The sequence below is a fragment of the Hypanus sabinus genome, chromosome 12 (assembly GCF_030144855.1).
Source record: "Hypanus sabinus isolate sHypSab1 chromosome 12, sHypSab1.hap1, whole genome shotgun sequence".
NCBI classification, from domain to species: domain Eukaryota; kingdom Metazoa; phylum Chordata; class Chondrichthyes; order Myliobatiformes; family Dasyatidae; genus Hypanus; species Hypanus sabinus.
Window position 1 is genome coordinate 86,125,372 of NC_082717.1, and position 1,076,645 is coordinate 87,202,016.

At 43.5% G+C, this 1,076,645-nt stretch overlaps 12 protein-coding genes and 1 long non-coding RNA gene across 18 annotated transcripts; 8 read left to right on the plus strand and 5 right to left on the minus strand.

The window, feature by feature from the left end:
• Positions 1-53,785: 53,785 nt before the first annotated feature.
• Positions 53,786-280,139, minus strand: adgb (androglobin). Of its 2 annotated transcripts, none has more exons than XM_059986363.1 (36): positions 280,045-280,139; positions 275,803-275,971; positions 260,899-260,991; positions 257,669-257,740; positions 252,119-252,319; positions 239,768-239,907; positions 236,849-236,935; positions 232,894-233,090; positions 219,773-219,870; positions 218,247-218,421; positions 214,372-214,462; positions 203,958-204,090; positions 198,256-198,393; positions 192,305-192,388; positions 186,881-186,926; positions 176,770-176,929; positions 174,459-174,522; positions 171,846-171,984; positions 160,803-160,944; positions 152,994-153,108; positions 145,061-145,228; positions 138,770-138,908; positions 136,620-136,736; positions 133,985-134,078; positions 122,413-122,547; positions 119,672-119,825; positions 119,341-119,528; positions 118,202-118,386; positions 116,336-116,523; positions 112,626-112,737; positions 88,974-89,122; positions 82,585-82,746; positions 72,022-72,169; positions 66,937-67,039; positions 63,375-63,558; positions 53,786-54,676 (listed from the first exon to the last, which is right to left on the minus strand). In XM_059986363.1, exons 1-36 carry the CDS (start codon positions 280,110-280,112, stop codon positions 54,494-54,496), a joined length of 4,821 nt encoding a protein of 1,606 aa, XP_059842346.1. In that variant the 5' UTR covers positions 280,113-280,139; the 3' UTR covers positions 53,786-54,493. The 2 variants fall into 2 exon arrangements, with proteins under 2 accessions (XP_059842346.1, XP_059842345.1); XM_059986362.1 differs by having other exon boundaries at positions 260,890-260,991.
• A 7,212-nt stretch (positions 280,140-287,351) lies between these two features.
• On the minus strand, positions 287,352-319,748 carry LOC132403089 (ras-related protein Rab-32-like). The gene is made up of 3 exons (XM_059986368.1): positions 319,449-319,748; positions 312,199-312,482; positions 287,352-292,496 (listed from the first exon to the last, which is right to left on the minus strand). The coding sequence occupies exons 1-3, from the start codon at positions 319,666-319,668 to the stop codon at positions 292,341-292,343; spliced, it is 660 nt and encodes a 219-aa protein (XP_059842351.1). The 5' UTR covers positions 319,669-319,748; the 3' UTR covers positions 287,352-292,340.
• A 9,773-nt stretch (positions 319,749-329,521) lies between these two features.
• On the minus strand, positions 329,522-575,906 carry LOC132402400 (metabotropic glutamate receptor 1-like). Its single transcript, XM_059985257.1, has 9 exons — positions 575,180-575,906; positions 547,390-547,639; positions 383,291-383,526; positions 374,505-374,751; positions 354,154-354,322; positions 353,796-353,922; positions 351,645-352,575; positions 335,025-335,033; positions 329,522-330,475 (listed from the first exon to the last, which is right to left on the minus strand). The coding sequence occupies exons 1-9, from the start codon at positions 575,904-575,906 to the stop codon at positions 329,677-329,679; spliced, it is 3,495 nt and encodes a 1,164-aa protein (XP_059841240.1). The 3' UTR covers positions 329,522-329,676.
• On the plus strand, positions 335,922-349,250 carry LOC132403091 (uncharacterized). The gene is made up of 3 exons (XR_009515180.1): positions 335,922-336,120; positions 337,300-337,394; positions 348,086-349,250. It is a non-coding gene; the product is annotated as an uncharacterized LOC132403091 (long non-coding RNA).
• Positions 575,907-614,330: 38,424 nt separating the features above from the next.
• On the plus strand, positions 614,331-656,085 carry pcmt (protein-L-isoaspartate (D-aspartate) O-methyltransferase). Of its 4 annotated transcripts, XR_009515181.1 has the most exons (9): positions 614,331-614,526; positions 626,783-626,887; positions 630,866-630,897; positions 641,794-641,898; positions 642,816-642,936; positions 646,922-647,007; positions 648,236-648,449; positions 651,648-651,708; positions 655,727-656,085. XR_009515181.1 is itself a non-coding variant. In XM_059986374.1 (8 exons), exons 1-7 carry the CDS (start codon positions 614,346-614,348, stop codon positions 648,413-648,415), a joined length of 810 nt encoding a protein of 269 aa, XP_059842357.1. In that variant the 5' UTR covers positions 614,331-614,345; the 3' UTR covers positions 648,416-648,449; positions 655,727-656,085. The 4 variants fall into 4 exon arrangements, 3 of the variants coding, with proteins under 3 accessions (XP_059842357.1, XP_059842356.1, XP_059842358.1); XM_059986374.1 differs by lacking the exon at positions 651,648-651,708; XM_059986373.1 differs by lacking the exon at positions 651,648-651,708 and having other exon boundaries at positions 648,236-648,446.
• Positions 656,086-660,784: 4,699 nt separating this feature from the next.
• Positions 660,785-690,339, minus strand: lrp11 (low density lipoprotein receptor-related protein 11). 2 transcript variants are annotated; one of them, XM_059986370.1, is made up of 8 exons: positions 689,548-690,332; positions 683,547-683,704; positions 677,667-677,808; positions 672,465-672,590; positions 672,151-672,348; positions 666,719-666,889; positions 662,774-662,866; positions 660,785-661,205 (listed from the first exon to the last, which is right to left on the minus strand). In XM_059986370.1, exons 1-8 carry the CDS (start codon positions 690,077-690,079, stop codon positions 661,051-661,053), a joined length of 1,575 nt encoding a protein of 524 aa, XP_059842353.1. In that variant the 5' UTR covers positions 690,080-690,332; the 3' UTR covers positions 660,785-661,050. The 2 variants fall into 2 exon arrangements, with proteins under 2 accessions (XP_059842353.1, XP_059842354.1); XM_059986371.1 differs by lacking the exon at positions 666,719-666,889 and having other exon boundaries at positions 689,548-690,339.
• Positions 690,340-703,436: 13,097 nt separating this feature from the next.
• Positions 703,437-723,393, plus strand: iyd (iodotyrosine deiodinase). The gene is given in 5 exon segments (XM_059986372.1): positions 703,437-703,638; positions 716,692-716,874; positions 720,514-720,673; positions 722,549-722,702; positions 723,211-723,393. Coding segments are annotated over 5 exon segments (882 nt in total).
• Positions 723,394-803,052: 79,659 nt separating this feature from the next.
• Positions 803,053-807,375, minus strand: LOC132402402 (probable G-protein coupled receptor 139). Its single transcript, XM_059985258.1, has 3 exons — positions 807,294-807,375; positions 804,775-805,574; positions 803,053-803,085 (listed from the first exon to the last, which is right to left on the minus strand). The coding sequence occupies exons 1-3, from the start codon at positions 807,373-807,375 to the stop codon at positions 803,053-803,055; spliced, it is 915 nt and encodes a 304-aa protein (XP_059841241.1).
• A 19,556-nt stretch (positions 807,376-826,931) lies between these two features.
• Positions 826,932-834,074, plus strand: LOC132402403 (probable G-protein coupled receptor 139). The gene is made up of 2 exons (XM_059985259.1): positions 826,932-827,169; positions 833,221-834,074. Exons 1-2 carry the CDS (start codon positions 826,932-826,934, stop codon positions 834,072-834,074), a joined length of 1,092 nt encoding a protein of 363 aa, XP_059841242.1.
• A 23,709-nt stretch (positions 834,075-857,783) lies between these two features.
• LOC132402404 (probable G-protein coupled receptor 139) lies at positions 857,784-858,560 on the plus strand. Its single transcript, XM_059985260.1, has one exon. The coding sequence runs from the start codon at positions 857,784-857,786 to the stop codon at positions 858,558-858,560; it is 777 nt and encodes a 258-aa protein (XP_059841243.1).
• Positions 858,561-882,802: 24,242 nt separating this feature from the next.
• Positions 882,803-884,234, plus strand: LOC132402521 (probable G-protein coupled receptor 139). Its single transcript, XM_059985376.1, has 2 exons — positions 882,803-882,888; positions 883,156-884,234. The coding sequence occupies exons 1-2, from the start codon at positions 882,807-882,809 to the stop codon at positions 884,007-884,009; spliced, it is 936 nt and encodes a 311-aa protein (XP_059841359.1). The 5' UTR covers positions 882,803-882,806; the 3' UTR covers positions 884,010-884,234.
• A 22,757-nt stretch (positions 884,235-906,991) lies between these two features.
• LOC132402405 (probable G-protein coupled receptor 139) lies at positions 906,992-907,768 on the plus strand. Its single transcript, XM_059985262.1, has one exon. It carries the CDS (start codon positions 906,992-906,994, stop codon positions 907,766-907,768), a length of 777 nt encoding a protein of 258 aa, XP_059841245.1.
• Positions 907,769-932,317: 24,549 nt separating this feature from the next.
• LOC132402406 (probable G-protein coupled receptor 139) lies at positions 932,318-933,094 on the plus strand. The gene has a single exon (XM_059985263.1). It carries the CDS (start codon positions 932,318-932,320, stop codon positions 933,092-933,094), a length of 777 nt encoding a protein of 258 aa, XP_059841246.1.
• The last annotated feature ends 143,551 nt before the right edge of the window (positions 933,095-1,076,645 follow it).

Below are 1,076,645 nucleotides of genomic sequence, written 5' to 3' on the forward strand. Positions count from 1 at the left end.
CAATAGTGCAGTTGTAGCAATAGAAAAGCAGCCTTAGTCATGGATTTTGTTATTATTGACAGTGTTAATAGTGAAATGGAAGCACAAGAATAGCAGCAACAATACTATACTGTCAGGACTGGAATTTCAGCTTTAATAGTGCAACATTAAATAGCAATATAAATTTTTCAAAGTGTCATTAAAGAAGTGATATGGGAATAGTAAATAGCATTAATTGTGCACATATCATTTAAAGAAGTAATATTGATGGGAATTGTAGTAGATAGTATTAATTGTGTAGTAGTAAAATTATAACATCAAACATGGGAATAATATTTTTTTTAATTTTGTAGGATCTGAACATGACCAGCCAGATCCACATTCATCATTCATCCCCAATCAATCCTGACAAGCTGGTGCAGACCTCCTTCATGAATTACTGTCCTTGTAGGAAAAGCAATTGGGCAAGGAGTTCCAGCAATTGGACCCAGTGGTGATGAAAGGACTGTGATTTATTCCCAAGTCAAGATGATGTGTGATTTGGAGGAGAATCTGCAGGTGGCCCCAAGTTTCTGCTCCATAGCAATGTTAGTAGTAAAATAATAATACCATGGTACTAGCATTTATAGTAGCAAATAGAAACATTAATAGCACAATAATAACACTGGAATAGCATTATTAATGACTGTAGCAGCATGAATAGTAGCTGCTAGACCATGACCAGTAGTAACAGTAACTGTAGAGTTGGTAATACAATATAACCATTACTGGGAGCAACTGGAGTAACATTAATGATGTTGTTTGTAGGAGCATTGAAGCAATCTATAAAGCAATACTGTGGTTAATATAGGATAAGTAAATAACAGTAGAATTAATAGGAGTATTTTTTGATGTTTGGTGTACAGGTTCAGATGACTGAACCCCCAGGAACATCCTTGAATGCAAAGGTTATCACCAAGCTGTATTAAAAAAAATATTAATTAGAGTAGTAAGACGAAAACAGAGCATAATTAATGACAAAAATGCCGAGTTCACTACCATAAAGTAGTATGAACAGACTGTTAACGTTAATAGAAGTAGCAGAGTTAATCATATCAGACTTACAGGACTAACTTTAGTTGCAATGCTTATAGGAGCAAATGTATAAGTAAACCCGGCAATTCTTCTGTAGATGAACGAATCAAAGTAAAACCTTGACCAGTTTGGCTACTACCGAGGCTACCTTTGTTTCTCTGAAATTACTGTTCCTCCATGATCCTACCTTTTTCCATTGGTGCTGAAGTCAGTACTAACGAAGCTGCTGGACTAAACATGACTAATCACTTAGTCATAATCATTAGCGTTCATTTCAAGAGGACTAGAATATAAAAGCAAGAATATAATGCTTTATGAGACATTGGTCAGAGTACACTTGGAATATACTGAGCAGTTTTGGCCCGTTACCTAAGAAAAGGTGTGCTGCCATTGAAGAGGGTTGAAAGGAAGTTCATGAGAATTACTCCAGGAATGAAAGGATTTCTGTAAGAGGAGTGTTTGATGGCTCTGTGTCTGACCTCATTGAAACCTATTAAATATTGAAAGGTGTAGATGGAGTGGATTTAGAGAGGATTTTTCCTATAGCGGGGAGTCTAGGACCAGAGGGGAGAGCCTCAGAATAGAGGGACATTACTTTAGAATAGAAGTGAGGTGGAATTTCTTTAGCCAGAGGCTGGTGAATCTGTGGAATTGATAGTCACAGGTGGCTGTGGAGGCTAAGTCATTGGGTATTTTTAAAGCAGAAGTTGATGGGTTAATTAGTAAGTGTGCCAAAGGATTCTGGGAGAAGACAAGAGAATGCAGTTGAGAGGAATAATAAATCAGTCATGATAGAGTGGAGGAGCAGGCTCGATGGGCTGAATGGACTAATCCTGTTTTTATGTCTTATGATCTTATAACAGTATCGGCAATAATTAATTAAACTGCTGATACTAATGTCATCATTAATGAGGTTAACTGGATTTAGAGTTAAATAGCATTAATACAAATAAGAGGATTATAAGTAAAATTAAATAAAATTCTGCAGAGACTGGGAATCTGGAGGGAGAAAAACAGAACAAGCCAGGAATACTTGGCTAGTTAAGCAAAGTCTGTGGAAAAGAGAAAGACATTTCAGGTGGATGATTTGTAATTGGAACTGGGAAAAGATAGAAGAAGACATTTGAGAGTAGGAGTCCTGGAATTGGAAGACTAGTGGCTATGTTCATTCACCACTCTTGCTCACCTTATGATGGTACCTTATATAAATGTGTTGGTCAGCAAGATTAATTGTAAAAAATTGTTAATACAAAGAGGAATAAAGAATAATAATAGTATTAATAGGATTATTAACACTAAGAACAGGAAAAAATTACTAATGATAAAACCGACATGAACAAATTCAGCATATCTAATAGTTGTAGCATAATTAGCTGCAGGAAAAAATGCTATCAGTTTCAGTTAGATCAAGTATTATCAGCTTTAACAGGATCAACACGTTTATTTGTAACAGAAGCATTAAGAAGGACAGCACAATTGATAACAATGGCAGGGTTAACAACAAAACCAATAAGAATATCAGCAGAAATAAAATGTTATTAACAAATAGAGTCAGCTGGGTAGAATAGTGGCAATAAAGGAGTTATAGTCTAATAGTAACATGAGAATTAATAGAAGTGGCAGAACTCAGTAATATCAGTATTGTATGAATTATAAAACAAATATCAATAACAAAATAACGTGCAAAAGAACTATTATAAATTGCCTTTGGAAGAACAGAGGGCTAGAAGCAATATCAACATGATTAGAAACAGAATCAACAGCAATTGTAATACTAAAAGCACTGTGGGCTAATAGTAATCAAGCAGAATGTAAAGACAGCTTTCACAAAATTGGCTGGGCTAATAGTAACACTAGTAATATTAATGATACCATCAGTTCTAATGTCAGCAATAATGGAATTAATACAAATAATAATAATTTACAATATTAATGGAAACAGCCCTTTTGGTGGTAGTGGGGAAGTTAAAGGAACAGGATGATTAGCAACACACATGCACACAAAATGCTGGAGGAACACAGCAGGCCAGGCAGCATCGAAGGAAAAGAGTACTATCGATGTTTTGGGCCAAGACTCTTCAGCAGGACTGGAGGAAAATAGAGCTGAGGAGTTGATGAAAAAGTGAGGGAGAAGGGAAGAGAGAAACACAAGGTGATAGGTGAAACCTGAAGGGGGAGGGATTGAGTAAAGAGCTGGGCAGTTGATTGGTGAAAGAGATACAGGGCTGGAGAAGGGAGAGTCTGTTAGAGGAGAACAGAAGGACAGGGAAGAAAGAAAAGTGGGGAAGAGCACAGAGGGAGGCAATGGGTAGGCAAGAGTTAAGGTGAGAGAGGGAAAAGGGGAGTGGTGGGGAGGGCGGTATTACCGGAAATCAATGTTCATGCCATCAGGTTGGAGGCTACCCAGATGGAATATAAGGTGCTGTTCCAACCTAAGTGTGGCCTCATCTTGACAGTGGACGAGGCCATGGATAGACATATTGGATTGGGAATGGGAAGTGGAATTAAAATGGGTGGCCACTGGGAGATACTGCTTTTTCTGGTGACAGAGCGAAGGTGCTCGGAGAAGTGGTCTCCCAATCAATGATTAGTGATAACGTCATTAACAAAAAAACCATTACTCATGGTAGTTTCAACATTAATAGGACCAATATTGTAGTATCATTCAAAGGAACAGAACTAACAGTTGTAGAACATTACTAGGAAATGTAGTTTTAGCAGTAGTAGGTACTGCAGGAGAGTCATGGCAGTTTTGAACGGAACACAACAATTGGTACTTCCAGCATACTGCTATAAATTTAAATATTATCTACAATAACTCTACAAATTGTTATGGGAGGATTAATATCGTATTTTAGAACATAGAACAGTACCACATAGGAACAGGCCTTTTGTCTCACAACATTGTGCCCACCAATTAAATTAATAATCAGATGGCTAACTAAACTGATGTCTTTTGTGTCCATATCCTTCCATTTTCATCCCGTTCATGTGCTATCTAGTCGTCCCTTAAAACGTTTCTGCCCCAGGCAGTAAATTCCAGGCACTCAGCATTCTCTGTAAAAAAAAATGTGCTCCTTGCATCACCTTTGAAACTGTGTACTCTCAACTTAAATGCATGCCCTCTGGTATTAGATATTTGAACTCTGGGGAAAAGTTACTGTCTGTCTACTCTATCTATACCCCTCATTATCTTGTAAACTTCTCTAAGAGCTTCCCTCAGCCTCTACCACTCTAGCGAAAACAACACTAGTTTGCCCAACCTCTCACACACTCTCTCACTCAGGCAAACCTGGTAAACCTCTTCTGCAGTCTCTCCAAAGCCTCGACATCCTTCCTATAATGGGGCAACCAGAACTGTATACAATATTCCAGATGCAGCTTAAAACTAGAGTTTCATAAAGCTGCAACATAACTTCCTGATTTTTGAACTCAGTTCCCTGATGCGGTTAGAATGCTCTCCAAGGCGTATATCTAGAGGTTTGCATGTGTCTTTGGTGGCATACCAAATCTTCTCAAATTCCTAATGAAACTTAGCCACTGCTGTGTCTTCTTTGTAACATCTTCAATATATTGAGATAACCAATATGAAGGGAATAAGCATCCCTCGCAATCCCCATTAACAGGAATGGAAAAGGTTCTTTGAACAGCATTAGATGGATTAGTTGGACTAAAATTGGTGTTTATGGCATTGAAATGAGTCATAGTCATGGCAGCATTAACAGCAACATTAGATTTTAAAGGTACTGTTGTGTTTGTGCTATCAACACAAATAGAACCAATTGGATTAATACTATTACTGAAATTGATTGGTATTGATTGTCTCATAGTAACAGCAACTGGTGGAATAATAGCAGCAGCAATGATGTGAAGCAGTGCACGTGTCTCAACATCAACATTTTTAGGAAAAATTACTATATCACTTATCATTCTATAATTATCAATTATAATTCGGTGATACAGTTGAATCAGCACTAGAGGCCTCGCACATTAGCAAAGGCAAATAAAAATAAGGCATGGACAAGGGGAGCGGCCATTGTGTGAATGGGCTAATAATAGAGTGGGGAGGTTTTGCCTCATCAGGCTTAGGCAAGTGAAGACTTGGGCAAGGTGCGTGTCTGATAAGTTTCATCTTCTGCACTCTTCACTGGAGCAGCAAGAATGGCTCCAGGGGCTGTGCTCTGTTCCTTGTGTGAGATACTGGAATCCTGGGAGACCGCTAACCTCTCTGATAACCACATCTGGGTTCACTGAGCCTGCTGCTCCTCACAGAATGTGTTAAGGAACTGGAGTTGCAGCTCGATGACCTTCGGCTTATTCAGAAAACTGAGGATATGATAGATAAGAGCTACAGGGAGTTAGTCACCCCTAAGTTGCAGGAGGCAGGTAAACAGGAGAGGGAAGGGAAATGGGTGGCCAGCGCAGAGGACCCTTGTGGACATTTCCCTCCATGATACATATACCACTTTGGACACTTTGTCACAGCCGGTGCTACGTAGATCGCAGCGACAGATTCGACCACCTGATAGACTTGACTTGTAAGAAACTTCGCCACATGAGGACTTTTTCAAACGAAGGGGGGGTGAATGTGGTGAACTATGTGCCTGTCAGGACACGCCCCTGCTGACTGCTCCTGTGGCTCCTCCCACAGGCCCCTGTATAAAGGAGATCTGCGGCCTGACGCTCGGCCTCAGTCTCCAAGACATTGTATGATAGACACTCACTCCTGGTTCCTTCTTCCAGTCAATAAAAGCCGATATCTCGCCTTATGTCTCAGTGTGAGTTATTGATGGTGCAGTAGGTACCCCAGTAACTGCATCTCTGGCACTGAGTCTGGCACTGCAGCTTGGTGGGGGGGGGGGTGGGGGGAGGAGAGGAATGTAATAATGATAGGAGATTCTATAGTTCGAAGAATAGACATGAGATTCTGTGGACGCAATAGAATCACCCAGATGGTGTGTTGCCTCCTCCCAGGTGCCAGGGTCAGGGGCATCTCGGATCAGGTCTGTGACTTTCTAAATTGGAGGGTGAGCAGCCAGAAGTCTTGGTACATATTGGCACCAATGACATAGGTAGGAAAACTGAGGAGGTCCTGAAGAGAGATTTTACTGAGCTTGGAAGAAAGCTGAAAACCAGGACCTCCAGGGTAGCACTCTATGCCACGCACCAGAGCGGGTAAGAACAGGATGGTTTGGCAGGCTGAGAAACTGGTGCAGGGGGTGGAGTTTTAAACTGCTGGATCATTCAGTCCTCTTCTGAGGAAAGTGTGACCTGTACGAAAGGGATGGATTACACCTGAACCTGAGGGGGAATGGAATCCTTGAGGGCAGGTTCGCTAGAGCTGTTGGGGAGTATTTAAACTAGTTTGGCAGAGGGATGGGAACCGGAGTGATATGGCTGAAGTAAGGGCTGTTGATTTACAAGCAGAGGCAGTGTGTAGTGAAACTTTCAGGAAGGATAGGCAGATGATAGGGCAAAATTGCACTCAGTGAGATGGACTGCAGTGTATGGGGGGGGGGACTCGAAAAGGCTGTAGGATACAAGATTAAAGGTTTTATATTTGAATGTATGCAGTATACAATCTACAGTAGATGATTTTGTAGTGAAGTTAGAGACTGGCCGGTGTGGCATTGTGGGCATCACTGAGTCACAGATGAAATAAGATTGTAGTCCGGAGCTTAACATCCAAGGATACATATGGTATTGAAAGGACAGGCAGGTAGGCAGAGGTGGTGGGGGAAAAAATGAAATCAAATCCTTAGAAAGAGATGACGTAGTTTTAAGAAACTGCAAATGTAAAAAGATCCTGATGGGCCTCCGAACAGTAGCCAGGATGTAGGCTACAAACTATAACGGGAGATAGAAAAGGCTCATCAACTGAGCAATGTTATGATAGTCACGGTGGATTTGAATATGTAGGTAGATTGGGATAATCAGGTTGGTGCTGGATCCCAAGAGAGAGGATTTGTAGAATGCCTACAGGATTGCTTTTTGTGGTTGAGCCCACTAGGGGATCAGCTATTCTGGATTGGGTGTTATGTAATGAACTGATTTGATTAGAGAGCTAAAGTGACAGAACCACTTGGAGGCAGTGATCAGAATATGATAGAATTCACCCAGCAATTTGAGAAGAAGAAGTCAGATGTATCAGTCCCCAAGTGGAGTCAAGGGAATTATAGATGCAGGAGAGAGGAGCTGGTCAAAGTTGACTGGAAGGGGAGACCATGGTTGACAGCAGAGCAGCAATGGCTGGAGTTTCTGGGAGCAATTCGGAAGGTGCAGGAGAGATACATCCCAAAGAAGTAATATTCAAAAGGCAGGATGATGCAACCATGCCTGACAAACGAAATGAAAGCTGATATAATAGCAAAAGAGATAGCATATAACAGATCAAAAATTAATGGGAAGTGAGAGGATCGGGAAACTTTTAAAAACCCACAGAAGGCAGCTAAAAAGCCATAATGGGAGGAAAGATAAAATATGAAGGAAAACTAGCCAACAATATCAAAGTTTTTTTCAGATAAATAAAGAGTAAAAGTGAGGCAAGAGTAAATATTGGACCATTGGAAAATGATGCTGGAGAGATAGTAATGGGGGACAAGGAAATGGTGGATGAGCTGAGTATATACATTGCATCATTCTTCACTGTGGAAGACACTAGCAGTATGCCAGAAGTTTGAGAGGGTCAGTGGGTAGGAATGACTGCAGTTGCTATTAGAATGAAGGTGCTTGGGAAGCTGAAAGGTCTGAAGGTAGATAAGTCACCTGGATGATATGGACTAGGGTTCACCCTAGGGTTCTGAAAGAGGTAACTGAAGAGACTGTGAAGGCTTTAATAATAGTCTCTCAAGAATCACTTGATTCGGGAATGGTTCCGGAAGACTGGAAAATTGCAAATGTCACTCTACTGTTCAGGAAGGGAGAAAGGCAGAAGAAAGGAAACTATAGGCCAGTTAGCCTGAATTCAGTGGTTGGGAAGATGTTGGAGTCAATTTTTAAGGATGTCGTCAGGGTACTTGGAGGCTCATGGTAAAATAAGCCAAAATTAGCATCGTTTCCTTAAGGGAAAATCTTGACTGACAAATATTTTGTAATTCTTTGAGGAAATAACAAGCAGGATAGGCAAAGGACAATCGATTGATGTTGTGTACTTGGATTCTCAGAAGGCCTTTGACAAGGTGCCGCACATGAAGCTGCTTTACAAGATAATTGTGGAAAGATACTAGTGTGGACAGAGCATTGGCTGAGGGAAGGAAGCAAAGAGCGAGAGAAGAAAGGGAGCCTTTTCTGATTGGCTGCCTGTGACTAATGGTGTTGGGATTACTTCTTTTTATGATTTGGATGATGGTATAATGGATTTGTGGCCAAGTTTGTGGGTGATATGAAGATAGGGAGAGGCACAGGTAGTGATGAGGAAGCTGGAAAGCTGTAGAAGGATTTGGACAGATTGGGAGAATATGCAAAGAAGTGGCAAATGGAATGCTGTGTTGGGAAGTGTATGGGTCATGCACTTTGGTAGAAAGAATAAAACCATAGACTATTTTCTAAATGGGGAGAAAATTCAAAAATTCGAGATGGAAAGGGACTTGGGAATCCTCCTGCAGGATTTCCAAAAGGTAAACTTGCAGGTTGAGTTGGTGAGAAAGGCAAATGCAATACTAGCATTCATTTGGAGAGGATTAGAATATAAAAGCAAGGATGTAATGCTGAGGTTTTAGAAGGCATTGGAGAGGCCTGTCTTGGAGTATTGTGAGTAGTTCTCAGCTCCTTATTTAAGAAAGGATGTGCTGACATTGGAAAGGATTCAGAGGAAGTTCATGAGAATGATTCCAGGTGTGAGGAGCGATTGATTGCCCTGGGCCTTTACTTGCTGGAATTCAGAAGAACTATGGGTACCTCATCGGATTCTATAAATGGTTGAAAGGCCTCGATAGAGTGGATGTGGAGAGGATGTTTCCTATGTTGAGGGAGTCTAGGACCCAGAGGATACAGCCTCGGAATACAGAGGCATCACTTTAGAATGCAGATGAGGAGGAATTTCTTCTAGCCAGAGGGTGGTGCAGGCGTGTGTGGAGCCAGGTCGTTGGGTGTATTTAAGGCGGAGGTTGATAGATTCTTGATTAGTCAGGGCTTGAAGGGTTATAGGGAGAAGGCAAAGGAATGGGGTTAAGAGGGAAGTGGATCAGGCATGATGAAACGGTGGGGCAGACTTGATGGGCCAAGTGGCCTAATTCTGTCCCTATGTTGTATGGTCTAATTAGAACAACAATACTAACAGTGTTACCAGCATATTTTTTGAGATCAGCCGGATGGATAGGGACGCCAATAAAAATGGGAACGATGGAACAAATGCTGTGGGTGGTATATTAGGGGGAAGTGAATTGATACCTCTCCTTTTTAATGCCCACACAAAAGACCAACCAGTCCACCTGAATACATGCAGCTTTATTTGTGCCTATGCCCTGACAATATAATACTAGCCCAGCTCAAGCACACACTGGCATCTGTACCCACCAGGCCATCTGTCAGCTCTGGCAAAATCCAATCCAAATTCAAGTCATTTTCTGGCATTTGTGCAACTGAAAAGCAAGCATTAAGCTAAAAATGGACTAGAATGGCATCTACTGTGAAAATCCAGTGTGACCAGAGGGCGATCCAACGCATGAAACAACATCATTTTACTAGTTCAAAATGGAGGATGCAATCACTGAACTTCAGGACCTCAGAAATGCTCCTTTGCCTCTCCAGAACTGAATGTGATTTCACAACAATATAAGAACTATGAGCAGGAGCAGGCCAAACATGTTTTTCCTTAGAATAACATGGCAAATCTTAACCTGGCCCCAGCTCCATTTGGCTGCTACTTCACTTGATTCGCCTGCACATCAGAACTCTTTGATACTTGGCCTTGCATATAGAATCATAGAAAACCTACAGCACAATACAGGCCCATTGGCCCACAAGTTGTGCCAAACATGTCCCTACCTTAGAAATTACTAGGCTTACCCATGAGAGAAAGCTGGCAGGGGACATAAAAACTGACTGTAAAAGCTTTTATAGATGCGTGAAAAGAAAAAGATTGGTCAAGACAAATGTAGGTCCTTTACAGTCAGAAACAGGTGAATTGATCATAGGGAACAAAGACATGGCAGACCAATTGAATAACTACTTTGGTTCTGTCTTCACTAAGGAGAACATAAATAATCTTACGGAAATAGTAAGGGACCGAGGGTCTAGTGAGATGGAGGAACTGAGGGAAATACATGTTAGTAGGGAAGTGGTGTTAGGTAAATTGAAGGGATTAAAGGCAGATAAATCCCCAGGGCCAGATGGTCTGCATCCCAGAGTGCTTAAGGAAGTAGCCCAAGAAATAGTGGATGCATTAGTGATAATTTTTCAAAACTCCTTAGATTCTGGATTAGTTCCTGAGGATTGGAGGGTGGTTAATGTAACCCCACTTTTTAAAAAAGGAAGGAGAGAGAAATCGGGGAATTATAGACCGGTTAGTCTGACATCGCTGGTGGGGAAAATGCTAGAGTTGGTTATCAAAGATATGATAATAGCACATTTGGAAAGAGGTGAAATCATCAGACAAAGTCAGCATGGATTTGTGAAAGGAAAATCACGTCTGACAAATCTTATAGAATTTTTTGAAGATGTAACTAGTAGAGTGGATGGGGGAGAGCCAGTGGATGTGGTATATTTAGATCTTCAAAAGGCTTTTGACAAGGTCCCACACAGGAGATTAGTGTGCAAACTTAAAGCACATGGTATGGGGGTTTGTTATTGATGTGGATAGAGAATTGGTTGGCAGACAGGAAGCAAAGAGTGGGAGTAAACGGGACCTTTTCAGAATGGCAGGCAATGACTAGTGGGGTACCGTAAGGCTCAGTGCTGGGACCCCAGTTGTTTACAAGATATATTAATGATTTAGACGAGGGAATTAAATGCAGCATCTCCAAGTTTGCGGATGACACAAAGCTGGGCAGTGGTGTTAGCTGTGAGGAGGATGCTAAGAGGATGCAGGGTGACTTGGATAGGTTAGGTGAGTGGGCAAATTCATGGCAGATGCAATTTAATGTGGATAAATGTGAGGTTATCCACTTTGGTTGCAAGAACAGGAAAACAGATTATTATCTGAACGGTGGTCGATTAAGAAAAGGGGAGGTGCAATGAGACCTGGGTGTCATTGTACACCAGTCATTGAAGGTGGGCATGCAGGTACAGTAGGCGGTGAAAAAGGCAAATGGTATGTTGGCATTCATAGCAAAAGGATTTGAGTACAGGAGCAGGGAGGTTCTACTGCAGTTGTACAAGGCCTTGGTGAGACCGCACCTAGAATATTGTGTGCAGTTTTGGTCCCCTAATCTGAGGAAAGACATTCTTGCCATGGAGCGAGTACAGAGAAGGTTCACCAGATTGATTCCTGGGATGGCAGGACTTTCAAATGAAGAAAGACTGGATTGACTAGGCTTATACTCACTGGAGTTTAGAAGATTGAGGGGGGATCTTATTGAAACATATAAAATTCTAAAGGGATTGGACAGGCTAGATGCAGGAAGATTGTTTCCGATGTTGGAGAAGTCCAGAACGAGGGGTCACAGTTTAAGGATAAAGGGGAAGCCTTTTAGGACCGAGATGAGGAAAAACTTCTTCACACAGAGAGTGGTGAATCAGTGGAATTCTCTGCCACAGGAACCAGTTGAGGCCGGTTCATTGGCTATATTTAAGAGGAAGTTAGATATGGCCCTTATGGCTAAAGGGATTGAGGGTATGGAGAGAAAGCTGGTACAGGGTTCTGAGTTGGATGATCAGCCATGATCATACTGAATGGCGGTGCAGGCTCGAAGGGCCGAATGGCCTACTCCTGCACCTATTTTCTATGTGTCTATGTTTACCCATAGCTCTCTATTTTTCTAAGCTCCATGTACCTATCCAAAAGTCTCTTAAAAAACTCTGTCGTATCTGCCTCCTCCACCATTGCCGGCAGCCCATTCTTCGCACTCAAACACTCTCTGAGTAAAGAACTTACCCCTGACATCTCCTCTGTACCTACTCCCCAGCACCTTAAACCTGTGTCCACTTGTGGCAATCACTTCAGCCCTGGGAAAAAGCTTCTGACTATCTGCACGGTCAACGCCTCTCATCTTCTTATTAACCTCTATCAGGTCACCTCTCTCAGGTCACCTTTCATCCTCCGTTGCTCCAAGGAGAAAAGGCCTAGTTCATTCAATCTATTCTCATAGGGCATGCTCTCCAATCCAGGCAACAATCTTGTAAATCTCCTCTGCACCCTTTCTATGGCTTCCACATCCTTCCTGTAGTGAGGCAACCAGAACTGAGCACAGTACTCCAAGTGGGGTCTGACCAGGGTCTTATATCGCTGCAATGTTACCTCTCGGCTCTTAAATTCAGTTCCACAATTGATGAAGGCCAATACACCGTATGATGCCTTAACCACAGAGTCAACTTGCACAGCTGCTTTGAGTGTCTTATGGACTCGGACCCCAAGATCCCTCTGATCCTCCACACTGTCAAGAGTCTTACCATTAATATTATATTCTGCCATCATATTTGACCTACCAAAATGAACCATTTCACACTTATCTGGGTTGAACTCCATCTGCCACTTCTCAGCCCAGTTTTGCATCCTATCAATGTCCCGCTGTAACCTCTGACAGCCCTGCACACTATCCACAACACTCCCAACCTTTCTGTCATCAGCAAACTTACTAAGCCATCCCTCCACTTCCTCATCCAGGTCATTTATAAAAATCATGAAGAGTAAGGGTCCCAGAACAGATGACTGGTGACCAACTTCCATGCAGAATATGACCCGTCTACAACCACTCTTTGCCTTCTGTGAGCAAGCCAGTTCTGGATCCACAAAGCATTGTTCCCTTGGATCCCATGTCTCCTTACTTTCTCAGTAAGCCTTGCATGGGCTACCTTATCAAATGCCTTGCTGAAGTCCATATACACTACATCTACTGCTCTTCATTCATCAATGTGTAGAGTCACATCCTCAAAAAATTCAGTCAGGCTCATAGGGCATGACCTGCCCTTGGCAAAGCCTTGCTGACTATTCCTAATCATATTATACCTCTCAAAATGTTCATAAATCCTGCCTCTCAGGATCTTCTCCATCAACTTAACAACCACTGAGGTAAGACTCATTGGTCTATAATTTCCTGGGCTATCTCTACTCCCTTTCTTGAATAAAGGAACAACATCTACAACCCTTCAATCCTCCAGAACCTCTCCCATCCCCATTGATGATTCAAAGATCATTGTCAGAGGCTCAGCAATCCCCTCCCTCTCCTTTCACAGTAGCCTGAGGTACATCTCATCCGGTCCCGGCAACTTATCGAACTTGATGCTTTCCAAAAGCTCCAGCACATCCTCTTACTTAATATCTACATGCTCAAGTTTTTCAGTCTGCTGCAAGTCATCACTACAATCACCAAGATCCTTTTCATAGTGAATACTGAAGTAAAGTATTCATTAAGTACCTTTGCTATTTCCTCTGGTTCCATACATACTTTCCCACTGATGCATTTGATTGGTCCTATTCTTTTATGTCTTATCCTCTTGCTCTTCATATACTTGTAGAATGCCTTGGGGTTTTCCTTAATCCTGTCCACCAAGGCTTTGTCCTGGCCCCTTCTGGCTCTCCTAATTTCCTTCTTAAGCTCCTTCCTATTAGCCTTATAATCTTCTAGATCTCTAACATTACCTAGCTCTCTGAACCTTTTGTAAGTTTATCTTTTCTTCTTGACCAGATTTATTACAGCCTTTGTAAACCACAGTTCCTGTACCCTACCATAGCTTCCCTGTCTCATTGGAACGTACCTATGCAGAAATCCACATAAATACCCCCTGAACATTTGATACATTTCTTCTGTACTTTTCCCTGAGAACATCTGTTTCCAATTTATGCTTCCAGTTTGCTGCCTGATGGCCTCATAATTCCCCTTACTCCAATTAAACGCTTTTCTAACTGTTCCTATCTCTCTCCAATGCTATTGTAAAGGAGATAGAATTGTGATCACTATCTCCAAAATGCTCTCCCACTGAGAGATCTGACACCTGACCAGGTTCATTTCCCAATACCAAATCAAGTACAGCTGAAGGGTCTCGGCCCGAAATGTAGACAGTGCTTCTTCCTGTAGACGCTGCCTGGCCTGCTGTGTTCCACCAGCAGTTTTTGTGTGTTGCCTCTTGTCTTGTAGGATTATCTACATATTATGTCAAGAAACCTTCCTGAACACACCTAACAAACTCCACCCCATCTAAATCCCTTGCTCTAGGGAGATGCCAATTTATACTTGGGAAATTAAAATCTCCCATCATGGCAACTCTGGTATTATTACACCTTTCCAGGATCTGTTTCCCTCTCTGCTGCTCGATATCCCTGTTACTATTTGGTGGCCTATAAAAAACACCCAGTAGAGTTATTGACCTCTTCCTGTTCCTAACCTCCACCCACAAAGACTCTGTAGACAATCCCTTCATGACATCCACTTTTTCTGCAGTCACGACACTACCTCTGATCAACCTCTTTTGCCTCCCTCCCTGTCCTTTCTGAAACATCTAATACCCAGTACTTGAAGTAACCAGTCCTGTCCCTGAGCCATCCAAGTCTCTGTAATGGCCACCACATCATATCTCCAAGTACTGATCCACGCTCTAAGCTCATCTATTTGTTCACATCACTCCTTGCGTTAGAATAGACGCATCTCAAACATTCGGTCTGAGCACATCCCTTCTCTATCACCTGCCTATCCTCCCTCTTGCACTGTCTGCAAGCTTTCTCTATTTGTGAGCTAACCTCCTCTTCCCCAGTCTCTTCAGTTTGGTTCCCACCCCCCAACAACTTTAGTTTAAACTCTCCCCAGTACCCTTAACAAACCTCCCTGCCAGGATATTGGTCCCCCTGGGATTCAAGTGCAACCCGTCCTTTTTGTACAGGTCACACCTGCCCTAAAAGAGGTCTCAATGATCCAGAAATCTGAATCCCTGACTTATTCAGTAAGTCAGAGTCCTCTGCTCTTTGGGGTAGGGAATTCAAGCTATTCACCACCTTATGAAAGAAGAAATTCCTCCTCACTTCCATCTTAAATGGGTGATAATTTTCTCTGAAACTGTGCCCTCAATTCTTGATCCCCACAAGAGGAAATAACATATAGCATATACTTTGTCAAACTCTCTACATAATCTTATAGGTTGGCGTAGAAATGGCCCAGTCATGTTGAAGATGATACTTAGTACTAAACAGCATGTACTGAGGTATTATAGGCTGTCTCAAACCAAATAACATTGACACCTTGACACTCCCTCCTGGAACAGTGCCACTAGACAAACGAAGAACCGTGCCAGCTGTTCTGTGAAGATGAGACATGCAGAGGAAAGCAGGCACTAGCTTTATCACATCACAGCAGCTGAACAGGAGCTTCTCGTAATACCAGAGAGTGTGAGCGTTTGTGACCACCTGCCACAACCTGAATCCAGTTTGAATGGGGACAGCAAGGTGACAATGCACCTTTCTGTAGGGTGGGGTAAATGGACAACCTAAAATGCCCCAAATCACTTCCATAACCAGGTTTGTTACTCCTGATAAAATAAATCTAATAGAAGAGGTGGTGGTGTTCACACTAACAGACAGAACAAGGTTAATAGCAAGAGCAGCATTATCCAAGAAAGCAAAATTAATCAGAGTAGGAGCATTAATGAGTGATATCAATGATAGTATTGCGTTAATCATCAAGACTTGTAAGCTTCTTAATTTTTATTCAGTTTAATTTTATTTATATTTGGCTTACCTTAGATTAAAAAAAACTTGTACTCATTGTAATAGCAATACAAGGCAGCTATGGTAATACATAGTCATTCTAGGGTTAATAGTAACACCAGTATTGATAGAGGAGAACTTTCATAATAGTGGTAGCACTAGCATTAGAGTAGTTTGACTAATAATGGTAACTAGTGGGAGAAACAGGAATAATAGCAAAAGAGTTATAAGAGTTGAGAGCATCATTATTAGTACAATTAATTAAAATAATGCCAGCATCAATAAAAACAACAGGATCAAAAACACAAGCAGCAGGAAAGGGCAAGTAAGATTAATAATAAGCCAGCAAATGTATGTACCAATAACATCAATAGGCACAGTTGGGCTAATTATGATACTTGTATTAAGAAGATAAAGAAGATTAATAATGATCCCAGCATAAATAGTAACTGAAGCACTTGACAGCAAGCATAAATAGAAATGTTAATGCACAATGCTGGAATAAATAAGAACAATAGAATTATATATATATATATATACAAAGTAATTGGACTAATGCTAATATTTACATTAATATCAACAGTAGAAATAACACTAAGAGTATCAATAGGGGCAGAACACAATAATACTGCCATTATTAGGTACAGTAGGGGAACAATAGCAGAATGTGGAGAGGTAACAGAAATAGGAATACCATTTTCAGTTTCCTAGCTGACGGGATGCGTATCTTCCATTCCTGGTTGCTCTTGAGGTGATGATTAACCATGAGATTTGAATTCTACTCATCTCTCAAAGTTTGTCAAAGCTCTATATGTCATGCGGAATCTTTGCAAACTCCCAAGGAAGTAGGAGCATTGCCGTGCTTTCTTCATAATTGCACTTCAATGCTGGGTCAAGGAATTTAAAGTTGCTGACCCTCTCCGCCTTTGATCCTCTCTATGGAATACTAATCCCAGTATTAATGCATGTTTTAGCCATCTTTTCCCAAAATGAAACTGAGTTTCAAAAGTGGAGGATAATGGATAGTTGAGACAACAGGTACTGTATGTTATATGCAAGTGGTTGAAGGTATGTTTCTAAGTCAACATTCCTTGCATGAGAGGTGATTTGGGGTCACCCACACACTGAATCTAAGAAAGACAAGCTGGAATATTTTGATGAGGAGAGGAACTGAGGACTGCAAAAGGGAAAAAGGATTTGGTTGTGTATTTACACATACCACTGAAATCCCGTGTACAGTTAAAAAAAAGTAATTAAAAATCTGAGTGGAATGTAATCCAACAGCACAGGGATTTTGGAATTCAAAACTGAGACAGTTATGCATTAGCTGTACAGAGGCTAATTTGGATTCTGAGCTATTGTACTTCCAGGTTTGGACAATATTACCTTGAATTTTCTCCACAAGCTCATTTTTCATTTTAAAGCAGCATTGTGAGTTGCGACGATATTAGTGGAAACTCATGAAGATGGAAGACTTCATCTGCAAGGTTCGCAGAAGAACATAGTGAATGCTGCATCAAAATCTTTTGGTTCTCAGCATGGAGCATGTCAATCACTGAACCATTAACCCTTTGTTTATTAATAATCTGTGTATACCTACCTTAAGATATTCAAAGACTCTATTTCAGCTGCCCTTTGAGGAAGAGTTCTAAAAACATATAACCCATTGTGGTATAATATTGTACTGAGCAAAAGTCTTAGGTGCGCACACACATACTCACACGCACACACACTATATACATATATAAGGCTAGGGTGCTGAGACTTTTGCACAGTACTGTAGTAATTTTATGTATTGCTCTGTAATGCTGCAGCAAAAAAATCAAATTTCATGACATAGGTGTGTAATGATAAACCTGATTCTGATCCGGTGGACTGAGAGCAGGGAGAGGGGAATCATAGTTAGGAAAAGGGCAATTAAGAGGGAGAGGGAGCAGGAAGCACCAGAGAGACATTCTGAAATGATCAATAAACCAATTGTTTGGAATCAGATGACCTTCACTGGTGTCTGCAGTGCCACCCTCACGCCTGGCACTCCTTCACTGCCACTTCTCGGGCATCCCTCCCACCCTCACCATTCCCAACAATCTTTGCTCGCCAGATTTACAAACTTGCTCTCCCCTCCATGTTGACAAATGCAGTACTGTACAAAAGTGTCAGGCACCCTAGCTATATACGTATTTGTGCCTAAGACTTCTGCACAATGCTGTAAATAATAAAATCAAAAGTTGACTACCTCAGTCAATGTTGGTACTACTTTTTATGTTGAGCATTTAAGGTTTCCTTGCCTGTATTTAAACCAAAGATAGGAGGTCAAATGGGGTCCAGAGTCAATGTTCCGTAGACCCAGAACTACTTCCACTCGCCTTCTTATCTTACTGGGTGGTTGTTTGTCATGTCAGTGGGATAGGATGTTTGCAGGAATTGTGATGAGCGAATTTGCTGGAGGAAATACGTTGCGAGTGTAACTACATCGGTGTTGCTTCATGTGACCAATCACAGGTGTCAGTGGGGTTGACTGGGGCTGGCATATCTTAGCCACTGGTGAAATGTTGGACCATGCATCTCATTCTCTGTATCATAAGGAGGAGCCCCAAGGTCTTTAAAGTTGTCGTGCAAGACAAGGAAACCTGCAAATAAAGCACCATATTAAGGGTGATCTTTGTGATTCATTTTCCAGTACTCATCAGCCATTAGAAGGAGTAACAGGATGCCTTCAGTCTGCTCCAACAATCTGTTCCTTGGTCTCAGCTCTCCTTTTTTTCCTGTTCTTCATAACGTTTAAATCCCTGAAGCAGCTGTTTATTTCAGCCTTGCATCTACCAATGATTCAGCATAAGAAATAGAAACACAGTAGGCCATTCAGCCCCTCACACCTGCTATACCTTTCAGTAATAGCATGGCTGTTCTTTTACTGTACCTCCGTGCTATTCTTCCTGTATTAACCCCATTTAGTAACTCATTTCCCTTACTATCCAAGAGCCTCCAAAACCCTCTGGATCCATGATCCTTTGAGACAAGAAGCACTTCCTCATCTCCAATGTTAAATGGATAATCTCTTACTTTGAAACCACACTCCCTACTTCAATGGGAATATTTCCTCTGAGCCTCACCTATCATGCCTCTCAAAATGTTAAATATTTCAATAAGATTGGCTCAAATTCTTTGAAACACCATACTGCACAGGCACAAGGTACCCAGATTTTCGTCATGACTGCCACTTAATCCCAAGAATCAACTTAGTGAACCTTCTCAAAATGTATCTCAACATAAAAGGTGACTAAAACTGCAAGGTTCTCACTATTGCATCATAGACTAATGAAGTCATAGAGTCTGTAGCACTACAGGGCAGAAGCAGGCTCTTTGGCCCATCTAGACCATGCTGAATTACTATTTGCTTAATCCCATCAACCTGCACCTGGACCATGGCCCCATACTCTTCTCATCCATGTACTTATCCCAACCTCTCTGAGGAAAACATTTTCCTGTTTCTTTGCTCTATTGCCTTTTCCAATGAAGATCAACATTCCATTTGTCGTCATGATTATTTGCTGAACCCGTGAGACAATTTTCTCTGCCTCATGTACAATAATATCCAGATTCATCTCACCAAAGAGGACAATCTAACCGTTTCCCACATCATGTTCCACTTTTGCCCACTCCTCATAGTTCCTCAGTTTCCTTCACAGAGTACTGTCAACAAATTTGACTGGATAAACCTGGTCCCTTCATTCAGGTCATGGGAAGACGAGCGGGGTGGTAGTTTCACAGTGAATGGCAGGGCCCTGGTGAGTGCTGTAGAATGGAGGGACCTTGGCATACTGTGTCACAGGTAGACAGGTTGGTGAAAAAAAACTTCTGGCACACTGGTCTTAACCATGGTGTTGAGCATATAAGATGGGATATTGTAGTTGTACAAGACATTGGTGAGGCTGCATTTGGAGCATAGTGTCCAGTTTTGCTCACTCTGCTGAAGGAAAGGTGCCATTAAACTGGAAGGAGGGCAGAAAAAATGGGCATGCCAGGACTTAAGGAACTGAGCTACGGAGAGAGGTTGATTATATGAGGAGCACAGGAGAATGAAGGGTGAGCTTACAATAGTGTATAAATTCATGAGGGATATGAATAACATAAAGGCACGCAGTCTTTTCTCCAGGATTGGGGAATCAAAAATTAGAGGATGTAGGTATCAGGTTCAGGGGATAGGTTTTATAGGAAAATGAGGGGCAACTTTTTCACCCAAATGGTGGTGTGTATACAGAAGTGAGTTGCCAGAGGAAGTGGTTGTACTGCACACTAACAACACTTAAAATACTCTCGGACAGGTTCATAGATTGGAAATGTTGAGGAATATGGGCTAAATGCAGACAGATGGGCATCTTGGTTGACATGGACTGGTTGGGCCGAAGGAGGTGTTTCAGAACTCTGTGACTCTATAAATCTCTCTGATTCTAAGTTATTAATATTTTAAATAGTTGAGACCCTGGCACTTGACCCTGTGACAACCCATCTATTATAGCTTGCCAATATGAAAGTGATCCACTTATCCCAACTCTCAGTTTGGCTATGGTGAATAAATCATCGGTACATTGCTAGCGTTTTACCCAGAACATCATCTGCCTTGTGCAGTAACCTTTAACAAGGTACCTCACTGAGTGTTTCTGGAAACCTAAATATGCTGTGACTTATGACTCCCCTTTATCCACCTTGCATATTACTGCTATTTCATTAGTTCAAAAGTTCAAAGTAAATTTAGTATCACAGTACATTGTATGTCACCATATACAGTACAACCCTGAGATTAATTTACCCTGATATTGTTATGGATTCCAGCATTTTCCCAGTGAAAGCTACCACTAATCAGCCCATAGTTTCTTGTGTATCCTCTCCCTCTTTGAATGTTTGGTGGTGGTTGAGGTTTCTGATCTCCAATCATGAAGGACCTTTCCAGAATCTAAGGAATCTTGCGATAGCAGAACCTGTCACTTCACCGACAAGTCCCTTTGACAGCTTCAAGAGGTGGAGCACCAAGAAGGCAGCAGCCATCATTAAGGACTCTCACCATTCAGGACATGACCACTTCTCGTTACTGCCATTGGGGAGGAGGTATATCAGCCTGAAGACCCACATGCAAAGATTCAGAAGTAACCTCTTCCCTCCCACCATCGGATTTTGGAACTGTCCCTGAAACCCATGATCATGGTGTCATTATTCCTCATTTGCATCATTTATTTGTTTTGCAATTTATGCCTTTGCATTGTACTGATGCTATGTAATAACATATTTCACTTCATAGAAGATGATGATAATAAACCTGACTCTGATTCCGACAGCTGTGAGAGTCTCATTGGTAGGAACAGAGGATGAACAAGATCACAGCTCCAGCCTTATTTAAATAGTAGAACCAGCCCTGTTCAGCAAACAGTGAAGAGGATCTATTAGCTCCATTATGCAGATATTAACCCCGTTCTGCAGATGATAGCTGTGCATTCCAAATGATGACCTTGTGCTAGCCCGGTGCTGCTGCTACTGGCCATGTATTGGTTCTAATCGAGTATCATTCACATCTGCTGCGGCTGCAGCCCCTGAAACACAGCTGTGAGCTCTGTGTCACAGCCTTGTTGATCTACAGCGCAGACTATCACCATGTTGCAATCTTCTCTCCTGGTGCAGAATTAAGAGGACTGTTATGAGTATGAAAAAACTGAGTAGTGATGCCTCTGTACTTAAAGGACCTTTTTGGATGTGACATTGAATTTTCTTCCTTCAACCCCCTTGATAGATGAGATTTTTATTTGCAACTGGCAGTTACTGCCACTAGGTGTCAGACTGGAGCCAACTCTCGTTACCTTTCCATTCCTTACTATAAAGTGTGCTACTGTTTTTAATCAATATCTATATGTAATATAAATAATAATAACGTTGGCCCTAATTATTTTTGTAATTCTTGAAATCTGGGCTGATCAAGTTTTTGCCTAACGTCATTTGCTTTGCCACAGTGGTAATACGTCTGAGAGGCTGGCTGGACCAGTCCAGCTCTGTTGATGGCCAACTACTTGGTGCTGAACTGCCGTCACATTCAGGTGGAACAAGGTAAGGATGGCACTGTTTTCTTCCCTAATGGATATTATTGAGGTGGTTAAAGTTATTTTCCACCCTGCCCTAAATTTCACTGGGTCCATTTCTGACACGCCCCCCCTCCTTTCTCAATCTCGCTCTCCATCTCTGGAGACAAACTGTGGATCAACATCTTTCATAAACCTACAAATTCCCATGGCTATCTTGTCTATGCCTCTTCCTTCCCTGTCTCCTGTAAAAATGTTATTCCCTTTTCTCAGTTCCTTTGCCTCCACGTCATCTGTTCCCAGGATGAGGCTTTGCTTTCCAGGACATTAACGACATCCTCCTTCCTCCACCATTCATGCTGTTCCCACCCGCATCCCCTCCATTGTCCAAACATCTGCGTTCACCCCATTCCCCCCCCACCTTAACAGTGATAGAGTGCCTCTTTTCCTAACCTACCATCCCATGAGCCTCTGCATCCAACACATTCTCCGCAAATTCTGACATCTGTGAGGGATCCTGTCACTGAACAATTCTTTACCTCCCCCCACCCATGATATCATGAATATCGATTCCTCCTTCCAATTAAAAAATATTCTGTTCCCCCTCCACTTTTTTTTAATCCCCAATCTGGCCTCTTATCACTTCTCACCTGTTTATCACTTCCTCTGGAGTCCCTCCTCCTTCTCTTTCTCCTATAGTCCACTCTCCCCTCCCATCAGAGTCCTTCCTCTCCAGCCTTTTACCTTTCCCACCCACCTGGCTTTACCCATCACCTTCACCTTCCAGTTAACTTTCTCCTCCTCCTCCCACCTTTTTATTCTGGAATCTTCCCCTTTTCAGTTTCGGAGGAAGGGTCTTGGCCTGAAACGTCGACTGTTTACTCTTTTCCACAGATGCTGCCTGACCTGCTGAGTTCCTCCAGCATTTTATGTGTGTTGATTTTTCTACTAATTACACAATAATTTGGATATTTTGTGGTTTATTATTGTGGGACTTACACACTTGATTACAAGCTCATTTCTCTGGATTGCTTGCCCAGTAACGTAACCATTGTTATATTATACAAGGTTTTTTTTTGCCTTATTCCTCATTGAAATAATGACAAAAGCAATAACCCTGGAGACACAAATGTTATTTTGCTGTTTCTTGTGAAGAATCTGCCCTTCTCCTGCTGTAGGTTTCCTGCAATTATTACAGGTTAAAGTCTTTTATTGAATCTGATTTTTTGGTGGGTACCCTGTCATTAGTCAATCAACTAAAGAGCTGTTAAGCAGTAAGAATGTCACAAAGCTTGCTTGACTTGCTGTAGAATGTGTAGGTACTGAGAGATTAATTAACTTCATATCAATTTGCTCTCAGAGCACAGGTTAACACTGCAGTGCAATTTTAGGAGAAGGGAGATGGACTTCAACAGCAGTGAACTAATGAAGGGAAGTGACAGGTAGGAGACAACAGTGTCTGCACTGGTATAATTAAAATAGGTTTTAGGGGGTTGGCGAAGGAACAGAGTTGGTGGTTGCTGTTTTACATGCTTCAGTAGCAGGTCTGTATAAAGTGACATGATTCAGAAAGTGTATACGGATGGAAATATTTCACATGAGTGGCCATTGTGTGGGGCAACTGAGCTTGACGAAGGAGTGCTTCTCTCAGGTCAGAGTGGGTGATTTAAAACGAGCCATTGTTGGGAGTGGGCCAGTGGCGAGAGTAGAAGTGACAGGCTTCGGCAAAAGTGGGCTTTGGCGAGGTAAGTGGGAAAGTGGACTTGGTTTTTGGTTTTTCTTTGCATTTTTTTTAAGGAATAGAGAGCATGTCGGTAGGGTTAGTATTTTGCTCTGGGTGTTGGATGTGGAAATCCTGGGAATCTTCCAGTCTCCCAGATGGCCACATCTGCGCCAGATGCAGCTCCTGAGAGACCGTGTTAGGGATCTGGAGCTGCGGCTCGATGACCTACAGCTTATTAGGCAGAGTGAACAGGAGATAGAGAGCAGCTACAGGGAGTTAGTCACCCCGAGGCTGCAGGGGTTAGGTAAGTCAGGGAAGGGAAGGGAAGGGAAGGGAAGAGCTCAGATAGTAGAGAGCACCCTGTGGCCATCCCCTTCAGTAATCGTTATCTTGTTTTGCATGGGGTTGAGGGGGATGACCTGACAGAGAACAACCACGGGGATCAGGTCTCTGGCACTGAGCCTGGTTCCGTGGTGCAGAAGGGAAAGAGGAAGATGAGGAATGCATTAGTCATAGGGGATTCCATAGTGAGGGGAACAGACAGGAGGTTCTGTCAGCCTCATAGAGATACCCACATGGTGCGTTGCTTCCCAGGTGCCAGGGTACGGGATGTCTTGGATTGGGAGCAGAGTATTCTGAAGGGAGAGGGTGAACAGTCAGAAGTCTTGGTACACATTGGTACCAATGATATAGGTAGGAGGAGATCCTGAAGAGAGAATTCAGGGAGTTGGGTAGGAAGCTGAAAGGCAGGACCTCTAGGGTAGTAATCTCAGGATTACTGCCTGTGCAACGTGCCAGCGAGTGCAAGAATAGCATGATCAGCCGTATTAATGTGTGGCTGAGACTGGTGTAGGGGGCAGGGATTCAAATTCCTGGATCATTGGGGCCTCTTCTGGCGGAGGTATGACCTGTACAAAAAGGACAGGTTACACCTGAACCCAAGGGGGTCCAATATCCTAGCAGGCAGGTTTAATAAAGCTGTTAGGGAGGGTTTAAACTACTTTGGCAGGGGAATGGGAGCCGGAGTGATAGGGCTGGGGGGTGGGGGAACAGAAATAAATTAAAGATAGCGTGCAACAGAGATTATAGAAAGAACAGGCATGAGATGAGGCTTAATCAAAGCCAATGGCATGAGTTACAGGGCAATAGAGGCATGGTGCAGTTAAAACAGAAAGCAACAAATACTGCACTGAAAGTATTATGTTTGAATGTATGCAGCATAAGGAATAAAATGGACAATCTTGAAATTCAGCTACAGTTTGGCAAGAATGATGTTATGGCCGTCTCTGAAACTTGGCTAAAGGATGGCTGTCATTGGGAACTGAATGTCCAAGGATATACTGTGTATCAGAAAGATAGGTTAGTAGACAGAGGGTGAGGTGTGGCCCTGTGTATAAGAAATGATATTAAATCATTGGAAAGAGATGACATAGGATTGAAAGGTATAGAGTCTGTATGGGTTGAGTTATGAAATGGCAAGGGTAAAAGGACCCTAATGGCAGTTGTATACAGACCTCCAAACAGCAGCTGGGATGTGGATTACAAATTATAGCAGGAGGTAGAAAAGGTATGTCAGAAAGGCAATGTCATGATGATCATTAGGAATTTTATCACGAAAATGGATTGGGAAAACCAGGTCAATACTGGACCTCAAAGGAAAGAATTTGTAGAATGTCTAAGGGATGGCTTTTCAGAACAGCTTATTGTTGAGCCCACTAGGGGATTGGCTGTGCTGGATTGGGTGTTGTGCAATGATCCAGAGGTGATAAGAGAGCTTAAGGTTAAGGAACCCTTAGGGAACAGTGATCACAATATGACCGAGTTCACATTGAAATTTGAGAGGGAAAAAAATAAAATCCAATGTGTTGTTATTTCTGTGGAATAAAGTAAATTACAATGGCATGAGAGGGGAACTGGCTGTGGTTCACTGGAAAGTGACATTTGCAGGAAAGACAGCAGAGCAGCAATGGCTGGAGTTTCTGCGAAAAATGAGAGAAGTGCAAGACAGATATATTCCAAATAAGAAAAAAATTTCGAATGGAAGAAGGACACTACTGTGGCTGACAAGTGAAGTCAGAGCCAAAGTAAAAGCAAAAGAGAGGGCATACAAGGAAGCCAGAGCTAGTGGGAAGATAGAGGACTGGGAAGCTTTTAAAAGCTTGCAGAAGGAAACTAAGAAGGTCATTCAGAAGGAAAAGATGAATTATGTGAGGAAGCTGGCGACTAATATCAAAGAAGATACTAAAAGCTTTTTTAAGTATATAAAGGGTAAAAGAGAGTTGAGGGTAGATATAGGACCAATAGAACATGACGCTGGGGATATTGTAATGAGAGACGCAGAGGTGGCAGAGGAACTGGATGTGTATTTTGCATCAGTCTTCACATGGAAGACGTTTCCAGTATACCAGATATTCAAGAGTGTCAGGGAAATGAAGTTAGTGCAGTGAAAATTACAACTGAGAAGGTGCTCAGGAAGCTTAATTATCTGAGGGTGGATAAATCTCCTGGACCTGATGGAATGTACCCTGAGGTTCTGAAGGAAGTAGCTGAAGAGATTGCGGAGGCATTAATGATGATCTTTAAAGAATCGATAGATTCTGGCATTGTACCGGATGACTGGAAAATTGCAAATGTTACTCTGCTATTTAAGAAGGGTGGGAGGCAGCAGAAAGGAAACGAGAGACCTGTTAGCCTGACACCACTGGTTGGGAAGTTATTGGAATCGATTGTTAGGGATGAAATTACAGAATACTTGGAGGCACATGACAAGATAGGCCAAAGCCAGCATGGTTTCCTGAAAGGAAAATCCTGCCTGACAAATCCTGACAAACCTACTGCAATTCTTTGAGGAAGTTACAAGCAGGGTAGACAAAGGAGATGTAGTAGATGTGGTGTACTCAGATTTTCAAAAGGCCTTTGACAAGGTGCCACACAAGAGGCTGCTTAGCAAGATACAGAGCCCATGGAATTACAGGGTAGTTACTAGCGTGGGTGGAGCATTGGCTGGTCGGCAGAAAACAGGGTAGAAATAAAGGGATCCTATTATCTGGTGGGCTACCGGTTACCAGTGGAGTTCCACAGGGGTCAGTGTTGGGACTGCTGCTTTTTATGATGTATGTCAATGATTTGGTCTACAGTATTAATGGATTTGTGGCTAAATTTGCCAATGATACAAAGATAGGTGGAGGAGCGGGTAGTGTCGAGGAAACAGAGAGCCTGCAGAGAGACTTAGATAGTTTAGGGGAATGGGCAAAGAAGTGGAAAATGAAACAATGTTGGAAAGTGTATGGTCATGCACTTTGGTAGAAAAAATAAACAGGCAGACTATTATTTAGATGGGGAGAGAATTCAAAATGCAGCGATGTAAAAGGACTTGGGACTCCTTCTGCAAAATGCCCTGAAAGTTAACCTCCAGGTTGAGTCGGTGGTGAAGAAGGCGAATGCAATGTTGGCATTCATTTCTAGAGGTATAGAATGTAAGAGCAGAAATGTGATGTTGAGTCTCTATAAGGCACTCGTGAGACCACAAGTGGAGTATTGTGTGCAGTTTGGGGCTCCTTATTTTAGAAAGGTTATACTGATATTGGAGAGGGTTCAGAGAAGATTCACGAGAATGATTCCAGGAATGAAAGGGTTACTGAATGAGGAATGTTTGACAGCTGTTGGGTTGTATTCCCTGGGGTTCAGGAGAATGAGGGGGGATCTCATTGAAACATTCTGAATGTTAAAGGGCCTGAACAGATTAGATATGGCAAAGTTATTTCCGAAAGTAGAGAGTCTAGGACAAGAGGGCATGACTTCAGGATTGAAGGATGTCCTTTTAGAACTGAGGTGGGGAGAAACTACTTTAGTCAGAGGGTGGTAAATCTGTGGAATTTGTTGCCATGAGTGGCTGTGGAGGCCAAGTCATTGGGTGTATTTAAGGCAGAGATAGATAGGTTCTTGATTAGCCAGGGCATCAAAGGGTATGGGGTGAAAGCAGGGGAGTGGAGATGACTGGAAGAATTGGATCAGCCTATGTTTGAATGGTGGAGCAAACTCGATGGGCTGAATGGCCTACTTCAGCTCCTATGTCTTATGAAAGGAAATGAATGTACTCACTTGTCAATCTCATCCAATGTGAAGATGTCTAACCTCCAGGATGCAGAGTCTGAGACAGATTGGGGAGGGGATAGTAGTAATTGGATCAACATACAGATTTTCCATTAATGAATCCTTTTGCCTTTCTGTTGATAAGCTGATTACACATCCCTTCACCCAGCTGCTGTAATTCAAGATTAAATAAATAAAGTGCCTCAAATTTCAGTAATATAATAACACCCTTGCATTATAAAATTGACATTTGACTTTTATCTTCCATAGTGAAACGCAGTATTGTCTATTTCAAGGAGTGCTTCAGAGTACTCTAGGAATTTAAACCTTGGGGCACATACAGTGATGCTACTTTTTAAGTGTCGTGAGGGAACTTGGACCATGTTGTCCTGAGATCAGTCAACGTTGGGCAATTTTAGGACAAGATGGACTTGATCTTGGACGGTGGATAGATTAATGACCTTTCACTCCTTTATCCTTACCTTTCCACCAGTCCTTATGACCTTCATTGCTGCCTCCTCGACTCTGCAATCCACTTAGTTCCAGAGTCCACACGTCACCCCATCATCTGCCCATCCCTCAACCTCATGGATCCCCACCCTCTGAGTCATGACCTTGTCTCCTTGGCCCTTTCTGTTCCACCCATTTATGCCTGGTCACATCCAGATTCCCTGTGATCATCCATTAGTGTGTCAGCCTGCCGGTACTCAGCCTGTGATGATCCACTGGGTGTCCTGGTGCCATGGTTCCACGTCACTCAGAACAACTGCCAGTGTCCCCCCCCCCCCCCATGCTATTCATCCCACCCATTCACACCTCACCCTGTCTCCAGCACCCGTGACCACTAACTGATCCAAACTCATCCTGATTGTTCCTTGGATACACTTGAGGCTTATGGTGGAGCAACAATGATCAAAAAGCATTGTATCACCCATCTAGCAAGCCCTTCCAGATCTATAGAACTTCTCCTTAACAAAATACACATGGCGTTTATAAGAGCTAACTGTAGAAAAATGGATTAGGGACTAAAGCTGTGTATTGTCCTCTTCTGGGGATATTACTGAGGGTAACTAGAAGTGTTCAGCAACTCACGATCCTGTTTGGGAAATATATGTAGCATTATGAGGCTGATTCTGTTCATTCTGGCCTGCTTTGAGAGAGTGCGTGGGCAGGTTCATTCAACAAATAAATCCAGTAATTAGTTTGGTTTAACCTTGCGAGCCGAAGGACAGGTTCCTGTGCTGTACTCTTTCATGTTCTGTGTTGAAACTGTAAGTCCGAAATTAAACAGAAAATGCTGTAAATATGCTTTAGGATAGGCAGCAACAGAAACAGAGTTAATGCTTTGGGTTAATAACCTTTCATCAGAATAGTTAGTGGTGATGCTGTAGCTCGCAGTCCGTAACCTGGAGTCCGGGGCCCCTGAGGGGTCAGTGAATAGATCCCAGGGTGTCTGTGAACTTGGACAGGAAAAAAATATACATCTTTATTTTCACCATCCTTGAACTGAAATTGAGTACTGCCTTCAATTATGAATGTAGGTACCACACCACAGTAGTAGTATTAGCAGTTCCTGTGACTTCCTTGCCAATAAAAATCACAGATATTTTCAAATCACATTACAGTTGTTACAATAGGTCACTCTGAGAAAGGGTCCATAGGCTTCACCTGACTGCTAAATGGGTCCATTACAAACACCTCTGCTGTAGGTCGTGTAAAAATCTCACAGCTCCAGTGCTGGAGCCTCGTCCTGATCTCTGTGTTCTCCCTGTGACTGTCTCCATTATCCCTGGATGTTCTGGTTTTTTCCTCACATCCCAATAGCATGGTTTATTGGCTGCTGTAAATTACCCAGTTATCCTGTGTGTTGGTGAGCGATAGAGGAATCAGCGGGGAGTTAATAGGCAAGTGAAAGAGAACCCTTTACAGGGAAATCAGTAGAGGAAGGAGACTGATGGGAATGATCAGAGAGTCAATGTACATACAAAGTGCTGAATTTTCATTAAGAAATATACAAAGTATGGATTGGAAACATTTCCTTATGGATGCAGAATGATCTGCTGAATATTTCCAACCTTATTTGATATTAGTTTTGACTCATGATTTCTTGGGTCTTCCTGCATGTTGCTTTGTCACTCTAGTCCTGGGCTCACTTTGTTAGCTTCCCCTGTTTGAAACAAGACAGTGCAAGTTAGACTAGGTGCTGAGCTGTGTGCAGAATGCAGGACAGCCTTTGTAGTTTAATGTAGCTGCAAATAAAGAAAATGAAGGAAGCAAGCAAAATAAACTTCCGAAGGGGCATTCCATTTGATTTATTTTCCCATAACTCCCCCCCAACCAACGTTTGTGCTTTTGAGAAGCAGTGTGGCAGGCAGCTTGCTAAGTGGAACCTCCTTTACCATTGTGAACCGAACAGCATGATTCACACTGAAACATCATGATCCTCAACACTCATGATGTCCTGATCCCTTAAGTATGAAAATTTCTGCGCGAGGTTATTGACCAAAAGATGCAATACAACTCTAAATAATTATATGTGTTGTCACTGTTTTCATGGAGTTATTGTAAAACGGTGATGAGGCAGGCATGCTCACATGACTCATAAAACTGGCTAGAACTAGAAAGCAAAGTGAATGTACTACACGTACACTGCAATATCCAGACTTGTTGTGATGCAATTACTTTCACTGAACAGCGGTGGCTCTTTCTGGCGGCAAATGAACTATAAGACCACAGGGATGCCTATTATGAACCAGCAGTAAATGTAAGGCAAGTTCCTCAATAGAAATTGCATCTTCAAGTTACCTAGTCCAGAAATTTTGCAGTGTTATAAACTTATTGTGACAATGGAGGGAGCGATTTAGAGAGGAGTTCCGTCTCCCTTCCAACTAACCCGGGTGCAAGGTTGGATGGCTCCAAGTGCTGAGCCGATTTGGTGAGATTGAGAATGGCTTTGGGCTGTGCAGCCCAGATGTGTCACCGTGTCTGGATCCGGGTCCAAGAGTGAGGCATTTGGACAACTTAAACGGTGGTCCAGATAGATTGAAAAGCCCAAGTGGCAATACTGGAGGAAAGGGTTGGGCTAATTTTGTTTGCTCTCCCACAGGGTTCATCCCTCTCTCTGGCAGCTATTGTCTCTGCAAGTTTCACAGCATTTTTGCTCCATTAAAATGATTAACTGAGATCGAGGCTTGGGCCTACTCCGGCTGCTCCGTGAAGTGCTTCTAAGTACTCAATCTGGTTTGAAATGCTGTTGTTTGCTGTTACTATTTGGGGGGGGGGGGGAGGTGGTGTGTGTGTGTGTGTGTGTGTGTGTGTGTGTGTGTGTGTGTGTGTGTGTGTGTGTGTGTGTGTGAGTGTGTGTGTGTGTGTGTGTGTGTGTGTGTGAGTGTGTGTGTGTGTGTGTGTGTGAGTGTGTGTGTGTGTGTGAGTGTGTGTGTGAGTGTGTGTGTGAGTGTGTGTGTGTGTGTGTGTGAGTGTGTGTGTGAGTGTGTGTGTGTGTGTGAGTGTGTGTGTGTGTGTGTGTGTGTGTGTGTGTGTGTGTGTGTGTGAGTGTGTGTGTGTGTGTGTGTGTGTGTGTGTGTGTGTGAGTGTGTGTGTGTGTGTGTGTGTGTGTGAGTGTGTGTGTGTGTGTGTGAGTGTGTGTGTGTGTGTGTGTGTGTGTGTGTGTGTGAGTGTGTGTGTGTGTGTGTGTGTGTGAGTGTGTGTGTGTGTGTGTGAGTGTGTGTGTGTGTGTGTGTGTGTGTGAGTGTGTGTGTGTGTGTGTGTGTGAGTGTGTGTGTGTGTGTGTGTGTGTGTGAGTGTGTGTGTGTGTGTGTGTGTGTGTGTGTGTGTGTGAGTGTGTGTGTGTGTGTGTGTGTGTGTGTGTGTGTGAGTGTGTGTGTGTGTGTGTGTGTGTGTGTGTGTGTGTGAGTGTGTGTGAGTGTGTGTGTGTGTGTGAGTGTGTGAGTGTGTGTGAGTGTGTGTGTGTGTGTGTGTGAGTGTGTGTGTGAGTGTGTGTGAGTGTGTGTTCGTGTTCTGTTCCTCTTTCTCAGCATGGTGGTTATGATCTTTTAGATGGGTTCTTCTGGTTTCTCGCGTTGTGGCTGCCTGTAAACAAACAAATCTCAAGGTGTATAATTGATACACTCTTTGATAATAAATGTACTTTGATTCCTTGATATTTGGCATATGCATTTTTTCTGTACCTTTACTGTCACCTAATATATTGCCTGTTCTTTATTGAGTTTGGATGACAGCAGGCAGCTGAAGTTTGTACCAGGCAGGGTTTAAAGGATTTTATTGAAATATATAACTGTATCCTTACAGCTTGATCCCTTTTAATTAACTGACTTATTAAGGATCTGTGCATCACTGGCAAGGCCAGCATGTTTTACTCATCTCTAACCATATTTGAACTAAGAGGTTTGCTCCGTTGTTTCAACTATATTGGTGAGCAAGAGTCACACAAAAGCTAGACAAGGGAAGGATGGCAGATTTCTTCTCTTGAACTGCATCAATGAGCCACTTATTAAGATTTTACAACAAAATGGTACAGTAGTTTTTTTAACTTCCTCACAAATGAATGACCTGGTATTTTGAATTTCCAGGTTATTCACTGAAATTAAATTGAAACTGAAAGTAAATGATTTGGTGAAACTCCCTTTCCCCAGAGTCTGGTATTTGACAGAGATGAATTTCCCATTCTCCCATTCCAGAATATTGAGTCATACTGCAGGGAAACAGGCCGTCCAGTCCAATGTGTCTCCTGACCAAGATGTCTAGTCCCATTTTCACATGCTTGGCCCACAACCATCTAAACCTTTCCTATCTTTGTACTTGTTTAAATGTCTTTTAATCATTGTAATTGTACTTAACCTCTACAACTTGCTCTGGCAGCTCGTTCCATATACTCTCCACCCTCTGTGTGCATAAGTTTCCCTGCAAGCCCCTTTTAAATCTTTACCTTCTTGCTAAATCTATGTCCTTTTAGTTTAAGACTCCCCTACACTAATTAAAAGCCTGTGATCATCCACCTTATCTATGTCCCTGGTACTTTATGAACTTTGAGAAGATCACCCCTCAGCCTCCTGCACTCCAGTGAAAGATACCCAGCCTATTTGGCTACTTTTGGAGTGGCACATTAAACACGCTTATAATACACATATCCCTGAACTGCATAATAATGATTGGATGGAGCCAACAGTACTGTTGGCTAGTCTTCTTGGGCATACTTCTGCTCTTCTGTGGCTCAATTTAGATAGACAGTAGCAGGTAACGTAGTTTCCCAGTGCAAGATTACTGTGTCCGCTCTCGGCCTCCAGGGAGAACTGGACCAATGACAGCTGACACGTGGAGACTGCAGGTTGGCCTCCTCTTCCAGGCTGTAACACATAACTGAGCTCTAACTCTCAAACCTGCTCTTGATGCAGGTCAGTCTAAGCTTTCTTCCCTCACAATTTTATATGGTTCATGGCCTTGAATGGTAGAAGGGCTTAGCTCACTCCTGCACTTCTCAATTGAACAAAGTAAGATGATGCCGTGTAACAGAAAGTGGACCATTTGAAAGAGAAATGAAAGATAGAAGGAAGATGGATTTTTTAATGTGATCATAGAATCTGTAATAGAGCCAGCAAGGTCAAACACAAAACCCCATTCACCACCAGTCCCACACCTCCCCATTCACCATCAGTCCCACACCTCCCCATTCACCATCAGTCCCACACCTACCCATTCACCACGTCCCACACCTCCCCATTCACCACCATTCACCACGTCCCACACCTCCCCATTCACCACCAGTCCACTTCCTCATTCACTACCAGTCCCACACCTCCTCATTCACCACCAGTCCACTTCCTCATTCACTACCAGTCCCACACCTCTCCATTCACCATCAGTCCCACACCTACCCATTCACCACATCCCACACCTCCCCATTCACCACCATTCACCACGTCCCACACCTCCCCATTCACCATCAGTCCCACACCTACCCATTCACCACGTCCCACACCTCCCCATTCACCACCAGTCCACTTCCTCATTCACTACCAGTCCCACACCTCCCCATTCACCATCAGTCCCACACCTCCCCATTCACCATCAGTCCCACACCTCCCCATTCACCATCAGTCCCACACCTACCCATTCACCACGTCCCACACCTCCCCATTCACCATCAGTCCCACACCTCCCCATTCACCATCAGTCCCACACCTACCCATTCACCACATCCCACATCTCCCCATTCACCATGTCCCACACCTCCCCATTCACCACCAGTCCCACACCTCCCCATTCACCCTCAGTCCCACACCTCCCCATTCACCACCAGTCCCACACCTCCCCATTCACCATCAATCCATTTCCTCATTCAGTACCAGTCATTTAACTCTCCATTTATTTCCAATCCCATAACTCCAATTTACCCCTGGTCTCACTGCACTCCATTCACCCTAATCCTATTTTTCCCCATTCATCCTAGTCCCACACCTTCTTATTCACTGTCAATCTCACATCTCCTCATTCATTGCCAGTTTTCCAGCACTGCATTTATAGTTCTAGATCATCATTTCAGCATTAACCCATGCAATACTCTATATTCCTACAATGTCAGGAACATCTCCTGCAGTACTGGCCCACTCCCGTGGATGACGAACATCTCTCCTCTGGCTCGTCCACAAATACCATCAGTACAAAGTCTCCCAAGGTTTACAGGCTCCGGAGTCCTCACTGCCCAGGATGTTTTTTTAAGACAACTTCCACCAAATTTTGTACTTAGTAGGTGTTAATTGTGTTGCTGTAGCCCCACAAAGCATATTTGCTGATGCATGTTGCCAAGGAACAGTGAAGCCAATAAGTGGAACAATGTTATAATTTGGCAGTACGAGGACAGGTTAATGATTGCCTACACCTATATTTGGGCATTGGTCAAACTCTTCTCTGTATTTCCACAAATAGAATAAAATGTAGGGTTTAAATTGGACAAACTGGAAAGAAGGCGAGAGAATGGAAAGCATGGATGACACACCTAGTGACTCACACTTTGCCGGCTCATTAAAATAATTGTAGCATTCAGCCAACTTTAACCATGCTGTTATCTTTTTTAAAGTCCCAGCTGAGGCCCAATTAGAGGAGGGGCTGTTGCTGGTTGAATTTAACCTAGATTGCGTAAAATGACTGTCTTGAATAGCAGCATTTTATTTTCAGGAACAAATGGGGGTGAGTGTAAAAGGCAATGGAATAACACAGGGGAGAGAGGGGGAGAGAGAGGGGGAGGGAGGGAGAGGGAGAGGGGGGGAGAGAGAGGGAGAGGGAGAGGGAGAGGGAGAGGGAGAGGGAGAGGGAGAGGGAGAGGGAGGGAGAGGGAGGGAGAGAGAGAGAGAGAGAGAGAGAGAGAGAGAGAGAGAGAGAGAGAGAGAGAGAGAGAGAGAGAGAGAGAGAGAGAGAGAGAGAGAGAGAGAACTTTACAATTTGGACGCTGTGTTAAAAGCCTTATTGGAGGCGGTGGAGGAGGAGAAGAGATGTGATCTATTCCAGGGTGGAGTGGGAAGTGGCCTTGGTCACTCCGGAGGTCAATGGTGAGGGTGTGAGCGTGGTGCTGAAAAGGGTTCGCAACTACACCACAGGCCTCATATACTGCTGTGCTTGATACTCTTCCCCCTGTTGCTCACCAGCCAATGGTTGTCACTGATCAACACTTGCACCCTCAGGCACTGCTCCAAGCATCAGAGCCGCAGCTCAGGACACTCTGCACTGCTGCCTAATCAACAGTGACAGCCACATCACCCACAGATAATGAGTGACTGTCAGTGACACACTTCCCTCTCACAGGAGAGAAAACATCACACCACATCACCAGCAGATCTTGCTGTGCGTTAAAGACTGGACATGACCCAGCTGGTGACAAGTAATGGGATAGTGTTGTGTATTTAATATTTCAGTAATATTGTAAATATATTGTGGCGAGCATTTAGTCCATGAAAAGTTCATTTAACTCAACTGCTATTTTTATTGTGATAGGCACAAAAGCAGATCGGGCGTGATAAACCGGGGAGAGGACTGCTCAGCCTCATACAGTTGGGGGAGGTGATTATCACACATCTGGTTAATCTCAATCTCAATCTCTCTCTCTCTCTCTCTCACACACACACACACACACACACACACGTACATATCTGTATAACCCAGACTAAAATGTAACAATAAATGAACTTGAATATCCCATCATAACCTGTCCACCCCCCCCCACCCCTGGAGTTCCATTGCCCCCACCTGAAGAGTAGCTGCCCTCCTGCAACCCCAGAGTCCACAACAAAGTCCAAGAGTCCCGACGGTGGTTGACACTGCCGCCTGGGGTGCTGTGGAGTGTCTGCTGGAGCTCCCCCCCCCCGCCCCACCGGGTGAGGGGAGAGTCAGGGTACTGAGACTGTCTATTCCTTCCTTCAGCACGGTGCAGCACGACTGCCTTCCGCTGCTCGGGCAACCACACACGATATACCACACAGGAGATGCGGTCAAGCACTTCCCCCCGGTGGCTTCCCAGTTTGGGGGTTAGTCCCTTCTTCCAGGAGGGGCAATAGACCCATACTTGGTCCTTTGCAGTAACATCCTGTCCCCAGCAGTGGGCATCATAAACCCAATTTTGGCGGATGCTAGCTGAACTTCGGTTCCCCAGAGGCTCTGCAGGTACTCCAGCACAGCCTCTCCAAGAATCTCTGGCTCGGGGGGCAAACACCAGATCCACTGGCATGCGCAGCTCCTGCCCGGACATGAGCACAGCTGGCATGCCCCTGGTGCCCTCCCGAACTGCTGTCTGGTATGCCCTCCATACTAGGGGTAGCTGGCCATCTGAATTGTGTTGGTGCTGGCTAACAAGGATTGCAAGCTGTGTGGCCAGGGTGCAGTTAAAGTGCTTCACCCCTCCTCACTTTGTGGGTGAGGGGGGGGGGGGGTTTGCCTGTAGACCTCGCCAAACGTGTGCCTCGAAGTTGTGCCCCTGGTCATTGTGAAGTTTCTCGTTTCTCAGAGGTGCCAAAACAGAAGAAGAACTCTACAAGTCTCTCAGCGGTGGTGGTGGTGTACTGGTCTGGGACTTTGTACACCTCTGGCCACTTTATGAAGTAATGCATGGCCAAGAATATGTAGTAGCTCCCTGAGTCAATGTGGGGAATGGGGCCTAGGGTGCCCATCCCATGCACTCCATTGGGACCCCCACCAGGTACTGCTGCATTAGTGCCCCGGATTGGCAGTCTGGCCTCTTCTGGGACGTGCAAGCATTGCAGCAGTGCACGAACAGCTTCACGTCCTACCTACACCCAAGCCAATAGAGGCATATGCGCAGCTCGCCTAGTGTCTTTGAAACCCGGAAATGGCCAGCCCGCAACAGCCTGTGCACTGAGCACAGCACTGTGGGGGCCAACAGCAGCAGGAGATGCCTGTCACTGTTGGAACCCGGCACCGCTGGAGCAGCAACCCATCCCTCACCTCCAGCCTGCTCCTCTGAGAGTATAGGGCTTTGACCTCTGGATCCAGGGTGGAGAACTCCCCTGTCCCAAACTCATCCATTCCCTGCATAGCTGCTGGTGTCCATGAAGGGCTGAGGTCACCGCCAGCTGCCACCTGAAGCACCACCACAGCTGATTGCCCTTGGCTCCGCTCCATGAGTTGGTGACAGAGGCGACTTTCAGTGGCCTCATAGGGATGTCAAGAGATGGTGTCACCATCACCCTAGTGCCTTCTGGGATGATGCTGTACCTCAAAATCGTAGTCCTGTAGAGCCTCCCACCACCATGCCAGCGGCCCTTCAGAACATGGGACCTCAACAGCCAAGTCAGCGACGCATGGTCCACGCAAAGCAGGAACCATTGGCCGAAGAGGTAGGGAGGAGGGCTTGGGCCATGGCCAGCAGCTCCTGGCAGGCGATGCAATATTTCTATCCAGTGTGGCTCAGGGTACGGCTGAAGTACACCACAATGTGTTCTCCATGGCCCTCCCTCCTGTGACAGCACTGTGCTGAGCCCCCCATTGCTGGCGTCTGTGTCAATGCCGCAGACGTTGGGGTGAAGGGATGTGCTGTATTGGGGCCTGGGTGAGTGCAGCTCAGAGCTGGTTGAAGGCAGCAGCAAAGGGCCTCCCCTTCTCGGTGAGCTAGTGCTGGGAACTGGGAATGGTGGCGAGACTGGAAGGAGTATGATGCCAGCCCCAGGAAGCTTCGAAGCTCAGAGGTGTTGTGGGAGCGGGATTGGCCTTTCCCTGACTGTTGCCGCCTCCTCAGGGTACATGGCCACTCTCTTCCCCACTCACCACGTGCCCCAGGAGCTACATCTGGCAGTGCAACTAACAGGCAGCATTTTGCGGGGCTGAGGTGCAGGTTCGCCTGGCGGACGGCAGTGAAGATCTAAGTTCCAGAGCATCATCAAAAATGGCGGTGTGCACCAGGAGATCGTCCAAATAGATGACACAGCAACTCCGCGAAATGTGAGCCAGTACCCTCTCCGTCAGTCTCTCGAGTGTGGCCAGGGTGTTACCCAGGCCAGATAGCATTACCCAGAAGCACCACAGCCCTTGACCTTGAAGATCTTGAAAGCAGTCTTGGGCAGGGCCTCCAAGGCCAGTTGACCTGCCAGTAGCCATCATGGAGGTTGAGAGAGGTGAACCAGGTCAAATCTGTGATACAGTCCAGGGCATCATCAATTCAGGTCCTTTTGGGTCATGGCATTGAGATGAAGGTACTCTATGCTGAACTGCCACATCCTGTCTTTCCTCCTGACCAACCGCAGCAGTGCTTCGTTGACTAGTGTTTGGCGAGTACCAGGCAATGGGGCTGCAAGTAGATGGGCTGGGCGTTCCTGGACCAGCTCAGGTGCCTGCAGTCCTCATCCCTGGCTGTGAAGATGTTGAGGTGCTGGTCCAGGAAGTTCTTCAGACACCGCCACTGGTTCTGATTCAAGCCCTCACTCCGTTGCCACAACCCTCGCACAGCGTGGATCACATTGCTGCCAATGTCATCATGCTGCACCGATGCAGTTGCTGATGACGGGCACGGTGAGCTGCGCTGGGGTGGTCACGGTTGTTGCTGCTATGTTTCCTGTTCCACCACCTGGCACTGCCCTGCCGGAGAGCCGCGGCTTCAGTGCCGAGGGAGGGTGTTGCTCCTGGCACATCCACACGGGCCCCCCCACTGAGACATCAGGTCCAGGCCAATGCTGCAGGAGTCCCAGATTTCGGTTAGTCACACCTCATGCTTCACTGTGTTTTCTCCCCACTGTGATGCGTAGCCAACTCTAACCTTTCATTACTGCACAGTCACCGGTAACTGTAGCCAACTGAGCCGCCGTCATTCTCCACCGGGTGGGGATGGTTGGCCTGATGTTCACCAATGCACAGCATCTGATGTCCTCCGGCACACAGTCCACGTAAAAGCCTAAACTTCCCACCCAGGAAGGTGACAAAAGAGGGAGTGCTGGGGCAAGCTGTCAACCACCCCCCCCCTCCACCAGAGTGCCATAAGTTTGTTTGATTAAGCATTCTTTATTGTTGACATAATTCATTACAGGTTTCTGTAAAAATACATGAATGGCATATGTTGTTATGGACACCTCACTAAAGTAAAACTAAATGTTCATGAGTTATCCCCAACTCCCATGTTTTTCTTTCAATTAGTTTTTATGTTTTGAAATCATAAAGCATAACAGTGGTGATGAGTACATTTTGAAATGAAGCCGAGACGACTACCTACCTGTACTGCAGTGAGACATTTGAGTTAAAAAAACACAGCACGTTTTTTTCTCTTTGAAAAGGGGAGAGAAAGATGGTTGAGTTAAAAAGACAAGACCATAAGACAAAGGAGCAGAAGTTGGCCATTCGGCCCATCAAGTCTGCTCCGCTATTTCATCATGAGCTGATACTATCTCCCCTTTAGTCCCACTCCCCCACCTTCTCACCATAACCTTTGATGCCCTGACTCTTCAGATACCTATCAATCTGCCTTAAATACACCCAATGACTTGGCCTCCCCTCCAGCCCGTGGCAACAAATTCCATAGATTCACCACCCTCTGGCTAAAAAAAAACTTTTTCACATCTCTGTTCTGAATGGGCACCCTGCAATCCTCAAGTCATGTCCTCTTGTACTAGACTTCCCCCACCATGGGAAACAACTTTGCCACATCCACTCTGTCCATGCCTTACAACATTCGAAATGTTTCTATGAGGTCCACGCTCATTCTTCTAGACTCCAAGGAGTACAGTCCAAGAGCGGTCAAACGTTCCTCATATGTTAACCCTCTCATTCCTGAATCATTCTAGTGAATCTTCTCTGAACCCTCTCCAATGTCAGCACATCCTTTCTTAAATAAGGAGCCCAAAACTGCACTCAGTATTCCAAGTGAGGTCTTACCAGTGCCTTATAGAGCCTCAACATCACATCCCTGCTCCTATACTCTATTCCTCTAGAAATGAATGCCAACATTGCATTCACCTTCTTCACCACCAACTCAACCTGGAGGTTAACCTTAAGGGTATCCTGCACGAGAACTCCCAAGTCCCGTTGCATCTCAGAACTTTGAATTCTCTCCCCATTTAAATGATAGTCTGCCCGTTTATTTCTTCCATCAAAGTGCATGACCGTACATTTTCTGACATTGTAATTCATTTGCCACTCCTTTGCCCATCCCCCCAATCAATCCAAGTCTCTCTGCAGACTCTGTTTCTTCAGCATTACTGGCCCCTCCACCTATCTTTGTATCATCAGCAAATTTAGCCACAAAGCCATCTATTCCATAATCCAAATCATTGATATACAACGTAAAAAGAAGCGGCCCCAACACAGACTCTGGTGGAACACCGCTGGTAACCAGCAGCCAACCAGAATGGGATCCCTTTATTCCCACTCTCTGTTTCCTGCCAATCAACCAATGCTCTATCCACATATGTAACTTTCCCGTAATTCCATGGGCTCTTATCTTGTTTAGCAGCCTCATGTGTGGCACCTTGTCAAAGGCCTTCTGAAAATCCAAATACACAACATCCACTGCATCTCCCTTGTCTAGCCTACTTGTAATTTCCTTAAGAAATTTGCACTAGGTTTGTCAGGCAGGATTTTCCTTTAAGGAAACCATGCTGAGTTCTGCTTATCTTGTCATATGCCTCCAGGTAACCTCATCCTTGACAATCGACTCCAACAACTTCCCAACCACCAATGTCAAGCTAACAGGTCTATAATTTCCTTTTTGCTTCCTCACCCCCTTCTTAAATAGCGGAGTGACATTTGCAATCTTCCAGTCCTCCAGAACCAGGCCAGAATCTTATCGACTTTTGAAAGATCATTGCTAATGCCTCTGCAATCTCCACTGCTACTTCCTTCAGAACACGAGGGTGCATTCCATCTGGTCCAGGAGATTTATCTACCCTTAGACTATTCAACTTCCTGAGTACTTTCTCTGTCGTAATTGTGACTGTGCATATTTCTCTTCCCTGACACCCTCGAATGTCCGGTATATTGCTGATGTCTTCCTTAGTGGAGACTGATGCAAAATACTTGTTCAGTTACTCCGCCAACTCCTTATCTCCCATTACAATTTCTCCAGCATCATTTTCTATTGGTCCTATATCTACTCTCACCTGTCTTTTACTCTTTATATACTTGAAAAAGCTTTTAGTATCCTCTCTGATATTATTTGCTAGCTTCCTTTCATAGTTCATCTTTTCCCTCTTAATGACCTTGTTAGTTTGCTTTTGTAAGCTTTTAAAAACTTCCCAATCCTGTCTTCCCACTAATTTTTGCTTCCTTATATGCCCTCTGCTTTGCTTTTACTTTGGCTTTGACTTCTCTTGTCAACCACGGTTGCATCCTTTTTCCATTTGAAAATTTCTTCTTTTTTGGAATATATCTGGCTTGTACCTTCCTCACTTCTCACATAAGCTCCAGCCACTGCTGCTCTGCCATCCTCCCTGCCAGTGTCCCTTTCCAGTCAACTTTGGCCAGTTCCTCTCTCATGCCATTGTAATTTCATTTACTCCACTGAAATACCAACACATTGGATTTTGGCTTCTCTTTCTCAAATTTCATAGTGAACTCAATCATGTTGTGATCACTGCCTCCTAAGGGTTCCTTCACTTCCATCACTCTAATCACCTCTGGTTCATTACACAATACCCAATCGAGTACAGCCGATCCCCTAGTGGGCTCAACAACAAGCTGTTCTAAAAAGCCATCTCGTAGACATTCTACAAATTCTCTCTCTTGAGATCCAGTGCCGACCTGATTTTCCCAATCCACTCGCATGTTAAAATCCCCCACAATTATCATAACACTGCTCTTCTGGCAAGCCTTTTCTATTTCCTGTTGTAATTTGTAGTCCACATCACTGCAGCTGTTTGGAAGCCTGCAGATAACTGCCACCAGAGTCCTTTTACCCCTGCGATTTCTTAGCTCAACCCATAAAGATTCTGTACTTCCCGATCCTATGTCAACTCTTTCTAATGATTTAATATCATTTCTTACCATTAAGGCCACGCCACCCCCTCTACCTACCTTTACACCTTCTGATACACCGTGTATCCTTGGACGTTCAGCTCCCAAGAACATGCATCCTTTGGCCACATCTCAGTGATAGCCACAATATCATACCTGCCAATCCGTAACTGTACAACAAGATCATCCACCTTATTTCTTATGCTGCGTGCATTTAAGTATAACACCTTAAGTCCGGTATTTGGTACTTTCTGCATTGATTGCTCTGCAACTCATCCCAATGGCTGCAAATTTGCACAATCATCTGCCTGTCCTTCCTGACATCCTTACTGCTCACCACCTTAGATCTATTTCTGTTTTCCTTCTCCTCCGCTCCATCATTCCAGTTCCCATCCCCCTGCCAAATTAGTTTAAACCCTCCCTAACAGCTCTATTAAACCTTCCCGCCAGGATATTGGTCCCCCTAGGATTCAAGTGTAACCCATCCTTTTTGTACAGGTCACACCTGCCCCAAAAGAGGTCCCAATGATCCAGAAACTTGAATCCCTGCCCCCTGCTCCAATCCCTCAGCCACACATTTATCCTCCACCTCATTCCATTCCTACTCTCACTGTCGTGTGGCACAGGCAGTAATCCCGAGATTACTACCTTTGCGGTCCTTCTTCTCAACTGCCTTCCTAACTCCCTATATTCTCCTTTCAGGACCTCTTCCCTTTTCCTACCTATGTCATTGGTACCTATATGTACCACAACCTCTGGCTCCTCACCCTCCCACTTCAGGATATCTTGGACGTGATCAGAAACATCCCAGACCCTGGCACCAGGAAGGCAAACTACCATCTGGGTCTCCATATTGCGTCCACAGAATCGCCTATCTGACCCCCTAACTATCGAGTCCCCTATTACTACTGCCTTCCTCTTCTTTTCCCTACCCTTCTGAGCTACAGGGCCGGACTCTGTGCCAGAGGCACGGCTGCTGTTGCTTCCCCCAGGTAGGCTGTCCCCCCCACAGTACTCAAACAGGAGTACTTATTGTCAAGGGGTACAGCCACTGGGGTACTTGCTAGTACATGACTCTTCCCCTTCCCCCTCCTAACCGTGACTCACTTGTCTGTCTCCTGTGGCCCTGGTGTGACCACCTACCTATAAATTCCTCTCTATCAACTGCTCACTCTCCCTGACCAGACGAAGGTCATCGAGCTGCAGCTCCAATTCCCTAACACGGTCCCTTAGGAGCTGCAGTTTGGTGCACTTGGCGCAGATGTGGTCGTCCGGGAGGCTAGGAGACTCCAGGACCTCCCACATCTGACACCAAGAACAACAAGCTGCCCTCACACTCATACTTCCCCCTTTCCTCAAATAACAGGAAAAACTGAAACAATAAACCTGCCTTGCCTCGCCCGCTTTTGCCTAAGCCTGTTGAGCCAAAGCCCTTAATCCTACACTCTGCTCCCAGCTCACTCCACTGCCCGCCAATGATGCTGTCTACTGTATAAGACTGTGTCTTTTTAATAAATTCCCTGCTTCACTGCCCGACATCACATGCCTGCATAGTCCCGACTCTCTGAACTCTGATGAAAAGAAGAAGAAAAAAAATCAAAATAGCTCCCACCACACTCCCATTCTGATCCTCTGACTTCCTTTTCCAAAAAAAGGGCAGAAAACTGACAGAATTCATGGGTTCATAAGCAGTGAGTGCTGAGTGATGATAATACATTTTTAAAAAGAACTGAAAGGCTGGCTACATCAGAAATATAGACACATTTGATTGCACAGCAGATAATTGGATTATGTACATTGAATGAATTGAGCAGTATTTTGAAGGCAATGAAAACTGAGTGCCAGTGTTACTGAGTGTAAGAGGTGGAAAAGCATACAGTTAGCTTTTAAGTTTAACTGCTCCAACTAAACCAGCTGAAATGAACTTTGCTGATATTGTGAAATTAATGCAGGAACATTTAGAACCAAAACTATTGTTGACTGCAATACACTTTAGGTTTCATAAGGAGAATAAAAAAAAAGAGGAGACCATCTCAGTGTATGTAACTGAATTTAAAAAATCGTCTGAGCATTGTCAGTTCAGTGATAATAATAACAACTTCATTTATATAGCACCTTGCATACATTCCTATAGACTCAAAGTGCTTTACATAGATCTTAAAGCTAAATCAATATAGTCATAAAAATACAAGAGAAAATTAAAAATCATAAGACAAACATATAGAATAAAACGTAATTGAATATTCCAAATTATAGAAATGTAATCAACATTAACAGGCATTAACCAATCCTATAGTTGGTCAAATTTTAAAAAAGTAGGTTTTTCGAAGTGTTTTCAAAACACTATTTAGAAGTACTGCTTCACAGTACTAACTTGGTATATCTCTGCTGGTGGAGTATTCCAGATTTCTGGTGTGTAACAAGTAGCATCATCAGTTCTTATATGCTTGGCTCTAGGAACACTAAGCAAACCAGTATTCATGGATCTAAAATTACAACTTGGGATGTAAGGGGGTAGCCACTCCAAAATATACAATTAAGAGAATTTAAAAATTGGTCCTAAAGGACACATGCAGCCAATGTAACAATGCCAAAACTGGTGGAATATGCTCAGATTTCCTTTTTGTTTTGTTAACATTTTTGCTCCTGCATCTTGAACAAGCTGCAGCCAATTTATAACTTTCTTAGGCAGTACTGAAAAGAGTAATCTGCTACAAACAAAAGTATGTATAATTTTTTTCTGAGATTTTGATGCACTGAGAGGTTGTTTAATTTATGGAATGCTACTGAATTCTCTGTAAAGATTTTTTTGTAGTAATCTGTTTTCATTTATTTTTGATGTCTGTTAAGTGGATGTTTACCTTGCTTCATGGTGTTTGGCAAATAATGACTTTCAGCTTTCTTGACACTCATCTCTGACATTCAGTTTTCTCTTCGCTCCTGGTAATTTCAAATTTCAGTTGTCTCTCCTACAGCCATGCTTCAGAAACATCAATTATTCACCAACTTTTGTCACCTTTTCTGCCAACACATTTCATTCTTGCTCTCTACCCTGTCACAAACCTTTGTTTCCTTTAACTTTCCACACGATTGCTTCACTTGTTATACTGCTACACCAAAACTTTCTGCAGGTGGGAGATGGCATTGCTGCACACCTGTCTTTGCTGTTTCCACAACCCAAAAATCTGTTTTGTTTCCGACTCTTCAGGTCTACCTTGTCTTTGCTGATCATGATGCCAATCCAAGCTAACCCCATCTTCCTGTATTGACTTGTGTCCCTCCATTCTCTGCCTGTTTGTGTGCCTGACTAAATGCCTCTTTAACATTGATAGCATATATATCCTCCACTACCCTGGCACCTACATCTCTATGTGAAAAAAATGTGCCTTGTAAATTATGCTCTCCCTCACCCTAAATACCTCTAGTATTAGACATTTCCAGAATGGGAAAAAGACACAGACTATTTACCTCATCTGTGCCTTGCATAATTTTATAATTATCTTTTATTCTCATGTTTGAACTTCATCTGATTGTAAACCACAATGAACTACATCATTTGTATGAAAAGTGCTCGATAAATAAGTTATTATTTATAAACTTCTGTCATGTTTCCCCTCAGCCCCTGGCACTTCATAGTAAGCAATCCAAATTTGTCAAACCTTTGCTTACAGCTAATATTTTCTGATCCAGCAACATTCTGAGAATCGCTTCTCCAAAGCCCCCACATATTTTTTGTAATGCCGCAACCAGAACTGCACACAGCACTCTTAACAATGGCCCAACCGAACTTTTAAATACTTCCTGTATTTTATACTCAACATTCTGACCAATGAAGGCACATATGCAGCATGCCATCTTTACCACCTTGTCATACGGTGGATATTCATTTTTTGGTTTTGCTAAGCTAGCTTTCCAAACAGCATCTGCTAGTTGTCAGATCAAAAACAGTTGTAAGTAAACTAACAGTTGGTTTAGTTTCTGGTTGTAAATGGAAGTCAGTCTTCAGTTCTTAAAATGTAAGTGGAGAGCAGTAATCAGCTTTAAGTTGAAAACACAGCTTTCCAACCAAGCTCTATTTTGCAGATGCTCTGTCTGTGTAGAAGCAGGTGCTAGCACATAACATCATGTCTTATTGCTCAAGAGTAGAGAATAAGACGATGTTTTTTAAAAATTTGGTGTGTTTGAAACAGGAAGCTGATTCTTAAGTTGCTTGTTTCAAGGAAGCTTGCAGAACAGATGGATAATGTAATTTAGTATATCAATAATTAATGTGTTTATAGTTGGAATGTTTATGGGCTCAGAGAAGTTAGCTATACAGCATTTAGAGCCTTAGTTGAAGTCTAGGTCTCCAAATAAAGCTTTTAGACCATCTGTGTTAAAAGGATATCTGAGGAACATGCTTGTGAAGTTACCAAAGGGAGAAAAAGGATACAAATGTAGAAAGCTGTTCAGAGTTATTAGGAATTGGATAAAGAATATCAAGAAGAAACGTGAAACAAAGACAGAGTGAATGAAAATCCATTCCTCTAGCTTCTGTTTTTGTGATGGATGACTTGTTTGGATTGTACGTGTATTTTGGAAATCCTTTGTCCTTTATGCTTTGTGATTTATCCTCTGTGTTTATGAAATGCTTTGTGCTTGTGTTTTGAAATTTCTTTGTGTTTCCGAAATGGTTTGAAAATTTGGAAATGCTTATGTTAATTTTGTAACGTTCTCCTTCGCGTGTAACGAAACGCCGAATTAAACGTCGAGATAAACCACAGTTAATAAGAACCAGATCGCAGTAAGATTAACCATTTACTGTTCACTCTTCACATTAACATATGGTGAAAACTGTTGATAAAACAATACAAGATTGATACAGTATTTGTTCCTTCCTTAATATCACATTTCAATTGTAAATACTTGCAAAGGTGACTATAACTACATTACACTAAGGTGCAGTATACAGGGAGAGTTTACCTGCTCCATTGACTACTTTAAATACACTTCCATGCAAACTATCCGCAACTCTTTAACTAACGAAAGCATAAACATTATCGACCGTCGTTACTTCTAACAGGATCGGCATTAACATCTTAGTTCAATATATCGATTATCTATTAACTTACAGCGTTGCTCTCACTGTGATTTCTCATGCCTGCAAAACAACTTCTGCTCGGGTGTGCCTCGTGGTAAGCCCCCACCCTCGCGCTAATTTCAAACCAGTACTTTCCCACAAGACGCGGCTAAACCGGATGTGACGTCATCGCATGCCGATATATTTTACATGCAATGAATATACTTTAAACACTTCTAATTCTAACTAGAAAACACTATCGAATGAATTACTAAGCGAAAATATTATAAACTAAATAACTGTCGTAAAGACAGCACAAGTTTTAAATGTGTTTTAAGAGTGTTTGGAGTTAAATGTGTATCACTGTAAATGAATGCGTATCACTGTTCTAAAATATTTTGTTAGCTGTTTTGATCACTCAAAAAGTGGGTATTAGCAGCTAAGCTCACCATGGAGAATAAATGGGGAAATAAATCTATTCTTTGAAGATTGGGTTGTTACAGTATAATCCCCCTTTAGTGAGGGTACTCGTGGTTATTTACATCTGATAGAGCTTGAAGTCTTTGAGTTTAAAACTTCACCGTCAGCAAACCCAATATCATCACAGTCTGCCTTGTGTTGCCATTTTCAGGAACCTATGAACTTCCACCCCAAGATCCCTCTGTACACTAGTGCTCCTATGCTGCACAAGGTCCTGCCATTTACTGTGTATTTTTTCTTACATTCAACCTCCCAAAATTAACACCTCATACTTGTCCAGATTAATCTCTGTCTGCCATTCCTGCCTACATTTCCAGCTGGTCTATAGTTGCTGAACCTTTTGACAACTTTCCTCTGTATCCACAACTCCACCACTTCTGTTGTCTGCAAACTTACACATGAGCCCGCTTAAATTTTTTGTGAGATTAATATATAAAACACAAACTATGTGTATTTGCCTTTTCGGACTTTTTTTTTTACCTATTGTATTTCAGGGCTTTGTTATTGACCAGATCATCTGTGTTGTTCATCTAGGAGAACTAGAACGCAAGATTAATATGAATCCAAATTGGTTAAGAAAGAGAAAAATAGCAGCTGTTATAGAACAAGTTGACTGGAGCATCCACAATACTGAGGTGCATGTGGGTAATATGTTCAGTGAGAAGGTCATATTAATAGTAAAGAATGCACAGTCAGCGAGGTTTTTGGGTGACCACCAGGAAGAGTGGATTATATGTTGGAACATAACATTCAGAAATATTTGACACGCAGGAAAAAGGGTCTGCGAATAAGAGATGAAGTTCATATTGTGACAGATTATCTAGACCAAGAAGATGATGAGTCCATTTGGGTTGAAGTAAAATACAAAAGGGAAAAAAAGAGTGGCAGAGCGACAGTGATAGAGGTCACTGCTGTAATGTTATCAGATAGGTGCTTCTGGGGCCACAGCCGTGATTCCAGGCTGGCTCCCTGATGCTAGAGCCAAGGATGCCACAGACACACCCTGTGATGGTGGTACATGTTGTGCTAACAATAAAATTTGGCACCAGAAATGTGGCGACATTTGTGGGCTGCCCAGCTTATTTCACTCGATTGTATGTTTCGATGTAAATGTTATAAATTAAGGCAATCTATAAATTTTTAAATAAAAATAAGGTTCTTCAAGGAGCAGTTAAGGAGCTGGGTAGATAAGTTAGAAAACAGAATCAGAATCAGGTTTAATATCACTGGCATATGTCGTGAAATATGTTGTTCTGTTGTACATTGCAAAACATAATAACAACTATAAATGACAATAAAAAATGTATATAAAATTTAAATAAGTAGTGCAAAACGAGCAAAAATAGAAGAAAAAGTGAAGCAGTGTACATGGGGTTATTGTCCATTCAGAAATCTGATGGCAGTGGGGAAGAAGCTGTTCCCAAAACATTGTGTGCGTGTCTTCAGGCTCCTGTACCTCTTCCTTGATGGTATCAATGAGAAGATGTTATGTCCTGGGTGATGGAGGTCCTTAACTACAGACATCATCCTTTTGAGGTATCACCTTTTGAAGATGTTTTGATGTTGGGAAGAATAGTGTCCATGATGGATCTGACTGAGTTTGCAAATATTTTCAGAATTTTTCTGTTCTGTGCCGTGGCTTCTTCATATCAGATGGTGATGCAACCAGTTAGAATACTCTCCGCAGTACAACTGTAGACATTTGCAAGAGTCTTTGCTGACATACCAAGTCTCCTCAAACTCCTAATAATATATGGTTGCTGTTGTGCCTTCTTTGTAATTGTATCAATATGTTGTGCTCAGACTAGGTCTTTAGGAGATGTTGACTCTCAAGAATGTGAAACTGCTCACCATTTCCATTGCTGATTCCTTAATGAGGACTGGCGTGTGTTCCTTCGACTTCAACTTAATGATGTTCACAATCAATTCCTTGGTCTTTCTGATGTTGAGTGCAAGGTTGTTGTTGAAACACCATTCAATCAGCTGATCTATCTCACTCGAGTACACCTCCTTGTCACCATCTGAAATTCTGTCAACAATAGTCATGGCATCAGCAAGTTTATAGGGGGCATTTGAGCTTTAACTAGCCACACGTCCGTGGGTGTAGAGAGCATACAGTACTGGGTGAAGCACGCATCCTTGAGGTGTACTAGTATTGATCATCATCAAGGAGGATATGTATTTCCAATCTGCACTGACTGTGGTCTCCTGTTGAGGAAGTCGAGGATCCAGTTGCAGGGTAAGGTACCAAAGCCCAGGTTTCAGAGCTTGTTGATTAGTACTGAGGGTATAATGGTATTGAATTCTGAGCTGTAATCAATAAACTGTATCCTGATGTAGGTATTGCTGGTGTCCAAATGATCCAAGGCTGAATGGGGAGCCAGTTAGATAGCTGTAGACCAATTGTAATGATAGGCAAATTGCAGTGGGTCCGGGTCCTTGATTAGGCAGGAGATGATTCTGGTCATGACCAACTTCTCAAAGCACTTCACCACAGTAGATATGGGCATAATTGGGTGATAGTTGTTGAGATAAGAATTTAAAAATAATAATCTCAGAAACATTTTTAGTTCCACGTGCCTGTGAGTATTCATATATACAAAAATTCAAGAAAATAGTAGGAGCAGGCCACCTGGCCCTCAAATTAGTCATGCTATTCAAAAATATTGTGGCTGATTTATACTGGCTTGCAGTTCACTTGGTGACAGGCCACAACCCTGAATTGCTTGATCTTTCAAACATTTCTAAATCTCTGTCTGGCCTCCATCACTCTTGGGGGCAGTGAATTCCAGGGATTCACTGTCCAGGGATACACATTGACTACAGTTCTTTGAGGGAATGATACCCTCACAGGAGGGAGGGGAGGTGGGGGGGACTTTGGGGTTCTAGCGGTTAGCTGTCATTTATTGTTTGGGTGCACTCCACTATTTTTGTGGATGGTTGCGAAGAGAAAGCATTTCAGGATGTATATTGTATACATTTCTCTGACATTAAATATATCTTTGAAACCTCTGAGAGAAGTAATTTATATATAGTTTCAAATGACGTACCTCTCATCTTGTAATTATGTCCCCTTGTTTCAGTCTCTGCCAATAGTAGATACATCTTCACATCTACCCTGTCAAGCCACCTTTGGATGTCATATGTTTGAATAAGGCCACTCCTTGGTTTTCTGAGCTCGAAGGAATACAAACCCAAACTGTCTAGCCTCTCTTGATGGCATAAACTTCTCATCCCAGGATTTAGCCTGGTGAATCTCTGTTGACTGCCTTCAATTAAATGTTCTTGCAGTGGATTCTGGTTAATTGGGATACATTGGGACCAGTAAACTTTGGCCCAATTAAGTGGCAGCCCCAATTAACTGAAGTTTCATGGAAATAGTAAAAAGTACAAAAAAACCTACTATTTAAATGAGTAACTAATTATGTATTTAAATTAAATACAGAACAAATCAGAACACTATCAACACTACTACAGTACTATTGATATTGGTTTCTAATAGCTATCAGTGGAGGAATTCATTTAGTGTACACTGATGTGTTCTTTTGATTGACTGCAAATGAACAAAGTCAGCGCAGATAATGGACTACCTTTGTACAATGCTTTTGACAACTGCCTCTTACAGATCTTAATTTTTATTGTAGCATTTAAGATTGTTGTCGATACCTTCAAATTATTCATAGTTCGTAACCTGTTGAAGTAGTGAAATAGTTTCATTTTCACTCCTGACTGTTTCTGGTATCTCCAAGCCTGAAGGCTTGAAATCACAATCAGCAAAATAATTCTGAATTGTCTTACTGCTTATTTCTTGCCAATTATCAGTGACAAAAATAACTGCTTTTTGAACACAAACACATACAATTTCCACTAATTAAACACTGTTCGCTCAAAGCACTGTGTAGTGTCTAAGGGCCATGCAAACATACGTCACTGACATTAGTCAGAAACAGTTCAACAATATCTTCTGTCACAATTAAGTGGCAATAGTGTCCCAAATAAACAAAGGGAAACCCAGCTATTTTCTCGATTAGTTTTTGTTCTTTAAGAGTTGTCTCAAATAAGTGGGTTCCCCAAGTTACCAATGGTCCAATTAACTGGGATCTTCTGTATATTGTTTTTCAAATAAGGGGGCCAAAACTGTTTACAACATTCCAAGTGAAGCCTCAGTAACAACATGTACAACAGTAACAAAACTTCCCTATTCTTAAACCTCAACACCCTTTGCAATAAAGACCAATGTGCTTTTTGCCTTCTTAACTACTTATTTGACCTGCCTGCTAATTTGTTGTGATTCACAAAACAGAACACTTATATCCCTCCCAACTTCATTTATTTTCAATCTCCCTCTCCGTGAGATAATAATCTATCTTTTGAATCATCTTAATAAATTGCATGACCTCACACTCACACATGGCAATACTAGCATCTACAGACAACCCTCCAAGTTACACAACATCCTGACTTGGAAATATATTGCCGGGTCTAAATCCTGCTTCTCCCTACCCAGAAGCTCCTTTGGAGTACCTTCTCGAAATCTGCAGCAGTTCGAGAAGGTGGCTTACCATCATCTTCCAAGGAAAATTAGTGAAGAGCAATGTGTGAGTGGGCAGGTGGAAAAGGGGCTGATTTGGTTCTTCTTTTGTTCCTGTTGTTCTGCTGTTGTTGTTTTGTGAGGTTCTGCTAAACATTGTGTGCATGTTATGTTGCCACCAATAAGTGCGGTGACTCTTAACAACCAACAAAACCTAAGGCTGTGCTTGGGGCAACTCTTGCGGGCTGCCCCAAGCACATCCTTAGGTTTTGTTTGTTGTTAATGCAAAATGATGTATTTCCCTGTATGTTTCAATAAATGTGATAAATAAATGAATTTGAATCTGAATCCTGTCCACGTCTACAATACCCACATCTGACAAAATAACGACATTTTTAAAGTACAAATATACCCAAGGTTAAACCAGGCAGAGGATCTTTGCTAGTCAACCACACCAAGATTTGAAGGAGCTCAAAGTGGGAAACAGAATCTATCTCTGGAGCTTGCCTTACGCATGCCATAAACCCAGAGGTGAATTCTATTTGGAAAAGGGTGAATGTAATTCTGTAGTCTGTGAGGAATTTTTGTTCCTCCAGTGTTCCAGCACTAGATCAAAATAGGAAGGCACGAGAGGGAGGAAAGGAAGGGCTGAGCATGAAACTCACTTGCTGACTCTGAAAGCCTCTTTAACATCTGTAAGTCTCAAGTCAGAAAGCAGGTGGAACTCCACCTGCCCCTCCCCTCACCTATCACCACTTATCTTGGCAAGCACAGTCACATTTAAAAAACTTGAATATTATAGCAGTTCATGTGGGTGATCACTGGTTTCAGTTCCACTTCCTGATGCCCTATGGTGCAGTAGTTATGGTCTGTGGGATACACCACAGCAGATCATCAAAGTTATTTTATCAACACTTCCTCAATCCTGACACCAAAAGAGGAACAACAATATCATAGGTGTGTTATAATTACAGAAGCATCCACCATCCTCTCTTGGATAGATAGTATCATTCTTTAACATTAACTAGTAAATGTCAGGGATTCTTTCTTTAATGACATTGTGGGAATCCTCATGCAGGGCCAAAACTGTTCAATAACAGCTCCACGGTCTCAAGTGGGCAGAAGGTACTGTCTTCCAAGTACCCAGCACTGACAATGAAGTGATAAAAGAGATGAAGCAGCAATAACATGTAATTTTGATATTGCTTGCTTGTTACTCCAAAGATAGACATCCAACTTCATTACAGTGGGTGGTGAGAAACACCAAACAGAAGCATAGCTGTTAGTTCAAGCTGCTGGTTTACTGCTGGAGAGGTTTGCAGAAGGATCAGCAACTGTTGGCATAAAGATGCATCAGTACCACCTCTTCAACTAATTCCACCATCAAAAACTGTGGCACCATACTGGCTCTGCAACTGTTTTAGAGTATGAATGTGCTTACAAATCTGTCCCCTGAAAGTGAACATTAAGCTTACAGCACAGAAACTGGTCATTCCCCTCAGTACAAGTATTGCACGTGAATCATCTCCCACTTATGCTATTCACCCTATCACCATGTGATTGTCCAGATTCTCCATGAATACATCTATTTCAGTAGACTTAAACAAAAAAAAACTTGGATATATTTACCAGAAAATAAACTTTAATTATACAGTGATTCAAACTTGAAAAAGAGGAATTTCCTGTTAAACAGAAACATATTCATTAAGGGAAAAAACTGCAAACGAAAAGGAAAATTGCAACAAATATCGATTTAGCCATCAATTTGCAAAGGCAAAAGGATATTCTTAAGCACATACTCCTTGGAATAAAAGGTACTTAAGTGTACAGGAAGGCAAATGGACCCAGCCCTAAAAGTTGTATCATTGATTACAAAGGGTAATACAAGAAATGGTAGTTGATGTTCATGTTATTGATCATCCTAGAGGACGAGAGTTGTTCCACTTTTATAGTCAATTTAGTAACTGTGAAGTGTGGCCATGCCATAGTGCAGTAATAGGAATGAAAGACTTGGAATCCCTCTGTGGTAGTCACAGCCAAATTATCATTGGCCTTTCTGGATACTGACAGACCTAGACACTTCTGGTATTTTCCAGTTGTCATTTCAAGGAAGTATGAATTGTGACCACTGACAAATAAATTAATTGAGAGCTTGGCTGAAAAAAGGTATGAAGTGTTGCACTGAAGGACATATAATGAAATATGTTTAAAGACACAATTTGAAATTTGGCATTTTTGCCATTTACTTTTTCCTTCCTGGACTCTTTGACTTTTTCGAGGTAGCACTTTTGTTCTTTCTTTCTTGCTCTGCTTGGAGAGCTTCCATTTCTGCAATTTCTCTTTGCTTCATTTCCTCCTCAATAAGTTTATTTCTGTATGTTTCTCTCTGTTGAAAGATGTCTTGCCGAGCTTCATCTAAAGCTGCCTGCAGTGTAAGTACAACACAATATTGAAAATTGCCATTAGTACAGAGCAATACAGGGACAAAATACTAAAAGACACCATGTAACTAGAAATCTAGATTAGTGTGATCTGCTTCATTTCATTAGAAAGAATAGAACAGTCATGTATTCCTTGAAAAATAAGAGATTGAAAGGTGCAGAGGTATATGGAAAGGCACATAGACATACACTAGAAGTTACAACACAGATCAAAAAGGGTAATATCTATAAGAAATGGTAGTTGATGGTCATGTTACTGAACATCCTAGAGGAAGGTTTTTGTTTCACAACTAGCTTTGACTTTGATCAAGCTGTTCCAATACAAATTTGGCATCTACCAGCCAAAGTAGAAAAATACCCAGAAAAAGCAGAATCCAGCCAATTACCCCATTTATTCTACTCTAAATAATAGGGGAAGTGATGGAAGTTATTGTGGGCTGAGTTAACAAGAAGCACATACTCAACATTAACCAGATAACAGAGTTCAAATTCAACTGGGGTCTCTCAGCTCAATACGCACTATGGCGTTAGGACAAAGCTGAACAAAAGTGGTTCTTCCTAATGCTAAAGCAGCATTTAATTGTGTCTGCTGAAAGAAGCCTGAGTAAAAGTGAAATCAATGAAGATCAGAAGATTGTAAACACAAGAGATTCTGCAGATGCTGGAAATTCAGAGTAACACACACAGTGTTGGAGGAATTCAGCAGGTTAGGCAGTATCTATGAAAAGGAATAATCAGTTATTTTTTTGGGCCAAGACCTTTCATCCTAATGAAGGATCTTGGTCTGAAATGTCAACTGTTTATTCCTTTCCATAGATGCTGCCTGATCTGCTAAGATCAAACGATAGGCAGGATTATAACCACAAAGAGGATCTGGGTGACTCTTGCATTACTGAGAAGGGTCATGTTGATAGAAAATGGACCAAAGTACAATTTTCCATAACAGAAATCCATGCCAATTGTTCATGTGCCAATGAAATATGAGTTGAAAAAAATTGTATGTATTTTTTCAACATGATTTCTGTGTGAGTCAGTTTTATCTGTATCTCTAATTTCTATGTAGTAATTTGTGAATTCTTTTAGGGCAGATTTCTATTATCTGACTGACACTAATGGGAGGGGTGGTCACCTGTAATGTGACTGTTCAAGATCAATCATCAGGGCATCACTGCACTCTTCAGGACAGTGTTCAAGACACAACTCTTCTCAGCTGCTTCATAATGATCTACCCCTGCAAATGGTTAGAAATGGGGATTTTTACAAAAGTTTATATTTCCAAGTCATCAGATAATGAGGCAATTCTTGTTGTCATGTAAAGAAGTTTTTATAACCTGTATATTTAATATTTCAGTAATAATTGAGTAATATTGTAAATATATTGTTTGATTAAGCATCTTTTGTTGTTTACATAATTAATTACAGGTTATATGTAAAAGTATGTGAATGGCACACATTATTACACCACCACTTCAGACATGCGCATCTCACCAAAGTCAAAACGAAACTCAGAGTAGACACATTATTCCTGGCTCAGAGTTTTTCTTTCAATTAGTTTTATGCTTTGAGTTACAAAACATAACAATAAGATTTAGACATGGACTGATAATTGTCAAATGATATTCATACCACCTTTGGGATAGAAATAACAATCTCTCATGAGATCTAGATATTCAGTGGAGTTACCATCATCATCAATATCCATTAATCAGATGATCCACTGCATTTTTCTTTTCACCATCTGCAAGGCAAGTTAAGTAAATTGCCACTTGGCTAGATGACTACAGCTTCCACATTACAAGGATGTAACAAATTCCAGAATAAAGCAGTCCATTTGATCAACACTGCACTTGTTAAATTAAATATACACTCACTACATCAATGGCAAAACATGCTCACTTTATTTGCTTTCCACAAGAGAATATCTTTTAATATCCTTTGAGATTTTAAAAAAGGGCCATAACAATACGAACAAATTACATATATACACTCTTGTACCTCTTGTTCCTAATAAAGTGGCCATTGAGTGTATGCTCTTGGTCTTCTGTGGCTGTAGCCCATCTGCTTCAAGGTTCGAAATGTTGTGTGTTCAGAGTGTTGCACACTTCTGTTACAATGCATGGTTATTTGAGTTACAGTCACCCTCCTGTCAGCTTGAACCAGCCTGGCCATTCTCCTCTGACCTCTCTCATTAATAAGGCAGTTTTGCCCACAGAACTGCTGCTCACTGGATGGTTTTTTGATTTTATGCACTATTCTTTGTAAACTCTAAAAACTTCTGTGTGTGAAAACGCCAGAAGATCAGCAGTTTCTGAGATAATCAAACCACCTCATCTGGCACAAACAATCATTCCACAGTCAAAGACACTTAGATCATATTTCTTCCCCATTCTGATGTTTGGCTTGAAGAACAACTAAAGTTCTTGATCATGTCTGCTATGTTTGTGCATTAAGTTGCTGCCACATGATTGGCTGATTAGTTATTTGCATTAATGAGCAGGTGTACCTAATAAAGTGTCACTGAGTGCATAGCAGTTTTAAAGCGCCCTGTCTCCTTATCCCCATGAGCTTTATGGATGTATTATCAAACAAAGTCTGAAACCCCAGTCATGTGAAAAGTTATTAGGAGAGATCATCAAAAGCTTGGACTCAAATATAGGATTAAATGAGAATCTAAAAAGTGAAAAGAGTGATAAGTGTTGGAGGGGTTTAGGTAAGAGAGTCTTAAGAGCCCAGCAACTGAAAGCACAGCCACCTGTGGTAGATCAATTAATACTGAAGGTGTACAAAAATCTGGAATTGGAGATGTGCAGATATTGTAGAGGTTTGTGGATGCAGAAAAAGTTGAAGGGAGATAACAGTGAAGGCACTGAAGAGTGAGGATTTTAAAACTGAGAAGATGTTTAACCAGGAAATAATAAAGGTAGGCAAACATACTGGAGGGTTGAGGCATGAAAGTGATGGTGCAAGTTAGGAAACAGGCAGTGGAGTTATGAAGGGCAAGTTTAAAAGTGTGGAAGCTAGAAGACTGGTCCAAAGTCCACTGAAGTAGTCGAGAATGATATTAACAAGTATGGTCAAAAATCTCTATTGAATAAATCCAGTAGGTAATTCAAAAAATGAAATTGCCCAGAGGATAAGAATTTGGAACTGACTACTACAACAAGTTGAGGCAAATGGCATTGATGCTTTGAAGGGCAAATTAGATAAATATATAAGAAGGAATAGATGAATAGCGGGATAATCAATAACATGTTGGGTAGATAGCCATGTTTTGTCATCTAAAGTTATGGTATACAAATCAAATATAGAATATTCATTCTTAGTACATTACACTTAAGACTTTAAGACCATAAGACATAGAAGAAGAATTAGACCATTCAGCCCACTAAGTCTTCTCTGTCTTTCCATCATGGCTGATTTATTATCTCTCTCAGCTTCATTGTCCTGCCTTCTCCCTATAGCCTTTGATGCCCTTGTGTTATATTAAATATGTTCAATATAACACAAAATCCATCCCTTCTGATCTCCCAAGTGCTGGTCCACATTTAACTTTGACCATACTGTATGCGTGGGGTGTTCATAAACCAGGTGCTCACAACTGAGAGGTCTTGTACATTATTGTCATAGGTTTATTATTGTCTCATGTACCAAGATACAGCAAAGAGCTTGTCCTACATACTGCTCATACGTAACAAGCTGTTGAACAGTTAATTTGTTGAGTGATGGGATTTTATCAGCTATTTCAAAAGGTAGCGGAAAAAGTGCAAAAGTTATTTTGATGTATGAGTCTAGAACTGTGAGATTATAAACATACAGTTGGAACTTTATTTTTGAAGATATAAAGGTTGATAGGTGACCTAAAAGAGCTTTAAAATTATGGAACTTTTTATATGGAGAAGATTGCTCCACTCATTGCAAAATCAAAAATGAGAGGAAATAACAGTTTAAGGTAAATCTGTTCTGGTAGTACTTGAAGGAGAAGTTGGGAAGATTTAAGGTAAAACTGGGTGAAATCTTGAGGAGGACAGAACAGAATGATTTGCTGATGGAGCTGGGAATAAGATGATACTGCATATGTGCAATAGAACTGCCCTAATTGCATCTCACTCACCCAGAGAAGAGGAATGGATATGTTAGAGTTAGAGTTAGAGTTGGACTACAGTTCAGCATTTAACATCATAATTCCCACAAACCTGACAGGAAGCTCAGAGACCTTGGGCTGGACCCCACCTTGCGCAACTGGATTATATAGGCAAGACAGCGACTATACTTCTTTAGGAATTAGAAGAGATTTGGTCTGTCAACAAATATGTCAAAAATTTGTACAGATGTACTGTGGAGAGCATTCTGACAGGCTGCATCACTGTCTGGTATGGTGGGGGGGGGGTGGTGGTGGCAGTGTTACTGCACTGGACTGAAAGAAGCTGCAGAGGGTTGTAAATTTAGTCATCTCCATCTTGGGTACTAGCCTACAAAGTACCCAGAACATCTTCAAGGAATGGTGTCTCAACAAGGCAACGTCCATTATTAAGGACCTCCAGCACCCCAGGCATGCCCTTTTCTCATTGTTACCATCAGGTAGGAGGTACAGAAGCCTGAAGGCACACACTCAGTGAATCAGGAACAGCTTCTTCCCCTCTGCTATCCAATTCCTAAATGGACATTACCACACTTTTTAAAAAAATATACAATATTTCTGTTTTTTGCATGATTTTAATCTATTCAATACACGTATACCATAATTGAACAATTTATTTATTTATTACCCATATTATCAACAGCAAAGAAATGCACAAGAAAATTAAAGAAATTACTGGAATTAAGAAAACCTCCTCTGCAGGATGCATAAGATCAGCAGATGGATCCATCCTAAAGTATGTGAGAGGTGGGTTCAGTATATGGAGCAGCTTTTTGAAGATAATAGAGGGGAACCCCCAGATATTAAACACCCTAATTCTGGCCCACCTATTACCAAAGAAGAAATAACTACAGCAATGAAAAGCAGGAAACATGGTAAAACCACTGGACCTGATGATATTTCAGTGGAAATGATACAAGTCCTAGAAGATCTGGGCTTAGATATTCTTTTTGACCTGTTTAATGACATATATGAGTCTGGTGTATTGCCTGACGATCTCTTGAAATCAGTGTTTATAATTCTGCCAAAAATTCCTGGAACAATTGATTGCAAAAATTATAGAACAATCAGTCTTATGAGTCACATAATAAAGATTTTGTTGAGAATTGTTCTGAGTCAAATTAAAAACAAATTAAGTCCAGAAACATCTAAACTGCAATATGAGTTTATTGAAGATAGAAGAACTAGGAACACAATTTTCATATGACGAATGCTTCAAGAAAGGGCAATTGAATATCAAAATGATGTCTTTTTATGTTTTATTGATTTCAGTAAAGCATTGGACAAAGTGCAACATGAAAAATTATTTCAAATTCTTGCTGAACTAAACATTGATGGAAGGAACCGACAACTGCTTCAAAATTTATATTGGAATCAAACGGCGGCAGTAAAAATTGATGATAATATAAGCGGTTGGACTAAAATTCAGAAAGGAGTTATACAAAGATGCGTTGCCTCACTGGAATTATTTAATATCCATAGTGAAATGATTCTCAGAGAAATAGAAGACCTAGATGGGATAAATATTGGATGTGTTAACATCAACAATATAAGATATGCAGATGATACCACCCTAATAGCACGTGCTACAGAAGACCTACAAATCCTCCTAGACAAAGTAGTACAAACAAGTGCAGATTTTGGTCTAACCATCAACTGTAAAAAAAACAAATGTATGGTAATATCAGAACAGCAGGATACTCCCAACTGCCAATTGTACATTGGTAACCAAGAGATTGAACAAAAGACCAGCTTTAATTACCTTGGTAGATTTATATCACAAGATGATAGAAGTAAAGTAGAAATAAAAAGAAGAATTGCCAGTGCCAGAACCAACTTCCAAAAAATGAAACCCATGTTTACCAACAGGCACATTTCTATGACAACAAGGCTTAGGCTACTAAAATGTTACATCTGGTCAATCTTGCTGTATGCTTCTGAAATATGGACTATAACACCAGAACTCCAAAGAAACTTAGAAGCAACAGAAATGTGGTTTCTTAGGAGAATGCTGAAAATATCATATAGAGATAGGGTAACTGATGAGACAGTACTCCAATGTGCCCATACACAAAGATCTTTACTGAGAACCTTAAATGAGAGGAAACTTGATTTTCTGGACCATGTCATCAGAAAGGGAGAAATAGAATGTCTTACATTACAAGGCTGTATGCCTGGGAAACATGGAAGAGGAAGGCAAAGAAGAAAATATATGGACATTGTGAAAGAACTAACAAATCTAAATGTGCGAAATATCATTGACGCTGTAAGGGATCGTTTGATATGGAGAGCCATGTTCGTGCAAGGCACATTAAGAAGAAGAAGAAGAAGAAGAAGAAGAAGAAGAAGAAGAAGAAGAAGAAGAAGAAGAAGAAGAAGATTTATTTATTATTAATATTTTATTCTGTGCTTTTTCTTCTATATTATGCATTGCATTGAATTGCTGCTGCTAAGTTAACAAATTTCATGACACATGCCAGTGATAATAAACCTGATTCTGATTCTGGATCCTGGACTTCCTATCTGTTCACTGACAGGTGGTAATGATGGACTCCCTTATCTCTGCCTCTCTGATCTCAATACAGTGCTCCCCGAGGGTTGTGTCCTGAGTCCCCTCCTCTACTCCCTTTACACCCATGACTGTGCTGCCACACACAACTCCAACTGCTGATCAAATTTGCAGATGACACAACATTGATGGGCCTTATTTCTAGCGGTGATGAGACAGCCTTCAGAGCAGAGGTTAACACCCTGATGCAGTGGTGTCAAGATAACAAACTCACCCTCAATGTCCAAAAAAACAGGAGGAACAGAGATAGGCTCAGCCCAATCAACTTCAATGGGATTGCAATTGAGAGGATGAGTAATTTCAAGTTCCTCGGTCTACACATCACCAAAGATCTCACTGGGACTGTACACACTGGCACTAGGGCAAAACAAAAAGCACAACAGCATCTCTTCCACCTCAGGCGACTGAAGAAGTTCGGCATGAACCCACAAATCCTTCTATAGGCACACCATTGAGAGCATCCTGGCTGGCTATATCACCCTCTGGTACAGGAACTGCACCAATCTTGATTGTTGTGCACTCCAGAGTGGTACAGACAGCCCAGTGCATTTGTGAACATGAACCTCCCTCCAATGAGGACACATACATCAGCAGGTGCGTAAAGAAGTCCTGGAAGATCATCAGGGACACCAGTCACTCCAACCATTAACAGTTTCAGCTGCTTTCATCTGGCAAACAGTACTGCAGCATTAAAGCCGGGACCAACAGGTTACAGGACAGCTTCTTTCTACAGGCCATTAGATTTATAGTTGCACATGCGTTATTGGTGGAAAATATTGGCCATTAGACTGTGAGGAACTCACTGCTTCTTTAAAAGAGGTGAAAAAAGAGGGGAAATTGAAGCAGGAGTAGGCCTCAGGTCTGCCCTGCCAGTCAAAAGGATCATGGATGATCATGTGTTTTGTCATCTTTGCACCACAATTACCATATTCCCAGGTCCACTTAGGATCTAAACTGCAATCAGTTTCAAGTTTGAATAGCATTATATCTATTGAATGGAAAGGTCCTAAATCCAGTTTAAACTTACATCATGAAGGACATATCTCTGACTGTTTGTATCACACCTTGTATTGCAAAGGAATATCAAAGTAGATTTTATGTTTAACTACGAGGGGTGATTGGTAAGTTCGTGGCCTAAGGTAGAAGGAGTCAATTTTAGAAAACCTAGCACATTTACTTTTCACCATAGTCCCCTCCTACATTTACACACTTAGTCTAGTGGTCGTGGAGCATACGGATCTTGGACCTCCAGAAAGTGTCCACAGCAGGGGTGATTGATAAGTTCGTGGCCCGGGTTAGAAGGAGATGAGTTATACTGCTCTCGTTACAGGCACATGTAGGTCAACTCTTTGAGTGATTATGCAGAAAGTTTAAATTTAATAACTCATTTCCTTTACTGTAGGCCACAAACTTATCAATCACCCCGCTGTGGACACTTTCTGGAGGTCCAAGATCCGTATGCTCCACGACCGTTGGACTAAGTGTGTAAATGTAGGAGGGGACTATGTTGAAAAATAAATGTGCTAGGTTTTCTAAAATTGACTCCTTCTACCTTAGGCCACAAACTTCCTCTGACACATACCCACACTCACAAACTGCAGGGGTTCAAGAAGACAGCTCTTCTCAAGGGCATTTAGGGATGGGCAATTAAATGCTTGATGTACTATCAACAACTCCAAAAGACTGGAAGTAGAGTAAATACTGAAAGGCTTTTATTAGCAGTAAAACGGAGCACGTCCATGCCGGATGACTGCCCTGGACTGTGGGAGGAGCAGTGACACCATCACCTTTATCCAGGGGTCTGTGGGAGGAGCCACAGGAGCAGTCTGCAGAGGGGTGTGTCCAGACAGATATACATGGTTTACCACAATGCTGGCTCATTCTGCAGAACTCATAATCATTGAATAAATAAAATTGCTGTAACATGGTAGGAATTTTCTAGTTTGCGAAGTATTTTTGGAATAAATTACATCACCTGCAGATCCTCATACATCTGCAGCTGCTTTGCCTTCAGTTGACGCCGTGTCTGTCTTTCTCTCTCCCGCTGCTCAAAGACTATCTTTCGCTTCTGACGGAAATTGTGAATTTCTTCTGTCTTAATCTTCTCTTGTTCTTCAATAATTTTTTCATTTTGCAGAATTGGTTCAGGTAGAGTTGACCTGTTGAAATTTGAACAATTCATACATGCCTCAAGTATTACCTACTTGGATTACTACCTGTGAATTGAAAGGGATTCTGGGTGGATGCATTGATTTGATTTTATAAGCACCTTTGTCACAATTAGAGCCACAGATAAATTAATCCATCTTGTGCTGGCTTTTTGAAAGAGCTATCCAATTAATTACTTTTGACAACTGACCCCCACCCACACAATTTTGTGCTATTGTAAATGGTGGCACAGTGAGCAGCCATTAGTGCTACTGCACTAATCTCCAGCAGCCCGTGTTCACTCCAGGCCTTTGTGCTATCTGTGTGAAGTTTGCACGTTATCCCTGTGACTTCATTCCCTTGGATGCTCCTTCTTCCTCCCATATCCAAAAGATATAAAGGTGGGGAAGTTAATTGGCAGTTGTAAATTACACCTTGTGTGTGGGTGAGAGCTAGAGTCAGGGGTGTGAAGAGAGTTCATGGGAATGAGGAGAGAATAAAAATGGAAGTAGAGTAAATGGGTGCTTGGCCCATGAAGGGCAGAAGGGTCTGTTCTAGGCTATATGGACTGTATCCAGGTGAACTGCAATAAAAGCCAACTCTGGGTTGTTTTGGGTTACTTCAGAAGTTTGACTCTACACTTCTTGGAGAGTTCTACCTTTAGCATTTGATCCCACTCCTGCATGAGCTCCATACCCAATGCATGGCGATGCTCCTTTTAGAGAAAATTTAGATCAAGTTGTCCAGGGAGCATCAATTATTGGACACTCCTAGGTTATCTGAGTTTTACTGACACAGCATTGGATTGGATATCCTATAAGATAAAAATGATACCTTTGATCCTAAAGGATCACTTATTACCCTGTACATCTCACCCATTAGTGTTCTTCACATTGCATAAGGCCCAGGATCTGACCAACTGGCTCTCCAATGGTTTGGAACCCCTGACCCTCAGTCCTAGGCCTACAGTCTTATCCATGAACTGATCAACAATTGGTTCAGTCTTCCAAACTATTTATTCCGTTAAGCTGTCCCCAACCTTCCTCTTTCATCATCTCACCACTTAATTCATCACTATCACCCACCCTTCTTGCAGACCCCATCCAAGCCTGAATCTTTCCTGCAGGACACACCCACCCCACCACATTATTCCTCCTGACCATTTAACCTTCTCACTGCCCTATTCCAGAACTTGATTGAGCCAACACAGCAGATTGCCTGGGGACATTTGACCATGCACTATGTTGTGGAACCATTTCTTGGTTTAATAACATCATCACTCTCTACCAACCACCCAACTCCAATTCCCAGATCTTGGCTTGTTACCAGTACCATTTTAACTAGAAACATGAGTACTTCTCTTTCATTTGTATTGAAGTCCTGCAACAAATCCTTGCTTGAACATCTATTTGAAGGCTCTAGAACTTCCAAAAAGGGATATTTGCACTGCACATTTCACTCCTAGAAGGTGATGGGTTTCCTAAGAATGCCTGCAAAGCTCTGGCATTGTAATATTGTTTTTTTCAGGCATGAAAAGATAAAGGGGCCTTTTGTCAATCAGCTAGAAATGGCTCAGGTACAGATCATGGATTTTTGTGTCAGAAAGCCCACAGAAAGTGGTTGATACAGACCGGTCCATCTCAGGCAAAGCCCTCACCACAATTAAGCACACTTACAAGGACCATTGCCATAAGAAAGCAGATCTATCATCAGTGACTCCTAGCATCCAGACCACGTTCTCTTACTGCAGGAAGAACAGGAGCCTTAGGTCCCACACTACCAGGTTCAGGAAAACTTTACTCTACAACCATCAGGCTTCTGAACCAATGTGGATAATTTTACTCACCTCAATTCCGAATAGATTTTACAACCTACAGACTTGCTTTCAAGGACTCTACAACTTAGGTTCTCAGTATTATGTTTATATATGGACAGTTTGTCTTCTTTTGCACAGTGTTTTGTCAGTCTTTGTTTATGTTAAGTTTTCATAAATTCTATTTTCCTTAAATGCCTCTATGAAAAGGAATCTTAATGCATTGACTATTGCCATCTCAGTAATCTGATGGCCATGTGCCCAGGAGTTATGATGGACTAAGAGGAGAACTGTTCCCTTCTGTCTCACTTGAACTGGTGAAGACTGTCAAAATTTTTAGACCCCGATATTTAACAGTAATTGGGAAGGTAAGTGGACTTCTCTTATTTGGATGATGCTTGAATAAATGGGTTGCACTTTCATCAGTCATATCAACTTCACTCGAGGGTGATGTGTGGCTAGGTATAGCTCAAATACCATCTATAAATTTGCTGATGATACAACCATTGTTGGTAGAATCTCAGGTGGTGACGAGCGGGCATACAGGAGTGAGATATGGCAATTAATGGAATGGTGCTGCAGCAACAACCTGGCACTCAACATCAGTAAGACGAAAGAGCTGATTGTGGACTTCAGGAAGTGTAGGATGAAGGGACATGTACCAATCCTCATAGAGGGATCAGAAGTGGAGAGAGTGAGCAGCTTCAAGTTCTTGAGTGTCAAGATCTCTGAGGATTTAGCCTGATCCCAACATAATGATGTAGTTATAAAGAAGGCAAGACAGTGGCTATACTTAGTTAGGAGTTTGAAGAGATTTGGCATGTGAACAAATACACTCAAAAACTTCTATTGTTGTACCATGGAGAGCATTCTGACAGGCTGCATTGCTGTCTGGTATGGAGTGGCTATAGAACAGGACTGAAAGAAGCTGCAGAAGGTTGTAAATCTAGTCAGTTCCATCTTGGGCACTAGCCTACAAAGTACCCAGGACATCTTCGGGGAGCGGTGTCTCAGAAAGGCAGTGTCCATTAAGGACCCCCAGCACCCAGGAAGTGCCCGTTTCTCACTGTTACCATTACAGAAGCCTGAAGGCACACACTCATCGATTCAGGAACAGCTTCTTCCCCTCTGCCATCCGATTCCTAAATGGACATTGAAGGTTTGGACATGACCTCATTTTTTTTTAATATACAATATTTCTGTTTTTGCACATTTTTAAATCTATTCAATATATGTAATTGATTTACTTGCTTATTTATTATTATGTTTTATTTATTATTTTTTTCTAGATTAGATTATGTACTGCATTGACCTGCTGATTCTAAGTTAACAAATTTCATGTCACATGCCGGTGATAATAAACCTGATTCTGATTCTGAATAACAGGTGCCACTATCAGCATAAAGAATCACTGGCCAAACAACTCTAATTATGTACTTAAGTTCTTGATGTTTACAACTTACAGTTACTATTCTATAGATTTGCTAAGTGTGCCCACAGAAAAGAATCAGAATCTCAGGGTTGGATGTGGTGACATGTATGTACCCATAATAAATTTTACTTTGAATTTAAGTACCTGATATACTGGGTCCACTTCATTGGTTTAATAATATCATCAGCAACTTGTGAATTTCTGTCAGCAGCTGAGGACTGAGTTTCTTGAACATCCTGCGGAATGACTACAAAGTACAAATGCCATGTCAGGTTGACAAATGACTAACTTTAAAGATATAGGCCCTTCTGACCCACCGATATGCATACTGCTCCTATACTGCGTCTCAGTTCTCCTCTGTTATATTTTGATTTAAATATACTGCAGCTGTGGTCAGAATATACAACTTTTGAGTCTGCTATCTTTCATCAAAAGATTTAAATTTAGTAAGTTAATGAATTCTTCTTATAATTGCTCAATATTGATAAATTAACATCCCAGACAAATTTTGTGATTTGCAATGAGAATAATTTTGAATCATATAAGATTTATGGACATTATTAAAGTTCTGAAAGTACATTTAACCATGTAACATGCACACTTCACAAAATGCCATGGGACTGATCATGTAGACAGGAAGGATAACAGTTTGTGCAAGTTACACGTACGAATGACGTACCTGCAGAAATCAAACAATTCCAAATGAAACTTCCAGTGTTTACCTTTGTAATAGTGCAGAGGTTTAGGAAGTCTAGTGAATATAAAAGTTTTGAACTTCTAACCAGCTGATAGATAGATTCTCACTGACTTTGCTCTGGTGCTGGACTCCTGAGTTAGTATAACAGTGTTAATTTCCTGCATCTTCACAATAGTTTCACTAGGAAACCTGCCCTCTGAAATCACAATAATGTTCAGTCACTCTATCCATTTCAATGGAAAGGAACAGTTGTAAGGGAGAAAGGTATATTTTGGATTTTATTTTAATTAAATTAATTTAAATGCATTTTAAGTGCTTTAATTGTTTTTTTAATTTTTGAACAATTAAATGAAATAGTGTAATCAACTCTATTTTTTGGATGACATTTTATTTGTTAATTTATTTGTGGTAATATTACTTCATGTATTATAAGTGTGAGTTATAGGCACTGTGTTTGGAACCTCATTTTGTTTGGTGGTATACAGATGAATGACAATAAACTGAACCTGATCTGTTTTAGCAAGGCAGCAAAATGTGTTAACAGAGTCCATGGTTGAGAGTCCGGTTTTCATTATGGACTGAGCTCTCTGCAATTTCTTGCAGTCTCGGGTAAAGCAGATGCTGTATTCGCTGTGAGCATCTGGATAGGATGTGTTCTGCGGGGCATCTATAAAAACTGGTGAGGGGGGACATGATGAATTTCCTTATACTTCTGAGAAATTAGAGGTGCTGGTGTGCTTTCTTGGCTATGCGTCCATGCAGTTGCCCAGAACAAGCTATTGGTGATTCCTACACCTAGGTACTTCAAACTCATGCTGCTGTGTTACCTGTTGCAGCCACGCAGGAGAGGAGATGCCAGAAGTAGTGTGGGAAAGAGCAGAGACCTCTTGTGGGTGTGCTGGAGTGTGCTTGATGAGGAACTGCTCTGTGCTTGTTCTTGCAGAACTGTGGCTCCAGAACAACATCCCATGCACCATCAACCTACCAGCCATGCCATTCAGGGACATGGCTGTTTTTTTTTACTGTGACTGTATGTTTTTCTGCTGTCAACTCTATGTGCTGTGTGCAGTTGGTATTGTGTTTTGCATTTTGGCTCTGGAGGAACACTATTTTGTTTGGCTGTATTCATGGGTATTTTTGACTGACAATTAAACTTGAACTTAATTTTAATCTTAATTTTACTGGTTTTGTCAACTGGTTTAGGCTGGGGGCTTGTCTAATGTAGTTGACAAAACATTCCCTTGTGTTTTATAGTCAGAAGGCCTTAAGCTGTTCAGAGCTGAATGGACCAAAAATTTCCCTACAGGAGATACGTTAAAGATAAGAGCAATTTAGCAGTTAGGTGGATAATAAGCATGGAAATACTCCAAATACTCCAAGGAAATCCCAGACCCTTATTAAGAACTTTCCCCAGAACCCCAAGGATACACTTCTGATTTAGGTATGTAGCTTCCATGATGTAGATCATCATCAATTCATTACTAAAATGGCAGATTCTTCAAGTGGGAGTGTTGATTTTACTGTGACATTACAGGAATAAAAAAAGTCTTGTAATTACAATAGTCTTTCAAAGCTGCAGATGGGTAGTTCATGAAGTGGTTACTTTTTCTGCCAGTTCTGCTGGGGTTTCTATTGGTGCCTGATAGGGTGGTTAGAATATCTCAGAAACTGCTGATCGTCTGGAATTTTCATGCACAACAGTCTCTAGAGTTTACAGAGAATAGTATGAGAATCAAAAAACAGGTAACACAACAGTTCTCTCAGTGAAAATGCCTTGTTAATGAGAGAGTTGGGGAGAATGGCCAGACTGGTTCAAGCCGACAGAAAGGTGACAGTAACTCAAATAATCACGTGTTACAACAGTGGTGTGCAGAAGACCATCACCATACAGAAATACACACGGTGACCTATTAGGTATCTGTTGTATCTTATGAAGTGGCTACTTGGTGTATTTCCATTGTCTTAACATCCTTGCTGTAGGTCTCAGAGCACATGGGAGGGCAAGGAACTTTGTTGACCAACAAACACAGAGGAAGGATTGGCACAATTATTTCTTATCTTGTGTTTCTAACAGAATGTAGTTATACCTAAAAAGAAAAGGAAAATACTGTAGAATTCTGATCCAAAACTTCTCCACCTATCATCTTTCTGGCACTTTCTAAATCCAAATTCCAGAATACTCAGTCTTCAACAGACGTATTGTTGAAAGTATCCTGATTGGTTGCATCATGGTCTGGTTTGGCAATTCAAACGCACAGAATGTAAGAAACTATAGAGAGTAGCGGACTCTGCTACACATCCCTTCCCACCATTGGTACTATCTACAGGAAGTACTGCCTTAAGAAGGTGATATCTATCATAAAAGATCTCCACTATTCAGGTCATGCCCTCTTCATGCAATTACCATCAGCAGGAGGTACCAAAGACTGAAATCCCACACCACCAGATTCAACAACAGCTACTTCCCTTCAACCATTCAACTCTTGAACCAACACCCAACACTACCACTGTAATTTAACAACACCATGATCACTTTTATCTCTTTGCACTGTAAGTATTTTTTGTTCTTATTGGGTTCCTTATTGTAAAAATTGTGAATAAGTTGTCTAATTTAAGCTTTTCTTGTGAATGCTGTTTATATGATACTATCTGCCTGTGATGTTACTGGCAAGTTTTTCATTGCTCCTGTGCATTCATGTACTTCGGTATATGGCAATAAACAACTTTCACTTTGCTGTGTCAAACACAAATCTCACTTTAGGACTACAACTGGTCCATGAGAAATCTTGGTCAAGGGTGCATTTCTGGTTTCCATCAATACTAATATAATGCTCCAGTGTCTGAGTTTTGCTTTATGTTATCAAATGATATTTTGGAGTGGATATTTTTCTAAACTGCTCTTTTTAAAATAGAACTATAGAACATTACAGCACAGAAACAGACCTTTTGGCCCTTCTTGGCTGTGCTGTGCCCTTCTGTCTAGTCCCACTGACCTGCACCTGGAGCATATCCCTCCATACACCTCTCATCCGTGTACCTGCCCAAGTTTTTCTTAAATGTTAAAAGTGAGCCCGCATTTACTACTTTCTCTGGCAGCTCATTCCACACTCCCACCACTCTCTGTGTGAAGAAGCCCCCCACTAATGTTTCCTTTAAACTTTTCTCCCTTCACCCTTAACCCATTTCCTCTGGTTTTTTTCTCCCCTAGCCTCAGTGGAAAAAGCCTGCTTGCATTCACTCTATCTATACCTTTCATAATTTTATATATCACTATCAAATCTCCCCTCATTCTTCTACGCTCCAGGGAATAAAGTCCTATCCTATTCAACCTTTCTCTGTAACTCTGTTTCTCAAATCCCAGCAACATCCTTGTAAACCTTCTCTGCACTCTTTCAACCTTATTAATATCCTTCCTGTAATTTGGTACCAAAACTGCACACAGTACTCCAAATTTAACCTCACCAATGCCTTATACAACCTCACCATAACATGCCAACTCCTATACTCAATACTTTGATTTATTAAGGCCAGTGTACCAAAAGGTCCCTTGACTACCTTATCTATCTGTGATGCCACTTTTAGGGAATTATGTATCTGTTTTCCCAGGTCCCTCTGTTCTACTGCACTCCTCAGTGCCCTACCATTTACCTTGTATGTTCTACTTTGGTTTTTCCTTACAAAGTGCAATACCTCACACTTTTCTGTATTAAATTCCATCTGCCATTTTTCAGCCCATTTTTCCAGCTGATCCAAATCCCTCTGCAAGCTTTGAAAACCTTCCTCACTGTCCACTACACTTCCAATCTTTGTATCATCAGCAAATTTGCTGATCCAATTTACCACATTATCATCCAGGTCATTGATATAGATGACAAATAACAAATCTATTAAGATGGAATCTCTTGTGCATTTACAACAGTTATTAGTATTTCAGGTCATTTGAAATTTAACTTAAAGTGCTAATCTGTTGAACTGCATTATCAGGGTAGATGGAATATCACATAGAAACAATGTTTAGATCCCATTTTGAATTCTGAGCTTGTCTCTGGGCACCACACCCCCCTCGCCCCACTTGGGCAGGATCCACTGGACTGAAAGTGTTAAATTGCAAGTTTAACTTGTATAATCTAGGACTGTATGCCCTTCAGTAAAGATGATTAGCAGTAATAACATAGAATTATTGAAGATTTTTAAAGAAGGTATATAAAGGTATTTGATAAGATCTATAAAGAAATACATATTTCTTTAGTTGCAGAACAAATGGGCAAAGCTCTAAAATGTAGCTGGACCCAGACCATTAAGGGGAGCTGTCACATGAAAGGGAGTGGGAACCTGGAACATGTTCTCCTAGGACAATGGTATGGCTAAGTTACTTGAAAATTTCTTAACTGAGACTGATAGAATTGTGTCATATGAAGATATCAAAGGACAACTGGGGGATGAGTTAAGAATCAAGTCAACAAAGGACTGACTGAATCGCAAAAGGTGGCTTGAAATACAGAATGAGTTACTACTAATCTCAAATGATATACCTGTGGATGGTATTCCCTTCAATTCTGCAGCTTGGCTGTTCATTTCAGAACCATCCTCATTAATAATTTCTTCTTGCTTCTCACCGATGCTCTGGAGAGTTACATTTGTTGCATTGTTATTCAGTACATGCAGACGGAGTTGTAAGGCCTGGGAGACAATGGACACAAAATTATTTCTAAATGAGTTGTTCAAAATTGTATTTTTGTAATTTCATTTCTGAAAAATATTAACAAAATGCAAATATATTTGAAAGGGTTTTCAACGTGCAATGCACATGATTTAAATGAAGGATACTGTGAGTAAATTAAAAGCTCTTTCTAGTGGGACATCAGTCAGTATCCAGAGAACAGAGAGTTAAGATAATTACAAGGAGCTGAGGGAAGATGTGAACATCTTTTGCCCACTTGTTATAATTTGCAAAGGGCTGTAGAAGCAGATTCAGTAGTAGTTTTTGGGAGGTAGATGGTGAAATGGTAGAGGCTTCAGGAAAGAGAACGATAATGAGACTAGTTTTATAACTAGTTTCAAAGTGAATAGTTTTCCTTTTTTCATAGGATTTCAAACAGGTAATATGTCAGTAAGTCACTTGGTCGATCTTAACATCAGCCTGCATCCTCACTGCACCAATTTGCTCTTGACTGGGCAGTTAGGGTAAAAATTAATGTCAGTATCTCTAGCAATACTGAATTTCATTATTACAGCATTGAATTCTATAATATTACCAAACTGATACTCAGGGAGGATAACTCCACACCTATTTACTATGCTGTAAGCTTCAGAAGTACAACAATTTCATCAAAGTGGTCTATCATGATTCTGGCAAATAAACGTAGGAAGACAGAAGCCTTCCTGTGCATTAAACGGCAACTCCTTTGCTTGCATCTTTGGAAACAGCTCTATTTCCATCTTTGATATCTCTGTTTTTCCCTGTCACGATTCTTTTGAAGTCTGTGACCTGGAGTTACACGCAGACTTTGGTTCTTTGCAAAAATAGGACCCGTTCTCGGGGTTTCAGGACCGGCTGCTGTTGTTCGGCATGCCAAGGGCTCGGCCTGAGAGTTCAGCTCGAATTTGAAAGCCTGAGATCTTGGAGCTCTGGAGACAGGCAGAGTCATGGCAGGAGACTCGTGTGTCATTGGGGAGGCCAGAAAATCTTTCGCTGTGGGCCTGAAGACTCTAGATCTTTGCAATCTTTGGTCACAGAGCTTGTAAAAAGTGACAAAATGGACTTCTTAACATTGTAAGCCAGTGGGTTGTTGTTATGTCTCCCGCTCGCTGTGAAAAGTGGGACACCTCCCTCTCCCTTATTAGGGAGAGGGAGAACCTGTGGTTTGTCCAATGCCTGATGAAATGTGATAGTCTTTGGGGTAACTGTAAGGTCTGTGTCTTTTCTATCACCTAGCTCACACTTGTGCTTGGTAGCAGGTGTGCTTTTTTTGCTGGGGGGAGGGGGATTGTTGCTTGCTGCTGCTTATGCGCAGGAGGGGGAGCTGGGGGGACTTCGGGGTTCTCACGTTTAACTGGTGTTCATTCTTTGGAGTACTTCTCTGTTTTTGTGGATGTTTGTGAAGAAAAAGCATTTCAGGATGTATATTGTATACATTTCTCTGACATTAAATTGGACCTTTGAACCTTCTATAATCATGGTGTCAATTCTTAAATAATATATCCACATTCATACAATTAGAGCTAAATCCACACTGTCACATCAATATTGTGTCCTAGGCTTTATTCCAACAACTTCTTTACATGCTCAGCACTAGGTAATTTTGCATAAACACCTTTTTGACTTATATCTTTAGGTTAAGTTCGATTCTCATAAGATATAAACCTACATGGCAGAAAAACACAAGAATTATCGTAGCTTGAAATTTAAATTAATTTCTGAACCCAAGTTAAAGAAACAATTTGATTCCTTTGTATCTTTTGAAAGAGTTTCTTTGATTTCACTCATTATTAACATTATGAGCTGAGTCCCATGACCATGTTATTCTTGACAAACTTTTCTACAGGAGTGGTTTGCCAGTGCCTTCTTCTGGGCAGTGTCTTTACAAGATGAGTGACATCAACCATTATCAATACTCTTGAGATTGTATGCCTGGTGTTATCAGTCGCATAACCAGGACTCGTGATATGGACTAGCTGCTCATTCTGCCATCCACCACCTGCTCCCATGGCTTTACGTGACCCTGATCGGGGGCTAAGCAGGTGCTACACCTTGCCCAAGGGTGACCTGCAGGCTAGCAGAGGGAAGGAGCACCTTACACCTTCATTGGTAGAGACGTATCTCCATCCCACCATCCCACTTCACCAGATGATGCACAACATTACTTACAGGCAATTCTATCTCCTTTTTATAACAAGTATAATGAAATGATAATACAGCACTTTTGAACTGTATACTGGAAATGATGTAGCCAACTGATACATGCTAAGAATCTACAAATATCTTTAGCAGAGTGAAATGTTCCATAAATACTTCAGAGAAACATTTGCAAAATTGTTTGGAGATATTGTGATTGGTGATCAAAAATCCAGTTTAAAAACTGTGTTATAAAGATTGTCTTAAAGGATGAGTGATAAAAGCAAACAGGTAGATCTACAAACAGAATTCCAGGCTTAGAGGAATGACTGGAGTATTGAAAATCATCGGTGGACTTGGCAGACCTTGTTGAACAGTTCAGGGACAGGGCTGAAAAAGGATCTAGTGCTTTTCTGGTGTATATGATGAATAAGCTCTTCTTGAGCTACTGATGTTTCAATGACAAACTCTGTTCTCCTCATTAGGGATGATGACTAGGCATGTCTAGTCGGTATCCAGCATAGGTGGTGTTGTGGTGACCCACTTTCCAGCCCACTCGAACCGGCTCACAAAATGGCTCGCGCCGGCAGAAAGGCCGGCCCCAAAAAGGGCGCCAGGCCTTCTTCACCAGCAACGGGAAAAGCCCACGTGCAGGAAAGGACTGTGAATATGCAACCCCTACAGCATTCCCGCCTGGGGAGGGTGGAAACGGGAGGGCTTAAAAGCGAGCCCACGAAGTTTGTTTAAATCTTTTACGCAACTGCAACTCACCGTCTGTGTGTCGTTATTCCAGCGCTATGTGTAGCACAACTGCTACAGTGTATCCATTTGGGTTACCCAGAGAAATTGGCAGTAGCAGAATATTGCATTCGCAATGGCCATAGGACTGACTTCGTGTTGTGCCAGTGGTTTTTGAGACTGCCCAATGAAGGAAGCCATTGAAATAAAACTAGTGAAAAAGAATTTTAACAAAGACAAAGGTCTTGCTCTAAGTAAGAATTGGAATTCGATTGTAAGCAAGGTGTGGCAGCAGAAACCTGATTGGTTGAGGGCTAACCAATCAGGAGGGATGGATAACAGGGTATATATACCACCGGACTAGACATGCCGAGGCATCATCCCTGATGAAGGTGGTAGAGCTTGTCATTGAAACGTTGGCTAAACTTGATATATGTACCCAGCTGGAAGCCTGAGAAGAGTTTATTCATCATGAACAGCTATTTTTTAGACTGCCTCAGTAGCAGAATTTTAAGATTAACCCCAGGAGCATGTTTGGATGGAGGCCATAAGGGTGTTTTCTGTCAGGTTCTCTCTACACAGCTGCTATCTGTGCCCTCAATGTGGTTGTGATGGAGATGAGACCATCATCCACCTCCTTCTGGATTGTGCATTTGCCCGCAAGGCAACTTCTGTTGAGCTTCATCTTAAATGATACTTAAAATTTATTGTCAGTATAGAGTCAGCTGCAAATTGTTGAGCAATGAGCTCAAATGATTTCTCTGTTCTATGATTTCTAATCTATTACAGCATTCTCTCAGTCATGTTCACTATTTCTCACTTGTTTCCTACATTTATGCCAGACATTTGGTTAGCTTAAGTAAATGCATTAGTTCTGTCATTTGTTGAAGTATACTGATCTGCAAAGCAATCTGAAAGCATTATTTATCGCATGCCGTGCTGTGATCCAAACCTATTATATGCAAAATCACCCAGTATTACAGATGTGTTCTCACTTGTGCCTCTGAGTTTAGAATTCTCACTTTGACTCATTTTCACAGTTCTATGGCCTTTAAGGAAGCCCCAGAAGGTGGGCACTTTTCTTCTAAATCTCTCCTTACTTAGAGATGGAATGTGTGAGTGTTTACTGCAGCAGCAATCTGCTAGAGGAACTCAGCGGGTTGAGTAGAATCTGTGGGAGGAAAGGAATTGTGGACATTTCAGGTCAAAATGCTGCCTATTGCGTCTCCTATGTTATATTTAATATCAGGTTTCAGTGTTTTGAATCTCATGTTTTGCACTGGAAAAACATAATGAACAATAATTATAACATCTCAGTCCCAAACACCACATATCTCTGCTGCCCAAATCAGAACATCAAATCTCTTGATACATAGCCAGAACTGCTGGGAACTGGATTTGCCAAAAAAAAAAAATGGCTCAGTGGCAGTAAACTCATCTTAGTGGCAAGTTTGGGAGTTCAAGCCCCATTTTAAAGGTTTGACACTCAAATATTTTTGCAGGAGTACCAAGGGACTACTTATATCTACGTCTGCCTTCCAGAGAGAGGCAAAAGGTCCCCGGTTACAATTTGAAAATGAATGGGGAAGTTAATGGTAGTTCTCTACCCAATATTTATCCCTGAACCAAAATCACTAACAAAATCTTAGACCAGTACTGCTTGTGGGACCTTGCTGTAAATGAATTGGTACTGCCTCTGTCTAAAATATAATACAGTGGAGTCTTAAAATTGAGATTCATCGAGACCAGTACATTTTGGCTCAGTTAAGTGGCTGCTCCAATTTGTCAAAGTTTAATGGAAATAGTTAAAAGGTATAAAAAGACAAACTGAGAAACAAATTTAAATTTGTATTTAAATGAAATACAGAAACAAATTAGAATTCTATCAATAGTAGTACAGAACTATAAAACTGTGTATTAGTTCCTAATAGTTATCAACTAAGGAATTCATCCAGTGTATGTAATGAACAAAATCAGTGCAGACTGCTAGTACAGCTAATGAACTGCCTTTATACAATGTTTTGATGATTGCGTCCTCCAAATCTCCATTTGTATTGTAACTTTTAAGATGATTGTTGATACGTTCAAATTCTTTGTAATTCCTAATGCGTTGCATTAATGAAATCTTTTCAGTTTCACCCCCAGCCGTTTCTGACATCTCCAAGCCTGAATTCTTGTACTGTCTTACTGCTTATTTCTCGCCAACTCTCAGTGACAAAAATCATTGCTTTTGAACACAAAAACACACAACTGATGCTATTTAAAAACTTTGCTCTAAGCATGGTGCAGCATCTAATGGCCACAACACGTGCATGTGAAAGTTGTGTTCCAATAATTTGTTCCAATAAAATTCTTAAATTTGTCCAAAAAGGTTGAATCTTAAAACAAGACCAAGTAGAGTGTAAAAAAGTACCAATTTCTTGATTACATCGGAAACATTGATCAGATAAATTTGGGTTTAATTTATTTATTTTTTGTGGTGTAATTTATAATTGATGTAAAAAATTATATTGCACTAATCTTAACTGGACATTTGTTGTATTTGTCATACTGTTAAGACATAGTCTTGACCAACTTGTTTCTTAAATTTTAATATTCAAGTCAGTTTCCCATTTTTGTCTTGACTTATGAATTCCTTGTTTAATTGCCTGTTTTTGAATCAAACTATACATACAAGAAATAATTTTAAAAATTTTTCCTTTTTGAATTAAAGTTTCTATTTCATTAGGTTTCGGCAATAACATTGTTTGACCCAATTTATCTCTTAAATAAGCCCTTAATTAGAAATAACAAAAAAGTGTTGTTTGATATTTTGTATTTATTCTTTAATTGATCACATGACATTAATATGCCTCCTTCAAAACAATCTCCTATATAACTAATCCCTTTTTGAAACCAATTGTATAAAAGTTGGTTATCCATTGTAAAAGGAGTAAGTTTATTTTGAATTAAAGGTCTCTTTGCTAATAAAGATTTCTTCATCCCATCATCAACATTTATCTTATCCCATAAATCAATCAAATATTTTAATATAGGAGATTCTTTCTTTTCCCGTATCCATTTAGATTCCCACTTATATATAAAATCTTCTGGTATATTTTCTCCTATTTTATCTAATTCTATTCTAATCCATGCCGGTTTATCTTCATCAAAAAAAGATGCAATAAATCTAAGTTGATTTGTTTTATAATAATTCTTAAAGTTTGGAAGTTGTAACCCTCCTAGGTCAAATTTCCATGTCAATTTTTCCAACGATATTCTTGACATCTTACCTTTCCAAAGGAACTTCCTCACAAATTTATTTAACTCTTGCAAAAACTTCTGCGGTAATTGTATTGGTAGTGTTTGGAATAAATATTGTAACCTAGGGAATATATTCATTTTACAGCATTTACTCTGCCTGCTAATGTTATTGGTAATGTCATCCATTTATCAAGATCTTCTTGAATTTTTTTCAATAATGGTAAATAATTTAATTTATATAAATTCTTTATATCATTATCAACTCTTATACCTAAATATTTTATTCCATTTATCGGCCATCTAAATTGAGTTATTAGTCGACATTGACTATAATCTCCTTTAGTAAGGGGTAGAATTTCACTTTTATCCCAATTTATTTTGTAGCCTGATATTTTCCCATATTCTTCCAATCTAGAAGATAATTTACGTAGCGAATACAATGGGTTTGTTAAATAAAGCAAAACATTGTCAGCAAATAAATTAATCTTATATTCTTCCTGGTTAACTCTGAAACACATAATATCTGGGTCCGTTCTAATTAATTCAGCTAATGGTTCTATTGCCAACACAAATAAAGCAGGTGATAATGGACAACCTTGTCTAGTTGACCTTGTTAACTGAAATGATATTGAAATTTGAACATTTGTCACTACTTTAGCTTTGGGATTAGTATTTAAGGTTTTAATCCATTTTATAAAAGATACTCCTAATACATATTTTTCCAATACCTTAAATAAAAAATCCCATTCCAATCTATCAAATGCTTTATCTGCATCTAAGGCAACTGCCACACTCATTTCCTCCCTCTTTTGTGCCAAATGAATTATGCTAAGTAACCGAGTTACATTATCTGCCGATTGTCTATTTTTGATAAATCCTGTTTGATCCATATGTATTAATTTTGGTAAGCATTTAGATAATCTATTAGATAAAATTTTTGCTATTATTTTATAGTCAGTATTCAACAAAGAAATAGGTCTATATGATGTTGGTTTTAAAAGGTCTCTATCTTTTTTTGGCAATACTATTAAAATAGCTGTCGAAAAAGACTCTGGAAGTTTATGCGTTCTTTCTGCTTGGTATATTAACTCCATAAAAGGAGGAATTAGTAAATCTTTAAACTTTTTATAAAATTCGGGCAGAGAACCATCTTCTCCTGGGGATTTATTACTTTGAAGTGATCCTATAGCTTCTTCGACCTCTTTTAATGTAAAAGGCATATCTAATCCCTTCTGTTCTTCTGAATTCAATTTTGGAAGAGTTATTTGTGATAAAAACTTTTCTATCTCGACATTATCATTTTGTGATTCTGATTGATACAGTTCAGAATAAAAATTCTTAAAAGTTTCATTAATTTCTAAAGGTTTATAAGTAATTTTATTTACACTTGTTCTAATTGCATTTATCGTTTTGGAAATCTGGTCTGTTTTTAACTGCCAAGCAAGAATCTTGTGTGATCTTTCACCTAGTTCGTAATATCTCTTTTTAGTTCTCATAATTGCTTTTTCTGTTCGATATGTCTGAAGTGTATTATATTGTAACTTCTTGTTAACAAGTTGTCTTCGTTTTTCTTCTGTCATATATCTTTGAGATTCTTTTTCTAATTTTGTAATCTCTTTTTCCAATTGATCTATTTCTACCATATATTCCTTCTTAATTTTAGAAGTATAACTTATTATCTGGCCTATCAAATATGCCTTCATTGCTTCCCATACTATAAGTTTATCATCAACTGAATGTAAATTTGTATCTAAAAAAAACTGAATCTGCTTTTTCATGAAATCACAAAAATCTTGATGTTTTAATAATATTGAATTAAATCTCCATCTGTAAATCGATTCCTCTTTATCCATCATTATCATTGTCATTGTCAAGGGGGAATGATCTGACAATATTCTTGCTTTATATTCCATTTTTTTCACTCTGTCTTGAATATTCGTTGATAATAGGAAAAAATCTATCCTTGAATAAGTTTTATGTCTATTTGAATAAAATGAGTAATCTCTTTCTTTTGGATTAATTCTTCTCCATATACCAATCAAATTTAAATCTTTCATCAATGATAAAGTTAATTTTGCTACTTTTGATTTTGTAACAACCTTTGTTGATCTATCTAAAACTGAGTAGATAAAAATTAAAATCTCCACCTATTAATATTTTGTCATGTGTGTCAGCCAAATTCAAAAAGGCCTCTTGTATAAATTTTACATCATTTTCATTTGGTGGGTGTATAAATATTTAGTCCATAGTCCATAGTTCTGAAAAAAATTGACCATGTATAATTACATATCTCCCTGCAGAATCAATTAATACATTTTGTATTTTAATTGGTAAAGTTTTATTAACCAAAATTGCAACTCCCCTCGCCTTTGAATTAAGTGAAGCTACAATAACATTTCTGACCCAATCTCTCTTTAAGTTCTGCTGTTCTATCTCCATTAAGTGTGTTTCTTGTAAAAAAGGTATATCTATTTTCATTTTCTTAACGTATGTTAAAATTCTTTTTCTTTTCACCGGTCCATTAAGCCCATTAACATTAAAACTTAAAAAATTCACTAAATTAGTCATTATTTTTAACAGGGTTACTCCAATCTATAGTAATACCTAACCTTTCAACTTTCATAGTACCTTGGGAACCTTTTTAAAATTCTCCATGTGTCTCCCCCCTGATTGTCCAGGCAAAGAAAGAAAGATAAAAGAAAAACAGATTATAAAGAAAAAAATAACAAAATACCCCCCTACTAATGTTGTGAATAAAAAAAAACACAACATTACCCCCCTCCATTGTACGGGTCATGGCAATCGCAATCAATCCAAAGTTCCCCCAGCTCCCCCGTAATATAAAAAAGTATATATAAGAAAGGAAAAAGTAATATCACTACTCTCAATTAATATTTCACAAATTTTTACCTTTCTCCCCCTGTATCATATAATCCAACATTATTTTTACTAGGCGATATTGAAGGGATAAAACCCGAAATCCAAACTGAATAAATATCAGAAAGGATTCATAAAAATTGGCAGTAGCCAAAAAGGCTATTGCAGTTACTTGGAAATCGGATTCATACTTAAGTATAGATCGTTGGAAGAATGAAATTTTTAGCTGCATTCCACTTGAAAAAATTAATTATAATTTAAGAGATAAGTATGAAATATTTATGAAAATTTGGTGCCCTTATCTATGAAAGTTAGGATTAAATATATAGGTGCTCTGAAGATAAAATTATTGGTTATCTGGGGAAATAAATAAATATACATATTAAAGCTATTATAAACTCCATGGAGCATGTGGGGCTCTTCCGATATCCAGGCATTCATTCTTTCTTTCTTTTTTCTTCTCTCTTTTTTTTCTCTTTCTATAGGGATATGTTAGGGGGGAGGAGTTGGGGGGGGGAAGGGTTGATAATTTTTTTTCGTAATTTTTTTTCCTTCTGTAATCTATTTGAAAATTCAATAAAAAAATTTTATAAAACAAAATGTGCATGTGACTGACGAGTCTCCTGCCCCAATTAAGTAGTATATGTCCCAAATACATGAAGGAAACCTGGGCAACTTTCTCGATTAGTTTTTGTCCTTAAGAGTTGTCCCAAATAAGTAGCTGCCCTGATTAACTGATGCATCAAGTAACTGGAATCCACTGTACTTTCTAAAAAAATATTGTTTTTGTTGTAAGTTTGGTTGCCTTTGTGGATGACCCTACCAGGAGCTAAGTGCCAGATGGCTAAAGTCATGATCACATTACTTTCAGGATCTCAGGAACTCACAATCCTCTCCACCATGATAATCCTCAGCACTTAGCTTCTGGTAGGGTCACCCACGGCCGTAAAGTCAAGGGGAAGGTTCCAGACAAAAAGCAATCCAACCAAGACCTCAATAGTGGAGCAGGTGGAAGATGTTGACATTTCACAATGACAGCGAAAGTGGAGGAAGACCGCAGCAATGAAGAGTCCTCAGTCACCATGCAAGCCAGGCCACTGGACCTGGACCCTGAACTGATAAGGACTGTGTGGTGGTTACCCATGCTGGCGCATTACGTCCCAGTTATGTGGATTCTGGATCGGCCTCTGCAGCCACCAGAGGACCTGCCAATAGACAACCCCTTTGGAGAACATCGTACTTGATTGCACTACTAATTTTGGATAAGCTATGGTTATAATTGATATATAAGTGCAAGTTTATTCTTTGTATAAAAACTAATATTTTTACAAATTGAATGAGGTGCACACACTACTAACTCCATTACCAAGATAAACACATTACCTTATTGATACTGAATTACCTTGAAAGCTCTTCCGGGTTCTGCAGCCTCCCAGGCCCGTTTCATCGCATGGATTTCATCTTGTCGATTGGTATCTTTCTTGATGTCAACACTGTCACTTTCACCATAGTCAACAATGTAGTGGAATGTGAAATGAGGTTTTGTCAAATTAAGTTGTCGTACCTGAAAAACATAAAAATTAAACAACATATTCTTCTTATTATGTCCCATAGCAAATGAAGGACCTTGTATGACATATGCAACTAACGTAATTTGCCTATTTTCAACATAGGTAGATAGTAGGTGAGAATGATGTGGACAGAGGACAACAACAGGTTGAGCAGCATGGATGAGTCAATATTGGAAATCAGGTGTCAAGATATTTACTAAGTAGGGAGAAGGAATCTTAAGGTGTCATATATCATAATGATGGTATGAAGTTACACTTACACTGGGGAGTGAGTACTGAGCCCTGTGGGAACCTTACTGGTAACACCCTACCAGTTCCAAGGCCATTCTCAACCAGCCTTCTTTGTCTCATCAAAGACCTTGCTACATTTGCAAAAGTTAATCCATGTTAATCAGAAATCAGCTTTTCTTAACAAATCGGGGTGACTAGCCTAAGTAAGCTGCATTTTTCTGTCTCTTAAAATAGATTCCAATAATCTGGCCACCACTGAAGTTACACTAAATTGCCTACCTGTTATTATCTATATTTTTCCTTTCTCCCCGTTCAAACAGTGGTATATCATGAGCAGTTCTTTAAACCTTGGTCAGTATTCACTGTAACCAGGGAGACTGAAAAATTGTAACTAGACTCCATAATTTCTTCCTTTGTTTCTTTTAACAGCATGATATATATTTCATCTGGACCTGGAGATTTTTTCTATTTTTTTCAACAATATGCCTCTTATCCTTCCACTTTCACTGTATTTATGTCATGTAATATCTCACACATTAAAAACATCAGCATAACCTCCCTCTTTCATTAACATGCTGTAGTAACAAAATATTCACATGAACCTACCAGATCTACAGCCTCCACACTCTTGACTTTTTTGACACCTACTAGAATCTATTCTTTCCTAAAGTACTGTATACACTTGCTCTTCATGTTCTATAAAGCAGCTTTAGATTTTCTTTGATCTCACTTGCAATACTTTTTCTATACCCGCTTTACATTTTCCTCATTTATTTTCACTTTTACTCCCATACCTTCCATATTCTTCTAGAATTCATTATGCTTTCAGTGTCTGACTACCTCTGTGTTTTTCTTTATCCTACTCTCTAAACACTTTGCCATTGGGCACATCTAAATTTAGCATGTCCCACACTTTTATTTGTGAGAACATATTTTACCTGATCCCTTGAATTTACTAAAATGTCCCTTAGCCTTGATATTGAATTACCTTCAATAGGTTCTTCCTAGTCCACTTTAGCCAAATCACTTCTCAGTGTAGCAAATTTGGCCTTATCCAAATTTAGAACCTTAACCTCTTTTCCTTTTTGCTTAACAATATTCAAACTGACTTAAAAGATTACTTCCACAATAATGATCATAGCTTGCCGACCTTCATTTCTTATAAATACAAATAGAGAGTTATTAACTCTATACTTGATACCTCCTCCAATTCATGTTGGATTTGCTGTAAACTGGCTAAACCTTCTTCTGTCTCCAAGTTGGAAATTCTGTGCTCTCTATATATTAACACTGACTATTTCCTGGTTAATATGGGAACTGAACACCTCTTTTCCCAATCAGTTCTACTGTTCAAGTGACTGTGCATAGATTTGAAATTTGCAATCAATGGTGCTCTGTAATCTCTCTAACACTCTGTCCACACCCAACAGTGTAGCCTTCCCTTTATGTTCCTTAAGGTGATCCATTTTGCCTTTTTTAATAATCTTTCTATTATATCACTGTGGGACAAAGAAATGGCAGACAAATTTAAATGTATTGTGTCAATTTTCACTGTGGAAGACACCAGCAATATGTCAGAAATTCCAAGAGTCTCAAGGCAGAAGTGATTGTTGTTGCTATTTCGAAGATCTGAAGGAAGGTGATCACCTAGACCAGGTGCACTTACACCCTAGGGCTCTGAAAGAGGTAGCTGAGAGATCGTGGAGGTATTAATAGTAATCTTTTAAGAATCACTAGATTCTTGAATGGTTCTGGAGGAATGGTAAATCAGAAATGTTACTCCACTCTTTAAGAAGGGAGGGAGGCAAAAGACAATAAATTATAGGCTGGACTTCAGTGATGTTGGAATAAGATGTTGGAGTCTATTATTAAGGATGTTTCAAATAGGCTAGAATCAACATGGTTTCCTTAAGGGGAAATCTTATCTGAGAAATCTATTGAAATTTGAGGAAATAACAGGCAGGATAGACAAAAGAGAGAGTGGATGTTATTTACTTGGATTTTCAGAAGGCCTTTGACAAGGTGCTACACATGAGGCTGTGAAACAAGGGCCCAAGGTACTACAAGAAAGATACTAGCATAGGTAGAAAATTAGCTGACTGGCAGGAGGCAAAGAGTGGGAAAAAAGGGGGCCTTTTCTGGTTGGCTGCTAGTGATTAGTGGTGTTCTGCAGGGGTCATTGTTGGGACTGCTTCTTTTCATGTTACAAGTCAATGATTTGGGTGACAGAATTTGTGACGAAGTTCGTGGATGATACAGAGGTAGGTGGTAGGGCAGGTAGTGTTGAGGAAGCAGGGAATCTGTAGAAAGACTTAGATAGATTAGGAGAATGGGCAAATAAATGGCAGATGGAATCTAGTCTAGGGAACTGTGTGGTAATGCACTTTGGTAGAAGGAATAAAGGGATAGACTATTTCTATGCAGGGAGAAAATTCAGGAATCAGAGGTGCAAAGTGTCTTGAGAGTCCTTGTGTAGGATTTCATGAAGATTAATTTTCAGGTTGAGTTGATGGTAAGGAAGACAAATACAATACTAGCATTTAGTTCGAGAGGTCTGGAATATGATGTGATGCTGAAGCTTTATAAGTCATTGGTCTGACTGCACTTGGAGCATTGTGAGCAGTTTTGGACCCCTTATCTAAGAAAAGATGTGCTTGCTTTGGAGAGAGTTTATAGGGGGGTTCATAAGAATGAAAGGGCTAATATATGAGGATTGTTTGATGACTATGGGCCCATAATTGCTGGAGTTGAGAAGAATGAGGGGGTGGAGCTCATTGATATTGAAAGTGGATGTAGAGAGGATGTCCTGTAGTGGGGGAGTGTGAGACCAAAGGGCACAGCCTCAGAATAAAATGATGTTCCCTCAGAATAGAGGTGAGGAGGAATTTCTTTCGCCAGAGGGTGGTGAATCTGCGAAATTCATTACCACAGATTGCTGTGGAGGCCAAGTCATTGTGTATATTTAGAGTTTGATAGGTTCTTGATTGGTAAAGTGTAACAGGGATGGTGGCCAGGCTAGGCTCGATCTAGGGTTGTTATGTTGAACTTCCATCTCTTCACCAGTGGACTGCTAGGAAAGGCTTAGACCAGCTGAACCCAAGTGCAGAGAAGACCAGAATCTTTATTTGTGGTTTGGTTTGCAGAGAACATAGGCTAGGACTTGAGAATCACTACACACAGGGAAGGTAAACTCAGGATTGAAAACATGAAGGCAAAGTGAGTTAGCATCTCTTGGAGAACATCACTCGGCATACCAGGAAAGAATTCGGGAGAGGCAGAAAGAAGTTTGCGAGAGGTGGGTGGGCAGGTGTCCTGGTAGCAAGAAGATCATACATGGAGTCCACCAGTAGTCCTGTCAATTTGTGGGTTGTGGAGTTCCTGAGGGCACCAGAAACTCAGGAGAATGAATAAGGTGAAACTGGATAGTGTTGGTATGCTGTTCAATATGTAAACAGATGGAAGCAATGAAGTGGCTGATCCTCTCTGGGCCCAGAGGTGTTCTGTCCAGAGCCATGGTCATAACTGGTTGGTCAAGATGGACCAGGGGAACTCGGAGATGTCTTGCTAACTCGAGGTCCACAAAATTGCCTGCTGTGCCAGAATCTACAAAGGTTCTGAGGGCATGTTATTGTTTGCCCTAAGAGATGGAGGCAGACAGCATGACCCCAGATGTAGTAGACCTGGGAAGAATAGTGGAAGCTGTCACAGACCACCCTTCCTTGGACGGGTCTGAACATTTTGCCAACAACTCAGGACAGGCAGAATGGAAATGGCCCGGCTCATCACAGTAGAGACAGCACTTTTCCTTCATTGTCCAGTCCTGCTCAGCTGGAGGAAGTTGTGTTCTGTCAAGTTGTGTCGACTGCTCTGGAGGAAGTTGAGGGGAGCTGGGGGCAAGCATAACTGCAGTGAGGATGATGAGGCAAAGGGGCACTGAGACTGGCAGCCCTAGCGGACTCACTGTGGTGTTCTTTTCTTTCCTAGAGACAATTGACAGCTCGAATGGAGGTATTGACAACATTCTCGAGATCTTCCACGGGGTCTGTGGCTGCCAATGCATCTTTAATTTCATCTGATAGCCCACTGAGGAACATGGCCATTAGGTTTTCAGTGATCCAACTACACTCTACTACCAAGGTGCAGAACTCTATTGTATATTCAGCCATGGTATGGGTACCCTGACAAAGTTGGAGGAGTTGGTTTGCTACCTTTTGTACACTGACTGGGTAGTTAAACACCCTTTTCATCTCCCTGGCAAAGAAGCATATGTCTGCACTACTTGGTGAATTCTTCTCTCAGAGTGCTGTCACCCAGACAAGAGCTTTGCCAGAGAGGAGAGAGATGAGATGATATATGTCACTTTGTGGTGGTCAGAGAGGCATTTGTTGAGTTGCAGCTCAAAAGCCAGAGAACACTGAGGAAGAAACCCTCTGCATGTCCCTACATTGCCATCAAATTGCTTGGGTGCTGGCAGATTTGGAGACTTGGAAGCTGGAAAGACAGCAGGGATTTGCTGGCTCATCCTGCTGATCTCAGTGAGCCTCTGGAGGGCAGTCAGGATCTGCCGAAGCACACACTCATGTCCACTCACTGTGACCTCCTGGCTGGCCAGTACTGATTGGAGATGCTCATACTTCATTGGCTCCATGCTAGGGCTCAGTCTTGCTGTAAAAGCAGAGGTACCAGGCTGGGTTTGATTCTTCAACCACTGAATTACCAGGAGAGGTTTAGACCACGTGTATCCAAGTGAAGATGAGACCAGATACAAAGATGGAGTTGAACAAAGAATCTTTACTACAGTATTGGTTTGTGGAGAACTCAGGCTCACTACACACAGGGTAGGTAAACTTAGGACTGAGCAAAGACAAATGATACAGACAGAACATAATCAGAGCAACAAAACAATGCACCTATGCACTGATAAATAAGACAAAGGTGAAAACAATCATCAATCAATCAGGGGAGGAGCGCCAGAGACTTGAAGGTTCCGGCAACCCTGTATTCCGGCAACCCTGTAACCCTACTATTCATGATAGTAAGGGCGACAAGGTTTATGAGGAGAAGGTTGGAGAATGGGGTTGAGAGGAATAATAAATTAGTCAAGGTTGAATGGTGCAGCAGACTCGATGGGCCAAAAAGACTCGTTCTGCTCATGTCTTATTATCTTATAATTGATCATGTTCACCCCTTTGATTATTTCTTAGACCATCTTCTCTTTTGTATCTTCCTCTTTAGCTCATCTGAAGCTTTCAGTTCTCTGTGAGTCCAGCTCCATGTCATCTTGCAATTGCTTCTCTGCATTAGGGTTTTGCAGGGTCACATTATTCCCCATGCAGTGTTTCCAAGAGCTTATTGCAGGGGAGCTTGGATGTGTTGATTGCTGGTGGCATTTGTTGCTGAGCACCCTGGAATAACTAAGTTTTATTATTGCAGTGCAGGCCTGATAGGCCAGTAGGTATATAAAGTACCCAACTAAATCCTGCCTCTCCCTGCATTATATGTAAACCTCCCAACAACCAAAACAATCCTGAACAAACCCTCAACCCTCTGATCCATGTGCTCCTGCCCCTTTGATTGCATCATTTGCTCTCTAAAATCCTTTAATGCCTGTGCCAGTGAAGTTCAAATCCCTCCCCACTTCCTCACCTAAATACACCAGTATTAGCTTTATCCCTTGCTGGCCTCTTCAACCAAACCACACAAATGGTGGTCAAGTCTTGATCCTTTCCTTGACCCCTTCCTGAAATACCCTCATGAGAATTCCAGAGGGCAAGGATCTCTGATTGACCAAAGCCTCACAAAAGAGCAGATGACACCTTCTGGAATGTGAAAACATGCACCCGTTAGTTTATTATGAACTAGAATTACCAGATATTTTTACTTGTACTTTTTCACAAATCTTTTGCTATCTAACATTGCTGAGAGGCAATGATTCCTTAGTGCCCTTTCCAAAAGACAACAAGATGAAAAATAGAGAAAACTAAAATACCGGAATATCTGTTTTGAGCGGCGTGCCTTTATCTTTTCCTTTGTCTTTGTCACTCTTATCACCCTTTTCTTTTCCTTTCTTGGTATGTCTCGATGTTGGTGTGTGTTTCGGCTCATCAGTCTCAGAAGAACCAGGGCTAATATTCTTCTCTGGGAATTCAAAGCATTTTATAACAGCAAGAACAAAATGGTACTATCAAAGGTTTATACTGTATTATCACCTTAATTACAAGAACATTTTCTTTGTGTCTACTATTTTTGACCCATGAAATTATGGGGTTGCAGAGAGAGTGCATCTTAGGTATGATCTTAGTGAAGCAGCACTGTGTCACTGTGCAATGAAATTTTTTTACATCTTATTGTTGAACTGTAATGCCATCTAGTGTACAAATCTTGTATTTATGCCAGCCCTTTCTCAGAGTTCAAATTAATTATTTTTATATTAGATTTTACAGGAATTATTAAACATATTGAGACAATATACCGTAGTAATTCCTAACCACGAGCAAACACTTTCCAAGTAAATCAATAGGGATTCAGATTTGTCAGGTAAGCTGGATTGTATTTTTAGCCAAATTTCCTTACATATCCAGACGAAGTTCATGGATTCAATGCAGTAAGGCATCTGTTGATGGGAGTACCTTGGGTGCAATTAATTGGAATAGGGGTAGAAAGGGCAAAGAGGGTAAATGTGACCTTCCGTATGATGAATAATCTGCCCCTAAGAAAATAAGTTAACTCTAAAATAAAATGAGTTATCAACTTCACCTTCAAGAATCCAAACCCTGAACGTTCTCTATATTGTACATTTTCAGCGTGAACTACCTCAGACTGCAGCAGAATCTAATTTAAGTGTGCAAAAGTGTTAGAAATCACAGTAGATGGTGCATACATGTTTAAGATATGAAACCCATTGTGCCTCTGCCAGCAGCCATGGTTATCATTACCAATAACTGCCATGGAGATCTTTATTCCAGAATCCCAAGCCTTGATTCACTTCAGTGCATCACTAAGACAGATATCATAGATGACAGTTATCGAATGCAATGTTAAAACAAAGCCCCGTCTGTCCTCTTAGTTGGAGAGAAAATCCTCTCTAATATTGTCAACAGCTTGCTTGTGCAGGTAAACAAGTTATTCCATGATAACCTCAGAAATCTGAAATCCTGGCAAAATATTTAACAGTCCAATATAAAAATTCTTAATTCAAACTTTGAGCTAGGGCTGGATTAATTACTTGACATACATTCAGTGGCCATTTTATTAGGTACACCCATACACTTGCTTGTTAATCCAAATATCTAATCAGCCAGTCACCTGGTAGCAACTCAATGCAAAAAAAAAAACCAGACAGACATGGTCAAGAGGTTCAGTTGTTGTTCAGACCAAACATCAGAATAGGGAAGAAATGTGATCTGAGTGACTTTGATTGTGGAATGATTGTTAGTACCAGATGGGGTGGTTTGAGTATCCCAGAAACTGCTGATCTCCTGGGAATTTTACACACAACAGTCTCTAGAGTTTACAGAGAACAGTGTGAAAAAATACATCCAGTGAGTGGTAGTTCTGTGGCTGAAAACTCCTTGTTAATGAGAGAGGTCAGAGGAGAATGGCCGGACTGGTTCAAGCTGACGGGAAGGCACCAGAAACTCAAATAACTACGCATTATAACATTGGTGTGCAGAAAAATATCTCTAATGCACAACACATCGAACCTTTAAGTGGATTAATAAAGTGGTCGCTGAGGGTTAATGCAAAATGTAGACATTAGATAGGATTGCAGTTTAACAATAAGGCATAAAGATTGACTTCATTGTACAGGGGACACCTGGAACCTCTTCAATGAAACTACACTCTCTTTCTGTAATCTCATAATCTCATGGTTCAAAAAGAGTTGACTCAAAGAAAATTTACAACAAAGAAGGAAGCCATTCAGCAAGTATGAATGACAACTGAGGAAGATCTACCCCATCTAGCCCGACCCTTTAGCACTAGGTTCATGATCCTACAAGTCACAATTCTTGATGTATACATCCAAGGAATAATTAAATGTGATGTGAGTTTCAAGGAGTGAGATGTAGATATCAGCCATCTTCAGAGAAAACCAAATTTACCCATCTCCCCTCTAAAATGTTGAAGGTGAATATACCATTTCTCTTCTTAAAGCTTTTTCAATTATTTTGGTTACAATTCTTAATTTCGCACTTTCTAATTTATATGCTGTCGGCCACCTTCTCACCTGGTCACATTTCCGTATCTTTCTACAGTCTCCTGATCCTGCTGACAGTTTACTTTCCCACCTAGCCAATTTGGAAATATTTATCTTAATCCCTTCACTTAGAAAGGCACACATATTAATTCTTGTAGGACTTCATCAGTTAAACTCGTCATCCTGAAAATAATCTGCTTGTTTCCAAATTTAAAACGATGTTACAAGATTAATTCCACTCTGACAAGTACTACTTTTGTGCAACAATTTCACGTTGCTTCATATCTAAATATCTCCATACACCAATCTCCTTACCCTAACTCAAAAATCTCTGTTTGTTACAATGATTAATTTATCAAGACTCCTTGTTGACACTGCCTAACTCAGTAGTTCTCAAAGTGCTCTGTTATCATGTTCTACCATGCACTACCATTTTCTTTCAAAACTTCCAATGTGCTGTGACTGTTTTAGAATATGAGTAATTTTAGAAAAGCAAATCATCTGCATTGTTCATGGTATATTGAGTTCATTATTTAAATAGTTATGGTACTTTTTCCTTTAATACTATTAATTGCTTCATTTCCAACTTTCATTAGTTCTTTGATTCCCGGCTATATGCCCTTTGTATTCTCCACATTGAGCACTGATTCAAAATGTCTGTTTAATTTATCTTCAAAGTCCTTATTCTTCAATGAATCCATATTTATTTTCACGAATCACTCTTTTATGAACTTGTGAAAATGTTTAATTCTGTATTTTGCATATTTCCAGTTATTTTATTCTATTTCATTCTAAGTTTCAATTTCTTGGTCATTCTTTCTTGATTTCTTAAAATGTTAGGAGCTTTACTCAGCTTTACCTCTCAATTGGCACCATTATAAGCTGCTCCCTTTAACCTGATAATACTGACCTCTGTCTTTAGCTTATGCCCAGATCCCAAATACTAAACAAACACATTTTAAATTCTATATATGTTCTTTGTTTCCAAGAGGATAATTTGAAATTACTAACTAACCCTGGTCTATTACGCAAAATAGGAAATAAGATTTCTCCATTATTGGTTCCACAATATACAGTACTGGAGCACCATCTCAAATGTACTTGAGACAAATGCATTTCTACGTCATACTTTCAGGTTTCTGTTTAAGCATCTAAAATGTATTAACCCCTTAAATCAGGAGATCTGAAACTTTTTGTATGCCATGGACCAATACCATTAAGCAAGGGGGTCTGTGGACCCCAGGTTGGAGACCCATGCCTTAAATGTGAAAAAACCCCAAAATAAGTTTAGTTGGAAAAAATAACATCCCTATGTACAGAATTGTTCAGATTAGAAAGAACCAAATCTTTAAACAAAATATTTAGAATCAGAGTTTTTCATTTCATGAAAACAGGCCTTTTGTTCCAACTCATCCATGCTGATCAAGTTGTTTACCTGAGCTAGTACCACTTGCTTACATTTTTCTATACCCTTCACAACCCTTCTTATCTAGAAACTGGTTTAAATGTATTTTAAATATTGCAGTTATACCCTCCTTTACCACTGTCGTTCTTTCCATTTACCACCACCCTCCATGTGAAAATGTTGCCCTTTAGATTCTCTCTAAATCTTTTCGCTCTAACCTTAAACCCATGGCCTTTAGTTTTAGATTTTTCTACTGTGGGAAAAAGATTGTGCAAAATCCACCTTACCTATGCTCATTATGACTTTATATACTTATATTATGTCAACCCTTAGCTTGCAATATTCCAGGGAGAAACACCCCAGCCTAACCAGTCTGTCCTTATAACTCAACTCCTCCAGTACTGCTAATATGCTTGTGAAACTTTCCTACACCTTATTAATGACATCCTTCCTATAGCTGGGTGACCTGAACTGCATACAGTACTTCATGTGTGGTCTTATCAATGTCTTGAACAGTTGTATCATGCTATCCTAACTCTTGCACTTGATGCCCTGACTGATGAAAGCAAGTGTACCAAACCCTGAAATGACGTTCTTGTACCCTTACGTTTCTAATTATAAATTAACTGTGCTACCTTTGAGGATGAAAGTTATGTGTCCATATTACAAGATTTTAATCATAGCCTTGAATCTTTCAAATAGCAATGTAGGAGAATTTCATTAGTTTTGGAAAGGCTGTGACTGATACAGCTCCTTCAGAGCTGTTCCCATGCTATTCTCTATGAGTGAGCTAGGAACTTTTTGGAAGGATTAAAATTTCTGAAAGGAATTTCTGAAATTCTTGAAAAATTTCTGAAGGAAGAAGGAAGGAAGAAGGGGACATAGTGGTGATGGGAAGAGCGGGGAGGGTTGGATTGCTGGGGCAACGGGCAAGTCAAGATCCATGGTATGGAACTTGCAAGGGTTGTGAGCTCTTGAAGAAAAAGGACGATAGCAAAGGTTTTAGATGCAGTACTCGGGGCTGACAAAAATGCCATTAGTGGCTTATGAAAACTCCCCTTGCTCTCTTTTGGCTATGTTAAAATTCTAGTTTATTAAAGAAGACTAGTCAATCGCTTGCTTCCTTCTCCAATGAATTGCTTTAATACTCCAAGGCTTTCCAGTTAAGTTATTGCATTTGAAAATCACTGTATAAAAGAATGAATCACCATATAAATGTTCCAATTACGTTTTTTTAATCACGGTTTGTATATGTAGTCAGCCAGCAGGAATGCAAAGCATGGGTTTTCACACCAAATCTCCCTTAACATCTAAAATAAAAAATCAAGATATTCTGAAAAATTCCTTTGCAAAGGCGGAGAGAGAAGGTGGCCACTTGGGGATTTATAATGAAACTATCAGTTGATAATTTGGCTCAGGTAAATTGGTTAAGAAGAGGATTTTAAGGACCATTTTAAAGGAGGGAAGTAGAGAGATTGAGAAAGAGTTTCCACAGCTTAAGCTGTAGAAGGGTAAATGCACAGCTATCAGTGTTGGGAATGTTGTACAAAAGGTTTCAGTTAGAGGTTTGCGTACACCACGGGGCATTACTGAGCTAGAAAGGGAGGAGACTTGGTGCTTTCAATTCTGATATTTCTTTACAGCATAGGATGAGGTCATTTATCAGCTGTCTCTCTGAGCAATCCCATCAATACCATTTCCTTACTTATTTTTCTGTATCTGATCCTCTCTCAATTCTGCAATAATGCACCAAAACCAAGGCCGATTTGTAGAGGCAAATTAACTGAACTGCTTGAACCTTTTTGAGATGTGGGTGGAAACTGGAGCACTTGGGGGATATTCACCTGTTCAATACAAACAGCACAGAGTTCGGCACTGAACTGGAGTAACTGGAGCTGTGAACCAGTTACACTGCCTGACACATCAATGCAGTGCCCACCTTAGGCACAAGGATGGAAATGTTTAAATTCAGACACTGCTGAACAGAGCAGAGCAAATGCAGACACAAGCAGAGAGTTTTGGATGAACTTATGTTTAGAGAAGGTAGGCTTTGGGAGACAGCTGGAACAGCATACTCTCATTCATAACATATTTTCATTTGCTGTTAAATAATATTTTGTAAGTTGATCTATTGTTATCACATGTACTGAGGTATAGTGAAAAACTGTTCTGCATGCCATCCATGCTTCATATTAGTGCACTGAGGTAGTACAAAGTCAAAAATATATTTATTAACAAATTACATCTATGTAACTGCATACTTAATACCTTGAGATTCATTTCCTTGCAGACGTGCATGGCTAAATAAAGAAATAGAATAGAACTTATGAAAAATTATACATGAACAAAGACTGATAAACAATCAATGTGCAAAAGACAAGTTGTGCAAGTAATAAAAAACAAATAAATAAGGCTGAAAACATGAATTGTAGAGTTCTTGAAAGTGAGTCTATAGTTTGTGGAATCATTTTAGCATTGAGGTGAGTGAAGTTATCTATGCTGCTTCAGGATCCTGATGGCTGGTGGTGTGAGATCTAAGGCTTTTGTACCTCCTGCCAGATATTAATAGGGAGCAGAGAACATAGCCTGAGAGATGGGGGTCCTTGATGATGGATGCTGCTTTCCTGTGAATGTGCTCAGTGACAAGGGAAAACAGTAGCAGGATGCAGAATAAGGTATTACAGTTAAAGAGAAGGTGCAGTGCAGGTAGTAAGATGCAAGACTGCGATGAGGTAGATTGTCAAGACAAGAGTGTATCTTATATTAGTTGATAGAGTATAGCACAGAAACAGTCTCTTCAGGCCATCTAGTCCATGTCGAGCCATTTAAACTGCCTTCTCCCATTGACCTGCACCGTAACCATTGCCCTCCATATCTATGCCATCCATGTACCTATCCAAATCTCTCTTAAATATTGAAATCATGCAAAACTTGCACTGGCAGCTCAATCCATCCTCTCATGATGCTCTGAGTGAGGAAGTTTCTCTTCATTTACCCCGTAAACTTTTCACCTTTCTCCTTTAACCCATGAACTCTAGTTGTTGTCCCACCTAAACTCCATGGAAAAAGCCTGCATTTACACTATCTATACCCCTCATAATTTTGTATACCTCTATCAAATCTCCTCTCAGTCTTCTACATTCCAAGGAATAAAGTCCTAACCTATTCAATCTTTTCACATAACTCAGGTCCTCCAGACCTGGAAACTTACTTGTAAATTTTCTCTTTACCTTCTCAAAAAAAAGATAGTATACTTAATCAACAATTCAAAACAGCTGTAGAAGAACACCTCAACAAAAATGAAGCAACACCTATTTGGGACAGACTTAAATATGTAATAGAATGATCAGCAGAGGAGAAAATCCCAGTACAAGAAATCTAACACAACAAGAAGAGGTGGCTAACCCAAGAAATTCTAGATCTGATGGAACAAAGAAGGTTAGTGAAGAATAGCGGAGTGCAATACAGAGAGCTAGACAGACAGACCAGACAATTGTGCAATATTGCAAAGGAAGAATGGCTGAATCAAAAATGCAATGAAGTAGAAGGCCATATTAACAACAGCAAAGAAATGCACAAAAAAATTAAGGAAATTACTGGAATTAAGAAAACCTCCTCTACAGGATACATAAGATCAGCAGATGGATCCATCCTAACAGATCCAGGTAAAGTATGTGAGAGGTGGGTTCAGTATATGGAGCAGCTTTTTGAAGATAATAGAGGGGAACCCCCAGATATTAAACACCCTAATTCTGGCCCACCTATTACCAAAGAAGAAATAACTACAGCAATGAAAAGCAGGAAACATGGTAAAACCACCGGACCTGTTGAAATTTCAGTGGAAATGATACAAGTCCTAGAAGATCTGGGCATAGGTATTCTTTTTGAACTGTTTAATGGCATATATGAGTCTGGTGTATTGCCTGACGATCTCTTGAAATCAGTGTTTATAACTCTGCCAAAAATTCCTGGAACTATTGACTGTGAAAATTATAGAACAATCAGTCTTATGAGTCACATAATAAAGATTTTGTTGAGAATTGTTCTGAGTCAAATTAAAAACAAATTAAGGCCAGAAACTTCTAGACTGCAATATGGGTTTATTGAGGATAGAGGAACTAGGAATGTAATTTTCATACTAGGAATGCTTTCAGAAAGGGCAATTGATGACTTTTTATGTTTTATTGATTTCACTAAAGCATTTGACAAAGTGCATCGTGAAATATTATTTCAAATTCTCACTAAATTAAACATTGATGGAAGGGACCAACAACTGCTTCAAAATTTATATTGGAATCAAATGGCGGCAGTGAAAATTGACAATAATGTAAGTAGTTGGACTAAAATTCAAAGAGGAGTTAAACAGGGATGCATTGCCTCACCAGAATTATTTAATATCCATAGTGAAATGATTCTCAGAGAAATAGAAGACCTAGATGGGATAAATATTGGATGTGTTAACATCAACAATATAAGATATGCAGATGATACCACCCTAATAGCACGTGCTACAGAAGACCTACAAATCCTCCTAGACAAAGTAGTACAAACAAGTGCAGATTTTGGTCTAACCATCAACTGTAAAAAAAACAAATGTATGGTAATATCAGAACAGCAGGATACTCCCAACTGCCAATTGTACATCAGTAACCAAGAGATTGAACAAAAGACCAGCTTTAATTACCTTGGTAGCTTTATATCACAAGATGATAGAAGTAAAGTAGAAATAAAAAGAAGAATTGCCATTGCCAGAACCAACTTCCAAAAAATGAAACCCACGTTTACCAACAGGCACATTTCTATGACAACAAGGCTTAGGCTACTAAAATGTTACATCTGGTCAATCTTGCTGTATGCTTCTGAAATATGGACTACAACACCAGAACTCCAAAGAAACTTAGAAGCAACAGAAATGTGGTTTCTTAGAAGAATGCTGAAAATATCATATAGAGATAGGGTAACTAATGAGACAATACTCTAACATGCCCATACAAAAAGTCCTTTAATAAGAACACTAAATGAGAGGAAACTTAATTTCCTGGGCCATGTCATCAGAAAGGGAGAAATAGAATGCCTTACATTACAAAGCCGTACGCCTGGGAAGTGCGGAAGAGGAAGGCAAAGAAGAAAATACATGGACGCTGTGAAAGAACTAACAAATCTAAATGTGTGAGATACCACTGATGCTGAGAGGGATCATTTGATGTGGAGAGCCATGATCGCCCAAGCGTGTAACGTGCAAGGCACATGGAGAAAAAGACTCTTTCAACCTTATTTACAGCATTCCTGGTGACCAAAACCACATAGAATACTTCAAGTTAGGCTTCACCAATGTGCTATACAACTTCAAAATAACATCCCATCTCCTGTACTCATTACATTGATTTATGAAGGCCAATGTGCCGAAAGCGTTCTTTACAACCCAATCAACTTATGACATCACTTTCAATGAATTATGGACCTGTATTCTCAGATCCTTTAGATCTACCACACTCTTCAGTGCCCTACCATTCACTCTATGACCTACCCTGACTGATCCTACCAAAGTGCAATACCTCACACTTGTCTGCATTAAATTCCATCTGCCATTTCTCAGCCCATATTTCCAGCTGGTCCAGATCCTGCTGCAAACCATGATGGTCTTCCTTGCTGAACACTACATCCCCAATCTTGGTGTCATCAGGAAATTTACTGATCCAGTTAACCACATTATCATCTAGATCATTGATATAGATGATAAACAACTATGGACCCAGCACCGATCCCCATGCACTCTACTAGTCACAGGCCTCCAGTCTGTGAAGCAAGCATCTACTACCACTTCCTGGCTTTCTTTACAAAGCCAATGTCTAATCCAATTTATTACCTCATCTTGAATGCCAAGCTACTGAACCTTTTTGACCAAGGTCCCATGTGGGACCTTGTGAAATGTCTTGCTAACATCCATTAATTTTCCCAGTAACTTCCTCAAAGACTATAAGATTGGTTAGACATGATCTACCATGCACAAAGCCACGCTGACTATTGTTTATCTCTCCATATTATGTGGATAGTCAGGGGCTTTTTCCCAGGGCTGAAATGGCTAGCATGAGAGGGCACAGTTTTAAGTGCTTGGAAGTAGGTACAGAGGGGATATCAGGGGTAAGTTTTTTTTACGCAGAGTGGTGGATGTGTGGAATGAGCTGCCGGCGATGGTGGTGGAGGCAGATATAATAGGGTCTTTTAAGATTCTCCTGGATAGGTATGTGGACCTTAGAAAAATAGATGGCTATGGGTAACCCAAGGTAATCTCTAAGGTAGGGACATGTTCGGCACAGCTTTGTGGGCTGAAGGGCCTTTATTGTGCTGTAGGTTTTCTATGTTTCTATGTCAATCCAGTACTCATATATCTGGTCCCTTAGAATATCTCCCAATAACTCTCCCACTACCGATTCAGGCTCATTGGCCTGTAACTTCCTGGTTTATTTTTAGAGGCTTTCTTAAGCAACAAAACAATACTGGCTATCCTCCAATCTGCCAGCACCTCACCTGTCACTAAGGATGATTTAAATATCTCTGATAGGGTTCTGGCAATTTCTGTACTTGCCTGGTGCAGGGTCCAAGGGTACACCTTGTCAGGCTCTGGGAATTTATCCATCCTAATTTGCCTCAAGACAGCAAACACCCCCTCCTCTATAATCTGCATAGAGTTGAATTTTTTTGCCTTAATACTATAGACTCTGTGTCCATCTCCTGAGTAAACACAGATGCACTGAATGTATTTTAGATCCCCCCATCTCTTTTCCTCCACACATGGATCACCATTCTGATCTTCCAGAGGATCAATTTTATCCCTTGTAATCCTTTTGCTTTTAACAAGTCTGTAGGATTCTCCTTTACCTTGCAAAGGCCTTCTTTTAGGCCTACTGATTATTTTCCTGTGTTCTCTTGTATTTCTTATTCTCCATAAGCACCTCATTTGTTCCTACTTGCCTATACCTGCAATGCAACTCTTTTTTTTCTTAACCAGGCCTGAATATCTCTTGCAAACCAAGGTTCCCTACACCTGGTGTCTTTACCTTTAATTCTGACAGGTATATACAAGCTTTGTACTCTCAAAATTTCAGCTCTGAAGGCGCTCACTTACCAAATGCACCTTTGCCAGAAAGCAACCTGTCCCAGTCTACAACTTGTCAGATCCTTTCTGATACCATCAAAATTGGCCTTTCTCCAATTTAGAATCTTTTTCTTTATTACTTTATTGTCGTCAAACAATTGATACTGGAGTGTACAATCATCACAGTTACATATGATTCTGCGCTTCGTGCTCCCTGGAGTTCAAATCGATAGTAAATATAATAAAAATTTAAATTATAAATCATAAATAGAAAATAGAAAAAGGAAAGTAAGGTACTGCAAAAGAAACTGAGAAACAGGTCTGGATATTTGGAAGGTACGGCCCAGATCCAGGTCAGGATTCGTTCAGCAGTCTTATCATGTTGGCAAGAAGCTGTTCCCAAATCTGGCTGTCTGAGCCTTCAAGCTCCTGAACCTTCTCCCAGAGGGAAGAGGGACAAAAAGTGTGTTGGCTGGGTGGGTCGTGCCCTTGATTATCCTGGCAGTGTTGCTCTGATAGCGTGCGGTGTAAAGTGAGTCCAAGGACAGAAGATTGGTTTATGTGATATGCTGAGCTGTGTTCACAATCTTCTGCAGCTTCTTCCAGTCTTGGATAGGACAACTTTCATACCAGTTTGCGATGCACCCTAGAAGAATGCTTTCTATGGTGCATCTACAAAAATTAGTGAGGGTTTTAGGGGACAGGCCAAATTTCTTCAGCTTTCTCAGGAATTAAAGGCACTGGTGGGCCTTCTTGGCAGTAGACTCTGTTTGGTTAAACCAAGTCAGGTCATTTGTAATATTGACCCTGAGGAACTTAAAGCTTTTTGCATATTTACTTTGAAACTAATGACATTGTGATCACTGGGTGCAAAGTGCTCACTTACACAAACTTCTGTCTCCTGCCCTGATTTATTTCCTAACAGCAAATCAATCACACACTCTCTCATTGGGACTTCTATATACTGATTAATAACACTTTCCTGAACAAATTTGACAAACTCTATCTCATGTAGTCCTTCTACAGTTTGGGAGTCTCAATCAATATGTGAAAAGTTAAAATTACCTACTATAGCAACATTATATTTCTTGAAACAGTCTGTGATCTCTACAAATTTGTTTTTCTAAATCCTTTGGACTGTTGCATGGTCTGTAATATACCCCATTAACGTGGTCATACCTTTTTTATTACTCAGTTCCCCCCATAATGCCTCACTAGATGAGTTCTCTAGTCTGTCTTGACTGAGCACTGCTGTGACATTCTCCTTGATTATTAATAACACACCTCTTTCTTTAATCTTTCTTGGTCTGTGCTGTCTGAAACAATGGAACCCTGGAATATTGAGCTGCCAGTCCAGCCCTTTCTGCAATGGACTCAATAATGGCTATAATATTGTAATCTTATAATAACAGGATAGAAACTGTCTTTGAGTCTGGTGGTATGTGCTTTCAGAGATTTGTATTTTCTACCAGTGGGAGGGGGGAGAAGAGAGAATGTCAATGGGGGTGGGGTATCTGATAATGTTGGCTGCTTTACCAAGCAGCGAGACACCAAGCTTCATAATGAAACTTGTAGATGAGTGTGTCCCCACAAAATCATTCAGTCTTCCCCAACTAGAAGCCATGAATGAACCAAGAAATTTGAGATCTGCTGAGGGCTAGATGGATGGCATTTAGAACTGATGATCTGGAAAGTACAAGAGGCCCAGTTATGACCTCCGGAAGGCCAGCTCACATGAAAAGCAGTAACTCCAGACTAAATGTGAATCACAGAGGGATGCTTGACAAATGTGAAAGGGCTTTAATGCTATCATTTCCTACAAAGCAAACAGGCAACATAAATGATGACAAAGTTTACTCCCAAATGAGCTCAATGCTTATTGCTTTGACCAACAGAATATGGATGTCCAAGCCCCCAGCAACCCTATGATCTCAGTCTCTGATGCTGATGTGGATGGTGAATCCACAGAAGGCAACTCGCCCAGATGCCTGACCTGGCTGAGTACTGAAGACATGTGAAAATCAACTGGCTGGAACATTTACGAAAATCTATAACCTCTTGCTTTGGCAGATGGAGGTACCCGCCTGCTTCAAGCAGGCTTCAATCATACTGGTGCCCAAGAAGAACATGGTACCCTACCTCAATAACTATTGTCCTGTAGCTCTTCTTTGACTGCAGCTCAGCATTCAGAACTATCATCTCCTCAAAACTCCAGTAAGCTCCAGTACCTGGACTTTGTGCAACTGGATCTTCAATGTCTGCAAATGACAACACCACCACATCCACCATCAGCTTAGGGCACCACAAGGTTGTGTGCTTAGACCCCTGCTCTACTCACTTTGTATCTATGACTGTGTGGCTAAGTACAGCTCCAATGCCATATTTAAGTTCGCTGACAATACCACTGTTGTTGGCCGAATTAAAGGTGGTGACGACTCGGCATAGAGTGGAGAGATTGAAAATCTGGTTAAGTGGTGCCACAGCAACAACCTCTTCCTCAGCACCAGCAAAACCACATCGCTGATTATCAACTACAGGAGGAGGAAGCCAGAAGTCAGTGAGCCAGTCTTCATTAGAGGATCAGAGGTGAAGAGAGTCAGTAGTTTTAAATTCCTTGACATTATCATTTCAAAGGATTTGTTCTGGTATCAGCATGTAAGTGTCAACATAAAGAAGGCACAACAATGCTTCTACTTTCTTATAAGTTTGCATTGATTTGGCATGTCACCAAAAACTTTCATAAACTTCTATTAGTACACAGTAGAGTGTATGCTAACAGGTTGCATCACAGCCTAGTATGGAAATAGCAATGTTCAGGAATGAAAAACCTACAGAAAGTGGTGGATACAGCACACACCCTTACAGGCAAAGGCCTTCCCATCATTGAGTATATTGACATGGAGCATTGCCATAAGAAGCAGCATCCATCATGAAAGCCCCCCCACCCCCCACTATCCAGGTCATGCTCTTTTCTTGCTACCACCATATCACCATATAACAATTACAGCTCAGAAACAGGCCATCTTGGCCCTTCTAGTCTGTGCCGAACGCTTACTCTCACCTAGTCCCACCGACCTGCACTCAGCCCATAACCCTCCATTCCTTTCCTGTCCATATACCTATCCAATTTTACTTTAAATGACAACACCGAACCTGCCTCTACCACTTCTACTGGAAGCTCATTCCACACAGCTACCACTCTCTGAGTAAAGAAATTCCCCCTCGTGTTACCCCTAAATTTTGGCCCCCTAACTCTCAACTCATGTCCTCTTGTTTGAATCTCCCCTACTCTCAATGGAAAAAGCCTATCTAGGTCAACTCTATCTATCCCCCTCATAATTTTAAATACCTCTATCAAGTCCCCCCTCAACCTTCTACGCTCCAAAGAATAAAGACCTAACTTGTTCAACCTTTCTCTGTAACTTAGGTGCTGAAACCCAGGTAACATTCTAATAAATCTTCTCTGTACTCGGTTTTGTTGACATCTTTCCTATAATTCGGTGACCAGAACTGTACGCAATACTCCAAATTTGGTCTTACCAATGCTTTGTACAATTTTAACATTACATTCCAACTCCTATACTCAATACTCTGATTTATAAAGGCCAGCATACCAAAAGCTTTCTTCACTACCCTATCCACATGAGATTCCACCTTCAGGGAAATATGCACCATTATTCCTAGATCACTCTGTTCTACTGCATTATTCAATGCCCTACCATTTACCATGCATGTCCTATTTTGATTATTTCTACCAAAATGTAGCACCTCACACTTACCAGCATTAAACTCCATCTGTCATCTTTCAGCCCACTCTTCTGACTGGCCTAAATCTACTAAATAAACCTACTTTATCAACCACAACGCCACCTATCTTAGTATCATCTGCATACTTACTAATCCAATTTAGCACCCCATCATCCAGATCATTAATATATATGACAAACAACATTGGACCCAGTACAGATCCCTGAGGCACACCACTAGTCACCGGCCTCCAACCTGACAAACAGTTTTCCCCACTACTCACTGACATCTCCCATCCAGCCACTGTTGAATCCATTTTACTACTTCATTATTAACACCTAAAGATTGAACCTTCTTAACTATCAGGCAGCAAGTACAGAAGTCCCATACCACCAGGTTCAGGAACAAGCGACACGCACAACATGCTGGAGGAACTCAGCAGGTCGGGCAGCATCCATGGAAACGAACAGTCAATGTTTCGGGCTGAGACCCTTCATCAGGACTGAAGAGAGAGGGGTCAGGGGCCCTATAAAGAAGGTGGGGGAGGGTGGGAAGGAGAAGGCTGGTAGGTGCCAAGTGAAAAACCAGCAAGGGGAAAGATCAAGGGGTGGGGGAGGGGAAGCAGGAGGGGACAGGCAGGAAAGGTGAAGAAGGAATGTAAGGGGAAACCACAGGAATAAGTGTATTTCAGAACTGGTTTGTCTACGGAAGACAGAGAGTGTGATCGAAGGGACTTATTCCTTGGATGCTGCTTTCCTGCAATGCCACTCTGTATAGATGTGCTCAGTGATAGGAAAGGCTTTACCCATGATGGACTGGGTCATATCCACTACTTTTTGTAGGCTTTTCCATTCCAGGGCATTAATGTTTCCAAACTGTGACGCAAACAGCTGATTGTGATGTATATAAATGACCTAGATTAAAATGTAGATGTGTAGGATTGTAAATTTGCAGGTGATTCGAAGGTTGGTGGTGTTGTGGATAGTGTAGAAGACTAGCAAAGAACACAACAGGATATAGATCAGTTGCAGATATGGGCAGAGAAATGGCAGATGGAATTTAACTCAGCTAAATGTGAAATGTTGCACCTTGGTAAGTCAAATGCAAAGGGACATAGAAAAATAGAAAATAGGTGCAGGAGTAGGCCATTCGGCCCTTCAAGCCTGCACCACCATTCATTATGATCATGGCTGATCATCCAACTCAGAACCCCGGACCTACTTTCTCTCCATACCCCCTGATCCCTTTAGCCACAAGGGCCATGTCTAACTTCCTCTTAAATATAGCTAATGAACTGGCCTCAACTGTTTCCTGTGGCAGAGAATTCTACAGTTTCACCACTCTCGTTGTGAAGAAGTTTTTCCTCATCTTGGTCCTAAAAGGCTTCCCCTTTATCCTTAAACTGTGACCCCTCGTTCTGGACTTCCCCAGCATCGGAAACAATCTTTCTGAATCTAGCCTGTCCAATCCCTTTAGAATTTTATATGTTTCAATAAGATCCCCCCTCAATCTTCTAAATTCCAGTGAGTATAAGCCTAGACGATCCAGTCTTTCTTCATATGAGAGTCCTGCCATCCCAGGAATCAATCTGGTGAACCTTCTCTGTACTCCCTCTATGTCTTTCCTCAGATTAGGGGACCAAAACTGCACACAATATTCTAGGTGCGGTCTCACCAAGGCCTTGTACAACTGCAATAGAACCTCCCTGCTCCTGTACTCAAATCCTTTTGCTATGAATGCCAACATACCATTTGCCTTTTTCACCACCTGCTGTACCTGCATGCCCACCTTCAATGACTGGTGTACAATGACACCCAGGTCTCTTTGCAACTCCCCTTTTCCTAATTGGCCATCATTCAGATAATAATCTGTTTTCCTGTTCTTGCAACCGAAGTGGATAACCTCACATTAATCCACATTAAAGTGCATCTGCCATGAATTTGCCCACTCACCTAACCTATCCAAGTCACCCTGCATCCTCTTAGCATCCTCCTCACAGCTAACACCGCCGCCCAGCTTCGTGTCATCCGCAAACTTGGAGATGCTGCATTTAATTCCCTCATCTAAATCATTAATATATATTGTAAACAACTGGGGTCCCAGCACTGAGCCTTGCGGTACCCACTAGTCACTGCCTGCCATTCTGAAAAGGTCCCGTTTACCCCCACTCTTTGCTTTCTGTCTGCCAACCAATTCTCTATCAACATCAATAACATACCCCCAATACCATGTGCTTTAAGTTTGCACACTAATCTCCTGTGTGGGACCTTGTCAAAAGCCTTTTGAAAATCTAAATATACCACATCCACTGGCTCTCCCCTATCCACTCTACTAGTTACATCTTCAAAAAATTCTATAAGATTCGTCAGACATGATTTTCCTTTCACAAATCCATGCTGACTTTGTCTGATGATTTCACCTCTTTCCAAATGTGCTGTTATCACATCTTTGATAACTGACTCTAGCGTTTTCCCCACCACCGATGTCAGACTAACCAGTCTATAATTCTCCGGTTTCTCTCTCCTTCCTTTTTTAAAAAGTGGGGTTACATTAGCCACCCTCCAATCCTCAGGAACTAGTCCAGAATCTAAGGAGTTTCGAAAAATTATCATTAATGCATCCACTATTTCTTGGGCTACTTCCTTAAGCACTCTGGAATGCAGACCATCTGGCCCTGGGGATTTATCTGCCTTTAATCTCTTCAATTTACCTAACACTACTTCCCTACTAACATGTATTTCTCTCAGTTCCTCCATCTCACTAGACCCTCGGTCCCTTACTATTTCCAGAAGATTATTTATGTCCTCCTTAGTGAAGACAGAACCAAAGTAGTTATTCAATTGGTCTGCCATGTCTTTGTTCCCTATGATCAATTCACCTGTTTCTGACTGTAAAGGACCTACATTTGTCTTGACCAGTCTTTTTCTTTTTACGTATTTATAAAAGCTTTTACAGTCAGTTTTTATGTTCCCTGCCAGCTTTCTCTGATAATCTTTTTTCCTTTTCCTAATTAAGCCCTTTGTCTTCCTCTGCTGGTCTCTGAATTTCTCCCAGTCCTCAGGTGTGCTGCTTTTTTTTTGCTAATTTATATGTTTCTTCTTTGGACTTGATACTATCCCTAATTTCCCTTGTCAGCCACTACCTTCTCTGGTTTATTCTTTTACCAAACTGGGATGAACAATTGTTGTAGTTCATCCATGCGATCTGTAAATGCTTGCCATTGCATATCCACCGTCAACCCCTTATGTATCATTTGCCAGTCTATCTTAGCTAATTCACGTCTCATACCTTCAAAGTTACCCTTCTTTAAGTTCAGAACCTTTGTTTCTGAATTAACTATGTCACTCTCCATCTTAATGAAGAATTCCACCATATTATGGTCACTCTTTCCCAAGGGGACTCGCACGACAAGATTGCTAACCAACCCTTCCTCATTGCTCAATACCTAATCTAGAATGGCTGCTCTCTAGTTGGTTCCTTGACATGTTGGTTCAGAAAACCATCCCGCATACATTCCAAGAAATCCTCTTCCTCAGCACCCTTACCAATTTGGTTCACCCAATCTATATGTAGATTGAAGTCACCCATTATAACTACTGTTCCTTTTTTGCACACATTTCTAATTTCCTGTTTAATGCCATCCCCAACCTCACTGCTACTGTTAGGTGGCCTGTACACAACTCCCACCAGCGTTTTCTGCCCCTTAGTGATATGCAGTTCTACCCATATCGATTCCACATCCTCCAGGCTAATGTCTTTCCTTTCTATTGCATCAATCTCCTCTCTAACCGGCAATGCTACCCCACCTCCTTTTCTTTCCTGTCTATCCCTCCTGAATATTGAATATCCCTGGATGTTGAGCTCCCATCCTTGGTCACCCTGGAGCCATGTCTCTGTGATCCAAACTATATCATATTCATTAATAACTATCTGCACATTCAATTCATACTGTTACACTGTAAAAGGCAATATCCTTAACAGTGTTGATGAGCAGAGAGATTTTGTGGTCCAAGTTCATAACTCTCTGAAAGTGGCTACACAGGTTGATAGGATGGTTGCCTTAATTAGTCAAGACATTGAGCTCAAAAGTCAGCAAGTTACATTGCAGCTTCATAAAACTCTTGTTTGGCTGCAGCTCGGGTATTGCATAGAGTTCTGGTTGCCCCGCTACAGGAAGGATGTTGAGGCTTTGACGAGGGTGTGGAAGAGGTTTACCAGGATGTTAGCTAGATTAGAGGACGTAATATAATGAGATTTGGACATACTTGGGTTGTTTTCACTGAAATGGTGGAGGCTGAGGGGAGATCTGATAGAGGTTTATAAAATTATGACAGGCATGCTGAGAATAGATAGAGTAGAAAAACAATATTTTTAACAAGGATTAAAATATCTAATACCAAAGGGCATGCATTTAAGGTGAGAGGGGGCAATTTCAAAGGAGATGTGAGGAGCAAGATTTTTTACAGAGTGATGGGTGCTTGGAACGCACTGCCTGGGGTTGTGGTAGAGGCAGATACATTAGGGATATTTAAGAGACTTTTATACAGGCACATGAATGCGAGGTAAATGGAAGGATATGGGCATTCTGTAGGCAGAAGAGATTAGTTAACTCTTTGATTACTAATTTAATTTGTTCAGCACAACATTATGAGCTGAAGAGCCTGTTTCTCTCTTGCACTGTGTGGATAACTTCATTCACCACAACTCTGAACTGATTCTCCAACCTACAGACCCACTTTATAACTCCTGTTCTCTGTATTATTATTATTTTATGCACACAGTTTGTCTTCTTTTGCAATGTTTGTTTATCAGTCTTCGTTTTATATGGTTTTACTTAGATTGTTGTATTTCTTTATCTTTCCTGTAAATGCCTGAAATAAAATGAATCTCAAGATAGAGAGTAGTAACTACAATATATGTACTTTGATAATAAATTTATTTTGAACTTTGAGAGCTTTAGACAGAATCCATGGAGGGAGGTTGATTTCTGTGATAGGTTGATCTGTGTCCACAACATTCTACAATTTGTGTGGTCTTGTGCAGAGCAGTTGCCCTACTAAGCCATGACACATCTAGATAGGGTGTTTTCTGTGGTGAGTCTATAAAAGTTGGTGAAGATCAAAAGGGACATGTGAAATTTCTTTAGTCTCTGAGGAAGCAGAGGTGCCAGTGAACTCTCTTGATCATGATATCTATGTGATTGGGCCAGGACTCATATTTGTAATGTTTGCTCCTAGGAACTTGAAGCTTTTTCAATCCTCTTGACCTGAACAACTTTGATGTAAACAAGAGCATGTGCACCACCTTCCTAAAGACAATGACCAGCTCTTTTGTTTTGCTGTCATTGAGACACGTATGATGTCATATCACCATGTCACTAGGCCCCGTCAAAGTCACCACAATTACCCCATCAACTATCTTCCCCTAATAATATGTTGTGTTTGTTCTCTACATTTCCCATTGAAATGTAGTCTGTCTTTTGAACAACGCAGACAAAGTCATCTATTTATTGAATAATGCATACTTAGCTGATAATTTTTAAGCTATCTGAGACAGTGAAAAATCAAGTACGATCTCTGAAAGGTTGCAGTACCCAGGGCTGAGGATCATGCACAGTCAAAGGTAGATGTGATGGTGCAAATACCAAGAAAGTTGCCCAAAACTAATGCATGGGGGTGACCAGGTGAGGAATAAAGAGGCCACAGAGTTGTTACAAGCAAAGATAAGGAAATGGGTATATCAAAGCATCAATAGACAACAGACAATAGGTGCAGAAGTAGACCATTCTACTGCATCGCCATTCTGAGATCATGGCTGATCATTCACTATCAATACCCAGTCCCTGATTCCCCTATCCATCAGATATCTATCTAGCTCCTTCTTGAAAGCATCTAGAGAATTGGCCTCCACCGTCTTCCGAGGCAGTGCATTCCACACCTCCACAACTCTCTGGGAGAAGAAGCTCTTCCTCAACTCTGTTTTAAATAACTGACCTCTTATTCTCAATCCATGCCCTCTAGTACTGGACTCTCCCAACATCTGGAACATATTTCCTGCCTCAATCCTATCAAATCCTTTAATTATCTTAAACGTTTCAATCAGATCCCCTCTCAATCTCCTCAATTCCAGTGTGTACAAGCCCAATCTCTCTGCGTAAGACAGCCCTGCCATCCCAGGAATCAACCTAGTGCATCTACGCTCAATTGCCTCAATTGCCAGAATGTCCTTCCTTAAACCTGGAGACCAAAACTGTAGACAATATTCCAGGTGTGGTCTTACCAGGGCCGTGTACAAATGCAAAAGGACATCCTTGCTCTTGTACTCAATTCCCCTTGTAATAAAGGCCAACATTCCATTTGCCCTCTTCACTGCCTGTTGCACTTGCTCATTCACCTTCATTGACTGATGAACTAAGACTCCTAGGTCTCTTTGCATTTCTCCCTTACCTAACTCTACACCATTCAGACAATACTCTGCCCTCTTGTTCCTGCTTCCAAAGTGGATAACTTCACATTTATTCACATCGAATGACATCTGCCAAGTATCTGCCCACTCACCCAGCCTATCCAAGTCTCCCTGTATTCTCCTAACGTCCTCTTCGCATGTCACACTGCCACCCAGTTTAGTATTGTCAACAAACTTGCTGATATAGTTTTCAATGCCCTCATCTAAATCATTGACATAAATCGTAAAGAGCTGTGGTCCCAATACAGAGCCCTGTGGTACCCCACTAGTCACCTCCAGCCAGTCCGAGAAACACCCATTCACTGCTACCCTTTGCTTTCTATCTGCCAACCAGTTTTCTATCCATGTTGAAACCCTGCCCCCAATGCCATGAGCTCTGATTTTACTCACCAATCTCCTATGTGGCACCTTATCGAATGCCTTCTGAAAATCTAGGTACACAACATCCACTGGCTTACCCTCGTCTAACATCCTTGCTACACCCTCAAAAAACTCCACAAGATTAGTCAAGCATGATTTGCCCTTGGTAAATCCATGCTGGCTCGGCCTAATCCTATTTCTGCCATCAAGATGAGCCACTATTTCGTCCGTAATAATGGACTCAAGCATTTTCCCCACGACTGACGTTAGGCTAACAGGGCGATAGTTCTTCGTTTTCTCCTTCCCTCCCTTCTTGAAAAGTGGGATAACATTAGCCACTCTCCAATCTTCAGGAACTGATCCTGAATCTAAGGAACATTGGAAAATGATCACCAATGCATCCGCAATTTCCTGAGCCACCTCCTTTAGAACCCTCGGATGCAGACCATCTGGACCCGGGGATTTATTAGCCTTCAGTCCTACCAGTCTACTCATCACAGTTTCTTTCCTAATGTCAATCTGTCTCAATTCCTCTGATATCTTATAACCCTGGCCCATCCATACATCTGGGAGATTGCTTGTGTCCTCCCTGGTGAAGACAGATCTAAAGTACGCATTAAATTCTGTTGCCATTTCTCTGTTTCCCATAACAATTTCTCCCAATTCATTCTTCAAGGGGCCAACATTGTTCTTAACTATCTTCTTTCTCTTCACATAGCTAAAAAATCTTTTGCTATCCCCTTTTATATTCCTGGCTAGACTGAGCTCATACCTGATTTTTTCTCTCCGTATTGCTTTTTTAGTTAAGATCTGCTGTTCCTTAAAACTTTCCCAATCATCTGTATTCCCACTCATCTTAGCCCTGTCATACTTCTTTTTCTTTAATGCTATACAATCTCTGATTTCCTTTGTCAACCACTGTGGCCCCTTCCCCCTCTTTGAATCCTTCCTTCTCATTGGAATGAACTGCTTTTGCATCTTTTGTATTATCCCCAAGAATATCTGCCACTGCTGATCCACTGTCTTTCCTGCCAGGGCATCCGCCCATTTAACTTTGGCCAGCTCTTCCCTCATGGCTCCGTAGTCTCCTTTATTTAATTGCAACACTGACACCTCTGATCTGCCCTTATCCCTCTCAAATTGTAGATAAAAACTTATCATGTTATGATCACTACTTCCTAATGGCTCCTTTACTTCAAGATCACTTATCAATTCCTGTTCATTACACATCACCAAGTCCAAAATAGCCTCGTTCCTGGTTGACTCAAGCACAAGCTGTTCCAAAAATACATCCCTTAGACACTCCACAAACTCCCTATCCTGGGGTCCAGAAATGAGAAGTGAGGGGAATGAAGTATGGGATTCCTGAGTAGAAAAAAAGTGCATTGGGTGCACTCAGGTAGCCAAGAAGAGTATTTGGAAGCCTGTGAGATGATGTATTGAGGCATGGTCCTTTGAATGGAAGTGTTGTCATGGTGGTGCGCTGCCATAGCACCACCTAGTGACAAGAGGCCTGTAGCTGCAACAAGACTGGAAATAACTGCCATTGTGGAACCTGACATAAAAAGGCACACTCCGTAAATGAAGTACAGAGCGCTTAAGGTATATCATTGATGCTGTGCCTTCAAAATTCTCCAATATACCAGCAGACTAGGCAACCAACGTAAGGTTCCTCTCCCTGTTCGACAAAACTGAACTCAATCCTGATGGGTAGGTTACATCAACGGACTTCAGACTCTAGAAACAGGCACTCAGCTTCTTTCACAGCAAAGATTTATCATCTGGTCAGGAGAAGTGCTGTGAGGATGTTCACCAAGCCTCCCTGGAAAAGGATAATATTTCCCACAAACCTCTGGGAATCCCTGGCATTTGGCCACTTAAAATAGAAAAGAAGCGTTCAAGATGGTGTTGAGAACGTTAGGTTCACTTGTTGGGAGCACACGGAAATCCAGTGTAAACTGCAGGAGATGTACTCCAGCCAGCTCAAAGCCTAACCATCCACCCACCCACTCCATTAAGGCAGGTTATGGATCAGTCTCTGGAAGATGGGATTGGTGTTAATGAGTACTTGATGATCAGCATGGACAAGAGCTTGACCACCTGTCTGCAAGGCCCACATTGGCTTCATCAGCTATCTTGGAATGCACAGAATATCCTCAATCTACAGTGTGAAAAAACAGAAGAAGTTAAGGTAGAAAATTAATTTTCATCTTTAGCTTCTGACAGATGGCACCTAGATTTTCTGTTCAATAAGCTTATATCTATTATTATGAGGATTGTACATGGTAATCAGTAATTTAAAATAAATTGGGATGACTTTTATATGATACTTTGTTGTAAATGTCCATTCCTTTTAATGAATGAACCTTACCTGTAATCTCGCTGCAGTTCACATCCTTTTGTGATTCAGCAAAAATTAAATCACTTTCGTTTAGCGGCCAGCTTTCATGAAGAACTAGTGCTTGAATTATGTATTTATGATTCTGTGGAATATCAAATTGTTAATTTAACATTGCAATCAGGTAAGTAACTAGGTTGTGATTTCATGCTTTCTTGAACATGTCCTGCCATTTTTACAAATGTAACCAAAAAAAGAAAAAAAATTGATATGTCAAATATTTAACTCATTAAAAGGAATTAAACTGCTTGATGTGCCAAAGCTTGATGTTTTATTAATACTTCCAATAACAAACACAAAATGTTAAAATTATTGTAAAGAATGGTGGGATGAATTTCCACATTAATTTTCACACTTCCCTTCCAAAACTTCAGCTTTTCCAAGTTTTCGGCAATTATTTTGGCAAAGCTGCAGAATACCTTGGAAAGAGGCCCTGTAGTAATTCATGTTTTAAGTTTAATTGATGGTGTATTGGTAGGATTGGGATGATCGTGCTGCATCTGGTTTCACAAGGAGCACAGAGGCTGAACCATTCACCTCTTCGAGCCTTTTTTGCTTTTCAGTGAGTCCATGGCTTTTGGAAACTCTTAATATCCTTGCCTTAAACAAGCACAGCAGTCCTATTTTTACAACTTTGAATACACCTCAGTTCAAAACTGTGGCAGGGTAGATTGGTGTTGGGGGGAGGGGAAGAGGAGTTACAAGAGAAAAGGAAATGTTTCAAACCTCTTTCTTGTGGACAAGTATTTTTTAACATGACGCTAAGCTCTGAATGAGTAAGTTCCAAAGTTTAATTTAATGTCAATGTATTCTAAATGAAAAGCACTTAATTGCAACAATTTCAAAGATTCACCATACAGTACGTTTATTATTACAGTATGTATGCAGAATACACACCTAAGATTTGTCTTCTCATAGCCATGAAACAAAGAAACTCCATGAAACCCGCTAAAAACAAAATCAAACACCCAACACTCAAAAAAATTGTGCAAATGCACAAAACAAGTGAATAACACAGAACATAAAACATCAAACCACAAAGTCATTGAAGCAATCTATGAACGTTCAGTTCAGTTCAGTTCCATTTAGTGTTGTGTCAATGGTTGACTGCAGGCCGCAGAGCCAGTCAGCTCCAGATCAAAATTGCACAAAAAAAACATTAATCATAAAAAGGACCCCTCTTTAACTATCTATGCAGGAATTCTCTAGTTGAGACAGGGTTCTGTTCCTGAGAACTGTTTCTTAGCCCAGTGTTCATAAATTGGAAATGAGCAGAAACAACATGTAGGAGAGTCACAAACACTGGGAGAGCAAGCAGGCATGGGAAGAATATCCTCCATTGGGTCTCATTGACTCAGTGAGTGAGCATGTCTGCTCAGCAATCCCAGCTCAGCTTGAGCCAGCTGCCAATCGTCGTGGCTCAGGAAGGTATGATGGAGAGAGAAGGCAGACAGAATTTTCCCATTCCCACCCAGCAGAAGGTGCCTGCAAACTCACAGCAGCCAGCTCATCCATCCCACTGATATCCTAAACACTCATTCATATGACAGGACATCCATAAGTAGGATGTTTGTAACCTGGGGAGGCCCTATTCTCAAGGAAAACAAGCCTTGTGTACATAACCTATCCTCATGAATGAAATATTTCATCCCTAGTTTCATTTCCTGGTGCACCAGTGTCAGGATCTAATTAATCCCCAAATGGTGTGGAAGATGCATTCTCCTGCATTTATGAAACACTTTAAAAATGTGACAGTTAATTCCAATGACTCCTGCCCTCACTTGCCCCATGCATCCAATTACTTCTTTCATTGACAGCACTGACTCTGGTGGGTTTTATTATTAAGAGGCAGCGGTGAAAGCAATGATTGTTTGTAGTAATTAAACACAAAGTCTGTCTGATTGAAGTAAAAACAGACCCAAGTCAAAACCTCCCTGTACATGGATGACGTCACTGTCTTCTGCTCTGATCCAAGGTCAGTTTGCAGGCTGATCAGCATCTGCCAACAGTTCGAACAGGCGTGCTCTTTGGCAACTGATCACATGAAGGTGTTGGGAATCTGGTTCGGAGGGGCTGAGGCGTACAACAAGAACTGGCAGGAGCAGACTGCCAAGGTCAAAAAGAAACTGGGACTGTGGGGAGGGCACTCCCTGTTGATAGCGGGCAAGAACCTGGTTATCAGGTGTGAGGTGCTCTCAGAGCTGCTGTACTTGGCGCAGGTGTGGCCCGTCCCCCGCTCCTTCAGATCAGAAGTCACTCAAGCCATCTTCAGATTTGTCTGGAGATCCAAGATGGAGTGGGTCAGACGGACTGCCATGCACAAGTCCCTGGACAACAGGGGCAAAAACGTTCCCAATGTCGCCCTCACCCTGATGGCCAGCTTTGTGTGTGGCTGCATCAGGTTGTGTGTGGATCCCAGGTATGTGGGCACCAAGTACCACTATGTGCCCAGGTTCTACCTGTTGCCCTGGCTACGAAGGATGGATCTGGCCCCTTTCCCGCGCAACACCCCTGTCAGCTGGTCGTTGCCGCCATACCTGTCCTTCTTAGAGAAGTTCTTTCAGGTCAATGCCTTTGACCACAGGGCCATCAGGCAGTGGTCAGCATGTAAGGTCCTGCAGGCACTGCAGGAGAAGGACGAGATGGACACAGTGGGGTGGTTCCCTGAGCAGACCATCCAGTTCATCTGGCAAAATGCCTCATCGTTAGACCTCACCAACAGGCACCAAGACCTCGCCTGGCTGGTGGTGAGAGGGGCCCTCCCAGTCCAATCCCTCCTGTACATCCAGGATGTTGCCTCCACACCCAGCTGCCTATGGGAGGCCTGCAGTGAGGAGGAATTGGTGACCCACCTCTTTGCACACTGTGGGTGCGCACAGAAGGTGTGGAGGAGGATGGAAGGGACAGTGTCGAGGTTCATCCCCAGCAGCTGCGTGACAGAGGACTGTCTGATCTATGGGGATGCACACAGAGACCAACATCCGGTGCTGCTGGCAGATCATCAACTCAGTTAAAGACGCTCTTTGGTCGGCCCGAAACTTGATGGTCTACTAGCACATGGAGATGTCTGTGGGGGAATGCTGCCAACTGGCACATTCTCGGCTGCAGGAGTAGGTGTTGAGGGACGCACTCAAACTCGGTACAGCCACCGCAAGGGCCCAGTTGAGAAGGACCGCAGTCTAGGGTTCTTCTCCCACTGGAGCTGAGGGTAGGGGGGGTGGGGTTTATACCCCTCAACAAGGGAATGTAAATATGGAATAACAGAGTGCCACGTGGGTGGCAAAAAGTGTGAAAATGTAAAGACCGCAATGGAAACATTTGTAAAGGATTGAGAGTCATTGAACAGTTTATTGTATATAATCTTATTTTTGAATAAAGTATATTTTGTTTAATAAAAAAAACCAGAAAATGTGGAAAGAGAAACAAAATTAATTTGAAAGGTTAACTATTTCTCTTCCCACAGATGCTGCCTGACCTGCAGAGCATTTCTGGCATCTTTTATTATTAAATCAGATCTGCAGTTTTGTTTGGATTTTAATTTATTGAAATTTATTGTTCTGGCTTTCCTTTTGCCTCCGGAAACAATGTTGAGTTCAATCCTACTGTGGTGTACTGCATCCTTTAACCCTAGCATGCAGAGGGAAAGCAAGTTACAACTAATGTTAATCCAATCCAGTGCTTACCACTTCTGGAATGGCTGGCATTTCCTCAATCAATGCAGTTGGACTGAAGCTTCTTTCATCTTTTAACGAAGATGACTTTTGGTCACTTCCTGACTTCAAAGAACCTTTTCCTATTTTGCTTGAAGTACTTGCTGACTTCTTTGGCCCTCCGTGAACAGCAAGAGTATCGGGCAGTTTACCTGAAGACTCTGAAACCAAATGTGAAGTAATTATTATCAACACTGATAACAGTTTTATAACAGCGATGATTACAGATTCAGCAGTAATTTAGAAAAAAGAAATAGTACATGAGAAAGAGAAAATTTGAAGGCCATGAAGAAAGAGCAAAAGGCTATGATCAGTTAGATGGTTTTCAAGAAGGCAGCAAAGGTATTAGAAGATACAAAATTCTAGGACTCTGCAAGAACATGCAAACCTAAAATTCTGTGGTAGTAGTGTTGCTACAGAAGGTATATTCTATGGAAATACTGAGAATAGAGATTTTAACATCTTGGTTAATGGAGCAGGTCTGGAAGTCCAAGCATTCAACCGCACTCCCATTCATCAGTTCAATTACCTGACAAATTACTGATGTGGGTCCAATGGGTCTGCTTCTCTCACATATACATTGATAGCTGTTATAGGTCAAACAAAGATAGGAAATGACTGATCTTAGAAATTACTTGGGAAACTTCAGTATGAAATAACAAATCTTTATGGATTGACTAAGGCCAGTGAATTACAAAAAATCTTAATGTGATGAATATGTCAAGGCTGCAAGGATAAAACAAGAGCATAGTTCTAGCTGGATAATTCAGTAATTCTGTTACAAGAGCCAACATATGCATAATAAGCCAACTTGCTTCCTCCTGCATAACAGGATTCAAAGATGCTCACTGGACATGGATTTTATCAGGTATGGTCTAGGCTTGGGTTATTGCTTTTCCTCTGCATAACCTTGTCCCCAGTCATAGAGTCAGAGAACATTACAGCACAATACAAGCCCTTCGGCCCACAATGCTGTGCCAAACTTACTTTAGAAATTACCTAGGGTTTACCCATAGCCCTCTATTCTTCTAAGCTCCATGTACCTATCCAGGAGTCTCTTAAAAGACCCTGTTGTATCCGCCTTTACCACAGTTGCCAGCAGCCCATTCCACACTCTCACCAGTCTGAGTAAAAAGACTTACCCTTGATAACTCCTCTGTACCTACTTCCAAGCACCTTAAAACTGTGCCCTCTCATTTAGCCCCTTCAGCCCTAGGAAAAAGCCTCTGACTATCCACACGATCAATGCCTCTCATCATCTTGTACACCTCTATCAGGTCACCTCTCATCCTCTGTTGCTCCAAGGAGAAAAGGCCGAGTTCACTCAACCTATTCTCATAAGGCATGCTCCCTAATCCAGGCAACATCCTTGTAAATCTCCTTTGTGCCCTTTCTATGGTTTCCATATCCTTCCTGTAGTGGGGTGATGAGAACTGAGCACTTCCAATCTCTTATTCTGCCTAGTCCCAATGACCTGCACCCAGAACATAGTCCTGGCATATGCCTCCCAAGCATGTGACTATCCAAATTTCTCTTAAATGTATCCACTACTTCTGCTGGCAGCTTGTTCCACACATCCAGCACCCTCTGAGTGAAGAAGTTTCCTCTTAAACATTTTACATTTCACCCTTAACTGTAACCTCTCGTTCTTCTCTCATCCAGCCTCAGTGGAAAAGTCTGATGTATTTATCTATATCTGTCATACCCATACCTCCTTTTGTTCATGTCAATTGTCTATAGGTCATAAATAAAAATAATAATAAGGAAGTGTAAAGGCAGGTGATAGGAATGGAACAGATAGAGAAAAGGCAATGAAAAGATGAGTCTGGGCACACTTACTCTGCACGGCTGAATGTCTCACACTTTGGTAAAACATAAATGCAGGAATGACAGCCTGGCCTTTTCCGGTTGCTTTGGCTACTTCTTTCTCTTGATCTAGGATTTGTAACTTGATGTATACGTCTGGCTTGGAGGTTTGTACATGAACGGTTGTTATGTGGGTCGCATTCACATTAATCTGGAACCTGTAATGCGCATCAGTGAAAAATAGAAACCTTAGCTTAAAAATAGATCTTGGTTTCAGAATTTATGTATGTGGAGCTATAATCCTAGCTCCTGAATGACAAATGTCCCAGATAATCAAATATTGACTCTCAGTTTCTAACAATCTGTCATTTATTTATTTTATTTAGAGATACTGTTATTCAGTAACAGGCCCTTCCTACCCAATAAACCCACGCCACCTAATTACACCCATATTGACTAATTAATCTACTACCCCAAACAAAAGAAAATCTGCAGATGCTAGAAATCCGAGCAACACACAAAATGCTGGAGGAACTCAGCAGGCCAGGCAGCATCTATGGAAAAAAAGTACTGTTGACGTTTCAGTCTGAAACCCTTTGGCAGGACTGGAGAATAAAAGCTGAGGAGTAGAATCTAATATCCTATACATCTTTGGAATGTGGCTGCAAATGAGTGTACCTGGAGGGAGAAGATAAAAACTTCTTACAGATAACAGTGGAATTGAACCCAGGTTGTTGATCCTGAATTATGTTAACCACTGAGCTATCATGCCACCCATGTTCTAGTATATCAGAAGTGGTGTCAGGAGGGAAGTTTTCATATTATTAATTTTTTAAATGATTTTTGCTTAAAATAAAACATAAGTAATTCCAAACAACATAACTTATATTTCATTCAATTTGCACTACAAGTTAAACTGGAAAGTATTGTTCCTTAAGTTGTATTCATGAGTACAATTAAAATACCCAAGTCCAGGTTTATTCTCAGCTTGTTACATGGGACCTGATGACTGTCAATCCAGCTTAATCATCAGTGGTCCCATTTCACTGGACTTCCATCTTACAGAACACTATCAGTGGCCAGGTTAAGAATACTTGTCTCATATTTATTTTCAAGAAGTGCAGGCATTTTTGCAAGGTCAAAATGTAAAACAAGTCTTTCTTAATGACTACCTGAAGATAAGGTCTTTGTCATTGGGGATGTAGTAAGACTTAATTTCTTTCATGGTAAAGTTGCTGTTCACAGCTTCATTTAACAGGGTGGGAAGAGGTTGGTTGGAGGCAATCAAACGCATTTTCCATTTACCAGCGGGAAGCGGGAAACCTCCTGAGTGAGCTTCAGCCACAAATGTATAGCCACTCTATTTATAAAATAAAAAATGTATACAGTGTTAGGCAATCATATTTTGTGAAGACAAATATCTTCATAGCCTAAAAAGAAAGTTTAGAAAAGCAAATTTCCTCAAAAATTGATGATCAATTCTCTCAGAATTCCTTGTTCTACCTTGTTTTTAGTATAGACGTAGGGTGCCGCCTTCTGAAAAACTCTGGGAATTTCCTCTCCTGTGTCGTTATTGATCACGTGGAGAACAGAGGCTGGTAATGTAGTGTAAACCTTGGGTACCAACAACATTTCCTCTGGCATATGAAACACCTCTCTGAAGATAGACAAGATTCAGTTACACAGCCAATGCACGTTATTTATAGGCATTAACATTGGCTGCAGGTCCAAAATGAGAGGTAATGATCAAGAAGGATTATATGGGACATGTAAACAAGAAGAACTGAACAAATTACTTCATGGGACAATTAAGTGGTTCAGATTTAGTGCTCAACAAATAAGTAAAATACATCAGTTATGATACAGCCAAGAGATGCTGACTGCAATCCTGAATCAAAAGTAAATATTTTATCAACTAACAAATCAGAACCATTAGCAACTTATTACAATAGTACAAGTATGTTACCTCCATGGAGTGAGCTTCAACATCAATAAGTGAACTAGCCCAGTTAGAACTAGCTCATGAATTCTCCCCACACGCCCCCCCCTGCAGAATTAACAAATGTTATATGAAACTGTGTATCAACTTAACACTGAACCATCAGACTATGAACTTTATTGCATATGCCTCAACCTTGGAAACTTCAGAAGCGATCCAGGAGGATTTCTACTCTGACTTGTTAAAATGATGGTGTATATCCCAAAGGATAACAAACTGAGCCTCACGGTGGCTCACATTCAGATGCAGATGAATTTATTGTCGTGTACACCAAGGTACAATGAAACTCTTTGCATGAAGTTCACAGAGTAAGCCGTGGAATCCACACAAATATGTCTCCATCTTACTTTTAATTCACGCCAGCATGCAAGTCATGATAAGACCCAATGGGCCTGTTAAGTAACCAGTTTCAATTAAGACATTGTCAACCAGGGAATATCAATACCCTAATGTGGCACCATTCTTCAACAATCTTCCTGAAGGAGCAGAGCTAAGAACTAACAGAAAGCTATTCATGCTACTGTGACTGCACTCCTGGACCAGAAAGAATTGACTCTCAGTAGTTAAGTTGCAGCATGCAGATGATGTTTGCAGTTATACATAGTGTTACATACCTGTGGGTATCTTGTACCTGTCATGTGACCATGATGTAATTGAGGCTATGCTGGAGATGAGGTAATGGTCTTGTGATGGAGGAGTGATGTCATTTTCCTGCCAGTGAGAGGTCATGTGATAGTTTTTGTTTATAGGGTATAAAAGGAGAACCCCACATTGTGAAGTGGGCAGTTCGTGGCTGAATTCGCCACTGACTCCATATTGCTACGTATTCCGATATTATGATGCAGTTTAGTTTAAAAGTAGAGTTTTACTTTCTGTTTTAAGTCTCGAAGGTTATTGCCGGTAGTTTCGCTATAATACTGCCAGTTTGGTCAGTGGAGAGTGAAGATTTTAAAGGAGTTCGGAAATCCCGAAGGATTGGGAAAGTTAATGTTGATGGTGAAACAGATTCGACCTTTGTTTAATCTTCACACGAGGAATTAGTAACGAGTATCCATGATAACCCCAGTTCTGCCAGAAGAGTTTTTCATTCTCGCTTTAAGAACTGTTTGAGCTGCAGTATCGCAGCTGACTTCCGGTTAAGTTAATCATTTGTTTACTTTTGTGTTTTTTTTACAGTGTTTAATAAATGTTTTATTTGTTATTAAAAAAAAACCTGTCTCAAATCATATATTTGTTGTTGCTGATTTGCAACAATAGGGACTGATTTCAAAGACATCATCAATCTATTTACCGAAGTGTACGAGAGGATGGGCTATACACTTAACAGCTGCAAGACCAAGGTCCTTGTGGCACCATACAGCCCTCCAACAATAATGGTTCATGGTAAGATTTTTGAAAAAGTGGATCGCTTAACAGATCTTGGGAGCTAACTCTCAGTGAAGGCAGATATTACTGATGAAATTCACCACCACCTTCAATGCATCAATGTTTGATTCTTTTAAAAGGAATTTGATGATCACGACTTTAGACCTGGTAGAATATTCACGGTCTACTGCCCTTTTATGTGCTTCAGAGACCTGTTCTATCTGCAGCAGGCACCTCAAGGCACTGGGAAATTATCACTAACACTGTGTTTGCAGGATGACTCCAAATTCAAGGATAAGATAACCAAACCCACATTGGCAAAGTTTTGTAGACCAACACCCCCAGCACTTCAGGCCCTAGTTACACTCACTCAACTATGTAGTGTCTGGCCCAACACAAGATTCCTGAAAAAAAAACTCTATTTTAAGCCCTGCTGTGGGAAGAGATTAAGAGATGAATAAAGAAACAGATTTAAGGAGAAATGGAGAGAGCACTTGGCCCATGATTCCAGGATTGGTACTGCTGATGTTCACTCCATGCGTCAGGAGAACACAGGAGGCCTACATGACTGGCTGATTGTTAATTTAATTTAACTTATGTTTGACATATCTGTAATATACTGTGCTGCTGTTGCAAAAAAACCTGATATTCATGGCATGTATACCCCTATAGGTATGCTTATGAACACAATCAGGTTGACCCTGAGCACACCATATCACTAACAATACATTTTCTGACCACACTAACCACCTCCTTCCCAATCTGTGGAAATGTCTGCAGTTCCCATATTAGCCCCATTAGCCACCACAGAACCCAGAAAACTGGAGTAAACCTAAGAAGAGAGACACTAGTGAAAACCTCAGTGAGGTTATTGACAAACCTGAATAACACAAACCAGAAGTTGGGAGGATGCTCACTGTACGAGGTTGTGTAGTCAGCATATACAGTCCTGCTCGATTCATCTTCATAAAAGGGATAAAATTTTGCCAGATCTGGATTATTGTCAACCAGGTACCTTGAAGAATAAAACAAAAAAAAAATGAATGCATGTGAAAACAGCTTTACTTTTACACCTAATTTATGATAATGAAGATCTTGATGTTTCTCAGGAATCTGACAACTCTTTGAGGTAATGTCTTCTCTAATGCTTCTGGCAATGTTTTCTCTCTCTCTATGAGAAGAGCAGTGATCCAAAATTTCAGAATCTTTCACTCCTACAACAACATACCTGAGCTTGGGAATTAATAGACTGAGACCAAATCTTTGTTCACATTAGCTATCAGAGCAAAATATACATCCAGGAAGAGCAAGATGACAGCAGGGGCAAGTTAGGGTGGATCGATAATTTCACATCATTGTTGTGCCATTCTGACTTGCCTCAAGACATTTAATTCAGATTCTATCACTGACAAGCTAGACAAGTTTAACTTGTGGCGACCCACCTTCTGCGCAGGTGAACCGGCTCACAAATAGCCAGTGCACGGGGAGAGATGCCCGGAGAGGGCGGGCGGTAGGGATTAAATGCCAGTGCCGCGAAGTTTGAATAAACTAGTCTCAAAATGACTTACCAACTGTGTGTCGTTATTTCAGCGCTGTGTGTCCAAACGGGATTTGGACCAAAGATGACCGACTCTTCATTTGTCCACTCAGTTTCGCTAAAACTGCCGACTTTCTGGACGCTGCGACCACACGTGTGGTTTAGCCAAACAGAAGCCCAGTTCCAGATTCGGCAGATATTTTCTGATTCCACGTGTTACTATCACGTGGTGAGCGCCCTTGACCAGGAGACTGCTGCCCAGGTTGCAGATTTCATACAGTCACCCCCAGAAGAAGGCAAATATGAAGCATTCAAAGCGCTGCTCATTGAGACCTTTGGCCTCTCTCAGCATGAGCGGGGTGCCCACCTGCTTCACCTGGACGGTTTGGGAGATAGGCTGCCGTCAGCATTGATGAACAGGATGCTGGCCCTGGCTGATGGACACAAGCTCTGCCTCATGTTCGAGCAAGCGTTCCTAGAGCAACTGCCCAAGGACATACATCTGCTGTTGGCCGACGCAGATTTCAGCGACCCCTGGAAGGTGGCGGCCTGGGCAGATGTGCTGTGGAAAGCCAAGAGGGAGAGCGTGGCGTCCATCAGTCAGATTATCAGGCCATGCACCCAACAGCAGACCAGACCAGGCCCGGCAGTGGGGTGCACATAATACAGAGGCAGGATTGAGGAGGACAGCAAACATTGGTGTTTCTACCACCAGTGGTGGGGCACAGAAGCCCGCCGTTGTCGCCCGCCCAGCAAGGGCCAAGGCCAGGGCCAGCTGCTGCTAATGACTATGGCGGCTGGCCACCTGGACAGCCTCTTGTATGTCTGAGACAAACAGTCGGGATGCCGCTTCTTGGTCGACACAGGAGCAGAAATCAGTGTCTTGCCCCTGGCGGGGTACGACACCCGCACCAGGAAGCAGGGATCCACCCTGAGGGCCGCAAACGGCAGCACGATACGGACCTATGGCACCTGCACAGTGCAGCTGCAGTTCGGCGGCAGCTGGTTCACACTGGCTGCCGTGGCCCAACCACTCCTGGGGGCGGACTTCTTGTGAGCTCACAGCCTGCTGATCGACTTGCAAGGGAAAAGATCAGTACACACCGAGACTTTCCAGACGTTCTCCCTGGGTGAAGCCAAGTTGCTGGCCCCACACCTGGACTCCATCACGCTGTTGGACAACGAATTCACCAGAATCCTGGCAGACTTTCCATCGATTCTGGCACCGCAGTTCACGGCAGCCATGCTCAGACGCGGGGTTCAGCACCACATCCTGACCCAGGGACCACCCCTCCACACCCTCGCACAAAGGCTCCCCCTGGAAAAGCTCTGCCTGGCGAAGGAGGAGTTCAAGAGGATGGAGGAATTGGAGATCGTACGGAGGTCTGACAGCCCATGGGCCTCCCCCCCTGCACATGGTGCCCAAAGCAGCCGGGGGTTGGAGACCATGTAGCGACTACCACAGACTGAACGAGGCTACAACTCCAGACCGCTACCCTGTCCCGCACATACAGGACTTTGCAGCAAACCTGCATGGGGCAAGAATCTTTTCCAAAGTAGACCTCGTCTGGGGATATCATCAGATCCCGGTGCACCCTGAAGACATCCCCAAAACAGCACTTATCACCCCATTTGGCCTGTTCGAGTTCCTCTGAATGCTGTTTGGCCTGAAGAATGCTGCACTGGCGTTGCAGCGGCTCATGGACATGGTGGGACACGACCTGGACTTTGTGTTCATCTATTTGGACAACATCCTTATAGCCAGCAGTAGACGTCAGGAACATCTGTCCCACCTCCGCCAGCTCTACTCCCGCCTGAGTGATTTTGGCCTCACGATCAACCTGGCCAAATGCCAGTTCGGTCTCGATACCATTGACTTCCTGGGCCACAGGATTACCAAAGACAGGGCAACACCTCTGCCCGCCAAGGTAGATGCGATCCGCCACTTTGCCTGGCCCAACACGGTCAAAGGCCTGCAGGAGTTCATTGGTATGGTGAACTTCTACCACCGTTTCCTCCCCTCAGCAGCCCAGATCATGTGCCCTTTGTACACCCTGATGTCGGGTAAAGGCAAGGACATTACTTGGGACGAGGAGGCTGTGACCGCTTTCGTTAAAGCCAAGGAAGCCTTGGCATATGCTGCGATGCTGGTGCACCCCAGAATGGACGTTCTGACCGCCCTCACGGTGGACACATTCAACACAGCAGTCGGTGGGGTGCTGGAACAGCTCATCGAGGGGCGCTGGCAACCGCTGGCGTTCTTCAGCAAGTACCTACGACCACCCAAACTCAAGTACAGTGCTTTCAACCGGGAGCTGTTGGCACTGTATCTGGCAATCCAGCATTTCAGGTACTTCTTAGAAGGCTGTTCACCGCGTTCACGAACCACAAACCATTGACCTTCACATTCACGAAGGTGTCTGATCCCTGGTCGGCTCGCCAGCAGCGACATCTGTCCTACATCTCCGAGTACACGACAGACATCCAGTATGTCTCAGGAAAGAACAACTTTGTGGCAGACGCACTCTCCAGACCAGCTGTCCAGGCCCTGTCCCTGGGGGTGGGCTATGCAGCACTGGTGGAGGCGCAGCAGGGAAACAAAGAGATGCCCAGCTACAGGACCGCAGTCTCGGGTTTGCAGCTGCAGGACTTTCTCGTAGGTCCAGATGAGAGGAACATCCTGTGCGATGTGGCTACTGGCCAACCTCACCCTATCGTCCCGGCAGCCTGGAGGTGGCGAGTTTTCGACTCCATACATGGTTTGGCGCACCCATCTATCAGGACAACCATCCGGCTGGTCTCCAGCAAGTTTGCGTGGCACGGATTTCGCAAGCAGGTCAGTGAATGGGCCAGAATGTGCGTGCAATGCCAAACAGCCAAGGTGCAGCGGCACACTAAAGCCCCGCCACAGCAGTTCGAACCCACCCACGGGAGGTTCGACCACATTCATGTGGATATCGTGGGCCCCCTACCAGTGTCCCGAGGAGCGTGGTACCTCCTAACTATGGTAGACCGGTTCATGAGGTGGCCAGAGGCGGTCTCACTCACCGACACATCTGCCGATTCCTGCGCCCGAGCACTGATTGCAACCTGGGTAGCACGCTTCGGGGTACCAGCCAACATTGCCTCCAACAGAGGCGCCCAGTTCACCTCCAGCCTGTGGCCGGCTGTGGCCAGCCTGTTGGGAATGCAGCTACACCACACAACTGCCTACCACCCACAGTCGAACGCTTCCACCGTCACTTGAAGTCGGCTCTCATGGCCCGCCTGAGAGGACCTAACTGGGTGGATGAGCTTCCCTGGGTCCTGCTTGGAATTCGTACAGTGCCCAGAGAGGATCTGCACGCCTCGCCAGCCGAGTTGGTGTACGGTGCGCCGCTGGCCATCCCAGGAGAGTTCATACCAGCCCCAAAGGGGCAAGAGGAAGAACCCGCAGCAGTCCTGGACAGGCTACACAAAAGGCTCGGCAACCTGGCCCCCATACCAACTTCACAGCACAGACGGACCCCGACCCATGTACCCAAAGACCTGCAGAACTGTAAGTTTGTGTTTGTACAAAGGGGCGGACACCGGGCACCGCTACATCAGCCGTATGAGGGGCCGTTCCGGGTGATCAACAACATACGGGTCCACATACGTTCTGGACATTGGGGGGAGAGAGGAGGTTTTCACGGTGGACCGACTCAAACCAGCCCATGTGGACTTGGCGCAGCCGGTCGAGATTCAGGCACTGTGGTGCAGAGGCAGACCTCCCAAACAGAGGCTGATCCAGACTGCGGACATTGGGGGGTGTATCGCCGGTTCTGGGGGCGGGGGTTATGTGGCGACCCACCTTCTGCGCAGGTGAACTGGCTCACAAATAGCCAGCGCGCGGGGAGAGACTTTGGTAATGCACCTCTGATGTCATTTCCGCCTGGAGAGGGTGGGCGCTAGGGATTAAATGCCAGTGCCACGAAGTTTGAATAAACTAGTCTTGAAATGGCTTACCGACTGCGTGTCATTATTTCAGCGCTGTGTGTAGCACATTGCTACAACCTCATTATTAATCTTACTCAAAATTAGTTAGGCCTCCTCTTTGATCTATTCAATTAGAGGCTGACTTTCTAGGTTATTTTGGAACAAAGTAAACATAAATAATGGGTGTGATATATTTTGCCACTTCTTTTGAGGTACACTGCAGGCTGTGACATGAAATTCAGGAAACGCAAGCCTTGAGTATTTGAATAGCAAAGCTTCAAAAGTCAAAGTCCAGCAGTCTATCAGCGAAAGCAGAGAAGTGCAAAGCTTTCTGAGCAAACAGCTGCAGCGGCACTTTGTAGAATCACAGAAATATACAAGTCCTTTCAGCCCCTCTCTCCCATGATGCTAATTCTATTTGCCCACTTTAGTTCTGCATCCTTTTACATTGTTCCAATGCAAATATCGGTCCAAATGCCTTTTAAACATTGCAGTTGCACTTGCTTCCACCACCTCCTCCAGAAGCCCATTCCAGATGTTCACTACCTTCTCAGTGAGAAATATACCTCTCAGATCTCTTTAAACCTATGCCCTCTAGATCTGAATGCCACTACCTTGGGAAAACCATTCTGACTAAACGTTCTAAACTCCTTGAACTATAGATCTTTATACAGTTACCCCTTGGCCTCTTATGTCCCAGTAAAAACAAGCCCAAACTATCCAACAATCTTCTTAAAGCTGAAGTTCTCTATTCCAGGCAACATCTTGGCAAATCTCTGTACTCTCTCTGTTGCTACCACTTCCTTCCTGTATTGTGGTGACCAGAACTGTACACTGTACCTAGTCCACTTAGAGTTGGTCTATTCCTAAAACTCCTAAAGAACAAGGAAAGAAAGGATCTTCAAACTCTGGTTGGGGCTGGAATAAAGTGCTGTAAAAATGATTTACCTAAAGATAAGATTGCATGAAGTTGGAAGTAATGTATTAGTATAGATAGAAAACTAGTTAACCAATAGAAGGCAGAGAGGTGGATTAATGAGTGTTTCTCTGGTTGACAGTCAGTGGTAAACAGAGTGCCTGAGTGCCCAATATATAACTGTTCATGACAGACGTTAACTGCTTAGAAAAGGAGACCAAGTGTAGCATATCTAACTTTGCTGATGACACTAAATTGAGTGGAAAAGTAAATTGTGCAGGGGATGTAGAGAGTCCACAGAGAGATATAGATGGATTAAGTGAGTGGGCAAGGGTCTGGCAGATAGAGCACAATATTAGTAAATGTGAGGTCATCCACTTTGGAAGGAGATTAAGATTAGCTTTATTTGTCACATGTATATCAAAACATACAGTGAATTAAGCTGTTTGTGTATTCATTTTTGCAATATGCTGGGGAAGCTTGTGAGTGTCACTGCACTTCCATTGCCAACACAGCATGCCTACAAGTCACTAATCCTAACGTAGGGTTTTTGGAACATGGGAGAAACCGGAGGACCTGGAGGAAATCCACATAGTCAGATGGCGAACATACAAACTCCTTACAGACAGTGGTGGGAATTAAAATCCAGTTGATTAAGACCCAAAACAAGATAAAATTTGCAGATGCTGGAAATCCAAGCACCACACACAAAACTCAGCAGGCCAGGCAGCATCTATGGAAAAAAGTACAGTCGGATTTTCATGCCAAGACCCTTCAGCAGGATTAAGACCCAGTCAGCAGGCATGGTAAAATGATTGTGCTAACTGCTAAGCTACCATACTGCCACATACAATAGAAAATCAAGTTATTATACAAATAGTGAAAGATTACTGCATGTGTTAGAGGGACTTGGGAGTGCTTGTGCATTAATCGTAAGAAGTTGGTTTGCAGGTGTAATAGGCTATAAAGAAGACAATTGGAATGTTGGCCTTCATTGTTGGAGGGACTGAACCTAAGAGCAGGGATTTAATTCTGCAACTGTACAGAGTACTGGTGAGGATGTATCTGGAGTACTGTGTGTAGTTCTGGTCTGCTTACTTGAATAAAGACACTCTGGCTTTAGAGGCAGTACAGACAAAGTTCACGAGGTTGATCCCAGAGATGACTGGGTTAACCTATGAGGAAAGATTGAGTCACCTGGGACTATATTTGCCAGAATTCAAAAGAATGAGAGGTGATCTTATAGAAACATATAACATTATGAAATGATAGATAAGATAGAGGCATGAAAGGCTATTTCCACTGGTAAGTGAGAAGAGAACTAGGGAACATACCCTCAAGATTCAGAGAAATAGATTTAGGATGGAGATGAGGTGAAACTGGTTTTCCCAGACAGTGGTGAATCTATGGTATTCAGCCCAGGGAAGCAGTAGAGGCTATCTCATTAAATATATTTAAGACATAGTTAGATAGATTTTTGAATTGCAGGAGTATTAAGGATTATGGGGGAAAAGTAGGTAGGTGGAATTGAGTCCAGATCAATAGACCAAATGACCTGTTTTTGCTCCATGTTCTTATGTTCTTAATAGTGAGAGAGAAAGTGGTAAAGGTTTTCTAATATTATCTCATGGAATAGATAGTTTGTTTGAAATTCTTTATCTCTTAGGAAGAATAAGGAGCAGACATCAGTCCTGTAATTCAGGCATCTGAATTCTGAGATTCCATTCAAAGGCGAGAAGCAAATGAGATCTGATTGTACTGATACTTACAATGAGTCTGTGTAGAACAAATACTATTGACAAAAGATGTGAGAAAAAACATGACAAACCAGTTCAGCAGGCATCATTTCATGCAGACAGCATGAAAATCATTTCCTTTGTTTCCTTGAGAAGAAAGGCAGAAGAACGATGAAAGATCTAATCATAGCCTGGTGAAATGCAGCTACAGGAAATTCATAGATCAGTGTTCTAGACCTAAGAACCCACAGTTACTTCCTTTCAGTAGAGCATGTTTGCTGATGATTCAGTTCCATTTGTAGCTCCAAAGTAAGTCTATGCCTGCATATAGCATGACCATGTCAACTTTCAGGCTTGGACAGATAGTGGATTTAACATTTGTGAAATACTATAATCACTTCTAACTAGAGATGCTACCTAACTACCAATTCTTTTCATTCATCGGAATTATCATCATAAAATTTCAATCAACATCCTGGAAGTAAACACAAAATACTCTGCAGATGCTTGGGTCAAAGCAACAAGCACAACATGCTGGAGGAATTCAGCAGGTCGGCCAAAATCCTTGGAAATGAACAGTCAACATTTCAGGCCGAGACCCTTCGTCAGGACTGAAGAGAGAGGGGGCAGGGGCCCTATAAAGAAGGTAGGGGGAGGGTGGGAAGGAGAAGGCTGATAGGTGCCAGGTTAAAAACCAGTAAGGGGAAAGATCAAGGGATGGGGGAGGGGATAGGCAGGAAATGTGACGAAGGAATGTAAGGGGAAAGCACTATGGGTAGTAGAAGGAGGCAGAACCATGAAGGAGGTGATAGGCAGCTGAAGAGGGGCAGAGGGAAACTGGGATGGGGGAAAGAAGGGTGAGGGAACTACTGGAAATTGGAGAATTCAGTGTTCATGCCATGGGGCTGGAGACTACCCAGATGGTATATGAGGTGTTGCTCCTCCAACCTAAGTTTGGCCTCATCATGGCTGTAGAGGAGGCCATGTATGGACATATCCGAATGGGAATGTGAAGCAGAGTTGAAGTGGGTGGCAACCAGGAGATCCTGTCTGTTGTGGCCAACAGAGTGGAGGTGCTCGACGAAGCTGTCCCCCATTCTGTAGAGGAGGCCACACTGGGAGCACCAGTATAACCCCAATAGATGACCCCAACAGACTCACAAGTGAAGTGTTGCCTCACCTGGAAGGTCTGTTTGGTGCCCTGAATGGTGGTAAGAGAGGAGGTGTAGGGACAGGTGTAGCACTTACGCTTGCAGGGGTAAGTGCCAGGTGGGAGATCCGTGGGGAGAGACTTATGGATTAGGGAGTTGTGGAGGGAACGATCCCTGCAAAAAGCAGAGGGGGTAGAGAGAGAAAGATGTGCTTAGTGGTGGGGCCCTGTTGAATGTGGCAGAAGTTGTGGAGGATAATATGCTGGATCCAGAGGCTGGTCGGGTGGTAGGTGAGGACAAGGGGAACTCGGTCCCTGTTGTAGTGATGGGAGGATGGGGTGAGGGCTGAAATGCGGGAAATGAAGGGGATGCGGGTGAGGGCATTGTTGATGACGGCATAAAGGAAACCATGATCCTTAAAGAAAGAGGACATTTCAGACGTCCTGGAACGGGAAGCCTCATCCTGGGAGCAGATGTGGCGGAGATGGAGGAACTGGGAATAGGGAATAGCATTTTTGCATTTGGCAGGGTGGGAAGAAGTATAGTCGAGGTAGTTATGAGAGTCAGTGGGTTTATAGAAGATGTCAGTGGACAGTCTGTCTCCAGAGATGGAGACTGAGAGATCGAGAAAGGGGAGAGAAATGTCTGAGATGGACCAAGTGAATTTGAGGGCTGGGTGGAAGTTAGAGGTAAAGTCGATGAAATTGACAAGCTCAGCATGGGTTCAGGAAGCAGCACCAGTGTAGTAGTCAATGTAGTGAAGGAAAAGTTGGGGAGTAGTACCAGTATAGGTTTGGAGCGTGGACTGTTCCACATAACCAACGAAGAGGCAGGCATAGCTGGGGCCCATGCGAGTGCCCAAAGCTACACCCTTGGTCTGAAGAAAGTGGGAAGAGCCGAAAGAGAAGTTATTAAGTGTGAGTAACAGTTCCGCCAACCGGAGGAGGGTGGTGGTGGTGGGGAACTAGTGAGGTCTATTGTCCAGAACGTAGCAGAGGGCTTTGAGGCCTTCTTGATGGGGAATGGAAGTGTATAAGGATTGGGCATCCATCGTGAAAATGAAGCGGTTGGGACCAGGGAAGTTATTGAAGAGGTGGAGGGCATGGGATGTATCCTGGATGTAGGTGGGGAGGGACTGAACATTGATGGGTGACAAAATGGAGTCCAGGTAGGCAGATACAAATTGGGTGGGGCAGGAGCAGGCCGAAACTATGGGTTTACCGGGACAGTCAGACTTGTGGATCTTGGGGAGGAGGTAAAACTGAGCAGTGTGGGTTGTGGGAATTATTTGGCTGAGGATAGAAAGTCTCTGGAGTTGATAAGGGTGGTTATGGTACAGGAGACAATGGTTTGATGTCTTTTGGTGGTACCCTGGAAGGTTGTGGTGGTAGTGTTGTAGTCACCATTGACTCGTACTGTAACTGGATCAGCCTTGTAAATACTATATCCAAAAGAGGCACTCAGAGACTGGTGGGGGGAGTGCTATTGTTGGACTGTTGTGTAGAATTGTTATTTTTCTTGTAGTTTAACTTCTTATGCTTGTTTGTATTTTATACAACCATCTATACGCACGTAATTGTTCAGTGAGTTTTTTGGTGGTTAGAGTTGCCTCCGTATATTTTTGCAGACTTCTTGGTTTCAGTGGTGGATGTCACATTACTTGAATCTGGCTACTTAGTTGGTTAACGTTATCAATGGAATTTCTGTTATCAGTAGTCTAGTCTGAGGAGAAGATACTACCTTCCAGACGGGTCTTCAGCTCCCGCCTCTTTCTTTCTCTTTGTCTCTCAGGATGCTTCTTCCTTTCTACTTCTGCTGTTGTAACACTTAATGAAACAATTGCAAGCAACAAGTATTATGCCTTATTCTTAACTTCTGAAGAACCTGAAGCATCAGGATCTGACAGTATCCTGCAGTGTTTGAGTCACTCATGACTCCCCTAAACTTTTCTACTAATGAATATAAGGTGATTGATAGATTATGTAGATTATGTCAGCCTCAATAATCCTCAACAAGTTAAACATTATACTGAGCAACACAGTTTGCTCCATCAGAATTCCCTCTGTAAACCTGAAAATCTGTCTTGTCTAATACTAGTGAACAAAATTAACTGCTACAAACTGTCAAGGCAACTCTTAGTTAACAGCAGCTCTTAAGCCAGAAAATGCGAGTACTTGGAAGTTCAAAAGCATGGGGAGCACTATAACCTCATGACCAAATCACTGGGGTCCTGGGGAGTATTGTTCAACAGAGAGACCTTGAAGGACAAGTATATTATTTCTTAAAAGTGGCAACACAGTTAGGCAGATGGTGAAGAAAGTACTCTGTATTCTTGCCTTCATTAGTTAAGGTATTAAATGTGAGAACTGGGATGCTATGTTATAGTTACACAAAATGATAGATTACAATTGTAGAAAATCACACAATTCTGCAATAGGAAAGATGTTATTATGCTAGAAAGACTGTAGAAATGATTCACAAGGGTGTTGCCTGGATTGGAGGCTAAAGTTATTGGGAGGGATTTGATAAGCAGTGTCTGTTTCTCGTGATGAGAGGCATAGAGAGGATAGATAGCCAGAGTCCGTTTCCTATGTTAGTTGTGTCTAAAACTAAAGGCCATAGGTTTAAGGTGAGAAAGAGAATTTTTCACACAAAGAATACCTGGCATCTAGAACAGGCTGCCAGAGGAGGTGGTGAGGGTTAGGAACAATAACAAGATTTAAGCGGTATCTGGCAGGTACTTGAATAAGCATGGCATATAGGGATTAAGGATTAACGCAGGTAAGTGCGATTACTATGGATATAAATAATTGACAGCTTAGATGCTGTGAGTTGAAGGGGCTGTTTCTTTTCTCTGAAGCAGTTAGCCAGCCTGAATGCTTGCAGCCAGGAACCTATGTGGATGAGACACTGTCTTTAAATTAACTGGAGAAGTAATGCAAGGACCTTATTTTCTGGGCTTGTATTTTAATTTTCTTATTTTTTATTTTGTGAAACAAAGTAGCTTTTAATTAGTACAAGTAATATTTCAAATAACTTTACTTCAGGGATATGATGTGGTAGAAAATATTGATGAGCAATTTAAAAAAATATTTTAAGAAACATTCCCTTTGAAAACCTATGCATGGGATTCACTGATATTCAGTGCATTATACCTGAGCAAATATAAGCCGTTTTCCTCTGTGTTTGACTCTAGAAGAAAGCGAAACTGATCCAGGATATCTTGGATATATTCATTTTCTTCTGTCCCTGTATTAGTACAAAAGAATATGTGTCTTAGGAGTTACTAATAGACTTTATGAATGATCAACTAATTCTAAATTAGTTCCAATATTGAGAAGTATTATCTTGTATTTTAGTCTTCAGAATAAAAAGGCACACACTGCTTGAGCATAGAATGTCTAAATAGGGTAAGGAAATGAAGGGAATTAGTGGTATTAGGGGAAGGGATTAATACTCGCATGAATCATTTGTGATGAGTGGACTGAATAATGTGGAATACTTGGTATGGAGTACTGTTAAAAACAAACTAAACAGGGAGGTTCATTTCTAAAGAGGCAGAAATGAAACCCAAACAAGTAATACTAAACATAATTTTAATCTTAGGCCATATTTGAAGTATTGTCCACTGTTCTGATCTCTGATTTATGAAGAGGACAATCACAGAACTAAAAGCATATAATTATCAGGACTCATAGGACTTTCTATTGTATAATGCTAGGTTCAGCTGGTAGTACTTTACCCTCTCAGTAAGAAGATGTGGGTTCAGTCACAAACAAGAGAAAATCTGCAGATGCTGTAAATCCAAGCAACACACACAAAATGCGAGAGGAACTCAGCAGGCCAGGCAGCAACTGTGGAAAAGACTACAATCGACGTTTAGGGCCAAGACCCTAGTCCTGATGAAGGTCTCGGCCCGAAACATCAACTGTACTCTTTTCTGTAGATGCTGCCTGGCCTACTGAGTTCCTCCAGCATTTTAGATATGGGTTCAGATTCAGCTCAAGATCTATGAATACTAGAATCTATGCTGATACCTCAGTGCCATACTGAAGTATTGCTGCACTAACATACTAAACAAAGACAAGTTTCAGTCTGCTCAGTCATTCAATAAATAGGGGCATGGGTACAAAAGCAAGGAAGCTATGAAGAATCTTTACAAAACCGGGGCCCTATTTTCATCAAGAATTTATCAACCTTCCTATTACTTATCATATACTGTTCTTTTGTCCCAGTACTCCTTTAGAATTCAGCATTCTAGTTTTATGTTGTCTCACCTCATTCTTCTGGTCAATATGTAAAACTTAGCATTTTTCACTGTTGCCTTTCATCAAATGTTGGCGTAATGGTTATGCATGGATACAGGCTCCCCACTAGCTCAATGTAACAACAATCCATTTATTCCAATTCTCTGAGCTCACCCATAAATTCTATAAGTTCTTTCCTTTTAGACAATTATCCTGCTCCTTTACAAACATTACAATTGAATCTGGTCCACTACTACTCCCAAAAGTAATTTGCTCTTTCCATTAGTTTGCTTGGATCCTCCTGGAAGTCAATTAATATCCTCCTCACAGTTACGGATATTTCCAACATTTGTGTCATCTGTAGATTTGGAAGAAGTGACTTTTTGGAAGGCGAAGAATAAAAAAAAATCACAGGTAAGTGAACTACATAAGGATTTAAGTGTTCTTGTACAAGAATCAGAAAAAGTTAGCAGATAGGTGCAGTAATTTGTACGAAAGGCAAGTAGCTTATTGACCTTTATTGTAAGAGGGCTGGAACTTGGAAAAAGGAAAATACTATTACCATTGAAAAGGGTACTGCTGAAGCCACACCTGGAGTTCAACACAAGAAAGGACATACTTTGGAGGCAGAACAAAAGTAATATCTGGGAACAGTCGGTTATCCTATCAAGAGCAGCTGAAGGAATTAGCTTTATGTTCTTCAGAGTTCAGAAAAATAAGGGGTAATCTTATTAAAACTTATAAAATCCTTGGGATCACAACAGGAGAAATATCAAATGTTTCTAATGGTGGGAGAATCTTACTTGATGGGACATAGTTATATAATCAGGGTGGTCATTTGAAACTCTAACTTCTCGCAGAGAATGGTGAATCTCTGCAATTTCTTAACTCAGAGGGTTATGGAGGCTGGATAAACTTTTGAAAAGTCTGGAAATTGAGAATGATGGGGAACTGGCACAGATGAGGAAATGAGGCCTGAGGTACAATCATACTGAATGATAAAGTAGTGTCGAATGACTTAGTCCTGCTATTTTCTAATGTCAGGTTTAATGTTGATGGTTGATGCATAACACACACTGCAAATAAAGATGGACAATAGATACTGCACACATTCTCAGAAGGAAGTTTCTTTGAAGTTTAGATGCTTGTTTTAAGATTCTAACTGAGTTAAGGTGCTGCAGACTGAGAGAAGTCAAAATGCACTTTACTTTTTTTAAAGTAAAAATGGAAGAATCTATAGCTGCTGGAAACCAAAAACAAAAACAGAAAATGCCAAATGGACTCAGTAGGTCAGAATGCATGCTTTTTACCATTGAGTAGAAGCACCTTGTGTCCAACAGAGCTACAGACGCAGCCTGATCTGCCTGGTCTATACGCGGGCAAAAGATAGGGGTAGAGGACATCACACCATATTAACTGGATGAATCCCATATTATGTGATGGAATTAAGATCAACTTAATGTTTCCCACAAAATTAGATATCACACAACGATATTTGATCTCTGAAGCAAAACTTAAATTCATCCATCACTTAATTTCTTACCTATTGATCTTGCCTTGAAAATAAATTGAACACTTTTACTTCTCCACCAAGCTTGCAGTTTAATAACTGCTTTTTCTTCTTCATTAGTTGGGGTCCTGTTCTGCCACTTTTCAGGCACTTTGAAAATAGCATTATTAAAACATGAAATTAATGATACATTACAGTTCTATTCTATAAACAGAACATAGCAAAATGCCTAATTTTTTAAAACATCATCACAGTTGTCATCAAATTTTACTCTCTCTTGCAACAGTATCATTAGCTTCAGTACATAGCTTTCACAGATGAAGTCATTTTGAAAACCTTTAGGCACCAAGATTTATAATGCTCACATCAGGAGGTTGCAGTCAAGTAAGTGTAGGATTTCTATATAGGTTGAAAGAGGACGTGTGGAAATGTGCACAAGAATTGCAGATCCTACCTATCAGCAGACCATTAGTGCAAACAAAAAATGACAACACAGCTGAGTTACTTGTTTGATGTTTGATTTTGGCCGATGAAGTAATAAAATCAGTTAAGCTCAATAATAAATGGCTGCAATCTGTTATAAGGCCAGTTTGAGTAATAGCATTGGCATTGAAAGCTAGAAAACACTCAAAAGTAAAATAGAAGCTGTACCTGGATGAATCCTGGCAGAAGAGTTAGATGCATCTATGACCTTGCCAGTCACTGAAATTGAACATAATCTTCTACCAACAGCTCCATTATCTAAATGTATGGGATCAAACAGCTTCATCGAGCACCTTTGCACTGTCTACTACAATAATCAAGATCTGCTGGTGGCCACTCATTTAAATTATACTTTCCATTCCCACTTGACATATCAATCCATGGCCTCCTCTATTGCTACAATGAGTCCACTGTTGGGTTGGAGGAGCAACACCTCATCATCTGTCTGAGTGACATCCAACCTGAAGGCATGAATATTGATTTTTCTAGCTTTTAGTAATTTCTTTTCCCTCTCTCTTCTCTTTTTTTCAATTCCCCATTCTGGTTCCCCTCTTACCCCTTCCCTTCTCCACACCAGCACATCACCTCCCTCTGGTGCCCCTCCTCCTTCCCTTTCTCCCATGTTCGACTCTCCTCCCCTATTAAGATTCCTTCGTCTTCAGCCCTTTACCTTTTCCACCTATCACCTCCTGGTTTCTCACTTTATCCCTCCTCCTCCACCCATCCACCATCCTTCTCATCTTGCTTAATTTATCATGTGCTAGCTTATACTCCTTCCCCTCCCCTTATTTTCTTACTCTGTCTTCCCCCTCCCTTCCCAGTCCTTACTAAGTGTCTCAGCCTGAGACAATGACTGTTGCTTGATCTGCTGAGTTTCTCCAGCATTTTGTGTGTGTTGCTCTGTATTTCCAGCATCTGCAGAATCTCATTGTCATTCTCAATTTTCCTGATGTTGCTGGAGAATCACCTCCAAAAACTCCTTTTTCTATACTCACAAATTCTTATCTCTAGCATTGCAGAGCGATCTATCTCTAGCACTTTTGTGTTCCTTGGCAGTATAGTGGATTAAACTCAGCTTCAGTCTCTACGTGGACACTGATGACATCCTAGTCTGTGTCATCAATACTTTTGGGACCACTCCACTCTTTCTAAATTATCAGACTGCCCTTTATTAAAGAGAAATACATTTTTACATTATCAGTATATTGGCTTTTGGGAAGCCAAAATCCACAGAAGTATCTGAAAGTGTACTGAGGTCAAAAGACCCTGCATAGTTGCAAATCTTTTCAATCCACTCTCTTTCTGGCACACTCAGCACCAGGGCTAATGGTAATCTGAGCCGCCGAACATTTTTAAAACTAATGTCTGCCTATATTTCAATCTGAAATTTTGATGAGAAGTCTATCATACATTGGAACATTGCTTATATCATGTAGAGCACTTTAGTGTTAGTACAATGGCTGCATTATTGAAATTAGAAATTCAGCATCTTCTGCTGTGCAAAATTTCAAAATAGTCTCAAGATTTGAATTGGATGGAGGTACCTCAAAATGTTGGACACTGTCAGCTTTTCATTGTACTCTGTGTATTTAAACAGAGTACCAAAAGAAGACTTTCTTCAATTTGCATCAATGCAGATTGAAAAGCCATAATCTTTACAGCTGCTGAGGCCACATGTCAACCTTGACTTATTCACTTACCTGCATTAGATTTCCTTTTTCTCAGCATTTCTTTTGATGAAAAATCAAGCAAGAGGGCTCTAAAAGCAATTTCCTCCACAAGACTGAGAGAAGCACTCATAGAGTGCTGCAGGGTGACGTAAAATGCATCATTGAAGGCCTACCAGAAAAAAGAGCAAATTTGTAATGAGAACAGGCACCAAAATAGATACCCTTATTCAAATTGAATCATGTAATGTCAATTCATTGATATCTTGCTTCATGTCTAAATATTGACAGGGTTATTAGACTCAAGGCTGTAGTTGCTGCTGAAGTTGCATCTACTTCTGCACGACTTCAGATTGTACCACTACCTTTGCACCATACTACTCTTTTGCACTCTTCACTATATTTATTGTTGTATTTATTATTAACCTGTATACTGCTTATTTGTGTTAAATTCACACGACCAAAGAAATTCATTGCAAGCTGGTATACATGATATTAAGTTAACCTGTAGCTGGACAGCTATATTTACAAAGTGGGATCATGCATCTTCTAAATATTGACTTGAAGTGGGTGAATACTTTTGCAATCAACTACTTTGTGTTTTATACTTGTAATCAGTTTAGATCACTTTGTAGAGATCTGTTTTCAGACTGACACGAAAGAGTCTTTTTCTGTTGATCAGTGTCAAAAAAAGACAAATTCACAATGTGGTAAAGCAACATTGAAAACTTTCAAGGGGGTGAATACTTTTTATAAGCACTGAAGCACTTACATTACTCCCACATCAATTTACCTTATTCCCATGTCAGTTATTGTGGGAATGGAATACAGTATGACTGTAATCATTTTTGAGTTGCATGACCCCACTTTGTAAATCTGGCTGTCAAGAGACAATGAATTTCCTTGGCCCTGTGAATTTAACACAAATAAGAAGTACACATGCTAACAATAAATATAGTGAAGACTGCAAAAGAGTAGTATGGTGCAAAGGTAGTGGCGCAATCTGAACTCGTGCAAAAAGTAGTGAAAAGTGGCAATAATGGAATAACTGAGAAATGTAGAACTAATAGTTCAATAATGTGGCAGCACCTCCAGAAAGGGAATATCAGAGAGATGACTGGTTTAAAAGTTTGATAACACTGGTGAAGAAGCTGTTCTAGAGTCTAGCCATCCAGGTGCTCAAACTCTTGTAGCTCTCCGCAGAAGATACAAGAAAGGAAATGAAATGGCAAGGATGGCAGGCAGCCACAACAGGAATATTAGCTTTTCTAAAGGAATGCACCAGGAAGCTGGACTAGATGAAAGGAAGTGGCAAGGCTGTGATGATCTGAGAATTATAGGTCACAAATATTGCATGTACCAATGATGTGGTTTCTACATCAGAGATGTGTAGTATAAATTTGTCCCAGTGAAACACACTACTTGGGAAATTAGAATATTCTTCCAATATCTGTCATTACGAACTTCTGGAACAACCAGGCTTTATTAAAGCTAATGTCTCTCAGGCAATGTAGTTTAAAGGAATGGGTGTCCTAAGTAGGTTCTGCCCCAGCTCTGGTACAGAATTCAAGTCCCCTTTAGTTTATTTGATACTCACTTATTCAGAAAGTCAGAAGGCATGGGATCCAGGGAAATTTGCCCAGGTGGATTCAGATTTGGCTTGCTTGCAGAAGGCAGAGGGTTGTGGTGGAGGGAGTACATTCAGATTGGAGGGCTGTGATTAGTGGTGTCCCACAAGGATCTGTTCTGGGACCTCTACTTTTCGTGATTTTTATTAACGACCTGGATGTGGGGGTAGAAGGGTGGGTTGGCAAGTTTGCAGACGGCACAAAGGTTGGTGGTGTTGTAGATAGTGTAGAGGATTGTCGAAGATAGCAGAGAGACATTGATAGGATGCAGAAGTGGGCTGAGAAGTGGCAGATGGAGTTCAACCTGGAGAAGTGTGAGGTGGTACACTTTGGAAGGACAAACTCCAAGGCAGAGTACAAAGTAAATGGCAGGATACTTAGTCGTGTGGAGGAGCAGAGGGATCTGGGGGTACATGTCCACATAACCCTGAAAGTTGCCTCACAGGTAGATAGGGTAGTTAAGAAAGCTTATGGGGTGTTAGCTTTCATAAGTTGAGGGATAGAGTTTAAGAGTCGCGATGTAATGATGCAGCTCTATAAAACTCTAGTTAGGCCACACTCGGAGTACTGTGTCCAGTTCTGGTTGCCTCACTATAGGAAGGATGAGGAAGCATTGGAAAGGGTACAGAGGAGATTTACCAGGATGTTGCCTGGTTTAGAGAGTATGGATTATGATCAGAGATGAAGGGAGCTAGAGCTTTACTCTTTGGAGAGAAGGAGGATGAGAGGAGACATGATAGAAGTGTACAAGATATTAAGAGGAATAGATAGAGTGGATAGCCAGCGCCTCTTCCCCAGTACAAGAGGACATGGCTTTAAGGTAAGGGGAGGGAAGTTCAAGGGGGATATTAGAGGAAGGTTTTTTTACTCAGAGAGTGGTTGGTGCGTGGAATGCACTGCCTGAGTCAGTGGTGGAGGCAGATATACTAGTGAAGTTTAAGAGGCTATTGGACAGATATATGGAGGAATTTAAGGTGGGGGGGGTTATATGGGAGGCAAGTTTTGAGGGTTGGCATGACATTGTGGGCTGAAGGGCCTGTAATGTGCTGTACTATTCTAAGTTCTATGTTTACTATCTGATCACCTAATGATCACTTCCCACTGTCAACTAACCTGACAGGTCCTGGTACATCAACTCCTGCCCTGATCAAGCACTCTAAAACACTCAGTCTCTGATCAGGCTTCCAAGACCCTGTCCATCTCTGTATACCCATGACTGTGTTGCCACCCACAGCTCCAATCTGCTAATTAAATTTGCTGACGACACTATACTGATTGCCCTGATCTCAAATAATAATGAGGCAGCCTACAGAGAAGTCATCACCCTGACACAGTGGTGTCAAGACAACAACCTCTCCCTCAATGTCGCAAAAACAAAGGAGCTGGTTGTGGACTACAGGAGGAATGGAGAGAGGCTAGCTCTTATTGACATCAATGCATCTGAGGTTGAGAGGATGAACAGCTTTAAGTTCCTCAGCATAAACATGACTCAGGATCTCAAGTAGTCTGTATGTACCGGCTGTGTGGTGAAAAAAGCACAACAGCGCCTCTTTCACTTCAGACGGTGTAAGAAATTTGGTGTGGTCCCCCAAATCTGAAGAACTTTCTCCAGGGGCACGATTGAGAGCATCTTGACTGGCTGCATCACTGCATGTTATGGGAACTGTACGTCCCTCAATCACAGGACTCTGCAGAGAGTGGTGCGGACAGCCCAGCACATCTGTAGATGTAAACTTCCCTCTATTCAGGAAATTTACAAAGACAGATGTGTAAAAAGGCCCGAAGGATCATTGGGGACCCGAGTCACCCCAATCACAAACTCTTCCAGCTGCTACCATTCAGGAAATGGCACTGCAGCATAAAAGCCAGGACCAACAGGCTCTGGGACAGCTTCTTCCACCAGGCCATCAGACTGATTAACTCATGCTGACACAACTGTATTTGACTATCCTGTTGTACATACTATTATTATAAATTACTATAAATTGCACATTGCACTTTTAGATGGAGATGTTACGTAAAGATCTTTACTCCTCATGTATATGAAGGATGTAAATAATAAAGTCAATTCAATTCAATTCAATGTTGATTTCAGTCCCCTGGATCTTTGCATCTCAGACTTTATTCACTTTCATTCTAGTAGCAAATGACTAAACCAGCCTTTTGTGCACCATAATGCATGATTATAAATTCTGATATTTACAGAGAAGTCCTTCAGGCGTTTGCCACAGGGAAGTTATCATCAGGATCCTCCTTTTCTATCTCCTCCCATGGCTAAAGTGCTGCTTACCAAATTGCAGTCTCCTTCCCATCTGTTTGGAGAACAATGGACATGACCTTCACAGGGGCCACCAACTCCAGGAGGAATGCAGCAAGTAGCAGCAACAAATGCAGGATCATTTGGGAGTTTGAGGGGCTGATTGAAAGGTGATACAGGGAGGTAGTTACATCTAAGGTATAGGATACATGTAACTGGATGACCAATAGGAGGGGGAAGGGGATAGGCAGCCAGTTCAGGGTACTCCCCTCAAAGTATATAGATGGGGGGGATATGTAGGGTATGGTCCAGAAGCTGGTAGATGGGACTAGACAGTGTACGGTAATAGTCTGGCATTGACTAAATGGGCTGAAGGGCCTGTTTCTGTGCAGTTGTGCTTTATGACTATGATTCTAAACATATATGGCTTTTCTCAACCTCAGTAAAGATTATGACTCACCCACTTAAGTGGGTTACAGATCATGCTTTCCAAATCTCAAGAAATTTGTCTTCATCTTACATCAGATTTAACAAGTGATCTTAAGCAACAGTTCAAAAACTGAATCAATCACTATGCCCACTAATGTCAAGTAAGGCCATGTCATCTCACCAACATGTTTTGAAATCTTTCTTACCTCAACTCCAACAAGCTTCCTGCTGGCTCGGAGTTAATCTACCTAACAAATGAGAAAGTATTCAACTTATCTCATCACAACTCCAGAATTGCAGTCATCCCAACTTCAGTCATAGATACTGCTTGTGCTCATTTGAAGCCTGAACACCATATCACTGCCTACTTGTTTTCTGAAACATATGAGAAAATGAGCCCTATCTCTAATGACTGCAAAACGAAGTTCATCTCCCAGCGTCAGCCCCTATCTATCTATTAATGCTCTCCAATCAGACACAAAATGTATGGATGGCTTCCCAAGTCTGAGGAGCCAGCTCTCAATGAAGGAATAAAATTCGCCATCATCTTCTGGGTACAACATAGCCTTTGACATTCTGACAAAAAGAATGGGTGAAGATCAAAACCTCAGAGCTAGCACAACACTCAATGGTTACCAGGCTGGTGTGATCCTTGACTGTAGCATGCTTCTGAGAAATGTACCATTTATAGTTAGCACCACAAAGCATTGGAAAGTTATTATGAACACTGTAACCACAATAACATTCAAGTTGATTTGCAGAATAAGTAAATGTATCACATTTCTCTTTCATGCCAACAATAACACAAACAAAACCTAATTATAGCCAGTCTGCTCCCATGGGTAGAACATTTAGCTCATGTATTTGTTAACAGATGCCCAAAATAGTTACTTTATATCAAGGCCTATCATGGTAAGAGGTTACAAGCCACCTTGAACAAAACTAACATCACCCCACTCCAATTCATCAGAATGTCTCAGTCATGACTAGCCAAATGGAGAAGGACCATTCAGTACGGTATTGAGAACTTTATTTGTTCAGAGCAGACAGAAGCCCAGTGTAAATGGTAGAAGGACTTCATTCCATGAACTTGCTCCATCCATAATAGAATGTTCAGATCCATATTGGCCTTATCAGCTATATTGGAGCAACTACAGTAGCATCAAGAAATTCCCAATCAAAGGGTCCATATAGATAACACCTTCCTTCAACATGTCAGTTCTTCTGGAGGGCTGTTGTGAAGAAATCATAATATAAAATAAACATTATTCAATTTTATACAAAAATTACCTATTATCTGAAATCTGTTATCCCCAGTGAGCTATGATGGCTAAGTCAATTGGTAACAAAAAAAACAATTCTTAATGGTGTTCAGAGATAGGGAACAATGGCAAACAAATGGAGCTGATGTACATCTTGATGATGATTCAACTGAATGACAGATTTGAGGAGCCATGTGGTTGACTTCTGATTTTATGCTCCAATATTGATATATTTTTAAATGTTCAAGGATCAAATAAAATGGGGTTAGTCCAGGAAAATGGCAGAAAGTTATAAGAAAAATCTTGGTCTTGCTGAATGGCGGAATGGGAACAAGTGAATGAATGTCTTACTCATGATGCCATTTATCATGTCTTAATGTCCTTATGTACAAGGCTTAGAACAATGATAAAAAAAAATAGAATGGTCGGCGAAGATCTCAGAGACTTAGCCAGAATTGTTGATTGTTAAACTAGATTTTAGTGCAAGTGGGAACATCTTATTTGTATAAAAGAGCAAAGAGAGGTAAAGGCATGTGCATTAATTTCCACTGACATTAACCTGTGAAACGCTATGGTAACCCAACTAAATATGCTGTTAAACTAAGCCCAGAAGGTGACTAAGAAAGGAAGAAAAATTATGAAGCAGGCAAAAGAAATCAACTAATGTGCATAACAGAGACATAGAGTGCTCTGTTTTCCCTTACAATCAACTTTTTGGGAGACACTTATTAATAGTCAATCAATTCACCTCTATTTGCTTCGCAGCCATTTTTCTATTGTGAAATTGGACAGGAAAATGTGCAAACTCCAGTTCCATTGAAGCTTTATGAAATTTGTGCTCATCACTAAAACTACTGAGTAATTTTTCTATGGCTTTCATGATGATGACGGCCTGTTGTGTAAATCGCCGACTCTCCTGTTGATTAAAACAAATCAACAGAGTTAAATTTCTGCTGTATTATTTCATATCTCATTGGCCTAGAATAGATTCTGTGACCAAAATACACATTTATGCACTCCCAAAATACGTTCACAGAAACCAATGATAATGAATCCAAATACAATCAGTGGTCATTTTATTAGGTGTACCTCATGAACCTGGTGTGGTCTTCTGCTGCTATAACCCATCCACTTCAATGTCTTTAACGTGTTATGCATTCAGAGATGCTCTTCTACACACCACTGTTTTTATGCGTGGTTGAGTTACTGACACCTTCTTGACAACTTGAACCAGTCTGCCCATTCTCCTCTGACCTCTCTCATTCACATGGCATTTTCACCCACAGAACTGCAGGGTTCGCTGGATATTTTTTGTTTTTGCATCCTTTTTCTGTAACCTCTATAGTCTGTTGTGTATGAAAATCCCAGGAGATCAGCATTTTCTGAGATACTCAAAACATGCTATCCTGGCACCCACAATTATTCCACAGTCAAACTCACTTACACATCTTTTCTTCCCTATTCTGATGTTTGGCCTGAACAACAACCAAACCTCTTGACCATGTCTTTTATGTATTGAATGACTGTCACATAATTGGCTGGCTTGATATTAGCATTAACGAGCAGGTGCATAAGTGTACCTAATAAAGTGGCCACTGAGTGTATTTTTACACTGTTAGATTTAATTTCAGAACACATATAGTATATATAAAAGTACAGTTTGATGCACCAACTTAACTTGTGGATATAAACTTAACCCACAAAGTTCACTTTGAATGGATAGAAGATCATATGTGATGTGTTGATTTCCACAAACAAGTTATACTCTGTTAGTATTAAATAATCCACATTGTGGGCTGAAGGGTCTGTAATGTGCTGTATCTATGTTAATCCATTGATAGAAATCTTACAACATTACAGTAACAAATCCAAATTCCTGTGGTATGAATATGAAGAATTAGAAGCAGATCAGTGATATCAGACAAAAGTGGCAGGAAACGAACCAGCTAAAATACTGTACAATGGCTCAACATGACATGAATAAATGAGTCATAATAAAACAGAATGAAATTTTAAGTTAATCCCCAGAGATTTAAGGAAAAGGATTGAAGATTCTAGGAATTTTTGCACATGATAGGATGTAGAATACCTGATGAAGAAATGTCAGTACCCACTTGTGCTTGGATGGGAGACCATCTCTATATACAAGCCTAAAGACACAATTGATCCAATTAGATTCATGCCTCAAGCACTTCATTCAGAATTGCATGTGTTAACTAATTCATCTCCAGAAACATGATTGCATTGTTTCTGCCCTGACCTTCCATTTCACTATTCAGCAGATCCTCCCTTACCATTTCCACCACTTCCATCAGAAATCTACCAGGAAACATATATAATCCTTCCTTCCCAATTACCTTCCTAAAGTCACTGTAGCAACTTACTCCCATCTCCTTAGTTCTCACAACATCAACAGAACCTTTCTGTGTGAGCAAAAAAGCTACAATGGCTGTCCTTTTTCCAGTATCATCTGATATTGTGAGGAGTGTTCCATTTCCTATTTAAATTTGAGGACCCAGTCACATTTAGAATTGTTGGCTACCCTTCTTCCCATTTTCCTTGTTCTTCCCACTCCCTCAGTTCCTTCTGTCTCTTGTCTACTACATCTTCCTCACCCTCATTTCCATCCATCCCTATGGATATTCTGAAGTGGGAGGGTGAGGAGCCAGAGGTTGTGGTACATATAGGTACCAATGACAAAGGTAGGAAAAGGAAAGAGGTCCTGAAAGGAAAATATAGGGAGTTAGGAAGGGAGTTGAGAAGAAGGACTGCAAAGGTAGTAATCTTGGGATTACTGCCTGTGCCACACAACAGTGAGAGCAGGAATGGAATGAGGTGGAGGATAAATGCGTGGCTGAGGGATTGGAGCAGGGGGCAGGGATTCAGATTTCTGTATCATTGGGGCCTCTTTTGGGGCAGGCATGACCTGTACAAAAAGGACGGGTTACACTTGAATCCTAGGGGGATCAATATCCTGGCGGGGAGATTTGCTAAGACTACTGGGGAGACTTTAAACTAGAATGGTAGGGGGGTGGGTGGGAATCAAATTGAAGAGACTAGGAGAGAGGAGGTTAGTTCCCAAATAGAGAAAGCTAGTAGACAGTGTGTGAGGGAGGATAGGCAGGTGACAGAGAAGGGGAGCACTCAGACTGAAGATGTAGGGGAGAAGGAAAAGATAATAAAGTTGTTTGCACCATTAGGGATAAACAGAGAGAGTAAGAGGTGGAGAGTTTCTTAAATGCATCTATTTTAATGCTAGGAGCATGTAAGAAAGGTGGATGAGCTTAGAGCATGGATTGATACCTGGAAATATGATGTAGCTATTAGTGAAACATGGTTGCAGGAAGGGTGTGATTGGCAACTAAATATTCCTGGATTTCGTTGCTTCAGGTGTGATAGAATCGGAGAGGCAAGAGGGAGAGGTGTTGCAATGCTTGTCAGAGAAAATATTATAGTGGTACTTCAGCAGGATTGATTAGAGGGTTCGTCTTGGGAGGCTATTTGGGTAGAATTGAGGAATGGGAAAGGTGTAGCAACACTTATAGGGGTGTATTATAGACCTAATGGGGAGTGAGAATGGGAGGAGCAAATTTATAGGGAGATGGCAGATATTTGTAGTAAGCACAAGGTTGTGATTGTGGGAGATTTTAATTTTCTACACATAGACTGGGAAGCCCATTCTGTAAAAGGGCTGGATGGCTTGGAGTTTGTAAAATGTGTGCAGAATAGTTTTTTGCAGCAATACATAGAGGTACCAACTAGAGAAGAGGCAGTGTTAGATCTCCTGTTAGGAAATGAGATAGGTCAGGTGACGGAGGTATGTGTTGGGGAGCACTTCGGGTCCAGTGATCACAATGCCATTAGTTTCAATATAATTATGGAGAAAGATAGGTCTGGACCCAGGGTTGAGATTTTTGATTGGAGAAAGGCTAACTTTGAGGAGATGTGAAAGGATTTAGAAGGGAGTGGATTGGGACAATTTGTTTTATGGGAAGGATGAAATAGAGAAATGGAGGTCATTTAAAGGTGAAATTTTGAGGGTACAGAATCTTTATGTTCCTGTTAGGTTGAAAGGTAAAGTTAAAAGTTTGAGAGAGCCATGGTTTTCAAGGGATATTAGAAACTTGGTTTGGAAAAAGAAGGAGGTCTACAATAAATATAGGCAGAATGGAGTAAATGAGGTGCTCGAGGAATATAAAGAATGTAAAAAGAATCTTAAGAAAGAAATTAGAAAAGCTAAAAGAAGATATGAGGTTGCTTTGGCAAGTAAGGTGAAAATAAATCCAAAGGGTTTCTACAGTTATATTAATAGCAAAAGGATAGTGGTCCCCTAGAGAATCAGAGTGGACAGCTATGTGAGGTGCCAAAAGAGATGGGGATGATTTTAAACAATTTCTTTTCTCTGGTATTCACTAAGGAGAAGGATATTGAATTGTGTAAGGTAAGGGAAACGAGTAGGGTAGTTATGGAAACTATGATGATTAAAGAGGAAGTACTGGCGCTTTTAAAGAATATAAAAGTGGATAAATCTCTGGACCCTGACAGGATATTCCCTAGGACCTTGAGAGAAGTTAGCGTAGAAAGAGCAGGGACTTTGACAGAAATATTACAAATGTCATTAGAGACGGGGATGGTGCCAGAGGATTGGCGTATTGCTCATGTAGTTCCATTGTTTAAAAAGGGTTCTAAGAGTAAACCTAGCAATTATTGGCTTGTGATGTCAGTGGTGGGTAAATTAATGGAAAGTATTCTTAGAGATGGTATATGTAATTATCTGGATAGACAGGGTCTGATTAGGAACAGTCAACATGAATTTGTGCGTGGAAGGTCATGTTTGACAAATCTTATTGAATTTTTTGAAGCGGTTACTAGGAAAGTTGACAAGGGTAAAGCAATGGATGTTGTCTACATGGAATTCAGTAAGGCCTTTGACAAGGTTCCACACGGAAGGTTAGTTAGGAAGGTTCAATCGTTAGGTATTAATATTGAAGTAATAAAATGGATTCAACAGTGGCTTGATGGGAGATGCCAGAGAGTAGTGGTGGATAACTGTTTGTCAGGTTGGAGGTCGGTGACTAGTGCTGTGCCTCAGGGATCTGTACTGGATTAAATGTTGTTTGTCATATACATTAATGATCTGGATGATGGGGTGGTAAATTGGATTAGTAAGTATGCAGATGATACTAAGACAGGTGGCGTTGTGGATGATGAAGTAGGCTTTCAAAGCTTTTAGAGAGATTTAGGCCAGTGAGAAGAGTGGGCTGAAAGATGGCAGATGGAGTTTTATGCTGATAAGTGTGAGGTGCTACATTTTGGTAGGACTAATCAAAATAGGGCATACATGATAAATGGTACGGAATTGAGGAATGCAGTAGAACAGAGTGATCTAGGAATAATGGTGCATAGTTCCCTGAAGGTGGAATCTCATGTGGATAGGGTGGTGAAGAGAGCTTTTGGTATGCTGGCCTTTATAAATCAGAGCATTGAGTATAGGAGTTGGGATGTAATGTTAAAATTGTACAAGGCATTGGTAAGACCAAATTTGGAGTATTGTGTACAGTTCTGGTCACAGAATTATAGGAAAGATGTCAAAAAAGTAGAGAGAGTACAAAGGAGATTTACTAGAATGTTACCTGGGTTTCAGCACCTAAGTTACAGAGAAAGGTTGAACAAATTAGGTCTTTATTCTTTGGAGCATAGAAAGTTGAGGGGGGACTTGATAGAGGTATTTAAAATAATGAGGGGGATAGATAGAGTTGACATGTATAGGGTTTTTCCATTGAGAGTAGGGGAGATTCAAACAAGGGGAGATGAGTTGAGAGTTGAGGGGCAAAAGTTTAGGGGTAACACGAAGGGGAACTTCTTTACTCAGGGAGTGGTAGCTGTGTGGAACGAGCTTCCAGTAGAAGTGGTAGAGGCTGGTTTGATTTTGTCATTTAAAAAAAAATTGGATAGGTATACGGACAGGAAAGGAATGGAGGGTTATGGGCTGAGTGCAGGTTGGTGGGACTAGGTGAGAGTAAGCGTTCAGTACGGACTAGAAGGGCAGAGACGGCCTGTTTCCGAGCTGTAATTGTTATATGGTTATACAATGAACCCCTTCTGCATACTACAAACCTTTCAATCCTCTCATCTTCCTGTTCATCTCTCCTCATTCCCTTTGCCTCAATGTTCATCATGGCTTGTAGTTCCTGCCCACTCCCCCTCCCCCCACCTCTTAAAGGTGTCATGCCTGCCTGGACCGCTGAGTCCTTCAGTTGATCATGAAGTATGAAGATCATAGAGTTGATTTAAAAGTCCATTGCATAGAGGGAAGTTACATGCTGTAGATTGCAGTAAGCATAATTCCAAAGGGGTATATTAAAAAAAAATATTTGGAACAATTGCCTGCAGCTCACAGAAGATTGCAGATGATCAGCAGCACCATTTTGATTAGGAGAAGGAAACTGGAGGTCGATGAGCCAAATCTCATCGTTGTATCAGAGGTGGAGAGGGTTATCAACTTTAAATTCCTAGGTGTTACTATTTCGGAGGACCTTTCCTGGGCCCAGCACTTAATGGCAATTATGAAGAAGGCACGGCAGTGCTTAATGTCCTTAGCAGTTTGCAGAGATTCAGCATAACATTTAAAACCTTGACAGACTTCTATAGATGTGTAATGGAGAGTAACTTGACAGGCTGCATCATAACCTGGTATGGAAATGCGAAGTCTCCTGAATGGAAAATCTTACAAAATGCCCAGTCCATTATGGGTAAAGCCCTCCCTACCACTGAGCTCATCTGCACAAAGCACTGTTACAGGAAAGCAGCATCCATTATTAGGGACTCCCACCACCCAGGACATGCTCTCTTCTCGCCGTTACCATCAGGAAGAAGGTACAAGAGCCTCAGGACTCACATCACCAGGTTCAGGAACAATTACTAGCCCTCAGCAAATCAAGCTCTTGAACCAAAGAGGATAACTTCTCTCGTCTTCACTTACCACATCAATGAAATGAAATGTTCCCACAGACAATATATTCACTTTCAAGAACTCTTCATCTCATGTTCTTGATATTTATTTATTTATCTGTTTGTTTGTTTATTTATTGTTTCTTCTTTTTGCATTTGCACAGCTTGTTGACTTCTCTGTTCTGGTTGAATGCCTTTGTTGGGTAGTCTTTCATTGATCCTGTTATAGTTATTATACTATAGATTTGTTGAGTATGCCCACAAGAAAATGAATCTCGGGGTTGTATATGATGACATACTGTATATATACTTTGATAATCAAATGTACTTTGAACTTATCTACCAACGACCTCTTCTTTTTTTGCTCCTTTTCTCTCCTCCATCCCCTCATTTTCCTTCCCTGTGACCCTTTACCTCCCTCATCTTCCTTCCTTTCCACCTTCAACCTTCCTCTTGCACCTCCTCACTTTAATTATCCTTATCACTTAATCTCTCTCCTCTTTCCATTCTGAATTTTCTTTCTCCTCTCATAGACTCATTGACCCTTTTTATACCTTCCTTCCTTCCTTTTAACCCCCCTCCTTCTTTTTACCCCCATCCTTTCTACCATTCAAGCTGCATGTTACTTGGCCTTTCTTCCTCTCTTAATCTTCCCACTCACTCCAACTGTTTCACTTCTACTCTCCATCTCTGAACCTCTTTCCTCTCTCTCTCTCGCTTAACTTCCCCTTCTCTCTACCCCTTCAACTTTCCATCTTCCTAACTTCTTCCTCCCCTCTATCTTCTTTACTTTATCTATCTACCTCTCTTTCACCACTCACCCTAACCCTCTCTATCTGTCCAGCCCTTCTCTCTCTCTTAGCCCCCTTATGTTTTCAAATGATCCACCATCCTGAAATACAATGCTATTTCATCACTCCTTTCCTCTAAATATTGAAAGCCTTGGCCAACAAAACTGCAGGAGCACCTTCACCAAAGATACATCAAATTGGTTCATTTCCCTTTCTCAAGCAATGGGAAATAAATGCCTGTCACATTCATGTTTCAAATATGGACAAACTTAAAATAGGAAGTATTATTCCATGACTTTTTATGAGATTCTCTTGTGCTGTACTGAGATGCTAATTGCCGAAAAGTTGGTGCTTAAGTTACATTCCTTCATGAAAACTCCTCTGCTGTTTTATAAAATAGTTAATTATAGTCACTGTCACTTAAATTGATTCTGAAAATAAGACTATGAATTAAAGAAAAAGTATTTTTTTCTATAGAGGCTCATTGAACACCCTTCAAGATTTTCAATATTTTGCATGATTTTCTCAATACTCTGTGATAGAAAATTGATTTAACAGAGTCAGACTATGATGAGACAATGATCCAAATGAGCACTGTTTCAGATGCACTGGAAATTCCAAACAATAACTTCTATTCACATTCACTCCAGCATAAATGGCTGCTATTCATAACAGAGTGTGTCATCTAATTCTAATGTAAATAGATGGAAAATATTTAATTAGGTTTTCATATCGATATGTGTTTCTGTAGAACTTCATGCTGATTCACCTGGTGGTTTGGAAGATTCTGTAAAACATTGACAAGATGAGAGTAGGTTTCCTACAAATGAGGGGGGGTGGGTGCTGTTCAGTTTACCAGTTCATTAATGCTCATGAATTGATAAGTCATGCATTTCATTCTGATTGGTCCTGCAGTTGTTTTTATTTCTTACTACATACCTTACCAAGATGTGAGAGAACTAAATCTTCATCACCAAAGGTAAAGGGCACAGTACTACTGAAGTTGATGTTGTACCCAAGAGGAGCAGTGGCAGTAAACCGTAACACATGGCGCCTGGAAGAGAAACACCATACAGCTAATGGAGAAGCATTAAGGCGCTTATATGTCAAACATGGTAAACTCCACAGAGTATATAAAGTGTATCATTTCAGCAGAAGTGTTAAGGCAATTTTAGCAGATGTCTCCACCTTTGCCCTCCCCAGTACCAATCCCATCACCTCAGCGGCTCCATCTTCCTCCAGTTTTTTGTCTGCAGCTTCTATCATGTCATCTCTTGATGTGCCAGTCATCTTTCACTAGTGTCCCCACCTCCCCCTGTCCACCAATCATCTTAACCTCTGTTTTACCACTTCTTTCTTTTCTCTTTATGATGGCCATATACCCCCTCCGTTCTCAACACTGATAAAGGGTTTCAACTTGAAGGGTCAACAATTTGTTTCCTCCCACAGATGCTGTTTGATCTTCTGACTTCCCACAGCAGAATGATTGTTGCTCCAGATCCCAGCATCTATACTCTACAGTTTAATTACTATAAGCAGATATTTCAATATAATTAGTTGCTTGCAGAACACTTGGAATTTGGAAATTTTCACAATATTGAGACAGAGACAAGATTTCATAAAATTGTTCAAAGTGTTGACTGGACAGTGCAATTGGGTTAACTGGGATACAGCGGGACCAGCACATTTTGTCCAAGCTATATGTTTGCTGCAATTAGCTGAAATTTCATGGAAATAGATATAAAGGTATAAAAAGACAAACTACCGTTTAACCAAGTAACAATTATGTATTTAAATGAAGTACAGAACAAATTAGAACACTATCATTACAGTACTATAAAACTGTGTATTACTTCCCAATACATATCAATAAAGGAATTAACCCAATGTATGATACCATGTTCTTTTGATTGACTGTCAATGACAAATTCAGCACAGACACCTAGTACAGATAATGGACTGCCTTCATGTGCTTTTGACAATTGTATCCTCCAAATCTTTATTTTCATTGTAATATTTAAGATGATTATCAGTACTTTAAGTTCTTCATAGTTCCTAACTTATTGAAGTAGTAAAATCATTTTGTTTTCACTCCCAACCGTTCCTGACATCTCCAAGCCTGAATGTTTGATACTGCAGTAAGTAAAACAGTTCTGAATTATCTTATTGCTTATTTCTTGCCAACTATCAGTGACAAAAAAACACTGCTTTTTGAATACAAGCACATGTCTGTTTATTGTCTACTGGCTGCACAAGTGCACGCATCTGATGCTAGTTAGAAACTGTTAGGCAACAGTTTGGTAAACTATGTATACTTGTCTGGACACACCCCTCTGCTGACAGCTCCACTGGCTCCTCCCACAGACTCCTGTATAAAGGCAATTGGAGGCACTGCTCCTCCCTCAGTCTCCAGGATGTAGTGGTCTCGTTTGCTACTAATAAAAGCCTATCATTCGCCTCCCGTCGCCAAGAGTTATTGATGGTGCATCAATTTTATTAGCAGCAAACGAGACCACTACATCCTGGAGACTGAGGGAAATGGACCGGATGGTGGACCAGTGCCAACTGAAGGCCACATTCCCATAGCTGGATAACATCACCATCTGCGGTCACGACTGGCAGCAACACGACACCAACCTCCAATGATTTTTCCAAGTGGCCAAAGCTCTTAACCTCACCTATAACAGGGACAAGTGTGTGTTTGGAATCACTCCACTTGCTATCCTTGGGTATGTCGTGGAGAATGGGGTCATTGGCCCTGACCCCGACCGTATGCGCCCCCTGTTGGAACTCCCTCTTCCCACCACCCTCAGAGCCCTCAAACGGTTCCTGGGCTTCTTTTCCTATTACGCCCAATGGGTCCCTCACTATGCAGACAAGGCCCGACCCTGGTCAAGTCCACTGCATTTCCCCTCTCTGCCGAGGCCTGCGCAGCCTTCAGCCGCATTAAAGGGGACATTGCCAAAGCAGCAATGCATGCGGTGGACGAGACCATTCCCTTCCAAGTAGAGAGTGACGCCTCCAATTTTGTGCTGGCTGCTACCCTCAATCAGGCAGGAGGGCCGGTAGCATTCTTCTCTCGTACCCTTCAGGGCCCTGAAATTCAGCACTCTGTGGTGGAGAAAGAAGCCCAGGCTATAGTGGAAGCTATTAGGCACTGGAAGCATTATCTCACTGGCAAAAGGTTTGCCTTGCTGACCGACCAGCACTCAGTTGCGTTCATGTTCAGCAACCAACAGCGGGGCAAAATCAAAAATGATGAAATTTTGAGGTGGGAAGTAGAACTATGACTATGACATCCTGTACCGGCCTGGAAGGCTCAATGAGCCCCCTGATGCCCTATCATGGGGAGCATGTGCCAGCGCACAGCTCGACCGGCTATACGCCCTCCATGCAGATCTTTGCCACCCGGGGGTCACCCGACTTTACCATTTCGTGAAAGCCCGGAACCTGCCTTACTCCCTTGAGGACATCAGGACGATGACCAGAGGCTGTCAAGTCTGCGCTGAGTGCAAACCGCACTTCTACCGTCCTGAACAGGCACAACTTATCAAGACCACCTGCCCCTTTGAGCGACTGAGTGTTGACTTTAAGGGCCCTCTTCCCTCCACCGACTGCAATGTCTACATTCTCAACATAATTGACGAGTACTCACGGTTCCCCTTTGCCATCCCCTGCCCTGACACCATTGCCACGTCCGTCATAAAAGCCTGCACCAGCTCTTCACTCTGTTTGGATATCCCTGCTATATCCACAGTGATAGAGGGTCCTCGTTCATGAGTGACGAGCTGCGCCAGTACCTGCTGGCTAGGGTATTGCTACCAGTAGGACCACGAGCTATAATCCCCGGGGGAATGGACAGGTGGAGAGGGAGAATGCCACTGTGTGGAAGGCCACACTCTTAGCCCTTGGGTCAAAGGAATTGCCGGTCTCTCACTGGCAGGAGGTCCTCCCCGAGGCACTCCACTCCATCCGCTCCCTGTTATGCATGTCCACCAATGCCACCCCTCATGAGTGACTCTTTTCTTTTCCCAGGAAGTCTGCCACTGGGACCACCCTACCGGCTTGGCTGATGTCCCCAGGACCAGTGCTGCTCCAGAAACATGCGAGGAGCAATAAATACTCCCCGATGGTCGAGAGGGTTCACCTACTTCATGCGAACCCCCAGTATGCCTATGTGGTCTTACCTGATGGGCGGGAGGACACCCGCAGGAGCACCAGACCCCTACCCCGAACACTCCACGGTGACTATGAACCCCGTACCCACCGATGTATATACCCACAAGACACCGCGCACACCAAGCCCTACACAGACTCCCCACAACACTCACATACCAGGCACCACGCACACACATGAGGGATTACTGACGCCTAACGGGCTGGCACCTCAAGTCAGGCTGGAGCCAGCACAACCACCAGCACAGGTGCAATCACCACCGGTGCTACGTAGATCGCAGCGACAGACTCAACCGCCTGATAGACTTAACCTGTAAATATACTTGTAAGAAACTTCGCCCCATGGGGACTCTCTTTTAAAACAAAGGGGGGGGGGGGGTGAATGTGGTAAACTATGCATACCTGTCTGGACTTCCCCCTCTGCTGACAGCTCCTGTGGCTCCTCCCACAGACCCCTGTATAAAGGCGATTGGAGGCACTGCTCCTCCCTCAGTCTCCAGGATGTAGTGGTTTCGTTTGCTGCTAATAAAAGCCTATCGTTCACCTCCCATCTCCAAGAGTTATTGATGGTGCATCAAACAGTCTCCTGTCACAATTAAGTGACATAATGTCCCAAATAAATTAAGGGAATCCTGATAATTTTATTGAGTAGTTTTTGTTTTTTTAAGAGTTATTCCAAATAGTGTCTGTCCCAATTAACCCAATTAACTGGAATCCCCTGTATTTGGTGAAATAGTTCCATTAAAAGGATCTGTAACCAGAAGATATATATTTAAAAGCATAAGATGTCGAGAAATGTTTTTAATGACCATGGCCTTTAACTAGGGTGGAAGCAAATATTATATTAAATTTGAAATGGGAATTGTATAAATACTTGAATGAAAAAAGTTGAGGAAAAGTGAAAAAACTCACAAGTTTGGGACAAATTGCTGAAGCTCTTTCTAAGATAGGAGAAGCATCAGATAGGAGAACATCCTAGTACAGGTCAACTATTCGATCCTGGCAATCAGTAATCCAGTTCCACTGCTGCTTCAGACATAATTTTCATCAGCCTAATTTCAAATTTCTCACATTGCCACACCAGCTTGTCTGTCGCTACAGTTTTGTTGACACCATTCACAGCTGTTGGCATGGTCTTTAAAAAAGGCAAATTGTTTCTCTGTGTTATTCAGCATTTACTTTTAAAACCTGTGCGTATCTAGCCCCAGTCATGTCTTCATTAAATAAAAACTGCTTCTCGAGGTATAAAGTGCAAACACTATATGCTATCTATACAAGATAAGGTGGAAGTTCTAAAAAAACTCAACAGGAGTGTGTCTGTGAAAAACATATGCTTATTTGGAACAACTTTTAACAAACAAAAGCTACTTAATAAAATAGTCAGTATTCCCTTCACTTATTTAGGACATTATGTCACCTAATTGGATCTTCCACAGTTTATGATTTAAAGAAACAAAAAGTAAAATTGGTCCAGTTCTTTGCTGACAGTGAATAAGGAAAACAATGAAAGATGGAAGATGTTCACAACGAGATAAAGTAGTAATAAAGTGGTTTAAACTGCACATCAGAGAAGGTGTAGAACTGTCAGGAGAGATGGTGAAGGAACAAGTGAAATTAGTTCATGAAGAATTAGGACTGGATTATGAGTGTGATTAGTCAACATTTCAAGCAGCTACAGGGCATAACAATTCCTGCAGTGTGTGGTAAAAAATCGTCCACCGACAAGAAAGCAGCTGCTAAGTTTGTTGATGAGTTTATTAAATTAGTTTCGATTGAAAATTTAAGTCCTGAGCATGTCTACAATGCAGATGAAACCACCTTACAGTATATTGGCGTTATGCTCCAAGATGAACACTGGCTACAGAGGATGCAGTGTCACCACAGGTTATAAAGCATCAAAAGATCACATCACTGTGTGGGGTTGCTCTAATACTGCAGGAACCCACAGTCACTCCCCATGGGCGTCCGTGTCAGGCCAGAGGTTGGGAGGCTGCTTCTCAGTTGGTGAAAGCTGTGTGCTAGGACTGAATTCAAGCTGTTGCTTTCCTCTATGATGATGGAAGATGTTTTCAAAATTCCAAGACATATAGACTATTGGTGCAGACTATAGTTTATATTGGTCCCCTTCAGTTTTTCTGTATTTTCTTTCTTGTTGTCGATTGGCAGGTGGAAATATTTTACTTTTTGGTGAGGAAGGGGGTTAGGTGTTTGATGTTATTGTTACTGTTTTTTTGTGTGGTAGGAAATTGGTGGTTAGGGGTTTGATGTTTTAGCTGTCATGTCTGACTGTTAGTTTTTGTGCAAGGGAGAGGTTAGGGGGTTTGGGTTTGCAAACTTTGTTTCTTTTTCTTTTGTGTTGGGGGTACTTAATGCCCCATGGATTTTCTGTACTTCATGGCTATCTGGAGAAGACAAACCTCAGAGTTGTATTCTGTGTACATAGTTTGATAATAAAATAAACCTTTGAACCTTTGAAGGTGTAAGTTGTTAGTCATTGGCAGAAGTTTGTGTCCCAGAACTTTCAAAGGTATGAAGCAGTTTCCAGTAATTTACTGTGCTAACACTTGCTTTTTATTTATTATTTCTTTCTTCTTTATTATCCAAGGGTGAGATAATCATCAAGTGGGTTAGAGGTGTTTATTTATTTAATCCTAACCTAACCTCCTGTGATTTGGCACCACATAAGTACCATCATTCAAGATTTGTGGTCGACAACCTGTACACAGTTCTAGGATTCAAACTAAATGATTCTTTATAAACTTAAAGGAAAAGTCAAGGGGAATGTCTTCACACTACATAAAAACATACATAAATAACACATCTGAGAAATTTTAAGAGATTTGTCTCCGAGGTGATATGATTTCTCCAATACAACTGTATGATGGACCTTCTTTTGGAACTTGACATTTATTTTACAAATTATCTCATGTTGTTCTCTATCTGTTTAAACTCTATGCACAAAAAAAATTAAAATATCATGCTCAGGAGAGTGTAACATCGCATATGAAAGATGGCACCTTTGAATATGTAACATTTTCTTAATAGCCATAATTATATTTTGATAGTTTGAGTGGACATAAACTCAAAAAATTATGTTGCAGAGTTATGGGTGCAAAAATAAAGAAACAAACACGCATACTCAGTAGGCCAGATTGCACCTTTAGAGAAGGAAACAGAGTTAATTTTTCAGATCAATGATCTTTGATTAGTACTGGAAAATGCTGGTGGTAATACAGGTTTTTAATAAGTCCAGGGAAGAGGAGGAAAGATAACAGAATGGTGAAGGGTAGGAGAGAATAAGTAACAGAAGAACAGGAGGCTATTAACCTTCAAGAGCTTGTTCCTCATGCTGCAAAATCACAGCTTCCTCTTAAGCCTGCCTTTTCCAACCACTCTTTAAATCCATTGATTTGCAAACTCCCTTTAACCCTGGATTTAAAGTTAAATACTGACCTGGAGTCAATTTACATATGTAGAAATAGGTTCTCAGCCTCTTGTATGTAGAAGTGCTAGCTTCACTTGCGTGATAGCAAACTCTAATGTTTAGGATCAAGGATCAACTTTATTTGCCAAATACATTTACATATATTAAGAATTTTCTGTGATGTGTTGGTGTGACATGCAACAAAAATGCAATATTCAATAATTATAAAGAATAAATAATTACTGCATACAAAAATAAGTCAGAGGATAAATTATGGATATGGAATAAAAGATCCATAAATAAATAAATACCAGCATGTATTTACAATGTAAACAGCATGATAAAAAGTGTTTACAAGCAATGCAGTAACTGAGGTAATAGATAAAGGGGGTGGGGGAGACTAGCTAGAATGGTTGATTAGATTAACTGCTTGGGGAAGAAACTTTTAAGGTGGCATGAATTTGTTTTAATAGTCCTATAGTGCCTCCAGAAGGGAGCTTTTGGAAAAGACCGTTTGCAGAGAGAGTGGTATTCGCTTTGATTATTCCTGCTCACTCTGGTTACATGCAAATTATTTTTTTTGGTGTTTCTACCAGTACAGATAGCTCCACTTCCTGGTACCAATACTACATGGAAGCCTAGGTAACATGTCGAAAGAAGCTTTGTCTTAACCTCTGCATGGCCATCTTATTTTCCATTGTCTTCCCTGGCTCTCAAACATTTACAAGATGAGTCAATGACTAATTCTTTCCCCCAGAATCACTACAGACTTGCTGATCCAATTTAATTCATTAATAAGTTAATTTATTGAGATACAGTGCAGAATAGGTCCTTCCAGCCTTTTGAGCCATGCTACCCAGCAACTGCCGATTTTAACCTCAGCCTAATCATGGGACAATTTATAATGACCAATTAACCTATCAACCAGTTTGTCTTTGGACTGGGGGAGAACTTACAAACTTCTTATAAGCAGCGGTGGGAATTGAACCCAGGTCACTGATACTGTAAAGCATTGTGCTTTAATTGTATGTTGTGATACTTCATTCAGTCCATCCCTTTATGTTTCACTTAGAAATAATCACTTACTTTTGTACTTGGGCTTGCGACTTGTAATTTTGAATGGAATTTAGATCCAAGGCTTTACATACCCACTGGGTAGTTCCAAGATAGTTGATTTTGTAGCCAAAGTTTTCATGTAGAGAACTGGTGGACTTGAAACAAAGCTCTTCCAGCAGTATGGTTCAGCCAGGAGCACACCCGGCTGAAGGCCTGAAATCTCCTTCTGATTTTCTAGTAAAAATTAAAAAGGCAAAAATAGATCAATGCCTATTAATATAAACGTCCATATACAGTAGAATGTGCTTCTATACTCTTCAATACTCTTGTTTACAAGGGAGCCACAATGCAGTTTTCTGAGTCAATCAATTAATAACTCCACACATGAAAGGCAGTGTCAGAGCTTTATTTCTAATGAGCATGAGTTCCAAGTGCACAGAATCCTCCAATGTAAGCTTTCAATGACATATGTTTCCAATTTTATTTTATGATAATAAGGTACAAAGAAGATGGCAAAATGGAGTTTGCACTTGATAGAATATTGATGAAGATGCCAATTGGCCACTGCCAGTCAGACTGACCATTAAGTTGCAGTTTTGCAAGACTTTGGTGAGTCTGCACTTGGATAATTATGTACCATTTTCATCACCCTTTTGTGGGAAAAATGTTATTAAACTAGAAAGAGCGCAGAAAAGATTTACCATGATGTTGCTTTGGGTTTGGGAGGTTGTGCAGACAAGAACTTTATTCCATAGAATGTAGGAGGTTGAGGAGGTTACCTGATAGGGTGAAAACACATAGCGTGTCTTTCACAGTGGCAGTGCTGAAAACATGTGGGCATAGGATTAAGATCAAAGGCAAGAGATTTAAAAAGGGCATCAGAGCAGTTTCTTCACAGTGTATATTTGAATGAACCAGCAGAAATAGTGGTTGATGTTGGCATATCAGCAACGTTTAAAAGTCATTTAGATAAGTGCATGGATAGGAGAAGTTTAGATGGCAATACACCAAATGTGTGCAGAAGTGACCATCTCATTTGGCATCGATGAATTGGGCCAGATGGTCCGTTTCCATGCTGCAAGTCTTTGACTCTAATACTACAATCATAAAATAGAGATGGAGGTCATTGAATACAACACCAATTAAAGCAGAACCTCCAAGTAATATCTACTGCAATTACTCTCCATAATTTAATAGCTCTTCTCAAACCCAGAATGATATAAGGTACATAGGAATGACCATACCTGCTAATACTTCTCCAAGCTGTACACCATCAAAGTTCCCTCTAAGCTGTACGTGTGCACAAAGAAATTTAAACTGCACACAAAAGGTTGTCACCCTCTACCTCATTGGCATGTTAAGTATATTTCACAATTGTACACGCATTTCATGTACCGATTTCTGATGTGGACAGTATTGACAAGGTGGAGTTTGTGATGATTTGACTGCAGATTTTAGAACTAGCTAATTTATACTGTTTTTATTGAAGAAACTCTTGATTCACTATGTCCAATTCCAAAGAAACAAAAGGCGTGAAGCACAAAGAACTGCTAGTTTATTTAAAGCAGAATGGCTTAACGAAACAGTAGAAACTGCTACACTGAAAGCTCATGAGTTAAGGAACATGTGGCTATGAGAAATATTTATGTATAATATAGAAATGGTGTTACCTATATGTACTTTCATGATGCAAAAGTTCCTGGAGAATTTTCAAGTGGGAAGAAGTGGAATGATATTTGGAAACTTGACTTTTAAAAGCATTATTTCGCAAATAAATCACATATGGATGGTGTGCAAAAGCTCTGATGAGAAAATCCTTCATTACTTGCTACAGGCCTGCTGCATTTGTTTTGTGAGAGTGCAGATGAACGAGAGCAAAACCGCTAAAACCCAGAGGAGATCAAAGTTCTTACTGACAGTGTTTTGCTAGCTGTTAAAATGAATAGCCCTATATATAAAATTCAGTATGCACGTGTTGTTATCACTGGGCAAAAAGTTGTCCAGCACAAGATTTTTGCACATACTGGTTATTACAAATTAGAGAGAATATTGCTTGAAATATATGAGTAAAAGAGAGGGCCATCTAAACTCATTGGTCCAAGAAGCATTCAATATCAGTTGTGAAGCAATAGCAGAGATCAAAAAATGGGGACGAATATTTGGACACATCCTTGTTAAAAAATTTAATGAAATCACATGTATGGTTGCCAGTGAATACATTTGCATATTTTGTTTACCATTCACCCATTGCTTCATTCAATTCATTCCCATCACTGATTGAAAGTTCAAAATTCAAAGTAAATTTATTATCAAAGCACAATTATTTCACTATATACAACCCTGAGATTCATTTTCTTGTGGGCATTCACAGTAAATACAAGAAACACAATAGAATAAATGAAAGCCTGCACCCAACAGGACAAACAACCATTGTGGAACAAACTGATTAAATACAAAAAAAGGAAGAAAATAATAATTAATAATAATAAATAAACAAATAGAGAACATGAGATGAAGAGTTCTTGAAAGTGAGTCCATAGGTTATGGGAAGACAAGGACCATCAGGTTCAGGAACAGACTGATAATGACTTTATCAGTCATTACTTAATTCTAATACCTTTCCACATACTTATCACAACATCACCATATAAAGAGGCTTGCAGCTACTGAACACTCATCAATGCTCTTTCCTCTGGCTTGGAGGAGAGGGTGTCACACAGCTGCTACTGGCAACAGTGGGCTAGGGCGCCACCATTTGCTTCAGTACAATGGGTACTAAGGAAGACAGGATAAGTGCCCTGCCTGTAGATGATGCGTACAACGGACGCCAAAAAATTATAGATGTGCTTGAGCGCAGCACACCAAAGCACCCTTGGTCAAATTTCATGATTGACAGGAAGTGGGCACAAACATAATAACAATAATAATAACAAAATGGAGTTAGTAGATTTAATTTGTGTGTAAGAATTGGGTTCTGTGTGATGTGATTACTGGACTAATGTGTCTTCCTCTTGATAGCAGAAAGTAATCCATAAGATTCTGTTACCTGAGGGATCCGTGAGCTGAGTGAATTGTGCTGATCTAATATCTTTTTAAGTGAATGTTGCCATTTGGATAACTATACAAAGTCTAATCTACCAAAGCACTGGGCCAAGATCCTCTGCAAACTGCAATGTAAATAACTGGATCCCAGGTGCTCATCTATTTCTGAAGTATTCATCTTTCCTTGAAGACATCAGCAACTGAGTTTTGTCTTCATTCTGATTTGAGAAATGCTTAAAGACAAGAGTGACTAAAAGAAATGCCTATTCATTTCCACGTTACTTGAGGTATCCTCAATAGTTATTTTACAAATTGTGCAAATTAAGTCTCAGTATGCAGAGAATCCCAATAATAAAGGATCACAATGCAATACTGTTTGGAGTAATAGATACATAATTACCAATCAAATATATTCATGTCTTTATCTTTCTTTTTAGATAACAATTACTCAAGTGGTTGGAATGGGGGGTGTAATATGTTGTCCTGTAAATGGCTGTCATTGGGCACTTCTGAAATTGGGCCCCTTCCTTCACCATTTTATTTTGGTGTCTTCCCCCTTCCTTTCCAGTCCTGAAGAAAGACTGAAACGTCAATTGTTTATTCCTTTCCATAGATGCTGCCTGACCTGTTGAGATTCTCCAGCATTTTGTGTGCATTACATCTGGAATAGCTTAGCTTTGTCAGTGCCAGTTTGGAGTGGGACCTCTTGACAGAAGAAGTACGTTCTAACCTTACAACCCTCACAACTATCCCCAACAGTCAGTGCCTCCAACTATCAATCTTACACCACAAGTGTCATATCCCACTCCCCTCAAACTTCCTGGACCCTAATGGAGAATCCAATTTCCATGCCCCTAGTGTAACTCCAGACATTCTGACCTCGATCAGGTCTTCACTGTCCATTCTACATTACTGCATCACACAGGACCTGGAACACAAACCACCCATAACTACACTGCAGTATACACACACACTTCTCTGCAATGGAGCCCCAGTACTGATTTATCTTGAAATAAAAATTTCCAGTCCAGTTTTGTGGAATCTACCTCAAGTAGCTATTCCCTAATTGAGAACTTTTACTTGTAGATTTTCTCAGTTCCTTTTCTACTAATATAACTGAATTGTGATCAATGTCATTAAAATGCTTTCTCACTAACCCACGTTCATTCCCAAGAACCAAGCTGAGAGCAGACTCCATCCTGTTGAGCTTGGCTAATAATGGAAATAAAAGATACTATTGCCTACATCTTAAGAATTTTTCTGTTTCTATTTCTTTTGTACTAATCTGATTAAATTAATAATGGGTTAGATAGTGCTTCTGGCTACCTGGTAGTACCACTGAGAAACTTGGTAAGTGTACAGGTCAGATGATTCCTGATGTCCACACTTCTGCATCTTAACATGGAACTCAGTATTGAACCATGGCCAGACTCAGATGTACTTGACCTTTTGTTTCACTTCTGATCTCACACCAAGCTACACATCACCTCAGGCTCTTCAACCTTATGTTAGCCTGGACCAAAAAGGTAAGTGATTTAAAAAAAAATTTACCTGGCACTTTCAATCAATTTCTATATACTTAAGTTCATAATACATATTACTTTTCAGTTTTGAAATAATACTTAATCATTCAGATCTATTTCAATTGTTTTTAAATCACTGGCTATTAGAGACAGTTGCAACAGTTAAAAATTTAGAAATTTGTAAAGTTCATTTTATGTTTCCAGAAGCAAACGTAGCCCTGGCTTAACGTCTCATCTGAAAGATATGAAGTTCCACTAATGGAGATTGCTACACCTTCCGGGTGTACCAATGGATTGGGATAAGACACATTCAGACCCAAGAGTTTTGGATGATAATGTGGACAAATATGAGTTGATCAGAGGGAGTCAATAGCTGATAAAAGTGCACCTCTTGCAAAATGAAGCAAACTGACTTTTATGGAACAATAATACATGCTGCATGCTATGTTGTAGAGTAGCGGTGGTGAACTCATAGCACATATGCTGAATAAAGCACGTGCAAAAACTTTTACACTGATACCCCTCAATTCTCTAAACCCTACCTATAATAAAAAGATACATAATGATTATATTTACAGCCAAATGAAGTAGTGAACATTTTTTTTTTAACAACCTGAGAGCAGTGAGATGGTTTCACAAGGACAATCTCATGCTGGCTTGATGCCAGCCAGACAGTTTTGAAATCATTGCTTATCTGTTGTACACATCACTATTTGGGTAGAAAACAGTTACAATAACAATACTGTTCAGAAATGATTATATTTTAATCTGGCTGTTGAAAAGATTAATATTTTGAATAGGTTTTCTAAAATATGTCATTTTATTTCCATCTGTTTCTGTTATACTTTTATTAAAAGGAGAACAATGAATACATGTAAATAAGCAACACGTCTCATCCTTTTTCCTTCAAAAAGTCCATAATTACTATTACTAATGCATTATCAATGATAACGTCTGTTCAAAATTATCATGACATATGAGAAAATTTTTTAGAAGATTATCATCAATTTGGGCACATGTTCTCAAAAAATGCTTGCCATCCATGTAATGTAGACTGAATAATGTGCTGGATTAAATGAGTGGAAAAGCTGTGCTAGAAGGAATTCTGTGGAAGTTATGAGGCCCTTGGCTTTTGTCCTAAGAAAGACAGATCACAGTATTTCTTAATAGACAGAAGCTGTGAAAAAGCAGTAAGATTTAGTGTTCCAGATACTGATATCACTAAAAGCTAGTAGACAGGTACAAAAGATAACTGGAATTTTGGCCTTTATCCCAAGAAGACAAAACAGCATGAATCAGATTATGTTACTGCAGTTGTGTACTGTGCTCTGCACATCGCTGTATTGTTACATCCCAATTGTGAATCACAGGTGGGATCTGCACAAGCATATTAGAAACATAGAAAACTACAGCACAATGCTGTGCCGAACATGTACTTACTTAGAAATTACCTAAGGTTACCCATAGCCCTCTATTTTTCTGAGCTCCATGTACCTATCCAGGAGTCTTTTAAAAGACCCTATTGCATCCGCCTCCACCGCCTTTGCTGGCAGCCCACTCGATGTACTCACCACTCTCTGCAGAAAAAACTTACCCCTGACATCTCTTCTGTACCTACTTCCAAGCACCTTAAAACTGTGCCCTCTCATGTTAGCCATTTCAGCCCTGAGAAAAAGCCTCTGACTATCCATACAATCGATGCCTCTCATCATCTTGTACATCTCTATCAAGTCACCTCTCATCCTCCACCGCTCCAAGGAGAAAAGGCATAGTTCACTCAACCTATTCTCATGTCATGCTCCCTAATCCAGGCAACATCCTTGTAAATCTCCTCTGTACTCTTTCTATAGTTTCCACATCCTTCCTGTAGTGAGGTGACCAGAACTGAGCTCAGTACTCCAAGTGAGGTCTGACCAGGGTCCTATATAGAGTGGCATGCAAAAGTTTGGGCACCCCTGGTCAAAATTTCTGTTACTGTGAATAGCTAAGTGAGCAAAAGATTAGCTGATTTCCAAAAGGCATAAAGTTAAAGATGACACATTTAAAAAAATATCTTAAGCAAGATTACTTTTTTACTTCCATCTTTTACAGTTTCAAAACACCAAAAAAGGAAAAGGGCCCAAAGAAAAAGTTTGGGCACCCTGCATGGTCAGTACTTAGTAACACCCCCTTTGGCAGATATCACAGCTTATAAACACTTTCTGTAGCCAGCTAAGAGTCTTTCAATTCTTGTTTCAGGGATTTTCACCCATTTTTCCTTGCAAAAGGCTTCTAGTTCTGTGAGATTCTTCGGCCGTCTTGCATGCATTCTTCGGTCTATCCACAGATTTTCGATGATGTTTAGGTTGGAGGACTGTGAGGGCCATGGCAAAACCTTCAGCTTGAGCCTCTTGAGGTAGTCCATTATGGATTTTGAGGTGTGGTTAGGATCATTATCCTGCTGTAGAAGCCATCGTCTTTTCATCTTCAGCTTTTTTACAGACGGTGTGATGTTTGCTTCCAGAACTTGCTGGTATTTAATTGAATTCATTTTTCCCTCTACCAGTGAAATGTTCCCCATGCCACTGGCTGCAATACAACCCCAAAGTATGATCAATCCACCCCTGTGCTTAACAGTTGGAGAGGTGTTCTTTTCATGAAAGTCTGTACCCTTTTTCCTCCAAACATACCTTTTCTCATTGCTGCCAAAAAGTTCTATTTTAACTTCTTCAGTCTACAGGGCTTTTTCCAAAATGCATCAGGCTTGTTTAGATGTTCCTTTGCAAACATCTGACACTGAATTTTGTAGTGAGGACACAGGGAAGGTTTTCTTCTGATGACTCTTCCATGAAGGTCATATTTGTGCAGGTGTTGCTGCACAGTAGAACAGTGCACCACCACTGCAGAGTCTGCTAAATCTTCCTGAAGGTCTTTTGCAGTTTAACAGGGGTTTTGATTTGCCTTTCTAGTAATCCTACTAGCAGTTCTCTCGGAAAGTTTTTTTGGTCTTCTAGACCTCAACTTGGCCTCCACCATTCCTGTTAACTGCCATTTCTTAATTACATTACAAACTGAGGAAACGGTTGCCTGAAAACATGTTGCTATCTTATAGCCTTCTCCTGCTTTGTGGGCATCATTTATTTTAATTTTCAGAATGCTAGGCAGCTGCTTAGAGGCCCATGGCTACTGATTGTTGGGACAAGGTTTGAGGAGTCAGGGTATTGATAAAGCTTTGGAATTTGCATCACCTGGCCTCTCCTAATGATGACTGTGAATAAGCCATAGCCCTAACAAGCTGATTAAGGTCTGAGACTTCGGTAAAAGTTATCTGAGAGCTCAAATCTCTTGGGGTGCCCAAACTTTTGCATGGTGCTCCTTTCCTTTTTTGCACTCTAAAATCTACAAAACAAAAATAATACACTAATCTTGCTTAAAATGTTGAAAAGAATGTTTCATCTTTAACTTTATGATGAAGAGAAGGGGTCCCAGAACAGATCCCTGAGGCACAACAATGGTCACCGACCTCCATGCAGAACATGACCCGTCTACAACCACTCTTTGCCTTCTGTGAGCAAGCCAATTCTGGTTCTACAAAGCAATTTCCCCAAGGATCACATGCCTCCTTACTTTATCAATAAGCCTTGTATGGGGTACCTATCATGCTGAAATCCATATACTCTACATTTACTGCTCTACCTACATCAACGTGTTTAGTCACATCCTCAAAGAATTCAATCAGGCTCATAAGGCACGACCTGCCTTTGACAAAGCCATGCTGACTATTCCTAATCATATTATGCCTCACCAAGTGTTCATAAATCCTGCCTCTCAGGATCTTTTCCATCAACTTACCAACCACTGAAGTAAGACTCATTGGTCTATAATTTCCTGGGCTATCTCTACTCCCTTTCTTGAATAAGGGAACAACCCTCCAATCCTCCGGAACCTCTCCTGTCCTCATTGATGATGCAAAGATCATTGCCAGAGGCTTGGCAATCTCTTCCCTCGCCTCTCACAGTAGCCTGGGGTATATTCCATCCAGTCCTGGTGACTTATCCAACTGATGCTTTCCAAAAACTCCAGAACATCCTCTTTCTGAATATCTACATGCTCAAGCTTTTCAATCCACTGTAAGTCATCCCTATGATCACCAAGATCCTTTTCAATAGTGAATACTGAAGCAAAGTGTTCGTTAAGTATCTCTGCTATCTCCTCCGGTTTCATATACACTTTTCCACTATCACACTTGATTGGTCCTATTCTCTCACATCTTATCCTCTTGCTCTTCACATATTTGTAGATTGCCTTGGGGTTTTCCTTAATCCTGTTCACCAAGGCCTTCTCATGGCCCCTTCTGGCTCTCCTAATTTCATTCTTAAGCTCATTCCTGTTAGCCTTATAATCTTCTAGATCTCAATCATTATCTAGTTTTTTGAACCTTTCTTAAGCTTTTCTTTTCTTCTTGACTAGATTTTCAACAGCCATTGTACACCACAGTTCCTGTACCCTACCATCTTTTCCCTGTCTCAATGGAACGTACCTATGCAGAATGCCACGCAAACATCCCATGAACATTTGCCACGTTTCTGGTGTACATTTCCTTGAGAACATCTCTTCCCAATTTATGCTTCCAAGTTCCTGCCTGACTGCTTCATATTTCCCCTTACTCCAATTAAACGCTTTCCTAACTTGTCTGCTCCTATCCCTCTCCTATGCCATGGTAAAGGAGATAGAATTGTGGGCATTATCTCCAAAATGCTCTCTCACTGAGAGACCTGACACCTGACCAGATTAATTTCCCAATACCAGATCAAGTACAGCTTCTCCTCTTGTAGGCTTATCTATATATTGTGTCAGGAAACATTCTTGAACACACCTAACAAACTCTACCCCTTCTAAACTCCTTGCTCTAGGGAGATGCCAATCAATATTTGGGAAATTAAAATCTCCCACCACAATAACCTTGTTATTATTACACCTTTCCAAAATCTGTCTCCCTATCTGCTCCACTATGTCCCTGTTACTAATCGGTGGTCTATAAAAAACACCCAGTAGAGTTATTGACCCCTTCCTGTTTCTAACTTTCACTCACAGAGACTCAGTAGACAATCCCTCATGACTTCCTCCTTTTCTGCAGCTGTGACACTATCTCTGATCAGCAGTGCCATGTCTCCACCTCTTTTGCCTCCCTCCCTGTCCTTTCTGAAACATCCAGTAACTATTCCTGCCCCTGAATCATCCAAGTCTCTGTAATGGCCACAACATCATAGCTCCAAGTACTGATCCACACTCTAAGCTCATCTATGTTGTTTATTATGCTTCTGACATTAGAATAGACACATCTCAAACCATCGGTCTGAGCACGTCCCTTCTCTATCACCTGCCTATTCTCCCTCTCACACTGTCTCCAAGCTTTCTCTATTTGTGAACCAACTGCCCCTTCCTCTATCTCTTTAGTTTGGTTCCCAGTACCCAGCAATTCTAGTTTAAACTCTCCCCAATAGCCTTTGCAAACCTCCCTGCCAGGATATTGATCCCCCTTGGATTCAAGTGCAATCTGTTCTTTTTGTACAGGTCATGCCTGCCCCAAAAGAGGCCCCAATTGTCCAGGAATCTGAATCCCTGCCCCTTTCTCCAATCCCTCAGCCACACTCCAATCCTCCACCTCACTCTATTCCTATACTCAGTATCGTGTGGCAGAGGCAGTAATCCTGAGATGACTACCTTTGAGGTCTTGCTTCCCAACTTCCTTCCTAACTCCCTGTAGTCTGTATTCAGGACCTCCTCCCTTTTCCTACCTATGTCGTTGGTACCAATATGTACCACGATCTCTGGCTGTTCACCTTCCCACTTCAAGATATCGTGGATGCGATCAGAAACATCTGGGACCCTGGCACCTGGGAGGCAAGCTACCGTCCATGTTTCCTTCTTGTGTCCACAGAACCACCTGTCTGACCCCCTACCTAAAGAGTCCTCAATCACTGCTGCCTTCTTCCTTTCCCTACCCTCCTGAGCCACAGGGCCAGACTCCGTTCCAGAGGCATGGCCACTGTTGCTTCCCCCAGCTAGTTCCCCCCCCCTACAGTACTCAAACAGGAGTACTTATTGTTAAGGGGGACTGTATGGCATAGATTCAGTAGAATCATACTCGTGTAAAAAGAATTAAATTTATGGCAGCTTGAATTGCATTAAGAGACAATCTCGTTAAGGTACTTAAAATGATGAAAATATATGAATGGTCAGGCAAAGAGAAACCTTTTCATCTATTTGTGAATCTAACAGCAAGGAGGTATAATCTTAAATTTATAATATGCAATGTCAGAAACAGTAACTATAGTGGAAATTCGATCATTCTCCTAAAAAGTTGTTCAGTTTAGGTTAATAGGGAGATCCAAAAACTGTGATTTAATTTTTGTTAAGTGAAGGTAAGATATTAAGGATTAAAGAACCAAGTTGAGTCGATCAAGCTAAGAAGCAGAATATAATTTGATTAAATCATGGAACAAGTTCAACTAATTGAATGGTCTCCTCATGTTCCCAAAGTTTTACGAATGAATTCAACATTGAACAGAAATGGTTCCAGATACTAACCTTTCTCATTGCTTTCCTTGCTAAGGCTTTTCTCACAACTGAGATCACCCCAGCGCACCAAGGCCGAGAAGGTAACCAGAATTTCTATGGGTTTGACTGCATCAACAAGTAGATAGAAAGGTCCACGATCATCTGTGAGCTAAACCATCATTAATAAGTCAATTTTAGCAAGATACATAGGCTGCAGAATCAACAGAATGTGTTTAAGATATATTAATTCAACCCACGCACATATTAAACTAAGCTTATATCTGATATTATAGATACTGTGGTCATTAGAGTCTTCCACAGTGCATGAAGCAGGTCAACAGCAACAAAAAATAACTTGGATTTATTTAGCATATTTAACACAGTGAAGACTCCCAAGTTCTTCACAGCAATGATTTAACAATCAGCCACATAAGAAGATATTAGCAGAAGCAACCAAGCACTTGGTCAAAGAAATAGATATTAATAAGATCTAAAAATAGGGGAATGGGATGTATGTAGGACATTCCAAGGATTTGAAGCTTTGATATATAATGCAAGAGATTGAATTAAGATGTGAAGGAATTGAAATGCATGTAGAAGAAGTGGGGTACAAGTTCATAATTAAATCAGGGATTTAGAACAGAAAGCAGACAAATCTTTCCAGCCAAAAAGAAGTTGTAGGGTTAGGGAATGAAAACAAGAAACCGGCGGAGCAACAATCAAGAACCAAGATACTGAAGGAACTCAGTGGGTCAGGCAGCACCTGTGAAGGGAAATAAACAGTCAATGGTTTGGGTTGAGACCCTTTACCTGGGTTGTGTAATACATAATTTGTGTGCCATGATGCTCTCCTGCGACTGCTTAAAGTAGATGATTACAAAGAAGGGATATGGGACAATTGACATGGTGAAGATGCACGGGAGGAGGGCAACACAAAAGTTAACCAGTTTAGAATTTATGCTTCACCATGAGTGCTTTATATACCAGGATATAAAGTTAACCCACTACTTGCCAAATCAGGTCATATAGTTCTGCTCGAGCATTTATGCACATAGAATAAAATAAAACATGAGAAAAATTGTATTTTCTAGAGCATACTGTTATCAGTGTTTGTCTAGAGTTTGTGGTATGTAATAAGAAATCCTTTATATTTGATTTCAAACTTATATCTGAATACTGTGATGCTCTAACAGCAAAGATTTTACTGTGTGGTAAATCCATGAAAAAAAAGGAATATTTCAGCCACTGTATTTGGTTCTAGGCTATCAACTGAGAGGTATTGTAGATAAGACTTCTCAAATCTGGCTCTGCTGAGAATTCATTATCATTCTACATCTTCCACAGACAAGTCATGAACCTCACCAATGGCATCACCACCGGCCCAACCCCAGTACCAACGTTTTCCATGTCAATACTGTACTCTCCTTTCCACAGCTCCTCACTGAAGTGGAGTGAAACTAAAGGACAAATTGGAAACTTGTCCCCTTTGCTGTCACCACACCAAAACTAAGATCTCCCCAACTTCAATTATCAGTTTACAATGTAAAGTGCTTGTGCACATAGGGAGATTGAGTTCCAAGTCATTGTTGACTCCTTCAATGAAATGTAGAAGAGATGAGCTTTATATTAAAACATCATGGAGACTATGGTTCTCTATCAACTTTGCCTTTCTGCACATTACCCTTCAACAAATGGGATCCCCAACAAGATCATAGAGCACGAGGTAATCTCCATAACTTGGGGTCACCTCTCAAGGAAGAGCAATGTCATTAATGAAATTCCCCATCACCTCCAGTGGACAGCACAAGCCTTCAGCTGAAAGAGGAAGATAGTGTAACGAGATCTCAAACCCAGTATGAGCCCATAGTCTAATACATGCAGCAGTAAATTCTGCTCTTTTGTTTACTTTAGAGTCTTGACAACCTCTATAATCTACAATACTGTCTCCACAAAATTCAACAGCAAGTTGAGCAAACCAATGCCGTTATACTCTCTGAGCCTGATATGCCCAGCAATGAAGCACTGATCTCTCTCAAACAGCTTCAGTGACAGGTGACATTGTTCACACGCCTGATCCCAGACTCCTGAAGCAAACACCTTACTCTGTGTTCTGTTAATTGCAACAGATTTCAAGGATAGAGAAAGCCTTTTGAAGTTGTTCTCAAGGTCTCCTTGAGGAAGTGTAATGCCTTCAAGGAAGCAGGGTAATGCCATAGGTGATCAGTACCAGAAAGATACTGAACACTGCATGACTCTATCTCTACCAACCCACTCATTCCAATAAGCATCACTTTATCCATGTGACAGTGGCTGAGACCTTGCTTACAACACTTCCACCCCTTCAGAACCCATAGGTATGTAGTGGAAGCAAGTTAACCTTGATCCTAGCAGACAGTCTGAAAAAGACAACAATATGAAAATATGTCTTAACATAATTTAACACCAGCTAAATACTAGTCTGAATAAATAATGTAATCTGACTAAAGAGATATCATTACAACCCAAAATCTATAACATTACAAAAGAAGACACTTTAAATTCAAATAGTTATGGAGGGTGAGGGAATATACATTACAAGAAATTTCCAAACAAAATTATAAATGCAAATACAAGCATTAAATACAGCCAATGCAATAGTGTTACCTTGAAATTTGACTTGTCAAGTGTGTAAGTGTATTTGCTTGTGTTATGAAAAATGATCAAAGTTCTGAAATTAAATAAAAATGCAAAAAGATCAGTTTTTGAAGCTACATTCAAAACTACATAATAGCTTAAGTATAAAATATAGGCTTTGATATTACTATTTGGGAGACTATTATTTTGTTCCCATCATTGTGTTTAGTAAGTGTTTTTCTTGTGATTTTGTTTACACATCCCTCACCCCTCACATCAGGTTTTATAGAATTTTCATTTTAGCTCTTTCTCATAAGTAAATCATAAATCTCTATAACTGGCCAAATATTATATGTAAGCATTTGTAATATCCCTGCTAATTCATTGCTGTAATTACTTTTACCCACGACAATGGTCATATTTTTCCAAATAAATGATAGGGACTGCTGTTCTGACAAGTCCACTCTAGTGTAAATTCAAGGAATCAATCGCAAAGTGAACCTAAACCCCTTTTGTGGCATGTCAGCATTTCACTAATGTGCTCACTGCTGAGCCCAGCAGCTGAGCCAGATTTCTTATAGATTGGCTATCTATCAGCTCAATTTGGTGCATTGAGTTTAAACTATCAGGCAGACTTATTTGACATGTATGCAACTAACATATAGGTATATTAAATAATTAAAAAGACTCAGAATGTTATCATTTATTGCTGGGGGATTGAGTTCTTCTTCAGATACATAGGGAACTGGTGAGTCTAATCTGGATTATATACTGTATTGATCTCCTTATTCAAGCAGTAAGTTGGAAACAGTTTGAAGAAAGTTTAGAAAACTAATGCACAGGTTACTGTATATAATGAGGAAAGATGATCTTCTGGACTTAGTCAGAATTTGACTGAAACATGCAGGATACTATGAAGTCATAACAGGTAAATGTGGAGAGGGTGCTTTCTCTTGTGAAAGAATCTAGAAGTAGGAATCACCTAGTTCTAGTTCAAAAAATAAAACAAATCAATTAAGTGAAGTTTTTTTCTCTTAGAAGGTTAAAAATCTTTGGAAATTCTGTCCAAAGTGTAATGGAAATGGAATCTTTAAAAGTTTTTAGGCAGAGACAGATACATAGATAGACAATAGATGAAGGTGACCCGTTGTTGGGGCTTGCAGGCAATGTAGAGTTAGAATGCAGTCAGATCTTACTCAATGACAGGCCTCTGTTGCTCCTTATAAATTTCATTGTATGTTTGGGTATCATTTGGGGTCACCAGGTTAACAGAAGAATGGACAATGGATACAACTTTAGCAGACATTTGGAGATGGCCATGTAAGGTCCTGTAATGTAATGCATAATTCACCAACCCCAACTTGAATTAGGGTTTTCTTTAAGAGGCTATGTCTGACATGATGACATAATGATGCAAATGTCTACCAAGTTTTATGTTTTGTGTTTGGTTGACAACAAAGTTTGATGCTATAGTTTCCCTTAAACTTAAAACACCTCAGCTGGTTTATTTATGAAAGCCTACATTGGTGACCCTAATGCTCTAGGACGATTCCAGAATTACTTAATATGTTGGCCAATGCAGTTGCTTTCAAACCGTCGGCATTTTGGGAATTGGCCGAGGTCCACTTCACACTAAGAAATCTTTGCAGACGACCCCAGGTATTACCAAGCTCTTTGTTCTGCATTTGGCTGACAATAAAGTTTGTTGCTACTATTTCCCTTAAACTTAAAACACCTCTGCCACATACAAGAATGATGCTAACGGAATGCAAAGCCAAGAAGCTGATAATGGATTCAACTGGAGAAGAGGTGAGTTGTCCAGGATTGACTGATGATAGAAGTTTTAATCAGAAATTGTCTGTAAAAAGCAATAAAAAACTGTAGAACAAATATACTGAGGCTGGAGCAGGAACAAGGTGAAATGTGGAGATATAATCAACATTGTGCTCATCTTGCAATTTTGTTACCATGTGAATGACATGCCTTCCCAATAATCCAGGATTCCTGCTGGTGGACACATTATTGATAATGGTATCATAACAGCCAGGATGGGAAGCCTGAATGTTCATTATTTACATTTAAACCCCGTTGAAAGAATGCTTGGGCAAACAGGTGTGTGCAGTATGTTAAATGTATCTACTTTAATAGGTGTCCCTCCAAAAGCTGAAACATTTAATGAATGTACATTGTAATATATAGGCAAACAACGTGCTTAATAATGATTTGGGTGTGGATGTTGTGTTTCATTGGGATCCACATTACCTACATGAACTTGAGTAGGAAAATCAGATTTTATGTTGCAATTTCTATAAGAGGTTTAATGGATGAATGGTTGTCTTACTGGAAACACTTGCAAAAATCTTCAGAATTAATCCACTTTTCTTTGCAGAACTTCTTCTGATTGAAAGTGTCTGCCACATCAGAGACAGAGTCCAAGTTCAACATCTGATTAGTTGGCTGTGACACCATCTGGTCAGGAAAATGTATTTTGAAAGTTTTATCTGAAAATACAGAAAGTGTTGTCATTAAGTTGACAAGGACTTACAGGAGTGCATACTCTGTTAACTCAGAGTGTGAATGTTGAAATGCATTCCAAGGGAAGTCCATTTACTCTCAAGAGGAGCAAGAAATTAACATTAATTAATACATGTTCTCCCTAAGACTGCATGGATTTTCCTCCTGTATTACCACATCCTAAAAACATACTGCTGGTAGGTTAACTAGTAACTATAAGTTACACTATCTGGACGTGTGATAAGAAAATCAGAGTGAAATTAATGGGCATGTGAGAGAAAAGATGTACTCTTGATCTCCAAATTAACCTTGTGCGTGTGGTCCTTGTACTTCAGTTGTCTACCTGCACTGCACTTTCTGTTTAATTGTAAGATTATATTCTGAGTTTTATTTTCATTTTGCCTACATTGATGTCCTTATGTATGGAATGTATTCTTCATATCACTTCAGAATGAATGGCTACTGAGTATTCTCACCATCGTGATAGAAGTGAATGCAGCAGCCAAGTACTCACAGTTATGTATGTGGGGTTTAGCTTATTTGTCATTCTAAAGTCACTTCCATCAAGTTTGGCGTATTTGAAATAGGCAGCAGCTCTTTCCCATGGATTGCCTCGTTTGCCGCTGCACTGGCGTTTGGTTTCAGGCACCTCAAGGGTATAAGAGTAGCATGTGTGGGAGGCTCGGTCTCTCTCCTTTAGTTCCCAGGACATGCTTCACACTGAGGTGCTGAAGAACTATTGGGAAAGCATGCTCTGGACTTAGGGGAGCCCATGTGCACACATAGCTAAGTATCAGTTTGTTGTATATTTAGTTTTGTGGTCTATGTAACTTGGGGATTTAGCTGTTCGGTTGAATCTTTTACTGTTTGTAAATAAATGATTAATATGCTGATTAGTAATCAGTGTCTTCTGTCTCACTCACCAGACCCGTGAACCTGCTTCCACGTTCCATTTTGGCATTGCAAGCAGGGTTTGGTTGAATGAGCAGAAGATGAATATCTTTAAGGGAGAGGAGCTCCCATCCCACTGTATGAGCAATGCTGAGTCCCAGGGTGAACCGACAACAGTGTGGGATTTGAGAGCCTCACCAACCTACTGATGGATTGTGCGACACCTGTAGATTGGTCAGACTAGTTAGGTCTCCCCAGGAGAAAGGACAGTCATCGTAAGGCGCAAGCACAAGATGATCATGGGCCTTAAGAATGAGTTGCGGGAACTAAATCAGTACTGTTCCACTATGGGGAAGATCTGCAGTTGGCCCAGATCTGGGCCACAGAGCTAGCGACAAGAATACGGAGATAGCCTGTTGACTAACAAAGCTGCCCAGAGGGCTAATTGCCAGCCGGATTCCGTTAAGGTCCAAGCCTTGATGCAGTGGTGTGATGACCCCACTGCATGGATGGGGGTTGGTGAAGATGAGGAAGAGAGGGAAGAGTGGGCTTCTATGATTCTCCCTCAAAATAATTGCTCTTTCCCCTATGTACCTGAAACATTACAGGCCATGCTGGTGATCACTTGGTCCCATACCTCCTTTGGCGGACATCAACCCACGGTTTCCTCCTCCCCTCCTGGGAGGAGGATCAGGAATGGGTCAGGGTTTGGTATAATAGGCCCCCTTCGAGAAAACAAAGTTCACAGGGTAGTGCAGCTGCTGATATCTTGGATATGTGGTGTCTTACCTATACTACCCCAGTGCCCAGGATGAGCACCTGGTCTGCAGAGTAAGAGGGCTATTATAGAGGAAGGAAGGTTTTGGATGATAGCCTTTCCCAGCAGGGTACGGTCAGATTGTCCTGGGAACAGGTATCAATGGCCTTAGATTACTTGTTAGCTAACAAAGGCAGCACTTGTACTATACACCTACATTCCTGACGAGTTGGGGAACATCACTCACCTGGGTGATCACATCTGAGAGTTGGTGGATAAGGTTAAGTGGGTGAAGGTTGATGGCCTTTTGGGGCTGCAAGGAGGCTGCAGGACTACTGTAATACACTGGGGAGTTTATAGGTCTGGGTATTGTACTTTGGTGTTTTATATGTAGTTTAGAGGGGTGTTTGAGAGGGTCATACTAGCCTGAGGGACGAATTATCATCGTGTCACATCTTTCAAGGGGTAGCTGTTATGTGGGGGTTAGTTTACTTGTTGGTTAAAAGCCGCTTTCATTGTGTGAGCTGTTTGAAGTATTCAGCACTTTTCCCTGCTGGTTGCCTTGTGTGCCCAGGTGCAGGTGCAGCTTGTCTTGTGTGCCCAGGTGCAGGCACCTCTGGGAGATAAGAATAGCACGCACAGGACACACAGTCTCCTTCCTTCTGTTCCCAGGACGCGCTTCACACTGAGATCACGACCAGCGCTGAAGAACCATTGAGAAAGCATGCTTCATGAAAACTAGAAGTGAATTTTATATACTCAGTGTTAAATTGGGCAGACTGTTAGCTAACCAACTGAAGACTGCTTCGGTTGAACGTCAAATTACTAAGATTCGTAAACAGAATGGTGATTTCACAGTTAATCATGATGAGATAACAAATCTTTTCAAGATTTTTATACCTCTCTCTATCACTCTGAATTTCCTCTTGATCTCAATACCATGCATGATTTTTTTAAGGAAATTGAATTTTTCGAAACTATCACCTGAAGAACGTTTAACATTAGAAACTCCTTTTACAGATGCAGAAATAAAAGGTGTTATTTCCTCAATGAATTCCGAAAAAACACCAGGTCCATATGGGTATACAGTTGAACTTGTCGTTCAAGTTGAACTTGTCTTGTCGTGCGAGGCCCCTTGGGTAAGAGTGACCATAATATGGTGGAATTCTTCATTAAGATGGAGAGTGACATAGTTAATTCAGAAACAAAGGTTCTGAACTTAAAGAAGGGTAACTTTGAAGGTATGAGACGTGAATTAGCTAAGATAGATTGGCAAATGATACTTAAAGGGTAGACGGTGGATATGCAATGGCAAGCATTTAAAGATCGCATGGCTGAACTACAACAATTGTTCATCCCAGTTTGGCAAAAGAATAATCCAGGGAAGGTAGTGCACCCGTGGCTGACAAGGGAAATTAGGGATAGTATCAAGTCCAGAGAAGAAACATATAAATTAGCAAAAAAAAAAGTGGCACACCTGAGGACTGGGAGAAATTCAGAGACCAGCAGAGGAGGACAAAGGGCTTAATTAGGAAAGGGAAAAAAGATTATGAGAGAAAGCTGGCAGGGAACATAAAAACTGACTGTAAAAGCTTTTATAGATATGTGAAAAGAAAAAGACTGGTCAAGACAAATGTAGGTCATTTACAGACAGAAACAGGTGAATTGATCATAGGGAACAAAGACATGGCAGACCAATTGAATAACTACTTTGGTTCTGTCTTCACTAATGAGGACATAAATAATCTTCCGGAAATAGTAAGGGACCGAGGGTCTAGTGACAAGGAGGAACTGAGGGAAATACATGTTAGTAGGAAAGTGGTGTTAGGTAAATTGAAGGGATTAAAGGCAGATAAATCCCCAGGGCCAGATGGTCTGCATCCCAGAGTGCTTAAGGAAGTAGCCCAAGAAATAGTGGATGCATTAGTGATAATTTTTCAAATCTCCTTAGATTCTGGATTAGTTCCTGAGGATTGGAGGGTGGCTAATGTAACTCCACTTTTTAAAAAAAGAGGGAGAGAGAAACCGGGGAATTATAGACCGGTTAGTCTGACATCGGTGGTGGGGAAAATGCTAGAGTCCGATATCAAAGATGTGATAACAGCACATTTGGAAAGAAGTGAAATCATCGGACAAAGTCAGCATGGATTTGTGAAAGGAAAATCATGTCTGACGAATCTTATAGAATTTTTTGAAGATGTAACTAGTAGAGTGGATAGGGGAGAGCCAGTGGATGTGGTATATTTAGATTTTCAAAAGGCTTTTGACAAGGTCCTACACTGGAGATTAGTGTGCAAACTCATAGCACATGGTTTTGGGGGTATGGCATTGATGTGGATAAAGAATTGGTTGGCAGACAGGAAGCAAAGAGTGGGAGTAAACGGGACCTTTTCAGAATGGCAGGCTGTGACTAGTGGGGTACCGCAAGGCTCAGTGCTGGGACCCCAGTTGTTTACAATATATATTAATGATTTAGACGAGGGAATTAAATGCAGCATCTCCAAGTTTGCAGATGACACGAAGCTGGGCGATGGTGTTAGCTGTGAGGAGGATGCTAAGAGGATGCAGGGTGACTTGGATAGGTTAGTTGAGTGGGCAAATTCATGGCAGATGCAGTTTAATGTGGATAAATGTGAGGTTATCCATTTTGGTTGCAAGAACAGGAAAACATATTATTATCTGAGCGGTGGCCGATTAGGAAAAGGGGAGGTGCAACGAGACCTGGGTGTCATTGTACACCAGTCATTGAAGGTGGGCATGCAGGTACAGCAGGCGGTGAAAACGGCAAATGGTATGTTGGCATTCATAGCAAAAGGATTTGAGTACAGGAGCAGGGAGGTTCTACTGCAGTTGTACAAGACCTTGGTCAGACTGCACCTAGAGTATTGTGTGCAGTTTTGGCCCCCTAATCTGAGGAAAGACATTCTTGCCATAGAGGGAGTACAAAGAAGGTTCACCAGATTGATTCCTGGGATGGCAGGACTTTCATATGAAGAAAGACTGAATCGACTCGGCTTATACTCACTGGAATTTAGAAGATTGTGGGGGGATCTTATTTAAACTAGTAAAAATATAAAGGAATTGGACAGGCTAGATACAGGAAGATTGTTTCCGATGTTGGGGAAGTCCAGATTGAGGGGTCACAGTTTAAGCATAAAGGGGAAGCCTTTTAGGACCGAGATGAGGAAAAACTTCTTCACACAGAGAGTGGTGAATCAGTGGAATTTTCTGCCACAGGAAACAGTTGAGGCCAGTTCATTGGCTATATTTAAGAGGAAGTTAGATATGGCCCTTGTGGCTAAAGGGATCAGAGGTATGGAGAGAAAGCAGGTACAGGGTTTTGAGTTGGATGATAAGCCATGATCATACTGAATGGCGGTGCAGGCTTGAAGGGCTGAATGGCCTACTCCTGCACCTATTTTCTATGTTTTCTATGTTTTAACTTTTCAAGTTTTTTTCTTCTACTCTTTCTCCTTGGTTATGTTGGGTTTTTGAAGAAGCAATTAGATTAGGTAAATTACCACAATCATTTTATAGAGCTTCTATTTCTTTAATTTTAAAAAAGGATAGAGATCCTACTGATTGTGCATGCTATAGACCGATATCCCTGTTGAATGTAGATTCTAAGATCTTTTCCACGATACTGGTGACCAGGTTGGAGAAGGTATTACCTCAAATTATCTCTGATGACCAAACTGAATTTATTAAAAACCGTTATTCAATTTTTAATATTAGGAGATTAATGAATAATGTTTATACTCCTTCATGTAGCACCCCAGAATATGCCATTTCATAAGATGCTGAGAAAGCATTTGATAGACTTGAATGGCCATATTTATTTACTATGCGTGAGAAATTTAACTTTAGTCCGATATTTATATCTTGGATTAAATTGATATATCACACTCCAGTAGCCTTGGTTCTTACTAAAAACCAAAGATCTCCCTTTTTTCGCTTATTTTGGGGTACCAGGCAAAGTTGTCCTCTTAGTCTATTACTATTCGATATTGCCCTGGAACCATTAGCAATTGCTATTCGAAAATCACCTAACATTTTTGGCATTACTTGTGGGATGGATATACATTAGTTATCATTATATGCAGATGACTTGTTATTATACATTTCTAATCCCAAGAAACCCATTCCTGCAGTAATATCACTGTTGGCTCAGTTTAGTAATTTTTCTGATTACAAATTGAACCTTAATAAGAGTGAACTGTTTCCCCTAAATGTGCAGGTTCCAATTTATGGAAATTTACCTTTTCGATTAGTTACTGATCACTTTATATACTTAGGGGTTAAAATTACAAAAAAAATAAGGATTTATTTAAGGCTAATTTCTTACCTTTAATTGATCAGATTAAACATTTGTTTACTAAATGGTCACCACTGTCTCTGTCACTGATAGGTCGGATCAATGCTATTAGGTGATTATTTTACCCAAATTTTTATATATATATTTCAAGCGGTACCAATCTTTATTCCGAAATCCTTTTTTAATAATGTTGATTCAAAAATCTCTTCATATATATATAGCAGAATAAAAATCCTAAGTTAGGTAAAAGATACTTACAGAAGTCTAAGAAGGAAGGTGGACTGGCATTGCCAAATTTTTGATTTTATTATTGGGCAATTAATACCCGATATTTGAAATGCTGGTTATGGGATTTGGATTTATCTTTTAGTCCTCATTGGGTAAATTTGGAAAACAAATCAGTACAAGAGTTTTCACTGGGTTCTATTTTAGGGACTTCTCTTCCCTTTGCTTTTTCTAAATTGCATAAACAAATTGACAATCCGATAGTTAAATACACTCTATGCATATGGTTTCAATTTTGGAAATTCTTTGGATTGAATCAATTTGTTTTAGCAATTCCTATTATATCTAATTTCTTTTTTCATCTCTCTATTATGGACCAAGCCTACTTAGCTTGGAAGACTAAAGGTATACTATGATTTTCTGATTTATTTTTGGATAATTGTTTCATGTCTTTTGAACAATTATCTAATAAATATAATTTGCCTACATCCCAATTTTTTAGATATTTACAGATTAGGAACTTTTTAAACACTGTACTTCCTACCTTTCCAAATCTGGATTCTATGGGTAGTTTGGAGATCCTTTTCAGAAAGGTGTAATAGCAAATGTTTACAATATAATTATGAAAATACATTCAGAGGTTTCTTATAAAATTAAGACTGATTGGGAAAGGGAACTTAAGTTTACTATTCCTATTGAGAAATGGGAAAAAAATTCTTCAATTAGTTAATTCATCCTCTATATGTTCCAAACATTTGTTGATACAGTTTAAAGTTGTGCACAGGGCTCATATGTCCAAGGATAAATTAGCTTGTTATTATTCCCATATAAATCCTATATGTGACAGAGTTCATTCTGAGACAGCCTCACTAACTCATATGTTTTGGTCATGTCCGTCTTTGAAAAAATATTGGAAAGGTGTCTTCGATATTATTTCTACAGTATTGATTTATAACCTCACCCATCACTGCAATTTTTGGTTTACCAATGATAGAGCCAATTAATTTATCTCCTTCAGCTTGTCAGATGATTGCATTTCTTACATTAATGGCTAAAAGATCTATTTTGTTGAATTGGAATGAGATTAATCCCCCTGCCACATTTCATTGGTTTTCTCAAACTATGTTATGTTTAAATTTGGAAAAAATTAGAAGCGTCATTTATGATCCTTCTATTAAATTTGAAAAGACTTGGAGGCCATTCATTCAATATTTTCATATGATGTAGTTTGACCTTTTTCCAAACCTATTTCTTTCTGTTTCTGATTATATACATGTAGAGAGGATCGGAGTTGATGACATTTATGATACTTTTTCTTTTCTCAGATATTATAAACAGCCCGTATTTCTTTTCTTTCTCTTTTTAGTTAATGGTTAGCTTGACAGAGTAGTTTTTTTTGTTTGGGGTATATAATTTTTTTCTTCTTTTTCTGTTTTTTTTTATATTGTTATACCTAGTTTTTTTGTCTTGTACACATTATGTTTATTATAATGTATTTATATATTACACATTATAATTATGTATCAATATTTGTTATCTTAATATGTTGATATTAATAAAAAGATGGAAAAAGAAAGGAAAGCATGCCTCGGACTTAGAGGAGCCCATGCGCACTCTGAGTTAAGTATTTGTTTGTTGAATATTTAGTTTTGTAGTCTGTGTAACTCGGTGGGGGGGGGGGGTGGATGCTTAGTTGAATCTTTCACTGTTTGGAAATAAATGTTTAATGTGCTCATTCATAATGAGTCTTCTGACTCATTCATAAAATCCGTGTACCTACTTTCACATTACAGTCTTACAGTTACCAAAATAGAAAAGAGCTGTATGAGTAATTAATGTTTATTTTCATTAGTACAAAATATGGCTTCAGTCAGCTTCACACAAATATTGTATGTTTCTTAGAACTCTTGGAATTGCCCAACAGTAATATTCATCAATGATTAAAATAAACAACACAAAATTACATGATCACAGTCACAGAAGATATAATTTATGAATTTAATAAGGAAAAAATTAGTGCTATGGTAAGCACAGAATCTTAACTGAGGTGGATCAAATATAAAGGTAGGGGAAAGATGGCATAGATTTTTCTCAAGGACTAATAGAGGCTTTTATACACAGGAAACAAAAGCCCAGTCAGAATTTGTATTCAGCTAAGGCTATTGAACACAATGTTCTCACCTATATACAGCCAAGACTTTTTCTAGTCCTAGACAACAGTGAATGAGCCTGGGATTAGGTCATGACATATTTATGAATGATTAATGAGAAAGCCTAGTTGACAATGAGTGAATATTAATCTAAAAGGTGATCATAATTTGTCAAGTTAGATTTCAAAAGGAGAAAGGTAAGATGGTGACTGCTTCTTGATTTAGATAGAACTGACACATTTTGAATAGAGAGACACTATTTATGGTACTGTAAATTGGGAAATTCTTTCAATGGTTAAAATAGCAGAAGATCAATGGCTGGGGTATGGAAAAGAATTTAATGCAATGTATAGTTTATATCTTTAACGGGCAGAATTCTACTTGCCAAAAGGGAAAAAATCTTTCTGGGGAACACTATGATTTATGGGTTCCTGTAAACTAAAAGAAAAGGCATCAGGAGCAGAAACTTTCAGAGGTTCACGTGCCTGGGAAATGGACAGAACACAAAATGATGCAGAAAGAAAGAAACTGGGAAGGGAAATCATAATAAACCAAAAACTTTACAATTATGTGAGAAAGAAGGTGATTAGGATTATTATGAGAATTATTTGAAAATCAAGTAATGATGATTTCAAAATGAAAACATAACAACATTAAAGGAAATTATGACAGAAGTCTCAAAAGCAGTATTATTATAATTAAATACAGAGCACATCTAAATTATTGTTCAAGCTAACAAAAAGATAAGTTAAAGTTGTTTCACTCCGACATACCTCCAGGATCAGATAGATGGATAGCTAGATAGATACTTTATTGATCCCAAAGGAAATTACCATATCACATTAGCATTACGAGTGCACAGATATACAAATAAACAAATATTAGAAGAGAAGAAAGAAAAAATTTTAAAATGGTTTCTCTAACAGGAATTTTAAATGAAGAAGATTGCCAAGGCTCTTAACCATGTACAACCTTTAAAAGTTCACCTAATTCAGAAATTGCTAATTGAGAATGGTAAGAATGGTAAGAATGGTAAGAAATGAAATCAGTAAATTATAGATTAGTTCTGGAATTTAAGAGATTACCGATATTCATAATTAAAGTTAGAGTTAAAATCAGATTGCCAGAGCATTACTATTTGAAGTAATTGGAGAAAATAGGAAAATGATTAATTGCAAAGGAAGACAAAAGATAATAAGGGTGAACAGTCATAGCAAAGAGCTAGAATAAAGTCCCTCTGTGTTAGAGATTTACTACTTAATGAGTATGTGTGAGTGAGGAAGATATGTCATGTACTTTCCCTGCTGGTCTGATAGTTTACTGAATAATTTTTATTCTTTCCAGAAATATCATGGTAGAAATGGAACCTAAAAGTTAAAGGTATCGATGATAGGTCTGGGAGGAGAGTTATCGAAAATGCAGAGAAATCCATTGTTTTTGTTCTGTGCCTAAGGATATCAAGCACCTCCTCCTTGAGAATATCACATCTTGTAAGTAGCTGGTTTGGTGGGTTACTTTACAATTGCATAATTATTCATGCATAATTCTAAATTCAATATTTACATTCAGTGTTGCGAAGGAAGCAAATTTTATAACTCACCTTCAGTTAAACTCTGCAGTTGCTGCCGAGCATTCCAATTTTCCTCCTGGTAAACAAAAATAGAATCATGCTCATGATACCGTATGACAAATCTAAAAGTCTGTGCAGTTTACTGATGCACCAATTTTCCACCTAGTGTTGGTAGTTTGTGAGTCCCGTCTTTTCTTTCATTGTGGAACTTCAACTTTTCACATCAGGAAGTTCCAGCCTTTGGCCTTATCAGAAACAGGATCAGGTTCATTATCACCAGCATGTGACGTAAAATTTGTTTACTTAGCAGCAGCAGTTCAATGCTATACATGATTTAGCAGAGAGAAAAAAAATAAAATGTAATAATAATAAATAAACAAGTAAATCAATTGCATATGTTGAATAGATTTTTAAAAATGTGCGAAAACAGAAATACTGTATATTAAAAAAAAGTGAGGAGGTACCCAAAGATTCCATGTTCATTTAGGAATCGGATGTCAGTTGGGAGGAAGCTGTTCCTGAATTGCTGAATGTGTGCCTTCAGGCTTCTGTACCTCCTACCTGATGGTAACAGTGAGAAAAGGACATGCCCTAGATGCTGGAGATCGTTAATAATAAACACTGCCTTTCTGAGACACCGCTCCCTAACGACGTTCTAGGTACTTTGTAGGCTGATACCCAAGATGGAGCTAACTAGATTTACAACCTTCTGCAGCTTCTTACAGTCCTGTGAAGTAGTCCCTCCATATCAGACAGTGATGCAGCCTGTCAGAATGCTCTCCACAGCACAACTATAGGTTTTTGAGTGTATTTGTTGACATGCCAAATCTCTTCAAATTCCTAATAACGTATAGCCGCTGTCTTGACTTCTTTATATCTACATTGAAATGTTGGGACCAGGTTAAATCCTCAGAGATCTTGACACCCAGGAACTTGGAGCTGCTCTCCACTTCTGATCCCTCTGTGAGGATTGGTATGTGTTCTTTTGTCTTACCCTTCCTGAAGTCTACAATCAGCTCTTTCGTCTTACTGGTGTTGAGTGCCAGGTTGTTGCTGCAGCACCACTCCACTCCACACCACTATCTCACCCTTGTACGCCTCTTGACACCACTTGAGATTCTAACAACAATGGTTGTATCATCAGCAAATTTATATATGGTATTTGAGCTATGCCTAGCCACACAGTCATGTGTACATAGAGGGCAGAGCAGTGGGCTAAGCACACACCCTTGAGGTGCACCAGTGTTGATTGTCAGCAAGGAGGTTATGTTATCACCAATCCGCACAGACTGTGGTCTTCCAGTTAGGAAGGCGAGGATCCATTTTCAGAGGGAGGTACAGAGGCCCAGGTTCTACAACTTCTCAATCAGGATTGTGGAAATAAATGATTGTATTAAATGCTGAGCTATAGTCGATGAACAGCATCCTGACGTAGGTGTTTCTGTTGTCTAGGTGGCCTAAAGCCATGTGGAGAGCCATTGAGATTGTGTCTGCCGTTGACCTATTGTGGCGATAGTCAAATTGCAATGGGTCCAGATCCTTGCTGATGCAGGAGTCTAGTCTAGTCATAACCAACCTCTCAAAGCATAGGTGGTTGATATCACAATATTACTGAAGGAGGTAAATATTTTATTTCCTATATTGCTGTAGATGCTAAATGAAGTGGGATTGGGAGCACTGAGAAGGATGTGAAGTTGCTTCATGAGGGATAAAGACCAGTGAGTGGCAGATAGAATATAATGTGAGGACATCAATATTATGTGGATATCCTTATTAGTAACCAATCCTTATTGAACTTAGCACCCAATTGTGTTAAACTTAAATAAAGGGTATTTACAAAAAACAAAGAGGGAGATGACTAAAGTGACTAGACAAATAGATTAGTCAACTATGTAATAGAGAAGTAGTGGCATAAACTTAAAGAGATAGATTAATGGCTCTCAACAATAAGAAAATAAGCTGAAAAATTCTGATTTTAAAGCTGGGAGGAGGCTGGATTAAAACAACCATAGTTAACCAATGGGGTTAAAGAGGATATTAAGACAAAAGGTATAGGGAGCAAAATTTATTTGTTGGCTTGAAGATTGGGATGAATTCAGAATTCAGCAAATGAGGAATAAATAAAATAATCAATGAGGAAAAATAATTTTTAAGGTTTAAAAAACTAAAACAAGCAAGAAATGGGAAAAATGGCAATGAGTGCTTGTTTAAGAACAGAAAAAGAGAGGGGTGAAAATGAGCATCGGACCCTGTAATAGTGAGGCTGAGGAAATGGCAGAAGAATTTAACAAATATTTAATTTCAGTTTTTATGGTAATCAATATTGCAAAAAATTCAATAATACATCATAAGCATAATTAGGGCTAAGGTCTGTTTCCAACAATAAGTGGTTACAGAAATAATGAATGAATTGGTGTAATCAAACAAAAATCCTTAGATTCAAAACAGGCATTGAAAGATTGGAAATATGCTAATATGATGTCTTATTCACAAATATCTGGAGGAGATAGGTAGGTAATTACAGACCGTGTAGTGATTGGAAGAACATTCAGACCAATTATAGAGGTAATAGCAGAATATTTTAAATGCATAATTTGGTCAGTCAGGGTCAGTATGGCTTCATGAAGAGGAGATTGTGTCTTACAAATTCATTAGAGTCATTTGAGGAGATGTCAGCCAGAGTACATGGGGAAGCTGATAGATGTAATGTATCTGGATTATCACAAGGTTCTTGTCAAGTTGCCACAAAAAAAGGTTACATTACAAAATAGCATGGGCAAAGGATCAGCTAACTATGAGGAAGTATTGATATGAGATAAGGAAGTCAGTTTCAGGTGTGTGACTTGTAACCAGTAGAATGCTGCAGCGATCAGTGTTAAGAGTGCAGATGTTGGCAATTTATATTAATGACTTAGATGAGTAAAGAATGTACCACATCTATACCTGTTCATAGATAATATCTGGAATTGGGAAGAGGCTAATTTTGATATCATTGGTCAGGAACTTGCAAAGCTTGAGTGAGAAAGGTTGTTAGTTGGTTAGAGGACATCTGGGGAATAGAAGGCTTTCAAAAGTGAGATAGAAAGAGTTAGGAACTAGCATGTTTCTATTAGAGTGAAGGGTAAAGGTTGGCAGGATTAGAGACTCTGGTTGACAAGGGATATTCAGGTTCTGATCAGGAAATTGAAGGAAACATATTCAAGTTTTGGCATAAATACAAGAGAATTCACAGATTCTGGGAAATCAGAACAAAATGTTAGAGGAACTCAGCGTCAGGCAGCATTTACAGGAGGTGGGGGGGGGGGAGGAAGGAATAAACAGTCTATGCTTTGGGCTGAAACTCTGCATCAGGACTGGAAAAGAAGGGATAAGAAGCCAAAATAAGAAGGTTGGGAGGGCAACCTTGTAGATCATAGGTGAAACTGGGTGAGGGGAAAGTGGATGGTGGGTATGTGTGTAGGGGAAGGGGGCTGTAGGTGGTAGTTGGGAAAGGTAAAGGGCTGAAGAAGAAGGAATCTGATAGGAGAACAGGCAAGTTTAGGCAGCTGGGATCAAGCAATTGCCTTGTGGAATATAAGGGATGTATGAGTACTGTACATTTATGAAGGAAATCAGAGAACAGAAGAAATGCAATATAGCTGGCAGATAAGATGAAGGAAAATCTCAGAAGATTCTCTAAGTATTGCATATTAAAAGTAAAAAGGTAGTTAGGGAATACAGGTGCCTTTAGCAATTAGTGTGGTTAATTAATTAAGGCTACAGTCTTAAGTGAATATTTCTCATCTATATTTCTCATGGAGTGAAACATGGACACAGGTGTTATCTGGAAAGGGACCAGAGATATTCTGAAACATATTGACATTATGGAAGCGGCATTGGCAGCCTTGAAACACATAAGGGTAGAAAATCTCAGGCATATCCTTAGATGTTGAAGGAAGTAATAGATGGAATTGCTGGGGATCAGGCAGAGATTTTTGTATTTTTATTGACCATTGTTAATGTTATGCTCTTATTTAAGAAGACTATTAGGGATAAGCCAGGGAATTACAGTCCAGTTATTGGAAGGGATTCTGAGAGATGGGATGTATTTGCATTAGGAATACAAGGGCTAATTAAGGATAGTCAACATGACTTGAATATGGCTTTGTGCATGGGAAATCATGTTGCACAAATGTATTGGAGATATTGACTACCACATCTTCCTAGTAATTAACTATCTGTGCTTCCAAAAAATTGCAACTTGTCCCCATTCTTTTCCTTTCTTTCTCTTTCTCATTTCAAATTACTGACCTTTCCTCCATGAATCTTCTTATTACAGTATCTCACCCCCCTCACCTTCCAGGGAGCAATTGTCTCCAACAGAAGATGCAGTCAAAGGTTGTAACTTGGCTTGGGTCCAATGGGGTACCTCACTCAGAAAAGGCCTTACTTGTGACATGAAAGATTTCAGTACCATCCATAAAGATCACAGTACTTGCTGCACTGCTGGACACCCATGTTGAGTAAGGATAAGCAACTAGATATGCCATATCAAGTCTTCACATTACAATGAGGACATATTTCTGTATTCAACAAAAAGTAGTTGAATGGAAAAGCCCACAAGAAGTAGTGGATAAGGCCTAATACATCACTGGTAGAGCCCTCTCCACCACTGAGCACATCTACAAGGAGCGCTGTTGCAGGAAATCAGCATCCATCATCAACGACCCCCACCATCCAGGCCATGATCTCTTCTCACTGCTGGCATCAGGGAAAAGGTACAGGAGCATTAGGACCCACACCAGCAGATTCAGGAACAGTTATTACCCCTTAACCATCCGGCTCCGGACCAGAGGTGATAACTTCACTCAGCTTCACTGTACTGTTCCCACAACCTCTGGACTCACTTTCAAGGACTACTTATCTCATATTCTTGATATTAATTGCTAATTAATTTATTATTACTATTATTATTATTATTTCCTTCTTTTTGTATTTGCACAGGTCGTTGTCTATTGCACACTGGTTGAACGCCCAACTTGGTGAGGTCTTTCATTGATTCTATTGTGTTCTTGTATTTACTGTGAATGCCTGCAAGAAAATGAATCTCAGGGTTGTATTTAGTGACATATATGTACTTTGATAATAAATCTACTTTGTATGTTTTTCTTCATATGTTTTTTAAAAGTGTCTTTGGCTAAAAACATGTTTTTCTGGAGATTAACATTGAGGCTGCCCAATGAGGGAGCTCTGTGGAGAAAGACCTTAAATTATATGACCAAAGATCCAAAATATTAGCTACCATGATATGCCAAGCAAGACAGTGTCAATTGCACATGCAGTTGTTTTGTAACAGGTGATGTTTAGTGACAGCTACAAACAAGGCCTGCATGAATCCAAGGAAAAATGTGAAATACGTAGAGTTGCAAATACCATATTAGATAAATTCCAGAACACCTAATACCAGGAACTCACTTTGTTAGGATCCACTGAAACACTCTGCCGACTTCTAGCAGATGAAAACTGACCACCTGACTTTATGGATTCTCGGCGCGACTCCTGCAGAGGTATAAAATGACAGTGTTTAATTAATGTTATATATGACAGAGATACTATTTTCCAAATACCCTTTCAGGAAACAGTGTTTCTTTCTCGCCCATCTCTGAATGCTCTTGAGCAGGCAGTGATGAACAGCCACCTAGAACCTTTGCAATCTTCTGGTGAAAGTACTCCCCAGTACTTTTGGAAAGGGAGTTCCATGGCTTAGACCTTTCTATGATGAAAGACCCATGATAATAATTCCTAGGATGGTGTTTAACCTGCAGAGAAACCGGCAGATTGTGATGTTCCTATGTGCCCACCTTCTTGGTGAAAGAAGTCACAAGTTTGGGTTGTGCTGTTGGAGTAGTCTGGATGGCTAACTGTAGTGTAATCTGTGGATAGTATGCATTCAGGGTGCTTATCATGGGATACCCAGCTTGCTCTTGCAGCCACAGCTGGTCAATTTCTGCTCAATGAGATCCTCAGGATATCGATGATGGGAACGTCAGCAATGATATTGACATTTCAATGTTATGACTATTGGATATGGTCAATACATAATACCTTTGTGCTGGAAATGTTCATTGCCACTTATCAGCCAGTGCCTGAATGTGGTCTAGATTTTGCTGAATGGTGAGGAGTTGCAAATGGAATTGAACATTATGTACTCATCAGTGAACCTACTGAATTCATGGTGGAAGGCAAGTCATTGAAGAAGGTATGGAAAATGGTTGGTCCAGTGTACCGCCCTAAAGAACTTCTGAAGTGATATCCTGGGGCTAGAATGATCAACCTCCAGCATCCATAACTATCTTCCTCTATACAAGACTACGAGTCCATCTGGTCTCTACAGTTGCTCTGACAATAAAGTGGCTGATCCAATTTTTCTTCAGTTGACATTCCCTCTCTCTCTCTTTACCATTGACTCCCCTACTTATTAAGAAATCTATCCATACCAGCTATGAATATATTCAAGGATTCAGCTTCCTCAGCTTTCTGTGGCAAGGAATTCCAAGGATTCACAGCTCTTTGGGAGAGGATGTTCTTCCTCATTTCAGTCTTAAATGGCCACCTCTTAGACTGAGACTTTAGGCACACTGATCCTTGCCTCTCCCAAGTGAGAAAATATCCTGTCAGCATTTAACCTGTCAATGTCCCGAAGAATGTTTTATACTAAGGTTGTCTCTCATTCTTGTACAAATACACTCTCTTCCAAACGAACATTTGGTTGATGATATCTCTAAGAAACACAGGGAGCAGTTTGAAATGCAGTAGGAGCAAAATTGTGGGTGTAATCTTTTGGTTGCCATGGGGACAAATGCTATCACCACTTGACAGAATAACCCTGTGATTCTCCTCTCTGGTCTTGCTTTCAAAAGGAGATTCAGTAGGTGGAAGGGGGATAATCAACTGCTTCAAAAATGTCTGCAGCAGGTGGTCATTAAAGAGAATCTAAGAGCAAAGAGTCTTTCATTAATCAATGCTTAATTCATGTTCTCCTCAACAATATACTAAACTGAAAAATAAAGTGCTTTCCTGGCTTTAAGGGGCTGGAGCTGGTTGTAGACAAATTCAAAAGAATTCACGGATTTTACAAATGGATGACATCACCCCAACAACGGTAACCCATATCCAAGCAAGACTGGTATTGGAAACCCTGGACAACGTAGCTAGCTGGGCTAGGATGACCTTCGAGGCTTGGTGATCAAAAAGGGCAAAGTTACTAGCAAGTTCAGTCTTCAAGTATAGAGAGAAATCATTCCTTTCACAGAGGGCAACCCAGTAAAGTGTCCTGTAAATTGGTTTAATATAGCAATGACAGGCAGCACCACCATCATCAACACTGTAAAGTAGTCTGAAGAGTGGCTGAAAAAGATCGACAAAACCAAATTCCCTGGTAAATTTAAGACATAGCGGTACCAACATGGTCTTCTAAAAAGTTAACGAGCACTTGCGGAGGTGGCTGGGGACTCCCTCCAAGTTTTTCTACAATGGGGCTCTACATAAGACCAGGCAAGCTACAGCTCCCATTGTCATCAGTAGTGGAGGAATTCAAGGTGGCAAAGTATTAACACGAAGGGGAATCCAATGACAAGCTAATAAATCATATAGGAGTCACAACAGGACTGGGCTGTAAGTGGGCTGTCAACTTGGCCATTGACCAGACAGTGAGCTCCCTGCAATTAAGAGACATCATTGGCAACCCATGCCTGGGACAGCAAGGCCTCAGCTCTGCACACTTCCAATAATGGGGGAGTGGAAGTGCAAGGGATAGGCATGACATGGTCCAAGCAGAGGTCTGGAACAATGAAGATGAAAGGCGGTTATCGAAAGCAGTTGAGTTAGGGGTCACAGTTGAATTCGACAAAGATCACTTGGGCAAAGCTTTGGAGACTGGAGCTCTTCCACATTTCTTTCCTCTTGCGGTCTGTGTATGACACTCTTCCTACACCACCACATCTGCACACGTGGGGGCTGAGAGAGGACCCTAACTGAAATCTTTGTGGTCAGGAGGCTTCACTGGCACACGTACTGTCAGGATGCAAAACAGCTTTTACACAAGGATGGGTATAGGTGGTGTCACAACAAGGTCCTGCTGTCCCTTGCTGACATACTAGAGCAGGAGAGGTGTAAAAAGAGATCAACTGGCAGAGAGGCAAACAGGGCAGTCATTTTCATCAAGGAGAGGGCCACGCCAGTCATATCAAAGAGGCCAAAATCCAATCTGCTGCAAACTGCCAAATCATGGAAATTAAGGTCGATGTGAGTGCAGGGACAAAGGATAGCAGACGTGGCTATTCCTCGTGGATATTGGCTGTAGGGGTTCCCAGCAAGGTCGGCATGGATGTTGCTGTCTACGCTGAGCCTTGATGAAAAGAGCAAGAACCAAGCAACTCACAGGATGGGGGAGGAAGCAGAAAGAGCCTCTTGTTGGATAAGGAACAGGTGAGAGGAGTTGAGCTGGAAGTCAGGAGCAGATGGGCAGTGAATTGGCGGTCAAAAGGTTGAACCACTGTGAAGCACTGCCTGACAACATCTGCTCCTGGCCAAAGGCTACAGTTACCTCATCAGGTAATTGAAGAGAGTATGATGCAAGCTGGAATTCACAAATTCATTAAGCTTGTTTTACTTTGGGTCAATGGCACAATAAGCTGTTCCAAATAAAAGCTTAATGGAATGCAGAGACACTGATTGAACAAAAAGGTCTTAGTCACCAAGTTGTCAATAGGCTGCCCAGTAAATTAGCAAAGGTAATAGGACTTGATGTTTCAATCCCTATGATAAGTCGGCACTCTTGATGTTGGCAGTGGGCTTGGAGTGGTGACAAGGAGGGTAGGTACCTCACTGGGGTCATCAGGTGGGCACCCTCCTTCTTTGACGTTTTGTTGATAAGCCCACAACATCTCCAGAGGGCTCAATGGTGCTACCTGGTGTCCCAGATACACCCCCCTCAGGATCTTCATCTTGCAGCTTAGTTGTTGTTTTTCTTTTTAATCCAACTCCAATTACTGCTTTCTTCTGCTGCATTTAAAAAGGACTTGATTGCTTTTTGGAATGAATAACCCCTCACCCCCATCTTCTTCAACAAACTGGTCATAGATGTAGCCATGAATCCCCTACATCCCACTTCTACAGGGAAAATCTTGGTCTTCCAGCCATTCTAGGCAGCTTCAGTTGCCAGTTCAGAGTACTTGGTCTTTTTCCTCTCATAAGCTTCTTCAATGCCATGTTCCCATGGTACTGTCAATTCCACAATATATGCCAGCTTGGCTGTTGTGGACCACAGGACCATGTCTGGCTGGAGTGTTGTAGCCATAAAGTCTGGGGGAAACATAAGCTTTTTTTCCAAGTCCACATCCATTTTCCAATCCCTAGCAACCTGCAGAATGATTACCTCTTTTGATGTTATATGGTGCTCTGGAGGTTGGCCTGCTGGTACAAATTGTATGATGTGAACATTTCTTGCCGATGTTTGTGGGAGAACATTTGTGGTGATTCACCTCTGATTGATGCCAGCTGTCTCAGAACTTGGTTATGCTGCCTAGTGTACCGCCCCTGGCTGAGGCTCGTGGTGCATCCTGTTAAAGTGTGCCTTAGTAATCCAGGTGCTTGACAAAGAGAGCAAGCAGGGTCTTCTCCCCACCACTGGCTCAGGTTCTGGGGTGAGGGTAGGAGGTCATAAGTGGCTCTGATGACAGAACTTAACCGAGATCCCTCCATCTCCCAGATGTCACACCAACTGAGTTTCCTCTTTTCTAGGTTCTCCCAATTAGTCCATTGGCCCTGGCCTGTCGCTCTGCCTCCTCCTGTCTTCTCACCTCCTCCACCATGAGCCATCTCTTCTGCACTGATGTTGTCTTGTGCCATTGAGGAGTCTTTGGGATGAGCCTGAGCCCAGCTCTCCCAAGTTGGACTTGGCTAACCACATCCCTGAAGCGAAGAGCAGACTTAGCACTCTGAACGGCTTCAGATGGGGTCCACTTCCTCCCTGTTGCCACACGGGGAGGACGCTGTTCGAATAACAGTATCTTCAGATTCAGTGAGGGTAATGACCAACCTTGCTTTGGTGCATTTGAAAGCTTTCACAAGACTTGGAATTGGTAATTCCAATTTGCCATTCCCATACAGTCCAACAGGACTTACGCATCGTGGAAGTCCAAGCCACTGTTTCACACGTGTGCTAATCACTCTTTCGAGCTTGTCCACCTTGTTGATGGGGATTTCATACACTATTAAAGGCCACATGGGACTTGGAAGTATGCCGTACTATTTGAGTATGGAAAGGAGTGAATTAATAGTAGTTTTGCACTAACTATTGGATTACAGAGAATCTATGATAAATTTGACAGGTACCAATCATTTAACTGACAACATAGAATGGAAAAGGGTCATTTAAGTAGTGAAACTTAACATGCAAATACTTTAAATGAAAAGTTCTGAAGAAAGTAATTTGTAAAGAATTTAATTGAAATCTGTTGAGTTCAGGTAGAAAAATTCAGAAAAAAATACCTTTCCTTTCGAGTTAGAATAATTTTGCTGGGAATTAAATTGTTTGGTGTTAACAAACTTATTCTATATAGTAATTTGGTGGAATTAATGAGATACTGTGGGGTGGTGGGGAGAGGCCTGTGTCAATGTCTTGTTCATAAACATCATAAAAAGCTATTGTTCTCATTGTTCCAATGAGGAAACAAATAAAAACTCAATTAAACCAATCAATTGATTCTCAAACTTTATAAAAATAAATTGTCAGATCAAAATATTAATAAAAATTAACCTTACACATCTAAATTCTCATTTTTACATACTTTGGAACATATGATATAAGAACATGGTAAATATGACACATTTTTCCCAATTTGGATTTACTTGATGCACAGGATTCAGTGAAATGACCATAGGGAACTGCCAGATGCTTTGTTGTGTTCACAGCAATATGTTCTGTATTTCTGCACTTGATAACTTTTGACACTGACCTGCATTCACTTGCCATCAAGTTCAGGGATGTTCTTGAGGCTGCTGAAGGGAGAGGTCAGGTACACTTCATATCTGACCCCTAATTTTTGCTGACATATGAAACAAAACTCCTACACTAGTCAGCTGACTATTTGTTAGGCAGTATCTTTAGTTATTTTATTAGTATTCTCCATATATTTGCATTTTAATGAATTATCAATAGATTAATATCATTATTTTAAAGAACATAGAATAACTTTAAAAAAAATTAGTTCCACGTTTCTCATTATAATTGTCTTCTGATAGCATAAGCTCAGTGAGGCTATAGGGTCAGTGGACGCTGTGTGACTACAAAAGGTTACCGTGGACATTAGAAAAGGGCTGGCTCTAGTAAAACCCTCTGCTTTAGTTCTAATGACTTTACTCACTTTTTTAGGTTCTGCTGAGTTACCAAGCTGATTTTTCCCACTTCCAGCCCGACTTGCTGCACTACCAAGCTGGCTTTTAATGGCACAGGGTTTGGTTGACAGCTGACTGACTGACTTCGGGCTTTCAGAATGTGATTCCTGCAAAGGTACAAAATATATTTGTTAAAAAAGAGTTATTCTTGATGAAGAAACATACCATTTCATTCAATTGGATAGCACTATCAATCTTACATTGTGCAAACATAAATTAAATATCTTTCAAAGCATTAAGGGCAAGAGTCCCACAGTTGGACTTTGTTCCTTTTTTGAGACTCTGGACTAACTGATCATTGTTTACTGAGTAATTAATTGTGCTATCTACATATAACATTCACTTCCTCTAATGTTTGGTCTGGATGTTGCTGAATGGGTTTTGTTACCCACACTTCCTATTTATATTCTACTTTGTCTCAGATTTACAAAGCATAAACCAATTTGGCTGACTGAGCGTGGAGCACAGAAGAGTACAGACAGAAACAGACCCTTCAGCCCATGATATTCATGCTAACCACGATGCTAATTTAAGCTAGTTCCATCTGCCAGCAAATGGACTATATCCCTCCACTCTCATATCTCTTAAACAAGTGACAGTCTTCTGATACAATGCAACAAAGCCTTGATGCATTACAAGGCACTACATAGGCCTTGATCCACTTAATTGGACAAAAAATTCCCATGAAATTCCGTGGTGAAGCTGCACTCCCAACTACTGCAGAGGCCGGAAGTTTGAAATAAAATATAAAATGCTGTATACAGTGGGTCAGGCAGCTTATGTGGAAAAAGAGACAGGGTTAACGTTCCAAGTCGAAGAGTCTTCATCAGATTCTGTTTCACTATCCACAGATACTATTTGACTTGCTTGGTTTTTCCAACATTACCTGGTTCAGTAACTTTTTGTTTTGTGGACAGAGAATGAAGTACAATTATGATACAAGTTATGAAAATGGGCCAGGAATACTTACACTCCAGCAGCCAATTATTGTGTTTGTTAGTGTTAAGGCACTTAGATGTGGAGGAGTGTTAAGTGGAAGGTTAATTATCTAAAATTTAAGTAAAATCACAACTGAAAACATTTCCCAATCAGTGGTAGATGTTGATAAGAAGAGAAGATCTAACAGTTCAGTTACATCGAATGGCTAGTGGTCAGGCCACAGTTTTCACTTTTTGAAATAGAGAATCAATTTAAAAAAATCTGGGAAACAAAATGTGCTGTAGTAGACATATATACATTCAAAGATCAGTGATTATTACTGTACTACATATGGAATTGATTTAAGTTACATCCAACTGATTAAAACTGGCTATCCACAAAGTGCTTGGAGTAACCAGCAGATGCAGCATATCCCTTATTCTAGCACTGCCATAGTTCAATGAACTCTGTTGAAGATTGTGTCAGGATTGTGTTAGCATCGTCTACCAGACCTGAGGTGCCAAGGTGGTAAACCTACAGCATCGATTGCTCAATACTACAGGTTGCTTGTGTGAGGCAGGATTAATTAATTCAACAACCAAAGGTTAATCTCAAAACTCTGCAAATTAGAACTAGAATGGCAACAGTCTCTACACCTGCTTTTCGCTGCTTGTGACGTGCTTCTCTATAGAGTCAGATTGTTCCAGTGCAGCTACAAACAGGCATCTATTAAATGATATGGAAAATTTCCCAGAGAGAGCCTCCACAAAAACAAGAAACAATCCAGTTTAACTAATGCTCAGCAGCAACATAATAGAAGTTATTTTTAACAATACTACTAAGAGATGTTTACTGTTTATTGATGCTCAGTTTCAGTTTTCCATGATGACTTAGCTCAATGGTACTTTACAGCATTGGACAAAGTCTGAGCAAATTCCAAAAGTGGTGTGAGGTGAAAGAGACTGCTCTTGGTATCAAGGTAATATCCAGCTAAATATCATGAGGATCCCAAATAAGACTGAAGACAATGCAAATGAATGGAAAAATTCTTTGCAAATAATGTTATATCTTGGCAAGGCAAAACTGTTGTGGATATTAACAATTTAGTCCAGGATGTCACTTTAGCTGTTCTTTAGGTCAGTGCTTAATGATGACCCATCTTCAGGGTTTCAGCATTCACACCATTATAAAGTCAGATCAAAGGACTGCGTGCAGTGTGTTCTGTTCTGTTTAAACTCTTTTGGATATTAAAACAAACAGGGCTATACATACTCAGGTCTGGACAATTTTCAAGCTTGGGCCAGGAAGATCTCTGATGAACAAGTACCCATTTCAGTAAGAAAGAATGTGAATACCTCCCTTTGATATTAAGTGATCACTTTATTAGGTACCTCCTGTACTTAATAAAGTGGCCAGTGAGTGTATATTCATGGTCTGCTGCTGCTGAAGCCCATCCACTTCAAGGTTCAATGTGTTGTCTTTTCAGAGATATTCTTTTGCACACCACTGTTTTATCTGAGTTACTGTCACCTTCCTGTCAGCTTGAAGCAGTCTGGAAAATCTCCTCTGACCTCTCTCATTTTCAAGGCAGTTTCTCTCTCAGAACTGCACTCGTTGGATGTTTCTTGTTTCTCACACCATTCTCTGTAAACACTAGAGACTGTTTTGCGTAAAAATTCCAGGAGATCAGTAGTTTCTGAGATACTCAAACCACCCCATCTGGCACTAACAATTAGTCCATGGTCAAAGTCACTTCGATCACATTTCTTCCCCATTCTGATCTTTGGTCTGAACAACAACTGAACCTCTTGACCACGTTTGCATGCTTTTCTGAATTGAGTCACTGCCACATGATTGGCTGATTAGATATATACATTAATGTACAGGTGCACAGGTGTGCCTAATAAAGCAAATACTGAGTTTATATTACCACTATCAAATCTTCACCATATACTTTCTGAGCTAACAACATTGAAGAGAAACTTAGCTAGATTAGTCATTTAAATGACAAGGAGCTGGAAGAATTCAGCATCTATGGAGGGAAATGGACAGTCAACATTTTGAGTTGAGACCCTTCAACAGTCCTGATGAAGGGCCTCAAACGAAGACATCAGCTGTCTGTTTTCCTCCATTGGCGGGGCCTGACCCATTGCGTTCCTCCAGCTCCTTAGTGTGTTGCTCCAGATTTCCAGTCTCTTGTGTGGTCATATAAATAGTTTGCATCAGAAACACCTTAAGAAGTTGGGTATTCTACTGCAACTTTTTTGGACTTCCTAAACCCATTCTACCATCCACAACATAAAATTTAACAACATGCTGAAGTTCCTGTGACTTGCCTGTCTGCATGCAATACTGATATCAATCAAAAAATCTAAGCACCATCCAGGAGAAATCAATGAATATTGGAAAATATTTAAAGAAGGATACCAGTGTCGAGCCAATGTAGCTCTTTACAATCTTATAAAATGAAACTTTTAATTGTTTAAGGGTATGTGTCAGTGGCCTCTCCTTGAGTGATATCTGTTACTCTGCTTACTTGAAAAAGATTGACAATGAAGTATTGATTCCATTTTCACCAACAGGCTTGTTGACTTGTGGTATTACCATTTCTGAGTCTAGACAACTGCTTTGCACTTGAGCAAAATGGACTGAGATACTAGAAATGATCTAATAAATGAGGTGCAAGAATGCTACTGAGAATTTCTGGTGACTTCAAACCAAATGAACTATAGAAATGGCAAAGTCAACTGTAAGCCTTAGAATTAGAATTCGAATTAATCATTGGCCAGAAGTTCGTTTTTGGAAAATGGGGTTAATACCAAATTATACAATATTATATTCAGGCATAACTTCATGAAACCTTGTAAAGATACTTCCTTTACTCCAGTATGTCTCCACTGTAAATTTGAATACAGTGAAAATGGAGGACAACAGAAATTGGCTTAATATAATTTTTTTTGTTTGGAAGGATGTTAGGCACCTAATTGGGCTTTTAAATGATATTGCAAGTCACCTTGGCTTGTTGAAATTAGCTTGATTGGTTGATACTTAGTCTTGAAAATTATTTGTAGATCTTGAGTACTTAAATGACAAATTCAATAAATTTCTCAGGAAACTAAAAGAGAAATGCAGGAAATGAAATACTTATAACTGGCAAATGAGTAAGTTCTGACTGGTCCCTGATGAAAATCACAATATGTATCAACACTGGTAAGGTTCTGCATTGCTCTACTTTTATTAGGGTACAAACATAACACTAACAATTAATAAACCAGTTCCAAACTTAACTTAACTCTATGTGCATACTTTTATGTTATCTGTACGTTTCTTGAATTGCAAGTTATTAAGAAAGGATGTTGTTGAAACATGTTCATCCAAGTTGTTAAATTTCACCTGGGAAATATAGACTAGTCCAAAATTAATATTTATTAATAAAGATTTTTTATTCCAAATCTTTATTAACCAACTCTCGACCAACACAACCACATTACCCCAAATTTTTGTGCTCTAACTAAATATCTACTTTCCCCATAACAAACTCTTAAAAACCTGGTAATTCTTAAAAATTTCAGCGCTAGTTTCTTTTTCTTCCCCATTTGCAAAGGACCCTTGACTGTATCTCCATGAGATTTTTTTTTGTGTCTTCTTCTATTAAGACAGGCTGAAAATATTTGTTAAGCCATTTACTTCTTCCCCATTATAAATTCTCACAGTGTGTTTGTAAGGATTCCATGTTCACTCCTCTTTTGCTTTTGGCATTGTTATTCTGTATAAGTTTATACGGTACGTTTTTAAATTTCTTATACTTTACTCTTTTACTCTATTTTCCCTTTCTTTATTAGTGTCTTGTCCATGCTTTGCTTAATTCTCAAATGCTCCCAATCTTCACTCTGGCATAAACCAGACGCCTGCTCAGAAGTTTTTGCTGATTAGCTTATATACAATTCTGTTGAGCTGAAAATTTTTTTTTCAGCTGCTTGGTTTTGTGACAATTTTATCACTGGATATCAATGTAATTATTTTGATAAGATTGTATATAAATGGGGCATTTTGTTTAGCCATGAGGGACCCTCCTCACAACTCAAAGCCGTTGCACTATTATCAAGGCATAAGATAGTAGTACACTCATCCAGGCAAGTGGAGAGTATTGGAATGCTTTCCATTTGCCTGGATTAGTATAACTCAAACAACTCACCTTCCACTTCCCACTCTTCCCTCTCTCCTACCAACCACCAACTTTCTCATTGTCCTTTTCAACGACAACACACCACTCAATTATCACCCTGCTAACCTCCTCCTTGATTATAGATGGTCTCCCTGCAAACCCTATTTCTAGTAGCCAAGCCCCACATTCATCCAGCTTCCTGTCTTGGTTTCTTAGCCAGAACCCCTTTCGCTCTGCTACCCAACAACTCTACCAAACTGTTTCCGCTGGCAGGGGTATCAAAATCAGTTGCTATAGATACCAATTGATTGTAATTGGTATCTTTCACAAACTGACAGCATTACATACTCAAAAGGCAAGTTTACAGGATTGTATGAACAGAGCAGAGTATTTAATTTGAGACTGCTTTCAAAAGCCAGTACAGCAAGATGAGCCAAATGGCCTCCTCTGCTGTATATTTCCAGAAGTTCATATTCAATGCCATTCAAATTAACATTGTAGAAGCAGATGTAATTATCAACCTGTTGATTCAGAACTATGCACATAACTTTTATGAGATATTTAAAATCTTGAAATAGATTGTTGCACCTCTATGTTGGGAGATGGTTCTGTCAACCTGATGTCTTCCTGAGCATTGTTAATCTGATCCAGCACTTCATCATTTTCATTAACAGCTGCCAGGCTTGGAGGAACACCTTTCTTAATCTTCTTTTGTTCATTTCTACAGGAAGGGAAAAAAGAGCTTCGAAAATTGATAGATTTTGGTTTAAAAGAAGAGAACTGAACCCAAATATTCTGAGAAATTATGTTTAGTAATTTCAGCACAACAGATCCCACTTGAGTGTAAAAACTCAATTAACACTCTTAACTTGGTGAGCTCTCATTTCTCTCCCTTGCCACGAGTTGCTGGGTACTTCATAATGGTGCATTCTAATTGTCATTAATTTCCATAAAAGTGATGGGCATGTTTGAAGTAACCCAGCAACTTGTGACAAGAGAGCTATGTGGATTAGTTGCAAATGAAACCAAACCGGAGTAGTAAACTCAGCTCAATACATCATGGGCATATCCTTTCCCATCATTAGTAGGATCTACATGAGGCATTGACTAAAGAAGGCAATAATCATCATCAAAGATCTCTAAAATCCAGAACATATTATCTCCTTGCTACTAATATTGGGCAGAAGGTACAGAAGCTTTAAGTTCCCTACCATCCTTCAACTATTCAGTTCCTGAACCAAATGGCACAACCCTAGTCACTAAAGTTAAGCAGCACTATGACCGCTTCAATAATTTTGAACTAAAATGGATGCTTTTTCTCTAGTTATGTTCTTTCTTGTAAAAATTCTGTCTTAATTTATGATTTTCTTGTGAACATTACTTACATGATTTTCTGAAACTGTTGCAAGTAAGTTTTTCATTGTCCCTGTGCATACATACATTTGTGCATATGACAATGAACTTGACTTTTACTGAAATATCTGCAAATTTTTTGGCAATTTGCCTCTCCAATGGAAGCCTCACAAAAATGGCAACTTACCCGTGCATTTCAAGTTGCATTTTTAAATGCAAATTATTGTTCTTATTTTTTTGTATGTGGACCCTTTAAATAACAAATGTATTACTGGAAATGCCACTCATCTTCTCCAGTCTAAAAGGAACAATTAAAGCTGTAGAGTCTCACTCCAATGATGAAACTATTCCAGTCTATATGTTATAATCAGAAATCAGCATTTTGAAATTCCATTGTCATTCAATAATGATCAATGTGCTACACTGTGACACCAATGAGTGTAACAAAAATTAATGGATTAAGTATTGGAAGAATTCAGCTGTCTCTCCCTGCCCCCACCCAACAATCCACGAGCTTTTAGCCCTCACACTTCCACACTTTCCTAATGACACCATTACCACCCAAATATTTTTTTTTATTATTAGTTTTTCAAAACATTTTACAAATTAAAAACCCAAATCCCAATGAGGAACATTAAAACAGTGCAAAATTAAGCATACAATAACAATATGCTACAAAGGAAGAGAATTTAGCAAAAAAAAAGCACCTGAATTAAAGTCAAGTAAGCTTAGTGTCCTCCCCAAGCCCCACAACACAAGAAAAAAACAACAGCAACTCCAGACCAACCACAACGCAATATAGAGAGTATAAGTCAGGACAGCCAAACTCCCAGACTGTGAATACATTCAGCAACAGAGGGTAAAAATGCCTTCTACCAGAAAAAAAAAGGAGCTGAAAGCAAGGGACCGAAAAGAAAAAAAAACCCTAGTCAAGAGGAAGGTTATGAAAGTACTCGATAAAAGGTCCCCAGACCTTATGGAACTTTAGATCCGATTTGAGAACTGAATAATGAATTTTTTCGAGGTCCAAATAGGCCATGATGTCGTTAAGCCATTGAGCATGAGTGGGCGGGGCAACATCTCTCCATCTGAGGAGGATCAAGGGTCTAGCCAGGAGAGAGGCAAAGGATAATATTCGGCATTGGGTCGGACCCAGACATAAATCTGTCTCGCCCCAAAAACCGAACAGAGCAATTAAGGGGTTTGGTTCTAGGTGCTGATTCAGAATACACGATAACGTAGTGAAGAGATCTTTCCAGAATTTCTCCAAGCTAGGACAGAACCAGTACATATGGATGAGAGAGGCCACGCCCTCTCTTGCATTTATCACAGAGCGGACTAACGCTAGGGTAGAATCGAGATAGTTTAGATTTAGACAAATGGGCTCTATGAACAATCTTAAACTGTAAAAGGCAGTGGCAAGCACAAAGAGAGGTTGAGTTAACTGATTTGAGAACTGAATCCCAGCTCTCCTCAGATAAGGAGATATTTAAATCCTGCTCCCAGGCCATTTTGATTTTATCCATGGGGGCCCGTCGTAAGGCTGCTAATTTATCTCGGATGATTGATATTAAGCCTTTACCTAGTGGATTCATGGAAAGAAATAGGTCCATAGCATTTTTCGCAGGCATTTCAGGAAAGTTAGGAATTAAAGGAGCAATAGAGTGTCAGATTTGGAGATATCTGAAAAAATGAGCATTGGGCAGATTGAACTTAACAGAGAGCTGCTGAAAAGAAGCGAAGCGATTATCAATGAAAAGATCTTCAAAATGTCTAATGCCCTTCCTATACCAAACCTGGAATGCTGAATTGTATGTAGTAGGTAAAAAAAGGTGATTATGAGCAATAGGACGGGAAACGGAAAACCCCTGGAAACCATAGCATTTCCTGATCTGAGCCCATATATGCAAAGTGTGTCTAACAAGAGGATTAGCTATTGATCTGGGCAGACTACTAGGGACTGCAGAGCCAAGAAGTGCTGAGATAGATAATTCTTTAGTGGAGCTCAGCTCCATCGCCACCCAGTTAGGGCACTCGGGTTGGCCATGGAAGGAAGACCAGAAGGTAGCACAACGTATATTAGCTGCCCAATAATATAAATGAAAGTTAGGTAAAGCCATGCCACCCTCTTTTTTAGATTTTTGGAGATGGATTTTATTAATTCTAGAGCGCTTATTCTGCCACAGATATGACAAAATAATAGAGTATAAGGAATCAAAAAAAGATTTAGGAATAAAAATTGGGATAGATTGAAATAGGTATAAAAATTTGTGGAGAACATACATTTTAACAACATTAATACGACCTACCAGAGACATAGATAGAGGTGACCATTGTACCAAACTCTGTTTTATAGCATCTGAAAGATTGGCAAAGTTTTCACGAAAGAGGTCTTTAAACTTCCTTGTGACTGTAATTCCAAGATAAGTAAATTGATTATGGACTACTTTAAAAGGGAGATCATGAAATGTTAGTTCTTGTGCTTCTTTATTAATTGGGAGAAGTTCACTCTTATGTAAATTAAGTTTATAGCCAGAGATCTGGCTAAACTGGTCAAGAAGTGAAAACATTAGAGGTAAGGATGTAGATGGATTTGAGAGAAAGAGTAATAAGTCATCAGCATAGAGAGAAACTTTATGCTCAACACCCCCTCTCCAAATCCCGGTCAATTCAGGGCAGTTTCGAAATGCTATCGCCAGAGGTTCCATAGCCAAATCAAAGAGAAAGGGACTTAAGGGGCATCCCTGGCGGGTGCCACGTTTGAGATTAAATACTTGGGATTTCTGAAAATTGGTTAAAACAGAGGCAGTAGGACACAGGTACAGCAATCGGATCCAAGAGATGAAACTTTGGCCAAGGTCAAATTTTTCTAAAACTGCAAAAAGGTAGTTCCACTCTATACGATCAAATGCTTTCTCTGCATCGAGGGAAATAACACATTCAGGAATCCCAGTTGGAGGTGAGTATAAGATATTAAATAAACGCCGAATGTTAAAAAAAGGGAAACGGTTTTTAATAAAGCCTGTTTGGTCATCAGAGATAATGGAGGGAATGACGGTTTCTAATCTATGAGACAAAACTTTAGCTAAGATCTTTACATCAACATTGAGCAGAGAGATCGGCCTATACGAGGAACACTCTGTTGGATCTTTGCTCTTTTTTAAAAGAAGAATAATAGATGCCTCACTGAAAGAGGGTGGCAATTTGCCATAATTAAACGAGTCAGATAATACTGAAAGTAACTGAGGAGAAAGAAGAGGTGAATGATTTATAAAATTCTACAGGGAACCCATCAGGTCCAGGAGATTTCCCTGAGGACAGTGCAGAAATTGCAGTAGATATTTCTTCTAATGACATAGGCACGTTGAGTTTGGCTTTGAAATCAGATGAAAGTGAGGGGATATTCAGATTCTGTAAAAATTGATCAACAGAGATATTGTCATTCAGAGATTCAGAGGAATAAAGCCGAGAATAAAAATTTTTAAATGCGTCATTAATTTCTAAATGATCCGATGTAAAGTCTCCATTCTCCTTCCGGATCTTTGTAATATGTTGTTTGGCTTTGGAACGCCTCAGCTGATTGGCTAGGAATTTACCAGACTTATCCCCATGAATCCCCACAAATTGCTTTTGAGAAGTTGGCGTTCGACAGGTTGAGTGGACAGAAGGTTAAGTTTAGTTTGGAGTTCAACACGCTTCTTGTATAATTCAGGGTTCTTAGTTTGGGCATATATTTGATCCAATTCTTTAATCTGGTTAATGAGGTCTAATCGATCTGCATGGGATCTTCTGTTGAGATTTGCTGTATAAGAGATTATTTGCCCCCTCAGATATGCTTTCATGGCATCCCAGACAATCTGGGATGGCACTTCAGGTGATGTATTAGGGTTAAAATAAAAGGGTATCTGATCCTTAATAAATTTAAAAAAATCAACATCCAATAGTAAAGTTGAATCAAACCGCCAGTGTTTATTCCTCTGAGGGAGACCAGGCAAATTCATAGAGAGAGTAATTGGGGCATGGTCAGAGATCAGTATACTCTGATAGTCACAAGAGTGGGCAAATGAAATAAGTTGGTTATCGAGTAAGAAATAATCAATTCTAGTGAAGGTATGGTGAACATGTGAGAAAAAAGAATAATCTCTCTCCGTAGGATGGAGGAAACAGTATATATCAGAGATACCATAATTAGAGAGAAACGATTGAATAGCTAAGGCAGATTTAGTAGGTGGTCTAGGAACAGAGGACGATCGATCCAAATTGGGATCTAACCAACAATTAAAGTCACCACCCAGTATAAGAGAGTACGAGTTTAAGTCCGGTAGTGAGGGAAAAAACCATTCAAAAAAATTAACATCATCAAAGTTGGGGGCATACAGGTTTGCTAGTGCAACTTTAGTGTTATATAGTTTGCCAGAAACAATAATATATCAGATATTTTAATATGGAGTTCCAAAGGAATATTTGAGTTAATAAGAATGGAGACTCCCCTAGCTTTAGCGGTAAAGGATGAATGAAAATGCTGACCCGCCCACTTTGACAAAAGCCGGGAGTTATCAGAACAACGAATATGAGTTTCTTGGAGGAAAGCAATGTCAGCTTTGAGTTGTTTGATATGTGAGAATACCTTCCTCCTTTTAACAGGGTGATTCAATCCCTTTACATTCCAGCTCACGAATTTAAGTGCACTAGCCATTATCGATTACTAATGCATAAAAGGCAGAAGGCATATAAAAAGTCAAGCAGTACAATAGCAGTCTGGGAGCAGAGATGTAAACATAGATTCGTAAAATCAACACATATACATGTCCTGAGCAATAAAGAGATATAATATATACAGTGAGTGATGTTGGAACTAGAAAATCCACCCCACCCACACAACCCAAAACTAGACGGCTACCAAAACAAGTAGCTAGCTCTACCAAAAAAATTAACCCAAATACAACTTCCAGATCTGTGTCATTAACAGCAGTTCCGTATAAATACTATAATAAATAGTAAGTAGTTTATGCACTAAAAAACATAACTACAGATCAGAACACCTTCTGCAGGAATATAAAACTTAATACAGAGAAAATCGGAAGAGGACCAAAACTAACCTGCCAGCGAAAAAATTATAGAAGAATAAAGTAAGAGAAAGGAAAAAAAAGGGATAAAAAAAAGAGAGGAAGGGGAAAATTATAAATTCAAGACGAGTATTTATCAACCATTTACAGAGAAGAGAGAAAAAAAATTCAGAAATTAGAAAAAGGGGGTGAAGAAAAGAAAAAAGTATAATAAAATAAATAAATATAAAAAGAAGGAAAAATAGATCGGCAATTAAACTGTGAACCAACAAACAGGAAGGCCTTCACTGAAGACCTCAAACCTCCAAAACAAGTTAAAGTCAGTTGTAGAACTCTGTAGATAAAGTTGTACAACAATAAAAGATAGATTTCACACACACCAAATCCAGGGAGAGATTGTCAACAGCCCTTAGAGTTTCGATGAATAATGTCTGAATGATTCAAGTAAAGTCTGAGTCCAGAGAAAGTAATTTTACTACGAGAAGTACTTATCCACCATTTTAGGAGGTCTGATCGGGTTCCGAAGATGACTGGATAGCCGGAAGACTTGCCACAAATGCTTCAGCTTCCTTGGTTGACTTAAACCATTTGTATTTCCCAGTGTTAAGTTTGATTTGTAGATCAGCAGGGGAACAAAGCGAACGTTTAAAACCACGATCAAAAAGCACTTTCATTGTGCCTTTAAACTCAGCGCGCATCTTTAAGGTCTGGGGTGCAAGATCTTCCACAAAGCGAATGGTTGTATCCTGGAAAATAAAAGAACCTCTGCGACGTGCCTCTACGATCAGACGGTGTTTTACCTGGTATTGATGGAAGCACAAGATTACTGGTCGCGGGCGGTTCCCCAGAATTCCGGCGGGAACATGGACCCGGTGTGCCCGTTCGAGCTCAGGTGGGTTCGGAAGCAAATCTTTCCCGAATATCTCACAGAGAAACTCGGCAAAAAACTTCACTGTTGATCCCTGTTCGGTGGCCTCTGGCAACCTAAGAATTCTAAGATTGCAGTGTCTGCTGTGATTTTCGAGATCCACCGTTTTGAAAAGGAGTTTGTTACACTTTTCCTCCAAGCTGGAACAGAGGGTCTCCAAGTATCGAACATGACTTTCTAAATCTTCAAAAGTCGAATCGATGCGAGATAAGTGTTGGGCATGTTTGCCCACCTTGTCGTTGATTTGATCAAGCTTGTCCTCCAACTGTTTGAAAGCGGTTTTGAATTCCTTTAAAATTTCGTCTCGGAGCTGACCGAGCGCAGCCAGGGTCTCGTCTGAGAGAGCCAGAGCTTCCTTTCTCCCGGATTTAGAGCTCTTGCTAGACATTGTAAGTTAGAGGTGTTCACAGGCAAGTAAGAGGTACCGAAAAAGTTCCCGACTAAGGTTTAAAAAATGGAGACATTTAGTGCAAAGATAGCGACAGTAACGGAACAAAAGTTTGGAGCAGCTAAGCAATCGCCATCTTACCGGAAGTCCCCACCCAATTATTTTTCTAGTCATTGGACAAGACACTATGTTGAATCTATTAAGGTCCTCAAAACCCTGTTGTCCTGTCAGCCTTTAAACAATTTGAAGTATTAAATAACATTAACTTGAAGGGCAAAGGAAAATAAAAACAGTTAACAGATTTGGGTAGGTCATAAGGTGCCCTGTTTGGGGGGGGGGAATGGACCCTCAAGCCAAGCTGAAACAGGAATGAGACCCCTCTACCAAGCATTTTGTTAGCAAATGTGGAGTCTCTGGAGAACAAAATTATGGACCTGAGGGCAAGGTTTCTGTATCAGTGAGAATGAAAGGTTGTTGAGTCCTAAGCTTGATTGAGACATGGCTTACTGCCAAATACAGTGATCAGACTGGAAGGCTTCTTGATTCACAGGATGGTCTGAACTGTTGAATTGGAAAAGACAAAAAGTGGAGGCATGTGTTTCATGATAAACTCTTGTTGGTGCTCTGATGTAGCGATTTTGTTGAACTCATGTTCCCCTGACCTTGAACACCTAATGGTCAAATGCCGTGTATTCTATTTCTCCTCCATATTCTTGATCTGCAGTTTATATACCATCAACGGCCGACTATAATCAAACGCTTGATATACTGCGTGATGCCCAGTTACCATCAGCATATAATCTGTAGCACACAGATCCCAGCACACTAGATTACTGTCATACTACGACAAGGAAGTGCCTACTATTCCATGCCCAGAACACATTTTGGTAAATTTGATCACTTGGCTGTCCTTCTCCTACCTGCACATGGCCAGAGACTAAAGAGCAGACCTCCAGAGATGAGGACAACAAAGAAGTGGTTGTGGGAGACAGAGGAGCAGCTACAGGATTGCTTCGAGTCAGTGGACTGTGCCGTGTTCAAGGATTCATCAGAGGATCTGAATGAATACACCAGAATTGCCATAGACTTCATTAAAAGAGCTGTAGACTGTTGACCCCACAAAATAATTCAGAGTTTTCCTCAAACAGAAGACTTGGATGAACCATGAGAGATTCACAATATGCTGGAGGCCAAATCAGAGGTATCCAAATATGGTGACCAAGAACGTTACAAGAGGTTTTGGTATGATCTCCAGAAAGTCATCTCATGGCCAAAGTGACAAGTTGAATCAACAAAGGATGCTCGACAGGGTAGCAGGGCTTGAATGCTGTCACCTCTTATAAAGTTAAATCAAGTGACAACAGGGCTTCACTTCCAGATGAGCTGCACTGCCTTCTATGTAGGAAAAGTCACAGCCTCCCAAAGCCCTCAATGATCCTATGACTTCAGCATTTAAGACCAACATACAAGCAGCCTTCAGGAGGGTGAATCCATGAAAAGTATCCAGACCAGATGGGGTACCTGGCCAAATACTAAAGACCTGAGCTGATCAACTGGCTGGAGTAGCAGAGTCATGAGAAAATCTGCAGATACTGGAAATCCAAGCAACACACACACAAAGGAACTCAGCAGACCATGCAACATCTATGGGAAGGAGTAAACAACTGACATTTTGGGCCGAGATGCTTCATTAGGACTAGCTGAAGTGTTCATTGAGATCCTCTTACTTCAGTAGTCTGAGGTACTCACCTGCTTCTATCAGACTTCACTTATACTGCTGCCTAAGAAGGACGTAGTAACCTGCCTCAATGACTATCATCCAGTAGCACTTACACCCACAGTGATGAAGTGTTTTGAGAGGTTGGTGATGAAACCTATTAACTCCTGCCTGAGATGTGGCTTGGATCCGTTCCAATTTGCCTACCAAAGCAACAGGTCCTGAGTAGATGCCATCTCCTTGGCTTTTCATTCAACCCTGGAACATTTGGACAGCAAAGATGCATTCAGCAGGATGCTCTTTATTGACTACAGCTCAGCATTTAGTCCCATCATCTTCTCAAAACTAAATCAAACTTCAAGAACTTGGTCTCAATACATCCTTGTACAATTGGATTCTTGATTTTTCACTTGCAAACCCCAGCCAGCTTGGATTGGCAACATCTCCTACACAGTCTCCGTTGGCACAGATGCACCACAAGGCAACGTGCTTAGTCCCCTGCTCTACCTGCTTTATACTTATTACTGTGTGGCTAAACACAAATGCAATGCCACATTCAAGTTTGCTGGTGTCACCACTGTTGTAGGCTGAATCAAATGTGGTAATGAATCAGTGTACAGCAAGGACATTGAAAATCTGGTTGAATGGTGCCATAACAACAACTCTTACTCAATGTCAACAAGACCAAGGAGCTGATTATTGACTTCAGGAGGAGGAATCCAGAGGTCAGTCCTTATTAGAGGATCGGAGATGGAGAGGGTCAGCAACTTTATATTCATTGGTGTTACCGCTTCAGAGGACCTGTCCAGGCCCAGCACATAAGGGCAATTATCAAGAAAGCATGGCTGTGTTTTCCATAGGAACTTGTGAAGACTCATCATGACATCTAAAACTTCAGCAAAATTTCTATTGATATGTAGTGGAGAGTAGATTAATTGACTGCATCACAGTCTGGTATGGAAACACATATGCCCTTGAAAGAAAAATCCCACTAAAAGAAGTAGATATGGCCCAGTCCATCACAGGTAAAGCTCTCCTCACCACCGTGCACCGTGCGATGTGCCGATGCAGGAAGCAGCATCTATCATCAGGGACACCTGTCACCCAGGTCATACTCTCTTTTCACTGCTGCCATTGGTAAGAAGGTACAGGAGCCTCAGGATTCACACTATCAGGTTCAGGAACAGTTATTACTCCTCAAGTGGCAGGCTCTTGAACCAAAGATGATAACTTCACTCAACTTTACATGCCCCATTATTGAAATGTTTCTACAACCTATGGACTCACTTTCAAGGACTCTTCATCTCATGTTCTTGATACTTATTGCTTATTTATTTATTTATTATTATTTCTTCCTTTTCATATTTGCACAGTGTTGTGTTTTGCATAATAGTTGAATGTCCAAGTTGGTGCGGTCTTTCATTGATTGTTATTATTCTATTAGCGATTTATTGAGTAAACTCACAAGAAAACGAATCTCAGGGTTATACATGGTGACATATATGTTACTTTGAACTTCGAACTCTTGTAATGCAATGAGCTATACTTACTTCTCTGGTGGCATGATTGTGGTATCTATCTTGTAGTCAAGCAACGGGCTTGCAATTTCGAAATATTGCTCTGGCTTTTTAGGTCTGGGCTCTGTCAAATTAGAAGAATTACTTCAGTCTGCTTCTTTTAAAAATCTCTATAGAAGAGTCTTGGACTGATATAATAAAATAAAGTTTGAGAATCCACTTGTCACACAGTTACAGCAAAAAATAATTTAGTTTAAATGTTAAAATAAAAGAGTCACATTGAAGGTGTTGTAATATCATGGATAACGCTAAATTGCTTTCAAAGAATGCAGGTATAGGTTTGGCTGCAGTAGTGAAATGATTCTTTTACTGGATTTGTATTGTGGGTTAACCATTTAAAACAGAGATGAGAGGGAATTTCTTGCAGTTCTCTAGCCCAGAGAACTATGGAGACAATCACAGAATGCATTCAACATCATGGTTGGTCTAAATGAATGAAAGGTTATGGGGAGTGAATGGAGTAAAGATTATGGGGAGTTGCCAGGACCTAAGCTTAAGGTGACCTCAGGCATGATCCTGTGGAATGATGCAGGGGTAATTAAGAGTTACTCCAGTGTCTACATCGCTATGTTCTTTATGTTCTAAGAGCATTACATGTATCAGACTAATGATTATTCAGCAAAACTGCAAATGTGGTGGCTATGCTGAACACATACATGATCCGTACATTGATATAATGCTACAAAATAGTTACCTCAAAGGATGAGTATGCAAGAGATATGAATATAAGATTGAAAATAAGAAATGGGAACAATGAACAATGATAAAGGACAAATTACTTAGTGTACAGTATGTAGGATCAGGATTATAGTTCATGATTAAGGGACACTAGATAGGACAGAGGTAAAGAGGAATCAGATAAGTCTGGTCCTATCGATGCACAATGGATCCATGAGTGTGAGATGTGCAGTATTCTAGTGGAGCATGCATTACATCATACTCTACAACTTCCCTGTCATAGAGAAGAAGTCAGAGCTATTAGTGGGCTGTTGGGCTGAAGAAATAAATTTTTAACTCTTCATATTTAAGTCTGTTGATAGCCTGAGATTAGTTCCTCCTTTTCTCATCTAAGGCCATCAGCACACCTTGCTATTGCCTCTTCTGGTCATGTACTTTCTTTACAAAACCTCTTCAACTTTTTCACCTCAAAAACTTCCAGTGGTAGCATGTTCCACATGTCAACAACTCTCTGTGAAAAGAATGCTGTCCCTATTTTCCTTTTGGATCTATTATTAATGTTCTGGTGTTCATAGCTCCTAGCTTACTACTTAATCTCTAATGAAAATATACATTTCAGATCTGACCAACCCTTTCCTAACTTAAAAGACCTCATCAAGCCAAATAGTCTTTCATTAAGGAAATTGGCAACATTAATTCAATTTGTTATCAAAACTATAATATCACACACCATACTTCTGAACCCTTTTGGATGTTCTTGATGGCTTTTATGATCTGATATTAACTGGTGGTCAGGTTGGGAGCTGGGATGGAAGAGTCCAGTATCATACAGGCTGCATTGAACTTAGTTGAGCATTCCATTCCATTTTATTGCATCCACTATTTATTATATCTGGATTACAGAGACATTGATAGTAGTAGGCATAATGTGGACTGGGTACAAAGTGACCTAATCTTCATTGTTTAAATGTATGTATCATGGTTGGAGGCTGGCAATGGGAGAAAAGTTTCTTCATGTGGTCAGAGGGAGAATGTGTAGAGTTCACACAGTACTTGAGATCAGGACTGAATACGTGTCTGGAGCTGTGCATCTGCAACACCAACTAGTATGTTATTGTGTCCAACTTAAAGTCAAAGGCTGTTTCAGGTATATTGTGTACTCTACGGGAACTTCAGAAATTTTACTTTGGAAACTACTTAAAAAGGAACTGCCACAACTATTCTAGATTTATAATTGAATTTGTTAATTATTGTTACATATAACATTGAAAAACTTGTCTGATTACCATCCAGGCATAAAATGCCAAATGTAGTACATTGAGGTAGTAAAAAGAAAACAGAATGCAGAATATAATGTTTTAGCTACAGAGAAAATGCAGTGGTGGGAAACAAAAAAAGTGCAAGGAGCATGGTGAGGTGTAGCTGGAAAATCAAGAACTTTTGGCTGAGTTTCCTGCAAACATACATTTCAGAAGATACTGAGAGGGTGAAAAAGTTGTAAACTGCATACAAGAAAGTAGACCTACTTTGTTTCCAGCCCACAATGAAGGAAGCAATGTTGTGTCTTTCTCTGGGAAATGAAGTCGAATAAATGGAAAGTACTTCAGCTGCAGAATGTCTATGTAATGGACATAATTACATTTATAAAAGTTATGAAAACAGCCAAAGAAAAATCTGAGATGAAATTAGCCAACTGAAAGTGATAACATTTTAAAGATTTCAAAGGGAATGAGTAGACGTGTTGGTGTTGGGTGGGAGGGTAGTGGGTTGGGGTGGGGAAGACTGACCAGGATAATCCTTTCCAAGTAATTCTGATTCTTTAAAGCAAAGAAGCTGAGCATATTCCTTCATCTAATGTGCAAAACATTTGCTCCTTCAATAGTTGAACCGAAAAAGGACATTTGCGACAAATATCAGATAAGGATACAGGCAGATTATAGAGAGTGTTTTGGCAAGGTGAAAAAGCATAAAGGGAAGAGAGACAATAAGAATAAAGAGAAAGGCATAGCAATAAAAAAACCTAAATCTATCTATAACAATAAAGAATAATCTCTTCAAATAAGAACAATTAGGAGAAGTTATGGCAGCAGAGGACATGGCTGAGGTATGACTAGAGGTGATGGTTAACACAGATGTACAAGAATATGGAGTAAGAGAAGAATACATATATGGGTAAGGTAGAAGCAGATGGATAGAAAATGCAGAAGTAACTGACAAAATTCAAAGTTAATCAGCCATTTGTTCAGATGGGAAATGGGATGCATCTTTTTCTTCTGAGCAGGACAGTGAATATAACAGAAGCATTGACCAGTTGCTAAACTATATTGAATCTTGCTTCAGCAAATGTAAATCTTTTGCTTTGATTTTCTCAATTTTTGCAAACTTTTTCAGCCCAAGCACCTTCTGACATCCTGGCTTTCAATTCTGGCCACTCACTCATCCATCAATTGAGTTGTTCCACGTTTGACAACCTTGTCTTCAATTACTAAGGCCTTAATCTCTGGATTTTCTGCTACTTATCTATTTAATACTGTTTTTCTATTACTGTTTTGTTTTTATCTACCACTTTGTTTGATTGCCTGAGAGGAAGCCAAACAGAGTTTCATTGTACCTATGTATAATGACAATAAAGATCATTCAATTCAATTCAACTTTACCACATTTCTTCTCTTCCCTATTTCTTTGAATTGAGATTGTTGCTCAACTGTGTTAATAACTCCTAGTTAAATTTTGTCTGACAACCCTCCCTTCAAACATCTTTAGGCAGCTTAACGAATTCTCTATAAATTCAAGTTGTTTCTGCTGGTAAGGTTATGGAAGGAACATTTAGAAAGGCAACAGATGGAATTGCAAGAGGACCTGATTTGGATCTTCCAGCCCAGCAATCACAGAGATCAATATCTACAATCAGCTTGGTCCCAAAGCATTATTTGGCATTCTTGTTGCACTCATTTACAAGTCTGAAAAACACTTGGATATCAATATCAGCCCTTCAGTTTTTCTACTTTCCCTATTTATTTGCAAGTATGTATACCAAGAATACAGTCAAATCATTTAAAACTCTTGGATCATGATTATTCAAGTTCTTGAAACAAAACTATTTTGCAATGTAATTAAACTACATGTTCATAGCAGATGTAAATTTCATTGTTAAGGGGTAAGAAAATTACCTTTTGGGTCAGCTATTGGAAAAGGGCGATTTCGTGGTCGTATAAGTTTCCATCGAGGAACCTGTGGAACCTCTGCTGAATTTGCAAGGGAACAAGATCTTGTTCTTCTCACCAGTACTGGGTGACTGTGTGCATGGGAAAGTCCATAGTGCCGCAGCTTCTCTGAGGATTCAGCCTACAAGGTAAAAAAGGTACTTTAAATAAAACACAGAACTTAGCATAATAGAGTTGTGTTCAAACTTCTCTGTATTTGAATGTCGCTGATTCAATATAATTGATTTGCTGCATGAAGTTAATTTTTGTAAAGGAACCACTCTTCCATCCTCTCTGCTCTCATTCTAAAATAACAAAAAATGCCATTTTGCAATGTGTAAACTACATGTTCAAAGCAGATGTAAATTTCATTGTTAAAGTGTAAGAAAATGCTCTGTATCATTAGTTTTTCACCTCTCCTGTCCATAATACTGCCACAGGCTCATTGTCCCCACCCTGCTCCTCACCAACACTACCCTCTGTGGGCTGACCTCCACCTACCTCCACTGCTCCTCCCACTCTTGTGTTTTCAACCCCCTTGCAACCTCCATTCTCCCTTTCTCACCTTCAGTGGCATTCTCACCCAGCCCTCTTTCCACCTTCTCTCCAATTTTAAGGGTCAACAAAGTAGTTTTCCACCATGCTTCAATGACACTCCAAAACTGGTGGTACAGTGTGCAGTTACTGATGCTGCTGCTTTACAGCTCCAGTGGCCCAGGTAGAATCCTGACCTTTGTTACTGTCTATGTTGAATCTGTACCTTCTCCCTGTGAACATGTGGATTTCCTTCATGAGCTTCAGCTTCCTCCCACATCTAAAGGATACACAACTTGGTTGCTATGAATTGCCCCAGTTGTAGATGAGTGGTAGAATTTGGGGAGAATTGATGATAATATAGGAAAATTAAAACAGGGTAGAGTAAAACAGGTAGAATAGGTGTAAAAAGGATGCTGGATGATTGGCAATGACTGGGTGGACTAGAGGTCCTGTGTCTGCATGTTTCTCTCTTTGACCCAGTGGCTTTATAACTGCTCAGCCATCAATTCTTTTCCATTACTGGGATAACTTAAATATTAACCATTTTGTATGAATACATATGAGTAGCTCAGAGAACAGCACACTTAACTTCAAGTTGGGGGTTGCACATTTAAGTTCCACTCTTGAGACCTAAGTGATACCCCAAATGCAATATAGGCAAAGTGGTTCACATTCAATAGATGCCAGATTTCAGAACGGAAACTGAAGGCCCTGCTTTTTCTACTCAAGTGAACATGAAAGATTTGATGGCAACATTTTAAAGTAGGAGATGTGAAATTCCTCAAAGTGCTGGATGTTTTCACCCCTCAGTTAACATTTTAAAAAAAATAGATTGTCCAATCATCATCTTTATTTTAAATGTAACTTGCAGCTGTTCAGTTGATTAATATTATCATCAGAACAGAAAATCAGTGATAAAATGGCACACAATATAAGATTGAGCACATGGCCATTACCATTTGTCCAAGTAAAGAAATTGTTCCTTCTGACAGCTGAAGTGGGAGGTAGGTCGCATAAATCACCATCTGTGGCATCATTAGTGTATGGAATCCTGCTACATAAAGAGCATAAATATTGCTGTCTTAAACAACAGTGCACTTACACTTGATCTCTACATAACAGCACTGACTTTATTTCAAAAGAACTTGGAATCGTACTCACAACACAGATGTTGAGCATTTGCTCCATTCTGCTATTGCCAATCATATTAGTTCTCTGCCCCAGCCCTTTCAAAGACCCTTGCATATTTTGTTCACATTTTTTAGAGATATTAACAACCCTTCAGAAAATTATTACAGACTATGTTTCCACAACACATTTAGGCAGTGCAGTAGAAATCATAGCAACTTGGTGCACTGCTCGCATTTACCCTGAGGTTAAATGATCAATTATTTCAAATTTGCATTCTTGACATTCTTGCCTGTGGAAACTTTGGCTGGGTATGGGGGTTCAGGGGTTGGGGCAGCTGAGTAATATCTCGTAGTAGTGACAGTCATGAGATAAATGAAAGTACCATCTTCTTTCTTTCAAGAAGTAGACATTGAACAACCTTTGAATTGTAGCAATGCAACTTTTGATGTGCACAAGCTGAAAAGATGCTTATGGTTGTCTAGGCTGTGTCTATCTGGACAAAACAGTCCATGTCAGAAATTATACAAAACTATAATGACGTAACTGACTTTGAACAGGTGCAGGAGAAGCCATTTACCTCTTGAGCTTGTTTTCTCATGCAATCATTCTCCACAGAACAAAAGTGCTATCTCAAGTGGTTCTCACTGGTATTAAATTAATACTACAGCCAAGAAGAATGAAAGCATCCCTGCAGCGGACAGTGAGGTCAGCTGAGAAGATCATCGGGGTCTCTCCTCCCGCCATCACAGACATTTACACTACACGCTGCATCTGCAAAGCAAACAGCATTATGAAGGACCCCATGCACCCCTCATACAATCTCTTCTCCCTCCTGCCATGTGGGAAAAGGCACCGAAGCAGTCAGGCTCTCACGACCAGACTAAGTAACAGTTTCTTCCCCCCAAGCTATCAGACTCCTCAATACCTGGAGCCTGGACTGACACCTTACTGCCCTATTGTCCTGTTTACTATTTATTGTAATGCCTGCACTGTTTTGTGTACTTTATGCAGTCCTGGGTAGGTCTGTAATCTATTGTTGTTGTTGTGTGTTTATTTTTCACACAGTTCAGTCTAGTTTTTGTACTGTGTCATGTAACACCATGGTCCTGAAAAACGTTGTCTCATTTTTACTATGTACTGTACCAGCAGTTATGGTCGAAATGACAATAAAAGTGATTTGACTTGACTTGACTTGAAAGGACTGAAGCTTGGGAGAGTTTACGGAACTAGCAACAGATGATCAAATCATTGAGAAGTGGGAGAAAATAGAGAGAAATCTTTTAAAAATAGAAGAGCTTCTTAAACTTTGTGAATAGGAACTGAGAAGCAAAAATAAAGATATACTCTTTAAAGGCTGACAGAGAATAAAATACAATAGGAACAGGAAATAATAGAATGAACTGTTAAATAAACATTTTGTAGATCTCCATATGGTGGTATATGCCAGAAATTTGTGGAAATCACAATGTAAATTGGAATGAGGAACTTATTTAATAATAGGAAAAGAAAAACTGGAAAAATTAAGAGGAGGAATACTATCAGATCATCTGGATTGAGATAGTCTGGATCTTAAGTTTTAAAACAGGCAATGTAGGCATCAGCGATGATATTCCAACAATATACGATTCAGAAATACTGATAGCAGATTGGAACGTTACACCATCACTTAACAAAGGCAGATAAGAGAAAATTGGGAAATACAGACAAATTAATTGGACAACAGCTGTTGGAAAGATGCTGAAATTTATTAGTAAGGAAATTTATTAGTAATACAGACAATTGTATTAAATTAGTCAGAGTCAATATGATTTTGTGGAAAGAAAATCATACTTGGTAAGTCATCTTTTTTGAGGATGTAAGAAGTACCTTCAATAATGGAAATGACTGCAGCTGTTCAAGAATATGACTCACTGCCATACAGGGTTTGGACATTAAATGCTGGCTTTGCCATGGATGTCTACATTTAACAAACAAAAATAACACAATGGACAGGGTGTCCCTGTACATCTGTGTTTCCAAATAAGGAATAGATAGTCCAATAAGGAAAGTACTATTACATAAAATGAGAGCTTTGGGGGTTGGAGAGGAAAGTCAGAAAATTCATTTATGAAGGTACTGGAAACACTAGAAAAAAAGGATACAAAAAAGATATTAAATACCAGAAAGAAGATACAGGGAAATTAAGTTTTACACAAGAAAATGGTAGAATATTAAGTGTTAAATGGAATGCTATGCACTTGCTAACAAGAAAGCAGCCATTTTGACAAATGGTGAATAAATAACAAATACTGCTGTGCAGGATAATCTAAAAGACTGGTCTATTTCATGCTCATGGTTAACAGTCAGGTCCAATTAGGAAGACAGCAGGCAATTAGGAAGACAAATCACATATTGAAACTTATTTTAAGGAAGTTGTGGAGAAGAAAAAGGAAGCCATGCTGCAGGATTTGATGAGAATGCACTTAGTGAATTCTGTGCAGTTTTTGGTCTCTTTGCCAAAGGAGACTTACTTGGTCTCACTAAATATTAGAAGAATAAGCGATGATCTCATTAAAAAAGATAAGATTTGAGAGGTTTAACAAAGTAGGCCCTGGGAGATTATTTCCGTACTGCATGAATTCCATCTACCTGGAGGCATTGTAGATATGGCCTTCATTTTATGACACTAAGAGAAATATAGGAAGCACCACCAAAAACCATACACGGCCTTTATTGGTCATACTAAAGCTTATAGCTCCATCAGTCAGGTGAGATTGCTGTGCACTCTCCTCAAATATAATTGCCTACATGAATTCAAATCCAATTAACTATGCACGTAGTTGGAGGTTGAGGTCCACTTGTTTGTTTCCTTTAAAGGAGACATTGAATATCAGTATGGTTGAAGCAATGCAATTTCTTGATTGTGCAGGAGTCGAAAAGATACTTAGTATAACTTAATTTTGCTGTTGTTTGTTTGAACAAAACATATTGTGCCAAAGATTATCCAAAAATATAAGACTGAAGCTGAATTTCATATAGGGACAGAAGGCATTTCATCTATTCAAGCCTGTTCTGTTATTCCATCACCCTAAACAGTTAAAATGATAAATCTTCTGCTACCTAAAGGGTTATCAATAACATTACATGAAAAGAAGAGGACTATCAAAGGTGACATGATAATATAGTGGTTAGCGCAATGCTTTACAGTGTTGGTTGTAAGATTGGGATTCAATGCCTGCTGCTGTCCATAAGGTTTTTGTACGTTCTCCCCATGACCACTTCTCTGGGCGCTTTAGTTTCCTCCCACATTCCAAAGATATATGGATTAGGGTTAGCATTAGTAAGTTGTGGGCATGCTATGTTGGCACTAGAAGCATGGCAACACTTCAAAGTTCAAGAGTTCAAAGTACATATATGGCACTATATACTACCCTGAGGTTTATTTTCTTGTGGGCATTCATAGTAAATACAAATAAATTCAATAGAATCAATGAAGAACTGCACACAACAAAGATGGACAAACAAGCAATGTGCAAAAGACAACAACTTGTGCAAATACAAAAAGAAAAAAAAAGTAATAAATATTGAGAACATGAGTTGTAGAGTCCTTGAAAGTGAGTCCATAAGTTCTGGAATCAATTCAGTGGTGGGGTGAGTGAAATTATCCACACTGGTTCAAGAGACTGATGGTTGAGGGGTAATAACTGTTCCTGAACCTGGTGGTGTGGGACCTGAGGCTCCTGTACTTCCTTCCTGATGGCAACAGTGAGAAGAGACCATGGCCTGGATGGTGGGGTTCTTGATGATGGAAGTTACTTTCCTGCTACAGCATTTCTTGTTGATGTGCTTAGTGGTGGGGAAGGTTTTACCCGTGATGGACTTGATGTGGGCTGCCCCAGCACATTGTTGAAACAAACAACTCATTTCACTGTACTGTATGTTATGATGTTTCAATGTACGTGATAAATAAAGCTTATCTTTATCTTTGTAAGAGAAATGGTAAATCTGAGAATTTAGAGAGTTTCAAAAAATTTATGAAGAGGAGAACATAGAGCGTACCTAAAAGTGAAAAACATTTGAGAGGATAGGCCTTACATCAACATCCACAAAATAAATGCTTTTAAAGTTCAAGTTCAAAAAGCTCCAAATAAATTCATTATTAAAATACACATGTATACAGTATTTCACTGTATACTACCTTTAGATTTATTTTCTTGCAGGTGTTTATAGTAAAAATAAAGAAATACAATTGAACTTACAAAAAAATCTGTACCTAAACAAAGATTGATAAATGACCAATGTGCAAAAGAAGACAAAATATGCAAGTAAGAAGAAGGTGAGTTGTAAAGGGACCTTGAAAGTGAATCTGTAGGTTGTAGAATCAGTTCAGAGTTGTGGTGAGTGTTATCCACGCCAGTTCAGGAGCTTGATGGTTGCAGAATAATAGCTGTTCCTGAACCTGCTGGCGTGAGTCCTAAGGCTTCTGTATCTCCTGCCCAATGGTACTTGAGAGAAGAGACCATGGTTTGGATGGCGGGAGTCTTTGATATTGGATGCTGCTTTCTTGTATAAATGTACTCATTGGCTTTGCCTATGATGGAATGGGCTGTATCCACCACTTTTTGTAGCCTTTTGGATTCTTAGGCAAATGTCATGTTAGCATCCATTTCAAGAGGTCTAGAATACAAGAGCAAGGAAGTGATGCTGAGGCTAAGGCACCGGTGAGGCCTCACCTTTAGTACTGTGAACAGTTTTGGGCCCCTCATCTTAGAAAAGATGAGCTGGTATTGGAAAGGGTTCAGCAAAGTTTCACAAGAGGATAATTCCAGCTATTGTGGTGAACTACATATACCTATCTGGACACGCACCCCCCCCCCCACCCCGCTGACTGCTCCTGTGGCTCCTCCCACAGACCCCGGTATAAAGGCGATTGGAGGCACTGCTCCTTCCTCAGTCTCCAGGATGTTGTGTGGTGGTCGTTTGCTGCTTGTGCTTTCTTCCAGCCAATAAAAGCCTACCTTAACTCACGTTTCCGAGGGTTATTGATGGTGCAACAGCTATGAAAGGGTTATCATACAAAGAACGTTTGATGGCTCTGGGTCTGTACTCGCTAGAATTCAGAATGATGATGGGGGGGACCTTATTGAAATGTTTTGAATGTTGAAAGGCCTAGATAGAGTAGATTTGGAAAGGATGTTTCTCATGGTGGGAGAGTCTAGGACAAGATGGCACAGCCTCAGGATAGAGGGGAGTCCTTTGGTTTCTTTGGTTAAAGAAATTTCTTTAGCCAAAGGGTGGTGAATTTGTGGAATTTGTTGCTACGTGCAGATGTGGAGGCCAGGTTGTTGGGTGTACTTAAGGCAGAGAATGATTGGTTCTTGATTGGACATGGCATCAAAGGTTATGGGGAGAAGGCTGGGAACTGGGGCTGAGGAGGAAATTAAAAAAAGAATCAGCCATGGTTGACTGGTGGAGCAAACTTGATGGGCCAGGTGGCCTAATTCTGCTCCTATGTCTTATGGTCTTCAAACACACAAGAGTCCCATTTCCTGTGCTTCCTATAAATTCACCAGGGTCCTTTCTTTTGTGTTCCGTTAAAACTGAATAATCTGTTATCCCACTTGAAAACGGCCAAGTTGGGAGCAGATGAGCAGAGATAGATCTCACAACTGTCAGTGTTTGATTTGATGTTCAGTATTGTCCAGGTTGCAGCAATACAGTGGCTGATGCTCTCTCTCGGCAACCATTTGCAGGGGTTCACCAGGGACCGCATTCCTGCATTGCCTTTCAACTCAGCAGAGAACCACTTCTGTGCTTCATTTAAACTCACTGAGGCCCCATATTCTGTACTCCTTTCAAATTTATGGAGCTCACTAGAAGCTTTATTATGATATCGTGTAATATTTTTGATATACAGGGATTAACCAATCATCTGAAAAACCTACTAGTCCAACACTAAAGTTCTGAACATAAATTATTTTATTGTATATTTGTCATCCTTTCAGTCTTTTTCTTTTCAAGAAGAAAGAGCCCCAGAATCTCTGTATTTTGGTATCATCCTTGTGAAAAATCTTGCATTTTCACCAAAGCCTTAATATCCTTCATATGATATAGTTCCTGTATTGTATAATGCAGAATAGAGCTTCATAATGGATGGGTCCCTAAGAGACCTAGTTTAATAGTAAGGCTTTAGCTTTGTCTTTGGTTTTGGCTAAACATTAATCTCATGCATGACTGACAATTTTCTTTTACAAATTTGTTACAATTTGCAAGTCATTATTTGGGTTGAAAATGAAGGAAGTTGAGTTGTACCTGGATCACCATTAGATGGCAGTACAACTACATTTGAGTTGCTGATGTAATCAAAGACACACCAGTTATTTCTCTTTGCCCATTCCGCATTTCTGAGTATTCTTCCTACATCAAGTTTCTTGCATGAAATGATGATTAAAGCTATTGACCAAAGGAAACACATTTTTTACTAAGTAGAAATGTATGAAATGTAAAAGGCAGCATCTGTGCAATGTGTTTTTCAGCTTGAAGATCCTTTATCAGAATTTAGTCAGAATTTCCACATATCATTAAGTAAGATATTATGTATTCCAAAATCACGAGATCAAGCCTCCAGAAAGTCACACTAAAATTCCCAACTCCATACCTGTCCTCACATACTATAAAATTGTTATTATGACAGTCACGTGTATGTTGCTATTACCCATTCTGTTCTAGTCTCTTTTATAAATAGATTGGAATTACTTCAGTAATTCACAGACCAAAGCAGTGCAGAGGGAAAAGAGAGAGAAGGAAGAGAGAGGAGAGCGAGGGGGGAGAGGGGAGAGAGAGGGGGAGAGAGAAGGGAGAAGGGGGAATAAGGGGTGAGGGGAGAGGGGGGGAAGCGAGAGAAAGGGGAGGGAGTGGTGAGAGGAGAGAGTGGACAGAGAGGAGATGGAGAAGGAGAGGAGGGAGGATGGAAGGTTGGGAGGAGGGGTAGAGGTGAGAGTCAGGGGGAAGAAGGGTATTAGAGAGGAGGTAGATAAAATACCAATCACTGACATTCCGTACGTCCATTTCTAATTATATTATTATCTATAATACATTTTTAAAATGTAAATTGATAATTGCAGTAATGCAAATATATTAACTAGTATTGTGCTTTCACTGAACCTTGTTACCATCTTTGCTTTTGAAAAGCATTACAAAGGCTACATCCACACTAGACCGGACAATTTTGAAAACGCTGGTTTCGCGTAAAAACGATAGGCATCCACACTAAGCGTTTTTGAAAATATCTCTATCCACACTGAAGTGGAGATTTCGGCAAATCTCCTCCTGCTGCGCATGCACGGGACACATCTACCAAAAACAAGCGACATGTTTGGTGTCGAATCTCGCTGTAGAAGTGTGTGTTTGTGTAGTTACACACTAGAAAAATTTAAAACGACAGACAGCTGTTGGGTCTCGCGCAGGAGAACTTAAACTAAAAAAAAACAAATACTCAAGCGTACGGCGGCAACCGACAGGGAGTTCACGGACAGACTGACCCAGTTGACGATGAACATTGAAAAACTGACTAACTCTGTTGCATTAATAAAGTACCTTGTTAAATGTATAAAACATGTCTTCATCACTGTTATCTTGTATTTCCATACAGTGTTACACATCTATTGTCAGAGAAGTACTTGCATAAATAAGTAAACCACCTTCATACGAGCAAGGACAGAAAACAGCAAAGTGAGTACATTATACTTATTTATTCAGAAAGTTATGGGACAAAGTATTTGGTGAGTATATTTCTAACTCTTCTGGCTTCAGTCTCGTTGCCGTCTGTTCTGAAATTGTTAGGTTGCGTTCAAGAAAAAAATTAAATAGCGTGCTGCGGTGTGATAGCGTTTTCAAAAGTCTCTGGTTACTCCGTCCACACTGATCTGCCCAAGCAGCGTTTTCAAAAATATCAACCTTGGAAAGTGTTTTTGAAAAGCTCCGGTTTCAGGTGACAAAAACGCTGTTTTAGTGTAGACGGAGTGTAAAAACGAAGAGAAAAAGCTTTGGTTACGGATTTATCCAGCGTAGTGTGGATGTAGCCTAAGTTAAAACTACCAAAGAAACGTACTGAGCTTTCAGTAATATTGCTTCTATCATCTTCTAAAAACTATCAACTAGGCTTCCAACTTACATTCTAGTACTAATTGTGATATATTCTGAGAAACAGATCCAGGCCGTTGATTTAATAATTTGCTTTTATCTCTATTGTATTCTCCTTCCTTATTCTTTTTCTTTCCAGACTCCTTTGTTTCTGGTTTATCTGAGAAAATAGGTTTAAAAAAATTACAGAACCCTTTTTAATGCTCAACTGGCTATCTAATCTGTAGTATATCAATATCCAGGGATATTAAGAGACAAAAATAATTGATGGCTTGTGACCATAATTGGAGAGCTAAGCTATGTTGGGTTAGTCTCAGTGCATATAGAAATTAACATTTTTGCTTTACAATTCTAGTTGCATTGTCACATTGCTGAAAGTGAGTTGAGTTCCATCTGCAGTAAATTATAGTCTAATCTATAGGGGGACTTCCAGAATTTGCAAATCCAGCACACAGGACCTTAGAAATGCTATGGTAGTTGGCTAAGAGGTAGAACCCACGGATGGAGGAAGGTATGTGCCTTGAATTGAAAAGCAGAAAGGGAAGGAGACAAAGAATGATTTTAGAAGAGATGTGATCTTGGTCCAACAATTTGAAATAAAACCTGCAACTGCTTGAAAGTGCAAGGGCAACATAGGAAAATGTAGATGTATGTAAAAAGAACATGAAAGAATCTTCTTGGAGCCTCCTCATCCATTTGGCAAACAACCAATAAATAAACTTCAAAGCCCACATCAATGAGCAAGACTTCCCAGCTCTCACTATCTGCCTTTTCTGTGTTTTCTGATGCATGTATTTACTCCATTGCCATCTTTCGAATGTACATTGTAGCCACCAGGGATATCAGATGGTGGGATGTGATCTGAAGCATAAAACCTAATGCAGAAAGAGCTGTGTATTTAGGTATTCCTGAAATGGGGATATTGAAGATGTTGCTATCTACAGCTTCGTGATAAGCATGATTTCAATGTCATTATGATAGTATCACACCATTGCTTCCCTTCTTTATTCTCTGTCATGCACCTTGCAGCCTCAGTGGCTTATCACAGCGCATTCAGCTACTAGTGTTCTTGAGCACCTGCATTTACTAATCATTATCTTAACCAGAGCCATTAAGCCCTTGTGCTTTTGGTTTAATCTTGTCAAGTTAATTGTGACTGGTATGTGTTCCCTGCTTTCTATGATTATTTAAAGAGGAATCTCATTTAGTTCCTGAGTGGAATCATTGTGTTGGGGAGAATGAATTTTCCTACGGAGTCACTCAATCTCTCCTCTGAGGATCTGTTGGCTCTTCTTTCCATCTCTTCATGGGGATCTGCTGTTCCAATACTCCTGGATCGAGTTGTGAGCCTGCTCTTAGGTTGAAGTGGTGCTGGCGACCCCCATGACAGAGTAAGCCTGCCATTCCAGTCCACGAAGAGCACACTGTGCTATTCTCTGGACACACATGAACATTAAGCCACTAAGGAGTGAAATGAGGAAATAGCAAGCAACATTCCATCTCAACTTTGCCACCTGCATTCTCAGCCACATGCTCTTCTTCTGTTACTCATCTATCCAGTTATATTCAATCAACATATTGTTACAAATCAAGGATTTCATTGGCAAGATGATAGTTGTGACAATAGGAAGAAGAGCATGCAATGTCTAATCTCTGGCATGCCATGAACCAATGCCATTAAGCAAGGGGTCCATGGACCCCAGATCGCAAATGTCTAATTTGAGGGAAAAATGATGAATAAGCATCACATTCATAAAAGTGCATTAAAAGCCATATCTAGTCTAGGAGAAGAGTAAACCATCTTTACTGCTAAAAGCTAAAGAGGACATAACATTGCTTTGCAACACACACAAAATGCTGGAGGAAGTCAGCAGGACGTGCAGCATCTATGAAAAAGAGTATAGTTGACATTTCTGGCTGAAACCCTTCAGCAGGACTGGAGAAGAAAAGATGAGGAGACAGAGTTAGAAGTTGGGGGGGGGGGGTAAGGAAAAATAAGTGAAACCAGAAGGGGGAGGGGTGAAGTAAAGAGTGAGAAAGTTGATTTGTGAAAGAGATACAGGACCGGAGAAGGGGGAGTCTGATAGGAGAGGACGGAAGGCCATGGAAGAAAGAAAATAGGGAGGAGCACCAGAGAGGTGATGGGTAGATAAGGAGGTAAGGTGAGAGAAGGAAAAAGGGATGGGGAATGGTGAAGGTGGAGGGGCATGAGCAGAAGTTTGAGAAATCGATGTTCATACCATCAAGTTGGAGGCTACCCAGATGGAATATAAGGTGTTGTTCCTCCAACCTGAGTGTGGCCTCATTGTGAGGAGGCCACGGAGTGACATGATGGAATGGGAAGTGGAATTAAAATGGGTGGCCACTGGGGATTCTGCTTTTCCTGGTGGATGGCGTGTAGGTGCTCAGCGAAGCGGTCTCCCAATCTACGTTGGGTCTCACTGATATACAGGAGGCCACACCGAGAGCACTGGATACAGTAGATGACCCCAACAGACCCACAGGTGAAGTGTCGCCTCACCCTAGAAGGACTGTTTGGGGCCCTGAATGGTTGTGACGGAGGAGGTGTAGGGGCAGATGTAGCACTTGTTCATAAGTGCCAGGAGAAGATCAGTGGGAAGGTACGAATAAAAAATGGAGTCGCATAGGGAGCAATTCCTGCAGAAAGAGGGGCAGAGGGAAAGATGTGCTTCATGGTGGAATCCCGTTGGAGATGGCAGAAGTTAGGGAGAATTATGCGCTGGATGCAGAGGCTGGTGGGCTGTTGGGTGAGGAACCCTATCCCTGGTAGGGTGGTGGGAGGATGGGGTAAGGGCAGACATGCGGAAATGGAAGTGATACGGTTGAGGGCAGTGTTGATGGTGGAGGAAGGGAAGCCCCTATCTCTGAAGGAAGAGTAAAAAACCTTATCCTGAGGTAGAGACGGAGGAATTGAGAGAAGGGGATGACGTTTTTACAAGTACCAGGGTGAGAAGAGGTATAGTCCAGGTTACTGTAAGAATCAGTGGGTTTATAATAGACATCAATAGATAAAGCTGTCTCCAGAAATAAAGACAGAGAGATCGAGAAAGGGGAGGGAGGTGTTAGAAATGGACCAGGTAAATTTGAGTGCAGGGTGGAAGTTGGAGGCAAAGTTAATGATGTTGACAAGCTCTGCATGGGTGCAGAAAGCAGTACCAATGCAATTGTTGATGTAGCAAAGGAAAAGTTGGGGAGTGACACCAGTGAAGGCTTGGAACATACTGTTTCACATAGCCAGCAAAGCATTGCTTTACCTGGATTGAATTAGGTCAACTGAAACAAATATCTGGGCTATTTGTAGCAGTGAGTGATCTAGATGCCTGACCGAGCTTCAGTCTTTGGGACACTGCTTTGAGTGGTTAATAGCAAACACTCGCCATCAATCAACATACGACTGTAACCAGAAGCAAGAATGAAGTTAGCTGCAGTTCCTCGTCATCACTCCACTCTTTCCCTAATAACAGCTTCTAGTGACTTTATCCAAAGAGTATGATAACACCCTTATTAAGCCAGTCCTGAAACATCAGCTTGATATTTGAAGCAGAATAAACACAATGGCATTCAGTACACACTGAAAATGTATATGTTGTGTTATAGGTCCAGAGCTTTGAAGAGATGGAAAGCAGGAAATATTTTAACATTGGATAACTGTACTGTATTATTAAACTGAATACATTGAGTGAACAGTTTCCAGTTTTTATGTTGGGTCCTCCATGTGTGATATTCATTCAGATAAGCAATGAGATCAAACAAATGCAATGCCCCTTGTAACATCATGCCCAAAACTCATTTGTTTATAATTGATCGTGTTTTTTTTTTAGTTTATTTCATTCTTAGCAGCTTCTCAATATTTCAGAATGTCAAACATTGAAAAACATTAACAGTGTTAACAGATATTAAAGCTGAGTGAAGTTTTGCTATCTGTCAAATTTTTGTCAAAAATTTCTAGAAGAATACTGTGGGTGTGGTGTGTCTCAACCTACCCAATAACATTGTTTGAGGTCCAGCAATAGCTTCAAGACCATCTGCACCAGTAATATTAGGCTTCCAGATCTAGAATCATGCAGAGGAAGGGGTAATGTGGAAACCAATTTCAGGCAGTAAATCTTACTCAGGAAAATCCATGCCAGTATGCCTCACCTTCATTAAAAGTACTGCCGGAGAAATATTATTATAAAAATGCATTCTTCAGTGGAGCATTGGAAATGTAAATACTAATGCTGTAAGAGCATTGTTAACATTATGAAATCAAAATATAAAACCCCCAAAAATGTTACATGCATTCAACAACAAAGTGCATTTAATTGCATTGTTAACATTACAAGTAGTTGAAGGTCCTGCGCAGTGTTGTGATAAAGTATGACACTAAGCAACAATTAGAACAGGGAACTAAAAGTTTGGTGAAACAGGTTAGATTTACATTGCAACTTAAAGAAGGAGGTGCCAAGGACAAAAAACCCATTCCTTAAGTAGAACCTCCAATGGCGGATTAATGCACTTGTGAAGCAAGAAGCATGAAGGAAGCATGGGGGAAACAGAACATTAGAATAAAACAATTTTTGTGTTAGAATACAGACAACATAATTATAGATGAATTAAAGATTTCAGAGGACAGAAATTGACAGATCAGCCAGAAGGCTACTACAACATCCTGAAAGCAACAAAGCATTGATAAAGGTTCAATCAACAAGGGAACAAGGGCAATGACGAAATTGGAAATAAAAAAAGATGGAATACATGGTCTTTGTGATGGGATCAGAAAATCATTCAGCTGGGAACTTTTTTTTAAAAAGAATGACTGTACCTTTAACAACTTTTTCTGCTGGTTTGATGACGACACTATCTATCTTTGCCTCATGGTCTTTTTTATCATTTTCTTTTGCATCTGCTAAATTGGCCCCATCTGCAATCTTTTCCTGACTTACGTATTCCTGATTTGTCAAACTAAAATCTGGCAGAATTGTCTTCAGAAAGGACCAGGTTTTTTCAGACTCTTCAGATCTGGAAGGTACAGCAAAAGACCAAATTGTATTGTTTACAAATATCTTCTCTTATTCATAATGACATTCATGTATTAAAGTATAAAATGCAAAAATGTATTGCTGGCTATTGTAAAGGTGGTACAAAAACTAATTAAAAATATAAAATATTAATTCAAATAATATTTCAGTTATCCTACCAGACATATAACTACATAAAATCAGTCACTGTACTATAACAACAGCCAAAGAATGTCTACAAAAAGCCCCTTAAGCTTAACAAGAATGATTCACTATTCACACAAAATGCTGGTGGAACACAGCAGCCCAGGCAGCATCTATAAGGAGAAGCACTGTCCTGACGAAGGGTCTCGGCCCGAAACATCGACAATGCTTCTCCTTATAGATGCTGCCTAGCCTGTTGTGTTCCACCAGCATTTTGTGTGTGTTGTTTGAATTTCCAGCATCTACAGATTTACTCTTGTATGATTCACTATTGTTTTTTTAAATTAATTTATGGACCAAGGGCAACATTGGCAAGCATTGATTTACTGCCCATTCCCAGCTTCCTTGAGCAGTGATGGTCATCTTTTTGAACTGCTGTAGTCCTTCTGGTGAAGACATGTCCAAGGTTTTGTTGTGCAGGAAGTTCCAGGATTTAAACCCAGCTATGGTGATGTAATTCCAAGTCTGGAAAGCAAACATCCTGGAAGGGAATCAGTATGTCATGGTTTTTCATGCTCATATCATGCTAGCCCTTCTTGATGGCAAAGGTTGTGAGTTTGAGACTTGCCATCAAACTAACCGCAGCAAGCATCTGCAGTGCACAGAGCTATGGTGCTTCAGTTAAGAAAGAAGTGAAAATATAGGATGGGGGATAGGTACTAATTTGTTTTTTTAAAGTTGCTTCAGGCAAATAGAGAATTTTCCATCACACTCTGGCCTTCTGGAATCATTATGACACAGAAGGACATCAATTACCTGATCAAATCCATGTTGGTTCTTTTTAGTTAATTTTCCTGCTTTTTCCCTTGTTTTACATACTTTTTTCCATTAACTACTAATGCACTTCCCTTTGAAAGCTGAGATTGATTGTTTCTATCACACCAATTGGCAATGATTTCAGATCATAACATCTGTAACAAAGATATTCTTTGCAGATGTAGAAAGGGTTTGGAGAATCAAATACAGAATCACTTGTGGGATATTTTGGTTCAGACCTGTTCCTATGACACAGTGTTTGCTTAGCTCATCCAGTAAGTTTTTATTTGTCAATGACAAATTGACAAACCAGGAAATTGACAACCATGTACTCAAGGATGGTAATGCCATTTAATATCAAAGGTTGGTCACAATGTTTGCTGAAAGTAGTCATTGCCTGATATGTGGAATTGAAGAAGGAATCTCTGGGAGTCATAAGATGTTTGTATAGTTGTAATCTAGAGGGTGACTGGGCCCTACATGAAAGACAGATTCAGAGTGCAGTCCAAACACACAAACTCCTCTAACATGCACCACTTACTACTTCTCAGATCATGCCTGAATGAATTGCTGCTTGCAAAGATACTTCATTTCTAGTGGAGCTATGAGTAGAACTGAATATTGTGCATGAGCAAGCAGTTCCGGTTTTGACCTCAAGATGGAAGCTGTTTGGGCTGAGACATTGTCCAAAGGAAAATCTTACAAAGGTGTCCTAGACTTTCAACAACTACAACTATGTTTCTTTGTGAAAGATATATCTAAATCCAACGAAGGGTTTTCCCTTTAAGTAATAATAATAAATATCCTAGTGACCCTGAGTGGGAAATTCTTTCATTCCAGCAGCAACATTTAAAAACACACTTAGCAGTGTGCAGACTTAACTAATAGTTAAGTACAGAATAATAATATACACAATAATAAGTTGCCAATCTGCAATAAAAATGTACAAAATAATAAAGCAGAGACTATTGTACTATAATGTGTGTTCTCCTGTCGCGTAGAGATGAACAATTGTATATGCTTATTGCATTTGGTAGGAAAGGTTTTCTGTAACAATCCTTGTTAAAGTGGAGCAGAATGAGTCTGTTCGAAAGGGTGCTCCACTGCTTATTCAGTAGGTCATGGAAAGGATGTGCCAGATGGTCCATAATGGATAACATTTTGTTTAGTGACCTCCTCTTCACCGCTAACTGAAAGTGTCCAGGTTGTAGCCAAGGACTGATCCAGCCTTTCTGATGAGTTTATTTAGTCTTTTTGCATTACCAGTGCCGAGGATGCTCCTCCAACATAAAGCCGCGAAGGAGACTGCACTCACTACAACAGACTGGTAAAAGATCTCCAGCATCCTGCTGTACATATTGAAGGATCTCAGCTTCCTTAGAAAGTAGAGTCTGCTCAGCCCCTTCTTGCAAACAGCCTTGGTATTGGTTTTCCAGTCAATTCTGTTGTCAAGATGAACACCCAAGTATTTGTTCTCCTCCACCACCGCAACATCTTCTCCCAGAATGTATATAGGACTTGACACAGTCTTCTTCCTCCTAAAATCAATCAAATCACCATCTACCTGGTTTTGTCCACATTCAGCAGCAGGTGATTCCTCCCCCACCATTCCACAAACTTGTCTACCATAATCCTCTGTACTCCAACTCCTGCCCATCTCTGATACACCCAACCACCGCAGAGTCACCAGATAACTTCTGCAAGACTTAGGTTTGTACTGAAAGTCTGAGGTATACAGTGTGAACAGAAATGGAGACAGGAAAGTCCCTTGTGGTGCTTCAGTGCCACTCACCACGATCTCAGACAGAGAACTACCCAGCCATACAAACTGGGGTCTATCTGTCAGGTGGTCAGTTTTCCAGGAGACAGCGGATTTGACTACACCCACCTTTTGCAGTTTCTTGTTCAGAAGAAGTGGCTGAATTGTATTGAAGGCACTAGAGAAATCAAAAAAGTGATTCTCATAATGCCACTAGCATCATCCAGGTGGGAGTGAGTTCTCTGCAACAAGTAGATGGCATCATCCATTCCCACATGAGGTTGGTAGGCAAACTGTAGAGGGGCCAATGAAGATCTCACCTGTGGTCAGGACCAGTCTCTCCAGCACCTTCATCACATTAGATGTGAGGGCAATTGGTCTGTAGTCATTAAGTTTAGATGGAGTGGCTTTCTTGGGTACAGGAACCAAACAGGAAGTCTTCTATAGCACCGGTATCTTTTCCTGACTCAGACTCAGATTGTAAAGATGCTACAAGTACCAGATAGCTGGCTTGCACAGGCCTTCAGTACTCTGTGGCTGATACTGTCTGGTCCAGCAGCATTACCTTGATGTAGTCTCTCCAGCTGTCTCTTAACCTGACCTGCAGTCACAGTCAGGTGGGGGAGGGTGGTCATCCCATGGAGGTAGGCTACTCCAAAGTTGAGGGTTTGGAGAGGGAGGGGTGGAGGGATACCATTAATCAGTTTTACCAAGTTTCTTTGATGCCATACCTGATCAAATGTTGGCTTGATTTTAAGGAAAATCAGTCTCACCTCACCATTGAAATTATACTCCATTTTCCAGCTTTTAACACTGAGCCAAAGAACGTGGTACTAGATGGCTGAATGCATAACATGATGGGTGGAATAAGGAAAGAGATGATCTGTACCCAGCTTTGAAGGGCAAGATAATTTTAAATTGTGTGCCCTGAAATTGTTGTCATAAGTTATTTCAATTTAATGACATGCCCACTTCAAATGTTAAATATTCATTGAGGTTAAGTTGGACACCTCCAAGTCAATCTTTTCAGTGGTACATACCGGAGTGGGATGATTTCAGGACGCCAACCAGTAAGAGCATGCAAAACTGTGAAGTCCCCCAGTTCCTTTCTTCCTGTAGTAATCATGCTATTAACATAAAATAGTGGGATTACAAAAGTGCACTGCTTAAGTGTCTTATAGAAGGGATCATGCTGAGCAAACTTGACCATAGCATTTCCCATGTTACAACAGTCACTATAATTGAAATTAATGTTCTGAGGTTCTGCAAGAGGCTACTAAAAAGAATAGCTCTTTCAGCTTTCTTTTGAAACATTGTTTTTGATATCTGTTCTACTTTATTTTTTTTGCTTGGGATATATTTTTGGTTTGTACATCTTAGGTTTTGCAGGCTGTCAAAGGAATCCCACTTGGCCCATTTCCCACCTATTTCCCTGTAATTCTCCCACTAGCTACCTACACTAGCTTGCATTTACAGTGACTGATTAACCTACAGTATATCTTTGGGATGTGGAAGGACACCAGTGCATTCAGGGAAAGCACTATGTTTGCACACAGGACTCAAGACCAGGATGGAACCCAGGTCACTGGAACAATACAGCAGTAATTCTAACAACTGCAATACTGTGCCACCTCAAGACTATCCAGACAGCATTGAAGATGGGGTCAAATCCATTTCACTGGGTTGTACAACAGCTGGAGTGTCACAGTGCCACTCCCCATTCAGGTATACTTTAGTGTAATGTAATTTAGCTACTCTTTAAGGTATATACTTTTTCCCCAAACATTTCTTAGTTTCCAAACAAACTATTGTATGTTATAGTGTTGAAATTGTCACAACCAAGTTGAACTATTGTAAGATTAGACATGTAGCAGTATACTCCAGAACCCAAGGAAGAACTAACAACTTAAAAGTAAACCGAAAAGTCTTGATGTAGCATGTCTAAACAAGCCAGCTCTTCTTGCTAAACAGGATTCTCACAGAATTGTTTCAATCTTTAACCACAAAATAATCCATCATGTAGCAGTATGATTATTATCAGATCAACGACATTCTTAAACAAAAGCAAAATTATGCAGATACTGCAAATGTTCAGCAGGATTGGCAGTTTGTTTGGAGAGAGTCAGCATTTCATCAGGAGGAGGATGAAGTAAGTTTTAAGCTACAAAAGATTTGGGGTGGAAAGGAGAACAAAAAAATCTGCTATAAGAGCTGAAGGCAGATGAGACCTAAATGTCAGAAAGATTGACTGTAAAAGCTGGAAGAAAATGATAATGCAAGTCTGCAAGATGTATAGATGTATAATGTATTACTGTGTCACATTACTAGAAAAAAGTAGAGTAGGGGCAGAAATGTACACCTTGGAAATGCTGACCACCTGAAATGTAATTGTTCAATGTAACCCTGAGTGCCAAAAGCAATGTTGTGCCCAGAGAATGAGGTGCTACTTAGTGCTCACACTCAGCCACAACACATTCACTCAATTTTCTTTTGGTCTCAGACGTTGGAAAAATCCTATGTAAAACATTTGACTTCCTCCATCTTAAGCAATCTGCCTTGTGACAACTCTAAAATACATATTGGGGCTGAATGAATGAATAATGGTTGAACCGAATTATATTGGCACTATCTGAGCTTGGGTATTTTAAGATGCTTTGTCATGATGTATGAATTTCTGGAAAGATTGATGCAAGTAAGTACCTTATCAGGTCATTTTGCAGAGCAAGTAAAAGTTGACCACTATTATGTGGTGTTGGACTATTATCAATACATGTCAGATATTGTCAACTACCTCATTAGTGTATTCTATCCCTATTCCTTTCTCCTTCATGAGTTAATGTGGCTTCCCCCTTAGAAGTGCTCCATCCATTCCAGGTGGTAGTGGGATCCACATGTTCAATATGGTCAATCATTGAGCTATGCAACGTGGAAAATAGGCACTTCGTCCTAACTCATCTATACCAACCAAGTTGCTTATCTGAGCAAGGCATATTTAACTGCATTATCCCTCTTAATCTTTCCTATCCTTGTGCCAGTCTAAATAACTCTTAAATGTCATTATAGTAGCCATTTCTCTAGCCATCCACTTCCTTTCGCAGATTGTTCCATATATATTCTGTACCACTCTCAGTATTAAAAAAAGGCCTCTTTTAAATATTTCTCCTCTTGCTTTAAACTATGCCCTTTTAGTTTTGGGCTTCACTGCCATTGGAAAAAGATGGTGGCTATTCATCTAATCTATGCCCTTCATGATATTATTATAACTTGCATATGGTCACCTCCCAGTTTCCTACACTCTAAGGAAAAAAGTCCTTGCTTATCCAGTTTCTCCTTAAAACTCATACCCTCCAGTCTCAGTAACATCCTGCTGAATCTTTGTGCACCCTTTCCAGTTTAATGACTTAGTAAAAAATGTTCCCCCTTATTTCTTTGCAGTTTATTAGTGTAGGGGAGAGTTACTAGAATGATACAAGGGACTTCAGTTTTATGGAGACATCAGAACAGCTAAGATTGTGCTCCTTACCACAGAGGTGATTAAGTAAAGTAAGTAGTTGAGAAAATGGTAGAAAGTCCATTAAACAGGGTACAAAATTTCTCTTAAAGAAATTAGTGTTTTTAATATATACAGCAAGCTGTTACAATGTGGAATGAAGAATTGAAAGCAGGTTCATCTATAACATTCAATAGGGCATTGGAAAAAAAGTTAACCAGAAAAAATCTGTAGATATGCAAGAAAGAGCAGGGACTAATTAAATTCTCTGAGAAATAGTACAGATGTGTTAAGTCAAATGGCCTGCCTCTTGGGTTTTATGATTCTAATTGGACCATACAGGTCAGAAAAATGACCAAAGATTTCACATTAGCACGATAAGCGGGAGTGGGAAGGATTTTTTTCCAGGATTAAGCATCTGAACTCATTCATGGAGGATAATAACCATAAAGAAATGATTTTAACATACTCAATATTTGCAAGCTTAATGAGTGCTTTCGACAGTAGCATTGGCCAGAGCTCCTCCTGACAGGTTGTTGCTGGAAGCAGCAGGTTATCATTTTTGTCGAAGGGCATGGTGTCATCTAGTGTAATCTTGCGCCAGCACCCCTGGGAGGAGATAGGAAAACCAACAGTCAGCAGGAAATTTAGTAAACAGACAAAATCCAATCAGCCCATGCCATTCAGCACAACATATTGCAGCACATCCCTGCTGTGTTGAGATATGCAGCTGATTGACACCAGTAATTAATTTAATAAATAGGACTTGGCACCTAGACTACAAATTTAACTCTGATATTCATCCCAAAACACATTAAATTATTATTAACAATTTGTATCTTATGGAGAATTCACCCTCTGATCACAATGTTTTTATAATTTTTGTCCATTTCTCAGGACCATCACATGTATCCTCAGCAATGGGCAGTCCATTCTATGCCAGCAATTGTAGTTTAAGAGGATAATTACTGTTAACTATTTACCATTTTCCTATAAAAATCAGTGATGTTCATTGGTGAGGCTGGCATTTACTGCTCATTCTGTCCCGAGGGGGCAATTCAACTAATATTCGCTCAAACAACTGAAGGATCTGGTAAGTTTCCTCAGGGGGGTAGTTAGGACATAACCACATTAGTTTGTGAATCAAATGAAGGCCATTGTGCAGACATACTTTCTTAAAAGATATGCATGAATCATATAGAGGTTAACAGCTTTACAGATGACCTATTTCTTCAACAATATTTCAGCTCAAATTCTAGAGCTAGTTTTATGAAACAGAACAATTCTAACACACGTCTTTTATGTTTTCTACATGATAATTCCTCTTCTGAGCACTGGAATTTATCAAATGTTTGGTGACTGGCACCTTTCCTTCTGGGTGCTCTGTGGACATAGCATGCTAATAAACAGAGGCAGCCAGTCATGTTCAGTAACACTTGATGGTATCCAATGCACAAATGCATATCACTTTGGGTATCTTCAGCCTTGCTAACTTGAATTGTCGGTGCATGGATCACTTATGCATTAGCAAGCCCTCACAGTGAATGCAAAGACTGCTTCAGTGGAACATAATTATGGCCAGGCTGGGCTGCTCATAGATGATTGATTATTAAGTCTGTAACCACTTACAGGTTTGACCCCTCTAAATTATGTTATGGTTTCCCAATGCTTTCATTTACCACATGACTGACTCCAATAGCCCCATGCCAGTCATGTCCATCCAGGATCCATAACCTGCAACTTCAATGCAAGCAGAGGGGAGGCAAAATGTGTTATGGGTGTTCTAAAGCTATGAGATTCAGAGGTCAAAAATACTATTATGTAGTCCAAAGTTAATAGAAATTTATTGGAAAACTGGTAATTGCTAATCTCTTGATAAACTACTCTACATGTGTCTGTTCCTGGCCAATCACACAGAGGTGTGTGGTGCTGTCTAACGGCATGCAACAGAAGCTTGGTTGCAGCTTCCACTAAATGCAGTTGTACAGGTGGGCAACTCCTGCAGAAACAGGCAGCTGCAAAGGTGCTCTTTGTCATTCACTTGCTCATTGGTCAAGACCTTCCACGGGATTGTAAGGTCAACTCAAATCCTGCCACCATATGATTGTGGCCCCACTTTTCCCTGAAGATTATTGTAGCCCCTCCTCCTCACTCACCAATGACTACACATTAACTTTTCCATGAAGCCACTAGAGCAGGGGTGGGCAAACTTTTTGACTTGTGGGCCACAAAGGGTTCTAAAATTTGACATGGGGGCCGGACCAGGAGCAGATGGACGGAGTGTTTTGGTAATACACCTCATAAGAGAAAATAAAATATCATGGGATATGTAGAAAACATGTGCTTTAATTTCAATTGAAAATGAACAAATGCAATACAACAAAATATCTGTCTTTGAAGTCCCATGGTATTTAGCTATTTATTGAAATGACTTTTAAAACACTGAAAATTAAATGAATAAAATACAGCTTTTTTAAATAGTAACAGTTATTATTTTAAAGCACTGAAAATTCTGTTATCCTTCAAGATATTATCATCATCACTCTCCTCCTGACTGTCTTTATTTCAAAAACGGTAGGAGATGCAGGTCTACTTGTCCTGCTCCTTCTTATTCAATTGTCCCCTGTGCCAAAACTCAACAACGACCAGCCAGTATGCGGAGCGCGTTATTTGATCTGGAGCGCATTTTTTATTTTGAGAACGTACGTGCACCTGCGCACTAATGTCCATCACTTAACAGAAATGACATGTAACATGTAAGGCTTATTGAAAAAAATATTTTCAAATGCATTTTTTACATAACACAACGAAGAAACTTATTTTTAATTTCAGTGGGAACAGTGTTGGTCTCTCTTTTTAGCCAGCGCATCAAAGTCTGGATTTAGTTTTGTTGTGGCGATTCTCAGGATGGATCTGAGGTGTTGGTCAGTTAACTTGGATCTGTGGCTGGCTTTGTTGATGTTCATGACGCTGAACGCCTGTTCACATAAATAGGTCGAGCCGAACAAAGAGTAAAGCGCAAATGTGGAGTAATACGCTGCACCTCAACAAAGGTCAATGTGTAGCGGTGTGCTACATGCAGCGCTAAAATTATAACACGGAGTCGGTAACTGCAGTCGAAGAAAAAAAACTTTATTCGAAATCCTCAGCCTCACTTTTAAGCCTCCCTCAACCTCCCCCCCCCCCCCCCCCCCCGCGCAGAGGCTCCAAAGCTCTGTGCTCGCAAACCCCCGCAGGCCACCTCCCTTAGCCGGAACGCTAGCTAATTGTGAGCCGGTTCGGATGTGCCAGGAAACGGGTCGCCACAAATGTATATAGAGTGCATCATCTATTGGGAAAACGCCAGAATTGCGGGGAAAAAACGTTAACAAGGTTTATTAATATAATTTCATCAAGTTCTGCGGGCCGGATTAAAAAGCTTAACGGGCCGCATGTGGCCCGCGGGCCGTAGTTTGCCCATGCCTGCACTAGAGACTGCAGATGCTGGAATCTGGAACAAAACAAAACAACAAGCTGCTAAAGAAACTCAGTGAGTCAAGCAGCATTTGCGGGGGAGAAAGGAAATGTAGATGTTTCAGGTTGAGATCCTCCATCAGTCTAGGAGTAGTTGGGGGGGGGGAGAGACAGATTTAAGAGATGATAGATGTATGGAGAAGGGAGGGGAACATTGGGCAGAAGGAGCCAGGTGGGAGAAGGATGGAGATGGGAGATGGAGGCAGATGGGTGATAGGTGGAAGCAGACAAGGGGGAAAAATTGACAATAGTTAAGCTTAAGCTTCATCTTGGCATTTCTATAATTTGAATTGTTCAAAGAAATGCTGAAATTGAAGAAATAATTCACCTTAAAGCTCTGAAACCTAATTAATTCACTAATATCTTTGAAGAAAGGTAATCTGCTATCTGGCCACCACCCAGCCCTGCTTGTAAACCAACATACTTGTTTTGTAACTGTCCCTATAAGTACCAAGTCATTGAGAGCAGTTAGGAATGAGCATTAACCTTCCCCATGACAGGCAACTCTTCTTCTCCCAATGACTCTACTTTGCACACTAGAATTGGTAAAGATAAGACCCCTGAACATGTAAATATACATGGAATTTTTCGAAAACTACTACTGATAAATTCTAAATGTGAAGCATAGAAATCCTATCAAACAGTGCAACAGTTAAATGTGTTACCCATCTTTCCCAGAACTGAAGAACATTGTGACTTGTTATCATGTTTATTAGTATAGTATGAATAATCCTGTGGAGTAGGGCAGCCTTTGAATTAGTCAGAAGATAATTGTTCAGGTAGTACAGACCCTCCCTGAATAAAGTAAGGATTCCGTTCTTGAGAACTCTCTGTAGGCTGATTTCTCCCTGAGGCAGAAATATCCATTTTCTACAGTTGCTCATTTGATATTGATGTACATGCACTTATTAAAATTACTTCATTTCTTCAAATATCTACTCTGGCTTTACTCAAAATTAAACCAGTGGAATATATACTGTATCAGTCATTAATGGATATTATGAAGCATATTATTATTACTAACTTGACAAAAGCTTAAAAATGCAGTGTGAAATTATACTTTCACAAGTTAGATCATTTGCAACCTGGGGAGCCCTTGTATTTTCCAACTCTTTGACCAATCAGCTTTCCAACCTGTACACATAATCTGCAATATACAACATTATTCTGGTACTGGATGCAGAGATGCTGAAGATCTCCTCCTGCACTACCAAGGACTTGTTTCTAATTGTGCTTTTGCACTATCATCTTGCTTTTCAGTCTATTTCTTCACCATCTTTATAATTAAAGTGCAATTTATATGCGAGTTATACAAAGTATTTTGTGTATTGTCTGAATCTATATGTCTGTGATGCTGCTGCACAGAAGGATTTTATTGTACCTGTACCATGCCGTAATTGTGCATAAGAGAATAAACTCAGCTTGGAACTTTGATATATTCAAGCTAAACATTGGAAAAATTAGTAATTCCAATCAGTAATTGCAGTAATCTGGCTTTTTGTTGCAATCAGTTCTATATAAATTTTACTAACAAGAGAGAAATAAAAAGCTTATTTGGTCCTTCAAGGCCTCTTTGTTATTCAGGTACAAATTCCTCCATATACCTGTCTAGCAGACTCTTAAACTTCACTAATGTATCTGCCTCCACCACTGACTCAGGCAGTGCATTCCACACACCAACCACTCTCTGAGTGAAAAACCTTCCTCTAATATCCCCCTTGAACTTCCCTCCCCTTACCTTAAAGCCATGTCCTCTTGTACTGAGCAGTGATGCTCTGGGGAAGAGGCGCTGGCTGTCCACTCTGTCTATTCCTCTTAATATCTTGTACACCTCTATCATGTCTCCTCTCATCCTCCATCTCTCCAAAGAGTAAAGCCCTAGCTCCCTTAAATTCTGATCATAATCCATACTCTCTAAACCAGGCAGCATCCTGGTAAATCTCCTCTGTACCCTCTCCAATGCTTCCACATCCTTCCTATAGTGAGGTGACCAGAACTGGACACAGTACTCCAAGTGTGGCCTAACCAGAGTTTTATAGAGCTGCATCATTACATCGCGCCTCTTAAACTCTATCCCTCAACTTATGAACGCTAACACCCCATAAGCTTTCTTAACTACCCTATCTACCTGTGAGGCAACTTTCAGGGATATGTGGACATGTAACCCCAGATCCCTCTGCTCCTCCACACTACTAAGTATCCTGCCATTTACTTTGTACTCTGCCTTGGAGTTTGTCCTTCCGAAGTGTACCACCTCACACTTCTCCAGGTTGAACTCCATCTGCCACTTCTCAGCCCACTTCTGCATCCTATCAATGTCTCTCTGCAATCTTCGACTATCCTCTACACTATCTACAACACCACCAACCTTTGTGCCGTCTGCAAACTTGCCAACCAACCCTTCTACCCCCACATCCAGGTCGTTAATAAAAATCACAAAAAGTAGAGGTCCCAGAATACCATAACTAATCTGTACCTTAGCTCCATTTACCTACTTTGCTCCAGATTTTTTTATTCAACCTTTAAATTTACAGCAAATTTATTATGTGTTGTGAGATGCCATGGTAGAGGTTCCACATCACTGCAAGTCAAGGTGGTATATTTTACTTTTATCTTCAAAGATTCAATCTGTGTTGGTTCCTTCAGGTTTTTAAGAAGAGAATTTCTGATATATTTTTACTGACTTTCATGAGGTAAAACATTCCCCATTTTCCTCATATGATTACTTCCCTAGTGGAAGGGAATAATTCCACCCCATTTATTCTATATAATCCATTTTTGATAGTAATAATTTATATCAGTTTGTTCTTCAATCTCCAAAAGCAACTTGAAGTCAAAAAACCCTTAGATAATCCTGTGTGTAACGTAAGAGAGACATAGGAGTAGAGTCAGGCCATTTGGCCCATCGAGTCTGCTCTGCCATTTCATCATGACTGATGCATTTTCCCTCTCAATCCCATTCTTCTGCCTTCTGCCTGTAACCTTTCATGCCCCGACTATTCAAGAACCTATCAACTTCTGCCTTAAGTACACCTAATGACCTGGTGTCCACAGCTGCCTGTGGCAACAAATTCTACAGATTCACAACCCTCTAGCTAAAGATATTCCTCCTCATCTCTATTCTAAATGGTCTTCTCTCTATTCTGAGGCTGTGCCCTCTGGTCCTAGACTCCCCAACTACAGGACACATCCTCTCCACATCCAGTTAAGGCCTTTCTCCATTCGATAGATTTCAATGAATGCACCCCTCATTCTTTTAAATTTAAATTTCACCATGTACAAGCCCAGAGTCATCGAACGCTCCTCATATGATAACCCTTCCATTCCCGGAATCATTCTTGTGAACCTCTTCTGAACCCTCTCCAATGCTAATACATCCTTTCTTTGACACGGGGCCCAAAGCAGCTCACAATACTCCAAGTGAAGACTCACCAAAGCCTTATAAAGCCCCAGCACTACACCCTTGCTTTTATATTCTAGTCCTCACGAATGAATGCTAACATTGCATTTGCCTTCCTCACCATTGACTTAACTTGCAAGTTAACCTTTAGGGAATCCTGCACGAAAAACTCCAAGTCCCTTTGTCCCAACACTGATTCCTGCAGAACACCACTGGTTACAGGCAGCCTATTCAGAAATGGTTTCCTTCATTCCCATTCTTTGCTTCTTGCCGATCAGCCAATCCTCTATCCATGCTAGTATCATAACAGATTTGTCAGGCGTGATCTTCCCTTAAGGAAACCATGCTGACTTTGACCTATTGCATCATATGTCTCCAAGTACTCTGAGACCTCAACCTTAACAATCAACTCCAACATCTTCCCAACCACTGAGGTCAGGTTAACTGGTCTATAATTTTCTTTCTTCTGCCTCCCTTCCTTCTTGAAGAGTGGAGTGACATTTGCAATTTTCCAGTCCCCTGAGGCACGCCAGAATCTAGTGATTCTTGTAAGATCATTACTAATGCCTCCAAAATCTCTTCAGCTACCTCTTTCAGAATCCTGGGGTGTAGTCCGTCTGGTCCAGGTGACATATCTACCTTCATACCCTTTCAGTTTCTCAAGCACATTTCTCTATAGGAATATCATTTGCACTCATTTCTGTGCCCTGAGACTCTTGAACTCTTGAACTTCCAGTATAGTGCTAGTATCTTCCACAGTGAAGACTGATGCAAAGTACCTATTCAGTTCATCTGGCATTTCTTTGTCTCCCAATACTACCTCTCATTTTACAGTGTCTGATATTTACTCTCTAACTCTTTATATATCTGAAAAATTATTTGGTATCTTTATTGATATTATTGCCTGGCTTACCTTCATATTTCATTTTTCCTTCCTAATGGCTTTTTAGTTGCCTTCTGTTAGTTTTTAAAAGCTTCCCTATCCTCTAACTTCTCACTAATCTTTGCTCTATTTTGCTTTATATTATCTTGGTTTCCCTTGTTCAGCCACTGTTGTGTGATCTTGCCTTTAGAGTAATTTATTTTCATTGAGATTTATTTATCCTGTGCCTTTCAAATTGCTCCCAGAAACTCTAGCTATTGCTGTTCTGATGTCAACCTTGCCAGCAGCTCCCTTCAATCAACTTTGGCTAGCTCCTCTCTCATGACACTGTAATTCCCTTTACTCCACTGTAATACCAATGCATCTACCTTTAGCTTCTCCCTTTCAAATGGCAGCATGAATTCTATCATATTATGATTATTTCATCCTAATGATTCCTTTACCTTAAACTCCCTAATCAAATCTGGGTCATTTCACAACATCAATCCAGAATAGCCTTTCCTCTAGTGGGCTCAACCACAAGCTGCTCTGAAAAGCCATCTTGTAGGCATTCTACAAATTCGCTCTCTTGGGATCCAGCATGAACCTAATTTTCCCAATCTACCCGTGTATTGAAATCCCCTCATGACAATTGTAACATTGCTCTTCTGATGTGACTTTTCTACCAACAGAGCCATGCCTCTGCCTACCAGCCTGACTTGTCAACACAATGTGTATCCCTGTTGAGGGAGACCAGCTATAGAGCTCCCAACTCTAATCTTCTTTCAGCCATGAATCAATGATACCCATGACATCATACCTGCCAATCTCTAATTGGGCAATAGGATCAACCTTATTTTGTACAATGAACACAACACAACACAACAACAGTCCTGTATTCATCATCCTTTTTAATTTTGACTCCATGTTCCACTGCAACTCACTCCACTAAATGCTTGTCCTTCCTGACAGTCTCACTACATACTGCTTCACACAGTGGTGCCATGAAAACAACCTCTCCCTCAACATTGAAAAATCAAAGGAATTGATTGTGGATTACGGGAGGAACAGAGAGAGGCGAGCTCCTATTGACATCAATGTAGTTGAGAGGGTGAGTAGTTTCGAGTTCCTCAGTATACACATCAGCGAGGAACTCACCTGGATTGTACATACCAGCTGTGTGGTGAATAAAGCACAACAGGGCCTCTTTCACCACAGATGGCTGAAGAAGTTTGGCATGAGTCCCCAATTCCTCAGGATTTTCTACAGAGGCACCATCAAAAGCATCCTGAGTGGCTGTGTCACTGTCTGGTACAGAAACTGTACTACCCTCAATCACAAGGCACTGCAGAGAGTGGTGAGGACAGCACAGCAAATCTGTGGGTGTGAACTTTCCTCTATTCAGGACACTTCAGCAGCAGGTGCATTAAAAAGGGCCCAGAGGATCATCAAAGACTTCAGCCACCCCAACCACAAACTATCTCAGCTGCCTCCATCTGGCAAATGGTACCGCAGCATTAAGACCAGGACCAACAGGTTCCAGGACAGCTTCTTTCACCAGGCCATCAGACTTATCAATACACACTGATCTGATTGCTTATCTGACTGTACATACATGTACACAATCTTAGTGGTTGGGTAATATCCTCCTACATTTCCCTTCCTTATTGCTTGTACATTGCGACACAGATGCAACATGAAGATTTTTACTCCCTCATGTTGTGAGATGAACGTAAGAAATAAAATTCTAATTATAATCTGCTGATAGACCAGCTTCCCCATCCTCAGCTCGATCACTCCAGTTCCCATCCCCCTGTTAAATTAGTTTAAACCATCTCTAGCTGCTCTAGCAAGCCTGCCTGCACAGATATTAGACCACACCCCCCAAGTTCAGGTGTAACTCATCCCTTTTGTATAGGTCATACCTTCCCCAGAAGAGAGCTCAATGATCCAGAAATCTGAAACCTTGCCTCCTGCATCAGTTCCTTAGCTACACAATCATCCTATTCTTACTGCCAATGGCACGCAGCACAGGCAGCAATCCATAGATTACTACCATGGAGGTCCTGCTTTTCAGCTTTCTACCGAACTTCCTGAATTCTCTCTTCAGGACCTCCTCCCTTTTCCTATCTATGTCATTGGTGCCAATATGTACCAAGACTTTCCGCTGATCACCCTCCCCCTTTAAAATGCCGTGGGTCTGATCTGAGATGTCCCTGACCATGGCACCTTGGAGGCAACGTACCATGTTGATGTCCTTTTCATGTCCTCAGAATCTCATGTCTGCTCCTCTAACTACGAAATCCCCTATCACTACTGCTGTCCTCTTCTTTCCCCCTTCCCTTCTGAGCCAGACTCAGTGCCAGAGACCCAGTCACTGCAGTTCACCTCTCCCAGGTAGCTTGTCTCCCTCAACAATATCAAAAGTGGTGGTATACTTATTATTGAGGGGAATAGCCGCAGGGGTATTCTACACTGGCTGCTCATTTCCTTTCCGTCTCTTGACAGTCGCCCAGGTACCTGCTTCCTGTAACATGAAATGGTTGTGCTGAATGCTTAAAACAAGTGATCTGTTTATTCATTTTTTCTTATTCCTCTATTTGCTTTTAGATTTCATGCTCACTTTTTGTTACCACTGTTACTCAGAGACACTGGTATGAAGTGCACCATTAAAGACTTTCAATAATATAATAGCCACTTAATGAAGGTTTGTCTTCACATTTTATTTAATCCCTGTGCGGTAGCTAAAACAGCATTGTTAAGTCAAGCAAGAAACAGGATAACCAAAGTAAGCAGGATCATGCAGTTCCTTAATCATGACTCACGCTGCTCTGTTTATTTGATTCTTAGTGAAGCTGATGGATGAGAAATGACACAGCCAAACTCCCAGTTGATTGGCAGTGTTTACTCTAAGTGCCGAAGGAGCTTGAGTTTACATCAAACACCCTGAAGCTGTGCATCATATCTGCTTTCAAGCAGTAATTTGACTTGGATTACAAAATACAACAAACACTTTGGACTTAGTTGCTAGTTCAGTAATTTGTTCAATTTTAGATTTAATAATATTTAAGATTCCATTGTATGATTGAACTAACCTGTTACATATGAACACCCGCATAGATTTATTTAAATTAACTGAATTTCCACCCTGGATATCTTTGGAGTTGCCTACTATGCCAGCAGGTGGCAATATAGTGGGGGTTTCCAAGCTTTCGCAAAAAAACTCATTCTGAGGACTTTGGTCATCCTTAAGTGGCAGAAGTGTGGGGTTTCTTCTTGAAACTCCTTGCAGCTGACTGTCTTTCTAGATATGTCAAAAGGATATTAAAGAAGTCAACCACACTGATGTGGGACTGCTCATGAATAGGATGAACAGAGTAGGAAGTACAGCTTTTCCCCTAAGGTACATAAGCAAACCAGCTGTGTGTTTAAATCAGCTTTGTAGCATTTTTTTTGTATTACACCAACATTTTATTTCCAGATTTTCAAAAACTGAATTCAAGTGCTCAAACTGATAAGAAGGATTTTAATTTATAACCTCAGGAACAACATAGCCACCACGTTACTACAGACTGTATAATGCACTCTTACTATGTTTTGCCTGTGGCTGTAACTGTCCTATTAAAAATAATTGTTTCAGTATTCATGTAGTTCCACCCCTATGTCACCAGGTGTCAATGTGGAGCAAGGTTTGCAACAGTGTTTTTCTCTCTACTCAAGTGAAATAATTTCTACCTCCAAATGTTCCAACCAATTCTACTACTTTCCACATTACACCATCATTTTCCAATTTAATGTTGTTGTTGGCTATATTCACCTGGTCCAATAATCTCATTTCAGATGACTATTATACTCAATCTTCACTGCTACTCACAGAGCCACAGAGTCATACAGAACAGAACCAGGGTCTTTGGCCCACTATGGCTGTGCTAATCATCAAGTACCCACTGTTCTATCTAGCAAGTATCTTGTTTACCAGCACCTGGGATGATATTCTATTGAGTATATGTTAGAGCCACAAACTACTGTCTGTCCAGTAAGCTTGTCTGGAAGGTAAGGACCACTTGATATCCAGGATGAGTTAGCAAACTGAATACAAAATTGACTTGGTAATAGGAAGCAGAGGGTGGCAGTGGAGGGTTGATTTTTCCAGATTGGAGGTTGTGACCAATGGTGCATCACAAAGTTTGGTGTTGTCACCTTTATTGTTTGTTGTTTATACTAATAATTTGGACGAAAATGTAGATGGCACTATTAGCCAGTACGTAGATGACACCAAAACTGGATAGTGACAAAGGTTCTCTAGGGTTACCAAGGAATATACTGTAAAACTACTGGAAAAGTGGGCAAGGGCATGGCAGGTGCAGTTTAACTCAGACAAGTGCAAGGTGATGCATTTGGGAAGTTAAACCAGGGCAGGACATATACAGTGAATTAGCAGATCCCAGGAGGGGGTTGCTAAACAGAGACCTTGGGGATGCAAGTACATAGTTCCCTGAAAATGATAGCACAAGTAGACAGGTGGTGAGGAAAGCAAATGGCATGCTTGCCTTCACCAGCCAGGGCATTGAGTATAAGAGTTGGGACATTATATTACAATTGTACAAAAAGTTGGTTAGGACATATTTATACTACTCTGTGTGTTTCTGTTCAGAACACTATATGGAAAGTATGATTAAACTAGAGAGGTGTAGAGAATATTCACAAAGATGTTACCTGGATTTGAGGACTGGATAGGCTGGATCAGCGAAGTAGGCTGAAAGGTGACATGACAGAGGTACAAAAAATTATGATAGATGTAGGATGAGCAGAGACGCAGTATCTGTTTCCGAAGGTAGTGGTGTCCAAATAACGGAGGCCGCCTGCATCCAAACCTGAAAGCTACAGATGTGGGATAGCCACACGTGGCAGATTAGGCTGAGGCATCAGGCCAGTAGGTCTTGCCTGATTAGTAAGCTTGCTTTCTAACTGCAAGATCAAAATCTTAATACTTAAAATGAAGCACTCAGTTGTAAGTCTAAAGAAAATTCAAAACAAACTCTTACCATCCAGTACAGCCTCACAATGTATTTTCCATGGCTATTGTAGAGAGGCAGGTGCCCCTTCACAGCTTTACAAAGAGCATAAATGTGTTCCCAGGGCTTCCAGGAGGATCCTGTTTCTTCCAGCAAGTTTTTGTTGTCTAATGTAAGACTTAGATAGGTGTTCCACAGCATTGTGATTTCACTGATAATCCATCGCATCAACTGATAAACAATAAAGCAGAACAAATCATTTCGAGTGTTTTAAAATGACAATGCATTTCTGGAGAGAACTGGCGATGCCTTCACTTATAAAACCCACTCCTTTACTTCCTAGTTTTATTTTATTTTCTCACTTCCAGACCCCAGTCAGTTTGGTTTGGCAACAACATCTCCTCCACAATCTCCATTAGCACAGGTACACCACCAGGCTGTGTGCTTAGCCCCCTGCTCTACTCACTTTATATTAACGACTGTGAGGCTAAGCACAGCTCTAATGCCATATTTAAGTTTGCTGATGACACTAGGGTTGTTGACTGAATCAAAGGTAATGATGAATCAGCATATAGGAGGGAGTCTGGAAAGATGGCTGTGTCATAACAGCAACTTCTTACTCTTATATCACCTAGACCAAAGAGCTGTCTATTGATTTTGAGGAGGAAACCAGAGGTCCATGAGCCAGTCCTCAATGGGGGAATCAGAGGTGAAGAGGGTCAGCAACTTTAAATTCCTCAGTGTTATCAGTTCTCAGGACCTGTCCTGGGCCCAGCACTTGAGTGCAATTATGAAGAAAAGCACGGCAGCACTTCTGCTTCTTCGGAGCTGGTGGAGATTTGGCATAACATCTAAAACTCTGGAAAACATCTATAGATGTGTAGTGAAGAGCATATTGGCTAGCTGCACCACAGTCCAGTGTGGAAGCACCAAAATCCTTCAATGGAAAAATCCTACAAAAAGTAGTGAATGTGGCCCAGTCCTTCACAAGTAAAGCCTTCCCCACCCTTGAACACATCTACATAGAAAAGCAACATCCAAGATCAGGGACACACACAACCCAGGTCATGCTCTTTTCTCGCTGCTGTCATCAGGAAGGTGGTACAAGGTCCCCAGGATTCACTTCACCAGGTTCAGGTACAGTTATTAACCCTCAACCATTATGCTTTAGATCCAGAGAGATCTTCACTCACCCCAACATAGAACAATTCCCATTACCTACGGTCTCAATTTCAAGGACACTTCATTTCACATTCTCAATATTTATTATTATTATTATTATTATTAATTATTTCTTTTTTACTTTTGTATTTGCAAAGTTTGTTGCTTTTTGCACATTGATTGTTTGTCCGCCCTGTTGGGTGTAGTATTTCACTGATTTTATTATGGGTCTTGAATTTACTGAGTATACCCATAAGGAAATGAATCTCAGGGTTGTATATGGTAACATATATGTATGTACTTTGAAAATAAATTTACTTTGATTTACTTTGAACTTTGAAGTAAATGCCTTTCTCATAAAATTATAGTTTTCTAAGCCTGTAAGAGGAGTTACTGAAAATCTTGTGCTGTAAATGGCATGGGTAAAATGCTATACAACATCATACAGATTTTAATGTTAATATCAACTTTTGTCAAGCTATCATGAACTGTTTCTGAAAGCATAAAGGTGAAACAAATATTAAAATATCTCACTTGTTTAAAAACATTCTTGCGTTTTAAGATATAATTGGAAAAACTGCTGTAGAGCTCCTCCCCATACTTCCTGAAGTTGAACTTATTGTAAAAGATATTTTTGTCATGTGTCTTGCAGCAGCAGAAGGAACAGACAAGATGCCAGAGTTAAATGAGGAAGAGAGAAGACTTGAAGTAAATGGAACTTTGGAAAGAGTCTTACATAAATATTGAGCCCAGGTATAGATAGCTAGGGCGGCAATGACTTTTGCACAATACTGTCATAATTATACGTACTGCACTGTACTGTTGCCGCAAAAACCCCCCCACAAATTTCATGACTTATGTGAGTAATGATAAACCTGATTCTGATATGAGTCTCTATTGTGGACTAAGAGTGCAAGGGGACAGGAAGAAGGGAATCATGGTTGGGGAAGGTGGAAGGAAGTAATGTTTGCACTAGTACACTGTACCAGAGATTCATTTTCTTGTGGGCATTCACAGTAGATGCGAAGAAACCCAATAGAATTAGTGAAAAGCTACACACAAAGATTGACAAACACCCAATATGTAAAAGATAGCAAATTGTGCAAATACAAAAATAAAAATAAACTAATCAATACATTAAAAGCAAACAAATGAAAAAATAAATAAAATAAAATAAAATTTCCCAATATTATTTATTTGTCTGTTTCTTATGTATTGAATCCTTGAAAGTCAGTCCATAGGTTGTGGAATAAGTTCTGTGTTTGGGTGAGTGAAGTCAACCACACTGATTCAGGAAGCCAATGCTTGAGGGTAATAACTGTTCCTATTCCTGGTGGTATGGGACTTGAGGCTCCTGTACCCCCTTCCTGATGGCAGCAATGAGAAGAGAGCAAGGCCTGGATGGTGGGGGGCCTTGATAATGGATGCTGTTTTCCTGCTACAGTGCTCCTTGTAGATGTACTCAATGGTCAGGAGGGCTTTACCTGTGATGGACTGGGTTGTACCCACTACTTTTTGCAAGCTATTCTGTTCAAGGGCTTTGATGTTGTCATACCAGGTTAGGTGCAACTAGTCTGTACACTCTCCACCATGTATCTATAGACTTTTGTCAAAGATTTAGGTGACATGTTAAATATTCACAAACTTCTCAGAAAGCAGAGGTCCATCTGGGGGTGCAGGTGTGTCTTCTTTGTAATGGCACTTACACACTGAACCCAGGGAAGATCCTCTGAAATGATAACGTCAAGGAATTTAAAGATGCTGACCATCTCCACCTCTGATCCGAGGACGAGCACTGGCTGATGGACCTCCAGCTTCCTCCTCATGTAGTCAATAATCAGCTCTTTGGTTTTGCTGATGTTGTTGTGGCCAGAGGTTCAGTCTCCCTCCTCTGTGCTGATTCATCACCACCTTTGAGTTGGCCAACAGTAGTGGTGATTGTGCGGGAAATGTTATTGCCAATCTGAACTGACTGGGGTCTGTAAGTGAAGAATTTGAGGATCCAGTTGCACAAGGGGGTATTGAGGACTATGCCTTGGAGTTTAATGATTAGCTTTGAGGGGATGATAGTGTTGAATGTGAAGCTGTAGTCAATGAAGAGCATCCTGATGTATGCATCCTCACAGTCCAGGCATTCCAAGGCTGAGAGGCAATGAAATGGCATCTCATGGTGACCTGTTGTGACAGTAGGCAAATTGAGGTGCATCCAAGTCACTCCTCAGGTAGGATTTGATATGTTTCATCACCAACCCCTCAGAGCACTTCATCACAGTGGATGTAAGTCTGACAGTATAATTCATTTCCTGCAAGACGCCTCACTTGTTGATCATATCCAATTTATCTGGAATGAGAATATGTCAGATGTTGTCTTGTGATTGATGGCTTTATTGGAACATTAAACAAATGATGTTCTAGCTTTTGGGCTTGCAAAATTTATAAACACAGATGGCAGGGGAACTCAGGTCAGGGAGCACGGAGAGGAATAAACAGTTGGTGTTTTGAGCTGAGAGCTTTCATCAGGACTGGAAGGGAAGGGGAAGGAGCCAGAAAAAGAAAGTGGGCGAAGGGGTAGGAGTACAAACTGGGAAGTGACAAGTAAGACCAGCTGAGCAAGAAGGTAGGTGGGTGGGAGAGGGAGGTGAAGTGAGAAGCTGGGAGATGATAGGTGGAAGAAGTAAGGTGCTGAAGAAGAAGGAATCTAATAGAAGAGGAGAGTGAACTATGGAGGAAGGAAAGGAAGAGCGGCACAAGAGGGAGGTGATTGTATTTGATAGTCTACTTTATGTACTATAGTAAGAATTAGGTAAATAAGGTTAAATAAAAAATGAGAGTGGATTGGTACGATCCAATTTCAAAATGTAGATTTATAACTTGTGTTTCATCAGCATAGATAACATACCCACTGAGTACTAACACTGGTACAGATCAAGTGGGCACCATGTCCGATTTCTGTGCTGGAAATTCTATGTAATCTATTGAACAACCATGTTACCATGAGGGCTATCTACACCAGTGTAGCCTGTCATGTAACAACAAGTAAGCAATCAGCCACATGAACACTGATTGCAATTGTAAATCAGTTCAGCAGTCTTGCAACTGAAGTCAGAAGGTTGTGGATTTAAGTCCCACCATATTTTTGACAGAATCTAAGGTGCAGGTTTTCTGAGGGACTACTGCACCATTGAGACAAGATGTTGAACTTCTCCTTGACTTTGTTTGCCATCCCCTTGACTTCAAAGACTATTCAAATAAAAACAATGGAGGTCTTGCTCCGTTTCAGCGCTAATCTTAAATTTACCTCTTCTGGTTACTGACCAAGTGGCTAGTTTCTTATTCCTATTTAACATCACACCTTTCTTAACTTTAAACAGTTCAATCAGATGTCCTCTTCATCTTCTCTTCCCACCCTTCCTCTGCAGGCAGAGAGTTGTATTCCAACATTTTCTCATCCTCCTTCTTATTACGTTACATAACACCAAAACCTCCATTTTCTGGTTCCACCAGGTTTAGGCTGAGATTGAAATGTGTGTTCAACAAAACAAAACAAAGCACATCATCACACTAACTATCCTTCTACTCAACCACAAAACAAATCTGCACATAACTGATGATTCCTTTATACAGTATTTTTTATGGAGGCTCTTCTTGCTCCTAAAAATTGTATTTTATATAGGGTAATTTAAGCCATTACCATAGTTGTAACAGTAATTTGAGAGATTTAGCACTACAACATGCTGATTTTCAATATGCATGAGTGACATACCCTTTACCACTTCCCTAAACCTGGAAATCAGGACACTGCATATAAATTGGTAAACTGATTTATTATAGCCACATCTACGGAGGTACAGTGAAAAACTTGTCTTGCACACTATCCATACAGGTCAATTTATTACAAGAGTGCACTGAGGTAGTACAAAATAGAACAGTAACAGAGCACAGAATAAAGTGCTTCAGTACTGCGAAAGTGTAATACAGGTGGTCAGTAAGATCCAAGGTCACAACAAGGTAGATGCTGAGGTGAGGAGTCCATCGTATCATAACAAGGACCCATTCAGTGGTCTTATAACAGTGAGATAGAAATTGTCATTCAGCCAGCTGGTATGTGCTTTTAAGCTTTTTTTATCTTCTGCCTGATAGGAGGGGGAAGAAGAGAGAACGTTCAGGATGGGTGGGATCTTTGATAATGCTGGCTGCTTTACTGAGGCAGCAAGAAGTGTAGATGGAATTTAATTTCAATAAAATAAACATAATCCCAATAAAGTAGACATAAACATAGACATACACCTCCAATAAAATCAGCACCCAAAACATGCAGGCAAAATATCCCTATGGTGTCCATGTTTAACAAACATTAAGTATTTTGTGAAAATGAGAAATAAATATATGCAATGTTTTGTGAGACATTATTGCACTCACCTCACTCTCTAGAATATGCTCATTAGCAGTTAATAAGTCAAACCATTTTTCTCTCTTGACAACAACAGGATTCTGTAATTAATGTACAATATGTTATTAAAAGATCTCTACAGGTCATTGGAATAATACAGAATGGGGCAGAACTTGGGATTGATTGACAACCCCACCCCAAACAATCACCATCTTATGTTTCACTTGAAGCTGCCATTATGTTGTGATTGGTTTTAAATAACTAAACTGTTATAATCCATGAGAAACAATTTTATTTAGCACCAGAGTGTCAGTATTTTGATGGAAGGCTATTAGGCTATTTAATCTTGCTTTGCAAACTTCCAGAACGGTTTCTTACATTAATTCAAGAATTAACAGCCATTTTGAAACTTTGCTCTATCTTTTAGTTCCATTGGCCAAACTGGAAATCACTTTCACAAAATCAACCATTTCCTCATTAAATTCCTAAGTTCCTTACATTTCTTTGCCAGTGTCAACTTCAAGTTCATAAACTCAGCATCTAATTGACACAGGTCTTAAGTTGTCATTATATTCAAACCTAGCAAACAAACAGTGCCTACTATTTTTTTTAGCCCACTTTCAGACAGCCATACCTACTGGTCTTTATCTGGCAAACAGATTGCATTTTTTAGCCCTTTAACTGAATATCTGGCAAATGTAGCACGTGTACTAAAAATTAATATCCAAAAGACACACTGCATGCTCTCATATTTTAATGCATTAGCTAGCAAGTAAATTCTGCTCCTTGGTGCTTCAAAATAATAATTTGTATGTGTGGAAGAGAAAAAATGGATGCTGAATCTAGAATCCAATAATCACGAACTTCCCAGCTATCAATAAACCTTGTCCTTTAGTCACCAATTCTCAATGGTAGATAAACTTTGAAACCTATGATCTTATTTCTAAATCATGTCCCTCATCCTTGAATCCAGGATTCATTGCAATAATATGACTCTTAAATTTCAACACCTAATGGGCCTAAAACCCAACCTCTTTGATCCAGAATTCTTAAGACCAGCAGAGGCCTTCAGCATCTACTTCTTGAAACAAAATCTGAACAGTATTACTGAAAGTATAGCTTCCTCTATGTTGGAGAAACCAAATACAGATGGAGTCATCACTTTGTGGAGCACCTGTGCTCAGCCTGTAAGGATCCAAGCTTCCTATTGCCATGTTAATTCTCATGTCATTCTTATTGTGACCTGTCTGTCTGTGGCCTTCTCCATTGCTATTGTAATGCCAACATGAACTTAACAAACAAAAGCTCATCTTCCGTCTTGGCACTTTGCCACCTTTTGGAACAAAAATTGAATTTCCCACCTTCGGGTAAACTGTTCTCAATGATTCCCATTACTGTGCTTATGTCCCTTCTTTTGCCTCCTTTCAGTACAAAGCCTGTTATATTTAGCAGACATTTGCTCAAGACCACATCTGTCTTAATCAATCTCCATATTGTCTTTTGTCCCACATCTCACTCCTTCCACATGCTCTGTTTTAAGAACTGAAAACCCTTCTTTCTTCTCCCAATTCTAAGGAAGGGTCCTTTAACTGGTTTTCTTTTCCATGGATACTACTTGATCAGCCGAGTTCTTCCAGCATCTCTTTAGCTTCATACCTCAGCATTTGCAGTTTTATTTGTTCCCTAGTGAGTATGAGATCTACCATAGGTCACTCAGACAAACAGTACATGTACATACACACTTGTACGTACCTTTAAAACACTGCACTCTTAATATGGCAAGATCCCCATTAGAGTCCAATGACAAAACTTGCATTAAGTGACACCAGAAGCTTGTCCAAATACCAAAGAAAGAAAATGCTAATAATACTCAGCGTCAGGCCATATATGAGAGAAGAGGAAGAGAGCTAAAATTTCAAGTTAAAATGTTTCATGCTGAAGATTCTGTCAGAGAAATTAACTTACCTGAAGTAGTAGAATTCAATATTAAATGCAAAAGCCCAGGTGAAAGATGAGGTGCTGTTCCTAAAAGCTTGCCTTGGGCCTCATTATACTATTGCAGTGGGGAAAAGAGACTGACAGAAAGAGGGAGAGGATGGAAAATTAAGTCTTCTGGACTTCATTTTAAAGACAACGGACAATCTAACAAAAATTTACTCAGTGTTACCTCTTGAGCCCCCCTGGCCTCTGCTACTGCTATATTCAGTGCATAAAACTGCTTGATGTTAATGGCTCACTTCTGTTTGTAACAATGATATATAATTTTCCTCTATAATCCTCTTCTTCTTTTCTTAGCCCATCACCCCTACTGGGATATAGACCCCAGCTCAGCAGAATTCTCTATCTTGGGCAGTCTTTCAAATTGTCCCCAGGTGTACCCATCTTCGGAGAACCTTCCTCTTTCAGGGATGAGCTTCTGTTGATGTTTCTCTAGCAATGGATTTTTATAGCATTGGGGGGCAGGGGGTGGGGCTCCATGCCCAACCTTCCACCTTTCACAACCAGGCTGAGGGCCATCTATGGTGGAGATCAATAATTCTGTCTGCTTTTTGTATTTTCTACATGTGCCTCAACAATTCCAAAGAAACATGTGGCTGTTTCATGTAAAGAAACTGTTTACAGTTTCCAATGACCCTTCTTTTAATTTCCTCATCAAATTGTATGGCAACACAATAAAATGATACAGCTCTTGTAGGGGTAGAAAAATACACTGCAATTTGAAACATTGTTATGCTGCAACTTAAACCAAGTGTGTTTACTCAGTTTCTCAGCCTGCCCAAGGATGCTCAGCGTGAAATGTTAATTTGGTTGTTCTTTCCCCAGCTGCTGTTTGCAGCATTTTCATTTATTACCCCACTTATCTGTTTGTGGGAAATGAGTACATCTAAAAAAATGCACGTTACTGTGAGCAAATGAATGAAAGCTAAATACACCAAAGTCGATGACTAAAGGTTTCTAAACTGAGTTTTTGAAAACTAGCTATATAATGAAGAAAATGTTTCAAACAGAACACGACTTCATGTAATGACAATCACTCTCAAGGTTCCTTCAAAGGCACAGTTGTTGGTAGAAGATAAAAGTTGGAAGAAAAATCATCCTGAAAACAACAAATCAGGAAAATTTAGGAACAGCACCACAAGGAACACAAGACTGGCACACTACAAGTTTGGGTTCCAAATCTACATAAGAATTCAAAAATCATCACAATAACTTTACAGCTGCTTCTGGAGACTAAAGATAGAGTACACACCAGACTGACCTTCTGCATTAAAAACTCATGAGGACGCTTCCAAGAGTGAACTTTCAGAGAAGGTGGTAGTTCAATTTTCCCTTCTGGGTCGTCAAATGACTGCTGTATAAAAGCAAGGTAATAATTCAATTAAAAACAATCTGAAGCACAAACAGGATTCATTTTACTCCAGCCAGTTACAGGAAATTTACAAGAAAGTGCCAAAATTGCTGCTTTTTCGGCATTACTCAGTCTCCATTTTAACTACTCTTTACCAGCCACCTGTGCTGAAAATTGAAAAATTGCTACTGCTTTGTTACATCATTTACTTTGCTATTTATTTATGGCTGAAGATTATTTCAGAAGAAATTCCTTTTAAGCATACGGCATTAATGTGGCATTAAGTATTTCAAGTACAAGTACACATGTGGGCATTTGAGAATTTAATTATGATCCTTTTGCATCATACTTTGTGAGCTAGGACTGAGAACTTGGTAGAGCAATGGAAAGGGAATGACAATGAATGGTTCGGAGCACAGCCTATGATTGTACACACCTTCTCTTTGGTAAGTTATTGACTTGAATCTAGATCTTGGCAGTAGGCAATACAAAAAATATATACTTTCCAGTAACTGTTAGTTTTCTCCTATCTTCAGCTTGAATATTCTTTTGTAGATATCTGCTTTTGAATTGAATACTAGAGGCCATTTATGGACAGCAGATTCAGAAAATAAATTAATTAATTTAGTTGTGTCAAAAACATGATATCCAATGATAATTTAATTTGTATCTTCATATAAAACTGAGAGCACATAATAATTTCTCTTGACCTAGTTAAGTATTTTGCTGGGATTTAACTTCTGCAAGCCTCAGAATGGTATCAACAAGATTGATTAAGTTAGGTACAGATTAGGCTTTAGGGAATACTTAATCAGATTTTGAAATACTTTGAGGCAAATGGTAAAGAGTGGAGGAAGGAAAATGATTCAGAAAATAGAACTGGTTTCAAAACATAGTTTATCAGTGCAGATTAATAATTTACCCAACTTGCCAGTAAATGTACCATTTAAAAAAATTATAACTGAGTGTACCCCCTGACTTATTTTTTATTCATTTACGGGATGTGTGCATTGTCAGCTAAACCAGCATTTATTGCCCATCCGTAGTTGCCCTTGAGAAGGTGGTGATGAGCTGCCTTCTTGAATTGTTGCAGTCCCTGAGGTGTAGGTATACCCACAGTGCTGTTAGGGAGGGAATCCAAGACTTTGAGCCAGCGACAGTGAAGGAACGGCGATATGTTTCCAAGTCAGGATGTTGAGTGACTTGGAGAGGGATTTCCAAGCGGTGGTGCTCCCAGGTATCTCCTGTTCTTGTCCTTATAGATGGTAGTGGTTGAGAGTATGGAAGGTGCTGCCTTAGGAACTTTAGTGCATTGTTGCAGTGCATCTAGTAAATAGTACACACTGCTGCAGCTGTTTGTTGATGGTAAAGGGACTGGATGGTTTTGGAAGGGGTACTAATCAAGTGGGCTGCTTTGTATTGGATGGTGTCAAGTTTCTTGAGTGTTGATGGGGCTGCACTCATCCAGGTGAGTGACAAGTATTCCATTACACTGATCTGAGCCTTGTAGATGGTGTTCAGGCTTTGGGGAGTCAGGGAGAGAGTTACACACCACAGGATTCCTAGCCTTTGACCTGCTCTGGTAGCCATGGTGTTTATATGGCTAGACCTGTTCAGTTTCCTGTCAATGGTAACCCCCAGAATGTTGATAGTAGGGGATTCAGTGATGGAGATGCCACTGAATGTGATGGATGAGCCTCTCTTGTTGGAGATGGTCATTGCCTGGCACTTGCATGGCTCAAATGATACTTTGCAACTTGTCAGTCCTAATAGAAATTAAACATGCACTTTCTTTCTTTTACAGGACATGAACAAGCTCATTATTTATTGCCCATCATTAATTTTCCTTGAGAAAGTTGATGTGAGATTCCTTCTTGAAACTGTTACAAGAGCATGGTGGTGGACAAACCCAAGTGCAGAACACAGGCATGGAGACAGAGTCAGGAGGCATTATTAACATAGTAAGTGTGGAGTCAGTATCCAGGAGCAATACTTGTCCTAAGAAACTTGAAATGAAGTTGCTCACACCAGAGTTGACCAACAAATGGGCAGTTCCTTCTTGTGGTCACAGGATTTTTATACTGCATTTGCTGATGGAAAACAGGTATTTGTAGTTAGTGGAACCTGGGAATGATTGGGAACTAAATGAGCTGATTGAGGCCCAATTCCTGAGGAAAATAGCCAGGTGGGCGACTGCAATTAACAATGTGAAGGTGTCTCCACAGAACTGTTTAATAGGGAGTTCCAAGATCATCATTCAATGCTGATGGATTTCTAAGTCAGGACAGAATACAAGTTGTAGGGGAGTTTGCAAGTAGTATCATTTCCATGTGCCTGTTACTCCTGTCCTTCAACAGTGGATTACTCTGTTAAAGAATACTGCACTTATTAGAGCAGTTTTCTTTTACTTAACAGTACCTCAAAGTAACATAAAAATTGTGAATTCATGAAATTAACTACTGTGTTTTCCTTTGAAACATTGCCACATAATTTTGCAGTAATGTTGCATGCAAAATCATCCAAGTATAATTGCAAAATCATCCAAGCCATGGTTGGTGCAGACTCGAGGGGCCGAATGGTCTACTTCTGCACCTATTGTCTATTGTCTATTATCACTTAGCTGGTGTTGGGGTGAGTCATCTGTGGACTGGGGGGAGGGGTGTCTGGACTATAAACATGCATATTATGCATCATTATATTTTACCGATATTCTATATGGGTTTGTTGACTCGAGGATTGGATATCAAACCATAGTGTTGTGGGCAGGGTGGTGTTGGGGGGAGGTGCATTGGGACTCTCTTGCTCTGTGAATGTGTTCTTGTGTGTGGCTGTTAGTAATGTGTTTTTAGCACTTTGACCCCATAGTAATGCTAAGGTTGTATCGTGTTTGGCTATATTCATGTATGGTTGAATGACAATTAAATTTGAATTGAACTGAATTATACTTTAAAATGTAATTTTGATTGCTGTTGTGCCAAAACAGTGATCAACTTATTCCACGTTATTATTCAATAGTATCCTATCTTCAATATTTAAAAAAAATTAGTTATAACTATTTAAATGTTGGAATTATAATAATAGCATTATATTACATTTTGTTTATATATTTGCTTCAGTTAAATTCCATGTTTTTTTGCCTTCTATATAAACAGGCAATGGTAGAAATCATATACATATTAACAAGAAGGTAGTATACTATGATCAGAATTAACTATTGGACCATCATCTACTGAGGCATTTGCCTGGGATTAAAGATGACTTGCTTCCATTCTGGTTTTGTGGATTCTGAGGTGGCTCCTCAATGTCGAAACTGCAGATTCTTGTACAGATGAGCCAGAAGGTATCTGGCAAGGCAAGTAGATGAACAGTTTTTGAGCTGGTTCACTTCTGCTGCTGCCTATACAGGATTTGTGAACACCCAATGGCATGGCACTGGGGTTCACAGTAGCATCCTGAATGCCCCCTCTTCATTTTTGAGTATTCATAAGCCAGAGCTCTCCAAGAGTTGAAGAGGATGTTACACTTTTTCAGTGGATGCTTTGAACATATTCTGGAATGTTTTCATCACTCTGCTTGGTTATCTCCTCCTATGACGGAGCCCTGGAATAGTGTGTCTGTTTCTGGAGTCTAGTGTTGGATATACCCAAAATAGCTCAGTGGTAATGACTGGGGTCTCACTGCTGGGAATGTTGACCTTGAAGGGGACTGTGATATTGGTCGTCTTATCCTTCTGGGTGAATTCAGAGCATTATGTAGAATCAGCATTAATGGTCACTTTCCAGTGCCTTGAGGTGCCTACTATAGGTGGTCTTGATCTCAAAGCACATGGGAGGATGGGGATCATATTGGGACAGAGAAGGTGATGTCTGTCTTTGTTGAGATGTGTATCCTGAGATGGGAAATATTCCAGGGTCTTGTGAATTCTTATTGTAAGGTGGCCAGTGTGATGCAGCAAGGCAAGTTGCATCAGACATTTAAAATGCAGATATTAAATGTAAGGCCCAATCTCTTGTATGCATTGGAGAAGGAATCTACAATGACTTTTTTAAAAAGATCGTTTTTGTCATCCTACAGTGCACAAGTGTAAAGGAGAATTAAATCATTGTTACCCCAGATCTAATGCAGCATTAAAAAAACATAATAAGCAAAAAAAAAAAACACATAGACAATAAATATAAATATAAAAGCAATCCTATAAAACACAATGCACAAGTAACTGTTGGAGTGTGACCATTTACGTAGGCTGATTATATGTACATAAAGTTAACATTAGGTACAGGAGTATCTAAAAATAAAGTGACTGACAGGAAATGATAAAGAGACTCTTGGGAAGAGGAGCTCTTCTAGGTAGCAGCAGTGCATATGAAAACAAAGTTGGACAGTGACTGTATGAGTGTAGGTGTGAGGGATGGAGTGTAAGAGTAATATTTGTAATTTTTATTTTATTGAGATACAGTGCAGAACAGGCCCTTCCAGTCCTTCGAGCCACACTGCCCAACAACCCTGGATTTAATCCTAGCCTAATCATGGGACAACTTGCAATGACCAATTAACCTACCACCAGTACACCTTTGGACTCTGGGAGGAAACTAGAGTACCTGGACGAAACCCATGCGGCCACAGGGAGAATGTACAAACTCCTTACTGTGACCCCTTTGTAGCTACCGTTGTTCAAGGCATTGAAGGTTCCCTGATACATTCACCTGTTCTCTGATGCGAACAATGAGATTGTGAATTTGTGATCAAAACTCCTCACTGCCAAACTTTATGATAACAACAGGGGTACTGATTTTTCCTAAGACCTTTTTATTATCTTCCTTGACTTCTAGATAGTGAGGAGTTTCAGGACATTTAGTTCTAATTGGTTACTGTGGGTCAGGATGCTTACATTGAGGACAGATTTGTGACGGAGGAAGTCTTGACTGCATCTCTGTTTATCAAAGTCAATGTCAAAATAAATTTATTATCAAAGTGTGCATGTTACCATATACTACCTTGAGATTCACTTTCTTGCAAGTATTTACAGGAAAATAATGAAATGCAATCAAATTTATGAAAAACTATATGTAGCCAATGTGCAAAAGATAAATTATAAAGATAAAGCATAAATACTACTGAGAACATGAGCTGTCGAGTCCCTGGAAATGAATCTGTAGGTTGTGGAATCAAATCAAAGTTGTGGTGAATGAAGTTATCCACACCAATTCAGTAGCTCGTTGGTTGTAGGGTAATAACTGTTCCTGAGTCTGGTCATATGGGACCTAAGCTCTTGTGACTCCTGCCTGTAGTAGTGAGAAAAGGGCATGGCCTGGATGATGTCAGGGTCCATGATGATGTTGCAGCTTTCTTGTAGCGCATTCCATGTAAATGTGATCAATGGTGGTGAGGGCTTTGCGTGTAATGGACTGGGCTGTATCCATCACCTTCTGTAGACTTTTGCACACTTGGGCATTGTTATTTCCACACCAGATCATGATTCAACCAGTTAGGCTACTCTCCTCTGTATATCTATAGGTGTCTGTCAAAGTTTAAGGTGAGATGCTGAACCTGGACAAACTTCTAATAAAATTTAAATTTACTGACCCTCTCCAGCTTTGATCCCCTGTGGAGAACTGGCTTATGAACCTCCAATTTCCTTCTCCTGTAGTCAATAATCAGCTCTTTGGTTTTGCTGCTTTGAGTGAGAGGTTGTTGTTATGGCACCATTCAGTCAGATTTTCAATCTTTCCAAGATAATTTCACCCCCATTTTTGGCTCATATTGCAAGAGGGTTAACAAACTGCAGAATCTTCTGCATTCTCTCCATCCACTATGTTATTTAAGTTATGGTTGTACCTCTGCCTTCAGACACCTGTAGAGGCGTTTCTTTTCATTGAAAAAAGGTGGAACTTCCAATTCAGGAACTTAATGACTGCAGTTGATTTGCTCCTCGATCTCCACATCATTCTCATCTGTGCTGTTTCTTTGCTTGGTAAAAGGTCCAAATATGGAAGAATTCAGGATAATTCAATCACAATGGATATTCTGAGGCCCTATTATCTGGAACCAGATAGATTATTAGTGAGGTGCTATCTGAGGAGAGCTGTATTTGTGGGATCCTTAAGAGATCTGACATTGATTTTCTTGTCATGAGGATTGTCCATTGAGGTCCTAACATTCCTAGTCCTGAAATTCATATTACAGAGTAGTTCCTTTGGACATAAGATAGCTGTTAAATAATTAGTCATGTTCACAACACCAGCTACATCTGCTTGCCCAGTCCAAGTTCTCAACCCCTAACTCCAGTGGCTCACCTTTGACAGCTTTAGCCCTTCACCACCCCACTGCTCAAGCCACTTGCTTCAGCCAAACTTCAGCCCTCTTGGCATTGGTCACATACCTGACCAGTGCACTTCCTGTATTACTGCAGTGGTCACTTTATTGGCTCCAGGAGGTTTTATGAAGTACTGACAACCTCACATTTTCTATGATGACACTGCTGAGAAAGACACTGCACAGGTTGTACAGTTATGGACGTGAGACAGAAATTCCACAGGCGCAGTGCCCCAAGGTCTTGCTAGTCCTTTGTTTTCGCCTGCCAATAAACCTCTTAGTCCCACTCTTTCTTTGCCACATTAGCAAACAACCTCTTCATTAGCAGAGTATGCTTAAATTTAGTCTCTTTATATCCATTTTTATTGTTCAGAGTTTGATATGATTCACAGGCCACTGATTGGCAGTGTTGTTGGACTCCTATGAAAACTCCTAAAATTGTTTTCTTGATTAAAGTCAACCTAAATAACCTTGATTGTCTGCAGTGCCCTGGATAAGCTGGATTTTTACCACTCCCATCCAAAGCAATTCAGAAAATTAAAGGGGTTCTGGTTTACCTTAATCCAAACAAAAAATAAGTAATAATTTTATTTATTTAATCTTTGGATGTGGATACCATTGACAAAACCAGCATTTCATGCACATTCCCAGATGTCTTTAAGTGGTGAAGAGCCATCCTTTCAACTACTGCAATTGATCTGGTGAAAATTGATCTGCTAGAAGTGGGTGTTCAGGGATTGTAACCAGGCATAAGAAGTAACACTAGCAACTATCTAGGACAGGGAGGTAGGAGAAAGCTTGAAGATAATGATGTTGCTGTCCTTGGTTTGGGAGGTTAAAGGTTTGCGTGGTACAAGGTGGAATAAGACTAAGCCTAAAATGGCCAATCAAGTATGATGTTTGTCCTAGATGCTGTTGAGCTTCTTGAATGCTATTGTATCTCCAAAAGTCTACTAAATACAGACTATTCAACCACGTTATAATGTGCTTTGTAGTAATAAAAATAATACTTTGGAGGTCCAAGGATGAACTAGCCACCTTGCCCCTGATATGCCTTGCGTTTATCTGGAAAGCTTAGTGAAGATTCTGGTCCATGGTAATGATGGCATTTAACAATGGTAATGTCATAAAATGTCAAGAAGAGATGATTGAATTCTTCATTGTTATAAATATTTTTGCTGTCATTTGTGTGGCAAGCATGGAACTTGTCACTGTCTCATCACATGAAAAACTGCATGGGGAATGTAATCATTCTTACTTCAGGCATTGTTATAAATGGCAACCGAAGGTTATTGAGCTAAGGACACAACCTTGGAAAGCACTTGCAATGATGTTCTGAAACTGAATGACTTACATGAACAGCCAGAATCACCTTGTTTTTTTTTTGTTAGGTAGGATGCTCATCAGTGTAGATTTTTTTCTTGATTACTGATAACTTCAAATTTGTCACCAGTCCTTAGTTAAGTGTGCAATCTAATGCTGTTTTGAGATTAATGGTAAGCTTTCTCATCTCATGGCTGAATTTAGCTCCTTTGCCAATGTTTGGCCCAAAGCTATAATGAGGTCTGGAGCTGAACAGCACTTGCAAAGCCAAAAATGAACACTGTTGAGCAGACTATTAATGACTGAGCTGTCTAATGGCACTGTTTATAACACTTTCTATTGTCTCATCAATGATTGATTCCATCCTAATGTTCTGTAGTGCCAGTTAAATGAAATTGTCTATCCTTTGATTGGACATAATCTTATCAATTTCCCACTTTTGTGGATAGTGTTGTAGTTTGACTGGAACAGCTTAATCAGTGATATAGCTATTTCATTAGACCATAAGATATAAGAGCAGAAACAGGCCATTCAACCTATTAAGTCTCATTCCATCATGGCTAATTTATCATCCCTCTCAATCCCATTCTCCAGCTTTCTCCCCGTAGCCTTTGACATCCTGATTAATCAAGGTCCTATCAGCCTTTGCATTAAATAAACCCAATGAACTGGCCTGCACAACTGTCTGTGACAATGAATTCCATGGATTCACCATCCCCTGGCTAATAAAAAAAATCTTTATCTCTGTTCTAAATAAATGTCCCTCAGCTCTAAGTCTGTAATCTCTGGTCTTAGACTCCCCCATTATATGAAATATCCTCTCCACATCCACTCTGTCTAGGCCTTACAATATTCGATGGGTTTCAATGAGATCTCCCCTCATTCTTTTAAACTCCAGCAGGAACAGGCCCTGAGCCTTCAAACACCCTTCGCATGTTAACTCTTTCTGTCCTAGGATAATTTTTGTGAACATCCTACGGATCCTCTACAATGTCAAAATATCATTTCTTAGATAACGGTTCACAGTACAGATTTTTATGGTCTGATAAATGCCTTATAAAGCCTCAGCATTATATCTTTTCTTTTGTATTCTATTCCACTTGAAATGAATCCTACCATTACATTTGCCTTCCTTACCACTGGCTCAACCTGAAAGTTAACCTTTTGGACTGCCAAGTCCCTTTGCATCTTAGATTTTTGAATTTTCTCCCCACTTAGAAGATAGTCCATGCCTTCATTCCTTCTGCCAAAGTGCATGACCGTGCACTTCCCTAGACTGTATTCCATCTGCCATTTCTTTGCCCATTCCCACAATCTGTCCAGGTCCTTTGGCAAACATCCTGCTTCCTCAACACTACCTGCCCTCCACCTATTTTTGTGTTGTCTGCCAACTTAACCACAAAGCCATCAATTCCATCATCCAAATCATTGACATATAACTTGAAAAATTGTCCCAACACTGACCCCTGTGACACACCACTAGACACTGTCATCCAACCAGTAAAAGCCCCTTTTATTTGCACTCTTTGCCTCCTGCCAATCAGCTCATCTTCTATCCATGCTAGTATCTTTCCTGTAATACCATTGGTGTTTATCTTGTTCAACAGCTTTGTGCATAACACCTTGTCAAAAGTGTTCTGAAAATCCAAATAAACAACATCCATAGACTTTCCTTTGTCTATCCTGCCCTGTTATTTCCGCAAAGAACTCCAACAGATTTGGCAGGCAATATTTCCCCTTGAGAAACCATGCTGACTTTGGCCTATGCCTAAATTACCCCAAAACCTCATCCTTAATAATAGATTCCGACATCTTTCCAACCATTGAAGTCAAGCTAACTGGTCTATAATTTCCTTTCTTCTGCCTTCCTCCCTTCTTAAAGAGTGGAGTAACATTTGCAATTTTCCACTCCTCTGGAACCATTCCAGAATCTTTCAGCTTCCCAAGCACCTTCTCACTCACTCCTGCCCCGACACTTTCGAATTTCTGGCATTCTGCTAATGTCTTCCACTGTGAATATGAACACAAAATACTTACTGTTTTGTCTGCCACCTTTTTTGTTGCCATCCCTACCTCTCCAGCATTATTTTCCAGTGGTCCAATATCTACTGTCTCTCTTTTACTCTTTATTACTGTATATCTGAAAAAATTTTGATTCTTCTTTTATATTATTGGCTAGCTTTCCATCGTTTCTCTCTTTATAGCTTTTTGAGTTATTTTCTGTTGGTTTTAAAAGCTTCCCAATCTCTACTTTCTCACTAATTGTTGCAATATTATATACTCTCTCCTGCCAAAGGCTTTCGGCCGGAAACATCTCCTGTACATTTTTCCATGGCCTGTTGAGTTCCTCCAACATTTTGTGTGATATACTCTCTCTTCTGCTTTTATGTTGACCTTGACTTCCCTAGTCAGCCATGGTTGCTTCATCTTCCCTTTAGAATACTTTTTCATCTTTCAGAAGTTTCTTTCCTGCACAATCCAAACTTCCTGCGAAAAACCAGCCATTGCTGTTCTGCTGTCATCCCGGTTAGCACTCCCTTCCAACCAACTTTGGCCAGCTCCTCTCTCATGCTTCTGTAATTCAGAACTCCACTGTAATACAGATACATTGACTTTAGCTTCTCCTTTTCAAACTGTTCGGTGAATTCTATCCTATTATGATCACGGCCTCCTAAGGGTTCCTTTACCTTGCAATCCCTAATCAAATCTGGTTCATTACACAACACCCAATCCAGAATTGCCTTTCCCGTAGTGGGCTCAACCACAGGTTGCTCTAGAAAACCATCTTATAGGCATTCCTCAAATTCCTTTTCTTGGGTTCTAGCAGCAACCAGCTTTTCACAAGCTACATGGTAATCTCCCATTGTAATTTATATCCCACATACTAACTGCTGTTCAGGGGCTTGTATATAACTCACATCAGGGTTTTTTTTATCCTTGCAGTTTCTTAACTCTGCCAACAAGGATTCTACATTTTCTGATCCTATGTCATCTTTTTCTAAGGATTTGATTTCATGAATAAACTCGTCTCGGGTTTCCAGCTGGGTACAGGTATCGATTTTAACTGATATTTCAAAGACAAACTCTCCCAGCTTCATCAGACTTGATGTCTGGGCACATCTAATCCAGTGGTACTTAGAACCCTATTGTCCATTCCTCCTGATTGGTTGGTTCTCATTCAATCGGGTTTCTGCTGTCCCACCTTGTTTATAATTGAATTCTAGTTCTTACTTAGAGCAGGACCTTTGTCTTTGTCAAAATTCTTTCCCCTAGTTTTATTTCAATGGCTTCCTTCACCAGGCGGTCCCAATTTTCATTGGCAAGGCACAGTGGTTTTATGCTGTCGAAGTCAATCCTCTGGCCATTGCGAATGCAATGTTCTGTTACCGCTGATTTCTCTGGGTAACCCGAATGGATGAACCTCCTGTGGGCCTTGATGTGGAAGATGTATCTGTTTTGGTTACCTGGAGAAATTGGCAGCAGCAGAACGCTGCATTTGCAATGGCCAGAGGACTCACTTCGATGGCACAGAACCACTGTGCTGCACCAGTGGCTTTTGGGACCGCCTGGTGAAGGAAGCCATTGAAATAAAACTAGAGGAAATGAATTTTAACAAAGATCTCGCTCTAGATAAGAACTGGGATTCAATTGTAAACAAGGTGGGACAGTAGAAAACCAATTGAATGAGAACTAACCAATCTGGAGGGATGGACTACGGGCGTGGGATGGTATCAATACCACCAGACTAGACATACCCAGGCATCATTCCTGATGAAGATGGCAGAGTTTGTCGTCAAAACATTGTTTAAAATTGACACCTGTACCAGGCTGGAACCCTGAGAAGAGTTTATTCGTCATATATGCTGGGAAAGCATAAGATCCTTTTTCATTTGATTTCATTTTTTACCAATTGAGTTACCACACCCCTTCTGCCTATCTGCCCGTCCTTTCAATCTATGTATATCCTTGGATGATAAGCTTCCAACTATCATTTTCTTTCAGTCACGACTCGGAGAAGCCCACAACATCATATCTGCCTGTATCTAACTGAGCTACAAGATTATCTTATTCTGTATACTGCATGTATTCAAATATAGCACCTTCAGTCCTATATTCATCACCCTTTTTGATTTTGGCCCCTTGTTACACTTTAACTCATCCCACTGACTGCAATTTTGCTCATCATCTGCTTGTCCTTCCTCACAGTCTTACTACACACTGCATCTAGTTGTATACCAAATGCCCCATCCTCAGCCCTACCCCCTGCCAGATTATTTCCTAAGCAATGTAGTGAGGATATTATTAGATTTTACTACATCCAGTGTGTCTGATCATTTGTCAATATCACATGCAGTGAACCAGATTGGCTGAAGACTGGTTCTAAGATTGTGGGCAACTTAGAAGGAAACTGAGGTGCATCAACTTCTTAGCATTTCTGGCTGAAGGAGGTGATTTAAATTAGGTAATGTCTGAATCTTATAATTGTTACTATTGTGATTCTTTATACAAATGCAACATGCCAGAGTGATTTATTCATCATTTCAGAGGGCACTTCAGAGCAAATGGATTGCTGAGGGTCTAGGGTTATTTGGAAAACAGGATATCAGCACAGCAGCTGAGATTTTACGAAAATTCAGTACTTTCATCAGCTCTACTGGTATTAGCTTCCTACTTCAATGGTGGGATAAACATTCACAAATCTAGATTACAAATCCAAATGTAAACTTCTATAGTAACATAACAATTGTATCTTATTCTACTGCTAGGGCTGTCCTTTGGAACTGAGTGCAACTTGCTTTCAGACCAGTTTTGTGATTCCTGAGTAGCTGCTGAGGATTCTGCTACAGGGGATATTGGGGAGAAAGAGGAAGTGGGGGCAGGTGAAGATGTAGTTTGGGAAGCATTGTATTTCATTCACTCATTTGGTCTGAACCTCTGTTGTGCTTTGAGGAATGGAATCCCAGTTCAATGCCATGCACAAACCATCAATAACAACCATCAATCAACCATCACACCATCAATAACTCTTGGAGACGTGAGTTAAGGTAGGCTTTTATTGGCTGGAAGAAAGCACAAGCAGCAAGCAACCACCACACAACATCCTGGAGACTGAGGAAGGAGCTGTGCCTCCAATCGCTTTTATACCGGGGTCTGTGGGAGGAGCCAAAGGAGCGTCAGCAGGGTGGGGGTGGGGGGTTCAGACAGGTATATGTAGTTCACCACACAAACCATCGTCTGTTTTCAATAATCACATGCCAGGAATTCCCAGGAATTGGTGGGAATGTTACACTTGCTTGTGAAGTTTTTAAGAACTTTCCTGAATCTTTCCTTCTGTCTACCTGCTAACCTTGGTTGTGACAGAGATTGAGATCAGAGTACTTGTTCTCTTAGTCTCTGGTGTCAAGCATTGTGAAAAATGTGACCTGCTTATTAGGGGTCAGGTGAGCATAATTAAGGTGCTGCAGAAAGCTAATATTGGTTCACCTATGTTGCCAGTGCATTTAGAGGATTTTGTGGAGACTATGTTGGTGGTACTTTTCCAGTAATTTCTAGTGCCTACTGAAGGACGTCCACATCTCTAAAGTATTCAGGAGTGGAGGGATCACTGTCAAAATCTCAGAGCATCTGTTCTTCCCTCTGATTCAATCGTGAAGAAGGTACACCAAAGGTTCTGAGTTTGAGATCTGTTTTGCACCAAAGATTTTTATAAATTCCCACATTTGTGCGGTGAAGAGCATTCTGATTGGTTGCACCACCACCTGGTATGAAGGCTCCAATACACAGGATTGAAAGGCTGCAAAAGATTATTGACAGCAAGCTCCATCATGGGCACAAGCCTCCCCACTATCGAGTGGTGCTTCAAGAAGGTAGTAACCATCATTAAAGATCCTCACCATCTGGGAAACGCTCTCTTTAAATTACTACCACCAGAGAAGAGGTACAGGAGCCTGAAGACACACACTCATTGATTTAGAAACAACTTCTTCCCCTCTGCATTGGGATTCTGAATGGTCCAAGATGCCATGAGCACTACCACACTATCCTACTCTTGTAGTATTTATTTTTTTATTGTAACCTACAGTAATTTTTATGTCTTTAACTGTAATACTGCTGCAAAACAACAAATTTCATGACATACATCAGTGATATTCTAATTCTGACTGAGTTTTGACACATTATATCAACAATATGGAAAATAAATGCATAAAAGGAGAACTGAAACAAACAAACAGAGCTTTGGTTTGAGGCTACTGTTCCTTTGTTTTCCTCTGAGATTGATCTTGAATATCATATAAGCCAATATGGTCCATCTCTTTCTCTAAATGTAATCATACATGTATGAATCTAGCTGGCACAAACAGAAGTACCTCTTTTGCATCAGTTTCCAAGACTTGCCTCCTTAAGTTAGCCAGAGAGTTTATTTTCTCTTCTCAGCAAAAAAGTATTTGATAAATCATGATTCACATAAAAACTATCAATACATTGGGTTTTTGACTCTGAGGAAAAGGTATTATAAGGTATTATGCTGTTGCTGTTCCACAGAAATTGAAAAATGCTAGTATTTTCTATGTACATAGAAACAAAACTCAGCTTCTGAACATTTAAGGGAGTGTCTCAAACAATTCTAATCAGAGTTCAACCCAATGAGTGTGCTGGAGAGTAAATCTTATTGTAAATGTTGAAATAAAATTTGTCAAAAATAAACCATCCAAACCTTTTTTTAATATAGACAAACATGAAACTCGGGTGTGGGTTCCATCCATATAGAATTTTAGTTACCAGTCTACTCCTGAAGATCATGGTGGATCTCAACAATTAAATCTGATCAAATGATTGTGCCCTCTGTCAATGCTTTTTAATCAAAGGAATTTGTAAGGGGAAAGAAAGCACTGCTTTAGGTAAAATGGTGATCAATAGTCCACATGCAGTGCACAGGAAAAAACAATCCTCATTTTAAATGACCAGGTAGTGGGGATTAGTGATACTTACATGGATCATTAAGATATCTGGCAGAATAGGTAATTTCTTCATTGATTTTTCAAAGGATCATGCATGTCTGTTCATAAGCTAGCATTGCCACTATTTAACACACAACATTGTTTGTTCAAACCCTGGTGTTAACCATCAGCGTTTCAAAAAATAAAGAGCTAGAAGTGATAAAGCATTCAAACAACTTACCAGACTAGGGCTTTTGATACTTTTTTCCTTCTCTTTAGCTGGCTTAGCAACTTCCCATTTCTCAGCATTTACATCGGCTTCATTCCATTCAGGCCAGAGTGGATATCGACCTTTCTTGGCTTCAGTAATGTCCCCTGCTATTCCACAGCTCAGAATAAATGAAGTAGCACTGCAGAGGAATTTGAAGTCACAAAGACAAATACTTATGGATCATGTTAAACTCAGAGCATCCAGAATATTTCAAAGCTGCCGACTTAAACATTCCTAATTGAAGAATAGTTCAAATTCTTTTTAAAAAGGTGAATTAAGATAATATCTTAAGAAGAAAGACTCATGAGTTGTAGTGAAATGTAAGTGTAATGTGGATTATTTACGCATAGCCTTTGAGCTGGAAGAAATTATTGAATAAAATATTTGGCTGTTTTCTCTAATATCTCTCCAACTTTTTCTTTGTGCATCCATCAATGCCCTTTCAAGGACAGTCTACTCGATATCCTAATTATCTCTGTAAAACCTCTCTAAATTTGGCAAGAGAACTAGAGTCAATCACATGAAAAGTACCACCTCTTTTTATTGATCTTTTAGCCACTGGACAGTTTCCCTTTATTTATTCTGTCGATGCCCTCATCTCTGACAAATTTTCAATTAGTCTTCTCTACTTTGAAAAAGTACCCAACCAGGCCCTCAGTCCATTCCTACGACTGATATCTCTCATGCTAGGAATGATTCCACTGAATCGCTTAAATCCACTTAAAAATTCTTCACATTTTCATCTGTGCAGTACATCAGCTTTGCATGTATTAGTATAAAGGAGGCCAAACTTTGTAATTACAGGACATTCAAATAAATAACAGTAATTGAAAAGCTTATTTCTTTAGCCTGGACCAACCTCTTAATAAGCTGAGGTCCAAAAAAGAAAATATTGGAAATATGCAGAAGATCTCTTGGCAGCATTTGTGGGAATAAATTCATGTTACAGGACAATAAACTTTCATCAAACTCTTCATCAGTTCTGAGAGATCAAAAAATTCTAACATTAATCCTTTGTCCACAGAAGCTAATTGATCTGCTGAGTATTTTCTGTTTTTTTGCAGAGTTGCAAACAGATGCATTATTTTGCTTCTTATCCAACATAATTTGTCATCCCTTTAATTCTAGTCTTGTATCCATTCCCTCCTTTGTCCTTTGTGCTGTTAGTGACAGCTCTGGTCAACTATCTGAGTTCTCACCTTTGTATTCCCTCCCTAAACTTCTGATACACTCTCTCTTTCTTTAAAGCACTAAAAACTGCCATCATTGACTGAGGTTTTTGTCAACTTGTCATGTCCATACTTTTTGTCTGATTACACTTGTGCAAAGCGTAAGGGAATTTTATAAATGCAAGTAGCAGATGAGCACCAGGATTAAATAGAAATCTGGCAGTTAAAATCTGACAGAGCTTCTCATTCTCACAGAGAGGAATGCTGTTCACACCTCTGCTTTCCCAGAACGAGTAAATTCAGCCGCTGGTTATCTTGTCCCTCGATTGTATTATTTCTTCAAGCATATCAATATTATCCATCAACAATAATTCAAATTAAATCAACCTGGGTACATCTTAGAAGTGCAAGAGCAGTTTTTTTCACAGTAATTGAACAGTTGTTCTAAATAAAGCACAGAGATTGCTGGTTGAATCAGGCATAGGTCATCATCTGAGCTGATGACAACTTGGGCAGTTTCACAAACTGTCATTTAAAGGGAACCGAAGAGACACAACTTACTCTTATTTCCTATAAATATGTGAGCTAACTCATAATTATTTACTCATGCACACACCAATTATCTTTAACACTTCTTCCCACATACATCCTCCCAGCCATCTGCATTTACTCAGTCAGATGCAATAGCTGTTAGGGAAATTTATGGCCATCTCTCATGCTGTGTCTACAAATGCTGTACAACTTGTGGATCAAGATGCTGAACTGGATCAACTCGTTTTGCTGAAATTGATTTATTGTTGAGAATGGAATAAATGTAAAAATACTCTATATTTAAACAAAATGTCTGGCATATCCATCTATTTATACTGTGGCAAAATACCAGAAGGAAATCTCCAGCAGCTGACGCTGATACGATCTGAAAATGGTGTGAAATGATGAGTGTATGTCAGCGGCACAAGCCTATAATGGGGTTCCTTATCTTATCTCACTTACATCTGGAAGTATCAGTCTCTTATCTCAAGGATCTTTCTCAAAATGACCTCCCTAGGAATTTCTTGGTCAATTATCACTTTCTCCCTTTGATGAATGTAATCCTAACCAATTCAATGAACTGAATAGTCTTTCTCATTGCAGTCTGACTTTCCCAAATGTCATTGTACTTCGACACCCTGACAGAATAATTTTAACAACCCACTTGCCCTGATGTTTAACTTAAGTGTTTCGGGAGATCACTGAGTGGGTTAGATCTAAAAACTAAACCACAACTCATTGATAAATCCAATAAATCCAAGTGAAAGTCATTTAGCTAAAGCAGTAAGAATTTGAAACTTGTTACAAAATGCTGCTGTTGAAGTAAATAGCTTAAAAAAATTTAAAGGGAAGCTAGGCGCTGACAAGAGTGAATGAACAGGTGAGGTGAAATTTGATGACAGAGGCACAAGTGTGGCAGTAACACTGCCTAATACTACATCTTGGGCTAAGTGGTCTGTACCCACGCAATAAATTCTGTGAAGTGTACTTTAGCATGCTGCCCAAGTTCTAAATAATATCTGTGGGTTTGCTCTTAACTTTGGTTACTGGCCTCCACAAAACTTACATCTAAAAGTATCACTACCTTATTTTTATGTGCAGAGGAAAATAACCTGGTGGTAATTGGCTGGGAAGTAGAAAATAGAACTGGGATAAAGAGAAATGTATATCAATTGATGGAATGTGGCTAGTAGTGTCACCTGATATATGTTCACTGTGGATATCAGTGACCTGAACGAAGGAATTAAAAACAGCAGCATCCAAGGCTGGCGGGAGATTGTGGGAGTTACTAAGGGTTATGAATAAATGAAATGAATGAATGAAATTGAGGCAGATGGAGTTCAACGTGGGGAGCTAAAAGTCCAAAACAAAATTAGCACTGAAGAATGTTCCAAAATTTTCTTAATGTAGAGATTGTAGATTAAAGAGGTAATTAATGCCAGGTACTGCACATAAAAGGTGAACATTTTTCGTTGGAGTACATCTATGAAATATTACCTCTAGTGGGGGAATAAATAAACGGAGTATAGCAGGAAAACTATCACACAAGCGTTCACGATACAAATCTAAAACTTATTCTCGTGTGAATTTCCAGCATCTGCAGATTTCCTCGTGTTTGCGTTCTCTAAAAAGCTGTCGAATCAATTTAAAATTTGAAGATCTATCTCATTTAATGGGAAGTTAAGTAAATTCTTCAAGGAACTCCGGATAGGTTAGGTAAATTTGATTATCTAATTGAACTGAAAAATGTACTCAAGGAACAGGATATCACTGTTTCATGTGTCCTGGGAACAGCAGCTTCAAAAACACGGTGCGCATGTCTGTCTGGCGGCATTCGGGATATACAGCATTTGCTCCGTTCACAGCATAAAGAAGCTGGAGGCCACAGCAGATTACTATTGAAATGTAAACATTGGGTTATGCAGTACAGAGCGCTGACTTCAAAAATCCCCCCAGAGAAAGAGAGGGAAATGCGGATGAGGGTGATCTTACACCTTCCATAATTAGTTTGCTTTTAGACCAAGCAACAATTATTGGCCGAACGAATCAGTTATGTGTGAGCTTACTACGCTAAATCCAAATACTGAATACCAACACAAAATACTAAAGGAATTCACCAGGTCAGGCAGCATCTACGGAAATGATTTACAGTCGACATTTAGGGACGAGATCCTTCATCAGGACTGTCAGTCATCAGGAAGGGTGAGATGGAGTGGTGGGGGGATGGGGGAGTTGGAGGAGATGGATGAGGGGAATTAGGGGGATGTGGACGGAGTAAACTAGGAAGAATAGAACAAAAGAGGGAAAAAGACGGTTAAGGGATGTGAATCAGACGAGGGAGTTGGGGAGGGGGTAGGAAGAGTGAGAGAAGAGGGAAGTTGGGGGGAGGGGAGTGAAGAGGTGCTCACGCCGAGGCCTCTGCCCACCTTCCCTGCCATCCCCACCCCCCGGGCGGGATTCAGTTTCCGTTTCCAGACTCCCCCGTGGCAACTGGAACTTATCCGGCACATACCCGCTGTGAACAGGGGACGGACTCAGCTTGAGGACCGAGTCGGTCCGCTTCTTGCTACCTTTCGACATCTTGGCTGCAGCTGCACTCCGCCGGCCGCCGCCGTTACCAGGCAACGGGACGCGACCGCACTGGTGGCCCGCAGGGTCCTACTGCCCGCTTGTACACCGCGAAGGCATTCCTTACCCCCAAACTTTGCAACTGTGTCGGTCTCCATACTGCACAGATTCCCTTCTTCCAACGCGATAACTTTACCAGTTTAGCGTGTAAATAAAAGTTTCTTCTTTTATCCGGCCCTAGCAGGTCTGAGACGAATTGACAGTCCTCACTAATACAAACTGTTCATAAAGAGTACAGTAGCTCATTGATCTCAGATAAGAGAGTTGGTGAAGGGGTTTGACTGTAAGCAGTGGGGCTGGGGCACTATCTTGGATGTGTTTGCACCTGCGTCTCGTTGCTATCGACGTTGCTTCTTGAAGGCCCAGTTACTCACTCGTTCTTTCTATCGTTGGTAGCACCTGTACTAGATGAGAATAGTTTTAAACCGAGGTGGGCTGGTTGTAAATCTGCGGAAATAGGTGAGCTGGGAGATGAGCGGCATCTGATAGGTGAGGTACAAAGGAAAAAAGTTAGGTTAAATAGCGGAGGGAGAGTCTGGTGAGGTGAGCTAGGGAAGGAGGAAAGGCATTTAAGAACTATTTTAAAATGAAATATATATTTGGTCATTTTTTCAAAATTATGACAGGAAAGCTGCTATTACAAGCAACTTGATGTATGTGCTTTCAGTTTTTGCAATATAGGTCAGAAACAAGTATATTTATTACACCAGTAAATCTTCCATGGAGTTGCTCCTGTGATATCTGGAGTTTTTATTATATAATTCGATGAACCAATTATAACCAGGCCAGTGATTTAGAAGTATAGAATAGATCTGGAGGAACTGGGAGTCTTGGACTTTGCAAATTAGGATAAAATTTTGGGACTAATCAATACTTTGCAGGAAGGACAGGGATATTACACTGTAGCTCTGAAACTTGGGGAGGACCACAGTCATTAGGTGTGGTGGTGGTGGGAGGAAACTACAGAGTTTGGGATGAGTGTGAAGCAAGAATACAGAATCATGTTTTGGGAGTATGGGAAACTCAACAGTCCTGCAAACTGCACAGCTATGTGTGTCAGAATCACTGGGTAGTGCAACATTAAAAGCAGGCCCTTCCATCTACAATCTCCACACTGGCTCTTTCTTTTACCCACATATCCCATTTTCCCACATTTAGACCAAATATTTCTATGCCTTGCCTATTTAAGTGCCTCTTAAATGTAGCACATCTGATTCCACTACCTCCCCTGGTAACTTATTCAAGAAATGAACCACTCTGTGTAAAGAAACTTAACCCTCAGATCTCCTTTAAAACTTATTCCTCTCATCCTAGAGCTATACCCTCTTGCTTTTGATACACCTTCCAAAAGATAAAGATTCTGCCTGTTCATCCTGTCTATGCTTCTTATATACATTTCTCAAGTCACCACTTAATCTCCTTTACTCCAGGAAAACAAGCCCAGCCTATCCAATCTCACCCCATAACTAAACTCTTCCAATCCAGATAACATCTTGGTGAATCTCCTCTATACTCTCTCCAGTGCCATCACATCTATCCTAGATTGTGGTCATCAGAACTGCAAACTATACTCCAAGTGTGACTGAACCAGTGTTTTTATAAAGTTGCAATGTATCCCAACAAACAAACTAAGGAACCCTGCTAAATAGATATTCAAATTTTGAGCTTTGGGGAGCAGCAAATATCATGATTTCAGAGCATTTCTAAACATTCTTATAAGCATGTAATCAATCAGGTTTTTGCTGTAAACGCAAAGTACACTGCAGATGCTGTGGTCAAATCAACACATACAAAAGCTGGATGAACTCAGCAGGTCGGGCAGCATCCGTTGAAATGAGCAGTCAGTGGATGCTGCCCGACCTGCTGAGTTCATCCAGATTTTGTACATGTTGGTTTCTGCTGTTAACCCCTGGGCTCTTCCATGTCCATAGTTTTCTTGGGTGTTGCTTGAAGACGGTATTACCAATTATATAATCTTTTTCTGTGACTCATGTAGCTAGTTGTTCACCTCTCTCATTTCTCTCACCCATGCCATAATGCCAATATTGTCCTTGTCCCTGGTCTTGCCTACTTTTGCATTGAAGTCACCTTGAATAATGGTATTTTCTGAGCTTTTACATTATCTTAGTGCTGTTTCTAGTTCGTCATAAAATTGTTCAATGTTTTCTTCACTGCTGTCTGCTGTTGGGCATAAACTTGAATGATGTTAATGTCAAAAGGTTTTGCATGTAGTTTCACAAGTGGCATTCGATCTGATATTGTCCAACAGCCTTTTATTGATTTTGCATGTTCTTCATCTAACATAATTCCAACACCCTTTTCATGTATTTCTCCTCCTGAGTAAATGATGGTATATCCCTCTGAGCTTGTTTTACCAGCTCCTTTCCATCTCATCTCACACATTCCCAAGATGCTGATTTTTAATCTTTCCATTTCCTCTTTGACATTGTTTACCAGGTTGGTTAAGAGTTCTTACATTCCAGATTGCTAGTCTGATCTTCTTTGCTTTTAATCTGCCGACAGTCGCTGGATAACAGTCGTGGTTCACCTGTGGTGCATGAGATCCTCTACAGGATGAGGCTCCTTCGGTGAAGGCTCCATTCACATCTTTGAGCTGAGACCGTAGCTGACTTGAGTTCATGATTATATGTGGGAGGAATACCGAAGTGGTTTCGCGTTGCCTTCTTCAGTTGCAGTGTCCATACCCTGGCCATTGATCGGCAGATGAATCTGCCCAGCGTTTTTGCAAAGGGGGAGATCATTAGGACCGGATCACATTCCAGTTGAACTATATGAAGTGCTAGAAGATTTTGGTGTAGAGAAATTAACAATCTTATTGAATAGAATATAGCACCAGAAGATCTTTTAAAGGCAGTGTTCATTAAACTGCCAAAGAAACCAGGTGCAACAGAATGTGGACAACACAGAACAATTAGTTTAATAAGCCACCTCACAAAAATTCTACTTAGAATCATCATGCTCAGAATAAGAAACAAAATTAAACCAGAGGTCAGTGAAGAACAGTGTGGCTTTGTTGAAGGCAAGGGAACATCAAATGCAACTTATATTCTCAGGAATATTATCAATAGGTCAATAGAAGTACAACAAAACCTATACTTCTGTTTCATTGACTATGCAAAAGCCTTTGACACAGTGGAACACCAAGTCATCAAGAAAATGCTTAAGGATATTAATATCGACGGAAAAGATCTAAGAATAATCAGGAATCTCTACTGGCAACAAAGTGCAGCCATATGGATAGACAACGAGATTGGTGAATATCAGCCAATAAAGCGAGGAGTCAGACAGGGTTGTGTTCTATCACCAGACCTGTTCTCCCTGTACAGTGAAAACATTATGAGAACCATACAAGACCTACCCGGAATAAGTATAGGAAGATACAATATCAACAACCTCTGCTATGCGGATGATACAGTACTGATAGCAAATAGTGAAGTAAATTTACAGAAACTAGTATCTACCATCAACACGGAGAGTGAAAGACTTGGCCTAACCTTAAACAAAAAGGTTTAACATCAAAGAAACCTGATATCCCAAATTGTAGGATCGTGTTGGGAAATGAAATCCTGAAACAAGTTCACAACTTCAAGTACCTTAGATCATGGGTAACATCTGATGGCAAATGTGAAACAAACATAAAAGCAAGAATAGCAATGACAGGAACAGCATTTACAGAAATAAGAAACATCCTAATGAACAGGAAAATAGCAATTGACATCCGCCTTAAAACTCTCAGCTGCTACATTCTTCCTATATTGATGTATGGCTGCGAGTCATGGACCATCACAAATGCAATGGAAAAAAGAATCAATGCAGCAGAGATGTGGTTCCTCAGAAGAATGCTCTGCATATCATATACGGATAGAATAACCAACGAAGAAGTTCTGCAGAGAACGAAAACAAAACGTACATTACGTAAAAAAATCAGAAAACAGCAATCAAAATTCTTTGGACACGTCATGCAAAGAGAGACATTGGAACATTTAGTTGCAACTGGAAAGCTGGAAGGAAGAAGAAGCAGAGGCAGACAGAGAATGAAAATGATCGATGGATTAACATCATGGTTAGAAACAGGGGAGGCAACAACTACAATTCGGAGGGTACCGTGATGGATGGAAGGACATGATCGCCTACGCCGAACAGCAAGGTACCTGAAAAAAAAGTATCAAAAATTGGGAAAGATTGTGAAATCTTTAGTATTTTAGCATCCCTGTGAAAGAGTGAAAGCCAACAGAGTGGCATCTGAACACCTTAGGGCTCTGTCTCCACTTCCTTTTCTCTACACTCAAATGTGTTTGCTGTTGCCTTTTTCTGTTGTAGATGTTTTGTTTCTTGACACAATGTCCCATTTTCTGAATTGAAAGGCCGAGTCAAAAATATCTGAGTCATTTTTGCATTTTTAGCTGTTATTAAATTTAGCAATTTTATGACCATGACTTGAAACCTGTTTTTTTTTTCTATGCACAAACGCTGCTTTATCTGCTTAGTATTTCCAGCATTTGCTGTTTTTATTCCTGGCTGCAGTGCTTACGGTTTGAGCTTCAGAACTAGCAACACTTTCAGCTAAGCACAATTAAAATACTGACATCTACAAGACAAAAGCTGTAAATTGTCCAGGGATGTCCTGTTCTCCAAAAACAAATCCTGAGCAGCTAATTTCTACAGATCTACTCAGTCGTCAGCAAAGTGATGTATGATTGTCAAATGACTCATCTTCGAACAACCAAAATGCCTTTTCACCTATAACAATGCAGAAAATGGGATAGTCTCCACTTGCCTGATTGAGTCCAGGTCTCTCAGCACTGAAGAAGCTCCATATAAAACAGAAGTAAACAGCTGGCTTGATTGACATCCCATCCACCACCCTACCTACACGTTCATGTCCTCCATCTTGGCATAGAGAGGCTGCACTGTGTACTGCCAACAAAACATACTGCAGTTCCTCATCTAGACTACTCCTGCTTCACCTCCCAAACCCATGACCTTTTTTCCACTGAGGCAGCAGATATATGGGAAGACTAGGACCTGAGGTCCCCTTTGAAATTGTACACCCAACAAAGTATATCTGTTCCTTCATCACTGCTGGGTCTAAACCCTGAAACTCATGTTACAATAGTACAGTAAGAGTGCCTTCACCATAAATACTGCAGTAGTCCAAGGCAAATGGTCATCAAACCCTTGCAATTAATGTCGACTTTGTCCACATTCCTAATTAGCAAACACTTTGATTTTAAGATTCTAATCTCTCCATGGTCATGCCCCTTCCTAAATCTTTGCCCAAAAATTATATTGAAGTTAATAAAAATGTTAGTAAGTTCCCCAATTTTGACCAATGAACGGAAGTTAACATATTGCCATCACAATAATGAGTAACAAGGGGAGGAAGCAGCAAGATGGCACCAGTGACCAATGGCAATGTCCTGCAGACAGTTCACAAAACTAAATATACTTCTGCTACTAATCTGTTTGCAATTGGAGCCTGTAATGGACATTTTGATAATGTGTTTTTGGGCCAACTGAGTGACCTGACGTTTTTGCTGTCTCCAGTGGAATTCGGTGTAGTTGAGTGAGGTTGAGAACAGAGTGTGTGGCCTAATGGCGAAGTACAAACCGTTGATCGGCTCCATTTCTCGCCAATCTTGCCAATTAAATCGCCAGACAGGATTAAAATCAACGAGGACGAGAGTAGAAGGCAAGTGGGTGTTCAGCACTGTCTGCCTTTGTTTGTTCGGTCTCCCTCTCCCGCTGCTGCCAGGGGAAGGTTCAGGGGTCTTGGGCAAGGCTTGCGGATTGGACTCATTTTTAGAGGACTCTGTAGTTCATGTTTTTTTATTTCTGCTTACTCTTTTTTTAAATTGTTACTTTCTGTGATGTTGATTGGGGTGGAATAGTTCTGTCGCTTGCAGTCAATACAGCACAATGTAGCTTGCAACAAACAATACAGCACTGCAGCAGGCAGTGAAGAAGGCTAATGGAATGTTGGCCTTTATTACAAAGGGAATTGAGTACAAGAGCAAGGAAATCCTCTTGCATTTGTACAGGGCCCTGGTGAGACCACACCTGGAGTATTGTGTACAGTTTTGGTCTCCAGGGTTAAGGAAGGACATCCTGGCTGTAGAGGAAGTGCAGCGTAGATTCACAAGGTTAATTCCTGGGATGTCTGGACTGTCTTACGCAGAGAGGTTAGAGAGACTGGGCTTGTACACGCTGGAATGAAGGAGATTGAGAGGGGATCTGATTGCAACATATAAGATTATTAAGGGATTGGACAAGATAGAGGCAGGAAATATGTTCCAGATGCTGGGAGAGTCCAGTACCAGAGGGCATGGTTTGAGAATAAGGGGTAGGTCATTTAGGACAGAGTTAAGGAAAAACTTCTCCCAGAGAATTGTGGGGGTGTGGAATGCACTGCCTCGGAAGGTAGTGGAGGCCAATTCTCTGGATGCTTTCAAGAAGGAGCTAGATAGGTATCTTATGGATAGGGGAATCAAGAGATATGGGGACAAGGCAGGAACCGGGCATTGATAGTAGATGATCAGCCATGATCTCAAAATGGTGGTGCAGGCTCGAAGGGCCGAATGGTCTACTTCTGCACCTATTGTCTATTGTCTATAATTGGATGGAAATGAACACTCCCATACTGTTTCAAGGGCCCTGCAGTTTGATGTTTAATATTCTGGGTGTTATTTTCTTATTTTTTGCCATTTGACCAACTTGTTCTGTTTTCCTTCTGTGCATTGCGTGTTTGATGTTTACTTTGAACGGGTTCCATGGCGTGTCTTTGTTTCCTGGCTGTCTGTGGGAAGACGAATCTCAAGGTTGTTTACTGCACACATACTCTGATAATAAATTGAATTTGAATCTTTGAAGTTGTAGGTAGTGATTTCCCCAAGTGCATTAATCAGAAATATTTCAGAATGAACTTAGCTGCCAATATTCAAAATAAAATATATCAGAGGTTTTAATCTCAAATTCGTCAGTTACTGCTTGAAACAATAACATTAAGTTTCATTGTGAATGAGCAAATTTAACTTACTGCCTCAGGATAACAGATAATTAAAATATGTTACAAAATTCAGCACTAGAAATTGTACATTCTCAACATTCCAATTCTAGTTACTATAAGATTAACACCCGCAAAGTTAAAAAATGCCAGACACGTCAAAGTGGTTGATTTAAAAAAACTTTATTGTTACTAAACAAGATAACAGGGGTGTATTACAACAATTTCCATTATATTCTGTTTAAGGCAGCAAAATATCCCAAGACTCCTCACAGGAGTGTGACTAAACAAATAAAATTAAGATGTCCAAAAGTTTCATCAAAGAGTTTGGTGTATGGGAGTCTGCTGAAGGGGAAGAGACAAGAGGAACAGACGTTCAAGGGTGAAACTTCTAGACACTAGCGCTCTGGTTTCTGAAGGCATGGCCACCAGTGGTAGATCAATCAAATTTGTGGACAAGCAGAGCCTGAAATTAGAGAATTAAGAGTTAAAGGGTTAGGGAGAAGACTGCAGATTTAGGAAAGGGCATGGCCATGGGGAGATTAGCATCCTAAAATCAAAGTGTTTGCTTTTAAGTCAGCAAAACCAGGATCGATGAATGAACATTCCTGTTAGCTCATGAGCAGCAGAGAGAACTGGAATGGATGTATAAAAAAGCATGATTAAGGATCTCAGCAGTAGTTTAGTGGGGTGGGGTTCAGCAGTGTTACAAAGATGGTATTAGATTGATAGCATAGAATTGTACTCTGAGGCTCATCTTAAGGTCAATTGTTACACACAAAAACTGTGAGTTGTCTCAATAACTTTCGTAAGGGGGGAGAGTAGAAGTGAAAACTACAGACTACAACCACAGATAGTTACTCCAATCTTCAGAATATTTAGCAATCTGCAGAGATGGTGCAGATACTCTTTACTGTTTTTATAGTTAATTGTAAGTATAATAGCTGTAAAGAACCAGGATAGGTGGTGGTCAGGTGGAGTTGGGCGTCATCTATTTAAGTGTGGAAAGTGAGGTCACTTTTTCCAGATGACATTGCCAGAGATGCATCAGATCATGAGATTTTTTAAATATTGAATCAAGAATTTCAAAGAGAAAAATAGAAAATGGAGTGCTGCTATTTCAGTTAACAAACCATGGCAGGCAAAACAGAACTGTTGACAGAATTTTGCCTCCCTAAACCTTAGGATATGTACTTTCATCATAATTGTGGATAACAACAGTTTCCCTATTAAAATAGTAACATTAATAGAAAATGTTAATATTTGTAACAGAACTTTTATGGATAGGAAGTGCAAGACTTTGAGATATAATCATCAATCTCCCACTGTACGAAAGTGAAACTAGATCACATGTAGTTTTTAAGTGGAAACAGAGAGAAGAGACACTAAAGTTGGTCTCTTTCCAGGAGTCAAGCACATAATCCTAGCTCACTTCTCAGTAGAGTTGTGAGGAAAGTGAAAACAACACTTGCATTTACATAGCATCTTTCCATTCACTCGAATTTGCTCTGTAGTTGATTAATTATTTTGTAATGTATTCGATGCTTTAATGTAGGTAGAGCAGCAGGAAATTTGTGCATAATAAATAATTACCAAACAGAGAATGTTGCTTGGTTAGCCAGAAGTTATTGACATTTGCCCCACAATGTTACCAGATGCCAATTTCCAACATTCTCACTGTGTGATATAGTTACAAGTCAGAGTCACTGGAGATAGTGCAGTATTACATTTCCCATTTCCTGGTGCTTATATCCTTCTAGATGACAAGGTTCACTAGCAAAAAACTGTATTATTGAAATAACCTGAGGCTTCTTTTAAGGGAAATGGAAATAAAAGTAATTAAATACTTCTTAGCATAGACATTTATTATGGGGAAAGTAACCAGAATCTGTTCAGGATAGAATAACCTGTTATTTTCCACTAATTATTAACAACCAGAATGGATTTACAATTACAACTCATACAAAATGACTTGAGTTTAATTTCTTAGAAACAGTAGGGGAGGAAAAACTTATGTGATTTACACAGACCTCTAAAAGACAGTTAATAAGATTCTACATGAATGATTGTTTAGAAAAAATGAATGCACAATAAAAGAATCAGTATTTCCCTGATACAAAAAATTGATTAATAAGTAGGAGACAGATAGTAAACATACTGGGAGTACACCCAATTTGAAATGACTGGCTGCATTGTCAGTATATAGCATATACCCAGATAAAGCAACCAAAAGCATTACATTTAATTTTGCTGATGATATTAAAGTAGGTGATACAGTAAATTGTGCACTGGGCATAAGACGTTGCATATGAACATTGATAGATTGGGCAGTGCTAAATGGAATTCAAAGTGGGAGCTCATTTGTTTTGAACCTAAGATAAATCAGAATAGTTTCCAAAAAGCCAGAAATGTTTTTAAAACTAGCTAGCATCAAAAAATATATATATATATATTTAAAAATGGATTATAGAATGCTGGCCTTAATTTCAAATGTTCTGGAACAGAAAAGACTGGACATTGTATTGTAGCAGTATAAAGCTCTACTTAGTCCTCATCTTGAATAATGAATTGTTTTCAGTGCTGCAGATTGAGGAATATATTTTGGTGTCATTGGGGCTACAGCATAAATTCACCACAATTATCCCTGGACTAAAAGGTTTAAATTCTGAGTATATTCTTGAATATACAAGAATAGTAGGAGATCTAACTGAAGTATTTAATAATGGCCAAGGGTCTTGATAGTTTGAATTGATGGAACTAATTTGCTGTGATAGACAGATCTATGGAAGTGAAAGAAGCTGGTGTTCGTGATGGAGAGGATTAGTGCTCAGAAGCTCAATGTGGAGTCATATGGCACAGTGAGGGTGGTTTAGCAAGTGCTGATGGTAGGACACCAGCAGTTGCTCAGATATGGAGACAGTAGCATAGGCCGAGGAAACTGTGTAGCTCATTCACAGTGGATATGCAAGTTGGGCAGCAAGACAAAACAAGCAGTGAAGGTGCTAGGTGGAGTGGCAGAGAGAATGAGATTCCTCATCATGGGTGTGGAACCTGTCCCTGGCATTATCACCACAATGACGTCAACAAGTATCAGCCCGGAGCTGAGGATGACTGAACCCTGGAAAAGATCCATGCTTGTGAGAACTGGTAGGTATTTCAGATTCACAAACTCATGTTTTTTTTTAAAAACAGAAATTGTACTTGTAGCAAATATGATGCAAACATTCACACCATCCAATCTGTTCCAAGTGGCTCTTATGTCATTTCCCTGTTTTTACCAATACACTATCCAGAATGTCCAAGACACTGTGCTGAAATTCAATACGTGATCTTATCTAGACCACTGTGTAGTTTATTTTAAATTTCTGACCCATGTAAGTGTCTGGTAGAGAAATTCTATGAAGGGACTTATCAAATGCTGGCAAGAGGGCACACGGCTAGCAGAAGGTTTACCCTTATTACATGAGGTTCAATGCTCTCTCAAAGACTATAGTTCAGGAAAGGCATGGAAATCTGCCATGAGATTCTGTGTTTGCCCCTTTTTTTCCAGCATTGGACTGCCTACAAACAGGGCTGCTACCTTACAGTGAACTGGGATCAATCCTGATTTTCAACGCTGTTAATGCGGAGTTTGCACATTCCTCCTGTGACCACATGGGTTTCCCCTTGGTGCTTCAGTTTCTGCCCACATCCCAAAGACGTGAGTCGGTAGGTGAATTAGCCTGGTCTGTGGCTGAGGGATAGAAACTGTGGGTAGTGTTAACGGGTGTATCATGGTCCCAGTGGATAGTGGGCTGACTGGACTGTTTTCATGCTGTAGGACTTTATGCATTCTCCTCCAATTTCCCAAGGTCAGACTGTCACCTTCCTCCCTCTGACTCTGTGCAGAATAAACACTCACTCAGAGTTTCAAAAAGACACATGGAGGAAAAAGACACAAAGTACACTGGAATACTCTTGAGGCAGTTTATTTTTTTAAGGCGAGACTTCCAGTGCTCAGAGCCCAAGCATTTGGAAGTACAAATGCTTTAATTTTCACTCAAAAGTGGATAAAGGTGGCAGATGCTACTAAGAGACTAGAATTGGGAGAATGCAGGATTTGGGGATGAAGAAATAGAGAGATATAGAAGCTATCAGAAAGCTTAATTGCAAGGATGAAAATTTTCAATTCAAATACACTGGAAGCCTGTACAAGACGTGGAACGAGGAAATGGTGCGTGTTAGGTTAGCTCAAGTCAAGGTCACTTCAGTTGAAGTGTATCAGATTTATAACCACAGAAACAATCAGCCACATTCCCCTCCCAACAAGACTGGAAGTAACAATCAGAGAGGTGAGGGCTTCAGAAGAAGGCGGGTTAAACACAGCACAATGACAGACACTAATGAAACATGGAAGGAGTTGGTCTTGGTGCTTGGGAGGGTGAGTAAGTGGGACTATACCTGAGAGTTTGAATACCAGTAAATTCCTACCTACTTCTGTTGACCATCAATTTGGAATTAACAGGTATGAGCTGCTGCAGCCAAGAATTTGAGAAATTCACAAACCCTTAAAGCCAGGATACTTAAGGAAGAATTTGCTGTAGTGGCAAGTATTGCATAAAACCCTTATTTGAAGCATCTCACCCGGTTTACAACACATTTCACAGGATGTCATAACAACTGTGTCACTTCTTAAACAGTTTAATGAACTTAAGTAAAATATTGCTACTGACCAAAAGATAGAGGACTACAATTAGGCCATCAAGTCTGCTCCTCCATTAGATCATGGCTGATTTATTTTCCCTCTCAACCCTATTCTCCTGTCTTTCAATTGGTCAGAAGCAAGCACCTGAGACCGGAAATACTGAGATAACACAAGATAGACTACACAAAATAGATCCTGCTTGAAAAACTGACAAAGTAACTACATTTTAAAGTTATTTCAAAAGCATAATACACAAATGGAGAATATATTGCTCTTACCATTCTACCATTCCACTTTTAATTAAAACTATGATAACATTTTCATTTTAAACAGATGTTAGCCTAAATCATGCTACTGCTCGTTAGTTTTGTTTAACAATCACCCAAGTTCACTGTTGTGTAGAAAAGGTCAACTGGATATTGTGCCTTCCAAAATGGATAGTTAGACATTTGAGGAAGACAGACATGGTGCGTTAGCAGCATTGTGACTTGTTCTCACGCTCTTCAGTATACTCCGTTAATTTAATTGTATCATCTGCACTGGAGTCCTCTGATATTTGGTGGATGCATTCGATGGACAGAATATTCCCCACCAAGAATTTCACGGCTTCATCAACATTTATGTTGTCCTGCAAACATCAGAAAAATATTTTATTATAAGTTAATGCATTGGAAAAAGCATCCATGTGCAAGGGAATGCCAGTATATAATCAAAGGAAAGCCTTGATGGTATAAATACTTCATCAGCTTACGATATTCCAATGTGTCTAAATTCCTTTCCAATCAGTTAGATATAGGAAATGCTGAAGCCAATATGCCTGCAGCAAACTTCCACAAAAAATATTATAAAAGTAACCAATTTAATTTTTTGGCATGAAGTTAATTGTGGAATAAACACTGGCCTAAAGAACTGACTCGCTGACTCAGGAGCAAGAGTCCAATCCACTGATCCTTACAGAACGTTAAGATTCATACGCGTGCTGCTTTTTTGATACATCCCTCGACAAGTGCAATTTATTGTCATATTTACATATTTAAAAATACTTAGTTGCAGCAGCATCACAGGCTTATAACATCATATAAGCAGGATTCCTTGGCATGAAAGCAGGACCTCTGGTTGGCCTAGCTGGCCTATGCCGTCTCAGCTCATCACAATTGCCCACATTTGGGCCACATCTCTGCAAACTTTTCCTATTCACGTACCTGTCCAAATAACTTAAATGTTTTTAATGTATCTGCCTCAACCAATTCCTCTGGCAGCTCCCTTCACATACTGACCACCCTCTGATGGAAAATGTTACCCCTAAGGTCCTTAGCAAATCAGAATCAGAATCCTTTATTATCGCCAAGTATGAGGACACATACAGAGAATTTGATGCCGGTTTCCCTGAGCTCTCTGTGTACAGAATTAAAAACAAACAAAAACAACAGTGCAAATAATCGTAAACTATATACAATTAGGTCCACCTCATTGAATGTACAGGTGGACTTGATGTACAATAGACTAAAATTCAGGTGTTCATAAGACTGACGGCATACGGAAAGAAACTGTTCTTGTATCTATTTGTCCTGGCATACAGTGATCTAAATGTATAAAAAAGCTGGATGAACTCAGCAGGTCGGGCAGCATCTGTTGACAGCAGCAGTCAACGTCTTGACCCGAAACGTTAACTGCTTCTTTCAATGGATGCTGCCGGACCTGCTGAGTTCATCCAGCTTTTTTGTACATCTTGATTTGACCACAGCATCTGCCGTGTACTTTGTGTATACAGTGATCCTTCCAGAAGGAAGGAGTTGGAACAGGTGATGTCCAGGGTGTGATGGGTCTACAATAATGCTGCTTGCTCGCTTCCTGACTCTAGATGCATATAAGTCCTGGATCGAGGGCAGCACTCTGGCTCTAATGTTATAGTTCTGTACGGTTTTAAGACAGTGATTGAAAAAGAAAGGACAGGTCCGCAGGTCAAGGGAATATTTTTTTCGTAATTCAAATTATTATTATTATTATTTTTATTCTTATTTTACAAAGCAGCACAGCATATCATAGAGCAGATACAGTACAGCATATTTACACAGCCATCCCATGACAGGAAAACATAAAACTAAGAAATAGAAAAAAACTTCTAAGTTTAAATTAACAAACAACCTAAATTGATCCAATGTGTCTTTCACTCTTCCCTCACTGTTAATTCTTCCCAACATGTGTTCATATGATGAAATCTTAATCATTTCCTCAGTCCATTCCCTCACAGTGGGACATCTGGGTTTTTTCCCAGTTTTGCAATATAAAAGGGAACATTTCAGGGGAATTAAGCAGGAATGAGCAGAGGTCGACTGGATGAACCTGTTTTAAGGGAAACATACGGATCATAATTGGGAGGCTTTTAAGAGAATGATAAGGAGTCCAGGAGAAGCATATTCCTGTTAGGGTGAAGGACAAGCCAGTTAAGTTTATGAAAACTTAGCTGAAAGACAGAGGCTCTGATAGAGAATGTAGAAGCTTACATTGAATTTCAGAGGTTGGGAATAAGAAAATTCCTTGATAACTATAGAAAATTAAGAATACATTTGGGAAGGAAATTCAGAGGGCAGAAAGGTTAAGGAAAATCCCAAGAGGTTCTATAGCTGTATTAAGAGTAAATGGTGGTGGGGGAAAATGTAGGTTCCCTTAGGATTCAGTAAGGCTACCTATGTCTTGACCTGCAAGCGATGGTTAGGATTTTTTACGAATATTTCTCCAATGTTTACTGAGAAAATCATGGTTGCTCAAGAGTTAAGAGGTGAGGTTTTGAAGGACATTCATATTACTAGGAGGGGGTATTTGCAGCCTTACATTACATTAAGGTGGATTATCCTCAGGGACCAACCAAGAGCATCCTCAGACTTCATGGGATGTTACAGAAGAAATTGTGGGGCTCATGTGGAGATATTTGATCCAATGTTAGCTGTTGGTGAAGATCCCAGAGAGTAGCAGGTGGCCACTGTTGTTCCATTGTTTAAGAAGGATAGCAAGGACAATCCAGGGAACTACATGTCAGTCAGACTGACATCAGTAGACGGGAAGTTACTGGAGGGAATTCTGAGCGATAGGATCAACCTACATTTGACTAGACAGAACCTGATGAGGAATTAACATCGACAATGCTGCTTGACAAACTTTTGAGTATTTTGAAGAGCTAACTGAAAAAGTAGATGAGGGCAGCGCAGTGGATATTGTCTATTTGAACTTTTGCAAGGCCTTCAACAAGGTACTGCATGGAAGGCTGTCAAGAAGGTTAGATCCCATAGAATCCAGGGAGAGCTAGTCAGACAGACAGACAGACATACTTCATTGATCCCGAGGGAAACTGGGTTTTGTTACAGCTGCACCAACCAAGAATAGTGAAGACATATAGCAATATAAAACCATAAATAATTAAATAATAATAAGTTAATCATGCCGTGGAAATAAGTCCAGGACCAGCCTATTGGCTCAGGGTGTCTGACACTCCGAGGGAGCAGCTGTAAAATTTGATGGCCTCAGGTAGGAATGACTTCCTATGACGCTCAGTGTTACATCTCGGTGGAATGAGTCTCTGGCTGAATGTACTCCTGTGCCTAACCAGTACATTATAGAGTGGATGGGAGACATTGTCCAAGATGGCATGCAACTTGGACAGCATCCTCTTTTCAGACACCACCGTCAGAGAGTCCAGTTCCACCCCCACAACATCACTGGCCTTACGAATGAGTTTGTTGATTCTGTTGGTGTCTGCTACCCTCAGCCTACTGCCCCAGCACACAACAGCAAACATGATAGCACTGACCACCACAGCCTCGTAGAACATCCTCAGCATCGTCCGGCAGATGTTAAAGCTAGTAAGGTGGATTCAAAATTGGCTCAGAGGTTAGAAGCAGAGGGCGGTGGTTGAAGGTTGATTCTTGGAATGGAGGCCAGTGACTAGTGGTGTGCTGCTGGGGTCAGCATTGCGATTCATTATTTATGTAAATCATTTGGACCAGAATACACAAGGTTTAATCAGTAAATTTGCAGGTGACACAAAATTTGAGGTGTTGTTGATAATGAAGAAGGTTATTGTAAATTACAAGGGAATCTTGATTTCAAAGGTAATTCAATACAGATAAGTGAGAGGTGATGCATTTTGGAAAGTTAAACCAGTGTAGGACTTATGCTAGAACGTTAGGACACTAGGGAGTGTAACGGAACAGAGGGAGCTGGAAGAACAAGTGTATAATTCATTGAAACCAACATCAGAGGTAGACAGGATGGTGAACAGCACATTTAGCATGCTGGCCTTCATCAGTCAGGGCACCAAGTATAGCAACTGGGACATTATGTTGCAGTTGTGTCACTCATTGGTGATGCCACATTCAGGAGTAGCGTGTACAGCTTTGGTCACCCTGTTATAGGAAAGATGAGGTTACTCTGGAAAGAGCAGAGAAAAGATTTCCAAGTATGTTCCCAAGACTAGAAAGCCATAATTTAGGGATAGATTGGCTAGGTTCAGTCTTTATTCTTTGGAATGTAGGAGAATGAGGGTGACCTTATAGAAATCCTAGAGTGAGGGGTATAAATGGGGTGGAGTCTGTTAGATGTGTTCAGGAAGGTTTCTTGACACAATATGCAGATAAGCCAACAAAAAGAGAGGCTGTATTTGATCTGGTATTGGGAAATAAACCTGATCAGATGTCAGGTCTCTCAGTGGGAGAGCAGTTTGGAGATAGTGATTACAATTCTATCTCCTTTACAATAACTTTGGAGAGGGATAGCAACAGGCAAGTTAGGGAAATGTTTAATTGGAGTAAGGGGAAATATGAGGCTATCAGGCAGGAACTTGAAAGCATAAATTGGAAAAAGATGTCCTCAGGGAAACATATGGAAGAAATGTGGCAAATGTTCAGGGGATATTTGCGTGGGGTTCTGCATAGGTATGTTCCAATGAGACAGGGAAAGGATGGTAGGGTACAGGAACTGTGGTGTACAAAGGCTGTTGTAAACCTAGTCAAGAAGAAGAGCTTATGAGAGGTTCAAAAAACTAGGTAATGATAGAGATTTAAAAGATTATAAGGCTAGCAGGAAGGAGCTTAAGAATGAAATTAGGAGAGCCAGAAGGGGCTATGAGAAGGCCTTGGTGAGCAGGATTAAGGAAAACGCCAAGGCATTCTACAAGTATGCGAAGACCAAGAGGATAAGGCGTGAAAGAATAGGACCAATCAAGCATGACAGTGGAAAAGTGTGTATGGAACGAGAGAAGATAGCAGAGGTACTTTGCTTCAGTATTCACCACAGAAAAGGATCTTGGCGATTGTAGGAATGACTTGCAGTGGACTGAAAAGCTTGAGCATGTAGACATTAAGGTAGAGTGTATGCTGGAGCTTATGGAAAGCATCAAGTTGGATAAGTCACCGGGACCAGACGGGATGTACCCCAGGCTACTGTGGGTAGCGAGGAAGGAGATTGCTGAGCATCTGGCGATGATCTTTGCATCATTAACGAAGACGGGAGAGATTCCAGAGGATTGGAAGGTTGCGGAAGTTGTCCCCTTATTCAAGAAAAGGAGTTGAGATAGCCTAGTAAATTGTAGACCAATGAGTCTTACTTCAGTGGTTGGTAAGCTGATGGAGGAGATCCTGAGAGGCAGGATTTATGAACATTTGGAGAGGCATAATATGATTAGGAATAGTCAGCATGACTTTGTCAAGGGCAGGTCCTGCCTTACGAGCCTGATTGAATTTTTTGAGGATGTGACTAAACACATTGATGAATGTAGAGCCGTAGATGTAGTGTATATGGATTTCAGCAAGGCATTTGATAAGGTACCCCATGAAAGGCTTATTGAGAGGGTAAGGAGGCATGGGATCCATGGGGACATTGCTTTGTGGATCCAGAAATGGCTTGCCCACACAAGGCAAAGAGTGGTTGGTAACCAGTGGTGTGCCTCAGGGATCTGTTCTGGGACCCTTACTCTTCATGATTTTTATAAATGGATGAGGAAGTGGAGGAATGGATTAGTACGTCTGCTGATGACACAACGGTTGGGGGTGTTGCGGATAGTGTGGAGGGCTGTCAGAGGTTACAGTGGGACATTGATAAGATGCAAAACTGGGCTGAGAAGTGGCAGGTGGAGTTCAGCCCAGAAAAGAGTGAGGTGGTTCATTTTGGTAGGTCAAATATGATGGCAGAATATAGTATTAATGGTAAGACTCTTGGCAGTGTGGAGGATCATAGGAATCTTGGGGTCCGAATCCACAGGACACTCAAAGCTGCTACACAGGTTGACTCGGTGGTTATGAAGACATATGTTGCATTGGCCTTCATCAACTGTGGGATTGAGAGCTGAGAGGTAATGTTGCAGCTACATAGGACCCTGGTCAGACGCCACTTGGAGTACTGAACTCAATTCTGGTCGTTTCACATGGACATGGAAACTATAGAAAGGGTGCAGAGGAGATTTACAAGGATGTTGCCTGGATTGGGGAGCATGCCTTATGAGAAGAGGTTGAATGAACTCGGCCTTTTCTCCTTGGAGCGACGGAGGATGAGGGGGACCTGATAGAGGTGTATAAGATGATGAGAGGCATTGATCATGTGCATAGTCAGAGGCTTTTTCCCAGGGCTGAAATGGCTAACATGAGTGGGCATGGGTTTAAGGTGCTGGGGAGTCGGTAAAGAGGAGATGTCAGGGGTAAGTTCTTTTTTTTATATATATATACATACACGCGGAGAGTGGTGAGTTCATAGAATGGGCTGCCGGCAGTGGTGGTGGAAGCGAAAATGATAGGGTCTTTTAAGAGACTCCTAGATAGGTACACGTAGCTTAGGAAAATAGAGGGCTATGTGTAAGTCTAGGTCGGGGGTCTGCAACCTGCGGCTCCCGAGCCATTTGTGGCTCTTTCACCTCTGTGCTGCGGCTCCCTGTGGCTTTGGGAAATAATTGGTCAGTATTTAATTAAAATGTATTTTATGTTAGTTTGTTAGCTTTTGAAATGTAATTATGGTGATCTTGTACAACCTAAGTGTAGCGACACATTTCCTGCCACATCATAAAACGGCTCACAATTAGCCAGCATTCCGGCTAAGGGAGATAGCCTACGGGGGTTTGTGAGTACGCGTCTTTTGCAGCATCTGCGTCCATGGGGGCTGGGTTGAGGGAAGCTGAAAAGCAAGGCTGTTTAGTTCGAATAAAGCTATCTTTGACTGCAGTTTACTGACACCGCTACAACGTGTTTTTATCGCTGGCTGTCCAGACGGAAGGTGCTGAAACGCTTTGTCGCGTGTCTGGAAGAAGTGAAAACTTTCCTGGGCAGCAAAGGGCTCACCTTTCCTGAGCTGGAACAGCCAGAGTGGCTGGAAAAGCTACACTTCATGGTAGACATGACAGCGCACCTGAACACGCTGAACACAGCTCTTCAGGGGAAAGGACGTACAGCCCTGCACATGTTGGAGGATGTTTTGGCATTCGAGCGCAAGTTGACAGTGCTTGCCAGAGATTTACAGAAAGGCACTTTGTCTCACTTCCCCAATTTGAGAGAGTTCAAACAAGGTCACGACATGATAATTTCGGAGTATTTACATTCTGCAATCATCGCAATGCAAACATCGTTTGGGAAACGCTTCTGTGAGTTCAGAGAGGAAAAAAACACATTATCCTTCCCGGTCACTCCCTTAAGCATCGATCCTTCCCTACTGAATACGACTGCATTGGCAGGTGTGAGTCAACCTGATCTTGAGATGGAACTGGCCGACATAGCCGACAAAGACATATGGGTGTCCAAGTTTAGACGCTTGACAGCAGACCTTGAAGATGTTGCCCGTCAGAAGGCCGTTCTTGCTCAGAAACACAAATGGAGTGATATTGAAAACCTCACAGATGACAGCTTGCGATCCTGTGTAAAGATGAAGGTGACATCATACAGCCCTGATGTGCAGACGCTGTGCGCTGAGGTCCAGGAGCAGAAATCCCATTAACCAAGTATGATAAATATTTTAATTGCCTATTATTTTACTCATATTCATATTTTTTCATTGTTCAGTGAAATAGTCCTTTCATTTTTCAGGATGACAGCTGGCTGACGTTATTTTTGGTTTGCTGCTGGCGGAAAATTTAAGTTCGGCGTTTTTCATAAATACAAGAAGGACTCAAATAGACATTGAGTATTTTACTTAAAAGTAACTTTCAACCCAACGTCTTTTTTTCGGAGTTCAAAATGTTTTTGTTGCATGCAGAAATGTAATTTCGTTTTCTCTGCAGGAGTTCATCAATTTCATAAATGCAACACATTATAGTTTGTTTATACATAGCATAAAGGCAAAAAAAACGTTGTATGCAGTGTTATTTCATTTTAAATGTCAAACGGGTTTTGCGGCTCCCAGTGTTTTCTTTTCTGTGGGAAACGGGTCCAAGTGGCTCTTTCAGTGGTAAAGGTTGCTGACCCCTGGTCTAGGTAGTTATAAGGTAAGGACATGTTCGACTCAGCTTTGTGGGCCAAAGGGCCTGTATTGTGCTGTGGGTTTTCTATGTTTCTAAATGTTTAAGATTACGAGAGGTGGATCATAACAGTCCTTTGCCCAGGGTTAGAGAGTCAAGACTAGAGGGCATAGATTTAGGGTGTGCAGGGAAAGATTTAGAAGGGACCAAGGAGCAACTTCCTCAGGCAGTGGATGGTGAGTGTAGAGAACAAGCTGCCAGAAGTGGTTGCGACACGTTCAGTAGTATAATTGAAGAAGCACAAGGAAAGGTATCTGGAGATGTGGGGCTTCGAGAGCAATGGACTGAATGTAGGAAGTTGCAACTAGCTGGGTGAGCACTGTGGTCGATATGGATCCATTGGCCTGAAAGGCCTGTAGCCGTGCTGTGTTGCTTTATGACTTTTTGACTTTGGGAAGATGCCCTAGCTTTGTGATAAGCGTGATATTGGAACTTAAGATGATTATATTGCTGGGAATTAACCTAGCTGGACTTTCCCTTTGAGTTTGGAGATATGAGATAAGGAATCAATCTAATCAAGGTGCATAAGAGGATATGAGAAGCTAAATATGGGAAAACGAAATCTCCAATGAGAAAATCCACAAGGCAGAGCAAACTTTATATTAGCAGTTGGGTCATTCAGACTGAAATCAGGAAGAAAGCTTTGTAAATCAAAGTCAGTGGGAATTTGGAACCAACTCTCATGAAGTTGATCTATAGAAAGTTCCCATAAATATCAATGTGATAACGACCATGTTACATTTTCAATATGTTGATTGAGAGAGGAATACTGGCTTCCTCCCCTTCTAAAGAGTGGTGTGGGATTCACTCAAGAAGGTGGACAGAATTAGTTTAATATCTTCTCTAAAAGGTGGTAACCTCCAGCCCTAGTGGAACTACCAGCCTGAATTTTTGTGCTGAAGATTCAGGAGCGTCTTGAGCCAACGAATTTCTGCCTCAAAGTTAGCAGAGATTGTGGCAAATCAAATGAAATATAGACTGTGGCCACTGGAGTCCTGTTGTATAATGTTAGTAACAGAAGTATAGCAAAGCCCAGTAAATGGAGATAATTTACTGAAAGTTCGTAATCTGAGTGAACTGTGGAGTAGGCATGCAGTGTGAGGGACATCAGTCATCAATCATTCCCCGCAAACCCACTACATCTCTAGACCTTGGAGTTTTACTGAAAATCTAACCACAGGTTGAAAAGGTCAGCTGGAGTTAAATTTCCACTTCTCTTCTTGTAACTATAATTTTCAGATGAAGTTGTGAAACACCCCTTAAAAGGCAATGGCCTCTTCCTCTTACTTTGTGCATCCTTTTTAAAATTTAACCTCTTCCCTGCCAATTTCTCCCCACCTCTCGCTCCATTCCCATTCACCCTTCCAAATATCTTCCCCACACAAATGCGCAGGGTGCAGTCACTCCTATAGTGACTGGAAAAGTCGCAGATACAGCCCAGTCCGTCACGGGTAAAGCCTTCCTCTACACTGAGCACATTTGCAAGGAGCTCAGTCTCAGGAAATCAGCATCGATCATCAAGGACCCCTTTTAAGTTTTGTAACTCATTAAACTAATTGAAGGGAAAAGACGGGAGTCTAAAATGTTAGGCTACCTCCACGTGTACTTTAAGCAAGGCTCACATGTAACATGTGGTGGATCAACGACAGAGGTCATATACGTACTGTTAATTATAATCCACAATGCATTACATCAAAGAATGCTTAGTCAAACAAAATATTTACAATATTACTCAACTATTACTGAAATGTTAAATACACAACATTCCTCCCTGCTTAGCTACAAACTCTAACTCAATATAGAATGCATCTCAACACACTATACTCTCTAATGCAACTACTGTACAGACATTCACAGCATAGTAAATTTTATACTGTCCCGTTCCAGCCTAAATCACTGTGGAGGCTTTCTTACTCTTGTGGGATATGTCTTTCCTGACAAAGGGGATTACTCTGCTCGGCAGGTGAGACTTGTGGCTGTGAAACAACCTCAGGCTCTGAGGCCTTCTCCGTGGTGGTTGTAAGAGTTGACTCTGGGACTGCAGGAGGTGGTCGTGACAGCTCTGGACACCTCTCCTTTCCTTTTCTCGGCTTTTCTCTCTCTGGATCTACTTTCCTAGTCCCGGATTCTTTCTGTCTATCCTGTTCATGATCCCTTCCTCAGTCATGCTCCCTTTCATTATCCTTCGTTCTCTCATGACCCCATCACAACCTTGCTCAGTCCCGATTCCATCCACACTCTAGTTAACCTTTTTCTTTCTCACATTCCTTCTCTTTTTCATGCCTTTCTCTTTCTTGCTCACAGACGCTCTATATCTTCTCTCCTTTTCAACTTCTTGTCTTCCTTTTTATTCTAGTTTCTTGTGAGTATCTCTGAAGTCTCTAATTTCTTGAGAAATTGGGTCTCATTTATTCTCTTCCGTTTCCCCAGCACTTACGTCATCCTCCTTTCTTTTCCATCTTTCGAGAATGTGTATCTTGATCTTGGGAAGGTGCATTTAGTTCACTGAAGTAATCTCTTATTAATCCTTCTATTGCTCCTTTTATGATCTGCTCTCTCCTCTTGGTTTCTTCATCCACACCGTCATCCGACAAATCCTGTTTTCATCTCTCCATCCACTCCTTTCCTTTTGGCCTTCCATTCATCCAGCTGGGTTTTGGTCTTTGCATCTACTTTTATAAGCAGCTTTTTGTCTCCCACTTGACGTCCCTGCAATAACCTTAATGCATGCAGAGTACATTCTGGATCTTAATACTTACAAAAGCTGAATGTTTGCAACTTTCCTGAAGCTCCTTGAACTCTCTTCCATCTTAAAGCCAAGCCACATTTCACAAGTAACTGTCTGATTAACGTAATAGAAGCTTCCTCAGATATGTTGTCTCCAAAATCTATTGTAGTCAGACCAGTGCTTTTGTCACTTTCATGCTTCTTCTGAGCACCATGGTCTTTCTACTTTCCAACCAGGGGCACAGAAGTTGGCTTCAACACCTACTTTCCTTCTGTTGGGCAACAGTTCATGGTGTATAGCATGGAGGCAGTTGTGGCATCATCCAGTGCCTTTCTTAATTCACTTTCAGTTGGCTTCAGGGGATGTGGCATGCAAACTGTGGATAGATCCCCAAATCAAGTTGTAGTTGTCTCAGCCAGTCACGTTCCCACATTGCTTGTCCTTTTGTTTTTACCACATACAAGCCCAATGTGGCTTACTAGTTGTTGTATTTCACTGTTACAAAATGTAATTCCTACAGGAATGATCTTTCCCCAGTATAAATTCTTAGGTGGATGTCTGCAGGTTTCAGTTTAGAGCATTTTTGAAATGCTGTTCTAATCCACTTTGTGCAATGAATGTACAACAAAACCAGTGTCCAATTCCATTTTAATTAACTTGCCATTCACTTCTGGTGTAAGCCATATAGCTTATCTATTGTTATTTTTCACATTATAAGTCATAAGGCCACCCAGTCCTGTATCATTTTCACCATTATCAGATTTTTCATTAACAGCATGCAGATTAGTTCTCTTTTTGAAACTGCGACTTTGTTTTAAAATCTTTTTCTCTTCCCTGTGCAGTCCATTTCTTTTTTTACTCTGCACAACATGCTCTTTGTATGTGTCCCATTTTGTTGCATTTTCTGCAAATTTCCCCTTTAAATCTGCATTGGTTTGGTGTATGAGAATCTCTGCCACAACAGTATCATAATTTGTTTGGACAGGCAGGTTTCAGTTTAGATGGTGCAATTTTCTTGAAGCTCACCATCATTTCTGACTGCAACTCAACTTTGTCTGCTGTTTCCTTTGATATAGCTATTTCAACTGTTCTTATACGTTCTGCTTCATTTAGGAGCCATTTTTGAATGCTTTCTTGTTAGATTCCACAAACTAAATGATCTCTCAGTGCATCATTAAACCCATTACTGAACTGACAATGCTCAAACGACTTCTTCAAATCAGCCACATAAGCTGAAATTAACTCCCCTTCCTTTTGATTCCACTTCTGAAAGCTAATGTGTTCCACAATCAACAACGGTTTTGTTTCTAAATGTTCTTGTGTTACTTTTTGATATCAGCAAAGCTCATTTCAGCTGGTTTGGTTGGAGCAGCCAAACTCCTATGCTTTCCCACCTATTACACTCAGCAATACTGGTACTTATTTCTCACTGGCTATTCCATTTGCTTTAAGATATTACTCAATTAGCTCAATATACATATTCCAGTTATCTGTTGTGTAATCAAAAGTATCAATTTTTTTCAATGTAGCCAGCCATTTCTGCTTTTTTAAAAAAGATTATTATCACTCAGTTCTCGCTGTTTATGAACCCATGAATTCATCCATCTTCTACCTTTCTTTTTAAACTGTCTTTTTTTGTGAATAAAATCTGCTGCTTTGAAGAAAAAGTGCTGTGCTTTTTCTTAAACTCAAATGCTTCTCACTGCGCTTTTTAAAAACCCGAACGTCTTGTTGTATTTCATCAGGTAGATAATCATCTTGAGTTCATTTAAAACATCTCATCACCACTATTAAGTTTTGTAACTCCAAGATATTGAATTAATTGAAAGGAAAAGACAGCAGTCTGAAATGCGAGTCTAACTTCGTATTTACTATCACTTGGTAGTGTGATGGTGTATGCCATTTACAGACTTCTATATATAATCCACAATGCATTTTGCAAACAACAAAGAATGCTTAATAAAGCAATATACTTGCAATATTACTCAAATGTTACTGAAATATCAAAGACACTACAACTCCCATCATCCAGGCCATGCTCTCTTCCCACTGCTCTCATTAAGGAGGAGGTACAGGAGCCTCAAGTCCCACATCACCAGGTTCAGGAACAGTTATTACCCCTCAGCCATCAGGCTCTTGAACCAGAAGGGATTACTTCACTCATCCCAACATTGAACTGATTCCATAATCAATAACTCACTTTTAAGGACTCTACAACTTGTGCTGTAGATATTTATTGCTTATTTATTTTCCCCCTTTTTTTTTTTGAGTTTGCACAGTTTATTGTCTTTTGCACATCCGTGGTGAGCAGTTTTTCATTGATTCTATTATGTGCCTTTGTATATCTCTGAATGTTCGTAATAAAATGAATCTCAGGGTTGTATATGGTGACATGTATGTACTTTGATAATAAATTTACCTTGAACTTTCTTATAAATTTTTTCTTACCCCAATTGCTTAACCCCTAGTACACAAAGTCCTTGTCATCCAGGAGGGCCAGAAATACAGACTTCCCGTGGATAGCAATATATGTGGATACTACTAATGGCAAAGCATTTCAATTTAAGGAACATACTACTATATTTAAAAATCAAAAAGGAAATAAGCTACCAAAACTGGTTCTGTTGAATTTAATGATAAAGGCATTGACTAATCTTGATATCACAAGTTATAGCTGTGTAAATTAAGACTGTGGAAATCAGGAAGCATCTTGACACAAGGGGGTTGGAGGAGGCTGCTTTGTGTGTGCATACATATAGGTGGCACTTGTTATAAAGGAAATCAGCAGACAGCAAGGACTGAGGGCAAACACTCCAAATCACACCTTCTGTAACAATAGCCGAGTGCCTAGCCCTCGGTCTTGTGCATTGTGAGTGAGCTGGTTTTGTTTTGTTGCAGCTCTGAAAGTGTGATGTAATTGTGGCTTGTATGTAGTTGCAGAAATATTGTAAAACTCCTTTGTAAACACAAGAGCTTCTGCAGATGCTGGAATCCAGAGCAACACAGACGAAATAGTTAGAGGAATTCAAAGTTAGGCAACATCTATGGACAGGAATCAGTGTTTCAGGCTGAGATCCTCTGAAGGGTCCTGACGAAGGTTCTCAGCCTAAAATGTTGACTGTTTATAGTAAGGCATTGGAGGAATTCAGTGGGTTAGACAGCACCAGACATAGGAACAGAATTAGGCCATTTGCCCACTGAGTCTGCTCCACCACTCAGTCATGGCTAATCCTGTTTTCCCCTCCTCAGCCCCACTCCCCGGCCTTCTCCCTGTAACCTTTGAAGCCATGTCCAATCAAGAGCCTATCAATCTCTGCCTTAAATACACCCAACAACCTGGCCTCCACAGCTGCCTGTGGTAACAAATTCAAAACCCTCTACCTAAAGATATTTCTCCACACCCCTCTTTCCTGAAGCAATGTCCTCTTTTCCTAGACTCCTCCATCATGGGAAACATCCTTTCCATGTGTACTCTGTCTAGGCCTTTCAACATTTGAAAGGTTTCAATGAGATACCCCCTCCAAATTCCATTGAGTACTGACCCAGAGCCATCAAATGTTCCTCGTATGATAACTCTTTCATTCCTGGAATCATCCCTGTGAACCTCTTCTGAACCCTCTCCAAAGCCAGCACATCTTTTCTTAGATACTCAAGGTGAGGCCTCACCGGTGCCTTATAAAGCCCCAGCATCACATCCCTGCTCTCGTATTCTAGACTTCTTGAAATGAATGCCAACAGTGCATTTGCCTTCCTCACCACTGACTCAACCTGCAAGTTAACCTTTAGGGTAGTGGTCACCAACCTTTTTAAGCCCAAGATCCCCCACCTCAGCCTTACTGAAAGGCAAGATTGACCCCAGATTGATTAGTTACATGCATGTGCACCGGGGCAGAAAAGACCAGAAGTAAAACCCCAAAGTACACTGCAGATGCTGTGGTCAAATCAAGACGTACATACAAGCTGGATGAATTCAGCAGGTCGGGCAGCATCCTTCGAAATGAACAGTCAACGTTTGACTAGTCGTTTCAACGGATGCTGCTTGACCTACTTGAGTTCATCCAGCTTGTTTGTACGAAGTAAAACCCTGCAACCCGGAAGTAGAAATAATGTATAAACACTGGGGGTACCCACCCTTTTTTGCACTGTGGACCGGTTTAATATTTACAATATTCTTGTGGACCGACCGAGGGGGGATGGCGGGGGGGGGGGGGGGTGTTAAACACTACGGGAACACAGCAATACTCGAAACAGGTTCCTTACGTCCAGTCTATTCCGCAATTTAGTTTTCGCAGCTCTCGGCTGCTGTCCCGCTTGCTCACGTTTTTTCCGTTCACAAAACTCAATGGGTTTGTGTTTAAGTACAGGGTGCTTGGACTCAAGGTGCCAAAGCAGTTTTGAGTGCTTCATTGCCTCATTAGACAGCCTCCGGGCCCAAAACTGCAGCCTCCCACCCGTCCGCCGCCAGCCGCCTTGGCCAGGTGCGGCTGGTCGTGGGTGGGCTGAGAGGACAAGGTCATGGCCGGAGGTCCCCGTGTCAGGGCCACGGTGGTCGCAGTCCGGAGAGAGCGACCAACTGAGCAGGGAGTGCGACAGGACACGCCCACGCCCCCAGGATCTATCGGTCGATAAAAGTTTGCTTCAGTGGATCGCAGTGGAGTAGCTGCTCTGCTACTTATGAAACCCTGAGCCCGAATTAAATCGTCTGTGAATATTTTAGCACCGGGTTCGCCACCAACATTCGGTGTGCTAAACAGGTTTAGAGGCGGCGCCCATCTGTCCGCGCTCCAGGCCGCTAGCAATGGCACTTCCAGCCGGCCGTGAGAGGCCAACCAGTGATCCCTGGCGCGAGGGTGTCACTGCGTTTAGGCGACTGATGCGTGGGTTCAAGTTCAACAGTCAGCGTGTCAGGGAATGAGGAAAGGTGCAGCTGGCTCATATCGTTTCCTCGTGGCCCGGTGGTTAGGGACCACCGAAGTACACTGTGTAGTGCAGGGGAGCTACACGCATGCACACTGGGCAGAAAGAACAGAACTAAAACCCCGCAACCCGGAAACAATCTCTCAACAGTATTTGTGTATTTTTTTTCCCCGGGATCTACTGGGAAAGTCTCAAAGACCAACCAATCGATCGCGATTGACGGGTTGGCGACCACTACTTTAGGGTGTTCTGCACAAGGTCTCCCAAGTCTCTATGCATCTCAATTTTTTGGATTTTCTTCCATTTAGAAAATAGTCTGCACATTTATTTCTACTACCAAAGTGCATGATCATGCATTTTCCAACATTGTATTTCATTTCCCACTTTCTTGACTAGTCTCCTAATCTGTCTTTCTGCAGCCTACCTCTTTCCTCAACATTACCTGCCCTTCCACCAATCTTTGTATCTATAAACTTCGCAACAAAGCCATCTATTCCATCATCTAAATCATTGATATATAGCATATAAAGAAGCGATCCCAACACAGACCCCTGCAAAACACCACTAGTCACTAACAGCCAACCAGAAAAAGATCCTTTTATTCCCACTCACTGCCTCCTACCAATCATTCAATGTTCTAACCAAGCCATTAACTTTTCTGTAAAACCATGGGCTCCTAACTTGGTAAGCAGCCTCATGTGTGACAAATTGTCAAAGGCCTTCTGAAAGTCCAAATATACAACATCCACTGCATCTCCTTTATCTATCCCTACTTGTAATTACCTCAGAGAATTACAACAAGTTTGTCAGGCAAGATTTTCCCTTAAAAAACCATGCTGACTTTGTCCCATCTTCTCCTGTGTCACCAAGTACTCCATAACATCACCCTTAACAATTGATTCCAACATCTTCTCAACCACCAAGGTCAGGCTAATAGGTGTACAATTTCCTTTCTGCTTCCTTAAAGAGTGGAGCGACATTTGCAATTTTCCAGTCCTCTGGCACCAAGCCAGAGTCCAATGATTTTTGAAAGATTGTTTCTAATGCCACCATAATCTCTATCGCTACCTCTTTCAGAACCCTAGGGTGCAGTTCATCAGGTCTAGGTGACCCTGAGGTCTTACAGCTTTTTGAGTACCTTCTCCTTGTAATAGTAACGACACTCACTTCTCTTCCCTCACACCCTTCAACATCTGGCACACTGCTAGTGGCTTACACAGTGAAGATTGATGCAAAATACTCATTCAGTTCACCTGCCATCTCCTTTTCCCTGTTATTATTTCTCTGACCTCATTTTCTTGTGGTCTTGTATCCACTCTCATCTCTCTTTAATTTTTTTTTTAAACATACTTAAGAATGTTTTCACTATCCACTTTGATATTATTTGCTAGCTTGCTTTCATATTTCATCTGTTCTCTCTTGATTCTTTATTTGCTCTCTGTAGGTTTTTAAAAGCTTCCCGATCCTCTATCTTTTCACTTCTTTGCTGTATGCCCTCTCTTTGGCTTTCACATTAACTTTGATGTCCCTTGTCAGCCACTGTTATACTATTCTGCCATTTGACTATTTCTTTGTTTTTGGAATACATCTATCCTGCACCTTCCTCATTTTTCCCAGAAACTCACGTCATTGCTGCTCTGCTGTCATCCCTGCCAACATCTCCCTCCAATTTACTTTGGCCAACTCCTCTCTCATACCACGATTTCTTTTATTCCACTGAAACATTGCTACATCAGACTTTACTTTCACAAGAAATTATACAGGAGGGAATACAATTAGACCATAAAAGGTCAACTGAGTGCAAAATGGTCATGTTGTTGACACAGAGTTTGTGTAGGGTGGTTCAAGAGCTGATTGGTTGAAGGGAAGTAGCTGTTCTTGAAGCCGTTGGTGTGGGACTTCAGGCTTCTCAACCATCTTTCTGATAGTAGCGGCAAAAAGGCAGCATGGCCTGAATGGTGGGGATCTTTGATGATAGTTTGCCTTTTTGAAGGAGTGCATTGTGTAGATACTCTCAATGGTGGGGAGGGTTGTGCTATTGATGTACTGGGATGTGTCCAATACTCTCTGCAGCTCCTTTCGTATTTGCACATGGTAAATTATTCAACCAGTCAGGTTATTTTCAACACTATATTTGTAGAAGTTTGTTAGAGTGTTCATTAACATGTTGAACTACCTTGAACTTCCAAAAGAGTAACAACACCAGCATGCCTTTCTTGTGATTGCATCTTTGTATTAGACCCAGGGCAGGTCATCCAACATCTTAATGCTCAGCAAGTGAACATTTGGCTCACTCATCAAACCAGAGTGTGAGATCATAATGCATCTGGGACCAAGGTCTGGTCTGTGGGCTGTGGCTGGTGCCCTCAAGACCAAGAGTCAAGAATATGGGTCGGCTTGTGGCTGGAGCCAGGGTCCAATGTGCTTGTAAATGGGACATGGACTGGAAGACTAGAAGAGAATGGGTCAAGAGAAAAGGTAGTCATGGGGTGAGGGAGGGGGGAGCGGTTGCAGTCAGTGGGACCATGCAAAGACACGTGCAGGAAAAATACAGGGACAGAGTTTATGAAAAAAAGTGTAGGTACATGAGGCAACAGAAGAAAGGTCTGATTGCTTAACCATACTTCTAAGTATTAATGGAGGTGGATGAGAACTTTATTTTTCTTGGTGTAAATATCACCAAGAGCTTCTCCTGCTTAACCTTATAGAAGCAATGGCTAGGATAGTATACCAGCACCTTTACTTCCTTAGAGTGCACGTTTGGCACATTCCCATTGATCCTTACCAATTATTATAACCGCACCATAGAAAGCATCCTGTGCAGAAGCATCACGGCTTGGTATGGCAAATGCTTTGCCCAAGACTGCAGACATGTGGACTTAGCTCAATCCATCGTGAAAACAAGCCCCGTCCATGGGCTCTGTCCACACTTCCCACTGTCTCAGGACAGATGCTTAAAGAGACTTCTTGTACGATAAAGATGAGCTCGATGAGCTCCTGATCTCACAATCTACCGTCGTCCTTGTGCTTACTGTCTACCTGCACTACACTTATACTGTAACACTACACTCAGTGGCCACTGCATTAGCTACACCTGCTCATTAATGTAAATATCTAATCAGCCAATCACATGGCAACAACTCAATGTGTAAAAGCATGCAGACATGGACAAAAGGCTCAGTTGTTGTTCAGAATGGGGAGGAAATGTGATCTAAGTGACTTTGACCGTGGAGTGATCATTGGTGTCAGAGAGATGGTTTGAGTATCTCAGGAAATGGATGATCTCCTGGGATTTTGATGCACAACAGACTCTAGAGTTTATAGAAAATGCCGCAAAACAAAAAAAATCAAAAAACATCCGGTAAGGGGCAGTTCTGTGGAAAAAATACCTTGTTAATGAGAGAGGTTAGAAGAGAATGACGAGGCTCAAGCTGACAGGAAGGTGACAGTAACATGTTGTAAGAGTAGTGTGCAGAATAGCATCTCTGAACACACAACACGTTGAATCTTGAAGTGAATGGGCTACAGCAGCAGAAGACCATGAACATGCACACAGAGTCCACATTATTAAGTACAGGAAGTACCTAACAAAGTGGCTACTGCGAGTATTTTCTGCATTCTACTTTTGCCTTTCTTTTTGTACTACCTCGATATACTTAATTTTTGAAATGAGCTGTATGGATGCATGCAAAACAAAGATTTTCACTGTATCACAGTTCAGGTAACAAAAATAAACCAATTACCAATTAGAAAAGAACTTTCTCCTGTGGTAACTTCAGTGGTGATAACACCAACAATAAGCGATTTGCATGTACAGTGCAGTTCAAGATCTCAGGATATTCTGAGGCACTGTTTCTAATAAAACAGCTATGATGTGGAGACAGCATTATAATATGGCTGGCAGTTTGCACATAGCCGGGTCCAAGGAAGTATATTATCAAAATTTTTGCTTAACTGAGGGAGAAATGTTGCCAAGATACCAGGGAAATGCCCCTATCCCATGCTGATCAAGTACCACACAGAACTTTGATTCAATATCCAATCCAACAGACAGCCCTTTCAATAGTTCTGCATTTCCAGAGAACAAGAAACAAACCTCTGATTCCATTCAGCCAAAGCTGACACTGAATCAGTAATCAAAAGCCAGGCATAAACAAGATTATCTTGTGCTCCAGACAGGCACTTATTGTCACTAACCTTTGCCGAAGTTTGAAACCAAGTTACAAAACCATTTTCCTTGCAGTAGCGGTCCATTGAGGTTTGATTATTCTCCAAACCATCCCACTGCTGATGATCACACTTGTTTGCTAAAAGCACGGCAGGGATTGGCTTCCCATTGGGGAGCTTCACGTTTTTGTCCAAGTCATCCTTCCATTTCACAACAGCTTCAAATGTTGATCGCCGAGATACATCAAAGACTACAATAGCTCCAACTGCTTCTTTGTAATAAACCCTTGTCATGTTCCCGAATCGTTCCTGACCTATTGCAGCCAAAAAAGAAACAAACATTAATGCAATACAAAAATAACAATTTGATTAATCTTTTTATTGGTATAGAATCTATACACAAACTATAAAACAAAACACTCAGAGGTTCAAAGTAAATTTATTATCAAAGTACATATACAACACATATACCAACCTGAGAGTCATTTTCTTGTGGGCATGCTCACTAAATCCAATCACCATAATAGAATCAATGAAAGATCACACCCAATAGGGTGGACAACTAATATGCAAAAGAAAACAAACTGTGCAAATAGAAAATAAAAACGGAAGTAATACTAATAATAAATAAAAAACAGTAAATATCGAGAACATGAGATGAAGAGTCCTTGAAAGTGAGCCAAAGATTGTGAGAACAGTTCAATGATGGGGCAAGTGAAGTAGAGCAGTTAGACTCTCTGGTTCACAAATAGTAACTATTCCTAAACCTGGTGGTGCGAGTCCTGCTGCTCCTGTACCTACTTCCTGTTGGCAGCAGCTAAAAGAAAGCATGACCTGGGTGGTGGGGTTCCTGATGATGGATGCTGCTTTCCTGCAACAACACATTCTGTACATGTGCTCCATGATGGATGGGGGCGGTTTTATTGATGATGGGCTTGGCCGTATTTTTTTGTAGTGCATTTCCTAAAAGCTGTGAATACCAGCACAGACCTGCTGGTGCCTGTGGGATGGATGTAATCAGGTGTGAAGTCTGTATGTAGCTTCAAAAGAAAGCATTGTCTATACTTTGTAAATATGAATTGTTCTTTGTGTTTAGCAAATAAATATCGAGCCCCACATTGGGCCAGCAGACCTTTCTACCGAAAGAGTCTCTGTATGCCTGCTGTACCTTGTTTTGTCGAATAAAGAAGCTGCTTTGTATCTACCAGTAACCTCTCTCTGGTGATTTAATTCACATAACATGGCCCTCCACCAATCTTTGTATTATCTGTAAACTTGGTAACAAAGCCAACTATTCCACCATCTAAATCATTGATGTACAGCATAAAAAGCTGTCCCAGCACTGACCCCTGTGGAACACCACTAGTTACTGGCAGCCAACCAGAAAAGGATACTTCTATTCCCACGCACTGCCTCCTACCAATCAGCCAATGCTCTAACCATGCCAGCAACCTTCCTGTACTATCATGGGCTCTTAACTTGGTAAGCAGCCTCATGTATGGCACCTCATCAAAGGCCTTCTGAAAGTCCAAATATACAACACCCACTGCAACCCCTTTATCTATCCAACATGTAATCCTCAAAGAATTCCAACGGGTTCACCAGGCAAGATTTTACCTTAAGGAAACCATGCTGACTTTGTCCTATCTTGTTCTGTGTCATCAAGTACTCCATCACCTCATCCTTAACAATTGACTCCAACATCTTCCCAACCACTGAGGTCAGTCTAACTGCTCTACAATTTCCTTTCTGCTGCCTTCCTCCTTTCTTAAAGAGTGGAGTGACATTTGCAATTTTCCAGTCCTTTGGCACCATACCAGAGTCCAATGATTTTTGAAAGATCATTACAAATGCCCCCACAATCTCTACCTCTTTCAGAACCCTAGGGTGCAGTTCATCTGGTCCAGGTGACTTAGGTACCCTTAGGTCTTTCAGCTTTTTTGAGCATCTTCTCCCTTGTAACTGCAGTCGCTTCTCTTCCCTCACACCCTTCAACATTTGGCACACTACTAGTGTCTTCCACAGTGAAGACATATAGAATACTCATTTAGTTTATCTGCCATCTCCTTGTCCCCCATTATTATTTCTCTGGCCTCATTTTTTAGCTGTTCTATATCTGTTCACATTTCTCTTTTTTTTTTACACGCTTGAAAAAATGTTTACTATCCACTTTGATATTATTTGCTAGCTTATTTCATATTTCATCTTTTCCTTCCTAATGATTCTTTCACTTGCTCTCTGTAGGTTTTTAAAAGCTTCTCAATCTTCTATTTTCCCACTACTTTCTGCTATGTTGTGTGCTCTCTCTTTTGCTTTTACATGGGCGTTGACTTCCCTTGTCAGCCATGCTTGTACTATTTTGCTATTTGAGTATTTCCTTTTTTTTTGGGAATACTTCTATCCTGCACCTTCCTCACTTTTCCCAGAAACTCACACCATTGCTGCTCTGCTGTCATCCTTGCCAGCATCTTCTTCCAATTTACTTTGGCCAACTTTTCTCTCATACCCTTGTAATTTCCTTTACTCCACTGAAATATTGTTACATCGGACTCTACTTATTCCCTATCAAATTTCAAATTGAACTCAATCATATTATGATCACTATCTCCTGAGGGTTCTTCTTACCTTAAACTCCCTAATCACCTCCAGTTCATTACTTAACACCTAATTTAACACCTGATCCCCTAGAAGACTCAGTGACAAATTGCTCTAAAATCTTGTCGGCATTCAGCAAACTCACTCTCCTGAGATCCACTTCCAATCTGATTTTCCCCAATTAACCTGCATGTTGAAATCACCCATGACTATCATAGCATTATCCTTTCGCCAAGAACTTACGTTCCTGAACTTGTTACAGTTGATCACATTCACATTTTGGGCCTTAATTAAGTGCCATGATTAACTTTTCCCGATTGCATTCCTGCTGAACTGGAATTTCCACGATTGACCCTTCCCAAAATGCCTTGTTGATCTACGGGAACTTCTCCTTTCAGAGTCTCACCTTGCTCCACTCCTCACCCCTCATGTTTACTCTCAAACAAATTCCTCAATGTCTTTTCCTCTGCTGACTTTCTATACCCCTAAGTGACTACTAATCCTTTGTGACTTCAACATTCATTTCAATTCTTGCTGTTACAGCTGACATCAGACTTAATTTCCTCCCTGACACTCCCTCCCAACATACAAACAGATACAGCTATTTCCTCACACTCAGTTTTGCAATTCACAAGACATTTTTACCTGTCGCACGATCACCGAAAAGGTAATTTATTCATTTCCTGTTTTTTGGCCTCTACTCTGATTTCCTCTTTCAGAGTTATTTTTTGAGAAAAATCTCAACTCTCTAATTAGTATCATAGAATTACGTTGAGATAGAACATGGAAACAGGGCCTTTTGCCAAACATCAACCACCCTGCTGCATTAATCCTACGTTATTCACCTCAAATTCTCATCGACTCCCCAGCCCGTCCTCCCACCCCCAGTTTCCACCACTCACCTACACATTCGGAGCAATTTACAGTGGTCAATTAATTTGCTAATGCAAACATTTTTGGGATGTAGGAAGATCCCAGAGCACTTTGAGGAAACCCATTTGATTACAGGGCTGAACCTGTGTCTCTAGTGCTGACACAGCAGCTCTGTTAGCCATTCAAGTGTGTGTCACCCTTTACCTTTCAATTATCTACCCATGATAACATTTCTGTAATTTTCCTTCAGTTCACACTCTCACCGGTGACTTAATGCCAATTATCCTCCTTTGCACTCATTATTCCCTTTGCCACATGCATTACTTCATTTCCCCAAGTTCATAGTATATGTAGCTGAAGAATTTTGACAGATTTGGCTGGAGCACATTATGCATTTCTGGTATTGATGCTTGATGTACTGAAGGATCAACCATGGACAAAATGACCAGCACAACCCCAATCAGCCGCTTCAGATCTCCTCTTACGCTATCGTGCATACATCTGTGTGTCTTTTTTTTTTGCATAACTTTTCAGAATTTTTACCATATTGCGTAAGTTGTACAACTTATATATCCAAGTGCCTGTGACATTACTGCAAGTGTACTTTCCATTGTCGCTCCTCTCCGTGCCTTTGTGGTGCATCAGGTGGCAACTTTGCCATTTCTTTAACATTTGTCTGTTCTTTTACAAGGCCAAGTTGCTAACTCAACCTTAACCCAGCACAGACAGAAAGTGTGCAAGGAGCTGGCTGGATTTGAACTTGGGACCATTTTGCTTCAAAGTCTTGAGCTGATGCCACTACACCATCAACCAGCTGTTTGTCATTGTTCCACTATATGATTATATTAGTGCCCAAGACAAACTCATTTTGAAATTCAGATTGGGTAGTCCTATACAATATCAATGCAAACATTACTCAATGATGAAAGAGGCTCGACTCTTTCAATGTTCCCACATTAACAGCTTTATGCAGGTATATTCACAACTGAACCAAAGATCGAAGTTAAGTTCCTAAATAAATTTATTACCAAAGCAGAGCTTTGAAGAGACAAATCTTAGTTGACTGTTGAACATCCTCAGAGCTGTAGTTCAATATAGTAGCATTGGCAGTCTGGTACACTATACCTCGGTCCAATTACTGCAGTTAGTCCTGCACCATAAAGTTTTACATGCATAACCCCATGTACAAAACAGACCAGGACCCAGCATTATGATAGAAATCAAGACAGATCTTCAATAATCAAATACCACCATTTGTAATACCGATGGAATTTTTAAAAAATGCTTGAAATACTTAGGTTTGAGAACATCTACAGAGATAGATAAAAAGAAAGCAAGGACATTTCATCAAGGCCAGAAAAAATTAGAGATTAGGAGTTTTATGATGTAAAGAAAATGGGGGTGAGAAGGAGAGAATTAAATGAATTTTTTTCCCAGTTCCAATTCATCAATCCAAATCTCAAAGGGAAAGATAAAGCTATAGATCTGTCCGACCTACTGAGTGATTCCAACATTCTCTGTTATGCCAAAGAAAGCTATTATTTGGCAAGAGGGAACAGAATTGTATGACGAATGGAAGCTGGAAGATACGAGGAAGAAAGGGGGCCTGTCAGGGCTAGGAGCCAGTGTAGATCAGTGAGGAAAGAGGTGTTGACTAAATAGTTGTTTAGATTAACTTGATTTTATGAAAAGGTGCCCTGGAAAAGGGAATCGATACAGCTGACCCTATACATGATAGGGAAGTAAAAGAACCAAAGCAGAAGTGGAGACAGGCTTTAGTTAGCAAAAGGAAATGAATTTTCGGTATGGACAGAAAATGTGGCCGAGACTGAAAGGAACACCAGTTCAAGGAACTGGGAGAGGGATGGAGCCAGTAGCTGCAGAAAATGGGAGAGTGGAATTTGTAGTGCAAATGAAAGGGAGTGGGAGATTAGTATATTTCAGTTCTCACCTGTACAATACATGGGTTATACAGTAGCAAGCCAATTCCCACCAGTTTTGTGAGTGCTACACAGTAATTGAAAACCGGCTTTTTTGGATGGGTACTACAAGGAACAGTTAAAAGCCAGCTACAATGCCTCCGATCAAAAGTCACATACATAAGACAGACTGGACTAAAATGACATTTTGCTTTAACTAAACAATAATTTACAGAAATCTAGAAATAGGAAGTTAATATTGGTAAGTGATCCCACAGGCTTTGAATAGCTGTAAAAACTCAACTGATTTACCACCGTTCTAGAAGGGAGGGAAATTTGCCATTCCAATCCCTCATTCCAAAGAGTGAATTCTTAAATGTGACTTGGATTGACAAATCTTTCAGCTGAACTAAATGTCACAGGGAAAGAACAAAAATTCATCTCCCAGACTCTTCACCAAACTGGTTATTCCCACAACTGACGATGGGGTTTTACTTTGCCTGAACTCACTAGGGGTGTTTGCTGTTGGCTGTAGGAACATGCACCATCACAACATCCAGATGTTAAGGAATGTCAACAGCTGCTGGGACATCACTGGGAAAGCAGAGCTCAGCTTGGCGGGCCAGGGACAGAGGCTTTCAGCTGGCTGCAGTGGCAAAACAGGAGCTATGGAAGCTACAATCCACATGTTTGACCTGGAGTTCCTAACCCTGGGCCCACAGACACCTCGGTTAGTGGGAAGGATCCATGGCATAAAAAAAGGTTGGGAACCTGTGTTCCTGTCTCAGTGGGAGAGGGGGAAGGTACAGCTCACGGACTCTGCACCATATCACCTTCTTAAGGATGAACTATTTCCCCACACGTTTCCAGAATTTCTTCACAGACGCAAACACTGGATATTTAGTTGGCACACGAATATGCTCCCCTCCCTGCCTTCTCGTTGTGCTCTTCCAACCATTCCCAGCCTCCCCTCTCCTCCCACCCCTTTTGCGTTCTCATTCCCAGCCCTCCCCTTTCCTCCATCTCTATCCCCTCCTCCGTCAATTTCCTCTCCTCCCTCCTGCCCTTCTCTCTCTCCAATCCTCCCTGCCCATGGCCATCCCTCTCCCTTCTCTCCACCTCACCTCTCCAGTTTTCCCCTTGTGTCCTTTACCTGCAACAATCCTTCCATTGCTCCACCCCCTCACCATCCCTCTCCTCCATATCCCTCCTCTTGCTTTGCCTAACCAAGCCCATTTCTGCACTTTTACCCTCAACCCCTCTTCCCCCACCTCTGCATTCCCCTTGACATGGCCTCTGAGATCATTCCTCTCTCTTGCCCTGTGTCTCCTTCTATTCTTTCTCAATGCCCGCTGACCACCTGTTCCTTCTCTCTTTCTCCTCAACCCATACACACTCCAATTTGTTACCTTCCCTATACTCCTACTGTATCACACTCCACTGCCCATTGATGGTACCCCCTCTCTTCCTCAATCTCTGTACCCTGCCCCTTCCTCCACACTCTCTACTGCCCACCTCCCACACTCTTTGCTGCCCTCCTCACGGTCTCTCCCTCCATTGACCACTCTTCTATTGTCTCTCCATGCCTCCCACTACCCCCCTCCTCCACTCCCATTCACCACCACACCCCAACTGCCCTCCCACTGCCCTTTGCCTACTACCCCCTCCCTCACTGCACTCCACAACTCAACTTTCTGCCCCTCCTTTATGCCTCTATTTTAGGTTTCCATTATCTACAATTGTTTATTTAAAGTTTCATATACTGTAATATTCCCCCCCCCCCACTCTCTGCCTCCTACTTCACCTCGCCATCCCTCGCCTCCGATCTCTGCCCCCACCTGCACTCCACACCCGAACGTTCTGACGGCCTCCCCCGAAGTCTGCACTCCCTACCTGCAATGTCCCAGAGCTGGAGGCGGATCAGAGTGTTGGAATCCCAATGCAGGACCTTCAGGGCGAAGTCGACGCCGATGGTGGCGCGGTAGTTCTGGGAGAAGAGCTGGTGGATGTAGCGCTTGATGAGGCTGGTCTTGCCGACACCCAGTTCCCCGATCACTAGCACCTTAAATAGGTGCTCAGTGCCGACCATGCCGCTGCCTCCGGAGCCTGCCATCAGTCCGCGCCCCGCCGCTTCCGCCTTGCCTCAAGCTCCGCCCGAGACAGGAACGCTCCGGGAGCCGAAGCTGGGCAGGGCGACGGGGCGAGGCCTGGAGGGTGACAGTCAGGTCAAGGCGGTGTGGGTCGCAGCAAGCGGGAGGGGGAAGCGTTGGGGTAATTTCTGAGCGGTGGAAATGAGGGGTAGTATTAAGAGCAATGGGGAAAGGAAGGGGTGGGTGCGAACTGGGAATGGGGGAAGGGTTGGGAAATGGGTGAGGGGTGGGAACATGTGGAGGGGTTGGGGTAGGGGTGGAGAACTGGGGAGGGGTTGGGGTAGGGGTGGAGAACTGGGGAGGGGTTGGGTTAGGGGAAATGGGGAGGGGTAGAGGTTAGGGTGGGGAAATGGGGAGGGGTGTGAAAATGGGGGCAGGTTGGGGTAGGGGTGGGGAAATGGGGGAGTGGTTGGGGCAGGGGTGGGGAAATGGGGAGGGGTTGGGTAGGGGTGGGGAAATGGGGGAGGGTTTGGGTCGAAGTTGGGAAATGGGAAGGGGTTGGGCTGAGGGTGTGGAAATGGGGGAGCATTGGGGTAGGGGTGGGGAAATGGGGAGGAATGGGGTAGGGGTGAGGACATGTGGAGGGGTTGGGGTTGGGGTGGAGAAATGGGGAGGGGTTGGATAGGGGTTGTGACATGGGGAGGGTTTGGGTCGAAGTTGGGAAATGGGAAGGGGTTGGGCTGAGGGTGTGGAAATGGGGGAGCATTAGGGTAGGGGTTGGGAAATGGGGAGGGGTTGGGGTAGGGTGGGGAAGCAGGGAGGGGTTGGGGTAGAGGTTGGAAATGGAGAGGGTTAGGTAGAGGTGGGGAAATGGAGTGGTTGGGCAGGGGTGGGGAAATGGGGGAGGGTTTGGGTTGAAGTTGGGAAATGGGAAGGGGTTGGGCTGAGGGTGTGGAAATGGGGGAGCATTGGGGTAGGGGTGGAGAAATGGGTAGGGTGGGGAAACGGGGAGGGGTTGGGGTAGAGGTGGGGAAATGGGGGAGTGGTTGTGGAAGGATTGGGGAAGGGGAGGGATAGTGGTGGGGAAGGTGAGGGATGGGGTAGGGGAAAGGAGAGGGACAGGTTGGGGAAGGGGTGAGAAAGGGGAAGTGTGGAGGAAGCGGTAAGGGTTGGGGTAGGGAGGGGGAACCTGAGAGGGAAGTGGAGGGGTGGATGGGGAAAAGGGAAAGAATTGGGAGGAGGAAGTGGAAGGGGAAAGGGAGTGGAGGGGTGGGGAGGGGGAAAGGGATGGATGGGGGAAGGGGAATGGATGGATGGAGAGGGGAATGGGGAAGGGTAGGTTGTTAGTGATGGGGGAATGGGAGTGGTGGTGGGGAATAGGGAAATGGGAAAGGTGATGGAGAGAGGGTGTAATGGGGAGGTGTGGCGAGGGGCTGGGGAAGAGGGTTGGGGAAGGTGGTGGGTTAGGAGGAAGGGAAAGAGATTGGGGGAAGGCATTGGAGAAATGGGGTGGGGAGTGGGAAAAGTGACATGGATTGTGGTAAGGGGAGAGGAGGAGGGGGTTGGTGAAGGGGCTGGAAGGGAGGTAGGATAGGAGGAGGTGGGTGGTTGGGAAGTGGGGGATGAGGGATGAGGTTGGGGAAAGGGGGAAATGGGGTGGGGAAAGAGGAAGGGTGATGGGGATGGATCGCACGTGGGGAAGAGGGAAAGGAAAATGGGATGGGGAAGGGGGAGCAAGGGGTTTGGCAGAAGGTTGTGGAAGACGTGTCGTGGAAAGGGAGAAGGGTTGAGGGTGGGGAAAGTAAGTGATGTAGGGGAAAGGGAGATGGTGTGGGTTTTGGGGGAAAGGGGTGTGGCATTGAGGGAAAGATTGGGGAAAGCAGAAGGGTGAAGAGGATGGAGGGAGGGAGTGGGGGTAGGGGCAGGAGGGAGGTGGTGTGGGAAGGGATTGGTGTGTGGAGGGGGGAGCAGGTGGAGTGGGAAAGGGGAGAGCCCAAGTAGAGGGAGTTGGGGTGAAGGAAGAAGCTGGGGGAAAGGGAAACAGGGAGAGGGGAAGGGTGGTAACTGGGGAAGGGGTAGTGGGAGGAAAGGTGAGTAGAGGAGGGAGCAGAATGTGGTAGTGAGAAGAAAGGACTGTAGAGGGGGAGGGAAGGGTGAGCTGGTAATGGGAATGTGGAGAGGAAGGAGATTCTGATGTGGGATTGGGAAATGGTTGAGGGACAAGGAGAGAATGGGGAGATAGGGTGGAGGAGGACCTAGGGGAGAAATGTGAGGTGGGGAGGGTCAAATTGGGGAGGTGGAAGGAGAAGCAGAGAGGGAAATGGGAGAGGGTGGCGGAGGAAGCAGGTGAAATAGTGAAGGAGGGAATATTAGTCAAGTGGAGTGGGGAGGGTGTTGTGGAGGGGCCAACGGGAGAATTTCTCTGACATTAAATGTACCTATTGGATAGAGGGTTGAGGGGGAATGGTGGTAGGTGGGTGAGGGAGAAAGTGGAAGTGCAGTGAGGAGGAAAGAAATTGGAGAAATTGGGGAGGGGAAGCTGGGGGCAATGGTGAGGGAAGGGGAAATGGGAGGAAGGGGAGGGAAGAAATGTGGAAAGCTGAGGTGGGGGTAATGAGAGGGAGGGAGGTGCAGAAATGGGGTTGGGTAAAAGGGGAATTGAGGTAGGAGATGGTGAATTGGGTTGTGTGGGTGATTTGGGAATGGGGAAAACGGGAGAGGAAATGGGGGTAGTGAGAATGGGGGAGGGTTAGATGGGGAATGGAGGAACTGATTGAGGAAAGGATGATGGGTTGGATCGCCCATGTTTTTTTCTAAATACTTTATGTGGGATCTTCGCATCAACCCAAGAGCAGAGTCACACTGACTTGTCCACCCCTTGAGAGTGTAGCACTCCTTCAGTACTGTGGGGGCACCTCAGCCTAGTTGCTGTTTTCAAGTCTGTGAACAGAATCCACAAGCCATAGTAGTACTGGTAGGTCACAGCCGATACCTGACAAGGCGAGGGGAAGGATTACATCTTAACATGGAAAAGGAAAAGACAAGAGGTGATTAGTGACAGACAACTTCGGTGGTGTGACAGGTGAGGTGTGTCCATTATATTGATGGATGGCCTTAAGCGAGGCATTGCACAGAGCTTAACCTGCTGCTGCAAAACCACAGATTTCACTACAGATGTCACTGATTCTGATCCAGGCGAGCCATGGAAGTGAGTAACTGCTGAACACGTCTCTGCATCGGCTCTGTAACTGGTGGTAGTGTGGTGGAACAGCAGTTAACACTGAATTCTAGAGACAGGATCAGTTCTGGAACTAGAGTGCTCTCTGCCTGGACTTTGCACTTTTTCCTTGTAACATTGTGTTCTTTTTAAATCGGGTGTTCTGGATTCCTTCTGCATGTCAATGACATACTGGTAGGTTATTATTCCTGCTATAAGGAAGTGACCAAAGAAGCAAAGGGGCTGTGCAAGAAAGGGTAAATCATCAGGATTCAAGGAAATAAGCAGAGGAGACAGGACTGAGGGGATTATCTGCTGAGATCTGGTATCTTCCTGTGTTACAGTTTGAGTACCAAAGGGAACTCAATATGCTACCCATATTTTCCTCTTCTTTGTGGTTTCCAAAGAATATTCAAACAATATTCTCAGCTGAACAATAATGTATTGAATGATATGAGACCAATATTTCATACTGCTTTATTTAATTACAGTCAGTAGACAGAGATTGTCCCTGAAGGTATTTGTTACAGATTAACCTGCAACTAATCTAACCTTCTGCAACCAACTAGAATCAAAACCAGTAGTTTTGCCAGAAACGTAATAGGTCACAGATTTACATTGACACAGATTTACAATTTACAATAATGAGGTAAAATGCCCCACAATATTTCTCAGGAGTGTTATTAAGTAACATCTGATGAGACCAAGGGTTTTAACTAAAAACTTGGTATTTAAGGAGCACCTTAAAATTAGAGGAGAGACATCTGTTTCAGGGGTGGGTTCCAAAGATAAGGTGGAGCAAGAAAAGAAAATTTTCTTTGCAGGAGACCAGAAATGCAGCAGCACAGATCTCGTGAGCTTTAGGCAGAGCTCAAAGTGGGAGTGATTTGAATGGAAGGCTGAGAGTATTTCAAGTCAAATCATTGTTGGAGCTAATGTCATGTTCAACAACACAAGATACAGTGCAACAGTTTAATTCAAAGAAGTTTGATTTAAAATTAAATATCAAAAAATTTATTATACATTGCTGCACCAGTCATAATTCAAACAGAAAAATGTCAAAAAGAGGATTTACTGCAATAGAAAATATCTTACTAGAGTAAATGGAACATCTTTTATTATCATTTGCTTTTGAATTGTTACCTTGACTAAACATTTTTTCTTACATTTGCAGTTAACAAGTTGAATAGCAAACTCGCAATTAGAATTTTAAATTCATATATGGTTAACAGTGCACAACCAATAATTACTATCAATTATTCTCCTAATTTAGCTAAATTACATAATCATTATTCTAAGAATTTGGGTACTACTCAACATTGAAAGCAACACCAGCTCTGATATTTTGGAGGAATTCTATGTTCAGTTTAGGATTTGAGGCTGTTATCACTGCATTGTTACAAAAGTTCAAGGTTTCTCTTTTGCATGTTGAGATCATGCTGAAGAAGAAAGTGATCTAGACCCATGGGACTGGGAATGCTATAGTGTTCTAGTTTTCCAGTTACACAGCAATACCTGCAATCAACTCATCTATTAGGAGATGACAGCAGTGGAAATCCACTGGAGTTAGTTGCCCTAGATTTCTAGTGTGTCCTTGCATTGTGTCAAGGGCCCCATGTGGAAAACTCGGATAAAGGAGTGCTTCATTAATTTATAGTGGGTTACTTATAAAAAATTTTCATTCTTTGCATTGGCATTATAGCAAATGGTACAGGCAAAATAGAACTGAACCAGTTGTACATTGCTCACTTGCTGACCGATTTCTTCATCATCAGGAACATTCACGTTCCCTTGCTCCTGTATTTGTCCATGAATTTCAGACATTTGACTTTAATTTCAGTAACACTGTTAACAAGATCTGACTGGAAGCTGGCACAAATTATGTTTCTATAAATTAGGGTTGACAAAAAGTTTGATGCAAAAAGTTCTCCGTGGATCAAGCATCTTACCTGTTTCCTTACTCTCACTAATCAAGATCTGATTTTGTGCTGCTTTCGGGGATATTTTTTGTTTGTTGCTCATTGTTGAGATTTGGGGACCACTGGCACAAATTACCCTTAGGAGAGTGGTGAAATGGGCCTATATGAATAATTGTAGTCCCTGTGGTGGAGAAGTTGCTGCAAAGCCATTAAGTGAGGTACGCTGGCATTTTGATTCAGGGTTGACTAAAGATAAGCGAAACGTGTCCAAGTCAAGTTGATTAGTGTTTTGGAGAGGAATCCAAAGGTGTTCATGTGCTTGCAGATGGCAATGGGTTTATCAGTGTCAAAATCACTGATCAGCACAATGCAGCATCCAGCTAACTCTTATCAGAAGAGAATCATTGTACAAGTTGAAGAACTCATTAAGTATTTGAAAGAGTAATTTTGCAAGGCTTGGCTCCTATAACAATTACCCAGTGGGCCTCAATGTAGCTCATAAGGAACCTTGTAGGTGCTAATGAGTTCATCTAAGAAATGTAGTGAAGTGTGACGGGTGATTAGCTTCAAAAGGATAGAATCCATGTCACGTGGCAGATGAGGTGTAGCACAGTCCGAGCTTGTTGTTATATTAGGAAGAAAAGAGAGAGGCTATATATTTGCAAAAGTGGTAGGATTGAATAAGTAGTTTAAATATTCATGGGATCCTAGCATAAGTACAAGAGTACATTTTGAGTACATTTTGCAATGTACTTTGAGTACAGATGAGTACATTTTGTACTCAGAGTACAAAAGCAGGGAAATCATGATGTGCATTTGCAAGATACTGATTTGGCCACCTTTGCAATATTTCATCCAATTTTAGGCTCTTAACTTTAGAAAAGGTAAATGTGTGGATGGACTGGAAAAGATGCAGTTGTTCTCCCTGGAGCAGAGGAGGTTGAGGGGGGGGGGGTTTCTGATGGAGGTATCTAATATGAAGGGGTAGAACAGGGCAGATAAAAATTGTTCCCATTCAGTAAAAGGATCTAATGATAATTGGCAGTGCAATGAATATGACACAAGAAATAAATTTTTTTGTGCAACCAATGGTTAGGCTACAGAATGTACTGCTAAGGTATTGTTTTGGAGGCATATTCAATCACAGCATTCAAAAGGGGAGTTGATAGCTAATAGAAAGGAAACATAACAGTAGGGCTGTTGAGAAGAGATGGGGCAGTGGAATTAATTGGATTACTCTTAAACTGAGTTGTTACAGACTTGATGGACCACCTAATGTGCTGTCATCTTTCTGTTTGAGAGAGAAACTTAAGAATACTATTGCAGGAAAGGAAGAATAACACAGCAACTGTCTTGACATCCTAATGAATTTTTCTAACTCTAAAGTATTCACTGTTGTAACATAGGAAATGTTGTAGTCCTTTGTGTGCAATAAGCTTCAATGAGCATCAATGTAAGGTCCAACTAATCTCCATAAAGTTAGTAGTGAGACACATATCGGTTAGAACACCAGGAAAACCCCAATGTTACTCTTTGAATAGTGCCCTGGAATCTTTAGGTGCACCTATGGAACTTTATTTATCTGTCAAGTTTATATTGCACTAGAATCCCAGCCTTGAATCCATGACTTTCTGTTCAAGGGAAGATTGCTCCCAACTCAATCTATCCCAAAATCAGTTAAAGGAAAAAACATCCTGTGTGAGGAATGTAGCAATACATTATACTAATACTGACAAATTGCAAGATCGCCCAGTACTGCAGAATGATGCTGAGGATGAGATATCAGGAGTGAGATTTTTAATGTAAGGAACATCACCTAAAATGTGGGAGTAACGTAATCAGTATTTCTAAATTCACACAACAGAATTTCAAGAACATCTATTTCTGGGCAAAGTTCCTCAAACTTGTACTTTATAACTTTGAAAGATTCTTACAGTTTTTTAAAATAAAAAAAAAAGTCCTTGTAGAACAGTTTACAAAGAATACAAATCAAATTGGCATAAGTCTTAAGAGCAGCAAGAAATAATATGTTGAACTGTACTTTTCACAAAAAATGCATCAAAATTTGATATAACAAAAGTTCTTTGTACCATTGAGAAGCAAGTTGCATTAAATACGTGGTACCTTTGATCACTATAATAACCACTATGGAAGCTTGTTGCTCTTTAACAACTTGTTCAAGACTCAGGAAATCTCTGAAAGCTCTCAGCTGGGATTGTGATTGTGATTCAAGTTCATTTACTTGATACTTTTTTATGAATCTGTACAGCAAAAACAATAATTTAACACTTGTATGTTGAAACCAGATAACTGCATCTAGGTTGAAGGACTGTACTGCCATGATCACTCCTTTGTGTGTGTGTGTGTGGATTGAATTGTTTGGAAGTCTGTTCTTGATTGCTGCAGACACATATTGCAGAAGCTCTTAATTTCCATTTGTTATCATTTGTCCACATCAGTTCTGACTTGTGTGAGTGCCACTGTAGCCTAGGTAGGAGATCAGAGATGAGGTTCTCTGAGTCAGTTTCTACCTCTTAGTGAATTAGTGCTAAGTTGTTCATTTTTTTCTGTAAATAAATGCAACTGTTGTACATTGTGTACATCTTACACATGTCTACTATACATCACCACAAAACATTATTAACAATGATAACAACCACTTCTATTTACATAGCGGAGAAGTATTTCACATAGCAAAATGTTCTCTGGTGCTTTAAAGGAACACTATCAAACAAATTTGATGCAGAGCCACATGTGATTTTGGTTAGAGGTAGGACTGTGTGAGATGGGAAATAAAGAGGGGGTTGGGGTTGCTCAAGGAAGAAATTGCAGAGCGAAGTGTCCTGATATTTGAAGAAATAAGTACCAATGCCCATAGTGAAGCAATTTAAAATCAGTCAGAGTTGGAAAATATAGTGATAGGGATGAAACCAGAGATGAGACTTTTAGAATCAGGTTGATAGACTGAAAGACAATGTATCTCAGCAAGCATTATGTTAATTGATGAATGAAGATGCAAGTTAGGACTTGGGCAGTTTTAGATGACCTTTAAGTTTACAAAAGGAGGAACTGAGGAGGTAAGAAGCAATGTGCTGGCATCATAACAACCAGTGAGCAAAGGCGGGGGGGGGGGGGGGAAGTGGGTTATGGGATGGAGGTAAGTCATTCTCTGAAGTGAATATTTGGTTTAAAACTCAACTTGAAATTAAATATAATGTCAAGTCAAATGCATTTTCTCTCAGGTGGTTGCCAAGGAGATGGATAGGGTTGTTTTCTAGTCAATGACTAGGATATACAGTTTACAGTAGGTACCATTGAAAAGGGCTATTGACTTCCTAATGTTTAAATGAAATAAATTTCTTCTGATCTTGTTCTTGATATCTGAGAAATGGTCTTAGACTTTGGAGAGGCGGAGGTGTCAGGTGAGGTGGTGATAAGATGAGTCATGATTGTCAGTGCAGAAATTGATGTGTTTTCAGGAATTGTTGCTCAGAAGCAGAAGTGGATGGGAATTAGGAAGGAATAAAGGAGAGATGTCAGTAGGGACCAGACGTGGTGGAAGTGAAGACCTGTAAAAAAGGTCCAGGTTGGGCATAAGAGGAGGGCAGTGTGACCAGCAATGCCAAAGGCTACAGAGAAACCAACAATGGGCAAGTGTAGTCCACATTTTGCTCTGGTCTCGTAGGACCTTCCAGAGACAATTAATTTTCCAAAGAATAAGGATTGTAGGCAAAGCTGCAGATGGGTCTGTTTTCTGATTATTTCTGATGATCCACAACAAGTTGACAGAAGATGAGTAGATTCTCCCACTGTTTTCTAACTGAATTCAAATTAGTTTTATTCTTTTTCCATTAGATATGGCACCATTAGCTGGGCTTGCATTACCCATGAATTGTTCTTGATCTGAGAGTTTTCTGATCTTAGAGACTGTCTTAGTGTCATCCACATTGATCTGGGTCCGAAGTCACAGGACAGGGCTGGTGGCCTTCCTCTTGTTCTGAGCATTTACACCCATGTCAAATTCTTCTGGCAATTTTCCTGACTTGAAGGAATAACTTGCTGTTTGTCTTGTGACAGGTGAAAAGCTTAAAGCTCCAGTCTTTGGCAATTTCTTAAAATAAAGGTGAGATAATTTCCACCATAAAAAAAACACAATACAGTGAAAGATAGTAGCTACATGTAAATTGTGTGCATAGACTCAATCTCAGCAACTTGCAAATTGAGTTCACAAAGCTTGAGTAACAGACAAAATATCCAATTCTCTTCACTGAATTGCCATTGGATTCGGCCTGCTTCCAAATAAAACCAGTAACACCACCATCCTCTGGAATAATGAAGTATAGTGGACTTTCCTATTGCATTGTGACCTGCAGATCTCATTTGGTTAGAAACCAAAGCAAAACCTTAAGGATTTAAGTAGGATTATTATTGAAGAGCTAGTGTTCAACTTTGTTTTATAAATAACTTACAGTCTTTGATACCCAATAAACAAACAAGATAGAAGAACAGAGCGGTAGTTACCTGATTTAACAGGTTGCAGTTGTAACTGCAAAAAACATCTCTGTCCAGTAATTATAATCTAATAACTATTTCACATGAGAAAAAGATATGCATTAAAATAGGAGTTTTTTTATCTATACAGTAATACTTTGGAAACTATTGTTCGAACCTAGACACATCCTGAACCCTGCAGGGGAAACCCTATACATAATTTCAGGTGACTATTGGAATGACACACGCTTGTTTTCCTCTTAATTTTCAAACTCTACGACTTGCACTCTGGCACAAGGTAACCCACCCCTCCTTACCACCCAACGCTCCTCCCTCCCCCACCCTCTGTCTATGTTACATTGATATTCCCAGCAACTTTGACTTTGGATGCAGGAGCTGAGCCTTCACAGAGTGGAGGAAGTTTGTTTGTAGTCTCTCAGAATGACAGAAGCGTAGGTTACATTTGGTGGGGTGCACAGCACCGATTCGGAGATCGGCGAGCTGGGAACTGAGCTGCCAGATGCCACCGAATCCCTGAAGGGAGAGGGTGGAGTGAGTGCTGGAGAGTCCTCCAAGGTAAGTTTGTTGGGGGTGAGGAGCTCGTCTGGGTTCTCAGTGCTGTCATACATGTAGTCGTCTATGAGATCAAACCTTTCACATTCCTCTTCAACGGGCGAGATGGGTTGAGGACTAAAGGTTGTCATTTGCAGTGGGAGCACATCCTGATTAAGTTGGTACAGTGGATTCATTCCATTACCAGACACTGGCACAGCAAGCATTGAATTAAGATCAGTCATATTGGGTTTGAATGTATTGCCCACTCCATGCAAGTGATCCATGACTGAAACACCTTTTTGCATCTGATCAGAAATGAAAAAGTCAGGATCTTCTATTTCCTTAAGTTGTGTGATAGACATCGATCGTCCCTCTAACATCATCTCTGGACTATTGGGAACATCAGGTCTCAAAGGATCATTTTCATCCTCTTCCTCTACATTGTAAAGGGCTTTTGTGCTGACATCAGAGAAGTTGAGGGTTTTGACCTGGTTCTGATATGGTTTGGTTAGGGGTTTGATAACAGCTGTCTGATTAGAGGCACCATCTTTGCTCTTCACGTGGACGGAGAGTCTGTGCCACATGTGCTGTCCCTTTGCTGGCCGTCCTGTTCCTGGTTCAGACCACGACACAGACTTCCCATTGGAACTAAGAAAAATGTAAATTTCCAGTTAAAAACTTATTGAAGTGCAACTGTAAAGGAATAGTTCATTGATCTTTTAATTACCACCCTTATAAATATATTTTCAAACTGGGTGGCAATTGCTTTTAGAGAAAAGAAACACATTTGGAAGAGCAGTAAAGCACATGATGTCTCACACCATATCCATGATGATTTTGTATTGTATGCTAGATTGTGCTGAGTACAAAATACACTGTCCAGATGATATAATATCATTGTGTGCTGTCATTAGGCAAGAAGCCCAATAACTTGTCCGGCACAGTGCTGCCCAGATGCCACATTAATAGCATCAAAACCAACACTGTTTAGCTCCAAATCTCTGTGAGTAGGTTTATTAAGGCTGGAATGAAATACTGTAAATTAATTTTATTAGTTGGAATAAACAATTTGTTCAGTGGAAGCTAATTCAAGATGTTCCTTAATTAACTTCCAATAATCTTATTGGCCTGGAATTTACAAATTTAATGACAGCAAAATCATTAGCTGTCAGTACTTTGTAAAATTGTCAGCATTGTTTAGTGCTTCAGCATACACAATTAAATGTGGAAATCCAGACAATATTGCTGGTGATACTCTGCTTCTCACTGGCTGCCTTGCTTCAGCTTCTGCAGATGTTATCACTGCAGAACCAGCAAATTTCACTGATGCAAAGTCGGTCTGTGTGCTCTGCCTTGGCTCTTTACACAACATATTTACTGCTGAGCAATCTAGCAGTGAGAAAGTGATTTTATGTATGGGTTGTCATATGAGCATATGAATAAGGAGTGAGATTAGGCCACTTGGCTCCTGAGTTGGTTGCATCATTCAATAAGATCACAGCTAATGGATTGTACCGTCAATTCCATGGTGCTCTCTACTCGTGACAACCTTTCACCCTTATTTAACAAGTATAGATCTACCTCTGTCTTAATGATATTGAATAACTGCTTCTAATGCCCTTGAGAAAGAGGTTTCCTAAGCCCCTGAACCTCTTGGAGACAATAATTCATCCCACCTCCAATTAAATGTGGGCTCCTTATCTATGAATAGTGAAATCTTAGTACTAGATTCTCCTATTGGGGACTTGTGATTTTTCTTATATAACATTTGATTTTTATTTATTTAAGATGTAGCACAATATTATAATAAATTTAAAGGGACTGTTAAAGTGGGGTCTTGGTCATTTAAAGTGAGCACAGGGAACAGGGCTGTGACAGTCTGAGTGGAGTCCCCTGTTAGTCAATCGAAAGAAGAACACATGCCATACATCACCCAGTGAGCCAGATGCCAGATCGTTGGTATTTCCCTGTGATTGGATGGCAGATAGCTGGAGTTTAATAATAACTGGAAATTTTGTTATTGTGAACAAGAGTTTCTCAATGATTTACATCCACATTGGCCATTTGAATAAATGTTAACATTGCTTGTGAATCTTTTGAAGTGAAAATTTGCTCTTTCATTCAATTCTTTTCTCTTGTACATGCAATCTGATTTCTACTGAGGACAGGATGACTATATCAAGGAAAATCCATTCTTTCAAGTTCATCTGTCACCTTTTCTTTGGCCCACTTAGCCACCAATTCTGTCCATTTTCCTGTGTAAAGAAGTTGCTTTTCTTTGTCTCTTCATTCAACCATCGTGCAAGACCTTCAACTTCCATCTGTCTGCCAAGCCTATTGGTGTTTGTTGTTATCTCCCTCCCAGCCAACTACTGGATCTTCTAGCCATCTAGCTGTCAGTATTGTTTTCTTCAGCGTACCCTTATGTTTGTTCTTCCATTAGTTGTTTAGTCAGCCAGCAAATAGGTAATCCAAACATCCAGAAACAATGCCAACTTATCTGTAAATATACACCAAGCTAACTATCCACTCAGTCAACCATCCATCATTTTTATGACATTAGTTCAAATTATCTTCCTATTCAACCAATAATCCAAATGTCCAATGATCCAAACTAATATCCAGATAGATAGCCAACTACAAGACCATAATGAATAGGAGCAGAATTAGGCCATTAAGCCCAATAAATTTGCTCTACCATTCCATCAAGGCTGATTTATTTTGGAATAATAACCTTACTCTTCTACCTTCTCCCTGTAACTTTTGACACCCTGATTAATCAAGAACCTATCAACCTCCACCTTAAATATACACAGTGAACTTTCCTGTGCAAGAAATTCTACAGATTCACCACCCTCTGGCTAAAGAAACTTTTCCTCATCTCTGTTCTAAATGGACATCCCAAAATTCTGAGGCTGTGCCCTCTGGTCCTACACTTCCATATTATAGGAACCATCCTTTCTATCTAGATGTCTGCTAGGAAATACAATGTTATTTAACAAAACAGAGAACTGGCCATATTTCTATTCTATTTGTAAACTGATCAATCTAGTGAACAATACCACAACTGAGCTGGCAATTCATTCATCTGACCATTAATCATTTAACCAATCAGTCATTGAACAATCTATTCATCTCATTGCTTGTCATGAATCAATTCATTTGCAGCAGTTAAGCTCCATCTCTTTCATTATATACACTAATTAATTAGCTGAACCACTGTTAAATGGGCTAGCTTATCACCTAACTAGCATCCACTGAGCCGCCAAATAGCCAAAGCACCAGCTTATTCACCAACCATATGCTTGCACACCGAGCAATAACCATCGTATCAGGCAGCAAATCAATGCAGAGACCATAAGGCAAGGAGCAGAATTAAGCCATTTGGCCCATCGAGTCTGCTCCATCTGATTTATCATCCCCCTCAACCCCATTCTCCTTCTCCCCATAACCTTTGATGCCTTTACTAATCAACAATCTATCAACCTCCGTTTTGATTTCGCCCCTACAGCCAACTGTGGCAATGAATTCCACAGATTCATCACTATCCACCTAAAGAAATTTCTCCTCATCTCCATTCTGAAGGGGCATCCTTCTGTTCTGAGGCTGTGCCCGCTGGTCCTAAAACTTAAATGTCAGCTATTTGTTCATCTAGCTTCCTATCCATTGCTACATCATTTAATTTATTTATTTTTAATCCTCACAATTTCTGATCCACATAAGGATTTGGTCAATAGCCCAGTGTTGGGCTTAACTAGCTGTTCATCTTTTTGACCACTTCCCTGTGCAGTCTTTCATCGTTGTATTTCAATACATCCATTCATCTGTCCATCAGCCATCTTGCCATTTATAAATTAGTCTTGTTATGTGAGAAATGCATCCATTCTTAAAACAAGCCCGTCAATCATGGATACAACCATGTATTCTTAATTCTCTTGATTAATTCCATTTACTCATTTCTCTAGCAGGCAATGACAATTCTTTTGCCCCATTATCCCCCCCATCTGTTCCCTGAACAAATCACAAAGGCATTCATTCAGATAATAAGTCAGACAACCATCGAATATTCCTTCTTTTGTCAATGCAGGGAAGCAGCCAGCAACATGACTCTGATGCAACAAAACCTTGAGCTAAAGGCTGCGCTAAACTGTTAGGCTTATTATTCGCATTGTTGAGGACATTGCAAGGGAGTTAGGTCTTGGATGCAGCAGCAGTGGGAATGCCACCAGTGAGGTGCGGATACCCCGAGTACACAGATTTAAAATGGGTATCAAGTCAACAACTTCCCAGCAATGGAAGCGGCTGGTTGCTCAGTAGGCCAGCTGACTACTCAGGACTAACAGAAGAATGGCGAGCTACAGGGCAAGCTCTTCCATCTGGTCGTGCAGTTAACCCCTGGACTCTACTTTTTGTGCTTGCATGGCCAGTCCCAGCTGTGTCACACAGGGGAGGTGGCAGATACATTCTGTGCCATTTACCGTGTTGACAGAATCACAGAAGTCGGCAACACAGAAAGGGGTCATTTAACTCTCTGTGCCACTCACTGCCTGCAGGTAGGAAGGTAACTAGCCCAGTGCTTAGCCTGCAGCCTTGTATATCATGCTGATAAGGTTTTATTGTGATAAGAGCTTCTACTTCATCACACATTCAGTCTATGAGTTCCAAACCCACAGTGAAATTCCTCAGTACTCCATTCCCAAAGAAAATAAGCAGACCCACCTTCCATCAGAACTAAAACCCTTTGATCCTGGCAACCGTCTTTAAATCTACCTTTGATTCCCACTTTGCAGTGAGAAGGAACTTGGAATTGTGTGTCTGAGATGCAGATTTCTTGCGGGTGTGGTGGTTGCATGGTGGATTTAGAGGGAGGAGGTGTGGCAGCGATGAAAAGATGGGAGTTGTTGGGATGGTGTCTGTTTGAAGCAGGGCTGCGGTGGAGATGCACGGTGGTAGCGCTGCGGTGACCATGTGGGGGAGGAGGGAGGTGTAGCAGTGTGATTGAATGTTCTGGAAACGTTTAGTGGAGGGGTGATGGGATGGGTTACCTTGTGTCTGGGAGGTGGACAGGACGGTGAGGTAAGTTATTGCTTGCCTGTGGTCACTTGGACAGAGTGCAGTGCCATGGATGAAATGCAAATGGAAGGCGGTGCTGTGCAGCTGATTCAGAGCAGATGACTAACCAGCACCTAGTTTGCACTCAGTGTTGCTGAAGTGGAGAGCAAAATACATAGAATGACTCAAGGGGTAAGGCTCTTGCCTGAGTCAGAAAGTTGCACACTGAACTCTGCTCCACTTGCCTGGTTAAGTGCTGCACCAATGAGGAGCTCGACACTGCACAGATCAAAGCAGCATGTTCAATTAATACCCAACTGACAATCCAAAGCCTTCATTCCCTCCACGACTGGTGCACAAAGGTTGTGATGTCTGTCCTCCACAGCCATTACGCACCCAAACTAGTCAAGTGGCTCTTGAATCATGAAGGATTGGAGCCGCAAATGCACTGGAACACCACCATCTGCTGATTCCTTTCCAAGTCACACACCACCCTAAGCTGCAAGTTCCATCCTTCCTCACCATTTGAAATCCCGGAGCATCCTCCCCAGCTGCACTGTGGGAGGACTTAAACCATGCATCACCTTCTCTGGGACAACTGGGCATTACTTGTGGGTAATACTTAGATTTCAATAAATATAAACAGAAAAATCTAGTCTGCTACTGAGGGAGTGCTGGACTGCCAGAGATATCTTTCAGAACAGACAGTAAACCAAGACCTGCTGTATTCTTAGGTGGATGTGAAAAACCCAATTATAGTACTTCAGAGATCAGGGGAAATCTCCTGTCTTCTGCCTGAATATGCACTCCAACAAATTGCTTTAGAAATTGCAGGTTGCAGAATGGTGCAGCTTCTATTTGAACATTTGAAATGCACTTCTCCAAACCACTTAATTGTCTGTGATGTGTTTTGGTAATTTTCTTTTGCAGTCAACTATTTAGTTAAGGGCTACTACTGAAATGTTAATGCTGCACTGCTGATGCACTTTTGAGATTAGTACAGTTCTTCTTACAAGTTCTTGGGTCCCACCAGCACCTAGAGGGAGGCCCGCCTATCGAACAAGAAGTGCGGAAGGCTTGAACAACAGTGAGAACAGGGCATGGTATAATGCAACAGGGTATGACAACAACTGCCGGTCCCAAAAACAGAGAGTTTATTACTTTATTGCCAAGACTCCAACTCACACTCATTGAGGAAGACTACCCACTGGGACAATAAAATCATTGAATAGATACATATGGTAAGACACTGATAATCCAGCCCACTTGGGGCTTTGGTAGTACTGGACCAGCAGATTTTGGAACTTTCTTAAGTTACTTTTATTAATACTCAAACATACAAACGTATTTTTATGTTGTTTTCTTTTATACATTGCCTCGTAGTATAACAAATTTTCAAGTGAACCCAGGTGTGAATATAGGAACTCCCTAGAGCAAGACCCATAAAGTGATGGAGGAACTTGACAGGTCAGGCAGCACCTATGGAAGGAAATAAACAGTCAACATTTTGGCCCAAGATCCTTCATCAGGTCAAGACTTTATTGCTCTTTTTAGATGCTGCCTGATGCGCTGAGTTCCTCCAGTGTTTTCTGTGTGTTGCTCAAGATCTCCAGCAGCTGCATAACCTCTTGTGTCTAAGTGCGTTCTAGATTCTGCCTTCAGCTCAGACCCTACTGGTCCTAGCCCTGCATGCTTTTAGATCCTAACCCCAGCTCCTGTCAAAATCTGGCTCGCAATCCAGATTCCCTTCTAGCATTTTGGAAGCCTGGCTCTGATTCCCAACCACTGAGTGAGACGGACCCTGGAGCTCGGGGATTTCCAGTGCCAGGTTAGCGAAGTATTGTTGTATACACAATGGTTGCCCAAGCAGAGGTGCAATTGGTCACATTAGGCACTGATGCAGTTGGCACCTGTGCTGGCTTTTCCTTCCTGAAGCTTGATTGGAACACAAAGAGAATAATTCACCAAAACTGTGCCCCTGGTGCCAGTCATGACTCAATGACAGCAAGTCTTGATGACATCAAAGGATCAAGGGCTCACGTGCTAGTGCAGGGGCTGGTACTCATACTGACACTTTAGTGCAGTCCCATGGGAATACTGCTTTGCCATGAGAGCTACTTACAGGGAAGATGTTAAATCAATGCTCCAGGGTGAATGTTGTTAAAAAGCACTCTTTTCAAAGTTGAGTGACAGTTATACCAAATGATCTCGCAAATGTTCTACCCTCAAGAGAACTCTCTGGACTGGCGCTAATCAAATGCAGTTGACTTAGCTATTTCGCAATTTCAACCTTTTGTTGGGCTCTGCCTTTATCTTAACCAATTAACCAATCAGATTACACTGAGTCCTATTAGTTCTGCCACATTATGGTCGATATTCTCGGCACAAGGTCCTCTAGTGCTACTTTTTCTTTGCTGTAGGAGGACTGGCTGGGCTCCTCACCCCTGAGGCTTCGACGACCAGGTGGCATAGTCGGGCAGTCTCCCCGGGACCGTAGGAAGTGAAGGAACCACAGGTGAGTCCGGTGTGGATGGGGCTGCTTGTCCTGTTGAGTTGTTTCTGTGGAGGGGAGCACCGGGGTTGGTACGCTGGCACAGCTCGTGAAGCTGCTGCCTGTGATCTGAGTTCAAACCTGACTTCCATTGACGTGCGTGTGGAATTTTTACACCCACCACATGACTGGCTGTGCTTCCTCGTCAATGCTCCAGTTTTCACCCACATCCCAAGGACTTGTGAGTTGATAGAATCCTAGTGGGTGGGTGGTAGAATCTTTGGGGAGGGTGGGTGATATGTTACAGGGAGAATTTATGGAGGAATGGGATTGTTCTGTAAGCCAGCACTGACATGAAGATGGTAGAATAGTCAGAGTCATACAGCATGAAACCAGGTCCTTCTGCCCAGCTCGTGTATGCTGAGCAAGAATCCTGTCTGAGCTCATCCCATTTGCCTGCTCTTGGACTTTTCTATCCATGTACCTGTCCCAATACCTTTAAAACAATGGCCTCCCTCTACATTGCAAGGAAAATTTGTAGAAAGTGAGATTCTATTGGAACAGGCATGACAACAATTTGACAACCAACAACCTCCCCCAACACCCCCCCCCAAACTGTCAACACCCACACCATACTTGTCACAACCTGACTGAACTTGGGGCAGCTGTGAGCTATGTGAGAACAATGCAGACAAAATGCTGGAGGAACTCAGCAGGTCAATCAGCATCTATGGAGAGGAATAAAGAGTTGACATTTTGGGCCAAGGCCCTTCCTTGGGATGGATCACGTCCAGGTGAAGGGCCTCGGTTGGAAATGTCTACTGCTGATTCCTCTCCATCGATGCTGCCTGATCTGCTGAGGTCCTCCAGCACTCTGTGTGTGTTGCTCTGGATTTCCAACATCTGCAGAATCTCCCCTGTTTATGTGAGCTATTTGTATTCCACATGTAACTGATGTTCTAGCAGTCCAGGTGGCCTAGGGAAATCAGTTACATACAAGATTCAAACAGATCACAGCTTCAGGAACCTTTGGGTTTAATCTCAAGGCCCTTTGCCGGCATTATTGATTCTGGGCTAATATTTGCCCGTGTATGTCTACAACCATGCCACTGGAGACTGCACATTCACAAAGAGTACTGTTGAGTACTGTGGCTGCAGAGAGCCATGTCCATCTCTGACCATGCAGATCCAACACGCAGCTCCTCATCAGGGGCATTCTGCATTGACACAGTGACTCAGCTACACAATCCCGTACACCTCTGGTTGAGGACGGGGTGTGTGAGATCAGAATTCCTTGCTACTGAAGAAATGGAAGGAGTCAGGCAGCCAATAGCGCTTGTGCTTTGCACCTTGTCATCCATGCTCCATGACTCACCCTGCACTCCTTCCTTAACCTCTCTATTTACATCTTTCGGGCCGTGTGTAGCTGTGCTCGGAAGAGGTGGGGATAGTGATGCAGGTGCTTGTTCGGGGACACTGCACGATAGGAGACTGTTCTTCCATTCCTGAGTGAGCAGACAAAAAAAAGTGTCAAATAACTCCTCCCTGCCATGCCACCTCCCCACTCCCACTCACCACCCTCCCACCTCCAGTTTTGCTCTGAAGCTCTCAGGTGTATGCTCTGGCGTGCAGGACCCACACTAAGCCCATTGCTCCCATAGGGAGGGAATGCTGCATTACTGGAGGTGCCATCACCTTACACTAGGCTTTGTCTGCCCTCTCAGATAATCTTCAGTTCTTTAACGGCACAACCTGTGAAACCATCAAAGGAGCTTCCTTGATGTCCTCACCACTGTTTATCCCTGAACCAGCCAAAAATAGGTTCCTTTATTCCCGAGCTGATTGGGGGAGCTTTCTGTGCAAAATGGCTACCTCACTTCCCCACTTGCAAAGCGACTACAGCAGAAAAGTCAGACAGAGTGGAAACGGGCCCTCTGGCCTAATTTGTATATGCTGATCCAGATGCCTTTTGCCTGGGTTTGGCCCAAATCCCTCCAAACCTTTCATGTCGAGGTACTGTCCAAGTGTCTTTTATATGTTGGAGCTCGCAGCTTTTGCATGCCCCATAGTGATGAGTAGTGGTATGTTTGTCACGAATACTACCTTCTTGATGCTGTTTTAAAAATTGTTACAGTGCAGAAAGGTGGAAATTCTGAACAGATGAAACATTCAAGGTTTTCCCATTCATACAGTGATCCCATGGGCTGTTTCTATTATGGCAGATTAAATGTGAGTCACCTTTTGTTCTGAAAATGAAACTGCTTTTTTCTCTTTCCTAGCTAATGCCTTTGTGTTCTACACATTCAATATATGAAAAGATGCAGCATGGATGTCCAGTCCCTATGCACTTCTATCCCTCATCAAGAAGGCCTTAAAGTGTTCCACTTCTTTCTCAATTGCAGGATTAATCAATTCCTCTCTGTTACCACTCTCTTTCATCTGGCAGAAGAGGTCCTCATCCTCAACCATTTCTCCTTCAGCTCCTCCCACTTTTTCCAGACTTGGAGTACCCATGGACACTCGCACGAGCCCCAGCTATGCCCGTGTTCTTATTGGCTACGTGGAACAGTCTATGTTCCAAGCCTTCCCTGGCAATGCTCCCAACTCCTCCTCCACCACATTGACAACTGTATTGTTGCTGCTTCATGCACCCATGCTGAGCTCATTAATTTCATCACCTTTGCCTCCAACTTCTAGCCTGCCTTTAAATTCATTTGGTCCATTTCTGATACCTCCATCCACTTTCTTGATTTCTCTAATTCCATCACTGGAGACAAACTGTCAACTGACATCTTTTATAAACCAACCAATTCTTGACCAACCCCTTCACACTGCCTCCTGGAGAAATGCTATTCCTTTTTCTTTGATCCTTTGTCTCGGCCACATTTGTCCCCAGGATGAGGCTTTCTGTTCTAGGACATCAGGGATGTCCTCTCCTTTAAAGGACAGAGTTTCCCTTCTCCACCATTGATGCTGCCCTAACTTGCATCTCCATTTCCCGGATATCTGCACTCATCGCATCTTCCTGCTTCCTTAACAGTGACAGAGCTCCTCTTGTCCTTCCCTACCACCCCATCAGTTTCCACATCCAGAGCTCCTCTTGTCCTTCCCTACCACCCCATCAGTTTCCACATCCAGAGCTCCTCTTGTCCTTCCCTACCACCCCATCAGTTTCCACATCCAACACACATTCTCTGCAAGCTCTGCCATCTGCAGAGGGATCTTACCGCTAAACACACCTTTATTTATCCACCCACCCACTCTCTGCTTTCCACAAGGATTCCCTGGTTCATTCATCCCTTCCCACTAATCTCCCTCCCTGTCCTCATCCCTGCAACCTGCCATTTCACCTCTGTTCAGGGCAGCAAACAGTCCTGCCAGGTGAGACATCACTTCATCTGCTGGGGTCGTCTAATGTGCCGGTGCTCCTGACGTGGTGAGACCCATCGTAAACTGGGGGACTGTTTTGTTGAGCAACTGCGCTCCATCTGCCAAAGCAGAACTCCCCAGTGTCACAACAATTTAATTCAGATTCCCATTCCTGTTCTGACATGTTGGTCCATGGCTGCCTCTTGTGCCACAATGAGGGACCCTCAGGGTGGAGGAGCAACACTTTATATTCTATCTGAGTAGCTTCCAACCTGATGGCATGAATGTTGATTTTCCTTCCAGTAGAAAATTAATTTCAGTTCCCCACCCCTCTTCTTTTATTCCCCACTCTGGCCTCTTATCTCTTTTCACCTGCTATCATCTCCCTTCTTTCTCCCTTCCTCCTTCCCTTTCTCCTATGATCCACTTTCCTCTCTAGCCCTTCACCTTTCCTAACACTTGGCTTCACCTATCACTTTCAAGCTACCCTTCTTCCCTCCTCCCATCTTTTCATCCTGGCAACTTCCCCCTGCCCTTCCAGTCCTGAAGAAGGGTGTTCGCCTGAAGCAGCGACTGTTTATTCATTTCCATTGATGCAGCCTGACCTGCTGAGTTTCTCCAGCATTTTGTGTGTGTTGCTTTGACCGGTACTTCTTGTTTTCAGCCATTTATTAGACTTACCTTAACTGATCTCTTAGTATCAGATTTCATCATTCCGATCACATTGTGTTTCTCCCCAACACCTTTAGCCTTGACCATAATGTTCCACTCCCACCCCTTGCATACTTGGTGCATTTCTCCAAGCATGTCTCTTATTTTAATATTCCAGTCACAACTTGACCACTTTTTTCATATTTGCTTTTAGACTTGCTTATGTGGGGTTGTCAATGTTGAAATTGAGAGAGATAAACAAATAAAAAATCATCAGAAAGGTGACCAGATTTCAGTTTCTTCCCAGGGAAGCAATGAAGGTCTTGACCACAGCTTTTCAATGGTACAGCAGCCATTAATACCCTGAACAGGACCATTACAGGAAGCAGAGAAGGTCATTCGATTCCTCAAGCCTCCTTCACTACTGAATTAACCTCTCTCTCAACTCCTTCCTTTCCCACCTTGTGTACTACCTTTTGATATTATTCATGTCCAAAATTCAGTGATCTGAGCTACCACTGGTCTACAGCCTTCAGTGGCGTTTTTGAGTGATTTTCTAAGGTTGAGGCCTGTTATGAGAAGATTTCCAGATTTCAACCAGCCATTATGTCAACTGATGCTTGCTTTCTAGTTTTCTGACATATCGACCAAACTGTAACATTATTCTTCCTTGTTCTAGACTAGGGGAATGAGTGCACGTGCTCAGCTTGTATCAACTGGATTTTAGAAAAGAGTTAAAGGAGACTTGTTTGAGCCAAAAAAGATCTGAATGGGTTGAGTGTTGAGAAGTTATTTCCTCTTGTGGGAGAATCTAGAATTTGGGGTCATGTTTAAACATAAGGGTTGTCCATTTAAAATGGAGATGAGGGGACTTTATCTCAAAGATCATGAATTTTTTGAACTCTCTTCCTCAACGGAAGGTAGAAGCAGACTTTGAATACTTTGGATATAAAGGAAGATACGTACTTGATAAGCATGAGGGTGAGAGATTACCCAAGTGGGATTTTTGAGTTTCAGTTACAATGAGTTCAGCAGTGATCTTGTTGAACGGTGGAGCAGGCTGAAGGAGTTGGATAGCCAATTGGCTCATTCCTGCTTCCAGTCCATATGTCCCACGGAAGAAATCACTTAATTCTTCCTGTATATGCATTAGTATTATAACTTCTGCATTAAGCCTTGTTTTATTCTTCATAATTGCAAGGAAGCATAATTAATATATCCTTTTAATTGAATCCTCTAACCTAGGCATTGGGATGCTGCTTTTCAGCCACCTTCACTTGCATGCAATCCCAGTCACTCAGTGTCAGGGAGACAAACCACTAGTAAGATTATATTTATTTTCTCATATATTTCCAATATTTTCCTACTACATAGGAGACCGCTCAGTCCTTCAAGTTGATACTGCAATCCTATGAATCCCATTTTTCCGTCTCACACTTTCCCATAACCTATCAGTAGCCCCTGATACTTCAAGATGAGTGTAACTTCCAGTGGCCAGTTTACCTACGTTTTCAGGATGTGGGAGGGAAACCCAGTGTCACCAGGAGAATGTGCAAGATCCACACAGATAGCACTGGAGGTTAGGAGCAATGCTGGGTGGCTGGAGCTAAGGAGAAGCAGTACAACCTGCTGCAAGACAGTGTACTAGCCGTTGTAAGATGGCAGCACCAGCTGCTGTGTCACCACGCGCATCTATGGAATCACTTGGAATTAGAAATTGAACTCCCGTATGTTTTCAAGAACAACCACAGACACATCACAAGAGAATTACAACACTTTGCAGGTCTTGTGGATTTTTGAATATTTTTGTTTATCATGTAATAGAGAACACTAGAGAAAAAGCAGAAGTATTCTTCCATTGATCAGGGTTTTTATAGGCCAAGAGATTACACAATTAAAACCTTCAGCAATATCACCAGTCACAGTCAGCAGCCCATTCAGGGTTTAGTGGAAGTAGGAAAGAGAAATCGTTCCCGCTGATTATGAGCCATAATCAGAGGGACATTGTTGGCAGAATTAAAAAAGGAGAAGGGTCCTGCTGAAGGGTCTCAGCCTAAAACATCGACAATTCTCTTTTCCATAGATGCTGCCTGGTCTGCTGAGTTCCTCCAGAATTTTGTGTGTTGTTTCAGAGAATAATTCTAGTAGTTTAGAATAGACTGCCTTAAATGAATTATCAACACTTAAACAAGAAACAAAAAGGCTTGAATTATGGGGATCGACTTGGAAGAGTGCAGCCTTACAGACAAAATGTTCTGTAAGTGTGTACTAGGTGCTGCCTTCGGTAATTCACTGACTATCTTTCCTCTCCAGCAGGGTGTTCATCTGTGGTGGTGTAAGTTGATATTTCTGAGTCATGTGCTGTGAGGATTTTTATATCGGGATCGCTGGCAAAGCTGGAAGGCTTTTCCAGTCCTACAGGGCTGGGAAATCTTAAGGCCACACCTGTAGAGACTGTCAGCTGATACTGTGAGTGATGATCATGTATTGGTTGAGTGAGAAGCAGAGTGTGATGTGAGAGAATGGTGGTGTGGCCCCTGAGTTTGGAGACGTTCCACACTATCGCCTTTCCCTTAACTCTGCCCCATTGATACTCTGCATAAAGAGTGGCCATTCTGCTCTACTGCAGTCCCTCCCTGGGTTTATGTGCAATGAAGGAAGTTGGGTCTGAATATGTTTTAGCCTCAAGGAGGGAGCACAGCCTGATGTTAGAGTAATTTGTATGTGAGACCCACACTTGGTGCCAATAACTTGCCCTGCACTTAAGTTATTACATTGATCTGACATTTAAATGCCTTTAAGATTTCAGTGGTAAGTTGAGTTTAGTATGCAAGTGCTCTGGTGCTTCACTTTAAAGGAGGGTTAAGTGAGGTCCACGGACCCTTTGGTTCATGTTGGGGTCTGTGGCACAAGAAGGTTGGGAACTCCTGCTCTGAAGACTCTCCCTGACATATGTTCTTGGTTATGGTGGTTTAATTGTTCTGTAAAAAGCCCTGAACTTTTTTGGCTGATGGGCTTGCCCAAACTGAACCTATCTAGTTCATACTATCATCTAACTTGTATTAGGAGCCAAACACTTATGCTGTGCCATCCAAAGATAAATTGAGAAAATAACTGGTAAGATGAGGTTCAATAAGAAACAGACAGCTACTTTATTCCACAAAATATGAACATACAAAGAAGCAATAACATTATGCAAATAATATGATAATTATCTCATTGCTTGGCTGAATCAGGATTTCTACTCCGTGCAGCCGGTCTGATTTTGACAGTCTTTGATTACTGGTGCCCATGAGTCTTTCCTCTCTCACTGAGTGAATGAAGTGTGGCTCTGGATAAATTACACCAGAGACATCCCAACACAATGGGTGTGAAGAGAATTATCGATTGATGCAACAGGGCTAAATTTTTGCTTGTTGTGAATACAACATCCAATTTTAATGCATTAGCAATTTTAACCACCTTACTGCAATTTAAAAAAAAGATTATATTTTAAATAAAAATCTTAAACTTTACTTCTTTTATCAAGGACATCCCACAGAACAATTAGCAATGGGCCTGTATGAGATTGTGGAGGTCAATCCTTAGCTAGGCCAAGTGTTGCTAGGGGTGCAGGGGTTCATTGAGTTTGCTATGATGGTTCCCTGCCTTAATATTCCCCTGAATATTATGCTGAATCACTGTATTGAGTTCATATTGAGGATTTGGGTGCCTTTTCTGAAAGTAGCCCTTCATAATGGGGTGATGGGGAAAAATTGAAAGCAGAGTTAGTGTAAAGGTGGAGAAAGATTTAAAAGAGATCCAACATGTGGCGACAGAAGCCCCTAAGTCAGCAGGGGAAAATAGGTCAGTGGTGTCAAATGACAGTGGTGGCAGCTCTAGTGAAAATGGAGAGATAGGACAGATTTGAGTGTGATTAGGATGTAGGCACAATAGATAGCCAGAACCGTCACCTGATGTCAAGGATATGGCAATGTCCTGGCATATTGCTGGACCAGCACTTGGAAGATTGGAAGTTTTAAGCATTGAACATCCACTTTATTAGGTACCCCCGATCGTTAATGCAAACATCTCATCAGCCAATCACGTGGCAGCAACTCAATGCATAAAAGCATGCACAGATGGTCAAGACAAACATCAGAATGGGGAAGAAATGTGATCTAAGTGACTTTGACTGAGGAATGATTGCTGGTCTCATACGAGGTGGTTTCAGACCCCAGGAACTGATGACCTGCTGGCACTTTTGCAAACAACAGACTCTGGATTTTACAGAGAATGGTGCTAGAAACAAAAGAAAAATCCAGTGAGTGGCAGTTCTGAGAGCAAAAGTGCCTTGGTAGTGAGAGGTGAGAGAAGAATGGTCAGACTGGTTCAAGCTGACAGGAAGGCAATGGTAACTCTAGTAAACACACCTTACAACAGTGGTGTGCAGCACGGAACACAAAACACGTCAAACCCTGAAGTGGATAAATTACAGCAGCAGGAGTCCGTGAACATACACTCAGTGGCTACTTGGTACAGGAGGAACCTAATAAAGTGGCCACTGATTGTAGAACATGGCAGAACAGTACAATACAGCCCTCGTTAATGAGAAGTCAAGCTGACAGGAGGATAACAGTAACTCAAATAATCATGCATCATAACAGTTGTGTGCAGAGGAGCATCTCCGAACACACTAAACATCAAACCTTGAGGTGGATGGGCTACAGCAACAGCAGACCATGAACTTCCTGTACCTAATAAAATGGCCACTGAGTGTTGAACATCGTAGAGTCATAGAGCACAGACAGGACTTTTGGCCCACGACTTTAAGCTGACCTTTTAACCTATTCTAAGATCAATGGAACCCTTCCCTCCTGTGTCCCTCCACGTTTCTTTCATCCATGTCCCTATCTAAGAGTCTCTTAAATGTCCCTCGCGTATCTGCCTCTACCACCTCCTTGGCAGCAGGTTATAGCCACCAGCTGTGTAAAGAGCCTACCCCACATGCTCTCCTCCAAACACTTTAAAATTATGACCTTCATGTTACTTATTTCCACCCTGGGAGATAGTGTCTGACTATTCACTTTGTCTATTGTCTTATACACCACCATCAAGTTACTCTCATTCTCTTTAGTTCCAAAAATAATAGCCCAAGTTCATTCAAGCTATAAAAATAATATGTTTACTATCCAAGATGGTGCCAGTGAAACACAGCAAGCTATGTACAATATTGAATTGAATTGACTTTATTTCTTACATCCTTCACATACACGAGTAAAAATGCCTGTTATGTCTCCGTCTGAATGTGCAAATTATAGTAATTTTATAATAAATAGTATGTACAGTAAGATACACAACAGACCAATCCATATAGCTTAAAACTACAATTGTGTCAGCATGAATTAATCAGTCTGATGGCCTGGTGGAAGAAGCTGTCCTGGAGCCTGTTGGTCCTGGCTTTAATGCTGTTGTACCATTTCCCGGATGGTAGCATCTGAAACAGTTCGTGGTTGAGGTGACTCGGGTTCCTAATGATCCTTCAGGCCACCTTTATGCCCAATACTTCTAAATATACCTCTTTATTACCTTGATTACAATCTGCAGCATGTAATTTCCCTTTAAACATTGTGCTTTTAAATTGACAATGAACTACAGATTTCATGATCTTCTGAAAGACTTGGTGTCATGCCCTCTTCTCATTGCTGCCATTGGGAAGAAGGTACCAGAGCCTCAGGGCTCACCACCAGGTTCAGGAACAGTTATTATCCCTCAGCCATCAGGTTCCTGAACCGCAGGGGATAACTTTGCTTTCTGTCAGGTAACATAGAGTAGGCTTGAGCCAAACGCAGAGTAGCAAAGATATTTTAGTGGGGAACAATAACTTTAATAACAAACTGTAAAATAATAAGCCACAAAACAAGAGCGAACAGGTACACAGGACAACAAGGTAACAGAAAACCAAGAGCAACTGGTTGAGGCTGGCAGGTTTGACTGAAGGAACAAGGACAGTGGATGAGAGCTGGGTTTAAATAGGCTGCAGGTGATGAGTTGGAAACAAGTGGCTGCTGACTCCTGTTAACAGGGTGGAGACTACGAGGTGTCTGCCTGTTCAAGCCTGACAGGAACCCCTCTATGGCCAGTGCCCGGCAGCCCAGGGCGATGTGGATGGGTCCGGTGGAACTCCTCAATGAACGATGGATCGAAGATGAAACTGAACGGCAGCCAAGCCCTCTCCTCTGGGCCGTACCCTTCCCAGTTGACCAGGTACTGCACACACTATCCACAACAATGTGAATCCATCAGCTGGCAAACCATGTGCACTGGGATATCTTCCCCCTTCCTCATTTCCATAGGTGTGTACTCAGGGGGGAGGGGTTGAGTGGTCTGTGGACAACGGGCTTGAGGCAGGACACAGGGATGGTAGGTGTGATCCCAAGGGACAGTGGCAGCTGGGGACGGCAAGTTACTGGGTTGATGCAATGGGCAGACTGAGGGGCTGTGATGGTAATGGGCCAGCAGTGCGCCCATGTTCTGGCTGTACTCTGCCGTGAGGGTCCTGAATTCCACTGATATCCAGCACTGAGTGTGAGTCTTGGTGCGGGCAAAGTATCCGATCCACTGCCCACCCTTCCACTTACCAGATGTTTGATAACCTGGCACATCTCAGTGCAAAGTTCCTCATTTGTTGCAAATTTCTTTATTGTCTCATTTAGCAGCTGCCTGGGTCAGAGCTTGGCCAGTCAAGACAGAGGTCATGAAGGCAATTTTGGCTTGGTCCCCAACACACAGAGATGGCTGGAGCTTTAAACGTTGGATGCAATGGGACAGGAAGGCGCTGCATCAGGTTGGGGATCCATCGAAGTGCCCGGGCACTGGAATCTGGGACTCAGAGAGAGGTGGTTGACTATCATGGGGTTGCTGTATCGAGACGGACAGTTGGAAGAGAACAGTGAGCAGATGGTCAGTGCTTTCCTGCTGCTTCTAGATCATAAGCTCATGTCAATGGATGGCTTCCTTTAGAGGAGCATACTCTGCTGGGTCAATTGAAGCTAAACTCATCCTGTTGGCAACTGCAGTGCAGCATAGATGAATTGGCGGGGAGCAATAACTTTAATAATAAATTGCAAAACAACAAGCCATGAGGGAACACAAAGCCAGAGAGATCTGATACTCACCATGACAAGGCTAGGAGTGTCTGGATGAGTGAACAAGGATTGTGGATTGGAGCTGGTTTTAAATAGGCTGCAGGTGATGAGTTGGGAATGAGTGGTAGCTGATTCCTGTTAACTGGGTGGTGACCTATCTATGCAAGCCTGACTGCTTTCTGTCATGAGGTGACCCAGAAATGAACACAATATTCCAAGTGTGGTCTAACCAGGGTTTTATAGAGCTGCAGTTTACCAATTGGTGATATAGGATTGAACATAATCCCATGAGTTATGAAGGTCAACATACCATACACCTTCGTAACCACCCAATCACCTTGCATGGCAACTTAGAGGGATCTATGGACGTAGAGCCCAATATCCCTCTGTTCCTGCAGACTGTTAAGAATCCTGCTATTAACCCTGTAATATGCCTTCAAGTTCAACTTTCCAAACTATCACTTCATACTTGGCAGTTATTACCATTCGACCATCAGGCTCTTGAATTAGAGGTAATAACTTCACTCATCCCATCACTGAACTGTTGTGACAACCTATAGATTAATTTTCAAGGACTCTTCATCTCATGTTCTCAGTATTTGTTGCTTGTTTGCTTATTTATTTATTTACTGAATTGTTTGTTTGTATTTGCACAGTTTGTTGTCTTTTGCACATTGGTTGTTGGGCATGGTTTTTTTTTAATGATTCTATTGTTTCTTGGGTTTACTGTATATTCCTGCCAGAAAATAAATCTCAGGGTTATATATGATGGCATATATGTACTTGGTTAATAAATTTACTTTGAACTTTGAACAATGCTTTTCCACACTGAATTCCATCTGACACTTGTTAGCCCAGTTCAGCATCCTATCAAAGTCCTGTTGTAAACTACGACAATCTTCTACTCTACCCACAACATCACTAACCTTTGTGTCATCTTCAAACTTACCAGCCCTCCCTTTCCCTTCCTCATCCAAGTCAGCTTATAACATTCAGAAATATCAGGGTCCCAGAACAGTTCCTTGTGGAATACTGTTGGTTACCAGCCTCCGGCAGAACCTGTTCCATATTCTACCATCCTTTGCCTTATGTGGACAAGCCAATTTTGCAAATGTGCAGCCAATTTTCCCTCCTGACTTTCTGAATGAGCCTACACAGGAAACTCTGTTGAACACCTTACTAAAATCCATATACATCACATTCACTACTATACATTAATCGACCTGTTTTGTCATTTCCTCAAAGAATTCAATCAAGTTCTTAAAGCTTGAGTTGACTCATGCAAAGGCCATGCAGACTATCCCTACCCAGTCTATTCTTCTCCAAATGTTTATAAATCCTCTCTCCAAGGATGTTCTCAAGTTGTTTTCCCACCACTGACGTAAGACTCACTGGTCTATAATTCCTAACTTTATCTCTAGTACCTTTCTTGAAAAAATGAGTAACATTTACCACCCTCCAAGCTTCTCATACCATTCCTGTGACCAATGAGGATGCAAAGATCATTGCGAAAGGCACAATGATCTTGTCCCTCACTTCCCATAGTTACCTGGTGTGTATCCCATCTGGTCCCAGAAATCATTTATCTTAATGTTTTTCAGGAGTTCCAGCACATCCACTTTCTTAAAATTGACATGTTCCAGCATATCAGCCTTTTCTATGCTGTCCTCACATTTGTCAAGGTCCCTCTCTCAGGTGAACACTGAAGCAAAGTATTTATTACAGATTTCCACTACCACCTCTGGGCCAAGCCCATGTTTCCTCTTTCATACCTGATTGGTCCTGTCCTCACCCTGGACATTCTCCTGCTCTTCAATGTACATGTAGCACGTCTTGGGCTTTTCCTTAATCCCTACTCGACAAGGCCTTCTCATGACCCTTTCTGCTGCTCTTAAGTCCATTCTTAAACTCCTTCCTGGTTACCCTGTAACACTCAAAAAGCCTTGTCTGACCATTACTTCCTAAACCCTAAATATGCTTTCTTCTTCCTCTTGACTAGATTTTAAATTCAAGTAATTCTAAAATGGTAGAATTTTAGCCACTATCAGCCACCCAGTAGCAGTAAACCAAAAGAGTGTGGGTTTGTCGTAAAAGAAAACCACATCTAATTCACCAGTTTCCTCCAGGGAAGAACACCTTTCAGCTGAAGACACTACACTCAGGAATGTAATTAACTGCCTCAGTTCAGGAGCAATTAGTGATGGTAAATAATTACAGGCTCTGCCAGTGACATCAACATTTCGTGAACTAATAAATACAAGCAAAATGATGATATATTTTGGTACAGAATCGCAATATGGTATAGCTGAATACTTCTGTTGCTTGTTCCTGGTACATGGTCTGACCCACTGCAAATGTTTACAAAGTACCATGCACAGCACTTCACATGGAAAATTCTGGGAAAATACGCATGTGGTTTCCTGGTAACACTTCTGATGGAGACGGTAATTTAAAGTGCTGGGATTATTTCCACACCAGTACAGCAGGCTTAAAGGAGAGGTTCTCTTTCTAGATTATGGCCACCTACCAGGAAGAGCTTCCTGCCCATTGAGGAGGGGTGATGAATTTAATACCATCATCAAGATAAAGAATGGAGTACATTGGTTTGTGCTTTGCCCCAGGAAAACGTCAACACAGCGATCTTTAACCAGACAAGTTACAGGTTGTCACTGTATCCTAGAGCCATGGCCGTGGGCATCTGAGCAATGCCTACCTCAGGGGTGGTGGGACCAGTATTTCGTAAACTGCCAGACAGCTCCATGAACAGTATGTTGCTCTCCTGTTAACACTATACCAAGTGGACTCCACAGCTACAAGAAGGTATAATTTTTTTTATTTTGAAGGGTTTTTTTTTGTGTGTGGTCAAAGCTTGCCGTGTTTTGTGGGCCAGCTAAGTTCCTTTTACTGAAGATCACTGAATTGACTTGAGTGCCTGTTGCTCACATTACAATGATAGATCTACAATTCTCTGTATCTTGTCTTTTGCATCACTGCACTATCTCACAAGACTCCATTGCAGAAGTGTGCAGGTGAAGGTTAGACCATTAACTGAGCACCAGGGATGGTTACGTGTTGGGAAAGTGGGGTCCACAACTCCACAGAGCGGTCCACAACTGGAACTCCTTACCTTGTGTTGCTGTTGCTGGTTTTCTTCCTCTTAAACATGTCGAGCAGGCTGTTGGACCTGCAGGCTGCCTTCCCGTCACCCACGTGCATGCGCACCACGTCTGAGGTGGTGAACGCGCTGCGGACGTTGCGCTCGGGCTTGGCGATGATGATGTAGATCTTGGGGGTGAACATGCAGCCGAGGGCCACGGTCACGCTCAGACTGACCGAGAAGCTGGTGGTGATGATCTTGTAGTTACTGCCAAAGTAGATCGGGACGAAAGCCAACCATATGATGCAGGTCGTGTACATGGTGAAGGCTATGTACTTGGCCTCGTTGAAGTTGGCGGGGACGTTCCTCGTCTTGAAGGCATAGTAGGTGCAGCTCATAATGAGGAGCCCATTGTAACCTAGGGGAGCCACCACACCTAGGTTACTGGTGTTGCATATTAGGAAGACTTCATTGATACTTGGGTAGGAAAGTACAGGGGTAGGAGGCTCCAGAATCAGCAGAGTGATCACAATGGTCAGCTGAACACTGATCAATATGGACGCAATCACCAACTGAGCCCAGGCGCTCATGAACCTGGGCTTCCGGGTGCAGATCTTCTTCTTGCTCCCGGCCAGGATCCTGGCGATACGGTTGGTTTTGGTCACCAAGGCGGAGTAGCACATGGCAGCCGAGAGCCCCACCAGGACTCTCTGGAAGTAGCAGGAGGTCAGCGTCGGCTTGGCCAACAAGGTGAACGGGCAGATGTAGCCCAGGAAGATGCCGGCCAGGATGATGTAGCAGAGCTCCCGGCTGGAGGACTTCACCACGGGTGTGTCCCTGTACAGCACGAAAATGAGGGTGACGAACATGGTGGCGAGGATCCCAAGACAAGAGAAGACCACGGCAATAGCAGACTCCACGTCGCTCCATCTCAGGTGCTTCACAATAATCCTCTGGCAACCTGTTGGACAGGAATAAATTAGAGCTTAAAATAACATTAAACATTTGATAATCTCTTTAAATCGCTTACTTCCACATTTAGATGCAATAATCCTGTGAGGAATTTTTGTGCTTTATTAATGCAATGTTTTCTGCACACTTTCAGTCGCGGATGATATCCAAGGCTCAACTCCTTTCATTGTTGGATCACTGAGAAAATGTTTAAAGGATGGAAAAGCCAACGAAACTTAGAAGGTAAGAATATGCAGTCCCTGAGGGTGACTGGGGTATGACACCAACAACCACTCTCTAACCATGCACTTGCAATCAATAACAGGATACTTGGTGCATAAGTGTCAGATACCAAGACCCTGGCTATGGATGACTAGGTGGTGGGTGAGGTATAGGAATGATGCCATTCAACTAGAAAGGGTGCAGAGAAAGTACGTTACTGTGACAGGGATAGACTGGATAGGCTAGGGCAACAAACATTCTGCTGGAGGAACTCAAGTGTCATGTGTGGGGTCGGTAAGGAATTGTATAAGACTTGAGTTTTGACCCAAAACTTTGAAGATCTTTTCCCTGCCAGATGCTGCTCAACTCGCTGAGCTCCTCCAGCAGAGTTTGCTCATATGCAGCCTGTTGTGTCTGGATAGGCTAGGGTGGTGCTCAGGAAGCAGAGGGGTGACCTTATAGAGGTCATAAGCGGTGTAGACAAGGTGAATAGCTACAGTTTATTCCTAGGGTGTGGGGGAGAGTCCAAAAATGAAGGGCATAGGCTTAAGTAAGAAGGGAAAAATTTAAAAATAGAAATGAGGGGCAGTTTTTACTCATCAAGTATAGTGTGCATATGGAACATTCTGCCACAGGGAGTGGTAGAGGCAGGTACGATTTTGAACTGGTATAAGATTAGGAAAAGTTTAGAGGGATGTAGGCCAAATGGGCCTGGCTCAGTTAGGCAACTAGGTTAGCACAGAAAGTTGGGCCAAAGGGTCTGCTTCTGTGCTGTGATGCTTTGTAATTCTATGAAAGGTAAGAAAATCTTAATTCGCCAACCCTATTCAAATATATACTACTTCTATTGGCGTTGGAAACTGGGTTAGAATTTTCTGTTTCTTTTGAAGCTTCTGTTGGCTTGTGGAGTAAACAATGACCCCGGCTCCTTTCTACATTAAAATAGTGATGTGATACCTTCCCCAGCTCCTTGGGATGTCTATTACAAGGATATTTCAGGCTAGTTACCTGTGAGTTCAGCGTTTGGCCACCAGCCCAGTTCACAGGCTTTGCATGTGAACTCATCCAGCATATACTCGTTCTCCTTACACGTGGTGCATATCCAGCAGCAGCTCACCTCTCCCTTCCGAATAACCTGCCCAAATGGGGGAAGCAAAAAGAGTGAGGCTTGAGAAGGATGTGGTAAACACTGGGAATCACCTGGCAGGACGTATAGAGAGAGAGAAAGAAAGAGTTGCACATTTTGGGTGCACATCATCAGCCTAAGAGGACTTGTTTACTCAGGGTTCCCATTAAGCGGAAGTGAAGCCAAACACAGCAGCTTATCCCAGCTAGCTGGCTGACCTTCATAAGGCCCAGCACTCACCTTAATCTGTCCTTTGGTGCATGGTTCACTGCAGACAGAACGCACCATCTTTGACATGTTCATCTGCAGCTTGTTGTCATCTATGTCCAGCAACCCTTCATGCCAAGTCCCTATGTTCACGTAGTCGTAAGCACCATGCTCTGTCATTTGGAGGTTCATAATATCATACCTGGCATTACAAAGAGAAAGTTTAACTGGGACCGGCACTCTGTAGTTGGAATTTCAGTCGTGATCCCATAGTGGGGAAGAACTTCACCCAACCGGAGTGCAGATCCCGAAGTTTTATCACCAAGTCTCTGGCTCACACTCTCCTTGAGGAAGACGTCCCATTGGGTTTGCAAAATGTGCCCTAAGATTCCAATACCTTTGGATGGTATTGGATTAGCTGTTTTTCCAGATGATTGGATGGTTCTCCCATAAATATCCAAACATACAATACCTTAATTTCACTTTTTCAGTGTAACAAATTTTCCTGTGAATCCAATGGGTTTTAAAGGGAACAGGGAATATACAAACACTCCAGATTCCAGTTTCAGCTACAGGCCTACCTATCTTCCTGGCCCGAAGCCCAGCTCTTTACATCTGGCCCACAGTCTAGACCAAGGGTTCCCAACCTTTCTATGCCATGGAGCCTTACCATTAATCGAGGGGTCCGTGGATTGACTTAGACCTTCTGGATCCAGCCACAAACTCCATTTACACTCAGTTCACAAATCCCATCTAATGAGTGACTATATACCCGGAATATCAGTATTTCCAAACAATTAGATACCAGATTAATTGAGTTTTACTGCACTCGTTCTTCAGTTAGATAATTTAATATTCTTTTCTCAGCTCAGGAGACCAATTATCCTGTCTTACCTTGTAACTGCTATCCGACTACTTCTACATGTATTTTTCCCAAGCCCAGCATCTTTCTTTTCAAGCGTCCTTAAAGCTCCCCTTTCATGTCGAATTGTTGGAATGAACAATTAGATTTTGATGTACAGACTTTGCTGTTGCTTGCATGGTGGCTGGCGGGAGCGCTGTGGAAGAGGGTTGATCCTGCTTGTGCCTGGGAAGGGGGCAGGGGACTTTTGGGTTCTTATGTTTGTTTCTGTCATTCATTCTTTGGGGTTCTCCTGTCTCGAGGATATCTGTGGAGACTGAGAGTGTCAGATTGTATATTGTATACATTCTCTGGTATTAAGTGGAACCATCGATGTACTGTGGTACAGTGAAAAGCTTGCCTTGTATATTGTTCATACAAATCAAATCGTTGAGATAGTACAAGATTAAAGAAATGCAGAATAAAGTGTGCCAGCTACAGAGAAAGTACAGTGGAGGTGAACACTGAAGTTCAAGGTCATAGTGAGGTAGATTTTGAGCTCAGGAGTCCATTTTAACATAATAGGGAACTATTCAATAGTCTTATAACAGTGGGGTAGAAACCGTCCTTGAACCTGGTGGTATATGCTTTCAGGCTTTGGTCTCTTCTGCTTGATGGGAAAGGGGAGAAGAGAGAATGTTGAGGTGGCTGGTGTCTTTGGTTATAGTGCCTTCTTTCCCGAAGCAGCAAGGAGTATACACGAAGAGGAGGGGAGGCTAGTTTTTATGACGTGCTGTGCTGTGTCCATATCTCTCTGCATTTCTTCTGGTCATGTGCAGAGCAGTAGCCATATCAATCCATTATGCATCTAGATAAGCTACTTCCAGTGGTGCTGTTATGGTCCGCGGACTCTAGACTTGTAGCCGTCTCTCCTTTCACCCTTAAGCCCAACTAGGATCATCCTGGCTTAAGGAGGTGCACTTGATGCCTATAAGGGGCTCTGGGACGGATTCTGGTTGGGGGGTTGTCCTGTTTGTCTTGTATGTGCTGGTCCTGCTGTTCCGTCCGGTTCACCTTGTTCGCCTGTCTATCCCATTTCAACCTGGTTGTCCTGCTTGTGCTGGTCGCCCGATTTATCCTGTTCCGACCTGTTCATCATGTTTGCCCGGTTTCGTTCTGTTCGTCCTGTTCACCCTGGCTTGGAGTATCCACCGTTAATCAACTAGTTCTGTGAGTCAGTCTCGGAGTCACCCTGGGCCGAGCTCCCTTCCTATCCCTTGCCTCAGTCGGGTAAGCCCGGCCGGACTGCCATTGCCCGGCGGGGGACTCTTCTTAAAAATCTCAACCCTCTGAACCTCAGTACTGTTGATGTAAACAAGGGCATGTGCATTGCTCCCTTCCTCAAGTTAACAACCAGCTCTTTTGTTCTGCTGACGCTGAGGATAAGATTGTCATGACACCACTGAAGATGATCTGGAAAACTGGTGCTATGGGAACACAATGGATTTCTTGAGCCCTTGCTGGACTTGGTAGGTGCATGAAACTCTCTAACACTAGCTGGGAATGCAATAGGAGTAAGTGGTTTTGCAGATCAATGTAAGGAGACAAGCCTTGAAAATGTGGGGACAAAGGAGATGGATTCAATCTTACTGGCAGTTCAACAATCTATCACAAGTGATTAGCAGTCAGCCCATGTTCCATCAACTGGATCACTGGCCTCAGATGCTGCTTCAGCAAACATGTCCCGTCATTCACCCTTCCACATCGCACGGCACTCTCTCGCACAGCTCACAACCAAAGCCACAGTGGAGTACCAGTGCCCAGTTGTGTGTTATGTTATAGTCCCCACATAATCATATAGTCTTACTTGCCTTGGGGATTGTGACCCTGGAAGCACCAGTGTCCCAGTCAGTGAGTATACTGTCAATTCTTGGTGCTCCATGATGCATTTTCAACACCCTGGCAGTGGAGGACCCATCTGTAGCCGCTTCCTCTGGTGATCGTTCTAACTGTTACAGCCTTTCAGGACATTGTGACCCAAGGATTTTGCACTAAGGAAACTGCCTTCATTACCAGACTCTTTCGTTTGTTCAATGCCCACACTTCTGGAAGGCACCCTGAGTGAAACCACCACACATCCTTAAACCATTTCCGTACCGGTGACCATCCTACTGCTCCCCTCTAAAGGGAGGTTAGTCATGTTAAATAGCGTCACCCAAATTCTCTCAACAGTGAGTACAACCAACAGGCTTTCTCATGTTGCCTGATCCAAAACGTCTGGAAATTGCATATTTTTATTTTACAACCCAACCATGTATCACCACCCATTTCCTTTGATCCTTGCATGTGCCTAAATTGTAGCTCTTGAAAAATCTCTGATAGTATTGGATTCAAAAGTTCCTTCAAGTTGTCATGATATCTAGTTCATAGCCTGTGCTGCTGCCAACTTACTGGAAGATGAAACTATCACTGATCCTATAACCAGCAACGCTGTCACCTTCCTCTTCTCATGTGTCACCATGTTCCATTGTTCTGTGTCATCCCTAGATATTATTTCAACTTATGAACATTGTCCCACCTTCTATGTATAGGGCACATACCTCCTTGTATTTCTCAGGCTCCACAATATAGCCAAGACCTCTACTGCCTGCAGTTAGTCACCACTCTACTTATGGAAATCCATTCTCGATTTTTCCTACTTGCTCAAGAGGCAAAATCCCAAAATTGATGCTGGTATGATCTGAGTTTGTGTTATACACTAAGGTGATCAGAGGTTGAATTATAAACAGAACAGCCTTCACAGAAGGATGTAACTTTCAACTAAATTGCAGTGTCTGATGTATCAATGTAGGACTATGAGGTTCATTCAATACCTAAAAGTAATCTTGCACTTAACTCGCATTGCACACACTTGTATTGGAGAGAATCTCAATTCAACTTAGATTGCATTTTAGTCGATGAATAGGTGTAGATGGGATATAAGTGATTTCATAGCACAATTTTGTATTACTTAAGATATACTGAGCCTTGAACAAGCTACACTAAGGGAAAAGAAACAAAACAGAAAAAGATTTAGTCAGCAGCTCAGCTACAGGGAGCAGTTCCTTTGCACCGGATCAAATTTGTCTGCAGTTGCCGACTACCTGCCCCTTCCTTGCTCACACTGGCTGTAAACCCAGTCCAATGACTGTTTTATTTATGCCTTTGTGAGACCCTGACTCAATTACTTCATTGTCCTTCTGGGTAGTCTTTGTCCATATCCCTTAACTTCTACATCCTGAATCTCACTTATACATCATACCTCTGTCCGAAGGCCTACCTTGGCCTGTAGTTAGGTACTGCTTCATTTTCAAATGTGCTCAACTCCCTCCATTGCCATTTTCTCTGTTCTCTCTGCCCTCCTCCAGCTCTGCAACCTTTCAAGAATTTTGTGTTCCATGACTTCTGGGCATCCTCATTTACCATTGCTGCATTACAGAGGATGGTGCCTTCACCAGCTTCAATCTACTATTCCATCAGACCGGAAGACAAAAGCAAAATTAGGCCATTCAGCTCATCGCATCTGCTCTATCATTTCATCATGGCTGATCCATTTCCCTCTCGACCCCATTCCCCTGCCTTCTTCCCATAACCTTTCATGCCCTGACTAATCAAGAACCTATCAAGCTCCACCTTGAAAACACCCAATGACCTGGCTTCCACAGCTGCTGGTGGCAACGAATTCCACAGATTCACCACCGTCTGGTGAAAGAAACTCCTCCTTATATTTGTTATAAATGGTCATCCCTCCATTTTGAGGCAGTGCCCTCTGTCTCTCCTAGACTCCCCTACTATAGGAAACATCATTCTCTTTAGGCCTTTCAACATTTGATATGTTTCAATGAGATCCCCTCATGAAAACTGCAAGACCTCCCAGACACTTACTTTTTAAATGCCATACGAGCTCTTAAAACGATCATACAGGAGTTAGGAGAAGTGGTAATGGTGAAACATGGCAACATTTTTACTCCTCATGTATGTAAAGGATGTAAGAAATAAAGTCAATTCAATTCACTGATATTGTAGGATCAATGAAATAATACACAAGCATCAGTGAATTACTTGGGTTTTTGGGATGGGACTTGAGCCCTTAAGCTTCTGACAAAGTAAGTAATATGCCAACTTGGCACCTAAATAGAATTCATAGAATCAATAATCGTAATAATAACCATTCATAGTTAAGAAGCAGGATAGTGAGGCTTCTGTGGGCAAGCAGCATGCATTGCAGATCTTAAAGACGTGCAAATTTGTTTCTGGAACAAGATATGGTAATGCTTGAAGTATGCTCCAGCACATTATCAGGCTCCACTCTGTGACTGAGTTAGCAGGTACGTTGTTTATTTGAAAACTCACGGCTTTGCTACTGATAAAATCAATAAAGTTAGAACATTTTAGGGAAAAGTTCCTTTAGCATCCCTAGTCATGGCCAGTTATGTCCTTTCATGTTGTATGCGATGAATTTTCTAATTTTTAAAATTATAAATTGTACTTTAACTCCTTTGTTCAACTTTAGTTATCTCTAATCTTTCTATTTAACTCTCCACCTTACTCCAACAGACTCCTTAAGGCCTCTTCCACCAAGTGTTTGGCTTTTGATCATCAATGCTGTTCCTTTCTTATGTGGCTCAGTGCAGATGTGTGTCAGTTACCATTCCTGGGTGCTATATAAATGCAGATTGTCATCATGAGTTCCCAGCAATATCTGCTTCTACTTGCTGTTTCATGGAGACGCAGCGTATGTGTGAGAGAAGCTCTTTCCTGGGTGATAATTGGATCAGAGAAGTGAGAGGAGAGGAGATGAAATGTGTTGCTACATCTGGAATGAAACCCAACTGATAATTGGTACGGATGCTCAATTCTCATGAAGAGCAATTGACATAAAGCACCCAGCAAACTCAAGGTTTTATTTTTCTCGTCTGAATTAATGCAGCCAAGTCTCACAAATTTACCATGGAACAATAGTGAGTCATCTACAAGAACAGGTGGCCAACTCGTGGAACATCAGAAACACACAAAACACCGGAGGAACTCAGCAGATCAGGTGGCATCTATGGAGGAAAATGGACAGTTGACATTTTGAGTTGAGACCCTTCAGTTAGAGTCCTTGAAGGCATGTATGACTGTTCAATTTTCCCCAGTGTCCAAGGAAACCGTGTGTTGATGAGTTTAGTTACAACTGCATCTTCTCACTATGAGTGGCAGCAGTTTTGGTTGGGTTTGTGGCTGCCAAGTAAAAGCAAATGGAGGGAGTGGGATGCTGAAAGATGCTCCACATACCACTTGCACTCTCCCAGGGCGGCATCTCAGCAATATTAGTAACTTCCAAGTGCCTTTGATCAATAGTATTCACTGTGCTGACTACATAGCAGGTCTGAGCTCTTCCTGCTGTATTCACATCTTTGGTTATTCTGGTAAGCTGCAATGAAACGCCTGGCTTCTGGTTTAAGATGGTGCTACTGAGGGTGAGCGACAACTTACTCATGGTTCCCAAAGCAAGAAATTTAAATAAATACTTAATCTATAATACTTATTCTGTAAAAAAAAATTAAGCTAAACAATCACCACAAACAATGAAGGGGCGAGTAAAGGCAAGGCTAAGTTGAGGGTCGAAGTTGGAGCAAGGTTGAGGCATGTTCAAGGAGAAATAGTTGGAGCGAGGTCGAGTAACATTTGAGGTGGAGTCAGAGTATGTGGAGCTGAGCAAAGTTGGAGTGGAGAAGATTCAGTTCTCGTCCACTTAAACAGAGAGCGAGGTTTGATCAATCGAAGTTCCAGGCTGGTTTGGAAAGGATGGGTACAGGCTGAAATGTGGTGATGGGGGCCAGGCCCAGTGCGTATCGATGCTTCAGGGCCCGCATCCCAGAGTGAGGAATGACAATGTTTGGATGATTTAAACGCTGGGCCGGATGGATTGAAAAGGCAGGGTGACAGGACCAGAGGCGAGAGTCAGGCCAGTTCTGCTTGCTGCTCCATTACTCAGCTATGTGGTGAACTGAGGCTGAGGCTCTGGCTCCTCCAGGCTTCATGTCTGAGGACTCACTATCGGTCTAGGTGCTGTTTGCTTATTTTTTATTGTTTGCATGATTTACTCTTTTTTCGCTCTCTCTGCACATTGGGTGTTTGGTTTTTTTATGGGTTCTTTTGGGTTCCTTGTATGGAGAGAAATCTCAAGGTTGTATAATGTATACATATTTCGAACTTTGAAATGTTAGCTTTGAGACACTCTGTTTTTCTGTCTGCAAACTTGGTATTGGACTGAGCCACCACTTGGATGGTGTTAGGTTCTGTCCTTGTCCCTACCTCAGCTTCGTGAGCAAGGCATCACACCACATCAGATGCAGATTCCCCCTCTGCACTGAGCCCTGAGCATTTCAGAGCTGGTGTTTGGGAACGCTAACTTGTTCAATTTCTGTCTGCCCTTTCACCTCGGCCTGGCCAAGTTGCTGTCCTGGGCCATCTGGAGGAAGAAAGATGCAAGGTGAGGAACAGGCTTGGGCATGGTGATGGGTGAGGGATGCCGGATGCGAGACGCTGCCAGGAAATGGGGGGGTGGGGTGACAACTTGTAAGTCAGCAGTGATGTGAGGTACAAGAAGAGAGTAAGATGGAGGATACCAGATTGTCTTACAAGCCTTGCAATGTTTCTGCCCATCGATACTGTAATGGTAGTAGTATTGGTTTATTATTGTCACATGGACCAAGACTCCGAGGAAAGTTTGACTTGCATGCTGTTTATACAGAGCAAATCATTACACAGTGCACTGAGGCAGAATAGGGTAGAACAATAATAATGCAGAATAAAGTGTAAAGGCTGCCGAAGGATTGCAGAACAGGTAAATGATAAAGTGTCAGATCATAATGAAGGAGGTAGCGGTACTGGTGAGCTTCCTTAGCCGTGAAATCAAAGTGGTGTCTCCAGTGTTGGGAGCACCATGCCTCATACCAGTGTAAGGTGATCCAGACGATCTGGTGCGCTGCTGCCTCCAAGTAAGAGAGTAGAATGCGCCAGCAAGTATCGCAGTTGAATAGCTGGCATTGTGTGCAAGTTGTGAGATGTCGGTGCCAAGCTTTGAGTCGCAGTAAATGTGTGACGGTGTGGCGGGGCACATGAGTATGGGGAATGTGTCAGGGAGGCGAGCGGTGCACTGGGTGGATTCATTCACCTGATACTGCATCCAGGAGCCAGGGCTTCAGACTCCAGAGCAGCGCCTTGTGTTGTAGTTTGTGCCTGTCCCATGGACACGGTTCTCCTCCTCTTCACAGCTCAGTGTCGAACTAGGGGTACAACACTTTACCATCCTGTGGTAACAGGCTCTCAAACGTTCCACATTTCATGTTTAAGAAACAAACATGAGTGTTGTTGACTTATTCTCAGAGTGTAAATTGAATGAATGTAGAGGAAGCCGTGTAACAATTGTTTACACTGTCAATATTTTATGAGTAAAGTACCGAAATGGAGTTGCTGAAATCAAGTGCACGAGAAAAACAAACTGCTGGAGGAATTCAGAGGGTCAGGCAGCATCTGTGGGGGGAAGTGGGCACTCCACAATTCGGGTCGAGATTGATAAGACACTGAACAGTTGTTTTGCCCCTGGGTGCTTGCTGAAATCATTACAATGAACAGCCACCAAATACCTTGAGTACTGCCCAAAGTCATCAGACAGACATAGTTCAATTATGCATCACATGTTCCTTTCTTGAGTTAATCTCCCGTAGATCCAAAGTGCCTTCCAACTCATGCCGGCAATTATTTGTGCAGTGGATCCCAAAGGATGCCGCTGTTCAGTTCAGACACAAGTGGCAGAGTTTCGCAGGAGAGAGTATTTTAGGCGGAAGCTGGCAGGATGACGATTGGGATAGTCTAATCTTGTGTATGAGATGGGCTGAAAGAGTGACACAAATAGGTAGTGCTATGCAGATGAAGGAGAACAGATAAATGATAAACAGAATGGGAGATCATGAGCTCAACTTTTTCAGATAAGAGAGGTTGCAGTTGTTCAGCCTCAGACAGCAGCAATGGAGAGAAATGAAGATGGGGGTGAGGTAATGGATTCTAACTTCTATAGAATCATACAGCATGAAAACAGGCCATTCAGCCTGTTTCAATCATGCAAGCCACTAGGTACCCTTCTATATTAATTCCTTTACCAGAGTCCCCTATGCCTAACCAATTTTAACATTTATTGTAATGGTTGTGCCGAAAGGGACCCAGCTTCAACTACTCAAACACTTACCACGCTCCAGGTAAAGAAGGAATCACTCCCTCATATCCCCCCGCAATCTGTTTGCCCTTATTCCAAACCCACGTCTCTTTGTTTTCTACACCTTTCAACTTCTGACATGCAGATGGTCCTATCTATACCACTCAGTTTTATGCACCTCGGCGTCCTTATCTCCAAGATCAGACCTAGCTTCTCCAGTTTTTCCTCATAACCCGATTGCTCCTTTCCAAGGATCATCCTGGTGATACGACACTGCACCCTCTCCAGCACTATTACCATCCTTCCAATTACAAACAAGAGAGAATCTGCAGATGCTGGAAATCCAAGCAACACACACAAAATGCTGGAGGAACTCAGCAGGCCAGGCAGCAGCTATGAAAAAGAGTAAACAGGCGATATTCCAGGCTGAGACCCTTCGGCAGGACTGGAGAAGAAAGGTGAGAAGACAGAATAAACAGGCGGGTGGAGGGGAGGAAGAAGGGCAAGTTAGTTGGTTATAGGTGAAACTGGGAGTGAGGCAGGGGTGAAGTAAAGAGCTGGTGAAAGAGATACAGGGCTGGAGAGGGGGAATCTGATAGGAGAGAACAGAAGGCCATGAAAGAAAGGGAAGGGGGAGGAGCACCAGAGGGAGGAGATGGGAAAGTAAGGAGATAAGGTGAGAGGGGGAAATGGGAATGGGGAATGGTGAAGTGGGAGGCATTACTGGAAGTTTGAGAAATCGATGCTCATGCCATCAAGTTGGAGGCTACCCAGATGGGATATAAGGTGTTGCTCCCCCAACCTGAGAGTGGCCTCACCGCGGCGATAGAAGAGGCCATGGACTGACATATTGGAATGGAAAGTGAAATTAAAATGGGTGGCCACTGGGAGATCCTGCTTTTTCCGGCAGGTGGTTTCCCGATCTACCATACTTCCTTGATTTTATACCTCCTATATTAAGTGTTTTTGGGACCTGTTTATCTCAGGATCTCTTGCTTCATTTGACCAATTGTCAACTAAATTTGCACTGCCAAAAACACATTTTTACAGATACCTTCAAATTAGAGATTTCTTACGTTCCCAATTAACTACTTTTCCTATAGGTCCTGATAAAAGTTTACTGGATGATCTTTTAAATTTAAAAGCTTTTGTTAATGGTTCTATTACTGGTATCTATAACTTGTTGATTGATTCTAGACAAGACTTTTTAGATAAAATAAAAAAAAGCTCGGGAGGATGACCTAAACTGTCAGATTTCTGATGAAAAATGGAATAAAATTCTTAAACGGGTTAATAAATCATCTTTCTGTGCTCGTCATTCTCTTCTACAATTTAAAGTGGTTCATAGAGCTTACATTTCTAAACAGAAGCTGTCCAGTTTTTATCCAAACGTTTCTCCACTTTGTAATAAATGCAACTCTGCTGATACCTCTTTAATTCATCTGTTTTGGTTTTGCCCTAAAACTGAAAAGTTTTGGCGAGAAGTATTCCATACCTTCTCACAACTTTTTAGGGTCCAATTTGACCCAATTCCCCTTACTGCCTTGTTTAGTATTATTGCAAATGAATATATAACTTCAAATACTCCTAACCTACAGGTTTTAGTTTTTACCTCTCTTTTAGTAAGGAGAGCAATCTTGCTTAAATAGAAGGAGTCTACCCCTCCTACACATCTTCAATGGCTACGTGATATTATGTCTTATTTAAATTTAGAAAAGATCCACTGCTCAGTCTTAAATTTGAAACAATCTTTTTAAATACCTGGGGACCTTTCCTAAATTACTTTTCCAATTTATAAAGTTTAACAGTGCACAGACTTTTATGTATATTTCTATCTTCTCTTCTTAAGCGAATATGTTTATTTTTCTAATTATCCATTATCGTCCATCAGCTTTTTTCTTTGGTAGTTGGTAGGGGGTTGAATTTTTTTATACAAAAAAATTTCTTTTATGATGTATGACCTAACTTTAAATTTTTGATTACAAAGTGGTATACCTTTATGTGATATGCTATAACATTTTGATCAATTTTATTACAATATATGAATGTACACAATTTATGTTGAGATGTACCTATGTGTTGCACTCTGTAAGTCTTGTTTTTTCTTCTGAATAAAAATATTGTAAAAAAACAATATTGGGAAATCCTGCTTTTTCCGTTGGGTGGTTTCCCAATCTACCATACTTCCTATATCTTGGTGCATGTAGTACTCCAGTTGAGATCTGAGCAAGGTTTGATAACATTGAAGCATCCTTATTCATTTCATGAACAATTTTTATTCGGTATAGAGTTATAGATATCTTGGTCATCCTATGCAGCTGTAATCTTTACCTTGGGAACTATCACACTGAGTCCAAGGTGAGTATGTATGCGGTGTGATTGGGGATGATAGTCTGCTCCCAGGTCAGAGTGAAAGAAAAACTTAGGATAAGTTAATGGTGGATGAGAGGAAGCATTTATTAGTCATGTGGCCAATAGTGAGTCCAGATTTGGCTAATAAACACTTCTCATTAGTAAATTAAGATGAGTAACAGTCACTATGTGGATGTCTGTCATTTCAATATTCATATTTGTGTGATTGTGATCATTTATTACATTTTATTGGTTACATAATGAGAAAAGCCAACTATGCAAAAATGTTGGAGGTTCTTTACTTGAGTTCATGTCTGTACATCTATACAAATGAATCTGTTTACCTACTTGTGTAAAATCTGGGACTGGCTGGTAATTTCAATCAGCTGATGATGATATAATTGTTTCAGAGTAAGATGCAACAGCCACTGATGGGGGCATGACGTCACCGCAGGTCTGCCATCTCATGGTTCCAGTGACCCCGATTCAACCCTGAGCTCTGGTGCTGCATGACTGGGGTTTGTGTATTCCCTGTGCTAACACAGTGAGTTTCCTTTGGGGGCTCCAAATGCATGCTGGTTAATTGGCCGCAGTGAGTCGCTTTTGTGTATGGGAGTGGCAGGAGAATCAGGGAATGGGCTGTGGGGGGGGGGAGGGGGGGATGGTGTTGAAAGAGAGTAGGTTACAGGGAAATAAAGGGAGAATGGATTGATGGGATTGTTCCAAAAGCTGGCATGAGCTCGATGGGCTAAATGCTCTTCTATGTTAGAAGGAAACATTGAAAATCTTGAAACATTGAAAATCTTAAAACATTGATGAACGATTAAAAACAGTAGACAGTGGGTTGGGGATCTATAGAAGAAGGTGGTATTCCTGCACGTCCAAGAGGGGTAAAAAATACAACCTTAAAATTTATTGCAAGACAACCATTCCATGTCAGTGCAGAATAACAGAGTGTATGTTCGTGGTTATCTGTTGTTGTAGCCCATCCACTTCAAGGTTTGATGTGTTGCGCATTCAGAGATGCTCTTCTGCATACTACTGTTGAAACGCCTGGTTATTTGAGTTACTGTCACCTTCCTGTCAGCTGGAACCAGTCTGGCCTTTCTCCCTTGACCGCTCTCATTAACAAGGCGGTTTCTCCCATGGAACTGTGGTCCACTGGATGTTTTTTGTGTTTCGCACCTTTGTTTGTAAACTCTAGACTGTTGAGCATGAAAATCCATGGAGATCAACAGTTTCTGAGATACTCTAACCACCCCATCTGGCACCAACAATCATTTCACTGTCAATGTCACTTACATCACATTTGTTCCCCATTCTGATGTTTGGTCTAAGCAATAGTTGAACCTCTTGACCACGTCTGCATGCTTTCATGGACTGAGTTGCTGCCATGTGATTGGCTGATTGGATATTTGCATCAACGAGCAGGTGTACAGGTGTACCTAATAAAGTGGCCGCTGAGTTTATATCTGCAAGTCTCAGTTATTTATGTTAAATGCAAGAATCCAAAATGATACATGCCAAATAAACACCCCCTACATCACCTCCCAAATCAATATCTTCAAGTAATAATTCAAGATAAATCCCTTCAAATAAATGATCCAAATTAAACACCACAGATGATACAACAGAAAAAACCAGCCCTGCCACCACCCACAAAACTACATTCCCACATAAGCAACCACAGGTAATATGTTTAAAATAAACTATCCTCCAAAAAGACTTTCCAAAAAAAATAAAAGATTCCAAACCCACAGACTAATGTAATATCTTGAAAATGCAAAACATACATATATCTCCAATGATCATCCATTAAAGTTAAATGTACTCTAACAGTATATTCTAAAAATCCCACTAAATTTTTTCTAAAGAAATTTCCCAAAGGAGGAGGGGAGGTGAATATACTCTTGGTTGGAGTATAGCTTTTGAGGTGTCGGGATTTACCTACCCTCCTTCACAGTCTTGTGCGGTGCATTTGGTATTCCGAACACAGTCTCCCCTTGATTGGAGAAGATGAATGCAAATTGGGAGATGACTTTGTAGAGCTGCTGCATTCTGACCACAAGACTGACTCTGAGCACTCTAACTTTACTTTCCTATCACAGCCCCACTCCGACCACGAGTCACACACACAAAATGCTGGAGGAACTCAGCATCTGTAGGGAAAAATAAGCAGTTGACACTTTAGACCCTGTCTAGGTCTGTTTATTCCCCTCCACAGATGCTGCCTGATTCCTCCAGCATTTTATGTTTCTTGCTCAAGGTTTCCAGCATCTGCCGAGTCTCTTCCTTCCACCCTGGCCTTTCAGTCTGCGACTTCCTGCATTGTTACAACGAGGCCTAATGCACACACAAGGGACAAAACCTCATCTCTCTTCTGAGCATAATGGAGTTTTTCAGACACTATTCTCTATATTTAGTTATTAAGAATAGGTGATACACCGTAACTGTCTTTATCAGAGCTGGCTGTTTCTCCCAACCATCCCTCTTTGATATTTGGTTCAGTTTTTCTCATTTCATTTGTACTGGCAGGACTGCACTGCTGGGTGTGGTAGCAACCATTAACACAGAAAAAATAAACGAATTACACTCTGTCCGCCACATTACAATGTTGTGGCCATTGTGACTTGGCTGTTACAAGGGCAGGAATAGCTGCTGGATGTTCCAAGGTTTAGATGTTTCAAAATGCACAGAGAGGGAAGTAAAAGAGGTGTGAGAGCGGCATTGCTAATCAGGAGTAAAATCATAGGAACAGAAAGAGTGGCCAGTGTGGAGGAATTGTTTACTGAGCCAGTGTGGTTGGAAGTCAGAAACAGGAAGGGAACAATTACCTGTTGGGATTCTAGTATTCTATGGATGTCCCAGTAGCAAGAGAGACACAGATATCAGGAGGGTGATTTTGAGAAGGTGCAAAAATAACACGGTTGTTGTCAAGGGTGCCTTCAACTTCCTTAATACTGATTGGCACCTCCTTCGTGCAAAAGGTTTATATGGGGGAGAAAATCATACACATAGAAGATTCTGCAGCTGTTGGAAATCTTGAGCAACATATACAAAGTGCTGAAGGAATTCAGTGGGTTAGGCAGCATCTATGAAGGGAAATTAAACAGTTGATAATTTGGGCCCTTCGTCAGGTAGATGGGACCGAATCTGTTATGTGTGCCCGACATAATATGTAGAGAGGTCAACTGGAGGGGGGACCATACTGGATCTAATACTGGACAATGAACCTGAGAAGATGACAGATCTCTCAGTGGATGAGCAGTTGAGAGACAGTGGCCACAACTCCCTGAATTTTAACATAGCATTGGACAGAGATAGAAGCAGACAGTACAGAAAATTATTTAATTGGGAGAGGGGTAGTTATGATGCTATTAGGCAGGAACTTAGAAGTGTAAACTGGGATCAGAAGAACTCAGGGAAATGCACTACAGAAATATGGAAGTTGTTCAGGGAGCGCTTGCATGGGGCTCTGGATAGATTTGCCCCATTGAGGCAGGGAGGGGATGGTAGGATGAGCAACCATGGTTGACAAGAGATGTGGAACATCTACTCAAGAGGGAGAAAGAAGCATATTTAAAGCTTAGGGAGCCAGGATCAGACAGGGATTTGGAGAGTTATATTGTAGTCAGGAAGGAGCTTAAGAAAGGACTTAGGAGACATAATGGGACATGAGAAACTTTGGTGAGTAGACAGACATACTTTATTGATCCCGAGGGGAAATTGGGTTTCGTTACAGCGGCACCAACCAAGAATAGTGAAGAAATATAGCAACATAAAACCATAAATAATTAAATAATAATAACTTGCTCATGCCAAGTGGAAATAAGTCCAGGACCAGCCTATTGGCTCAGGGTGTCTGACACTCCGAGGGAAGAGTTGTAAAGTTTGATGGCCACAGGCAGGAATGACTTCCTATGACGCTCAGTGTTGCATCTCGGTGGAATGAGTCTCTGGCTGAATGTACTCCTGTGCCTAACCAGTACATTATGGAGTGGATGGGAGTCATTGTCCAAGATGGCATGCAACTTGGACAGCATCCTCTTTTCAGACACCACCGTCAGAGAGTCCAGTTCTACCCCCACAACATCACTGGCCTTATGAATGAGTTTGTTGATTCTGTTGGTGTCTGCTACCCTCAGCCTGCTGCCCCAGCACACAACAGCAAACATGATAGCACTGACCACCACAGCCTCGTAGAACATCCTCAGCATCTTGCGGCAGATGTTAAAGGACCTCAGTCTCCTCAGGAAATAGAGACAGCTCTGACCCTTCTTGTAGACAGCCTCAGTGTTCCTTGACCAGTCCAGTTTATTGTCCATTTGTATCCCCAGGTATTTGTAAACCTCCACCATGACCACACTGACCCCTTGGATGGAAACAGGGGTCACCGGTGCCTTAGCTCTCCTCAGGTCCACCACCAGCTCCTTAGTCTTTTTCACATGAAGCTGCAGATGATTCTGCTTGCACCATATGACAAAGTTTCCCACCGTAGACCTGTACTCAGCCCCATCTCCTTTGCTGATGCAACCAACTATGGAATTAAGGAAAACCCAAAGGCATTCTACTAGTATGTAAAAAAAATAGAAAGATGACTAGAATCAGGGTAGGAGCAAGCAGAGTAAAAAAGGAAAAGTGTTTGGAGTCAGAGAAGTAAGGTCCTTAATGAATACTTCAATAGTCACCAGTGAGGAGTCTTTATGAATGTGAAGATAGCATTGAACATGTTGATGTTAAGGAAGAGAGTATGCTGGAACTTTTGCAAAAATATTAGATAGGTAAGACTCTGGGACCAGATGAGATATTCTATGGGAAGCAAAGAAAAAGATTGCTGAAGCTCTGGCGATGATCTTTGCATTCTCAGTGGCAGAAGTGGATTCAGAAGTGGCTGGCTCATAGAAGGCAGAGGGTAGTTGGAGAGAGAACGTATTGTACCTGGAGGTCGGTGACCAGTAGTGTGGGGAAGGGATCTGTTCTCTTGGTGATTTTAATCAGTGACTTGGATGAGAAAGTAGAATGGTGGTTTAGTAAATTTGCAAGTGACATGAAGGTTGATTGCGTTGTGCTTAGTGTGGAAGGTTGCAGTAGGTTAAACCAGTCATTAATAGGATGCAGATCTAGGCTGAGAAGTGGAAAATGGGGTTCAGTCCTTAAACTGTGCAACTGGGAACTCAATTTCCTCATTTTAAGACCACGGTCAGTAAGGATAGGCAACATCTCCTCCACAATCAACATTAGCACAGGCGTACCACAAGGTTGTGTGCTTAGCCTTCTGCTCTACTTGTTCTATACCTAAGATTGTGTGGCTAAGTACAGCTCCAATGCCAGATTTAAGTTTGCCGACAACACCACTGTTGTGACCGAATCAAACGTGACGACGAATTGGCGAAGAGGAAGGAGATTGAAAATCTGTTTAAATGATACCATAACAATGTCAGCGAAACCAAAGAGCTGATTAGGTAATGACTACAGGAGAAAGAAACTGGAGGTCCATGAGCCAGTCCTCATTAGGCAATTGGAGGTGGAGGGGGTCAGTAACTTTAAATCCCTTGGCATTTATCATATCAGAGGATCTGTCCTGGGTCTAGAATGTAACATCACAAAGAAGATACAACAGCACCCCTACTCTCTCAGATTCAATATGTCCTGTAGAACCTTGATGAATTTCTATAGATCCACAGTGGAGAGTATCCTGACTAGTTGCAACACCAATGTCCAAGAATAGAAAAGCCTACAGAAAGTCCATCACAGGAAAAGCCCTCCCCACCATTGAGCACATCAACAAGAAGCACTGCCTCAAGAAAGCTGCAGCCATCCTCAAGGACCTCCCATCATCCAGCCCTTGCTCTCTTCTTGCTGCTGCTATTGGCAAGGAGCTACGTGAGCCTTAGGTGCCCCACCACCAGGTTATCACCCTTCAACCATCAGGCTCCTGAACTGGCATGGAAAACTTCACTTACCTCAACTCTAAACTGATTCCACTACCTAAGGACTCACTTTCAAGGAATTTATAACTCATGTTATCAGTATTATTTATTTATTTGCCCTGTTTGTTTTCTTTTGTGCATTTGTTATTTGGGAGTCTTTGTGTGTAATTTTCCATTAATTCTATTATAGTTCTTTATTCTATGGTGAATGCCTGAAAAAATGTATCTCAAGTTAGCATATGGTGACATATATGTACTTTGATCATGAATTTACTTTTCACTTTGTATGTTGAACATGTGAAGTGATACATCTTGATAGGTTGAACTTCAAGACAAAGTACAAGATTAATGGCAGGACTCAACAGTATGAAGGAATAGAGGGTTCTTGGCATCCACGTCCATAGACCCCTCAAAGATGTTGTGCGAGTAGATAGGACTGTTAAGAAAGCATATGTTCTGTTGGCCTTCATTAGTTGGGGGACTGAGTTCAAGAACCAGAAGGTAATGTTGCAGCTCTACAAAACTCTGGTTAGACCACACTTGGAATATTGTGTTCAGTTCTGGTTGTCTCAATATAACAAGGATCTGGAAGCTTTAGAGAGGGTGTAGATGAGATTTACCAGGATGCTGCCTGGATTAGAGAGCATATCTCATGAAGGAAGGTTGAGCGAGCTAGGGCTTTTCTCATTGGAGCAAAGAAGGATCAGAGGTGACTTGATAGAGCTTTACACGATGATAAGGGGCATTGAAGAAATGGACAACTAGCAGCCTTTTCCCGGGGTGGCAATGGCTAATATGGGCTAATATGAGAGTGCATCATTTTAAGGTGACTGGAGGGAAGTTTGGGGGGGGGGCGGTGTGCATGTTTTTTTTCACAGCGAGTGGTGGGTGTGTGGAACGCCCTGCCAGGGTTGGTGATTGAGGCAGTTACATTAGGGACATTTAAGGGGCTCTTATTTAGGCATATGGATGATAGAAAAATAGATGGCAATGTGTGAGCTAAGTGTTAGATTTATCTTGGAATAGGTTATAAAGGTTGGCACAGCATCATGAGCTGAAGGGTCTGTACTGTGCTGTTCTGGTTTATTAAATCATTGGTTTGCATCCAAGCTGAGATATTCCTTTTGTTTTACCCATCTCTGACTGAATATTCATTTTCTTTGATGCCTTTCTCAGTGTTGATGAAGGATCCAGATCTGAAACATTAACTGTTTCTCTCTCCATGGATACTGTCTGATCTGCTAAGTATTTTCAACATTTTCTCTTCTTATTTCAGATTTCCAGCAACTGATGTTTTTCTTTCAGTTTTGATGAGGAAGGGCAAAGTTGATGAGTAATCACAAAAGAGATTGGCACAGGTTTTAAATGAACACTTTTTGACTGCCTTTATCAAGGTGGAGGTGCTGCCAAAGACAATTGTCTCTAGCTGAGTTTTTAGATAGGCTGCAAATGATAGAAAGGGTAGAATGATTGGCAATACTTATTAAAGATAAATCACTAATTCCAGCTTCTCAGAATTTCACAGCATTTCCAACACCAACAAAATGAGTTCCATCATGACCTCAGGTTTTAGCTCTGTGGAATTTTTGTTTGCTTCCACTGACCATGTCAGTTTCACCCGGGGTGATCTGGTTTCCTCCCGTATCCAAAAAGCTTATCAGTTGGTAAGTAAACTGTAAATTGCCTCCTAGTGTGGGTAGGTAGCAGGAAAATTGTGGGCAGGGAGAGTTGATAGGCATCAAAAATAATTAGGCTACAGAAAAAAGTAAGCGGGGGAATGGAACGGTGGGACCGATGCCATTGCTCTGAGAGCTAGCCTGGATGCAGCTGGCCAAATGGCTTCCATTTATGTTGTAATGAATTATTAAATCATAGGAAATATGACGTTACTGAGGGAAGTAAGGATCAAACAGGTGCAGGCAATGCAGATAAAATGTAATGTAGAGAACTCCTAAATGATAAATTTGGTGGGATGAACGTGAAGAAGCAGAGTGTAGAAGGCACAAGGCAAGACAGCTGGAGCAGAGGCCTGGAAATTTTTGTGCTGAAATAATCAAAAGTTCTCTTCGAGCAGAGAAGGCTGAGCAGGTGATTTGACAGTGGTGATCAAAATCATGCATGTTTGACAGAGTATTAAGAAAAAGGAAGAGTTCCCACCGGCACAGAAGTCAACAATCAAGGACATGGATTTGGAGTGACTGCCCAAAGAGCAGGCAGGGATTATAAAAATCTTTTTTCAATCAGCAAGTAGTCAAGGTCTGGGATTCAGTGTCTGAAAGGCTGGTGGAACATTTTCAATCATCTCATTCAACAAAGGACTTGGATTGGTGGTTGAGAAGGAATAAACAAAGGGCTGAACAGAAAGATCTGGAATTGGGACCAACCGGACCGGTATGGCAAAATAAGCAAAATGGCTTCTGTGCATGCTTAACTTGTCTTCAAACAAGCTTCTTTATGGTCATCATCATCATCATTGTGTGCCATGCTGTATGGTGCTGGCGATCATTGTCACTAGCCCTGATTGTTCTTGGCAAATCTTTCTGCAGGAGTTGTTTGACATTGCTTTCTTCTGGGTGACCCCAGCCACTATTAATACTCATCAGAGATTGTCCGCCTGGTGTCAGTGGTCACATAGCCAGGACTTGCAGCATTTTGCTCATATGACCTGTTCCCATGGCTTCACATGATTCGGATTAGGGGAGCTAAGCAGATGCTACACCTTGCCCAAGGATGACTGCGGGCTAGCGGAGGAAAGGAGCGCCTTACCCCTCCTTTGGTAGAGACGTATCGCTACCCTGCCACCTGGATAATATGTACCAAATAAACACCTAAATAGTACTTTTTAAGTAAATGCCCACAAATAACACATCTCAAGAGAAGCACCTGAGGGACCCATGACTTTGAAACAACTCATTAAAACAAAACCAAATGACCAACTCGACAAACGCATACCTAATAAACACCGAAAATAATATATCCCAAGTAAACAACATCAACTAACTTGCTGAAAACAGATTTTTACCTTGCTGGAGAATCTCCATTTTCATCAAACCACACTTCCTCACCAGAAACTCCAATGAAGGACGTCTTTATTAGAAATTGTAGTAACTTGCTGCCGTCGACAGGTTGCATTGCTTCGCACAGTCCCGTGTGGCCTGGGCAGAGGGCTTTGTGCATGTCATGTAATCCATGAGCCATGGCATAAATGGCGTTAATGATGAAACCCATCTTGGTGTCTTGCACATAATTTTCTGCTAGACTTTCATTCCCTGGGGAAGAGAAACAGGTTTTCAGCTGTGACACGTATCAAAATGGTATACCATGATTGCTGTTATTATTACTAACACATCTCGCAGAATAAAAGTGAAGACAAGGTAAATTAGAGGTGAATGATTTGGGGATGCCAAACCTGTGGTAATTTTTTTGATGGATTCCATCAGGCTTTTCTTTTGTGATGGACGAGACAATGATTGATAGTTATCTCTGCACAATGTATTCTTCCATGTTTCGTCATGAATAAATCTGTTCCATTAGTGTAAGAGTTCTCCTTTCTTTTGAGGGAAGAGATTGACACTGGATGGAGCTGAGTTAATAGATAAGCAAGAAAGATGCTGGGTGGAATAGCATGCACAATATATCTGATCAGTGACATAATGACTTTGTTTCTTGTAGAGCAGAGGCTCCCAACCTTTCTTTATGCCATGGACTAATACCATTAAGCAAGAGGTCTGTGGAACCAGGTTGGGAACCTTGCCTTAGAGAAATTCACTTGGATGGGAGAGGCAGAGAAATCATTTCTATTTACTTGTGGCCTTCTGGCTGTGTGAAGAGCCAATGAGATAGCATCTGCTGTAGACCTGTTGCTTCAGTGGATGAATTGGAGCTGATCCAAGTCTCCACTTAGGCAGGAACTGATAAGCTTCAACATCAGCCTCTCAAAACAAACACTTCGTCACAGTGGACGTAAGTGCCACTGGGCAGTAGTCATTTAGACGGGTTACCAGGCTCCTCCTGAGCATCAGTGCAATTGAAGCCTGCTTGAAGCAGGTGGGTACCACACACTGCTGGAGCGAGAGGTTGAAGATCTCTGTGAACACACCAGCCAGTTGGTCAGCACTGATCTTCAGTTCTCGGCCTGGTACTCCATCCAGGCCAGATGCTTTCCTTGGATTCACTCTCTTGAAGGCAGCCTGCATGTCACCTTTAGATACTGAGACCAAAGGATTGTCAGGAGCCGTGGGGGGGTGTGATGGTTCCTCCCTGCTCTGGTAGTCAAAGCGAGCATAGAAGGCATTGAGCTCATCTGGAAGTGAAGCTCTACTGTCCCCTTCAGCACAAGATTTAACTTTTTGCTCCATATACTGACAGGATTTTCCTTACTTAGGAGGTTAGGGAAGTTTGAACACTGGAGGAAGTGTGTATCCTAGGACACCTTTGCTGTGAGGGAGTGCTTCCTGTTTTCCCTTTGGAATGCCTCGTCTCAAATTTTAAAAGTGTTTTCTCTTGCTCTGCACTGTTCCAATTTTGGAAAACTTTACATACACCTGAAAAAATCCCTTTGGCATTTAACTAACTTCCAAAGGCAAAGGAAAAGAGATATCAATACAACAGATATTCATAGCTTATCCCTTTAAACTCAGCTCTTTTGTTCCTCACTCTAGCAAACCATTTCAGTGTAAGTTGTCATACTTGGTCCACTTTCTGCCCCAATGTCTGTGCGTCCTTTACTGGGTCAAAATTGGAATATTTGTTCAAAAATTGCAGAATATTCCCTTGAGCACATCTTAAAAAATGAAATTGGATAAAAATAATTATAAACCAGTTAGATGAGTATTTTCCAATACAATGCCCAATAAAACAATAAAACTAACAGAACGGTGAGGACACTGCACTATCATAGGTCCTCACTTTCCCAATAAGCCACTAAGCCAAGGCCCTGACCAGCCTCTATGAAAGGAGAGGAAACCACCTCAGTTCTTGGCCAGCACCAGAAACTGACTAACCAGCCGTCGTTTTCCCTTTACTGTTAATGAATTTGCCAACTCTGGTTGCACAATGTTCAGCAGGTTTCATTGCATGTTTTGTTGCTTCTAAATATCAGGGTCTACACTATGCATCCATTCCAATCCTTACAGAACTTAGTCAGTAATGCAACTAGTAACCCACAATCCACTTGGAAGACTCGAAGTGCTGTATCTACCACAGAGGATTTCCTCATTCAGGATCCACAATAAGAGGCCTCCTGTAATCTACTATGTGTTTGTTTTGAGGTAAAGAAAATGTCACTTATTGTTTTCTCCCTCCCTCAGGCATTGGTATTTAATATTGAATTTTGACAGATCTCAGAATTATCCAGGAACGGTCTGTAGGCAAGATGTCACCTTGTTTGTCTATGTAACTGTACTTCAAGAAGCATTATCACCTTGTATTAATATAGCATTTCCAGCAAGAGGAAGCAGCCTGCAGATGCTTCACAAAGGCATAAATTATCTGGTTGTGAAACACTTGGGGACATGTTGCAGGGCTAAATAAATAAATGTTTGCTCTTTCAGTTCACATCTGTGTTGTCCTTCCAACCGGCACTTCACTCTCAATACAATTTCCTTTCAATGATTTATACGAATCAGTCTTCTGAAATTAACGTCTCGCATCTCAGGATAATCCTTGTCATTTCTCCCTGATTTTTCTTGCCCATCAACAACTGGCCTGCTGCCCAGGGTGCCCAAGCCTACATCCAACATTGCGAGCACAGCTAATGGCTATGAGTTCTATTAGGTGATTGTGTCTGCTTGTTAACAGCTGTGAGCTCATGTTCCAGTTATGGCTGAGGCTGTTAATCATCCCCGGCACCTTTTCCTTTTCAGTTCATGATTCAGGGGAATAGATTTAGGACGGAGATGAGGGGAAACTGCTTTTCCAAGTGAGTTGTGAATCTGTGGAATTCTCTGCTCAGAGGAGCAGTAGAGGCTACTTCATTAATTACATTCAAGATACAGTTCGATAGACTTTTGCATAGCAGGAGAACTAAAGGTTATGAGGGAAGAGTAGGTAGGTGGAGTTGAGTCCCTAGCCAGATCAGCCAAGATCTTATTGACTGACGGATCAGGCTCGATGGGCCAGATGGCCACTCCTGCTCCTGTTTCTTATGTTTTTATGTCTTCACAAATATATTCATGTTGCTTTGATTTTAATTTTGTTCAGTTAGGTTTCATCTCACTCAGAACTCTTTGCTGCATCCCGAGAGGGATAAATCCTTTCTGAATCTGGGGCTGCTCTTAACGGAAGTCATTATTGATGGAAGCAAGTGCCACAAGCCCATTACTGACGCAACGTGCTTCACTAAAAAGGGCAGGGAAGGTTAAATTATGGAGAATGATTGTATCACAGCAATCCACAATGCACCCTGGTTTGACACCTTCAATCCTTTCAATGTGCTGGAAGACTTTCCTACTGAGGGAAGTGAAGAGACCAGGCCATCATCAACCCAGTGATTTGAAACCTGGATCCTCAGATTAGAAGTATGATGTTCCATTGGATATCCATGTACAGTGGATATTGACAACATTCACTCAGTGGCCACTTTATTAGGTACCTCCTGTCCCTAGTAAAGTGGTCACTGAGTGTGTGTTCATGGTCTTCTGCTGTTGTAGTCCATCCATGTCGAGATTCAACATGTTGTGCATTCAGAAATGCTCTGCACACCACTGTTGTAACTGAGTTCCTGTTGTCTTCCTGTCAGCTCAAACCATTTTGGCCATTCTCCTCTGCTGTCTCCCATTAGCAAGGCATTTTCACCAACAGAACTGTCGATCTCTGGATGATCATTGTTTTGCACACCATTCTCTATAAACTCTAGAGTTTGTTGTGAATGAAAATCCCAGGAGATCAGCAGTTTCTGAGATACTTAGACCATGTTGTCTGGCGCCAACAATCATTTCATGGTCCAAGTCACTTAGATCATATTTCTTCCCCATTCTGATGTTTGATCTGAACAACAAATGAACCTCTTGACCATGTCTGCATGCTTTTATGCATTGAGTTGCTGTCACATAATTGGCTGATTGGATATTTGCATTAATGAGCAGGTATACAGGCATACCTAATAAAGTGGCCACTGATTGTAGATTTGAAGTGAATTACACAACACTGGGTATCTCCGTCTAGTTACCCGGCCAGAGAAGGGAAGAAGGCTCTTCAGAGGAAGTCACGGAGAGACTGCGGTGTTCTTGGGTATGGTGTGTTGTCATTTGTAGATCCTGCATGTAAACTAAACACTTCCCACTGACGCTGCATATTTCCTGCATTTTCTTTTGTTTTTATTTTAAATCTTCACACCAGCTGCCTCTTAACTAATGCAGCTGTAGCTTATCATTACAGCCCGGCATACATCATCAGGCGGTTGACACAGTTTACATGAGAGCCGGGATAACCGGACGTGACCAAAGCCAAAGGGAGTGCTGTGGTTGTTCAAGCTTTCATCAACCAATTGTCTCACAGCATCAAGAACTGTACTTCCTAAGGTCAAGTGTAAGGAATTCCTCTTGCTCCCAGGGCAATATAGATTCTCCTGCAATGTCCCAGTTTTTTCCCAGGGGAAGGTAATCAAAAATTAGCAAGCACAGGTGTGAGTTGAGAGGGAAAAGATTTAAAAAGGGATCAGAAGAGCAACTTTTTTTTTGCACAGAGCGTGTTGAACAAGGAAGTGGCTGAGGCAGGTACAATAACAACATTTAAAAGATATTTGGACAAGTACATGAAGGAAAAGGAACTACTGAGTGCATCTGCATGAAACGCTGCCGTGGAAATGCATCATCCATCATCAAAGGCCCTCGCCACCCAGGCCATGCTCTTTTCTCACTGTAGAAGGTACGGGGGCTCCTCCAGATTCAAGAACAGTCACTACCCCTCAACCATCAGGCTCTTGAATGAAAGGGGATAACTGCACTCATTCAAGGACTCTTTTATCTTGTTACTTATTGCTGTTTATTTATTGTCTGCCTTTGCACAGTTTGTTTAGAGTTTTCAATGTTTACAGTTACTATTCTACAGATTTGCTAAGTTGTATGTGGTGACATGTACGTACTCTGATAATAAATTTTACTTTGATCTTTGAACTTTTGAACTTTGAGGTTCAAATATGGGCCAAGTACAGGTAAATGGGACTAGCTTAGAATGGCATCTTGTTGAGCAAGGAGCAGATGGGCAGAAGGGTCTGTCTCTATTCTGTATTACTCTAAAACTCTATTCACTCTTGGGATCTCATCCATTTCTAATAACTGGTGCTGCATTTCTTGCTCCTTAGTGATGAACACAGGCTTTCTGGTAGGCACCAAGCATCTCATGCGCATGGCCATCGGCCATTTGCATGCTTCCTCCTCAAAACTCTCTTCAAAATAGTCTTCTGCAGCAGTACTGGCTTCCCGTAAACTGGCACCTGGGTCACGCTACTTGCCCAGCCATAGGCCATACCAACCAGACCCTGCCTCGGAACCAAACTTTGAATGACACACCACAACGGTGTCTGGGCTGATGGCTGCGGTTCTGGAAATGGGTGGGGATGTGTTTTCTCCATCCCTCCCCTCTGGGTTGACTGGCTGAAAAGAGAAGAGCACAGGGGTAGGGTTGTGGCGAGGAGAGACGACGAAAGCACGAGATGAATCAGAAGAGGAGTGGTTGCGAGCAGGAAGATTGGAGTGCGGGGGCACTCTTGCTTCCTATCACTTCAGCCCATGGTCTCAAGGCTGCCTCTCTGAAGGGTGGACAGTGCCCCCTCACGCTGGGAAATAAGACATGCTACTCTTCAGCTGCTTCTGCCTCACTTACACTTTTCCTTGATCTACAAGGGAGAGGAACTACATCAGGAAGTGGTGTGCGTTATGTCTGAGTGATCTGTCCCTCGTGGTGGTACGGTTCATGCAAGCTGTCAATGGGACCCTTGTGAACTAAAGACTGTTCCATATGAGACCATCAGTACTCTAGGGCTGAAAAGTGGTCACTGAGCACATGCCTTCCCCAAAGACTGAACACATGTTGACCTTTCACTAGAAAAGGAACTCAGGCTCTTTCCATTTCCAAAAGATAAAGGACGAGGAGCAATTTTCTACAGCAAGCCCCTTTAACGCAGGGGTTCCCAACCTATTTTATGCTATGGATCCCACCATTAACCAAGAAGCCTGTGGACCCCTGCCTTACCACCTCCTCAGAAGCTAGGCAGTGACAGAGACAAGGGCACTAAAGTAGTTCAACAGGGCACACGGAATTATCACACTAACTCCCAAGATGATATGGTGTTGTGAAGGACCTGCCACACAGTTATTGATCCTGTAAATTCAGATCCCAAATCCTAAACGCAAATATATCCAAGGGTCAATTGTTTACGGTTTCAACACCCAGTGCCTGTGTGTTTCAACCAAATATTATTAACCCATTAATCTGGACTGCACAGGTTAGTTGAGCTGCAGCATAACAGTAGCAGTGATCACATTCAGTGCTGACTTCTATAGATGTGTACTGGCTGCATCACAGCCTGGTATGGAAGCACCAATACCCTTGAATTGAAACTCCTACAAGAAGTAGTGGATATGACCCAGTCCATCACAGGTAAAGCCTTCCCCATCAATATGCACATCTACACAAGACGCTGTTGCAGGAAAGAAGCATCCATCATCAGGGACCCCCACCATACAGGACATGCTCTCTTCTCACTGCTGCCATCAGGAAGGAGCCTCAGGACTCACACCAACAGGTTCAGGAACAATTATTACCCCTCAACCATCAAGCTCTTGAACCAGAGAGGATTCACCTCATAATCAAAATGTTCCCACAACCTATGGACTCACTTTCAAGCCCTTTGCATCTCATGCTCTTGATATTCATTGCTTAATTATGTATTATTATTTTTTTTCTTTCTTTTTGTATTTTGTGTTTGCTGTCTTTTGCGCGCTGCTTGAACACCCAGGTTGGTGTGATTCTAATATGGTTATTATTCAATTACACAATTATTAAATATGCCCACAAGAAACAAATCTCAGGGTAGTATACGGTGACATATATGTACTTTGATAATTAATTCACTCTGAACTTTGACTTCCATGCTGTCTGTGTAGAGTCTGCATGTCCTCCCTGGGAATGCACGGGTTTCTCCTAGACGCCCTGGTTTCCTCCCACATCCCAAAGGTGTGTGGGTTGTTAGGTGAATTGGCTGTTGTAAATTGCACCTAGGTGAGTGGGAGTTTATGGGAATTTTGGGAGAATAAGATGTGATTAGTTAAAATGGATATTTGTCTCATTGACCAAAGGGACCGTTTCTGTGTTGAGTAACTCCAGTACCTCCGTAATCCAAACATTTTCAGGGATCTGAGCAAGGTTCAAGCTGTAGGAAATAAAATTCTATGATACTTCTTTTGAAATTGAAGGACAAATGAAAAGGGGTTATAACAACAACCTCAGCTCACATTTGTATAGAATTAAAATACCGCAGAAACTGTTATTCTGAGTTCAAAATACTAAAACAAGCAATCTACAAACAGCAGATCTCGTCGCAACTGTCTGTCTATATTAACTTCTATTTAATATTTTATAATTAGTGAGCTATCTCTAGCTGTGTGTGATTGGCCATAGACCCAAAACATACCTTGTTCTCCAAATTCTGAGTGTTTGCAGCATTTTCTATTTTATTTCATATTTACACAGCAGCTTAACCATGGTGAGTCATCCTTTACCAGAGCCTCATGACATTAAATTTGACCAGAAGCCTCAGAAGCTGGTGTGAAGTCAAGTGAATAACAGCATGGCAAATAGGCTTGTGCTTTAGGGACTGTAAAGAAAAAAATTAAATGTGTGCATTGGGCAATTCATTAGAATTCCCATCCTTAGAGCGTGGAGGGCTGAAGGTAAAGTCATCAGTCATAGTGGGAAGGGAATAAACAGGCAGAAACACATGGAGAGGGCTATGGGCAAAATGTGGCCAATGGGATGAGTTTTGATTGGCAAATTTGACCTCTTCTAGTCTGAGAAAATTCAATAGACCTTCCACAATGTATTGGGTGTTGGATTCAGTAAATAACACGACCGAGGCAACACCCATTCATCTAATGAAGTGACACAAGGAGTTTACTAAAGAACTCATGATGGCAATGCCTATTTTTAGCCTGCATTTTGTCACGGAGTCACACTACTTTGGGCCGCTGCTTCCAAGCTGACCATTGGTAAACAATGGAGTGAGAGGCTACTCGGGGTAAATGGGATGCACAGTTAATTGGGGTTCTCAAGTGGAAGATTGGACAGCAAAGCCCTTACCTTGGCGATAAGATCCCACTGTGCTTACCCATCAGTACCTCTTGATATAGGGTGCACCTTCTAAAGGCAAGGTGGAAAAGAGCGGTTCTGCTTCCCACCTTACTCTGCTGGTGATTGAAGGTTCTACATTTGTGGTCATGCAAGTAACTTTTAGGACTCCAACCAAAGGAATCTCAAGAACTGTTTTTGGGGGTGGAGGGGAGCCAAAATCCAATGCATGTAGAAATTCGTGATGGCAGTGTTTAAGCTCCTTGGTCTTCTTTTTTCAGATCAAAGTTCGCAACTGAATGGTGGAAGATGGTGTCGGGACATCAAAGTGGTGAGTGTAGTTTGCTTTTGTTTTATTGTTTGATGACGGAGCTTCACTTTCTGCGGTATTTTGACCCACATTGAGTTGGTGGTGGTGCTGTAACCAGTTATTGCTGCAGTGTTTCCTCGAGCAGGTTGAGTCCTGGGCAATGGAATATGCAGCGTGTGGTGGGGTGAGGCAGGAGGCGGTGAGTGGCATACCTGTGCAGAGATTCTTGAAGGCTTTGTTCTCCTGCGGGTGCCCCTCCAAGCGGCACTGGAAGCGGTGCTGCCAGAACTCGGGGAACCATGGGTTGCGGGTGTTGGTTTCCAGCTTCAGATTCAGGTAGTAGTCATCGAACCAGGTGACCTCGGCAGACCGCAGTTTGATGGTGATTCCTCCCACTGCCTCCGGCTCGTAGGCATCAATCACCTCCTCGCGGTCCGCCCATCCGTCACTGAAAAGGAGAGAGAGAGAGAGCGAGGAATAACTTGTGAGAACAAAACTGGGGTGAGGGGTGGGGAGCTGGCTGTAAAGAGTAAGCCAGGCCCAGATACATCCAATAGCAATTCAAACCAGGAGGTGAGTTTTCAGTTAGCAGTGCAGACAACAACGGCGTGGCCATCAGCCAAAGGAAGGAGAGAGCAGCCCAGACTATGGCTCATTTGGTACAGTTTGGCCTTGGTAGCTCTGTTGGTAGAGTTTAAGGAAGGTGGGGATCTCAAAGCCCAAGGGTTAAATTTCTGCCCAGGTGTTAACTGTTTATTCAGCTCTCTGAGTCTGAAATGTGAAACCCTCTGCTGGAAGTCAGGATACCGATGCAATTGAACCATTCAAGACAGAAGCGTGTTTGTTTGGTCAGGCTCTCAAGGCTCGTGGGAAAAGGCAGATAAACAGACAACATACAGCACGGTGGTGGGGGGGGGGGGGTATGAAGGACTGGATTCCCATTCCCTCTTCCCACATGCCAATGGAGGAATTGGTCTTCATGTCTCTGATCTGCAAGCCCAATGCCAGAACTATTATCATATGTGCATCAACCAGCTTAAATCAATGACCGTCTGCAGCACCTTTATCCAGATGTTGATTTGTATCTCACAGTCAGACTCTTACATCCTTTGTGCAAATTCCAGTGAATTTCCCTCTCACCTGATCTCGCCTATCACCTGTGAGATTGCACTCTTCTCCTTTCCCCCCTCACCTTCTTATTCCCGCTTCTGTCCCCTTCCTTTCCTGTCCTGATGAAGGGTCTCGGCTCGAAACATTAACTGTTTACTTCCCCCCATAGATGCTGCCAGACCTGCTGAGTTCCTCTGGCGTGTTGTGTGTTTCGCAAGAGATGCCTGCAAGGATTAATTTCAATCCATTTGAACACACTGCTTAACTGTCATATGGATGTTGATATTAGATCCTGGGCTCCATAAGATTTGACAAAGACCTCAAAATCCCCCTTGAAACTTCTCAAAAGCTTCATTGGTATCCCAATGTTCCAGTCCTGCTCACACCACACCTTAAGGAAGCCCTCAAGAGGATGTAGGACAAATTGACTGGAATGGTCACAGAGATGAAGAATTGTGGTTACAGATTACAAACGGGGGACGCTGAGGCAGTTTTCTTCAGAGAAATGAGGAGGTGAGACAGAGGGGGACAAGAATGTAACTGGTTTATAGAGAATGAGAGCAGAAGGAGTTTCAACAGCACATCTCATTGATTGGTTTATTGGCTAATTGGACGGCTGCTGCCTACAGCAGGAAGATGAGCTTCAGTGGAACAGTAATTCTGGTGTGGGAGAGTCTAAAACTAGGACTTTAAGGCTTTGGCTCAAGAGGATCAGGTCAGACTCTTTAAATTACTCAGATGGACTAATTGTTCATTAGTCTTGAAGTTGAGTTATTGATAACATAGTAATTAACTGAAAAGAAGCCATTTTGCAATTAATACAGTAGTCAGGTGATGTGTTGTAGCTGCATGATGTAGGAACTAGGTGATGACATCTACAGCGAGTACTGCTAGCTTCTGAAACTCAGGCTCAAAGCTGAACCTGAACTTCAAACACTGACACAGCTGGGAGGGGGAGAGATACTACACAATGTGTGTCAGGAAGCAGTAACATCCTTAGCAACACACACAAAATGCTGGAGGAACTCAGCAGGCCCAGCAGCATCCATGAAAAGAACAGTTGACATTTTGGGGTGAATCCCTTTGGAAGATGACTGTACCATCTTCCTAGATGCTGCCTGGCCTGCTGTATTCCTCCAGCATTTTGTGTATGTTGCTTGGGTTTCCAGCATCTGCAGATTTTCTCTTGTTCATAGCATCCTTAGGTTAACTACTTCATATTCAGTCTGTGGTCGGGGATCAAAGGGTGTGACTGCGAGTAATCCAGTTAGGGGGATCTGAGAGATGGTACTGGAGGAGCCTGAGCCCTTGATCTTGCCCAACATGTCTGAGGTTTCTGCTCCCTGTGTGAATGAGAGTGGGGGCTGTGGGAAGGATGAGCAACCTAACTGTGGTTCAGGGAGCCATTCCATAAGGAGGGAGAGAAGAGAAATGTGGTTGTAATTGGGGGTATAGTCATAGTTCTCAATTGCAAGGAGTGAGAGTACCTAGGTTTGGGACATTTCATCTGACCTGCAGAGGAGTTTGGAATGGGAGAGGAGCCAGTTGTCATGGTCCAGGTAGGTACTGTGATGGAGGTAAAAAGAGGTTCTACTGTGGGAATATGGACAATTAGGGACTAAATTTACAAAGCAGTTTTATTACCAGAAGGTAGTAATTTCTGAATTGCCTTCTGTGCCATGTGCAATTTGGCACAGAGTCAGTAAGATTAGAGAGTTAGCTCTGTGGCTCAAAGGTAGGTGTGGGAGAAGTGAGTTTGAATTTGTTGGATATTGGCATCAGTACCAAGGAGAAAGGGAACTGTTCTGATAGGACTAGCTGAACCATACTGGGACCAGGATCCTGGCGAATCACATTGCTAGGGCTTTATACTACATAGTTGGGGAGAACCTGGAAAAGTATAGATAAAGTAAAAGGGAAGGGGAATGGTGGAGAGATTACTGAAGTCTCCAGAATATAAACAAGATAATGTTTAGAAAGGGGTAAGAATTTAATTCAGACAACAGGAAAACAAATTTGAGAAGGATGGTGAATATGGGACTGAAGGTGTTATATTTGGATGCATGCAGTATACAAAATGAGATGGATATGTGTGTAGCACCATTAGAAACTGGCAGGTACTGACACTGTGCACCTTACAGAGCCATTGCTGAAAGATCACAGCTGGGACTAAATATTCAAGGATGTACATCCTCTTGAAAAGATTGGCATGTGGACAGAGGGGCTGGGGTAGCTCTGTTGGTAAAAAATAAAGTGAAATGGAATCCTTAGCAAGAACTGACATAAGAACAGAAGCTGTAGAATCCTTGTAGATAAGATTAAGAAACCACAAAGGTAAAAAGATCCTGATGGGAGTTATATTTAGGCCCCAGAAGATTAGCTGGGATCTGGGGTACAAATTACAAGAGACAGAAAGAGAATGTAAGAAAGGCAGTGTTGCAATGGTCATAAGGGACTTCAGTATTCAGGGAGACTGGGAAACTTGGGTTGGCACTAGATCCAAAGAAGTGTTTATAGAATGCCTAGGAAATAGATTTTTAGAGAATCTTGTGGTTAAGCCCATTAGGGAAAAGGCAACTCTGGTTTGGGTATTGTGCAATGAGTCAGATTTTATTAGGGAGCTTATGGTAAAGGAATCTTTAAGAGGCGATGATTTTAAATGATAGAATTCACCCTGCAGTTTGAGAGGTAGCAGCTGAAATCAGAGTAGAAGCAACTACTGAGGCATGAGATGAGAGCTGGCCAGAGTCGACTGGAAGAGGACTCTAGCAGAGATGACAGTAGAGCAGCCAATGGCAGGAGTTTCTGGGAATAATCCAGAAGGCATATCTTAAAGGGAGGAAGAGGCAACTGGTGCTGAGGAGGGAGGTACAAACACAGGTAGATGGAACTAACTTAGATAAGCATCTTGGTTGGCATGGATCAGTTGGGCTAAAGGGCCTGTTTCTCTATTAATCTATGACTCCAGCAGTTAGTTATGGTCTGGAATGTATTGTCTGGAAGAGTGGTGAAGGCAGCTTCAGCAGATTCTTCCACAAAGATAGTGGTTTTCAATATAGGTAAGCGTGAGGTGCTACATTTTTTTCTAAGTCAAATCAGAGTAGGACTTGTACTCTAGTAGGGCCCTAGGAAGCGTAATGAAATAGAGGGATTCAGGTGCACAAGTGCATAGTTTGAAAGTGGTGACACAAGTAGACAGCACATTGTCTTTCATCAGTCAGAACACTGAGTAAAGCAGTTGGGGCATTATCTTATAGTCGTATAAGTCATTAGTTAGACTGCACTTGGAGTACTGTGTACAGTTTTGATACAGTTCTGTTACAGAAAGAAAATGTGGTTAAAACTGGAAAGAGTGCAGAACAGATTAGATAGATAGATAGATACTTTATTCATCCCCAAGGGGAAATGTGGATATTGGCAGGAAAAGAGGGCCTGAGCTATGGGAAGAGGTTGCCAGGCCATGTGGTCAGCAAGGACAAGCTGGCCCAAGGGATCTGTGTTGCTCTATGACCTAATGGCCATCTATCTCCCAGCCCCTAAACTGATCCAATCACATCAAGTTGGGCCAGCACATTGGTGTAGTCCAGGTTCAATCTCGACTTCTGGTGCAGCATGTGTTCATTGCATGTTCTCCCTGTGACTACAAGGAATTCCTCCGGATGCTCCAGATTCATTCCAAGTCCAAATGACGTGGATTGGCACGTTAATAGGTTGCTGTAAATTGCCCCTAGTGTATAGAATGAGGAGGGGGTAGAATCTGGGGAGAGTCAATGGAAAGTGGGGAAAACAAAGTGGGATAGGTGTAAATGGGTGGATGATGGTCAGCACAAATTTGATAGGCTGAAGGGCCTGTTTTCATGCTGCTTGGCTACACGACTCACTAAGTAGTGACTATTAGTTTCCATGGGTGCCACCTGAGCTGTGTGCAAGTTCTACTGTGTAGAGAAAGACCTTATTATTGCTGTGCTGATCTACTTGCGAACAGCGGAGGATTTCGGCTTGGCGTCTAGCTGCGCCTTCTGGATGTTGATTAACACTGTACCCCTAGACATTTTTAAGAGAGAAAAGCCTTATGAAAAGATGGGGAAAGATAGAGTGAATTAGTATAAAATTTGGAGTTATGGAATGTGTTATCTCAATGCATTAAACAATTGGTGAGATATGGTGAATTCCGGTTAATTGGGTCATCGGTCAATCAGGCAACTCTTAAAGAACATAAACTAATTGAGAAAATAACTGGGATTCTGTTTATTTGGACTCTATGCTGCTTAATTGGGACAGGAGACTGTAACCGAATAGGTTCTAAATAATGTCAATCAGTGCGCATGTGTAGCCGTTAGACACTACACAATGCTTCGAGTAAACAGTTTTTAAATAGCATCAGTTGCGGGTGTTTGTATTCAAAAAGCAGTGTTCTTTGTCACGGATAGTTGGTGACAAATAAGCAGTAAGACAATTCAGAACAGTTTTGTTCACTGTGGTGCCGAGCATTCCGACTTGGAAATGTCAGAAACAGCCAGGAGTGAAAATGAAACAATTTCACAACTTCAACAACTTGGGAACTACAATGAACTTGAAGGTATCGACAATCGTCTTGAATGTTACCTTTGGTCCACACTGGACACTCAGCTCTCCCCTGTGGCTCCAAGTAGCTGTTTGCATGTAACAGTGGTCACAACCTGGTACACCACTTCGACAGGTGGGCTAAACCAGGTGAGAGTTGCTGGTGGCCCTCATACCCCAGTGAGATAGGGACGTGCCGTTGTAGCATGCAAAGTCAGCTGCAGTGGTCTGGCTGGGTGAGATCTACAGTGAGATCCAAAGGCCAGGAAGGCGGTTCGGCAATGCGATATGGAGAGCAAAGGGCATAACAAGGCATGAAAGAAGTCACGGTCATCCACTGGAACCAGGGAAGACCCCAGTTGTGACAAATACTCATCCCATTGGACTCAGACTTCGAAGGTTCTGCCCATTGTGATGGCTTTTCCACTTTAAAAACTCCCCCCCACGGGCTTCCTGTCATTGGATATGCCAGGCAACCACTGGTAGTATTGGTGGTCTTCTAATTAGTTCTGTACTTAATTTAAATACATAATCTGTTACTCAACTAAACAGTGTTTTTTTAACTATTTCCATGAAACTTCAGCTAATTGGGCCAAAATGTACTGGTCCTGATGTGTCCCAATTAACTGGAATGCATTGTACATTTAAAGTATTGTTTTGATATTCAAAGCAAATTACAGATTAGACTCCCACCATAAGCAACAGGGTAGAGTCCGGAAGATGTTTTTTTAATATAATGAAATCAGAAAATGTTGGAAACATTCATCGGGCGAAGCAGCATCTGTGGGAAAAGAAACCTCAGTTAGCAGTTCAGGGCAAATACCTGAACACTCCCAGCCCGTCGTAGACTAACCCGTATTTGCCCAACGTCCAATCTCCTAAATCAGAACTATTCTTCTTTCAAGTGTTCTTTGACTTTAAATTGTCTTTGTGTTGTTTCTGAATGGGTGACCAAAGTAGGCTCACTCAGTCAGCAAACTCTTCACTGTTTAGTTTTGTGACTGACAATTGATACCAGTCACCACAAACGCTCTTGGGTAAAGCACAATGCTTTACTTGAAATAGCACAGGATATGCAAATCTATTTATGTTATAACCAGTATACCATATTTAAACAGGGATGAAATTCACACCTAATCCGCTATAATCAATATAGAGTCTGATGCAATGCTCGAACCCCAGCTACCATATTGGGATTGCTTCACACAAGATCATTAGTGTTTATATTCACAAGCCACCAAAAAGCAACCACAAAGATTCACAGCTAAATTCGACACATTAAGCATTAGCAGAACTGTTTCACACGTTAAGCTTGTTTTACTTAAACTCAATCTGCTGTGTTTTCCACAATGGCTATGACCTCTGCTTTGGTAACACCAGACTCTTTTTGGTTTCTTTATGACATTACATCCAACTCTTCACCATTTAAATTTCTGCCTTTGCACTCCTAAACTGGCAGAGATGGCTTAGCTGGAAACTCATTTGCCTTGGAGTTAGTTGGGTTCAAGCCCTTACTCCGACCTAGGTTGACAATCTCTTGCATAGTTCAAGGAATGCTGAATTATTCCAGGGATAGTGTTAAACCAGAGTGCTGCCAATCCTTCCATTTGGAAGTACACGAAAATAAAACCCATGGCCTGTTTTGGAGGTGGGCTGCTCCCTTGCCTAATATTGTTTCTGTAAATGCCTGTGTGAGTGTTGCCTCTTTGGTGCTGGGGCAAATGGCATCATTGAGAGAGTGGACAATACTTTGAGGAAGGCCGAAGCTGTGATCCATGGAAGAAACCAGTAACGTAGGAAGGAAAGGTGATGTCCAGCAGCCAATAATTTGGGAAGTTGGGGGAGTAGGAAATAAAAAGGAAGGATGCTAATTGTATTGAGCTCAATTTTATATCCAATGCCACGCCATAGTAAAATAAGTTATCACTAGAAATGTTTCAGAGAGGATTTCAGACTCCAAGGGAATGAGAAACAGTTCTGGAGTAGGAAAGTCCCTGTTGTAGTGAATGGGTCAAACCTCCATATTAATTAGTGCAGCTAGGAGGGTATTGATTCATTAGAATGAGGAGCACCAAGAGAATCAATGTACAATGAAGACAAACAACACTTGAGGAAATAAAAGCAGCACATGCTGGAATCGGTAGGTCAGCCAGCAAGGAGATGGAGGTGGGAGGGGGAAGGAGAAGTCAGGTTATTTCTGCACGTATCATGACGTACATGTACAAAAGGAAAGAAAACTTGCCGCTGCATCAGTAGCACACAGGTTCAGATTATACATAATGATATAAAATTGCAAAGAGGGAGAAAAGGTTTTTTCTTGAACTTTTGTCTTGTTTTTGAACAAAGACACAGTCAGTGCCGGAGTAGTGCTCTGCTGATGAGGTGGGGTTAACATTGTACCAGTTGATTGTACCTTGTGGCTGTGGGGAAATAACTGTCCCTGAACCTGGTGGTGTGGCTACTTCTTGCTTGATGGGAGCAACTAGAAGGGGGTACAATCTGGATGGTGTGGATTCTTACTGCCTTTGTGAAGCAATGCCTTATCGATGGTGTCAATGGTGCTCACAATTCTCGCCGGCTCTTGCATTGGGGTACTTTCAGTCAGGAAAGATGGGGAGGAGAGTGTGAAAGAAAGAGTTTGGGTGGAAGAGAGGATAGAGAGACCAGAAAAGAGTTGAGAGCAGAGATCGGGAGAAGATGGAGAAAATTAGATGAAGAGAAACATTTTGGGGAGAGGGACTGTTGTGTGATGTATTGGCTGAAACTAGTGACTGCTGTGGGAGAGAAAGACAGAGTGGGGGGGGGGGGGGGTGAGGGAGATGTGAACTTACCAAAGCTGGAAGTGTGATTGAGCCAAACCTACCTTTCAGCCTGGTGAATCAGTGCATTAGGGGGACTGACCTTTCTTCCCCCACCCTTTTCTTGTATCACCCTTCCCTCACTCCCCCACCCTTTTCTTGTATCACCCTTCCCTCACTCCCCCACCCTTTTCTTGTATCACCCTTCCCTCACTCCCCCACCCTTTTCTTGTATCACCCTTCCCTCACTCCCCCACCCTTTTCTTGTATCACCCTTCCCTCACTCCCCCACCCTTTTCTTGTATCACCCTTGCCCTTCCCCCACTCCCCCACCCTTTTCTTGTATCACCCTTCCCTCACTCCCCCACCCTTTTCTTGTATCACCCTTGCCCTTCCCCCACTCCCCCACCCTTTTCTTGTATCACCCTTCCCTCACTCCCCCACCCTTTTCTTGTATCACCCTTCCCTCACTCCCCCACCCTTTTCTTGTATCACCCTTCCCTCACTCCCCCACCCTTTTCTTGTATCACCCTTCCCTCACTCCCCCACCCTTTTCTTGTATCACCCTTCCCTCACTCCCCCACCCTTTTCTTGTATCACCCTTCCCTCACTCCCCCACCCTTTTCTTGTATCACCCTTCCCTCACTCCCCCACCCTTTTCTTGTATCACCCTTCCCTCACTCCCCCACCCTTTTCTTGTATCACCCTTCCCTCACTCCCCCACCCTTTTCTTGTATCACCCTTCCCTCACTCCCCCACCCTTTTCTTGTATCACCCTTGCCTCACTCCCCCACCCTTTTCTTGTATCACCCTTCCCTCACTCCCCCACCCTTTTCTTGTATCACCCTTCCCTCACTCCCCCACCCTTTTCTTGTATCACCCTTGCCCTTCCCCCACTCCCCCACCCTTTTCTTGTATCACCCTTCCCTCACTCCCCCACCCTTTTCTTGTATCACCCTTCCCTCACTCCCCCACCCTTTTCTTGTATCACCCTTGCCCTTCCCCCACTCCCCCACCCTTTTCTTGTATCACCCTTCCCTCACTCCCCCACCCTTTTCTTGTATCACCCTTGCCCTTCCCCCACTCCCCCACTCTCCATCCTTCACCATATTCAAGTTTATTCTCATCTGACTGTACATGTATATCCAACCAAACGGGCCACAATGTGCCCACAATACATATATCACACACAACACATACACCAAAATATCACATAAAATAAGTTAGTAAGATATAGTTCACTGTGCATGTATTACACAGCACAAGTAAATGCTGCAGTAAACAGCTTGCTGTCCTCGGGACGAGATCTTGGAGGCAGCAGGGTATTCATTAATCTCTCAGCCCGAGGGAAGAAGCTGTTACCCAGTCTGGTAGGCCGAGTGCTAATGTTCCTCTACCTCCTTCCTGATGGTGGTGGGTCAAAGAGATTGTGGGGTGGGTGGTAGATATCCTGGGCAATGCTTCATATCCTTCGTATCCAATGCTCCTGGTAAATGTCACAAATGGGAGGGAGGGAGATCCTGGTGATACTCCCAGTGGTTCTTACTGTCCTCTGTAGGGTCCGGTGTCCATATTGCACAGTGATGCAGCCAGGCAGGACACTCTCAATGATGCTCCCACAGAAAGCTGTTAGAATGGGAGTGGAGAGCCTAGCTTGCCTCTTTCTCCTCAAAGTGTACATGCTGCTCTGTCTTTTTTGACTAATGAGGAGGTGTTGAGTCTAGGTTAGATCATCCATTAAATGCACACCAAGAAACCCTCCTCCACCCGCCCCCCAACCCTTCCCCTTCACTCTCTCACTCTATTTCCTCTAATCCTCTGAGACCACACAGGTAACACGACAAGACAGTGCCAAAACAGGTTAATAAAAATATAACTGAGTAAATTCAGGCTTGTCTCCAGAAGGACAGAATTGAAAAGTAGTGACTTTATATAGAAATTGGAGTAAAGACTACTTGTGTCCAGAATTGTGTAACAGAATAGGCATTTGGAACTTGTTGGTAATTTCTCCAGCATCAGCCTGAAGCACTGCTACTGTGATGTTAATCGCCTCAGGAAAATGGTCCTTCTACCATACTGTGGATATAGTTGATGTATCTCAGTGAGTACGTCTTCAGTGAATTGCAGACGGAGGTTGACAGAGGAGTCATGTTCTCTGAAGACACAGCACATGTAGAGCCTCCTGCTGAGGGTACGTCTTTCCCAGCTTCTTCCCCCTCTACTGGCAGCTTATCCAACTCTGTGCACCCTTTGCCCTTTGTCTGTTTGTACTGTCCCACGCTCTTGTCCATTCCCACTGTCTCAGTGAGGGGGGAAGCAAGAATTAACCTCATCAACTCGTCTTCTGTCATAATCCTCACTGCGCACTTTTTCAAACTCATAAGAATCTTGGAATCAACATGCTTGTGCTGAATTAGAGCAATAATCAATAGGAATTAATCAGCAGTCAGTGTTGGAGGGGGGTCAGCATTCCTGCTATTCAGCTGCATGAGGTGAACACACGACATTAGTTGGAACACTGTGTTGGAAAGTAGCACCAATCAATGTTGTCTATAGACTGACTGTGGTGTTTAACTATACTGCCCACTGCTGGCAACTGTTGGTTTTGCATATGTCACAAATGCTGCTCGGGGTCCTGTAACATAGCTTTCAAACTTTTTTCCCCAAAGACTGGAAAGACTGCTGAACAATCTATTGCAAGTAGCCACTGTGGCAAAAGGAATCAGTGGACTCAAGAGGAAGTTAAGTGACCATGCTTTGATGTCCCAGCCATTCCAATCCTACTTGTCTGTTCATAGCCTGTGTACATTGACTTTGTATCTTGTCTGTTCCTGTCTTCTGCCCATTCTCTTCAATGTACAACCATATCTGAAGCATTTCCTGTACGTTCCCCACATCATTTCACTTCCATACTGCTGCCATCTTGCAAGGGGAACTCTTTCCCTCTTGGAGTCCTTTCTTAATTTCTTTTTTGTATCCTACCAAAACCAAACCAACATTTCTACTTCCACCTGTCTCTTGGAGTCCCATCTCATTCCACTTCTATGCTCATTCTACAAATAATTTTTTAAAATAAGAATCCCAGCCAACTTGATCCATTTTCCTGTTCTGCTCTGACTGTCTGCAAAGGTTCACTATACTGACTCTTGGGATGGCAGGACTGATGCATGAAGAGAGATTGGGCCAATTAGTTTATGTTGAATTTAACAATGAAACATTGAAACCTACAAAACTCATCCAGGACTGGGTAGATTAGTTGCATGTATGGTGTTACAAAAGCACAGGTTCATAATCTGAGAATACTAAAGGGATACTAGTATGTGATGGGGAGAAAGTTGTTCTCCCTGGGAGTAGTGAACTTGTGGGATTCTTTACCTCAAGAAACATGTAAATGAAAAACACTAACTACATTCAAGAAGGAGTTGGATATTGTTCTTGGCGCTGGAGGGGCCAATAGATATGGGGAGAAAGCTGAAAAAGGTATTGAATTTAGATGATCAGCCATGGTCCTAACGAAAAGCATGAGCAGCTTGAAAGGCTACGTGTCCTGCTCCTGGTTTGTTCTTTGTGTTCATGCTCATTCCCAGCATCATTTGATAATTTCCCCCCATACAATTAAGTCATTCCCCTTTAAACTAGCTTTAACACAATTGGCTTGTGGTCATGAATTTCACACTCATCCAGGCAGCAAGCAAAGGGGATGAGCTGATGCTATCTTTATTCCCTCTAAGGTCTGAAATAATTAACATAAGTGTTAAAATGGATAAGGTCTGCTCGCTGTGCTTTTGGTTCAGAATTCAAATTATAATTGACCATGGTGTTCTTTAATGTCTAGATAGATGTTCTTTATCCAATGATGAAAAGAGAATCCTTGAGCCACCAATCAGTAAGAGTTGATGAACAACTGCAATTGGAACAGATTTGCAATTCATCCTTGCCTTAATTGGCATCTCAGTAAGGGGGCTAACTGTGTATGTTAATCAGCATTTAATGAAGTAAAAGAATTTTGGGAAGAGTTTTTTTTTGTAAATGCAAAAAATTATATTTCTACAGAGGCAAAAAAATGTCTTCATCGAGCAAGAGGTCAATTCAAACTGCTGAACCTCATTTCAGAAGATAAATTATGGTTTGAGATTTTACATTATACATTATTTTCTTTTGGAAAATTGTTAAGTATATATTTGTAAAAGGTTATATTTTTGTCCTCCTTTGTCTTTCTGTGTCTATTTTCTCTCTCAGTCTAAATCTTTCCTTCTACTTTTCTTCATAGCCATTGGGACATGAGGAATAGCGTGCTGGATACAGCCTGTATGGAGTGTCACTGTCTAGGTCTGTATCTGTGCTGACCATCAACCATTCATTTACTCTAATCCTATATTAATCATTCTATTTCTTATTTTCCCCATATTCGATCATGGCTAATTTATTTTCTCTCTCAAACCCCATACTTCTGCCCTCTCTCCATAACCTTTGACGTAACTGATAGGACAGGCAAGATTTTGCCGTAAGGAAACCATACAGACTTCAGCCTATTTTATTGTGTGCTTCCAAGTACCCCAAAGCATCGTGCTTAATAATGGACATTTAACATCTGCTAGCTGCTGAAATTGGGCTGACTGGCCTTTAAGTTCCTGTCTTTTACCTCTCCCTCTCCTTAGAGTGGAGTGACATTTGTAATTTTCCTGTCCTCCAAAAGCATTCCAGAATCTAATGATTCTTGAAAGATCACCGCTAATACCTCCACAATCTTATCAGCTACCTGTTTTTCTAAGACCTTTGTAGTCCATCTGGTTCAGGTGACTTACCTGCCTTCAGATCTTCCAGCTTCCTAAGCACCTTCTCCTTAGTAATGGCAACTACACTCCCTTTTGCCCCCAGACACTCTTGAATATCTGGTATTTTCTGGTATTCCACAGTGAAAAGTGATACAAGTTACTTATAGAATTTGTTTGCCATTTCTTTTTGTTCCCCATTGCCACCTTTCCAGTGTCATTTTCCAGCAGTCCAATGTGAACTCTTGCCTCTCTTTTACTCTTTATATATCTAGAAACTTTTGGTATCCTCTTTTATATAAAAGGTTAGCAAGTCTTTTTTACCCTGTCGTTTTAGTTGCCTTTTGTTGGTTTATAAATGCTTCCCAGTCCTCTAGACTCCCACTAATTTTTGCTATATCGTATGTCCTCTCTTTTGTTTTTACAGTCTTTGACGCCCCTTATCAGTCAGTTTCTTCACCCTCCTTTATAAAGTGATTTTTCTTTGGGATGAATTGATCCTATATCTTCCAAAAAAAATCTCAGCTGCTCCGCTGTCATCCCTGTTAGTGTCCCTTACCATTCAACTTTGACCAGCTCCTCTCTCACGCCTCTAGTTCGCTTTGCTACTCTGTTATACCGATACATCTGATTTTAGTGTCTCCTCAAATTCACGTCACACCTGACTTTTGAAACTTCATATATCGTGGCTTGAGGGGATTGACTCTTGTTCTTGTCACAGACACATTGACGTTCCCAAAGCCCTTGCTGCATAGTTACAGCTCGTTCTTCTATTAACCCCCACATGGGATTAAAATATATCAGCTCTTTGGAGGCGAGAGAAATATCTAACCAAGGTGAAACAGTACTATGTAGCCCCACCTCCAGCCCATTTATGTCCGCCTTAAAATGAAACGTTCACTTGTAGAGAGCCCTGCTTCTTGGAACTCACTTCCTTCAAAGGGTGGTGAAAGCAGTCTCTGAAGGGAGAAGTTGATATCTTTTTGATAAAAAAGGATGAAACGTTACTGGTTAGGCAGGAATGCGAAGGTTGGAAACTTACTGAGCGGTGGAACAGCCTTGATCACCGGAGTGTTTTACTTCCAGCTCATAACTCCCGTGCGGAACTCGGGGGAGTGATCCTGCTGCTGTGTTAGTTATTGTGGATTATCATGTCCTGCAATTTTAGCTGTACCATCATTGCCCTACTTAAAACTTGCACTAAGCCTCGAGTACAAAATGGGTCAGGTTTGCGAGGAAACACTTGTGTAACTGAAATTCGATGGCATATTAATGACCTAAATAGCCGCAGCTCCCTGCAAGATAGTTCAGAGTCGATAGTACGGCGGATGAAAGTAGAACGAAGCTAACCAGAACAGTGCCCTGTGCAGACTGAGCTCTTGTGAAGGTTTGTCATACTCACTGGCGAGTTTTCACAGCTTCTCCAGAGCAAGACAGGCACTGAAGTCATGATATACTGGTTGGCATTACTTTCAGTTTGGCTTCTGCAGTAAAATGCCCAATAAAGTGTGTGATTCACCAACTCTTACACACCAGGAGTACCTCCTTAACTGAAAAACAACCTGAGATTTCTAATTAGGACCTGCACTGCTGAACACTATCTGTAATTGAATAGTTCAACTTTAAATCCAAGCAAATTACTTTCCAAAGGATTCATAAATTGGCTAATCCCCAAAAACTGGCACTGGGAGTGTGTGGTGTCTGGGAATAATTGTCTCCCATGGCTTCTGTTGGCTTATCACTGCAATTCATTGGCTGTGGGCATTCCTCATCAGGAGTGGACAGTATTAGTGGATAGCAAGGGGTGTTCATAGCCATTTTGTAGTTTACAATAATGGTGGTAGGAGGGGTGGTTTGCAACTTGCATGTTATTTGCTGCACAAGAGTCAAAGGCTGAGTGGGCAGGCACAAGATATTCTGACACTGACCTGGCGAAGGGATTTCCAGTCGGTACTGCAGAGGTTGTGTGGGGTTAGTGGAGAGGAAGGTGAATGGGATTGGAACTGCGGAAAGTTTCCAAGCAGGCAGTGGGGCCGGACAGCCGTACTGGTCAATGGCAGAAGCAGAGATCTGAGGAGCTGCATGTACTGCTGCAGAGTGGCTGAAGGACGTCTACGGGTGTGATCAAAGTCCCTGCATGTGTTGTTGAAGGCCACAATCCACCAACTGTCACATAGAGGTCCCCGGGCCATGTCTTACTGACTAGAAACTGAAAACAACACATGGTTTATGTTTGTTAGTTGGCCTCACGCTCTCACACGACATTTCCACTCAGAGAGAAATATGGAGACACTGTGCATGCAGGACAAGGTGGTGACTGTCCAGAAACAACAAGAACTCACTCATGAGGGACAGGCTTGGCTAACTGTCCTCACTAAGTTGATTTATGTCAATTTAATTTTGTTAATCTATTTGTTATGTCTGTAATGTACTGTACCACTGCAAAAAGCTATTTTTCATGGCATTTAAACTGTGAATATGTATGCCCAAGACAATTAATTTGAACTTGAATTGACTTGAACTCATCCTCATGATAGACATCATACTGTCTATAAATGGACCTTTGCAGGAATGGTGGCCAAGGGCAGGATTAAAACAATAGATTTTAAGTTCCAAATCCATTCTGGCAGCTAGAGAAATTAAAATGGGTCTGGAATAAATTTGGGGTCAGTAAGGATGTCTATGAACAAACTAGATGGTGCCTTGTCCTTCAGAGAAATCAAATGGCCACCCTAATCCAGATGAACTGTTCTGTGATTCTAAAACCGACACCAATATGGTTAACCATTTCCGAAGGGCAATCCACCTTGTTTTATCAGACAGGTGCTGAATACAACAGTGAAAGTGAAAGTGGACAATTGAACACCACCTCATTAGTCGAGACACAGGAGCATGTACACTTTCTGAGGAGCAAGGTTCCCCCGCCCTCGTTCGAACAACACTCTACAAGACCAGGATTGAGTGTCCTGTCTGGCTGTATGGAAGCTGCAAGATGTTCGACTGTAAGATCCTACAGAGGACAGTAAAAACCACCCAGAGGTTCAGCGAGGTCTCCCTCTTCCCATTTATCGGGAACATTGTATATATCGTTGAAGATCCTACCACCCATCCCATAATCTCTTTAACCCACTACCACCAAGCAAGTGTAGGACCAGGACTGTCAGACTTGGTAACAACTTCCTCCCTCGGGCCACCATAGAGACATAGAAAATCTATGGACATTACAGGCCCTTTGGCCCACAATGTTGTGCTGACCATGTAACCTACTCTCGAAGCTGCCTAGAATTTCCCCACCGCATAGCCCTCTATTTTTCTAAGCTCCATGTACCTCTCCCCCCTCTCTCTTTCCCTCTCTCTCTCCCTCTCTCTCCCTCTCTCCCTCTCTCTCTCTCTCTCTCGCTCTCTCTCCCTCTCCCTCTCTCTCTCTCTCCCTCTCTCTAAGAGTCTCTTAAAAGACTCTATTGTAACCTCCTCCACCAGCGTCACTGGCAGTGCATTCTACGCAGCCGCCACTGAGGTCTCATCGCTAGGACAGTGAGCTGTCTATGGCTACTGTATATTTACCTGTGCTGCGCACTTCACTTGCACGTTGAATTATGTTATAACTTATTTGTGGTAATATTTCAGTTTATGTGCTGTGTGTGATGTATGTATTGTGGCTACACCATGGTCTGGAAGAACTTCATTTCATTTGGTTGTGTTTATGTACAGTCAGATAACAATAAGCTTCAGCTTGAAAGTGGGCATATTAACTGGCAGTAGATCATGCATGCCAAAGGTCCAGAAACAACTGCTGAAGGCACTCAGCATCCACAGGGACGGGAGGGTGCATCAGAACTATTTTCTACTTGATTTTTGCTCCATCTTCCAGCATCTGCAGTCTCTCTTGTGATGACAAAGGCATCGACATCCCAAAGAACTCCAGAAAACCCTCCTTACTAACATCTGGGAGTGTGCTTGAATTGTGAGAGCTTTCAGACAGTCAAATCAGACTTGATCTAACAGTACTCAGACAAATGTACATAGACACACCCACTCATCCCCATTACAACACTTGTAAATCAAACCACCAGGGGCGACAGCCCAGTGTTACGTTGTCAGCTCCAGATTCCATTCAGTTCCAAGGAGTCGGGCCACCTGTGGGCAAGGAAGCCGTCTTATCATCCTTCCTCAGCTGATGTGAATCCTCCTCTTCGAAGGTTAGACCAATCAGTATAAGTAGCAAGGACACATTGCCCTTGGGCTGGGAGACAATGCTGTCCATCATCCCCAATAATTAGGCTGACCAAGGCTTGAAGAACATTGTGAATGAATCACCATTTGCCTAACCATGCTGTCAGTCTGGCATTGCATCTGTCCATGTCAGTGTTGGTAGACTGACCAGTGCAGAATTCTCAACAAAACAGGACACCACCTTCGTACAGTTAAACCCACTAACTTCAGATTAGATGGAACAGCTCAAAACTGAAGGATTCTGCCACCTTCATCATCAGCAGAAGTGTGTCGCACAGCAATGGGTATCTTCACCTGCCTGGCAGAGCCATCACTCCTAAAACCAAGGCGATGTCCTTGGTTTAATGAGAACTAGAGTAGAACATTCCAGGAGTAGAAATAATGTGCCAGAGAACAAGGTACCAGTTTGATGAAACTATGACACAGCACTGACAATCTGACTGCTAAACAGTGGCTGTAGCATACAGAAGAGTGCTCACCCATCCCACACCAATGGATTAGATCAAAGACCTGCAGTCGACGGATGGCTAAACTTGAGAAGTAGAGTTTTGGCAAATATCTTCATCAGTAATGATGTAATGTAGTGTCACACAACACTGCTTCAGCCAATTTCACTCCAAACTGGATACAGATCCTCGAAGGACTGGGTGTTCTGGGTTCCGTGTTGAAGGTAGATTCCCAAGCTTACTAATTACCGAGTGAAGCTGCTCCAGTACAAACAGAATGCTGGTGTCTACCTGAAGATGTGGAAAGTTGTCTGGTATACCCTGTCAAGGGTGGCAGGGTGGAGATACATCTCTACTAATGGAGGTGTAAGGCACTTCTTCCCCCCTCTAGCCTGCGGGACACCCTTGTGCATGATGTAGCAACTGTTTGGCCCCCTGATCCGGGTCACGTGAAGCTATGGAAGCAGGTGGTGCATATCACAAGCCCTGGTTATGTGACCACTGATGCCAGGCAGACAGTCTCCGAGGAGTATTGATAATGGCTGGGATCACCTGCTTTGTAAAGGTACCTCCCAGAAGAAGACAATGACAAGCCACTTCTGCAGAAAAAGTTCCCAAAAGCAATCATAGACTTGGAAAGACCATGATCGTCCTCGTCATATGACATAGCACATAATTCATTTCATTCATTTTCATTTCAACCTGTTAGGTTGAAAGGAAAGGTTAAAGGTTTGAAAGCACCATGGTTTTCAAGGGATATTAGAAATTTGATTCAGAAAAAGAGAGATGTCTACAATAGATATAGGCAGCATGGAGTAAAGGAATTGCTCGAGGAATATAAAGAATGTAAAAGGAATCTTAAGAAAGAGATTAGAAAAGCTAAAAGAAGATACAAGGTTGGTTTGGCAAATAAGGTGAAAGTAAATCCGAAAGGTTTCTACAGTTATATTAAAAGCAAGAGGATAGTGAGGAATAAAATTGGCCCCTTAGAGAATCAGAGTGGTCAGCTATGTGTGGAGCCGAGGGAGATGGGAGAGATTTTGAACGATTTCTTCTCTTCGGTATTCACTAAGGAGAAGGATATGGAATTGTGTAAGGTGTGGGAAACAAGTAAGGAAGTTATGGAACCTATGACAATTAAAGAGGTGGAAGTACTGGCGCTTTTAAGAAATTTAAAAGTAGATAAATCTCCGGGTCCTGACAAGATATTCCCCAGGACCTTGAGGGAAGTTTGTGTAGAGGTAGCAGGAGCTCTGACGGAGATCTTTAAGATGTCATTAGAAACGGGGATTGTGCCGGAGGATTGGCGTATTGCTCATGTGATTCCATTGTTTAAAAAGGGTTCTAGAAGTAAGCCTAGCAATTATAGACCTGTCAGTTTGACATCAGTGGTGGGTAAATTAATGGAAAGTATTCTTAGAGATAGTATTAATAATTATCTGGATAGACAGGATCTGATTAAGAGTAGCCAGCATGGATTTGTGCGTGGAAGGTCATGTTTGACAAACCTTATTGAATTTTTTGAAGAAGTTATGAGGAATGTTGACGAGGGTAAGGCAGTGGATGTAGTCTATATGGACTTCAGCAAAGCCTTTGGCAAAGTTCCATATGGAAGGTTAGTTAAGAAGGTTCAGTCGTTAGGTATTAATGCTGGAGTAATAAAATGGATTCAACAGTGGCTAGATGGAAGATGCCAGAGAGTAGTGGTGGATAATTGTTTATCGGGATGGAGGCCGGTGACTAGCGGGGTGCCTCAGGGATCTGTTTTGGGCCCAATGTTCTTTGTAATATACATAAATGATCTGGATGATGGGGTGGTAAATTGGATTAGTAAGTATGCTGATGATACTAAGGTAGGAGGTGTTGTGGATAATGAGGTGGGTTTTCAAAGCTTGCAGGGAGATTTATGCCGGTTAGAAGAATGGGCTGAATGTTGGCAGATGGAGTTTAATGCTGAGAAGTGTGAGGTTCTACATTTTGGCAGGAATAATCCAAATAAAACATACAGGGTAAATGGTAGGGCATTGAGGAATGCAGAGGAACAGAGAGATCTAGGAATAACAGTGCATAGTTCCCTGAAGGTGGAGTCTCATGTAGATAGGGTGGTGAAGAAAGCTTTTGGAATGCTGGCCTTTATAAATCAAAGCATTGAGTACAGAAGTTGGGATGTAATGTTAAAATTGTACAAGGCATTGGTAAGGCCAAATTTAGAATATTGTGTGCAGTTCTGGTCACCGAATTATAGGAAAGATATCAATAAATTAGAGAGAGTGCAGAGACGATTTACTAGGATGTTACCTGGGTTTCAGCACTTAAGTTACAGAGAAAGGTTGAACAAGTTAGGTCTCTATTCATTGGAGCTTAGAAGGTTGAGGGGGGATTTGATCGAGGTATTTAAAATTTTGAGAGGGATAGATAGAGGTGACGTGAATAGGCTGTTTCCTTGAGAGTAGGGGAGATTCAAACGAGAGGACATGATTTGAGAGTTAGGGGGCAGAGGTTTAAGGGAAACACGAGGGGGTATTTCTTTACTCAGAGAGTGATAGCTGTGTGGAATGAGCTTCCTGTAGAAGTAGTAGAGGCCAGTTCAGTTGTGTTATTTAAGGTAAAATTGGATAGGTATATGGACAGGAAAGGAGTGGAGGGTTATAGGCTGGGTGCGGGTAGGTGGGACTAGGTGAGATTAAGAGTTCGGCACGGACTAGGAGGGCCGAGATGGCCTGTTTCTGTGCTGTTATTGTTATATGGTTATATGGTTATAATGAACACACAATACCCTGCCTACAATAAGTAGAATAAACTTAATCTAGCTATTGATTCATAGCCAATTCCTCTTAGTCATGAACAAAACTTCTCATCAATAGGGGGTCAGATGGGTTTATCTGGCTCCAGGCTCCATTGTAGTGTTGTTTCAAACATCAGAAGGAAGAGAATCTGGAGTCATTCCCTGATAGCGGTCATGGTTGTTGCAGACAAGATAGCTCAGATCCAGGACATTGTTTCAGGACTTAAGGCTGTGACCATATCAAATTCCTTCAGTTTCTATAGCAATCAGTACTCCATAAAAGGAGGCCATCTCTGTTCATCGACTCCCTACTGGTTCATCAAAGTAAGCTCATCCCCTGCAAAGCTTCTGTGTAATCCTTCCTGCCCACCTTCTGATTGCATCGTAAGGTCCAAGGTCAGAACACTTGCACCTCATTCAGTTCCATTGGTGGCTCCTTGGATAATGAGTCAGCCCATGGAAGTAACTACAGGGAGCAGGGCAACCTTCAGGCTAATTCCATTTGCACAACTAGCAGACAGGAGTGGCAGAGTGGCACATCTCGCAGAGCCACTGCCTGCCCCCGACCTCGGGTGTATCTGCATAGTGTCTGGATCCTCTCCTTGTGACATACGGGAGAGCAGATTAAGTGGCCACTGTAAATTGATTCTAGTGTATAGGTGAGGGAGTAGAATCAGCAGAAGAACTTAAGGTGAGGATAAAAAAATGTGATTAATGTAGAATTAGTACAAGTAGAAATTGAGGGGCCAATGGGCCTGTTTCCTGGATATATCTCTCTTTGGCTCTAAGAATGAGCTTCAGCAAGCTGGAGTGTAATTGCTTCTTCATGCCATTCAGCAGCTTTCCAATTAAGGCTCCCAGCCTTCCCACAATGCACAAGGCAGCTGTCAGTGCCACAAGATAATTCCTGCCAGTCTAAAAAAGGCCATGGAGGGGGTGTGTAGGTTAGAGGCACGGGAGAGTGTTAGTAAGAGTCTACATGGCAGGTACCTTCAACGTTTCTCCTGAAGCCCTGAGCTGTGTGGTGAGCTGCTGAAGCTGAAGACTCGCCCACTGGTCCTCGGGACCCACCTGATGTTGGACCAGGCCTCTGGGATGCATCTGAGGCTGGGCCACGATCTTTGTAGCCTGTCCCATGTCAGGCAGATCTTCCACTGGCTTAGGCTGTAGTGTAAGTGAATGCTTAGTGCTTCGTTTGGACCTTGTGGGGTGAAAGACCTGTTTCTGCGCCTTAGGACTCGATGAAAGCAAGCAGCCTTCTACCAAAGGTGTTGCACTGTACTACGTGCAAAGGTCAGGGCAGGCAATGGGACATGGACAACTGCCAGGAAGACAAGGCAGCAGACAATTAATTCACATTTCCATCCAATATTTCATGTTTTTATTTACTCATTTGCTTCAGAGTTTTTGTTTTGTGTGGGCTTTGTGATCATGGGGGTGCCGTGATGGCAGGGGAGGGAAGGAAAGGTGTGAGACCATTGGCGAGTGGGGGAGTTCGTCAGGAAGTGATTGCGTTTGATCAGCTGGTGCCCCCATGCATGATTTTCTGTTCCCCATCTCCTGTCTGATTCTGTTGAGAGCACAGCCCTACACATCCATGGTGCAAAATGGCAAACGGGGTAAGCAGTGATCTCCTAGAATGATGGGCAGACCTTCAGAACCAAATGACCTTGAGCTGCTCCTCACCAAGCTTCACAAGCCGTTGTCAGCAGTGATATGCTCACTGGAAAGGTTCACTCTGGTTGGCTTACATTCAAGTGTGTTTCAGGGCAGGCTGAAAATGGGAACAGTGAGACGTCCTGGATAAATCACCTGGACAAGATGGGATGTCTCCCAACTGCAGATTATGTATTTATCACCCGGACCAAATGAGATATATCCCTATTGTACATAAAGTGGATAAATCACTTGGAGCAGATGAGATGTAACCCAACTGCACACATTAATCATCTGGATCATTTGTAATGTACCAAGGAGTTGAAATGCTGTGTTGAAGCTGTATAAGATGTTGGCGAGGCTAAATTTGGAGTACTGCCTGAACTACCAGTCACCTGCCTACAGGAAAGATGACAACAAGATTGAAAGAGTACAGAGAAAATTTACAAGGATGTTGCCAGGGTTTGAGGGGTTGAGTTGCAGGGAAAGGTTAAGTAACTATGACTTTATTCCCTGAGGCACAGGAGAATGAGGAGAAATTTGAAAGAAGTATACAAAATTATGAGGTGTATAGATTGGGTTTAATCAAGCAGGCTTTTCCACTGAAGAGATGGGGGGGGGGGTGACACTAGAGGTCATAGGTTAAAGATGAAAGGTGAAATATTTCAGAGGAACCCAAAAGGGAACTACTTCGTTCAGTGAATAGTGCAAGCGTAGAATGAGCTGACAATGAAAGTGGTGGATGTGGATTTCAGTCAATATTTAAGAGAAATTTGACAAAGTTCATGCATATCAGAAGTATTTTGGTTTCAGCTGTGGGCCAATGGAACTAGGCAGAATAACAGTGGATGAGCTGAATGGCTTGTTTCTGTGCTGTGGCACTTTCTGGCTGTACATATAAATCACCTGGAATGTATCCAAGTTTGCTGAGGGAATTAAGGGAAATGATCCCAGGATCATTTTGGTAAATCTCCTCCAATGATTGGGTTTAGTTATATAGAATGGATTGGATAAGTTGTGTTGGACAGGAGATTGGGAGGAAGATCTGACAGGAATATTTAGAATTATGAAAGCTGTAGGCAGTAGGTAGAGACAGGCTGTTTGAATTGGTGGAAGGGTCAGAAATCAAGGGTTGTGGAACTACAGGGACAAAGAATGGTGGCAGTAGGATTAAAGGTATCATCAGGAAATCCTTGCACATTGAGTGACAGGCTCTGGAATTCAGTGCTGGGAGTAGGAATTGAATGATGGAGTTCAACAGACAGCTGGATCAATATAGGAGTAGGAAGAACTTTGAGAGCTGTGGGCTGGGAGTGAGTTTGGTCAGATTGTGTTTACTTTGGGCTTTGAGAGGTTTCATGGGTCATGAACCTCTGACTCATACTCAGCACTTCCCCCAACCTGTCCTTTTGTCTATTGGTTACAGAGCTACTGGCTCCATAACAAGTGTCCCAGAACTTTCACAGAATAAGCATGTGGGAAGAATTGAAAATGAAGCTAGTGTACAATTAAGGGCTTGTTCCGTGTTCTGGCTCTCTGACTCTAGCACCTTTTGAACGCTTGTGTGTGTAGAAAGCTCAAACTTATTTGGAAAAGTGTTAAGTTAGAGAGTTTGCTGCCAGCTGAAAAATTCAATCCATTGTCCAATCATCTCCTTGGTGCTGTTTTGGGAACTTGTTTGTTTTCTTGTAAAATGGCAGTACACTCGTGTACAACGGATTCCATGGGGTTAACCAGGGGTGTTAATGTCTTTTGTAAATATATTTTTTATGATCGCAAGACCCTGCCAGACATTGAGAACTTGGAGCGCTGTGGTTCTAACCAATCCGTGGGTTGCCTGTTGGCGAAGAAGCTGAAGGAGCTGGGCTTAGTGCGGATCATGGGTGCTGCCTGTGACAGACAGTCGGCGGAGGAGTTGGTGCACGGGGCTGGTACGTAATCTAACAGTGGATGATTGTCTTAGTCACTTCTGATCGCGAGGCTCCATTAGACGTTGATGTGGAATGTTGCAGGTGCGATTCACTGATTTATCGGTGGACGGTGCGGGAGCTGCATGGCCTCGGTTGTGGTCAGGCCTGGGCCTCAGGCCACCGTATCACCTGTTTCCATTCACTCAGGAGCGAGGTATTGGAGTTGCTGCACTCTACCAGAGGGCTGGGAGTGGCATGGTGCAGCATCCAAGCTGGAGTCAGTGCTGCCCTCTAGTGTTCACCCAGCAGAAGACAATCTGTATTGTGTTCGACTGCAGACTGTTGTAACATTCATGGACTCAGGGACTTGGACTATATTTTTGGTGTGTACTTTGCTGTGATATTACATGAGCTTGCTATCTTGTGTGCTGTAGGTGCCTTGTGCTGTGCATGACTCTTGGTACTGTCCTTGGCCCTGGAGGAATGCTGTCTCGTTTGGCTGTATTCATGGGTATTTATGTATGGTTGAATGATAGTTAAACTTGAATTGAATTGAGACTGGCTGCTAGGTTTCCTACTTGAAGGACTTTGGTTTGATGCCCAGTGTCTTTAAATTTACCAGGGCTCCTTTGTGCCCACATCTGGTCAGATGCCTTAATATCAAAAACAATCACTCACTTAGCCAATCAGTAGTGCATTCTTCTACGAACTTGCTTTCTCAGCACCTCTCCATTATCAGGAAATTTCTCCATAACATATTCAGCAGTTAATCATTACCATAAGACAAAGGAGCAGAATTAGACCATTCGGCCCATCAGGTCTGCTCCGCCGTTCAACCATGGCTGATCCATTTCTCCCCTCCTCAGCCCTACTCCCTGGATCGTGGCATGATGAACGGCAAGTAACTCCAGTGCCACAAGGGGGGCGGGCAATGACCATCTCCGAGATGATCAACGTCCTGGGAGTCACACCATACAGAACTTCAACCATACCAGTGCAGAAGCAAGGTAGCCTGCAGCATGCAACTCCCCAGCAAATACGCCTAAACCTTTCCACATGGACAAGGCATAAAGTTATCCACTTGCTTAATTAAATGAAGTTCATTAGTGAAGCCACAAGAATCCTGAGTTTGATCTATTTATTTTGATGAATTTCTGTTACATTAAGAAATGTGTAAACTCCAGCTAGAGTCTCAGATTGGTGGTGTCAATAAGAATGAGAAGTAAGAGCAGGAACAGGCTGTTCAGCTGCACATCCTAGCTCTAGCCTGCAGTAAGAACATGGCTGAAATGTTAATTCATCTCCACTTTCCAACACTATCACCAAATCCCATGACACCTAAGATCTAAAAATACATCATTCTACCTTGAATATACTTGCAAGCACTGCTCTTGGGTACAGAATTTCAAAGCTTAACGTAAGAGGAGTGTCTGATGTTTCTGAGCCTGATCTCCATGGAGCTCAGAAGGATAGTGGAGGGGGTCTGTGGGATCTGCCAAAAACTGTGATAGGCTTGGAAAGAGTGAACATGGAGAGGATGTTTCCATTTGTAGGAGAGTCTGGAATCCGAAGACCTGGCTTCAGAATAAAAAGGATGCTCCCTTAGGAGGAATTCTTGAGCCAGAAGGTGATGAACCTGTGGAATTTGCTGTCACAGAGGCCAGTGGAGGCCAAGTCTTTGGGTGTATTTAAGGTAGAGATTGATAGGTTCTTGATTAGTAAGGGTTATGGGGAGAATGGGGTTGAGGAAGAAAGAATTGCCCATGTTTGAACATTGGAGCGGAAATGATGGGCTGAATGTAACAATCCTGTTCTATGTGCTGTGGTCTTATTTACTACCCTTGGGATGAAGGTAGTTCTTATCTCTGTTCTGAATGGACTCTTGGTTTGAGATTCTCCCGCCTGGATGAATCTTATGGTTACACTCTCCCAGAATAGTGAAGTCAGCTCTCATCTTCTAAGCTCATCTCCTCATCGGACAAATCCAACAGCCCAGGAATAAATCTGGTGAGCAGCTGACTTACACAAACCGGCTTCCTACGTTCCTTACGCGGAGAACATTCACATCGCGCCTTGTTGTTTGTCATGTATGTCCACGGGGTAAGAATGACATGATACAAATCAAAGCCTTTCAGTTTTGACATGCTGATTGTTTCCAGCATCTTCTGTTTTACCCTTGGCTGTTTGCTGTCACAACACAGAAATCACAGCGTGACTGTACTGCCATCTCGCAGAAAAGGAAGCTTTGCTCCTCTCCTGAAAGTTACTGACGTGTTGGGCTCTCGGGTTCATCTCCAGTGCAAGGGCCGGTTAGAGGCCCAGGGGTCCCGTGACAAGCTACCTTGACTCTCCAAAGCCCTTCTACATGCACGCAGCACAAATCAATGGAATGAAACACGAAGTAGGAGGTTGGAGGAGCTCAGTTGGTTGAGCAACGTCTTGGGGGTGGGGGTGGGGGGGGGAAGGTAAAGAGAACTGTGGATGTTTCTGGGTCGAGACTATGCAACAGGAGACATGCTGATGAATGGTGAATGGTGTAGGCATGCGACGTTGATGAATGGTGTAGGCATGCAACCTTGATGAATGGTGAATGGTGTAGGCATGCGACATTGATGAATGGTGAATGGTGTAGGCATGCGACGTTGATGAATGGTGTAGGCATGTGACGTTGATGAATGGTGTAGGCATGCAACGTTGATAAATGGTGTAGGCATGCGACGTTGATGAATGGTGAATGGTGTAGGCATGCGAAGTTGATGAATGGTGAATGGTGTAGGCATGCGACGTTGATGAATGGTGTAGGCATGTGACGTTGATGAATGGTGTAGGCATGCAACGTTGATGAATGGTGTAGGCATGCGACGTTGATGAATGGTGAATGGTGTAGGCATGCGACGCTGATGAATGGTGTAGGGATGCGACGCTGATGAATGGTGAATGGTGTAGGCATGCGACGTTGATGAATGGTGTAGGCATGCAACCTTGATGAATGGTGAATGGTGTAGGCATGCGACATTGATGAATGGTGAATGGTGTAGGCATGCGACGTTGATGAATGGTGTAGGCATGTGACGTTGATGAATGGTGTAGGCATGCAACGTTGATAAATGGTGTAGGCATGCGACGTTGATGAATGGTGAATGGTGTAGGCATGCGAAGTTGATGAATGGTGAATGGTGTAGGCATGCGACGTTGATGAATGGTGTAGGCATGTGACGTTGATGAATGGTGTAGGCATGCAACGTTGATGAATGGTGTAGGCATGCGACGTTGATGAATGGTGAATGGTGTAGGCATGCGAAGTTGATGAATGGTGAATGGTGTAGGCATGCGACGTTGATGAATGGTGAATGGTGTAGGCATGCGACGTTGATGAATGGTGTAAGCATGCGACGTTGATAAATGGTGTAGGCATGCAACGTTGATGAATGGTGTAGGCATGCGACGTTGTTGCGGACTGTGTTGGTCATTGACGTTGATGACACATTTCACTGTGTGTTTCAATGTGCTTCGAGTCAGGAGCGTGACAGAGTACGTTCTGCTTTCCTGTATGAGCGGATCTCCAACAACCCTGAAGATACAGGAGTCCTGAGCCCTGTAGGCCGGGCATATCACTTTTTATTAGTGTTCGTGGTATATTTGAATGAAGCTGCCTGCCCTGCCCTATTGCTACTGACAAGGACTTAATGAAGAGCTGTCAACAGATATTGGCTCCTTCTTAACCAGATGATGTACAATAACAGACTATAAATATAAATAATTGCCTATCCGTTCAAGTTAATGAGTCTGATTTCAGTTGTGCCTTCAGGGAGAGTGGTGAGTCAAGGCCAGGTGCATCCTGGGGTGGGAGGGAGGAGAGCCAGTCAGGGGACAAGTGCTCCCAGACCATTCCCACGCACATTCTCACAGCTCGCACAGACCAGCGCTGTCAGTCATGTCACCTAGCAACCCTCCCAGCCCAGGTGGGAGTACCGAGTGATTTGCTGTGAACTTTAAAACGAAAACATGCTTCCATGATGGAAATAAAGAAACGGCAGATGCTGGAAATCTAAAACAAAAACAGAACATACTGGAAATACTCAGCAGGTCAGGCAGCATCTGAGGCAAGAGAAACTCAGTCAATGTTTTGGGCTGAAAGCCCTTTGTCAGAAAAGAGCAGTTTGTTACCAGTACTGAACTTCCTTATTATATTCTGTCTTCTGTTTTCTTTTTACGACCTCAATGTAATTTTGTATGACATGATCTGTAAGGCAGTGAACAAACAAAACTCTTCCACAGGACCAAGAGACATTGGAGCAGAATTAGGTCTTTCGGTCCTTCATGTTTGTCTCGCAAGTCCACTATGACTGATTTATTATCCCTCTCCCCGTAACCTTCACCGCCTTTAGGGCTCTACACTCTCAGAATGTGACGAGGAGGCATACAGGAGTGAGATAGATCAGCTTGTCAAGTGGAGTCGCAACACCAACCTTGCGCTCAGCATCAGGAAGGTAAAGGAATTAATTGTGGACTTCAGAAAGGAGAGAACGAGAGAACACAGGTCAGTCCTCATTGAGGAATCAGTATTGCAAGGTCCTGGGTGTCAACATCTCTGAAGACCTATTCTGGTCCCAACGTTTTGATGCAATTATAAAGAAGGCACGACAGTGCCTATATTTCATTAGGAGTTTGAGGAGACTTAATATGTCACCAAAGACACTCGCAGATATCTATAGATGTACTATGGAAAGCATTCTAACTGGTTGCATCACTGTCTGGAGGGGCCACGGCACAGGATTGGAAAAAGCTGCAGAAGGCTATAAACTCAGCTGGCTCCATCTTAGGCACCAGGTTCCCTACCATCGAGGACATCTTCCAAAGCTAAATGGAGGAGTCTATCATTAATGACCCCATCACCCGGGACATGCCCTCTTCTCATTGCTACCATCAAGGAGGTGGTAGTGAACCTGAAGGCACACACACAGCATTTCAGGAACAGCTTCTTTCACTCTGCCATCGGATTTCTCAAAGTACAATGAACCCATGAACTCAGTATTTCCCCCTTTTTTTTGCACCACCTCTTTAATTTGAAAAATATACACTGTACTTATTGTAATTTAATAGCTTTTTTATAATTATGTATTGCATTGTACTACTGCTGCAAAACAATAAATTCCCTGACATATGCCAGTGATATAAAACATGATACCGATTCTGCTTTAAATATACCCAATCAGAAACAAGAGAAAATCTGGAGATGCTGGAAATCCAAGCCACACACACAAAATGCTGGAGGAACTCAGCAGGCCAGGCAGCATCTGTGGAAACCGGTCAACAGTGGATGGTTCGGGCCAACACTTGTCACCAGGACTGGAGAAAAAAACGTGAGGAGTAGCTTGTATTCTCCAGCTTCTCTTCGTCAGTCCTGCCGAAAGGTCTCGGCCTGAAATGGCGACTCTATACTAGCCTTCTGCTCCTGTCCTTAGTGATTTCAATCCTGCTCGATGCTTTAATTGGCGAGATTGGTGAGAAATGGAGTCGATCACGGCCTCATGCCCTGTTGCCAGGCTTCTTGGCCTCCAGGCCGCACACGCCGCTCGAAACCTCACCGACCTCCCTCAGAGACTGCATCTCGGTTCATCGATAATTGAATGTAATACTGTCAGGATAGCAATAATCAACCAATAGTGACCAATTCCAGAAAGTTGCACAAAGGACAGGAGAGTCACTGATTGCATAAGATTAGGGCGACCACGGGGATAAGCTCTAAACAAGGTATTCCAGCTAGCGAATGAGGGAGAGCAGTTAGAGAGTGAGAACATAGACAAAAGAAAATAGTTAGCGTCTACACGATCTCACTCTCTGTCTCTTTTTCCATCTCTCTCGCTCACACACACAATGGGTACCATCTAGCCTCGTGGAGCACCAGTCAAAACCTGACATGCCGTGTTGCCAGAGGAAGTTGTAGAGACAGGTACACTCACAACACTTAAAAGACATTTGGACCGGTATATGGATAGGAAAGATTGAGATGGAACTAGTCCAAATGGGACGAGCTCAAGAGGGCATACTGGCTGCCACAGGCAAGTTGGGCTGAATGGCTTCCTTCTATGCTGCATAACTCGATTGTTGTCATTTGAATTTCTTTCATTCAGAAATTTGCAAATTAAAGTATCCCCACTGCAAGTTCTACTCGTACTAAAATGTTTTACCACCAATGTTACGTTACTGTACGATATTAAATCCAACAACTTACTTTGATCATATCCTGATCGTCAAGCATAATCACTAAGGTGCGAGTACTACTGCGTTCAACAAAGGTTTTCAGTAGTGGTTTCTGATTTATTGGCATGTCAGACTGTGAGATATTTCATGGGAGTTGTCAGTCCTATTTTCTGTCCTGAATGTGCTAAATATATCCCTGTGTATACTGCTATTAAGTCTGCAGATTTAAAATCCCTAAAAGCTCTATCAATGCACAATGAATCCTATAAACAAAAAGCAAGGCCAGTCAGCAGTAATGTTAATGAGAGAGAAACATCCTTTCGACTGATAGTGTAGTGATTAATGAAACATTACTACAGCATCAATGATCACTGATTGGGGTTCTATTCCAGCTGCTGCCAGTCAGGAATTTGTACATTCTTCCCCTGACTGTGTGGATTTTCTCTGGGTGCTCCTGTTTTCTCCCACGTCCCAGAGAGGTACCGTTAAGGTTAGTGAGTTGTCAGCTGCTACATTGGCGCCAGTAGCATAGTAGTATTTGTGGGCCGCCCAGCCCAAACCTCACCGGTTTAATCTGACACAATCAACACACTTTACTGTATGTTTCGATGTACATGTGACAAATAATCTTTATAAAAACCAATTAAAAAAGGATGTCGTTCCACCTACTCATGCTCAATGGTTACGTGATGTTATGTCATGCTTAAATTTAGAGAAGATCCGTTGTTCAATTTCTGAGTCTAGTCAAGACTTTCACCCTGTTTCTCCATGGTGTGAGGAGTGTTGGCCGGGTTGTTGAAAAGCCAAGGCAAGAATTCATACCCACCCTGTTAGCGCATCATTCACCCATTGATTTGACAGGTGTATATAAACCAGATAGAAATCCCTGTGGCCCTAGACTTCTTCAGACCCCTTGGGGTGGCTCAGTAGCATGGTGGTTAGCACAGAACTTTACAGTACGGGTTCAATTCCCACCACTGTGAAGGACTTTGTACATTCTCTCTGTGACCACGTAGGCTTTGTCCGGATATCCCAGTTTCCTCCCAAGACATAGTGGTTGGTGTGTTAATCAGTCATTGTAACTCATCCCATGATTATGCTGGGATTAAACTGTGGGTGTGGTTCGAAGGGCCTCTTCCCCGTTGTAGACCAATAAATAAATAGTGCAGTGCCCCCTCACGAGGTATGTGGTCACTGGGAAAACAGTTATGTGTGTCAAATCTGCAACATGTATCAGTTGCATCTCCTTAATTACTTAATCATCCCCTCCAATTTCATCTCCACTAAACAGACAGAAACGTAAGTGAACTATCTTAAAGGTACACTGTCAATTTTGCTTCATTTGCTGCCTGTGGTGAAAATGCAGTTCAGCCTGTCACTGAAGCTGCTCTTGAAATAGCCCATCAAATCATACTATGGTTACAGTCCAGGAGGAGTCCAGTTATCCAATCGTTCTCACGTTGGCTCTCTACGTATTCTGGTTCTAGCTGGCTGACCTTTCCCTATAGACTTCACTCTAATCCAATCCCCTCCAGAGGGCCAAACACCAATGCCTCTGCTATAGCTGTAGTCAATGTTTTCCAGATTATAATTACACACTGCATAATGATCCATTTAGTTGACCAGCCAAATCATTCCCTGCATGGCTGTCTATGGTCTTTGGAGAGGTACCGTGTACACCTTGGTCTTTCGTGCGACACATTATCCAACTTGTATTCCTGTTCTGACGTATCGGTCCATGGCCACCTCTTGTGACATGATGAGGCCAGCCTCAGGATGAAGGGAACACCTTAGATTCCATCTGAGTAGCCTCCAAACCAATGGCATGAACATTGATTTCCCCTTCCAGTAAAAAAAAATCCCTCTCTCACCCCTTTTCTTTCATTCCCCACTCTGGCCTCTTACTTCTTCCCACCTCCCCCAGTGCCCCTCCTCCTTCCCTTTCTCCTATGGCCCACCCTTCTCTCCTATCAGATTCCTTCCTCTCCAGCCCTTTACCTTTCCTATTCACCTGGTTTCACCTATCACATTCCTGCTATCCTCCTTCCCCTCCCCTTCCCACACCTTTTTTATTCTGGCATTATCCCGCTTCCTTTCAAGTCCTGGAGAAAGGTCTCAGCCTGAAACTTTGACTACTTATTCATTTCCATAGATGCTGCCTGACCTGCTGAGTTCTTTCAGCATTTTGTGTGTGTTATATCATCTTCAAAGATGTTCTGTAGACGATAAGGTTTTCCCTTGTATATTGTAGTTACAGCCTCAGAAATAAAACCTAAAATCTATCTGTCAAATATGAGCTTCCTTTCATAAATTCAGGTTGACTCAGCTGAATCCAATTATTATTTTCTGAGCAGTTTGCTGCCAGTAACTTAATAACAGATTTCAGCGCTTTTCTGATCTTTGACCTGTTCTCTGTAATTCTCCATTTCCTCTCTTCCCCTATTCTTCAATATTGAGATTAGATTCACAATATTCGAATCTGAGGGAATCAACCCACAATGCTGATGAAGGATCTTAGGCAGAAAACTCTGATTGTTTATTCCTTTCCAGAGATGCTGCTTGACCTGCTGAACTCCTCCAGCATTTTTTATTTGTTGCTCTGGATTTCCAGCATCTGCAAAATACCTTGTGTTTATGATCTGTGGGAATCATTCTAGAATCTTTTTGTTTTGGATTATGTTAAATAGTTCATTCAATTTCTTTGTAGCTAGTTTTTTTCCAACCTTTGGATGCTGGTCATTGAGTCCCATTTATCAACTTCCAGTCTCATAAATTTCTGAATATTCTTCTTTCCTCATGGTAAATCTCTGCATCCTCTCTAAGGTTTCCACATCCTTTCCATAATGAGGTGAGCAAAACTGAACACAATATTCCAAATGTGATGAAACCAGTTTTATAGAGCTGCATCATTACCTCACAGCTCTTGGGCTCAGTCTCCCGACTAATGAAGGCCAAACCGCTGTACGCCTCTCAGAAGATCACTGCGGAATACTGCTGGTCTCTGACCTCCAGGCAGAATAGACGTCATTTACAATCACCCTCTCTCTGCCTTCTATGGGCAAGTCAACTCTAAATCCACATAAACACTCACAAAATGCTGGAGGAACAGCAGGCCAGGCAGTATCTATGGAAAAAAGTTGATGTTTTGGGCTGAGACCCTTCGGCAGATGGGTCCTGTTGAAGGATCTCAGTCTGAAACGTTGACTATACTCTTTTCCAAAGATGCTGCCTGGTCTGCTGAATTCCTCCAGCATTTTGTATGTGTTGCTTTGGATTTCCAGCGTCTGCAGATTTCCACTTGTTTGTGATCTAAATCCACATAGCCAATTTTCCCTGGATCCCTTGCCTCCTGACTTTCTGAACGAGCCTTCCATGGGGAAGTAGGATTATCCCAGGGTTATCCCTACTCCCTATCTTGAACAAAGGAATAGCATTTGGCACCCTCCAATCATCTGTTAGCACTTCTGTGACCAGTGTGTAAGGGGGTTTCTTCTTGGTGTGAGGGGGTTCTTTTGTAACTACCTGTGTTCATCAAAATGGCTTCTTTGTTTTGTTAAAAGTAGGAATGCTTCTTTGTTATGATAAGTGCTTTCTCTCGAAGTTTGCTTGGGTTTAGAATTACTGATAATGAGAATTGTATTCATTTGTTAACCGATTGGAATTAATGTTATTCTCTCTCTTCTGAGTCTGTAAACTATTGTTGGCAGGCTTTTGGGGAGTCGGCGCGAGGGGGTGAGAGAGAGAGGATGCGATGCTGTAAGCTGGGCGATGGAACAGACCCCGAGTGGGAGTCTGAGGCCAGGAGGTTCTGCAAGGAGAGAAGACGAGGGGTGCTTGGTTGATCACTTCGGGTGGTCCTGAGCTGCGAGTCGAGGAGGTCTGAGGGGATCGAGTGGTGGCCAGAAGACTTCGTTAATTGAACTCCAACGGTTGTGCACAAAGTGGTTTGGACTTTGATAAGTTTGGCGCCTTTTCTTTATTTTCTTTTCCTTCATATATACTGTATCGTTATTAATCATTTAGTTTTAGTAATATCTATAAAGTGTAATCATTTAATCATATATGGTGTTCTGTCTGTTATTTGGCATGGTGAGGATATCACACAGCATCCACACCAGCTGATTACCCAGTTTGGCGGGGCCGAAGGCTGCTCCCCCCAGACGGAAACGAGCTGAGCGAGCCTGAGGGGGCCACAAGTGAGTATATGCTGCATCTTTGGAAAATTGTTGGGATTGATAAGTCCCTGGACCAGACTGGATATATCTCAGGCTACTACAGGAAGTGAGGGAAGAGACAGATAATCTTTGCATACTCACTTGTACACTTTATAGATATTACTAAAACTAAGTGATTAATAACGGTACGATTGAGAATAGTCTGTTCCCTAATCTGTTCCTTCATGCAACTTTTGCACTATATTCTGAAACTGGGCAAAAGCAATGTGTTTATCAACAGCAATCTGTGGGTCGAGCAAATCTGTGGCTGAAAAGGAACGGACCAAACGGAAACGACACGGCTCGTACAGTGGACTTTGACCGGAACAACCTTGACACAGCCAAGATGCCACTGTGGCAAACACTGTAAGAATCTCAGGGGACCAAGCAAAATCCAATTGTAGGACTGGTGAGAGGCAGGAGGAACACACAGCAGCGGCTGCTGAGACGGTGGAGGACCACAGTCAGGAACAACCCCACAGTCCATACTCCACTCTCCCCTCCTACCCCTCTTCACAGCCCTCACCTGCCCTCGTGACTACACCCCTCCCACACCTGAAGTCACCACGGTGGGCTTCACAGCTGAACAGGTGAGAAGACAGCTGAAACGTCTCCACCCAAGCAAGGCTGCAGGCCCGGATGGTGTCAGCCCCAGGGTGCTCAAAGCCTGTGCCCCCCAGCTATATGGGGTACTTCACCATATCTTCAACCTGAGCCTGAGTCTCCAGAGGGTTCCTGTGCTGTGGAAGACGTCCTGCCTCGTTCCAGTACCGAAGACGCCGCGCCCCAGTGGCTCCAATGACTACAGACCGGTGGCATTGACCTCCCACATCATGGAGAGACTTGTTCTAGAGCAACTCCAGCCTATGGTTAGGCCACACTTAGACCCCCTCCAGTTCGCCTACCAGCCTCGATTAGGAGTTGAGGATGCCATCATCTACCTGCTGAACCGTGTCTACGCCCACCTGGACAAGCCGGCGAGCACTGTGAGGGTCATGTTTTGACTTCTCCAGTGTGTTCAACACCATCCGCCCTGCTCTGCTGGGTGAGAAGCTGACAGTGATGCAGGTGGGTGCTTCCCTGGTGTCATGGATTATCGATTACCTGACTGGCAGACCACAGTACGTGCACTTGCAACACTGTGTCAGACAGAGTGGTCAGCAGCACTGGGGCTCCACAGGGGACTGTCCTGTCTCCCTTTCTCTTCACCTTCTACACCTCGGACTTCAACTACAACACAGAGTCTTGCCATCTTCAGAAGTTTTCTGATGACTCTGCCATAGTTGGATGCATCAGCAAGGGAGATGAGGCTGAGTACAGGGCTACGGTGAGAAACTTTATCACATGGTGTGAGCAGAATCATCTGCAGCTTAATGTGAAAAAGACTAAGGAGCCGAGGACCTGAGGGGGGGGGGGGGGCTAAGGCACCGGTGATCCCTGTTTCTATCCAAGGGGTCAGTGTGGACATGGTGGAGGATTACAAATACCTGGGGATACGAAGGGACAATAAACTGGACTGGTCAAAGAACACTGAGGTTGTCTACAAGAAGGGTCAGAGCCGTCTCTATTTCCTGAGGAGACTGAGGTCCTTTAACAACTGCCAGACGATGCTGAGGATGTTCTACGAGTCTGTGGTGGCCAGTGCTATCATGTTTGTTGTGTGCTGGGGCAGCAGGCTGAGGGTAGCAGACACCAACAGAATCAACAAACTCATTTGTAAGGCCAGTGATGTTGTGGGGGTGGAACTGGACTCTCTGACGGTGGTGTCTGAAAAGAGGATGCTGTCCAAGTTGCATGCCATCTTGGACAATGACTCCCATCCACTCCATAATGTACTGGTTAGGCACAGGAGTACATTCAGCCAGAGACTCATTCCACCGAGATGCAACACTGAGCATCATAGGAAGTCATTCCTACCTGTGGCCATCAAACTTTACAACTCCTCCCTCGGAGTGTCAGACACCCTGAGCCAATAGGCTGGTCCTGGACTTATTTCCACTTGGCATGATTAGCTTATTATTATTTAATTATTTATGGTTTTATATTGCTATATTTCTTCACTATTCTTGGTGCAGCTGTAATGAAACCCAATTTCTCTCGGGATCAATAAAGTACGTCTGTCTGTCTGTCTGTCTGTCATAGTACTGAGGACCTTCAACCTGCTGCTTCAACCCAGGAACACAGGAGGGGATCAACTGATGGGTCGAGGGAAACCCATGTGAGACTTCTAGAGGAGAGGAAGGAGAGAACAAACTGGCCCCATGAACAGTGGTGAGTGGGAGAAATTCTACAAGGACATGGGCAGGCTTCTTGAGATGATATAGGACCTGTGGAGAAGAAGCTTGAGAATATGTGCAGATTGGTGTACTCCATTGGAGAAGACTGATTTGGTGTAGTGGAGAAGATAAAGGAGAAGAGAGTTTATCAGCCTAGCAGACGAGAGAGGGAGATAATCAGCATAAGATGGGAAATTAGAACACTCTCTAACAGGTACAGAAGAAGCAGAGTAGAAGAGAGAGAAGGACTGAGGCAGTTGAGACAAGACCCGAGAAGGAGGCTTAAAGAACTCTGGAATGCGGAAAGGATAAGGAAGAACAAATGTGAGAAGAACAGGAAAAGGGCTGAAACCCTTATCATTTTTCTGCAAGTGTGTTAGAAGGGGAAAGATCAGGCAAACTGTGGAAACCAAGAGAGGAAGTGGAGGCATACTTGCAGGAAACACACTCAGATGAACGATGAGACCTGCCACTGGGGGAAAACAGCAGGACTGAGCCAGTGCAACAGCCGCAGAAACTTCTAGATGAGAAAGAGCCAACACTGAAAGAAGTAAGAGAAGCCGTCAAGAAGGTGAGGACAGATTCAGCACCCAGGCCCAATGAGATCACATATAAAGTCTACAGGAAGTGCCCAAAGTTTCTCAAGAGGATGTGGAGGCTGATGAGAGCCATCTGGAGGAAGGGCCAGATACCACCTTGCTGGCAAGTGGCTGAAGGATGCTTTGTGCCAAAAGAGGAAAACTCAACTGAGATCAAACAGTTCAGAGCCATTTCCCTCCTCAACATCGAAGGAAAAATCTTCTTCGCTGTTCTAGCAAGAAGAATGACATCATACGTGGTAGAAAACCAATACATAGATATGGCAGTGCAAAAGGGAGGGATTCCTGGATTTTCTGGAACACACAAGTGTTATATCCCAGCTGTTAGGAGGCCAAGGAAACCAAAGGGAACCTGACAGTTGTGTGGTTGGATTTAGCCAATGCCTATGGTACAGTGCTGCACAAGCTCTTCAAGACAGCACTGAAACACTACCATATCCCGGAGAAGGTCCCCAAGATCCTGGCAAGCTAATTCGAGGAGATTCACCTAAGGTTCAGTGTGCAGGACTACGTAACATCATGGCAGTGAGTAGAGAAGGGCATTGTGATTGGCTGCACTATATCCGTAGTCCTCTTCATCATGGCCATGAATCTACGTACAGAGACTGGGAAAAGAGAGGCCAGAAGGCCAAAGACAAGCACCAATATCAGACAGCTACCAAACAGAGGACTTATGGATGACCCTACAATTACAACCACAACATATATCCAGGCCAGGTGGGTACTCTAGGGCTCGAATGAGATTTAAACCTGCCAAATCAAGGTGCTTGGTGATGAAGAAACGCCAACTTACCCAGAAGTTCACCTTGAAGATCCAGGATGAAGAAATCCCGTCTATCATAGGAAACCCCATCAAGTGCCTAGGGAAATGGTATGATGACAGCCTGAAGGATATCAACAGCAGCAGATGCCTGGAGCAACAAACAACAGAAAGGCTGGTAAAAATCGGTAAATCGGGTTTACCAGGAAAGTTCAAGGCATGGATTTTCCAACATGGGCTCCTACCCAGACTAATGTGGCCCAATGATGCTGTGTGACATTGTCCTGTCAACGATCGAGGGCATGGAGAGAAAGATTAACCGGTATCTGGGAAGATGGTTAGGCATACCACAATGCTTCTCTTCAACAGGGCTCTATAGCAAGTCAGCCAGGCTCCGGTTGCCCCTCTCCTCATTTGTAGAGGTATTTAAGGCAGGGAAAGCACGCTTCATCATGACCCTCAAAGACTCCAAGGATGACAAGGTCAGTGAAGCAGGAGTCCAGATACAGACAGGGAGCAAATGGAAGGAGGCAGAGGTGGTAGAAGAAGCAGAGGCCCGACTTCGCCAAAGAGACGTTGTCAGAAGAGTGTGTAAGGGCAGACAAGGCCTGGGGTGTGAGTCAACAACCAGGTGGAGGGAGGCCAACCCTAAGGACAGAGACCTGACTTCGCCACAGAGACATTGTCGAAGAGTGTGTAAGGGCAGACAAGGCCTGGGGTGTGAGTCAACAACCAGGTGGAGGGAGGCCAACCCTAAGGACAGAGACCTGACTTCGCCACAGAGACGTTGTCGAAGAGTGTGTGAGGGCAGACAAGGCCTGGGGTGTGAGTCAACAACCAGGTGGAGGGAGGCCAACCCTAAGGACAGATGGCACTTGGTCCAGCAGGAGATAAGGAAGAAAGAGGAGGCGGCTAGATACGTGCGAGCAGTGGAGATGGGGAGTCAAGAGACCTGAACAAAGTGGGAAACAGAACAAAGAGTGTTGACATGGGATGACATATGGAAATATACATCTTTCCAACTCCAGTTCTTACTGAGGGCTGTGTATGACGTACTACCAACTCCAGCAAACCTGCGGAACTGGGGAATAACAGAAGACCCAACGTGCCATCTGTGCCAGAAACCAGCCAACCTAGAGCATATTCTTTCATCATGCCAGGTTGCCCTTTGCCAAGGATGGTACAGATGGAGATACGACCAGGTTTTGAGAGCTCTCGCCCACACTTTGGAGACAGAGAGGAAGAAGGATCACAAAAATTACAACCTTCATCAGGACCGGGGAACATGCTGCAGCAACAAACAAGCGCAGAGACAGTATCCTGAGCATGGCAAAGGACTGGGAGATGAAGGTCGATCTTGAAAAGAAGCCGGTGTTCTCACCAATAGTAGAGAACACACTTCGACCAGATGTTCTACTATTGTCAGAGAGTGCAAAGGAGCTTGTGGTGATAAAGCTAACGGTACCATGGGAGACCTGATGCCAAGAGGCCCACGAGAGGAAGCTTGTGAGGTAAGAAGACCCGGTGGCAGACTGCAGACATGGAACTTCCCTGTCGAAGTGGGGGCAAGAGGATTTCCCGCCATGCCATGCTGGAAGATGATGGCAGCTTTAGGGATATGAGGGGGAACCAGGAAGAGAGCCGTTAGTACCATGGCCCAAGCAGCAGAGAGAGCGTCCAGTTGGCTTTGGCTGCGAAGGGACGATAGTAGCTGGACGTCTGACCATTGAGGGTAGAAGATTGATCACCTTCTGCTGTCCCACCATCCCGAGGATGTTCCGGGTTAGGGGATGAAATGGGTGGAAATGGATGGACCCAGCTGATGACTCGATGGTCCAGCAGCAGAAACATCACAGCTGTTTAAGGTAATGCTAGACTTTTTCCGATCCTTATTCACTCTAGTGTTTCTCACTAGTGTTTTTTTTGCTTGTTTTCTATGTTTTTGTTCATAAAGACAGAAGCAATTTATTTTCCAATTCCTGATATGATTTCTCCTTTCTCAGTTTGCACTCACTTTGTTTGTGTTCCTCTCTCTATTTTCACATCCTTAATGTTATTAATCTATATTTTTTGTGTTTTTTTTTCAAAGGTCACTGAAGTATCCTGCTTTTCCTTTTCCATATTAATTTTTGGGCCTTGTTGGCTGAATTCCAATAACTTCCCTACCCTCAAAGTTACTGTTCTTTTGGTAAATTCTAAGCTATAACATTGTTCTAATGCCTATAAAGAAAAGCTCTTCCTCTTTTGGGTTTCTATGTCGCTAAGGGGATATACAGAATATTTCCTGTCAATTATATACTCTTTCAACATTAGTCCGTGCTCTTTAAATATCAAACTGTTCAATCAAGTTCCCAATCCACCATTGTAAATTCACACTTCATTCTTTCAGAGTTTCTTTGACTTAGATTTTCAGACCAAACTAAATTACCTCTAAGCTGTGTATAAAATAATGTCAATTTATGATCATTCTTCAATGCACACCTATTAACTATTGGCTTACTAATGAACCTTTTCTTAATATTACTAGATATAAAATTGTCACTACCCATTTTGATTCTTCAACAAACTGAAGGAAACCAATCTCTAACCAACTCCATGAAGTTGTCCTCTGCGCTATTATTGTTTCCCTTCCATTATCTGGTTTCCTGTCCCACATGATTATATTGTCAATCTTCTCGATTTCCTGATTTAGACTGTCCAATATTACTGTTACAGTTCTCTGCACCGCATCTTCTGATCTCCCCACAATCTCCCCTTCATTCCTCTGCACTTCCCCACCATCCCTCTTCCTCCCACACCTCCCCACCATCTCTCCTCTTTATCTCCACACCATCCCACAAACTTTCTTCCTCATCTCCACACCTCCCCACTATCTCTCCTCTTCATCTCCACACCATCCCACTGTCTTTCTTCCTCATCTCCACACCTTCCCACCATCTCTCCACACCCCGCTATCTCACCTCATCTCCACACCTCCACACCAACTCCCTCCCTCATCTCCACAGCCCCACTATCTCTCCTCCTCATCTCAACACCCCACTATCCCCACCATCTCCTCCTCCTCCTCATTTGCAGTATGGATTTTTAACTGATTTTCAAAGAAGCATAGGAAACATGACCCACTGGAGCCATTACCTAAACCTTCATGAATTCTGAACAATCGGATAATGTATATGAGGAGTTTTACTATATTGTCAAGAGGAAGTTGGGCAGAGGATACGTCTGTAGAAGGTGAGTGGCCACTTGTAGAGTCACCCTCTCCACCGCTGAGGACATCTCCAGCAGACAGTGCTTCAAGAAGGTGGCTTCTATCAGTAAGGACCCTCACCATGTGGGACATGCCATGAAGCAAATTCCACAATGTACGAGTCAGTGACAATAACCCTGTATCTGATTCTGATTCATACTGAAGATTAGTCTAAATGATATACTTTATGTCATAAGTAGTATCTGTTCTTCACTTCTTGCCTGCCTTGGGAGCCTGGAGAATGGGGGGTCAGGGTTTGGGGTGGAGCTTGTAGGAATATTTAGTTGCTCTGCTCATCAGCTCTAATATACCAGTCGGTCTTCTGTCTGTCCTGTTTTCCTTGTGGTGGGAACATACACAGGGATTCAGTGAATTCTGTCCCAGTTTACTCTCATAACATCGGGACAGGAATGATGAGTGCTTATTTAATATTCCTTAAAACTCCTGCTGACAATGGATAGCTGTGAGCTGGCTATGCACATTCTTCATAACCAGCACTGCTCATGGTCTGTGGGCTTCACTCATTTTCAGGGTCAAACTTAAACCTTGAAGCTAGCTTTTTATCATTTTAATTACTTGCTTAGACAGATACCAGGACTGAGGACCTGGGGAGGTCAGCTCTAATTCTCTGTCATGTAGAATTGAGAGTCAGTTAACCACATTGCGCTCTTCAGAGGAAAATTTGTTCGCAGATCAGAACTTTGGACAAATTCTACCCGTACCTCTGAACTGGTGTGAAATGGGCAATGAGATAACGAATTATAGGAGGGAGTCGCCATCAAATACTGCTCCCCTCTCCCTCCCATTTCAGCATTCCAAAGGAAGAGCTCACTCTATCAGTCCCTGGCTGATTTACACCCACTCTCCTCATGGCACTTGCCTGTGCCAATCCAGCAGATGCAACGCCTGTCCTTTCCTTCCTTCCATTCACATCATCCAGGGACCCAATCATACCCACCAGGGCACCACTTGCACTTTTCCCAACCTAGTGGACTTCCAAAGGGGCATTTGCTGCAGTGGAGAAACTGAATGCAAATTGGGTGACCCCTTTGGGAAGCAGCCCCATGCTTCCTGTGACTTTAATTGATCACCCCACCCCCACTCCAATCTCTTTGTCTTGGCCCATGAACTCCGAAAACACTCAGCACTCCATCTTCTGACTTGATGCAGTATAACCTTCCGGACTCAACACTGAATCAGCAGCTTGACGTCGTAGCCTTATGTTTTCAGTATTCAGTAATTTTCCTCTCTCCTCAGTTGGGATTTTGGATTCTATTGGTCTCCAATCTGAACCTGCTACAGAGGCCCATCAGCAACATCACTGAGCCAGTACCACCATCACCGTGACGTTCACTAGCTTGTGGTCTTTGCCTTATCACAGACCTTCATTCTTGTTCTCTCTGCTCCTCCTCCAACTCAGTTCTCTACAATTTAAGAGGTGCATATGAATTAGGAGCAGGAGTAGGGCATTTAGTCCTTAAAGACAGATCCTCCATTCATCATCCTCGATCCTTTATCAGCCTCGTTTTTAGCATTACCCTCACCCTTACTATCTGGAAATCTTTCAGTCTTTGTTCTCGGTGAACTTGGGAATGATTAAGCAATTTTGGGCATGTATTCCAAAGTTTAGGAAAACAAGAAGTGATCTCAGGTAAAGAAACAAAACTCTAGACAGGGTAGATGTGGAGATTGGAAAAATCTCTGAAGACACTGAAATAAAAGCAGAAAATGTTGGGTGTACACAGCACCAGAGGATGGACGGCTGGAGCGGATGTTTCTGATTAATAAACCTTTATCGGGACTAGGAGAGTGAATAAACAAGAACAACACACACAGACATGGAAGAACTCATTGGGTCAGGCAGCATCTGTGCTGAGAAATGGACAGTAGATTTTTGGTGTTGAGATCCTTCATCTGGACTTTATCTGCCTACCTTCATCTTCCTAGAGCCTTAACCAGAAGCATTGACTGTCCATTTCCCTCCAAACATGCAGCCTGACCCACTGAGTTCCTTTAGTACTCTCTGTGGTCCTCCGGATTTCCGGCATCTGCAGTCTTTTGTGTCTTTAGGTGGCTAAACAAGTGAGATTTAAATTGTTGTGTGTGTGTGTTGGGGGGGGGGGGGCAGAGATGGTAGTTGAGAGAACAGAGGAATGATCTATAAAAGGATTCACACCAAGGCTGTTCAGATGGCAGTTGCTTGTAGTCTTATTGAAGACAGGGAAATCAGACAGGGCTGGGGTGGGGGGGTATATTTAGAGGAAGGTGAATGGGCACGGGACAGCAGAGAGAGATGGTGGACACAGTAGTTGCTGTAAGTGGAAAAGAACATCGGAAACTCTGACCAGATAAGGAGATGACCTTTGCCCAGCCGGGAACATGGAAGCAGTGGTGACCGTCTCAAAGTGATTGGTTGAAAGGGAATTGGAATTAATCTTTGGAATTTCTGACCTAACTGGGCTGTGGCTGAGTAAATTCAACACCAACATCCATTGATTGATAATACAGGGATCAAGCGATAGAATGTAGCACATTAGAGCACAGTACAGGCCCTTCTGTCACGATGCCCAGAATCGGTGAAGTGATGGTGGTAAGGTATGATGCAGAGATGGTGGGGAGGTCATGAGTTGTGGAGAAGCCATCATGTTAATGTCGGGTGGTCAAAAGAGGTGATGGAGATGTAGAGAAGATCAGCTGATGTCATGAAGAGGTCTGGAGGAGCAATGGAGGGGTGATGTGGAGGTCTGGTTTTGTGGGGAGTTGACAGGACAGTCAGGAGATGTGATGGAGAGGTCTCCCTGAGAACATGGGCAGGACTGGAGAAGTGGCCAGAGATCAGGAGGCCCAGATTGTGATGTCAGGAGGGATGATAGGGAGGTTGGAAAAGGAAGTGGAGCATGGAGGGATTTCAAAAGAGATGCTGTGACAGAGGGGTAGGGACTTCAAGAGATCTGGGACATGCTGATACCAGCAGGTGAAGAGGCAGAGAGACGATGGGCATAGGATAATTCTGAGGAGCAGTGCCTCAGCTTTCAGTTAGCCACAGCACAGCCTTCAGGGCCTGACAATCTTTGCGCAGCAGCATTGCTGCATCATAGCTCCAGCGACCTGGGTTGATCTCAGCCTCCGGTGTTGAACGTGTGGAGCTTGTACATACTCTCTAATACTATTTAGGTTTCCTACAGTTCCCTCACACATCCCAGAGCCATGTACGTTTGTAGATTGACTGGCCACTGTAAGCTTATCCTCGTGTATAGGTGAGTGATTGTCACCTATATAGGGGAAAGTCAAATAGAACTGGTGTGAATGGGTGGTTAGCATGGACTTGATGGACCAAGTAGCCTTCCGCATTCAATGATTCTAGAGTGGATTAACATGCAGAATCCACCAAGCCTGTTTTTGTTCACACATCACCAGTAGGCATAAGAAAATGGGAAGGTTTCTGCACCTAATGGGAATACATGTGAACAAGATGACGCTCATGCTCAATCCACAGAACGATGAAAGGAACAATTTAGCCATCGTGCAGTCGTCCAACATGACGACGTCACCAGGCTCCGGCAGTGACAGACCTGCAGGAAGTAGGACTCCAGTCACTTCCACCCTCGGGGACACAGAACTCGCCTTCTGCTGGCAGAAGCGGCTCTGAAAATAGCACTGACACCATTTCAAATCACAGCGAGAGCTGTACAACAGCTGGAAAGTAGGGCAAGAACCAAGAGGATGCAACACCTACTGGAAAGAGCTAATCAGTGAGCTCCATCTGCAAAGCAGTGCCCGAGGAGATGCAGGGCAGGTGGATTAGTTCCAACTGACCTCTGTCAGGCAATGCAGAGCAATTTAAGCACCTAATTTAGAAATTAAGCTGGCATTATCATCATTCTGAAGGTCACCCCATTCTGTACTTTCTTTTTGTTTTTATTATTAATTCCCTCTCTAAGGATTATTGGTGGCTGGAATGAAAGTGGTCCAGATCCCCTGATTTTCTTGGAGCAGTTTTTAATCATAACTCCCAGTGCTGATCTGCAGGTGGGGAGAGAAAAGTCAAATTTAACCCTAATTTTAACTGAATTGGGGTAAGGTTTAGTTTGGGTGCTCCCTGAGTTTCATTCACTTCATAGTGGGTTTTTAAAAAAAGATATGTGTTGTGTGGAACCCTTGGTCATCTCAGTTGAACTTAAAGCCCGGGCAGAGGAAGTGGAGATGGCACAATAAAAGTCAATTAAAAAAAGCTGCAACTGCAGAATTAATGTTGGGGTGAATGAAGGTGTCTTCAACTTGAAATATTAATTCTATCCCTTTCCACAGATTCTGTCTGACCAGCTGAGGGTTTCCAGCTCTTATTCGAATCTCATTTTATTTCAGATTTCCCATTTCAGCGTGTCCTGGAGTTTCAGTAATTCACCTACTTTGCAGAAAACCCCTTTATCTCTCTCTGTCCCTTGACGTGGCCCAGTTTACTGTGTATATCCAGGATTCTTCTTGCTTCTGGTTTTAAGTTTCAGCTCTGACCTGCACTCCACTGCTTTAGCACATCCAACTCTCCAACTGAGGTTGCTAATCAAAAATTACTTTAATTCGATGTCATGTTCAGCACAGACAAGGAGGGTCCCTGTGCTGCACAGATCTACATAAACAAGTAACTCCATAGTTCTATCAACATCAGAATCACCAGGCCACCCTTCATCCTCCCCCTCCCTCTATGAAATTTAAAGCTCACCAAAATCTCTCTCTCAAAGCGTCATCAACTTGAACCGTTAACTCTTTCCCTAGACGTCACCCTGATCTACTGAATCTTTCCAGTATTTCCCATTTTTGTTTTGCTAAGAGATGATTTATAATAAGAATGTTACAGTATGGGAGCAAGAATTTCTAAAAGAGCAGAGTTCCAGAAGGCAAGGTGACTCGGGAAAGGTGGATGAGTTTGGAACGAAGACCACAGAGCCATTCAGCACAGGAACAGGCTCTTTGGCCCACAGTATTAACCTCAACATGATGACAAATTAAACTAAATACCTTCTGCCCTTTCTGCCCCCTGTTCCCTGCATATTCATACATCTATCTAACAGCCTCATATGTCATATCGTACTTGCTGCCTGCTACATAGCTGGTGTTCGGGGCAGCAAGGAAGGCCTCCATCTTTGGTGGTGTTCAGGGCTCCCGTCACCACGTCAGTAGCTTCCTCTCGGTTTTCACTGCCGACAATCATGCAAGTTCCGGGAACGCCAACACACTCAAATGTAGAAGAATTCTTCATTGCTGTTTCTGTAACAATTTTGTTTTACCAGTCAGGGTTGTTAGCCACCGAACCTGGAGGACTGGTGGACCACTCTTAGTCTGGACTCTATCGTTTGACCTGTTTGGCATGGGTGACCTGACCAAAAGCCAAGCATAAAGCCCTGATTCCAGAGCCAGTGTTGTTCTGTTGAAATTCCTATGTAAAAAAAAAACTCTTGCTTCTGTCTCTACATGGGGAGTCCATCATCCCTCTGCACCTGTGTTCAGTCGCTGGCAGCTCTCACTGTAGGCGAGGACCACACGGTAAGTGGACTAAGTGGAGCCTCAGCAGTCAGCAGGAGGCAAAGGTGCCTTCGATACTCAGTTCATGCCCCGAGTCTACAATCCAAACTTCTCCAGTCTGTGGTCAAGACTTTTTTCAAGGCTCTCTCAGGTTGACAAAGTTTGTTAGATATCCCATAGTATTCAATGTTTCTGAGTTATATATGCAATGTTCCAGAGTTATAAATGCTATATTTCTGGATTTACCAGCCCTGTCTCAAGTGCATTAGGTCTGTCTCTGGTTTCCCAGCCCTGTCTCGAGAGCATCAGTCTGACTCTGGTTTACCAGCCCTGTCTTGAGAGCATCAGTCTGTCTCTGGTTTCCCAGCCCTGTCTCGAGAGCATCAGTCTGTCTCTGGTTTCCCAGCCCTGTCTCGAGAGCATCAGTCTGTCTCTGGTTTCCCAGCCCTGTCTCGAGAGCATCAGTCTGCCTCTGGTTTCCCAGCCCTGTCTCGAGAGCATCAGTCTGCCTCTGGTTTCCCAGCCCTGTCTCGAGAGCATCAGTCTGCCTCTGGTTTCCCAGCCCTGTCTCGAGAGCATCAGTCTGTCTCTGGTTTCCCAGCCCTGTCTCGAGAGCATCAGTCTGCCTCTGGTTTCCCAGCCCTGTCTCGAGAGCATCAGTCTGTCTCTGGTTTCCCAGCCCTGTCTCGAGAGCATCAGTCTGTCTCTGGTTTCCCAGCCCTGTCTCGAGAGCATCAGTCTGTCTCTGGTTTCGCAGCCCTGTCTCGAGAGCATCAGTCTGTCTCTGGTTTCCCAGCCCTGTCTGGAGAGCATCAGTCTGTCTCTGGTTTCCCAGTCCTGTCTCGAGAGCATCAGTCTGTCTCTGGTTTCCCAGCCCTGTCTCGAGAGCATCAGTCTGTCTCTGGTTTCCCAGCCCTGTCTCGAGAGCATCAGTCTGTCTCTGGTTTCGCAGCCCTGTCTCGAGAGCATCAGTCTGTCTCTGGTTTCCCAGCCCTGTCTCGAGAGCATCAGTCTGTCTCTGGTTTCCCAGCCCTGTCTCGAGAGCATCAGTCTGTCTCTGGTTTACCAGCCCTGTCTCGAGAGCATCAGTCTGTCTCTGGTTTACCAGCCCTGTCTCGAGCTCCCCAGGGCTCCCTGGGCCATCAGGTGCTGGCCTTAGGCAGGGAGGTACTGTCATGAGCCCTGTGGGCTTCTGCAGTGAGCTGTGGAGCATTGGGCGTCTGGGTTTCTCGAGCATCTGTATTGTTGTCTTAACTAGAGTTGGTAAGCCCTTGTACTTTCTATTTAAGTTTATTGTGACTGGCCTGGTGTTTCTGCATTCTGTGATTATGCATAGCGGACTCCTAACTAGTACTTATTACAGGGTCCTTGTGTTGAGAATGATTCATCTCGTGGTGTTGCTTGGGTGTGCCACCACTGCTCTGTTGGAATTCCTATGTATTAACTCTTGTTTCTGTCCCTACTTGGGAATCTGTCATTCCTCTGCACGTGGGTTAACTCATTGCCAGTGCTCACTGTGACGCCTCGACTCCCCCACGACAGGAAACATCATCTGCATATCCATTGCATTTGCCTTCCTTACCACTGACTCAACCTGAAAGTTAACCTTTAGGCAATCCAGCACAAAGACTCCCAAGTCCCTTTGCCCCTCTGATATGCCAAAGCTAATCTTTAGTCTTTAAGTGGACCACTAGCCACTGTGCAATTCTATACCAGTACAGTCCAGCAACCCACATGTCCCTCACTCTATCTAAAGATCATCAAACCAAAGGCTCAACACCCAGGTTCAATGTAGAGTACAGAGGGCTTACTGGAAGCATCACCAGAGGCTCCTAAAGATGGGGAATCTGTCCAGCAAATCTGCAACATATAAGTGCTAAACAGCAAGAGAGAGCTGAGCAACTCCAATGCCTCTGCTCAAGGCTCCACAGTCCCACCATGTGTGGTCTTGAATGGTGGACAATTAAGTATCCACCAGTCATATGTCCCAACAATCAAGTGGGAAGAGGAAGGGAGGATCCAGGAATACCCCTGTCCTCGACTTGGACTCTCAGTGTTAAAGACAAGGCTAAAAGTCATGATTCATCTCTGCTTCCTCCTGAGGTCTCACCATCAGAGTGTTTAACCAATGTTATTAACTCCAACTGATATCAAGAAACAGTGAGGGCACTGGACTGAGCAAAGCCAATGAGAGCAGATAACATCCCACCTGCACCCCAGAACTAACTGCCCTTCTAGTCAAACCATCCCTATCCAATTACAGTACTGGCATCTGCCTGACAATGTGGAAAATTGCCCAAGCTATATCTGTTCCTATAAAGCAGGACAGATCCAATCTGGCTAACTACAAATGAATTAGTCTACTCTCAAGGTAATGGTCATTGATAGTGCTATCAAATAATAACAAATTAATAAATAATGAATATTGAGAATATGAGTTGTAGAGTCCTTGAAAGTGAGTCCATAGTTCGTGGAATCAGTTGAGTGTTGGTGTATTAGCCTATTTACCGATGCCCAATTTGGGCTTTGTCGGACTATCTCACTCTCCAGATTTACTTCAGCACAGCTTTGATCCAATCATCAGGATGGAATTTTCATACAGTCTGATTTTGATCGAATCATCAGGATAAACATGAGTATGGCATCAAAAGGCTTAGGTTAAAGTTTGTGAGCATCAAAGCTAAAGGTGTATCATGCATCACACAAAGAAAGGTGACCCTGATTATTGGAGGTGAATGATCTCAGCCCCAGGATTTCACTGAAGGGATTCCTTGGGCTGGTGTGTCTTGTATTCAACCATCTGCATAGACATAGAAACATAGAAAATAGGTGCAGGAGTAGGCCATTCGGCCCTTTGAGCCTGCACTGCCATTCAGTATGATCATGGCTGATCATCCAACTCAGATCCCTGTACCTGCTTTCTCTCCATACCCCTGATCCCTTTAGCCACAAGGGCCATATCTAACTTCCTCTTAAATATAGCCAATGAACCGGCCTCAACTGTTTCCTGTGGCAGAGAATTCCACAGATTCACCACTCTCTGTGTGAAGAAGTTTTTCCTCATCTCGGTCCTAAAAGGCTTCCCCTTTATCCTTAAACTGTGACCCCTCATTCTGGACTTCCCCAACATCGGAAACAATCTTCCTGCATCTAGCCTGTCCAATCCCTTTAAAATTTTATACGTTTCAATAAGATCCCCCCTCAATCTTCTAAATTCCAGTGGGTATAAGCCTAGTCGATCCAGTCTTTCTTCATATGAAAGTCCTGCCATCCCAGGAATGCTGCATCTGCTTCATCAATGACATTCCCTCCATCCTAAGTTTGGAAATGGGGACACTTATTTGTTCACCAAAACCTAATTCCATTTGCAACCCTCAGCAATCGAAGCAACCCATCGGGATAGGAGGTGCAAGCACCATAGGTCCCACAACAACAGGTCCAGGAACAGCTATTAACCAGGACACCAGGCTCCTGAATCAGAGTGAAAATCTTCACGCACCTCAACATTGAACAGATTCCACAACCTATGGACTCACTTTCAAGGACTCTACAACACATGTTCTCAATATTCATTATTTATAAATTTATTATTATTATTTTGTTTTTTTCTTTTTTAATTTGCACAATTTGTTGTCATTTGCACATTACTTGTTTGTCCATCTTTATTTGATTTTTTAATTTTTAATTTTATCAGTTTTTAATTGATTCTATACTGTTTCTTTGCATTCTCTGTGAACGCCACAAGAAAACGTATCTCAGGGTTGTACATATATGGTGACATATATGTACTTTGAACTTTGAGAGTCTAACCACATCTGACTGCATTACCATCACCGAGTCCTCCATCATCCACATCCTGATGGTCACCCCTTAGTGGAAACTCAACTGGAACAGCCGCAGAAACAACAGCAGATTGGAGGCCCTGTATGCAGTAGTACGTATTTAACTTACCTCTTGAAACCCCATAGGTTTTCAATAAGTCACAGATCAACCTTTTCACCTGCTGTATAAGGCAGCACCAACAACACTGAAGAAGTTTTTTATTAGCCCACTTGATTGGTACCCCAACACCTGCTACACCATTCAACTGTGAAATAGTTCCTTACACTGGCACCTCCCGCAACCTCCACGACCAAGGGCAGGAGATGCATGGCCACACTGTTATTGGCTCGTTCACCTCCAGGTCTCACATCATCAGCTTGGGGACATATCACTGGCCCTTCATCAGCACTCTGTTAATACTTCACCTTGTGCCACTTCCATGCCCCGGGTAATAATTTGATCTGTACGAACAGTAAGCAAGACAAGCTTTTCACTGCCTCTTGACAATAGTAAACCAATTCCATTCCCGATCCATCTGTGCAGTGATCATTCTGCTCATTCCACAGACAGATGCAACAGTTAGATTTTTAACCTGTAGTCAACTAGATCCATTGTATTTTTGGCTGGCTACCAGTTGCTGGGCTGAATTTACTCCCTCGTTTCTGTCGGTGCTGGTACCTGAGGTCCTCTACCCAGGGCACAGTCTGTGCCGCTCTATTTGATTCTTCCAGGTGATGGTCAATCTGGATATGCTCTGACTCAACAGCTGAGGGTGGGTAAAGGTAGTGATCATCAAGAGGTTTCCTTGTTTGTTGGAGGGACGTAGCCTGCTTCTTTCCCCTTACATACAGTTTACCACCGGCTCTGGTGAATCCGTCCCATGAGTGGGGCAGGATACACCCTAGGTTCACAAAGGAGGAGTCCACACCATCGGCTGAAAGGTGAGGATAACCATAAGACCATAAGATGAAGGAGGAGAATTAGGCTATTTGGCCCATTGAGCCTGCTCTGCCATTTCATCTTCACTAATCCGATTTTCCTCTCAGCCCCAATCTCCTGCCTTCTCCCCTTATCCCTTCACACCCTGGCCAGTCAAGAATCTATCAACCTCTGCCTTCAATATACATAAAGATTTGGCCTCCACAGCTGCCTGTGGCAAGATTTCCACAGATTCACCACTCTCTGGCTAAAGAAATTCCTTCTTATCTCCATTTTAAAGGGACACCCCTCTATTCTGAGGTTGTGTCCTCTGGTCGTAGACTCTCCCACCATAGGAAACATCATCTCCGCATCCGCTCTATCAATGCCTTTTACATTTGATAGGTTTCAAATAGGTCACCTCTCATTCTTCTGAATTCCAGTGAATACAGGCCCAGAGTCATCAACCACTCTTCATATGACAAGTCATTCAAACCTGCAATCGTTTTCATTAACCTCCTTTAAACTCGCTCTAATTTCAGCACATGCTTCCTAAGATAAGGGGTCCACATATTCCATGTGAGGCCTCACCAGTACTTTACAAAGTCCCAACATTACATCCGTGCTTTTATATTCTAGTCCCCTTGAAGTGAATGCTGACATCACATTTGCCTTCCTCACCACTGACTCTACCTGCAAATTAACCTTTAGGGAATCCTGCACAAGGACTCCCAAGTCCCTTTGCACCTCAGTTTTTTGCTTTTTCTCTGCATTTAGAAAATAGTCAACCCTTTCTGCCAAAGTGCATGACCATACACTTCCTGTCATTGTATTCCATCTGCCATTTCTTTGCCCATTCTCCTCATCTGTCTAAGTCCCCCTGTAGTCTCTCTACTTCATCAACACTACCTGCCCCTCCACCTATCTTCATATCACCCGAAAACTTTCCAACAAAGCCATCAATTTTGTCATCCAAATCGTTAACATATAATGTAAAAAGAACTGGTCCCCACACAGATCCCTGTGGAATACCACTGGTCACCGGCAGCCAGTCAGAAAAGGCTCCCATTATTCCCATTATTCCCATTATTCCCATTATTCCCACTCTCCTGCCACTGCTTTATCCATGCTAGAATCTTTCCTGTAATACCATGGACTTGTAGCTTGTTAAGCAGTCTCAGGTGTGGCACCTTATCAAAGGTCATCAGAAAATCCAAGTACACAACATCAACCAATTCTCCTTTGTCTATCCTGTTTGCTATTTCTTCAAAGAATTCCAAAAGATTTGCCAGGCAGGGTTTTCATTGAGGAAACCATGCTGACTATGGCCTATTCTATCATGTGCCTCCAAGCACCCTGAGACATCATCCTTAATAATCGACTCCAACATCTTTCCAACCACTGAGATCAGACTAACTGGCCTATAGTTTCTTTTCTTCTGTCTCTCCCCTTTCTTGAAGTGTGGAGCGACATTTGCAATTTTCCAGTCTTGTGGAACCATTCCAGAATCTAGTGATTCTTGAAAGATCAATACTAATGCTTCCACAATTTCTTCAGTCTTCTCTTTCAGAAAGCTGGGGTGTAGACCATCTGGTTCAGGTGACTTACCTACTTTGCAGTTTCCCAAGAACCTTCTTTGTAGTAATGGTAACTTCACACACCTTATGACTCTGGACACCTGGAACTCCCACCACAATGCTGCTGTCTTCCACAGTGAAGACTGATGCAAAATACTTATTCAGTTCATCCGCCATTTTCTTGTCCCCATTACTCTCCAGCATCGTTTTTCAGCAGTCCGATATCTGAAGAAACTTTTGCTATCCTCTTTAATATTATTGGCTAGCTTACCTTTGTATTCAGTCTTTACCTTCTTAATGACTTTTTTGGTTGCCTTCTGTTAGTTTTTAAAAGGATCTCAATCCTCTAACTTCCCATTGATTTTTGCTCCATTATATTCCCTCTCTTTGGCTTTTATATTAGCTTTGTCTTCTCTTGTTAGACATGGTTGTGTCATCGTAAGTATCTTTTGCTACACCAGTGTGTGAGATAATTCTCCCAGTATAGATACAAACTGACTGCACCCTACCATCTCTGAATCCAGTCTACAGATAACTGGGCAGAAGGTAAATGGTGCATCTGAAGGACTCGCTGGGCCACTTTGGGAAAGTATTGAGTGAGCCACATTGATGGGGATGGAGGTAACTGTCAGGGCAAAGCAGGTAAGGAGAACAAGTTTCCTTCCTGTTTGTGAACCCGGCTGCTCTGTCGTTTGCATGGTCTCTGGTTTTTAATTCCAGATTACTTCCCACCTGGCATTGTGAGACTCAAACTCATTTCTCCTAATTTCTTGTTCAAGTGTTAATGACTTATCCAGTAACAAATCCACAGTGCTGTTTCCCCCCCGTTGGTTCTCACTTTCATACTTCCTGACTGTGGTCCACTCCAATGAATGACAATCGGGAGATATTCATTGCCATAAGTGAAGAAAATTTCTCTTTTAATTTGCAAAATATAGAAAACATGAAAAAAAACAACTTAGTTACTTTTCCCCAAATGAGGATTGCTCCAAAGTTAATTGATTGTAATGAAAAGGCACAGCTTAATACATGCTTCACTTCACACGATCCTGTTGGGATATTCTACCCAGCGGCTGCCCTGATTAAGCTGTAGTATTCCCTGCTGGTTGGAGAGTTAGCTGAGTTTGATAGAAGTGGTGCAAGGAGATGGTCCAACCCTTCACTTTAGCTTCACCTTGCCCAGTGCAATGGACAGGACAATGGAAGCTAATCAGTGCTAACCTTTCAGCGAAGAACAAAAGTGAGTATCAAACAGAACATTACGACTCAGTACCTGCCCTTCGGCCCACAATCTCATGCTGACCTTCTCACCTACTCGAAGATCAATCTAAACCTTCCCTCCTAAGTAGCCTTCCATTTTTCCACCATCCTTGTGCCTATCTAAGAGTTTTGTGCATGTCCCTGATGATTTTGCTTCAACCACCATACCTGGCAGCATGTTCCGTGAACCCACCACTCTCTGTGCAAAAAAACTTACCTCTGACATCTCCTCTGTACTTCCCTCCAAGTGCCTTAAAATTATGTCCCCCTCATATTAGCCATTTCCACTCAGGGGAAAAAATATCCTCTCAATCTATGCCTCTTAAGACATGCTCTCTAATCCAGGCAGCATCTTGTTAAATCTCCTCTGCACCCTCCCCAAAGCTTTCACATCCTTTCCATAATGAGGTGACCAGAACTGAACACAATATTCTAAATGTGGTCTAAACAGGGTCTGCAATGTTACATTGCAGCTCTTGAACTCAATCCCCTGACTGATGGAAGTGGAGTCAAGGGATAAGCGTGCATGGGGTAAGAGATTTGGAGGGGTTTCATTGTTGCCCAGACTGTGGTGAGTAGCTGGATCACACTACCTGAGAGGGAGTCACTGACAGCTTTAATCTGTATTACATGAGCACTTGAGTCACTGAGGCCAGAAGACTACAGGCCAAGTGCTGGGCAATGGGATTAACATAGAGTGCTGCCCACTGCTCAGTATAGACGTGGAGTTTCCACACTGTGTGACTGCATAATTCAAAATGCAAATTTCATCATTTTCCTTCTAAAATTAACATCTTGGGATGCAGTAATTTCAGAGAGACTATGTGGAAATTGCTCTATTCTTGTAGGTTATAGGTGACTTTGGGAAGTGAACCTTTGGCCTCCACCAGTGTCTCTATTTGGTAGAGACTGAACTCTGTGGAAGATCAACATTCTCACTGTCACAATCGCGTATGACAGCAGAAAGACACAGGTTGGCACGGCAACTGCTCTGCCAAAGATTGCAAGAAAATTCGGAGAGCTGTGAATGCGGCCTAGTCCATCGTACAAACCAGCCTCCCTTCTGTGGACTCTGTCTACACTTCCTGCTGTCACAGGAATCAAGGACCTGTCCAACCTGGTTATTCTCTCTTCTACCCTCTGCCACCTGGGAGAAGACACAAACGTTTGAGAGCATGTACCACCAAGCTCAAGGATTGTTATAAGACTCTCAAATGCAAAAAGATAAACTGTTGATTTCTGCGTCTACCTTGTACTTTATCTGTTGACCTGTTCGGCAATATCTCTGTAACTGTAGCACTATATTCCACATTCTGTTTTCTCTCTTTACGACCTCAATGTACATATACGCTCAGTGGCCACTTTATTAGGTACATCTGTACACCTACTCGTTACCGCAAATATCTAATCACCCAATCACTTGGCAGAGGCTCAATGCAAAATCATTCAGGCATAGCCAAGAGATCTATTGTTGTTTAGATCAAATATTAGAACAGGGAGCAGCACATACAAAATGCTGGAGCAACTCAGCAGGCCAGGCAGCATCCATGGAAAAGAAGAAACATTCAATGTTTCGGGCCGAGACCCTTCATCAGGACTGGAGAAGAGTCTCGGCCCATAACGTGGACTGTCTACTCTTTTCCATAGATACGGCTTGGCCTGCTGAGTTTGTCTAGCATTTTGTGTGTGCTGCTTGAGTTTCCAGCATCTGCAGATCGTTTCGTATTAAGACAGGAAGGAAATGTGATCTAAGTGACTTTGACAATGGAATGGTGCTGGTCTGAGTATCTCAGAGGTTGCCAATCTCCTGGGATTTTCACACAAAACAGTTTCTAGAATTAACAGAGAATGGTGTGAAAAACAAAAAAGAAACTTCCAGTGAGTGAATAGCAGCTCTGTGAGCGAAAGTGCCTTGTTAATGAGAGATTTCAGAGCAGAATGGCCAGACTTCAAGCTGATGGAAGGTGACAGTAAGTCAGATAACAACAGCGTTGTGCAGAAGAGCGATTCTGTATGTACTACACGTCATACCTTGAAGTGGATGGACTACAGCAGCAGAAGACCACAAACAGGTGGTACATAATAAAGTAGGCAGTGAGTGTGACTCCACAATCCTGCACTGACAAAGAAAGGCTGTCTTTCAGTAAGTTCAGGGTTAAAATTTTGCCCTCATTTTCTCCCTCCTGGAGGTGCAGGAATACCCTTTACTCTGGCACTTCCAAAATCTGCATCCCCCCAAACCAATGTTTATTGTTTTCATCATCAATCAATGTTTTAAGATTTTAAATATTTCATTGTAATATAGAAGAGCATAAGTGATTTCGCTGTGGAATGATTACTGGTGCCAGATGGGGTGGTTTGAGTGTCTTGGAATCTGCTAATCTCCTGGGATGTTCACACACAACAGTCTCCAGAGTATAATGCAAGTAACAAAAAACTAACCAGACAGCAACGTGTCTGTGGGATTGGAGAAGTCAGAGGAGAGTGGGTGGATTGATTCAAGTTTATGAATGGGCGGCAGGCCCTCAATTGAGCAACGTCTCTGTGGGATTGGAGAAGTTATAGGAGAGTGGCCGGACTGATTCAAGCTGATGGAATGGCGGTAGTACCTCAATTCAGCAACGTCTCTGTGGGATTGGAGAAATCAGAGGAGAGTGGCCGGACTGATTCAAGCTGTTGGAAGGTGAACAGTATCTCAATTGAGCAATGTATCAGTGGGATTGGAGAAGTCAGAGGAGAGAGGCTGGATTGATTCAAGCTGATGGAAGGGCAACAGAATCTCAATTGAGCAATGTCTCTGTGGGATTGGAGAAGTCAAAGGAGAGTGGCCGGACTGATGACATCTGATAGATTGGCAATAGTACCTCAATTGAGAACATCTCTGTGGGATTGGAGAGGTCAGAGGAGAGTGGCCAGACTGATTCAAGCAGATGGAAGAGCAGCAGTACCTCAATTGAGCAACGTCTCTGTGGGATTGGATTAGTCAGACGAGAGTGGCCAGACTGATTCCAGCTGATGGAAGTGCAGCAGTACCTCAATTGAGCAATGTCTCTGTGGGATTGGAGAAGTTATAGGACATTGGCCAGACTGTTTCAAGCTGATAGAAGCAGGCAGTACCTGAATTGAGCAACGTCTCTGTGGGATTGGAGATGTCAGAGGAGAGTGTTCGGACTGATTGAAGCTGATGGAAGGGCAACAGCAGCTCAATTGTGCAATGGCCCAGTGGGATTGGCGAGGTCAGAGGAGAGTGGCCAGACTGATTCAAGCTGATGGAATGGCGGCAGTACCTCAATTGAACAACGTTTCTGTGGGATTGGAGAAGTCAAAGGAGAGTGGCAGACTGATTCAAGCTTTTGGAAGGTGAACAGTATTTCAATTGAGCAATGTATCGGTGGGATTGGAGAAGTCAGAGGAGAGAGGCTGGATTGATTCAAACTGATGGAATTGTTGCAGTACCTCAATTCAGCAACATCTCTGTGGGTTTGGAGAAGTCAAAGGGGAGTGGCCGGTCTGATTCGATCTGATAGAATGGCGGCAGAACCTCAATTCAGCAAAGTCTCTGTGGGATTGGAGAAGTCAGAGGGGAGTGGCCAGACTGATTCAAGCTGATGGAAGGCAGGCAGTACCTGAATTGAGCAACATCTCTGTGGGATTGGAGAAGTCAGAGGAGAGTGGCTGGATTGATTGAAGCTGATGGAAGGGCAATAAGACCTCAATTGAAAAATGTCTCTGTGGAATTGGAGAAGTCAGTGGAGAGTGTCCGGACCGATTCAAGCTGATGGAAGGCAGGCAGTACCTGAATTGAGCAATGGCACAGTGGGATTGGAGAAGTCAGATTAAAGTGGCCGGACAGTTTCAAGCTGATGGAAGGGCAATAAAACACGAATTGAGCACCGTCCCTGTGGGATTGGAGAAGTCAGAGGAGAGTGGCCTGACTGATTCAATCTGATGGAACGGTGGCAGTACCTCAATTGAGCAACGTCTCTGTTAGATTGGAGAAGTCAGAGGAGAGTGGCCAGACTGATTCAAGCTGTTGGAAGGTGAACAGTATCTCAATTGAGCAATGTATCGGTGGGATTGGAGAAGTCAGAGGAGGGAGGCTGGATTGATTCAAGCTGATGGAAGGGCAACAGAATCTCAATTGAGCAATGTCTCTGTGGGATTGGAGAAGTCAAAGGAGAGGGGCCGGACTGATGACATCTGATAGATTGGCAATAGTACCTCAATTGAGAACATCTCTGTGGGATTGGAGAGGTCAGAGGAGAGTGGCCAGACAGATTCAAGCTGATGGAAGGGCAGCACTACCTCCATTGAGCAATGTCACTGTAGAATTGGAGAAGTTATGAAACATTGGCCGGACTGTTTCAAGCTGATAGAAGCAGGCAGTACCTGAATTGAGCAACGTCTCTGTGGGATTGGTGAAGTCAGAGTAGAGTGACCAGACTGATTCACATTGATGTAAGGGCAATAGTATCTCAATTGAGCAATGTCTCTGTGGGATTGGAGATGTCAGAGGAGAGTGTTCGGACTGATTGAAGCTGATGGAAGGCAGGCAGTACCTGAATTGAGCAACGTCTCTGTGGGATTGGAGAAGTCAGAGGAGAGTGGCTGGATTGATTGAAGCTGATGGAAGGGCAACAGCAGCTCAATTGTGCAATGGCACAGTGGGATTGGAGAAGTCAGCGGAGAGTGTCCGGACCGATTCAAGCTGATGGAAGGCAGGCAGTACCTGAATTGAGCAACATCTCTGTGGGATTGGAGAAGTCAGACGAGAGTGGCCAGACTGATTCTAGCTGATGGAAGTGCAGCAGTACCTCAATTGAGCAACGTCTCTGTGGTATTGGAGAAGTCAGAGGAGAGTGGCCAGACAGATTCAAGGGGATGGAAGGGCAACAGTATCTCAATTGAGCAATGTCTCTGTGGGATTGGAGAAGTTATAGGACATTGGCCAGACTGTTTCAAGCTGATAGAAGCAGGCAGTACCTGAATTGAGCAACGTCTCTGTGGGATTGGTGAAGTCAGAGTAGAGTGACCAGACTGATTCACATTGATGTAAGGGCAGAAGTATCTCAATTGAGCAATGTCTCTGTGGGATTGGAGATGTCAGAGGAGAGTGTTCGGACTGATTGAAGCTGATGGAAGGGCAACAGCAGCTCAATTGTGCAATGGCCCAGTGGGATTGGTGAGGTCAGAGGAGAGTGGCCAGACTGATTCAAGCTGATGGAATGGCGGCAGTACCTCAATTGAACAACGTTTCTGTGGGATTGGAGAAGTCAAAGGAGAGTGGCCAGACAGATTCAAGCTGATGTAAGGGTGGCTGTACCTCAATTGAGCAACGTTTCTGTGGGATTGGAGAAGTCAGAGGAGAGTGGCAGACTGATTCAAGCTTTTGGAAGGTGAACAGTATTTCAATTGAGCAATGTATCGGTGGGATTGGAGAAGTCAGAGGAGAGAGGCTGGATTGATTCAAGCTGATGGAATTGTTGCAGTACCTCAATTCAGCAACATCTCTGTGGGTTTGGAGAAGTCAAAGGGGAGTGGCCGGTCTGATTCGATCTGATAGAATGGCGGCAGAACCTCAATTCAGCAAAGTCTCTGTGGGATTGGAGAAGTCAGAGGGGAGTGTTCGGACTGATTCAAGCTGATGGAAGGCAGGCAGTACCTGAATTGAGCAATGTCTCTGTGGGATTGGAGAAGTCAGAGGAGAGTGGCTGGATTGATTGAAGCTGATGGAAGGGCAATAAGACCTCAATTGAAAAATGTCTCTGTGGAATTGGAGAAGTCAGTGGAGAGTGGCCAGACTGAATCAATCTGATGGAAGGGCAACAGTACCTCAATTGAGCAACGTCTCTGTGGGATTGGAGAAGTCAGATTAAAGTGGCCGGACAGTTTCAAGCTGATGGAAGGGCAATAAAACACGAATTGAGCACCGTCCCTGTGGGATTGGAGAAGTCAGAGGAGAGTGGCCTGACTGATTCAATCTGATGGAACGGTGGCAGTACCTCAATTGAGCAACGTCTCTGTTAGATTGGAGAAGTCAGAGGAGAGTGGCTGGACTGTTTCAAGCTGATGGAAGGGCAACAGTACCTCAATTGAGCAACGTCTCTGTGGGATTGGAGAAGTCAGAGGAGAGTGGCTGGACTGTTTCAAGCTGATGGAAGGGCAACAGTACCTCAATTGAGCAACGTCTCTGTTAGATTGGAGAAGTCAGAGGAGAGTGGCTGGACTGTTTCAAGCTGATGGAAGGGCAACAGTACCTCAATTGAGCAACGTCTCTGTGGGATTGGAGAAGTCAGAGGAGAGTGGCTGGACTGTTTCAAGCTGATGGAAGGGCAACAGTACCTCAATTGAGCAACGTCTCTGTGGGATTGGAGAAGTCAGAGGAGAGTGGCTGGACTGTTTCAAGCTGATGGAAGGGCAACAGTACCTCAATTGAGCAACGTCTCTGTGGGATTGGAGAAGTCAGAGGAGAGTGGTCGGACTGATTGAAGCTGATGGAAGGGCAACAGTACCTCAATTGAGCAACGTCTCTGTGGGATTGGAGAAGTCAGATTAAAGTGGCCGGACAGTTTCAAGCTGATGGAAGGGCAATAAAACACGAATTGAGCACCGTCCCTGTGGGATTGGAGAAGTCAGAGGAGAGTGGCCTGACTGATTCAATCTGATGGAACGGTGGCAGTACCTCAATTGAGCAACGTCTCTGTTAGATTGGAGAAGTCAGAGGAGAGTGGCTGGACTGTTTCAAGCTGATGGAAGGGCAACAGTACCTCAATTGAGCAACGTCTCTGTGGGATTGGAGAAGTCAGAGGAGAGTGGCTGGACTGTTTCAAGCTGATGGAAGGGCAACAGTACCTCAATTGAGCAACGTCTCTGTTAGATTGGAGAAGTCAGAGGAGAGTGGCTGGACTGTTTCAAGCTGATGGAAGGGCAACAGTACCTCAATTGAGCAACGTCTCTGTGGGATTGGAGAAGTCAGAGGAGAGTGGCTGGACTGTTTCAAGCTGATGGAAGGGCAACAGTACCTCAATTGAGCAACGTCTCTGTGGGATTGGAGAAGTCAGAGGAGAGTGGCTGGACTGTTTCAAGCTGATGGAAGGGCAACAGTACCTCAATTGAGCAACGTCTCTGTGGGATTGGAGAAGTCAGAGGAGAGTGGTCGGACTGATTGAAGCTGATCGAAGGGCAGCAGTACCTCAGTTAAGCAACATCTCTGTCGGATTGGAGAACTCAGACAAGAGAGTCCAGACACATTCAAGCTGTTGCAAGGGAGAATTACCTCAATTGAGGAACGTCTTTGTTGGATTGGAGAAGTCAGAGGAGAGTGACAGGATTGATTCAAGCTAATGGAAGGGCGTCTCTACCTCAATTCCGTAATGTTTCTGTGGAATTGGAGAAGTCAGAGGAGAGTGGCAGGACTGATTTAAGGTGATGGAAGTGCGGCAGTATCTCAATTGAGAAACGTCTCTGTGGGATAGGAGAAGTCAGAGGAGAGAGGCCAGACTGATTCAAGCTGATGGAAGGGCAACAGTACCTCAATTGAGCAACGTCTCTGTAGGATTGGAGAAGTCAGAGGAGAGTGGCGGGACTGATTCAAACTGATGGATGGGCGGCAGTACCTCAATTGTGGAACGTCTCTGTGGGATAGGAGAAGTCAGAGGAGAGAGGCCAGACTGATTGAAGATGATGGAAGGGCAATTGTACCTCAATTGAGAAATGTCTCTGAGAGATTGGAGAAGTCAGAGGAGAGTGGCCAGACTGACTGAAGCTGATGGAAGGGCAACAGTACCTCAATTTAGCAACGTTTCTCTGGGATTGGAGAAGTCAGATTAGAGTGGCTGGACTGTTTCAAGCTGATGTAAGGGCAATAAGACCTCAATTGAGCAACGTCTCTGTGGGATTGGAGAAGTCAGAGGAGAGTGATCGGACTGATTGAAGCTGATCGAAGGGCAGCAGTACGTCAATTAAGCAACATCTCTGTCGGATTGGAGAACTCATAAAAGGGAGTCCGGACAGATTCAAGCTGTTGCAAGGGAGCATTACCTCAATTGAGGAACGTCTTTGTGGGATTGGAGATGTCAGAGGAGAGTTGAAAGACTGATTAAAGCTGAAGGATGGGCGTCAGTCCCTCAATTGTGCAATGTCCCTGTGGGATTGGAGAAGTCAGAGGAGAGTGGCCGGACAGATTCAAGCTGATGGAAGGGCAACATTACCTCAATTGAGCAACGTCTCTGTGAGATTGGAGATGTCAGAGGAGAGTGGCCAGACTGATTCAGGTTGACAGAAGGACAGCAGTAGCTCAATGGAGGAACATCTCTGTGGGATTGGAGAAGTCAGAGTAGAATTTTCAGACTGATTCAAGCTGATGGAAGGGCCGCAGTACCTCAATTGTGCAATTTCTCTGTGGGATTGCAGAAGTCAGAGGAGAGTTGCCAGACTGATTAAAGCTGATGGATGGACGTCAGTCCCTCAATTGTGCAACGTCTCTGTGGGATTGGAGAAGTCAGAGGAGAGTGGCTGGATTGATTTAAGCTGATGGTAGGGCGGCAGTACCTCAATTGTGCAACGTCTCTGTGGGATTGGAGAACTCAGAGGAGAGTGGACAGACTTATTCAAGCTGATGGAAGGGCAGTAGGTACCTAAATTCAGCAAAGTCTCAGAGGGATTTGAGAAGTTATAGGAGAGTGGCCAAACTGATTCAAGCTGATGAAAGGGCAAAGGTAACTCAATACAGCAATGTACCTGTGGGATTGGAGAAGTCAGAGGAGTGTGGCGGGACTGATTCCAGCTGATGGATGGGCGGCAGTACCTCAATTGAGGAACGTCTCTGTGGGATAGGAGAAGTCGGAGGAGAGAGGCCAGACTGATTGAAGCTGATGGAACGGCAATTGTACCTCAAATGAGCAATTTCTCTGAGTGATTGGAGAAGTCAGAGGAGAGTGGTCGGATTGATTCAAGCTGATGGATAGGCGGCCATCTGTCAATTGAGTAACCCCTCTGTGGGTTTGGAGAAGTCAGAGGAGAGTGATCGGACTGATTCAAGCTGATGGAAGGGAGCAGTACCTCAATGGAGGAACATCTCTGTGGGATTGGAGATGTCAGAGTAGAATTTTCAGACTGATTCAAGCTGATGGAAGGGCCGCAGTACCTCAATTGTGCAATTTCTCTGTGGGATTGCAGAAGTCAGGGGAGAGTTGCCAGACTGATTAAAGCTGATGGATGGACGTCAGTCCCTCAATTGTGCAACGTCTCTGTGGGATTGGAGAAATCAGAGGAGAGTGGCCAGACTGACTGAAGCTGATGGAAGGGCAATAGTACCTCAATTGAGCAACGTCTCTGTGGGATTGGAGAAGTCAGAGGAGAGAGGCCGGACTGATTCAAGCTGATGGAATTGCGGCAATACCTCAATTCAGCAACGTTTCTGTGGGTTTGGAGAAGTCAAAGGAGAGTGGCCGGTCTGATTCAATCTGATGGAACGGTGGCAGTACCTCAATTGAGCAATGTCTCTGTGGGATTGGAGAAGTCAGAGGAGAGTGGCCGGTCTGATTCAATCTGATGGAACGGTGGCAGTACCTCAATTGAGCAACGTCTCTGTGAGATTGGAGATGTCAGAGGAGAGTGGCCAGACTGATTCAGGTTGACAGAAGGGCAGCAGTAGCTCAATGGAGGAACATCTCTGTGGGATTGGAGAAGTCAGAGTAGAATTTTCAGACTGATTCAAGCTGATGGAAGGGCCGCAGTACCTCAATTGTGCAATTTCTCTGTGGGATTGCAGAAGTCAGAGGAGAGTTGCCAGACTGATTAAAGCTGATGGATGGACGTCAGTCCCTCAATTGAGCAACGTTTCTGTGGGATTGGAGAAGTCAGAGGAGAGTGGCTGGATTGATTTAAGCTGATGGTAGGGCGGCAGTACCTCAATTGTGCAACGTGTCTGTGGGATTGGAGAACTCAGAGGAGAGTGGACAGACTTATTCAATCTGATGGAAGGGCAGTAGGTACCTAAATTCAGCAAAGTCTCAGAGGGATTTGAGAAGTTATAGGAGAGTGGCCAAACTGATTCAAGCTGATGAAAGGGCAAAGGTAACTCAATACAGCAATGTATCTGTGGGATTGGAGAAGTCAGAGGAGTGTGGCGGGACTGATTCCAGCTGATGGATGGGCGGCAGTACCTCAATTGAGGAACGTCTCTGTGGGATAGGAGAAGTCGGAGGAGAGAGGCCAGACTGATTGAAGCTGATGGAACGGCAATTGTACCTCAAATGAGCAATTTCTCTGAGTGATTGGAGAAGTCAGAGGAGAGTGGTTGGATTGATTCAAGCTGATGGAAGGGCGGCAGAACCTCAATTGAGCAACGTCCCTGTGGGATTGGAGAAATCAGAGGAGACTAGCCAGACTCATTCAAGCTGTTGGAAGAGCAACAGTACCTGAATTGAGCAACGGCTCTGTGTGATTGGAGAAGTCAGAAGAGAGTGACTGGATTGATTCAAGCTGATGGAAGGGCAACAGAACCTCAATTGAGCAACGTCCCTGTGGGATTGGAGAAGTCAGAGGAGACTAGCCAGACTCATTCAAGCTGTTGGAAGAGCAACAGTACCTGAATTGAGCAACGGCTCTGTGTGATTGGAGAAGTCAGAGGAGAGTGGCCAGACTGATTCAAGCTGATGGAAGGGTCGCAGTACCTCAATTCAGCAACGTCTCTGTGAGATTGGAGATGTCAGAGGAGAGTGGCCAGACTGATTCAGGTTGACGGAAGGGCGGCAGTAGCTCAATGGAGGAACATCTCTGTGGGATTGGAGAAGTCAGAGTAGAATTTTCAGACTGATTCAAGCTGATGGAACGGCCGCAGTACCTCAATTGTGCAATTTCTCTGTGGGATTGCAGAAGTCAGAGGAGAGTTGCCAGACTGATTAAAGCTGATGGATGGACGTCAGTCCCTCAATTGTGCAACGTCTCTGTGGGATTGGAGAAATCAGAGGAGAGTGGCCAGACTGACTGAAGCTGATGGAAGGGCAATAGTACCTCAATTGAGCAACGTCTCTGTGGGATTGGAGAAGTCAGAGGAGAGTGGCCAGACTGATTCCAGCTGATGTAAGTGCAGCAGTACCTCAATTCAGCAATGTCTCTGTGGGATTGGGGAAGAGAGTGGAGAGAGGCCGGACTGATTCAAGCTGATGGAATTGCGGCAGTACCTCAATTCAGCAACGTTTCTGTGGGTTTGGAGAAGTCAAAGGAGAGTGGCCGGTCTGATTCAATCTGATGGAATGACAATAGTACCTCAATTGAGCAACGTCTCTGTGGGATTGGAGAAGTCAGAGGGGAGTGTTCGGACTGATTGAAGCTGATGGAAGGGTAGCAGTACTTCAATTGAGCAATGTATCGGTGTGATTGGGGAAGACAGTGGAGAGAAGTTGGATTGATTCAAGCTGATGGAATTGCTGCAGTAACTCAATTCAGCAACGGCTCTGTGGGTTTGGAGAAGTCAAAGGGCAGTGGCCAAACTGATTCAAGCTGACTGAATGGCAACAGCAGCTCAATTGAGCAATGTCATTGTGGGAATGGAGAAGGCAGAGGAGAGTGGCCAGACTGATTGAAGCTGATGGAAGGGCAACAGCACCTCAATTGAGCAACGGCTCTGTGGGATTGGATTAGTCAGACCACAGAGACTGGATTGATTCAAGCTGATGGAATTGCGGCAGTACCTGAATTCAGCAACGTCTGCGTGGATTTGGAGAAGTCAGAAGAGAGTGGCCAGACTGACTGAAGCTGATGGAAGGGCAACAGTACCTCAATTGAGCAACATCTCTGTGGGATTGGAGAAGTCAGAGGAGAGTGGTCGGACTGATTGAAGCTGATCGAAGGGCAGCAGTACCTCAGTTAAGCAACATCTCTGTCGGATTGGAGAACTCAGACAAAAGAGTCCAGACACATTCAAGCTGTTGCAAGGGAGAATTACCTCAATTGAGGAACGTCTTTGTTGGATTGGAGAAGTCAGAGGAGAGCGACAGGATTGATTCAAGCTAATGGAAGGGCATCTCTACCTCAATTCCGTAATGTTTCTGTGGGATTGGAGAAGTCAGAGAGTGACAGGATTGATTCAAGCTAATGGAAGGGCGTCTCTACCTCAATTCCGTAATGTTTCTGTGGGATTGGAGAAGTCAGAGGAGAGTGGCCAGATTGATTTAAGGTGATGGAAGTGCGGCAGTTTCTCAATTGAGAAACGTCTCTGTGGGATTGGAGGAGTCAGAGGAGAGTGGCCAAACTGATTCAAGCTGATGAAAGGGCAAAGGTAACTCAATACAGCAATGTATCTGTAGGATTGGAGAAGTCAGAGGAGGGAGGCCAGTCTGATTGAAGATGATGGAAGGGCAATTGTACCTCAATTGAGAAATGTCTCTGAGAGATTGGAGAAGTCAGAGGAGAGTGGCCAGACTGACTGAAGCTGATGGAAGGGCAACAGTACCTCAATTTAGCAACGTCTCTCTGGGATTGGAGAAGTCAGATTAGAGTGGCTGGACTGTTTCAAGCTGATGTAAGGGCAATAAGACCTCAATTGTGCAATGTCTCTGTGGGATTGGAGAAGTCAGAGGAGAGTGGTCGGACTGATTGAAGCTGATCGAAGGGCAGCAGTACCTCAATTAAGCAACATCTCTGTCGGATTGGAGAACTCATAAAAGGGAGTCCAGACAGATTCAAGCTGTTGCAAGGGAGCATTACCTCAATTGAGGAACGTCTTTGTGGGATTGGAGAAGTCAGAGGAGTGTGGCCGGATTGATTTAAGCTGATGGAAGGGCAACATTACCGCAATTGAGCAACGTCTCTGTGGGATTGGAGATGTCAGAGGAGAGTGGCCGGACTGATTCAGGTTGACGGAAGGGCAGCAGTAGCTCAATGGAGGAACATCTCTGTGGGATTGGAGAAGTCAGAGTAGAATTTTCAGACTGATTCAAGCTGATGGAAGGGCCGCAGTACCTCAATTGTGCAATTTCTCTGTGGGATTGCAGAAGTCAGAGGAGAGTTGCCAGACTGATTAAAGCTGATGGATGGACGTCAGTCCCTCAATTGTGCAACGTCTCTGTGGGATTGGAGAAATCAGAGGAGAGTGGCCAGACTGACTGAAGCTGATGGAAGGGCAATAGTACCTCAATTGAGCAACGTCTTTGTGGGATTGGAGATGTCAGAGGAGAGTTGCCAGACTGATTAAACCTGATGGATGGGCGTCAGTCCCTCAATTGAGCAACGTTTCTGTGGGATTGGAGAAGTCAGAGGAGAGTGGCTGGATTGATCTAAGCTGATGGTAGTGCGGCAGTACCTCAATTGTGCAACGTGTCTGTGGGATTGGAGAACACAGAGGAGAGTGGACAGACTTATTCAAGCTGATGGAAGGGCAGTAGGTACCTAAATTCAGCAAAGTCTCAGAGGGATTTGAGAAGTTATAGGAGAGTGGCCAAACTGATTCAAGCTGATGAAAGGGCAAAGGTAACTCAATACAGCAATGTATCTGTGGGATTGGAGAAGTCAGAGGAGTGTGGCGGGACTGATTCCAGCTGATGGATGGGCGGCAGTACCTCAATTGAGGAACGTCTCTGTGGGATAGGAGAAGTCGGAGGAGAGAGGCCAGACTGATTGAAGCTGATGGAACGGCAATTGTACCTCAAATGAGCAATTTCTCTGAGTGATTGGAGAAGTCAGAGGAGAGTGGTTGGATTGATTCAAGCTGATGGAAGGGCAGCAGAACCTCAATTCAGCAAAGTCTCTGAGGGATTGGAGAAGTCAGAGGAGACTAGCCAGACTCATTCAAGCTGTTGGAAGAGCAACAGTACCTGAATTGAGCAACGGCTCTGTGTGATTGGAGAAGTCAGAGGAGAGTGGTCGGATTGATTCAAGCTGATGGATAGGCGGCCATCTGTCAATTGAGTAACCCCTCTGTGGGTTTGGAGAAGTCAGAGGAGAGTGATCGGACTGATTCAAGCTGATGGAAGGGCAACAGTACCTCAATTGAACAACGTCTCTGTTGTTTTGGAGTAGTCAGAGGAGAGTGGCCAGATTGACTGTAGCTGATCGAAGGGCAACAGTACCTGAATTGAGCAATGTCTCTGTGGGATTGGAGAAGTCTCTGTGTGATTGGGGAAGTCAGAGGAGAGTGGCCGGACTGGTTCAAGCAGATGGATGGCCGGCAGTCCCTCATTTGAGGAACATCTCTCTGGGATTGGAGAAGTCAGAGTAGTCGTGGTCAGTATTATTGAAGCTGATGGAAGGGCAACAGAACCTAAATTGAGCAACGTGACTGTGGGATTGGAGAAGTCAGAGGAGAGTGGACATACTGATTGAAGCTGATGGAAGGGCTGCAGTACCTCAACTGAGGAACATCTCAGTGGAATTTTTGAAGTCAGAGTAGAGTGGTCAGAATTATTGAAGCTGATGGAAGGGCAATAGAGTGGCAATTGAGCAACGTCCCTGTGGGATTGGAGAGGTCAGAGGAGAGTGGCCAGACTGATTCAAGCTGATGGAAAGGCAGCAGTACCTCAATTGAGCAACGTCCCTGTGGGATTGGAGAGGTCAGAGGAGAGTGGCCAGACTGATTCAGGTTGACGGAAGGGCGGCAGTAGCTCAATGGAGGAACATCTCTGTGGGATTGGAGAAGTCAGAGTAGAATTTTCAGACTGATTCAAGCTGATGGAAGGGCCGCAGTACCTCAATTGTGCAATTTCTCTGTGGGATTGCAGAAGTCAGAGGAGAGTTGCCAGACTGATTAAAGCTGATGGAAGGGCAATAGTACCTCAATTGAGCAACGTCTCTGTGGGATTGGAGAACTCAGAGGAGAGTGGACAGACTTATTCAAGCTGATGGAAGGGCAGTAGGTACCTAAATTCAGCAAAGTCTCAGAGGGATTTGAGAAGTTATAGGAGAGTGGCCAAACTGATTCAAGCTGATGAAAGGGCAAAGGTAACTCAATACAGCAATGTATCTGTGGGATTGGAGAAGTCAGAGGAGTGTGGCGGGACTGATTCCAGCTGATGGATGGGCGGCAGTACCTCAATTGAGGAACGTCTCTGTGGGATAGGAGAAGTCGGAGGAGAGAGGCCAGACTGATTGAAGCTGATGGAACGGCAATTGTACCTCAAATGAGCAATTTCTCTGAGTGATTGGAGAAGTCAGAGGAGAGTGGTTGGATTGATACAAGCTGATGGAAGGGCGGCAGAACCTCAATTCAGCAAAGTCTCTGAGGGATTGGAGAAGTGAGTGGAGAGTGGTCAGAATTATACAAGCTGATGGAAGGGCAACAGAACATCAATTGAGCAATGTCTCTGTAGGATTGGAGAAGTCAGAAGAGAGTGACTTGATTGATTCAAGCTGATGGAAGGGCAACAGAACCTCAATTGAGCAACGTCCCTGTGGGATTGGAGAAGTCAGAGGAGACTAGCCAGACCCATTCAAGCTGTTGGAAGAGCAACAGTACCTGAATTGAGCAACGGCTCTGTGTGATTGGAGAAGTCAGAGGAGAGTGGTCGGATTGATTCCAGCTGATGGATGGGCGGCAGTACCTCAATTGAGGAACGTCTCTGTGGGATAGGAGAAGTCGGAGGAGAGAGGCCAGACTGATTGAAGCTGATGGAACTGCAATTGTACCTCAAATGAGCAATTTCTCTGAGTGATTGGAGAAGTCAGAGGAGAGTGGTTGGATTGATTCAAGCTGATGGAAGGGCGGCAGAACCTCAATTGAGCAACGTCCCTGTGGGATTGGAGAAGTCAGAGGAGACTAGCCAGACTCATTCAAGCTGTTGGAAGAGCAACAGTACCTGAATTGAGCAACGGCTCTGTGTGATTGGAGAAGTCAGAGGAGAGAAGCCAGACTGATTGAAGCTGATGGAACGGCAATTGTACCTCAAATGAGCAATTTCTCTGAGTGATTGGAGAAGTGAGTGGAGAGTGGTCAGAATTATACAAGCTGATGGAAGGGCAACAGAACCTCAACTGAGCAACGTCCCTGTGGGATTGGAGAAGTCAGAGGAGACTAGCCAGACTCATTCAAGCTGTTGGAAGAGCAACAGTACCTCAATTGAGCAATGTCTCTGTGGGATAGGATAAGTCAGAGGAGAGTGGCGGGGACTGATTGAAGCTGATGGAAGGGCAACGGTGTCTCAATTGAGCAATGTCTCTGTGGGATTGGGGAAGTCAGAGGAGAGTGGCCGGACTGATTTAAGCTGATGGACGGGCAACAGTACCTGAATTGAGCAACGGCTCTGTGTGATTGGTGAAGTCAGAGGAGAGAGGGCGGATTGATTGAAGCTGATGGAATGGCAACAGTCCCTGAATTAAGCAACTGCTCTGTGTGATTGGAGAAGTCAGAGGAGAGTGGTCGGATTGATTCAAGCTGATGGGTAGGCGGCCATCTGTCAATTGAGTAATGTCTCTGTGGGATTGGAGAAGTCAGAGGAGAGTGGCCAGACTGATTCAAGCTGTTGGAATGGCAACAGTACCTCAATTGAGCAACGTTTCTGTGGGATTGGAGAAGTCAGAGGAGAGTGGCCAGACTGATTCAAGCTGTTGGAATGGCAACAGTACCTCAATTGAGCAACGTCTCTGTGGGATTGGAGAAGTCAGAGGAGAGTGTTCGGACTGATTGAAGCTGATGGAAGGGTAGCCGTACTTCAATTGAGCAATGTATCGGTGTGATTGGGGAAGACAGTGGAGAGAGGCTGGGTTGATTCAAGCTGATGGAATTGCTGCAGTACCTCAATTCAGCAACTGCTCTGTGGGTTTGGAGAAGTCAAAGGGCAGTGGCCAAACTGATTCAAGCTGACTGCATGGCAACAGTATCTCAATCGAGCAATGTCTCTGTGGGAATGGAGAAGGCAGAGGACAGTGGCAGGGACTGATTGAAGCTGATGGAAGGGCAACAGTACCTCAATTTAGCAACATCTCTCTGTGATTGGAGAAGTCAGATTAGCGTGGCTGGACTGTTTCAAGCTGATGTGAGGGCAATAAGACCTCAATTGAGCAACGTCTCTGTGGGATTGGAGAAGTCGGAGGAGAGTGGTCGGACTGATTGAAGCTGATCGAAGGGCAGCAGTACCTCAATTAAGCAACATCTCTGTCAGATTGGAGAACTCATAAAAGGGAGTCCGGACAGATTCAAGCTGTTGCAAGGGAGCATTACCTCAATTGAGGAACGTCTTTGTGGGATTGGAGATGTCAGAGGAGAGTTGAAAGACTGTTTCAAGCTGATGGATGGTCAATAAGACCTCAATTGAGCAACGTCTCTGTGGGATTGGAGAAGTCAGAGGAGAGTGTTTGGACTGATTCAAGCTGATGTAAGGGCAGCAGTACCTCAATTGAGCAACATCACTGTGGGATTGGATTAGTCAGACGAGAGTGACTGGATTGATTCAAGCTGATGGAAGCGCGGCAGTACCTGAATTCCGCAACGTTTCTGTGGGATTGGAGAAGTCAGAGGACAGTAGCCAGACTGATTCAAGCTGTTGGAATGGCAACAGCACCTCAATTGAGCAACGTCTCTGTGGGTTTGGAGAAGTCAAAGGAGAGTGGCCGGTCTGATTCAATCTGATGGAACGGTGGCAGTACCACAATTGAGCAACGTCTCTGTGGGATTGTAGAGGACAGAGGAGAGTGGCCGGACTGATTCAAGCTGATGGATGCAGGCAGTACCTGAATTGAGCAACGTCTCTGTGGGACTGGTGAAGTTAGAGTAGAGTGACCCGACTGATTCAAGTTGATGGAAGGGCAACAGTACCTCAATTGAGCAACGTCACTGTGGGATTGGAGAAGTCAGAGGGGAGTGTTCCGACTGATTCAAGTTGATGGAAGGGCAAAAGTATCTCAATTGAGCAACGTCTCTGTGGGATTGGAGAAGTCAGAGGGGAGTGTTCCGACTGATTCAAGTTGATGGAAGGGCAAAAGTATCTCAATTGAGCAACGTCTCTGTGGGATTGGAGAAGTCAGAGGGGAGTGTTCCGACTGATTGAGGCTGATGGAAGGGCAACAGTACCTCAGTTAAGCAACATCTCTGTCGGATTGGAGAACTCAGACAAGAGAGTCCAGACACATTCAAGCTGTTGCAAGGGAGAATTACCTCAATTGAGGAACGTCTTTGTTGGATTGGAGAAGTCAGAGGAGAGTGACAGGATTGATCCAAGCTAATGGAAGGGCGTCTCTACCTCAATTCCGTAATGTTTCTGTGGGATTGGAGAAGTCAGAGGAGAGTGACAGGATTGATTCAAGCTAATGGAAGGGCGTCTCTACCTCAATTCCGTAATGTTTCTGTGGGATTGGAGAAGTCAGAGGAGAGTGGCCAGACTGATTAAAGCTGAAGGATGGCCGACAGTCTGTCAATTGTGCAACGTCTCTGTGGGATTGGAGAAGTCAGAGGAGAGTGGCTGGATTGATGTAAGCTGATGGTAGGGCGGCAGTATCTCAATTGAGCAATGTGTCTGTGGGATTGGAGGAGTCAGAGGAGAGTGGACAGACTGATTCAAGCTGATGAAAGGGCAAAGGTAACTCAATACAGCAATGTATCTGTAGGATTGGAGAAGTCAGAGGAGAGTGGCGGGACTGATTCAAGCTGATGGATGGGCAGCAGTACCTCAATTGAGGAACGTCTCTGTGGGATTGGAGAAGTCAGAGGAGAGAGGCCAGTCTGATTGAAGTTGTTGGAAGGGCAATTGTACCTCAATTGAGCAATGTCTCTGAGAGATTGGAGGAGAGTGGCCAGACTGACTGAAGCTGATCGAAGGGCAGCAGTACCTCAATTAAGCAACATCTCTGTCGGATTGGAGAACTCATAAAAGGGAGTCCGGACAGATTCAAGCTGTTGCAAGGGAGCATTACCTCAATTGAGGAACGTCTTTGTGGGATTGGAGATGTCAGAGGAGAGTTGAAAGACTGATTAATGCTGAAGGATGGGCGTCAGACCCTCAATTGTGCAACACCTCTGTGGGATTGGAGAAGTCAGAGGAGAGTGGCCAGACTAATTCAAGCTGATGGAATGGCAATAGTAGCTCAATTGGTCAATGTCTCTGTGGGATTGGAGAACTCAGAGTAGAGTGGGCAGACTGATTCTAGCTGATGGAAGGGAGCGGTACCTCAATTGGTGAACGTCTCTGTGGGATTGGAGAAGTGAAGAGAGTGGGTGGACTGATTTAAGCTGTTGGAAGGGAGCAGTACCTCAATTGAGGAACATCTCAGTGGGATTTTCGAAGTCAGAGTAGAGTGGTCAGAATTATTGAAGCTGATGGAAGGGCAATAGAGTGGAAATTGAGCAACGTCTCTGTGAGATTGGAGATGTCAGAGGAGAGTGGCCGGACTGATTCAGGTTGACGGAAGGGCGGCAGTAGCTCAATGGAGGAACATCTCTGTGGGATTGGAGAAGTCAGAGTAGAATTTTCAGACTGATTCAAGCTGATGGAAGGGCCGCAGTACCTCAATTGTGCAATTTCTCTGTGGGATTGGAGAAGTGACTGGAGAGTGGTCAGAATTATACAAGCTGATGGAAGGGCAACAGAACCTCAATTGAGCAACGTCTCTGTGGGATTCGAGAAGTCAGATTAGAGTGGCTGGACAGTTTCAAGCTGATGGAAGGGCAATAAAACCTGAATTGAGCAACGTCCCTGTGGGATTGGAGAAGTCAGAGGAGGCTACCCAGACTCATTCAAGGTGTTGGAAGAGCAACAGTACCTCAATTGAGCAATGTCTCTGTGGGATAGGAGAAGTCAGAGGAGAGTGGCCAGACTGTTTCAATCTGATGGAAGGGCAACAGTACCTCAATTGAGCAATGTCTCTGTGGGATTTGAAAAGTCAGAGGAGATTGATCGGACTGATTGAAGCTGATGGAAAGGTAATCGTTCCAAAATTGAGCAACGTCTTATGGGATTGGAGATTTCAGAGGAGAATGGCCAGAGTGATTGAAGCTGATGCAAGGGCAAAGATACCTCAATTGAGCAACGTCTCCGTGGGATTGGAGAAGTCAGAGGACAGTGGCCAGAATGATTTAAGCTGTTCGAAGCGAGGCCGACCCTCAATTGAGCAACGTCTCTGTTGGTTTGGAGAAGTCAGAGGAGAGTGGCCAGACTGATTCAAGCTGATGGAAGGGCAACAGTACGTCAATCGAGCAACATCTCTGTGGGATTGGAGAAGTCAAAGGAGAGTGGCCGGACTGATGCCATCTGATAGATTGGCAATAGTACCTCAATTGAGAACATCTCTGTGGGATTGGAGAGGTCAGAGGACAGTGGCCAGACTGATTCAAGCTGATGTTAGGCTGGCTGTACCTCAATTGTTCAACATCTCTGCAGGATTTGAGAAGTCAGAGGAGAGTGGCTAGACTGATTGAAGCTGATGGAAGGGAACAATACCTCAATTGAACAACATCTCTGTTGCACTGGAGAAGTCAGAGGAGAGTGGCCAGACTGATTCAAGCTGATGGAAGGGCAACAGTACCTCAATTGAGCAACATCTCTGTTGTTTTGGAGTAGTCAGAGGAGAGTGGCCAGATTGACTGTAGCTGATCGAAGGGCAACAGTACCTGAATTGAGGAAAGGTTCTGTGGGATTAGAGAAATCTGAAGACAGTGGCCAGACTGATTCAAGCTCATGGAAGTGCAACAGTACCTCAATTGAGGAAAGGTTCTGTGGGATTAGAGAAATCTGAAGACAGTGGCCAGACTGATTCAAGCTCATGGAAGTGCAACAGTACCTCAATTGAGCAACATCTCTGTTGTTTTGGAGTAGTCAGAGGAGAGTGGCCAGATTGACTGTAGCTGATCGAAGGGCAACAGTACCTGAATTGAGTAATGTCTCTGTGGGATTGGAGAAGTCTCTGTGTGATTGGAGAAGTCAGAGGAGAGTGGCTGGACTGGTTCAAGTTGACAGAAGGGTTGCAGTACCGCAATTGAGGAACATCTCTGTCGGATTGGTGAAGTCAGAGGAGTTTGGCCGGATTGATTCTATCTGACTGATTGGCAATTGTACCTTAATTGAGCAACGTCTCTGTGGGATTGGAGAAGTCAGAGGAGAGTGGTCAGACTGATTCAAGCTGATGGAAGGGCAACAGTTCCTCAATTGAGCAACGTCTCTGTGGGATTCGAGAAGTCAGATTAGAGTGGCTGGACAGTTTCAAGCTGATGGAAGGGCAATAAAACCTGAATTGAGCAACAACTCTATGGGATTGGAGAAGTCAGAGGAGAGTGGCTGGTTTGAATCAAGCTGATGGAATGACAATAGTACCTTAATTGAGCAACGTCTCTGTGGGATTGGAGAACTCAGAGTAGAGTGGTCAGACTGATTCTAGCTGATGGAAGGGAGCAGTACCTCAATTGAGCAACATCTCTGTGGGATTGGAGAATTCAGAGGAGAGTGCCCAGACTGATTGAAGCTGATGGAATGGAGCAGTCCCTCAATTGAGCAATGTCTCTGTGGGACCGGAGAAGTCAGAGGAGAGTGACCGGACTGATTCAATCTGATGGAAGGGCAGCAGTACCTCAATTGAGGAACATCTCTGTGGGATTTTAGAAGTCAGAGTAGAGTGGTCAGAATTATTGAAGCTGATGGAAGGGCAAAAGAGTGTCAATTGAGCAACGTCTCTGTGAGATTGGAGAAAGTCAGAGGAGAGTGGACAGACTTATTTATCCTGATGTAAGGGCATCAGTACCTCAATTGAGCAATGTCTCTGCAGGATTGGAGAAGTCAGAAGAGAGTGACTGGATTGATTAAAGCTGATGGAAGGGCAACAGAACCTCAATTGAGCAACGTCTCTGTGGGATTGGAGAAGTCAGAGGAGACTAGCCAGACTCATTCAAGCTGTTGGAAGAGCAACAGTACCTCAATTGAGCAATGTCCCTGTGGGATTGGAGAGGGCAGAGGAGAGTGGCCAGACTGATTGAAGTTGATGGAAGGGCTGCAGTACCTCAATTGGTCAATGTCTCTGTGGGATTTGAAAAGTCAGAGGAGATTGATCGGACTGATTGAAGCTGATGGAAAGGTAATCGTTCCAAAATTGAGCAACGTCTTATGGGATTGGAGATTTCAGAGGAGAATGGCCAGAGTGATTGAAGCTGATGCAAGGGCAAAGATACCTCAATTGAGCAACGTCTCCGTGGGATTGGAGAAGTCAGAGGACAGTGGCCAGAATGATTTAAGCTGTTCGAAGCGAGGCCGACCCTCAATTGAGCAACGTCTCTGTTGGTTTGGAGAAGTCAGAGGAGAGTGGCCAGACTGATTCAAGCTGATGGAAGGGCAACAGTACGTCAATCGAGCAACATCTCTGTGGGATTGGAGAAGTCAAAGGAGAGTGGCCGGACTGATGCCATCTGATAGATTGGCAATAGTACCTCAATTGAGAACATCTCTGTGGGATTGGAGAGGTCAGAGGACAGTGGCCAGACTGATTCAAGCTGATGTTAGGCTGGCTGTACCTCAATTGTTCAACATCTCTGCAGGATTTGAGAAGTCAGAGGAGAGTGGCTAGACTGATTGAAGCTGATGGAAGGGAACAATACCTCAATTGAACAACATCTCTGTTGCACTGGAGAAGTCAGAGGAGAGTGGCCAGACTGATTCAAGCTGATGGAAGGGCAACAGTACCTCAATTGAGCAACATCTCTGTTGTTTTGGAGTAGTCAGAGGAGAGTGGCCAGATTGACTGTAGCTGATCGAAGGGCAACAGTACCTGAATTGAGGAAAGGTTCTGTGGGATTAGAGAAATCTGAAGACAGTGGCCAGACTGATTCAAGCTCATGGAAGTGCAACAGTACCTCAATTGAGGAAAGGTTCTGTGGGATTAGAGAAATCTGAAGACAGTGGCCAGACTGATTCAAGCTCATGGAAGTGCAACAGTACCTCAATTGAGCAACATCTCTGTTGTTTTGGAGTAGTCAGAGGAGAGTGGCCAGATTGACTGTAGCTGATCGAAGGGCAACAGTACCTGAATTGAGTAATGTCTCTGTGGGATTGGAGAAGTCTCTGTGTGATTGGAGAAGTCAGAGGAGAGTGGCTGGACTGGTTCAAGTTGACAGAAGGGTTGCAGTACCGCAATTGAGGAACATCTCTGTCGGATTGGTGAAGTCAGAGGAGTTTGGCCGGATTGATTCTATCTGACTGATTGGCAATTGTACCTTAATTGAGCAACGTCTCTGTGGGATTGGAGAAGTCAGAGGAGAGTGGTCAGACTGATTCAAGCTGATGGAAGGGCAACAGTTCCTCAATTGAGCAACGTCTCTGTGGGATTCGAGAAGTCAGATTAGAGTGGCTGGACAGTTTCAAGCTGATGGAAGGGCAATAAAACCTGAATTGAGCAACAACTCTATGGGATTGGAGAAGTCAGAGGAGAGTGGCTGGTTTGAATCAAGCTGATGGAATGACAATAGTACCTTAATTGAGCAACGTCTCTGTGGGATTGGAGAACTCAGAGTAGAGTGGTCAGACTGATTCTAGCTGATGGAAGGGAGCAGTACCTCAATTGAGCAACATCTCTGTGGGATTGGAGAATTCAGAGGAGAGTGCCCAGACTGATTGAAGCTGATGGAATGGAGCAGTCCCTCAATTGAGCAATGTCTCTGTGGGACCGGAGAAGTCAGAGGAGAGTGACCGGACTGATTCAATCTGATGGAAGGGCAGCAGTACCTCAATTGAGGAACATCTCTGTGGGATTTTAGAAGTCAGAGTAGAGTGGTCAGAATTATTGAAGCTGATGGAAGGGCAATAGAGTGTCAATTGAGCAACGTCTCTGTGAGATTGGAGAAAGTCAGAGGAGAGTGGACAGACTTATTTATCCTGATGTAAGGGCATCAGTACCTCAATTGAGCAATGTCTCTGCAGGATTGGAGAAGTCAGAAGAGAGTGACTGGATTGATTAAAGCTGATGGAAGGGCAACAGAACCTCAATTGAGCAACGTCTCTGTGGGATTGGAGAAGTCAGAAGAGAGTGACTGGATTGATTCAAGCTGATGGAAGGGCAACAGAACCTCAATTGAGCAACGTCTCTGTGGGATTCGAGAAGTCAGAGGAGACTAGCCAGACTCATTCAAGCTGTTGGAAGAACAACAGTACCTCAATTGAGCAATGTCTCTGTGGGATAGGAGAAGTCAGAGGAGTGTGGCAGGGACTGATTGAAGCTGATGGACGGGCAACAGTACCTGAATTGAGCAACGGCTCTGTGTGATTGGAGAAGTCAGAGGAGATAGGCCGGATTGATTCAAGCTGATGAAATGGCAACAGTCCCTGAATTAAGCAACTGCTCTGTGTGATTGGAGAAGTCAGAGGAGAGTGGTCGGATTGATTCAAGCTGATGGATAGGCGGCCATCTGTCAATTGAGTAACGTTTCTGTGGGATTGGAGAAGTTAGAGGAGAGTGGCCAGACTGATTCAAGCTGATGGAAGGGCAACAGTATGTCAATCGAGCAACATCTCTGTGGGATTGGAGAAGTCAAAGGAGAGTGGCCGGACTGATGACATCTGATAGATTGGCAATAGTACCTCAATTGAGAACATCTCTGTGGGTTTGGAGAGGTCAGAGGACAGTGGCCAGACTGATTCAAGCTGATGTTAGGCTGGCTGTACCTCAATTGTTCAACATCTCTGCAGGTTTGGAGAAGTCAGAGGAGAGTGGTCAGACTGATTCAATCTGATGGAAGGGCAGCAGTACCTCAATTGAGGAACATCTCTGTGGGATTTTAGAAGTCAGAGTAGAGTGGTCAGAATTATTGAAGCTGATGGAAGGGCAATAGAGTGTCAATTGAGCAACGTCCCTGTCGGATTGGTGAGGTTAGAGGAGAGTGGCCAGACTGATTCAAGCTGATGGAAGGGCAACATTACCTCAATTGAGCAACGTCTCTGTGAGATTGGAGATGTCAGAGGAGAGTGGCCAGACTGTTTCGAGCTGATGGATGGGTGGCTGTACCTCAATTGAGCAACGTCCCTGTGGGATTGGAGAAGTCAGAGGAGAGTGGCCAGACTAATTCAAGCTGATGGAATGGCAATAGTACCTCAATTGGTCAATGTCTCTGTGGGATTGGAGAACTCAGATTAGAGTGGGTAGACTGATTCTAGCTGATGGAAGGGAGCAGTACCTCAATTGATGAACGTCTCTGTGGGATTGGAGAAGTGAAGAGAGTGGCCAGAATGATTTAAGCTGTTCGAAGCGAGGCCGACCCTCAATTGAGCCAAGTCTCTGTTGGTTTGGAGAAGTCAGAGGAGAGTGGTCAGACTGATTCAAGCTGATGGAAGGGCAACAGTACGTCAATTGAGCAAACGGTCTGTGGGATTGGAGAAGTCAGAGGACAGTGGCCAAACTGATTTAAGCTGATGGTAGGGAACAATACCTCAATTGAGCAACATCTCTCTGGGATTTGAGAAGTCAGAGGAGAGTGGCTAGACTGATTGAAGCTGATGGAAGGTAACAATACCTCAATTGAGCAACATCTCTGTTGCACTGGAGAAGTCAGAGGAGGGTGGCCAGACTGATTAAAGCTGATGGAAGGGCAAAAGTACCTCAATTGAGAACGTCTCTGTGGGATTGGAGAAGTCAGAGGAGAGTGGCCGGACTGATTCCAGCTGATGGAAGAGGAACAGAACCACAATTGAACAATGTCTCTGTGGGATGGGAGAAGTCAGAGGAGAGTGGCGGGGTCTGAGTGAAGCTGATGGAAGGGCAACGGTGTCTCAATTGAGCAATGTCTCTGTGGGATTGGGGAAGTCAGAGGAGAGTGGCCAGACAGATTCAAGCTGATGGAAGGGCAACAGTACCTGAATTGAGCAACGGCTCTGTGTGATTGGAGAAGTCAGAGGAGAGAGGTCGGATTGATTGAATCTGTTGGATAGGCGGCCATCTGTCAATTGAGTAACGTCTCTGTGGGATTGGAGAAGTCAGAGGAGAGTGGCCGGACTGATTCAAGCTGATGGAAGGGCAACAGTACCTCAATTGAGCGACGTCTCTGTGGGATTGGAGAAGTCAGAGGACAGTGGCCAGAATGATTTAAGCTGTTCAAAGCGAGGCCGACCCTCAATTGAGCCAAGTCTCTGTTGGTTTGGAGAAGTCTGAGGAGAGTGGCCAGACTGATTCAAGCTGATGGTAGGGAACAATACCTCAATTGAGCAACATCTCTGTGGGATTTGAGAAGTCAGAGGAGAGTGGCTAGACTGATTGAAGCTGATGGAAGAGCAAAAGTACCTCAATTGAGAACGTCTCTGTGGGATTGGAGAAGTCAGAGGAGAGTGGCCAGACTGATTAAAGCTGATGGAAGGGCAAAAGTACCTCAATTGAGAACGTCTCTGTGGGATTGGAGAAGTCAGAGGAGAGTGGCTGGACTGATTCACGCTGATGGAAGGGCAAAAGTACCTCAATTGAGCAACGTCTCTGTGGGATAGGAGAAGTCAGAGGAGAGTGGCCGGACTCATTCAAGCTGATGGAAGGGCAACAGTACCTCAATTGGTCAATGTCTCTGTGGGATTGTAGAACTCAGATTAGAGTGGGTAGACTGATTCTAGCTGATGGAAGGGAGCAGTACCTCAATTGATGAACGTCTCTGTGGGATTGGAGAAGTCAGAGGAGAGTGGCCAGACTTATTCAAGCTGTTGGAAGAGCAAAAGTACCTCAATTGAGCAATGTCTCTGTGGGATAGGAGAAGTCAGAGGAGAGTGGCGGGGACTGATTGAAGCTGATGGAAGGGCAACGGTGTCTCAATTGAGCAACGTCTCTGTGGGATTGGGGAAGTCAGAGGAGAGTGGCCAGACTGTTTCAAGGTGATGGAAGCGCAGCAGTACCTCAGTTGAACAATGTCGCTGTGGGATTTGAAAAGTCAGAGGAGAGTGATCGGACTGATTGAAGCTGATGGAAAGGCAATCGTTCCAAAATTGAGCAACGTCTTATGGGATTGGAGATTTCAGAGGAGAATGGCCAGACTGATTGAAGCTGATGCAAGGGCAAAGATACCTCAATTGAGCAACGTCTCTGTGGGATTGGAGAAGTCAGAGGACAGTGGCCAGAATGATTTAAGCTGTTCGAAGCGAGGCCGACCCTCAATTGAGCAACATCACTGTGGGATTGGAGAAGTCAGAGGAGAGTGGCCAGACTGATTCAAGCTGATGGAAGGGCAACAGTACGTCAATCGAGCAACATCTCTGTGGGATTGGAGAAGTCAAAGGAGAGTGGCCGGACTGATGACATCTGATAGATTGGCAATAGTACCTCAATTGAGAACATCTCTGTGGTATTGGAGAGGTCAGAGGACAGTGGCCAGACTGATTCAAGCTGATGTTAGGCTGGCTGTACCTCAATTGTTCAACATCTCTGCAGGATTGGAATAGTCAGAGGAGAGTGGCTAGACTGATTGAAGCTGATGGAAGGGAACAAAACCTCAATTGAGCAACATCTCTATTCGACTGGAGAAGTCAGAGGAGAGTGGCCGGACTGATTCAAGGTGATGGAAGCGCAGCAGTACCTCAATTGAGCAATGTCTCTGTTGTTTTGGAGTAGTCAGACGAGAGTGGCCAGATTGACTGTAGCTGATCGAAGGGCAACAGTACCTGAATTGAGCAATGTCTCTGTGGGATTGGAGAAGTCAGAGGAGAGTGGACATACTGATTCCAGTTGATGGAATGGCAACAGTCCCTGAATTAAGCAACTGCTCTGTGTGATTGGAGAAGTCAGAGGAGAGTGGTCTGATTGATTCAAGCTGATGGATAGGCGGCCATCTGTCAATTGAGTAACGTCTTATGGGATTGGAGATTTCAGAGGAGAATGGCCAGACTGATTGAAGCTGATGCAAGGGCAATGATACCTCAATTGGGCAACGTCTCTGTGGGAGAGGAGAAGTCAGAGGACAGTGGCCAGAATGATTTAAGCTGTTCAAAGCGAGGCCGACCCTCAATTGAGCCAAGTCTCTGTTGGTTTGGAGAAGTCAGAGGAGAGTGGCCAGACTGATTCAAGCTGATGGAAGGGCAACAGTACGTCAATTGAGCAAACGGTCTGTGGGATTGGAGAAGTCAGAGGACAGTGGCCAAACTGATTTAAGCTGATGGTAGGGAACAATACCTCAATTGAGCAACATCTCTGTGGGATTTGAGAAGTCAGAGGAGAGTGGCTAGGCTGATTGAAGCTGATGGAAGGGAACAATCCCTCAATTGAGCAACATCTCTGTGGGATTGGAGAAGTCAGAGGACATGGCCAGAATGATTTAAGCTGTTCGAAGCGCGGCCGAACCTCAATTGAGCCAAGTCTCTGTTGGTTTGGAGAAGTCAGAGGAGAGTGGCCAGACTGATTGAAGCTGATGGAAGGGTAACAGTACGTCAATCGAGCAACATCTCTGTGGGATTGGAGATGTCAGAGGAGAGTGGCCAGACTGATTCAGGTTGACGGAAGGGCGGCAGTAGCTCAATAGAGGAACATCTCTGTGGGATTGGAGAAGTCAGAGTAGAGTTTTCAGACTGATTCAAGCTGATGGAAGGGCCGCAGTACCTCAATTGTGCAATTTCTCTGTGTGATTGGGGAAGTCAGAGGAGAGTGATCGGACTGATTGAAGCTGATGGAGAGGCCATCGTTCCAAAATTGAGCAACGTCTTATGGGATTGGAGATTTCAGAGGAGAATGGCCAGACTGATTGAAGCTGATGCAAGGGCAAAGATACCTCAATTGAGCAACGTCTCTGTGGGTTTGGAGAAGTCAGAGGAGAGTGGCCAGACTGATTCAAGCTGATGGAAGGGTAACAGTACGTCAATCGAGCAACATCTCTGTGGGATTGGAGAAGTCAAAGGAGAGTGGCCAGACTGATTGAAGCTGATGCAAGGGCAATGATACCTCAATTGGGCAACGTCTCTGTGGGAGAGGAGAAGTCAGAGGACAGTGGCCAGAATGATTTAAGCTGTTCGAAGCGAGGCCGACCCTCAATTGAGCCAAGTCTCTGTGGGATTGGAGAAGTCAGAGGAGAGTGGCCAAACTGATTCAAGCTGATGGAAGGGCAACAGTACGTCAATCGAGCAACATCTCTGTGGGATTGGAGAAGTCAGAGGAGAGTGGCCGGACTGATGACATCTGATAGATTGGCAATAGTACCTCAATTGAGAACATCTCTGTGGGATTGGAGAGGTCAGAGGACAGTGGCCAGACTGATTCAAGCTGATGTTAGGCTGGCTGTACCTCAATTGTTCAACATCTCTGCAGGATTGGAATAGTCAGAGGAGAGTGGCTAGACTGATTGAAGCTGATGGAAGGGAACAAAACCTCAATTGAGCAACATCTCTGTTCGACTGGAGAAGTCAGAGGAGAGTGGCCGGACTGATTCAAGGTGATGGAAGGGCAGCAGTACCTCAATTGTGCAACGTCTCTGTTGTTTTGGAGTAGTCAGACGAGAGTGGCCAGATTGACTGTAGCTGATCGAAGGGCAACAGTACCTCAATTGAGGAATTTCTCTGCAGGATGTTAGAAGTCAGATGACAGTGGCGGAGACTGATTGAAGCTGATGGAATGGCAACGGTACCTCAATTGAGGAACATCTCAGTGGGATTGGAGAAGTCAGAGGACAGTGGTCAGAATTATTGAAGCTGATGGAAGGGCAATAGAGTGGCAATTGAGCAACGTCTCCGTGGGATTGAAGAAGTCAGAGGAGAGTGGCTGGACTGATTCACGCTGATGGAAGGGCAGCAGTACCTCAATTGAGCAATGTCTCTGTGGGATTGGAGAAGTCAGAGGAGAGTGGCCGGACTGATTCAAGCTGATGGAAGGGCAACAGTACCTCAATTGGTCAATGTCTCTGTGGGATTGTAGAACTCAGATTAGAGTGGGTAGACTGATTCTAGCTGATGGAAGGGAGCAGTACCTCAATTGATGAACGTCTCTGTGGGATTGGAGAAGTGAAGAGAGTGGCCAGAATGATTTAAGCTGTTCGAAGCGAGGCCGACCCTCAATTGAGCCAAGTCTCTGTTGGTTTGGAGAAGTCAGAGGAGAGTGGTCAGACTGATTCAAGCTGATGGAAGGGCAACAGTACGTCAATTGAGCAAACGGTCTGTGGGATTGGAGAAGTCAGAGGACAGTGGCCAAACTGATGGTAGGGAACAATACCTCAATTGAGCAACATCTCTGTTGCACTGGAGAAGTCAGAGGAGAGTGGCCAGACTGATTGAAGCTGATGGAAGGTAACAATACCTCAATTGAGCAACATCTCTGTTGCACTGGAGAAGTCAGAGGAAAGTGGCCAGACTGATTGAAGCTGATGGAAGGTAACAATACCTCAATTGAGCAACATCTCTGTTGCACTGGAGAAGTCAGAGGAGAGTGGCCAGACTGATTGAAGCTGATGGAAGGTAACAATACCTCAATTGAGCAACATCTCTGTTGCACTGGAGAAGTCAGAGGAGAGTGGCCAGACTGATTCAAGCTGATGGAAGGGCAACAGTACCTCAATTGAGGAAAGGTTCTGTGGGATTAGAGAAATCTGAAGACAGTGGCCAGACTGATTCAAGCTCATGGAAGTGCAACAGTACCTCAATTGAGCAACATCTCTGTTGTTTTGGAGTAGTCAGAGGAGAGTGGCCAGATTGACTGTAGCTGATCGAAGGGCAACAGTACCTGAATTGAGCAATGTCTCTGTGGGATTGGAGAAGTCTCTGTGTGATTGGGGAAGTCAGAGGAGAGTGGCCGGACTGATTCAAGGTGATGGAAGCGCAGCAGTACCTCAATTGAGCAATGTCTCTGTTGTTTTGGAGTAGTCAGACGAGAGTGGCCAGATTGACTGTAGCTGATCGAAGGGCAACAGTACCTGAATTGAGCAATGTCTCTGTGGGATTGGAGAAGTCAGAGGAGTTTGGCCGGATTGATTCTATCTGACTGATTGGCAATTGTACCTTAATTGAGCAACGTCTCTGTGGGATTGGAGAAGTCAGAGGAGAGTGGACATACTGATTCCAGTTGATGGAATGGCAACAGTCCCTGAATTAAGCAACTGCTCTGTGTGATTGGAGAAGTCAGAGGAGAGTGGTCAGATTGATTCAAGCTGATGGATAGGCGGCCATCTGTCAATTGAGTAACGTCTTATGGGATTGGAGATTTCAGAGGAGAATGGCCAGACTGATTGAAGCTGATGCAAGGGCAATGATACCTCAATTGAGCAACGTCTCTGTGGGAGAGGAGAAGTCAGAGGACAGTGGCCAGAATGATTTAAGCTGTTCGAAGCGAGGCCAACCCTCAATTGAGCAACGTCTCTGTTGGTTTGGAGAAGTCAGAGGAGAGTGGCCAGACAGTTTCAAGCTGATGTAAGGGTGGCTGTACCTCAATTGACCAACATCTCTGTGGGATTGGAGAAGTCAGAGGAGACGAACCAGACTGATTCAAGCTGATGGAAGGGTAACAGTACGTCAATCGAGCAACATCTCTGTGGGATTGGAGAAGTCAAAGGAGAGTGGCCAGACTGATTGAAGCTGATGCAAGGGCAAAGATACCTCAATTGAGCAACGTCTCTGTGGGATTGGAGAAGTCAGAGGACAGTGGCCAGAATGATTTAAGCTGTTCGAAGCGCGGCCGACCCTCAATTGAGCCAAGTCTCTGTTGGTTTGGAGAAGTCAGAGGAGAGTGGCCAGACTGATTCAAGCTGATGGAAGGGCAACAGTACGTCAATCGAGCAACATCTCTGTGGGATTGGAGAAGTCAAAGGAGAGTGGCCGGACTAATGACATCTGATAGATTGGCAATAGTACCTCAATTGAGAACGTATCTGTGGGATTGGAGAGGTCAGAGGACAGTGGCCAGACTGAATCAAGCTGATGTTAGGCTGGCTGTACCTCAATTGTTCAAGATCTCTGCAGGATTGGAGAAGTCAGAGGAGAGTGGCTAGACTGATTCAAGCTGATGGAAGGGCAACAGTACCTCAATTGAGCAACGTGTCTGTGGGATTGGAGAAGTCAGAGTAGTCGTGGTCAGTATTATTGAAGCTGATGGAAGGGCAACAGAACCTAAATTGAGCAACGTGACTGTGGGATTGCAGAAGTCAGAGGAGAGTGGACATACTGATTCCAGTTGATGGAATGGCAGCAGAACCTCAATTGAGCAACATCTCTGTTGCACTGGAGAAGTCAGAGGAGAGTGGTCAGACTGATTCAAGCTGATGGAAGGGCAACAGTACCTGAATTGAGGAAAGGTTCTGTGGGATTGGAGAAGTCAGAGGAGAGTGGCTAGACTGATTCAAGCTGATGGAAGGGCAACAGTACCTCAATTGAGCAACGTGTCTGTGGGATTGGAGAAGTCAGAGTAGTCGTGGTCAGTATTATTGAAGCTGATGGAAGGGCAACAGAACCTAAATTGAGCAACGTGACTGTGGGATTGCAGAAGTCAGAGGAGAGTGGACATACTGATTCCAGTTGATGGAATGGCAGCAGAACCTCAATTGAGCAACATCTCTGTTGCACTGGAGAAGTCAGAGGAGAGTGGTCAGACTGATTCAAGCTGATGGAAGGGCAACAGTACCTGAATTGAGGAAAGGTTCTGTGGGATTGGAGAAGTCAGAGGACAGTGGCCAGAATGATTTAAGCTGTTCGAAGCGCGGCCAACACTCAATTGAGCTAAGTCTCTGTTGGTTTGGAGAAGTCAGAGGACAGTGGCCAAACTGATTTAAGCTGATGGTAGGGAACAATACCTCAATTGAGCAACATCTCTGTTGCACTGGAGAAGTCAGAGGAGAGTGGCCAGACTGATTCAAGCTGATGGAAGGGCAACAGAACCTCAATTGAGCAACGTCCCTTTGGGATTGGAGAAGTCAGAGGAGACTAGCCAGACTCATTCAAGCTGTTGGAAGAGCAACAGTACCTCAATTGAGCAATGTCTCTGTGGGATAGGAGAAGTCAGAGGAGAGTGGCGGGGACAGATTGAAGCTGATGCAAGGGCAAAGATACCTCAATTGAGCAACGTCTCTGTGGGATTGGAGAAGTTAGAGGACAATGGCCAGAATGATTTAAGCTGTTCGAAGCGAGGCCGACCCTCAATTGAGCCAAGTCTCTGTTGGTTTGGAGAAGTCAGAGGGGAGTGGCCAGACTGATTCAAGCTGATGGAAGGGCAACAGTACGTCAATTGAGAATGTCTCTGTGGGATTGGAGATGTCAGAGGAGAATGGACAGACTGATTCAAGTTAATGGAAAGGCGACAGTACCTCATTTCAGCAACATCACTGTGGGATTGGAGAAGTCAGAGGAGAGTGGGCAGACTGATTCTAGCTGATGGAAGGGAGCAGTACCCCAATTGAGCAATGTATCTGTGGGACTGGAGAAATCAGAAGAGAGTGGCCAGACTGATTCAAGCTGATGGAAGTGCGGCAGTAGCTCAATGGAGGAACATCTCTGTGGGATTGGAGAAGTCAGAGTAGAATTTTCAGACTGATTGAAGCTGATGGAAGGGAGCAGTCCCTCAATTGAGCAATGCCCCTGTGGGATTGGAGAAGTCAGAGGACAGTGGACAGACTTATTTATTCTGATGTAAGGGTATCAGTACCTCAATTGAGCAATGTCTCTGCAGGATGTTAGAAGTCAGATGAGAGTGGCGGAGACTGATTGAAGCTGATGGAAGGGCAACGGCACCTCAATTGAGCAACTACTCTGTGGGATTGGAGAGGTCAGAGGAGAGTGGCCAGACTGATTCAATCTGATGGAAGTGTCGCAGTACCTCAATTGAGGAACATCTCAGTGGGATTTTCGAAATCAGAGTAAAGTGGTCAGAATTATTGAAGCTGATGGAAGGGCAATAGAGTGGCAATTGAGCAACATCCCTGTGGGATTGGCGAGGTCAGAGGAGAGTGGCCAAACTGATTCAAGCTGATGGAAGGGCGGCAGTACCTCAAATGAGCAACGTCCCTGTGGGATTGGAGAAGTCAGAGGAGAGTGGCCAGACTGATTCAAGCTGATGGAAGGGCAACATTACCGCAATTGAGCAAAGTCTCTGTGAGATTGGAGATGTCAGAGGAGAGAGGACAGACTGTTTCAAGCTGATGGAAGGGCAACAGAACCTCAATTGAGCAACGTCCCTGTGGGATTGGAGAAGTCAGAGGAGACTAGCCAGACTCATTCAAGCTGTTGGAAGAGCAACAGTACCTCAATTGAGCAATGTCTCTGTGGGATTGGAGAAGTCAGAGGAGAGTGGTGGGGACTGATTGAAGCTGATGGAAGGGCAACGGTGTCTCAATTGAGCAATGTCTCTGTGGGATTGGGGAAGTCAGAGGAGAGTGGCCAGACTGATTGAAGCTGATGGAATGGCAACAGTCCCTGAATTAAGCAACTGCTCTGTGTGATTGGAGAAGTCAGAGGAGAGTGGTCGGATTGATTCAAGCTGATGGATAGGCGGCCATCTGTCAATTGAGCAATGTCTCTGTGGGATTGGAGAAGTCAGAGGAGAGTGATCGGACTGATTGAAGCTGATGGAGAGGCCATCGTTCCAAAATTGAGCAACGTCTTATGGGATTGGAGATTTCAGAGGAGAGTGGCCAGACTGATTGAAGCTGATGGAAGGGCAGCAGTACGTCAATTGAGGAACATCTCAGTGGGATTTTCGAAGTCAGAGTAGAGTGGTCAGAATTATTGAAGCTGATGGAAGGGCAATAGAGTGGCAATTGAGCAACGTCCATTTGGGATTGGCGAGCTCAGAGGAGAGTGGCCGGACTGATTCAAGCTGATGGAAGGGCAACATTACCTCAATTGAGCAATGTCTCTGTGAGATTGGAGATGTCAGAGGAGAGTGGCCAGACTGATTCAGGTTGACGGAAGGGCGGCAGTAGCTCAATGGAGGAACATCTCTGTGGGATGGAGAGTGGAGAGTGGTCAGAATTATACAAGCTGATGGAAGGGCAACAGAACCTCAATTGAGCAATGTCCCTGTGGGATTGGAGAAGTCAGAAGAGAGTGACTGGATTGATTGAAGCTGATGGAAGGGCAACAGAACCTCAATTGAGCAACGTCCCTGTGGGATTGGAGAAGTCAGAGGAGACTAGCCAGACTCATTCAAGCTGTTGGAAGAGCAACAGTACCTCAATTGAGCAATGTCTCTGTGGGATTGGAGAAGTCAGAGGAGACTAGCCAGACTCATTCAAGCTGTTGGAAGAGCAACAGTACCTCAATTGAGCAATGTCCCTGTGGGATTGGAGAGGGCAGAGGAGAGTGGCCAGACTGATTGAAGTTGATGGAAGGGCTGCAGTACCTCAATTGGTCAATGTCTCTGTGGGATTGGAGAACTCAGAATAGAGTGGGCAGACTGATTCTAGCTGATGGAAGGGAGCAGTACCTCAATTGAGCAACATCTCTGTGGGATTGGAGTATTCAGAGGAGAGTGCCCAGACTGATTGAAGCTGATGGAAGGGAGCAGTCCCTCAATTGAGCAATGTCTCTGTGGGATTGGAGAAGTCAGAGGAGAGTGGCCAGACTGATTCAAGCTGTTGGAAGAGCAACAGTACCTCAATTGAGCAATGTCTCTGTGGGATAGGAGAAGTCAGAGGAGAGTGGCGGGGACTGATTGAAGCTGATGGAAGGGCAACGGTGTCTCAATTGAGCAATGTCTCTGTGGGATTGGGGAAGTCAGAGGAGAGTGGCCAGACTGATTGAAGCTGATGGAAAGGCAATCGTTCCAAAATTGAGCAACATCTTATGGGATTGGAGATTTCAGAGGAGAGTGGCCAGACTGATTGAAGCTGATGCAAGGGCAAAGATACCTCAATTGGGCAACGTCTCTGTGGGATTGGAGAAGTCAGAGGAGTTTGGCCGGATTTATTCTATCTGACTGGCAATTGTACCTTAATTGAGCAACATCTCTGTGGGATTGGAGAGGTCAGAGGAGAGTGGCCTGACTAATTCAAGCTGATGGAAGGGCGGCAGTACCTCAATTGAGCAACGTCTCTTTAGGATTGGAGAAGTGAGAGGAGAGTGACCAGACTGATTCAAGCTGATGGAAGGGCAACAGTACCTTATTTGTGCAACGTGAATGTGCGATTGGAGAAGTCAGAGGAGAGTGGCCAGACTCATTCAAGCTGATGGACGGGCAACAGTACCTCAGTTGAGCAATGTCTCTGTGGGATTGGAGAAGTCAAAGGAGAGTGGACAGACTGATTCAAGCTGATGGAAGGGCAACAGTACCTCAATTGAGGAAAGGTTATGTGGGATTAGAGGAATCAGAAGACAGTGGCCAGACTGATTCAAGCTCATGGAAGTCCAACAGTACCTCAATTGTGCAACGTCTCTGTGGGATTGGAGAAGTCAGAGGAGAGTGGCCAGACTGATTCAAGCTGATGGAATGACAATAGTACCTTAATTGAGCAACGTCTCTGTGGGATTGGAGAAGTCAGAGGAGAGTGGCCAGACTGATTCAAGCTGATGGAAGTGCAACAGTACCTCAATTGAGGAAAGGTTATGTGGGATTAGAGGAATCAGAAGACAGTGGCCAGACTGATTCAAGCTCATGGAAGTCCAACAGTACCTCAATTGAGCAACGTCTCTGTGGGATTGGAGAAGTCAGAGGAGAGTGGCCAGACTGATTCAAGCTGATGGAATGACAATAGTACCTTAATTGAGCAACGTCTCTGTGGGATTGGAGAAGTCAGAGGAGAGTGGCCAGACTGATTCAAGCTGATGGAAGGGCAACAGTACCTCAATTGAGGAAAGGTTCTGTGGGATTAGAGAAATCTGAAGACAGTGGCCAGACTGATTCAAGCTCATGGAAGTGCAACAGTACCTCAATTGAGCAACGTCTCTGTGGGATTGGTGAAGTCAGAGGAGTTTGGCCGGATTGATTCTATCTGACTGATTGGCAATTTTACCTTAATTGAGCAACGTCTCTGTGGGATTGGAGAAGTCAGAGGAGAGTGGACATACTGATTCCAGTTGATGGAATGGCAACAGTCCCTGAATTAAGCAACTGCTCTGTGTGATTGGAGAAGTCAGAGGAGAGTGGTCGGATTGATTCAAGCTGATGGATAGGCGGCCATCTGTCAATTGAGCAATGTCTCTGTGGGATTGGAGAAGTCAGAGGAGAGTGATCGGACTGATTGAAGCTGATGGATAGGCGGCCATCTGTCAATTGAGTAACGTCTTATGGGATTGGAGATTTCAGAGGAGAATGGCCAGACTGATTGAAGCTGATGCAAGGGCAATGATACCTCAATTGAGCAACGTCTCTGTGGGAGAGGAGAAGTCAGAGGAGAGTGGCCAGACTGATTCAAGCTGATGGAAGGGTAACAGTACGTCAATCGAGCAACATCTCTGTGGGATTGGAGAAGTCAAAGGAGAGTGGCCAGACTGATTGAAGCTGATGCAAGGGCAAAGATACCTCAATTGAGCAACGTCTCTGTGGGATTGGAGAAGTCAGAGGACAGTGGCCAGAATGATTTAAGCTGTTCGAAGCGCGGCCGACCCTCAATTGAGCCAAGTCTCTGTTGGTTTGGAGAAGTCAGAGGAGAGTGGCCAGACTGATTCAAGCTGATGGAAGGGCAACAGTACGTCAATTGAGCAAACGGTCTGTGGGTTTGGAGAAGTCAGAGGACAGTGGCCAAACTGATTTAAGCTGATGGTAGGGAACAATACCTCAATTGAGCAACATCTCTGTTGCACTGGAGAAGTCAGAGGAGAGTGGCCAGACTGATTCAAGCTGATGGAAGTGCGGCAGTAGCTCAATGGAGGAACATCTCTGTGGGATTGGAGAAGTCAGAGTAGAATTTTCAGACTGATTCAAGCTGATGGAAGAGCAACAGTACCTCAATTGAGCAATGTCTCTGTGGGATAGGAGAAGTCAGAGGAGAGTGGCGGGGACAGATTGAAGCTGATGCAAGGGCAAAGATACCTCAATTGAGCAACGTCTCTGTGGGATTGGAGAAGTTAGAGGACAATGGCCAGAATGATTTAAGCTGTTCGAAGCGAGGCCGACCCTCAATTGAGCCAAGTCTCTGTTGGTTTGGAGAAGTCAGAGGAGAGTGGCCAGACTGATTCAAGCTGATGGAAGGGCAACAGTACGTCAATTGAGAATGTCTCTGTGGGATTGGAGATGTCAGAGGAGAATGGACAGACTGATTCAAGTTAATGGAAAGGCGATAGTACCTCATTTCAGCAACATCACTGTGGGATTCGAGAAGTCAGAGGAGAGTGGCCAGACTGATTGAAGTTGATGGAAGGGCTGCAGTACCTCAATTGGTCAATGTCTCTGTGGGATTGGAGAACTCAGAATAGAGTGGGCAGACTGATTCTAGCTGATGGAAGGGAGCAGTACCCCAATTGAGCAATGTATCTGTGGGACTGGAGAAATCAGAAGAGAGTGGCCGGACCTATTCAAGATGTTGGAAGGGAGCAGTACCTCAATTGAGCAACATCTCTGTGGGATTGGAGTATTCAGAGGAGAGTGCCCAGACTGATTGAAGCTGATGGAAGGGAGCAGTCCCTCAATTGAGCAATGCCCCTGTGGGATTGGAGAAGTCAGAGGACAGTGGACAGACTTATTTATTCTGATGTAAGGGCATCAGTACCTCAATTGAGCAATTTCTCTGCAGGATGTTAGAAGTCAGATGAGAGTGGCGGAGACTGATTGAAGCTGATGGAAGGGCAACGGCACCTCAATTGAGCAACTACTCTGTGGGATTGGAGAGGTCAGAGGAGAGTGGCCAGACTGATTCAGGTTGACGGAAGGGCGGCAGTAGCTCAATGGAGGAACATCTCTGTGGGATGGAGAGTGGAGAGTGATCAGAATTATACAAGCTGATGGAAGGGCAACAGAACCTCAATTGAGCAACGTCCCTGTGGGATTGGAGAAGTCAGAAGAGAGTGACTGGATTGATTGAAGCTGATGGAAGGGCAACAGAACCTCAATTGAGCAACGTCCCTGTGGGATTGGAGAAGTCAGAGGAGACTAGCCAGACTCATTCAAGCTGTTGGAAGAGCAACAGTACCTCAATTGAGCAATGTCTCTGTGGGATTGGAGAAGTCAGAGGAGACTAGCCAGACTCATTCAAGCTGTTGGAAGAGCAACAGTACCTCAATTGAGCAATGTCCCTGTGGGATTGGAGAGGGCAGAGGAGAGTGGCCAGACTGATTGAAGTTGATGGAAGGGCTGCAGTACCTCAATTGGTCAATGTCTCTGTGGGATTGGAGAACTCAGAATAGAGTGGGCAGACTGATTCTAGCTGATGGAAGGGAGCAGTACCTCAATTGAGCAATGTCTCTGTGAGATTGGAGAAATCAGAAGAGAGTGGCCGGAACTATTCAAGATGTTGGAATGGAGCAGTACCTCAATTGAGGAATGTCTCTGTGGGTTTGGAGAAGTCAGAGGAGAGTGGACAGACTGATTCAAGCTGATGGAAGCGCAGCAGTACCTCAATTGAGCAATGTCTCTGTTGGTTTGGAGAAGTCAGAGGAGAGTTGCCAGACAGATTCAAGCTGATGTAAGGGTGGCTGTAACTCAATTGACCAACATCTCTGTGGGATTTGAGAAGTCGGAGGAAACGAGCCAGACTAATTCAAGCTGTTGGAAGGGCAACTGTATCTCAATTGAGCAACGTCTCTGTGGGTTTGGAGAAGTCAGAGGAGATTTCTCAGATGATTCAAGTTGAAGAAGGGCGGTAGAACCTCAATTGAGCAACGTCTCTGTGGGATTGGAGAAATCAGAAGAGAGTGGCCGGACCTATTCAAGATGTTGGAATGGAGCAGTACCTCAATTGAGGAATGTCTCTGTGGGTTTGGAGAAGTCAGAGGAGAGTGGCCAGACTGACAGAAGCTGATGGAAGGGAGGCAGTACCTGAATTGAGAAACGTCTCTGTGGGATTGGAGAAGTCCGAGGAGAGTGACCAGACTGATTCGATCTGATGGAAGGGCAGCAGTACCTCAATTGAGGAACATCTCTGTGGGATTTTAGAAGTCAGAGTAGAGTGGTCAGAATTATTGAAGCTGATGGAAGGGCAATAGAGTGTCAATTGAGCAACGTCCCTGTGGGATTGGAGAAAGTCAGAGGAGAGTGGGCAGACTTATTTATCCTGATGTAAGGGCATCAGTACCTCAATTGAGCAATGTCTCTGCAGGATTGGAGAAGTCAGATGAGAGTGGTGAAGACTGATTGTAGCTCATGGAAAGGCAATGGTGTCTCAATTGAGCAATGTCTCTGTGGGATTGGGGAAGTCACAGGAGAGTGAGCGGACTGAGTCAAGCTGATGGAAGGGCAGCAGTACTTCAATTGAGCAACGTCTCTGTTGGTTTGGAGAAGTCAGAGGAGAGTGGCCAGACAGTTTCAAGCTGATGTAAGGGTGGCTGTACCTCAATTGACCAACATCTCTGTGGGATTGGAGAAGTCAGAGGAGACGAACCAGACTAATTCAAGCTGATGGAAGGGCAACAGTATCTCAATTGAGCAACGTCTCTGTGGGATTGGAGAAGACAGAGGAGAGTGGCCAGACTGATTCAAGTTAATGGACGGGAGGCAGTACCTCAATTGAGCAACATCACTCTGGGACTGGAGAAGTCAGAGGAGAGTGATCAGACTGATTCAAGCTGATGGAAGGGAACAGTAGCTCAATTGAGCAACGTCTCTGTGGGATTGGAGAGGTCAGAGGAGAGTGGCCTGACTAATTCAAGCTGATGGAAGGGCGGCAGTACCTCAATTGAGCAAAGTCTCTTTAGGATTGGAGAAGTGAGAGGAGAGTGACCAGACTGATTCAAGCTGATGGAACGGCAACAGTACCTTAATTGTGCAACGTGAATGTGCGATTGGAGAAGTCAGAGGAGAGTGGCCAGACTCATTCAAGCTGATGGACGGACAACAGTACCTGAGTTGGGCAATGTCTCTGTGGGATTTGAAAAGTCAGAGGAGAGTGGCTGGACTGGTTCAAGTTGACGGAAGGGCTGCAGTACCGCAATTGAGGAACATCTCTGTGGGATTGGAGAACTCAGTGTAGAGTGGGCAGACTGATTATAGCTGATGGAAGGGTGCAGAACCTCAACTGAGGAACGTCTCTGTGGGATTGGAGAAATCAGAGCAGAGTGGCCGGACTGATGACATCTGATACATTGGCAATAGTACCTCAATTGAGCAATGTCTCTGTGGGATTGGAGAGGTCAGAGGAGAGTGGCCAGACTGATTGAAGTTGATGGAAGGGCTGCAGTACCTCAATTGGTCAATGTCTCTGTGGGATTGGAGAACTCAGAATAGAGTGGGCAGACTGATTCTAGCTGATGGAAGGGAGCAGTACCTCAATTGAGCAATGTATCTGTGGGACTGGAGAAATCAGAAGAGAGTGGCCGGACCTATTCAAGATGTTGGAAGGGAGCAGTACCTCAATTGAGCAACATCTCTGTGGGATTGGAGTATTCAGAGGAGAGTGCCCAGACTGATTGAAGCTGATGGAAGGGAGCAGTCCCTCAATTGAGCAATGTCTCTGTGGGATTGGAGAAGTCAGAGGAGAGTGGCCAGACTGATTCAAGCTGATGGAAGGGCAACATTACCGCAATTGAGCAAAGTCTCTGTGAGATTGGAGATGTCAGAGGAGAGAGGACAGACTGTTTCAAGCTGATGGAAGGGCAACAGAACCTCAATTGAGCAACGTCCCTGTGGGATTGGAGAAGTCAGAGGAGACTAGCCAGACTCATTCAATCTGTTGGAAGAGCAACTGTACCTCAATTGAGCAATGTCTCTGTGGGATAGGAGAAGTCAGAGGAGAGTGGCGGGGAGTGATTGAAGCTGATGGAAGGGCAACGGTGTCTCAATTGAGCAATGTCTCTGTGGGATTGGGGAAGTCAGAGGAGAGTGGCCAGACTGATTGAAGCTGATGGAATGGCAACAGTCCCTGAATTAAGCAACTGCTCTGTGTGATTGGAGAATTCAGAGGAGAGTGGTCGGATTGATTCAAGCTGATGGATAGGCGGCCATCTGTCAATTGAGCAATGTCTCTGTGGGATTGGAGAAGTCAGAGGAGAGTGATCGGACTGATTGAAGCTGATGGAAAGGCAATCGTTCCAAAATTGAGCAACATCTTATGGGATTGGAGATTTCAGAGGAGAGTGGCCAGACTGATTGAAGCTGATGCAAGGGCAAAGATACCTCAATTGGGCAACGTCTCTGTGGGATTGGAGAAGTCAGAGGAGTTTGGCCGGATTTATTCTATCTGACTGGCAATTGTACCTTAATTGAGCAACATCTCTGTGGGATTGGAGAGGTCAGAGGAGAGTGGCCTGACTAATTCAAGCTGATGGAAGGGCGGCAGTACCTCAATTGAGGAAAGGTTATGTGGGATTAGAGGAATCAGAAGACAGTGGCCAGACTGATTCAAGCTCATGGAAGTCCAACAGTACCTCAATTGAGCAACGTCTCTGTGGGATTGGAGAAGTCAGAGGAGAGTGGCCAGACTGATTCAAGCTGATGGAATGACAATAGTACCTTAATTGAGCAACGTCTCTGTGGGATTGGAGAAGTCAGAGGAGAGTGGCCAGACTGATTCAAGCTGATGGAATGACAATAGTACCTTAATTGAGCAACGTCTCTGTGGGATTGGAGAACTCAGAGTAGAGTGGGCAGACTGATTCTAGCTGATGGAAGGGCTGCAGTACCTCAATTGAGCAACGTCCCTGTGGGATTGGAGAAGTCAGAGGAGACTAGCCAGACTCATTCAAGCTGTTGGAAGAGCAACAGTACCTCAATTGAGCAATGTCTCTGTGGGATAGGAGAAGTCAGAGGAGAGTGGCGGGGACTGATTGAAGCTGATGGAAGGGCAACGGTGTCTCAATTGAGCAATGTCTCTGTGTGATTGGAGAAGTCAGAGGAGAGTGGCCAGACTGTTTCAATCTGATGGAAGGGCAACAGTACCTCAGTTGAGCAATGTCTCTGTGGGATTTGAAAAGTCAGAGGAGAGTGATCGGACTGATTGAAGCTGATGGAAAGCAATCGTTCCAAAATTGAGCAACGTCTTATGGGATTGGAGAATTCAGAGGACAGTGGCCAGAATGATTTAAGCTGTTCGAAGTGAGGCCGACCCTCAATTGAGCAACGTCTCTGTTGGTTTGAGGAAGTCAGAGGAGAGTGGCCAGACTGATTCAAGCTGATGGAAGGGCAACAGTACGTCAATCGAGCAACATCTCTGTGGGATTGGAGAAGTCAAAGGAGAGTGGCCGGACTGATGACATCTGAGATTGGCAATAGTACCTCAATTGAGAACGTATCTGTGGGATTGGAGAGGTCAGAGGACAGTGGCCAGACTGATTCAAGCTGATGTTAGGCTGGCTGTACCTCAATTGTTCAACATCTCTGCAGGATTGGAGAAGTCAGAGGAGAGTGGCTAGACTGATTGAAGCTGATGGAAGGGAACAAAACCTCAATTGAGCAACATCTCTGTTGCACTGGAGAAGTCAGAGGAGAGTGGCCAGTTTGACTGTAGCTGATCGAAGGGCAACAGTACCTGAATTGAGCAATGTCTCTGTGGGATTGGAGAAGTCAGAGGACAGGGGCCAGACTGATTCAAGCTGATGGAAAGGCAACAGTATCTCAATTGAGAAACATCTCTCTGGGATTGGAGAAGTCAGAGTAGTCATGGTCAGTATTATTGAAGCTGATGGAAGTGCAACAGAACCTAAATTGAGCAATGTCTCTGTGGGATTGGAGAAGTCAGAGGAGAGTGGCCAGACTAATTCAAGCTGATGGAATGACAATAGTACCTTAATTGAGCAACGTCTCTGTGGGATTGGAGAACTCAGAGTAGAGTGGGCAGACTGATTCTAGCTGATGGAAGGGAGCAGTACCTCAATTGAGCAATGTCTCTGTGGGACTGGAGAAATCAGAAGAGAGTGGCCGGACCTGTTCAAGATGTTGGAAGGAAGCAGTACCTCAATTGAGAAACATCTCTGTGGGATAGGAGAAGTCAGAGGAGAGTGGACAGACTGATTCAATCTGATGGAAGTGCAGCAGTACCTCAATTGAGGAACATCTCAGTGGGATTTTTGAAGTCAGAGTAGAGTGGTCAGTATTATTGAAGCTGATGGAAGGTCAATAGAGAGTCAATTGAGCAACGTTCCTGTGGGATTGGAGAAAGTCAGAGGAGAGTGGACAGACTTATTTATCCTGATGTAAGGGCATCAGTACCTCAATTGAGCAACGTCTCTGTGGGATTGGAGAAGTCAGATGAGAGTGGCGGAGACTGATTGAAGCTCATGGAAAGGCAACGGTGTCTCAATTGAGCAACAACTCTGTTAGATTGGGGAAGTCAGAGGAGAGTGGCCGGACTGATTCAAGCTGATGGAAGGGAGGCTGTACCTCAATTGAGCAATGTCTCTGTGGGATTTGAGAAGTCGGAGGAAACGAGCCAGACTAATTCAAGCTGTTGGAAGGGCAACAGTATCTCAATTGAGCAACGTCTCTGTGGGTTTGGAGACGTCAGAGGAGATTTCGCAGATGATTCAAGTTGAAGGAAGGGCGGTAGAACCTCAATTGAGCAACGTCTCTGTGGGATTGGAGAAATCAGAAGAGAGTGGCCGGACCTATTCAAGATGTTGGAATGGAGCAGTACCTCAATTGAGGAATGTCTCTGTGGGTTTGGAGAAGTCAGAGGTGAGTGGACAGACTGATTCAAGCTGATGGAAGCGCAGCAGTACCTCAATTGAGCAATGTCTCTGTTGGTTTGGAGAAGTCAGAGGAGAGTGGCCAGACAGATTCAAGCTGATGTAAGGGTGGCTGTACCTCAATTGACCAACATCTCTGTGGGATTTGAGAAGTCGGAGGAAACGAGCCAGACTAATTCAAGCTGTTGGAAGGGCAACTGTATCTCAATTGAGCAACGTCTCTGTGGGTTTGGAGAAGTCAGAGGAGATTTCGCAGATGATTCAAGTTGAAGAAGGGCGGTAGAACCTCAATTGAGCAACGTCTCTGTGGGATTGGAGAAATCAGAAGAGAGTGGCCGGACCTATTCAAGATGTTGGAATGGAGCAGTACCTCAATTGAGGAATGTCTCTGTGGGTTTGGAGAAGTCAGAGGAGAGTGGCCAGACTGACAGAAGCTGATGGAAGGGAGGCAGTACCTGAATTGAGAAACGTCTCTGTGGGATTGGAGAAGTCCGAGGAGAGTGACCAGACTGATTCAATCTGATGGAAGGGCAGCAGTACCTCAATTGAGGAACATCTCTGTGGGATTTTAGAAGTCAGAGTAGAGTGGTCAGAATTATTGAAGCTGATGGAAGGGCAATAGAGTGTCAATTGAGCAACGTCCCTGTGGGATTGGAGAAAGTCAGAGGAGAGTGGGCAGACTTATTTATCCTGATGTAAGGGCATCAGTACCTCAATTGAGCAATGTCTCTGCAGGATTGGAGAAGTCAGATGAGAGTGGCGGAGACAGATTGAAGCTCATGGAAAGACAGACTGATTCAAGCTGATGGAAGAGCAGCAGTATCTCAATTAAGCAATGTCTCTATTGGTTTGGAGAAGTCAGAGGAGAGTGTCCAGACTGACAGAAGCTGACTGCCAGACTGATTCAACTTAATGGATGGGAGGCAGTACCTCAATTGAGCAACATCACTGTGGGACTGGAGAAGTCAGAGGAGAGTGGTCAGACTGATTCAAGCTGATGGAAGGGAACAGTAGCTCAATTGAGCAACGTCTCTGTGGGATTGGAGAGGTCAGAGGAGAGTGGCCTGACTAATTCAAGCTGATGGAAGGGCAATAGAGTGGCAATTGAGCAACGTCCCTGTGGGATTGGAGAAAGTCAGAGGAGAGTGGACAGACTTATTTATCCTGATGTAAGGGCATCAGTACCTCAATTGAGCAATGTCTCTGCAGGATTGGAGAAGTCAGATGAGAGTGGTGAAGACTGATTGTAGCTCATGGAAAGGCAATGGTGTCTCAATTGAGCAACGACTCTGTGGGACTGGAGAAGTTAGAGGAGAGTGATCAGACTGATTCAAGCTGATAGAAGGGAGGCTGTACCTCAATTGAGCAACGTCTCTGTGGGATTCGAGATGTCAGAAGAGAGTGGGCAGACTGAATCAAGCTGATGGATGGGTGGCAGTCCCTCAATTGAGAACGTCTCTGTGGGATTGGAGAAGTCAGATGAGAGTGGCCAGACTGATGACATCTGATACATTGGCAATAGTACCTCAATTGAGCAACGTTTCTGTGGGTTTGTAGAGGACAGAAGAGAGTGGCCTGACTAATTCAAGCTGATGGAAGGGCGGCAGTACCTCAGTTGATCAACATCATTGTGGGATTGGAGAAGTCAGAGGAGAGTGGCCAGACTGATTCAAGCTGATGGAACGGCAACAGTACCTTAATTGTGCAACATGAATGTGGGATTGGAGAAGTCAGAGGAGAGTGGCCGGACTGATGACATCTGTTAGATTGGGAATAGTACCTCAGTTGAGCAACATCACTGTGCGATTGGAGAAGTCAGAGGAGAGTGGCCAGAGTGATTCAAGTTGATGGAAGGGCAGCAGTACCTCAATTGAGGAACATCTCTGTGGGATTTTAGAAGTCAGAGTAGAGTGGTCAGAATTATTGAAGCTGATGGAAGGGCAATAGAGTGGCAATTGAGCAACGTCCCTGTGGGATTGGAGAAATTCAGAGGAGAGTGGACAGACTTATTTATCCTGATGTAAGGGCATCAGTACCTCAATTGAGCAATTTCTCTGCAGGATTGGAGAAGTCAGATGAGAGTGGTGAAGACTGATTGTAGCTCATGGAAAGGCAATGGTGTCTCAATTGAGCAACGTCTCTATGGGATTGGGGAAGTCACAGGAGAGTGAGCGGACTGAGTCAAGCTGATGGAAGGGCAGCAGTACTTCAATTGAGCAACGTCTCTGTTGGTTTGGAGAAGTCAGAGGAGAGTGGCCAGACAGTTTCAAGCTGATGTAAGGGTGGCTGTACCTCAATTGACCAACATCTCTGTGGGATTGGAGAAGTCAGAGGAGACGAACCAGACTAATTCAAGCTGTTGGAAGGGCAACAGTATCTCAATTGAGCAACGTCTCTGTGGGATTGGAGAAGACAGAGGAGAGTGGCCAGACTGATTCAAGTTAATGGACGGGAGGCAGTACCTCAATTGAGCAACATCACTCTGGGACTGGAGAAGTCAGAGGAGAGTGGTCAGACTGATTCAAGCTGATGGAAGGGAACAGTAGCTCAATTGAGCAACGTCTCTGTGGGATTGGAGAGGTCAGAGGAGAGTGGCCTGACTAATTCAAGCTGATGGAAGGGCGGCAGTACCTCAATTGAGCAAAGTCTCTTTAGGATTGGAGAAGTGAGAGGAGAGTGACCAGACTGATTCAAGCTGATGGAACGGCAACAGTACCTTAATTGTGCAACGTGAATGTGCGATTGGAGAAGTCAGAGGAGAGTGGCCAGACTCATTCAAGCTGATGGACGGGCAACAGTACCTCAGTTGGGCAATGTCTCTGTGGGATTTGAAAAGTCAGAGGAGAGTGATCGGACTGATTGAAGCTGATGGAAGGGCAAAGATACCTCAATTGGGCAACGTCTCTGTTGTTTTGGAGTAGTCAGAGGAGAGTGGCCAGATTGACTGTAGCTGATCGAAGGGCAACAGTACCTGAATTGAGCAATGTCTCTGTGGGATTGGAGAAGTCTCTGTGTGATTGGGGAAGTCAGAGGAGAGTGGCCGGACTGGTTCAAGTTGATGGATGGGCGGCAGTACCGCAATTGAGGAACATCTCTGTGGGATTGGAGAAGTCAGTGTAGAGTGGGCAGACTGATTCTAGCTGATGGAAGGGTGCAGAACCTAAACTGAGGAACGTCTCTGTGGGATTGGAGAAGTCAGAGCAGAGTGGCCGGACTGATGACATCTGATTCATTGGCAATAGTACCTCAATTGAGCAATGTCTCTGTGGGATTGGAGAAGTCAGAGGAGAGTGGTCAGACTGATTCAAGCTGATGGAAGGGAGGCCGTACCTCAATTGAGGAACGTCTCTGTGGGAGTGGAGAAGTCAGAGGAAATTGGACAGACTGATTCAAGCTGATGGAAGCGCAGCAGTACCTCAATTGAGCAACGTCTCTGTTGGTTTGGAGAAGTCAGAGGAGAGTGGCCAGACAGATCCAGGCTGATGTAAGGGTGGCTGTACCTCAATTCAGCAACGTCTCTGTGGGATCGTAGAAGTCAGAGGAGAGTGGCCAGACTAATTGAAACTGATGGAATGGCAATAGTACCTCAATTGGTCAATGTCTCTGTGGGATTGGAGAACTCAGAGAAGAGTGGGCAGACTGATTCTAGCTGATGGAAGGGAGCAGTACCTCAATTGAGGAACGTCTCTGTGGGATTGGAGAAGTCAGATGAGAGTGGTCAGACTGATTCAAGCTGTTGGAAGGGAGCAGTACCTCAATTGAGCAACATCACTGTGGGATTGGAGAAGTCAGAGGAGAGTGGTCAGACTGATTCAAGCTGATGGAAGGGAGGCCGTACCTCAATTGAGCAACGTCACTGTGGGATTGGAGAAGTCAAAGGAGATTTCGCAGATGATTCAAGTTGATGTAAGGGTGGCTGTACCTCAATTCAGCAACGTCTCTGTGGGATTGTAGAAGTCAGAGGAGAGTGGCCAGACTAATTGAAACTGATGGAATGGCAATAGTACCTCAATTGGTCAATGTCTCTGTGGGATTGGAGAACTCAGAGTAGAGTGGGCAGACTGATTCTAGCTGACGGAAGGGAGGCCGTACCTCAATTGAGCAACGTCCCTGTGGGATTCGAGATGTCAGAAGAGAGTGGGCAGACTGATTCAAGCTGTTGGAAGGGAGCAGTACCTCAATTGAGCAACATCACTGTGGGATTGGAGAAGTCAGAGGAGAGTGGTCAGACTGATTCAAGCTGATGGAAGGGAGGCCGTACCTCAATTGAGCAACGTCACTGTGGGATTGGAGAAGTCAAAGGAGATTTCGCAGATGATTCAAGTTGATGTAAGGGTGGCTGTACCTCAATTCAGCAACGTCTCTGTGGGATTGTAGAAGTCAGAGGAGAGTGGCCAGACTAATTGAAACTGATGGAATGGCAATAGTACCTCAATTGGTCAATGTCTCTGTGGGATTGGAGAACTCAGAGTAGAGTGGGCAGACTGATTCTAGCTGATGGAAGGGAGGCCGTACCTCAATTGAGCAACGTCTCTGTGGGATTCGAGATGTCAGAAGAGAGTGGGCGGACTGAATCAAGCTGATGGATGGGCGGCAGTCCCTCAATTGAGAACGTCTCTGTGGGATTCGAGATGTCAGAAGAGAGTGGGCGGACTGATTCAAGCTGTTGGAAGGGAGCAGTACCTCAATTGAGCAACATCACTGTGGGATTGGAGAAGTCAGAGGAGAGTGGTCAGACTGATTCAAGCTGATGGAAGGGAGGCCGTACCTCAATTGAGCAACATCACTGTGGGATTCGAGATGTCAGAAGAGAGTGGGCGGAATGAATCAAGCTGATGGATGGGCGGCAGTCCCTCAATTGAGAACGTCTCTGTGGGATTCGAGATGTCAGAGGAGAGTGACCGGAATGAATCAAGCTGACGGAAGGGCAACAGAACCTCAATTGAGGAACGTCTCTGTGGGATTGGAGAAGTCAGAGGAGAGTGACCGGAATGAATCAAGCTGACGGAAGGGCAACAGAACCTCAATTGAGGAACGTCTCTGTGGGATTGGAAAAGTCAGAGGACAGTGGCAAGACCGATTTAAGCTGTTCGAAGGGAGGCCGTACCTCAATAGAGCAACTTCTCTGTGGGATTGGAGAAGTCAGAGGAGAGTGGCCAGACTGATTCAATCTGACGGAAGGGCAACAGTACCAGTTGAGCAATGTCTCTGTGGGATTTGAAAAGTCAGAGGAGAGTGATCGGACTGATTGAAGCTGATGGAAGGGTAATCGTTCCAAAATTCAGCAACGTTTTAGGGGATTGGAAATTTCAGAGGAGAATGGCCAGACTGATTGAAGCTGATGCAAGGGCAAAGATACCTCAATTGGGCAACGTCTCTGTGGGATTGGAGAAGTCAGAGGACAGTGGCCAGAATGATTTAAGCTGTTCGAAGCGAGGGCGTCCCTCAATTGAGCAATGTCTCTGCGGGATTGGAGAAGTCAGGGGAGAGTGGCCAAACTGATTCAAACTCATGGAAGTGCAACAGTACCTCAATTGAGCAACGCCTCTGTTGTTTTGGAGTAGTCAGAGGAGAGTGGCCAGATTGACTGTAGCTGATCGAAGGGCAACAGTACCTGAATTGAGCAATGTCTCTGTGGGATTGGAGAAGTCTCTGTGTGATTGGAGAAGTCAGAGGAGAGTGGCTGGACTGGTTCAAGTTGACGGAAGGGCTGCAGTACCGCAATTGAGGAACATCTCTGTGGGATTGGAGAACTCAGTGTAGAGTGGGCAGACTGATTCTAGCTGATGGAAGGGTGCAGAACCTAAACTGAGGAACATCTCTGTGGGATTGTAGAAGTCAGAGCAGAGTGGCCGGACTGATTCCATCTGATAGATTGGCAATAATACATCAATTGAGCAATGTTTATGTGGGATTGGAGATGTCAGAGGAGAGTGGCCAGACTGATTCAAGCTGATGGAAGGGCAACAGTATCTCAATTGACAAACGTCTCTGTGGAATTGGAGATGTCAGAGGAGAGTGGCCAGACTGATTCAAGCTGATGGAAGGGCAACAGTATCTCAATTGACAAACGTCTCTGTGGAATTGGAGAAGTCAGAGGAGAGTGGCAGTACTGGTTCCAGCAGATGGATGGCCGGCAGTCCCTCATTTGAGGAACATCTCTCTGGGATTGGAGAAGTCAGAGTAGTTGTGGTCAGTATTATTGAAGCTGATGGAAGGGCAACAGAACCTAAATTGAGCAACTTGACTGTGGGATTGGAGAACTCAGAGTAGAGTGGGCAGACTGATTCTAGCTGATGGAAGGGAGCAGTACCTCAATTGAGCAATGTCTCTGTGGGACTGGAGAAATCAGAAGAGAGTGGCCGGACCTGTTCAAGATGTTGGAAGGAAGCAGTACCTCAATTGAGAAACATCTCTGTGGGATAGGAGAAGTCAGAGGAGAGTGGACAGACTGATTCAATCTGATGGAAGTGCAGCAGTACCTCAATTGAGGAACATCTCAGTGGGATTTTTGAAGTCAGAGTAGAGTGGTCAGTATTATTGAAGCTGATGGAAGGTCAATAGAGAGTCAATTGAGCAACGTTCCTGTGGGATTGGAGAAAGTCAGAGGAGAGTGGACAGACTTATTTATCCTGATGTAAGGGCATCAGTACCTCAATTGAGCAACGTCTCTGTGGGATTGGAGAAGTCAGATGAGAGTGGCGGAGACTGATTGAAGCTCATGGAAAGGCAACGGTGTCTCAATTGAGCAACAACTCTGTTAGATTGGGGAAGTCAGAGGAGAGTGGCCGGACTGATTCAAGCTGATGGAAGGGAGGCTGTACCTCAATTGAGCAATGTCTCTGTGGGATTTGAGAAGTCGGAGGAAACGAGCCAGACTAATTCAAGCTGTTGGAAGGGCAACAGTATCTCAATTGAGCAACGTCTCTGTGGGTTTGGAGACGTCAGAGGAGATTTCGCAGATGATTCAAGTTGAAGGAAGGGCGGTAGAACCTCAATTGAGCAACGTCTCTGTGGGATTGGAGAAATCAGAAGAGAGTGGCCGGACCTATTCAAGATGTTGGAATGGAGCAGTACCTCAATTGAGGAATGTCTCTGTGGGTTTGGAGAAGTCAGAGGTGAGTGGACAGACTGATTCAAGCTGATGGAAGCGCAGCAGTACCTCAATTGAGCAATGTCTCTGTTGGTTTGGAGAAGTCAGAGGAGAGTGGCCAGACAGATTCAAGCTGATGTAAGGGTGGCTGTACCTCAATTGACCAACATCTCTGTGGGATTTGAGAAGTCGGAGGAAACGAGCCAGACTAATTCAAGCTGTTGGAAGGGCAACTGTATCTCAATTGAGCAACGTCTCTGTGGGTTTGGAGAAGTCAGAGGAGATTTCGCAGATGATTCAAGTTGAAGAAGGGCGGTAGAACCTCAATTGAGCAACGTCTCTGTGGGATTGGAGAAATCAGAAGAGAGTGGCCGGACCTATTCAAGATGTTGGAATGGAGCAGTACCTCAATTGAGGAATGTCTCTGTGGGTTTGGAGAAGTCAGAGGAGAGTGGCCAGACTGACAGAAGCTGATGGAAGGGAGGCAGTACCTGAATTGAGAAACGTCTCTGTGGGATTGGAGAAGTCCGAGGAGAGTGACCAGACTGATTCAATCTGATGGAAGGGCAGCAGTACCTCAATTGAGGAACATCTCTGTGGGATTTTAGAAGTCAGAGTAGAGTGGTCAGAATTATTGAAGCTGATGGAAGGGCAATAGAGTGTCAATTGAGCAACGTCCCTGTGGGATTGGAGAAAGTCAGAGGAGAGTGGGCAGACTTATTTATCCTGATGTAAGGGCATCAGTACCTCAATTGAGCAATGTCTCTGCAGGATTGGAGAAGTCAGATGAGAGTGGCGGAGACAGATTGAAGCTCATGGAAAGACAGACTGATTCAAGCTGATGGAAGAGCAGCAGTATCTCAATTAAGCAATGTCTCTATTGGTTTGGAGAAGTCAGAGGAGAGTGTCCAGACTGACAGAAGCTGACTGCCAGACTGATTCAACTTAATGGATGGGAGGCAGTACCTCAATTGAGCAACATCACTGTGGGACTGGAGAAGTCAGAGGAGAGTGGTCAGACTGATTCAAGCTGATGGAAGGGAACAGTAGCTCAATTGAGCAACGTCTCTGTGGGATTGGAGAGGTCAGAGGAGAGTGGCCTGACTAATTCAAGCTGATGGAAGGGCAATAGAGTGGCAATTGAGCAACGTCCCTGTGGGATTGGAGAAAGTCAGAGGAGAGTGGACAGACTTATTTATCCTGATGTAAGGGCATCAGTACCTCAATTGAGCAATGTCTCTGCAGGATTGGAGAAGTCAGATGAGAGTGGTGAAGACTGATTGTAGCTCATGGAAAGGCAATGGTGTCTCAATTGAGCAACGACTCTGTGGGACTGGAGAAGTTAGAGGAGAGTGATCAGACTGATTCAAGCTGATAGAAGGGAGGCTGTACCTCAATTGAGCAACGTCTCTGTGGGATTCGAGATGTCAGAAGAGAGTGGGCAGACTGAATCAAGCTGATGGATGGGTGGCAGTCCCTCAATTGAGAACGTCTCTGTGGGATTGGAGAAGTCAGATGAGAGTGGCCAGACTGATGACATCTGATACATTGGCAATAGTACCTCAATTGAGCAACGTTTCTGTGGGTTTGTAGAGGACAGAAGAGAGTGGCCTGACTAATTCAAGCTGATGGAAGGGCGGCAGTACCTCAGTTGATCAACATCATTGTGGGATTGGAGAAGTCAGAGGAGAGTGGCCAGACTGATTCAAGCTGATGGAACGGCAACAGTACCTTAATTGTGCAACATGAATGTGGGATTGGAGAAGTCAGAGGAGAGTGGCCGGACTGATGACATCTGTTAGATTGGGAATAGTACCTCAGTTGAGCAACATCACTGTGCGATTGGAGAAGTCAGAGGAGAGTGGCCAGAGTGATTCAAGTTGATGGAAGGGCAGCAGTACCTCAATTGAGGAACATCTCTGTGGGATTTTAGAAGTCAGAGTAGAGTGGTCAGAATTATTGAAGCTGATGGAAGGGCAATAGAGTGGCAATTGAGCAACGTCCCTGTGGGATTGGAGAAATTCAGAGGAGAGTGGACAGACTTATTTATCCTGATGTAAGGGCATCAGTACCTCAATTGAGCAATTTCTCTGCAGGATTGGAGAAGTCAGATGAGAGTGGTGAAGACTGATTGTAGCTCATGGAAAGGCAATGGTGTCTCAATTGAGCAACGTCTCTATGGGATTGGGGAAGTCACAGGAGAGTGAGCGGACTGAGTCAAGCTGATGGAAGGGCAGCAGTACTTCAATTGAGCAACGTCTCTGTTGGTTTGGAGAAGTCAGAGGAGAGTGGCCAGACAGTTTCAAGCTGATGTAAGGGTGGCTGTACCTCAATTGACCAACATCTCTGTGGGATTGGAGAAGTCAGAGGAGACGAACCAGACTAATTCAAGCTGTTGGAAGGGCAACAGTATCTCAATTGAGCAACGTCTCTGTGGGATTGGAGAAGACAGAGGAGAGTGGCCAGACTGATTCAAGTTAATGGACGGGAGGCAGTACCTCAATTGAGCAACATCACTCTGGGACTGGAGAAGTCAGAGGAGAGTGGTCAGACTGATTCAAGCTGATGGAAGGGAACAGTAGCTCAATTGAGCAACGTCTCTGTGGGATTGGAGAGGTCAGAGGAGAGTGGCCTGACTAATTCAAGCTGATGGAAGGGCGGCAGTACCTCAATTGAGCAAAGTCTCTTTAGGATTGGAGAAGTGAGAGGAGAGTGACCAGACTGATTCAAGCTGATGGAACGGCAACAGTACCTTAATTGTGCAACGTGAATGTGCGATTGGAGAAGTCAGAGGAGAGTGGCCAGACTCATTCAAGCTGATGGACGGGCAACAGTACCTCAGTTGGGCAATGTCTCTGTGGGATTTGAAAAGTCAGAGGAGAGTGATCGGACTGATTGAAGCTGATGGAAGGGCAAAGATACCTCAATTGGGCAACGTCTCTGTTGTTTTGGAGTAGTCAGAGGAGAGTGGCCAGATTGACTGTAGCTGATCGAAGGGCAACAGTACCTGAATTGAGCAATGTCTCTGTGGGATTGGAGAAGTCTCTGTGTGATTGGGGAAGTCAGAGGAGAGTGGCCGGACTGGTTCAAGTTGATGGATGGGCGGCAGTACCGCAATTGAGGAACATCTCTGTGGGATTGGAGAAGTCAGTGTAGAGTGGGCAGACTGATTCTAGCTGATGGAAGGGTGCAGAACCTAAACTGAGGAACGTCTCTGTGGGATTGGAGAAGTCAGAGCAGAGTGGCCGGACTGATGACATCTGATTCATTGGCAATAGTACCTCAATTGAGCAATGTCTCTGTGGGATTGGAGAAGTCAGAGGAGAGTGGTCAGACTGATTCAAGCTGATGGAAGGGAGGCCGTACCTCAATTGAGGAACGTCTCTGTGGGAGTGGAGAAGTCAGAGGAAATTGGACAGACTGATTCAAGCTGATGGAAGCGCAGCAGTACCTCAATTGAGCAACGTCTCTGTTGGTTTGGAGAAGTCAGAGGAGAGTGGCCAGACAGATCCAGGCTGATGTAAGGGTGGCTGTACCTCAATTCAGCAACGTCTCTGTGGGATCGTAGAAGTCAGAGGAGAGTGGCCAGACTAATTGAAACTGATGGAATGGCAATAGTACCTCAATTGGTCAATGTCTCTGTGGGATTGGAGAACTCAGAGAAGAGTGGGCAGACTGATTCTAGCTGATGGAAGGGAGCAGTACCTCAATTGAGGAACGTCTCTGTGGGATTGGAGAAGTCAGATGAGAGTGGTCAGACTGATTCAAGCTGTTGGAAGGGAGCAGTACCTCAATTGAGCAACATCACTGTGGGATTGGAGAAGTCAGAGGAGAGTGGTCAGACTGATTCAAGCTGATGGAAGGGAGGCCGTACCTCAATTGAGCAACGTCACTGTGGGATTGGAGAAGTCAGAGGAGAGTGGCCAGACTAATTGAAACTGATGGAATGGCAATAGTACCTCAATTGGTCAATGTCTCTGTGGGATTGGAGAACTCAGAGTAGAGTGGGCAGACTGATTCTAGCTGACGGAAGGGAGGCCGTACCTCAATTGAGCAACGTCCCTGTGGGATTCGAGATGTCAGAAGAGAGTGGGCAGACTGATTCAAGCTGTTGGAAGGGAGCAGTACCTCAATTGAGCAACATCACTGTGGGATTGGAGAAGTCAGAGGAGAGTGGTCAGACTGATTCAAGCTGATGGAAGGGAGGCCGTACCTCAATTGAGCAACGTCACTGTGGGATTGGAGAAGTCAAAGGAGATTTCGCAGATGATTCAAGTTGATGTAAGGGTGGCTGTACCTCAATTCAGCAACGTCTCTGTGGGATTGTAGAAGTCAGAGGAGAGTGGCCAGACTAATTGAAACTGATGGAATGGCAATAGTACCTCAATTGGTCAATGTCTCTGTGGGATTGGAGAACTCAGAGTAGAGTGGGCAGACTGATTCTAGCTGACGGAAGGGAGGCCGTACCTCAATTGAGCAACGTCCCTGTGGGATTCGAGATGTCAGAAGAGAGTGGGCAGACTGATTCAAGCTGTTGGAAGGGAGCAGTACCTCAATTGAGCAACATCACTGTGGGATTGGAGAAGTCAGAGGAGAGTGGTCAGACTGATTCAAGCTGATGGAAGGGAGGCCGTACCTCAATTGAGCAACGTCACTGTGGGATTGGAGAAGTCAAAGGAGATTTCGCAGATGATTCAAGTTGATGTAAGGGTGGCTGTACCTCAATTCAGCAACGTCTCTGTGGGATTGTAGAAGTCAGAGGAGAGTGGCCAGACTAATTGAAACTGATGGAATGGCAATAGTACCTCAATTGGTCAATGTCTCTGTGGGATTGGAGAACTCAGAGTAGAGTGGGCAGACTGATTCTAGCTGATGGAAGGGAGGCCGTACCTCAATTGAGCAACGTCTCTGTGGGATTCGAGATGTCAGAAGAGAGTGGGCGGACTGAATCAAGCTGATGGATGGGCGGCAGTCCCTCAATTGAGAACGTCTCTGTGGGATTCGAGATGTCAGAAGAGAGTGGGCGGACTGATTCAAGCTGTTGGAAGGGAGCAGTACCTCAATTGAGCAACATCACTGTGGGATTGGAGAAGTCAGAGGAGAGTGGTCAGACTGATTCAAGCTGATGGAAGGGAGGCCGTACCTCAATTGAGCAACATCACTGTGGGATTCGAGATGTCAGAAGAGAGTGGGCGGAATGAATCAAGCTGATGGATGGGCGGCAGTCCCTCAATTGAGAACGTCTCTGTGGGATTCGAGATGTCAGAGGAGAGTGACCGGAATGAATCAAGCTGACGGAAGGGCAACAGAACCTCAATTGAGGAACGTCTCTGTGGGATTGGAGAAGTCAGAGGAGAGTGACCGGAATGAATCAAGCTGACGGAAGGGCAACAGAACCTCAATTGAGGAACGTCTCTGTGGGATTGGAAAAGTCAGAGGACAGTGGCAAGACCGATTTAAGCTGTTCGAAGGGAGGCCGTACCTCAATAGAGCAACTTCTCTGTGGGATTGGAGAAGTCAGAGGAGAGTGGCCAGACTGATTCAATCTGACGGAAGGGCAACAGTACCAGTTGAGCAATGTCTCTGTGGGATTTGAAAAGTCAGAGGAGAGTGATCGGACTGATTGAAGCTGATGGAAGGGTAATCGTTCCAAAATTCAGCAACGTTTTAGGGGATTGGAAATTTCAGAGGAGAATGGCCAGACTGATTGAAGCTGATGCAAGGGCAAAGATACCTCAATTGGGCAACGTCTCTGTGGGATTGGAGAAGTCAGAGGACAGTGGCCAGAATGATTTAAGCTGTTCGAAGCGAGGGCGTCCCTCAATTGAGCAATGTCTCTGCGGGATTGGAGAAGTCAGGGGAGAGTGGCCAAACTGATTCAAACTCATGGAAGTGCAACAGTACCTCAATTGAGCAACGCCTCTGTTGTTTTGGAGTAGTCAGAGGAGAGTGGCCAGATTGACTGTAGCTGATCGAAGGGCAACAGTACCTGAATTGAGCAATGTCTCTGTGGGATTGGAGAAGTCTCTGTGTGATTGGAGAAGTCAGAGGAGAGTGGCTGGACTGGTTCAAGTTGACGGAAGGGCTGCAGTACCGCAATTGAGGAACATCTCTGTGGGATTGGAGAACTCAGTGTAGAGTGGGCAGACTGATTCTAGCTGATGGAAGGGTGCAGAACCTAAACTGAGGAACATCTCTGTGGGATTGTAGAAGTCAGAGCAGAGTGGCCGGACTGATTCCATCTGATAGATTGGCAATAATACATCAATTGAGCAATGTTTATGTGGGATTGGAGATGTCAGAGGAGAGTGGCCAGACTGATTCAAGCTGATGGAAGGGCAACAGTATCTCAATTGACAAACGTCTCTGTGGAATTGGAGATGTCAGAGGAGAGTGGCCAGACTGATTCAAGCTGATGGAAGGGCAACAGTATCTCAATTGACAAACGTCTCTGTGGAATTGGAGAAGTCAGAGGAGAGTGGCAGTACTGGTTCCAGCAGATGGATGGCCGGCAGTCCCTCATTTGAGGAACATCTCTCTGGGATTGGAGAAGTCAGAGTAGTTGTGGTCAGTATTATTGAAGCTGATGGAAGGGCAACAGAACCTAAATTGAGCAACTTGACTGTGGGATTGGAGAAGTCAGAGGAGAGTGGACATACTGATTCCAGTTGATGGAATGGCAGCAGAACCTCAATTGAGCAATGTCTCTGTGGGATTGGAGAAGTCAGAGGAGAGTGGCCAGACTAATTAAAGCTGATGGAATGGCAAGAGTACCTCCATTGGTCAATGTCTCCGTGGGATTGGAGAACTCAGAGTAGAGTGGGCAGACTGATTCTAGCTGATAGAAGGGAGCCGTAACTCAATTGACGAACATCTCTGTGGGATTAGAGAAGTCAGAAGAGAGGGCCGGACTGATTCAAGCTGTTGGAAGGGAGCAGTACCTCAATTGAGGAACGTCTTTGTGAGATTGGAGAAGTCAGAGGAGAGTGGCCAGACTGATTCAAGTTAATGAACGGGCGGCAGTACCTCAATTGAGCAACATCACTGTGGGACTGGAGAAGTCAGAGGAGAGTGGCCACACTAATTGAAGCTGATGGAATGTCAATAGTTCCTCAATTGGTCAATGTCTCTGTGGGATTGGAGAAGTCAGAGGACAGTGGCCAGACTAATTGAAGCTGATGGAATCGCAATAGTATCTCAATTGGTCAATGTCTCTGTGGGATTGGAGAACTCAGAGTAGAGTGGGCAGACTGATTCTAGCTGATGGAAGGGAGCAGTACCTCAATTGACGAACGTCTCTGTGGGATTGGAGAAGTCAGAAGAGAGTGGCCGGACTGATTCAAGCTGTTGGAAGGGAGCAGTACCTCAATTGAGGAACGTCCCTGTGGGATTGGAGAAGTCAGAAGAGAGTGGCTGGACTGATTCAAGCTGATGGAAGGGTCGCAGTACCTCAATTGAGCAACGTCTCTGTGGGGCTGGAGAAGTCAGATGAGAGTGGCCAGACTGATGACATCTGATACATTGGCAATAGTACCTCAATTGAGCAACGTCTCTGTGGGTTTGTAGAGGACAGAAGAGAGTGGCGAGACTGATTCAAGCTGATGGAAGGGCGGCAGTACCTCAGTTGAGCAACATCATTGTGGGATTGGAGAAGTCAGAGGAGAGAGGCCAGACTGATTGAAGCTGATGGAACGGCAATTGTACCTCAAATGAGCAATTTCTCTGAGTGATTGGAGAAGTCAGAGGAGTGTGGGCGGATTGATTCAAGTTGATGGATGGGCGGCCGGCCCTCAATTGAGCAATGTCTCTGTGGGATTGTAGAAATCAGAAGAGAGTGGCTGGACTGTTCCAAGCTGATGGAAGGGCAACAGTACCTCAACTGTGCAACATCTCTGTGGGATTGGAGAAGTCAGAGGAGAGTGGTCAGACTGATTCAAGCTGATGGAAGGGCAACAGTACCTCAACTGAGCAAAGGGTCTTTGAGATTGGAGACGTCAGAGGACAGTGGCCAGACTGATTCAAGCTGATGGAAGGGAGGCCGTACCTCAATTGAGGAACGTCTCTGTGGGATTGGAGAAGTCAGAGGAAATTGGACAGACTGATTCAAGCTGATGGAAGCGCAGCAGTACCTCAATTGAGCAATGTCTCTGTGGGATTGGAGAACTCAGAGTAGAGTGGGCAGACTGATTCTAGCTGATGGAAGGGAGCAATACCTCAATTGAGGAACGTCTCTGTGAGATTGGAGAAGTCAGAGGAGAGTGGCCAGACTGATTGAAGCTGATGCAAGGGCAAAGATACCTCAATTGGGCAACATCTCTGTGGGATTGGAGAAGTCAGAGGACAGTGGCCAGAATGATTTAAGCTGTTCGAAGCGAGGGCGTCCCTCAATTGAGCAATGTCTCTGCGGGATTGTAGAAATCAGAAGAGAGTGGCTGGACTGTTTCAAGCTGATGGAAGGGCAACAGTACCTCAACTGTGCAACATCTCTGTGGGATTGGAGAAGTCAGAGGAGAGTGGTCAGACTGATTCAAGCTGATGGAAGGGCAACAGTACCTCAATTGAGCAAAGGGTCTTTGAGATTGGAGACGTCAGAGGACAGTGGCCAGACTGATTCAAGCTGATGGAAGGGAGGCCGTACCTCAATTGAGGAACGTCTCTGTGGGATTGGAGGAGTCAGAGGAAATTGGACAGACTGATTCAAGCTGATGGAAGGGAGGCCGTACCTCAATTGAGGAACGTCTCTGTGGGATTGGAGAAGTCAGAGGAAATTGGACAGACTGATTCAAGCTGATGGAAGCGCAGCAGTACCTCAATTGAGCAATGTCTCTGTGGGATTGGAGAAGTCAGAGGACAGTGGCCAGAATGATTTAAGCTGATGCAAGGGCAAAGATACCTCAATTGGACAACATCTCTGTGGGATTGGAGAAGTCAGAGGACAGTGGCCAGAATGATTTAAGCTGTTCGAAGCGAGGGCGTCCCTCAATTGAGCAATGTCTCTGCGGGATTGGAGAAGTCAGAGGAGAGTGGCCAAACTGATTCAAGCTCATGGAAGTGCAACAGTACCTCAATTGAGCAACGTCTCTGTTGTTTTGGAGTAGTCAGAGGAGAGTGGCCAGATTGACTGTAGCTGATCGAAGGGCAACAGTACCTGAATTGAGCAATGTCTCTGTGGGTTTGGAGAAGTCTCTGTGGGGCTGGATAAGTCAGAGCAGAGTGGCCGGACTGATGACATCTGATACATTGGCAATAGTACCTCAATTGAGCAATGTCTCTGTGGGATTGGAGAGGGCAGAGGAGAGTGGCCAGAGTGATTCAAGTTGATGGAAAGGCGGCAGTACCTCAATTGAGCAATGTCTCTGTGGGATTGTAGAAATCAGAGGAGATTGGTCAGAATGATTTAAGCTGATGCAAGGGCAAAGATACCTCAATTGGACAACATCTCTGTGGGATTGGAGAAGTCAGAGGACAGTGGCCAGAATGATTTAAGCTGTTCGAAGCGAGGGCGTCCCTCAATTGAGCAATGTCTCTGCGGGATTGGAGAAGTCAGAGGAGAGTGGCCAAACTGATTCAAGCTCATGGAAGTGCAACAGTACCTCAATTGAGCAACGTCTCTGTTGTTTTGGAGTAGTCAGAGGAGAGTGGCCAGATTGACTGTAGCTGATCGAAGGGCAACAGTACCTGAATTGAGCAATGTCTCTGTGGGTTTGGAGAAGTCTCTGTGGGGCTGGATAAGTCAGAGCAGAGTGGCCGGACTGATGACATCTGATACATTGGCAATAGTACCTCAATTGAGCAATGTCTCTGTGGGATTGGAGAGGGCAGAGGAGAGTGGCCAGAGTGATTCAAGTTGATGGAAAGGCGGCAGTACCTCAATTGAGCAATGTCTCTGTGGGATTGTAGAAATCAGAGGAGATTGGTCAGACTGATTCAAGCTGATGGAAGGGCAACAGTACCTGAATTGAGCAAAGGGTCTTTGAGATTGGAGACGTCAGAGGACAGTGGCCAGACTGATTCAAGCTGATGGAAGGGCAATGGTGTCTCAATTGAGCAATGTCTCTGTGGGATTGGAGATGTCAGAGGACAGTGGCCAGACTAATTGAAGCTGATGGAATCGCAATAGTATCTCAATTGGTCAATGTCTCTGTGGGATTGGAGAACTCAGAGTAGAGTGGGCAGACTGATTCTAGCTGATGGAAGGGAGCAGTACCTAAATTGAGGAACATCTCTGTGGGATTGGAGAAGTCAGAAGAGAGTGACTGGACTGATTCAAGCTGATGGAAGGGAGCAGTACCTCAATTGACGAATGTCTCTGTGGGATTGGAGAAGTCAGAAGAGAGTGGCCGGACTGATTCAAGCTGTTGGAAGGGAGCAGTACCTCAATTGAGGAACGTCCCTGTGGGATTGGAGAAGTCAGAAGAGAGTGACTGGACTGATTCAAGCTGATGGAAGGGTCGCAGTACCTCAATTGAGCAACGTCTCTGTGGGGCTGGAGAAGTCAGAGGAGAGTGGCCAGACTGATTGAAGTTGATGGAAGGGTCGCAGTACCTCAATTGAGCAACGTCTCTGTGGGGCTGGAGAAGTCAGATGAGAGTGGCCAGACTGATGACATCTGATACATTGGCAATAGTACCTCAATTGAGCAACGTCTCTGTGGGTTTGTAGAGGACAGAAGAGAGTGGCGAGACTGATTCAAGCTGATGGAAGGGCGGCAGTACCTCAGTTGAGCAACATCATTGTGGGATTGGAGAAGTCAGAGGAGAGTGGCCAGACTGATTGAAGCTGATGGAACGGCAATTGTACCTCAAATGAGCAATTTCTCTGTGGGATTGGAGAAGTCATAGGAGTGTAGGCGGATTGATTCAAGTTGATGGATGGGCGGCCGGCCCTCAATTGAGCAATGACTCTGTGGGATTGGAGAAGTCAGAGGAGAGTGAGCGGACTGAGTCAAGCTGATGGAAGGGCAGCAGTACTTCAATTGAGCAACGTCTCTGTTGGTTTGGAGAAGTCAGAGGAGAGTGGCCAGACAGTTTCAAGCTGATGTAAGGGTGGCTGTACCTCAATTGAGCAACGTCTCTGTGGGATTGTAGAAGTCAGAGGAGAGTGGCTGGACTGATTTAAGCTGATGGAAGGGCAACAGTACCTCAATTGAGCAAAGGGTCTTTGAGATTGGAGACGTCAGAGGACAGTGGCCAGACTGATTCAAGCTGATGGAAGGGCAATGGTGTCTCAATTGAGCAATGTCTCTGTGGGATTGGAGAAGTCAGAGGAGAGTGAGCGGACTGAGTCAAGCTGATGGAAGGGCAGCAGTACTTCAATTGAGCAACGTCTCTGTTGGTTTGGAGAAGTCAGAGGAGAGTGGCCAGACTGTTTCAAGCTGATGTAAGGGTGGCTGTACCTCAATTGAGCAACGTCTCTGTGGGATTGTAGAAGTCAGAGGAGAGTGGCCAGACTAATTGAAACTGATGGAATGGCAATAGTACCTCAATTGGTCAATGTCTCTGTGGGATTGGAGAACTCAGAGTAGAGTGGGCAGACTGATTCTAGCTGATGGAAGGGCAACAGTACCTGAATTGAGCAAAGGGTCTTTGAGATTGGAGACGTCAGAGGACAGTGGCCAGACTGATTCAAGCTGATGGAAGGGCAATGGTGTCTCAATTGAGCAATGTCTCTGTGGGATTGGAGATGTCAGAGGACAGTGGCCAGACTAATTGAAGCTGATGGAATCGCAATAGTATCTCAATTGGTCAATGTCTCTGTGGGATTGGAGAACTCAGAGTAGAGTGGGCAGACTGATTCTAGCTGATGGAAGGGAGCAGTACCTAAATTGAGGAACGTCCCTGTGGGATTGGAGAAGTCAGAAGAGAGTGACTGGACTGATTCAAGCTGATGGAAGGGTCGCAGTACCTCAATTGAGCAACGTCTCTGTGGGGCTGGAGAAGTCAGAGGAGAGTGGCCAGACTGATTGAAGTTGATGGAAGGGTCGCAGTACCTCAATTGAGCAACGTCTCTGTGGGGCTGGAGAAGTCAGATGAGAGTGGCCAGACTGATGACATCTGATACATTGGCAATAGTACCTCAATTGAGCAACGTCTCTGTGGGTTTGTAGAGGACAGAAGAGAGTGGCGAGACTGATTCAAGCTGATGGAAGTGCGGCAGTACCTCAGTTGAGCAACATCATTGTGGGATTGGAGAAGTCAGAGGAGAGTGGCCAGACTGATTGAAGCTGATGGAACGGCAATTGTACCTCAAATGAGCAATTTCTCTGTGGGATTGGAGAAGTCATAGGAGTGTAGGCGGATTGATTCAAGTTGATGGATGGGCGGCCGGCCCTCAATTGAGCAATGACTCTGTGGGATTGGAGAAGTCAGAGGAGAGTGAGCGGACTGAGTCAAGCTGATGGAAGGGCAGCAGTACTTCAATTGAGCAACGTCTCTGTTGGTTTGGAGAAGTCAGAGGAGAGTGGCCAGACAGTTTCAAGCTGATGTAAGGGTGGCTGTACCTCAATTGAGCAACGTCTCTGTGGGATTGTAGAAGTCAGAGGAGAGTGGCTGGACTAATTTAAGCTGATGGAAGGGCAACAGTACCTCAATTGAGCAAAGGGTCTTTGAGATTGGAGACGTCAGAGGACAGTGGCCAGACTGATTCAAGCTGATGGAAGGGCAATGGTGTCTCAATTGAGCAATGTCTCTGTGGGATTGGAGAAGTCAGAGGAGAGTGAGCGGACTGAGTCAAGCTGATGGAAGGGCAGCAGTACTTCAATTGAGCAACGTCTCTGTTGGTTTGGAGAAGTCAGAGGAGAGTGGCCAGACTGTTTCAAGCTGATGTAAGGGTGGCTGTACCTCAATTGAGCAACGTCTCTGTGGGATTGTAGAAGTCAGAGGAGAGTGGCCAGACTAATTGAAACTGATGGAATGGCAATAGTACCTCAATTGGTCAATGTCTCTGTGGGATTGGAGAACTCAGAGTAGAGTGGGCAGACTGATTCAAGCTCATGGAAGTGCAACAGTACCTCAATTGAGCAACGTCTCTGTTGTTTTGGAGTAGTCAGAGGAGAGTGGCCAGATTGACTGTAGCTGATCGAAGGGCAACAGTACCTGAATAGAGCAATGTCTCTGTGGGATTGGAGAAGTCAGAGGACAGTGGCAAGACCGATTTAAGCTATTCGAAGGGAGGCCGTACCTCAATAGAGCAACTTCTCTGTGGGATTGGAGAAGTCAGAGGAGTGTGGCGAGACTGATTCAAGTTAATGGACAGGAGGCAGTACCTCAATAGAGCAACTTCACTGTGGGATTGGAGAAGTCAGAGGAGAGTGGCCAGACTGATTCAATCTGACGGAAGGGCAACAGTACCTCAGTTGAGCAATGTCTCTGTGGGATTTGAAAAGTCAGAGGAGAGTGATCGGACTGATTGAAGCTGATGCAAGGGTAATCGTTCCAAAATTCAGCAACGTTTTAGGGGATTGGAGATTTCAGAGGAGAATGGCCAGACTGATTGAAGCTGATGCAAGGGCAAAGATACCTCAATTGGGAAACATCTCTGTGGGATTGGAGAAGTCAGAGGACAGTGGCCAGAATGATTTAAGCTGTTCGAAGCGAGGGCGTCCCTCAATTGAGCAATGTCTCTGCGGGATTGGAGAAGTCAGAGGAGAGTGGCCAAACTGATTCAAGCTCATGGAAGTGCAACAGTACCTCAATTGAGCAACGTCTCTGTTGTTTTGGAGTAGTCAGAGGAGAGTGGCCAGATTGACTGTAGCTGATCGAAGGGCAACAGTACCTGAATAGAGCAATGTCTCTGTGGGATTGGAGAAGTCTCTGTGTGATTGGGGAAGTCAGAGGAGAGTGGCTGGACTGATTCAAGTTGATGGAAGGGCAACAGTACCGCAATTGAGGAACATCTCTGTGGGATTGGATAAGTCAGTGTAGAGTGGGCAGACTGATTCTAGCTGATGGAAGGGTGCAGAACCTCAACTGAGGAACGTCTTTGTGAGATTGGAGAAGTCAGAGGAGAGTGGCCAGACTGATTCAAGTTAATGAACGGGCGGCAGTACCTCAATTGAGCAACATCACTGTGGGATTGGAGAAGTCAGAGGAGAGTGGCCACACTAATTGAAGCTGATGGAATGTCAATAGTTCCTCAATTGGTCAATGTCTCTGTGGGATTGGAGAAGTCAGAGGACAGTGGCCAGACTAATTAAAGCTGATGGAATCGCAATAGTATCTCAATTGGTCAATGTCTCTGTGGGACTGGAGAACTCAGAGTAGAGTGGGCAGACTGATTCTAGCTGATGGAAGGGAGCAGTACCTCAATTGACGAACGTCTCTGTGGGATTGGAGAAGTCAGAAGAGAGTGGCCGGACTGATTCAAGCTGTTGGAAGGGAGCAGTACCTCAATTGAGGAACGTCCCTGTGGGATTGGAGAAGTCAGATGAGAGTGGCCAGACTGATGACATCTGATACATTGGCAATAGTACCTCAATTGAGCAATGTCTCTGTGGGATTGGAGAGGGCAGAGGAGAGTGGCCAGACTAATTGAAGCTGATGGAATGGCAATAGTACCTCAATTGGTCAATGTCTCTGCGGGATTGGAGAAGTCATAGGAGTGTGGGCGGATTGATTCAAGTTGATGGATGGGCGGCCGGCCCTCAATTGAGCAATGTCTCTGTGGGATTGGAGAAGTCAGAGGACAGGGGCCAGACTGATTCAATCTGACGGAAGCGCAACAGAACCTCAATTGAGCAATGTCTCTGTGGGATTGGAGAAGTCAGAGGAGAGTGAGCGGACTGAGTCAAGCTGATGGAAGGGCAGCAGTACTTCAATTGAGCAACGTTTCTGTTGGTTTGGAGAAGTCAGAGGAGAGTGGCCAGACAGTTTCAAGCTGATGTAAGGGTGGCTGTACCTTAATTGAGCAACGTCTCTGTGGGATTGTAGAAGTCAGATGAGAGTGGCCAGACTAATTGAAACTGATGGAATGGCAATAGTACCTCAATTGGTCAATGTCTCTGGGGATTGGAGAACTCAGAGTAGAGTGGGCAGACTGATTCTAGCTGATGGAAGGGAGCAGTACCTCAATTGAGGAACGTCTCTGTGAGATTGGAGATGTCAGAGGAGAGTGGCCAGACTGATTGAAGCTGATGCAAGGGCAAAGATACCTCAATTGGGCAACGTCTCTGTGGGATTGTAGAAGTCAGAGCAGAGTGGCCGGACTGATTCCATCTGATAGATTGGCAATAGTACATCAATTGAGCAACGTTTCTGTGGGATTGGAGATGTCAGAGGAGAGTGGTCAGACTGATTCAAGCTGATGGAAGGGCAACAGTATCTCAATTGACAAACGTCTCTGTGGAATTGGAGATGTCAGAGCAGAGTGGCCGGACTGATTCCATCTGATAGATTGGCAATAGTACATCAATTGAGCAACGTTTCTGTGGGATTGGAGATGTCAGAGGAGAGTGGTCAGACTGATTCAAGCTGATGGAAGGGCAACAGTATCTCAATTGACAAACGTCTCTGTGGAATTGGAGAAGTCAGAGGAGAGTGGCAGTACTGGTTCAAGCAGATGGATGGGCGGCAGTCCCTCATTTGAGGAACATCTCTCTGGGATTGGAGAAGTCAGAGTAGTCATGGTCAGTATTATTGAAGCTGATGGAAGGGCAAGAGTACCTCCATTGGTCAATGTCTCCGTGGGATTGGAGAACTCAGAGTAGAGTGGGCAGACTGATTCTAGCTGATAGAAGGGAGCCGTAACTCAATTGACGAACAACTCTGTGGGATTAGAGAAGTCAGAAGAGAGGGCCGGACTGATTCAAGCTGTTGGAAGGGAGCAGTACCTCAATTGAGGAACGTCTTTGTGAGATTGGAGAAGTCAGAGGAGAGTGGCCAGACTGATTCAAGCTGATGGATGGGAGGCCATACCTCAATTGAGCAACTTCTCTGTGGGATTGGAGAGGTCAGAGGAGAGTGGCCAGACTGATTCAAGCTGATGGATGGGAGGCCATACCTCAATTGAGGAACGGCTCTGTGGGATTGGAGAAGTCAGAGGAAATTGGACAGACTAATTGAAACTGATGGAATGGCAATAGTACCTCAATTGGTCAATGTCTCTGGGGATTGGAGAACTCAGAGTAGAGTGGGCAGACTGATTCTAGCTGATGGAAGGGAGCAGTACCTCAATTGAGGAACGTCTCTGTGAGATTGGAGATGTCAGAGGAGAGTGGTCAGACTGATTGAAGCTGATGCAAGGGCAAAGATACCTCAATTGGGCAACGTCTCTGTGGGATTGTAGAAGTCAGAGCAGAGTGGCCGGACTGATTCCATCTGATAGATTGGCAATAGTACATCAATTGAGCAATGTTTCTGTGGGATTGGAGATGTCAGAGGAGAGTGGCCAGACTGATTCAAGCTGATGGAAGGGCAACAGTATCTCAATTGACAAACGTCTCTGTGGAATTGGAGATGTCAGAGCAGAGTGGCCGGACTGATTCCATCTGATAGATTGGCAATAGTACATCAATTGAGCAACGTTTCTGTGGGATTGGAGATGTCAGAGGAGAGTGGCCAGACTGATTCAAGCTGATGGAAGGGCAACAGTATCTCAATTGACAAACGTCTCTGTGGAATTGGAGAAGTCAGAGGAGAGTGGCAGTACTGGTTCAAGCAGATGGATGGGCGGCAGTCCCTCATTTGAGGAACCTCTCTCTGGGATTTGAGAAGTCAGATTAGTCATGGTCAGTATTATTGAAGCTGATGGAAGGGCAACAGAACCTCAATTGAGTAACGTGACTGTGGGATTGGAGAAGTCAGAGGAGAGTGGCCAGACTAATTAAAGCTGATGGAATGGCAAGAGTACCTCCATTGGTCAATGTCTCCGTGGGATTGGAGAACTCAGAGTAGAGTGGGCAGACTGATTCTAGCTGATAGAAGGGAGCCGTAACTCAATTGACGAACAACTCTGTGGGATTAGAGAAGTCAGAAGAGAGGGCCGGACTGATTCAAGCTGTTGGAAGGGAGCAGTACCTCAATTGAGGAACGTCTTTGTGAGATTGGAGAAGTCAGAGGAGAGTGGCCAGACTGATTTAAGCTGTTCGAAGGGAGGCCATACCTCAATTGAGCAACTTCTCTGTGGGATTGGAGAGGTCAGAGGAGAGTGGTCAGACTGATTCAAGCTGAAGGAAGGGCAACAGTATCTCAATTGACAAACGTCTCTGTGGAATTGGAGATGTCAGAGGAGAGAGGCCGGACTGGTTCAAGCAGATGGATGGGCGGCAGTCCCTCAATTGAGGAACATCTCTCTGGGATTGGAGAAGTCAGAGTAGTCGTGGTCAGTATTATTGAAGCTGATGGAAGGGCAACAGAACCTAAATTGAGCAACGTGACTGTGGGATTGGAGAAGTCAGAGGAGAGTGGACATACTGATTCCAGTTGACGGAATGGCAGCAGAACCTCAATTGAGCAACGTCTCTGTGGGATTGGAGAGGTCAGAGGAGAGTGGCCAGACTAATTGAAGCTGATGGAATGGCAATAGTTCCTCAATTGGTCAATGTCTCTGTGGGATTGGAAAAGTCAGAGGACAGTGGCCAGACTAATTGAAACTGATGGAATGGCAATAGTACCTCAATTGGTCAATGTCTCTGTGGGATTGGAGAACTCAGAGTAGAGTGGGCAGAATTATTGAAGCTGATGGAAGGGCAACAGAACCTCAATTGAGTAACGTGACTGTGGGATTGGAGAAGTCAGAGGAGAGTGGCCAGACTAATTAAAGCTGATGGAATGGCAAGAGTACCTCCATTGGTCAATGTCTCCGTGGGATTGGAGAACTCAGAGTAGAGTGGGCAGACTGATTCTAGCTGATAGAAGGGAGCCGTAACTCAATTGACGAACAACTCTGTGGGATTAGAGAAGTCAGAAGAGAGGGCCGGACTGATTCAAGCTGATGGATGGGCGGCAGTCCCTCAATTGAGGAACGTCTTTGTGAGATTGGAGAAGTCAGAGGAGAGTGGCCAGACTGATTTAAGCTGTTCGAAGGGAGGCCGTACCTCAATTGAGCAACTTCTCTGTGGGATTGGAGAGGTCAGAGGAGAGTGGCCAGACTGATTCAAGCTGATGGATGGGCAACAGTACCTCAATTGAGCAATGTCTCTGTGGGATTGGAGAAGTCAGAGGAGAGTGGCCAGACTGATTTAAGCTGTTCGAAGGGAGGCGGTACCTGAATTGAGCAACGTCTCTGTGGGATTGGAGAAGTCAGAGGAGAGTGGCCAGACTGATTCAAGCTGATGAAGGGCAGCAGTACCTCAATTGAGGAACATCTATGTGGGATTGGAGAAATCACAGTAGAGTCGTCAGAATTATTGAAGCTGATGGAAGGGCAACAGAACCTCAATTGAGCAATGACCCTGTGGGATTGGAGAAGTCATAGGAGACAAGTCAGACTAATTCAGGCTGATGGAAGGGCAACAGTACCTCAATTGAGCAACGTCTCTGTGGGATTGGAGAAGTCAGAGGAGAGTGGGTGGATTGATTCAAGTTTATGAATGGGCGGCAGGCCCTCAATTGAGCAACACGTCTGTGGGATAGGTGAAGTCAGAAGAGAGTGGCTGGACTGATTCAAGCTGTTGGGAGGGCAGCAGTACCTCAATTGAGCAACGTCCCTATGGGATTGGGGATGTCAGAGGAGAGTGTCCAGACTGATTCAAGCTGATGGAAGGGCAACAGTACCTCAATTGATGAACGTCTATGAGTGATTGGAGATGTCAGAGGAGAGTGGCCGGGCACACTCAAGCTGATTGAAGGGTGGCAGTATCTCAATTGAGCAACGTCTCTGTGGGATTGGAGAAGTCAGTGGAGAGTTTCAGGACTGATTGAAGCTGATGGAATGGCAACAGTACCTCAAATGACCACGCTTTACAACAGCGGTGTGCAGAAAAGCATCTATGAGTGCACTACATGTCAAATTTCGAAGTGGATGGGCTACAGCTGAATGTAAACTCAGTGGCCTCTTTATGAGGTATATGAGGTATCTGAGTGTCTATGGATTATCTGTCTGGATAGAATGCAAACTAAAGATTTCCAAGGTAGAATGCTACATATGATAACAATAATAAAGCAACAAAAATGTTGAACCACATCAGATAGGCTTTTATCTCGGAATTCTCACTGAGGTTTCTGATTATGCTGGATCTGCTGCTGCTGACGTTCTAAGCCTGTTGCATTTGACAAGATAGTCCCCTCACAATCTGAGGGAGGGTAAAGAGGACACTTTGCCTCTCTAAGGATCTTGCGGTGGTTACTCCTAACTGTGCTGTCTGAAGTGAGAGGGATCATAAAGCAAAAAAAAACTAAACTGCAGATGCTAGAAGGCTGAAATAAAAAGAGAAAATGCTGGAAACACTCAGCATATCAGATAGCATCCATGAAGAGAGAATCAGAGTTAATGTACCAGGTCAATTCTTTTTCTGTTTCTGCAGATGCTGCCTGGCCTGCTGAGCATTTCTGAATTATGAAGCAACAGGTAGATGTTGAGAATGAGGTTAGGTAGGTTTATCCTTCGTGATAGTCAATCTGCTAACTTCCACAGATGTACTTGGCTGTTACATCCTTCAGGATTTAGCCAGCTCAGTCAACAGACATGTGTTTGGTGTTGGACATTGAAGACTACATCGCTCCCAGAGTACATTATGTGTCCATGTTATTTCCAGTGCACCTTTCAGATACTGATCAATGTAGAGGACTACTGATTCAACAAAGAGAGAGAATGGGAGGTGGTAATCAGGAGCAGATACCCTTGTTCCTGTTTGATTTGACGGTCACAACACCTTCAGGACTCCCAATGCATGCTCTCCTACACCCAGTGGTGGGACAGGAATCAACTAAGGACTGTGAAGGAGGAGTCTGGCAGAAAGGAGAAACAGCTTTCCAAATTTTGATGAATCTCTGAATGCTTGAGAGAGTTTGTCTTTGTCTAAATCAGACATATTTAGATATGGTGCTGAGGTCAATAACAAGTAGTCCAGCCGATTTTATTCTCATAGTGTTTTTGATGTAACCATCTGGTTTGTTTTACCATGTTAAAGAGCAGTCAAGAGTCCACACTATGTGCCATGCTCCAAGTCCACAAACACCCTCTTCCTTACCAGATTTCAATGGTCACATCACACATTAAAACCAGTCCTGCCCGTCCTGCCACTTTGCTGTAACATTTGGATTTCCTCTGGCCCATCCTTTGTTTGTACACTCATTTCATTTCATTCCTTTTCACTGTTTCTCTTTTACCAGTTCATCTCTCCTGCCATTTATCCGAAATCTTCAGTTGCCATGGGCTTCTAAAAGTTTCCTATCTCAAATGCTTTCCAGTTTGGATCATTTGGAAATGATCTGAAATCACTGTAGATTGTATCATCTTGAGATAAAGGAAAAAAATCAACCTCAGCATTCACTGTCCTGGGCAGGTCTAGCAAGAAATGTCCTTAGGGTGGGACACTATTCCATTGGTACAGAAAATAATAACATGTACATATATTTAAATGAAATGGTAAAAGACCACTTAAAAAATAACAATAGGATTGGACATTATCAATATGGATTCATGAAGGAAATTATATTTGATAAATCTATTTAAGGTATTTCTTTGTAACGAGGCAAAAGGTGCATTTAGACTTTCTGGAGACCTTTGACAAGGTGCCACACAGAAAGGTTATCATACAGAATTTGAGCACAACAAACTGGGAGTAATTTCTGGCATGGACTGAGGATTCATCAGCAATCAGAAAACGGAGTTATAGAATAAATGGATCACTTTAGGTTGGAAGGTTGTTACGGATGCAGCGTCACAAGGAATGATGCGGGGGCGCAAACTGTTCACAACCTCGAGCAGTGATTGGATGAGGTAATCAATTTTTTTTGTATTTTGGAGAATGATGCTTGGTGGGCGCATAGGTTGTGGGGAGGAAGCTGAGATACTTCAAGAGGATATAGATAGACTTTGTAAGTGGAGGAAAATGTGGAATATAATGTAGAAAATGTGAGGTTGTTTACTTTGGTAGAAAAGATTTTTTTTAAATGGTGAGAGATTGAATTCTTTCCAGAGAGAGGCACCTAACTTGTATCACTAAAAGCTAACATGCAGACAGAACAAACTGTTAGGAATGCAAACTGTGTGATGGCCTTTATTGCAGGAGGATTTGATACTTACTCGAGGAAAGATGTATTACAGCAATTACACAGGGCCCTGGAGATCAGAATCAGATTTAATATCACTGGCATATGTTGTGAAATTGGTTTGCCATGTTCAGGTCTTGACTCCCTGCCTGAGGAAAGATATTCTTCTGATGAATGGAATGCAATGAAGAGCCACTGGATTGATCCCTGGGATGGGAGGAGGATTATCTGTTGAGGAGGAGTTCAGCTGACACAGCCAATATCCTAGAGTTCAGAGGAATGAAAGATGACCTGATTGATAGGGTAAGGACAGGAATAACATTGCCCTTGACTGGAGGATTTAGGACTGGAGCTCACAGTCTCAGAAGAAGGCATTAGTCACCGAGGGCAGCAAACCTCTGGAACTCTCCACTGGAGAAGGCTGTGGAGTCTCTGTCAGTGAACATGCTCATGGCAGAGGCAAGTCGAATTTTGCATCTTGCAGGCAGCAATGAAAGAAGGCAACACTGAGATGAAGATCAGTCATAATCTTACTGAATGGCAGTGTAAATGTAAGAGGTCTACTCCTGCTTCCATGGCCTTCAATTCTCAATTACCTCAATAGTTATTCTCTGATTGTGTCAGGTCGTTCAACTTTTCTTCAAACACTAACTAGAAAAATGACTTTGGACAAAACTTATCATTAAGAAATGTTCGTCAAATAAAGCAAAACAGAATGTGATGTAACTGATAATAGTTAAGTTAACAGATGAACTTCTGGAGCTCTGATGATCTCAACTGGCAACTTCGACTGGCAATTTCTCTGCACACCTGATGCACCATCAATAACTCTCGGAGACGTGAGGCTTTTATTAGCTGGAAGAGAGCACTATCAGCAGCAAGAGAACATCACACAACATCCTGGAGACTGAGGGAGGAGCAGTGCCTCCAATCGCCTTTATACAGGGGTCTGTGGGAGGAGCCACAGGAGCAGTCAGCGGGGGGGAGTGTCCAGACAGGTATATGTAGTTCACCACAACACCCCAAGTCAACACTCCAGTGTTGAACATTGGATGATGTTAATCCCCGGGAAATGGAAGTAATTTCTCCTTCAGTGATACTGAAGAAGGTGCTTGCAGGACTGAAGTAATTTGGTGAAACAGCATTTTATCTCACTGTTTTTTGCCTTTAGAGTTCTGAAGCCTCTGCGTTTTAAGAGTTGGTTTTCTGACTGGTTGGAGAGTTAATGACTCACCGGTACTGTTGTAGGAAAGAAGATAAGTCAGCTTCAGCTTGACCCAGACAGGCAACCTCCCACACTGTCTGCTGCTTTCCAAGGATACTTGTTAGAATCTTAATTAATAGACAGGTTGTATGAGCCAGAACTTTAAATTTGTGCAAGAAAGCAAAGGGCTGGAGGAGACATAAAAAACTGCAAATGCTGGAATCTGGAGAATTACACAAAGTGCTGGAGGAACTCCACCGGTCAGGCAGCATCTATGGAGAGAAATAGATAGCCAATTTTTCAGGCCGAGATTCCTCGACTGGACTAGTCTAGAGATGGTGACAAGAGTGATTATGAGTTTGATTTGCTTGTTCTCTGGATGGAGCACGGATGAAAGAGGGAAGGAAGGTTCAAGACGGTAGTTGCAACTCAGGAAACATTCTGGGGTTTAGCATTCCTGGATCAGGAGAGCAGAGCATGTTACCTGGACCTGCCAGATCTCGTCTTGACTTGCTAGGCAGCCATCTGCTGCCTTTTTACAACTATAACTCTTGGACTCAAAACTCTCTCTCAAAACATGTTCTCTCTTCATCTTCATCTGTCAGTTCACCCAAATCGTGAACTGTCCATTTCCCTCCATAGATGCTGCCTGACCTGCTGAGTTCATCCAGCACTGGCGATTTAGGTCAGGGGCCTACATAACACAAAGAGGGTAGAGGGGGAGATATCCAGGATCAGGAAGTCAGAGGGAAGGTCGGTGGCATGTAGAGCCCAGTGAGGAGAGGGATGGTGGGCAGATGGAGCACAGTGGAGGAAGGCAAGAGTGGAGATAGTGATAGAGGTTGGAAGGTGATAAGTACACAAAACACAGGGCTGCAGATTCAGGAATCTGATATGGGAGGGAAGTTATAAGTGGAGCAGATACAAGAGGAACAATGGACAGATGTGAACAGAGGGTGTGGAGAAGGGGGGAGAAATGAGGGGAAGGGAACCAAGTGAGCTAAGTACACCCAGGTCTCATCTGACTGACTGAGGCAGGACACTACCTCTTGCACGCAAGCCTCCCTCTCAAAATATGTCCTCTCTAGATCTGACCGCCCTCCCGAAGCATCCCATCCCAAACTCAGACCTGCTCCTCAAGACCTCTCCTCTCTAAACTTTGGGAGGGGTTCCTGACTTTGCCGGCTGAAGGCAGCACTGCCAGTGGCGGAAGTCTGAATGAGCGGAGATGATCAGGGCAGTGGGAATGGAGGAGCATGACTGTGGCTACCACATGGCATCACAAGCAATGAGTATGCTGGAGGGAGGAATGAAGTCAGTGTTGTAAGTTACGGAACACTTAGCAAGCTTATCAATAATAAGGACTTGACTTAATTGGGGCCTTTCATAATATAACATGGTCACAAGGTGCTTTACTGTCAGTGGAGGACGTTCTGAAGTCTCATTACTGCTGGAATGTAAGGCATGATCGAGCTGGTCTGTGAATTGCAGTCTTAGATTAACGTCAATGAGTCAGAGATGTGTTTTGGTGACGTTATGTAGGGGTAATTAACGGAGTCCTGTATGCTAGCAGAAACTACAGAGGTAGACAGGTGTCAGGCTGGGACTCACAAACGAATAGACTGCATCTCCTCAACCTCCTCCTCGCAGTGTGCACTGACCACTGAATGCCCCATTCACAACAGGGTTGGGTTTCTCAGCAGTGCCATTTAACACCTGCCACAGCCTCAGATCAGCAGCCTTGCTGCCTGCACGCATAGCAAACAGCAGGACAGCCTCTGAATCACTGTGTACACACTAGGACTTTCTAACCTTACAAGCACAGTGATGTGTCACTCTCTGCCGTGGATTAAAGTTACGTGGATAAGGTCACGTACATTTGCTCACAATGCCAAGTAATCCGGAGGTGTTAACTGTAAATATTATTTTAAAGTTGTTAATTACGATCAATATGCCTTAAGAACAAGAGGACACCTGAGGCATTTATGTGAGCCCAGAAGGTAGGACAGAACATATTGAATAGTGGCAGTAATGTTGTAAAGCCTCCTGTGCCGAATAAAGTGGCCACTGACTGTATGTTTGTGGTCTTCTGCTGCTTGGCCCACTCGCACGTTGTGAATTCAGAGATGCTCTTCTGCACACCACATGGTTAGTTGAGTTACTGTTGACTTCCTGTCAGCTTGAACCAGTCTGGCCAATCTCCTCTGACCTCTCTCATTAAGAAGGCATTTTTTACCCTCAGAACTGCCAATCACTGGATGTTTTCTTTTTTGTTTTTCACACCATTCTCTGGAAACTCTAGAGACTGTTGTACCTGAGAAGTCCCATGAGGTCAGCTGTTTATGAGATACTCAAACCACCCCATCTGGCACCATCAATCATTCCACAGTCAAAATCACTTCAATCACATTTCCTCCCCTTTCTGATGTCAGGTCTGAACAATTGAACTCTTGACTGGGTCTGCATTCTTTTATGGGCTGGGTTGCCGCCATGTGATTGGCTGATAGGATATTTGCATTAATGAGTACCTAATAAAGTGGCCACTGAGTGTATTTGACAGAATAAGTTACTTTGTGGCAGTTTTGTTTCGAGCTGCTTTCGCAGGAATGTTGTCAAAAACGAATCAGAGGGAAACACTTGGAAGATAGAAAAACAGAGGATTAGGTGGGAGGGAAGGGTTAGATTGATCTCAGAGTAGGTTAAGTCAGCACCATATTGTGGGCCGAATGGCCTGTACTGCACTGTATCGTTCTTAGTTCTAACACTCACTTGAGGACTGAGTGGCTCAGAATGTGGCTGATTAGCTGAGGACGGGTGATGTCATCACTAGATGGCTACCACCTGACATCAGAGACATCACTGTCTGATGGGGCAGGGAAGAAGAGAAAGAAAATATTGTGGAGGAAGGAAAGCAGTCAATGTTTCATTTAAGCAACTTTATGCAAATTAAAATAATGTAGTTTATGCAACTACTGAACTGAAACATTTAGAGAAGTTATTAATAAAAAGGGTTTGACTTAATTGGGGCCCTCTATAACATCACGATGTTACAAAATGAAGGACTTTCCGAAATCTCGTTGTTGCTGTGACTTGGGACGAGAGAGCCAGGCTGTGAACTGTGGCCTTAGACTAACATCAACGAGCCATTGATGTGTTAGGGTGACGTTATGTGTGATATAAACTTTGATCAGGTTTCTGGGAATATCATACTTGGCAGCTTTAGCACTGTAGGGTTCACAGAGGGTCAGCTGGGGCAGACCTGTGTCCTAGCACTGCCCTGCAGCTTGCTCAGTCGTCCCCAGAGGCCCATCAGTTTCATGATTTACCAGAGACTTTAGGTCAAGTATGAAGAGTCCTTGGATACTAGCAGTCGTTCTTGGAAGCTGTAGCACAGCATCCTTTATGCCCATGCCAGCAAGCTGATGAGGGCCTGGTTTGGCTGCTGAACAGAAACTGGAACCTCTGACTGTGCCTATACTTCTTCTGCTCTAGTGAGGTTAAAGTCGGCTTTCTATGTTTCACACCCGGAAACTCTTCTTCAACCCCGTCACGTTCCAGTTTCCGAGCCTCAAGGGCTACCTGCAAACTTTCTTTTATCCTGCTGGCATACAGTAGATGTATGAAAGAAAAAAATTACAGATCTTTGCCCAGGTTATTTGATGAAATTTGCTAAAAATAAGTTTTACATATTCCAAGGTTCATTATTAATGGTGTCACACACACAAGAAAAACAAAATCTTTAACAGAGTGTTACAATTAGGAGGTGGTGAATGACTTTAAAAAGTCTTGCCATTTTTCTTTAAATTATGAGCTAATTGGGCATTTAATTGTATTGCTAGGCAATAATGGAAGACTAACATTTCAAATAATGTAAAAAGAATCTGCTTCGCCCTTGACTTGGAGAGGAGAGAGTGGAGGGTGTAGAGAATGTGTATGCCTTGCATCTGCGTACAACTCTGTGCTTGTGTGTTTATGTGTCACCGCCATATACACGGTGTAGCAGCGGACATCAGATTAGATGTCAACCTCTTTAACATCAGGAGACTCCACACACCACCAAACTCCATAGAGAGGGGGTCCTGGAGCTGCAGTATGCAGACGACTGTGCTCTTGTGGCCCATACTCCGGAGGATCTTCAGACTGTCCTTGCTGTGGCAGTGAGAGCGTACAGCAGGATGGGGCTGACCGTCAATACCACCAAGACGGAAGTGTTTTGCCAATGTCCCACCCACCCTACTGGCCTTCACTGTTGGTGATGAAAAGCTGTCAGTAGTGCCATCTTTCAAGTATCAGGGGAGTATTCTCTCTAAGGACAGCGGCATTGACAACGACATCCAGAGCCGCATTGAACAGGCATCAGTTGCCTTTGGGAGACTTCAGTGTAGAGTCTTTCAGAACAGGAGCCTTCGTCCCTCCACAAAGGTCGCCATATACCAAGCGGTCTGTGTCACCACCCTCCTTTATAGCTGTGAAGCTTGGGTAACCTACAGCCGTCACATCAAGTCCTTGGAGTGCTTCCACATGAGCTGCCTTCAGCGCATCCTGGGAATTATTTGGCATGAGTGGGTGCCTTACACTGAAATACTTGTAAAGACCAACTGCAGAAGTATTGAGGCCACGATCACCCAGCGTCGCCTGCCCTGACGAAGGGTCTCGGCCCGAAACATCGACAGTGCTTCTTCCTATCGATGCTGCCTGGCCTGCTGCGTCCCACCAGCATTTTGGGTGTGCTGTTGCTTGAATTTCCAGCATCTGCAGATTTCCTCGTGTCAGCTGCAGTGGCTGGGGCACGTGATAAGGATGCCCCCATGTCAGCTACCCCGCAGAGTGTTATACGGCCATGGTCGTCGCCCAGCTGGGGGGCCAAAGAAGCACTATAAGGATCAGATGAGGAATGCTTTAAGGAAGTGCAAGATCAGACCTGAGGACCTGGAGGATGTTGCTGCTGACCGTAACACTTGGCGACAGCTGTGTAGGGATGGGGTTCATATTCTGGAGATGGAGAGAACAACCAGAAGACAGCAGAAGAGAGCCAGGAGAAATGCAGCCACGGTTGCCACCCCATTACCACACATACATGTCCCACCTGCAATAGAGCTTGTGGGTCCAGGATAGGACTGTATAGTCATCAAAGATCTCACCATTAAAGGAGTGGACGTCGTCATCGGATTCTGATGGACAACCGAAGAAGAAGAAGAAGAAGAGTCTATCTGCCAGTGTTCATGTTTGTTTGTGTATATGTGTGTGTATGTCTGTGACAGTGTTCATGTTTGTGTTTGTGTACACATGTGTCTGTGTGTGCAAATGTCCGTTTATTTTTGTGTGTATGTGCATACCTCTGTGTCTGTACTTAGGTACTTTTGCGTGTGAGTATGCGTGTCTGTACACGTGTGTTCATGTGTGTTTATGTGTTGAAGGGGAGGAGGGTTAGGGAGAGACACAAAATGGGAAGATTTGAATGGGGAGGGCAAGAGGTGGAAGGAGAAGAAGAGGAGGGAAGAGGAGGGAGAGTGGAATGGCGTCGGGTAGTGAAGGTTGAAAAGGATAAGAGAGAGATGCAGGTGAGCTGGGAGTGGTACCCAGAGAGGGCAGTAAAATCATACCAGCATCACCCTTCTGTGAGAGGCTGGGAGTCCGGATTCATGTCTGGGCGCATCGGGACTTCGCTGCTTCTCGCCCTCGTTCGGTGTCTATATCTCACTCCCCACTTCTCGTCTCCCTCTAACACCCTCTGCCCTGCCCTCAGCAACCTGACTGAAGCCAAAGCTGTCTTCCCTCCAGCCCTGCATGCTTGCAGTTCAGGCCCACGTGCGTACTGTCTTCACTCTCACCCTCCACCTCCTCGGCTGTGGAAGCAATGTGAGCTGGCATGGTTGTACTGCTGGCTGCAAGTGGCGGGGAGGGCAAGTGAGGTCCTGGCGCTCAGAGTGATCCTTGGGGTGTCCCAGCAATGCGGGTGTGGGACGAGGCAGCAAGACTCAAAGTGACAACAATTACTCGTAAAGGGCGTCCTGGTGACAAGGGTGGCACGAGTTAGAGAGTGCCAGCTGTATGATCAGGGTTTAATCCCTGCTGCTGTTTGTACTTCCTTCCTCTGGTTGTCTCTCACACTCCAAAGACCTATGCTTCGGGTTAGTGAGTTGTGGGCGCGCCATTTTGGTGTCAGAAGCGTGGCTACAAACTTGGGCTGCCCAGCACAATCCTCATTGATTGCATTTGAAGCAAATGATAGATTTCACTGTGTGCTTTGATGTTTTGATGTACATGTGACAAGTAAAGCTAATCTTTACCTTTCAAAGCTCCAAAAAGCAGGCCATGGTGAGTCTCTGGAGTGAACCCCTAAATGTTTCGATCACCTTTTGAGCAAATGCACCACTTTTTCCAAGCCCCTTTACAACAATCGGTTCCTCCAGCTAGAGATAACAGGCCAGTTAATGGAACATGGAAACAAGCAGCTATCGAGAAACTTCAGTATCCCCATTCTCCGAGCATTTGAATCTCGCAGGCGTGGATGATCTCCGATAGTCTTCATAGTCAAGTGACTGATGAAAGAGGCCTCCAGGACAACCTGCGGTTAATAGGATTGTCATGTTGCACAAGGGATCATCTGGCCCATTGTGGCTTTTCCAATACTTTGAAGGATTTATCAAATTGTTCCTACACTCCCGTTCTAACCTTCCCTTTTCAGTTCTATATTCGATTCCCTTTCAATAGCTACTATTGAATCTGCTTCAGACAGTGTACTGCTGATCATAACACAGTCTGTAAACCAACTTGTCTTAGCACTGATTTTTTTTGACAAATATCCTAAAACCATGTTTGCTTTCACAGATACTCTGTCAAAACTAATCTTCATTTTGAACATTTCTATTAAGCCCCCACTACTCTCTTTGCTCTCAGGAGAAAAATTTTCTATTATCTCCTCATCCTTGGTTCCAATTTTTGGTCAAATCTTTCCACACTTACCACATCTTTGACATCCTTTTAAAAATGTGGAATTCAGAATTGGACACACAACTCTTGTTATTTGATGTTGGATACTGTGGGGACACTGCCCCCAATACTAACTGCAGATGAAGTTGATATCAGAATTGGTTAAAGTCCAATGTTATTCACAGAGTCACAGAGGAATACAGCATGGATACAGAGCCTTCAGCCCAATGGGACCATGCCAATCACTGTCCCCACTCAGCCAGTCCCTCTTTCCTGCATTTGGCCCAGACCTCTCTGAGTACCGTCTCTCCATATGCCCAGCCAAGCGTTTCTTAAATAATACTGTTGTATCTGCCTCGACCCCCTCCTCTGGTAGCTTGCCTCAGACACTCAGCACTGTCTGTGAAAAGAAAAATTCCCCCTCAGTTCCCTTTTAAATCTTTTCCCTCTCACTCTAAATCCATAGTTTTGTGTCCCCTACCATGGGGGAAAAGACTTTTGCTATCCATCTTATCTATGCCTCTCATATTTAAACTTTGCCCCTCATTCTCCTATGATCCTCAAAGCCTGGCCAACCTCCTCTATAACTCAGGCCCCTCTGGTCTTGGCAACATCCTTGTAAATCTTTTCTTCACTCTTTCCAGTTTAACCACATCTTTCCTATAACAGGATTACCAAGATAATACACACTACTCCAAGTATGATCTCATCAACGCCTGAAACAACCGCAACGTAACGTACCAGTTCTACTCAACACCCTGAGTGATGAAGCCCAGCGTGCTAAAAGCCTTTTTTACAAACCTGGCTACCTGCCTTTAATGCACTTGTACTCCTAAATGAATTCTGGTCCTTCTCCATTACACTCCCTAGTGCCCTACCATCACAGTACAAGTCCTGCATTGTATAAGTCACTACAGATTTTATTAAAATAGCTGTGGTTAAGTGTGTCCCCACAAAATCGTTTGGGGTTTTCCCCAATCAGAAGCCCTGGCTGAACAATGAAATATGGAACCTGCTGAGAGCCAGATCAGAGGCACTCAGGTCTGAAGATCAAGAATGCTGCAAGGGGTGCAGGTATGATCTCTGGACAAGACTAGAATCAACAAAGGGGGTTCAAAGGCTATGGTAGGGTTTGAATGCCATAACCTTCTACAAAGTGACACGTGGGATAGTAGAGCTTCATTTCCAGCTGAGCCCAATGCCTTCTATGCTCACTTCAACCACCATGGCACAGAGGGTCCATTGCACACCCCCATTCCTCTCGATGATCCTTTGGTCTCGGTATCTGAAGATGATGTGCAGGCTGCCTTCATCAGAGTGAATCCAAGAAAAGCACCTGGTCCAGATGGAGTACCTGGCTGGGCACTGAAGACCTGTGTTGGTGTATGTTCGACCTCTCGCTCCAGCAGTGTGTGGTACCCACCCGCTTCAAGCAGGCTTCAATCACCCAAGAAAAACATGGTAGCCTGTCTCAATGCCCATCACCCAGTGGCACTTACATCCACAGTGATGAAGAGTTTGTTTTGAGAGGCTGGTGTTGAGGCTTATCAGCTCCTTACTGAATGGTGACTTGGATCAGCTCCAATTCGCCTCCTGAAGCAACAGGTCTACAGCAGGTGCCATCTCATTGGCTCTTCATATCTGGGCAGCAAAGATGGATACATCAGGATGCTCTTTATCGATTACAGCTCGGCATTTAACACCATCATCCCCTCTAAACTAAATAGTAAACTCCAAGACCAGGGCCTCAATACCCCCTTGTGCAATTGGATCCTGGATTTCCTCATTTGTAGGCCCCAGTCAGTTCAGATTGGCAAAAACATCTCCTCCACAATCTCAATCAGCGCAGGAGCACTCCAGGGATGTGTGCTTAGCCCCTCCCCCCGCTCTAATTGCCTTACACCTGTGGCTGTGTGACTAAATACAGCTCTAACACCGTTTACAAGTTTGCTGATGACTCCGCCGTTTTGGGCTGTATCAAAGGTGGAGATGAAGCAGCAAACAGGAGGGAGACTGAAAACTTGGCTGAGTGGTGTAATAACAACAACCTCTCACTCAATGTCAATAAGAGCAAGGAACTGATTGTAGACTTCAGGAAAGGGAAACCAGAGGTCCACAAGCCAGTAATCATAGAAACGTAGAAAACCTAAGCACAATACAGGCCCTTCGGCCTACAAAGCTGTGCCTAACATGTCCTTACCTGAGAAATTACCTAGGGTTATCCATAACCTTTATTTTTCTGAGTTCCATATACCTGTCCAGGAGTCTTTTAAAAGACCCTATTGTATCCGCCTCCACCACCATCGCTGGCAGCTCATTCCATGCACTCACCATTCTTTGTGTAAAAAACTCACCCCTGATATCTCCTCTGTACCTACTTCCAAGCACCTTAAAGCCTCAGAGGTTCAGTAACTTTAAATTCCTGGGTGTCACTATCTCAGAGGACCTGACCTGGACCCATCATATAAATATAATTGCAAAGAAAGCACGACAGTGCCTCTGCTTCTTCAGGGGTGTGCGGATGTCATCGAATACCTTGGCAAACTTCTACAGAAGTGTGGTGGGAAGTGTCCTGACTGGCTGCTTTACCGCCTGGTATGGGAGCACTAATGCCTTTGAGTGGAAAGTCCTACAAAAGGTAATGGATTCGGCCCAGTACATCATGGGTAAAATCCTCCCAACCATTGAGCACATCTGCATGAAATGTAGCTGTGGAAAATCAGCATCCATCATCAAAGATCCTCACCACCCAGGCCGTGCTCTTTTCTCGTTGCTGCCATCAGGTAGAAAGTACTCGCACCACCAGGTTCAAGAACAATTACTACCTCTCAGCCATCAGGCTCTTGAAGAAAAGGGGATTACTGCATTCACTTAAGGACTTTTTTATCTTGTTATTTCATGCTCGTCATTTATTGCTATTTATTTGTTATCTGCATTTACACAGGAGAGGCAGAGCTAAGTAGTTATGGTGCCCAACGGCGACTCCTTTGCTTGTATCTTCGAAAACATTCCTATTTCCATCTTTAATATCTCTATTTTTCCCATTCAGGGTTCTTTTGAAGACCCTGGCCTGGAGTTACACACTGACTACGGTTCTTTACGGGAATGGGACCAGCTCTCGGGGTTCCACAATCGGCTGCTATTCAGCATGCAAAAGTCTCGGCCTAAGATTATTGGCACAGCTTCAGAAGCCTAGGATCTCGAGTAACTGGAGATGGGCGAATCAAGAGTCGGCGTCACCATGGGAGATCCGTGTGTCACTGGGGGAGTCTCCAGGCACAGAGCTCGAAAAGAGCGACGTAACGGACTTTTAACATCATAAACCAGCGAGTTGTTTGTTTTGTCTCCCCTCTCGCTGGAAAATGGAATGGAGTCACCTCTTTCTCCCTTATTAGCAGAGAGAGAGCCTGCAGCATGTCGAATTATCGGGTGAACAATGTAAGTACAAGTCTGTGTCTTTGCTATTGCTGTGTTGGTAGCGGGTGCACTTTATTTTTGCCGGTGGGGGGAGGGGGGTTGTTGCTCGCTGCCACTTCCGCGCAGGAGGGAGGGGAGCTGGGGGGGGGGGGGGGGTTCTTTGGGGTTCTAACAGTTAGCTGTCGTTCATTCTTTGGGACACTCCTCTGTTTTCGTAGATGGTTGCGAAGAGAAACCATTCCAGGATGGATGTTGTATACATTTCTCCGACATTAAGATGAAGCTTTGACCCTTTGAACAGTTTATTGTTCTGTTCATTGATCCTGTTTACAGTTACTATTCTATAGATTTGCTAAGTATGCCTGCAGGAAAAAAATCTCAGGGTTGTATGTGTTAACATGAATGTACTCTGATAATAAACTTTACTTTGAACTTTACTTTGGCTATTAGGGTTTCTATAATACAGCCCATGAGAACGACTTGTTTCGAGGTTCTACCCCTATGGCCTTCCTTATCACCCTCCTCACGTACTTGTACCTCTTTCATCCATGTAGCCTCCTGGGATGAGTCTTTTTCCTCTTTTTTTTAGGGGAGGACTGGCAAAGGGAGTTCTTGTACTCCAATATACAAGAGTTTCTTTCTGTGCGTATGTGGTTCAGGATAGTTATTGAAACTTCCCCGGCTCTTTCATTGAGTTCTATTCCACTTTTAATTCTGTGAAAGCCAGAATGCTTTTTGCCTTAAAATATAATTTAGAAATATTGTGATGCACTCAAGCAACAATTTTTCATTGTCAAAGACAAGCATTGTAAAGAGAGGAAGTCTGAAATGGAAACAGTTGATACTGGAAATTGTCCACGACAGACAAATGACAGCTAACATGTCTGATAAATTGTGAGCAGGTCTTGCTGTCTGAGAGGTGAAGGCTGTGGGGTGCTAATTTCACAATATGACTTAGTCAGGGGCTGAGACTTTTCCACCATTTGATGAAACCCCTGGTTGATCTGTCGCCTAAATCAATGAGCACTTTTTCCCTCAAATCTCACAATATCCCGGTTCATGACAATGCATCACTCCCAGAGTTATAAGTAACTACTGATTTAACACAACAGGTGAGTATAGAAGAGGAAGTTATGAATGACTACTGGGATTAGAGGGCTAGGAAATGATCGTGTCTTCATTGGAGTTTGGGGGCCATGTTGAGATGTAGAAGGCTGGGCAACAGATGGGTCAGATGAATAGTGATGTTTCAGCAAATGGCTGAGTTTTAGGGTTAGAGTTTCATGTTAGTGGATCACTGATGTAGCATGTGATAGATTTTTAAATTCCTAAAGTCTATCACGTTTAATAAGGAAAGCTGAGGGGGAAGTTTTTCACTCATAGAGCAGGGAAAGTGTGCAGTGAGCTGCCAGCAGAAGTTGTGGGTGCAGAATTGATTTCTACGTTTAAGAGAAATTTAGAGAAGTACGTGGATGGGAGGGGTATGGAGGGTTATGATCCAGGTGCGGGACGATGGGACAAGACAGAATAACAGCTTGGCATGGTCAGGACGGGTTGAGGGGCTTGTTTCGGAGCTGTACTGCTTCATGACTCTGTTCTAAGGGGATTAGGGGATTTGGAAGAGCACGTAAGGAAGGTAGGACCCTGAGGCTCAGTGACACAACAGGCTTGTAGGGATGGGCTTAAACCTGTTTCTATTTCTTATGTCCTAAGGGAGATGGCAAACTCTGGAATTGTTTCCCAAAGACACTCCCGGAGGCCTGTCTACAGATTTTAGACCACGACCAAGCAAAAATAGTCTCTAACCGTCCAACTTCCCAGTTTCCCTTAATGCCTTGAGAAGCACCCAGGAGAAAACCAAGTGGTCAGGACTGCCAACTCCACAGAGAGGCCAGCGTTGAGCCTGTGTCACTGGCAGTTAGTGCCAGCTTCACAGAGAGGTCAGCATTGAGCCCATACCACTGGCAGTTAGTGCCAACTCCACAGAGAGGTCAGCATTGAGCCCATACCACTGGCAGTTAGTGCCAGCTTCACAGAGAGGTCAGCATTGAGCCCATACCACTGGCAGTTAGTGCCAGCTTCACAGAGAGGTCAGCATTGAGCCCATACCACTGGCAGTTAGTGCCAGCTTCACAGAGAGGTCAGCGTTGAGCCTGTGTCACTGGCAGTTAGTGCCAACTCCACAGAGAGGTCAGCATTGAGCCCATACCACTGGCAGTTAGTGCCAGCTTCACAGAGAGGTCAGCATTGAGCCTGTGTCACTGGCAGTTAGTGCCAACTCCACAGAGAGGTCAGCATTGAGCCCATACCACCGGCAGCTAGTGCCAGCTTCACAGAGAGGTCAGCATTGAGCCCATACCACTGGCAGTTAGTGCCAGCTTCACAGAGAGGTCAGCGTTGAGCCTGTGTCACTGGCAGTTAGTGCCAACTCCACAGAGAGGTCAGCATTGAGCCCATACCACTGGCAGTTAGTGCCAGCTTCACAGAGAGGTCAGCATTGAGCCCATACCACTGGCAGTTAGTGCCAGCTTCACAGAGAGGTCAGCAGAGCCTATGCCACTGGCAGCTAGTGCCAACTCCACAGAGAGGTCAGCATTGAGCCCATACCACTGGCAGTTAGTGCCAGCTTCACAGAGAGGTCAGCGTTGAGCCTGTGCCACTGGCAGCTAGTCCCAGCTTCACAGAGAGGTCAGCATTGAAACTGTGCCACTGGCAGCTAGTGCCAGCTTCACAGAGAGGTCAGCATTGAAACTGTGCCACTGGCAGCTAGTGCCAGCTTCACAGAGAGGTCAGCATTGAAACTGTGCCACTGGCAGCTAGTGCCAACTCCACAGAGAGGCCAGCATTGAGCCTGTGCCACTGGCAGTTAGTGCCAACTCCACAGAGAGGTCAGCGTTGAGCCTGTGCCACTGGCAGTTAGTGCCAGCTTCACAGAGAGGTCAGCGTTGAGTCTGTGCCACTGGCAGCTAGTGCCAACTCCACAGAGGGGTCAGCGTTGAGCCTGTGCCTCTGGCAGTTAGTGCCAACTCCACAGAGAGGTCAGCGTTGAGCCTGTGCCTCTGGCAGCTAGTGCCAACTCCACAGAGAGGTCAGCGTTGAGCCTGTGCCACTGGCAGCTAGTGCCAACTCCACAGAGGGGTCAGCGTTGGGTCTGTGCCACTGGCAGTTAGTGCCAACTCCACAGAGAGGCCAGCATTGAGCCTGTGCCACTGGCAGTTAGTGCCAGCTTCACAGAAAGGCCAGCGTTGAGCCTGTGCCACTGGCGGTTAGTGCCAGCTTCACAGAGAGGCCAGCATTGAGCCTCTGCCACTGGCGGTTAGTGCCAGCTTCACAGAGAGGCCAGCGTTGAGCCTGTGCCACTGGCAGTTAGTGCCAACTCCACAGAGAGGCCAGCATTGAGCCTCTGCCACTGGCGGTTAGTGCCAACTCCACAGAGAGGCCAGCATTGAGCCTCTGCCACTGGCGGTTAGTGCCAACTCCACAGAGGGGTCAGCGTTGAGCCTGTGCCACTGGCAGTTAGTGCCAACTCCACAGAGAGGCCAGTGTTGAGCCTGTGCCACTGGCGGTTAGTGCCAACTCCACAGAGAGGCCAGTGTTGAGCCTGTGCCACTGGCGGTTAGTGCCAACTCCACAGAGAGGCCAGCATTGAGCCTCTGCCACTGGCGGTTAGTGCCAACTCCACAGAGGGGTCCGCGTTGAGCCTGTGCCACTGGCAGCTAGTGCCAGCTTCACAGAGAGGTCAGCGTTGAGCCTGTGCCACTGGCAGTTAGTGCCAACTCCACAGAGAGGCCAGCGTTGAGCCTGTGCCACTGGCAGTTAGTGCCAACTCCACAGAGAGGTCAGCGTTGAGCCCATACCACTGGCAGTTAGTGCCAGCTTCACAGAGAGGTCAGCGTTGAGCCTGTGCCACTGGCAGTTAGTGCCAACTCCACAGAGGGGTCAGCGTTGAGCCTGTGCCACTGGTAGTTAGTGCCAACTCCACAGAGGGGTCAGCGTTGAGCCTGTGCCACTGGCAGTTAGTGCCAACTCCACAGAGGGGTCAGCGTTGAGCCTGTGTCACTGGCAGTTAGTGCCAACTCCACAGAGGGGTCAGCGTTGAGCCTGTGCCACTGGCAGTTAGTGCCAACTCCACAGAGGGGTCAGCGTTGAGCCTGTGCCACTGGCAGTTAGTGCCAACTCCACAGAGGGGTCAGCGTTGAGCCTGTGCCACTGGCAGTTAGTGCCAACTCCACAGAGGGGTCAGCGTTGAGCCTGTGTCACTGGCAGTTAGTGCCAACTCCACAGAGGGGTCAGCGTTGAGCCTGTGTCACTGGCAGTTAGTGCCAACTCCACAGAGGGGTCAGCGTTGAGCCTGTGCCACTGGCAGTTAGTGCCAACTCCACAGAGGGGTCAGCGTTGAGCCTGTGCCACTGCTACACCACTGCACCATTGTGCTGGTGGAGTGGATGATAGGAAACTCCACACACAGGCAGCACCAGAGGTCAGGATTCAACCTGGGCCTCTGGAGTTGTATCACCATTACAGCTAAATTCAAAGCCCCCCTAAACATTGTAACAACTAATGTCATCTTAAAGCCCACTGAGCTAACTAACTGTTTACGTTGAAGATTTGACTATGAAGCTCACGGCTTGGTTTTTCCAGAACAAGGAGGCAGACCCTTCCAGCACTTGTTTTCCTGCTCGCGGCGCTGTGAAGTTTTACTTTTAATTTTTCTTTTGGCTGCAAAATAAAGATTCTTCCTTCTTGGCTCCAAGCTGAGCCCTTTCCAAATCCACCAGTCACATAGGCTGTGCCAGCCTTTCATTCTGGGTCTACTCAGGGTTCTTCCCCACACCCTCTCTTGCCAATTTTGATACAGATTCATTCATCCTGCTCTTCCACCTCACGCCCGTTCCTTAATCAGCAACGTTTCATTCAGTCGCACACCTCAGCCTATATCTGTGTTGTATCCAGTCTTGTAAAGTTAAAATATAAAAACGAGCTTTACAGGTGTTAGAAATCTGAAATGAAGGAAAGAGAAAATTCTGGAGAAACTACACAGATTAGGCGGCATCTGTGAAAGGAAACATTAACTATATTTCCCTTGTATAAAGTACAGTTCATTTGAATGATTTTTTTCAGTGATACAGCTAGCGGAGCTGCTTCCTCACAGTGCCAGTGAACAGGGGTTCAATTTGTGGTCGATAGGTGCTCGATAGTTGCTCTGGATTCAATGGGAGGGTCTGTTTCTGTGTTGAACCCTGGCTGACATCCTCAGAGGCCCTGGGACCAAGGCAGTGCATGGGGTGAAACGAGAAATCACCTGTAATCTCACTAAAGGTCAGTCCGACTGCCTGCTGTCCCCATTGCACAATGACAGTTCTCGACCAGCTCACTTGTCTGTATCAAGCAGTCTAAAGCCTCAGCTGTACTTCTGAGTATGGGCTCTGTGGTTGATAGGGTCAAAGCAGAGAGACGTCTCGTTCAGAGGCACATAAAGAGGCATCTCCTGCCTGCATTTTCTCCATAATTCTCTCTGGTGTTAATAGTACTGCAACCAATAATCTGGGTACTAATGCATGAATGATGGTATCCTCTTCTTGGTATTTAGGATCTGAACTCATACATTCCATTCACCTTTGCCTCAGTGCACACTGTCCTCCATTAACTCCCGGTAACAGAAAGCCTCCATTTGAAAATTCCCTTCCTTCTCTTCACATCCCATTGGGACTTTCTCCCCCAGACCTATGAGGTCTCTAATCTGAAGAGAGCTGGAATCACTCAGCAGGTCAAGACCATCTGCATAGAAAGAATCAAAGATGTGAGTTCATCAGAACTCTGTTTCCAGTTCTAATAAAGAACCTCTGACCGAAAATGTCAACTGTGCTTCCTGCTCCACAGATGCTGCCTGATTTCCTTGAGTATTCCTGGTGTTTTCTATATTTACCTGAGATTTACAGCATCTATGGAGTTTGCCTCCACACTGTCTTTCATCTTCTACTTCTGGACTCTAGCATGACCCTGATTAATAGCCAAACCTTCACCAATATGTCCCCTATATCTTTAATTCCCTCTAGTCCTTCCTGGCTTTCTCCTTTATAAAACTCCACAAACCCCATATGTTTAAGACAGCCCTTGATCAGTTATCCTCATGGCCCAGACTCGACAGTGGCAATGCCAACATTCCCCAGGTAACCATGGACAACTTTGGGATCTCGACGCTAATGCATAAGTACAACAATTTCTGCCAAGGATTCGCTGTAATAATCCACAGATTATTCAGTGTTTTCAGTCAACGGTGCTGGAGAAGAATAGATGACGTTGTCATAGATTATTTTAAGTACTTGTGGGACTCATTGGTTAATATTGCAAATGAATCAGAATCAGGTTTATTATCATTGAAATATGTTATGAAATAGATTGTTTTATGGCAGCTACACAAAACAAGACACAAAATTGCTAAAAGTTACAATAAATAAATAAATAAAACAGAGAGGCAGTGTTCATAGGTTCACGGTCAGTTCAGAAGCTGCTCCCCTAGAATTTTGAGTGTGGGTCTTCAGGCATCTTCGCTGATGACAGTAATGAGGAGAAGGCATGTGCGGATGATGAAGGTCTTTAACGATGGATGCCACCTTTCTGAGGCACTGCCCCTTGAAGATGTCCTCAGTGGTCAGGAGGTTTGTGCCCATGATGGAGCTAATGAGTCTACAACACTTTCAGCCACTTGCTATCCTGTTCATTGGAGCCACCATGCCAGGTTGTGATGTAACCAGTCAGAATGCTCTCCGGTGGGCATCTGTAGGAACTGCAAGAGTGTTTGGTGACACACAAAATCTCCTCAAACTCCTAATGAAGCAGTGACGCTTGTGTGCCTTCTTCATCGCTTACTCAATGTGTTGGGCCCAGGATAGATCATCTGACATGTTGATGACTAGGAACTTGAAGCTGCTCACCTTCTACTGCTGACCTCTCAATGAGGACTGATGTGTGTTCTCTTGCCTTCCCCTTCCTGAAGTCTGTGATCAGCTCCATAAGATCATAAGGCATGGCAGCAACAATAGGCCATTCGGTCCATTGAGCCTGCTCCGTCATACAGTCATGGGTGATTCATTCTTGCTCTGAACCCCATTCTCCTGTCTTCTCCCTATAACCTTTGATGTTCTTACTAATCAAGAACATACCAAATTCCATTTTAAATATACCCAGTGACCTGGTTATATTTGTCTGCGGCAATGAATTCCACAGATTCATCACCTGGCTGAAGAAATTCCTCCTCAGCTCTGTTCTAAAGCAACATCCTTCTATTCTGAGCCTGTGACCTCTGGTTCTAGACTCACCCATTATTAAAAACATCCTCTCCACCTCCACTCTAACTAGGGCTTTCAAAATTTAGGCACTTTTAATTAATATCACTCCCCCTCCCCTTATTCTTCTAAACTCCAGTGAATACAGGCCCAGGGCCATCAAATGCTCCTCATAAGTTAACCCTTTCTTTCCTGGGATCATTCTTGTAAAGCTTTTCTGGACCCTCTCCAATGCCAGCACATCCTTTATATATAGAGCCCAAAACTGCTCACAATACTCCAAATTTGATCTGACCAATGCCTTATAAATCCTTAGCATCCTATTCTTTCTTTCATATTGTAGTCTTCTCAAAATGAATGCTGACATTTCATTCGCCTTCCTTGCTACCGACTCAGCCTGCAAGTTAACCTTTAGGGAATCCTGCACTAGAACTCCCAAGTCCCTTTGCAAAAATGAATTCTGAATTCACGCCCTTTTTAGAAATAGCCTACAGCATTATTCCTTCTACCAAAGTAAACAACCATACACTTCCCTATGCTGTATTCCATCTGCCACTTCTTTGCCCATTCTCCTAATCTGTCCGAGTCCTTCTGCAGACCACCTTCTTCCTCAACACTACCTGCTCCTCCTCTTCTTCCTGCACCCTTCAAATTACTTCAGTCACTGCTGCTCTACCATCTTCCATTCTAGTGTCTCTTTCCAATAACTTTTGGCCATTTCCTGTCTCATGCCTCTGTAATTAACTTAACTGTTAATACTGATGCACCTGGTTTTAGTTTCTTTCTTTCAAACTGCAGAGTGAATTTTCTCATATTATGATTTCTGCCTCCCAAGGGTTCCTTTATCTTGGTCTTGCTGACATTGAGTGTGAGGTTGTTGTAGTGTCATCACTCAACCAGCCCATCTCTTTCCTGTACCCCTTCTTATTATCATCTGAGATTCTGCCAACAGCAATGGTGTCAAGCAAATTTCTAGATGGTACTTAAGCTGTGCCTAGCCACAGACTCACGAATGTTGAGAGAGAAGAGCAGTGGACTAAGCATAAGTCATTGGGCTGCACTGCCAGCAGGGAGGATAAGTTGTTACTGATCCATATTTACTGTGGCCACCTAATAAGGAATTTGAGGATCCATTTACAGAATGAAGTACAGAGACCCATGTCATGGTCCCTTCTGGCAATCCCCCACCTGGCTATTTACCCCAGGAATTGGGCCTCAATCCCCTTGTTTAGTTTCGAATCATTCCCAGGTTCCACTAACTACACACACCTGCTTTCCATCAGCAAATGCTGGATAAAGACCCTGTGATCACAACAAGGAGCTGCCAGTTCGTTGTTTGACTCTGGTGTGAATAACCTTGTTTCATGGTTCTTAGGGCTGCCAGTTCTAAGTCTAGCATTGCTCCTGGATACCGATTCCACACTTGCTACATCAAGAATGCCTCCAGACTCTGCCTCCGCGCCTGTGTTTGGCACTTGGGTTTGTCCACTGCCTCGCTCATGTAACAGCCCAAGCTTTGAAGCATGCTAGTGCAACAAGGTTGTCTAGACCTCAGTATCTGTCTCATTATGATCTTGTAGCTTAGCGTTTACCTGCTACACTATCTTTGTAGCTGTTGCACTGCACTCTGCACTCTGTCAACACTGAAGTGATCTGCTGAACAATATGCAAAACACAACCTTTCATTGGATCTCAGTACCTTTAACAACAATAACCGATTCCAGTTCCAGTGTTGATTAGTCCTGAGGGGACGATGGTGTTGAATGCCCAGCTGTAATTGATAAGCCGTAGCCTAAGGTATGGATTACGGTTTTCCAAGTGATCTATAGCCAAGCAGAGAGCCAGTGAGATCATGCCTGCAGAAAACCTCTTGTTGTCCATCAGCAAATTGCAGTGGGTCCACGTTTTTTCCTCAGGAGTTATTTCGAACTTTAGCCAACCTTTCAGAGTAATTCATCACAGTCGGCGTGAGTGCTACAGGGCGTTTGTGGTTGAGGCAGCTCGGCCTGTTCTTCACGGCCATCAGTATGCTGGCTGCCCTCCTGAAGCAGGTGGGAAGCTCGGATCGCAGCGGTGAGTGCTTGAACACTCTAGCCAGCTGGTCGGCACAGATTTTCAGTGCCTTGTCAGGTATGCCGTTGGGGCCTGACACCTGCAGAAGTTCACCTTCTCGAAGGAAGTTCTGGTGTTGGCCTCTGAGACAGAGATCACGGGGTCAACAGATTTGCACAGGGTAGGGTTAGTCTCCCTTTCGATGCCTGTATAAAAGGCGCCGATCTCATTGGAGAGTGAAGCATCACTGTCACTTATGCTGTTAGGTTTTGCTTCATAGGAAGTAATGGCCTATAAATCCTGTCACAGCAGTCATGCATCCGATTGTGTCTCTAACTTCAGACAAAATTGCCTTTTCATTTTGAAAGCTTATATGCTGAATAGTTTTTTTTTGGCTAATGCGGACATGTAGCTTTTGGTTCCCCGAGCCAGATCATTGTTACTGTCATGAGTAGGTGGAGGCCAAGCACCAGTCCTAGCCGTGCCTCACTGGTCACAGCAGTCAACCCATTCTCCGCACCCTCAGGCACAATTAGTGAAAGGCAATAACTGGCAAGCTTGTCACATAGCATGCTTTTCAAGAATAAATAAGAACAAGCATACTTAACACAATAAGTCTTTGCAGGTGGATAGTTAAGTAATTAGAATTTGTGTACAATATCATCCAACAATGGAAAATTATAATTCAATATTGAAGACCATCGGAACTGGAAGCAGGCACGGCTCATCCAGTTGTCAGGTCTTGTTCCATCATTACCCAGGATCACGGCTGAACTCTACCTCAGTTTCACTTCTCTGCCCTTTCGCAAATCCCTAACTTCACCACATACTCAAAAATCTACTGACCCCTGTTTCAAATGAACTCAATGAGTCAGAGTCCGCAGGTCTCCGGAGTAGTGGGTTCCACAGATTAATCACTTTCTGAGTAGAGCTCACTCTTCCCTTCTGACCCTTCATTCCTCTGATGAAGAATACACCCTTCCTGTGTCCGTCCTGCTGAGCCAGCAAGTCCGTTGTAAGACACCCAAATGAGGATTCATAGAAGCCCAAGTTGGTTTCTTTCTCAAACAAGAGAGAATCTGCAGATGCTGGAAATCCAAGCAACACACATAAAATGCTGGAGGAACTCAGAAGGCCAGGCAGCATCGATGGAAAAGAGTAAACAGTTTTTGGGCCAAGACCCATCATCAGGACTGGAGAAAAAGATGAGAAGCCACAGTAAGAAAGTGAGAGGAGGCGAGAAAGAAGTGCAAGGTAGTAATTGATAAGTGAAACGGGAGGTGCAGGGTAAGGGAACTATGAGGTTAGTGGCAGTGGATGGGAGATCCCCAGAGTTGATAAAGTCAGTGCTGTTGTGGGAGACTATGACCTGGTGCTCCTTAGTGAGGTCCTGTTTGAGGGGTAAGTAAGAGGAAGTGTCTGAGAGTTGTCACCTGGCCTCAGCAAGGTCAAGGCACACCTCCTCCCTCACTATCATTCAGGGCCCCAAACAGTCCTTCCAGGTGAGGTGACACTTCCCCCTGTGAGTCTGTTGGGTGTCGTGTACTGGGTCCGGTGCTGCTGAAGCTCATGAGGGGACTGGACAGATTAAATATAGAGGGGCTGCTCCCATTGGACAAGGACCAGAGTGAAGGTGATCTACAAAGGTGACACGAAAGGAAACTTCTGGAAGCAGGGAGCAATTCAGATCAGGAATGCATTACTGGGAGCAATCTCAGTGTGACATTCAAAAGGGAACTGGATAAGTACTTGAATGTAAAAGAAATAATCAGGGTTCTGTAGTGGGCTGGGATGACATGCATTGCACTTTGCACAGGGCCAGCATTGAGTTGATAGGATGAAGGGCCTCATTTCTATGATTCTGCACTGCTGCTTGAGACAGTAGCTGAGAAGTACTTGGAATCATTGGCAAAGGGTAAAGGCAATGACCCATGGCACTCGTGTGCAGTTTACTCCTACACACAATCTGCCTAATTCACTTTTGTCATTATTTCTTATATCTTGTGCCATTATATCTCTTCTCATCAAACTTATGACGACTGAAATCAACCAGGAATTATGTGATGTTCACTTTAGTTTTTAAAGTGCTTCACTCAGACTACTGATGGAGAAATATTTGCAGCTTATCCCTGCAATTGGGGCAAAAGGGCAGCACCAAGTAGCAGCTAAGAGTCACTGTCTCACAACTTCAGTGACCAGGTTCAATCCAGGCCTTTGGTGCTGACTGTATGGAGTCTGCACCTCCCCTTCTGTGTGGGTTTCCCCGGGTGCTCCATTTCCCACATCCTAAAGATCTGCGGACAAGTCACTTGATTGACCCTGGTGTGCAGGTAGGAGGTAAGAAATTTGGTACGGGAGTGGTGGGGTTGTGGATTATACAGAGAACTTACAATGGGAGATAGAATAGCATTTCTCTGAAAACTAGCATAGGCTTGATGGGCCAAGTGGCCTCCTTTCATTAGCATGAAAACATGACTTGTAATGAGCATCTGCTCAAGAGGCTAGTGCCAGGTTAGTTTTGGTGCAGTGGTTTCTCCTTATTGATTTGAGAAACATAGAAAACCTACAGCACAATACAGGCCCTTCAGTCCACAAAGCTGTGCTGAACATGTCCCTACCTTAGAAATTGCTAGGGTTACCCATAGCCCGCTATTTTTCTATGCTCCGTGTACCTATCCAGCACTACAGACCCTATCATATCCACCTCCACCACTGTCACCGGCAGCCCATTCTATGCACTCCCCACTCTCTGCATAAAAAAAACTTACCCCTGACATCTCCTCTGTACCTGCTTCCAAGCACCTTAAAACTGTGACCTCTCATGTTAGCCATTTCAGCCCTGGGAAAAAGTCTCTGACTATCCACACGATTAATGCCTTTCATCACCTTATACACCATATCAGGTCACCTCTCATCCTCCATCGCTCCAAGTTCACTCAACCTATTCTAATAAGGCAATCCAGGCAACAACCTTGAAAATCTCCTCTGCACCCTTTCTATGGTTGCCACATCCTTCCTGTAGTGAGGCGACCAGAACTGAGCACAGTACTCCAAGTGGGGTCTGACCAGGGTCCTATATAGCTGCAACATTACCTCTTGGCTCTTAATCCCACAGTTGATGAAGGCCAATACACTGTATTCCTTCTTAACCACAGAGTCAACCTGCTCAGCAGCTTTGAGTGTCCTATGGACTTGGACCCCAAGAACCCTCTGATCCTCCACACTGCCAAGAGTCTTACTATTAATATTATATTCTGCCATCATATTTGACCTACCAAAATGAACCACCTCACACTTATTTGGGTTGAACTCATCTGCCACTGCTCAGCCCAGTTTTGCATCCTATCAATGTCCTGCTGTAACCTCTGACAGCCCTCCACATTATCCACAACATCCCCAACCTTTGTGTCATCAGCAAATTTACTAACCCATCCCTCCACTTCCTCATCCAGGTTACCTATAAAAATCATGAAGAGTAGGGGTCCCAGAACAGATCCCTGAAGCACTCCACCGGTATCCTATGTGGGAGAATACTGTGAAATTTATTTTAAATTTTTTATTGTATTGATGTTTCATAAAATAAAATTTAACTTCTTCTAATAATTTTACTTTTTATTAGGTTTTGGATGTTTAGAGATATTGATAGTTTTGACATCCGGTTAAGCTAGCCGACGTGATTTAACAACTTATTTTGTGGTTGGAGCTTGCTGTAAACCTTTGGCTGGTGCTTCTTATATTGAGGAAGGCCGTGTCGCTGGTTGGACCCTATTCATGAACATTGAACTGGCTTTTTTCAATGAATTTACACTGGGATCACTGCACAGGTTCAGTCCAGCTTTATTGTGGGACTGTGGGGGAGCGAGGTCAGCTCGTGCCCAGCTCAAAGTCCACAGTCATTGTGTGGCAAACTCTAAAACTGCTCCTGGATTGGGAATGTAAGGGTTTCTGTCAGGAAATTCATGGATGGTGGGAAAGAGGATAGTTGCAATTTACTGGATTTTACGCCTTTCCCACCCAAAAACATACGTTTAAAAGATTTTAAACTAAATGCGAAATCTAAGTGTGGAAGGATTGTTTCCACTAGTTGGTGAATTAGAACTGAAACAATGAGTGTGGATCATTGGTGAAACTCAGTGAGAAAATTATTCAGCTGTAAAACTCTGTGGTGTATGACCCTTTGCTGATGCTCACACAGAGGCCACTTTATTAGGTACCTCCCATACTGTAAAGTTGCCACTGAGTGAATGTCTTGGTCTTCTGCTGCTGGAGCCCATCACTTCAAGGTTCATTGTGTTGTACGTGGTTACTTGAGATGCTGTCACCTTCCTGTCAGCTTGAACTTGTCTCTCCATTCTCCTCTGACATTAACAAGCTGTTTTTGCCCGTAGAACTGCCACTCACTGGATGATACTTATTTTTGCGTCATTCTCTGTAAACTCTAGAGATGATTGTAGGTGTAAATTCCAGGAGATCAGCAGTTTCTGAGATACTCAAACCACCCTGTCTGGCACCAACAATGTAAGGATTGTCAAAGTCACTTAGATCACATTTTTCCCCATTCTAATATTTAGTCTGAACAACAATTAAATCTCTTGACCATGTCTGCATGCTTTTATGCATTGAGTTATTACCAATCGATTGGCTGATTAGATATATGAACTAAGGAGTAGGTGTACTTAATAAAGTGGCCACTGAGTGTATGTTAAGAAAAGGGTTAATATCTGTTCACCTTGCTCTGATATCTGCACATTTGATTCAATTAACATCCTTATTTGATGCTACAGAAGCACGAACAGCCAAATAAATTATGTTCTGCAATTGTACTCCCACATCACTTAGTAACACATATAAATACCATATAATAGATATTAGCACAACTCCTCAGATGAAGATCTAAATTTACAGGCAATTTAATTCTACTCAAAGTGATGTGCAACAAGAATCAAGATACTGTCACAATTTTCGCAAGATTGAACGACCATTCTGGGCTCAAACTCAGAAGGGAAGTCACATTTCTCCGGATAGAAACACTTGGCAGAATGGCTTCTTTAAACTGCAATGCCTTTCCCAAATCGAAGCTATGGCTCAGTTGTCATGTCGTTGCCTTGGATGCAGAAGGTGGTGGATTTAATTTGTATTCCAGAGAGCTCGGCACATTACCAGGTTCTGGTCCATGATGGTTTGGTTCCAACATTAAATCTGTTGAGCACTATTGGAATGTATTTGATGTGCTCTGACATATCATGAACCATGAAAGGTGCAATAGTTCTGCATTCCACGGAATCCACCTCTTACACGAAGCAACTGTAACGGTTTTACAAAACACATTATATTCTGAATGCGTTACTGCACACGCTATGTAAGGACCCCGTGAGCAGCTGTATGCTTGTTAGACTGTACAATGGGACTTGGTCCAGATCTAAAGAGAATATGGATCGACCATAGTCAGTGACACCCTGTAAAAGTATAAAATAACCATTCAACCTACAGGACATACAGCAACCAGTTCTGATGTGAGCAATTTAAACTTCACCATGATTTGCAAATTTTCTGATTTTTTTTTCTAACAGACCCATTAACTTGGGACAGGAAAAAAGTCACAAAACAGTCAGATTGACAGAAGTATAACCCGTCCAATATACGAGGCCTCAGAGCCCTGGACATTGTCAAGGACCTCTCCCATCCATCCCACAATCCCTTTAACCTCCTACCGTCAGGCAGAAGTTACCACAGTACAGGCAGGGTAACAGCCTCTTCCTGCAGGCTGTGGGACTTTGAGACAACCTTCTACAACATTACACATTCTACACATTATTTATGACAGCGCCAGTAGCATTATATTGTTGTATATTTAACTATATGATGTATGTGCCCTAGATGTCAACTCGTACAAATACAAAATATTTTTATTAGCTGTTGATATTTTTGTGTTAATATTATTTTACATGCTGTAGGTCATATATGCACTGTTCGTTGCACCTTGGTCCCAGTTTCATTTAGCTATATGGTTGAATGGCAATGATCTTGAACTTGATACAGCAGTGCTTTTAGACAGCACCGTCCACCCTTTTTCAGTCTGATCTTCATGTGGGTTCAATCCCAAACCTCTGCCATTGAAGTCATTTCTGTTTCAGTGTTAATCAAGAATCCAAGAGCTAATGGGCCTGATTATGTGTCATGGTCTCTTCTGGCAATCCCCCACCTTGCTATTTACCTCAGGAATTGGGCCTCAATCCCCTTGTTTAGTTTCCAATCATTCCCAGGTTCCACTAACTACAAACACCTGCTTTCCATGAGCAAATGCAGATAAAAACTTGTGACCACAACAAGGAGTTGCCAGCTCGTTGGGTGACTTCGGCGTGAGTAACCTTGTTTTGTGGTTCTTAGGACTGCCAGTTCTAAGTCTAGCATTGCTCCTGGATATCGACTCCACACTCGCTACGTTAATAAGGCCTTCTGACTCTGCCTTCATGCCTGTGTTCTGTACTTGGGTTCGTCCACCACCACGCCTGTGTAACATTATGACTGAACTGGCCAGTGATTTGACTTCACCACAGCCCCCCTGTGATTCCCAGCACTCTGCCAGTCTTTCACCACCTCTCATGTCCAATTGAGCTTGTCTCTGAGGTGCAGTGTTCCACCTCCAGCCGTCAGGTGGCAGATCTCAAGAACCTCATTTCCACTCCCCCAACCGCTGTTTGTCATTTTGTCCTGTCAAAGGCCTTTCTAATGATTTTAAAACATCTCTGATGATCAGAGATACTTCTAACCTGCTGAAGAAGATGTAAAATTCTGAAATCACTTTAAAAATTAATAACACATTCTCCTGAGGTAATTTAATTAATAATGTTGATAATAATGACACTAAAGGGAAAAATATATTTGCTAAGGGGTGGTGAGGGTGTGGAACGAGCTGCCAGCAGAAGTGGTGAATGTTAATGTTCAACAGTTAAGAGGAATTTGGATAAGTACAGAGATCAGAGGGGTGTGGAGGGCTATGTTCTAGGTGTAGGTCAAAGGACTAAGCAGAATAACAGGTTGGCATGCACTGGATGGGCTGAATGGTCTGTTTCTGTGCTGCAGTGCTTTATGATTCTATGACTCTAAGCCTTTTATTTTCATGTTAGTGATCCACCACACAGTTCATCACAACTGGTGTAAACCCAAGGATTCCAGATGAAACATTTGCCTAGCCTCTCAGCTCCACAATGCTGGATTCAGCAGCAGAGCACTGCCTGGTTCAGAAACTGCACCATCTCGGATTGCAAGACCCTGCAGCGGATAGTGAGGTCAGCTGAGAAGATCATTGGGGTCTCTCTTCCCGCCATCATGGACATTTACACTACACGCTGCATCCGCAAAGGAAACAGCACCCCTCATACAATCTCTTCTCCCTCCTGCCGTCTGGGAAAAGGCTCCGAAGTGCTCGGGCTCTCACAACCAGACTACATAACAGTTTCTTCCCCCAAGCTATCAGACTCCTCAATACCCGAAGCCTGGACTGACACCTTGCCCTACTGTCCTGATATTGTTTATTGTAATGCCTGCACTGTTTTTGTGCACTTTATGCAGTCCAGTATAGGTCTGTAGTCTAGTGTAGCTTTCTCTGTGTTTTTTTTTATTACGTAGTTCAGTCTAGTTTTTGTACTGTGTCATGTAACACCATGGTCCTGAAAAACGTTGTCTCATTTTTACTGTGTACTGTACCAGCAGTTATGGTCAAAATGACAATAAAAGTTGACTTGACTTGAGCAGAAGCTGGGCTCCAATCCAATCAGTTGTTACCACAGCTGGAAAGGAGATGGCGCAGTGTTACAGGAAGGAATCGAGCTGGTGTGAACAGGTGAAGCAGTAGGCAGGAAGGCCGGCTGGATATCTGAAGCCAGTGCAAGGGGGAAAGGCACTGAGTGGCTGAGGATGACTCTGACAAAATCAGTAGTAAACCTCCACTGGAATCCTCCTAACCCAGCTGAGATAGAAGGTCCATTCCCAACAACAATCCCACGGGCACTGAAACTTCTGTGTCCCTTGCTACTGCATCGGATTGCCTATCTTGATCCTGAGCCTGAGAATCTGATTGGAGCAAATCCCGAGCAAGGCTTGCAAGTAAGTTGCATCTCCCACCACCCCCAGACGTCCCAAAGGGCTTCAAATCCAACCAAATGCTTTCAAACACCAATCACTGCTGCGGCCAGCATTGGGCACAGCAAGATCCCATGGCTGAAGAAAACAAAATGGGCAGTGTGGCTGGTGGAGTACTTTCAGGCCAGGACCCTGCTTTGAAATGGTGCCATGGGATCCTCCATATCCAACTGAATGGGATCTCAGTTCAACGTCTCATTCAAGGGAGCGCCATTCTGCAATTGTCTCTGGAGTGGGATTGGAACCCATACCATCTGGTGAAGATGATGCTGCCAGCTGCTGCTTATACACCTGACGGGCACACTGCGCCAATTTTTATTCCAACACAAACTGGGTTGGCAAGTTAATTGGCCATTGCAAATTGTCTCTAGTGTGTAAGTCAGTGATAGAATCTGGGGCGACAGATGGGACATGTGCGTGGGATAAAGTGACTGCCAACGAAGGGTCTCAGCTCATAACGTTCATTCCTCTCCAGAGATGCTGCCTGACCTACTGAGTTCCTCCAGTTTTTTTGTGAGTATTGTTCTGGATAAAGTGAGATTTGTGTAGGGTTAATGTAAATGGGTACTTGATGACAGCACAATGGAACAAAGAGACTGCATATCAATGTTCTTTAGAATTTAGGAAAATATGGGGTGATATCATTGAAAAATATGAGATCCTCATTGAGACCATGTGTAGATGTTGAGGTGTGTCCACTAATGGGGGAACCTTGAAGGAGGGAACACAGTATAAGACTGGGGAACACACACAAATGGCTGGAGAAACTCTAAGCAGCACACACAAGGTGCTGGAGGAACTCAGCAGGCCAGGCAGCATCTATGGAAAAGAGTACAGTCGACGTTTCAGGCGAGATCCTTTGGCAGGACTTCCAGCATCTACAGATGCTTGGATTTCCAGTATCTGAAGAGCTTCTCTTGTTTGTGGTTAGAGAAAGTCTGCAGGTCAAGCAACATCAATGGAGAGGAATAAAGAGTTGTTGTTTTGGTCCGAGTCCCCTTCTTCAGGATCGGAAATGAAAGGGGAAGAGTAAGAATGGTGGGGGGTGGGGGAGGAGTATAAGCTAGAAGGTGCTAAGTGAAAACATTTGAGGGGAAGGTAGGTTGGTTGGGGAGGTGGGAAAGATAAAGGGCTGAAGAGGAAGGAATGTGATAGGAGACATGCCATTTAAAAATGGTGATGTGTTGGGATCCCTTCTCAATGTGGGTGATGAATGGCAGGAATTCTTTATCACAGAGGGTGTTAAGGCTGGATTATTGGCATTTAATAATGAATAAATTGTTAATTTTGGTTTCTGGGGTACTGGCACCCCAGCCATGATCAGATTGAATGGTGGGTTAGGCTTGAGGGGGTAGGTAACTCACTCCAGTTCCCATTTTCATATGTTCGTTCGTCTTCCAGCTCTGTAAATCAATGACAACCGACCTTTTGCAGAATTTTCACTTCAGGAAAAGGAAAGATATGTGAATAACTAAACCAGAATTTAATTCTGTTCAAAAGGCCTGCAGAGGAAAGGTTCACCGCCAGGCCTGACCTATATTATACACAAAAATAGGCCATCATTTCATAGCATGCTGGTTTAACATTCTGAATGAATCTGCTTGGGAATAAGCAGGAGCATGGTACAGCTCAATGAATCTGCGGCTATCTCCCACAACAAAGCAAATCAAACACACCCGCTGAGCAGCTCACATCACTGGAAAGACTTCGAACTGCTTAAAACGACGAAGAGCCAATTAAATAGATCAGGCACAATTGTCAGAACTCGCCCACATTAGAAACAGAGGCACAGGCAGAGCATACATGAAAAACAAGCTGACTGCACAGAGGAAGGATGAGTGTACTGGCAGCTGATGAGAGCTTTTGTGCTGTGTGGCATATCTGTGGAAGGCTAAGGACACCTTCTTGCAGAGCAAAAAAGTGGAGCAAATCTAACGACACTCACAATTCGAGGTCAAGGGTTACAGCTGACTCACTGCACCTGTAACACTGAAATCACAAGTAGCTTCCCCCATCACCATTGCTCCTCGCCAGCGCTGTGCACTGGCTACCGATGCAGACGGGCAGGGCATGGAAACAGGCGGCCCCAGTGCAGAAAGACGAGGATGGGCTAAGGGGCCTGTTGCTGCATTGTACGACTCAGTGATGCACTCTGAAAACTGTGACCTTTGCCGCCTGGAAAGACGAGGGTCTCAGGTGAAAACATCCATCATCAGCCTCAAGTGGCTTTCTGGCACATGTAGCCCTTCAGACTTAGATAGAATCACCACCTCTTCATCTCTGCTGGGTCAATATCCTCAAGCCTTCTTCACCACACAGATCGCAGAGGTAACACATTGTCACCTTCTCGATGCCAACTGGGGATGGGCAGTGAATGCCAACCTTATGTCTGTTTCCCAGTTACTCATTTTTAAGATGGGAAACTTGTGAAAGTAGGACACCCCTGGACAGGTGTGAGTTGCTGTCCAAAGGTAAGGCTGAAAATGGGTAGGTTTCCCTATCTCTCATCTCCACTTCAGCAGGCAGTGAGGATCCTAGGGAGGGTTGTGGTAGATGCTTGCCCACTCTCTTCAGGTTTGAGGGGGAAGGAGATATTCCCTTAAGTCATGTTGCACCCATTGTTTATCATTTGCTCAAGAGACTGCCTGCTTAAAGAGCTCCTTGTGCAAGGATTTGCGCTCCTAATTGTGAAACAATGTACACAAAATGCTAGAGGTCAGGCAACATTGATGCAGGGGAAATAATCAGTCGACGTTTCAAGCCGAGGCCCTTCGTCGGGACTGGAGAGGATGGGGGCAGAAGTCAGAACAAAAATGTGGGGGAGGGAGAGGAGCACAAGCTAGCAGGTGATAGGTGAGTCCAGGTGAAGGGGGAAGTACCGTAGGTAGGTGGAGACAAGCGTTGGTAGAAGGGACTGATGTGAGAAGCTGGAAGGTAATGGGTGGAAAAAAACAAAGGGCTGAAGAGAAAAGAACCTGATAGGAGAGCACAGTAGACCATCAACCTATCATACACCAATCCTGGTCTTTATCTGAGGGGGTTTCATCCTTAACAATGAATGTGGGGAGTGCCTATGCACATTGATACACAAGCAGGGACTGTTCACAAACAGGACAGAGTGGACAATTACCTCATGTGATAATGGGATTGTGCAAACTGGAAGAGCTACTTCTTCGACTATAGACTGGCTTTAAGTTGGTCGGAGTTGCAGGGAAGAGCAGGGGCAACTGGTAAATCTAGCCTTCATTTTCCTTGTGCTGGCATCCCACTGCCCATTCAGGTACTTGGGCACAGGCCGAGGAGGTTCTTGAGTGGCATGAGCAGGTCAACATCTGGTGGAAGGAGTTTCCCTTCACTTCCCCTCCCCACCACCGCCTGGTGTTAGCAAATCTCTGAGCAGCAGTGCCCCAGCAAGACCACTCATTTCACAAATTTATCCTGGGTGACTCATTCTAGCCAGTAGCATCTGCACAGAATCTCAGCAGATTTGCATCTACAACAAGTCTTTAAAGGTTTCACTCTGCACATAAAATGATTCTCAGCCACTGAGAAGCAGATACGTTGAAGGAGCTTTCTAGTTAGTTGTATTCCTCTGCTCCTTTCCCACATCTTCCCACTTCCTTCAGTTTGCTTTTGCTTTGTCAGCTTAGAGTTGAACCAGGTGCCACCAATTGTTCAGGCAAATAATTTCAGGCCATGGTAAGTATTTTATCTGAGCCCCTCTCGACCCTTTTGCTTTCTGCCAGTGAGGAGGATATGTGGATTTGTGGCACCTTGAATGACATTGAGAAGTTGACTGAAGGCTGACCTCGTAGAAACACAGAACCATAGAAAACCTACACCACAATACAGGCCCATCGGCCCACAAAGCTGTGCCAAATATGTCCGAACCTGAGAAGTTACCTAGGGTTACCCATAGCCTTCTATTTTTCTAAGCTCCATGTACCTATCCAGGGTTTTCTTAAAATACCCTATTGTTTCCGCCTCCACCACCATCGCCAGTAGCCCATACCACGCACTCACCACTCTCTGCATAAAAAACTTACCCCTGACATCACCTCTGTACCTACTTCCAAGCACCTTAAAACTGTGACCTCTCATGCTAGCCATTTCAGCCCTGGGGAAAAAGCCTCTGACTATCGACATGATCAATACCTCTCATCATCTTATACACCTCTATCAGGTCACCTCTCATCCTCCGTCGCTCCAAGGAGAAAAGGCCGAGTTTACTCAACCTGTTCTCATAAGACATGCTCCCCAATCCAGGCAACATCCTTGTAAATCTCCTCTGTGCTCTTTCTATGGTTTCCACATCCTTCCTGCAGTGAGACAACCAGAACTGAGCACAGTACTCCAAGTGGAGTCTGACCAGGGTCCTATATAGCTGCAACATTACCTCTCGGCTCTTAATCCCACAGTTGATGAAGGCCAATACAACGTATGCCTTCTTAACCACAGAGTCAACCTGCGTAGCAGCTTTGAGTGTCCTATGGACATGAACCCCAAGGTCCCTCTGACCCTCCACACTGCCAAGAGTCTTACTCTTAATACTATATTCTGCCATCTTATTGCACCTACCAAAATGAACCACCTCACATTTACCTGGGTTGAACTCCATCTGCCACTTCTCAGTCCAGTTTTGCATCTTATCAATGTCCCACTGTAACCTCTGACAGCTCTCCACACTATCCACAACACCGCCAACCATTGTGTCATCAGCAAATTTACTAACCTATCCCTGCAGTTCCTCACCCAGGTCATTTATAAAAATCACGAAGAGCTGGGGTCCCAGAACAGATCACTGAGGCACTCCACTGGTCACTGACCTCCATGCAGAATATGACCCATCTATAACCATTCTTTGATTTCTGTGGGCAAGCCAGTTCTGGATCCACAAAGCAATGTCCCCTTGGATCCCATGCCTCCTTACCCTCTCAATAAGCCTTGCATGGCGTACCTTATCAAATGTCTTTTTGAAATCCATACACACTACATCTACTGCTCTTCCTTCATCAATGTGCTTAGCCACATCCTCAAAAAATTCAATCTGGCTCGTAAGGCATGACCTGCCTTTGACAAAGCCATGCTGACTATTCCTAATCATATTATGCCTCTCCAAATGTTCATAAATCCTGCCTCTCAGGATCTTCTCCATCAAGTTACCAACCACTGAAATAAGAGCCTTGTCACTTCGGCTTGTGATGCAGATTATTAAGGATCTATTTACTACTCAGTGTAATATCCAGGGTTATCATGGTAACAAATCAGATGACTGCTTGGGATTTCTGTAGTTGACTAGTCGGTGTTGGGACTTTTCAAGACATAATGTAATGTGTATTTAGTTTGCAGCCCATTTGGTAGCTGGGTGTAAGGGCTTGTCAAAGAGACTGTATTCCAGAATGATACTTCCTGTGCAGCAGAGTTCACTGTCAGAGGTACTCAAGCCTTATGATTGAGGTATTAAGCAGAAGGTCCTCATGCACAGGAAACCCATCTCCCCACCCTTAGTGTAAGACTATGGCTTTACTTTGAAAAGTGACTCTTAAGTTCTCCCTAGTGACCGTGTTGACTGACCAGTGTCTGCAAATATTATAGTGTCGATTAGGATCAGATACCTGATTGCTGCCTGTTCAAATTTACACTGTGCTTCTTACTTTAGGACAGAACCTACATTTTAAGTATTGTTCCATAAACTGCCAGCACTTTCCAACGCTCTGTGGTGTGTGGTAATGAAGCATCATCTTTCTGAGCCTTTTCAGGGCTGCAAGATAGTTGGAATATTTTAGTAGAAATAAGGTAATTAATAGAATTTAATTTTTTTTTTAGAGCAGTGGCTCTATAAGGAAAAAGGTTGGGTTTACAATGGATGCTACAGCCACTTATGTAGAAAGTGGGCTGCTGTCTCCTCGAAGGGCTAAGTTGATGTAAGCCCTGATTTCGGCCTGCCTTACAGAAAATTCAGAACCTGAGAAGGATGATCATTCTCTCAGAGGGGAAGGGACAACCCACAAGGTAATTACTGTCCAAAGATGCTGCATGATGCAAGGGAGATCTGTTGAGATCATCTTTGATGAGACAGGTGTAATGGGTACCCAGCACAAACAGGCCACGACTAGTAGAGCCACTGCTATTCTCAGATGATCCACAATTGTCACTTCAGCATTTCTTTTTGCACTGCTTCAGAATGCACTACAATCTCTGGACCGTTCTGATATTGTGAGCTCTTTCTGCACCCATTGTTGTATTTATTGTTACCATGTATACTGCTTACACTGTCAGCTTCACATGCACAGGGAATGCCAATACGTCCTGGTGTACATAATAATAAACTAATCTAATCTAGTATAATGTAAATGAGGAGCAGGAGTAGGCCACTGAGCCCCTTGAGCCTGTCCTACCAACCAAAAAGAGGAAATGGGTAGAGTTTGTATGGTTTGTGATCAGCCTACATCTGAATGTGTCCTGTTAATTCCTCTTGCTGAATTATTGAGAATGGAATTGAACACTGAAGAATGAACATCCCCACTCTGACACTGTGATGGAAGGAAGGTCATTGATGAAGTAGCTGAAGATGGCTGGATAATCTGAGGAACACTTGCAGTGATTTCTTGGGGCTGATATGGTTGGCTCCCGAGAACTAAGATGATCTTTCTTTGTGTTCGGTATGACTTCAGCCATTGGACTGTTTTCTCCTTGATCGCCAGTGGCTCCAATGTATCTTGATGTCACACTCCATTGAGTGCTGTCTCAATCTAAAAGACAATCATCCTCAGTTCTGGAAATCAGCTCATCGACCAAGGCAGAAATAAGATCTGGAGCCAACTTGTGTGGTCAAAACTCAAACTCAAACGCCAGTAACGTTTGAAAGTATGTGAGACTGCAGGTGTTGGAATCTAATGCAACACACAAAGCGCTGGAGACACTCGGCAGGTCTATTGGAGGGAAATGGACAGTCAGTACTTCAGGCCAAAACCCTTCATCTGGTTGAGCCCAGATAAAGGGTCTTGACGCAAAACATCAACTGTCCATTGCTGCCTGACTCACTGAGCTCCACAAGCACTTTGTGTATTGCCAATAATATTTAACAACATTAATCTTCAGGATCTGAGCTTGTTGTCAATGAATGACAATTACACAGTAGATGACTTTGCTTTCCAGCCACTAATCAGCTCCTTTGTCGTCCATTTTAGGTTTTATGAATCAGGAGTCCCAAGTGTCACCTTTTCAACCCTGTTTGGAAGAGGTAGGGACTGTGTACAGAAAGCTCTCAGTAGAAGCTTATTAGCAAATGCTGGAACAAGTCTTCTCACTATAGGAGTGAAGTCAGACCATTTACATTTTGCAACCCAACAAAAAAAGAGTTTGCCTTTATTTCATGTCCTTTGTTAACTAGGGTTTGAACTCAATCACAAGATTCTTGCATGATGCTGTCACTGGAAAATGGATGGGAAATATCAGAAGAGGACTGGCGTTGCCCCTGAATTTCGGAGCCCTGTGCACTGACAAAAGTGATTTGCAGAATGTTCTATATTTTCAGGAGCAGAAGATCTTGTAGCAGCAGTGTACATAATACCATGAAAACTTTGCCAAGGTGATACACTACGTAATACTTTGCTACAATCAAGAACTCTTTTGTGCTTCCATCACACAACATCAGGATGACATACAGTGTATTATTCTTGCAGCAGAGTAATATCAGGCAGGTAGGTAGTAGTACCGTGGCACTATGAAAATGAGAGGATATATGATAGCTCTATCACAGACCACAGAGGGGGTTTATAATGCTAAGGCACAGTGAAAGCAGAAGCACATGAAGTAACCTGCTTACCTGCCAATCAGCAGAAACTCTCCCAGCACCCCAAGTCTTCTCATTGCTATCAGCAGGCCTCTCACCGTCATGCCCTCGCAGAAGCAGACGACAACTCTCGCCTTCGGCAGCCGCTCCCTTAATTTTCTCAGCAGTCGGTCAAAGGTTTTCTCCCCAGCATTGCTGTAGATTTTACCCGAGTGAGCGATACAGAGTCCCTCCTGCGTTGCTAATTCCTTGAAAGCCTCCATCCCGCTCTCTCCGTAGTTCCCTAAAACAAAGATGGGACAACTTTGATGTAGAGACAACATGGTTGATGATGGTGGTGTAATATCATTACATAACCACTAGAGGCAGTGTCTTTCATGAGTACTCCCACCTCTGCTTCACAAGGTTAAAGGTGCAAATCCCACTTGTACACATAGTTGAGGCTGTTACTCCTGTGCAGTGGAGCCAGAGGTTTACACTGCTGGAGCAACAGTCCTTGGATAAAATGATACAATGAAGTTAATCTGATTTCTACGGAAGACACAAAAGATCCTTTGTCACTACATTCACAGGGAGCAAGCGCTGTCGTCCTGCTGACTTGGTTAACATGCATCCTCCAATAAACCTTGCAAACATTAATCTAGTCATTATCTCTGGTTTGGGGCTTTTGCTGTTAACAAATTTGATGCCATATTTACAATTGTGACAATATGTCAAACATATCCACAAAACATCGAGCAGCACCTTGAAGTTGTGAACAACATGGTAAAAATTCAACTCCAAGTGTTTAATATCTCATGAACAAATGCTTTGTTGTTCCTGAGAAACATTTTAAGTTGTTGTAAACACTTCAGTTATTTAGTGCAATGCTGCTTTGTGCACTAATTGTATGGGATTGTGAGAGAAATTTATTTCCATTCTTTGTTTTTGGTTTTATGATTTTTATAATGCAGACAGCCTAACTATGGTTCAGATTCTGGTACCAAGCTTAAACCAATACAGTTCTGCACACCTTACTCACTATAGGCAGAAGACAGAAAGCTGGCTGCTTGAGTAGTGGCATCCACACTGGACTTTGAGTCAAGTTGTCCCAGGTTCGAATCCAGCCAGCCCCTTGCATGTTATCCATCGTGCTGGGTTGAGCATCGAGCTAGCAACTCGGCCTCATGGAAAAAACAGACAAATGCTGCAAAAAAACTGCCAGGTTGCTGCCCAATGTGCCACAAGGGTCTGAGAGGAATAACAAAGAAGAGGAGAGAAGGCTTTCGATCTTCAGCAGCGGTGTGTGATTAGTTGTGTTGGCATGTGATTGACAGCTGAGATGTTACTGACAGTTTCTTTTAAATAAGAGAGCAGAGTTGTGCAATATTCAGAACGTGGTAGTAAGCCCCTACAGGGATCCGTTCTCCTTGATGAGAGGAAGGAGAATTGGAAGTGTCATGAGGAGGTGATTAAAAAATCCAGTGGAGGAAGGCAGCCAGTAATCTCACAGAAGCATCATTAGTTATGTAGTACATTTAAAGGAGGGCACCTCTCAGGGGCATGATCAGTCAAAAATAGATGCTGAACAAAATCTGGAGATAATGGGAGAGGTGAAGCACAATTGGCTGAAGGAATCGATGTGGTGGTGAAGCAAGAAGGTTGAAAGAGGGAATTACAGAGTGCTGTGAAATTCCTTAAAGAAATAATGTAAGTTACAACTCTTTACAAAGAGCTGTTTAATATAAACAGTGGTACTCGTTCACATGTCTCCTTAAACCTGCCTCACATTAATTACAATGCACATTCCTGTTGACCAGTAGTAAATTTTCTCCCCTTGCTTTGTTAAAAAACCTATGTAATATTTCCCTAAAAATATTCAAAGACTATTTCCAATAACCTTGAAGGAAGAGAGATCCAAAGAATCTCAACCGTCAGAGAAAAATTCCTTTCTCTGCCTTCAATAGAGCTCTGGTTAGTTTTAAACAAAACGCACTAGTCCCAGATTCCCCTACTTAAGGGAACATCCTTTTCACATCTACCCGGTCAAGTCCTCTCTTGTTCATATAAACTCCAGAGGATGTGGAACACAATAAGCTACATGCAACTTGCTTTCTCCATTGTTATCATAACTGGCCTTTTTGACGGGTTGTGTGATATCTTGTATAATGGGATCCCTAAGCTACATCAAGATGCAATCAGTCCTTAGATAGGAGGAATTTGGAGATATGGACCAATCATGGGCAGAGGGGTCTACACTGGCAGGAATGGATGAGTTGGGTCTGTTTTCAAGCTGTTTTACTCTGTGATTCTAGTTACTGCTCCAATAAATTCAAAGGTTTATTAGATCCAAATTCCCCATTGCCATCAGTCTGAGCTAGCATTGCAAATCAATGATTCTGCTTTTGCTGTTTTGGTTGTTATTGTTTGGTCAGTTATGGTGTTGTCCAGTGTTTAATGCTTGGCGCTAAACCATAATCAATTCTGGTATGTTTCACATACTGGTAGCAAAGTGATCCTGATTCTAATTCTAATTCTGTTGTGTAGCCCAGCCTGTCTGACAGTTTTGAACAACCTCTTGGCAACCATTTTTACAACTTGTAACACATACAAAATGCTGGAGGAAATCAGCTGATCAGGCAGCATCTATAGAAAGGAAAAAGAATCGATGTTTTGGACTGAGACCCTTCATTGGGACTCAATCAACTGTCATTTGTAACGCTTTTGATAATTAGTACATATATCATTGATGTAGTTGTAACCTTTAAGTGCACTAAACTCTTGGAAGACCAATGTGGACTAAAAGTAGATTGGAAATTTTGTTTTATCATTAGGAACCAAATGGAGGGATGTGGGGGTTATGCTGAAATATCCAAACATGTTGTGAACTGAAAGGAAATTCTGAATGACCTGTTTATATAAACACAAGAAAACTTCTCTGCTGTGAGTCACCCATCTGTGACACTGGCTCAGTTTTGCTTTGTCTATCAGCGGCTAACCTGTCGGATTCGTCCACCACCCTGCATTTTGCAACAGTTTACAATTTTCATCATCACTCTCTAACTTCTCCCATTCGCTCACTGAGTCGTTGGTCTCTAAACATATTCCCTCATCCATTCGCAAGTAATCTCTTTGTTTTATCTGTTAATTTCCTCCATCTTCTCTGCAACTTAAAAGCATATACTCCCAATTCCAGCGAAAGGTTTTTAAGCTGAGCCGTGAACTGCTTCTTTTTCAAGAAACAGCCTGATCTGCTGAGTGCTTCCGGCACCGTGGTTCATATTTTTGGCACCTGCCGTTTCCTTGAATTGTATGAACTTTCTCTGGGCTTCAACAATATGCCAAAGATTTACAAGTTCAGCATATAAAGTCCAAGGATGGTATTGGGATGTCTGATGCACCGATCTTGTGAATGGAGTCTATTCATTTAACAGCTGATAATCTTTGAAAGAGTATTGGGCACCAAAATGTGAATAAGAATTAAGACAGATATATAAATATTTGAACAGAGTCTGAGACCAGGATTAATTCAAACCCAGCAGGATTCTGAAAGTGGTAAATGCTAGAGCCATCACTACAGAAACCCATTCTTCATCTTTTCTGAATGCAGATAAGCTAAAATATTTTCCCCATCAATCCATTTTTTCTTTTGCTAATAGCTGAGCAATATGCATTACCTTTATAGATTGTTTATGGTTCCTGTAGCAGGCAAATAGGATGAAGGTGCTACAATCAAAGCAGAGTCTTTGTCATATTATTATGAGTATTATTAAATGAGGAAGGAAACCTCAATATTGTGGATAGAACTGTACCACATTCTAGGCGATTGTCAAGATAATTTCAGTACAAAATCTACAGAATTAAACTGCAGGTAATGACTGAAGTCAGGGAATAGTTTGCAAGAGTTAATCACCTGAACAGAGAGCAGTGAATATGAATGGATGAGATAGTTGAATATGAATGGATGCGATAAAGCAATGCAAGCACAGAAAATGCTGGGAGCACTAAGTGGGAAAGGTTGCATCTGTGGGAAAAGAAATCAAGTTGAAGACCCTTTGTCAGGACTGGGAAGGGGACAATAGAAACTTTTAAAGCTGTAGAGGGGCTTGGGGAAGGGGGATGGATCTGAATGGTGAGCCCAGGGTGATCATGGGTGCTTTGGTTTCCTCCAACATTGCAAAGGCATACGGGTGAGGAGCTTAATTGGTTACATGGGTGTAGTTGGGCAACATGGGCTCGTTGGGCTGGGAGGATCTTTTACTATATCTCTAAAATAAAATTAATATTCTCATCTTCATCTTTACAGTGCTGAACCTATCCATGCCTTGCCATACAGTTAACCAGTAACACCCTGCTCTTCAACATTACACCCTCCAGCCCTGATCACTGCCATCAACATCCTAAGAAGGCTGGGAACAACAGAGGTGTAACTAGAGCAAAATTGACAACAAGGCCCTCCCCTCCAGACCCTGTGAGAACTCCACACCAAATACAAGGACTAAACCAGAAATATCAAGGAATAGTACTTGCACACAGACGGACAGAGCCATTAAGCAGCATGACATTGTCAAGTTCAGAATAGTTAATGTTCAGAGTCTATGTCACTGAAAGAGACACGTACTCTCTCCTTCACTGGCACCATATATCTGGAATAAATACGAACGACAGACCACATCATGGTAATTCACGAAGATTTTATTGTAATTTATAGTAATTTTAATGCATTGCACTGTACTGCTGCTGTAAAATAATAAATTTCATGACATACGTCAGTGATAATAAACCTGATTCTGATTCTGCGCCTAGAGGTTCATCCCGGCAAGTAGCGATGAATTGTCTACATCACAGTGCCAAACTCTGAAATTGTCTATTATAACAACTGTAATTACATCTTCCTGCCAGAGGAGGCGCCACAGTGCCTCTTGATCTTGATTATAATCTTGATTTGATAGGAAAGGGGACATGCAAATTTATAATGGAAAATTGTGACAAGAAGGATAGGTTATCTTAAAATTTTTATTATGTTAGATAGACCGATAAAACACCAGGGATGTAATCAGAGGACGACTCACACACCAGAAATGGTTCAACCTCAGTTTTCAATTAAATAGAATTTAATTGATGGTGTAAAAATAAAATTGAGACAGCCACATGAGAAATGGCTGTTCATTAGCTGGTAGCTGTCAAAAGTGAGTTTTAAATGAATTTAAATTGTATTCAGTCAGGGTGCACTGCTTATTCCTCAGTTCACAGGCAGAAGAGTATATGTCCCAGCCTTCCAATTATCCAACACTTGAACTTGTAGGGTCCTGCTGGATGACTTGTCAAGATCTAGTCAGGCCTTGGCTGGAGAGCTGAAGTGTGGACAAATTATACAAGATCTCCATCACCCCATTCCCGCATCCCATAGGAAAGACTACATTCAGAATTAGATTCATTTTATTTATCACATGTACATAGAAACATACAGTAAAAAGTCTCATTTGTGTTCACAATCAATGCAAGCTAAAGATATGCAGGGACATTATACAGTGCAGAAGTATGTAATTCATCACATTTATGCCTCTGATTGGGTCAACCCATTTAGCTGCACACTGCTGCTCATTCCTAATAGTAATTTGATTTTGCCTTTTGAGTGCTTATCCATTTCATTTTGGGAAGTTATTATTGAGACTGCTTCCAATGTCTTTACTGGCTTAAGATGATGAAAACATGAAAACTTCCAGTTTTGAAAATAATCTCCTCATCTCCTTGTAGGACATTTACCAATTGCTTTAAATCATTGTCTTGTGGAAAGGAAATCCCAGACTGCAAGCAACACACATAAAATGCTGGAGGAACTCAGCAGGCCAGGCAGCATCTATGGAAAAAAGTACAGTCAATGTTGGGTTAAAACTCAGCCCTGCCGAACAGTTTCAGCCTGAAATGTTGACTGTACTTTTTTCCTTAGATGCCTCCTGGCCTGCTGAGATCCTCCAGCATTTTGTGTGCGTTGCTCAGATTCCCAGCATCTTCAGATTTTCTTTTGTCTCAGAATCAGGTTTAATATCACTGGCATATGTCGTGAAATTCGTCAGGAAAAGCTTGCCAATTAAAGAAACCTTGCTTCAGTTTATTCACTTTTCAGGACCTAGGCTCACTGGACAGTGTTTATTGCTCATCTCAGGTTATCCTCAAGGATTTATGCAGGTTGGGAGAATGGGCAAAGAAGTGTCAGTTGGGATGTAGAGTAGGAGAGTGTATGGTCCTGCACTTTGACAGAAGGAATAAAGGCATAGTCTTTTTAAATGGGGAGAAAATGCAGAAATCAAAGGTACAAAGGACTTTGGAGTCCTTGAGCAGAATTTCCTAAAGGTTAACTTGCAGGCTGTGAAGGTTGTAAGGAAAGATGGTGCAATGTTAGTATTTATTTCTGGAGCACTAGAATATAAAAGCTAGGATGTAATGCTAAGGCTTTATAAGGCATTGGTCAGACTGCAATTGGAGTAATGTGAGCAGTTTTGAATCAGAATCAAAATCAGGCTTATATGTGTATATTGGACAGATTGCAAATAGAGTAAATATTGAGAACAGAGAAACTGCATGCTCCTGCTAGAATAAAAGACATGCTAACAGATTTAGGGAGCCTTTGTTAATGAAGGATATTGAGGTGCTGGTTAAGAAGGAGGCGCATAGAAAATTCATGCAATTATAGACATATGAGGCACTTGTATGGTAGGGGGTAAGGAGCCTTCCCTGAATCACTGAGTGTGTGCCTTCAGGCTTCTGTACCTCCTTCCTGATGGTAACCCTATGAAGGCTCGTACCCAAGATGGAGCTGACAAATTTTATAACTTTCTGTAGCTTCTGAGCAGTAGCCCCCCCACACCCCCCATCCCACCTGCCATACCAGATAGTGGTGCTCTCCACAGTACATCTATAAAAGCTTCTGAGTGTTTTATTTTGATCTTTATCTACGGAAAATTGTGCTAGCATTGGAGAGGCTCCAGAGAAGCTTCACAAGAATTATTCCAGGAATGAAAGGGTTAATGTATGAGAAGTGTTTGATGGCTCTGCGCCTGTACCCACTGGAGTTTGGAAGAATGGGTGGGGACGGTAGAATCCCATTGAAGTTTGTCAAATATTGAAAGGCCTAGATAGAGCAGATGTGGGGAGGATGTTCTGAATGGGGGAGTTTTGGACCAGAGGGCACTACCTCAGTATAAAAAGGTCATCCCTTTAGAACAGAGATGAGAGGAATTTATTTAACCAGAAGGAGGTGAATGTGTGAAATTCACTGCCACAGACAGCTATGGAGGCCAAGTCATTAGATATATTTAAAGCGGAGGTTAATAGGTCCTTGATTATTAAGGGCATCAAAGGTTAAAGGGAGAAGGCATGGGAATGGGGTTGAGAAGGATAATAAATCAGCCATGATGGAATGGCAGAGCAAACGATGGGCAGATTGGCCTAATTCTGCTCCTATGTCTTGTGGTCTTACAGGAAACAGTGAAAAGCCATCCTGCTGTATCAAGTAAGCTTCAATTATACCGATGCCCAAAAAGAACGAAGTAACCTGCCTCAATGACTATTGTACAGTGATGAACTGTGATGAAGTATTTTGAGAGGTTGTTGATGAAACATGCCAATTCCTGCCTGACTTGGATCCACTCCAATTTGCCTACCATCACTCCAGGTCTACAGCAGATGCCATTTCATTGGCTCTTCACTCAACCCTGGAACATCTAGACAGTAATATTGCATACCTCAAAATGCTCTCTATTGATCACAGCTCTGCATTCAATACTATTATCCCCTCAAAGCTAATCAATAAGCTCCAAAAACTAGACTCAATACTTCCTTGTGCAATTGGATCCTTGATTTCCTCACTTGCAGACCCCCGTCAGTTCAGATTGTCAACAACATCTCCTCCACAATCTCCATCAGCACAGATGCACCACCAGGCTGTGTGCTTAGCCCTCTGCTCTACTTGCTTTATAGTTATGACTGTGTGGCGAAGCAAAGTTCCAATGCCATATTTAAGCTTGCTGATGACACCAGTGTCACTGGCCAAATCAAAGGTGGTGATGAAATGAACATAGGATGGAGATTGAAAACCTCTCACTCAATGTCAGCAAGATCAAAGAGCTGATTATAGACTGCAGGAGGAGGAAACTGGAGATCCATGAGCCAGTCCTCATCGGGGGATCAGAGGTGGAGAGGGTCAGCAACTTTAAGTTCCTTGGTGTTATCATCTCAGAGGAACTGTCCTGGGTCCAGCATGTAAGTGCCATCACAACGAAGGCACGGCAGTGCCTCTACTTTCTGAGGAGTTGGTGAAGATTCAGCATGACATCTAAAACCTTGACAAATTTCTATAGATAAGCAGTGAAGAGTATACCGACTGGTTGGATCACGGCTTTGTACGGAAACACCAATGCCCTTGAATGGAAAAGCCCACAAAAAGTAGTGGATACAGCCCAGTCCATCACTGGTGAATCCATCTCCACCATTGAGCACATCTACAAGGAGTGCTGTTGCAGGAAAGCGTCATCTATCATCAAGGTTCCCATCATTCAGGCCATGCTCTCTTCTCACTGTTGCCATCAGGAAGGAGGTACAGGAGCCTCAGGACACAAACCACCAGGTTCAGGAACAGTTATTACCCCTCACCCATCAGGGTCTTGAACCAGAGGGGATAACTTCACTCATCCCAACACTGACCTGTTCCGATGGGATGCACTTTCAGAGACTCCTCATCTCATGTTCTCAGTATTTATTGCTTATTTATTTATTTATCTATCTATCTGTCTATCTATTTATCTATTTCTCTGTTTGTCAGTTATTATTATTATTTTGTATTTTTTTATTTTTGTATTCGCACAGTTTACTGCCTTTTGCACTCTGGTTATTTGTCCGTTTTGTGTTTCTTTGTGTTTACCATGAATGACTGCAAGAAAATGAACCTCAATGTGACATACGTGTACCTTGATAATAAATTTATTTTGAACTTTGAACATTGGTTTGATGGTCTTTTGGAAGTGGTGATAAAGCTGCTCATATCAGCGCAGTCCTGATTTAAATACTCCCACCAAGTTGTTGGGCAGAGAGTTCCAGGATTGGGAACCAGTGACGATGAAGGACTGGAACTGTACTTCCAAGACAAGATGATGTTTGACTTGGAGGAGATGGCACTGACTCTCTCACTGTGGCACTGAATGGATAATGTGTTCAGGTGCAACTTGAACATATGTATATGTTTGTGACTCAGAGAGAAAAATGCCACTGATTGAACCACAGTTAACACAATAACAACAAATGCACAAGATATGTTTACTTTGTGCTACCTCATTGGCAAATTTAATTGTAACTAAGGCTCATTAGAGTTCAGCCCAATCCTATTTGAAATGAAGTCTTAGTTCTAGTCAAATGGCAGGAGCTCATCTTTGAGGTTCATCAACTCCTGAATATTTTCAGCTTTCCCACCAATAAATCAGCTGTGAGACAGCTTTGTTCCAGCATTTGTTAGGACAAATGAGAGCAAATTTGGTTGATTTAATACATTGGGATTAGCCCTATTTCAGGTGGTTTTCCTGTAATTTCACTCAATCAGACAAAGAAATGAGATGAATTAGAGGAACTTTGGCATTGAATTGAAATGTACTTGCAGAAAGTGTAACCTGCCTCCTCCTGGTCTGTCTTGGCCCTATTGCAACCTTGCATTAGTGTGCACTATGTGTCAGCTTCCACATTGTCTGCTCCCTTACAGAAAGCGCTGTGGAGTAAACTTCATGTATGCTTCCATTCACAGAGCCAAACCAAACACTGATGACACCTGCTCCTTTTGTTCCACCTCCATTTCTCCACCTTCTTACTGTAGGATTCTTCTCCAATATTGCATCTCCAGTGGGATAGTTCCTAGTCAGATCTTAGAAAGATCACAGACCTGCTATAGTCCCAGACTAACCTCTCTGATTCCATCTCCTGTCCTCAGCAAACAAGTAGACGCAGCTTGGATCAAAGTCTCTGATCCTGGTTCCTTCACTAAATTGACCCAGTCCATTTGTCCACCAAGCACCATTCCGATTCTAATCCCATTTTAATTTTTTAATCTTCCCATTTACTGCCCTCGATTCTACCACTTTACCCACAAATGAGAGGCAATTTACAACAGCCAGTTATTATTTTGTACATTATCATTGCACACTGGTACACTATCTTTATACTATTACTAATTTTACACTATTATTATTCTGTATTTATTATTAGTTAAGCTCACTGCTAAGTGTGTTTTTAAATGTTGCCATGACTAAAAGATGTCTCACTCAAGATCAATAAAGTATTATTTCTATGATTATTATTAATCTAGCGATCTCAAAGAGCTGCTACATTTCTACCTCTATCCTTTCCTCCACTTTCTGAGCTGCCACTTCCTTTTTTCCTGTGTGTTCTTGTCTTTTCCCATTGCCTGTCAAATTAAGGAAAACAAGTTCATCATGAACAAGAGAAAATCTCCAAATGTTGGATATCTGAAATTCTGCTGAAGGGTCTGGGCCTGAAATGTTGACTGTACTCTTTTCCATAGTTGCTGCCTGGCCTGCTAAGTTCCTTCGGCATTTTGTGTGTGTTGCTCCTCATCTTATGTGATGAACTCGGAAGGTTATGTAATGAATAATTTACTGGGCCAGAGTCAGAGTTATATAGCATGGACCCTTCAGCCTAACTGGTCTTTGCCCATCTAAGCTAATCCTATTTGCTTCTGTTTGGCTCATATTACTCTAAATCTTTCCTATCAATCTACCTATCCATGTGGTGGTTCAGTCCGAAGTCTGTGGTCTGGTCCACAAACTCCGGGTTTTCCGGCGGTCCCTAACTAGAAACACCTGAGGCTCATATTGGAACTGGGAGTATAAGTGGCCCTGGTATTGGAGGGGTTGTCTTGTCAAGATACTCATGGCACAGATGGCTGGTGGAAGGCTAGAATGGGCTCTTGTCATCCTTGGGGCTGTGTTGGAGAACCATGGCTTCTGGGAGCCCTGCTGGTAGTAGTCGGAGTGGTCATTGTGGTATGGATTCAGCTGTTTCCTGGGCCAGCTGTCAGTCACTCTGAGCTAGGCGGGGATCTGGTTGCTCCTGTAGCCAGACAAGGCTGCTGACCATAATGGCTACTCGGAGCTACCCCGATGCAAAGGTGAAACTGTCTGTCGTTCCTTGGTGTTTGTCTCCTCCTGTCCCCACCCCTGTGGGGTAAGTCAGGCCATTCTGCCGTTGCCCTGTGGGGCGAATCTGTCTTGTCTTGTCTTGTCTTTGTCTCTGTCGGGTAGGTCAGGCTGTTCTGCCATTACCTGACGGATGTTCCTGCCCCACCTTGGTGTGGAGTTACAGATGAGTCCCGGCTTGTCGGTGGATAAGTCCTGGCTCCATTCCTGCGTACTGTCCCGTCTCATGTCAGTGTCCTGTTAAAGATGAGTCCCGGCTCCATGTTGATGTACAGTTCCTAGTCCACCCCTAGCTCCAGCCTCCGAGTTCCCCAAGCTCCCAGACCGCAGCCTCTAGCCTCAAGCCTCGACCCAAGCCTTAAGACCCCAAGTCCCTAGCCAAGCATCGTCATGTCCTCGCCTGGGTTTGTGGGTCCGAGCCCGAGGCAAGACCCAGGTTCTGGGTCCTTGTCCAGTCTCGGGCTCGGAGCCCACCCCAGGCTGCTTCTTCCCAGTCCCTCGTCCTGGTCCTGCTTCCCTTGCCTGGACTGCATCCTGTCCCGTCCTTGGGTTCTGTCTTGTCCTGTTTCTGGGACTCCAGTGTCTGTGTCCTGCAGTTGGGTCCTGATTCAACACCTGACTTATGACAGTAAAGTATCTATAAAATGCTGTTAATGTACTTGCCTCAATTACTTTTTCTAGCAGCTCTTTCCATGTATGTAGCATCTTCTGGTGAAAAAGTTGTCATTAAGAATCAGAATCAGGTTTATTATCACTGACATGTGTCATGAAATTTGTTAACTTAGCAGCAGCAGTTCAATGCAATATGTAATATAGAAGAAGAAAAAGAAAAAAAATCAGTTACAGTATATGTATATTGAATAGATTAAAAATCGTGCAAAAACAGAAATTATATATGTTTAAAAAAAAGAGGTACTGTTCACAGGTTCAATGTCCACTTGGGAATTGGATGGCAGAGGGGAAGAAGCTGTTCCTGAATTGCTGAGTTTGTGCCTTCAGGCTTCTGTATCTCCTACCTAATGGTAACAATGAGAAAAGGGCATGTCCTGGGTGATGGAGGTCCTAAATAATGGACGCTGCCTTTCTGAGACACCGCTCCTTGAAGATGTCCTGGGTACTTTGGAGGCTGGTACCCAAGATGGAGCTGACTAGATTTACAACCTTCTGCAGCTTCTTTCGATCCTGTGCAGTAGCCCCTCCGTACCAGACAGTGATGCAGCCTGTCAGAATGCTCTCCATGGTACATCTATAGAAGCTTTTGAGTGATTTTCAAGCTTTCAAGCTCAAATCTCTTCAAGCTTCTAATGAAGTATAGTCGCTATCTGCCTTCTTTATAACTGCATCGATATGTTGAGACAAGGTTAGATCCTCAGAGATCTTGACACCCAGGAACTTGAAGCTGCTCACTCTCTCCACTTCTGATCCCTTATGAGGATTAGTGTGTGTTTCTTCATCTTACCCTTCCTGAAGTCCTCAATCAGTTCTTTTGTTTTACTGATGTTGAGTGCAAGGTTGCTGCTGTGACACCACTCCACTAGTTGGTATGTCTCACTCCAGTGCACCCTCTCGTCTCCATCTGAGATTCTACCAGCAACTCTCCACTATCAGCTGAATTCCATGTTCTCATGTTCTCGATGTTCCAATTCTGGGAAAAGACTATGTATTGACTGTCTATGCCCCTCAGGATTCTACAATCCTCTATAAGATTGTCCTTTATTTTCTTACACTGCAGTGAAAAAAGCCCCAAACTGCTTAACCCCTGTCGGGAAAAGTAGAGGAGAGGAGGCTTGCCCTAACACAGAGCTGCGGAGACAATTTTGCAGTGAGCGATCGCTTTAATAATAAACTGCTAAATAACAAGCTACGAGAATCAGCACAGAATCTTCCTCCATGTGGAAGGATTCTAGGCAGTAAAACATCGCAGAAATGTCTCCACAGAGGACAAACTCACCGAGGTGTGGAAGAGGGGGCAAAAGGCTCACCAGAAGTGGGAGGTGAATTGTGGGCCCAGTGCTACACGATATCCTGAGGGAATCCGTATAGGTGAACCACATGTTAGACAACCAGATCCCCCATCTCAATGCACAATGAAGTTTGGGGAGGACAATGAAGGGTCGCCTTGCAGAATCTGTTCACTACTGTCATGATCACTGTGGCCCCATTGAAAGGTGGCAAACCCATGATGAAATCCACAATGGTAATGTGTGACCACAGGCGTTGAGGGGCTGGTAGGAGCCTAGAGAGTCACTGTTTGGAGGAAATGGACTGGGTGCATTGGGAGTAGGAACTGATGAACCTGACAGACATCTGCGATCATGGTGGGCCACTGGAACCAGAGTTGTAGAAAATCTAGGGTCCATCGAGCACCTGGATGGCTGGAGAGGGGCGAGGAGTGGGCCCACTGGAGTTGCTCAGAGCGCATGGCCACTGGCACATACATGTGATTGTTGGGTTTGTTGGCCGGAGCAGATTGATGCTGTAGGGCCTGGCAGATCTGATTCTCAAGATCCCAGATGATAGGGGTGAGGATCTGTGAGGATGGGCTGAGGGTCGACCTCTGTTTCTGCTCCGTTGAGAAAGGGCATCCACCTTGGTGTTCTTGGAGCTAGGTCAGTAGGAGATGGCGAAGTTGAATAGCTCAAAGAAGAGAGACCAGCAAGCCTGACATGGGTTGATTTGGCTGGTCTGCTGAATGAATATGAGGGTCTAGTGGTCAGCCTAGGTCAATCTCAGTGTTCCCCCATCTGCGAATGTCTCCATTCCTCCAAGGCCCATGCAATGGTGAGTAGGTCCCTGTCACCTGCTCCATAACAACACCATGTAGGGTCGAACGTGTAAGAAGAGTGCACAAGGGTATGCCTTTCCATCCAGCCCTCACTGGGAGAGGGTGGCCCCAGCATCCACATCAAATGTGTCCACTTCTACGACAAAAGATCCGGAGGGGTTCAGCTGGCTAAGAGGTCAGTGGGTGTTCTGAACATTGTCTTCTATTCATCCCCCAGCAGAATTGGATCGGGTTGTACGCACTCTGTAGACCAAGTTTGGTGAAGGACTGGTCCCTGGGGAGTGTTTCAAATGTGCTATTAATCAAGCCGAGAGGGTAGCAGTTCTTAACGGTGATTTTTTGTAGTCCACGATAGTTGATGCAGCACTTCCATCTTCCTCCATGATGAAGGAGAATCCTGTAAAGGTTGGGAACTGAGGGAATGAATCTGTGTGGTAGTACTTCGGTGATATAGTCATTCATGGCTTGGGTCTCAGGAGGGGAGAGGAAGAGCAGATGCCCTCGAGGACAGGTGGTGCCTGGAAGGAGGTTGATGATACAGTCATGTAACCTGTAAGGCAGTAGAGTGCAGGCTTCCCTCTGCTGATGGTGATGGCTAAGTTGTGGTATTCCTGTCGGAGTTTGGTGAAGTTGAAGACTTCCTCCATCTCCATGGATTTACGACGTGGATTCAACTGGGGTTGCAGGTAGGTGGGTCCCCGACTCAGCAGTGAACTGGATGACCAAGCCAAGTGAGGGTCGTGAGTGGAGAGCCAGGGGTAACCTAAGATGAGCGCAGTGTCGGGTAAGTCAATAAAAAGGAATTGGAGGGACTCGAGATGTCTCAATGTTCATGTGCACAGGTTATGTCTGCGCCCTGCCCATTCCAGACCCCAAGAGATGTCCGCCAATGGCCACGGTGCAAAACAGGTGAGAAATAGTGTAGAGAATCCAAGCTGCACATACAGAGTTTGGTTCAGAAAGTTGCCTGCTGTGCTGGAAATCACCATAGCCTCCAGTGTGCCTAGAGCTGTTGGGGTGTGGAGATGGGCAGAAAGTGTGAGTCAGGCCAAGGTGCTGGACTGAGGATCCTGGGGGAGCTTACCAGATGGAAGGCCCCTCATCTCTTCTTGGTGGTGCTGCTTTCCTTGATGCAGTGGACATTTGATGTGTGGGTGGTCAACTGCTCCACCACAAGGCACAAGTTGTTCCCCCCCACATGCTCCCGCTCCCTAACTGCATGCATTCTAGAGGCATGGCTTATGAGAGCCCCGCAGCCTGAAATGGTTCTGGCAACAGAACTAGGGTTCTGGATAGTGACCTGGAGGGTTTTGCCTTGTCAACACGGAGAGCCAGAATATTGAGGCTTTTGAGGTTGGTGGGCACCTCCCAGGTGGGCAGCTCATCTTCCAGGCACTCCAAGAGGCCGTGATGGTAACGGGCCAGCAGGAATTCTGTATTCCAGTCACACTCCGGCACGAGTGCCCCGAATTCCATCGCGTAATCCAGCACCAAGTGTGCGCCTTGATGCAGGTGAAGTATCCAATCCACTTCCAGGATGGTCAAAAAGCTGGTGCCTCTCCGTGGCGAATTTACTGCAGATAGTGGTTCAATTGCCCCATTTAGCAGCAGCCCGGGTGACAGGTTATCCTGTCAAGAGAGGGCTGATGAAGGCAATCTTGGTTTAATCTGTAGAATACAGAGATGGCTGAAGATTGAAGTGTGAGACACTCGAGGATATGAGTTGCGGTATTGGGTTGTGGATCCATCAAAGTATTCAGGCACTGGAACGTGAGCCTCCGAGAGAGGAGGTTGCTGTAATGAGACAGAGAGTTGGTTGAGGGTGGCAAGCAGATGGTCAATGGCTTCCTACTGCTTCTGGATTGTGTACTTGTGTCAGCAGACAATTTCCTTTTGGCAAACAAATTGTGCTGTGTCGTTCGCCGGTCACCCATCCTGAGCCAGAGAGGAGACTTGATCCAAATGCAGAGTAGTGGGGACAGTTTAGCAGTGAGCAATCACTTTAATAATAAACTGTAAAATAACCAGCCACGAGGGGCCACAAAACAAGAGAGGACAGATACTTAACACGGCAAGGCAGCAAGGTAATTGAAGGTTAAGAGCAACTAGTTGAGGCTGCTGGTTCATATGAGTGAACCAGGACTATGGATGAGAGCTGGGTTTAAATAGGCTGCAGGTGATGAGTTGGAAATGAGTGGCAGGTGACTCCTGTAAGGTGGGAGGAGTCTGCATGTGCAGGTCTGGCACTCTCTCCACAACTCAGTCCTTCAAGTCCCAGCAACATCTTTGGAAGTCTCTTTTGTACTGGTTTCAGCTTAAAGGCTCATTTGGAAACTAGAACACTTCTTACTATCAACTTTTACTCACTGTTGGAGATTTTCTAACAAGGCAATAATGAACTGTAAAATCTGCGAGTGCAGAGTGTATCTCACATTTATATTTGGAATGTGGAAACTCACCATTGAAATTAATCTTGATGTGTTAGAAATTAAAATACCTGTTAATCAGCTCTAACTCTATTGAGCAATAAAATTATTAAAGTAGACAATCTCCCAAAATGCTTTATAGATGAAGATGAGTACAAATTAACCATATGGATGTGTCTTGCAGTAATTGTATCTGTACATGTGCCCTGTTAGTTCCTTGATCCAATGGCCTGAAGCATCAGCTCTTTATTCCTTTATACTTCATACTTTTTTTCCAAAAATACTGCCTGGCCTGCTGTGTTCCTCTAGCATTTCATGTGTGTTGCTCAGATTTCCAGCATCTGTCAGTGTCTTGGATTGAACCCACACTTCAGAGTACATTGCATTTCTCCTTTTTTACGTGCTTCCGGATATTGGGCTTAAAGCCGATTTTGCAACAGTGCATTGTTGTAAAGTCATACAGTGCTGACACAGCAACTGTATGTAGCCCACCATGCTGACTATCAAGTACCCAGCTATACTACCCAGGTGTACTCCATTTACCAATCATTGGAGTATACCCTTCTACACGTAGAGGCCACTTTATTAGTTACCTCCTGTACATTGTAAAATGTCCAGTGAGTGTAAGTTCATGGACTCCTACTGCTGTAGCCCAGCCACTTTGAGATTTGATGTGTTGTTCGTTCAGAGACACTCTTTTGAACATCACATTTGTAATGCATGGCTATTTGAGTTCCTGTCAGCCTGAACCAGTCTGGCCATTCCCCTCTGGCCTCCGACAATAACAAGGCGTTTTTGCCCACAGAGCTGCCACTCGCTGGATGTTTTGTTTTTCACACCATTCTCTGTAAACTCTAGAGACTGTTGTGCATGAAAATCCCAGGAGATTAGCAGTCAAAAGACCTCGATAGAGCGGATGTGTAGTGGATGTTTCCTGTAGTGGGTAAGTCTATGACCAGAAAGCACAGCCTCAGCATGAAGGGACAAAAAATTTCGAAAAGAGATTAGGATGATTTTGTTTAACCAGAGGGTGGTGAACAGATGGAATTCATTGCCACAGACGGTTGTGGAAGCCAAGTCATTGAGTATATTTATAGTGGAGATTGATAGGTTCTTGACTAGTCAGGACATCAAAGATTACAGGGGGAAGGCAGGAGCATGGAGTGAGAAAAATTATGAATCAACCATGATAGAATGACGGAGAAGACTCAATGTGCCGGACGACCTAATTCTGCTCCTGTGTCTTATATCTTGTGTTTCTGGGATACTCGAGCCTGTCACCAACATTTATTCCATGGCCAAAGTCATCTGGATCATATTTCTTCGATGGTTGGTCTGAATATCAACTGAACTTCTTGAGCATGTATACATGCTTTTATGTATTGAGTTGTTGCAACATGATTGGCTAAGTGGATATTTGCATTAATAAGCAGGTGTACTTAATTAAGTGGCCACTGAGTATATGTCTTAGGGATTCAGGTGCTTGTCAAGACCCTCAAATGCTAAGGCAGTAGCTAACTCCACCGCCCGCTCAGTGCAGCCCATTTCAGTGTCAGAAGTACACTTGAGCCCAAAATCTATAATGAGCCCTTTACTACTTTTAAAAGTGTCAACTTTCAGAAAAGAGGTTGTGTGTGTCCTCACAGGAATCATTTTGAAGGTGGGCTTGGGTGCCCTCCTCCATTACCTGCTCAACGTTTACCTTCCAACTTGCATCACGAAGAAACAGTTGTCCTGTGGTTTGCCTCATTCCAGCCGGTGGGAGCTGCTTTCTGCCAGGTTTGATATTAAAATGATTGCATTGGCTGTTGACGACATTGGGATCCTGTTGTGGAGAAGGACAGCCTCTGAATGTAAATCTTCTTCCCCACTGGTGAATCACCAAAGAGACTTAAGCTTGCTGCACCAGATAAGCAGGTAATAAAAAGATGGACCCCAACTCTGCCTGAATGCAGCTGTTGAATCTGGAGATCAGCAATATCTTCCCCTGGCTGGTGCCGAATTTTCTGATCCTATTATCTCTCCAGAGAGAGGATGTGACTTCCTGGATGAGTGGGTAGAGTATTTAGGTCAGGCAGTGTGTCGTCTTCTTCAACGTAATCTTCAGATGGGGGAACAAGCTTTCAAAGGATACACAATGCGGCAGGCAATGGATAACGTGACGTTGACTGGCAGAATTATTTCCAAGTGGGCACAGACTGTGAAGCAGGAAACAGCATGCCTTCCTTTCATTGATGATTGACAACACGGATTGCTGTGGAACTGTTCGAAAGAGGAAGCCGATATTTGTAAAACCAGACATTACATTAAATCCTGCTCCCTCTGCAGAGTGTCCCTTTAAAAATCACAGCACTGCATCCAGAGCATTAGCACCATATTTAAATAAGGTGATATTAATTCATAACCAGTTGCCTCTTTATTAGGAACCGCCTGTATTTGATAAAGTGGCCACTGAGTGTATGTTCTCCATTCTAACGTTCGGTCCAAACAACAATTAAACCTCTTGATCGTGTCTACCTGAATGCTGTGAATGGCTGCACATCAGTGAGGTGACCTTAAGGGAAAGGAGAAGGCTCGTAGCTGTACTAGCGTACCTAATAAAGTGGCCAGTGAGTGTATTGGTTAGTTGGAAACACAGTGGAACACTGGGCAGCTCAGTGGTACAGTTGGTAGAGCCACTGCTTCACAGTGCCAGAGATGCAGGTTCTGGTCCTGCAACTGCACAGGTTTCCTCCCACGGGCTGCTCAGCTCATTGGCCATGGTACCTTGCCCCTAGCATGCAGGTGATTGGTGGAATCTGGGGAGAGTCGATAAGAAGGAAGGGAGAATAAAATTGGATTAGCACCGTTTTAGTGGTAGTTTTTCATGGTTGTCACAGAGCTGATTGGCTGAAGAGCCTATTTCGATGCACTTTCTCTCTATGACTCTACACACAGGCTGACCGTCCCCAGCTTCCAGCAGAAAGGTGAGGGCAAAGAGCCTGGTACTATTCTTATCTTGGGTGGCGGGGTGGAGATGCTTCTCTACCAAAGCAGGGTAAGGTGCTCCTTCCCTCCGCTGGCCTGCAGGTCACCCTTGGGCAAGGTGTAGCACCTGCTTAGCCCCCCACTCCCCACCCTCAGATCAAGGTCACTTGAAGCAGTGGTGGTGGATGACCATATGAGCAGCTGGTGCATATCACAAGTCCTGGTATGCGACCACTGACCACGTCAGTGAGGGAAAAGAGAAGGTTTGCAACAAGTGTCCCAGGGCCTTTAGATCCACAGCTATTTCCTATTTGACAGTGCCAAGAAAAGCAATAAGGGAGTACAAACCTAGTGACACAGAACCTGGCTGCCCTGCAAAAACAACACATCTGGAAGGAAGAAAGGCTGTTGCTATTAGAGGATGGGGTAGAAGTTAATGAAAGTCTTGTGGAGGTAGGCTACATCTGAATTTTCCCATCGTCCCCTGCTGATAGCCTGGCTGAACTCAGCCCAGACCATGAGAAGATTCAGTCTCATTCCCTTGATTTTCCCACTGAAATACAACCTCAAAAGGAATCCCGCTGAGGTCAGATGGTTCAAATATTTGCCGAAGGCAATCATTGGCAGTCCAGTTGCAATGGTTCTCTGTCATCTGGGTGCCCTTTCCTTCTGCTTTGACATCGCTCAATTGAAGCTATTTTCTGGATCCATGTTTGACACTAGAGTGCTTTGCACACCCACATCCCTCAGTGCAGAGATTCTGGGGATCCCATCACTGGCTCACTCAGAGATTGCAACCAAGAGTTTGGCAGGTTTTGCACAAATCCAGTTCATTTCAACTGAACAAGTCATTTGAAATAGTCTGCAAAGCTTTGATATAACTGTACCTAATGCAGTAATGAGATTACAAGTAATGAGATGTCTATTAGAGTCAAGCACAATGGAACTATTACGAATTCTAAGTAATCTACCCACAGACAGGAGGTACTCCAGATTACGTGCTAAACATTTAAACTCATTCTTAATTAAAATTAGCTTTTAATGCAAATGTCCTTTCTAAATTGAATGGGTGCCGGTACATACTACCCAACTTTGTTAAGGTACATTAATAGATTTGTAAACGTAATTCGTCTTTGGAGGGCCAATGACAATCTTTGAATATTTAATAACTTTTGGAATATATACGTATCTAATAGGATTCTATCATCCCTTATCTGGTATGTCAAGAGCTATTATCCACCTAAATGTTACTATATTATTTTAGAAAACACTCCTAATACCCATTGTGGTGGATAATTTCCTTTCAACTGACCAGCGTTGCATTTGGTTCTCAAAAACTTTGTTTGCAAAGGGATAAAGTAATTCAAGCAGACCAATAGCATATGTCACTCCAGCCCTGAATAAGAAGTGTGTTACATTTGGAAATGGCTTCCCAAAAGGCTGCTTCCTACTGTTCAAGTTTCAGTCATCTGAGATGTGTTGTCATAACTTTTGCCTAAAATGCCCTGTCTGCTTTTGGTGTGAAACTTAATTGAAAGATAACTAATTTGAAAATTACATCAGATAATCTCACAGATGATTGTCATTTGTAAGTTAGACTCACAGACCAATGAGTCACTATCCAATATAGGAACAGAAGAAAGCCTTGGCTGTCCACTCTATTAATGCATCTTGTACCTCTATCATTACCTCTCATCCTTCTTCACTCTAAAGAGAAAAGTCCTAACTCTCTCAACCTATCCTCATAAGATATGCTCTCTAGTCCAGGCAGCATCCTGGTAGATCTCCTTTGCACCCTCTCTAAAGCTTCCACATCCTTCCTATAATGAAGCGACCGGATTTCCCATTGCTTCTGCCTCGGTTTTGATCTCACAGGATATGGAACGTGGGGTCTGCAGACCCCATGCCTAATGGTATTGGTCCATGGCATAAAAAAGGTTGGGAACTCCTGCACTTGAAGAATACAATGAGTGTTCAAAGTTAGAGCTCTTGAAGAGATGCAAACTGTATGTCAATGGGCAGCTTGAGAATGGCTCAATTGCCCTGGTCTGGGGGATGCTTTCTCTGAGGAGTACCTTCTCTCTATCTGATCTAACCAGTTCCTCTTGCACCTCACTCTAATCCCCAGCCCCTCAGCCCCTTTTCACCATGGCTTCCATCCCACTCCATCTGCCCATCACCCACACACTGCTCCCTCTGGAACCCCTTCCACCAATGTTCCCATACACCGATCTCTCCTCCATCAAAAACTTCCATGCTCCACCTTCCCTTCCTCTCTGATTCCACCATCGTCACCCTCTTGTCGCCTCCACCTAGCTCCCCCAGCCTCTATTGCAATTTCTGCTCTTCCCTGCCTAGCACCCTCCTCACTTGGATCTACTATTTCTCTCCAGCTACTGCTCAACCCCATCTCCCTCACCTCATTATACTGGAGATCTCCCCTCTGTCTTTAAATCCAGATGAAGAGTGTCAGCCCAGAACATCAACTACCTATTTCCATCCACAATGCTGCCAGATCCATTGAGTTCCTCCTCTTATTTTTACTTTGTCAATACAACCTCAGCCTACACAACCTAAGCCTTTGGATCAGAAAACATCCTGTGCATCTATGCCACAAACCCTTGAACAGCAGTGGAACCATTCTGAGATAGCTTGGACATAGCTGAACAGTTGTTCTGTTATTTATGATGTGATCTAGGGATTCTAACTGTAGAATGCCTTTTTCTGAATATGATGGCACTATGAGCTAGTACATGTCATCTCTGAGAACAGAATGAGAGAAATGCTGGAAAATATCAGCAGGTTGGGCAGCTTCTGTGAAGAGAAGCAACAGGGTTATCGTTTATGTTTGGTGGCCTTTGATCGGTACCCATCATCAATCAAAATGTTGGACTTGTGTTTCTCTCTCTGCAGATGCTACCTGACCAGTATTTTGCTTTTGGGTGTGTATTCTATGGTCCTTTGGGAAGAAGGCTGAACGATTCTCCAAAGAGAAGCTAACATACACCTCACTTGCATGACTGAACTGACTGTACTTTCATTGAAATGCAAGCAATTTCCTACAAGTTCTCGTCAGCTAGAAAATTAAAATGCACAACCATGTAGTATTAATGTGGTCTTATTAGAACTCAGTAACATCAAGCCTAATTTGAAAGTATCACTCCCAGATTATTCAGGTGTGGCTAATCAAGACTTTTACTCATGGGAGAGAGGAAAGAGATTAAAGATAACCTGATTCTTTTCTTTGCCAAATTGCTAAATCACGTATGCATTACCTTTGATACCATTTGACATTTTATATTTGTTCAGCTTTCAGAATGTCATTGTTGCTGGCAGGTCAAGAACCTATTGTTGACCTCCAGTTGTTCTTGAAACTGGTAGCTGGCATGACCATTTAGTAATCATCCACATTGGGTTTGGAGTCACAAATAGGCTAAGCCAGCTGGGTAAGAAAGGCATCAATGAACCAGGCAGGTTTTTTAAACAATGGTCATTGCTATTAATGAATCATATCTTTTCTCCCCCAAGTTCCAGAATAGCAGGTGATTTTAATTCTGAGCTTGTTAAAGTGGGATTTGAACGCTGGCCTCTGAACTGTTAGCTTAGACCTCTGGATTACCTTGCCTGGAAAATTAATTAGTGAGCTATCACCATACCCATGGAAGCAATGTTATTTTAGTAAATCCCCCATTCCATGAAATTTATGAAAAGTAGTCTTGTGTTACAAATTCAACCTTCTCAGTGCTTTACCAGCACTTTGATCCTTTTCCAAATGACATGGACTGGGCTGGTTAACCTCATTTGTCCTCAAGAGGATGCATCAGAACTCCAATCCATCTTTGGCTATTGGTGAAATTAAATATGTTGGGAATCTTAATCTCTTTAGCTCATATTTCTATGAGAAATGTAATAGAATTAAATCACATTTTGACTGTTTTGAATGTGAATATTTACTCGCTATTATGTAATGACAAATGACCTTCAAAAATAAAATTGATGGTAATTGGAATACTGATTTGGTACACTGTTAGTCCAGTAGGCTACATGCCAAGTTACAATATTGAGCAAAGTACTGTACACCCTTCTTATTAAAGGAAATAGATTGCATAACATGCTCACCTAATGTTGGCTCATTTCCCCCCAATTTCATAAGTTCCTTTTGCAGACTGCTCTCTGACTTGGATACCAGGAGCATTTCAACGCTTCGGGTACTTGGTACCTAACTCAGAGACCAGTCTGCAAAACAAAATTACATGTACAGTATGTAATTGGGGTAACAATGAATGAGAATTTCAATATTTCAGTGGTGGTGTATTCAGATATTGCTGCTAAGAATATTAAATAATTTGTGATTATTCTCAGTGCATTAGAACTTATTCTAGCACCAAGCATTTCATACTCTCTGAAAAGCTAATCAAATAATCAGTATGCACACTCTCAGTGTTGAGCTTATCAGTTGGAGATCAGGGTATATTGCTGTGATTTTCCATTCATTAATATTTTTAAGATGAAAAGGCGAGTCTCTTAGTTCACGGGTACAAATTCAAAGTGGCTGACTTTGTTGGGTTTGGATATTTGGAGAAGAGCTCTTGAGAACCAGCATCATTAGAATTTAGACACAAGAGATTCTGTAAATTCCGTAAGTTCAGAGTAACACACACAAAATGGAATAAACAGTTGATGTTTTGGGTTGCGACCATTCAAAAGTTTCTTGACCCAAAATAGCAACTGCTTGTTAATTTTCATAGATGCTGCCTGACCTGCTGAGTTCCTCCAGCATTTTGCATCTGTCTTTATAATTTAGACCTATACTTCAATCCTATTACATTCCTTTGTGGTTTTAAACTTTTTAAATGGTGGGCACTCTCGTTTCAGTGGAGATGGAGAACCCTCTCTGGAATTGTCACCATGTTGTGAGTCCCTGAGATCCTGAGAGTGATGCTGACTGGAGTTTAGCCATCCGGCACTTAGCTCCTGGTAGTGTTGTGGTGGTAAATTTCCAGATAAAGGGCGATCCAACCAAGACTTCAGTGGTGGAGCTGATGGGAGATGATAACATAACACAACAGTGAAAGTGGAGGAAGACTGCAGCTCTGGGCCCTGAGCTGGATCTGTCAAGGGTTTTGTGGTGGCTGCCTATGCATCAGGTTTCCCGTGTTACACAAAGCCATACGCAGTCATTCTCCATTATGGGAATCCACCCTACAACCACTAAGGAGAACATCATACTCAACTCAAGTGACCACCCTGCTCTTCTCAAGATGGAAAACATGGTGACCATCTCTCTATCAATTCCACATAAGCCCATATGTCAAAGTTTCCACAACCAATGGAAAATTCACTTGGTTATGACTGAAAGCTCCAGGAGGACGCTGCTGAAAAGTTTCTAATATTCTGCAATCATTTTTTTCACTAGACTGCAGCATAATAAAATTATGTTTCTTGATTAGGTTTGCCAACAGTGCCCACAACAACAGCAGGGTTACTGTTTTTGATTCGATAAGGCTGTAGAGAGTTGCAAACTCAGCCAATTCCATCATGGGGACTAGGCTCCCCTAGATGAGGACACCTTCAAAAGGTGATGCCTTAGAAAGGCAACATTCATCATTAAGGACCCCCACCATCCAGGACATGCCCTCTCTTCATTGCTACCATCAAGGAGGAAGTACAAGAGCCTGAAGATACAAACAAAGTCTCAGAAACAGTTTGTTTTCCTCTGCCATCAGATGTATGAATGGACCATGAACCCATGAACACCACCTCACTATTTTTTCTTTTTTTTGCTTGCTTTTTGCAATACTTATTCATTTTAATATATATTTCTTACAGTAGTTGCAAAGCACAGCTCCACAAATTTAACAAATTTCATGACATTTGCTAGTGATATTAAATCTGATTCTGATAGTGAAGTTTTGCAAGGGAACACACACCAGTCCTCATCAAGGAGTCAGCAGGGGAAAGGGTGAACAGTTTCAATTTTCTCGGTCAATATCTCTGAAGATCTATCCTGGGCCCAACATATTGATGCAATTGCAAAGAAGACACATCACCAGCGATACTTCATTAGGAGTCTGAGGACATTTAGTATGCCACCAGAGACTCTGGCCCATTTCTACAGATGTACTGTGGAGAGCATTCTAACTGGTTGCACCATCATCTGGTATGGAGGGGACGCAGCACAGGATTGGAGAAAGCTGCAAGGGTAGTGGATTCAGCCAGCTCCATCATGGACACCAACCTTCCCACCATTGAGGACATCTTCAAAAGGTGATGCACCAAAAGGCAATGTCCATCTTTAAAGAACCCCATCACCCTGGATGTGATGGGGTTATTACTACCACGAGGGAGGGAGGAGGTACAGGAGCCTGAAGATACACACTCATATATTAGGAACAGCTTCTGCCCTTCCACCATCAGGCTTCTGAACATGAATACTACCTCACTAGTTTGCTCTCTTTTTTTGCACTACATTTTAAAGTTTATTTATATGGATATATATTTTTTCTTACTATAATGTGTAGTGCATTTATCTATTACACTGTAAAGCTGTCGCAAACAACAAATTTTGTGATGCATGACAGTGATATTAAACCTGATTCTGATTCTAATTGTGAGGTCCAGGTCTGCTAGTAAACTGAAGAAGTGGAAATCCTGAAGGCAACAGATAAACTCCAGGATCATAAGCTTTGTAAGGTAGGGACACAGGCTGGTGCTCAGTTTAATGCAAAACATGCTGACAGCTGACAAGTCTATTACTTTAAACTGTGAGACATGGGGAGATGAGCATGGGGTGAGTGAGGTAATTGAGAAACTGGGTGGAGCACAATATGTTCATGTGAAGAAGGTGCATGAGCTGATGCGAGGTAGGGACAGTGAGTTGAAACAGAACCTTCTCGGTCATTCTTATGAAGGATGAGCCAGTGTCTATTAAGATTTCCTGATCCAATGATTGGGATTTCCTGTTCTAGCAAAATCCTGGAAATATAACCAGACGGGCCGGGCTCTGACCCCACCCGTGGGGATTTCGTATCGTGAGAGAGGGCGGGGTACACTCCCTGGGTGGAGTCATCTTTCATTCAACAGGGAGCGCTTTGCAGGAACTGGGTGCATGGCAGAACCTGCAGCTCCAGATTCCCTTCAGGTCATGCACGACTCCGGCACCACGGAGTCCGCCTTCGATAGTTTGCTGCTTTACCGCACCTCGGAGCACTTCCCCACATGAACACAAGGTAAAGGTTCAGACCCAGCTTCTCAAGTGCAATGGGGAATAGATAAGAATACCTAACCTTGCCAGAAATATCCTCGGCTCAGTAATAGTGTTTTTTTGATGTGATGAAGTAGGATTCTTGTGATGGCAATTGAGGTCAGCTCAAGAAGTTGTAAGGTATATTTTTTTTAAACTGTCAAATTTTTATGTAGCTCAAGGGCTTAAAATTAATGAGATCAACATGCCTCCACAGCTGAGGTTTTGTAGAAAGCTCGGAAGGTGACCTCTGCTTGAGGAAAGGTTGGAATCCAGTCAGGAGCCCACCTGGCCCTCCAACAGAAACTCACCTGGGGCAATAAGAGGCCTGTAATAATGCAGCCTGCAGAATACCCGCTGTACTCGGGGTGTGGCAACCGTCTGTCCCTGTCAGAAATCCCTGCCATTTTAACCAAGTGCCAGCACAGTTACAAGACAACCCAGTTTAACATAACGGCGCCGGTTATACTGGCGACTCAGACTAGTTGAATTTGTTGAAAGTTCTGACTTAGGGCCCCTGACATAAAACTTTAACTACTTCCCCATCCACAGAAACTAGCCGGCCTGCTGAGTATTTCCCAGGAATGTCTGGTCACATCCTAAGGCTGGTAATTGGGATGAGTGTAGATGGGAAGAAAGGTTAACATGAACGCGTCGGGCCGAAGGGCTCGTTTCTGTGTCCTTATGACTATTGTAAGGGTCTTTGTAACTGTATTGCAATGTAATTGTAATGGAGTCTAATTGTATGGCTGTAATTCTGCGTGGTGTATATACTTTAGAATACGTTTCGACGACCAGGCTCAAGGTTTACTTACCGAACTTACGCGTGACCTAATTAAGAAGTTGCGGGCCCACTAGCGCGCAGTTATACAACTAGCTGTGTTCTACAGAACAGTCAGATAGATAACGGGGACTGAGAGCTTTGTGCACAATGCACGGAGCAATAAGCTTCCAACAATACCAGTGACAACCGGGAGGGCAGCACATCTGCACCGTGCAGCTACTTTGGAGCCGAGTTGCAATTCGCTCGTTTTTTAAACCACTATTCTAAAATCTTCATGCTTCTGTTTATCCCGTACAGCCCCACAATTGAGAAACCATCTCCAAACCCTGCCAAAACTCCATGCGCCAGTTACCAAGTTATACTGTAGTTCTACCGGCGATACAAGTTCGCCCCGCAGCTGTGTGAAACCAGAGCGTGCACAAGCAACGCACTCCGCTTTACCTTCAGTGTGAACGGCAGACACATAGGTCCAGTTGTACCGCTGCACGATGTCCAGCATTGCTCGGGCCTGAAGGGTATCTGAGGGTACAACTCTTAGGAAATACTGGAACAGTGTCTTGTCGCTCAAGTCAATGCTGGTGGCCGAGTAGGCGATCTGGGGAATATTGAAGAGCTGTAACAGGTTCTGCACCTGAATGGCCACAGAACTGGAACCCGGCCCAATCACCCCAGCGATGGGGGTCTTGGTTTTCGCACCCGCGACTGGTCCTTCCAGGCACTGGGTTAGCCCATCCCTCTCGTTCCTCATGGAGATGAGGGAGTCACGGATGAACTCGATGCTCTGCTCCAGGGCAACTGACGAGTGCCAGCACGAGTCCCTGATCTCACAACCCAGAGTGATGTTGGGCAGGAGATTGTGGTTGGCATTGATCATGTCCAGAGTGTGAAACATGGCTTCTACCCTTTGGATCCCATACTGCTCCCGAACCTCTCCACACTTCCTCTCGGGCACTTTCTCGGCCGGGGGCTGGTGGTGTACAGAGAAGAGGGCGCCAATAATCACATCGCCGTCCTTGCGAGCGACCGAGCGCTGAGCCGTGTTCATGGACAGCAGAACTCTCTTGCCCACTTCATGTTCCTTGGCGCAGGGGGTCAGCGGGATGATGAGCAGCCAAAGGGCCACGACTTCAAAGCAAGGGTTCCTGCTGTTGCCCAGGCCGCTCTTCATGGTTATCATCTCACCAGACACATTGAGACGCAAGGTTTAGTATTTGTAAAGGGCTTTCAGTCTGTGGAAACGCGCCATTGAGGCTGAAAAAGAAGTCACCAAAAGTGATATTAGGACATGCGAAGAACATAGACAAGTACAGCATAGGCCTTTCGGCTACTACGATTACGTTTAACACCATGTCAAATTTAATAATTCTCTTCTCTCTGCACATGATCAATATCTGTCCATTCATGCGTCTATCCAAAAACCTCTTAAACGTATCTGCTGCCACTACTACAGCTGGCACCGACCACTCCCTATGTGAAACAAAAGTTGTGCCAGAATCGCCTTTAAATTTTCCCCCTTTTCTTTAGTATTTGTGTTCTTTATGTTCTTTAGTATTTATTAGACACAGCACTGGGAAGAACGAGGCTAACCGCGGCTCTTTGTACATGAGGGAGTTTTCCATCAGTCTTGATGAAGGGTCCCAGATCTGAAACATTAAACTGTTTATCTGCTCAGACAGATTCTGAGTTTTTCACCAGGTTTCTTTTTTAAAAAAAAAAAATTATTGAAGGTCTTGGTTACAGCCTTTGTCAGGGAATCGCTGATTAACCAAATCTGACTTCTCCCACCCGGGCGCAAGGCGAGTTACGAGTACAAAAATGCCTCTAAAATGTCGAATCAAGTTTTTAAATAAACTGGTCAGGTCAAATATAGGGAATGAAGATTTTAGAATAATAGCCTTTAAAAAGACGAGCGAATAGCAACTCGACTCCAGACACCAAAGTATCTTCATGGTGAAGATGTCAGATCAAGCCGCGGACTGAGTACAGCCAGGCCGGAGACCACAAGCATCGCCGATTTATGTTTAAACCTGGGCCAGCGCAGATTAGAAGAAACAACTGTATAATCGTCAGTGCAATCAATTGGAGTCCAACAAATGTATTGTACAAATGTATTTGGAATTAGTAGGACTTTCTAAAATCGCGAAATTACAAACAAAAGTCATCCAAGATTCATTTAAGTGATTACAAGAGGTATTTTGTAACCATTCCAAGTGCAAGACGGAATGGAGCGAGGAGATTCTGGGCAAAATCGCTCACTGTAGCTTAGATACACCAAGATAATGCCACTAATTTCTTGGCTCTCCTTACAAATCCTTCCAGCCACGTTTACCGAATTTTTTAAAAAACGCAGATTTTGATCCCAGTTTTCCCCATGAACGCGTTAACTCTACTTTTGAACGTGGTGGTATGATGAATGCAGGTTCCCATGCACTGTAATAATGTATTGGTTCTTACTGGTCATCGTTTGGATAAATCAGCACCAAGGCTAGCGCAACTCTGTTACCAGAACCAACCGTTTGCTGGCTCTCCACCATCAAACAGCCCGGAATTAGAGAATGAGGTTAGAGACCTACCTGCGATCTTGCAACATCCACACGCCTTGCGAACCAGGAGTACCCTGCCTTCTGCCAGCTCTCAGTCGTATTAGGGCAGGTCTATCGCGCGAAGCTGCTTTGCTTCAACACTTCTGCCCCCTGTCTTACACTCCACTTCATTACAAAACTGAAATCAGGTCATCTCCACCGACATCGTTCGAGTGTTTCGAATCACACACGGCTAAAAGCAGAGGGACACCGCTCACAGCGGAAGCTCGTGTGCCCGAAAGGGCCTGAACATCGCCCCTCCTGTGTCCTGACACCGGGTGGATAGCAATTACGATTTTTGTTGATAGAAAAAGAAACACGTTTGCTATCTGCGCACGGAAAACTTCAGCACTAATTTATTCCTTTGGCAAACTTGCACCGGAAAAATCATGCTTTACAGCAAGTAACTCGAATGGGCTACAAAAGGCTCTCGTTAAAGTAAAACCCTGAGCGGACTAACCTGGTCTCCAAGAGCAACTAGTCCCGATGGTTAGAAATGTCCCAATTTCTCAGTGTGCTAGTAACGCGATAGAACAGAACTCAATGTCCAAAGGTCGAATGATGTTTCAATGCCCATTCAATCAGTTACAACGATGCCTTGTCATCAACGGAACTGAATACACTGTCTGAGGAGTGTCCGTGGGCAAATCTAATAAAATACAGTAATTTGAAATATTAAACAATAAACTGAAGTCTGCTATTGTGCCGAATTCTATTTATAAAGCATTAGTGAGTTCTGAACTGGAGTATTGTTTCCAGATCTGGGCACTTTCCTCCCGGAAAGATTGCAAAGTCCTAGGGTGGGAACGCACGAGATTTAACACAATGGTGCTGAAACGAGAGACTTAGTCATAGTTACAGTACGGAAATTGGCCCTTGTATACCTAAGCCAGTCCCATTTGCCTGCTGTTGGCTCATGTCCCTCTAAACCTCATTTTAATCCATTGTAATTTTGGAAGAGCTGGGACACTTATGCTAGTACATAGAAGATTAAGGGAAATTTAATTGTTATCCTCAAAATTGTGGCAGATGGTGAGAGACTGTTGCTAGTCATTAACAAGATTATACCACTTATTTTTAATATCATGGCTGAAACAATTGGAGGAAAGATAAAAGAAAAAAAATGTTAAGCAGTTAAGGCCTTTGACAAAGTCCTATATGGGAGGCTGGTTAAGAAGGTTCAGCTGCTCAGCATTAAGGATGAGGTAGAAAATTGGTAGATAAGCCAAAGAGTGGTAGTAGAGGGTTGCCTTTCTAACTGGAAGCCTGTGGCCAATAGTGTGCTGCAGGGACTGGTGCTGGTTCTGTTGCAGTTTGTTATCTACTAAATTTGCTGATGACAACAAGACTGGGGCATAGTGTACAGCAAAGGAGTCTATCAGAAGGATCTGGATCAACTGGAAAAATGGGCTAAAATAGCAGAAAGAAATTAATGTAGCTAAGTGTGAGGTTCAAAGTTCAAAGTACATTTATTATCATAGTAGATATAGGTCAGCATATACAACCCTAAGATTCTTCTTCTTGTGGGCATTCTCAATAAATACTGAAACACAACACCAACCTGGGTGTCTAACTAGTGGGCAAAAGACAACAAATTGTGCAAATAGAAAAAGAAATAATGTAAATAAGAAATAAATATCAAGAACATGAGATGAAGAGTTGCAGGTCATTATCTTGGAAGTTTGATCAAAGACAAATGGATTTTCAGTTTCTGGGTTAATTGAGGTAAGAAGAGCAGAGACTCCAGCCCCAGTCTTTCATTGAATTGTGGGAATAGCAACAGACGTCTTGAAGATTGCAAGTACTGTGCTTCCTTTTTGAAATATATTACAAACCAATTAGACAAATATTGGTCCTAGGAACAGCTTTAGTGACAATAGTCGGTGACTAAATTAATTGACATTTGGAATCATTAATAAATGAAAACCAGCAGGGACTGGTTGATGGCAAATCATGGATGACTGACTTCTTGATGAAGTATTTTAAAAGGATGATGAGGATATTACAGATGATGCCATGTATATTGACTTACAAAGGACTTTCATAAATTATCACCAGATGTGTTTGTTGGCATGGATGGAAAATTGACTAAGATGCAGAAAGCAGAGAGTAATTGTGGATGGTTGATTTTAGACTGAACTTTACTGTGGTGTCTTCCAGGGGAAGAATGAGGCTCGTTGCTCTTTCTTGATACATGCTAATGATCTACACTTCATGTGCCTACACTGCTGTCAAAGTCAAAGGCAGGGTTACTTTCACTCTCAGAAACCATGCATTAGGATTCCCACAGACTGTCTCTGCTGGTATAGGTGACCCTTCGCTACTCATCCATTGAACTAGGACCAAAAGACCATAAGATGTAGGAGCAGAATCAGGCCATTTGGACTGTTGAGCCTGCTCCACCATTCCATCATAGCTGATTTATCATCCTTCTGAACAGCAATGTACTGCCTTCTCCCTGTAACATTTCACACCCTTGCTAATCAAAAATCAATCAACCTCCACTTTAAGTATATCAAATGATTTTGCCTCCACAGCCATCTGGCAATGAATCCCACAGATTAACCATCCTCTGGCTAAAGAACTTCCTTTCATCTCCGTACTAAAGGGACATCTTTGTATTCTGAGATTGCACCTTCTGGTTCTGGACTGTCCCCGAATAGTAAACATCCTCTCTACGTCCACTCAGTCTGGGCCTTTCAATATTTGTGGAATGCAGCAGGCCAGGCAGCATCTATAGGAAGAAGCACTGTCGACATTTCAGGCTGAGACCCTTCGTCAAGACTATCTGAAAGAAAAGGTAGTAAGAGATTTGAAAGTAGGAGGGAAAATGCGAAATGATAGGAGAAGACCGGAGGGGGTGGGGTGAAGCTAAGAGCCAGAAAGGTGATTGGCAAAAGGGATACAGAGCTGGAGAAGGAAAAGGATCATGGGACGGGAGGCCCATCCTCCCCTTCTTACCCCATCCCTGATATATTTAGTTTTTCCCCCTCCCTTTTATTTCTCTCTCTCTGCCCATCACTTTGCCTGTTTTCCATCTCCCTCTGGTGCTCCCCTCCCCCTTTCTTTCTCCCAAGGCCTCCCGTCTCATGATCCTTTCCCTTCTCCAGCTCTGTATCCCTTTCGCCAATCACCTTTCCAGCTCTTAGCTTCAGACTTCTCCTATCATTTCACATTTCCCCCTCCCCCTCCTACTTTCAAATCTCTTACTATCTTTCCTTTCAGTTAGTCCTGACAAAGGGTCTTGGCCCAAAATGTCAACAGTGCTTCTTCCTATCGATGCTGCCTGGCCTGCTGTGTCCCACCAGCACTTTGTGTTGTTGCTTGAATTTCCAGCATCTGCAGATTTCCTCGTGTTTGCCTTTCAATATTTAATAGGTTTCAATGAGATCCCTTCTCATGGCCCAGAGTCATCAAATTCTCCTTAGACGTGAACCATTTCATTTGCAGGATTCTAGTGAACCTCCTCTGGATCCTCTCCAACACCGGCACATCCTTCCTTAGATAAAGGGCCCAGAATTGCTCACAGTGCAGTCTCACTAATGCTTCATAAAGCCTTAGCATTTCATCCTTGCTTTTATATTCTAGTCCTCTTGAAGTGAATACTAACATTATATTTGTCTTTCTTACCACCTACTCAACTTGCAAGTAAACCCTTAGGAAATCCTGCAAAAGGACTCCCAAGTCCCTTTGCATCACTAATCTCTGAATTTACTCACTATTAAGGAAATAGTCTAGGCCTTTATTCCATCTTACCAAAGTGCATGACCATACGCTTCCCTGCTCTGTATTCTATCTGCCACTTCTTTGCCCATTCTCCTAATCTGTCCTTCTGCATCCTCATCATTAGATTCTGCTCCATCTATCTTTGTATCTTCTGCAAACTTGGCCACAAAGCCATCAGTTCCTTCATGCTAATCATTTGCATATAATGTGAAAAGAAGCAATCCCAACACTGTCCCCTGTGCAACACCACTAGTCACCTTCTGCCCTTTATTCCCACTCTTAACCTCCCGCTAGTCAACCAACATGATGAAACCTGATGCTGAGGTGGAAGATCAGCCATGATCTTGTTGAGTGGCACTGCAGGCTCAAATGGCTGGATTGGGTTCTCTTGCTCCTATTTCTTTTTTTTTTTGCAATTTATTTTTATTGAAGTTCATCATCGAACAAACATTTCCATAAGATGTATTTCAGATATTGTACACATATATTGTATAGTCATATTTGCCACAAATCGCCACAAAGTATTTATCTGAGGTATACACTTATAGAAAAGAGAGGAAAGAAAAAACAAGCAAAAGGAAAAAAGTAGGGAGTGATCTTTTTTTTACAATATATTAATTGATTTGTGAGAATAAAATCAGGTCTATGAGGCATTATGTAGTTAAACCATTTTTCCCAGTATGAATCAAATTGTTCCAGCTTATGGTTAACAGATGATGCTATCTTCTCCATTTTGTAAATGTCCATTGTAATTTCCATCCATGCATTTAAAGTTGAACTCTTCTATGATAACCATCTCCTGGTAACAGTCTTTTTACCAGCCACCAGCAGTATATTCATTAACTATTTATCTCTTTTCAACCATTCTTGAGGTGTATACACAAAATATATGGTCTTACTTTCTAAGGATATTTCACATTTAAAGATGCATTGTGGGGCATTGTATATCCCACTCCAATAGTCTTCAATAACGGGGCATTCCCAGAAAATATGATAATGGTTTGCATTTTGATTTCCACAATTTCACCAGCAAACAGGGAGGTTACTATCATAATGGGATTTCTGAGAGGGTGTAATAAAATAACAAGTTTTTTCATCCGAACTCCCTCCATTTCTGTGAACTGATACACTTCCATTGACACCTCCATATTATTGTCTTGCTCCTACTTCTATGGATGTTATTCTTTTCCATAAATCAGAGGAGGTGCAGATCTAGGTGTTGCTCCAATCACAAACAAGAGAAAATCTGCAGATGCTGCAAATGCATGCAACACAGGCAAAATGCTGGAGGAACTCAGCAGGCCAGACAGCATCTATGGAAAAGAGCCCAGTCAACATTCTGGGCTGAGATCCTTATCATGTGTTGGTATTGGATTATTATTCTCCCAAGTACCAAGGTACAGTGAAAAGCTTGTTTTGCAAACTGTTCATACAGATCAATCAAATCATTACACAGTGTATAGAGGTAGAACAAGGACTTCTGGGGTCCACAGGCCCCTTGCTTAATGGTATTGGTCTGTCGCACAAAAAAGATTGTGAACCCCTGAGGTAGAACAAGGTAAAACAGTAAGAATGCAGAATAAAGTGTAAAAGCTACCAAAACAGTGCAGTGCAGTTAAACAATATAGTGAAAGATCATAACAAGGTAGAGTATGAGGCTGAGTTCATTTTATCCTACAAGAGGCCTATTTAGTAATGACACAAGAGATTGCAGAGGCTGATATCTGGAGCAAAGGCAAACTTTAAGAGGGGCTCAGTGGCAGCATCTGCGGAGGGAAATGAGCAGTCAATATTCTGGGTTGAGATCCTCCAACAGGATTGAGAGAGTAGAGGGAAAATAGCCAGTAGAAAAACGTGAGGGTAAAAGGGTGGGACAGGATCTGGGTAGATGCCAGTGAGGAAGGGTGATAGGCAGAGGGAGGAGGGAAGAGTGGAAATAGTGACAGAGCCTGAGAGGTGATAAGTAGAGGCAACAAAGTGCTGATAGGAAAGAAAGCTGAAATGCGGAACCATTTAAGGGAGATGGGATGGGCAAATGGGAACAAATAGAGAAATGAAAATGCTGGTAGGAATGTTTCAATCATGAGCAAATGGGATGTTTGGGAGAGGAGAAAACAAAACTAGAAGGACTTGAGATGTTCCAGAGTCATGAAGGGCTTTGATGTAGAAGCTACAGAGAAATTGTTTCAATTGATAGACAATGCAGATTTAAGGGTAGTCAACAAAGGTGACATGAAGGTTTAAGTTCATTGAAACTAATTTGCAAATTGGACTTCACAATGCCTGCACAGAAACTTTAGTACCTTGAATGTCCATTCAAGGAAGGGAGGAAAATCAGGAGAATCTCTTGACAACCTATTGACAATTTGGTCAACCAAACTCCAGGGCAATTGAGTTAATACAGACAGAAATTCATTGCCTGATAGAATGGCGGGCAACAGTAACTTTCAAAAGGGAAAGATCAGCGAGGCTGAAAGGTCGGCTGCAGGAGTGACTGAAAAGAAGCAGAGGCATGCACTAATCTAATAGCTTTTTGAAGCAAGCAGGTTGATGTATGATAGTAGATGGTTTATTTTTGTATGTGTTGATTACTTAAACCTATGTGGAATAATTGGATAGGACCTAGATAAAATGCAGAATGGTCTGCTACAGTGGTGAATGATTCAATGACTAGATAACATAATGAGGAGAAAATGGTCCCAGAGTAAGAGCCTCCTTACTATTGATTCAACATTTTAGTTCATGAATTTGAAATTTGTAATTCTTCAATAGCTTACATCTTGTTCTAATTATTAATAATTGGACTGTGTGATTCAGCCATGGATGTCGCTACGACAATTGAGTATTTAAATATAGTATTGTTTGTTTAAAATTCTCAATATGTGGCAAAAAGAAGCCACGTTCAAAGCAGTTGTCATTTACCTGCTGTGCTGTGCTTCTGGGGTACATTGCCCCTCTGTGAACCTTCACATGAGCATTCTTGTCAATGCAGCCGAATTCTCATTCACTTTTTCAATCAAAAATAAAAGCAATAACTTATGACACTGAAAATGAGGTAAAAGATACCAACATTCTGCTCTTGAAGCCTTTTTTTAATGGTTTATATATTTTTACGTGTTGCAAAATATTGTGAATTTTCAAGGCCTAAATTAAAGTTTATGAAATATATTTATTTAATTATTCATTTTTAGTTGGTGACACAATGCGGAATGGGATCATCCAGCCCAAAGAGCCACACTAACCAGCAACCCATCTATTTAACCCTAGCCTAATCACGGGACAATTTAACTACTAATTAACCAACTAACCTACTAACTAGTATCCCTTTGGATTTTGGGAGGGAAGCAGAGCACCCGGAGGATACCCACACTTTCATGGGAAGGAATATACAAACTCCTTACAGACGACATCAGAACTGAACCCTGAACCCTGATACCCCAAGCTATAATAGCATTGTGCTAACTGCTACACTACCGTGGCACACAATATTTGTAATTTCCTTTAGTAAACTGGAACATCAAATGTATATGGGACAGGACATCAATGGGATACAGCTGACTAATAGCACAACACAGCTTGGACAGACACTGGAGGTTGGGACATGGTATTGCAGTTGTACAAGACCTGGAGTAATGTGTAGAGTTTTGGTTACCAGCCTCTGTAGAAAAGGTGTCATTAACCTGGAAACAGTGCAAAGAAAATTTATGAGAATGTTGCCAGGATTTGAGGACCTGAACTCCAGGGAGAGGTTGGACAGGCTAGGGCTTTGTTTCCTGGGGCACTGGAGACTGAAGGGTGACCTTATAGAGGTGTATAAAATTATGAGAGGGGCACAGATGAAGTGAATGGACATAGTCTGTTCCCCAGGCAAAGGGAATTAAAACCTAAAGTGTGGTAGTTTAAGTTGAGTGGAGAAAGATTTAATCAGGATCTGAGGCACAGCTTCTTTATGCAGAGCGTGGTGCATGTTTGAAACAAGCTGCCAGAAGAAGTGGCTGAATTACTCAAATAACAATATTTGAAAGACACGGACAGGTACATGGTGAGGAAAGGTTATAGGCCAGATGAAAATTATAGGCATTTGGGACTAGTTTAGCTGTGTGTCTTGGTCAGCATGGATGAATTGGGCCAAAGGGCCTGTTTGGGTGCTGTATAGTTCCATGACCCTAGTGGTATCGGTACCAACGGTCCTTGATTTCACTGCCCCTCCTGCTAGAGATGTTGGATTTCTTGTCACACTGTACCCGTGACCTTGGAGCTGCTCATTCTGTCTGCCTCCACCCGCAAGGACATCCATCCAGTGTCTCTATCCTTCTTTGTCCTGCTGGAGTCCTCTCCACCACATCCAGCAGCGTCCCCCGCTGTACGGCAAGCAACACCTTCTTCCCCCGTGCCATCACTGTTCAGTGCCAACTTCCTGTAAAGTTCTGCCAATGGACCCAGGCTGGCCCAGAAATACGCTCTTGCTCAAGGTCAGCCCTAAGTCGGACTGCCATGCTTGCACGCGAGTACACTCATTTTAGCATGCTCGCATGAGTGTGTTTACATGTAATGTACAGATGTGTGTATACAAATAGATGTGGCCCTTTGCCATATTACTGTGGTGCTCTTGGGCCATTTATTACAATAACATTGCACGGTTATAGATGAGAACACTAATTGCAATCTGTTAAGCACTGACCGTCAGCAGGTATCTGACATATTAAACCAGTCCATCTGCTGAGCACTCAGCTGAAGCACCCCAGGAGAGGTATCTGTCCATACCAGACGTCTTTGAAGAACATACATAAGAACTATTGATTTCCATGCACTAAAACACAGTTCCAGAAAGATGCATTTATTTACAAAACAAACTTAGCAGTAAATATCCCAAACGCAACGTGCAACTGTTAGTTCAATTGCAAAGCCACTGGGAGTCTCAAAGTAGCATTTAATTCTGCTGGATGTTAGTGAAGTATTCCCACTACAAGGAGCAGCTCAAAACTTAGCTCAGCCTGTTTGGAAGCATAGCTGTAGACACAATGATTTTTAAGCTGAAGGAAAGACATGGCAATGAAACTAGACAGAAGCTCTTAGATGCAGCTACAGCAGCAGTTGTAATGCCTTAAGTAAAAAACACCCCAGAGCCCCTCACCGGAGAGCTGCTTACACTCGGCTAAGGATGATACTTTTAGGAGAGATAGCTAAATAGTTAGATACACACTGAAGTTTCAGGGACGATCGTAAGAGGAGAGCAGGAGTTTGTAGAGGATAGGTGAAGGTAGAGTTTAGCGACTAACAAGCTGATCGTAAGACTTAGGAGCAGAATTAGGCCAATCGGCCCATCAAGCCTTCTCCACCATTCAATTATGGCTGATTTATTATCCCTCTCAAACACATTCTCCTGCCTTCTCCCCATTACCTTTGACACCCTTCCTAATCAAGAACCTATCAGCCTCTGCTTTCAAAGTACCCTCTGTGGCAATGAATTCCACAGATTTGCCCCCTCCTGGCTAAAGAAATTCCTCCTCATCTCTGTTCTTTTCTGAGGTTCTGCCCTCTGGTCCTGGACTCCCCCACTATAGGAAACATCCTCTCCATGTCTACTATATCTAGGCCTTTCAATATTGGATAGATTTCAAAGAAATCCCCTCCTCATTCTTCTAAACTCCAGTGAGCCATCAGATCATGGTGGTGATGGGGAGAAGGAAATGAGGAAAGGTCAGATTTGCTGAAATACTTTTATGGTTGAACAAGGTTGTGGTGGTATAGGAATAAATATGATCAAACATAAGGATGAGGATTTATAAATCAAGGCTTTGACAGATAGGCTGCCCACATCAGGTTAGAAAGAACAAGGATGAAGGCTGATCGTGTAGCTGGGATAGTGGCAGCAAGGTTTTATAATTAAACATAGAAAATAGAACAGTATAGCACAGGAACAGGCCCATCAACCCACAATGTTGTGCCAAACCAGTTAAATCAGTAGTCAAATGACCAAATGAACTAATCCGTGTACCCACAAAATGTCCGTACCCTTCCATTTCCTCACATTCATGTGCCTATCTAAACACCTCGTAGAAGTCCCTAATGTACCTGTCTCTATCACCACCCCAGGCAGCACATTCCAGGCCACAAATTCGTGGAAGGTTGCAGTTGAGATAGTCAGAGTTTAGAGGTAACCAAAGCCAGTAGGTAGAACTCCATGGCCACCTGGCAGGATTGCACTTGTCTTTAGGATGTTTTAGGGGGCTTGGAATGATGGGGGAGGGGGGAGGGAATGCAGACTGCTTGTCCATAGAAAAGAATAGAAGGCTAGGTAAGCAAGATTGAAAAGTCACTGCAATCTGCAGTCCCAATGCACCAGTCCCTATCTGTGAGTTTGACCTGGTTCCTTTGCACCCAATAATGCTGCCCAGCCTGTCGAGTTCCTCTACCAACCTGGATTTTGGTTCACAGGAGAACTGGAAAAGCTGTGAGCAGGAGCAGAAAGAATGCAGTAATTCAATAGAAAAAGTAGTAATTTAGCAAGTTTTCTGCCTGAAGAAAAGGGAGACACTTGACTGAAGCCAGGGATGCCACATGCACTCACACTGTTGGGAGACTGAAAGAATAAATTCGATATACAGTGCATACAGCTGCTTATTACAGTATATCCTCTTGTGTATAGCTATTACTTTCCATGTTGAATACTTTAGTTAATTAAAATCTCATTTGTTTTCTGTCTGATTTTCCTTAAACCATCAAAATACTCTTTAGCCATTATCACTGATGCATCAAATTGCTTCTCCCAGTTTTAGGATATTTAGTCTTCCCAGAAACAGGGTTGGGGCTGGGCTTACAAATAACTTGATGCATTACCTGAATAGGCAGTCCTCCTGTCAATCACTAAAAGAAGCCCTTGGTCTTTTCCCCATGCTAAAAAGTGCAGCATTAAGACTGAGGTCTGCCTCCACCTAAATGAATATCTGGTTGAACATCACATCCAAAAGACAGCACAATGCCCTTCAGTAAATCACACAAATCTCAACAAATTACACTCAGTTGTTCATTCTGAATCTTAAACCCAAAATAGTTGAGTCAAAATGGTTGTTGTCATGCATCTAGTGTGGTAGTGTAGTGGGTAGCGCTTGTCGCTCTCACTTTCAGCTTCCAACAGTGGCTAGCAGTCTCATGAAAAGGAGAGCTGAATGTGTAAGTCTCTCCCTGCCAGTCCATAGCCTCTCCCACAGTAAGCCTCATGTAGTGCCTCCACATAGGTGACACACTGAAACTGAACTCCTTTCATACTCTGGGGACATAGCACAGGGAGGAGGTCTGGACCCTGTACACTTAGCATGCAGGCCCACCGGTGTGTGGATACCTCCTGGTGATTGTGAACCTGATCCCCAGCTATGGGTAAATAGCCCCACTGCCTTGTGTGCAGCCTTGGCAGAGACGAAGGCTACGGAAGCAAACCCAGACAGCAAATCTGGAGTGGAGACCCTAAGGCGGCTGGAAATTATTGAACATCCTTCTGGAAGCTCCTTCAGTCAAGCTGGTACCAAACGTATTGCTTCATAAGCTTTCCTTTGAACTACACTGGTGAGGCCGAGAGGGGGAGATCTCAGGATCTCCATACCTTCTGCCCAGGCTTGTGATGATGGTCATCATCACCCACTGTCCTAAGAGACAGACAGATGCCAACCAACCAAACTCTAAATGTTCTAACTCCAGAGCAAAGGTACACTGAGCCATAGCTGACAATCGTTAAAACATCAGATTATTTTCAATCTGTTAGACACAACATATGAATAACAAGCAAGAGGAAGTCTGCAGATGATGGAAATCCAAGCCACATGCAAAACGCTTGCCGAATTCAGCAGGACAGGCAGGATCTATGGAAGAGAGTTCAGTCGTTGTTTTGGGCTGACACCCTGGTTGGCAGGGTCAAATTAGGCCCATAAATTTGCATGGGCAATTTTTTATTTTAACTTTGAATGAAATTAAAGCAAAAAAACCCCCACAAATTACATTAAATAAACATCAGAAAAGTCAATTGGCGCAGACAGGAAATGACAAAGATGTAGGTGTCACTCCTGTAGTTTTGGATATGGATACTGACAGCCAGTGGTTAGGGTGAAATGGAGATAATCAGATGGCTAGATGTAGATTCAGTCAGTCCCCAATTTAAGATTACTCAATCATTTTATTTTCATTATAAATTTCAATTCCCATTTCTAAAATAAACCGCACTTGCAAGTTATAAAGATGCAATAAAACTGTCTCAATAGTTGAAGTTGTTCCGCAATGGCGCTGTTAAAAATGGCAATTCTGAATGAAATAGAGACCAAAGTAATTTATCAAGGAAAGAGTTCAGAGAAGATGTGAGTGAGCATTACTACTACTTACTTAGTATTTGCAATCACTCAAGTGAAGTATGATGTTGTCCTGGGGGGATATTCCCTTAATGGAGAATGCCTGTGCATGACATGAGGAGGTTGATACACAGGCAGCTATCATACAGTCCTTGACAGATCGGGGTCAGGGTCCATAGCATGGAATGCAACACGACTAGGGACGCTTCACTGCTTCAGCCTTCCTCTGCCTTCACTGATGTTGTGATGCGTCATCACCTTCCACCAGCTCCATCGTTGAGCTCTTGTTTGGAACCTCCCCCCTGACCTTACTGCCACGGTTGATCCTACCAGGAGCTAAGCTCCAGACTGCATTGCTCTCAAGATCTCAGGAACTCATGAGCTCTCCACTGTGACAAGGTGATGATCCCCAGAGAAGATGACATCTCGCAATGAGCATTACTAGACCATCACTGTGAGGCTGTTGTCAAGACCACATTGAACTTTCGGCTCAAACAAGAGTCATGGTAATGGAATCAAAATGGATATGGTGAAGGGGATGGAATGAAGGAGAAGTAAAGATCTTGACCAGGAATGAGAAAGTTAGGATAAGGAGGGGGAAGACAGGAGGTGGTATAGAAAGAAGGTCAAGGTCATGAATGGAAAGAGGGTGGAGAATCTACGTGAGAGGAGGAAGAAGTCATGAGAGAAAAAGGTCGCACATGTCATGTTTTTTACAAACTAGATCCATTGCAAGGGGTTTTAAAACCAATATCTTGACAATTATAGTCACTGTAGTAGTGTAGGAAGTATGTCAGCTCGTTTTGTGTAGCAAAGTGGAAGAAAGCTTAAGGGTAACGGGTGAGCAGATAACCAACTGTAGCGACGTCGTTTACAAGATGCATTCAACAGGAGACCTGGAGACTGGGCAGAGTTTCCCTACTCTGCTTTGTGATAGTGTCAAGGATTGATTCATGCTAATATGCCAGGTCTTATAGGGCCCTGCATCAAAAATGGCATGTATTAACCATGCAGTATTCTCCTGGTACTGCAGCAGTCAAAATCCAGATAGCATTCTCAGCTCACTGTGGTAGAATATCTTTGACCCATACACAGGAGTGATGCCAATCAACTACCAGATGACACAGTAAGAGCCCAGTAAAAGCTATGGAAGGAAGAGATGAAAGGAAAAAGAAAAAGATAGAAGGGAAGGGAAAAAGCTAGATGTGTTGAAGATCTAGTGATGAGGCTGTAGATCAGAAAATCATCGGGGTGGGAGGTGTGGGAGGAATTGCTTATTATTACAAGGGCAAAGTGGAACACAGGTAAGCTTCTGAAAGACACCCACAGTTGTTGTGTGGCTGAGAGGAGGAGCTTGTCAGATGGTGGGTACATTAGCAGTGAAGAAGCCAGTTGTGATGAGGAGTAGATTACAATCAGAAATGCTGCAAGGTCCAGAATTTACGATTGTGCTTATCTAATGAGGTGGGGAATTAAGACATGCTTTTTTTACATCTGTGCTATCAGTTCAGCTTGTGAAGTGGAGGACGTGCCCAGCCTCCACCTGCCTGGCATGCCTTCCTGAATTGCATTTCAAAGCTCTTCCTATTCTTTAGTCTATAATAAAAATGAAAAGTGCCTGAAATACTCGGCAGGTGAGGCCACATCTCTGGGAACAGGAACAGATTGAAGATCCTTTTTCTATCTCTGTTCTAACTGCTCCCATTTTCTCACTGGCCAGAAATCCATGTTTACAGCTCATCCCCATTGTCACCTTGGTTTTACCCAATCGGAGACCTCCCAATCCTCAGTGAAGCTTAACAAGCTTCCTCTGTTTCATTCCCAGTTACAACAAGGGATCAATCTGAAGCTGTAACTGGTTCTTTTCCCACAGATTTGACCTGCCTTCTTGAGTATTTCCAGCATTTTCTGCTTTTATTTTACATGATATTCATCGTGCAGGCTACAAGGGAAGAAGCTTGTTGAGTAAATGCATGTGGGACGTTAACTCAGAGAGGCAGGGTAGACCAAGGTCAGAAACTTTGCTTGAGAGGAGGACTCTGCTTACATCAATTGGATTTAAGGACCTAAACCCCCATTGCCTGGGTGTGGACTCGATTTTTAATTATTAGAAGGCTTTCAGTAGAGAGTGATTTTCCTTAGTGTGTCTTCCAATTTGTATCTTCGCTTTTCAACCTTCACATTACATTGCATCTTATCTCTTTATAAACAGTCAGCTATCTGTGTAAAATGTCATATGCTGATACAGCATCACTGAGTTCGAGGCCATTTTCATTGTATTGCGTGTGTGATAGCTATTTTCACAGATTTATCTGATGTGGGAAGTGTAAGTACCAAATGGTGGTCGATGTGCAATTTTCTTGTTATTTTGATCTCTAACTGTCAACAGTGTAAAATAGTCATATTGCACAGAAAGAGAGCATACAATCCAGCTTATCCGTGCCAACAAGGGTGTCTAACCAAGCTTGTACAATTTGCCACATTCCTCTAACCCTTTCCTATCTACATACCTGTCCAAATGTATTTTGACATTGTAAATGTACACACTTCTACAGCTTCATCTGGCAGCTTGTTCCATTAGCCACCACTCTGTGTAAAAATGTTTCTCCTCTGGTCCCTTTTAAATCTTTCAACACTAACCTTAAATCTGTTCCCTCTGTTCCAGACTCCCTCATCCTGGGAAAGAGATTGTAACCATTATCAACACCCCTCATGACTTAATATATCTTTGTAACATCATTCCTCACCATCCTTTGCTCTTGTGAAAAAAAAGTCCTAACTTAACCCACCTCTTTTTATAGCTCAACCCTCCAGTCCCAGTAATATCCTCATGAATCTCTCTTGCACCCTTTCAAGAATAGTGGCATTATTTCTCATGACCAGAACTGCACACAATTCTCCAACTATAGTCTCACCAATGACTTCTACAACTATAACAAAACTAAAGTCGAAGTTGAGTTTATTGTTATATACACAAGTACACGTATGCACGGGTGGTGGGGGATCGTTGATTACGCTGGCTGCTTTACTGAGGCAGCAAGAAGTATAGTAAGAGTCCATGGAGGGAAGGCTTTTTTTATGCTGAGCTGAGGTTTCCTTGTTATGCCAAGCTGCGCCTACAATTCCCGGAATTTTTTTGTGGTCACGTGCAGAGCAGTTGCCATACCAAGCCATTATGCATTCAGATATCTATGGTGAAGATTGTTAAGAGTTAATGGAGACAAGCCATTATTCTTTATCCTCCTGAGCAAGCAGAGGCATTGGTGAGCTTTCATGGCTGTGCGATCAAAATTCAGGTTGTTGGTGATGTTCACACCTGGAAACATGAAGCTCTCAACCCTCTGAACCTGGGAGCTGTTGATGTAGATAGGAGCTTATGCATTTCTGCATTTTCTGAGGGCAATGACCAGCTGTCTTGTTTTGTTGACATTGAGGGTAAGGTTATTGTCATTTCATCATGTCCTTGAACCTACTATTTCCTTGTTACCCGACTCATCGTTATTTGAGATTCAGCCCACAATAGTGGTATGTGTTTCAAACTCAGTGATGGAATCAGAGAAGAATAAGGTCACACAATCATGAGTCTACAAGGAGTAGAGTAGGGAACTGAGGACGCCCCAGAGTTTAGAATAATCGTGGCAGAGGGGTTGCTGCCTATCGTTACTAATTCCAGTCTGTTTGTCAGGAAGTCAAAGATCTGGATGCAGAAGGTGGCATTGACTCCAAGGGTCTGGAGTTTGGCGTTGAATTTGTTTGGAATCATAACATTGAAGGCAGAGCTGTTGTCAATAAGCAATAGGTTAATGTAGGTGTCTTTACTGTCTAAAGATGAGTGTAGTTCTGATTAACTGAAAGATATGTTTTGTCAGCTGCAGCTCAGCCTGTCGCTCTCCTGACTCAGAAGGTTGTTCTCTGGAGATTTGGCCATAACTAAATTGAACGCTCTGGACTGCTACACTGTCATTGGTCTTTTCAATGAGATCTTAAACTGAACCTGCTTTTGTTCCTTCATTTCAACATGAATGATCATGTGCTGCTAATAGCAGAGAGAGCTATAATATCTTCCTTGAATCCTTTCAACCAACTTCAGGCCATTAACATTGACTACACTTTGAAATAACAACAGAAAACGCTACACAAACAGAAGTTAGGTGGCATCTGTGGAAAGAGAAAAATAATTAATGTTTCAGGTCTGGACAGATCTGGAAAAGAGACAAAAATGGGCAGTCCACCTTACATCAAGTATTACCTCTGTTGCTCTCTCCACAGCTGTTACCTGACCTGCTGAGTGTTTCCACTATGTTTGTTTTTATCTCCAATTTTCAACATCTGCAGTATTTGTTACTGTTTTTTTTCTTTCTACACTTTGCTTACTACAGTGAATGTTGAGGTAAACTGAAATCAAAAACATTACTTCATGCATCTTAATTATTTTTCTGCATAGTATGGATACAGTTCAATAATTTATAAACAACAGAATTCAATAGTGTTCCAGTCATAAATTGCTATTGTTTACCAGTGCAAAAACAATGGGCATATTTGTCCAGTTCTGGTCTCCATGCACTCCGATTCTATGGGAACTGGCAGTCAATGAGAAATTGTTTCTTTGTAGCTTTCAGTTAGGTCCCTTTGCTGCATTCTGTGAAAAGAATTTACTCTATTTCAGCAGAAACAGCACAATAGCTCATTAAAGGGATGGGGTTTGAAGCGTTCCCTCAGATCTTTCATTCTGTGACTTTATATGCCGGCCAGGCCGGTGCGGAAATGCCAAGCTTTCCTAAGGTCCGAACATACGATGCAGGATTGTTAGAACCTTTCTCCTTAATTTCCTCTATACCATAAAACCATAAGACATAGGATTAGAATTAGGCCACTCACCTCATCAAGTTTCTCCATCATTCCATCATGGCTGATTTATTATCACTTTCAATTCCATTCTCCTGCCTTCTCCCTGTAACCTTTGACTCCCTTATGAATCAAGAACCGAAAAAGAGCTTTGACCAGCAACCAATCCGGACGTTGGAAATTTTGAGAGGAGGGGATTTCACTGCCTGAGTAGAAAAGCCAGTAGCAGGTTGCGACAGCAAAAAAGAGCTTTGACCAGCGACCAATGTATCGGCCTGATATTCTACATTCTAAACAAGCTGGCTGCAGTGAAAGTGGACAGAATGGTTTTGATCTTTCAGAATCTCCTTCATTGTAGATTGTGGACTGGAAGGTAGTAACAAGTACCTTGATGTTTAAGTAAGTAGGGAGAGACAAATCAGGAAACTTTTGGCCAGTTATAAGTAATGGATGAAACAATAGAATTTGATATAAGGAACACTAACATGTAGTTAATGTTGATAATTTTAAGCTAAAGTTACAGGGGGATGGGAACCAGGGTGCCAGAAGTTAGTGGGGAGGTTGTGGAGGCAGATGTTGGTAAGACCTCAGACAAAGTTAGGAATCAAAAGGTTGAGTATGTTGCCATGAGTGTCCTGAGCTACATGCTATATATTTCAATACAAGAAATATCGTAGGAAAGGCGGATGATTGTGCTGTAGATGAGGTAGCCGGTTTACAAACAGCCAGTGTGTAGCGAGGAGAGACCACTAATAGGGAAAAATTATAGTCAACAGGATGATTTGCAATGTAAAAGGCAGACAAAATCAAAAAGGGAGAATACAGGACTGAAGGTACTATATTTGAATATGCACAGTATACAGAATAAAGTAGATTAACTTGCAGCACAGTTGCAGATTGGTACGAGTGTTGTAGGCATCACTGAATTGTGACTGAGAGACTATAGCTGGGAGCTTAGTGTCCAAGGATGCACATTGTATCGAAAGGTCAGGCAGGGAGGCAGAGACGGTGGCTTTGCTCTGTTCGTAACATTTGAAATCAAATCATTAGAGAGAGGCAACATAGGGTTGGAAGGTGTTGATTCATTGTGGATAGAGCTAAGGAACTGCAAGGGTAAAAAGACCCTGATGGGAGATGTACACAGACCCCCAAAGAGTAGTTAGGATGTGCTCTACAAGCTACAATGGGAGATAGAAAATGCATGTCAAAAGGGCAATATTACAATAGTCATGGGGGATTTGAATATGCAGGTAGATGGGAAAATCAGGTTGGTGCTGGATTCCAAGAGGAGGGTTTTCTAGACTGCCTATGATTGGTTTTTTTAGAGCAGATCATGGTTGAGCCCACAATGGGATCAGCTATTCTGGATTGGGTGTTGTGCAATGAACCAGAATTGATTAGAGAAATTCCTTCGGGGAAAAGTGATCATAATATGATTAAATTCACCCTGAAACTTTAGAGGGAGAAGCTAACATCAAAGTATTACAGAGGAGTAAAGGGCATTACATAGGCATAAGAGAGAAGTTGGCCAGAATTGATTGGAAAAGAACACTGGCAGGGATGACGGCAGAGAAGCAATGGCTGTTATTTTTGGAAGCAAATCAAAAGGCAACCCAAAGAGGAAGAGTATTTTAAAGGAAAGATGACAAAACCATGGCTAACAAGAGAAGTCAAAGCCAACATAAAAGCCAAAGAAGGGGCATATAATAGAGCAAAAATTTGTGGGAAGTTGGAGGATTGGGAAGCTTTTAAAACACAACAAAAAGCAACTATGAAAGTCATTGAGAAGGCAATGGTGGAATACAAAGTTAAGCTTGCCAGTAATTTTTAAAGAGGATACCACATTTCTTCAGATACATAAGTATAAAAGAGAGGAGAAAGTGGATATCAGACCGCTGGGAAATGATGCTGGAGAGATAGTACTGGGGTACTAAGCATGTTGCATCAGTCTTTACTGTGGAAGATACCAGCTGTATGGCAGAAGTTCCAGGTGTCAGGCGTCATGAAGTGTGTGAAGTTACCACTACTAGAGAGAAGGTTCTTAGGAAACTGAAAGGCCTGAAGATAGATAAGTTACCTGGACAGGATGGTGTACATCCCAGTGTTCTGAAAGAGGTGGCTGAAGAGATTATGGAGACATTAGTAATGACCTTTCAAGAATCACTAGATTCTGGAATGGTTCCAGAAGACTGGAAAATTGTAAATGTCACTCCACTCTTCAAGAATAGAGAGAGGCAGAAGAAAGGAAACTATCGGCCAGTTAGTATGCTCTCAGTGGTTGAAAAGGTGTTAGAGTCGATTATTAAGTTTGAGGTCTCAGAGTACTTGGAGGCATATGATAAAAGATTTGCCCTCAAAGGAAAATCTTGCCTAACAAAATCTGTTGGAATAATTTGAAGAAATAACAAGCAGGATAGACAAAGGAGAATCAGTTAATGTTGTGTTCTTGGATTTTCAGAATGCCTTTGACAAGGTGCCACACATGAGGCTGCTCAACAAGCTATGAGCCCATGGTATTACAGGAAACATTATGGCATGGATAAAGCAGTACATACAAAATGCTGGAGGAACTCAGCAGGCGAGACAGCATATATGGACAAGAGTGACCATATCATAGCAGTAGAGGAAGCCAAGGACTGACATGTCAGAATGGGAATTGGAATTAAAATGGGTGGCCACTGCGAGATCCTGCTTTTCCTAATGGACGAAGCGTAGGTGCTTGGTGAAGCGGTCTCCCAATCTGCATTGAGTCTCACCGATATACAGGAGGCCACACCAGGAGCATTGGATACAGTAGACGACTCCAACAGACTCACAGGTGAAGTGTCATCTAAACTGCAAGGATAATTTGGGGCCCTGAATGGTAGTGAAAGCAGAGATGTAGGGGCAGAAGTAAAACCTGTTCCACTTGCAAAAACAAATGCCAGGAGGGAGATCAGTGGGTAGAAACAAATGGACAAGGGAGTAAATCCCATCCTCCAGCCAGCCCACCAGGGATAGGGTTCCTCTTGCCCTCACATACTACTCCACCAACCTCTGCATCCAACACATAATTCTCCATAATCTCTGCCACATCCAGCAGGATCCCACCACTAAGCACATCTTTCCCTCCGTGCCCCCCTCCCACACAATTTCTGTTTTCCGCAGGGATCACTCCCTATGTGACTTCCTTGTCCATTTGTCCCTACCCACCCATCTCCCTCCGGGCACTTATCCTTGCAAGCAGAACAAGTGCTACACCTGCCCCCACACCTCCTCCCTCACTACCATTCAGGGCCCAATACAGTCCTTCCAGGGGAGGCAACACTTCGCCTGTGAGTCTGTTGGGTCATCTACTGTGTCCAGTGCTCCCAACGCGGCCTTCTGTATATTGGTGAGACCCGACATAGATTGGGAGACCGTTTCGCTGAGCACCTACACTCCATCCGCCAGGAAAAGCAGAATCCCCAGTGGCCACCCATTTTAATTCCACTTCCCATTCCCATTCCAATATGTCGGTCTATGGCCTTTTCTACTGTTGCGATAAGTCCGCGCTCAGATTGGAGGAGCAACTCCTTATATTCCATCCAGGTAGCTTTCAACATGATGGCATGGATATCAACTTCCAGTAATGCCGCCCCCTCCCCTCTTCACCATTCCCCATTCCTATTTCCCTCTCTTACCTGCCTGTCACCTCTCCCTGGTGCTCCTCTCCTTTTTCTTTCTTCCATAGCCTATCTGATTCCCCCTTCTCTATCCCTGTATCTCTTTCATCAATCGACTTCCCAGTAGTTTGTTTCACAACCTTCAGATTCGCCCATCCCCTTGTGGTTCTTCCTCCTTTCTCCCAACTTTCTTACTCTGACTCCTCATCTTTTTCTTTCCAGTCCTGAGGAAGGGTCTCTGCCCAAATGTCGACTGTACTCTTTTCCATAGATGCTGCCTGGCCTGCTGAGTTCCTCCAGCACTTTGTGTGTGCTGCTCGGATTTCCAGCATCTGAACATTTTCTCTAGTTTGTGAATGGATAGAGCATTGGCTGATTGGCAGGAGGTAAAGAGTGGGAATAAAGGGAGCCTTTTCATGTGGTGTTCCAGAGGGGTCTGTGTTGGGACAGATTCCTTTTATACTATATGTCAATGATTTGGATGATGAAATTGATGGCTTTGTTGCAAAGTTTACAGATGTTATGAAGACAGTTGGAGGTGTAGGTAATTTTGAGAAAGTAGAGAGGCTACATAAGGACTAAGACAGATCAGGAGAATGGGCAAAGAAATGGCAGATGGAATACAATGTCAGAAAGTGTATGGTCATGCACTTTGGTCAAGGAAATGAAAGGGTTGATAATTTTCTAAATGAAGAGAAAATACAAAAAACTAAGGCACATGGAAGTCCTTGTGCAGAATTTCCTAAATGTTAATTTGCACGTTGAGTCTGTGATGAGGAAGGTTATGCAATGTTAGTATTCTTTTCAAGAGGACTAGAATGTAAAAACAAGGATGTAATGTTGAGATTTTATAAAACATTGGTGAGGCCTCACTTGCAGTATTGTGAGCAGTTTTGGGCCCCTTATCTTAGAAAGGATGTGCTGAAACTGGAGAAAGTTCAGAAGAGGTTTACAAAAATGACTCCAGGACTGAATGGTTTGTCATTTGAAGAATGCTTGATGGCTCTGGGCCTGTATTCACTGGAATTCAGAAGAATGAGAGGTGACCTTTTTGAAACATTTAAATTTTAAAAGACCTTGATAGAGTGGATGTGGAGAGGATGTTTCCTATGGTGGGAGAGTCTGAGACCAGAGGGCACAGCCTCAGAATAGAGGGGCATCCTTTTAGAATGGAGATGAGGAGGAATTCCTTTAGCCAGAGAATGGCGAATCTGTGGAATTCTTTGCCACAGAGGCCAAGTCTTCATGTGTATTTAAGGCAGAAGTTGATAGATTCTTTGTTGGTCAGGGCATAAAGAGATATGGCAAGAGATTGGCTGAGAGGAAAATTGGATCAGCCATGAAAAAATGGCAGAGTGGACTTGAAGGGCCAAATGGTTTAATTCTGCTCCTATATCTTATGGTCTTATGATCAATCAACATCTGCTTTAAATATACCCAATGGCTTGATCTCCACAGCTGACTGAGGCGATGAATTTCATAGATTCACCATCCCTGGGTAAAGAAATTTCTGGAAAGCACTTTGAAACTCATGAGTTAATTCACTCATCATGAAAGCTCAGCTCCTTTGAAGAGGTAGTTGGACAAGTACATGGATTAGAAGGTTAAGTGCCAAATACCGGTGGATGGGATGAGCTTGAATGGGGATCTAGGTCAGCATGGACTTGTTGGGCCAAAGGGTCTGCTTTGTGCTCCAAGACTCTGTTACTCCTACACCAATTTAAAAGAGTCCTGTAGTAAGTTTTCTATGCTTCATTAGAGGCCATTACTTCATGATTAAAATATCCAGAATATTGGATTTTAGATGAGAGAAAGGAAGGTAACTTTGTGCCTGTTTCTTCCTCTTTATTTTCATTCTTTTTGCTCTGCAGTATTGTTTCCCCTGCCTTTAAGGGCAATGAGTTCTTCCGACAGTTTCTGAAAGCTGAAGTAGTCAAAGTTAATTTCATGAACTAGAGTTTATACCACAGCACCATCTATTGGATTCCTTCAATTATTTTCCTGAGCTGCAGCCCAAACCATTTAAAATAACCTTTTTGTGTAACTCTCTTCCTTTTCATTTACTAATTCAAATGTTTGATGTTTCCTAATTTCAGAGCTGACAAATTCAATAATAGTAGTCTGTGGAGTTCATTTGCTATCACTGAAATAGGTTCTTGAAGCTACACAAGCCCTGACTCATGGGCTGAACAGAACCAACCACCCTTTTGGCAATTATGACCTTGGAGACCTTGAAAGCAAATCCACCAAGTATTTTAGTTCATTGTTCCTGATGGTAATGGTCTGATGGTATTTTCAACATTGAGTTTGGAGTCTGACTACTGAAGGGGCTACTGCTGGATAGTCTTCAAAATTTAACTGATTTTGGCGAAAGGTTTCCTTTCTAATAAGGAACTCAGGTCCTGCAAATAAATAATACCTCAGTAAGCAGTGAGGAGTAAATAAAGAGAAAGGCTTTAGCAATCCTGCAGATGAGTGGAGTCATTGTGGTGAACTACATATACCTGTCTGAACACCCCCCCCCCCCCCCGCCACCCTGCTGACAGCTCCTGTGGCTCCTCCCACAGACCCCGGTATAAAGGCGATTGGAGGCACAGCCCCTTCCTCAGTCTCCAGGATGTTGTGTGGTGGTCGCTTGCTGCTTGTGCTTTCTTCCAGCCAATACCTTAACTCACGTCTCCGAGAGTTATTGATGGTGCATCAGTCATAGAAAGTGAATAAGGATACATGGGGTCATAGATAGTTGGAAAGTTGGCTGGAGTGGTGGCAGATGGAAGTAAATCCATATACAGGAAGTGTGAGGTAATGTACATTGGGAAGTCAGATGCTGGTAGGACATTCTGATAAAATGCCATGTGTCAGATCTCTCAGTGGGAGAGCATTTTGGAGATAGTGATCATAATTCTATCTCCTTTACAATAGCATTGGAGAGAGATAGGAACAGACAAGTTAGAAAAGCATCTAATTGGAGTAAGGGGAATTATGAGGCTATCAAGCAGGAAATTGGAAATGTTCAGGGGATATTGGTGTGGAGTTCTGCATAGGTATGTTCCAATGAGACAGGAAAGTTATGGTAGAGTACAGGAACCGTGGCGTACAAAGGCTGTAATAAATCTAGTCAAGAATGAAAAGGTTACAAAAGGTTCAGAGAGCTGGGTAATGTTAGAAATCTAGAAGATTATAAGGCTAACAGAAAGGAGCTTAAGAAGGAAACTAGAAGAGCCAGAAGGGGCCATGAGAAGGCCTTGGCAGGCAGGATTAAGGAAAACCCCAAGGCATTCTACAAGTATGTGGAGAGCAAGAGGATAAGACGTGAAAGAATAGGACCTATCAAGTGTGACAGTGGGAAAGTGTGTATGGAACTGGAGGAAATAGCAGAGGTACTTAATGAATACTTTAGTTCAGTGATACTTCAGTATTCACTATGGAAAAGGATCTTGGTGATTGTAGTGCAGACTTGCAGCAGACTGAAAAGCTTGAGCATGTAGATATTAAGAAATGGGATGTGCTGGAGCCTTTGCAAATCATCAAGTTGGATAAATTGCCCTGACCGAATGAAATGTACCCCAGGCTACTGTGGGAGGTGAGGAAGGAGATTTCTGAGCCTCTGGTGAGGATTGGAGGGTTGCGAATGTTGTTCCTTTATTGAAGAAAAGGAGTAGAAATAGCTCAGGAAATTATAGACCAGTGACTCTTACCTCAGTGGTTGGTAAGTTGATGGAGAAGATCCTGAGAGGCAGAATTTATGAACATTTGGAGAGGTATAATATGATTAGGAATAGTCAGAATGGCTTTGTCAAGGGCAGGTCCTGCCTTACGAGCCTGATTGAATTTTTTGAGGATGTGACTAAACACATTGATGAAGGTAGTGCAGTAGATGTAGTGTATATGGATTTCTGCAAGGCATTTGAGAAGGTACCCCATGCCAGGCTTATTGACAAAGTAAGGAGGCATGGGATCCAAGGGGACATTGCTTTGTGTATCCAAAACCGGCTTACCCACAGAGGGCAAAGTGTGGTTGTAGATGGGTCATATCCTGCATAGAGGTCGGTGACCAGTGGTGTGCCTCAGGGATCTGTTCTGGGACCCTTACTCTTCGTGATTTTTATAAATAACCTGGATGAGGAAGTGGAGGGATGGGTTAGCAAGTTTGCTAATGACACAAAGGTTGGGTGTGTTGTGGATAGTGTGGAGGGCTGTCAGAGGTTACAATGGGACATTGATAGGATGCAAAACTGGGCTGAGAAGTGACAGATGGAGTTCAACCCAGATAAGTGCCAAGTGGATCATTTTGGTAGTTCAAATATGATGGCAGAATATAGTATTAATGATAAAATGTGGAGGATCAGAGAGATCTTGGGGTCTGAGTCCATAGGACGCTCAAAGCAGCTGCGCATGTTGACTCTGTGTTTAAAAAGGCGTACGGTGTATTGGCCTTCATCAATCATGGAATTGAATTTAGGAGCCAAGAGGTAATGTTGCAGCTAATGAGGACCCTGGTCAGACCCCACTTGGATTACTGTGCTCAGTTCTGGTCGCCTCACTACAGGAAGGATGTGGAAACCATAGAAAGGGTGCAGAGGAGATTTACAAGGATGTTGCCTAGATTGGGAAGCATGCCTTATGAGAATAGGTTGAGTGAACTCGGCCTTTTCTCCTTGGAGCGACGGAGGATGAGAGGTGACCTGACAGAGGTGTATAAGATGATGAGAGGCATTGATCGTGTGGATAGTCAGAGGCATTTTTCCCAGGGCTGAAATGGCTAAAACAAGAGGACATAGTGTTAAGGTTCTGGGGAGTAGGTACAGAGGAGATGTCAGGGGCAAGTTTTTTATTCAGAGAGCAGTGAGTGCGTGGAATGTGCTGCTGGCAACGGTGGTGGAGGCAGATACAATAGGGTCTTTTAAGAGACATTTGAACAGGTACATGGAGCTTAGCAAAATAGAGGACTATGGGTAAATCTGGTAATTTCTAAAGTTGGGACATGTTCAGCACAACTTTGTGGGCAGAAGGGCCTGTATTGTGTTGTAGGTTTTCTATGTTTCTAAAATGGCAGGGATCTTCAGAGCATTGACATGACGAAACACCTTTGAGTGCAAACCCATAGAAAATACCCACATGGGTACAAAGTACAAAGTAAGTATTATTATCAAAGTATATATATCACCACATACAACAATAAGATTCATTTTCTTGTGGGTATACTCAACAAATCTTTAGAATAATATCTATATCACTATCAATGAAAGTCCACCCAACCAGAGTTCAGAAGACAACTGTGCAAATGCACAAAGAAGAAACAATAATGTAAATAAATATGGCATAAATATTGAAAACTTGAGATGAAGAGTCCTTGAAAGTGAGTCCATTAGTTGTGGGAACATTTCTATGATGGCCAAGTGAAGTTGAGTGAAGTTACCCCACTTGGTTCAAGAGCCTAATGGTTGAGGGGTAGTAACTGTTCCTGAACCTGGTGGTATGTCCCAAGGCTCTTCTACCTTCTTCCTGATGGCAGCAGCAAGAAGTGAGCATGTCCTGGGTGGTGTCCAAGATGGATAGGGTAGTGAATAAGGTACACTCAATACTTGTCTGCATGGATTAAGCTACTGGAAATATTTTATTAGCGTAGATAGGAATCACACTCTGCCCAGACAAGGTGAGCCCAAAGGGTTGGGTTCTTTGCTGAATGATTCTTTGATTTCAGTAGAGAGAGGAGTAGAGTGGACAAAGGAGACATCAACTGTTTATTCCCTTCCAAAAATGCTGCCTGACTTTTTGAGTTCCTACAGCATTTTGAGTGTATTGCAAAGGAATGTCTTTTATAGGATGGAGACCAAAAGAACGAAATGACACAAAAGGTAATGGTACCAGTTGAGGGAGGATGGATCATCTCTAAGGAAGAGAGTGGTGAAGGCTTGTTAAACAGAGGATCCCCTCTCTGTCAGCCAGGACCTCCTTATGTTGTGTAATTCAATCCCCCTTGTTATACCTTTGGAAGCAGGAGTCCCTTGGAATTCTGGCCAATATCCTTTCTGTCAATTGTAATTGTGACCAAGAGATGTAACCAGCAGGTGGTTCTTCACCTCTCTGTGTGACCTCACTGTGTGAAAATTGATTAATCTTATTTTTTTCTAAAGTACCCCTTAGGTTGGAAAATACTTAAATTATAAGAATGAATTACACACATGCAAAAGCTTTTTTAATTCAATTACCTCAGATAAATGTAGATGTGGGTTTTAATTCTAAAGATGGGTTCCTGTCATTTAGCATAAAAAGTTCAGTTGAAGATCTGCTAATACTATGATCATAATAGCCCAACAAATGAAATAAAATTAGTATTTCTCATGCGTGTATTGCCACAAAAAGTCTTTAGGCATTTCTTTTATGTGTCACATACTATATTGCCTGTCATTAGTAGTACTCATAGCCTGAATGTAAAGGGCACATTAACACTGGGTGGAATTTACTGTAAAGTTAATAATGGAACTAACGCATAAATTCAAATGGAAGTATTCACAGACAATTAAATTCAACAATCTGTAGTTAATATCAGAGATTCAATGATCTATTTAGCTGAAAAATTAGATCACCATTTAGAAATATTGAAAAGTATTTTGCATGAAAATTATAGATTAAATTAAGAACTGGAAGATGGGCTTGTTCATGTTCGTTGAGCTGGTTCCAACACTGAACTCACATCGTCCATGTGGAGCTTGCACATTCTCCTTGTCACCATATGGCTTTCTTCTGTGTGCTCGGGTTTCCTCCCATATCCCAAAGCCATTGTAAATTGGTGTGTGTGTGAGAGAGGGGGGGGGGGTAGAGTTTGGGGTTGAAGAAGGGGAGAGAAGTTGATTGCAATGTGGAGAGAATAAAATGGGATTAGTGTAACAAATTACATGATAGTTGACATGGAATTGTTGTGCTAAAGGACCTGGTTCTGTGCTGTGTTACTCCATGACTCCTGAACATCGTGGAGTGCCACTCCTTCAGATTTTAATTAATTTTGCTGATTAATATTTCCTCTTTCTTTCTCATCGAATGTTGATTTTCTTTATTTCTGTGCTGGCTATTGGCCAGGAATCCAGAAGCAGTAGATTGATGATCCATTTGTACAAAGTCAGACCCCCAGAGCAGCAGCTGGAACACTTGAGTTCTGGAGTCCAGCACTGCATTGCTGCAGATACCTGGATCTCCACTTTACCATGACCTTCAAAGCAAAATGTTTCAGAAATTAATAATTCTCAAGCAAGTCGAGCTAACAGCTTGCAGTGGCTGTATGTTTCATTTCATTTTATTTTATTTAGAGATATAGCATTGTAAAAAGCCCTTCTGGCCCAATAAGCCCCTGCCACCTATTTACACCGAAGCGATTGATTAACTTACCTCTTTGGAATGAGGGCAAAAACTAGAGCACCCGAAGAAAATCCATGCAATCACAGTGAGTGGCAGGAATTGAACCTGGTTGTTGCTGCTGTATTCATGCTAAATAGAAAATCTGGAAATAGTCTTTGGGCCAGAGGGCAGGTATGGAAAGGCACTCAGCTGACAAGTCAGGTTGAAAATCCTTTAAGAGGAATTCATTATTTTAGAAATTTATCTCTTGGTTCAACACTCATAATCAGTTATTGGGCATGAATATAACTTGCCTGGTGCAATACTCCAAGAAGTCAGCTGACATTAACCGGCTGGAACAATGCCACAGAAGTTCAGGGGGCATTAGTATCATGCCCTGTGACCAGAGATTGGTTGGCTCATTATTGTGACATGTATTGAGGTACAGTAAAAAAAGACTTTGCATGCCATCGATACAGATCAGTACATCGAGGCACTGCAAGACAAAAGCAGTTGCAGAATGTAGTATAGATAATTAATTACAGAGAAGGTGCAGCACAGACAGCCAATAAGGTACAAGGCCACACTGAGGTAGATTGTATGGTCAAGAGTCCATTTTATCATACAAGACGCCTTTTCAAGAGTCTTATAGCAGTCCTTGAGCCTGAGTTTTGCAACTTTTGTCTGATGTGGGGGAGGGGTATTTCATTATGTTGCTGCTTTACCGAATCAGTGACAGTGTCCATTGAGGGGACATCGTTTTCTGTGCTATGCTTAATTGTCTTCACAACCCTCCAACGTTTCATGTGGTGTCAGTCAGCGCAACCGCCTTGCCAAGCTGTGATGTAGCTGGATAGGATGCTTCCAATGCTGCTGGACTTTAGCCAGTATTAAAATTATCCTCCATATGGAACATTAAAGCTGGCATTAACGGGGTAGATCACAGATTCTCAAATACTTCATTAACAGGATGTTTATGGAGGCAATACTAGCACTGATGCTGAATTGCATTGAATTGCTTGTCCTAATTTTTGTTCATATTCTATGTTCTGAATAAAGTATATTTTAGGGAAAAACAGCAAAACTGCTATGTTCTGTATTATAACTTAATGGAGTATAGGTATCTTTTAACAGTGGTCAATGATTATCTAAAGTCCTTCCCACATTTCCCTGCACAAGTCTGTGTGATTAGTACTGATACATTCTGTCCTGTTGGTGCCAGCTGTAATGAACCCTGTGCTGTACTGGTGAGTTCCTGATAGAATCCAGTAGGTCAGTGTGAGGTTCAGGAGAATTCCCAGTTCCCAGCCCTGCACAAAGGGAAGATATTTGATACTGGGAGTAAGGTAAGTATTTTGTTATTATTTATATTTTCAGTGTTAATAATCTTTTTTATAGATGGTACTTTTTTCTGAGCGTGCTAAAAGTTAATATGTAGATTAAAAAAGAGTATTTTTACAGATGTTCACAAACAAAAAAGACCCCAACAACAGTTCAGGTTGAGTACCCCTTACCTGAAATCCATGGGGCCAGAAATATTTTACATTCTGGATTTGAATACATAATGAGATAGCTTAGGATTGCTATCATTTCCGACTCTGAATTTATGTGCTATCGGTACAGCAATAGCACATTCTTTGTCGTACAGCGATGTTCCATGTTAAAACTTTATTGGGTCTTTATTGCTTATATGAAGTCCTTCCCACATTTCCCTGCACAAGCATGTTTGATTAGCACTAATGCAGTGTTTTCCAATTATTGCTCCACTAACTTCTGTCCTGTCATTGCCAACTGTGGTTAACCCTGTGCTGTACTGGTGAGTTCCTCGTAGAATCCAGCAGGTCAGCGTGAGGTTGCATCCACTCTTCTGCATCAATACTGCCTGGCCTGCTGAGTTCCTCCATCATTTTGTGTGTGTTGCTTGGATTTCCAGCATCTACAGATTTTCTCATGCTTGCCTTACGTTTGCTGATCACAGTAAAAATGATTACATATCACTAATAAATATAACATGTGCAGGGTAACAAAAGCAGCTCAGCAGCATCGGGAGAATACCTGAATCAGCTGTTCAACAGCAGCAGGCTTTCAGTCTCCACCTGCCATGCTGTATTTTGATTAAAAGGTTACAGTATGATGTATTTATACTTTACTTTTTGGGTTTTATATTGTTATGTACTGGGTAACTGGGTGTCTTACCAGCAAAGATATAAGTGTCCGTTGGAGTCTGGTACTATTTTCAAAACAGTGTTTATTAGTAAAATATACAAATCAATATTAACAATGCAAATATACAGATAATACACATTAGCAATACTAAACCTAAAAGTGTCGGTATAATAATAATTAATAATAAACAAGCTCTATCATTGTCTAGGGGATAAGGGATTATCATGGAAAAGTATAAAGTTCAGTTCAGTTCATGTAGGCTGAGGTAGTGGTTGGTTCTTTTGTTGTAACTGTTGGAGGGAGAGAGAGAGAGAGGGAGAGAGAGAGAGAGAGGGTGAGCAAACAGTGACAGCTACAGTCACTCAAACCTTCCTTTATTTTCTTGATCCATCAATATGTTGTCGTGGCCATACTTGTCACCCAGGCAAGGGTGGACACACACACAAGCCCCCACCAGCCTCACTATAAACACTGTGAGTTAAAATTGACTGATGCTTCGTTCGGTCTCCGATGCCCCCACACCTTCTCATGGGTTCCAACACTTAAGCAGTGCTCACTAGTGTGTCTCCTGGTGTGTCTGAGGGGTGTCTCCCCAGACCTCACTTTTATCCCTACTCACGGGGTCTCAGGTGTCAATCAGTTTTGAATGGCTTAGCCCATCAAACCAGCCCACTCCGGCTGTCCACTGAGGAATTTTAATGAACAGAATATTAGCAAGTAAACAGCCCTCTCCAAAAAACATAACGGTAAATCAATGGCTCCTCTCCTCTCCCTTATCAGCAGCAGATGTTCCAACTTGTTTTCCTCTTATCTGTGTCTCTCTCATGAACAGTAACAGTTTGTGATTCTCCCAGGGGAGGGGGGACATGGGCAACCTTGCACCCTTCTGCCCATCAGAGCTGTTCATCCTTCGTAACAACCCCATCCTTCTAGGAATTTTCACCAAAGGGAAAAATTAACTAGTACAGCGTTTTACAGGATAACAGAGTTTAGCAAAAATACAGAAGTGTTTTTAACTACAAAGCAATACAGATATACCTTCAACTTAGCATCTAGATAACCAGTTAGCGATTACATTGTCACTTCCTTTAATATGGGGTATCTTAATATCTTGTATCTTAATAAATTCCTGTAGCATCAGACTCCAATTTAATAACCACCTGTTTTTATTCCTTTTTGTCAGCAAAAGAAAATTAAAGGGTTGTGATCTTAGCTTAAAGGTATATTACAAAATGTGAACTAATACATGTGTGATTATACTGTAGTACATTACAAAAGTTTGTGCAAATACTCATCTCTATTTACTTTTAAATTTAACAGTCAATCTTCCATGATGTTTTTATCTTTATTATTTACAAGCTTTGTCAAATTCCCTCAAAACCAGATCTTATTATTCAGTGGCATTTTTTTTAACCTTTGCCCCTTTTCTATTTAACTCTCACGTGGTTAGCTTGCTCACCAGTGTGGAATAGGCCTTCGCATACTCCTTTCACAAGAGTATTCTTATCACCAATGTTTTCCAAACTCACCCTATTTTCTGAACTTCCACACAATTCTTTATTTTTAAGCAAGTCATTAATTTTATCTTCAGGACCCTTCATTCTATTAGTTTTCAGTTTAACATCTGCAAGTGATCCCTCTTTGTCTAAACAACATTTCTGGTTTTGTTTCTCCAAATCACCTCCTTTAATAACATCAGCGAGTTGTTTACCTTTAAATTCCAAAACTAACTGTAATTGATTCACAGGCAGCTTGTTAACAAGCCATTGTTCCTTTAGCCTGGTTACTGCTTCTAAAACCAATCCAGACTTTAAATTTTCTTTTTTCAATTTAGGAACAACACTTTTCCCCTCTCCTTCAATAATATTCACATCACCAGCTTTCATCTCCTCACTAACTTTTAACACAACTTCTAACACAATCAACTGAGAATTCTCACTCTCCACTAGTACCAAGGTTAACCCTTTCTTTACTGAACCAAGTCCATATGACCCAAAAGGACTGCATTCCTTTTCAACGAAATCAGATACCTCAGACTTTTCCTGAGTTTCAATACTAGGTTCAGTACCCTGTGCATCCACACCCTTCACACCCTGAACACACTCAAACGGGACTTCTACCTCTTCCAGGCTTTCAATTACCTTTTCAAATTCTAAGTTCCCCTGATCCTCCCAGTTACTCTCTGGGCAACTCAAGGGGACTGAGTAAACTCAACCCTGCGGGTTAAAACAACTTCATCTGCTAACCCAGCAGACTCCTTCAAGGTAATGGCATCCTTTTCATCTAGGACTGCCCTTATATCATTATCGGGAACACATTTAAATTTTTCAACTTCAAACTGCTCTGTCAAGCCAGACAAATCATCCATGTCCAACCCTGGACCTTCTAACTGTCTTATCTGTTTCTCATCTTTACTCTGTGCCTCTATAAAGTCCCTCCTGGCTAAGAGTAGGTCTACCTCCTCTCCTTTACTCTTTCACATCCCTATTCTCCGCTTTCCCATCCCCTAATCCCTCCTGGTACAGGGTCGGTAAAAACGTCTCAGCCAAATCAACACTGGACTCATTTAAACTGTCCTCTTTCTCAGCCGCCTTTCTCGACATGCTGCAAATGATTGCGCATGCGGGATAGATCTTAGAATCCAGGGGCGTGTCCTCAGCCCTCACAGGCTTGCTCATTAATTTCACTGCTGCACGCACGTCACCTCCTGCTAAATCATTACCAAGAAGGACGTCCACGCCGTCTCTCGGTAATTCTGACCGCACCCCTACTTCGACTGGTCCAGATACCAGGTCACATTTTTAAATGATCCCATGCAAAGGCACAGCTTCTGTCCCTTTTCCTATACCTCTTAAAACTACCTCTCCAGTCTCAGGACCAAAATCTAGCACCTTAATTAGGATCAATGACTGATCAGCCCCAATACCTCTCCAGATTCTCACTGGAACTGGGGTCTCTCCTTTCACAGACACTGTCCCTCTCGCCCCTTTCTCACGCCCCTCTCGTACTCTCTACCTTTGCCTTCCTCGTTGACTTGCTTATCGACTCAATACACCCTGTAGGGACTGCTGTTTCCCCTTTTCCTGTCTCCTTCACACTTAAATGCAATATGACCAACCTTTCCACAATGATAACAGGTCAAACTAGGAATCTTCCTGCCAGCCTGCTTTTCCTCCTCCTCACCTTTTCCACTAGCTCCCGGCTTATTCTCAACCTTAGCTGGTGGACTTTCTCTACCGTCCCTACTGCCTTTCTGATAACTCTTATTCGAGGAAAACTTTGTCTTGTGGGTTAGGGCATATTCATCTGCGAACCTGGCAAATTCCGATATAGACTTATTCGTCTTCTCGTTCAGATACATCCGGATATTATCCGAAACACAACCTTTAAATTCCCCAATCAGAATGAGCTCTCTGAAATGATGGAAATCCTCCTCCAGCTTTTCTGCAGCACACCAACGATCCAAGAGCATACCCTTTTCATAGGCAATCTCTGCATACGTCTGATTCCATGGTTTCTTTAAATCTCTGAACTTTTGTCTATATGCCTCAGGTACCAACTCGTAGGCCCAAAGGAGAGCCTGCTTTACTTCTTCATATTTCTCAGACTCCCCCTCCATGGACAATGCCACATATGCCCGTTGTGCCTTCCCTTTTAATGCACTTTGTAACAATGCCACCCACTGATCTCTGGGCCACTTCTGATTCACTGCCACCTTTTCAAAATGCAAGAAGTAACTATCAACATCTGTCTCCTTGAATGGAGGTACTAACCTAAACTCTCTACTAACATTAAACTTCTCCTCTCATTAGCCTTCCCCTTGGTCTCTTCCCTGTTGCTTTAACCTCTCCATGTCCAGCGCATGCTGCCTCTGTTTCTCCTTTTCCCTTTCCTCCATCTCCCTTTCAGCTCTTTCCTTCTCCCTTCTCGCCTCCAATTCCCTTAGCATACTCCCTTTTCTCCTATTCCGTGTCCAACCTTAATCTTTCCATCTCTAACTGAACCTCCCCAACAACTGGTTTCCTCTCAGGGATAAGAGAGAGGGGGGAGAGAGGGGGGAGAGAGGGGGGAGAGAGGGGGGAGAGAGGGGGGAGAGAGGGGGGAGAGAGGGGGGAGAGAGGGGGGAGAGAGGGGGGAGAGAGGGGGGAGAGAGGGGGGAGAGAGGGGGGAGAGAGGGGGGAGAGAGGGGGGAGAGAGGGGGGAGAGAGGGGGGAGAGAGGGGGGAGAGAGGGGGAACAGTGACAGCTACAGTCATTCAAACCTTCCTTTATTTTCTTGATCCATCAATATGTTGTTGTGGCCATTCAGGTATGCCCCCTCTGTCCTTTAGCTAGACCATTCTTCTATGGTGGACTCATCACACAGGCAAGGGTGGACACACACACGAGCCCCCACCGGCCTCGCTATAAACACTGTGAGTTAAAATTGACCAATCCTTCATTCAGTCTCCGATGCTCCCACACCTTCTCATGGGTTCCAACACTTAAGCAGTGCTCACTAGTGTGTCTCTTGGTGCATCTGAGGGGTGTCTCCCCAGACTTCACTTTTATCCCTACTCATGGGGTCTCAGGTGTCAATCAGTTTTGAATGGCTTAGCCTATCAAACCAGCCCACTCTGGCTGTCCACTGAGGAATTTTAATGAACAGAATAGTACCAAGTAAACAGCCCTCTCCAAAAGACATAACAGTAAATCAATGGCTCCTCTCCTCTCTCTTATCAGCAGCAGATGTTCCAACTTGTTTTCCTCTTATCTGTTTCTCTCTCTCATGAGCAGTGTGGTAACAGTAACAGTTTGTGATTCTCCCAGGGGATGGGGGACATGGGCAACCTTGCACCCTTCTGCCCATCAGAGCTGTTCATCCTTCGTAACAATATAAAAACTCTAAGTATTGTAGACTGTTCTGGGATTTGATTTTCATCAGCAACATGTTAAAAATTTAATGTTGTTATGTCATCAGCTTGTTCTGATGCTAGATTTTCTTGATCAGCAGACACTTGAAAAATTTAATGCCATGTCTTTTCTTAAATTTCTGCAACCAGCTTGTTGAATATTCACAACTACCTTCAATTTTTAGTTTATTGTGGTAGACCTTTGCTTGTTTTACGATCAGCAAAGCTGTAAGCCGTATGCAGGTAAGTTCACTGACAATACACGATCAAGACCTTCATTTTTCACTTTATGCAGTGTTTTCCAATTATTGCTCCACTAACTTCTGTTCATTACATGTGAGATCAGTTCACAAAGCTGCCTGTTGTGCACAGTGCCTGCACATTACCTGGGAGCCTTCCCAGTGTCTTCTGGAATTGTTCATTGTCAGTACTAAAAAATCAGATTTCAAAAGTTTTCAGATTTTGGAATTTCGGATAAGGGCTACTCAATCTGGTAGTATCTTTGAGAGCTGGTCAGCCTGAGAAGTAAGGAAGGCCCCACAGGCTAGTAAAGGCATCTGATGTAGGCAGCTGTTTGCCATGTACCCCCTACACCATTCTCGCTAACATGTTAGAAGCAGGTGAACTACTTAGCATCAAACGGCATATCCTAGGGGTAATGATAGGAGGTTAATAAAGGATTTTCTTCAATATCGCTCTCCATGTTCAATTACGCAGCAGGTTCTACGTATTAATGGGGTGTGGCTGCAATCCGAACTTTCTGCAGCTCTTCCTCCTTTATATTTCATTTTCCAGCATTTGAATCAGAATCAGGTTTAATATCTCTGGCATATGTTGTGAAATCTGCTAACTTAGCGGCAGCAGTACAATGCAATACATAATAAAGGGGGAAATAAATATGTAAATCGATATATATATGTATTAAATAACAATTAAAATAGTGCAGAAATAGAAGTGAGGTAGTGTTCATGGGTTCAATGTTCATTTAGGAATAGATGGGAGCGGGAAGAATCTGTTCCTGAATCACTGAGTGTGTGCCTTCAGGCTTCTGTACCTCTTTCCTGATGGTAACAATGAGACGAGGGCATCTCCGGGGTGATGGGGGTCCTTAATTATAAGACGCCCCCTTTCTGAGACACCGCTCCTCGAAGATGTCTTGGATACTACCGGGGCTGGTATTCAAGATGAAGCTGACTGATTTTACAACTTTCTGTATCTTCTTTCCATGCTGTGCGCCCACCCCCCCCCCATACCCGAAAGTGATGCAACCTGTCAGAATACTCTCCACGTACATCTGTAGAAGTAAACACAAAATACACTGCAATACAAACGTTGACAGCGCTTCTCCCTATAGATGCTGCCTGGCCTGCTGCGTTCCACCAGCATTTCGTGTGTGTTGTTGTACATTGCAGATGCTGGGTCAAAGCAACACGTACAACAAGCTGGAGGAATTCAGCAGGTCGGGCAGCATCATGGATGGAGTTCCTCCAGCTTGTTGTACGTGTTACATCTGTAGAAGTTGTTGATCGCCTGAGCTGAGAAATATTGCTTTTCATGTATCAACATTGCCTTTGAGCAATGCAGTGGTCTATTACTTGTTTGCAGATCGGTGACCTTTGGGGCATTTCAGATGGAGTTCGGCACCCAATATTACCGGAATGCATTAATAGCGATGCAGAGGGACGTGAGCCCCCGTCATACTGACTGTCCACCGACTGCGGGAATATGGAGCATTGCGGAGGGAGATGGACTTGCTGCAACATCATGAATAGTGCACGAGCTCCCGACCCGGGCCAATGAACTGGCCACACGTCACGGCAGCCGGGGAGGCACTGCCCCCTCCCCGAGTTCCCAACCCACGGCACCACGTGGTCCCCGAGAAGCCGCCGCCCGCGCGCTGCCCGGTAACCGGCCGATCGTTGCCCCTCAGCTCCGCGCTGTGTGAGGAGGAGTGGCGGGGCTGGGGGAGGGCTTGACAACGTAAGCAAGTTAGCGAGGAACGAGAACCTATCGGCCGTGATTTACCGCTCGCCGCACAGCCTGACGACCAGTGGGCGGGGTCCTGTGGTACTCCGTGACGTCATGGAGGTGGGCGGGGACACTGAAGGGGCGTCAGCGGCTGAAGCGATAAGCATTGTGGGTAGAGCCGTGTGCGCAGGCGTGCTGCTGACGGTGGCCTTGTACCTGCTGCGCGCTCTGTGTCACAGCATGGCCTGGAAATGCGGCGGGGACAGTCAAGCGGAGCTCGTCAACAACCTGCGCAGTGAGTGCGGGCGGGGCAACGATGGGGAGGTGGGATGTGCAGCCCAGCCGCCGCGTAATGCCTCTTCCTTACCCCACCCTGGGTACGTCAGGCTGCGACGGCGGCGGTTGCAGCTCGAGGGCTGTGTGTGTTCTTTCACCTCCCCCGCCCGTGGAAGAGGGGTGTGGCAGTGTTGAGGCATCCTTGCTCTTTATAGGGGCTGCAGACGTAGGGCCGACTGTACAGCCGAGCACACCCCCACTTCCCCGGCTCTGATGAGCCTGCACACTGGCGTCAGCTGCGAGCACCCTTCTGTATGTAGGACAGGTCAAAACCCAGCCGGTCAGAGCAGCCCTGGCATCACTTCCGGCTGCAAGTGCAGGCGATGACAGAAACGATAGATGCAGGAGATCCGTGGCAAATTTCGGAGACCTTTAGCAGGTTGTGAAACCTCTGTGTGTGTGTGGGGGGGGGGGGGGGGATGTGAAGCGTTAACTTTATATTTGGAAGATCCCATTGTCTCAGTCGGCCCGATGCTCGGTGTCGCCGTGGTGGACTGCGTTGCAATTTTGCAGTGATGTCCTGCGATTTCCTGGCGCACTGAGACGAGTCGAGAATCTCAGTTGGTTTCTGTTGTGTTGGCCCAACACTCGCCCATAATGCGTTTTGTTGACTGACAGGTGATAAAGATCATTCTATGGTGTGTCATCTATTCATATCTACGTAGTCGAGGCACAGATATGAACCGTTACTGGTATCTGCCTTGTTACTAATACTGCATTTCAATTTCAAGCCAATTTTTAAATGAATTCCTCAGCTGTCATATTCATCTTTGAACTTTGGTGCCCAGATCTTTAGCCAGGGCTTTATGTGGCTAATTCAGGATTTTCTGGCTCAATGCTGGATGTTTCAGAATATACCAATAGCTTGTCTAGCTTGATTTGGGCATATAAAGGAAATGAATGGGTATGGGATTAATTTAGAAAAGTGGTGCAGAAATAAAACCAGCCATTCTTATTGAATCTTGAAGGTACGAGGAACTGAGGAGCCTGTTTTTGTACTTTCATTCTGGTGTCCGTTGATGAGACTTCTCAAACTTAACCTTCTCTGACAAATTGTAATTCCTTGTTGTACGCTAATAGACAGCTGATGTGGACTAGTGACGTATCTGAAGGATGAATATCAACAGAGGGAAGGTGTTTGGCAATGAGGGTTGTGGGAAAATGACAGAATCCTCACAGAGTTTACTGTTATTTTTAGGAATTTCCTAAAGCTGAGGAATGCAAGTGAAGTAATGGATTATGGAGAACAGGGAGCCGTAATAAGGGCATTGTGTTCTGTGGCGACCTTTCAATGAAAGCTGAGTGTTTAGACATTTTTCTTGAATTTTGACAATTTTGAGGGGCTTTAATTGGTGCAGAACTATTGTAATGGAGGAAACATGGGGGCCTTGTGTACAATGAATTGTCTCAAGTAGCACTGCATTAGCATTATCAGGTCTGATTATCTGTTTGAGGAATATTTATGGGCCAGGTTACAGGAATGAGTTTCCCTGCTTTTCTTTTCCAAAATAGTGGTCAGAGATTTCTTTGAAATGACAGGAGGCAATCTTGGTTTAATATCTTGATAAGGCAGTATGTAGCTCTCGTTCAGTATGGAATTGGGTTGTTGGTCTCAACAAGGTGTTCTCTTAACCAAGAGTGCTACGTGGCTCACATCTTAAGATAGCAAAGTAGGATTAAACAGTGAAAGATAAAGGTGGTTTGGAGTTTTCCATCAAGAGGAATGTTGAGATGGTGGTTGTATGTTGTTAATCCTAAAGAAGGCTTGAATAATTGCACACCCATTGTGGTTGTGCAACTAGAGAGCAGTGCACAGTAAAAGAACAGATCTGTTATCTTGTGCCTTTGGGACTTGACCAATGAAGTGAGACTTGTCTCTCAGCTTGAAGAGTTGTTGAATGAACTGAGTTACCACAGGCTGTGAAGTGAAATATGGGCAGAGTCTGCTAGAGTTGGTTCATTGAGAATGCAAAGGGATGGAGTGTGTTCCTGAAATTATTGATATGGTCTGAGGACCACTTGATGCCAGTTAATACTAACAAGTTGGGGAGAGTACTTCTGATCTAAGTGAATGACGATAGACTGAGATTTGGGAATTTGAGTCAAGCTTCTTTCATTCTCGTTTAATGGTTGAGAGGGACAATAAATCAGCCATGATCAAACAGCAGAGTAGACCCAATGGACCTAAAGGCCTCATTCTGCTCCTTTGTTTTATGGTCATGTCAGATTCAGTGCTCTACATCGTTTGTCCTGGCACACATTTTTCCCCATGGAAATTGGGTAAAACAGCATTTCTTGATGGAAATGTATTTTCTCTCACACATCTGTTTTTAAAGTTTTTGTGTTAAATGCAAGTTGCACATTGCAATCCAATCTAAAAACTGAAATCTGTGTTTGTCACTTCTCTGGATAAAATTTGCTTTTGTGTTTGCTGCCCTTTGGTTAGTACATCATTTAAGTTATGAGTTATGTATGTTTGCACTGAATAGTAGAATATGACGTGGATCTGATTTATTTCCTATTGAAAGTAAAAGATAAGGCTCAGTTTCTAATCTTGCATCTGCATTACTGCTTTAAATAAAATCTAATTTGATGTGGAAGCTCGATGCTATGTTTATCTAGGTCCCTTTTAGGGAAATTGTAAGGAAAGCGTTTTGGCATAATGGACCTAAATATTTGAAGACCTTTTTGCTGACAGTAATGTTCATTTTTTAGATGTGCGCATTTCCCACAAGCAGACAAATAGAGTCATTATTCAAAATGCTGGAAACAGTCAGCAGCTGGATAAAGAACAAAATTTAACATTTCATGGTCAGAATGAGAAAGAGTAAACACACTTGCTTGAAGTTTCAGAGTAACAATGTTTCAAGCTGCATTATATATATATATATATATATCTCCCCCTCCCCCCAGTAAGTACTGTATCATTTTATTGTGTTGCCATACAATCTGATGAGTAAATTAAAGAAGTCGTTAACCATTTCTTTACATGGAACAGCAATGTGCTTCTCGAGAATGTTTGAGGCACATGTAGAAAATGCGTGAAGCAGGCAGGAATTTGGATGCCTCTGCTGAGCTTCTGAGCAGCCCAGTTGTTCACGTTGCCATCCATCAGCCTAAGGTTAACAATACCTGACTCTATGTAAAAAGCTTTAAAACTCTTTGTAATGTATTGCTGTAAGCAAGAATGCTTTCCTTTATTAGCTGAGGTATTGTGTTTGAGAAAGAGAGAATGTTGGAACTGTGTACAGTGCCAGCTCTGTACATTTGGTGTTTGGTATTGAGGATGACTTGTTTCCACTCCAGGTCCGAGACTCAACCGGTAGAGTACCTCTGGGATGCTTTTAGAGCAGCTTGAGGTTGATCCCACTAGGGAAAAGGCAGTTCTGGATTGGGTGTTGTGTAATGAACCATATTTGACCAGAGAGCTTAAGGTAAAGGAACCCTTGGTGATCATAATATGATAGAATTCACCCTGCAGTTTGAGAGGGAGAAGCTATCATCGGATGTTTTGGTAATGTACAGTTTGACTAAACGGAACTACATAGCATGAGAGAGGAGCTGTCCGGAATTGATTGGAAGGGGACACTGGCAGGGATGACAGTACACCAATGGCTGAAATTTCTGGGGTTAATTTGGAAGACTGCATTGATTCACCTGAACGAAAAAGAAGCATTCCAAGGTGTATATGAGGCAACCGTGGCTGACAAGGAAAGTAAAATCAAAGACAGCACAGAAACAAAATTTAGTGGGAGGTTTTAAAAACTCAACAGGAGGCAGCAAAAAAAACCCATAAGGGGAGGAAAGATGAATATGAAGGTAAGCTAGTCAGTAATATTAAAGAGGATACCAGAAGATTTTTCAGATATATAGAGTAAGAGAGATGGACATTGGACTGCTGGAAAGGTAGTACTGGGGAAGAAAGAAATGGTGTTTGAACCCAATTATTTTGTGTCAGTCTTCACTGGAAGACACCAGCATAGAAATTCAACTATGTCAGGGGCAGAAAAGGTTGCAATTCCTAAGGAGGAAGCTGCTTTGGAAGCTGAAAGGTCTGAAGGTAGTTAAGTCAATCAGACCAAATCTGGACCCACACCCCCAGGTTCTGAAAGAGGTTGCTGAGATTGTGGAGGCAATAATAGTGATCTTTCAAGATTCACTGGATTCTGGATTGGTTCTGGAGGAGTGGAAAATCATAAATGTCACTCCACTGTTTGAGAAAAGAGGAAGGCAAAATATAGGAAATTATAGATCAGTTAGCCTGACTTCATTGATTTTTAAGATGTTGGAGTCCATTATTAAGGATGAGGTTTCAGAGTATTTGGAGGTACTCGATAAAATGACTGAAGTTAGTATTGTTTCCTTGAGGGAAAATCTTTCCTGGCAATTCTGTTGGAATTCTTTGAGGAAATAACAGGCAGGATAACAGTCAGTGGATGCCGTTTACTTGGATTTTCAGAAGGCCTTTTACAAAGTCCCATATATGAGGCTATTAAACAAGATATGAGCCTTTGTTCTTTGAGACTTTGGAAAGCTATAGTAGTGGCACTAATCACTATGCTACTATGACACCATGGTAATGCAATATTATTTAAGATTTTAGCCAGCATTTCTTTTTTATTGTCATGCAAAATTTGTATCAGTATTGATATTTCACTACTTCTGTTCATTTATAGATGAGATTTACAAACCCCATTTCCAGAAAAGTTGGGATATTTTCTAATGCAATAAAAACAAAAATCTGTGATATGTTAATTCACGTGAACCTTTAACTGACAGAAGTTCAAAGAAATGATTTTCAATAGTTTTACTGACCAACTTAATTGTATTTTGTAAATATACGCAAATTTAGAATTTGATGGCTGCAACACACTCAACAAAAGTTGGGACAGAGGCATGTTTACCATTGTGTTACATCACCTTTCCTTTTAATAACACTTTTTAATCATTTTGGAACTGAGGATAGTAATTGTAGTAGATTTGCAATTGGAAATTTTGTCCATTCTTGCTTGATATAAGACCTCAGCTGCTCAACAGTCCATGGTCTCTGTTGTCTGATTCTCCTCTTCATGATGCACCATACATTTTCAATAGGAGACAGATCTGGACTGGCAGCAGGCCAGTCAAGCACACACACTCTGTGTCTACAAAGCCATGCTGCTGTAGCCTGTGCAGAATGTGGTCTGGCATTGTCCTGCTGAAATAAGCATGGACGTCCCGGGAAGAGACGTCGCCTTGATAGTAACACATGTCTCTCTAAAATCCTAATATACGCCTCAGAGTCAATGGTACCTTCACATACATGCAACTCACCCATGCCGTGGGCACTGATGCTCCCCCATACCATCACAGCTGCTGGCTTTTGCACCTTTCGCTGATAACAATCAGGATGATCATTTTCATCTTTGGCACGGAGAACTCGACGCCTGTTTTTTCCGAAAACTAGCTGAAATGTGGACTCATCTGACCACAGCACATGGTTCCACAGTCTTTCGGTCCATCTGAGATGAGCTCGGGCCCAGAGAACTCGCCGTTGTTTCTGCACAGAGTTGATGTATGGCTTCCTCTTTGCGTAATACAGTTTCAAGTTGCATTTCTGGATGCATCGATGGACTGTGTTGACAATGGTTTTCCGAAGTACTCCTGAGCCCAGATGGCTATAATTGTCACAGTAACGTGACAGTTTCTTAGGCAGTGCCTCCTGAGGGCTCGAACATCACGCGCATTCAACAGTGGTTTCCGACCTTGCCCTTTATGCACTGAGATGTCTATGAATTCTCTGAATCTTTCCACAATATTATGTACTGTAGATGTTGAAAGACCTACGTTCTCTGCAATCTTGCGTTGAGAAATATTCCTTTTGAACTGACTAACAATTCCCTCACGAATTTTGGCACAAAGGGGTGAGCCACGACCCATCCTTGCTTGCAAAGACTGAACCTTTGATGGATGCTACTTTTATACCCAGTCATGATACCTCACCTGCTACCAATTAGCCTGCTTAATGTGGAGCCTTCCAAACCGGTGTTACTTGAATATTCTGTGCACTTTTCAATCTTATTTTAACTCTGTCCCAACTTTTGTTGAGTGTGTTGCAGCCATCAAATTCTAAATATGTGTAGATTTACAAAATACAATTAAGTTGGTCAGTAGAACAATTGAAAATCTTTTCTTTGTACTTTTGCCAGTTAAATAAAGGTTCATGTGAATTAACATATCACAGATTTTTGTTTTTATTGCATTTAGGAAAATATCCCAATTATTTCTGGAAATGGGGTTTGTAGTTATCTTTTAGAAATGTTTAATGTATGTCTGTTCTTTAACTCGGCATGTTTCTACACGACTGAGGAGGCAAGTGGTGTTCCCTATTTAGGCCATAGTATTTAAGTATCGTATTGCATTGGAGGTCCTCAGTTACAACTACTCTATTTTTGGAGCTTCTAAAATTATTAACCAGAGCATCACTTGTTGCTTTGAATATTCAGAGTAATCATTCTAGTAAAGCAAGTTATGGTATCTTTTATCTTGTGATAAGTATTTTTTAACTGGGCTCCCTTATTCTGCAGAGCTTGATATAAAACTGGAATATCTCTGTACTTACATATTGGGGATTAAAGCTCGTTGACTTTGTGGAAAAAGTAATTCTTCCTGCAGGAATGCTTTAAACATGTGGCTGTTAGAATACCTAAGGAGGAACTAGTCGTATGTATAATTCTATCAGGTTATTCTGGTGGTTTGGCATATGGTCCAACTGGTTCAATTTCATGTGCTGCCTTAAAAGTCATGGGAGATGGCTTCCTGAGCTTTTTAAAACTTGCTGGATGCATGGTATAGTTGATTATTTAACTGTGTAAGATCTCATTTTTAATGAAAGTGGTGCTGCATTGACAGGAATAACATTCAATATTATGAAAATTCTCATTCCAGTTGTATCCATGTCCGAGGCCACTGCGTTATCATTGCTTTACTGCATTTCGATCTTCAGGAAGCTGTTGATTAGATCCTTATAAAAGGTGGCCAAAAACCTTTGAGTACAGAATTGAGGTGATACATTGATTTGAATTTAGAATTGTATAGCAGATGGAAAACAAAGCAGAAAAAGGGCTCTTTCTTGAATGGGCTGGGTAGTGGTTTACAGCAGTGATTGCTGTTCGAGCCCCATATGTTCATCAATATTAATTTGGCTGAGAAATCAATTTAGAATCAATTTCTAAAATCTAATGTCAAGACGTGGAGAGGATCTTTCCTATAGCGGTGGTAGGATCAGAAGGCACAGCCCCAGAATAGAGGAATGTCTCTTTAGAAATGTTCTGTAGAACAGCTTTAGAGATGAGGAAGATCTGTATTCAGAGGTCATCAAGTCATTGGGTATATTTAAAACAGAGGTTGATAGGTTCTTCATTAGTAAGGGTGTTAAAAGATTATGGGGCGAAGGCAGGAGAATAGGGTCGAGTGGGATAATAAATCATCCATGATGGAATGGTAGAGCAGACTCAATGAGCCTAAATCTGTTCCTGAGTCTTATGGTCTCAAAGTCTTAAAATAGCAGATGTTGCCGAACTGGGTAAGATTGTGATGTAATGAGGCTTTCAAAGGGAATAATAACAAGCTGAATGACTCCAACCTCATTGTAGATGAAGTAGAATGTGGGGGGAAAGTTTTCTTTTCCTGATTGGTGCACAAATCCAAAAAGTAAGGTTATGATTTTAAATCTGGAAATTTGAGTAACTTTAAAGTGATCTTGTATAGTTGCAAACAAGTCACTGAAAGCCAGCAGGCAGGTTCAGCAAAGTTAGAAATGTGAATGGTTGGTTGTTACAAATAGCTTTGTGGAATATTATATAATAACGTGGTTCTTGTTTTGGGTAAATATTCTCGTTATTTGAGAGAGTACAGAAAAGATTCACTAGACTGATACCAGGAATGGCTTATCAAAAGAGATTGAGTGGACTGGTGTTAGAAATAGGAGGTCTCATTGAAACTTAATTTCTTTTGGGTCATAGTGGGGAGGCTGAATCCTCTGGCTAGAATCTAAAAGCAGGGGTCATATTCTCTGAACATGGAGACCATTTATGAAACTAGGAGAAATTTCTTCATGCCAAGGATGATGGATCTTTAAAATTCTCTACTCCAAAGGATTTCTGGATTTTAAGTGTATTGAGGAATCATGATATCAGTGCAGGGAGATGTTGAAGGAAAGCAGAGCAGGCTCAAAGGGTCAGGTGATCGATCTGCTCTTGATCTGATTTCTTGTGTAGAACCCTGCATTTGTTCGTTTGTTCAATAGCACAGCACAGCCCTTCAACCCACTTGGTCCAGGCAGGTCATTGAATGCCCATTTATATTAATTTTACACTAAAGATGTCCTTTGGTATCAGTACCGACGGCTGATTCACTTGTGAATTCATCTGTTAAATTCACATTCACAACACATTTGTTTCTCATCGGCTCCCACTTTTCCAACAGGAATCAGTGTAAATCCCACCCTACCATCTATATCGGATGGACGCACTTGCTAATAACATTCATCATATTCATTTCCTTTACCCAACCTGATTCACCATGTTTCCTCCTTGCAGATGTCCCCAACTCAGCACCCTTCCAGCCACCCGATAAAGCTATTCCCAGCTTTTAAGATTTTTTTATGATTTCAAGAGCTAGCTGGATATTAAGAACTTAAAAGTACTGCAGGTCTACCGTATCAGCGAGTTGGTCTTTGTTGGAGAAACTGAAGGAGCTGGACTTGGTGTGGACTGTAATGCCACACCTGTGACAGGTGTGTGAACAAGGTGTGCAGCCTAACAGCAAGTGATAGTCTTAGTTGCTTTTCTTGTGATCGCAAGACCCTGTTGGACATTTCTGACGTGGAACGTTGTAAGTCCAGTTCTTTGGTTTATTGGCAAACGGTGGGGAACCTGCATAGCCTCAGTTGTAGCGAGGACCAGGTCTCCAGCCAGAGTGTCGTTTGTTTGCAGTGGCTGGAGACCCATCAGTCACAGCCTGAGGCAGTGTGGCATGGCTTCAGTACTGGAGTTGGTGCTGTATTGTGTTCAACTGCAGACTGCTGTAACATTCAGGGACTTGCAATTTTTTGTGTGTGACTGCTTTGCTGTTTTTCTGTATTTGTCTTGTGCTGCATATAATGGTTGGTATTGTTTTAGCACATTGGCCCTGGAGTAACGTTGTTTCCTTTGGCTGTATTCATGCATGGTTGAATGACAATTGAATTTGAAACTGATTCACCACTCCTACTGTCCCTCCCTGACCTCATCAGTTCCATTTAATCCTTTTCCTCATCTGGTGGTTTTGTGGAGTGCTCCCTCTCAGGACTGCAGACACCAACCGCTCCAGAATGTCTTTTTGCTTGCACTGACTGACTCGATCTCTCATTGCATTTACCCTACCACAGTTCCCTATTTCTGCCCAATCACACACCTAGTTTTGATCCATTCTGATATGTCTATCCATGGCCTCCTCTACTATCAAGATGAAGCCACACTCAGATTGGAGGAACAACACCTTATATACCGGCTGGGTAGCCTCCAACCTGATGGTATGAACATTGACTTCTCTAACTTCTGTTAATGCCCCTCCTCCCCTTCTTACCCCATCCCTGACATATTTAGTTGTTTGTTTTTTTTCTCTCTCTCTGCCCATCACTCTGCCTGTTCTCCAACTCCCTCTGGTGCTCCCCTCCCCCTTTCTTTCTCCTGAGGCCTCCCGTCCCATGATCCTTTCCCTTCTCCAGCTCTGTATCAGTTTTGCCAATCACCTTTCCAGCTCTTAGCTTCATCCCACCCCCTCTGGTCTTCTCCTATCATTTTGCATTCCCCCCTCCCCCTCCTACTTTCAAATCTCTTAGTACCTTTCCTTTCAGTTGGTCCTGACGAAGGGTCTCGGCCTGAAATGTCGACAGCGCTTCTCCCTATAGATGCTGCCTGGCCTGCTGAGTTCCATCAGCATTTTGTGTGTGTTTGAATTTCCAGCATCTGCAGATTTCTTCGTGTGTGCCCTAGTTTTGTTCCACTGCTTTGGCTAAATGATTAACTCTCATTTCCCTCAGACAGCAAGCACCTCCCCTTCTGTTTTAAAAAAAAACACAATTAATAAAAGCTGTCTTGAGGCAAATTAGTGTACAGTCGGCCCTCCTTATCTGCGGATTCCGCATGCGCGAATTCAATCAACCGTGGATTGCGAAAACCTGGAAGTGCTCTTCCAACACTTGTTGTTGGTGCATGTACAGACTCTTTTTTTTCTTGTCATTATTCCCTGAACAATGCAGTATAACAACCATTTTACATAGCATTTATATTGTATTAGGTATTACAAATAATCTAGAGATGATTTAAAGTATATGGGAGGATGTGCGTGGATTATCGTGCATCAGGATCGAAAAAATCGGAAGTTCTCTTGTTAAGTAAGTTGGAACAGGTACATCTGGTATTATATAGTGTCAGTTAGTCAAACGTTAATATATAGTATATATTTTACCTTTCTATGCATATAAAACACTTAAGAACGTATGTTTCAGCGCTGGGCTTGGGACAGATCGCTCCCGATTGCGCTTTCTACCATGCCGGTTGATGTGAGGATCAAAAACCCAAAACTCAATAATTAAACCACTGCGTTGCTTAGTAATAATTGTAACTTTCATTGGGGCAGTGCCTTTCTTACTTTATCCTTTAAAATTGTTTCAATCGTTGACCGACGTAGCCTAACACTTTTCCAATGACCGATGGCGTTTCACCTCTTTCCATTTGCTTTATTATTTCCACTTTATTTTCAATCGTGATCGTGATTATTTTTGTGAACAGAAACACTGCGCATTCAGATCTCTACCGCTGGGTCTTAATGTCCACCACACTGTGACAGGTTCAATAAGGTCTGGAGTTCCACTGGGTCCTAAGGTCCACCTTTTTGAGACAGTTTGCATAAGGGACTTGAGCATCTGCGAATTTTGGTATCCACGAAGGGTCCCGAAACCAATCCCTCGCGGATAAGGAGGGATGACTGTCGTTAAGTCCCCAGGGGCTTTTGGTTCTACATTGTGAAGTTGTAAATAAGGTGCTTGGCAAATTAAGCTGCTCTCAAATGTCAAATTCCTTGAGTTCATTTTGACTAGGTGATTGACGGCAGACCATGCAAATCAAATTGACACAACTAGCAAAGCAATACTATGGTATGAAGGTGGCAAGAGCCAACTTGGTAGTACTGGTTGGCCACTGATTTCCTGGCGCCCTCTTTGCTGGATTAACATTTTTTCTGGATTAAAAGAGGTCATCCAATAATAATTGCAAAAATGGACTGTGCAAGGTTAAAATGGATTATTAATTAAACAAAAAATAAATTTATTAGTGTGTTTGCAAAGAATGTTGTTTCTTGGTTATCTTTTTAAACATTTCATCTAGGCCCAGTTGCTTCAAGTGTTTTGATCAATCCTTGTGTAAATTTTCTTGCACCAAGTAAAAATTCATTAGCACTTGTTCTGTCATGAAGGTACATTTCTCTAACCCTCTTATTAAATCATCCAACAACTCAGTTAACTTGTCAACAGTGAATCTTCAAGTTTTATCCATTTCATCATCACTGCCATCTTCATCACTTGCAGTGTTATCATCATTCAAAACACTGTCTATAATTTCTGAGTCTATAAGGTGATGCACAGCATGTGTTTCATTGTCAACAATCATCCACTCACATAGACTTTCTTCCTTAAGACTACTTGCTACATCTTTGATAGCAAGTCCTGTAATACTTCTTGCATACCATACTCTAGCACATCATGAAAACTTCTTTCTCCTTTGGTACACAAAATCCTGCAAAATCATTAAGCTTTTCTTCAGGCTCAGTATCAAACTTCAAAGCAGGCCACAACTTATGCCAGCCATTCTTTAGTGTTTCCCACCCTCGAGCAAAGAACGTCCTTCATGTTATTTTCTTTAATAAATGTCTGCACAGAATTGCTAGCATTCACATCATCTAACATGTTTCATGAAAAGTGAGTGATACTTGACCTCATAATTTCATCCAAATTAAAAGTGATGCTGAACCATTAATGTCCAGAAAATCGGTGGTCAATATGTATATTATTTAAATCAAACAATAATTCCAGGCCCTTTGTATTCTTGAAATTGAACCTGATACTGACTGTGCTGTTACTCTATTTTGGGGGGTGAAACAATTGATCATATTAATCTTCTCTTTTTTTTTTACAGAAAATGGAATTATCAAGACAGAACGGGTTTATCAAGTAATGTTAGCCACAGACCGTTGTCACTATGTAAAGAGTAACCCCTACACAGATTCCCCCCAGTCTATAGGTAAGGATTTAAAAAGGACTTTTTCTCTTCCATGAATAATAAACAACCCCCATGTGCACAGTTTTGATTTGGCTCTAATGCTTCCCATATATCACTGTTCACTTGTATTCCTGAAATTGTGGAAGGTTTCATTTTGAAAACCTAGAAAATGAGTTAAAAATAAAACCCTATTATTTTACGTTATATGAGAATATTTAATCACAAAAGCTGTTTTTCTTTCTGTCCCAACACACTTGTTAAAAATGACACTGCAATGATCATTTGCAGAATTTCTTGTTTATAAACACCCATTATTGTTTCAGCTCTCAATTCAGTCATTGCAGTCCTTTCTGAAGTATGCCTCGTAAAACTATGAACACTAAGCAGTCTCTCCAAAGAATAACTCAGCATATAATTGGCAAAATTTGATTAGGACTTTTACGAAGTGGTGTGTTTGCATCCTATTTGACTGTTTTTGAATTTCACAGGTGGTGTTAGACCGAGTGAGGGAAGGACTGATAAAATAAATGTAGTGTTTTTTCTAACGCAAGAGGCTGATTGGTAAGGCAGATGACTGGGATATTGTAACTCTAGCAAACATGGTTGAGCAAGGGGCAGGACTGACAGCTCTGTGTTCTGGGTTTACAAATGTTACAGGCATGACAGATGTGGACAGATGCTTTTGATTTGGGACAACATCATTGCATTGCTTGGAAAGGATATTGGGGGAATCACCTCGTGAGGTTGAATGAGTGAACTCCGAAATAAGAGAATGATCATTTTGCTGAGATTGTATTTTAGGCTTCCCAGTAGCTCATGGGCAATCGAAGAGCAAATATGTAGGAGATCGTAGTTACGTGATTTCAACTTTCCCCCGCCCATTGAGTTGGATTTAATTGATATTGACAAATAAGACATTAAAAAGGTATTTAGACAAGTATATGGATAGGGAAAGTCCAGAGGGATATGGGCTACCTGCAGGCAAATGGATTGGTATGGTCAATTTGGGCTGAAGGCCTTTTTCCATGCTGTATAACTCTTATGATACATATTATTCCATGGAACGCTTGCTACTTGTACTTCAGAAATGGTAAGCTTGATTTTTAACAATCTGGTCCTGTTGTATGCAAAATTAAGACCATATTAAACTGTTAGTGAAGCATAATACTTGATGGGATGAGATGTTTCTGCCCAAAGTATTAACCTCTAATTGTATAGAAATTTTCATGGCAGCTAATATTCTGTTTTCCTAAAGTATTAGACCAGGGGTGGGCAAACTTTTTGACTTGAGGGCCACAAAGGGTTCTAAAATTTGACAGGGGGGCCAGACCAGGACCAGATGGACGGAGTGTTTTGGTAATACACCTCATAAGAGAAAATAAAATATCATGGGATATGTAGAAAACATGTGCTTTAATTTCAATTGAAAATGAACAAATGCATTACAACAAAATATCTGTCTTTGAAGTCCCATGGTATTTAGCTATTTATTGAAATGACTTTTAAAACACTAAAAATTAAATGAATAAAATACAGCTTTTTTTAATAGTAACAGTTATTATTTTAAAGCACTGAAAATTCTGTTATCCTTCAAGATATTATCATCATCACTCTCCTCCTGACTGTCTTTATTTCAAAAACTGTAGGAGATGCAGGTCTACTTGTCCTGCTCCTTATTCAATTGTCCCCTGTGCCAAAACTCAACAACGACCCGCACAATGACAAAGCAGGGAGAGCGCGCTGGTATGCGGAGCTCTGTGCTCGCAAATCCCCGCAGGCGATGTCTCTTAGCCGGAACGCTGGCTAATTGTGAGCCGGTTCGGATGTGCCAGGAAATGGGTCGCCACAAGGTCACAAAATAAAGCGCAAATGTGGAGTAATACGCTGCACCTCAACAAAGGTCAATGTATATAGAGTGTGTCATCTATTGGGAAAATGCCAGAATTGCGGGGAAAAAACGTTAACAAGGTTTATTAATATAATTTCATCAAGTTCTGCGGGCCGGATTAAAAAGCTTAACGGGCCGCAGTTTGCCCATGCCTGTATTAGACAGGTGTGTCCGTTGAATTACTTCCAAATATTGGTTTGTGTGTGTGAAATATTTATAACACGCAACACTTACCTTCAGAGTTGATTGAGTGTGGGTGATGCAGGAGATACTTTTCTCGAAGTTTGTTTATTAAAGCTTGGTTTATGAAAATGAAGAGCAGTTAATGAACCATCTTCCTTTTCACAGTTGTATCCTGTGCTGATAAGGAATTATATTAATTTCTAATTCATCTTAGCCAATTACAGTGATATTAGTAAATAAATTGCCCATTATCTTGTTAACAGTGAGAAGTTGGCTTTTTAGAAACTATACTCATTCCTTCAGAGTTCCTCCCAGTGTGTATATTCCACAGCTTCTACTTATTGCTGTGAAATTGTTTAGGTTTAAGAACGAGTATAGGTGGGATATTTGAGATTAGACCAACCCACAAAATCAGAAAAGAGCAATAAGATCAGACTTTCACTGAAGTAATTTATATCTAAATGTTTTAGAAACTAAATAGAAGCCTCCAAAAATTAAACTTCCTAGTTTATTAGCTGTTTAAAAAGTTCTTTTTCAAAGTCTTGGAACAAGTTACTTCCAATCTGGTACCTGGATCATTAGCACCCATTATTTTCAGTAAGGTTTTCTCCAGCTTTGAGGCAAGTACTTCTGGTGCAGCAGCTTTGCATGACTTGCCTACGCAAATGCTGGGCAATTAACTCTTGTCCTTGAATCGGGTCTGGTAAGTATAAATGATCCATATTAGAATGTGTTTAGGGATCTTAATGCCATTAGTTTAACAGTAATAATCTAGAATGACCATTTTATTCACCACCTTGTTACTACAAAATCCAGGCCACCTTTTCTGACGGGATTACTGAAATAAAGCTCTTGTCCTTGGCATGTTTGCATGTAATGCTTATAATGCACATGCAGTGATTCATGTGTATGTGCACCTGGCTAAGATTTGTGTCTCATATTTGCAGTTTTAGGTTCAAATCCTTTTGCAATATTTTAGAACTATATTTTGTCCTTTTTTGCTGATTGCCCTTTACTGAATAGTCTTTCCATTCCTCTTTGTCTTATTTTTGACCAGGCTTACTTACTCACTCCTTCAAGGGCATAGGCTGACAGCTATAGCTTGCCAGATTCCTCTGTCCTGGGCCGATGTTTCTTGTTATTCCAATCTCTGCCCATCTTGGTGTATTCTTCCTCTCTCATGGATAAGGTCTTTGGAGTTTCTGTTGGTGCTTCTGTAGCACTGGGTTTTTTTTGACCAGGTAATCAAAATACAACTTCTCGCTCTACTGCCAACTAAATCTGAAGTATATCTATGGACCACTTTCCAACATCTTCCTGATTCAGTGCTATGCCTGCCCTATCAGAATTCTAACTCACTTGCTCATAGTCTTTCAAGCCTGCACTTACATTGGTCACTTGATTTTTAATCCTTGCCCTCCCGAGTCTTTAGGGAAAGAAACTAATGCAGGAACTTTGTACAAGAAGAGAAATCTAATCAGTTTGTTGAACAACACAAATGAAGGACTAGACATGTGATTTGACAAAGGAGTATGTCCCCTTGTTCCAATCTTCCACCACTAACACCCTCAAAGAGTTAAAATTAATACTGTAGGTATACGATTTCTTCATTTGTCATTTGGTTGAAAAATAAACTTAGAACAAATTATAAATGCTTTTTCTATTGATATGGAGAGATTTCTCAAGAGATGTTAACTATATTCTTAAAGAAATGGTGGATAGGTTTGTTAATCATCCAACAGAACGGCAAAACTATCTTAGGGGGAACAGTGGACAATTTCTGTTTCTTCTGCTATGCATGTCGAGTCTCATACAGATTTTATGCACTTAAAAACCTTGGACTTCGTAAATTGCAGCAGTTTGTCTGCAGGTTCATATTTGAGCAGCACTTGTGGGTGAAAGTCATTTATTTATTTTTTGTATTGCAGGTTTCCAAGCTACGATCAGTGCCCCTCATATGGTAGGTGTAAATTATTTCCTGGCTTAGTTTTACCTTTGTACTTGTGGTTTTGTGTACCAATAAGATGAGTAATAGTTATTTCAACTGTGGCTCTCAGCCGCTTTGCTTCCTTTATCTGAATGTGGCAAGAAAGCCAGAAAAGAGCCAAGCTTTGTCCTTGTTTCAATCAAGTGTGGCAGCAGAAAACTCTGCTAAAACCAGTATGATTAAGAATTAAAAACAAAAAGCAAAAGAATTATGAAGTAATTTGAGTTGGAAGCTTCATTTCAATCCTAAAACATCACTTCAGATGATGAGCTACAGCAAACACTGGATGTTGAGGGATATCAAGGGTTGGATAAAGAGGGGAAAAAATGCAGATGGCGGATATAGAGAACTAAACGTGGGCAAGTCTATCAGGAGTATTAAGTGTAGGGAAATTAGAAAGTTATAGGCCAGAGAGGTGTGCTTTAACAAAATATCAGTTGCAGCCCAACTTAAAATGTATTCAGAAGTATTATAACATAGAATGTAGAAAAGCACAGCTCTTTGGCTTAGTGTTGTACCAACCTATATAAACCTATTCCAGAATCGGAACCCTTCCCTTCACACAGCTCATAACCCTCTGTTTTTCTTATCCATGTGTCTATCTAAGAGTCTCTTAAATGTCCCATTGTCCCTTTACCACCACTCCCGGCAGTGTGTTCCAGGCACCCAGCAGTTTCTGTGTTTTTGAAAAAACCTACCTCTGATGTCTGCCCTAAATTTTACTCTACTCACATGAAACAGATGTTGTCTTGTTTTGGCCATTGCTGCCCTGGGGTAAAAGGCTCTGACTACCCACTCAATCTATGCCTCTCATAATGTAATGCACTTCAATCAAGTTGCCTCCTATCCTCCTTCACTACAAAGAGAAAATCTTTGGCTCACTTGACCTTTCCTCATGTTCTCTAATCCAGGATCCATCCTGGTAAATCTCCTGTGTACTCTTAAAGCTTTCTCATCCTTCCTGTAACGAGGCAACCAGAATTGTACACAACATTCCAAGAGTGGTCTGACCAGGGATTTATAGAGCTGGAACATAACCTCACAGCTGTGCACTCAGTTCCTCAATGAATGAAAGCCAACACACCGTATGCCACCTTAAGCACACTATCAAGTTGTGTGGCAATATTGAGGGATCTTTGGATGTGGACTCCATTTTGTGAAAATAAAGGACAAGAGAATAATGAGAGAGATAGAGAGGGAGAGGGAGAGAAAACATGGGCAGTCTGTGCATAGGTTCACAAAGGAGACTGACTCTGTAGTTGGATACCTCAGCGAGGGGATAAGGTGAAATTCTTGCACTAGTGTCCATAAATAGAGGTACTAAAGAGGATTAAAGATGATAAATCTCTAGGGCTGGATGAGATTTATCTCATGCTACAGGAGGGAAAGAATTGCTGAGGTTTTTAAATCCTTGGCCACAAGTGAAGTTTCAAGTGACTGGAGGATGGTAAATGTGGTGCCAGTTTGCAAGAAAGGCAGCAGGAAAAACCTTTAAGGTTAACATCAGTAATAATGATATTGTAACAATTACTGATGACCAAGATTAATGATCATTTGCAATGGGTGGGGCTATTGTTTTATGCCTAGACAATTCATGCACCTGGTTTTGTCAAGTCAAATCTTGTCTGACCAATCTGAATTATTTGAGGAAGTAACTAAGTGTATTGATGTTCAATGTATGTGATCTACGTTGACCTCAGTAGTGCCTTCAACATCACACAGGGGAGTCTAATCCTAAAGGTTAGGGCCTATAGGTTGCAGGCTATGTTGGCAAATTGGATCCAGATTTGGCTATGCAGTAGGAGATGGATGATAGCAGGTTATTTTGGTGAATGGGTGCTTATGATTGGAATTGGTGCTTGGACATCTGCTCTTAGTAATATTTGCATTTGATTTGGGTATGGATATAGGAGGGTGATGGATAAACTTGCACAACACAAAATCTGAAGGTGGTTAGCCTTGGGTTGCAAAGTCATATTGATGTGTTGGTGGGATTGCCTGAAGAATGGCAGTCTAATCCTGATCAATGTAAGGTGGTGCATTTTGGGAGTATTAATGAGGCTAGGACATGTACCATGAATGGTAGGATCCTTGGCAGAACAGCGTCACCTTGGTGAGGAAGGTTGCAGCACAGCTACATAAGGGATAAGGAGGATATGGGATGCTGGCCTTCAGTTAAGGTGCTGAATACAAGAACAGGAAGTTTCTATTCCAACTTTATAAAATATTGGTCAGACCACTGCTGAAATACTTTGCAGTTCTGGTCAACATACTACAAGATAACTTGTGTTGGTGAAGGCTCAAAGGAGATTCACTAGGATGTTGCCTGGTTTTGGTCATGAATAGAGACTAGCGAAGGCAAGTCTATTTTCCATGAGAGGTGGTTAAGTGGGGATATGATTGAGTTACATAAACTGAGGTGTATGGATGAGGGTGACTGCAGTAAACCTTTGCTCTTATCAGAGGTGAATAACACTGGAGTACATATTAGAGGAAGGGGTAAGAGATTGAAGGGATCTAGGGGCATGCTTTTTAATTGAAATGCACGATCCAAGAGTGCAGGAGGCATTTAATCAGTGTCAAAACGAACACTGGAAGGGTATAGGCAGGGTTGGGTGCCAATGGTTGCTGTGGTGGCATGGGTCTCTTTCCATGTTGATTTGAGGAAGCCAGGGCTTTCACTCCATGGTTGTATTGTGGATGAGTTTGTTTGCTCTTAATTCCTTTAATATGTGTATTTAAAAAAAAAAATTCATGACTACTTGCTCAACAACCATTCTCCACCTCACACCTACCTAAAGCTAACCCACTATATACAAGACAGATTTCTAAAGCATGGGAGAGCACTTGCCACTTTGCACGGGTTTGAAGCTAAAACAGTACGAATCCACTATCTGCAATAAAATAGTTATCCTGACAACTGTTACTGGATTTTGCATCCATCTTCTATATCAGTGTATTAGCTGAAAGGTGATCTACAACTTCAGCACCTTGTAAGGGTTACCCTCTAATCCTCTGCTGCATTCTCTTTCGTCAGCTGCTCCTCAGCATCTGATAAGCATAATCAGAAGAAATGGTCCAAGCTAAAGTTGAGTGATTCGGATTGTATATTCTAAGACTTTTTCCAAAGAGGGAATAATTGCTGAAAGAGTGAATTAGTAAAAGTGGGCCCTTGTGATCTGTATTGTATTTATTTTCCATTTGTCTGTGGGAACGGTAGCAAGCTGTTACTTTGAACTACTGAATGTTGAGGTACTGAGTACTTTTTGGGAGTCCCATGATTTGGCAAGGCAGTATTGAAGGAATGGTTATGTATTGCCAACTCAGAATAGTGTATGATTTGGGAGTTTTAGGTTATATTATCTGTGTTGCTATAGGGACAATTATAGTGAATTGTTCCGGCTTGTATTGCAGATTGTACATTATGCAGGCATAATGTACCATTGTGTCAGTTAAGTGAGCTGATTTGATCCTGGATGATGAACATTTCAACCAGAGTTGGACTGGACTTTATCTAGGCAAGTGAAGGGTGCTGGTTAGTGTCTTATCATAGGGGGTTGTGAAGTTTATCAATTGGAGTACCCAGTCTCTGACCTGCTCTTGTATTTGGAGTACTTGGTATTAAGATGCTATTGTCAAGGGATGGTGATTTAATACTCTTGCTTGAGATGATTATTACTAGCAAGTGGTGTGAATATTACTGCCAGTTACCAGCCCTTGCTGGATCTTAATGCAGGTTGAGCTGCATCTGGGCTTCTAAGTACACCTGGAACAAATATTGCACTAACTGCTTGCTTTGCTGATGGGGGGTGCTTAAAGGAGATTGATGCAAGTCTGGATTATGGGTATATATACCTGGCTCTGTAAGGGCGAGGGAATTTTCTTCTCGTAGGATGTTAGTGAACCATTGCCACACTTATGACTAGGAAGAAAGAAGGAAAATGATGTTATGGGAGAACAATCCTGATCTCTTGGCAGTGGATGAATATGGAGGTCTGTCTCAAAGGTTGCAGTGTTCAGGTAGGCCTACACATGCTGCATCCAAGAACAACTTGTATGAAAATTATGTTTCTAGTATTAATCTGCAATTCCGATTTGTAGTAGCTCAACTAATTGAGCTTCTGTCAGGTTTAATCCTAGCTACCAGTGCAATCCGGAGTTTTGAGTCTTCCTTGTGACTCATGATGGAATGACAGAGCAGACTCAATGGCCTAATTTTGCTCCTGAGTTTTATGGTTTTATGGTGACTGATTGGTTCCCTCCCTGTGTCAAAGATTAATATACACTCAGTGGCCACTTTATTGGGTGCACCTGTACAGCTACTCATTAATACAAATCTAATCAGCCAATCATAGCAGCAATTCAATGCATAAAAGCATGCTGACATAAGTGACAAAAGCTGTCTAGACCAAACATCAGAATATGGAAGAAATGTAATCTAAGTGACTTTGACTGCAGAATGATTATTGGTGTCGGACAGGGTGGTTTGAACATATAAGTAATTTCTGATCTCCTGGGATATTCACACAGTCTCTAGCACCACCGGCGTGGTGCAAGTAAGACATAAAAATTTTCAAGTGAACGGCAGCTCTGTGGTTGAAAATATCTTTTTGAGAGTGATCAGAAGAATGGCCAGACAGGTTCAAGCTGACAAGAAGTTGACAATAGCTTAAACATTAGTGTGCAGAAAGAACATTTCTGAATGCACAACATGTTGAACCTTGAAGTGGATGGGCTACAGCATCAGAAGACCAAAGATATACAAATACACCCAGTGGCCACTTTATTAGGTACCCCCTAAACCTAATAAAGAGCCCTCGAGTGTAATGTCACAGTAAATTAACCCTAGTGATGATGGTAGTAAAATTGTGGGGAGAATATGTTGCAGCAAAAAAATCATGGGGGAAATGATTGCAAAGTGTACTAGGAAAATGTCCATAATGGCATCGAGAAATATGGAAAATGGAACTTTAGTTTTTACATGTGTGTTTATTAACATATTCTAAAGTGTTTCACAACCAATTGAATACTTTTTGCAGTGAGTTCATTGTTGTAGAAGATGCATGCAGATCAACCTTTGGAAAAACTTATAGGTGAACATATTTATAACTTTTTGGCTTCCTTTAGCAGTTATAGATTTTGTCATTGTCTAAGTGAGCTCCAAGTAACATTTAAAGCCAATCAGTTGATGCAGGATTTCAAACTGAAACATTATAATTCCTCTGATGCCTCACCTCCCCTCACGTATGCTGAGTTCCTGTACCACCTTTATTGCTCCAGATTCTAGCTTCTGCAATCTCTTATGTCTCCAAAATAAGTGTTTATTTTTGAGTTCACTTGATCAGCTGTTTCAGTGGTATTTAATGAAGTAACACCTTTAGAAGTGCTGCCATTATGTATTTCTGCACCAGTTTACCCCTAGTCATAGGGGTAATATTGTTGAATATCTGTATCAGCATAGTAAGGGTCTTGAAAAATGGACATCACTTTTCATACATCTATATATTAAAATCTCTATCCTGTCACTGTTGGGATACCTCTTTCTTACAAGTTGTATTGAATTATCAGTACAGTGGGTTTTTGTATCGCTGCAGAGTTGGTGCATATTAGGGATTTTGTCTTGTATTTTGTCTTGTTCTGAACTGCAGAAGGTAATGTGATCCCGCCCTCTAGTGAGCAAATGTGGTATTACTGCCCAAGCTGTTTTTTTTGTACATCCATTGAGTGTTAAATCAATGTTACAGGTTTTGTCTTGTAAAAATGATTGTTAATTTTTCTTTTTCATCATACTACTGCAAATAAATCAAAGAAACTTTTATTCGGTTTGGTATTTATCTGTGAATGTTTATGTGCTTGTACCAGTGGATTTGTGTATCATTTAGGAGAGGCTTTCGTATAAATTGTATGTGCCTGAGATTCTGAATAAATGGATATTGGCTTCTGTCACCTCAACAGGTGCCCTTCAGCCAGCGTGTGTTCCATCTGATGGATAATGCCGGTGCTATTTGAAAGCTATCCTGGAGCTTGGAAGAAACAGCCATCTGTCCCACTCTAAGAACTTCTCCAGTTTCGTGATGAAAGAGATACTTACCACTTTTTAAACACTGATAACAAGCTATTATTTTGCCTGCTTTCTGGTCCAGGTGCCATGCCTAATGCCTGTGAAGCTTTAATGTATTTGATAATAAAGAGGAACTACAAAGCCAAGGCTGGCAAAGGCTCAGGAAGTCGGGAGTTAAATTGTTTACCAAGATAATCCCCTCTGGTGTGTGACAGATTTAGTGGTTCCCAGTTCTTCTCACTGTATTGGATCTTATCAAACTTATAAAATTACAATGAGACTGCAGAATCTATTGAAAACAAAATGCTGGTGATACAATCAGTGGGTCAGGAGGAGAATGGGCAGTGGAAATTTTGGGTTGTGGCCCTCATCTGGACTGAAAGATTGAGGGGTCATGGCCAATATAAGAGGTGAGCAGAAGGAGTGGGGTAAGAAGGTGAATGGATCCTGCTGCAGAGGGGCAATAGGCAGAGAGAAAGCTGGGACGTGATAGGTGGAGGGATAAAGGTGGCATTTGAGGGAGTCAGATAGGAAGGGAAGGTGGAGATGGGGAAGGCAGATGGTAACAGTATGGAAGGGGTCCCCAGTGGGAGGTGTGATGGTGATGGGCAAATGGATTGGGTGAAGGAGTGGAAAGAAACAGTGATTGTGCTGGGGTGTGAATAAGAGTAGATGGGGGGGGGGGAAGAGATGCTGAGGATAGAAAATTTGCATGCAAACCATTTGATTAAAACCAAATATATATAATTTATCTCATCCTTTCAGCTATGCATTACATGTAAGGGTATTATTTAAGTTCCTAGGAGCAAAGGGAGCTCCTGGAGGAACTCAGCGGGCCAGGCAGCTGCTCTGGAGCCAGGGGGAGAGTTGCTATTTCAAGTAGACTTTGCATCTACTGATGCTGCCTGACACGTTGAGTTCTTCCAGCAGTTGTGCTCCAGATTCTAGTATCTGCAGTCCTGTGCCTCATTTCCTAGGATCTGACAGAAACTGGAAAGAATGGAAGATGCTAGAAATAGAAAATAACAGCACACAATCCTAGCAATTCTCATGATAGGCAGCATTGGCGACTTGAAAAGCAGCTAATGCTTTTGGTTAATGGTTGTCCATTGGACTTGGCATTCATTGCCCTAAAGCATTAACTCTGTTTATCTCTCTGCAGGTGTTCCCTGACTATTTCCAGCATCATTTGGTGGTGATTCTTGATTTGATATGAGTGCTTTTGTTGTTGCAAGATTTGGGTTCAGAGTAAACTGTGCAGTTTTAATGACAGTTCACTAGCTTTATGGTTAAATTTATTGAAATTGACTTTTTTATGTATGTGCCAATTTTGTATTTATATCTTTGTACCAATGGAGGTGCTGTGTACCACAATTGCAGGAGTGTGACCTGTTTGTCCGGACAGGGGTCACTATAATGCAGGGAAGAAGTTAAATGGTCACTGATTCCTATCTGCTTTTGTCCAGTCATCTTGGACTTGCCATGAGGAGTACAGCATGGAAATCAATTACTCAAAAAAAAAAAAAATTTGTGTGCATGTTTGTCAAGAGTGACCTTTAGGAGTTAGAAGTGCCTTTTGTAAATTAATATTACGGTATGTAAGAAGGAGAAATATTTCTTGGTCTTTCCATTTTTAATAGTTTACCCTACAGCAGATACCCTACTGGAGATCCAGTATGCAACTTTATTGATTAATTTCCTTGGTCTAGACGTGTAGTGATAAATTTAAAGATGGAAAATCTGGAAATACTCAAAACATTCCACAAACAGCTTGATCTGCTGATCAGCAGTTTCTGGTGCAGTGTTGATTGAATTTATAAAAAAGCAGTCAAAAAAAAGTGGGATAGTGGCATATTTGAGACTGGCAAAAGTGGCTTATTTGCAGAGTAAAAAAAAGCCAACTTTGTTACTCTGCAAATTTTGATATTTTGCTTGGATCCACATTTTTTTGTTCAGTTTGAGCACTTGCAGGTCTTGCAGTGAGCCGGTGAATGACTCAGTTGTGTTGCAGGTATACAGTGGTTAGAGCTCATCTGTAACACTGGGAAGGTGTGATGTTAGTCTTCTCAAGCTAGAATTAGCTCTTTTGTATTATCCATTGACAACCTCCAGGTGAAGGCTTATTTACAAAACCCCATTTCCAGAAAAGTTGGGATATCTTTCCAAAAAGATTTTCAATAGTTTTACCTGACCAACTTAATTGTATTTTGTAAATATGAACAAATTTAGAATTTGATGGCTGCAACACACTCAATAAAAGTTGGGACAGAGGCATGTTTACCATTGTGTTACATCACCTTTCCTTTTAATAACACTTTTTAATTGTTTTGGAACTCGGGATACTAATTATAGTAGATTTGCAATTGGAAATTTTGTCCATTCTTGCTTGATATAAGACTTCAGCTGCTCAACAGTCCGTGGTCTCCGTTGTCTGATTCTCCTCTTCATGATGCGCCATACATTTTCAATAGGAGATAGATCTGGACTGGCAGCAGGCCAGTCAAGCACACTCACTTGGTGTCTACAAAGCCATGCTGTTGTCGCCCATGCAGAATGTGGTCTGACATTGTCCTGCTGAAATAAGCATGGACGTCCTGGGAAGAGACGTCGCCTTGATGGCAACATATGTCTCTCTAAAATCCTAATATATGCCTCAGAGTCAATGGTACCTTCACATACATGCAACTCACCCATGCCATGGGCAGTGATGCACCCCCATAACATCACAGATACTGGCTTTTGCACCTTTCGCTGATAACAATCAGGATGGTCGTTTTCACCTTTGGCACGGAGAACTCGACGCCCGTTTTTTCCGAAAACTAGCTGAAATGTGGACTCATCTGACCACAGTACACGGTTCCACAGTCTTGGTCCATCTGAGATGAGCTCGAGCCCAGAGAACTGGCCAGCGTTTCTACATAGAGTTGATATATGGCTTCCTCCTTGCGTAATACAGTCTCAAGTTGCATTTCTGGATGCAGCGACAGACTGTGTTAAGTGACAATGGTTTTCCGAAGTACTCCCGAGCCCAGGTGTCTATAATTGTCACAGTAGCATGACAGTTTCTTAGGCAGTGCCGCCTGAGGACTCAAAGATCACGTGCATTCAACAGTGGTTTCTGACCTTGCCCTTTATGCACTGAGATGTCTCTGAATTCTCCAAATCTTTTCACAATATTATGTACTGTAGATGTTGAAAGACCTAAATTCTCTGCAATCTTGCTTTGGGAAATGTTCCTTTTGAACTGACTAACAATTCTCTCACGAATTTTGGCACAAAGGGGTGAGCCACGACCCAAGCTTGCTTGCAAAGACTGAGCCTTTGATGGACGCTACTTTTATACCCAGTCATGATACCTCACCTGCTACCAATTAGCCTGCTTAATGTGGAGCCTTCCAAACCGGTGTTACTTCAATATTCTGTGCACTTTTCAATCTTATTTTAACTCTGTCCCAACTTTTGTTGAGTGTGTTGCAGCCATCAAATTCTAAATATGTGTACATTTACAAAATACAATTAAGTTGGTCAGTAAAACTATTGAAAATCTTTTCTTTGTACTTTTGTCAGTTAAATAAAGGTTCATGCGAATTAACATATTACAGATTTTTGTTTTTATTGCATTTTGGAGAATATCCCAACTTTTCTAGAAATGGGGTTTGTAGATTAAGGTATTTAAAATGTAGGTGGAATAAATAGAAACTATTTTCTCTGCCAACTTCAGAACCATGAGTTATAATTGCCAGCTCCATAACCCATGAACAATATCTTGTTTGCCTTTTGCACTATTTATTTTGTAACTTAGTATTTTTTTGCCTTGCACTACCGCTGCAAAACAAGAAATTTCATGACATGCATCAGTTTTAATAAACCTGATTCTGATATTACGCTCATCAAAGGTAACAAGGGTGTATATATTGTGCTCATTAGAACAATAATCATTAATACTTTCTGGCAGTGTTACCAAACACAGTTGCAAAGTTTCTTTAATAGTGTTTACCTGAGCAGTATGGCCTCCAGTGTCAGGATTGGCTACTATGGTGGCTAACCATCAAGAACTGGGAACAATAAATGTAGCCACTAAGTCTGATGGGAAAACTTTTTTAACTTTATGGTGAGAACTTAAAGTGAATAATAATTTCTGGGAAAATAAACAAGGAAGAAAACTGTTGATTATATTGGGAAGTTTGGGGTGGATGTAAATACTTGTTTTTGCTCTAAAATTATTAAATGGTGCGTAGAGTATAACTTACTATAAGAACTAATGATTGTGTGTATATATAGTGCTTTTATTCTCTAGATCTCATCTTTGTTGCAGGATATTCTTTTGTATATGTCCTTTGCAGATGTGCTGGTGGGTTCACTGGTGCCTGTCTTCCAGTAAAATAAGATGGATGCAGCTGACTCTTGGAACTTAACAAATATTCCTTCAATCTGCTGACCTCATTGTGAGACCACAATTTCTGTCAGCTGAATTTTGGACTTGAATCAATGAGGAGTTTAAAAACATGGTTGGACTAAATGTCATTATTAGCACAAATTATTCAGAAGATTCCATCCAGAGAGGGATGGGTGTGTGTACACGGGCAGTTAACAGGATGCATTATTTGCCGGAGTTGGATTAAATTCTATGCAAAATGAAACTGACGCCTTCTGAAAAGATGACTCCTTTACCACCACCCTCACCAAATAATTTTGTGGAAGGGAATAGCTTAACTTGTTTTGATTTAAGCCATCACTTTTATTTTCCAGTTCATTAGTTATTTATGCTTGACCTTAATGTATACAATCTCATTTGTTGTCTCCTCCAGCATGCATATGCCCTGGAACTGCTGCATGATCAATTGTCTGAAGGAGCTAAAGCACTTGATGTAGGTTCTGGCAGTGGAATCCTCACATCTTGTTTTGCACGGATGGTAAGTAGTTCAGTGTGTGGGGACTGTATGCAGTGCTCTTGCAGAGTTCCCGAGTGCTGTTCAGTTTGTGGTATCAATGAAAGCAGGGAAGGTGGCAAGGCAAGGCCCTGAATATCACCTCTGGATAAAGAACTTAACTGCCTTCACCTTCTGCCCTATTGGTAAGTTATTGCCTCCTCTCTGCCCAGTATCTCTCTCATAAATTCAACTTTGTTGAATAGTATTTTATTCATAAAAAGATGTGCACAGAAGAACACAGTGTAAATCTCTTTACATTCTTAGTTCATTGTTGCTGGTTCTCTATACAGAGGATTGTTAGCACATCTTTAATCTTGTACATTGCACCATTACAACTCATTGCAATTCTTTTTAAGACATTTCCCCATTGGACTTAGCCTTTCAGCCTTCTATAGCAGAAGCGTTCATTGCATTCCTCATGTACTCCTGCAGTCTAAGGAATGCCATAAGCGGCTGATATTCACATGACTCTACACTGGTGGATGTTGTAATTCCCTGAGGTATGGTTGGTCATGGTCCTGTTTAAGCAGAGGAACACAGATCACAGGAACAACTCAGCAAATCAGGTAGCATCTGCAGAGAGAAATGGGTAGTTGATGTTTCGTGCTGAAACCCTTCACCTGGATTAAGTGGAATCCTTTCAAGTGTGTATGCACTCTTTATTATCTTTGCTAGAGTGAAGAGGTTTGTTTCTGTTGTGAGAATGAGGGCTGGGTAAGCAACATCCTTCTACTGGATCTTTCCCCATTTTAGTAGAGTGTTTGGCCAGAAGATGTGAACTGGTTGATAAGATAGATCTCAGTAATTTTTCCATAAATAGCTTTCATATTTCTTACAATTGTTTTAACACTAAGCATGGGAAAGTGTCCTGAAGTTATGCAAAATCATCTTTTATCCAGGTTGGCCCAAGTGGAAGAGTGGTAGGGATTGAACATATCAGAGAACTGGTAAACGACTCCACGACTAATGTAAAGAAAGATGATGCATCTTTGCTTTCCTCAGGAAGAGTAAAATTTGTAGGTGAGTGAGTTTTGTGTCAAGACATCTATCGATGAATGCATTCTTTGCATTTGTTTCAGGTGGTCTGCACCTACATGCATTTCATGATTTCTGTCTAATCCAAAATTATGAAAAAGTTATCCTTCTATAAAAGGTGGCATTTTAGTAATAATTGATTATCTGAATACAGAGAATAGTTTGAAATGAAATAGATGACCATGCAATACAAATAAAAATGAGCTTGATAACCATTACAAAGAGCTTCCTACGTAACAGATTGGGACCTGCATTGTTGAAGGGGAATCATGCTACTTAGATGGACAGAAAATTGTGACTTTGTTAATTAAGATGGTCAGTGCTATGGAGGAGGAATCTAGAAAACCAGGATGTGGAAGCAGTTTGGTGACGAACAAAATGCAGTAATTTATTTCTGGTAATGGTGTTTGGAACCCTAAGAGTAAACATGTAAGAAAGGCATGGTGTTAATTACAGGGTATTTCAATGTAGGGTAGTAAAGTTATGTGGGCAAAGGTACTTGAGATGAGTTACGTGCTTTCAGGGTACTTAGCAAAGCAGATCTGGAAAGCAGACAATATTAGAACTCGAATTGTGCAATGATAGAATTATTGACCTCACGATAAAGATGCTGCTCAATAGCAGTGATCTCAATAATGAATTTTGCATGCGTGAGGGAGAGCGGAATGGGTTCAGGTGACTATTTTAAACTTGAGGGTGGCTATGAGGACATGGAACCAGAGCTATTTACAGTGAACTAGCAAATTAAGTGGTCAGCATTAGAGTTGCAGTGGTTGAATGATTTCTTGATTAAGTAGATACATTCCAGTGAGAGAAACTTGCAAGGGAGGACTCACAATCAGAGATGAACTTAAAATAGTGAAAATATCAAAGTTAAATAAAAGCACATCCACGCAGTAGCCATTTGATTAGGTATACCTGTAGACATGCTCATTAATACAAATATTTAATTAGCCAATCATGTGGCAGAAACTTCATGCATAGAATCTTGCAGACATGGTCAAGACATTCATTTGTTGTTCAGGCCAAACATCAGAATAGGGAGAAATGTGATCTAAGTAACTTTGTCTGTGGATTGACTGTTGGTGGCAGATGGGGTGGTTTGAGTATCTCAAACTGCTGATCTGTGATTTTTTTTTTCCCCACATATACAGCTGTCTCTGGATTTTAACAGAAAATGTTATGAAAAACCTATAACATCCAGTGAGCAGCAGTTCTGTGGGTCAAAAAGCCTTGTTAATGAGAGAGGCCGGAGGAGAATGGCCAAACTGGTTCAAGCTGACGGGAAGTCTGTGGTAACTCAGATAAACATGCATTACAACAGTGGTATGCAGAAGAGTATCTCTGAATATACAACATGTCGAACCTTGAAGTGGATGGGCTACTGCAGAAGACCATGAACGTACTCAGTAGCCAGTTTATTAGGTACCTTCTGTAGCTAATAAAGTGGCCACTGAGTGTATTTGCACAAAGATGGGTGTTAGGTCTGAAGATTGAATAGAATATTAAAAAAGGCAAAGAATAAATAAAAGCTTATAGGTAAAATTATTATTATCTGAAACAAATAGCCAGGTATGCAAATCAGCCTTTTAAATATTTGAAGAAGAATCACGACTGTTGGTCTGGGAGAAACCGACTCAAGAAAGTTAATAGTGGAAACCAATGAAATGGCAGAAGAATTATACAGGTACTTTGTATTGGTCTTCACTCTATAGGGTATGAGTCAAATTCCTGAATTAGTTTTAAATTGGAACAAAAGGTAGAATTTAGGAAAATTAGTGAATAGGGCAGTGCTACTGAGCAAATGGTTTGCAGCTGCAGGCTGACAGTACCCAGGATTGGACAGCATCCTTGAAAGAAGTGTAGGGCCTTGATAAGAAGAGAGTAGCAAGATAACAAATAATTTTCAATAATTTGATGCTTTTGGGGAAGTTTCCATTAAATCAGAAAATAATAAATGGAAACTCCTTTATTCAAAATATGTCGAAAGGAAGAAACCACAGGTTAGTTAACATCCATTATGGGGGAAATATTACAGCCCTTAAAAACTCAGCAAACCCTTCAAAGTTAATGAGAAATGTTTAACTAATTGTTTAAAAGATGTAGCATGTTCTGGATAATGGGAAGCCAGTTTGTGGAGTGTACTTAATTATAGAAAGCTTTTGTGTTGTCAGAAGTTATTTTTGAAATATTTCAACATTCTGGCATAGTTAGAAGATTGGCTGGTTGAACAAGGAAAAATGCAACTAGTATTGTTGGCATGGGGGTTCGAGCTGTTAAACTTTGTACAATTTAAGTAATTCAGATACTAGGCATAGGTGCTAAGTTTAACACAAATGGACTGGAAGGCATGTTAAGGAGGCTATGAAAGAGTATAGATGGTTAACTTGAGTGTGTTGGAAAGGGAAATATAAAATTGCCCATTTTGATGGTAAATTAGTGTATACAGTTGGCCTTATCTGCAAATTCCACTTGTGTGAATTCAACCAACTGCGAATCGCAAAAACCTGGAAGTGCTCTTCCAGCACTTGTTTGAGCATGTGCAGACTTTTTTTCTTGTCACTAATCCCTTAACAATGCAATATAACAACTACTTAACATAGCATTTACATTGTATTAGGTATAATAAATAATCTAGAGATGATTTAAAGTATACTGAGTATGTGTGTGGGTTATCGTGGATCGGGACCGAAAAAAAAATTGGAAGTTCTCTTGCTAAGTAAGTCAGAACAGGTACATCCGGTATTATTTAGTGTCAGTTAGTCAAATGTTTGTCTTAGTATATAGTATATATTTTACCTTTCTATGCATATAAAACACTTAAGAACGTATGTTTCAGCACCGGGCTCAGGAACGGAAGTTCTCAGGACTTGGGACAGATCGTTCCCGAGTGTGCTCCCCACCGTGCTGGGTTGATGTGGAGGATCAAAAACTCAATAAATAAACCACTGCGTTGCTTAGTAATAATTGTAGCTGTCATCGGAGCAGAGCCTTTCTCATTTTATCCTTTAAAATTGTTCCGATCTTTGATCGACGTAGCCTAACGCTTTTCCAATGACCGATGGCGTTTCACCTCTTTCCGATCGCTTTATTATTTCCACTTTATTTTCAATCGTGTTGTGTGATTATTTTTGCGAACAGAAACACTGCGGATTCAGATCTCTACCGCTGGGTCCTAATGTCCACTGCACTAAGACAGGTTAAATAAGGTCTGGGGTTCCGTTGGGTCCTAAGATCCACAGCATTGAGACAGGTTGAATACGGGACTGGAGCATTTGCGAATTTTGGTATCCGCGAGGGGTCCCGGAACCAATCCCCTGCGGATAAGGAGGGCCGACTGTACTCTAAATAGTGGGAGAGGAATGATTATGCCCTCGTGCATGATTTTCAAAAGACAGTCTGCAGTAAGGAAGATTAACAATGTTATTTTGAGGGGAATTGAATACAAAAGTAGGAAGTGTGCATTTGTTGGAGGCCTTGGCAACTATGTGTCTTGAGATGTGTGTAGTCTTATTTTTAAAAAGTATTGGAAACATTTGAGGTTTACACGATTGACACCTGGATAGGCTAAGTATATCTCCTGGAAGTTAGAGAAGTAACTTCATTGAAATATGAGATCCTACAGAGAGATCTTGACAGGATAGATATAGAGAGGATGTTTCTTGGGGTACCTAGAGCCAGGGGTTGCTTCATAAGAGATGAGACTTGCTTTCAGAGGGTCATGAGTCTGGAACGCATTTTCCAAAGTGAAATATTATAGGGAAGATGTGTGGAAAGTGGAGTTGAGATTAAAATTACATTAGCCCTTGTATTAACTGCAAGTTAGTTTTAAGGGACTGAGTGGCTTACTTTAATTCTTATGCTTAAAGTCTTAAAATAACACAAATTACTTAAGCATCACCTTGTATAAAAATACAAACAAAAATGCCATCTTTATTCTTAAATGGACTTTTTAATCCCCCTCCCACAGTGGGTGATGGAAGACAAGGGTACCCAGAGGAAGCTCCTTATGATGCCATTCACGTGGGAGCTGCTGCAAATACAGTACCACAGGCAGTAAGTACTTTACAAACCATTCCATTAGAGCTGGAACATGTATGTTTGTCCTGCACTCAGCTTCAGTCAAGTCCTTAGAGTTATGCCCGTAAAATGCAGTGAGTACAGTGACATCAGTTTCAGAAATCTGCAAGAGCATAATCTCCACAAACCATTCAAGGTGAGAAAGAATTTTTGGATTTGAATCCTTGGGGCCTTGCAACTATGCAACACATGTCTTCTGTTTTGACAAGAACTGCTTAATTGACCCATGAATTCCCAAGATGCTTTTCTAATTTTTGATTGATCATGGGATCTTGTTCATCCTCATAGCCAAAGGCTGGACAGAACTGTTAATGTGGTTGCCAGTAGACCAGAGTAACTGCAGCAAACTTCAGTGTCCAAATTTTTCCTCGTTCAGATATATGAGGGAACTCTTTGTGAGAATCAATACTTCTGTGTTGTGTTTTTAAACTTAGATTTCCTCACATGGTGCAGAGTAAATTATTTCATTAATTGTTCAATACTGTGGATCTTTAAAGCAAAGAGTTATGCAGATTTTGTTGTATCTTTTCACAAAAATGAATCTGATCTTGCACTTAGTGTTCACCATGAAATCTTCAAATCAAGAGAAAATCTGCAGATGCTGGAAATCCAAGAAACACACACAAAATGCTAGAGGAACTCAGCAGGCCAGGAAGTATCTATGTAAAAGAGTACAGTTGACATTTCAGGCTGAGACCCTTCATCTGTCTTGTACTCTTTTCCACAGATGCTATCTGGCCTGTTTAGTTTCAGCATTCTGTGTGTGTGTATCATGATATCTTTGCTCTATCAGAATAAATTCTATGTAAGGTGTGTGACTGACTTGCTGCAGCCAGGTTTTCTTTGAGGTGCAAATATCTTTAATAGACATTGCTTTAAATTTGACCTTAATTTTTTACTCCGTTTTGCTGGATGATGTGGATGCATCAAACTCGTTGAAATGCATGTAACCCAACCAGCACTTGTAGTTTGTCATATGCACATATTAAATGTACTTGCTGTATTAAACTAATAGCTGGCATTCAGCTTTGTAGGTTGATCTTTTGTAGATTCATTGTTCTCTTGAATGTCTGTTTTTAATCTGTCGAGACAAGGTGCTTTTGTGATACTAAATTATTTCATATATTTTCTTTCCTTCAATTTCAATCTCTCTCATTCTTTCACCTGACCCCAATCATGCTTTCCTGTGCCTCCCTTGATCTAGCTACTTGACCAGTTAAAGCCAGGTGGGAGGATGATTTTACCAGTCGGCCCTCCAGGCGGAAACCAGATGTTGGAGCAGTACGATAAGCTAGAAAATGGCAGCATCAGTAAGAAGCCTCTGATGGGAGTGATCTACGTGCCTTTAACCGATCAAGAAAAGCAGGTGCCAAGGTGGAAGTGATTCTGCATAACCCATCTTTCTCAGAAACAAGGTGGTGTGTAGACCGAAGCAAGCTGCTTTGATTTCCTTTCTTTTTGCAATGCCATTCTATCCATGTAATAAATGTACTTATTTATGTTTCTATTATCTAGTGAACAATAGGTTGAGAAAAAACTTAATATTGCATATTATGGAAATGATAAAATCTATATGCAGACAAGTTGGGGCATGACTAGTAGGGAATGCATGGCCTTTGTGTTGAGTTGTTATTCTGGGCATTGAGGCTTTATTAGATGGTTTGGAAGTAGGTTCGAGGACTTTCTCCCTAATGTAGATAAAACAGTTTAAGTACTCATTGTTTTGGCTTTGGATCCCTGTGAATAAAGCAATTGTTCACTGCTAGTGTTTAGTAGCTGGGGGATGGACATAGTTCTCACTGTACAAGGTAAGGCCCACAAATTCAGTTAATATGGTAGTAAGTTGCAGATGGTTTATGCTGGGATCTGGAGAAAAAACACTGCAGGGAATCAGCCACATTTGAGGAGGCGGGGGGGGGGGGGGGGGTTAGTCACGATCTCAAATGCCCACCAGCCCTTTGTCTCCACAGATGCTGCCAACCTGCTAAGCCCCTTCAGAAATTTGTTGTTTTTTAAATTAATACACAACTTAATCCTTTATCAGATAGCTCCCACACCTTGTGCATTTAACTCATTCCTCTGGTTACCATGATTTTCACTTCCAGCCAGTGCCAAGTGAGAGTAAATGAGCAGCTTAAACTATGCAGAAGTACTAGAACCACTTTTCTAATGTCATGTTGAGAGATCTTCAGACAATTTTTTTTTACCTTCCACTTGATTGTAAATTATTAATGGCACATGCTACTGGTTTAATTGAATTAATCCCACTTTGATGTTAGTCTCCTCCAACGCATCTCTGTGTATCTGTAGGTTGCCGGTTGTTTATAACCTGAAACTGAAATCTCTTTCTTCCTTCCACCCCATGAGTTTTCCACGGCAAAATACACATCTCTTAAACAATGTCTTTCCATTCTGAGTGTGATATCCCTACTGTTTTTCAGTGCGCTGTTTGTTTTTGCTTATTTGGTTCAATCCATATTATCCTTTGGCCTTAACAGTTACATACTTACAGATACCGATTGCAGTGTTTCAACAGTTAACATAACTGACTTCCTCAGGCACAAGCTAGTTGACTGATGTCCCCCTAAAAATCAACCAGTCAGGACAATGTCAATTCAAATGAACCAATCAGGAATAGGCAATTCAGATTGAGCATTAAGCCCCATCTGTGCCCTGTTCACTCAAAGATATAAGGTGATGTCTCTAGGAGGACTTGTCATTTGACTAACTTGTGCCCGAGGAAGACAGTTGGGTTTACCATTGAAACACTCAATCAGTATTTTTAAATATGTGACTTAAGGGCAAAGGATAGTATGAATAGATTTGATAACTAGTCACAAAGCTTCCATGTTCAGTTTGCTCATTTGGGTCATTAACATTTTTGAACAGTTTCACCACTCTGCTTTATTTTACCATTAGTGTATTTTAAGATACATTTAGACATGCACTTAAATAGGTAGGGCATAAAAGGATACAGACCCAGCAAAACTGCACATGGGATTAGAATAGATGGGCAGAAAGGATGGTATGGATGTGATGGGCCAAAGGGACTGTTTCTGTGCTGTAGGACTGACTATTGCGATATTAGGCACTTTCATCCATAAGACCACCGTGAACAGCAACTAAAGAGCAGCACCTCCTGTTTTGTTTCTCCTCCCAGGAGTCCCACATAAATTGCTTATATTCTAAGGCTCCACTTGCAAACCCATTGTGCTGAGGTTATTCATTAAGTTTGGGGATGGCTTTAAGCTCCTGGCAATTAAGCAATTGATTCTAGAATATGCTGCCCATTGCAAGCAAGTTTCTTATATTGTTATTTATGGCTCAATTGATAAAATATTGCCCATGTGATAGCTCTGGGTTTGTCCCACTCTGGAGATTGTGGTTTTGAAGATTTTGTCCTTGCTGCTCTCCGTAACCCATAGCTTCCCTAGAAATAAAAAAAAAGGTACCTTTGGGCCTTGAATATAAATTGCTGTCCATAAGCGTTCATGGCCCTCAGAGGAAAAACATCATCCACTTCCACCTTAAAAGGGACCCCCTATTCTGAAATAATTCCTCCCATCCCAGATATATAATCCCTCGAGATGAAGCATCTTGTTAATATCGAACTTGTTATGCTCCCTCAGAATCTGGTGTGCCTTAATCTTCTAAATATAAATGAATGTAGGCTCGAACTTTCTCATTTATCAGTTCAGATATCCTACGACTGTCCTTATGTAAATTGGCTGTCTTTCCTACATAGCAGCAACAAAAGCGACCAATACTACACTGTTTTGATGTGTCTGGAAATAAATTGGCTATTAATTAAATGCAAGTTATTATAGGTCTCGCCATAGAGCCAGAATGAAAATTATGTTGAAATGTAAACTCTGAGCAAGAGCCTTCAACTTGTCTGAAGATTAGACCATAAGACAAAGGAACAGAAGTTGGCCATTTGGCCCATCGAATCTTCTGCATTTCTTCCTGAGCTGATCCAATCTCCCCTTTAGTCCCATTCCCCCACCTTCTTGCCATAACCTTTGATGTCCTGACTACTCAGATACCTATCAATCTCTGCCTTAAATATGCCCAATGACTCGGCCTCCACTGCCGCCCATGGCAACAAATTCCACAGATTCACCACCCTCTGGCTAAAAAAATTTCTTTGCATCTCTGTTCTGAATGGGTGCCCTTCAATCCTTAAACCGTGCCCTCTCGTACTAGACTCCCCGACCATGGGAAACAACTTTGCCACATCCACTCTGTCCATGCCTTTCAACATTCAAAATGTTTCTATGAGGTCCCCCCTCGTTCTTCTAAACTCCAAGGAGTACTGGTAACCGGCAGCCAACCAGAATGGGATCCCTTTATTCCCACTCTCTGTTTCCTGCCAATCAACCAATGCTCTACCCACGTATGTAACTTTCCCGTAATTCCATGGGCTCTTATCTTGTTTAGCAGCCTCATGTGCGGCACCTTGCAATGGCCTGAAAATCCAAATACACAACATCCACTGCATCTACATTGTCTAGCCTACTTGTAATTTCCTCAAAAAATTGCACTAGGTTTGTCAGGCAGGATTTTCCTTTAAGGAAACCATGCTGAGTTCTGCTTATCTTGTCATATGCCTCCAGGTAACCTCATCCTTGACAATCGACTCCAACAACTTCCCAACCACCGATGTCAAGCTAACAGGTCTATAATTTCCTTTTTGCTTCATTGCCCCCTTCTTAAATAGAAGAGTGACATTTGCAGTCTTCCAGTCCTCTGGAACCAGGCCAGAATCTATCGACTTTTGAAAGATTTGCTAATGCCTCCACAATCTCCACTGCTACTTCCTTCAGGATATGAGGGTGCATTCCATGGTACAGGAGATTTATCTACCCTTAGACGATTCAGCTTCCTGAGTACTTTCTCTGTCGTAATTGTGACTGCGCATATTTCTCTTCCCTGACACCCTTGAATGACCGGTATATTGCTGAAGTCTTCCTCAGTGAAGACTGATGCAAAATACTCATTCAGTTCCTCTGCCATCTCCTTATTTCCTATTACAATTTCTCCAGTATCATTTTCTATCGGTCCTATATCTACTGTCACCTGTCTTTTACTCTTTATATACTTGAAAAAGCTTTTAGTATCCTCTTTGATATTATTTGCTAGCTTCCTTTCATCTTTTCCATCTTAATGAACTTCTTAGTTTCCTTTTGTAAGCTTTTAAAAACTTCCGAACAGTACTCAAACAGGAGTTCTTATTGTCAAAGGGTACAGCCATGGGTACTCTCTAGTACCTGACTCTTCCCCTTCCCCTTCCCCCTCCTAACTGTCTGCCTCCCGTGGCCCTGGTGTGACCACCTGCCTGTAACTCCTCTTGATCAACTCCTCACTCTCCCTGACCAAGGAATTAGTTCTCAAGGCTAATGGTACCAAGCATTAAAACAAATTTAGAAATGTGTGGTTGTGCTGATGTTTGATGGTCCAATGGTGTGAAACATTTTGTTATCATTGAGAAGTAAATATCCTGAAAGAATGACTTGACACAGAAGACCAGTGCGTATTTTCTGGTAGAGCTAAACAAATTTGTCCCAATCTTCTGCATTTTCACCTGAGCCTTCTGATTTCCTTTCAAATTTCTCTAGTTCTCTTTTTGATCTTATTACTAGAAACAGTAATAACATTTATTATGGTGATTCCAGATTACCAATGCAATTGCTTTTAATAAGTCTTATAAGGCTATAAGATAAAGGAGTAGAATTGGGCCATTTAGCCCATTGAGTTTGCTCTGCCATTTCATCATGGCTGATCCATTTCCCTCTCAGCTGCAATCTCCTGCTTTCTCCTCATATCCCTTCATGCCCTGACTATCAAGAATCTATCAATCTCTGCCTTTATTATGCTTAATGATCTGATTTCCACAGCCGCCTGCGGCAATGAATTCCACAGATTCGCCACTCTCAGGCTAAAGAAATTCCTCCATCTAAGTTGTAATTGGGCATCCCTCTATTTTGAGGCTGTGTCCTCAGGACTTAGACTCTTCCCCCCCCCCCACCCCCAACCATAGGAAACATCCTCTCCACATCCACTCTATCAAGGCCTTTCAGCATTTGATAAAAGGTTTCAGAGATCTCACCACTCCCTCCATTCTTCAGAATTCCAGTGAGTACAGGCCCAGAACTATCAAATGCCCTCATATATAAGCCTTTCAATTTGGACTCATTTTTGTGAACCTCATTTGATCCTTCCCCAATGTCAGTGCATCTTTTCTTAGATAAGGGGTCCAGAACTACTCTCAATACTCCAAGTGCCTCATAAAGCCTTTTCTAGTCCTCACAAAATGAATGCTAATATCCCATTTGCCTTCCTCACCACCAACTCAACCTGCAAATTAACTTTTTGGGAATCCTGCATGAGATTCCGTTAGGACTTCAGATTTTTTTTTGAACTTTCTCTCCAGTTAGAAAATAGTCTATACTTTTATTTCTTCTACCAAACTGCATTACCGTACACTTCCAGACACTGTATGCCATCTGCCACTTCTAATCTAAACTCTTCTGTATTCTCTCTGGTTCCTCAAAACTACCTACCCATCTTTGTGTCAGCTGCAAACTTGGCCACAAAGCCATCACTTTTGTCATCCAAATCATTGAAGTATCGCATGAAAAGAAGCAGCCCAACAGACCCCTGTGGAACACTACTAGTCACTGGCAGCCAACCAGAAAAAGTTCCCTTTGTTCCCACACTTTGACTCCTGCTAATTAGCCAATGCTCTATCCATGTTTGGAACTTTCCTGTAGTGCCATGGACTCTTCACTTATTAAGCAGCTTGTCAAAGGCCTTCTGAAAATCCAAATACACAACATCAACCAATTCTGTTTTGTCTATTCTGCTTGTTCTTCGAAAGAAATCTGAGATTTGTCAGGCAAGATTTTCCCTTAAGGAAACCATGCTGACTACAGCCTATTCTGTCAAGTGCCTCCAAGTACCTTCAGACCTCATCTTTAATAACCAATTCCAACATCTTCCCAACCACTGAGATCAGACTAACTGGCCTATAATTTCCTTTCTTTTGTTTGTCTCCCTTCCTGAAAAAGAGTAGTACTTGCAATTTTCCAGTCCTTTGGAACCATGCTAGAATCCATTCATTCTTAAAAGTATCTCTTTAGCTACCTCTTTCTGAACCCTGGTGTGATGCACCTTTCAATTTCCTAAGCATCTTTTTCCTAGTAATGCCAACTTCACACACTCCTGCCCTCTGACACTTTCGAATTTCTAGAATAGTGCTAGTATCTTACACAGTGAAGACTGATGCAAATACTTATTCAGTTCATCCTTGTCCTCCATGATACTTTTCCTATGGTTCTGGTAGTTATTTGCCAATTGCCAGAAATGTGTGATCTTTGCTTAATGAGCCTTCCGCCACTGGAAATGATTTCAAAAAGCAACCAAGGAAAAAAACATTATTATTATTAACTTTATAAAACCATTTCCTAATCTTCTCTACTGAAAGGTGTCCTGCAAATTCTCCCTCTAATGTTCAATAAAATTCCTGTTTGCATGTCTGGATTCTTTAATATAGGTGTCCAGAATTCAACACATTGAGATTTAGCCATGGAAATTTCTTTTAACTCTTCCTGCACTCATTTGTTCATCTGACCAGAAGTCGCATTAAACTTCAAAAATGTTTGATACAATTATCTCTATCACCGTTTCAATCCCTTTGTATCGCCATCCCTTTAGTTTTCTTGCCTCAGTCTTCCTACCAAAATGCTGTATATCATTCCATTTGTCTTGCATTACTTCTCATCTGCCTTTTGTTGTTAATTTCACAAATTCCTAATCTTCCTGCTGTTGATCTATGTGCATGAATTGTTTACTGTGAGTATTATCATTTGAAAATGCCTTGTTTTGCCAATGTCCCAGGTATTAATGTACACCAAAAATAGTGGGCCTTCTATAGACTATAAGATATGCAACTTCTAGTCTATGAAAACTGCTGTTCAGCAACTCTAAAGGAAATAAATTAGACAGTTTTGTATCCATGCTGCCCTTCAATCCCTTTTAATCTGTTGACAAATTTGCATATTCCATCAATTCGGCAGTTAGATATGGATAGACTTGGTGTTGAATGCCCAGCTGACCACTAGGCACATACAAATTGCTGCAATCTTTGTGGAGGGCCAAAAATAAATGAAGCTAAATGGTCAGGATGGTATTTCACTAACCCTTTCTGCTTGAAGATATTGTGCCCTCATCTGTTACCTATGGACAAGTGGAGTTGAGGGGAAATTGCTGTAATGAGATCTGTATAGCTTATTAATGTTTGGATTCTTTCTTTACTACCATTAGTACACTTAAGTTGCAAGATCCCATGTTTACAAACATTTTTCATCCAGCTGGGCAACTATTGCACACTATGATCAAGTTAAGTGCATTCCCTTGAGTAGGTCTCTGACCAAAACCACAATAATATATTAATCTGAAACCACTGGGAAAGAAGATCATTTTGGCCCATTGAATCAGAGTTTTAGTTGTTAAGCTAAGAAAGTTTCTCTACCCACAATGCCCCATTTTCTGAGCACCACCATCACTTGTCTTCAGCTTTGCTCAAACAAAAGTGTATTCTGCTAAATTAAATGTAATCCATTTTATTTTAAAATGTAAGCACTCTTAGATGAGTTGATTATGCTCCAACTTAACTCTTGTTTTAAATTCACAGGGATGAAATGTGAAGCTTCATCTGTGTGCTCAGAACCTGACATTAATGTGGAGTGGATATCTCCTGTTCTAAATGCTTTGAAAAATGACAGCATTGCAGCTTGTTTTGGACTTATACACACACAATCACACACTCATACTTAATGATTTGTGTGGAGCAGTGTTCTTTTAATAGTTCAACAAACTAGCCTGGGAAAAGAACTGCTGTGAAGAGTAAAAATAATACATCCAGCGCTGGGAGAAGTTTTCTGAGGCTTGGTTTAGTTTTCAAACTGGCAAGAGTGAAGCTACAGCAAGGAAGGCCAGTAGAAGTGTGGTGTGGCTAGTTAACCCCCCACCCCCACCACCCCAAATGATAAATGTTCATATCTAGCACCAATACAACATACTGTTTGCATTCATGCTGCATATGCAAGAGCTTTCTATATGCAGTCATAACCAAGCACTAAACTCTTCAGATTGTGATGCACCATGAGTTGCTGTCAAGATAACCCATGTTTCATGTTGCTGAAATCGAGCCTCCCAAGCACTACATGCTAATGGCAGCTATTACACTGACTGTAAAATTGGATTTGGACATATTGATGCTTTCAAACAGTTAAGTTCTGTACTGCTATTCCACTGCTTTATTGCTTCAGTTGAATGTTGTGAAATGAATGTTGCTGTAGGAGCTCTTCATATTTTGAATTGCAATTAAATTTCCTCAGTGTATGCATTTCTTGCTTTGCCAAATAAATTTTAGTGGATGAATTGATTTGAATTTTTAAAATATTTTATTCTGGGGGTAAAACAGTAACATTATGGAACCGCTACTTTTTTGTATGCCTTTTTACGATAAATACTCCTATGAGTGTATTCCCTGTTGTTTCAAACTTCCACATTCCTCATTCCTTAACTGTTCCTTCTAAGCAACTGGATGTCCCTGCTGAGCTCATTTTCTTCTGTCTAGTCCTTTCAACCAGTTTTCCATTTATCTTCTCATTTGGCAAGCCCATCTTCTTTGTCATTCTACAGGTAATTACATTTTGAGGCTCACTGATCTTTAATTTTTCTTTTGAAGAGGATAATGGTTTGGTTCAAAAGTCCTCGAAGCCAAGAGTTTGAAGGAGCATGACTGTAGTTGGAGCAGGACAATTCCTTAACTGTACAAGTCCTCCTTGAGTCCTTGTTTAAATCATGGTATTCAGTAGCTTGCCTTCCTATCAGTGCTCAAAGTTTACTTTCTATGGATTTGCAATCCAGATGTTCACTGTTTGGAATGTGTGCTTATTGCACTGTGCTACTGTTGTTTTTTGGAAGAGATGTAACTGATGCCTTTTCTGCCCTCTGCTGGTTATGAAAGAGCCAGCCATCTTTTAAAATAGAAGGGTTCTTCTTGCAATACCTGGGCTTTGGTTATTGCACCCCCTGCAGATTTCCCTGAATATCAGGCTTATCATTAAAGCTTGCTTCTGAAGTTTTGTACTGTAGCCTTGAAGCAGATTAATGGGTAGGAGTGGTTTGTTTGGGAAAGGAGGAGGGTATTGGTGGAAATCCTGACAGCTATTTCAACTGCTAAAGCATAATTGGTTTTCTAATTGCAAGACTGGTCAAGCAGATTAAAATTTAGCATTTAGTTCAATCTTCTAGCAGGCAGCAGGTTCAAGGTAGTTTTCAGCCACTAGCTAAATGGGAGATAGGTATCGAGGCTTTTAACCAATATCATTTTTATTCTCATTAGGCAGAAATTCTAAAGCAACAGTAGTTCATTTTTATGGGTCTAAAAGTGCAATTTGTTCCAGCCTCCATTAGTAATGCAGGAGGTACTTTGAATGAGTGGTTGAGGAACTGATCAGTGTACACTAGGAAAATTGTCACCAATGTTCAAGTAACTATGGATTTGAATCCTTCATAGAACAGTACAGCACAGGGACAAACCCTTTGGCCCCACTATGTGTGTGCTGTGATGGCAATCTAATTAATCGTAATCCCATCTGCTGGTTTTGAATGTATCAGATGTTGCTATCATATCTGCTTCTACCTCTTCCCATGGCAGCATGTTCCAGACAGCTACCATTCTGAATCAACCCATACTCATCTTAAAATTATACCCTTAGTATTTGATGTTTCCACATTGCTGGGGTGGGGTGGGGAGATCTACCATTTTTGCTAGCTGCTGGTGCCAACTCTAGTGATTTGCATGATTGGGTTGTGTAATTGGTATTCAGGTGGAACTGAGCCGAGTCATTTTCTCCAACACAGTCTACATCCACCTCTGCCATCCATCTGCATTGGTTCACCTGGATGATTTCTCACAATCCAGCTGTTCCAAGCCAGCACTGGCCAACATCCCAGCCTTTGCAAACCCATTCTTCCAGTGGAAAGGCAGCTTTTAAACATTGAGACACATAATGAGCTGCATGACTCACTAAACCTATTCCCGGAAAGGTAAGTGTCTCCTATGTGTCCCAAACTACATGTTATCAGCAGATATAGGGTGATCTTTATTTCTGCAGCTTTGCCTATGGCACTGGTATTTATGATGGAGCTGTGAAAGAGCCACTGATAGAAAGTGCATTGTTTGCCACAGCCATTTTCAAATTTCAAAGTAGATTTATTATCAAGTATACTACCTTGAGATTAATTTTCTTGGAGACATTTACAGTAAAAAAAAAAGAAAAAACTAAACAGACTAACAACCAGTGTACAAAAGACTGCAAAAATAAATATAAATAAATAAAAACTAACAATATTAAGAACATGAGTTGTAGAGTCCTTGAAAGAAGTCCATATGTTGTGATATCAGTGCAGAATTGAGGTGAGTGAAATTACCAATGCCAGTTCAGGAGCCTGATGGTTGATGGATAATGGTTTCTGAATCTTGTGGTGTGGGACCTAGGGTTATTGCTTTCTTGTGGCAGTGCTCTGAGTAGGTGTGCTTGGGATTAATTTTGTTGCATTGTTATCATTGAATCAAATTCCTGAGATGCTTCCTGGAGATGTAGGCGGATACTCATGATTTTTAAGAAGTATATTGACAAAGTGAATTTAAGGATTTACCCCTTTGCTGCATGGACAACACAGTAGTGTAGTCTTTAGCGCTTCACTTTACAGTGCCAGCGATCACTGAGTGGGGCTTGAGTCTTGCCGCTGCTGTATAGAGATCTTCCATTCTCCCTGCAACCATGTGGATTTCCTCCCACATTCCAGAGACGTATGCTTAATAATTTGTGGGCTGTCAAGTACAATCCTTATTGATTTAATATAGTACAACACATTTCATTCTATGTTTTGCTTTACAAATTACAAAACTTATCTTTATGAACTACATTTGATAAGGTCCCTCATAGGAGATTGGTGGGTAAAATCAAAGCTCGTGGCATTGGTGGGAAGACATTGACATGGATAGAAAACTGGTTGGCAGATAGAAAGCAAAGGGTAGCAGTGAATGGGTGTTTCTCGGAATGGCAGGTGGTGACCAGTGGGGTGCCATAGGGCTCGGTATTGGGACCACAGCTGTTTATGATTTACATCAATGATTTAGATGAAGGCATTGAGAATAACATCAGCAAGTTTGCTGAAGATACTAAGCTGGGTGGCAGTGTGACGTGATGAGGATGTTAGGAGAATTCAGGGCGACTTGGATAGGCTGAGTGAGTGGGCAGATACTCGGCAGATACTCGGCAGATGACGTTTAATGTGAATAAGTGTGAGGTTATCCACTTTGGGAGTAAGAACAGGAAGGTAGATTATTATCTGAACGGTGTAGAGTTAGGTAAGGGAGAAATACAAAGAGATCTAGGAGTCCTTGTTCGTCAGTCACTGAAGATGAATGGGCAAGTGCAGCAGGCAGTGAAGAAGGCTAATGGAATGTTGGCCTTTATTACAAAGGGAATTGAGTACAAGAGCAAGGAAATCCTCTTGCATTTGTACAGAGCCCTGATGAGACCACACCTGGAGTATTGTGTACAGTTTTGGTCTCCAGGGTTAAGGAAGGACATCCTGGCTGTAGAGGAAGTACAGCGTGGATTCACGAGGTTAATTCCTGGGATGTCAGGACTGTCTTACGCAGAGAGGTTAGAGAGACTGGGCTTGTACACGCTGGAATTAAGGAGATTAAGAGGGGATCTGATTGAAACATATAAGATTATTAAGAGATTGGACAAGATAGAGGCAGGAAATATGTTCCAGATGCTGGGAGAGTCCAGTACCAGAGGGCATGGTTTGAGAATAAGGGGTAGGTCATTTAGGACAGAGTTAAGGAAAAACTTCTCCCAGAGAGTTGTGGGGGTGTGGAATGCACTGCCTCGGAAGGTAGTGGAGGCCAATTCTCTGGATGCTTTCAAGAAGGAGCTAGATAGGTATCTTACTGATAGGGGAATCAAGGGATATGGGGACAAGGCAGGAACCGTGTATTGATAGTAGATGATCAGCCATGATCTCAAAATGGCGGTGCAGGCTCGAAGGGCTGAATGGTCTACTTCTGCACCTATTGTCTATAAAGTAGTATGGCATCTAACCATCTCTTCCCCAGACAACACAATATTCAAGTAGAGATTTCAGCTGTGATGTGAAGCAAATAACATTGGACAATTTGAACTAGTTAAACTCGGCAAATACTATTTATTTACTGTTGATCAGTGGAATCTTCTGATTATCAAGTTCAACAGCTTGTGCACAGCATAAACTGTACCTGCCAGGCAAATGACAACCACCTAGATTAGGATCCTCTAAAATCCTGCGCAATTTGCTGCAATAATATTTTAACGGTAACTTCTCTCCCAATTTTCCACATTCCTACTGTGGATTACCCAAATGATCACAAAGATGATGATAGAAGCAGAGCACCAGGTGATTAAAAATCTTTCTTAAAACAACATGGGAAGGAATGGAACTGACCATATTGCAGCAGAGATGTGTCCCTCCCGTGCAGAAGATGCAGAGTGCATGGAGGAACCCAGTGACACTTATGGGTGGCATGGAACCTTTTGGTCAATGGGATGAAATGCTTGGAGCTCCTGATTAAAAGCAACCCTCTTCTGAACGACAGGAGCAAGAGAAATGAGTTTCAGACAAGGCAACAAGTATAAAACATTTTACTGGCAAGGCTGTTAGAAGCATGTCACTGTAGCAATAGAGCTGGTTCGGTCTCAAAACTGGTTTTGAGATACAGCCCAACAAGCCAGACTTGCCAGTGTGATTAGGAAGGAATGAAATTCAGACTTCTATACTGATCCACGTAGTCATTTAAATAATCACATGCACACAGATTGATTTGTTTCACATTGCCACAATGATTATGATGAGGAAGAGTTACTCCTGTACCATGCGGGGGGGTGGGGGGGATCACAGGTACATGCCATTGATCAGATAGTCTGATTCCTCAGAGGTGATGGGCCGGACTTTCTTCAGCTTACGTTTCACCAGCTGGAGCCGGCAGATGATCATTAGCAAGAGCAGGGCGGTGATGGCAAGTCCCAGGGCCAAAGGCAGCACTGCTCCTGCAAGGCAAGTTTAGTTGCTCAGTCAGCTTCCTTATGCATGTTCAGATTAACAAAGGTTGGGCATGGAGGGGAGAGGGGAAAGGGGAATCTCACCAGGGAAGGGATTATGATGGGAAATGGAAAGGGTTGGAAGGAAATGCAGTGGGAGGGGGGTAAATCTAACCTGGTTCCACAAAACCACTACAGTAGTCATGAAGGCACAGCAATGTCTACATTTTCTGAGGAGACTGAGGTGTGCAAGACTCCCCTGACCATTCTTACATCTAGACCTGGGGTTCTGTGGACACCAGGTTGGGAATCCCTGATCTCGAGTGTTCTTTCTGGCTGCATCACTGGGGCACAGAAGATGCAAGGCATCAGGCCACAAGACTCGACAGAGGGCAGTAAAAAATGCTGAGAGGATCATCTGGGTCTTTCTCCATCCATTTGTGATACTTAGTTGAAGTGCTGCAGATGAAGGGCCCAAAGCATTGTTGAGGATTCCTACCATCCATCTGACTGCCTCTGATTCACTGCTGTCAGGAAGGCTGTACAGAAACATCAGACTAGGTCTGTCTGACTGGGTAACAGCTTCTTCCCTCAGGCTGAGACGTGAATACCCTGCTATCACTGGGGTTTCACTACTAGGATAGCGAGTTGTTTACTGTTTGTTTGTGCCACATACTACATGCATTTTGGATTATATTTTATTGGCTTATTTATGGTCCTATCTTGGTGTGTGTGCTGTGCGTTTTGTGGATGTATCTGAGATGTTATTTTGTTTGTGTATATGTAGCCAGATTACAATAAACTTGAACTTGTAGTGATTTCAGCAAAGCTAGAAATTTGTGGGAATGTCATGTTCTTGGCCTTCTGGAAACAATAGACAGATGTGTTCTACATGGACTTCACAGTAGACCTCCGCTCTTCTCACATTCTCCAACAAACACAACCTCTCCTCCATCTCACATCTGGCAGATTCAGCACTTCCACATCACAACCCGATCCTTCCCCATCACATGGGCATCTCTTCCCCCATGTGTCTACACTAATTAACCCTACTCTACTTCAGGCAGCAAATGCCCTAAAAAAAAAACACTGATTACGTTGACTGTTTTCAGCCAGCGGTGGAAGCCAAATTAATAACTTAGAATGACTAAGGAATTTTAATTTTAAAAATTGCAGTTACTTGGAAAGAGGAAAGAAGTGTCAACAAATGAACAGCTTCCTCACTTAATGAATTATCCTGCTCTGATTCCTAACTACAATCTCTACATTCAATAACTAACCAATAGTAATTGCCCTTTAAGCAAAACTGCAGAAAGTAGCCATGCCCGCAAGTCCAAACCAATGGTTATTCATAAGCTGGGTTTTCTCTCTCACAGATAGATGTTGGAAATCTAAAATAAAAACAGAAAATGCTGTAAACACAACCTATCAGGCAACATTTGTGGAAAGAGAAACAACTAAAATTTCAGGTTGAAGACCCTTCAACAGTTCTGTGTTTCTCTTCCTACAGACATAGCCTGATCTGTGAGTATTTTCAGCATTCTGGTTTATTTTAGATACATGTACATGTGACTGACCTGTCTCTGGGAGTGGATGGCCTCCTTTCCTGTGGTGTATCATGACATCATCTTTATTTGTCTCAGCTGAGCTTGTCTCTGGAGTACCATTTTCTGAACAGACATTGAAAAACAAATGCAGTAGGAGGATACACAATAAAACAGTGATAAAACTATGTGCAGTAACATCAAGTTGGCAGTCTTGACCCTCTGACTATATTCCCGTATTGGTTGAAATTGGTTTACTATTACTGTTGTGAGTTAGATAGCAGGGACGGCTCAGACATAAAAGGGAGACACTGCATAGCAAAGTGGTCATCAAAGGAGTGATCTGAGGCAGAGTGGTAGGGCTTTGGCTCATTCAAGCTTCGGCAATAACGGGTCAAGGTGGGGTAAGTTACCTGTGAGGAATAGAAACAGGAAGCATCATCCCTCCCTCTCCTCTCTTCTATCATTTCGGATCTCCCCCCCCCCCCACTTTCAAATCTTTTACTATCTCATCTTTCAGTTAGTTCTGATGAAGGGTTTCTACCCGAAACGTCGACTGTATTTCTTCCTATAGATGCTGCCTGGCCTGTAGGAGAGTGTTTAACTGGAGTAAGGGGAACTATGAAGCTATCAGGCAGGAACTTGGAAGCATAAATTGGGAACAGTTGTTCTCAGGGAAATATATAGCAGAAATGTAGCAAATCTTCAGGGGATATTTGCATGGCATTCTGCACAGGTACGTTCCAATGAAACGGAAAGGATGGTAGGGTTCAGGAACCGTGGTGTACAAACTGTGTTGAAAATCTAAGTCAAGAAGAAAAGAAAAGCTTATGAAAGGTTCAAAAAACTAGGTACTGATAGAAATCTAGAAGATTATAAGGCGAGCAGGAAGGAGCTTAAGAATGAAATTAGGAGAGCCAGAAGGGGCCATGAGAAGGCCTTAGTGAGCAGGATTGAAGAAAACCCCAAGACATTCTACAAGTATGTGAAGGGCAAGAGGATAAGACATGAGAGAATAGGACCAATCAAGAGTGACAGTGTATATGGAACCAGAGGAAGTAGCAGGGGTACTTCATTAATACTTTGCTTCACTATTCACTACGGAAAAGGATCTTGGCGATTGTAGGGATGATTTACAGTGGATTAAAAAGCTTGAACATACAGTCATTAAGAAAGAGGATGTGTTGGAGCTTTTCAAAAGCATCAAGTTGGATAAGTCTCCAGGACAGATGAGCTGTAACCCAGGCTACTGTGGGAGGTGAGGGAGATTACCGAGCTTCTGGCAATGACTGTTGCATCATCAATGGGGATGGGGGAGGTTCCAGAGGATAGGAGGGTTGCAGATATTGTTCCCTTATTCAAGAAAGGGAGTTGATATAGCCCAGAGCATTATAGACCAGTGAATCTTACTTCAATGGTTGGTAAGTTGATGGAGAAGATCCTGAGAAGCAGGATTTAAGAACATTTGGAGAGGCATAATATGATTAGGAATATTCAGCATAGCTTTGTCAAAGGCAGGTTGTGCCTTACAAGCCTGATTGAATTTTTTGAGGATGTGACTAAACACACTGATGAAGGAAGAGCAGTAGATGTTGTGTATATGGATTCCAGCAAGGCATTTGATAAGCTACCCCATGCAAGGCTTATTGAGAAAGTAAGGAGGCATGGGATCTAAGGGGACCTTGCTTTGTGGATCCAGAATTGGCATACCCACAGAAGGCAAAGAGTGGTTATAGATGGGCATATTCTGCATGAAGATCGATGACCAGTGGTGTGCCTTGGGGATCTGTTCTGGGACCCCTTCTCTTTGTGATTTTTATAAAAGATTTGGATGAGGAAGTGGAGGGATGGATTAGTAAATTTGCTGATGACACAAATGTTGGGGGTGTTGCGGATAGTCTGGAGGGCTGTCAGAGGTTACAGCGGGACATTGATAGGATGCAAAACTGGGTTGAGAAGTGGCAGATGGAGTTCAACCCAGATAAGTGTGAGGTGCTTCATTTTGGTCGGTCAAACATAAATGGCAGAATATACTATTAATGGTAAGCCTCTCGGCAGTGTGTAGGATAAAGGGGATCTTGGGGTCAGAGTCCTTAGGACATTCAAAGCTGCTGCGCAAATTGACTGTGTGGTTAAGAAGGTATACAATGCAATGACCTCCATCAACCATGGGATTGAGTTTAAGAGCCAAGAGGTAATGTTACAGCTATATAGGACTCTGGTCAGATGCCACTTGGAATATCAGTTCTGGTCACCTCACTACAGGAAGGATGGGGAAACTATAGAAATAGTGCAGAGGAGATTTAGAAGGATGTTGCCTGGATTGGGGAGCATGCCGTATGAGAAAAGGTTGAGTGAACTTGGCCTTTTCTCTGCAGTGTGACAGAGGATGAGAGGCAATGATCGTGGGGATAGTCAGAGGCTTTTTCCCAGGGCTGAAACTGTTTACATGAGAGGGCACAGTTCATAGAAAATGGCAAACAGAGTTGGGGCAATATTGCACCCGTTTGACCCCAGTCTCAACCTTAAAAGGTGCTGTTTCAGAGTTGCCGTTGCTGATGACTAGTGTACTCGTGTCATTGTGTAAGAGCTGCAGGATCATGAGGTATTTCTCCAGGCACCTTATTTTAGACTACCTGTTAAAGGGCAGGGTGATTTCAAGTCAAGTGCTTTTGTAAGGTCTATGAAGGCCACATAAAGTGGGAGATTTTGTTACTGGGATTTCTCCTGCAATTGACATGCTGTAAACACCATGTCAGATATTCCTCTGGCTGGACAGAAGCCAAACTAGGACTCTGGCTTGTCGTGTCGATTCTAGGATAGCTGACACACCTTTGGATTCCACTAGACACTCAGTTCACACCTGTGGCTCCAGCTAGCTGTTTGTATGTGACAACAAGCTAGGTCAGAATAGCCAGCGGGCCTCATAACCTGGTGAGATACGAATGTGTGAAATCAGCTCTGGCAGACTGGGCAGATGAGATCAACAGTGAGATCGAATGGCCAGGAATGTGGTTCTGCGAATCTTTATGGCAAACAAAGGACATGTCAAGGCACACAAGTCATGGTCATCCACTGCTACCAAGGAAGATCCCAGTTCCTGACGACTAGTCTGATCACTGGACTCGGATTTCCAAGGTTCCAAATAGAGTGGAACTGCCCAGTGCAACAGCTTTTCAACTTCTTAAAAACTCTCTTGCACAGATCTCCTGTCATTGTTGGATATGACGGACAACAATCCAGACTGAAATCAAAAATTCATTTTGGTGCACTAGGGAGACATTTAAAAGTCTTATTACAGCAGGATAGAAGCTGTATTGAACCTGGTGTGTGGTGGGGTTTGGCCTTCTGCCCAATAGTGAGAGGATGTCTGGGGTGGGTGAGGCCTTCGATTATGCTAGCTGCTTTACAGAGTTGGTGAGAAGTATAGACAGAATCCATAGAGGGGAAGCTAGTTTCCATGATGTGCTGCGGTCTTGCAGTCACATTGAAAGTAATTGCCATTACAAACCATCATGCATTCAGATAGAATGCTTTCTATGGCACATCAATAAAGATTGGAAGCCTTCAAAGGCAGCTGAAGGGTGACCTTATACAGGGGTATATGATCATGAAGGGCATATATAAAGTGAATACTCATAGCCTTTTTCCTAGGACAGCTGAATTCGAAACTACAGGGCAGGATTGAAGGTGAGAGGGGAAAAATTCAAATGAGACCTGAAGGGCAATTTTTCATACAGTGTGATAGGTATATGAAGCATACACTCAAAGGAAGTGGTAGAGATAGGTACAATTATGGTACTTAAAAGACATTTGAACAGACACATGGATAGGAAAGGGTTCGAGAGATACAGAACAAATCAGAAAAATGAAACCAGCTCAGTTAGGCAATTTGGTCAGCATGGACTAGTGCCAAAGGGGCTATATTCCTGTGCTGTACAACTGATATCTCTAATACAAATTGAGGGGAATGTTTACCTTGTGTTCCTACACATTGTGTCTTACAGTCCAGCTCCTGCAGAAAGTTATTCCGATTGCCCTTGCACCCACTGTAGGTGAAATGTTTGCAGGTTCCTGAGGTGCTATCAAAATACCAGCGTGGAAAATTGCCTTCACAGGTTCCCATAGTAGGAGGAGCCAAGCAGTAGTCTGCCAACAGAAATAAACAGCTAGCTTTTTACGCAGCACATTTCATTGTGTGCCGTGTCGTTTGACATGAAGGACTATGGTCCCATGAAAAATTTGCCAAGAATGATCATGGCAGCATGCCCCTGATTGTTCTTGGCAAATTTTTCTACACAAGTGGTTTGCCATTGCCTTCTTCTGGGCAGTGTCTTTACAAGACAGGTTGCCCCAGCCATGATCAATACTATTCAGAGATTGTCTGCCTGGCGTCAGTGGTTGCATAACCAGGATTTGTGTTACGCACCAGCTGCTCCCAAGGCTAAATGTGACCCTGATTGGTGTGGGGGGGAGGCGAGAGAGGAAGCAGGGAGGGGCTAAACAGGTACTACACCTTGTACAAGGGTGACCTGCGGGAACGAAGTACCCTACACCTCCCTTACTAGAGGTGTATCTCCACTCTGTCACCCATGCAGCATTTGGACAAAGAAAAGAATTTATGAAGCATTTTAAAGGGGGCGAGGGGTTGACCTCTGAATACTCTTAGTCTGTTAACACCACACAGTTAAAATCATGGTCTCTCTCTGCCCCTGATCTGGTAAGCAGCAAGACCCTCATTTTTCACACTTAAACATGTCCTTTTCGGCCAGTTTTGCACATTACGTAATTTGAACTCAACCCAAACTCTGCCACTAATATTTCCCTTTCACTTAAAGTTCATACACTAACCCCCTCCAATGCTATGGTAAAAGAGATAGAATTGTGATCACTATCTCCAAAATGCTCTCCCACTGAGACCTGACACCTGACCAGGTTCATTTCCCAATACCAGATCAAGTACAGCCTCTCCTCTTGCAGGCTTATCTACATATTGTGTTAAGAAACCTTGTTGAACACACCTAACAAACTCCACCCCATCCAAACCCCTCACTCTAGGGAGTGTCAATCAGTATTTGGGAAACTAAAATCTCCCACCACAACAACCCTGTGGTGGTGAAAACTCCTTTCCAGAATGTCTCCCCATCTGCACCTCAATTTCCCTGTTACTGTTGGGTAGTCTATAAAAAAAACAAGCAGTAGAGTTATTGACCCCGTCCTTTTCCTAACTTCCACCCACAGAGACTCCATAGACAACTCCTCCATGACTTCTTCCTTTTCTGCAGCCGTGACACTATCTCTGATCAGCAGTGCTACACCCCCACCTCTTTTGCCTCCCTCCCTGTCCCTTCTGAAACATCAAAAGCCTGACACTTGAAGTAGCCATTCCTGCCCGTGCATCATCCAAGTCTCTGTAATGGCCACAACATCGTAGCTCCAAATACTGATCCACGCTCTAAGCTCATCCACTTTATTCATAACAGTCCTTGCATTAAAATAGACACATCTCAATCCATCAGTCCAAATGCATCCCTTCTCTATCACCTGCCCTATCCCTTTCGTGCTGTCTCCAAGCTTTCCTGTTTGTGAGCTAACCTTCCCAGTCACTTCAGTTTGGTTCCCACTCCCCAGCAATTCGAGTTTAAAGTCTCCCCAGTAGCCTTTGCAAACCTCCCTGACAGGATATTGGTCCCCCTCAGATTCAAGTGCAATCTGTCCTTTTTGTACAGGCCACCAGAAGAGGTCCCAATAATCCAGAAATCTGAATCCATGACCCCTGCTCCAATCCCTTAGCCACGTATTTATCCTCCACCTCATTCTATTCCTACACTGTCACGTGGCAAGGGCAGTAATCCTGAAATAACTACCTTTGAGGTCCTGCTTCTCAACTTCCTTCATAACTCCCTGTAGTCTTCTTTCAAGGCCTCCTCCCTTTTCCTACCTATGTCATTGGTACTAATATGTACCACGACCTCTGGCTGTTCTCCTTCCCACTTCAAGGTATCATGGACGTGATCAGAAAGATCCCTGACCCTAGCATCTGGGAGGCAAACTACCATCCACGTTTCTTTCCTGCGTCCAAAGAATCTCCCATCTGACCCCCTAACTATAGAGTCCCCTATTACTGCTGCCATCTTCTTCCATTTCCCTACCCTTCTGAGCCACAGGGCCGGATTCTGTGCCAGAGGCGCGGCCACAGTTACTTCCCCCAGGTAGGCCATCTTCCCCAACAGTACTCAAACAGGAGTACTTATTGTTAAGGGGGACAGCCACTGGGGTACTCTCTAGCACCTGCTTCTTGCCCTTCCCTCTCCTGACTGTTACCCACTTGTCTGTCTCCCCAGGCCCCGGAGTGACTACCTGCCTATAGCTCCTCTCTATCACCTCCTCACTCTCCCTAACCAGATGAAGGTCATCAAGCTGCATCTCCAGTTCCCTAACGCAGTCCCTAAGGAGCTATAGCTCGATGCACCTAGCACAGATATGGCTGTCAGGAAGCTGGGAGTCTCCAGGACTTCCCATGTCTAACACAGAGCACAGAAAACTGGCCTCACACACATTCTTTCTGTCTGTATTCTAATCGCCTAAGCCTTCCTACTCTGTCTCCCACTACTTCGTCACCCGCTCCATAAATCTTTTTTTTTAAACTGTTCCCGCTGTTCTCACTGGCCGATCTCCACACGCTTGCGCAGTCATGCCCCGTTCAAACTGCTGAAAAAATAACCCTTCATGCCCAGACCAATCAAGAATCTATCAACCTCTGCCTTAAACCTACATAAAGACTGAGCCTCCGTAGCTGCCTGTGACAAAGAATTCCACAGATTCATTACTCACTGGCTAAAGAAATTCCTCATCACATTTTAAAAGATCCCTTTACTCTGAGGCTGTGTCCTCTAGTCTTAGACTCTTCCATCATAGGAAAAATCATCTCCACATTCATTCTATCAAGGCTTTCATTTATCAATAGGTTTCAATGAGATCATCCCTCATTTTTTTGAATTCTAGTGAATACAGGCCCAGAGCCATCAAACACCCTTCATATTCTGGAATCATTTTCGTGAACCTCCTCTGAATCCCCTCCACTTTCAAAGATAAGGGGCCTCTTTCATCTGTCCATTTCCCTTCTTGAAAAGTAGAGGAACATTTCAAATTCTCCAGTCTTCCAGAACCATTCCAGGATCTAGTTATTCTTGAAAGATCATTACTAATGCCTCCACAATCACTTAAGACACCTCTTTCAGAACCCTGGGTGTACACCATTTGATCCAGGTGACTTATCTACCTTCAGACCTTTCAGTTTCCCAAGAACCTTCTCTCTAGTAGTGGTAACTTCACACACTGCATGACGCCTGACACCTGGAACTTCCACTATACCGCTGAAGTCTTCCACAGTGAAGATTGATGCAAAATACTTATTCAGTTTGTCCACCATTTCCTTGTTCCCCATTACTACCTCTCATTACTATCACTTTCAGCGGTCCAATATCCACTCTTATCTCTTTTACACTTTGTATCTGAAGAAACTTTTGATATCCTCTAATATTACTGGCTAGCTTACTTTTGTATTCAGTCTTTACCTTCTTAATGACTTCTTTTAGTTGCCTTCTGTTGGTTTTTAAAAGCTTCCCCATCCTCTAACTTACCACTAATTTATGCTGTACTTTATGTCCTCTCTTTGGCTTTTATGTTGGCTTTGACTTCTGTTAGCAACAGTTGTGTCATCTTGCCTTTAGAATACTTCTTCCTCTTTGGGATATATCTATCCTAAGTCTTCTGAATTGCTTCTAGAAATCATAGCCTATGTTGCTCTGCTGTCATCCTGCCAGTGTTCTTTTCCCAATCAATTCTCGCCAGCTCCTCTCTCATGGCTCTGTAATTCCCTTTACTCCACTGTAATACTGATACATCTGACTTTAGCTTCTCCTTCTCAAATTTCAGGGTGAATTCAGTCATATTATGGTTATTATCATCTATAGTTTACAGATACGAAACAAGAAAAAAATCTAGTTATGTGGGCAAAATCACCTTTATAATGAGAGGACAGACTTTATAGTCAGAGGACAGACTAGTTCAAGCTGACAGGAAGGCAACAGTAACTCAACCACGTGTTACTACAGTGGTGTGCAAAAGAAGCATCTCTGAATGCACAACACATCAAACGTTGAAGTGGGTGGGCTACAGCAGCAGAAGATCACGGACAAACACTCAGTGTAGATGTTAGCATCTGAGGCTCTAGCACCAGTTGCTGGGATGTCCCTCTGGTGATGGTCACTGCCTTCAAACCCAAAACTCACTGATTTATACTCAACTGTCAAGTAACTTCAAACCTTTCATCAGTGGATAAAATTACTGGAGAAAACTTTAAGGAATAAATTGATCAGAGAGCGCCTACATGCAATTGTGCATGGGAAATCCTATCAATAATTTGTGTTTTCTGAGGAGGTGATTGGGAAACCTTTACAGTAGACATTGTCTGTGGGAACATTACTACAGTACTTGACAAGATCCTACATAGTAGGTTGGCCGTGGGCACGTAGCATTTAAGCCATAAACTGGCTTGGTTATAGGAGGCAGAGATTAATGAATGTAGAACATAGATCAGAAAACAATACATTTACTTCTGACGTTCTTTATTTTGCACAGAAATTAAGTAGCTTCCCATAAGGTGCAAATACAAATAAAAGAATGAAGGGAATTTGAAGAGATAGAATATAAAACAGTATCGCACAGGAACAGGTCCTTCAGCCCACAATCATGCTCCAAAGCAATAACATTAGTAATCAAATGACCAACTAAACTAATCCATTCTGCCTACGCAATGTCTATTTTCCTCACAGTCAGGTCCAAATGTCTCTTAAAAATTCCTAATGTATCTGCCCTGATCACCACCCCAGGCAGTGCATTTCAGGTACCCACCACTCTTTTTTTAAACCTGCCTTTCATATCTGATGTAAGTAACATTTTCTGAGAAGCTGAATGGTCTCCCTCTGTGTCCAATGATGTTACACACATTGTTGCTCTAAGTGTTCTCCCCAAATTAAAATTAGAGAACTTAAATTGAGGATAATTGGGATTATCCTGGGGTGGTGGTCAAGGCAGATACATTAGGGATTTTTAACAGACGTTTATCAGATAGGCTCATGAAGAGATAATGGGGAAATGGATATATGGGTGAGACCTTCGCACAGAGAGTTGTAAATGGAATGCATTGCCTGAGACAGTGGTTGAAGCTGGGTCACTTGACAGTGTTTATTAAGTGCAAAATGAGCACTTGACTAGCTTACGCACGGAATGCTCTGGACCTAGGCTGGGGCGATGGAATTAATACAAGGAGTTGTCCAATGGTTGGGTCGAATGGCCTATTCTCATGCTGTATGATTCTAAGATTCTGATTGCTTTTATAATCCTACCTGGAAGTCGGCCAGTGCTGGGTTTGCCTCTCCCTTCTGCTTGGGATGACTGTGTCATTTCAGACTCGAGATGCTCCATTGGTTTTTGGCTTTTGATGGAATCCTTCTGTAAGCTGTCCCCAAAGGGCCATGCAGTACCATCTTGCTCTGAGGCAGCAGCAAGGGTTGTATGGGTCACTGTCTTACGACCTATATTAACTTTGGAATCAAAAATAAAACAGCTGTTAAATTAATAATTGTCTGCTCTTTTTCTGCTCCAGTTTATGAACACAAGGTAAAAGAACCTTGATTTATGTGCCAGGGGTTGTACTTACAGTCATGGCAGAAGGTTTCATCAGATTTATCAGGGCACTGGGCAATCCCATCACAAGCCAAAGTGATATCGATGCAACAGCCATCATCACAGATGAACTGGTATCGTGAGCAAACTCCTGTACAGTCTGTAAAGAGAATGATATATCTAGCAGCAGAACCAACAGCATCTTAATATGTAATATATATAAAACACAGAACAGTACAATGTAGGTACAGGCCCTTCGGCCAACAATATCCATACCAATCATGATGCCAATCCAACCTAATCCTATCTGTCTGCCTGTGGTTCATACCCCTCCATTCACTGCATGCGTGTGCCTAAATGCCATTTAATTATCACTATTTGCTTTCACCACTTCAGCTGGCAGTGTGTTCAAGGCACCTAATTCTCTGTGGAAAAACCTTGCTTAGTAAATCTCTTTAAAATTTTCCTCCTTTAGCCTTACACGGTATGGGTTCTAGTATTTGACCTTTCCACATATCCACTTAAATACCAAAGAGACTCTTTACCCCATTTCTGCCTCTCAAACTTCTCTGATGTCTCCACTCAGTCTCCAATGCTCTGGAGAAACTAATCCAAGTTTATCCAAATTCTTCTGATAGCTAAGACATTCTAATCCAAGCAGCATTCTGTCAAAACTCTTCTGTAACTTTTCAAAGTCTCAAAGTCATTCTTGTCATGCAAACAGAATTGCACAGTACTCAAAATGTGACCTAACCAAAGTTTCAGACAACTGTAATATGCCTTTCTGAATTTACCACTCAATATTGTGAACAATGAAGGAAAGCATGCCATTTGCCTTTTTAACCAACTTATCTACTTGTGTCGCCACTTTCAGGGATATGGACTTAACCCCAGGTAATTCAGGGCACCTTTTTGACTTCTCCAGTGTGTTCAACACCATCCGCCCTGCTCTGCTGGGAGAGAGGCTGACAGCGATGCAGGTGGATGCTTCCCTGGTGTTATGGATTATTGATTACCTGACTGGCGGACCACAGTTCGTGTGCTTGCAACACTGTGTGTCAGACAGAGTGGTCAGCAGCACTGGGGCTCCACAGGGGACTGTCCTGTCTCCCTTTCTCTTCACCATCTACACCTCGGACTTCAACTACAACACAGAGTCTTGCCATCTTCAGAAGTTTTCTGATGACTCTGCCATAGTTGGATGCATCAGCAAGGGAGATGAGGCTGAGTACCGGGGCTATGGTGGGAAACTTTGTCACATGGTGCGAGCAGAATCATCTGCAGCTTAATGTGAAAAAGACTAAGGAGCTGGTGGTGGACCTGAGGAGGGCTAAGGCACCGGTGACCCCTGTCTCTATCCAAGGGGTCAGTGTGGACAGGATGGAGGATTACAAAATACCTGGGGATACGAATTGACAATAAACTGGAGTGGTCAAAGAACACTGAAGCTGTCTACAAGAAGGGTCAGAGCTGTCTCTATTTCCTGAGGAGACTGAGGTCCTTTAACATCTGCCGGACGATGCTGAGGATGTTCTATGAGGATGTGGTGGCCAGTGCTATCATGTTTGCTGTTGTGTGCTGGGGCAGCAGGCTGAGGGTAGCAGATACCAACAGAATCAACAAACTCATTCGTAAGGCCAGTGATGTTGTGGGGATGGAACTGGACTCTCTGACGGTGGTGTCTGAAAAGAGGATGCTGTCCAAGTTGCATGCCATCTTGGACAATGACTCCCATCCACTCCATAATGTACTGGTTAGGCACAGGAGTACATTCAGCTAGAGACTCATTCCACCGAGATGTAACACTGAGCATCACAGGAAGTCATTCCTACCTGTGGCCATCAAACTTTACAACTCCTCCCTCGGAGTGTCAGACACCTGAGCCAATAGGCTGATCCTGGACTTATTTCCACTTGGCATGATTAACATTATTATTTAATTATTTATGGTTTTATATTGCTATATTTCTACACTATTCTTGATTGGTGAGGCTGTAACAAAACCCAATTTCCCTCGGGATCAATAAAGTATGTCTGTCTGTCTGTCTCTGCCCTGCATCCGTCAAAAGCAAAACTCCCCCATAGCCAAACATTTTAAATTCTCATCCCCATTCCCGTTCCAACATGTCAGTCCATGGCCTCCTCTTGTGCCAAGATGAGGCCACCCTCAGGGTGGAGGAGCCAAGAATATTGATTTCTCATTCAGGTAAAAATAAATTTCCCTCCCTCCATGGTGGGGGGGGGGTCCACCACCCTGGCCTCCTACCTCTTCTCACCTACCTATCACTTTCTCCTGGTTCCCTACCTCCCTCCCTTTATCCTATGGTCTACTCTCCTCTCCTATCAGATTCCTTTCGTTCCACCCTTTACTTTTCCTACCCACCTGGCTTCACCTATCATTTTCTAGCTATCCACCTTCTACTCCTCCCACATTTTTATTCTGGCGTTTTCCCCCTTCTTTTCCAGTCCTGATGAAGGGTCTCAGCCTGAAACATAAACTGTTTATTTCTTTCCATTGATGTTGCCTGACCTGCTGTATTCCTTCAAGATTTTGTGTGTGTTGCTTTAAATCTACAGCATCTGCAGAATTCTTTGCATAATATTCCATTTGTGATGTCATGTCAGCAGTCAAAAAGAAATTTTGGATTTTCAGGTAAGGGGTATACACTCTACTGCTGTGATGATGTATAAAAACTGGGCTCATTTTAAGATGTGGCACATAAATAGCTCCTATGTGAAAGCCTGCTAAACATTGAGTGGCTGTGTAATTATTATCTATGGCACTGCAATTCGATCATTACCAAGGTGTACAAGATGATGACAGGCATTGATCGTGTGGATAGTCAGAGGTTTTTCCCCAGGGCTGGGATGGCTAGCACAAGAGGGCACAGTTTTAAGGTGCTTGGAAGTAGGTACCGAGGGGATGTCAGAGGTAAGTTTATTTTACCCAGAGAATGGTGAGTGCGTGGAATGGGCTGCCGGTGATGGTGGTGGAGGCAGATACCAGGGCAATAGGGTCTTTTCATCAATCTTCAATCTACATATAGATTGGGTGAACCAAATTGGTAAGGGTGCTGAGGAAGAGGATTTCTTGGAATGTATGCAGGATGGTTTTCTGAACCAACATGTCGAGGAACCAACTAGAGAGCAGGCCATTTTAGACTGGGTATTGAGCAATGAGGAAGGGTTAGTTAGGAATCCTGTCGTGCCCCTTGGGTAAGAGTGACCATAAGATGGTGGAATTCTTCATTAAGATGGAGAGTGACATAGTTAATTCAGAAACAAAGGTTCTGAACTTAAAGAAGGGTAACTTTGAAGGTATGAGATGTGAATTAGCTAAGATAGACTGGCAAATGATACTTAAAGGGTTGACGGCGGATATGCAATTGCAAGCATTTAAAGATCACATGGATGAACTACACCAACTGTTCATCCCAATTTGGCAAAAGAATAAACCAGCGAAGGTAATGCGCTCGTGGCTGTCAAGGGAAATTAGGGATAGTATGAAGTCCAAAGAAGAAACATACAAATTAGCCAGAAAAAGCGGCACACCTGAGGACTGGGAGAAATTCAGAGTCCAGCAGAGGAGGACAAAGGGCTTAATTAGGAAAGGGAAAAAAGATTGAGAGAAAGCTGGCAGGGAACATAAAAACTGAGTGTAAAAGCTTTTATAGATATGTGAAAATAAAAAGATTGGTTAAGACAAATGTAGGTCCCTTACAGTCAGAAACAGGTGAATTGATCATGGGGAACAAGGACATGGCAGACCAATTGAACAACTACTTTGGTTCTGTTTTCACTAAGGAGGACATAAATAATCTTCCAGAAATAGTAGGGGACCAAGGGTCCAGTGAGATGGAGGAACTGAGGGAAATACATGTTAGTAGGGAAGCAGTGTTAGGTAAATTGAAGGGATTAAAGGCAGATAAATCCCCAGGGCCAGATGGTCTGCATCCCAGAGTGCTTTTTGTGTGAAGAGGGGGGTGCTTCAGTGTGAAAGAGTGTGATAGAGTGAGCCTGATGTGTATAATGATGTAGCTGTTTCTGAGGATGTGTGAGAGTATGACATAAACATGTCAGAGCTGCAGGAGAGTCAGTCTGAGACACTGGTACAGCAATGCAGCCCACAAAATGTGCACCGACTATCATTTTTTACACTAATCTTACCCTAACCTACCTTCTTCTCCCCATATTACCATCAAATGCCCCCCAAATTCTTCAAGGTGGTGGTATAGAGCCTTAGTTAAATCCTTGGGGTGGGGCAGGGGTGTTTAACAGGAGGGGAACAAATCTGGGAACTTACAAGACCTAACACCACACATTTTGCTTTTGGACATGTGACTCTTTGCCTTCTCTGACTTATTATAAAGTTGCCAGAGAAGTTATCTGATTGACTGGATTTTTTTTGGTCATCACCTTGATATATTTATCCCCCAAATGGTAACCACTTAATCTTTCTCCCCAGGTTACTCTTTTTAATTCCAGATAATCTCCTGATGCAGACATTGGTGAGACAAGTTGTAAACCGGGCACTGCTTTGTTGAGCACTTCTGCTCCATTCACCAAAAGCAGAACTTCTCAGTGGTCAAACAATTCAATTCCCATTCCCAATCTGACATGTTAGTCCATGGCCTCCTCTTGTGCCAAGAAAAGGCTACCATCAGGGTAGAGGAGCAACATCCGGGAAGCTTCCAACTTGATAGCCTAAATATTTATTTCTCATTCAGGTTAAAAAAAAATCTCTCCCCCTCCCTTCTTCTATTCCCCACTCTGGCCTCTTACCTCTTCTCTTCTGCCTTTCACCTCCTCTGGATCCACACCTCCTTCCCTTTCTCCTATGGACCACTGTCCTCTTCTCTCAGATTCCTTCCTCTCCAGCCCTTTACCTTTCCCACCCACCTGGCTTCATCTATCGCCTTCTAGCTGTTCTCCTTTCCCTCCCCCCACCTTTTTATTCTGATGCCTTCCCCCTTCCTTTCCAGTCCTGAAGAAGGGTCTCGGCCTGAAACACCAAGTTATGGAAACTATTCCTTACCATAGATACTGCACAACCTGTGAAGTTTCTCCAGCATTTTGTATGTGTTGTTTTGGGTGTCCAACATCTGCAGATTTTCTCATGTTTATATTCCAGTGCTGATTTGTGATTCTAACTAGGGAAAGGTGATAATGTCTTCAGTGGAAGGGGATGATGCGTCACCCAAGAAACAATGCCTGCATTTACCTATGGGTTAACTGACCTGTTGTTTGCTGCTTTGGTGGCATCACAGTCACAGTGACGTTGTCGTTACTCTTTTGTCCAATGGAGTCAGTGACCGATAATTGAATCACATACTCTCCCTCTTGTAAGCCACTCATCTTCAATGTTCCAGGTTGTGGTGACTGAAAGCCAAAAAGAACATACAGTCACAAGATTAAAAGGCTGCTATCAAACCGGGATACAGTTCACCAATTAATCCGCTGGGGTTGGGGTTGTCTATTGTATCCGGAGCTCCTGATGTGGCCTCCTCTTTGCAGCCGCATCTGCAATGTAAGACACATTACAGATTGGGAGAACTGCTTTGTTGAGCACCTTTGCTTCATCTGCAAAAAAACCCAGGATTTTCTGGTGGCCAACCATTTTAATTTCAATCCCCATTCCAACACATCAGTCCATGGGCTCCTCTACTGCCATGATGAGGCCACTCTCAGGTTGGAGGAGCAATCCTTCATATTCCATCTCCAAATTTATGGCATGAACATTGATTTCTCCAACTTCTGGTACTTTTTCCCACTGCCCCTTCCCTCTTCTTCATTTCCCCACTCTGGCCCCACTTCTACCTCTTCTCTTCTCCTCACCTGCCTATCGCTCCCCTGGTACCCTTCCTCCTTCCTTTGCTGCATGATTCAGTCTCCTTTATTAGAGTCCTTCTTCTCCAGCCCTTTACCTTTCCTGCTTATCACCTCCCAGCTTCTTACTTCATCCTCCTTCCTCTACTCACCTGGCTTCACCTATCATCTTCTAGCTTGTACTCCTTCCCTCCTTCTTATTCTGGCTTCTTCCCCTTTCCTTTCCAATCCTGATGAAGGGCCTCAGCCTGAAACATCAGCTGTCTATTCATTTCCATTGATACTGCCTGACCTGTTAAGTTCCTCCAGAATTTTGTGTGTGTGTTGCTCTAGATTTCCAGCATTTGCAGTATCCCTTATGTTTGTGCTTTTAAATCTCCAAGATTATCCAGCAGTTTGATACTGTTCTGGTATTGGGGCAGGATACAGGGTATAAAAATGTACCATCTCTCCACTTGTCCCAACATCTAGTCCAGATAGTCTTGACCCGATACGTAAATGTCCAGTTCCCTGATCAGATGCTACCTGACCTGCTGAACCTGCTCAGCATTTTGTTTATAGCTCCAGATTCCAGCAAAGCAGCCTTCTGTGTCTCAACAGTCACAGCAGTGGTCAACACTTCTCTCAGCGTTATGTTCCAGTTTTCCCACACAGCTTCAATTTACCAACATATCCATCATTCTTTTTATAGAAGAGCTCCGATGCTCTTTAGGAATATTCATTTCCATTGATGCTGCCTATCCTGCTGAGTTCCTCCAGCATTTTGTGTATGTTGCCCTGTGCTAAAATTATTCTATGTCTCTCCTCATGGGTATTGAAGATAGCTCAAGTAATTTTCAAAGAATTCCACCTAACCTTCATCTATCACCTCCAAGAAGAATTAACAATTAGCTTGTTCATTTACATTATTTCCCTGTGTGCAGATTAGCTGGTTCATTCCAGGATCTTCAGGCTGACAATCTAATGCAATAATGGTGCAGGTTTTGTCAATAAAGTTCTTGACATGAATAATTTCTGTTAATTTTATTCTGGAAATCAACAGTGAGCTCCATAGAGGATGAAATTAATTTGTGTCTGAAGTTCATTACAGGAAATCCTGCAGATTGTTGGATGGTGTATGAATAGTCTTTTACAGCAATAATTTCTGTTTGTAATGGTGCCTTTTCTGTATCAAAAGCACTGCAACTCAAAGGAGATTTTAAATATTGACAATAAACCTCCTAACAAGCATGAGGGAAATATTTAGTTAGGGGTTGATTTAAAGTTAGGTTGTTTTTTTTTGTATTCCCACTACAACTAAGAGGCAAATCCCAGGCCTAGTGACCATTAGATACCTTCTGTACATAATAAAGTGGCCATCGAGTATATGCTCATGGTCTGCTGCTGCTGTAACCCATCCACTTCAAGGTTTGACCTGTTGGTGCTCAGACATGTTCTTGTGCACATCACAGGTTTGGGAGGTCATGTGAGAGACAACCTGGCTTTTGTTTCACAGTTAACGTGCCTATGAATGTTTGGAGAGAATGGTCCGTCAATAAAGTAAACTGCTCCTGTCCTAGATGTATATAGTTTCCTGAATGTGTTGGAGCTACAGTTGGCCAAGAACAAGCAACTTTTGCTCTGTAAATGGTGAAAAGGTTCCAGAGTGTCAACAGGTAAATTATTCATCATAAAACATTTAAGTCCCTGAGAGGCTTATAAAGCCACAATTTTTAAAATTATGATCCATTTAAGTTTCTGGTTAATGTTTATCCTAAGACTGTTGATGGTGATAGATCTGAAGGTAGTAACACCATTTAATTTCAAGGGAAAGTATCTGTTACTTGCTGCTTGCTAGTCCCTGCCTGATTGCTTTCCAGGGTTGTTAACATACCAGCAAGACTGTTTCACTAGCAGGATGCCTGAAAAGTAGAAGTGAACACTTTACCACCAATGTCTAAGACAGAGGAGATGGTTGAGCCTCAGTTGCAGCCTTCAGGAACCCCTGCTACAAGAATGATTGAAGCCCAGCACCCACAGTCACCTTTCTTAGCACAAGGTAGGCTGTGTGTTTGGCTAGGTTGAACTGGTGTGTGAGTGTATGAAGTTCCCACACACCTGCAGCCATGGTCCAGTAGTTGGGGAGAGGATAGAAGGGTGCTTGCGGCATTTAAGCTAATGGATGGGTTGTCAACCATGCAGATGTATTTATTGTAGATGGAGTTTGAAGGTGGTGCTTAATGTTTGCAAAAGGAAAAGGAACAAAGTGGAAGCATGGAAGTTTAACCACAATTGAAGCAACACCACTGTTACTAAGGATGCAAATCGGTTAAGAGACTAAGTATTCAGAGTAGCTTTTGCAATCTCATGGCTCCTAATCCTTCTACAGGGGCACCACTGAGAGCATCCTGACTGGCTTTATCACCGCCTGGTATGGGAACTGCACCAACTTTGATCGCAGGGCACTGCAGAGAGTGGTACGGACAGCCCAGCGGACCTGTGAATGTGAATTTCCCTCCATTGAGGACATTTACTGCAGCAGGTGCAGAAAGAAGGCCTGAAAGATCATTGGGGACATGAGTCACACCAACCATAATCTATGTCAACTGCTTCCATCTGACAAATGATACCACAGCATTAAAACCAGGACCAGGCAGCCATTAGGCTTATAAATTCACAAGTCTGTACATTGTGACAGAGTCAAAAAGCAAATATTTTTACTCCCTCACGTTGTGGTAAGGATTTAAGATTTAATAAATTCAAATTCTAAAGCAATAAAAATTAGTTAGAAGACAAAGGGCAATTCACCAGCCTACTTTTGAATAGTGTCATGGGATCTTTAATGTTCATCTGGAATAGAAGGCTTCTTGGTTTCATGCCAAAATCCAAATGACAGTAGCTCTGACCTTGCAGCACTCCTTGAGTACTTGAATGTCACCCTAGAATTTCTTTTCTGGTGAATGATGTGGAACTTGAACCCAGGACATTCTTACTCAGTTGAGTGCGCCACAAAATTGCCAGAAAAGACAACAGGTAAAACAGACAAATTCTACTTCATTTTACATATTATGGTGAATAGGTTTCCCCTTTAATATTATTTTGTTATTTATTATTACTTTTGTGAGACTGCAACACGTGCTCACCAAGTTTGTATTTCAGATTTTATTCTGATAATCTCACCTTTCAGTGCACATTTTATTTAATGATTAAACAATTCTGCTGAAGTTGGCAAAGTTTCTTTCTCAACAGGTTTGTAATCACCAACAGTCATGAAGAACCGTTCAAGGATTTTCTGAAAATAGTATACGGCCAGGGTATGGACTCGGTCGTCACTTTATTATGTACACCTGCTCGTTAATGCAAATATCTGATCAGCCAGTCATGTGGCAGCAATTTAATGGATAAAAGCATAAAGAGGTTCAGTTGTTCAGACCACACATCAGAATGGGGTAGTGTGTGATCTAAGTAACTTTGACCATAGAATGATTATTGGTGCCAGACATGGTAGTTCAAGTATCCCAGTGACTGCCGATCTCCTTGGATTTTCATGCCTAACAGTCTCCGGAGTTTACAGAGAGTGGTGCGACAAATGAAAAACATCTGGTGAGTGCAGTTCTGTGAGCGAAAATGCCTCGATAATGAGAGAGGTCAGACTGATTCAAGCTGATGGAAGGCCACAGTAACTCATATCACCACACATCCCAACAGAAGATCATCTCTGAACACACAACGCGACAAACCTTGAAGTAGATAGGCAGCAGAAGATCACAAGTATACACTCAGTGGCCACTTTATAAGGTGCAGGAAGTTCTCAATAAAGTGACCACTGAGTGTATACTCCACATTAAGTAAGAACTAATAGCAGTTTTTATATTCACATTGTATCACAAACATGGCCCAGCTAAGTACAAGTCAATGTGATCAGCATAGGGGCATTGGAGCTCTTCCATTAAAAGAATGATGGTAATGTTGATAAATTGGAGCTCAGTTGAAAGCTGGAACATAATGCTGAGAGAAGCACTAACCGCAACTGTGATGAATAGACTATTGAGGCAGAGGAGGCTGCTTGCGCTGGAATCTGGAACTAAAGGCAAAATACTGACCTGGCACAGCAGGGCAGGCAGCATCTGATTAGGGAAATGAACAGTTAGATGTCAAGTCAAGACTCTTTATCTAGACTTAGATGTTGGGACAGATACAGAGATGGTACATTCTTTATCCTGTCCTAATATCAGAGCAGTATCAAACTGCTGAATAACCTTTATTGAGATTTAAAAGCACAAGAGATTCAGCAGATGCAGGAAATCCAGAGCAACACACAAAATGCTGGAGGAACTCAGCAGGTCAGGGAGCATCTATGAAGGGAAATAAGTAGTAGACATTTGAGGCTGAGACCCTTCATCAGGACTAGAAAGGAACGGGGTGGGGAAGGGGGGAAACCAGAATAAGGTGGTGAGGGAAGGAGGAGTACAAGCTAGAAGATGATAGGTGAAGTCAGGAGTGTGGGGATGGGTGTGAAGTAAAAAGCAGGAAGGTGATAGGTGGAAAAGATAAAAGGCTGGCAAAGAAGGAATCTGATAAGAAGAGGAGAGTGGACCATGGAAAAAGGGAATGAGGAAGAGACCAGGGGAAGGGGATATGCAGGTAAGAAGAGAAGGAGGAAGTGTGAGGGTTGTTGAAAAGTCAACAAAGCAACTAAATGTGTTTGTCTGACAAAGTGGTACAGGAGTGTTGGCTATGATTAGGTGAGATGGATTGATGAAGCCATTATAAGAAAGGTACCCGAGAGGTACACCGATCTAGAAACTATCATTGCCTCACGTCGAGTTTCAGCTGTAAATGTGTTCTATCTCAGTTTGGCCTTTAAATTGGGCAGTTTTAGTTTCAAGTATTTTATTTATTTAGGAAAAAGAAAAATCTTTATTCGTCAACAATTGCAAGGGAGCATACTAGAGTTTAAATGCACATTGCGGGATACCAGCAGGTTATTAATTGAACCTACTGTTTCACATTGGCTTTATTTGACTTTCATATTCATTTCTGAAGTGTTACAGTGATAAAACAACTGGGAGCAAGTAGAGTACATACAATTGCAAAGTCACGTTCATGTCCATTTCAGGTTTGTCTCTCTGAAGCAAAGGACACTGTTAGCATAGAGGCATTCAGCAATGTTCACAACCAATAAAAGTCTCAGTTAGGATTTACAGATTTTAATCATTTGAATCTCTCCTCAAAGATTTGTGTGGGATTTGGAAATAAAGGAGATATGGATGGGGAAAACAAGATGAATTCCTTCTTAAAAAGTAAAATACCTTCATATTGACCAATGGATCGCCTTGCAATAAGGTCCATTCATAACGGACAATCCCCCAATCATCAGAACTGCCTCTGCCATCCAGCAGGACCCAGTCAGTGGGAAGAAGCAAGTTCACATCTTGTCCCGCATCACAGTGAGGGGCTTCATCATGCCCTAGAGAAAAAGAGAAAGATAAAGAAATCACCTCTCCCAGAAAATAAATCAGCTGGTAATTTGGATGAGAACTGCACTGAAAGGGGTGAATTGTGAAGGTCTCTGAAAACAAGGGGGATCAGTCGTGATTCAGTTTGAAGCATTCTCAATCTGAGGTCACAGTTTAAGTCACACTTGGAGATCAAAGCATGCTCTGAATCAACACTGAGGGAGTGCTGTACCTCTGGGAGCTGATACTTTTCTAACGAATTGTTAAAACAAAGTTCTTTAAAGTTTACCTAGCACCATTTCAAAAAATATCAGGGGGCATTGAGTCCTTAGTGTCCAGGGCAATATTTATTCCTCAACCAATATGACTAAAAACATTATCTCATTGCTATTATTGGAATATACTCTTGTCAAATTAGCTGTTGTTTCCGTTAATTGTGACTGTACATGTTTTTGATTGTGAAGTGCATTGATCATGGCAGGTAGAGAGGGGTAGGCCAGATAGTCCCAAAGCCTTTTACTTCAGTAGAAGCAAGGCTGATCCTCTGCCTTGAGATCTTTTGCTGCTGATGGTTAGGACTGTGAGTAGGAAGGAGGATGCAAAAGAGTTTCAAGGGGATATAAACAAATTACAGGAGTGGATGAGAGCATGACAATTGGCATACATTGTGGAAACGTGAGGTAATTCACTTCAGTGCACAAAGCAGTAGAGTTTGTCTTAAAAAGGTGACATATTACTAAATGTTCATATTTGAAGCAAACAAGGGGTCCTTTCATACAAGTCACTGAAAGCTAACATGCACATACAATAGCCAATTAGGAAGACAAATGGTAAGTTGGCTTTCATTACAATAGAATTTGAGTGGCGTAGTTACCATACTGCAATCATGTAAGGCCTTGGTGAACCTGCACCTGGGGTGTTACACAGGATCCTTACCCAAATAGGAAGTATTTCCACAGAACAAATGCAACAATCATTTACCAGAGTGACATCGGGGTTGACAGATACGTGATTGTGTGAGCCAGGGGTGTATCTTCCAGAGTGAAGAAGGAACTGTGATCTCACTGAAACTTACAAAAATAATACAAGGCAACAGGATGCAGAACGCTTCCCTGGCTGAGGAGTCTAGAACCAGGATTCACAGTCTCACAATAAATGCTGGGCCATTTTAGACTGAAATGTGTTGATCATCACCAGAAGGGGGTGAATCTTTAGAATTCTTAGCCATAGGTTTCATTCAAAATAGAGATGAATAGCTTCCTGGAGTATTACGGGAAAGTGCAAGAAAATGGCACTGAACAAGATCAGCCACGACCTTGATGGTCCTAATTATTGGGTTTTTATAAATTTTCCTACTCAATTTCCAGCTCTTCCATTTTTTAATAATGTACAGCTAAATATACTTAGCAATTAAGAACCCAAAGCCCTGAATGGTAAAGATTTTATTGTTGATCCTATTGGACTAAACTTTGAATGGCCATGCCCCACTTCCAGAGAAAACACACACCATGTAAACCTCTCTTCAGAAAGAGATAACCTCTCATTCTTCTAAACGAGCGATTTATCTAAAATAACCTCAGTGCAAATCAATCTCCAATCAGCACCATATTGCCTCCAGTACAAAACACAAAAGCAATACATAAGCTGTGGGAAAACCCCTGTACAAATTGTACGAAGTGCTCCTTATTACTCTTATACTAAAATTCCCTTCTGATGAAAGCCAACGTACTATTTGCATTTCTTAATCCTTGCTGCACCGGTGTGTTAACTTTGTCCCAGATCTTCTGTATACCAACGTTTTTATTGTTTTGTTATGCTTCCTACCAAAATACATGACATCATTTTCCCACACCATTCTCCATCTTGCATCTTCTTGTCCACTCATTTGACTTGTTTACATCCTTTCATAGCCTGGGTCTTCCTCACAATTTGCTTTCCCACCAGGCTTTGTACCTTTGGTAAACATGGATGATGCCTTAGATTCATTCATTTATCCTAATCATCAATACAGATTGTTAATAAGAATATAAACAGACATGTTGTTCCTCATGGCTTTTTCAACATTACATACGATCATAGGTGACCTGCCTCATTCCACTGTCTCATTAGCCTAACAGCCCTGCTCCCATAAACCTGCTAACCTCAGCCTTAAATACATTCACTGATGCACTGTCTAAAACTCTCCGGATTAGACAAACTTCTGAGATTCAGAACTCTCAGCAAAGTAATTCCTCTTCAACACCACCTTAAACAAACACCCATTATTCAGAAACTCCATCTATATTTTTACCATAAATCTCTTCTCATTTGTTTTGTAAATATGCCTCTCATTTTTATAAATGCAACTTTTCCTCATAATTTCACCCCTCGATTCCAGGAAACACACTAAGAAATGTACCAACATATCTCTCCTTAAACAAGGACTCTAAGAGTACATAGAGATTCTAATAAATCACTATCCAAACATTCACACACTTTATGGCGATTCACTGGGGTCCATTCTTGTGCTTCCGTAAAACTCATGAAGTTCATTAGAGAATTTATTATATGTGTGACATCCATTAAAAACTTGAAACTGTGCAGAGAAATGCATATAAATAACATCTAATGGCCCAGAAAACCTGCCAGATGGCATCAGCAAGTCCCAAGCATGCCTGAATATTTAAGTTTTACAGTACTCCAGGTTTCAACACCCTCTAATTGTAGCAAAATATCCCTACTTTTATACTCTAAGCTCCTTTACAATAGAAGTCATATTTAATGCACCTTCCTAAATACCTGCTGCATCTGCCTGCTACCTTTCAGCATGTCATGCCTCTGGACAAGTAGATAGCTTTCGACAGTGCATTCAATAATATTCTCCCATTTAAGCAATATTCTGTTCCTACCAAATTAATTGAATTAGATCTCCACACATATTTCATGTCAATTTTATATCTGGTAATTTAACATATCTTTATCTCTTTGCAACTTGCTTTCTATTGCTAGTAAGTTTAGCTACAATGCATATAGTCCTTTAAAAGCCTTTACTATATATTGTAAATGTCTGGTGCCCTAGAACTGATGCTAGGAGTTTTCCACTTGGAATTGTTTGCTAATCTGAAAATCATCCACTTATAAACACAAGAAATTCTGCAGATGCTAGAAATCCAGAATAACAAACACAAAATGTTGGAGGAACTCAACATCCATCCTTTTGAAGGGTGTTGGCTCGAAGTGTAAACTGTTTATTCCTCTTCATAGATGCTGCCTAACCTGCTGAGCTCCACCAGCATTCTGCATGTGTTACTCCACCAGTTTAAGCTTTGAACTTTCCAACTCTCATGACTTCAACAACATTCCAGAAAAAGAGGAGGTTGTTGGACAGTGTGAAGAGAGTTTGAGACTTTCCCTACTGCATAAAAAATGCCCTCTTAAGCAAAACCAAGTCTTAACAATAACCCTTGTTCAAGATTCCTCCAACAAACTAAATAGCGACAAAGTTTTTTAACACTTCCATTTATCTTAAAAATCCTAACAATAACGTAGCACCTTCAGAAAAAAAAATCCCAAAACACTTCAGAATTCAGCATGGAAGGAGCTGTTTGGATAGCTGTCCAAACAATTGATCAAAAAGATAGATTTTAAGCATGAATCAAGAAATTTATCTAATAGGTGATCTCACTGGAGCAGCTGACTAAAACACCCTATGAATAAACAGTCAAATCTAGAGCCAGCAACAGCAAACAGCAAGAACTATTACAGAGAAGGCGATATTTTGACCATAATGATGCCGCAGTTATATGGCATTGATTACTGAGTAATATATCTCTGATCTACATCCGTTTCAATCTGCATTGAATTGCTGCAGTGTTCTGACTCTTGGAAGATATTAGGTTGATTCAGAATGTTGTCAATGAAGGGAAATATGCCGAGAGGGTTAGAAAGAGGGCATTTCAAGAAAGAAATTAAAGATGGGACATGGATAAGGAATTAACTGTGTATGTAAGATGTAGTCAAATATAGGAATAAAGCTGAGGTGTCTATTTTAGAAAACTGGCCAAGCTGTAAATGCTGGTCAGAAGTGTAGAGGTGAAAGTAAGCACAAGGATGGAGCATACACTTCAGGGTCAAATATAGTATCAATTTGGCATGTGGCCAAGTGGTTAAGGCATTCGTCTAGTGACGTCAAGGTCGCTAGTTCAAGCCTTGGCTGAGGTTGTGTGTGTGTCCTTGAGCAAGGCAATTAACCACACATTGCTCTGCGATGGCACCGGTGCCAAGCTAATGCCCTTCCTTTGGACAACATTGGTGGCGTGAAGACTTGCAGCTTGGGCAACTGCCGGTCTTCCATTAAAAAAACCTTGCCCAGGCTTGCGCCCTGGAAACTTTCCAAGGCACAAATCCATGGTCTATCGAGACTAACGGAGGCCTACTACTACAGTATCAATTACATGATCAAGGAAAGACAAAATTAGCCCAATAGAAATTTTTTTTCAATCCTTTAGCATATACAACTGACATACACTTTCAGCCAGTTCCACCACAGGATGTATAATCATTTGATCATCTAGTTGTTATTATACTTAACCAAGACATTATAAACCAGCTCAGAGGCACTCCAAAGGGATAAGAGTAGTCTACAGTTCACTGCCACCATCCCTCCATTAAACTTCCACTTTCCTGGCACCATTCTGAACAGCTCTGTGCCCAAAATAATAGTAGCTTCCAGAAGTCAACCAATACAAACAGAACAAAAAGAGAAAGGTACTATAAACACTTAGTGTAAGTTAGGCAGACTCAGTGGAAACTAACTTCCTGTTTAACTATTCTGCATTCTGTTATTACTTTTCACTTAGTACTATCTTGACGAAATGATCTGTATGAATGTCTTGCAAAACAAATTTTTCATTGTATCTCGGTACTAATAAACCAAATACCAAGAGAAACAAGATTTCAGATTAAAGACCTTTGATAGTTCTCCCATCAGACACCACCTGATTAATAAATATGTCTTTCTTTCTGTAAGATTCCCAGCACCTCTGTTTTGATGTTCACACACACTGCAGACCTCGATCAGCAATGTGACATTCATGAATCACATACCTGGACTGTCACCAAGATCAGCTATTTGCAAATCTGTTAGATGACTTTATCCCAGTTCTGATGAAGGGATGACAGTCTAAACCATTTAACTGTCTCTCCTTCCCCAAATGCTGCCTGATGTGCTGAGTGTTTCCATTGTTTTTTTTTCAATTTTAGCCCTGTCATCTGTTGCTGCCTCTAATATGACCTTAAATAATGCAGTAGGGAGCTAGAAACCTGACATTAAAAGAGAAAATATTGCAAATACTCAGCAGGTCACACAGCTGGTTCTAAGCAGAATGGCTGAAGTACAACTTGTTCAGCCATCAGCTGCATTACTCATTTTAAGCATTTAAAAGTATGCCCACCATTGTGTTTTCAAAACCTCTACAGACCTTGCCCCATAACTCTGCAATCCTTCTCCAAAATCAGCCCAACTTGCTCACATCATTACCAGCGTTCCTCATGATCAGAGATTCTAGGAAGGGGCATGAAGGGCGTAGAGATCAGTTAAGATGGAACTGGATGGAGAGCGAGCAGATGGAAAGAAGTTTCGAATGGCCAGATTATTACTGTGCCCCAGCATCACTTTGTTCTATGTCACTTTAAAGAGCCCTGCCATTTAGAGGTGCACCATATCCAACCGACCCCACCATCACAAGGCCGTTGCCAAGGGCTAAAAGCTCCAGACTAAAGTCCCCTTGCTCCCTCACTAGCCCGGGTTTGAACACCGCTGCCCCGCCACACCGGTCCGGTGTCAGGCTGTGCTCGCGGTAACGGCGGCCCTTACGGTTGCTATGGCGATGCGGCTCCGAGCGCCGGCTTCCGTTGAGCGGTCGCGAGAAGCTGCTGTAGCCGCGGTGCGGGGAGAAGCGGCAGACGTCGCGGCCCCGGTGGGTGCAGTTGAAGAGGTAGCAGCTGAGATTGGCCGAGCCTCGGGGTCTAGCCTTTTGCTCCCGCTCCCAGGTGGGGATGACGACGCCGCCGCCGCCGCCGCCGCCACCGGGAGAAGCTCGCTCGACCACCGCCGCCGTACAGCCGGGCAGGCTGCAGCAGGCCCGCAGGCACTGCTCGGGGCTGCTGACCCCGGCTGGAGCGCGTAAGAAGGCGGCGCCGGCCGACAGCGAGTCCCGAGTGCGGATGATGTAGTCCTGCATCAGCGCGAAGGCCGCGTCGCAGGTTCCCGAGGCTCCAGGTTGCCAGGTTTCGTGCAGCTGCTGACGGAACTCATCCAGTAGCAGCGCCCTCGGTCCCGCCGCTGCGCTCCGCAGCCAGACGCCGAGTGCCAGGATCCGGCAGACCAGCACCGCTGCTCCGAGCATGGTGGAGCAGGGTACGGGAGCAGTCTCAGTGGCTCATAGTCCGCCGACTGTCGAGCTCCGAGGGTGCGGGGAGACAGGTCTCGGCGGCGAACACAGACGCTCCTCGCTCCCCGCTCCCCTGGGACTGCGAGTGATGATTGGGAGTGAGAAAGAAAGGGAGGTGGCAGTAATCCTGGAAAGAGGGTGGGATCAGAAGATGATGGGGTAAAGAGGAGAGAGTGAGCAGATGCAAGGACGGAGCGGTGAGAGGGAGGAGATGGAGAGAGTGTAATAGAAAGGGGGGAGTTATAGTAATTAAAGGAGAGTGCAGGGAGGAGAGAGATTCAGCAGGGGGAAGGATAGTGTAGGGGAGAGAGTGATCCAAAAGAGAAGTGAGGGGTGAAGGGAGTATCTTAGCAAGAGAGAAGGAGATAGCAGTGATCCTGAATAGAGGGAGGATTAAAGAACTCAGGGGTAGGACCAGGTGAGTAGATAGAAGGAAGAGGATCAGACTGAGTGGGGGAGGGTGGCATTGAGAAACAGAGGTTGTGCGTATAAGAGAGATGGAGTTATCAGCAATTCTGGAAGGATCAAAGATGGAAAGTGGAATGAGGGAGGATTCCGACGAGGAAGGAGTGGAAATAGTGGGAGGGCCTGTGATAGAATGAGAGAGCAATATAGCAGTAATTCAGGATCAAAGATTGAAGGATGGGGTAAGGAGAGAATGAACAGATGGGAGTCCAGAGAAAGTGTCACAGAGCCATACAACATGAAAAAACCATAGTGTTTATGTCAACAATCAAATACTAATCCCATTTAACACCACATGTGGTAAGCCTGCTATCCCTTGGCAGTCAAGTGTTCATCCTTCCACCACCTTCACAAACAATTTTCCAATAAGGGAGAGTTGAATGATTGAAATGGTAGGACCAGAATGTGGTGTGGTGGTTAATGGAGAAAGAGGCAGATTCAAAGGGTGATGCGCAGTGGGTAATGCAGTTATCACAGTGCTCCATGAGTTTGATTCCACCTACAGTACTCTGTCTGTGACTGCAGGCTTACCCTGGATGCTCTTGGTTTCCTCCCACACCTGCAAGATGCTTTAGTTAGTGAGTTATTGGTTGTATAAGTTTCCTCTATTGCAGGTGACTAGTGGTGTAATCAGGAGTATTAATGGGCAACACACACACAAAATGCTGGAGGAACTCAGCAGGTCAGGCAACATCAATGGAGGAAAGTGAACAATTGGTATTTCAGGCCGAGACCCTTTAACAGGACTGGAAAGGAAGAAGGCAGAATTAAAGGTAAAGGAGGGGGAGGAACACAAATTGGCAGTTGAGTGGTGAGTCCAGGTGAGGTGAGTAGGTCAGATGGGTGGGGGGGGGGAATGAAAGGGTATGCTATGAAAAGTTGGGAGGTGGTAGGTGGCAAAGGGCAAAACAAGAAGAAATCTAATAGAAGAGGATGTTAGACCATGGAACAAAGGGGAAGGAGGTGGGGAACCAAAATGAGATGATGGGCAGGTTGTGAGGATGAGGAAGAGAAGGTGGTAAGGCACAGGAATGAGTGAAAACAAAGGGAGGGGTGATGGAAGATAAGGAAATAGGAGAAGTTACGAGAAGTTGGATAAATTGGTGTTGATGCCGACAGAATGGAGGCTACCAAGACAATAAGATGTTGCTCTTCCACACGGCATCTGACCTCAACCAGGCAGTAGAGAAGGCTGTGGACAAACATGTCAGTGTGGGAAGCTGTTACACTTAGCATGTTTGCGGGGATAAGAGCCAGGTGGAAGAGCAGTGGGTGGAATGACGTGCAGGAGATGAGCAGATGTGGGTGAGAGCTGCATTGAAAGGGAAACCCCATTTTCTGAAAACAAGGTGAAGGCATCTTGGGAGCCCTGGAACAGATGCTGCTAACATGAGCAGCTACAGAATCTCTTGTGTCACAGGGCATATATGAGAGTCTGAGTTACAGAAAAATGTTGGGTTTATTTTTGATTGGATTGAGCCATCCTAGACTAGATGGGATGAATGGACTCCTACTATGATCTGAGTATATAATAAAATGACATATGAGTGGGCTAGAGTAGGGGATTTCTGAAACTAAGTAGAGGTGAAGGGAGATAAAAACAATAGGATAAGGATAGGGAAACTAGAAATAGAGGAAGGAAGATATGGTAATAGAGAGTCATCGAGCACAATAGCTCAGTAATAGGCCCTTTGGCCCATCCAGACCATGCCAACACAATCTTTTGCCTGGTCCTATCTACCTGCACCCAGACCATATCCCTCCAAATCTGTTTTATTCATCAAACTTCTCGTAAATGTTGCAGTTTGAACCCACATCCACCACTTCTGCTGTTAGCTTATTCTACCCTCTGAATGAAAAAGTTTCCCCTTGAATATTTCACCTTTCACCCTAAATCTATGACCATGCTACCTGAAGGGAAAATGCCTTCTAGGATTCACCCTATCTAGACTTGTTATGATTTTGTAACAAAGAGAAGAGTTGCTGGGTGTGTGGTTGGACATTGATTAGAACAGAACAAAAGGGAGGTTTTTCTGGTTTATTAATGGCATATTACCAAGAAGGAGTGGAAAATCTTGGCTTGCACACTGTTTATTCAGATCAAATCATTACATTAGAAACATAGAAAACCTACAGCACAATACAGGCCCTTTGGCCCACAATGCTGTTTGGAGCATGTACTTACTTTAGAAGTTACCTTGAGTTGCCCATAGCCCTCTATTTTTCTAAGCTCCATCTACCTATCCAGGAGCCTCTTAAAAGACTCTATTGTGTCTGCATCCACCACAGTCGCCGGCAGCCCATTGCACACACTCACCACTCTGCATAAATACCCCTGACATCTCTGTACCTACTTCCAAGCATTTTAAAACTGTGTCCTCTTGTTTTAGCCATTTCAGCCCTGGGAAAAAGTCTCTGACTATCCACATGATCAATGCCTCTCATCATCTTATACACCTCTATCAGGTCACCTCTCATCCTACGTCACTCCAAGGAGAAAATGCCAAGTTCACTCAACCTATTCTCATAAGGCATACTTGCCAATCCAGGCAACATCCTTGTAAATTTACTCTGCACCCTTTTTATAGTTTCCACATCCTTCCTGTACTGAGGTGGACAGAACTGAGCACAGTACTCCAAGTGGGGTCTGACCAGGGTCCTAAATAGCTGCAACATTACCTTTTGGTTCTTGAACTCAATCACAAGGTTGATGAAGGCCAATGTATTGTATGCCTTCTTAACCACACAGTCAACCTGTGCAGTAGCTTTGAGTGTACTATAGACTCGGACCCCAAGATCCCTCTGATCCTCCACACTGCCAAGAGTCTTATCATTAATACTATATTCTGCCATCATATTTGACCTACCATATTGAACCACCTCACAGTTATCTGGGTTGAACTCCATCTACCACTTCTCAGCCCAGTTTTGTATCCTATCAATGTACCGCTGTAACCTCTGACAGGTCCTCCACACTATACACAACATCCCCAACCTTTGTGTCATCAGCAAATTTACTAACTCATCCCTCCACTTCCTCACCCAGGTGATTAATAAAAATCACAAAGAGAAAGAGTCCCAGAAAAAATCCCTGAAGCAAACAACTGGTCACCAACCTCCATGCAGAATATGACCCATCTACAACCACTCTTTGCCTTCTGTGGACAAGCCAAGAAGCTAAGTCTGGATCCCATGCCTCCTTACTTTCTCAATAAGCCTTGCATGGGTTCCTTATCAAATGCATTGTTGAAATCCATATACATTACATCTACTGCCCTACCTTCATCAATGTGTTTAGTCACATCCTCAAAAAATTCAGCCAGGCTCATAAGGCATGACCTGCCTTTGACGAAGCCAAGCTGACTATTCCCAATCTTATTATGCCTCTCCAAATGTTCATAAATCCTGCCTCTCAGGATTTTATTCATCAGTTTACCAACCACTGAAGTAAGACTCTCTGGTCTATAATTTCCGGGGCTATCTCTACTCCCTTTCTTGAATAATGGAACCACATCGGCAACCCTCCAATCCTCTAGAACCTCATTCCTCCAATTGCCAAGATCCTTTTCCATAGTGAATAGTGAAGCAAAGTATTCATGAAGTACCTCTGCTACCTCCCCTGGTTCCATATACACTGTCATTCTTGATTGGTCATATTCTCTCATGTCTTATCCTCTTGTTCTTCACATACTTGTAAAATGCCTTGGGGTTTCCTTAATGCTGCTTGCAAAGGCCTTCCCATGGCCTCTTCTGGCTCTCCTAATTTCATTCTTAAGTTCCTGCCTGGTTCCTGGTATAATTTTCTAGATCTCTTATCATTACCTAGTTATTGAACCTTTTGTAAGCTTTTCTTTTTTTCTTGATTAGATTTTCAACTGCCTTTGTACACCATGATTCCTGTACCCTACCATCCTATTTCCCTGTCTCAGTGGAATGTACCTGTGCAGAACGCCACACAAATATCCCCTGAATATAGAAACATAGTGTTATGAACCCCGTAACTGGGTCACTTACCAGCAAAGATAGAGTGGTCCGTTGAAGTCTGATGATACAATTTTTAACAGTCTTTATTAGTAAAAATACACAAAAATAATATCAAAGTAAATATACAGATAATATATGTCGTTTACTAAATCTAAAAGTGCAGGTATAATAATAATCAATAAGATATAGCTCTATCGTTGTCTAGGGGATAATGTATTGTCCGATGGAAATATAAAGTTCACTCAGTTCATGCAGGCTGCAGCCTTTGGGGACCGCTGGGTTTGCAATGGTTGGAGAGAGAGAGAGAGTTTTAGGAGAAAAACTTGCTGGCTTTCCTTTTATGATTTCAATCCGTTGGAGTCTCGTTGGTGTGGCCGTTCACTTGTGGCCTCTTCTTTAGCTAAGCCGTTCTTCTGTGGTGAGCCTGCCAATCCCAGGCAAGGGAAGGATGCACACGAGCCCCCCCCCCCCACCGGGTGTCGCTATTAAACGCTGTCACGGGATTTCAAGCATTTCTCCTGGTGCGTCTAAAGGGGTTGTTCCCCAGAACCTCTTTTATCCTTACTCACGGGGTCTCAGATGTCAATCAGGTTGGGATGATGCAATTCCCTCAACCAGCCCACTCTGGTCGTCCCCGAGGGGCTTCAATGAATAGTACAGTACTCAATACACAATTCCGTCTCCAAGAGACAATGGCCATTATCAATGGCTTTGTTTCGCTGAGGCCAGGGCACATTCCAAACCTTGTGGATTCTCTCTCATTTCCTGGGTCCCAGACCTGAATTAATAGCGATCTTGCGATTCTCAAAAAGGAGGGGGCGACTTTGTACCCTTCGGCCCCTCAGAGTTGCGGCACATTCGTAACAATAGAAAACCTACATTACAATACAAGCCCTTTGGCCCACAAAGCTGGGCCGAATGTGCCCTTACCTTAGAAATTACCTAGCGCACTATTTTTTTAAGCTCCATGTATCTCTTCAGGAGTCTCTTAAAAGACCCTATGGTATCCACCTCCGCCACCATCGCTGGCAGCCCATTCCACACACCCACCACTCTCTGAGTAAAAAACTTACCCCTGACATCTCTGTACCTACTCCCCAGCACCTTAAACCTGTACCCTCTCACGCTGTCCTTTTCAGTGCTGGGAAGAATATGAAGGATGTAAGTAATAAATTCAATTCAATTCACTCTCACAGGTATGCAGCAGAAAGCAGTCGACAAACACATTTGTGAGAATGCCCATTCCAGCATATCAGTGTTTTATTGTAGTTGTATTTAGCTCCCCTCCTTTTATTTCAGTCTTGTTGAATTTTCATTGAAGCATAGCGATGGCAATGCTCCCTGCTTTTTCCACATTCTGGGAAAGAGTATTACAATTTAGATTGATGCTGTAAAGGAGCAGTATTAATTGAGTATTAAGTTACTGCTTCTGAGCTGAAATGACAGTGTTAGATTTTAGTTTGAGAATTTTAGTTAGCGGCTCTGTTGGCCTAGAGTCAATTATTTTCCTTTTGTTCTATACAGTTCATTTGCCACATTTCTGCCATACATTTCCCTGAGAACATCTGTTCCCAATTTATGCTTCCAAGTTCCTGCCTGATAGCTTCAAATTTCTCTTTACTCCAATTAAATGTTTTCCTAACTTGTCTGTTCCGATCCCTCTCCAATGCTATGGTAAAGGAGATAGAATTATGATCACTATCTCCAAAATGCTCACTCAGTGAGAGACTTGATACCTGACCAGGTTCATTTCCCAATACCAGATCAAGTACAGCCTCTTGTAGGCTTATCTACATACTGTGTCAGGAAGCCTCTTGAACATACCTAACAAACTCCACCCCATCTGACCCCTTGCTCCAGGGAGATGGCAATCAATAATGGGGAAATTAAAATCCCCCTTTATGACAACCCTGTAATTACTGCACCATTCCAGAATCTGTCTCCCTATCTGCTCCTCGATGTCCCTGTTACTACTGGATGGTCTATAAAAAACAACCAGTAGAGCTCTTGACCCCTTCCTGTTTCTAACTTCCACCCACAGAGACTCAGTAGACAATCCCTCCATGACTTATTTCTCTGCAGCCATGACACTATCTCTGATCAGCAATACCACACACCCACCCCTTTTGCCTCTCTCCCTGTCCTTTCTGAAACATCTAAAGCCTTGCACTCTAAGTAGCCATTCCTGCTTCTGAGCCATTCAAGACTCTAATGGTCACAACATTATAGTTCCAAGTACTGATCCACACTCTAAGCTCATCTGCTTTGTTCATGATGCTTCTTCCATTAGAGTAGACCCATCTCAAACCATCAGTCTGAGTGCATCCCTTCTCTATCACCTGCCTATCTTCCCTCTCACAAGGCCTGCAAACTTTCTCTATTTGTGAGCCAACCTCCTCTTCCCCAGTCTCTTCAGTTCAGTTCTCAACCCCCAGCAATTCTAGTTTAAACTCTCCCCAATAGCCTTAGCAAACCTTCATGCCAGGATATTTCTCCCCCTCGGATTCAAGTGCAACCTATCCTTTTTGTACAGGTCACTCCTGCCCGAAAAGAGGTCACAATGATCCGGAAAGCTGAATCCCTGCCCCTGCTCCAATCCCTCAGCCATGCATTTATCCTCCCCTCACTCTATTCCTATACTTACTTGTGTGGCACAGGCAGTAATCCCGAGATTACTACCTTTGAAGTCCTGCTTCTCTGCTTCTTTCCTAACTCCCTGTAGTCTGTTTTCAAGACCTCCTTCCTTTTCCTACCTATGCCATTGGTACCAATATGTGCGATAACCTTTGGCTGTGCATTGACGTAGTGCATTGAGGTAGAATATGGTTAAACAATAATAATGCAGAATAAAATGTAAAATCTACTGAAACAGTGCAGGTAAATGATTATGTGCAAGATTATAATGAGGTACTGTAGTTTGTAAGGCCAAGAGTCCATCTTATCACCCAAGTTGTCCTTTCAAGAGTCTGGTAGCAGTGAATAGGACTGGGTCTTGAGCCTGGTGGTACATGCTTTCAGGCTTTTGTACCTTCTGCCCAAAGGGAAAGGGGAGAAGAGAGACTATCCAGAGTGGGTGGCGAGGTCTTTGATTATGCTAGCTGCTTTACCAGGGCAGTGACAAGTATAAACAGAGTCCATAAAGAGGAGGCTAGTTCTTTTGTTGTGCTGAGCTGCGTCCACAACTCTCTGCAGATTCTTGCGGTCATGTGCAGAGCATTTGCCCTACCAAGCCATTTATGCAGACAGAATGGTTTCTGTGGTGCATCAATTAAAATTGGTAAGAGTCAATGGGGAAATGCCATGGAGGGTGGGGAAAAAGACCGGAGTTAGAAGCAGGGAGGGAAGAATTACAGGGCTATGGAAAGAACAGAAGGGTGCACTTAAAGCACAAATGGACTCCTATGTTATAAGTAGAAAATAATATGAAAGCTCTGTGTAACAACAATCAAAATATCGAATCCACCAACCAACAGTGATTATCATTACTATTATCTCACCCATCATGTACTGCTGATCTTCTGAATGCTGTGTGCATTGGTAAACTCATTGCTCACCACATCACTGCACTCTCACAATGCTCAACATGTGACCACTATTTGCCAACATTCTGACAGCAGAATAGCTTTGCTTCCTGCTAGAGTAATGGACATACTATACAGCAGGAAAGTTATAGAGATTATTGTACTGCTTGGTGGTAAATAAACTTTATGCTCTTCTTTGAAAATAATGGTGTTATTTTCTGAAAAGCCCATTGCATTGGATTTCAGAACTAAGTTTCAATTGTATGTTTATCCAAAATTGTAAGCTGTAAATATATATTAATTTAAAATACAAGCTCTTTCATTCCTCTTCATCATGCACAACTCTGTATATCTCTCTTCTGCTTCCTTCCCAAGATCCATAAGCACATCTTGGTTAGCTCATACCTTTTTTTGTGTATTTTCTATATTTTCTCCCTTTGTCTATTTCATTCTCACTTACATCCTTGATGCCTCTGATGCCCTCTATCACTTTGACAGTTTCCAGTTCCCTAATGCTGAACAGCTCATCTTCACTATGCATGTTCAGTCCAGTGTTTGAGTGGCCTTCATTTAGAGTCCTAGATTCAGAGTTGTACAGCACAGGAATGGTCCCTACAGCCCAGTTGGTTCATACCACCCAAGATGCCACATCCAAGCTAGTCCCATTTGCCAGTGTTTGGCCCATAACCTTCTAAACCTTTCCAATCCATATACCTGTTGTTATACTTTTCTCAACCACTTCCTCTGGCAGCTCATTCTGCATGGACATCACACTTTATGTAATAAAGTTGCCCCTCAAGTTTCTGTTAAACCTTTCCCATCTCATCCTTACACCTATGCTCTCTAGCTCTTGATCCCAACCTGGGAGAAAGACTGGTCTCAGGGGATGTGGTCTCCTGTTATTGGAGAACCAAGCACAGATTGGGTGGCTGCTTTACAGAACACCTCCATTCGGTCTATGAAAGTAACCCAAAATTTTCAGTTATGTATCACCTAATTCTCTGCCCCAGACCAAATCTAACCTCTGTGAATTTAGCCGCCTCTTTTCTAACAAAACCCACCTTGAGAATTGCCACCTCATCTTTATTCTATACTGCAACTCTCAGGTCTCAGTTATTCCAATGTTTTCAGATAACCAGCCGTTCCTGTTTGTGTCAGTCCTACCCAGCTCAGTCTTTCTCTGCAAACACGAGGAAATCTGCAGATGCTGGAAATTCAAACAACACACACAAAATGCTGGTGCAACACAGCAGGCCAGGCAGTATCTATAAGGAGAAGCACTGTCGACGTTTCGGGCCGAGACCCTTCGTCAGGACTGAAACGTCTTGGCCCGAAACGTTGACAGTGCTTCTCCTTATAGATGCTGCCTGGCCTGCTGTGTTCCATCAGCATTTTGTGTGTGTTGTTTCAGTCTTTCTCTGTTACATTGCTGTCTAGCCTGCTGAGTATCTCCAGCATTCTCTGTTTTATTTCAGATTTCCAGTATCTGCAGTTCTCCAGTTTTAAGATTTTTAAAACATAAACATAGAACAGTAGAGCACAGGAAAAGGCCCTTTGGCCCATGATGTTCTGCTGAACTAATTAAGCTAATGTCACATGGTCCATATCCTTCCATTCTGTGCTTTTTTCATGTGCCTAAGAGCCTTTGAAAAGCCATTATCATATCTGTCTCCACCAGTAACCCTGGCAGCGCAATCCAGTCACCCATCACTCTGTTTAAAAAAACCTTGAATGGGTAAATGTTTTATTATCATTACATGTACTGAGATACAGTAAAAAAAAACTTTGTTTTGCATGCTATCCATAGAAATCTTTCCAAAACATAAGTACATTAAGGTAGCACAAGCAGAAATGCAATATTAGAATGCAGAATATAATGTTCAGAATCAGGTTTAATATCACCAGCATATGTTGTGAAATTTGATGTATTTGCAGCAGCAGTACAATAAAATTATTAAATAAGTAGTAGTATCAAAAAAGTAGTGAGGTAGTGTTGATATTCATTCAGAAATATGATAGCATGGGGATCTGATACAGTTAGCACCACAGGGAAGTGCAGTGCAGGTACACAAGTGCAAGGGCCATGCTGAAGTAGATTGAGAGATCGAAGGTTTACATTTACTGTGCAAGAGGTCTTCTCATGACTCTTAATACAGCAGATAGAAACTGTCCTTGAGCTTAATTGAGCACATTTTCAAGGTTTGGTATGTTTTGCTCAAAGTAAGGGGGAAGACAAGGGAATGACTAGGGAGGAGGGATCTTTGATTAAATTGGCTGTTTTTCCTGATATGTAAATTAAGTCAGTGGAGTCTATTGTTCTTCTAGGCCAAACCACCATATGCCCTCAACAATTCTATAAATCAACTTGTGCAACACATTTGAGGGCTCTATCGACGTGGACCCCAAGATGGACACCATGGTAACAAAATGGTTAGTGCGACACTATTACAGCTCAGGGTGTCACAGTTCAGAGATCAATCCCAACACTGTAAGGAGTTTCTATGTTCCTCCTGATGAACAGGGAGGTTTCCTCCGGGTGCTCCAGTTTCCTCCCACATTCCAAAGACATAACAGTTAGTATGTTAGTTGGTCTTTGTAAATTGCCCTATGATTAAGCTAGGGTTAAATAGATGGGTTGCACGGCAGTGTGGCTCATTGGGCTAGAAGGTCCTGTTCTGCATTGTATCTTTAAAAGAATAAATTATTCCTCCACACTGCTAAGAACCCCACTATTAATCCTGTATTCTGTCTTAAAATTTGAGCTTTCAGAATGAATTACTTCACACTTTTCTGGATTGAACTCTATCTTCTACTTTTCAGCCCAGCTCTGCATGATGTCAATTCCTGTTACAACCTACAGCACCCCTATACACTATCCACAATTTCACCAACCTTTGTGTCATCTTCAAACTTACTAACCTACCTTTCCACTTCCTCATCCATATCATTTATAAAGATCACAAAAAGCATAAGTCCCAAATCAGATCCGCATGGAACACCATTGGTCACTGACCTCCAGACAGAAAACTCTCCATCCACTACCAGTCTCTGCCTTCTGTGGACAAACCAATTCTTTATCCACCCAGCCAGGTTTCTTTGACTCCCAAGCCTCTTGACTTTCTGAATGAGCCTACAGTCAAAAAGGAAAACTCACTTGTCTCTAATTCCCTGTATTAGCTCTACTCCTTTTCTTGAACAAAGGAATAGTATTTGCAACACTGCAATCATTTGGTACCTCTCCAATGGCCAGTGAGAGCTTTTATTATCTCTAGCCATTGTGGGAGGGGGTTTTAATATTTCTTCTTGTCAAGTGACCAATGTATGAAAAAAATGCTTGAGCTGTTCACTTTTTATTCCCTCACTCCATGTATGTTCATGCTAACTGCAGAAGATAATCCTTCATTTTTTTATAAAAACTGCTGAAAGTACAGCAAAATAATGCCTAATAGTGGATTAAGTAAGACATAAAGCTTACATGAGCTATTGCTATGCTTTTTGGGCCAGTGTCAAGCTCACCAACGATTATGTGAGACATTACCACCTCCAGAGCATTACCTTGTCTGAATTTGATTACGCTGTCACTGACTTGATGTGTCTAAGTTGACTTCATTACCTAATACTGCTGAAGAAAGACATTAATTATTTAGTGGTAGTGAGAAGAAGTAACCAAAGAGAACGCAGAGAACTAAAATTACTTGATCTTAAAATTATGGACAACATGGTTCATCTAAGTGTAAGCACAGAAATAACATACTCGTGAGTTGATCATACAGCAATACAGCAGATAGTTAGATAATTGGAAGTCATGAGGGTCTTCTTGTCTGTACTTTGGATTTAGGTACCCAATTTCAATCTTTACAGTAGTCTCCCTCCAAGGAAAGATAAATTGGTGAGTCAGATTTTGGCCTTAAATGGGTAGAAGCAACTCATTGCCTCCTTTAAGTAACTTGGAGCATGTGTGAAGATCTGTCAAATCTTATATTATGGATACAAAGGCAGTTAAATATTTGTGGAAACTAGTCATATGCTCCCTATTGTGTCTGATGTTCTGGGTTAACACAAAGAAAAACTGAATTTAAAACTGCCTCAAGGAGTTTGGAACTGCAGATATAACAGCACAAGTAAATACAAAGGGGAGACTAGGTGGAATAATCTCAAACTCAATACATCGAGTTTTTCTACTTTTAGGTGCAAAGACAATTTAGCAAAGTTATAATACATTGTTTGCAAATGAACAAATTATTCCATAGTATTATACATTTACAGTGGGAACACAATTAAGTGATGAGATCTGTAAACATCTGTGTTTAGAGAAAAAGTTAATGTCAATATTCTAAAACTTTATGAAGACATCACCATACACTCACAACATCCTTTCTCTACATGATTATGAAGAATGTCTCTGGATACACAAGCACCCCCAAATATTGTTGATACAGTAAATATGGTTATGGCCATGTTTGATGTGCTAAGTGGACAAGTAGGCAATCGAGGAGCTCCTTTGATCACATTCTGGGATTGGAGACACAGGGTCTCATTTATCCCTTTCACAGTGGTGTAAATTTCACAATGTCTAATGCCTAGTTTCAATGGTGCTTAGAAACAATAGATGTCATAGTTCCCTCTCAGTGCTGGAGTTTCAACATGAATCCAGTAACCTCACCCTGTTGTCATTACCTTGGGTCGAGGTATATGAGAATGCCTCATTTGCTTTTCTACATGATTGTCCTGTCAGTTTCCAAAGCATATCTCTTAAGTGGCCGGTGGGCAGGTAGCCTGCTTCCTTCACAAAGAAAATGGTATTTGTTTATGCAGCTGTTTTTGTAACTTTGAAACCAGTTACAGCATGTAAATGACAAGTAGTTTGAAGACTAGTTCTTGCTTGTATTTATTAAATCAATGGTTACTGTAACTGTATACCCTCTAACTATATTCTGTGTCATCCTAACATACTTTATACATACATACATGTATGTATACATGTCCGCATCACATTGCAAATGCATGTATGCATACATGTCCGCATCACATTGCAAATGCTTCGGAATTGGAAGTCAGACCTCTTTGGGAGTTCCAAACAGATGAACAGGAAATATCGTATTTTTTGTGGCCAAAAGTACCTAGAAAATAACAGTTGAATGTTAACTTGAATGGTACATCCAACTTTATAAAATACTTTTCATGTATTATGGGCCTTTAAGAGATTCTGGCTGATTGATTGCATAAACTAGTTTCTGATTGGTTGAAAGTACGCTTTGTTATCAGTACCTGCTTAAAGGTGTTGCGACAGAGTTGGGCAAAGTTCAGTGATTTGTTGAGATCCTGGTAGTAAGTTGTGCACAATGTCTCTCTTTTCTCCCCTGACTCCTATCATTATTGCAGTGATTTGCATTTGTGTTGTTGCCTGGCGGTGGAATAAGGGGGAAGCGAAGACAGAAAGAAACATTGATAGTGAAGTAAGAACCGGTTCCAACCGTTGGGCAGCTGAAGACCTGCAAGATGAGACAGAGCCCAGCATGGAAGAGAACGGTAAGATAAAGGAATGTTTGAGTGCCAATTTTATCTAATACATGCTAAAATGGATCTTTTGAGGAGGTGGAACATTAAAAACAGTGATTTGTTTTATTTTAATCGATGCAGCCTTTAGCAACTTTTTAGCAAAGTGGATTTCTAAGTCCCTCAGTTGTTTGAAGATGCACTTTCTGATTACATCACTAAATAGATTAGCTTAACTTTGTTAACAAGTCTCACCACAGCAAAATAATATTCCTGTATCTATACTATCAACTCCTTTGATAACCTTAAATGTATAAACTAGTTGACCTCTTAATCTTCCATATTCAAGGCCATTTGAGCTTTTACTTTTGTACCATGTAAAGGTATATTTATCTTTTTTAGGAATTAAGGAAATTGATGCTTCATAAAAGGATTATAGTAATTTACCTACTACTAAATCATTTTTAAAAACTTTACATAACCAGGGGGAGAGTAAATCTGAAAAGGTCTTTAAAAATTTAGCTATATAACCACTCCTTTAGCTCAGTATCATTCATATAAATTTTAAGTGCTTCTTCCAGTGGGGGAAAGCTGTATTGCTCAGACCTAAAAGTAGTACTTCAAATCCATTCTAACTAATTGTAAATCACTTTGTTAAAACATGATTACCTCTTTCCAGCAAAGTGTTAGGACTAAAATGCAATTAGTAGTTCATAGCCACAGAAATTTAGATAAAATAAACATCTTAATAGCATTAATTCTACCGATCAAAGATAAAGACAGTGGGGACCATTTAGTAAACAGTTATTTAACATGATTAATTAAAGGTAAAAAATTAACTTTAAATATATCCTAATACTTTTTAGTAATTTTAAACCCCAAATAAGTAAAATATTCAGTAGCCAATCTAAATGGTGATTGTCTATGAATAGGGATTTGCATATTTAATGGCAAAAGCACACTCTTATCAAGATTCAATTTATACCCAGAAAAACTACTAAACTAGGCAAGTAGAGTTATTACTGCAGGAATGGATTTCTCTGGGTTAGAAATATATAATAACAGATCATCTGCATATAATGATATTTTATGTGTCCCGTTCCCATGAATAATACCAAATTGATGCACCATCAATAACTCACACTGAGACGTAAGGAGAGATATCGGCTTTTATTGACTGAAAGAAGGAACCAGGAGTGAGTGTCTATCATACAATGTCTTGGAGACTGAGGCCGAGCGTCAGGCCGCAGATCTCCTTTACACAGGGGCCTGTGGGAGGAGCCACAGGAGCAGTCAGCAGGGGCGTGTCCCGACAGGCACATAGTTCACCACACAAATATATTAGGTGAATCATGAATAGCAATTGCCAGGGCTCTAGGGCAATATCAAGTAATAAAAAACTTAAAGGACAGCCCTGCCTAGTACCTCAAAAGCCTAAAAAAAGGGGATCTCTGATTATTGGTAAATTTGGCAGGCAAGGGTGTATAACAGTTTAATCCAAGATATAAATTTTGAACTGAAATTAAATTTCTCAAGTATATTAAATAAATATTCCCATTTAAGTCTATCAAACGCCTTCTCGGCGTCAAGCAAAATAACACATTCTGGAGTATTAGATGAAGTAGCGTATACAATGTTCATTAACCTCCTAACATTAAAATGTGAATAAAGAGTTTTAATAAATCCTGTCTGATCCTCAGAAATAATCTGAGGCAATAACTTCTCTAATCTAATTGCTAATATTTTGGAAAAGATTTTAGAATCCACATTCCACAAAAATATAGGCCTACATGATGTACATTTAGTGGGATCTTTATCTTTTTTAGGAATTAAGGAAATTGATGCTTCATAAAAGGATTGTGGTAATTTGTGGTAAAGCATCTTTAAAAACTTTACATAACCAGGGAGAGAGTGAATCTGAAAAGGTCTTTAAATTCAGCTATATAACCATCTGGACCAGGTGCTTTACCTGAGTTTATTGATAAAATTGCCTTCTTTATTTCCTCTTCAGTAATGGGTGCATCTAATACTAAATGTTCCTCAGCTGGTAATTCTGGAAAATTTAATTCCCTTAAAAATTCATTCATTATAGTAATATCATCAGGAAATTCTGATTGATATACTGTCAAGATACCATCCCGTCTATGAACTTTATTAATCTGATGTTTCGCCAAAGCAGCTTTCAATTGATTAGCCAACAATTTATTCAATTTATCACCATGTATATAGAATTGACTCCTAGATTTAAATAATTGGTTTCCAATTGGCGATGTTAATAACAAACTATGAAGTTCAGCTCTCTCTTTATAAAGCTCCAAATTGGGAGCAATAGAATATTTTTTATCAATATCTTTAATCTTATCAGCCAATGCACGTATCTCATAATTTGTTTTTTCAATCCAGTGGAAAATGAAATAATTTGTCCATGGATATATGTTTTAAAGGTATCCCATAATATCCCACTGAAATTTCTTTGTTTGAATTAGATGAAAAGAAAAATGCAATCTGTTCTTTAATAAAATTAACAAAATTTAAATCCTGAAGCAAAATAGAGTTGAACCGCTATTGTCTAGTACTAGAAGTTACATCACAAAATTTAATTGATAATTTCAGAGGTGCATGGTCAGAAATGGCGATTGCATCATACTCAGAAGTAGTGATGGACAAAACTAAATGAGAGTCAGTAAAAAAATCGATTCTGGAGTAATTGTGATAAACATGGGAAAAAAGAGAATTCTTTATCATTGGGATGTAGAAACCTCCAAATTTCTAAAAATCCCATGTCAACTAAGAAGAAATTGATAAAAGTTGCAGATTTATTTGGAGGTACCTGATTGAGTGCAGACCTATCCAACATAGGGTTCAAACAACAATCAAAATCTCTGCCCATTATTAACCTATATTCATTTAGATTGGGAAAAGATATAAATAGCTGCCTAAAAAATTCAGGATAGTCGGTATTAGGTGCATAAACATTAGCCAAAGCTACTTTTTGGTTATAAAGTAAAGCAGTAATTAATAGAAATCTACCATATGGATCTGAAATTATGTCATAATGTACGAATGAGATCGAAGGGTCTATAAAATGGAAACACCCTTTACTTTGGTCGAAGAATTAAAGTGAAACTGTTGTCCTTTCCAAAACCTAAAAAAATTGCTGATTATCCTCCTTCCTCATGAGTCTCCTGCGCAAATATAGTCTGAGCATTTAATCTATGAAAAACCTTAAAAATCTTCTTCCGTTTAATTGGATGATTCAAACCATTTGTGTTCCATGAAACAAAATTAATAATCTCCTTAAGCAAATCATATGGTATGTAAAGGGTTAACCAAGTTGCATAGGAAACTCATGAACCAGTAAGAGAAAAAAAGTCTAAAGAGGAACCGGAAGTTACAACAATAGAGACATTTTTGTAGTTTCAAGGCAGCCCAAATGAAATGAAAAACTAGAGTAACAGAAAACCTCGCCCCCTCCCCCAAAGCCAAGAAACCTGGCAAATAGGCAGCCAGGAAGCTATCCAAGACCCACCCAACCCCCATCTCTCTTGATGGCAAGTCTCCAGATTTCAGGCAGTATCAATTTTTATTTCTAAATCTTTTTTTGACACTATCCATTCTAAAATTTCTTCATGTATACAGCAATATAGAAATCACAGGTTAAGTAAGAAATATTTACAGAAATCAAAAAAGGAAGGCGGGTTGGCTCTGCCGAATCTTAGATTTTATTACTGGGCAATTAATATTCGTTATTTAACATTTTGGACATGAGTTGGATGAAACTCAATCTCCACGATGGATGAATCTCGAGTGGGAGTCTGTACAGGGGTTTTCATTGGCTTCTATTCTAGGAGCTGTACTTCCCTTTGTATTTACTAAACTGAATAAACAAATGATAAATCCAATAGTTAAACATACAATATGAATATGGTTTCAATTTCGTAAGTTTTTTGGATTGAATAAATTTATCCTGTCTAGCTCTATTATATCTAACTTTTTTTTCCCAACCATCTAGAATTGATCAAGCCTTTTTGTTATGGAAAAACAAAATGAATAACATGTTTTTATAATTTATTTATGGATGATTGTTTTATGTCTTTTGAACAGTTGTCTAATAAATATTATTTGCCTAGATCACACTTTTTCACAGATCTACAGATTAGAAACTTTCTACTTTACCTACCTTTCCAATATCACATCCAATTGAAGTTACAGAAAAAAATTTGTGTTTAAACCCCTTTCAGAAGAGTTTACTAGCAATTATTTATGATTTGGTTATGAAAATACGTCTAGGTACTTCTGATAAAATTAAGAATGAGTGGGAAAGAGAACTTCAAATATCTTTATCTACAGAGAAATGGAAGAAAATTCTTAAACTAGTTAATACTTCATCAATGTGTGCCAGACATGCTTTGATACAATTTAAAGTAGTTCATAGAGCTCATATGTCTAAGGATAAGTTAGCACGTTTTTAGTCATATAAACCTTGTTTGTGATAGATGTAATTCTGAAGTAGCATCTTTGACACATGTTCTGGTCGTGCCCTCTGTTAAGAAAATTTTGGAAAGATATTTTTGATATTATTTCAGCAGTTCTGTGTGTTGATTTAAAACCTCATCCTATCACTGCAATCTTTGATAGACTCTAGTCTATCTAGTCTATAGACCAGTGATAGACTTTAGTCATTTATCCTCATCAGCTTGTCATTTAATTGCTTTCATGACATTAATAGCCAGAAGACCGATTTTATTTAAATGGAAAGATTCCAATCCACCTACCACATTTTAATGGTTTTCCCAAATGATTGCATGTTTAAATTTGGAAAAGATTAGGAGCAGTACTATGGACCCCTCAGTTAAATTTGAAGAAAGTTGGAAGCCATTTATTCAATATTTTCAAATGATGTAAGTTGACCCTTTCTGAATCCTTTTTCTCAGTAATTTATTTTATGGATAGAGGAGCGGAGATAAATGACAAAATATAATCTTAACCGATGAATTATGGCAGCCCAATCTTTGTTTTTTTTTAGGTTAGTTTGTTTTAGTTTTTTTTCTCTTTTTCTCTTTTTTTATAATTATAATTATCTTTTTCATGGCTAATTACTAAGAGATTGGGAGGTTAGACTCCATTTGTTACTTGGAATATATGTTTCTACATGTTAACCGTTACTAATGTACTCCTGATCTCTATGTATTAGTATTAATATTGTTTATTGGAAACTTAATAAAAAGCAAAAAAATAGTTCATAGCCAGTTTTACATTTTACTAATTTTCACTCAAATGCCTTTTATCGAATGATAGGTGATTATATAAATACCTAGTGCTTTAAGTCTATTTTATCTATTCCATTATATCTGCATGGATCTTTCCCTGAACCTGAGTGCACTGTCTTAAGTGCTTCTATTGGTTGACTTTATAAATATGGAATTCTCCTTTGGGGTTCTTGGCTTAAAAATCATCAACACAACTTGTTAACAGTAAAGTCTAAAGCTGTCCTGTTATAGAGTTTAACAATATTGTGCCCATTTTTGGGTGATTTAGCATCCACTGGGGAACTTAACAACTAATCTTCAGTTGATAGTGCAGATAGTGGAGTGGGGGTGAAAATAAATGATGTTAAAAGTTCATGCAAAGTCACAAATAGAAGGGTTGTGTGTGGTGGTAATAATCTTCTGAGGTGTGTCTATTTCAGTGCAAGGAGTATTGTGGGGAAGGCTGACAAGCTGAGGGTGTGGATTGACATGTGGAATTATGACATTATAGCTTATAGCTTATAGCTATTAGTGAAACTTGGCCACAGGACGGGCAGGACTGGCAGTTTAATGTTCCAGGGTTACGATGTTTCAGATGTGATAGAGGCAGAGGGATGAAGGGTGGAGGGGTGGCATTGCTGGTAAGGGAAAATGTTACAGCAGTGCTCAGGTAGGACAGATTAGAGGGCTTGTCTACCGAGGCTATATGGGTGGAGCTGAGAAACAGGAAAGGTATGACCACATTAATGGGGTTGTATTATAGACCACCCAATAGTCAGCTGGAACTGGAGGAGCAAATCTGCAGAGAGATAGCAGACAAGTGCAGGAAACATAAAGTTGCAATAGTAGGGGATTTTAATTTTCCACGTATTGATTGGGACTCCCATACTGTTAAAAGTCTAGATGGGTTAGAGTTTGTAAAATGTGTTCAGGAAGGTTTTCTAAATCAATATATAGAGGTACCAACTAGAGAGGATGCAATATTAGATTTCCTATTAGGAAATGGGTTAGGACAGGTGATGGAAGTGTGTGTTGGGGAACACTTTGGTTCCAGTGATCATTACACCATTAGTTTCAACTTGATCATGGATAAAGATAGTTCTGGTCCTCGGGTTGAGGTTCTAAACTGGAAAAAGGCCAAATTTGAAGAAATGAGAAAGGATCTAAAAACCATAGATTGGGACAGGTTGTTCTCTGGCAAGGATGTCATTGGTAAGTGGGAGGCCTTCAAAGGAGAAATTTTGAGAGTGCAGAGTTTATGTTCTTGTCAGGATTAAAGGCAAAGTGAATAAGAATAAGAAACCTTGTTTCTCAAGGATATTGGAACTCTGATAAAGAAGAAGAGAGAGATTATGACATGTATAGGAAATGGAGCAAATAAGGAGCTTGAGGAGTATAAAAAGTGCAAAAACTACTTAAGAAAGAAATCAGGAGGGGTGAAAGAAGACATGACATTCCTTTGGCAGTCAAGGTGAAGGGTAATCTAAAGAGCTTCTACAGGTATATTAAGAGCAAAAGGATAGTAAGGGATAAAATTGGTCCTCTTGAAGACTGAGTGGTCAGCTGTGTATGGAACCAAAAGAAATGGGGGAGATCTTAAATGGATTTTTTGCATTTGTATTTACTAAGGAAAGTAGCATGGAGTTAATGGAAGTAAGGCAAACTGGTAGTGAGGTCATGGAATCTATACAGATTGAAGAGGAGGAGGTGCTTGCTGTCTTGAGGCAAACCAGAGTAGATAAATCCCCAGGACCTGACGGGGTATTCCCTCAGACCTTGAAGGAGACTAATGTTGAAATTGCAGGGGCCCTGGTAGGTATATTTAAAATGTCGGTGGGTGAAGTTCTGGAAGATTGGAGGACAGCTCATGATCCGTTGTTTAAAAAAGGCTCTAAAAGTATTCCGGGAAATTATAGGCTGGTAAGTTTGATGTCGGTAGTAGGTAAATTATTGGAAGGAGTACTAAGAGATAGCATCTACAAGTATTTGGATTGACAGGGACTTATTAGGGAGAGTCAGCATAGCTTTGTGCATGGTAGGTAATGTTTAGCATATCTATTAGAGTTTTTTGAGGGGGTTACCAGGAAAGTGGATGAAGGGAAGACAGTGGATGTTGTCTACATGGACTTCAGTAAGTTCTTTGACAAGGTCCCGCATGGGAGGTTAGTTAGGAAGATTCAGTCGCTAGGTATACATGGTGAGGTAGTAAATTGGATTAGACTTTGGCTGAATGGGAGAAGCCAGAGAGTGGTAGTGGAGGATTGCTTCTCTGAATGGAGGCCTGCGACTAGTGGTGCACCACAGGGATCAGTGCTGGATCCATTGTTATTTGTCATCTATATCAATGATCTGGATGACAGTGTGGTAAATTGGATCAACAAATTTGCTGATGATACAAAGATTGGAGGTGTAGTGGACAGTGAGGAAGGTTTTCAAAGCTTGCAGAGGGATTTGGACCAGCTGGAAAAATGGGCTGAAAAATGGCAGATGGAGTTTAATATAGACAAGTGTGAGGTATTGCACTTTGGAAGGACAAATCAAGGTAAAACATACAAGCTAAATGATAGGACACTGAGGAGTGCAGTAGAACAGAGGGATCTGGGAAAACAGATACAAAATTTCCTAAAAGTGGCATCACAGGTAGATAGGGTCATAAAGACAGCTTTTGGTACACTGGCTTTTATAAATCAAAGTATTGAGTATAAGAATCGGAATGTTATGGTGAGGTTGTATAAGGTATTGGTGAGGCCGAATTTGGAGTACTGTGTGCAGTTTTGGTACCAAATTACAGGAAGGATATTAATAAAGTTGAAAGAGTGCAGAGAAAGTTTACAAGGATGTTGCTGGGACTTGAGAAACTGAGTTACAGAGAAAGGTTGAATAGGTTAGGACTTTTTTCCCTGGGGTGTAGAAGAATGAGGGGAGATTTGATAGCGGTATATAAAATTATGATGTGCATAAATAGAGTGAATGCAAGCAGGCTTTTTCCACTGAAGCTAGGGGAGAAAAAAACCAGAGGACATGGGTTAAGGGTGAAGGGGGAAAAGTTTAAAGGGACCATTGGGGGGCAGCTTCTTCACACAGAGAGTGGTGGCAGTGTGGAAAGAGCTGCCATGTGAAGTGGTAAATGCGGGCTCACTTTTAACATTAAAAGAAAGCTTGGACAGGTGTATGGAGGGATATGGTCCAGGTGCAGGTCAGTGGGACTAGGCAGAAAAATGGTTCAGCACAGCCAAGAAGGACCAAAAGGCCTGTTTCTGTGCTGCAATGTTCTATGGATCTATTAGATTTACTCTTGTCTTGGCACTTTTTTTACAATTGTCTGCAGTGATAGTAAGTGCTGTTCTAAATGCTGACAGCTGAGAGAACTTGGACGCCAGTAGGGTGAAACTTATAATGTGGACTTTAACATTTTGTTATATTACAAAGCTGAGTAATTGAAAATCTCAGTCTTCATGCATCTTTTGCAAATAGTATTAGAGTGAGCCATGACACTGGGAAGTAAAGTGTTTTCTGCCTCCTTGTCTCTGAAGTAGGTTTGCTCTAAAGATCTATCATTGTTTAATGTTGAAAATTAAAAATAAACTTTTAATTATATAATGTTCCAGTGTTGTTGCTTGAGGAATAACTGCTGTACATCCAGGCAGTAACAGCCTTGGATTAAGACAATATCTTTCATATAGTAAACTACAGAAGAACTTCATAGGAGTTTTATTGAATTTAACTATTTAATATGAATTAATCTAATAAAAGAACTGTGATGGAGTTGATGAACATGGAAGGAAATCAATTACAGGGCTACATGAAAATAAAAGGAGAAATGGGATTGGTGAAATTGCTTTGCTGGGAGCTGACACGAACATGATGGGCTGGAAGGCTTTCTTTCTGTGGTAGTAATAAGTGAATTTTAACCAATCCCTGAACAGAAAAACTCTTCAAATTAATTTTCCATTTAGGATTTATTGTTCGTATCTCTTGGAACTTAATCACCCCACACCAGTAAAACCATCCTTTCCACATATATCCTTTGATAATCTTATGTTGGGCTGCCAGTATATCACCTTGCCGCAGTGGTCCCCCTTATATTTGTATATCTTTGTTCTAATATGATACCAACTTCTAAATGTTAATACATATTTAGAATACCTCCGTTTGTTTCTTTATGGCTTGTGTAAACAAATAAATAAAACTAATACCTGGCTTTCTAGTGCATAGTGGATAGAATGGTTGCAGTAAGCCTTTTATATGTTGAATTTGTAACAAAAAAATTAAGCCATTCAGATCATCATTTTAAGTTCCAAGAGATTAAGTTCCAAGAGATATGAACAATAAATCCTAAATGGAAAATTAATTTGAAGAGTTTTTCGGTTCAGGGATTGGTTAAAATTCACTTATTACTACCACAGAAAGAAAGCCTTCCAGAATGCATCACACGTTGCACCCGCAAAGCTAAACAGCATTGTGAAGGACCCCATGCACCCCTCATACAAACTCTTCTCCCTCCTGCCATCTGACAAAAGGTACCGAAGCATTCGGGCTCTCACGACCAGACTGTGTAACAGTTTCTTCCGCCAAGCCATCAGAATCCTCAACTCCCAGAGTCAAGTCTAGTCTCTTTCCCTCTCCCTTGCAATTTTAGCTCATTTTTTTTTCTCAATTCCTACTAAAATATTGTTTACATTTACATCATTTATAATTATATTGTAATTTGCCCTTTGCTGTGTCTATTGTTTTGTTTATTAATTATTGTGTTGTTTTGTGCACTTTATTTAGTCCCATGTAGGTCTGAAGTCTAATGTCATTTTGTGTTGTTTCACATAGTTTAGTGTAGCTTTGTGTTTTTTCAGGTGGTCTAGTGTAGTTTTGTGTTGTTTCATGCAGCATCATGGTCCTGGAGGAACATTGTTTCATTTTTACTGTGAATTGTACCAGCAGTTATTGTTGAAATGACAATAAAAGCGACTTCACTTGACTTGATCTAGTCTACAACAATATTTATATTTCCTCTCAATCTCATCATTTAATTCCATCTTCCCGTTCCTTTCAGTAAGTTTATCTATGCTATTCACCTGAAATACTCAGAGGTAAGAAGCTCCACAGTTCAATCACTCTGCACCAGGTTTTAGTCTCACAAATGTATTTTAATGTATGCTTCACTGCTCTCAAGAGGTTTCTTCTGCTAAGGTACGTTTTGAAGAACTCTGCATGGTTTCACAAAGTTGACTTTATTACATAGTTTGGACTTGTGGCAGAGAGCTCTCTCCTCGTAAAGTCACCATTGTTCAATGTAGAAGAAAGTGCTCTGTATGTCAAGTCACTGTCCTTAAAAATTGTAATGGGCACTTAACTTCTAGAGTGCAAAACACTTGATTTTCTGGGAAAGATGTGCAGTAACCAGAACAGAGCTGTTTTGTGTCAGTAGAAATTTCTGTAGCATCTTAGTTACAGAATGATGCAGCTTAGCAGGCAATTCTACCATTGTGTTGAATCTTAATTAGACCTATCCAATTAATCCCAGTCCCCATAAGCCAACATAGTTTTGTACTTTAGTGTTATATTAAACTCCCCTGTTAAATTGATTATTGATCCACCTTCCAACATCTTTTCAAAGCATTTCATTGCTTGGGGGAACAAAATGCTAACCTCCCTTCTTACCTGTCCTAAAATCAGGTGAATTGATATTTGAGATTTTTGTTGACTGGAATCACTGTTGGTGATTCTCTTTATTTCCAGTATTAGCATCAAAGGTCTTAAATGGGTGAACCATATACCCACTGCTTCTACAAGATATTTGCAGTTGACCTGTTATAATGCTATTATTACTACTATGAAGATCCCATCTTCACCCCCAAGCTCTACCAGCCTTACACCTACCTCCCCTTATTTTAGGATCAGCTACAGACCTGCTAAGCCAACAGATTCAGGCCTGCAAATTGTATTGATACACCCGTCTGCTTCCTTTCATAAAGCTACAAAATGTGATGGATACACATTTGATCCCAGTTGATCCCAGGAAAAACCCTCTCTGCCATTGAGCACATCAACAAAGAGCACTGCTGCAACAAAGCAGCATCCATCATCAAGGACCCCAACCATCTAGGTCATACTCTCTTCTTGCTGCTACCACCAGGAAGGAGGTACAGGAGTCTTGGGTCCCACACCACCAGCTTCAGGAACAGTTATTACCCTTCAACCATCAGGCTCCTGAACCAGTGTGGACAACTTCACTCACCCCAACAGTGAACTGATCACTGAATACATCCATATGCACTTTCAAGGACTCTACAACTCAAGTTATTATTTATTTTGCATTTGTTTTTGCTGTTTGTCTTTTGCACATTGGTTGCTTGTCAGCATTTGTATGTACATTTTCATTGATTCTATTGTATTTCTTTGATCTGTGAATGTCTGCAAGAAAATGAAACGGTAGTATTTGATATACAGTGTACATACTTTGATAATAAATTTGTTTTGAATTTATAACTGTGAAGTGTGTCTGAAACTGTAGTTGGGTTTCCTTCCATTGACCAATCCCACTGAAATTGCCATTATCCCTTCATTTCCAAGTTTTTGACACCTTCCAGCATGATGATGAATTATCTCCAGAACTTAAGGTGGTGTTGTAAATATGAAATTTGATGGATTCTGGAGTTGTGAGAGGAAAACTAGGAAGTGAAATAGTAGAATGCTGATGTTCAAAGATAACCTTTAGCTTTGTGATTCCTCTTTGATCATGATGTTTGGCTGCTTGGTCACATAAGGTGCTTGCACTTCCCTACTCTCTTTCCTCAAATTGTCCAATGGATAAACTGTAGCAGTTTTCTGTCATCCTCTTAATGACCTACCCAGATCAACACTGTTCACTGGACCATTCACCTCTATTTTGATGTCCATTTTACCACAACCCAGGGCAGCTTTGTGCTGTCACATGCAGGATGATCAATGTGGGTTTTGTTTTAGGGACACAAAAGATTCTGCAGGTGATGGAAATCTTGAGCACTACACGTAAAATGCTGGAGGAACTCTGCAAGTCAGACAGCACCTATGGAGAGGAATAAACAGTTAATGATTTGGGCTGAGACCCTTCATTAGAACTTACTATTATCTAGTACAGTTCTGTAACTTGAAAGAACTTTGCAATAATCTGGGGACCTTGGTCGTTAATGGGTGCTACATTATTTGCCATATGCATGCAGATGATGAGACCCTGCTTATTTTTATACATCTGAAGTGTGGTAGCAACAATTAAGTATGAAATCCTAATAATATCAAAGTGATTGAGAAAGTTGTAAGCACATTTCCTCATGCCTGGAAATTAAAATGATGCTAGTTTCATGACAGTTGCTGCTTTCACTCAATTTATCCCTCCCCACCATTTCCTCCTGAACCCACATACTCTTATATCTTAAAATTCAGCGCTGTGTTGATGTGTTACCAGAGGATGGAGAGCAGGCAACACAGAATGGATTTCTTAAGAAGGTGTTACAGCCCATGTTTATGATTACAGTGCAGGTAGGCTTAACAGATTTGTATTTGATCTTGAGTTTGTGGGAAGATCTTTGAACATGAGTTGAAGATGCATTTTACATCAGAACAGATTTTTATTTCTATTGATATAAATTTCCTACTTTCTGGATCTCAGAAGGTGGAAGTTTTTCTAATTAGAGTGACCAGTGATTTTGAAGTAAGTATGCCATGGACCGAAACTTACTTAGTGTTTAATTCTCAGTGTTTTAATCTCGTGTGATTTTTGTTTAGGTGCCATTGCCCAAATAAATGCTTAATTCAGTGTGTTTCTGTTTAATCTACTAAACAGTCCTTTGTTCTTGTGTTCTTTACATTCCACCTGAAGAATGGCTTGAAACTGATGTTGTAATACAACATATTCCATATTCTATGAAGCGTTATCCAGAGAAAGAAATGATCTGGAGAGCCAATGAGTTTTACCAACAGATGAATGAGAGGAGGAGTGTTCGCTTCTTCAGCAAGGAAATGGTACCAAGGGAGGTGATTGAGAGCATCATCCGGACAGCAGGTAGCAACCAGGCCATTTTACTTTCATCTCTGAAAGGAGCAGAAAAGTTGGCAGTATTGATGTTGATAGGGATTCTTTGATCAGGTTTCAGTTCCCCTAACCGAGTTATTGCTTCAGGTAAAGACTCTTCATTAGAACTGAGGGAATGCTGGGGAAAACTGAATGCAGAGTAAAGTAGAGAGATGAGATGAGGTGGAAAGCAGGATCACTTTTCTGCAAAAGATAGTAAACGACAGAACAGATGAAAATGCCAAAAACTGCACTAAAAGCTATGCCATACTGATTGAGAGAGAGAGAGAAAAGTACAATTAGTGTTTTGGGCATGGATCATTCATTAGAACTAAGAACTAAAAAAAAGGATGGAGGAAATGGTTGAAAAACTTAAGGAAATTGGGAGGATAAAGGGGACGTTAGGGAAAGATTTGTAATAAGGTATAATTTTTAAAAAAGTGAATGTGGAAGGAAATAAAAACTGAGAGTAACTCAAAAAGTAGAATGATTATTTGAAATTATCCAAAGAATTAGGAAGGAATGTTAGAAAACTGTTACAAATGATGCTGCTTGTTTGTCACTTCTGAACTCATTGTTGAGTATGTAAGATTATAATGTGCCCTGTTAGAGGATAAGTTATTATTCCATGGCTAATGTTGAGTTTTAGTGAATTAAATGTAATACTGAGGACAGTGAAATCAGTGTGGGAAGCAGAGTAGAAATTAAACTGACAAATGACCGAAAGCTTGATGACATGGAAAAGTTCTGAAAAGTATTTATCACCTTCAATATAGCAAAAACTACATTGTGGCCTCCCGAGTTCTCTGTCTAGTTTTCAGGGTAGCTATTAACATCTCTTCTTCTTCTCATGATAACACTGTCCAATCCTTTTTAGGCCAGCTGATCATTTCTTGAACTGTCTGTTGCTGTACTCTTTGTATAGCATGTCTTCCTTCTCCTGTTGAATCAGATGACATCTGTGCTCACCTTTCCCAGTGTTCTATGTCTTCCATCAGATTTTTGCCTTTACCATGGTATCAAAATGATTTAACTCAAAGGTATAAATTGCATCCCATGAAATTGTGATTATCATAACCCTCCACCACCCTCAACATCATTCTCTTAAATCTGTTTCAGCAACCTTTGTAACTTTTATCCTTCAAATGAGCTTAAACGGGTATCCATTCCATCACATGCACATTTATTTCCATTGTGTCACACTATGCCCTGCTTTGGCTTATGACTGTTTATTCTGTTCTGTCAGCAGAGAATTGTCTATCCTATTTCTGGTAGTGTGGAGTCATCATCTGTGCCTTTGGTACTGTGAGATAGAACTAACCCATTAAACCTCTGACCAGCCTCTCCTCTTTCACCTTCCACAGGTTTAAGTTTACATTCTTTCTTCTGCTCATATCCAACTCTCATCCAATATTCTTGTGTTTGATTACCTGCTGCATTTCTGGTTAAGTTTAATTTTTAGAATTGCATCCTTTTCATGGTTCTGCATGGTTTCTATCATGTCTTGTCTTGTCTTGTCCCACTAAAGCCCTTCGGGATCTCTGCATTCCTCCCACTTCCAGCTTCTTCTGTACTTCCAGTTTTGATTATTCCATGATTGGTGGCTTCACCATCATCCTTACTTTGGTGTCACCAAACAATTGATACTAGAGCATACAATTATCACAGCGATATTTGCTCTTCGCACTCCCTGAAGTACAAATCGAAGTAAATATAATAAAAATTTTAATTATAAATCATAATTAGAAAATAGAAAAGGGCAAGTCGGTAGTGCAAGTCAGGTCTGGATATTTGGAAAGTACGGCCCAGATCCAGGTCAGGATCCGTTCAGCAGTCTTATCACAGTTGTAAAGAAGCTGTTCCCAAACCTGGCTGTATGAATCTTCAAGCTCCTGAACCTTCTCCTGGAGGGAAGAGGGACAAAAAGTGTATTGTCTGGGTGGGTCATGTCCTTGATTATCCTGGCAGCACTGCTTCGACAGCATGCGGTGTAAAGTGAGTCCAAGGATAGAAGATTGGTTTGTGTGATGTGCTGGTCTATGTTCACGATCTTCTGCAGCTTCTTCTGGTCTTGGACAGGACAACTTCCATACCAGGTTGTGATGCACCCTAGAAGAATGCTTTCTACAGTGCATCTATAAAAATTAGTGAGGGTTTTAGGGGACAGGCCAAAGTTTTTCAGCTTTCTCAGGAAGTAAAGGTGCTGGTAAGCCTTCTTGGCAGTGGACTCTGCTTGGTTAGACCAAGTCAGGTCTAAAAGCATAACCACCAGAATTTACTCCCTTAAGTCTCCTAAAAGTTACCTGTTGAAGCTAATAGTCATCTGTCCTAATATGCTATCATATGGCTCATTGTCGTATTTTGAGTGGTATTAAAGACACTGTATATATTTTTTGTAATTACCAGAAGTGTGATGCAAATACATAACCTGAGCTTCCACTAAAATAGTGCTAGCGACAGGCTAGCAGCTCTACCAAATCGCCAGACGACACTGATTTACCGGTAGGGAGACCTTTGGGTCTAGTCCACCCCCACAGTCTCAGGTTTGAAATCTGAACCAAGAATGGAATGAACAATTCTCTTAACACAATAGAATAGGTCATTTGGGGAGCAAACTCATTGGATGTGAAAAGTATCAGTAAAGTTTTCTTTGTACAAATGCCAAGATCTTTGAATATCTGTGCAATTATTAATCCAATTTGAGATCAAACCAAGCATTTAAGAACAAACGAAGCAGGACAAACACACTGTTAAGAGCAATGCTTGATAAATGTAATATTTAAGCACTCTCATGCAGACTCTCCACGGAACAGCAGTACCCCAGAAAATGATATTTTTAAAGAGGATTTTGAGTAGAATGGAGCACTGACTCTTGGATGCTGAGTGCTTCAAAAATATTTACATGTCCAGAACTGCAGATGAGAAAGGAAATTTAAAAGAAACCCATTTTAAATCAAGGGGGGGGGGTGTTTCTAAACTAGAACTGTTTCCAGAGGTTGGCTGAAATTACGAGTTAAGGAGCCAGGGAATCAATCTCAAGTTATAGGAAAGACAGCAACACCACCAACGGCAATATTTAAAATGCTAGCTAAGGAGAACGCTTCCTAATAATAACAACCATTTTGTATTTATGTAGCAAGTTAGAATTATGTATAGAATTTTTTGAGTTGCCAGAAGAGTGATGGAAAATTGCAAACTGAGTTTCTGATTAAAATAGAGCTAGGATTAGGCACCTAGCTGCATCCAAATCACCAGATGACGCTGATTTACTTCTGGCACCTCAAAGGAGACATTATGACATAGCAATTCATGGGTTAAAGGGTCAGGTTATAGGACAGAGGCATAAAAGAATAGGAACATTTTGTTACAGTGTGATATGATGTAGTGGGTACCAGTTGAAAGGGTGGTGAAAGCAGATTCTGCAGTAACGGGGAAGAAGAGTCAAAAATAATTAAGAATCAAAACTTTTCCAGGGTGTGATGTAAAAGGCAAGACATTAGCTCTAATTGAAAAGGTCAAAGACATGGCTGGGGACAGTTGACCTACTTTCTGTCTTTATATTCCATGACTTAGTCCACATACATCAACAGTAGTCTAGTACTGTAGACCCATTTTCCTGTTTCCTTAAAGGGACTGCTCCAAGTGGAGCACACACAGAGCCCTGGACATTCGTAGTCATACAAGACCAGGAAATGAAACATCAAATACGAAAAATAATTGAGGAAGAGGAGGAAATTAACTATCGGAAGAGAATGGGAAAGATTTGGGTCGCTGACATACAGAAATTGAGGTAAATTTAATCAAAATGTGAGTTAAATTGAAATATTGCAGGAGCTGAACATCCAAAATAGAAGAGTAAATGATGGGTAATCTTCTTCAAGGCAGAAAGCATCTTTAGAGAAGTTAATGTTTAAGCACAGAATGATGAGATACTCAAGTATTGATATAAAATTTCATCTCATCTTAGCCTTTAACTGTTAGCTGACTTTGAAGTGCCAGTTAAAGGGAATGAAAGGCAAAATGCTTGCATTTGTATTTGTTTTATTATTTCAGGTGCCCAAATTTCACTGCATCAGTCAACTCCCTAATTTATGTACACTCAGTGGCCACTTTATTAAGTATATTTGTACACCTCATTAACACAAGTATCCAATCAGCCAATCATGTGGCAGCAACTGTTTGCATAAAAGCAAGAAGACATGGTCAGAAGTTCAGTTGTTCAGACCAAACATCAAAAAGGGGAAGAAATGTGATCTAAATAACTTTGACTGTGGAATGATTGTTGGTGCTGGATGAGTATCTCAGAATCTGCTGATCTCCTGGGACTTCCGTGCACAACAGTCTCTAGAGCTTATAGGTTCCTTCCTCCAAACCATTACTAGGAATTGTAAATAGCTGCATACCTAGCACTGATGTCCATGACACTCAACCTAAAGATGGCACTCTCACTGTTTCCTGGTAAATAAACAACCCAATGTCTGTGTTAATTCATTTATAAACATTTCTGTAGTGTGGCTGCTGTTTGGAGGCCAAAACATCTTTCTGTTGCTACTTTAAAAAAAAAATTCCACATATTCCAAGCCTCCTTCATCTCTCAGAACTACTTATTTCATCTCTAGCACTGATGTCCATGACACTCAACCTAAAGATGGCACTCTCACTGTTTCCTGGTAAATAAACAACCCAATGTCTGTGTTAATTCATTTATAAACATTTCTGTAGTGTGGCTGCTGTTTGGAGGCCAAAACATCTTTCTGTTGCTACTTTAAAAAAAAATTCCACATATTCCAAGCCTCCTTCATCTCTCAGAACTACTTATTTCATCTCTTATTAGTAGAATATCCCAGTTTAGCTTTTCCTCCCTGCCTGGTTCTTCACAATCAAATGTCCGAGAGTATAGAGTTCCTGCTTTAATCTTGTAATCGTATCTCCATAATGCTGTCAGATCATGTCTGTTTATTCTTGTGCTGTTAGTTCATTGATTTTGTTTCAGATACTATGTTCTGATTTTGTCGTTTTACTGTCATTCCTTACATAAATCTCCCTGTTTAGCTCGATTGTTGTTCTATTTGCTTTGCACGTATCTTCCACCTTTTGCTTTGTTTCTTTTGTCTTTTGTGTCTATATTTCCCCCACCTTGTCTAATTCCCTATTCAGGTACACAGTCTAACAAAATACCAGCAAACCTCCTCAAGGATATAACTCTCAGTTCTGCCAGGAAGTAGCCCATCCAGCTTCTATATATTGCACATTCCCCAGAACTGGAATCTAAATGCTCTTGATCTAAAGTGCACCTCTCAGGGAAATATTGTTGGAATAATCCTGGAGAGCTGCTTGACTACAGTGTGTTCTGTATATCATGCACGCTACAGACCATGCCAGTTGTTTAGCTGGTATATTTGACTTCTTAGCTGGGGCATCAATCAGGGAAGTTGCTTACCTGATTGATGCTACCATTTCAGCAGGGCTTCATTTACTAAATTCATGTTCTAAGTTCCTATCCATTAAAACAGATGTAAACCCAAATTTGAATGATGGAGCAGACTAATCCTATGTCTTATAATCTAATGGTCCAAACCATGGCTTGAGTTCATTGTATCATAAATACTGCAAAGGATACTAAAACTATTTTAAAATACATCATTACTGGGTTTTTTTGTTGTAGGACAAACTGGATTAAAGAGTACCTGGATACTGCACCTTATCTTATATTAATATTTAAGCAAACCTATGGAATCCTACCCACTGGCAGGAGGACCCATTATTACAATGAGATTAGCGTTTCAATTTCCTGTGGAATTCTTCTAGCAGCTCTGCAGGTAATCAAACTTCTACTATTTAGAAGAAACCCTAATTTTATTTTTTGATCCCAAACACAAAGTTGATGATGAACATTGTCCAAACTTGCTGCATAAGGTAAGAGTAGCTAGTGTAATGACAAAACTACAAATAGCCATTAAGTAATCGTCAGTTCCTCATTTCAGTGCAACTGATTTCAGAAAACCTCAGCTTAACTTTGCATCTCAAAGACTTCAGATTTTCAGTGCAATACCACCTCAAAACTATACTGTAATAGCAACCCCTATTTTATACTCCAGCATTTGGAATGAGACTTACTCTGAATTTAAAGCATCACATCAGGGAGGAACCATACAGAACAACATCATATCATTAATATCAGCTTGTTGTCAGAGTGAAATCACATCAATAATATCAGAGTGAATCCTACTAAACAAAGTACAAAATTGATCTTAAACTCCATGATAATGATGGAAAATTCATGTTGAAATTTTAAAGATGAATTTGTTTTACTGTCTCCCCATCCAGAATGCTGGTCTAGCGACAGTCACTTCGACTCCTCTGAACTGTGGTCCTCGTGTGCGTGAAATCCTTAGGCGCCCAGCAAATGAAAAGCTGCTGCTGCTGCTACCAGTAGGGTACCCAGCAAAAGATGCCACTGTGCCAGACTTAAAGCGCAAGTCATTGGATGAGATTATGGTGTTTGTGTAACTTTTTGAAATAACTCAATATCTACAGATTGTTGCTCACAGTACTTCAAGGACAACATATTCTTATACAAACCTTCCAATAACTCGATAGAATGTAATCAACATCACAATAATGAGCACAAAGTTACCTTTGTCCAAATTCGGGATTCTAGTGCAACTAGGGGAGCCTCCAAAGTAGGAAACCTCCAAAATTCAAGTACCTGGAAAATGTGACATCCGCTTAAAAATCAATGTATTGGGTATCTCGTACCCAACATTTGAAATCTCAAAATAGCATTATATTTCTAAATTCCAATAATGGAATTATAGCACAATACTCAGAAAAGCGTGCTTTAAATAATCCAATTATTTAGATTAGAAGTTATAAGAATTCATATTGAGTTATGAGAATTCATAATGGAGGTTGCCTACATAAATATGCCTGCTATTTCTTTCTGGTTTCAGGATATTCGTACATCTAGAATTCTGATTCTCTGCTTCCTCACTCAAACTCAAAAAAATCACAGTGTATGTAAAATTTTATAAAATGTATGTTCCTGGAGAAAGTCATCTGGTACTCTGGGAAATCTTGGAGAACAGTAAATGGGTAGGTGTCATGCAATACAAGAATTGAGAGGACTATGTCCTGTATGGCACACTTATTCAACAGTGCTGAATACAGAAATGTATGACTGTATCCCAAGAAGCAGCAGTCTACAATAGAAACACCATTACTGTATGTAGCAAAGGACTACACAATTGACAGCACTGGGTAACAACTGCAGAAATTAGGGTATTCAACAATCGGCAGATAGATAGGTATTCCTAGTGATGCAGCAATGGGCCTTTCATGATGTCTTATTTCACTGATGTAGGTTCTTGGGACATCTACCAAGAGACTGAAGAACTTCTTGAAAGGAAAATGAGAATAGCCAGAACTCATGGTCCATGAGGAAATGGATGATACTGGATGGATTCCCTGAAGTCATAGTTTCAGTTGTATAGGAAAACATAAAGAGTATTGTTTCAGTGGCAGTAATCCCTCTATTACTGCAAATGCCTTGGACCACTGACCTTTGAAATGGTGGGGTAAAACAGGTTAAGACATAACCCAAGAATTGGTTCAGGAAGTAAGTTTTCTAGTTTTCCATTCTAAGGCAGAGGCCCTGATTAATGTGGAAGAGTTACACCTCATCAAAGTCTTGATCATTGTCCTAACTAGTCCTGAGGTGAAAAGTTTGAACAAATAAGCAACATGATGAAGTATCAAAGAGGAAAATCAAAGTACAATGATGATTAGGTCAGAACTTAAACAGATGACTGTTTAAATATAGGGCCATACAGAATAGGTACAGATCGCTTGGCCCAATCAGTCCATGCTAGTCATATTTCCTTCGAGTTAGTCCCAATTTCCTGTGTTTGCCCTGTATCCCTCCAGGCACCTGCTCTTTTTGCAGCTCCCCAAGTCCTTTTTCAATGGTACACCATTGCCTCCACCACTTCCAGCAGCTCTTTCCATATTCTCTAACCCCTTTGGATAAAAAAGTTTCTCCTCTCACCTTAAACCACATCCTATAGTTTTGATTTCTCTATCCTGGGAAAAGACTTACCATCATCTTATGTCTGCCTCTCATGATTGTACACATTTTTATAAGGTCATTCCTTAGACTAATAGTACCATGTACATCTTTGGACTCCACACCAACAAAAGATGTGTATATATCAGAAGTGGTTCACTTGATTGACTAAAAAATAAAACACAAGTCGAGAGATGGAGTGGGAAGCATACATTGAGAACATTCAGATATGACAGTATCATTTTTCCCCATAAGCTCACAACATGGACACATATGACCATAAGATATAGGAGCAGAATTAGGCTATTTGGCCCATTGAGTCTGCTCCATTATTTCATCATGACTGATCCATTTTTCCCTCTCAGCCCCTATCTCCTGCCTTCTCCCTGTTTCTCTCCATACCCTGACCAATCAAGAATCGATATCAACCTCTGTCTTAAATATATGTAGAGACTTGGCCTCCACAGCTGCCTGTGGCACAAATGCCTCAGATTCACCACTCTGTCTAAAGAAATTCCTCCTCATCTCCATTCTAAAAGGATGCCCCTCTGTTATGAGTCTATGTTGTCTGGTCCTAGATTCCCACACCATAGGAAATATCTTCTTCCCATCCACTCAGGCCTTTCAACATCCGATAGGTTTTAATTAGGTTTCCCCTCATTCCTCTGAATACCATATGACAAGCCGTTCAAACCTGGAATCATTTTCGTGAACCTCCTTTGAAGCTTTTCTAGTGTCATCACATCCTTTCCAAGCTAGGGGTCCCAAAGCTGCTCACAATAGTGCAAGTGATGCTTCACCAATGCTTTATAAAGCCTCAGTAGTATATCCTCGCTTTTACAGTATATTCTAGCCCTCTTGAAATGAATGCCAACTTTGCATTTGCCTTGCTCACCACCAACTCAACCTGCAAATTAACCTTTCAGGAACTGTACACACCCAAGCCACTTTTTTTGCCTCAGATTTTTGAATTTTCTCTCCATTTAGAAGATAGTCAACCCTTTTATTCTACTAAGTGCATGACCATACACTACCTGACACTATTCCATTTGCAACTTCTCCTAATCTGTCTAAATCCTTCTGTAGCCTCTATATGTCTTCAAAACTAAAGAAATATAGAAACTCTGTACAGCAAATAAAAATGTGCGTGCTTTCTCCCCCACAGTTGTTTCTACTGTTAATGAATTTAAGATGTTTTACAGAGTTGATCATTCTTTGAGAGAAAAGATTTATTGTTAGTAAATTTATTTTCATAACACATTGCAATTCCAGTTAAATATATACAAGAAGTGACCTTACATTTACTTAGTGATATTTGTTTATCTCAAAACAGGTCAGAACCAATGAAATGCTTTTAGACTATGGCCACTATCATTAATATTAAAATGCATAGTGGCAAATTTGTACATGGCAAGATTTTATAAACAACAACCAAATAAATAGGTACAGAGGAGATGTCAGAGGTAGGTTTTTTACGCAGAGTGGTGAGTGTATGGAACGGGATGCCGGCAGTGGTGGTGGAGGCGGAAATGATAGGATCTTTTAAGAGACTCTTGGATGGATACATGGAGCTTAGAAAAATAGAGGGCTATGGGTAAGCCAAGGTAGTTCTAAGGTAAAGACATGTTCTGCACAGTTTTGTGGGCCTAAGGGCCTATATTGTGATGTAGGTTTTCTGTGTTTCTAAATGATCAGAAAATCTATTTAAGCTGATGTTAGATGAAGGTTAAATATTGCCCAGGATATTAAGGACAACTGTTTTACTCTCCATCCAATTAATGTCTCAGGATTTTTGCATCCATCTGAGTATGCAGCCTCAATTTAATGCATTATCTGAAGAAGGGCCTCTCAAATCCAAAAGTCTTAAACTTAAACTCATGACCTTCTGACATAGACAAGAGTGTTACATTTGAACTAAGCCTGAACTAGTAAGTATTAAGTTTCAAGGACAGATCTTAAAGTCTAATTTGGTAAAATACTATCATTACTGAGCTACTTTGATTCTTGTTTTCATGATTAATTTACGTATTAAATTATTTTAGAAAGGGATACACTAACTCAGAATTTAGTCTGAGGCCAGTATTTGAATAGGAGCTCAGTAGTTGAAATGTAAGTCTTAGGTACTGTGAAATAAGGAAAGGATATGTGTATTGGTTTGGCTTATAATAACTGCATGTAATTCTAGAAATGAGGACAAATAGAACTTATGGCATCCACAACACAGTAAAGGGGCTGGAAATGGAGAACAAATGAAATGATATGGATTTCCTTCTATTTTGCAGCTGTAGCTGCTGTTTGGTCCTTGCAGTACTACTTTCTAATATGATGACAAAATGATTGAAAGTGAAAGCAACCATCAACCAGGCAAAGTAGTTCAAAACCTCATTGAACTAGCAATAGAAGTTTAGCAAAGAAATGAAGTGGTAAATAGTGACCCAGAACATAATACTGTCATACTAGAAATTATAACCAGTACATCTACCATTCTCAAACCCACCAGATAGAGTAGGATTCCTTTGGAAAGATCACAGTTTTCTTGTAAATTTATCAGAAAGCTTGCTATAAAGCAAAGAGGAAATTTCCATATTTCACAGAATATGCAGTTCAAGAATATGACACTTAGAACATCAGGTTTTTGCTTCAAATTTTTTTTCTCTATTTTACATCATCTCACCCTTTCAGCAAATCATTTAATTCCTTTCTCCACAATTGCCAGTAACTGATAAACTCATGTATTTGTCTAAGTGTGAGAAGATTCAGAGTTGGAAATGAGAAAATTCCTCTGTCAAACTATTAAATGTTGAATACATTGAAACTGGTGCTTCAATAAAGACTAAGATCCATTTAGTTCACCTTCTAATCTTCCTCCTGGTTAAATGCTTTGTCAACAATGGAAACGCTGGATACACACAGTAATCACTCCCTATCAAATAGTTTATAGCAAACCCTGGTATTAATTTAACAATCACATAACATCTTCAAGACTTGTCATGGTTCCTCTTGCCTTCCTTAATAGTATTGCTTTTCCCATCGTTTTATTGACAGTGAGGTCTATCTTCAATCACTTTCCTCTTCCATTCTTTCATTATTCTGTGTCTAGCCCTGATAAGTGTACCCTCCCAACTGTGCTTGCAAAATGTCAATTGCCCAGAATGTTCCTACATAGCATTTCAGCTTTGATCTTTATCTCCTCTGATACCTTGTTGGCCCATCAACATTTTGCATCTAATCTCCTATACCAACTTAATTTTAAGGGATTCAGATCGACAGTCTCATAAAGTCAGAAATGACATCCCTGCATGATGGAGACAAAGTTATCCTTCCTTGTACTTCTCAACTAGACTGCAAGTTTTGACATAGTTGAGGACGCCATCTTCCTCTTTTCAATCATTGTCCACTTATGCAGGACTTCACTCAACTGGTTCTATTGAATGTACCCAGGACCCATCTGTAATGACTTCACTTCCTTCTGAGACCTTTCTATCTTTAATAAACTCCAAGATGTATCATTGGACCCTATCTAGTTCTCATCTGCATGCTAAGCTTCAGCAACATCATTGGGTTACATGTCATATTTTCATTAATACCAATGAAGCCCAAATTTACTTCCCCACAAGATAGATATCAGTCCCCCAAGATGAATTTGAACTACTTTTCTGTGCTGTTAGCAGGGCTGTCTATTTCCAACTTTGAAACTTGGCTGATTCTTGTCTTTCTTTGAATTTATCTGTGCTGATACCTATATTGAATTTATTCTTTCCAATACCCTTCTGGCTAGACTCCCATATTCCACCCCTTCCCATAAGAAGGACATATAAACCCTTGTATTCTGTTCACTCAGCACCTTTACATTTCTATTCATGTACTTCAGTTCACACCTTTTTTTCAAACATATTTATGGCTTTGTCATCTCCGATCTCCTCCAATTCTGTACTCACTTGAGATACCTGCTATTCCCATAGTTAGTGTCCAACATTGTTTGTAATATTCCAGGTAACACACAGTCCAATCCACCATCATTGCCTGTCCCATGGACACTCTAACCATTTGCAGCTGTACAACTGCTTTAGTTCTGCAGCCATCATAGGAGTAGAGAGAACAGTAACTTGTGATCAAGTGTACAGACAATGTGGCGCAGTGGGCAGTTATTCATTGGATTTGCCAATCAGCCAGTGGCTAGTTCTCCAATGGACTTGCAGGCCAGTGTTGAGTATGATGTGGCAGATCAGCTTTGCAATTCTATCCTTCTGTTTTCTAGCTGGAGATGCCCGATAGCTGGAAATTGTTGTGAAAAGCTACTCATCACACTTCCCATGTTAATTTAACAAATAGCAGGAAGTGGTGTGTGTTGAGGGGAGAGCACGACAAGAGTGAATGCCAGTGCAGATGAGAAATGCAAGCAGAGCTGGAGGAGAGCTGGGAAGCAGTTTAAAAATGGACACCAGCTTCTTACCGGGAACTGCAAATACTGCAAGATGTAAAGGCTTGTGTGCTAAATTGTTGATAGCACCATTCAAGCACCAGTCTGTAACCACAACCCTGAGGAACCAGGTATACCTCTTTTATGATGTTCCCCTTTCTATACAGCTAACAAATCCCACTGTGACTCAATGAGGTTGCTGAGGGATTGGATTACTTTTGAGTGATTTGCAAAAAACAAGTATAATTAATTTCAGCATGTATTGGACAATATATTTATTGCACCAATGAGATAATTGAAATAGAAATATCTGATTGTGAACATAAATGCAGAAAAAAGTTTGTACTCTCATCCAAATGTTTAATGATAGTTTAACAGTTTGTAGTGGGAAGGTTCAAGTTTTGGCACAGCAACAGCTGAACTCAGCCTTTCTTTCAGGTAATTCTCATCAACGATGCCTAATGCTGCAGACCTCAAAATTGACAAGTCCTAATAAATAAATCTTCCATTTTACTCAGGTTTACAACCCAAACCAAGATGAAGGTAATGGGATCTGTTTTCACTTGTATGGTATATGCTCACTGCATCACTCTTATTGTTCACCTCACATTATTTATCAGTAAGGACATATACATCACTATCATTTCCCCCTCAAGCAATGAGCCCTGTAGCAGATTTCACACCCAGATCTCTCAAATCTGTGCACAAAATCCATTCAACTATGACAGGCATGTCAACCAAAGATGTCTCATTAAAATATGCAATTTCCACTTGCAGGACAAGGTGGCCAATCATCAACAATGATTGCAGCTGATGGATGACAGGTTCACAAGCATGATGGTAATCACAGTGAGAAAGTTATGTTTATCATTACAATAACAAGTGTAGCTAATGCTGTGGTGAGCAGTAGGGCAAATCAAACACAAATTGTGTGGCCTCAAGTATAATCCTCCATCCCATATCCCATTTTTCTCATTTAACAATATATTCCAGTTTGTAAGATGAAAAATTCACTGAACAAGAGATGGGACTTGGAGTGAGAGGTGCAACAGTATAAAGGAGATAGGTCTCAGGACTTCTTGGTGAGTTTTGAAGAAGCCCATCTTCAAATTGTTAGTTAATAGTTTATAGGCTAATTAGCTAATTGGTAGCAGCCAATTAAAAAAAAAGTTTGGGTCAAGCAGAGTGACCAATTTGAGGTGTACAGTGTGGGAGCTGAGGCTCTTGCTCAAGAGGCTTCAGCATGAAAAGTCAGGTGTAGTGGCAAGAGGAATAAGAGGAGCTCCTTAGGGGAAAAAACAGTTTTAGTAAGATGGAATAATACTCAGGTAAGATTTTGAATGCAGCTGGGCTGAGACGAAGTGCCGTGTAGAGGCATTAGTTTGGAGGCTACAGTGACTGATGGCTAAGATGAGGTTCAGTAGTCTGAAATGTTTTTAACATTGGAACTTTTTAAAACAAACAGTAAATCTAATGGAGGTCAGAGTAGACCAGCTGAACATTCTGGCAAGTGAGAAGATTACTCTGCCTCTTTAGACACTTGCCCTAGGCTATTAGGCTATGGAGTATATCTCTGTGGTAGGATAGCTAAATGACTTGATCTGGTATAGGTTCCTGGAAGTATAGGAGAAAATAGAGATTCTTGAACAGTACATCCACCTCAAGTAAGTGGTCCTAATCATAAAGATCAGGTCACTATTTCTTTCTCTACCTTTTGTGGACTGTGAAGGCGCACAAGCGCATGTCTGGTCCACCTGATTTCACCTTGGAATTTTCTGATCACAAACAATCATGGTGCATACCGGCAGACTGTTGTTCCTTTGGTGAATTGGTCTGAAACCCAAACAGCTTCGCTACCCCTGAGTGGTGTCAAAGATTTTGCTCTGTGTCTGAGATCATGCATGATCTTTATTTTCTCATTCTGTTTTGTCTCAGAAGTTCTCACTTTGTCTAAGTCCACTAAGTGAGGTTGGAGATGGGAAGGAAGAAAGGGCGGGCTTATTCGCAAGGCCTGTTGACAGCTCTGATAGACTGTAGTCATTTGCAAGAGGCATGGAACAATAAGCTAACAGTGCTTTGTAGAGGTCTTTTGCCTTCAGTAGGAGATTCTTAACAGTTTGCACTACTCTTTCCGCTTCTCCATTTGCCTGTGGATACTGTGGACTGCTTGTCTAGTGTTTGAACTCCTAGTCCCTAGCAAAGGCTTTGAATTCTGAGTGGTTGAATTGTGGACCACTGTTTGACACAATTGTCTCTGGTATTCCATGGTCAGCAAATACAGTTTTCAGGTGTTGTATAACTGCTGCTGAGGATGTAAAGGACAGCTCAGACACCAACATTCCATGACTAGTAATCCACAGTGAGAAGATATTTGTCTCCTTTCGGGTAAAAAATGCCTGTGCCTGCAATTTGCCATGGAAGGTCTGGGAATTCTGTGGATAGAGAGGTCCAGCATGATTTTGTGCTGTTTTCTGCATGCTTCCCATTGCTCTACTTAATCTCCCAACTGTGTGCTCAGACCAGGCCACCACATAGATTGCTTTGCTCTTAGGTGACGTTTTTTTTTGATGCCTTGATGTCGATGGATTTGATTGATGATTTTGCATCCAAAGATATAACGCATTGTGGAGTTTTAGAAGAAGGTGAATATATAATGTTAAATAATCTCTGAACATTTGAGAAAGAATAATGACCCTTTATAAAACCTGTTTGATCTTTAAAAATGATTTTACCCAAAACACTCTCCAATCGATTGGCAATTATCTTTGAGAGAATCTTAGCATCAACATTCAAAAATGAAATAGGTCTTGTATGAGGCACAATCAGTAGGATCTTTATCCTTTTTGAGAATTAACCGTTCAATCCTGGAATAATTTTTGTAAAACTCCTTTGAACCCTGTCCAGTTTCAGTATATCGTTGTGAAGATAAGGGGCCCAAAACTTCTCACAACACTCCAAGTGAGGCCTCACCAGTTCTCTATAAAGTCTCAACATTACATCCTTGCTTTTATATTCTAGTTCTCTTGAAATGAATGCTAACGTTGCATTTGCCTTCCTCACCACAGAATCAACCTGCAAATTAATCTGTAGGGAATTCTGCTATTTTCTCTCCATTTGGAAAATAGTCAACCTCTTCATTTCTTCTACCAAAGTGCAACTCCCGACATAGTATTCCATCTGCCAATTCTTTGCCCATTCTCCTAATCTGTCCAAGTCCTTCTGTAGCCTCTCTACTTCCTCTCAACTATCTGGCCCTGCACCCAACTTCATAATATTTGTAAACTTTGCAACAAAGCCATCAATTCCTTTATCCAAATCATTAAACATATAACATAAAAATGTTTGGTCCCAACTCAGACCCCTGTGGAACACCACTAGTCACCGGCAACCAACCAGAAAAGGCTCACTTTATTCCCACTCTGCCTCCTGCCAATCAACCACTGCTATATCCATGCTAGAATCTTCCTTGTAATATCATGGGCTCGTAGCTTGTTAAGCAGTCTCATGTGTAGCACCTTGTCAAAGACCTTCTGAAAATCCAAATACATGATATTTACCTGAAGGATGGGCTGGAAATTGGATCAACGAGGTATTGAGGCTCCAATCAGTCACCCTTTGGAGCTCCCAATATGGCTGACAATGGTAACCACCTGGATGAAATGGGGAGTTGGACAGCCAGCTGGTCTTAATGAGAAGCATTGCCAGATAAACCCATACAGTTCCGAGCTGTGTCCACCCCCCCGGTAGATATTCCATAGAATTCCTTGTTCCAGTCTCACATGAGTCTTGCTCTTCTCCCTTCACCTCATGAAAAAAAGGAAGTTCATAGCAGGTATAGGCATGTAAGAACAAATGAGGTTCTTATGGAATATGTTAAATGAAAAAGAACACATAAGAAAGAAATCAGGAGGGCTAAAAAAAAGGCTGAGGTTGCCCTAGCTGTCATGGTCCAGTCCGTGAAATCCACATTCCGATTCATGGTCTGGTTCCTCAATTCCTTATTCTGGGTTTTCCTGTTTTCCCTTGTTCCATTGGGTGCCTTAATTGGGGCACCTGATTCTCGTTTTGGGCTAGCATATAAATAACTCTGCAAACCAAGGATTCCCTTTCGGACTGTTCCCTTCACTTCCCACCTGGAACCTTCGCCTGGAAGCCTTGCCTGCCCAGGGGTCCTGTGTCTTGCTCAAGAGTCCCGTGTCCTGCCCAAGCCATGGCTCTGTATTTCTAGTCTCCCAAGACCTAGTCAAGTCTTTGCATTTTCGTCCAGTCCATGTGTCTCATCCTGTCCTGTAGCCACACCATGACCTGTAGCCATGTCTTGTCCTAGCCTAGACCCGGGTCCTGGTTCTGAGTCAAGACCCAAGTGCCTAGTTCCAACCAAGACCTAGATTCCGGGTCCTTGTCCCGGCTCTGTTCTGGAGTACCATGTTCCCTGTTCAAGTTCCAGTTCTGGGGCCTCTTCCAGTCCACATACCTCGCCCAGCTCGGTGCTGGAGATTCCTTGTCCTGTGCTGGATCGTCCCCATCCAAATCCTCAGCAGTTTACCTTGGCAAATATTCTCGGCAGTCATCCTGGCCCTGCATCCTAGACAGCATCCTGGCCCTGCATCCAAGAAAGGGGCCTGTCCCTGTTTCCTAGTAAGGGTCCCGGCCCTGTACCCAAGAGCCGAGTAACTAAACCGTCCAAGAGCTGAGCCAAAACTAATCCAAGAGCCACGTCCAGTGCTGGAGATTCCATGTCTGGTGCTGGAGATTCCTCGCCCAGCCCAAGAGTACCTTGCCCAGCCCAGTGCTGGAATTCCCTCGTCCTGTGCTGAAGTTCCCTCATCGTGTCCAGGAGTCTCTCGTTCTGTCCAAGCCTAGTCCAAGAACCTCGTCCTGTCCAAGTCATAGCTTTGTGTTCTTGTCCTGTCTATGTGCCTCATCCTGTACAAGATTTCCACATCCAATCCTGTAGCCTAGCCGCGTCCAGTGCTGTAGCCATGTTTCGTCCTTGCCTAGATCGGAGGTCTGAGCCCGAGTCCGGACCCAGGTTCTGAGTCCCCGTTCAGTCTCTGGCTCGGAGTCCTAGCCCAAGCACCTAGTTCCTAGTTCCTTGTCCTGGTTCCACTTTCCTAGTCTTAGGACTAGACCTGGCCCTGAATCCTAGGCCCTGTGTCCAGGGCCTGTGTGTCAATGTCCAGAGTCATTTCTTCCATACTCACCTTGCTATCTCAATAAGCCTAGTCCTGTTCCTAGTACTTCAGTGTCTGTGTCTTGCATTTGGGTCTGCCATCAACGCCCACCTTGTAACACAAGCAGACAACGTGAATGAGAATCCTAAGGGATTCTGCAGATGTATGAAGAGCAAAAAGATTTCAAGGGACAAAATTAGTCCTGTGGAAGATCAGAATGGTAATCCATGTGTGAATTCAAAAGAGATGGGGAAGATCTTAAAAGAATTATTTGTATCTATATTTACTCAGGAGACAGATGCAGAGTCCATATAAGTGAAGCAAGGCAGCATCAACTTCATAGACCCTATACAGATTACAGTGAGAAAGTTATTGGAAGGTATTCTAAGGGACCAAATATATGTAATTGGATAGACAATGGACTGATTAAAGATAGTCAGCATGGCCTCATGCATGGTACGTAATGTCTAATCAATCTTGTAGTTTTTTTTTGAGGAAGTTACCAGGAAAATGGATGGAAGCAAGGCATTGATTGTTGTCTGCACCAACTTTAGCAAGGCATTTGACAATGTCCCGAATGGGAGGTTGGTCAAGAAGGTTCAGTCCTCAGCATTCAAGATGAGTTAGTAAATTGGATTAGACATTGGCTTAGCAGGAGAAGTTTGAGAGTGGCAATAGATCATTGCCTCTCTGACTGGAGGACTGTGATTAGTGGAGTGCTGCAGGGATCTGTGTCTGGGTCCATTGTTGTTTGTCATCTATAATCAACAATCTGGATGATAATGTGCAACAGGCTGGGAGGAACTCAGCAGGTTGGGTAGCATCCGTGGAAATGAGCAGTCAATGCTTTGGGCCGAGACCCTCCGTCAGGACTGAAGAGTGAGGGGGCAGGGGCCCAGCATCTTTGACCCCAGAATCTGCAGTGTATTTTGTTGATGACAATGTGGTTTGCTGTATCAGTAAATTTGTGGATGGCACCAAGATTGGGAGTGCAGTGGACAATGAAGAAGGCTATCATGGGTTGCAGAGGGATCTGGATCAGTTGGAAAAATAGGCTGGAAAATGGCAGATGGAATTTAATGTGGACAAGTGTGAGATGCTACATTTGGGGAGGACCAACCAGTGTAGGTCTTACAAAGTGATCACTATGGCATTGAGAAGTGTGGTAGCATGAAGGGATCTGGGACTACAGGCCCATAATTCATTGAAAGTGGCTCACAGGTAGATAGGGTAATAAAGAAAAATTTTGGCACAATGGCCTTCACAAATCAAAGTATTAAGTACAGGAGATGGGATGATATGTTGAAGATGTATATGACATTGGTGAGGCCTAATTGGAGTATTGTGTGCAGTTTTGTTCACCTCCCTACTGGAAAGATGTAAATACATTTGAAGAATACAGAGAAAATTTACAAGGACAATGACAGGTCTGGAAAATCTGAGTTATAAGGGAAGATGGAATAGGTTAGGACTTTATTCCTTCAAATGTAGAAGATTGAGAGATTTGACACTATTCAACAAACTTTAAACAAACATGAAAAGTGAATTAAAGAGAATAAAGAAGCTTTGTTGTTATTGGAAGCAGACTTAGAAGATAAGAGTAAGATCTGCAAAAAGTTATCATTAATGAAAAGTTAACAATGAAGATGATCACTCTGGAAGGCAGAAGCAGAAAGAACAATTTACGTATTTTGGGTCTTGAAGAATCAATTGAAGGTGATTGCCCCATGGAGTTCTTTGCAAGCTTTTTGAAGCAGCTATTCCCAGATTTATTGCCGTCCGTGCCTAAGTTGGACCATGCCCATCGATCACTATTCCTGAAACCCAAGGCAAGGGAACATCCCAGGTCAGTCATTTTATGCTTTCATGAATTTCACAGTAAGGAGCTTTTAATTCGACATTCCAGTCGAGTCAGAATGATTGATTTTAATGGGAAGAAAATTAGATTCGTGGAAGATTATGCACCAGAGGTTATGGCTGAATGTGAAGTACAAAGAGATCATGTTGTTGCTTTATAAGAAAGGGCTTAAGCCCTCTCTTTATTTCCCTGCATGTCTCAGAATCATTTTGAAAAATGGTGAGCAGAAATGGCTAGGATCAGAAGTTTCTGGAAGCAGAAGATTAATTGTGCTGTATTTGTTACAAGAGCAATTATCTTTTAAATGTTGGACAGAATAAGGTTTTAATAAACTTACGTTTTGACCGTTTATATATCTTGTTTCTATAATATTTTCTTCTATATTTTTTACTATTGTATTCTTTCCTGTGAGATTTTCATATATATTTTTCTTTTGAAATTGTTAAAACAAACCCTCTTATGTTTTGTATTTTTGATCTAAGTTTTTTCATTTTTTGTCTGGTTAGGAATAAAACAACTTGCAAAGTTTTGGAGTTTTCCCAGCAGGATTCCTTGGGGAGGGTTACCTGTAGGGTTAGCTTGCCGGCTGTCCTCTAGCCAGCTTTTCTGGCTTTGGGAGGGGGAGTGGGGTGTGGTCTTTTTTTTTCTGGAAGCTGGTTTGGACTAACATCCAAATTTTCTGCTTGAGTGCCTCATTTCATGGTCTGTCTTTGGATCTAATAATTTAAGCTCCGATCTATTAATTCTTCTGTTAATTACAATTTAAGATGGAGTGAAATATTAATTTATGTAGTTTGAATGTGTAAGGGTTAAATCATAGAGTAAAACAGAATAAGATCTTTCCGTATATTAAAAAGTTAAGGGCCCCATTATTTTTCCTCAAGAAACGCATGTACGTAGTTGTGATAATGCACGCCTTTTTAATCGGTGGAGGGGTTTACAATTTCATTCTTCATTCAGAACAGAATCTCGAGGAGTCTCGATTTTTATAGATAATACAATTTCTTTTTGTTCAACATAAAGTTGTCTCTGACCCTAATGGGTGATTTGTCATAGTGTCAGGGAAACTGGATAATAAATTAATTGTATTTGTTAATGTGGATGACCCAGGATTTTTTGAGTGTTTCTTTTCATTCTTGCCAGGTTTGAGCTCTTATTCTTTAGTGATGGGTGGAGATTTTAATTGTTGTCTAGATCCAGTATTAGATTGTTCTTCTTTTAAATTAGCCACACCTAATAAATCAGCTTTATTTATTCAGTCCTTTCTAATGAAATGTGATATCATCGATGTCTGGTGTTTTCTTCATCCAGCAGAAAGGGAGTATTAATTCTTCTCTCATGTCCATCATTCCTTTATTAGGATTGATTATTTTTTATTGATAGTCAATTGATTCCATTAGTTTGATCCATTGAATATAAAGAAATAACTGTATCCGATCATTCTCCTGTATTTTTATCTTTAAATCTTCCTGGTTTCAGTTCAGTTCAGTTCAGTTTCAGTTTATTGTCACTTAGAAACCACAAGTGCAATGCAGTTAAAAAATGAGACAACGTTCCTCTAGAACAGGGGTGTCAAACTCATTTTAGGTCATGGGCCGGATTGGGCAAAATGCAGCTTCATGCGGGCCGGATCAGTCGGGCGCGTGAGAACGCAGCTTTCATTGCCTCCGTTTTTTCAGCCTGTTCTCATGTGTCTCAGTCTCTGCTATAACTACAAAGTGTTTCACTTCACAAATTCTGTTTCTTATGAAGAAGACTGCTGAGCAAGCATTATTTTTATGATTGGTATTAATTTACAATCATAGGCTTCATATCGCCGGGCTATTAATAATTAAAATAATAGATCTATCTAAAATGATCTTGCGGGCCGGATATAATTGTACACGGGGCCGGATATGGCCCGTGGGCCTTGAGTTTGACACCTATGCTCTAGAATGATATCACAAAAGCACATGACAAAACAGACTACATCAGAAAATCCACAGAACGTTTGGCAATCCCCAGTCCAGAGTCTGGAGAGGCTGCTGCATATTAATATCACACTACCATCTTAGCGCATTCTCTGGAAAGTAGCTCCAAACCCACCAGACGAAACAAGACTACCCAGACACACCAAGTCAGGAGACCAACTCTAGCACTCAACAAATCAAAAACTAAAGCTACAAGACCTGCACAAAACCACATAGTTACAACAGTGCAAACAATAGAATAATTGATAAAAAAAAAGACCAGGGGCACAGTGAAAATAGTCCAAAGATGTTAAAGACTATAAGTTTGAAAGAAACTACCACACAGTTTCCACAAGTCCTCAGGGTGCCGATAGACTTGTCATCCCATGCAGGTGGCAGAAGGGAATACCCCCGCTGTGGACTTCCAATGTGCTGCCGGACTCAGCCTCGCAGATGCAGCGCACAATGAAAGTTCTGTCGGACCCAGCCTCGCAGACACAGTACACAGTGCAAGTGCCCTGACCGCAGCAGACTCCGAGTCCGTCGAACCTCTGAGCCTCTGACTATCCCCTCCAGCACAGCTTCTCAAAGTACTATCCTCTGCTAATTGCATTAAGATGCCCCTGCCAACGACCACTGGCAATGTGACCCCGAGGACTGGGGGCCTGTTTTTCTCAGCAGAGACCCAGACCTCACAGCAGCAGCAGCAATGAAGAAGGCCTTCCTGGAGATTTCCAGATGTTCCTCCGTGCTCCCACGTCAGTTTTACATCAGATTAGGATTGTGCACGGCACCCCGCTTAACAAATAACAGATATCAGTTCTGGAGTGGCCGCTGCAAGCTGCATCACACCGCCATCTTGGACTCACTCATATGAACAGATCATGGCATTTTATTATTTTATTTTATAACTTTATTATCTGACAAGGACTTTCTAAAATTTCTGAAGAATCAAATTACTCTTTTTTTTTAAGAAAATGCATTGGAAGAGACCTCCTGTCTTATCATTTGGGATGGTTTTAAGGCATATATCAGAAGACAAATTATCCCTTATACTGCATATATTAAGAAAAAAGCTAATAAATACAGAACTGATTTAATTAATCAATTAAAACAGTTAGACCAGAAATATGCTTTGGCACCTGTATCCAGAGATACCGGCCAAGTGACAGATGCACTGCCACTTGGCTGGTCGGAGGACACACCACACGCCAATCAACATTTGGTCCCTCCCAATTATTCAATGCACACCTAAATCATTGGTCACCTTAATTGGATTATCTCACCCAGCCTCATGCTGTAAAAGGTGAGACTTGTGCCTGGCTCAGTCTCTCTTACAGACCACCTCATTGAAGGTAAGTGTATTGATTTTTGTTTGGGAAGGTCCATCGTTTGTCCTGGTATGGGAGCCGCAGCTATCCAAGGTCAAGGGGGATAGCTGTCATAGTGCTCTTCCCTTGTTCTTTTTATGTGTAACTATACCCTGTCCCCACACCGCTTCCTGTGTATTGTAGTTGCTTGTGTTGACCTGACTTCCCCTTGTAAATAAATTCCTTATTATTAAAACTGTGTGTGACCAGGCCTCTACTGTTGAGACTCAAAGAACCAGTTATTTTCCATCACAACAGCACCAGACCCTGAACTATACAAAAGACGTGTTGAAATTAAAACTAAATATGATCTTCTTTTAACATACCCAATTGAAAGCCAGCTTTTAAAAGATAGAAGCCAATTTTATATACATGGAGAAAAAAATGGTAAACTATTGGCTAATCAATTGAAGTCCTTTATAGCTAAATGGCAAATTAAAGAAATTTGCAAAACCAATGAAGAGATGACAACTAACCATTTTTAAATAAATGACACTTTTAGAGAATTTTATTCTAAATTATATAGTTCTAATTTTATTAAAGATAATACTACAATGAACAATTTTTAGATCAATTAAATATTCCTGGACTTTTGGTTGATAATTGAAAGCAGTTGGATCATCCTGTTTCTCAGGAGGAAATCACTGAGGAATTCATTGCATTCTGGGAAATCTCCAGGACCTGATGGTTTCTATGGAGAATTTTATAAGGCTTTCTCCTCATTGCTTATACCTTATTTATGTTCTACCCTTGCTGAGTCTTTCAATGTTGGTAGGTTGCCACAGTCCTTTTACGAAGCTTCCATTTCGCTTATTCTTAAAAAGAATAAAAATCCCACTGAATGCTCTTCATATAGACCAATTTCTTTAGTCAACATTGATGCTAAGATCCTATCTAAAGTTCTGGCCCATAGACTCGAAAATATTATACCTTCTATAATATCTGATGATCAGACAGGATTTATTAAAAATCAATATTCCTATTTTAATATACACCGACTGTTAAATGTTATGCATTCTCCATCCAAGGAAATATCAGAATGTGTGATTTCTTTAGATGTGGAGAAGGCTTTTGATCGAGTTGAATGGAAATACCTATTTAAATCCTTCGAAAAATTTAATTTTGGGCCCAGTTTTATTCATTGGATTAAATTATTTATTTCCCTGTACTCGGGTCCTTACTAATTTTCAGACTTCTAAACCAATTAAACTTCAGTTTGGAACCAGACAAGGATGTTCGTTAAGTTCTTTGCTTTTTGATTTGGTGCTAGAACCTTTGGCAATTGCCTTTCGAGAGTCTGAAGATATCACCGGTATTTTAAGGAAAGGTACTATTCATAAAGTCTCGCTTTATTCTGATGACCTATTGCTTTTTATATCTAATGTTACAACTTCTTTACCCTCTATGTTTCATTTACTGACTAATTTTAGTCAGTTTTCGGTATATAAATTGAATTTACATAAGAGTGAATTGTTTCCTTTAAATAATTTGATACCAACCAATATTAACCTTCCTTTTAAAATTGTAAGAAAACAATTTATATATCTGGGCATACCAATCACTAAGACTTACAAAGATCTATTTAAAGAAAATTTTTTAACCTTAATGAATTATGTGAAAAAGACACTTTCTAATTGGTCGCCTCCATCTTTATCATTGATTGGTTGAATTAATTCTATTAAAATGAATACTTTACCTAAATTTATATACCTCTTTCAAGCCGTATCTGTTTTTATTCCTAAGTCTTTTTTTGATTCTCCAGATTCGATTCTTTCTTCCTACATATGGAAGAACAGAAAACCTTGATTAAATAAAGCCCACCTTCAAAAAAGCAAAAAGAATGGTGGTTTTGCTTTACCCTACTTTGGACTATATTGTTGGGCAATTAACATACGAAATCTTATGTTCTGGTTATATTATATTAATAGTGAGAATTGTCCAATATGGGTCTTTTTGGAAGCCAATTCTGTTACAAAATTTACTATTATTTCTCTTCTTGGATCCTCTCTTCCTTTATCTGTAAATAAATTAACTGACAGTTTGGTAGTTAAACACACTTTGAGGATCTGGCTACAGTTCAGAAAACATTTCGGTTTATTGAGATTTTCTCTTTCCAGTCCTACTTTTTTCTAATTTTTTTTAAACCATCTATTACCGATTGGAGAATGGAATAGATTAGGTATTAAACAATTTTAGGATCAGTTTGTTGGAGGGAATCTTTCTTCTTTTGAGCAGCTCTCAGTGAAATATAACCTATCTAATACCCACTTTTTTCAATATCTACAGATTAGAGTTTTTTAAGATCTAAATTACATATATTTCCTACTAGCCTGGATAAGAACATAACACATGTAATTTTTAATTTGAAACCTTTTGAAAATGGCTCAATATCTTATATGTATGGTCTGTTATTGGGATTGAGAATGGCTTGTTTAGATAAAATTAAAAAAAGATTAGGAAAAGGACTTAAAGACTTCATTATCCGATGAGACCCGGAGGGTTATTTTCAAAATGGTTAATTCTTCATCATTATGTGCTCGTCATTCCCTCCTACAATTTAAAGTAGTACATAGGGCTCATATGTCTAAAGACAAGCTCTCTCGGTATATTGCAGATATATTTCCTTACTGTGACAGATATAATAATGGAGAGGCTTCATTAATTCATATGTTTTGGTCATGTTCAAGCCTTGAAAAATATTGGAAAGATGTATTCCAAACTTTTTCTGTACTTTTTAAATTTAGTTTTAAGCCCAATCCTTTAACTGCCTTATTTGGTATTGTTGAGGAAAGAACTAAAATTTTGGAGCCTTCTCATTTGTGGGTACTGGTTTTTATTTCTCTTATGGCTAGGAGGGCAATCTTGCTTAAATGGAAGGAGATTGCCCCCCCACACACATGCTGAATGGTTATGTGATGTTATGTTATGTTTAATTCTAGAGAAGATTCGTTGTTTGATTTCCAATTCTAACCAAGAGTTTCAAAATTTATGGAGACCCTTTCTGAACTATTTTAAAAATCTTTGAATTGTTATTATAATATAGACCTGGGCTATTAAATATAAAATACTATATGGTAAAGTACTCTTTTTTTTCTCTTGTTTTTCTTTCTCCAACTAGCTTTGTCTTGGTAGGGGGTATAGTTTTTTAAATAACTAATATTAATTCATCATTCAATTTATTTTATTTTATTTGATAGATCATCAATATGGGATATTGTGATTGTATCAGTGTGATTTATATATAGTGCATTTTGTCCTATCTTTTTTTGATTTATAATAGGTATCCTTATGAACTGTATTTGTGTATATGAAATTCAATAAAAATATTGGAAAAAGAAAGAGACAGATATTCAAAATTATGAGAGGTATAGATAGGGTAAAACAAACAGTCTTTTTCCACTGAGGTCATGGGTTAAGAGAGAAAAGTGAGAAGTTTAATAGGAAAATGAGAATAACAAGTGCTGGATACAAGCTCAATTTCAACGTTTAAGAGAAGTTGGATGGTAGGGGTATAGAGGGCTATGGTCCTGGTGCATTTCAATAGGAGCAGACAATTGCTTAAGTGGTCCCCACCAAGAGTGGTGGCTGTCAGGGATGATCTAATTTAGAGATCGGGACTCCGATCTGTCTGGCCACACCAAGATCTAAACAATTACCCTCAGTGCTGGAGTCTAGAAGGGCCAATTCCTTCTTGCCCCAAGCTAATAAAGAGCACACGTGTACTCCAGAGGTCGTAGTCCTCCCTCTACTGGACTATCTTTGGAGTTTCCCGATCTCTCTCGACAAGTAGTTAGAAAGTGCCCTACTTCAGTTCAATAAAGGCACCGGCTGTCTCTCATCCTCCTGTCCATCTCAGCAGGGGTGAGACGGGTCTTGCTGAGCTGAATGGGCTGCTCGGTTGCGAGTGAGCACACTTGCAGTGAGGTACTTGGATGAGTGGAAAATGTGGGAGAAGAACGGGGATAGAAAGACCAAATATTGGAAACTCACCACAACGCTATGTCTGGCACTCTGACATCGGCAATGAGGGCTTCTCCATTCCACCCACTCTCAAGTGCCAGTGTCCGGAACACGATAAAGTACTCGGCCACGGTCCACCACTCCTGACGCATATGGAGAAGTCTGCCAGCTGCCTGCTGCCCCCTGTCAGACTTTTGACAAGCTTACAAGTAACCATTCTAGTAAAAGACAAAAGCTCAAGGATAAAGTATTTAATTGTACACTTGCAAAGTCTCGAGGAGAATTAATTGGAAGTATCCAAGGACAATTGCAACTTAAATGTAAACTAGAGAAGACCCAACTATAATACAAAAAAACCAAAACACAGTAATACATTATAATTATGACTAATAGACCGCAGAAAATACAAAAAATGTTGAGGGATAATTGTTCCTGAATGTGGCGGTGTGAATCCTGAGACTCCTGTACCTTCTTCCTGATGGCAGTAGTGAGAAGAGAACATGTCCTAGGTGGTGGCAGTTCCCGATGATGGATGCTGCTTTCCTATGTCAGTGTTTCATGCAGATCTGCTCAATGGAGGGGAGGGCTTTACCCGTGAACAACTGGGCCCTATCCACTACTATTTGTTGGATTTTCCGTTCAAGGGCATTTGTGCTTCCATACCAGGCTGTGCAGCAGGCAGTCAGTATACTTTGCATTGCACATCTCTAGAGGCTTGTCATTTATATTATTAAATTACTTATTGTAATTTATAGCTTACCACTCTCTACACAAAAAAATTTACCCCTGACGTCTCCTCTGTACCTACTTTCAAGGACATTAAAACTGTGCCCTCCTGTGCAGCCCTGGGAAAAAACCTCTGACTAGCCACACGATCAATGCCTCTCATCATCTTGTACACCTCTACCAGGTCACTCCTTATCCTCCTTCGCTCCAAGGAGAAAAGACTGAATTCACTCAACCTATTCTCATAAGGCATGCTCCCCAATCCAGGCAACATCTTATAAATCTCCTCTGCACCCTTTCTATGCTTTACACATCCTTCCTGTAGTGAGATGACCAGAACTGAGCACAGTACTCCAAGTGGGGTCTGACCAAGGTCCTATGTAACTGCAATATTACCTCTTGGCTCTTAAACTTAATCCCACGATTGATGAAGACCAATGCCTTCTTAACCACAGAGTCAACCTACACAGCAGCACTGATTATCCTATAGACTCAGACATCAAGATCCCTCTGATGCTCCACACTGCCAAGAGACTTACTATTAATATTATATTATGCCATCATACTTGACCTACCAAAATGAACCACCTCACACTTAACAAGGTTGAATTCCATCTGCCACTTCTCAGCCTAGGTTTTCATCCTATCAATGTCCCACTGTAAACTCTGACAGCCCTCCACACTATCTACAACACCCCCAACCTTTTGTGTCATCAGCAAATTTACTAACTCATCCCTTCACTTCCTCACCCAGGTGATTAATAAAAATCACAAGGAGAAGGGGTCCCAGAACAGATCCCTGAAACAAACAACTGGTCACCAACCTCCATGCAGTATATGACCCGTCTACAGCCACTCTTTGCCTTCTGTAGGCGAGCCAGTTCTGGATCCACAGAGCAATGTCCCTTGGATCCCATGCCTCCTTACTTTCTCAATAAGCCTTGCAAGGGGCTTCCCTGCACAGTTTAACAGCTCTGAATATATTGGATGAATTATCATACATCACAGACAGTGATATAGACCAACATGGGTCTAATTACATATAACCATATAACAATTACAGCATGGAAACAGGCCATCTTGGCCCTTCTAGTCCATGCCACTGCTTACACTCACCTAGTCCCACTGACCTGCACTCAGCCCATAACCCTCCATTCCTTTCCTGCCATATACCTATCCAATTTTTTTTTTAAATGACAATATCGAACCTGCCTCTACCACTTCTACTGGAAGCTCGTTCCACACAGCTACCACTGTCTGAGTAAAGAAGTTCCCTCTCGTGTTACCCTTAAACTTTTTCCCTTTAACTCTCAACTCATGTCCTCTTGTTTGAATCTTCCCTACTCTCAATGCAAAAAGCCTATCCATGTCAACTCTATCTATCCCCCTCATAATTTTAAATACCTCTATCAAGTCCCCCCTCAACCTTCTATGCTCCAAAGAATGAAGACCTAACTTGTTCAACCTTTCTCTGTAACTTAGGTGCTGAAACCCAGGAAACATTCTAGTAAATCTCCTCTGTACTCTCTCTATTTTGTTGACATCTTTCCTATAATTTGGTGACCAGAACTGTAATAATACTCCAAATTTGGCCTCACTAATGCCTTGTACAATTTTAACATTACATCCCAACTCCTATACTCAATGCTCTGATTTATAAAGGCCAGCATACCAAAATCTTTCTTCACCACCCTATCCACATGAGATTCCATCTTCAGGGAACTATGCACCATTATTTCTAGATCACTTTGTTCTACTGCATTCCTCAATGCCTTACCATTTACCATGTATGTCCTCTTTTGATTAGTCCTACCAAAATGTAGCACCTCATACTGATCAGCATTAAATTCCATCTGCCATCTTTCGGCCTACTCTTCTAACTGGCCTAAATCTCTCTGCATTACCACTTCATTATTCACAATGCTACCTATCTTAGTATCATCTACATACTTACTAATCCAATTTACCACCCCATCATCCAGATCATTAATGTATATGACACACAACAATGGACCCAGTACAGATCCCTGAGGCACACCAGTCTCCAACCTGACAAACAGTTATCCACCACTACTCTCTGGCATCTTCCATCCAGCCACTGTTGAATCCATTATACTACTTCAATATCAATACCTAATGATTGAACCTTCCTAACTAACCTCCCGTGTGGAACCTTGTCAAAGGCCTTACTAAAGTCCATATAGACAACATCCACTGCTTTACCCTTGTCAACTTTCCTAGTAACCATCACAATTTAGGGGGACAGTGTAAATGAAGCAACAGCACTTGTAAATCAATGAATATATTAATATCTGGGATCCAGTGCCCCAACAGTGCAAACCAAAAGGGATGGGATGAAGGACACTAACCCAATAAGACTGAAGCCTGGTAGATATGGCAGAGAGGGAGCAAGTAACATCAGGGAAGAGAGGAATATCAGCGATAACTCCGAGCTGAAATAACAGTCAGAAATAAATGAGGCTGAACAATTCAAAACCCAAATCTATATTAGATGTGTCAAGCTGGCAAAAGACTTACAGAACACTCCAATGCCTGCCAGGATTCGGTATAAATAATATGCGATATCAATTATCAGATAGATCTGATTTTCATTTCTCACACTTACAGGCAAGCAGGTAGTTGTTCAGCAGGGAAGAGATATTGTTGACACTGTGTCCTCTTACTTAGTGACAGCCTTTATACAGGAAGGTGGCATCCACAGAAACCATAGAGTGATGTAATCATTGTTAATTACTGGGATCAGAATAAACACATTACAACATTAGCTCCATGTCTGAGACATCAATTAACAAATGAACAACAGAACCCAATCACATACATCTGGTGTACAAGCACTGGGATGCAAACTGAAGGTCACTGAATTGGAAACACAAAGGAGACTCTTTAACCTATTCTACCTGCTGTGTGTTTGTGACAGTGACCCACTAACACCTTTACCCATCTCCCATCCACATAACTTTACCACTTGACAAGTCTTCCATGAATTCTCCTCACTGGAGGGTGGAAGGGAAGAGGGAATGGAGCTAAGTGTGATTGGAGTGCTAATGCGGTAAAGAATGTTGAAGGAAGTTGGGAATGTGTTGAGTATAAGCATGGAAGTTGTTAGGAATGGAGTGAGAAGGGAATGATATCAAGCGAGTAAAAGGATAAAAAGGAGGGAGGATGGAATGGAATAAAGTGGGAATGCAGAGAGATGGAAACATTGAGGTGGGGACATATTGAGTTTGTCTGATTGCTTCTGAAAACAATTGTACTGTGTGGGATCTTTGCAAGTTGAGAGTGCAGCTGCTTTGATAGAATTGGAGTATTGAATGGTTCGGTGAACCATGATTTGACCAGGTCATTGCACCGCCTTAAGCCCAATGACCCTCCTAGAACTTTGTGTTGCTCCATCTCACACACCTAATCTGCGGAATACAGCAATGCCATTAGTCATGTTGACCCTATATCTCTCCATCGGCTGCTCCTTTGGTCAACTGGTCTAACATTTCTTTACATGGGTCAGTTCCATTTTTTAACAGGTAAAACTCCTGAGAGGCCATGACCAAGAGAAGATGACTGAAAAATTGGAATGTGTTTGGAGATTTTATTCTTTAAAATAGGCCAGATCTGCACCCATCACCCCTGTGTCTGTGAACCACCGAACCATTGACAATTCACCTCATTCGCCACCTACTCCATGTTTGGAGAAATCTTTCAGCCATCCTGTCTAAGGGAAATAGTTTCAACCAATCCTCCCCCCGCCCCCACCATACATTCCCTTTGCAGTCTCCCAGACTTTGACCAGGTATCACTTTGAACTATCTGTTCCTGGGGTAAAAATCCCAGTTATTGCAATGCAGATGTACAACTGAGCTGTTACATTACAGGCCTTCTGGTCAATCTCCTCTGTACCCTCTCCAGTGCAACCACACACATACTGTTGTGTGGTGACCAGAACTACACATGATAATCCCAGAGAAGTCCGACTAATATTTTATACAGTTGTTAAGTGCTGTCCCTGCTTTATATTCTGCTTCACTGCTGTTGAAGGCAGGTATCCCATCTGCCTTCTTCACACCTTATCCAGCTACTCTGCCACTTTCATGGATCTATGGTCTTGCAGCTCAAGGTCCATCATTTCTGTGTCCTTTTACTCTGTCTGACCCTTTTCAAATGCTTCATGTTGTATTTGTCAGGTCTACAGTTTCTCATTCCTTTAAGATTGCATAATTATTGATAAGAATAATCAGCATAGGCTTTCCCAGACCTTGTGGCCATTATGCACTTGAAACAGTCCCAACTCAGGCCCTTCCTGCTTTCATGTATTCCACCAACTATTATGGGAAAGGGCAATGTAGTGTTCTTCCTGAATGAGGGAAATAGTGGTTTAAATAGCCAGGAAGTTAATGATGAGGTCTATTGAATATGGTTCCAAAATATCTTTTATAGGTTTATGGGACCAAAATATCATTTGAAATGATATTCTGTGATAGAATCATTTGAGGATGTAAAACAACTTGTATTTCTCATGCTTGGCCAACAGTAACTAATATGTTCTATTCCTATGTGATCAATGTTAATTACAGTCATTGAACCAACAAGGTAAGTAAATTGCTTCATTTCAGGTAAGTTGTAATGAAAATTCAACAAAGCAATAGCTTGAAAAATCCACTAAAGCCAGCAGTAAATTTTAAACATGTTGTCCTTCAGTATTGTGGAAATGTAAGATCCCCAAAGCTGTTTCTATCTGTGTTTCATTGATCCCCAGTTAAGTCACAGGGGAGAGTTTCCTCTCAAATAAGGCAGATGAATCACATAGTTGGTTCAATCCAGTTAATTGCCACAAACAGGTGAATAATGCAGAACACACCCTGGTTTCTAAATTGTGTTCTCTATTCTGTTCTGTGTGAATTAACATTCATTACTAAATATGTTACCTCATTCCCTCACCGTTTCTCTGTATTTTTCATCTCCCTCATGAGTTTATCAAATCTTTTCTCACTACCACAATTGAAATCTGCATGCATCTGCTTGTATGGCAGCTCATTCCAAATCTTACCCATTGGCTGAGTGGAAACTCCTCTCCATCCTCACTTTGGCAATAGTACCAATAACATTAACCTTTGGTTATGCTACACACCAGCTACAATAGATCACAAAATGAGTCAGGTTTTGATGTTAAAACCACTATCTTTATTAGTATCTACTCAAAATATAAGAGATTAAATGAAATAAACAGAAGTTAGCAGTGTTATACGTGTGTGGCTCTCAAACTGTCAAGCTTAGGAACAGTTCTTAAAGTCTTAAGATGGCAAAGTAGAAAGGTCCAGTAATCCAAGGAATAATTGAAGGGAGAGATTTGTAAATCCATGCTAAAATGTAGAGGGAAAACGCTTATGAAAAATTCCACAGGTTCTATACTGGGAAAATAAAGTAACAGTCACCGAAGATCTCATCCATCGAGTGGTTCTGAAATCCACGTAGAAATAATGTCACGGAATATCCCTTTGCACAAGTGGTTACCATATAACACACCCGCATCCAGGTAAGGGTTAATGAAAGTAGTGGTCTCAGGATACTCCAACCAAATCCATATATGGATTATATAAAGCGACAGTCACACACACATCCAATGTGCATCGTATGCCATTAATCAGCCCAATCTTGGGCATGGTAATGTATCAGACTTTACCCATTGTTGCTGCAAACTACTGCCAGCAGCTTGCAGTCCAAACTTCCACTCTCTCTCTTTCTCTCTCTACTGAAAATCTCAGCGGTCTGTCACAGCTGGTTTTACTGATGTCATAGTCCCACCTCATCCAAGCATTTTAAAGTCATACCCACAGTACGAAACTGTGGTCACATAACACCTCCCCCCAAAAGGGAAAATTTTGATCTGGAAGAGCAAAATTTTAACTGCAAACTACAATATGTTAAAGTATATATGCATGGTCACCATATAGCATATTACAGACTAATACAAGATATTGCAGAAAAATAAACAAATAATAAATTCCACTGCACTATTGAAAAAAATACATTGCAAGCTTAACATCAGGAAAGACAATCAGCGATGGTATTATCCTTGCCTTTAATATGAGTTGTAATGAGAACATACTCCTGCAAAATCAGACTCCAATTCAACAACCTTCTATTTTTGTTTTTCACCTTACTCAAAAATATCAAAGGATTATGAACTGTATAAACCACAAGTGGTTTTTGAGCTGGGCAAGCATAAATATTAAAATGCTGCAAAGCCGAAGTAATTGATAATAATTCCTTCTCGATGATGGAATAATTTCTTTGATGCTCATTGAATTTCTTTGAAAAGTAAGACACAGGATGGTCAGCATCATCATAATCATCCCTTTGTAGTAACACAGCTCCTGCAGCTTCATCACCGGCATCCACAGCAATGGAAAATGACTTTGCAAAATCAGGTGACCTGGTGACATAAGCACAGGTTGGTGACATAAGATGGCTTTTAATTTGTCAAATACCTCCTGACAAGGCTCTGTCTAAACAAACTTTTCACCCTTCATCAGGAGGTTTGTCAATGGGAGAGCAACATCAGCAAAGTTCTTACATAACTTGTAATAATATCCGACCATTCCCAGGAATCTTCTAAGAGTTTTTTTTACTGGTTGGAATGGAAACCTTAGCCATTGCCTGAACAGGAGCTAACCTGCCCTGACCTACTACAAAACCAAGATAGGTCACAGTGGCATGGCCAAATTCACTCTTAGCTAAGTTAAGTGTAAGATTGGCCTTGAGAGCCTGTCAAACAGCTTTTCCATTGCAGAAATATGGGCTTCCCAGGTGTCATTTCCTGTGACCAAATCATCAATATAGGCATGTGTGTGTTTTAACCCTTGAATTACAGAATTAATCATTCTCTGGAATGTTCCTGGAGCATTTTTCATCCAAAATGGCAAAACATTGTATTCATACAACCCAGAAGGTGTTACAAATGCAGAAATTTCTCTACCTCTATCTGTTAATGGAACACACCAATACATTTTAACAGATTGATTTTTGTAAGAAACTTAGCTGTTCTAACCTTGTCTACACAATCATCCACTCTAAGGATGAGATAAGCATCTGCTTTTGTTATAGCATTCACCTTTCTGTAATTAGTACAAAACTTGATACGACCATCTGCTTTAGGTACCATAACAGAAGGTGAGCTCCAATCTGAAGTAGAATGCCTAATAATACCATTTTCCAACATATGCTTAATTTTTTTTTCAAAAAGTCTACATTTTTCAATATTCATGTGATACGGATGTTGTTTTATGGGTTTGGCATCATCAACATCTACACCAACATCTAGTAACAGAGGCTACTGTGGTTCTGTTTTCATTAGAGAACAAATCCCTAAATTTCACGATCAATTGCTTCATCTGTTGTCACTGCTGTGGCTATAAATGAGCCAATTTCTCATCAAGATTTTCTAAAACAGTTGAATTTATCAACTTGGCTGAAATAATGTTGGATTTAAAATAGGCCTCAGATGGATCAGCTGGTAAGTTCCCAGAGAGTTCGCACTCATTGTTATTGACAACAACGGTCACAGCTGCTGTTTGTTTCTCATGGTACAACTTAAGCATGTTTACATGACAAAGCTGTGTTGGCCTTTATCTGTCTGGGATTTTGGTAACATAATCCACATCATTAACTTTAGGCACAACTTCATAAGGACCATGAAATTTTGCTTGCAAAGGGTTTTTTTGCACAGGAAACAAAACAAGGACTTTAGCTCCCAGCTTGAATGACCTCATTCAATCTCCTTTATCATACCAAGTTTTCATTCCTTCCTGGGCTGATTTTAAATTTTCCCATGTTAAGTTGCAACCCTTTTGCAATCTGTCCTTGAATTTTAAAACATAGTCTAGCAAATTAATATGCAGGTCACTGTGAATCCACTGCTCTTTTAACAATGTCAAAGATCCTCGAACCTGGTGCCCAAACATAAGTTCAAAGGGGCTAAAGCCTAGGGACTCTTGCACTGACTCCATTACTGCAAATAAAAGCACGTGAGCTCCCTCATCCCAATCTCTCTGCGTTTCAATGCTAATCATGCTTTTGAGGGTAGAATGAAACCTTTCTAAGGCCCCTTGGGATTCTGAATGGTACAGAGATGAGGTGATTTGTTTGGCTCCCAGTTTGTAAACTACCTGCTGGAATAATCCTGACATAAAATTACTTCCTTGATTGGACTGGATTTCTTTAGGCAAGCTGAATAAGGTGAAAACTTTATGAGCTCCTTCAACACAGTTTTAGCTTTCATATTACTAAGAGGGATTGCTTCTGGAAACCTAGATGCTGTACACATGATGGTCAGCAAATACTGATGGCCAGCTTTAGTCTTGGGCAATGGACCAATACAACCCACAATAACTTTAGAAAACGGTTCACCAAATGCAGGAATAGGTTGCAATGAGGCTACTGGGGTGACCTGATTAGTTTTACTCACAACCTGACAAGTGTGACAAGTTCAGCAAAATGTCACAACATCTTTCCTCAGACCAGGCCAGAAGAATTGTTTAAAAATCTTGTCCACAATTTTATTCACACCTAGATGGCCACCTAAGGGAATACTATGGGCCAAGTTAAAATCTCATTCCTATAAACTTTAGGAACTACAACCTGGTGAACAATTGCCCTTTCCTCACTTGCAGGAATTTCAGGTGGTCTCCACTTCCTCATTAACACTCCATCCTTGAAATAATACCCTACTGGCACTTTCTCAATCTCATCACCAGGGAAAGCTTTTTCTCTCAATGCTGCAATCTCAGGGTCTCTGCTCTGTTCTGCTAGAAACTCCTTCCTGGACAAAGACAAATCTTTATTAGTCAGCCCTACTACAAGGATCCTGTTCCAATAATGAAGGAAGGAAAGTCGTTAACAAGTCATCAAGATCTGAATCCCAATTTGGGCTATAATGAGTAGCAGAACCATGCTGCACAGAACCATCCATATTGGCTAGCTTCTTAGCCATAGCTTGAGTTACTGCGCAGGAAGGATGAATGTTAGAATCCATCTTTGTGTCATCAGTGTTTGGCTTAGTCATCAGCTGCATTGCAGGGACAACTTTGCTGCCTGCTAGGTCATTCCCTAACAGCAAAGAAACACCCTGCACTGGTAAGCTGGGTCGTAGTCCTATCTTAACCAGTCCTGAAACTAACTCTGACTTTAAAATTGCCTTGTGTACAGTTACAGAAACGATGTCGACCCCAATGCCTTGACTAAGATTTACCTCACCAGTGGCAGTCTCATCACTAAACTCTAGAACATCACTAAACCTCAGTCACAAGAGTGACTGAAAAGCCTCAGTATCTCGAGGAATTTTCACTGGTACTGGGTGTGACCCATCATTCACTGAAACAAACCCCTCTGACATAAAAGGAATGAATTCTTTTCTAATCAGGTCAGACACCTCAGCCTTTTACAGAGCTCCATCAGGAAATCCAGAATCCTATGGGTTTACAGGTGTTTCAAAGCGCTGAATACAGGCATCTGGAACTATCTCCTTTTCTTTCTTCTTTTTCAGGAGGAAACAGTTAGCCATAACATGACCAGGTTTCCTACAATAGTGACAAGTAGGACCAGAATGTTTCCTTTTTAACTGCTTCCCTTCATCCTTATCTTTGTCACTAGTCCCAGATTTAATTTCTGGTTTACCCTATCCATACTACCCTTGTGGAAGGTCTTATTTTGGGTAAACTTAACCTTGTGGGTTAGAGCAAACTCATCTGCTAATTTAGCAGATTCTTGCAAAGTGGCTGCATCCTTCTCATCTAAATATGTCTTTATGTCATTATGGATGCACCTTTTAAATTCTTTAATTAAAACCAACTCTTTCAGTTTGTCAAAATCATCATCCACATTTTTAGATGTGCATCATCATTCAAAACACAAACTTCCCATATGCAAATTCCACATGAGCCTGGTTTTCAGCTTTCCTCAGATTCCTAAACCATTGCCTATAGGCTTCTGGAACTGGCTCATAGGCTTCAAGCACAGCCTGTTTCACGATCTCATAATCATCTGACAGGGCAGAATAAGCCTGCTGAGCCTACCCTTAATTACACTCTGTAATAGGAGAGGCCAACCATCTTTTGGCCACCATAGGCTCTGAGCTACTTTTTCAAAATGCTGAAAATATTTATCAACCTTAGCTTCATCAAATGGATGGACCATTTTAACTTCCCGACTGGCAACAAACCTGTCACCAGAGTCAAATGCTAGACCCCCTTGCTGTAGCTTCTCTAACCTTCTAACTCAAACCTCCTTTTTTGTCTGCTTCCACAGCTTCAAATTCCCTTTGTCTTTCTCTGTCCTCAAATTTAAGTCTCTCCTGCTTGAACTTTAATTGTTCCAGCTGTAACTGGAGCTCAACTGGTTTCCTTTCAGGAAACATTTCTAACACCTCCCCTTTGAACTCCCTCATAGATACATAGTGCTCAGTTATTCTCCTCTGAATCTCTGCCTTTCTCATAGCCAGTTTTGCCATAACAAATCCCAGCTTCTTAGCAATGGCCAACAAGTCATCCTTTCTGGCATCCCCTAAGGATTCAGGGGTGGCGATGTCAGAAATCCCTCAGCATCCATTGCTGCTGGTTTCCACACACAAGTCAATCAAAAGGGAGATAATCAATCAGATCGATAATCAATTGATCAATAAGCTCCGATTTGTTCAAATCACAGACAAGCCCCCAATTTAATCTATATACCAGCAGCAATAGATCACAATATGAGTCAGGGTTTGATGTTAAAACCATTATCTTTATTAGTATCTACTCAAAATATAAGAGATTAAATCAAATAAACAGAAGTTAACAATGTTATGCGTGTGTGGCTCCCAAACTGTCAAGCTCAGGAACAGTTCTTAAAGTCTTAAGATGGTAAAGTAGAAAGGTCCAGTAATCCACAGAATAAATGAAAGGATAGATTTGTAAATCCATGCTAAAATGTAGAGGGAAAGCAATTATGAAGAATTCCACATGTTCCATACTGGGAAAACAAAGTAACAGTTGCCAAAGATCTTATCCGTCGAGTCGTTCCAAAATCCACATAGAAATATCACAAGGTGACAGTCACGGAATATCCCTTCACACAGGTGGTTACCACATAACACACCTGAATCCAGGTAAGGGTTAATGGAAGTGGTGGCCACAGGATACTCCAACAAAATCCACGTATGGATTATATGAAGTGCCAGTCACACATCCAATGTGCACCGTGTGCCATTAATCAACCCAATCTTGGGCATGGTTATGTATCAGACTTTACCCATTTTTGTAGCAAACTACTGCCAGCAGCTTGCAGTCCAAACTTCCACTCTCTCTCTTTCTCTCTCTACTGAAAATCTCAGTGGTCTGTCGCAGCTTGTTGTACTGTTGTCATAGTCCTGCTTCGTCCAAGTGCTTTAAAGTCATACCCACAGTACCAAACTGTGGTCACGTAACAGTTATCACCCCTTCACCCACTGCAAACACTGAGGGAGACCCTGTCCTCTGTTCTTCCTTTTTCAATATTTTTATTGATTTCTTACATAAAAGAATACAGAGTACAGTAGGACATATAATATATATTGATTACAATATATTGGAATCACAAATATAGTCTCATTACCCCATATCAATATAAATTAAATGTAAACATAATACTGAAAAAAGATAAATTTATTGTACAAAAAATCTAAACCCACTACCTGAAAAAACAGCTGTTTAATTAAAAAAAGAAAAATCCTTATCATATAGTAAAACATATTATTAGTTAACATCTGTGCTTAATAGCAAATCAATGATTTTGAAAATAATTTAATAAAGGTCCCCACAATGTTAAAAAAAATATTGTCTAGGTTCAGAAATTGAACAGTGATTCTTCTCTAAATTTAAGCATGACATAACATCATTTAACCAAGGAGAATGAGTAGGCGGAGTGGCATCCTTCCACTTAAGCAACAATGCCCTCCTGGCTATAAGAGAAATAAAAGCCAAAATGTGCAAATTATGTGTCTCCAAAATAATATCATTTCATCCAACAATACCAAATAAGGCAGTCAAAGGATCAGGTTTAAAATTTACTTTAGAAAGCAGCAAAAAAGTTTGGAATACCTCCTTCCAATATTTTTCAAGACTCAGACAAGTCCAAAACATATGAATTAGTGAACCTTCTCCATTGTTACATCTATCTCAATAGGGAGATATATCAGAATAAAAATAAGACAGCTTACCTTTAGTCATGTGGGCCCCATTAAATTGTAGAAGGGAATGATGGGCACATAACAATGAGATATTAACTAATTAAACCAAATCATTCCAAGTATCCTCAGAAATTGGAATCTGTAAATCTTGTTCCCAGAGATTTTTAATTTTGTCTAAAGGAATATTTCTCATCCCGAACAACAATCATAAATATTAGATATAGATCCATTATGGAAGGGTTTCAAATTAAAAATGGTGTCAAGTAAATTCTTATCTGGACTTTTAGGAAATGAATGTCCTTGAGAACGCAAAAAGTCTCTAATTTGAAAATATTGAAAAAAGTGGGTTTTGGGTAGGCTACACTTAGCTGACAGTTGTTCAAATGAAGAGAGACTATCTCCTACAAACAAATCCTGAAAACATTTTATACCCAATCTATTCCACTCTTTAAAAACTACAGCAGTCATAGAAGGTTTTAAAAAATAGTTAGGAAAATGGGGCTTGAAAGTGAAAATCTCAATAAAGCAAAATATTTTCTAATTGTACCCAAATCCTCAAAGTGTGTTTAACTACAAAATTATCTAATAAATTACTTAAAGATAAAGGAATTGAGGATCCGAGAAGAGAAATGATAGAAAAATTATTAACAGAATTAGCTTCTAAAGAAACCCAGACCAAACAGTCCTCTCAATTAATATAATATAACCAAAACGTAAGATTCCATATATTGACTGCCCAGTAATAAAACCTAAAATTGGGCAAGGCTAAACCTCCATTCTTTTTAGCTTTTTGAAGATGAACTTTATTTAATAGAGAAATTTTATTTTTCCATATATAAGAAGATATAATAGAATCCAAAGAATCAAAAAAAGGATTTAGGAATAAAAACAGGTATGGCCTGAAATAAATATAAACATTTAGGCAAATTATTCATTTTAATAGAATTAATTTGGCCAATCAATGATAAAGGGAGGGGTGACCAATTTGATAGTGCCTTCTTAACATAATTCAGAAGTGTAAAAGTATTTTCTTTAAAAAGGAATTTATAATTCCTAGTAATTGTTACGCCCAAATAAGTAAATTGATTTCTTACAATTTTAAAAGGAAGGTTAGTATTAACTAATAACAAATTATTCAAAGGAAAAAGTTCACTCTTATGAAAGTTAAAGTTTATATCCTGAAAACTGACTAAAGCAGGAGAGTAAAGAAAATACAGAAGGTAAAGAAGACACCACATTAGAACATAGAGCAAAAGCTCATCAGCATAAAGCAAAACTTTGTGGGTAATACCCCTCCTTAAAATACCAGAGATATCATTAGATTCCCGGAAAGCAATAGCTAAAAGTTCTAAGACCAAATCAAAAAGCAAAGGACTCGAAGGACAACCTTGTTTAGTTCCACGTTGAAGTTTAAAAGGTTTAGAATTCTAAGAGTTAGTAAGAACCTGAGTGGAGGGAGATAGATAAAGTAATTTAATCCATTGAATAAAATCGGGCCCAAAGTTAAATTTTTCCAAAGTTTTAAATAAATAATCCCATTCAACCTGATCAAAGGCTCTGTTCCATGCACTGAACACAAAGCTTCTGAAATTCATTGATAGGATATTGCAGCAAATGTGGTCACTCCAGGTGATTAGTTGCCACACCAGAGGGTGTGCTTCCACCCCAGTAATATGATGAGCTCTCATTGCTATCAAGACCTCAGCCAAATCTGCTATCAGCTTCTCTGCTCCAAGGAAAGATGCTGCAGACCTTTCATGTCCTTATACTGTATTCCCTTTCCCATAGGTAAATCTCTGCATTCAAACAACTCATTTCTCTGTAAGCCTTCAAATACATCTGACAAATAAAGCTAATCTCTGGTGCTTGTTGCGACCACAATCCAGTGAGTTGTGAACAGTGTTAGGGTTTATAGCAAATATTCAGTTCAACAGAAGCCATTCATCAGATTGAACCTGGATTGCAGATTGAATTTAAAATACAGCTCAGATCAATGGGTTTTCTGGAGTTGTAGGTTGGAGTCAATCACACACAAAGGAACACTCCACTTAGAGCTCAAATGCTTGCATGTGCATGAATGCAGCCTAAAATCTGTGGGTATCTCAAGTGTGTGTATGAAGATGGTGGTGATTTAAGACTATATGTAATTCAAAGGAAGCATTATAGATACATTATAATGGTAGAATTGTCCTGCTGTTACCTTTGATCTTTAGCATATAAAAAAATCTCTTATAATATTGGGTTGGGCAGGCGTCTTCTTCCAAGAGTATCTGAATATGATCCTTGTTGCTTGCTTTTCTGAATAAAACTGACTTTGTTCACATTTACATCATTTGGGGGCCCGTCTGGGATATGTTCATATCTCATCATGTGGCCAGCAATTTTATCAGTCCAAATGGGTGAGTATTTTTTTTAAAACATTAGTACCCACACTTAGATCTGACGATGGGGTCATGAAGTATCACGACGTTGGAGAGTTGAACAAATATAAAAGTAGTGTGGTGTGTGTGCATACAGCTGTGTTTGTGTAAGAGATGAGACATTTTTGAGCTAGTTTGGTGAGACAGAGCCACCAGTTGTAAAAGGTAGTTACTGATCGTTCAGGTTGGCAGTATACTCATCAGTGAGCTGTATAGTAGCAGACACGTTTGCGAGTGTGTTTGTGTGTTTTAAGAATAAGTCTGTAACCTTGGTTTAAGTTCTAATTGTAAAGGGATACAAGAGGCATTAGGAGTTCAGATGCAAATAAGTGCCAGATTGCAAAGTATGTACTCTGTGGTTTTATGTATACACTGTTTCATTTTATGCACCATTTATATTTTACAGAATGTGGGAATTTGTGTGGAGCTTTTTGAGGGAGAGGTTATATCCGGATACATCTGTTTGGATGGCACTGATTGAGGTCAGGCAACATCAGGTCAAGAACCCTAATAACCTGAGCCAGCAATTGACTTTAATTATGACTATCCATAAGCCCTTCACCCCTGGGGAGAAGCTGAGCATTTTGTCAGAGTTGCTCTCAATTAAGGTCACCTGCAGGAATGTAGAATTCTGGTGCAAGCTTGAGGAAATGATGGAAAAGCACCAGATGCACCCTGAAGATATGCACATGTTGGTAAAAGCAAAATGCCTGAGGAATGTGGACAGGATGGCCCAGGTGGTGCAAGGGCAATTACCAGCAAAGCCAGCAATGAAGAGAGATATTGCTTCTTTAAGGGGGTGGTGAGAGTAACTGGGGAATGATAATGTCAGTGGTTCTGAGAGCTGAAGGGGATGCCATGGTTTATGCAGAACATCAATATCGATCATATGAGGAATATTGCCGGTTGGATAATCCAGAGAGAGACAACCCAGTCATCCTGAAAATGCTGAAGGAAGGCCTGAGCTCAGCCCACCAAGTTGTAGATTTGGGAATAGCAGAGGGATCAAACTACTCTGCGATAGTATCATGTGCCAGTAAGACAGATCAAAAGAGGGGGATGAAATATTGTAAAGTGGTAGTAGTGAATGTAGTTTCTGCAACGTCACAGAGAACTTGCTTTGTGTGCCAGCAACTGGGTTGCGTAGCAAGGAATTGGTGGAATAAAAATTGGGAGGGTAAAAGAGAGGATTTGTTGCAGCTGTGGCTCCACAGGCGATGGTTGGAGGCAGTGCCCTGAAAAAAGAGCAAAGTGTGAGAATCCCTCAGCAAAGCAAGCAGAATCCACAGCAGTGCCCTCTCTTTTCATGTTGACTGCTGACCAGGTTACCGAGCTGCTGAGGTCAGGTTCTATCGCCAGTGGTGGCCATCCATGTACAGAAGTAGTTTATTATAGGGCAGGTACGATGTGAAATGTTAGAGGACATGGAGTCATCAGTCTGATGGTATTTGCTGCCCATGTGGTGATTACTGACGCCAACACGGGTTGATTATTAACCCTGCTAAATGCCAGTTGGGTTGTCAGCCACTGACTTTCTCAGCCATCACATTTCCACAGAAGGTGCAAAATTCTTCCCATCAAAAGTAGCTGCTATTATGGATTTCCACCATCATGCACTATCAAAAAAACTACAGAGTTTCTAGGTATGGTAAATACCTCTCACTGCTTCAACCACAAACCACTGAACTTATTCACCCTTTCCATACAGTGCACTTACAGGCAATACCCGTAATCAAATACTTGCCTGGTCAGCAGACACGACCAAGTCATTCGATGATACCAAACATGACCCCACTGGTGCACCCACTGCCCCACACACCCATAGCCATTATGACTGATGCCTCAGACATCCTGTGGGCTGTGCATGAACAGTTGGTCGGAGGTGTGTGGCTGCCGCTTGCTTTTCTCAGCCTACAGCTCCGTCGCTCCGAAAGGAAATGCAGCACGTTTAACCGTGAGCTTCCCGGTCTCTATCCAGCTGTCTACCATTGTTGTTTTCCTTTAGAGGGTCGTCATTTCAGCATCTGTTGTCAACAAAACCCTCATGCACACAATGGTCAAAGTATCAGACAGTTAGTCTGCACGGCAGCAACGCCACCTGACCTACATATCCAAGTTCATAACTGATGTACAACATATCAAGGGGAAAAATAATGTTGTGGATGATTGCCTCTCGTGGCCAGCCGTTAAGGCCATACACATGGGGGTTGACTATGCCGGCATGGCAGCCGACCCAGTGGTCCAGGCTTAACAAACCGCAGTCAATGGCCTGCGGCTGGCTGACATTACGTTCAGGGAAGCTGGGGTTTCGCTCCTGTGCCACGTCTCAACTAGTCATCTTTACCTCATCATGCCCGTAAAGTGATCTGTCCTGCTAATACGATAAACTAAATACCGAGGCTTTGGGCCCACTCTGGGGATTTGGATAAAAGGACTTTATTTGGTTCAAAATGCTGCTATTGTTGCTCATTTCTATTGGTTATATGATTTGTTTTGTGTTTTTATTCTCTTTTTCTTTGGGCATGGTGGTGGGGGGGGGGTGGTTGGTCTATTTTTTATTGAGTTCTTTCCAGTCCCTTGCTTCATCACTGCCAACAAGCAAACACATTTGAAGGTTGCATAATTTATATGTTCTTTGATAATAAATGCACTTTGAAACTTTGATTCAAGTTCATTGATTTGTAGATTGTAGGTCTCTCAGGCCAATGCTTCATAATGTACGCATTGCAGCTTTTAGAGAAATATCTACAGAATTACTTAGAAGGTTACCCATTGACAAATGTACTTGAAAGAATGACAACAATAACACTCATAAATTTGCTATGGCAATAATTAGATAACTGATCATTGTTTTCACCAGTGACATTTTTATCATTGATAACAAACTAACTAACATAACTGGGCCCACAACACATGCACTCATATGACCCACACCCAGTTTATTTTACTTGTGCACAAAAAGAACAGTGTGGCCCCTGTCATCTACACTGCTCTGAGTCTGGGATGGAAAACCTGCTATTTTTATAAAAGAATTGGCTTATATATTACTAATATCGACCATTCCGTAAATTGTAAATGTTTGAATTTCGTACTTGCAAGTTCAATTGTCATTCACAATAAAGGTGTTAAAGGTCAATTGAAACTTCAAGTGAAGAACCAATGATATTTTGAAGTTAGTAAAGACAATAGAGGTGTTAAAATTTAATCAAAACTTCAAGCGGACTACCAATGATCTTTTGAAGTTAGTGAAGACAATTGTCCCTCAGTTGTTTGGTGGATTTCACATCTTTCCACAATTGCTATCTCATCTGTCTCCAGCACCCCTACAGTGTGAAGGGAAGCTATGTTCTTCTACATTGATTACACCCCCAGCATGTCCTATTATGTAAAATAATACTATGTTTTATATGCTGTGGAGGATAATGTGTTGGATACAGAAGCTGCTGGGGTGGTAGGTAAGGTCAGTAGAAACTAGATCACTATTAAGGCGGCGGGAAGATGGGATGTGCACAGATCTACAGGAAAATGAGGAGGTGCAGGTGAGGGCAGTATTAATAGTGGAGGGAGGGTAACCCCGTTCTTTAAAAAACATGGACTTATCTGATATCCTGGAACGAAAGTAGCATCCTGGGAAGAGATGCGGCGGAGGCGAAGAAACTGAGAAAGGAAATAGCATTTTTACAGGAAATAGAATTGGAAGAGGTATAGTCGAGGTAACCGTGGCAACCTGTATGTTTATGAAATGTCAGTTAACAGTTTGTCTCCAGAGATAGAGACAGAGAGATTGAGAAATGGGAGGGAGGTGTCAGAAATGGTCCAAGTGAATTTAAGGGCAGGTGGAAGTAGAGGTAAAGTTGAAAAAAATTGCTGAGCTCAGCATGGATACATGAAGCAGCACCAATGCAGTCATCAATAGAGCGGAGGAAGAGTTGGGGGGGTGGTATAACTACGGAAGGCTTTGAACAGGGACTGTTCTACGGAGCCAATGAAGAGGCAGGCATAGCTGGGGCTCATGTGAGTGTCCATGGATACCCCTCATGGCTAGGCCAGATCCGTCCGTGGCTTTTGTTCAGGCTGAATATCCCATTTTCAAAGAGGTACTCCTCCAGCCTGTTGCAGGCCTGTGACCACATACGCAGTGTGTACCCTATACGTACTGTGACCTAAACCTACTGCCGTCCCTAGATGGTTACAGTGACATACTTCACCCCTATCCCCATGAAGCAGCTTCAAATTGGGGCGAGAGGGGGGTTATGCAATTGTTGTAAGTAGGCTGATGCTATCTCATAAAGCAGTTGCATTGGCGAATCACTCCTATGGGCAGTGCAGTCCTGTGCTCCCTTTACAGTCGTGATTTTGTAGTCGAAGTAAAACACGGAATCAAACTCACTATGGCCCAGGGCTATAAATGCATTGGCAAGCGACCTTCCGAACGGAAAGTCCCTCAAGAGCACACCCAACAACCACACCAGTTAGTAAACGACACATACTCATAACTAAGGCCAACGTCGTGGAAAACTCTGCATCCAGGCAGAAACTAATGCAGAGTTTGTGCAAAATGCATATTGGTCACTGAAGGTGGTAATTAGCATGATCAATGATCTTTATTATCAAGGGTCTTCTGGCCACCTGTTCCCTAATCTGGTGGCATCACTGCCTTACCATGTGGGCATGTATCCATGGTGGCTTTCCCTGGACCATTAAAGAGCAAACAGGAGGAAATCTGTAGATGCTGGAAATTCAAGCAACACACACAAAATGCTGGTGGAACACAGCAGGCTCGGCAGCATCTATAGGGAGAAGCACTGTCGACATTTCGGGCCGAGACCCTTCGTCAGGACTAACGGAAAGGAAAGATAGTAAGAGATTTGAAAGTAGTGGGGGAGGGGAAAAATGCAAAATGATAGGAGAAGACCAGGGGGGGTGGGATGAAGCTAAGAGCTGGAAAGGTGATTGGCAAAAGTGATACAGAGCTGGAGAAGGGAAAGGATCATGGGACAGGAGGCCTCAGGAGAAAGAAAGGGGGAGGGGAGCACCAGAGGGAGTTGGAGAACAGGCAGAGTGATGGGCAGAGAGAGAAGAAAAAACAAACAACTAAATATGTCAAGGATGGGGTAAGGAGGGGCATTAACGGAAGTTAGAGGTCAATGTTCATGCCATCAGGTTGGAGGCTACCCAGTACCTGGACTGTCGGTCTATGTGGTCAGCAACACTTGGAATAGACCTTCCCCTAGAGGCTCTAGGCACAATCACCATGACACAATCTTTCAGCTGAAGGTGTGGCACTCTGCAGTTGTCACGACTTTTGGGACTTCTGATACCTGGTGATGGAAACGTTTAAGAGTTCACATTAATGGTGCAAATACTGGAACATGTTTTCACTCACAGTATGGATGTCTATCTGTTTTACCGAAAAGGGAGGAGTGACAGGCAAGCGTATGGGACGTCACCATGCTGCCTTGTGCAGAAGTAGTCCCGTAACACAGATTGGAGGGGAGCGTACTTGCGTGGGGGCCAGTAGAAGCACCTCTGCTCACCTTATCCCAGTATCTTCACAGAATTTAACCAGCTTGCTCTTCAACTCTCTCTTTCAACTGCCCCGACATATTGAAGGTGGTAAGGGCAGGTGAAATGGGGCTTACACTGTAAGGCTTTCATTAGTTCCTGTCTGTGAAGCGTGGGCCAATATCACTCGAGATCTTTCCGGCGATTCCAAAGTTCTCATAATAAGAGTTTGGCGATAGGTATATCATCCTTTCTACGTGCTAGATACACTTCTACCAACCAAGATAACTAACGTACAATGACAAGCACATACGTTTGAGTAATTGCATAAATTCCAGGAGGAGGATCCAACAGCAGCTGTTACTGGCGGTGTTTTCCCAGGATTGTATCTCTGACAAATCATATAGTTCAGCGCTACTTTTTTCACTCAGGCGGGAAATCCTAGTGCATACCACTCACTTTCCACCATACACATCAGCCCCCCCACCCTCATGCTCATATGTGTCCAAGCAAGTCCCGCATGAGCAAGCCAGGGAGGAGACTGGAGGACACCACAGGACGACCATTTTGGTGATTCCAAATGCCCTGTGAGTGGGGTACACATGTTCTTTAGTCCATGAAATCTTTTCGGCATCAATAGAACTTGAAAAAGGATTCGCAGCTTGAAAACAAGCCCTCAAGGATCCGCTACTGCTGCCCTGGCAGTGGAATCAGCCCGTTTCGGCCCGAAACATCGACTGTACTCTTTTCCTAGATGCTGCCTGTCCCGCTGAGCTCCTCCAGAAATTTGTCTGTGTGGCTCGGATTTCAAGCATCTGCAGATTTTCTTGTGTTTATTACCTTCAGGTATTTAATTACTTCCATTAGTATGAGCCCTACACTTTATAACTGCAATAGCAGAAGGTAATTGAATAGTGGAAAGAAGATTAGCAATTAACCCACCATGTTTTATTTTAGGTCCCGAAGACTAGAGAAATCCAAGTAGCTTCCATAATTGTCCAAAGTCACGTGCTATTCCGAAGGCATAGCGTGAGTGTCATGGTCCCTTCTGGCAAACCCCCACCTTGCTATTTACCTCAGGAATTGGGTCTCAATCCAATCGTTTAGTTTACAATCATTCCCAGGTTCCACTAACTACACACACCTGCTTTCCATCAGCAAATGCTGGATAAAGACCCTGTGATCACAACAAGGAACTGCCGGTTCGTTGGTTGACTCCTGCGTGAGTAACCTCGTTTCACCATTCTTATAACAGTCAGTTCTAGGTTTAGCATCGCTCCTAGATACCGATTCCACGCTCCCTGTGTCAATAACACCCCCTTGACTCTGCCTCTGCACGTGTGTCCTGCACTTGGGTTCATCCACCACCACGCTCGTGTAACAGAACGAACTGGCCTTCGTGAACCCAGCAGACACGGATCCCCTACAACAGGCCCTCAACAACCAGGTCTACCTACTGGGAGCCCACAACCAACTACTTAGGGAGGTCATGGAAAACCCTCGGACGCTGTCCACGAATGTATGGAGGGTCAGACAGCAGGCAGATAGAGTTTCCGCTTCCCTTCGTCTGTCCGCTCCAAGAATCACGACTACCCAAACTGCACTGCTCAGGATGGTGTCACCTCTGGGATCAGTGACACAGTCCCCTTGAGAGCCATACATACCTACACTGGGGACCTAGGGAGGTGCTGGGCCTTCCTGTTACAATGCTCTCTGGTCTTTGAGCTATAGCCACGTACCTACACTTCAGATAAATCCAAGATTGCGTACATCATGGGGCTGTTACGAGGGGATGCCTTGGCTTGGGCAACCGCGATATGGGATTACAGTCCAGAGACTTATTCCTCCTTCCCCTCCTTTGTGGCTGAAATGAGGAAGGTCTTCAAACAGCCCATTCGCAGTAAGGACACTGCCAAACGCTTGCTGACTCTTTGCCAGGGTTCGCAAAGTGTAGCAAGGTATTCCATCAAGTTCCGAACCTTAGCCGCAGACTCAGGGTGGAATGACGAGGCCCTACGGGAGGTGTTTCAACAGGTGGAGAGCTGGGGATAGCTTCTATTGCGGCCAGCCAGGACATTTCCGGGATATCTGTCCTCAGTGGCCAAAAGGGAGGGCTCCCCAGTGAAAAGGGGGCCCTAGTGACCCCGACGATACTCCCTTCAGCCCCCCAGACTCAGATGCCGTGAATTACCAGACAGTCTCTGTCCCTATCCGCTTTGGTGGACTCCTGTGCCGAGGACAATCTGCTGGACGAAGACATAGCCTCCCGGGCTGGAATTCCTCACTACATCCCTGGAGGCCCTGACCCCGGACGGGAAACTACTGGCTCGGGTCATCCACTGTACGCCTTCCCTGACCTTGATCCTATTCCGCAACCATCGCGAGGCGGTACGGTTCAGTCTCATTCATTTATCTCAAGCCCCGGTAGTTCTAGGGTATCCATGGCTGACCCAACACAATCCCCACATTGACTGGTCTACCGGGAGGATAGCCAAATGGAGCCAGTCTTGCCACGCCAACTGTCTGCGGTCAGTCCCATCTCCCAGGGAAGCTACCCGACCTCGCCTGTCCCGGAACCCCTCGATTTGTCCTGAGTCCCCACAGAATACCATGACCTGGGATCGGTATTCAGTAAACAACGGGCCCTTTCCCTGCCTCCATATGATTGTGCTATCGACCTGGCCTTGCTTCCCACTAGTCGCCTTTTTAACCTATCCCGACAGGAGAGAGAGGCCGTAGAGAAGTATATTAGTGAGTCCCTCGCACTGGGCATTATCAGACCTTCATCTTCCCCGGTAGGCACCGGGTTCTTCTTTGTAGAAAAGAAGGATGGGTCGCTTCATCCTTGTATTGATTACAGAGGCCTAAACAGTATAATAATTAAGAATAAGTACCCTCTACCCCTCATTAGTTCGGATTTTGAACCACTGCATGGAGCCACCATGTTCTCAAAGATGGACCTTTGTAACGCCTACCATCCAGTCAGGGTGAGGGAGGGGGACAAGTGGAAGACGGCCTTTAATACACCTCTGGGCCATTTTAAATATTTGGTCATGCCGGTTTGGCCTCACCAATGCTTCCACCGTATTTCAAACCCTCATCAATGACCTACTGAGGGAAGGTATTAATCAGTTCGTATTCATTTACCTCGATGATATCCTAATATTTTCTAGCACCTTCCCCCACCCCCCCCAGAAGACGTTCACCATGTTCGTCAAGTCCGCTAGAGACTGTGGGAAAACCAATTATTTGTGAAGGCGGAGAAATGTGGGTTCCACGTTCCTTCAGTCAGCTTCCTGGGTTATATCATTGCGAGCGGGCAGGTGAGAGCAGACCCCGAGAAGATCCGGGCAGTGGAAGAATGGCCTCGGCCCATGACCTGCAAACAACTTCATCAGTTCCTGGGGTTTGCGAACTTCTACTGGCGATTTATCAAAGACTACAGTCGAGTGGCCCTTACCTGGCTTACCTCGCCTACTACCCCATTCTGTTGAGACTCCGAAGCTGACTCGGCATTCACCGACCTGAAGAAGCATTTCACCACCACTCCCATCCTGGTCCATCCGGACCCAGCTCGTCAATTCATTGTCGAGGTGGACGCCTCTGACCCCGGGATAGGAGCAGTCCTGTCCCAACGATCAAGTTTGGATGAAAAGCTTCACCCCTGCGTCTTCGATTCTTGCCGACTGTCCCCCGCCGAGCGGAATTACGGTGTGGGGAATCGGGAACTCCTGGCACTCAAACTAGCATTGGAAGATTGGGGGCACTGGCTGGAGAGGGCAGAACAACTGCTTGTGGTATGGACTGATCATAAAAACCTGGGGTTTATTCAGACCGCCAAACGTTTGAATTCCCGCCAGGCCCGTTCGGCATTATTTTTTGGATGGTTCAGGTTTTCCCTCACATACCGTCCAGGGTCCAAGAACGGGAAGCCAGACACGCTCTCCCGCCCAGGGACTATCCTCCCACCATCCTGTGTTTTTGCAGCCCTCACTTGGGAAATCGGGTCCAAAGTAAAAGGAGCCCAACGGGATGACCCCAACCCTGGCAATGGACCCAGCGATCGCCTGTATGTGCCCGTTCCGGTCAGGTCTCAGGTTCTCTAATGGGGGCACATGACTCTGTTCACCTGTCACCCCGGGAGTAATTGGACCCCAGCGCTCCTGAAAAAACACTTTTGGTGGCCGTCTGTGGAGGCGGATACTCGTTCCCATGTCCCGGCGTGCTCCATCTGTGCCCAGGGAAAAGCCTCTCATTGGCCACCTGCGGGTTTACTTCATCCTCTACCCATCCCTGGTCGCACTTCGTCACCGGTCTACCCTCTTCACAGGGAACACCACCGTACTCATCGTGGTAGACAGTTCTCCAAGGTAGAGCACTCCGTAGCCCTCCCTAAACTCCCTTCCTCTCAAGAAACCGCAGATCTTTTCGTCCGCCACGTCTTCCGCCTCCACGGAATCCCCGGGGACATCGTCTCCATCGAGGTCCCCAGTTCATCTCACAGGTATGGAAGGCCTTCTGTCAAACATCCATCAGCCTGTCATCCAGCTTCCACCCCCAGACGGAACGGGTCAACCAAGACCTGGAGGCGACACTACGTTGTGTAACCCATCGACCTGGAGCGGCCACCACCCGTGGGTTGAGTACACCCACAACTCTCCGGTGAGCTCTGCCATTGGAAAGTCTCCATTCGAGTGTTCCCTGGGGTACCAACCCCTGCTGTTCCCCGCGCAAGAAGAGGAGATTGCGGTACCGTCGATTCAGGACCATATCGATCGGTGCCTTAAGATCTGGGAGGAGACACGCACGGCCCTACTCAGATCACCAAATCGCAATAAGACGACGGCCGACTGACACCGGACTCCGGCGCCAGAGTACCAACCGGGGCAGCTGGTGTGGCTTTCCTCCAAGGACGTCCCGCTCAAGAACGAGCATAGGAAACATGCCCCTCGCTTCCTGGGACCATTCAAGGTCGAACGTGTTATCAATCCTGCAGCAGTCCGCTTAAAACTGCCAAGATCTATGTGCATCCACCCGACTTTTCATGTTTCCCAGTTAAAGCCAGTTTCCGTCAGCCCCTTGTGTCCCCCGGCTGAGACTCCCCCACCTACCTGCATCATCGACAACCATCCGGCATAGATCGTCCGAAGGCTACTGGATGTGCGCCGTAGGGGCAGGGGTTTCCAATACCTGGTAGACTGGGAAGGGTACGGTCCAGAAAAGCATTCCTGGATCCCCCGCTCCTTCATCCTAGACCCTTCCCTCATCCAGGACTTTCATCGGGACCATCCAGACAGGCCTGGAGGATCGCACGGAGACTCCCGTTGAGGGAGGAGTACTGTCTTGGTCTTTTCTGGCAATCCCCCATCTTGCTATTTACCTCAGGAATTGGGCCTCAATCCCCTCATTTAATTTACAATCATCCCCAGGTTCCACTAACTACACACCTGCTTTCCATCTGAAAGTGCTGGATAAAGACCCTGTGATCACAACAAGGAGCTGCCAGCTCGTTGGTTGACTCCTGTGTGAGTAACCTCGTTTCATGGTTCTTAGGGCTGCCAGTTCTAAGTCTAGCATCGCTCCTGGATACCGATTCCATGCTCGCTACGTCAATAACACCTCCTGACTCTGCCTTCGCGCCCATGTCCTGCACTTGGGTTCGTCCACCACCACACTCATGTAACAGAGTCTGTATAAATAAACTTGTTGCAGCAAAAAGCTCGGCTACAGGAAAGAAGGAAGCTATGCACCCTCAGTTGCTATATGAGGTACACGCATTACATTTCTGCCAAGATTTTCCACTTTAATACTTTTCCCATCGGGAGAAACAACCGCCAAAGAAAATTACATGCTGGCTTACATCTAGGTGGCATTTTACAATGAGCAGAATTAAAATCGTACAAGTTCTTAAGTACAGTTCAGTCTATGATGCTGGTGGAGGCGGAAATTGTTAGGGAAGTTGCCGTGGCTTCAGGGCATCTTGGAGGCCAGTGCCTGGGCTCTCCTCAAACAACAACAAAACACTGACATTTCCCATCGCCCACCATCCCATTTCTATGTTCATTAGATCAAAGACTGTAAACGCATACATTTAGAATAATATTTTCTAAAGAAATACGATGTTCAAAACAAGGATTTCCGGTCACAAATGGGTCACATGAGTCACATGTGTATGAAACAGGTAATATTAAAACTGAAGTTTCCAGTGAAATTTTAAGCCTAAATTAAACTGGTAATGATTAGCCAAAATTTGGTCTCCGTCAATTTGGTGAAATATAAAACAAAACTACAATATAAATTAAAATAACATTCAAATAATATAGGGCTGCTTTCGCAGTACTTTTAAAACAATATTATCCAGAGCCTAAAGTGGATCAGCCGGGAAGTCTCACACAAATATTGTCCCCATTCCCCCTGACAGTTTTAATCCTTTGATGCAATTGTTTAGTTGTATCAAAGCTCCACTTGATTCATTCCTTGGGTATCTATGGTTGTCTCAGCGTGTCCCTGTGATTGACTGGTCCAGGAGAGTTATTACTGCTTAGTCCCCTAACTGCCAGAATTCTTGTTTTTCGTCGACTTCCCAGAATCACGAGAATGCGTTCCGAGAGCCCAAAGTCAACACGAAAATCTGTGAATCCATGACCGATCTTCATGAGTAAGAAGTTATTGATGAGATAAAGCGAATCTCTCCTGAACATGCAGATCTCCTAGCAGTTTTCAGTAAGAAAAAAAGCTACCTCGCTGTAACCCCCATCGTTATTACAATTGCACCATTGAGTTATTGCCTGGTTCCTGCCCTTCCCGAGAGAGATTCTTCTTCCCAACTGGTCCTGAGAGACGGATTATGCACGATTACCCCAAGGGGCGTTGACAGCAGGGTTTATCTGACCTTCGACTTCCCCTGCAGGGGGCGGAGTTTTTCTTTGTCTCAAAGAAGGAGGACAGACTGTAACCTATCGGGATCTTAACAAGATCACCATTAAAAATCGTTACCCTTACCACTAATGAACTCAGCCCTCGATTTACTGCAAGGGCCCAATATTTTTCACTAAATTGGATCTCGGGAATGTTTACAATTTAATTCGGATTTGTCAGGGTGATGTATGGAAGACGACATTCAAAATCCCCACCGGGCATTTTGAATATCTAGTTAAGTATGCCCTTTGGGCTTCTTTAAGGCAGAAGTTTTTCAGGTGTTCATTAATGATGTCTTGAGGGAGCTGTTAGGGAACTTTGTTGTTGTCTACTCAGACGATATTTCGATGTTTTCAAGTTCTTCTCAGGATCATGTCTCCTACGTTCGTCCGGTTCTTCAGTGTTTGTTAGATAACAACTTATTTGTCAAGCTCGAGAAGTGTGAATTTCATGTTCCTAATGTCTCATTTTCAGGATTTGTTATTTCCCAGGGAGACCTATTAATGGATCTGGGTAAAACTGACCTACTCCCACTTCCGTAAAGCAGATTCAGAGATTCTTGGGGTTTGCTGACTTTTATAGGAGGTGTATTAAGAACTTCAGCACAGTGGCTACTCCCCTGATTAACCTTGGTCGGGTCCTTTCTGTTGGACAGCAGAGTCGGAGCCAGTGCTCTCATATTGTGCCCACCCAACCCTGATCTGCCCTTTGTTGTTGAGGTCGATGCTTCTGACATCGGAGTAGGGGCAGTCTCGTCCCAATGTTCCTCCACCGATAAAAAGATGCATCCCTGTCCTTAGACAGAGAGGTGACTGCACAATATCCTGCACCATTTGTGGCTCCTCAGACAGTGAAACAGTTCATACCCAAATACCGAACCTGGACAACATTCAGACTTGTGCTGACAAGTGGCAAGTAACATTCTAGCCACTCGAGTGCCAGGCAATGACCATCACCAACAAGAGAGGCTCTAACCATCGTCCCTTGACATTCGGAGGCATCATCGTCACTGAACCTCCTACTACCAGTATCCTGGGGGTTACCATTGACAGGAAACTGAACTGCTCTAGTCATATAAACACCATGGCTACCAGAGCAGGTCAAAGGCTAGGAATCCTGTGGTGTGTAACTCACTCCCTGACTCCCCAAAGCCTGAACACCATCTACAAGGCTCAGGTCAGGAGTGTAATGGAATACTCACCACTCACCTGGATGGGTGCAGCCCCATCAACACTCAAGAAACTTGACACCATCCAATACAAGGCAGCGCACTTGATTGGTACCCCTTCCAAAACCATCCATCAGTGAACAGTTTCAGCAGCGTGTACTATCTACAAGATGCACTGCAAAAACATACCAAAGTTCCTAAGGCAACATTTTCCAGACCCGCGACCACTACCATCCGGAAGGACGAGAAGAACACTTGGAAACCCCCCGCCCTCCAAGTCAGTCACCGTCCTGACTTGGAAACATATCGCTGTTCCTTCGTTGTCATTGTGTCAAAAATCATGGAATTTCCTCCCTGTCGGCACTGTGGGTGTACCTACACCTCAGAGACGGCCGCGGTTTGAGAAGGCAGCTCATCACCACCTTCTCATTTTTAAAAACTCTTTATTAATACATAATCTTCTACAACTATAGAATAATACAAAATTTCAACTAATATGTATACAATTAATAGAGCTGAAGAAAAAACTAATCATAATACATAAAAATGAAAAAAAAATTATATAGAAAAAAGAAGGAAAAAAAAAGAACTCCATCTAGCTAAGAAAAAAAAAACGACAAAAATATCCCATTAGGAATCATCCCCCGGAAGCAATAATCATCATCTAGATATATAGAAAAAAATCGTCAACCACCAGTTCACATTTTTTTTAAAAAGATAATAAAATTGGAAGGAAACCATATAGAATAATTCAAATTAAATGGTAATATTTGGCAAAAGAGCCCCATCTTCTCTCAAAATCAAATCAAGGATCAAAAGTTCTACTTATAATTTTTTCCGAACTGAGACATAACATTACTTGAGAAAACCATTCAATTAATGTAGGGGAAGAGATATCTTTCCATTTTAATAAAATAGCCCTTCTTGCCAACAATGTAACAAATGCAATTACATGTTGATCTGAAGATGAAATACCCTGAATATGATGCGGAACCATTCCAAATAGAACAGTTAATCTATTAGGTTGTAAATTAATTTTCAAAGCTTTAGAGATTGTAGAAAATAAAGATTTCCAAAACAGTTTTAATGAAGAACTTGACCAGAACATATGTGACAAAGTAGCTTCTTCAGTTTTACATCTATCAAAATAATTATCTACACCAGGAAATATTTTAGATAGTCTCTCCTTTGTTAAATAATAACGATGGACAATTTTAAATTGAATTAGACAGTGAGAAGAAGAATTTACATTTTTCAAAATTCGAACCCAATCTTCATTCACAAAGGTCATTTTAAGTTCTCTCTCCCAATCTTGTTTAATCTTTAGTGATAGGTTCTCTTTTTGTAAAAAGAGTAAATTATAAATTCTGCTAATGGAACCTTTCACTAAGGGATTCAATTTCAAAATGGTATCCAACAAATCAGATTCTTGTAAGTATGGAAACTTAAGTAAATATTGTTGTAAAAAATGTCTAACCTGAAAATATTGCAAAAATGTGTATGAGCAAGAGCGTGTTTATTAATTAACTCTTCAAAAGTCATCAGTTGACCATTATAAAATAAATCTGTAAAAAGACGGATCCCTTTATTTTTCCATTGGAGAAAAATGGCGTTGGTTATTGAAGGTTTAAATAAAAAGTTCCAATATAAAAAACCAGACAACTTAAATTGTTTAAAATTTAAAAAAATTATGAAACTGAATCCAAATCTGTAAAGATTGTTTAATAATGGGGTAAAAATTTAAATTTGGAATTTTAGAGAGCTGTAAAGATAATGGAGCTCCTAATATTGAAGTCAAATGAAATTGTTTAACAGCTTTTAATTCCAAATCAAACCAAAGTGGTTTTTGGCTCTTACCAAGCCAGTATAACCAAAAACATAATTGTCTAATATTTACAGCCTAATAATACAATCTTAAATTAGGAAGTGTAAGTCCACCAACTTTTTTGGGTTTTTGTAAATGGTATTTGTTAATTCTTGGTTTCTTATTGTTCCAGATAAAGGAAGAAATAAGAGAGTCAATTTGATCAAAAAAAATTTAGTTAAAAAGATAGGTATATTTTGGAGAATATATAAAAATCTGGGTAAAATCATCATTTTCACAGCATGGATGTGACCTATTAAAGAAAGAGTAAGTGGATTCCATCTAGAAAATAGTAATTTCATGGAGTCTACGAGAGGAACTATATTGGCTTTATAAAGATCTTTATATTTTTTAGTAATTATAATACCTAAATATCTAAATGTATTAACAATTCTGAAAGGAATATCATTATATGTACTAACAGGAGCATTTAATGGAAACAATTCACTTTTATTCAAATTAAGTTTATATCCTGAAAATTTTCCAAAATCTTTAAGTGTTTCCAAAAGATTAGGAATTGATTCCTCAAGATTTGAAATAAAAATCAAAAGATTATCTGCATAAAGAGAAATCTTATGTATGGTTCAATTTATAGAAACACCATGAATGTTTTTGGCCTCCCGTAATGTTATAGCTGAAGGCTCCAATACAAGATTAAATAATAAGGGGCTTAATGGACGTCCCTGTCTAGTACCATGAGAAAGTGAAAAGAAAGAAGACCTATAATTGTTAGTAATGACAATAGGGTTAGTAATGACATGGCAATAGGGTTCTTACAGATCATTTGAATCCATCTAATAAAGTTATTACCAAAACCAAATTTTTCTAATACTTTGAACAAGTATAGTCACTCAACTATATCGAATGCCTTTTCTGCATCAAGAGAGATAACACATTGGGGTTGCTTAGATAATGGTGAATAAATAATGTTCATCAATCTCTGAACATTAGAGAAAGAGTAACGGCCTTTAATAAAGCCCGTCTGGTTCATAGAGATAACTTTGATTGATATATTTTCCAAGCGATTAGCCATTATTTCAGAAAGAATTTTTGCATCCACATTTAATAGTGAAATAGGTCTATATGATGAACATTCAACAGGGTCTTTTATCTTTTTTAAGAATTAAGGAAATAGATGCTTCATAAAAAGAAGATAAATTACCCTTCTCAAAGGATTCATGAAACATTTCCAAAAGATACGGAGAAAGTAATCTTCCAAATTTTTTGAAAATTCCCGCTGAATTACCATCAAGTCTGGGAGCTTTACTTGATTGCTGCGATAAAATAGCTTTCTGAATTTCATGCTCGGTAATTGGAGCATCAAGCATCTGTTGATCTTCAGCAGAAATCTGTGGAAATTTAATCTTATGTAAAAAAGCCTTCACTTTGGAGGAATCTGCAGGAAATTGAGATCTATAAAGATCAGAATAAAAATCTTGAAAAGTATTATTAATATCCTCATAGTTACTTATTATATCTCCATTGTTTTTACAAAACTTTAAAAATTGTCTTTTAGCTCTAACTGCTCTTGGTTGGGAAGCTAAGAGATTATTATTTTTATCCCCAGAGATATAAATTTGACTTTTCAATTTAAGCAAGTATCCTTCAATAGGATATGTTAGTAATAAGTTATACTGTGATTGTAGTTCTACTCTTCTTTTAAAAGAAACAGCATTTGGAGAGGTTGCATTAATGTTATCCAATCCTTTAATTTGTTTAGAAATTTTATCTAATTCCATTCTCGTTTGTTTCTTCAATTTAGCTATATATGATATAATTTGACCACGTAAATAAGCTTTCAATGTATCCCAAGTTAATAACTTGGAGACGTTTCCTATATTATTAAAGAGAAAAAACTCTTTTATCTGAGTTTCAATAAACTCAACAAACTCTGCACTTTGTAATAAATGTTCTGGAAAATGCCAAAATGGTCTGGTAGAAACAACATCTCTCAATTCAAATATTAAATTTAAAGTAGCATGATCAGAAATAGCAATCACATCATACTCACATTTCTGAACATTACATAAAAGTTGAGGGTCGACTGTAAAATAGTCAATTCTCGAATATTTATTATGAACATAAGGAATATTCTCTATCATTAGGATGCATATGCCTTCAGATCTCAATTAAACCATAATCAATTAAAAAGGAATTAATAAGTGATGCAGAACGATTAGGAAGTTGATGTTTGGATGATGACTTATCCATTAAAGGATTTAAGCAAATATTAAAATCACCACCCATTAATAACATATATTCATTTAAATCAGGTAATAGAGCAAAATGGCTTAAAATGAGGGATCATCAACATTTGGTCCATAAATATTAATCAAAACCATTTTCTTATTACAAATAATTCCTTTAACAATTAAAAATCTACCATTAATATCAGCTATAATATTCTCCTGACAAAAAGGAATATTAGAATCAATAGAAATGGAGACACCTCTAGTTTTACTCTGGGAATTTGTGTGAAATAGAGAGCCCTTCCAAAATTTAAAAAATCTATTTTTAATCACATAACCTGATATGCGTCTCTTGAGCAAAAATTATATCAGGCTGGAATCGATTTATAACCTTAAATGTTTTCTTACACTTAATAGGATGATTCCAACCATGAACGTTCCAAGTTAAAACATTTAACTGTTTAGATGTCATCATGAAACTTAGTATCTAAAAAAAGTAGTTTAACGCATGTCAGGATAAAGTGATCGAAAATGGCTGAAATGAACAACAATAAAAATAATTAACGTATGCTCCGGGATTCCATAATGGGGATAAAAAAAACCACCCAACCTACAAAGCCCAGAAACAAGTCAAAGTCAATCGACGCAAGCCCCAAGAAAAGCATAGACACGAATACAGCTCTGCCTAGCTGAATAAAAAAAAATAAAAAAAGTAATCTCTATCTCCCTCTACCGAATATAAATCTCATTTCAGTCAACATATATCTCAGTATAATTAACTTGGAAGGATAGTGTTTTACTTGTGAAAGCAAATAACCTTCAATTTGAAAGTAACCTTCATAATATTAGATAAGGGAAGAAAAACACATCCAAAACAATTCTTGAAATATTCACCATCGGACTTGCGAGACAAAGAGTTAATAAAATGCAATGCTTCAGCTGGATCATGGAAAATACGAATTCCAGAATTTTTAATACTGATCCTTAATTTCGCTGGATACTGTAGTAAAGGAAAAAGCTTCTTTTGAAAAGTTAGTTTCATGGAAGGACTAAAAGCAGCACATTGTTTCACAATTTCACATGGAAAATCATAAAAAAAACAGGTTTCTGAGCCTTGAAATGAAAATATTCTTTGTTTTCTTGCAAGCTTAATAATGCATTCTTTATCTGTAAAACAGAGAAAACACACCACAATATGCCTGTTTTTACCTTCATCCAAGGATTTTAAAGCACCGGTTCTGTAAGCTGATTCAATCTCCGGGAGTTGCGAACAAACCTCCGGAAATAAAGACTGAAACATTTTAGCAAAATAGTCCAGTGTGTTGGGAGATTCTGATTTTTCTTTTAATCCAACAATTTGAATATTATTCCGACGTGATTGAGCTTCCAAATCCACAACTCTTTTTTGAGCCTTTTCCAAACGAGAAGAGAGATCAGCCGCATTTCAATTGACTTCTTTAAGATCGACGCTCAAGGAGTCAATTTTTTCTTCAAATTTTCCTTTTGTATTTTATTTAAACTTAAAATTATGTCATTACATATCATCCGGGTTCCAAGAATCTAATGCCTGCCTGACCCCCTATGTACACAATTTGATCTCGATTCCATAGAGATGAAAGAGAGGAGGCTTAAACCCAATGGACATTCGAAAGGAGACATGTTAAGCCAAGAATGGAGCAGGGTGTTATGAGCTATCTCTGCCCAAATCCACTGCAGGAGAATTGTTCACCAGAAAAAAAGACAACGAAGGGTGCATTCCAAATCTTGGCCTGACCATTTGCTTGTGGGTGAAGACAAGCTAAGAAAGGCTAGAAGTAGCTCCAATAAGTTGACAAAATGCTTGCAAAACTTCGACGTAACTTGTGGGCCCCTGCCGGGGACAATATCAGACGGAGATCCGTGTATCCTAAACACCTGCTGCAATAAAAGGTCCTCATTTTCTCGGGCTGTGGGCAATTTCATGAGGGGAAAAAGTACAACCCTTGGGAAATCAATCAATAACAAGTAAAATAATAGCAAAAGAGCAAGAAGGGGGCAAACCTGTGACAAAATAGGATCAGCTGCCAGTTAATTGTTAAGCTTGTTGTTGAGTCCGGCAACCACATCGGTCCCTATTCTTTAATAGCTTCAACTTCCTTACTACTTACTGCCCAGAATAAAATAAAAATTAAAAAAAACAGACGCCCTCTCTCAACAGTTCGATGCACCCAACAAGGAAGCATAGCTTTCATCTATAATTCTCATATGGAACACGGAGCAACATGCTGGAGACTGGGTCATCCCAGATGTATCTGTCTTTCCGAACCTATTGATTTGGAGGTGCTGAATGGAGGATGCACCTTGAACCTGGCCGGGCATCTAGGGTGACACAGACACTGAAGTTCTTATAGAGACGTTACCGGTGGCCAGGCATGACTGAAGGCATCCAGGAATATGTCTTAGTGTTTGATGTCTGCGCACAAAATAAAGAACCCTGAACACAAACTCAAAGTCTTCTTCCTACTCACCCTTGGTCCCACATTTCTATAGACTTTGTCACTGGTCTTCGGGATCTCAGGTAGTACAGTAAGCATGATGGTCGTAGACCAATTCTTCAAGGCCTGCCACTTCATACCCCTTCTCAAAATACCATCAGCTTCATGAGGCCGCCAGCCTAATGTTACAGCACTTCAGGATTCACAGTTTTCCTCAGGACATCGTCTCTGTCATAAAGATGGGTGTTGGGAGTAGACCCAAATGCAAGACATAGACACTGAACTCCCAGGAACAGGACTAGGCATGAGAAGAAAGCAAGGAAAGAGAGGAAGAAAGGAAACTGGATATGACACAGGTCCCAGATGAGACAAGAACTCATTTGTTCAGCAACAATTGTACAACAATTGTTCATCCCAGTTTGGCAAAAGAATAAACCAGGGAAGGTAGTGCACCCATGGCTGACAAGGGAAATTAGGGATAGTATCAAGTCCAAAGAAGAAACATGTAAATTAGCAAAAAAAAGTGGCACACCTGAGGACTGGGAGAAATTCAGAGACCAGCAGAGGAGGACAAAGGGCTTAATTAGGAAAGGGAAAAAAGATTATGAGAGAAAGCTGGCAGGGAACATAAAAACTGACTGTAAAAGCTTTTATAGATACGTGAAAAGAAAAAGATTGGTCAAGACAAATGTAGGTCCCTTACAGTCAGAAACAGGTGAATTGATCATAGGGAACAAAGACATGGCAGACCAATTGAATAACTACTTTGGTTCTGTCTTCACTAAGGAGGACATAAATAATCTTCAGGACATAGTAAGGGACCGAGGGTCTAGTGAGATGGAGGAACTGAGGGAAATACATGTTAGTAGGGAAGTGGTGTTAGGTAAATTCAAGGGATTAAAGGCAGATAAATCCCCAGGGCCAGATGGTCTGCATCTTAGAGTGTTTAAGGAAGTAGCCCAAGAAATAGTGGATGCATTAGTGATAATTTTTCAAAACTCCTTAGATTCTGGATTAGTTCCTGAGGATTGGAGGGTGGTAAATGTAACCCCACTTTTTAAAAAACGAAGGAGAGAGAAACCGGGGAATTATAGACTGGTTAGTCTGACATCGGTGGTGGGGAAAATGCTAGAGTCGGTTATCAAAGATGTGATAACAGCACATTTGGAAAGCAGTGAAATCATTGGACAAAGTCAGCATGGATTTGTGAAAGGAAAATCATGTCTGACAAATCTTACAGAATTTTTTGAAGATGTAACTAGTAGAGTGGATAGGGGAGAGCCAGTGGATGTGGTATATTTAGATCTTCAAAAGGCTTTTGACAAGGTCCCACACAGGAAATTAGTGTGCAAACTTAAAGCACACAGCACTGGGGGTATGGTATTGATGTGGATAGAGAATTGGTTGGCAGACAGGAAGCAAAGAGTGGGAGTAAATGGGACCTTTTCAGAATGGCAGGTAGTGACTAGTGGGGTACTGCAAGGCTCAGTGCTGGGACCCCAGTTGTTTACAATATATATTAATGATTTAGACAAGGGAATTAAATGCAGCATCTCCAAGTTTGTGGATGACACGAAGCTGGGCGGTGGTGTTAGCTGTGAGGAGGATGCTAAGAGGATGCAGGGTGACTTGGATAGGTTAGGTATGTAGGCAAATCCATGGCAGATGCAATTTAATGTGGATAAATGTGAGGTTATCCACTTTGGTTGCAAGAACAGGAAAACAGATTATTATCTGAACGGTGGCCGATTAGGAAAAGGGGAGGTGCAACGAGACCTGGGTGTCATTGTACACCAGTCATTGAAGGTGGGCATGCAGGTACAACAGGCGGTGAAAAAGACAAATGGTACGTTGGCATTCATAGCAAACAGATTTGAGTACAGGAGCAGAGAGGTTCTATTGCAGTTGTACAAGGCCTTGGTGAGACCGCACCTAGAATATTGTGTGCAGTTTTGGTTCCCTAATCTGAGGAAAGACATTCTTGCCATAGAGGGAGTACAAAGTTCACCAGATTCATTCCTGGGATGGCAGGACTTTCATATGAAGAAAGGCTGGATCGACTAGGATTATACTCACTGGAATTTAGAAGATTGACGGGGGATCTTATTGAAACGTATAAAATTCTAAAGGGATTGGAGAGGCTAGATGCAGGAAGATTGTTTCTGATGTTGGGGAAGTCCAGAACAAGGGGTCACAGTTTAAGGATAAAGGGGAAACCTTTTAGGACTGAGATGAGGAAAAACTTCTTCACACAGAGAGTGGTGAATCTGTGGAATTCTCTGCCACAGGAAACAGTTGAGGAAACGGTTCATTGGCTATATTTAAGAGGAAGTTAGATATGGCCCTTGTGGCTAAAGGGATCAGGGGGTATGGAGAAAAAGCTGGTACAGGGTTCTGAGTTGGATGATCAGCCTACTCCTGCACCTAGTTTCTATGTTTCGATGACTCCGGGCTTGGGCTAGGACTTGACTAGGACAGCAGAACCAGGACATGGAACTGGAAACTAGAAGCCTGGACAGACTCTGAGTCAGAGTCTGGGCTAGGACCCCGAACCTGGGCCTTGACTCGGGCTCGGACTCCAGAACCAGGTGAGGACAAGACGAGGCTACAGGATGAGGAGAGGCACAGGACTGGACAAGTCTCCTGGACTGGACAAGGGAACCCCAGCACTGGGCTGGGCAAGGTACTCCTGGGCTGCGCGAGGCACATGGACAAGACAAGAACCCAGAGCCTTGGTCGAGGGAGAGACAGGAACATGGAACACTGAGCCGAGATGCCTCCTTGGGTACAGGACATAGGGCCGGGACTCATTACACAGAACATGACGAGACAGTTCCCAATGCTAGCTAGCGGCAAGATGGCCGGACCTAACTAGCGAAGGCATGGACATGGAAAGGCAGTTCCCAACGTTAGGTAGTGGCAAAATGGCTGGACCTACCTAGCGAAGGTGTGCGCACAGACAGACAGTTCCAAACAGGGTGAGGCTCCAGGCAGAGGCAACGTGAGGCAAGGTAAAGCAAGGCTAGGCTCCAGGAGGAAGGTGAAGGGAAAGGATACAGACAGAGGGTTTGGACAGGAACAATGCAGCAGCCAGAGGCTGAATCCTGAAGCTGTTTATGAAGCCAGCCCAAACAAGAATCAGGTGCCTCAACAGAAACTGGGGAAACCCAGAAAACCTGGAATAAGGAGCACGGACCGGACCGTGAACCGGAATACAGATTTCACGGACCGGACCATGACAGTCTCTGATCATTGCCCCCAGTTTGCCTCTAGTTTTTGGAAGGCCTTTTAGGAACTCGTTGCAGCCTCTTTTGACTGTTTTCTTTTGCAGACCGATGGGCAAAAAACAAGGTCAACCGGGACCTCGTGAGAACACTCAGATGGCTAGTCTCCGGGAACCCTTCCCTGGAGTGACAACCTGATCTGGCTGGAGCTTGGGCACAACACAATTCAGCATATCCTCTTTTGAATGACAAATTAGATACCATCACATTCTGTTTGGAAGAAATTGAGATGATGTGGGCAACCAGCGACATTGGTTCAAGGTTTCACTTTAAGAGGCTGGTCTTACATGATGATGTCATTACGTATAGAGTTTTAGTGCGTTTTTTTGTGTGTAGGTTTTGGAATTCAATTTAAATGTGTTATGGGTTTCATTAAACACAAAGCATTATTTGCGAGAGCCTACATTGGTGACCCCGATGCTCTAGGATGATTCCAGAGTTATTGAACATGTCGGCCAATGCAGTCGCTTTGAAATTGCTGAAGTTTTGGGAGCAAAATACCGGCACTTTGTTTGTACCAGCGGAGACTGGGTTCGCTTTGCGAGAAATCACCAGCCACAACACCAAATTCTACTACGTTGTAACATCGCTCAGCAATTCCACGGCCGCGAGACTGCTGAGTCTGTTTGAACACCTGCCTGAACACAATAAATACCAATCGCTGAAAACTCACCTCTTACAGATTTTCAGACTATTGGAGTCTGAGTGCACCAAACAGTTACTCTCCTTCAACAGGCCTGGCAATGATTCAGCACGTTTAGCCGGAAAGTTAATTTTTTCCCAAAGTCGATCTAGTTAGGGGCTACCGCCAGGTGCCTGTGTGCTTGGAGGACGTTCCTAAAAGAGCAGTGATAACTCGGTTTTGGCCTATTCTAAGTTTCTGAGCATGTTGTTTGGACAGAAAAATGCAGCACAGGCTTTCCAACGGCTGATGGGGGTCTGTATTTAAAGTTAGATTTTCTTTTTTTTACCTGGATGACGCACTTGACGCCAATGCATCTAAATCTCATCTCAGCACACTTTTCGAGCGCTTAAACCAACACAGGTTGATTATTAACCCTGCTAAATGCCAGTCTGGGTTGACAACCATTGACTTTCTCGGCCATCGCATCTCCGCAGAAGGTGCAAAACCCTTTACATCAAAAGTAGCTGCTATTATTGATTTCCTACCACCCCACACTACCAAAAAACTACAGGAGTTCTTAAGTATGGTGAATTTCTGTCACCGCTTTTTATTCTGCAAGTTGCTGAATTATTACTCCCCCTGTATAATGTGCTCAAAGGCAATACTCCTGACCAAGGCAGCGGACCACTTAATACCAAACGAGCTCTTTCTAACATGACCCTACTGACTCACCTGCACCCCAACCCCGTGGCCATTATTACTTACTGCTGCGGGTGACGTAAGTGACCAGCTGGTCGGAGGTGTGTACAAACAAGCTGGATGAACTCAGCAGGTCGGGCAGCATCCGTTGAAAGAAGCAGTTAACGTTTCGGGTCGAGACCCTTCGTCAGGACTAAAGGAGGAGGAGGCAGGGGCCCTAAAAAGAAGGTGGGGGGAGGGTGAAAACCAATCAGAAAGATCAAGGGGTGGGGAGGGGAAGCAGGGAGGGGATAGGCAGGAGAGGTGAAGAAGGAATCCAAGGGGAAAGCTCTCCCCTTAAGGGTCGGAGGTGTGTGGCAGCTGCTTGCCTTTTTCTGCCGGCAGCTCCATCCCCCAGAAAGGAAGTGCAGCACCGTGAGCTTCCCGGTCTCTATCTGGCTGTCTGCCGTTTCCATTTTTTAAAATTGATTTTTTATGCATTTCTATAGAACAACTACAGACAAAAAACCCCAACTACAAAATGAAAATCAATAGAGTGCAAAATAAACATATCAAATATAAAGTTCATAACAATAAGGAAACAGCACACAAAGTAAGATCATATAGAGAGAGTAACCTTCCCATCCTCCCACAACAAAACTCCAGGCCAACCATTACAATATGTAAAAAAAAATAATCGGAACATTCAATCCCAGAGAGCTGTACTATATAAGAAAAAAATACTATAACGCCTACTACCAAAACTATAATATAATTCCAATCAAAGAAACCATAAAACTAAAAAAAAGCTGAAAGTAAGAGATTGAAAAAAAAGACTTAATCCAAAAGGGAGTTATCAAAGTATTTGAGAAAAGATCCCCACACCTTTTGAAACTTTATGTCTGAATTGATGAGTGAATTATGAATGTTTTCAAGGTCTAAATAGGACATGATATCATTAATTATCATAATATCATTAACTCTTTGAGCATGGGTGGGCAGGGCAAAATCTCTCCACCTGAGGAGAACTAAGAGTCGAACCAAAAGAGAAGCAAAGGATAGTGTTCGACGTTTAGTCAGACTCAGATGCATGTCAGCCTCACACAAGGTACCAAAAAGGGCAATCAGAGGATTTGGTTCTACGTGGCACTTAAGAATATGAGATAGAGTTGAAATTCAGAAGTCCAGAATTTCTCTAGACTAGGACCAGCCCAGTACATATGAATAAGAGAAGCCTCGCTCACTTTACACTTGTCACAAACAGGACTAATGTCAGGATAAAACTGTGAATTTAGACATGTGAGCCCTATGTACAACCTTAAACTGTAAAAGACAATGGCAAGCACATAAGGAGGTTGAGTTAACTGACTTAAGAATTGAACCCCAAACTGCATCAGATAAAGACATATTTAAGACATGCTCCCATGCAGTTCTAATTTTATCAAAGGGAACGCACCTCAAGGTCATTGACTTATCACGAATAAAAGATATTAAGCCTTTACCCAATGGATTAATACAAAGAAACAGGTCCACAGCATTTTTCTCGGGCATCTCAGGAAAATTAGACAATAAAGGGTTAATAAAATGTCTAATTTGAAGGTATCGAAAGAAATGAGTATTAGGTAGATTAAACTTTACAGACAATTGTTGAAAAGTTGCAAAACGATTATCTATAAAAAGATCTTCAAAATGCCTAATGCCCTTTCTATGCTAATCATGAAATGTGGAGTCTTGCATAGGAGGTTGAAAAAGATGATTATGCAGAATAGGACTGGAGAGAGAGAAACCATGAAAGCCATTATATTTTCTAAACTGGGCCCATATTCTCAGAGTATGTCCAATAAGAAGATTAACAATTAATCTAGGCAAAGGACAAGGAAGTATAGATCCATGAAGTGCAGAAAGAGAAAGATCCTGAGTGAAATTCAACTCCATTGCCACCCATTTAGGACAATCAGACTGGTTATAAAACAAATATTAGCTGCCCAATAGTACAAATGGAAGTTAGGCAAAGCCATACCATCTTTTTCAGATTTTTGAAGGTAAGCTTTATTAAGTCTAGAACATTTGCACTTCCATAAATAGGACAAAATGATAGAGCCTAGCGAGTCAAAAAAAAAAGCTTTTGAAATTAAAATTGGTAAAGACTGAAATAAATATAAAAATTTAGAAGGATATACATTTTAATAACATTAATTTGACCTACCAAAGACATAGGTAAGGGTGACCTCTGTTTTGTAGAATTTAAAAGATTAGCAAAATTTTCTTGAAAAAGATTCTTGAAATTCCTTGTTACTGTAATACCAAGGTAAGTAAATTGATAAAGTAAGTAAATCTCATTTTCTTTTAGAGCACTGCCATTTTACAGTGTTCATTGACTACAAACCCCTCGTGCACCTGATGGCCAAAATGTCAGACTCTTGGTCTGCATGGCAGCAACACCACCTGGCCTACATATCCAAGTTCACGACTGATATACAACATATCAAGGGGAAAAATAGTGCCGAGGCTGATTGCCTCTCATGGCCAGCTGTTGAGGTCATACAGATAGGCATTAACTATGCCGGCATGGCAGCTGAGTACTGCCCCAGAGGTCCAGGCTTACTAAGCAGCAGATACAGGCATGCATTAAGTTCGGTGAAGCTGGGGGGTTCTTTCCCGTGCGGTGTCTCAACCGGTCGCTCCTGTCCCATCGTGTCCGCAAACTGGAGGCGGACTCTTCAACTTCATACATGACCTCTTGCATCTGGGCTGGAAAGCCTCACTGAAACTGGTTGCACTAAAGTTTCTCTGACACAGCCTCAGAAAGGCTGTGCGTAATTGGACTGCAGCTTGTGTGGAGTGTCAGCGGGGCAATTTAACCATCATGTTCAGGTGCTGTTAGCACCTAGCATCGAGGGCTGCTGACGTAGCTCCGGCTTTCGTCAGCATCTGGGTTACTCGGTTTAGCCTCCATCTGATATTTCCACTGATCATAGACCCTTTGGGCTGCGATGCTCCAGAACCTCGGAGTCAGGCGACATCACACCACAGTGAATCAGCCGTAGCCCGGGAGCCTATACGAGCCTCGGCGTCAGGCGACATCACACCACGGTGTATCACCCGTAGCCCGGGAGCCTATACGACCCTCGGCGTCAGGCGACATCACACCACGGTGTATCACCCGTAGCCCGGGAGCCTATACGAGCCTCGGCGTCAGGCGACATCACACCACGGTGTATCACCCGTGGCCCGGTAGCCCATTCGAGCCTCGGCGTCAGGCGACATCACACCACGGTGTATCACCCGTAGCCCGGGAGCCTATACGACCCTCGGCATCAGGCGACATCACACCACGGTGTATCACCCGTAGCCCGGGAGCCTATACGACCCTCGGCGTCAGGCGACATCACGCCACGGTGTATCACCCGTAGCCCGGGAGCCCATTCGAGCCTCGGTGTCAGGCGACATCACACCACGGTGTATCACCCGTGGCCCGGGAGCCTATACGACCCTCGGCGTCAGGCGACATCACACCACGGTGTATCACCCATAGCCCGGTAGCCTATACGAGCCTCGGCGTCAGGCGACATCACGCCACAGTGTATCACCCGTGGCCCGGGAGCCTATACGACTGTCGGCGTCAGGCGACATCACACCACGGTGTATCACCCGTAGCCCGGGAGCCTATACAACCCTCGGCGTCAGGCGACATCACACCACGGTGTATCACCCGTAGCCCGGGAGCCCATTCGAGCCTCGGTGTCAGGCGACATCACACCACGGTGTATCACCCGTGGCCCGGGAGCCTATACGACCCTCGGCGTCAGGCGACATCACACCACGGTGTATCACCCGTAGCCCGGTAGCCTATACGACCGTCGGCGTCAGGCGACATCACACCACGGTGTATCACCCGTGGCCCGGGAGCCTATACGACTGTCGGCGTCAGGCGACATCACACCACGGTGTATCACCCGTAGCCCGGGAGCCTATACAACCCTCGGCGTCAGGCGACATCACACCACGGTGTATCACCCGTAGCCCGGGAGCCCATTCGAGCCTCGGTGTCAGGCGACATCACACCACGGTGTATCACCCGTGGCCCGGGAGCCTATACGACCCTCGGCGTCAGGCGACATCACACCACGGTGTATCACCCGTAGCCCGGTAGCCTATACGACCGTCGGCGTCAGGCGACATCACACCACGGTGTATCACCCGTAGCCCGGGAGCCTATACGACCCTCGGCGTCAGGCGACATCACGCCACGGTGTATCACCCGTGGCCCGGGAGCCTATATGACCCTCGGCGTCAGGTGACATCACACCACGGTGTATCACCCGTAGCCCGGTAGCCTATACGACCGTCGGCGTCAGGTGACATCACACCACGGTGTATCACCCGTAGCCCGGGAGCCTATACGACCCTCGGCGTCAGGCGACATCACACCACGGTGTACCACCCGTGGCCCGGGAGCCTATACGACCCTCGGCGTCAGGCGACATCACACCACGGTGTATCACCCGTAGCCCGGGAGCCTATACGACCGTCGGCGTCAGGCGACATCACGCCACGGTGTATCACCCGTGGCCCGGTAGCCTATACGACCCTCGGCGTCAGGTGACATCACGCCACAGTGTATCACCCGTGGCCCGGGAGCCCATTCGAGCCTCGGCGTCAGGCGACATCACGCCACGGTGTATCACCCTTAGCCCGGGAGCCTATATGACCCTCGGCGTCAGGTGACATCACGCCACAGTGTATCACCCGTGGCCCGGGAGCCTATACGACCGTCGGCGTCAGGCGACATCACACCACGGTGTATCACCCGTGGCCCGGGAGCCTATACGAGCCTCGGCGTCAGGCGACATCACACCACGGTGTATCACCCGTAGCCCGGTAGCCTATACGACCGTCGGCGTCAGGCGACATCACGCCACGGTGTATCACCCGTGGCCCGGGAGCCTATACGACCGTCGGCGTCAGGCGACATCACACCACGGTGTATCACCCGTGGCCCGGTAGCCTATACGACCCTCGGCGTCAGGCGACATCACACCACGGTGTATCACCCGTAGCCCGGTAGCCTATACGACCGTCGGCGTCAGGCGACATCACGCCACGGTGTATCACCCGTAGCCCGGGAGCCTATATGACCCTCGGCGTCAGGCGACATCACACCACGGTGTATCACCCGTAGCCCGGGAGCCCATTCGACCCTCGGCGTCAGGCGACATCACACCACGGTGTATCACCCATAGCCCGGGAGCCTATATGAGCCTCGGCGTCAGGCGACATCACACCACGGTGTACCACCCGTGGCCCGGGAGCCTATACGACCCTCGGCGTCAGGCGACATCACACCACGGTGTATCACCCGTGGCCCGGGAGCCTATACGACCCTCGGCGTCAGGCGACATCACACCACGGTGTACCACCCGTGGCCCGGGAGCCTATACGACCTTCGGCGTCAGGCGACATCACACCACGGTGTATCACCCGTAGCCCGGGAGCCTATACGAGCTATTTCACTGCTTCTCAGAGTCTGCTCCGACAGCTTACCTGATGGATGAGCGTTGGCATGAACTTCCCTCGTTTGTCCTGCTGGGTCCCAGAACTGCTGCAAAAGAGGACCTGTAGTCAACTGTGGCTGAGTTCGTAGACAGGCAGCCATTGTGGGTGCCGAGTGATTTCCTTCTCGATGTCACGTCCGTCTATACTGCCATACTGCCTTGCAGCAGTGTTCCACTCTCCTAAGTAAATTCAGTTCATTTTCACCAATTCCTCCTTCCTATCATGAGACACACAACTCCCGGGTTCCTGTTGATCTGCATTCCACCTTGTCAGTTTTCATTCACAGTGATGCACCACAACATTCCCTTCAGCCCCCTTACCGTGGCCCATTATTCCACACTGGAACGGGGAGAAAATACTTTTATCATAGGTAAGAGTGGTAAACCTGAATGTATTTTGGTAGACTGCCTTAAACTGACCCACCAAGATTAGGGGTGTTCTGCTGCTATGCCCTGGCATTACAACATGACCATGAGCATGTCAACACACCTCTTGATGATCCAGAGGCATCTGCTGTTCCTCCACCCATGGGTCACTGGACCCAAGCTGGGAGATGGGTGTCGTCTGAGCTCCAGACAGGCTGACAATGCTGGGGGTTGGGGGAACTGTGTAGGGTAAAGTAATTGGGAGAAATGCACGTAATTCACAACCACCGACATTGAGTTGGGGTTTCACTTCAAGAGACCGGTCTTATATGATGTTATTACGTTAAGGGTTTTAGCGCATTTTTGTCTGTAGGTTTTGGAATTCAATAAAACGTGTTATGGGTTCCATTAAACATAAAGCACCTCATTTTATTTCATTTGTGAAAGCTTATGTAACGCTAAAGCGACCGGCTGGTGTATGTCTAGGGGAAAAGTTGGTCACCTGCCAAACCACACCTCCCATATACGTGGATGCTGTGAAATACATGCTAATACAAACTCGCACACACAATGTCAAGAGCACACCAGGTATGTTTACAGAATACACTCTATAAATCTTACTAGAACTAAGTGATTAATAACTATACAGTATACATGAAGGAAAAGAAAATAAAGAAACGGCGCCAAAACTTATCAGAGTTCAGTCAATTTAGTGCACATCGCTGGAGCTCAACCATTGAACCCTCCGACCCCCTTCGCTCTTCTCCGACCTCCATTACCCCCGCACCTGGGACCACCCTCGGTGATCGACCAGCAGTGCCACACCCATCCACCTTCCTCGCCGTCTTCTCCCCGACTCCCAAAAAGACCGCGCAATCCCAGCTCCCAGACCTGCAAGAGAAAATAATATCCAACCCAATTGTTAACAAATGAATACAATCCCCGTTATCAGCAACCTTAACCCAAACAAGCTTCGAGAGTGCTCTGCAAGAAAAGCACTCTCTCACCAGTTAGCATAACAAAGAAGCAGTTTTACTCTTAACAAACAAAGAAGCCATTTTGATTAACATACACAGTACACTTACAGTGGGGGTTCCATCAGTGGACCAACTGTTCCAGAGATGCCGTCAGAAAGAGGTTAAGGTCAGTGAGACATTGTTGGCCATTCATGGCAACAGGACCAGGTCATCCACTGGAGAAGACATGGACCAGTATTTTTTAACAGGTCAGCAGGCTTGGCTCTCAGCTAGAGATCCCCCCTTGTGGTTGAATCTAGAAAATTGGACCCTCGTTGCATTGGTCCATTCAAAATCCTGCAAAGCATCAATGTAGTTACCAATCATTTCCAACTCCTGAGCACCATGCAAATTCACTCTGCATTCCACGTATCCCGCCTCAAGCCCTTGAGTGCCAAACCTCTTCCACCTCTCAGAATTGTTGAGGAACAACCCACCTACAGAATCTGGTGACTTTTGGCCACCTGCATTTTTCGAGGTAAAAGACAGTACCTCTTGGATGGGGAGGGATATGGCCCAGAATAAGAAAACTGGATTCCTTCACAGGATACCCTGGACCCTAGATGACTTACGTTGGCACCATCTTGATTATCCTGGGTCGTCAGGAGCCGGACAGAGGAGGAAGGGAATTCTGTCATGGTGCCGACTGAACAAGAGCAGGCATCTAAGATTTGGCACTCCAATTCCCTGGAGTATGGTCAGTTGCTGCTAGCGACAGCGGCAGACGGCCAATTGTTACCTACCACATTCTTTGGTGGAAAGACCATACCTAGCGCTTGTGCTGAGCACTCAGTGCTCAATCGTAGGAGTTCAATTTCTAGTACTACTCTTTGTGCTGTCTTGTTCATTTTGACTCTGAGCCTGAGTTAATTCTAGACTTCACTCTGCACTTGGGTTCACCACCTTTCACAGCTCTCTCAGTACAAGTATTTGAGAATGAGCTGTGGTATATATTGTGCTATTATCTAAAACAAGATTCAGTTAATTTGCTGTAGTGATATTCCTAGTGTTGACCTTAGTAGCAAAAGAGAATTGAGTATTACAGTGCCAGACAACGAATGTATAAGAGGATGAGTGACCATGGTGATACCTTCCAACATGATTTTATAGAGACTTTTAGTGGAATCTTGCTAAACAGTCTTCAGAAGATTGACTAAAAGGATTCAGTATATTACCTGCAGCAGTATTCAGACAATAATTGATCATTGTATTATGTAAGGATTAAATCTCATATTTTGAAGGCTGTCTATTGCAGAGGGATAAAATGATTGCCGATAGGATTATTAATAATACAATTCAGTAGACTGGCTGTATTTGTATTTTCAGAATTATTTAATTTTCAGTGGATTGTCTGCCATGATAGAATGGATGTCAGAGGATGCTTCCTAGAATAGGGGACAGGAAAGACTCAGAATAGAAGGACGTCCCTTTAGAACAGAGATGAGGAGGAATTTCTTTAGCCAGGGCTGTCATCACTGATAATAAAATAAAATACTGGTAACGATAATAACTGGGTCCAGAACACACACACTTAATTTGCAGGCATTATTTTTATTTTACACGTGCATAATGAGAACTGCACAGGTCCCTGTCACCCACACAGTTCTGAAGTCTGAACTGAAAGCTACTATTTTTATACAGAATTGACTTATCAGTTACAGGTATTGATTATCGTAAATTGTACATGTTTGAATTCCTTACAATTCACAAGGTCAATCAAAACTTCAAGCAGCCAGCCAATGATATTTTGAAGTTAGTAAACACAATGAAACCTTTGTTGTTGGGTATGTTTCACATCCTTTGGCTATTCTTGTCTCATCTATTTCTGGCACCCCTGTAGTGTAAAGAGACAATATCTTTTAGGAAGACCTTTCTGGAAAGTCTCACTGCTCACTCGTCTGGCTTGAGTACACACTGCCACAGTCAACCCATCTGTAGTAGCAGAGGTGTCTCTGGTAGTCTCACTTCAAAGATCTTACTGCCCCAGTCTGTCCTTGCTTTACTGCAGTTTCCACAGGTGATGGTGAATTTGTCGGGTTCATTGTTACAACTGGTTGTGGATGCCAAGTCATGAGGTATATTTAAAGTGGAGGTAGATATGTTTTTAACTAGTGAGGACACTGAAGGTTTGGGGAAGATGGCAGGAGGATGAGGTTGAGAGGGATCATAAATCAGCTCTGAAGAAATCATGCAGCAGACTCTTTAGGCTGAATGGCCTAATTCTGCTCCAGTGCGTTATGATCTTATGATAGTTCAAAGAGGTTTAACAAGCCAATAGATTATCCATAAATTACACTAGTCATCTTCAAAACATTTATTATTCATGTTTAAAAGGTAACTTGTAATGGAAATGAATTGCTGTATTTATCATTAACTAAAATTCTGGAATTTAAGGTATTCAGAGTACTAAATGACATTAGTGGGCAGGAATTTATTAGGCATTCAAGGACTGAGTGTGGTATTCAGAATGGAGGTGGGGTGGAGGCTGCAATGAGTTGATAAGCTTGCACATGGATCTCCCAGCCACGTGTCGCTTCTGTGGGCTGGAAGAGACAGCGTGCCATGGGTACAAGGAGCTTGCAAGGCTATGGCCTCTATTCGCTTATCTGAGGAGACTGCTCTTTGTCCTGGTTGCATTTTAGCCTCACCCTCTTCATATTTGCTCATCCAGTACGGAGAGGGACAAGGAGGGAGGAGGATGTGTTAGTAATCTTGCACTTTGGTGCTTTCCGGGGTCCTGGAAGCTGCCAGCTGAAGGCTGACTGATTAGGAATTATCCAGGGCTGCATCCAGTAACCCTGGAGAGAGAACACACAGTGTCTTTGGGAACCATGGAGATGTTCCAAGTGTGCAGGACACCGCAGGGGATAAATACCATCCTCGATCAGCATGGGAACATTTTAATTTAATCTGTGTTAGTTACTGCTATTGTCCTTTGTAAGGGATTTGTTCACCCTCCCCATGATTATGTAGGTTCCTCCAGGTGCTCCGCTTTTTTCCTACATTCCAACGTGGTGGGTCCAATACATTTATTTATTTATTTATTTAGTGATACACTGTGGAGTAGGCCTGCTGTATTTAGTATTTAAATCTCTCTGTTTTTAGCAGCATTCATCTTCCCATCAATCCTGACCAGATTTACATCCCCATCCCCATGTTACCCTCACTGGACTTTTTATTAGGGATGGTGTTATCTGGCTGATGTGCAGTATTAGATTTACACCACACACACTGCTTAGTGATGAAGACATTAAGTTCAACTTTAGTCTCATTGACCACAAGACCTTCTTCCACATCTTCTTTGCAAAGCCTTTACAGACAAGGATAAGCCAGGCCTTCTTCCTTGCCACTCTTCCATAAATACCCATTTTGTGCAAGGCCTTAGAAATGGGGAGCCATGAACTTCATCTCCGGTTGCATCCACTGACTTCTGCTGCTCGCTCAGAGTGACTGTTGGTGTCACAGTAGCCTCTTTTACAAGTACCATTTTTCTCCAGTGACTAAGTTTAGAGGGGTGGCCTGACCTAGGCAGTGTGGCTATGGTTTCATATTTTTCCATGTTTTCCGATAGACTGCGCTGAGCTCCGAGGTACGTTTAATGCCTTTGAGAAGGTGATGTACCCTCCCTCAGATTTGTGCTTCTCTATTACTTGTCTTGACTTGTCTTTGACTTGTCTTGAATGGTCTTTCATCTTCAATTTGGTTTAGTCTGTTGAAAATCTACCATACTGTTGGACCTCACAAATAAATGGGGTAATTATTCTTATGAATTCATTGAAAACAGGCGATCCTCTGATTTTCTACATCAACAAGTTGAGTGAGTTGTCAGATAATACACAGTATCGCACCTGAGGAAAGTAAGAATAGAAATTACTAAGGAGATGAATACTTTTTCAGCCTTACTATTTTCATTTTCAAATTTTAGTAAATTGACAGGTTCCGGAATTTTTCTTTTGATTTGACATGTTGTGCAATGTTTTGTAGGTGAGCCTAAAAAAGTTCCTACTTCAATATATTTTAAATTTAGAAAATGAGACAATAAAATGTGAAAATAAGTGTGGGTGCTGAATACTCTTAAGGCACTATATATGTGACAAATAAAACTAATTATTCTATCTTTCTATCATTAATACTGTGGCCATTAATTGCCTGGAGAGATAACCTTCGCTGTTGCATCCTGCCACACAGCCTCGGAAGCAATGTGCAGCATGTGCTCAGTGTGTACAGCAGAGAACAGGGTCTTACTCACTGTGTGCAGTTGGTGAAGGGGGGATAACTGGAGGTCACCAATTTATGGTGATTAGTACAAGAGCCAGAGTGAGGATGGGGAGAAGCTTCCACTCAGCCAGTTTGTAGGGTTAGGAATGAGCTGCCAAGCAGGTTGATGTATCTCGATTCAACAGTGATGGTCGGCACAGATCTGCTTAACACCTGGGAGAGACAAAAAAGGCAAAGGGACAGGAAGTAATTAGGGGAACATGTTTGATAATGAATGTTAATTCACAGAAAGAGCAGAACAGGAACAAAAAAAAAACACTTTATAAACCAGAGAGTGTCTGCATTGTTCACCTGTTGGTGGAGTTGAATTGGAATGGTTCGTGTGTGTGGTTCAGTCTCCATGTCAGAGAGGACACTTGCACAGTGACTGGAGATCTATGAAATGAGAGCAATACTTTGTATCCCAGCTTCTGGTATCTTACTTTACCTCAGCATTGAAAGACAATGTTTCAAGTTTACTGCTGGCTTTAGTTGATTACTCAGTTTGTTGTTTTGTTGAACTTTTCATAACAACATGAATTGAATTGTCTCCTGTGTGTTTAGTGACTATAATTGATATTGGTCACATGGGAACATTGATTTTGCAGATTTTGGCCAAACATGAGAATTTCAAGCTGTATCCCTCCCACCACTGATTCTATCACAGAGTATCTTTGCAAAGGCTGTTTTGGAGCCACTTTTAACTGACCCCAATCATTTATTTCCCATTTATTTAAATATTAATCTTTAAATTACATGAAGCAATATTCAGCAATAACATATCCTTGGCCCTTCAATATTAGGGGCTTGAGTTGAGCTTGTGTCTAAGATGAAAGACAGTCACAAGGTCCAAGCAAACCCACACTGGATGCTTTTGTCTATAAATGTGAAGTCTTGATGAAATGAGAGCCCGGGGGAGCTTGATAAGTTCAAAGAGATGAATTTTGGAAGGTCAAATCAGGGATAGAGAAACAGTAAAAGGTTGGGTCCAAGGCAGTATTGATAAAAACATAGCCCTTGAGTTACCAGACCATAACCTCCCAAAATTGGCAACATCGGTGGATAACTTGATGAAGAAAGCAGATGGGATCCTTGGAACATTTCAGTTATAAGGATTGCCAGTAATGTTTTTACCCCAGAGCAGGGTGGATCCTGAACAAAGTGTACAAATCTATGAGGGGAATAGATTATTGTCCCTATGGATTTGCTTTGAATTTGCCTCAATACTCTCTGTGTGGAGTTTACACTTTCTTACACTCACTGCGTTGGTTTCCTTTGGGGAGCACTATGGTAAAAGCAGGTGTTTGATTGTCAACTCAGACTTCATAGGCCAAAAGGGTCTGTAACCCTTCTGTAACTCTGAGTGTAGATATTTGATCAGCAAATCTAGAGCTAAGGTCAACAGTCTTCTAACACCTCAGCAAATATTCAGACCTTCGTTGAGAAACCTCTTCCTTCAGAATTTTTATGAATCTTTGTAATTTTCTACCTCAGTAGATTAATAAATGAATATATTCAGGATTGAGGATGCTAGAGGTTTGGGGACAAATGGGATCAAGGAATATGCAAATAAACCTAGAAAATTAATGTTCTCCAGACAATTACTGAATGCTAGGCAATTGCATGACCTATTCTCTCATTGTCTGATTCACATTTCTAATGATGTATTTGTAATGTCTGGAGGTTGCAGATCCTTGCAGAGACAAACTGCAAGAATAATTCTTGTTCATTGAATTGTTGATATTTAGAATGTACTGCCTGAAAGGGTGAAGGATATTGTTTGAATAAAATATTTAAGTCAGAATGAAATAAATACTTGCAGCAAAAAAGAGTCTCAAACCTATTGGGAGAGAGCACATAATTACACTGACAAACTCCTTTCTCAAACTTCTAAGATAGATAATTAAGAACACCTTGTCCGGACTTGCATTCTGGGGAATAAAGCAAACTTTGCCAATATTCCCAGAGGCTCTTTATGGCAATACAGCCAACCTCCTGTTACTGAGAAGATAACACACATTGTCCAATACTGGGCAGATATTAAATCAGCCAATGAGCAGCTCAAGTTTATTCAGCCATCTGCAATATATCATTGTATTCAGGCCAGATCAAACCCTCAGTGTCGGGACTTCAGCAAAACCTTCATTAACAGATGGAATTGGGCATGTAATGCAGCAGAATAATGGTGAGAGGAATTTGATAGCTGATAAAGAAGTTTAGAAAATACATTATCTATACTGTATACAAACTGTTAATGATAAAGACTCAGAATTTTAACCAACTTGATGCTAAGTATGCCCAAACAATTTAGAACATCAATGAATAAATTCAAAGGAGCTATAGAGAAAGACTGGGTAAATTAGGACTTTGTTCACTGGCACACAGGAGAATAAAGTGAGATATTATAAACATTTACAACATTATGATGGATGTAGATAGTGTGAATATTTGTAGGCATCTTCTCCTGAGGTTTGGTGGGACTAGGATTAGAGGTCCTAGGTTTAGGCTGAAAGAAGAAATATGTTACGGGACTTCCAGCAAGATGGCAGTTTGACTGGTTGTAGTGGCTTCTCTGGGGTCAACAAAAGGTGCTACCATTCTTCTTGAATGTTCTAATGATCGCAAGATCCTGCTTTATGTTAAGAACTTAAAGAACTGCAGGTCTACACCATCAGCGAGTTGCTCACTGGTGGAGATAATGAAGGAGCTGCACAACAGCCTGAGCTGACGGAGGCTCATGGGCAAATAGCGAGAGGCCGTCATGTACACTTTTCTCGTGATGACAGGACCCTTTTGGACCTTGTTAATCTCATATACCGAATGTTCAATTCTCTGATTTACTGGATGAGAACAGGGCTGGATGGACGGGAGCTCCTTGGCCTCAGTCGTAGCGAGGACTCGCCTTGAAGCCTTGGTTCTGCCTGTTTGCAGCCACCCAGAGTAAGGGGATGAAGTCTGTGGCGCCTCACCAGAGGGCGGTATGGTACAGTGTCACTGCCCTCCCAGGGTTTTGCTGTGTTGTGGCCGACTGCATTTTTTTTTGGGCTGCACTCAATGAACCCGGGGCCTCAAGCCGCAGGGTCACTTGCTTTTCAGCTGGGGGAAGAGGGGTCCAAACCAATGCGCTCTACTGGGGGCAGCATAGTGCAGTTGTGGTGATTGAAGGTTTCAAATGGATTGAGGAGTCCGGACTATGTACATATATATTTGTGGTATGTGCTTATATAGGTGAGAACTGGGCCTCAAAGCTGCAGTGTCGCCTAGTGGGCATTGGGGCTGGTTCACAGATGATATAGATGGGCTGGTGGGTCGGGGGGGGGGGTTCTAGTCTATATACATACATATTCTGCATCATATTTTACTGATATTCCATATTGGTTTGTTGACTTGCATGTGTGAGGACTGGGTATCAAGCTGGGGAGGTGGGGGGGATTCTCTAATTATATGATTGTTGTATGTGAATGTTGGTAATGTGCCTTTGTACCTTGACCCTGCAGTAGCACTGTCTGGTTTGGGTGTATTCATGAGTATTCATGTAGAGTATGGTTAAATTGCAATTAAACTTGAACTGAATTTAAGTATGGTGAATCTGAGGGGGAGCTTCTTCATTCAGAGGGTGGACCGAGTGTGGAACAGTCTACCAGCGGAAGTGGGTTCAATTGTAACATTTAAAAGAAGTTTGGATAGGTATATGGAAGAGAGAGGTATAAAGGGGTATGGACTGGTTGCAGATAGATTGCTCGAGGCAGAAGACCAGGCTGGCATGGAATAGAAGGGCCAAAAAGCCTGTTTCTGTGCTATGACTCTATGGCTCTGTAATTGCCTGAAGACATGGCCATGGTGTCTTCGTGCCATCTTTAATTGCCTTGCTTTTCCCACAGTCTCAATGTTAGAAAGGTCTATCTTACCGTCTCCCTTTACTTTACCATGCTCTGTGTGACCCTGGAAAATATTCCCTTTCAAATGTGCTCCTAGAATCTCAGTAACATGAATCCTCTGTAGTATTTCTGCTGATTGCATCTGTGAAAGTTGTGGCAAGGCAAAGATTAAGATAATGTCCAGGCAGAGACCATGCAGTCAGCTTAGACAAGAAATGTCTTTTTATAAAGGTCTTTGAAGAAAATGGCTTCCTTTTGCACAACAGAGGACAGGAGCTATTTGACATTTCAAGACAAGACAAGGATGCAAACGAAGGATTCTAGTGTGACACTCACTATTGGTCAATTACTTTACTCATTTTGAAGTATCATTGGCCTTTATTCTATTGGCCTTCAATTTTATAATGTGACTGGTGATTGGTTAAGCAAATAAGGAATCTGAACATTCACAGGTTACCATTTGGGTAGCATTTGTATCCAACTAGTCAATTCTGTAAAGAAATGGCATTTGTTGTACAAACTTTGGAAGAATTTGTGACAGGACCATGTTGTTCTCCTTGTGCACAAGTAAATAAAAATGTGATTGAGGAACGAGTGCAAGTTGTTGGTGACAATGTATCCTTATATCCTTTGATGCCATTCTGGCTCATCACCATTTCCCATCCAACCTCCTGTGCTGTTCCAGGCATTCAGAAAGGATTTGGCATTATGAAGTGAAACAAAGATAAAATAGGAGTAATGTTTCTAAGCTGTGGTTACACTAATTTGACTTGCCTGAGAAGTGAATTAATGAACAGGACTAGATCCAGTTAAAAGATTATAAAGCTCAGCTGTGCTTCTCCTTGAGAAAGATCTCTCAGCGTCACCAGTGTCTATTTGTCTCTCTACATTGCTCTATCTTTTATGATGCTTTTTCCCCCAGCCTTGTTGACAAAGCTCTTGGGCCATTTGACTAATCTCTCTTCCACCCAGTACTGAGCAGAATTCTAGAGCAGCTAATTATAGCAAGGCAAACTTTGATCTGTCTTATATACTTCATTGAATTACCATTGACTCCATCTTGGCAGCTGCTGAATTTGAACCAAGTTGTTTACAATGTTTGCCTGATATTGGCCCAGAATATGAACTTTGAACCACATTTCTTTGCTGTTGTCTGGACTGCCCATTTTGAACTTTGCATCTTTGATTGGTTCTGGTGCTTGTTTCTAATTATCTGTATTGGAACCTTACTTTTTATGAATCTGAATCTTTCTATTGCCCTTCTGGCCAGTCTTCTGTATTGCATTCTCCATACCAAGTTCATTTAAAATGCATCAATACTTGTGCTAACTCTCCCTGTATCCAGTTCACCCAGTACCTTCATTCTAGCTCAGATGCTTCAGTCTATATGCTTATTTTCCAATACTGTTCTGACAGCCATCTCTGCTCACCACCACCTCTATGCTCACTTGAGGTACCTAAAGAAATTCCTCCTCATTTTTGTTCTAACTAGGCCTTTTCAACATTCAAAAGGCTTTCAATGAGATCCTCCTTCATTCCTGTAAATTCCTGTGAGTAAAGGCCCAGAGTCATCAATCACTCCTCATATGATAAGTCCTTCATTCCTGGAGTCATTCTCTTGAATCTCCACTGAACCTTCTCCACAAAGTCGGTACATCCTTTTTAAAGTAAGGGGCCCAAAACTGCTCACAATACTCCAAGTGATGTCTCACCAGTGCCTTATAAACATCTGCATTACATCCTTGCTTTTATATTCTCGTCCTCTTGGAATGAATGCTAATATTGCATTTGCCTTCCTCACCACAGACTCAACCTGGAGATTAATCTTTAGAGAATCCTGCATGAGGAGTCCCTTTGCACCTCTGCTTTTTGAGGCTTTTGTTCCACAGTTGTCCTAGGAGTGGTGTGGACAGTATCTGGAGTTCAGGTGTAAAGCAATGTTTTATTTGGCCCAACGGGCAATTTGCCACTGAGAAGTTTGAATGTGACGGTTGAGTATTCCTACAGTTCTGTGTCATTGTTCTCCAGCTGCAGATTATCTACCATTGGAGAATATTGTGGAAAGTTGCTCGTACCTCTTACCATTTACCACATCCATTCAAATTCTGCATCTCAAAGTATTACTCTGTGAAGTGGGGTGTGTTGATGGGAGAGGATGACGAGGACAAATGTCACTGGAGACGAGAGATACAAACGGAGTTGCAAGAGACATTTAAATACGAACAGATTAAAGGCTTCTTACCAGTAACTGAAAATGTGGCAAGAAGACGATAGTACAGCCTGTTTAATTGTCGATAACACCATTCCAGTGTCGGTCTTTAATGATTAATGTTGGTCCTGAAGCACTGGGTATTCCTGTTCTATGATGTTCCCTTGTATCTGCAGCAAGTAAACCCCTACCATCACTCAATGAGATTGTTGAGATAATGGATTCCATAAAGTAACGTGTAGAAACTACAAACATTTGTAGTATAATTCATTTCAGTAGGAATGGGCAATGCATTTTTTACGTCGATGAGATAATTGAAATAGAAATTGTAACATATGTATTTTGACAATAATGTTGGAAAAGATTTTGTGATCTCACCCAACTGATCAAATGTTGGTTGCACATTTTGAAGTGAAAGTACTCAGCTCTTGGATCGACAATGGCTGACATGTGCTTCATAGTGATTGTCCCCTCGTACAATGAGCTTTGGGGAAGATCTCACATCCAAATCTGTGCACAAAATCCATTCAACCAAGTCAAGCTGTTCAACCAAAGATGTCTCAGTAAAATACGTTGATTTTGTTTTGTAAGACATGGAGACAACAGCAGCTAACTGATGGGTGACAGCTTGAACATTCTGTTGTCATTATTAGAACAAGCGTTCCTGTGGCAAGCAGTGGAGCAATCAATAGATGATGGTGGTGTCTTCAGGTATAATGCTCCTTCCCATATTCTGTTCCTCTTATTTGACAGCCTTTCAGATTTATAAACAGTTCTGCCTTCATCCCAACTCTTTCCCTCATTCCTGCAAGATAGTGCCAGTGACCAACAATGACATCTTGCAGACAACTTACAAAACTACTGGATATATTTCTTCTAACTATTCTTCTTCTGAACTGGGATTGATTGCAGCTTGTAATTTCACTTTTACGAATGTAGTTTTGGGTCGACCGAATGATTTGGTACTTCTGTGATCTCCGGGGGGACTCAACATGAAGTGCCGCTATGGCCGCCACTGGGGGTATAAGCTGCATCAATTCCTAATTGTGGAATACGAACTTGTGGTTTGCTCCATTACTCCACGCTGATTAAAGCGACAAGCAAGTTTAAAATCAGTTAGGGTGAGAGCCGAAATTGAATGGATGTCCAGTTCTGCCAGCCTGGGTCTGACTGGTCTCCCTCTCACTGCTGTCACCTAAGGTGCAGGAGTCTTGGGTCCCAAGCTGGAAAGTTTGACTGCCAAAGTGGCTTGAGCTCGTGCATGTGGACTCACTGTGGCTCGATGTTTAATGTCCTGAGTGCTGAACGCACTTTACTATTTGCAAGGAGCTGGATCAGTTGCTGTGGCCTGCAGCCATTGCCACAGTACTGAACTGACTGACTCGATGGCTGAAGCCATGGCCGTCAGCTCCTGGACCTGCTTTATAAACCTCGACAGCTCGTAGCTGCGGACTCATTTTTGGGGACTCTACAGTTTGAAGTTTAACATTTTGGGTGTTAGTTGCTCACTCTTTGCTGTTTGCATGATTTGTTCTTTACTTTCATATGTCTCATGGTCTTGTGTGTGTGGGGGGGGTCTTTAAACGAGGTCTATGGAGATTCTTTGTTTTGTTTCGCTGTCTGCCCAAAGACAAACCTCATGTTTGTGTACTCTGTACAGACTTGGATTATAAATGTACTTGGAACTTTGAGCTTCCTGTATTGTAACCCAGCACGCTTGTCTTTGCACTTTGAAACAACTAAAAACAGAAACTAAGTCTAGAAAAGGAAGAAGATGAAGATGATGAAAAGCCACCAGCTGAGGTACTGACATCATGCACAGTTTCGACGTTTGTCCTGAGGTAGTATTTGCATGTTTTGTCAGACTAGACACAAGTAGGTTGTAGTTAGGGAAGGAGAGAGGTTTGGTAGGGGGACCAGCTCCCCAGAGGTCAATGTCAATCATGGGTTCTCCTGCAGAGGATTCAGCTGAATGTTTTATTTGGGCAGCCAGATTAGAAGCTGTTTCTATGGAGGATTAGTGTTGATTAGACTTGTGGGTCCAATATCATACTTCCATCCTGCAACAGAAAGCAATAACACAGTATTCAAAATTGGGAGATGCGAAGATACTGATGACCTTGCAAGGAACAAAAATGGAGCATTTGATGTAACTCTCAGAGATCAAGGACTGGAATAGGGGGAAATGGAAACAACTGCATTGCAAAGTGACAGCTCACCTCCCTAACAGAAAGCAAGCCACAATTGGGCAGGAGCAGGATACAAAAGCATGGGCTCTCCAGCACTGGGCTTTTTTCCCTGATGTCAGGTCAGCTCACAAAGAATTTGCTGGAGACCAAGTGAAGGGATCAGTCGTTGCCTCCATTCTCAGTGGGTGACCTGACCACAAAGTCTTGGAGTGTAGGGGTGGGGAGTGAAGGGGATGGACTTTTGCCTTTTATCAGCTGTATTCAGCTGGATGGTGGTGCACATGAAGAAGGACAGAATGAAGACTGAGTGTAGTCATCCTCTGGAGTTGAGAATTTGAAGTAAGCGTTTCACAGACTGACAGAGATCTCGTTGCCCTCACAGGAAGTGAGTGGTGAAGGGACAAGAGTAAATAAACGTGACAATTATAATATTCCCAGGAATGAGGAAGGAAGAGAGGAAGCAGAATCATGTACCCTGGCAATATTCAGTGTTCTTGCAGGTGAAGGTTACAGAAACATTGAAACTTTGGTGGGATTTTTACAGGTTGTCCATTGACTGCATTAAGCAGTCAGGAGATTGAGGATGAAAGTAATTATTCCTCCAGAAACCCTTCGAGTGAGATGCTGGGATGAGGATTGGTTTGATATATAATCTCATCTGTCATCTGCAAAGTTGAGTAATATAGTTTTGTTGTCTTTATTATAAAAAGGTAATTACTTTAGAAAATCATTTGCAGATGATCTATCACAGAAGTTGTCTCTGGCTCCACATCTCCTTCATTCTCCAGTTCGTTTGACTCTTACATCCATCCTGAGTCTCTCCGACCCTAGAAAGGATGTTTAAAACTGACAGCTCCCAATTACTCCAATTGTCAGACCACCCAGTGGACTGAGAGTGTTTCCCCAACCCTGTTCATTTATTGTCCACCCATTTCACAATAGCATGGAACACATTTTCAAGCTAAAGCCAGCCCACACAGCGTACTGGTCTGTGTTTCACAGCTCTGATGAACACAAAGTATTGGGGAGACTTTGCCTTTGTGATCTTGATAAAGTAAGTGATAGGGAGGTGAGAATCTGCTTTCCACCAATCCCACTTGTCAGCAGAGGTGGAGAACCAGAGAGTGACCCACCACCTGGCTTATGCAGACTGGTGCACAAAGCCAAGGTCAACCCATCAACGTCCCTCCTCAACCCTTTTTTCATTCCCTTCAAACCCGCTCATTTCAGTCTGGAATAAATGTCAGTGGAACATTTGACTATCTTTTATCTTTTATTCTTGTTGAATAGAACCAATTCTCCAATTCTGCAATCTAAACACACGAAGAGAAAAAACAAGTTTTCCTTATTTTCTAAACATTTTTATGAATCCTGGGGAATCCGTCACCTGATGATAACGTGGGTGTTGTGATTCTCATACTCAGAGCTCTTCGATGTATGCCTTCAAGGGGGTTCACTGGTCGGGAACAATAACAATTACCCAGGGATGGATTTTCCTGTTTTTTCTGAACATCTAATGAAGTGCAGGTTGGCTGTAAAGGGATATTTTGTGCTATTTACCATCTCCTCCCGGAACTTGCGCTGAGTGATGGCATAAATAAACATGTTGGTGCAGGAGCTGAATAATTGAAGCATTGTTCCAGTGGTGCCTGGGATAAAATAATAACCTCTCAGTACAGAATACGATCCTTTGATTCGCTGAATTGTGAGACTTGCCACCTGTGTCATCCAGAACAAGATAAAACTGGCTGGAATTGTGAAGAGCAAAATAATGGATCTTCTTCGATTCCTCATCTCTTGGTCGTCCTTCTCCACCCCATTCTGCTGACCCCTCAGTTTCCTGCGGACTGTACTGGCCCTGATGATGTGACTGACAGTGACAGCGTTCAGCGCCAGGATCCGCATGAAAGGAACGACTGGGGTTAAAAGTTGGTGGCCCCAGTAAAAAGCTTCCCACACTGTTAATATTTGAAAGTGATACGACTCCAAGCATTTCCGTGCCTCGTACCTGAAGGGCCACGGGATGTTGGTTAACACACCCAGCACACTCACCACTGCAATAACAATAGCTGCACCTTTCTCAGTGCAGTATCTGATCTTCAGCCTCTGGAAGCAAATGGCCACCGTCCGGTCCAAGGTGAAGGCAACAGTGAGCCAGACGGAGCAGGCAATGGAAATGTAACCCATTGCATCAATAATCTTGCACTCGGGAGAGTAAAAAATGAAAATTATCTTCTTGAGAATGACATTAAATATGACAACAAGTAGATCTGCCACGGCCATTGCCAGAAGATACCAAGTGACACCTTTGGAGAGTCCACACCGCCCTCGTGATAGAGTTACAATTGCCACCAAGTTAGCTGTGAATATTGGAGAAGTAAATAATGTAAATTAGTCAAGTGAAGGGGAGAAACGGAGTGATTGTTAATTATTGCAGGTTTAACAGCTGATATGAAATAAATGAGGGGAATATGGGTGAACAGATAAATTGTCCATGAAACACAAGATGTAACGAGTTGAACTGGTGCAGTAAAATTCCTCAGTACAGACTCAGCAGTGTGGCATTTGGGATTCCATATTTTACCTCAGGGATGGGCTGGAACTGGAATCAAAGAGGTAGTGAGGCTCCATGGCCAACAATGGAAACCGCTTGGATGATTTGAGGAGTTGGACATCCAGCTGGGTTAACTCGTTCTCACAGGGAACGTATTGTTCTCTCACCTGACCTGAATAATTAGTGTTGCGGGTAAACCCAACCGTGTCAACCTCAGGATGGAAATGTCAGAACATTCCTTCTTCCAGCTTACATGGGTTTTGTTCCTCTCTCTTCACCTCATCATTTTGACTACTTGCAGTCAATTCCTGCTCACACTCTGACAACAGACGCTGGTTAAACGGCAGCTCGGGAGGGCAGAATCTGGTTACCCTGCAAAAACTAACTGAGGACAGGCAAGCCAGCTATCTGGCCGTCACGTGCAAGAAGAGTGGGGTCAGTGTGGGTTATTTGTAGTGCGCGGTCACTGGGGTGAAATGGCAGTCCAGCACTTTCTGCAACACTTTACAGTGAGCTGTAAGATTGGGGTTCAATTCCTGCCACTGTCCTTAAAGAATTTGTATGCTTTCCTCATGTATCTCCTCTGGGTGTTCCAGTTTCCTCCCGGTTAGGCTTAGTGAGTTTTGGCATGCTGTCTGAGTGTCAGAAGCATGATTGCACTTGCAGGCTGCCCAGCACGATCCACGCTGATTTGATTCAGCTCAAATGAGAGGGATCCACTCACGCCTTTGTCCACCTCCTGTGTCGCATCTTTACCACTTGCCAAGTTGTCATTGGCTTCTCCTTCCTAACCCCACACAAATCTCTCAGCCTCTGCATTCCTGCTTTTGGAAATGGCTTTTATCTTCTGATAGCATCGCTCTCCACTCCCCACTGTGTGCTTCAACGTACAGTCAAGCTAATCACTGGTGTTTGTCGGCATCAGGAACCAGTGAGTGGAAGGCTGGTGTTGTAAACAAGACGTGCTTACAGTAAATGGAGGGAAGCTAGAGAAATCAGACTGAGGGACAACATGAAATGAAACACTAGTTTCAACTGTGGCCACATTTCAGGGAACTTCATTGGGTGTTTTAGGGTTTGAGGATTCTAGGCTGGTTGTAAGAACTCCAGAAGTGCACGTTCATTGTTCCTTTGCACACAATTCATCAGCAGAGTTTAACAGCACTGAAGACATTGGATGAATTATCTCACATTGCAGACCATGATATAGAACAACATGGGTCTATTTACATATAATACATCACAATTTCAGGGGAACAGTGTAAATAAACCAGCAGGACTTGGAAATCAAGTGATCTGGGACCCAACACCCAAACACAGTGCAAATCCAAAGGTACAGGATGAAGGTAATAAGACTAAAAGCCAGTAAATGTGACTGAGAGACCAAGTAAAATCAGGGTAAAAGAGAAGAATATCAGTGATACTTCAGACTTGGAATAATTGTCAGAAATAAGCAAGGCTGAACAAATCCAAAACCAAATTCCATATCAGAACTGTCAAGGAGGCAATGGTTAGAAAGACTTACAGAGAACTCCAACGACTGCCAGGATCCGGTAGAAATAAAATGCAGTATCAACCATCAGGTAGACTAGTTCTTTCTTTCCCATGTTTACAGAAAAAAATTTGTTCTTTGAATCCACTCACTCAGTTAGAGCCTTTATTTATACAGGCAGGAACCATAGAGTGACGTGATCATTGTTAGTTACTGGGATCAGAATAAACACATTACAGCATTAACACCATTTCTGAGACACCAATTAACAAATAAACAACAGAATCTGGTCAGACGCACCTGGTATACAAGCACTGGGATGGAAACTGAAGGTCACTAAACTGGAAACACAAAGGAGTTTTTAACCTATCCTACCCGCTGTGGGTTTGTAACAGTGACCCACTCATGACTTTGTCCATCTCCTGTCCACATAACTTTACTGCTTGACAAGTCTTCCATGAATTCTCCTCACTGGAGAGTGGAAGGGAAGAGGGAATGGAGCCAAGTGTGAGTGGAGTGGTAATGTGATAAAGAATGTAGAAGAGAGTTGGGGATGTGTTGAGTATAAACATGGAAGCTGTTGGGAATAGAGTGTGAAAGGAACAATGTGAGAAAGGAATTGGTAATGTGGCCACAGAATGTAATAACTTAGACCTGGCCCCAAGGAGCTTCTCATGGGTGGTCCAGTGACCAAAATCCCATTGAATGCCAAGCATAGGTGGTTGGACTCTAGGTGATGGTCATTGCCCAGCATGTGTTATTCATTACTTCTCAACCCATGCTTGAAAGTTATCCTGGGCTGTTCATTCTAAGAGGGATGGAAATTGGACAATCATCAGTATGTATATATATATATACACACACACAGAAAGGTGTTGGAAAAGGGCCAGTAACGTCATGAAGGATCCCACCCACCCTGTTCATGAACTATTTGTCCCATTCGAATCAGGGAGGAAGCTACAGAGCATCTATGCCAGGACCACCAGACTCTAAAGCAGTTACTCTCTCCAAGCTGTAAGGCTGATTAACATCTCCACCCACTAACCCACCCCACCACAACTCCAACCACTACTACATCATTTTCCACCTGAATCTCTTTATTACAGAAATTCTTGTGTCTGGTGTCACTTTATGGACATACAATTAATCTATATGTATAAGCTCTCTTATGTAATTATATTAATTGTTTTTATTATTATCAGTGTGTTCTCTATCTTATTGTGCTTTATTTGGTGCTGCATCAGACCTGGAATAACAATTATTTTGTTCTCATTTACATTTGTATACTGGAAATAACATTAATCTTGAATTTTGAACAATCCAAACTTCGGACCCTATCATGGGAGGAAGGTCACTGGTGATGTAGCCACAGAAGGTTATGACTTAGACCCAGCACTGAGGAACTCCTGCTGTGATATCCCTGATATTTGACTTCAAACAAGCACCACCATATTCGACTGTGTGAGATATTTCTCCAAACACTGGATGGTTTCCCTTGATTCCCATTGTCAGTTTCCTCGCATTTGCACAGTGACCCAGCTCTTGATAGTGACATGACTTCCTACTCTCTTGCTTTCAACTGCCATATAAGAACCTATATATAATTCATTGACAATGGACCTGATTCATATTCTGATTGTGAATAGTTGTGAAGACTTGCATCTGCATTACTTGCTCCTCTCTGACCTGTGAGAATTATCTCTCACAGCAGACAAGAGAGCCTGTAGCACTTCACCTTACTCACACCCCATGCACTGTTGGGAGAAACGTTTTAGCCATGCCAACCAAGGGAAATAGTTTCAAACAATCTCCCTCATCTAGTCCCTTCGTATTTTCCCAGACTTTGATTAGGTTACATTTTGCATTCTCTGTTCTAGGGTAAAAATTCCAGCCAATGCAATCCATACCTACAACTGAAATGTTACATTCCAGGCATCCTGGTCCATCTCTCTAGTGCAATCACACATGTCCTGGAGTGTGATGACCAGCTGATAATCCAGGTGTGATGAAACCGATATGTTATAAAGTTGTTACATTTTGTCCCTGCTCTTACGTTATTCACCACTGTTGATGAAGACAAATATCCATCAGCCTTCTTCACCACCTTATCCATTTGTGCTGTCTCATTCAAGGATCTATTGTCTTGTCACCCAAGGTCCATCTTTTCAGAGACAGTCCCTGGGACACAGCCATTTACTGTATCTGTCTGAACCTTTGAAAATGCAAATTCAGAAATCGGGAGTGCGAAGGGTCTTTGGGGGTCCTTGTCCATGATTCCCTAAAGGTTAACTTGCAGATTGAGTTGGGAGTAAAGAAGGCAGAGATAATGAGGAATTCCTTTATCTAAAGAGTGGTGAACTTGTGGAATTATTGCCGCATGCAGCTGTGAAGGCCAAGGCACCGGATAAATTCAAAGAGAGGGATGATACATTCTTAATTAGTGAGGGCCTCGAAGGTTACATGGATAAGGCAGGAGATTTGGGTTGAGACGGCTAATAAATCAGCCATGATGAAATGAGTGGACTTGATGGACCAAATAGCCAAATTCTGCTCCTGTATCTTTCTGGTTTATAATCTAAAATACATTATCTTCCATGTGTCAAATCCCTAATTTCTCATTACTTCAAGGCTGCGGAGTTATAGGTAACCAGCATGGGTTTTCCCAGACCTTGTGACCATTATGCAGTCTAAATGCATTCCCAACATAGGCCCTTTCCTCTTCCATGTATTCTATTAACTATTATGATGAAGAGCAAGACTGTATTCTTCCTGAATGTTTCTCAGTTCCAGTAATGAGGAAGATGATGGTTTAAATTAATGGGAAATGAATGATTGATGTCCATTTAATATCGATCTAAATATCTTTGATATGATAGAATCAGTAGAGGGAGGAAAACAAATCTGATTTCTCATGTTTGGCCAATAGTAACTAAAATATGCTGTTTCCATGTGATCACTATTAATTACAGTCACTGAACAAACAGGGAAATGGATTGCTTAATTTTAGGCAAGTTATTCTAAAAAAAGCCATAGTTTGGAAAATCCACTAAAGCCTGGAATTAATTTGAAACACGTCTTTTAATACTGAAGAAAAGTAAGATCACAAAAGCTGTTTTTGGGATACAAAATAATATCCTTGGTTCATTAATCCCCAGGTAAGTCACAAGGGTGAACTTCCACTCAAACAAGGAGACTGAACTGCCCAGGTGGTTCAATCCAATTCATCTCCAACAACAGGTGAATAATGCAGTACACACCCTGGTTTTCAAAATGTGTTCTCCACTCTGCTCTACGGGTGAATTAATGTTCATTATTAAATGTGATCCACTCTTCCATTACTGTCTCTCTCTATTCTTTGTCTCCCTCTGGAGTTGAGCAGATCTGTTCTGATGAATCTGGTTGCATCAGCCTGCATGGCAGCTCATTCCAGACCTTACCCGATGGTTGAGTGGAAGTTTCTCCCCATCTTCACTCTGGGTCTCGCACCAATCACTGTAAATCAGCCATCTATGGTTATTGCCCCTTCACCCAATGCACACAGTGATGGAGACCTTGGCCTCTGTTGTACACACTGAACACACGCTACACACAACCTCTGAAATTCATTGACAGGATACTGCAGCAAATATGGTCACTCCAGGCTATTAGTTCCCACAACAGAAGATGTACTTCCACCTCAGTAATATGATGCTATCAACACTTCAGCCAAATCTGCTTTCAGCTTCTCTGCTCCAAGGAAAAGCACTGCAGACCTTCCATGTACCTATATTCCCATTCCCATAGGGAAATCTCTTCTGTCAGCTTCTCTAAGTGTTTCCTGCCCATGTAGAAGTGCCCAATAGCAGGCACCAGATCACAGCTGAGAGTTAGACATTGGGCTGAGATCCCCGCCTGATTGTGGCTCCCTTTGTCACCATTTCTTGACCCAACAGAGGGGAGAGTTGTATGGTTAGTTCAGACTAGTGCTGACATAACAGGAGTACATCTGCTTGATACTTCCTACAAAGTGAAACCCAACAGCATGAATTGCAGCGATGCTTCACTACCAGATGAACTCAATGCCTTCAATGCCTGCTTTGAAAGGGAGAATATAACTGCAGCTGTGAAGATTCCTGCTGCACCCAGTGACCCTGTGATTTCTGTCTCAGAGGCCAATGCTAGATTGTCTTTAAAGAGAGTGAACCCTCGCAAGGCGGAAGGTCCCAATGGAGTACCTGTTAAGGCTCTGAAAACTTGTACCAACCAATTGGTGGGAGTATTCAAGGATATTTTCAACCTCTCACTGCTACAGGCAGAAGTTTGCACTTGCTGCAAAATGCAACGATTATACCAGTGGCTAAGAAGAATAATGTGAGCTGCCTTGATGATTATTGCCCAGTTGCACTCATCTCAACAGTGATGATATGCTTTAAGAGGTTGGTTATGACTAAACTGACCTCTTGCCTCAGCAAGCACCTGGACTCATTGCAATTCTCCTATCACCACAATAGGTCAACAGCAGATGCAAGCTCAATGGCTCCTCATATGGCCTTAGACCACCTGGACAATACCAACACCCATGTCAGGATGCTGACTACAGCTCAGCATTTAATAACATCATTCCTACAATTCTGATTGATAAATTACAGAACCTAGGCCTCTGTACCTCCCTCTGCAATAAGATTCTCGACCTCCTAACCAGAGGACCACAATCTGTGTGGATTGGTGATAATATCTCCTCCTCGCTGACTAGCAGGGGTGTGTGCTCAGCCCACTGCTCTACTCTATCTATGCCCATGACTGAGTGACTAGGCATAGCTCAAATACCATCTATAAATTTGCTGATGGTAGAACCATTGTTGGTAGAATCTCAGATGGAGATGCAAGAGCGTACAGGATCGGGATATTCCAACTAGTGAAGTGATGTCGCAGCAACAACCTTGCACTCAATGTCAGTAAGACAAAAGAGCTGACTGTGGACTTCAAGAAGGGAAGACAAAAGAACACATACCAATTCTCACTGAGGGATCGAAAGTGGAGAGAGTGAGCAGTTTCTTTCTTTTTCAATATTTTTATTGATTACTTGCATAGACAAATACAAAATACACTATGATATTATGAAAACAGAAACAAAGTTGAAATGCCCCATATCTGTGTATAGTAAATTAAATGTAATATTGAAAAGATATATTTTATTCTAATCTAAAACAAAATCAAAACCCATAACAAAAAAAAAGAGAAAAAAAAAGAAAAAAGAAAAAAAAATTCCTGTACATATAGTCATAAATTCAAACATATAATAGCCGTCATCATTGATGAACTAGTCAAAGATTGTGAAAGTAGTTCCAAAAAGGTCCCCATAATGTGAAAAAGTCTTGTCTAGGTACAGAAATAGAATACCAAATCTTTTCTAAATTTAAACATGACATAACATCAATCAACCAATGGGCATGAGTAGGCAGAGCAGCATCTTTCCATTGAAGCAACAAAACTCTTCTGGCTAAAAGAGAAATAAAAGCTAAACTATGCCAATCATTTGGCTTAAGAACAAAATCATTTCCTCCAACAGTGCCAAACAAGACAGTCAGAGGGTTGGGTTTAAAGTTTACTTTAAAAAGCTCCAAGAAAGTTGGAAATACTTCTTTCCAAAATTTATCAAGCTGTGGGCAGGACCCAAAGACATGAATTAGAGAGGCCTCTTCAACATTACACCTGTTACAGTATGGAGAGAAATCTAAGTAAAAAGGAGAGAGCTTGTCTTTAGTCATATAGGCTCTATCAACCACTTTAAATTGTAAAAGAGAGTGATGCACACATAACGAAGAGGTGTGGACAAGTTTAAAAATTTCATTCCAAGTACCCCCATCAATTGAAATCTGTAGGTCTTGTTCCCAGAAGTTTTTAATTTTATATAACAGAATGTTTTGCATTGCCAACAACATACTATAAATATTAGAAATAGATCCATTATGAAAGGGTTTCAGAGTAAAAATTGTATCAATTCATATCTGGACATTTCGGAAATGTATGAAGTTGAGAATGCAAGAAGTCTCTAATTTGTAACTATCTAAAAAGTGAGCTTTACGGAGATTATATTTAATAGATAGTTGATCGAATGAGGAAAGACTATCTCCAACAAACAGAATTTTCTAAATTGTAACCAATTCCTCAAAGAATGTTTAACTACATAATTATGAGTTAAATTACTTAAGGATAGAGGAATTAAAGAACCAAGAAGAGAAATAATAGAAGATTTATTAACAGAATTAACTTCTGAGGAAACCCAGATCGGACAGTCTTCATGATTAATATAATATAACCAAAACCAATAAGGTGGCATATATTGACTGCCCAGTAGTAAAACCTAAAATTGGGTAGGGCTAATCCCCCATTATTTTTAGTTTTCTGAAGATTAGCTTTGTTTAATCGGGGGGGGGGGGAGGGGGTTTATTCTTCCATAAATAAGAAGATATAATCAAAACTGAAGAGTCAAAAAAGGATTTAGGAATAAAAATAGGTATGACTTGAAATAAATATAAAAATTTAGGCAAAATATTCATTTTAATAGAATAGGTATGTCCAATTAGCAGCAAAGAAACGGGAGGCCAGTTTGATAGTACTTTCTTAACATACTCCAAAAGAGTGATGAAATCTTCTTTAAAAAGAGATTTATAACTTTTCTTTTTAAATCTTTTTATAAATTTTCAAAGCATAAGAAGAAAAATAGCAAATACAGAGAGCTTGAGAGTACATAATTAATAAGGCTGGAATACAAATACAAAGAGTTAATAACAGAGATATAATAAACTCCCAAACTCACACTGTCTTACAAAAGTGGACCCCCACCTCCAAAATAACAACAGCTAACCTAATTGACATGGGCTATTGTATCACATCAGGCATATACAGTAGTATCAATAACTCCGCATCTCTATCCAAATAACTAAAGGTGATAAGAAAAAGGTTCAGGAAAGGTCAGTTTAACTCATATGAAAATGTTGAATAAATGGTCTCCATTATCGAATAAAATTGAACAAAATTGATTAAATTTTACCGAATGGTCAAAAATGACACTTCTGATTTTTCTAAACTCAAACAAGATATAGTTTGGGAAAACCATTGAAATGTAGTTGGGGGATTAATTTCTTTCCAGTTCAGTAGAATAGGTCTTCTAGCCATTAGTGTGACAAATGCAATCATCTGTTGAGCTGAGGGGATAAATAAATGTTACCCACCATTGGTAAGCCAAAAATTGCAGTAATAGGATGAGGTTGCAAATTAATACTCAAAACTGTTGAAATGATACCAAAAATATCTTTCCAGTATTTTTGCAAGCAAGGGCAAGACCAGAACATGTGGGTCAAATAAGACGCTTCAGAATGGCATCTATCACAGATTGGATTAACGTGAGAATAAAATCGAGCAAGTTTGTCCTTAGACATTCGGCCCTATGTACCACCTTGAATTGTATTAAGGCATGTTTGGCACAAATAGAACAGGAGTTAACTAATTGTAAAATTTTCTCCCATTGCTCTGTAGGCAAGGGACATCGAAGTTCTTTTTCCCATTCATTCTTAATTTTATCTGACATCCCTGGCTGTATTTTCATGATCATATGGCTATTAAACCCTTCTGATAGGGATTTAAACCTAGATTTTTTTTCCTTAATGTCAATTGGGCATGAATTTGGAAAGGACTGTAACATATTATTCAAAAAATTTCTAATTTGTAAATATCTAAAAAAAATGGGCTCTAGGCAAATTATATTTATTAGACAACTGTTCAAAGGACATGAAACAATTATCTAAAAATAAGTCACCAAAACATGTTATACCACTTGTTTTCCATAGCACAAAGGCTTGATCCATAACAGTGGACTTAAAAAGAAAGTTAGATATAATAGGGCTTGATAAGATGAACTTATTCAAACCAAAACATTTATAGAATTGAAACCATATTCGTAATGTATATTTAACCATAGGGTTAGTCATTTGTTTATTTGTTATTGTATAGCCAGAAAAGCTACTAAACTGAGCGAGCAAGGATAACATAACAGGAATAGATCTCTCAGGGCCAGAGATATATAGTAACATATCATCAGTGTATAATGATAGCTTATATGTCCCTTCCCCATGGGTAATACCAAAAATGTTAGATGAATCACGAATAGCAATGGCTAAGGGTTCCAAAGCAATGTCAAATAGTAGAGGACTTAAAGGACAGCCTTACCTCGTGCCACAAGACAACTGAAAAAAGGGAGATCTTTGATTATTGGTAAGAACCGAAGCCAAAGGCTGATAATATATTAATTTAATCCATGATATAAATGTTGCACTGAAGTTAAAATTCTGAAGTGTATTAAATAAATATGGCCATTCAACTCTGTCAAATGCTTTCTCAGTGTCCAAAGAAATGACACATTCTGGGATTCTAGATGAAGGAGTATAAGTTATATTAATTAATATTCTAATGTTAAAAGATGGATAATGATTTTTAATAAATCCGGTCTGGTCCTCAGAAATTATTTGAGGTAGTATATTTTCCAATCTGGTGGCCAATATTTTGGTAAATATCTTGGAATCCACATTCAGCAAAGATATAGGCCAATATGATACATATTCAATAGGGTCTTTGTCTTTTTTAAGAATTAGAGAAATGAAAGCTTCATAAAAAGATTGTGGTAACTTACCTACAGTTAATGTGTCCTTAAAATTTTTACATAACCAAGGAGAAAGTATAGAAGAAAAAGATTTTTACAATTCCACAGTAAAACTAGGGGTTTTACCTGAATTCATTGGAAAAATAGCCTCTTTTATTTTGGCTTCTGTAATGGGTGCATCTAATGATACACAATCCTTGGCTGTTAATTTTGGGATACTCAGTTTCCTTAAAAATTCATTCATTATGGAAGAATCGTCAGAAAATTCTGATTGATATAAAGAGCTATAAAATTCTTGAAACTTTATTTATCTCTTTATGATCTACCATCAGAGTGCCATCTTGTTTATGGATCTTAATGATCTGACATTTAACTGAAGCAGTTTTCAACTGATTAGCCAATAATTTACCAGATTTATCCCCATGTATATAAAACTGTCAGATTTGGTAAATTGATTTTCAGTTGAAGAGGGTAATAGCAAACTGTGCTCCATTTGAAGTTCAACTCTCTTTTTATGAAGTTCTTTACTAGGAGTCACAGAGTATGTCTTATCAATTGCTTTATTCTTATCAACCAACATAAGTATTTCAGTGTTAAATCATTTTCTGACTCCAGTAGAGTATGAAATAATTTGTTCATGGATAAATGCTTTAAAAGTGTCCCATAATATTCCATTAGACATCTCTTCTGCAGAGTTTGTTGAAAAGAACAAATCAATTTGTTGCTTAATAAAGTTGAAAAAGTCATGAATCCTGAAGTAGAGTAGAGTTGAACTGCCATGGTTTAACACTTGAGGATGAATCCATTTTCTTAATAGATAGCTTCGAAGGTGCATGGTCAGAGATAGTAATAGAATCATAGTGACAGTCAATAACATCCGTAAGTAAACAATGACCAATAAAGAAATAGTCAATTCTTGAGTAATTATGATAAACATGAGAGAAATATGAAAATTCTTTATCCTTAGGATGTAGAAATCGCCAAATTTCATAAATTCCAGAATCAACCATAAAGGAGTTAATGAGAGTGGCCGATTTATTTGGAAGAACCTGGTAAACTTAGATCTATCCATCGAGGGATTTAAACAACAATTAAAATTCCCACCCATTATCAGCATATTTAAATTAGGAAGGGATGTGAATAAACACTTAAAAATTTGGGACAGTCTATATTCGGGGCATAGACATTAACTAAAACAACTTTTTGGTTAAAAAGTAAACCAGTCAGGAGCAAAATCCTACCCTGTGGGTCTGAAATTGTTTCATAATGAATGAAAAAGGTTGAGGAATCTATAAAAATAGCAATACCTTTTACTTTAGCTTGAGAATTCAAATGGTACTGCAGATCCTTCCAAAAAAAAAAACATTGACTATCCTCTTTCCTCACACGAGTCTCTTGTGCAAAAAAATTGGCATTCATTCTAGGAAATACTTTAAGTATTTTTTTCCGTTTAATCAGATGGTATAGACCATTTGTATTCCAAGAAACAAAGTTAATAATCTTATCCATATTGCTAATATTTATCATAGTAAATGCACAAGGTTAAACAGAAAGTAAACTCATGAATCTGGAAGAGGAGAGCAGGTTCGAAGAGGAACCGGAAGTTACGACACTTCAGCCATTTTGGTAGTTTCAAGTCAGCCCATGAAGGAAAAATTAAGCGAAAAGCAAAAGAGAAACCCCCTCCCCCCACCCACGAAAACCCAAGAAAAAGCCAGAGAAGGGCCAGCAAGCAGACTAACACTAATTTTACCCCCATCTCTCAAGACTGCAGCTCAAAAAAATGAAAAAAGACACAAACCACACATATTCCAAAAAAAAAACAAAGGGTTAGTATAACAGGAAAAAGTCTGTAAAATTAATATTAAAAAAAGACAAGATTAAGAGAAAAAAACTAAACAGTTAGAGCCTAAAACAGGGTAGCATTATACTAATATTGCAATAACACACCAGCACTCTTGTTCAGACACACCCAAACGGATGTGACGTGTCCAAGAAATTAAGATCTTATGGGAAGAAGAAACAACATCTTGAAAAAAGAAACTGAAAAAAAGACTGAATGCTCCAGCATAAAAGATATAAAAAAATGTTCAAACTTAAAAACATTTAATTAGTAACTTTCAAAATCAAAAGAATAATAATAAAAAAAGAGTCTCAAAAGAGACAGAAAACAAACCTTTACTTGGACATGTAAAAAGTAGTTGCACTATCAGTCGGCACATATGGATCTTCAAATTATGGAAGGTCAGAATCTATAAGATAATTGTTAGCTTAAAAAAAGAGCAAAGACAATAAATAACCATTAAAGACAGATAATAAAAATACAATATGTTAATCAGCTCGTAGTAGAGAGATGATGTTCCTCGAGAAATCTTTAGGTGTCAGCAGGAGATTTAAACGGCTGGCGAGAGTTATCGGGAAGTACAACTCTCAGATGCACTGGGAATAGCAGCACTTGATTGAAGCCTTTCTGATAGAATTCTGACATCACCGGTTTAAAAGCCATTCTTTCCCTCAAAACTTCAGGACTGAAATCTTGCACGATATGAAATTTGAATTCTTGAAAGTTGATCATGCCCTTCTGTCAGGAAACTCGAATCAGGTGATTTTTAATATGAGCATAGTGAAGCTGGAGGATTACTGGCCGTGATTTTTCACCTGGAACTGGTTTTAAGCGAGAGATGTGTTGCGTGTTGTCGATCACTGGAGGGGTATCCAGAACATTTGAGCCGAGAAGGATCTCCCTTCTCGACATCTTCCGAGAGCCCGATTATCCACAGGTTCTATCTTCAAGATTGATTTTCAAGAACAATAATTTTGGATTTGTAGCATTCCAGAACTTGAGAAGTGGAAGGCAGCTTTTGTTCCAAAGTTTCAATTCTACAACCCCTCTGACGAGCAGCTTCTTTGAGAGCTGAAATTCTTGCTTGTTGTTGTTGAATTTCCGATTTAAGTGATTGAAGACTTAAGTCGACCATCTTTAAAGTTTCGTCAAGCAGGGAAAATTTTGGGCTAATTTTTCCTCCAGTCTCTCATCCATAAGTTTCCCGATTGTGTCCAGAGTTAACGGTTCTTTAGTTGCTCTTGCTTCTTTAGTTTCTCGTGGTCTCCCAGTCATTTTAACAAGTTGAAAATAAAACTCAGAAAGTCGAAAAGTATATCTTAAATACCAACCCCTTTAGTGTAGGTATAAATAAGTCTGTTGGGGGTGATTGCAGGTAAAAGAAGTAAAAGGATTGGAGTGAAGCCGAATTCAGCTTCACATCATGAGTGCCATATTGAGAGTTTCCAGAGATTTATAATTCTTAGCAATGTTATACCCAAACAAGTAAATTGATAGCTTACAATTTTAAAAGGTCAGAGTTGACTGACACCAAATTATTCAAAGGAAAAGGTTCATTTTTATGAAGGTTAAGTTTATATCCTGAGAACTAACTAAATTCAGAAAATAAATAAAGTACTGAGGGTAGAGAGGACTCCACATTAGAGAGCAAAAGTCATCAGCATAAAACAACATCTTATGAGTGATACCCCTCCTTAAAATACCCGAGATGTCAACGGTTTCACGAAACACATTGGCTAAAGGCTCTAAGAGCAAATCAAAAAGCAAAAGACTCAAAGGACACCCTTGTCTGGTTCCATGTTGAAGACTAACACTTGAGAACACTTGTAGAACACTTGAGAGTTAGTAAGAACCTGTACAGAGGGAGATAAATAAAGTAATTTAATGCATCAAATAACATTGGACCCAAAGTTAAATTTTTCTAATATTTAAGATAAATAATTCCATTCAACCCGGTCAAAGGCTTCCTCAGCATCTAAAGAAATCACACATGCCAAAGTTTCTTTGGAAGGAGAATAAATAACATTCAGTAAATGGAGAATGTTAAAATGAGAATAACGATTTTTGATAAATCTGGTTTGGTCATCAGAGATAATAGAAGGCAGAATGTTTTCCATCTTAGGAGCAAAAAGTTTAGACAAAATTTTGGCATCAACATTAAGTAAAGAAATAGGTCTGTAGAAAGATCCAATCAGTTGGATCTTTAGTCTTTTTGTGAATAAGTGAAATAGAGGAGCCATGAAAGGATTGTGGCAACCTGTCTAATTTAAAAGAGTCAGAAAGAACAGAAAATAAGTGAGGGATAAGCAATGGAGCAAAAGCCTTACAGAACTCTGCTGAAAATCCGTCAGGATCAGGAGCCTTCCCTGAACTCAGAGAATGGACAACCTGGGCAATTTCCTCAGAAGAAAAAGGTTGATCTAACCATTTTCAATTAACCTCAGAAAGTGAAGGAATGTTTAAACAAACTAGAAAATTATTCATAGCAAAATTGACTTTAGGGGAATCAGAGCTATACAGTTTAGAGTAAAATTCTCTAAAACTATAATTTATTTTTAATTGATCAGAAGTTATATCACCACTTGCTTTGAAGATTTCCTTAATTTGATGTTTAACTATTAAAGTTTTAAGTTGATTAGACAAAAGTTTGCCTGTTTTATCATCATGAACATAAAATTGACTTTTATCTTTTGAAAGTTGAATTTCCACAGGTTAAGTTAAGAGCAGATCATATTTAGTTTTAACTTCAGCACATCTTTTATATAAGACGGGATCTGGATTGGAAGCATATTTTTGACCTAAGTGTTTCAACTGATTGGCTAAATCATTTCTCTCCTTATTAGCTTTTTTTCTCAATACTTGCTTAATACTTAATTTTCTTAATAATAAGAAATTATTTGGCCTCTAATATAAGCCTTGAAAGCATCCCAAATAATAAGGCTAGAAGTGCCATCTAGCATATTCTCTTAAAGGAAAAAGTAAATTGACTCTCTAAGAATTAAAAAAACCTTATCCTATAGTAAGATTGGATTAAAATGCCAGAATCTGTTTGATTGAGAAACACCCGGAAGACTTAAAGATAAAAAGACGGGGGCATGATCTGAAACAGCAATTTCTTTATATTCACAGGATCAAATGGAGGGAATAAAATGACTATCAACAAAAAGATATTCAATCCTGGAATAGGTATGATGAACATGAGAAAAAAAGGTATATTCTCTACTTGTTGGATGTAAAAAAATGCCAAATATCAATAACGTCACACTTCATTAGAAAAGATTGAATAAAGGATGCAGATCTACTAATATTCAATCGTTTCAAAGATGAACGGTCTAAAATAGGATCAAGACAGCAATTAAAGTCACCTCCCAAGATTAAAGAGTACAAATTTAAATCTGGTAAAAAAGAAAAAAAGTTCAAGAAAGCCCAAATCATCTATATTTGTAGCATAGAGATTAGCAAAAGCCATTAATTTGTTATCTAATTTCCCTGAGACTATAATGAACCGTCCATTAGGGTCAGACATTACATCAGGTTGAATAAAGGCAACTGAATTATCAATCAAAATCAAAGTACCTCTGGCCTTGGCTTGAAAGGAAGAATGAAAAGCTAGACCATTCCAATGTTTGATCCAACACCCACAGTCAGATCTGCGAACGTGTGTTTCTTGTAAAAAAAATAATTAAGACACTCAATTTCTTAATATAGGTAAAAATCTTATTGCATTTCACAGGGTGGTTTAAACTTTTCACATTTAAACTAAGTAAATTAATATTGTGTACCATTTAAATATGTTTGAAACAGAGGTTAAACATATAAACCACTGGAATATACAAAAAAACCCAAACCTTAAAATTCAAAATACTTAACCAAGCAATAGATGAGATGGGGATAACCATATAGCTGATAAAAAGGAAAAAGAAAGAAACCAGCCCCCCCCCCCGCCCTCCTGCCTCTTAAAGAAAAAAATGCCCAAGAGAGGACGAAAGCTAATCTACTGATGAATCCCACCCACAGCATCCTACTGGTAGAGCTTCAAGAGAAGAGAAGATTAGTACAGAATGAATTCCAACCTAGACTAAATAACCTTCAAAAGAACTATATGGTACAGTATTAAACAATCTTCTGGACTTGATTCGGCCTGAAGAAAATCGTGCACTTCCTCAATCAAAAGAAACCACTTAGGAGATCCAGTTTTCAAAATAATCCTGAGATGAGCGGGGTAATTTAGTGAAGGTTTATAGCCTTTGTTATATTACTCCGCCATGACCTTTTTATACTTAACATGTTTATTTAATACCTCAGGCGAATAATCTTTGACCAACCTTATCTTATAATCTTCAAAGTTAATCATACCTAAACAATGAGATTGGCGAATTATAGTAACCTTTGTGAAGAGGATTTAAACTCTGGGGCTCGGTGTGCCCGATCTATTCTTGGTGGAGTATCCAAAACATCAGAAAACAAATGAGCCAACAGCTTTGCAAAAAAATTTGAAGGTCGATCGCCTTTGACCAACTCAGGAAGTCCCAAAATTTGTAAATTGTTCCTTCTTGATCTCTTCTCCAAGGTGACAATCTTCTGTCTTAAAGATTCAACAATTTTCAATTGTTTATTTCCGAACTTTTCCAACTCATTCATCTTAGTATCCAGTCTCATTAAAGCATCTTCATGTTCTTGAATCTGAGTAGTATGTTCCTATAAAGTTTTTTGAATAGTCTGCAGCAGAATCTCCATTTGTTTAAGTTCCGTTGTAACTTTTAAACACACATCCGAAAGTTGTTTAGACATTTTGTTCTGAGCTTTCTGAATTAGCTCCGCAATAACCTCCATAGTCACGGAAAGATCCGCTTCTTTTTTTTTACAAGTTTTAGCACGAGTCGTCATAATACTCCAAGAGTAAGTTTTCAAAGCAGATTGGATTCAGTAATTTAAAAAGAACGGAGCCATTTGAGAAACACGTCTACTCCATGCACTGCCAGTAGGAGGAGTGAGAGTGAGCAATTTCAAGTTCATGGGTGTCAACATCTTTGAGGACCCAACCTGGTCCCAACATATCGATGCAGGTATAAAGAAGGCAAGACAGTGACTATACTTCATTAGAAGTTTGAAGAGATTTGGTATGCCAACAAAAACACTTAAAAATTCCTATAGATGTACCGTGGAGAGCGTTCTGACAGGCTGCATTACTGTCTGGTATGCGGTGGGGGGGGGGGGGTCCACTGCACAGGACTGAAAGAAGCTGCAGCGGATTGTAAATTTAATTGGCTCCATCTTGGGTACTAGCCTATAAAGTACCCAGAACATCTTCAAGGAGTGGTACCTCTAAAGGGCAGCATCCACCACTCAGGACGTGTACTCATCTCATTGTTACCATCAGGAAGGAGGTACAGAAGCCTGAAGGCACACACTCAGTGATTCAGGAACAGCTTCTTCGCTTCTGCCATCTGATTCTTAAATGGACATTGAACCCATGAACCCTACCTCACTATATATTATTTATGTTTTTGCATGATTTTTATTATTCGATATACATATACTGTAATTGATTTACGTACTTATTTACATTATTTATGTTATATATTGCATTGAACTGCAGCTGCTAAGTTAACAAATTTCATGACACATGCCAATGATAATAAACCTGATTCTCATTCTGATTATAACTCCACTAGGTCCTGGGAGAGGCAGGGCCATGGGCCATCCATACTTTCCAAGGAAAGGCAAGTGTAGGCAAGAGTGCAGAATTGGAAGCCAAGTTTCCCATAGCTGAGGGTGAAGAATTTAAAGACAAGTTGCTTTCATTTCTGCAGAGCAAGGAGAAGGAGTGGTCTGATGAGGAAGGGCTTAATGAGTCCTCCGGAGAGGGATGAAAATTCTGGGTTGGTATCAGACCTTAATTCCCTGAAGATAAATGGCAAATTGCACCAGCAGAGAGTCAAAGTTATCGTAGGGTGAAAATGTTCTCAGGAGTGAAGCCCACCCTGATGGGGAGGAGGAATATGAGACTTGGGCAAAGCAGACTTCTCAGGTGCTGGATGAGTGGCCATCTAAACGGTTGAGGTGAATTAATTAGGAATGGACCAATTGGCAAAGGGCGCACAGTCACAGGACATGATCGCTTTCTGCCTCTGAATGTCTCATAAGACCCCCCCCCCCAGCCGTTTGTTGAGCTAATCAGAGGGGGAAGAGAGGATGGAAGTGTGACGGAAGAGCAGGAGGCCTTCTTCAGCAGGGTACAGCCTCGGGAGGAACCTCTGTTGCTGAAGTGACCCCTGATGTCCCACACATGGGGGTGTTACAGGAGATCATGAAAGATTTTAGAGCCGAGGTTTCCCGGTTGTTATCAGCAGGTGCTGCCACCAAACGTGACAAAGCCGATAGACACACTGAGGGAACATCCTAAGCAGAGGGCTGCTGTTGAACAGGGTCCCTTGAAAAGGGGAGCAATCAGTAATGGTTGTTACAACTGTGGTGAGGGGGACACCAGGCAGGAGTGTGAAGGGACGGGAAAACCTTTGGAAAGTGAGCCAACAGTTACTTAAGCAGAAAGGGAAGTCGGGAAGCTTCAGAGAGACCCAGTGAGGGAATGGCCTGGTGTCTCGGGGGGAACATGATGCTGTCAATGTAACAAGAAAGACACTAAAATGAAAAACCCTTTTGCTGAAGGCTTAGCAGGGTCAATCTCCAGTGTATCGCTAAGGATCAAAGGCATATTATGCCAGAGCCATACTTGACAGAGGTTCTCCGGTTACTCTGCTGTACAGATCCCGTATTTGATGTATTTAACATTGATGCTACTCAGTGCCCTAGAGCCCTGGGGCCCTAGTACTGATGACTACCCATATGATGGTTATTTGTCATTGAAGCTGGAGTTTTCGGAGGCAAATGTGGGAGTAGCTGAGGTCCTCCATATGTTAGTGTTGATTTGTCTTGACCTGGTCGAGAAGAGTGAAGCTTCAAATTTTGTGGGAACAAATACTCCTATTGTGAGGAGGCTAATGGGAGCCTGCAAGGAGAAAGTTGGAGAGAGCTTTCTGAAAACTTTGTCTATTCACCCTGTGTTCAGAGCTGCTTTTGAGGAAGTTCACACCTGTCGTTGGCTGGATGATGAGTACAAACAAGGAATGATGTGGTACACCCAGTCCAACCCCAGCCTGGGGAAGTAGCTCGAATGATGGGAAACCCTACATTTCCCAGAATGCCTGATATCAAGGCCCTCCTGGTGGATGCTCTGAAAGACTCTGAAGTGGAGACACAATTACCTGCTGGGGTACTGGTGAGGCCCGAACTGCAGAAGCCCTTGGTTGTACAGGTGAACTGGATAACAGTGAATGTCAGGAACACTTTGGAGAGCGAAATCACCCTCAGGTGGAGAATGCTGATGGCATACTTTTTTCTCCAGTGACTGTAAGGTCTAGTTTTCCTGAAAGACAAGCAGGAGAGAAATCATCTCCTGGAAAGGAAAAGTCGACAGCCAAATCATTCAACTTTGGAGACTCTGCGGTACTGAAAGTTGGAAGAGGAGACTGACAGGGAAGATGTTGAAGTTCGAAGATGTCTTTTCTACTGACGAATTTGATGTGGGTCGTTCCAAGAGCACTTGCCTCACCATCTGAGTGACAGTGGACACCCCTTTCAGGGAAAGGCCTTGGCTTGACTAGCACCCGCTGTCGTTGAGGACGTTTGACAGCTTCTGTGTAGGCTGAAGGAAGCTGGGATCATCACTGAGTCACTGAGTCCATACGTGTTTCGCATAGTGGCAGTGACCAAGAAGAATGGGAAGATACAAATGTGGGTGGACTATTGGACTTTGAACTGATGCACAGTCCCTGACCAGCATGCTGTTCTGAGGATCGAGGACACACTGGCCTGCCTGAGTGCAGCAAACTGGTTCAGTGTGCTGGACCTAAGGAGTGGGTATTATCAGATATCCATTGGTGATGCTGGCAAAGAGAAGACAGCATTCATATGTCCACTTGGATTCTCTCAGTTTGAAGGGATGCCCAGGCCATATAATGAGCACCAGCTGCTTTCCAGTGTGTCATGGAGAAAACTGTTGGGGATATGAAATTGCTTGACCTGGATGATCTCATAGAGTTAAAGTCCACCCTGGAAGAGGAGGAGGCAAGGCTAGAGAAGTTGCTGGGCTGCCTGAAAACTGTCACTGGACAAGTACCAGAGCTGCAAGATGTCTGTCAACTACATTGGGCACATAGTCTCAGGGGATGGAGTAACTACGGATCCATTAATGATAGAGATGGTGACCTCATGGCCAAGGCCAGGAAATGCGAGTGCTCGACATTTGTTTCTTCAATTCTGTGGGTTCTATCGGAGGTTCGTGAAGGACTATTCTAAAGGGAGTCACCCTTTGAATCAGCTTCTGTGCGGTTACCCTCCCCGAGGAAGAATGGGAGGACAATGAAAGGAGAAAGTGGTAAAGATTTATTAGTCCTTTTGGAGTAAGATAGTTCACAAAACACGAAGAGGCCATTCATTTGCTGAAGGAGCTCCTAAAGAAAGTGCCAGTATTGTTTTTCGCAAGCCCCCAATTGAGAGCAGTTAGCTGAGAGGGCTTAGGGGCCATTCTCTATCATGATCAGGGAACAGGGTTGATACCTGACGATTTTTTCAGCTGGAGTCTGTCACCCTCCAAGTGAAACTATCTCATGCACAAATTAGAGTTTCTGGCATTGAAATGGGCTGTGATGGATAAGCTAAGTGACTACCTATAGGGTGCCAGGTTCGAGCAGAGGACAGACAACAATCCATTGATTTCTATCCTAACATCACAAAATTGGATGCCATAGGCCATCATTAGAAGACAGCGCTGTCTGCCTATGATTTCAACCTGAAGTACCAGCCAGGGAGCTAGAAGATTGATTTGGATGCTTTGTCCCAATGTGTGCATGGCGGGCTGGAAATGGACAGAGAGTGGGAGAGGGTTCCTGCACCTGGAGTTAAAGAAATGTGCCAGTTTTCGGTCACTGGGAAGTCAGAGGCAAGGCCAGGGCAGGATCAAACGGTGGATCATTTGGCAGTTTCTGGTTGTGCCATTCCACAAGCTTACTGCAACCTGTCCGCTCTGAATACGAAACAGTTGCCTGAGTTGTGTCCTGGGGAAGTGACCACTGCTCGGTGAGATGACCCTTTTATAGGTACAGTTTGGTCAGCTGTTGTGGAAGAGGATATGGCTCAAGTGGACGATATGAAACACCCTGCTGTACCCCCACTGCTGAGAGAATGGAACAAACTGGAGTTGAGGAACCAGGTTCTATACTGGATCACGTCTCCTCCAGCCAGGCCTCGGTGTTCCCAGTTGGTTTTGCCTGAGAAGCATCAGAGGATTGTGTTGAAATCACTTCATGATGGTTTAGGTTGTTTGGGGTTCTACTGGCCCCGAATGACGCCTGAGGTCGAAGAGAACTGTAAGTTGTGCATTCAATGTATTCAGAGGAAGATGCTACCTATGAGGGTTGGTCCTTTAACCCATTTACCTGTGCAGGGCCACTTGATGTAAAGTGGATGGATTTCCTCTCCGTAGAGCCTGATTCCAGCAACACGGCAAATGTCTTGGTTATTACTGATCACTATAGCACAACTCTTCCTTACAAAGGTTCAGATGGCATCCACCCTGCCCAAAGTGCTTTGGGAAAAGTATTTTGTTCATTATGGCCTTCCCAGATGGATACACAACTATCAGGGAATGGATTTTAAGAGTAGGCTCATGCATGATTTACTGAGCATGCTTGTTGTTGAGAAGTTGAGGTCTATGCCTTATCACCCTCATCGTAATCCCCAGCCTGAGGATGTTCAACCGGACATTGATAGACATGCTCAGAACCCTAGAGATCAGCAAGAAAGACAAAGGGAGTCCGCATATTGGGCATCTTGTCCACTGCTACAAGTGTACACAGAGTGAAGCTACTGGATATTTGCTGTACTATTTGATATTTGGGCATGAATCAAGGTTTCCTGTTGACCTCTGTTTTAGGACTGGTGGGGAAGATTTGTCCCAGAAGATATGCCACTACCATTTACAAATGGATTGCAGGTTCTGACATCATGAAGTTCCTTTGAAAACTGTGTAATTAATGGGGGGGGGGGTTGATAAGCTTCAAAGTCATGAGGACCTGACTATTTTTAGTGGGGGGGAGAGTGTAACGCCCTGGTAAAGGTTTTACTGTTAATGTTGTAGGGTGTTTCACGCTTGTAAGACAACTGGCTGTGATGTTGTATCGGGCTGAGTACTGAAACCCTATGATCCAAATGGCTAGAGTGTGCAAGGATATCTTCAGTCTCTGTCTCTGCTGCTGTCTGAGATGCTCACCACCTTCAAAAGGGCAGCAATCATATCGGTGGCCCAAGAAGAGTAGGGTGATCTGGACCCATGACAGTCACCGTCGCACTCACATCTACTGTGATGTTGAGAGGTTGGTCACGAATAGAATTAACTCCTGCCTGAGACAGAAAGTGAACCCACTGCAATTTGCCCGCGAACACAACAGGTCAGATTTCAGATCAGATTCAGATTCAGATTACTATCACATGTGCATTGAAACATATAATGAAATGTGGTGTTTGCATCAACAACTAAACACACCCGAGGATGTGCTGGGGACAGTCCGCAATTGTTGCTGCACATTCTGGCTCCAACATAGCATGCCCACAATGCTCGGCAGAGCAACACAGAACACAACAAAACAGAACAAAGCAACAGCAACAGAACAAGCCCCATTCCTTCCTCCAGCCACCCACACCCCCACACAGGCCTCTCACCCCAATAGAGAGCTTCTTTGGCCACCAAACACCAGTGAGCATGAACTCCCGGACATTGGTTTTTGATTTCCCCAGTGGGCTCAGAAGGATTCACAGACTCAGAGTTTTGGCCATCGCTCCTTGATCACCAGTCTTTTGATCGACCTTTGGGCTTTGATCTTTGGTATCAACCCAGGAATTGCCAATATTGGTGAACAAGGTCACTGGGTGAGAACCTAAACTCTGGGCTCACTGTTAACAGAACCCAAACTCAAACTCCAGTCTTGGAGATTCACGTACGTGGGGGCTCTAGGTCTACAGCAGAAACAATCTCACTGGCTCCCCACTCTGCTTTGGAGCACCTAGACAACTGAAAATTAAACAGCTATTTATTGATTACAGCTCATCATTCAACACCATCTTCCTCTCAACTCTACACAATAAACTACAAAACCTGGGCATCTGTACCTCCCTCCACAAAAGGGTCCTCGATTTTGTTATTGTGAGACCCAGCCAGTGCGGATTGCGAGAAACACCTCCTCCTCACTGAGAATCACACAGGGTCACATCAAGGATGCATGTTTTACACACTGACCTGTTCTCTCTACAACATTACTGTGTGGCTCAGCACATCTACAGTATAAATTCACCGATGACGTGGATGGTAGAATGTCAGATGGCAACAAGAAGACATTCAGGAGTGAGATAGATCGGCTGCTTCAGTGGTTTTACACCAACAGCAAGACCAAGGAATTGATTGTGGACTTCAGGAAGGGGGAGTCAGGAGAACACACACCAGTCCCCATGGAGATTTCAGCTTCAATTCATTTTTTATTGCGACACCGCACGGTATGAGCCCTTCCAGACCTTCAAGCTGTGCTGCCCAGAAATCCCTCAATCTAATCTGAGCAGACTCACAGAACAATTTACAATGACCAATTAACTTACCAAGTCGTACGTTTCTGGGCTGTGGAAGGAAAACAGAGCACCTGGAGGAAACACACACACAGTCAAGGGGAGAATGTAAGAACACATGACAGCAGCATCTGGAATTGTACCTGGGTTGCTGGTACTGTAAAGTGTTGTGCTGACCACGGTGCTACTGGGCCACCCATAGATGTAGGGTGGGGAGCATTCTGAGTGGGTCTATCACTATCGGGTAGAGAGGCTCTAATGCACAGTAACACAAGCGGCTGCAGAGGGTTATAGAATCAGACAGCTCAATCATGGGCACAACCCTCCCCACCAGCAAGGACGTCTTCAAGAAGTGATGCCTCAAGAATGCAGCATCCATCAGTAAGGACCCTTAACCATCAGGATATGCACTGTTTCTGTACTGTCATTGAAGGGGAGGTACAGGAGCCTGAAAGCCTGAATGTTTGGACTGATGTAGGCAGAGAGATTAGGATAAATGGGCTCTTGGTGTTTCACGTTCAGGATAAGATGGGATCACATTTAAGTTATGAAACTGATGGAAGTGAATAGACCAGGTACAGGGAGAACAGTCCAAATGGTGGGAAGGACAGAGCCAACAGTCATATCTTGAGTTTACGAGGGAAGTAATTTCTGATGTGTCCTGATATATCTGGTGGGCAATGGCAGTGGACAATTGAACACATGATTGCAGGAGCATGTTCCAATAACCTTCCCATACTAAACAAGTGTGAAGCCCAGTATGAAATAAAGACTAGATGAAACAACCACCTCCATTTAGAAGCATCATGTCGATGATCCATATCAGCTTCTGCAGACACTCCCATAGTTACAGACGACAGCTCCATTCATTTCATGGGATATCGAAGAAATGGCTGAGATCACCTAACATGCCAAAGCCTACAGAGCAGGCCGTACCTCAGCTGTAGGACTGAAACTTCCGCTCCAGATCTAGATGAGGCTCGAGCTAAAGTGTTCCCGCCCAGTTACTGCACTGGTTATGTTGTATTCATAAAAGCAAGGAAGGTCCATTCTAGCTAATTACAGCCTAAGCATTCTGTCTCTAAACTGTCAACCAAGCAATGGATGTCATCATCAAAAATGTTATTATATGACACTTGGTGACCACAGATCTCCTCACCAGTAACAAGTGTTGCTTTTGCCAGGACCTCCAGTTTCTGAGTTCAATTATTCCTTAAACAGCTCAACTCAACAGGGATGTGAGGAGAAACTGGTGCCAGATAAAATATGTAAGAATAAATTCTCCAAAGACATATTCAATCTTTTCCAATCATTGATGTTCTTACCATGAGTCACTTAGACAGTCAAAAGAGTCAATACTGCATCGTTGAAACATGAACATGTCTAACATGGCTTTTCATGGTTTTTTCTGTCAGAACTTGACACTGGTTCATGTATAGTGATGTTGGAGATATTGTTCAAACGAAAGGAGCTACAAAGGATAGCAAGATGGTCTTAAAGAAGGAACTCGAGATTTATGGTCACCACTACTGAGGGCACAGCAAAATAGAGCAGATATTTAAATTGGGTGATAGAAATTGGAAATATTTATTGCTGGAGTATTTTTGATATATTGAACATTTTCTGAGCTCGAAAATTTATATCAGTCTATCAGAGCTGCTGAGTATGGAGTGGAGAACGCTGACAGAGAAGAAAAAAATAATTAATCACCAAAAACTGGAATGCAGAGAGTGGGTAGCTGTTCTGTGTGAGTGTTTGTGGGGATAGGGGGGTGAAAATGTTGACAAGTTGTCAGGTGGAAAAGGATAGAAGAAGGTGTGAGTGGGTCACTGTTACAAGTCCACAGCAGACAGATACGTTAAAAAGTTTCCTTTGTGTTTCCAGTACAGTGACATTGAGTTTCCAACCCAGTACTTATACACCAGATGTATCTGACTAGATTCTGTTAATTGTTGTGTCAGACACGGTGATAATGTTGTAAAGTGTTTATTTTGAACCTGGTAACTAACAATGGTCACGTCATTCTACAATCCCTGTGGATGCCACTTGCCTTTAAAAATAAAGGCTCAGACTGTCAACATAAACTCCTCCCTGCTGAATGGTATATTAGTTCACTGCAAACATGATAATAGATTATATAATCTACCTCTTGAACGATTTTAGACCTCATTACTTCCGGATCCTGGCAGTCATTGGAGTTCTCTGTAAGTCATTCTAACCATTGCCTCCTTGAATGCTCTGATATGGAACTTGGTGTTGGATTTGTTCAGCTTTGTTTATTTCTGACTGTTATTCCAGCTCTGAATCTTCACTGGAATTCCTCGTCTCTTCCCTGATTTTACTTGCTGCCTCGCTACCATATCTACTGGGCTTCAGTCTTTGTAGGTCAGCGTCCTTCATCCTTTGCACCTTCAGATTTGCATTGGTCAGGCTGTGGATCCTGAATAACAAGGTGTTCATTGATTTCCAAATCCTACTGTCTGATTTTCAAAGAGTGAGGAACAAAACCCATGTGTGGCACGTGGCCAAGTGGTTAAGGCGTTGGACTAGTGATCTGAAGGTCGTGAGACTGAGGCATTGTGTTGTGTCCTTGAGCAAGGCACTTAACCGCACACTGCTCCAGTCCACCCAGCTGAAAATGGGTACCAGCGAAATGCTGGGGTTAACCTCGCGATAGACTGGCGTTCTACCCGGGGGGGGGGGGGGGGAGAGGTGGGCGGGGAGTCTCGTATGCTCAGTCGCTTCATGCCACGGAAACCGGCATCAGCACCGGCCTGATGAGCCTATAAGGCTCGGAACAGACTTTAACTAGCTAACTAACTCATTTTCAACGTAGCCAGATGGTATGATGCATTCCATGTAAAATGACTGATATTGGTAAAATTATTGCTTAAATGTCATTAAATTCTGCTGATGGTTTTCCAGAGGTGTATATAGAATAAGAACCTCCATTTAACATCAATAACCAACATTGAATATTCGAAGGAATTTACAGCAATGAAGTTCCTTTGAAATGTGACCACAATTGAAACTAAACCATTAACTCAACCTGTCCCTTGGGTTCCCCTTGTCCAAATCTGGAATTCACAGATTTGTCTAGCTTCACTCTCCTTTCTAAACAAAAGATTCTCTCATGGATCCCTGTCACTACCACATCCCAGTAAATGGAGATTGTTAGGTCAAGAAATGAAGAGCTGGAGATGGACCGTGTTGATAAGGGACAGCTGGAAATTGCATTAAGTTTCCAATTACAGGGTGTGAGCAGGAAGTGGCTTCAATCAGTCAGATAGGTGAAGGAAAGAGTGGGGAACAAAGCCCATGTGAAACTGGAACAAATAATGTTCTAGATATAGCTCAGGTAGGCAAACTGGGAACACTATTGCATCACTTGCCAAGGCTTGTTGTTCAGAATGGTTGAGTGAACAGAATGTTCCCTCTGAGTATGAGTTCAACCAGCTGAATGTCCAACTCCTCAACTCATCCAAGTGGTTTCCATTGTTGGTCATATTGGGTGCTCCAATGGGTGACTGACTGGAGCCTCACTGCCTCTTTGATCCCAGTTCCAGCCCATCTCTGAGTTAAAATATGGAAACCACATTGCCACACTGCTGAGTCTGTGTTGAGGAAGTTTACTGTACAATTCCAAACTCATTACACCCCTGTGTTCCGTGGTCAATTTAGCTGTTGGCCCATTTGACCTTTCCATTTATTTCATGTCAACTGTTCAACCTGCAATAATTAGCAATTACTCCATTTCTCCCCTTCACTTGACTAATTTACATTGTTTACTTCTCCAATATTCACAGCTAACTTGGTGGCAATTGTAACTCTATCACGAGGGCGGTGTGGACTCTCCAAAGGTGTCACTTGGTATCTTCTGGCAATGGCCGTGGCAGATCTATTGGTTGTCATATTTAACGTCATTCCCAAAGTGATATATTACTATTATAAACCTCCCCTTTGCAACATCATACATACCATGAGTTACGTATCTCTGGCTAGTTCCGTCTGGCTCACGGTTGCCTTCACCTTGGACCGAATGGTGGCCATTTGCTTCCAGAGGCTGAAGCCCAGATACTGCACTGAGAAAGGTGCAGCTATCATTATTGCAGTGGTGAATGTGCTGAGTTTGTTCACCAACATCCCGTGGTATTTCACGTACAGGTCTTATATCTGCTGGGTATCGCTTGATTTCATAAATTCCCTCATGTGGCAAGCCTTTGACTGGGGGCACCGTATTTTAACCCCAGTTGTCCCCTTCGTGCTGATCCTGCTGCTCAATGTGGTCACTATTAAGCACATTATGATGGCCAGTGCAGCCCGCAGGAGACTGAGGGGTCAGCGGAATGGGGAGGAGAAGGACGACCAAGAGATGAAGAATCGAAGAAGATCCATCATTTTACTCTTCACTTTATCGGCCAGCTTTATCCTGTTATGGATGACACATGTGGTCATTCTTGCAGTTGAGTCGATTACTATGCAGTATTTCGTAATGACATCTTCATATGTCGTGGCTCAAATGATGGGAGTAATGCTTCAGTCATTCAGCTCCTGTACCAACATGTTTATCTATGCCATCACCCAGAAGAAGTTCCGAGAGGAGATGAAAAATGTTGTGAAATATCCCTTTAGGGCCATCCTGAGTTTCTGTAGAAATTAGGGAGAAGAGCTGGAAAATTCAATCCAGGACAGGTGGTAATATTATCGTTCTTGACCAGCAAAGCCTTGTACTTCAGAGTCTATGATATCATGCTAAAATAAAAGAATCTGGTATTGAGCTTTATTTTAAAATTTCTCTGATGAACAGAGCTAGCAGAAAGAATGTACGAATCATCGGTCTACCTAAAGGTACAGAAGGCAGCCAACCAGTGAAGTTTTTTGAGGGCTGGCTGCCTAATTTCCTTGATTTGGAAACCAAGGCTGGATGCATTAAAGTGGAAAGAGCTCACCGCACGCTGGCTCTAAAACTGGGCCCAGGCCAATGCCCTCGACCTGTTCTTGTGCAGTTCCATAACTTCGGTGATAAGCAAAGAGTGATGGAGACTTAGAGACACCACGGGACTGATGCCCAGGTTTTAATATATGAGGGATCCAGGCTTATGTTTTTTCAAGATTTTTTGGCAGCCATTATTTGGAAGCAAGATATCTTATAGGATGGGTAACGTGTTTGTTTTGATTAATACAGTTTTATTATTTGTTTAAATTTGTGGTGCTGCTCTAGACTGAAGGAGTTTAAACATGATGGTAACAAATTGGTTGATTAATAAATTATACCCTGTTTTCATTTTTGATTATGTTAAATGCCATATTGGCAGTGGGGCAGAATATGGGGAGCTAGAGGGTTCAGATATCCCCATTAAGTTTGGGGTAAATCTCTTGCTCAGCACTGTTGGCACTTTGTTTTTTGTGAGTGTGTATTTTTTATTTAGTTATTGCTGCTCAGCTGATCTTAAGTCAGGTTTCTTCCCCTCCGGAGTCACATGACTGTTATAAAGGGTTATGACCAGTAATATATTAAAATTGTGCACTTGGAACATTAAGGGGAGTCATTCACCAATCAAGAGAAAGAAAATCCTACTCAACCTGAAAAAGCAGAGGGTGGATATCGTCTTATTGTAGGAGACACATTTAAATGATAAAGAACATCTAAAACTGCAACAGAATGAATTTGATCAAGTCAATTTTCCACCTTTTAATACCAGGAGTAGGGGGTGGTCATTTTAATTAGGAAAACTTACCTTTTAAGTTATTAGACTGCATTAAGGATAAATATGGGAGATTTGTGATTGTTGAAGGCTTCAATATATGGAAAGGAAGATGGTATTTCAATGTTTACTGCCCTCCAGCTCATCCTCTCAAATTCCTAACAGATGCCTTTTTTCAAACTTACAAGCTTTTCAATACAAAACATTATTGCAGGTGGGGATTTTAATTCTCTCATGGACCCATTGATGGACAGAGCACCTAGTGGTCCCCCATTGCTCTCCTCACCGTCCAAACAAATCATGGGCTTAAGTGGAGAACTAGCACTTGTGGATGTCTGGAGGTTGTTACATCCCTCAGACAAAGACTTCAGAATTGTTTCTAATCCACACAAGTGTTACACCAGAATAGATTTTTTCTAACCCCCAAAACGCCCCTAGATTTAGTTGTATCCTGCACAATTGGAAATATCACTATTTCTGACCATGCAGCAGTAGATTTAAATATTAAGCCCAAAGATAATTCAGCACGATCTAGGCATTGGAGGCTGAATCCCTTTATTCTAAAAGATAATAAATTTATAGACTACCTTACTTCCAAATTCAAAACTTTCCTATCTATTAAATCGATGCTCTGGGAAATCACGAATGCGTATGCAAGAGGATTAACTATATATCTTATTCTGCCAGTAAGAAGCGACAAGCTGTGGAACAGCACCGCCTAGTGGAAGCAAGGCTTGCAGCAGCTGAAAAGAATTGTATTAATAAGTCTACTGCAGCAAAGTTACAGAATATCACAGTCCTATGCTGTATGCTAAACACTTTACTCACACGAGCAGTCAAAAGAAAATTGACATTTGCTAAACAACGATTGTTTGAACATGGTGAAAAACCAGGTAGATAATTGGCTTATTTAGCTAGAAAGAAGAATGCCTCTCACACTATTGCTTCAATTAGGGATGGGACAGGATCCCTCACTAGTAATTCTAAAATGATTAATGTTGTGTTTAAGAATTTTTATTCTAAACTGTATCAATCTGAGCAATGTAATGATGGACAATTTATGATGGAGTGCTTTTTCAGGAATTTAGATCTCCTAGGCATTTCTTCCGAACAAGAGTCCCAACTCAGTGCTCTGTTATCTATATATGAGATACAAGAAGCTGTGAGACAGCTCCAAAGTGGGAAGGTCCCTAGTTCTGATGGACTCACTAGTGAATTCTACATAGTTCACAGGGTTATTATCAGAGCCATTGCTAAACATGTTCAATCATGCACTTAATTATGGTCTCCTCCCACCATCATTGAGAAAAGCTAATATCTTAATATCTTAAGAAAGAACCCTGAAGATTGTACCTCCTACAGGCCTATTTCATCGTTAAATGTTGATTTTAAAATCTTATCTAAAACCTTAGCGTTGCGATTAGAAACTGTGTTACCTTTTATCATAAAAGAGGGTCAAACAGTTTTTATAAAAGGCCATAGATCATCTAACAATATCAGAAGATCACTTAATGTGAGTCAGGCATGTCAGCAACAGGCAGTGGACGGCTCGGTGGTTTCCTTAGATGCAGAAAAGGCCTTTGATCATGTTGAATGGCCGTATCTTTTTTTCACTTTAGAACAATTTGGTATGGGCAATAAATTTATTATGTGAGTAAAGGTTCTTCATAATGACTCTCTGGTTGTGATTCTCACTAATGGTGTTAGGTCAGATAATTTTAGTATTCTGAGGGGCAGCCTGCAGGGCTGCCCTTTATCTCCGCTACTTTTCACACTGGTGAGCGAGCCATTGGCTGAAGCTATTCGATAAGACCACAAAATATCTGCTCCAGACATAGGACTAAGGTCACATAAAATTACATTGTATGTGGATGATGTTCTAATTTTCTTATCAAACCCTGCTATATCAGTGCACCACTTTATACAATACATCAATTCATTTAGCTCCTTTTCAGGTTATAAAATCAACTTTACTAAATCAGAGGGTATGCCTCTGGGGAATCTGCAGCAGGTACCCAACACTCAGGGTGTTTTCCCCTTTAAATGGTCACAGACAGGTTTTGTTTACTTAGGCATATTTATCACACCTATGTTTGATCAATTGTTCAAAGCTACTTTACGCAGTTATTTGACAAAGTCAAACAGGATCTTGAGCACTGGAGCACTCTTCCCATTTCTTGTCTTGGCTGAATATCCTTGCTCAAAATGAACATTCTTCCTCGTCTGCTCTACCCAATATGAATGATTCCAGTCATTTTCACCCAATAAACTCTTAAAAAAATAAATGGCTGGTTTGTTTCTTTCTTCTAGAACAAAAGAAGATTCTGTATTAAAATGCCTAAGTTACAGCTTCCCAGTCGTCTAGGGGGTCTGGATTTTCCAGACATCAAAAAATATCAAGTTCCTTTTTATCTTATGTGGTTGACTGGGTTTGTATGGACCCCTCCTCAATTTGCCTAGACCTTGAAGCTTCACAAGCAAAGTGCCCTCTTATTAATTTGATTTTCCTCAATAAGATGAAACTAGTTAAGGAATATTGTTGCAATCCAATAACAATTAATAGAGTCAGGGCTTGAAAGTTGGTGTGACAAATTGAGAGCAATGCAGCGAAAATATCACCCTTCACTCCAATAACTGGCAGACCAGATTTTCAGCCTGGCATAATGGATTCTGGATTTAAACTTTGGATTTCTAAGGGTGTTTTCCATCTTGGAGATTTGTTTAATGAAGGAACGAAGATGTCTTTTAGTCAAATAGTGCAAAACTATAACATACCCAACAAGGATTTTTTTTGTTTCTTTCAGATAAGAGATTATATACAGAAAAAAACATTATTGTTAACTGATTTCTATAGTTCTGACATAGAAAGAGGGTGTTTCTTTCTTAGCGTGAAGTCTCCATTAGTACTTTTTACAGCATCCTGAGGGAATGTTCTTGTGGAGAGGCTGCGGCTGGGAAGGGTCTGGGAGGAAAAGCTGTGAGTAGAGATTACAGCTGAAACATGGGAAGACATCTGTGAGAGTGCAAAGAAGATTTCAGTTTGTAATAGAACTAAAGTATTGCAACTCAAAATTCTGCAAAGAGCCCATCTGTCTCCAGATTGTCTCTTGAAATTTAAGACAGGAGTTTCTCCAATATGTTCTAAATGTAAAGTAAATACTGGAAGTTTCACCCACTGCTTTTGGACTTGTCCCAAACTTTAGGCATACTGGAGTGATATTTTGGGTGAAATGGAAAAGATTCTTAAGATAGACCTTGAACTGGACCCAGTGTCTTTTCTCTTAGGCTTACCCATCAGTCATATTATTAATGTATATCAGAAAAAACTTTTTAACATTGTTATGTACCCCGTTTTAAAAGAACCAGCAGAAATGGAACACACTTGGAGTCTGGTTTTGCTATAAACAAAACACTGTTTATTAGTATCTACATAATAATAGTAATAAAATCAGATAAATCAAACAGGTTAGAAGAGTTTATGCATATATAAGTGTGTAAATATAAAACTTCAAACTTCTTCAAGCTGAGGTGGTAAATGCTACAATGTTACGATGGTATAGGAATGAAGTCAGGTCAGTTTGTCATATTGAGTTGAGTAGGTTTAGGAGAGAGAGAGAGGTGATTTATTTCCCAAGTAAGCTGATGCCGCTGATTCTTCCACGTCATCCTCCGAAGTCCTATTGAAGTCACCAACTGTGACCCCACAAAAGGGACCGTCTTCACTCGGTGAAGCTATCAACCCAGGTGAGGGTTAAACACACCGATAGCTTCCCAGCAGCTTTGTCACTAGCATCTACCGCTATAGAAAATGGTTTATTAAAATCATGTGCTTTGAGCACAGGTTGATAACACAGGATGGTTTTTAGGCATTCAAATGTCTCCTGGCACAGATCACTCCATACAAATCTTTCACTCTTCCCTATTAGTTTTGTTATGGGGAGAGCGATATCAGCAAAGTTTTTACAAACCTTACGGTAATACCCAACCATTCCTCAAAACCTCCTTAATGTTTTCTTGCCTGTTGGAACAGGAACCTCTGTGTTAGCCTGACCCCTGGCCTGCACAGGAGCCATTTGGCCTTGGCCTACTACATCACCAAGATAAGTAATGGTGGCGTGACAAAATTCACTTTTAGCGAGGTTTACAGTAAGATTGGCCTTGGACAGACTGTCAAATAGTTTCTCCACCGCCGAGATATGCTCCTCCTACCTGTCATTCCATACAAACAAATCATCCATATAAGCCCCTGTATTTTCTAAACCTTGAATCACTGAATTTATCATCCTTTGGAATGTCCCTGGAGCTTTTTTCATCCCAAAGAGCAAAACATAGTACTCATGCAGTCCAAATGGTGTCACAAATGCAGAGATTTCTTTAGCCCTTTCCGGCAAGCAAACACACCAGTATCCTTTTAACAGGTCAATCTTTGTAAGGTATTTGGCCTTTCCCACCTTATCAATACAGTCATCCACTCTCAGGATAGGATAAGATCTGTTTTGGTTACTGCATTAACATTCCTGTATTCAATAAAGAATCTTATGCTTCCATCTGGCTTAGGCACAATAACACAGGGTGACACCCAGTCTGAGGTAGATGGCCTAATAGTGCCATTTGTCAGCATGTATCCAATTTCTTGTGCAGCCATTTTACTTTTGTCTAGGTTCATTCAAAATTACCTTATACAAAGGCACGGACTCAGTCCCCTTTCCAATACCTTTGATAATATTTACTTTGTCAGTTTTTATCTCCTCAACAAATTCTGAAACACTGCCCAATATTAGTGACTGGAAAGCACTAGTGTCTCACCAGATTCTCACTAGAACCGGAGTTGACTCCCCTTTTACAGACAGAAACCCATTCAAGATAAAACCCTTAAATCCCTCTTGCACTCAGTCAGACCCGTCCTTCCTTAGCTGTGTCTCAACTGACTGAACACAAGCATTTGAAATTGTCTCCTTTTCTTTCCCTTTTTCCCTTTTCAGAGCAAAACAATTAGCCACCACATAACCAGGCTTCTTACAAAAGTGACATGTAAAACTGGAAAACTTTCCTTTTGACTGCTTTCCTTCCTCCTTACTTTTGTCACTAGTTCCCGACTTACTTTCTGTTTTTACCTGTGGGTGATCCTTGTTATCTCTGTTATGCTTTTGGTAGCTCTTACTCAGGACAAACTTAACCTTATGGGTTAAGGCATACTTGTCTGCCAACCTAGCAGATGCAGAAAGGGTCGTAGCCTCTTTTTCATTTAAGTACATCTTTATGTTATCAGAGACACAGTTTGTGAACTCTTACACCAAAATCAACTCTTTTAAGTTGTTAATATTCTCATCCACCCCTCTTGAGGTACAACAACGATTGAAGTACACCTGTTGTTCATGAACAAACTGCACATATGTTTGGCTCCGAGACTTCCTCAGATCTCGAAACTTTTGCCTATACGCCTCTGGAACCAACTCATAAGCCTTAAGCACAAAATCTTTCACTGTGTCATAATCAATTTCCTCTTCAAGTGTCAGAACAGAATATGCTTGCTGAGCCTTCCCCTTGATCACACTTTGTAACAAAACAGCCCACTGGTCCTTCGGTCACTTCCAATTCCTGGCCACTTTTTCAAAATGCAGGAAATACTTATCAATTTCTGCTTCATCAAATAAAGATACCAACTGACACTAAACCCACCAAGATCTGCCACTGGACCTCTTTGCTGCATTCTCTCCCTCTTGAGCTCTCTCTGTTTTTCAGCCTCTCTAGCATCATACTGCCTTTGTCTTTCTGCTGAGCCCCTCTGTTTCTCTGCCCTGGCAGCTTTCGAGTTGTTTTAGTTGGAACTCATGCTCACACTTCATTTTTGCTACCTGAAGCTGAAGCTCAGCATCAGTAAATACCTTACCTTCAGCAAACATTTCCAACACATCCTCTTTGAACTTTCCCTTGGATATATAATACTGTGCTATTAACATCTGCATCTGAGCCTTCTTCATTCTAGTAGTCACTTTAACTTTTAATTTTTGAGCAATTCCCAACAGCACATCCCTCTTAGCATCATCAAATGCTTCAGGGGTTGGTTCTGTCAGACACATACTAACCTCAAACTCCATTTCTGCTTATATTCCACGCAAGCAATCAACAGGGATTTTTTCCAATCTGATCAACAATTAGACACTCAATTAAGCCTGCAACAAATTTTTGTTCAGATCCGGGATGAGCCCCCAATTTAGTGATGTAGCCCGTAATGGGTTAAAAGAACCAGCAGAAATGGAATACACGGAGTAATATAGTAATAAAACCAGATAAATCAAACAGATTAGCAGAGTTTATGCATATATAAGTGTGTTAATATAAAACCCCAAACTTCTTCAAACTTAGATGGTAAATGCTACAGTCTTACAATGGTACAGGAATGAAGTCACTTCAGTTCGTGGTATTGAGTTGAGTAGATTTAGGAGAGAGAGAGAGTTGATTTATTTCCCAAGTAAGCTGATAACATCGATTCTTCCACGTCATCCTTCAAAGTCCTACTGAAGTCACCGACTGTGACTCCACAAAAGGGACCATCTTCACGCGGTGAAGCTACAAACCCAGGCAAGGGTTAAACACACCGATAGCTTCCCACCGGTCTCCCCATTTCTAAACTGTGAGCAAAACCCATCCTTTTGTGGGCACACAAAATTATCCAGTGTCTATTTCTTCCATGTCTCCTGCGTGTCTGTCTGGAAAGGCAGTTGACCTTGTATACATTCCAAACATGCTGAACACCAGTGACAATCAAATAGGTCAGCCCTGCTGTAACCATAGCAACTCATGAGCTGTTCGGTGCTCTCTCTCTGAATCAGTACACCCATGCTCTCTCTCTTTTAAAAAGGAACATTCCATATTGAATAAACCTTGATATCTCATCACAACATCCTGACTTTTTGTGCGAGGAAAAACATTTTACTTTGTTGGATATCCGATAAGGCCCCCGGAGGTTTTGGTTGGCACAAATTAATCATAGAACACATTCCTTTGGACTTTTTGACATGTATGGTACACAGTCAACCATGTATGGTTTTCATAAAACATGGCACGTTTTCTGCAGACAAAAATGTAAACCTGTCTGCTATGCTAATAAGGGCTTTTGTATAGGATATTGTGGTGATGTCCATATTGTTACAATACATGTCTGGCAACAATGAATATAGAATTGAGTCAAGGTTTGTAAATAACTTAACATTTATTAAACTCTACTCAACAAAAATGAAAAGTAAATAGATGACTAATTTAACCAGAAGTTAACTGCTATACAGCAGTTGTGGAACAGTTCTTAAAGTGGTAAACGTGAACACAGTCTTAAAGTGGTAAATGTGAAAGTCCAAGTGATTTATAGAGTCAATTATGAGAGACTTTCCTGAAGTAACAAATTCCTCTACGACGTGATGCTGCTACTGATCCTGGCCAAAATATGCCTTGTCTGAAGGATTCATGAAGAAGGAAATAAAAATGGCTTAAAGGAACTGACCTTTTCCTTGGCAAATGAACACTGCCCAATCCTTTCTACTCTTACAGGTAGGGTTTAACTCAGATGCAGGTCACTATTTCCTGAATGAAGATTCAATAAGGTCATTCCTTTAGTAAACCTCCAACGACACCAACATCACTCGATCCTTTGAGTTCCCATACTTCGGTAAAATCTTCACTCTCCAATACTCAGACTTTAAAATTAAATCAAAGATACATCAAACAAAAACTGGCAGCGACTGGCCAAAACTGCCAGCACAATGAACACAGTAGCACAGTAGTACTGAGCACAGTAGAAAGCAAAACTCCACTTTAAAACAAAACTGCGTTGAGACAAATACGCAGTATAACGGATTAACTTATGAATTAAACGGCAACTCAACTCAAAAAATCCTGCATCACAGCAGGCTTTCCCATTTTATACTTGTTGGAAAATGTCATCACACAACCTCACACTGCCAGGAAATTACATAACCCCACCATCACAAGACCATTACATCATGCTCACCAGATATCCAATTACATCATGGTCATAAGACAGTCACAAGATACCCATGGGGTATGTAACAATATTTTGATGGAAGTTTTCTGGTACCTGATATCTGTGAGTGGAAGAAATGTAAATATAAGTGTATCTGGAAATTGAAAGTTTTGTTTTCTGAGCAAAAATAAATAAATAATTCTTTTTAAAAAAATCTCTGACAGCATGACAGTGTAAAACATGTTCTCCATCTCAACTGTTAACACTGAGGTGGTATTAATCAGGCTCATTAACTCCATCAAATCTCTTCATTTCACTCGGTACCATTCTCAACCACTGTAAAAATCATATTTCCCCTTCATCTGCTCAGATGCCGCTTTCTGTAAATGAATTGATTTATTATTTGGAATATTCTGAAAATATCCTTCTTTGTAATGAAGTCAATAAAATGACAGATCTATAGTATTTCTTAACTTCAGAAAATTGTGTTGTGAAATTCACTTGCAAGCCAATTCTCTTTCCATCTCATCCCAACAATTCACTAAAATGTCTTCTGCAGGATCTTCAATTCCTTCTGTCTTCTGTTTAACATATTCAGTGTAACATAACTCCGCAAACCCCACTTATGTTTCCATGTTTCTGTGACCATTATAGGATAACATAACTGGGAGAAATGTACATAATTCACAACCACTGACATTGGGTTGGGGTTTTGCTTTAAGAGACTGGTCAGGTTTGATGACATCATTACATCAGAATTTTTAGTACTCTTTTGTGTTTAGGTTTTGGAGTTCAATTAAAATGTGTTATGGTTTCATTAAACATAAAATGCCTCATTTAATTTTATTTGTAAAATCCTGCATTGGTGACCCCAAGGGTCTAGGTAGATTCCAGAGTTATTGAATATGTCAGCCAACTCAGTGGCTTTGAAACTGCTGGAGATTAGGAAACAAAAATGCTGTTATTTGGTTTATACAAGCTAAGGCCCAGTTTGATCTGCGAGGAATATCTATGGACAACACCAAATTCTACTATGTGGTAACATTACTCAACAATTCCATGGCTGGGAGACTGGAGAGTCTGCTTGAACACCTGCCTGAACATGATAAGTACTGATTGCTGAAATCACACCTTTTACAGTCTTTTGGACTATTGGAGACTGAGTAGTTGTTCTCCTTACCTGGTCTTAGTGATGCTAGACCTTCGAAGACCATGGAACACTTGGCGTCTCTCCTGGGAAGTCACCATCCTTCTTTTATTTTCATTGACCTGTTCATGCAGCAGATGGATGATCAAGTTTGCATAGCCCTCGCCAATGAACCTGTGATGGACTACAGGGAGCTTGCTGATAGTGCCAGTATTGCAAGATGTCTGTCAACTACATTGGGCACATAATCTCATGGGATGGAGTAGCTATAGATCCGTTCAAGGTAGAGGCAGTGACCGCATAGTCAAGGCCCAAAAATGTGAGTAAACCTGTCCAGGTGTCAGGTCTCTCAGTGGGAGAGTATTTTGGAAATAGTGATCACAATTCTATCTCCTTTAGCATAGCATTAGAGAGAGATTGGAACAGACAAGTTAGGGAAATGTTTAATTGGAGTAAGGGGAAATATGAGGCTGTCGGGCAGGAACTTGGATGCATAAATTAGCAACAGATGTTCTCAGGAAAACGTATGGGAGAAATGTGGCAAATGTTCAGGGGATATTTGCCTTGAATACTGCATAGGTATGTTCCAATGAGACAGGGAAAGGAAGGTAGAATATAAGATCTGTGGTGTACAAAGGCTGTTGTAAATCTAGTCAAGAAGAAAAGAAGAGCTTACAAAAGGTTCAAAAAACTAGGTAATGATAGAGATTTAGAAGATTACAAGGCTGGAAGGAAAGAGCTTAAAATTATATCAGGAGAGCCAGAAGGGGCCACAAGAAGGCCTTGACGGACAGGATTAAGGAAAACCCCAAGGCATTCTTCAAGTATGTGAAGTCCAAGAGGATAAGATGTGAGAGAATAGAACCAGTCAAATGTGACAGTGGAAAAGTGTGTATGGAACCAGAGAAAATTGTGGAGGTACTTAATGAGTACTTTGCTTCAGTATTCACAATGGAAAAGAATATTGGTGATTGTAGGGATGACTTGCAGTGGACTGAAAATCTTCAGCATGTAGATATTAAGGAAGAGGATGTGCAGAAACTTTTGGAAAGCATCAAGTTGGGTAAGTCACCAGGACTAAACCAGATGTACCCCAGGCTACCGTGGGAAATGAGGAAGGGGATTTCTGAGCCTCTGGCAATAAAGTTTGCATCATCAATGAGGACAGGAGAGGTTGTAGAGGGTTGGAGGGTTGTAGATGTTGTTCCCTAATTCAAGAAAGAGAGTAGGGATAGCTGAAGAAATTATAGACCAGTGAGTCTTACTTCAGTAGCTGATAAGTTGATGGGGAAGATCTTGAGAGGCAGGATTTATGAACATTTGGAGAGGCATAATATGATTAGGAACAGTCAGCATGGCTTTATCAAAGGCAATTCATGACTTACAGCCTGATTGAAATTTTGAGGATGTGACTAAACACATAAATGAAGGTAGAGCCATAGATGTAGTGTATGTAGATTTCAGCAAGGCATTTGATAAGGCACCCCATGCAAAGGAGGCATGGGATCCAAGAGGACTTTGCTTTCTGGATCCAGAACTGGCTTGCCCACAGAAGGCAAAGAGTGATTGTAGACAGGTCATATTCTGCATGGAGGCTGGTGACGAGTGGTATGCCTCATAGATCTGTTCTGGGACACCCTACACTTCATGATTTTTATAAATGACCTGGATGAGGAAGTGGAGAGATGGGTTAGTAGATCTGATGATGACACAAAGGTTAGGGGTGGTGTGAATAGTGCAGAAGGCTGTCAGATGTTACAGTGGGACATTGATAGGATGCAAAACCGGGCTGAGATGTGGCAGATGGAGTTCATCCCAGATAAGCCTCGTGTTAGGCTACATCACACCATGGCGATTCACCCACAGTCCAATGGAAATCATGGTGCAAGTGATTTCATTGCTTCTGAAAGGCTGATCTCAGAGCTCCCACGATAAATGAGTGTTAGCATGATCATCTTCAATTAGTTCTGTTGGGGCTCAGAAATGCTCCAAAAGAACACATGCAGTCAGCCATGGCTGAGTTGGTTTACAGGCTGCTGTTATGAGTGTCAGGTGATTTCAACCACCTGGTCGGCCTCTCAACTGTGCTCAATCCTCCTCAATAAATTCAATTCCTTTCCACCTATTCCTACCTCCCACACAGAGCTCTTGTTGATCTACATTCTGCCTCATGTTTTCATCCACCATGATGCACACCAGCATCCCTTTCAATGGACTGTTCAATAATTTGGAATGGGGAGAAAAGACTTTCATCATAGGTAAGAGGAGTAAGCCTGAACATATTTCGGTAGATTGCCTTAAACCGGCTCACCAAGATTTGGATTCCTCTGCCATGCCCCTGGTGTCACAACATGACCATGAGCACATTAATATACCTCTGGACATGCGGTTTCTCCATTATTGGAGCACAGGAGCAGAGCTGGGTGGTTCATCTAAACTCTACACAGGCTCACAAAGCCAGCTTTATTGAAATCTTGGAGCAGTCCTGTGTAGGGCAATGTAATTGGGGGAAACATCCATAATTCGCAACCACCAACATTGGGTTAGGGTTTTGCTTTAAGAGGCTGGTCTGATGTGATGATGTATCTCTGTAAGGTTTTTTTGTGAACTTTAGTTTTTATGTTTTGGAGTTCAATTCTTGCGTTACAGGTTTCATTAACCAAAAAATGTGTTAACTTCTTTTATTTGCAAAAACGTCCACCTTGACCTTTAAGAACACAGAATATTGTCCATGTACATGAGCGTGTTTATTCCTTTATCCATCCCTCTACTCCTCTTCCTTCCTGACCACAGGGAATATTGTAATCATTATATTGATTCACACTTGTCCCTTAACCACTCACATCCACTGAAGGAAATCAGGTCTCTGTCGGGCTCTGATACACTTGCTCCAAGTGCTCATCTCTCAGACAATGACAACAAGCACACTTCATTCTGCCTTGCCTCATACTCACAAACTTTCTTGAAGTTTTATCCATGTGTACGCAGAGGAATTGGTTGCTTGATTTATTGATTTAGGGACATGGAGCCTTGGTCCCAGGCAAGACTGGGACACGGAGCCTTGGTCCCGGGCAAGACAGGAACAGAGGGATGTGGAACACAGCCAGGACCCCTCCTTAGGAACAGGACTTAAAGCCGGGGCTCTACACAGAGTCAGGACCCCTCCTAGGGAGCAGGACATAGAGCCGGGATTCATACACAGAACACAGAGAGACAGGTCACAAAACAAGGTAGCAGCAAATGGCCAGATCTACCTGGTGAAGGTTGGACACAAACAGTTCCAAACAACAACAAACAGTTCCTTATCTAGACATAGCAAGGATCTGGTCTTATTCCCACAGTAGAACTAGACAGCAATACAGGCGAGGTTGTAGGCAAGGGCTTCGGATGGGAAGGAAACAGTCCAGCAAATGAAGCTGAACCCAGGAGCTATTTATGTAGCCTGCCCAAAATGAGAATCCGGTGCCTCAATTAGAGCACCCAACAGAACAAGGGAAAACCGGAAACCTGGAATAAGGTACGATGGACCAGACCATGACAGTACCACCCTTCTTCCCTTATGGGAGCCTCCTGATGACCCTAAAGGCTTCCCCAGACTATAGATGACACGGCTGGGTAGGGGAGCATTCAACAGGAGAGAACACAGGAGTAACATGACAGCACCTGTGTCACTGGGTCTCTGCTTGGCTGGACTGTTCTGTCATATGGGGGCTGCTGAAGGCAGACCCAAATGCAAAACACCGTCAGTGAGGTACTAGGAACTGGACTGGACCAGTGTTAGGGATGGGACAGGAACACAGACTTGGGCTAGGAAATCGGGAACAGGACAAGGAACTGGGAACAAGGAGCCTGGGCTTGGACTCTGAGCCAGACTGGACAAGGACCCAGAACCTGGGTCTTGACAGGCTCGATCCCCAGAACTAGGTGAGGACATGACGTGGCTGCAGGACTAGGTGGGGCTTGGGTTCTTCGAGGCCTGGCTGCAGGACTAGACATGGAACTCTTTTAAGGACGAGGCACATGGACAGGACAAGAACCCAAAGCCTTGACTCGATCTTGGGACACCTGGACATGGAGCCTTGGTCTTGAGAGAGGCTGTGACACGGAGCCTTTGTCTTGAGACAGGCTGTGACACGGAGCCTTGGACTTGAGACGGGCTGTGACAGGGAGCCTTGGTCTTGAGAGAGGCTGTGACATGGAGCCTTGGTCTTGAGATGGGCTGTGACACGGAGCCTTGGTCTTGAGACGGGCTGTGACACGGAGCCTTGGTCTTGAGAGGGGCTGTGACAGGGAGCCTTGGTCTTGAGAGAGGCTGTGACATGGAGCCTTGGTCTTGAGATGGGCTGTGACACGGAGCCTTGGTCTTGAGACGGGCTGTGACACGGAGCCTTGGTCTTGAGAGGGGCTGTGACAGGGAGCCTTGGTCTTGAGAGAGGCTGTGACATGGAGCCTTGGTCTTGAGATGGGCTGTGACACGGAGCCTTGGTCTTGAGACGGGCTGTGACACGGAGCCTTGGTCTTGAGAGAGGCTGTGACAGGGAGCCTTGGTCTTGAGAGAGGCTGTGACATGGAGCCTTGGTCTTGAGAGGGGCTGTGACAGGGAGCCTTGGTCTTGAGAGAGGCTGTGACAGAGGGACCTAAAACACAGAGATGGGACCCCTCCTTAGTAACAGGACTTGGGGCCGGGCCTCTGCACAGAGTCAGGACCCTTTCTAGGGAGCAGGACATAGGGCCAGGACTCATACACAGAACACAGAGATGGTTCTCAACACAAGGTAGCAGCAAACGGCTGGACCTACCTAGCAAAGGCGTGGACACAGAGACAATTCCAAACAACAATGGACGGTTCCTTATCTAGACACAGCAAGGATCCAGTCTTGCTCCAGCAGTAGAACTTGACAGCAATACAGGCAAGGGCTTCAGGCAGGAAGGAAACAGTCCAGCAAATGAAGCTGAACCCGAACCCAGGAGCTATTTGTGCAGCCAAAAATGAGAATCAGGTGCCTCAATTAGAGCACCCGACAGAAAAATGGAAAACTGGAAACCTGGAATAATGACTGATGAACCGGACTGTGAACCAGAATGCAGACTCCACAGACTGGACCATGACACCAAAGGGAGAAGCATATATGTCCATAAAAGGAACAGGATTGAGGATTGGTTCAGTTTTGAAGTATGAATGAAGAATGTCTGTGTAAGGTTGTCAAGGACATAAGATCATGAATCTTTTGAGAATAGAAAGGATGGTGAGGACAAATCTAGGCCATTCACAGCCAAAGACAGCCACTTTATGTTTGACAGCAAAAGAGTGGCAAACTGATTAAACAAATCCTTGGGTCTGTCCTCACAAAGCAGAACTAAATTAATCTTCCAGAAAAGTTCATCAAGACCTGTGTGGATGAGTGTGTGAGACTTCGAGAACATGTCGAACATATCCAAGTCAGAAGCCCTGGATAAACCATAGGATTCACGGTCTAGTGAGGGTACAAGTACTAAATAAACTGAAGGATTCACAGTCTATCTGTTGTTTTCAGGTATAGGTATGATCGAAGGAAGACAATTATAAGAATATAAAGGCAATTCCATGTAAAATTAGAGACATATTTGGATGCAGGACTACTGTGGCAGGGTTTGCCTACCATTATTTGTTTTAAGGAGAAATCTTACTTGATAACTTAAATGGCAGTAATGCCTTACTCCCTGATGAGGTTAACACCTCTAATGCAAGCTTTGAAAGAATGAATAATACACCAGTGTGAATCTTCACAGCATCTGATGATCTTGCGATCTCTGATTCAGAGGCTAATGTCAGACATATTTTAAGAGGGTTCACCTCATAAAGAACCAGGCTTTATGTTGTACCTGGCCAGGAAACCAGTGACCAAATGTCTAGAGTGTTCAAAGCTATCTTCAATCTCTCTCTCTGCTGTTGTCTGAGGTGCTCACTGCATTCAAAAGGCAGCAATCATTCCTGTGTTCAAGGAGAGCAGGGTGAGCTGCCTCAATGACAATCACTCAGTTGCACTCCCATCATCTATGATGAAATGCTTAGACAAGTTGGTCATGAGGTGTTGAGGATAGTGTGGAGTGCTGTCAGAGGTTACAGCAGAACAGCAGAGGATGCAAAATTGGGTTGAGAAGTGGCAAATGGAATTCAGCCCAGTTAAGTGTGAAGCGGTTCATTTTGGTAGATCAAGTTCATTTTGGCAGAATATACTATTAATGGTAAGACTCCTGGTAGTGTGGAGGATCAGAGGGATCTTGGGGTCAGAGTCTATAGGACACTCAAATCTGCTGCGCTCGTTGACTCGATGGTTTAGAAACCATTAAGTGCACTGGCCTTCATCAATTGTGGGATTGTGTTTAGGAGCCAAGAGGCAATGTTGCAGCTATATAGGACCCTGGGCAGACTCCACTTGGAGTGCTGTGCTCAATTCTTTTCAAGTCACTGCAGGAAGGATGTGGAAACCATAGAAAGGGTGTAGAGGAGATTTACAAAGATGTTGCCCAGATTGGGGAGCATGCCTTATGAGAAAAGGTTGAGTGAACTTGGCCTTTTCTCTTTGGAGAAATGGAAGATGAGAGGTGACCTGATATGGTGTATAAGATGATGAGAGGCATTAATTGTGTGGATGTCAGAGGTTTTTTCCCAGGGTTGAAATGGATAGCATGGAAGGGCACAATTTTAAAGTGCTTGGAAGAAGGGACACAGGAGATATCAGGGGTAAATTTTTTTACGCAGACAGTGGTGAGTGCGTGGAATGGGCGGCCGGCGATGGTGTTGGAGGGTCTTTTAAGAGACTCCTGGACAGGTACATGGAGCTCAGAAAAGTAGAGGGCTATGGGTAACCCCAGGTAATTTCTCAGGTAAGGATATGTTTGGCACAGCTTTGTGGGCTGAAGCGTTCTGTTTTGTACTTTAGGTTTTCTGTGGTTCTATGTTTCTAATAGGATTAACTCCTACCTGAGCAAGAACCTGTACATGCTAAAATCTGCCTATGGACACAACAGGTCAGGTTTCAGATTACAGGTTCAGACATTGAGTTAATTACTACAGGTACATTGAAACATACAAAAAAAATGGTGCTTGCATCAATAATTGACATAGCCAAGGATGTGCTGGGAACAGACTGCAATTGTTTCTGCACATTCTGGCTCCAACATAGCATGCCCACAATGCTCAGCAGAACAACACAGAACACAACAAAACAGATCAAAGCAACAGCAACAAAACAAGCCCCATTCCTTCCTCCAGCCACCCATATCCCCACATAGACCTCTCACCCCAGGACAGAGTTTCTTTGGCCTCCAAACACCAGTGAACTCTGACTCATAGGCATTGGGGCTTAAACTTCCCCAGCAGAATCACAAAGATTCATAGTCTCAGTGCTTCAGCCAACATTTTGGACCTTTGTGCTTTGATCTTCATTATTTATCCAGCAGGTGACAATATTGATGAAAAGGACTCTGAATGAGAACCTGAACTCCAGACTCACCAATGATGGAACACAAACATTGGGCCTCAAACTCCAGTCCTGTTAATTCAAGTATATGGGGGTTACTAGAAAAATGCAATCTCACTGGCTACCACTGTCTCTTGAAGCCTCTTGTCAATTGCAAATTAAACTGATGTTTATTGATTACAGCTCATCAATCAATTCCATCATCTCCTCAATTCTACGCAACAAACTACAAACCTGGGCACCTGTACCTCCCTCTGGAACTGGATCCTTGACTTTATCACTTGGAAACACAGTCAGTGTGGATTGTTGATATGTCTCCTCTCACTGATAACTACACAAGGTTACATCAAGGATGCATGTTTTACACACTGCTCTATTGTCTCTACAACATTACTGTGTGGCTCAGCACATCTACAGTATAAATTCACCAATGACGTGGATGATAGAATCTCAGACAGCAACAAGGAGACATACAGGAGTGAGGTAGATAGGTGCTTTAGTGGTTTTAGAGCAACAATTTTCCACTCAGTGTCAGCAAGACTAAGGAATTGAATGTGGACTTCAGGAAGGGGAAGTCACGAGAGCTCAGACCAGCCCTCATTGAGGGGTCAGCTGTGAAACGTGTGAGCAGCTGCAAGTTTCTAGCATCAACAGTTCAGGTGACCTTCCTTGCACCCAATACGTAGAAACATAGAAAACCAACAGCACAATACAGTCCCTTCTGCCCACAAAGTTGTGCTGAACATGTCCCTGCCTTCGAAACTACTAGGGTTGCCCATAGCCCTCTATTTTTCTAAGCTGCATGTACTTATCCAAAGTCCCTTAAAATACCCTATCATATCCTCCACCACCGTCGCCGGCAGCCCATTCCACGTACTCACCACTCTCTGAGTAAAAAACTTATCACCGACATCTCCTCTGTACCTCCTCCCAAGCACCTTAAACCTGTGTCCTCCTGTGACAGCCATTTCAGCCCTGGGAAAAAGCCTCTGACTATCTACATGATCACTGCCTCTCATCATCTTATACACCTCTATCAGGTCACCTCTCATCCTCGGTCACTCCAAGGAGAAAAGGCCAAGTTCACTCAACCTGTTCTCATAAGGCATGCTCCCCAATCCAGGCAACATCCTTGTAAATCTCCTCTGCACTCTCTCTATGGTTTCCACATTCTTCTCATAGTGAGGTGACCAGAACTGAGCACGGTACTCCAAATATATTGATGCAGTCATGAAGAAGGAGACCTTTCTGAGTGTTTTTATCACCACCTGGTGCAGAGGCTGTAATGCAGAGTCCCACAAGGTGCTGCAGAGGGTTATGGAATCAGCCAGCTCAATCATTGGCATAACCCTCCCCACCACTGATGACATCTTCAAGAGCTGTTGTCTCACGAACGCAGCATCCATCAGTGAAGAACCTTTCCATACAGAGCATGCACTCTTTTTGTTCGTATCTTTGAAGAGGAGGTACCGGAACCTGAAAAATTACATCAGTAATTGGGGAACAGCATCTTCCAATTTGCCATCCAATTAGTGAAAGGTCCATAAAGCTATGAACACTACCTCCTCATTCCACATTTATTGCAATATACATTTGGTGATTTGTAGAAAATTTTTGTCTTTACACTCTGCAGCTGCCGCAAATATAATGACGTATATGTCAGTGATAATAAACTGAACCTTGATTCTAACCTGACATCAGTGCTGATAAAATACTGGACTCCATGATTTAAGACATAGTGACTAGGACGGATTGAGTCACATGGCAGACCCAAGGTAATGGGGTAAATGGAGGGTGTCCACAGTGGAGGCAGAAGCAAAAAGGCAGATTGTTGTCTGAGTAATGAGGCATGGGGAATAAATGGAGTGAGATCTAGGTGTGCAGCAGTCACTGAAGATAAGTGAGACACTGGAGGAGCTCTGTGGGTCAAGCAGCATCTGAAGATGAGTATGAAGCTACAGCAGCAGTTAAGAAGGTAAGTTGTACATCGGTGCTGTGAGTGAGGTGGGTTCAGTGCAGGAGCAAGGGGATGTCTCACTGCAATGCTGTAGGTCATGTTGTGACTGCACCTTGAGCATTGCACCAGATTTGGTCTACTAATTCGAGAAAGAAACTTGTCGATGTACAGGAAGCTCAGCAAAGCCACAGCTGACTGTTTGCTGACTTGTTTGGACTGTTGTACAGAGAGAAATTAGGATAAATGGGTTCTCATTGTTTCAAGTTCAGGATGAGACAGGATTATCACCCAGTTTATAAATTTGATGGAAACAGACAGCCCAGGTACAGGGAGAATTTTCCCAGTAGTGGGGAGGTGAGAACCAGGGCTCACATTCTGAGTTTAAAGGGGAAGTCATTTCTGGTATTTTCTGCCACAGCTGGTGAGCAATTGTGGTGGACAGACGAATAAATAATTGGAGCAGATAGTTCTAATAATCTTCCCATCTTCAACATAGGTGCAACCCAGTACGTGAGAACAGAAGTCTAGCTGAACGTATCACAACCACCTTCATCTAGAAGCATCAAGAAAATGATGGTGTCAGCTTCTGCTGAGATCCTCCCCTCCCAAAGTCACAAACAACAGCTCCATTCACTCCACAGAATATGAAGAATTGGCTCAGATAGCTAGATTCAAAAAAAAGCTATGGAGCAGACAATTCACCAGCTGCAGGACTGAAAGCTGTGCTCCAGAACTAGCTGAGCCTTGAGCCAATAAGAGCTAGTCTAGTTACTACATTGGTTATGTCGTGTTCACTAAAGCAAGGAAGGTCATTCTGGCTAATTACAGCCTGAGCAGTCTTCTTTGAACTATCAACCAAGCAATGGATGTCATCATCAAAAATGCTATTATTTGCACTTGATAACAATAGATCTCCTCATCAAAAACTAGTTTGATTTTTGCCAAAATGTCCAAATTCTGATTTTAAATATTCCCGTAACAGTTCACCTCAAGATGGAAGTGAGGGGAAAAACTTATTAAAAGAATAAATTGTCCAAACACATTCAAATTTTTCCAATCATTGTTGTTCCTACCACGAGTCAAATCTTTAAGGAATTGCAAAGTTCTAAGCTTATACATTCAAAAGAACCAAAAGTATCAACGATGCATCGGTCAGACATGAACGTGTATCAAATGGCTTTTCAGGGGTTCTATCTGCCAAAACTTGACACTGATCCATTTACAGAGACTTTGGAGTTGTTGGGCAAACCAAAGGAGCAACAAAGGAGAGATGGTCTGAGAGAAGGAATTCAAGATTTAGGGTCAGTGTTACTGAATGCAGCAATGGAGCAAGGATTTGTAATATTATTTGGAAATAATTATAGTACAGATCCTTTTGATGCTTTGAACATTTTCTGAGCAGGAAAATTTGCATCCATCTATCAGAGCCACTGAGCATAGAGTGAAGAATGTTGACAAAGAAAATCCAAAAGCTGGAATGTAGAGAGGGGCAGATTGCTCTGTGTGAGTGAGAGTGGAGCTGGGTGGGGGAACCATTGAAGAGTTGTTGGGTGGGAAAGGATAGGAGAAGGTGTGAATGGGTCACTGTTAAAAGTCCACAGCAGATAGGATACTTTGTGCTTCCAGTTCTGTGACCTTCAGTTTCCATCCCAATGCTTGTACACCAGGTGTATCTGACCGGATTCTGTTTTTCATCTGTTAATTGATGTGTTAGACATGGTGATAGTGTTGTAATGTGTTTATAACTAACAATGATCGTGTCGCTCTATGGTCCCTGTGGATGCCATTTGCCTGTATAAATAAAGGGCCTAACTGAGTGAATGGACACAACTGTCAGTATAAGCTTTTTCCTGCTGAAGGGCATCATATTTGCTGTGAACATGATAATAGATTGTATAATCTACCTTTTGAATGGTTTTAAGCCTCATTACTATCGGATCCTGGCAGTCATTGGAGTTCTCTGTAAGTCATTCTAACCATTGCCTTCTTGAATGCTCTGATAAGGAACTTGGTGTTGGATTTGTTCAGCTTTGTTTATTTCTGACTGTTATTCCAGCTCTGAATCTTCACTGGAATTCCTCATCTCTTCCCTGATTTTACTCTCGCCTCTCTGTCACATCTACGAAGTTTCAGTCTTATTGGGTGAGCGTCCGTCATCCTTTGCTCCTTCAGATTTGCAATGGTCAGACTCTGGATCCTGAAGAGCAACATATTCAATGATTTCCAGATCCTACTGGCTTAATTCCAATGTAGTCAGATGGTGTGATGTATTCCATGTAAAATGAATGATAATGGGTAGAATTGCTGTCTGCAACGTTTGATTATTCGTCCAATTCTTTAAATGTGGCTAAACCTTACTGATCGATTTTCTAAAAGTTTATAAAGAATGAGAACCTCTATTTAACACCAATAACCAACACAGCATTTTCAAAGGACTTTATCGTCAATGAAGTTCATTTGAAATGTGACCACAGTTGCAACAAACCCAAAACCATCAACTTAGCTTCTGTTATTATCCAATTATCCAAGTCAGGAGCTCACAGATTTCTCCAGTTACCTTCCATTTTCTAAACAAATGGTTCTCAGTCACTTTGTGTTGATGATACAAAGTTGTGTTGTGTTGGGGGTGTTGTGGATAGTCTGAAGGGTTGTCAGAGGTTACAGAGGGACATCGATAGGATGTACAACTGGGATGAAAAGTGGCAGAAATCTTCCATGCAGATAAGTGTGAAGTGGTCATATTGGAAGGTCAAATTTTTAGACAGAATATAATAATGATGATAAGACTCTTGGCAGTGTGGAGGATGTGAGAGATCTTGGGGGTCATGTCCATAGGACACTCAAAGCTGCTGTGTAGGTTGTCATTGTTGTTATGAAGGCACATATCATGTGTTGACATTCATCAAACTTGGGATTTCAAGAGCTGTGAGGTAATGTTACAGCTATATAGGACTTCAGTCAGATCACACTTGGAGTACTGTGTTCATTTCTGGTCACCTCACTGCAGGAAGGATGTGGATACTATGGACAGAGTGCAGAGGAGATTTACAAGGATGTTGCCTGGATTGGAGGGCACACCTAATGAGAATAGATTGAGTGAACTTGGTCTTTTCTCCTTGGAGCGACGGAGGATGTGAGGTGACCTGATCGATGCATGTAAGATGATCAGGGGCATTGATCGTGTGGATAGGCAGAAGCTTTTTCCCAGGGCTGAATTTGCTAACACGAGGGGGCATAGTTAAAGGTGCTTGGAAATAGATCTCGAGCTGTTTATTACACAGAGAGGGCTGAGTGCATGGAATGCACTGCCAGCGCTGGTGGTAGAGGTGTATAAAATAGGGTCCTTTAAGAGCCTCTTAGATAGGTACATGGAGCTTAGAAAAGTAGAGGGCTATGTGCTAGGGAAATTCCAGGCAGTTTCTAGAGTAGGTAGCATGGTTGGCACAACATTGTGGGCCGAAGGGCCTGTAAATTTCTGTAGAATTCTCTGTTCTATGTTTACCCTAATAAATGGAGATGTTAAGTTAACAAATGAAGAGCTGGAGATGGACCGCGTTGATAAGGGACAGCGGGAAATTGCACCAAGGTCACTGAAAGTTTCCAGTTCCAGGGTGTGAAAAGAAGTGGCTTTCCAATCAGTCAAAATGTGAAGGGAAGAGAGGGGAAGAAGACACATGTGAGTTTGGTATATAGAATGTTCCTGAGTTTCCACCCTGAGATAGGATCAACTGGGAACTCAATGGCTTCACCTGCCAACACCTTCTTGTTCAAACCAGGTGAGTGAACAAGATGTTCTCTGTGAGGATGAGTTAAACCAGCTGGATATCCAACTCTTCAACTCATCAAGTGGTTCCCATTGTCAACCAGATAGGGAGCTCCAATGGCTTCTTACATCTTATGTTTCATTGCCAAATTAGTCTTTAGCCCATTAGCCTCCCCATTTATTTATTTTTAGCTGTTAAACCTACAGTAATTAACAGTGATTCTATTTTCTCTCATTCACTTGACTAATTTACATTGTTTACTTTTCCAATATTCACAGCTAACTTGGTGGCAATTGTAACTCTATCACGAGGGCGGTGTGGACTCTCCAAAGGTGTCACTTGGTATCTTCTGTCAATGGCCGTGGCAGATCTACTAGTTGTCATATTTAACGTCATTCCAAAAGTGATATATTTCTATTATAAACCTCCCCTTTGCAATATCATAAATACCATGAGTTACGTGTCTGTGGCTAGTTCCGTCTGGCTCACTGTTGCCTTCACCTTTGACCGGACAGTGGCCATCTGCTTCCAGAGGCTGAAGACCAGATACTGCACTGAGAAAGGTGCAGCTATCATTATTGCAGTAGTGAGTGTGCTGAGTTTGTTCACCAACATCCCGTGGTATTTCACATACAGGTCTTATATCTGCTGGGTATCGCTTGATTTCATAAATTCTCCCATGTGGCAAGCCTTTGACTGGGGGCACCGTGTTTTAACCCCAGTTGTCCCCTTCGTGCTGATCCTGCTGCTCAATGTGGTCACTATTAGGCACATTCTGATGGCCAGTGTAGCCCGCAGGAGACTGAGGGGTCAGCGGAATGGGGAGGAGAAGGATGACCAAGAGATGAAGAATCGAAGAAGATCCATCATTTTGCTCTTCACTTTATCGGCCAGTTTTATCCTGTTATGGATGACACATGTGGTCATTCTTGCAGTTGAGTATATTACTATGCAATATTTCGTAATGACATCTTCATATCTCGTGGGTCAAATGATGGGAGTAATGCTTCAGTCATTCAGCTCCTGTACCAACATGTTTATTTATGCCATCACCCAGAGGAAGTTCCGAGAGGAGATGAAAAATGTTGTGAAATATCCCTTTAGGGCCATCCTGAGATTCTGTAGAAGTTAAAGAGAGAATTGGAAAATTCAACCGACAGGTGGTAATGTCATTGTTCCTGACCAGCAAAACCCAATTGTAAATTCAGATCAAAGAGCTTTGAAAATGAGAATTGATTGTCCACATTTAGTCAGTTGGTGTGTTCATTGGAATTGTAAAGCATCATCTCCAGTCTCCCAGAGAACCGTGGTCTATTAAAATGTGCCAATGGCTGAAACAATTCTACAGTGAATCCACAGCTCCCTTGTCAATTCTCTCCGCATTCATATCCTCCTGCTCTAATTTTGCTCTAATTCCATCTAAAGGTTTGCAGAAGACATCACTGTTGTGGGCGGAATCTCAGATAATGATGAGTTACAGTGAAGAAAGGAAATAGAGAGCTTAGTTGCATGGTATTATAACAACGTCTTTCCCTTAGCTCAGCAAAATAAAAGAGCCAGTCATTGACTTTAGGAACATGGGCAGTGCACAGGATCCCAGTTGCATCATGAGATTGAGAGGGTCAAGAGCTTTAAGTTCTTAGGAGCGACCATCACCAACTGTCTGTACTGATCCAAACATTTAGACAACATTTCCAAGAAAGTACATCAGCACCATTACTTCCTCAGCATACAAAACCAATTAGGCACGTCCGCTTTGACACTTGACAACTTTTATAGATGAAAGCATCCTGTAGACATGCATCATGGTTTGCTTTTGCTGCTACTGTGTCCGAGCTCACAAGAAACTGCTGAGAGTTGTGGATGTAGCTCAGTACATCAATGAAACTAGCCTCCTCTCCGTGGACTCTGTCTACAGTTCTCGCCGCCTTAGAAAAGCAGCCAGCGTGACTGAAGTCCCCCTGCCACCTGGACGTTCTCTCTTCTTCCACTTCCTTTCAGGAAGTAGTTTACAAAAATCTGAATATACTGTACATATCTCTACGATGAAAGATAACTTTGGTCCTACCTTTATATGACCATTGAATGGTCTCCTAGCATGATAAGATGAACCTCAACATCTACCTCATTGTGGCCTTGCACTTTATTGTCTGCCTGTTCTACACTTTCTCTGTAACTGTAACACTTTATTCTGCACTCTGTTACATTCCCTTGTTCGACCGCAAAGCGTTGAAATAATGAACTGGTCAGGATGGGTGGCAGGAAGAACAAAGGTTGTAATTGAGCCCTGTTAATATTAAACCAATTTGCTAGTTATCAATTTTCATGTTTTAGAAAACAAGGACAATTTTTTCTGTGTGTTTAGACTGGAGAATTGGTTATATTTAATAGAATTTGAGAAGATATAGACAGTGGTCCAATATCATCATCCACATATTGAAATGGGTGGGTTTGAAGGGAATGAAAGAAAGTGGTTCAGGGATTGGATTATTCGTGCCTTTGTCTGACAGTGTGGAACATGTTCTCCATCTCAGTTATTAACACTGAGATGTTATGAATCAACCTCATTAACTCCACTAAATATCTTCATTTCACTCGGTACCCTCCTCAACCACTGCTAATAAACACATTCTCCCTTCACATTCCATCCCCTCATTACTAAACTCTGTGTTTATCTACTCATTCTACCACTGGACCACTGCTTTCTGTAAATGAATTAATATGTTAACTGCAATATTCTGACAACATCCTTTTTGTAATAAAGTCAATAAAATGATCGATCCATTTCTTAAGTTTGGAAGCTTTTGTCATGAGATAAACTTGCAAGTTAATTCTCATCTCATCACATCACAGCAGCCCACTGGAATGTCTTCTACAGGAATAATTACCTTCACTTTCCTTTCTCTGCTTGACCATTTAACATAACAAATGAACATATTGTAAAATCCCACTGATGTTTCAGCTTTCCTGTGACCTTGACTTTTAGGAACACTGAATGTTGTCCATGTACATGAGTGTGTTTACTCCATTATCCATCCCTCTGCCCCTCTTCCTTCCTTACAATAGGGAACATTGTCATCATCATATTGATTCACACTTGTCACTTCACCACTCACTTCCATTGAAGGCAATGAGGTCTCTGTCAGGCTCTGATACATTTGTTACAAGTGTTCAGCTCTCAGACAATGACAACAAGCACACTTCATTCAGCCTTGCCTCATAACTACGATATTCCTTGAAGGTTTGTCCTCCTGTACAAAGAGGAATTGACTGCTTTATTTATTTATTTAACAATATAACACAGAGTAGGCCCTCCTGGCCCTCCGAGTCCCCCCCCCCACCCCAGCAACTGCTGACAAGCCCAATTAATCCAAGCCTTTACAATAACCAATTAATCTACATACTGGCTGATAAAAGACCAAGGTCTAAACACCTCTTCCACAGCTGCCCTAATGGTCAAGTGTTACATAGTTATTATTTAGCAATACAGTGTAGGTCCTCTGGCTTTTCGTGCTACAGCACCCTACCACCCCAGCAACCCCTAAAAAACCCAATTAACTGAAACCTGATCATGGTCCAATTTACAATGACCAATTAACCTACCGGGTACATCTTTGGACAGTGGGAGGAATCCGGATGACCCAGGGAAAACACATGCATTCCATAGGGAGGGCATACGGAGACTCCCTACAGTACGGTGCCGGAGTCGAACTCCGAACTGTGGAACGCCCCCGAGCTGGAATGCCAGCACGCGAACCGCTACACCATTACGTCGCCCAGTTTAATTCGATACTTTGATTGATGGGATCAGACAACGCCTCCATTCTCAATCTTTAACGATTGTCGACACACACCCTGACACCAGGGAGGAAAGCCTTGTGAGGAAGAACTTTCTGAACCAAGGGCCCATAGTCACCATTTCCTCCCAAGCCTCCTCTGGATGATTACTGCATTAGACTGGAACCACCCTCACACTGCTTCCAAAGTGGGATTTCCTGGAAGAATGGGAATTTCAAATTCAATGAATTAGGCCCACAATGTTTCCACCATTACCATTGGGTATCAGTTCTACAGATTGAGCACTCTCTGGCTGAAATAACGCCTTCACAGATCAACTTTGAATGGATCCACCAAATATGGCCATTCAGATGCCAGTGAAGACCAGTCAGAGCTTCCTGTCTTGCTCAATTCAGCTCTTTAGCCCCTAACTGGACCAAGTTAATCAAGTACTCTGGAGCAGAGTGATAGAAGTCTAGCAAATGAAGGGAGAAAGCAACTAAAAGAGATGGCAGCACCATGTAGTCAGCTCTTTTTATACTCCACAGAAAAGAAAATTTCCATTCAGATTTGTAGATAAGAGTTAACCAATCAGATCACCGCTATCCAAATAATGTAAAACCAAGGGAAGCTTCCAGGACTTTCCAGAAGGTTACAAAGAACTGTAACCACTAGGGCATACACTGAACAATTACATTTACATACTGTGACTGCTAGGAAAGACACTAAACATTCACATGCATATAAGTAGTTATAAACATACTGACAAGCATAAATTGCTAAACTGCAAAAAAAAAGAATGATTAAACAGTTTAGTCCAAAACTCCCCCCTTTGATTCTGAATCACACATTTAGAATCATTACATCTGAAAATTCAGAGGCAGGGAAATTTGTTTATATCCATGTCAAAATTAAAATAATCAAAAACTATCTAAGTTATGAAAATATCACAGGGAATATATTCTTCAAAATATTTACAGAATTGTGTCATGCACATTCACATGAGTTTGAACTATTCTATTGCTGATCTATAGCAACCAAACTATAACAACAAACTGATACTGGAATAAACTTCTTTTTGTCCAGTAGTAGACAACTTTGTTTGAAGTCTTCTGGCTGGTTAGTTACTTGTTCTCAGCAATGTACACTCTGAGTAAAAGGTTACAAGCACAGTATTTTTCTGGTTCGCATCGGGTACCACAATGAGTGGTTGGTATGCATTCACCGACTTTTGCTTATTGCCATCACCACCAATTGGTAATTAACAGCAGTTGACAAGGACCTTCCTGTTGAGCTCCCAGTTTGTGTTTGCTTCATCAAGACTTACTCACCAGATATCAGGCTGTGTCATCCTTCTGATGAATGATGACACCAAACCGAACTGTTCCGCAAGCCCATAGTTTCTTCTCGCTCCAGACCCACTGAACTCATGTCTACATATTTCAACTCCAGTATGTCCTTTTGGGTCATCCCCTTCCAACCTGCATTCATGATATGCCACATGCTCTCCATGACTTCAACCTTTCAGTTCCCTGGCCTGGATTGCCTTATTTACACTTTGGATGTCCAGTCCCTATAAATTTCCATTCCTCATCAGGAAAGCATTAAGGGTCTCAGCTTATTTCTGGACAGTGGGCCTAACCCTCTACTGCCACTCTTCTCCATCTAGTGGATAAATGCCCTCAACAATTTCTCCTAGTTTCTCCAAAACAGAAGTGTAGCCATGGGCACTCACATGCACCCCAGCTATACTTGTCTTTTCTTGGCAGGTTTAAATGTGCCAGCCTGATGCTATGTTTTGTCCCATCTACCCAAACGTGGACCATAGACCTCCACAACTCCCTCATCCTTGTACTCACTGAAACTTCTTGTAAATGTTACACTTGAACCCACCTCTAGAACTTCTGTTAGCAGATCGTTTTCACATTCACACCATCCTCTAAGTGAAGAAGTTTCCCTTCAGATTCTCCTTAAATTTTTCTCTACAACTACAACCTATAGGTCTATTCTCTCTAAACCAGAGGGGAAAACGCCTGCATGCATTCACTCTATATACCTCATAATTCTGTGTAGATCTAATATTGTTATAAGATCTTCCATTATTCTCCTGCCCTCCATAAAATAAAGTCCTAACCTATTCAATTTATCCTGTAAGATTCTTGAGTCCCAGCTAAATCTGTGTTTATTTTCCCTGTACTCTTTCAAACTAATTGATATCTTTGCTGTAAGTAGATGAACAGATTGCAGACAATGCTCGAAATTTGGCCAGACCAATGCCTCATACAATTTCAACAAAGCATCAGAACTCTTGTAGTCAGTGCTTTGATTTATGCAGGTCAATATGCTAAAAGCTCTCTTAACAAGTTTATCTACCCGTGATGCCAATTTTGTGGAATTTGTATCTTTATTACAAACAAGAGAAAGTCTGCAGATGCTGGAAATCCAAGCAATACACACAGAATGCTGGAGAAACTCAGCAGGCCAGGCAGCGTTTGTGGAAAGGAGTATAGTCAAAGTTTTGGCAAAGTTAATCAGAACTGGAGAAAAAAATACACAAAGTCAGAGAAAGAAGTTGGGGGGAGGGGAGGAAGAAGTACAAGGCGGTTGGTGAGTGTGGCCTCATTGCGGCAGTAGACTGACATCACATGACTGTCCACAGCCTGCTCTACTGCCGTGATGATGCCACACTCAGGTTTCAGGAGCAACACATTATATTCTTTCTAGGTAGCCTCCAACCTGATGCAATGAACACTGAATTCTCAATCTTCCAATAATTGCCCCCCTTCATTATTCCCCATTCCCATTTCCCTCTCATCTTATCTCCTTACCTGCCCACCACCTCCTTCTGCTGCTCCTCCACTGTCCTTTACTTCCATGGCCTTCTGTCCTCTCCTATTGCAACCATCTTCTCCAGCCCTGTACCTCTTTCACCAATTGACTTCCCAGCATTTTACTTCACCCCTCCCCCTTTCACCTATCACCTACTATCCTGTACTTCTTCCTCACCTCCCTCCACCTTATTACTTTGACTTCTCATCTTTTTTCTCCAATCTTGATGAAGGGTTTTTCTCCAAAATGCCAAACTGTACTCTTTTCCATAGATGCTGGCCTGCTGAGTGCCTCCAGCATTTTGTTTGTGTGTGTTATTGTAGATCTTTATTCCCAGATCCCTCAGTTCTACAGCACTCCTCAGTGCCCTGTTCACTGTAAGCATGTTAGCCTGATTTGTCCTCCTAAATTGAAACATCTCACACCTGTCTGCATTAAGTGCCATCTGTCATTTTTCAGCCCATTATCCTCGCTGGTCCAGATCATTTTGCAAGCTTTGATAGTCTTCCTCACTGTTGACTATCCCCCATTCTGGTGTCATTGGCAAATTTACTGATCCATTTTACCACATTATCATCCAAATGGTGAATAGAAATGATAAACTTTGGACCAGCACACTCGAAGCACACCCCTAGGCACATATTCCAAGCACTTGTGAAATCCAAGCACTTATTCCTCAGAGCTCGCTTCCCATGTCAGCCATGTGATGTCACCCCTCGTCACACATTTCCATTCTACTACCACTCTCTGACTTCTCCCACTAAGGCAATGTTGAATCTAATTGACTACTTCATCCTGAAATCCAAGCACTTAATCTTCCAGGCTATCCTCCCATGTGAGTCTTTGCCAAACACCTTACTAAATTCCATGTAGACAACATCCACCAATTTCCCTTCATCGATCTTCTTGATAACTTCCTTAAAAATCTCTACAAGATTAGTTAGGTAAGACTGCTACACACGGTGCCATAAGGACTATCTCTAAATAGGCCTTGTCTATCCAAATACTTCTACATCTGTCCATTAGAACACGTTTCAATAATTTACACAAGACTGATATCAGACTTGTTACATATCCTCTGAACAAGAATGACAATGGAATAGTAGGATTAAACATTTTTCCTGAGTCACATTAGAAGGAGTTCGACATAGTCCAGGAAAGTTTTCCTCCATTGAAGCCAGTTTCCTTGGGCCATTTTTGCCATAGCTAAGGAGCAAAATGGATTAGAGTGGCCAATCTTGTTTTGATTCTCATCGCCAAAATGTTATGTATCTGTGGGGCAAGAACAATGATGCGGTTGTATGATTAAATGTTTTTACCCAATCACGTTAGTAACACTACCACACTGGGCAGCTTACAGTGCGGGAACAATGAGCTGGGCCCACCAAGTCAAAAGGCACGTGCATTTGAAATCCTATGCCCAAAAGAGAGAGCCGCCCTGCACATAGGAGGACTAACTGATTCACCACGCAATCAATTACCCGCATGCGCACTTGCCATGTTTTTACAATTCCTCACACATCTGTATAAGAGAGATGCTAATGTGAGAATCTTACCTAAAGGAGAAATCACAAATGACTCGTTAAAATATTGTCACATTACTTGTTTACAACTATATATGAAATAGTAACATCATGCATCTCACAACCAATCACTACTCACTTAGATAACCAGAACATACATACAAAAGAGCAGAGAGGATATCAGAAGGGTATGAAAGGGTGTAAAGAACAGTTGATAATAGATTCTGTAGTTCCAAATCAAGCTTGGCAGAAATGTAGAAACCTGTCATGTTGTTTTATTGACTATGAAAAAGCATGTGATTCTGTCTCACACTCATAGTTCATAGAAGCTCTTCATATATATATAAAAACTATAACCAATTCTTGTGAACTTCCTACAACATGTTATTGGCATACCATTATCACCCTATCTATTAACAACTAAAGAAGAACAACCACTGCTATCAAAATAAATGGAGGCATTTTCCAGGGTGACACTTTAAGCCCACTCTGGCTCTGTCTGACATGAAAGCTGGACTCTAATTTGTTGAATTAGACAAAAATTGGATATCAAATCAAAAATAACCAAACAAATTATAACTTGATACACTTTCTATACATGGACGATTTAAAATTATATGCACTTTCATTAGGAAAGCTAAAGCAATTATTTAAAATATCCAACCCAGGATGAATCCCTGACCTAGGGACCGATGGTCTCCAGCATGCCTCTGACATGATTCCCGATGATTGAGCATGGAGCACATGGATCTGGACTTGAACTCTTGCTCAGTCTGTTCATTTACTACCCCTGACTGATAACATCCCGATACGTACCTGTGGGTGTCCTATGACTGTCACATGACCATGATGTTATTGAGTCTCTGCTGGGCATGAGGTAATGGTCTTGTGATGGTGGAGTGATGTAATTTTCCCACCAGTGAGAGGTCATGTGATGGCCTCTTTCAACAGGTATAAAAGGAGCATGTCTCGCTGTGACACAGGTCAGTTCGTAGCTTAATTCATCAGTGACTCCGTTCTGCTGCGTATTTGATTTCATGACACAGTTTCACTTCAAAGTGGAATTTTAATTTCTACTGTAAGAATCGTTGAGCCAGCAGCTCTGAAAATCACTGCCAGTTAAAGTCCAGTCAGAGAGTGAAGAATTATCAAAGTTCGCAAAACCCGAAAGAGCAAGAAAAGTTGGAAGTGTCGGCGGTAAAATAGGCTTGACCGTATTTACTCTTCATTCAAGGAATTAGTAACCTGCGTCTGAGATAGCTCCTGCATAGCATTGAAAGAGCAGAAAGAGCTGGATCCAGTGTTTCGCCAAGGAAAGGTCAGTGCCTTTAAGCCGTTTTATTTCCTTCGTCGTAAATCCTTCAGGCAAGGCATACTTCAGCTGGGATCAGCAGTAACGTCGCATCATCGAAGAATTTGTTACTTCTAGGAAAATCTCTCCTAATTGACTGTGTAAATCATTTGGACTTTTGCATTTACTACTTTTAAGAACTGTGTTTGCATTTCTCGTTTTAAGGATTGTTTGAGCTGCCGTATAGCAGCTGACTTCCGGTTAAGTGAAACATTTGTTTACTTTTGGTTATTTTTAGCAGTGTTTAATAAAGGTTTTATTTGTTTATAAAAAAACTATTTCAATTCTATATTCATTGTTGCTGAATCGTAACAATTGGGAGCTCTTGTCTGGCATGTACCATTTTTGGGCTTAAATGCTTGTTTAATTATCACTTGATGTTTTAGAAAAGGGGAATACCCGATTCTTTTGTTTGATTGGCTTGTGAGTGGTATTCGCCAACAATGAATATTGACGACTTCCTGGCATCACCAGATCTGGAGTTATTAGTGAAGGCGAAAAAGAGCGATGTATCTGAGATTGCTAGCATGTTGGAACTTAAAGATATTTCGGAGGTTACAACAAAGCCTGTAATTCAGAGGAAAATTGCAGAACACTACATAGATTCAGGTGGTTTTAGTGAAACGGTACTAGACAGGTTCCCTGTGAGTAAAGCAGCGATTCAGTTATAGCTGGAACAAGTAGCGCTAGAAAAGCTTAGAATAGAAGCTGAATTAAAACAGAAGCAATTGGAAGCTAACTTGGAACTAAGTCGGTTAGAAGCTGAAAATAAACAGAGGGAACTTAAACTTGAGATGGTGGAATTAAAGTCTGAGAATCAGATTTCTGGTTCTAGAAAAACATTTGTTGTTACTCAGGAAATTAAATTGGACACTCCATTTAATGAAGCAGAAGTAGAGAAATATTTTTAACATTTTGAAACTGCTGCTCTGACTTCAGAGTGGCTGAAAGAGAAATGGCCAGTGTTGTTACAGAGTGTAATTAAAGGCAAAGCACAAGTTTATACAACTGCTGAGCAAGCACGTGATTATGATACTGTGAAACTGCATATATTAAAGCGTATGAGCTAGTTCTGGAAGTATATAGATAAAGATTCAGAAATTTGAAGAAATCTGTGGAAAAAACTTATGTAGAATTTGCCTATGATAAAGCTATGTGTTTTGAGAGATGGGTTTCCTCTAAAAATGTAAATATGGACTATAATAAATTGAAAGAGCTGATTTTAATGGAGGAATTTAAAAGGAGCATCCCTGTTGAAGTAAGGACATACTTAAATGAGAGAGACTCTGCTTCATGACTTCATGACACTATTCCTGACTTAATTCATCAGTGACTCTGTTCTGCTGCGTATTTGATTTCATGACACAGTTTTGTTTCAAAGTGGAGTTTTAATTTCTACTGTAAGAATTGTTGTGCTGGCACCTTTGAAAATCACTACCAGTTAAAGTCCAGTCGGAGAGTGAAGAATTATCAAAGTTCGTAAAACCCGAAGGATCGAGAAAAGTTGGTAGTGTCGGCGATAAAACAGGTTCGAGCTTATTCAATCTTCATTCAAGAAATTAGTAACCTGCAAACGAGATAGCTCCTGCATTACATTGAAAGAGCAGAAAGAGCTAGATGCAGCGTTTCACCAAGGAAAGGTCAGTGCCTTTAAGCTGTTTTATTTCCTTCATTGTAAATCCTTCAGGAATGGCATATTTCAACTAGGATCAGCAGTAACGTCGTGACATTGAAGAATTCGTTACATCTATGAAAATCTCTCCTAATTGACTGTGTAAATCATTTGGTCTTTTGCATTTACTACTTTTAAGAACTGTGTCTGCATTTCTCGTTTTAAGGACTGTTTGAGCTGCCGTATCGCAGTTAAGTTAGGCGTTTGTTTACTTTTGGGTTTTTTTGAGCAGTGTTTAATAAAGGTTTTATTTGTTTATAAAAAGATGTATCTCAATTCTATATTCATTGTTGCTGAATCGTAACACTCCTCATCCCTACCCTGTACCCTAACTCCCTCTCTGTCCCCAAAACTATTCCTACAGTCCTGGAAGAACACTTAAGTCTGAGCTACATCAACAGACATTGTAGTTCAGTGTCATCTTCACCAAGTGAAGAGTTTTGATCTGAGCGATTAACTCTGTTCATCTCTCCACACATGCTGCCTGACCTGTGTCATGTGAGGAGCTGGCTTATTTGTCAGTGAAAAGCCACATTTGGGGCATTGGCCATTGTTTGGTCTGTTGAGAGGATGAAACAGCTCTTTCCCATTGGTTGCCTGTGCACCATGGCACTGGTTTCCAGTTCTGGGTGCCTCACGGATATAAAAGCAGCACATGCAAGAGATTTGCTCTCTTTACATTTTCTCCGAGGGCCACTTCATGTTGAAGTCTTGACTAACACTGAAAGACCATTGGGAAAGAGCATTGCAGACATAGATGAGCCCTCCACATTTACTCAGTTAAGTACTTGTTCTTGGCCAGCTTAGTTTTGCAGTTTTATAGTTGGGAGATTGAATGGAGTATATGTTGAGTTAGAAGGTTTGATGAATGTTCAGTATTTCAGTTATGCCCAGTTTAGTACTTCACTATTTGTTTATAAATAAATAGTTAATGTACTCACTCGCAATCCGTGTCTTCAGTTTCACTCCCTGAATCAGGAATCTGCTTCCATATTACAATTGGCATGGTCGGCAGGATTCAATGGTTGGACAGAAGATGAGTATATTTGGAAGGATGAACAAGAGAGAGAACACCCATCCCCATTAGAGCAGTGCTGAATCCCAGGGGTGGATCAACAGCAACCCGGGATTTGGGAGTCATGCTAACCCACTGGCTGACTACAAGGCACCCGTAGATTAGTAAGACCAGATGGACTCCAGTGAGGTGGAAATCACACACCATATCATTCCAGTGCTGAGAATGCTAGAGACCCCAGGAGAATGTGGAGCCTGCAGGATGCTTTCTGGCTGTTTGCAGCCACCATAAAGCACCAACAAGCATGGAGCTGGCAGGAGATAGCAGCTCTTATGAATGAGGTGGAGTTGCTGCACTGCAGTGTGTCACCTGGGGGAAGCCGTCTGGTTGGCACAGAGTTAGAAGACAAGAGCATGAAGTTAGCCTGTTAGCTAATAGCGGTGCAGCTAATTGGCCAATAGAATCCCATTAGCCTTAAGGTCCGAGCCTTGATGCGGTGAGGCAATAAGCCCAACATATGAATGGGGGATGGGGATGTCTGGTTGGATTGTGAGAAACTGGAAGGGGTAGAGTGGAGTCCTGCAATTTCCCTTCAAAATGATCGTCCACCACCCCCCTGCCCATGCACTGGAGACATTGCAGGCCGGGCCGTTGACTGCGTGGTCCTATTCCTGCCCAGGGTGGTATTGGCCTGCTGCCACTCACACCCAGGAGGGAGAGGAGGAGCAGGAGCAGGAATGTGTGGGGAGTGGTACATCAGAGGAAACAGCCTCAGAGTAGAGAGATGTCCGTTTCTAATGGAAAAGAGGAGGAATTTCTTCAGCCACAGAGTGGTGAATCTGTGGAATTCATTGGCACAGGCAGCTGTGAAGGTCACTTCATATGGCATGTTTAAGACAGAGGTTGATAGGTTCTTGATTAATCAAGGCATGAAGAGATATGGGGAGAAGGCAGAAGATTGCAGCTGAGAGGAAAATGGATCAGCCATGATGCACTGGCAGAGCAAAGTTGATAGGCCATATCTGGTCCTCTATCTTTGGTCATGTGTTCCTATGGCCTCTACAATCAACCCCCACCCACAACGTGGGGTAACACTCTGGTTCACCAAAGGCCCCAGCCATTGGCGGGGAGGCAAGAAGTGGTGGAAAGCTGCTGCCCTCCACCCTGTGACAGGCAGGAACATCACGGAGGATCCAGCCAATTAGCTGAGTTGGTGACTGTAACCCCACAGCTCCGAGAGCAGCCGGGCCAATTAGAATCCATACTGACTCTGGGCAGTGGCCAATGGCATGGCAGTATGGAATACTCAGTGGCATGAGCAAAGCTGGGAGGTGCAAGGGCAACCTATCGCAAACATATCTAGAGGAATGCACATCAATGGCAGATTATGGTCCACCGTGTAGGTGGCCACATTTCACCAAGGAGGCCATACATAACACTGCTGTGGATAGAACAGCTGAGTTCAGGAAGAGGACCACAGTTACCTGGTGGACTGGCCATAACAGACGAGTGGGCAATTAGGGTTGTACAGGACGAGGAAACGCAGAGACTCAAGGGATGGTGTTGTGTGTGGTTGTGATGACTGGGCTGGGATTGACACAAAGTGAATGGACAGCTGTTTGGAAGGGTGAAGTTTGATTGGGGAAATCAAGGAGGCTGATGTCATGGAGGCAGCTGAAGATGAAAGCATCTAGAGAGGGCAAAAGGCCTGAAGGACATGTTCCATCTGTAGGTGGATATGAATTGGAATGGGCCAAGCATCTCGCTTGATAAGAAATTCACACTTGTGATCTGACTAGGGATCTATGGAAGAAGAATATTACTTTGTATCCTACAAACAGCTTCTGGAATCGTAATTTTCCTCACTATTGAAAGACACCATGTTTCTGGGCTTTAGTGGATTTCCCAACCTGCTGTTCTGTTGGATTTTCAAAACAAACTATTTGGTATGAAGCAACTCATTTCTCCTGTTTGTTCAGTGACTGAAATTAATATTGCAACATAGGTACAGGTTGTTTTTGCAGATTTTAGTTCCTACTGGTTAAACAGGAGAAATTAAAACTCTATTCCTCCCAACACTGATTCTGTCACAGAATATCCTTCCAAAAGATATTTTGGGCCCACCTTCAGCAGATCTCAGTCATTCATCTCCTAGTAACTTAAATATTAATCTCCCTCATCACGGGAAGCAGGAAACATTCAGGAAGAAAACAATTTTGTCTTCACCATATTAATTGGTGGAATAAAGGGGAGAAGAAAGTGTTTGTGTTTGGGGTGTGTGATAGCAACAGGGTCCATGAAACCCCATGCTGGTTTCTCCTGTCGATAGCTGTGCAGGCTGAGGAAATGAGAGACTGGGGATTGAGAAGTGCAAGGTGAAGCATTTGAGAAGATGAAATCAAGGTTGAAGAGATACAGTAAATAGGGAGGGTAGATGAGCAGAAGAACCTTGGATTACAATTCCATAAATCCCTGAAATTCCCAGCACATATGGACAAGGTGGTGAAGAATTCAGTTGGGATGCTTGCCTTCATCAATGGAATATAGTGAATATAATGGCAAGGATGTCATGTAATGACCATATTAACCACTGGCTAGACCTGGAGTATCATGTGAACTGGAGAGTGTGCAGAGGATGCCTGGATAGGAACACTGCAGTTAAAAGGATGGTTTGGATCGGCTGGGATTCTACCCCAAAACAGCGTATGCTCTGTGTAACTATATCAAAGTATACAAACATGCACAAAATGGTGGAGGAACTCAGCAGACTAGGCAGCATCTATGGAAAAAAGTACAGTTGATGTTTTGGGCCAGGAACAAATAGAGTTAACAATTTTTCCATAGATGATGCCTGGTCTGCTGAGTTCCTCCAACATTTTGCATGTGTTATTCAAATTTCCAGTATCTGCAGATCTTCTCTTGTTTGCAAAGTTTACAAAAGCTATGAAAGGAATATTTGGGGAAGATTATAAGAAATTGTAAGCTTAGTTGGTATGTCCACAATGTTTCTCCATTGTGGTAGTGAGTGAGGTGAAGTGCCTAAGGCTCCCTTGTCTCCTGTGGGAGATGATTTCCAGGTAATTCACACTGGGCGGGAGGTGCAGGTAATGTAGCACAAGGCTTCACAACTGTTCACAACCAGAAACAAGAGAACAGAGGTAGATCTTGTGCAGATCTTGGAGGAATATGAAAGAGCAAAGATGCTGGGAACAAGTTTTGGACACAGGACATGGGAACAGAAGAGGGAGGCCCTGGAACGGTTTGGCCATGAGGATGAAAGTCTTAGTATTGTATCCCTGTTTCACCAGAAGCTTGTTAGCCTTGGCTGTTAAGATACAGGTCAAATGTAATTTCTGAGAGTCACAGAGGGGACAGAATGGAAACAAACTGTGTGACCCAATGAGTCCAAGCTGATAATCACATATTTCTGTTTATACCAATCCTCCCGAGGAAACCTCCTCAATCACGTGAAGAATGTTCAATCTCTACACAGGCAGCACAGGGGTAAAATCAAGTTGAACAGTTGGGACAACACATGAACCAATGAATTTCAGTGTGAAACTGAAGCGTTTCCCCGTGGTGCTCATTGACTTCAGTTTTACCAGGACTCCTTGATGTCCCACTCACCCACTCATCCACACACAACCTGACGCTGTCACCTCCCACTGGAATTCAACTCCTTATTCCGTGTTGAGATCAAGGCCAGGATGGGGTCTGGAGCTGAGTGGTTTTGGCAAAGCCAGATGGGCATTAGTGAGGAGGATAGTAGTCAGGAGGGCATTAGTGAGTTAGTGCATTTTAAATGCCGAATATAGAACAGTACAGCACCCTATGGGTCCTTCAGGCATAATGTTGTGCTGAGATTTCAACAGTTTCCAAGATAAATTTAACCTCCCTACCTACACAGAGTCTAACCCTCCATTTGCCTTCCATGCGTGTGCTTATCTAACAGTGTCCTAGTCTTCTTAATGTATAGGCCTCTATCACCACCCACAGCTGTGCATTGCAGACACATACCACTCCATGTAAAATGCCTCTGGCATTTCTCCTAAGCTTTCTTCCACTTAGCTCTCAGCCCATCTCTGCATCCTAACAATGTCCTGTTGTAACCTTCAACTACCTTCTACACTATCCACAAAACGCCAACGACCTTCAAGACATCTAACCCATCCATCCATTTCCTCATCCAAGCCATTTATAAATATCACAAAGAGCAGAGGCCCCTGAACAGATCCCAGTAGAACACCACTGGTCATAGATCTCTGGGCAGAATACCCTCCATCGAGTAACACTGCCTGTCTTCTGTAGGCAAGACAATTCTGAATCCATGCAGCCAAGTTTCCCTGGATCCCATGCATTCTGATTTCTGAAAGAGTCTAACAAGGGAACCTTGTCAAACACCTTACTGTAGTCCATATACGCCACATCCATCACTCTAGCAGCATCAATTTGTTTTGTGACTTCCTCAAAGAAGTCAATCAACCTCGTGTGGCACAACCTGCCCCTCACAAAGACATATTGACTACTCATAAGTCAAGTCAAGTCAAGTCAACTTTTATTGTCATTTCGACCATAACTGCTGGTACAGTGCATAGTGAAAACGAGACAATGTTTTTCAGGACCATGGTTTACATGACACAGTACAAAAAAATAGATTGAACTACGTAATAAAAAAAACACAGAGAAAGCTATACTAGACTACAGACTTACACTAGACTGCATAAAGTGCACAAAAACAGCGCAGACATTTCAATAAATAATAAAAAGGACAGTAGGACAAGGTATCAGTCCAGACTTCGGGTATTGAGGAGGCTGATAGCTTGGGGGAAGAAACAGTTACATAGTCTGGTTGTGAGAGCCCGAATGCTTCGGAGTCTTTTCCCAGACGGCAGGAGGGAGAAGAGATTATATGAGGGGTGCATGGGGTCCTTCATAATGCTGTTTCCTTTGCGGATGCAGCGTGTAGTGTAAATGTCCGTAGTGGTGGGAAGAGAGACCTCGATGATCTTCTCAGCTGACCTCACTACCCACTGCAGGGTCTTGCGATCCAAGATGGTGCAATTTCCGAACCAGGCAGTGATGCAGTTACTCAGGATGCTCTCAATACAACCCCTGTAGAATGTGATGAGAATGGGGGGGGCGGGAGGGGAGGAGATGGACTTTCCTCAGCCTTCACAGAAAGTAGAGATGCAGCTGGGCTTTCTTTGCTATGGAGCTGGTGTTAAGGCACCAGGTGAGATTCTCCGTTAGGTGAACACCAAGAAATTTGGTGCTCTTTACGATCTCTACCGAGGAGCCGTCGAAGTTCAGCAAGGAGTGATCGCTCTGTGCCCTCCTGAAGTCAACACCATCTCTTTTATTTTGTTCACATTAAGAGACAGGTTGTCGGCGAACTTGATGATATGGTTCGAGCTGTGTTTTGCAGCACAGTTGTGGGTCAGCATAGTGAACAGCAGTGAACTGAGCATGTAAACCTGGGGAGCCCCCATGCTCAGTGTGATGGTGTTGGAGGTGCTGCTCCCGATCCGGACTGACTGAGGTCTCCCAGTCAGGAAGTCCAGGATCCAGTTGCAGAGGGAGGTGCTCAGGCCCAATAGGCTCAGCTTTCCAATCAGTTTCTGAGGGATGATTGTGTTGAATGCTGAACTGAAGTCTATGAACAGCATCCGAACGTATGTGTCTTTTTTGTCCAGATGGGTTAAGGCCAGGTGGAGGGTGGTGGCAATGGCATCATCTGTTGAGCAGTTGGGATAATACACGAACTGCAGGGGGTCCAGTGAGGGGGCCAGCAGGGTCTTGATATGCCTCATGACGAGTCTCACAAAACACTTCATGATGATGGATGTAAGTGCAACGGGACGGTAGTCATTTTGGCAGGACACTGAAGACTTCTTCGGCACGGGGACGATGGTGGCGGCCTTGAAGCACGTTGGAATGGTGGCGCTGCTCGGGGAGATGTTGAAGATGTCAGTGAGGATATCTGCTAGCTGGTCTGCACATCCTCTGAGCACTCTACCAGGGATGTTGTCGGGTCCAGCAGCCTTCCGTGGGTTGACCCTGCACAGGGTTCTTCTCACGTCGGCCATGGAGAGACACAGCACCTGGTCATTTGTAGGAGGGGTGGACTTACTCGCCACCACGTCATTTTCAGCCTCAAACCGGGCGTAGAAGTTGTTCAGCGCATCTGGGAGGGAGGCATCACCCACACAGTCAGGTGATGTTGTCTTGTAATTGGTGATGTCCTGGATGCCCTTCCACATGCGCCGCGTGTCGCCGCTGTCCTGGAAGTAACTGTGGATCAGCTGGGCATGTGCATGCTTTGCCCCTCTGATGGCTCGGGACAGTTTGGCCCTTGCTGTTGTTAGAGCTGCCTTGTCGCCTGCTCTGAAGGCGGAGTCGCGGGACCTCAGCAGTGCAGGCACCTCTGCGGTCATCCATGGCTTCTGGTTGGCACGTATAGTGATGGTCTTGGACAGAGTAACATCATCAATGCACTTACTGATGTAGCTGGTCACTGATGCTGTGTACTCCTCTAAGTTGGTAGAGTCTCCATCGGTTGCAGCCTCCCTGAACATGTGCCAGTCAGTGTGATCAAAGCAGATTGAAGAGCAGAGATGGCTCCTGCTGGCCAGGTTCTCACCGGCTTCTGAACTGGTCTGGAGCGCCTGGCGAGCGGTCTGTATGCTGGGATTAGCATAACAGAGATGCGGTCTGAGTATCCGAGGTGGGGCGGGGCTCTGCCCGGTACGCATTGGGGTTGTTTGTGTAAACCAGGTCCAATACGTTCTCCCCCTCATTGCAAAGTCCACATGCTGATGGAATTTGGGGAGCACTGACTCAAGGTTCGCGTGGTTAAAATCACCGGCGACAATAAACAGTCCATCAGGGTGTGCGTTCTGCAGTTCGCTAATAGCCCCGTACAGTTCACAGAGCGCCACCTTAGCATTAGCGCTGGGGGGAATGTACACACCGAATATAAGGACAGAGGTGAATTCCCGTGGCAAATGAAATGGTCTGCATCGAACTGCCACAGATTCCACTAATGATGAGCTGTGTCTGGAAACCAGCACAGAGTTCTTACACCATTCCGTGTCGATATAAACACAGACACCGCCACCGCGAACCTTACCGGAGACAGCTGCATCTCTGTCCGAACGAAACAAAGCTAGCCCGTCCAGCTGGATGGCAGCGTCCGAAATCCCATCAGTGAGCCATGTCTCTGTGAAGACAAACGCGGAGCAAACTCTGTACTCCCGCCGAGTATTACGTTGGAGTCGGATGTAGTCCATTTTATTGTCCAGGGAGAGGACATTGGAGAGCAGAATGGACGGGAGAGCCGGCTGGCTAGGGTTTGCTTTTAGCCTGGCAGGGACCTCTGCCCGTTTGCCTCGCTTCCGCTTCCTCGCACATCGCTTTCGACGTCTCCATCTCCGGCTCACATCATCAGGCAAGTCCGAGGATTGTAGGCCCATTCCCCTCAGCAGGCCGACGTCGGGTAATTCAGCCAGCAGATCTTTGTGAAGGTTTGTTTTTGGGCGATCTCTGTATCGTAGTAGTATCTGGTGATGGTAGATAGCCGCTCTGTTATCCATGTGCCCTAATCGAAAATTGTGTATCAAACTTAAAATTGAAAATTAAATTAAAGTACACCAGGTCTGAAAGGCTGCTGCTGTCATGCCACGCCGCCTCATCAATGATCAGTCTATGCTTCCACAAATGCTCATAAATTCCATCTCTAAGAATCCTCTCCAATGGTTTGCCACTGATGTGAGACCCACTGGTCCTAGGATTATCCCTGTGATCTTTTTTGAACCCAGGAATAACATTTGCCACCCTCCAGTCTCCTGGTTCTACAACTGTGGCCTGTGAGGATGCAAAGATCATGGCCAAAGGCACAGCAGGAAGAGGCAACCTGACAGGGAGGGAGATGACAGGGAAAGGTGTTGGAAACCAGTTATGGACATTGGACATTTCTCTTTGATGGGGTATGTGGAGAGAGGGGCCTGTGTGGAAGATGTTTAATGGCCATAAGATCCGGACAAACCCATACTGGTTACTCTTGCATGTAACTTTGCAGCCTTGAGGAAATGAGAGTTCAGGAGCTGTTGTCAATTGCAAGGTGGATGCATTTGGTCAGGTGAATGGTTGTGACCTCAGGGGGGGTTAATGAATTCATGGGACTTGGGTTACAAGATCACAGACCCCAGAAATTGTAGCACAGGTGGATAAGGTAGTGAAGAAGGCAGATGGGATACTGTGATGTAGAGCAGGAACATCGTGTAACAACTTTATAATGCATTGCAGTCTGGGAGTGAAACCCGCAGCTCTGTTCTCTGCACAATAGGAAGGGAGTAATTGCACTGGAGGGGGTGCAGAGGAGATTCACCTGGAAGCTGAGGTGTAACATTACAAATTTCTAACTTCAAAGTAAATTTATTTTCAAAGTACTTATCCATTGTGTCACCATGTACAACTCATTTTCTTGTGGGCATTCACTGGAAATACAAGAAAAATCATTCAATCATTGAAAGACTGAAGCCAACAAGATGGACAGACACCAATGTACAAATGATAACAAACTCCAAATACAAAAATAAGGAAAAAAGGAAATAATAGAAATATAGATTTAATAAATATTGAGAACATGAGATGAAAAGTACTCGAAAGTGTGCCCTTGTTGTGGAAAGGAAAGCAACGTAACTTGAGAACCAGCACCTTAGCTACTCCCTCCACGTGTTGCAGTTTCTGGACACATCAGTCCAGGTGATTCCCTTTCTCTGCATCACAGCCGGCCAATTCTTTCCACTTCACCTTGGCTCATTGTTTCTGTCCACATTATGCTCCATCTTCATATCCTCACAGTAACCCTGTCAAAGATTTCCATTCGGTTCCATCCACCCCACCCATCCTCTGGGCATCTCAAAGCTAACTTGATCGTTCTCCTGATGAAGGATCTTTGACCTGGAACATTAACTCTGTTTCTCTTTCTACAGACTGCGTATTGATAGTGAATGATCAGCCATGATCTCAGAATGGCGGTGCAGACTCGAGGGGCCGAATGGTCTACTTCTGCACCTATTGTCTATTGTCTACAGATGCTGCCTGACCTGATGAGTGTTTCCAACATATTCTGCCATCATTTCTAACCAGAATTGAAAGTCCCCCATCCTCTGTCTTTAACCCAGTATCAGGAACACTGGAGTTGAGGCCAAGACTCTAGCAATATCTGTCCTTCACTCTTCCTGCAAACTGAGATGCTCTCAATAATCCAGGTAACAGAAATAAGGACAGACATTGCTGAAACCCTGAGGCAGCTCCTCTGGAGGGCAGACAAGACTAAAAATGAGTTGTCAACTGCTGACGCTGCAACATGCAATCCAAAAGCCTGCAGTCTGCTGTAGAGAGTTGTCTAAGGTAGACTGGGGAACAGTAATTGTGGGGTTAACAACAAATCAGTAAAGGCAAATGTATAATGGGTACATGGGAATAGTGTTCCTTCCTGTCAGGGACAGCAATAAAACAGGAAGTGTGGAACCAGTCGTGGCCAGAAGGGGCAACTAGGGATGGTAACATCACCCACTTCAAGCCCTCTGAAAGCTGGAACTTCCACCATACTTCTTGTTCTTCAACAGTGAAGACTGATGCAGAATACTTATTCAGTTCATCTGCCATTTCCTTGTCCCCCATTACCATCTCTCCGGCATCGTTTTCATCTGGTACGATACGCACTCTTGCCTTTCTTTTACATTTCATGTATCTGAAGGAATTTCCAGTAGTCTCTTTAATATTATTGGCTAGCTTACTTTTGTATTCCATCTTTACCCTCTTAATGATGTTTTAAGTTGCCTTCATTTGGTATTTGAACGTTTCCCAATTGCCTAACTTCCCACTAATTTTTACTTTATTATATACCCTCTCTTTGGCATTGGCCTTCACTTTGCTTGTTAGCCATGGTTCTGTCATCTTTCCTTTAGAATACTTCTTCCTCTTTGGGGTGTATATATCCTGTGCTTTCCGAATTGCTTCCAGAAATTTATGTCATGGCTGCTCTGCCGTCATCCTTGCCAATGTTCTTTTCCAATCAATTCTGGCCAGCTCCTCTCTCATGCCTCTGTAATTCCCTTTACTCCACTGTAATACTGATACATCTGACTTTAGTTCTCCTTCTCAAATTTCAGGCGGTGCTTGGTCACATTATGATCACTTGCCCCTAAGCTCTCTAATCAATTGTGGTTCACACAACAGCCAATCCAGAATAGCTGGTCCCCTAGTGGGCTCAGCCATGAGGTGCTCTGAAAAGCCATCTCATAGGCACTCTAGAAATTAGCTCTCTTGGAATCCAGCACCATCCTGATCTTCCCAATCTACCTGCTATTGAAATCCCCCATGACTATTGTAACATCACCCTTTTGGCATGCATTTTTGTTGTAATTTGTAGACCACATCCTTACTACTGTTTGTAGGTCTGTATACAACTTCAGTCAAGGTCTTTTTACCCTTGCAGTTCCTTAGCTCCATCCACAATGATTCAACACCTTCTGACCCTATGTCACCTCTTTCTAATGAAAGTTCTATGCTTATACATTCAAAAGAACCAGAAGTATCAACGATGCATCGGTCAGACATGAATGTGTATCAAATGGCTTTTCAGGGATTCTAGCTGCCAAAACTTGACACTGATCCATTTACAGAGACTTTGGAGTTGTTGGGCAAACCAAAGGAGAGATGGTCTGAGAGAAGGAATTCAAGATTACTGAGGTCAGCATTACTGAGGGCACAGCAATGGATCAAGGATTTTTTATTATTTATTATATTTTATTATTATTTGGAAATAATTATAGTTGAGATCCTTTTGATGCTTTGAACATTTTCTGAACAGGAAAATTTGCAACCATCTATCAGAGCCACTGAGCATTGAGTGAAGAATGTTGACAAAGAAAATCCAAAAGCTGGAATGTAGAGAGGGGCAGATTGCTCTGTGTGAGTGAGAGTGGAGCTGGGTGGGGGAACCATTGAAGAGTTGTTGGGTGGGAAAGGATAGGAGAAGGTGTGAATGGGTCACTGTTAAAAGTCCACAGCACATAGGATACCTTGAAGAGTCTCCTTTGTGCTTCCAGTTCTGTGACCTTCAGTTTCCATCCCAATGCTTGTACACCAGGTGTATCTGATGGATTCTGTTTTTCATCTGTTAATTGATGTGTCAGACATGGTGATAATGTTGTAATGTGTTTATTCTGATCCTGGTAACTAACAATGATCGTATCACTCTATGGTCCCAATGGATGCCACTTGCCTGTATAAATAAAGGACCTAACTGAGTGAATGGACATAACTGTCAGTATAAGCTTTTTCCTGCTGAAGGGCATCATATTTGCTGTGAACATGATAATAGATTGTATAATCTACCTTTTGAATGGTTTCAGGCCTCATTACTACCGGATCCTGGCAGTCATTGGAGTTCTCTGTAAGTCATTCTAACCATTGCCTCCTTGAATGCTCTGATATGGAACTTTGTGTTGGATTTGTTCAGCTTTGTTTATTTCTGACTGTTATTCCAGCTCTGAATCTTCACTGGAATTCCTCGTCTCTTCCCTGATTTTACTCTTGCCTCTCTGCCACATCTGCCAAGTTTCAGTCTTATTGGGTGAGCGTCCGTCATCCTTTGCTCCTTCAGATCTGCATTGGTCAGACTCTGGGTCCTGAAGAGCAACATATTCAATGATTTCCAGATCCTACTGGCTTAATTCCAATGTAGTCAGATGGTGTGATGTATTCCATGTAAAATGACTTGATAAGGGCAGAATTGCTATCTGCAACATTTGATTATTCGTCCAATTCTTTAAATGTGCCTAAACCCTACTGATGGATTTCTAGAGGTGTATAAAGAATGAGAACCTCTATTTAACACCATTAACCAACACAGAATTTTCAAAGGACTTTATCATCAATGACGTTCGTTTGAAATGTGACCACAGTTACAACAAACCCGAAACTCTCAACTCAACCTAACTGTCAGGATCCAATTGTCCAAATCGGGAGCTCGCAGCTTTCTCCAGCTTCCTTCCCTTTTCTAAACAAATGTTTCTCCCATTGCTTTCAGTCGCTTTGTGTTGACAACACAAAGTTGTGTTGTGTTGGGGGTCTTATGGATAGTCTGAAGGGTTGTCAGAGGTCACAGAGGGGCATCGATAGGATGTAGAACTGGGATGAGAAGTGGCAGAAATCTTCCATGCAGATAAGTGTGAAGTGGTCATATTGGAAGGTCAAATTTTTAGACAGAATATAATAATGATGATAAGACTCTTGGCAGTGTGGAGGATGTGAGAGATATTGGGGGCCATGTCCATAGGACACTCAAAGCTGCTGTGTAGGTTGTCATTGTTGGTAAGAAGGCACACATCATGTGTTGACATTCATCAACCTTGGGATGAGTTCAAAAGCTGTGAGGTAATGTTACAGCTATATAGGACTTCGGTCAGATCACACTTGGAGTACTGTGTTCATTTCTGGTCACCTCACTGCAGGAAGGATGTGGATACTATAGACAGAGTGCAGAGGAGATTTACAAGGACGTTGCCTGGATTGGAGGGCACACCTAATGAGAATAGATTGAGTGAACTTGGTCTTTTCTCCTTGGAGCGACGGAGGATGTGAGGTGACCTGATCGATGCATGTAAGATGATCAGGGGCATTGATCGTGAGGATAGGCAGAAGCTTTTTCCCAGGGCTGAAATGGCTAACACGAGGGGGCATAGTTTATGGTGCCCGTAAATCGGTATCAAGCTGTTTTTCACACAGAGAGTGCTGGGTGCGTGGAATGCACTACCGGCAATGGTGGTAGAAGCAGATACAACAGGGTCTTTTAAGAACCTCTTAGATAGGTACATGGAGCTTAGAAAAGTAGAGGGCTATGTGCTAGGGAAATTCCAGGCAGTTTCTAGAGTAGGTAGCATGGTTGGCACAACATTGTGGGCCAAAGGGCCTGTAAATTTCTGTAGATTTCTCTGTTCTATGTTTACCCTAATAAATGGAGATATTAAGTCAACAAATGAAGAGCTGGAGATGGACCGTGTTGATAAGGGACAGCGGGAAATTGCATCAAGGTCACTGAAAGTTTCCAGTTCCAGGGTGTGAAAAGAAGTGGCTTTCCAATCAGTCAAAATGTGAAGGGAAGAGAGGGGAAGAAGACACATGTGAGATTGGTATATAGAATGTTCCTGAGCTTCCGCCCTGAGATAGGATCAACTGGGAACTCAATGGCTTCACCTGCCAACACCTTCTTGTTCGAACCAGGTGAGTGAACAAGATGTTCTCTGTGAGGATGAGTTAAAGCAGCTGGATATCCAACTCTTCAACTCATCCAAGTGGTTCCCATTGTCAGCCAGATAGGGAGCTCCAGTGGCTTCTTACATCTAATGTTTCATTTTCAAACTAGACTTCAACCCATTGGCCTCCCCATTTATTTAATTTTATCTGTTAAACCTACTGTAATCAACAGTGAATCTATTTTCTCTCTTTCACTTGACTGATTTGCATTGTTTTCTTCTCCGATATTCACAGCTAACTTGGTGGCAATTGTAACTCTATCACGAGGGCGGTGTGGACTCTCCAAAGGTGTCACTTGGTATCTTCTGTCAATGGCCGTGGCAGATCTACTGGTTGTCATATTTAACGTCATTCCAAAAGTGATATATTACTATTATAAACCTCCCCTTTGCAACATCATAAATACCATGAGTTACGTGTCTGTGGCTAGTTCCGTCTGGCTCACGGTTGCCTTCACCTTTGACCGGACAGTGGCCATTTGCTTCCAGAGGCTGAAGACCAGATACTGCACTGAGAAAGGTGCAGCTATCATTATTGCAGTGGTGAGTGTGCTGAGTTTGTTCACCAACATCCCGTGGTATTTCACGTACATGACTTATATCTGCTGGGTATCGCTTGGTTTCATAAATTCCCTCATGTGGCAAGCCTTTGACTGGGGGCACCGTGTTTTAACCCCAGTTGTCCCCTTCGTGCTGATCCTGCTGCTCAATGTGGTCACTATTAGGCATATTCTGATGGCCAGTGCAGCCCGCAGGAGATTGAGGGGTCAGCGGAATGGGGAGGAGAAGGACGACCAAGAGATGAAGAATCGAAGAAGATCCATCATTTTACTCTTCACTTTATCGGCCAGTTTTATCCTGTTATGGATGACACATGTGGTCATTCTAGCAGTTGAGTATATTACTATGCAGTATTTTGAAATGACACCTTCATATGTCGTGGCTCAAAAGGTGGGAGTAATGCTTCAATCATTCAGCTCCTGTACCAACATGTTTATTTATGCCATCACCCAGAGGAAGTTCCGAGAGGAGATGAAAAATGTTGTGAAATATCCCTTTAGGGCCATCCTGAGTTTCTGTAGAAGGTAGAGAGAGAAATGGAAAATCCAACCCAGGACAGGTGGTAATGTCATTGTTCCTGACCAGCAAAACCCAATTGTAAATTCAGATCAAAGAGATTTGAAAATGAGAATTGATTGTCCACATTTAGTCAGTAGGTGGGTTCATTGGGATTGTAAAACATCATCTCCAGCCTCTCAGAGAACTGTGGTCCATTAAAATGTGCCAACAGCTAAAACAATTCCACAGTGAATCCACAGCTCCCTTGTCAATTCTCTCCTCATTCATGTCCTCCTGCTCTAATTTTGCTCTAATTCCATCTAAAGGTTTGAAGAAGACATCACTGTTGTGGGCAGAATCTCAAATAATGATGAGTTACAGTGAAGAAAGGAAATAGAGAGCTTAGTTGCATGGTATGATAACAACGTCCTTCCCTTAGCTCAGCAAAATAAAAGAGCCAGTCATTGACATTAGGAACATGGACAGTGCACAGGATCCCAGTTACATCATGAGATTGAGGGGGTCAAGAGCTTTAAGTTCGTAGGAGCGACCATCATCAACTGCCTGTACTGATCCAAACATTTAGACATCATTTCCAAGAAAGTACATCAGCACCATTACTTCCTCAGCATACAAAACCAATTAGGCACGTCCGCTTTGACTCTTGACAACTTTTATAGATGAAAGCATCCTGTAGACATGCATCATGGTTTGCTTTTGCTGCTACTGTGTCCGAGCTCACAAGAAACTGCTGAGAGTTGTGGATGTAGCTCAGTACATCAATGAAACTAGCCTCCTCTCCGTGGACTCTGTCTACAGTTCCCGCCACCTTAGGAAAGCAGCCAGCGTGACTGAAGTCCCCCTGCCACCTGGACGTTCTCTCTTCTTCCACTTCCTTTCAGGAAGTAGTTTACAAAAATCTGAATATACTGTACATATCTCTACGATGAAAGATAACTTTGGTCCTACTTTTATATGACCATTGAATGGTCTCCTAGCATGATAAGATGAACCTCAACATCTACCTCATTGTGGCCTTGCACTTTATTGTCTGCCTGTTCTACACTTTCTCTGTAACTGTAACACTTTATTCTGCACTCTGTGACATTCCCTTGTTCAACCGCAAAACATTGAAATAATGAACTGGTCGGTATGGGTGGCAGGAAGAACAAAGGTTGTAATTGAGCCCTGTTAATATTAAACCAATTTGCTAGTTATCAATTTTCATGTTTTAGAAAACAAGGAAAATGTTTTATGTGTGTTTAGATTGGAGAATTGGTTATATTTAACAGAATTTGAGAAGATATAAGCAATGGTCCAATATCATCATCCACATATTGAAATGAGTGGGTTTGAAGGGAATGAAAGAAAGTGGTTCAGGGATTGTAGATTATTCTTGCCTTTGTCTGACAGTGTGGAACATGTTCTCCGTCTCAGTTATTAACAGTGAGATGTTATTAATCAACCTCATTAACTCCACTAAATCTCTTAATTTCACTTGGTACCCTCCTCAACCACTGCTAACAAACACATTCTCCCTTCACATTCTATCCCCTCATTACTAAACTCTGTGTTTATCTACTCATTGAACAGATGCTGCTTTCTGTAAATGAATTAATACGTTAACTGCGATATTCTGACAGCATCCTTTTTGTAATAAAGTCAATAAAATTATCAATCCATTTCTTAAGTTTGGAAACTTTTGTCATGAGATAAACTTGCAAGCTACTTCTCATCTCACCACATCACAGCAGCTCACTGGAATGTCTTCTACAGGAATAATTATCTTCACATTCCTTTCTCTGCTGACCACTTAACATAATGAATGAACATGTTGTGCAATCCCACTGATGTTTCAATGTTTCTATGACCTTGTCCTTTAGGAACACTGAATGTTGTCCATGTACATGAGTGTGTTTACTCCGTTATCCTTCCCTCTACCCCTCTTCCTTCCTGACAACAGGAAACATTGTCATCATCATATTGATTCACACTTGTCACTTCACCACTCACTTCCACTGAAGGCAATGAGGTCTCTGTCAGGCTCTGATACATTTGCTACAAGTGCTCAGCTCTCGGACAATGACAACAAGCACTCCTCATTCTGCCTTGCCTCATAACTATGATATTCCCTGAAGGTTTCTCCAGCTGTACAAAGAGGAATTGATTGTTTTATTTATTTATTTAACAATGCAACACAGACTAGCCCTCCCGGCCATTCGAGGCTCCCCACCACCCCCAGCAACCCGCTGAGAAACCCAATTAACCCAAGCCTTTACAATAACCAATAATCTACATGCTGGTTGATAAAAGACCAAGGTCTAAACACCTCTTCCACAGCTGCCCTAATGGTCAAGTGGTACATAGTTATTGTTTAGCAATACAGTGTAGGTCCTCTGGCTTTTCATGCTACAGCACCCTACCACCCCAGCAACCCCTAAAAAACCCAATTAACTGAAACCTGATCATGGTCCAATTTACAATGATTAATTAACCTACCGGGTACATCTTTGGAGAGTGGGAGGAATCCGGATGACCCAGGGAAAACCCATGCATTCCATAGGGAGGGCATACGGAGACTCCCTACAGTATGGTGCCGGAGTCGAACTCCGAACCGTGGAACACTCCCGAGCTGGAATGCCAGCATGCGAACCACTACACCATTACGTCGTCCAGTTTAATTCGATACTTTGATTGATGGGATCAGACAACGCCTCCATTCTCAATCTTTAACGATTGTCGACACACACCCTGACACCAGGGAGAAAAGCCTTGTGAGGAAGAACTTTCTGAACCAAGGGCCCATAGTCACCATTTCCTCCCAAGCCTCCTCTGGATAATTACTGCATTAGACAGGAACCACCCTCACACTGTTTCCAAAATGGGATTTCCTGGAAGAATGGGAATTTCAAATTCAATGAATTAGGCCCACATTACCATTACCATTGGGTATCGGTTCTATAGAACGAGCACCGTCTGACTGAAATAATGCCCCCGCAGATCAACTTTGAATGGACCCACCAAATGTGGCCTTGTGAAGGCCAGTCAGAGCTCCATCTCCTGCTCAATTCATCTCTTCAGCCCCTAACTAGACCAAGTTAATCAGGTGCTCTGGAGTAGAGTGATAGAATTCTAGCAAATGAAGGGAGAAAGCAACTAAAAGAAATGGCAGCATCGTGTGGTCAGCTCTTTTTATACTCCACTGAAAAGAAATTTTCCATTCAAATTTGTAGATAAGAGTTAACCAATCATATCACCACATCCAAATAATGTAACACCAAGGGAAGCTTCCAGGACTTTCCAGAAAGTTACAAAGAACTGTAACCACTAGGGCATACACTGAACATACATTTACATACTGTGACTGTTCGGGAAGATACTAAACATTTGCATGTATATAAGTAGCTATAAACATACTGACAAGCATAAATTGCTAAACTGCAAAAAAAAAAAGAATGATTAAACAGTTTAGTCCAAAAATCCCCCCTTTGATTTTAAATCACACATTTAGAATCATTACATCTGAAAATTCAGAGGCAGGGAAATTTGTTTATATCCATGTCAAAATTAAAATAATCAAAACCTATCTAAGTTATGAAAATATCACAGGGAATATATTCTTGAAATTATTTACAGGATTGTGTCATGCACATTCACATGTGTTTGAACTATTCTATTGCTGATCTATAGCAACCAAACTATAACAACAACTGATATTGGAATAAACTTCATTTTGTCCAGTAGTGGACAAGTTTGTTTGAAGTCTTCTGGCTGATTAGTTACTTGTTCTCAGCAATGTACACTCTGAGTAAAAGGTTACAAGCACAGTATTTTTATGGTTCGCATCGGATACCACAATGAGTGGTTGGTATGCATTCACCGACTTTTGCTTTTTGCCATCACCACCAATTGGTAATTAACAGCAGTTGACAAGGACCTTCCTGATGAGCTCCCAGTGGTTACTTATGTGTTTGCTTCATCAAGACTTACTCACCAGATATCAGGCTGTGTCATCCTTCTGATGAAAGATGACACCAAACCGGACTGTTCCGCAAGCCCATAGTTTCTTCTCGCTCCAGACCCACTGAACTCATGTCTACATAGTTCAACTCCAGTATGTCCTTTTGGGTCATCCCCTTCCAACCTACATTCATGATATGCCACATGCTCTCCATGACTTCAACCTTTCAGTTCCCTGGCCCGGGTTGCCTTATTTACACTATGGATGTCCAGTCGCTATAAATTTCCATTCCTCACCAGGAAAGCATTAAGGGTCTCAGCTTATTTCTGGACAGTGGGCCTAACCCTCTACTGCCACCCTCCTCCATCTGGTAGATAAATTCCCTCAACAATTTCTCCTAGTTTCTCCAAAACAGAAGTGAAGCCATGGACACTCACATGTGCCCCAGCTATGCTTGTCTTTTCTTGGCAGGTTTAAATGTGTCAGCCTGATGCTATGTTTTGTCCCATCTACCCAAACGTGGACCATAGACCTCCACACCTCCCTCATCCTTGTACACACTGAAACTTCTTGTAAATGTTACACTTGAACCCACCTCTAGAACTTCCATTAGTAGATAGTTTTCACATTCATAGTGTCCTCCAAATTAAGAAGTTTCCTTTCAGATTCCCCTTAAATTTTTCCATACAACTATGATCTATAGGTCTATTCTCTCCAAACCAGAAGGAAAAAAGCCTGCATGCATTCACACTATATACCACATAGTTTTGTATAGTATGTCTTTATAAGATCTTCCCTTATTCTCCTGTCCTCCATAAAATAAAGTCCTAACCTATTCAATTTATCCTGTAAGGTTCACAAGTCCCAGCAAAGTCTATGTATATTTTCTCTGTACTCTTTCAAGCTAATTGATATCTTTGCTATAAGTAGATGTCCAGATTGCAGACATTGCTCGAGATTTGGCTGGACTAATGCCTCATACAATTTCAACATAGCCTCAGAACTCCTGTAGTTGGTGCTTTGATTTATGCAGGTAAATGTGCTAAAAGCTCTCTTAACAAACTTATCTCTCTTATCTACCCGTGATACCAATTTTGAGGAACGATGGATCTTTATTACAAACCAGAGGAAGTCTGCAGATGCTGGAAATCCAAGCAATACACACAGAATGCTGGAGAAACTCAGCAGGCCAGGCAGCGTTTGAGGAAAAGAGCATTGTTGACATCTTGGCAAAGACCCTTCATCAGAACTGGAGAAAAAAATACACAAAGTCAGAGAAAGAAGTTGGGGGAGGGGAGGAAGAAGTACAAGGCGGTTGGTGAGTGTGGCCTCATTGCGCCAGTAGACTGACATCACATGACTGTCCACAGCCTGCTCTACTGCCGTGATGATGCCACACTCAGGTTTCAGGAGCAACACATTATATTCTGTCTGAGTAGCCTCCAACCTGATGGCATGAACATTGATTTCTCAAACTTCCAGTAATTCCCCCCCTTCACCATTCCCCATTCCCATTTCCCTCTCACCACCTCCTTCTGGTGCTCCTCCTCTTCCTTTTCTTCCATGGCCTTCCGTCCTCTCCTATAAGATTCCACCTTCTCCAGCCCTGTATCTCTGACACCAATTGACTTCCCAGCTCTTTACTTCACCCCTCCCCCTTTCACCTATCACCTACTATCCGGTACTTCTTCCTCACCTCCCTCCACCTTATTGCTTTGACTTCTCATCTTTTTTCTCCAATCCTGATGAAGGGTTTTGCCCCAAAATGCCGAACTGTACTCTTTTCCATAGATGCTGGCCTGCTGAGTGCCTCCAGCATTTTGTATGTGTTATTGTAGATCTTTATTCCCAGATCCCTCAGTTCTACAGCACTCCTCAGTGCCCTGTTCACTGTAAGCACGTTAGCCTGATTTGTCCTCCTAAATTGAAACATCTCACACCTGTCTGCATTAAGTCCCATCTGTCATTTTTCAGCCCATTATCCTCGCTGGTCCAGATCATTTTGCAAGCTTTGATAGTCTTCCTCACTGTTGACTATCCCCCATTCTGGTGTCATTGGCAAATTTGCTGATCTAGTTTACTACATTATCATCCAAATGGTGAATAGAAATGATAAACTTTGGACCAGCACAATCGAAGCACACCCCTAGGCACATATTCCAAGCACTTGTGAAATCCAAGCACTTATTCCTTAGGGCTCGCCTCCAATGTGAGTCTTTGCCAAACACCTTGCTAAAGTCCATGTAGACAACATCCACCAATTTCCCTTCATAAGTCTTCTTGGGAACTTCCTCAAAAATCTCTACAAGATTAGTTAGGTAAGTCTGCTACACATGGTGCCATAAGGAAAATCTCTAAATAGGCCTTGTCTATCCAAATAATTCTACATCTGTCCATTAGAACACCTTCCAATAATTTACACAGGACTGATGTCAGACTTGTTACATATCCTCCAAACAAGAATGACAATGGAATAGTAGGATTAAACATTTTTCCTGAGTCACATTAGAAGGAGTTTGACACAGTCCAGGGAAGTTTTCCTCCATTGAAGCCAGTTTCCTTGGGCCATTTTTGCCATCACTGTGGAGCAAAATGGATTAGAGTGGCCAATCTTGTTTTGATTCTCATCGCCAAAATGTTATATACCTGTGGGGAAAGATCAATGATGCAGTAGTATGATTAAATGTTTTTACCCAATCACGTTAGTAACACTACCACACTGGGCAGCTTACAGTGCAGGAACAATGAGCTGGGCCCACCAAGACAAAAGGCACGTGCATTTGAAATCCTATGCCCAAAAGAGAGAGCCCTCCTGCATTCAGGAGGACCAATTGATTCACTACGCGATCGACTACCCGCTTGCGCATGTAGCCGCCTGGCACGCCTTAGGCTCGCTCAGCTCACTTCCGTCTGGGGGGAGCAGCCTTCGGCCCCGCCAAACTGGGTAATCAGCTTGTGTGGATGCTGTGTGATATCCTCACCATGCCAAATAACAGACAGAACACCATATACGATTAAATGATTACACTTTATAGATATTACTAAAACTAAGTGATTAATAACGATACAGTATATACGAAGGAAAAGAAAATAAAGAAAAGCAGCCAAACTTATCAAAATCCAAACCACTTTGTGCACAACCATTGGAGAACAATTAACGAAGTCTTCTGGCCAACATTCGATCCCTCAAACCTCCTCAACTTGTAGCTCAGCACCACCTGAAATGATCAACCAAGCACCCTCGGCACACCGGTCTTCATCTTCTTTCCTCACCGAAAATCCTGGACTTGGACCCCCGTTCGGGGTCCGTTCCGTCGCCCAGCTTACAGCATCGTGTCCTCTCGCTCTCACCCGCTCGCGCCAACTCCCCAAATGCCCGCCAGCACTAGCTTACAGACCCACAAGAAGACCCACTTTATACTTTACTGTCACCAAACAATCGATACTAGAGTGTGCAATCGTCACAGTGATATTTGTTTCTGCGCTTCGCGCTCCCTGAAGTACAAATCAAAGTAAATTGAATAAAAGTTTAAATTAGAAATCATAATTAGAAAATAGAAAAGGGAAAGTAAGGTAGTGCAAGTCAGGTCCAGATATTTGGATGGTACGACCCAGATCCGGGTCAGGATCCGCTCAGCAGTCTTATCACAGTTGGAAAGAAGCTGTTCCCAAATCTGGCCGTATGAATCTTCATGTTCCTGAACCTTCTCCCAGAGGGAAGAGGGACAAAAAGTGTGTTGTCTGGGTGGGTCTTGTCCTTGATTTTCCTGGCAGCACTGCTCTGACAGTGTGCGGTGTAAAGTGAGTCCAAGGATGGAAGATTGGTTTGTGTGATGTGCTGGGCTATGTTCAGGATCATGAATAACATTAATCCCAATTGGATAACAAATGAATACAATTCTCATTATCAGTACTTTTAACCCAAACAAACTGCCAGAGAAAGCACTTATCATAACAAAGAAGCATTCCGACTTTTAACAAAACAAAGAAGCCATTTTGATTTACACAGGCAGTAACAAAAGAACCCCCTCACACCAAGAAGAAACCCCCTTACAGGCGCTTGCCACATTCTTACAATTCCGCACACATCTGTAGAAAAGGGGTGCTAATGTGAGAATCTTACCTGAAGGAGAAATCACAAATGACTCATTAAAATATTATCACATTACTTGTTTACAAGTTATACATAAAATAGTAACATCATACATCTCACAACCAATCACTACTCACTTAGACAACCAGAACATACATACAAAAGAGCAGAGAGGATGCCAGAAGGGTATGAAAGGGTGTAAGGAACGGCTGATAATAGATTCTGTAATTCCAAATCAAGCCTGGCAGAAATGCAGAAATCTGTCCTGCTGTTTTATTAACTACGAAGAAGCATGTGCTTCTGTCTCACATTCATAGGAAATAGAAACTCTTAACATATATATAAAAACTATAACCAATTCTTGGTAAGTGCCCTCAACATGTGATGAAGTATTAGCATACCATTATCACCCTATCAATTAACAACTAAAAAAGAACAACCACTGCTATCAAAATAAACCGAGGCATTTTCCAGGGTGACGCTTTAAGCCCACTATGGCTCTGTCTGGCATGAAAGCTGGACTCTAATTTACTGTATCAGACAAAAATTGGGTGTCAGATCAAAAACAACCAAGCAATTTATGGCTTGACACACTTTCTATACATGGATGATTTTCAATTATACACTCATTCATCAGGAAAGCTAAAGCAATTAATTCAAATATCCAACCCAGGATGAGTCCCCGACCTGAGGACTGATGGTCTCCAGCATTTCTCTGACACGAGTTCTGGGATCCCCGATGTTCAAACATGGAGCACGTGGATCCAGACTTGAACTCTTGCTCTGTCGATTAATTTACTACCCCTGACGGCTAATATCCCCTCATCCCTACCCTAAACCCTAACACTGTCGCTGTCCCCAAGACTATTCCTACAGTCCTGGAAGAACACCTAAGTCTGAGCTACATTGACAGACATTGTAGTTCAGTGTCATCTTCACCAGGTGAAGAGTTTTGCTCTGAGCGATTAACTCTGTTCATCTCTCCACACATGCTGCCTGACCTGTATCATGTGAGGAGCTGGCTTATTTGTCAGTGAAAAGCCACATTTGGGGCGTTGGCTGTTGTTTGGTCGGTTGAGAGGATGAAACACCTCTTTCCCATTGGTCGCCTGTGCACCATGGCACTGGTTTCTAGTTCTGGGTGCCTCACGGGTATAAAAACAGCACATGCGAGATATTTGCTTTCTTTCCATTTTCTCCGAGGCCACTTCAGGTTGAAGTCTTGACTAAGGTTGAAGGACTATTGGGAAAGAGCATTGCAGACATAGATGAGCCCCCCACATTTACTCACTTAAAAACTTGTTCTTCGCATGCTTAGCTCTGCAGCTTTATAATTGGGGATACAGTATTTAATGGAGTATCTGTTGAGTTAGAAGGGTTGCTGAATGTTCAGTATTTCAGTTATGCCCAGTTTAGTGTTTCACTGTTTGTTTATGAATAAATAGTTAATGTACTCACTCGCAATCTGTGTCTTCAGTTTCACTCCCTGAATCTGGAATCTGTTTCCATTGGCATGGTTGATAGGATTTAGTTGTTGGACAGAAGGTGAGTATATTTGGAAGGACAAACAATAGAGAGAACACCCATCCCCACACCTCCCCATGGGAGCAGTGCCGAATCCTGTGGGAAACTCAACAGAGATCCAGGATTTGGGAGTCTTGCTAACCTACTGGCGGACTACAGGCCGCCCATAGATTAGTAAGAGCAGTTGGACTCCAGTGAGGTGGAAATCACACACCACGTCATTCCTGTACTGAGAATGCTAGAGATCCCCAGGAGAAAGCCGAGCCTGCGGGATGGTTTCTGGCTGTTTGCAGCCATCATTAAGCACCAGGTGTTGGCTAGGGTTGTGATGACTGGGCTGGAATTGACACAAAGTGAATTGGAGGGTGTGAGGTTGGAGTGGGTCAGAGGAGTGGGGAAATCAAGGAGGCTGATGTCATGGAGGCAACTGAAGATGAAAAGATCTGGAGAGTGCAAAAAGCCTGAAGGACGTGTTCCAACTGTAGAGGGAGATGAATTGGAATGGGCCACATGGAGGGCAGCCAGTGAGTGAGTGGCCAGTGAAGGAGTGGAGCTTTGAGACTTTCACTCAAGAGATTCTGGCAGTTTTAGTAGTTGGACTGTGCAATCACGTCAATCAGGATTTGAATAGCTCAGCAGAAAGCAGTTGATTAGACGACCAGGATTTGAATAGCTCAGACTCAGCAGAAAGCAGCAGATTGGGCAATCGAGGTCAGGTGACCAAGCACCTGGCAAAGCTCAAACAAATAAATAGAGGCCTAGCTCACTAGCTCAAGCAGAGCAGCCAGTGAGTGGGCGGGCCAGTGGAGCTTTGAAGCTTTGACTCGAGAAGAGGCGGAGGACAAACTTACTCCCAGTTAGGCTTTACAATGCCTCCTGAGACAGTGATGTGCCTCTTCATGTGAGATGTGGCAGTCTTGGGGGAACTCCCCTCTCCTGCAGAGTCACATCTGCCAGAAGTCATGTGGCAGGGTGATATGGAAGACTGTGTAAAGAATCTGGAGCAGCAGCTGGATGACCTTTGACTCATAAGGGAGAATGAGGCAGACATAGATGAGAGCAACAGTGGGGTAGTCACACCTAGGCTGCCAAAAGCAGGTCGTTGGTTGACAGTCAAAGGGGGGAATGTGAATGAGAGTAGGCAGATAGTGCAGAGAACCCCTGTAGCCATTCACCTGAATAAGTATACTGTCCTGGATACTGTTGGCGTGGATGACTGGCCAGGGGTGAGCCATGGTGGCAGGGCTTCCGGCATTAAGTCTGCCCTGTGGTGAATAAGGGTGGGACGGAGAAGAGGAGAACTGTCGTCATTGAGGACTCTATTGTCAGGGGAGCAGACAGGAGATTTTGTGGACGTGTGGTCTCCTCCATGTTTTGTTGCCTCCCAGGTGCCAGGGTCCCGGATGTCTCTGACCGGGTGCACGACATCCTGGTATGAGAGGGAAAGCAACTGGAAGTCATGATACATGTTGGAACCAACGACCTAGGCATGAAGAGGGATGAGTCCTGAAGTGTGAGTTTCGGGAACTGGGCAGAAGGCTGAAGAACAGGACCTCAAGGGTGGTGTTCTCAGGATTGCTGCCAGTGCTACGTGATAGTGATGGTAAGAATTGGAGGAGATGGCAGCTGAATGCATGGCTGAGGAGTTGGTGCAGGCGGCAGGGTTTTAGATTTTTGGATCATTGGGATTTCTTCTGGGGAAGGTGGGACCTGAACAGATTGGATGGGTTGCACCTGAACTCGAGGGGGAGCAATATCCTTGCAGGTAGTTTTGCTAGCATGGTTTGGGAGGATTTAAACTAATTAGCAAGAGGGATGGGACATGGAGCGATAGAGCAGTGGAAGAAGTGCATAGAGTAAAGCCAGATCTAACATATAGAGAGGCTTTGAGGAAAGAGAAGCAGAATAAAGGGTGTAAAGGTAGTAAGGTAGAAGGGCTAAAGTGCGTGTACTTCAATGCAAGAAGCATCAGGAAAAAAGGTGATGAACCGAAAGCTTGGATACATACATGGGATTATGATGCGGCCATTACGGAGACTTGGCTGGCACCAGGGCAGGAATGGATTCTCAATATTCCTGGATTTCAGTGCTTTATAAGGGATAGAGAGAGGGGAAAAGTGGAGGAGGGGTGGCATTATTTGTCAGGGATACTACTACAGCTACGGAAAGGGTGAGTAATGTAGCAGGATCCTCTTTTGAGTCAGTATGGGTGTAAGTCAGGAACAGGAAGGGAGCAGTTACTCTATTGCTAGTATTCTATTGGCCCCCTGGTAGCAGCAGAGATACCAAGGAGCAGATTGGGAGAAAGATTTTGGAAAGGTGCAAAAATAACAGGGTTGTTATCATGGGTGACTTTATGAGTGACTTCCCTAATATTGACTGGCACCTGATTAGTTCCAATGGGTTAGATGGGGCAGAGCTTGTTAAGTGTGTCCAGGACGGATTCCTGTCACAGTATGTTGACAGACCGACTAGGGGGAATGCCATACTAGATCTAGTATTAGGTAATGAACTGGGTCAGGTCACAGATCTCTCAGTGGGTGAGCATCTGGGGGACAGTGACCACCACTCCCTGGGCTTTAGCATTATCATAGGAAAGGATAGAATCAGAGAGGACGGGAAAAATTTTTAATTGGGGAAGGGCAAATTATGGGGCTATGGCTAGAAATTGTGGGTGTGAATTGGGATGATGTTTTTGCAGGGAAATATACTCTGGACATGTGGTTGATGCTTAGGGATATCTTGCAGGATGTTAGGGATAAATTTGTTCTGGTGAGGAAGATAAACAAAGGTAGGGAGAAGGAACCATGTGTGATAAGTGAGGTGGAAGAAGGCAGCATACATGAGGTTTAGGAAGCAAGGATCAGATGAGTCTATTGAGGAATATAGGGTAGCAAGGAAGGAGCTTAAGAAAGGGCTGAGGAGGGCAAGAAGGAGGCAAGAGAAGGCCTTGGTGAGTAGGGTAAAGGAAAATGTTAAGGCTTTCTTCAATTATGTGAAGAACAAAAGGATGACAGGAGTAAAGTTAGGACCAATTAGAGATAAAGGTAGGAAGTTGTGCCTGGAGGCTGTGGAAGTGAGCGAGGTCCTCAATGAATACTTCTCTTTGGTATTCACCAATGAGAGGGAACTTGATGATGGTGAGGACAACATGAGTGAGGTTGATGTTGTGGAGCATGTTGATATTAAGGGAGAGGAGATGTTGGAGTTGTTAAAATACATTAGGATGGATAAATCACCAGGGCCTGATGGAATATTCCCCAGGCTGCTCCATGAGGCAAGGGAAAAGATTGCTGAGCCTCTGGCTAGGATCTTTATGTCCTCGTTGTCCACGGGAATGGTACTGGAGGATTGGAGGGGGGCAAGTGTTTTCCCCTTGTTCAAAAAACATAGTAGGGATTGTCTGGGTAATTATAGTCCAATGAGCCGTATGTCTGTGGTGGGAAAGCTGTTGGAAAAGATTCTTAGGGATAGGATCCATGGGCATTTAGAGAATCATGGTCTGATCAGGGACAGTCAGCATGGCTTTGTGAAGGGCAGATGTGTCTAACAAGCCTGATAGAGTTCTTTCAGGCTTATAGATGAGGGCAGTGCAGTGGATATGATCTACATGGATTTTAGTAATGCATTTGACAAGGTTCCACACGATAGGCTTTTTCGGAAATTTAGAAGGCATGGGATCTAGGGAAGTTTGGCAGGTGGTTTCAGAATTGACTCACCTGCAGAAAGCAGAAGGTTGTGGTGGAGGGAGTACATTCGGGTTGGAGGGTTGTGACTAGTGGTGTCCCACAAGGTTTGGTTCTGGGACCTCTATTTCTCGTGATTTTTATTAACGACCTGGATGTGGGGGTGGAAGGGTGGTTTGGCAAGTTTGCAGATGACACAAAGGTTGGTGGTGTTGTAGATAGTGTAGAGGATTGTCAAAGATTGCACAGAGACATTGATAGGATGCAGAAGTGGGCTGAGAATTAGCAGATGGAGCTCAACCTAGAGAAGTGTGAGGTGGTACACATTGGAAGGACAAACTCCAAGGCAGAGTACAAAGTAAATGGCAGGCTACTTGGTAGTGTGGAGGAGCAGAGGGATCTGGGGGTACATGTCCACTGATCCCTGAAAGTTGCCTCGCAGGTAGATGGGGTAGTTGAGAAAGCTTATGGGGTGTTTGCTTTCATAAGTCGAGGGATAGGGTTTATGGGTCGCGAGGTAATGATGCAACTCTATAAAACTCTGGTTTGGCCACACTTGGAGTACTGTGTCCAGTTCTGGTCGCCTCACTATAGGAAGGATGTGGAAGCATTGGAAAGGGTACAGAGGAGATTTACCAGGATGCTGCCTGGTTTAGAGAGTATGCATTATGATCAGAGATTAAGGGAGCTAGGGCTTTACTCTTTGGAAAGAAGGAGGATCAGAGGAGACATGATAGAGTGGTGATAGCTTGGGAAGTTCAAAGGGGATATTAGTAGGGAGGATTTTTTACTCAGAGTGGTTGGTGCGTGGAATGCACAGCCTGAGTCAGTGGTAGAGGCAAATACACTTGTGAAATTTAAGAGACTACTGGACAGGTATATGGAGAAATTTAAGGAGGGGGGTTCATATGGGAGGCAGGCTTTAAGGGTCTGCACAACATTGTGGGCCAAAGGGCCTATACTGTGCTGTACTGTTCTATGCCCTATGTTCTATGTTCTATCTCACCTGATAAGAAAGTCACACTTGTGATGTGACTTGGGGTTTACGGAAGAAGCATTTTACTTTGTATCCTACAGACAGCTTCTGGAATCATAATTTTCATCACTATTGGAAGACACCATGTTTCTGGGCTTTAGTCGGATTTCCCAACCTGCCGTTCTGTTGGATTTTCAAAACAAACTATTTGGTATGAAGCAACTCATTTCTCCTGTTTGTTCAGTGACTGAAATTAATATTGCAACATAGGTACAGGTTGTTTTTGCAGATTTTAGTTCCTACTGGTTAAACAGGAGAAATTAAAACTCTATTCCTCCCAACACTGATTCTGTCACAGAATACCTTTCCAAAAGATATTTTGGCCCCACATTCAACAGATCTCAGTCATTCATCTCCTAGTAACTTAAATATTAATCTCCCTCATCACGGGAAGCAGGAAACATTCAGGAAGAAAACAATTTTGTCTTCACCATATTAATTGGTGGAATAAAGGGGAGAAGAAAGTGTTTGTGTTTGGGGTGTGTGATAGCAACAGGGTCCATGAAACCCCATGCTGGTTTCTCCTGTCGATAGCTGTGCAGGCTGAGGAAATGAGAGACTGGGGATTGAGAAGTGCAAGGTGAAGCATTTGAGAAGATGAAATCAAGGTTGAAGAGATACAGTAAATAGGGAGGGTAGATGAGCAGAAGAACCTTGGATTACAATTCCATAAATCCCTGAAATTCCCAGCACATATGGACAAGGTGGTGAAGAATTCAGATGGGATGCTTGCGTTCATCAATGGAATATAGTGAATATAATGGCAAGGATGTCATGTAATGACCATATTAACCACTGGCTAGACCTGGAGTATCATGTGAACTGGAGAGTGTGCAGAGGATGCCTGGATAGGAACACTGCAGTTAAAAGGATGGTTTGGATTGGCTGGGATTCTACCCCAAAACAGCGTACGCTCAGTGTAACTATATCAAAGTATACAAACATGCACAAAATGCTGGAGGAACTAGGCAGGCTAGGCAGCATCTATGGAAAAAAGTACAGTTGATGTTTTGGGCCAGGAACAAATACAGTTAACAATTTTTCCATCGATGCAGCCAGGCCTGCTGAGTTCCTCCAGCAGTTTGCGTCTGTTGCTCAAATTTCCAGCATCTGCAGATATTCTCTTGTTTGCAAAGTTTACAAAAGCTATGAAAGGAATAGATGGGGGGAGGTTATAAGAAATTTTAAACTTAGTTTGTATTTCCAAAATGTTTCTCCAAACATGGGGTGGTGGTGAGTGAGGTGAAGTGCCTAAGGCTCCCTTGTCTCCTGTGGGAGATGATTTCCAGGTAATTCACACTGGGCAGGGAGGAGCAGGTAATGTAGCATGAGGCTTCACAATCGTTCACAACCAGCATCTGAATCAGGTTTATTGTCATTGTTATATGTCGTGAAATCTGTTCTCTTGTGATAGTGGAAGGAGAGAAGTTGGAAGTGATACTTTTAACAGGAGGACTGGGGTAGATCTTTTGCAGGTGCCCTGACCTAGGGAAACTGACATCAATAGAATACAGAGAAAACTCTCCTGTGTTTGGAATCATGCCTCACATAGAGAGGGAATGGGGTAACCGTTGGAGGTCAATCATCCCAGTCTCGAGACAATACTGCAGGAGTTGCTCGGGGAAGGGTCCAATGTCCAAACGGAAAGTTCTTGGAGAACTCATTGTGTGGACAGGAAAGCGCCAGAGACAATGTCTGGTGTACACAATAAAGGTGGATTAAGGGCAATAGGATCTTCCAAATGAAGCCTTCCAATGGGGACGAAGATGAAGAACGTTCAATCTCTACACAGGCAGCACAGGGGTAAAATCAAGTTGAACAGTTGGGACAACACAGGAACCAATGAATTTCAGTGTGAAACTGGAGCGTTTCCCCGTGGTGCTCATTGACTTCAGTTTTACCAGGACTCCTTGATGTCCCACTCACCCACTCATCCACACACAACCTGACGCTGTCACCTCCCACTGGAATTCAACTCCTTATTCCGTGTTGAGATCAAGGCCAGGATGGGGTCTGGAGCTGAGTGGTTTTGGCAAAGCCAGATGGGCATTAGTGAGGAGGGTAGCAGTCAGGAAGGCATTAGTGAGTGAGTGCATTTTAAATGCAGAACATAGAACAGTGCAGCACACTATGGGCCCTTCAGGCATAATGTTGTGCTGAGATTTCAACTGTCTCCAAGATAAATTTAACCTCCCTACCTACACAGAGTCTAACCCTCCATTTGCCTTCCATGCGTGTGCTTATCTAACAGTGTCTTAATCTTCTTAATGTATAGGCCTTTATCACCACCCACAGCTGTGCATTGCAGACACCTACCACTCCATGTAATATAATTGCCTCTGGCATTTCTCTTAAGCTTTCTTCCACTTAACTCTCAGCCCATCTCTGCACCCTATCAATATCCTGTTGTAACCCTCAACAACCTTCGACACTATCCACAAAGCACCACAAACCATCACAACATCTGCAAACTTTCTGACCCAACCATCCATTTCCTCATCCAAGACAATTGTAAATATCACAAAGAGCAGAGGCCCCTGAACAGATCCCAGTGGAACACCACTGGTCATAGATCTCTGGGCAGAATACCCTCCATCGAGTAACACTGCCTGTCTTCTGTAGGCAAGACAATTCTGAATTCACGCAGCCAAGTTTCCCTGGATCCCATGCATCCTGATTTCTAAAAGTGTCCAACAAAGGAACATTGTCAAGCACATTACTATAATCCATATATGCCACATCCATCATTCTACCTGCATCAATTTGTTTTGTGACTTCCTCAAAGAAATCAATCAAACTCATGTGGCACCACCTGCCCCTCACAAAGACATGCTGACTGCTCATAATCAGTCTCTGCTTCCACAAATGCTCATAAATTCCATCTCTAAGAATCCTCTCCAATGGTTTGCCACTGATGTGAGACCCACTGGTCCTAGGATTATCCCTGTGATCTTTTTTGAACCCAGGAATAACATTTGCCACCCTCCAGTCTCCTGGTTCTACAACTGTGGCCTGTGAGGATGCAAAGATCATGGCCAAAGGCACAGCAGGAAGAGGCATCCTGACAGGGAGGGAGATGACAGGGAAAGGTGCTGGAAACAAGTTATGGACATTGGGCATTTCTCTTTGATGGGGTATGTGGAGAGAGGGGCCTGTGTGGAGGATGTTTAATGGCCATAAGATCCGGACAAACCCATACTGGTTACTCTTGCATGTAACTTTGCAGCCTTGAGGAAATGAGAGTTCAGGAGCTGTTGTCAATTGCAAGGTGGATGCATTTGGTCAGGTGAATGGTTGTGTCCTCAGGGGGGGTTCATGAATTCATGGGACTTGGGTTACAAGCTCACAGACCCCAGAAATTGTAGCACAGGTGGATAAGGTGGTGAAGAAGGCAGATGGGATACTGTGATGTAGGGCAGGAACATCGTGTAACAACTTTATAATGCATTGCAGTCTGGGAGTGAAACCCGCAGCTCTTTTCTCTGCACAGTAGGAAGGGAGTAATTGCACTGGAGGGGGTGCAGAGGAGGTTCACCTGGAAGCTGAGGTGTAACGTTACACATTTCTAACTTCAAAGTAAAGTTATTATCTAAGTACATATCCATTGTGTCACCATATACAACTCATTTTCTTGTGGGCATTCACTGGAAATATAAGAAAAACCATTCAATCATTGAAAGACTGAAGCCAACAGGATGGACAGACACCAATGTACAAATGATAACAAACTCCAAATACAAAAATAAGGAAAAAAGGAAATAATAGAAATATAGATTTAATAAATATTGAGAACATGAGATGAAAAGTACTCGAAAGTGTGCCCTTGTTGTGGAAAGGAAAGCAACGTAACTTGAGTACCAGCACCTTAGCTACTCCCTCCATGTGTTGCAGTTTCTGGACACATCAGTCCAGGTGATTCCCTTTCTCTGCATCACAGCCGGCCAATTCTTTCCTCTTCACCTTGGCTCATTGTTTCTATCCACATTATGCTCCATCTTCATATCCTCACAGTAACCCTGTCAAAGATTTCCCTTCTGCCCCATCCACCCCACCCATCCTCTGGGCATCTCAAAGCTAACTTGATTTTTCTCCTCTCTCAGTTCTGATGAAGGATCTTTGACCCGGAACATTAACTCTGTTTCTCTTTCTACAGATGCTGCCTGACCTGATGAGTGTTTCCAACATATTCTGACATCATTTCTAACCAGAATTGAAAGTCCCCCATCCTCTGTCTTTAACCCAGTATCAGGAACACTGGAGTTGAGGCCAAGACTCTAGCAATATCTGTCCTTCACTCTTCCTGCAAACTGAGATGCTCTCAATAATCCAGGTAACAGAAATAAGGACAGACATTGCTGAAACCCTGAGGCAGCTCCTCTGGAGGGCAGACAAGACTAAAAATGAGTTGTCAACTGCTGACGCTGCAACATGCAAGCCAAAAGCCTGCAGTCTGCTGTAGAGAGTTGTCTAAGGTAGACTGGGGAACAGTAATTGTGGGGTTAACAACAAATCAGTAAAGGCAAATGTATAATGGGTACATGGGAATAGTGTTCCTTCCTGTCAGGGACAGCAATAAAACAGGAAGTGTGGAACCAGTCGTGGCCAACAGGGGCAACTAGGGATGGTAACATCACCCACTTCAAGCCCTCTGAAAGCTGGAACTTCCACCATACTTCTTGTTCTTCAACAGTGAAGACTGATGCAAAATACCTATTCAGTTCATCTGCCATTTCCTTGTCCCCCATTACCATCTCTCCGGCATCGTTTTCATCTGGTACGATACACACTCTTGCCTTTCTTTTACACTTCATGTATCTGAAGGAACTTCCAGTAGTCTCTTTAATATTATTGGCTAGCTTACTTTTGTATTCCATCTTTACCCTCTTAATGATGTTTTAAGTTGCCTTCATTTGGTATTCGAACGTTTCCCAATTGCCTAACTTCCCACAAATTTTTGCTTTATTATATGCCCTCTCTTTGGCATTGGCCTTCACTTTGCTTGTTAGCCATGGTTCTGTCATCTTTCCTTTAGAATACTTCTTCCTCTTTGGGGTGTATATATCCTGTGCTTTCCGAATTGCTTCCAGAAATTTATGTCATGGCTGCTCTGCCGTCATCCTTGCCAATGTTCTTTTCCAATCAATTCTGGCCAGCTCCTCTCTCATGCCTCTGTAATTCCCTTTACTCCACTGTAATACTGATACATCTGACTTTAGTTCTCCTTCTCAAATTTCAGGCGGTGCTTGGTCACATTATGATCACTTGCCCCTAAGCGTTCTTTTGCCTTAAGCTCTCTAATCAATTGTGGTTCACACAACAGCCAATCCAGAATTGCTGGTCCCCTAGTGGGCTCAGCCATGAGGTGCTCTGAAAAGCCATCTCATAGGCACTCTAGGAATTAGCTCTCTTGGAATCCAGCACCAACCTGATCTTCCCAAACTACCTGCTATTGAAATCCCCCATGACTATTGTAACATCACCCTTTTGGCATGCATTTTTGTTGTAATTTGTAGACCACATCCTTACTACTGTTTGTAGGTCTGTATACAACTTCAGTCAAGGTCTTTTTACCCTTGCAGTTCCTTAGCTCCATCCACAATGATTCAACACCTTCTGACCCTATGTCACCTCTTTCTAATGAAAGTTCTATGCTTATACATTCAAAAGAACCAGAAGTATCAACGATGCATCGGTCAGACATGAATGTGTATCAAATGGCTTTTCAGGGATTCTAGCTGCCAAAACTTGACACTGATCCATTTACAGAGACTTTGGAGTTGTTGGGCAAACCAAAGGAGAGATGGTCTGAGAGAAGGAATTCAAGATTACTGAGGTCAGCATTACTGAGGGCACAGCAATGGATCAAGGATTTTTTATTATTTATTATATTTTATTATTATTTGGAAATAATTATAGTTGAGATCCTTTTGATGCTTTGAACATTTTCTGAGCAGGAAAATTTGCAACCATCTATCAGAGCCACTGAGCATTGAGTGAAGAATGTTGACAAAGAAAATCCAAAAGCTGGAATGTAGAGAGGGGCAGATTGCTCTGTGTGAGTGAGAGTGGAGCTGGGTGGGGGAACCATTGAAGAGTTGTCGGGTGGGAAAGGATAGGAGAAGGTGTGAATGGGTCACTGTTAAAAGTCCACAGCAGATAGGATACTTTGAAGAGTCTCCTTTGTGCTTCCAGTTCTGTGACCTTCAGTTTCCATCCCAATGCTTGCACACCAGGTGTATCTGACGGATTCTGTTTTTCATCTGTTAATTGATGTGTCAGACATGGTGATAATGTTGTAATGTGTTTATTCTGATCCTGGTAACTAACAATGATCGTGTCGCTCTATGGTCCCTGTGGATGCCACCTGCCTGTATAAATAAAGGACCTAACTGAGTGAATGGACATAACTGTCAATATAAGCTTTTTCCTGCTGAAGGGCATCATATTTGCTGTGAACATGATAATAGATTGTATAATCTACCTTTTGAATGGTTTCAGGCCTCATTACTATCGGATCCTGGCAGTCATTGGAGTTCTCTGTAAGTCATTCTAACCATTGCCTCCTTGAATGCTCTGATATGGAACTTGGTGTTGGATTTGTTCAGCTTTGTTTATTTCTGACTGTTATTCCAGCTCTGAATCTTCACTGGAATTCCTCGTCTCTTCCCTGATTTTACTCTTGCCTCTCTGTCACATCTGCCAAGCTTCAGTCTTATTGGGTGAGCGTCCGTCATCCTTTGCTCCTTCAGATTTGCATTGGTCAGACTCTGGGTCCTGAAGAGCAACGTATTTATTGATTTCCAGATCCTACTGGCTTAATTCCAATGTAGTCAAATGGTGTGATGTATTCCATGTAAAATGACTTGATAAGGGCAGAATTGCTATCTGCAACATTTGATTATTCGTCCAATTCTTTAAATGTGGCTAAACCCTACTGATGGATTTTCTAGAGGTGTATAAAGAATGAGAACCTCTATTTAACACCATTAACCAACACAGAATTTTCAAAGGAGTTTATCATCAATGAAGTTCGTTTGAAATGTGACCACAGTTACAACAAACCCGAAACTCTCAACTCAACCTAACTGTCAGGATCCAATTGTCCAAATCGGGAGCTCGCAGCTTTCTCCAGCTTCCTTCCCTTTTCTAAACAAATGTTTCTCCCATTGCTCTCAGTCACTTTGTGTTGACAACACATAGTTGTGTTGTGTTGGGGGTCTTATGGATAGTCTGAAGTGTTGTCAGAGGTCACAGAGGGACATCGATAGGATGTAGAACTGGGATGAGAAGTGGCAGAAATCTTCCATGCAGATAAGTGTGAAGTGGTCATACTGGAAGGTCAAATTTTTAGACAGAATATAATAATGATGATAAGACTCTTGGCAGTGTGGAGGATGTGAGAGATCTTGGGGGTCATGTCCATAGGACACTCAAAGCTGCTGTGTAGGTTGTCAGTGTTGGTAAGAAGGCACACATCATGTGTTGACATTCATCAACCTTGGGATGAGTTCAAGAGCTGTGAGGTAATGTTACAGCTATATAGGACTTCGGTCAGATCACACTTGGAGTACTGTGTTCATTTCTGGTCACCTCACTGCAGGAAGGATGTGGATACTATAGACAGAGTGCAGAGGAGATTTACAAGGACGTTGCCTGGATTGGAGGGCACACCTAATGAGTATAGATTGAGTGAACTTGGTCTTTTCTCCTTGGAGCGACGGAGGATGAGAGGTGACCTGATCGATGCATGCAAGATGATCAGGGGCATTGATCGTGTGGATAGGCAGAAGCTTTTTCCCAGGGCTGAAATGGCTAACACGAGGGGGCATAGTTTATGGTGCCTGTAAATCGGTATCAAGCTGTTTTTCACACAGAGAGTGCTGGGTGCGTGGAATGCACTACCGGCAATGGTGGTAGAAGCGATACAACAGGGTCTTTTAAGAGCCTCTTAGATAGGTACATGGAGCTTAGAAAAGTAGAGGGCTATGTGCTAGGGAAATTCCAGGCAGTTTCTAGAGTAGGTAGCATGGTTGGCACAACATTGTGGGCCGAAGGGCCTGTAAATTTCTGTAGATTTCTCTGTTCTATGTTTACCCTAATAAATGGAGATGTTAAGTCAACAGATGAAGAGCTGGAGATGGACCGTGTTGATAAGGGACAGCTGGAAATTGCATCAAGGTCACTGAAAGTTTCCAATTCCAGGGTGTGAAAAGAAGTGGCTATCCAATCAGTCAAAATGTGAAGGGAAAAGAGGGGAAGAAGACACATGTGAGACTGGTATATAGAATGTTCCTGAGTTTCCACCCTGAGATAGGACCAACTGGGAACTCAATGGCTTCACCTGCCAACACCTTCTTGTTCAAACCAGGTGAGTGAACAAGATGTTCTCTGTGAGGACAAGTTAAACCAGCTGGATATCCAACTCTTCAACTCATCCAAGTGGTTCCCATTGTCAGCCAGATAGGGAGCTCCAATGGCTTCTTTCATCTAATGTTTCATTGTCAAACTAGACTTCAACCCATTGGCCTCCCCATTTATTTAATTTTAACTGTTAAACCTACAGTAATTAACAGTGATTCTATTTTCTCTCCTTCACTTGACTGACTTACATTGTTTACTTTTCCAATATTCACAGCTAACTTGATGGCAATTGTAACTCTATCACGAGGGCGGTGTGGACTCTCCAAAGGTGTCACTTGGTATCTTCTGGCAATGGCCGTGGCAGATCTACTGGTTGTCATATTTAACGTCATTCCAAAAGTGATATATTACTATTATAAACCTCCCCTTTGCAACATCATAAATACCATGAGTTACGTGTCTGTGGCTAGTTCCGTCTGGCTCACTGTTGCCTTCACCTTTGACCGGATGGTGGCCATTTGCTTCCAGAGGCTGAAGCCCAGATACTGCAATGAGAAAGGTGCAGCTATTGTTATTGCAGTGGTGAGTGTGCTGAGTTTGTTCACCAACATCCCGTGGTATTTCACGTACAAGTCTTATATCTGCTGGGTATCGCTTGATTTCATATTTTCCCGTGTGTGGCAAGCCTTTGACTGGGGGCACCGTGTTTTAACCCCAGTTGTCCCCTTCGTGCTGATCCTGCTGCTCAACGTGGTCACTATTAGGCACATTCTGATGGCCAGTGTAGCCCGCAGGAGACTAAGGGGTCAGCGGAATGGGGAGGAGAAGGACGACCAAGAGATGAAGAATCGAAGAAAATCCATCATTTTGCTCTTCACTTTATCGGCCAGTTTTATCCTGTTATGGATGACACATGTGGTCATTCTAGCAGTTGAGTATATTACTATGCAGTATTTCGTAATGACACCTTCATATCTCGTGGCTCAAATGATGGGAGTAATGCTTCAGTCATTCAGCTCCTGTACCAACATGTTTATTTATGCCATCACCCAGAGAAAGTTCCGAGAGGAGATGAAAAATGTTGTGAAATATCCCTTTAGGGCCATCCTGAGTTTCTGTAGAAGTTAGAGAGAGAATTGGAAAATTCAACCCAGGACAGGTGGTAATGTCATTGTTCCTGACTAGCAAAACCCAATTGTAAATTCAGATCAAAGAGCTTTGAAAATGAGAATTGATTGTCCACATTTAATCAGTTGGTGTGTTCATTGGAATTGTAAAGCATCGTCTCCAGCCTCCCAGATAACTGTGGTCTATTAAAATGTGCCAATGGCTGAAACAATTCTACAGTGAATCCACAGCTCCCTTGTCAATTCTCTCCGCATTCATGTCCTCCTGCTCTAATTTTGCTCTAATTCCATCTAAAGGTTTGCAGAAGACATCACTGTTGTGGGCGGAATCTCAAATAATGATGAGTTACAGTGAAGAAAGGAAATAGAGAGCTTAGTTGCATGGTATTATAACAACGTCTTTCCCTTAGCTCAGCAAAATAAAAGAGCCAATCATTGACTTTAGGAACATGGGCAGTGCACAGGATCCCAGTTGCATCATGAGATTGAGGGGGTCAAGAGCTTTAAGTTCTTAGGAGCGACCATCACCAACTGTCTGTACTGATCCAAACATTTAGACAACATTTCCAAGAAAGTACATCAGCACCATTACTTCCTCAGCATACAAAACCAATTAGGCACGTCCGCTTTGACTCTTGACAACTTTTATAGATGAAAGCATCCTGTAGACATGCATCATGGTTTGCTTTTGCTGCTACTGTGTCCGAGCTCACAAGAAACTGCTGAGAGTTGTGGATGTAGCTCAGTACATCAATGAAACTCGCCTCCTCTCCGTGTACTCTGTCTACAGTTCTCGCCGACTTAGGAAAGCAGCCAGCGTGACTGAAGTCCCCCTGCCACCTGGACATTCTCTCTTCTTCCACTTCCTTTCAGGAAGTAGTTTGCAAAAATCTGAATATACTGTACATATCTCTACGATGAAAGATAACTTTGGTCCTACCTTTATATGACCATTGAATGGTCTCCTAGCATGATAAGATGAACCTCAACATCTACCTCATTGTGGCCTTGCACTTTATTGTCTGCCTGTTCTACACTTTCTCTGTAACTGTAACACTTTATTCTGCACTTTGTTACATTCCCTTGTTCGACCGCAAAGCATTGAAATAATGAACTGGTCAGGATGGGTGGCAGGAAGAACAAAGGTTGTAATTGAGCCCTGTTAATATTAAACCAATTTGCTAGTTATCAATTTTCATGTTTTAGAAAACAAGGACAATTTTTTCTGTGTGTTTAGATTGGAGAATTGGTTATATTTAACAGAATTTGAGAAGATTTAGACAGTGGTCCAATATCACCATCCACATATTGAAAAGGGATTGTGGATTATTCTTGACTTTGTCTGACAGTGTGGAACATGTTCTCCGTCTCAGTTATTAACAGTGAAATGTTATTAATCAACCTCATTAACTCCACTAAATCTCTTCTTTTCAATCGGTGCCCTCCTCAACCACTGCTAACAAACACATTCTCCCTTCACATTCTATCCCCTCATTACTAAACACTGTGTTTATCTACTCATTGTACCACTGGACCACTGCTTTCTGTAAATGAATTAATATGTTAACTGCAATATTCTGACAACATCTTTTTTGTAATAAAGTCAATAAAATGATCGATCCATTTCTTAAGTTTGGAAACTTTTGTCTTGAGATAAACTTGCAAGCTACTTCTCATCTCATCACATCACAGCAGCTCACTGGAATATCTTCTACAGGAATAATTACCTTCACTTTCCTTTCTCTGCTTGACCATTTAACATAACAAATGAAGATATTGTAAAATCCCACTGATGTTTCAGCTTTCCTGTGACCTTGACTTTTAGGAACACTGAATGTTGTCCATGTACATGAGTGTGTTTACTCCGTTATCCTTCCCTCTACCCCTCTTCCTTCCTTACAATAGGGAACATTGTCATCATCATATTGATTCACACTTGTCACTTCACCACTCACTTCCACTGAAGGCAATGAGGTCTGTCAGGCTCTGATACATTTGTTACAAGTGTTCAGCTCTCAGACAATGACAACAAGCACACTTCATTCATCCTTGCCTCATAACTACGATATTCCTTGAAGGTTTGTCCAACTGTACAAAGAGGAATTGATTGTTTTATTTATTTATTTAACAATGCAACACAGAGTAGCCCTCCCGGCCCTTCGAGCCTCCCCCCCCCCCCCCACCCCCAGCAACCCACTGAGAAACCCAATTAACCCAAGCCTTTACAATAACCAATTATCTACATACTGGCTGATAAAAGACCAAGGTCCAAACACCTCTTCCACAGCTGCTCTAAAGGTCAAGTGGTACATAGTTATTGTTTAGCAATACAGTGTAGGTCCTCTGGCTTTTCATGCTACAGCACCCTACCACCCCAGCAACCCCTAAAAAACCCAATTAACTGAAACCTGATCATGGTCCAATTTACAATGACCAATTAACCTACCGGGTACATCTTTGGACAGTGGGAGGAATCCGGATGACCCAGGGAAAACACATGCATTCCATAGGGAGGGCATACGGAGACTCCCTACAGTACGGTGCCGGAGTCGAACTCCGAACTGTGGAACGCCCCCGAGCTGGAATGCCAGCACGCGAACCGCTACACCATTACGTCGCCCAGTTTAATTCGATACTTTGATTGATGGGATCAGACAACGCCTCCATTCTCAATCTTTAACGATTGTCGACACACACCCTGACACCAGGGAGGAAAGCCTTGTGAGGAAGAACTTTCTGAACCAAGGGCCCATAGTCACCATTTCCTCCCAAGCCTCCTCTGGATGATTACTGCATTAGACTGGAACCACCCTCACACTGCTTCCAAAGTGGGATTTCCTGGAAGAATGGGAATTTCAAATTCAATGAATTAGGCCCACAATGTTTCCACCATTACCATTGGGTATCAGTTCTACAGATTGAGCACTCTCTGGCTGAAATAACGCCTTCACAGATCAACTTTGAATGGATCCACCAAATATGGCCATTCAGATGCCAGTGAAGACCAGTCAGAGCTTCCTGTCTTGCTCAATTCAGCTCTTTAGCCCCTAACTGGACCAAGTTAATCAAGTACTCTGGAGCAGAGTGATAGAAGTCTAGCAAATGAAGGGAGAAAGCAACTAAAAGAGATGGCAGCACCATGTAGTCAGCTCTTTTTATACTCCACAGAAAAGAAAATTTCCATTCAGATTTGTAGATAAGAGTTAACCAATCAGATCACCGCTATCCAAATAATGTAAAACCAAGGGAAGCTTCCAGGACTTTCCAGAAGGTTACAAAGAACTGTAACCACTAGGGCATACACTGAACAATTACATTTACATACTGTGACTGCTAGGAAAGACACTAAACATTCACATGCATATAAGTAGTTATAAACATACTGACAAGCATAAATTGCTAAACTGCAAAAAAAAAGAATGATTAAACAGTTTAGTCCAAAACTCCCCCCTTTGATTCTGAATCACACATTTAGAATCATTACATCTGAAAATTCAGAGGCAGGGAAATTTGTTTATATCCATGTCAAAATTAAAATAATCAAAAACTATCTAAGTTATGAAAATATCACAGGGAATATATTCTTCAAAATATTTACAGAATTGTGTCATGCACATTCACATGAGTTTGAACTATTCTATTGCTGATCTATAGCAACCAAACTATAACAACAAACTGATACTGGAATAAACTTCTTTTTGTCCAGTAGTAGACAACTTTGTTTGAAGTCTTCTGGCTGGTTAGTTACTTGTTCTCAGCAATGTACACTCTGAGTAAAAGGTTACAAGCACAGTATTTTTCTGGTTCGCATCGGGTACCACAATGAGTGGTTGGTATGCATTCACCGACTTTTGCTTATTGCCATCACCACCAATTGGTAATTAACAGCAGTTGACAAGGACCTTCCTGTTGAGCTCCCAGTTTGTGTTTGCTTCATCAAGACTTACTCACCAGATATCAGGCTGTGTCATCCTTCTGATGAATGATGACACCAAACCGAACTGTTCCGCAAGCCCATAGTTTCTTCTCGCTCCAGACCCACTGAACTCATGTCTACATATTTCAACTCCAGTATGTCCTTTTGGGTCATCCCCTTCCAACCTGCATTCATGATATGCCACATGCTCTCCATGACTTCAACCTTTCAGTTCCCTGGCCTGGATTGCCTTATTTACACTTTGGATGTCCAGTCCCTATAAATTTCCATTCCTCATCAGGAAAGCATTAAGGGTCTCAGCTTATTTCTGGACAGTGGGCCTAACCCTCTACTGCCACTCTTCTCCATCTAGTGGATAAATGCCCTCAACAATTTCTCCTAGTTTCTCCAAAACAGAAGTGTAGCCATGGGCACTCACATGCACCCCAGCTATACTTGTCTTTTCTTGGCAGGTTTAAATGTGCCAGCCTGATGCTATGTTTTGTCCCATCTACCCAAACGTGGACCATAGACCTCCACAACTCCCTCATCCTTGTACTCACTGAAACTTCTTGTAAATGTTACACTTGAACCCACCTCTAGAACTTCTGTTAGCAGATCGTTTTCACATTCACACCATCCTCTAAGTGAAGAAGTTTCCCTTCAGATTCTCCTTAAATTTTTCTCTACAACTACAACCTATAGGTCTATTCTCTCTAAACCAGAGGGGAAAACGCCTGCATGCATTCACTCTATATACCTCATAATTCTGTGTAGATCTAATATTGTTATAAGATCTTCCATTATTCTCCTGCCCTCCATAAAATAAAGTCCTAACCTATTCAATTTATCCTGTAAGATTCTTGAGTCCCAGCTAAATCTGTGTTTATTTTCCCTGTACTCTTTCAAACTAATTGATATCTTTGCTGTAAGTAGATGAACAGATTGCAGACAATGCTCGAAATTTGGCCAGACCAATGCCTCATACAATTTCAACAAAGCATCAGAACTCTTGTAGTCAGTGCTTTGATTTATGCAGGTCAATATGCTAAAAGCTCTCTTAACAAGTTTATCTACCCGTGATGCCAATTTTGTGGAATTTGTATCTTTATTACAAACAAGAGAAAGTCTGCAGATGCTGGAAATCCAAGCAATACACACAGAATGCTGGAGAAACTCAGCAGGCCAGGCAGCGTTTGTGGAAAGGAGTATAGTCAAAGTTTTGGCAAAGTTAATCAGAACTGGAGAAAAAAATACACAAAGTCAGAGAAAGAAGTTGGGGGGAGGGGAGGAAGAAGTACAAGGCGGTTGGTGAGTGTGGCCTCATTGCGGCAGTAGACTGACATCACATGACTGTCCACAGCCTGCTCTACTGCCGTGATGATGCCACACTCAGGTTTCAGGAGCAACACATTATATTCTTTCTAGGTAGCCTCCAACCTGATGCAATGAACACTGAATTCTCAATCTTCCAATAATTGCCCCCCTTCATTATTCCCCATTCCCATTTCCCTCTCATCTTATCTCCTTACCTGCCCACCACCTCCTTCTGCTGCTCCTCCACTGTCCTTTACTTCCATGGCCTTCTGTCCTCTCCTATTGCAACCATCTTCTCCAGCCCTGTACCTCTTTCACCAATTGACTTCCCAGCATTTTACTTCACCCCTCCCCCTTTCACCTATCACCTACTATCCTGTACTTCTTCCTCACCTCCCTCCACCTTATTACTTTGACTTCTCATCTTTTTTCTCCAATCTTGATGAAGGGTTTTTCTCCAAAATGCCAAACTGTACTCTTTTCCATAGATGCTGGCCTGCTGAGTGCCTCCAGCATTTTGTTTGTGTGTGTTATTGTAGATCTTTATTCCCAGATCCCTCAGTTCTACAGCACTCCTCAGTGCCCTGTTCACTGTAAGCATGTTAGCCTGATTTGTCCTCCTAAATTGAAACATCTCACACCTGTCTGCATTAAGTGCCATCTGTCATTTTTCAGCCCATTATCCTCGCTGGTCCAGATCATTTTGCAAGCTTTGATAGTCTTCCTCACTGTTGACTATCCCCCATTCTGGTGTCATTGGCAAATTTACTGATCCATTTTACCACATTATCATCCAAATGGTGAATAGAAATGATAAACTTTGGACCAGCACACTCGAAGCACACCCCTAGGCACATATTCCAAGCACTTGTGAAATCCAAGCACTTATTCCTCAGAGCTCGCTTCCCATGTCAGCCATGTGATGTCACCCCTCGTCACACATTTCCATTCTACTACCACTCTCTGACTTCTCCCACTAAGGCAATGTTGAATCTAATTGACTACTTCATCCTGAAATCCAAGCACTTAATCTTCCAGGCTATCCTCCCATGTGAGTCTTTGCCAAACACCTTACTAAATTCCATGTAGACAACATCCACCAATTTCCCTTCATCGATCTTCTTGATAACTTCCTTAAAAATCTCTACAAGATTAGTTAGGTAAGACTGCTACACACGGTGCCATAAGGACTATCTCTAAATAGGCCTTGTCTATCCAAATACTTCTACATCTGTCCATTAGAACACGTTTCAATAATTTACACAAGACTGATATCAGACTTGTTACATATCCTCTGAACAAGAATGACAATGGAATAGTAGGATTAAACATTTTTCCTGAGTCACATTAGAAGGAGTTCGACATAGTCCAGGAAAGTTTTCCTCCATTGAAGCCAGTTTCCTTGGGCCATTTTTGCCATAGCTAAGGAGCAAAATGGATTAGAGTGGCCAATCTTGTTTTGATTCTCATCGCCAAAATGTTATGTATCTGTGGGGCAAGAACAATGATGCGGTTGTATGATTAAATGTTTTTACCCAATCACGTTAGTAACACTACCACACTGGGCAGCTTACAGTGCGGGAACAATGAGCTGGGCCCACCAAGTCAAAAGGCACGTGCATTTGAAATCCTATGCCCAAAAGAGAGAGCCGCCCTGCACATAGGAGGACTAACTGATTCACCACGCAATCAATTACCCGCATGCGCACTTGCCATGTTTTTACAATTCCTCACACATCTGTATAAGAGAGATGCTAATGTGAGAATCTTACCTAAAGGAGAAATCACAAATGACTCGTTAAAATATTGTCACATTACTTGTTTACAACTATATATGAAATAGTAACATCATGCATCTCACAACCAATCACTACTCACTTAGATAACCAGAACATACATACAAAAGAGCAGAGAGGATATCAGAAGGGTATGAAAGGGTGTAAAGAACAGTTGATAATAGATTCTGTAGTTCCAAATCAAGCTTGGCAGAAATGTAGAAACCTGTCATGTTGTTTTATTGACTATGAAAAAGCATGTGATTCTGTCTCACACTCATAGTTCATAGAAGCTCTTCATATATATATAAAAACTATAACCAATTCTTGTGAACTTCCTACAACATGTTATTGGCATACCATTATCACCCTATCTATTAACAACTAAAGAAGAACAACCACTGCTATCAAAATAAATGGAGGCATTTTCCAGGGTGACACTTTAAGCCCACTCTGGCTCTGTCTGACATGAAAGCTGGACTCTAATTTGTTGAATTAGACAAAAATTGGATATCAAATCAAAAATAACCAAACAAATTATAACTTGATACACTTTCTATACATGGACGATTTAAAATTATATGCACTTTCATTAGGAAAGCTAAAGCAATTATTTAAAATATCCAACCCAGGATGAATCCCTGACCTAGGGACCGATGGTCTCCAGCATGCCTCTGACATGATTCCCGATGATTGAGCATGGAGCACATGGATCTGGACTTGAACTCTTGCTCAGTCTGTTCATTTACTACCCCTGACTGATAACATCCCGATACGTACCTGTGGGTGTCCTATGACTGTCACATGACCATGATGTTATTGAGTCTCTGCTGGGCATGAGGTAATGGTCTTGTGATGGTGGAGTGATGTAATTTTCCCACCAGTGAGAGGTCATGTGATGGCCTCTTTCAACAGGTATAAAAGGAGCATGTCTCGCTGTGACACAGGTCAGTTCGTAGCTTAATTCATCAGTGACTCCGTTCTGCTGCGTATTTGATTTCATGACACAGTTTCACTTCAAAGTGGAATTTTAATTTCTACTGTAAGAATCGTTGAGCCAGCAGCTCTGAAAATCACTGCCAGTTAAAGTCCAGTCAGAGAGTGAAGAATTATCAAAGTTCGCAAAACCCGAAAGAGCAAGAAAAGTTGGAAGTGTCGGCGGTAAAATAGGCTTGACCGTATTTACTCTTCATTCAAGGAATTAGTAACCTGCGTCTGAGATAGCTCCTGCATAGCATTGAAAGAGCAGAAAGAGCTGGATCCAGTGTTTCGCCAAGGAAAGGTCAGTGCCTTTAAGCCGTTTTATTTCCTTCGTCGTAAATCCTTCAGGCAAGGCATACTTCAGCTGGGATCAGCAGTAACGTCGCATCATCGAAGAATTTGTTACTTCTAGGAAAATCTCTCCTAATTGACTGTGTAAATCATTTGGACTTTTGCATTTACTACTTTTAAGAACTGTGTTTGCATTTCTCGTTTTAAGGATTGTTTGAGCTGCCGTATAGCAGCTGACTTCCGGTTAAGTGAAACATTTGTTTACTTTTGGTTATTTTTAGCAGTGTTTAATAAAGGTTTTATTTGTTTATAAAAAAACTATTTCAATTCTATATTCATTGTTGCTGAATCGTAACAATTGGGAGCTCTTGTCTGGCATGTACCATTTTTGGGCTTAAATGCTTGTTTAATTATCACTTGATGTTTTAGAAAAGGGGAATACCCGATTCTTTTGTTTGATTGGCTTGTGAGTGGTATTCGCCAACAATGAATATTGACGACTTCCTGGCATCACCAGATCTGGAGTTATTAGTGAAGGCGAAAAAGAGCGATGTATCTGAGATTGCTAGCATGTTGGAACTTAAAGATATTTCGGAGGTTACAACAAAGCCTGTAATTCAGAGGAAAATTGCAGAACACTACATAGATTCAGGTGGTTTTAGTGAAACGGTACTAGACAGGTTCCCTGTGAGTAAAGCAGCGATTCAGTTATAGCTGGAACAAGTAGCGCTAGAAAAGCTTAGAATAGAAGCTGAATTAAAACAGAAGCAATTGGAAGCTAACTTGGAACTAAGTCGGTTAGAAGCTGAAAATAAACAGAGGGAACTTAAACTTGAGATGGTGGAATTAAAGTCTGAGAATCAGATTTCTGGTTCTAGAAAAACATTTGTTGTTACTCAGGAAATTAAATTGGACACTCCATTTAATGAAGCAGAAGTAGAGAAATATTTTTAACATTTTGAAACTGCTGCTCTGACTTCAGAGTGGCTGAAAGAGAAATGGCCAGTGTTGTTACAGAGTGTAATTAAAGGCAAAGCACAAGTTTATACAACTGCTGAGCAAGCACGTGATTATGATACTGTGAAACTGCATATATTAAAGCGTATGAGCTAGTTCTGGAAGTATATAGATAAAGATTCAGAAATTTGAAGAAATCTGTGGAAAAAACTTATGTAGAATTTGCCTATGATAAAGCTATGTGTTTTGAGAGATGGGTTTCCTCTAAAAATGTAAATATGGACTATAATAAATTGAAAGAGCTGATTTTAATGGAGGAATTTAAAAGGAGCATCCCTGTTGAAGTAAGGACATACTTAAATGAGAGAGACTCTGCTTCATGACTTCATGACACTATTCCTGACTTAATTCATCATTGACTCTGTTCTGCTGCGTATTTGATTTCATGACACAGTTTTGTTTCAAAGTGGAGTTTTAATTTCTACTGTAAGAATTGTTGTGCTGGCACCTTTGAAAATCACTACCAGTTAAAGTCCAGTCGGAGAGTGAAGAATTATCAAAGTTCGTAAAACCCGAAGGATCGAGAAAAGTTGGTAGTGTCGGCGATAAAACAGGTTCGAGCTTATTCAATCTTCATTCAAGAAATTAGTAACCTGCAAACGAGATAGCTCCTGCATTACATTGAAAGAGCAGAAAGAGCTAGATGCAGCGTTTCACCAAGGAAAGGTCAGTGCCTTTAAGCTGTTTTATTTCCTTCATTGTAAATCCTTCAGGAATGGCATATTTCAACTAGGATCAGCAGTAACGTCGTGACATTGAAGAATTCGTTACATCTATGAAAATCTCTCCTAATTGACTGTGTAAATCATTTGGTCTTTTGCATTTACTACTTTTAAGAACTGTGTCTGCATTTCTCGTTTTAAGGACTGTTTGAGCTGCCGTATCGCAGTTAAGTTAGGCGTTTGTTTACTTTTGGGTTTTTTTGAGCAGTGTTTAATAAAGGTTTTATTTGTTTATAAAAAGATGTATCTCAATTCTATATTCATTGTTGCTGAATCGTAACACTCCTCATCCCTACCCTGTACCCTAACTCCCTCTCTGTCCCCAAAACTATTCCTACAGTCCTGGAAGAACACTTAAGTCTGAGCTACATCAACAGACATTGTAGTTCAGTGTCATCTTCACCAAGTGAAGAGTTTTGATCTGAGCGATTAACTCTGTTCATCTCTCCACACATGCTGCCTGACCTGTGTCATGTGAGGAGCTGGCTTATTTGTCAGTGAAAAGCCACATTTGGGGCATTGGCCATTGTTTGGTCTGTTGAGAGGATGAAACAGCTCTTTCCCATTGGTTGCCTGTGCACCATGGCACTGGTTTCCAGTTCTGGGTGCCTCACGGATATAAAAGCAGCACATGCAAGAGATTTGCTCTCTTTACATTTTCTCCGAGGGCCACTTCATGTTGAAGTCTTGACTAACACTGAAAGACCATTGGGAAAGAGCATTGCAGACATAGATGAGCCCTCCACATTTACTCAGTTAAGTACTTGTTCTTGGCCAGCTTAGTTTTGCAGTTTTATAGTTGGGAGATTGAATGGAGTATATGTTGAGTTAGAAGGTTTGATGAATGTTCAGTATTTCAGTTATGCCCAGTTTAGTACTTCACTATTTGTTTATAAATAAATAGTTAATGTACTCACTCGCAATCCGTGTCTTCAGTTTCACTCCCTGAATCAGGAATCTGCTTCCATATTACAATTGGCATGGTCGGCAGGATTCAATGGTTGGACAGAAGATGAGTATATTTGGAAGGATGAACAAGAGAGAGAACACCCATCCCCATTAGAGCAGTGCTGAATCCCAGGGGTGGATCAACAGCAACCCGGGATTTGGGAGTCATGCTAACCCACTGGCTGACTACAAGGCACCCGTAGATTAGTAAGACCAGATGGACTCCAGTGAGGTGGAAATCACACACCATATCATTCCAGTGCTGAGAATGCTAGAGACCCCAGGAGAATGTGGAGCCTGCAGGATGCTTTCTGGCTGTTTGCAGCCACCATAAAGCACCAACAAGCATGGAGCTGGCAGGAGATAGCAGCTCTTATGAATGAGGTGGAGTTGCTGCACTGCAGTGTGTCACCTGGGGGAAGCCGTCTGGTTGGCACAGAGTTAGAAGACAAGAGCATGAAGTTAGCCTGTTAGCTAATAGCGGTGCAGCTAATTGGCCAATAGAATCCCATTAGCCTTAAGGTCCGAGCCTTGATGCGGTGAGGCAATAAGCCCAACATATGAATGGGGGATGGGGATGTCTGGTTGGATTGTGAGAAACTGGAAGGGGTAGAGTGGAGTCCTGCAATTTCCCTTCAAAATGATCGTCCACCACCCCCCTGCCCATGCACTGGAGACATTGCAGGCCGGGCCGTTGACTGCGTGGTCCTATTCCTGCCCAGGGTGGTATTGGCCTGCTGCCACTCACACCCAGGAGGGAGAGGAGGAGCAGGAGCAGGAATGTGTGGGGAGTGGTACATCAGAGGAAACAGCCTCAGAGTAGAGAGATGTCCGTTTCTAATGGAAAAGAGGAGGAATTTCTTCAGCCACAGAGTGGTGAATCTGTGGAATTCATTGGCACAGGCAGCTGTGAAGGTCACTTCATATGGCATGTTTAAGACAGAGGTTGATAGGTTCTTGATTAATCAAGGCATGAAGAGATATGGGGAGAAGGCAGAAGATTGCAGCTGAGAGGAAAATGGATCAGCCATGATGCACTGGCAGAGCAAAGTTGATAGGCCATATCTGGTCCTCTATCTTTGGTCATGTGTTCCTATGGCCTCTACAATCAACCCCCACCCACAACGTGGGGTAACACTCTGGTTCACCAAAGGCCCCAGCCATTGGCGGGGAGGCAAGAAGTGGTGGAAAGCTGCTGCCCTCCACCCTATGACAGGCAAGAACATCACGGAGGATCCAGCCAATTAGCTGAGTTGGTGACTGTAACCCCACAGCTCCGAGAGCAGCCGGGCCAATTAGAATCCATACTGACTCTGGGCAGTGGCCAATGGCATGGCAGTATGGAATACTCAGTGGCATGAGCAAAGCTGGGAGGTGCAAGGGCAACCTATCACAAACATATCTAGAGGAATGCACATCAATGGCAGATTATGGTCCACCGTGCAGGTGGCCACATTTCACCAAGGAGGCCATACATAACACTGCTGTGGATAGAACAGCTGAGTTCAGGAAGAGGACCACTGTTACCTGGTGGACTGGCCATAACAGACGAGTGGGCAATTAGGGTTGTACAGGACGAGGAAACGCAGAGGCTCAAGGGATGGTGTTGTGTGTGGTTGTGATGACTGGGCTGGGATTGACACAAAGTGAATGGACAGCTGTTTGGAAGGGTGAAGTTTGATTGGGGAAATCAAGGAGGCTGATGTCATGGAGGCAGCTGAAGATGAAAGCATCTAGAGAGGGCAAAAGGCCTGAAGGACATGTTCCATCTGTAGGTGGATATGAATTGGAATGGGCCAAGCATCTCGCTTGATAAGAAATTCACACTTGTGATCTGACTAGGGATCTATGGAAGAAGAATATTACTTTGTATCCTACAAACAGCTTCTGGAATCGTAATTTTCCTCACTATTGAAAGACACCATGTTTCTGGGCTTTAGTGGATTTCCCAACCTGCTGTTCTGTTGGATTTTCAAAACAAACTATTTGGTATGAAGCAACTCATTTCTCCTGTTTGATCAGTGACTGAAATTAATATTGCAACATAGGTACAGGTTGTTTTTGCAGATTTTAGTTCCTGCTGGTTGAGTAGGAGAAATTAAAACTCTATTCCTCCCAACACTGATTCTGTCACAGAATAACCTTCCAAAAGATATTTTGGCCCCACCTTCAGCAGATCTCAGTCATTCATCTCCTAGTAACTTAAATATTAATCTCCCTCATCACGGGAAGCAGGGAACATTCAGGAAGAAAACAATTTTGTCTTCACCATATTAATTGGTGGAATAAAGGGGAGAAGAAAGTGTTTGTGTTTGGGGTGTGTGATAGCAACAGGGTCCATGAAACCCCATGCTGGTTTCTCCTGTCGATAGCTGTGCAGGCTGAGGAAATGAGAGACTGGGGATTGAGAAGTGCAAGGTGAAGCATTTGAGAAGATGAAATCAAGGTTGAAGAGATACAGTAAATAGGGAGGGTAGATGAGCAGAAGAACCTTGGATTACAATTCCATAAATCCCTGAAATTCCCAGCACATATGGACAAGGTGGTGAAGAATTCAGATGGGATGCTTGCGTTCATCAATGGAATATAGTGAATATAATGGCAAGGATGTCATGTAATGACCATATTAACCACTGGCTAGACCTGGAGTATCATGTGAACTGGAGAGTGTGCAGAGGATGCCTGGATAGGAACACTGCAGTTAAAAGGATGGTTTGGATCGGCTGGGATTCTACCCCAAAACAGCGTATGCTCTGTGTAACTATATCAAAGTATACAAACATGCACAAAATGGTGGAGGAACTCAGCAGGCTAGGCAGCATCTATGGAAAAAAGTACAGTTGATGTTTTGGGCCAGGAACAAATAGAGTTAACAATTTTTCCATAGATGATGCCTGGTCTGCTGAGTTCCTCCAACATTTTGCATGTGTTATTCAAATTTCCAGTATCTGCAGATCTTCTCTTGTTTGCAAAGTTTACAAAAGCTATGAAAGGAATATATGGGGAAGATTATAAGAAATTGTAAGCTTAGTTGGTATGTCCACAATGTTTCTCCAAACATGGGGTGGTGGTGAGTGAGTTGAAGTGCCTAAGGCTCCCTTGTCTCCTGTGGGAGATGATTTCCAGGTAATTCACACTGGGCGGGAGGTGCAGGTAATGTAGCACAAGGCTTCTCAACTGTTCACAACCAGAAACAAGAGAACAGAGGTAGATCTTGTGCAGATCTTAGAGGAATATGAAAGAGCAAAGATGCTGGGAACAAGTTTTGGACACAGGACATGGGAACAGAAGAGGGAGGCCCTGGAACGGTTTGGCCATGAGGATGAAAGTCTTAGTATTGTATCCCTGTTTCACCAGAAGCTTGTTAGCCTTGGCTGTTAAGATACAGGTCAAATGTAATTTCTGAGAGTCACAGAGGGGACAGAATGGAAACAAACTGTGTGACCCAATGAGTCCAAGCTGATAATCACATATTTCTGTTTATACCAATCCTCCCGAGGAAACCTCCTCAATCACATGAAGAATGTTCAATCTCTACACAGGCAGCACAGGGGTAAAATCAAGTTGAACAGTTGGGACAACACATGAACCAATGAATTTCAGTGTGAAACTGGAGTGTTTCCCCGTGGTGCTCATTGACTTCAGTTTTACCAGGACTCCTTGATGTCCCACTCACCCACTCATCCACACACAACCTGACGCTGTCACCTCCCACTGGAATTCAACTCCTTATTCCGTGTTGAGATCAAGGCCAGGATGGGGTCTGGAGCTGAGTGGTTTTGGCAAAGCCAGATGGGCATTAGTGAGGAGGCTAGTATTCAGGAGGGCATTAGTGAGTGAGTGCATTTTAAATGCCGAATATAGAACAGTACAGCACACTATGGGCCCTTCAGGCATAATGTTGTGATGAGATTTCAACAGTTTCCAAGATAAATTTAACCTCCCTACCTACACAGAGTCTAACCCTCCATTTGCCTTCCATGCGTGTGCTTATCTAACAGTGTCCTAGTCTTCTTAATGTATAGGCCTCTATCACCACCCACAGCTGTGCATTGCAGACACCTACCACTCCATGTAATATAACTGCCTCTGGCATTTCCCCTAAGCTTTCTTCCACTTAGCTCTCAGCCCATCTAACCCATCCATCCATTTCCTCATCCAAGCCATTTATAAATATCACAAAGAGCAGAGGCCCCTGAACAGATCCCAGTGGAACACCACTGGTCATAGATCTCTGGGCAGAATACCCTCCATCGAGTAACACTGCCTGTCTTCTGTAGGCAAGCCAATTCTGAATCCATGCAGCTAAGTTTCCCTGGATCCCATGCATCCTGATTTCTGAAAGAGTCTAACAAGGGAACCTCGTCAAACACCTTACTGTAGTCCATATATGCCACATCCATCACTCTAGCAGCATCAATTTGTTTTGTGACTTCCTCAAAGAAGTCAATCAACCTCGTGTGGCACAACCTGCCCCTCACAAAGACATATTGACTACTCATAAGTCAAGTCAAGTCAAGGCAACTTTTATTGTCATTTCAACCATAACTGCTGGTAGTGAAAACGAGACAATGTTTTTCAGGACCATGGTTTACATGACACAGTACAAAAAAATAGATTGAACTACGTAATAAAAAAAACACAGAGAAAGCTATACTAGACTGCAGACTTACACTAGACTGCATAAAATGCACAAAAACAGCGCAGACATTTCAATAAATAATAAAAAGGACAGTAGGACAAGGTATCAGTCCAGACTTCGGGTATTGAGGAGGCTGATAGCTTGGGGGAAGAAACAGTTACATAGTCTGGTTGTGAGAGCCCGAATGCTTCGGAGTCTTTTCCCAGACGGCAGGAGGGAGAAGAGATTATATGAGGGGTGCATGGGGTCCTTCATAATGCTGTTTCCTTTGCGGATGCAGCGTGTAGTGTAAATGTCCGTAGTGGTGGGAAGAGAGACCTCGATGATCTTCTCAGCTGACCTCACTACCCGCTGCAGGGTCTTGCGATCCAAGATGGTGCAATTTCCGAACCAGGCAGTGATGCAGTTACTCAGGATGCTCTCAATACAACCCCTGTAGAATGTGATGTGAATGGGGGGGGGCGGGAGGGGAGGAGATGGACTTTCCTCAGCCTTCGCAGAAAGTAGAGATGCAGCTGGGCTTTCTTTGCTATGGAGCTGGTGTTAAGGCACCAGGTGAGATTCTCCGTTAGGTGAACACCAAGAAATTTGGTGCTCTTTACGATCTCTACCGAGGAGCCGTCGAAGTTCAGCAAGGAGTGATCGCTCTGTGCCCTCCTGAAGTCAACACCATCTCTTTTATTTTGTTCACATTAAGAGACAGGTTGTCGGCAAACTTGATGATATGGTTCGAGCTGTGTTTTGCAGCACAGTTGTGGGTCAGCATAGTGAACAGCAGTGAACTGAGCATGTAAACCTGGGGAGCCCCCATGCTCAGTGTGATGGTGTTGGAGGTGCTGCTCCCGATCCGGACTGACTGAGGTCTCCCAGTCAGGAAGTCCAGGATCCAGTTGCAGAGGGAGGTGCTCAGGCCCAATAGGCTCAGCTTTCCAATCAGTTTCTGAGGGATGATTGTGTTGAATGCTGAACTGAAGTCTATGAACAGCATCCGAACGTACGTGTCTTTTTTGTCCAGATGGGTTAAGGCCAGGTGGAGGGTGGTGGCAATGGCGTCATCTGTTGAGCAGTTGGGACGGTGTGCAAACTTCAGGGGGTCCAGTGAGGGGGGCAGCAGGGTCTTGATATGCCTCATGATGAGTCTCACAAAACACTTCATGATGATGGATGTAAGTGCAATGGGACGGTAGTCATTTTGGCAGGACACTGAAGACTTCTTCGGCACGGGGACGATGGTGGCGGCCTTGAAGCACGTTGGAATGGTGGCGCTGCTCGGGGAGATGTTGAAGATGTCAGTGAGGATATCTGCTAGCTGGTCTGCACATCCTCTGAGCACTCTACCAGGGATGTTGTCTGGTCCAGCAGCCTTCCGTGGTTTGACCCTGCACAGGGTTCCTCTCACGTCGGCCATGGAGAGACACAGCACCTGGTCATTTGTAGGAGGGGTGGACTTCCTCGCCGCCACATCATTTTCAGCCTCAAACCGGGCGTAGAAGTTGTTCAGCACATCTGGGAGGGAGGCATCACCCACACAGTCAGGTGATGTTGTCTTGTAATTGGTGATGTCCTGGATGCCCTTCCACATGCGCCGCGTGTCGCCGCTGTCCTGGAAGTAACTGTGGATCAGCTGGGCATGTGCATGCTTTGCCCCTCTGATGGCTCGGGACAGTTTGGCCCTTGCTGTTGTTAGAGCTGCCTTGTCGCCTGCTCTGAAGGTGGAGTCGCAGGACCTCAGCAGTGCAGGCACCTCTGCGGTCATCCATGGCTTCTGGTTGGCACGTATAGTGATGGTCTTGGACAGAGTAACATCATCAATGCACTTACTGATGTAGCTGGTCACTGATGCTGTGTACTCCTCTAAGTTGGTAGAGTCTCCATCGGTTGCAGCCTCCCTGAACGTGTGCCAGTCAGTGTGATCAAAGCAGATTGAAGAGCAGAGATGGCTCCTGCTGGCCAGGTTCTCACCGGCTTCTGAACTGGTCTGGAGCGCCTGGCGAACGGTCTGTATGCTGGGATTAGCATAACAGAGATGCGGTCTGAGTATCCGAGGTGGGGCGGGGCTCTGCCCGGTACACATTGGTGTTGTTTGTGTAAACCAGGTCCAACACGTTCTCCCCCTCATTGCAAAGTCCACATACTGATGGAATTTGGGGAGCACTGACTCAAGGTTCGCGTGGTTAAAATCACCGGCGACAATAAACAGTCCATCAGGGTGTGCGTTCTGCAGTTCGCTAATAGCCCCGTACAGTTCACAGAGCGCCTCCTTAGCATTAGCGCTGGGGGGAATGTACACACCGAATATAAGGACAGAGGTGAATTCCCGTGGCAAATGAAATGGTCTGCATCGAACTGCCACAGATTCCACTAATGATGAGCTGTGTCTGGAAACCAGCACAGAGTTCTTACACCATTCCGTGTCGATATAAACACAGACACCGCCACCGCGAACCTTACCGGAGACAGCTGCATCTCTGTCCGAACGAAACAAAGCTAGCCCGTCCAGCTGGATGGCAGTGTCCGAAATCCCATCAGTGAGCCATGTCTCTGTGAAGACAAACGCGGAGCAAACTCTGTACTCCCGCCGAGTATTACGTTGGAGTCGGATGTAGTCCATTTTATTGTCCAGGGAGAGGACATTGGAGAGCAGAATGGACGGGAGAGCCGGCTGGCTAGGGTTTGCTTTTAGCCTGGCAGGGACCTCTGCCCGTTTGCCTCGCTTCCGCTTCCTCGCACATCGCTTTCGACGTCTCCATCTCCGGCTCCCATCATCAGGCAAGTCCGAGGATTGTAGGCCCGTTCCCCTCAGCAGGCCGACGTCGGGTAATTCAGCCAGCAGATCTTTGTGAAGGTTTGTTTTTGGGCGATCTCTGTATTGTAGTAGTATCTGGTGATGGTAGATAGCTGCTCTGTTATCCATGTGCCCTAATCGAAAATTGTGTATCAAACTTAAAATTGAAAATTAAATTAAAGTACACCAGGTCTGAAAGGCTGCTGCTGTCATTCCACGCCGCCTCATCAATGATCAGTCTGTGCTTCCACAAATGCTCATAAATTCCATCTCTAAGAATCCTCTCCAATGGTTTGCCACTGATGTGAGACCCACTGGTCCTAGGATTATCCCTGTGACCTTTTTTGAACCCAGGAATAACATTTGCCACCCTCCAGTCTCCTGGTTCTACAACTGTGGCCTGTGAGGATGCAAAGATCATGGCCAAAGGCACAGCAGGAAGAGGCAACCTGACAGGGAGGGAGATGGCAGGGAAAGGTGTTGGAAACCAGTTATGGACATTGGGCATTTCTCTTTGATGGGGTATGTGGAGAGAGGGGCCTGTGTGGAGGATGTTTAATGGCCATAAGATCCGGACAAACCCATACTGGTTACTCTTGCATGTAACTTTGTAGTCTTGAGGAAATGAGAGTTCAGGAGCTGTTGTCAATTGCAAGGTGGATGCATTTGGTCAGGTGAATGGTTGTGACCTCAGGGGGGGTTAATGAATTCATGGGACTTGGGTTACAAGATCACAGACCCCAGAAATTGTAGCACAGGTGGATAAGGTAGTGAAGAAGGCAGATGGGATACTGTGATGTAGAGCAGGAACATCGTGTAACAACTTTATAATGCATTGCAGTCTGGGAGTGAAACCCGCAGCTCTTTTCTCTGCACAGTAGGAAGGGAGTAATTTCACTGGAGGGGGTGCAGAGGAGATTCACCTGGAAGCTGAGGTGTAACATTACAAATTTCTAACTTCAAAGTAAATTTATTATCTAAGTACATATCCATTGTGTCACCATATACAACTCATTTTCTTGTGGGCATTCACTGGAAATACAAGAAAAATCATTCAATCATTGAAAGACTGAAGCCAACAAGATGGACAGACACCAATGTACAAATGATAACAAACTCCAAATACAAAAATAAGGAAAAAAGGAAATAATAGAAATATAGATTTAATAAATATTGAGAACATGAGATGAAAAGTACTCGAAAGTGTGCCCTTGTTGTGGAAAGGAAAGCAACATAACTTGAGAACCAGCACCTTAGCTACTCCCTCCACGTGTTGCAGTTTCTGGACACATCAGTCCAGGTGATTCCCTTTCTCTACATCACAGCCGGCCAATTCTTTCCACTTCACCTTGGCTCATTGTTTCTGTCCACATTATGCTCCATCTTCATATCCTCACAGTAACCCTGTCAAAGATTTCCATTCGATTCCATCCACCCCACCCATCCTCTGGGCATCTCAAAGCTAACTTGATCGTTCTCCTGATGAAGGATCTTTGACCTGGAACATTAACTCTGTTTCTCTTTCTACAGACTGCGTATTGATAGTGAATGATCAGCCATGATCTCAGAATGGCGGTGCAGACTCGAGGGGCCGAATGGTTTACTTCTGCACCTATTGTCTATTGTCTACAGCTACTGCCTGACCTGATGAGTGTTTCCAACATATTCTGCCATCATTTCTAACCAGAATTGAAAGTCCCCCATCCTCTGTCTTTAACCCAGTATCAGGAACACAGGAGTTGAGGACAAGACTCTAGCAATATCTGTCCTTCACTCTTCCTGCAAACTGAGATGCTCTCAATAATCCAGGTAACAGAAATAAGGACAGACATTGCTGAAACCCTGAGGCAGCTCCTCTGGAGGGCAGACAAGACTAAAAATGAGTTGTCAACTGCTGACGCTGCAACATGCAATCCAAAAGCCTGCAGTCTGCTGTAGAGAGTTGTCTAAGGTAGACTGGGGAACAGTAATTGTGGGGTTAACAACAAATCAGTAAAGGCAAATGTATAATGGGTACATGGGAATAGTGTTCCTTCCTGTCAGGGACAGCAATAAAACAGGAAGTGTGGAACCAGTCGTGGCCAAAAGGGGCAACTAGGGATGGTAACATCACCCACTTCAAGCCCTCTGAAAGCTGGAACAGCCACCATACTTCTTGTTCTTCAACAGAGAAGACTGATGCAAAATACTTATTCAGTTCATCTGCCATTTCCTTGTCCCCCATTACCATCTCTCCGGCATCGTTTTCATCTGGTACGATACACACTCTTGCCTTTCTTTTACACTTCATGCATCTGAAGGAATTTCTGGTATTTTCTTTAATAATAATCGCTAGCTTTGTATTCCATCTTTACCCTCTTAATGATGTTTTAAGTTGCCTTCAGCTGGTATTCGAACGTTTCCCAATTGCCTAACTTCCCACTAATTTTTGCTTTATTATATGCCCTCTCTTTGGCATTGGCCTTCACTTTGCTTGTTAGCCATGGTTCTGTCATCTTTCCTTTAGAATACTTCTTCCTCTTTGGGGTGTATATGTCCTGTGCTTTCCGAATTGCTTCCAGAAATTTATGTCATGGCTGCTCTGCCGTCATCCTTGCCAATGTTCTTTTCTAATCAATTCTGTCCAGCTCCTCTCCCATGCCTCTGTAATTCCCTTTACTCCACTGTAATACTGATACATCTGACTTCAGTTCTCCTTCTCAAATTTCAGGCGGTGCTTGGTCATATTATGATCACTTGCCCCTAAGCTCTCTAATCAATTGTGGTTCACACAACATCCAATCCAGAATAGCTGGTCCCCTAGTGGGCTCAGCCATGAGGTGCTCTGAAAAGCCATCTCATAGGCACTCTAGAAATTAGCTCTCTTGGAATCCAGCACCAACCTGATCTTCCCAATCTTCCTGCTATTGAAATCCCCCATGACTATTGTAACATCGCCCTTTTGGCTTGCGTCTTTGTTGTAATTTGTAGACCACATCCTCACTACTGTTTGTAGGTCTGTATACAACTTCAGTCAAGGTCTTTTTACCCTTGCAGTTCCTTAGCTCCATCCACAATGATTCAACACCTTCTGACCCTATGTCACCTCTTTCTAATGAAAGTTCTATGATACATTCAAAAGAACCAAGAGTAGCAATGATGCATCGTCAGACATGAATGTGTATCAAATGGCTTTTCAGGGGTTCTATCTGCCAAAACTTGACACTGATCCATTTAAAGAGACTTTGGAGTTGTTGGGCAAACCAAAGGAGCAACAAAGGAGAGATGGTCTGAGAGAAGGAATTCAAGATTTAGGGTCAGCATTACTGAGGGCACAGCAATGGAGCAAGGATTTGTAATATTATTTGGAAATAATTATAGTACAGATCCTTTTGATGCTTTGAACATTTTCTGAACAGGAAAATTTGCAACCATCTATCAGAGCCACTGAGCATAGAGTGAAGAATGTTGACAAAGAAAATACAAAAGCTGGAATGTAGAGAGGGATAGATTGCTCTGTGTGAATGAGTGTGAAGCTGAGTGGGGGAACCATTGAAGAGTTGTTGGGTGGGAAAGGATAGGAGAAGGTGTGAATGGGTCACTGTTAAAAGTCCACAGCAGATAGGATACTTTGAAGAGTCTCCTTTGTGCTTCCAGTTCTGTGACCTTCAGTTTCCATCCCAATGCTTGTACACCAGGTGTATCTGACGGATTCTGTTTCTCATCTGTTAATTGATGTGTCAGACATGGTGATAATGTTGTAATGTGTTTATTCTGATCCTGGTAACTAACAATGATCGTGTCACTCTATGGTCCCTGTGGATGCCACATGCCTGTATAAATAGAGGACCTAACTGAGTGAATGGACTCAACTGTCAGTATAAGGTTTTTCCTTTTGAAGGGCATCATATTTACTGTGAACATGATAATAGATTGTATAATCTACCTTTTGAACGGTTTCGGACCTCATTACTATCGGATCCTGACAGTCATTGGAGTTCTCTGTAAGTCATTCTAACCATTGCCTTCTTGAATGCTCTGAAATGGAACTTGGTGTTGGATTTGTTCAGCTTTGTTTATTTCTGACTGTTATTCCAGCTCTGAATCTTCACTGGAATTCCTCGTCTCTTCCCTGATTTTACTCTTGCCTCTCTGTCACATCTGCCAAGCTTCAGTCTTATTGGGTGAGCGTCCGTCATCCTTTGCTCCTTCAGATCTGCATTGGTCAGACTCTGGGTCCTGAAGAGCAACGTATTTATTGATTTCTAGATCCTACTGGCTTAATTCCAATGTAGTCAGATGGTGTGATGTATTCCATGTAAAATGACTTGATAAGGGCAGAATTGCTATCTGCAACGTTTGATTATTTGTCCTATTCTTTAAATGTGGCTAAACCCTACTGATGGATTTTCTAGAGGTGTATAAAGAATGAGAACCTCTATTTAACACCATTAACCAACACAGAATTTTCAAAGGACTTTATCATCAATGAAGTTCATTTGAAATGTGACCACAGTTACAACAAACCCGAAACTGTCAACTCACCCCATCTGTCAGGACCCAATTGTCCAAATCGGGAACTCACAGCTTTCTCCAGCTAACTTCCCTTTTCTAAACAAATGTTTCTCCCATTGATCTCAGTCACTTTGTGTTGACGACCAAAGTTGTGTTGTGTTGGTGGTGTAATGGATAGTCTGAAGGGTTGTCAGAGGTTACAGAGGGACATCGATAGGATGTAGAACTGGGATGAGAAGTGGCAGAAATCTTCCATGCAGATAAGTGTGAAGTGGTCATATTGGAAGGTCAAATTTTTAGACAGAATATAATAATGATGATAAGACTCTTGGCAGTGTGGAGGATGTGAGAGATCTTGGGGGTCATGTCCATAGGACACTCAAAGCTGCTGTGTAGGTTGTCAGTGTTGGTAAGAAGGCACATATCATGTGTTGACATTCATCAACCTTGGGATGAGTTCAAGAGCTGTGAGGTAATGTTACAGCTATATAGGACTTCGGTCAGATCACACTTGGAGTACTGTGTTCATTTCTGGTCACCTCACTGCAGGAAGGATGTGGATACTATAGACAGAGTGCAGAGGAGATTTACAAGGACGTTGCCTGGATTGGAGGGCACACCTAATGAGAATAGATTGAGTGAACTTGGTCTTTTCTCCTTGGAGCGACGGAGGATGAGAGGTGACCTGATCGATGCATGTAAGATGATTAGGGGCTTTGATCATGTGGATAGGCAGAAGCTTTTTCCCAGGGCTGAAATGGCTAACACGAGGGGGCATAGTTTATGGTGCCTGTAAATCGGTATCAAGCTGTTTTTCACACAGAGAGTGCTGGGTGCGTGGAATGCACTACCGGCAATGGTGGTAGAAGCAGATACAACAGGGTCTTTTAAGAGCCTCTTAAATAGTTACATGGAGCTTAGAAAAGTAGAGAACTATGTGCTAGGGAAATTCCAGGCAGTTTCTAGAGTAGGTAGCATGGTTGGCACAACATTGTGGGCCGAAGGGCCTGTGAATTTCTGTAGATTTCTCTGTTCTATGTTTACCCTAATAAATGGAGATGTTAAGTTGACAAATGAAGAGCTGGAGATGGACCGTGTTGATAAGGGACAGCTGGAAATTGCATCAAGGTCACTGAAAGTTTCCAATTCCAGGGTGTGAAAAGAAGTGGCTATCCAATCAGTCAAAATGTGAAGGGAAAAGAGGGGAAGAAGACACATGTGAGACTGGTATATAGAATGTTCCTGAGTTTCCACCCTGAGATAGGACCAACTGGGAACTCAATGGCTTCACCTGCCAACACCTTCTTGTTCAAACCAGGTGAGTGAACAAGATGTTCTCTGTGAGGACAAGTTAAACCAGCTGGATATCCAACTCTTCAACTCATCCAAGTGGTTCCCATTGTCAGCCAGATAGGGAGCTCCAATGGCTTCTTTCATCTAATGTTTCATTGTCAAACTAGACTTCAACCCATTGGCCTCCCCATTTATTTAATTTTAACTGTTAAACCTACAGTAATTAACAGTGATTCTATTTTCTCTCCTTCACTTGACTGACTTACATTGTTTACTTTTCCAATATTCACAGCTAACTTGATGGCAATTGTAACTCTATCACGAGGGCGGTGTGGACTCTCCAAAGGTGTCACTTGGTATCTTCTGGCAATGGCCGTGGCAGATCTACTGGTTGTCATATTTAACGTCATTCCAAAAGTGATATATTACTATTATAAACCTCCCCTTTGCAACATCATAAATACCATGAGTTACGTGTCTGTGGCTAGTTCCGTCTGGCTCACTGTTGCCTTCACCTTTGACCGGATGGTGGCCATTTGCTTCCAGAGGCTGAAGCCCAGATACTGCAATGAGAAAGGTGCAGCTATTGTTATTGCAGTGGTGAGTGTGCTGAGTTTGTTCACCAACATCCCGTGGTATTTCACGTACAAGTCTTATATCTGCTGGGTATCGCTTGATTTCATATTTTCCCGTGTGTGGCAAGCCTTTGACTGGGGGCACCGTGTTTTAACCCCAGTTGTCCCCTTCGTGCTGATCCTGCTGCTCAACGTGGTCACTATTAGGCACATTCTGATGGCCAGTGTAGCCCGCAGGAGACTAAGGGGTCAGCGGAATGGGGAGGAGAAGGACGACCAAGAGATGAAGAATCGAAGAAAATCCATCATTTTGCTCTTCACTTTATCGGCCAGTTTTATCCTGTTATGGATGACACATGTGGTCATTCTAGCAGTTGAGTATATTACTATGCAGTATTTCGTAATGACACCTTCATATCTCGTGGCTCAAATGATGGGAGTAATGCTTCGGTCATTCAGCTCCTGTACCAACATGTTTATTTATGCCATCACCCAGAGAAAGTTCCGAGAGGAGATGAAAAATGTTGTGAAATATCCCTTTAGGGCCATCCTGAGTTTCTGTAGAAGTTAGAGAGAGAATTGGAAAATTCAACCCAGGACAGGTGGTAATGTCATTGTTCCTGACTAGCAAAACCCAATTGTAAATTCAGATCAAAGAGCTTTGAAAATGAGAATTGATTGTCCACATTTAATCAGTTGGTGTGTTCATTGGAATTGTAAAGCATTGTCTCCAGCCTCCCAGATAACTGTGGTCTATTAAAATGTGCCAATGGCTGAAACAATTCTACAGTGAATCCACAGCTCCCTTGTCAATTCTCTCCGCATTCATGTCCTCCTGCTCTAATTTTGCTCTAATTCCATCTAAAGGTTTGCAGAAGACATCACTGTTGTGGGCGGAATCTCAAATAATGATGAGTTACAGTGAAGAAAGGAAATAGAGAGCTTAGTTGCATGGTATTATAACAACGTCTTTCCCTTAGCTCAGCAAAATAAAAGAGCCAATCATTGACTTTAGGAACATGGGCAGTGCACAGGATCCCAGTTGCATCATGAGATTGAGGGGGTCAAGAGCTTTAAGTTCTTAGGAGCGACCATCACCAACTGTCTGTACTGATCCAAACATTTAGACAACATTTCCAAGAAAGTACATCAGCACCATTACTTCCTCAGCATACAAAACCAATTAGGCACGTCCGCTTTGACTCTTGACAACTTTTATAGATGAAAGCATCCTGTAGACATGCATCATGGTTTGCTTTTGCTGCTACTGTGTCCGAGCTCACAAGAAACTGCTGAGAGTTGTGGATGTAGCTCAGTACATCAATGAAACTCGCCTCCTCTCCGTGTACTCTGTCTACAGTTCTCGCCGACTTAGGAAAGCAGCCAGCGTGACTGAAGTCCCCCTGCCACCTGGACATTCTCTCTTCTTCCACTTCCTTTCAGGAAGTAGTTTGCAAAAATCTGAATATACTGTACATATCTCTACGATGAAAGATAACTTTGGTCCTACCTTTATATGACCATTGAATGGTCTCCTAGCATGATAAGATGAACCTCAACATCTACCTCATTGTGGCCTTGCACTTTATTGTCTGCCTGTTCTACACTTTCTCTGTAACTGTAACACTTTATTCTGCACTTTGTTACATTCCCTTGTTCGACCGCAAAGCATTGAAATAATGAACTGGTCAGGATGGGTGGCAGGAAGAACAAAGGTTGTAATTGAGCCCTGTTAATATTAAACCAATTTGCTAGTTATCAATTTTCATGTTTTAGAAAACAAGGACAATTTTTTCTGTGTGTTTAGATTGGAGAATTGGTTATATTTAACAGAATTTGAGAAGATACAGACAGTGGTCCAATATCATCATCCACATATTGAAACGAGTGGTTCAGGGATTGTGGATTATTCATGCCTTTGTCTGACAGTGTGGAACATGTTCTCCGTCTCAGTTATTAACAGTGAGATGTTATGAATCAACCTCATTAACTCCACTAAATATCATCATTTCACTCGGTATCCTCCTCAACCACTGCTAACAAACACATTCTCCCTTCACATTCCATCCCCTCATTACTAAACTCTGTGTTTATCTACTCATTGTACCACTGGACCACTGCTTTCTGTAAATGAATTAATATGTTAACTGCGATATTCTGACAGCACCCTTTTTGAAATAAAGTCAATAAAATGATCGATCCATTTCTTAAGTTTGGAAACTTTTGTCACGAGAAAAACTTGCAAGCTACTTCTCATCTCACCACATCACAGCAACTCACTGGAATGTCTTCTACAGGAATAATTATCTTCACCTTCCTTTCTCTGCTGACCACTTAACATAATGAATGAACATGTTGTGCAATCCCACTGATGTTTCAATGTTTCTATGACCTTGTCCGTTAGAAACACTGAATGTTGTCCATGTACATGAATGTGTTTACTCCGTTATCCATCCCTCTACCCCTCTTCCTTCCTGACAACAGGAAACATTGTCATCATCATATTGATTCACACTTGTCACTTCACCACTCACTTCCACTGAAGGCAATGAGGTCTCTGTCAGGCTCTGATACATTTGCTATAAGTGCTCAGCTCTCAGACAGTGACAACAAGCACTCCTCATTCTGCCTTGCCTCATAACTATGATATTCCCTGAAGGTTTGTCCAACTGTACAAAGAGGAATTGATTGTTTTATTTATTTATTTAACAATGCAACACAGAGTAGCCCTCCCGGCCATTCGAGCCTCCCCCCCCCCCACCCCCAGCAACCCACTGAGAAACCCAATTAACCCAAGCCTTTACAATAACCAATTATCTACATACTGGCTGATAAAAGACCAAGGTCCAAACACCTCTTCCACAGCTGCTCTAAAGGTCAAGTGGTACATAGTTATTGTTTAGCAATACAGTGTAGGTCCTCTGGCTTTTCGTGCTTCAGCACCCTACCACCCCAGCAACCCCTAAAAAACCCAATTAACTGAAACCTGATCATGGTCCAATTTACAATGACCAATTAACCTACCGGGTACATCTTTGGACAGTGGGAGGAATCCGGATGACCCAGGGAAAACCCACGCATTCCATAGGGAGGGCTACAGTATGGTGCCGGAGTCGAACTCCGAACCGTGGAACACTCCCGAGCTGGAATGCCAGCACGCGAACCGCTACACCATTACATCGCCCAGTTTAATTCGATACTTTGATTCATGGGATCAGACAACGCCTCCATTCTCAATCTTTAACGATTGTCGACACACACCCTGACACCAGGGAGGAAAGCCTTGTGAGGAAGAACTTTGTGAACCAAGGGTCTATAGTCACCATTTCCTCCCAAGCCTCCTCTGGATAATTACTGCATTAGACAGGAACCACCCTCACACTGTTTCCAAAATGGGATTTCCTGGAAGAATGGGAATTTCAAATTCAATGAATTAGGCCCACAATGTTTCCACCATTACCATTGGGTATCGGTTCTATAGAACGAGCACCGTCTGACTGAAATAATGCCCCCGCAGATCAACTTTGAATGGACCCACCAAATGTGGCCTTGTGAAGGCCAGTCAGAGCTCCATCTCCTGCTCAATTCAGCTCTTTAGCCCCTAACTAGACCAAGTTAATCAGGCGCTCTGGAGTAGAGTGATAGAATTCTAGTAAATGAAGGGAGAAAGCAACTAAAAGAAATGGCAGCATCGTGTGGTCAGCTCTTTTTATACTCCACTGAAAAGAAATTTTCCATTCAAATTTGTAGATAAGAGTTAACCAATCATATCACCACATCCAAATAATGTAACACCAAGGGAAGCTTCCAGGACTTTCCAGAAAGTTACAAAGAACTGTAACCACTAGGGCATACACTGAACATACATTTACATACTGTGACTGTTCGGGAAGATACTAAACATTTGCATGTATATAAGTAGTTATAAACATACTGACAAGCATAAATTGCTAAACTGCAAAAAAAAGAATGATTAAACAGTTTAGTCCAAAAATCCCCCCTTTAATTCTAAATCACATATTTAGAATCATTACATCTGAAAATTCAGAGGCAGGGAAATTTGTTTATGTCCATGTCAAAATTAAAATAATCAAAACCTATCTAAGTTATGAAAATATCACAGGGAATATATTCTTGAAATTATTTACAGGATTGTGTCATGCACATTCACGTGAGTTTGAACTATTCTATTGCTGATCTATAGCAACCAAACTATAACAACAACTGATATTGGAATAAACTTCATTTTGTCCAGTAGTGGACAAGTTTGTTTGAAGTCTTCTGGCTGGTTAGTTACTTGTTCTCAGCAATGTACACTCTGAGTAAAAGGTTACAAGCACAGTATTTTTATGGTTCGCATCGGGTACCACAATGAGTGGTTGGTATGCATTCACCGACTTTTGCTTTTTGCCATCACCACCAATTGGTAATTAACAGCAGTTGACAAGGACCTTCCTGTTGAGCTCCCAGTGGTTACTTATGTGTTTGCTTCATCAAGACTTACTCACCAGATATCAGGCTGTGTCATCCTTCTGATGAAAGATGACACCAAACCGGACTGTTCCGCAAGCCCATAGTTTCTTCTCGCTCCAGACCCACTGAACTCATGTCTACATAGTTCAACTCCAGTATGTCCTTTTGGGTCATCCCCTTCCAACCTACATTCATGATATGCCACATGCTCTCCATGACTTCAACCTTTCAGTTCCCTGGCCCGGGTTGCCTTATTTACACTATGGATGTCCAGTCCCTATAAATTTCCATTCCTCACCAGGAAAGCATTAAGGGTCTCAGCTTATTTCTGGACAGTGGGCCTAACCCTCTACTGCCACCCTCCTCCATCTGGTAGATAAATTCCCTCAACAATTTCTCCTAGTTTCTCCAAAACAGAAGTGAAGCCATGGACACTCACATGTGCCCCAGCTATGCTTGTCTTTTCTTGGCAGGTTTAAATGTGCCAGCCTGATGCTATGTTTTGTCCCATCTACCCAAACGTGGACCATAGACCTCCACACCTCCCTCATCCTTGTACTCACTGAAACTTCCTGTAAATGTTACACTTGAACCCACCTCTAGAACTTCCATTAGTAGATAGTTTTCACATTCATAGTGTCCTCCAAATTAAGAAGTTTCCTTTCAGATTCCCCTTAAATTTTTCCATACAACTATGATCTATAGGTCTATTCTCTCCAAACCAGAAGGAAAAAAGCCTGCATGCATTCACACTATATACCTCATAGTTTTGTATAGTATGTCTTTATAAGATCTTCCCTTATTCTCCTGTCCTCCATAAAATAAAGTCCTAACCTGTAAGGTTCTCAAGTCCCAGCAAAGTCTATGTATATTTTCTCTGTACTCTTTCAAGCTAATTGATATCTTTGCTATAAGTAGATGTCCAGATTGCAGACATTGCTCGAGATTTGGCTGGACTAATGCCTCATACAATTTCAACATAGCCTCAGAACTCCTGTAGTTGGTGCTTTGATTTATGCAGGTAAATGTGCTAAAAGCTCTCTTAACAAACTTATCTCTTTTATTTACCCGTGATACCAATTTTGAGGAACGATGGATCTTTATTACAAACAAGAGAAAGTCTGCAGATGCTGGAAATCCAAGCAATACACACAGAATGCTGGAGAAACTCAGCAGGCCAGGCAGCGTTTGAGGAAAAGAGCATAGTTGACATCTTGGCAAAGACCCTTCATCAGAACTGGAGAAAAAAATACACAAAGTCAGAGAAAGAAGTTGGGGGAGGGCAGGAAGAAGTACAAGGCAGTTGGTGAGTGTGGCCTCATTGCGGCAGTAGACTGACATCACATGACTGTCCATAGCCTGCTCTACTGCCGTGATGATGCCACACTCAGGTTTCAGGAGCAACACATTATATTCTGTCTGAGTAGCCTCCAACCTGATGGCATGAACATTGATTTCTCAAACTTCCGGTAATTCCCCCCCTTCACCATTCCCCATTCCCATTTCCCTCTCACCACCTCCTTCTGGTGCTCCTCCTCTTCCTTTTCTTCCATGGCCTTCCGTCCTCTCCTATAAGATTCCACCTTCTCCAGCCCTGTATCTCTGACACCAATTGACTTCCCAGCTCTTTACTTCGCCCCTCCCCCTTTCACCTATCACCTACTATCCTGTACTTCTTCCTCACCTCCCTCCACCTTATTGCTTTGACTTCTCATCTTTTTTCTCCAATCCTGATGAAGGGTTTTGCCCCAAAATGCCGAACTGTACTCTTTTCCATAGATGCTGGCCTGCTGAGTGCCTCCAGCATTTTGTATGTGTTATTGTAGATCTTTATTCCCAGATCCCTCAGTTCTACAGCACTCCTCAGTGCCCTGTTCACTGTAAGCACGTTAGCCTGACTTGTCCTCCTAAATTGAAACATCTCACACCTGTCTGCATTAAGTGCCATCTGTCATTTTTCAGCCCATTATCCTCGCTGGTCCAGATCATTTTGCAAGCTTTGATAGTCTTCCTCACTGTTGACTATCCCCCATTCTGGTGTCATTGGCAAATTTGCTGATCTAGTTTACCACATTATCATCCAAATGGTGAATAGAAATGATAAACTTTGGACCAGCACACTCGAAGCACACCCTCAGGCACATATTCCAAGCACTTGTGAAATCCAAGCACTTATTCCTCAGGGCTCGCCTCCAATGTGAGTCTTTGCCAAACACCTTGCTAAAGTCCATGTAGACAATATCCACCAATTTCCCTTCATAAGTCTTCTTGGGAACTTCCTCAAAAATCTCTACAAGATTAGTTAGGTAAGTCTGCTACACATGGTGCCATAAGGACTATCTCTAAATAGGCCTTGTCTATCCAAATACTTCTACATCTGTCCATTAGAACACCTTCCAATAATTTACACAGGACTGATGTCAGACTTGTTACATATCCTCCAAACAAAAATGACAATGGAATAGTAGGATTAAACATTTCTCCTGAGTCATGCTAGTCGGAGTTTGACATAGTCCAGGAAAGTTTTCTTCCATTGAAGCCAGTTTCCTTGGGCCATTTTTGCCATCACTGTGGAGCAAAATGGATTAGAGTGGCCAATCTTGTTTTGATTCTCATCGCCAAAATGTTATATACCTGTGGGGAAAGATCAATGATGCAGTAGTATGATTAAATGTTTTTACCCAATTGCGTTAGTAACACTACCACACTGAGCAGCTTACAGTGCAGGAACAATGAGCTGGGCCCACCAAGACAAAAGGCACGTGCATGTAGCCGCCTGGCACGCCTTAGGCTCGCTCAGCTCACTTCCGTCTGGGAGGAGCAGCCTTCGGCCCCGCCAAACTGGGTAATCAGCTTGTGTGGATGCTGTGTGATATCCTCACCATGCCAAATAACAGACAGAACACCATATACGATTAAATGATTACACTTTATAGATATTACTAAAACTAAGTGATTAATAACGATACAGTATATACGAAGGAAAAGAAAATAAAGAAAAGCAGCCAAACTTATCAAAATCCAAACCACTTTGTGCACAACCATTGGAGAACAATTAACGAAGTCTTCTGGCCAACATTCGATCCCCTCAAACCTCCTCGACTTGTAGCTCAGCACCACCTGAAATGATCAACCAAGCACCCTCGGCACACCGGTCTTCATCTTCTTTCCTCACCGAAAATCCTGGCCTTGGACCCCCGTTCGGGGTCCGTTCCGTCGCCCAGCTTACAGCATCGTGTCCTCTCGCTCTCACCCGCTCGCGCCAACTCCCCAAATGCCCGCCAACACTAGCTTACAGACCCACAAGAAGACCCACTTTATACTTTACTGTCACCAAACAATCGATACTAGAGCGTGCAATCGTCACAGTGATATTTGTTTCTGCGCTTCGCGCTCCCTGAAGTACAAATCAAAGTAAATTGAATAAAAGTTTAAATTAGAAATCATAATTAGAAAATAGAAAAGGGAAAGTAAGGTAGTGCAAGTCAGGTCCAGATATTTGGAAGGTACGGCCCAGATCCGGGTCAGGATCCATTCAGCAGTCTTATCACAGTTGGAAAGAAGCTGTTCCCAAATCTGGCCGTATGAATCTTCATGTTCCTGAACCTTCTCCCAGAGGGAAGAGGGACAAAAAGTGTGTTGTCTGGGTGGGTCTTGTCCTTGATTTTCCTGGCAGCACTGCTCTGACAGCGTGCGGTGTAAAGTGAGTCCAAGGATGGAAGATCGGTTTGTGTGATGTGCTGGGCTACGTTCAGGATCATGAATAACATTAATCCCAATTGGATAACAAATGAATACAATTCTCATTATCAGTACTTTTAACCCAAACAAACTGCCAGAGAAAGCACTTATCATAACAAAGAAGCATTCCGACTTTTAACAAAACAAAGAAGCCATTTTGATTAACACAGGCAGTAACAAAAGAACCCCCTCACACCAAGAAGAAACCCCCTTACAGGCACTTGCCACATTCTTACAATTCCGCAGACATCTGTAGAAAAGGGGTGCTAATGTGAGAATCTTACCTGAAGGAGAAATCACAAATGACTCATTAAAATATTATCACATTACTTGTTTACAAGTTATACATAAAATAGTAACATCATACATCTCACAACCAATCACTACTCACTTAGACAACCAGAACATACATACAAAAGAGCAGAGAAGATGCCAGAAGGGTATGAAAGGGTGTAAGGAACAGCTGATAATAGATTCTGTAATTCCAAATCAAGCCTGGCAGAAATGCAGAAATCTGTCATGCTGTTTTATTAACTATGAAGAAGCATGTGCTTCTGTCTCACATTCATAGGAAATAGAAACTCTTAACATATATATAAAAACTATAACCAATTCTTGGTAAGTGCCCTCAACATGTGATGAAGTATTAGCATACCATTATCACCCTATCAATTAACAACTAAAAAAGAACAACCACTGCTATCAAAATAAACCGAGGCATTTTCCAGGGTGACGCTTTAAGCCCACTATGGCTCTGTCTGGCATGAAAGCTGGACTCTAATTTACTGTATCAGACAAAAATTGGGTGTCAGATCAAAAACAACCAAGCAATTTATGGCTTGACACACTTTCTATACATGGATGATTTTCAATTATACACTCATTCATCAGGAAAGCTAAAGCAATTAATTCAAATATCCAACCCAGGATGAGTCCCCGACCTGAGGACCGATGGTCTCCAGCATTTCTCTGACACGAGTTCTGGGATCCCCGATGTTCAAGCATGGAGCACGTGGATCCAGACTTGAACTCTTGCTCTGTCGATTAATTTACTACCCCTGACGGCTAATATCCCCTCATCCCTGCCCTAAACCCTAACACTGTCGCTGTCCCCAAGACTATTCCTACAGTCCTGGAAGAACACCTAAGTCTGAGCTACATTGACAGACATTGTAGTTCAGTGTCATCTTCACCAGGTGAAGAGTTTTGCTCTGAGCGATTAACTCTGTTCATCTCTCCACACATGCTGCCTGACCTGTATCATGTGAGGAGCTGGCTTATTTGTCAGTGAAAAGCCACATTTGGGGCGTTGGCTGTTGTTTGGTCTGTTGAGAGGATGAAACACCTCTTTCCCATTGGTCGCCTGTGCACCATGGCACTGGTTTCCAGTTCTGGGTGCATCACGGGTATAAAAATAGCACATGCGAGATATTTGCTTTCTTTCCATTTTCTCCGAGGCCACTTCAGGTTGAAGTCTTGACTAAGGTTGAAGGACTATTGGGAAAGAGCATTGCAGACATAGATGAGCCCCCCACATTTACTCACTTAAAAACTTGTTCTTCGCATGCTTAGCTCTGCAGCTTTATAATTGGGGATACAGTATTTAATGGAGTATCTGTTGAGTTAGAAGGGTTGCTGAATGTTCAGTATTTCAGTTATGCCCAGTTTAGTGTTTCACTGTTTGTTTATGAATAAATAGTTAATGTACTCACTCGCAATCTGTGTCTTCAGTTTCACTCCCTGAATCTGGAATCTGTTTCCATTGGCATGGTTGATAGGATTTAGTTGTTGGACAGAAGGTGAGTATATTTGGAAGGACAAACAATAGAGAGAACACCCATCCCCACACCTCCCCATGGGAGCAGTGCCGAATCCTGTGGGAAACTCAACAGAGATCCAGGATTTGGGAGTCTTGCTAACCTACTGGTGGACTACAGGCCACCCATAGATTAGTAAGAGCAGTTGGACTCCAGTGAGGTGGAAATCACACACCACGTCATTCCTGTACTGAGAATGCTAGAGATCCCCAGGAGAAAGCCGAGCCTGCGGGATGGTTTCTGGCTGTTTGCAGCCATCATTAAGCACCAGGTGTTGGCTATGGTTGTGATGACTGGGCTGGAATTGACACAAAGTGAATTGGAGGGTGTGAGGTTGGAGTGGGTCAGAGGAGTGGGGAAATCAAGGAGGCTGATGTCATGGAGGCAACTGAAGATGAAAAGATCTGGAGAGTGCAAAAAGCCTGAAGGACGTGTTCCAACTGTAGAGGGAGATGAATTGGAATGGGCCACATGGAGAGCAGCCAGTGAGTGAGTGGCCAGTGAAGGAGTGGAGCTTTGAGACTTTCACTCAAGAGATTCTGGCAGTTTTAGTAGTTGGACTGTGCAATCACGTCAATCAGGATTTGAATAGCTCAGCAGAAAGCAGTTGATTAGACGACCAGGATTTGAATAGCTCAGACTCAGCAGAAAGCAGCAGATTGGGCAATCGAGGTCAGGTGACCAAGCACCTGGCAAAGCTCAAACAAATAAATAGAGGCCTAGCTCACCAGCTCAAGCAGAGCAGCCAGTGAGTGGGTGGGCCAGTGGAGCTTTGAAGCTTTGACTCGAGAAGAGGCGGAGGACAAACTTACTCCCAGTTAGGCTTTACAATGCCTCCTGAGACAGTGATGTGCCTCTTCATGTGAGATGTGGCAGTCTTGGGGGAACTCCCCTCTCCTGCAGAGTCACATCTGCCAGAAGTCATGTGGCTGGGTGATATGGAAGACTGTGTAAAGAATCTGGAGCAGCAGCTGGATGACCTTTGACTCATAAGGGAGAATGAGGCAGACATAGATGAGAGCAACAGTGGGGTAATCACACCTAGGCTGCCAAAAGCAGGTCGTTGGTTGACAGTCAAAGGGGGGAATGTGAATGAGAGTAGGCAGGTAGTGCAGAGCACCCCTGTAGCCATTCACCTGAATAAGTATACTGTCCTGGATACTGTTGGTGTGGATGACTGGCCAGGGGTGAGCCACGGTGGCAGGGCTTCCGGCATTAAGTCTGCCCTGTAGTGAATAAGGGTGGGACGGAGAAGAGGAGAACTGTCGTCATTGAGGACTCTATTGTCAGGGGAGCAGACAGGAGATTTTGTGGACGTGTGGTCTCCTCCATGTTTTGTTGCCTCCCAGGTGCCAGGGTCCCGGATGTCTCTGACCGGGTGCACGACATCCTGGTATGAGAGGGAAAGCAACCGGAAGTCATGATACATGTTGGAACCAACGACCTAGGCATGAAGAGGGATGAGTCCTGAAGTGTGAGTTTCGGGAACTGGGCAGAAGGCTGAAGAACAGGACCTCAAGGGTGGCGTTCTCAGGATTGCTGCCAGTGCTACGTGATAGTGATGGTAAGAATTGGAGGAGATGGCAGCTGAATGCATGGCTGAGGAGTTGGTGCAGGGGGCAGGGTTTTAGATTTTTGGATCATTGGGATTTCTTCTGGGGAAGGTGGGACCTGGACAGATTGGATGGGTTGCACCTGAACTCGAGGGGGAGCAATATCCTTGCAGGTGGTTTTGCTAGCATGGTTTGGGAGGATTTAAACTAATTAGCAAGAGGGATGGGACATGGAACGATAGAGCAGTGGAAGAATTGCATAGAGTAAAGCCAGATCTAACATATAGAGAGGCTTTGAGGAAAGAGAAGCAGAATAAAGGGTGTAAAGGTAGTAAGGTAGAAGGACTAAAGTGCGTGTACTTCAATGCAAGAAGCATCAGGAAAAAAGGTGATGAACCGAAAGCTTGGATACATACATGGGATCATGATGCGGCCATTACGGAGACTTGGCTGGCACCAGGGCAGGAATGGATTCTCAATATTCCTGGATTTCAGTGCTTTATAAGGGATAGAGAGAGGGGAAAAGTGGAGGAGGGGTGGCATTATTTGTCAGGGATACTACTACAGCTACGGAAAGGGTGAGTAATGTAGCAGGATCCTCTTTTGAGTCAGTATGGGTGTAAGTCAGGAACAGGAAGGGAGCAGTTACTCTATTGCTAGTATTCTATTGGCCCCCTGGTAGCAGCAGAGATACCAAGGAGCAGATTGGGAGAAAGATTTTGGAAAGGTGCAAAAATAACAGGGTTGTTATCATGGGTGACTTTATGAGTGACTTCCCTAATATTGACTGGCACCTGATTAGTTCCAATGGGTTAGATGGGGCAGAGCTTGTTAAGTGTGTCCAGGACGGATTCCTGTCACAGTATGTTGACAGACCGACTAGGGGGAATGCCATACTAGATCTAGTATTAGGTAATGAACTGGGTCAGGTCACAGATCTCTCAGTGGGTGAGCATCTGGGGGACAGTGACCACCACTCCCTGGGCTTTAGCATTATCATAGGAAAGGATAGAATCAGAGAGGACGGGAAAAATTTTTAATTGGGGAAGGGCAAATTATGGGGCTATGGCTAGAAATTGTGGGTGTGAATTGGGATGATGTTTTTGCAGGGAAATATACTCTGGACATGTGGTTGATGCTTAGGGATATCTTGCAGGATGTTAGGGATAAATTTGTTCTGGTGAGGAAGATAAACAAAGGTAGGGAGAAGGAACCATGTGTGATAAGTGAGGTGGAAGAAGGCAGCATACATGAGGTTTAGGAAGCAAGGATCAGATGAGTCTATTGAGGAATATAGGGTAGCAAGGAAGGAGCTTAAGAAAGGGCTGAGGAGGGCAAGAAGGAGGCAAGAGAAGGCCTTGGTGAGTAGGGTAAAGGAAAACGTTAAGGCTTTCTTCAATTATGTGAAGAACAAAAGGATGACAGGAGTAAAGTTAGGACCAATTAGAGATAAAGGTAGGAAGTTGTGCCTGGAGACTGTGGAAGTGAGCGAGGTCCTCAATGAATACTTCTCTTTGGTATTCACCAATGAGAAGGAACTTGATGATGGTGAGGACAACATGAGTGAGGTTGATGTTGTGGAGCATGTTGATATTAAGGGAGAGGAGATGTTGGAGTTGTTAAAATACATTAGGATGGATAAATCACCAGGGCCTGACGGAATATTCCCCAGGCTGCTCCATGAGGCAAGGGAAAAGATTGCTGAGCCTCTGGCTAGGATCTTTATGTCCTCGTTGTCCACGGGAATGGTACTGGAGGATTGGAGGGGGGCAAGTGTTTTCCCCTTGTTCAAAAAACGTAGTAGGGATTGTCTGGGTAATTATAGTCCAATGAGCCTTATGTCTGTGGTGGGAAAGCTGTTGGAAAAGATTCTTAGGGATAGGATCCATGGGCATTTAGAGAATCATGGTCTGATCAGGGACAGTCAGCATGGCTTTGTGAAGGGCAGATGTGTCTAACAAGCCTGATAGAGTTCTTTCAGGCTTATAGATGAGGGCAGTGCAGTGGATATGATCTACATGGATTTTAGTAATGCATTTGACAAGGTTCCACACGATAGGCTTTTTCGGAAATTTAGAAGGCATGGGATCTAGGGAAGTTTGGCAGGTGGTTTCAGAATTGACTCACCTGCAGAAAGCAGAAGGTTGTGGTGGAGGGAGTACATTCGGGTTGGAGGGTTGTGACTAGTGGTGTCCCACAAGGTTTGGTTCTGGGACCTCTATTTCTCGTGATTTTTATTAACGACCTGGATGTGGGGGTGGAAGGGTGGTTTGGCAAGTTTGCAGATGACACAAAGGTTGGTGGTGTTGTAGATAGTGTAGAGGATTGTCAAAGATTGCACAGAGACATTGATAGGATGCAGAAGTGGGCTGAGAATTAGCAGATGGAGCTCAACCTAGAGAAGTGTGAGGTGGTACACATTGGAAGGACAAACTCCAAGGCAGAGTACAAAGTAAATGGCAGGCTACTTGGTAGTGTGGAGGAGCAGAGGAATCTGGGGGTACATGTCCACTGATCCCTGAAAGTTGCCTCGCAGGTAGATGGGGTAGTTGAGAAAGCTTATGGGGTGTTTGCTTTCATAAGTCGAGGGATAGGGTTTATGGGTCGCGAGGTAATGATGCAACTCTATAAAACTTTGGTTTGGCCACACTTGGAGTACTGTGTCCAGTTCTGGTCGCCTCACTATAGGAAGGATGTGGAAACATTGGAAAGGGTTCAGAGGAGATTTACCAGGATGCTGCCTGGTTTAGAGAGTATGCATTATGATCAGAGATTAAGGGAGCTAGGGCTTTACTCTTTGGAAAGAAGGAGGATGAGAGGAGACATGATAGAGTGGTGATAGGGTGGGAAGTTCAAAGGGGATATTAGTAGGGAGGATTTTTTACTCAGAGTGGTTGGTGCGTGGAATGCACAGCCTGAGTCAGTGGTAGAGGCAAATACACTTGTGAAATTTAAGAGACTACTGGACAGGTATATGGAGAAATTTAAGGAGGGGGGTTCATATGGGAGGCAGGCTTTAAGGGTCTGCACAACATTGTGGGCCAAAGGGCCTATACTGTGCTGTACTGTTCTATGCCCTATGTTCTATGTTCTATCTCACCTGATAAGAAAGTCACACTTGTGATGTGACTTGGGGTTTACGGAAGAAGCATTTTACTTTGTATCCTACAGACAGCTTCTGGAATCATAATTTTCATCACTATTGGAAGACACCATGTTTCTGGGCTTTAGTCGGATTTCCCAACCTGCTGTTCTGTTGGATTTTCATAACAAATTATTTGGTATGAAGCAACTCATTTCTCCTGTTTGTTCAGTGACTGAAATTAATATTGCAACATAGGTACAGGTTGTTTTTGCAGATTTTAGTTCCTACTGGTTAAACAGGAGAAATTAAAACTCTATTCCTCCCAACACTGATTCTGTCACAGAATACCTTTCCAAAAGATATTTTGGCCCCACATTCAACAGATCTCAGTCATTCATCTCCTAGTAACTTAAATATTAATCTCCCTCATCACGGGAAGCAGGAAACATTCAGGAAGAAAACAATTTTGTCTTCACCGTATTAATTGGTGGAATAAAGGGGAGAAGAAAGTGTTTGTGTTTGGGGTGTGTGATAGCAACAGGGTCCATGAAACCCCATGCTGGTTTCTCCTGTCGATAGCTGTGCAGGCTGAGGAAATGAGAGACTGGGGATTGAGAAGTGCAAGGTGAAGCATTTGAGAAGATGAAATCAAGGTTGAAGAGATACAGTAAATAGGGAGGGTAGATGAGCAGAAGATCCTTGGATTACAATTCCATAAATCCCTGAAATTGCCAGCACAGATGGACAAGGTGGTGAAGAATTCAGTTGGGATGCTTGCCTTCATCAATGGAATATAGTGAATATAATGGCAAGGATGTCATGTAATGACCATATTAACCACTGGCTAGACCTGGAGTATCATGTGAACTGGAGAGTGTGCAGAGGATGCCTGGATAGGAACACTGCAGTTAAAAGGATGGTTTGGATTGGCTGGGATTCTACCCCAAAACAGCGTACGCTCAGTGTAACTATATCAAAGTATACAAACATGCACAAAATGCTGGAGGAACTAGGCGGGCTAGGCAGCATCTATGGAAAAAAGTACAGTTGATGTTTTGGGCCAGGAACAAATACAGTTAACAATTTTTCCATCGATGCTGCCAGGCCTGTTGAGTTCCTCCAGCATTTTGCGTCTGTTGCTCAAATTTCCAGCATCTGCAGATATTCTCTTGTTTGCAAAGTTTACAAAAGCTATGAAAGGAATAGATGGGGGGAGGTTATAAGAAATTTTAAACTTAGTTTGTATTTCCAAAATGTTTCTCCAAACATGGGGTGGTGGTGAGTGAGGAGAAGTGCCTAAGGCTCCCTTGTCTCCTGTGGGAGATGATTTCCAGGTAATTCACACTGGGCAGGAAGGAGCAGGTAATGTAGCATGAGGCTTCACAATCGTTCACAACCAGCATCTGAATCAGGTTTATTGTCATTGTTATATGTCGTGAAATCTGTTCTCTTGTGATAGTGGAAGGAGAGAAGTTGGAAGTGATACTTTTAACAGGAGGACTGGGGTAGATCTTTTGCAGGTGCCCTGACCTAGGGAAACTGACATCAATAGAATACAGAGAAAACTCTCCTGTGTTTGGAATCATGCCTCACATAGAGGGGGAATGGGGTAACCGTTGGAGGTCAATCATCCCAGTCTCGAGACAATACTGCAGGAGTTGCTCGGGGAAGGGTCCAATGTCCAAACGGAAAGTTCTTGGAGAACTCATTGTGTGGACAGGAAAGCGCCAGAGACAATGTCTGGTGTACACAATAAAGGTGGATTAAGGGCAATAGGATCTTCCAAATGAAGCGTTCCAATGGGGACGAAGATGAAGAATGTTCAATCTCTACACAGGCAGCACAGGGGTAAAATCAAGTTGAACAGTTGGGACAACACATGAACCAATGAATTTCAGTGTGAAACTGGAGCGTTTCCCCGTGGTGCTCATTGACTTCAGTTTTACCAGGACTCCTTGATGTCCCACTCACCCACTCATCCACACACAACCTGACGCTGTCACCTCCCACTGGAATTCAACTCCTTATTCCGTGTTGAGATCAAGGCCAGGATGGGGTCTGGAGCTGAGTGGTTTTGGCAAAGCCAGATGGGCATTAGTGAGGAGGGTAGCAGTCAGGAAGGCATTAGTGAGTGAGTGCATTTTAAATGCAGAACATAGAACAGTACAGCACACTATGGGTCCTTCAGGCATAATGTTGTGCTGAGATTTCAACTGTCTCCAAGATAAATTTAACCTCCCTACCTACACAGAGTCTAACCCTCCATTTGCCTTCCATGCGTGTGCTTATCTAACAGTGTCCTAGTCTTCTTAATGTATAGGCCTCTATCACCACCCACAGCTGTGCATTGCAGACACCTACCACTCCATGTAATATAATTGCCTCTGGCATTTCCCCTAAGCTTTCTTCCACTTAACTCTCAGCCCATCTCTGCATCCTAACAATATCCTGTTGTAACCCTCAACAACCTTCGACACTATCCACAAAGCACCACAAACCATCACGACATCTGCAAACTTTCTAACCCATCCATCCATTTCCTTATCCAAGCCAATTGTAAATATCACAAAGAGCAGAGGCCCCTGAACAGATCCCTGTGGAACACCACTGGTCATAGATCTCTGGGCAGAATACCCTCCATCGAGTAACACTGCCTGTCTTCTGTAGGCAAGACAATTCTGAATCCACGCAGCCAAGTTTCCCTGGATCCCATGCATCCTGATTTCTAAAAGTGTCCAACAAAGGAACATTGTCAAGCACATTACTATAATCCATATATGCCACATCCATCATTCTACCTGCATCAATTTGTTTTGTGACTTTTTCAAAGAAATCAATCAAACTCATGTGGCACCACCTGCCCCTCACAAAGACATGCTGACTGCTCATAATCAGTCTCTGCTTCCACAAATGCTCATAAATTCCATCTCTAAGAATCCTCTCCAATGGGTTGCCACTGATGTGAGACCCACTGGTCCTAGGATTATCCCTGTGACCTTTTTTGAACCCAGGAATAACATTTGCCACCCTCCAGTCTCCTGGTTCTACAACTGTGGCCTGTGAGGATGCAAAGATCATGGCCAAAGGCACAGCAGGAAGAGGCATCCTGACAGGGAGGGAGATGGCAGGGAAAGGTGTTGGAAACCAGTTATGGACATTGGGCATTTCTCTTTGATGGGGTATGTGGAGAGAGGGGCCTGTGTGGAGGATGTTTAATGGCCATAGGATCTGGACAAACCCATACTGGTTACTCTTGCATGTAACTTTGCAGCCTTGAGGAAATGAGAGTTCAGGAGCTGTTGTCAATTGCAAGGTGGATGCATTTGGTCAGGTGAATGGTTGTGACCTCAGGGGGGGTTCATGAATTCATGGGACTTGGGTTACAAGATCACAGACCCCAGAAATTGTAGCACAGGTGGATAAGGTAGTGAAGAAGGCAGATGGGATACTGTGATGTAGAGCAGCAACATCGTGTAACAACTTTATAATGCATTGCAGTCTGGGAGTGAAACCCGCAGCTCTGTTCTCTGCACAATAGGAAGGGAGTAATTGCACTGGAGGGGGTGCAGAGGAGATTCACCTGGAAGCTGAGGTGTAACATTACAAATTTCTAACTTCAAAGTAAATTTATTATCTAAGTACATATCCAGTGTGTCACCATATACAACTCATTTTCTTGTGGGCATTCACTGGAAATACAAGAAAAATCATTCAATCATTGAAAGACTGAAGCCAACAGGGTGGACAGACACCAATGTACAAATGATAACAAACTCCAAATACAAAAATAAGCAAAAATGGAAATAATAGAAATATATAAGCAATAAATTTTGAGAACATGAGATGAAAAGTACTCGAAAGAGTGCCCTTGTTGTGGAAAGGAAAGCAACGTAACTTGAGTACCAGCACCTTAGCTACTCCCTCCACGTGTTGCAGTTTCTGGACACATCAGTCCAGGTGATTCCCTTTTTCTGCATCACAGCCGGCCAATTCTTTCCGCTTCACCTTGGCTCATTGTTTCTGTCCACATTATGCTCCATCTTCATATCCTCACAGTAACCCTGTCAAAGATTTCCCTTCTGCCCCATCCACCCCACTCATCCACTGGGCACCTCAAAGCTAACTTGATTTTTCTCCTCCCTCAGTTCTGATGAAGGATCTTTGACCCGGAACATTAACTCTGTTTCTCTTTCTACAGATGCTGCCTGACCTGATGAGTGTTTCCAACATATTCTGCCATCATTTCTAACCAGAATTGAAAGTCCCCCATCCTCTGTCTTTAACCCAGTATCAGGAACACTGGAGTTGAGGACAAGACTCTAGCAATATCTGTCCTTCACTCTTCCTGCAAACTGAGATGCTCTCAATAATCCAGGTAACAGAAATAAGGACAGACATTGCTGAAACCCTGAGGCAGCTCCTCTGGAGGGCAGACAAGACTAAAAATGAGTTGTCAACTGCTGACGCTGCAACATGCAAACCAAAAGCCTGCAGTCTGCTGTAGAGAGTTGTCTAAGGTAGACTGGGGAACAGTAATTGTGGGGTTAACAACAAATCAGTAAAGGCAAATGTATAATGGGTACATGGGAATAGTGTTCCTTCCTGTCAGGGACAGCAATAAAACAGGAAGTGTGGAACCAGTCGTGGCCAACAGGGGCAACTAGGGATGGTAACATCACCCACTTCAAGCCCTCTGAAAGCTGGAACTTCCACCATACTTCTTGTTCTTCAACAGTGAAGACTGATGCAAAATACTTATTCAGTTCATCTGCCATTTCCTTGTCCCCCATTACCATCTCTCCGGCATCGTTTTCATCTGGTACGATACGCACTCTTGCCTTTCTTTTACACTTCATGTATCTGAAGGAATTTCTGGTATTCTCTTTAATAATAATCACTAGCTTTGTATTCCATCTTTACCCTCTTAATGATGTTTTAAGTTGCCTTCTGTTGGTATTTGAAAGTTTCCCAATTGCCTAACTTCTCACTAATTTTTGCTTTATTATATGCCCTCTCTTTGGCATTGGCCTTCACTTTGCTTGTTAGCCATGGTTCTGTCATCTTTCCTTTAGAATACTTCTTCCTCTTTGGGGTGTATATATCCTGTGCTTTCCGAATTGCTTCCAGAAATTTATGTCATGGCTGCTCTGCCGTCATCCTTGCCAATGTTCTTTTCTAATCAATTCTGGCCAGCTCCTCTCCCATGCCTCTGTAATTCCCTTTACTCCACTGTAATACTGATACATCTGACTTCAGTTCTCCTTCTCAAATTTCAGGCGGTGCTTGGTCATATTATGATCACTTACCCCTAAGCTCTCTAATCAATTGTGGTTCACACAACATCCAATCCAGAATAGCTGGTCCCCTAGTGGGCTCAGCCATGAGGTGCTCTGAAAAGCCATCTCATAGGCACTCTAGAAATTAGCTCTCTTGGAATCCAGCACCAACCTGATCTTCCCAATCTACCTGCTATTGAAATCCCCCATGACTATTGTAACATCGCCCTTTTGGCATGCGTCTTTGTTGTAATTTGTAAACCACATCCTCACTACTGTTTGTAGGTCTGTATACATCTTCAATCAAGGTCTTTTCACCTTTGCAGTTCCTTGCCTTTATCCACGATGACTGAACACCTTCTGACCCGATGGACTCACTTTCAAGGACTCTACAACTCATGTTCTCGGTATTAATTGTTGAATATCATTATTATTATTATTATTATTTGTATAGTTTGTCTTATTTTGCATATTGGTTGTTTATCAGTCTTTGTGGGCAGTATTTCATTACTTCTATTTGTATTTTTTGTTCTACTGTGAATGTTCAGAAGAAAATGAATCTCTGCGTAACCTCTGGTGACACATATATATACCATGAACAAAGTTTTCTTTGAACTTTGCATGTTATGCAATCCCTAATTGCCCCTTTTGGCCACGACTGGTTCCACACTTCCTGTTTCATTGCTGTCCCAGACAGGAAGGAACACCTCTCCTACGTACCCATTATACATTTGCCATTACTGATCCACTATTGAGCCCACAAGTAGTGTTCCCCAGTCTACCTTAAACAACTCTCTACAGCTGGACTGCAGGCCTTTGTTTGCATGTTGCCACTTCAGCAGTCGACAACTCATTTTTTAGTCTTGTCTGCCCTCCAGAGGAGCTGCCTCAGGGTTTCTGCAATGTCTGTCATTTCAAACAAGATGCTAGAAATCCAAGCAACACACACAAAATGCTGGAGGAACTCAGCAGGCCAGGCAGCATCTATGGAATGAGTACAGTTGATGTTTTGGGCTGAGACCCTTCCTCAGGACTGCAGAAGAAAAGATGAGGAGTCAGAGTATGGAGGTGGGGGAGGAGAGGAAGAAACACATGGTGATAGGTGAAACCAGGAGTGGGGGAAGGGGGGAAATGAGGAGCTGGGAAGTTGATTGGTGAAAGATACAGGGCTGGAGAACAGGAAGTCTGACAGCATAGCCATGGACAATAGAAAAGGGGGAGGAGTATCAGAGAATGCAGACAAGGAGATAAGGTGAAGAGGGAAAAAAGAATGTGGACTGGAAGTTTGATGTTCATGTCATCAAGTTGGAGGCTATTAGATTCCTCATTCTCCAGCCCTGACACCTCATCCATTTTTCTCCAGTGCTGAAGAAGGTTCTCGACCCGGTCTCAACTGTACTCCTTTCCATAGATGCTGCCTGGCCTGCTGAGTTCCTCCAGCAGTTAGTATCTGTCCTTATTTCTGTCACCTGGATTATCGAGACCATAAAACTGAGCATAAAAGCCAGGACCATCAGGCTGCAGGACAGCTTCTTTCACCAGGTTATCAGACTGATTAATTCGCGCTGAAACAACTGTATTACTATGCTATTTTGACTGTCCTATTGCACATACTATTTATTATAAATGACCATAAATTGCACATTGCACATTTAGATGAAGATGTAATGTAAAGATTTTTACTCCTCATGTATGTGAAGGATTAAGTAATAACATTATTTCAATTCAATTCTGTTCAGTCTCTTACATTTCTAGGAATTAAGTCCTAGGCTGCTCAGCCTCTCCCTAAGCATCAGGCTCTTGAATCTTGGCAAATTCTATTAAATATTTTCTGCTCTCTTTCCAGCTTTAAATATTTTTTTCTTATGACTGAGTGACCAAAACTGTACAGAGTACTCCAGGTGCAATGTAACGGAAAGAACAGGAATCAAGTAAAGGCAATGGAATCAAGATGTTCACGGGGAATCTAGACCTCCACCTTGCCTCTGGAGAAGGATGTGGGGTCATTTTGAGAAGATTAATGGACCCGGCAATGAGACACAGAAAGAACTCGGGATGTGGGTAGTTCTGGTCAACCCAAACTCTTCATCTGACTGTTCAACACATTTGTAAAGCTTACTTTGTGCTGCAGGCCATTTCTCTGGGATTGTATGTTATTTCACTCTTGCAGGGTGCTAGGTTCCATGCTGTTTGTTGTTTCTACAGCTAAAGCAGGGACCCAGGATTTTGGGAATTCTCTCGATAGACTTGTGCACCCTAGGGTTTATCCTAATTGTTCTCACTACACTAACTGGAATGAAAATATTCACTTACTTGTTTGTTTAATGACTGTAATTAATATTGGCCACCATGTAAATGAATTATCTCTGCATAGTCATAATTTCTGCCCATTTAACTGGACAAATTCGTGCCATATCCTTTCTACTGCTGACTCGATGACAGTGGAACAGAAGAACCAGCAGGACACCCAGCCACCATTCACTGATGTCATAGATATTCACAGTAAATTTTATGATCAAACCTCCATATGTTACCAAATATTACCCTGAGATTCACATCCTTGCAGGCATTCACAGTAGAACAAAGAAGTACATAGAGTCAACACACTACACACAAAGACTGATAAATTGTGCAAATTAAGAATGAAACAAGTAATAATAAATAAATAAAACTGAGAACGTGAGTTGCCGAATCCTTGAAAGTGAGTCCATAAATTGTGTTCAATGATCAGTTTATTGGGGTGAGTGACGATGGTTCCGGAGCCTGATGGTTGAAGGGTAATAACTGTTCCTGAACCTAATGGCATAGAACATGGAACAGTACAACACAGGAACAGACCCTTGGGCCCACAATTTTGTGCGAAGCAAATCAAAAATGCTCAAACACCAATTCCTCCTGCCTACACAAATGTCCATATCCTTCCATCTTCCTTACATCCGTGTGCCTATCTAAACATCTCTTAAAAGCCTCTAATGTATTTGCCTCTACCACACCAGGCAGCACATTCCAGGCATCCACCCCTCTCAGAGTGAAATACTTACCCCTCACAGCTCCCTTGAACTTACCCCCTCTCACCTTCAATGCATGCCCCTGGTACTAGACATTTCAACCCTCTCTGTCCACTCTATCTATGCCTCTCATAATCATATAAACCTCTATCTGATCTCCTCTCAGCCTCCTGCATGTCAGAGAAAACAATTCAAGTTTATCCAGCCTCTCATGAAAACACACGTCCTCTAAACCAGGCAGCATCCTGGTAACCTTCTTCTACACTCTCTCCAAAGCCTCAATATCCTTCCTAAAATGTGGTGACCATAACGGTATGCAATACTCCAGATGTGAACTAACTCCAGTTTTATAAAGTTGCAATATAGCCTTGTGATGGTTGAACCCAGTGGCTTGACTAATAAAGGCAAACATTCCATAAGCCTTCTTAACCACCTGATCAACCTGTGCAGCCACTTTCAAAGAGCTATGAACTTGGATCCCAAGATCTTTCTGCTGAAGTATCTTGCCCTTAATAATGTCTTCTTGCACTGTGTAATTGCATTTGCCCTACCATGGTGCAACACTCACATTTAGCTGGCTTAGATTCCTCCTGCCATTTCTCTGCTGATATCTGCAGCTGATCTATATTGTGCTGTATTCTTTACCAGTCTCCTACACTTTACCCAAGTCCACCAATCATGGTATCATCTGCAGACTTACTAACCCACAATTTACATTTTCATCCTGGTCATTTATATACATCACAAACAGCAGGGGTCCCAGCACAGATCTGTGTGGAACCCCACTAATCACAGATCTCCAGCACAAATAAGTCCCTTCAACCACTACCCTCTGTCTTCTATGCACATGCCAGTTCTGAATCCAAACAGCCAATTCACCATGGAGACCATGTACCTTAATCTTCTGGATTGGCTTCCCATCAGTGACTTTGTCAAATGACTTACTAAAATCCATGTAGCCAACAGCCACTGCCCTACCCTCATCAATCTCTCTCATTCACCTTGTCAAAAAATCTAGTTGTTAAAACCTGGGGTCTAAGTTATGGTATCTAAAGCTCCCGTACCACCTTTCTGATGGTGCAGCAAGAGGAGATCAAGGCCTGGATGGTGGGGTCCTTGATGATGGATGCAGCTTTCTTATGGCAGTGCTTGATGTATATGTGCTCAATATTGGAGAGGGCTTTTCCAGTGATGAACTGGGTTCTATCCACCACTTTGATGACTCTGTTCCACACAGACAGAAACTCCCTGTTGGAGAAATCCAAAGGAGGTGGAATCTGTGTGAACATTAACACAGGTTGGTGCGCAAACTCATCTGTAGTTAGCAATCACTGTTCTGGGGCTATTGAACATCTTGTAATTAACTACCGGCCACCAATATGCTTACTGACAAAACTGTTCTATGACAGTCGCCACAACATCTGTCATGCACCCGGCCCTGACACACCTGAAGCCAAGGGCACTTCTGTCAGAATGCAGTTTCTGGATTTCAGTTTGGCATTCAACACTATTGTCCCACAGACCTTGGTGAACAAACTCCTACTCTTCGGTCCAAATACACCATTGTGCAAGTGGGTGTTAGACACCAAACCAACGGACCTCAGATAGTCAGGATGCACAACCACTCTTCCCTCCCCTCATCCTCAACGTGGGTACCCCCCCAACCCCCGCAGGGCTGAGTGCTGGCCTTATTGCTGTCCAATCTGCTCACACATCAACTGCAGAGTCAAACAGCCAAGTTATCACATTGTCAAGTTGGTCAATGACACAACAATGGCAGGGCTCACACCAATGAAGTGGAGTTCTCCTCCTGTGGAACGTGGGAAGGCAGGGAGATCTCCAGTGGCACCTGCCAGAAGGGTGTCCAGCCAGATTCTAACACTGTATTAGGAGCCGGAGCTGGAACTGAATGAACTCCAGATCATTCGGGAGGCCGAGGGGGTGATAGATAGGGCCCATGGAGAGGTAGTTACACCCAAGATGCAGGACACAGGAGACTGGGTGACGGTCAAGAGGGAGAAAAGGGTTAAGGAGCCAGTGCAGAGAACCCCTGCAGCCATTCCCCTTGACGTCAGGTGCATTACCATGGTCCAGCAGTTTCGTGATGGGATGGCAGCGCCCATGCTCAATGATGGTGACTGTTCCGTTGCTTTCTCAGTCACAAATGGAGTCAAGCAGGGGTGCGTGCTGGCTCCCACCGTCTTCAGCATGACGCTCAGTGTGATGCTGACTGAAGCAATTGGGGCAGCGATCCTGGAATCCAATTAAATACAGGGTGGATAGCAAACTGTTCAACCAGTGCCGGCTTCAAGCCGTTACTAAGGTCAAAGAGACGGTGCTGAGAGGCTCATTCGTTAATGACTATGCATTCAGTGCAAGGTCTGAGTCTGACATAGAACATAGAACACAGAACATAGAAATTTAAGCAGATTACAGGCCTTTCTGCCCACAATGTTGTGCTGACCATGTAAACTACTCTAGAAGCTTCCTAGAGTTTCCCTACCGCACAGCCCTCCACGATATCATCAACAAATTTTCCACTGTATGAGACAACTTTGGTCTCACCATCAGCCCCAGATCAACCCCATGTGGAGCCATCTAGCTCCAGGCTGTCGACAAGCTCACGTACCTTAGCAGTATCCTCGCAAGGACAGCTCACATTGACGATGAGGTCAGCTGCAGGATCACCAAGGCCAGTGCCAGTTTTGGGGCACGACGTGACACTGTTTTGGGGGTGAGGTGGAATTAGTCTGAAGACCAATCTGAAAGTCTACCGTGCTGTCATCCTACCAACCCTCCTCTACGCTTGTGAAATGTGGACTGTGTACGTGATCCATGCATCTAGACTGAATCATGTCCACTTGTCATGCCTACAGACGATGATGAAAATCAATTTGCAAGGGAGAATTCCTGACGTGGAAGTGTTGTCTGCAACAGACGTGCCACTGTCCACGCATCAAGTCAGACGGGCAGGCCTGTGGTCAGGATGTGTATCTGCAGCTGATCGACACCATGCTGAATTCTTTGCCAGTCTCCTACACGAGACGATCGCATCCCAAGCAGCTGTTCTTCGGGGAACTGACCACAGGGAAGTGCTTTCGTCGGGGTCAGTGAAAACGATTCAAGGACATGTTCAAAACCTGGTTTAAGGCCCTTGAGACTGATCACACTTCCTGGGAACACGCAGCCTTGGATCGCTCATCCGGGTGCGGCCTTCTCAATCACGGCGGCACCAAAGCGGAAAAGACTTGCAAGGCTGAAGCGAAAAGGAAACATCGACAGCGGAATGCACGAGCAGCAGGAGCCTGAGCTACAGAGCTTTCACACACTTCCCCGTGTGTGGGAGGTGCGTCACCTCCAGACACACAAATTACAACCACACCCACCCAAGGATGAGAGTGGGCCTCGCACGCACACGAACCAGCAGAGGAAAGTCAAAGCAGTCACATCTCTGGCAGTGAGCCTGACATTGCGGCTCTGAAGGGAAGGCGGGGGAGAAGAGGTGACCTGGGGTGGTAGCAGAGGTTTTGCTAGTTAGTGGATCAAAAAGGAGATCCTGTGGATGAGGAAGAGATTTGCAGATGGTATGTTGCCTCCTAGCTGCCAGGAGCGGGACATCCCTGACTGAGTCCTCGTCAATCTTAAATGGGAGTGTGAACAGCTGGGGGTCATGGTCCATGCAGGTACCAATGGCATAGGTAGGAAGAATGATGAGGATCTGCAAAGTGTGTTCAGGGAGTTCAGTGCCAAGGTAATGACTAAAATACCAAAGGAGCTGAACCAGGCCATTTGGCCTATCGAGTCTGCTTTACCGGTTCATCATGGCTGATCCAATTTTCCTCTCATCTCAAATCTTCTGCCTCCTTCCCATATCCCTTCATGCCCTGACCAATCAAAAATCTATCAACCTCTGCCTTAAGCATACATAAAGACTCGGCCTCCACAGCTGCCTGAGGAAAAGAATTCCACAGATTCGCCACTCTTTGGCTAAAGAAATTCCTCCTTATCCCCATTCTAAAAGGATGCCCTCTATTCTGAGGCTCTGTCCTCTGGTCTTAGACTCTCCCACCATAGCAAATATTCTCTCCACATCCACTCTATCAAGGCCTTTTAACATTTGAGAGGTCTCAATGAGGGCACACAAAGTTCTTCTGAATTCCAGTGAATACTGGCCTAGAGCCATCAAATGCTCTTCACATGACAAGCCATTCAATCCTGGAATCATTTTTGTGAATTTCCTTAGAAACCTCTCCAATTTCAGTTTGTCCTTCCTAAGATCAGGAGCCCAAACCTGCTCACAATATTACAAGTGAGGCCTCACCAGTTCTTTATAAAGATTCAGTGTTATATTCATGTTTTTATATTCCAGTCCTCTTGAAATGAATGCAAGCATTGTATTTGCCATCCTCACTACAGATTCAACCCGCAAACTAACCTTTGGAGAATACTGCACAAGGACTCCCAGGTCCCTTCGTGCCTCAGTTTTTTGTATTTTCTCCTCATTTAGAAAATAGTCAACCCTTTCATTTCTTCTACTAAAGTGCATGACCATATATTTGCTGACACTGTATTTTCCATCTGCCATTCCTTTGCCACTTCTCTGAATCTGTCTAAATCCATCTGTGTCCTTTCTCAAAGCTACCTACCCATACACTTATCTTCAAATTGTCTGCAAATTTTGTTACAAAGCCACCAATTCTATCATCCAAATAATTGACATATAACATAAAAAGAAATAGTCCCAAAACAGACCCCTATCGAACACTACTCGTCACTGGCAGCCAACCAGAAAAGGCTCCCTTCATTCCCACAATTTGCCTCCTGCCAATCAGCCACTGCTTTATCCATGCTAGAATCTTTCCTGCAAAACCATGGGCTCTTAGCTTGTTAAGAGGCCTCTTATGTGACACCTTGTCAAAGGTCTTCTGAAAATCCAAGTACGCAATATTACCCGATTCTCCTTTGTCTATCCTGCTTGTTATTTTGTCAAAGATTTCCAACAGCTTTGGCAGGCAAGATTTTCCCTGGAGGAAACCATGCTGACTATGGCCTATTCTATCATGTGCCTCCAAGTACCCTGATACTTCATCCTTAACAATTGACTCCAACATCTTCCCAACCTCTGAGGTCAGACTAACTGGCCAATAGTTTCCTTTTTTCTGTCTATCTCCCTTCGTGAAGAGCGGAGTGATATATGCAATTTTCCAGCTTTCTAGAACCATTTCAGAATCTAGTTGTGTCAACTTTCCATTAAAATCCTTCTTCATCTTTTGGATTTCCATATCCTGTGCCTTCCAGTTTGCTACTGCTGTTCAGGAGGCTTTAAGGTAATGTGGCAGGGGGATGGGAACAAGTGCAGATACAGAGGGGTGTAAAATGAGGGTAGAAGCAAAAAGTAGTAAGGTGAAAAGTAAAAGTGGCAGGCAGGCAAATCCAGGGCAAAAAGCAAAAAGGGCCACATTTCATCATAATTGTATAAGGCTAAGAGTGTTGTAAAAACAAGCCTGAAGGCTTTGTGTGTCAATGCGAGGAGCATTCGTAACAAGGTGGATAAATTGAATGTGCAGATAGTTATTTAAGAATATTTTAATATATATTAATACCCCGGAGTTCAGAGAGGATCCGGGAGTTCTCAGATGGCCTTGGAGTTTAGAGATGGTCTTGGAGTTCAGAGTGGTCATGAGACTAGGATAGAGGATGGGTTCTTGGGACTAGGAATGCTGGAAAGATAGCCACCAGGGCGGGACGCAGAACTCCTGGTCAGGGTCCAGACCTCCCAGGCAGGACACAGGGGCCTGAGCAGGTCGCGGGGCACAACCCGTTGCAGACGAAGGATAAAAAGGGGCAGAGTCCTTGGGGCAGGCCGCAGAACCCCTGGCAGGTGCTGGACCTCCCAGGCAGGACACAGAGGCCTGGGCAGGTCGTGGGACACAACCCGAAGGAGGTGAGGGATCGGAACTGGCAGAGTCCCCTACTGGGCAACAGCAGTCCGGCCTGACTTACCCAATGGAGGCAAAGGATAGGGAGGGAGTTCAGTCCAGTGTGGCTTCCAGACTCACTCACAGAACTTGTCTATAACAGTGGGTACTCCAAGCCAGGTTGAACAGGACAACCCACCCCCCACAACTATACTCAGTCCAAGAGTCCCTTATATACACCGCCAACCAACAGGCATCAGGTGCTCCTCCTTGAGCCCAAACAACTCAGGAGGATCCTCAGGTGTGACTATTTGAGCTCAAGGTGAACCGAGGGACGGGGTCCGGAGTCCGCGGACCAGAGGACCGGATCAAGAACCGGAATACGTGCTCCGGACCAGACCATAACAGTACCCCCCCTTCAAAGGGAGCCTCCAGGTGACCAAGGAGGGTCACCAGAACTAGAGAAGATATGGGCAGGTGGGGGGTAAGCGTTCAGACAGGAGGGGACCCCAGGGTGACGGGAAGAGACGACAGTGCCTGCGTTGCTGGGACCATGATGGGGGGTCGTTCTGTTGTAAAGGCATCTGAGACTGGACCCAAATGCAGGATGCAGGCACTGAAGTACTAGGGGCAGGACGGGAACAGCTAAAAGATAGAACAAGATGTGGGAACCATGGCGTGCATGAGGGACGTAGCGTTTGAGGTGATGCTGGGGTTCAGAGAGGATCCTGTTTTTCAGAGGAGGATCCCAGAGTTCGGAGAGAATCCTGGAATTCAGAGATGGTCTTGGAGTTCAGAGATGGTCTTGGAATTCAGAGATGGTCTTGGAATTCAGAGATGGCCTTGGGGTTCAGAGATGGCCTTGGAGTTCAGAGATGGTCTTGGAGTTCAGAGATGGTCTTGGAATTCAGAAATGCCCTTGGGGTTCAGAGATGGCCTTGGGGTTCAGAGATGGCCTTGGGGTTCAGAGAGGATCCTGGAATTCAGAGATGGTCTTGGAGTTCAGAGATGGTCTTGGAGTTCGGAGAGGATCCTGGAATTCAGAGATGGCCTTGGAGTTCAGAGATGGAGTTCAGAGATGGTCTTGGGGTACAGAGATGGCCTTGGGGTTCAGAGATTCAGAGATGATCTTGGAGTTCAGAGTGGTCATGAGGCTAGGCTAGAGGATGGGTTCTTGGGACTAGGAATGCTAGGAGGATAGCTCCCTGGGCAGGCCGCAGAACTCCTGGTCAGGGCCCGGACCTCCCAGGCTGGACACAGGGGCCTGGGCAGGTTGCGGGACACAACCGGTAGGAGGCGAGGGATCGGAAGGGGCAGAGTTCCGGACCGCATTCAAGAACCGGAATGCGGGCTCCAGACAAGACCATAACACTTTGCCCTTTGGCATGCATTTTCCATCTCCTGATGTAATTTGTAAACCACATTCATTCTACTGTTTGAAGTCTGTATAAAAATCCCATCATTGTCTTTTTATCTTTGCAGTTCCTTAGCTCTATCCACAATGATTCAACACCTTCCCACCCTATGTCACCTCTTTTTAATGATTTGATTTAAATTTTTACTAACAGAGCAACACCGCCCCCTCTGCCTTCCTGCCTGTCCTTTCAATACAATGTGTTTCCTTGGACATTAAGGTCCCGGCTATAATCTTCGTTCAGACATGATTCAGTGATGCCTACATTATACCTGCCAATCTGCAACTGTGCTACAAGTTCATCTACCTTATTCTATATACTGCACACGTTCAAATATAACACCTTCAGTCCTGTATTGACTCTGTATTTGTCTTTTACTTTGCAACTCATCCAGTTGACTGCAATTTTGCCCTATCAACAGCTTCTCCTCTCTACACATTACCTCTGTTTATGAATCAGCTACCTCATCTTCAGCTCTATCATCTGCCTTTCCTACAATACCTCTTGCATTGAAATATACTGTATGTAGCTCAGGACATGAGTCACACCATGCTCAGCTTTTTTAATCTTAACTTTGTCTGAGGTTGTACCTACATCTGGCTCCACCACCTCTCCACTAACTGTTTTGACACCCTGGTTCCCATCCTCCTGCAACCCAACTGTGCAGCATTAACAAACCTTCCTGTTACAATATTAGTCCCCCTCCAGTTCAGGTGCAAACCATCCCTTCTGTACAGATCCCACCTTCCCTGGAAGAAAGCCCAGTGATCCAAAAATGTTATGTCCTACCTCTTATACCAACTTCTTAACCATGATTAAACTGTATCATCTTCCTCGTACTGGCTTCATTAGCACATGACATGGGTAGCAATCCTGAGAACACAACACTTTAACTTAACATAACCTCCTGTCCATTCCCCTAGCTAACAAATCCCCTATCACTACATTATACCTCTTCTCCCCTCCTCTTCACCTCTGAGTCACAGAGGCAGACTCAGTATCTTTCATCCCACATAATGCAACACCTCAGATTTCTGCAACAGATCTATATCACACTCTTTCACTTGGCAATCTTCTACACTGTTTTACACCTATTTTTGTATTAATTGCAAACTCACTAACACATCGATATATTCATCCAACTCATTCGAGCAGAGTTCCCAGTGTAGAACCCAGAAGAAGACTATTAGCCGCAGAGCTGTATCCAGACAATATTACTCCAGGAAATTTTGCATCAATCTGCTGAATCACTGAGTAAGAAGTGGAGAATGATGACAGACATAAGAGCTTTAATTAATTGCCGAAAGCTGGAAGCAGAGGTTAGGAGATTGCTCTGTGCGACTATATGGAGTTGAGGAGCAGAATCCAGCAAGGGTTACCAAGCGGTAAAGATATTGGGACAGGAGATGGAAGAAGGTGTGAGTGGGTCACTGTTACAAACCCACAGCAAGTAGGACACATTGAAGAGTCTCCTTTGTGTTTCCAGTCTATGGCCTTCAGTTTTCATCCCAGGGCTTGTACACCAAGTGTGTCTGATCACATTCTGTTGTTCATTTGTTCATTGATGTGTCAGACATGGAGCTAATGTTGTAATGTGTTTATTCTGATCCTGGTAACTAACAATGATCACATCAGCCTGTAGTCCCTGTGGACGCCACTTGCCTGTATAAATACAGGCGGTCACTGAGGGAGTGGACTCAGACAGTGGAGTCGGCATAAACTCTTCCCTGCTGAAGGGCATTGTAGTTTTCTGCAAGTATGGTGAGCTCTTGTGTACTCTGTTTTTTCAATGAGTTTTTACCCCATTACTACCGGATCCTGGCAATCATTGGCATTTTCTGTAAGTCATTCTAACCATTACCACTTTGATAGATTTAATAATGGAACTTGGTGTTGGATTTGTTCAGTTTTCTTTATTTATAACTGTTATTCCAGCCCTGACTGGCCACGAATATTCCTCTCTGGTTTACTAATTGTAGTTACTACCTCTCCGCCGTGTCTGCCAGGCTTCAATCTTAATGGCTCAGTCCAATTCATCAGGTACCATGGGGTTTGCACTTGTTGAGGTCTGGGTTCAATCTCATGACTTTAATCATTTCAAGCCCTGCTGGTTTACTTCCAGATCATGTAATGTATTATATGTAAATAGACTTTTGTTGGTGCATATCACCAACTGAAATGTAAGATTATTCATCCCATGCCTTCCCAGGGATGTGCAGATACATCCCTGGAAACAGAACAAACAATTGGAAATTGCATCAAAATTCCTGAAGCTTTTCTATTCAGGTCATGAGCAGGAACTGGCCTCAATCAGTCAAAACCATAAGGGGAAGAGAGAGGAATGAGACCCATGTGAATGGAACAAGGAATGTTCCAGAAATTCAACCTTGGGGTGGACACAGCTGGAAACTTTGTGGGTTCACCTGGCAACACTTCTTGTTCAAACCAGGTGAGTGAGCAAGATGTTCCCTGTGAGGACGAGTTAAACCAGCTGACTGTCCAACTCTTCAACTCATCCAAGTGGTTACCATTTTCAACATTTAGGGACCTCTGATGGGTGGCTGATTGGGCCCTCATTGCCTACTTGTCACCATTTCCAGCCCATGACTGGGGTAAATATGGAAACCCAATTGTCACCTACTGAGGCTGTATTGTACATTACAACACCAGTTCATCCAGTTCCAAACTTCTTGTATGTTGTGTTTCATTGACAATATATCTATTTGCTCATTTGGCCGACCCATTTACTTCATGCCAGTTATTGAACCTGCAATAATTAACAATGACTCTACTTGTTCCCCTTCAATTAACAAATTTATGCTTACTTTTCCAAAATTCACAGCAAACGTGGTGGCATTTGTAACACTATTGCAACGGCGGTGTGGACTCTCCAAAGTTGTCACTTCATATCTTGTGGCCATGGCTGTGGCGGATCTACTGGTCGTCATATTTTGCGTCATTCTCCAAAACCTGTTTAGCTTTTATTACTCTCCTGAGTGTAAAATTATTAATACAATAGGTTACGTTTCTGTTTCTTGCTCCGTCTGGCTCACTGTTGCCTTCACCTTTGACCGGACAGTGGCCATTTGCTTCCAGAGGCTGAAGACCAGATACTGCACTGAGAAAAGTGCAGCTATCGTTATTGCAGTGCTGAGTGTGCTGAGTGTATTGACCAACATCCCGTGGTACTTCGCATAAATACCATATTTCTGCTTGTTATCATTTCGGTTCAGACATTCCCCCTTTTGGCAAGGATTTGACTGGGGGCACCGATGCTTAACCCCCGTCGTCCCCTTTGTGCTGATCCTGCTGCTCAATGCTGTCACAGGCATGCACATCCTGAAGGCCAGTGCAGTCCGCAGGAAACTGAGGGGTCAGCGGAATGGGGAAGAGAAGGATGACCAAGAGGTGAAGAATCGAAAAAGGTCTGTCATTCTGCTCTTCGCAATTTCGATCAGTTTTGTCCTCTTCTGGATTGTTCGGGTGTTCAGTCTAGCAGTTCAAAGAATTACTAATCAATATTCAGTAATGGTTTTTTATTACAATATGTTAGACATTTTTGGAACAATGTTTCAATTATTCAGCTCCTGCACCAACATGTTTATTTATGCCATCATCCAGAGAAAGTTCCGGGAGGAGATGATAAAAGTCATGAAATTTCCCTTTGTGGCCATCAGTAATGTAATTAAAAGTTAGGGAAAGGTCTGTCAATTCTCACCATGATCTAGTGGTATCGCTCTCATTGCTGACCAGCAAACCCTGGTTGAAGTAACTGATCAGGAGCTTTGAAATTGTTAATTAGAACATCCATGTTATGGTCAAGTGAAAGATTCACCAGAATTCATGAAACATGCTTAAGAAAATAAAGTCAGCTTTTTATCTGTGTTTAGATTGTGCAATTGGTTATAGTTAACAAGGGTCAGTCAGATGGCTTCACTGAAGTGAATTCCACGGACTGAAAGGAGTGGGTTTGCAGGGAATGTAAGAAATTGTTTGGGGACGGTCATTGATAGGTTGACCTTGGCCTTGTGTGCCAGTCTGAAATGGCTGGTGGAGAGTCACCATCTTCTGCCTGTTATCTGCACTGAAGGGAAGGCTGACTCCAACCCCCCGCCACTGAATTTACACAAGCCCACAAAGGCAAGGTCTGCCCAATACTTTGTGTTCTTCAGAACATTGAAGTACAAGCAGTTACACTGTGCTTTAAGCTGAAAATGTGTTCCATGGCACTGTGAAATGGGTGGATAATAAATAAACAGGTTTTGAAAAACTCTGTGCAAACCCAGTTTATTATGTGGTGTGATGACTGATGTTATTAGAAGCCATCAGTGAGTATTGTTTTGAAACATCCCTTCCAGGGTCATTGAGACTCTGAATGGACAGAAGTTGAACAAACTGAGGATAGGAGGAGATGAGGAACCAGAGACAATTTCTGGAATTGATCATCCTGAGGACAACACAGGAGCAGTGCACAGCATCTACCAAAGATACTCTGGGTCACAGCAGATGTATGGATTTTGAAAAGAATTATAAGATCATAGTTGCAACTCCAAAGAGGCTGTTCATTTCTATTTTCATGCAGAGAGAACTCTCCAGCCATTCCCTACCTTCATATAGTTGCCCCATTTCCCTGACGGTTACCGCTCTTCAGTGCACATTCAAAGACTTTTCAATGTGAGACCGGTTTCTGGTTCTTCCACACGTTCATGCAGTGACTCTTGGGTGAAAAGATTTCTGTTCTTCCCCTTTAATCCTACTAATTAATTCATCTGATGCCTCCTGATATCTGGTTTGTCTAGTAAGGAAACAGTCTCCATTAAACACATGGGGATCACTCATCCTCATCCTCAACCTTTCTTATTTCCTTCTCTCCAAGTAGCTGCTTCTACTCTGGTTTGAATAAATCACTGCACAGTTGGTATTTTCACAGTTTAGAACCTTGACTCCTATTTTATCATTATCCCAATCCACTCTAAATGCAAAATCTATGTAACCTGCATTAAGATCACTATTACACAGATGCTCTCCATCTGACCGAGTAAATCTGAAAAACACAATGTACCCAACCACATCTTGTTGGGCTGAAATGTTCTGGATGACATTTATGAATGCTCTACCTACTTTCATACCTCACTGACTATTTCCCAGTTCAAGCTGTGTCATTGTCCTTCATCATTTTGGCAATTGTGCTTTTGCACTTCTCAGATACTAGTTGAAAATTTCTACCTCTATCTCCCTTGGACTCCGTGGTGATCTACAATATGCTCTCAGTAGTATTTGTTATATTTGTCCTTTACTCTACTCACGTTCTGGCCTAACCAGGGTTGTATACAGTTCTAGTGGAACTCCCACTCACTTCAAACCGTAACCTTAAATTGATGCCATGTCTTGACAATGACATCATTTCCATTTGTCCTTTACCAGACCATCTACTTAGAAAAGAGTCTAAAGTTTTCCTTCTCAATATCAGCCACATTGAGAGTGTTATACTTAAAATTCAAGGTTGCACTTCAACATTATGCCCAAATCACCAAAGACAAGTGGTGGAGTACTGAGTCCTATGTGATCTCATTGGGAACTTCTTCAAGTCACAGAAACCCTCAACAACCCCTGCCAATAGTTTCCTGACACTTATCCAATTTTGGACTCAATCTCCCACACTCTTCTGAATTTCCTGGTTTGACCATCCTGCTTTGTGGAGCATTATCCAAAAGATAAATCTATGCAGGCACATCAAACAATTTTGGTATCATCAACCTTCTTGTTACTTTATCAGAAATTCAACTTTGAATGTCACAGCCAAAGTTCACAGAATAAACCCATGTCAACAACACTCGGATTAATCTCTGACTTTCTTACTGAAACTTCAGGCTGAACCTGAGAGATTTCAAGGATGTGCCCAACAAAAGAGTTGATATACTGGCCTATAATTATTTGGTTTCTCTATTCTTCCATTTTTAGACAACATCATAACATCAGCAGTCCTCCAGTCCTCTGACACCACTCCTGGGCATGAAGATTTGTTGACTTTCTGGTCTTTAATATTTCCTCTGTCAGCTTATCCCACCTGATATCACATTCATTCATCTGAACAGAAACACAAGAAGTATGTTAGGAATCTTACTTACATTCTCTGACCCTCAAACAAGTTGTCTTTATAGTCATCAATAGTGCACATACTTTTATATACTTAAAATATATTTTATTTGATTCCACTTGCCAAACTTTTCCACATTTTCCTTTGCTTTGCTAACTTCCCCTTTCATTTCATTCCTGCATCTTTTATTCTTCCAGACATTCTGCTGCATAAAGCTATCACTGTCTGGCATGACCCCTCTGCAGCCTGGATCTCTCGATTTAACTGTCTCACCCTTTATCTCAGTGGGACCTTGTTCACTCTGAACACTTTTAATTTCCTTCTCACGAGCCTCCCATTGTTGTAAGACCAAATCATCTCCAAGTAGTTGTTTTCAGACCAGTTTTACAAAACTACTTGTCTTCATTGTCCTTCATCAGTTTGGCAATTGTGCTTTTGCACTTTTCAGATACTAGTTGAAAATTTCTACCTCTACCTCCCTTGGACCCTGTGGTGATCTACAATATGCTCACAGTAGTATTTGTTTTATTTGTCCTTTTAGAAGTGTATACTCTACTCACGTTCTGGCCTAACCAGGGATGTATACAGTTCTAGTGGAACTCCCACTCACTTCAAACCGTAACCTTAAATTGATGCCATGTCTTGACAGTGACATTACTTCCATTTGTCCTTTGCCAGACCATCTGCAAACGTACTTGGAAAAGAATCTAAAGTTTTCCTTCACAATATCAGCCACACGGAGAGTGTTATACTTAAATTTCAAGGTTGCACTTCAACATTATGCCCACATTACCAAAGGCAAGAGGTGGGGTACTGAGTCCTATTTAATCTCATTGGGAACTTCTCCAAGTCACAGAAATCCTCAACAACCCCTGCCCTTAGTTTCCTGACACTAATCCAATTTTGGACTCACTCTCCCACACTCTTCTGAATCTCCTGGTTTGACCATCCTGCTTTGTGGAGCATTATCCAAAAGATTTATCAAAATCCTTGCAGGCACATCAAATATTTCTGGTATCAACAACATTCATCAGAAATTTAACTTTGTACAAACGTGTATGTCATAACCAAAGTTTACAGTTGCATTTCATTCCTGCATCTTTTATTCTTCCAAACATTCTGCTGCATAAAGCTATCACTGCCTGGCATGACCCCCCTGCAGCCGGGATCTCTCAATTTAACTGTCCCACCCTTTCCTTCTCAAGACCCTCCCATTGTTGTGAGACGGAAAAATCTCCAACTAGTTGTTTCCAGACCAGTTTTACAAAACTACTTCTCTGACAAGTGGAATTAGTGTTACCCCAACAATGAAGAATTAGTCTTTTATCTTTATCCCATGCTATGATTAATGACATATCTGGACTGAAGTAAGATCACTACTACAAAGATGCTCTCTCCTTGATACTCCATCCACCTGCCTAGCTTCATTCTCTATCAGAAGATACAGAATTGGACCCAATCCCATCTTGTAAGCTGAAACAGGTTTGGAATGAAATTGTTGAATTTTGTGCCCCTGTTCATATAATACAGACTATTTTCCAGTTCATTCGAGTGTCTTTGAAATTTTGAGCTATTACTGTTCTGGTGCCTCTACGCTTCTGGATGGCAGGTTGCACACATTTCCTGGAACTCTGGTGGGTCTACAGTGCTCTCCCGGCAGTCTGATGGTTAGCTGGTCTTTTACCTGCGGGCAACAGAAAAGCAGAGAAACTGCAGCACCAATGGAGCATATTCAATCAACCAGGTCAGACAATCCCACAAGAATGGAGCCTCAACTCCTGTGGTTTCCTCCTGATGAACTAGTTCTTGTCCATTCCACTGATACCATTCAGATGTGTTGGTAGTAGCCATCTGCCAACTGGATGGAAGTTCACCATTGAGGTGGGAAGTTGTACCTTCAAATCCCACTCTTAAAGTTTGAGGAGATTATCCAATGCAGTGTGGGTGTGCTGCTCTGTCAGGGTTCCTGCCTTCTCATTGACCAAATACTGCTATTTATCACTATTTACTTAATTTTCTTCTCTCCATTCTGTATGAAATGAACATGATGTACACAATGTGCTTTATGAAATAAAGATATTATTGATCTATTGCACTGTGAGAGCTCTCTTTCCATCTCTCTAAGCAAATTAATTATAAATCTTCCTAAAACACTCCCAATTCCAGTCAGGTGTCCTTGTATTTCAGACAAACATTATTCCTTCCACTCTGCACCTTGAACCATGAACTTTTACTCATTACTGATTTCAGTCACATCATAGAAACATGTCATTGGACCCCATAGGTCTTTGCCAACACTAATCCTCCATAAAAACTTCTTCCAAGCTTCCTTCATGCATTTATATAGCTGCCTCTTAATGCATATATTGTAGTCCCTCCCTCTGTGGAGTGCCTCAAAGGAAGACAACCACTGGATCTACACCCCAGTTTCAGTGTGCCCTTTCTTTACAGACTAACAGACAGCTGGTAAAGAAGGAAACCTGTGCACATGCAATCGAGGTCTTCTCTCTACAGTCATTCCATTCCATCCCAATTATTCAGTGGGTCAGTAAAAGCTCTTGGAACAGTAACTTGATAATCTCGTCATTTCCAATTTCTCACCAGGAGTTTAGCACCCTTTTTGCATTAGGGAAAGTGCAGTTATTACAGATCAATTCTCTCTGACTCTGGATGTCACTAGACAATGTCCTAACCACAAACATCTTCTATTGCTTCTTCAATGACCTTGTCTCCATGGTGATGTAAGAATTTGGGATGTTCTCTCATGTTCCACAACATTCAATTCCATTGACAATTCCTTTGATAATGAAGCAGTCCATGCTTGCATACTTCAAGTCCCCCATACTATTTAGGCCGGTCTGATGTGGCCATTACAGACTATCTATCACAAGCAAGAGAAACCTGCAGATGGAAATCCAAAGCAACAGACGCCAAGTGCTGGATGAACTCAGCAGGCCAGGCAGCATTGATGGAAGAGTGAACAGTCGACGTTTCGGCCCGAGACCCTTCGTCATGACTGAGAGGGAAGGGGTGAGATGCTTGAATTAAAAGGTGAGGGGAGAGGAAAGAGGAGAGCTGGAAGGTGACATGCGATGCCAAGAGGCTAGAGAATAGATTGGAGGGGCCCAGAGGAAAGTAATAGGCAGGTAAAAAGAAGTAAAAGATCAGAGTGGGGAAAAGAGAATAGGGAAGGGGGGCATTTTGTTCACTGGAAGGAGGAATTGATATTCACGCCATCAGGTTGGAGGCTACCCAGACAGAATATAAGGAGTTGGTCCTCCACCCTGAGAGAGGCCTCATTGTGGCACAAGAGGAGGTCATGGACTGACATGTCAGAAAGGGAATGGGAATCGGAATTAAAATACTTGGTCACCAGAAAGTCCCGCTTGTGGCGGATGCGGAGGTGCTCGACGAAGCCATCTCTCAATTTACAACGGGTCTTAGCAGTGTATAAGGGGCCATCAGCCCCAACAGGTTTGCAGGTGAAAGGTTGCCTTCCCTGGAAGGGCAGTTTGGGGCTCTGAATGAAGGTGAAATTGGAGATGTATGGGCAGGTGTAGCACTCGGTACCTGGAGGGAGATTAGTGTGGAGGGACGAATGATATGTTGGTGCAACCCATCATATGACGCTCAATGGAAAAACTTTGAGGAGTGGGTACTTCCCATCCCCATACAAGCAATTTTAGCTGATAACAACCTGCAAAGGTGCATAAATACTATTGATAACCCACGGGTGAAATTGACTCTTAAAATATGGAAAACTACTATAAAAGAATATAATCTAGAGGGAGATATTGCAATTCTTAAATGGTGTGCATATGACTCGGATTTTACGCCGAATTAACTGGATGCTAGATTTAAGGACTGGACAGCTAAAGGAATAACAGTTCTTTGCAACATAATGAAAGAAGGAACACTGTTCAGTTTTGAAATGCTTAAAGAGAAACACTTATCAGAAAAACAAGATTATTATCGGTATTTACAGATGTGATGGTATGTTAATATGACGCTTAAAAATGTAACCAAGGCAAGTACATGCTTAATAGAGCTATTTAGAAAAGCATATATTTCAGATAGTAGAATCATTTCAAGCATGTATAAGGGATTGTCAAATCTTAAAACACATTCGACTTCATACATTAAAACAAAATGGGAGAAGGAAGGAGGGATAATTACATCTGAGGAAGAATGGACAATATGGAGGTATCAATGGAAGTGTACAAGTTCACAGAAATGGAGGGAGTTTGGATGGAAAAACCTGATAAGATATTTTATTACACCCTCTCAGAAATCCCATTATGATAGTAACCTCCCTGTTGCTGGAGAAATTGTGGAAATCAAAATGCAAGTCATTATCATATTTTTTGGGACTGCCCTGTTATCAAAGACTATTGGAGGGGGATACACAATGCCCTACAAGACATCTTTAAATGTGAAATACCCTTAGAGAGTAAGACCATATATTTTGGATATATACCTCAAGAATGGTTGAAAGAGATAAATATTTAATGAATATACTGTTGGTGGCTGGTAAATGGTTATCACAGGAGAGCCCAACTTTAAATGCATGGATGGAAATTACAATGGACGTTTACAAAATGGAGAAGATAACAGCATCTGTTAATCATAAGCTGGAACAATTTGATTCATACTGGGAAAAATGGTTTAACTACATAATGCCTCATAGGGCTGATTTTATCCTCACAAATCAATTAATATGGTGTAAAAAAAAGATCACTCTCTACTTTTTTCCTTTTGCTCATTTTTTTTCCATTCTTTTCTACAAATGTATACCTCAGATAAATGCTATGTGGAGATTTGTGACATATATGATTATATGGTATCTATGCACAATGTCTGAAATACACCTTATGGAACTGTTTGCTTGATGATGAATTTCAATAAAAAAAATAAATTACCAAAAAAAAAGGAAAAGGAATCACAGAGGGAGCAATCCCTGTGGAAAGCAGAGCTGAGGGGGAGGTAAAGATATGTTTAGTGGTAGGGTTCCTTTGGAGATGGTAAAAGTTGTGGAGGTCGAACAAGAGGGACGAGAGTATCTATGCCTGTATTTTGTCATCCTTTCAAGATGTTGTCTCTGTCTGAATGTTTCCCTCATACACTAGTCCCTCTTTACAATGTGTGTTTGCTCCATTATCAAGACTTCTACTTCTCTCTATTCACTTTAACCCCTATGAATGTAGCCAATCTATAAGGTTCAAATAGCATGAGTTTGATTTTCCACCAATTCCACACAATGAAATGAGTGGGTTTGAAGGAAGTGGTGGTAGAAACTAGTTCAAGGAGGAGTGAACAGTTCATTCTTAGCTTTGTATGACAGTGTAAAACACGTTCCTCATCTCAGTGATTCACACCAAGATGACATTTCTCAGTGTCACCATCCTCCATTAAATCTCTTCCATTTCACTTTGTATTCACCTCAATCACCGCTGACAAATCCATTTCCTTCTCATTCCATCCACTCATCACTAGACTGTGTTCATCTATTTATTCACCAGATTCTGCTTCTTTTAAAACTGAAGCAATATTTTTTAATAATAGTCACTAAAATTGTATATTTATTTACAACTTTTTCACCTTCACCTTTCAACCTTGACATCATTCTGATTCTCCCCCTCTCTCATCTACCTATCAGCCCTCTCACCTGCCAGCTCTTCCCCAACACCCGCTAACTTTTCATACTGAACATCTGCAATCATTCTTTCTGGTCCTGGTAATAGTTTTCAGCCTGAAACAGCAACATTCACTTTCCTCCATAGGTGCCCTCTGGCCCACTGAGTTCCACCAGGACCCTTGTGTGCAGTTACCTGTCTGGGCTGCCCAACTGTCCCAAACACACAACATTTACCACCCAGATAAGGGCAGGAGGTGCATGGAGAAACACCAACACTTCCAATTCGACACTACCCTGATCCAGAAATATATCCCCATTCCTTTATCAGTAAATCTGGGGCCTCCCACCCAACACCCTCCATCTGTCCACACTCCAAACACCACTTACCAACGCCCTTCTCACCGACACTGTCTAGCTTTGCCAGAACCACTCGGCTTCAGTCATCATCCTGGTCTTGATCCCAACGTGGACCAAAGTGATGCATCAGAGGGATGAGAAGAGAATGAGTGCCTATGGTGTCAGGCTGAACTTGACTGAGTGGGGCATCAGGGTATCTGGTAGAAACAGAAGTCAATGAGCACCAAGGGGAAATGCTCTAGTGTTGGAATCACACCTTGCATCAAGAAGGAAGGTTGGGATGTGCCCAGTTGGAGAGGCAGTGTCCTCGATCAAACCATATTCAACAGCTTCTTTTGGGAAGAAGGTTTAAAAAGGCACAGAAGGGTCCTTGTCATGTTCATCCTGAGCAGCAGCAGAACAGAGGACTCTCTGGATTACAGACTCTTCCCAGGGACACTGAGGCAGATGTCAAGTGCTACTGGAAAATCATTAGTTTGGTAAAAGGTGCACTTTGATTTCATTTTTCAATTTTTTTATTGATTTTCCAATAAAGAATATACAAATCAGAGGAGAAGTTTAGCAAACAAATAATACAAAAGACAAATAAACAGCAACAAAAAAAAACCAGAAAGTATATATTGTCAAAATCAGATAGGTAAAATATTACACTGTTATATATACAATATAATCAAAAAAACTACAACTCCTCACAACAATCTTAAAAAAAGAAGGATTGGTAATTTTATTTGATAAAAGGAAAAAAATACCCCACGAACTAAACTAAAACAAAAAAAGGAAAGGAAAAGAAAGATTGGGCAGTCCATTTGAGGATAAAATTAGAAAAAAAGAGAAAGAGAAAAACACATCCTTCCAGTCATCTCCGAACCTTCACGGAGAAGGATTTTCCCCAAAGAGAATAAAGAAAAATAAATAAATAGAATTAAATCATGTGAAAATATTGAATAAACGGTTGCCAGACTTGTTCAAAATTAAAGGATGTATCAAATGTCCGGCTTCTAATTTTCTCCAAGCTTAGACAGGACATGAGAGCCAATAGAAAACAGTAGGTGGATTAGAGTCTTTCCAGTGTAGCAAGATAGCTCTCCGAGCCAGTAAAGTTGAAAAAGCGATTACATGTTGGGCGGAAGCAGACACTTTGCTTGCTTCCTCTGGAATAATCCCAAAAATTGTTCTAAGTGGATTAGGTTGAACATCCACATCTAAAACTTTAGATAATTTTAGATATTTAGATAAAACTTTAGATAATTTTAGATATTTAGATAAAACTTTAGATAATATTTAGATAAAACTTTAGATAATATATAGATATTTAGATAAAACTTTAGATAACAAACACATCCCTCCAAAAATTATTTAAGCTTACACATGACCAAAACATTTGAGTTAGAGTAACCACTTCTGCGTTACATCTGTCACAAATAGGGCTTATATTAGGAAAAATATGCACCAATTTATCTTTGGACATATAGGCCCTGTATACTACCTTAAACTGAATTAAGATATGGCGTGCACAGATAGATGAATTAGTGACTAGATAATAAATTTTAATCCGCTGATTATCTGAAAGTGAATGTTGAAGTTCTATTTCCCAGAAGCGTTGAACCCTATCATTAGGCGACATGCAAGCATTCATTAACTGTTTATAAATGATAGCTATTAATTGTTTTTGAAAAGGTTCAAGCTGAAAAATAGCATAGGCCAAACTTAAAGAGCAGGCCAAGGGATAATTCGGTAAAAAATCACGTAAAAAATCACGTAAAAAATTCCTAACCTGTAAGCATCTGAAAAAAATGTGTATTAGGGATGTCATATTTATCCATTAACTGTGAAAAAGATATTAAACAGTCCTGTAAAAACAAATCTAAAAAAGATTTTATTCCCTTAATTTTCCATGTTAAAAAAGTGTTATCCAAAGTTGATGGTTTAAAAAAGAAATTAGAATAAATATTACTAGAAAGTAGAAAATCATTTAATTCAAAATATCTACGAAACTGAAACCAAATTTTTAAAGTATGTTTAACAATAGGGTTGAGAGCTTGTCTACCTATTCTGGAGAGCAAAAAGGGAAGGGGAGCTCTTAATAAAGAAGCTAAAGAAAACCCCGTTACTGAATTTTCCTCCAACTGTAACCATGAAGGGCGATCTTGGTCATCCATATCATAAATCCATGAAGTAATATAATGAATATTGATTGCCCAATAATAAAATCTAAAGTTTGGTAAGACCAGTCCTCCATCTTTTTTTGGCTTTTGCAATAAAAGTTTATCCACTCTAGAGCTTTTATTATTCCAAACATGACAAAATCAGAGAAACTATTTTATCAAAAAATGTTTTTGGAACAAACGAGGGAACTGCTTGAAATATATATAAAAATTTCAGTAGAATAACCATTTTTATAGCATTTATTCGAGCTATCAATCACATCGACATAGGTGACCATTTAGAAAGCTCCTGTTGCATATATTCAACTAAAGGGGAGAAATTATACCTATATAGGTCTTTAAAATTTTTAGTAATTTTGATACCAAGGTAAGTGAAGTGGTTTTTGGCAATATTAAAAGGTATTTGATCATAATAATCAGAATAATTATTAATAGGAAGTAATTCACTTTTATGTAAATTAAGTTTATATCCAGAAAATATACCAAATTCCGTAAATATAGATAACATATAAGGAATAGATTTCCTAGGATTGAAATGTAAACTAATAAATCATGAAACCTTATGTAATTTTTAGATACACATCTGTTAAACTCCGTTGTTGAATGTGCGTATGACATCATTGCGCTTTCAGATCATGCGCCTTTAAAGTTAACCCTTAAGCTTTCAGATAGATTTTTGAAAATGTCACAGTGGAGACTGAATCCCATATTGCTACAGGGTCCAGCTTTTGTTAATTTTATTAAGGAGCAAATTTCTATATTTTTTGAATTTAATACAACTGAAGAAATGTCAAATCTGGTTATATGGGACATGTTGAAATCTTTTCTTAGGGGACAGATATTCTCATATTCAGCAGCTTTGAGAAAGAAAACTAAAGTGGAACTGTCAGAGCTTATTAATAAAATTAAACAGATAGATAAAGTGTATTCAGTTATACCTACTGAAGACCTATATAAAGAAAGGGTTGAACATCAATGACAGTATGATTTGCTTCTGACCTTTCCCATTGAACAGCAAATTTTTAAATCTAAAGTTTATTTTATATACATAGGGAAAAATCTGCAAAGCTTTTGGTGGGTCAGTTAAAGGCTGGGATGGTCAGAAGACAGATTTTAAAAATTTGTTGACCAGATAGAACAGAATCTTTAGATCCTTATGAAATTAATAAGATACTTATGGACTTCTATTCTAATCTTTATAAATCTGAATTCTCTGTTAGCACTGTTATTATGAATAGGTTTTTGCAAAGATTAAACATACCTCAAATTTTGATTCAAGATGTTGATATGTTAGATGCACCTATTAAATAAGAGGAGATAGCAAGACTATATCCTCTATGCAATTAGGAAAAGCTCCGGGACCTGATGGTTATACGGTAGAATTTTACAAGACTTTTCATGAAATGCTTATACCATGTCTTTATCAAATATTTACCGATTCTACTTCCTCTGGGAACTTTCCTAAAACTTTTTATGAGGCACTAATTTCATTGATTCCAAAAAAAGGAAAAGACCCACTGGAATGTGTATCCTATAGACCTATTTCTTTATTGAATGTAGATTTTAAAATCCTCTCTCAGATTCTAGCAAATAGGCTTGAGAATATCTTGCCTAATGTTATTTCAAATGATCAAACAGGATTTATCAAAAATAGGTACTCACATTTTACTATTCGAAGATTGTTAAATATCATTTATTCCCCCTCAGCCAAAGAATCTGAATGTATTGTATCTTTGGATGCAGAGAAAGCCTTTGATAGGGTGGAGTGGCCTTATCTATTTCAGGTTTTGAAGAGGTTCAATTTTGGTCCAGGATTTATTTCCTGGATTAAATTGATTTACCATGCCCCGGTTGCTGCGGTTTTAACTAATAATCAAAAGTCTCCTTACTTTAGATTACATAGAGGTACCCGTCAGGGTTGTCCCCTTAGTCCTTTATTATTTAATTTGGCTTTAGAACCACTTGCTATTGCTCTTAGGGATTCTAATTCTGTGCAGGGTATTAAGAGAGGGGATAAGTTACATAAAGGTGCACTTTGGTAGTCTTCCAGAGCAAGTTTCCAAAGCTGGGATAAAGATGCCAGCTGCTTACGTAAAATATGTCGCTCTAAATTTCATGAACTTCTATCAGATCTCCCCGCAGCCTCCAATGCTCCAGTTCCTTGAGGGTGGAACAAACAGGGTGGGTTAAAGTGAGCCAAGAGATGTAGTGTTTCTGAAATTGCAGAAGGCTCTCAATAACATGCTTCATTAAATCTTGCTACATAAGACAGGAAGACATAAAGGTCTGGAATGGTAAGGAAGTGTTCACTGTAGTCAGCCAGAGGTGGGAGAAAAGAGTTGTGTTTGGATCGGAAGTCAGTCATAGTTAGGTGCCAGACCGATGCATGTTGGGATATCAGTTATTTTGCATCTACATTGGTGAGACGGGAAAAGGCAACAAGTGTACTGTAGCCACAGGGTTTGCAAGTAGAGAGCAGGATGCAAGGAGCATGTAAAGGGATAGAGGTAGGCTAAGTGAATGGGCAAGTAGTTAACAGATGGATATAATGTGGATAATTGTCAATTTATCCACCTTTGATTGACATATATAATACACACTACTAATTGACGACAGTGAGGCTAAAAACAGTTGCAATACAAGAGGATCTAAGGTGTTGGTACATGAAATACAAGAAGTTAGTACGCAGTATGTGCACAGCAAGGGATTAGAATGGCTAAAGCAATGTTGTCCTTTACTGTAACGGATATGCAGTATATAACAAAGAAAGTGAGCATGCAGCTGAACAAGAGGCTGCTCAGAGTGCTGGAGGAATGCTCCTTCTTTCAGGATTTGTAGATGGAAAGAATTCACACAGAGTCCGAGGGTTACCATCAGAACAAACTTTCTCTTTACTGCAAGCTGACATCAACAGGGAAGTCACTTGTTCTTTCCGATCCATAGTTCTCATAATTCTTATATTATTTCTTATATAATTCTGTGCCCCACCCCTCCAATATCTCTATCCTGCATGCAATATATAAAACTCCTTTTGACGGGGGCATGTCTAGAGATGCGGCTCGCTAGCCCTTTGCTAAAGTCGCCAGACTCAGTGGTGAGAAAACCACCTTTCTCCGGCTCCGTACATCTAGGGTATGACTTGGGTCCTGCCAAACCCATGACGTTGGGCTGTCACGCCCACCCGAACCCTGGCTTGTGTGAATGCTGTGTAATTTACTGCCCCCCACCCCCACCCTGCAGTCAGCCTTTGCATGAAATCACAGACTGTACACTGCATTCAATTATAACAGAACTATTATTTGTGAACACTAACTTAACTGAAGAATTATTAAAGAAAAAAAAACAAAAAGACTCCCATAATTAAAGAGTCAATGTGCACATATGTTGGAGCTCTGCTTGAAGTTGTCTGTAATTCACAGTCTGCGTGTAAAGAAAGCAGCACCTTCCAAACGTCGTCTGAAATCCATCTCGAACAAACAGGCTCTCCCACAGGAGTATTGGTCCTTCCTCCTTGAAGCCATTCATCTCCATAAAGCACCTTGTGCACCAGGGACGGCACCCTGAGCCACCTTCCCTCCTGTCTTCTCCCAGCTCCCGTCAAAAAAAGACCTCGACCCACACCAGTGTCCCTCACAAAAATGTCTCCACCCAACGTTCTCTAGAACCTTCTCCCAATCCTTATCTCAGCTCAAACCCAAACAGACTGAAAGCAAACCAGAATGCTCCTACAGAACTGCTAAATGTCATGGTCCGGTCCGTTCTAGTTCACCGTCCAGTCTGTGGACTCCGGACTCCGGGTCTTCTGGCTGTCCCTTGTTTCATTTGGGCTTAATCATAGGCACCTGGTGCTTGTCTTGGGGCCGGGAATATAAGTGGCCCTGGGTTCAAGTGTAGGTCCTGGTTTGTCTTGTCAGTATCCTGTCCTTGCCTCTGTTTGGTAAGCCAGGCTGTCTTTGCTGTTACCCTGAGGCTGGACTGTTCCCCTTCCTTCCCCTTTTTTCTGTAGCCCTTGGCTGAAGCCTTGCCTGTGTTCTTGCCTATTCTTGCTGTCAAGTTCTATGGCTGGAGCAAGACTGGAGCCTTGCTGTGTCCAGATAACGAACTGTTTTTCATTGTTTGGAATTGCCTCTTTGTGCCCTTGCCTTTGCTGGATAAGTCTGGCTGTTTGCTGCTACCTAGTGTTGAGAACTGTCTCATCGTGGTTGGTGTTTAACACCATCGTCCCAGAAATCCTCCATCCAAACTCACCCAGCTTACTGTCTCCCCTGCCATCTGTCAGTGGATCACAAGCTTCCTGACTGACAGGGTGCAGCAAGTGAGGCTGGGGAGCATCATCTCTAGCACCCGGACAATCAGTACCGGTGCCCCCCAGGGATGTGTGCTCTCCCCACTGCTCTTCTCCCTTTACACTAATGACTGCACCTCACAGGATCCATCTGTTAAAGTCCTGAAGTTTGCAGACGACACAACTGTCATTGGCCTTACCTGAGACAGTGATGAGTCTGCATACAGACGGGAGGTGGAACGGCTGGCTCTCTGGTGTGGTCAGAACAGTCTGGAGCCAAATATGCTCAAGACTGTGGAGATGACAGTAGACTTCAGGAGGAGCCCCCAATACTCCCCCCACTCACTATACTCAACAATATTGTGTCTGATGTGGAGACCTTCAGATTTCTGGGTGTCACAATCTCCCAGGACCTGAAGTGGACACCCAGCGCGGACGCTCTTATCAAAAAGGCTCAGCGGAGGTTCTATTTCCTATGTCAACTCAGGAAGTACAACCTGCCTCAGGAGCTGCTGATTCAATTCTATTCAGGAATAATCCAGTCTGTTCTCTGTTCATCCATCACTGTCTGGTTTGGATCAGCTAACAAACAAGACAAGAATAGACTCTAAAGAACTGTCAGGGCTGCGGAAAGGATTACTGGTGTGAAGCTGCCCTCGATCCAGGACTTATATGCATCTAGAGTCAGGAAGCGAGCAAGCAGCATTATTGTAGACCCATCACACCCTGGACATCACCTGTTCCAACTCCTTCCTTCTGGAAGGATCACTGTATACACAAAGTACACGGCAGATGCTGTGGTCAAATCAAGATGTACAAAAAAGCTGGATGAACTCAGCAGGTCCGGCAGCATCCGTTGAAAGAAGCAGTTAACGTTTCGGGTCAAGACGTTGACTGCTGCTGTCAACAGATGCTGCCCGACTGCTGAGTTCATCCAGCTTTTTTATACATTTAGATCACTGTATGCCAGGACAAATAGATACAAGAACAGTTTCTTTCCGTATGCCGTCAGTCTTATGAACACCTGAATTTTAGTCTATTGTACATCAAGTCCACCTGTACATTCAGTGCGGTGGACCTCATTGTACATAGTTTATGATTATTTGCACTGTTGTTTTTGTTTGTTTTTAATTCTGTACACAGAGAGCTCAGGGGAACCGGCATCAAATTCCCTGTATGTGTCCTCATACTTGGCGATAATAAAGGATTCTGGTTCTGATCGTGTTCAGCTTTCACTGTATGAGTCCTGGCCCTATGTCCTGTTCCCAAGGAGTGGTCCTGGCTCTGTGTTCCGCGTTCCTGTCTCCCGAGACCAAGGCTCTGTGTTCCGCGTTCCTGTCTCCCGAGACCAAGACTCAGTGTTCCGCGTTCCTGTCTCCCGAGACCAAGACTCAGTGTTCCGCGTTCCTGTCTCCCGAGACCAAGACTCAGTGTTCCGCGTTCCTGTCTCCCGAGACCAAGACTCAGTGTTCCGCGTTCCTGTCTCCCGAGACCAAGACTCAGTGTTCCGCGTTCCTGTCTCCCGAGACCAAGACTCAGTGTTCCGCGTTCCTGTCTCCCGAGACCAAGACTCAGTGTTCCGTGTTCCTGTCTCCCGAGACCAAGACTCAGTGTTCCGCGTTCCTGTCTCCCGAGACCAAGGCTCTGTGTTCCGCGTTCCTGTCTCCCGAGACCAAGACTCAGTGTTCCGCTTTCCTGTCTCCCAAGACTGAGGTTCCGTGTTCGGCGTTCCTGTCTCCCGAGACCAAGACTCAGTGTTCGGCGTTCCTGTCTCCCCAGACCAAATATCTGTGTTCCATGTTCCTGTCTCCCGAGACAGAGGCTCTGTGTTCCGTGTTCCTGTCTCCCGAGACACTGTGTTCCGCGTTCCTGTCTCCCGAGACCAAGGCTCTGTGTTCCGCGTTCCTGTCTCCCGAGACCAAGGCTCTGTGTTCCGCGTTCCTGTCTCCTGAGACCAAGGCTCTGTGTTCCGCGTTCCTGTCTCCCAAGACCGAGGTTCCGTGTTCGGCGTTCCTGTCTCCCCAGACCAAATATCTGTGTTCCGTGTTCCTGTCTCCCGAGACGAAGGCTCTGTGTTCCACGTTCCTGTCTCCCGAGACGAAGGCTCTGTGTTCCGCGTTCCTGTCTCCCGAGACCAAGGCTCTGTGTTCCGCGTTCCTGTCTCCTGAGACCAAGGCTCTGTGTTCCGCGTTCCTGTCTCCCAAGACCGAGGTTCCGTGTTCGGCGTTCCTGTCTCCCCAGACCAAATATCTGTGTTCCGCGTTCCTGTCTCCCAAGACAGAGGCTCTGTGTTCCGCGTTCCTTTCTCCCGAGACCAAATATCTGTGTTCCGTGTTCCTGTCTCCCGAGACGAAGGCTCTGTGTTCCACGTTCCTGTCTCCCGAGACGAAGGCTCTGTGTTCCGTGTTCCTGTCTCCCGAGACCAAGGCTCTGTGTTCCGCGTTCCTGTCTCCCGAGACCAAGGCTCTGTGTTCCGCGTTCCTGTCTCCCGAGACCAAGGCTCTGTGTTCCGTGTTCCTGTCTCCCGAGACCAAGGCTCTGTGTTCCGCGTTCCTGTCTCCCGAGACCAAGGCTCTGTGTTCCGTGTTCCTGTCTCCCGAGACCAAGGCTCTGTGTTCCGCGTTCCTGTCTCCCGAGACCAAGGCTCTGTGTTCCGCGTTCCTGTCTCCCGAGACCAAGACTCTGTGTTCCGCGTTCCTGTCTCCCGAGACCAAGACTCAGTGTTCCGCGTTCCTGTCTCCCGAGACCGAGGTTCCGTGTTCGGCGTTCCTGTCTCCCCAGACCGAGGTTCCGTGTTCCGCGTTCCTGTCTCCCGAGACCAAGGCTCTGTGTTCCGCGTTCCTGTCTCCTGAGACCAAGGCTCTGTGTTCCGCGTTCCTGTCTCCCAAGACCGAGGTTCCGTGTTCGGCGTTCCTGTCTCCCCAGACCAAATATCTGTGTTCCGTGTTCCTGTCTCCCGAGACGAAGGCTCTGTGTTCCGCGTTCCTGTCTCCCCAGACCAAATATCTGTGTTCCGCGTTCCTGTCTCCCGAGACGAAGGCTCTGTGTTCCACGTTCCTGTCTTCCGAGACGAAGGCTCTGTGTTCCGCGTTCCTGTCTCCCGAGACCAAGGCTCTGTGTTCCGCGTTCCTGTCTCCCGAGACCAAGGCTCTGTGTTCCGCGTTCCTGTCTCCCAAGACAGAGGCTCTGTGTTCCGTGTTCCTGTCTCCCGAGACGAAGGCTCTGTGTTCCACGTTCCTGTCTCCCGAGACGAAGGCTCTGTGTTCCGCGTTCCTGTCTCCCGAGACCAAGGCTCTGTGTTCCGCGTTCCTGTCTCCTGAGACCAAGGCTCTGTGTTCCGTGTTCCTGTCTCCCAAGACCGAGGTTCCGTGTTCGGCGTTCCTGTCTCCCCAGACCAAATATCTGTGTTCCGCGTTCCTGTCTCCCGAGACCAAGGCTCTGTGTTCCGCATTCCTGTCTCCCGAGACCAAGGCTCTGTGTTCCGTGTTCCTGTCTCCCGAGACGAAGGCTCTGTGTTCCGCGTTCCTGTCTCCCGAGACCAAGGCTCTGTGTTCCGCGTTCCTGTCTCCTGAGACCAAGGCTCTGTGTTCCGCGTTCCTGTCTCCCAAGACCAAGGCTCTGTGTTCCGCGTTCCTGTCTCCCAAGACCAAGACTCAGTGTTCCGCGTTCCTGTCTCCCGAGACCAAGGCTCTGTGTTCCGCGTTCCTGTCTCCCGAGACGAAGACTCAGTGTTCCGCGTTCCTGTCTCCCGAGACCAAGACTCAGTGTTCCGCGTTCCTGTCTCCTGAGACCAAGACTCAGTGTTCCGTGTTCCTGTCTCCCGAGACCAAGACTCAGTGTTCCGCGTTCCTGTCTCCCGAGACCAAGGCTCTGTGTTCCGCGTTCCTGTCTCCCGAGACCAAGACTCAGTGTTCCGCGTTCCTGTCTCCTGAGACCAAGGTTCTGTGTTCTGCGTTCCTGTCTCACAAGACCGAGGTTCCGTGTTCGGCGTTCCTGTCTCCCCAGACCAAATATCTGTGTTCCGCATTCCTGTCTCCCGAGACGAAGGCTCTGTGTTCCACGTTCCTGTCTCCCGAGACGAAGGCTCTGTGTTTCGCGTTCCTGTCTCCCGAGACCAAGGCTCTGTGTTCCACGTTCCTGTCTCCCGAGACCAAGACTCAGTGTTCCGTGTTCCTGTCTCCCGAGACCAAGACTCTGTGTTCCGCGTTCCTGTCTCCCGAGACCAAGACTCAGTGTTCCACGTTCCTGTCTCCTGAGACCAAGACTCAGTGTTCCGCGTTCCTGTCTCCCGAGACCAAGGCTCTGTGTTCCGCGTTCCTGTCTCCCAAGACCGAGGTTCCGTGTTCGGCGTTCCTGTCTCCCGAGACGAAGGCTCTGTGTTCCGCGTTCCTGTCTCCCCAGACCAAATATCTGTGTTCCGCGTTCCTGTCTCCCGAGACCAAGGCTCTGTGTTCCGCGTTCCTGTCTCCCGAGACCAAGGCTCTGTGTTCCGCGTTCCTGTCTCCCAAGACCAAATATCTGTGTTCTGCGTTCCTGTCTCCCGAGACCAAGGCTCTGTGTTCCGCGTTCCTGTCTCCCCAGACCAAGACTCAGTGTTCCGCGTTCCTGTCTCCCCAGACCAAATATCTGTGTTCCGCGTTCCTGTCTCCCGAGACCAAGGCTCTGTGTTCCGCGTTCCTGTCTCCCCAGACCAAGACTCAGTGTTCCGCGTTCCTGTCTCCCGAGACCAAGACTCAGTGTTCCGCGTTCCTGTCTCCCGAGACCAAGGCTCTGTGTTCCGCGTTCCTGTCTCCCAAGACCGAGGTTCCGTGTTCGGCGTTCCTGTCTCCCCAGACCAAATATCTGTGTTCCGCGTTCCTGTCTCCCGAGACCAAGGCTCTGTGTTCCGCGTTCCTGTCTCCCAAGACCGAGGTTCCGTGTTCGGCGTTCCTGTCTCCCCAGACCAAATATCTGTGTTCCGCGTTCCTGTCTCCCGAGACGAAGGCTCTGTGTTCCACGTTCCTGTCTCCCGAGACGAAGGCTCTGTGTTCCGCGTTCCTGTCTCCCGAGACCAAGGCTCTGTGTTCCGCGTTCCTGTCTCCTGAGACCAAGGCTCTGTGTTCCGCGTTCCTGTCTCCCCAGACCAAATATCTGTGTTCCGTGTTCCTGTCTCCCAAGACAGAGGCTCAGTGTTCCGCGTTCCTGTCTCCCGAGACGAAGGCTCTGTGTTCCGCGTTCCTGTCTCCCGAGACGAAGGCTCTGTGCTCCGCGTTCCTGTCTCCCGAGACCAAGGCTCTGTGTTCCGCGTTCCTGTCTCCGGAGACCAAGGCTCTGTGTTCCGCGTTCCTGTCTCCCGAGACCAAGGCTCTGTGTTCCGCGTTCCTGTCTCCCGAGACCAAGGCTCTGTGTTCCGCGTTCCTGTCTCCCGAGGCAGAGGCTCTGTGTTCCGCGTTCCTGTCTCCCGAGACCAAGGCTCTGTGTTCCGCGTTCCTGTCTCCCGAGACCAAGGCTCTGTGTTCCGCGTTCCTGTCTCCCGAGACAGAGGCTCTGTGTTCCGCGTTCCTGTCTCCCGAGACAGAGGCTCTGTGTTCCGCGTTCCTGTCTCCCAAGACCGAGGTTCCGTGTTCGGCGTTCCTGTCTCCCGAGACCAAGACTCTGTGTTCCGCGTTCCTGTCTCCCGAGACCAAGGCTCTGTGTTCCGCGTTCCTGTCTCCCGAGACCAAGGCTCTGTGTTCCGCGTTCCTGTCTCCCAAGACCGAGGTTCCGTGTTCGGCGTTCCTGTCTCCCGAGACCAAATATCTGTGTTCCGTGTTCCTGTCTCCCGAGACGAAGGCTCTGTGTTCCGCGTTCCTGTCTCCCAAGACCGAGGTTCCGTGTTCGGCGTTCCTGTCTCCCCAGACCAAATATCTGTGTTCCGCGTTCCTGTCTCCCGAGACGAAGGCTCTGTGTTCCGCGTTCCTGTCTCCCGAGACCGAGGTTCTGTGTTCCGCGTTCCTGTCTCCCCAGACCAAATATCTGTGTTCCGCGTTCCTGTCTCCCGAGACAGAGGCTCTGTGTTCCGCGTTCCTGTCTCCTGAGACCAAGGCTCTGTGTTCCGCGTTCCTGTCTCCCAAGACCGAGGTTCCGTGTTCGGCGTTCCTGTCTCCCCAGACCAAATATCTGTGTTCCGTGTTCCTGTCTCCCGAGACGAAGGCTCTGTGTTCCACGTTCCTGTCTCCCGAGACGAAGGCTCTGTGTTCCGCGTTCCTGTCTCCCGAGACCAAGGCTCTGTGTTCCGCGTTCCTGTCTCCTGAGACCAAGGCTCTGTGTTCCGCGTTCCTGTCTCCCAAGACCGAGGTTCCGTGTTCGGCGTTCCTGTCTCCCCAGACCAAATATCTGTGTTCCGCGTTCCTGTCTCCCAAGACAGAGGCTCTGTGTTCCGCGTTCCTTTCTCCCGAGACCAAATATCTGTGTTCCGTGTTCCTGTCTCCCGAGACGAAGGCTCTGTGTTCCACGTTCCTGTCTCCCGAGACGAAGGCTCTGTGTTCCGTGTTCCTGTCTCCCGAGACCAAGGCTCTGTGTTCCGCGTTCCTGTCTCCCGAGACCAAGGCTCTGTGTTCCGCGTTCCTGTCTCCCGAGACCAAGGCTCTGTGTTCCGTGTTCCTGTCTCCCGAGACCAAGGCTCTGTGTTCCGCGTTCCTGTCTCCCGAGACCAAGGCTCTGTGTTCCGTGTTCCTGTCTCCCGAGACCAAGGCTCTGTGTTCCGTGTTCCTGTCTCCCGAGACCAAGGCTCTGTGTTCAGCGTTCCTGTCTCCCGAGACCAAGACTCTGTGTTCCGCGTTCCTGTCTCCCGAGACCAAGACTCAGTGTTCCGCGTTCCTGTCTCCCGAGACCGAGGTTCCGTGTTCGGCGTTCCTGTCTCCCCAGACCGAGGTTCCGTGTTCGGCGTTCCTGTCTCCCCAGACCAAATATCTGTGTTCCGCGTTCCTGTCTCCCGAGACGAAGGCTCTGTGTTCCACGTTCCTGTCTCCCGAGACGAAGGCTCTGTGTTCCGCGTTCCTGTCTCCCGAGACCAAGGCTCTGTGTTCCGCGTTCCTGTCTCCCGAGACCAAGGCTCTGTGTTCCGCGTTCCTGTCTCCCAAGACAGAGGCTCTGTGTTCCGTGTTCCTGTCTCCCGAGACGAAGGCTCTGTGTTCCACGTTCCTGTCTCCCGAGACGAAGGCTCTGTGTTCCGCGTTCCTGTCTCCCGAGACCAAGGCTCTGTGTTCCGCGTTCCTGTCTCCTGAGACCAAGGCTCTGTGTTCCGTGTTCCTGTCTCCCAAGACCGAGGTTCCGTGTTCGGCGTTCCTGTCTCCCCAGACCAAATATCTGTGTTCCGCGTTCCTGTCTCCCGAGACCAAGGCTCTGTGTTCCGCATTCCTGTCTCCCGAGACCAAGGCTCTGTGTTCCGCGTTCCTGTCTCCCGAGACGAAGGCTCTGTGTTCCGCGTTCCTGTCTCCCGAGACCAAGGCTCTGTGTTCCGCGTTCCTGTCTCCTGAGACCAAGGCTCTGTGTTCCGCGTTCCTGTCTCCCAAGACCAAGGCTCTGTGTTCCGCGTTCCTGTCTCCCAAGACCAAGACTCAGTGTACCGCGTTCCTGTCTCCCGAGACCAAGGCTCTGTGTTCCGCGTTCCTGTCTCCCGAGACGAAGACTCAGTGTTCCGCGTTCCTGTCTCCCGAGACCAAGACTCAGTGTTCCGCGTTCCTGTCTCCTGAGACCAAGACTCAGTGTTCCGTGTTCCTGTCTCCCGAGACCAAGACTCAGTGTTCCGCGTTCCTGTCTCCCGAGACCAAGGCTCTGTGTTCCGCGTTCCTGTCTCCCGAGACCAAGGCTCTGTGTTCCGCGTTCCTGTCTCCCGAGACGAAGACTCAGTGTTCCGCGTTCCTGTCTCCCGAGACCAAGACTCAGTGTTCCGCGTTCCTGTCTCCTGAGACCAAGACTCAGTGTTCCGTGTTCCTGTCTCCCGAGACCAAGACTCAGTGTTCCGCGTTCCTGTCTCCCCAGACCAAATATCTGTGTTCCGCGTTCCTGTCTCCCGAGACCAAGGCTCTGTGTTCCGCATTCCTGTCTCCCGAGACCAAGGCTCTGTGTTCCGTGTTCCTGTCTCCCGAGACGAAGGCTCTGTGTTCCGCGTTCCTGTCTCCCGAGACCAAGGCTCTGTGTTCCGCGTTCCTGTCTCCTGAGACCAAGGCTCTGTGTTCCGCGTTCCTGTCTCCCAAGACCAAGGCTCTGTGTTCCGCGTTCCTGTCTCCCAAGACCAAGACTCAGTGTTCCGCGTTCCTGTCTCCCGAGACCAAGGCTCTGTGTTCCGCGTTCCTGTCTCCCGAGACGAAGACTCAGTGTTCCGCGTTCCTGTCTCCCGAGACCAAGACTCAGTGTTCCGCGTTCCTGTCTCCTGAGACCAAGACTCAGTGTTCCGTGTTCCTGTCTCCCGAGACCAAGACTCAGTGTTCCGCGTTCCTGTCTCCCGAGACCAAGGCTCTGTGTTCCGCGTTCCTGTCTCCCGAGACCAAGACTCAGTGTTCCGCGTTCCTGTCTCCTGAGACCAAGGCTCTGTGTTCTGCGTTCCTGTCTCACAAGACCGAGGTTCCGTGTTCGGCGTTCCTGTCTCCCCAGACCAAATATCTGTGTTCCGCATTCCTGTCTCCCGAGACGAAGGCTCTGTGTTCCACGTTCCTGTCTCCCGAGACGAAGGCTCTGTGTTCCGCGTTCCTGTCTCCCGAGACCAAGGCTCTGTGTTCCACGTTCCTGTCTCCCGAGACCAAGACTCAGTGTTCCGTGTTCCTGTCTCCCGAGACCAAGACTCTGTGTTCCGCGTTCCTGTCTCCCGAGACCAAGACTCAGTGTTCCACGTTCCTGTCTCCTGAGACCAAGACTCAGTGTTCCGCGTTCCTGTCTCCCGAGACCAAGGCTCTGTGTTCCGCGTTCCTGTCTCCCAAGACCGAGGTTCCGTGTTCGGCGTTCCTGTCTCCCGAGACGAAGGCTCTGTGTTCCGCGTTCCTGTCTCCCCAGACCAAATATCTGTGTTCCGCGTTCCTGTCTCCCGAGACCAAGGCTCTGTGTTCCGCGTTCCTGTCTCCCGAGACCAAGGCTCTGTGTTCCGCGTTCCTGTCTCCCAAGACCAAATATCTGTGTTCTGCGTTCCTGTCTCCCGAGACCAAGGCTCTGTGTTCCGCGTTCCTGTCTCCCCAGACCAAGACTCAGTGTTCCGCGTTCCTGTCTCCCCAGACCAAATATCTGTGTTCCGCGTTCCTGTCTCCCGAGACCAAGGCTCTGTGTTCCGCGTTCCTGTCTCCCCAGACCAAGACTCAGTGTTCCGCGTTCCTGTCTCCCGAGACCAAGACTCAGTGTTCCGCGTTCCTGTCTCCCGAGACCAAGGCTCTGTGTTCCGCGTTCCTGTCTCCCAAGACCGAGGTTCCGTGTTCGGCGTTCCTGTCTCCCCAGACCAAATATCTGTGTTCCGCGTTCCTGTCTCCCGAGACCAAGGCTCTGTGTTCCGCGTTCCTGTCTCCCAAGACCGAGGTTCCGTGTTCGGCGTTCCTGTCTCCCCAGACCAAATATCTGTGTTCCGCGTTCCTGTCTCCCGAGACGAAGGCTCTGTGTTCCACGTTCCTGTCTCCCGAGACGAAGGCTCTGTGTTCCGCGTTCCTGTCTCCCGAGACCAAGGCTCTGTGTTCCGCGTTCCTGTCTCCTGAGACCAAGGCTCTGTGTTCCGCGTTCCTGTCTCCCCAGACCAAATATCTGTGTTCCGTGTTCCTGTCTCCCAAGACAGAGGCTCAGTGTTCCGCGTTCCTGTCTCCCGAGACGAAGGCTCTGTGTTCCGCGTTCCTGTCTCCCGAGACGAAGGCTCTGTGCTCCGCGTTCCTGTCTCCCGAGACCAAGGCTCTGTGTTCCGCGTTCCTGTCTCCTGAGACCAAGGCTCTGTGTTCCGCGTTCCTGTCTCCCGAGACCAAGGCTCTGTGTTCCGCGTTCCTGTCTCCCGAGACCAAGGCTCTGTGTTCCGCGTTCCTGTCTCCCGAGGCAGAGGCTCTGTGTTCCGCGTTCCTGTCTCCCGAGACCAAGGCTCTGTGTTCCGCGTTCCTGTCTCCTGAGACCAAGGCTCTGTGTTCCGCGTTCCTGTCTCCCGAGACAGAGGCTCTGTGTTCCGCGTTCCTGTCTCCCGAGACAGAGGCTCTGTGTTCCGCGTTCCTGTCTCCCAAGACCGAGGTTCCGTGTTCGGCGTTCCTGTCTCCCGAGACCAAATATCTGTGTTCCGTGTTCCTGTCTCCCGAGACGAAGGCTCTGTGTTCCGCGTTCCTGTCTCCCAAGACCGAGGTTCCGTGTTCGGCGTTCCTGTCTCCCCAGACCAAATATCTGTGTTCCGCGTTCCTGTCTCCCGAGACGAAGGCTCTGTGTTCCGCGTTCCTGTCTCCCGAGACCGAGGTTCTGTGTTCCGCGTTCCTGTCTCCCCAGACCAAATATCTGTGTTCCGCGTTCCTGTCTCCCGAGACAGAGGCTCTGTGTTCCGCGTTCCTGTCTCCTGAGACCAAGGCTCTGTGTTCCGCGTTCCTGTCTCCCAAGACCGAGGTTCCGTGTTCGGCGTTCCTGTCTCCCCAGACCAAATATCTGTGTTCCGTGTTCCTGTCTCCCGAGACGAAGGCTCTGTGTTCCACGTTCCTGTCTCCCGAGACGAAGGCTCTGTGTTCCGCGTTCCTGTCTCCCGAGACCAAGGCTCTGTGTTCCGCGTTCCTGTCTCCTGAGACCAAGGCTCTGTGTTCCGCGTTCCTGTCTCCCAAGACCGAGGTTCCGTGTTCGGCGTTCCTGTCTCCCCAGACCAAATATCTGTGTTCCGCGTTCCTGCCTCCCAAGACAGAGGCTCTGTGTTCCGCGTTCCTTTCTCCCGAGACCAAATATCTGTGTTCCGTGTTCCTGTCTCCCGAGACGAAGGCTCTGTGTTCCACGTTCCTGTCTCCCGAGACGAAGGCTCTGTGTTCCGTGTTCCTGTCTCCCGAGACCAAGGCTCTGTGTTCCGCGTTCCTGTCTCCCGAGACCAAGGCTCTGTGTTCCGCGTTCCTGTCTCCCGAGACCAAGGCTCTGTGTTCCGTGTTCCTGTCTCCCGAGACCAAGGCTCTGTGTTCCGCGTTCCTGTCTCCCGAGACCAAGGCTCTGTGTTCCGTGTTCCTGTCTCCCGAGACCAAGGCTCTGTGTTCCGTGTTCCTGTCTCCCGAGACCAAGGCTCTGTGTTCCGCGTTCCTGTCTCCCGAGACCAAGACTCTGTGTTCCGCGTTCCTGTCTCCCGAGACCAAGACTCAGTGTTCCGCGTTCCTGTCTCCCGAGACCGAGGTTCCGTGTTCGGCGTTCCTGTCTCCCCAGACCGAGGTTCCGTGTTCGGCGTTCCTGTCTCCCCAGACCAAATATCTGTGTTCCGCGTTCCTGTCTCCCGAGACGAAGGCTCTGTGTTCCACGTTCCTGTCTCCCGAGACGAAGGCTCTGTGTTCCGCGTTCCTGTCTCCCGAGACCAAGGCTCTGTGTTCCGCGTTCCTGTCTCCCGAGACCAAGGCTCTGTGTTCCGCGTTCCTGTCTCCCAAGACAGAGGCTCTGTGTTCCGTGTTCCTGTCTCCCGAGACGAAGGCTCTGTGTTCCACGTTCCTGTCTCCCGAGACGAAGGCTCTGTGTTCCGCGTTCCTGTCTCCCGAGACCAAGGCTCTGTGTTCCGCGTTCCTGTCTCCTGAGACCAAGGCTCTGTGTTCCGTGTTCCTGTCTCCCAAGACCGAGGTTCCGTGTTCGGCGTTCCTGTCTCCCCAGACCAAATATCTGTGTTCCGCGTTCCTGTCTCCCGAGACCAAGGCTCTGTGTTCCGCATTCCTGTCTCCCGAGACCAAGGCTCTGTGTTCCGTGTTCCTGTCTCCCGAGACGAAGGCTCTGTGTTCCGCGTTCCTGTCTCCCGAGACCAAGGCTCTGTGTTCCGCGTTCCTGTCTCCTGAGACCAAGGCTCTGTGTTCCGCGTTCCTGTCTCCCAAGACCAAGGCTCTGTGTTCCGCGTTCCTGTCTCCCAAGACCAAGACTCAGTGTTCCGCGTTCCTGTCTCCCGAGACCAAGGCTCTGTGTTCCGCGTTCCTGTCTCCCGAGACGAAGACTCAGTGTTCCGCGTTCCTGTCTCCCGAGACCAAGACTCAGTGTTCCGCGTTCCTGTCTCCTGAGACCAAGACTCAGTGTTCCGTGTTCCTGTCTCCCGAGACCAAGACTCAGTGTTCCGCGTTCCTGTCTCCCGAGACCAAGGCTCTGTGTTCCGCGTTCCTGTCTCCCGAGACCAAGACTCAGTGTTCCGCGTTCCTGTCTCCTGAGACCAAGGCTCTGTGTTCTGCGTTCCTGTCTCACAAGACCGAGGTTCCGTGTTCGGCGTTCCTGTCTCCCCAGACCAAATATCTGTGTTCCGCATTCCTGTCTCCCGAGACGAAGGCTCTGTGTTCCATGTTCCTGTCTCCCGAGACGAAGGCTCTGTGTTCCGCGTTCCTGTCTCCCGAGACCAAGGCTCTGTGTTCCACGTTCCTGTCTCCCGAGACCAAGACTCAGTGTTCCGTGTTCCTGTCTCCCGAGACCAAGACTCTGTGTTCCGCGTTCCTGTCTCCCGAGACCAAGACTCAGTGTTCCACGTTCCTGTCTCCTGAGACCAAGACTCAGTGTTCCGCGTTCCTGTCTCCCGAGACCAAGGCTCTGTGTTCCGCGTTCCTGTCTCCCAAGACCGAGGTTCCGTGTTCGGCGTTCCTGTCTCCCGAGACGAAGGCTCTGTGTTCCGCGTTCCTGTCTCCCCAGACCAAATATCTGTGTTCCGCGTTCCTGTCTCCCGAGACCAAGGCTCTGTGTTCCGCGTTCCTGTCTCCCGAGACCAAGGCTCTGTGTTCCGCGTTCCTGTCTCCCAAGACCAAATATCTGTGTTCTGCGTTCCTGTCTCCCGAGACCAAGGCTCTGTGTTCCGCGTTCCTGTCTCCCCAGACCAAGACTCAGTGTTCCGCGTTCCTGTCTCCCCAGACCAAATATCTGTGTTCCGCGTTCCTGTCTCCCGAGACCAAGGCTCTGTGTTCCGCGTTCCTGTCTCCCCAGACCAAGACTCAGTGTTCCGCGTTCCTGTCTCCCGAGACCAAGACTCAGTGTTCCGCGTTCCTGTCTCCCGAGACCAAGGCTCTGTGTTCCGCGTTCCTGTCTCCCAAGACCGAGGTTCCGTGTTCGGCGTTCCTGTCTCCCCAGACCAAATATCTGTGTTCCGCGTTCCTGTCTCCCGAGACCAAGGCTCTGTGTTCCGCGTTCCTGTCTCCCAAGACCGAGGTTCCGTGTTCGGCGTTCCTGTCTCCCCAGACCAAATATCTGTGTTCCGCGTTCCTGTCTCCCGAGACGAAGGCTCTGTGTTCCACGTTCCTGTCTCCCGAGACGAAGGCTCTGTGTTCCGCGTTCCTGTCTCCCGAGACCAAGGCTCTGTGTTCCGCGTTCCTGTCTCCTGAGACCAAGGCTCTGTGTTCCGCGTTCCTGTCTCCCCAGACCAAATATCTGTGTTCCGTGTTCCTGTCTCCCAAGACAGAGGCTCAGTGTTCCGCGTTCCTGTCTCCCGAGACGAAGGCTCTGTGTTCCGCGTTCCTGTCTCCCGAGACGAAGGCTCTGTGCTCCGCGTTCCTGTCTCCCGAGACCAAGGCTCTGTGTTCCGCGTTCCTGTCTCCTGAGACCAAGGCTCTGTGTTCCGCGTTCCTGTCTCCCGAGACCAAGGCTCTGTGTTCCGCGTTCCTGTCTCCCGAGACCAAGGCTCTGTGTTCCGCGTTCCTGTCTCCCGAGGCAGAGGCTCTGTGTTCCGCGTTCCTGTCTCCCGAGACCAAGGCTCTGTTTTCCGCGTTCCTGTCTCCTGAGACCAAGGCTCTGTGTTCCGCGTTCCTGTCTCCCGAGACAGAGGCTCTGTGTTCCGCGTTCCTGTCTCCCGAGACAGAGGCTCTGTGTTCCGCGTTCCTGTCTCCCAAGACCGAGGTTCCGTGTTCGGCGTTCCTGTCTCCCGAGACCAAATATCTGTGTTCCGTGTTCCTGTCTCCCGAGACGAAGGCTCTGTGTTCCGCGTTCCTGTCTCCCAAGACCGAGGTTCCGTGTTCGGCGTTCCTGTCTCCCCAGACCAAATATCTGTGTTCCGCGTTCCTGTCTCCCGAGACGAAGGCTCTGTGTTCCGCGTTCCTGTCTCCCGAGACCGAGGTTCTGTGTTCCGCGTTCCTGTCTCCCCAGACCAAATATCTGTGTTCCGCGTTCCTGTCTCCCGAGACAGAGGCTCTGTGTTCCGCGTTCCTGTCTCCCGAGACGAAGGCTCTGTGTTCCGCGTTCCTGTCTCCCGAGACCAAGGTTGAGCTTCATGTCGTCATCCAGCCCAGTAGTCCCGCATCCTGCCCCCACATCCAGTCCTGTTGCCTCACTGTGTCTTGTCCTTGCCTCGATCCGGTGTCCGAGCCCGAGTCAAGACCCAGGTTCCGAGTCCCTGTCCAGTCTCTGGCTCGGAGTCCTTGTTCATGTTCCAAGTTCCTAGATCCTCGTCCAGGTCCCGTTTTCCTATTCTAGTCCTAGCCCAGGCCCTGTGTCCAAGTCTCGTCCAGGGCCTGTCTCCTGTCCAGCGTTGTTTCCTCCCCACTTCCCTTGCTTTCCTGACACACCGAGTCCTGATCCTAGTACTCCAGTGTCTGTGTCGTGCATTTGGGTCTGCCATCAATGCCCACTTTGTGACACTAAGATGAAATACCTACAGCATAACAGTAAAAATCTTAACCAGTGTGTTACATGTACGTGCAGTGAGGTAAGTCTTTTGCGATGCAAGCTTCAGTACCTCTGTTCTGTGTGAGCTGTGTGCAGTTCCATTTTTACCTTGCATGTACAACGGCAAGTTTCTGTCCTGGAGTTTTATAAAGCCATTTCCAGGCTTTATGAACTTGCTACCATTCACCTCGGCCTACAGTTTGTGGCTCAAACCAGTCGAGCCTGTTACAGACTTTCACTGCTTGGTTCCGACTCTGTAAGGACTCCTTTTATCTCTCTACTACATGCTTACTCCACCATCCCTCTCTGCTGAGTTCACGGTACCCTACTATAAAACGATACCCTTACAGTGCAGGTAGTATTCTGAGGTTTACTAAGCCAGTTTCTGGGATGAAAGGTTTGACCAGATGGCATTTGGTTTATTCATGTTGCATTTTCCAAGATAAGTAGGAAAAGCATTTTTGATTGCTATCCAAATAGGCCATTTCATGCAAGGTCAAACTCGATGTATCAGTCTTCACTGTGGAAGACACCAACAGAATGCCTGAAGTTCAAGAGTCAGGGGGCAGAAGTGAGTGTGGTTGCTATGAAGGAGACGGCGCTTAAAGAGCAGAAAGGTCTGACTGTCAATAAGTTACTGAGACCAGATGATCTACAGCCCAGGGTTCTGAAAGAGTTTCAGTAGCTGAAGAGACTGGGGAGGCATTAGTCGAGAATCACTAGATTCTGGAATGGTTTCAGAGGACTGGAAATTTGCAAATGTCACTCCGTTCTAAGAGGGAGGCAAACACAGGAAATCATAGGCCAGTTAGCCCTACTTCAGTGGTTGGGAAGCTGTTGGTGTCCATTGTTAAGCAAGAGGTTTCAGAAGGCACATGATGAAATAGGCAAATTCAGGACAAATGTTGGTTTCCTTCAGGGGAAATTTGTTTGTATTTGTTGAGGAAATAACAGGCAGGATAGACAAGGAGACAGGGAACGGTGTTTACTTGGATTTTCAGTAAGTGCCACACGAGAGCCTGATGGACCCATGGTAAGATATTAGCATGGACAGAAGATTGGCTGGCAGGAGGCACAGAGTGGAATAAAGGGGGACCTTCTCTGGCTTCTGGTGACAAGTGGTGTTGCGTAGGGGTCAGCATTAGAACTGCTTCTTTTGATATTAAATGTCAGTGATTTGGATGACAGAATTGGTGGCTTGGTATCCATGTTTATAGATGACACAAAGATAGGTGGATGAACAGGGAGTCCGGTGAAGGGCTTGGACAGATTAGAAGAATGAGTAAAGAAAGCAGATGGAATACAGTGTAGGGAATTGTATGCTCATGCACTTTGGTAGAATGAATAAAGGAGTAGACTATTTACTACACAAACATGAAATCACAGCTAGAGAGAGTGTTTTAGTAATGCTATTGAGGAATAAACATTGTCTCAGGCAACATGGTAACTTTAAGTGTAACAGCCCTGGGGTCTTTAACTAGATGGAGTGCCGCAAGAATCTGATCTGGGTCTATTGTTGTCATCTGTATGAATGACTTGGACGATGATGTGGTAAAGTGGATCTGCAGGATTGGGGGTGTTCTGGACAGTGGAGAAAGCCGTCAAAGTTTGTGGAGGGATCAGGACCAGCTGGAGAGTTGGGCTGAAAATGGCAGGTGGAATTACTTTGTTTATGTATTCGATTTTATATTGAGATGATAGACCCTTCGAGTCATGTCGTCCAGCAACCCCTAAAAGCTCCGATTTAACCCTAAACTAATCACGGGACAATTTACAGTGACAAATTAACCTACCTGGTACATCTTTGGGAGGAAACCAGAGGACTCAGAGAAAAGCCACACATTCCACGGGGAGGGCTGCAGAGACTCCTTATGGAGGACGTTGGGAATGAACTCCGATCTCCGACGCCTCGAGCTGTAATATCATCATGCTAACCACTATGCTACTGTCTATGTGCCTGGTCTTTAATGCAGACCAAAGTTTTGCACTTTGGGAGGACAAACCAGAGTAGGACACTGGGAAGTGTGATGGAACAAATAGATCGGTGAATACACATCCATCATTCCTTGAAAGTAGCGTCACAGGTAGATCAGGTCATAAAGAGAGCTTTTGGCTCATTGACCTTCATAAGTACTGAGTACAGGAGTTGGAATGTTGCGTTGAAGTTGTATAAGGTGTTGGTGAGGCCAACTTTTGGAGTACAGTGAGCAGCTTTTGGTCACCTACTACAGGAAAGATGTCAATAAGATTGAAAGGATAGAGAAAATTTACAAGGATATTGTAAATTGTATAAGTGTGAGGTTATCTACTTTGGGAGTAAGAACAGGAAGACAGATTATTATCTGAACGGTGTAGAGTTAGGTAAGGGAGAAATACAAAGAGACCTAGGAGTCCTTGTTCATCAGTCACTGAAGGTGAATGGGCAAGTGCAGCAGGCTGTGAAGAAGGCTAATGGAATGTTGGCCTTTATTACAAAGGGAATTGAGTACAAGAGCAAGGAAATCCTTTTGCATTTGTACAGGGCCCTGGTGAGACCACACCTGGAGTATTGTGTACAGTTTTGGTCTCCAGGGTTAAGGAAGGACATCCTGGTTGTAGAGGAAGTGCAACGTAGATTCACAAGGTTAATTCCTGGGATGTCCGGACTGTCTTACGCAGAGAGGTTAGAGAGACTGGGCTTGTACATACTGGAATTAAGGAGATTGAGAGGGGATCTGATTGCAACATATAAGATTATTAAGGGATTGGACAAGATAGAGGCAGGAAATAAGTTCCAGATGCTGGGAAAGTCCAGTACCAGAGGGCATGGTTTGAGAATAAGGGGTAGGTCATTTAGGACAGAGTTAAGGAAAAACTTCTTCTCCCAGAGAGTTGTGGGGGTCTAGAAAGCACTGCCTCGGAAGGCAGTGGAGGCCAGTTCTCTGGATGCTTTCAAGAAGGAGCTAGATAGGTATCTTATGGATAGGGGAATCAAGGGATATGGGGACAAGGCAGGAACCGGGTATTGATAGTAGATGATCAGCCATGATCTCAAAATGGCGGTGCAGGCTCGAAGGGCCGAATGGTCTACTTCTGCACCTATTGTCTATTGTCTATTGTTGGGACTTGAGGACCCGAGTTATAGGGAAAGGTTAAAAGACTGTATTCCTTGGAGTATGGGAAAATGAGAGAAGATTTGATAGAGGTATTCAAAATTATGAGGAGTATAGATAGGATAATTTCAAACAGGCTTTTCTTCATTGAGGTTGGGTAAGAGTAAAATTAGAGGTCATAAGTTAAGTGTGAAAGGTGAAGTAATTAAGGGGAACCTGAGGGAGAACTTCTTCACTTAGAGGGTGATGTGAGTGTGGATGCAGGTCTGATTGCAAAATCTAAGAAGTTTGGACAAGCACATGGATGGGAGGGCTATGGTCCAGTTGTGGGTTGTTGCAACTAGGCAATAACAGTTCGGCATGGTCTCGACGGGCAAAAGGAGCCTTTTTCTGCAGTGTAGTGCTTTATGACTATGACACTGTAAGTTAACATAACCTTAAATTGACATAGATTATGGATAACTTGCATGACAAAATAAACACAATGACCATGGTACATGTTGAGAGAGAGAGGAGTGAAGGATAGTCTGAGGTCGCATTGAGGTTTAAGAACCTGATGGCGGTGGGGAAGAAGCTTTGCTAAACCTTCAGGTGTGTGCCTTCAGGCTCCTGTCTGATAGCACGATTGAGAAGAGAGGTGATGGATGTCACAACCCTGGGACGACATCTCTCGAGGGTAATAGTTACTGTCTCTGGGTGGGAATTGAACCCTTAACCTGCTGAGCCAGAAGAACATAATTATAATTTAAAATACCGCTCTCATTCCTAGATTCAACCCCTCCCCACTGATTGGGATTTAGATGAAAAATATGCTGGAGACAGAGAGCAGGTGAGGGAGCAGCTGTGAAGAGTTAGTTAGCATTTCAGGTCGATTGCCTTTCATCAATTAAGACTAAAGATTATTGCTACAATATTATGAATACTTTCCTCTCAATTGATGCTGTTGAACGTTCAGTTATAGGTTTTATTTTAGGATTCCTGTGCTGCTTGGACTTAACACTGTTAATGATACTCTCTCACACAGTATGTGGTCAAACCATCAGTTTATCAGGAGGCTGATTTGTGGATATAGGTTGTGAACTTACTGAATTTTTTGAAGACGTTACGAGGAATGTTGACGAGGGTAAGGCAGTGGATGTAGTCCATATGGACTTCAGCAAAGCCTTTGACAAAGTTCCACATGGAAGGTTAGTTAAGAAGGTTCAGTCGTTAGGTATTAATGCTGGAGTAATAAAATGGATTCAACAGTGGCTAGATGGGAGATGCCAGAGAGTAGTGGTGGATAATTGTTTATCGGGATGGAGGCCAGTGACTAGCGGGGTGCCTCAGGGATCTGTTTTGGGCCCAATGTTGTTTGTAATATACATAAATGATCTGGATGATGGGGTGGTAAATTGGATTAGTAAGTATGCCGATGATACTAAGGTAGGAGGTGTTGTGGATAACGAGGTGGGTTTTCAAAGCTTGCAGGGAGATTTATGCCGGTTAGAAGAATGGGCTGAACGTTGGCAGATGGAGTTTAATGCTGAGAAGTGTGAGGTTCTACATTTTGGCAGGAATAATCCAAATAGAACATACAGGGTAAATGGTAGGGCATTGAGGAATGTAGTGGAACAGAGAGATCTAGGAATAACAGTACATAGTTCCCTGAAGGTGGAGTCTCATGTAGATAGGGTGGTGAAGACGGCTTTTGGAACGATGGCCTTTATAAATCAAAGCATTGAGTACAGAAGTTGGGATGTAATGTTAAAATTGTACAAGGCATTGGTAAGGCCAAATTTGGAATATTGTGTACAGTTCTGGTCACCGAATTATAGGAAAGATATCAATAAATTAGAGAGAGTGCAGAGACGATTTACTAGGATGCTACCTGGGTTTCAGCACTTAAGTTACAGAGAAAGGTTGAACAAGTTAGGTCTCTATTCATTGGAGAGTAGAAGGTTGAGGGGGGATTTGATCGAGGTATTTAAAATTTTGAGAGGGATAGATAGAGTTGACGTGAATAGGCTGTTTCCTTGAGAGTAGGGGAGATTCAAACGAGAGGACATGATTTGAGAGTTAGGGGGCAGAAGTTTAAGGGAAACACAAGGGGGTATTTCTTTACTCAGAGAGTGATAGCTGTGTGGAATGAGCTTCCTGTAGAAGTAGTAGAGGCCAGTTCAGTTGTGTCATTTAAGGTAAAATTGGATAGGTATATGGACAGGAAAGGAGTGGAGGGTTATGGGCTGAGTGTGGGTAGGTGGGACTAGGTGAGATTAAGAGTTCGGCACAGACTAGGAGGGCCGAGATGGCCTGTTTCCGTGCTGTGATTGTTATATGGTTATATGGTTTTCTACTGTAATACTTCAATACTCTTTAAAAATACACTCATCATCAATGATGGAAACTGACCAAAGTAACTTTCCTCTCTTGAATTCGGTAGCTCTGAATTGTTTTTGAACAGTGTCATAAATCTTCCTTTCCCAGTAATATAGTGTGGCTTCAGTGCAAGGACAGAGTCTGTCAGGAGGGCAAAAGGGATTTCCTTAACGTACTGGTGTTCAGCCTGAATGGATTCTTTTCAATGAGAATTCAAACATTACCCTCTCTAATCAGCCTCGTTCTATTACAAATGCTAACTGAATGGTTAATGCTGTTTCAAATGAAAAGCTACCTGCCTCGCAAATGTCCTGGCTTAAATTTTAGATGTTATTAAAAATAATGTTACCGCTTTCTATCAGGCAGGGTGTAGTAGGAACCCTGCAGCCTCTGGGCTGGGAAATGGTGGGTTTATGCCCCACTGCTGAGACTTGGGTAATCCAGGCTTCCAGTGCTAAAGCAATGCAGAGAGGGGGTCGTGCACCATCTTACCTGCTGCTCCTTGGGTGAGAAGTTGAAGCCAAGGTCCTCTCCGCCTTCTCGTGTAAACAGTAATGATCCCCTGCCACTGTTGGAAGGAAACTAGGTGAAATCGTCTGGAATGTCCAGGTCAATGCCTACCCTTGACCATTGAAAATAGAGGTACCATGGCCCAGTTGTGGCTGAACAAACAGCAGCCTTCATTAAGAGACACAGCAGCTGGCATCGGTGGGCCGAAAGGAATTCAAAATCAAAGCAAATTTACTGTCGAAGTATCTATAGGTTGCCATATACCATCCTGAGATTCATTTTCCTGCAGCCATATGCAGAAGAATGAAGAAATACAACAGCATTTTTGAAAAACTATACATAGGTAAAGCCTGGAAAACAACCAATGTGCAAAAGATGACAAACTGTGCAAATAAATAAATAAATGCTGACAGCATGAGTTGTTGAGCCTTGACAGTGACTCTGTAGGTTGTGGAATCAGTTCAGATTTGAAGTGAGTGAAGTTCTCCACGTTGGTTCAGCAGCCTGATGGCTGAAGGTTAATGACTGATCTTGAACCTGGTGTGGGACCTAAGTCTCCTGCTCTGTGGTGGGGAGGCTTTTACCTGTGATGAACTGGGCTGTATCCACCACTCTCTGTAGATTTTTCTGAACCTGGGCTTTGGTGTTTCCATATCAGGCCGTATGCACCCAGATAGGATAACCGCCACTGTGCATTAGTCAACGTTTTCAGTTGAAACCCTGAAACAGGGCTCAGTCTGTTCTGTGTTTGTCGCAGCAGTGTTCCTCCATTGGCTGAGAAGCCCCTTAGATTGTCAAATGAGTGAATAAACTTGCAGGCTTGCACATTCTCTTCACATGTTCTGCCTAGGCTCACCCTCTTGCATTGTGGAGGTGCTTTCCCAGTTTCACCTGCTGCCCAGTTCAGAGCAGGTGGAGGGAACAGCCCGCAGCAGCCTCTGGCATGGATTCCAAGTTCCTCCCTCTCTGGGATTGAGCTCCTAGTCACTGGTGACCAAGAGCTGTGGGAGGTGCCAAGCCCATGGGAATTATCCACATGTGACCATTGCACATGGAGCAGAATTAGGCCATTCAGCCCATCGAGTAACCTGTTCTGGCACGGAAGACCTGATGGAATCCTGCTGAGCACGTTGGGATTGTCATCAGGCATAAGGACCCCATAATCTGGCCCTGACTCCCCAAACTCTCCAACTTGTCACTTCCTCAAGGCAAATCTCCTGACATCTTCTCGCTGTCTGCCAATCTCCCATTACACCTCCACATCTTTCGACAGTAGGGAGACACAGTAGTTTGGCATTGTTCATTATTAAAAGAAACCCTTAAACTCTCCTTTGGTTCTTTCAGCTTTCTGGCATGAGTCTACTTGCATTTTAAGGATATTTAAGCCTAAAAATTAGATCCACCCTCACGCTTGGCTTTAGCTGTGTAAGTTGCAGACCTGGGTTTCAAATCTAAGATTTTGGGGTGCTATTTACAGCCTTAGTGGATGAAAGAAGTAGGCAGCACATGGCTTCAGGACTGATAAAGAGGCAGTAATCCAAAGGTGGGCACTCTGCGAACATGCACTTGTGTACCTTTTTCCAAACTACACCGCCATTGACCCACGTCAGTCATTCTCTCTTCCCTCCTGTAACCACAGGCCCCTTGATCACTCTGCACCAAGGAATGCCCCAAGTTCGCCTGGACCGTGAGGTCTGATCAAGGAGGTACGCCCTCCCCTCACTGCACTTCCCCTCACTACCACACTGCTCTTCCACAGTTGCTGCTTTAAGATGTGCTGCATCAGTGTGCCAGCCAGAGGGGTCCCGTGAAGCACCCGCTGGCAATCGTTCGTCTCCCACTGTAGTTCCGCTTGTATACACACCTTTGCACAGCTGCACGTATTCCGCAAGTTCACTTAGTGCACCAGCTTTGATTTTGTTGGAATAGGTTGCTATTTTTATCTTTTTTATAAGCTATTAGTTAAATTAATGCAAGAATAAAATCACTGTTTTAATCGTAACTTCTTTTTGTTGGCATGTTTTGCATTTTTAATAAATTATATCTAACAAACGCGTGTATTTTTCACAATATGTGGAGTTTTGCCTCCACCCACTGGCAGAAAGTGGTATAGCAGTTACATAAACAAGAAAATCTGCAGATGCTGCAAATGCATGCAACACAGACAAAATGCTGGAGGAACTCAGCAGACCAGGCAGCATCTATGGAACTGAGCACAGTCAACAGTTTCAGGCTGTGACCCTGCATCTGGACTGGAAAGGAAGGGGAGAAGTCAGAGAAAGAGGGTGGGGGGGAGGAGGGAGGAAGTACAAGGTGGGACTGGGAGAGCGGGATAGAGGGAAGTAAGGAGCTGGGAAGTCTATTGGTGAAATAGATGAAGGGTTGGAGGAGGGGGAATCTGAGTGGAGAGGACAGAAGACCATGGAAGAAAGGGAAGGGGTAGGAACACCAGAGGGAGGTGATGGGGAGGTAAGGAGATAAGGTAAGAGAGGGATACAGGAATGGGGAATAGTGAAGGGTTAGTGGAGGGAAGTTGCCAGAAGTTTGAGAAATTGATATTCATGCCATCAGGTTGGAGGCTACCCAGACAGAATATGAGGTGCTTCTCCTCCAACCGGAGCGTGGCCTCATTGCGACAGTTGAGGAAGCCGTGGACTGATAGATTGGAGTGGGAAGTGGAGTTAAAATGGGTAGCCACTGAGAAATCCCACTTTTCCTGGTAGATGGAGCGTAGGCGCTCGGCGAAGCATCTCCCAATCTACGTCAGGTCTCACTGATACACCGGGAGCACCGGACGCAGTACACCACACCAGCCGACTCACAGGTGAAGTGTCGCCTCACCTGGAAGGACTGTCTGGGGCCCTGAATGGTGGTGAGGGAGGAGGCGTAGGGGCAGGTGTGGCACTCTTTTGCTTGCAGATGGAAGATGGTCCTTCTCAGCTGATGAATACCGTGTTGAGCCAGCGACAGCATGGACTGCTGCAGGACTGCAGGTACCTCTGCTGCGTGGCAGCTCGTTTCTGCTTTGCAAGCAGACTGAATTGAGCAGGGTTGGTCGGTCGCGCGTATCCCGGTGTTGCTTTCGGCTGCATTTTACCTTGCTGAAATGTTCTCCTCCTAAAATCTCTCAGTCCTGGCCCCAGCTTTGATGAGCTTTGCCATCGGTGGTGACCCTCTTTGCCCAGTACAAGTGCAAGTGCATGCCCCGGAGCAATGGTGTGCAGCTGGTAAAAGATTAGCTTTATTTTGTCACGTGTACGTACATTGAAACATGCAGTGAAATGCATCAAATCGGATCAGTGAGGGTTGCACTGGGCAGTCCACAAGAGTCACCAAACTTCCAGCACCAACATAGCATGCCCACAACTCACTAACCCCAACTGTATGTCTTGGGAATTTGGGAGGAAACTAGAGCACCCGGAGGAAATCCACGCAGTCATGGGGAGAATGTACGACCTCCTGACCAACAGTGGTGAGAATCAAACTCAGATCTTAGCGTTGGTGCTGGAAAGTTTTGCATCCCGCTCTGCCGTGCTGCCTCATCATGCTGTCCAGACTCCTGGCCTTGAATGAGATGGGCTGCCTATGGTCACCCACTAACTCAGAGATCTGGACAAAATACCACCAACTGATGGTCCTCCTTGGTAGGGGGTAGCTTAGAGGCAGTGTTAGCTGGCTCTGTCAGAAGCCTGAAATCACAAGGTGATGGTAGGGGTGGAGGTGAAATCCTCCCACCATCAGACTGTGACGACAGTAATGCCCTGAACATTCTGCTGATGAATATCTGCACACACATGGACTCTTGCAGTAACAAGATGCCGCCAGACGGGGAGCTTGAGTCATAAGGGGAGACTAGATAGGCTGGGACTTTCCCATCAAGTGAAGGAGGCTGAACAGTAACTTCAGAGGTTAATAAAAATCGTGCAGGTCACAGGGCATAACCAGAGACCGCAGGTTTAAGGTGCAAGGAGTAAGAATTTAAGGGGGCCTTAGGGACTCACATACAGGGTGATGGGTATATCAAAGTTCAAAGTAAACATTATCCAAGTACATATATATCACCATATACAGAAATGGGATTTATTTTCCTGTGGACAAACTCAATAAATCCATAGTAGAATCAATGAAAGACGGCACCAATTTGGTTCAATCTGTGCAAAAGACAACAAACTGTGCAAATACAAAAGGAAGAAATAAAAATAAACAATAAATATTGAGTACATGAGGTATAGTGCCAAAGGAAATGGTAGAGAGAGCTACAACCACAATGTTTTAAAGGAACAACAACACACACAAAATGCTGGTGGAACACAGCAGGCCAGGCAGCATCTATAGGGAGAAGCACTGTCGACGTTTCGGGCCGAGACCCTTCGTCAGGACTAACCGAAAGGAAAGATTGTAAGAGATTTGAAAGTAGTGAGGGGAGGGGGAAATGCAAAATGATAGGAGAAGACCGGAGGGGGTGGGATGAAGCTAAGAGCTGGAAAGGTGATTGGCGAAAGTGATACAGAGCTGGAGAAGGGAAAGGATCATGGGACGGGAGGCCTCAGGAGAACGAAAGGCGGGGGGAGCACCAGAAGGAGATGGAGAACAGGCAAACAACTAAATAGGTCAGGGATGGGGTAAGAAGGGGAGGAGGGCCATTAACAGAAGTTAAAGAAGTCAATGTTCATGCCATCGGGTTGGAGGCTACCCAGCCAGTATATAAGGTGTTGTTCCTCCAACCTGAGTGTGGATTCATTTTGACAGTAGAGGAGGCCATGGATAGACATATCAGAATGGGAATGGGACGTGGAATTAAAATGTGTGGCCACTGGGAGATCCTGCTTTCTCTGGCGGACCGAGCATAGGTGTTCAGCGAAACGGTCTCCCAGTCTACGTCGGGTCTCACCAATATATAAAAAGCCACACCGGGAGCACCAGACACAGTATACCACACCAGCCGACTCACAGGTAGGACTGTCTGGGGCCCTGAATGGTGGTGAGGGAGGAAGTGTAAGGGCAGGTGTAGCACTTGTTCCGTTTACAAGGATAAGTGCCAGGAGGGAGATCGGTGGGAAGGGATGGGGGGAACGAGTGGACAAGGGGGTCGCATAGAGAGCGATCCCTGCAGAAAGCAGAAAGGCGGGAGGGAAAGATGTTCTTGGTAGTGGGATCCCTTTGGAGGTGGCGGAAGTTACGGAGAATTATACGTCGGACCTGGAGGCTGGTGGGGTGGTAGGTAAGGACAAGGGGAACCCTATCCCGAGTGGGGTGGCAGGCGGATGGGGTGAGGGTAGATGTGCGGGAAATGGGAGAGATGTGTTTGAGAGCAGAGTTGATGGTGGAAGAAGGGAAGCCCCTTTGTTTAAAAAAGGAAGACATCTCCTTCGTCCTGGAATGAAAAGCCTCATCCTGAAAGAGCAGATGCGGCAGAGACAGAGGAATTGTGAGAAGGGGATAGCCTTTTTGTAAGAGACAGGGTGGGAAGAGGAATAGTCCAGGTAGCTGTGAGAGTCTGTAGGCTTATAGTAGATATCAGTAGATAGGCCGTCTCCAGAGATGGAGACAGAAAGATCAAGAAAGGGGAGGGAGGTGTCGGAAATGGACCAGGTAAATTTGAGGGCAGGGTGAAAGTTGGAGGCAAAGTTAATGAAGTCGTCGAGCTCAGCATGCGTGCAAGAGGCAGCACCAATGCAGTCGTCGATGTAGCGAAGGAAAAGAGGGGCATGGATACCGGTATAGCCTGGAACATGGACTGTTCCACAAAGCCAACAAAAAGGCAGGCATAACTAGGACCCATACCGGTGCCCATGGCTACACTCTTGGTTTGGAGGAAGTGGGAGGAACCAGAGGAGAAATTATTGAGAGTAAGAACTAATTCCGCTAGACGGAGGAGAGTGGTGGTAGAGGGGAATTGGTTAGGTCTGGAATACAAAAAGAAGCGAAAAGCTTCAAGACCATCTCGGTGGGGGATGGAGGTATATAGGGACGGACGTCCATGGTGAAAATAAGATGGTGGGAGCCAGGGAACTTAAAATCATTGAAAAAATTCAAAGCATGAGAAGTGTCACAAACATAGGTGGGAAGAGATTGAACGGGGGGGGGGATAAAACAGTGTCAAGGTATGTAGAAATGAGTTTGGTGGGGCAGGAGCAAGCTGAGACAACAGGTCTACCTAGACAGGCAGGTTTGTGGATCTTGGGTAGGAGGTAGAAACGGGAATTGCGGGGTGTGGGAACTATGAGGTTGGTGGCAGTGGATGGGAGATCCCTAGAGCTGATAAGGTTGGTGATGGTATAGGAGACAATGGCCTGGTGCTCCTTAGTGGGGTCATGATCAAGGGGTAAATAAGAGGAGGTATCAGAGTTGTCGCTGTGCCTCGGCCAGGTAGAGGTCAGTACACCAGACAACAACAGCTCTGCCCTTATCAGCAGGTTTTATAGTGAGGTTGGGATTGGTGCGGAGGGAGCGGAGAGCAGAGCGTTCGGAAGGAGTGAGGTTGGAATTGGAACAGGGTGTGGTGAAGTCGAGATGGTTGATGTCCCGTCGGCAATTAGCAATAAAGAGATCCAGAGCAGGCAGAAGACCAGAGTGGGGTGTCCGTGAAGAGAAAGAGGGTTGAAGACGGGAGAAGGGGTCATCGGTGGGGTAGGAGAGTCCTGGTCAAAGAAGTAAGCTCAGAGACAGAGCTGGTGGAAGAAGAGTTCCACATCATGGCGTACGTGGAACTCGCTGAGGTGTGGGCGAAGGGGGACAACGGTGAGGCCCTTACTGAGGACAGAGCGCTCTGCCTCAGAGAGTTGAAGGTTGGAGGGCACGGATGAGAGATGGGATCAGAGGGGGGAGGGAGACTGGTGGGTCAGTGGAGAGGGAAGGGTTGGGGTGAGAGGAAGATGGAGCCTCTGAGGGCCCAGGAGCTGACGATGGGATCTGAAGGAGAGGGAATTGTAGAGTGTTGGTGGGGGAAGGGGAGACAGGAGTCACAATCGCAGCATGTGAAGACCCGGCCTGGAGTTCAAGGCTGGAGTCGCAGTCGGTGGTTGCGCAATCGCTTTGAAGCTGTCCATGGTCGTTGGAACCCGCGGTGATGGTGCTGGAGTCCGGAGTCTCAAAATCCCCTGGGTCGCTGGGGCAGCCGAGATCGACGGCCGGGGCAAATCCATGTCCATTGGAACCCGCGTTGATGGTGCTGGAATCCAGGTTTTCAATATGTTTTAAAGGAATTTGGATAGGAACATGGATCGTAAAAGTTTAGAGCAGGGGTTCCCAACCTGGAGTCGATGGACTCCTTGCTTAATGGTGTTGAACCAGGGCATAAGAACGGTTGGAAACCCCTGGTTTAGAGGGATATGAGCCAAACATAGTAAAATAGGACTAGCTTAGACAGCCATCTTTATATTGGTATTGGCTTATCATTGTCACATGTCCCAGGATACGGTGAAAAGAGTACATACTCATGTTGGTCGGAATAGGTTCTGACCAAGTGGGTTGAGTCAATGGGCTGGTACTCCTGCTGTGATGCTGTTATAGGGCACTTGGGTTTTCTGGCCAGGCACAATGTACTGAGACACCTAGACTGCATCAGAAGTGGGTTCGTGCTCAGACCGGTGGTGACCGGGTGAAGGACCTTATGGCCGGTGAGCCCACCATTTGAAAAGAGCGAGAGTGGGTGCCCAGTGATTGATGAGGACTTTCAGTACACGCGTGACCACCCTCCTGTGGCTCACGGATTGGCGGTAGTGTGGTTGGTCAGTTTAGCTGAGCAGCCTTGGAAACATTTGCTACACTGCTCGCAGTGATACAAGGAATTGAATGCAGACAAGACTGGGAGCACAGACCTGGGTATGATTTACACAGTGAGCAATGGGGCACTGAGGAATGTGGTAGAATAGAGGGATCTGGGCACACAGATCCACAATTCCTTGAAACTGGTGTAAAATAGGGTTACAAAGACAACATTTGGAACATTGGCCTTTATAAATCAAAGCACTGAGTATACGAGTTGGCATGATATGTCGAAGTTGTAGCAGATGATGGTGAGGCCAAGTTTGGAGTATTGTGTGCAGTTTTGGTCACCTACCTACAGGAAAGATGTATATAAGATTGGAAGGGTTCAGAGAAAATGTACAAGGATATTGCCGGGACCTGAGAATATATATAACAGGGAAAAATTGAATAGATTAGGACTTTAATCCATTGAACGTCAGAAAATTTGGGGAAGACATGATAAAGATATACAAAATTAAGAGAGATTTACGTAGGGAAAATGCAAATTTCCCACTGCGGCTGGGTAGGACCAGAACCAGAGCCCATGGGTTAAAGGTGAAAGGTGAAATGTTTAAAGGGAAAATGAGGGGGAACTTCAGTAAGGGTGTGGTGTGAGTGTGGAACAAGGTCAATGGAAGTGGTGGATGTGGGTTCAATTTCAACATTTAAGGAAAGTTTGGATACGTACATGGATGGGAGGGGTATGGAAGGCTATGGTCCAGGTGCAGGTCAGTGGGACTAGGCAGAGTGACAGTTCAGCATGGACTAAATGGGCCAAAGGGCCTGTTTCTGTCTTGTCGTGCTCTATGACTCTTTGATTTGTGGGCTTCTCCAGCAAGGTCAGAATTTATTCCCATCCCTCACTGACTGAGAAACTGGTTGTCAGCCACTTCTTGAATCACAACCATCTGACAGGTCAGGGAACTGTTGTAGGTATTCACCTTCAGCAATAATGATCAGTTAGGCAAAGAGAGAATCTACATTAACTGACAAATGCCATTATTGGTTCAGTTAACAACAAGCATACAAATTATTCAAACCTAAATACCACCCACTAGGTCTCCCTAAACTTCCCTGAACAGTCAAAGAATAAAAGAAAGTGCAGTAATACCCAAGAAAAGGAGCCTATGCTGGCCAAGAGTTCCACTTGATTTCAACATAATCACCACATTTCCAACATGGGGCCACCCACCTCCATGGTAGTTGGTCTCCTGAGTTGTCACTGCCTATATTTACAAAATCCTTCATACTTATCGTCTTTCTTATCAGATCGATCTGTTATGTTTCAATTTCATCAGCTCAGAATCACCTGACTGACCTGTGTCAGTTTCTCGGTGGATCTGGCCAAGGCTACAATCAGTATTAATTTATGGATCTTCCTTGTAAACAGATGAGATTTTGCAGGTGCCGGAAATTCAGAATAACGCACACATTATGCTGGAGGAACTCAGCAGGTCAGGCAAAAAATCTAAATCAAATCAAGTTTAATTATCATTCAGACCATAAATGGATGCAGTCAAATGAGACAGTGTTCTTCTGGGCCAAGGTGCATGACATACATTCAAAATAGCGAGAGAGAGAAAAAATACACACACACATCATTACGCAAGAAAACAAATATACAGTCCAAGTCCTTGAGCAATTTGATGGTACTTGATGATACAGCTCCTGGAAATCCAGCCTGTCATCCTGCTGGTCAAACACTGGAGGGCAGCACTTACAGGAGAGGTCAGCTCCCAACCGAGCACGGACTTCACACTACACTACGTCCAGCATCATCTCACCCAGACTCTGGCAGTGGGTAAGCTCACTTGGGGCCCAGTTGAGGCCACGCTGCTGCCTCACTGCCCGTCTCACCACCAGAGAAGGGAAACAGGACTGCAGCATCTCACGTTATTGATGTCCAATAGGGTCCTGCAATCACAAGAGAAACACCCTAGACAGTCACTCACAGTGAAGCTGCACATTGCTTTCACACACCAATGAGTAGCCAGCAGCAGCACCATCTGCATCCTGGTCGGCTCCTCCGAACCTTCTCCAGCCTGTTCTCTGGCCCGACCACCGGCTTCATCTCCTCTCGTCCAACTGCCGGCTTCACCTTCTCCGAGCCAAGATCTGGCTTGTCCTTCTCCGACTTATCCGCCGGCTCCTTCGACACCCTGGCTGGTGGCTCCGAACAACAAACAGATCACTGATGCAGTAGACCGGCTGTGCCCATTGTTCTCAGAGTCCAGTATAGTCTTACGATCATATAAAAGACATTTTAAAAAGAAACCCGAGAGGCTACTGATTTTAACCATGTCGCCATCTTACCAGAAGTCCTATGGAGAGGAATAAAAAGCCAATATTTTGGGTCAAGATCCATCATCATTGGGGATTTTCCTCAGATTTGTGCCTCAGGAAACATTCTTTGTTATTTCCAAATCAGACCAGTTCAAGCCAGTTTAGCTGAGTCAGCCAGAATCTGGGCTCAGGTCATAGGCCGTTCTTTCTACAACCCTAGCATTTCTATATCATCAAACAAACAGCTTCTCATTTGGAAATGGTCTCAGGTTTAGCAGGTCATCGGCTGGATCCTCATTGTGTTCACTCTGATCTAGAATCAGTTCACAAAACGGGAACCGCAAAAACGCTCTGGCCCTCCATTCCTTCACACATGGTGTTACGGATTCAGGCAACAATAAATATATGAGTTAGGCAAGGGTTTTTATAACAAATAACACGTTTATTAAACATTGAAAACAAACCCCCCCAAAGTAAACAAATCACTAATGTAACTGGAAATCAGCTGCTGTGCGGCAGCTTAAACAGTTCTTAAAGCAATGAAGCTTAAACAGTTCTTAAAGCAATGTTGCAAAAACAGTTTTTTAAAGTAGTATTGCCAAAAGTTCAACATGCTCACAGTCCATTTAAGGGAGAGACTTTTTAAGAAGATTTAAATTCTCTTTCACGTCGTGTTGCTTCGTTTCCCAAATTGAACTTTTTCCATGAAGAATTTACAAAACGAAACGGCTTAAAGGCACTGACCTTTCTTTTACAGCACTATCCTCAATCCTTTCTGCTATTTCGCAGGGATTAACGTGAGAACAGTCAACGAATTCCTTCCCAATGAGGATCAAACAAGGTCGAACCCGTTTCACCGTTGAAATCGATTCTCCTCGATCTTCTATCTCCCGAACTCTGATCTTCACTCTCCACTGATTCTCAACTAGCAGTATTGTAAAGAAACTGCTGGCAATGACCTTTTAAACTTTAGGCATTAGATAAAACTTCATCCTTCAACTAAACTGTGTCATAACATTAAATCACGCAGTGGCATTAAGTCAACATGGCAAATCCAGCCACGAACTGCCCCTCCTCACAGGGAGGGGTCCTCCTTTTATACCCTGCAAAAAAAACCTGTCACATGACCTCTACTGGCGGGAAAATGACATCACTCCACCATCACAAGACCATTACCTCAAGTCCAGTATAGCTTCAACCCCAGTCATGTGACAAGGGTACCACTGTCACGTGTCACAAGTACGTAACAATGGTAAGAACAAAGTCATTTGGTTTGTTTGCTTCCACTGCCTCTGGCTCATTCCAGTTCACTGATCTTATTCTTTCTGCTCAACAGGACTACGGAGTGATGAAGGAGTGGAGTACCCCAAGGATGGCTGGCTATATAGCACTGGGGAAGTGTGCAAATCTGGCTTAGATGTGACCTGCAGCTGGAGATGTTCCTGCTGTATGTATGCCATGGCGGTGGAGGATAGGGGTATGCTGATATAGAAGCCTTGGGTTTGTGGCCAGATTATGGATGATAAAAAGATAGGTGGCAAGATAGGTGGTGTTGAGGAAGCAGGGTGTCTGCAGAGAAATTTAGACAGATTAGTAGAATGGGCAAGTAAGATGTAGATGGAATATAGTATAGGGAAGTGTATAGTCGTGCACTTTGGTAAAAGGAGTACAGCATAAACTATGTTCCAAATGTGGAGCAAATTCAGAAGTCAGAGGTGCAAGGGGACTTGGGAGTTCTCATGCAGAATTCCCTGAAGGTTATCTTGCTGGTGAATCAGTGGTAAAGTAGGCAGTGGTGATGTTTTGCAGGCTACATACAATACTTCTAAATATACCTCTTTTGAATTACTCTCACTGCAAAGCCTGTAATTTCCCTTTAAGCAAAGTACTTTTAAATTGACTTAATGACCTACAGATATCATGATCTTCTGTAGGACTCAGTGGACTTAGCTTTCAAGCAAGCTGTATAGCACCTTTAAGCAGATGTAGGTTTATTGCCATGACTATAAGCAAGACAGGAGGGGGCACTGCAGAGGGATGAGGCTCCCCCTACCTAATATCTTGTTAGTAAATATGTAGTGGCTGGAGAACAAGTTTAACACCTACTGTAAGGGCAAGATTGCTGTATTGTAAGAAAACGAGGAATTGCATTCTGTGTTTTACTGAGATGTAACTTACTCAGAGTGTGCCAGATACGGCGATCAAACCTGAAAGCTTCTCGATACACAGGATGGACTGAACTGCTGATTCAGAAAAGGCAACAGATGGGGGTATGTGTTTCATTATAAATTGTCGGTGGCACTCCGATGCGGCAGTTTTGCTGTACATGGATTCCCATGACCTTGAACACCAAAATGCTGACCGTTCTATTTACCAAGAGCGTTTTCCTCCATGCTCCTGACCGCAGTTTACATACCACTAGCAACCAACTATAATCAAGAGCTTGAGACACCACGTGATGACGTTATCAAAATAGAAACAACCCACCCTAACACATTTCAGACCACAGCTGGGGATTTCAATCAGGCTTATTTGATGAAATCCCTGCCCAATTACCATCAGCATATAACCTATAGCACCAGAGGTCCCCACACACTAGGCCACTGTTACACTATGATAAAGAATGCCTATTGTTCCATGCCTACTCTGCGTTTCGGGAAAGCTGATCGCTTGGCTGTCATTTGCCAGCGCACAGGCAGAGGGTAAAGAGCAAGGCTCCAGAGATTAGGGCAACAAAGAGGTGCTGATGAGGCAGAGGTGTGGCTGTGGGATTGCTCCGGTGCAGTGGGCCGTGTCCAAGGACTCATCTATGTGTCACATATATGCAACCCTGTAAAAGTGTCCACAGCAAGACAACACACCTGGAGTCTGGTTTTGCTGTTAACAAAACACTATTTTATTGGTAACTATGGAATATAGTAACCTAAACCAGGTAAATCTAGGGTTAATGGTGTTATGCACATTTAGGTGTAAATAACGTTCCCAAACTTATTCAAGCTCAGGTGGCAAGAGTTACAGTCTTACGATGGTCTGTAAGAAAAGTCAGTTCAGATCCATGAGATTGAAGTGAGGGAGAGACACCTGTGATCTGAATAAACAGGTGTCGTCGATCCTCCTCGATGTCCTCCAAATCTTCCAAATCAGCCAAACGTGACCAATTTAAGAGTGCCGTCTCCAAGTGATAATCTACCAACCCAGGTGAGGGTTAGACACACCGGTCGGTAGATTCCACAGGGTCACCCTTTCCACGCACTAATAGTCACAGATCGATCCTCAGCCCCACCCTTTGTGGGTACTTAAAAGTTCAGTGGCAGTTTCATCCACCAGTCTTCCTGTGTCTGTGTCCTGTGAAACTAGTAGAGACAGTCATTTAAATATCATTGAGCTGAACACCATCATGTAGCTCCGCCTCCCTCTCTCTCTCTCTCTCTCTCTCTCTCTCTCTCTCTGTCTTACAGACATGGTTCTTAAAGGCACAGTCCGTAATGAATAAAATCTAAGATTCTATCACATATGAACCTGAATAAATGCACCATGATTGTCACAGACTTTATTGAAACAGTTGTAGACAACTGTGACCCCACAAAATCACTCAGAGTCTTCCCCAACCAGAAGCCCCGGATGAACCATGAGATCCACAATCAGCTGGGACCAGTTCAGAGGCGTTCGAGTCTGGCGAGCCAACAAGTTACAAAATGTCCGGGTGTGATCTCCAGAAAGTCAGCTCACAGGTGGCATGGCAATTCTGGACTAAACCTGAATCAATGGAGAGTACTCAATAGCTGTGGCAGGGCTTGGATGCTGCTATCTCCTGCAAGGTGAAATCAAGTGACATAAGTGACAACAAGGCTGTGCTTCCAGATGAGGTCAATGCCTCCTATACCTGCTTTGACCGTCAAAACATGAAGAAACCATCATGAACTCCCACAGCCCCCATTGACCCTGTGACTGACGTGAGAACATTGTTCAGGAGAATGAATTAACAGAAAATATCCAGCTGAGTACTAAAGACCTGTGCTGATCAACTGGCTGGTGTATTCACTGTTATCTTTAACCTCTCACTTCGGCAGTCTGAGATACCCACCTGCTTCAAACAGGCTTCAATTATACATCAACGATCTGGAAGAGGGGACCTGGTGTAGCATATCTAAGTTTGCTGATGATACTAAATTGAGTGGAAAAGCAAATTGTGCAGAAGATAAGGACTATCTGCAGAAAGATATACATGGGTTAAGTGAGTAGACAAGGGTCTGGGAGATGGAGTACAAGGTTGGTAAATGTGAGGTCATCCACTTTGGAAGGAAAAATGGAAGAGCAGATTGTTATTTAAATGGTAAATGATTGCAGCATGCTGTTGTGCAGAAGGATTTGGGAGTGCTTGTGCATGAATCACAAAAGGTTGGTTTGCAGGTGCAGCAGGTTATCAAGAAGGTAAATGGGATGTTGGCCTTCGTTGCTAGAGGGATTGAATTTAAGAGCAGGGAGGTTATGCTGCAACTGTAGAGTGTACTGGTGAGGCCACACCTGGAGTACTGTCTGCAGTTCTGGTCTCCATACTTGAGGAAGGATATACTGGCTTTGGAGCTGGTGCAGAGGAGGTTCACCAGGTTGATTCCAGAGATGAGGGAGTTAGACTATGAGGAGAGATTGTGTCACCTGGGGCTGTACTCACTGGAATTCAGAAGAAAGAGAGGAGATCTTATAGAAACATATAAAATTATAAAAGGGATAGATAAGATAAAAGCAGGAAAATTGTTTCCACTGGGAGGTGAGACTAGAACTAGGGGGCATAGCCTCAGGATTCGGGGGAGTAGATTTAGGATGGAGATGAGGAGGAAATGTAGTAAATCTGTGGAATTGTCTGCCCGATGAAGCAGTGGAGGCTATCTCTGTAAATATATTTAAGACAAGGTTGGATAGACTTTTGCATAGTAGGGGAATGAAGGGTAATGGGGAAATGGCAGGTAGGTGGAGATAAGTCCATGATCTCAGCCTTGATCTTATTGAATATCGGAGCAGGCTTGATGGGCCAGATGGCCTACTCCTGCTCCTATTTCTTTTGTTCTTATACCAGTGCCGAAGAAGAATGTGGTAACCTGCCTCACTGACTATTGTGCCTTTGCACTTACATCCACAGTGGTGAAGTGCCTTGAGAGGCTGGCGATGAAGCCAATCAATTCCTGCCTGAGAAGTGACTTGGATCTACTTCAGTTTGCCTACCTGCACAAAAAGCCCTCAGCAGATGCCATTTCATTGCCTCTTCACTCAACCCTGGAACATCTGGATTGCAAAGATGCATACATCAGGGTGCTCAGCATTCAATACCATCATCCCCTCAAAGCTAATCAATGAGCTCCCAGACCTTGGTCTGAATATCTCCTTCAGCAATTGGATCCTCAATTTCCTCACTTGCAGACACCAGTTCAGTCCGGATTGACAATGACCATCTCCTCCATGATCTCCATCAGCACAGATGCACAAGGCTGTGTGCTTAGCCCCCTGCTCTACTCACTTTACATGCATGATTGTGTGGCTAAGCACAGCTACAATGACATATTTAAGTTTGCTGAAGTAATCGACCAAATCAAAGTTAGTGTTGAACCAGCATCTAGGAGGGTAATTTAGAATTTGGCTGAATGGCGTCAGCAAGACCAAGGAGCTGATTATTGACTTCAGGAGGAGGAAACCAGAGGTTCATGAGCCAGTCCTCATTGGAGGATCAGAGATGGAGAGGATCAGCAACGTTAAATTCCTCAGTGTTATCATTTCAGAGAACCTGTCCTGGGCCCAGCACAAAGTGCAATTAAGAAGAAAACACAGCAGTACCTCTATTTTCTCATGACATTTAAAACTTTGACAAACTTCTACAGATGTGTGGTGTGGTGAAGAGTATATTGATTGGTGGTGAATTACTGCCTGATATGGAAACATCAATGCCCTTGAATGAAATGCCAATGAAAATAGCCCAATCCAATAAGGATAAAGTTCCCCCCCTCTCCCATCTTTAGGGATGCTCACATCTATAGGGAAAGCTGTCACAGGAAAGAACCCCCACCACCCAGGTCATACTCTCATCTCACTGCTTCAATCAGGAATAAAGTAAAGCATCCTCAGATCCACACCACCACATTCAGGAACAGTTATTACCCCTCAACCATCAGGCTCTTGCACCAGAGGGGATATCTTCATTCATCTTCACTTACCCTATTACTGAATTGGCCCACAACCTATGGATTCACTTTCAAGGACTCTTCAAATCATGTTATAAATGTTTATTGCTTATTTATTTCTCAAGAATAATCCCAGGACTGAAAGAGTTAATGTATGAAGAGTGCTGAACGGCACTGAGCCTGTACTTTCTGGATTGAGAAGAATGAGCAACGAATCTCTCTGAAACTTATCAAATATTGAAAGGCCTAGATAGAGTGGGCATGCAGAGGATGTTGCCTAAGGTATATTGGGGAGTCTAGGACCCGAGGGCACAGCCTCAGGATACAAGGATGTCACTGCAGAACAGAGATGAGGAGGAATTTCATTAGCCAGAGGGCAGTGAATTTTTGGAATTCATTGCCACAGCCGGCAGTGGAAGCCAAGTCTTTGAGTGTATTGAAAGCAGAGGTTGATGGTTTCCTGAACAGTAATAGTATCAAGGATTACAGAGAGAAGGTAGGAGAGTGGGGAGAGAACCCATCTTGATCAAAGGGCTAGCAGACAACGGGCTGAATAGCCTAATTCCGCTGCCTTCTCTTGTGGTCTTACGGCCTAAGCCTCAGTAGGTGGCCGCACTGAGCCCACTGGTGGGGAAGGCAGTGGATGGGTGAGCTCGTCAACAATGTTGAACTTCCCGTGGGTAAGCAGCCTCAACTCATTTCCTAGTTATTAGCCATAGTGTCATGCAGTCACAGCAGTGAACAGGCCCTTCAGCCCAACTCAGACTGTTGCTCAGCGAGTTAATGCCATCTGCCCATTTCACTCTGAACCCCTCCTTTTCATTTACTTCCCTTTTAAATGTTGTTAATATGACTGCCTAAACCACTCTACCTGGAAGCTCGTGAAGAAGCTACCTAAATGTCCCTTTTAAACCTCTCACTCCCGATATCAAACCTATGCCCTCTCATTTTTAGCACCACCTCCCTGGGCTAAAAGACTATGTCCTTTCACCCTGTCTGTGCCCACCATAACTCTATCATGTAACCCTCAGCTTCCTATGATCAGGCAATAAAATCTTAGTCCATATACCTCTCCTTGTAACTCAGGCCCCCAAGTCCAAGCAACTTCTTCTGCACTCAGTCCAGTTCAGTATCAGCTTTCCCATAACAGGATGATCAGAACTGTTCTCAGAACTCCAAGGGCAGCCTCATCTACACCCTATATAAGGCAACATAACTTCTCAACTCCAGTACTCAGAGCTCCTACTGATAAAGACCTGCATACCAAATGCCTTCTTCACCACCCTATCTACTGTACCTGTGATGCTGCTTTCAGTGAACAATGCACCCGCACTCCTCGGCCCCTTTGTTCCACAGCATTGCCTAGGCTCCAGCATTCATTGTACAAGTCCTACCCTCTTTTCATCTCCCAAAGAAATGCCTCATATTTGTCTGGATTGAAAACCACTCATCAGTCCTCAGCCCTCATACCTGGTTGATCAAGATCCCCCTATAATTTTTCTACATTTTCTAATACACCACCTATTTTACAAACTTATTAATATTGTCTTGTACATTCCAATCCGATTACAAGCAACAAAGGTCCCAGCACTGACTCCTGTGATACACCACTAAACTCAGGCCTCCAGTCTGAGAAATAACTCTCGACCATCACCCTCTGCACCCTACCACTGAACCAATCCTCTACTTCTCCCTGGACCTCATTGTGATCCAAGCTTCTAGACTAGCCTGCAATTAGCAACCTAGTCGAAGGCCTTGCTAAAGTCTATATAGACTACTTGCACTGTTTTACCCTTATCTATCTTCTTGGTTACCCCCTCAAAGAGCTTCAAGAGATTTGTCAGTTACAAGTGATTCCCTTGCACAAAGCTGTGCTGACTGTCCTGAATCAGTCTCGGTCTCTCCAAATGTTGGTGGATTCTGTCCCTCAGAGTCCCCTCCAGCAGTATCAGACTCACTAGCCTGGTGTGTCTTTGCTACCCTTTTTAAACAATGGACCACATCAGCCACTCTCCAGTCTTCCAGAACCTCACCTGTGGACGGAGTTGAAGCAGAAGTCTCTGCAAGGACCTCTGTACTTTCTTCCCTGGCTTCCCATAAGGTCAGACTTTGTGAATTTGTCCTCCATAAGCACCCTAAGGTGGCTAATACCTCCTGGCTGCTAAATGATATGTGGTCCGAGACAACATAAGAAATAAAATGGACGATCTTGAAAGTCAGCTACAGATTGGTGAGTATGACGTTGTGGCCATCTCTGAAACTTAGCTTAAGGATGGCTGCCATTGGGAGTTGAATTTCCAAGGACATGTGGTGTATCAGAAAGATAGGTTAATAGGCAAAGGAAGTGATGTGGCCCTGTGTATAAGAAATAATATTAAATCATTAGAGAGGGGTGACATAGGATCAGAAGGCATAGAGTCTCTCTGGGTTGAGTTAGGAAATGGCAAGGGTAAAAGGACCCTAATGGCAGTTATGTACGGGCCTCCAAACAGCAGCTGGGATGTAGATTACAAATTACAGCAGAAGAGAGAAAAGGCGTGTCAGAAGGGCAATATCATGATGATCATTGGGGATTTCAACATGAAAGTGGATTGGGAAAACCAAGCCAGTATTGAATCTCAAGAGAGAGAATTTGTAGAATGTCTACGAGATGGCTTTTTAGAACAGCTTGTTGTTGAGCCCACTAGGGGATCGGCTGTACTGGACTGGGTGTTGTGGAATGATCCAGAGGTGATAAGAGAGTTTAAGATTAAGCTACTCTTAGGGAACAGTGATCACAATATGATCAAGTTCACTTTGAAATTTGAGAAGGAGAAACTAAATTCCAATGTATTGGTATTTCAGTGGAATAAAGGAAATTACAATGGCAGGAGAGAGGAACTGGCCAAAGTTGACTGGAAAGGGACACTAGCAGGATGGACAACAGAGCAGCAATAGCTGGGGTTTCTCCAAAAATGAGGGAAATGCAAGGCAGATATATTCCAAATAAGAAGAAATTTTTGAATGGAAGAAGGATACTACCATGGCTGACAAGTGAAGTCAGAGCCAAAGTAAAAGCAAAAGAGAGGGGATACAGGAAGCCAAAGGCAGAGGAAAGATAGAGGATTGGGAAGCTTTTAAAAACTTGCAGAAGGAAACTATGAAGGTCATTAGGAAGGAAAAGATAAATTATGAAAGGAAGCTGGTGACTATTATCAAAGAAGATACTAATAGCTTTTTTAAATATAAAAGGGTAAAAGAGAGTTGAGGGTAGATATAGGACCAATAGAACATGACGCTGGGGATATTGTAATGAGAGACGCAGAGGTGGCAGAGAAACTGAATGCGTATTTTGTATCAGTCTTCACGGTGGAAGACGTCTGCAGTACACCAGACATTCAATAGTGTCAGCGAAGTGAGGTTTGTGCAGTGAAAATTACAACTGAGAAGGTGCTCAGGAAGCTTAATGGTCTGAGGGTGGATAAATCTCCTGGACCTGATGGAATGTACCCTCGGGTTCTGAAGGAAGTAGCTGGAGAGATTTGCGGAGGCATTAATGATGATCTTTGAAGAATCGATAGATTCTGGCATTGTACTAGATGACTGGAAAATTGCAAATGTTACTCCGCTACTTAAGAAGGGTGGGAGGCAGCAGAAAGGGAACTATAGACCTGTTAGCCTGACATCAGTAGTTGGGAAATTGTTGGATTCGATTGTTAGGGATGAGATTATGGAATACCTGGAAGCACATGACAAGATAGGCCAAAGCCAGCATGATTTCCTGAAAAGAAAATCCTGCCTGACTAGCTTACTGCGATTTTTTGAGGAAATTACAAGCAGGGTAGACGAAGGAGATGTAGTAGATGTGGTGTACTCAGATTTTTAGAAGGCTTTTGACAAGGTGCCGCACTAGCAAGATAAAAGCCCATGGAATTACAGGGGAGTTACTAGCGTGGGTGGAGCATTGGCTGATCGGCAGAAAACAGAGAGTGGGAATAAAGGGATCCTATTCTGGTTGGCTGCCGGTTACCAGTGGAGTTCCACAGGGGTCAATGTTGGGACCGCTGCTTTGTATGATGTACGTCAATGATTTGGACTATGCTATTAACAGATTTGTGGCTAAATATGCCAATGATTAAAAGATAGATGGAGGAGCGGGTAGAAGAAACAGAGAGCCCACAGAGAGACTGAGATAGTTTAGGGGAATGGGCAAAGAAGTGGCAAATGAAATACAATGTTGGAAAGTGTATAGTCATGGTAGAAGAAATAAACAGGCAGAATATTATTTAGATGGGGAGAGAATTCAAAATGCAGAGATGCAAAGGGACTTGGGAGTCCTTGTGCAGGATACTCTAAATGTTAACCTCCAGGCTGAGTCAGTGGTGGAGAAGGCAAATGCAATGTTGGCATTCATTTCTAGAGGTATAGAATGTAAGAGTAAAGATGTGATGTTGAGGCTCTACAAGGCACTCGTGAAACCACACTTGGAGTAGTGTGTGCAGTTTTTGGTTCTTTATTTTAGAAAGGATATACTGATATTGGAGAGGGTTCAGAGAAGATTCACAAGAATGATTCCAGATATGAAAGGGTTGCCATATGAGGAATGCTTGGCAGCTCTTGGGCTGTATTCCCAGGAGTTCAGAAGAATGGGGGGGGGAATTCATAGAAACATTCCTAATGTTAAAAGACCTGAACCGATTAGATATAGCAAAATTAACTCCCATGGTAGGGGAGTCTAGGACAAGAGGGCATGACTTCAAGATTGAAGGATGTCCATTCAGAGCAATAATGCAGAGAAATTACTTTAGTCAGAGGGTGGTAAATCTGTGGGATTTGTTGCTACAAGTTGCTGTAGAGGCCAAGTCATTGTGTGCATTTAAAGAGATAGAAAAATTCTTGATTAGCCAGGGCATCAAAGGGTATGGGGAGAAAGCAGAGGAGTGGGGATGACTAGAAGAATTGGATCAGCCCATGATTGAATGGTGGAGCAGATTCAATGGGCCAAATGGCCTACTTCTGCTCCTATATCTTATGGTCTTAACATCACTCATGTTCTCCATTGCCTCAAGTTCCTCAGTAAAAACTGCGGAGAAATATTCATTAAAAAATCTCTCCCATTTCCTCTGATTCCAAACACCAATGGCCATGCTTATCTTCAAGGAGACCTATTGTCTCACTAGCTATCATTTTCACTCTTAACGGAATCTCTTGGGTTTTTAACTCACCTTTCCTGCCAGATTTTTCTCATGTCCTCCTTTTGCCCTCCTAACTTTTCTCTTAAGCATACCCTTACATTTCTTGAAGTTATCAAGAGATTTACTCATTCCCAATTGCTTGTGGACAGTGTATACTTCACTCTTCCTTAAACAGACTCTCAAAATCTCTTTTCAACTGGGATTCCCGAAACCTGCCAGTCTTGCCCTTCAAAACTGAAAGGAACATGCAGTCCCTGATCTCTAGGCATCACACTTTCAAAGGCTTTTTGTTGGAACTGCACCATATTGTTGGCAACCTCTCCTCTCCTGACTGGCTCAGAGCTTTTCTGGAGACTCTACATCCTGGTTCCTCTTTCCCACTTTGGACCACTTCTTGATTTAGAGTATAGAACAGGAAGATTCCTTCAGCACCCTTTGTCAGTGCCAAACACAATGCCAAATTAAATTAATCCCTTCGGTCTGCACATGATCTATACCCTTGCACATTCATGTGCCTATCTAACAGCCTCTTAAATATCTCTGCCACGTTTGGTTCCACAACCACCGCTGGTAGCCCATTCCAGGCATCTGCCACTCTCTGTGTAAAAATACTTCCCTGCATTTACCCATTAAAAACTCTCCCCTTCTTGCTTAAAAGCTGTGCCCCAACATTTCTGCCGTGGGAAAAAAGATCCTGGCCTCCGTTTTCTCTATACCCTCTCACAATTTTGTAAACTTCTGTCAGGTCTCCTCTCAGATTCAAACACACTGGAATAAAACAGCCCAAGTTTGTCCAACCTCTCCCTGTAGCTCATAGCATCCAATCTAGACAACATCCTAGTAAACATCTCCTCTCAAATCCTTCCTGTAATGGGGTGACCAGAACTACACACAATACTTCAAGTGTGGCCCAGCCGAAGTTTTACAAGTTTCCTGACTCTTTTGTCCCAGATGATGAATGCACACTGAAGCATTTATCCTCTGCTTCTGCCCAGCTACTGCTGTAAAGCTCATTCCTGCACAACATTTTTCTATTTGAATGCTCTTATAGCCAGTCTAATGAGTTCTCCGGGTAAACTTAAAGTCATTCCAAAATCGGCTTAACTCACAACAGATCGCTCTTACCCACTGCTTCTGTGCTTGTTGACCTGAACTGGCTCTTGATTTAGTATCGCCTGGAATTTCTCATGCTTGTTTCTGTATCGATGGTCCAGCATCTCTGTGCCCTACTCCAACACAGTATTGCTGCACTATTCCATTTCTGGCTCAGTGTGTGCCCGAGATAAATGCTGCACCATCGACCATTACCCCTTCAGCCACCAAGACTCTGGGATTCCACCCCCCCCCCACCAACAAACCCTTCTGTCACTCTAGCTCTTAATCCTCTTTCCAAAGGGTCATCCGTGTCTATGCCAATCAGAAGCTGTTGGCCATCAGGCCTTAAAGTCTTCTCACCTGGCTTGACATCTCTGGACAAAGTGACCCCCATGATACACACTGGAATATTATAGCCATTAAGTATGTTCACAACTTATGCAAGCCATGGCTGGTGAAGTAGTTGAAGACATTTGGGCCTTGAGCCCTGCCCAGGGGAACTCCTGTAGTGATGTCCCAAGATTGGGATGGCTGACCACAAACCACCACCCCCATCTCCCACTGTGTGAGCTTTGACTCCAAACACACGAGAGTTTTGCCTAGACTTCAGTTTTCCTAAAGTTCTTTGAGGTCAACGTTGCCTTGATGTCAAGGGAGACACAAAGTCTGGAACTCTGCTCATGAGTCCATGTTTGGATGCAGGGTGTGACGAGGTCTGGGGATAAGTGGTTCTAAGGGGACTCGAACTGAGGATTAACCATCAAGAGCAACAAACAATCTGTTAGAGGAGCTTGTGGGTCACAGTATCTGTAAGGAGAAAGGAATTGCTATAGTTTCAGGTCAAAACCCTGCCATCAAGATCAGATTTCTACCTTTCTCTCTGTAAACTCCTTACCTCTTCAGATACCTTTTAAAATTTCTTCTCACCTTCATTTTTTTGGGGAGATTGAGTTCAAGGGCCACGAGATAATGTTGCAGCTCTATAAAACTCTGCTTAGGCCACACTTGGAATATTGTGTTCAGTTCTGGTCACCCTATTTTAGGAAGCTTTAGAGAAGGTAAAGAGATTTACCAAGATGCTACCTAGATTGGAAAACATGCCTTATGAGGATAGTATGAGCAAGTTAGGGCTTTTCGCTTTGGAGCAAAGGAGGATGAGAGGTGAGGCATAGATCAAGCCAAGAGACTTTCTCTCCAGGGCAGAAATGGGTAATACAATGAGGCATAATTTTAAATTGGTTGGAAGAAAGTATAGGAGGAGATGCTTTTACACAGAGCGTGGTGGGTGCATTGAACACCCTGTCAGGAGTATTAATAGAGGAAAATGCAATAGGGACACTTAAGACACTCTTGGACAGGCACATGAAAAGTGAAGGGTTCTGTAAAAGGAAAGATTTAGATTGATTTTAGAGTAGGTTGAAAGGTCAGTACTATATAATGGGCCGAAGGGCCTCCATTGTGCTGTAATGTTCTATGCTCTATGTTTAAATCTATGTCCTTTTGATTTTTGATGTCCCTGCCATGGGACAAAGTTCTTGGCAATCTACCCTCTTTTGTGTACCTCAGAATCATACGTACTTCTATCAGGAGGTTGGTATTGACAGCTGCTGTCCTATTCAAACTCTAGATGGGGAAAAGTTGGATCTCCATTGACTGAGATGTTTCCTCTTACCCACTGCCTACTATATGTGGAAGAAGCTATTCTCCCTGAGCAATGTAAAAATCAAATAACACGTGCTCAAGGCAGGCTTTCTGCAACCATGGCTGGAGAGCTTGAGAGCTCTCTTAGAGTTTAGAACCTGCCTGATGCTTACTGATTCCCCTTGACTCATCAGAGCCCAGCAGGACAGAGAATGGAAAGGACTAAATACAAACGTTTCTGCAGATGTTGGATATCCAGAGTAACCCACACAAAATGCTGGAGGGAATCAGCAGGTCAGGCAGCATCTATATAGCAAAACAAACAGTTGTGTTTGTGACCAAGACCTAAACACCAACCGCTTTTTCCTCTCCAGAGTAACACATATAAAATGCTGGAGGAACTCAGCAGGTCAGGGAGTGTCTATGGAGAGGAATAAACAGTCAACGTTTTGGGCCAAGACCCTCCATCAGGACATTCTCCTCCATAGGAGTTGCCTGACCTGCTCAATTCCTCCAGAGTTTTGTGTGTCTTGATTGGAAAGGACTGTAACTTCAGGATCTGAGTCCTCATCACCTTCTGGCTAAAATCCCAACTCCCTTTCAAAGTTGAGAGTTCAAGGTAAATTGATTATCAAAATGTATACAGTATATGTCACCAGTAACAAACCTGTTCATTTTCTTGCAGGGAAACTCAATAAATCCAATAACCATAATAGAATCAACAAAAGACCACACCAACAGGGCAGACAATCAGTGTTCAAGACAACAGATGTGCAAATACAAAAATAAAAAATCAAGAAATAATAAAAATTAAATAAATAAGCAATAAATATTGAGAACATGAGATGAAGAGTCCTTGAAAGTGAGGTCATAGGTTCTGGGAATAGTTCAGTGATGATTCACTCAGTGAATTTAAGTGAAGGTATCCCCTTTGGTTCAGGTTCCTGATGGTTGAGGGATAATAACTGTTCCTGAACCTGGTATTGTGAGTCCAGAGGCTCCTGTATCTTCTTCCTGATGGCAGCAGTGAGAAGAGAGCAAGCATTGGTGGTGGGGGTCCCTGATGTTGGATGCTGCTTTCCTGTGACACTACTTCATGTACATGTGTTCAATACTGGGGAGGGCTTGCCCGAGGTGGACTGGGCTGTTTCCTTTACTTTTTGTAAGATTTTCCATTCCTGGGCATTTCTGTTTACTAATTTCTGATGCAACCCATCAATATACTCTCCACTACATATCTATAGAAGTTTTTCAAAGTTTTAGATGACATGCTGAAACTTCACAAGCTTCTAACGAAGTTAAGGGCTGCTGTGCTTTCTTCATAATGGTACTTACTTGCTGGGTCCAAGACAGGTCCTAAAAAATAATAACACCTCTGATTCCCCTGATGAGGACTGGCTCATGGACCTCCAATTTCCTCCCCTTGGAGTCAATAATCAGCTCCTTGGTCTTGTTAACTTTGAATAAGAGGTTGTAGTTGTTAATTGTGTGTAACTCAGCCAGATTTTTAATTTCCCTCCTACATGCTGATTCGTCACCACCTTTGATTTGGCCTGCTGCGGTGGTGTCATCAACAAACTTAGGCATTGGAGCTATGCTTAGCCTCACAGTCATAGGTGTAAAGCGAGTAGAGCAGGGGGCTGCTCAAACAGCCTTCTGGTGCACCTGTGCTGTTGGAGATTGTGGAGGAGATTTTGTCGTCAATCTGAACTGACGGGTCTACAAGTGAGGAAATTGGGGGTCTAACTGCACAAGAAGGTATAGAGGTCAAGGTCTTGTAGCTTATTGATGAGTTTTGAGGGGATGATGGTATTGAATGCTGAGCTGTAGTCGATAAAGAACATCCTGATGTAAACATCTTCACTGTCCATATGGTCCAGGGTTAAGTGAAGAGTCAACCCTGGATCATCAATGAAATAGCATCTGCTGTTGTTCTCTTGTGCCGGTAGGCAAATTCGAGTTAATCCAAGTTGCTGCTCAGGCAGGAGTTCATAGGTTTCATCGCCAACCTCTCAAAACACTTCATCACAGTAGATGTGTGTAGTACTGGATGATAGTCATTGAGGCAGATTACCACGTTCTTCTTAGGAACTGGTATAACTGAAGCCTGCTTGAAGCAGGTGGATACCTCGGGTTGCCAAAGACAGCAAAAAAATTGCCAAGACTTGTGAGCACAGCCCAGTTCATCATGAAATCTTGCCTCCCCATCACAGACTGTCTCCATTCCCTCTACCTCAGGAAAGCAGCCAGCATAACCAAAGACACCTTCCAACTCAATCAGTCACTCTTCTTCCCCTCTCCTTTCAAGCAGCAGACATTAAAAAGCTTAAAAACACCACCAGGCACAAGGATTATTTCTATTCTGTTATAAGATTTGTGTTCAAAGTTCAAAGTACATGTACAACACCATATACAGCTCTGACGTTCATTACCCTGCAAGCGTACTCAGTAAATCCAAGAACCACAATAGACTCGATGAAAGACCGCACCCAACAGGGCGGACAAGCAAACTACAACAAATTGCAAATACAAAAACAAAATGATTCATCATCAGGGGGTGCTGTCTTCACCCTTGTTCCCGGTGCAGTACTAAGGGAATGATTCATCATCGGGGGGTGCGGTCTTCACCCTTGTTCCCGGTGCAGTACTGAGGGAATGATTCATCATCGGGGGGTGCTGTCTTCACCCTTGTTCCCGGTGCAGTACTGGGGGAAGGATTCATCATCGGGGGGTGCGGTCTTCACCCTTGTTCCCGGTGCAGTACTGGGGGAAGGATTCATCATCGGGGGGTGCTGTCTTCACCCTTGTTCCCGGTGCAGTACTGAGGGAATGATTCATCATCGGGGGGTGCTGTCTTCACCCTTGTTCCCGGTGCAGTACTGAGGGAATGATTCATCATCGGGGGGTGCTGTCTTCACCCTTGTTCCCGGTGCAGTACTGAGGGAAGGATTCATCATCAGGGGGTGCGGTCTTCACCCTTGTTCCCGGTGCAGTACTGAGGGAATGATTGATCATCAGGGGATGGGGTCTTTGGCCCACTCTTTCAACAGGACATAAAAGATTACACGGAATCCTCTGTTTGAGGAAGTGCAGTGGAGCTTCACGCTATGTCCCATTCAGCCAATGCCTGTACATTATCCTTGTGGGATCTCACTCTGCACAGATTTGCTCCTGGCCAGACTGAGACATACTTAATTAGCCGTGAATCTTTCTGCGTGTCTGGGAGCAGGAATGTTGTCATCTAACAGCAAGCTTGTTTGACTGCCAAATAAATATTGATGCACTTTGAATCATTTTTCAAACTTTACATGATCCTCAACTGATAACACAGTCTCATGTCATTCTTTGATTTCCACGATATCCTTCATTAAGCATTGCAAAGTCTGTCTATGGAAATTAATTATTTCACCCATAATACACCAGTGTATTGATTGCATTACGGATTAGCAAGGCAGAGTGTCAAGTGCAGTCAGGCAACATGAGGGAGCAAAGCTTTTAAATATTAATGAACCAGCAGTGTTATAACTTTAGTAATATTGCATGAATTCAGCACTGTATTGCAAATTTCCCTTGCTCTCTAGTGTTCAGTCGCTGTGCATATGAATTAAACTGGTCGGAAGCTATAAGATATCCATAATTCATATTACTCCCTGACATTTAAATTTTATCTTTGAATTGTAAATGTGTCGCTTCTTCCAGATTCAAAGAAGCACGCGTGCATTTCAGTTCTTCAGAGAATCGGTATTGGACATCTGATAAATATGAGAGCAAGTCGAAGAACTTCTGTACAGATAAAGAGAGGCACTCCTGTCTGCAACGATAGCAAATATAGAGGGTGCTGGGCTGTAGAAATGAAAGACCAGCTCAGCTATCGAGTTTGTTTCGTACTTCGGATGGCTAGGTCAGTGTGATAGGATGCTTCCTTCGCAATGGTCCTATAAGAGGAGGAGCACCGGGGGAGTTCATTCAACTGCTCATTATACTTTGATCTACTTTCTGATGTGATTCCCACCCATACGAGAAGGCAGCAGAAGGGAAGTGACATCCACCTTCAACGTGTGAGGGATGTTTCTACATCACTGCTAATGCCCTTGCTGAAATCTGTCTCCTACTGCAGATTCAATTGCGATGTCAGAGCAGGCAAAGGACAGCATTGCCAGTGGCTGTCACACAGATCACAGCGATGAGCATTCACACAGCTGGCTCCTTCCACCACGGTGCTACTTCTAGCTGGCTGCTGATTCACTTACAGGCTCAACCAGAGAGAGAAGTCAGAAACATAAGACCATAAAACATAGGAGCAGAATTAGGCCACTCAGCCCATCGAGTCTACTCCACCATTTGATCATAGCTGATTTATTATCTTTCTCAATCTCATTCTCCTGTCTTCTCCACATAATATTTGAAACTCCTACCAATCAAGAATTAATCTGTTTTAAATGACTTGACCTCCACAGCTGTCTGTAGCAATGAATTCCACATATTCACTAGACTTTGGCTAAATCAATTCCTCCTCATATCTGTTGTAAAGGGACATATTTGTACTGGAGGCTTTGCTATCTGGTCCTAGACACCCACCCAGGACATGGAAACACCCTCTCCATGTTCACTCTATCTAGATCTTTCAATATTCAATAAGTTTCATTGAAATTCACCTCATTCTTGTAAACTCCAGAGAATACAGGCCTAGAGCCATCAAATGCTCCTCATATGTAAACCCTTTCATTCCCAGGATCATTGTTGTAAACTTCCTCTTGAACCTAATGAAGTATAGTTGCTGTCTTGCCTTCTTTATAACTACATCGATATGTTGGGACCGGGTTGGGTCCTCAGAAATCTTGATACCCAGGAACTTGAAGCTGTTCACTTTCTCCACTTCTGATCCCTCTATGAGGATTGGTATGTGTTCCGTCATCTTACCCTTCCTGAAGTCCACAATCAGCTCTTTCGTCTTACTGACATTGAGTGCCAGGTTGTTGCTGCGGCACCACTCCACTAGTTGGCATATCTCACTCCTGTACGCCCTCTCATCACCACCTGAGATTCTACCAACAATGGTTGTATCACCAGCAAATTTATAGATGGTATTTGAGCTATGCCTAGCCACACAGTCATGTGCATTTGGAGAGTAGAGCAGTGGGCTAAGCACACACCCCTGAGGTGCACCAGTGTTGATCATCAGCCAGGAGGATATGTTATCACCAATCTGCACAGATCGTGGTCTTCTGGTTGGGAAATCAAGGATCCAATTGCAGAGGGAGGTACAGAGGCCCAGGTTCTGCTACTTTCCATCCCCAGTCATTCTCTCTTCCCCCTCTCCCATCAGACACAAGGGACAAAAGCTCAAGTGCAGCTTCTGTCCCGCTGCAATCAGACTCTTGAACAGACCTCTTCTATTCTCAGGGTAACCCCTTGATCTCCCAAACTACCCCATCGTGACCCTGGCACTTCATGTGTCCACCTGCACTGCACTATTTCTGTGACCATGACACGATCTTTGGCAGTCTGGTTCAGTTTTCCATTTGATGTTACTATGTCCATAATGAACTGTCTGGATTCAGATTAATTTATCACATGTACATTGAAAGATACATCGCAATACACACCCAAGGATGAGCTGGGGGCAGCCCACCAGCGTCACCACACACTCTGGCACCAACGTGGCATGTCCACACTGTTCAGCACCACAATGCGAGCAGCCGGAACAGCCGAGCAAACAAACCCCTCAACCTCACGCACACAGGCCTCCAGCAATCCAAGCCTGCTGTCCTTGGCCCAGACTCTCAAAGTGAATTCTAGGTACACTTATTATCGAGGTGCGTATGCTATATACTGTGAAATGGGTGGATAATAAATAAACAGGTTTTGAAAAACTCTGTGCAAACCCAGTTTATTATGTGGTGTGATGACTGATGTTATTAGAAGCCATCAGTGAGTATTGTTTTGAAACATCCCTTCCAGGGTCATTGAGACTCTGAATGGACAGAACTTGAACAAACTGAGGATAGGAGGAGATGAGGAACCAGAGACAATTTCTGGAATTGATCATCCTGAGGACAACACAGGAGCAGTGCACAGCATCTACCAAAGATACTCTGGGTCACAGCAGATGTATGGATTTTGAAAAGAATTATAAGATCATAGTTGCAACTCCAAAGAGGCTGTTCATTTCTATTTTCATGCAGAGAGAACTCTCCAGCCATTCCCTACCTTCATATAGTTGCCCCATTTCCCTGACGGTTACCGCTCTTCAGTGCACATTCAAAGACTTTTCAATGTGAGACTGGTTTCTGGTTCTTCCACACGTTCAATCAGTGACTCTTGGGTGAAAAGATTTCTGTTCTTCCCCTTTAATCCTACTAATTAATTCATCTGATGCCTCCTGATATCTGGTTTGTCTAGTAAGGAAACAGTCTCCATTAAACACATGGGGATCACTCATCCTCATCCTCAACCTTTCTTATTTCCTTCTCTCCAAGTAGCTGCTTCTACTCTGGTTTGAATAAATCACTGCACAGTTGGTATTTTCACAGTTTAGAACCTTGACTCCTGTTTTATCATTATCCCAATCCACTCTAAATGCAAAATCTATGTAACCTGCATTAAGATCACTATTACACAGATGCTCTCCATCTGACCGAGTAAATCTGAAAAACACAATGTACCCAACCACATCTTGTTGGGCTGAAATGTTCTGGATGACATTTATGAATGCTCTACCTACTTTCATACCTCACTGACTATTTCCCAGTTCAAGCTGTGTCATTGTCCTTCATCATTTTGGCAATTGTGCTTTTGCACTTCTCAGATACTAGTTGAAAATTTCTACCTCTATCTCCCTTGGACTCCGTGGTGATCTACAATATGCTCTCAGTAGTATTTGTTATATTTGTCCTTTACTCTACTCACGTTCTGGCCTAACCAGGGTTGTATACAGTTCTAGTGGAACTCCCACTCACTTCAAACCGTAACCTTAAATTGATGCCATGTCTTGACAATGACATCATTTCCATTTGTCCTTTACCAGACCATCTACTTAGAAAAGAGTCTAAAGTTTTCCTTCTCAATATCAGCCACATTGAGAGTGTTATACTTAAAATTCAAGGTTGCACTTCAACATTATGCCCAAATCACCAAAGACAAGTGGTGGAGTACTGAGTCCTATGTGATCTCATTGGGAACTTCTTCAAGTCACAGAAACCCTCAACAACCCCTGCCAATAGTTTCCTGACACTTATCCAATTTTGGACTCAATCTCCCACACTCTTCTGAATTTCCTGGTTTGACCATCCTGCTTTGTGGAGCATTATCCAAAAGATAAATCTATGCAGGCACATCAAACAATTTTGGTATCATCAACCTTCTTGTTACTTTATCAGAAATTCAACTTTGAATGTCACAGCCAAAGTTCACAGAATAAACCCATGTCAACAACACTCGGATTAATCTCTGACTTTCTTACTGAAACTTCAGGCTGAACCTGAGAGATTTCAAGGATGTGCCCAACAAAAGAGTTGATATACTGGCCTATAATTATTTGGTTTCTCTATTCTTCCATTTTTAGACAACATCATAACATCAGCAGTCCTCCATGTTTCCCTTAAACTTCTGCCCCCTAACTCTCAAATCATGTCCTCTCGTTTGAATCTCCCCTACTCTCAATGCATCGCTGTCTGGTATGGGGCTGGGGGGCTACTGCACAGGACAGAAAGAAGCCGATGAAGGTTGTAAAGGCCCATTCATCATGGAAACCAGCCTCCACAGTATCCAAGATGTCTTCGAGGAATGGTGCCTCAGAAAGGTGACATCCATTATTAAGGACCCCCACCACCCAGGACATGCCCTTTTCTCACTGTTACCATCAGGAAGGAGGTACAGAAGTCTGAAGGCACACACTCAGCGAATCAGGAACAGCTTCTTCTCCTCTACCAAACGAATCCTAAATGGACTTTGAACCCATGAACACTACCTCACTTTATTTTATTATTTATTTTTGCTGTATTTTAAATTTAACTATTTAATATACATACATATATACTTACTGTAATTGACTCTTTTCTATATTATCATTTATTGTATTGAACTGCTGCCGATAAGTTAACAAGTTTCACGACATATGCCGACGATATTAAACCTGAGCATCCCCTGCCCCTAAGTGCAGGAGGCTATCTGTAGGTGGGTGGTGACCTGCAGTGTCACAGAATGAGGGCAAGGAAGTGCAACACTGCTTCTAGTTCATTGTCACGGCCATTGGGAGACAGCAAACTTGTGTGGCCCCCACTGGTGCTGTCACCCTGGCTGTGGCTACTGAGTGGTAATCAGTTGCTAACAAAGAGATTAGTGCCCTGGACTGCATCTCATTCAAGTTCAGGTCTGAGTTCAAATGTATTGTTATTCAAACATACACCTACATACAGCTAAACAAAACATTGTTCCTTTGGGACAAGGTGCAAAACACAGCACATACAGTCACAACATAAACTTAGCACAAGTCCCTGAGTGGTGCTGCCTGAAGGTTGACAGGTTGGCATAAAGTGTGAGGTGCAGGTTTCTGTAAGGTATTATACTGTCACTGGCACTGTTATAGTAAAAGAAACGGGCATTTAATATGTGAAACAGCAGCACTCAGAGATGTAGTGACCAGCATAGGATGAGAGTGAGCTAGGGAGTGGGGGTGTGGGGACGAGTGGCAGCATGCCATATTCAGATGGGGTGTACAGGTGCGCTGGGTGTTAAGAAGTGAAACAGCCTGGCAGGAGAAGCTGTTACCCAGCCTGATAGTCCTGGTTCCTATGCTGCAGTACCTTCTGCCTGATGCCAGGAGACCAAAGCGACCATGGGAAGATTGGGGTGGTCTTTGACAGTGCTGGAGGCATTGCTTATGCAACATCTCTGATATATGTCTGGGATGGGATGGAGGGGAGGAAGAGAGAGACATCCCAAAGATGCTTTCAGCAGGTTTGATACTTTAAAACTGATGCCATACAATACATGATGAGAAGATACCTGAGGACAGGTGCAGGGCTGTACGGCTGGAAGCAGACAAGGGCTCCTCATTCTCCTCACTGCCTGTGTTTGCTCACCTCACCTACAGAGATGAGAGCCAAGCTCAGACAGCATGCAAACATACAGCAAGGGTAGGCCTCTCCACCATTCAATGTGATCACAAGCAAACTGATTATAAACTTGGTAAGCCTTAACCTCCTTTTTTTCAAACCTCTTTACTCCTGCCTGAGGTTTATTCGAAAATACAAGAGATTCTATAGATGCTGGAAATCCAGAACACCGTATTCAAAATGCTGGAGGAACTCCTCAGGTCAGGCAGCATCTATGGAGGGGAATTATCAGTCTACATTTCAGGTCAAGTCCCTCATCAAGACTGGAAAGGATGGGGACTGAAACGAGAATAAGAAGGTGGGTGTGGAGGTGATAAGTGAGGCCAGGTGAGGGGGAAGGTGGGTGTGGAGGTGATAGGGGAGGCCAGGTGAGGGGGAAGGTGGGTGGGTGTGTAGGGGGAGGTCAGGTGAGGGGAAGGTGGGTGTGGAGGTGATAAGTGAGGCCAGGTGAGGGGGAAGGTGGGTGTGGAGGTGATAGGTGAGGCCAGGTGAGGGGGAAGGTGAGTGGGTGTGTAGGGGAGGCCAGGTGAGGGGGAAGGTGAGTGTGCAGGTGATAGGGGAGGCCAGGTGAGGGGGAAGGTGGGTGTGGAGGTGATAGGTGAGGCCAGGTGAGGACGAAGGTGGGTGGGTGTGGAGGTGATAGGTGAGGCCAGGTGAGGGCGAAGGTGGGTGGGTGTGTAGGGGAGGCCAGGTGAGGGGGAAGGTGGGTGGGTGTGGAGGTGATAGGTGAGGCCAGGTGAGGGGGAAGCTGGGTGTGGAGGTGATAGGTGAGGCCAGGTGAGGGAGAAGGTGGGTGGGTGTGTAGGGGAGGCCAGGTGAGGGGGAAGCTGGGTGAGGAGGTGATAGGTGAGTCCAGGTGAGGGGGAAGGTGAGTGTGGAGGTGATAGGGGAGGCCAGGTGAGGGGGAAGGTGGGTGAGTGTGTAGGGGAGGCCAGGTGAGGTAGAAGGTGAGTGTGGAGGTGATAGGGGAGGCCAGGTGAGGGGGAAGGTGAGTGGGTGTGTAGGTGAGGCCAGGTGAGGGGGAATTGGGTGGGTGTGTAGGGGAGGCCAGGTGCGGGGGAAGGTGGGTGGGTGTGTAGGTGAGGCCAGGTGAGGGGGAAAGTGGGTGGGTGATAGGGGAGGCCAGGTGAGGGGGAAGGTGGGTGTGGAGGTGATAGGGGAGGCCAGGTGATGGGGAAGGTGGGTGGGTGTGTAGGGGAGGCCAGGTGAGGGGGAAGGTGGGTGTGGAGGTGATAGGTGAGGCCAGGTGAGGGGGAAGGTGGGTGGGTGTGTAGGGGAGGCCAGGTGAGGGGGAAGGTGGGTGGGTGCGTAGGGGAGGCCAGGTGAGGGGGAAGGTGGGTGGGTGTGTAGGTGAGGCCAGGTGAGGGGGAAGGTGAGTGTGGAGGTGATAGGTGAGGCCAGGTGAGGGGGAAGGTGGTGAGTGTGTAGGGGAGGCCAGGTGAGGTAGAAGGTGAGTGGGTGTGTAGGTGAGGCCAGGTGAGGGGGAAGGTGGGTGGGTGTGTAGCTGAGGCCAGGTGAGTGGGAAGGTGGGTGTGGAGGTGATAGGTGAGGCCAGGTGAGGGGGAAGGTGGGTGGGTGTGTAGCTGAGGCCAGGTGAGGGGGAAGGTGGGTGTGGAGGTGATAGGTGAGGATAGGTGAGGGGGAAGGTGGGTGGGTGTGTAGGGGAGGCCAGGTGAGGGGGAAGGTGGGTGTGGAGGTGATAGGGGAGGCCAGGTGAGGGGGAAGGTGGGTGTGGAGGTGTTAGGGGAGGCCAGGTGAGGGGGAAGGTGAGTGGGTGTGTAGGTGAGGCCAGGTGAGGCGTGGGTGTGTAGGGGAGGCCAGGTGAGGGGGAAGGTGGGTGGGTGTGTAGGTGAGGCCAGGTGAGGGGGAAGGTGGGTGGGTGTGTAGGTGAGGCCAGGTGAGGGGGAAGGTGGGTGGGTGTGGAGGTGATAGGTGAGGCCAGGTGGGGGGAAAGTGGGTGGGTGATAGGGGAGGCCAGGTGAGGGGGAAGGTGGGTGTGGAGGTGATAGGGGAGGCCAGGTGATGGGGAAGGTGGGTGGGTGTGTAGGGGAGGCCAGGTGAGGGGGAAGGTGGGTGTGGAGGTGATAGGTGAGGCCAGGTGAGGGGGAAGATGGGTGGGTGTGTAGGGGAGGCCAGGTGAGGGGGAAGGTGGGTGGGTGCGTAGGGGAGGCCAGGTGAGGGGGAAGGTGGGTGGGTGTGTAGGTGAGGCCAGGTGAGGGGGAAGGTGAGTGTGGAGGTGATAGGTGAGGCCAGGTGAGGGGGAAGGTGGTGAGTGTGTAGGGGAGGCCAGGTGAGGTAGAAGGTGAGTGGGTGTGTAGGTGAGGCCAGGTGAGGGGGAAGGTGAGTGGGTGTGTAGGTGAGGCCAGGTGAGGGGGAAGGTGAGTGTGGAGGTGATAGGGGAGGCCAGGTGAGGGGGAAGGTGGGTGGGTGTGTAGGGGAGGCCAGGTGAGGGGGAAGGTGAGTGTGGAGGTGATAGGGGAGGCCAGGAGAGGAGGAAGGTGGGTGGGTGTATAGGGGAGGCCAGGTGAGGGGGAAAGTGGGTGGGTGTGTAGGGGCCAGGTGAGGGGGAAGGTGAGTGGGTGTGTAGGTGAGGCCAGGTGAGGGGGAAGGTAAGTGTGGAGGTGATAGGGGAGGCCAGGTGAGGGGGAAGGTGGGTGGGTGTGTAGGGGCCAGGTGAGGGGGAAGGTGAGTGTGCAGGTGATAGGGGAGGCCAGGTGAGGGGGAAGGTGAGTGTGGAGGTGATAGGGGAGGCCAGGTGAGGGGGAAGGTGGGTGGGTGTGTAGGGGAGGCCAGGTGAGGGGGAAGGTGGGTGGGTGTGTAGGGGAGGCCAGGTGAGGGGGAAGGTGGGTTGGTGTGGAGCTGATAGGTGAGACCAGGTGTGGGGGAAGGTGGGTGGGTGTGTAGGTGAGGCCAGGTGAGGGGGAAGGTGGGTGGGTGTGTAGCTGAGGCCAGGTGAGTGGGAAGGTGGGTGTGGAGGTGATAGGTGAGGCCAGGTGAGGGGGAAGGTGGGTGGGTGTGTAGCTGAGGCCAGGTGAGGGGGAAGGTGGGTGTGGAGGTGATAGGTGAGGATAGGTGAGGGGGAAGGTGGGTGGGTGTGTAGGGGAGGCCAGGTGAGGGGGAAGGTGGGTGTGGAGGTGATAGGTGAGGCCAGGTGAGGGGGAAGCTGGGTGTAGAGGTGATAGGGGAGGCCAGGTGAGGGTGAAGGTGGGTGGGTGGGTGTGTAGCGGAGGCCAGGTGAGGGGGAAGGTGAGTATGGAGGTGATAGGGGAGGCCAGGTGAGGGGGAAGGTGGGTGGGTGTGTAGGGGAGGCCAGGTGAGGGGGAAGGTGAGTGTGGAGGTGATAGGGGAGGCCAGGTGAGGGGGAAGGTGGGTGGGTGTGTAGGGGAGGCCAGGTGAGGGGGAAGGTGGGTGTGGAGGTGTTAGCTGAGGCCAGGTGAGGGGGAAGGTCGGTGGGTGCGTATGGGAGGCCAGGTGAGGGGAAGGTGGGTGGGTGCGTAGGGGAGGCCAGGTGAGGGGGAAGGTGGGTGGGTGTGTATGGGAGGCCAGGTGAGGTAGAAGGTGAGTGGGTGTGTAGGTGAGGCCAGGTGAGGGGGAAGGTGAGTGTGGAGGTGATAGGGGAGGCCAGGTGAGGGGGAAGGTGGGTGGGTGTGTAGGGGAGGCCAGGTGATGGGGAAGGTGAGTGTGGACGTGATAGGGGAGGCCAGGTGAGGGGGAAGGTGAGTGGCTGTGTAGGTGAGGCCAGGTGAGGGGGAAGGTGAGTGTGGAGGTGATAGGGGAGGCCAGGTGAGGGGGAAGGTGGGTGGGTGTGTAGGGGAGGCCAGGTGAGGGGGAAGGTGAGTGTGGAGGTGATAGGGGAGGCCAGGTGAGGGGGAAGGTGGGTGGGTGTGTAGGGGAGGCCAGGTGAGGGGGAAGGTGGGTGTGGAGGTGTTAGGTGAGGCCAGGTGAGGGGGTAGGTCGGTGGGTGCGTATGGGAGGCCAGGTGAGGGGAAGGTGAGTGGGTGTGTAGGTGAGGCCAGGTGAGGGGGAAGGTGGGTGTGGAGGTGATAGGTGAGGCCAGGTGAGGGGGAAGGTGGGTGGGTGTGTAGGGGCGGCAAGGTGAGGGGGAAGGTGAGTGGGTGTGTAGGTGAGGCCAGGTGAGGGGGAAGGTGGGTGTGTAGGTGATAGGTGAGGCCAGGTGAGGGGGAAGGTGGGTGTGGAGGTGATAGGTGAGGCCAGGTGAGGGGGAAGGTGAGTGTGGAGGTGATAGGTGAGGCCAGGTGAGGGGGAAGGAGGGTGGGTGTGTAGGTGAGGCCAGGTGAGGGGGAAGGTGGGTGTGGAGGTGATAGGTGAGGCCAGGTGAGGGGGAAGGTGGGTGGGTGTGTAGGGGCGGCAAGGTGAGGGGGAAGGTGAGTGGGTGTGTAGGTGAGGCCAGGTGAGGGGGAAGGTGGGTGTGTAGGTGATAGGTGAGGCCAGGTGAGGGGGAAGGTGGGTGTGGAGGTGATAGGTGAGGCCAGGTGAGGGGGAAGGTGAGTGTGGAGGTGATAGGTGAGGCCAGGTGAGGGGGAAGGAGGGTGGGTGTGTAGGTGAGGCCAGGTGAGGGGGAAGGTGGGTGTGGAGGTGATAGGGGAGGCCAGGTGAGGGGGAAGGTGAGTGTGGAGGTGATAGGGGAGGCCAGGAGAGGAGGAAGGTGGGTGGGTGTATAGGGGAGGCCAGGTGAGGGGGAAAGTGGGTGGGTGTGTAGGGGAGGCCAGGTGAGGGGGAAGGTGAGTGGGTGTGTAGGTGAGGCCAGGTGAGGGGGAAGGTGGGTGGGTGTGTAGGGGCGGCAAGGTGAGGGGGAAGGTGAGTGGGTGTGTAGGGGCGGCAAGGTGAGGGGGAAGGTGAGTGGGTGTGTAGGTGAGGCCAGGTGAGGGGGAAGGTGGGTGTGTAGGTGATAGGTGAGGCCAGGTGAGGGGGAAGGTGGGTGTGGAGGTGATAGGTGAGGCCAGGTGAGGGGGAAGGTGGGTGTGGAGGTGATAGGTGAGGCCAGGTGAGGGGGAAGGTGGGTGGGTGTGTAGGGGCGGCAAGGTGAGGGGGAAGGTGAGTGGGTGTGTAGGTGAGGCCAGGTGAGGGGGAAGGTGGGTGTGTAGGTGATAGGTGAGGCCAGGTGAGGGGGAAGGTGGGTGTGGAGGTGATAGGTGAGGCCAGGTGAGGGGGAAGGTGAGTGTGGAGGTGATAGGTGAGGCCAGGTGAGGGGGAAGGAGGGTGGGTGTGTAGGTGAGGCCAGGTGAGGGGGAAGGTGGGTGTGGAGGTGATAGGGGTGGCCAGGTGAGGGGGAAGGTGGGTGTGGAGGTGATAGGTGAGGCCAGGTGAGGGGGAAGCTGGGTGTGGAGGTGATAGGTGAGGCCAGGTGAGGGAGAAGGTGGGTGGGTGTGTAGGGGAGGCCAGCTGAGGGGGAAGCTGGGTGTGGAGGTGATAGGTGAGTCCAGGTGAGGGGGAAGGTGGGTGTGTGTGTAGGGGAGGCCAGGTGAGGGGGAAGGTGAGTGTGGAGGTGATAGGGGAGGCCAGGTGAGGGGGAAGGTGGGTGAGTGTGTAGGGGAGGCCAGGTGAGGTAGAAGGTGAGTGTGGAGGTGATAGGGGAGGCCAGGTGAGGGGGAAGGTGAGTGGGTGTATAGGTGAGGCCAGGTGAGGGGGAAGGTGGGTGGGTGTGTAGGGGAGGCCAGGTGAGGGGGAAGGTGGGTGGGTGTGTAGGTGAGGCCAGGTGAGGGGGAAGGTGGGTGGGTGATAGGGGAGGCCTGGTGAGGGGGAAGGTGGGTGTGGAGGTGATAGGGGAGGCCAGGTGAGGGGGAGGTGGGTGGGTGTGTAGGGGATGCCAGGTGAGGGGGAAGGTGGGTGTGGAGGTGATAGTTGAGGCCAGGTGAGGGGAAGGTGGGTGTGGAGGTGATAGGGGAGGCCAGGTGAGGGGGAAGGTGGGTGGGTGTGTAGGGGAGGCCAGGTGAGGGGGAAGGTGGGTGGGTGTGGAGGTGATAGGGGAGGCCAGTTGAGGGGGAAGGTGGGTGGGTGTGTAGGGGAGGCCAGGTGAGGGGGAAGGTGGGTGGGTGCGTAGGGGAGGCCAGGTGAGGGGGAAGGTGGGTGGGTGTGTAGGTGAGGCCAGGTGAGGGGGAAGGTGAGTGTAGAGGTGATAGGTGAGGCCAGGTGAGGGGGAAGGTGGTGAGTGTGTAGGGGAGGCCAGGTGAGGTAGAAGGTGAGTGGGTGTGTAGGTGAGGCCAGGTGAGGGGTAAGGTGAGTGTGGAGGTGATAGGGGAGGCCAGGTGAGGGGGAAGGTGGGTGGGTGTGTAGGGGAGGCCAGGTGAGGGGGAAGGTGAGTGTGGAGGTGATAGGGGAGGCCAGGTGAGGGGGAAGGTGAGTGGCTGTGTAGGTGAGGCCAGGTGAGGGGGAAGGTGAGTGTGGAGGTGATAGGGGAGGCCAGGTGAGGGGGAAGGTGGGTGGGTGTGTAGGGGAGGCCAGGTGAGGGGGAAGGTGAGTGTGGAGGTGATAGGGGAGGCCAGGTGAGGGGGAAGGTGGGTGTGGAGGTGATAGGGGAGGCCAGGTGAGGGGGAAGGTGGGTGGGTGTGAATGGGAGGCCAGGTGAGGGGGAAGGTGAGTGGGTCTGTAGGGGAGGCCAGGTGAGGGGGAAGGTGAGTGTGGAGGTGATAGGGGAGGCCAGGTGAGGGGGAAGGTGGGTGTGGAGGTGATAGGGGAGGCCAGGTGAGGGGGAAGGTGGGTGGGTGCGTAGGGGAGGCCAGGTGGGTGTGGTGGTGATAGGTGAGGCCAGGTGAGGGGGAAGGTGGGTGTGGAGGTGATAGGTGAGGCCAGGTGAGGGGGAAGCTGGGTGTGGAGCTGTTAGGTGAGGTCAGGTGAGGGGGAAGGTGGGTGGGTGTGTAGGGGAGGCCAGGTGAGGGGGAAGGTGAGTGTGGAGGTGATAGGGGAGGCCAGGTGAGGGGGAAGGTGGGTGTGGAGGTGATAGGGGAGGCCAGGTGAGGGGGAAGGTGAGTGGGTGTGTAGGTGAGGCCAGGTGAGGGGGAAGGTGGGTGGGTGTGTAGGGGAGGCCAGGTGAGGGGGAAGGTGGGTGGGTGTGTAGGTGAGGCCAGGTGAGGGGGAAGGTGGGTGTGTGATAGGGGAGGCCAGGTGAGGGGGTAGGTGGGTGTGGAGGTGATAGGAGAGGCCAGGAGAGGGGGAAGGTGGGTGGGTGTGTAGGGGAGGTCAGGTGAGGGGGAAGGTGGGTGTGGAGGTGATAGGTGAGGCCAGTTGAGGGGGAAGGTGGGTGTGGAGGTGATAGGGGAGGCCAGGTGAGGGGGAAGGTGGGTGTGTGTGTAGGGGAGGACAGGTGAGGGGGAAGGTGGGTGGGTATGGAGGTGATAGGGGAGGCCAGGTGAGGGGGAAGGTGGGTGTGGAGGTGATAGGTGAGGCCAGGTGAGGGGGAAAGTGGGTGTGGAGGTGATAGGTGAGGCCAGGTGAGGGGGAAGGTGGTGAGTGTGTAGGGGAGGCCAGGTGAGGTAGAAGGTGAGTGGGTGTGTAGGTGAGGCCAGGTGAGGGGTAAGGTGAGTGTGGAGGTGATAGGGGAGGCCAGGTGAGGGGGAAGGTGGGTGGGTGTGTAGGGGAGGCCAGGTGAGGGGGAAGGTGAGTGTGGAGGTGATAGGGGAGGCCAGGTGAGGGGGAAGGTGAGTGGCTGTGTAGGTGAGGCCAGGTGAGGGGGAAGGTGAGTGTGGAGGTGATAGGGGAGGCCAGGTGAGGGGGAAGGTGGGTGGGTGTGTAGGGGAGGCCAGGTGAGGGGGAAGGTGAGTGTGGAGGTGATAGGGGAGGCCAGGTGAGGGGGAAGGTGGGTGTGGAGGTGATAGGGGAGGCCAGGTGAGGGGGAAGGTGGGTGGGTGTGAATGGGAGGCCAGGTGAGGGGGAAGGTGAGTGGGTCTGTAGGGGAGGCCAGGTGAGGGGGAAGGTGAGTGTGGAGGTGATAGGGGAGGCCAGGTGAGTGGGAAGGTGGGTGTGGAGGTGATAGGGGAGGCCAGGTGAGGGGGAAGGTGGGTGGGTGCGTAGGGGAGGCCACGTGGGTGTGGTGGTGATAGGTGAGGCCAGGTGAGGGGGAAGGTGGGTGTGGAGGTGATAGGTGAGGCCAGGTGAGGGGGAAGCTGGGTGTGGAGCTGTTAGGTGAGGTCAGGTGAGGGGGAAGGTGGGTGGGTGTGTAGGGGAGGCCAGGTGAGGGGGAAGGTGAGTGTGGAGGTGATAGGGGAGGCCAGGTGAGGGGGAAGGTGGGTGTGGAGGTGATAGGGGAGGCCAGGTGAGGGGGAAGGTGAGTGGGTGTGTAGGTGAGGCCAGGTGAGGGGGAAGGTGGGTGGGTGTGTAGGGGAGGCCAGGTGAGGGGGAAGGTGGGTGGGTGTGTAGGTGAGGCCAGGTGAGGGGGAAGGTGGGTGTGTGATAGGGGAGGCCAGGTGAGGGGGAAGGTGGGTGTGGAGGTGATAGGAGAGGCCAGGAGAGGGGGAAGGTGGGTGGGTGTGTAGGGGAGGTCAGGTGAGGGGGAAGGTGGGTGTGGAGGTGATAGGTGAGGCCAGTTGAGGGGGAAGGTGGGTGTGGAGGTGATAGGGGAGGCCAGGTGAGGGGGAAGGTGGGTGGGTGTGTAGGGGAGGACAGGTGAGGGGGAAGGTGGGTGGGTATGGAGGTGATAGGGGAGGCCAGGTGAGGGGGAAGGTGGGTGTGGAGGTGATAGGTGAGGCCAGGTGAGGGGGAAAGTGGGTGTGGAGGTGATAGGTGAGGCCAGGTGAAAGGGAAGGTGGGTGTGGAGGTGATAGGTGAGGCCAGGTGAGCGGGAAGGTGGGTGGGTGTGTAGGGGAGGCCAGGTGAGGGGGAAGGTGGGTGGGTGTGTAGGGGAGGCCAGGTGAGGGGGAAGGTGAGTGGGTGTGTAGCTGAGGCCAGGTGAGGGGGAAGGTGAGTGTGGAGGTGATAGGGGAGGCCAGGTGAGGGGGAAGGTGAGCGGGTGTGTAGGTGAGGCCAGGTGAGGGGGAAGGTAAGTGTGGAGGTGATAGGGGAGGCCAGCTGAGGGGGAAGGTGGGTGGGTGTGTAGGGGAGGCCAGGTGAGGGGGAAGGTGAGTGTGCAGGTGATAGGGGAGGCCAGGTGAGGGGGAAGGTGAGTGTGGAGGTGATAGGGGAGGCCAGGTGAGGGGGAAGGTGGGTGGATGTGTAGGGGAGGTCAGGTGAGGGGGAAGGTGGGTGGGTGTGGAGCTGATAGGTGAGGCCAGGTGAGGGGGAAGGTGGGTGGGTGTGTAGGTGAGGCCAGGTGAGGGGGAAGGTGGGTGGGTGTGTAGGTGAGGCCAGGTGAGGGGGAAGGTGGGTGGGTGTGTAGCTGAGGCCATGTGAGTGGGAAGGTGGGTGTGGAGGTGATAGGTGAGGCCAGGTGAGGGGGAAGGTGGGTGGGTGTGTAGCTGAGGCCAGGTGAGGGGGAAGGTGGGTGTGGAGGTGATAGGTGTGGACAGGTGAGTGGGAAGGTGGGTGGGTGTGTACGGGAGGCCAAGTGAGGGGGAAGGTGGGTGTGGAGGTGATAGGTGAGGCCAGGTGAGGGGGAAGCTGGGTGTGGAGGTGATAGGGGAGGCCAGGTGAGGGGGAAGGTGGGTGGGTGGGTGTGTAGGGGAGGCCAGGTGAGGGGGAAGGTGAGTATGGAGGTGATAGGGGAGGCCAGGTGAGGGGGAAGGTGGGTGGGTGTGTCGGGGAGGCCAGGTGAGGGGGAAGGTGAGTGTGGAGGTGATAGGGGAGTCCAGGTGAGGGGGAAGGTGGGTGGGTGTGTAGGGGAGGTCAGGTGAGGGGGAAGGTGGGTGGGTGTGTAGGGGAGGCCAGGTGAGGGGGAAGATGGGTGAGTGTGTAGGTGAGGCCAGGTGAGGGGGAAGGTGGGTGGGTGTGTAGGGGAGGCCAGGTGAGGGGGAAGATGAGTGAGTGTGTAGGTGAGGCCAGGTGAGGGGGAAGGTGGGTGTGGAGGTGTTAGGTGAGGCCAGGTGAGGGGGAAGGTGAGTGTGGAGGTGATAGGGGAGGCCAGGTGAGGGGGAAGGTCGGTGGGTGTGTATGGGAGGCCAGGTGAGGGGAAGGTGAGTGGGTGTGTAGGTGAGGACAGGTGAGCGGGAAGGTGGGTGTGGAGGTGATAGGTGAGGCCAGGTGAGGGGGAAGGTGGGTGGGTGTGTAGCTGAGGCCAGGTGGGGAAGGTGGGTGTGTAGGTGATAGGTGAGGCCAGGTGAGGGGGAAGGTGGGTGTGGAGGTGATAGGTGAGGCCAGGTGAGGGGGAAGGTGGGTGGGTGTGTAGGTGAGGCCAGGTGAGGGGGAAGGTGGGTGGGTGTGGAGGTGATAGGTGAGGCCAGGTGGGGGGAAAGTGGGTGGGTGATAGGGGAGGCCAGGTGAGGGGGAAGGTGGGTGTGGAGGTGATAGGGGAGGCCAGGTGATGGGGAAGGTGGGTGGGTGTGTAGGGGAGGCCAGGTGAGGGGGAAGGTGGGTGTGGAGGTGATAGGTGAGGCCAGGTGAGGGGGAAGATGGGTGGGTGTGTAGGGGAGGCCAGGTGAGGGGGAAGGTGGGTGGGTGCGTAGGGGAGGCCAGGTGAGGGGGAAGGTGGGTGGGTGTGTAGGTGAGGCCAGGTGAGGGGGAAGGTGAGTGTGGAGGTGATAGGTGAGGCCAGGTGAGGGGGAAGGTGGTGAGTGTGTAGGGGAGGCCAGGTGAGGTAGAAGGTGAGTGGGTGTGTAGGTGAGGCCAGGTGAGGGGGAAGGTGAGTGGGTGTGTAGGTGAGGCCAGGTGAGGGGGAAGGTGAGTGTGGAGGTGATAGGGGAGGCCAGGTGAGGGGGAAGGTGGGTGGGTGTGTAGGGGAGGCCAGGTGAGGGGGAAGGTGAGTGTGGAGGTGATAGGGGAGGCCAGGAGAGGAGGAAGGTGGGTGGGTGTATAGGGGAGGCCAGGTGAGGGGGAAAGTGGGTGGGTGTGTAGGGGAGGCCAGGTGAGGGGGAAGGTGAGTGGGTGTGTAGGTGAGGCCAGGTGAGGGGGAAGGTAAGTGTGGAGGTGATAGGGGAGGCCAGGTGAGGGGGAAGGTGGGTGGGTGTGTAGGGGCCAGGTGAGGGGGAAGGTGAGTGTGCAGGTGATAGGGGAGGCCAGGTGAGGGGGAAGGTGAGTGTGGAGGTGATAGGGGAGGCCAGGTGAGGGGGAAGGTGGGTGGGTGTGTAGGGGAGGCCAGGTGAGGGGGAAGGTGGGTGGGTGTGTAGGGGAGGCCAGGTGAGGGGGAAGGTGTGTTGGTGTGGAGCTGATAGGTGAGACCAGGTGTGGGGGAAGGTGGGTGGGTGTGTAGGTGAGGCCAGGTGAGGGGGAAGGTGGGTGGGTGTGTAGCTGAGGCCAGGTGAGTGGGAAGCTGGGTGTGGAGGTGATAGGTGAGGCCAGGTGAGGGGGAAGGTGGGTGGGTGTGTAGCTGAGGCCAGGTGAGGGGGAAGGTGGGTGTGGAGGTGATAGGTGAGGATAGGTGAGGGGGAAGGTGGGTGGGTGTGTAGGGGAGGCCAGGTGAGGGGGAAGGTGGGTGTGGAGGTGATAGGTGAGGCCAGGTGAGGGGGAAGCTGGGTGTAGAGGTGATAGGGGAGGCCAGGTGAGGGTGAAGGTGGGTGGGTGGGTGTGTAGCGGAGGCCAGGTGAGGGGGAAGGTGAGTATGGAGGTGATAGGGGAGGCCAGGTGAGGGGGAAGGTGGGTGGGTGTGTAGGGGAGGCCAGGTGAGGGGGAAGGTGAGTGTGGAGGTGATAGGGGAGGCCAGGTGAGGGGGAAGGTGGGTGGGTGTGTAGGGGAGGCCAGGTGAGGGGGAAGGTGGGTGTGGAGGTGTTAGCTGAGGCCAGGTGAGGGGGAAGGTCGGTGGGTGCGTATGGGAGGCCAGGTGAGGGGAAGGTGGGTGGGTGCGTAGGGGAGGCCAGGTGAGGGGGAAGGTGGGTGGGTGTGTATGGGAGGCCAGGTGAGGTAGAAGGTGAGTGGGTGTGTAGGTGAGGCCAGGTGAGGGGGAAGGTGAGTGTGGAGGTGATAGGGGAGGCCAGGTGAGGGGGAAGGTGGGTGGGTGTGTAGGGGAGGCCAGGTGATGGGGAAGGTGAGTGTGGACGTGATAGGGGAGGCCAGGTGAGGGGGAAGGTGAGTGGCTGTGTAGGTGAGGCCAGGTGAGGGGGAAGGTGAGTGTGGAGGTGATAGGGGAGGCCAGGTGAGGGGGAAGGTGGGTGGGTGTGTAGGGGAGGCCAGGTGAGGGGGAAGGTGAGTGTGGAGGTGATAGGGGAGGCCAGGTGAGGGGGAAGGTGGGTGGGTGTGTAGGGGAGGCCAGGTGAGGGGGAAGGTGGGTGTGGAGGTGTTAGGTGAGGCCAGGTGAGGGGGTAGGTCGGTGGGTGCGTATGGGAGGCCAGGTGAGGGGAAGGTGAGTGGGTGTGTAGGTGAGGCCAGGTGAGGGGGAAGGTGGGTGTGGAGGTGATAGGTGAGGCCAGGTGAGGGGGAAGGTGGGTGGGTGTGTAGGGGCGGCAAGGTGAGGGGGAAGGTGAGTGGGTGTGTAGGTGAGGCCAGGTGAGGGGGAAGGTGGGTGTGTAGGTGATAGGTGAGGCCAGGTGAGGGGGAAGGTGGGTGTGGAGGTGATAGGTGAGGCCAGGTGAGGGGGAAGGTGAGTGTGGAGGTGATAGGTGAGGCCAGGTGAGGGGGAAGGAGGGTGGGTGTGTAGGTGAGGCCAGGTGAGGGGGAAGGTGGGTGTGGAGGTGATAGGTGAGGCCAGGTGAGGGGGAAGGTGGGTGGGTGTGTAGGTGAGGCCAGGTGAGGGGGAAGGTGGGTGTGGAGGTGATAGGGGAGTCCAGGTGAGGGGGAAGGTGGGTGTGGAGGTGATAGGTGAGGCCAGGTGAGGGGGAAGCTGGGTGTGGAGGTGATAGGTGAGGCCAGGTGAGGGAGAAGGTGGGTGGGTGTGTAGGGGAGACCAGGTGAGGGGGAAGGTGAGTGTGGAGGTGATAGGGGAGGCCAGGTGAGGGGGAAGGTGGGTGAGTGTGTAGGGGAGGCCAGGTGAGGTAGAAGGTGAGTGTGGAGGTGATAGGGGAGGCCAGGTGAGGGGGATGGTGAGTGGGTGTGTAGGTGAGGCCAGGTGAGGGGGAAGGTGGGTGGGTGTGTAGGGGAGGCCAGGTGAGGGGGAAGGTGGGTGGGTGTGTAGGTGAGGCCAGGTGAGGGGGAAGGTGGGTGGGTGATAGGGGAGGCCAGGTGAGGGGGAAGGTGGGTGTGGAGGTGATAGGGGAGGCCAGGTGAGGGGGAAGGTGGGTGGGTGTGTAGGGGAGGCCAGGTGAGGGGGAAGGTGGGTGGGTGTGGAGGTGATAGCAGAGGCCAGGTGAGGGGGAAGGTGGGTGTGGAGGTGATAGGTGAGGCCAGGTGAGGGGGAAAGTGGGTGTGGAGGTGATAGGTGAGGCCAGGTGAGGGGGAAGGTGGGTGTGGAGGTGATAGGTGAGGCCAGGTGAGCGGGAAGGTGGGTGGGTGTGTAGGGGAGGCCAGGTGAGGGGGAAGGTGGGTGGGTGTGTAGGGGAGGTCAGGTGAGGGGGAAGGTGGGTGTGGAGGTGATAGCTGAGGCCAGGTGGGGGGGAAGGTGGGTGTGGAGGTGATAGGGGAGGCCAGGTGACGGGGAAGGTGGGTGGGTGTGTAGGGGAGGCCAGGTGAGGGGGAAGGTGGGTGGGTGTGGAGGTGATAGGGGAGGCCAGGTGAGGGGGAAGGTGGGTGTGGAGGTGATAGGTGAGGCCAGGTGAGGTGTAAAGTGGGTGTGGAGGTGATAGGTGAGGCCAGGTGAGGGGGAAGGTGGGTGTGGAGGTGATAGGTGAGGCCAGGTGAGCGGGATGGTGGGTGGGTGTGTAGGGGAGGCCAGGTGAGGGGGAAGGTGGGTGGGTGTATAGGGAAGGCCAGGTGAGGGGGAAAGAGGGTGGGTGTGTAGGGGAGGCCAGGTGAGGGGGAAGGTGAGTTGGTGTGTAGGTGAGGCCAGGTGAGGGGGAAGGTGAGTGTGGAGGTGATAGGGGAGGCCAGGTGAGGGGGAAGGTGGGTGGGTGTGTAGGGGAGGCCAGGTGAGGGGGAAGGTGAGTGTGGAGGTGATAGGGGAGGCCAGGTGAGGGGGAAAGTGTGTGGGTGTGTAGGGGAGGCCAGGTGAGGGGGAAGGTGAGTGGGTGTGTAGGTGAGGCCAGGTGAGGGGGAAGATGAGTGTGGAGGTGATAGGGAAGGCCAGGTGAGGGGGAAGGTGGGTGGGTGTGTAGGGGAGGCCAGGTGAGGGGGAAGGTGAGTGTGGAGGTGATAGGGGAGGCCAGGTGAGGGGGAAGGTGAGTGTTGAGGTGATAGGGGAGGCCAGGTGAGGGGGAAGGTGGGTGGGTGTGTAGGGGAGGCCAGGTGAGGGGGAAGGTGGGTGGGTGTGGAGCAGATAGGTGAGGCCAGGTGAGGGGGAAGGTGGGTGGGTGTGTAGGTGAGGCCAGGTGAGGGGGAAGGTGGGTGGGTGTGTAGGTGAGGCCAGGTGAGGGGGAAGGTGGGTGGGTGTGTAGCTGAGGCCAGGTGATGGGGAAGGTGGGTGTGGAGGTGATAGGTGAGGCCAGGTGAGGGGGAAGGTGGGTGGGTGTGTAGCTGAGGCCAGGTGAGGGGGAAGGTGGGTGTGGAGGTGATAGGTGAGGCCAGGTGAGGGGGAAGGTGGGTGGGTGTGGAGGTGATAGGGGAGGCCAGGTGAGGGGGAAGGTGGGTGTGGAGGTGATAGGTGAGGCCAGGTGAGGGGGAAAGTGGGTGTGGAGGTGATAGGTGAGGCCAGGTGACGGGGAAGGTGGGTGTGGAGGTGATAGGTGAGGCCAGGTGAGCCGGAAGGTGGGTGGGTGTGTAGGGGAGGCCAGGTGAGGGGGAAGGTGGGTGGGTGTATAGGGGAGGCCAGGTGAGGGGGAAAGAGGGTGGGTGTGTAGGGGAGGCCAGGCGAGGGGGAAGGTGAGTGGGTGTGTAGGTGAGGCCAGGTGAGGGGGAAGGTGAGTGTGGAGGTGATAGGGGAGGCCAGGTGAGGGGGAAGGTGGGTGGGTGTGTAAGGGAGGACAGGTGAGGGGGAAGGTGAGTGTGGAGGTGATAGGGGAGGCCAGGTGAGGGGGAAGGTGGGTGGGTGTATAGGGGAGGCCAGGTGAGGGGGAAAGTGGGTGGGTGTGTAGGGGAGGCCAGGTGAGGGGGAAGGTGAGTGGGTGTGTAGGTGAGGCCAGGTGAGGGGGAAGGTGAGTGTGGAGGTGATGGGGAGGACAGGTGAGGGGGAAGGTGGGTGGGTGTGTAGGGGAGGCCAGGTGAGGGGGAAGGTGAGTGTGGAGGTGATAGGGGAGGCCAGGTGAGGGGGAAGGTGAGTGTTGAGTTGATAGGGGAGGCCAGGTGAGGGGGAAGGTCGGTGGGTGTGTATGGGAGGCCAGGTGAGGGGAAGGTGAGTGGGTGTGTAGGTGTGGACAGGTGAGCGGGAAGGTGGGTGTGGAGGTGATACGTGAGGCCAGGTGAGGGGGAAGGTGGGTGGGTGTGTAGGTGAGGCCAGGTGAAGGGGAAGGTGGGTGTGTAGGTGATAGGTGAGGCCAGGTGAGGGGGAAGGTGGGTGTGGAGGTGATAGGGGAGTCCAGGTGAGGGGGAAGGTGGGTGTGGAGGTGATAGGTGAGGCCAGATGAGGGGGAAGCTGGGTGTGGAGGTGATAGGTGAGGCCAGGTGAGGGAGAGGGTGGGTGGGTGTGTAGGGGAGACCAGGTGAGGGGGAAGGTGAGTGTGGAGGTGATAGGGGAGGCCAGGTGAGGGGGATGGTGAGTGGGTGTGTAGGTGAGGCCAGGTGAGGGGGAAGGTGGGTGGGTGTGTAGGGGAGGCCAGGTGAGGGGGAAGGTGGGTGGGTGTGTAGGTGAGGTCAGGTGAGGGGGAAGGTGGGTGGGTGATAGGGGAGGCCAGGTGAGGGGGAAGGTGGGTGTGGAGGTGATAGGGGAGGCCAGGTGAGGGGGAAGGTGGGTGGGTGTGTAGGGGAGGCCAGGTGAGGGGGAAGGTGGGTGGGTATGGAGGTGATAGGGGAGGCCAGGTGAGGGGGAAGGTGGGTGTGGAGGTGATAGGTGAGGCCAGGTGAGGGGGAAAGTGGGTGAAGGAGGTGATAGGTGAGGCCAGGTGAGGGGGAAGGTGGGTGTGGAGTTGATAGGTGAGGCCAGGTGAGAGGGAAGGTGGGTGGGTGTATAGGGAAGGCCAGGTGAGGGGGAAAGAGGGTGGGTGTGTAGGGGAGGCCAGGTGAGGGGGAAGGTGAGTTGGTGTGTAGGTGAGGCCAGGTGAGGGGGAAGGTGAGTGTGGAGGTGATAGGGGAGGCCAGGTGAGGGGGAAGGTGGGTGGGTCTGTAGGGGAGGCCAGGTGAGGGGGAAGGTGAGTGGGTGTGTAGGTGAGGCCAGGTGAGGGGGAAGATGAGTGTGGAGGTGATAGGGGAGGCCAGGTGAGGGGGAAGGTGGGTGGGTGTGTAGGGGAGGCCAGGTGAGGGGGAAGGTGAGTGTGGAGGTGATAGGGGAGGCCAGGTGAGGGGGAAGGTGAGTGTTGAGGTGATAGGGGAGGCCAGGTGAGGGGGAAGGTGGGTGGGTGTGTAGGGGAGGCCAGGTGAGGGGGAAGGTGGGTGGGTGTGGAGCAGATAGGTGAGGCCAGGTGAGGGGGAAGGTGGGTGGGTGTGTAGGTGAGGCCAGGTGAGGGGGAAGGTGGGTGGGTGTGTAGGTGAGGCCAGGTGAGGGGGAAGGTGGGTGGGTGTGTAGCTGAGGCCAGGTGATGGGGAAGGTGGGTGTGGAGGTGATAGGTGAGGCCAGGTGAGGGGGAAGGTGGGTGGGTGTGTAGCTGAGGCCAGGTGAGTGGGAAGGTGGGTGTGGAGGTGATAGGTGAGGCCAGGTGAGGGGGAAGGTGGGTGGGTGTGGAGGTGATAGGGGAGGCCAGGTGAGGGGGAAGGTGGGTGTGGAGGTGATAGGTGAGGCCAGGTGAGGGGGAAAGTGGGTGTGGAGGTGATAGGTGAGGCCAGGTGACGGGGAAGGTTGGTGTGGAGGTGATAGGTGAGGCCAGGTGAGCGGGAAGGTGGGTGGGTGTGTAGGGGAGGCCAGGTGAGGGGGAAGGTGGGTGGGTGTATACGGGAGGCCAGGTGAGGGGGAAAGAGGGTGGGTGTGTAGGGGAGGCCAGGCGAGGGGGAAGGTGAGTGGGTGTGTAGGTGAGGCCAGGTGAGGGGGAAGGTGAGTGTGGAGGTGATAGGGGAGGCCAGGTGAGGGGGAAGGTGGGTGGGTGTGTAAGGGAGGACAGGTGAGGGGGAAGGTGAGTGTGGAGGTGATAGGGGAGGCCAGGTGAGGGGGAAGGTGGGTGGGTGTATAGGGGAGGCCAGGTGAGGGGGAAAGTGGGTGGGTGTGTAGGGGAGGCCAGGTGAGGGGGAAGGTGAGTGGGTGTGTAGGTGAGGCCAGGTGAGGGGGAAGGTGAGTGTGGAGGTGATAGGGGAGGACAGGTGAGGGGGAAGGTGGGTGGGTGTGTAGGGGAGGCCAGGTGAGGGGGAAGGTGAGTGTGGAGGTGATAGGGGAGGCCAGGTGAGGGGGAAGGTGAGTGTTGAGTTGATAGGGGAGGCCAGGTGAGGGGGAAGGTCGGTGGGTGTGTATGGGAGGCCAGGTGAGGGGAAGGTGAGTGGGTGTGTAGGTGTGGACAGGTGAGCGGGAAGGTGGGTGTGGAGGTGATAGGTGAGGCCAGGTGAGGGGGAAGGTGGGTGGGTGTGTAGGTGAGGCCAGGTGAAGGGGAAGGTGGGTGTGTAGGTGATAGGTGAGGCCAGGTGAGGGGGAAGGTGGGTGTGGAGGTGATAGGGGAGTCCAGGTGAGGGGGAAGGTGGGTGTGGAGGTGATAGGTGAGGCCAGGTGAGGGGGAAGCTGGGTGTGGAGGTGATAGGTGAGGCCAGGTGAGGGAGAGGGTGGGTGGGTGTGTAGGGGAGACCAGGTGAGGGGGAAGGTGAGTGTGGAGGTGATAGGGGAGGCCAGGTGAGGGGGAAGGTGGGTGAGTGTGTAGGGGAGGCCAGGTGAGGTAGAAGGTGAGTGTGGAGGTGATAGGGGAGGCCAGGTGAGGGGGATGGTGAGTGGGTGTGTAGGTGAGGCCAGGTGAGGGGGAAGGTGGGTGGGTGTGTAGGGGAGGCCAGGTGAGGGGGAAGGTGGGTGGGTGTGTAGGTGAGGTCAGGTGAGGGGGAAGGTGGGTGGGTGATAGGGGAGGCCAGGTGAGGGGGAAGGTGGGTGTGGAGGTGATAGGGGAGGCCAGGTGAGGGGGAAGGTGGGTGGGTGTGTAGGGGAGGCCAGGTGAGGGGGAAGGTGGGTGGGTATGGAGGTGATAGGGGAGGCCAGGTGAGGGGGAAGGTGGGTGTGGAGGTGATAGGTGAGGCCAGGTGAGGGGGAAAGTGGGTGAAGGAGGTGATAGGTGAGGCCAGGTGAGGGGGAAGGTGGGTGTGGAGTTGATAGGTGAGGCCAGGTGAGAGGGAAGGTGGGTGGGTGTGTAGGGGAGGCCAGGTGAGGGGGAAGGTGGGTGGGTGTGTAGGGGAGGTCAGGTGAGGGGGAAGGTGGGTGTGGAGGTGATAGGTGAGGCCAGGTGGGGGGGAAGGTGGGTGTGGAGGTGATAGGGGAGGCCAGGTGAGGGGGAAGGTGGGTGGGTGTGTAGGGGAGGCCAGGTGAGGGGGAAGGTGGGTGGGTGTGGAGGTGATAGGGGAGGCCAGGTGAGGGGGAAGGTGGGCGTGGAGGTGATAGGTGAGGCCAGGTGAGAGGTAAAGTGGGTGTGGAGGTGATAGGTGAGGCCAGGTGAGGGGGAAGGTGGGTGTGGAGGTGATAGGTGAGGCCAGGTGAGCGGGAAGGTGGGTGGGTGTGTAGGGGAGGCCAGGTGAGGGGGAAGGTGGGTGGGTGTATAGGGGAGGCCAGGTGAGGGGGAAAGAGGGTGGGTGTGTAGGGGAGGCCAGGTGAGGGGGAAGGTGAGTGGGTGTGTAGGTGAGGCCAGGTGAGGGGGAAGGTGAGTGTGGAGGTGATAGGGGAGGCCAGGTGAGGGGGAAGGTGGGTGGGTGTGTAGGGGAGGCCAGGTGAGGGGGAAGGTGAGTGTGGAGGTGATAGGGGAGGCCAGGTGAGGGGGAAGGTGGGTGGGTGTATAGGGGAGGCCAGGTGAGGGGGAAAGTGGGTGGGTGTGTAGGGGAGGCCAGGTGAGGGGGAAGGTGAGTGGGTGTGTAGGTGAGGCCAGGTGAGGGGGAAGGTGAGTGTGGAGGTGATAGGTGAGGCCAGGTGAGGGAGAGGGTGGGTGGGTGTGTAGGGGAGACCAGGTGAGGGGGAAGGTGAGTGTGGAGGTGATAGGGGAGGCCAGGTGAGGGGGAAGGTGGGTGAGTGTGTAGGGGAGGCCAGGTGAGGTAGAAGGTGAGTGTGGAGGTGATAGGGGAGGCCAGGTGAGGGGGATGGTGAGTGGGTGTGTAGGTGAGGCCAGGTGAGGGGGAAGGTGGGTGGGTGTGTAGGGGAGGCCAGGTGAGGGGGAAGGTGGGTGGGTGTGTAGGTGAGGTCAGGTGAGGGGGAAGGTGGGTGGGTGATAGGGGAGGCCAGGTGAGGGGGAAGGTGGGTGTGGAGGTGATAGGGGAGGCCAGGTGAGGGGGAAGGTGGGTGGGTGTGTAGGGGAGGCCAGGTGAGGGGGAAGGTGGGTGGGTATGGAGGTGATAGGGGAGGCCAGGTGAGGGGGAAGGTGGGTGTGGAGGTGATAGGTGAGGCCAGGTGAGGGGGAAAGTGGGTGAAGGAGGTGATAGGTGAGGCCAGGTGAGGGGGAAGGTGGGTGTGGAGTTGATAGGTGAGGCCAGGTGAGAGGGAAGGTGGGTGGGTGTGTAGGGGAGGCCAGGTGAGGGGGAAGGTGGGTGGGTGTGTAGGGGAGGTCAGGTGAGGGGGAAGGTGGGTGTGGAGGTGATAGGTGAGGCCAGGTGGGGGGGAAGGTGGGTGTGGAGGTGATAGGGGAGGCCAGGTGAGGGGGAAGGTGGGTGGGTGTGTAGGGGAGGCCAGGTGAGGGGGAAGGTGGGTGGGTGTGGAGGTGATAGGGGAGGCCAGGTGAGGGGGAAGGTGGGCGTGGAGGTGATAGGTGAGGCCAGGTGAGAGGTAAAGTGGGTGTGGAGGTGATAGGTGAGGCCAGGTGAGGGGGAAGGTGGGTGTGGAGGTGATAGGTGAGGCCAGGTGAGCGGGAAGGTGGGTGGGTGTGTAGGGGAGGCCAGGTGAGGGGGAAGGTGGGTGGGTGTATAGGGGAGGCCAGGTGAGGGGGAAAGAGGGTGGGTGTGTAGGGGAGGCCAGGTGAGGGGGAAGGTGAGTGGGTGTGTAGGTGAGGCCAGGTGAGGGGGAAGGTGAGTGTGGAGGTGATAGGGGAGGCCAGGTGAGGGGGAAGGTGGGTGGGTGTGTAGGGGAGGCCAGGTGAGGGGGAAGGTGAGTGTGGAGGTGATAGGGGAGGCCAGGTGAGGGGGAAGGTGGGTGGGTGTATAGGGGAGGCCAGGTGAGGGGGAAAGTGGGTGGGTGTGTAGGGGAGGCCAGGTGAGGGGGAAGGTGAGTGGGTGTGTAGGTGAGGCCAGGTGAGGGGGAAGGTGAGTGTGGAGGTGATAGGGGAGGCCAGGTGAGGGGGAAGGTGGGTGGGTGTGTAGGGGAGGCCAGGTGAGGGGGAAGGTGAGTGTGGAGGTGATAGGTGAGGCCAGGTGAGGGGGAAGGTGGGTGGGTGTGTAGGTGAGGCCAGGTGAGGGGGAAGGTGGGTGGGTGTGTAGGTGAGGCCAGGTGAGGGGGAAGGTGGGTGGGTGTGTAGCTGAGGTCAGGTGATGGGGAAGGTGGGTGTGGAGGTGATAGGTGAGGCCAGGTGAGGGGGAAGGTGGGTGGGTGTGTAGCTGAGGCCAGGTGAGGGGGAAGGTGGGTGTGGAGGTGATAGGTGAGGCCAGGTGAGGGGGAAGGTGGGTGGGTGTGGAGTTGATAGGGGAGGCCAGGTGAGGGGGAAGGTGGGTGTGGAGGTGATAGGTGAGGCCAGGTGAGGGGGAAGGTGGGTGTGGAGGTGATAGGTGAGGCCAGGTGAGGGGGGTGTGGAGGTGATAGGTGAGGCCAGGTGAGGGGGAAGGTGGGTGGGTGTGTAGCTGAGGCCAGGTGAGGGGGAAGGTGGGTGTGGAGGTGATAGGTGAGGCCAGGTGAGGGGGAAGGTGGGTGGGTGTGGAGGTGATAGGGGAGGCCAGGTGAGGGGGAAGGTGGGTGTGGAGGTTATAGGTGAGGCCAGGTGAGGGGGAAGGTGGGTGTGGAGGTGATAGGTGAGGCCAGGTGAGGGGGAAGGTGGGTGTGGAGGTGATAGGTGAGGCCAGGTGAGCGGGAAGGAGGGTGGGTGTGTAGGGGAGGCCAGGTGAGGGGGAAGGTGGGTGGGTGTATAGGGGAGGCCAGGTGAGGGGGAAAGAGGGTGGGTGTGTAGGGGAGGCCAGGTGAGGGGGAAGGTGAGTGGGTGTGTAGGTGAGGCCAGGTGAGGGGGAAGGTGAGTGTGGAGGTGATAGGGGAGGCCAGGTGAGGGGGATGGTGAGTGGGTGTGTAGGTGAGGCCAGGTGAGGGGGAAGGTGGGTGGGTGTGTAGGGGAGGCCAGGTGAGGGGGAAGGTGGGTGGGTGTGTAGGTGAGGCCAGGTGAGGGGGAAGGTGGGTGGGTGATAGGGGAGGCCAGGTGAGGGGGAAGGTGGGTGTGGAGGTGATAGGGGAGGCCAGGTGAGGGGGAAGGTGGGTGGGTGTGTAGGGGAGGCCAGGTGAGGGGGAAGGTGGGTGGGTGTGGAGGTGATAGCAGAGGCCAGGTGAGGGGGAAGGTGGGTGTGGAGGTGATAGGTGAGGCCAGGTGAGGGGGAAAGTGGGTGTGGAGGTGATAGGTGAGGCCAGGTGAGGGGGAAGGTGGGTGTGGAGGTGATAGGTGAGGCCAGGTGAGCGGGAAGGTGGGTGGGTGTGTAGGGGAGGCCAGGTGAGGGGGAAGGTGGGTGGGTGTGTAGGGGAGGTCAGGTGAGGGGGAAGGTGGGTGTGGAGGTGATAGCTGAGGCCAGGTGGGGGGGAAGGTGGGTGTGGAGGTGATAGGGGAGGCCAGGTGAGGGGGAAGGTGGGTGGGTGTGTAGGGGAGGCCAGGTGAGGGGGAAGGTGGGTGGGTGTGGAGGTGATAGGGGAGGCCAGGTGAGGGGGAAGGTGGGTGTGGAGGTGATAGGTGAGGCCAGGTGAGGTGTAAAGTGGGTGTGGAGGTGATAGGTGAGGCCAGGTGAGGGGGAAGGTGGGTGTGGAGGTGATAGGTGAGGCCAGGTGAGCGGGATGGTGGGTGGGTGTGTAGGGGAGGCCAGGTGAGGGGGAAGGTGGGTGGGTGTATAGGGAAGGCCAGGTGAGGGGGAAAGAGGGTGGGTGAGTAGGGGAGGCCAGGTGAGGGGGAAGGTGAGTTGGTGTGTAGGTGAGGCCAGGTGAGGGGGAAGGTGAGTGTGGAGGTGATAGGGGAGGCCAGGTGAGGGGGAAGGTGGGTGGGTGTGTAGGGGAGGCCAGGTGAGGGGGAAGGTGAGTGTGGAGGTGATAGGGGAGGCCAGGTGAGGGGGAAGGTGGGTGGGTGTATAGGGGAGGCCAGGTGAGGGGGAAAGTGTGTGGGTGTGTAGGGGAGGCCAGGTGAGGGGGAAGGTGAGTGGGTGTGTAGGTGAGGCCAGGTGAGGGGGAAGATGAGTGTGGAGGTGATAGGGGAGGCCAGGTGAGGGGGAAGGTGGGTGGGTGTAGGGGAGGCCAGGTGAGGGGGAAGGTGAGTGTGGAGGTGATAGGGGAGGCCAGGTGAGGGGGAAGGTGAGTGTTGAGGTGATAGGGGAGGCCAGGTGAGGGGGAAGGTGGGTGGGTGTGTAGGGGAGGCCAGGTGAGGGGGAAGGTGGGTGGGTGTGGAGCAGATAGGTGAGGCCAGGTGAGGGGGAAGGTGGGTGGGTGTGTAGGTGAGGCCAGGTGAGGGGGAAGGTGGGTGGGTGTGTAGGTGAGGCCAGGTGAGGGGGAAGGTGGGTGGGTGTGTAGCTGAGGCCAGGTGATGGGGAAGGTGGGTGTGTAGGTGATAGGTGAGGCCAGGTGAGGGGGAAGGTGGGTGGGTGTGTAGCTGAGGCCAGGTGAGGAGGAAGGTGGGTGTGGAGGTGATAGGTGAGGCCAGGTGAGCGGGAAGGTGGGTGGGTGTGGAGGTGATAGGGGAGGCCAGGTGAGGGGGAAGGTGGGTGTGGAGGTGATAGGTGAGGCCAGGTGAGGGGGAAAGTGGGTGTGGAGGTGATAGGTGAGGCCAGGTGACGGGGAAGGTGGGTGTGGAGGTGATAGGTGAGGCCAGGTGAGCGGGAAGGTGGGTGGGTGTGTAGGGGAGGCCAGGTGAGGGGGAAGGTGGGTGGGTGTATAGGGGAGGCCAGGTGAGGGGGAAAGAGGGTGGGTGTGTAGGGGAGGCCAGGCGAGGGGGAAGGTGAGTGGGTGTGTAGGTGAGGCCAGGTGAGGGGGAAGGTGAGTGTGGAGGTGATAGGGGAGGCCAGGTGAGGGGGAAGGTGGGTGGGTGTGTAGGGGAGGACAGGTGAGGGGGAAGGTGAGTGTGGAGGTGATAGGGGAGGCCAGGTGAGGGGGAAGGTGGGTGGGTGTATAGGGGAGGCCAGGTGAGGGGGAAAGTGGGTGGGTGTGTAGGGGAGGCCAGGTGAGGGGGAAGGTGAGTGGGTGTGTAGGTGAGGCCAGGTGAGGGGGAAGGTGAGTGTGGAGGTGATAGGGGAGGACAGGTGAGGGGGAAGGTGGGTGGGTGTGTAGGGGAGGCCAGGTGAGGGGGAAGGTGAGTGTGGAGGTGATAGGGGAGGCCAGGTGAGGGGGAAGGTGAGTGTTGAGGTGATAGGGGAGGCCAGGTGAGGGGGAAGGTCGGTGGGTGTGTATGGGAGGCCAGGTGAGGGGAAGGTGAGTGGGTGTGTAGGTGAGGACAGGTGAGCGGGAAGGTGGGTGTGGAAGTGATAGGTGAGGCCAGGTGAGGGGGAAGGTGGGTGGGTGTGTAGGTGAGGCCAGGTGAAGGGGAAGGTGGGTGTGTAGGTGATAGGTGAGGCCAGGTGAGGGGGAAGGTGGGTGTGGAGGTGATAGGGGAGTCCAGGTGAGGGGGAAGGTGGGTGTGGAGGTGATAGGTGAGGCCAGGTGAGGGGGAAGCTGGGTGTGGAGGTGATAGGTGAGGCCAGGTGAGGGAGAAGGTGGGTGGGTGTGTAGGGGAGACCAGGTGAGGGGGAAGGTGAGTGTGGAGGTGATAGGGGAGGCCAGGTGAGGGGGAAGGTGGGTGAGTGTGTAGGGGAGGCCAGGTGAGGTAGAAGGTGAGTGTGGAGGTGATAGGGGAGGCCAGGTGAGGGGGATGGTGAGTGGGTGTGTAGGTGAGGCCAGGTGAGGGGGAAGGTGGGTGGGTGTGTAGGGGAGGCCAGGTGAGGGGGAAGGTGGGTGGGTGTGTAGGTGAGGTCAGGTGAGGGGGAAGGTGGGTGGGTGATAGGGGAGGCCAGGTGAGGGGGAAGGTGGGTGTGGAGGTGATAGGGGAGGCCAGGTGAGGGGGAAGGTGGGTGGGTGTTTAGGGGAGGCCAGGTGAGGGGGAAGGTGGGTGGGTGTGGAGGTGATAGGGGAGGCCAGGTGAGGGGGAAGGTGGGTGTGGAGGTGATAGGTGAGGCCAGGTGAGGGGGAAAGTGGGTGAAGGAGGTGATAGGTGAGGCCAGGTGAGTGGTAAGGTGGGTGTGGAGTTGATAGGTGAGGCCAGGTGAGAGGGAAGGTGGGTGGGTGTGTAGGGGAGGCCAGGTGAGGGGGAAGGTGGGTGGGTGTGTAGGGGAGGTCAGGTGAGGGGGAAGGTGGGTGTGGAGGTGATAGGGGAGGCCAGGTGAGCGGGAAGGTGGGTGGGTGTGTAGGGGAGGCCAGGTGAGGGGGAAGGTGGGTGGGTGTGGAGGTGATAGGGGAGGCCAGGTGAGGGGGAAGGTGGGTGTGGAGGTGATAGGTGAGGCCAGGTGAGAGGTAAAGTGGGTGTGGAGGTGATAGGTGAGGCCAGGTGAGGGGGAAGGTGGGTGTGGAGGTGATAGGTGAGGCCAGGTGAGCGGGAAGGTGGGTGGGTGTGTAGGGGAGGCCAGGTGAGGGGGAAGGTGGGTGGGTGTATAGGGGAGGCCAGGTGAGGGGGAAAGAGGGTGGGTGTGTAGGGGAGGCCAGGTGAGGGGGAAGGTGAGTGGGTGTGTAGGTGAGGCCAGGTGAGGGGGAAGGTGAGTGTGGAGGTGATAGGGGAGGCCAGGTGAGGGGGAAGGTGGGTGGGTGTGTAGGGGAGGCCAGGTGAGGGGGAAGGTGAGTGTGGAGGTGATAGGGGAGGCCAGGTGAGGGGGAAGGTGGGTGGGTGTATAGGGGAGGCCAGGTGAGGGGGAAAGTGGGTGGGTGTGTAGGGGAGGCCAGGTGAGGGGGAAGGTGAGTGGGTGTGTAGGTGAGGCTAGGTGAGGGGGAAGGTGAGTGTGGAGGTGATAGGGGAGGCCAGGTGAGGGGGAAGGTGGGTGGGTGTGTAGGGGAGGCCAGGTGAGGGGGAAGGTGAGTGTGGAGGTGATAGGTGAGGCCAGGTGAGGGGGAAGGTGGGTGGGTGTGTAGGTGAGGCCAGGTGAGGGGGAAGGTGGGTGGGTGTGTAGGTGAGGCCAGGTGAGGGGGAAGGTGGGTGGGTGTGTAGCTGAGGCCAGGTGATGGGGAAGGTGGGTGTGGAGGTGATAGGTGAGGCCAGGTGAGGGGGAAGGTGGGTGGGTGTGTAGCTGAGGCCAGGTGAGGGGGAAGGTGGGTGTGGAGGTGATAGGTGAGGCCAGGTGAGGGGGAAGGTGGGTGGGTGTGGAGGTGATAGGGGAGGCCAGGTGATGGGGAAGGTGGGTGTGGAGGTGATAGGTGAGGCCAGGTGAGGGGGAAGGTGGGTGTGGAGGTGATAGGTGATGCCAGGTGAGGGGGTTGTGGAGGTGATAGGTGAGGCCAGGTGAGGGGGAACGTGGGTGGGTGTGTAGCTGAGGCCATGTGAGGGGGAAGGTGGGTGTGGAGGTGATAGGTGAGGCCAGGTGAGGGGGAAGGTGGGTGGGTGTGGAGGTGATAGGGGAGGCCAGGTGAGGGGGAAGGTGGGTGTGGAGGTGATAGGTGAGGCCAGGTGAGGGGGAAGGTGGGTGTGGAGGTGATAGGTGAGGCCAGGTGAGGGGGAAGGTGGGTGTGGAGGTGATAGGTGAGGCCAGGTGAGCGGGAAGGAGGGTGGGTGTGTAGGGGAGGCCAGGTGAGGGGGAAGGTGGGTGGGTGTATAGGGGAGGCCAGGTGAGGGGGAAAGAGGGTGGGTGTGTAGGGGAGGCCAGGTGAGGGGGAAGGTGAGTGGGTGTGTAGGTGAGGCCAGGTGAGGGGGAAGGTGAGTGTGGAGGTGATAGGGGAGGCCAGGTGAGGGGGAAGGTGGGTGGGTGTGTAGGGGAGGCCAGGTGAGGGGGAAGGTGGCTGTGGAGGTGATAGGGGAGGCCAGGTGAGGGGGAAGGTGGGTGGGTGTATAGGGGAGGCCAGGTGAGGGGGAAAGTGGGTGGGTGTGTAGGGGAGGCCAGGTGAGGGAGAAGGTGAGTGTGGAGGTGATAGGGGAGCCCAGGTGAGGGGGAAGGTGAGTGTTGAGGTGATAGGGGAGGCCAGGTGAGGGGGAAGGTGGGTGGGTGTGTAGCGGAGGCCAGGTGAGGGGGAAGGTGGGTGGGTGTGGAGCAGATAGGTGAGGCCAGGTGAGGGGGAAGGTGGGTGGGTGTGTAGGTGAGGCCAGGTGAGGGGGAAGGTGGGTGGGTGTGTAGGTGAGGCCAGGTGAGGGGGAAGGTGGGTGGGTGTGTAGCAGAGGCCAGGTGATGGGGAAGGTGGGTGTGGAGGTGATAGGTGAGGCCAGGTGAGGGGGAAGGTGGGTGGGTGTGTAGCTGAGGCCAGGTGAGGGGGAAGGTGGGTGTGGAGGTGATAGGTGAGGACAGGTGAGGGGGAAGGTGGGTCGGTGTGTAGGGGAGGCCAGGTGAGGGGGAAGGTGGGTGTGGAGGTGATAGGTGAGGCCATGTGAGGGGGAAGGTGAGTGTGGTGGTGATAGGGGAGTCCAGGTGAGGGGGAAGGTCGGTGGGTGTGTATGGGAGGCCAGGTGAGGGGAAGTTGAGTGGGTGTGTAGGTGAGGCCAGTTCAGGGGGAAGGTGGGTGTGGAGGTGATAGGTGAGGCCAGGTGAGGGGGAAGGTGGGTGGGTGTGTAGGGGCGGCCAGGTGAGGGGGAAGGTGAGTGGGTGTGTAGGTGAGGCCAGGTGAGGGGTAAGGTGGGTGTGTAGGTGATAGGTGAGGCCAGGTGAGGGGGAAGGTGGGTGTGGAGGTGATAGGGGAGGCCAGGTGAGGGGGAAGGTGGGTGTGTAGGTGATAGGTGAGGCCAGGTGAGGGGGAAGGTGGGTGGGTGTGTAGGTGAGGCCAGGTGAGGGGGAAGGTGGGTGGGTGTGTAGCTGAGGCCAGGTGAGGGGGAAGTTGGGTGTGGAGGTGATAGGTGAGGCCAGGTGAGCGGGAAGGTGGGTGGGTGTGTAGGGGAGGCCAGGTGAGGGGGAAGGTGGGTGGGTGTATAGCGGAGGCCAGGTGAGGGGGAAAGTGGGTGGGTGTGTAGGGGAGGCCAGGTGAGTGGGAAGGTGAGTGGGTGTGTAGGTGAGGCCAGGTGAGGGGGAAGGTGAGTGTGGAGGTGATAGGGGAGGCCAGGTGAGGGGGAAGGTGGGTGGGTGTGTAGGGGAGGCCAGGTGAGGGGGAAGGTGAGTGTGGAGGTGATAGGGGAGGCCAGGTGAGGGGGAAGGTGGGTGGGTGTATAGGGGAGGCCAGGTGAGGGGGAAAGTGGGTGGGTGTGTAGGGGAGGCCAGGTGAGGGGGAAGGTGAGTGGGTGTGTAGGTGAGGCCAGGTGAGGGGGACGGTGAGTGTGGAGGTGATAGGGGAGGCCAGGTGAGGGGGAAGGTGGGTGGGTGTGTAGGGTAGGCCAGGTGAGGGGGAAGGTGAGTGTGGAGGTGATAGGGGAGGCCAGGTGAGGGGGAAGGTGAGTGTGAAGGTGATAGTGGAGGCCAGGTGAGGGGGAAGGTGGGTGGGTGTGTAGGGGAAGCCAGGTGAGGGGGAAGGTGGGTGGGTGTGGAGCTGATGGGTGAGGCCAGGTGAGGGGAAAGGTGGGTGGGTGTGTAGGTGAGGCCAGGTGAGCGGGAAGGTGGGTGGGTGTGTAGGTGAGGCCAGTTGAGGGGGAAGGAGGGTGGGTGTGTAGCTGAGGCCAGGTGAGGGGGAAGGTGGGTGTGGAGGTGATAGGTGAGGCCAGGTGAGGGGGAAGGTGGGTGGGTGTGTAGCTGAGGCCAGGTGAGGGGGAAGGTGGGTGTGGAGGTGATAGGTGAGGACAGGTGAGGGGAAAGGTGGGTGGGTGTGTAGGGGAGGCCAGGTGAGGGGGAAGGTGGGTGGGTGTATAGGGGAGGCCAGGTGAGGGGGAAAGAGGGTGGGTGTGTAGGGGAGGCCAGGTGAGGGGGAAGGTGAGTGGGTGTGTAGGTGAGGCCAGGTGAGGGGGAAGGTGAGTGTGGAGGTGATAGGGGAGGCCAGGTGAGGGGGAAGGTGGGTGGGTGTGTAGGGGAGGCCAGGTGAGGGGGAAGGTGAGTGTGGAGGTGATAGGGGAGGCCAGGTGAGGGGGAAGGTGGGTGGGTGTATAGGGGAGGCCAGGTGAGGGGGAAAGTGGGTGGGTGTGTAGGGGAGGCCAGGTGAGGGGGAAGGTGAGTGGGTGTGTAGGTGAGGCTAGGTGAGGGGGAAGGTGAGTGTGGAGGTGATAGGGGAGGCCAGGTGAGGGGGAAGGTGGGTGGGTGTGTAGGGGAGGCCAGGTGAGGGGGAAGGTGAGTGGGGAGGTGATAGGTGAGGTCAGGTGAGGGGGAAGGTGGGTGGGTGTGTAGGTGAGGCCAGGTGAGGGGGAAGGTGGGTGGGTGTGTAGGTGAGGCCAGGTGAGGGGGAAGGTGGGTGGGTGTGTAGCTGAGGCCAGGTGATGGGGAAGGTGGGTGTGGAGGTGATAGGTGAGGCCAGGTGAGGGGGAAGGTGGGTGGGTGTGTAGCTGAGGCCAGGTGAGGGGGAAGGTGGGTGTGGAGGTGATAGGTGAGGCCAGGTGAGGGGGAAGGTGGGTGTGTGTGGAGGTGATAGGGGAGGCCAGGTGAGGGGGAAGGTGGGTGTGGAGGTGATAGGTGAGGCCAGGTGAGGGGGAAGTTGGGTGTGGAGGTGATAGGTGATGCCAGGTGAGGGGGTTGTGGAGGTGATAGGTGAGGCCAGGTGAGGGGGAACGTGGGTGGGTGTGTAGCTGAGGCCATGTGAGGGGGAAGGTGGGTGTGGAGGTGATAGGTGAGGCCAGGTGAGGGGGAAGGTGGGTGGGTGTGGAGGTGATAGGGGAGGCCAGGTGAGGGGGAAGGTGGGTGTGGAGGTGATAGGTGAGGCCAGGTGAGGGGGAAGGTGGGTGTGGAGGTGATAGGTGAGGCCAGGTGAGGGGGAAGGTGGGTGTGGAGGTGATAGGTGAGGCCAGGTGAGCGGGAAGGAGGGTGGGTGTGTAGGGGAGGCCAGGTGAGGGGGAAGGTGGGTGGGTGTATAGGGGAGGCCAGGTGAGGGGGAAAGAGGGTGGGTGTGTAGGGGAGGCCAGGTGAGGGGGAAGGTGAGTGGGTGTGTAGGTGAGGCCAGGTGAGGGGGAAGGTGAGTGTGGAGGTGATAGGGGAGGCCAGGTGAGGGGGAAGGTGGGTGGGTGTGTAGGGGAGGCCAGGTGAGGGGGAAGGTGGCTGTGGAGGTGATAGGGGAGGCCAGGTGAGGGGGAAGGTGGGTGGGTGTATAGGGGAGGCCAGGTGAGGGGGAAAGTGGGTGGGTGTGTAGGGGAGGCCAGGTGAGGGAGAAGGTGAGTGTGGAGGTGATAGGGGAGCCGAGGTGAGGGGGAAGGTGAGTGTTGAGGTGATAGGGGAGGCCAGGTGAGGGGGAAGGTGGGTGGGTGTGTAGCGGAGGCCAGGTGAGGGGGAAGGTGGGTGGGTGTGGAGCAGATAGGTGAGGCCAGGTGAGGGGGAAGGTGGGTGGGTGTGTAGGTGAGGCCAGGTGAGGGGGAAGGTGGGTGGGTGTGTAGGTGAGGCCAGGTGAGGGGGAAGGTGGGTGGGTGTGTAGCTGAGGCCAGGTGATGGGGAAGGTGGGTGTGGAGGTGATAGGTGAGGCCAGGTGAGGGGGAAGGTGGGTGGGTGTGTAGGGGAGGCCAGGTGAGGGGGAAGGTGGGTGTGGAGGTGATAGGTGAGGCCAGGTGAGGGGGAAGGTGAGTGTGGAGGTGATAGGGGAGTCCAGGTGAGGGGGAAGGTCGGTGGGTGTGTATGGGAGGCCAGGTGAGGGGAAGTTGAGTGGGTGTGTAGGTGAGGCCAGTTCAGGGGGAAGGTGGGTGTGGAGGTGATAGGTGAGGCCAGGTGAGGGGGAAGGTGGGTGGGTGTGTAGGGGCGGCCAGGTGAGGGGGAAGGTGAGTGGGTGTGTAGGTGAGGCCAGGTGAGGGGTAAGGTGGGTGTGTAGGTGATAGGTGAGGCCAGGTGAGGGGGAAGGTGGGTGTGGAGGTGATAGGGGAGGCCAGGTGAGGGGGAAGGTGGGTGTGTAGGTGATAGGTGAGGCCAGGTGAGGGGGAAGGTGGGTGGGTGTGTAGGTGAGGCCAGGTGAGGGGGAAGGTGGGTGGGTGTGTAGCTGAGGCCAGGTGAGGGGGAAGTTGGGTGTGGAGGTGATAGGTGAGGCCAGGTGAGCGGGAAGGTGGGTGGGTGTGTAGGGGAGGCCAGGTGAGGGGGAAGGTGGGTGGGTGTATAGCGGAGGCCAGGTGAGGGGGAAAGTGGGTGGGTGTGTAGGGGAGGCCAGGTGAGTGGGAAGGTGAGTGGGTGTGTAGGTGAGGCCAGGTGAGGGGGAAGGTGAGTGTGGAGGTGATAGGGGAGGCCAGGTGAGGGGGAAGGTGGGTGGGTGTGTAGGGGAGGCCAGGTGAGGGGGAAGGTGAGTGTGGAGGTGATAGGGGAGGCCAGGTGAGGGGGAAGGTGGGTGGGTGTATAGGGGAGGCCAGGTGAGGGGGAAAGTGGGTGGGTGTGTAGGGGAGGCCAGGTGAGGGGGAAGGTGAGTGGGTGTGTAGGTGAGGCCAGGTGAGGGGGACGGTGAGTGTGGAGGTGATAGGGGAGGCCAGGTGAGGGGGAAGGTGGGTGGGTGTGTAGGGTAGGCCAGGTGAGGGGGAAGGTGAGTGTGGAGGTGATAGGGGAGGCCAGGTGAGGGGGAAGGTGAGTGTGAAGGTGATAGTGGAGGCCAGGTGAGGGGGAAGGTGGGTGGGTGTGTAGGGGAGGCCAGGTGAGGGGGAAGGTGGGTGGGTGTGGAGCTGATAGGTGAGGCCAGGTGAGGGGAAAGGTGGGTGGGTGTGTAGGTGAGGCCAGGTGAGCGGGAAGGTGGGTGGGTGTGTAGGTGAGGCCAGTTGAGGGGGAAGGTGGGTGGGTGTGTAGCTGAGGCCAGGTGAGGGGGAAGGTGGGTGTGGAGGTGATAGGTGAGGCCAGGTGAGGGGGAAGGTGGGTGGGTGTGTAGCTGAGGCCAGGTGAGGGGGAAGGTGGGTGTGGAGGTGATAGGTGAGGACAGGTGAGGGGAAAGGTGGGTGGGAGTGTAGGGGAGGCCAGGTGAGGGGGAAGGTGGGTGTGGAGGTGATAGGTGAGGCCAGGTGAGGGGGAAGCTGGGTGTGGAGGTGATAGGGGAGGCCAGGTGAGGGGGAAGGTTGGTGGGTGGGTGTGTAGGGGAGGCCAGGTGAGGGGGAAGGTGAGTATGGAGGTGATAGGGGAGGCCAGGTGAGGGGGAAGGTGGGTGGGTGTGTAGGGGAGGCCAGGTGAGGGGGAAGGTGAGTGTGGAGGTGATAGGGGAGGCCAGGTGAGGGGGAAGGTGGGTGGGTGTGTAGGTGAGGCCAGGTGAGGGGGAAGGTGGGTGGGTGTGTAGGTGAGGCCAGGTGAGGGGGAAGGTGGGTGGGTGTGTAGCTGAGGCCAGGTGATGGGGAAGGTGGGTGTGGAGGTGATAGGTGAGGCCAGGTGTGGGGGAAGGTGGGTGGGTGTGTAGCTGAGGCCAGGTGAGGGGGAAGGTGGGTGTGGAGGTGATAGGTGAGGCCAGGTGAGGGGGAAGGTGGGTGGGTGTGGAGGTGATAGGGGAGGCCAGGTGAGGGGGAAGGTGGGTGTGGAGGTGATAGGTGAGGCCAGGTGAGGGGGAAGGTGGGTGTGGAGGTGATAGGTGATGCCAGGTGAGGGGGTTGTGGAGGTGATAGGTGAGGCCAGGTGAGGGGGAACGTGGGTGGGTGTGTAGCTGAGGCCAGGTGAGGGGGAAGGTGGGTGTGGAGGTGATAGGTGAGGCCAGGTGAGGGGGAAGGTGGGTGGGTGTGGAGGTGATAGGGGAGGCCAGGTGAGGGGGAAGGTGGGTGTGGAGGTGATAGGTGAGGCCAGGTGAGGGGGAAGGTGGGTGTGGAGGTGATAGGTGAGGCCAGGTGAGGGGGAAGGTGGGTGTGGAGGTGATAGGTGAAGCCAGGTGAGCGGGAAGGAGGGTGGGTGTGTAGGGGAGGCCAGGTGAGGGGGAAGGTGGGTGGGTGTATAGGGGAGGCCAGGTGAGGGGGAAAGAGGGTGGGTGTGTAGGGGAGGCCAGGTGAGGGGGAAGGTGAGTGGGTGTGTAGGTGAGGCCAGGTGAGGGGGAAGGTGAGTGTGGAGGTGATAGGGGAGGCCAGGTGAGGGGGAAGGTGGGTGGGTGTGTAGGGGAGGCCAGGTGAGGGGGAAGGTGGCTGTGGAGGTGATAGGGGAGGCCAGGTGAGGGGGAAGGTGGGTGGGTGTATAGGGGAGGCCAGGTGAGGGGGAAAGTGGGTGGGTGTGTAGGGGAGGCCAGGTGAGGGAGAAGGTGAGTGTGGAGGTGATAGGGGAGCCCAGGTGAGGGGGAAGGTGAGTGTTGAGGTGATAGGGGAGGCCAGGTGAGGGGGAAGGTGGGTGGGTGTGTAGCGGAGGCCAGGTGAGGGGGAAGGTGGGTGGGTGTGGAGCAGATAGGTGAGGCCAGGTGAGGGGGAAGGTGGGTGGGTGTGTAGGTGAGGCCAGGTGTGGGGGAAGGTGGGTGGGTGTGTAGGTGAGGCCAGGTGAGGGGGAAGGTGGGTGGGTGTGTAGCTGAGGCCAGGTGATGGGGAAGGTGGGTGTGGAGGTGATAGGTGAGGCCAGGTGAGGGGGAAGGTGGGTGGGTGTGTAGCTGAGGCCAGGTGAGGGGGAAGGTGGGTGTGGAGGTGATAGGTGAGGACAGGTGAGGGGGAAGGTGGGTGGGTGTGTAGGGAAGGCCAGGTGAGGGGGAAGGTGGGTGTGGAGGTGATAGGTGAGGCCAGGTGAGGGGGAAGGTGAGTGTGGAGGTGATAGGGGAGTCCAGGTGAGGGGGAAGGTCGGTGGGTGTGTATGGGAGGCCAGGTGAGGGGAAGTTGAGTGGGTGTGTAGGTGAGGCCAGTTCAGGGGGAAGGTGGGTGTGGAGGTGATAGGTGAGGCCAGGTGAGGGGGAAGGTGGGTGGGTGTGTAGCTGAGGCCAGGTGAGGGGGAAGGTGGGTGTGGAGGTGATAGGTGAGGCCAGGTGAGGGGGAAGGTGGGTGGGTGTGTAGCTGAGGCCAGGTGATGGGGAAGGTGGGTGTGGAGGTGATAGGTGAGGCCAGGTGAGGGGGAAGGTGGGTGGGTGTGTAGCTGAGGCCAGGTGAGGGGGAAGGTGGGTGTGGAGGTGATAGGTGAGGACAGGTGAGGGGAAAGGTGGGTGGGAGTGTAGGGGAGGCCAGGTGAGGGGGAAGGTGGGTGTGGAGGTGATAGGTGAGGCCAGGTGAGGGGGAAGCTGGGTGTGGAGGTGATAGGGGAGGCCAGGTGAGGGGGAAGGTTGGTGGGTGGGTGTGTAGGGGAGGCCAGGTGAGGGGGAAGGTGAGTATGGAGGTGATAGGGGAGGCCAGGTGAGGGGGAAGGTGGGTGGGTGTGTAGGGGAGGCCAGGTGAGGGGGAAGGTGAGTGTGGAGGTGATAGGGGAGGCCAGGTGAGGGGGAAGGTGGGTGGGTGTGTAGGTGAGGCCAGGTGAGGGGGAAGGTGGGTGGGTGTGTAGGTGAGGCCAGGTGAGGGGGAAGGTGGGTGGGTGTGTAGCTGAGGCCAGGTGATGGGGAAGGTGGGTGTGGAGGTGATAGGTGAGGCCAGGTGTGGGGGAAGGTGGGTGGGTGTGTAGCTGAGGCCAGGTGAGGGGGAAGGTGGGTGTGGAGGTGATAGGTGAGGCCAGGTGAGGGGGAAGGTGGGTGGGTGTGGAGGTGATAGGGGAGGCCAGGTGAGGGGGAAGGTGGGTGTGGAGGTGATAGGTGAGGCCAGGTGAGGGGGAAGGTGGGTGTGGAGGTGATAGGTGATGCCAGGTGAGGGGGTTGTGGAGGTGATAGGTGAGGCCAGGTGAGGGGGAACGTGGGTGGGTGTGTAGCTGAGGCCAGTTGAGGGGGAAGGTGGGTGTGGAGGTGATAGGTGAGGCCAGGTGAGGGGGAAGGTGGGTGGGTGTGGAGGTGATAGGGGAGGCCAGGTGAGGGGGAAGGTGGGTGTGGAGGTGATAGGTGAGGCCAGGTGAGGGGGAAGGTGGGTGTGGAGTTGATAGGTGAGGCCAGGTGAGGGGGAAGGTGGGTGTGGAGGTGATAGGTGAAGCCAGGTGAGCGGGAAGGAGGGTGGGTGTGTAGGGGAGGCCAGGTGAGGGGGAAGGTGGGTGGGTGTATAGGGGAGGCCAGGTGAGGGGGAAAGAGGGTGGGTGTGTAGGGGAGGCCAGGTGAGGGGGAAGGTGAGTGGGTGTGTAGGTGAGGCCAGGTGAGGGGGAAGGTGAGTGTGGAGGTGATAGGGGAGGCCAGGTGAGGGGGAAGGTGGGTGGGTGTGTAGGGGAGGCCAGGTGAGGGGGAAGGTGGCTCTGGAGGTGATAGGGGAGGCCAGGTGAGGGGGAAGGTGGGTGGGTGTATAGGGGAGGCCAGGTGAGGGGGAAAGTGGGTGGGTGTGTAGGGGAGGCCAGGTGAGGGAGAAGGTGAGTGTGGAGGTGATAGGGGAGCCCAGGTGAGGGGGAAGGTGAGTGTTGAGGTGATAGGGGAGGCCAGGTGAGGGGGAAGGTGGGTGGGTGTGTAGCGGAGGCCAGGTGAGGGGGAAGGTGGGTGGGTGTGGAGCAGATAGGTGAGGCCAGGTGAGGGGGAAGGTGGGTGGGTGTGTAGGTGAGGCCAGGTGTGGGGGAAGGTGGGTGGGTGTGTAGGTGAGGCCAGGTGAGGGGGAAGGTGGGTGGGTGTGTAGCTGAGGCCAGGTGATGGGGAAGGTGGGTGTGGAGGTGATAGGTGAGGCCAGGTGAGGGGGAAGGTGGGTGGGTGTGTAGCTGAGGCCAGGTGAGGGGGAAGGTGGGTGTGGAGGTGATAGGTGAGGACAGGTGAGGGGGAAGGTGGGTGGGTGTGTAGGGAAGGCCAGGTGAGGGGGAAGGTGGGTGTGGAGGTGATAGGTGAGGCCAGGTGAGGGGGAAGGTGAGTGTGGAGGTGATAGGGGAGTCCAGGTGAGGGGGAAGGTCGGTGGGTGTGTATGGGAGGCCAGGTGAGGGGAAGTTGAGTGGGTGTGTAGGTGAGGCCAGTTCAGGGGGAAGGTGGGTGTGGAGGTGATAGGTGAGGCCAGGTGAGGGGGAAGGTGGGTGGGTGTGTAGGGGCGGCCAGGTGAGGGGGAAGGTGAGTGGGTGTGTAGGTGAGGCCAGGTGAGGGGTAAGGTGGGTGTGTAGGTGATAGGTGAGGCCAGGTGAGGGGGAAGGTGGGTGTGGAGGTGATAGGGGAGGCCAGGTGAGGGGGAAGGTGGGTGTGTAAGTGATAGGTGAGGCCAGGTGAGGGGGAAGGTGGGTGGGTGTGTAGGTGAGGCCAGGTGAGGGGGAAGGTGGGTGGGTGTGTAGCTGAGGCCAGGTGAGGGGGAAGTTGGGTGTGGAGGTGATAGGTGAGGCCAGGTGAGCGGGAAGGTGGGTGGGTGTGTAGGGGAGGCCAGGTGAGGGGGAAGGTGGGTGGGTGTATAGCGGAGGCCAGGTGAGGGGGAAAGTGGGTGGGTGTGTAGGGGAGGCCAGGTGAGTGGGAAGGTGAGTGGGTGTGTAGGTGAGGCCAGGTGAGGGGGAAGGTGAGTGTGGAGGTGATAGGGGAGGCCAGGTGAGGGGGAAGGTGGGTGGGTGTGTAGGGGAGGCCAGGTGAGGGGGAAGGTGAGTGTGGAGGTGATAGGGGAGGCCAGGTGAGGGGGAAGGTGGGTGGGTGTATAGGGGAGGCCAGGTGAGGGGGAAAGTGGGTGGGTGTGTAGGGGAGGCCAGGTGAGGGGGAAGGTGAGTGGGTGTGTAGGTGAGGCCAGGTGAGGAGGACGGTGAGTGTGGAGGTGATAGGGGAGGCCAGGTGAGGGGGAAGGTGGGTGGGTGTATAGGGGAGGCCAGGTGAGGGGGAAGGTCGGTGGGTGTGTATGGGAGGCCAGGTGAGGGGAAGGTGAGTGGGTGTGTAGGTGAGGCCAGGTGAGGGGGAAGGTGGGTGTGGAGGTGATAGGTGAGGCCAGGTGAGGGGGAAGGTGGGTGGGTGTGTAGGGGCGGCCAGGTGCAGGGGAAGGTGAGTGGGTGTGTAGGTGAGGCCAGGTGAGGGGGAAGTTGGGTGTGTCGGTGATAGGTGAGGCCAGGTGAGGGGGAAGGTGGGTGTGTAGGTGATAGGTGAGGCCAGGTGAGGGGGAAGGTGAGTGTGGAGGTGATAGGTGAGGCCAGGTGAGGGGGAAGGTGTGTGGGTGTGTAGGTGAGGCCAGGTGAGGGGGAAGTTGGGTGTGGAGGTGATAGGGGAGTCCAGGTGAGGGGGAAGGTGGGTGTGGAGGTGATAGGTGAGGCCAGGTGAGGGGGAAGCTGGGTGTGGAGGTGATATGTGAGGCCAGGTGAGGGAGAAGGTGGGTGGGTGTGTAGGGGAGGCCAGGTGAGGGGGAAGGTGAGTGTGGAGGTGATAGGGGAGGCCAGGTGAGGGGGAAGGTGGGTGAGTGTGTAGGGGAGGCCAGGTGAGGTAGAAGGTGAGTGTGGAGGTGATAGGAAGGCCAGGTGAGGGGGAAGGTGAGTGGGTGTGTAGGTGAGGCCAGGTGAGGGGGAAGGTGGGTGGGTGTGTAGGGGAGGCCAGGTGAGGGGAAGGTGGGTGGGTGTGTAGGTGAGGCCCGGTGAGGGGGAAGGTGGGTGGGTGATAGGGGAGGCCAGGTGAGGGGGAAGGTGGGTGTGGAGGTGATAGGGGAGGCCAGGTGAGGGGGAAGGTGGGTGGGTGTGTAGGGGAGGCCAGGTGAGGGGGAAGGTGGGTGGGTGTGTAGCTGAGGCCAGGTGAGGGGGAAGGTGGGTGTGGAGGTGATAGGTTGAGGCCAGGTGAGGGGGAAGGTGGGTGGGTGTGTAGCTGAGGCCAGGTGAGGGGGAAGGTGGGTGTGGAGGTGATAGGTGAGGACAGGTGAGGGGAAAGGTGGGTGGGAGTGTAGGGGAGGCCAGGTGAGGGGGAAGGTGGGTGTGGAGGTGATAGGTGAGGCCAGGTGAGGGGGAAGCTGGGTGTGGAGGTGATAGGGGAGGCCAGGTGAGGGGGGAAGGTTGGTGGGTGGGTGTGTAGGGGAGGCCAGGTGAGGGGGAAGGTGAGTATGGAGGTGATAGGGGAGGCCAGGTGAGGGGGAAGGTGGGTGGGTGTGTAGGGGAGGCCAGGTGAGGGGGAAGGTGAGTGTGGAGGTGATAGGGGAGGCCAGGTGAGGGGGAAGGTGGGTGGGTGTGTAGGTGAGGCCAGGTGAGGGGGAAGGTGGGTGGGTGTGTAGGTGAGGCCAGGTGAGGGGGAAGGTGGGTGGGTGTGTAGCTGAGGCCAGGTGATGGGGAAGGTGGGTGTGGAGGTGATAGGTGAGGCCAGGTGTGGGGGAAGGTGGGTGGGTGTGTAGCTGAGGCCAGGTGAGGGGGAAGGTGGGTGTGGAGGTGATAGGTGAGGCCAGGTGAGGGGGAAGGTGGGTGGGTGTGGAGGTGATAGGGGAGGCCAGGTGAGGGGGAAGGTGGGTGTGGAGGTGATAGGTGAGGCCAGGTGAGGGGGAAGGTGGGTGTGGAGGTGATAGGTGATGCCAGGTGAGGGGGTTGTGGAGGTGATAGGTGAGGCCAGGTGAGGGGGAACGTGGGTGGGTGTGTAGCTGAGGCCAGGTGAGGGGGAAGGTGGGTGTGGAGGTGATAGGTGAGGCCAGGTGAGGGGGAAGGTGGGTGGGTGTGGAGGTGATAGGGGAGGCAGCCAGGTGAGGGGGAAGGTGGGTGTGGAGGTGATAGGTGAGGCCAGGTGAGGGGGAAGGTGGGTGTGGAGGTGATAGGTGAGGCCAGGTGAGGGGGAAGGTGGGTGTGGAGGTGATAGGTGAAGCCAGGTGAGCGGGAAGGAGGGTGGGTGTGTAGGGGAGGCCAGGTGAGGGGGAAGGTGGGTGGGTGTATAGGGGAGGCCAGGTGAGGGGGAAAGAGGGTGGGTGTGTAGGGGAGGCCAGGTGAGGGGGAAGGTGAGTGGGTGTGTAGGTGAGGGCCAGGTGAGGGGGAAGGTGAGTGTGGAGGTGATAGGGGAGGCCAGGTGAGGGGAAGGTGGGTGGGTGTGTAGGGGAGGCCAGGTGAGGGGGAAGGTGGCTGTGGAGGTGATAGGGGAGGCCAGGTGAGGGGGAAGGTGGGTGGGTGTATAGGGGAGGCCAGGTGAGGGGGGAAAGTGGGTGGGTGTGTAGGGGAGGCCAGGTGAGGGAGAAGGTGAGTGTGGAGGTGATAGGGGAGCCCAGGTGAGGGGGAAGGTGAGTGTTGAGGTGATAGGGGAGGCCAGGTGAGGGGGAAGGTGGGTGGGTGTGTAGCGGAGGCCAGGTGAGGGGGAAGGTGGGTGGGTGTGGAGCAGATAGGTGAGGCCAGGTGAGGGGGAAGGTGGTGGGTGTGTAGGTGAGGCCAGGTGTGGGGGAAGGTGGGTGGGTGTGTAGGTGAGGCCAGGTGAGGGGGAAGGTGGGTGGGTGTGTAGCTGAGGCCAGGTGATGGGGAAGGTGGGTGTGGAGGTGATAGGTGAGGCCAGGTGAGGGGGAAGGTGGGTGGGTGTGTAGCTGAGGCCAGGTGAGGGGGAAGGTGGGTGTGGAGGTGATAGGTGAGGACAGGTGAGGGGGGAAGGTGGGTGGGTGTGTAGGGAAGGCCAGGTGAGGGGGAAGGTGGGTGTGGAGGTGATAGGTGAGGCCAGGTGAGGGGAAGGTGAGTGTGGAGGTGATAGGGGAGTCCAGGTGAGGGGGAAGGTCGGTGGGTGTGTATGGGAGGCCAGGTGAGGGGAAGTTGAGTGGGTGTGTAGGTGAGGCCAGTTCAGGGGGAAGGTGGGTGTGGAGGTGATAGGTGAGGCCAGGTGAGGGGGAAGGTGGGTGGGTGTGTAGCTGAGGCCAGGTGAGGGGGAAGGTGGGTGTGGAGGTGATAGGTGAGGCCAGGTGAGGGGGAAGGTGGGTGGGTGTGTAGCTGAGGCCAGGTGATGGGGAAGGTGGGTGTGGAGGTGATAGGTGAGGCCAGGTGAGGGGGAAGGTGGGTGGGTGTGTAGCTGAGGCCAGGTGAGGGGGAAGGTGGGTGTGGAGGTGATAGGTGAGGCCAGGTGAGGGGGAAGGTGGGTGGGTGTGTAGCTGAGGCCAGGTGAGGGGGAAGGTGGGTGTGGAGGTGATAGGTGAGGACAGGTGAGGGGAAAGGTGGGTGGGAGTGTAGGGGAGGCCAGGTGAGGGGGAAGGTGGGTGTGGAGGTGATAGGTGAGGCCAGGTGAGGGGGAAGCTGGGTGTGGAGGTGATAGGGGAGGCCAGGTGAGGGGGAAGGTTGGTGGGTGGGTGTGTAGGGGAGGCCAGGTGAGGGGGAAGGTGAGTATGGAGGTGATAGGGGAGGCCAGGTGAGGGGGAAGGTGGGTGGGTGTGTAGGGGAGGCCAGGTGAGGGGGAAGGTGAGTGTGGAGGTGATAGGGGAGGCCAGGTGAGGGGGAAGGTGGGTGGGTGTGTAGGTGAGGCCAGGTGAGGGGGAAGGTGGGTGGGTGTGTAGGTGAGGCCAGGTGAGGGGGAAGGTGGGTGGGTGTGTAGCTGAGGCCAGGTGATGGGGAAGGTGGGTGTGGAGGTGATAGGTGAGGCCAGGTGTGGGGGAAGGTGGGTGGGTGTGTAGCTGAGGCCAGGTGAGGGGGAAGGTGGGTGTGGAGGTGATAGGTGAGGCCAGGTGAGGGGGAAGGTGGGTGGGTGTGGAGGTGATAGGGGAGGCCAGGTGAGGGGGAAGGTGGGTGTGGAGGTGATAGGTGAGGCCAGGTGAGGGGGAAGGTGGGTGTGGAGGTGATAGGTGATGCCAGGTGAGGGGGTTGTGGAGGTGATAGGTGAGGCCAGGTGAGGGGGAACGTGGGTGGGTGTGTAGCTGAGGCCAGTTGAGGGGGAAGGTGGGTTGTGGAGGTGATAGGTGAGGCCAGGTGAGGGGGAAGGTGGGTGGGTGTGGAGGTGATAGGGGAGGCCAGGTGAGGGGGAAGGTGGGTGTGGAGGTGATAGGTGAGGCCAGGTGAGGGGGAAGGTGGGTGTGGAGGTGATAGGTGAGGCCAGGTGAGGGGGAAGGTGGGTGTGGAGGTGATAGGTGAAGCCAGGTGAGCGGGAAGGAGGGTGGGTGTGTAGGGGAGGCCAGGTGAGGGGGAAGGTGGGTGGGTGTATAGGGGAGGCCAGGTGAGGGGGGAAAGAGGGTGGGTGTGTAGGGGAGGCCAGGTGAGGGGGAAGGTGAGTGGGTGTGTAGGTGAGGCCAGGTGAGGGGGAAGGTGAGTGTGGAGGTGATAGGGGAGGCCAGGTGAGGGGGAAGGTGGGTGGGTGTGTAGGGGAGGCCAGGTGAGGGGGAAGGTGGCTCTGGAGGTGATAGGGGAGGCCAGGTGAGGGGGAAGGTGGGTGGGTGTATAGGGGAGGCCAGGTGAGGGGGAAAGTGGGTGGGTGTGTAGGGGAGGCCAGGTGAGGGAGAAGGTGAGTGTGGAGGTGATAGGGGAGCCCAGGTGAGGGGGAAGGTGAGTGTTGAGGTGATAGGGGAGGCCAGGTGAGGGGGAAGGTGGGTGGGTGTGTAGCGGAGGCCAGGTGAGGGGGAAGGTGGGTGGGTGTGGAGCAGATAGGTGAGGCCAGGTGAGGGGGAAGGTGGGTGGGTGTGTAGGTGAGGCCAGGTGTGGGGGAAGGTGGGTGGGTGTGTAGGTGAGGCCAGGTGAGGGGGAAGGTGGGTGGGTGTGTAGCTGAGGCCAGGTGATGGGGAAGGTGGGTGTGGAGGTGATAGGTGAGGCCAGGTGAGGGGGAAGGTGGGTGGGTGTGTAGCTGAGGCCAGGTGAGGGGGAAGGTGGGTGTGGAGGTGATAGGTGAGGACAGGTGAGGGGGAAGGTGGGTGGGTGTGTAGGGGAAGG

Bases quoted from the DNA above. Each gene is read 5' to 3' on its own strand.
- LOC132402521 (XM_059985376.1), top strand. From the start codon at position 882,807: ATGTTCCTGAGCTTCCGCCCTGAGATAGGATCAACTGGGAACTCAATG. The intron at 882,889-883,155 runs GTGAGTGAACAA...CGATATTCACAG, and splicing joins CACCTTCTTGTTCGAACCAG to CTAACTTGGTGGCAATTGTA.
- LOC132402404 (XM_059985260.1), top strand. From the start codon at position 857,784: ATGGCCGTGGCAGATCTACTAGTTGTCATATTTAACGTCATTCCAAAA.
- LOC132403089 (XM_059986368.1), bottom strand. From the start codon at position 319,668: ATGGCAGGCTCCGGAGGCAGCGGCATGGTCGGCACTGAGCACCTATTT. The intron at 312,483-319,448 runs GTAGGGAGTGCA...TGGCTGCAATAG, and splicing joins CCAGCTCTGGGACATTGCAG to GTCAGGAACGATTCGGGAAC. The intron at 292,497-312,198 runs GTTAGTGACAAT...TGATGTTTGCAG, and splicing joins GGTTTCAAACTTCGGCAAAG to GACAACATAAATGTTGATGA.
- LOC132402406 (XM_059985263.1), top strand. From the start codon at position 932,318: ATGGCCGTGGCAGATCTACTGGTTGTCATATTTAACGTCATTCCAAAA.
- LOC132402405 (XM_059985262.1), top strand. From the start codon at position 906,992: ATGGCCGTGGCAGATCTACTGGTTGTCATATTTAACGTCATTCCAAAA.
- LOC132402400 (XM_059985257.1), bottom strand. From the start codon at position 575,906: ATGAAGAGCGGCCTGGGCAACAGCAGGAACCCTTGCTTTGAAGTCGTG. The intron at 547,640-575,179 runs GTAAAGCGGAGT...TCTTTGTTTTAG, and splicing joins GTCTGCCGTTCACACTGAAG to GGAACTACGGAGAGAGCGGG. The intron at 354,323-374,504 runs GTAAAAATCTGT...TTGTAATGCCAG, and splicing joins AATGGAGATTCTCCAGCAAG to GTATGATATTATGAACCTCC.
- pcmt (XM_059986374.1), top strand. From the start codon at position 614,346: ATGGAGGTGGGCGGGGACACTGAAGGGGCGTCAGCGGCTGAAGCGATA. The intron at 626,888-630,865 runs GTAAGGATTTAA...TTTGTATTGCAG, and splicing joins AGATTCCCCCCAGTCTATAG to GTTTCCAAGCTACGATCAGT. The intron at 647,008-648,235 runs GTAAGTACTTTA...CCCTTGATCTAG, and splicing joins CAAATACAGTACCACAGGCA to CTACTTGACCAGTTAAAGCC.
- LOC132402402 (XM_059985258.1), bottom strand. From the start codon at position 807,375: ATGGGAAAGAAAGAACTAGTCTACCTGATGGTTGATACTGCATTTTAT. The intron at 805,575-807,293 runs GTAAGTCTTTCT...CAATATTCACAG, and splicing joins GGCAGTCGTTGGAGTTCTCT to CTAACTTGGTGGCAATTGTA. The intron at 803,086-804,774 runs GTAAATAGCACA...TTTCTGTTGCAG, and splicing joins GCAAGTTCCGGGAGGAGATG to GATGGAAGTATGATATTGGA.
- LOC132402403 (XM_059985259.1), top strand. From the start codon at position 826,932: ATGGCTCAAGTGGACGATATGAAACACCCTGCTGTACCCCCACTGCTG. The intron at 827,170-833,220 runs GTAAGTTGTGCA...CAATATTCACAG, and splicing joins GCCTGAGGTCGAAGAGAACT to CTAACTTGGTGGCAATTGTA.
- lrp11 (XM_059986370.1), bottom strand. From the start codon at position 690,079: ATGCTCGGAGCAGCGGTGCTGGTCTGCCGGATCCTGGCACTCGGCGTC. The intron at 666,890-672,150 runs GTAGGATTATAA...TTCTGTTGGCAG, and splicing joins CAGCACTGGCCGACTTCCAG to ACTACTGCTTGGCTCCTCCT. The intron at 661,206-662,773 runs GTCAGTCACATG...CTTGCCTTGCAG, and splicing joins CCATCCACTCCCAGAGACAG to GAGCAGTGCTGCCTTTGGCC.
- adgb (XM_059986362.1), bottom strand. From the start codon at position 280,112: ATGTCGAAAGGTAGCAAGAAGCGGACCGACTCGGTCCTCAAGCTGAGT. The intron at 239,908-252,118 runs GTAAGAGTTTGT...ATCTCCTCCCAG, and splicing joins TTGTGAGGCTGTACTGGATG to GGGTGCTGGCGCAAGATTAC. The intron at 218,422-219,772 runs GTAATGGCCATG...TTTACCTTGTAG, and splicing joins TTTCTTTACTTGGACAAATG to GCTGAATCCTCAGAGAAGCT.